The sequence below is a fragment of the Meleagris gallopavo genome, chromosome 2, assembly GCF_905368555.1.
Source record: "Meleagris gallopavo chromosome 2, MGAL_WU_HG_1.1, whole genome shotgun sequence".
Taxonomy (NCBI): domain Eukaryota; kingdom Metazoa; phylum Chordata; class Aves; order Galliformes; family Phasianidae; genus Meleagris; species Meleagris gallopavo.
The window spans coordinates 104787419-105904942 of record NC_139405.1 but is presented as its reverse complement, the minus strand read 5'-3'; the positions used below and the strand labels follow the sequence as shown (position 1 = coordinate 105904942).

Sequence of the window (1117524 nt, the reverse complement as noted above, 5' to 3'; positions counted from 1 at the left end):
AAGCCTTGCATCTGAGACAGAAGGGTTAATACTTTTTGTGATGATCCTCTGACACATATTCAGAATTGCTGGTGATGCCTATTTTCCCATGCCCCCAAGCCACAGACCCTGTCCCTGTGTCAGCCACTTCTAATTTTATCTCCCTGCCCTCTGAGTTGAGCACCAGGGCTTTGAGCTCCAACAGGAAGCACCTCGGCTGACCTTTCTAATTTCAGGGGCTAGATGCTTGCTTATCCATGCAATCCCCAGCAAAACCCATATCTAACAGCATCCTGCCCTGCATTATATCACTTCGCGTTGCATCACTTTGCATTGTGTCACATTTTTTATTCGCTGCAGAGAAGGATGGATGTATTCTGAACTCTGTGGTGTGAAAACGGGCTTGAACTGTGAGGGTTGAAAGGGCAGGCTGTGGCAGGCTTGTGTTGCTTCTTCCTCACTAAAAAAGGCTTATTCCTCCTGAGCCTATTGCAGCGTCCAAGCCAACAAAAGTGACACGTATTAACCTTTCAGTTTTTGCATAAAGGATGGCGATTGGGCTCCTTTTCCAGTTTTAAAAGAGCTGAACAAAGCTCTTTCAGTCCTGTGACAGAGAGGGAGTAGGCGTAGCAGCAAGGTCAGGACAGTGCTTCCTAAGCGGATGGAAATGCTTTGCCTTGATGCCTAATTAGTCTCTTGCAGCACAGAAACCCCCCCTTACCACTCCCTGATCCGGGAGCTCCCCACAGTCCCTGGTGCAGGACTGCCTTACAGAACTGGCTGCTCTGGCTGTTTTTGGCATGTCTGATTCTCTGTATGCAGGTACGAAGACTTATGGCTCTGGCACCAAGACCCAATAAACCCCATCAGTTCATTTCCCATTGCAGTGCTGTCTTGAAGCAGTGCCTCTCTTTCTCATGACAGCAGCCTCAGCCTCTCAGGGTTGATTCCATGTTAAGCTTCACAAATACATAGATAAGTCTCTGGAGCCTGCAAAAATTCTTTAAAACATTTGAAGAGTAATTTTCTGGCTCTATCTGTCAGCTGCAGTCTCTCCCTTGCCATGCTTCCATGTGTCAGACACATGATTCACCAAACATTTATGTCAGGCATAGTTCAGTGTGGGAATCCATGCATGTAGGCTCTATCACTCACTGATTCTATGCCTCAGCAGAGGTGTGGGGATTCCCTTTCTTCTTGGTGGTGGTGTTGACATGCAGAGCTGGTTTGGGCTGTAAAACCCCAAAGGCATTCAGATGACAAAGGAGAGCAAATAGCAGGGACTCTTCATTAAAATCTACACTGATCTGAAGAAAGAGGAGCTTGCTGTTAATTAAACCTTCCCTACTCTTCCAAATAGCCCAGGCTATATATTGTTTAACATTCTTTCAGGCTAGATATTAGGAAAATTTCTCCTCAGAAGGAGCGGTGATGCAGTGGCACAGCTGCCCAGGGAGGTGGTGGGGTCACCATCCCTGGAGGGGTTCAAGAACCACAGAGATGTGGCACTGAGGGTCAGTGGGCATGGTGGGAGTGGGCTGGGGTTGGACTGGATGATTATTGAGGTTTTTTCCAACCTTCATGATTCTATGATTATGGCAGAAGTCACTACCTCATGCCCAATATTTCACCCTGCCCCAAACTTAGATACAAAAACAGACACTCATCATTCCTAGCATGTTGTGTTTTTCTTGGCATCCTAGCAAAATGAGGAGTAAATATTGAAGGACACTGATTAGTTCCCTGGGGACAGAGGCCTAATGCTTGCCCCAGAGGTGAGGAAAGCTTCATTCAAGCTTTGCACCTCATTGCACGTCTGAGAATCACATTCCAGAAGCACATGACCAAAGCAAAGGGCAATTCAGGAGCTTTCATGGTACAACTCAGTTTCCCAAGCCACTGCTGTGGTGATGCATTTAATAAACATGGAGGCTACATGGAAGATTCCAGGCCAGTGAGGACAATAATTCCTGGCAAAATGAATCCCAAACAGCAGTATGTGCCAGGAGGGGAGAGAGAATGCATGCACTCTGCAAGATCTTTATTACCTCCCACAGCTGTTGCCTACACTGAACTGCAAGGATTTGGTTACATCAGATGTCTTTTGGAGTGCCAGCCAGTCATGGTGAAGTACCTCGACTAATCTCATCAGATTTCACCTTCCTGTGACATCCCTTGAGCAACGAAAGAGGATTGTGCATCTCTGGTTGCATCCTGGATTGACTCCGCGTGTGGGAGTGCTGGAGAGGAAGGACAGGAGTTGGGGAAAAACTTCCCCATATCTCTTTCTGTCTGCTGATCCTGGCAGAGACTGCCCTACTCCCAAAACCATGACAGGAACCCAACTCTTGCAGTCAGGGTGGCAGGACTGAGCAGTGCTGGGAAATGGTCTGTGATCCCCAGCAAAAAGAGGAGCAGACCATCCCTATGTAGGGCTCTGGGTATGTGAGCAAGTACAGCTGTTTTAGGGTCTCTTTTCCAAATCAGGAGTGTATCAGATAATTCTACTTCTGGATTTGTTTTTTTTTTGTTGTTGTTGTTGCTGCAATGTCAGAACTTAATAACTTGTGGAAAGTCAAAGCAGCATAGAATGTCCCAGATTGGAAAGGCCCATAAGGATCATATTGTTCAAGTGAAAGGGGGGGATTGGCATTAAGTTCATTAATAAGAGTTAGAAGTCAATCATATTAATAACATTTGCATATGACACTAAGCTGGGGAGGCATTTTACAGAGCTATGATCCTCAGGGTTACTAGAGATAACACTATGACCTGGGTCTTGTAACGGCTTCTTACTGTTTTACATGGGTCTACTGCAGAGAGAGAGGAAGCCCCACCTTCCTCCAACACGGGTTGTACAAACCCAGAGAGGAACTTTTAATTAACCACACTGGCTTCCCAGCCAATTTAAGAATGTTGCTTAAACCACAACTCTTTCCTTAGCACTGATGACTGGCTAACTAACTCTGTAGGCATCTGTCTGCTGCTGCTCATACACAGTCCCCTACATCTTGGTCACACTGAGAAATTCTCAGTCTACCAGCTGGTACTTTTCCAGCTACCATACTTGCTGGCCTTGGTTTGCTCAGTGTTCTGACAACAGGCGATGCCACATACATTCAGCAAAAATGCACACAGAAACAGTTGCTCAAGTCTCACAGTGGCCTTTCACTCTGGGATATCAGTAGGGGGCTGTGATCTGGAGTGATCTGCAGTCAGATCTCTCTTCAGGAAGACGTTTTGTTTTGCAGAGCATATCAAAGGGACAGAGCAAAACATGGTCATTCAGAGTAGTGCGCTTAGAATCACAAAGACTGGAAAAGATCAAGTCCAACCACCAACCCATCCCCACCGTGCCCACTGACCACATCCCTCAGTGCCACATCTCCACATTGAACACCACCATTTCCCTGGGTAGCTGTGCCATCTGAATCTACCCTAGGACAACTTAAGTTCACTATCGTCCTATCACTATTACCTGGGAGCAGAGGCTGACCCCAGTGACCCCTTAGGGCCACTAAGATGATCAGAGGGCTGGAGCACATCTCCTATGAGGAAAGGTTGAGGGAACTGGGCTTGTTTAGCTTGCAGAAGAGGCGGCTTCGGGGAGACCTCAGTGTGGCCTTCCAGTGCTTGAAGGGAGTGTATAAACAGGAGGGGGAACTGCTGTTTGTGAGGGTGGATGGTGATAGGACAAGGGGGAATGGTTTTAAAGTGAGACGGGAGGTTTAGGTTGGATATGTGGAGGAAGTTTTTCAGCCAGAGGGTGGTGAGGCACTGGACCAGGTTGCCCAAGGAGGCTGTGGATGCCCCATCCCTGCAGGCATTCAAGGCCAGGCTGGATGTGGCTCTGGGCAGCCTGGTCTGCAGGTTGGTGACCTGCACATAGCAGGGGGTTGGAACTGGATGAGCATTGTGGTCCTTTTCAACCCAGGCCATTGTGTGATTCCCTATGATTCCCTCACACCACCTCACTACAAGCTCCTAACCCTAACTGTTGGTATACACTATTGGGTAGCTTTAATGGAAGAGAAATTGCAAGAGATATCAAAGTATGCATGCTTTTCCCTATAATGTGGGAAATATTTGCTTAAGATCCATATGGAGTTATATGAATGAAAACCCTCTGAAAATTGTCACAGAGGGTCTAACCAGGAGACAGGCAAGAAGTTACTTCCACTTACAGCTGTGATTTGTGCAAGCAACAAGTTGGCAGTGTCTGAAAACACCCAATCCCCAAAGTTAAGCAGGTAAGGACATGCTCAGCTGATGAATCCCAACAGGGTTTAAACATGAGTAAGCTCCTCACTGCTCATCGCTGTCAAGATTTAGGCTGTTCCAAACATGTCCAGAAACAGATAAATTGATATGTTATGGAGACTGGACCAGTGGGAACTTGGAAATGAAAAGCAACCGGTGCATCCAGAGATAGAAGTCTGCAAATCAAGCATTTGGAAGATCAGACGTGAAATGCACTGGGGGAAAGCTCACAGGCAAAAGGTGGGCTTTTAAATGAGAATACACCAAAACAAATTAAAAGAAGAAAAAAAGAAAAATAAAATAGTTCTTAGGTATCCAACAGAAAAATTTAAATTTTGTTGTAACCAGTGGTTTTCAGTCATTTATGTTGTTATGTTATGTAGAACAGATAGCTGACAAGATATCTGCTCAAAACTTTTTGATTCCTTTCAACTCTTTTTCTGAATACAGGAAAATCATCAGTTAGCCTGGTTATGAAACAGCAACATCCTGACAATATACCTCTACCAGGCAGATTTTCCTCCCTAAAAACCTTGAAGACACAAGAAAAAATTTTTCCATGAGATGACAGGCTATGAGAGTATTATAGAAATTAGTTCAATTTGAAGTTGTTCCAGTGCCAGCAGAAAGGAAGATACAACAATTTCCATCTGAATTATAGCCAATATCATGCTGTAACCAGAAGCGTGTTTACATATAGGAGGACCTTTTGTCAGGATTTCCCAATTCATTCAAGGCATGATAAGTTTTCTTCTGCAGCCTGTGTTACGAATACAGACTACTTATTGTAACCAAAAACAGGATTTTTAGGCAATCACCACACAAAGAAGGAAATGTGCATGCTATGGGATTCCAAGTTATTTGTGAGCATGAGTTGATACAGTATTTATATATGAGGATAGCAAGTCAGATGGACATCCAAACAAAAAGCTAATTTCTCCCTAGTAGCAAGACATTCAGAAAAACAGGGAAACATTTCAGTGCTACTGATCTTGGCACTCCCATACATGATGTCTCAAGCCCATAGACCTTTCTTTCAAAAATTAACTACTCTAAAGGTTTGCAGCAGCATGAAACCCTAAAAATGACAGCGCAAAGAGCTTGCTATGCTTAGAGAATCCAGAACAGTAATTGTTGTTTTTTAGTGTTTTCTTTTTTTGAAGAGTTAGTTTCAAGAGTTTTCTTCATCCTTGGTGCAGAAGCAATTAACTTAGCAGAACCAGACAGGTCACAACTGTTATGGTAGGAATGATACCTTCGTTGCCTGCACCTTTTCCTGGTTACTATGAATAGACATGAAACAGAATATGCTAAGTTGAAGCTACACTTATAAGCCTATGATGTTCTTTGAGGAAAGTACCATGCTGAGCATCAGTGGTGGCTTTCTATGCAAATAAAGGCAGCATGTGAAATAAGAACCCATTCCCATGTCAAGTAGATCTACATCCGTGAGTAGAAATACAAGTAGGAGCCTAAATCCCCCAGAAATCAGTAGAACGTGAGGCCCTACCTACTTTTCTAAATACAGATATCTCATTCAAATTTTTCATGACCTTCTCAGATGACCACAGAAATTACCACAAGTCCATTCAGTGGATCCAACTTTCCTTTGGCAATGAGACTGCAAAGAAGTAGGCATAAGGGACACTGTAAAGGAAACTGAAGTTTGAATGTGACGAGTAAGAGAAGAGTGTTGCAAGAAAGGTTGGTTGGTGCTGAACTCAAACTCAACCATGCCTTTGGAGACCCATAATTCTACCCTGCTGGAATCACCCATCCACACAATGGAGCAAGGGCAGAGCAACAAATTTCTCTTCCTTAACACCTGGAAGGATGTGTCACCTCAGTGCTAAACACATCTCTGCAGTTTAGCTCCTTTGAGAGTTGCAACAATTTTTCATCATTGCCTTTCATGCAAATGCATTTACAGCCCTCCCATTTCACTCTGAGTCTGAGCTCTTGCTCAGCCCAAAAGATGCAATGGCATGTATCAGAGATGAATGAATTTGCCTTAGGTTGGTGCCATGTGTACAAATCCCATTTCTCAGCACGACACAGAGGAGACCCTCTCATGATGCAGGAAGGGTTTGATTTCAGTGCCTCTTGGTCTCTGAGACATCCATTCAGGTCTGACTGGGAGAATGCAGGACCTCTGGCACAGACATACTGAGGGGCAGACAGTCTATGTGGATTAAACAACAACTAAAAAATCACAGAGTGAAGTACTCCTCTGTGACATACAATAATGTATACCAGGAATAAATGAGCCTACCATATGACCATTTATTCTAGCAGTTGGACACCTTGCCTGTGGCAAGGGGGTTGGAACCTGATAATCCTTGAGGTCTCTTCCAACCCAAGCCATTCTACTACTCCATAATTTCTGTATTCTACCTTGGTAATAAGAGTTTCTGCCAGGGTTTATTTGTAGGGGCAGGTTTTAACCTCCTGGGCAAAAGGGTTTAAACAGTTCAGTGTGTGTTTTCATAGGTGATCCATGACTACATTCAGCGGACTGGAGAAACAAAAGCTTATGCATGGAGCAAAGAAATACGGTAGCAGGAAAGAGAGAAATGCAAAGGGAGGAAGAAACATACACAGCAATGTTAAAGGGCAGCTGGGATTTGCTGGGCATCAGCTGTAAGAGGAAAGCTTCAGTTTGATATATGGTGCCAGAGTTATTATTAATGATTTGCTGTTTTTTACCTTTAAAAACTTCGGGGGGATTATTTATTATGTCACCACAGTGCTCATATGATCTATGAAAGCTGCAATAATACGTATCTGTTGCTGGCCTCTCAGACTCACCATTTTTTTTTTAACAACCTTTAATGAGGATTTAATTCTGCACTCCCAACACAGGGAAAGAGTACATGGTACTTGAAACAAAAGACAGAGAAGAAAAATACTCCCCTCTTTATTAAAAATATCCTGTACGCCTTTCCACCATGAATGAATGATTCTGCTGATAGTCTCTACAGCATTTTCATGGGTCAAAGGGTTTATTTTCACTTGAAAATAATGAAGATTCCAGGGAAATCCAATGAGACTAGAAATTCTGCCAGAGCCCTGACTTCTCATCATCCCACAAAGATAGCTGGTGCAGCAGTGATTAGTTGGTTGGTGCTGGGAAGCACTGTGGTAGTGGGATCATCTGCTTTTTGGGGAAATTTCCTGTGCTTGGGACCTTAAAAACCACCATATCCCAACACCTGCTATGGGCAGGATCACCTCCCATCAGACCAGGTCCCTTTCCAGCTTTCCTTTAGGCCCCTTTAGGTACCGAAAGGCCACAATGAGGTCTTTCCAGAGGCTTCTCCTCATTGAACAACCCCAGTTCTCAGCCCCTGTCCATTAGGGAAGAGCTTCAGCACTCTGAGAATCCTTCTGGCCTCCTTTGGACCTGTTGGAGCATGACCTTCTTGTGTCGGGACCCCAAAGCAGAATGCAGCAGTGCAAGTGGGGTGCTCTGGCCAGCACTGGGATCTGGGGTAATTTCTGAAGTTGCGTGATTGAGAAACCCAGAACCCCTGGCTCCCTTACAGGGAGTCTCTGGGCACATTGAGGCATCCCAAAACCACCACACCAAGGCTGAACTTACCATTTTGGCAGGAGGAGGCTCGAAATCTACAGACCAAATGTGGCTGTGTGGCTGAAGAAATGGAGAGTTTAGAAGTTGTGTTATTGTTGTCTGTTCTCATCCATGAGCAGAGCACCTATTCCCGGCTGTTTGGCAAGGGACAATAATAAAACAATCAGAAGAAATATTCTGAATAGTGGGAAAATGCACTTTTAACCTGCACTGTAAGCATACCTCCTGATCTGACTATTTGCCTCTTCAATGCTTTTTCCATGCGCTTATTTTTTTCTTTTCATCAATAGTTTTAATGCACGAGTGCGGATGTAGGCGTGCTCATTCATCACCTAGAGCAATTGCAAGGGGAATGTTTCCACCTAGCAGTACCTAGGCTCCTTAATTCCAATTTCTTTGAATCTGGGTGGGCTGAGAAATAGGTGCTGCTGAGGTTAGGAGCTGAGTTACCTGGGATCGCTTTGTAGTGAGGATGGAACCTTTCTAATGGAAGGAGAAAACCAGAGGTCCCTGGCAGAAATTTCTAGATCTATGGCTGACAGCTGCAGATCTTAAACCCAGACCATCCCAGCACAAGGTTGTGAAGAAAGAGCAAAGAAAAGTGCTCATTACAGCTTGGAAACTCCAATGCCCCTTGAGCAAAGCAACAACTTGCCATTCTCCCCTGGTGAAAAGGTTTTGACATCATCCAAGGCTGATGATAAATACAAAGAGAAATATAAGGCTTGGCCACAGCTTGCTTTAAAACAAACATTTGACATTTAATCACATAACAGTTATTAAAACTCCTCCAATAACCCTAAACCAGGAGCTGCCTGGTTTCACTTCAGGTGCTCTCGTTGGACTATTTACCCAAGTTAAGAGACTTTGAGGCTCATTTTTCAGTTTCAACATGCAATGCCTTGCTTGGGGTGATATAATGCTCTCCGTAACCTCTCTGTCGTGAAAGAAGCTGTGCTCAGTCAATACCCCATCAGGGTGACAGGTCCTAAATCCCACTGCACACTATGATGGATTGTCTCAGGGTTAGATTTCATATATCTCCTGCTATCAGGAGGGGAGCTGACACAAATAATTGGTGTCACTTCTGCTGGGCCAGTGCCAAATGCTGACAAAGTCAGAAGTGCTGGTGATTTGTGCTGGGATTTGCATACTGGACAACAGGAAGGTGTCATCACAACAGTGAGCTTGAGATGTCTCATCTTGTCAGGACATGGTGGATTCTTGGGCAGTGCAGAAGCTCCAGGGCTAGTGGCTGGGCCAGCTCTACAGGGCTTGCAAATAACCAAAGGCTGATCCTGTGCCCTGAAGGGCTCAGAATCCCAGGAGAAAGGTGCCTGAATCCTTATTCTTGTACAAATCCACCCCTAGTACCCTAAGGAAAGACCTACACGTTACTGCCACTTAATAGCATCTCAAGTGATGACAAGTTCCTTGCACACATGGCTGGGGCAGAAATGCTGTAGCCAACAGTTGTTAGCCATTCTATGTACTCTGGTAGCACCTGCAGTTCCTGAGAAGCAGGTACACCTTATTACTGTGAGTGCTACGTCAACATATGCAGTTTCAACCTTAAAATCTTAAAACTTCTACAGATATTCAGAACTGATAACAAGAAAATGGGACCTGACCCCATATTTCCTACATCATAGAATCCTAGAATGGTTGGGTTGGAAGAAACCCCAGAGATCATCAAGTTCCAACCCCCCAGCCACAGTCAGGGCCACCAACCTCCAGATCTGATGCTAGATCAGGCTGCTCAGAGCTCCATACAACCTGGCCTTGAACACCTCCAGGGATGAGGCACATCCTAAGGTCTGCTTTTCCTACAAAACCTACTGTTCTCCAAACTCCCCATCTCTTTATTGCAGTCACCTGCCTTTAACTACAAGACCTTGGGGACAGCAGATTGAGACCCCAACACTAAGTCAGCCCCCACACCACAAAAACATCATAGTTATATCTTGCTATTCCCTGGGGAGATGATGCAAGGCCAGGCTGGATGGGGCTTTGGGCAGCCTAGTCTAGCAGGAGGTGTCTCTGCCCATGGCAGGATTTGGGGCTTTAAAGTTCTCTCCTAACCCAAAATATTGCAGGACCCTATGTCTGACAGCTTCCTGGGATAAATCTAACTTAACTTCACTAATCCAGTGGAGTGGATGTCACCACAGGACTGCCCAGGGCATGCTGAAATCTTTCAAGCTGTACGAAAGATTCACCTAGTAACTACAGGAACATTTCTGTACCTAAGAACTTGGATTTGGTGACACATGAATAGAGGGAGGGTATTTTACATGTCCCCTGGGCTTTCAAAGGCTGCTTAATTGTCCTCCTCCTCTCCCACTTTTCCTTTGCTGTATTGTTAGTGTTATCAACAATTCCCATGCACTATACCACCACACAGGAAAATAATTCAGCACCTGGCACTGGACTTGTATCCTGTCTGCAGGGGCCGTTGGGTGAACAATTCGGTCTGCCTCTAATGTATGGAACCACACACGGCCAAGCAGGGAAGGAAACTTGGGACAAGTGCACAATTGGCGGGGAAGCATCAGCCATACTCAGAGGAATAGTTGGCCATTTATTAACGGATTTGCTGTTCCAACTCCGTGCTGAGGTTATGAGACGCGTGCATTTGACGCCCTCTGCTGACTATATGATAAATATGAGTATGTCCTATTTCATTTAAAAGCTAAAATTCAAAGCCAGACCCGGTGTCACTACTTCTTAGCTCAGCCCCTAAATGATCACAAGAAAAAAAAAAAAAAAAGAAAGAAAGAAAAAAAAAAAAAAAAGGATTGGAAGAGATTTCTTGACCGTGCCCTACTGCAGAACAAAGTTCAACATTGCTCAAATTCTGATTACCACAACCAAATGGTTAAGCACCATGGCTAGCCTCCTTCCAGCATCTGCGTCCCAGCCCTACAGATGCCGCTCCTCAAGAGCTAAAGTATCAAAGAATTACAGAATGGCCAGGGTTGGAAGAGACCCCAAGAATCATCAAGTCCAACCCCCTGCCACATGCAGGGCCACCAACCTCCACATTTCATAGCAGCCCAGGCTGCCCAGGACCCCATCCAACCTGGCCTTGAACACCTCCAGGGATGGACGGGGCATCCACAGCCTCTCTGGGCAGCTGTTCCAGCACCACTCTCTCTGTGAAGAACTTCCCCCTGACATCCAACCTAAATCTTCCCTTCTTCAACTTAAAACCATTTCCCCTCGTTCTGCTATTATCTACCTTTTTGAAGAGTTGAAAGTAGAAGCCCTGAGGTCTCTGCTTCCATCAGTCCGATGTCTAACAGGATTTGTGGAGCTTTAAAGAGTCTGTCCCATCTTTGGCTCCAAGGATCATTAGTTTTCCCATCCCTGGGCAGCACAGCTAGAAGTGAGGAATCACAACTGACCTCTTAGGATGAATCTTGTTTGTTCCAAAATTCTCAAAATCCAAACAAACCAATTCTTTCAAAGTTGCAGATCAGGTAATTTCTTCCTTCAAGAACTGCCACTTTTTGCTCTAAGTTAACAAGTATCTTCCCCCGCCCCCCCTCACATCCCCTTGCCCCCCAATGAACAGCATGAGAAGAAAACCAACACCTTGTGCAGGTGCCACGTTGGAAAGCGACAGCTGGTTGCCCATTAGAGGTTCAAAGTTGTGGTCACTTGCACCTTTCCATCTCATCTGCCAACATCGCCTGCATAGGGCTGGCATCCTCATGTGATACTGCCTGGTCACAGGAGAGGGGAAGATGCTCTTAAAAAGACACACTGTGCTTAGTGGAAAGGCTTAGCATCACTGACTGTAACTCCAGTCACTCTCCAGGTAAGAAGAGTGGGGTTTTGTGGAGGCTGAAACACAGACATGGTGACCACAAGGATTATGTATAAATACAGAAAACACCTTGTATAATATTAGCACCAATATCCTGCAATATTGGGGGATTTTTAAGGAATCCCACTGCTAATTCATTATCACTTGCTTTCTGTCTGTGCCATTATCCCACAGCCCAGGCAGCAGTCTGTTGTCATGTGCCCATGAGAGGCATCCTCATGGGATCTCAGGGAAGGCATACATCTTGCGGACCAAATTACGGGGACCCAAAGCTGTGCCCTGATCAGTTTTGAAAACATGCTGACCCTGTTTCATCATGCTAGTATGTGATGTCTGAAAAGAAACTCTTTGGGAATGTTCTCCCCTTGTCCAAAGTTTTGGTCAGCTCTCTATCTCCCTCTGAGCTATTTCACTCTCCCAGAAAAAGAACTTTGTTCCTGCCTCTGTCCATCAATAAAAGCAGACAGAAGGATGAGGGAAGACTCAGGTTCAGACTCTTCATTCTAGGGTAATTCAAAACAACTTCTCTTCATTGCACGAAGGTACAGCGTATCTTGGAGTGATCAGAGGCCGTGCTCACGGATGCTGTACTTCACACACAGTGTTTGCATGTCTTTTGGACCATCAGAGTGACTGCCACTTGGCTGGTATGCGTGCAGGAGCTTCATTAGTGCATTTCTCTAATGCACTAAATTCAGGACCCTGAACAGAAAACTTTCGACGTCCTCTCACCCGAATTTCAACACTTGGTGCCCAAATTTACCCACTGCTACACGTCCCATCTTGCAAAGAGCATCTCTTGCATTTGGTATTCAGGTAACTTATTTTGCAGCGTAAACAGACCTTGGCTCCCCGATGAGGAGAGGCAGCCACAGTTTTCTGATAGGAAATGGGAATTAGCCATCCGCTCTCGGGAGTGCCAGGGGGAAGCGGATGCTTAACTTCAGCTCACAAGGATGAAGGCACTTCAGAGCTGGGTCCAGCAGTGCTCTGCATTGCAATGAGAAACCAACGCCAGCGTTGCTCTCTCCCACGTCCCACCTGCACCCAAATATGGCAGCTCTCCAGGCTCCCAAGTACTGAAAAAAGAGTGGAGATTAAGTTTTAGCGTTGGGAAATATTTCATCTTGGCTAAACAACAGCCATATTTCCTGTATCTTTAGACAAAAGAAATAACAGGCATATGTGTATCAAGTGCATTTGTCCATACAGGATTTTGCCTTCCAAGGAACAATAGAAACTTGAAGCCGTGCCGTCACCCAACCACAGCGGAGTGTTTAGATTATTATTTTTTCTTCTTGTTTTGGAAAATATTGTGCATGAGGGAGTTCCTTAACACAGCAAGACAGCAGGCAACTTCCTGTTATGAAAACAGTCAACAACCTGACATTCAGCAATCTGACATTCCCCGCACCCACCGTGATAAACAGGGCCGATAAAGATCTGCCACAATAGGTACAATAGCACCCTCCCCCCCTATAAAGGACATGGAAGGAGTCTCAATACACAAATATCCCAATCCATCTCTCCCAGTTGCTTTTATACTGCAGATAATCTCATCCTGCTTTCCAGATTTTCCCAACATTGATTCATTTCCCCTCTCCAGGGGTCAGAGCAGGAGCTGGGTGTTTGACACCACTTTCTCGCAGGTCTTTGTAGTTCAGAGGCAACGCTCAGCTGAGTCCTGAACGCTGTTTACTGGGTTTCCCTTCCTCCTGCCATTTACGGTCCCTGCCTCTCAATGCCACAGCTGCTGAATTCATCTTGCTTGTCCCCAAATTCACCTCCTTGATCTGAATTCAATTCCAGAAGCAAAACAGAAAATAGTGGGAACCTCTTCCCCCTTCCTTGACCTTGGTCATGGTCATTTTCCTCCATGATGACCTACTGTACTCACCAGGTTGTTCTATGAGCTTCTCAGGCGAGACAGCACAAGGAACACCAGATACTATTAAAGTCTCACTAAACAAGCACAGAATACAGACTTGTCCCTCACAAGAAAAGCAACAACAGATTAAAAGAGAGGAGTCTCCTTTACTGTTACACAGCTCCTCTACTTCATAAGGGCTTCAGCCATTTTCCAGCCCCTCCACAAACCCCAATAAGCTACACCTGGAGCTGCTCCACCAGGTTGCAGTTCCCAGAATAAAGTAGGGAAGAATCAGCTGTTGCATTCTAACAGCATTTTAGATAGCCACCAGTCAGTGAAGATAGAAGGGATACACCCTAATTCACTTCTTAGCTTTCAAAGCAACGATAAGCTCTCCCTAAAAGGCTGAAATCCTTGTAGAGAGGAGAATGTGCTCTATAGCATGGAAAGCTGTGAAGCACCACTTGGGGTTATGGCTCAGTCCCTTTAGCTTTCTGTCTCCGCTGCTTGCTCACAAAGGATCTTCCCTGGAAATTATTATGCCCATCCCAGTAGAGCAGCTCAAACACTGCTCTGAGAGGGGATATGAATGAGGATGGACATTGTCCCAAGAAAGCTGGGCAGAGGAGGTGGCCTCCAACACTCAGTACGTGACCAGAGGTAACACTAATATATTATGTATTGCTTTTGAAGGCATCCGAGTTCTTTCTGCCATGTTTTGGCAAAGCAACATGTCTAAAGGTGCTCTTTGTTCAGCCAGCAGCCTGGAGAAAGCCCATTGCCAACACCAAGGCATGAATTGCTCCTGTTGCCTGCAGACATGGTGGAGATGCACAGCCCACGATTCCCATGAGTTGCAGTGCCTGGGAGCCAGAACCATTGTTTTCTTTGAAAGCACAGCCAGAGGAGGCACACCCTGCCCTCCACACAATAGCTCCACATCCGGACACTTGCCCTGTGGGTGACTTGTGTGCCATGAAGACACTGAAGCTCCTTTGGCACAGCACCACAGGGCCAGGCAGCATGAAGAGCTGGGCTCTGCTCACATTCTGCTGCTTTGCTTGGACAGACAACAAATCTCTATTGCAGGAGGACTTCTGGGCATGTGGTCAGATGGAGGCACGTGGGTTTCAGTTTCCCTCTGGCAGAGAGGTGTACAGAGCTCTGTGTTTGTCAAGCCAGCTGTTCTGTTCTGATTTTCCTATTCTAGAAATAATGCTATGCTAAGCCTATCTGGTATAAAACAAAAATCTCCTGTCCTTTATTCTCCCTCCATGCAAACTCTGTCATTGACCTATAAGAGTTAAGAGTGGTCTGGAAAAAGAGGAGCCATACAGGAAGGTTGCAAAGCAGCTCCATACCACCACATTTTCACCACTTGTGAAGGTGGGCAGAGGGATGGAGAAAAGTGGTATCTGTGGGTGGAATTCAGCTCCGTATTAGGGGACAAACTCAATTACCTTAACACAATTGGTTAGTGTCACTGGGTTGTACGGTGCTGTTCCATGAGCACGTACCTCCCCTCTGAGTTCTGTATCATATCTATCTTGTATACAGCCCTGGAATGTCTATGACTGCTCTCAGGGCCAGAAGTCGTGTCAGTTCAGGTGTCTGCAAGCAGGTATCTACATGTGACTTCATCTAAACTCTCATTATAACAAGAGGAGATGAAAGGTGGTCTTCAATTAGCTACTCGTAAGTGCTAAATGCCATATGAAATTATTTCCCAGTTCATTTCAGGGGAGTTGACTAGATAACTTTTAAAAAGATCCTTTCAAACTTAAGTGATTCAATGATTCTGTGACATCCCCTATGGTGTCCCATCCCATCTCCATCTCCATAGGACTAGCAAGCATTCTAAATGCCAGCAGGCACCTACATGGGGGGAACTAGATTGAATATGAGATAATCCTGAGATAAGGAGCTAAAGGAGTAAATCACAAGATGACTGATAAATATTTTCCTGTTCACAGAATCATAGAATCATAGAACAGTTGAGTTGGAAGGGACCTCAAGGATCATCGAGTTCTAACCCCCAACCAACCTCCACATTTAATACTAGACCAGGCTGCCCAGGGCCTCTCTGGGTAGCTGTTCCAGCACCTCACCACTCTCTCTGTTAAGAATTTCCCCCTGTCATCCAACCTAAATCTTCCCTCCTTCAACTTAAAATCATTTCCCCTCATCCTGCCATTATCTGCCCTATCAAAGAGTTATCCTCTTCATCCTTATCCTGTTCATCCTTCTTCCTAACCAAGAGCTCAAACCAGTTGCAGGAGGACATGATTGGACTAGATTATCTTACAGGTCATTTCCAACCTTGCTATTCTATGATTCTATGATTGAGTGTGTGAATGGGAGGAGCCACACTTTGCAAAGAATTTTTCTGACCAGGATATTTTGTAAGGAGACCAAAATTCCAGGCCTGACATTGGGAACTGTCTGCAAATGGAGATACGATTACATGGCAACAGGTCAGAAGCAACAAGATTTGAAGCTATTCTTCAGCTTGGATTCACGAGATACAAATTTGTCAGTGGCTTTAGCTCTCACATTTCATGTTACTTTCATTGTAGTTGTCTTATGGTAGGAGTAGTACAGCTCATCAATAAAGAAAATGAGCTCTATATTCAGCTATGTTCGGTATTTATATTAAAAGGAATTAAGTGACATCTGGAAGTGTTCTTGCCATCTAACAAGGCAAACAAGGACACTGAGAAAACCAAAAGGAAAAAGAAAAATCCTCCTATACGTGTAGAAGTGCTCTGCTACTGTCGTATAGTGAGGGCTTTATGGACTTCATATGCTATACCATGCTTTGCCAGGCAGGAGCCATGTTGTGCCTTAGCTTAGCGTGACCTGGTGTCTGGCATCACTTGGAAATCACAAAGACCAGCAGCAGCATGACAGGGGAAGTTCTTTCCTATGAGAGTGGTGAGGTGCTGGAATAGCTGCCCAGAGAAGCTGTGGATGCCCTGTCCCTGGAGGTTTTCAAGGTCAGGTTGGATGGGGCCCTGGGCAGCCTGGTCTGGTATTAAATGTGGAGGTGTTCTGCCTGTGGTGAGGGTGTTGGAGCTTCATGATCCTTGGAGTCTCTTTCAACTCAAGCCATTCTATGATTCTATGATTCTATGGTTCTATGGTTCTATGATTCTATGACCTTGGTTCAACATCTTCAGGCAAACTGTGAGTGAAGAAAGGCTGCCCAGGGAGGTGGTGCAGTCATGATCCCTGAAGTGTTCAAAACAAGGGAGATGTCACACTGAGTGACATGGTCCAGAGCAGTCCCAGGAATTGACTGATGGTTGGACTGGATGATCTTAGTGGTCTTTCCAGCCCTAATGATTCCATGATTCCATGATTCTTTAAGATGTGGAGACCATCAAGTTCCCAGCCTGGGAACTGGTGCCTATTCTCCCCATAATGAACATGCTCACACTGACAGCAGCCTCATACTCATTAATAGTGGGCTTTATCTCCCCTGAGCAGCACCAGACCTTGCTCCTTGGCCATGTCTCCACAGTGGTTGTCCTCTAACCATTCAGGCAAGGGGACAACACACAGTGCTCAGCCACTTGCTGACCAGTGCTAACACCCAAAACTCTACTGGGGTCAGCACAGCTGCAGCCTGGGCCAGAACCATGTCAAGAAACACTTAGACAAACTAGCAGTGCAGATGAAGGAATTCCTGTCTGGGGTAATTTATTGCAATGATTCAGCCCTCAGGTCCTTGGTGACCTTGTCTGGTCACAGATTCTGATTTATACTGCCATTAATTGCTCTAATTTACTATTTCCACTGCAGAAGCAACAAGGAGCTGTGAAATGAGAAGAAATCCTTGTGCTGAATAGTGCTCACAGGCAGAGCAGGTTTTTCCCAAATGCAAATTGTGAGATAGGACAAGGGGAAATGGTTTTAAACTGAGACAGAGGAGGTTTAGGTTGGATATTAGGAAGAAGTTTTTCAGCGAGAGTGTGGTGAGGCACTGGAACAGGTTGCCCAAGGAGGCTGTGGATGCCCCATCCCTGGAGGCATTCAAGGCCAGGCTGGATGTGGCTCTGGGCAGCCTGGTCTGCTGGTTGGCGACCTGCACATAGCAGGGGGTTGGAACTAGCCCTGGATCATTGCGGTCCTTTCCAACCCAGGCCATTCTATGATTCTATGAGAACCAGCACTCAGAGGGGCAGCAGCAGCAGTACCAAGACGTTTGCAGGGCACACCTGATGGCATGGAGGCAGGAGGTGGAACAGGGCATTTAAAACCAGTATAAGGAGAGATTAGAAAGAAAATGAGAAAAGGATTTGTGGGTGTGCAGGAAACTCCTTACACTCACAGGGGACAGTGTATTTCCTATGGAGAGGGCCCAATGCTCTCCTCCGTGCTGCCTTTGCTGGTGCAAAGCCTTCTCAGTCTGCTCGGGGACTGGGTCACATCCATCTTGCACAGGTGCAAAGCGACCCACTAAAGCAAACATTTTGGTGCACAAGTGGCTTATGCGTTACATTGGGTTTGTTTGCAAGCCCTTCAGCTTTATGTACTTTGTGCCTGGAAGATGTCAAGCTGAGCAGCTGTGTTTGACAAGCAAACTCCTTGGTGCTTCCCAGGTACCTCAGCACGAGCTCCAGTGGTCTCAGAACCAAAACCAAAAGGAACTCTTTGCACCTCCTTCAGCAGCAATGGGAGTTTTCTCTCTCCTGCTGTGCAGTTTTTTGCATATTTGAAACAGAAAATGTGCCACATACTGTGGCATAGGAGGCCTTTCCAGCTAGAGCCCCACTTACCTCCTTTGCTCCTCATTCCTTGAGAGGCACTTTTTGTTAACACAGCACAAGCAGGATTTGCGCTTGTGCCCCATCCAAGAAAAAGAGAGAAAAATAACCCCAAACAATTGCAAAGCTTTCATTTGAGAAATTAATTCGCAGGGGAGTAAGGTTAAAAATAAAGTTCTTTGGGCAGGGCCTTTATAATCTCCAGCTATATTCTCTGGAATATAATTCATAAGTACAATATGTTTTTTGTTGTGAATGAGTGTGAAGTACCAGAAAAGGAAAGAGGAAACCCCTAATGTAGTCCTGAATAGACCTGTGAAAAAGGATAATAAAACTTGTCCTGGATTTCCTTTAGCAGCAGGTGCTTCCTTTGGAGTTTCTATTCATTCAGACTTTGGACAGACCTAGCTTGCCAAATTTTGGGTTTTTAGTTTTTGTTTTGTTTTGTTTTTAATAAACCTGAAGTTCAGCTGATCTGAGTGAAGGTGAATTTGTTCTCTCAACCACTGTCAAGATCATGGTGAGCCCACAATGTGAACAGTAACCCTTCTGGTCGTGGTAAATCCCTTTCTAGATACAACAGGTAGAAAGGGGTGACCGCAACACTCAGGTCAAAAGGCTTCCCCAAACATCTGAGGCCTGAAAGCCTTACATTTTCTTTGTGATCAGATCACTCATTCTTTCTGCTGCACTCCTGCTGAGACATCTGCTCTTATGCATCCACAGATGTCCAGCAAGACACTCCTGCACCGAGGGAATCCAGCCATTCAACCTCACGAGGCACGGCTCATCTTCCTGATGACATTAAGCACCGATTCATAGAATCATAGAATGACAGAATAACTTGGGTTGGAAGAGACCTCCAAACCCATCCAATTCTAATGCCCCCACTGTGGGTGGGGTTGCCACCCACTAAATCAGGCACCAGGTTTCCCAGGACCCCATCCAACATGGCTTGGAAAATCATTAGCCAGATGATTAAATTACTACACGGCCCTTACTCCTAACATGAAAAAGCCCATGCTGGCCAAAAGGTCACTGAGCTCTCAGCAGCTCTCCAGATGCCCGTTCCTGGGAGACAACACCAGGAGAAGCCAACTTCTCCATGTTCAATACAGCTGGCCTTGACTTTCAAGCCAATCCCCACCCAATGGCAGCACTGGCAACCGTCCCCATTCCTCCATCTTCTTCCACAGCTCACCTCTAATGTGTTACCTTTCCTCTGCCCAACCAACCTACCACCTACATGGACTCCTGGATCCCTTCATTCTTCCATCCTTAGCCATGCACTATCTGCATCTTCCATTCTTTTTGCTCAGGTTCGGTGTCTTAGAAGTACGGTCTGTCATCCATTTCTCAAATCCATATTTATCATCCTTGCCTTCAGAGCCCCACATGACTGCTCCTTTCCTGCTCATTCTTCCTTCTTCCTTCCTTACATACAAGCGGTAAATGCCCTCTCTGAGCACAGAGCTGCTGACAACATCGTTTCTGAGGGAAAGAGGGGACAAGTCTAGGAAACAACTACCAGCCTCTCCAGGCCTCTCATGTACAATTTGGACCGTGGTGTTGGCTTGAGTTAGAGCTTAGTAAGAAATATGTTTATTTGTCCCATTGTTCACAGGAATTATTAAACACACAGCATGGAACGAAGCGAATCCCTGGGCAAATGCAGTCATGGACAGGTGTTCAGTGCCATTGTTACCAGTGCTGGTATAAATCTGTGCCAGATTTGTGGAGTTAAATATAGGCAATGGGATAAGCTGCTAATGTTTGCTTGAGTGGGACTGAGCAGAGTAGAAATCATAGAATCATAGAATCACAGAATGGCCTGGGTTGAAAAAGACCTCAAAGATCATCTAGTTTCAACCCCCTGCCATGGGCAGGGTTCCCAACCATGAGACCAGGCTGAAGGATGAAGCAACTACTGAAAAAATTAGGTATTTGTTAATTCCATCTAATAAAGAGTAGTTTATGTGGGTTTTCCATTTTTCCTTCCACCTGTTGAGATGGATAGAAGGGTTGGCAGGGTATCTGATGCCCTCTTCAGGTATGTGCAAACCATTTCGGCAGTGTCATGCAAGGCACGTGGGGATGTTCATCTCCTTGAAGCAGATTGCCTTTTTACTGTCTGTGTTCGTTGTCCTTGACACAACAATCTTGATGGGGGTGACAGGGAAATTACAGTAGAAGTAAATAGCACAGAGCAAGATGAATCGTGGAAAGTATGTCTAGAGTTAACCCCTGCTCAGCCCTATGTAAGACGTGTAACCTGGATCCCAATTGAGTTCATGGCTACGTTTTCCTCACACAACTGTGTAGTGACCCAGATCTTCACACCATCGCACTGTTCACTGCCCCAAATTGCCTTCTTCTACTCTGTACCATCCACCAGCCATCCCCAGAGAGGACCCCAAGCCCATGTGCTGTATTCACCTTCCCTTGTATCTCCTGTCCCCACGGCCTCACCACTGCCATCACCGTGCCAGGTCTCCACTCGTGGCTCCACTAAGCCTCAGCCAACACCATGAGAATATCCCACATGCAACTTTAATCACAATAACCATCCTTTGGACTGGCTCATATATCTCTAAATATCAGGAAACCCATTCCACAGCTGTCCTTGAGCACCTTGTGCAGCACAGTTAGTGGCAGATGATGTGGTACAAAAGCCCAGCCCTGCTGGATCCTCAAAGCCAAGACCCTTCATTTAACATGGGCTGCTAAAGGCCATTCCTGCCTGAAAATAAAGGGGGAAAAAAGTCTTTTTAGGTCATTTAATCTATTCCCAATGTTCAGCAGATATTTGTTTCCTACAGCCCAACCTTCTTACAGATATGATTCACACAATGATATTTCAATCACTTCCTCTGGGATACTCTTTCCAACAATGTGAATTTCTTGGCTCAAGAAGAATTCCCAGAGACTGAGCTTAAATTTTCCTTCATCCTTGAAATGTATCCTTTCAAACAGCTTCAGACTGGGAACTTCCCAGTGTCCCACTGAGGGACAAACATAGATGCTGAGCCTCTGGAAAATACTGGACACAAATTTTGAAAAATCAGACCTGGAGTGACCTTACTGCAATTAAAAGAATCCCAAAGGGGAAAATATGGATGTTTTGTCCTTTTTGCTATTTCCTAGCTCAAAACTACTTTTTTTTTTTTCTTTTTTTTTTTTTTTCTATTTATATATTCAGACTGAATCCAGAAAAATCCCGCTGATATGCAGACAGGACCTTGTTCCACTGCCTGGTTATTCTGAGTATGCTGCTTTGCTAAGTCTATAGAAGACTTCCATTTATCTATCTTGTGTCATTTGATGGGATGAAATTTTGCCGTGTTGACTGAGTTCTACGTGTTCTGTTGCATAGCATGAGCTCTGGGTTAGATGTTAGGAATCAATTCTTTATTCGGAGAGTGGTGAGGCCCTGGCATAGGCTGCCCAGAGAAGCTGTGCATGGACCTGGAGGTGTTCAAGATCAGGTTGTGTAGGGCCCTGGGCATCCTGACCTGGAGCAGAGCGAACAACCGATGGCAACCCATGGGGTTGGGCCTAATGATTGCTCAGCTCCCTTCTGTGATTCCATGACTTCGTGACGTGTTTGAGGAGGGGACTGATCAGTGAGGACTGCAATGCACCTGCCAACATTTCAGCAGATGAAATGCAAATTATTATTATGTGTGTGAGGCAATGTGTGGGAGAGAGAGGAAAATGCATTTTCATTGCCTAAAAGTTATATTTACGTTGTGCTGCTGATAACTGAAGCAAAAGATTTAGTTGCCATTGGCTAGATTTTCCTGCAGTACATTTGCCCGGTGGTTTGTCTGAAAGTTTTCCTCACTCTCACAGCTCAGGTTCTCGAGGGCTGTATTTTGGATACTTCTCCCTCCCAGGAAATACAGGGAAAAAAATTGCACTCTTTGTCTTCTCCTGGCAAAAAACTGTGAAAGAATCCAGCAGACAGACAAAAAGTGCAAATGCAGCCAGATTTGCAGTGCTGAGAACATTGAATTGAAAAACAAGTAACAATAAAAAGTCTTTGTGTTAGAACTACTTGCTATAACCCATAGCTTGAAAATAACCTCCCTCCCCTGAGAAAGAACAACTCATTCCTTTCCATTATTTTTATTATTATTGCAAAACTCAAGACACCATTGTGTCGTGATATTAGGTATATTGCATAAGATGAGTTGTTTTCCATTGCATCAGATGATGCAGAAGCATCATGAGGGAACCTCTGACATTGCACATTTACACTTGAAAAAAGAAGTCGAATGCCAAGATAAAAGAACTCACAAAGACTCACAAAGACTGAACGTGCATTGCCCCGGTGACTTCGAGAAGGAAACTAAAGATTGTCCCAAGGATCTTTGCTGTTCAAGATCACATACAGAATGTTTGTGGTCATCTCAAGACAGCAAAAGCTGAGCCAGCTGTGCCAGTGATTAAATCCAGAGCTGAGATATGGAAAGCAAAACTAAGTGTGTTAGGAAAGTCACTGTTAATTTCTATCTGTCTTCACTATAGCATGAGCTTCAGTCCTGCAGGGGGCCACTCTGATCTCCTTTCCTGTACCCTACGATCACCTGAAGAGCTCAGGGAATGGAGGGTAAAAGGACCATCTGGGGAACACCTATCATACAAGGTAACCTCATATTAGGGCAGAAGCACACAGGTAGGACCCATAAGTGACATCTCAGCTTGTTTAGGTAGCACGGGAGATATACAGTTTGGGCAGGCTGGGAAGGAATACATTCCTTGGTGTGTGGGTGGTTAACTCAGCACCCACTCAGGGCTTTGCAACAGTCATTTTTAGCAAGGCATAAGGTGGAAAAGGCCACCAAGCTTCCCAAGCCTACCCTGTGGCACGAACCCAACCAGAAGTGACATCAGCCAGGAGAAAGCATAGAATCATAGAATCATGAAGGTTGGAAAAGACCTCTAAGATCAAGTCCAACCATCAACCCATCACTACCATGCCCACTTACCATGTCCCCAAGCCATCTGCCTTCTGAGGGCTGTGACAGGCCCAGAGTCACTGCAAAGCTCCTTATCCTACATATCCACCACCACCATCCCATCACCACACTACAACCCTCCCATAAACAACATAGGGCCATCAAATCCCACATCCAGCCCCCAGGAATGAACGCACTGCAACACATCAAGAAACAACCTATAGCCCTCATTGCTCATTATTTCAGCCCTATTCCTCATCTCATGCTTGATCCCAACACATGGCTCTTGGCACACAGAATCATAGAGTCATTAAGGAAAGACCGCTAAGATCATCCAGTCTCACTGTCAACACATGCCTGTGACCATGTCCTCAGTGCCATATCCCCATGGTTCTTGAACACCTCCTGGTCAGTGACTCTACCACCTCACTGGGCAGCCTGTGGGCAACCACTCTTTCGGAGAAGGCATCTTTCCTGCCTTGCACAACCCATGGCTTTCCCCACCTGCATGCACACACACACTCTCACACACGCAGCTATTCCTCCAGCAGCCACACAGATAGCAGCAAAGCCTGTGAAAATAGGAAGCTGATCACAAGCTTTTGGGACCTGCTCCCTAAGGACCAGGGAGGGGATGCAGATCCCTTTATTGTTGGGTTTATTTTTATTTATCTCCGTATTTTTTCCTCTCCTTTTCTCTCTCTCTCCCTGCAGAAGCAACCCGCCATAGGGCAGCGTGTTGCCGGCATGAGAAAACGGGGCTGTGTGTGCAGATGTTGCCCAGGGAAGCCGAGGTTCCCACAGCAAGTAGGAAGCGGGGCCTCACGGAGCCGGGATGGAGAGTGAGGAAGTGGCAGCAGGGCTGGACGCCCGCGGCCGCCGATCCAGGGCTGCTGGGGCAGGAGAGGTGGAGGAAGGGGGGAGCCCCGCATAGAGGGTGTCTATTCTTAGAGAAAAAGGGGGGCCGTGGTGGGGATTTTATTGTGAGACCTTGTTTACACCCCGGGCCGAATGAATCAAATGACCTTGTTTATTGTCGGCCGCCTGAATGGACGACAGAGGGAGAGGGAGGAGGGATGGGGGGGGCCTTATATTATTGTTAATTCTGCCATTCACAACTTCTTCTTTTTTTTTTTTTCTTTTTTTTTTTTTTTTCTCACCATGCATTGTTGTCAAGATAAAAGAATAAAAGGTGAAACTCTATTCCTTCCTTTCTCCATCTCCGCAGTATTCTCCAAATCCCCAGACAGGCTGCTGGGATGAAAGTGCCAAGCCACGGAGATGTGCGTGAGATGCAGGCCCTGCTCACCACACACCTCACAGCTCACTTTCCATGGGGGGCTGAAGATATTGAGACCCCACTCCGGGCCAACACAGCCCTTCACAATGCCATAAACCAGCCTCTCAGCACCACTGCCATTAATGGTGCCCCACTTTGCCCCCATATCAAGGATTGCACCATGTAGCAGAGCCACTGAAGTCGCACACAGGGTGTTTTTTTTCTTGGAAAACAGCATCCAGGTGAAGATTGCTTTAGTGCCTGTAGTTTTTAGGAGTCCAGCTGAACACCTCCTAGGAGAATCAGGCTTTTCAGCTAAGCACCTGTTCCTCATGAAACCAGCTGCTTGGAGGTATCTCACTGCAAGTCCTAGATTGTGGCTTGTTTTGTCTTTTAATGGCCCCTGGTGACCTTTATCACTGCTTGATAACATGTCAGCCAAGAATCGAGCAGTTTTCAGAGTACTTTATGTTGCAGAGCTATCAAGGACCCTGCTTGAGGTACTATTTGGTTGCCAAGACCATGAAAAGCTCCCTTTGGTTTAAACGTTACCAAGCTGTGATGCTCCTCAGAGATGAAGATAGAGAATTACATCAGTTTTGCAGTAAAAACTTTCCCCCATCCCAATGTGCTACAGGATGGAGAATACGAATGCAATGCTTTCCAGCTCTGCAACCCCTCCAAGTACATCCTTCTTCCGTCAGCATGCCCCTGGCTCCATGCAGACCTCTTGCTCTGGGACTTGCTGAATTCACTGATGATGCCTTGCATTCTTTCCTTTGCATTCTTCTTTTCCTTTGGCTTCAGGATTATATTTCCATTTTTAATGGGTTTTCCATTCCATCAGCACATCAGAGACTTACATGTGACCAGGTGAATCCTAATCTCATCCAGGCTCCTTCTTCTCTCTGCCATACAACTTGCATATCAGAGGAGTTTTCTTCACCCACAGACATCTCTACAAGTGTTCACATCCTGCTGTCCAAGTAACTGTGATTCACCAGCCATCCGTAGATGTGACTTGGTTTTGCCCAAATCCCTCTTTCTCATGGTAGAAATGATTGCAGAAGTACCAATCCTGGATGACCGCCTTGCTGAACTGCAGGAGAAAGCATGCATGGCAGCTGTATCATCCATCACCCAAAACCTCCTTGCTCCACTGAATAGTTAAGTGAGAGGTGGAAAACATCAGCAGCATAGGCTGAGTATTTTCCAGTTTGCTCCCCTTTTTGTGGCTCTGGTGTTTGTACACATTACAATGTGGAATTAAACCTGCATCTCCCATGCACGTGTCCTAGAAAGTTTGCTCAGTCAACCTGTTGGGGGTTCACTATTGGAAATTCTCAGCTCAGGCTTCTAGTTCTGAACATCTTGTTCTACGTGAGATGCCCATGGTTGTGCAATCTAGCCTCCAGGTCCAGGCCCCAAAGGCAGAGATATCCCATGTCACACCTGCCAGGTGATGGAAATGTCTCAGATGCATCATGGATATTTGAGATGGACATCTCAAATGGCATTATTATGCACCTGCATGTGAGCAGCTGAGTCAAGAACCTCCTATGGCACAGACATCTACATCTAAGGTGGGTGTTTAGCCTCCTGTTAACGTCAGTAGAATCCCAGTCAGCACAGTCAACTAAGTGAGTCATTGGACCAAGTGTAGGTTTCTGATTTAGGGTGAGATGAATCACTGACTAGAATCATTTACTAGGTCTTTACAGGTAATAGCAGGAGCCTAAGACCTGATGAGCCATTAAATCTGGCCTTTTCCAGTCTCCTCTGTTGAGCCAAGGCTATCTTTCTTGCAGCCCACAGCCATCCACCACACAACAGGTGCTGGGGCCATAGGAAGACATGAGGGCCCAATGCATTCACAACCTGAGGGCCACTGGTTCCATAATGCCCCATGATACCAACACAGCATCCACCTTGGAAAATGCCCCTTTTCCAGGCCAGGTCCCAGGGAGATCCTGATTCAGTGCTAGAACTGGGCTTACCCATAATGAAGTCTCATCATCAGAAGTAGAGAGCTTTGCATGAATTTTAAGAGCCAGGCCTACAGAGGAGCTTGGAGAACATGGTTATGATAGTCCCTTCTGGTAAACTGAACAATGACTTTACTCTTATTATGAGGTTCAGGAAGAACAGATAGGCAAACCCAGCTCTGACTATACTTGACCGCTAGCAGAGCATCCACTGGAGGGATCAACTCCAGTTGAGTTGGAAGAGACCTTTAGAGATGATATAGTCCAACTCCCCTGCAATGAACAGGGACACCACAGCTATATCAGATTGCCCAGGGCCTGATCCAGCCTGGCCTTGAAAGTCTCCAGAAATGGGGCATCAACCACATCGCCGGGCAACCTGTGCCAGCGCCTTACCACCCTCACTGTAGAAGATTTTTTCCTTATATCCAACCTAAATCTACCCTCTTTGAGCTTGAAAATATTTCCCCTTGTTCTATCACAACAGACCCTGCTAAAGAATCTGTCCCCTTCTTTCCTGTAGCTCCCCTTTAGACACTGACAGGCCACTCTCAGGTCCTCTCGCAGCCTTCTCTTCTCCATGCTGCACAGCCCCAGCTCTCTCAGCCTGTCCTTGCAGAGGAGGTGTTCCATCCCTGGGATCATTTTTGTGGCCCTCCTCTGGATGCACTCCAACAGGTCCATGTCTCTCCTGTACTGAGGACTCCACATCTGGATGCAGTATTCCAACTGAGGTCTCACAGCACAGAGCAGAGGGGCAAGATCACCTCCCTTGCCCTGCTGGTCACAATGCTTTTGATACAGCCCAGGGTACAGTTGGCTTTCTGGCCTGTGAGGTCATGCTGCTGGCTCATGTCCAGTTTCCCATCCAGCAGTACCTCCAGGTCTTTTTCAGCAGGGCTGCGCTTGATCCTTTCTTTCCCCAGCTTATATTGGTAGTGGATGTTGCCTCAACTGAGGTGCAAGATCTCACACTTGGATTTGTTGAACCTCACGGTGTTCTCCAGGGCCCACTGCTCAGCCTGTCTAGGTCCCATCTGGATGGCAGAATGAAATTGTTGCCTCATATCACACCCCATAAACCAGCCTTTTTCCTGATAAATATACCAGATAGACTATGCAAACAGTTCTGCCATGCCCATATCACCTCTAACCTATAGACATTCGGCTCATCCTGATTTCACACCAAGTTAGGCTAAATGACCACCAAAATGCATTCACTTGTCTGCTTAGGAGAAGAAATATTTGTATTATGGCATAAACTTTGCAGTATGCATAAGCGAACTCACTGTGGCTTAACAGACGAATGATCCCACACCACAGAATCATAGAATCACAGAATGGCCTGGGTTGAAAAGGCCCACAATGCTCATCCAGTTCCAACCCCCTGCTGTGTGCAGGTCACCAACCAGCAGACCAGGCTGCCCAGAGCCACATCCAGCCTGGCCTTGAATGCCTGCAGGGATGGGGCATCCACAACCTCCTTGGGCAACCTGTTCCAGTGCCTCACCACCCTCTGTGTGAAAAACTTCCTCCTAATATCCAACCTAAACCTCCCCTAACTCAGTTTAAAACCATTCCCCCTTGTCCTATCACTATCTTCACTATCTCCAGGAAAGGATAAGGCTAAATATTTATAAACCTATCTATTGTACTCAACTCTCTCTCTTGCAATAAACATAAAGCTGATTCTGCGGCATCCTGCTCAGGGATTTAAAAAGCAATTTTAAAAAGCCAAAAGAAGGAGTTTCTGCCATCTAGGGGTCATTTTTTTCAATTACAACCAAGAATGAAAAAGGTAAATTGTAATCTGACCTTAATAATATATGCATATCTATATCTATATATATTCATATATGCAGATACACTTTTTCAAAAACTAAGGTACATTGATGGCCAGATTATGTGATAACAAGAGTTTCTTCTGGCCCTGAAATTTAGACCTTTCAAATCTTTCTTTTGAATCATGGAAATGTGGAATCACAGAATTGCTCAGGTTGGAAAAGACCTTAAATATAATTGAGTCCAATCACAACCTAACCGTACTACCCTAACTAACAGCCCTCCACTAAATTACGTCCCTGAGCAATCTGTGGGTGAAATTCTTTGATATTTCAAAATCAAATTAAGTTGAACTTTCAAAATCAAATTCAGAATCCCTAAAATCACTGTTTTCTGGATAGCAGGTGGGTCCCCTATGAAACTCCATCCATTGTTCATATTCACAGCATTGAGGAATGCAAAATGGGTTTTTGAATGTGGTATTACAGAGGAAAACTCAAGGAGCTCTGAGCACGATATAGACACAGCTTCCCTACTTCCAGCTCACATTGCTGAAAGCTTACCACCATACCTGGCTGATAAAGGTCTAGCAACTTGGGAGGCACATGAAAAACGTATTTTATTTTCCTTACATTTCATTTCTACATCTAAGTGACCACTGTGAGACGAAGAACGTTGGGTGGATCTGTTTAGCCCATGTTTATAACCCTGAAAGTGGTGAGAGATGCTTGGCACAATTATAAGAGAATGAGAAAAGGAAAACACCCTCCTTTTACTGGTAACTAAACTGAGGTCAAGCCTCACTTCGTGCAGTCTTCAGATTTAGCTTTGCAGGACACCACACTATCCAACAGACTGCACAGGAGATAAGTTGAACATCTAAAGAGCTTGGGTGTGTTACCAAGGTTGGTGCTCCTTTCTGCAGGCTCCTAGCACATATCACTGCAAAGCCACTGAGCCTGTATCAGCCTGCCCACTTTCTTTCTTGAAGGGGAGTCTTTAACACTTTATTTGCTGAAATGTTAAGGCTCTCAAGTGATGAGAGTTGTGTCCACTGGGAAATTGTTCCCCAAGTAAGAGTTGAGCTCATTTGGAAGCTTTTTCTTTCCCAAATCTGCTTCTCAAATGAATATTTTCTTATGGGATGAAATAACTCTTAAAAAATTAATAGCAATTTCTAGTTATTCCATCCAAGTATTCTACTGGTCTGAAAGTGTAAAAGATTTAGCACCAGACTTTTCAAGTGCTCCATGCCCATAATAGCTGCATAAAAACTCAGTTGCTTCAAGAGCAGGCAGCAAATTATGAGGGCTGTCATGACATTCCTGTTTAGCCACGGCTGTCCTCTAGAAAAAAAAAACAAAAAACTCCATGTGCCAGAATGTGTATGTTAATAAAGATTGTACAGTATACCTTTGGGTTTAAAATGCCTGAGAGAATTCAGTCTCTGACTACCTGAGAGACCATGACAGGGTTGCTGTGTGATTCCCTGGTCAGTCCTAGAGGAGGTTCTGCCCCATCAGCCAGAAAAAAAAAATAAAAATCAATAATTTATCCCTATCTCATGGCAAATGCATTCCAAACCAGATAGGAGTAGTCCAGTTGGGATCCAGGTTTTTGCCATCCCTTCTGCCATCCCTTTTCCCCTAAGAAAGGGAGTAGCCATTGCTGTCCTCTAGAAAGAGGGAAGATTAAGCCCTCTATGACCCCTCATGTGCTCTCTGAGCCCCAGGCAACCATCAGGAGAGTTTATGTTCATAAACCCAAATACAAGAGGATGCCTGCCACAGATTTTATAGATAATGAAAATGGCAGCACAGGGCCATCAGAGTCTTGTGGTAAGAAATACCAGCCAGATATTGACTATGGGCCAGTGTGTGTTGGGAGTGCTACATGGCCTGTCTGCTTTGCTAGATTTAGACAACATCTATTTTCCCAAAATTGCCAGAGCCAGGAGAAGAAAACAGCTTTCAACTACAGTTGTGAAAGTCAGGCAAAGTGGAGAAGTTCTGGATTCAACATTTTAAACCTTCAGATATGCATCCTCACATCCTCATGATGTATGACTTAGCAGTGCTTTCAGTTTCACTCTGGTGTTATGTGATGTACCATAACCAGTGTTGGCAGAGCCATTCTGCATTCACCCCTGTGTATGTGAGGTATGTTGAGATGTCCAACGAGGTTTCATATTTATTATAATCCAAGTCTTCCTCCACACCCAGGCCCAGTATAGCTCTTCTTGCTCATGGAATCCCAAAGCAGCAACGAGTGAAAATCTGTGGTTCTTACAACCACATCTTGTTGGTTTTTTTTTATTTTGTTTTCAGGCTGAATAAACCTTTGCTCCTCCTTCACTTCTGCAGCTATGTGGGGAATTTCCAGATTTCTTTCAAAATTAGAAATGTGTCAATCTCTTCCCCCCTTAGCCTCAGGAATAGTTATTTATATGAGACACAGCAGCTCCCACAGAGACTCCCACCACCGAACAGCTCATGCACTGATGCTCTTTATCATTGCTGGAGTGGATTATTTCCAAGGAGGGGGACTCCACAAGCTCTTCTGGTGAGAAGTTCTTCCCACCAGGCTATAGGTCAAAACAGATGGAAGAAAGCTTGAATGCTGTTCTGCAGCTTTGTGCTTGGCTAGCTCAAGGTGCTTTTTCCTATGTAAAACCTTACTTTAAGCACAAAACACAACAGGAAAAAATTCTCAAGCTTTCCGACACGCTCCCAAGGTGGGACATCCCTTTTCCACCCATTTCTAATTGGGATTTCTCCCGTCAAAATCATCAGAAGTTGATTATGCAGCAAAGCAGAAAACAATTTACCTTCATTAAAGAACAGTTCAGTGGTTCTCTGCAAGATCACAGTGGGATGGTACCATTCCCTTTCCTCATTGTATAGTTAGCCTGTAATCGTGCACTGATTGCTCTGAAATCCTGGCAGCTGAGTGGGAGGGTAGGTAGCATTGAGAAGTTTTGTGGTGCAACCCCTTGCTGTAACTGGAGGCAGCAGTTCAGTCAGAACCCTTTTCAGCAGTGACTCGGTGTGCCCCTAAACACAGAGGGAGAAACGGAACACCAAATGGTATTTTTTGAGCCCATTTGAGAGTTTGAATAACGGCTTTATGTCTGGGTTGAACTTGCCAGGCTGGTAGGGGGATGCTGGAGATGGGAAGCAAGCAGAAGTTATTGCATGAGCACTAGAAATGAAGCTGGATTTGAAGGAGGGAAGGATGCACAACCTATAGCTCTGTGCTGATAAATCAGCATTGAGTGTGTACAGGCACTCACCCACACAGCTCACTGCCAGCTCTGGTCCTGCTTTAGGCCAAACTAAAAATCTTCAATTGTTGCCAGGAGGCAGCCTGGATCAGCTCAGAGGCTTGACATGTGGATTCAGTGAGCTGGATGCCACAGTGTTTGTGTGCTCGTTGCAGGGGAGATAATAATAAGCGAGGTGAGGTGCTGGTGCAGGTCGTCCAGAGGGATGGTGGGTGCTCCATCCCTGGAGATACTTAAGATCAGGCTGGGTGGGGCTCTGAGCACTGATGGAGCTGTAGGTGTCCCTGTTCATTGAAGAGCCATTGGACTAGATGTCCTCCAAAGGTCCCTTCCAACTCAAATGAAGACTCTATGAGTCTATGAGATGCAGTAAAGTTTCCCGAAGCCTAAGCAAGAGCCTGCAAGAGCAGACTTAAATGCTTCATTAATGGTCCATGAGGTTTGGATGCCTTAACAAACGCAAGTGAAAGACCTGGTGTAATGTCAAATTTGGTGGCCATTTACAGAGCACCAGCACCTTGGCAGTGTGCTGGGGGCTAACCCAGGTAGACAGCCCCAGGTTGAATGGGGGAAATAACCAGAAAGGAAAAAGAAGACCCATAGGTTGGGACAAAGACAGTTGAACAAGTGAAGCAAAGTGGTGCATGTGAGGAAAGCAAAGTAAGGAATTCATTCATCACTTCTCGTCAGCAGGTGTAATTGTAATCATTTTCAGGAAAGCAGGGTTCCATCATGTGTAATAGTTACGAAGACAAATGCCAGAATCCTGGATGTGGCCCTTTTCTCTTTCTTCCACTGTCTTTTAATGCTGGGTATAACATCATATGGCGTGAAATATCTCTTTGTTCTGTTAGGGTCTGCTGTCCTGGCTTGTCCCCTCCCAGCTCCTTGTGCACCCCCCCGCCTGCTCACTGAGAAGCATGAGAAGCAGAGGAAGCCATGATGCTGTGCAAGCAGAGTTTAGCAACAGTTAAAACATCAGTGTGTTATTAACACAGTTTTGATCACAAATCTAAGACAGAACACCATACAAGCTGCTATGAAGAAAACTAGCTAGAAAACTCCATCCCATGTCAGACCCAGTATGAAGGTCCTTGTGGCACTTAGAAAAACAGCCAACAAAGGACACTGAAAGATCATGCATCTGTATGCAGGGGATTCTGGAGTGAATTATGTTCCCTTCTGTCAGGTTCCTCAGGGAAGCAGGTTCAAACATCGGGCATTGGAAGCGGGTGAATTTGCAAGTGGCAGCATACCCTGAACCCACATCCCAGGCGCCTGGGATGTGATAACATGCATTTGCTGGGAGGCTCCATTCTGCACGAATAGCTTCATTCTACCGTTACCAGTCGTGCAAACAGAGCAACAGATGCTTGCTCATCCGCAAAACAACTCTCTTGTTGCAACTGTGCCCGCCTCGAATAAACACTTAGTGATTCTTCATGCTCCCCTACACAACCACCTTCAGCTTCACACTCCACCTCCTTGGAGTTGCTGTGAGCGTGTCTGGGGCAGTGACACTCCAATGGCTGGGGGGGTTTCTCATCACTTCCCCAGTGCTACATCCCTCTTGGGGTCCCCTCCTGTCCTAACAAAGATTTCTGCTCTGCATAGTGTCACTTTTAGCTTGAGACTCTGGCCAGGAAGTTGTAAATCAAGGCAAATTATTAGGGTGCCTTGAAATAAAGGAATGTGCAGACCACCAGCCCATCATGCTGTTTCAGGGGCTGTTTGTAAACTCATGCTCATAGTCTACAGTTCAGCTCTTATTTTTCCCATGGACCTTTTGATGATTCTATTCAGAACAAGGCTGTTCTCCAAATTTTTGCTTTAGACAACCCTTTTCAGTGAAAGCTCTCAGTTTTCTTTTTCCTAAATGCCTCAAAAACGGCTTGAAGCAACGCTTTTCACAACGGTGGTTAGAAAATGCATCCCCATCTGTAGGCAGAATGCACTCAAAGCACAAGTCCAAATTCTCTTCTATCATGACACCAAAGCTCTCTTCTCCAAATGATAGTTCTTCAAAGGAATTTCAGATGGCTCACAATGGATTGACTCAAGTTTCAAGACTTTGACCTCTTCACGTGCAACCCTCTGGATATCCTCTAGGATTGAACAGGGTTGCTGCAGAGATGAATTCATGCCCCTGTGCCTGCATTCAGTGCATAACCCATCACACCATCCTTTCTTCCTCATTCCCTAATTTGGAGGCAGGCGAGTTAGGCCTGGAGTTGGTTACTTCATGACTAATGTCTTCAAATTCTGTTTTAATACATATCATGAATTCATAAGCCTTGAGGAAGAGGAGCTTTTACTTTCCCGTGGTGCCTTGAAGCTCACCTTCCCCAGAAGAAGAGTCAAAAGCAGAGCTCTCCACTGTAGTCACACACTAAATCATTTAGTGGTCTGGGCTGCGGGAACGAAGTGTATTGCATATTAAAAAGCCCTTGAAGGAATGAGTCATGATGAGACACTCAGAAAGCAACTGGTTGTGAATATAAAAAGCGTTAGCACACACAGGACACCTCTCAGAGAAGAATATGGAAGGCAGATACTTTCAACACAGATAGTAGGAAATACTCAGAGGTTTTTGCATGATAGTATAGAACGCAGTGAAACCAGCTGCTGGCTGGTTCATTTTGTAAGGCATGGGTTGATGCTTGGACCAGATGATCTGAGTGGTCTTTCCAATGTTGGTTCTGTGATTCTGTGATAAACATGAGGAATTGTGCACACCAATGGCAGAACAGCAAAGGAGTGTGAACTCCCCAGATTTGGCCAAGGTGGTGCTCTTTGAGGTGCATGGGCAGCTCAAACATGGCATAGCCAAGCCACCAATGGTCAGCAGTGTGACTGCACTGTCATGGGAAGCTAAAACCAGAGGGATTTACCTGGCAATGAATTGCTCAAAGAGTAAAAATGGCAACTGAGCAAAACCTTCCAGGCAGGCAGAAGACATGTTTCATCAAGGTGAGCAAGCACAGCCATCATGCAAAGGATGGACGTAACATGCTTGAATGCTTGAACATTCACACATGGCAGGGAAAGGCAAGGTTATGTTTTTGGGGTGTATTTAGGAATGTCAGTGGCTTAATTTAGTAAGTCAAGGACTATCAGCTTCCATCTGTATTCAGCCTTAAGTCAAGCTGTCTCCAGACCTCAATACACATATTTAAAGTAAGTTTGTAGTCTAACACCATTTTTTGCTTCTGCAGTTGTTGAACATATCAAGCAGTTCAGTTCTGCTCACTGGTATTTTCTGTCCCATATCCTCAGTTTAGTTAATAAAAGAGATTAATCAATACCACAAATGGTGCATCTCAAGAGACATTCTTGGCTTTTTAAATCATTCCCATGTTTACAGACAGGTAAACTGAGCTTTTGGTTTGAAAAAAGCCTTGTCCAGAGGCTGCTTAGCAAGTTATGGTCAGTGTGTGAACTGATGCTGGTCCTCTGTGTTCTGAAGTTTGCAGAACTACTATACTGTATTATCAGTAGAAGTCACAGATGGAAGAGCTGACCAATGACTTTTGTCATATCCACGGATGCTTTTTCACTCAACACCCCCTAACACACATGAATATATAGAGGCCTTCAATCCTACAGAACTAAGCCAATTTTTTTGTTGTTATATTGGCTTTTAAATTGTTGCCACTGACGTTCGTGGGAGGTGCCTTTGCTCTTATCTCCTTCACAGAAAAGAGGTCTCTCTTCACCAGGTACATTTCTTTTGCTCTGCCTGTAGATCTGTGTTCTCCACTAGCCCATCTAGATGTGAGGAAGAGGGTAATAGGAAACAAGCTGCAAATTAAGATAAGAAATGAACATCCCAAACAATAGCCTGAAATATAAAAGCTGAGATAGTTGTGTTTAGAAATTTTCCACTGAGATTGTCTAAACCCGTAATGGCAGAATTCTATAGAATATGAAACAGCACAGAAGTACTATGAGGCTTAAAAATGATTGGGTCACACTACAGTGTTAATGACAAAGACAAACAGCATTCTGATTTCGTGTGACTTTACCACACTCCCATCAAAACCGTGATGAAAGCGGTGTGCTCTCTCAAAATACAAACACCTTGCTGAGAAATAGGCATTTCTACAAGTTTTCATCAGACCTACTAATGGCATAGAAATATTAGTCAAATATTTTGTTGCTCGCCCTAATAATTGAGCAGCAGTGTAGGGGCCAAGATTAATTTAGTTGAATGAATTCTCTGATGATTTAAATAGGGAGGAAAAGCTTCTGCTGTTTGTGACTTTGCAGCTCTGTAGCTGGTCTTTGCTCATAGAATGTGCTTTTCTGAAGTGAAGCCAAGTGAATCGATGTCATTAACTCAATTCACAGACAGGGAAACTGAGGCACGTGGCATATACTGACTTTCCCTAAGGCTACCCAGTAAGTGAGCAGCTGTAATCACTCAGGAGCCTTGCCCTCATTTACACAGACCGCTATCACTTTGCAAATGCTGCTGGGGGAAAAGACTGACTGAGTCTTTCTGCAGATCCCTGTAAGAGCAGGCTTTCCTCATGCCTTGTGCTGCAGACAAGAGTGCTTCATACAACCCCTACACTAACACAATTCAAGCAGTAGGACATCTCTCATTTCCTCTGGGGGAAACAGTTCTGTAGTCAAATAGATTGCAGCATTAGAAAACGTTTCCTGATGTCCAGCCTCTGCCATAGCTTCTAGAATCTGTTGATATATTATTAATAGAAAGGAAAATAAATATAGGTATTAATGCCAGCAGACAGCGTCTACTACTAATAGCTGCTACAGTAATATATTCTCCTTGTTTTTAGCTTTTATTAGTCTTTTTGCAAAGGGTTACAAGACCCTTATGCATCCATTAGCCAGTCAGCCATGTGAAATTAATGTGCAACAATTTTCATAAGCATTACTCAGAACTAATAATAATTAAGCATTATTTTCTGCTCAGATAACACAGAAAATGAAGTCTGACTTTTATGCCAAGATGGGTTTGCATTAGCTTAAGGTAGATGAATAAATTCTCATTTACAAGCCTTCTCTATCAGCTAGCCAGAAAATATCAAGGTAATTAAAACCAATTTGTGAGGTTCTGTCCCATTGCACAGTCACTGAGTTTTATCATCGCTGCAAATTACAGGTGCTTTTATGCTGTTGCAAAGGTGGGACATGAAGGAGACCTTGCTGCTTGCCTTCTTCCCCACCACTCTTAAGAAGAGCAACCTCCTTGTGAAAAGCAGGAAGCGTTTTACACCACACCTGGTTCCTGAAGAGTGTAGGGCAGCATTCTGTGAAGAACCAGCTCAGTCCCAGTTCAAACTGGGAAGCAGACGTCTCAGAAATGCATGTAACAGGCCTTCAGCAGAGAAAAAAAGAAGGCAATTTCCTTTTGATTTAACTTATTTATTTATTGTAAGGGATGAGTTTTGGCTTATTACTAAAACAAGGGACTTCTGAAGACAGCATTTTTTTGGACACTCAGGAGCAGTTCCTTCCAGCCAGCCAGAGTCTTTCCCTAGTTTCTTTAGAAACACAAGGTACCGCTTGCAACCCAGATCAATAAGACCAACCAGTTAGATGAATCTACAGCTTCCAACACTGTCCAATGGCTTTCTTGTCCTTTCTCTAACTTAAGGAGATATAGATGAGTTCGACACGTAGTCACTTTCCAGCAGCTCAACACACCACCCTGATCCGGAAATCTTAGTTTGGTCCAACTTGAAGACTGAAGACATATTAGCCCTCTCAGCCATATAGTTTGATTTTTGGGTGGTGCTGGGTGGAGCCAGGAGTTAGACTCAATGAGCTTTATGGGTCCCTTCCAACTCAAGATATTCTATGATTCTATGAACTGATAGTTAGCTGTAGGATACGTTAACTCAGAGTTATCTCATAGCTAAACTAATTTGCAACCGAGTGAGCTAAGATCTCTCTTAAGGTTTCAGCTCTCCTTGAGGTGCTGCATCTTGACATTTCTTCTGAGTTAGCAAATGATTGAGCCGAATGTAACCCTCTTGGTCTGGAAAATCTGGGTCCTGGCTCTCTCCTTTCAAGTCTCCAGCCCAATATCACCCTCTAGTCTGAATGCAGCATCTCGCTTGGCTGTCTGTATCCACCTCAGTGAGATGGAGCATGCTGACCTGAGATACAACTTCATGGTTCTGAAGCAAAAGAAGAAGACAGTTGTTCTGACTTTTATTATGTTTTGAAAAAATTGCTCTAGAGTAATCCAATTGCCACTAGAGAAGCAAATAAAAGGACAGCAGACTCAAGAAACACCAGCTGAGCCTTAGACTCAGGATGAACATCTGTGGTACTCACAACATGTTTAGCCATGCCTTCGATTAAGAAAGGTTTCCCCATCATGGCTGTCTCAGTCTTGATCCACTCATAGTAGTTGTAGACAGAAGTGTAGAACTGATAATATGGCCTTGCTGCACAACTGTCTCCCCAGCTGATGACGCCGACCTGAAACCACTTCATGGTGTTCGAGTAGCTGCAAACCAAGGGTCCCCCACTGTCCACCTACAGCATAAGAAAGGCATTAGAGCAGAAGCAAACCTCAGGTCTCTCATAACATCTGCATCTCAGACGCTGATTGGGAAAATCAAACTCCATTCCAAACTCATGAGGACTTGGAGGAACAGGGACTCAAAATATCACAGCTTAGATCTGAGATTCCTTGTAGCATTTACAAGATCTCAAATGCCCTTTGCAGCCACCCTATGAAGAGGAATGTCCTTGCTTGAAAGCCAAGAGGACATTCTGTTGCCTATATGGCCTCTGAATACAACCTTTTAGGGAAAAGAAACCAGCACAAAATGTACCCAGCCACATACAACACTCCTCTTGACAATTACATAGTGTACAGCCCATGCTCTACATAAGGTAGTTTCATTCTACAGTGGGTTCCAATATTTTTTCTATCCTGTCTCCGGTACCTCGTGTGGCCAATAAGAAATTCAATGCAAACATGTTTCCCAAGACAGCCAACTTTCCTGGGGAAAATTTGTTCACTGGTTTGAGAATTATCTCTAACACCCACGTATGGACTCCCTTGCCACAGCAGCTACAGTAAGCTAATTTTTATCAATTAATAGAGAATTGGCTGTATTGCCCAGTGCAATAGGGCAATACTGAGTTGGATATTAGGAAAAAATTATTCTCAGAAAGAGTGAGATCAAATATCGGCACAAGCTGCCCAGGGAGGTAGAGGAGTCACTGTCCCTCGAGCTGGTCAAGAACCATGGAGATCAGAATCACAGAACAGTGGGAGTTGGAAGGGGCCTCAAGAAAAAAAAGTCCAACCCCCTGCTAAAGCAGGTTCCCTACAGTAGATGTGGCACTGAGGGACATGGTTAGTGGGCATCATGGTGATGGGTTGATGATTGAACTAGGTGACCCTAGAAGTCTTTTCCAGGCTTCTTGATTCTACGACTCCGTGATTCTATGCAACTCATCAGCACTAACTAAAGTTTGTGGCAGAATTCCTGCTCATTTTATCAAATGGATGATCAAGGCTCATCACGCATTTATCTTCCTTTTTTTTTTTTTTTTATTCAACACGTAAACAGGAGAGGAAAAAAGCAAAGATAAAGGCAGAGCACATGTTTCTTCAGCATCCAACACTGTTTGCTTTGAAGTGCTGTTCTTACAGCTATGTGTCTGTACCTCAAACAGTGGCGTTGGGCCCTTTGCAAAGTCAGAATCAAAAGGCATTTCTCAACTCTGTTTTGGCCAAGAACTGGTGTGATTCACAGTGACCCTACAGTGACCTTGGACCCAAGCATTATCAGTGCTCTGGGTGACGCCATCCTGTTTGAATGAATGAGCATCTTCTAAGCTGTGTGAGCAATTAAATTAATGGGAATGTTACTGCTAATTCCCTCAGGGTAGGTACAGGCCAAACTTATTATCCTGGTAGCAAAAGGAAGGCACTTTGAGCCTCCTACAGGAAGATAAATGAAGACGGAAGAGTGAGAGTGACACAGTCGTGGCTGCAGAGCTCTCATCAGTGACACGTTGGGGTGCACCGTGTTGGTATCTCTCAGTATGAGAGACGTGAGTACTGGCAGAGCCCCTGCACACAGAATCCAAGAATGACGGAATCACCAAATGCAGAGGGGCTGGATGCACCTCTGGGTCCCTCTGGTCCCTCCCTGCCCCAGCTGGGCCACCCAGATCAGGGTGCTCAGCACCACAGCCAGGGGCTTTGGAAGATCCCCAAGGAGGAGACCCCACAGCTCTCTGCTCCTTGTGCCAGAGCTCTGTCCTCTGCACAGCAGTGCTTCCACCATCTGCAGAGTGGATCTATCTCACACTGTCAGTTTTGGAGGGTATCCACACTTGCAATGGATCTTTCTCCCAGGGCACTTACACAATTTGACGCTAGTTAATTCCTGACTCCTTGTGACTATCCCTGGGGGAAAAGTCTTATCACATTTTGTAGAGGCAGAGAAGGGATGGGATTTGCACAAGGCAATGGCAGAACCAGGAGCCAGAGCCAGGAATCCCTATTCAAAGCTATTGATCGTGCAGTTTTCCTTTCAAATGAGATGATTTCCTGTTTTCCTCCTTAGCTGTGTTTGCTTTGTTCTCCAACCAGTTGGTCAGGAAAGGGAGAGCTGTCAGCTGTGAAGAGTGATTTAAAAGCTTCCCAGAGAGAGAGTTAGGCAATGTAAATCCATTTCTCTAATCCACACACCCCTGGGACCCAAATCCTAATTCAGGCACCTTTCCACGTGGACTGAGATGGTCTGTGCCATGAGTGCAAGAGGAGGTGCTACTTCTCTCAACTTCAGCTATTTAACTTACATGTCCATCAAAAAGAGGGATAAATCATCCTTTCTACTTAATTATAGCAGTACCTCATTTGAATCAGGAGCCTGATTTTTACAGGGCTAAAGACAGAGAAAATAAGTGCCCAGCTCTTGGGCACTTCTGAATAGCCCTCTATCCACCTTAAGCTCTCAACAAATTTTGGCCTAGCATTTTCTATCCTTGTGTAGGAGATAATGGTACAAAGGAATGTTGAGTGCTGGTACAATTATCTCACCTCCTTGATGTCTCCAGTAGCACTAATTTAATGAATTACCCTGAAGACTGAAGAATGTATTGAAACCCGGTGGTGAAATGCTTCTGGTCAGCAACACTCCAGATAGCTACTCCTGCTCTTCAGCCCCACAGGCAAGTTTCTGGACAGCAAAATCACTGGAAATAGCATCTTCACTTCTGTTGCATGTTTCTTATCAACTGATGAACGAGTGAAAGGTAACACTGTCAAATCAGATGCTGCTGAACACATGCCTTCCACAGCAATGTGTTAATCCTCCCATTAGGAGAGGTGAGAGCAAAGATATAGCAGCTGGTAAATAATTCTGGGTTGTGTAACAATTGTCACAGACTAACAAGGCACTTTGTTCGCTGAGGCTGATAAAAAGTTTTATCCTTTCAACCACAGCCAAAGTCTTCCTGTAAACATCAAGAGCCTTTCTGCTGACTTTAGTGGGCTTTGGAGCAAGAGCGTATTCTTCCCTTCGTATTTGTGTCTGCAAAATGGTAATTGATCAGAACAAACATATTCAGCCACATAAATTGTCTGAGCTGGGAGAAGCTCTGGGGGAGGGAGATCAACCCATCTGATACTCATTAGATGGATGCACAACCCTTGCAAGTCATTGCTGGTTTCATTTTCATACTGTAAGCTCTGCGTAAATTGGAGAGAATCAGCACGTGAATAAGAAGATTTGCCATTAGAGCTGCCCTGGCTGCAGGAAGTAAAGGCTTTTGCAAAGAGAGAATTTCTTCAGCTGCTTCACTGTGAACAGACTATCTTTAAGGGAATGTAGAAGAAAGGATGCCATGGCCATTTTTTATCGTGCAGGTGTCAAAGATAAATCAGGTAACACAGGGCACCTGGACTTCTCTCATGGGATCCCTTCGAGATCCCAGATGAGAGCCTCCATCTGCTCTGTCCCTCCATTTCCTCTTTGGAAAATGGGGAAAAAAGAAGGCCTTACTCTCCACAGGGATGTTCATTAGTAGCCATGGTGGCAGTGAGTAAAGGTGGCCATAATGCATCTGACCAAAGACCCATGGGAATCAGACTCCTGTCTCTGACTGATGTCTGTAGCAAGTGCTTGGGAAGGAGAATGAGAAGCAGGGCAAGTGCTTACAGAGTTGTATTTACATCACAGTGGTTAATAGCCTTTGGAGAGATCTTTGTCCAGGAAGTTATCTAATTGCTTTTTGAATTCATTTATCCCTTAGGATAAATACCCGCAACATCCTGGTCAGTGAGCTCCATAGTTTAATTATCTGCTGGATGAAAAAGCACTTTCCTCTCCCTGCTTTGAGTCTGCTGCCTGACACAGTCACTGGATTCCCCATCCTTCACATGTTTTGAATGACAGTGACAAGAGAACAGCCAGTGCTGTTCATGACTTTAGAAATCTGTGTCATACTCTCATCTGACATCTGACAAGCCTCCGAGTCGTGCTTTGCTATCTCCCTTCCTGCAAGAAGCTGTTCCATGTCCCTGCTCTTCCCACTGTACTCTCCTTTCTAACACTACCTTCCTTCTCAGATGAAGTGGATGGGAACTGCAATCAGCACATGATGTAGGCCTCCAAGATTACTGCCCTAGTATAATATGTGTTTGTTTTACTACCTGTTCCTTTCCTAATAACTCATTATGCTCTTGTTGCCTCTTTGACCTCTACAGAACCTCGTGCTGATGCTTTTGAAGGACTATCCACAGTCACTCTGAGATCTTCCTACATGGTAATAGCTAATTTAGAGCCCATTATTGCATGTGTACAGCTGGAGTTGCTTTTCCCTGTATTCATTACTTTGCCCTTATCAACAGTGAACTGCATCTGCTGTTTTAACCTCCAGACACTGAGAATAATGAGCTCCTCCTGCACCTCTGCACAGTCCATTTTAATCTTGACCATTTTGGATAGTGTTGTGGCATCATCCAGCTTTGTCTTCTCAGCATCAGTCCTCCCTGTGCAACACAATTCCTTGCATGGATCCCAGTGGGACTCCCCTCAAGAGCCCTTTCTCCCAACAAACCTTTCCTCCATGCTGCTTCCCTTTCAAACCAAAGCCCGTCCACTTAGTGACATCTCACTTTCTGCATGAGCCACGCATGAGAAGTCTCATTAAAAGAATTTTGGGTATCTCGGTTCGTTATATCAGCTAGATCACCCTCTGCCACATGCTTGTCAACTCCTTCAAAGAATTGGAATCTATCTGTGAGTCATGACTTCCCCTGAAAGCTGCTTGACTCACACTGTATAATTGAATGAGAAGAGGCTGCTCTGAATCACTGCAGCTGTCACCCCACTCCAAGGACAAGTGCTCACTGGGTTTTCTGTTCAGTTGGATCCAGAGATGTTCTGCTGCACCACCCCCCCAGATCTCCATCCAAATAATGCCGGATCCCATTCATGCAAACCAAGCAGCTTCAGTTTGAGGGACCAAAGACCAAAACTCTAGTAGAGGTGTGGGGCACCACGAGCATCTCTTGCCAGAGGAAGGAACGGCTTTCATAGATGGAAGAAATAAGCCACTACAGCTTGCATGTGTTCCCTTGCCTGCCCATATGATAAAATGATCAGTTGATGAAAGCTCTACCAAGCCATGGGACACAAGAAAATATTCTAATTCTTATAAGCTGCACATCAAAGCACTCTTTAGAAGCAAATGTAACAGATTGTAAAAGCAAAAATGTCTTTCAACTGTTTTGTTCCGTTTTTTTTTTTCATAACACCATCCTATTTAAACTCATCATACTCTGTGGAAAAAAGAAAAAACTACCCTACACCTTGACATGATAGCAATTGTCCTGTGGTGGAGAATCTATCATGAGACATATGAGTGGGTAACTCTCTTCAATTTTAAGGTGCAACAGTAAAGCAATATTGTCTTGTTAGTAACAACTTAGAGTTGAAATATGGCTAGCTTCCAGTGCCAGTCCCCAGGAGACTTCCTATTGATAGACAAAAGAGCCTATGACCTCAGATCTCACGCATATACTCTCCACAACTACAGACCACAATCACACCATCATCCATCCACCTCCGTGTGTATATTTTTAATAGCTGCAGGATTTGAACAGGTTTTCTTGGTTTGTGGCCTTTGCCTCGTTTCTGTGACCATTTACCTGCATGAAGCCAAGTTTCATTTGCAGACCTTTTCTTTAAAAAATCATTTCACAAGTTTTCCTTCACAGTTCTTGAGCCTCGTTAGCACAAGCAAAAGGAGGAAAGAGCTTGTAAAATGATGCAAGATATTCTGGTTACTACTATATGGGTTTAGCTCTCACTCTTAGGCGCAGTGGGAGGGCAGCTGCAAACAAATATCACAACTGCAAGGGGGTTCCAGAGCAAATGCCAAGCTCCCTGCCCAATCATGTTTTCACCAGTGGGATATGATTCAAAACGGGGACAGCTGGATGCCATGAGGATATCACAGGATCACAGAATGAATCATACAATGACTTGGTTTGAAAGGAATCTCAAAGATCATCAAGTTCCAACCCTGCTGCTTTGGGCAGGGTTGCCAACCACTAAATCAGGCAGCAGGTCAGGCTGCCCATGGCCCCATCCAAACTGGCCTTGAGCACCTCCATGCTCTGGGTAACAACATGGGGCAGCCTGTGCCAGGGTCTTACTGTCCTCTCTGTGAAAAACTTCCCCATGGATCCTGGAATATCTAAGACTACGCTGGAGACTTCCTTGTAGGGAACTGTCCTGCCTTGGAGCCGTGTCTCCGCCTGTGAGCTTGAGTGATCAGTGCTCCTACAGGGATTTACCTCATTTTAAAACAGATGTTTGAAACGATTCAAATGAATCACACATTCAAAATCACTTTTTTTTTATCCCCATTAATAGAAATATGACTGGCTAGTTGCAAATAGCTGTAGAAGAGACATTTCATGTTATCAGATAAATCTCACCAAAGAACTACTGCTATGGCTATAGCTACATGGTGTGAGAGGCCTTAGCATCCCAAAAGCTACAGAGCCATTCAGAGAATCCCGGAATGGTTAGGGTCAGGAGCATCCCTGCATCCCTCTGTTCTCTGCTGCCCCAGCAGGACCACCCAGAGCAGGGTGCCCAGCACCACAGCCAGCTGCTTTGGGAGATCCCCAAGGAGGAGACTCCACAGCTCTCTGCTCCCTGTGCCAGGGCTCTGGCACCTGCCCAACACAGCATGGGAGGAGGGAACAGTGAAGATGAATTGGAATAATCCTACAGCCTGTTTCTGGACCCACAGTGGTTCACTCTTCTGCAAGTCTATCCTGGATCTGAAATGTACATTAAATGCAACATCCAGCAAGTGCCATCCTAATCACCACATCTCGAGCTACCTCCACAGAACCTCACTTGCAGAACCTCTCTGAAACATAATTGGGTCATTTAATGAATTTTGTCTGGTAGGCAAGAGATTGAAGAGGCATTTGCTTTGCAAGTCCCTTATACTCTAATTATTGTTCAAGTTACTATTGCATCAGGGCCTAACAAAAGGTGCTTGAGAAAGCAAGGAATTAGACATCAATTAAGGTTCATGAGGTCAGAGAAGAAACATAGCACACAAAAAAATAACACATGGGCCAACTCTAGTGTCTGTTCTTTAGCACTTGTACTCCATGAACATCTGTTAATGCTAATTTTTATGACTAAATAGAACTATAAGTCAACTATAGATCTTGTTAGTGTTAATTCATGGTCAATCTATATATTTGTCTGAAGAACCGCTTAGAAATTGGCATACAATAGATTTTTCTTTTTTAAGTGAATAGATTTTTTTAAAAATATAAATACTCGGGAGCTTTTCTATTTTATCTCCTTGGATTACTATTGGAATACAGTCAGTGATCCACAAATTAGTTATGCTCTAGTAATACAATGATGGCAGCTAGTGAAACAGTCTTAGCCTTTCGATTCATGACCTGTGCCACATATCAAGGAGTATACCAAGTTTTATCAGTAGAATAAAACTTTTACATGACACTTTGGTGAAGATATCTATGTGGCTCTGGTTGCTCGTACAAAACAAGCTTGCTGCAATGGGGAAAATCCATCACACAAGTGGTACACAGAGTAAAGGTCAAGCATGGTAATCCTTTGGATCCAGATCAGATCATGAGGACTAACAGCCTGTGGTTTAGATGCAACTTTCCCATCGTAGCCTAACTCTGGGTGTGAACCAAGGCACCCTTCTCCCTTCTATATCTTTTTCCAGGTACATGGGCAGGACCTACACTTAGAAGCATGGACAGGAGGCTAAAATATAAAAGGAGTTCTTCTTCTATCACCCCATCACCCAGAGTTTACCCAATCCCATCCAATAACCTCAAACCCCAAGCCACAAGCAATGCTACTAATCCCATCTGGGTCCCCCAAAATACAGATGTATGTTGGTGTGATAAAGTAAGGCTTCCTGCAGAGCTGTCCAGAGAAGTTCCTCTCACTTTGTAAAGGACTTAGGCATTTTGAGATTTGGACTCTTTTTCATTTGAAACAAAATCCTGTCTGGAAAAGAATAGCTCGATAAATTGGACTTGGTGCAGTATATCTTCCTGCAGAGCCAATATCATTCTGGGACCTACTTTACCACTTCCTTATCCAGCAGTCTACTATGAGCAAAACACTAGACTTCTGTACCAGCCTAGCAAGGCCAAAGTCACAGAATCATAGAGTCACAGAACCATAGCATAGTTTGGATTGGAAAGATCATTCAGTTCCAACTCCTCTGCCATCTGGTTCCAACCTTCCCCACCCAAACCCTATCAAACCATCCACCAGTAAAATACTTCCCCTCCAGAAAATTAGAAAGCCCCAATGAGAAGTCATGTCACTGTTTCACCCCTGAACAGCCCTACTTCTAGCTTAGCATATATTCTAGTCTTGTTTTCATTATTTCAGCTTGCAAGTCATTTCTATCTGGCCAAACTTTTGCTAAAGTGGGCACTTGCTGGGTTATGAGCATTATTATACATCCAATCACTCTGTTCTTTGACTGCTTGGAAAGCTCACATTTCTAGTTCATTTCTCAGACTACTCTAACATTACTGTAGATCAAAATAGCACCCTTGTCAGTTTTCTGAATGCAGCAGATTAGTTTTGCTGGGTACAAGTGCTCTTGCAGTTGCACCAGCATAATTCAAATGCAGAACTTAAGGCTGGGCTGGGAAGTGCATTCTTTAATCATGTTAATGTTATCCTGTGGCAGTTTTCTTCTTACAGTTTTGATTGAATTTAATGGAGGTGAAAGTCACTAGATGAATGGCTTCACAGGCAAACACTCTCTGGCTAATCAACAAAAATTATTTTCCAAAGTTAAAAAAAAAAAAAAATCAAAGCAAAAATATAGATTTTGCAAAGCAAAGCTTCCCCTTCTCTATCCAGCTATGATCAATCCACACCCCTGTCCCTGCTGCCTGTACCTTAAAGTCAAGGATCTCTTTGAGTCCTGGGTGTTATTTCCCTCAATGAAGGATTCCTACAGAAAGAAGTTGTACAAGTTCAAGTGTCTGTCTGTCCCTTTCCAAACACAGGCACATTTCTAAGAAAACCCACAAGATCATCTAATCCAACCATCAACCCATACCTGTGACCACTCTAGACCATGTGTCTTGGTGTGACATCCATACTTGAACACTTCCAGAGATGTTAACTCCACCACCGCGCTGGGCAGCCTGTGCCAATACCTCACAAGAGAAAAACTAAACACTCCTGGACTCATTTTCTCACCCACTCTTTTTGCTTTGGCCCTCCTGGATAGACCTGCCTGTCTTCTTTCCGTATTTAACCTGGTAACAGAACAGTGCTGCCTGTACCAAGGCTGAGGAGAAAGCAGACCACGCTTTGCTGAGCTCCCACCTCCGTACAACCACCACTGACCTCCAGGAGTACCAAGGTGTTAGGGTCTATGTGCACTTGCTGTACACCAGATAGGCAGGTCCTTGGCCTTTGAGCTTCTTGCCCTGGCCTAATGCAAAGAAACCTTGGGAAGCGTGGATGTCCCTGTGCCCTCACTGGCAGTGTAGCCATCCTGGGGGATGGTTTACCTGGCAGGATCCTTGCTCCAGCTCAATGCATAACATATCCTCTGGTAGCTTTGGTATCTGGTCCAAGCACTCCTCCCGGCTGATGAGCTTCATCCTCGCTTTCTGCAGCATGGTGGATGCTGACACTGCAGATGTTAAGCAAGTGAGAAGAGAAGGCTCATCAGACTTTACAGAACTTTAAGGAAGATGAGACTCAAAGGTAATTTCTTCAAATACAGAAATTCTGCATGCTCTTTTTCCAGCTAACATGGAACTCCTTCATAAAAGCGACCACAAATTAAAATGGTTTAATACAGGAATCTCCAGGGAGGTGGCTGTATGTCTAGCTGAGGTCTAATTGACAGCAATCAAAAGGGAGTCAGGCAGGTGACACTCAAGATGACATTTCAGTGATGTCTACCTACAAAAGTCAAGAAAACAACCATGCTTTCATCCATGCTAGAACAATAGGTTATATTTTTTGGTATGACCCATGCCACACCAATGCACATCCTGCTCGCCAAACTCAGCTTCTCCAGTTTTTCCTCTGAAATGTCTCCCAGGCAGAAAAGCTGGATGCCAGGGCTGGGTGCACTAACTTCCCAGAAGGTGCAGTTCGGATGGCAGAGGCAAATTCATCCTGACCACATAGCAAAATGAGTCACACCATGCACTTGGCAAAGAGACTTCACTGCAGGTGGAATCCTGCCAGAACAATTCCACAGAATTGCCCCTGCTTTTCTGTTTCTTAAGAGCATGTTACCTTAGTGAAATCTAAGACCCTCACAATTAAAACATAGCTTTGTGTTCTGATTTACAGTTATATGAAGTGAATGAAGCATAAGAAAGAAAATACAGAGGTTCAGAGAGGAGATAGCAACCCTACAGAGCAGAATAGCAAGGATGAAATAGGACATGAGCTTCCTGAATCAGGGAAGGACTGTTAAAGCCCCAAGGCACCACTCTACCCACTCTGTCCTGATTACTTCTTTCCAATAATGAAATAGCTCATTAGCTATTTGGTGGTATTTGCTCAGGATAGGCATTTTGGGTCACAATCAATGCTGGAGCTACTTTCATTAGGGCTTGAATGGAACAATTAGTAATGGTAATCTACTTTTCCAAATATAGTACAAGAAGGGGGTGGTCAGAACCACTGAATCAACATGTTTAATAAAAGCATCTTGCCAAAGGCAACCCTGAATCTTCATTTCTCTTATTCAACACCACTTTAGACCCAACATAAATTTCCCAGCATGGTTGGAAATTGCCTTACTTTGGGTGCTCAGAAAGTCAAGGAAGAAGGTTGAGTTCTTGCAAAGCAAAGGTGGGTTCTAAGATTTCAACTGGAGCATACATGCTCATTGTGGGTAACTTCTCCCAGAGGGAGAACATCTGCTTTAAGTGAATGAAAACCTCCATTAGCAAATACATCTCCCTGCAAAATCTCACCTGCATCTATCATTCCCCATCCAGCAACCCAGCAGTGTTGCCATGAACTGATGTCATCCATGTAGGGAAAACAGATGGGGATTTTCTCATTGCTGAATTCAATGGGATAGTTGAGCATGATCAGAGCAATATCATGCTTCAAGGTTATCCTGTCAAAGTCTTCATGGAGGATCAATTTTCTTGGCTCATGTACTTCCAGTGGGAGGTCAAGGTCAACTTCTCCCATTACAATCTTAATATCTGGTGGCCTTATAAACAGACAAAAAAAAAAAAAAAAAAGTATATGCATGAGCATAAAAATATGCATAAAAATAGTATATGCATGAGCAAATGGAAAGGCGTTGTGTTATAAAGGTTGGGGCCTCCTTTCCCTGAGCAGGGTAGGGTGGTTTTCTGCAAATACCAGGGGTGGGTTAGCTACAAATATCACAAAAATCATCCCTCACTTCCAGGCAAAGCTAACTTTCAGGTGAAGCAGAAGAAGAGGTAGAAAGTGAATGCAAGCAAGTTCTAAATAGCCCGGCTAATGAACAGATGGGGAGAGCTAAGTGTTCAGGATAGCTGTGCCCAGGGCTGGCTGCTCCATGACCACGCTGTCCCTTGTCAGTTGCTCCAGGCTGTGTTGCCACAGGTCATTTGTCACTGAACAGTCCTGGCTCTTGGACCTGCCTTATTTTGGAGGGCTGGATTCTGCTCCATTGGGCATTGCATGGGTTGATTTGTCCAGAAACTGCTGGATTAATGTCAGACTACCCGTAAGGCAAAGGTGTTTGCTATATGATACCAGTGTAATTTGGGGCTTAGGATAAATTGGAGTGGAATATATCTCTTTTTACAAGGTACACCAACATGTGCTGATGTACAGTTTGGGGAGGGGGGGCAGCAGAGCAACTTCATGACCATTTACAGAAGGATGCTCACACCATCCTTCAGTATACTCGCCTTCTAGATCTTCCGGTTATGAAGATTTTTGCAAATTCCTGTTGTAATGCCACCTGTGATCAACAACTGGTCTTCTTTTCTTTCTCCAAAGAAAGAAAAACTACTCTCAGAGTTCTTTTCCTGGCTCCATCACATATATTTTGCACTTGATCCCGAGGACATACATCCTGAAGAGCAGCGTTATCGTTCCATCATGCCTGGGCAGTTCTTTTTTACCCCAAGTAGAGCACAGAGAACAGAATAGAGTAGAAAGAATAGGATAGGATAGGATAGGATAGGATAGGATAGGATAGGATAGGATAGGATAAAGCAGTACAATGCAGTACAATATAATATTTGAGTTGGAATTGACCTACAATCATCTAGTTCAACTATCTGATTTCTTCAGGACTAACAAAAAGTTGAAGCACATTTTGGACCAGCATCTCCCTCCCCAGTTCCCCTCCTTAGGAAGTTGAAGAGATCAGCAAGGTCTCCTCGCAGCCTTCTCTACTCCACATCAGAAAACCCATATGTCCTAATCCTCTCCCCTAAGCCTCTACCCTCCAGCCTTTTGCTAACCTTGCAGCCCTCCTCTAGGCAAAGAAGTACTCACACTTCATCTGCAAAGCAATGGGCCGCAGTCAGGATCCACAACGCACTGATTATGCTGCCTCCACAGATGTGTTTCCCATTGCTCTGGATGCTCACTTGCCATGGGAACTCTCCAGCCTTGGCATATCTCCCACCTGTGATCCTCTTGCCAGTCCACAGAAAGGACTCAAAAGATGGTCGGAGGCCACACTCTGGGTACAAAATGAGACGAACTGCTCACATATGCCTGCAGCATTGCCTACGCTACTAAATTAGAAGGGAAAGATGTAGGTGAAAGCACTGATCCTTGATCATCCTTACTACTTGTTCAAGGAAGGAGACAGGAAAGCTGCATTTACCGTTGTGTGAGTATGCAGACTGGATACCAGCCATTTTGATTGGCTGGTGACTTCTGAAGAACACATAAGCTCTGGAAAGATCTTCTGCATGGGTGCTGCTGATTAGAGAAGTTAACACCCAGGAAATAAAGAGAAGCATTTTCATCCCACTCTTGGACCAATGCTCTTCACAATATTCAGGACAGTGATGCTTCCACAGCCACATCCCTCTGCCAGGGGCAGCCAGGCTGTGATATCACACTATTCATTTGTCCTGCTGACATCACAGTTGGATGCTACACTTCTGTGACGATCACAGAATCATAGAATCACAAGGTTGGAAAGGACCTACAAGATCTAGTCCAACTGTCAATGAGGGAAAGCTCACACATTTGCTTTAGTTATGACAGAGACTGGTCAGTACACCATGCTGGACTGAATTTCATGGAGTATCACGGCAGTGGACTTCTTGGGCTGTAGCCCTTCATTCTTAAACCACCTTTTTCTCTCCAAAGACTTTATTTGTTGGTCCTGCATCGGTTTTCATCTTTGAGAAGTGCTGGAGCCTATCAAAATTTGAATGGATTTTCTCCTCTCTATGTTCAGACCACCTCTACATTATCAGAAGTAAGCAGCAGCTCTGTGGTAGGGCCAGGTTCAAAAAGCGTGAATTCATAGAATCATAGAATCATAGAATGGCCTGGGCTGAAAAGGATCACAATGATCATTGAGTTTCAACCCCCCTGCTATGTGCAGAGTCTCCAACCACCAGACCAGGCTGCCCAGAGCCACATCCAGCCTGGCCTTGAATGCCTCCAGGGAATTAGAGCCAAAGATACTGAGGCAACCACTCCCATCCTTCCAGAAAATTGTGTACTAGGGTGGCTTACAAAACCAAACCCAGCTTAGAAAACCAATCCATAAATCTGACTCATTTCTCCTTTACTATTTTTACCTTCCATACTGTTTGTACCTCCAACAGCAACTGCAAGAGTTCAAGGCCAAAATTCCTCTGTAGAGTATCTCCACTAAATAAGGGGAGAAGACTCAAAAGAAGTCAGACAAGTTCAGACCTGAGCTCAGTATTAAGGACAGAATGGTGTTTCTCCAAACACTTTAATGATACAATAACTGCACTAGTGAGTGCGGGGCAAGGGAGAGGAAAGGACACAGGAAACTAGGTAACATCTTATGAGCATCAAAATGATTCAAAATATGAAACGTTTTGCCCAGTGCATTGGAACAAACTAAGAGTTATCCTGCTGAAGTCTGAAATGCACCAAGGTTAAAAATGCGTAGGAAGAAAGTCAGACTTTATTTTCCTATCTTTTTTTTTTTTTGCTTTTACATCACCCCATGCCTAGGAAATTGGACGAAAGTGCTGGTTTCCTTGACAGTGAACAACAGAACGATTCAGAGGTAAACACTAACAACAAATAGGTGACCAGTTCCTATGGCAACTGGAAATTCCAAATGTGATGTGGACACTTTTTGGTGTGTTTCCAGAAGAAGCCTAATATGGCAATCCTGCCAGTAGTAGCTCCTTGCAAGCTTGCCCCAGGGCAGCCCATTCCAGCACCTGACCACTATTTTGGATAAAAATTTTTTTGTAACATTCAACCCGAATCTCCCCTGATGCAAGGAGCTTATTCCCTCTTGTCCTATCACTACTTACATGGGAGAAGAGGCCAAACCTCACCTCACCACAGCTTCCTTTCAAGTAGCTGTGGAGAGCTATAAGGTCACTCCTGAGCCTCCTCTTCTCCAGACAATCCTCAGCCATTTCCTGTAACACTTGTGCTCCAGACCCCTCACAGCTTTGTTGCCCTTCTTTGGACACATTCCATGGCCTCAATGTCTTTCTTGCAGTGAGGGGTGCTGCTGAATACAGAGGGATGATCACTTCCGTGCTCCTGGCAGCACTATTTCTGATACAAGCCAGGATACCAATGGCCTTCTTGGCCACCTGGGCACACTGCTGGCTCATGTTCAGCCAAGCACTGACAAACCCCATCAGGTCCTTTTCCTCCACACAGTCTTCCAGCCAGCTACTCTACTCCAAGCCTGTAGCGTTGCCTGGGGTTGTGGCCAAAGTGCCAGACCCAACACTTGGTCTTGTTGAACTTCATCCCGTTGGCTTCTGCCCAACTATCCAGCCTGTTCAGATCCCTCTGTAGGGCCTTCCTAATTTTCAGGCAGATCTATCCTTCCTCACAAGTTGGTGTCATTTGCAAACTTATTGAGGATGCACTCAATGCCCTCATCCAAATCATCAGTAAAGATATTAAACAGGACAGGCCCAAATACCAATCCCTGGGGAACACTACTTGGACCAGCCACCAGCTGGATTTGACTCCACTCTTTGGGCCTGGCCCTCCAGCCAGTTCCTTACCCAGAAAAGAGTGCACTGTCCAAGCCATGAGTCTCCAGGAGAAGCTGTATGAAGAAGCTCTAGGAGAACTGTGGGAGACAGTGTCAAAGGCTTTGCTGAAGTCTAGGTAGATCACACCAGCAGCCCTTCTCTCATCCTCCAGAAGGTCACTCCATCATAGAAGAAGATCAAGTTGGCCAGGCAGGACCTGCCTTTCACAAATCCATGCTGGCTGGGCCTGATCACCCAGTTGTCCCTCACACGCCATGTAATCTCACTCAAAATTATCTTCTCCATAATTTTTCCTGGCACTGAGGTCAGGCTGAGTGGCCTGCAGCTCCCCTTAGTAACCTTCTTGTAGATGGGAGTCACAGTGGCAAGTCTCCAACCCTTTGGGACCTCTCCAATTGACCAGAAAATCTTGGTGGTGACATCAAAAGCTACTGAAGTACAAATAGCTAATCATGGGAATAATTATGTTACAGTACACCTAGCATATTCCTCTGTAGTGTCATGCATAATGATACTGATTTTAAAAAGCCCTGGTATTTAATTAGTAAGCTGCAGACTTTTCTAATATTTGATACCTTTTCCAGATCTACTCAGACATACATTTAAAGCCATGGAACACACTGGAGATAGCATTTTTCTTTCCTGTCTTCGTAATTTATTGTAGCGCAGGAAACCAAATTGATTTCTTTTTGTGTTTGTACATTTTTTGGAACTGTCAAAAGGAAGTATCATATTACAATTTTTACTTTTTCTTACTAAAATTGCTTCAGAAAATAGGCACTATAGGTGATATTACACGTTGCAGTGGAAGTGGAATTGTGAGAGAATTACTGATCTTCTAAATTCATCATTCTCAAAGACATCAAATTACAGGGTTGTGATAGCTAAGATGAGCTCAGCCATGTCTCCAGAAGTCAAAGCTAAAGCATGAACAAATTCATCAGTCCAAGAACAAATTCATCAGTCCAAGAAAATAAGTACGCCTATAGATATTAGCTATGCTAAGTGCTTAATGGGTACAGCCACCCCATAATCCATCCCTTTAACAGCACTTCAAGCCAAACTTTAAGAAGTTTCTTTCCTCTCTAGATTTCAAGCTTACAAGGAAACCAGGGAACTGCACAGAGCAAGAAGCTGCCAGCAAGCAAAATTTCCAAATCTCCTTGGCTTTTAATGTCAACGGATGGGAAGCTGCTCAGATTACAGCAAGCCATCCCACTGGGAATCCCAAATCTTGATGTGCTGATGCTGTGGGTACCGAAACACCTCTCGTTGTTGGCCTTTTCAGAACAACCCACTAGAACAAAGCATTGGGGGTGCCATGAGCACAAGCTATTTCCTGATCCCGATGGGGCAGGAAATCCCTGTTCCCCCGAGGCCACAGTATCCATTGGGGTTCTTGCTGAGGTACTGCTGATGGTAATCTTCAGCGTAATAAAACTCCGGAGCCTCCCGGATTTCTGTTGTGATGGCACCAAAACCGCTTTCTGTCAATACCTGTCAAGAGACAACATGGAGATCCATTAGTGGCTTGTTGGCTTTCCTGCTGATGAATGACATACAGTTTCCTCTCAGAAGGAACCACAGGCATCTCTCAGTGCCTGGACCACACTGACAACACATCTCTGAGAGCCCTTTATCCTTGTAATTTCTCTAGAAGAGGTTGTGGGCACCAAAATATGTGTCGGAGAGAAGGGGCAGTGCACCCTTCATTTCTAATGGTTCATTTGTTTAATTTGCTATCGCCACACATTTGTTCTCTTTATCAGCCACACCAGGCAGGGATGTGGTGCCATCAATACAAGTGGAAAAGAGATGCGCAAGGCTGGCAGCTTTGCAGGTGTCCAAGGATTTCACTTGGCCAATGTCTCAGTTCTGAAATACACAGTTCAGCCAATTGTGCCAAGAAGAATTTTGGGATGAAATTTGAGCCCCACTGACAACAGAGGGAAATAAGAACATTCAGGCTCTTTTCACTGTCTCTGCAAACCCTTTCTTCAAAATGAGTGACTCCATCATGAACAGAAAAGTATTTTTTAGGCAAATTGTGTCTCACTTCTGAAAGAAGATCTGCCAGTGAGTGGACCAGTAGCAGCAATCATTTTGCAGGGACAGGAGAAGGAACGTGGGTGGGAATTTCAAATTAGACTTAAATTTCTTTCTGATATCCCTAGCTGAATTCAAAACTCATGGAGGTTTTCTGATAGAGGAAGGTTTGTTTTCGTATGAATTGCCATGCCATTTTACCTACTGAATTTTTCATTTCTAAGGAAATTGCTAAGCACCAACCTTTTGGAGCCAGTTCTCATCTCATCTCAGTGGGAACTGCTCACTGCAGTCCATGATAATCTTATAAGCACTTTAATTGGTGTCAGACTAGTGTTTACTGTTGTAAAGTATATTTCTAAAGCCCTGGACATTGGTAGATCTGTGTTGCTGTCAGCCAGAATTGACAGCAAGATGGGCTTTAAGAAGAAAGCATTAGCAGATAAGCTGATCACCTGGCAAATGTGTGCCATCTCGTCATACTGGCAATAAAACCAATAAAAGGAAGCTACCACACAACGTCATATAACCAGACCTGGAAGGACCTGTAGGAAGTCATCCAATCCAACTTCCTTCATCGCAATACAACTCACAACAGCCAGCAGACCTTTGTTTAACTACTTCTCAGAGATCTTTAGAGATGGACATCCTTCGAGTCCCTCAGTGATTGCATTCCAGTATTTTCCATCCGGCCTAGCCAGGATTAAACCCACAACTTTCATTTAAACGCACTATTTTGGTCAGACTCATCATGAACATGGAAAGGAAATCATTCCCTTTCTCTTTCCAGTGGTCTCCTACATCCCTGGTCACTGCTCAGAGAAAAGAATGACAAGTCAAGAAAGTATGTAAATAAACTATTAGCAAGTACTTAAACATTAATTAATTAATTAATTAATTTATTTTATTTTTTGGGGGCCAAAGAGCCTTAAAATATCTTACAACAGGGTTTCTTAGCTCCTGCCTCTGTGTAGCAGAGTACTGATACCATTCAGGAGTTAGCTGCCAGACAAGGCTGACACCAGTCCAATGCATTCTGGTAATTTCACTTCCTGGAGACACATTTGGCTGTATTCAGCTTTCTATCAGGAGCTAAGCAATAAGATTACAAAATCCGTGATGGACTTGTTTGGGGAGCCCTTTATTCAAAACCTGACATCTAAATTCTTAGTGCAGATAAGGAAGTTGTGGACTAGCTAAGCAATGTTGTGATCCCACATTTGAGCACAGAGATAACAAGCCCTATTTCACAGGACTCCAATCTTGTTTTCCCACGTAAAATCACTGAACAATATTTTTCATCTTTGGGACAGGTTTTGTCCCAAGGGAACTAAGCTATTTACGTGCCAGATGTATTAGTAAAGAAGATAAAAACATGAAGTCCTGTATCACAACAGGTTGGCAACAACTGACACAAAGAGATGTCAACACAACTGCTTTAAGAAAGCAATGTTTCACTGGCTTCCTAACATTTCTAGCAAAAAAAAGCACTTTCTGCATTATCTTCACCGCAGAAAGATGGCACAGGCTCTGTCATCATGGGCATTAGTCATTTACTTGCTGCTGAAAATGCTGCAAAATTGGCTTCCTCCTTGTCTGAGTCATGAGGACGCTGCTGGAGGGATGGATATTTTTCTACTGTGCAAAACAGTATTTGTTACAGATTTTTACCTGGGACTTTTCCATCATTGGCCTCATTTTTTTTTTTTTTTTATTTTTTCTGTTAGAAAATCCATTCTGTTCAGTAACATACCACGAGGGGGCATAAACATCATTTATCCCTTTCAGAATTACTAACAGCCTATTAAAACAGTGCACGCTGAATAGAGCAGAAGCCCAAGACAACTCATTATATTGCTCTTTGGTCATTAGCAAAAGATACCAGCACTGTTGTCAGAATCAGCGGGAACCCCAGGCTCCAGAGCTTTGCCAAACACTACCTTGAATGTTTTGATTTTAAATGGGAAAATATTTTCCTCTCACTGACTGTGTCAGTGTAAAGATAAAAACATCACCGGGAAAGATGATGAAGTTCATGATGTGTTGGCTCTGGCAGGTGTAAATCAGCACACTCTTGATTGATTTTCTGCCGCCAAGGCAGATGTAATTTGACAATAATCCTGTTCTAGCAGACTTTTTGGTCCTTGCTTTTTAGTCCACACAATTCCCAAGCTATCCAGTGTGAGCTCCCAGCACCATGTGTCAGCCAAAAGGGCAGCTGCAGCTTTTGCATGCAGAAATGGGAAGAATCGAGTGAAAGAGAATGTAATTCTTTTATAATATCTCCAGGGAGCTGGTAGATGCCCCCTCCTTGGAGGCATTTAAGGCCAGGTTGTATGGGGCTGTGAGCAACCTGGTCTGGTGGGAGGTGTTCCTGCTTACAGTAGGGGGGTTGGAAGTAGATGACCTTAAAGGTCCATTCCAACCCAAACCATTCTATGATTCCATGATAAGATTCTATAATCCACCATTGGGACCTTTTACAGAGTGCAGGAAATTTCTGAAGTACTCTTGGATCGTTCTTCCCCCAGATATCCCACTACAGTTAAGATAGAATTAACTCATCAATATATTCAAGGGACTTCTGTGGCTTTCACAACTCAAGAGATCACAGTGGAAGAGCACAACCATCCCCTATCTGATTACAACCCAGCCCCAAAAAATCTTGCAGGTTTTAGAACAGAAGCCAAACCAAACCAGAACCCAAGTCCTGCCCAACCAAAATGGATGAAGAGAACACAGTCAATTTGATGTTTGAGGTCAGTGGTGGAGCACAAAAGCCGTGTAGCCTGCATTGGGAACCTCAGCACTACCACTTTTTTAAAGCTTGTACTTCTGGATTGTGAAAGGTTTTGTTTGATGAGTTTTCTAATTTATTATAGCTTGCAAAAGTGTTTTTTTCCTGTTGTTTGCTTAAAACTTATTGCCTGGCCATGTCATTACACAGAACAGCTTCTGCCACAAAAAATAATTCTTACTTGCTCTTTGCATAGTGATCTTGATTCTCTGCCTTCATCCCATTCATTCATTTCTTCTGCAGGCTTCAGTGGCTGAGGCTGTTTAGACTCCCCACTCATAACACAGGTCAGCCTTCTTGCCCTCTTCTGCATCCTCTCTGGTTCTATTTTACCGCCTCATTGAGATGGGGTGACTGGAATTGCACTCTATACAAAATCACCACGGATTTACTCAGTGCTGTACTTACATTTTCTCTTTCATTCCCCATCTCTTTCCCAGAAATTCTTTGCATTCCACTTGCCTTTCTGACCTCTGCTCAGTACTGAGCAGACGTTTTCAAAGAACCATCTGCAATGGCACCAGGACTTATTTCGTGGGTTAATTTAAACCCTATCATTGTGTTTGCACTTGACTTTTATCAACATGGAATTTCAGCAGCTATTTTATTGCACAGACATTTGATATCGTCAGATTCTTCTGCGGCTTTTTGTCGCAATGTCTACTTTTGCTTACTTGGAATAACTCTATGCCATCAGCAGATTTCAGTCCATCACTGATGACCGTCTCCTTTTTTCACTTCTTTTATGAGGATATTGAACTGCATCAGTTCCCAGGACAGATACCTGGTAATCTCCTTTCATTGTGAAAACTGCCCTGTTATTTGTATCTTTTATTTCCTATCTATAACCAGTTATTCAAAAGAAAAACTTTCCTCTTAATCCTCAGCAGCTGTCTGCCTTTTTCTCAGCTCATCTCTTCAAAAAAGCGTATCTGCAAGACACAAGTTGCCTCTTCTAAAGTCACATGGACTCTTCTCTGAAATGCTGCATTCTGTGCATGCCCATCAACTTCTGATACCCAGCCTGCAGTGAAAAATGTCTTTAATTCTGCTGGATCATCTCAGAGATGCCCACCTTTGGTAGCAGGTCTAATTTAGATCACTGTTTACCCACAATGCTGGTGTGGAAGCCCTTTCTAATTTATGTTCTTTTCCTACCTGTAGCCAACCACCATCTGTGTGCACTGATCTGCCACTGTTGAGCAGTTCTACCATGAGTCTCTTTTGTAGCTTGAACTTGAGACAGTTCCTCCAAATTGTAACCATGACACAGTGTGGGAAGCCCCACATTCCCCAGTTGTGAATATGGACGTGAGTAATTTTGCAGCTTTCTGCTACGGTGTTATCTGTGTCATGTCTTCTATAGACAGGTCAAGCATCCACAACCATCAGTCAGTCTCCAGAACTGATATGTAAAATACTCAGCTTTCATAAGGAAAACACGAGTGAACTAGTAGTGGTTTTGGATGCATATGCTCAAAACCACAATGGACTGCAGCAATCAAACCCTATTATTTTCCCATTTGCACTATGCCAGTTGGTTCTCCAAACCATCTGTCACCCAATCCAGTACCCACAGTCCCATCTCAGCTGCAGTGTGAGGTCCCCACGATGTGCAAATACAGTTAGACAGATTTTAAGGGACCTCCTACTCTTTGGCATAGAAAGTGTCATTTTCCACATGTTCTTCCTGCCTCACTCAAGGTCTAGCACTGGTCACTGGGATGCACTGCAGACTGCATGTCAGTGAAATCATTTTGTTTCAGTTCTGCTCAGTTATGCCTTGTGATGGGAAACGCTGTCCTTCAGCCAGGGAGATTGTATGGTAGACTGCCAAGGAATAAACCAAACCAGTACAACCAGAAGTTGTTCTTCACTTATTCCCAAGCAACAGTATTTAGCACATGATACTTCTCCGTTTGGATTTGCTGCTGCCCTCCGAATCGACATTAATTGCTGCTTCATCTTTTGGTAGCCAGCTGACTACGGTGAGCCAAAGTATGTCAAAATATTTAATCATTTGACGTACCAGCATGGCAACAACACATTCAAGGTGTGTGGCTCCTTGTTTATATTCAGATGGGAGCAGCTAATACTCACAGAGTGCTTTAAGAATTTGGGATGAACTGTGCCATAAAGGCCAGATACTCCTGCACCTTCAAATACTTGAAGGAATAGATTTAGTCACTGATGCTTTGGTATGTTGTGCTGAAACTGCATGGCTCATGGAAGTTTAGAGGAGGGGTTGAACCCACTTGTAATTTTGACAGAAAAAGCTTTAAAATTGGTTTTGTTAAGTGAAACCATTTAATTTTCCCAGCAGAAGCATTAGAGAAGCAGTGGAGTATATTAATTGGTTTCTAGCATTCTGTGGCTTTTAATAAAAATAGCATCATCCTGTGTGTGATTCACCATGCTCTTTAGAAGCAAGCGTACAGCCTGCACTCAGCTTCAACACGCAGGTTGTCTGCTGCCTCAACAAGTTACATGATGCCTCTGTATTTCCAGGGGGCCCTCTAAAATCTCTGGGCTGAGGTTGAGGTTGGCGATGTCAGAGGTCTTCTCCAACCTTCACGATTCCGTCATCCTGTGAGTATTGAAATTCACTTTTCTTGCAAGGCAGACTTGCAGTGAGGATCAGCTTGAGGAATTAACACAACGAGTAGTGCAAAGCTTCAGCACTGTGCCATTGAAAGAGGATGTTTCATCTTTTCTTTCACTTGCCAAGTATCGTGTAGCTATAGCTCTTGTCTTCCCTGAGACAGCCTCTCTGCAGAGATATATCTGATATATCATTTTAAATTGTTTCCTTTGCGCTGCCTTCATTTGGCTGGAGCATCGCACCGGTAAACATTCGCCTGCTATTCTAGCTAACATTATAATTCATTTTGTTGTGCCTGGCCCAGTCTTCTCTATGTCACTTACTGAGGTTGGTTTTTCCAATCTAATCAATGTCAACGACCTCTGCAGAGCCCTGCAATTGGCTGAAATCATGCCTAGTTGGTAAAATCTGCATTTCCATCTGTGGAGGTGACCTCTTTTTGAAAATCAAGTTTTTACCCACAGCAAGCCAGCTGGGCAGAACAATGCTGCCAAGGATCCTTTCCTCTGGTTCCATTTACCTCTCTGTATAGGGAACTGAAGGGCACTGATGCATCCGATAGGTGCTGCAAGAATTGATTCACTCATGTTTTGCACAGGGTTTTGGAGTGCTGCACAATTAGCTAATGCTTGCACAGGGCTTTGGAGTGCTATGTAATTTCTAAGTATTATTAATACCTTTGCAGGGAAGCTGTCTAGCCTCAGAACTTACTTTGCAATTGCAAATTGGACAAGATTGACGCTGGGAAAGATTTAGCTGGGCTAGCACAAATTCTGCATCCTTCATAGTGTGGGCATATGGATCAAAGAGCAGAAATGGTGAAACTCACTGGCCTCACATCTTTGGACTTTGCTGTGAGAGAAAACTAGCTGCTATGTGACTACAGGATAAATCTGGAGGCATAATCATCCTACAGGGATCACACATAACCTGGTCAAAGAGGAAAAATGCTGTTACATGGCTCTGTTGGAATTGTTTATATGACTGCATTCTAGGGCAGCATAGGGAAAATGCAGATAAGAAAGAAATACAACAGATACTTAAAAAGATGATGATGCAAAGTGCTAAGCTGTAGAATCTTGATTCTAATCTATAAAACTGCAAAACTGACTCTGTAGGAGCTGTAAGCCTATTGGAAAAAAAAAAAACAAAACAACAACACACACAACAGAGCACATCTGAACCTAGATGGAGACATAGCCTCACAAGCCTTAGGGGAAAACAGTACGTATATAAATATATATATGTAGTCTGTTTTCTTGGTTTGAAGATCTGCTCTCTCTGATAAACACGTAGCTTGAAGGAGGCTGTTGGTCAGTCATCCCTGCCAGAGGGGAAGGAATTGCTGGGCCTGGATATATGTCAGACCTGCCAAGGTAAATCACTGCTGGCCGATAGCCTGGATATTAACATAGCCCAGGTGCCAAGTGGATATGCTCTGAAGCTGCAGGAAGGATCAGAGGTGCAGTTACTCTGATATTTCCTCCTCTTTTACATTTGAATGTGCTTCCTCGTTGCCCACAAGAATCAGCTACGCCAGCTGAAATGGCACGTTTGTACAGGCAGACCTCTTTGCATCTTCAACGCTGAAAAAAGATAAATGGTGAAATTGTCCTACATCGTATGAAATGAAGCTGACAGGGACATAAAATCTGCAGTTCTATTATTTTCCTTTTGGAAATGAAAAGGAAGTTGTATCCTGCTTTCTCTCTATCGTATCAGTCTAATTCTGGATTAAAAGTTTTTGCTCCTGATACTGACTGGTATAACAGGATCAGCTTGACCTGCAGTCTTTACAAGCTTGACCTGCAGCACAGAGCTTCCTGAACACCCACCCTGCCTTCTCTTGAGGGATGAAAAATGAAAGTGAAAAATGGCAGCAGAGGGCATTTAGGAGGCATAGGAAGACAACATCAGCAAAGATAAAAGACATCTTGCTCAACTAGCATCTGGGAACTAATTAGGTGTTGAAGGAGACATTGAGAGAGTTGGAAGTTCTGTTTGTCTAGACAGTTTTAACGTAGCCAAACAGCCTTTTACTGCACATCCCGCATGGATAATTGATGATGGCTAAGAAAAGATATGCCCTGTTCTGACTTGCAGGGATCTAAAGGTAAAATCTATTCCATAGTTTGAGATGGCAGACTGCTCTTCACTGAATGCTCATCCATTACCTCATATTCCTGAAGTGAAAAATGGCCAGGTCAAAACCGAGATGTGGACACTGGTCACAACCCACATATGGAGCACTGAAGCTCAGTGCAGAATCTTCTAACCAGTGCAAACATGAGATGGTATCTCCATGTAGAACGATCTTGAGTGATGCTGAGAAGCTAACTTGGTTCCAACAGCAGCATAAGGCTAAGAAGAGGCAAATTCACGTTCTCCGTGAGCAAAGGAAAACACTCCACATCAACATGCTCTGTTGACAAGACTTTACCACCTCCATTAGGTCAGTTATCTCTGGACCATGCTACACTGCAAAGTGCAGACCAACCTGCATGACACATATACTTTTTGCAATAAATGGAAGTCTGGAAAAATAACTGCAATTATTTTTCATTCCAGGGAGTTGCAATGTGGAAGTAAAAATGTTCATGAGAGACATGGCTTAGTGAAAACTGTTGGTGATTGGTGGACAGTTGGACTGGATCATCTTGTAGATCGTTTCCAACCTTGGTGATTCTATGATTCTATGACTCTATGATTTAATATACTTAAGGCTGAGGGCTCAATTTAGCTCTACTCTTACACTGCAATCATTCTATTTTTCTAACAGGAGTCAACACTGGATTTATATCAAGTTTTTCTTCCACAGTGCATTGGCATGACAGCTTCTCAGGAAAGATAAATTTTTAAGATGAATAAACAATTTATCTCTTCCTAAACTTATACTGAGAGATACAGAGAAAACTTCTGCTGTAACTGCGGGGGAAAACCTTCAGACATCAAGCACAAAAACTTATTTCTGAAGTCACAAAAATTGGTACATCAGAGTATCTGAAAGACACTTACAGTGGAAATTGATGCAACCTGCATCTCTACCGCTTACTGTGCCTCTAATAACAAACTCTGTTTTTCTATTCAGCCTCTCACAGCCATTAGCATGCAATGCCAAACCATATAATCCTTGGAAACTGGGAGATTATTTGGGTGGTATTGTTCACCCTCTATAGAAGTTAAAGTTGTTTGTGGTGGAAGCCCAGAGCCTGTTTTCTAGAGAAGCAGGACTATTACCCACCTCACCTCTGACCATCCCTGGTTAAGGGTTTCAACCAATACCATCTTCTGTCCCAAACAAACACATCTAAATTGACTTTCTGATTCAACCTGCCTAAACTGTTCCGGGCTGTATGTTAAACATTCTATTTAAATGAGCTCATCAGAAATCTCTTCTATGCTCAAATGCATCGTAAAGGGTCAGGATCATGAGAGAGTATCATTTGGAAAAGAAAAAGTCAGCATGGCTATACTCCAGTTTTCTTGAAATGATTTCATCTATACTACGTGTATAGGTCAGGATTGTATGCAGCAAAGCATTGTGCTGATTTTTCCAATGTGTAGCATGGAATGGGAGGAGAAGCAGGCTGCCCAGCCCCAGGCAGCAGCAATCAGAGAGGAGATGGATCCAGCACAAGATACGTACAGCAAAATTCAGAGCCTGGCCCACTGCATATCCAGTGCAACATAAAACTGAGGTCCTACCCCATGGTAAAAAAATGTCCAGGTCTGGGGCCACCAAGACAGGAAAGATGTGGAGCTGTTGGAGAGGGTCCAGAGGAGGGCCACAAAGATGATCAGAGGGCTGGAGCACCTCTCCTATGAAGACAGGCTGAGGGAGCTGAGCTTGTTCAGCCTGGAGAAGAAAAGGCTGCAGGATGACCTCATTGCAGCCTTCCAGTACTTAAAAGAGGATTATAAACAGTGGTGGTATCAATTTTTTACAAGGGTAGACAGTGACGGGACAAGGGGGAATGGTTTTAAGCTCAAGGAGGGAAGGATTTGATTGGGTGTCAGGAAAGTTCTTTACAGAGAGAATGGTGAGGTGCTGGAACAGCTGCCCAGAGAGGCTGTGGATGCCCCGTCCATCCCCGGAGGTGTTCAAGGCCAGGTTGGATGGGGCCCTGGGCAGCCTGGGCTAGTACCAGATCTGGAGATTGCTGGCCCTGCCTGTTGTAACTTGATTCTTGGGGTCCCTTCCAACCCAAGCCATTCTGTGATTCTAAAGGCTGGAGAGAATTCTGCTTCATTTCTGTGAAATTTCCAGCTGAACCCTGGTTCAAAATGGAAACCATCCCATCCTATTCTGTGTGCTGCCACATTTCCAGTCCAGGTCATCCGCCCTTTCTGACTGAGCAGCTGAGTTCAGTGGGTCTTTATACAGATTTTCATCTCTATACCAGATCACAGACAGGTTGACCACTGTAAAGCAATCTGAATCCTTCATGATGACAAATTGCTTCAGTTATTGAATATGTGCATAATTGCTACTAAAATTATATTCAAAGTAGTTACGAGGAATACAATTTTAATCCCATAGCAAGGACTGAAAAGTCAAGAGAAAGATTTTAAGCAGAAAATAAGCAGTTTTCCAGCTACTATAAATAGGAAAGGATAGAAGAACGCATCCAACAAGCAGAAGAAAGTGTGAGAAGGGTAAAATTGCACAGTGTTTTGGCTTTGGACTCTGCAAGGTAGTGAGTATGAGATAGTGTGAAATACAAAGAAGCCTTTGTTGTTTACATCTGAAGTTTAAAAGTGGCACAGTGTGAATAAACAAAGGATGTTCCATGAAACACTGCAGCAGTGACGTGCGCACTCCGTCTGAGTTCCAGAAACAGCATCGCCTTCTCCTTTCAGAAAAGAAGGAGGTAAACTTTAAAGCTTGCCTTCCAGAAAATCTCATTTTCCCAGATCTTTAGGCTTTTGATAGACTTCTAAGTGGCAGGAAACACACAGGCTTAATAAGACTAAGATCTGGATGGTTTAGCGTTTGCTTTCAGGTTGGTTAAGCTGCTTACTAACAATAATTGCAAATGCACTTTCGGAAACCTGAATTAGCTTTTTGTCTCTCAAGTACTTGAATTATATCAAACTGACTATTTTTTGTTTGTCCCGACATAAATATGCCATGCTGCCACAATAGCTCTGCAGCTTAACTGATTATTATACAGGAAGACATGTTTCGATGGCACAATGATATGATAAGGACAACATCTAAAACTATATACGATATAGATTCACAATGATACTTCACTTTGAGCAGTTACATAGCATCAGATGCAATTCAAGCTTGGTACCAGCCTCTACACATGCCTCACAATGCAGAGATCTCCCCAGTCTGACAAATCGTTGATCAAATTTGATTTAAATTTAAAATATCCTAATCTATTACTCCAGCATGGATAGAGGGGCACTTCTGACAACGTTACAAAAGTTGTTATGGGTTGCATTTACTCTTTACGAGATCTAAATGGAGCCAGCAGATGAAATCACCATTCAATCAGCATGCTCAATCCCCAATTTCCATACAGATCGGTTTTGCTGTTGTGGCACTGAAATCAACAACTGATCTTGGAACAGAAGGCAGAATAATGCTGTTACGTATACACCTTGTTTTTCCTGCAGTGAGCTCTGTGTACCACAGCCACGTTCAGGAGGTCGGCAGATCTGATGAGAAATGATGATGACCTCCTAAACATGGTGCTACTCACGGCATCACCTTGCTAGGGCCACATCCAAACATGCACCCCTCTGAAACCAGCTCCATACAAGCTAGCTAGGAAGACAAAACTGCTGGTGAGTTGCAGTTGACAAAGTAAGACACAGTTAATTCAGTTTCTCTAATCTTTACTCAGCTATGGACTCTGGTGAAGATTCTGGCGTGGGCTGTGGGAATTAGACTTAGTTTCTATAGCAAGCTGGTCCACCCAAGACATCCTAAAAGATCTGAGTCACTTTTCAAGTATTAATATCCACTTCTTGTGAGTACCCTCAAAAGCAGATGGCTTCTGCTTAAAGCCCACAGACCGAAAGCACAGTGCTCCTGGAGCCTGCAAAATACGTGGCAAAGAAGTTCAACTTCAGAGGCTAACTGGAAAAGTAGAAATAAAACTTGCATCCTTTGCAAAGCAAACTCATCCCAAAAGCCCAAGCTTTGCTTGGGCATATTTATCTAATACAATTACTTCCCTTCTTCAGTTTTGCAAAGTGGTTACTGTGCCTGCAGCAGAAGTAATTTACCAGAAGAGGTGGAGAAACACACTTGGCCACAATACCAGCTGCAAAAACTGGGGCAGTTATTTCTTTCACACCCTCTGGCAGCTGCCAAGAAGTGCTGAGAGTACAGCAGCACACAGGGATGGGTGAAAATGAGAACTCTACATAAGGAAGCAGGGTAAATCATGCAGCTCAGCTCCTTCACACATCATCCCAGAATGAGCTTCCCCAGAGTCGCTGGGATCAAACTGTTTCTGAGAGCAATAAAAACCAATGTATTATGGGGAGCCCCGCAAGCTCTCTTCCAATTCCATGCACCTTTGATTAGTGACAGACTTCTTTCACATGCTACAGTGATTTTTTTCACAAGCCATAGTGATTTCCTACTGAAGAGACATAGAATCATGTGATTCTCCGTGCACTGTAATGAGGGTGGAAAGGATCACTAAGATCCCTAAGTCATAGAATCATAGAATCCTTAGATTTGAAAAGAATCCTCAAAGGCCATCCAGTCCACCTCTCCTGCAATGAACAGACACATTCAACAGGGATTTTTTATAAGGGCAGGTAGTGACAGGATGAGGGGGCATGGCTTTAAACTGGAAGAGGGCAGATTTAGACTAGATATCAGGAAGAAATTCTTTACAGCGAGGGTGGTGAGACACTGAACAGGTTGCCCAGAGAGGCTGTGGATGTTCCCACCCTGGAAGCATTCCAGGCCAGGCTGGATGGGGCTGTGAGCAAGCTGGGCTACAGGGAGGTGTTCCTGCCTACAGCAGGGGGATGGAATTAAGAGATCTTAAAGGTCCATTCCAACCCAAACCATTCCGCAATTCTATGACTCTATGATTCAAAGCTAGATCAGGTTGCTCAGGGCCTGATCCAGCCCACCATACCCACTGACCATGTCCCTCAGTGTCACACCTCCATGGGTCTTGAACACCTCCAGGGACACTGAGTCCATCCTCTCCCTTGGCAGCCTGTGCTAGTGCATGGCTGCCTGTTTGGAGAATCATTTTTCCTAATATAAAGAGATGCAGCTTAAGAAAAAGAGTAGTGAAAGAGACCTCCAGAGCTACTCCAGCTTATCCACCTGCCTGAGGAGTTTAGACACAAGCTGCTCTCCTATCTGCACAAATGTACCCTACAGGAAAGGATTGGATGTTTGAATGAAGGCAGTTGAGATTTTAAGTCAACAAGTTAATTTGTCAGCAAGCTACAGAAATGTGAGAGCATCTCTGACTTCAGGGTCAAATTCCACTTGTTGTCTAAGCCCCCTACCACTGATGAAGTGGATTTATGCCCCTGGAAAGGAGATTTGGATTTGGCCATTAGTAAAACAAAATATCGAACCGTTTGTGGCTGGAGAGGAAGCAAAGAAAATGCAGGGAATGCACTTTGTGTTTCAGCGAGAAGCTGGCATTTGCAGCACAGCATCTCCCTGCCAGCTACAGAACAGCAGTGACTTGGCAGAGGTTTGATAGCCAGATGTCACCCTCATCTGGTTGCCTTGGCTCGGACTGTCTGTTTGAAATGAGCAGCAAAACAGAGCGAGCATGGGGTCTTCCTGGTGCTGCTTACACGAGCTTGGAAAGAGCTTTGGACCGACACCGCAGCCCTCCGAATCTGGCACAGCTCTGCACCATTTTGTTGAGCTTACAGCCCTCACCAGGCAGAATCAGAGCTATCGGGTCGAGGAGGAGCTGGGATGTGAGGATCTGTCTGACAGCTGTCTCTCTTCGGGTGAGGAACGTGGAACAAATGCTCTCCCCCTACACTTCCCCGAGGCAGCGTGGAGCGCATTGAGCACTCCAAACCCCGGTGCGTCTCCTGGCGATAAGACACTGCTGTTGTCTTTCTTTGTTCGAGCTCATCGCTGCATCTCCACTGTCAGTTTTCAGTCGGTTGCTTTATTTAAGGAGAGAGAGAATTCGCTTTCTGTATTTCTGCTATGTTACCCTTAACAATGGCACAGAGAAAACCATCAGGGCTGTCTCTGTCTCAAACCTGCTGGCTTTCTAGCTCCCCGTTATTTAAGCCAGCACGAGACTGATAAATACAGAGGTATGTAGTCAAACACTGCACGTCCCTCCCACCACATAGTCTTTCAGATACAGCAGAAGACTCGATCGAATGGGCAAATTTTTGCCAGGTTGTGCTGTGGCAGCTCAGCCACAAATGCCTTCAGATCCATGCAGCAAAAGCCAAGAGCACGCGCCGTCCCTTCTAAGCCCCCACATGACTGCCCTTAAATCAGAAGGGGAATTACTTTTTAACTGAAAGCCTGATAGTGCGTGTGTATGTTTGTATACACATCAATATGTGCGATAAGAAGGCTGCTTTGTGGTGAAACCTGCCAACAAACCCATTTTTCTGTCGCCATCTGCTAGGAAGAGAGCGAGCACCTGTTAGGAGCAGCTGCTTGAATGCAGAATGTAGGTAAGAGAAAAATCAGTTTCATTTTGGAGTTGGCTTGCTGCAGGTAGCACTTGGCTCTCACCCAGGATGTCAAGTGGTCCTTTATGAGCTTGCCCTCATCAGGAAGTGGCTAGCGGTGTAAAATCCCCAATCTCGCTGTCACCGAGGCTAAAGGCACTGGCAGATGCCACCCAGGCTGCCATTTCCCCAGGGGAAGCCATGGGGATCCCCCATCTGGGCAGCTCCAAGTGGACAGGGGAGACACCAGGAAGGATTTCCCATGCTCTTCCAAGCGATACGTCCAGGTCCACAGGTCAGCATGGCCTCTCCCATCACGCCTGGCACCACAGATGGTCTCAAAGTGACTGCCCATAGTCTTTGCTTGTGCTAACTGTGCTTCTGCTGAAGCAATAAGATCTTTGTATCACAGAATCATAGAATCGCAAGGTTGGAAAGGACCTACAAGATCATCTAGTCCAACTGTCCTCCTATCACCATTACTACCACAAGCTCTAAACCATATCTCGTAGCACATCACCCAGATGCCTGTTGAACACTGCCAGGGATGGCGACTCCACCACTTCCCTGGGCAGCCATTCCAGTGCCTGACCACTCTCCGAGAGAAAGATCCCCTTTACCACACAGACCTACAAGTAATAACTGGGAGAGATACAATGGCACTATAAGGACTTGCTGTCCGCATCTATGTAATGGGAGCAGCAGGAGGTCAATGGATGAGTTTTCTCTGCACAAGGAAAACTTGCAACAGACACTGATACTTAGGGGTTCCTCCAGGTCAAAATGTCTTCCCTGTCCCTCTTTTCCTCTTTGCCCTGTTTCTTTACTTTCTCCTCTAGCCTCCTTCTTCCCTTCCCAAGATTTCTTTCCTTGTTTCAGACCTCCTGATTTGCCTTATATCACCACCCTGTGCTAGAAGAGTAACAAGTATTGGCTCACTTAACACTTTTATAAATAGTTTGCCTAGGTTGAAAAGGATCACAATGATCATCCAGTTCCAACCCCCTGCTATGTGCAAGTCACCAACCAGCAGACCAGGCTGCCCAGAGCCACATCCAGCCTGGCCTTGAATGCCTGCAGGGATGGGGCATCCACAGCCTCCTTGGGCAACCTGTTCCAGTGCCTCACCACCCTCTGGCTGAAAAACTTCCTCCTAATATCCAACCTAAACCTCCCCTGTCTCAGTTTAAAACCATTCCCTCTTGTCCTATCACAGGAAAACAGGATATTCCCAAAGTGTTTTTGAAGCCCCAGCCTTAATTGCCCATTACCTCTGCAGTCTGCATTACAGTTCAGCTGCATCAAATGCTGATTAAAAAACCCTGATTCCTGGGTAGGTAACCAGCACGGCTCAGGGAAAGCAGAGCAAGTGCGTGAGGCTGACAGAGGAATAACATTTCCTGTGCTTGTAAAGGAGCAAATTTGATCCTGACGCAGTGAAACAAACATAAAATCACATGCAGCCATCCCACAGAGTCACTCGGTGGTATAAATCTGCACTCTAAATTGTGTTTTACAACAAATACCTTCGGTCAAGCAGGTTTTGTTCTTCTCTTAATGCAGACTTAAATCTGTAAGCACATCTGTAAGCATATAGATTCGTGCCTCCTGGGATATGCCTAATGGGCTCTGAATTCACTCTGGCTCATTTCTTTGTAAAGCACTAGCTGTACAGTGGGAAAACTGAACAGGGGCTTTCACTGATGGATGATTTTTCATTCTGAATTTAAATGTACAAACCGAGATCGTGGGTTATTATTGCCATGAGAAAGAAAAACAGAAAAGGCAAGAGTCATAGATTAGGGAGTCAGTGACACAGAAACAGTCAAGGACAGGATGAGCTAATTAATGTTACCCTCTGCCCTCTAAATTACCCATATATTTACTTAAGTGCTTCTGCTCAGCATCAGCTGAAGGGAGCTTGGAGGCAGCAAAGCCTGTCTGCCAGCCAGGTACACCTCCTCCTGCTTCATATGATGTGCTGTACCGTGAAGATGACAGAGAGAAAGCATCAGAAAGAAGGGTGCTGAGCTCAGCAACAGGACTGATGGGAGCAGAAATCAAAGGTGTCAATGACCTATGTTGAGAGCACCCCACTAGGAAATCTTTCCCATTTTTTCCTTTAAATCCACCCTTGAGAGCAGCCTGGAAATACACAGAGTTCCACCACAGCATAAACTCTCTTGGGACACTCTTCAATATTAAAACATTCATGTGTTCCACTTTTTTGTCACTGATACACACCCTCAGACGAAAAAGGAATTGCTCCATCTTTGAAACAAGACAGCAGAAAGTCCTAACTGCATTTGAATAAAATGCCAGCCAGTGGGAAAATATATATTAAAAAAAATAATAATACTAATAAAAAGAAAAAAAAAAAAAAGGCTTTGTTCATGCTGTTACAGTTTAGGAACTGCTGGCATCCCTGACTCCAAAAGGAAGGGAGCAGAGAGCAGAGTGCTCAGCAGCTGAGGACGTGTGTTCTGGAAGCAGCACGCTGGAGCAGATGGTGAAATGATTACTGCCAGTAAATGTTAGAGTCCTCTTTTTTTCTTTTTTTTCTTTTTCTTTTTTTTTTAAACTTGAATTCTGAACAACAGGAGAAAAATAATTACGAGGACTACATGAAAGCAGCTTGATTTCCTTTCTTTTTCTGCTCGGAAGGCATGCGTGTCTTGTTCCTTTCCAATACCTAACGCTCAGAATGTGGATGCTTGCTGGGTTTGCTGGATTCCAGTCCAGCAACAAGCACTTTGTTGTGCTGAGCTTAACATGGCTCTTATTTTTAAAGCTTCGTTCATGTGGGAAATTAGGAGGTGCAGGACCCCATTAAATCTCTCCAAGTAAACGGGCCTCCTCCATCCCATTTCCCCTCCTCGGAGTTTACAGCCCTCTCTATGGATGCAGACATTACTTCCAAGTTTATGGGGTCTGGAGGGCAAAGGGTCTGAGGAGCGGCCGAGGCTCCTGGGTCTGGGCAGGGCAAGGAGAAATGGTTTACAAGCTAAAAGAGGGGAGATTTAAACTGGATATAAGGAAAAAGTTTTTTAGTATAAGGGTAGTGAAGCACTGGCACAGGCTGCCCAGTGATATGGTGGATGTCCTGCCCCTGCAGACAGCCAAGGTCAGGCTGGATGGGCTCTGAGCACTGATGGAGCTGTGAGTGTCCCTGTTCAGTGCAGGCAGTGGGACAGATGGCCTTGAAGGGTCCCTTCCAATTCAATTCTATGATCTCTGTTGATGAGGGGTGGAAAGGTTCTTGTAAACATTTGTAAATTAAGAAAGGCAAGGAAAGTTTCCACAGGGAGATCAAAAAACAGAACATGCACAGAAGACATCTTCTCACTGAGTTTCAGATCCCTGATCCACTGCAGGGAGACACCGGAGTTGCTCAGAGATAGGTCAGGAGAAATATTTTAGTGCTGAAAACAACGTGTTTTTTCTCCAGCTTCCTCCTCTGAGCAATTTTGGCTGGATCCTTAAAAATATCACTTTGAGGAGGCAGAAAAGTGGCATGAAATAATTCACCCCTCCCTCCCCCCTCCTCAAAATTGATGCCTGCTGAAATATCAATCAGGAGAGGAAAAGACTTCTGAGAGGAACTGTCAGACATCCCTAAAATGGGGAACATCTAGCTTCACCTTCAAGGCTGAGGTTGGAAGGAACTTCTCTTTCACCCATTCACTAGTTTAGCAGTCAACTTCTGCTTATGTGAAGATATTTTTTTTATGCCTATCTGAGCTGTCAGTACAGGGTGACTGGTGGGGGACGGCTCCACCTAAAATCTCTGAGAGAACCATATCAGCAGCTCCATGCTGAGAACCTCCCACAGAAGTGCAATTTACCAGCATGGTTCCTCTCCAGTTCAAATCAAGAGAAATTCATCCCAAGAAAGGAGCTTGGTATGGTGGAGGTGTTCAAAGCCAGGTTGGATGGGCCCTGGGCAGCCTGGTCTAGTCTTATAGTCTTAGATGAGGAGGTTGATGGCCCTGCCTGCACTAGGGAGGTTGGAGCTTCATGATCCTTGAGGTTTCTTCCAACCCAACCATTCTATGATTCTATGATTCCTAAAATTTGCCTGGCAATCCAGAAGTGCCCGCACTTCTCCAATGACTGTAGAAGAACCCACTATTTCCACACTCTTGCATCAGTACCAAAATTTCTGACGATGATTACAGCCAAAGCAAATGAAATCTGCAGCTAAAAGACTCAGAATTCTTTTTTTTTTTTTTTTTTTCCTTCTGTGGCCATATAGGAAAATGAGTGGTCCAATTCTTGCATATAAGGCAAAAGTCTTTTACAGTGAGGGTGGTGAAGCACTGGCACAGGCTGCCTGGAGAGCCAGTGGTGCCCCATCCCCAGAGACTTTCAAGACTGGGCTGGATGGGGCTCAGAGCACTGATGGAGCTGTGGATGTCCCTGTACATTGCAGGGGAATTGGACTGGATGACTTTTAAAAGGTCCCTTTCAACTCTGAGGACTCTATAATTCTATATCTGCCAAAATTCTCAAAGATTATTCATAGTCATTGACACATCATTCTTTGGAAGTCGGGCATGAATTTTCAAGGTGAAGCCCAGTGGTAGTAAAATAATATGATTTTAATTTCAATTGTAATCGTTCTGAGGCTTTGGAGTGATATTTTCAATTACAATCACAGCTCTTATCCCTTGACAATGTCTAAGAAAGAAAAGAGATGAGTAATTGAAATGTTGCATCTTCATTCAAAGACTCCACCACTTACCAAACAAAACTGGAATGAACGGTGACAAGAAAGTCAGCAGAGGATGACTGCATGAATACTCCTTGAGATACAGCACTTATATCAAGGACGTATACCATCAATAATGACAATAGCAGCATTTGTTTTGCAATTTAACTGCATTCAGAGCTTGCTACTTAAATGCTTACTTAAATAATAATAACATAAATAGAGCTGTGCAGACACTGGTCCTTGTAGTTAGGTGATACTAGCTTTGGAGTTCAAAGGCTGCATGATGGTGGATAGTATTACCAAGTACTGCATTGAAAAGCAAATACTCCTATACACGAAAACACGCTGTTCCCACAAAGCATGAACCTGGCTTCCTATTTCTTATGTACTGTATCACTGTGATATGAAGAAAAACACTTGTAGGATAGCACTTCACGCTAAGTTACTAGGGAACAGGACAGGTTTGGGTTGTTTTGATATTTATTTCTTTTTTCAGATAACTGAAGATGTTTAGATTTAAGACTGGCAGCACAAAACCAGATGACGTGGGAATACCTGAAGTATCCAAGCATTTCTTGGCAGATCAATAACATTAAAATCAATAGCAACTGAGGAATTGTGCAGGGAATTTCATTCCGTGTGAGAACAACATAATTTAAAGGTGATTTCCACATTCGCCAAGAGTGGCATAGAAGTTGTCAGGCCCAGCAACAGCTCTGAACATCCATTTTGTTCTCTTATCTTAAAGTACCTTTACAGAAACCCACTTCTGCCTGCCCACTGAAAGTATTTACCTCCAGCTACCAAAGCTTTCTTATTATCTTCTCTGATCTGAAAAGCAAACTCCCCTTAGTTCCTTCTTTATAGAGTTTATAGGGCACTAATATGTTCATCAAGAACAAAGCCACACTGTACTCCAAGATCTATGCACAGCCCCAGTGGTGCCACAGCATTGCCTGACCTACCGAGGAGTCTCAGGAGATGAAAGTGAGAAGACCACGCACCTTTTGGCTTGAAAAAGTGGCATTTCTCATCACAGCCTTTCCTTCCCTCTAGGTAGAATCCATCCCATCCCTCATCATGACAGGAAACCCAGAAAGGCTGAAGCTGAGTTAGCTGAACACTACGTAGGAGATAATCCTGTTACCTCTGCAGTGAGGTCTCCAAAGCAGCAGCTCCTGGGAACTTACAGACATTTCAACTTTCATCACAGCTTTGCTCTTCACTTTTATCTAGTTAGTGCCTCTAAAGTGCTTCGAGAACCTGGGGCAAAAAATACAATATGAGGCTTAGACTAATTCCACGTTGGCCTATTGTGTCTGGCCTCTTAACGAGCGTAATTGATAGAATTCCGCTACCATAAATGCATCCCAACCACCTCTGCCCCCCAAAAAGGAATCAATTGAGGGAAAATGGTTCATGACAGGAAAGAACAAGAGATAGATTAAATATTTAAAGTGTTACTGTAAATGAACAAGGCTCACAAGCCAGGCCAGTAATGAGCCTCCCTCTAAGCCGCTGGGAACCTACATTAATGCTGCACTTGACTCCTTCAGGTCTCTCCCAAATGCCAACAATACTCTCACAAGTTGCCAAGCAGACACATAGTGTAAAGTGGTGGTTGCTCTTGTGCACGTGTCTGCGTGTGCAAGATGGGAAGGAAGAGATTTAACCACTTCTGTACTCCCAGTGCAGTGAAATAGGAAAGGACATGAAACAGAAAGAAGCTTCCTTTAGATTTTGGACTGACTTCTAGCAACAAGATAATCAAATTCCCATAGGAGATTCCAATTTGTTAAAGAAATTTCACAAAGTATAGAATGAATGGATTATATAGGTCTGCCTCTTTAGCACTCAGAAAGAAGAATGTTGGAATTAACATTCTACTTGATCATTTTTTTCCGAAGAAATTTTTCATGTTACGTGTGTTAGCTATGTCCTGCATTCATTATAGCCCATCTAAAGAGGAAAAGCCACAGCAAATACAAAATCCCTACTATGTTACAAGTGACTACCATAACTGCCATGGCTACTGTAACACTTAAGTTCAATTTGCACTAACAAACACAGTTGAGCCCCTGTGTATTCAGCATACGTAACAGAAGCAGACATAACACCTACATCTGACAGACTGGCACAAAATACCACTTTAGGCAACATTAGCACCCATGGGAGTTTCCCTAGAAGGGACAGAACCTTCTGAATTTTCTGGAAAACCTAAACTGAACATCTCTGTGATGACTTTTAATACTAAAAATACATATGTGTTTGATTTTGTGTCGGATGGGAAAACATGTATGATGAAAGTAAAGATGCTAATTAGCACAAGGACTCTGGATAAAGGAAAGATGGCAGAAAAACATCCTAAATTGAAGTGAAATTGTAGAGGGGGAGGATTAGAACTCAAGTTCTTCAAGGAACATCCTTAGGACTAACCCAGCTTCATATGCTCACTCATTACTTTGACGCAGAACAGTTGAAATGAGTTGATAAAACACATTCATGTCAACAAAGACGAGAGCTACCATAGTATCAAATTGTTAACATGGGCTTTTCAGGTCATCCTACTGTCCCATAACAGCAACAGACACATTTCCACTTTTTCTGATGCACATTTGACCAATCTCTTCCAGCCTCTGATCATCCTTATTGCTCTCCCCCACATCACATGCCAGCTGATCTATATTTTTTGTTGATGGGCATCACCCAGAACCATGTATGGCAAGCCAGCTATGGCTTTGTGAGAGCTGAATAAAGCAGGATTATGGAACACAGCCTGCAGGCTAATCTCGTAAATATACATCCCAGGATGTATTTGCACAGTTTTCTCCACAAAGGGCATTGGTGGCTCCCATTTATCATACTCATCCTAGATCTGTCCCTACAAAATATCACCTTAGCCTTCTGTTTTCAACTCCAGATTCGCATAGCTAACAATGCTTGCCTAAACCAGCACTCTGTATAATTCCATTCAATGCACCTTTCTACTCTGACATGGAATAAATGTCAAAACTATTGTTCTCTGACTTCAGCTTTCAAGCAAATTTCATACAGATTTTATTGTCATTTCATATAGATCTTGTTGCCTTGACTTGCTTACAAGAATGTCATGAAGGACAGTGTCAAAAGCTTTCTTGCACAAAGGCATATGACACTGACTGCTCCTCTTCTGTCCACAAGGCTTTTTGTTCTCTCACAGAAGGAAATCAGATCAGTATGATGTCATTTGTTCTTGACAAGTCCATCTTCACTGTTATTCAGCTCCTTGTTATCACTGGCATTCTTGTAAAGGCTCTGATGATTTGATCCAGTGTATTTCTAGGAACTAACCTGGACTGTCTGATCTATGTTTTATCTATGATAAAATGTCATTCCATTTTATCCACAAAGCTAATAAAGCATAACGTGGCTACAGCCATTCTAGTAAAGTAAACTATGCCAAGGCATGGGCAGAGGAGCTCAACCATGAGAACCAGTAAGCCTATATTGCAGCCCATAGCATGCTTCTAGCCCATGCCAACTAACACACTTGCCCTTGCTTTCTAAACACAGTTTGAGAGCCTGGGCCAGGGACCATTCCCAAAAGACAATGTGCAAGTGTCTACCTTGCTTCAGAAGGGCTACTAATATGGATGAGGTCACACTCTGCTATTCCAGATTTGCACCTCTGACACAATGCAACTGTTAATGTCAAACACAACCCAGGGATGCAACCATTCAGTACAGCTCTAGGAGAGATGGATGTAGGTTAATCACTGCCCCCATGACAAGGTATACCATAACAGCCTGCTTGCCTGCCTGCCTGCCTGCCTAGAGTATCTCCTATGTGGTTTATTCACATTACAGAACTTTCATACAGTGTAATTACAGACTATTTTTTGACATCTCTTATGTTGTTCCACAATACCAGCATTCTGTTTTACTTTGTTTGTTTTTTTCCCACTTGCACATCACCAAGTGGCCTAAACCTTTACTCCACTAACTTATATGTGCTGATGACAAGAGCCTGAGTCAGCAATCTTAAGTCATTTTTCATTTTGATGACACTTTGGTACCTACATCCATTGTCTGCCATTAAACGATATTAGAAGTTAAAGCCTTGAGAATTCTATTTTCTACCTCCATTATATTTTTCTGCTTCTCTATGTCTTAAGAGCTGGTCTTCTGTGTTACTGTGTGCTAACAAACCACAAAACTCACCAGACCACCTCAAAGCGCCCGCTGGCAGGCTGCTGACTCACCAGGAGCCCAGAATAACACTGGCCATCAAAGGCAGCCTTGTTGGCAAGCCAGCTGGACTTCACTAAACACCTTGCATTCACTGTCTTCCCACATATACCCTCTTTCTATCTCTGCTCTTTTAGAGCAGAAAGCTCTGCTTCACTCTAGGCCTATTTGTCCCATCTTCTCAGAAAGAGTGATAAGGCTTGGAACAGGCTGCCCAGGGAAGTACTGGATTCATCATCCCTATAGGTATTCAAGGAAAAGGCAGATGGATGTAGTACTGAGGGACTTGGGTTAGTGGGCAATACTGGTGGCAGATGGATGGTTGGACCAGATGATCTTAGAGGTCTTTTCCAATCTTTATAATTCTATGATTCCATGATTCCTTTCCATGAGGTCATGTTAATCAAAGTATCAACACAGACAAAAAGCTCACTCATGCTCCCAGTGTAACTACCCTCCTCGATTTCAATTTCCCAAATCTTTTACAATCATCCTAGTTGTGTCATGATTTTGTAGCAGTTGGCATAAATTCCAATAAGCAGAGACTGACAGCTTTTTTCTGAAAAAAAAAAAATTTAAAAAAAAATTGCACTATCTAACAACAAAGTATTGCCATCCCACGTTATCCTTGCCCTCTAAAGCACTTTTGTGTACTCTCTGAGGCCATCGAGAAACCAGCAGATGTGGACAGAGTTGGCGAATTTGAATCACAGATGTGGCTAAACTTGCCATGAAGAAACACAGGATGTAGGTATAAGAATATATAAATTCTTTAACCCTCAGATAAATGAGGAAACAGCCTCCCAGTAGGACCAGCGGAGAGAGAAAATCTCACAATGTTAAATGGGACTTGATTCATTTACTCATTTCATCCATACAATGAAATGGATGTCCAGAATAGCAAGGGATAGGATTCAATGACCTAGGGAACACTTTCCAGATTCAGATTTCTGTTCTTTTTAAACCACGTGCATGAAAAACGCTGTGCTCATTTCTGAAAGTAAAACGAGTTTTTCTGTAGCTTTGACATGCATACAGGACTCTTTTTTTTTACCCATCCGCAGCAGTACAGAGAGCTATTTAATGCGTTAATGCTGCTAAACTATGTCACCTATGGTATTTTTCTGCTTCTGTTCGAAAAGAAAACTGCAATATGTGCTGCATGAAATGCCTGCTGGGGGTGAAAGAAGAGAACACAGTGATGGCAGGTACTTGATTTAGCTCTGCATCAATAAAACATCCAGATTTATAAGAGCGAATGTGATGGAAAATGTCTTAATGGAACTACATTTCTAAGAGTGCATTGGTCCATTCACCTGTAATTACTTCAGGGTTGCTCCGCTGTATTCCTTGCAGTACCAGCCAGTTTTATGTGGCAGTCTCAGACATTTTTGTTTAGCCACTAGTGAAAGGGACAGCAAGCTCATACGCAGACAGGTCATACACCAGCTCTTCAACATACCAACAATTTCTTGAAGATACACCTTGTGATGCATCACAGTCTCAATGCATGAGCTCTGTGAATGTAGATGTTTCTGAATTTTCATCTTAAAAAAAAAAAAAAAAGGTATTTTTCATTTACAAGGAAGGACTGATGTTTATAGTGCTGGATAGGATATATTCTTACAAACAAAGAATTAAGGGCCAAGTCTTGAATTCGGACTTAGATCTCACTCATCCAAAGCTGTCATTGAAATCAGTGTGCCAAACAATGAATTTAATGGCTTTTAGGCAAACTTCCATTGGCTTCAAATCAGAAATTCTGGATAAGATTCATGTTTGGCACAGAGACCATTTTACACAGCAAAAGCCTGTCAAGATCTAAGCAAGGACTCCGGTATCTGGCCCTATTAACTGGGTCGATTTTTCAAAATATACTCATGCTTCTGGTTTCATCTCATTCATGCTCTTGTACTGAAGTTTATGTGATTGCTTCTTTCCAGACTCAAAACACAGATAGAAGTGGGACACATTCAGCTGTTTTTTGATTATTTGTTTGTGTGGTTTTAATCAATAGCAAATATCACTGGGTCATTTGAGTAGACTTAGTGTAGTAATGTGGATCAAATGACATAAAAAATTCTTCCCTTTTGAACTATTCCATTGCGTGGTCACAAAGATTGTTTCTGCTCACTATGGTATCTCAGCAGAGAAAAGTACTACTTACAGAAACTCAAGATCCATGAAAAGTAGTGAAGCATCAATTGAAACAAAATTGCTCAAAAAATACAAGTGTCTAAAACAAGCTGCGGTGCTTAGCATCAGCTAAACATCAGCTGAACAAACGAGGACATGCTGCTGCAATGGACAATCTATCACTCCTGACCATGCACTCCTGCCCTTTTCCTTGGGCTGATGCTTCTGCTTCTCTCACCTCGCAGTCAATATGGCAGGGGAATTCCATTGGGGGAAAACTAACCCACAACACAGTACGACAGTTTTCTGCCAATTTAGGTCTTTCAAGTGGCTCAACACAAACACACATGAGTGCTGGTGAAAAAGATGGGGAGGAAATGCACCACAGAAAGGGGCAGAAGTCGGGATCACCTCTTCCTATAGCAGGCGGCTCCGTGATTTACTGCAACGTGCAACTGCACCTGAATCACAGAATCACACAATCACCAAGGTTGGAAAAGACCTACAAGATCATCCAGTCCAATCATCCACCTACCAATAGTTCTCACTAAATCATGTCCCTCGACACAACGCTTCTGTCCCTCCTCCTCCTCCTTTCTGCGCTGCAACACAGACGTAAAGACTTTGATGTCAGCTGAGTTATTTTGGTGCAAACGAGGCATGAAGGGAAAACAAGCCGTGGTGTCCTACATAGCAGTCTGCTGGCAGAGTTAGAGATAGTACTGATGAGTCCTGACTCAGAGCCTTGACGTCTCACATTCACAGAAAATTCTTCTCCAAAGTTTACATCACACGACAGCTTTTTGGCCTTATTATTTTGATACCTGGCAATCAGAATTCACAGCTGCTGCAGTTCTTGTCTTTATCAGGAGTATAAATATAGCTGAAGACAATATCCAAGATACTACCTATGCACAGAAATTAACTATTGCTTTATCAGATAAATTATTAGTTTGTTCTTATTGTACTTTAATGGAAGGAAGTTGCTAACAGTGGGGTATTTTATTTGTACTCACTGCAAGGTATTTTAAGTTGATAATAGATTAGACTCTCAACTGACCATTAAAGGTTTGTGGTAGCAAAGTAGACCTAAAGCCTGCCTTTTTCTGGCCTCAGCCAAATCACAGCAGGATTTGGAGCAAATATTCCTTCCCCAGCCTGCCCAAGTTTCCATATGGCACCTGAATCCTTCCCCATCCCAAGCCACTAGCCACAGTGAGGCCTTGGAAACTGCTGAGGTGGGACATCAGGCTCTGAGTCCTCAGATTATGGAGGTTCCCGATCTTCACCAGAAGCCCTGATGTCCCAGAACAGGCAGAAAGATAACAAGCCAAATTTCTCAGCGGCTGGAATTTGTTGGTGGGACCTTGAGCACAGGGTTTCCAGGAACCTGGTCTGAGTGAGAGTTCTCCAACATGTTCTGGTCAATCAAGTGTGTCTCCAGATCCTGTCCCAGTGTGTCTGAGAAGTGCTGGGGTCAATGACTTCACCACTCCTTGACTCTGTTCCAAATCTCAAACAGCCTAAATTCTCTCTCTATGTTTCCCAAGGCTGCTTTTCTTTTCTAAGGTCTGCCAGGAGTACAGTTTGTGACTCACCTCCTGAAGGAATGGGATACATGATTCACTGAAGAAAGAACAAAGATAATCCAAACAGCACAACCTTGCAGAACCTGCAGCTCATCCCTTCCCTCCTAACACCTATGGGAAAGGAAGGATTGGCAGCTGAGGCATCCTATCTCCCTTTCTAACCTGAAGATCTCATCTGCTCCAGTCACCTTGTCACCTTATCCCTGGAAATGTTTAAGGAAAGGATAGATGAAGTACTCATGGATGTGGCTTAGTGGACAATATTGGTGGTGGGTGAACAGCTGGACTAGATGATCTTAGAGGTCTTTTCCAACTTGAATGACTCTATGATTCTATTATCTCCACGCTTGTCTACTGCCTGGCTCTCTTTGACCAGAGCAAAAGATCTCATTTTGATCTGATTCCTGCTTGGTTTTGATCTCCATCTATAAAGAGCCTTATTTCAGACATAGGTGTGAAAAGCTTGGGACCAAGAAAATGCATTAAATATCTAGTAAAACCCATCTGTGATCATTCTCCACACCTACCCAGACATTTCATTGATCTGATAAGAAAACTTATTACATGGAGCAGTCTTGGGAGAAAGACGTAGATACATTTTTTCTGGGCACGTGATTTTGTGCAAATTCCAATGCAAAATAATGCAGTAGCCTCACATCTGGTAAAGGTCCCCAGAAACCATCTCTCAAACATATTTTGCCATGAGAAAAGGTGCTTCAATCTCTTGGTCAGCACTGTTTGGTAATAAAGGGTCAGTACTCGGATTGCTTCATATGTACTCGGTATACAAAGGCCATGGGGCAAGGAAAATAACCTGGTTCTCTCATGGTAAGCATGAAGATGTGAACATGTTTTCCCTATTCAAAAAGGAAAAGAGCTCCCACCATTGTCCATGGTCTCCACCAGCCCTCCCAAGTGAAGCAGAGAGGTGCCCGTACAGCACTGAGATGGCTCACACCCCCAAACACAGCCTTACAACACAGGGTAAGGGACACCCAGAGCAGCACTCGTGTCGTTATTTACAGCAACACCTCGGTGCTCCACCTGAGCCAAGTGCCGTGCATTGATTTGGGGCTGTATTATTCAACGTGGCTCTCCCATCTGCTCAGCTGTGCAGACTTGTGACTTTTACACCGGAGGTGCCAGAGCTGGGAGCCAGCAGCACAGCCAGCACAGAAGGTGAAAGAGCAAACGGGTGACACTCCACCTAGGATGCTTGCTGTGAATTCACTCTTTTTTTTTCTTTTTCTTTTTCTTTTTTTTTCTTCTCAGGAGTTCAGGAACATTTGCAGTGCGCCTCAGTGACATTTCTGGGAATGATCCCCACTGAGCCCTGTCCCCACCACTGCTCAGAAAGTCGCTACCTTGCCTTATGTTTGGAAATCTGTGGCTAAGCAGCTTTACTTCACATAAGACTTGTATTAAGTGAGCTCCAACATCCCCAGAAGCAAATTTATTAATACATTCTAGGTCGCTTCCCCAGACCATGTTTTCCTCCACAGCCCCAACCAGTTGCTCTATGTAACAACGTGTTGCAGAGCAGCAAAACAGCCTTGGCCTCTTTTTGTTTCCAATCAGAATGACTCTCTCACTTTCCTACTTAGCTCATGTCTGCCAAAAATGCAGCATGTACTCCAATGCTGGATAGAATAATACATGACCCAATTTACTAATACGATAGTACAAATTAGAATTATAAATGTGGATCATAGCTGATGTCACTTCAATTCATGTTGTTCAGATATCATCAAAACAATGCATCTTCCGTGAAATAATTCAATATCCTCAAGTAGCATGAAAGGGACTATTTGCTTACAGCATGCACCTCTCCTTTATTTTAATATGACATTAAATATGCACAGTTAAGCACTCAAAAGTCAGGAAATGAGAAATGCAAGGCTCATAAAGCTTTAACTCTGCCTCCTCGAGGATATTAATTATGTTGTCATCTTTTATCAGATCATTGCATACTGTTTCTTAAATATTGTTTTTCTGCAACCTTTTGTATGTTTATGCATTCCAGAACAGCCCGAGATCGTGCTGTGAAAGACCACAACAATTCAGAATGATAAGAGGACAGATTGAGGGATTGGTGTTTAAATTCTGCTTTTGACTTCCTTGGCTTCCCAGAGTTAAAACGTACAACTCAAAATGCTAAAACACAGCTTCATTTCGCTGTTGTTCATCTTGAGGTAGAAGCAGCCATCTGTCATTGCCTGATCTAAAAAAATTCAGGTGCTGCTAGAGCTCAAGGAGCATTTGGACAGTGCTCTCAGACATAGGGTTTGAGTTTCCATGTGTGGGACTGGGGTTGGACTCCATCCTTGTGGGCTCCTTCCCATCAGGAACAGTCTATGACCCTATGAAGAGTCGTTTCCAGGTTTCCCTCAAAACAGCATTCAGTTATCTCAGAACCAGCTACAATCTCACCTTCTCTTTCACTGTTACAGCGGAAGGACAAGACAGTAAAGAGAGTTCTCATAAGTTATTGGACTCTTAACTCTCTTGCTGGCAATATCTTAGTGACTGCTCTGCAGCTTCTTTTTTGCGCTGTGCTGTTTGGCTCCCAGCTTGAGGCAAAATAACTTCTTACTTCATCTAGGTTGATCTTTTTCTTTTAGGAAAACTAATGGAACTGAAGATAGGCCTCCAACCATACTCACACTGCATCTAAATGGTCCCACAGAAACACGTAGCTCAGTGGATAGTAACACTGATAGGAGGGCGGTTGGACTAGATCTTGTGGTCCTTTGCAACTTGTGATTTCTATGAAACATACTCCAACCACGCAAACTAAGACAATTTTGTTTTCCTTTAAGAATGCAGAAACAATTTCCTCATTTTTTACTCTGGGGACAAGGGGTCTCAAACATAAAAGCATTCCTCAGAGAATTCGCCTGAACCAAACTGTTGTCTGGAGCCCACCTGAAGAATCACTGAATCATAGAATGGTTGGGTTGGAAGGGACCTCAAGGATCATGAAGCTCCAACCCTCCACCACAAGCAGGGCCACAAACCTCCACATTTAATACCAGACCAGGCTGCCCAGGCCTATCCAACCTGGCCTTGAACACCTCCAGGGATGGACGGGGCATCCACAGCCTCTCTGGGCAGCTGTTCCAGCACCTCACCACTCTCATAGTTAAGAACTTTTCCCTGATATCCAACCTAAATCTTCCTTCCTTCAACTTAAAACCATTATCACTTGTCCTGCCATTATCTACCCTTGTAATGAGTTGAGGCTGAAGCATCCAGGCTATCCTAGAATAGCAAATTGGGCTGATTAAGGAATGTCCTAAAAAACCCTCAGTCATTCCTGGCTGCTCATGAATGAGACCACAGATTATGGATCTGGCAGCTTGCACAGTGTGGACACTTGTAACTTTGAAAGCTTCCTCCAGAAAAGATGAAAGTGCACAGTCTTCATATGGCCTTCTCTTGTAGGGGGCAGGACTCTGATCTGGGGGGCTGACTTATCAGCTAAGAGACCACCAACCAACCCAGTTAGATTCATCACCTAAGAGCAAGGGGGTCCATTCCAGGCTGGATTTGGCGTCTCCCCATTATAGAGATATTCTCTGATAAACAGACTGTCCCACAAACTACTATCTTGATCTTTGCCTTCTTCTCCCCAGCTCTGTGGAGGCACTATAAATCTCAACATGCAAACTCACTGAAAGAGCCTTCCCATTCCCTAATTATTACTAGCAAAATAGATCAATATGAATAACTAGTCCACTGGAGACCACCCTACTTGTCATCCTACATATGACATTCTTCAAATGACACCCAAATACAATGTTACTGGTGACATGTGCCCAGCAGAATCACTTGCAGCAATAAGCTAGGCTGGAAGTACCCAAGGCATTGCATCTCAGCAAGATAACAGTATTATTTTCTCCTATGGCAAGGCTGCCTGCTTTTGACCTTATTTGAAGTTCCTGCTGCCTTTTTTTTTTTTTTTTTTTTTTGGTTTCTCACTCCTTGCATGCAACTTGGATAAACTGCCAAGGCAGTAAGACCAGAGTGCACATGGAGGAATCCCAGCAGATGACCCTACTTCTCTAGGACAACACCTGAGTTTGAGGGTCGTGTTTAGTACAGAAACATATGGAAATAGGGTAAGAAGGGGCTGCTGAGTTCCCCCAGAAGAGGGGGGAGTACTTTTTCATGCTTGTGTACATGTGTGTAGGATGGGCCAGGCAAGGATCCAGCCTTTGGCTCTCTGCTGTAAAAGCAGAGGTGCCTCTGGCTAACACCATCCCATAGGCAGTTCCTAGGAGTTCTTGAAAAAAGCAGCAGAGATCTCCTAAAGCCACCACTGACTGCTGCTCAAGCTAATAAGGGCCAGCCCTATTAGTAGGAACAGATTTTCACTTTCTAGAACAAAGATGATGATGAATCTGAATCCACAGACAAGGCAACCTTTAGAGAACAGCAATTACAAGTAAGCACTTTCCTGTTTCCTAAGAGCACATACTCATAATGAACCTCACTCTATGAGATTAATAAGCCAGAGGCATGTGTCTGTCAGACTCAATACTAAGTAACAGCAAAAGCACTTAGCTCGTCAAGAAATAAAGGTACTGCATGAAAGCTTTTCAGTTTAGAAATATTGTGCATATATATAGTAACAAGTGTTAGCAAGCAACAAGCACAAAGGAAGACGAAGGGAGAAGAAGACATGCTGGTGAACAAAAAATAAGAAATGCAAAGCACAATCAAAACAACGGAGAAAGAATAGAGTAGAACAGATCTGAGTCTTTATATAACACTTTCTCCATAGCTAATCCCTCAAGAGCAAAGAGAGCTAGGTACATCAGGAGGAAACTCTCTTTCAAATTAGAAAAAGGAAGAGAAGTGAACAAGAAGTTCTTTCGGATGTTTTTTTCATTCATTTAATCCCTTCCATGTCCTCAGAAGAAAAGCAGAACTCGCCAGCCCAGAGCTCAGCACCGTGTCCTTATGGTGGCCAACAGCTGACCCTCTGACACACACAGAAGAAACAACAGGATCCATCATCTGTACGCCCACTTGAGCTCCCTTGGACACTTTTTGTCCTCCTTCCCAAACCACTAGTGTCATTGTCAGAGTTACAGGGCTATTTCTGAATCTAAGGATTCCCTTACCACAAATTGGCCTGATGCTGCATGCTTGCTTTTTTTTTTTTTTTTTTCTTTCCTTCTCTTTCCTCTTTTTTTGAAGGAAGATGATTAAGAGAAGCACCGCTAACTCTCTTGTGTTATTAAAAGAGGGATAAAATCTGCTTCTTTAATTCTTCATGCATCAGTGCTGCTTCAGGTCACCAGAGAAAGAAGCTAAGCCCCATCTGACGTGGGCACTACACCATGCCCAGCCATAAGACTGGAATCGTGACACCAGAAGGAGCCATAAACAAAAATCACCCAAAGATACACAGATCCCAATGTACTGTGTGCCACCCACTGAAATGGATCCTTCTCATTGCCAAAACACACCAAGATAAATCATGAAACGTTTCATAATGATGTGTTTGGTGGTAAGGAGCACTGGCTGTAGGTTAAAGCAACCACTGGTAGATCAGCACAGCAAGAAAAGCTCCATTTCACACCAAGAAAAGGTGTGAGATGGATGGAGTGCTTCTTGGTCTTTAGCCAGGAGATGGAAGGGTGATCCACCTTCAGGCTGGGTAAGAGAAGAGCAATATGGGCTCAGCAGCCCCATGGGAAGGCAGTAAATAGGAGGGGCAGAGCATTATAGGTAATTGTTCACAGTGCTGCTAAATGCCTCCAAACATGAGCACAGTACAACTTCCATCTGAAGCAAGTGCTCCAGATTAACTATTATTCACTATCACCCAATTACCATTTGAGAAGCTAATTGGTGCCTCACACATGGTTTAAATGAAATGACTGAGACAGAGATCCCTCCATTAACAGAGCAGTAAAACAAACCAGATAAAGAATTGTAAGCCTGACTTCTTCACACTGTTTGGGGAGTCAGTAGATGCAATGGCTGCATAAAAAGAACGAGACTACAGTACAGGTAGGATGAAGTCATAATTTCATTCTGTGATGGTACAAGATTTCACTGTGCAGCAGTGAGAATATCTCATCTTTATCCTCAGTCTGAGTTTCTGTACAGATTGGGAAAGAACTGTATGCTTTACTCTTGATGGGTACAGAAAGGGCTCTCTTCAGGAAGGCCATGTAACTTACAGTCTTTGAAAATTAAATACTAACACTTAACTTTTATCTCTCTTCTCTAGTGACTACTCAAGGCATGATCCCATTCCCACTGACATCCATGGGAGCTGAGCTGCTCCCTATAGAGCACCTCTACAGGGTTGGCAAAATTAATCCATTTTTTCCCTATTCCTTTGGCTTTCTCCTCATCGAATATTTAAGGAATAAACCACATGGAGAAAGCAGCAGCTCCCCACCCTCGTGCTGAACTTTGAGGTGCCATTAAGAATGATGCCCAAACGCCTCTGCAGCGTGAGCCCTGAACCCCGACAAAGAGCTGCGACTTATGGTTGGTAAATTATAAATGAGGGAAACTGCTCGCATGGTTGTAGGAATGGCTGTCGGCATCTGGCAGCCAGGTGAAGTCAAAAGCAGTTAGGTGCTCCAAATAAGACTTCCCTACAAGGCAGCTGCGTGGCCGATGCAAATGTTTGGCTCCTGAAGGGGTGGGCTGGGTGCCATCGCACATAAGGTGACCTGTCCTATGGTTGACTTTAAGTAAGCGTAGATATGTGCATAAGATTAACTGCATTACAGCAAGCTTTCGGGGAGTTTAACATCACCATGACAACCCTGTTTTTATATGCAAGATGATGATATATATAGCAGCAAGGGTACGCGCGGCTCTCGTCAGGATAATGAGGAGTGATGGGTCTCTGCCCCGAGGAGCTTACAAACAGAACTGGGCACAACAGGGCAGATCATGAGCACCAAGGGCAGCTACGAGGGCACGCACAAGGATGCAAATCAGACCACAACCATTTTCTGCAACGATCAGAAAACTCAGCCAGACCAAACTGCAGTATGCAGATGTGATTTCTTATCTCTCACCAGGACAAAAAAAAAAAAAAAAGAAGAAGAAAAAATCCCCTCTCTCTTCCTCCAAATAATGCTGATCAATGACATTCGTCTCCCCCAGGCCCTGTGCAAGCAGCTGAGTCTTGCAGCACGTCCTGAAGCCTTCCCATTCCCAACAGCAAGGTCTGGATGGAGGTTCTTGAAGCAAAGGGAGTGCGTTGCCTGCAGCTCTCTTCCAAGGGATGTACAGACACGGAGCTGCCCTCTGCCCAGCTACACAGCACAGTTCCAGGAGGTTATCTCCCAGGCAGGGAAAACCCTGGGCTATTCCAGTAATTTATACCCGAGCTCAGCTGAACGAAGTGGATCCGAAATTGTCACCGTCTGTTGAACAAACTGTGTTGAACTGTTGAACAAAGGGATATTTTCGCATCTGGCAATACACAACAGAGGCCCCGTACGAGCATCTGTGCAAAGCTGGGATTTGTAATTGGGTTTCATAGCAAGCATTTCTCCTGCTATTTCACGGCTCCAAGTACATCTATTACCCAGTCGAACTTCAGCCAGAACACTACGCTTGCTAATACTACATGGAAAGGTAATTTAATAATATATCTTTTCTTTTGGCTGCAAAGGATTGTTACAAGAAACCCCCTTCTGTGGGGAAATCACACTCTTTGCGCTCCCTCCCTCCTACATTTCACAAAATGCACCTGAGAGCACTCAGTGGCTCAGAGGACAGATGATATGACACAGCTCACATCTATCCTATTAACCTCTCTAAGGCCCTAATGACAGTTTTCCACGTATGCGTTACATGCTGGGAATGGTTCTTGGCCTGGGGGTTGGCTTGTACAGCCAACAAGTGCCCAGCATGGACAAAGAAGCTCCTGTGCCCACAAGCAGTACACGTGAGAAGAGATCCTGGCTGTATTTATGCACTAATTTACACTGGGCTTACTTCACACTCCTCACACACCAACAGTTTCTGGATCCTGGAAATAATACTATCTTAACTCCTCCAGATGATATCTTTTCTGGTGTTATTTATTCCACTTGTGTTAAAGCATTGAACTATCACCCCACTGGGGGGAAAAAAATGGGAGCAAAGCTATGTGAAAATGCAGCTATTGCTTTCACCTGTGCTCAAGGATGTGTTCTGCTTTCCATTTCCACGTACATACCTCTGTATCCAGGCAGCTTTCCTCCCCATCTGCTGTCAGGAGCTGTGCTTCAGAGAATAACTGCAGTTTAAGATGGCTGCACTCAGTGAAAGGAAAACACACACTGTGTCCTAACCTTCTCATTGGACTTTGTGTCCTTTTTCTCTCACCTGAAAGCAAAGTCCTTCGTTCTCAAAGGATGCAGTTGCCATGGACTTGTGAGCAGACACGGAGCTATGAAAGCAGTGTGCTCCAGCTCCACCAGAACTCCTTTATTTTGGATGAAGAAACTACGAAGGAGACTCTGAGCCCTATGTCACTTACAGAGCAACTGATCTCGGGGATGTTTGTGCCCCTGCTTACCTTCTATAAGAGAAAAGGAGAAAGCTTTTATTCCCCTCTGAGGTTCCCAACAACAAGCAAGAGACATCTGCCAAACCTCCCACATCTCTACTCATGATTCCTGTAAAACCTTGGGCTGCAAAGAGCTCTATAAGGTTCACAGCCAGGTCTGCCCAGCCCTTCAACGATCGTACGCACTGCACTAAACTTAATATGTTTTACTGCCCTGCAGGTGCAGGTTGAAGAGGCAGTGATTCAAAACGCACATCTGATTCTGCAACATGGAAACAGCTCCTGAGAGAGGGAGAAAGTCTTCAGAACAGCTTCTTGATTCATTAGGAACAACACCAAGGTTGACACAACCCCCACATTTCATCCCACCCGTAGATTCATTACCAGCAGATAAGAGATGTGGGCTCTGAGGAGCTGGGTTCCTGCCCCCACCTCCCTTCCTTCCCCACAAAGCCTCTTGCTGGATTGTATCTGTAAGTTCAGCAACAGCTTGAATTACCGTGTGACTTGACAAGGTGATTTATCATTGCTTGTTGCATTTCTTCTCCGAACATCCCAAGTAGATGATATTATGATAAAAAGGGGAAAGAATAAGATGCAGTCATCGTACATGACAAAAGCTCATTACTGGGGCATTGCAAAAAAAAAAGGAAAAGATGATTTGGGGCAGATAATGACATCTAGTCCTAAAGATGTAAAAAAAAAAAAAAAAAAAAGAAAGAAAGAGAGAGAGAAATGAGAAATCCAGGCAACTGGGTAAACAGAGTCCTTATTACACAAATAAACCTGGGAAGGACCTCTAAGTCATGCTTCCATCCATGGGCAGGCTCAGCTTTACCTATGTCAGTTCCAACAGATGTTTGTAAACGATCGTCCGCAGTAACAACAGAGCACTGCGCTAAGGAACCGTTTGCAGAAACATCCCCAGAATTATGAAAAGCCACACACTGTGCCCTAACTGCTGATTAAACTAAATTTAAGGAGGAAGGAACAGCTTGCCATATTGCGAAGGAATAAAAACCCCTTGGTGAAAAAGAAAGAGCTGACTACATGCATTCGGGGGCTTGGGAAGGGGGACGAGGAGAGAACGTATTCGCTTTCTCTCCAGAACTGTTTCTGCATTGGAGTATTATTCTCCTCCGAGCTTGCTTTGAGACAGCATATGCTCATTACATCAGCTTGCAGCAGTACTTAAGAGATAATAATACTGAATAACTGAGTCCTATATACAATACGAAAATATTTCTCTGTCTTACACATCCCTTTAGAACTTCAAAATACCAGGTATAAATACAAGAATTCTGGAAACGTATTTCATTAGAATCATAGGAGTTGTAAGGAAAGGTGGACTTGATCTTAGATCCCCATGGTTTGACTTATTTATAGAATCAAAGAATCCTTTGAGTTGGAAGAGATCTTTAAAGGCCATCTAGTCCAACTCCCCTGCAAAAATGAACAGGGGCACCACAGTTAGATCAGATTGCCCAGGGCCTGATCCAGCCTCACCTTGAAAGACTGCAGGGATGGGGCATCAACCACATCTCTGGGCAATCTGTGCCAGTGCCTCACCACCCTCGCTTCTTCCTTATATCTACCTTAAAGGAAAACACACACACACATACATATATATATTTTATCTATCTATCTATCTATCTATCTATCTATCTATCTATCTATCTATCTATATCTATTTAACATATTTATTTTAGGCATCGGTGTGAAAGCAAGTTCCAGCTTTATCCATTAGATCAGATACAAACACAATGGCCTTCCTATTATGACCCCGACAGATAACTTGTGTCTATCTATTTAGAGTTCCATGTGAGGAAGCTCTTTAAAACCTGTACAGAAGAAGAGTGGGTATATATTCTTCTTTTAGTGCTTAGCACATAGACCAGTAGGAAGAGAAAAATAGCACTTTTCTGAGCCAGTGGTGAGCTGGAACAAAAGAAAACTAGCCCACAGCCCCACAAGCTAACCACGAGGTGTGATGCACATGAATCACAGAATTACAGAATTATTAGGGTTGGAAAAGACCACTGTCAACCCATCACCACCATTCCCATGAGCAACAGCACCTCCTGAAGGCAAAGGTTGGCTTATCCTGATGTACCAGAGTGCAGGTGACAAATCTGAGGGAGGACAAATTTGACCGAGCTTCTTCACTTAAAGCATATAGACTGTATTCTTCAGAATGAGCAGGACGTGACCAGACATCAATCAGAACAGAAGTAGGAGCATTGACTTTTGCCCTGAGTCCCTGAAATCCCACCCATTTGAGGTTGTGTAGTTTGTTTTCTGGCTTTCTGCATCAACACATTCTTGTAGCATTTGACCAGACCTATATTCCCATACATGATCAGTGATAACCCTTCCTCCACCTTCCTTCCCCACAATCACTAATCACAGTTGGAGATAATTCAAAGTTTTCCTCTTTGGCTGGCCTATTTCTGTACCTGTAGGCAGCTATTCGACAACACTGATGTCTGTTTTCCTTCCTTTGCTGCAGGAACTGAGCCACCAACATTTCCTGCAGTCAGTTGTCAGCAGGTCTTTAGGCAGTTCTGCTGCAGAGAAAACAATTTTCTGCGATTTGAGTCAGCAAAGAGCTGCAGTACAGTGAATGCTGTGTCCTAGTCATTACAAAAATACATGTTGAGGCTTTGCAATAGGTACTCAAAGCACAGAAATTTCAGTAGTCATTTATGGACCTACATCTAGAAAATACTTCTAGTGCAGTATTGGGTTAATACAGAATATATATGTGTATGTAAACTTCCTCCTGCATTTTATTCATCCATCTGGCTCTAAGTGATCTTATTTTGGAGCATTTCAATAAGGGGCAAAGGACTGGTCTGTGCATTAGAGATAAAACTGTCCCATATATGTCTAAACAACCATATGCCCCAAGAGGAAAGGATTTCAGGGGGAAGTTCTTTCCAGAGAGAGTGGTGAGGTGCTGGAACAGCTGCCCAGAGAGGCTGTGGATGCCCCGTCCATCCCTGGAGGTGTTCAAGGCCAGGTTGGATGGGGCCTTGGGCAGCCTGGGCTGGTATGAAATGTGGAGGTTGGTGGCCCTGCCTGCGGCAGGAAGGTTGAGGCTTGTTGATCCTTGAGGTCCCTTCCAACTCAAGCCATTCTATGATTCTATGAGAAGCCATATCCAAACGTCAGCTTGGTCTCTGGCTCTCAGACCACATCTGGGACAGCAGTGAGAATGCCAATTAAACTGGCCAGAACTGTGTCAAAGACTCTGCTAAAAACCTCAGGCCAACATCTGAGCCCACGTTCTGGCTGTATTTAACGTACTAATAGAGATGTCAGTTATCAGGCTCCAGCTAAAGCCGACCAAAATGCTGTGAATTTGTGAACATCAGCTCTGCTGGGATGTGCTGCTGGGGCTGGTTCACACATGGGCTCAGCTCATTGCAGTTGGAAGTCGCTGATCCTTCCCACCAGCTAGCTCTGCTCATTCAGGTCTTCATGTCCATTTCATTGAAAGTCGATTGCCAGCATGTTCCGCATATGCTAATCATAATTAAAGGCACTTTTTTTTTGCCAATTAAACCCTTTGTCTTTGTCTAATATGCCAGAATCTGGTCAAACCTCAGCATACTGCAGAGAGATACATCTGCAATTGGTTGGTACAGTTCCTGTGTGAGTGTAGCTCTCACGAGTTTGATTTCTTTTCCTTGCATTACATTCAAGGGAGGGTCAGGCTGGATATTAGGAAACATTTATTCACAAAAGAGCGGTGATGCAGTGGCACAGCTGCCCAGGGAGGTGATGGGGTCACCGTCCATGGAGGGATTCAAGAACCACAGAGATGTGGCACTAAGGGATGTGGGCAGTGGGCATGGTGGGGTGGGTTGGGGTTGGAGCTGGGGATCTTAGAGGTTACGTCCTCCGGCTTTTCTCCACTGTTTAACTGCAGGTGACTTGAGTTCTTATCCCTGTTAATAGAAATGGAATCAAAATGTCTTAATTACATAATGTGCCTAAATTAAAATACCAAAGTCATGAACAAAACCAGTTTCGGAAAAGCCAGAGGGAACCGTGTCCTTTAATCAGCTGTTTTATTAATAATGCAATAAATTCTCTCTAAGTCCTCTCAGTGCTCATGACTCTTTGATAGAAGATTTTGCTGGAGGGGTGTGAAAGGATCTTGTGCTCAGTAATCCAAACTAGGCTTTGGGCACTAAATGGACTCTAACAGGAAAACAGTAAAACTAGGCTTTGTGTCACCTTCAGGATGGAGATTGTTAAGCCAAACATAAATAAATAATCACAAAAAAACCATGTGAAATAAAATCATAACATAAACACATCATGGGAGCTAGATTTTGTTTTGCTTTCTGACCAGCATATTTCCATGGGCACTCACAGAGCACTTCTGATTTGCCCTAATTAGAGAGAGATTAGGATGCGGCCATCTCTAAGTCTGTTTGGTCAGGATCATGTAGGAATGGAAATAGAAAAAAATATGAAGAAAGCACTCATCTAAAAGCTTATTATACATACATCTGCTTATCAATAGGTTTACTACAGCAACCATTAGAGCAACAGCATCACTGCACATAACTGTGAGAATTCCTGGTGTTTTCCTTGGAAAATGAATTTTGTCAGAAAATTGGAACTTCAATGTGAAACTTGCGTTTTATTAAACTATTCTAGCTTTCCTAAGAAATCACTGATTTTAACTATATTTTAGGATTCTTCTGGCCTCCCGTATGCATGAGAATAAAGTGCACCTTTGCTTATTTTTTTTTCCGCACTATTTTTTTCTCCATTACAATCAAAAATAACGGCAAAGAAATAAAGTTAACAGTGAAACACTGATAAAATCATCAAAGAACAACATTATGATAAATTACGGGGCAAAATGGGGAAAAAAAGAAGTTAAAGGCATGATGAAATATAGAAAATGACTCTGCAACATTTTAATGGAAAAAAAAGCAATAAGATTTCACTGCTGTAAAAACATAAATTTAGAATTCTAACCTTCTCAGAATTTCTCCCTCCTTTGTTTTCCCCAAATAGCTTAACTGAGAACTTATGGATCAAAAGACTTATATTTAAGAATCATAGAATGGTTTGGTTTGGAAGGGACCTCTAAGATCATCAAGTTCCAACCCCCTGCTACAGGCACGGACATCTCCCTCTAAACCAGGCTGCTCACAGCCCCATCCAGCCTGGTCCTGAATGCCTCCAGGGAGGGGGCATCCACAGCCTCGCTGGGCAAATGTGCCATAGTTCTGTTTAAACCTAACAAAGCAGGTTTTCCAGAAGAATTCTCTGGTCTTCTGTTGAAAATTTCTAACAAATCCAACATTTCTCCTCAGAAATCGCCTTGAGGGCCACCACCATCATTAGGGGCTTGGGATGCACAAGAAGGGGCAGAGAACTGGGATCATTCAACCTCAGGAATGGCTGATGGGAGATCTTACCATTTTCTTCGACTATCTAAGAAGGCTATACAAGAGATGAAACAACTCCTTCACAGGTACAAAGTGGAAGGATAAGAGGCAACGGGCAAAAGCTGGAAGATGGGAAATTCCATTTAGGCATAAAGAAAGGAGCATTTTCACCGTGAAAGTGAAACAGGGCACCAGAGAGGCTGTAGAACATCCAAACTTGGAGACCTTCCAAATTCAACTGAACACAGCCATGAGTGACATGATCTAAGGTGCACCTGCTCTGAGCACGAGGTCGGATCAGAGATCTCTTTCTAGTCTGAATTATTCCGGGTTTCTACAATCTTAATGTTCAGCTGTCTTTGCTATCAGGAAATACCTCATTAGATATTGCCCAGTGAGGACTTCCTACCATTGTCTCTTCCCACATCTTTCTCGAAAGGCTGAAATGTCCCATGTGTGAGATCTAATCCTTGGTTAAGCATTTGAGAATAATGATAAAATTACCTATTTTCTCAGCTCTCCTTTTTGGTAAGTTGGAACAATGAGCTTCAAAACCTCTGGCTTATAATCACTATTCTTTGTTTCTCTCTACCAAAACACTGCCATTATTTTCACATCCACCTGGGATATCAGTAACTGCTTTAAAATCACAGGAAAAGATGAGAACTTTTACCTTTTTCTGCTCAAAAACCTCTCACACTCCATCCATTACCCTTGTATCAGACATAAGTTTGCTGCACTAAAGCACATTTTTTTAGCTCCTGGCCATTTTTTCCAGGAGATTGTCTCCATAACCTGCCTTCCTCCTCAAACAAACTTTATATGACATCTGCTCTACTCGTTCAGAGAAGGTCAAGCTCTGTCAGGTATGAACAGCACAGAACCTCTTGGGACCAAGGTGGAATTTAGTCCGCAGCCCTTGTTTGCAGCACGAGTTGAACATTTTCTGAATTCCATCCTTCCCACAGATGGCATGTTGAACAGTATGCAGTCTCTCAGACTATGCACTTCTCAGAGGGATATGAACTAATGGCTCTTTTCAGTCTTCAGAACACTTTCTTCTACAGATAGCAGAAATGCCGCCTAAGGTGAGGAAGGTAAGCCAGTTTGCATCAGGCATGAAAATATATGCTGGGAAAGTTCTCAACTGGCTTCTCACTGGGAAATGGTGAGAAGTCAAAAAGTCACACTGAACTCTTCAGAAAGCAATTTCTCTCATCCCCCCTGATTTCTACAGCCACCCTTCTGCCCAGTTTTCAGATGCAAACACACACAGTGGCAACGGGAGTCATGGTGCAGGTCATCACACTTGTGCCTGGTGCAGGTTGTTGTTTGGCTTTTTGTCCTTCAGTGATCCTTTCCCATCATTTTCTATCACATTTCTACTGACTGCTTCTCAGCACTATCGCTGCTCCCATGCCTAAATCTGATCTCCACAGCTTCACTGTTCCTTGCTCAAGTATTTTCTATTTTAGGCATATAAATGGGCAATATAAGGACCTCAAATTAATTCTGACGGCTTTTTCTTTTTTTTTTTTCCCCACAAAGTGGAAGAGTCCATTTATATCAAGATAGAAATATCTTTCTAATAATTACACCCTTTGATGCTCTTCCTTCAAAAATGATATAATACTGATGACAACACATTCTGAACATCTTCTGTGAACTAATTTGGGCACAACACCAAGCACAGAATGTTTGCTCACTCTGCGTTTTCTTCAGGATATTTCATTTCATCCACCTACCATTCCTATGTTTCCTTGGTTTCCTATAAATAAACAGCACAGAGATTACGGCCACTAATATTTATATCTCAAATATTTTTGTTTATAAACTTCTTGGGGCTTTAAACGCTTGAAGATATTTAAAGAACTGAAAAATTGATGTCTAATCTTCTGTGAATATTTCAGTCCCTCAAGGCAAAAAATGCTATGAAAATACACTCACTTGCACAATTTTTTTTGCCATGTAAATGATTCCTTAAAGGAGAGAAATCAAAGACATTAAAAGTCAAAAGAAATTGTCCAAAAACTTGGAGGTAGTTGGCATTTTACGGCTTACCCTAAAAAGTCCAGAACGAGTGAATCACTGACCCCCTCAAAATAACTTAATTTTTGCTAGGTGCCATTGGAGCACCTCTTTCTGCAGGGCTGCATGATGCCTGACAATTCCCATGGCTTCCTGGAGGCTTTCAAGAAAAGGACAGATGTGGCACATAAGGACATGGCTTAGTGAGCGTGGTGGTGATGAGCTGACGGTTGGACTAGATGACCTTAGCAGTCTTTTCCAACCTTAATGATTCCGTGATTCTATGATTTCTGGGAACAGCATTTTGTAGTGGCTAAACATCAACTTAGAAGAAACCACAAGATTTGCCAATAAACACAGTTTACCTATAAATGCAAATCACAGAACATGTACTTGTAGGAAGGCAACTTAGATAGCTTTAAACTAGCTGGTTTTCCTATTAGAAGCAGGCTGGATGTAGGTATGAAGCTCAAGTCAGCAATTTTTCCTGTTCAGAGTCATTCTGAAAGTCATTTGGGTATCAACATGCTCCATAGTCTTTCTGGAGCTCCAGTAAAGACCTATCTACCAGCTTGAACCTCACCACGCTCAAGTCCTGACTAAGGTTATTTTCTTGAATTTTATTAGCAGTTTTATCATAAACTATATTTGGTGTGACCTTTAGGAGAAGAAGCAATGAAGAAAATTCACTGAATACCTCTACTAATGGATCTCTTTGTTATCCTGTGTTCCCACCATCTGTTTCTTGAAAATACTTCTCTCTCATCTTATTCATGAATCATAAGTGGCTTTGGAGACAGGACAATCTTGCTGTTACACGTCAGCACAACATTTTCCTTAAGTGGCTTTGGGGCCTATAGTGGCTACTAAAGTACAAGTAAATAAATAATGCAGAAAGCTCCCAAAACAGAGTCTGGGTCCTTGCCCAGTTCTGAGCAAACCACGGCATGTGTGAGATTTAGGCTGCTTCAAGCTCCAGCCTCGACTGTACAACACCTAAAGTGCAGGTGCCTGGCACCAATTCACTGTATTGCAATTAAGCACTCTACAGATAATGCAGAGACCCATGCTACCATCAATACCAGCACACAAAATATGCCAGGTACTGTTTTCTGGCCCTGAAGCCTCATTGATGCCACTTTCATACTTCCCAGACATACTGGTGGCAACCCAGCTGCCAACTTGCCTGCCCAAGCTATGGAACCATGTTCAACCACTGTTAGTAGAGTTTCAGTTGGACTAAAATAGGCCAACTGCACCAGGAACCCTTACAACATCTTGATGGTGTGAAGCTGAACCTTCCAGTGCAAGCACCCATGTCATAGCCTTACTTGCCTCTTCAACAAAATAGTACCAATCTATCCTTTGGTGCTTCTACAGAGTTATTTATAGTTACCATATTGGAATCTCCATACGTAAAGTTGGGTCTATCCACCTGACTTAAAGCTTAAGCATTTGAATGAGATCTTCACATTACCAATGTCCAATCTGAGGACAAATGTCTTTACTGAAGGTTGGGCCCTGGCAGAAGAAAGACCTACTTTGCAGTTTCTGCTCCATGTTAGAGGCTTAAGCATTTCACACGGGAAACCAGATGGAGAAAAAATAAACAACAAACAGGAACCTAAAATAGCAGGTGAAATATATTCCAGTAGGATTCATCTAAAATGCAGACATGTAGTTTTAGCTAGCTCTTGAGGTTCAGGAGGGAGAAAAATAGGAAAATTTGTCATTGAGGTATTCTGAGTACAGATCTCTCCTAAGATGGGTTGAGTTGTCCTTGGAGGTCCGGACTCTCTCCATTGATAATACAGAACCTGCATGCCGAGTATAGGTTAAGGCTGTTAATTTTGCTAAAGCAAAATAAGGGTAATCTCCCTCTGAGTGCTTAAGTAATCAAGCTGACATGCTTCTGGCCCCAAACATATGTTCCATCTGAGTTTACAGATCCTGGAGGAGATGCTGCTGGAAAGAATTCCTTCTCGGTATTTAGCATGTATTAGGCACTGCAGATAAGCAGTCTGACTCTCACTGGGCGCCTTGGGTCTGCATGCAGACATGTCAGTTTTGTGATGATTCCATTTGAAGGAATTAATTTACTATTAAAGGGTGGATATTGCTCCAAGTACTCCTTTCTTAGAGACACATCGCTCAATGAAGATGAGAAGACTGAGACTGCCATTACACTCCATGCTTGAAGATGCACCCATTGTCCCCTTAATTAGGAACTAAGTACACTAAAAATTCATCCCGTGGTCTGGAATTTCAATGCATTTATGTGGAATCTATGTTCCTTTACAATGAATTTATATGGAATCTATGTTCCTTTACTTTCCACTGCTAAAGGGAACCCGTGTGTTACTGTAAATGCATCTGCACTACTCATGACTTCTTCAGCCATTTGTACAATATTGACTAAAAGAAATCTTTATACCTTTTTTTAGGGCTTGAGAGATCTTAGAACCATGTGAAAAGTTTGTAGGAGAAGTGAGAAACAAGTTAAGATCTGTTGGTGACATCCAAACCTTTCATAACAGGATGTAGGCTGGGTATGCTTCTGGGCTTCTGTAAGCAGAAATACACCAGCCAAGAACAGAATCAAATGGATTCCTCTTTTATTGAGTAGATTCTACAAGCAAGCACCACCTATGGAGACTTCCATTACATGTACAGCAGGAGGATTGCTTACGTTGTACAGAACTGCCATGTATATCCCAATTCCTCCTAAGTGCTTAATATCAAATCACAGAACCATGGAATCATAGAATCATATTCATAGAACTGTAGAATCATAGAATGGCTTGGGTTGGAAGGGACCTTAAAGATCATCTAGTTCCAATGTCCTTGGCGTGGGCAGGCCTGCTAACCACTAAATCAGTAGAACGTGTTCTGCAATTTTAGTAAATCTATTGGTTTTCCTCTTAATGAATGGGATTAAGGAGTCAGGCAAATTAGCTCTCCACTAATTTAGCACTCTGACTACAGCTGACCCACTCGTTTGCAGCTAGTCATAAAAACCAAACACACAAAAGGCAGACCCAAGGCCAAAATACTCCATGAACTTGGGAATACTTAGAAGTGTTTGAAGACAGATCAGCCGAGGCCCAGGCAGCATTTGACTTGAGCAGAAGTCTCTGAGCACCACATGATGCAAAGAAGCCTGTCCCAATCCCCCTGCTCCACTTTACCAGCCACCGTGAAATTGCTGCCATGTTAGGAAGATTGCATTTGCACGGCTAAAATTATCGGTGTTATGGTCTCTATCCAGATCAGGTAAAGAGTAAATGAAAAACTCTACCTCTCCCTCCTATCGCAGGCACATTTGGTATTTGTTTTTAATCCTGGCCGATTTTCAGTTCTCAAAAACCTGATGCGGAGAGTTACTTGATATTCCGAAGGCGTTATTTTAAGATGAAACAATGTAAATTCTGCTTCGGATGGCAGATGGCTGGCAGTTCACTGTTTGGCAAACCAACTGGTATGGTATGTTAGAAAGTCGGAGCAGCAGGTAGTACAGCTCAATTTGAAACGACCACAGATGCTCGGAGAGGCGCGGGGGAAGGGCGCAAGCTGGTCAGGAAATTAAGAACAGTAGTCAGAGCTCGGAGGGGAAAAAATAAAAAAAAAAATTAAAAAATGTTGGTAATTAGCTGAAAGTTTTCTTCTTCCAATCAGCACTTTCTGGATGCGAGCTGTCAGAGACTGCAGTTCACACAAATACACTGCTCAGTACACAGAGTGAGCTGGGTTTTGAGCTGTACCCAGACAACCTGGAAGCTTTAGCACTGCTCACAGCCCACGTGAAGGGTGTGAGCGTATCAAAGCCTTGCACTGCTCTTTGCGGGGGGGATGAACTTTGTCCACATCGTCCCTGTGAGCAACTATGGGATGGGTGCTTGCAGCCTTGTTGTGCGTTGATGGAGCGCCCATCTCCTGCTAGCTTCCATAGACCTTAACACTCCCTCCATAACAGGGTAGCAGAATCCAAGCTGTCATTTGGGAATTGTCTCTAGCGTGTGGCAACTCCCAAACTGTGCTTGGGAAGTGTCTGAGAAGTTCATCAAGGCTAAAACAGTGCCAGGCAGGCAGGAGTGAGAACAGTAGCACTGCAGTGCCCATTTCTGTGCCCTGACATTGCTTATCAGCACAGACACCAGCATGGGCTGCATCCCAATAAGCTGCTCCAGACAGCCTCAAATGCATCTTCATCTCAACCTCCACCTTCATTTCCACCTCCATCTCCATCTCCATCTCTACCTCCACCTCCATCTCCACCTCCACCTCCATCTCCACCTCCACCTCCATCTCCACCTTCATCTCCAAGCCTGAGAGATGAGTGCCTACAAACTCCCACTGAAGCCCTCCAGGCAAGATGCTGGCTCAGCTCGTTGCAGGACTGGATGTGGCTCTGGGCAGCCTGGTCTGCTGGTTGGTGACCCTGCACATAGTAGGGGGTTGAAACTGGATGAGCATTGTGGTCCTTTTCAACCCAGGCCATTCTGTGATTCTATGATTCTATGAAGACCAGCTGGAAAGATGGAGGCTACGCACACAGCACAGGGCTCATCATTAGGCTGCAACACAAAAAAATGCCTGCAGGGTCCCTCCACCAGCCTCAGCCTAACTCAACCTTTCCACTTGCAAAACACTATAAAGTGGGGAATAAACTGCTTTTGGATGTGCCCAGAGATTCTCCCAGTCTTCAAATACAGAAGAAGCATTAAGGAAGAAGAGTGCCCATGGCTGTGTTTTGCAGTGTGCTACAATGCAATGGATTACCCAATGTGCCAAAACTCCACATCCAGGTTCAGGTTTTCATGCAGAATCATTTCCAGCCTTGAGGCTTCATCGAGGTACTTTTTTAACCAGGACAGTGCTGGCTGCTGTGTACTTGTGGGTGCTCATGAGCTCTGAGTGGTTTCCATTTAAGAAGTTCCACTCTGAACCAAGCGTATTGAGAGTGTTACAATTAAGCAATTATCAATAAACATCAGGTATTGCCACAACTGGAGCTGTACCTGTACACCCCCTCAGATGGTGCACATGTAAAGATGTCCCAGATTCAATTCTGGCCCAATTCCTGAAGTCAACAGAGTTATTAATAGGAGAGGAGAATTTGTTTTCTGGTGTGGTTCTGCTGTTACCTGCTATCTCAGCTATCACCGACTGCCTTATAATCCCATTTTGTTTATATATACAAAACATGGCTAGTGTCCCCTCACTATATGCTTACTCTGTTTAAAATGATCTTAATCAGCTTTAAATGATCTTTCTTCTCTCCAAGGTATGTAATTTAATATTTTAGTGAGCAGCGTTGTACTGCACAGAGCTCCACAGCCCCTTGATGCAGACAATTCATGGAAATGAAGCAGTTAAATACAAAAGCAATATACCTGTGAACGCATGCAAATTGCAGACTGGCAGATGAAGCAATTAAATACACAGTTAATTCATATGAAAAAAGAAATGCAGGAGAACTGTTTATTTCCTCAGATGTACGTTGTTATTCCATAGCACTGCACATGTAGAAAATTGCATAGGAATGCTGTCTTGTTTTGCTTATAGCATGCTATACAGTGCATTGCATTACTGGGAAGGCAGTGTGCAAGCAAGAGATTCAGGATAGCCGTGTGACAGACATGGGCAGGGGAAGCATCAGCACTGCTCGTGAAACGTTAGCACAGCCACCGTCCTAACGCCTAAAATGGCTTCTGAACATTACCCTGCTAATGCAGGTTCCTAGCGTTATTTATCGAGGGAATTTCATAGGTGCTCGGCACCTCAAATTAGGGAGCCATAAAAAAGCGTGATGATCGTTGAGCAGCTGGGGGAAAGGAGTAATTCACATCCCCCAGCTCCAGGCACGGAAGCTGACATCCTTCAGCAGCCCACAGAGACCTGAGGCACTTGTGTGTCCCTGCATCCAATTCGGAGCTGAGGAGCCCTCCCCTCCTCAATAACTGCGGCAGGAATTGGTGGAGCCCAGCTGGCTGTGTTAGCTACCAAATCTGCCTCATTTTTACCCTCAAAATGTGTTGTGGTTGTTTTTTTTTTCTTTTTGCAGCAGGGTTTTATTGCACCATGTTGGCCATTAATACCACTACTCACCATGCTCTGAATGAGAGAATTACGCCAAAACGTACGCTGTTTCACACTGCTTACAGATTGAACCACTTCATAAGCACTGGATCACCTTCTAAAGGCCTCTAACACCATTATTATTATTATTTTTTTTTTAATGGGACATGGAAAATAAACATGAAATCATTGCTGCTAACGTTTGTAAATGACACAAAGTTTGACATCATGATAAGTATTAAGGAAAGGGAGGCAGACATAAAATCAGCCTGGATTCCTTAGTACATTAGGCTCAATCAGCAAACCCATATTTTAACACAGACATATGACTCTGTGTTCAGCAAAGGAAGAAGGAAAGCAGGAACAGTGAGAACAAAGGATTACATAATGGAAAATTGCATCTGAAAGTAATTTAGGGGTCACAGTAGACAAACAGCTTAGCACGAGCTGCTATTAGGATGCTGTGATGAAAAGCACTAATGCAATCCAAGGATGTGTGTTCAGCAGACTAGGAGCAGGAGTAGAGAGTGACTTGATTTTCATTTACTGCAGCATCGAGGCTAATGCTGGAATATTAAACCTACTTCTGGCAACCTCATTTTAAAAGGATGTTGAGAAATTGGGGATTCTGTAAGAAGGATCTACTATACTAATTTCAGGATAGCAGAACATGCCTCTAGTTTCCAGGTGACAGGTTCAAATTCTGCAAATCCAAGAAATGTGAACTTTTCTTACATGACAATTGCAGTGTAGTTGTCCAAAAGTCAACCCTTGAACATCAAGAGCCTCTTAAGACATGCATACTGCAGCGTACATAAACTTCAGATTACTTAAGAATCATCAAAGAATCATCATAAAGTCATTCAGGTTGAAAAAGATCTCCAAGAACCCCAAGTCCAACCCCACCTCACCATGCCCACTGCCCACGTCCTTCAGTGCCACCTCCCCATGGTTATGGAACACCTCCAGGGATGTGACCCCACCACCACTCTGGGCAGCTGTACCACTGCATCACCAGGCATAAAACGAGGTATGTTAGTTGGGAAGATAATGACATGAGCTTCCATCAGATCTGTAGTTTGAACAGCCATCAGTGGCTGAACCAGTGGCCAAATCACACCAAAAACCTTCAACATCAAGACAGTCACCTTATGAGGCAAAGCAGCAGCTCTGCAATGACCTCTGCACTGGTGGCCTCCTTGTCTGCCTCCACAACAAAGAATCTGGGTTTGGTTTTGGTATTGCACTGAACCAGTTGATGCAAACAGGAACAAACTTGAGATAAAGTGTTCAGTAGGCACAACCTATTCTGGGGAACCTGCTTTAGCAGGGGCTTGGTCTCAATATCTCCAGCGGTCCCCTCCAACCCCTATGATTCTGTAACCCACAAAGCAGATTTTAGAACACAGTGGTCTCCTACATTATAACTCTAATCACAGAGGGCACTACTGAATGAAAGAGCTACAGAATCATAGGATTGCTCAGGTTGGAAAAGATCATCAAGTCCAACCGCAATCTAACCATACTGCCCTAACTCTAACAACCCTCTGCTAAGTTGTACTTTATCTCATTACTTCCCTTTCACTTTGCACTGGATATTAAAACTTAAACCTTTGCTTTATACAGCCCTAGTGAAACCACCCAAGGAGTAGAGAACTGATTGGTCCTTGCTTTTTTAATAATAAAAAATATATTGCCTGTATAGAGAGCATGCCCATAACTGAGCTTTTATAAGCCCATTTAACACTATCACATGTCCTCTGAGATAAGATCTACGTCCTCTCTGACTTGTTCTTTTAGAATACAGGAGCTGAAACACCAACATCCATGAGCACAAGTCTCTTTGTAAAAGGTGCAGGTAGCATCTCCATGGACCACAGTCTGCTACTGTTGACAGATACTAAATAATACTTTGTTCCTTGATGCCTCAAATGGAAAGCACTTCCTTCATCAGGCAGAGAGTTTTCCCAGTGTACAATTCAGTCACACGAAAACAATCATTTAATGCTACTGCAGATGGGGATGCATTGGCACAGGCTGCCCAGGGAAGTGGTGGGGTCACTGTCCCTGAAGGAGTTCCAGAACCGTGGGGATGTGGCACTGAGGGACGTGGTCAGTGGGCATGGTGGGATGGGTTGGGTTGGAGTTGGGGATCTCAGTCATCTTCCCAAATTTAACAACTCTGTGATTCTGTGTCATGCAGCATCTGAGAAACCCACACAGGACCAAGATGCAACACAGGATCTAAAATAGACTCCTTCTTGTTCTGGAGCTGAGATATGGGGTGATGTGAGACATTTATTTTCAGATGTTACACATTTTTCTCTGGCTAAAAGAAAAGTGACTGATCAGTGCATACAGAGAAATGGATGAAAAATGATGGGGAAAAAAAAAACAACCGAGTTTGGTTAATGAGGATGTGGTCTGTCTCTGAGCTTGGTACTTCATCAGTATTTGACCATTTAAATTTTAAAGTAACAGTTAATGAGGCAAATGAAAAACTTACTGTTACGTGTATAAAAATGATTAGGATCAAATTATGTTCATGAAAAGAAACTGCCTCTGAAATGAATTCCTTAAATGTCCCGAGGAAATCAAGGAGTGTCAGGCACATTGTCATGTACTGCACTGACATATGCTTCACATTCATAGGCTAAATCCCCTTACACTCTCTGAGCAGAACAGCTCAGAGAATCTCTTTCTAGAAAACTAGGAGTGACATCCACCATCAGGCTCAGACATCTCCATTCATGTACCTACACAGATTGAATTCAGCTACCACATACGGACATCCAATGATGTTTGCCATGCCCTAAGAGCATCTGAACTATCTACATAGGGCTTGTGGATATATGATGCACAGCCTACAGGAGACCTGCACCTATCTGGACAGGCTGCTACAGGCCAAGAGGAATGAGTCAGGGTATTTCCAATGACACATTTATGCTTCATTTAATCTAAGGCAGATGATTTAGCCCTAAGGGAAGAATTCAGTGCGAGAGTACGACAACTACATTTAGGTGTATATGTTTAAGGGCCTACATGTGCATTAGGTGTCTGAGCTCCTTGTACTGTTAATGGGCACCTAATCAATGTGACTCAGGAGGAATTTGCTCTCCATAAGCACATGTAGAATCAGAGAATACTTTGAGTTTTAAAGGACCCTTCAAGGCCATCTGTCCCACTCCCTGCAGTGAGCAGGGACACCCACAGCTCCATCAGTGCTCAGAGCCCATCCAGCCTGACTTTGGCTGTCTGCAGGGATGGGGCACCATTGTTTCTCTGGGTAACCTGTGCCAGTGCTTCACAACCCTAATTGTAACAAAATAAAATTCCTTATATCCAGTCTAAACCTTCCCTCTTTTACTTTGAAACCATTTCCCTTTGACCTTTTGTCTTATGTGAAGAGCCTGTCCCTGGTCTCTTCAGAGCCTTCTCTTCTCCATGCTGCACAGCCCCAGCTCTCTCAACCTGTCCTCATAGGACAGGTGTTCCATCCCTTGGATCATTTCTGTGGCCCTCCTCTGGACACATTTCAACAGGTCTATGTCTCTCCTGTACTGAGGACTCCACATCTGGATGCAGTACTCCAGGTGAGGTCTCACAGCACAGAGCAGAGGGGCAGGATCCCTACCCTTGCCCTGCTGGCCACACTGCCTTGGATGCAGCCCAAGGTACGGTTGGCTTTCTGGGCTGCAAGGGCACAGTGCTGGCTCACAATCCACTTGCCATCCACCCGTCCTTTTCAGAAGGGCTATGCTGTATCCTCACATCTCCCAGCTTGTACTAATAGCAGAGGTTGCGTTGACCCATATGCAGACCTTGCTCTTGGATTTGCTGAACCTCGGAAGGTTCACCTGGGCCCACTGCTCAGTCTAGGTTGCTCTGGATGGCATCCCACCCCTCAGTCATGTCAGCCACAACACATAGCTTGATGTCACCCACAAACTGCTGAGGGTGCACTTGACCCCACTGTCGGTGTCACTGATGAAGATGTTAAAGAGCACCAGTCCCAGTATTGATCCCTGAGGGACACCATTCATCACTGATTTCCATCCAGATGTTGAGTCACTGACCACCACTCTCTGAGTAGGATCTTGCAACCAGTTCCTCAACCATCAAATGATCCATTTATCAAATCCATATATTTCCAATATGGAGAGAAGGATGTTGTGGGGTACCATGTCAAAGGCCTTACTGAAGTCCAGACAGATGACAGCAGTGCCTCTTCCCTTGTCCACTGACACAGCTACGCCATCACAAAAAGCAACAAGGTTGGTTAGGCAGAACCTGCCCTCAGTGAAGCCATGCTGGTTATCCTATATCATCTCCTTCTCTTCCATATCCCTTAGCATGGCTTCCAGGAGGATGTGCTCCATCATCTTCCCTGGAAATTAGGTGAGGCTGACAGGTTGGTTGTTCCCTGGATCATCCTTCCTAAAAAAACGAGTGCTATATTGCCTTTTATCCAGTCACTAGCAACTTCACCTGACCACCATGACTTTTCAAACATCTGATCACCTGCACAGTTCTCTTGGCTCCGCTGAGTCTATTGATCAGTGCAATTTAATGCACATGTCTAATGAAGACTTTGCTCTGATGTTCCTACCCACCATGTCTGTTAGGAAAGTAAACTCTCTCAGATTTTTGAGTGGTCCTGTGTGGAGCCACGAGTTGGATTCGATGATCTTTTGGGGTCCCTTCCACCTTGGGATATGGTATGATTCTATGATTCTAGGACACTGCACCAAAAGGAAGCACAGGGTAGGCTGAGTAAGTGCAAGTACCAAAGCAGGTTTGAGATGATAAGCATCACCCAAGTCAGGGCTTTTGAAGGACTGGGAAGATGAAGATGTGAAAGAAATGTATACCAAGAACTGGTGCATGTTTCACCCTATGGCATCAGATCAAGACCTCTCTAGCAACTCCTTCATACTCACATCTTCCTGTAGCAGATGGAGAAATCTGATCATATCCACTTGCTTTGATAAACAGTGTCATTCTGTGAATTCTGATGCAGAAACACTTTGATCTGCCTTGCAGCTTTTGGATGAGCAGTGTTGCCTCTGAGCAGATAAGCCTGCTGAATCCATACTGCAAATTCCATATGAACTCTCTCCTAAAGTCTCTCCCTAAAGTTTGCTGAAAGCCTGTGACAATAAGTGGGCTCCTGTATGGGTCATCACTGCTGCAAAAGATCTAGACCCCCTCTGAGTTGCTCCAAAAAGGACAAGTTTGGGCTTTGTTCTGAAAGACCACATAGCAACATTATTTGTTCACTTGTGGTGACTTCACTCTAGCAACCAGAAGCTCTGAGGGATGGAAGAGTAAATTTTCCTACATCACATATTTCTATGATCAGCTATTTCGGAAGCAACAATACATTTTCCTCTTAGAAAACCTAAGATTCTAGAGCTGCCCATGAAAGAGGCTCTCATGTGGAAGAGTTACTGGGGAGAGAATGTATTCTTAGGCAAAGTCAGATCATCTATAGGAAAAGGACTACGTGATCCGACATGGCCTGCTGTAGCGTGGACTTAGGTAACACATGATATCTCTTTAATTCTGCATTCACTGGACTTTTTATTGAACCATTGATATAATAATTTATAATAACCATTTTTTCCAATTAGGAAAATAAACAATGAAACCACAGCTTCTGGGCTTTAAACAGTACTGGATGGCTGGATGACACCCTGGAACATCTGCAGTTGGCAAAATTGTTTACTAAGGGGCAAAGAAGCAGGAAAAGGGGTCAAGGAGGACGGAAGAGCAAAGGGTTACATTAAGAAGATTAAGACAACTATTCTCTATGGGAAAGCCCACGAATTTTCTGGTGAGACATGATGAACACTGTTGTGCCATAACCTCTCTGTTCATTATTGCTTTGAGACACGCATAAAAGTAAGGACTGATCATCACCAAAACACTGCTATTTCTATTATCACTGCTGATATTTTGGGTTAAGACATCTCTCCACCAGTAGGCTTCAATCCTATTTTACTGCAGAACAACCTCTGCCTTTACCAACCTCCCTAAAAAATTGAACCCTGAAGCTCATTACTCCTTTGCATGAACTACCTTCACAGTACTGCAAGAACTGAAAATAAATAGGATTTCAGAGGGTTTCCATAAAATACAAGGATTATCCAGCTGAGTAAGAGGCAGCACACCCCTTTGCACCCAGTGCAATTCTCCATGTCCTGTGTGTTTTAAGTCCTCTTTCTGTGCCCAAAATGCAGACTGCAGCTCTGCAGCAGCCCCAGCCAGGGCAAATTTTAGTTCAAGCAGGCAAAGCTCAAAGCACAGCAGTGAAAAAGGTGAGAGCTCTTTAAGTAACATATGGGCAGCTGATACAGAAGTGATGTTACTAGGACATAGGGCTAAGCTTCAATTTCAATTTCCAGGCTCCATGCAAACCCCAGGGAGTATATAAATTACTTATCCTGCTGCTAGCCACACTAAGCACTTGCCAGAGACTTTTTCCTCTGTTAGAGATACACAGAGTTTAAAAGTCCAGAGTCAGCAGCTGGTCTTTTGCAATTGGGCAGAATATAAGACACAGGCAATGGCCAGAAGCTAATACCTACAGTTAAAAGTAGAGCTAGCAGGAGATTTCTTTCCTTCCATGCACAGAAAAAAAATAAAAAATAAAAAATAAAATAAAATAAAAATATAAATATATAAAATAAAAATAAAGTATTGCACTTCCATCTGTTCTTACCCCTCTGGCTTCATTTAGCTTTCATGAAAAAGCTAAATTTCAGATAGCGTATTTACAGAGCAGCTACACACCTGTGTATGTCAACATACATACACAGTCAACTGCATATACTTCATTTTTTTCAGAAGCTTCAATATCCAAAAATACAGAATTCATACTCAGAAGAAAATTTCCACATTTTTAGTGAAGAAATACTTCTGTGCAAAATTGAAGTCTAATTTAGGTCTCTCATTTGCCAGTGGTTTGAATCCTTTCCAATCTCTTTTTCCTGGAAATGGAGGCTCCATATGTAAAAGAGATAATAAGCCTTTTCTTTTCAAGAATATCAACCTTTTCAGCCTGGAGCTGAAAAATCTAAATTTAAATCTCAGTAGCTGAAACACTCCTCTGTCCTAGAGATGCTTGCGGTGCTACTTGGAGCAACACGCAGTTTGCATTCATCAGAGCCAGATTCAGTGTTGACACGAGTTCAGCATTTCCTGCTTCTGGCAGAGGTATAGAAGGAGCGTACAGAAGGATCACAGAATCACAGAATTGCAGGGGTTGGAAGGGACCTCAAGAGATCATGGAGCCCAACTCCCTGCTAAAGCAGTTTCCTACAATAGGTCACACAGATCGGTGTCCAGATGGGTCTTGAATGACTCCATAGAAGGAGACTCCACCACCTCTCTGGGCAGCCTGTGCCAGTGCTCCATCACCCTTACTGTAAAGAAGTTCTTCTGCACGTTTGTACAGAACTTCCTATGTACAAGTTTCAGGCCACTGCTCCTTGTCCTATCACTACACACCACCGAGAAGAGCTTGGCCTCATCCATTTGTCCCCCACCTCCCTTTAGTAATTTACAAATACTGATCAGATCCCCCCTCGGTCTTCTTTTCCCCAGGCTGAACAGACCCAGGTTACTCAGCTTTTCCTCATATGGAGATGCTCCAGGCCCTTCATCATCTTTGTGGCTCTGAACTGGATCTCCAGAAGATCCCTGTCTTTTTCGTACCAGGGAGCCCAGAACTGGATGCAGTACTCTAGATGTGGCCTCACCAGTGCAGAGCAGAAGGGGAGGATCACCTCCCTCACCTCACCAGCTGGCCACACTCTTTTTAATGCACCCCAGGATACCACTGGCCTTCTTGGCCACAAAGGCACACTGCTAAATGCATTTTTAGAGGCTTTGGGGCTTGATGTCACAAAATCAGCATAAGGATTATTTCAGCAACACAGCCCATAGCCTTCTTACTATAGTAGCAGGGGGCTATCCCTTGTTAAAGCACTTACACAGAGATGAGTACTTACTTAGACACCACTGCAAATGAAGACAATGCATTTACTTCATTACTATGGTTACTACATAAAGTACGAAGTATGGAAATACAGTTCACAAGGAGAAAGGAATGAAGAAAAATAAACGATACTCTGCTTTAGAAATGCAGGCGAAAGATCGAACAAATAGGCTGGGCAGTTAGGAATCAATTAATTATCAGAACTTTTACAATACATTCAATACAGTGTCGTAAGCTGATTGCAGACATTGCTGTAACAACGCTGTCTTCCTCTCTTTCCCTCATCTTGATTACACAGGAGGAAAGCTTGTGCCTTTTATCTACAATGCTGGGGGAAATGATGCCACAGGCTCTGCTGGGCTTGGACAGACTGTGTCTACATCCACCTCAGAGTGCTAAAAAGTCACTTGCACTCAGCATAATACAGTGTTTTCTAGGGTGAATTCCACCATGCACAAGCTCAGAGGGCCACAGGGTTGGAGCTTGTTCTGGGTGATGTACCATCACAGCACACAGACATATATTTTTTTTTCACAAAGAATACGTGTGGCTGAGAACTCAGCAGCTTTGTTTGTGCTGTTCCTCAACTGAGAGCAGATCTGGGCCAGGGAGGAGGTCCCAGAGTAGCAAGGAACAGCCAACAGAAATGGTCAACGTCACATTGAAAGGCTTGGAAATGCTGTGAAGCTGCGTGCTAAGCACGGTCCCAAAAGGCTGTGTGAACCAAAACCAGGAAAAAAAATTAGAATGGTCGTTCTCAGTCCCTGATTAGTACTTGTCCAGCAAGGGATCTGAAACAACAGCAGGAAAGGGAGGCCACAGCTCTATGTACAAACCATTCAAGATTTAGGGCCAAGGTCCCAAACAAAGTGGGTGGGAAGCAAAGGAATGGCACAGTGAGAAGGAGGTACAGAAGCACAGCTACTGTACCTGATGTTCTGCTGCCATTTCCCCAACTCAGATCAGAACAGATTCCATACAACAGTCTCAGACAGTCTGTACAGCATTTAAGCAAAGGCAGCCATTCAGCCTCTTTGTGCACTTGGCACACTTGAAAATCTCCTTGCCATAGAGAATTAGAAACAGATCTGATTAATTAGGACTTCTTCCTTCTTCTTTTCTGACCAACACATAGCAATGGTTTATTTACCCGAATTAAACAGAACTCCTCAGATATCCTTCCTCATAAAGAGAGCTCTTCTGGAGTCACAGAACAGAGCCAAGAAGATCCAGATGGATTTAAAACATTTAAATTAATACTGTTCCCACATACCCCAGTGTGAGTGCACAGCTGCACTGCACTCGTATTTACAAAGGAGACAGGCTGGCTCTTCCCTGTCAGCTAATACGTGCCATAGCTTCATGATACAGTATGCTGGCACAGCTCTAGATGCAGCACGTTGGCATAGTATGTGACAGTCATTGCCCCCACTGGCTTTCAAAGTAGCATATTTGAATTCCCCAAAGTGAATGAGGAGCCTGAACTTTGCTGGCTTTACTGGGACTGAGCCTGTTGAATTAAAAAACGTTGCCTCCTACATGGAGAAATATGCGCAGAGCTAAACAAGAGAGCCCAGAAAAGAAAAGAGGAGAGGACAGAACAAGTGTAATAATGATATTTCAGATCTGAATAAAACTCCTTATTTTTATTGTCTGACACAAGACGCAATTTCTGAGAGGAGAGAGGATCAGAGAGAAGATAAGTGCAGCTCTATGAAAATAGCCTTATCTTATCCCCATGGCCCCCAGAGACCACTGTTCCTTGAGATTAATACCTAAAAAATCTCTCTTGGAAAACACAAGTGAGCCTTTCAGTTAGCCCAAGCAGAAATAAAACAGAAAGCCACTTTATCGAGGTACCGTTACCTGACTAAGAACTGCACCTGATCCCATGGTTGCCACAATACTCCAAAGCACTGCCTTGCAGATGGCAATAATGGCAAGCACGGAGAGCAGAGCACAAGAACTGCTGGTTATGATCAATGAACCGCGCCGTGTTTGGGCACTGGGGCCAGCTTCAGCATGCTGTCACACACTTGGAAGGATGGGGAAGCTTCAGGCTTCTCAGGGCAATGCAAAGTCAAGTGGAGTCCTCAGTATGGGATAGACATGGACCTGGTGGAGCACATCTCAAGGAAGGCCACAAAACTGAGCCAAGGGATGGAACACCTCTCCTACAAGGACGAGCTGAGAGAGCCAGGGGTGGGCAGCATGGAGAAGAGAAGGCTGTGAGAGGACCTCAAAGCAGCCTGTCAGTATCTAAAGGGGAACTACAGGAAAGAAGAGGACAGACTCTTTAGCAGGGTCTGTTGTGATAGAACAAAGGGAAATAGTTTCAAGCTCAAAGAGAGAAGATTTAGGTTGGACATAAGGAAAAAGTCTTCTACAGTGAGAGTGGTGAGGTGCTGGCACAGGTTGCCCGGCGATGTGGTTGATGCCCCATTCCTGAAGACTTTCAAGGCCAGGCTGGATCAGTCCTAGGCAACCTGATCTAGCTGTGGTGTCCTTGTTCACTGCAGGGGTGTTGGACTAGATGGTATTTAAAGGTGCCTTCCAACTCTAAGGATTCTAAAACTTCTATGATTCTAAATGCTCTAATGAATGTCCAACCTGCTTTGAACAAAAGCCATGCACCTTATTTTCATCTCCGTGGAGGTTTGCTGTGAATGTCCTGCGCACACCGCACAAATAAGCCATAAAGTGAGCATAAAGGGTGCTTAAGTAATTGGTAGGCAAGACAAAGAGAACAGGCATCTGGAATTAGGAACCAAAACCCATAGTCTCTCTCTGACACACCACAAGCGCAAAGGGGGAAATCAGTTCCACGGAGAAGAAAATCAATGCAACTTTGAAACATCCTTCAATAGAGGATGACAAAGAGTCACCTTGTCCGATGGAAAGCGTTAGTCAAAAGAGGAGCTATTGGAGCCTGAAAGTCACTCGCTATCTTCCCTAAATGAGCACGAACATGTATTTCTCTTCCTAGAGGAGGCACAAAGGCAGAGCCAACGAGCTTACTGAGAATTTTGCAAAGACTCCTGTACAAAGCACTGAAAAAAGACTTCCTTGGAAGGTAAACTTGATTTCCCAAAGGGGATGAGTAAGCAGTCATTTCCCTCACAGGCAAATGAAAGCAATGATGAGCTTTCAAAGATGTCATTCACAAAATACCCTTAATGGGAGAGCAGAGTGACTGAATCCAGGCAGGAAATTAAGAGACAGAGCAGGGACGGTCATTTAGATGAGAAAACTCAAAGAGAACAGAGAGAAGAAACAAGGGGGCTGTGCAGAACTGCTGTCTGCTTTGACTGCGTCCCATTAACACAACGACTCATTTGAGGGAGTGATGAAAAGAGTGAGAATCTTTAAAAAGCAACTTTTTCAAAGGTGTAATTCTGTTTGAGTTTCAGAACTTTTCTTTCCAAATATGCCAAAATACATCCCAGCAGGACGAACACGCTTAAGCTATATGGATTATCTGACGATTGGGGTATTGTCATGGAAACTTTATCTTTGTTCAGAAGTGATTACTTACTCTTGCTCTCATTCCCTCCATTTATTAATAAAAGAGTTTCTGAGGGGTTATTAAGCCACTGACAGGCAGTGGACCTGAATCTCCTGTATGGGTTCCATTCTGGTTTACAGCTGTGTCATTTCTGGGTTCTGTGTCCATTTCAATAGGGAGACACTGCCTTCTGCAAGGAGGTATTAAGGCCCGTATTAAATGTGGAGGTTGGTGGCCCTGCCTGTGGCAGGCGGGTTGGAGATTCATGATCCTTGAGGTCACTTTCAACCCAGGCCATTCTGTGATTCTGTGAGGTTACAGCTTCTGGATTACAAGACAGTGAGCCACCAAAGAGCATCATAGATATGAGAATACACTCTGTACAATGGTACTTCCGCTAAAATAGATGAAATGGGATTCTCTTCCAGAAATCTTGACTTAGGCATTTAGAATTATGTTTCTAGGCTCCCTTTGAAGACAAGAAAGTTCTGCTGCACACTATAGTTGTCTAACAGACATCCCTAATCATCATAGCCAGACCCTGACTTTCCTTCTCACAGCTCATATCTCCTGTGGGTACTGAGTCATGTCTTCAAGTATTATGTGGACATCTCAGGTATCCCAGATCACCTTAAGATGATTTGCCATATATGTGTGGGCAACTTAATTGAGCCCAGTGGAATCCAGAGAGCAATCCAGCTCCTAAAGTCAACACATATCTTTGGTCAGCTGAGTCATCCTCTTCAAGACTTTGGGTCAGATGTGCCAACACAGACATTGAGCATCCAGAACAAACTCAGGGGAATGCCTGCTTTCCTGGGCAAAACCCCACAAGGGATCCCTGGAAGAAACAGTTCAACAGACAATGGCCACAGCACTCCCTATTTTATGGCTCTCTATGTATGGCTCTTTCAGCAAGCTTATAATAATTTCAGCTCCCTGTTGGAGATTTTACCCCTCCTGACGTTCAGAATAGAAAAATCTCATAAGCAGATGTTACAGTGACACAGATGGCCTATTCAGAACAAGATATCTTGTATAACAATAATGTAATATGTTATTATAGGGATTGAAACTGGAAAGAAAAAGCAAAGTTTAAATGCATATCCATTTTGACTGTGCAGAGGAGTTCCCCAGCCCCATAGGCTATGCTTATATGAGCAAAGTGAGCAAGTATAGGGCAGCCTCAGACACTGACACAGCTGGGGGGTCTGTGGCACTCCTACCGCCTGCCCCAGCACTGCCTGAGCCAGGGGAAACAGTGGGACAGGGACTCTGACGGTGCTGTGGCCATGGCCACATATGGGAACACCTATAGGAACAAGGCTCCACGTGGCCATGGCCTCAGGACTGGAGAATATTCAATAGCAGTTAATTCTGTGCTGCTGCTGCTTCACACTTCAGCTTCATATGCTCTGGGCCTGAAGAGATTCCATGGACTGAAGGTAGAGCCTAAAAAACGTATGCATGGGAGAAGCAGGAAGAAAGTCTAAAGGCATTTGGGTGAGAGGTGTGGGAAGCCTGACAGGCTGGGAACCAGAGCAGGCTTCAGACAGAGGCAAGGCCTCTAATTACAACTCCCTTTTGGAAAGTCCTCTGTGAAATGCAACAAAATCTGAACCAGTTATGCTGTGCAAATGAAAACACCTCTGACTTGCATCAGGACAATTGAGAAATGCTGCTTGGGTTTATTTCCTGTGTGCACTTCTGTAGCTGCACTGCCAACATGCATCATTTAAAATCTCAGAGAAACACAGTGATTTCACACAGAGAACAATCAGGACAACAGGTACAACCACTTCAACAGCAGGCAAGCAGCCCAAAGGCTGCTGCAATAGTCACCGATGGGCCCAGAGCTCAGCTTTAAAATCCTGTCACATTAAACCTGTTGTGGAGAAGAGGCAATTCTTAAAAAGAGAGGAACGTAGAGCAGGCTGCCCTCGTCCTCCTCCCTCCACCCCCAGGCCTCAGCCATCGGGTCTGGCGTGGCTCTGATCCCTGGAGTTTGATGCATGTTTGATTCACAGACTGCAGCATGTCTGCACCAGATGGCCTCGAGTTAATGAACACAAACTCATCACTTTTGCTCACGAGGGAAATGTGCAGCTCAATCTGATTTGTACTCGGCAACTAAAAATATTTTAGTATTTTTAGTGAGCATTTTACTGTTACAAAATGGCATTTGAGGAAAGCATTAAAAGAACACAGCCTACCCAACAAATGTACTGCCACAGATGAAGAGCAATGCTGCAGAGCTGTTTCCCCTTCCATAAGAGTTAAGTTAACATATTCCCAAACCTTAAAACTGCAAGCAGCACATAAAGAACACTATAAGACCTGGGGCCTTCACAGTCACTGTTAAGCTATTTGCAAAAAGCCTCTTGGGTTTGCTGAAAGCAGGATGGGGCTCTGACTTCGTTAGCACAGCAGGTTTGAAAGGATGCAGGTCATATTCTCAGCTTGCATAAAACAAAGGGAATGCGTGGAAACCACCAGAGCTGTGATTATTTCTGCTAGCTAATGATTGGTCTGCAAGGGGTCACCGTGATTTTCACACATGGTGAAGATGTAATGGCATGAGAGCATAAAACACATATAATAAATACTGTGGTGCCATATAAAAGAGATTTTTTCCCTAAGAAGACAAAAGGTAGAGAAAAACAGGATCTACAATCTACAACCCCCAAATGGATAAATGCTTCCCTTTAAATTAAGGGGTACAAAGTCAGAATATTGCAAGCATATGCCAGGAACCACATTCCCAGAATTTAAAGGAATCTTGATTTTACCATCCCTCCAAAAGCCATTGGGCATAACAAAAATGTAATGGAATTTTGGCGTGGAACATGACTTCATAGAACCAGAGAAACATTGAGGTTAAAAAAGATCTCCAAAATTATCAAGTCCAACCCCAGCCCACCCCCACCATGCCCAGTGCCACATCCCCGCAGTTCTGGAACACCTCCATGGATGGTGACACCACCACCTCCCTGAGCAGCTGTTGACACTGCATCACTGCTCTTTCTGAGAAGAAATTCTTCCTAATATCTAACTTGTAACTTCCTTACAATTCTTGCTGATTTTATATGCTCAAGTGTGATAGACAGCACAAGATCGTAAGACACAATTCTAGAAATTGTATAGTCACCTGGGAACTTGCTGGAGGCACTGCATGTTCAGTAGTTGGGTGTTGCACATGGTACATAGTTTTTGCTGTTCTTCCACTATCACAATGGATACTTTACCCACAGTTCCAAGTCTACAGTGGATGAATAAATCTGATTTAAAGAAAACAACAGAGCAGAAAGCAGTGTACTGATGAGAACTTCACAACACATTCTTCAAGAAGAGAGCTGGCAAAGCCGGATCAGAGAAGAGCTAACTTCCAGATACCACTGAGTCAGAGCTGGGCATTTGGGTCCTCCAGCGGCCAAAGTCCTGCCAGTAGCAGGTACGTGCTAAACCAATTTACTGAAGGCTGAGAACATTTCCATCGCCTCCAAAAGGCAGAGGCAGTGCCAGGAGGGAGCACTGCTCTCCAGTGACTTATTTCTTCAAGAAGTAAGATGCAAGCATGCATCATGAATGGAGTGCGTTGATAGCTCTGTGGTTGTGTTCCCACAGAGCATGGGGACTGTATTCTTGAGGATCTGTTGACCTCTTAAACCACTGTATTACAAATTTTCTCTACTATGTCCACCTCCATTATGCAGTTGTGATGGAGTTATCAGTTATTAAGCAGCAAAGCATCAATACAACACCACCACGTAGAAAAATCACCGTCAAACAGGATTTTCTCAATGGCAAAGCCAATAAAAAGACAGACGGAGGAAAACCAGGCCATTGTGGCCTCCTAAACTACGGAAGGGAAAAATTAATGGTCTAATAAACCACAGAAGGGAAGAATTATCTGAGAGAAACCCAAATTCCAACCAACATCACATTCATCACTGGATGCTGGGAAGAAATCCCTGTCCAAGCTTTGCTTCCTGCTCCTTGATTCTTTCCTACTGCTCTCCACCAAAGCATCTATGCTCATTTGGTCAGAACTGAAATACTTGCCGTGAAAACTTCTCAAGGTACAAATCTCCTCTAGGATAGTGCAGTGCCAAAGCAATGCAGCAGTGGATCCCACCTCACCCAGCTCATCAAGCTGCGTGGTGTGTCTCTCCTGCAGGATATCTCTGTTCTTTCATGTTGAAAACAAAGCAAAACTTTAACTGATTTAATGTGAAAGCAAATCAAGCACATAAACCTTGGTAATCTTGATGTTTTCCAATAAATTTGCTTTCTAATCTTCCTCATGTTGTCTACAAAATATGAGATGTGTTGAACTGAGGGAGTCAAAACTCAATTTAGAATGAAAAGTTAATTGCAACTGTACCTCTGTTAACATTCCTGCTGATATGTACCACATATACGATGGTATCACCTGAACATATCCTGCATTTGGAAATCTTTCAGAGTCTTTTCCAAGGATCCAACTGGCTGGAGCAAGTAGGGCTTCATCCCAGCAATCCACCCTCGAACACAAATTTTCTGATGGGCAAGCTCTCCCTGTCCTATAAAACTGAATGCAAACAACAAAAGTTCGGGTAGTTAATAAATTAGCCTTTTAATTAGCCTGAATTTAGGAAGCCGACTGCTAACACTGCCATTGCCCTGCAGCTGTAATGCCATTTGTCTAGCAATGGTGACAAAGAAACCGAGAAGCTACTGACATTTCGTGTGGATTGGCGATAGCTCTTCCCAGGGCAGCACTGCTCTGTGTTGTTGGATCCTGCAATCAGAAAATCTCAGCATATCTTTTCCAACAGATTCCCTTGCTCACCTCATTCCTTCCTTGCTCATACCCCTCTGGAAGGTAAGCCAAGTAAACACATACTATTTCAGATGATGCCCATGCACCATTAAAAATAGGCAGGCACCATTTTCCATGCATAATTCATTCTTCCCGTAATTCCAGTCAAGATGTCTTCACTTTGCAAGTGTAAAGTGACAATTCTTGCAGATTTGGGAAATAATCTTTTACATCTGTTACAAGTTAGCAGACACCATTTGGCAAGTGCTAAAAAATACCATATAGGACAAGGAATACGGCATTCTGTTTGGTTAAAAGCACTCTTAAACTAAAAGTCTATAAGAAAGAAAAATGACTTGAATGTTCTTTCCTTTGAATGGGAATATTCTAACTTTCCAGCCCTCCCTCTCTCTTTCCTCTGTGCATTTTGTCCTCCTTATTCCTTTTACATGCATCATTTCACTGGATCATCTCATTTTGCAAATATTTGGGTCTTGTTGTTTTTTTTATTGTTAATGGTAGTGAAGAACCTTCACTGCCCTTCCTGCATTCCCATGTCCCACACTCAGGTCCGCTCCCTGTGCTCATCCTATTGCCTTTCCCTCCACCCCACTCTTCCCTATCGGCCCATTCAGACCCTACCCCTGTCTTCATTTCCCAGCTACCTAATTTAGCTCTCCACTTATCAGTTTTATTAGTCTTGCACCAGAAGCGCGAGGAGTAATGCTGTCATAACAAAGAGAGGCAGAGCTTGTAGGGCCACTTTACAAAGTGATTTAGCAGGGTGAGGAGCACCTTGCTGCATACTAATGCTGTTTTAATAATGCTGCCCAAACACCCCGGTGGCTGTGCTAACAGTATGCAGAGCAAGGAGTGCGATTTGTGTGCACATGAGGAGTTAAGATAATGGGTGAATGCACGTTTCAACCAAGTTTGCCATAAGCAGCAATATCATCGAGACGCGATTCTTTGAGTCTCATTTATATGTTTTCTCTGACTCTAATACCATCCTTTGCTCTCTACACTTAAACGCACTGCATTTGCATTCCAGCCCTTCATTTAAAGAAATAATACAACCAGTGTTATCCGCAGAGCTAGCTAAAGCGATGCAGAGTTAATTAAAATGATGCTGACAAGGCAGCTAGGTTCACAATTTGCTGCTGCTTTTGCAAAGGCCATCAGCAAAATCCTCCGAAACGCTCCTGGGGCCCCATCCTGCTGCCTCTGCCATCTCTTCCAGCACCTCTGGCGGATCCTCTGAGGCTCACCCTGGAGAAGAACACTACTTGGAAGGAGTGCCTTGGGCACGGCTGCCTATGGGAGGGTTTGCTTCGACCACTGTTGCACTGGCATTAAGGCGCACACCCACAGCGATAAAAACACCATTTCTGCAACGTCACCTTCAGTGCCCCAGAGGAGAGGAAAACACTCTTCTGTGCTGGCATCACACTTGAGAGGTGTGACCTCTCCAGATATCATATTTTTACAATTGTTAACAAAACAATGGGGGGAAGAAGCATTGCAAATGCATTCCTTTCAAGCAGTGCTCGAGCAACGTGAGAAACGCGAGATGTACCGTATTGATTTTTCTATCTGCAGCTTTGATGGAAATTTAATTGAAAAAGTCGGTAACTCGCATCCCAGAGCAAAACTGTGGCTAAAACAACAAAGGAGCTTTTTTTCTGGTCAGCCATAAGAGGCGGTAACAGAGATCTGCTACAGATTTCACGTTCTCATCTCCTGGAGTTTGAAATCACACGTGCTTTATTCATTGCCTATAGACTGCATTTTGTCAGCAGTGCTCACCACGAAAGCTCGGCTGCTGGCAATTAATTCTCCTTTTCTTTTCCTCTTTTTCTGTGGGATTAGAAATGGTCATAAGGATTTCCATCAGAGTCATTTCAATAAACTGAAAGAGGAGGTAACACCCAGGCCCTCTCTTTTCTGACTGACTTTAGCTTAATGCGAAACATTTAAAATAATCGGGTAATTCTAAAGCGATTCCCTGCACACACTTTGGGTTCAAATACCCTTTATTGTTCCCAGATCAAAGAATGCAAAGGAAGAGCCTGAAGAAGCAAGCAGTAAAATGACAGGGCAGAATGGCACGCGAAGACATGGAGGTATCTTTTCAACAGCTAATGGGTAAAACTGACACGTCCTACAGCTTTCCTCTACTTGCTTTTTTTTTTTTTTTTTGCAGGAAAAATACATGCAAGAGCCTTTGGTGTTGTCGCTATGTTCGCTTGTCAGAGTGTAAAATGATCATTTAATTTAGCCGTGGCCCAGAATGTGAGTTTTTTCCGAACTTTACATGGCACAAAACTTGAAAATTTTCCTGCTCGTTGCAATCCTCATCACAACAAGGCCCACTACAGCAATGTGTTTTCCCGGAAGCTGAAGCTTCGTTAAGCAAGTGGGTAACACCCTGCCTGTTTATTTAGTGGTATTTTCACAGATTGGTTTTTCTCACCTGGAAGTGTTTTCAGCTCAAGGTGGTGGCTAGATATTTGCTTTTACCTGCAAAGCTGCAAACAAATCTGGATGGTTTCATACCTTTTTCCTTATAATACAGCAACAGCACCAGAAGATACACACAGAGGGTGGTAAGGCACTGGAACAGGTTGCCCAAGGAGGCTGTGGATGCCCCATCCCTGCAGGCATTCAAGGCCAGGCTGGATGTGGCTCTGGGCAGCCTGGGCTGCTGGTTGGCAACCCTGCAAATAGCAGGGGGTTGGAACTGGATGATTGTTGTGGTGATTCTATGATCATAGAATCAGAGAATTGCTCAGGTTGGAAAAGACCTTAAAGATCATCAAGACTAACCACAACCTGACCATACTACCCTAACTCTAACAACCCTCTGCTAAATCATCAGATCACAGAATCACAGAACTGTAGGGGACAGGATAGAACTCTGGAGATCACTGAGCTCAACCTTGTGCTAAACCATTCCTTGCAACAGGTAAGAGCCCACATGGGTCTTGGATATCTCCAGAGATGGAAACTCCACACCCTGCCTGGGCAGTCTGAGCAGTGCTGTCACCCTCAAAGTAAAGAAGCTCTTCCTCATGATTGTACGGAGCTTTCTGTGTTCCCATTTGTGCCCACTGCTCCTTGTCCTGATGCTGCACACCACTGGAAAAGAGCCTGGCCCCATTCCCTTGGTTGCTGTATCTTAGCTATTTGTCAACAGCGCTGAGATCCACTCCCAGTCTTCTCTTCTCCAGATTGCACAGCCCCAGGGCTCTCAGCCCTTCCTCATACAGGAGATGCTCCAGGCCCCTCATCATCTTTGTGGCTCTCCACTTGACTCTCTCCAGGAGTTCCCTGTCTGTCTTGAGCTGAGGAGTCCAGAACTGGACACAGTGCTCCAGATGTGGCCTCCCCAGGGCAGAGGGGAGGGAGAGGATCACCTCTCTTTCCCTGTTGGCCACACTCTGTGCAATGCACCCAAGGGAACCATGAGCCTCCTTGGCCACCAGGGCAGACTGCTGGCTCATGGCCAACCTGTTGGCCCCCAAGATCCTACAGCTTCCCAATGGAAGGGAGGAGATCAATTTGTGAAAAGGATCCATGACAAAATGAAGATATTTCAGTCCAAAGGAAACATCCTATTTCCCTTCACCCTTCAAGAAAGCTCCTGGCTAACTGCTAGACCCTCATTATAAGGAAATAACATTAATTAAACAGAGGAGATGTGTCAGTCAGATGCACTGTTTCTCTGCAGCTGTGCCACAACCTAAGTAGTGCACAATGTAATATCGTATAGCACACAGCACTATGGAGTGTCACATGAAAATGTAATTGCATTACGGTATAATATGATGATATGAGTAAAGTCATCACATGACAAAGATGTCCCACGATGATAGTATCTGTCCCACATTATATTATTTGGGGAATAATAAACATTATATGTAGGAAAATGCTAAGCCAAAATAAGTTTGGTCATCCCACAACGCCTGTGACAGATGGCAATTCTAGCTCCATAATCAAAGCAATAATTAACCTAGCAGTTTTTTACAAAAATCAAACCACATTGCAATCCAGTTCTCCACATGAAGAACACTCTCCAGTACTGATCCTCTGAATTAAACATAATTCTCACAGGGAATCCCTGTCCCTGCACAAGGCCCCACAGATCAGCCATATCTAGTACTTACCTCAAGCGTTGACATCTTTGGCAAAATGGAGCCTTCGATGGAAAAGAGTTTCTGTTCAAAAGGCCTAAAATCCCTATTACACACATTCACAAAGAGCTTGAGCAGTTTATTCAATGAGTGAACTAAAAGTACTCCATTTATTAGTGAAACGGGTGAACTTCAGTATTTTACTTGTTCATGATCAAGTGCAATAAAAGTACAAATAAATTCTAATTGTGTTAGTTGTTAGTGAACAGGTTGGCTAAGCAGGACAAAATGTTCTTTGCACTTGAACAACCAGAACCCCTAAATTTTAAAGACAGGACTCTATGTTTGTGTTAGCAAGCTTAATTTACAAGACCGTTTTCACACTCATTTGTATTAACTTCTTGCTTTTTGCCCAAGCTCACATATCATTTACCCAAAATCTAAATGAACGTACATGCATGAGATGTCCCTCTTAACTTCAGGGGTCTCTACCTCGTCTTTCATCAGATCCACTTTCATGAACTGACACGGCAAGGGTAAAAATAGAAGAAATAAAGACATATGCACAGGTATATATAACAGCAATAGATTTGTCCGCTGCATTTAACAAAGAGCAAAAGCCATCTTATAGAGTGATTATTGCACAGAATAAGATGTGTTTGGATAGATAAGCTCTCTCTGTATATTCCTGTCATTAAGATGATGGGAGTTCAGTGGTCAGGGTAAGAGTTCTTCATGGGTAACTTCAGACAATGCTGAAGTACATTATGAAGACGGTAACAACCAGTCATGCAGTTTGGCCATCAGTGCATGATCCTGGCAAACTTCACTTTCTACTGACTTCAGAGTACTCTCTGGCCTTAGGACTTGCTTATTCTTTGCTGTAAATCAAGTATTTTCAGAACATCAGGTTTTGCAACTTGGACATTACAGAAACTGCTGTGAAGAGTGGGACACACATAACAAGTGAACCATAGGGTTCAGGAAATTGGATATTGATGAAGAAGGTAATGACTCTCCCAGTCAATCTATAAACTCATAAAGACAAGGCACTGGGTGCAGTATAATGCCTTAATGTAGTCTCAGCTCTTTTAGAATAAGGAAAAACTGAGGTTACATTAGCTTAGAAAATAATAGCACTCTGCACTTGTATGGCTACAGGTCTGACAGACCTCCTCCTGTGCTATCAACTCAAGTTTCCTGCCACTGGGAGCTCACACACATCCTTTCATGAAGTTTGCCAGCACTGTTGCATACACAGTCAGGATTCTTTCCCCCTCTATTCTGTTTGGGCAGCTGTTTCAGAACTCATTTGCTCTAATGTTTAGAAAAAACTTCCAACCTAATTTCCAACCTAAATGTTAGGATGGCCAATTTGTACCCACTCAGATTTGTTCTCTACCTTAAATGACTCTTTTCCTCTCCCTGGAATTTACTCCAGAGATGTATTTCTCAAGCAAATATAATCTTGTCTTTGCTTATCTTGTTTACTAGTTAAGAAATCATGCTTATACAGCTCTCTCCCATACAATGCTTCCATCTTCCTTGAGCATCCTGCTAAGACTTTTCTACACCTGTACCAAGTAATGTATAGTGAAGATGAGTGAGCAGAGATGTACAAAGTGCTACAAAGGGGTCTGAATGAGTGCTTTGTGCATTTGCATTACAGCTCCTATTCCCAATTCCACAGAAAATAGCTTAGTTGCTAAATCCCAGGTCCATCACCTCACATTCTCCAGTAGTGGCTCCAGGTCTAGTCAGTGCTTGCAGCATCTGAAAATGTCCAACCACCAGAGAAGGTCATGGCACTGGTTTAGTTAAATATTTCTATCAATTTTATCAATGATAAAATGACACCCAAGTAGGTACAGAGTATTATTTAAACCAGCTGCAAAACTATTCCTTGAATTCACTCTGATCAAAGGCAACTGTAGGAGCTTTTCTCATTCACAGAAGTGATGTGGAATGGCTTCATTCATAGTGGAAATTAAAGTGTGCTGAATCATTCATTATTCATTACACAGTCCCCAGGCCAAGAAGCGCAGCTGGGCTCACATCCAAGCAGCCAGACTCCCCTCTTCCACTGCCTCCTGAGGACAGCTCTTTGGGTTGCCCTTGGATCTGCCACGGGCATGGTTTTGCAGGCAGGACAAGCCTACAAGCATTCCAGGGACACACTAAGGCATGCCATGTTTGTTTCTGCAGAACAGTGTGTGGACCAAGGTCACGGCCCTGGTCAGCATGTTAACATCAGTGCAGTGTTGATGTGTGCCTATAATACAGCTTTAAAATAGCCCTATGAGCAAGCACAAGCAAGCTGGTTGGGTGTAGCTTACTCCATGACCCTGCTCTGGGCAATCCAGCAACAGAGGTTTCTACTAGTGGACCAGAGACTGGATCCAGGTGCCCGACACAGACCACAGAATCATGGAATCACAGAATCACGGAATGGTTGGGCTGGAAGGGTCCTTACTGATCATCTTGTTCCAACTGCTGCCATGGTCCAGTTGCCACCCACAAGCCCAGGCTGCACAGGGCCCCATCCATGGCCTTGAGTGCCTTCAGGGATGGGGCATCCACAGCTTCTCTGGGCAACCTCTTCCACTTCTGCTATCAGGCCTTGTGTTCAGGCTTTAGGAACAGGCCTTGTGTTCAGGCTTTAGGAACTGGCCTAGGTCATCTGGGGTGACATCTGGTCTAGGGAAACTCAGGAGCCCCAAGCTAAGGCACTTGCAGTGCTTATGTACATAAAAAAGGCTTTGGTGTTATTTTGAGGCAGAACAAAGTCAGATCACAGAGTGAAGATTGCAGGAGAAATACACAACAGTCACGCAGTCTGCAAGGTTAGTGTTGTAGTGTGAACAGTAAAGGCAGTTTCATCAGAGGGACATAACTGGACTTTCTCCACCTTATGCATGGTGTTCCAGAACCACAATGGACACAAGACCTATTTACCAGCATGAATACAGCTTGTGCTTTTCTGCTCAGATATGGAATAATTTCATTTTTGTCCTTTCAATCATTGTCAAATTCCAAAAAAATAAACCAAAAAGTTGAAACGGAAAAAAAGATGGTGCAATTTCATTGCAGTTTGTGTTCTTACACTGCACCATCAGCCTCAGTAAACATTTCAGAGCATTCTGAGAGTAAGATCTCCCAGCTTGTCAGTGCTCTACCTCATTACCTTCTCATTGGGTTTTGTTTGCTTCCTCCTGTCAGCATAAACATGATGTATTGTCACACATACAGCAGGTCGAGTGATGACATTTTTTAATGTTCACAGAAGAACCTGACCTCTTGCTCACATTCACCGAAAGGAAAACAAGGGAACCCCCTGCACCGAGCTTTAAATGCTAAGTAGGTTCTATATTTGATTTGATTTTCCTCCCCAGCAATACTAATTTCTAATTGAACTGCTGACTCAATTAGCAAAATGTTGAAGTATTTGAGACCTTGTATCATATTACGTCCCACTGACAAAAAGGGAGCCAGTAGTGTTCTTGTGTTGTAAATCTACCACCAGCATTTTAATGGTTATTTTAATTAAACAAATTAAATTAATGCAGGCTTCACAAAATAATGAATTGCACTATTTAATATATCATTGTTCCATGTTAATCTCACTTATAATATTACCTTTAAACACTGATCAGCACACAGAAACTTAAGTCAGAAACCAAGAGATCTCAAGACAAAAAACAACCAACTGGTATAAAAGAATGTACAAAAATGTAAATACAACTCCATTTCACCTACAACCAAGATGTCAAGGATTTGTAGCAATGACAAAAAAGAACCTCTCAATATGACTTTTTTTCTAGCAGCAGTAGCATGAACCATACAGATTGAAGTGGCAGCCAAAATAGCAACTGGAAGTTGAGAACACGAGCTAGGTGCTGTGCACGTAAAATGCAAGTCAAACTGGACTGGAGGAATTTAAGACAGTACGTAACTTATAACCCAAACAAATCAGGTGTCTGCACCACTGCAATTAGCCCTCAGCCCTGGGATTTGTGTCTTTGGTCTCATATTTTCACTGAATACAGCCAATTTCCTCACAGAGCCATTCTAGGACAGATTGTCATCTTCTCCACGTAGCTGCTGAGGCCATACCCCATACTGATATGGCTTTTCCTGCTAGCAGAATTCCTATTCCCCCTCTCCAAAAGGGATCACATCCTATCACCGATGTCTGCTCTTAGAAACAAAGAAAAACAAGTTGTTTATAAGGAGGACTATTGATAATAAATAGAAATGGAATGGTCTCAAAGATGGAAGACTAGGATGGGATTTCCATCCAGCTAGAAGGGACTCTGTACACAGTGGATGGAAGCAAAAGAAGGAGTAAGTCAGGTGTCTGAGCAGCCTTTTAAAATGGAGCAGATAACCAGAGATCCCAAGGATCCATGGCTCCTCTTCTCTTGGCAGCATTTTCTGTCCGCTCACAGACTGAAGGAAAAGTTGCAAGGTACCAACATAGCTGGATAACACAGCCATATGATGTGCAGCAGGCATGTTTGAAGATGTAAAATGCTGTTCACATAAGGCAAAGCTTCCTGAATTCCAACAATTGAGGAAAATGGAAGGAAACAAAAATATTTTTTTGAAGAAAACGAATAAAAGAAGCAGGGACATGAAAAGAACTTGTACATCTGCTACAAAAAGTACTCCCCACAATTCCCTAAAGCGCATCCAACACCAGCCTCACCCCACCAAGCTGTAGCTGTCGTGCTGGAGGCATGTCAAAGCCCAGTACCCTCCCACACTGAGCCCAACTCGCAGCACACTGCAGCTTGATGGATGCCCTTTATTATACCAGATACGGGAAACGGGAGTGATATTAATCTCTGACAACCTTTCCTCTCATGTTTTCCAAGTTCATATTAATTTTACTAAGCAATCCTGGCTCCTGCAGGCTTAGTCTCCTATGTATGAACTGTTCTAAAATAAATATGTCTTTGTAATGGTATAACAGGATAACACCACTCCTGAATATCGGATGTTTCGTAGCAGCAATGCCCCATGGTAAGTGATGGCACATGAGCCGAGCTGTTGCAGCCCGAATGACAATCCCTATGGGTTTTTTGACCGAGAAACATGGAGCATATTCTGATCCCATTACCTACAGTATTAAAAAAGGAAGAAGAAGGAGTGGGCTCCTTTCTATGACTGAAAGGAGCCAGTCTACAGCCCTGGTGTTGGTACCTGGGGGATGGAGAAGCAAAAGAGCCACAGACGATATGGCACAATGCTAACTCAAGCTTTGTAATGAATCCAGAGATAAAGCAGATCAGAGAACTGTCCTAAAAATAAATAAGAATAAAGGGTTACAGGTGTAGACTGAGAACTGTCATTATTCTCTCTTGTTCATAAAATGACATGGTAATTCTAATGACAAACTATGTTATAAATAGATTCTTAATTACAATATCTTAGGGTCTGGCATCTGCATTCTCACCATCTGAAAGGCAGAATCTGAGGGCTGTTTGCTGCCAAATTGGAGACCTCAACAAAACAAAAGGAAACAAGGAGTGAAGCTCCACCAAACCCACCAGAGGAGAAAGCAAATGCTCCTGGCTCTGGATCACTGTCGGCCATGGAAGTGAGCAACCCCTGGGGCATCTCCAATAGATCCTGGCTCAATGACTGAGAACAAGTAGCCAGGAACCCAAACCTGGCCACCCCGGGCTTTTTCTTCCTCTGCTGGGTCCACGAGTCCTTGGCTACAGCAGCTCCCATAGAAACGAGAGCACATGGAGCAGATGTCACAGCGAGCGAGATGAATGCTTCGAGAGGGGGGGGAGGTGGCTGCAAGAAGAGGAGGAGGGAAAGCAGCATCAGAATTCAGAATTAAATGTTCCCACCAGAGGGAGTGAGTCATTTTGGAAGTAAGTGCAAAGCTGCAAGATATTGGGTTTTTGTGTGCTCTCAGCGCGCATCCGTAGGCAGGGACGTACAAAGAAGCGTGCTCTCAGCTCTCTGGCACAGGTGCTCCATTCTCCAATGAAAGCCGCGATGCTGAATTAATGCCTGACCCAACAGCACAGAGATATGACGTTGCATGCAATCAATACACACTGCCCAGGCATTTTACAGCTGAAAGTCACCGCATTTTTAAGGCTAGCAAGCTGCAGTTCAAAAGTACGTTGCGTTTTAACTCAGGGTAGAAAGCACCAGCAACCGCTTTGGAGCAGTGGTTGATTTCCTCTCATCTTACTGCCCCAAAAAGGCCTCCAGCCAGCCAAGGTTAACCCACCACATTCACAAAAGGCAATTCTTAATATATTCATCCATTCCCAATCCAAGCATTATTCCCTTTTCCTCCTGCCCTCCATATGTCTTGTAAATATCTAATTCTCTAATGCATCCTACTAATATGTTTGTTCAAACATTATCTTGCAGTGAAATTAAGGGGGGGAAAAAACCCTCACATTCTTTTTGTTTGCAAAATGTAAATTAGACCCCATTGATTTCTGTCATCTCTGCCCAATGTCAACCTCCAAACGTGACAACTGTGAAGCTGTGCACAGGGCTGAGCGCTCTGCATTCCTACAGTTATGAGTACACTTGTGATCCGCTCAGGCACAAGATGAGCCCTATGGATCCCAAGGAAGATCTCTGCTCTGAGATGAAAGATAATTTTCAGGTAAGTGGAACGAAGCATTAATGTGATGAATTCGTGATTACGCATAGCAACAGTAGCAGAAAATGGTACCTAAAATACAATTTTATGACAAAACATGATGCCTGTTCTTACAGATTGCATGTAACCATGGACAAGTGTCCCTCTCAAAATTCACTTGATAAATAATGTTCATACAATTAAAACTGAATCTTCCTCTTCTGCAGCAAAACCTGCAGCATCGCCTGCTGTCCTCCCTTCCAACCATCAGCGGGATAATTCAGCTTTATCCCACCTACGTAACAGTGCTCCTGTTGGCTACAGGAGATGTGAAATAACTTTATATGCAACAAATACACCAAATAGCAGATAGAACAAATCACTTTGACAGACTCAAGTGATAAGAAACCTGGTGTTTTATGTAGCACACACAAAGAGGAGGAAAGCGAGTTCCTGCCTCCGTGCCGCTGCAGCCGTGCAGCCAGGCCACCAGAGGGCAATGGAAGAAATCTGGTTTTCCTCCAGCCCCATTAAATCCCAGCTCGCACCAAAGGCTTTTCCTCTAATAATCTATCAGGGGATAATGGGGAAATTTATTTCCTGTGATTGTTGGCACATAAAACAGCAACCGCGTATATGGAACGGCAAGAAGTGCTGGATGAAAAATAATCATCCGCGATATAATTAGCCGATAGAGATAAAAATAAAAAATATTACAGAAAGCAAAATGATGGTATCGTGAGCACGGACTTGTGTGTGACGAGGAGGAGAAGGATGCTACAAGCCCTCACCGTGCTTTTGGATGTTTAGTGCTGGATATGCTAAGAGAGGGAACGAGTCTGGTTTCCCGCAGCACTTCAAAAGGGATGCGTAAGGCAACGCACACAACATGTGCCTATTAGTACTTGATTAAAAACAGAAACAACAAGAAATGAAGCAGAAATCAAACGATAAGGAATGTAATTAGTGCCAATCAACATGTTTTTGTAGAAAATAGGTCAAACAAAGCCAACATCTTTCTTTGATGAGTTTACGAGTTCATCAGCTGAAGGAGAATTTGTAGGTACAATGCAGGCAGTTTCCCATTTTAGATTTAGCACCATTTAACCTTTTTAATTAAAAAAAAAAAAAAATACTACACGGTATCAATGCAGGAAACAATAAATGGAGTAAGATGGACTTCAACATAAATTGTTATGAAGTACAGCGTGATTGACATTTACCTGTGTCTTAGAAACAACCATAAAATTAGTGCTGGCAAATTGGAAGTCAATTACAGCAAATGCTGACAGTCCTGGGGCACTCAAATAGAGCGGTTGAGATCATTTTAATGCAATTAAATCCCAAATTCTACACCTAAGAAAATCAAATCCAGAATTTTACTTCTAGGAACAAAGAATGAAGCCCACATCTGCAGAAACACCCATGTATTAACAACAGCGTGCTCAGGGACATAATGTGACATTTACATCATTGATTATGTTACTTCTGGGATATTGTTCCTAGTTCTGGTATCTATTTTCAATTTTTTTTTTTTTTAAGAAAGCCAACTTCAAAAAAAGTTTAAGAAAGTTTAAAACTAAATTAGAAAAAAAAACAACTTTTTGGTGAAAGTCACTGTAAAGCACATTCACATGTAAAGCTACAATTCTGATTACTCACATCTCATGATAAAAAAATAATAGAAGAATCCTGACAATTCTCATGAAGAGAAGGTGGATCCATGGGTTTCACTCTCAATCATCTGTTATTACAAATATATATTCTCACATAGTTTAGGTTTCTGGCTGTAGGCCTTCAATGTGCTTTTGCCTCTAGATTACATAGCACTTCTCAAAAATGGAAGTTTGCTTTTATGAACACTTAAAATAGAGTTCCTTTAAAATTCCAAAAAAGACATGCTTTAACTGATTCACTGAAAAGGTGCAGCCAGAATGGAAATACCTTAACTTCAATGAGCCATAGGAAGCTGGTTGCTTGGGGAAGGGTCAGGAACAAAGCGACGACCAAATGCTTTGTCAGTCCTTGAAGTCACTTTCTGCAGAGCACTCAGCAGCATGGTCAGGCAGCAGGAGGTATCTTGGGATGCTTTATGCAGCACAAAGAAGGAACACATTTTGTCCACCTTGTTATGTAGGGCGGTAAGATTCACTTTTAGACCCTGTGACCAACTGCTAGAAAATATGCATGAGCCTTTGTATGCAAGGATGAAGACAAGGGACAATTTTTCAACCACATAAGCCTGAGGGAGAAAGGAGAAAATCTGAAGATTGGGCAAAATGTGGAAGTAGGAAGTAGGAAGGGAGGGATATGGAGCAAGAAGATACAGGAAAGAAAAAGGGTGAGTAAACAGTGTAGGGAGGAAACAAATCACACTTAAAAATAAAGAGCTCCTGTAACATGGGCTTCGCTTGATCTTGTGACGTGAATGTAGACATCCATCGGGCCGGTTCCTCACCCATCGCTCTTGCTGTGATGACAGAAGTACTGCACTGAGAAAACAGTTGTGGTATGACCTGTCCCGACCTCATTCTTTCCTGGGAATGACAGCCATGTGTGAACATAAAAAGAGATCTCCTGGTTTTTCCTAGCCAGGTTGGTTTGAGTGCCGACAATCCCATACAGCTCCAGCAAAAGATGAACACGGTAGCAGACGGACAACCTGTTCCTTTTCTGCACCTTTTACTGGAACTGGTAGATGTGTGACATCTAAAAGAATAAGAGATTAGTATACAAGCAATACGTGCAAGTTATTAAAGAAGAAAAAGATCTTGATGCAAGAAGATCACAAGATCAAAACTGACATGACAATGTTGTTTGCTAAAGCATGCTCTGATTTTTCTTTCCAGGAAGTATTGACTTGTTTTCCCCAAAGCTGAGAGCTGTATTTGACTGAGCGGCATACTTCAAACAGCAAATAATACACAGAATCCTCCAACAACTCATTGGGGAAATTGCTGAAATGAAAGAAAGTCTTGGGCCAGATTTTTATCTCGACTGCATTACTGGAAATCCAAAATAATTCTGTTGATGCTAACAGTGTTGCTGTGGATTTGCAACTGTGCAGTTGATTTGCATTTGGTTCAGCGAGAAAATCTTGAGAGATACTAAAGAAAATGTTAACACCAGACAGAAAGCAACCTCATCAGGTGACAACTGTTGATACACGCTGTAGCACACCCAGCTATCAGACTGAACCTGAGTATGTGTTCATACTCAGATATCCAAGTGTATTTTATAAATAGTGAGTATCTGTGATTTCCATGTGTGACTTGTAAAGCTGAGACCATTCCAAAGTGCCATTATGTTCTTTCTTCTGATTTGAAAAAACCTCTTTCAGACAAATTTTTGGCTTTTTATTTTAGAGTTGGATAAAGAATGAAAGAATCTTCCATGAGTACCTACTTGAATTCTTAACTGAATTAATCGTGGCTTGGGCACATTATTGTCGCTGTGAAAATCAGAGGGTTGAATAGCCAAAGTACTCCTCGAATCACACAGCTTCGCAGTAAGGATAAGCAAGCTGTTTGGACAGCAAAAGTAGTGCTCTCAGTCTCACTGTATTCATTAAAAATGCCATTAAAAAAAAGAGAGAACTTTTTGTTTCATTTTTGAAATTTATACAGAAACTGCAAACCAGGCCAACTCAGTACAAGAAGTCCCAACATAAGCCTGGACATTTTTCACCTGGACAAAGAAGGATTCACAAGTCAGAGCAGACGTACAACAGAACATTCTCAACACTTCTCAAGAGTATTTCTCAGGTTTTGTTTCCTGGAAATGTTGCTCAAGTCAGCTTTAGGGGCTTAAACTCAAAGACAAAAAGTTACAACACAGAACAGCAATAGCTAATCCTAAAAATGGTTTTTAATCCTTTCTTTCCTTTGCTTCTCCTATACTATTTTATCATTTCCTCCTCATAACTAAGCTCTAAGTGAAATTAAGATCCTTAAGAGCTTCCTTAAGAGAATGAACCCTATCTTCTTCCCTGTAAAGCACTGTGTACACTCAACCCATCATTATTAATACCATTATTAAAATTATGCTGCTGACATTTGATATGCTTGTGAAACTTTTAGAGTGCTGTAACAGATGCATAATCAAGATCAAGGAATTCAAAAGCCTGAACCAGAAGCCCTTCAGAACGACTCTTGATGCCACCAAACTGTGTAGGAATATATCTGCAGGCTGATGTAAAGGTATTTAGCTTGAGTGTGCTGATATTGCTATAGGCTCCACTGTGTTGCTCCACTGCTGTGACTCAAGACCTAAGAGAGACCTATGCCCACATGGGGTGGCAGCTGGAGACCTTGTCAGATGGGGCAGGACATCTCAATGGGCACTAAGCTCCTGTGGACAAGTCAGCTGAACCCTTTAAATCTTCATCTTTTGCAATAGCATGCAGACCTGCCCTGCGGATTGACAATTCATCTACCTAAATATATGAAAGCCAGATGACTAGGCAAATTTAGGATGTTTTTACATTATCACAGAATCATAGCATGTCTTGTGGGGGAAGGGACCTTAAGGATGATGGGGCTCCAAACCCCGCTGTGGGCTGGTGGCTCCCCACCAGCTCAGGCTTCCCCATCCAGCCTGGCCTTGAGTGCCTCCAGGGATGGAACACCATATCACTGACATGTTGAACAGAGCAGGCAGCACAAAGCAGGAAATGTTTCATTTACAAAGCACTCTTAGATTCAAATCTATTTGATATTTACATTGGTTTACAGTAAGGCAATTTCAAATATTAGTTTCAATGTCCAATATAAGTGTTAGCTTGAAGCCCCAGGTTCATGTTCACAATACAATAAAGAAAATGGTTTCTTTGCTGAACCCCATGACCTCCAAGCTGAAAAAAAATGTGATTATAAAATAGAAAGTATGGTTTCATAATGCTGCTCATAGGTCTAACTTCAAATCCATGATTAAGTGTATTCACAGCAGTCAAAGGGCTAAGTGAAAAGCCCGGCCTTTCATCAAATGAACAGCATATATGCAGAAGGGAAAGCTAAAACAATCTTGACTTGTGCAGCATCAATAAAAGCAAGGAGTATGGGCTGTAGCTGCATTCAGGGGAACAGAAACAATGTTCAATGGATAACATGCTGCACTCAGCACAGCTTGGAGGCACTTTGCCTACGTGGGTTTTGGGAGCTGTCCTTAGTCCTGTGCTCAGGGATGCTCACTGGTGTTTTCATATCAAAGAATCATCAAATTAAGTTGGAGGGAACCTTTAAAGGCCATCTGGTCCAACTCCCCTGCACTGAACAGGGACACCCACAGCTCCATCAGTGCTCAGAGCCCATCCAGCCTGACCTTGGCTGTCTGCAGGGATGGGGCACCACCGCCTCTCTGGGCAACCTGTGCCAGCACCCCACCACCATGTTCTATCTGTTTCATTCTTTCAAAATAAAGTCATCTCAGCGGTGATGAAGAAATGCAGCCAAAAGCATGTATTAGTCCTGAATGATCTTCCTGCTGCACAGTGACCGAATTTTCTTGGCATGACAAGGAAGGCACATTTTCTGCAGTTTTAGGTAAACATGAAAAGAGTTAGCAACTGTTCACACAAAACCTCCTCAACCGCAGCTGAATGCAGCTTTCTCAGAGAGGGATGAACATAAAAAGGGTATCTCTGTAGCACAGATGAGTGATTACAAAATAAATAATGGCTTAGCTTATCAGATCAGGCTTGCTTATTTTCATAAGAACTACCACCATCAATCAGGAATCAAGTAGCTACTATTCACTTCAGAGTGAAGCAAACATAATTCGATACGTAAAGCTCTGAAATATACATAATTTGAAGAGGAGTAAGCAGGTGTTATTTTTTTTATTGACTCTATTAGGCTGTTTTATTAACAACAATCCACTTTTTTTAAAGACCTATTTAACTCCTCTCTGCCAAAAAAAAAAAAAAAGTGAAAAACTGCCTCCCAGTGAAAGTGTGCTCTATATTCACGCAGAATGCTACAGAAAGCTCTGGCTGAATGTTGCACATTCACTCCACAAGGCATTCCTTCATTCAACCAAAACTTTAGCTCAGAACGTCTGGATCCTGCAGATCTGTAAACAGCATTTCTTTGCTTCAATAGATACAAGCCCGACCAATTTGTTTGCTTGCTCACTGTGCTGGCCAGAGAACTCCAGCTTTTAAATCTCTGCTCCTTTCTAGCATGTCAAATATATGCCACTTGGTTTTGCAGTCAAAGACTTGTGTGGTTTGCTCCCACATCATTCCACAGAGTGTTTATGAAAGCTTCACGATATCTGCAGACTTCTGAGCTGCGGAAGTTTCTGCCACTTTTGTTGGGCAGTGCTAATCCAGTGCTTCTCTTATCCTATGTATCCATCCCTCACAATCTTTTTACACCTAGCAGAGTCCACATCTGAGAGAGGTATGTGAGCTGCCATTGCAGTCATGGTATAACAGCTTCCATTATAGTCATAATACATCAGCTTCTATTGTAGCCATGGTATACCAGCTTCCATTTTAGCCATGAGAGACCAGTGTGCGCCTAAAATCAGCTAGCTAAATGTAATCAGATCAGATATTAGGAAAAATTTCTTCTCAGAAAGGGTGGTCAGGCATTGGAACAGGCTGCCCAGGGAGGTGGTTGGGTCACCATCGTGGAGGTGTTCAAGAACTGCGGAGATGTCTGTGGAGATGTGGCACTCAGGGACATGGTCAGTGGGCATGGTGGGGTTGGGCCGGGGTTGGACTTGGGGATCTTAGATGTTTTCTTTTCCAATCTTAATAATTCTATTCTATTCCGCTCCATTCCATTAGCGTTCAGCACTATTTGATTTGCCCCCAGAGTACCTCAGATACCTACACAGAACAGATACAATACCCTAACGAGTACGTGTGTGTCATGGGCTGGCAGCTGAAGGTTGGCCAAAACAACAACAAAAAGAATGAAAAAACACAGAAGCACAAATATTTATATAAAAAAAGATGTTTCAAGTTCAGACGCTCCAATGTGTACACTTGTGAAACCAATAGAATCTGAAGCTATTGGTTGAGGAATTCCTTTCTCAGCTGCATGTGAGTAAATCACAGAATCCCAGCACTGCAGGAGTTGGAAGGGGCCTCAAGAGATCATGGAGTCCAACTCCCTGCTAAAGCAGTTCCCTACAATAGGTGACACAGGTTGGTGTCCAGACAGGTCTTGAATGTCTCCATAGAAGGAGACTCCACCACCTCTCTGGGCAGCCTGTGCCAGTGCTCCGTCACCCTTATTGTGAAGAAGTTCTTCTGCATGTTTGTACAGAACTTCCTATGTACAAGTTTCAGGCTCCTTGTTCTATTGCTACACACCACCAAGAAGAGCCTGGCCTCATCCATTTGCCTCCCACCTCCCTTTAGATATTTATAAACACTGATCAGATCCACGGTACAACTGTATTAGGTCTTGTAGAGAGATGCCAATAGGGAATTTTGTACCACGTATTAATTCTTTCATTGCTTGATTCAAATATAAATTGTAGGTGTTTGGTCAAATTCATGCTCGTCACGCCAACTCATTTGCTAGATTAACTGAAAATAACATTTTGATGAAAAGCCAAGAAAAATGACTGTCACAGAGTTTCATTTATTTAATTAAGCATCTTCTTCAGTTCTTCATCAAAACATAGCTGCTAAGGTGAAGAAAAAGCTGCAGTATGGCTCAGCCTCTCCTCTCCACATCAGACCTCATTCCCTCCTATCTGCAGCTTTGAGTCCCAACATTTCCACACAGAGGATGTTCTCCAGACTGACAGATTGAGCAATTAGTTAATTCCACTTGTCTGGATCTTATCTATTTACACTAAATTATAATTTTTTTAAATTCAATCTCTTCATGTCTAGGTACAATGCTTTTTAAATTCCTTAAAGATACCTGCAGGCCCCAAAGCAAACCATTAGCATTGGTATTTTTTGTTGTTTTTTTTTTGTTTTGTTTTGTTTTGTTTTGTTTTCTTTTTTTCTGTTTAACTCCACTTTTGGTATAGTTATTGCTTTATTTTGCTTTCTCAATCTTTTGACTAGCTGATTTAGATTGCAGAGAGGATTCCTATTAGTGTCACAATCTTTTCCAGCAGAGAAACTTTCCAAAATTATAGCCTTACAGCTCAAATCCTGAAAAGAATGCATTGCATCACTTCTAGCAGGGTTCCATCAATTTCCAAGCAAAAAAAAAAAAAAAAATAAACTAAACTAAACAGTTGCCTCTTTATTCACCTGTAATTCCTGTATGTTCCATAAAAAATGAAAACAGTTCTCTTGGGCTTCTGTAAAGGCCACATTTCTAGCATTTTCATGAAATCTCAACATTCTTATTCTTCTGCCTGTTTGAGCCCATATTAGTTTCTCAAGGTTACCACTATAGGAGCACATAACATCACGACCTTATCACTGCTCACATCACATAACGCCTCTGCCAAGAGCTCATAATTCAGTTCATAATCATTCACGGAGAGGCCCTTTAATTGCTGTGTGGGCAGCTCTTCTCCTACCAAATATCTGCTTTTGCAGCAAAGTAATAGACTTGCATTTTGTTCTCTGTGCACGTTGTTTATTCCCTGCGCTCTCCTATGTGAGGATGCAGAGACGTTCATTTTGGGGGGTACTACTTTAATATAAGTCAACTGTGGTGATGGGACTCGATATATTCTTGGGGCCTGAAATCCCTGCATTAGCAGCTTGACAAAACAAATGATTCAGAAAAAAAAGTAAATACAAAGTTTCTTCCCACTCGTAATTTTGCTATTTGGATTACTGCCCAAATAATTCATTTGAAAACCAAATCCAACCTAGCAACTGTCTTGAAAATTGAGTAACCTCAGGTTCAACTGTATTAAAAAACTTCAGCTTCAGGCAAAACTGATGGAACAGCTCATTCACAGCATTTTCACCAAGCCCTGGCCCTCATTTTATGTTTTTCTTATTACACATACATTGTGTTACAATTTACCGGCCGCAGAACTGAATTGCCATTAGCTGACTCTGCCCACATGCATTCAGCTTCATCGACAGCTAAGGACACATGGCTCAATGCATATTCATTGCTGGATTGCCATTTCTCAGCTGCTAAAACAGCTGCATGAACAGCAACAAGTTTCACAACTTAAAATAGATGTAGCCCTTACAGGATACTTGGGCTCAGGGATGATCACAGATCACACCAGCAGGCTGGTAGAAGCTGGGGAGATGGTGCACTTATTGTGGCATTTCTGCACTCGAGCACGGCACTACCGTAAGTGTGTAAGCTACATCAGCATTCAGTCTGTAGCACAAGTGTGCTTTTCTAACGTCTCCTGATCATTGCCACTTACGTTCACGTCACAGAATGGTCTTGAGATGGATGAATCCAATTCCTTTGGATGGAGAGAGACCAGAAATGCTCCACTAGTCCAGCTAATGGTACACGGGACCAAGCAATAGGTAGTGAAAAGCAAACCCTGAAATGCACATTGTGCATTTTAGGTCTTCGCCACTGAGTATTTTGTTCAGCTCATCTCCTCTTCCCAGTCCAAACTGCACTCTAAAAGTACAAAGAGCTGAACACATCTATCTGGCGTTGGGCTAGCCTGCAAATCAGGCAGAAATTCATGACATAAATCTTGAAGTTGGCTAGTTTCCATCCTCAGTGAACAAAACCAACTCCTTCACAATAACAATCATTCCTCGCTTTAAAACAAAACAAAACAAAACAAAAAAAAACCCTCAAGCAAACACATAGTATTCTATTTGGAAGGCCATTCTTCATTCTCTTCTGGGTCATCAGCTGAAAAAAGGCATTCAAGACCACATACATACTCAATTATACAGTTGACAAACAAAAAAAATACTACGCCAGTTTTTGTTTGCAGTGCCAGAAAACCAAACGGTCATTCATACCGAGTAAACTCACTTATTGAGGTTACCACAGTTCTAATATTTTCAAGGGACATGGCTAGTGGGTATGATGGGAATGGATTAGGATTAGATTCGATGATCTTAGAGGTATTTTCCAACCCTAATGATTCTAATATTCTCAGATTCTAGTCCTTCCCCTATTTGGAACATTCAACACTGACCATCACGGAAAAATCAAGTTTTATTCCATTCCCACTTTTTTTAATCTGCCATTATCTGGTGTAAAGAAATGCACCCCTGCCAGAAAAATCTGGCATTTGCTTTAAATTAGTGCAATAATAAGGAAACTGCATTTCCTTAAAATAATGTAATGCAAAGCATTTAATATGTAAAGGGATTCCTGAACATATTGTGTGCTCAGTGTGTTTCCAATTCAACCATTTTACTGCTGCTGCAATTCCTCAGTAGATAATACTGTAGATACTGTTGTTGATAATATGAGAAAATACTATGTAGAAACTGTATTTCCTCTAGGAATTTCAGTACATATTTGCTCTGGTTCCTTAGCTGGCAATACAGTCCCTTCCTTCCTCCTCCATTAGTGCAAAAACGAGCTCTACATGTGACCACTTACAGAGTTGTGCCTAATTACATAAATGCACTAATTATACAGACTTTTGAAATGGTGAGAGACTTCAAAGTAGGTAAATTTTATATTGTGCTATTAAGAAAATCTATTTGATGATGGAAAATTCTGTAATATCATATTGCAATCTCCTGCATTGTAATTTTGCTTTCAAGTCAGTATTAATTTAATGACAAATAACTGCAGAGCATAATAGATTTGGGAAAGCAAACTGAAAGCTGGGAGATTTAGAGTGAGATAGTGGTCAGCAGATGTTAATAAATGGGAACAAAAAACAATTTGGAAAAGTGATGGATCTCAGGTAACCAATGAGTAGAAAGAAGTTCAGCATGATAAATACGAATACCAAGCCGTCAGAAACTGCTCTGCTAATAGATATACACCTAAAAGACTGATTGTCCCCATGCACTCAGCTATTCACAAGAAAACATATATGCCATTGAATATTTGATTTATATGCAGTGTTATCCCATTGCTAGGAACAAATTGCAGATTAGTTATCTGTAGTTCATCCCTTTGCACACAAAATAATGCCAACAGTCCTGCAAACACAGATCAAGCTCACTGATCAACCAACGTCATATATGTGCTTATAAAAACCACATGTACCTCCTTCCGTGCCTTGGTGCCTGCCTCTGATTGATACAGCCTAACTCTTCAAAACAGATCTCTCTGTTTTAACATTAGATATTCACCAAATCCCCGAATCTTTAATAATGCTTACGTGGAATCATAGTACAAGTGAATGTATGAAAGCTCACAGTACCATCTAATTGTTTACCTGCCGCACTGATGCCCTAGGTGAACAATTTATTTCCTGTAAGTTACATGAAGTCTTATCTTTTTGCAGCAGAAACTGGATGTTGCCTTGCAAGACCACTAGACAGATCAGACAGAAATTATAATGCAGCAACACTAAAGGACACAGTGGTCTCTCTGCCTTTAGTTAAACCCAGGCCTGTAAAAGCTTACATGGCAGGGGATAGACTGAATTCATCTTTGCTGAAAAACAAGACTGTGTATAGGAAAGGTAAATCAAATAATCATCCTTCTCTCACACATCAGAACAAACGGCCTTCTGAAGTCATTGAATGCCACATTTAAACAGAGGAATTTGGGGAATAAAAGCATCTCAGAACCAGCAGGTAGGAAATCCTAAGATCCCAAGTTGACATGTTGAGGAGGACTTTTCCCCAAAGTTCAAGAACTCTTGGGTGTGAGACACTGGCTTCACCCACCAGAGTACGGGGCCCAGATGCACTTCAGTAGCTTTAAGGACACCAAGTTTTGCTCTGAGGAGCCCACATGAAAGAAGTCTCTGAAAGAAATTAAATGGTCTCTGTACGAGTAACTAAATACTTTCTTTTTCCATCAAGTTGTCACACACACAAACGAGCTTCTTCATAACAACTGGAATTTAGAACAAATAAGATTCAACTTCAGTATTAGAGTGAAGACCCCCAACATCAACACAGAGAAAGCATACAGCACGCGAAGCGATGTTGTGCTATGAGAAATTTCCTTGACCTCTGATGAATATGGGAAGCAATGCCACACTCTGCCCAACATTACCTTTTGATATTCTTCCTTAGATTTCAAGGCAGCTTCCATCTGTTCTTGGGAAAAGGTGTAGATGGCTGAACGATACTGAGTGCCAAAGTCATTACCTTGCCGCATTCCTGGAGAAAGAAAATCACCCCATGAGGATCCTGCTCATAAATGAATGAGTTGCAACATGTAAGCCAAGCAGACTCAAATTTAGGACTTTCCATTCTCCTGGGTTAGCACTGTTTCTCATGTGCATACTCCATAGGTGTTTTTAGAAAGACCAAGTTTAGTTGAATAGTCCAGAGGAGATTCAATTCTAATGTCTCCTTTGAAATGATGTGCAAATGAAATGTGAGTATTTTACATTTTGGTAAATCACACAGTAGTCAAATACAGATGTAAAACCTCAAATAATCAAGCTGCAGTTACTGTAATCAAGGTACTTCTAAAATATTTGCTTTGAACCATGCAAATGCTATAAATAAAACTTTGATTTTACCAAATGCTTAAACATTTTCTTGTGCTGAAGGATTACATATTAATGAGAGAAATATCCATGGAGATAACTACCCATTCTCTTCTATTCAAAATCATCACTCCTGATAAAAACTAGTATGCAAACACTTCTGAATTAAGTTTGGAGCAAAGTTATTAATTCACACCATCACCACCATTACTTATGAAGAGAAGAAATGATTCTTGTGAAGTCTGAACTCCAAAAAGGACTTTGATAGAGAAATGTGCTAAGAAGGCTGGGAGAAGGTATGGATTTTAGAGTGAGCAATGCTTAGGAGCAGCAACCCTTAAAGCTTTGTGGTGTCTGGCAGAAGTAGAAAATAACAGTATATACGAGCTCTCTACTAAATTCTATTTGCAACCCACACGTGATAATATGGATGGCAGAAGTATATAACACTTTTTATATTTAATATTATGAATAAAAACCTATTTTGACATACTCACTAAGTCCCAGAAACTACACCATAAATACATAACTTTGGTACAAGGATTAGCCCATTTATTGCTGATGTATGTGCTCTCTTTTCAAAAACCTAGTTGCATGAAGTTGCTCATGCACATATTTCCAAATTCAGAGCTAGATTCTGCCTACAAAACTATAAAATAAAGTGTCCTATCTCCTTAAGTGGCTCCCCAGACATGGCTTGGCATGGTGCAGTCATAGGGAGCCTCGATGGACAAAGGCATTGCTGCCTCTCATCACTGTCCACTCCTCAGACAGCAATTCTGGAAGCCAGTTTTGCTATGGATCATTCCATAAATGCTTTGGCATTAAGCATTAAGGCTGATCTAGAACTGCAGTTTTGCAGTTTCAGTCTTTCATAACCTTGTTCCTATCGTGCATTTGGAGAAAAAGAAAAAAAAAAAACAAGCAAAGAAAGAAACAAAAAAGCTTTTGCTTTTGCTGTAACAAAACTTATTTCTTGAACTTGAGTGAGTAAAAACACATCTCTGAAGCAGACTCAAAGAAGCTGATTATTCCCAAATGTCCAAATGTTTACAGCTCAAGACAAAGTGGAAATCATTAGGACTCATCTCTGGACTGTACTACACTGCAGAAGTCCCTCTGAAGATCAGCATCAACTTTTCAGAAGAAACAGAAAAAATGAGACGGAAATATCCTAAAAGATTCATTTGAACTAAAATTCCATTCAGTAACCAACAACACTTACGAGTGAAATTGATTCTGAAAAATCCCATGGAGTTTTCACATTGTCTGGGCTACGCTTTAAGCACTAAAATGTTATATTCCTACACATAATAACAACAACAGTGTTCTTCATCATTACTTAATAGCAAGCTCTGCAAGGCACATAATATTTTCCTTGTTTATTTACAAGTTATTTTAGGATGGTAGAGAGTGACTACGAAACCAGTGCTAAGGAATAGTTTGTAAAAAGTAAAATGAATACAGGGCAGCTAAGCATTAGTTTTGCCAGGATATGTTAATGGTGATTTATGTTTGTGCTTAAGCATTCGCATTCTACAGATCTATTTATTGCTTAGCAAACTACTTGAGAGCTGACTGGGGAGTAGATAGCAAAAATCTCTGTAAATGGATGATCACTACCTGGTATGACAGTTTCTAGCATGTATTTCAAGAGTGCATTATAGTATGAGTTCCTGTTCATGCTACTCTGAGTGAGAAGGTAAACAAGATCATTTAATATATGAACATGCAACCATTACATAGAGATAAGAAAGTGATCAGTACAATTAATTTATTGAAGAGGAGAATTGACTCTGATTTATAAAAATGCAAACAGGGAAGTAACCTCAAAGACAAGGCTCTTTAGTCTTGCCAAAATTGCATAATAAGATGGAGCAATTGAAAGCAAAAGGATTCAAAATCCAGATGGGAAATAAGACAACATCAAAATAGTGAAGAGCATTCATCATGTGAACATTGCACCAATACCCTTTCTTGATGGTTTCACAACAACTTGTACCTAAATCTATCATGATAAGTAGCTAACACATAATCTGCCAAAGCCACAGAGGCTACAAGATACTGAAATAAAACAAATTCCATGTGCACAGAATAATAAGTACCACTGTTACTATTGCTATTTGTAATGTACTTCACATGTGCAAACTTACTTCTCAAAGGCCCATCACGGATTTTTTAAAGCCCTTTGGCAACTCTTACTTGTTGAGATTCACTAACTCAATGAGTAGCAAACTAGGCAGGAAATTCAATTTAGTAAACAACTGTGGTAGGATGATTGAGTTTAACTATCTTGTCTTTGTCTGAAAGAATTGCTACTAAATCAGAAACGATCTCTGCTTGGCGATCTAAAAATCCCACCGTGTCATCTGTAGTTAACTTTCCTTCCTTTGCTGGAATATCATTCTTAGTTTGTCTGTCATGCCATGCTGTCTCACTGTGTTAAAATAATACCACAGTTATGCACATTAGGCTTCAGATAGGAATGAGAAAATATGAATAATTAATTTAATAAAGATGCTAAAGTTATTGGAAGATATTGTGTACTGCTCAATCAGAAGCCGTTCATATCAGATTGTCAGCTTTGCTGCCATTTATTCCAGCTGCAGTGGATGCATGTTGGACTCCCCTTTTTAAGGGATGCAAATGATTTTTCTATTAACTCCAAATTGAAAAAGTGAATCAGGTTTGTGTAAATCCCCACACTGGAATAAGAAATAATTCCTAGAGAACATGCGCTGAGCATCTTCAGTACAGTATGATCTTCTGCACGGGGGAAGGCTGATTGCCTCTAACTGTCCTTCTGCAAGATGCCTTACAGTCATTCTGTGTGCAAAACCTGCCAACACAGGGACAGAATTTATGGTTGTTGCAAACTTTTTTCTTCAAGGATATAACACATGGGGAGATCTGTCAGTAGGGCCTGAACTTTCTCAGTTTTCAATACAGCATGACAGAATGGTAGAGGTGGGAAGGGAGCTCTGGAGATCATCTACTCCAACCCCCTGCTAAAGCAGGTTCCCAGATGCCGGGTCTTTTATTCTGTAACATGTAAGAAACATAGGGATGGTGGTGGTTTGGAGAAATCAAAGTTATTTACCTTAGATGTCAATTATATTGCAGTTTTCCGAAATTAAATTGAAGGTTTACTAAAGTGAACATTAAATCTACTCACAAAACATTTGAAGCACGGTCTTTTGACACTCTCATTATTAACACTGCTAATCACAAAAGGGACGGGAATGAAAAAGATCCTGAGCAAACTATTTTGCCAGATCAGACCTACGTATGCAACTGTATGCAACAACAGCATTTAGAAGAATCTGCTGCAGGGTAGAAGAATTAACTGCAGGCTATACACATCCTGCAATCCACTGAAACTTGATCAAAAGAAGACCACCTTTTAATCCGTGCATTTTTATGAGATATCCATATTTGGCTATGGCCTTTCCTGACTCTCCTATTCCTTCTAAGACCGTCGTGAACCTCTTCATATTGTTTTTTTGGGAGAGAACAATTGATTCTGCAACTGTAGAATTTCAGAAGTTTCCAATTTTTTTGCAAACTTTTAGACACAACCGTAAAACATAAGTGAAATAACTCTGTAATGACATATATTTAAAAGTAAATCTAGATAGCCAACTACTGAACTACATTCATCAACCAAACGATGCTCCAAAGACACTATTTATGGAACGTTTATGCTGACACCTCAAGATATCTGTTCCTTCCATTTTTAAATCTTATGCCAGACCTACATGGATATTTTCATCCATCTGCCTCTTACAAGTACAGACATCTAATTAATACGCTACAATGTTGGTGGCACCAACAGATCCAGACAGCAATTTTCACAGATTTCTTACGCACTCTTACCAACGTTAAGGTTTGTCACCTGCAGATTTTTGGTTATCTATTGTTGTTTTCTTTGGAGCAATTAAAAGGAGCGCTGGATTTGGGCTCTTTATAAACCTGTTGTAAGTATTAATACAGAAGTTAGAACAGCTGAGGTTGGAAGGGCTCTCTGGAGGCCATCTGTGGTCCAGCCCCTGATCAAGCAGGGACGGACACCCACAGCAAGTTGCCCAGGACCATGTCCAGGCAGCTTTTGGACATCTCCAAGGATGGAGACTCCATAACCTCTCTAGGTAACCTGTGTCAGTGCTCTGTCACTGTCAGGAGGACTTGTTCCCCGTGAAGATCAGAAACTCTGTGTTTAAAGACAACCGGGCTGAGTTTCAGGGGCTACCCAATGTCCCTGCCGTGAAGCAGATGAAGCTGCAACCTGGGTGATTTACCTGCTTTTTATCTGGTGCAAGAGGATGAAGAGTAGAGACAAGTCCTTGAGCTCTATGTTGGGTCCCACAGGACCCAGAACTCCTTTGGTCAGCCCAAAGTTTGCAAGATCACCCTGTTTCACCTGGCTGTAAGACAATGACCGGCTAAAATGCAAATATCTGTCTCCCTGAGCAGGAGATGAGGAACACATCCATCAGTAACAGGAACAAATACATCCTGGAGTCAAAAGGCTGGCACTTGCTGTTGATACCTGAGGCAAAGAAAATCAGCTTTCAAGCTGAAGACAACACTAAAATTCTCCCATCAAAGGGATGCTTAGGTACAATGGCTGATTTTAGAACTGATAGACAAGCACAGAGTTTGCATTCCTCTGGCAAGACAGAAAATTACATGGTTTTGGATCAAGCTGCATGGTGCCAAAGAGCACAAGCCCAAAGCCCAGTGCCTGGCATTAGCCAGTCTTTGTAAGCTCTTGTCTCTGGAGAACCAGGATGGATGAAGGCATTTAGAGCTCTAAATGCATTTAAATCTTGGGCATGGATCATATTTAGGAATTTCACTTTGGCTGACCAAGCATCTCAGTGGTTCACAGTCTGGACCACTCTGGAGACCATAAAATTTCTCCACCGTGCCAGCAGAGATTAGAACACCAATTAATCAAAAAATGCCCCAAAGAGCTGACAGCTCTCAATGAGCTTGCTCTGACCACCTCTGATAAGTAGGAGAAACAGAAATTTGTGAGCACAGGAATGGCAGTTGTCGTGCTATCCCAGTTTCTGCAAAAGATTGAGAGTACCATGCAATGAAAGTACACATATAGATTGCCACTAGAGAAATCATCATTTCCCAAAATGTAGAAAACAGTCAAAGAAATGACTCTAAAAAGTTCTCTTACCAACAACTTGATATCACTTGAAGCACCCGTGTAGGAATGACTTAGTTTGGATCTCCCATCTTTCCTTTGGTATCAAAGTAGCAAATAGCATCTCTTCTTTGATTTGGATGATCAGAACGCAAGAAAGCATCCCTGCTTCTTTGCAGCTGGTCAGTGCTTTCGCTTCCACATCCTCTATACCTTCTGAAAGTTGTTATGTATTCTTGGCCAAAAAGCTGCTCCTCTAAAGCAGCTGTCCTGCTATCACGCCAAGCTTGAACTTATACTGAGATGCTTCTTATGTGGGTGCTTGTCCTTCTTCTCTAACTTCAGGGCACATTACAGGCAGTAAGAAATAGGTAAACCCAAAGCATTAATAACAACATGTATTTCCCAATATTTTTTTTCTTTTCCTTTAGAAATGGAAAACTCCCTGCAAGCATACAGAATCTTTCCAAACAGTGATTTTTGAGTATATCCCTATGGAGGAATGATGCAAAATATACTTTATTTCTGTCTAAATCAGGAATTTCTTCTGAAGACTCAACCCTCTAATGACTTAAAAGTAATACTTGTGCAACACTTCTTCTCTTCTCTCCATTTAAAAATAATAAAAAAATGTAATGGCATCATTAGTCAACCGTGCTCTTCAAGAGTATCCCAAGCAAAATGGAGATAAATGGCTGAGGTCTGTTACTGTCTTCTGTGTCACCTAGTGAAATTTTAAAGGGCAGTTCATAGCTCTTATTTTTATCTTTTTTTTTTCTTTTTTTTTTTCCCTGAGATTTATAGGCTTTCCTGCAGCCGCCGCTTATTTTCTTAAACCCACAGAAACCTGATATACTGATTAGTCATTTTCTTTCCCCCAATCAATGCTTGCTGAGTTAACACTAATATAACTCCTTCCTCCAGCTCATCATATAATTATTTAGTAAAAATCAATTGCACCATGTCACCCTGGCTTGATGTCATCACTCACTGTAATGATTACATCCATACAGTTTAAAAGTTGCCAAGGGAAAGTAGAACTCTTTATGGCATATGATTAAAGGAGAAAAATGTTAATAGAAAAGAAGGTAGTGACTGCGCTGTGGATTGAGAGTTCTTGATGAATTTCAAGGTGCTGGAGCACAGGAAGGATAAATGAGATATGAAAGAGCTTCTTCAGAAGGTTACAATACAATAATGAGTTTGTACACATTAAAGGAAACGTACTATCAGTAGGAAACAAGCTTTCCAGAGCTTTCAGTACTGGAGGTTTTCAGTGTCAAGAAAGATACTACAGTTCTGGTCTTTCCCATTTGCTTTGGGACCAAAGCTTTCCCTGAATTCTGACTTGTATGTATACTTAGATCATCAGGTCTGCAATGTTTTTTAAATGAAAACATAAATATAGCTTCAGCTGCAAAAATGTCTGGTGACAATTTTTTTTTCTTTAATCTTTACCAAGTCACAAGACTGCCAGGTTTTCTCGTGAATCTTTAAAGCTAAAATAGAATTGGGGATATGCTGGTGTAGGAAGGGGACTTGTGGACATCTCTAGTCCAACCCCACTGCTCAAAGTAGTGTCAGTTCAAGTGGGTTTCCATGACCTCATCCCATTCCATTCTGAATATCTCCAAGATGAAGGCATCACAGAATACTTCCTTAGGATTGCCAGCGCTGGTGTAAATGAGCTTTGTCAAAAACAGTCTCTAAACACTCACTGGATGACATAACAGAAGCTGTAGACTTGAAGAGAATTTTTTCTGACAACAGATCCATCATTAATGCCGCAGCATACTCCAATGTATGGACACACAGGAGAACACACCCCATCATTTTAGTGATAACATTCTATGGGAATGGGATAAATTGCTGCCACGATTCATAATTTGATGCAACAAGAAACCTTATCTACTCCCATCACCGATGGCCAACACACTGCTACAACCAAAGCAAAGTAACAGTAGTATACGCACTGGGGATCTCTCTCTAACCTATTCTCTTTCCTTATTTTTTTTAGCATTATTATTCTATAGCTATAGAGATTGCTTCTCATGATAGTTCAAACATTTTACACAATTAGAAAGTCCAAATGAAGACTCTGAAAGAGAATCACAGAATCACAGAATCACAGAATCATACAATGCGTTGGATTGGAAGGGACCTCAAGGATCATGAAGCTCCAATCCCCCCACCACACGCAGGGCCACCAACCTCCACATTTCATAGCAGACCAGGCTGCCCAGGGCCCCATCCAACCTGGCCTTGAACACCTCCAGGGATGGATGGGGCATCCACAGCCTCTCTGGGCAGCTGTTCCAGCACCCCACCACTCTCACAGGAAAGAACTTCCCCCTGACATCCAACCTAGATCTTCCCTCCTTCAACTTAAAACCATTTCCCTTTGTCAAGATTTCCCTATATGCTTAATTATTATTTAAATCAGACATAACATTGTTTGAATGCATTTTTGAATGCTCTTTGACCTATGAATGAAATGCATGATCTAACCGAGCCCACGTAAAACCACTGTTTAATTATTAATGAGTGTCACAACGTATTGAATGCTACTGGAGGACAGGAACTTTAATCCATTCCTAATTATTAATTGATAACACACCTTTACCACTAGTGCACAGAACAGGCAAGTGGAATGGAGAGTATATATGCGAGTATGATTAGTTTTTGAAAAGGTTTTAGGCTTCTGTCATAAACAGACATTAGGCCCTATCAGAGATGCCTTCTCTTAAAAATCTTTCTCAGGGCTGGATGGAGTTGGGGCAGGAGAGAAAGCCATAACTTTTAGCCAATACTTGATGTAACTGATGCAGCTGGAATTAAGCTTCCAGGCTTAGACAACCAAAAAGTGACTGCACACACATGGTTGAGGTGAGTCAACCATGTTGACTAGACTTCCATTATCAGCCATGGAAGCTCCATGGAAATATCTACATCTAGGTGGCTCTAATTCAAGGTTTATTCCACCTGACATGTCTGTGCTGGCCAGGGAAATCCAACCTATGTTGGTAGTATTCAACACCAAATAAATGCATGGAGCAGAGATATCTGCAAAAGCCTGGAGGACATGATGTGAGGCATATGGGAGCCCCACACTTTCTAAAGCACTGCTGACAGGCAGAATGCACACAGGCTCTGGTGTGGCAAAAGATGTCTCTGTTTAGACATCCGAGCTGGGCCATCATTGCCTCATTCTTCATGGACTCACACTGCTGTCATGCTTACAAAAAGCTGAACAACTACTGATAAAGTGAGCAAATATAACTAAGAAATGCAGAAATTCTGATCAGGAATTAGCTCAGCAGAGCTCAGCAGTGGGATCTCACAGATTCGTTACTGTTCTCTTTATGTGCCTTCTCCTTTCTCTTCTAAATCTCTTCTAATCTAAACCTGCTATGATCCACTAGGTGTTACTGCAATAGTAATAAAAATAATTAGAGATAATAAAAATAACAGTGTTGTCATTTGCTTTTATCAGCAGATAAACTCATGGGACACTGCTCTCTCAAAATACAGACAAGTATGCTCTTATAAATATGCAAGAGAAAATTGCAAGCAGAGAAAAACAGTCATTCACTGAAAATACTGTTGTTTAGAATAGAGTCGGCTTTGACCTCTTGTACCTAATTATACATGAAAACAAAGATTAAAAGCCTACTAATAATCACCGTAAACTATGATTAATGATACCACGCTTCAGTGCCGCGGATTTCTAGACCCAACTACAGTAAATTCACTACTGGGTTACTTGAAGAAGAAAAGAAATGTTTGGTTTCATTTTGTTCTAATTTTGTTTAATTGCACAAACATTGGAACCGTTCATCACAAAATTCTGCAGGAAAAAGGCCATACTTTACCCTTTTCTAATAGTGTAAATGCACATGCAGAAGTAGCTGCCATTATTCACACCGCATGCACTTTGATTCCTTTGAAATCTGAATGCTAATGATGACACTCGAACATTGAGAAGTCCAGATGTTCCTTAAGAACTCACTGAACAAATGAACAAACTTGAATTAAAACAAATATTCCCTTACTCTTCCTTTCCTCCTCCTCCTCCTCCCCTCTGTTACAATCACATCTACGCTGTGATTGTGAACTGAAGCAGAAGGGATCTCAAGGAATTATAGAATGGCTTGGGTCGGAAGAGACCTCAAGGATCATCAAGCCCCAACTCCCAAGGAAGCTTGTAATAGAACAGATGCATTTTCCAAAATTGTTCTTTGCAGTTATAGAAATCATAAACAAAAGGAATTCCTTCAGTTGAGTGGTAGATACATGTTTTCCGTGGCATAATAGTCACATTGCCCTCAATGGAATATAAGATTAATACCGTAGCCTTTCTTATCTTCAAGGTACCATTTTACTTTGCAATACTGAAAGGGAAAGTTTGCTTTTAGTAGTTCTGGAAAACTGGATAACACATTGTTGTCATAAATGAAAGAAACAAACCACTAGTAGTTTAAAGTGAAGAAGAAATCAGAACCCAGATGGAATTTTGCCCTTGAGCTAGAACTGCTTCACTTCATAATGCAAATTCTTCAGCAATCTCAGCAAGCACAACACTGGCTAATGCTTCCCTTCATTAAAAAAGATGCAAAGTCAAATCTCAGCTTCTCACTGTGCCACAGAAAACAACAGCTACTAAACTGGAAATTTAGGTCAGAAAAAGTCTATTCTAATTTATATGGATAAAAAGAGTCTAATATGCAAATAAGGTCATGTCAGCTGAAGTTCCTGGGGACGCAAAACAGCCTTATAATAAGTATTTTTAATGCGTATTTTGTTCTAGAGGAAGGACAAAAAATGGGAACAGCACATCATTAGGCATTTCAGTTCTTGAAAGAAAAGAAGTTGCATTCTCAAAGTCCAACAGTAGTGAAGCATTACTGACAGAGTGTTTTTGCTACTTGCTTTGCAAAAAGTATAGACCACAGATATGTATGAAGTGATCATGGACAGGAAACCACTAAATTGGTTGCTGGCGGGATAGCTAGACATCAGTCAAATATGTCCCAACAATGAGATTACATAGAATCATAAAATGGCTGGTGGATCATAAAGGACCTCAAGGATCACAGAATCACAGAATGTCCTGGGTTAGAAGGGACCTCAAGGATCATGAAACTCCAACCCCCTGCCATATGCAGGGCCACCAACCTCCACATTTAATACCAGCCCAGGCTGCCCAGGGCCCCATCCAACCTGGCCTTCAACACCTCCAGGGATGGACGGGGCATCCACAGCCTCTCTGGGCAGCTGTTCCAGCACCTCACCACTCTCACAGGAAAGAACTTCCCCCTGACACCCAGCCCCTCAGCCTGTCTTTGTAGAGGAGGTGCTCCAGTACCCTGATCATCTTTGTGGCCTCCTTTGGACCCTCTCCAACAGCTCCCTGTCTTTCTTGTACTGGGAGCTCCAGACCTGGACGCAGTACTGCAGATGGGGCCTCACAAGAGCAGAGTAGAGGGGGACAATCACATCCCTGTCCCTGCTGGCCACCCCTCTTCTGATGGAGCCCAGGATACCATTTGATTTCCAAGCAGCAAGAGCACACTGCTGGCTCATGTTATGCTTTTCATCCATCAGTACCCCCAGGTCCTTCTATGTAGGGCTGCTCTCAAGGACCGCTCCTTCAGTCTGTATGGATACCTGGGATTTCTCCTGCCCAAGTGCAAAACTCTGCACTATGCTATGCTGAACCTCATCAAGTTCACCCGGAACCACCTTTCAAGCCTGTTGAGGTCCCTCTGAATGGCATCCCTTCCTTCCACCGTGTAAATCGCACCACTCAGCTTGGTGTCGTCAGCAAACTTGCTGAGGGTGCACTCGATTCCACCGTCGATGTCATTGATAAAGATGTTAAAGAGCACCAGTCCCAAGACAGACCCCTGGGGGTCGCCGCTCGTTACCAGCCTCCACCTGGACACAAAGCCATTGATGACCACGCTCTGTCTGAGGCCTTTCAACCAGTTTCTTATCCATCAAGTGGTCCACACATCAAATCCACATCCCTCTAATTTGGAGATAAGGATGTGGCTGAGGACCATGTCAAAGGCCTTGCTCAAGTCCAGGTAAATGACATCAGTCACCTTTCCCTTGTCCACCAATGCCATCACTCCACCATAGGAGGCCACCAGATTGGTTAAGCATGACCTTCCCCTGGTGAAGCCCTGCTGGCTGTCTCGGATCACACGCTCATTCCTCATGTGATCAAGCATGGCGTCCGGGAGGATCTGTTCCATGATCTTCCCAGGCACAGAGGTGAAACTCACCAGCCTGCAGTTCCCAGGGTCCTCCTTGCTCCCTTTCTTGTAAATGGGAGGGATGTGACCTTTCCTCCAGTCATCCGGGACCTCACCTGACAGCCATGAGTTTTCAAATACGATTGTGAGCAGCTTGGCAACCACCTCAGCCAGCTCCTTCAGCGCCCTGGGATGGACGCCATCTGGCCCCATAAACTTGTATACATCCAGTCTCATGAGGCGGTCTCGGACTTGTTCTGCCCTTACAGTGTGGGGGGATTTACTGCCATGGTCCCCACCCGGAAGTTTAGGGATGCAGGGCTCAGGGACGTGAGAAGTACTGGAATCCTGGCCACCAGTGAAGACCGAGACAAAGAAGTCATTCAGTACCTCAGCCTTTTCTTCATCCATTGAAGCCAGTTCTCCCTTCACATTCACCAAAGGAGGCACACTCGCTTTGGCCTGTGTCTTCTGGCCAGTGTACCTGTAGAATGTCTTCCCATTATTTTTCACGTCCCTCGCCAAGTTCAGTTGCCTTTCCTGATCCCACGTCTGCAGATCTGGATGGCATCCCTGTATTCTTCCCAGGTGACACGGCCTTGTTTCCAGAGCTTGTACGCACCTTTCTTGCCCTCAGTGCCCAGCAGGACCTTGCTGAGCCATGCTGGTTTCCTACCTCCTCTGCCCGCTTTCTTATTCAGAGGGACGGAGAGCTCTTGTGCTCTCAGAAAGGCATCCTTGAAGAGTAGCCAGCTCTCCTCAACATCTTTGTTTTTAAAGACGGCATCCCAGGGGATCTTGGCCAACAGTCCATTGAGCACCTTAAAGTTCGCTCTTCCAAATTCAGGGTCCTGACGCCACTCTTTGCCAGGCCCACATCCCTTGAGATCACAAACTCGACTAGGACATGCTCACTGCAGCCAGGCTGCCTCCAACCTTAACGCCTTTAATGATCATAAATCTCCAACCCCCCTGCCACACGCAGGGCCCCCAACCTCCACATTTCATACCAGACCAGGTTGCCCAGGGCCCTGTCCAATCCGGCCCTGAACACCTCCAGGGATGGACGGGGCATCCACAGCCACTCTGGGCAGCTGTTCCAGCACCTCACCACTCTCTCAGTAAAGAACTTCCCCCTGACACCCAATCTAAACCTTCCCTCTTTGAGGTAAGAGCAGGAATTAGAATATATTCCATATTCCCATTGTTGAGTATCCAGTCCTGCATGAACCAATATACATTTATCATCACTGAGTATCAGTACATCAATTTCCACGGCTTTTTTGATTTATCAACCCAGAGCTGGTTTTTATTCCTTTCCTCCAAGAGCCTACTGGCATCGTCTTTACCACAGATTTAATTAGTATCCTCTCCACTATATCTTCCAAGTCATTAATGAAAATATTGAAGAGTATGGGACCAGGAATGGCTCCCGAGGGGGTCTGTAATTATATTTTGAATATATTTAATGTGCCTGGTGACAATAGGTTTGTGTTTCTGCTGCTTGTGATAATGCTGAAACTATCAGGGCTTTTAATAACATCTGAAGTAGACGGCAAAGGTGTTTGTGCATCAATCTGAGACTTGAAGATTTCATTCAAATTATAAAGGGAAGAGATTCACAGAAATCTAAAACAAGTAAAAAATGAATATATTTTACATGGAGAGATTTTTTTTTCCCTTCAATCTCCAAATGAAGTTACAGGCCTGTAGCAGAATACATAATGTTGGTTTAGGGTCGCTGCAGCATTTTTTATGTGTACAGCTGTTCTTCCACTGGTGTAAGTAGACACATCTGCTCATTAGCAATACAATGTCATTTCCAGTGTCTAATTTTAATTATTTGCAGATGATAGATTCCTTATGTGATGTCTAAAAAAAGTACAGTCCTTCAAAACTGGTGAGAAATAAATATACCCTCTGCAACTAAAACGGGTCAGCACAATGAAAACCAGATATTAATCTGGAGAATTCATGTATCAGCACTAAGGCTAAATGCCAAACTGTTTGGAAGGTCACAGGGAGGAGAAACAGCTCATACATCTCTTCTTTATCGTGGATACACAAGACTTATGGACTAAGAGATGTTCTGAATGAATCTGGCAGGTGATGAGTTTGTTGTAGTACAGATGGTCCTTAACTGCTGGAAAAATATCAGTTCTGCTTACATTTCCTGGACAAACACAGGCAAGATAAGGACTTCTTCATGACAGAAAGGACAAATGAGATTACTTTCCACTAACTTTGGTTTTCTGTATACTGAAGGAATGAGTAAAAGTAATTTTCTAGAAGCCCTTAGGCAACGATGGCCATGGGTATCTTTGCCCTACACCCTTGTGTCAGAGGGCTGCTAAGGCCATTGGGCTCTGCATTCCCCTCAGCTCCTCAGCTACGAGAAATACAAACAAAAGCCAGAAGCAGCAATGAAAAACAATCGGATTTGTGTACAGAGAGAGGATTGAGAACTGTAGTAGCTGGGAAGGACTGGATACTCTTGATAAATACAAGGAGCAGAACTACCAAAACAAGCATAAAGTTTTCAAGAGAGGAAGGTGCTAAAGGAGATGAGTGGATTTTTCATTTGCTCCAGGTATGTTTTCAAAAGGAGGAAACAGTATTTGGGTTGGTTTTTTTTTTCTGCTAAAAAGAAATGTATGACTATTGATGTAGAGATGTGGCTCTGAGGGACATGGGGTAGTAGGCATGAGAGCAATGGGTTGCTGGACCTGATGATCCTAGTGGTCTTTTCCAACCTGAATGATTCTATGATTCTATGATTCCATGATTTTATAACAAGGAATCATCCTTTAAATCTGCCTCAGATTGAGCTGAAATCTCTAACGCATGTAAGACTTCAATCTTCCAAAGGATCAACGTAATTATGAATAGCACCATGCTTAACAGCAATTCTGCTTGCACCATGACAAACTGATTCCTCCAGTATCATAAAGATGCTTCCAGAGACTTGGAGAAATTGTTTCTGACTCCCCTCAGAGTGGTCAAACTTTCTGATTAGATAAAATATGACATTTTCTTCCCTGAACATTAGTAAAGTTGGGTTTCCCAACTGGCTCACATATTGGCAGGCAGTGCTGGTGCCAGAAGGGCAGTCTCACTAGCAGTTGTGCTTCTGGCAATGAAAGTCCAGGCTTAAAGCTACATTTCAGTTCATGCAGGGTTACTTTTCAGCTTGATCAGAGAATTTTGTGGTTGTCAGTGTCAGCATGAAGAAAGACGTGGCATCCTCCAGACAGGTCAAGGACTAGCTTCCAGAAAGCATGAAAACAGGCTGAGGCACAAGACAAACTGACAGGCTGAAAGTGGACACACAGCATGGAGGTGCCAGCAAATCCATTGTAAGGATGCAATTTGGAGGAGATGGCCAGGCTTATATTGAAAAAAAAAAATTAGAAGGCTCTAAGAAAGGCACCTTTGGTGCAAAAACAGGGCAATATGGAATCTACTCCGTGCCTCTGTAACTCTACAAAGTGATGCTCAAAGCAGACAGCTGTAGGACTCATCAACAGTATTTTTATCATAGGACATTCACCCTCTTTTGCTGTATCAGCCACAAAGAAGCAACCACCTCAAGCACTTCTAGAGTTGTATAGAGCATTCCCGTTATGGATAAGATTATTCCTAGGAGAGAAGGAATGCTGATCTGTGCAGTAGAGACTGAACAGAGATGACAACCATATGTCACTTGGCAGAATTCGAGGGTTTGTTTGTTGCTGTTTCAGTATCCCGAATGTAATGAATTATAAAATACAGCCTAAATTAATAGTCAAGGAGGACTTTATCAGGGCTCCACACTTAGGAGATGCTCATCTGGGAGAATCTCTTTCAACTCACAGGCTGTTTGACTGATCAAAGGTTCTTGCTTTTCAGTAGTCTTCTGTATAATACTCAGACTCAAGAGCTTCATGAAACAAGAGCCAGGCTGCCTCCCAGAGAAACCTTGAATCCCAGTGAGATGTCTGCCTCATCTTGAAGGCAGGAGGTCCAACTGCTTGGAAAGCAGGAACTTCTGAATATTAATATGCTTTTTCAACAGTGAATGATAGGACTGCCTGTCTGTATCCTTTAGCAAGTTGGTGCCAACTAGATCGATATTTGAAAGGTCCTTAATTGCAAGTGAATCTGAAACAATACAAGTGAGTATTTCCATATTTGATGTTTAATGACACTGGGACAACTAGACAAGTCCATTGTTTCTGTGGGGGATATGAGGGCTTAAATGGCATTAACCCGACTTCTGGGGGAAAGATAAGGCAGTGCCACAGACAAAGCTTTTGTATTTCTGAGTGAGCACTATACTCAGAAAGTCCAGCACTTGCTGGCTGTATGAGACATTGGATTCATCTAAGGAGTGTGCTGAATTTCATGAATAAGAAATCTTTCTAATTTAACTTCTTAGTAAAAGCCTTGCCTTTGACAGACTGAGCTGCATTCCCGTAAGGCTGGCTAAATAAGACTTTGCACACAGCTGAATTTCAGGAAAGAAGAAAAATATCGCAGGTCAGAGAGATAATTCTCACTCTCTGTATCTTTACAGAAAACCACGTTTCTCATAGCAAGATAAAAGCAGGGAGCGGGTGCAAAAAAGATGAAGAAATAATTCCACCTTACCAAGCTTCTAGTGATAACTGCCATAACTTGAAAAAGATGTACAGCATACCATCCCTATCCCACAAGACAAAGAAACTCGAAATTGGGCACTGCTGGTTTAGTTTTTCTCAAATCAAGAAAGGACACAGAGATGTAGTGAGCTTTGCAGAGACACTGAACGGAGTTTAGCATTAAGCAATCATAAAAATGCATAGGTAAAGCAATCTGCCCACATCAGCCAAGGCTGAAGCACATGAAGGCTTCAGTGACTGCCATCATCTCTGCAGGTAAAGTGATGCTCTTGCTTTTTGCAAATTATTACAACAGAACCACTTGGAATTTCTACTGATTCAAGCTAGGATGAATCACAGAATCACAAAATCACAGAATGGCCTGGGTTGAAAAGGCCCACAATGCTCATCCAGTTCCAACCCCCTGCTGTGTGCAGGGTCGCCAAACAGCAGAACAGGCTGCCCAGAGCCACATCCAGCCTGGCCTTGAATGCCTCCTTGGGCAACCTGTTCCAGTGCCTCACCACCCTCTGGGTGAAAAACTTCCTCCTAATGAAGGCTTAGCTCTGTTTATACCAGGCACCACAGAGCCACACAGATTCCTGAGGTAGCTGTGAATGACTTGGGTATGCACACTGCAGCATCATGCAGAGATATTAGCTTACATCCCAGAAGGAATACGGTCACATTAGTGTGGCTCTGTGCCCGGGCTAATTAGGTGATGTTTCCCCAGTTGCCAGAAATCAAGAAGTGAATCATACATCTGCCAGCATCCAACCTTCTTCTGAAAGCACTGACTGGAACTATTCTGAACCTCAGTTATGTGAGGATGTAAAGTGAATACAAAGATATTATTATTGTTATTTTGTTTTAAAGCCAGAAGGAATCTTAAGTTCATTTACCACAACTACTACACTATGCCCAGTACTCACACTTCAGCCAACCTAATGCGCTGACGCTTTTTAGAGACCAAGCTATTGCATCCTTGCCACATGCAGTGACCAACCAAACACAGTCAAAGACAAGACTACAGCAGTGGCAGAGAATTGGTTAGGTGGTAATTTCCCTGAGTATACCAACAGAGATCCATTCCTCATGCTGCTCAGGAAGACAAAAAGAGCACACAGCTCGGGTCGTTAGTTCCTAGCTCTGGCAATTGGGATGAATCCCATTCTATGAGTAAAACACTTACAAAGAGGCCAGGTTATGGCCAATCACTGACAATCCAAATTAAAAAGAACAAAATTAGAACTAACCAGTGGTAGGATGGGGTAAAATTCCTTACTGAAACCTACAAGCAAACCACAAAAGCCCCGAAGCATGATGTGAAGACAGGTATAGTCTCAGAGCTAGAGTTTCAAGGATGGTGCAAGCACATCATTCTGAACACAAATAGAAAGGAAGGGGTTGATCAAGGAGGCACATAAATCAGCACATCCCAGTACATGCCATTGCCACCACACGTAGGCAGAGCTTCTCAGGAACTGAATCGAGCTCCTCTTTCAAATGACAAATGATCTCATTTTAAAGTCTTGAAATGACAATGATGGAAAAAGAATCCAATGCTTAATTACACTGCAAGCTGCAAAAATATTTCATTCTGAGGTGGAACTTCTCAAACTTGAATGTCCAGCTCTTGGATTTTGTCATGGTCCACCAGTGGTTGGATTGTCAATCTCACAATGAATGTGTTCTTTTCCTGTTCTATAATCCTTGGCAGGTCAACACAGAAACCACATGAAATGTTTCAAAGAAAGGCAACAAAGCAGTGAAGAGTCTGGAGCACAGACCCTAAGTGTTATGAGGAGTGGATGAGCGCACTGGGATGGGTCAGTCCGGAGCAGTGGAGCTCAGGGGAGACCTCACTGCTTTCTCCAGCTCCTGAAAGGAGGTTGTGGTGAGGTGGGGGATGGCCTCTGCTCCTGGGTAACAGCACTGGGACGAGAGGTAATGGCCTCAAGCTGGATGAGGAGAGGTTCAGGTTGGATATTAGGAAACACTTCTTCTTAGAGAGTGGTAATACATTGGAACGGGCTGCCCAGGGAGGTGGTGGGGTCACCATCCCTTGAGGTGTTCAAGAAAAGGGTAGATAGAGCACTTAGGAACACTGGTTTAGAGGGCATAGTGATCCTGGGCTGACACTTGGACTTGATGATCTTAGTGGTCTTTTCCAGCCTTAAACAAATCCATGAGATTTTACTGGCTGCCTCCATAAAGCGTCCTCGCCCTGACTCAGGCTTCCCTTTTCACATAGGCAGGAGCTGCAATAGCAGTGTTTTGTCTTTCTGCTGCACTCTGGGCTCAGTGGAAGACACTTATTCCACAAAAGCCCCTGGATCCTTTTCAGAATTACTGACTCTCAGGGTGGTGTCCCATTCTGTAGGTATCATCTGCGCTTTTTGTTACCAGATGTGGTAACAAGTGGCATAATTATGATAGCTGTTAAAATATTGAAATGAGTTACTGCACGTAATATTTCTGGAAAATGGTAGAAAGCATGATGCTTATTGAGACTATATAAACATGTACAATGTTTTCCCAGCGCAGTTTCCCATTTATGTTTGCACAGATGTGTATAAAGTCACCACGAAATCTCTTCCAAGAGAGATAAATCGAAAGGTTTGAAGAAGGCAAATAGCCAGAATGCTCTACTCAGCATATCAATTCTGACATCTTTTGTTCATTTTTTTGCTAATCGTAAAAAAAAAAAATTCACTGCCATTGGAAAATATAGCAAAAAAATATATATATATTTTATGAAGTATAAATTTTCTCAGCAAAAATAGAGTGTCCACATTTGAAGCTGCAAAGAGCTATGCTTTAAATTAAGGGACAAAAGATAGCATTACAGAAGAAATTGTCATAATCAAAGCTGAGAAAAAAAAATTCTATTGTCTGCTGTGTCTCTCTGTGGGAATTTTCCCAGCACAGACAGCTGTAAAGGAGGAGGGGTATTGTGAGTTTCTGTACTCTCATTCTCTCTCTTCCTCTCTTTCTCTGTCAATAAATGTCTGCAATCATATTCTCAAGCTCCAGTGTGATTTCAAGGTTCATCTCTTCCATGCAGCTCAAACACTAATTATCCCAGCTGTAATTAGTAAGATAATTAAATACTGGCTCACTCATCACTCTACCTTGTGTCGGGTCATGATTCTCCCAGAAGACCTTGAGCAGTTTCTCAAAGCTGATGTTTTCTGGCTGATATACCACTCGTACAGCCTCTGTGTGGCCAGTTCTACCTTAAAAGACAAAAATCAGATCCTATTAGTGAGAATTAGCTGCTGCATACCCATTTTTTTAAATACTGAGATCAAAAGCACAATCCTTTGTTTCCCTTTTTATTTTTTTAATGTATTTTTAAAGGCATGAGCTTCTTATATATAATGCTTAATGTACATACTAGCTCTATGATATCTACAAGTTTGGACAAGGCCATCGTGAAATAAACCAGCCAGAGTGAAAATAAGGTAAGGCAGTGATATTTTTACAGATGTTATCAAGTTCCAGCAATAAATAAACAAATAAATAAATCTCTTAAATATTTGTACCTGACAATTAGTAAAATATTATCAAGTATTCTAACTAGAATATTAAAATATGAAAGCATACAAAAAAACATGAAAAATACAACACCTACACTGTGCTGACAGTAGGAAGCTGGGCTTCACCAGCTATGAGCTAAGATACGGATGAAATAACTGATAATGAAGACTAAGTTCAAAGGCGTGTTTACACAAGATCATACAACAAATTCCAAACTACTCTATATCCGCCAGCACACTGCTCCCATTGGGCCTCAGAAAGAGTCAACGAGCTCCTAATTGAACTTCGTGGCCGTAGATAAAGTTCAAGGAAGGCAATCAGGGATTACTTCACATTAAAAGACATTACTCCTGTTTTTCAGTTATTTTATGGCCCCAGATTCTTTCATTCTTTTTTATATTATTGAAAGATTAAGCTTCATAAAACGAGAAGTGTCTGGCCACATGATTTTCCTCAGCAATAACTAACAGATTGCTGAACACCCAGGCATTGCAAGGTGAGAGTCCATGGTACTGAGTGTTGTACAAGCACATACCAAAAATTTATAAATGTAGGCATTTTTGTTGCCATAATATCTCCATTTGAAAGAAAAAAAAAAAAAAAAACACCCTATTCTCCAGTTAAATCATAACAAGGAAATAATCAACCAAAGTGAGCTGGATGGTCAGAATGACTTTTAGGTGGGCATAGAATAGGCTACTTATTCAAACTACAGGTTTTCATGTCATTCTCACCAGCATAAATTTCAGCTTTCCTCAGCTGACTTCAACAGAATCATCTGGAATTTCATGCAGTGCAACAACCAGGTGAATCTGGCCCATTGGGGGGTTCTGAATTAGCTGCCACCAAACAAGAAAAATCAGTAAGTGGGGGATGCTCAGTGAAAATACCAATTTGGTACTAAGGGAAATTTGAAGAAAAAAAAAAAAGTAGTGGAAGGAAATGAAAAAGATGCTAGGACATATGAAAGAGGTGTAAGAGGGAAAAGTAAGACAGCATTATATCAGTTAATTGGGGCACATGAAAAGAAGAAAACTTAAATGAGGCACACAGACAGGTTGGCTAGCTATTAAAGGGGATTTAAAAGAGCAGGATTAAATTTAGTCAAGAACACAGAGAAGTAAAAGGGGACATATCTGGGATACCTGTAATGAAAATTTTGATAAAATCAATTTGGTTCCTGTCCAGTGTGTTAGACAATACAGCAAAGATAAGCTCCCTGTGATTAAAAGGCAAAAAAGTACAAGTTATATGTAACCTTGTAGCTAAAGCCATGTCATCCTGACCACCAGGATACTGCCCAGGCAAACGATGGCTCCATTCCTCTTTCAAATGCACTGTGCCTATTGAAGTCAACAACTGAAGCAATCCAATATCTGAAGGCAAATTTTGAGGGCAGGTAACTGAAAGGGATCGTACATTTAGTAGGATAAAAATAAAAGTCACAGGTAGTTGGCTTGATAGTAAAGTGAAATGGTCTTCCTATAGAATGGTGTGAACTGACAGCCAGCTTAGGTCAGGGAAGGAATTTATTCTAAATTCCATGTTTTAACATGGATTATCAGAGAAAATAATAGTTTGGTTTTTTTTGTTTTTTTTTGTTTTTTTTTTTTGCCTTAGCTGAAGACCAGCTTGGGCATTTTATTGTTGCTTGAGATAAAGGAGAGCAAATGGACAACGATGCATCCAGATTTTACAAGCTCACTTCACGTAACTAAAAAGATTCAGGAGTGGCTTCTGACTTCATTATTTTTTTAAGCCAATGTGAACCAAAGTTCTTGTCACTCAGGAGCAAACTGCTTGTCTGAGACAAGTAGCTTCAGATCACATGAGAGTTTCTTCAAGAACTTCAAAACGACAGAGACATTACCTTTCCTCTCAGTTGAAGCAGCAATTGTATCTTGTCAACACTGTCTGCTCTGACTAATCCAGAAGTTCAGAGAATCAGTTTTCTTCTTTTCCTCTGAATAGGGAAATAACAGCATTACCCTAAGAATGCTATAGCCTGACCTCATGGAAAAAAATCCCTTAGATGTGTGGCTAACAGACTGTTAGAACCCAGAGCATATTTAAAATCAATATTCATCCTCGCAGAGAAAGCAAGGAGATAATGACCGCCGGTCTTATCAGGTTCACCTTTAATTATCCTCAAAGCCTCTCCACAGCTTATTGGGTTTTCTTTCTGAATATGGCATGGCTATGCCATAATCTCAGTCATTCGTGGGGAGCACTCCCAGCTCCCACCAATTTCCATGGAAACTCTTCCAGTCAACTGGGTGCGCAAGAGCAAACAGAGGTAAAAGACTTCATGTGGCACTGATTGATCACAAGCTTTCCCAGGAGAAGCGCAAAGAGAAAATAGTACCGGACAGAAAGAAGGTGCAATCACTCTGCAGGTACTGTGTGCTTCATAAGGATTCAACAGAGGCCCAAAGTTAACCTGAGCAGCACGCAGAAGCTCAGCTCATCGTGCTGGATGTGACTCAGCTGCAGCCAAAGTGACAAAAGGAAACCAAAACTCTGTTTGCCTTCTTAGTTTTTGGCACTAAGCTTAAATTTCCCTGTTCTCTGCAGGGGAGTTGGATTAGATGATTTGTAAGGTCAACAGTTGTATGATTCTATGAATTTTGACTGCAAAAACAGAATAACTGCATTTATCTTGGATTTATATGCTAAGTACATAACAGGGAAAGAACAGAGCAGGCATCACAACAGCCAACCACTCCTTTGCACTGAAAAAAAACCCACCCATATTGAAACATTTCTAACCAAATCTTTATTTGGTAAGATTTCTTAAGATGGAGAGGCAGTAGCCAAAGAAAAAAAGCTGCACGTCCTCTAAGGAGAGGTTTAAACCAGCTAACGTGGAACAGCTGAAACAATTTAATCTGCTCAGTGATGGATGGTGTTCTTTCAGTGATATTCAGCTCTTCAACTTCGTACCTCTTTCAGAATTTATCACAAAACGTCCATTTATATTAAGTCAGAGAGTCATAGTGTCCTCAGATCACCTATTGGTTTTAATTATCTGGTTTTTAATATTCCACAGCGAAATCGAGCTTCATTTCAAGTTCCAAAAGTTCCAGGAGCCTCCTCCCAAGAGAGCCACAACTTTGAAGCACATGATTTATTGAATCACTAAATATAATTCAATTTACTGTTAAATGTGCAAATGGAAATCCTTTATTTGTAGGTGCCAGTATTGGATTTCTGGCCATGGTGCTCAGTTCTCCTTCAGCTTTGGAAGGAGCTTAGCCATAGAAGAACCTCGCTGCAGCCGATAAGACTTTATTACACCGTGGCAGGTAGGGCTGTGTGCCAGCAGCAGACTGTCTGTTTATCCTGTATCTATTTCCCACTTAGAAAACATAGCCACTCTCAGAGGATTAGCTACAGTGAGCTCTTTCAGTGGGGATTCAAACTCTGGCAAAAACCTCCCTGTAAAGAGCAATGGAAAAAAAAAAAAAAAAAGAAGACATCTGAGTGACACGTCAGTGCTTCTTTTTATTTTTTTTTCTCCCTAATAGTGTTTAGATTTTCACCTTCTTAATCATCTCCCAGGTGAGTGCCCAAGCCAACGGATTAGAGAACTGAGCTCATTCTTTTTAAACTTGCTGCGTGCTGTAAGCAGTTCATTATTTCCTGCAAAGTGGAGCAACTTCAAAGGACTCCTCACCTGCCAGCACCCACGTGGCACGTGGGCTTCCTCTCCCGATGCTTCAGCCCTTGGTGAATTGGGTTATGAAATCCACGCAGTGCCAAAGCTATTCCCTCCTGCCTCATTTCTGACTTGCTTCTCTTTGCCCACCTAAACAAAGGGATGTGCCACTGGTTACCCATGCCACTCCATCTCCTACATCCATTATGCCCCATTGCTGGAGTGCTCAGAGCCAGGTCGGATGGGGCTGTGGGCAGCCTGATCTAGTGTCTGACTTAGGGGCTAGCAACCTTGCCCACATCAGGGGGGTTGGAACTGGATGATCTTTGAGGTCCTTCCAACTCAAGCCATGCCATGATTTTATAATTCTATACAGTAAGGCACCATGTGTGTAGCTCAAGCATCAAAGTTAAGAGAGGATCTCACAACTTCTCCTTATAGTTTCCCCTTCTTTGTGCAATAAACTTTTCATAAATCTCATATATTTTCTGACGCAAATGTCTGAATGTAACTGAAAGGAACAGGCAGCAGATTTTCAGCCAATGCACATTTCGGAGCTTATTGATTTTGGAGCTAAAACAATTTGTGCTAGCTAAAGCCAAGGCCCTAGTGAATATGTAAAGTATTATATGAAAAAGTAATAGGTCTTTTGAGCATCTGCTTCTTCAAACCAGCCTGGGAATTTTTATTATGTTGTAGATATCATTCATTACATTTCCAGCTTCTCTTTAAGATAGAGATGTGTTAAGCAAGCAAACAAAGGTTAGTCAAGAATACACTGAGAAACCACTCTAGGGATCCTTTTAACTTTTTTTTTTTTTAAACCTTCCAAATAACGAGCGTGAAAAGAATGGAAATAATAACATTTTGATAGACTTTCAGAGGGCGAAAGAGTCCATAATGGCAATATTATTTGACTTCCTGCCTAACATAGATTAGAGAATTTCTGTAGTCACCTCCTGCAACTCCTGCTTTCCTGGCCACTTTTCAGGTTTTTGGGGGCAGTTTCATATTGTTTGGAAGATCGCTGTAAAATATTAAATGGCACTAACATTTGGCTAACTATTTTTTTGTTTTTACCTTCTTTATGTTTCCCGATTCTCTGCAGACTTTGTCAGCTCTGAAACAGGAGATTATGTTTGGCTCATTATCCTCTGTGAGTTTCTGATTTACAAAATATTATGCTTTACCTTCTCAGTGTGATCCACATTGTTTTATACAGCTGTACTAAAATATATGTCAATCTTACAGAGAAAGAAACCAGTTTATCACCGTGGGCCAATTCTGCAGTTGTTAATCTAAATAAAATTTTGCTTAAATATTAGAAACTTCTGCCTGAAAAAGCATCGTGGGAAATAACACTTCTTCTAGTGCCCAGAGAAGGCAGCCATGTACTGCAGCTACAATGTGGTGCACATATCAAAGGAGAATTTTCTGAAAGTCTACTTGTTGGTTTTAGTAGAGGACAGATGAATGTCGCAGTAAACGAAAATTTAAAAAGAAAATATTAGGGAAAATTTCTTCTCTAAAAGAGTGGTGATGCCCAGGGAGTCACCATCTCTGGAGGTGTTCAAAAACAGTGGAGATGTGGGTGAGGTGAGTGTGGGCTGGGGTTGGGCTGGGTGACAGTAGGGGTCTTTTCCAATCTTAATGACTCAGTGATTCTGTATGTGTGCCTCTCCAGTATCTCTTCAGAGAATCAGGGAGTGGTTGAAGCTGGAAGCACCCCGGGGTCCCTCTGGTCTCCCCTGCCCCAGCAGGGCCATGTAGAGCTGGATGTCCAGCACCACAGCCAGGGGCTGTGGAAGATCCACAAGGAGGAGACCCTACACTCTCTGCTCCCTGTGCCAGGGCTCCTTGGGGGCCCTTCCTCCTTCAACTGTACTTTCAACTGAAGAATCCGTAAAAGGAAAATACAGGTATATGTACACACAAAAAAATGCACACACATATATATATCACCTATAGGATAAAAGGAGACAACAAAACTTTACCATCTTGTTCACTGTACACATAGGATATGTCTCTGTTAGGCTGAAGGCTACCAGCACTTCAGGAGGGATTAGCAGAATAGACTCACTCTGGTCTGGGCAAGTGGGCTGAATGCTATTCACAGCTGGAATGCATTAAATGTGCTCCAGGAGAGAATATTCTGATTTAATTTCATTCAAAAGGAATCTCAGCATCAAAAAATATTCAAGCACTTTCTTGTAGATGTCAGCGATAAGCTTCTTTACTATTTGTAGTGGGAAAAATATCTGGGTTGTAGGGCAATGTATTGGTTGTGATGTGTGATATGGGATCTCTCTGGTTTGAGTGGTGTTTCACAGCAGAGATCAGTGAACTGGATGAGTTGCCTTGTCTTAGGGATACTGTACAACACAACAGAGCATCTCACAAGATATTCAGCTGAAGAAAAATTGTTGAAGATAGGCATATAATTAATGCCATTCAATATGGTTGTATGGAATGTAGGTCTTGTCAGCCAAACTTGATTTCATTCTCTGATGAAATTACAAGTCTAGTTGTAATAAATGTAGAATGTAATAGCACGGATGTAATAGACTTAGACTTTATTAATGCATTTGACTTATTACTTCATGACAGTCTGATTAAAAAATTAGCACTATACAATATCAATAGTGCACGTGTTAAATGGATTAAGAATTGTCTAAATGACAGTTCTAAAAAAATTGTCTGAACGGAACGTGCATTGAATGGCAGCATTTTTATCAGCACATTACAGGGACTGGTACAAAGCTTGTTGCGCGTTGCTATCGGTAAAGAAATAAAAAGTCTCAACTTACAAAATTTCTGGGTACCTCAGATGAGAAGGCTGACAGGAGGATCTTAGAAAGCGATCACTTTCTAAGGGTGCATTCAATCAAAAATCAAAACCAGTCATATGTAAAATCTTACTAAAGGGAACAAGTGGCACAATCTGAAAATAAGGAACAATCTTTGAGGAAAGAGCAAGAGTGGAAGTAGACAAACAAGTAAATAAGAAATCCTTTTGCCATTTAAAAAAATAAATAAATAAATGGGTTGACTAAAAAAAAATGAGGTTGGTATGAACAGGACTGGCGAGATGAATCCTGACATTAAGTAGCTCCTCAAAAATAGTTTCAGAGACAATCCCAGAAGACATGTTATGTTTAGCATTCAAAAAGAAAATCCAAAGGTTTTCAATTAGAGGGTGTAGAGAAGGATTCAGGGTCTTTGAACAAGCAATGAAAAAGCATACCAAGAGCCAGTGGTAGGAACTGAAACCGGGCAAACTCAAATGGAAAGGCAGGCACATTTTTCATACTGGAGAAGGTTATCTTCTACAAAACACTACAGTGTTCAATTACACCATTTGACCATTCAATGCTCCTATAAACCTATGTCCTATAAACTAAGGAAACTGGTTGATTCCCCATCTCCTGGTACTCTCAAATTCAATCAGCTCTCCTTTTGGAAGAGACACTTCTGACAAATACCTGTTAAAGGAAAAAGATATAAGGTATAATAAAATAGTAACTGGATGAAATGTAATGACCTGTGATATAAAAGATATCAAATTAAATAATGCAGTAAGCCCTTACTAGCCTTAAATGCTGTGAATATATGAGTGAATTGCCTCTCTTTTTCCTTTGTTCACTTAACTTTAATAAAGCCTTTCTATTCCAAACACTGCTATCTGCACAGAGTTGGGACTTCTGTATTTTCTTTTCATCATCGTCAATGAGTAAGACTATAACCTAACTACAATTTCTATATGATCTTTACATAGGTAAGTTAATAACTTTAGCTGAAGTACTGGATGCAGAAAAGCACCATCCTGCTACTTTTACAAAGTTCTTCTTTTAAAGCCCAAATTTAACCCTAAATTTAAACACATTAGACAGACAGAGCCTTTACATCTCAATAAATTATGTTTACTGACAAACCAGTTATACTTGGCACCATGGAAAATGCAATGCCAGACCTCTCCCATCTAACCTGTGTGAATCTAAACACTCCAGTGGGTGGATATAAAACAAAACAAATTGTTGTGCCTGTCTTAGAGTGAGAAACAATGACTTTAGGGTAGGACACGTTAATTAGAATTTTACTTGATAAAATGAAAGATTAAATATGAAGAAGTAATGGGAATTACAGAAATCTAACCACATAACTAACAGCAATCTCATGTTATTGACAACATCTCGCATTGCTGTGGAGCCAAGTGTTAAGGCATAACTGGTCTATATTTACATTTCTGTAGAAATGGCATGCCAGAATAACCACTGGTGTTACAAAAACTTCAAACTTTGCTCAGGACATGGAAATAAAAAGGTATTTCAGAGATGCTCAAATACCGGAAAACTGCAGTATATATATATATATAAAGAGTCAATTTGGACAGTGATAAGAAATAAATTAAGGTCAAAAATCTGGTCGGATGAACACGGGATGGTACAATGAACATACTGCTCAGAAGACAGGTGGTTTTGAAAAATGATACTGAACTTCTTCAAAGTGTAGGTGGGAAACACGTCACATGGCTGAGTCTGAAATGCTCAATAACATAAAAAAGCAGAAATCATTCAATTTTCTTTCCTGGACTATATTACGAGCTGTGGGAGACTGCAACAAAAAAAAAAGAGCCCATCATTTTTCATTCCAAATACATTTATTTCTATCTCCTCAAAGAATGCACAAGAAAATCTGCTACATGTTCCTAGAACTTCCTAACAGCAAAGTAGCAGCACAACATACAGTTTTGATTTAACTGTATGTGAACATCTTTTGTGTAGACGATACTTATAAAATGGATTTATTATGTTTTTCCCATTCGTTCTATGTGGAAGATGATGTCAAGATTTTCTTTGAGAAATGTCAAAGTAGAGGATGATAAAATCAAAGTCACTGCATTACAGGTGTGTTTTTCTCTGTACTGCATAAAACAGTAATACAGAGCAGAACCCAAAAAAAAAAGGGAAGAAAGATTTTTACTTTTCAATAAAGAATCTCTTTAGGAGAATGTATGTCCAAGGCTTGTGCCAAACCTGCTACTGTAGAGTAATATCACTAGAAAGTTTTATTTATTTCCGATAAAAAATTATAACCCTGTTACTGGAAGCTCATCACAAGCATAAAGGTACTCCTTCGAAAAAAATTAATCATATTGTAGGAAAGATTTAATGACCACAGTGCTAGATTCTGTGTTTGGGGAGAATCCAATCTCAAACTGCTCAGCTTAGTTCTCTATTGGATAATTTGGATAACGTGAATTTAGGTTCATCACTGCATTGATACACATTGATTGATACATACAGTATTATGTATAGAGATCATTCTTGAACAACAGAAAAAATTGTATGGGAATGCATGGAAACAGAAGAGAACAGGAGACAGAACACAGCAGTCTAAGACTTTGGGGCATCCAGCCTATACCCACTGCCCTTTGCTATGTGGATTTGACCTGAACAGAACTGCAACTCAAGCGTTGGCCACTGATTAAAGTGTGTGATTCATTATCCCACTGCATTACACTCCACACAGCTTTAGCCTACATCTGGTATCATTGATTTTTTCTCTCACAGTTATGAATTCAGTAGCCCAGAAAACTGCTCCATTGCAAAGCTCCTTTGAAGGATTCAATTAATGAAATGATGTTAGTTTTTTTATCATAAAAGATAAACTCAATGAATAAAGACCTGCCCAGGAAATATATCCTATTATCCATGGGCATGAAAAACTTTGAGGATAAAAGATTAACACAGTGTTACAGTTGCACTATGCTCTTGTCCTAAGGACTTCAAAGTGCTTTCTAAATCTGGATTCCATTATCCTCATTTTGCAAAGCGTAAACCACTATCACATTGTGTTCTTCCTAATTAATTCTCCAAATATAATTTGGACAACATAATTTATTCAAATACAACGAGCTCTGCCATGAGCTTTTGTATTCATCAAAAACCCAAACACACAGACTTGCCTTGTATAAATATGTCATGCGGGACATAGGGAAACAATATCACCATGCTCAGATAACAACAACAACAAAATCAGTTCTGTCAAGATGCGTGGAATATAAATCATGATATAATTTTGACTACAGGTAAGAAATTCACACGGTAACAGTTTCACTATAATATCTTCCATTTCTAGAATACAGCTTTTCTAACAAGCCCAATAAAAAGGATGGTATCTTTGACTGCATGAAATGACAACTATCTCCACTAATGCAGCAGTGCCACAAACGCATCTAGTTTATTGGAGCTGACTTAGAACCAATCACTCGCACTTGTCACCACCCCTGGATGTGTTTAAAAATCGTTTGGATGTGGTGCTCATGGACATGATGTAGCAGAGGGTCGTTAGATTTAGGGTAGTATGGTTAAGCAGTGGTTGGAATGATGATCTTTAGGGTCTTTTCCAACTTGAGCAATTCTATGATTTTATGACTTCAGCTGCTGCTCCAGAAGGCAGCAGTCCCCTACAGGTTCTGTAACAATTTGAGAAATGGAGTTATAGGTAATGATTGAATCCTGTCTGATTATAAAAACACTTCCTCAGTAATTTCCTTGCAAAGTCAGTCTCCTCAGGACTTGTGTTATGCCCTTCTCTCACCAAAGACAATGTAGAACCAAAGACCTGTAGAACTAGAAAGTGACTGCAAAACGAGGCAAGACTGTTGAAACATTGAAATTTTCCTTAGGGAGTAATGATTTATTCACTACTCCAAAATTAATACAAATCCCTAAAAGATTCAATGGACTACCAATAGATAGGTCCATTTGTTTCACAAAGAAAACAAGCAGAAGCAGTTCCAGGCTCTGCTGTAGGCCAAAAAGAGATGGACAAGAGAAAAAGATAAGTCTAAATGAAATGCCCGGGCTCTGTACTGGGACCTAGTTTCAATCTATAATGGGAAAACTTTTTCTCGTGTCAATTTAGCAGAAAATAAGATTGATATATATATATTTTTTTTTCCAAAAGAAAGAAAAAAAGAATTAGAGCTTGTAGCTGTGAAGGCTCTGTGCTAGAGTTATGCAACATTCAGAATTTCCTTAAATAAATGGGCAGAATGGAAGGAAAAGAATAACTGAGAACAAATACCAAAAGGAATCAATGGAGGTAAATAGAATGCCTAGGGACAATACTTATAGCAATTTTGGTGTAAGGATTTGGAAAATGCTGAACAATCTGAAAGATTAAAAAAGAAGAAACAAGTAGGATATGACAACATCTCTTCTTTTCCACTAGGATCATCAAAATGGTAGTTTTATCCTTTTCTCTCTTGAGTGATTTCAGTGAGAATTTCATACTCTGAGGATTCTCTGCATACAAGATTTCTGAAATATGCCAATTCTCACTCTTTGTGAATTGGAACAACAACACAGCTCTTGGAAGAAAACTGTTCATATCTACAAATGCTTAGTAACTGGGGGGGGGGGAGAGGGAGAGGAATAAAAAAAAGAAAAAAGAAAAGAAAAAAAAATGAAGAAATGTTGCTGTTATCTGTACTCTGAAACCTTCTCTTTCATATCTAATTATTATTAAGCTAACCTGACAGCTATATGCTGTACACAAATATGGTTAGGGTCATTATTTCCCAAAAGAAACATGGAAAAAGCAGAAGATGGTTTCACCAGAGACTTCGCATAGACAGCAAACCGCAAAGAAACAGCAACAGAGCAGAGGAGGTGATGATGGCAGAGAGACACCCACGAGGTTCCAAAGAAAAGAGTAACAGGATGAACATTGAGATTATTTTATAGCAATCAAAGATTCCAATTAAATACTTTTAGGCCCATGAAAACTAACAATAGAGTTCTAGAATATTCAAAAAGTGGCCAAGCAACTTGTTTGCTGCAGAACTCTTTGTCAGAATCAAGCTGTGTAATGGAGCTGAAGGATAAAGCACTGACAAGTCACTTATGTGAAATACAGCTATGAGAATGCTGGGAAGAACTGAGCAAGCAGACATTAGGTGCAGGTGATGTTCATTACTGAGAGGTTGATAATTACAAAAATCCACATTATTATATTGGACCTGATACAGAGAACTGTTAAAAGGCTGATGTCTGGGAACAGAGGTAAACAAGGCATCTTCAAAACCAAAGCAGACAGGACAGAGGAACTGAAAAAAAAGGGATCAAGAACAAAAAATCTTCATCTGAAAGCAGAAGAAATGTATTTTGTTATTTCCTTTCCAGAGCTTTGGTGAAGCCAAACACTCCTCGCTAAGGGCTTTTGAAATCCCATTACTTTGCTTTCAAACATAAACTGCAGCGTTGTCCATATTGAAGTGATACTCATGAAGGATCATTGAGGGAGGAAGCTAAAAATTTGCCTAGTATAAGTATCAAAAATTGCAGAGGGGTCAGAATTAGGTCAATAAGATGTGTACAGATGTGGGTGATAGATGTGAGATAGGGGAAGCAGGGTGGAAAAGTTGGCTGGCTGGCTGATTAAAAAGTTATTTAAAGGACTTAAGAGAATGATAATCAAATGAGTTTGAAAGTATAAGACTGAATTGTCAGAGAACGGGTAAAGAAGAGCAATGAAGCAAAGAGAAGGGAAAGGATTAGGTGGGAAACTCACAAAAAACAGGATAGCTACTCCAACTTCAGGTCAAACAAGAAAATGTGGTTGCGATATTTCATTATTGTAATGCCTGGACATTACAGTACTTGAATACCCCATCCCTAGGGGTTGGATGGCCAGGTTGGATGGGGCTCTGAGCAGTCTTTTCTGATGGGAGGCACCCAGCCCACAGCAGGGGACTGAAACAGATGACCTTTGAGGTCCCTTCCAGCCCAAGCTATTCTATGATTCTATCATACACTGCCAACTGTAGCTGCCATCTCACTATGCAAGCTGCTGTACAAACAGAGAATAAAAGCCGAGTCACCCACTAGAAGTGATGGAAAGAATCAACTGTTCCTTGGCTACATGTTTATTGTCACCAGCCTTCCTGATGAGCAGCCCTGCAACGAGGAGAGGCCGACATCATCTAAAGCTACATGTTTTAGAGTCTCTCATTTCTGACTATGGAAATTCTTCATTCCTAGGATCTCACCCTGAGCATAAAACCCCAGAGAGTGATGACAAGCATCTTCTTAAGGACACCGTGAAAAATATGCTACATGGTGTCAGAGGTTTCACAAAGACCATTAACCGCTGCAAACAGATCAAACGCCAGCTCATATATTTCTACAGCTGTGTGACCCATATCTGAGATCAGGTTTGAAAAATAAAGGCAAGTAGATCAATTGTTAGCCTTTAATAAATCTTTACAGATATTTCACTTTTTTTTTTTTTTTTTTTTTTTGGTGGCAAACCTTGTAGACATTATTAATTCTCACTCCAACTTTAATGAATGGCTGTGCCAATGCTTAACCTCACAAAGCCATGTAAAATGAATTATTACTGATGATTAATTATGCCCTAATAGACCAATAAGAGCCGCCTTTATTTCAGTTACTGAGTAAATTAATAAAAATTTACTCCAGTGCACAGTTTACTGTTAATAGTTACTTACCTGTTACAAAAAATATTTTTGTCACTTTTGCATAAATGTAAAAGTTGTACTTCATGTTAAACCAGTGAAAGCATTTAGCTCCTGTTTAAACCTAATAGACATTCATTGTATTTGACTATCCATTATCTCCATGTGACCACTCACAAATCAAGAGTTTTAAATTACAGGTCACTTCTATCCTTTCTGAAATTCCCACTTAAATGGGAATATTTAAGAAAGGCCAAAAATGATTTTAATTCACATGAAACCAGTATTCCTTGATATTAATTCATCCAAAAAGAAAGGACCATTGTGGATGCCCAAAAGTATTTAGAAAACAATGGAGAAGGAAAAGTAGTTACTAATACCTATTTAAAAACAAAACTCAAGAAACTGATACCTTCAAATAATATGAATCACTGTCCTCACATTTGTGCTTCTTGCACAGTACACACAACAGTGAGATCTATTTGAATTTAATAAAATCTGGCACAGTGAGGGACACACATTCTTTTCTCGTGGATATTATAGAATCATAGGATGGCCTGGGTTGAAAAGGAGCACAATGCTCATCCAGTTCCAACCCCCTGCTATGTGCAGGTCACCAACCAGCAGACCAGGCTGCCCAGAGCCACATCCAGCCTGGCCTTGAATGCCTGCAGGGATGGGGCATTCATAACCTCCTTGGGCAACCTGTTCCACTGCCTCACTCCTTGGAGAGGCTTTTCTCTATATTGTGAGAAGCCTTCCAGCTTTGCTAAGGGAGAGAAGCATAGGTTACATAATTGCAATCCGTAACACAATGCAGTTTCTTAACAGACAAAGTTCTTCTAAGCTCAATGCCTAGAAGTGCCGACATCTTGACTGGGGCCACATATCTTCCTCTGAGAATCTCACTGACTGCCTTCTGCCCAAACTGCAGTTTTGACTCACCTTATCTAACTTCCAACATCTAATAATTAGGTATGTAGTAAAAGCTAATCACCCAGACTCCTACGTGTCTACTGAATTACAAGTTTCTCAAACACTGTTCCATGAAGCCTTATCAGTAGTATTTTGGACTGTTCTCCAACTTCAATCTACCTGCTCCGATACATTCCACGACGTTTGTTAACAAACATTGTGACAATCTAATTAGCGGTTCACCCTCCTGCGAGACAGTCTCCTTCTATTACTTTCTGAAAAAGTACCCATTCCTTTAAGGTTGGATTATAAACTTGCCAAAACCGATTACTTAAACAAAAACTGCAATTCATTCCTAAAAGCAACTCACTGATTTTCATTCTTTCATGCCTCTTAAAAGCTCCAACTGTAAATCTCTCTCTGCTCTTCTTATACATAAAATCATAGAATATCCCAAGCTGGAAGGGACCCACTAAAAAGTCCAGCTCCAGGTTCCAGACACTAATGTGTGTGCTTGTATATATAATTAGCACACAAAAACAGGAAGAGGGCAGATTTAGACTAGGTATCAGGAAGAAATTCTTTACTGTGAGGGTGGTGAAACACTGAACAGGTTGCCCAGCAAGGCTGTGGATGCCCCTCCATGGAAGCACTCAAGGCCAGGTTGGATGGGGCTGTGAGCAACCTGGGCTGGAGGGAGGTGTCCATGCCTACAGCAGGGGGTTGGAACTGGATGATCTGAAGGGTTCCTTCTAACCCAAACCATTCTGTGATTCTGTGATAACCATTACTGAATTGGGAAATAAATGAGGACTACCCAAACCTTCCCCAAGAATGGAGTGTAAGTGTGTGAACCACAGACTTGTTTTATTGTGGGTATACAAGCTTCCAGTATGCATAACGACTGTAGGATCAGAAGCGTGCGTCACTGGAGGATGCATGGATATGTATACCCACACAAAACGAACCTCTGTTCCACTTTATCTTTCCCTAAGATTGACAAAAGTCTAGTCTCCACTATGCCCCGGCCCAGCTGTTACCACTCACATCAGAGACTCTCCTTTATAACTACAATGATCTTGTATATCAAATGCTGACTTAAAGAAGGGATAGAAAAAAAAGACTTTCCTTTATATTAAAAATTAAAGGATGTTAATAAATACTGTGCCTATAAGCTGGTCTGACTCTATCTAAAATGCCCCACAGTGAAGTCTTACATCAGTTATTATTGAAACATTAAATGCTTTTCTTACAGGCTTACAGCAATCAATTTAACTTTCAGTCATCTTGAACCCATATGTGCTGCTCCTGTTGATGAAATGGCTATTAATAAAGGAATAGATGGCTATGAATTAAAGCAAGCTCTACTTAATCACATTAATCCAGAGTACGTTAAAGGCTTCAATTTTCTAAATAATTTTGGGCTTAATGCCTCTGAGATGGGCAGACTGTTCTATTGATGCAGCATCTGGTCCAATTTAAGCTGCATTGTGAAGGAGGAATTGTTAGGCCCTTGCAAAAATAAGGAAGACTGACAGTTCTAGGGATGCAACCAAAACTGCTACAGCTGAGACAAAAGATACTGCAAGATATTGAAAAAGACCTGCAACAATTAAAAGGCAGCCCACTGCTCTGCAAATGCAACTCTACTGTTCAGTGAATTGTATATGATTAACTTACTCTTACTGATGGGATGAGTACTCCATACACTTAACCATCACTGTATTTTCCAGTCATTGAACATCCAACAGCTGCTGCTGTGAAATATGTTCACTTACCCATTACATTGGGTTACCAATTAGAGAGGAATTATTTAAAAGGGAATGGCACAACCACTAACGCTACTCTTGCATAAGCAGTAATTTCTGGCTTCAGGGTTGTTGGCTCTTTTTCCCTGAGGGCTTTTTTTATTATTATTATTTTGGTTATGTCAAGGTAGTAGTTTTACAATGATATAAGATTTACTTGGCCTGTAGTGCTGGAATACTGCTGCATTCAACTAAGGAGATACAAAAAAAGTGTTTTCAATACTTCTAGGGGAATAAAAACCTTCAGAGAAGAATTAGATGCTGTAGAACAAACCTGCCAGAGAAGGATTTTTTTAACATTCAATCTTCATAACAGGTCTTCAGTGAAGGAGACAGTAAATATGACATAGACCTTCCGATAGGAGAAAAATACTGTATTTCCTTTGCTATTACATTAATTTCCTATATTCAGTATGTCAAAACAATACAGGTTTTGGGGTGGGGGGGTGAAGGGGAAGGTTTCTGTCCTCAGTAACTCTGTCATAAATGAAAATAGTACCTCTGATGAAGTCAGTGCATTTGCACAGCATGTTCAAGCACAGAACAAAGCTGTCATGTTGCATTCTGCAGACATATAAAAACCTCTGAAAGTGTAGTTCACATTAAAATTCCTGCTCTCGTGACATATCCAGAGAGGACTTGTGGGGCTGTAATTGTATCGTGACATTCTGTAAACCTTGAACAATTAGAAATTACCCAAGAAAGACTGCACATAGCACACACAGATATTTTCTTCCTCCATTCTACAAGACCAGAAAGACTTCAGAATTTAAAAATGGACACTGGAAATTACGTTTAATGGAAAATGTTCTGACACAAAGTTTCTTTTCCGCCAAATAAAGCTATGTAGAAATATAAGTATGTAAATACATCAGTTGAAATACTCTATGACTAAAGGTGATAAAAGAAAAATTTTTATTTCTTTGTGTTACTATGCTCTCCTCCCACACATCACTACCAGAAAAAACCCATGCCACTGTAGATTTCAAAGCGCTTCATGAGATAAAGTATTCCCTTTTTTTATAAATGAGGACAATAGGCAGAAAGAGCTGAAGGTCACCCAAGTCAGCCTTGGAGCCAAGAATAGAACAGAATCAGCTGAGTCTCAAGGCAAAGCCCAGCTGAGGCACTGCTCCTGCCTCCTGCAATATGTTCTGCTCCAAAGAGCTGCCAGGCGAGGCCCAGCATTAAATCCACTGCTGAGCCACACGAAAGACAAGAGCCCAACGGAGAAGAAAGCATGTGCTGACCAAGCCCCTGGTGCTGAATGAGCAAAGCTGCTGCTCCTGGTTTTCAGAGTGAGTGTAATTAAATGGGAAGATCTTCCCCCTCCTGCGATCAGGGAGAAGTTTGGCTTGTGGGAGGGTTTCCCAAAGAGGAGAGGATGGTTGTGTTGCTGGTGTAAGTGACAACTGCAGTGGGAGTTTGGGGAATCTTGGAAGAGGGAAGAAAAGAGAGAGTTATCTTCTTGTAACTTATCATTTAATAAGTTATCTGAAGAAGTTTTGTGTAATCTTTATCAAGCACAATAGGAGTGATAGCTCTGCTAGACAAGATGTTCCTTAACGCTCTGTGTCATCCTTCTAATTAAGAGCTATTAAATATGCTTAAGGACAAATAAATAACCACTTATCGCGCCAGTGATATAAAAAGAATTCCTATCCAGGTATAACACTATGGCAACTGCTTTTGTAAGATACTCTTTGACATTCTGGCAGAGCAGCTCCTGTTCAACAATGCTAATGCAAGAAAATGAGAATAAAGGAGGCAAAAAGCAACTGAGTGATATCACCACTCATAGTTCAATTGTTTTGATGAATTCTGCCCTTACGCGTTGTATGAACTTATCAGGTGTAGACAAATTCTATTTCATGGTAACAATGAGTCTGCACAGGGAAAAGTCTATTATCATATTGAAAATAAAGGAACGAGCGAGGAATTCAAGGCAGTAAATAGATGAATATGCAGTAAGACATTTGGCCCTATAGGAAATAGGGCTGCAGAATATGCCTTCCGTATCTGTTGTGACACTATTTATTCCTGTGCTTTTAGTATGAGATCAAAACGGCCTACTATAAGAGTAGCAGCAAAAAATGCAGCGTGGCTGCAAATGTTTCTCATTTTTAATTAATTATTTCCTTTTCCATCAGGAGGTAATTCATAGTTATCCTTCCAGCAGGCTTCAGAAATGATTCTCTTTATTATGCAAAGTTCCTTGAATGCACACTGCTACCAAAAAGATACTACTAATCAGTACAGGCTCTGGTGTGGTTCAGCGTGTGTGAATTTCTGGGAAAGGCCACAAAAGAGGATTTTGCCCCTCCTGGATAATTCAGCTGAAAGCAGCAGGAGCTGGTACCAACACATCACACACTTTTGGTGCAACTGTCCTCGTATCAAACACCCGCTCAGAAAGTTAGAATCCTAGAATCATAAATATTGCAAAAGACCTCTAAGATCCCCCAACCCCATCTCACCCCACCATGCCCACTGCCCACATCCCTCAGCCCACATCTCTGTGGCTCATGAACCCCTCCAGAGACGGTGACCCCACCACCTCCCTGGGCAGCTGTGCCACTGCATCACCACTCTCTGTGGGAATGTTCTCTAATAACCAGTCTGAACCTCCCCTGGCACAGCCTGAGGCCGTTACCTCTCATTCTACCACTGTTACCTGGGAGAAGAGGCCAACCCCAGCTCCCCATAACCCTCCAGGAAGTTACAGAGAGCAATGAGGTCTCCCCTGAGCTTCTCTGCTCCAGACTGACCCATCCCAGTGCCCTCAGCCAGTCCCCATAACACGTGTGCTCCAGATCCATCACAGTTTCATTGCCCTTCTCTGTACACACTCCAGCATCTCAATGTTTCTCTTGTAGTGAGGGGCCCAAATCAGAACACATAAATTGAGGTGCAGTCTCATCAGAGCAGAGTACAGAGGGACCATCACCTCCCTGCTCCTGCTGGCTGCACTATTTCTGATACAAGTTTGCTACCTGGATCCCAAATGACTCACAAAACAAGGGGCTTACATCTCTAGGGAGCATCCTCACTGCTAGCTAGAGGAGGTGCTCCAGAAGCACGTCCCACTGTGTAGCCATAAATTCAAGATGCACAGAGACAGATGGGAAGCTTTCAGTTGCTTTCGTCTAATAGTTAGGACAATTGTGGCTAACAATTTTATTTTATTATTTGTACTGTGTGGAGCCAAATCTAGAACTTCAGTTCTGCCTTTTCCTAACTGAGAACCCCATCTCTTTTGGTTCTATACCCACATTTCCATTCTGGATCACATGTTGCTGCAGGTTCAGAAGCATAAGATATCCCTTCTCCATCCAAAATCTGATCTACTTAATTCATGTAAATTAGATCCTACCAAGTACACCAAATATCCCAATCTATATTTTCCTATTTAATTTTAGCTTCCCTTAAAGACTTCTGAATGGATCACATAGACAGGCTGGAAGACTGAGCAGAGAACTCATTGCACATTACTCCTGCCTTTGAACACCTTTGAAGATCTGCAGAAGGGCTAAACTGTCCCTGAACAAAGAGGAATGAGGAAAGAAATAAAATGAAGTCATTTGTTAAATCAAAATAAATGAAGCAGTGAAAAATAATGTTCCCATCTGCACCTACCACTGGTTCAGGGTCAGCTCTGCTGAAGTGAAATGCTGCCAAAATCTCAAAAGAAAAATGGAATGGAATCCTGAACGTATTCCTCACTATACAGAGTCCATTGAAAATAAAGAAAAATAGATAATAGTAACAATAAATAATAATTATTTTACACTCTTGCAACGCTGTGCATCTTCAAAACTTTCCACAAATAGAACTTAATCAGTGAGAGTGGAACTTACTTTTCCAAGATATTTGCTACTCAGTTTCCACTCTCCTTTCCCCTTATCGTCCTATTAACAGACCAAGACAGAGTTCTTCCTGATGTAACATCATTGACATCAGCAGAATTATGCCTAGGATCAATCTGGCCCAGCTTATTACTTTTTTAATAGGTGATAAGAGTATTATAATGGGTGTTCCACTTGAGTTGGAACAAAGAATTTTCACAGAATCCAGCACAGATAATGACATGATTAAATCCTGTATCCTTTCCAGGAAATCTAAAACACTATAATTATAAAAGAGAAAAATAAAAGAAGCAAACAACATGCAATGGTGGTATAGTTGATACTGCAAACTTTATGTTTTGTACATAGTACCTGTCACCTTTCCAGGATGAATTAAGAAATGTTATAGCCATTATGATCTCCTGAGTAACACACACAAGAGAATTTAAACCACTACTTCCATTTGGGGAGGAAAATATTCCCTCACAGCAGCAAACCTAATAGCTGATGGCTAAGATGAACATATTTCAGAAAGATAAACAAGTCCTAATTTAAAGCTTCCCAGTGATGGCAAATTTCTACCTCTTCTTGGAATTTCTTCTAACCTTTATAATTAAGGAGATGCATCTTAGTCAAGGCTGCCAGCTGTAATGCATGTTCTAGTGATTCATGCATTGTGCTGCGGGAGTAACTCCATGCAGCTGGAAGCATCCCTGTTTCCCATGCCTGTAAAAAGACTGAACCCAAAGGGAAGCACAGCAAGGGTGGCAGAAGTGGCAGAAGTCAAGAAGAGCTCAGTGATGCCCATGGTAATGCAGTCCTTCTGCCCAAGCAACTCTTCAGCAAGCACCACGGGACTCCTACCATGCTAACTACTCCCAGGAGCCTTCCAGTGGGCTGAAAACCTTCTGCCATCCCCTTCCCAACAAGAAGGAATGTCACAGGCTGCGTTACGCTGCATAACGGCCCAAAGTTGTGCCATGGAAGGCTCAGGTTGGATATTAGGAAAACCTTCTCCTCCAAAACAGCATTCATGCTCTGGCACAGGCTGCCCAGGGAGGTGGTGGGGTCAGCATCCCTGGAGGTGTTCCAGAACCATGGAGATGTGACACTGAGGGACGTGGGCAGTGGGCATGGTGGGGTGGGCTGGGGTTGGACTTGGGGATTTCAGTGGTCTTTTCCAACCTGAATGATTCATTGCTCCAGGTTAAACTGGAGCCCAAGGATACAAAAGTTGAAACTACCTTCCATTTGCTTACCTTGCTCAAAACCAGGCAGTAGCAAATCAGGGGCATGTTTGTTCTGCTGTGCTAAAATTATCTTATTATTTCCTTTGATTTCTCCAACCTACAGCAGTCCGTTGTCTTTTCTCTTAGCCTTACATGGTAAGCTTTGGGGAAAAACGACTTTTTTCTCTGTGCTTTCCCCAGTAAGGTCATAGTCTGTGCCAAGTCTAGTATTCAAAACATTAGTGACAGATTTTTAATATTTTTCCTCCACTGAAGCACTATAATAGTGGAAAGCAAACGGTACAGAATTTATGGAACTGTGACATTCGAACATGATCACTAAAAGGCATTTCAGCCACAATTAACATTTTTCACTGCTAGCCAAGAAAATAAAAATAGTTTCTAATCAAATCACTTCACTGGGTAAACTGGATAAAACCAAACAGGGAACTAGTCGACAAAAAATAAGGTTAGTCACTTCATTTTTCACTGGATGGATTTGATCTGTATACTACCATTGTGGGCACACATGCAAGCACTGTCACTGCATATTTTGATCTCAGTCATAGGTACTGAAGTGTCTCCAGGCATGCACCACTTGCACAGGTGAAGGAATAAAGCTGATCATTCCTTCTTGCTTCTTTGCAGCCACAAAACTCTTAGGAAACCTGAAGTGAAAGTGCACTGGATGTAAAGAGCAGCCGCTAGAGGCAACACACTTCCAAACAAAGTAGGGCAGTCCAGAGTCCACTCATTTTCTCAGTGTAAAATATTCATTAGTCAATACAAAAAGCCTAGGATTACTCTCTGGCCTTCAAGCCAACTCCACGACGACTCATCTCACAACTAAAGAGAGGCAATGAAGCTGTGAAGGGTCAGCTGAGGGAACTAGGATGGTTCAGCCTGGAGAAGAGGAGCTCAGGAGAGATCGTACTGCCCCTACAACTCCCTGAATGGAGGTTGTGGCAAGGAGGAGGTTGACATTTTCTCCCAGGTAGTGGTGACAGGACAAGAGGTGATGGCCTCTGCTTGTGCCAGGGGAGGTTCAGGTTGGATATTAGGAAATATTTCTTCTCATGAAGTGCAGTGATGCAGTGGCACAGCTGCCCAGGGAGGTGGTGGGGTCACCGTCCCTGGAGGTGTTCCAGAACCATGGGGATGTGGCACTGAGGGACACAGTGGGCATGGTGGGGTGAGCTGGGGTTGGACTTGGGATCTTAGAGGTCTTTTCCAACCTGAATGATTCTATAATCCTAAACATTTTTATGCTTCAAAATAGGGTTTGTGCACCCCCACTGCTTACTGGATTTGGACACCTGTACCACATTAACCATCAGCAGTGCCCAGGAACTGTCTGGGAGAGGCTCCTGGCCTGGCTCAGAGCACAGCAGGCACTGCCAAAGCAATGTCAGACTGATGCCCAGATCTGTGCCCTGTTCTGTTTGCTGACATAAATAGAGCCTCTGTGTAGCTATGACAACTCTTCTAGGGATGTCACTAGTGCTGATAACAAAGAAGCTGTCTCTAGAAGCTAAAGAGGAGATGTCCTTCCAGGAGCTCACCCTGATGATGGTTTTAAGAGCATCTGCAGCACCAAACGGTCTCTCTATCTGCAGCAGGCAGCTGCTGCCTCTTTTGAAGTACAGCTTTAAGGGCAGTTACCTCAGATGGGCCACTCTGTCCATATCAACAGGCTGAAGAGATTTCACTGATGTGGGAATGAGGTGTGTTCTCCGTCCCGCTGGTGGTCACAGTTCACCTACAATTTGAATCCAGTGCAGATGAATGAAGGTGACTGCTGTAAGTGCTGGGTAGGAAAGAACACCTCCTGTCAGCAGGGAAGCTGATGCCATGTGATGTGCAGCCACGAAGAAAATTCTCCTTCCTTGGTGTCAAAGTGAAAACCTCCAAAGATGTATTACAGAAGTCTTTCAGAGCAAGAACTGCTCAGAAAAAAAAGTTGATGTTTTCAGATCCCCTATGAAGGATCTGCTGTTTGTTTTTCCCATGCTCTCCCCCATTTCCCAACTTCCCTATTTCTTTGTGCTCTGCTGATAGGACAGAAATACAGCATGTTTTTATGGAATAATCATTACTGTGGCAGAGGGTTAATAAAGCAACTAATGCTCTTTTACACACATATACTCCTCACTGGACATACTGATCCTGTCAAGAACCAACTTTTAGCAAAATGTTGGCTAATTACAGCAAGTTCATATTGAAATTTCCTGAACTGGTTCAGCTCTAGAGTCAATGAAACCACAAGCTTCCCCTCTATTTGTGAATGCCAAAAGCAGAATCACACTAAGTGAACAGATAAATTAATACAGCAATTATTAAATTCAAGTCATCTTCATATAGCTGGAATCTGGGAGGTATATGAAGAAAGAAATAATGCCAACTTGTGCAGAAGGAGATTGTTAGATTGAACGGATCCTTGGTGTGAAGCAATACAGGAAATATATTTCAACTTTCCAGCTGCTTCTGTCAGAAGTATCTTGAGTGGCTCATGGACTGTCCATTGAGCTCTGGCGGTGAAAATCTCTGCTGCAGTTCTAAATAGATCTGAGTCATGCTACTGATGATTACAGCTTTTGCACCCTATTACTGCGAGGAAGTTTCCTACTAGTGGAAATGGCAGATTTCCCATCACTTTGGGTCTTCAAATAAAAAGTTGGATAATGGCCATTTCAGAAGCCTGATCTTTGTAGGTCACTACTGCAAATACAGCAGTACTTCGGGCTCCCAAGCAGACAACAGACAAATGTAAAGCTGCTACCTAGCAATAGGCTTTAATGCCTCATGTAGGAGTTTGCAGGTGGCACCATATCCCTTCTCTTACACCAGACATCTGATTCCATCATAATTCACAGCTTTTCCTATCTTTACCATCTCTAGTACATCAAAGAATTCCTAACATATTTGGCTTTTCTAAAAGGAATGCACACAAAATGGATGAACTCAACTCCCGGCTTACTGCAAATTATCAACAATAAAAATGAAAAGAGCATTTCCTGAAGGAGAATTCATTTGTTGGCTTTACCAAGACAGGACTCCATCAGCAGACTTCTTGATCTCTTTCAGAAAACATTTCCTGCTGTGCAAAGTTATAATCCCTTGCTATTTTATGAGGTTTTTCCTCCCAGAATGCACCCAGAAGCTTGACCAAGTAAATTAACAACTTTTTAGATCATTCTATTTATGGATTAATGGAATAGTGTAGAGATCTGAAAGGCACAGTGTCATCTTTTTCTAGATGAAATCTTCCAATGACCAAAGTGCCATTGGAAAACATCGTCTCCTTTTTTTAATTCATTCTTAAAATTTAGGAGCAGTTAAAAAAAAAAAAAACCAAAAAAAAACAGTATTCTACTTGGTACCAATTTCTTAATTTCTTTTACTTCTCTGTTGAGCAAAAGTAATCAGGAAAGAAAAAGCTATAATTGAGCCAAGTGTTATTTTCACTTAATTTTTTTGTGTGTGCTTAGCTAACATTAAAAAGTTACTTCTTTAGTGTCTGTCTTCTCTTTATAAATCTCTCTAAATAAGTAATACACTGCCTACTACTGTGTGTCATATTCCCAAAGGGATCTGAATGTTTTTTCTTATTTTTTGTGTGAGTAATGCTGTGAACTTGCTTGCAGTCTGGCTTTCTCCTTGAAATCACAGAATCTAGACTGGAAAAGACATTAGAGATCACCCAGTCTAACATTCACTGAGCATCCTTTACCCGGATATTACAGCCCCAAAGGCCCTGCCTCTACTATCACCAGACCAAATTCTTGTCTCAACCTGAGAAATTCATGTGAGAGAGCACACAACCAGAATTCTGCTTATTATAAACTTAGATACAATAATCCTCTTGGGCACAGCTGAGCATGAAGAAGAATGCTAAAGTCTTGTGATGAGATTTCTTCTGTCATCATTCAACCCAGACACAAGAACTATGCAGGTCACGTGCATTCAAAATTTAACACAATGAGATAGTTTTGAATCTGTGCGCCAGCGTAGGAAGATGTTCTGTTATTGGAGTAAGTCAAAGCGTGTTGTGGTTACACACAGCCATTTCAGTCACACACAGTCCCAAATTCAGGAAAAACATACTCTCCAAAACATCCATGTTATCTCAACAGCATTTCAGCCATGTACCACTCAGTGAAGACTTCAGCTTGAGGAAGGCACAGGAGTGGTGAAATACAATAAATGGACCACGACAGACAAGAAATACAGGGAGAATGCAAACACTTTCTACCACCAGCTTTACTCATAGGTCAGTGCTCTCCCAGCAGCTGTAGGTTCTCCCAGGTTTCTTCAATCTCCAGTCTCTGCCCACACAACATTCTCTTGCCTGTGGCTTTTTCCTCTTTCTTTTCACCTGCAGTTTCACTTTATGCACAATACTTAAGTCTTACATCCCACAAATGGTTTTCATGCATCGGAATACACCCAGGTAACCTCAGCAGAGTTACAGTCACCTGTACTTCTGGGAGGACAGTTTGGCAGTTGGTCTTCATATTTCCAACTGTCTCCTCATAGAATCACAGAATCACAGAATGGCCTGGGTTGGAAGGGACCTCAAGGATCACGAAGCTCCAACCCCCTGCCACAGGCAGGGCCACCAACCTCCACATTTCACAGCAGCCCAGGCTGCCCAGGGCCCCATCCAACCTGGCCTTCAACACCTCCAAGGATGGACGGGGCATCCACAGCCACTCTGGGCAGCTGTTCCAGCACCTCACCACTCTCACAGTAAAGAACTTCCCCCTGACATCCAACCTAAATCTTCCCTCCCTCAACCTAAATCCATTTCCCCTTGTTCTGTTGTCATCTACCCTTTCAAAGAGTTGATTCCCCTCCTGTTAGTAGGCTCCCTTTAGGTACTGAAGGCTGCAATGAGGTCACCCCACAGCCTTCTTTTCTCCAGGCTGAACAAGCCCAGCTCCCTCAGCCTGTCTTCACAGGGGAGGTTATTTTTCCTCAGGAAAAAAATAACATGAAGAAAAAAACACTAACCACAATAGCAAAGGCGAGACCTTTTGTAATGTTGTCCTTTTCACAAGTATTGGTACCAAAACTACCATCATGTTTCCATGCCTAAAATGAGGAGCACCTTCTGTTTCATGCACAGTGATAAGGTGAATGCCATGGTCTAAACCAGCGTGGGGTTATTTCTGGAAATGAAGCTCCTTTGAGAGCTTGGTGTAGGCTGCAGGTCAGATTTTGCCTTTGACTCCTTTGGTATTGGGTCTTTCAACCTCTGGGGCTATCACATTTTCATCTTATATATGTATCTTTAATAAAACCAGGAGATGAGAAAGACAGAAACAACACATCTCAATGGAATACAATTCAAATAAAGTTGTTAATAATAAATAATGTATTTAGCTTTATATTGCTGCTACTACCTAAGCCTGTGATTATGGGCAATGCTGAGATAAATAGATAAAACAACAGAGAATAGCAGTGAGGCTATTAGGATTTGAAATTTGCCACGAGGCACAAGCAGGTATCTAAATAATAAATATCAGTTTAATTTCTTCAAGCCTCAATCTGCCATGATATTAGCCCTCTGAAGTCAGATTCTGAAGCAGGAATGTTAACTTAACCTTGATTAAAGATGGAGCAGAAATCCCTGAGCACAGCGGCCAGCATCCCTTGTGGACAGGCAGCTTCTTGTTTTTCAGACAATGGTGGGTAAAAATATTTGTCCTTCCTTTTATTTTTAAATGATGAATCCACAGAATGTATTTCTGTATCCTGGTAGACAAAGGCATAATGAGTTAATAAGAAACTCTTCTATTGAAAAAGAACATGTCAGTCATGTCAACAGCATCAATTTTCTAGGTAGAACTTCAATACAGCAGGTAACTGAAATTCAATGCATCTGTTATATTTCTTGTTGCCAAGGCTTTAACATTGCAGCAGCATCTGCTATCACCTTTCCAAGTGAAGTGAAATTGGTGCATTCGTTTTATTTCATGACGTAGCAACTGCACTGAGGACGAATTACAGATTATAGGGTTATATAAAGGTTTTCTCTGCACATATAGAAGGATTCAAGGACTATTGTCTCATGATTATAGACACAACTTATTCTAACTGTGATCTAGTTATTAAAAATTAAATATTTTCTACTATATCCTGTTCTTCAGTTGCTGTAAAAATATTACAGAACACTTATATCCACAGTACGTGGCTCTAACTTTGATCAGTTTGGTATTTTGCACTTTGATTGGTTTGCACTGGAACAGGTTGCCCAAGGAGGCTGTGGATGCCCCATCCCTGGAGGCATTCAAGGCCAGGCTGGATGTGGCTCTGGGCAGCCTGGGCTGCTGGTTGGTGACCCTGCACATAGCAGGGGGTTGGAACTGGATGAGCACTGTGCTCCTTTACAACACAGGCCATTCTGTAATTCTATGAATCTATGATTCTATGATGCTATGATATGATGACCTTTCTTTCCTTCCTGATGGGTGAATTAGGCAAAAAGAAAACAAAAAAAAACCCAACAGGTGAGAGGTAGAGCAACAGGCCAACCATATTAAGGCACGTCGTACAGATCGAGGCCATGATAAGCACCGGTATTCTTCACAGAATCTATGTAAAATTCCTATGCTTTTACACACATTAAAAAAAGAACAGATAATGGCACAACAGGAATCTATTTTCTTGACAGAGAATTAATACTAAAAGAAAACGTCCTGAGTCATTCTCATTACTGCTTGGAAGCTTTAATCTTGTGGACTTAGTTCATGAAAACCTTCAGATCCCTTTACAAGCTAAAGAAAGCGAATACTGGTAGCTTATACATTTAAGCACTTTCAAAAGTCAGACTCATTTCAGAATGGGGTTGTGAAGTCTAAATTAAGGGCTTTTCAAGTAAGGTGGTGTCTCAGTATACTGATCATTGTTCATCTGTGTCATAGAGAGAATGAGAAATCTGAGACAGAAAGAGGCATCTCCCCATACTGCATTGTCTTCATATTGCTATAGTAACTTGTGCAAATGCTAGAAAGACTTTCTGCTGTTGGTTTCTCTCTTTAGCGATGATATTAACGCACAGTATGTCAAATAAGGTCTATGTCATGGAGTCAAGCCCTCTGCATGCATTTTCTTTCTTAAAGCAAAGACATGCCAACTATCAACTATCATGAATCCTAGTGCTGGTCTTGCCCTCTCTCATGTAGAGCTCAGACGAAGGAGAGAGAGAAGTAATTCTGTAAATCAACAGCTGACCAAGGGGGTGGGAGGTAACAGAGCAAGAAATTAGCTCTGCCTTTCTCCACTCTTTTCCATTAACTATTCAAAAGTCTTCCAGGTGACCTCTGGAAGCCCAAATGTCTTAAAGAGAATGGAAACTCCTACATACCAGGGTCAGTCAAAAGACTAATTGGTATGCAAAAGGCAATATTATCCATCAGAAAAAAAAAAAAAAAATGTGGGCTTGCTGCATACAAAATGTAAAACAACTTCACATCAAGTGTTTTATGTAACTCAAAAGAGGAACTAATTCCACATGGCTCACTTTAATATTACATTGTTAATTATTAAGACTTGTGATCCGTATACAAGAGAATATGCTTCAGAAAGTTATTGAGAATTGACAAGATTATAAATGGGTTTAACTAAACAAATATACTGTTATGTTCACTAAGCCCTGTAACAAATAAAGGATAATAAACAGGCACATTCATCTATTTTTCTTCTATTATAGTCACTGAAGACAAACACAGGGGAAAAAAAACAAAACAAACCAAAATGACCTGCTTACATGTTAACACCCTGGACCATAACACTGTAAACTGTTCTGTTTTTAAGAAAATCATCATTAGCTTCTGATTTTATATGGTAATTGTACATCACCAGTTTATGAATAACAACAGTAGAGTTTTTCCCTTCTGATTTCAGAGCCACTTGAGCTATGCAGATTTCAAAAAGCTTATGAATATACAGATAAACACAGAACTGCTCTGAACATCTGTAAGCAAAGTACAAAAATACTTTTCATAGTGAATGAACATCCTGTGCTGCCTAACGCTGGCCAAAATCGGCGTATTTATCTATTAGCCTAGTGTACCAAATATAGCTCAAAATCCTTCACCCAGTCCAGAATTCCCTTTCAGATTTTCATCTGCATGGTTGTCACCATACAACGTAAAAATAACTTTTCAGCACTGTGTTTATAAGCTACAAAATAACTCAATTATCTCTTAGATGTCAATTTAACATGGCAATGCCACACCGTCTGATTGGAGAATCTTCACGTAATCTACCTGGCACCTGAACAGAATGACACTGACTGAGTGAGCTGAACAGAATGAATTTTGTCTGGATGAGGAGCTACGAGATGTGGTTTAGTAGCTTGTGGTAGCAATGGTAATGGGAGGATGGTTGGACCAGATGATCTTCCAGGTCGTTTCCAACCTTGTGATTCTATGATTCTATGATTTTGTGACACTGAGCTGAACTAAGACATTCCTACCTCCCCAGCAGAGTTAGATTTGGCTGCTCTTCAATGTCTATGAAGACAGGGGCTTGCTCTTACAGACTTGAAAGAAGATGAAAAGTTACTTACTTATGACTAACAGACCTAGTGTGAGCGTGAAGCAGCGTATCAAATCACAATCAATACACTCAAGGATCTCCATCTCAGTAATTCCTAAACCCACAGGCATTTAAATCCAAGTATTAGTGCTATGTTACTATCTATTTTCAGATCAATTACATTTAAGTAGTGTTCTCCACACTGGACTTCAAGCAAGATGTTTGTTAGGATTATTAAGGAACATCCTAAATTCACAAGAAATCAAAAACCTTCCAAAGGCTCTATGAGCCAAAGGATGTAGAAAATATTTCTACACCTCTTGGTAAGACAGAAAGCAGAAACTTTTTCCTGTGGATTCCAAATACATATATAAAATGCTTGGATCAGATACATGATCAAAGACTGGAATTTCATGCATCCAAGAACAAGAGATTGGGAAATCTCAGCAAGCACACAGTCCCCTGCCTCCATACGTACATACACTGACAATGTATGGCAATACTCTTATCTCCAGACAGAAGGATGAATAGTAAACGTACATGCACACATCATAGAAACTAGATGATCATTATGGTCCTTTTCAACTCAGGCCATTCTCTGATTCTATGATTCTACATCAATTAGCTGCTCACACAACAGGCATCCAATTGCTTTGAAGAAGTCCAAGGGCAATCACAAAAAGCTGTCAGATGTGACCACAGCGTGGCAGGTGCAATAATCTCACACATCTCAAATGGCACTAAAACCTACATTTAGGGAATCGAATCAAAAAAGCACCATTGGTTGATACGTTTGAAGAGCCCTTAGCTTGGACATAACAGTAAATCCACACCATTTTGCCTCGGGTCTCGCTGATGATCTGCTTTTGGAACAAGGGCTACATGCTCAATCCAAAGAATTATTGCCTATATTCCTTCAGAGCAGAGTGCCAGGAAGGTGTTGGATTAAAATAACTTTCCTGCACAGATTCTCCAGCCTGCATGGGTTGAATGCAAAGCTCAAATACTTGCCAAGCAGAAAACTTTTAGTGGCATTAATGTGCTTCCTGGAGCTGGATTTAGAGGCCACAACTGTTAAGTGTTTGCCATGGATATGACCTTGTCAGAACAGATGAAGAGGAAAGTGGCAATCACTGTGTGCAACTGAAGTCTACTGCTTCATAAGTTGCTCTCCCCAACGAAAACTATGGCAACTAGAAGCAGCCAGATGGCAATATCTCAGGGGGGCTGGTGAGAGCTCTCTACAGAGACTTCCAAAAGGTATGTTCAAAGATAAAACAAAATCTGCCAGGAAAAAAAAAAAAAATCAGAATAAAATCAGAATAAAATGGAGCTAGAAGAAGCTAAGTAGGAAGAAAAAATTAGCATGCAGGAATCAGTACATTCTCCAGTTCAGCTCTGCTGCACCACTAAGAACAGAAATACGCAGCACATACGCATCCCATTTATGTTCACAGAGGCAAGGCTGTGAAGAATGTGCTTATCCTTATGGATATCTCTGAGGAAAAACACCAGTGTCCAGTACCTGGAGGCATACAAACATCCACCATGTGAACGTGCATAAAAACAAGCACAGGAAAAATAACCTCAGCTGTGGTTTTGCAATACCAATCTAGCAACAAAACTGTCAGAAAACAGACTTTGCAGATATTTTTTTCCGTTTCTTTATTCCTGGATTCTTATTGTTAAATTACCATTTTTGTTCACTGCTGATGAAATAACACAAATAAAGTAGCATCAGAAAGCTTTTAAAGTATCCAAATCAAATGCAAAGCACCCAATACTGTGGACCCATCCCAAAATATAAAACCAGCATATATTGTATAGGACTAAAAGACATGGTATCTTTTTTCTGCTCCCCTGACTACACCTTGTCTTGTGCTCACATCCCCCCTTGGCCAACAGCCAGCACTCAGGGTTTTGGAGAAAGACTCAACAGAGCAACAGGACTAACCTCAGTGTATTGGAACAATGAGTGCATTGGGAAAGAGAAACTATTCTGCACATCCCTACTCTGTATATCCCCATTCTATGCAAACAATCTAACTAATGTCCAGGACATTAAATAGAGTGGCCAAAAAAAGGCCTACAGAATTGTAGGGGCTGGAAGGGACTCGTAGAGGTCATCGAGTCCAGCCCTCCTGCCAAGCAGGCTCCCTGCAGCGGGATATATACGCTTATACATTCACAGATGATGCAAACAAATGATCAAAGTAGATAGCACGGGAACATTACGAAATGAAAGCATTAGGAAGCAACAGATAGTACAGGCATCACTGATCCCTCCACAGGTGGTATTTCCCTTTGCTGTTTTGCAGGAATTCTGGGTCTCTCTGCATTAGTTAATACAAAAGCACAAGCCTCCTTCTTTTTGTTCTAGACATTTTTACATTTCTACATACTGCTCTGAGTTACCAGCAGAAATTCTCCCTAATCTGTACATTTTCTTTCACACTTACAAGGCAATTTCTCTGTATTGTCTATAAAATACCACTTTAAAACCTCTTTTTTCACACATTTTTTACTTTTTCTATAAAGTTTTTCCTGTACTGAGTGCCTTGCTGCACTTCTCCATGGTTGCTAGAGTTCCATTATTTGTTCATATCACTGAATTCTTTACACTCCATCAACCCTACACAATAGATTGTTAGTATATAAGTATATCAAATTCAGCATTTGGCATAAAAAGGGCTATCAAGAAAATAAAGCAAAAGCAAACCTCCAAGTTGTTCTCCATCATAGACTACAGGAAAGCAAGAATTTACTTTAACAGCAACATGAGTCAGTTGGGTGCCAGTGGTTCTATGTTTTGGATCACAGAAACTGCAGTAGGTTATCAGTGTTGTAGAAGGATTAGTATGGAGTGCAATGAAAAATAAAGGCAAGGATTTGATTTGGAAATGATAAGATGCTGTGCAATGAACTACATACAAATTTAACAAATTTTTAATAGTAACACAAATGAGAAACCTAGACTTTCCCAGGAGGTTATATGGAAAGAAAAGGAAAAAACGCTCACTTTCTCGTTTCTGTCTATACTCAAATATGGATAAAATTTAAATCAAAATTCATACTTTTTTAAAAAGACACATTTGCATAAGTTGCAGAACAATCCACTTCCTGAGAAAATACATTAAAACACAATAAGCAATGAAGAAAATCTAAAACTTGTACTTTTTTTCCTTTTTTCTCAAAGTATTTCTACCTTACTGAATGGTAGGAACTGACGATGGGATGGGCATACCGTAGATGTCCCTGCAGTTCAGGACACAGGGTAGGTAGCAGTGTTCTGTAAATAGCTCTTCAGTTGCTGCAGTCTGTCCTTCACTCTTTATTGTCACAGAATCATACAATCATAGAATCACCAAGGTTGGAAAAGACCTACAGGATCATCCAGTCCAACCATCCACTGATCACCAATAGATCTCACTAAACCATGTCCCTCAACACAACGTCCAAACATTTCTTGAACACCTCCAGGGTCGGTGACTCCACCACCTTCCTGGGCAGCCCATTCCAGCACCTGACCATCTCACAATCCTTAAAAATCAAAGAGACAAGCTTACCTGAACAGACTTCTTTGTAGGTAGGATTTGGAGTATAACCTCCTGCATAACCCACGTGAGTGGAATAGACTCCTTTCTGTCTCCAAAACTTCCTCTCAGCTCCCCAGAAGCAGCCCATACCTGAATATTGGATGAAGTACATAACAGTATGTCAAAATCTGCTCAGTGCTGAATCATTCATTTGCACATTCATTGATATAGCTCATATAGCCAGTATGTGATGGCCAAGCACTTTCCAAGACTACATGTGGAGTAATTACACTGATAAATCCATTCTGCATCAGTGCACAACGCAAACATAGGTTTATTTTATAATGCTTCTGAATGAATGTTAACACATTACAGAGTACAAATCCTGTAAGGGTTCAAAGGCTCAAACAAGGAGAATTTTCATGCAAACAAAAATTACTTAAAATGCAATCGCACTGTTTGTACAGCACCATTTTTACTCCAGTTGATTAGCAAGCTGTCAAAACACAATAATTTGTATTAATGGCAAACAGTTATTTAATTTTCTGTTTTCAGGCATATGCAGTCTTTAAAGATGGCAAAAATAATGGATTAAATTATACGCTATACAGGAGGAAAAATGCTTTGATTTAACAAGTTATGCATACACATATTTCATGTTCTGACAAAATTTCAAAATTCATTCACCCACACGGCCAGTTATCAAAAGGCCATTGTCAACAGGTGTAAATTAGCAAAAGTCTCCAGGTAACAGGAATCAAGCATATGGTGTGAAAGCCAAGGGGAAGGAACAAACAAGCCTAACATTCACAATTCTCTGATGGCTTAAATAGTTCAGAGATGTTAGCTACGATTTGAAGGACTTTATGAAGCTGAAACATGTCGTGTACACTCTAGTAACTCAGGTTGGATATTAGGAAGAATTTCCTCACAGAAAGAGCAGTGATGCAGTGGCACAGCTGCCCAAGGAGCTGGTGGAGGATGTTTCAGGGTGGATGGGAGGTGTTCCAGAACCTTGGGAATGCAGCACTGAGGGATTTAGTGGGCATGGTGGGGTGGACTGGGGCTGAGTTTGGGGTTCTCAGAGGTCTTCTCCAATCTTATTGATTGTATGATTCTAGGATTATTTAACTCATCCCTGATTATGGGTAATGTGCTTTCTCTTTCAATGATAACATATGTTCTAAAACATAAAAGCTAGTAAAAAATCAGCTAACCACTGATTACACTTAAAAATCAATGACCCATTATGAGTTTCCTATTGATAACAATACAGATACGACAGGTTGAGAAATTACAGAAATATTCCTTTAAAGTTCAACTAGAACAATTATGATCACTCACAAAGGCAAATTCTTTCTTTGAAACCCAGAGATTAGCTTCAGACGTACTTTGACCAACTCCTATGGTAACAAACAAAAATACAGAAGTGATGACTCAGAATGTTTCAGTTGCTCAAGTGAGTCACACCAATTGGGAGCCTAGCCTGCTCCTGGAGACCTGGGACAGAGACAGGCATCTCCTGAGTACCATTCAGTTCAAAGAGATAGAAAGTTACCCATCTAATTGCATTTTCCATGGACTACAGAGACAGCTATAGCTATTAAATTTGGGTTCTTCAGCTAGGGTTGTTAGAGTTAGGGTGGTATGGTTAGGTCATGGTTGGACTCGATGATCTTTAAGGTCTTTTTCAACCTGAGTAATTCGATGATTAAACTAGGCTGGTGAGAAAGTATTGAAGGATCAATCTTGAATCTGTCTCCAGATTTTGCAGAAAGAACATTTGAGAATTCTTACTGCCTGCAGTTCTTTATTCCCCACATCCAATGCTAGAGTTGTACATAGCTCTTGACTCTTTCTTCATATTGCTTTATCCACGAGGGCATTTTAGAAGTGCTCAGAAGTAGACTGATGCTACAGTCTACACAGATGGACATTCCTATGTTCACTACACGTGCTTCCTAAGAGGAGGATGAGGTTGCCTGGACCCTAGGCAGGTGGAGTGCCAAATATCTCCTCAGTTTTCAGTGGACACGAGATGCCCCTGGTGGAATTGATGGGATCACACTGGAGGTTTACAGGTCACTAGTCAATGGATAAAGAGTACAAAACATCAGTGAGAAAAAGCCTAACACAGAATTAGAGGACTGAATTCTGCCCAAGTTTCTCTGACTGACAGTTCTGCCTGAGAGCTATATAAAGCAAGTAAATGGCTGATAAGGTCCACTGTCCTGAGGAAAAAAAAAAAAATCATTATTAAAGAAGAAAAGGATTCACTGTATCTTATGACTTTTCTCTGTGTCATAAAAACCCAGAGCCACTCTTCTTTCCCATGACCAGTAGACCAAACCCCATCAGTTTCAGTGACCTAATGCAGACCTAGCCCATAAAAACCTTGAAATCATAGAAATATCTGGATTGGAAAAGACCTTCAATATCACAGAATCATAGAATGGCCTCGATTAAAAAGGACAATAATGATCATCTAGTTTCAAACCCCCCTGCTACAGGCAGGACTTCCAATCACGAGCCTGGCTTTGAATGCTTCCAGGGATAGGGCATCCACAAGATCATCAAGTCCAGCCTGAACATGCATAACTGTTGCTGAAATCTCTAAAATGTAGTACTACATGACACCATTCTCACAAGAGACTTGTACACACATTATCTTATTGAGACAGCCTGGACGTGTCATCTTTGCTTTGTGGAGAAGAAAACGTTTTGGGGCATTCATGAAATCAGAAATTCTGTACTTTTCTTTTTTGGCATCCGAGACATATTTTTGATTTTATAGGGATGATTCCTTGATTATTTTTTTGAGTAATTCATTCCACTGCAGACATAGTATCTATTATGGACATGTTCCTCAGAAGACTGGAGAGACTGCCTCACCATGACAACCTAATTATGGATCTGTACTCTAAGTACCTGGGACAGCATCCAATATTCAGGTTTGAATTCAAACATGGGCCCAACTTCAAATACAAAGTAGAAATGTTCATTACTTTCCTATTTCAAGATGTCTGGAACTAATGATAATTAACCATAATGTTTGGTGACTCTCCTTGATCAATAGTTATTGTTTAGGGTTCTCTCACCAATTGTCCTCACCCACTTGAACTAATTACCTATATCTTCATAATGGTTTCTTTCACTATTATTTGTTCTCTGCAACCAGTTTATATATGAAATCATCGTGTTCCCCATCCTCTCAGAAACAGACATTCTATTCTTTTGGTGAATGATTCTCATGACTTCTCAAGTACACTGACACCTTGTGCAAACAATAAATCCTCACATCCACGAGAACAGATAAAATTGAAGTCATTGTCACAAGAAAAAACCTGCTAGTAAAAGGACATAATTTACAACAATATAACACTCAATTGCTTTCCGTGGAATAAATACATCCAGCAGCTGATGTTTGTTATTCTGCTTAAGTAGGGCCATGTTCTACAGAGAAATTGTCACAAGGAGAGGGATATTAAGAATAAAACCCCCTTCAGTGCTCTTCTTCAGAACACTGATGGTCTGAAGCCACATTCAGACTACTAAAATTGGGAAATAATCTCAGTTAAAGACGTCATGTATTCCTGTAGTACAAATAACAGAATCACAGAATTGCAGAATGGTTGGGTTGGAAAGGACCTTCCAACAGTTGGACTAGATGATCTTACAGGTCGTTTCCAACCTTGTGATTCTATGATTCTATAACCTCAAGGATCATCAAGCTCCAATCCCCCCGCCACAGGCAGGGCCACCAACCTCCACATTTCATACCAGACCAGGCTGCCCAGGGCCCCATCCAACCTGGCCTTGAACACCTCCAGGGATGGACGGGGCATCCACAGCCTCTCTGGGCAGCTGTTCCAGCACCTCACCACTCTCTCTGAAAAGAACTTCCCCCTGACATCCAACCTAAATCTTCCCTCTTTCAACTTAAAACCATTACAAAGAAGTTTACTTCCTCTAATTTCTGCTATTCCAGTAAAAAATTGAAGATGTTCCAAAAAATTAGATAAAACTCAGAGGGAAAAAACAGTAAAAAGCAGCAGAGAAAAGAACATAAAAGAGAAATAAGCCACTCATACTATAACGTGAAACCAGCAAAGATAAATTTGATTTTAAACTATTCATTAAATATTTTGCATAATCCTCAGTACTGGTTAAGTGAGCGCAGCTTTAGTGTTAGATAGCAAGCGGCACTGCTAAGGGGAAAAAAAAGAAGGGAAATACTGGGGAACATGCTCTTATGCCCAAAAAAACCGCATAATTTGAATATAATGGGGATGGCAGGAGAGTATTTAAGCATTGAAGATATTTGTCACTTTTTAATTGCTAATTTGTAAAACAAAAAGTATTCTTTAAGTGATGGGTTTTGACTGACTCTTAATTGGAATTTCAAAAGGCATTTTAAGATTTTATGCTTTTGAACTTCAAAAACAAACAGATTCAAATGGCAGTCTTTAAAGGTTCATTCATCCCTCTAAATAATATTAATCACACAATTCGGGAATAAATGCTAATACTGCTATTCCTTTCTAGCATTCACATCCTTCTTCTCAGAGCATTCCCTTTATATACATATATAAATACACAATATATATATATCTCTCCTCTGAAGAACTCTTTTTGTATACAGCTCAGTGAAGGAACACGTGTTTCCATAGGCAACCCAGCCATTAGCACATTTGTTAGAAAAAGTTTGTATAAGCTGAAGTATCCTTATAAAATAATGAAAGCAAAATATTGCTCTGATAAGAGAGATAAGCTTCCCATTATTAAAGATAATCTGTAACAATTTTGAAATATTCACAGAGCTAAACTGAGCAAAATGGAACTGCAGGTGTTTACTTTCTGGTGAGATTAATCGCTATACAGATGACGTTAATGTATTGACAAATGTCTCCATTGACTGTAACAGGAGTTCATACATTCAGAGATTAATTCATTTGACTAAAGAGAGACATCCAGGGTCACAGGTAGTGACCCATCCCTACAGACAGCCAAGGACAGGCTGGATCTTGAGCACCTGGGGGGCTCTGAGCACCTGACAAAGCTGTAGGTGCCCCTGCTCATTGCAGAAAGTGGGACCAGATGGCCTTTAAAGGTCCCTTCCAACTCAAGCAGTTCTATAATTCCGTGATTGTTTGATTTGAGATGCCTTAGGATATGCATGACATCTATCTGCTCAAGGCTGACAAACATGGCACGGGACTTGAGCGAGATACACGCCCTTCATGGAAGGCCAGGTAGAAGGCCATACCAGATACAACTATTTGTATATTTAAGGAGAGAGAAATAAGCCTGTATCTTGAATGTAGACATTATAAAAACATGAACATTTTTAATCTAGTTGAATCAAACCATACAAAATAAGTTGTGGTTGGAAGCTGTCCGTTTCTTTTTGGTGGCTAAAAAAAGTACCTACCACGAGCAGCTCGGTTGCAGAAGTCTGTGTGTGGGTCTGTAATTAAGCCACATAAAACCTAAGCAAAATGACTAATTACAGCTATTCCAGATCTATTCTGGTAATCATGTACTTAGCTTTCAGTACTATTAGATTCTTTATTTCCTGTATTGCATGCAACAGCCATTGCACAGAAAATAAATAAATAAATAAATAAAATAAAAACAGATTGGAAAACTTGTTTAAAATCATGCAACGTTCAAGATGTGCTCCCCTTTCACACGAGAAATTGGAAGATCCTACACAGGGAACCTTTTTTCACCCTCATTCTGCTCCCCTTCCCCGGTGTTTCTCCCTATCACATCTTTGAATAGCACTCCATTTCCATGCACGTTCCCTGATACAAATTCCTATTCATGATTCCATGATGTAAAGTGGGCACAGGCGGTACATTTGCATCAGAAGGGCATTCCTGATCCAAATTAAAACCTAATAAGACTCACCCATGCTGTACTAATTAAAGTCTATTAAGTTGTGAGCCCTGTAGATGTTAACAGAGACTGAAGCTTCAGGGACTCTCAGGTTTCCATTTAGAGGAACTCACAATGGTTGTATTGTTTATCAAGTCTGGCTGATTTTCCTATTTTCTCTACAACACATATGCATCCATGGCATTTTTATTCCATCCTTTCTTTATTCCTGTGTCCTTTACCTTTGTGTCCCTCTTCTCTGGGCACTCAGTGCTTGCACAGCCTGACTTCAGCTGACAGCCCATGACCTTTGGTTGCTGCCAGCTTTACCTACTGGCATTATCTCTTCCTACCCTCCCAGCAGCCCAATCGGACATCCAAAGAAGACACTTTTTGTCTAATTCTGAGAAACAAATGCATTATTTCCATGACATGCCAAGGTTTTTTTGGCCCACAGCCTGCAAGCTCTCCACCCACACTCTGAGCAGCAGATTAAGAAGCTGTTTCAACGTCAGGCTGACAGCAGTGCTTCACTGCAGAAGGTGAATGGAAAGAATAGGGATCCTGCTCCTCCTTCTGTTTGAAGGATTTTAGAAAGTATGCTTCTGCTAATAGGGATAAATTTCATATTTTTACGTACCCTCAGAAAAATAAAACGTGCTGCTGTGATGAGGGAACAAAGAGCAGCGTGCCCTGGAAACTTCTCCCCTAAGCCCAGCTCACCATAGGGAGGAGGACAGAGAGACCTGAGAGCAGCATTTCAGTACCTGAAGTGGGGCTGTAGGAAAGATGGGGACTGACACTTCAATGGGATCTGTTGGGTTAGGACAAGAGAAAATGGCTTTAAACTAAAATAGGGGAGATTTAGACTGGATGTAAGGAAAAAGTTTTTTACAATAAGGGCAGTGAGGCACTGGCACAGGTTGCACAGAGATGAGGTGGGTGCCCCGTCCCTGCAGACAGCCAAGGTCAGGCTGGATGGGCATTGAGCACTGATGGAGCTGTGGGTGTCCCTGTTGAGTGCAGGCAGTGGGACCAGATGACCTATAACAGTCCCTTCCAACTCAAACTCTGTGATTCTATCTACCCAAAGCTCAGGAGCACACCGAGCAGGAGTGCAGCCTGTGCCAGCATACGCTCTGAAGCCCTAGAAGCAGCGATGCTGCCAGCTGCTCAAACCCAGCCAAGAGGAGCTGGGGCACAGGCTGCTCCTCTCCACGGAGGCAGCAGAGGACAGCCAGCCGCACATCCTGCCACTCGTCCCACTGCTCGCCGGGAGCTGATGGCACAGCTGCCAAAGCCCTTGGCCAGTCTAGAATTTGGCCCGAAGTCTGAACACGATTTATTTAGTTACCTCTATAAAATCTGGAGAAGCCTAGCAAATGCTCAGCTGCTTTGAACTGATTTTTTTTTTTTTTTCCCACCCGGTTGGAAGGAATAAATTGAACCTCAGCAAGCCTGAGAGTGTCAGGACAAGGTGGAATGGTTTCAAACTAAAAGAGGTGATTTACATTAAATATTAGGAAGAAATCCTTTACTCAGAGGGTAGTGATGCCCTGGCACTGCTGCCCAGAGCTGCGGGTTCCGCATCCCTGGAGGTGTCCAAGGCCATGGATGGGTGCTGGGCAGCCTGAGCTGGTCCCTTACAACCCAACCATTGTATGATTCTATCAGTCAAGTCATATATCTATATAATAATGTGTATTACATAGATTTCTGCCAAGTTCAAACAGTGTTTGATCAGCCTTTTCTCTTAAAAAATTGTGCAGTATGGTTGGTACGGCTTTGTGGTTGAAGTCCATTAAAGTGCTGATATTTTTAAGCCTTGTGCCAGACAGATATTTGATTATGCTGTGTGCACCTCAGCTGTGGGGACCACTCATTCTTTGTACTTCTCAGATTGCAGTAGGTACTTTGGCTTCACGTTGAAGGGCCAGAAGAACACTTGTACCCAATCCAGAGCCTACACACAGTTCTTGTACCCATGGTTAAAACACTTTGGCTTGGATTTATACAACTCTTGGATTTATACAACTCTGTAAGCTAAGTTTTAGTCATGGAATTATAAAGGTTGGAAAAGACCCGTACGATGACCAAGTCTAACCACTGACACATCCCCACCATGCCCACTGACCGTATCCTCATTGCCACATCTCCACATTGATAACCTCCAGTGACACTGTCCCTACCGCCTCCCTGGGCAGCCTGTTTTTCTGTTTGTTCTACACAGGGAAATATTCCAGTTTCTTTGGCTTCACTGTGGTTGAAGATACAGACCCAACAGGAGCACGGGATCTCACAATCACATGTAAAAGGAGTGAATACATCTTTATCAAACACATTTACGTTGCTTGTGTACTTACACAACAGCTTATAAGGGCCAGAAAAGGTAAAGTGATCAAAGTTGCATCCCCATAAGCACCAAGATCAAAAGGCAGCATGAATTACCTGAAAGTCTTTGCTGTGAAATTTTTCAAATTCCTGTTGAGAATCTGGAAAGAATTTCAGATTCAGACTGAAATGTAATGTCATCTTTTACATAACGCTGTAATATGTAGGGCGCTTTGGTGAGCCATCTGGATGCATATAGGATTAATGTTATCAGTCAGGACTTGAAATAAAATTGTATCATTGATGTCTTTAGGAGTTTAACGTGCATGCAGCAACCACGGAATATTTGAGCAATCAAAAATATCTCAGACCACTGGAAAACAATCAACTAAGAAATGGTTGTGAGGAATATTAAAAAAAAAAAAAAAAAAAAAAGCCTGAAATGGAGAACAAGCTCAGCTGAAAGAAATAAAATTCCTGATGACAGATGGCATTAAGCGGATGATCTTCCTAGATAAGCGTTGGCTCTAATGCTACAACAGGGTTGATAAATATGTTGAACAACTTGCCTGGGGCAAGTCAAACAAAGCCCTCGGCAAGAAATTTAAAATGCAGTTTGCCTAACAGAGCAACTAAAGAGGAATTTCTTGGCTCACCATTTTGCCAAGATGTGTTCTGTTCACACTGCATGAATTCCCAGAGAAACTGTTGGGTTTGCTTCATTTTCCATAGGAAAAGCAGAAGCCTCATGTTCATTCAAATTACCAAATGGCCGGGCAATTCAGTGCTGCCAGTATGGTGGCTGCTGACATTCAAAGAGCGTGTGGGCGTGTGTGTGTATGTATGTGTGTTTGTATAAAACCTGCACAACACATTATTGTAAGAGGAAAAGGAGAACATCATAATAGAAAGGGAGTATTTTACTGTCAACAGAAAAACTGCCATGTTCTCAGTAAGAAAAATATGCGTAACGTGTGGTACGACTTTAGAAAGGCCCTATAAGGCAACAGCACTCCAACTGGGAAAAGGGCGAGATAGAGAGACAGAAAACGGTTCTCAAAATGTATTTATGCAACCCATCATAAAAGCACATTACAAGTAAGAAATAATATAAAATCAACAAGATTTTAAGAAATTTGAAGCCAATATCAAGGATAGTAATAGGACATAAACCATGGCTACCATGAACTTCACAATTACAGCAGGAGAGGTTTCAGATATTCCTATTCAAATGCAGTTTTGATCTTAACCAGCAGAGAGCAGGGAAATACACATCTCAGTGCTCTAAAATACTCTCAAAGATGGCCTTATTCACTGCCTTAGTATTCTTTCCCCATGCGATAAACTGGAATAGTTAAACCAAGTTGCTCTCTGGTGAGTCCAGATAGTAAGAAAATTCCATCATCACAATCCTCTGCTGGAAAACTTTTTCTAATTTCCAGAAACTGGAAGATACGGACCACTCATAAACATTTATATACTCATCCAAAAGGTTGGCATCACAAGCTGGGAAGGGAATATGTGAAAGCAGCACTGGCCAAACTTCCTGACCTTTGAGAGAACCTTTCAGGAAGCTCATCTCAGGTCTAAATAATCAGAACTAGCAGTGTAAATTGCTTCTAAAGGTGAATAGGATGAGAAGTAGATCTTGAGAGAGTGAAGAAATAGAAGCACTTCAGTGGCTCTGCCCTTTTCTGCATTGCTGGACTACCAGCCGTGTTCCTTGTGGCTGTTTTGCAACTGTTTGTTGTGCATCAATCACGCTCAGCATTCCCTTAGTTCTTAATTAGGAGAGAAAGGTTAAAAGGAGTTGGAAGATGTGCAGGATTCATCTGCACAAAAATACACATACAATTCATAGGCTTTACCTCCCAGCTCCCAAAAGGGCACAGTGTGGGAATGTGCCATAGGAGGAAGCCTGGCAGCAGCCATTTGGATCTGGGGAACCATACTTCCTCTCTCCTCTAGAAAGCAAATACTTAAATACTAATTCTCATGCATTTAGCTCCTTTCATCAAAAGACATCAAAGCATTTTGCACACAATAATTAAGCCTCGCATGAACCATAATTTATGAATTATTACTTTAAGTACTCTCCAACTGAGGTATGAGGGGTCCCAAAGCAAAGCAAAGAATCCCTTTTGGAAAAATACCAAAGGATCCCAACTAACAGGTCTTTGTTTCAAATAATTCTTTTTCATGTTATGACTGCTGGTTGATAGAAACACTACTTGATAAACGGATGTTTTTTCTACCTTTTTCTTGTCTTATTTCTGTTGATTTATATTCCTCTGAAAAGCTTGTTGTAGATAAAATATAGCAACTTTCATCTAATCCGTCGTTCAGTGGTAGAATATACCTGAAACATAACAACATGGAAAATAAGACAAAATGAAGAGCTGCCTCCAAAAGTACAGAAAATGTCTCTGAGCATTATGATAGCTTTAACAAATCGAGCCAAGTGGTGATCTTGGTATTTGCTAGGCTGAGGTTGCCAAGATTAGGCATGGGGCAAAAGAATAATAATTAAATAATAGAAGATGCATCAAAAAAAACAGTTCAGTGTCTCACTCTTGAAGACTTCCATCGTATGAAAAGCTATCTTGTTCCTTGATTGATTTTCATTCATGAAATGGAACCATTTCTGTTTTCTTGGTTCTGTATTGGACATTGATTCCATTCTATTTAGATGTGCAGATCTGGCAAAAATGGGATGAGAAGAAAGTTTCACGAATGCAAGCTCAAGTTCAGACCACAAAAGACCTTCTCTCCAAGGCTCATTTCTACCATTCGTGCCATTGCTTCTTTCAACACAAATGCAGAACAAGCCAGCAACCTCTCCAAAAGCTTTCTGACAGAGCCATTCCATAAACATGAAGGAGCACTGTCACAAATCGTAGAGCTCAGGCACTGGAAACTAAACCAGTAAATATGTGTTTCTTCAATGCTCTTTAATGGGGATTTGGGAATACAAATGAGTGACGGCTCATGGATGGGAACAACTGGGCATCACTTTCACTCAAAACGAATCACACATAAAGCAATATTGCACAAAAATGTGTAAGATCTGCAGAAAAGACGTGCTATTCACAGAGTAACAGCAGGCAGTCCTAAATGCAAAGTATCTAAATTAGCATTGCAATTCTTCCAGATCTAACTGATTAAAGGGAAGTCCTACAAAGTATTGTAGGGACCCATTGTTTCTTGGCCACAAAGGTGATACCTGAAGGAATTTGTGATAGGTAAAAAGAATAACAGGGTTTATGGCCAAAATTCTGACTGTATTGACTATTCACTCTTTTAAATGTCTCTCACAAAATAAATCAGTCTCAATACAAGCATATTAATACAAGCATCTAGTATTAAATGTAGAGGTTGGTGGCCCTGCCTGTGGCAGGGGGTTGGAGATTCATGATACCTGAGGTCCCTTCCAACCAAAGCCATTCAGTCATTCTGTGAAATGTAATGTATATGCATCATAAGCTATTTGCATATCTCTGATGTGCCCAAAAATGGAACAAAATCTTCATCTGAATTAAAGAAAAGAATATCCAAGGATAGAGTTAATAAGTGATGCCAGCTTGTGCACAGATGAATTCAGTCTAACTACTTTTCTATCTACTTTGAAGAAGGGAGTAGTTTATTAATATATTACCTTTCAAAAGTCTGTTAGGGACTAAAGGAACCCCCGGCACAATAATATGTGAAAGAGATTGAGGTAGAGCTACATGGTCCTATCATCAACTTGATTATTTGCTTCATTGCAAAGCATCACATCTTTAGTTCAGCCATTGATTTGAGGCTTTCAAATCATTTTGTGATCTTCCTTTGCTCTATGCATTCCAGCACTTCGCACTGGAGATTCATTTTAGATCATCCTCGGTCATTTGACACACTTTAGTGCTCTGCTACTCAAGTAGAACTCAGTGTACACATAAAATAAGAGATGTCATCAGGGCTGCATAATCCATTTGATTCTCTTGAAACTGTATCTTTCATATAAACTCATCTCTGCAATAATAGAGAAGTCTTAGCCTTGTCTTGTGAAAATCTCTGTAATCTCCCAGCAACCTTAGGGAGTTTGAAATACAGAGGCAAAACAAAATATATTCTGCTATAATAAAAGCAAAGCACAACAAACACCTTGTTACGGGCTAAATAAGAATCACTTTCAGAGCTATAATGCAGAAAATAATAACTTGTTTACAAAGTCTGTTCACTGCAAGGAATAGAAATCTTGATGTTTCTTTCCCTCTTTGATAACTATTGCTAAGTTAAATTAACTGCCACAGACACATTCAAAAAAAGCCATGTCATATTACTTATTTTATCTATATCCCTAGACTTTAAATAACAACAGAAAGCTGTAGGCACCCTGACAATTATTTAAACTTACAATCTGTAATTGCTCAGGAGTAAAAAAATAATTACATCCAAATAACAAGCCAGTTCAACAAACAGCCCTTTATTCCTCCTTTCTCCAACTTCATAGAAACATGCCCTTAACCCTTTTCCAGTGGAAGCCCAAACTAATAAATGTCATCTGAGTGTACCTAAAAGATCATCAAAATTAATCTATTTTGGACCACAGCTGTCCTTAATGGTAATACAGAATTTCCAGGAGGTATTTTCTCGTCTCTTAGAGGCCAATAAAATTTTGGTGTGTTCTCACTTGCAAAAGAGAATACTTCTTTCCTATACATCCCACAACAATTACTCAAAAAAATACCAGAGAAGATTGTTATAGCAAAACTAATTTATATCCAGAGGAACAGACAGAGGCCAAATAGATATGTGGTTAGTCATTTATCATTTACGCACTATTTGACATGCACTCATTGCCAAAAAACATGGTGTGCTATTGTTGAAAATAAAGTAACTATCAAAGATACTGAGGCAGTGTCTACACTGCACTGATGGCTTGGGAAAGGAATTGTCATCAGGAAGAATGAACCTTTGACCTCTTCTTGGCCTAACTCAAAAGAGAGAGGATTAAGGTTGGATATAAGAAAGTTTTTTTACAATAACAGGGGTGAGGCACTGACACAGGTTGCACAGAGAGGCATTGGTGCCCTGTCCCTGCAGACAGCCAAGGTCAGGCTGGATGGGCTCTGAGCACTGATGGAGCTGTGGGTGTCCCTGTTCAGTGCAGGGAGTGGGGCCAGATGATCCATAATGGTCCCTTCCAACTCAAACCATTCTATGATACACTGTTTGTTAAAGAGGCACCAAGATAGCTGCCAGCAGCCAACCAAGGTGGAGGTATCCATCTTTATCATGAAGTGGGACACGGCCATTTTAGAGCAACTCTATGAATAAGCGAAGACAGGTTTACTTTTGTGTGCAGTAGAATTTTGCTATTTCTTCACAGGTTTCAAATCAAGTATTAAAAAAAAAAAAAGCCAGTTTGCAATGAAATGTGCATCACCTATGACTTAAGTGGTACATGATGGACAAGCCTGAGATGCAACAGCACAAACACTGAAGCAGAAGTCGATGAGCTCATACAAATCAGAGATCTCTGCACAAACTCATGCTGGATAAGTGCAGCTACCCAGCCAGGCTTGGATAACTTGGTACCAGAGCACAGGCACGGACAGCATCCAGGTCCATGCCAAGCCAGACATGCACCCAGAAGGAGCTACTGCCTATTTCACAGCACCCATTGTGCAATCAGTCATTTTGCCTCCTCTGGGGAAAACCAGGAAAAACTATATTTTCTGGGTTTTTCTTGTTTCTCTTGGTATACAACTTCAGAGTACTGAGGTTGTGAGGTTACTAGAATGAATCTCATTTAAGAAAAGTTCAAAACATTACTAGCAGAAAAGAACCATGTGCATCCATTTGTTCTCATCACAAATATTTCTCAACAGGGAGCTAATGACAGCTGTGGACTGCATCTGCATGGTTTTCAACACTGTTTTCAACGATGACTCCTGTACTTTCCAAATAGCAAACAGGTTCTCACCATGAGACTCCTTACAGACTTAATTAATTAATAATGGAAAGATAGATGATGTGATATGATAGGTAATATTGTACACATGATGTACGTGACCTGTGGCATACAGTGCATGATATACCAGAGATTCATCTCACCCCAGTCTGTTTCCAGCAGTGGACAACTACAAGAACTCAGGGAGGATAAGGAAAGGATGAATGCACACAACAGTCACCATTACCAGCACTGCTGTCCTGGTCTCTGACATTTGCAGGATTTCCTGTGCTTCCTGTGGTTCCAATGCCTCTTGTTGGATTCATCTTCCAAACTATTTCCCCTGGGTTCACTTCAACGTGAGAAACCTTTTGTACACAGAAAATCCTTTGGCACAGAGATTCACTCTTCTATCTTACTCCATCTTCTCTGATTCATTTCAAAGCTGTTCCTACTTCCATCTTTAACAGCCCCTGCTTATAAGGGAAGACATTCTGCAAAATCAACTCTCTTTTGCATTCCACATAATTATAATCATTTTGCAGGTCTCCCTCATATGTCACATCTATCTCTTCTTGACACAGAGACAGTCCTTGACAGTTCTTGACAGTCCTAGTGTACCCAGTTGGTTCCTTGTATAGAAGATGCTCCAGACTTTCAACCACTCTTTTTCTGTTTCATTCCCTTTTCCTTTCCTCCTTCATTTTCCAACAATATGCACTGACAAGGAAAAGAATTATGTACATACTAAGCATCAGCATTATCATCCTCCATGAAGTGGCATTCATGTAGGGAATCTGGGGACAAAAACCTGACTGATGGAGTCCCCAGCATCAGTCCCAGACTCACAGCAGGCTGCAGCCAGAGAGAATACAACTGGTTGAGATCTGAAAGACTCTCCTAGTTTCAGATCTCACTTCTGAAAGCTTCAGCACACGCTCCAAAACATTTTGGATTCATACCGTCAGTACCATGAATTAGAGGAAAATTATTTGTATACAATCAATAAGTCTGTTGAAGCAACTGTATTGCCCAAGGCTACAAATATCTTTGCTTTCCTCTTGGGTTTGGTCTACAGCATTGTAAAACATAAATAACTGTAGTCTGTAACAAACAACTGGAGGGGACTAAGATGAGTTTTTAAATGAGGCAACTGTCAATATTTAAACTCAAGATTAAAAAATTATCCTATAAAGACACCTTACAAAAATATAAATTTTGGTTCTGTCACATGCACAGAGGGATTGGTGACCTTTTCACAAGTCTGTAAGTGAAAGTTAAAAAAAGGATGTAGAAGACATTAGCCAGGACAAGGAAACTCATAGGAAAAGTTTCCTTTATGTGAAAAGGTTCCGTTCTTCACAGATGCCAGATTCTCATACTACAGACAGCTCCAGCTGGATATGTCTAAAGCTCAGAGACGGAAAACATAGTGAAAAACCCTGCTCTAGAACCACACAAATTTCACTTGTGACACTAAGGCACAACTTGGGTTATGTCTACATGTGCTTATTTTCTCAATTTGGGAGCTTGTTTCAAACTTCAGGACAGGAGAGTAGTGTTTCTTTAGTGTAAGATCAAAGGGCATTACGTAGGAGCACATAGGGACAGTTGATGACACAAGATCTGGTAGGGCAGCACTGGGTGGGCAGTGCAGAGCAGAGGAAACAAAACTTCATTCTGCTTCTCAGTGTGATGTGTGGTACTCAGGGTGACCTATTCCAAGAAGCACGTGTATCTAGTGGCAAACTACAAAGAGGAAAAGGATCTGGGGGTGTTTGTCAATAGCTGGCTGAACATGAGCCAGCCATCCACAAGAAGGCCAATGGCATCCTGGCTTGTATCAGTGCAGCCACAGGAGCAGGAGGTGATTATCCCCCTGTACTCAGCACTGCTGAGGCCACACCTCGAGTACTGTGTTCAGGTTTGGGCCCCTCACTGCAAGAAAGACATCGAGGCACTGGAACGTGTGCAGAGAAGGGCAATTAAAGCGTGAGTGGTCTGGAGCACAAGTGTTATGGAGAGTGGCTGAAGGAACTGGGATGGGTCAGTCTGGAGCAGAGGAGCACATTGTAGGGAGCCTCATCACTCCCTACAATGCCCTGAAATGAGGTTGTGGTGAGGTGGGAATCAGCTTCTGCTCCCAGTAATATAACAAGAGGTGATAGCCTCAAGTTGCACCAGAAGAGGTTCAGGTTGGATATTCGGAACAATTTATTTGCCTTAAGAGTAGTGATGCAGTGGCACAGCTGCCCAGGGAGGTGGTGGGGTCATCGTCCATGGAGGTGTTCCAGAACCGTGGGGATGTGGCACTGAGGGATGTGGGCAGTGGGCATGGTGGGGTGGGCTGGGGTTGGAGTTGAGGATCTTAGAGGTGTTTTCTAACCTTAATGGCTCTATGATTCTAAGAGAGCCTGGGGGCAAAGCAGTACAGGCTGCCCAGGGCCCCATCCAACCTGGCCTCGAACACCTCCAGGGATGGACGGGGCATCCACAGCCTCTCTGGGCAGCTGTTCCAGCACCTCACCACTCTCTCTGTAAAGAACTTCCCCTGACATCCAACCTAAATCTTCCCTCCTTCAACTTAAAGCAATTGAAATTCTCTTTTTCTGTCACAGAGGATTCTGAGTACAGCCATTCTAATGCTTAAAACCCTAAACTTGTCCTCTCTTGGCTTATCAGATGCATTTCAATGAATTGCACTGAGTGACTCCTACCCTGCTGTGCAGATGGACTGTTTATAGGTACTGTCAAGGGCTTGTCTGGAGCCTTGGGTCACACTGAGCTAACAAAAATAAGGCACCAGAGACGGTGTCAATAGCACGGGAGAGATAAAGGTGGCTTCACATCCTAGAAAAAGAGTCAGTAAAAGCTGCATGACCATTAGCCTCAGTCAACAGCAAGGCTCCATGTTATATCTTTGGGTACACAGAAAGACACCTTGCCCCTTTCTGCAACTCTGCATCTTTAGATAGTGTACCTAATTACAAATCCATTTCAACATTTCACTCGAGTTACATCCTTTTGACTTGAATGCGTGACTGCTTCTACATAATTCATAATGCGATTCTCAATAATTTTCAGTCAAGGTTCAAGCAGAAATGTGTCACACTAGGATTATATTATTTATAAGCACAGTGTTGGATTTAAGCCAATGACACACCAATAAATTTTATCTCAAAGCCTGACATATTGCATGCTGTTTTTCCTGGCTCACAAACAAATAACTACGGCTGTTTCAAAATTACGTACAGTTCAACTCAAATCAGATTTTTTTTGTGATTAGTGCATCTTATCTTATTTGAAAAACTCCTCGTATTAATTCTTTTAGATGTCTGTGTGTTTTGGAGAGGGGTTGTTTTCATACTTTGTTTTGTGTTCGTTTTATTTTTTTTATGGCATGTATCCTGCACAGAGAGCAAAGCCAGTTGGTATTGTAATAGGAAAATACGAAACCAGACTCTGTTTGACCCTTTAAGCAGTGGATTTTTCTCTTCTGAAGACAGCAGACTTTTGCATGTTGTCCAGAATAATCAGACAGCCAATACTAGCCAGCACAGTCTGTCATTGAAAGTAATCTTAGTAATGTGGTCATTATCCTAAATACAATGATAAATTCATCTCTAAAGGAGGGCTATAAGGAAGATGGGGACCCTCTTTAGCAGGCTCTGTTGGGAAAGGACAAGGGGAATGGGTTCACACTCAAAAAGAAGACATTTAGATTGGCTATAAGGGCAGTGAAGCTGTCCAGGGAGGCAGTGGTGCCCCGTCCCTGCAGACAGCCAAGGTCAGGCTGGATGGGCTCTGAGCAGTGATGGAGCTGTGGGTGTTCCTGCTCAGTGCAGGCAGTGGGACAGATGGCCTTGAACGCTCTCTTCCTACTCAAACCATTCTGTGGTTCTATGATAATGTGGCAGACAAATACTGAGATAAGGGAAACTGGGGGAAATACTCAAGAAGCAATTCTTCTCCACTAACTTCCAGCACTGTAAATAAAGGTTTCTATGCTTCAGTATGCAGACTTAAACTACATTTAGGTCTGTGCAAATAGGTGTTCACATATTAGAAAAGGTGTCCCCAATCCCCCAGTTGTGGTTAGTAGGGACCCAGAAAAACAAAAGGAACACAGAAATGAAGGCAACTGGTGGGCACACGAAATGCCTTATGAAGAGGTTCTTTACAAGACGAGTGTAAGAACAGCACTTGCAAAAGAGGTTGGCCTGTGTCCTTGGAAGCTGGAGATCCAGAAAGTATACAGAATATATATATATACATGTAAAGTGTCACTGTAAACAAGGGCAACAGTTTCTGCCCTGCAGATGAGCTTTCCAAGGGCTGTAACAGAAGATCAGGCACCTATCCCACCTATAGACACTGACATCTTACATTTACATACAGGTATATTTATCTGCTATAGAATCCCTAAACCTAGGTATCTACTATCATTTTGGACGTCCATGATATCAGGTTGGATTTTATGGAAAATTTCTTCTCATAAAGAGCAGTGCTGCAGTGGCACAGCTGCCCAGGGAGGTGGTGGGGTCACCATCCTTGGAGGTGTTCCAGAACCGTGGGGATGTGGCACTGAGGGACACAGTGGGCATGGTGGGGTGGGCTGGGGTTGGACTTGAGGATCTTAGTGCTCTTCTTCAACCTTCATGGTTCTACGATTCTATGATAATTCCTTCTATCTGGCTTTCAGCTACTAGTTTAGAAGAGCATGGATCTCCTGAGACTTGTCGCAACGCCTTGTGGACTTCTCAAATGCCCTAAGACACTTCACGTGGCATAAAATATCTGCAACACGTTTATGGAAATGAATGAATTCTCCCTGGTCGAAGCTAGACAGCTTTTGATAGAATACAAAGGGTGATTCATTCCTTCCTAAGGCAGGAACTGTTGTGAACTGACCTCCAAATGCATCTTCTCTGACCAGGGAGGAATTCTTGAAGACAACTTCAGATTAGATGCCTAAAGTTTATTGAGATTAATTCCAGGCTGATGACCTGTAAAGATTCCAGTTGATTCCCCTGAGCTTCAGAGTGTTGCTAAGCAAGAATTCCAAAAAATATGTGAAGGTTTTTCTATCTCAGATTTTAAGCGAGATATTTTTTTAGATCACCAATAACCTGATTATGGTTTCATAAAGGGAAAAAAGCTCCTGAAAATCAGAAAAATGACACTAAATTTTTCCATGCCAAGTAACCCTATGCGCAATGCTTGCTTTCTGGCTTTCTTTCTTCCTTACAGAATCCTAATTGCCCTGTCTCATTATCCCCAGTTCTAAAACTGTCGGTCTGTGACGTACTGTTGGGGGGATAAATCCGCTACGATCGGTAAGTTGAGCTGAAAATACTTTGTGAATGTCAGAGGATGTCTAAAATTATCAAAACAGCACAGTGTTATACCTCCAAAAACCTCCTCAGATGTTTTTTTTTTCTCTGCTGTTGTAACTACAGACAATTAGCATCACATTTTTCATGGCTGAATAGAGCAAAGCATTGTGATTCTATACGTTTTATGTCATGTCACTATGCTCTATGCTTTATTAACAGGAATCTAAGGATAAATTTGTATTGTAAATGTGGATGTATGTGTATATCCCAGCACATACACACACACACACATACATATATCTCCCACAAAGCAGCATAAATCTGATGAGGGCAGCCTCTAGTCATTAACAGGATAATTTACTTCTATTTCAAACTTAAACCAACTCAGAATGATGCCAAGCATATGTTCATCCTAGTCACTGATATATCCCTATTTATCATAGGCAAGTAATTATCTCTCTGCAATGCTTTTACATAGCTAAAGCAATCTAGGTGCTCTGTGCTGGTTTTTTGCAGAGAAAATAAAACAGGCATTAGAGTCAATTCCTGCCACTGGAGATCACTGAGCCCTATCTCCGAAATCATGAAAACTAAAAAAACTTTCTCACTAAGCGAGAAAGTCCCCAAAAAACATAATTAAATGGCTGTTTTAAGGTGAATAATATGGACTGGAAAGCTGTGAACTGATTTACTTTTAAGAGACTCTGGATCTGCACTAATGTGCAGTACATACTCTAAGTGGAAATCCACACAAAGCTAAATTCTTCATTACCTCAAGAAAGCTAAATTAACATAAACAAGTCCCTGATGGAGAAGGACAGATATTGTGTTTGAAGGCCACATTACTTTTGTTTTCAGCAGCAAAGAGACGTGGATCCTTTGAAATACAAGAATGTTATGAAGGGCTGTGCTGATCAAGGACAGCTTTCACTTTGCATTAGGCATACTTTATTGTTCTTTATTAGTGCCTACATATATCTGGCAATGTCCTTGGCAAAGACCAAGCAGACTTGTACTATTTTATATCTATCCGAGTCTGTCTCACATAGTGCTCTGCACTTGTGATGCACAGTGCTATCAAATCAGATCACCAGCATTTAATGCATAACGTAAATGATGTACCATAGGACAACTGAAATTAAATAATAAGATTTTTATTTTCAAAGGGCCTTGGAATGATCTTCATTTATGGGTTCATCACTGTAGGTCTACCTGGTTGAGCTCCAAGCTGGATGTGGCTCTGAGCAGCCTGGTCTGCTGGTTGGAGGCCCTGCACATAGCAGGGGGTTGAAACCTAGATGATCATTGTGGTCCTTTTCAACCCAGGCCATTCTGTGATTCTATGAATTCTAAATAAAGAATGCTCCCTGGCAATTGCTTCCTGCTGACCCAACTCCTGAAGGTTTGACCAGGAAACAGAGCACTGACCTTTTGGCAAGGCTATGAGCAGGATGGTTAAGCACCAGTGGAAACAATCATGAGCCCAGACCAGATGATGGAGGCAGGGAAGCGGGCTGTGTTTCAGTTCTCTGGAAGAGGCACTAAAAAGAGGCTATGAGTCATTATATGGAGGATGAAACAAAAGGAAAATGGGAAATAGTGATATATTTCTTTAATATACATACTATGAAGAACTGTACAAATCCTGCCACTTAGTGCACTTCACTTTTCCAAGATGTTGAAAGAGAATTAGCATGAGAAACATGAATCCTTCTGGAAGATGTTCCTTCTGGCTCTCAGTTCTTCCACAACCTGATCCCAGTAACATCTGGTAATACTGCTGTACACGTTTCTCCTACAATTTGGGTCACAGCACACACATCTGTTTCCACATCATGAAGTCTTATATTCTCTTCAGACAGAGATGTAATATCTTCTGACGTGTAGCATGGTTTAAAGTTTTTTTTTTCTTTTCTGAGCAACAGAGAAAATCTGTTTGATCTTTTCTAGCTATCTAAAACAAAGGTATTTCTCTGGGGGTCCAAACTTTTTCCTCTGATTTTCTTTTTGTGGTGAAAGGAACAGAGCTCATTATAAAACCAGAGTAATTCAAAACTGAGTCAGAGTAAAGGACTTCTTAACACACTTTCTTATCTTAAAGGCCTCCAGTGGGGGTTCAAGAACTAGGAAAGGAAACTTACACACAGTCATCATGGATAAATACATCTTAAATACACCATGCCACTTCCCTGTGGTCAACTGCTATACGTCGTTATATTTACCTGCTGGTAATCATCTCATTGGAAAGATGTATTTCACAATCAGCTTTTAAAACAGAACCCCCCAAAAAAATTCCCTAATTGGCCAAGATTTCCCAAATGTCCATCAGATCTAGAGAGTACGAAAACTTGACCACAGTCTATTCTTTCAGCTGGGGTCACAAAGTCTAGCATAGAATCATAGAATCATTACGGTAGGAGAATACCTCTATTCATCCAGTCCAACCCCAACCCGTCCCTACCATGCCCACTGACCATGTCTCTCAGTGCTGCAAAGTAAAAGGGCTGGTGCACGTTAATTTGGCATTGAAAAGTTAATCATAGGTTCTAACTAGTTCCCTTAAGTGTGAAGACCCAATACATTGGGAATTCTACTCAGATTCTTTAGAAACGTTGCAACTATGGGACCATGTAATGACTTACGCCAGAGAATTCTCTGCAATGGCTGCCAAACACATCTTCAGGATTTTAATTAAAAGTCCTGTGACTTTCAGCTGAAAGGAGTAGCCAAAACATTCTGTGCTGTCAGAAGAGAGTTTCGCCTCAACGCATCCAGTTGGAAATGATTTTCCCTTAGTTGAAAAGTTGCCCTGATGAAGCCTTCATTAGGAAGGGCTGAACCAGCCAGGAGCAGGTCCTACTCAAGGAGCTCAGCATGAGCCATGTGGGGGTTGGACAATGCCATACTTGGAGGCTGTGTACGAAGGCTGAGAAACTAGATGGTAAATTGCAGAACCTTGGTGTAATCCTCTTTTTGCTTTTTAATAACCTTTGGAAGCATGGGAATTGTGGCAATGCAGAGGGTACATCTGAATCTCAACAGGACATAAAAAGTCAGGCAAAATATCACACTAATATGGCTACACAGAATTACTGGAACATGCTGCTGTCTATTAAGTGCAGAGCAGAAGGTGAACAAGCTTGGATGTGTCTGCCAATTCAGAAATGTCTGTAATTAGATCTTATCAGTTACTTAACATCCTACTTCTGTCTATATTTTGTTTACATTAAGAAACCAATTACCTCATTACTAGCCAGTACATGTCAAGCAAATACAACATAATATGGTCCTGTATTTAAAAAGTGTAATAACTACAAATAACTACAATTAATTCTTGCCAGGCTTTAGAAAAGGTAAATAAGAGTCTTTCTATGACACATAACACTTCATTTCAGTGAAACAAGCTATCATATTAAGCATTAATATTCAGAAACTCTGACCAGAAGTGTTTCTGAGCATAATGCAGCAATGCATTTAAATGTGAGTTTAAAACATACAAAGAATTTCAATGGCACTGATGGAACTATCCATTTACTGAAAGCATATGCTCTGCAGCTTCTATCCAAAACTCCATCTCAGACCTTAGATTACTCCTTTTCCAAATGTTAGCAAGCCCCTAATGTATGTTTATTTTCTCTTTTCATTTGTTTTTTGGTCAAAAACAGTCACTAGAGGTAAAAAATAATTAAATGGAAAATAACTATGGCCATTAAAATTAAACTAAAGGAAAAACTTCCAGAACTTTTTCGTTGCATCTCTTCCATTTGAGCACGATACAACCCAAATAGCCAATACTCAGCATTGCATCTGCTTCAGCAGCTGAAGGTTTGTATACAACCCCTCTTCACTTCAAGGGACAAAGTGATTTTGATACAGAATTCTGCAGTGTTTCCAGTGAGACCTTGTGCAATGTCTGCACACCTCCCGTGCTCTTAGTGCTTTATTATTGGCTGGAAACTGGATTAAGAGGTCACTGGATGGTTAGCCTTCGAACATTTCCATTAAAGGCTCACCCTCATCCTTGAAATCTACCATTTCATCCTTGTTTCTACTGTTGTAGAACCATTGTAGAAACAAGGACACGTTTCTTTATTCTAACCAACAATAAGTGTGTCCTAGGCAGCTGAGTGATGCCAAACAATCTGAGAAGCTCAAGATCATTTAAATAGTCTGCTGAAATCTGTCAGGTGCTGTTATAAAAGGAAAAGCAGCGGGAACAACACACTATGTACATTCACCCTAGATCAAAACGTGAAGTTGTATCACAAAATAAATAGCACAGCATTAGTAGGAGCATCTCTAAGAAGGTTTTGCAGAAGAAGGAGCTATGGAAAGCAATCTGACCGCATTTTACTAGCAGGTAAAAAGATTAGCACGTACAACCCAGTATTGCATTTTACATTTAATTTTTACTGGTGAATCTGTATGAATCTGGTGAATCTGGTGAATTACCACAAGTAGTGGTAATATTCAGTGCAAGTAGTGAGGTTAACCATAGGTTACTTACCAGGCTGCCCAGAGAGGCTGTGGATGCCCCATCCGCAGATAGGTAGAGGTGTTCAAGGCCAGGTTGGATGGGGCCCTGGGCAGCCTGGGCTGGTATTAAATGTGGAGGTTGGTGGCCCTTCCTGTGGCAGTGGGGTTGGATATTCATGACTCTTCAGGTCCCTTCCAACTCAAGCCTTTTTATGATTCTATGATTCTTTTCTAGGTATTTTTAAAGAAAAGGGATCATTCTCAGTGAGAAATGCTTGAGTCTTGTCCCTGTGCAACCACAATTAAAGGATTAAAGGATGTTTCTGCAGAAGAGATTTCAGAGGCACTCTCTTGCTAAGGTGGAATCAGAAGCACTATTCCTAAAAATATGACTGTATTATATCTGTATTTCCCCCAGCCTACAGAGTCCTAAAATACAAAGAACTTGCTGTTAAGAGGAACACACACAGATAGGATTAACAGCAATCTCAGGAGAAGATTTACTTACACAATATTTTTCTTTGAGTACTTCCTTTCGTTCCCATTCACGTGGGGACAGAAAACACAGTCCCTTTGGAGGTAGCAAAAATGAATTGCAGCATCCTTTTTCTATACCACTTATCAGAACGTGATGCCAATGCCAACAAATGACAACAATTATCATCAGAGTCATGTTTGTATACCGTTATATTTCAGGTCTAATAGTAAAACTAAGAACACGTAGGTTTTCCATTTATTCACAGCACAGATGGCAGCAGCATGAGTTTTCACCACCTATCCCAGCATTTGCAATCACACGTTTGTGGAAAATCTAGAGCAATTTAAAAATGATGGAAGCTATCAAGCTTGATAGCAATAATGAAGACTCCTTCAAGAAGGATTAAAATTAGGATACTTAATAAGATTTGGAGCTTTTCCAAGGAAATTCCATAGGTAGAATTCTACTTCCTATGAAATGTTACAAATGACATACAATCATACAGACAGTAACAACACTCATGCCCACACCCCCATAAACACTGAAAAACTGATCTAAGCATCAAAAAGAAAATAAAGGAAGAGCTTTATAATGTAACTAGTGACAACTACGTCAATATCAGATCGTACCAGAACTCTCTGACTTCATGGGAGTATCTCTTCATCTCTCTTAACCTGAGAACTCAAAACAAAACAGAAAATAATTTTCCACTACTTCCAAGCAATCTCTCATTCCACCACTCCAAGAATGTTTAGATGTCCCCCAAGTCCCCACACAAGGGAACACTGGCAGGAAGATGCTATTGAGTCAAGGGAAAACTAAAGAGTACTTGTAGAAGTCGTTATGATAATTGAATGGTGAAACCCACAAACCATTTCTCTTGTCAAACCATGGTAACCACAGCAACATTAGTACCACAGACAGGGTAACATTTATTATGATATTTTGAAATAATCGATTGAAAATATAATTTCAGGGTGACAAAGTAGTGCCTATGGCTAACTTAGACCTTTGAATAACCACAAGATTGCTAAAAATTTCAAATACAAACATACCTCAGTTGTTTGAAAACAGATTAAGATCATCAATTCATTCCAGATAGATTAATAAATTTTTATTATATAAGAACTGTCGAGCAGTGCTCAAGTTTCTAAAATATCCGTGCTATGTCTCTTCTAAGTTCTTTTTCTTTGGTAGTTCATTTCAGTGTTGAAGCTTTTTGCTGCTGTTAATAAATTTTGTCTAATTACTCAACAGAATGTGAAATTCATTTCATCATCTGTTTTGGAATCACTGCACGCAGGTGTAAAATTGCCTGCTAATGCATGGTTACATTTAGGCTGCATTTTTTCTTTTTGCTGCATCACACTGGACATTTATATAGCACTGCTTCCCTCCTTTCATGGGTTCATCCTCCAGTTTCACAAATATCCTCCAGATGTCGTTACACATGTTGTCTGACAATATTTATATGTATTCTATTAGAATGGGCTCAGGTCAAAACCAGTGAGGACTGCTTTATATACCCGACCTGTACTAACTGTAATTCATGGCTCCATCAGGCTAGATGATGTAGGAGGTGTATAAAGGAATATCAAGATTTACTCCAACATCACAGATGGATAAATATTTACTGGAGTGCAATAAATTTCCTAAGGTGACTTTGTACCATCCTGTAGAAGCTAGTAAAGAATTATATCCTTTCTAAACAACCCAATCTTATGGTTCAAAACAGATTTAGGAAACTTTTTCATTCTCTACAGCAGCAACCTTTAAGAATAAATGCCATAGGAATCCACCTTTTTCTTCCCAAGTAAATTCCATAAATTCATTCTTAGGGACTAGGATTAGCACATTCTGACTATTCCCAGATTAAGTTGAAGTCCATATCTTGCTTAACAAAAAAACTAGCTCTGTTGTCTCTCAATAGGAAGTCTACAGGATGACTCACAAAGTACAAAACAGGTTTGGTTTGGGGTCACGCAAACGGACAAAGATCTGCAAGTATAGTAGATAAAGCTTTCTACCCAACTGAGATCTATGCACAACCAAAGTTCTGGAAAGTCAAAGATCATCTTCAGAGTTTTGTTTAAACTAATGAAAAATCCGACAGGACTTGACTTACATAAAAACCTACTATTTGTGAATTTGTATGAAACAAAACAGGACATTAAATATTCTGTTTGAATAACCCAGCAAAATGCTTTTAGTATGCTCCTCCTGGGGCACGAACATCTCCCAAAACTATCAGTGGCTCGAGCTGATCGTAGTGATAAGAAAATGGCTGTGGCAGCCCAGATTCTGAGCGTGCCTGAAAATAAGAGATTTAACACAATACATCTGAAAGCTTTAATTCTAAAGCTGATGCCTTACCAAATATAGCCATCTGCGTTCCCTCTGGGAAAGGTTCTACCATTCTGTTTCCATTGACATGATGTTTATCTAGAAGGGAGAAAAAAAAAAGTAAAAATGTATTAAAATATACACTTTCCATGAAAACATGACTATTGACACCTGACTTCTGATTTAACAAAGCTCTCCTGCACGACTCCCCAGTAACTGGGACTCTGTATCCTCTGAGCCTATTTCTCAAAAGCACAGCTCTCTACAGACCCCAGGACATAAAGTGGAGCTGAATTCCAATGTTAAGTCAAGTCAGCTGAAACCAAAGTAACGCATGCATGTAGAGAACCACGCATCAACACTGACTGTTACAGGTATAGCACTGATCAGGCAAGCAGATAAAGCAGGGATAAGCTAATTCTCTGTCGCTGCTAGGACACAGTGCTCCTCCACAACAAGTTTTTCAGTGTGATCATGCATGAATCCCAGATGCCTACCTTGAGCTGCAGTGTAACTCACACTGGAGGAGGGCATCAGACAGAAATACTACACAAATAATTTGCATAGAAGCTAAATAAGGACTGATATTCAGTCTTAAGGAATACAGTGCATGCAGAAAAGTGCACATGGACAGCACTGATGGTGCACACAGGCAAGTTTCTATGCAAGACAATGGTTGAAGCTCGCTTTGCTCCCTTTGGGACAAGATGGCTAAGAACTGCTCTGTTTCCAAACTTCTAGATAAAATATTCCTTACATCCCAACATACTTCTCTTTCATCTCATCTCTTCAGCATAAAGAAAATTCGAGCCCTTGTGATATCATAGGTTTATAATTATTACACAATCAAGACTGTATGTAGAACCAGGAACAGAGCACTTAAAGCCCTAGTTAGAATACAAAGATCCACAATGGAATATTCTCAGTCTTTTTCATTGCCATTCATTTCCTAATCACACTCTTCTAAGAGTCATTGCCAAGACTGGTGGAAAGGATTAAAATCATCTGAACTGACAATACAGGTTTCTGTCCACAAAACACTTTCTAGGGAGAAAGCCTAGAGATTTTCTCAGTATTATATTTCTCCCTGTAGTACAGAATCTGGTGTGGAATAAAACAGGTCAAAAAGAGAGCACAGGACTGCCTTGCAAACTCCCCAAAAGCAATATTTTTGATTAGCAGAGAGGCATAACACAGTTCTAATCCCAGCTGGCATCAAACATTTATCAACAGGCAGTGATAGGGGGAAAGCAGGGTTATCTGCAGTTGGTGCAAGAGGTCCCATGAAGACAATTGCTTACATTTAAGGAGATTGAATGTCCTGTGCCATGCAAGTCAAGAGAGGGGCTGCTGAAAGGAAATTGTTAGGAGGCTCCAGAGGGGTACTAATATGGCCAGTGGAACATGAGGTTAGCCATAGCTTGCATTACAAACATGATCTATAGCCATCTGAGATGGGCAAACAGTCAGGAAAATTATGAAACACCATGCAAGATCAAATAAACTAACCCTGCCCTGGTCCTGATAGCTGCCTTCATTTAAAGAGTGAATGACATACATGATGTATGATGTAGTTCTCATTTCAAATGGTAAAGCTTTCAATATATTAAAACTAGTATTAAACTTTTAGAGGTGAATAGGGCTTGAAAGAAAACAATGTTTTCAGACTTCTCAAGACATTCTCCAACGTTGTTTCAAAGATCATAGCTAAATAGAATAATTAATTTCCTTAACATTTATTTTACATTTTTTACAGTGTTCCCTGCCCTCTGCCTAGGTGCATTAAATAGCAGGAAAAAAAAAAGAAAAATAAACAAAATTTACAGGGGTTTCCACAAAGCATAAATTCTACCTTAGGAAGAAAGAAAATACATATTGGTATAAAGATTTTCTCAACAAATATACTATTCAAACAATACTGCAGTTTGGAGTTTTTACTGCTTTAATTCTCCTTTACAAGTTGGATCGAGGAGCTCCAGAAAATCAGCAAAACCTTGGCCCCGTGGAATTAGAAAAAAAATCTGACAGGCTTCCCATAACTTGCCAACAGAAACAATATATTGCATTTCCAAGTCATTGTCATTCCAGAGACGCAGGCTTACAGCATATAAAATAGAAACTACAGAGACTAGCAGTGAACATACGGCTGGCTATGAAAGTCAACTTCAGCTTCCTACTGGTGAAAAGTAGGTCTTACCTTAATACAGTTGGTATTTTAAGTGGTAATGCTTCAATGGACTACACTTCCAGTACCTTCAGGCACTTGGAAAAGAAGAGTTGGGAGGACATGGATGTCTTATAACATCATCGTGATCCTCTTGACCCTTATGATTTCAACAGAAAGCCGATTGGTAAGGGAAAACTTTTTCTTAAAATTGATATTCAGGCTGATAGCATTTTTGTCTACATAATTTCTCAATGAAGCAACGTGGAACGTCCTCTCAAAACTACCACATGCTGCTCTAGCCTCAATAGCAGGGATTCTCTACCATTTTTCAAACTAAGTCTGAGAGATATCTGCAACATGCAGTGCTCCCTGCTGAACAGAAATAGTATGCACTGAAAGCAACACATATCCTGGAGGTCTTGACATTCAACTTTAGCTTCAGGCAAAATCTGCTGTAGAGATACACAGTGCTGGGCCCTTTCTCCTGAGATGCTCCGGATTTTTATGGAAATAATCTTTAGACTCCTTTCTTTCTGTCTGTGAAACAGCATAATATATGGAAAAATAATCAAAAGTAGCTCAGTAGAATAATCAGAAGTTGCTCAGGTCTGCAGTACTTCTTTAGCATCATTCAGTCTTTGAAGCCTAACACTGAACACTTTCTAACATAGTCCTACAACTGTCCTTTGCTAAAGATTGACTGAACTCAAGTAAAGTTAAATGCATGGATTAGAAAGAATGGCTCGGGTTGGAAGGGACCTCAAGGATCATCAAGTTCTAACCGCCCTGCTGCAGGCAGAACTGCCACTCACTAGATCAAGTACTAGATAAAGCTGCCTAGGGCCCCATCCAACCCTTGGACACCTCCAGGGACGGGGCATCCACAACCTCTTTGGGTAGTCTGTTCCAGCACCTCATCACTCTTCCAGTGAAAAACTTTCCTAACATCTAACCCAAATCTCCCTTCCTTTAGTTGAAAACCATTCCCCCTTGCCCAATGACTATTTACCCGTGTAAAACATTGACTTCCCTCCTGTTTATAATCTCCATTTAAATACTGTAAGGCCATAATAAAGTCCATCCACAGTCTTCTCTTCTCCAGACTGAACAAGCCCAGCTCTTTCATCCTGTCTTCATAGGACAGGTGCTCCAGCCCTCTGATTATCTTCGTGGCCCCCCTCTGGACCCTCTCCAAAAGCCCAACATCTATCCAATATTGAAGGCCCCAGTCTGGGTGCAATACTCCAGATGAGGCCTCACAAGGGCAGATACAGAGGGTCAATCACCTCCTCTGCCATCACTATTCTGAAGCAGCCCAGCATACCATTGGTCATCTGGGCTTCAAGGGCACACTGCTGGCTAATGAGAAGTTTTTCACCTACCTGGACTCCTAAGTCTTTCTCAGCAGGGCTACTCCCAGTTCTTCTCCTAGTCTGTATCTGGGATTAAGTTGACCTAAGTGCAAAACCTTGCACTCCTCTGTGTTGAACCTCATTAGGTTTACAAGTGCCCACCTTCTGAGTTTATCAAGGTCCCTCTGTATGACATCCCTTCTTTCTCCCATATCAGCTGCACCGCTCAACTTGATGTTATCAGCAAACATGCTGAAGGTGCATTCAATCCCATCATCTATGTTAAATAAAGATGTTAAATAAAGATGTTAAAGAGTACTGGTCACAATACAGAACCTTGGGGGACACTGCTCATCACCAGCCTCCACCTGGACACAGAGTGACTGACCACAAACCTCTGGCTGCAATTTCACAACCAGTTCCTTATCCACCAAATAGTTCACCCTTCAAATCCATATCTCTCCAATTTAGGGATAAGGATGTGGTGGGGGACCATGTCAAAGACCTTGCAGAAGTCCAGGTAAATGACATTAGTTGCCTTTCCTTTGTCCACCATTACAGAATGCCACTAGACTGGTCAGGCACAATCATCCCTTGGTGCTGTGCTGGCTGCCTCAGATCACCTTCTCATCTCTTACATGCCTTAAAATGTCTTCCAGGTGGATCTGTTTCATGATCTTCCCAGTACAAAGCTGAGGCTCATCAGTCTGTAGTTCCCCAGGTCTTTCTTCCTCCCCTTCTAATAAATGAGAAGTGGACTTTCTCCAGTCACTGGGAACTTTGCCTGAGAACCACAACTTTTCAAGAGTGGCTCAGCAACCACATCAGCCTGGGATGCATGTTGTCCAGCCCAATAGATTTGTACAGATAGCTTCATGAGGTAGTGTTGGACGTGTTTTGTCCTTACAGTGAGGGGTACTTTGCTCTCCCAGTTCCCACCTGGAGGTTCAGAAGTGTGAGGTTCAGGGACGTGAAAAATATGAGAATCCTGGCAGCCAATGAAGTCTGAAGCAAAGAACTCATCGAGTACCTCAGCCTTATCTGTTGTAGACAGCTCTCCTTTCTCATCTATCAGGGAAGTTACACTCTCTTTAGCCTGTCTATTCTGATCAATGCACCTACAGAATCTCTCTCGTTTTTAATATCCCTCCCCAAGTTCAGTTCCATCTGTGCCCTGGCTTTCCTAATTCTATCTCTGTATGTCTGGACAGTACCCTGTATTCTTCCTAGGTTGCACATCCTTGTTTCCATTGCCTGTACTTGCCCTTCTTTTCCCTCAGTTTGACCAGCAGGTACTTGCCAAGCCATGTCAGTTTCCTGCCCCCTCTGCCTGCAGTAGGCAATATCTGTACTAGTAAGCCATTAAAATAAACAAGTCCTATCTAGAAACTATTTGACAGTGTGTTAATTAGCCTAACCAAAATGACATTATACCCTATCTTAGCAATCTACCAGTATGGACAACTAAGTTCCTGTGCCTAGACCTGTTCTTGGGAATATTTTAATTTATTAGCATACACTTCAATTATCTTCACAGTTCCACGTACGTCAATGGTATCACACCAGTAATAGAAATTTAACAACAGCAGATGTTCTAATGAGAAATGTATAAAAATACATTTCCTTTCAGACCAGCCTGACTTTGGCTTTAAGCAGATTTACTCTTTTGCTTGTAGGTATAAGTCTAGAGGAAAATCAAAGCCCTGTTACATAAAGACTTGCTGCTGTTAAGTTAGATTCCTAATACACTCATTGCCAAGGCATTTATAGCACATATCAGGCCTTTAACAGAATACAGCTTGCAATTAATAGAGACTTAAGCTTGTACTTCTGTCTTAAACAAACAACATTACTGCACTTGTGTACTATTGAGCAGTCAGATACACATAGGCAAAATCATCTCTCACAGCAATACAGATGAAAGTTGCACCAAGAATGAAATTAGCAATACAGAAAGTCTATACAGGGCATTCTGCATAACTGCAGATATCTGAGAGGAACCCTAGGATAAGATAACAGATGTCATTAATGAAGATGAGCTCCCTACTTGTGGACTCAAATGAAGCAACCTTAAAAAGATTTGGCTTTCACAGAATGCTGATCCAGCACTGAGTGAAAATGAGAAATTTTCTGCTCTCAAAATATTCAACCTCAAGCAATCATAGCAGAGATTTAAAAACATTATTTTTTATTCGCCCATAAGAGATTCATTTGTTCTTCATATTTATCTTTTGTTTTTTAAACCATTAGGGAATATTTAGACTGCATATCCAAACTTGTTTTGTCAGAGCGGCCAGAAAGTTATTATTTTTAAATGAAAACTGAGATTCTCTCATAATCAAATTAATCTAGGAGTAAGGGTCATATTTACACACAAGGACTGTTAATTTGCCATGGTAAGCACAGCCAGGAATTGAATTGAAAATAGCTGATTAACCAATTACCACGAGCCTCCTCCTTCCCTAGCAGCTTTGCAGGGCTAGGACTTGGAACACAGCTCTGCCACCCGTTCAGCACAAGCACAGTGACTGCATGGGGAGAGGAGGAAAAGGGATAAGCCATGATGGGGTGACGGAGGCTGATTTGGTACCTAAAGCCAATCAGCTGCTTGAACAACCCCTCTTCCCCCATCTGTTTTGTCTCAGACGCTTTTCCTCCGCTTTCTTTCACAGCAATATTACAGAGGTTTGTTCTCCATTGGTACACCAAACACCCACTTGGCCGTCCGCGTGGCAACAAGATCACTGAGGAGCTGGAAATATCTGATGAATGACCCTATGTCATTCTATGACAGGCTAGAAGATATAAGAAGTTTGTAGAACAGTTATGAAAATAGCTAAGTGGCAAGTACTTGCAAAAGTGTCATATAAGTAATAAGATATTATCCTAAGAGTTGAAAGGTGGGCACCAAAGAAACAGGCTGGATATTTCAGGTTGGATATTAGGAAAAATTCCTTAGAAAGTGCAGTGAAGCAGTGGCACAGCTGCCCAGGGAGGTGGTGGGGTCACCGTCCACGGAGGTGATTCAGAGCCATGGGGATGTGGCACTGAGGGACGTGAGGAGTGGGCATGTTGGGGTGGGCTGGGTTTGGACCTGGGGATCTTAGAAGTCTTTTGCAATCAGCATGATTCTGAGTCTTTGGTTCTACGATTCCATAAAAGCAGTGCTCACTTTTACAAAGTCTTAGGTGAACATGATGTATAAAGCTAATATTTAGCACGGTTGCCAGATTCGTTTTAACTAAAAGTTCCGATGCAATAAAAGGGCATACAACTTCAAGCCAGGCCTGTATGAAAAAGACTGCTTCCTCCTGAATAAACAGTGGTGAGGAAAAGTGTTCCTCGCTGAATAGGCAAGCTATCTAAATGCCTCCTTCTGCATTTTGGATGTGAGAGGAGTGTGTCATCCATAACCACAACTCCACCTCCTTAAAACACGGTGATGAAAAGTGGGATGACAGACACCATTTGAAAGCTCTGCTTATAATCTGCAGACAGGCTGATGGCATTTCACTGTGACCTATAGCCAGAATGTTCTTTTATTTGAAAACACATTGAAAGCCCAAGTTTAACTCTGGTGTCTGAGATTGTGCTCTCCAGAAGGACCACAATAAAATGAACGCTGCGATGAGAAGGTGTCAGATTCATTGCTTCTGTGATGGCTGAGAAAGCTTTACTGCTTGAGAAGACAGGATTATCAGCAGTTTGAAACCTGACACGACAACAAATCTAGCAGCAGCACGACTGAACCACTTTGCAAGGAGTAAGACATTCAGTAAAAGCTCCTCGTGGCATGATTGGTAACCCACTGCGAGATACGCGGGCTATCAGGCCTGTTCATCCCCTACTGCTTTTTCATATAACACATTTCACTGCTGTGCACCATCAATATACAGGACATAATTGAAGGCCAGTGGGTTTCCTTTCAGGCTTGTAAACAAGAAATTATCTAATTTGTATTTCCAGTGAAAGACCACAACATCTAGAAAAAATAGTGGAAATTTGGTAGTGCCACGCTACCATCTAATATCTAATGAGCAAAATGGTAAATGCTAGCAAAGAGAAGAAACACTAAGTGAGACACACAAGAGGGAGAGGGCTGCTCAACTTCAGGCCTCTGCAGAGCTAATGGTGATAGTAGGTGTGTGACTCATGGCAAAGTTTTGTCCATATATTCTTCTGAGCTGGTAACAAAATTGAAGCTCTTTCTTATATTCAGGTCCAGTTCAATGAGCAGAACTGTTAGTTGTACAAGCTCCCATGTAAGAAGAAAATCTAATGTCATAGCAGATGAAGTCCCAAGAGCTGAGTTTTAAATCACTTTGTTCCCCCAAGGGATATTTTCAGCTTGGAACACTGCTGCCAGAATCCAACCATTCATGTTTCCAAATCTGACAAGTCATTTTGGTGCTCGGCACTGGCAGAGAGATGGCGTACATGATCTACTGGGTATCTTTCACCTCTCGTTTCTGTACTTCCATCAACCTCCGTCAGTAGAGATCAGCTGTCAACTCACTACCAATTAAAAATAGAGGTCACCTCCGTAATGGTAACTCACTGCCTGCAACTAATTATAGTAGTGTGTCATTGTTCTCACACGGTGGTTCCCAACTGTTATTAAACAAGCATGATATTGTTAAATGGAAAATATTAGATTATGAATTTTGTTGAAAAATAAGTAACTGCTCACTTATTAAAATAGGTCACAAAAGGAAGAACAGTAGCTGAAAATAGATTCTGGAGATGATGTCTCAGATTCTGACACACAGTGTTCTGCTGCATCCATTCTATCAAACAGATTATTACACACAAACTGATTGATGCTACAAAATGTGATGCGCCCTAGCACAGCGTGTCAGTTCAGAACCCAGAACACATGGACTTCTCAAAAAACATAGGTTATTTTTAATGAACAAAGGCAAGATTATCGCACTCAGATTTTGTTCTTCTGTATTTCTTACTGGGAAAGGCACCAACAAGAACGACAGGAAAATAAGTTTTTGAAAACGAAAATGAATTCATCTCTTAGGAGAGGGCAGTGGGGAGACAGAAGGGGAGAAAAAGCGATTCTGAAATTTCCAATCTACTGGGGTTTGCAGATTAGTGGCTGAACAGCTGTGCCTGTAGCTGTGTGACTGTGCTAATAGGAAGCAGTATGTCATGTGGCGATGGACCACAAGGGAAGCCAGCATGGCAGTGTGAAAGGGTGGATGGGCTGCAAGGCCATCGGAGACTGTATCTGTGATTGGAAAGATAGGAACATGCGTATGACAATGAGAAAAGCCAGCTGTAGGGTCGTGCACAAGACCAGAGAGAGAGCAGATGTAAATCCTGGGTGCCCCCTATAGCAGCTAGGAAAAGGATGGCGGGGTGTTTAAGTAAAATGTAAGGATCAGAGATGTATTAGGGGGAAACTGCCAGAGGAAACTGCCCTAGAAATGACAATAAATGACACAAAACCACATACCATTATGTGACATTCATGCACACAGTACATGAGACCTCATAAACTGACTGTACCTGCACATGCTGCTGAATATATCTTCTGATTGTGTAGATCAAGTGTTTACATTTTGAGGTTTGGGGTAGATACATCAATGCTAAACTAAATACACTCAAACTGGAATTCATACCTCTTAGTTTTAGACATCTACAATGGATATCTGCAACTAAGAATTCGGCCTTGGATTCTTCTGTACTCTGGAAAGAAACAAACACTGCTGCAGTGATTCATGCGACATATTTGGGATGTTTTCTTCAGGATAAAATGAACCATATTCAAAAGTGACAATTTCTCAGTGTCAATTATAAGGAAACTACTGATCAGCTCAGATGAATTCCACCTCCATCACCTTCAATATTATCACTGAGATTTATGACCTAGTCAGTGGGAGGATTATATGTACCTGCGTCCACATGCATATTCATCAAAGTAAGGCCTTGGCACCAGTAGAGATTCTGAGTTATAAACCAGAATAAATAAAACAGACAAATGTATATAAACCAGACAAATGTTAACAGTAAAACGTTTGATCAAAATAGCAGAGGAAACAACAGCAGAAAAAAAATGATCTTATCTACAGGGGTTGCTGAAAGGTATGCAATCTCATATCCAGTTTTGTTCTGTACTGCAGTCACAGAGCTCTAATTAACACAGTGTTCACCCAGGTTAGACAGTTCGCTTTTGTTGAAGTGGACAAGAAAATTTCAACAATTATTAGCCTGCTTCTGCATAGCATACGGTCAAACTGATGGTACACTTACCTATAGAGATTTCAGCTGCCAGCCTGGTATCATGACGTGGTAACCCAAACTAAAATAATAAAATTAATATTGAATTTTGTGTGTGCAACTTAATGCTTGGCTGGTAAATGATTGGGGTTGATAATTATCCTCTTCTACAAATGAACAGGCCAGCATGCCATCATATGAGAGAATAAAGCAGCACTCTGTAACGATCAGCAGTGCACCGAGTGCCTAGAAAAAGCCCTAACCCAGAACAGAGTGTGATATTGAGATATCATGGTAAGGCAGACAATTATGCCATTTCTACCATTCCTGCTTTTCAGGCACTGCCAGCAGCATCTGGTTGTCAGTGCAGGAATTGAACAGAGCTGATAAAATACAACTGGACTTTATTGCTGAGCTCCAGACAATGCCTTTCCAAGCCCTACTTGAAACCCTTATCTAAAGCAGCTTGGATAAGAATACTATCAGACAGAAAGATCCAAACAAAGGCTGATAAGCACAGAGTTGGGAGGAGATGTCCAGTGGGGTGTGGCAAGGAGGATTGTTAAGCCTGGGTTTATTTAGCAGCTTTATTAATGATCTCAAAGACGGGGTGAAAAGCACATGAATTAAACATGCACTGGATACTCAACTGGGACATCATGTGTGCACCATGAAAAATGAAAACCAGCACAAAGCTCTAGGCAGAAATTCTGCAGTGAAGCACAGAGAGATGCAAAGTAGCTCCAGGAATACTTCGGTTTGCTTATTGTAGAGAAAGGGCTTGTGCCCCAGTCTTTCTAGAGGAAAAAAACATCTGAAAGAGCAGGAACCAGACCCTGAGGGAAGGACAGAAGATTCACAGGATAAATAAAGTCTTATAATGGCCAGACCTTGGAAACCCATGTGTCCTCAGCTTCTCTTAAAGAGACTGCTGCTGCTGGGGACGCAGTCCCAGTCTGTATGCTTCCTGGCACTTCTTGGCTCAGCATCTCCTTACTTGTGAATCATCAACGTAGATGCCAGATCCTTGCCTAGCTAGCGATAAAGAAAACCAGCTTCACAAAACAGTGCAGACCTAATGGTAAAGTCCCCAGATTGCTTAAATGCATTGCTTTCTTTCTTATTTCCTTTTACAAATTCATGTTTACATAAACGATCTTCTAAATGTGACTTTTGATTTTAGAGGATGCCCCTTTTCGAGGGTTCAGCCTGGGAGTAGTTAGGTCTTATGCCAGTTAATACTGGCTTTCTTAACACCAACAAGCTGTTACTGACTCTTTTTGTTCAGAGCTTCTCAAAATGAGACTACAGATATTTATGCTGGACATTCACATAACACATTCAAAGTGGAAGAATCCCTTTGAAATTCCTGGCTGGCCATGAATTTGTAGATAAATAGCAGTGCAGTGGTGTTTCAAGTTTTTAATTACATGCATAGAGGCATAACTCAAACATTTTTTTCCTGAAGAGGGAATCTCAGAGAAACATTGCTTCTGCAGTACACACTTATTTGAGTAATATTGCCGTATTATAATACTGAAGCAAAATATGTCACTGGGGCTAACAAGATCACACTAACTCCCTTGTTTCTCCTAAAATAGAGCATGGAAGAGCTTGATCCAGGAAAGGTTCCTCTTATCTACAGCACCTGGGCTAACAATGAGAAATATGCAGCACAGGGCAACCCATTGCTTTTAGGCATTCACAAACAGAAGAAATGAATCTTGTCTACAGATGACCACTTTTTCCCCACTGATTGATAGGGCCAATGGTGGTTAGCTCAGATGAAGACTTTTATGTCTGACCAAAGCAATTCCAACCAGAAAGACTATTTTCACTTCACTGAGAGGCAGTCCCTCCCAGAAAGTCACTCTCTTGCTTTTCTCTGTCTGTTCACTGATACTCTGTACCTTCAGGAGCCACAAATGCACTTCTCCATAATCAGTTTTGCATTTGTTCTCCTTGAAAATGGAAAAGGTAATTTTCAAGACCCAAGAATGTCGACAAAACATGTTTATCTGATTTTTCTATCTAAAAGTAATCTAATAAACATGTACTATGTTTCCCAGAAATCTGTTATGTTCATTATCCCACTAACAGAATGATGGGTCAAATACTTCACAAAGTTCACAATATCACTGATAAAACATGCCTTGATTCCTTATGCCAAAGATCTCAGCTAACTCCCTCTCCAGATAACCTGAAGTGCACTGATTGGCCTAATGAAACCCAATGGAGGGGGTTCAACAGTTCCTTTCTATTCGTGAGTTAACATCACTCAGTCACCTACAATTCAATTTTTCTAAGGCCCTGAGATTTTAATTTGAGTAATACTTCTATTAATTACAATGTCTAATAACAATGTCTAATTCAGACATCTGCTAAAAGTATGTAATGTTAATTTATTGGAAAATCTCCAGCAGTGCTCAATTAAAATGTTCCCCAGTTAAGCTAATGCATACGATTTGTAATGAATAGCAAAATTAGATGCCGTTAATAAAAATAATAGCAAATAAAAAAACAATAAAACCTTGAGTGTAAGACTGACAAAATTAAGGATGCAGAATTCTTCCTTAGGTGGCAGAACAGGAATTTTTGAAAATGGAATATTCTCACATGGGCTTGGAGCCTATCTGTAGAGCACTGCTCTAAATTAGCATCCACAGGAACTATTTGCTGCACAAAACTCTGCAGGAAATAGCATTAATCCTTACTAGGTTTTTCTTGTTTTAATTGCAGTTTTCCATCACAAGACATTTTTCACGCTCCTTAAGTATGTAGGCTTACGCAGAGGCCTATATTTGGAGAGGAGGCTTTGCTATTTTTAAATAATTACAGTGCTTTGCAGCATGTCTGCAGTGCCGTGAATTAGAAGGATAGGTGAAACAAACAGCGCATCTGCTCATAGGGAACACTGCCCTCCCGTTATCATTCCGTGCCTGACTGCGTGGCCCCACAAAGCCATTAATCTGTTGGGTTGGCTTTTTTTTAAACAGATCTACAAGAAATGATGGAAATGAGGAACCGTGCGGCCTCAGCAAAGCATTACAATACACCGCGGCCCCTTAAAGCACAGCTGACATTTCTTTCTTTCCTTGTGAAGATGTCAGCAGCTCTGAGCACGGAGCAGCGTGCAGACTGTGATATAGTATCTCCCTCATCCACGTTCCCCCTTGATGGCAGATTATCTGCCCGGAGGTGGCATTAGGCCTCCGTCAGCTGTCAGTCAGCAGATGAGCACGAACGGTCCAGTGCTTCATTCCCTTTGCTCTTGACAGTGATGGATGACCGGGCCCGGTGCTCAGCAGAGCCTGACGGGCCCAGGCCTCCCCTTGCAATCTGTTCCAAGCAAACTCAGCCTCCTTGTTGCATCTCCCCAATGCAAAGGTGCAGCCTACGGGCTTTCCTGACTCAAAAAGGGGAATTGCGGCTTTGCTCCTTGAAGAAGCTCGTAATAGTAAAAAATAAAGATGAGTACAGTGTCAGAAAAGAGTGCAGGCGCCACTTAGCTGCCCCCACATAAATATCTGACTCAAATCTGCAGAAATACACCTCAGCCTTAAATATGGTTTAACCAAAGCACTGCTGTCCTTGTGAAACAATATGGCATTGCTTCTCTTGTTGCATCCAGAGGGGATGGAACTTCATCTTGAGCAGAGACTGCATTTCAAGGCTAATACTCCTCTTTCTTAGCAACTAGAAATACATTGGAAAGTATTTTGTACTTAACAGAATTACTGTTTTCACTTCTATCTAAAGTCAAATATATTAGCCCAGCATTTTAGGTTCAAATTATGTTTCTTTACTGAAGCTAGTGAACACTGATCACAAAGCTAAGCACTGGCTGCTGCAAAACAGCATCTACATTTCAGGGATCCATGATGCTCCACAACTGACTTCTTCTCCAAAGTGCATAAGTGATTCAGGATGAGACTGTAGAGGACTCACAGATGGGTGGCCCAGCACTGTTACCTGGGGGAAAAAGCCCCAGGACAACAATAGAAGAGTGGAACACACAGATGTTCTCTGAATGGTGAGATCTTCCTCAACTGAATAGGTATTTAATTCACTGTAGGTAAGACTTCAGTGACTTCATGAACCTAGCAGACCAGTGGGAGTTGTATTTATTTACCTATAAAACGCTAAGCTAGGCATTCTGGTGGTGACTCGTAATGCTTCAAATCAAGAATATCTACGTTTATAGTACTGAACTGCTTCACTGAGATGATCAGGCTTCCTTTCAGGTAATGGAAAAGAACAGGTACGTCTTGTGCGATCTTCAGCCATCGTTCCTGGTCCAAAGCAAATCCATGAAAAGCATTGCACTGACTGACTAAATCAAGAACCTACAGTAGATGTAGATGGTAAATTAAATATGACACTTCGGTGTTTACAAAAATCTTATAAGCAGATCATACACAGCACATTACTAAAATACCACTTCAGAGTGAATACAGCTGCTGTGATGAGTAAAACATGTTTGTCTGGCTTTTAAGAGCATTAAAGGACTAGCAAATCCAGAAGAGTTAGATATAATTGGTACTGAAAGATTAGAGGACATCCAGAGACAGAATAGCAAAGGTTATGTCACGGGTCGGGTGCTCCAGCAGAAGTGCAAAGGATACACAAGGAAGGAGCACAAATACTCCCAGCCTCACTGCCAGACACAGCAAGCTCAACCTTGTCTTTGACACAGAATCACAGAATCACCAAGGCTGGAAAAGACCTCCAAGATCATCCAGTGCAACAGTCCACATACCATCAATACTTCCTCACTAAAGCATATCTTTCAGTACATATCATCACCTCCAGGGATGGTGACTTCACCACCTGCTTGGGCTGCAGAGCCTGACCACTCTTCTGGAGAAGAAATTTTTCCTAACATACAACCTGAATTTCCCCTGCCAGAACTTGCTTCCCAAGTTCTAGAATTCTCCTTTTGAAAAGAAGGAAACTAACCCAGGAATTTATTTTGACAGCTCTAAGTGGTAATATTCCCCAAGGTTAAACACTGTGAATTCTTCTGCATCACCAACAGGGGGATATGGCATTAAAAAGAACAATTCAGACAACTTAAAGTTAGACATAAGCTCTGGATTCCATTCTGGAGGTGTTTGCCTCCCACTCTCTTTCTCTCCATTGGAAGGAGAAACACAGGAGATTTTAGTTCCTTAACACTGAAGTTACCTTCTTTACCCTAAAGTTAGCTACACTACACTGCAGTTAGTTTCTGTGAATAACCTTACAAATTGCAACGAATTTCATCTTAAAGCTAGAATTTGTTTTGAAAACTATCAAAATGGACCTTTCAACTTATTATAGCATGAGATGTAGGCAAACAAAGCATGTATAGGCTGGTAATTCTAACACGATTCTTTGCGTTCTACTGCAGTCATTTTGAAATACCCTACCTTGATAATGCTTATATCCCCTTTGACTGTTACGGACTCAGCAGCTCAGCAACTCAAGACTGAGCACATCTGGAATTTGGCCAAATGAATCTAACAGTTTTTTACTATTTGCAGAGCAGCGATTTGTCATTGCTGCTGCTGGAATCTAATTTTAATATAATTTTCCAATGGACCTTGTATTTCTAAAGAATGTCATTCCCATGAGGAATAAAATAAACACAGAATAGTAAAGGGGCTGTGTTCTTACAGCAGCATTAGCTGCATCACAATATCTATGCTATTACCATTATTAACAGTAAAATCCACCTTCTTTACACAACAGGAACTGAAGTCTTCCTCCAATAAGGAAAGATAAATTATATTCTCCAAATACATAACACATTCCTTTAATACAAAATACACTTACTCTAACTAATAAACTGCATCCTTTCAGAAATTTTGCATTCTCTATGGTATTCTTAAGCTCTACAAGATCTTTAAAAAAGAATGTGAATCAACTCTATTATGTATTGAAATTAATTGAAATATTGAGCTTACAATGTAATTGAAAAAACTGGGGCGTAATGGATTTATCCATTGTGGTTTTACATGTTGTAGGTAAACTACCTAGAGCTCTCATCCATGGCTCAGGCTAGGCTTGTTGAGCACGGCTATGGTGTGACATACAACTCAGCAAAGCACCATCATTCTTTAACAGCTCACTTGCGTGTAACAATTTTATGGTTTGTAATGAATGAGGGATATGGGAATACTGCTGTATTTCAATCCCTTCAGCCCTGGATGAGTTCACTAAGTTCTCACTGCTTCTGTAACATCTCACGTCTGTGTATCTTCTACTACAGAGGCTGGCCACAGTATTCATTCCTCGGTTAAACCAGGAAATAGAAGAGAACTGCTGGGAAATCCTGCCTTGTACAATTTTATGAGCAGTACCAGCTAATGTTAGAGATTTCATGGTAGACAAAGCATATTTTTGGCAGATAAAATGGATGTGGGTTTTTTAACATTTTTCCCTTCATAAAATGACAAAACATAATCACGGTCTTAGTACTTTAATGTGTCTTTATCTACAAGAAGTAAATATAACATCAAGCATCCTGAGTTTATAATGCATAGTTTGCAGAAAACTGCAACAGTTCTACAGTATTTTTATCTTTATAATGCTGAAATAGCATTGCAAATGTCTCCAATTTGGTATTTTTTTTTTCTTGTCGCGTGTAATATGACCAGCTGCATCTTAAGGTACTACATAATGAAGGGCAGACTTTCAAAAGGATTCAGCAGCTCCCATTGAAATGACGGCTGATTTTCCTAAGAGCTCAGCACTTTATAATGTAAGATCTTTCAAAACTCTGACTCCTGTGTACTATTCCAATGAGCAATAAAAACAATAATTAGGTTTATCAAGAGTTGGCACGTATTCAAGCAGATTTCCTCCGGCTACTCTGACAGTATGGCCACACCAGGTTTGGGTAGATAGTGATAGGACAAGGGGGAATGGTTTTAAACTGAGACAGGGGAGGTTTAGGTTAGATATTAAGAGGAAGTTTTTCACCCAGAGGGTGGTGAGGCACTGGAACAGGTTGCCCAAGGAGGCTGTGGATGCCCCATCCCTGCAGGCATTCAAGGCCAGGCTGGATGTGGCTCTGGGCAGCCTGGGCTGCTGGTTGGTGACCCTGCACACAGCAGGGGGTTGAAACTAAATGATCATTATGGTCATTTTCAACCCAGGCCATTCTATGACTCTATGATTCCATACCTGTGAGTGCCAACCTAAAGATCAAACAATTGTCTTGCTTGAGGTCAGAAGCCATACAAGAAAGTTCCTAACATTGTGAAATTTTAAATGAAAGACACTTTAAATGAAAGAAAGAGAAGTCATCTCTGTCTTTACACAACGTAGATGGAATAGCGTTTAGATGCTGCCAAAAATGAGGAAGTAGCAAGCTTCTGCTACTGACTATAGAATATTCATTGGCAACACCCACAGGCTTTGTATGACATTATCACAGCTCCAAAATATCAAGTTGTTCAGTAAAAAAAAGTTATAATTAGATTCTCTGGCATTCTCACATGAAAACATATTGAACATATCCAATAATAATAATTAATTATGTTTTTCTCCACACTTTATAATATCTCTCAACATAAGATAATGTTTATTGCTCCAGACCCATAAAACACTCTAGACCCAGTTTAACAAGCAGTGAGGGAATAATGAAAATGTAATTGCTGCCTTTGTTAAGAAGGTTGCTGATGAACTTTATTTGGTATTTGAAAATTGGAAATCTGTGTTATGTGTTGAATACTAAAAGAAAACAACATATACGATTATTTATCATATAGGCTAATGTAAGTTAATAAAATTATCAGTGACCTCGGTGGGATTAGGATCTCTGAAACAGTTCATCCAGAAAGAGAATGGGTTAAAAACTCTTCAATTTTGATAACATTTAATCTGTGTATGCCACTCTGTTTTCAGATTTCATTGCCTTCCCCAAAGTGAAACAAAAACTTAATCATGATACTTCCAGCAGAGAGTTGGATGAATGCTTACTGGCAAGAATGTAAAAGCATTTCCTAATGAAAGTCACTCACATTTTGAAATTAATTTGCTTTGACCATGCTCACTTTGCTTTTGTATTTACTCTCTACGAATACTCAATTGATTGAATTTGCCTGCTATAACTGTTCAAGGAAAACCAATTTCAAAAATCACATAAGTGGGCATTCAAGAAGCAGAATTTAAAATTCACCCTTCTACTTTGTCTCAGTTACTGTGAAAGCCTCAATGGTATCTCATACTTAATAACTTTATTGAATTTATTCTCACAGCCCTCAGAAGGACAGAATTAGGAGCTACTTGGCATAGCTCTGGTAATAGAAGCCAGAAGCAGAGAGGAAAACTGAAAATGTACATCCTAAGGTCTATATTAGCAGTCCTAACAATATCATCATCTTCAGCTTAGTTAACAGTAAGGAAACAAGAAACATGAAACAATCGTGGCCAAGTACTACAATTTTTACTGCAAATGATCATAAGCAGTATGTAAACAATGGGAGGGGGTCAACGGCCAATATCTAACAAGGACAAAAGTATTTAGTAATTCAAGTACAAACAACACCATGTTGCAAATTCAAATGAGCTACCCTACATAAATTCATATATTTACATTCATGTGTGACTGTATAATTAAACTTCAGTAATTAATCTCAGTTTCAAATTCCTGACAGAAATACAATTAACTCCATAATTTTGAAAATATGGCATTGATTTACAACATACTGTTTAGCCCATATTATTTAGGCTATCTCTACAAATCTTATCTACCCATAGGCAGCTCAGATTTCTTGGTATGAGAGGAAGCCATGGCAGCAGTTGATGTAAATTGGAATGCTCTGCAGAGCCAAAAAATAAAGGCAATATGTATAAATACAGTGAGCAATAACCACCCACCAAAGCAGAGAGTGAACTTCAGATATCAGATGTGCCCTGATAGATGGATAGATGGATAGGTAGATAGATAGATAGATAGACAGACAGACAGACAGATCGAACTGTAAGAGTGGAAAGGACTTTCTGAATCCCAACTACATTAGGGAAGCCTAGCTATGAATTTACCAGGATGCTCCAGCACCAAGGCAAATTTGAACTAGGGTAAAGATTGAACCTTAAAGGATCACATAACAGCAGAATCACTCTGCTCTTGGCTTACTTGAAGTCAAGGTTCCTCTTACAAGTGAAAAAGTACTCAAGGGTCATTCAGGTGATCTATGGGAATGACTCCATTATAAAATAAGACATTTCGTGAAAACATGAGATTATAAGAAGCATTTATGAACTGTTAGAATTGCTCAACAGCATCATAAATATGGGAGCACTGAGAAAATGAAGGCTTGGTTGGAATTTTAAGTCCTTTGTTTCAGAAAGAATTAGTTGGAGCTTTCTGTGACACAGGTGCTCAAAAAGTTACTTCTTATTTCAGGCAAAGATAAAAGAAATGGAGTCTCCAAACCATTCTCTATAGTAAAGTACACAGCAGCAATAACCTGCTTCCTTAGGGCTTTCCATTTGGCTGAATATTTACAAAATGTTTTATTCATTTAAAGTAACATCATGCAAGAATTTTAAACAAGATTAATGAGTCTAAAGAGAAAATGGAGTTCCTGCTTTTAGATATTTAGATTTGAGATATTTAAGATCACATCAGTCTGGATGTGGCTCTGGGCAGCCTGGTCTGGTGGCTGGCAACCCTGCCCATGGCAGGGGGGTTGAAAGTAGATGATCTTTGAGGTTCTTTTCAGCCCAAGCCATTCTGTGATCATCTTTGGATGATTTTAAATGATCTTTTTTGTTTGTTTTACTAGTGAAAAGTATAGTATGAAGTATACTTTTTCTTGGTGAACATGTAAGATATACCTGCTTTATTCTTGGATCACATACTGTCTTTGCTCTGATGTCTTGTTTATGACTTTTCACTAGATACATCTGGTTCACTAAATAAAGAAATATCGTAGCAATCCTTGTTAAAATTTCAGGGCAAATGTTAGGCTTCAGATAATCTTCATATAATCTTCAGAGTATATTTATTATTGCTATTATTCTCATTCTTATATTTTGATTCTTCCTCCTTATTTTTTCCTACACACAGTTGTATCTGCTCTTAAAGCTTCCTGAGCAAAGGAATCTTCTTTGCATGTTCTCCATTATCCTGTACAGTGGAGCACCATTTTCCTTCTTCTCCTGTGTAACCAGAGATAGGATGAAAGGGAATGGCCTCAAGTTGTACCAAGAGAGGTTCAAGTTGGATAGTAGGAAAAATTTCTTCTCTGAAAAAGAGCCATCAGTGCTGGAATGGACTGCCCAGGGGCATGGTGGGGTTACCATCCCTGGAGGTGTTCAAAAAACATTTAGATGTTGTACCAAGGGTCAGGGGAAATGCTAACGTTAGGTGGACGGTTGGACTAGATGATCTCGGAGGTTTTTTCCAACCGTGGTGATTCTATGATTCTATAATTTTCACTAAACTGTTTTGTTAGGAAAGGCCACGTGCCATGCACTTTTTTGATGTTTACCATTTGGAATGTCTTCTTTTGACAATATGATTCATATCATTAATTTTAAACCTTTGCAAAACAGTATCTTCACTTCCTGCACAGAAAGAAAAGATGATAAATTCAGACACTTCTCTTTTAGGCTCTAAAATTTCTGCATTAAACACAGATTTCCATTATTACTGATCTAATAAGTCCTATTCTCATCTGGGCTATCAGTAACTCAATAAGTAATTACCATTCACCTTAGGCTGTTCCAGTCCATTAGACCAATACTGATGACTCAAGGGAGGCAATAAACGAAGAGCACACAGCTGATAAAAGAACAGACAGCGATGTGAGAAAATGCTGCTGCTGTAACTCATGCTCCATTGCTATGTTTACTGAGAAATGCTCAAATATTGCTCAATTTCATCTAAATTGATACGATCAAACATAGAGTAAGTTTATAGTTTTAATGCTTTATTTCCTTACACAGCTAAAAAGAAAAGCTGTTCAAACTGATGTTCCAGAGGAACGCAAGACCTATATTTATTTCCTGTCCAAGCATCATGGAGGCTACTGGAAGCTCTGCACACAGAGACTATCTGTGCTCTGCACTATCACTAGAGACTAAGAGTTGCCCTAGGGAGCTGAAAATCCATAGCTGAATTCACTCTGATTCTGATCTCACCCAGTCCATTGTATAGATGATGTCTGTCCAGTTATGCTGCTGAGAACCAGGTCAGAATAATGTTGGGTGGTGCAGTGTGAAACCACGAGTTGGACTCAATCCTTATGGATCCTTTAGAACTTGGGGTATTCTGTGATTCTATGATTCTATCACTACCCAATGGCTGTTGGAAGGAAGGAAAGAAAAGTGAATCACTGTAACACATCTTTGCTCAGACTGCAGCCAGCGCCATCCCAATGTTCTGCCCTGCTCAGAAAAGGACAGCATCTCAGAGAAGGCCAGTGAGAAACTGAAGCTCTTTGTTGAGGGGAGACATCAGGAGAAACAACAGCCACAAACTTAAGGAAGGGAGGTTCCAGCTGGATATCTAGGGGTAAGCTTTTCTCTAAGGATGGCAAAGCACTGAACAGGTTGTGTAGAGATGCTGCGGGATGTTTTACTTGCAGGTTTTCAAGACACAATCAAACAGAACCCTAAGCAGTGTGAATTCAGTGTGAATTCTGGGCAGGAGGTTTGACTTGAAACCTCCTGAGCCTTTTTCCATCCCAAATAAACCTCTATTTCAGAGATATGATAATTATTATGAGAAGAGAAACTTTAACAGATGATTGAGATGTCATCTCTGTCAGCACGCAGTATGAGTGCATCCACAACACCAAGTGGCAAAATGCAATAATTTGGTGATGAACTCCTGACAGCATTTTCAAGCTCAGCTCTTCTATCAAAAACTGCACATCACATCCAGGGTGTGCAGCCACTGCTCTGTGCTCTCATCAATGCTGACAGAAATGAATTAAAATTCCCTAACTGTCAACAAAACATTTTTAAAAGGATTTAGACTGTTTTGTTGAGTATGCTAACAGCATAAGAAATACTGGATCAGTGTCCACATTTTTCAACTCTTTGAAAAGGTAGATAATAGCAGGACAAGGGGAAATGGTTTTAAGTTGAAGGAGGGAAGATTTAGGTTGGATATCAGGGGGAAGTTCTTTCCTATGAGAGTGGTGAGGTGCTGGAACAGCTGCCCAAAGAGGCTGTGGATGCCCCGTCCATCCCTGGAGGTGTTCAAGGCCAGGTTGGATGGGGCCCTGGGCAGCCTGGGCTGCTGTGAAATGTGGAGGTTGGTGAACCTGAATCCTTGAGGTCCCTTCCAACCCTGGCCATTCTGTGCGATTGTGTGTGTGATTTAAAAGGTTCAAGATGTGGGAAGGTTCCTATTCATTATATAAATAATTGTACATTTGATTTCTCTATGCAAACTGGCTCATTAGTTTTGAGCAAAAATAATGTTTAACATTTATTTTATTAACATTTCTTTCTTCAAATCAAAATAGAGGTTCTACTAATAACGTCTGCCCTATAACTACATTTTTCTGAAATAAGTGAGGTCAATCACAGATTCGGAATAATGATCAGAGATGGGGCATTCCTAATATCAATATTTAGTGCTGATCAAGGAACAAAAAGTATTTTTATGTAGATTCTTATTATAAAAAAACAATTGTTGGTAGTTTAGCTACTTGACATCTAAAAGTCTTCCAAGAACTTCTCCATAAACTTCCAGAAAAGAATCTTAAGATTCCTTACAAAGGTGTATTTTTTTTAATCATCTATAAGAAACTCTCTTCTAATTAAGGAGTTTTAAATTATTTTTGTGATCATTCTTTAAAATGCATTTATTTCTTTTCTTCTATAGGTAAGTCATAAATTTACCTAATTTGCCACCGAGCTCACAGATTTAAGAAGCACGTGCTTAGACTAATTCACATCTAATGAATGTTGTGAATCCTACTAAGGATTTATGTTCACCAGTCTTACGTTGATCAGGCTATGAAAGAACTTCTAAGAAAGTCAACCCTTTATACTCGTTTTACAGATGGAGGCCTATGAAAGTTCACAGGATCAGCCCAAACAACTTTACAGCCTTGCTGATGACACGCACAAGAAAATTTTTAATGGGCTGATCTGTAAGGAAAAGCGTCTCTATTAAGATGTGTGGTTCCTCTCTCAGTGGTTAAATGATTGTTTCCAGAAGCAATAATCAGCTGCTGATATGAAAGCACCCAGTTAATTAGCTAAAGATTGTACTATTCGAAGAAGCTACATTATTCAGTCAACCATGGGAAATAGTTTTATTTTACAATATTATTAAATGCCACATTTGAAATTGTTTAGCTGGTAATGCCTTTCACTGGAAAAATATCTTTGTTCATTAATAACTGCAAAAGAAAATACGCAAAATCTAGCAGCTACGTTGTGCAACAAGATAGCTCCTTTCTACCACTTCACAACTTTTAATTACTGTAGTAGAGACTAGAATAATACCTAATAAACATTCATATTAAATTATTGGACAGTGAATTGAAAATCAAAATGCAATTAAAGAATTTTCCTTGTTACATTTCATGTAGAAAGTGGAGTACAAAGTGTTTTTTAACAGACCCTTTTGAAACTACAGTGAATCACCAAAACATTATTTCTGTGCCAAAGAGTAGGACTAAAATCTGGTTTAATTACAGAGAAAGTTCACAACCACTGAGAAATCCAGATTTCTGTGCCAGAAGGATGGAGAGCTGCTCTGGTCCTTTACCAATAATGTCTAGATCATCAACTAATGGAATAGCAGGGTAACAGCATCTATAAATATGAAGTGTGAGATTTATTTAAGCTAATACGCTTTCCTAAAATCTACATGATGGACACATACTGCTCCTTCTGTGGGCAGCAGAAAGCAAGCAGCACCCAAACAAATGAACTCCCCTTCTACCTAAAACCCATTTAGCAACAAAAACAAGAAATGTCTTTTGGCAACCAACTCTAGCGTTGGACCATGAGTTTAGCATAGACACCTTTTATCTTAATACGAGGGTGGAACAACTAACTGGAAACTCGTCTGCATATCTTCTACTTCAAAAGTAAAGATGGATGTAGACCAGTGTATACTTGGAAGTCATTTTTGTGATTTAAAATACTGGCAGAAGACTCACTATACCGCCTAAACATTGCAAGTTCTGATATGTTTGGGGTTTTTCTTGCAAAACTGTAAACCGTAATTATGTAGCCTACGCATTAATCTCTAAGGCAAATATACACATGTAGAAGAATAGACATATGCATATACCTATAATCCTATATACATATACGTAGGCATACAAGACAATCAGAATGTTGCCTGGTTGAGCAAATCAAAAAGTAGATACAGTAGGCAGTGGGAAAGCAGGAAAAATTGCTTCCTGCTCTTTGATTCCATTTGCTGCTTTGAATTTCTTCCACAAAGTTGCAAGCATGCAATGGTCAGAAAAAAGCATGAACCATGAAAAATGAAATTGAGAGGGAGGCTTCCTCTAGAAGACCTATCCTGCAAACAAAACTCATACAAACCTTTCCCTGTCAATGGTAACTTCTGAGAAAAAAGAGGGAACTGCTTGAGAAGACAAACATCCTTTTCTGATTGATCTACCCAAAAATTTCATCGCATTCAAAGTCAACATTCATGTCCAGGTTGGAAAAAATGAGCAAAAGCAGAAAGAAACAGAAAGTGTGAATAAGGGAGTTTGGCTCTCTCATAGTGGAGCGTTAGTCAGTACTTTTATATGGAATCAGACCTAAGCCAGCACAACTCTTTCTGGCTGTCCCGCCACTAAGCACAGCAAAAGTCTCATCTCTTGCTGAGATGCTCACAAATTTCCTAAGGAGAAATGAGCAATAATGGGCATTTGCAGTCTGCAGCTCACCAGAGGTATGCCCATCCAGTAAGTCAGCTCTGTAAGGAGAGATCTGAGGGTAGAAAGGTAAGTCTCCAATATGACAAACAGATCATTTGTTCCATCAAAGTAGCAGCATGATGGTAAAGAGGAAAGAGCACTAAAAACAGACAGAAGGGGAAAAGGTGCTGTAATGTCCTGCCGTGCACTAAGGAAGAGGGGGCTGAAAGTTTTAATGAGCAGAATTCTGAGTAGCTCAGCAAGTTCTGAGCTTTAAAAAAGGAACAAAAAAAGGAAAAATGAGCACGAACCCCCCTCTTTCAGACCAGACGTTCATAGAATCACAGAATCACAGAATGGCCTGGGTTGAAAAGGACCCCAATGCTCATCCAGTTCCAACCCCCTGCTATGTGCAGGTCGCCAACCAGCAGACCAGGCTGCCCAGAGCCACATTCAGCCTGGCCTTGAATGCCTGCAGGGATGGGGCATCCACAACCTCCTTGGGCAACCTGTTCCAGTGTCACTACCCTGTGTGAAAAACTTCCTCCTAATATCCCACCTAAACCTCACCTGTCTCAGTTTAAAACTGCTCCCCCATGTACATGAAAAGATAAGGGAAGTGTAAGAGAAGATACTTGTGGAGAAGTGAGGACAAGGAAACTTTCATGTACTGACTGCCGACTTTGTGCAAGGAAGCAGCCCTTTAAAACACAGCACTTCCAAGCTCTAATAAGAAAGGATCAATAATGACAAAATGACATTTTGATTGCAGTCAGCTGAGAGGAAAAAGGATCTTGACACACTTCATGGAGGCAGGAAAAAGTAAGCACTGGAACAACACCAAGCCATTTAATTTAGAGCTAGATTCCTTCCTTTATGCTATTCCACAAACAGTACAGCTAAGATAAGAGGCAAAGAACTACTTCAGCTGAGAAGGGTGACTTATTTTAAAATGCTGGGAGGATTCCAAGTCTGAAATAGGCTGTCAGCTTGCTGATAAATTATAGAACATGACGGGCAATATTTGGTTGGGGAACTGTTCTCAGAAATACCTCTTCTCCCTCCCTCCTTTCGCCCAATCCTGTATCATCATTAGCACAGGAGTATAAAGACTGTAAGAAGCGTCCTTTAGGGCCATCACTACAGCTATCAGCCAAAAAAGAGTCACTCAAAAGCTACTGAAGGCGTTTTCGCAAACCTCCAAGTGTTTTGGACTCCCTTCTGTTCAGTTTTCCAAAAAATAAAGTCAATTGATTGCATGCTTATCACCTCTAGCACATTCATATGAATGTTGAATAAGCTCTACTCTTGCAAAAGAAAATAGAGATCAACTGGCAAACTCTTGTTCATCCCATTCAGACACAGCAACCCCATGAGCACAACTGGGCGCGAGCACATCACGAACACAAAAATGTGAAGAAGTCCCTGAATTCCTGTGACACATCTGGAAATGTTCAGGTATCAAAATACAGCTATTTTAAATATCAAACATAACAGAAGGTCCTGCATTAAAGTGTCTTTAGAGTGATGCTGCGGTTACTGTGGTTACTGTTCATGGGTAAATTTTGTTTTCTCAGCATCAAAATGCAATGAGAAAGAGGGCAGGCTTACTGAAAAAAAACCTGGAGTAAAGACATACTACCAAGATCACCAATTTAATAATATCCACACTCAAGGAGAAAGACTATGAATGAATGAAGTTCATTCGTGGTTCATAACCATCACGAAGTTGATGGATAAAAAGGACTGCAAGATCATCTTGTCTGATTAATTAGTAGACCATCTGATTATATTCATTTATTCACTCAATATATTCAGTTAATATTAATCTATTAAATACAGTAGTGTAATTTTTCCTGCCACTGCAATCCTATGCCTCCACCTTTCCAAGACGTCTAAAGGTAGAGAGGATGAATGAGTGAGGGGGGAAAGCAGAGACAGACCACAAGGTAAATGAATGTTCTAGAAACAGATGGGACTTACAGTTCAGTATATAACCCACGTTGCCATTGAAGAAACAATTTGGGGAGAAAGGTGGGAGATTTCCCAACTTCTCCTCACACTTTCCCAGCCATAGATCGTGCCCTGAGAGTCCCACAGATCTGTATGCTTCCACCCCGGTCAAAGGAACAGCACCAAAGAGAGCCATTAATATTTGTGCTTGATTAGAGGTTTTGATGTTCAAATCAGGAGTAAATGTTAATGACTTAATCAGCAGCGGAAAGAGAGATAATTTGAATTAGTGCTAGTTCTTGACAAGGAAAAAAATTTAATACAGGGAAATTAAATGATTTAAGAAGTCATAGTATTACAATCACGGATCTAAACAGTGTGCAACTGTAAATATGCTGAAGTCAGCTGCACAGGATTTGGATTCAGCCCTTACATTTGTCATAAGGCTTCTGAACTGGGGAAGGTTAATTATGTATAATTTAATGCTTTAAGTTGGGGATAATATCTCAGCAGCGTGGGAGATAAAAGTTCCGAAAGATTTTGAGGACCAAAAACAGTAACCAGAAAGCTATGCACCTAGGCTGGCACGTGTAAACTGAACTAAGCCACTTCCCAATCTAACTGTACTTCACTGTAAAGCAGATATTCAGGTTGGATATTAGGAACAATTTCTTTTCCAGAAGAGCAGTGATGCAGTGGCACAGCTTCCCAGGGAGGTGGTGGGGTCACCCGGAGGTGTTCCAGAACCATGGGGATGTGGCACTGAGGGACGTGGGCAGTGGGCATGGTGGGGTGGGTCAAAGGTTGGATTAGGTGATCTTAGAGCATTTTTCTAGCTTTAATGATTCTATGACATACGTGACGTATAAAACATACTACAGCCCAATTCATTTCTACCATTATATATCTCAAGATAACAATTAGAGATGGAGAAGCATGATCACAGCAGGTACCACTTCTGTGTTCTACTGCATGGAAGTGCATTGCAGTTGGGTGAGGGACACAGAGCAGACACTGGGGTCAGCATGACTCCCATCAGTGCTGCTGTCTCAGGACACCCTGCATTACACAGAGCTGATTCTCACAACGTATTCCTGCAAAACAACTAGGTTGAGATTTTGGAAAGATGAGAACACCCCAACTTGCTGCGTTTAGGCTTAAGCAGTGCTTGTTCAGCAGAAATGGGCTCATGAACTGAGATTGCACACTACTGCAAATTAATCACACAAGAAGATCTTATTCAACTGTATAATCTACCAGGAAAAGGTACACCACATGAGTAATATTTTGCAAAATTAATGTCTGTATTTGCTGACCACACTTCAAACTAGGATCAAGTAGCAAAATATTAGAAATCGCTCTGAGAAATCTGAATCATTCATTACCAGGAAAATATGAAAACAATGACCATGATTCTTTCATTAGAAACCCAGCATGTTAGCCTCACTGTTAATACACTTATAATTAAGCTTGCCTGTTGCTCACAGATTTGTTTCGCATGGCCTACGACACTGCCAGACTTCTGCTAGAAAATTGTCCCAGACCTCAGTGGCTATCTATTCAACTTTTATAAATTGCAGATAACTTTAATTCAGACATTCAAAATAATCATCATTTTTTACAATAAGGGTGGTGAGGCAGTGGCACAGGTTGCACAGAGTGCTGCCCCATCCCTGCAGACAGCCAAGATCAGGGTGGATGAGCTCTGAGCACTGATGGAGCTGTGGGTGTCCCTGCTCAGTGCAGGGAGTGGGATGGATGACCTTTAAGGATCCATTTCAACTCAAACCATTCTATGATTTCATTCTGCTTTCTCAAGCACATGCAGCTCTGAAGCTGTTCTACCTCACTTTTGTCAGCATAAAGCTTGTGCACGTCAACAATGCCTCTGCAAGTAAAACAACACAAAACAATGTGTTTTACCTATGTAATATAGAAGTAGGGCGCCAATAAAACAGAAGGAAGATAAACACGTTCCTGCATTAAGTTCATGAATACTTTTGCCTTGGTAAGAGCTATTTAACTAATTTAACAAATACTTTTAGAATTATTTCTATGCTGGCAGTCCTAACAGTGTGCTATGATATCACTGCAGTTCCTCTGTGATGGTTCAAAAGGAAGTGAACAAATGGCAGCACTTCTCGGAGCTCCAGTGAAGGTTATGGTTTGTTTCATTTGGGTTTTAATTTGTAAAAAGGTTCAATTCTTTGTACACCGTAAATCAAATTAAGGCCTGCCTGGGGACTCATCATCCCAAGCATCTAATGAAGAAAATACATCAGAGCCGATGCAAATTTATTGGATGATTTCTGCACAAAGGAAACAACAAAATAGCCAAGAAGAGCCACATATTAATGAGGAAACAGATGATATTTAATTAAATAAATACTCTCAGCAACACTGCAAGGAATGAAATTGCACGTGTGTTGGACTGCCAAATTTTGAAGCAGGTGACTGAGGTTTAAACTGCACCCCTCATTGTTTTCCTCTTTGCTGATGCAGAGAAAAGTATCTGAGAGACAAACAGACACTTCTTAGAAATGAGGCACCTTTTCAGACAGTAATAGCACACGTTCTCCTCTGATATTAAGAGTTTCCTGGGGGAAAAAAAATGTATTTTTGTTAACTCTCTATTTATGATTGGTAGTATTTTCATTCCTTCCATAAAAATAGTTTATCAAGTTCATCATTAGAACACCAATGTAATTTTAAATACTGTAACAGAAATAATAGGTTAGAGAATTTTAAAAATAACTTTTTTGGAACTCAAATGATTCTTCTTTTTCAATTTAAAGGAGATTTTCTTAAGCATTAGAGGAACAGTTGTTGGCAGCTCTGATCATGGCAGGGGATGGAGCTGGATGATCTTTAAGGTCCCATGCAAACTAAGCCACTCCATGGTTCTACCAGAAGCACAGTAATATAATAATGCACTGGTAATGAAGATGGGTTGTGATGTAGACAAGACAGAAAGGTGATTTTCTCATTTGTCATTGAGAAGTTTATGTTTATAGGAGCAAGCAATTTAGTGCCATGGGAAGAAATCAGCTGATAAGGTCCCTATCTGCACGTTACATGCATGGTGAGGTGCTGCCTGGGCTGCCCTTATGCTGATCATCTGATAGAAGACATACGTGAGGCTGCCGGGAGGCTCAGGGGCTCCTTCCCATTAGGATGAGTCTTTCACTTCCTCCAGGACACCCAAAACCATTACACAAAAAGGGGAATAACTGCAGGGTTCCGTTTAAAATGACACTGCACATTCTGCAAAAGACAAAACAAGCAGTAGCCATTTTCTTCTCCCTCCATCCCATATCCACTTAACCAAAATAAACCAAACCCTTTTTATGCAGATGAGCAATTTTTTTTTTTTATCACAAATTCAACCCCAAATATGTATTCAATAGCAAATAGAAACAAAAATATTAAGGATTCAATAGTCAGCACGCAGCCTGTGGTTCCATTCCACAAGGTCATTCATTACCCAAAGCCAAATGGACATCCTTAGGGAGTCCCAGCAGAAAGCAAAAAAAAACATAGAGCACACTTGCAGGCACATGCTAGAAGGGTTTCTTTCACTCCATTCAATTCTGCTACGGCCTCTTCACCATCACTTCAACCATTCTTTTTTTCCCCTAGGCCAGTTAGCAAGCTTTGAAGAGCTACGACAGGTTTGTCAGCAAATCAGCAATGTTTTGAACCTTCCCAAAATCTCTGTGATAACCCTGATTGCACTTGGGACTAAAATGTCACATTACCCCTCTATTTCCAAGATTTACACTCATTAGCCCTCTCAATAACAAGACACCAAACTGCATTCCATTGTGCCTTTAACAAGTTCTTTACAATGATATCTTACTGCAGAAGCAGACTGTGCGTATATGGAAGATAAGAGGAGTATTCATCTTGGAATGTTTATCAATAAACTATCTAAGAAAATGCAAATTCCAGTTTTCATTATTATTAATCACTGATATTGGGCACGCTCTTGCTGGGAGCTGAGCAATCTGGCTTTAAGCCAGTAAAGCACTTAAGCATCTTCTTATCTTTATGCACTGAAGGCAATATTACTATTCACGCGCTAAAAGTTAAGCGTGTGTAAGAGAGCAGAATGTTTAGCTTTGCTCTAGACCGAAGCCACCAGAAAAAATACAGTTAATGGAATATGGAAATATAAAAACAAAATCCGAAGCAGGAACCTTCTACGGATTGAAATACCGTTCATTTTTAAACAGCTCAATTCCTCAAAGATTTGCTCCGTTCCATCAGGCTGACAGCACGACAGCGCGTGTGCGTCCAACAGAGGAGAAAGATTTGAGGATTACAATTCAAATATTATCTTATAATATTTATCCCTACATCTTAGAAAATGATTAAAAGCTATGGACTGGGTTCGTGCCTGATGCAGCTCCAGCTGGAGCCTGGAGTTGCAGCGCAGATGAAATTAGCCCCACGTGTGCATGAGTGTGTGCTTTTTCAGTAATGTTGCTAGACTTCAGGATGTTGGGCTTTTGTAAACCTCCATTAAAAAGCTTTTATGAACTACTGTTGCAGTTTCCATAGAAACAGCGGATCATAATTTCTGTGAGAATATGGAACCTTTTTCAACACATTTGATAGTAATTTTCTCGAAATGACCTCCAGGTAATTAATGTGATAGTTTGACCCGTGCTTTAACATTATTTTCTAAGAAACAAGCTGTATTGCTCCTTTAAAAATTGGAATGCATTGTTCGTACAAAGGAAAAAAAAAAAGAAAAAAGACCTTGAAAGTTTGGGATCTGCTCGAGCAGGTATTGTATACATGGCCAGTTCACATTTCTGCTTCTTTTTACAGTTTTCTCTGATCTTGTGGAAGATTACATACATCTGTACGATCTCTGCATCTTTGCAAGATTAGCAGTCAGAAACCTGCAAAGTGAAACCAAACAAAAGTGGAGGTGTGCACCTGTCTAGACGTGGATGTGGCTCTGGGCAGCCTGGTCTGGTGGTTGGAGACCCTGGGGGTTGAAACTAGATGATCTTTGAGGTCCTTTCAAACCCAGGCCATTCGCCGATCCTACATTAGAGGATCCACTGAGAACCTCTGTTCTCAAAGCTTATAAACACACTGTGGGATGTGCACGCAATGCAAATCACTTCAGAAGAAACTGTAGAGATGGTGCTCCCATCAACACAGCCTTCGTGGAACCTCCTCATTGCAGCACCAAGAGGAGAACACGCCTTGCAGAACTTCAAGTTATTTTCCCAAGATGAAAAAAGGTTAAAATCAAGCAAGATTTTACTTTAACCCCACGTAATTAACTGAGATGACTAATTTCTATTTACTTCAAGAACTGATTAGAATCTGATAATGGTGGGTGATATCAGACATTCATCATTTTAGAAGAAAAATGCTCTTAAGCTTTGTAATTTAACTTCTGAAATCTATTGTTAAAAACCTCCTGTGGACATGCTTAGGCTAAATCTTTCTTTATCTTGAGCTACTTGCTCTACCTGCAGGAGTGATGTGATCTTCCTTCTCTTTCATAGATCATTAATATTGGAAAAGATCTCTCACTCTCAGATCCCCAAGCCCAACCCTAGCCCACCCCTACCATACCCACTGACCACATCCCTCAGTGCACATCTCTACATTCCTTGAACACCCCCAGGGATGATGAACCCACCACTTCCCTGGGCAGCTGTGTCACTGCATCACCTTTGGAGTAGAAACATTTCCTAATACCCAACCTGAACCTCCCTTGATGCAAGTTGAGGCCATCACCTCTTGTCCTATCACTGCCTGGGGTGCAGAGGCCGATTCCCAAATCACCACAACCTCCTTTGAGGTGTAGGGAGCAATGAGGTCTCCCTTGAGCCTCCTCTGCTCCAGACTAAACAATCTCAGTGCCCTCAGCTGCTCCCCGTAACACTTGTGCTCCAGACCCTTCACAGCTTCGCTGCCCTTCCCTTGACATGCTCCAGTACCTCCGTGTCTTTGTTTTTAACATTACAAGTTTTTGTCCCTGGCCATCTGAATTCTTATCATCTCATGGTGCGCTTCCTGCCTGCTCATCCTTTTGTTCTCCTTATGCTTTTCTTTGTTTCTTTCCATAAGTAAATCCCATGGATCATCAGTTGGATTGGTTGGTTTCTGAGATCCATTTCCTAGAGATGCATGATGCACTTCTACCATTTTCATAGTTTTATACAGAATGTCACTTGTGTCCCAAATGGAAAAATGTCAAAAATTAAATGAAAGGATGCTGCTTCCTTTATGAAAGAAAACTTGGAAGTCATCACTGAATGAGGTTATTTGTATGTGCTGCTAAAATCACCAAGCTGATAAAGAATATCACAGTAAAATGTATTAACCAGAGTGTCTTGTATTAACCACGACTATCTTGTGTACTTATTTAGACACACATGCTGAAGTACAAAGCAGGCATCGGCAGGTTTGAGGCCATTAAAATGTGCAAAGCAGTGATCTATCTCCAAGTCCAATCCTCAAAGTGATCAGTTCACACAGAAGCTTATTTTCTGTTGGGTTCTGTTACTATTGGAAACGTGGCTGATCTTGTGGATGGCATTTAAAATACACTCATCCCTTTCTGACATGGATTGCTTCCTAGTACAAGAGGAATTATCTTTGTACGCTTAGTAGGAATAGAAACTGTTGTTGCTCATTGCTTGTTGTAAGAGATGGCATTTTCTCGCACAAATTTTCTTGACCCTCTCTTTGCATAATTTGTCTTTGCTGAGAAGATTTTTTCTTTTTAAATGACTGCATTTAAAATGAGTAAAAATACGTTATGATGCGGTAGCTACTTGCGTTCACTCTTTCGGAGATGAGGAAGAATGGTTCATGTTCTCAAATACACCAGTGTTTTCCCATGGTTCTCAGGGTCTGGTCAAAGTTTTTAAATATTCTGCTGTGTTCTTCAGTCTATCATTTGTAAACCAAAGGTATTACCTCAAAGTACCAATATAACCCTAAGGAAACCAGTCAACAAAAGTGAAAACTCCAGACCTGTCTCTCTCACACAGGAGGATATAGAGATGGATTTCTATAGACAAGAGACAGACTGCCTTTTCTTCCTACACAATGTTTGATCTTATAACACACTGTTAACCTCACTTGGCTTGGCAGGACTAAGATTTTCACTTCTTCAAATAAAAAATTACCACTGTCTTCAATATCTTCTCAAATTAACGGAATATCCACTTTTTGAATTAATTCCTTTTTGCTGTTGACTATTTTCCAATAGATTGAATGGAAATTACATACCAGGAACTTTACATACCAGAAATATCATCATCTCATGTTTGATAGTCCAATATTTATCAGTAAGGATATGGTGTAGGCAGGTTGTCCTTCCATCCATGCAAGGACTGCTGCCCAAGCATTGCCTCCTTCCTGTAACAGTTCTAGCTACAAAATGGGTTCTAACTCAACTTTTTTTCTTTTTCAGGAAGGTTTCTCTGTCGATGCCTTCCTGTAGAAGAAGCAAAATGAGCTCGATTCTCAGTGTCCTCTGTGTCCTCTCAGTGTCACAAAACGAGCATCTGAGCATGCACTGTCTGCAGAAACAAGGGCAGAGGGGAGGTATTCACGCAAAGAACATTCAGCTGCTGGACCAGATATCCCTCTCAAGTCTTTTTAACCTTGCCCAGTTGCCCATGTTCTACAGAGAGCTAAACCATCTCCTCTTACCAATCTTTAATGTACAAGGCAAAACTGCATTCATCCTACACTTTCTTCACTAACAGCAGTTGTTCCAGCCCTAGGCGTGTCTTGCTCAGTGATGGGCTCTTGTGAAAGAAACAGAACTCAATCGTACTGAAATTTCTTAACAGATTTTATTCTGCAAAATTCTATGTATCTGTAGATTACACAAAGAGTCAACCTAGTTAATTTGTGCTATTTTTAAAATAATGTCCAAAATAGAATAAAGTACTCCAGCCAGGCAAGTAGGGCAGAACAATGACCTTATTTTATGTGTTTTATATTTCTAACAGGATCCCATTGCTTACTCTCTTACTCTGTATCATTTTGCAACAGAACTTCCAACACTTCATAAATTTTCTACATACTTCTCACAGCTCACATCTACTTCATATCTACTTTATATATAAATATATATATATACACACACTCTCTAGTGACTAAGGCAATCTCTTAGAAAAGGGATGACAAATTAAAATCCAGTTAGCCAAAGGAGGGAGCTGAAAGCTGGATTTCTCATGAATGGCGAGAACATTCAGGTTCCCAAACTCCTGGGTTAACTTCAGCTCCTTCTTGCCTTGTATCTTGCTAGAGGTGCCCCAAATGGAAACACTTCTTTTGAAATCAAAGGATCTCCTTTTCTTAATCTACTTTCTTTTCAACAGGAAAATATTAAGTTATGCCATCAAAAACTTTTTCAAATCAGATATGTAGACGAGCCAGAAAAATTAATGAGCTGCACCATCCTATTCCCATGTCTTTGTGTCCCAGCCACAGCCAGCACAAGCTGGGAAGACCACCACCTGCCCCAGGATGCACATCCTTCAGCAGATGTGCACACTACTGGCCCTCCTTGGACCACACATGGACCAGATCACCAGTGACTGTAATGAGTGTGGAGAAACCTAATGCAACTAAAGACATCTGAATTTGTGTACTGACATCAAACTTGATCCAATCCCTGATGTACCTATTTATCTGTCAGCTGCTCGTCACATTTTTGGCAATTTTTACCCAAGCTATTTCCTGTCTATTTCTATACCTATCAAATTGATAGAGTCATTACAATTCATATTTACACTAATCACAGCAGAGAGAGATTTTTTTTAAGTTATGTGTCCCATTTCCATTTAATTTTGAGCACTACATACCTTTCCTCCTTTTGTCTATTTGTACACATTCTGCTTGCTTTACAAATAAAAAGAATACAACGACAGACATATTGATACAAATTCTAATTAGCAGCAAATCATTTTCTAAAGAGAAAACACTGATTTTTTTAGTGCTCTCCAAGTAATAATTCAACACGCAAACCTTACTCTGTGAGAGAAAGGATCCTCCAAACAACCATATTTATCCTTGTGTCAATCATTTACAACCCATCACCTCATCCTCTCCAGTGCTAATCTCTTGTAAGACATTACAATATTCAACCACAGGTTGCAAAAGGAGATGATAAAGAGAGATTGATTTGGCAATATCAGCATGAGATCTCCCTGGAAATGGGACAAACTAAGCCAGGCATTCTACGCATACATGAAGAAATGAATTCTCTTTGTGTAGCAAGAATATGTTGAGAAATAGCAGAAAAATTGCTATTACTTCTTGATAGTACATTTCAGAGATCATTTGAAATGATCGAGATGAATATGATTACTTCATGTGTTTTTTTTTTCACTCTTGAATATGATGTAATGTATCAACACATTAATTGAAATTTTGGTCACAATTAGCATGTATTAAGTTCCTGATTAGTTGTATGCATTTAAAGCACTTTAATTGGTTTGTTTCCATCGATATAATGTAATGTGTTTTAAACTATGTAATTTAGAGGTGTGTATTTAGTTATCATTGATTAGTTAATCAATAGTATTGTCACAAGTGTATGAATGCTGGGTTAATTACGTCTGAAATTCACATTTCTTGGGAAATAAGTGACATAACAATTTTCCCCCTGGCTGTGCTAGCACATTATCTGCTTCTTTCATTAAGTCATGCAGATACTAGCATGACTTTGCACTCTCTCACTTTTTTTTTGTAAAGCACTTGAAATGTCTATAAGATTCATTCCCATCACCAGCTGCTCCTACACTTCAACTCTTTTGACTTCATAAAAAGTACTCACACCAGATAGTCACATCATGGTGCAACTAAAGTTAAAAATACAGACACCGGAAACGGGGAATCAAGAAATTTAAGATTATTTTTAGTATTACGTTGTAAACTTTATTCAAACTGGGCAGTATTCAATTCCTACCAACATCAAAACCACAACTCCATCAGCTTCAGCACAGCTGACGTGGCTACACAATTATATCTTGTTGCATGTAGTTAGTTGAACTAACCTATGAAATTATAGTTCAGCAAGAAATATGATTTAGGCCTAAAAAGTATTTTAATTGATTTTTAGAATTTAGGAATGTTGTCAAGTTTTTGAGATTCATCATTCATTTGATTAGGATTTTTTATGCATCAAAAGCATATTTAAAATATTATTTATACCTACTCTATATTTTTATCTCAGTTAAAAAACAGAGTTCGTCTTGCCATTTAGAATACAGAATTATTTTGCTCTGTGAATTTGTCCTTTGCCATTTAGAATTCTTGCCTTTTTTTTTTTTGGTCTGAGTTCAATGGAACAGATATTTTGTTTGTTTAACAGTGACTTCACTTATTTCACCTCTGTGCGGTGAAATATGTTCTTAAGCACACTTTCAAAAGTGCCATTCAATTAACTGCAAGAGAGAGATTTCTTATTAAACCAATACAGAGACAACACAATGTGTTTTTTGAAGTTGTACCAAAATATTGCCAATGGGCACAAGGAAAGATACTGTCTTTTACTCAGAGAGCTCTTTGTTTAAACATCTTGCACCTCTACTCTTCCCTTATTCTTCACGTCTGCCTCTACTCCTGAAGCAACCAAAATCACTTAACACATGGAAATCAGTCACATCTATTTTGGCAAGAGCTGTCATTCAAGTTGTCTTTCCAGCTGTATACGGAACTGTTCAAAAAAAAGTCCAACCTACTGAGCAAGTCCAAGGCTTAAATTAACCTCAACCATCTGGAGCAGAGCGAAGACAAACGCTAGGTAAATACTAGCTAAAATGGTCAATATCCAGTCTCTTTCCAAAGAAGAACGTTTTGACTTGGGCTATTAAGAGGTCTTCAAAGCATCAGGCCTCATAACCGCCTTTTCAATGAATAAAGAAATTATTTTGTTTCATTTTAGAGATATTTGAATTAGTTGTAGTTACACTGCAGCTGACACAGTTATATTAAGTTATAACAAAGTACCCAGAATTTCAAATTAGAAAGGTAAAAATGGTTTTGTTTCAGTACCAATTTTCTGTGGGGTGCACATCATCCCATAAATTCATGGTGCTGTGACACAAAGCTTTTCTCACTACTTGATGCAGATGCCTTATACCTCTTCTTACTACCTTGTTGTTCAGAACCAACATGGCCAACTCACTTCTCATGCCTCATCATGGACCATCCAACATACCCTTCTTGCTGCTTTCAGCTGTCCCAGTCAACCCTTCCTAGACTCTAGGTAGATTGTCTCAAGAATCAGGCAAAATGATTTGCATTTGCTTCCACCCCTGTGAAACAGAGGTAGTTATAACAACGTGGCTGTGGCTAGTAAAGCTTCTTACGTTGGAGCCATAGATGATGAAACACTGAAAGGTTGAGACATTCACAGAATACAAAACACAAGGTATCCAAACTTAGCAAGCAGTGTGTGCACATCATCAGAAACTGTAAACAACAGAGTCACAACAAGGGCACTTGCCCTAGACATTTTGGGATAATTAAGCATACATCATTAGAGGAGCCCAAACTGGCAACACGTTATGAATTATGCAAAAACTAATACAAAACTAGTATATCTTCCACTATAAAATAAAAGCCACATTGAGAGAACTGGATGCTGCATAAAGACAGATTAAATATACACCAATTTTCGTTTGAGATGTCTTTAATAAGTTCACAAAGAATGACACCTAACCTGAACGTTTTGTTCGGCAACACAGCAGCCCTGCCTCACCGCCCCTCTAATAACAAATCTCAGCAGAACATACTTATTTCATAGTTTGTTTTTAACCACTGATGACTGAAAGAGGCTACAGAAGGGCTGTGCAGAATTACATCACTGCTCCTTGTGGGTGAGATCCCTTCCCCCTCTGTGTCACTTGATTCTTGACTGAGCTAAACCACAGAAAAATTAGACTTCATTTCAGTATGCTAATGGCAATCTATCCAAAACAATGTAATCAAGGCCTCATGTGCTCCTATAATTTCATTCTTGACATAAGTCTGACAGCTATTTATTGTTAGAAGGAATGGTGGGGAGGGGAAGAGAAAAATTTCTGTAATTTCCCCTCCCCCAGCAAACACAACAGCTTTGCAGTTTAAAGCAGTATCTTTGTGAAACGCACAAAATGGTAATAATCATGGGGTTTACATATGTCTTGTCTTAAGCAATCAAGGCAGAGAGTTAACGGAGAGGCACATTCAGATGTGCCAATTCCCAAACTGGCCACCTCTGATGAGCCAGCTGTGAGCTTCAATTGTCACATTATAATTTAGACGAGGAAGGGGGGGTGGAGAGAAAGGCATCCAGCTCCACACTGGATGAACATAATTATTCACAGCAGGATGCTGCAGAATTAATTTAGCCAATCAGAATTATAGTGGGGGCTGGGTATCGGCAGCAGCAAATGTGGAAAAGAATAAGAGAGGAGAAAAAAAAAAAATCAGGAAAGGGATCAGGAAAACGTGGCCAGCACCCTGCTAATATTTTGATTCTGCATCCCTCAGCATACTTGGAACATGACGAAGTGGAAACAAAGCTGTGACATAGGTGTTCCTGCTTTAGCCTGGCTGACTCAACATTAGAAAAGCTGTGAATTTGGTGCATTAGGAAAGATGTTAACAACCTGAGGTTGTAGGGGAAATATCCTACAACGTGCTACCTGATTGCATCATACTGAGTAATCCTCCCCAGTGAACATAAATCTGGGAATGGCGCTAGCAATGCTGCACTCTTCTGGTTTAGCACTTCAGAAATTCTGCCAAAACTCCACTCATTTCATAGAGGAATCACAAAAAGACTTCCAGCCCAGCCTGAACTCATCAGGACTAATCCACATAATTTCATCATGCGATTGATCGCAAATTTTGTGTTGACAACTTTTCATCGCGCAATTAAAGGAGTCAAACGGGGCACAGAAGAACTGGAGCTCAGCCAATAGAGGTCAGCAGTTTGGGGCTCAGAGATGAGCGTTTTGTTTAATGACTGCATTACGATGATCACTGGAAACAACTGAAAATATTGGCACCTATTGGGCCACAGGAACATTTTGGCATAAAACACTCATTGAATGGGACAGTTCACTACTCTGTTTTTTTCATGTCTCCTGTGAATTTTGGGTGACAGCATCAGTTTCCAAATTACCAATGGCTTCTTTTTAGAACTTAAACATTTTTTTTGATAGCAAAGAAATGAGCAATATATATTAAAATAGCATGCAATAACTTTTATCATAGAGTGGCCTGGGTTGAAAAGGGCCACAGTGATCATCTAGTTTCAACACCCTGCTATGTGCAGGATTGCCAACCAGCAGACCAAACTGCCCAAAGCCATATCCAGCCTGGCCTTGAATGCCTCCAGGGATAGGGCATCCACAATATCTTGGTTACCTTAAGCTGTTAACTGTTAACATCCAGAAAAATACCCAAACCAAGTTCACTGGGTCACCAAGAGAGCAAATTTGGAGAGAAGGAATTCCTCGTCCATTTTCTATTCACCTCACCAAGAGCAGACCAGTATCAGCACCACAGATGCCATGCTCTTTGACTTTAGTTTCCTCCATCAGCAGGAGCAACGGCCAATAGGACCTCTGCAGCATTAGCCTTTTTGACCTTATTCCAGTCAACATCCTCTCTGCATGGACAGCTGTAAAAGTAAATGGAGGCTGAAAAGGCGCAGAATATTTACACCGTCAGGTATTTGAACTCTGAGTATTGAATTCTACATAAAACCCAATCCCTCTCTTTTTATAGAGAGATGAGTTCTTAAGTAACACTGACCATGAGCTTTAATTCTACCTTAGAGCTCAAAGAAAGAATATGTGGAAAGTACATCTGCAGATCACTCGGTTCATTTCCAATTAAATGAAAAATGAAATGATTACACTGTAAGGCAGAAGCTTTTTCCTCTCTTCCTGGAACTGCACAAACATGACAAATGGAACTGAGGCAGAATCCTTGAGTTCCTGTAAAAGTTAACTTGGGCTTCTGCTCCCCGATTCTGGTAATGCTGAGAAGAACGACAGGAAGGTTGGTCACATTTTATTTCAGGCAATAATGTTTGATGAACACCACTGTCAATGAGAACCATGATTTAATCTCCAAGGATATAAGACCTTGTGGTAAAAATGGTATAACTACAGATCCTGATTAACAATCACCGCAACAGTAAAATGGGTTCCCATAGCAACGAGGCTGAAATTATACAACAAATGGCAATGCCATATCAGATAAATCACCCCATGAAATGTCCCTGTTCGGAAACCATTTGGCTGTTACCTTCATGTTTAAAGACTTGCAAATGTTACTTGCAATCTCCCAAATCTCACTTCTCATCCTCTGAATTCCATCATCTTTTTTTTCTTCCTCCTAACCCTGGTCAAAGAAGAATAAAAAAATAAGAATACAATACAGTATTTAACATCTGAAAGCCCATTTCATGTTCTGATAGTTTAGAAATACATACAGATATAGTTCATAAATTTTCTTTTCATTTACGCTACATTCATTTTATATTATTTCCATAACCTCAGTTTCCAAAAGCAAATATTAATTTTAATTTTTTTGCATTATAAAATGTAAGTATGACTGCCACTGCCTTCTTTGTGTGCATTGCTTATGGAGACAAACACTGACCAGGAAAGATGAGCACTATACAACTAGACCACAGCATCTAGAGATGGAATTAGAACTTACAAATTAATCTTATACAAAATTTATGAAAATCACTTTCGAACTGCATTTAAAATGGCACTTGGACTCTTAAAATGTATATTAGCAACTACAGAACCCACATAAACTCAGTTTGACTTTGTGAAGTTGCATGATCATAGTCAGAGAGTGGAGATCAATTGATCCAGATGGAGATCAGTGACACGAGGTAGCCCTCGGGGGTCACTACTGAGACCAGTGCTCTTTAACATCTTCATCAATGACACTGACAGTGGGGTCAGGTGCAATCTCAGTGAGTTTGTGGATAACACCAAGCTGTGGGGTGCAGTTGACACACCTGAGGGATGGGATGCCATCCAGAGGGACACAGACCTCCTGAGCGGTGGGCCCAGGAGAACGCCTTGAGGCTCAACAACACCAAGTGTATGCTCGGCTGAACATGAGCCGACAGTGTGCCCAGGTGGCCAAGAAGGCCAATGGCATCCTGGCTTGCATCAGAAATCGTGTTGCCAGCAGGAGCAGAGAGGTGATTGTCCCCCTGTACTCAGCTCTGGTGAGGCAGCACCTCGAGTACTGTGTCCAGTTTTGGGCCCCTTACGGCAAGAAAGACATTGAGGCCCTGGAACGTGTTCAAAGGAGGGCAACAAAGCTGGTAAGGGGTCTGGAACACAGGCTATATGAAGAGAGGCTGAAGGAGCTGGGAATGTTCAGCCTGGAGAAGAGGAGGCTCAGGGGAGACCTCATTGTTCTCTATAACTTCCTGAAGGGAGGTTGTAGTGAGCGGGGGGGTCGGCCTCTTCTCTCGTGTCATTAGTGATAGGACCAGAGGGAATGGTTTCAAGCTACAGCAGGGGAGATTCAAGCTGGACATTAGGAAGTATTACATTTCAGAAAGGGTGGTCAGGCACTGGAATGGACTGCCCAGGGAGGTGGTGGAGTCGCCGACCCTGGGGGTGTTCAAGGAAAGACTGGATGTTGTGTTGAGGGACATGGTTTAGTGGGAGCTATTGGTAATAGGTGAACGGTTGGACTGGATGATCTTTTAGGTCTTTTCCAACCTTGGTGATTCTATGATTCTATGATTCTAAGTGTTGGTCTGCCTCTGAACCACAAATCTGACACGAAGGAAGTTCTTGGGAAGTTTATATTATTGCACTCCAAACAACCAAAGAGTTAAATTATTGTCTCAGCTTCTCAAAGGGAGAGCCCAAGGAGTGAACCCGCGAACCCTAGAACATGCATCAGCTATGAGAAGCAGCTCCTGGGCTCTGATGAAATCCAGGAACCTTTCAGAGGTACAAAGAGATCCTGAGTTGACCCATGAGGGTATGACAAGAATCAGGCAGTCTTTTCAGAAGACAAGTATGCTGAGAAGGCAGGAAAAATAGCAGTCTTACAATTCTAACTATAGGTTAGCATAAGTCAGTAACCCTAAATGGCAACCAAACTTTCATCTCCTTCAGACAGAAGAACTTAAAAGTATATTTTGTCCAGGTAGTACAATTATAGCTGAACAGGTACGAATAAAACACAAGAGCTCTGGAAGGAGATATTTATTATAACCTGTTCTCAAAAGCAGCATCTGATGATCTGAGCTTGTAATGATCTGAATGTTCCTGTGCAGGATTGCTATTAATATATAACACGTGCCACCAAGAACCTGGGATATTCAGGTAATCTGTTCAGCTTATTATAGGAACTGGAATGTTTTGCCAAGAACTTGATCAACAGACGTCAGCTCACAAACATAGCAGAAAAAAGTCTTTTTTCCTGCCTCATCATTGTAGTGAACAGTGCAAACCCAGGGAGTAATTCAGATAAACGAGTAAAGAAGTTACCAAAGAAATTTGCATAGGTTAAAGAAGTAACCTGTGAAAAATATAAAATACAAAAAGTACTGGATGTTGATGGTCGTGTGAAAGTTTCCTGAGACCTGAATTTAAGTTCTGCCTCTTTTTTCCCAGCTTTATTCTGGGATTTACAGCGGGGCCACCTGCCACCAGCACTGCACGCTAAGCCATGTTCCTTAGTACCACATCTCCATGGTTCTTGAACACCTCCCCGGGCAGCTGTGCCAGCACCTGACCACTCTTTTGGAGAAATTTTTCCTGGTATCCCACCTGAACCTCCCTTTGTTCTGCTCCAAATGGCAGTATATCTCCTTCAGTTTGGAGTCATACAGTTGTTTGTTGCACAGCGATACAGAGAGGCAAATGAGAGATTGCTCCTTTTTAATTTCTGCCATGAAAAAGAAAACCCTGCAAATAGCATTTTAATGTTTTACTCCAACATAAATCTAATTAAGGTTAGTCAGAAGATGATATTAAAACGTTGAAAATTGAAAATAAAAAGATGCAGAAAGCAAGGAAGCGAAGCAATCTCTATCACAAACATTTTCCCTACATCATTACCATGAATATATTTCCAAGTTATTCATTCATTTCTATAAAAATAATATCACTGCATATTCATTGCTCCTCCTGTCTGGGACAGAACTTAAAATATGTGTGCTCAGAGGCCCCATTACGACTTTACAGGCACTCTTTTTGTGAAATTTATAAAAGTAGTAAATCATTTGTTCATCCATTTACCTATAGCAATTAACTCAATTTCAGTTCTCGAACTCATTTTTTTCAAACCTCTCAACTCATTTAAAATGTCAATCACCATGCTAAAAGGAATCTAAAATATATTAGTCCAATCCTGCTCACATTAGAATTAAAGTGAAAATTTGACTTGACTTGCTTGAAGTGAGATTTAATTTCGAAACAACTTCCAGAAAAATAAACATTTATCATAGAATCATTAAGACCTCTGTGATCACCCAGTCCAACCACCCATCTACCACCAATACTGCCCATTAAACCACGATCCTTAGCACTGCATCTATGTGGACCTTGAACACCTCCAAGTTTTTTTAAGGTATTTAAAATGTAATTACTTTCTCACGCTATTTACAGTAAGTAAACAGAACATGCCAATGAAACAGAAGATTAAGACACCTCACATTTCTCCACGAGATACAGTATTTGTCCATAAATACACTAGGTCACATTAACGGATGATGCATTCAGTATCCCAGAGACACATTATAGAAGCATTTGCAATAGGAAAGAATATTTATTTAAGAAACGAAACTGCAAATATCAGTATCTTTAGCAGAAGGAATAAGATGATCTTCATTCTACTGATATTAAATCTTGAAACATGCCACTGTATCTTGTCAGCTTACTTAACCTCAGTGATAAGGTTGAAAGCTGTCAAAAATTCACAGCTGATAGAGTCAAATCAGTTCATTTGTCCCGGAATTTACACTGAGAAAATGTTCTTACTCCATAACTCACACTGAAGACAGGATTGTGTATTATGTTCTAGCAAAGGGACATAGACCTTTACAAGCTAAAATCAATGATGTCATCTGGGCTTGCTATCTTCTAAACCTTACCAGAAATTTTCCTTTTTTATTACAGGAGGTACCCATGTTCATACACTTTCGCTCTCGCATCTCAACATCTGCAATATACCCATAGTGGTGTGCTCCCATAGCTTTTAAGTGGGAAGAAACATAGTGCTTTTCCCTATTGATAACATTGGGCTTTTCCCCTCTTCATTGGGAAAGAAATCTTATTTACGGAATTTTTTAATTGCACTGCCACGCCAATATTTTTTTGCCATCTTAGACACTAGCTGCATTGCTGAGTCAATGTTTGCTTCTTCCTACTCTAGCAACCTGGAGCTCACACGGTTGCCATGTAGTTCCAGCTTTAAGGAGCCTATGTGAACATTAGAAAAGGCTCACCTGCAACCCAGCAGGAGCCTAACGGCAGAAATTCATAGAATCATTTGAGTTAGAAGGGACCATTAAAGATCATCTGGCATAATCACTCTGCAGTGAATATGGGCATCAACAGCTCCATCAGGTGCTCAGAGCTCCTTCCAATCTGACCTTGGGTGTCCTCAGGAATGGGGCATCCACCACCTCTCTGGGTAACCTGTGCCACTCCCCAGCTTGTAAAGATAGTGGGGGTTGACACAACCCACAGTCCTGCAAATTTGGCTATGTTGAACCTCGTGAGGTTGACCTGGGCCCAATGCTCAGCCTGTCCAGGTCTCTCTGGATGGCAACTACTTACAAAAATTCTAAACACAAAAATGAAAATATTTTTTATACAGCTACAGATATTTAACTCTAATTACCTATCAGTCCCTAGGACTAGTGTACCTGACCTACCAAATATCAGTTTATTTGCATAGGCAGCATGACTTTTACACACTACATGTAGCAGTGCTATTATGGGGTTGATACTTGGTACACCAGGAGCAATGAGAAAAAAAGCTCAGGCAGAGTTTCTGCACATCCACAATAAATTCTCATCTTGCTGTAGAGAGTCTTTGGAGTGCTCTTTTGTTACCACAAAAAGAATCTGACAGTGTTGATAATGACACAACCCTGTATCTTGCAGTGCCTTTGAAAGCTCAATAAGAACCTGTCAGTTCAAAAAGTAACAGAGAAAAATCTTCAGACTTTAAATCATTGAAAGAAATCGGCGCATCCACAAAAATAGAGGAAAGCATCTTGAAAAGCCTTTGAAGGAACAAAGAAGTAGCAATAACAACAACAAAAAGAAGAAATTCTTGCTGCTTTTTAGATGACGTACACAGAATCCAGCAGTGCAAAAGTTAAAATGTTATAATTTGTGCTAGTGCCACGGAGAACCCTGAGGGAGCTTACATTAGCACAACAAAAGTTTGCATATATAAGCTTTGATGAAACCAGTACACACTGTTCTGTGCGGAATATGAAGTTACAAAAGGTGTCAAATATGGTGTGAAGACTGTTCTGATGATGCCTTTAACAGAAGAGAGAAAAGAAACTATTTGCTAACATTACTTTTTTTTTTTTTTTTTTTTTTTTTTAAATCCATTTCTTGTTCAACATAACTGTGTGCTCCTAAGAGCAGTAGCAGGTCTTCCTTGGTGGTAGTAAAGATCTTTTCCAGGTCTTTGAACCAAGTGCAGGTCACTGGTGAGGAAGTCCCAGAATCATTAAGCAGATGGGAAAAAACACACTAATGAAGAATCCTTGGGAATTATGTAGATAGAGCACTGCTGTGTCCAATGATCTCACAGTTATAACCTTCATCAAGCAGCCCTCTGCCTTCTTCCATGCCAAATGTCCAGGTGCTGCTCAGGATGTTAACAGTATTATTAAAGCACAGCTAGAACATTTCTACAGCTACCAGCAGAAAAGGAACTCAAATTCAGAATAGCAGGGAAAAGAATTCCATCTGAATGCAGAGCTCTGCTGACCTCTTCACTTAATGGAAAGCTTTTGAAGGGTTTCAAGGTAAGCAAAAACCATATAGCAGTATTTTAATAAGGGAAGACAAGGCCCAATTATTTTCCAGCGCTCATACTAAGAACACTGAACACACCAGACATGCTTGCCATTTAAATCTAGAGAAGATATGAATAAAAACCCCTATTGGCTGCTCCAAGTCATTAACTGCATTTCAACAAGCCTTTTTTACAGCATTATTGTACTCAAATACTCCCCTCAAATCACAGAATGGCCTGGGTTGAAAAGGACCACAATGCTCATCCAGTTCCAAACCCCTGCCTATGTGCAGGTCACCAACCAGCAGACCAGGCTGCCCAGAGCCACATCCAGCCTGGCCTTGAATGCCTGCAGGGATGGGGCATCCACAGCTTCCTTGGGCAACCTGTTCCAGTGCCTCACCACCCTCTGGGTGAGAAACTTCCTCCTAATATCTAACCTAAACCTCCCGTCTCAATTTAAAACCATTCCCCCTTGTCCTATCACTACCCACCCTCTTAAGCAGTCCTACAATCACAAAATCAAGTGCTACAAAGTTTGGAAATGCCAGATTTATGGTTGTCCATATCCATTACAGTTATCCTGCTTCTGCGCATGCACCAGAATACACACTTAATTAGGCCATTCATTTTTATTCTAGCAGGACTTAAACTCTGTTTCTATAGAATATTTTATACAGTATTTCATTCCATCCTGGTTCCTGACTCTAACAGGCTGCATACCCTCCTTACAACATCAGCTGGTAGTAACCAACCAACCAATCTGCCAAAGTCACAGGTGCCTACCTCACCTCCTCTCTTTCCTGCTCTCACAGCTCCCTATTCCTCCTTCATCCAGTCCAAATTAAACCTTGCAACTCTTAATGGTCACCAATGCAGAAAAGTACCCTAGTAGCTTTATTAGATTTACTATGTTAATTATAAATATGATTTATTGTATTTATTTTTCAAGGGCTTTTTTGCTAAAATGTTTGGTCCCACAGTCTGCTAAGACGATCAAAGTAGCTTACCAGAAGCTTCTTGAGCTGAGGACAAGGCTGGGGTCCGTGAATTAGAAACTGGATGGTGTAGGAAACACCCAACATTTGAATTCCACACATCACTGCATTTCAACTTAACCAACATCCACCAGTCCAATAACTGGTGCAAACAACTAGAAATGCAGGGCTCTGCAAAATGCAGGTCTAGGAGAGAAGCCTAGGGCACATACTCTACAAAGACCCCTATTCCATCTGCAGGAGAAGAAACAGATTTTCAGTAGCAATAAGAGAAAAGACCACAATTAGGCTCAATACTGCTGGACAACCTACTTTGGAAAGGTGTAAGTTAGCATTTGTATGACAGCATTTAGGCAGCTTCCAATCCTACATTCAGGAAACTAACATTTTGAGATACATGCCTTATGTTTCTCCAACCACCTCCTAGCCTGCATAAGGCTGTGCACAAGGCTGGAAGCAATTAATGAAAATTGTCATTGTGTCCTCAGAAAATTACAGATTTTACTACTCAAAATACTTTAAGATGCAAACAAATTCATAAAAGGCAACATCACAACGTTGAGACTAATTTTAAATGTGCAATCACATTTTTAAACCACCCACTTTAAAACAAATGCATAAATACACGAAGTAATCAATTTTATCAGGTAGGTGGCAACGTACAAGTTCATATCTTAGGGCTGGTTTCCAAATTAACTTGTCATTTTTTTAAATTACAAACACTAGTTTATGCCATAATTTAGGATACCATGGATAGTGTATCTAAATAAATGTTCACTTCCTGTCTAAATAAGAAAATAATGTTTTTCCTATCACATAAAACTAATTATTGTAGTTTGGCGTGGCAATTATTTTTTTTTTTTTTTTTTCCAAAACTGCACGATAAATTATTCATGACACTGAGTTTAATGCACTCACTTTAATGACATCTCGTGGAAAAAGTTTTTAAAAGAAGAATTGAACACATCGTTAAACAAAAGAAACAAAGGCCACCAAGTGACAAATGCTCTTTCAGTAATTTTAGAGAGATTTGAGTTGCAAGCAAACGCAAGCTCAGCCTCTTGGAAATCAGGCAGTTGTTTGGATTCAGGGTGACACCTCCAGATAAAATAAAATCAATAAGTAAAAGCCATGCAAAGCTAGAGGAAATGCAGACAGGATTTCAGCAGAAGGTATTTACTTGGAAGTACAACGTCGAGCTGGCAAAGCATCAACCAGTTTTACTTGCACCTTCATGGATCTTTGTGCAATTTTTTGCTGAATGTATGAGAATTGGGGGGGAAATGTGCATTTTGGAGATCAGCGCAAAGAAAGAACACCTCCACATGCCAGTAATGTCACACTTGTACACAGTGAAGTCTTAACATATAAAGCATGTTTTGATTCCACACCAGTAGACTCTTGCTCCTGAAGAAACCCTACTACAACTGAATCTCGTGTTGACTGACGGCTGAATCAAGATACTTTGTGCAGAAATGAGCCAGTAAGAGCCTCTCTTCCTATAGATTTGCAAAATTTGCTCCTTCCACATACCCACTTCTTGAAGCTCCTCTCCACATGCAATCTAACATTTTCATTTAAACAGCTAAAAGGAGCCACGCTCGCGGTGACTGGGAAGACACGAGGTTGTACTGGTCAGCTTGAGCCAACTTCCATAAGGAAGGGACTGTCCCACTGAGCTCTCTGGCCTCACCACTGGGTGTAGTTGGGCATCACAACGTAACGACGTATAACTACCAAAGCATCCAAAGAAGGGCTACAAATACAGCGAGGCATTAAGAGGCAAGATGCGTGAGGAATGGTGGGCCCAGAGCAGAGGAGCTGAGGGGAAATCTCACGGCAGCTGCAGCTCCAGACAGGGAGCTGAAAGGCAGCACTGAGACCTGCTCTGTCACCGGGAAAGGGTTGGGTGGTGGGCATGGCACAGCTCCCCAGGGCAGAGGGCACAGCCCTGAGCTGCCAGAGCTCAGGAGCGTACAGATACTGTTCTCAGCCATAGGGTTTGGGTGATGCTGAGCGCACTCAGGAGCTGGACTCAGTGATCCTTGTAAGTCTCTTCCAACTGGGCACATTCTACGATTCTACAGTACACATAAAGCAGAACAATGGAGTGCTGCTCCATCAGCAAAATCCCTTGCTGATCTCTCTGGTGTGAGTGATACTGCTCTTCCTTCAAATTTGCTTGAAGCTGGCCACTGGTCCACAAATAACAGACTGATGGAGGACAGACATGCAGCACAATCACAGCAGCTTCCTGCAGCTATGAAACAAAGCTGGAATTCTTTTCTTCTCCTTGGAAGAAGGAGGTGAAGAAGAAATGAGGGAAATCATGTGTTCACAATGCTCCGGATATTTAATATCTTCTCCCACGTCTTCTCAGTCTGCACCCAGCAAAAGGAACTGAAGGATAAAGTAACAGCTTTGAGGAAACCTTAGCAAAGCGATTCATTCCATTAGGCTTCAGTGCTCTGTGAGAAACAGCCACCATTACCCACCAAGAAGGTTTGATTGTTACACATACTTTTTGCTCCCATGCAGCAGTAATTCAAGCACATTTGTTGTAAGCAAACTGCATAGCAGCTTTTTTTTTCTTTTAATAAAAAGCTTTTTCCTCTATTTTTCCTGCGGTTGAATGTATATAAAAGATCAAGATACAGAGATAGTGGATTGCATGTTATCTTCCATGTCATTGTATCAGATCTGTCTATCAAGGTTCTTCTTTACCTCTTTCTTGTCATGGCTCATTATAGGGGCCTGTTCTTTTATGACTAAATGATAGAGTAATATTAATCCTCACCAGAAGTAAAAAAAAAAAAGAGATGATCCTGTGAATGACATAAAAATGCCTTTATTCACCAAGGCATTTTTCTGAGAATATGAAGATGGAACAGCACATCCCAGACTTCGCGTGAATGGAAGCATATTTTCCTGAATGAGTTAAATTTTTACCTTTATCCCATGGTTGTACGATTCATGAAGGCTAGGTAGTCAAATCATCTTAAAGAAGAGTCAGTTAAGTATAAACATAGTTCACTATGGAAAATATTCATTTTAATGTACGGGTTAATTGTTACTTTACTAGGATCACAACACCAGAAGGGACAATCTGGGTCGCTGACTCCAATCCCGTGCTCTCAGCAATATCCTGACCAGCTTTTATAAAACAAGTGTTTTACCTTACTATTGCCAGAGGAAGGCTGGTCCAGAAATTGATGTCTCTAATTAATAGAAATCCTTTTCTAATTTTCAGATTACCTTATTCTTGGCCACAGTATACTATGAACTGTTCCAATATTCTTGGATCCATATTGCTCTTCAGTGCAGGCAATTTCTCTCCATCTCTTTATCAAGAGCTGATCCAAGATTTAATCAGGAAGGCTTTGGAAAAAGGGAGAGAGTCAAATTTCTTATGAGTGCCAGAGACCTTCTATTACTCAAAAAATACCTGATAAATCATGGAAGAGAACAGAGTATCGTTTACCCCACGTGACAGTGTTCTTGGAAGGTTTGTCTAAAAATGCAACTATAAACAGATCTCTGGTTTGCTGACTAGATTCGTTCTTCTACCTGTCAAAACTTCATCCTTCTTGGCTTATTCCTGGACTCCCTCTCAGAGAAAACAACTGGTTCCCTCAGAAGTAGGAAGCATTGGTGACAGTTCAATCCAAAATTTCATCCCTAGATGCAAGCTCTTTAGGTCAGAGAAGGAGTACATCTTTTTTAGCCATGCTTTGTGATAATCTCTATTTTGTTGCTGTTTTGTGAGCAGAATAGTCTTAGGGACCATGAAATGGACTTTTGGATAAAACAATTATCAGAAAAAGCCATTAAACACCCTATACCTGGAGACACCCAAGGTCAGGCTGGACAGACACTGAGCACCTGATGGAGCTGTAGGTATCCATGTTCATTGCAGGGATTGGGACCAGATGACTACTAAAAGTCACTTCCAACTCAAATGATTCTACGATATGCCTGCAGTATAGACAACAGATTCTCTGCACCGCTTAAATCTAAAAGTGTCTCTATTGGTTTGCACTAATCCCTTCTACAGACACAGCCACACAGACAATGCAGTTCTTTTCAGCCCTATAACAACTGAGCACTATTCCAGAAGGCCCTATGCCCTCAAACATCCTCATTCTGCATAAGTTCCCAGCAGCACACGCCTGTGGCTTTGCAAACATTGCTCTGCCATTTGGACACCCCCCATCTTGAGTTGTAGTCTCCTTTTAGAAAAAACACTACACAAAAAATTGCACACCGTGTACTGAAGAAAAGGGAGTCCTCATGAGCATGGATGACCAGCAACAGCCCTTAAAATAATAAATGTTTTAAGGTAGTACTGTAGATGTTGTTAACAAACTGAGGGTAACACAGACAATCCTCTGTGCTCAAAACCTACAATGCAAAGGGCCACAAAATAAAACCGTGGGGTTCGAAAACATCTTCTGTACACACAGGTCAAATAAATTCTAGAACTGGCCTTAGGCTTTTGAGAAATAAAGTCATTTTGAAGACCCCAGATATAATAAAAATAACTGTCCTTCGGAAAGCTGTTCCAGACTTTTTGCAGCTAGCAAATGAGCTCTGGTTTTGGAAGTGAATTTACTGACTTTTGACGTCAGTCATTCTATTTTATGCTTTTCTCTACCAAACAGAAGCATGAGCCGTTAGTAGCAATGCTCTCCATATCTAAGCACCTACAAACCTGGAGAGTTACCAATCTCTACAAAGAACTAGCATCTGAGTTTTCTAAGACCTCCATCACACGGCTCCTCAGCTTCAGTGGCTGGCAGCTATTTTTGTTTGCTAATTCCACACCCTTCTCATCGTGGTGACACCATTAAGAGATGTACTTGATGTAGTCTTCCTAAGGACATAAAGCGGTTTCAGTAATTATTTCTAATGATGGAGTAACACTTCGTTTTTTTCCACTCCATTGAAAATTATTACTGAAACTAAAATTTTTGACAATTTTAAATTCATATATACTAATTTTATATATTTTATATGTTATAATAATACAAACACAAAACATTGAAGTATTTGTATGTATTAGTTCCATAAAAATCGAAACGGAAGATGAATCACAGAATGGCCTGGGTTGGTAGGGACCTCAACATCCAACCTGGCCTTGAACACCTCCAGGGATGGACGGGGCATCCACAGCCTCTCTGGGCAGCTGTTCCAGCACCTCACCACTCTCTCTGTAAAGAACTTCCCCCTGACATCCAACCTAAATCTTCCCTCCTTCAACTTGAAACCATTTCCCCTTGTCCTGCCATTACCTACCCTTTCAAAGAGTTCTCAATTCCTCCTTCTCATCCTTTTTCAACACTGGAGTAACTGGTTTTTCTTCAGTAAAGCACCTTTATAAAATAACCCAGGAGCCAGACTGCACTGAACTGATATCCCCAGCTGAAACTTCACACATGCAGGAGTCGCACAGACAGAAGGAAAGGAAAGTAACCAAGGCCTGTGAATTGATAGCACAGGGGCCAGAAGTCTTTTCCCTTTTTCTGGTAATTCCTAGAGAAAATTTGCAGAGAAGATGAAAAGAAAAAAAAAAAAACCACAAAACAAAACAAAAAACAATGAGAATTGTTCATTAGTCTCCATCAGGCCATAGCTCTCCATTAAGGCCTGTTTTCAAGGCATTGTAACCAGGGAATCAAGACACCCCATGACACCCCATGCAGACCCATTAAAAAGCAGAACTGCAGATGTTGAAGTCATAGATACCTCAGATGCCTTATAATTTTTTCCTCACAAATCCTTTGTTTCTCCTCTTGGATAATTAATGAGTAATTAACATGGACTTATAACTGCATTATCCCAGGGCCTTGCATATGCCCAACAGAGCAAAGCTGCAGCTTAGCATGTTTTGTTTCACACCATATAAAATTACTCCAGTCAATCACTTCATGTTATTCATGCCACACAGGAAGCAGCATAAATGATGACGGCACATGTTTTGCAGGTTAAATTTCCCCATGTCCTTTTAACAGCACTAAATCTGATGTAGAGTAACTTTGTAGAAAGAACCTCCTGGAGTTGAGAATTCATTAGCATGCCAAAGGAACTTGTTCCAGCAAAGATGATTACGCAAATACCCCTGTGAGAGGGGGAAAGTTCTTTGAAATGTCTCTCATGGTTCAAGAAAGCATCTTATGAAGTGCAGAAAGATTTCTGAACTTAACAGATACGCAGACAGAACAGATTCTCCTATATCTTGTCCCAGTTTTAACAGTGTAACTTCAGTGCCCCCACCAAAAATATCTTTAGAAACCAGAATTTATATCGGTACAGAAAAGAAAAAGAAAGAAAAAAATCAGCATGTGAAGTGTAAATAAGGACAAAGTCACACTCCACAAATTATAAATGTATCCAAACTTCTTGATGCAGAGAGCAACGTGTCCTATTTTTAAAAAATATGCAAAACAAGACCAAAAGGCCAAGCATGACATGACGTGAAGCTGAGAGATGAAAGCAGAGTTGTTAGCATCCAAGTTTACAGACAGTGACTTTTTGACTGTCCTTACGTATCAAAAGCTGGCAGTAAACATCAAAAATAAAGGTTCTCTCTTTTTACACGTTTCCTCTGCTTTGCTTTAAATAGTATTTGCTTTAAATGCAGGTTTAACTTAGTTATAATATTAATGTTTACAAGCATCTGTAACGCAAGGATCATGTAAGAGACTTGAGTGAAAACAAATGATGCTGATTAGCTCAAACCTAAAATCCTTATTAAAGAAATGGAATAGCAGGAATGAACCAGATGAACAAGGCCCAACGGTGACGTTATAAGTCATGGGGATAAAAAGACATTGAGAAGCTGTCTTTAAAACAGGTTGAAAGCAAGGCTGGAAAAGGTGATAGTTAATCACACAGTGGTTGAGGAAAAAGAATCCTGAGGCTCTGCACAGGTTTAATTTCTTAAATAAATTTAGCATTTTAAATACTATTTGTCTCATCAAGAGCTGTGGCATTACAATAGTGTGAATAATGCATTGGTAGCTACAAATCATAAATCCACAGTTTTCAGGAGAAGGCCTTGAATCTTTACAGACCCATGGGCATCAGTACAACAAAGTAACGTGTCACAGGCAACCTTGTCCTTTCTTCTATGTCCAAGTGGAACACAGCAGCACAATTTCAGAACACTACTGAGAGCAATATCAACATCCCAAAAGCAGCCTATATACTAACTGCTGGTTGGGTGGACTGAGTGCTGGATGGGGGCAAGGGCAATGTCTTTGATAGCCTTGGGAATAGTCTTGGACAGTGCTCTCAAAGACAGGGTTTGGGTTTTGAGCAGCGCCTTGTGGAGCCAGGAGTTGGACTCTGTGATCCTTGTAAGTCCCTTCCAATTCAGGATATTCTATGATTCCATTGCCTCTCTGGATACTGTACTCAAATGCTGTCTAAAACTGAAACAACCACAAAAGAGAACCCATCCTAAACCTGAGTGAGGGATGAGCTGACATACAGCCACCACCAACCACCAAAAAGGGATACTCCCCAGCATAGAGTAGCAGTCATTCTTGCAGTCTGTTTCACCTTTTATCTATCATGATTCAAAGTCTGAAATCAAGAAGGAAGCATGAAGAAATAAGTTTCTCTATTTTTAACTTGGTCCTTTGTTGGTGGGTTGTGTTTTTTTTTTTTTTTTTCCCCAAACTGTCGTCTTTACTGTTGCTAGGAGACTGGCAATAACAAAGTGTCAGTAATAATGATGGACATAATAAATATCTGTATTTTAAGAAGCAAAGATAAAGACAACTTGTACCTCCAAAACACTGCAAAGTAAAAAATCTTTTAAGTCAGAAAAATTCTAACACAGTAACTCAACTTCTTCAAGGCCTGGAAACTACTTAAATGATGCCCAACCCTCAGCTCAGTAGTACATCAAAATGGGTGCAGCATATTACCAAGCAATAAAGCAAGAGAGAATAAAAACTAGGCAAAAGGGTTCATAGAATCATACCATAGAATCACATCACAGAATGGCCTGGGTTGAAAAGGACCACAATGCTCATCCAGTTCCAACCCCCTGCTATGTGCAGGTCACCAACCAGCAGACCAGGCTGCCCAGAGCCACATCCAGCCTGGCCTTGAATGCCTGCAGGGATGGGGCATCCACAGCCTCCTTGGGCAACCTGTTCCACTGCATCACCACCCTCTGGCTGAAAAACTTCTTCCTAATATCCAACCTAAACCTCCCTTGTCTCAGTTTAAAGCCATTCCCCCTTGTCCTATCACTATCAACCCATGTAAACAGCTGCTCCCCCTCCTGTTTATATGGTCCCTTCAAGAACTGGAAAGGTTTATACCACCCTTGATCAAATAAAGTATCTGCTTCTGCTCATTAGAGGAGAATGGAGTCAGATGATCCATGTGCTCAACTGTGTTGCAGAATTAGACACTGATCTACAAGACTACAGGATCAGGAAAACGAGTTGCAAGGCTTTCAAATAGGTGATGGTGAACAATGTCAATCTGCATCTACAAGAACACAACAGACCAAGTTGCTGAATAATTGCAACAAGGAGGATCCAATACAAGCTCTGAGAAAAAAAGAATGGAGCATTATAGATCTTAAGGAGAAACAAAATGCTCCTCTTATTACGATACCACACTGAGTTGTTGGTTTCGCTGGCAAAAACTTTGCAAGATTCCTTGTTTGTTGACTTTTAAAACACTAATGTTTTAAGGCTTTATTTTTAATAACAAGACTGGACTTCTGCTTCTTCAGTATAAACACAAAAACTGCAAGCTATGTATTTGTACATATTTATCTTTAAGTTATGTACAAAGCTTCAGTATTAAAGCTAAAATATGTGATGTTCTGACAAAGCCACCATTTCTGAAAGTGTTTCTGCAGCTCAACATCAAAAAGAAATAACAGATTTTAAAAAAAGAGAGAAATAAACGTAAGTGGGAACAGAGAAAGGATTACAGGTATTGGGAAAATAGAAGAAAGTAAAAATAAGAGACTCGATGTTTCTTTGGGGCTCGGTGATAAGACTGTCAAGTTTTTTTTTTTTTTAATTCAGAATAGAAGTTTCTCTCTTTTTGCAGGCAGTCTTTGATCTGACTGAAAGCAATTAAGACTACAAGCAGGGATACAGCATTGTTAAAGCTTCTTCCTGCTTTCTTCCAGCAAGAACTAGCATGGATGAGTGGCAGAATCATCCCTAGGAGAGTCCTAGCTATACAAGTGAAGTTCAAGAAACACCCCAACAGGAGCTCCATGCGCTTGCCATTCAGAGCAGAAATCAAAGCAACACAAAGCGGTAACACAAGCCCAAAACTATTTCAGTAATTTTAAGTTATTTCTAACCCCCTAGAGGAAGCTAATAGGCTTAGTTAGCACTCTTCCTCCAGAAATAGCTGCTGTCGGTAAGGACAGATGCTTCTGTTGCCTGCATCACCCTCCAAGCCCTTCAAGGCCTCTTATACTATCATGACACGTCCTTGTAGAGAGTCTCTCTCCCACAGAATCACAGAATGGTTGGGTTGGAAGGAACCTCAAGGATCATGAAGCTCCAACCTTCCTGCCACATGCAGGGCCACCAACCTCCACATTTAATACCCGCCCAGGCTGCCCAGGGTCTCATCCAACCTGGCCTTGAACACCTCCAGGGATGGACGGGGCATCCACAGCCTCTCTGTTCCAGCACCTCATAGTAAAGAGCTTCATTCTCTCCCACCCTTCTGATACTGGACCTCTTTGCATACTGGTTTTCAGTGCAGAGTTCTTGGTGCACGGAGGGTAGGTACCCTTAGCATGCTCAAACATCACCAGCTTACTGGTCCCATTTTACAGAATGCTTTATCTTTGCTTGAAGGGGGCAACATGTGAGCAATCCAGCAGAACTCCCTCTTAGCTACATGTTCCAGATGCTCCTTGTCCTTGATGAAGCTATCTGAAAGCTATTTAAACTCTCACATCTTCAGTATCATATATGTAATTCAGGCACCACATGCATTTCACAACTTAAGGAATAAGGCAGCCTAGCCTCCTAATAAGTACAAATCGAGAAGTACGTACAGTTAATGAAGGAACAGATCTCTTCCTGCCAGAAGCTTCAGTAAAACAGCCATAGGGATATCATTTGTGCTTGCCTTTGTGTTCTGTACCTGAGCGTTCTTGGGTTGACTAATGAAGCTCCTTGGAGTACTGGGGCTGTTTTATGGCTCATAGGACTAGTTCCTTTGTATTCCAATGCATAATTTCATGCATGTAGTAAAAGTGCAAGATTCTTTTCACCTTTATTGAGATCTGTTGATATCAAAAATGCACACAGATCACATGCTCTGATTTGGTGAAGCTATGTAAAAAAAAAAACCCTTGTTGCTCATGATGACTATACAAATCATTAATGCGTTAGCTCTCTTTCTTGCACACTGGGGCTGATTTAGTATACCATCTGGAGATACCACACATACTCCACAGAGGGCTGACTGCCCCCACCCCTGGGAACAGTTTTGCTTGGGTTATAAGTGGTCATGAAGAGGCACTTTTGTTGTTTTTGTTTTGTTTCTTTTGGGGGCTTTCCCCCAAGGCTCACAACCTTAAAATTTCTTGTCTACGGATTTACACATCTCTGTCCTTCTTTTCACAGTTACATCCATTACTTGAAAGCGACATTTTCCAATTTCTTCTTTTAGTTCTCCCGAGCAAGGCATTCCTCATCCTTCCCTTCTCTCAATTAGGCATGCAGAGTACCTGCAACTTCTTTTTTAAGAGAGCTAGAAAACGAAGCAATAATCCATTATCATCTCAAAATCTATATGTTGTCATTGACACATTGGCTTCCTGATTGCCAACTGCCCCTTTGATAGATAAAATATCGTTGCCCTTGCTTTTGAAAGAATAATTGTCAAATCTTGTAAATTAGTAGTCTTACTCCGCATAGCCACACGTACGTGCACATTTTAGCACAGTGAACGATGTTACTCCTTTAGAATTTTCATTTTCTCAGTGAATTTCTAGCCATTAAGAGCTCAAAAAAAGAAGCATAAGCTCCTTTATTTTTCAACCAATGAAGCTGTTCAGAAGGCTGAGCCGTCTACATTAGGACAAGTGAACAACCCCACTAGTCTAAGCTGGCCCTGCTCAGATTGGGAAGTTTGACCATAAACTTCCAGAGATTCTTCCAAAATTATGATTCTACAGTAAGATCAAATCTCCACTTTGTATTTTTCATTTTAAAATTTTCTGCTGTCTGAAAATACTGTTGAATATACGTCAGCAAAGATCTTCAGTGCTCAACTGAACGTCTTCACTTTGAAGCTGGCCATACTCAATACAACAAACTGGACTAAATACACTCCAGAAGTCCCATCTAACCAAACATTTTCTTTAGCAGTATGAAATATTTCACTTCACAAACGTGTTTGCAAACTTAACTATGAAATAAGAGTTTTAAATGGGCAAAACTCACCTTAACCTTTACAATACTTTTTTTTTTTTTCCCCTCACTTGATTGCAGATATTTTTGAGACATAAAAACAGATGATGCAAAACAACTGTCCCAGGTTGAACTAATGGCCAGTTAGCTGCTTTTTCTCTAACAACCACTAGGAAGAGACGCCAAGGGAAGAGCAGAAGACCCCATAAGCACATGCTGGCCATTTCCTAGACTACGCTTCAGAGATTCAGGGACTCCCGGCCCTAAAGATAGTAAGAGTGTTCTCTACCCTTCAGTCAGCTTTTCTTCCATCACATTGCCTAGTCACTTCACGGAACACATACACTTCTAGCCAATAACTGTATTCATGACTTAAGCTCTCTGTCCTTCACAACTTCAAGAAATAAAAATTAAAAAAAAAAAAAAAAAGAAGAGTATACTGGGTTGATTTTTAAATATAATAAATAACTAAATATAAACTGAAAGTTCTAAAAGAAAATAATTCTTCTTTATATCAAGTCATGTACTGAATTAATACTAAAGAGGTATAAGACCATTTTCCCTCCAGCTGCTATGTCATTTACACTCTTCAAAAATCCCCTTCTAAAAATCTGCTGTTGGACTTTCTCTCATTAATCGAGCTAAATAAGTCCCTGAAAGCCTTTGGTAAAGCAGACGCTAGATTACATTAATTAATCATTCAAATTTCCTTCCGATTTTTCCTTCGCTGCCACAGGCAACCCTGGCTCTTCAAAGATAAGTACAATACAAGAACAATAACTACAGTTCATAAGGGCAGCAAGAGGGTACATCATGTGAAAATTTGAGCCAATTTATTTGGATCGTGTCTCCTACCAATTAGGTCGCTCTAAGCAAAGTTGAAAAACTCCTCCATTCTGACTTCATTTGCACAAAACAATAAGAAATCAGGGAACTGGGGGAGGGAGCGCAGAAATATATTCTCTAAGGAACGCCTCTCTTGAATACATGTGGAGAGAAGATATACTTATTGACCTGCACGTACCAAATAAAGGTGATAGCATATGAGGACTCCTCTTTTACAAAAATAAATTGGCTTTTCATTGTACACTTTGACAAAGATTGGCTGCAGCTACAAACAGCAGCTCAGCAATCTCAATATGCAGTGACATCCCAGTGCTTCCCATAACTCATCCTTCTGCATCTGTGCTTTTTCCTCCAAATTCTATTTGGACTTCTACGTAATCTGATAGGTAAATATCCTTCCCTGCTATATTCCAAAATGAAACATAGTAAAAACAAAGAATACACATTAACATTTTTTAAATAATTGTTCATCAATATAGAATTTTAATCTAATGCTGTTCATCAGTACACATTGTCCATAAAAACCCTGTTGATAATATTAGCATTTAACTATTTTAGAGTTACTGTTATGTACTTCAGTTCATAGTACTCAAGAACTGAAGACCTCAGTACAAGTAGCCAACAGCACTGATCCCTTTCATGTGTCCAAACAGCTACTTTCACATTTTTGTTGCTCTTTCACATTTTAGTATTAAAAGATAAAAGTATGATTTGTTAATTATATACACTAAGAATAGTTTATATGCAGCCCAAGACAGTTCCACTTCACTCATCGTGACCTGTGCAAGCCAAAGGATTGGACACCCATGCACGGAAGAGCTGCAAAATTCAAATTTCTTGAGGCACTGCATACGTCACCACTTCAGACAAAGAGATGCAAACATTGCTAAACTTTATGCATTCAAAGCTTTGAAAACTACAAAAAGTAAATACCATAGTTTAACTGAAAGGCTGAGGAGCAGAACACAGAATTCACTGTCACCAAAAGGTGGATACATGTCATCTCAAAAGTCAGTAGTGGATTTGTCTCATTTCAGTCCCTATCACATACACTTACACGGATTTATAAAAATGACAGAAGACAACATATAGAAGAGCTTCACTGTGAAACCCGCATTCTGCCTCGCTGGGTGAGAAAGAGAAGCCATCCCTCTGGAAGTTCATAACCTCCTCCTAATTCAGGCAAAGGCAAGAGCGATTCTTGCACATGACGCGTCAAAAACACAGCATATCTTAGCATGTAAGGTCACTTAGCTGACAGGAACAGAAGCAGAAACTGCCTCCTAGGCAAACGACAAATGAGAAATCATGAAGAGTGAGAAAAGAAATGGAGGAAAACTCTAATTGAAGAGAATTTAAACAGAGCATGCTGTACGCACTACATCCTAGACCACAGAATGGCCATGGTTGGAAGGGACCTCAAGGATCATGAAGCTCCAACCCCCCGCCACAGGCAGGGCCACCAACCTCCACATTTCATACCAGCCCAGGCTGCCCAGGGCCCCATCCAACCTGGCTTTCAACACCTCCAGGGATGGACGGAGCATCCACAGCCCCTCTGGGCAGCTGTTCCAGCACCTCACCACTCTCTTTGTAAAGAACTTCCCCCTAACATCCAACCTAAATCTTCCCTCCTTCAACTTAAAACCATTTCTCCTTGTCCTGCTCTCAGACTGTCTGGCATGCTTATCTACTCAATTACTGCCAGTAGGGACCAAGAACATTGTCCAGAGGTATTTTGAAACACCCCCCCCAGCACATCCAGAAGTAACATGAAGCTTCTCCATCTTGGTGAATAGTTTATGAGCTCATAATACAGGAATATGGGGAGAGACTTTGGTTCCTGCAAGCCAAGGAAAGCCAGGTAAGCTATCAGAATCCAAAAGTAGTACAGTTGAATCCACATTTTCATGTGTGTTTCATAGTAATAACAGTCAGCACCTCTTAGCTTCAATCCCAGAAGGATGCAGCCTGGAAGGACTACTGCAGATCTGAAGTGTAAATGTCTGTATATAATAAATCCTCTGTATCCAACACTACTTAGTAACCTTGTGGTCATGCATAACATCAGTTTCAAGTTACAAATTGATTTAAACTCTACATAACTTTCCATCCAACTTGATACCAAGATAAGCAAGGAATGACAGAATGGCTTAGGTCGGAACAGACCTTTAAGCCTACCGAATTCCAACCCCCTGCCATGGAGGCTAGGTACCACTCACCAGCTCAGACTGCCCAGGGCTCCATCCAGCCTGGCACCTTCAGGGATGGGGCACCCACAGCTCTCTGGGCAGCAGTATTAGGGCCTCACCACCCTCTGAGTAGTGGCAATGGCCATTTAGCCAAGCACAAATCATATACAGTAAGTCAGAAAATGCACATCCACTAATTTGTACACTAGGAAATATTTCAGCACACACATAGGTCGTTCTTCTACAACTTATAACACTATTAAGACTTTTCCTCAGCACGCAAACTGTAAGTGATGTTACACATCCTACTGTCTTCTAATCTGGACTTTTCTATCAATTTGCAATTCTTCTCAGCAATGCTACTAGACTGACTGTCCAGCCAGATCATCTGCATTTCAGAACATGATTATAGCTGCTTCTCCCTTCTTGCTATTTCAGGTTTCTGGGCCATTCCTCACCATTCCCAAAAAGTCTCAGGGGAGAAAAAAAAAAGAAAAAAAAAAAGACTTAAAAGAAATTATCAAGAAGAACGCAAAAGGACAGTTAACACACGGGGAAAAAATTCAGTATACAGCCAGAAGTTAAGTCAGTCAGAATCAATCACAGAGTCACTAAGGTTGGAAAGACCTCTAAGATCCCCAAGCCAAAGCCCAGCCCACCCCCACCATGCCCACTGACCACATCAGTGCCACATCTCTGTGCTTCTTGAACACCTCCAGGGATGGTGACCCCACCGCCTCCCTGGGCATCCTGTTCCCTCTCTACTTGCTAGAACATCCCAGTACTGCAGAAAACAAGCAGATATGTGATTTTTACAGTCTAAAGGTGAGCAGACTTCCATAGGTGAGGCAGGAGATGCCAAGAGCCACAAGTCACTGACCCCACCATCTCAGACTGAATAATTTCCAGTGAAACCGAGGCAGGCTGAATCTCACTCTGAAATTGTTCATATGGAGGGTGCAATTATTCATCTTAATACAAGAAAGCAAGCGTGGGGAAAAAAAAAAAAAAATTAACAGTGCCAGAAAATACTCAGAAGTCAATCTTTTTCATGAACACAGAACAAAGTCATGAAGGAAAGGAACAAGAATGCTCTAAGATACTCCAGGAGTAGCGATAGGCAAAGATTTATAATTAATCAGCAACAGGAATGCAGCACTGTTTTACAAGGCAATAAGCCAGCTCCATTCCCTAAGGTAAAGCCGAGGAGAATAAAGGCTAAGCAGTTTATTCAAACAAGGCAACTGGATTATTGCCCCATAAAACAGCATGGTACTGTGATTATTACCTCTGTGTTACATGCCTTTTTAAAAGCTTTTTTCCCTGTAAATGTTTAAAACGTAACAAGCAAAAAGATCAGGAGCAGGGAAAAGATACATTGGACACATTTAATAATAACAATAAACACATTTAATGTTTTAACTTCCTGAAAACGTATTAAGTGAAGAATGTAAGAGAGACAGTTTTGATTGGGGTTATTACAAACAGCAGCAGTAAATCCTGTTAATAAAGAGCATACAAGCATTGTATGCCTCTCTTCTGATTCATACACGTTGTTCCTTCTCCCTTTTCACAATCTCCTGAATGCACAGGCTGTATTTCTCTATCTAGACTTCTTGCCAGCACATTCATATTTCACATAAGACTCCAAACACCATACTTCGCAGAACCTAAAGCAGGGCAAAGCCTCAAATATCTCAGAACTTTATTAGGAATGGTTCATGAAGCTTTAAACCACATCCACACTATTAACCCTCTTCATCTCCTAAAGTAGGTAGAGCCCTAGGGTGTTTGGGGCTGGGGGCACCCTCTTGGTCCCTCCGTTGCCCCCTGCCCCAATAGGGCCACCCAGAGCAGCGTGTGCAGCACCACGGCCAGCGGCTGTAGGAGATCCCCACCTGGGAGCCCTCTCTGCTCCCTTTGCCAAGCATGGACTGACTTCATCTTCATTCACCATCCTAACTTCAGTCATAATAGCACTGAGTAATTATGATTCACTAAATAACACGATCAAAAGAAAATTCAACGGATTCCCAAATTACGTTTCCAATACCGTATTTAGATACTCCACAGCTATCTTGTAAGTCTCACATCTATTCAAGCTATTCAGTTAAAAAGAAAATAACAAGTGAAACTTGAACAAATATTTCATCTCCAAATACTTTCCTTTTTTCCTTTTCAGAAATTCTGCAGTTCTTCTAATAAAAAAAATATCTTTATAAAGAGAAAGAACCAAAACAAATATGATTTCAACTGATGTTGTTTTGAAAACATTAAATGGAATCCCACTGGGAAATTAAATGGAAATGTCATCGCTAATAATGGGAGAGAATGATTCATAGACAGAATCTAACGTTTTTAAATAAGTTACCTCCATAATTAGAGGAGCCTGATTTTTGAAAGGACCAGTTTCGTACACCTTCCAACAAAATCAATACTTAAGTACAGATTCAGAAATCCAGTTTCAAGCTTGAAAAATCGGGCTACACTGCTACAGCTCAAAACTTGTCGGGTTCCCACTGCTTCATGCTCCACTTTTCAGAATAAATTGCTGTCACCAGCAGAAAAATTACAGCTTGATTTCAAAATATTTGAACTACATCAAATATCTGCAATCATCCTTACATCAGCTTAAATATAAGCTGTCCATTTGAGAATGCCGTGACTTACAAATCAGCAATCAGTTGACAAAAAAAAAAAAAAAAAAAAAACTAGATACAGAACTACAGAGGCTGTGTTATTTTATATAAAGCTGACTGTATATAAAATTGCTATGCAGTGCTCTTAGCTTGCTAGGAAGAATAATTACAGGATACTGTAGGCAGCCTCCTCACAGCATTGCAGCAGTTGGAAGGGATCTCAAGTGATCATCAAGTCTAACTCCCTGCTAAAGCAGTTCCCTACAATAGAGGTTGGCATCCAGATGGGTCTTGAATATCTCCACAGGAGGAGACTCCACCACCTCTCTGGGCAGCCTGTGCCAGTGCTCTGTCACCCTTACTGTAACGATGTAATCTGCATGTTAGTACTGAATGTTCAAGTTTTAGCCCACTGCTCCTTGTCCTATTGCTACACACCAGCAGAAAGATCCTGGTCTCATCCATTTGCCTCCTACCTTCCTTCAGATACTTATTGATCAGATCCCCCCCTCAGTCTTCTTTTCCACAGGCAAAACAGACCCACGTTATTCAGCCTTTCCTCAGATGGGAGATGCTCTTTATCATCTTTGTGGTCCTCTTTTGAGTTTCTTCTAGAAGATCCCTTTCTTTTTTGAACTGGAGAGCCCAGAAGTGGACACAGCAGTCTAAATGTCCATGGCCACATCAACATTAAAGACATCATGCTGTTACCATAGAGTTATTGGAGCTTTCTTGGATGCAGATATCATTCAGTGTTCCCAAATTGCAGTGCCCAATCCAGCAGTTGCAGGCTGTCATAAGAACTCTGCAGGAGAGCCATAAAACGCTATTTTTCTCAGTTGTATCACCAACTTTGCACCTTTAATGAAGGCATTTGTGGTCACTGTCTGACTGCTCACTAGAATCACAAAGGGAAGAAAAAAAAAAAAAGGCAAAAAGCTCTTTTTATGTCATTTGAGCACTTAATGAGGAACAAAGAATTAGGATGTTGAAAATGTACTAGGGGCTGCAGAAAGTAGTGATACCTTCTACAGACATGTTAAACTTCTGCACTTTCTCTTCAGTGAGTTGAGAACTACTGCAGGTTCTCTTTGGGGTGCAGAAAACTGACTTCACCAATAGGAGTGGGTACTTGAATGCTGAGCATTATTCAGTGTCCTCTTCCCTGGGACATTCAGCAGGAATAAGAGCCCAGGGTCTATCTGCAGTGTAACAATAGAAGATAAATTCTCAATCAAATGGAAAGGAAGAAGAAAAATTGACTTGGCACTATTGAACAAAGGTATACTGACTTTTATTTTGTATTAAAAAAGGACAAGAGAGAACAGGAGAAATACGTTTTGCTTTCTCATTTAAAAAAGCAAATGAGAGTGAGAAAACAGGCATTAAAGAGAATAGACCAAGCGTCTCTGCCAGTTCCTGCAGGGATCCATATTTTATGCATGTATTCCATTAATGGTATTCCCACTAATGGATCCTCTCACCAGTCAAAGATCCATTAGTAGGAATATACGTGTAAAACATATTCCCAGAGAAGGGAGATGGATGAATCCAATGTCAATGCATGGGTGCTGAGCGTTTTTTCTCTGCTGACCCACACGTCCACCCATGTGTACGTGCCCACTGTGTTAAGGGTTTCCATGTGAGCCAACTGGGAACACAATCGTTGCATTCCTGCAGAGTGCCCTCCATCAGGATGCAGCATTCACCAACGCTGAGCAGTCACCACCTCTTCGGGTCATTTTCTCTCTCATCTTTCATGTGTTTTACAGACTAGCAGATTTGAAGGTTCTCGAGAAAAAGGAAAAAAAAAAAAAAAAAAAAAAAAAAAAAAAAGGAGGTCCATCAGCTCTTCTTTACCTGTTGTCACCTCTCAGTGAGGTTTGTCCAACCTCACTTTAAACACTGGTCAAGATGCATGTTCCAAAGCCCCTGAAATCATCCATGATCTCAAAGATCCCTTCCAACCCAAGCTCTTCCATGACTCCATGATTTTGTCTTTAGAATACTTCCTCTAGTATCTAACCTGAGTCTCTTTTGCCACAGTTTAAGTATGTTATGCCTTATTTTAGTCAACCTGTACGTGCAAAATAGATTATTACCTTCTGATTTAAGCAGTGCTTCACAGAACAAAACAGCATTACCACATTCTCCTTCAGTCGTCTATTCCTTAGGCTATGCAACTCAAGTTTGCTTTCTGATTACACTTCCTAGATCTCTAATCACAACCATTGCCGTCCTCTAGACTATTTCCAGTTAAACTTGGAATGCCAAAAAAGTGCACTACTCCAAATCATGCCCTACCACCAGCAGGGCACAGGAAAGGCAGAGTCAGTGGCCGAGAAAATCTGCTCATCTACTCCTATAGAGTCTCTCCTGCTGTGTCTCCCATGTGATATGGCAACCTGAAGGCATCACCCAAGGGCATGCACACAAAGGGTTAGATGTAATTATGTGCCTACAAAGCATTATGCATCGCTAACATTTATCTGGTCCAAGTTAGGAAAGCTGAAGAAAAGCCTTGATTTACAAACTCATTGCTTATGAGCACCTCAGACATCATTCAGCACTTCTGCAGGCAACTTAATGAGGAGATGCCACGTTTTGCCAGCAACTATTCCACCTGAGGCTGCAACAGCATCGTATCATATAATGAATGAATTTGCTTAGAAGTGCCTACCTCTGCCTGCTGACTACGAAGGAAAATGAGAGTAATGAGTCCTACATACCTACGCTGTAGATATTGATCCCGGCCCAATTCTCTCATGAGAGTCTAAAGAGACTATTTCAAGTTAAAGTCTCTCTGAACAGCAGCCAAGACCACAAGAGAAAACAAATTCTGGAAGTTGTTAACTATGTGCCCATAAAAATATTCTCCCTTTTCATCAAAATGCATTGTGCAGACCAATTGCATCACTCTCACAATTGTTGTCTAAGTTATAAAAGGTTGAGGAGAACTGGCAAGATAGTTGTGCATTTACATTAACATAAGCGCATCAAATATTCATTACAGCAGAGCACTCATTATGTCAGCATCTGAATTAAATAACAAGAATAATGTTTTCCAGCTACAAAAGTAAGTAGCACAATAGCTTCCCACAACACAACAATTTTAAAGAAGAGGCAATGTGACAGTATTGCAGGGAATCAGATTGCTTTCTCTCCCAGAACTTGTTCATTCACTGCAAATACAGCAGCTTTTAACATTGCCCTTTCAGACGAATTTATACAGAGAAAGTGTTATTACAGCATATAAGAAGTTATATTGTACAGCGTGAATCTATGTGAAAGAAAAAGCTTTACAGTGGGAAAATATCTTTTTACAATAGAAAAATGTATATCTTGAATTCAAAATTAAACTAATGCTACAGTTTACATTTTAGTTTAGTTTAAAAAAGTAGACATTGCATAATTATAAAAGTTACTACTTAGGGTGCACAAAAATAGAAAACAATAATATAATAGCATAAGAACAAAACATTTCAAATTCCTCAACTGTATCACACAACTGTGCAAAACTGATTTTAACAGAAAAGCATATATAATTTCTTGTCATCTAGGGACCATGAACTTTCTATCTTCAGGTTGAAGTGGCTCACTCCCTGCTCTCTACTAAGTGCCCATGTTTCAATTCCTTGGCTGGTGCCACAGATGGATGCGCCACGAGGAAACATGGGATAACCCTCACAACATTTTTGCTCAGTGGAAGAATTCTAGAATGGCTTGGTTGAAAGGGACCTCAAAGGCCACCTAATTGCAACCCCTGCCAAAGGCTGGGTGTTCTCTACCATCTCAGGCTGCCCAGGGCCCATCCAGCCTGGCATTGAGCACCTCCAAGGATGGGGCACCCACAGTTTCTGTGGGCAGCCTGTACCAAAGCCTCACCACTCTCTCAGCAAAAGATTTCTACTTAACATCTAAAAGTATTCCTAATATCTAAGGTAAATTCCTCCTCGTCCTATCCTTATCAGATTGTATGCAATGCTAGACAGACCTCTCCCCTCTCCCTCTTCCCCCCCAACTGTAGGCTCCCTTCAGGTACAGGAAGGCCACAATGAGATGCCCCCAGAACCTTCCCTTCTCCAGGCTGAACCAGCCCAACTCCCTCAACCTTTCTTCTCCGGAGAGGTGCTCATCCTTTGAGTACTCTCCCGGCCCACCTCTGGCCCCCACTCCAACATCCTTCCTGCACTGAGGCCCCAAGCCTTGACACAATACACCAGAAAAGGCCCCATGAAGGCAGACTAGAGGGGGACAACCTGCCACCCCTCTACTGATACAGCCCAGAATGCTGTTGGCCATTTGGGCTTGCAGCCCACACTGCTGGCTCACATCCAGCTTTTCACCAATCAGGACCCCTAGTACTTCTCCCCAGGGCTGCTCTCCATGAGTTCTTCTCCCAGCCTGCACACGTGGGACTGCCCTGACCCAAGAGTAACACCATGCACTTGGTCTTGATGAACAAAGTGATAGAAGTGCTGTCCATTTTTAACTGCAGAAATAAGCCACATTAACTGTCATTGCAAAGAACCAAGCACTTGCTCTGATGTTCATAACCAAGGGTCTGGCAGCTGTTTTGATCTCACTTAGAACCACGTACAGCCAACAAAGTGTTCTGAAGAGACTTGGTGCAAGGTGGTATCAATCTTTGCATAAAACAGAAAGAAATAACCAAGAGCACCTGCTACCTCTTCTCCGCCTCCCACGCTGCAGATAGATGGCTTTATCCACAGCTCTGGGGAAAGAGAAAGGTTGTTCATGTAAAGATGAAGCATAAATACTATTTTAAGGCTTGCTAAGTAAATGAGAAATTTTTCTTCTCTGAAATCCATTGTTTTCACACCAGTGGAGTTTAGAATGCAGTGCTCTCAAGGAAAATAACTCAAGAATTCACAAGCAAGGAGGCAGCAACGCAATGCTTTCTAGCTAGGAACAGCATACAACACAAACTCACGGGAAAGCAAGCTGCGAGCTCTATGCTGCCCCAGTACAAATGGGGAAACTTCCTAAAAACAAGTCTTCGGTGCTGCAATAAACCTAATGGAAAAGAAATTTGTACTGCCTGGTTCAGTACAAAACTGTCCATCCTATAATGTTCAATTCCAAGTATTTCTGTCAATGCGGTAGAAGCAAATCACAAAGATTTTCCCAAATATGCATCTCTTGAACATACATATCTTCTGTTGGTGTCCTCTCCTCCATCTTTGCAAATATTTTACTCTGGGCTGGAATCCAAGTCACCAAAATCACTGTCTGTGGGAAATAAGGAGTACAGTGATACGTCTCAGACTTCTATGTAGAAGGACCCTGGAGAATTCTTTGTTTGTAGTTGGTATATTTTACATGAACAAGCAAATTAGATCTCATTCCTATTCCTGTTTGTGGGATGGGAAAAACCACAGCTGTGAGGCATCCAAAAGAAAACCCACATAGAAGGCTTTCATCTAGTATAAACTCACTCCCACTGTACATTTGGTGCTGTACAATCAATACAAATGGAAATCTGCCCACATGGAACGCTAAAGCTTGCATTTCACAGATGGAAAAGCTGGAATTAAACCCTTGTTACATGCCAGGAAAGCAGCAAGTGTGTTGTCTACGGCACAGTCAAGGAAATGCTCCATTTTTTAATGCAATCTCGTAGATTGGTGTTTTCTGTACGCCTCTTCTCTCATTATTCCAATACTAATTTATATGAAAGGTCAAATAAATCTCATATTAACATCCTACCATAGGATAGCCTGAATTGGAAGGAACCTATAACGACTGTTGAGTCCAATTCCTTACTTGCTAATATGGAACCTGATCTTCCACACCTGGTCAGAGAAGCATCATATATACTGCTCCAGGTCTCAGCATAAATACAGAATTCTGTACCCTAATGGAGATACTCCACAGTGTAGCACAGAGAATAACTACTGATTAATACAAATCCCATCCACCGTTCTATACCACATGCCACTCATACTACACTTCTTGAAGAAGTGCATCCTGAAACACTTCAAAAAAAAAAAAAAGCCAGGGAACCAATTTCCTCTCTGAACTGCTTGTGAGGGACCTGCTCCGTCTTATCTTTACGTAAGGAAAAACTCAGATACTTCTGCATATTAAATCAAGAGTTTATGAAAGCTTCCTTAAAGATCTGTGTGACAGCTACACTAAACTGTGATGAGAAGATATGAAATCAAAACCAAACACTATTCAGAACTTCCAGTTTCCTTTCAAACTCAGTAAGCATATTCTCTACGTATTAAAGGAGTCCCTCTGTTGGCAATCTGACTTCCTCCTAAATTGTGGAGCTCCTCGGAAGCATCTTCCTAAAATGTCTGTGAGAAGAGTGAAGTTCCCACAGGCGTTCCATCCAATCTTCTAAACAAAGAAAAATCGTGTTCCAGAGTCATGATATTCTCCATTTCTCTCCCATCAATACGGTCCATTAGCAAGTTGTTAGAGAACCCAGGCGAAAAACAGTCAGTGTCTCATACATGCTTTACACTTTCTGATTTTGAAAACTAGTATTTGATACTCCAGAGTTTTCCATTTCAGACAAAGCAAAGCTTTTACACAGGCTGAAAAGGTCAGCAGGAATAAGAGTTTAGGAGAAACAGTGAGTCTTCTGTGCCAATCAGATAATTTCCTTAGGCAAATCATCAGTTATATTGATTAGAAATGGTCACAGAATAAGGACAGATCGTTCTTCTGAACACTCTGTTGCCATCTGATCTAGTTCATAAATTGCACTAAGTGCATTTCCTGTGGTACCCATACAAGTACCCTTAGTCCTGGCTTAATCAAAAATATTTTGGGAAAAATCAGAGTACAGCACTTTTCTGCAGGTGTTGTGTTTTTCAAAGATAGTTCTGCAGGTTCCTGTGCTACTGGCCAGAAAGATACTAATTCACACACACGTTAAGATGTACATTTCAAGACCTACTTCATTTCTGTGCTCTCATGTACTACACCCATATTACCCTGCAACCACAAACACCTCTGGATGGTGCAAAGAACAACTTCAGAATAAAGCAGTCCTAACATAAGCACAGTGAATTCAAATAGCAGTCATTGAACTCTTGGGATTTTTGAAGTCCAAGATCAGCTCTTCACGGGGAGATAGATAAAGGATGCCTCCGACCCCATGAATCTTCTCTGAGACCCTCACTGAGAAAGGGATTCTTTCTTTAAACAGATGCATTCAGGTGCTGATTGTTGAAAAGCAAAGAGGGAAGAATGGAGACAGAGGGGAATTAGCTGAACCAATTGCCATAAAATAAATCAGTTATCTTGAAACTGAAAATAGCAGAGGTTATAAGAAAAAAAAAAAAAAAAAAGATGTGTTGAATAGAGAAAGAAAAATGAACCAAAAGATATGCAAATGAATGCACTGCTTTGAACAAAAGTGCTGAGGCTGATGTTAGGATGCCAGAATGTATGACTAAGAGGACACACCACAAGGGATCCTGATCCTATACTCATGAATTATCTTGTCATTACTCATGAGGCAGATTAGGTTATTTGTAGGGCCATGTTCCTTTGTATTGTATAAACTGACTCTGAGAATCAAATACTTTGTAATAAAAAAGAATCTCTAAAAAACATCTCTAGTTTTTAGTCATAGAATGAAGGAGAAAGCAATTCCAAACGCTCAATATCATTTCACGTGCTCTGAAGCATCTCAGCTGGCTTAAGCCATAGCTCCAAAGTGCTCCAGTATGCCCTGGACCATAGCTGTCAGCTCCACGAAGACCTCCCAAAGAGCCTAGGATGTCTAAAAGCACTAGGTACTGCTGTTAGGTTCCTGAACTTTCAGATGTTCATGGAGTTTATAAACTATTTCCCTTGAAAGCTCTTTTCACACCCATTATTACAGAGATAAGAACAAGGACAGCATTAATATAAACTTCTGGCAAGCTGCTATCTTACCTTGTGAAGAGGAAATCCACAGACTCTCCCTGAAAAAGAGTTTTATCATTTCTCTTTGCGGTGTCACCTTTATACCTGTAACACCAAATGCTACCAACATACTGGGAAATAAGGTTGTATACATATTACAGAAAGAGGTAATGACCTGAATAGCTCCTCCAGCCTCTAGAAGAGCTTTAAACACACCCCTACTTTACATACATAACCACACTTGGACTTACCCACAGGACTACATTAACTAAGCAGGACCCACAGACTTTAGAAGGCAGCCTGAAATGCCAAGGGAGGAAGCTCACCAAATGCTTCTCAAAAGAAGCTATTTTGTGCCTGAATTTAACACTACTAAGACAATCAAATACTAATGCAAAAAAAAAATAAATAAATAAAAATAAAAATTTTTAAAAAAGGACCTGGGATACAGGAGAAATGGCCATGAATGTGAAGTATCCCATTCACGTATACTTGGGAAGAGAAAAAAATACAACAACAAATTAATCCATTTCAAGATATTTAGGAAAATATAAGAAGCATTAATAAACATCTTCAAACATATTTTTCACACTTACTGAAAAAAAATGCTAAAAAGAAGGGAATGGCTTCTTTTACTTTCCTTTCAAGGGAAAGTAAACCTCAACCTCAGCAGACATCAGAGCTTGCAGTGTAAAGGCAGCAGTACTGTCACATGATGAGATGTCTACACTGCGAAAGTTTGACATATCAATCTACAGCTAAAGGAAGCCAATTGATCTCCAAATATCACTCACATTCTCCCTTTAACAGATCAGGTTTTGCCATGGCATAGCAGGAAGTTCCTCTCCTGCATCAAACGCTCACCAAGATTTAAGCCTCTTTATGTCTTCACAAGGTTTAAAATCAAAGCAGAACCAGAAAGGAAAAGTTAACCTTACTTATACTAAGAGAAAAATAACCTAATTAAAAGAAATCATAGCCTTGCAGCTATGATGAACAGAGTATGAACTATGATACAGGGTTCTGCTTGGTCTTGGCCAACTTACAAAAAGGACTGGGTGACTTGCAAAGCTGAACAAGTGAACTTCTTTCAAGATCTCTAATTCCCCTGTGATGGAAAGAACATCCACACTGGATCTACATTTAAAACCCAATATCTCCATTACTTTCAAGAGAAAATGCACAGTGGACAATCCTCTTTCATTATATTTTCCCAGCAGCAACAAATGGGATCTCCATGAACATAAGAGGACACAGAATACCCTAGAAAAAGCAAAGACCACCACAGCTTTCAGCTACACTTGGTGAAGAGTCCCTGTTTGCATCTCCTTTGATGCAGACATTCTACAGTTCCACAGCATCAGCTGAATATGGAAAAAGTGCTATAACAACTTCTAAAAATGGGCACAGACCAAGGATGATTTAGCCATAGGAAAACAACCGGCAAAACACCGATGTCTACAACTGGCAAGGAGAAAAGCTTCCATCATCTCCACAGTTTGGAGATGATTTCCACAAGATTATCAGAATCAATCAGGCCTTAAACAGTTGTGGATTATGAGGCACCTATACAACCAATGTGAGAACAGACAAAAAAATTATGATGATAGGAATTAGTACTTTAGCCTCCTCATTTATTGTCCTTGTTTCTTCTATTCTTAACCTTGAAATTGGGTGTGCAAAATAACGTACTGTGGGGAAGCACACGGCTGTGTAATTGCTGACGTGTAAAAGGAAGGCTTGAAATAAAGTAAGCTGTCTTACTAAGTGTTTGACTTCACTGAAAGTTAAACATCTATACTCCAGATACCTTAATAAGAACCAGTTGCCTCTAATGTTGCTCTCCTGGTCAGTAGAGTGAGTCACATTACCTATTTGACAGCTTTCTGTATCACCTAAAGCTGATTTCTTCCCATTGGGTATAACATGGACTTAATTCACAAGTTTATTTAACAGCTACATGGGACAAAAGATTTATTTCACTCAAGATATCTGTTGTAGAGATAAAGCCTGTGGCCTATACCTTCAGCTGAATAAAGGAGTGGGATTCTACCAATGTTGATAATGCTACACCAACTTGGGTTTTAAGAATATACCCAGCTCATGCATGTGCAGTGCTGGAAAATTTTAATTAAAATGAAGAAGCTATTTATTTTCATTAACTAGAAATTTATACTTAGTTATAGTCAGGTATAGATGATAAGAAAGAAGAGAAAACCACAGCCTTCTTGTGTTTCTCAGACAGTCTTCCATCTTGGACGCTCTTGGACTTCCAGATAAAATACGAGGAATGCACTCCTGGTTTTATCCACATAGCTGTGGATTAAGTGAGATCTGAAGGAAGACATGCTATGGACACGCGTGGTAATTAAAACGATGACTCCCGGCCATAAAGAGAGAAAACATCTTGTTATGTACTGTAGTACTAAATATGCAGTTATTCAGGAGTAACAGTAAATGAAAAGAATTCTAAAATACACACAGCTCTGTTCAAGAATATTGGGTGTAGAATGTAAGAGCACCGCACCAATAGTAGAATTTGGAGTCCTACCAAACATTGAGGCAATCCTCACCATTCTCCACGGACCTAGGCATTGCTGCATGCAATGTATGTGTACTTTAACACTTGCATTGCTCCCCTACAGCCATATTTAGGGAAGATCTGGTGTCACATTGGGCAACTGCCCCCCTTCCCTGTCCTATAAACACACGGGTTCACAGCAAGCGCTCAATTAAAGTCCCTTACAAATGAGTCCAACATGTCAAAAATAGTTGACAAATATACACAAAAACTACAGTCCCATAGATGGGAATTTTGTTTGAAACCAGTAAAAACAAGAGTAAACTTTGATTGGTGTATATCAATAATGCGTAAGGCAGATTAGACACAGGCCCTTACTAGATGCAGGCCCCTTACAGCATCAAGCACAAATCTGCCGTGTGAAATAATACTATGCCTTCATAATTTAAGAGGAATCAAATTAAACCCTACACCCTAATCCTCACCTTCACACTTAAACATGTCACCTTAAGGCATTTTAATTTCTTACTTCTGTACTTCTAGTTGTACAACTCATAACTAAATATTTATTAACGAATCATTAAGAATTTGTCAAGTTACTAAGCTTAACCAATAATTAAGGATCATAAATGAACAGTGATAACGAGCAAGCTAATTAAATATTCAGAAAACTCCAAGTTATGGTCGTTCTTAAATAAGACACACAAATATGACAAATCACATCAAATTACACTCGCAAAGTAAATTTTCATGCAATCAACACTCTAAAACCAATAATATGACTGTGTAATTCAGATTAAATCTGTCAAATTGTAATATTTCACCAAAATAATATTTATATGTACTTCTTTTTAAAAGGAAAGGGTTTAGCAGATAGAAAAAAATACTTCCCTTGTTACGTAGGCCAAAAGAAATAAACAGTGTAGGAAAGCAGGATGTACTCACTACACGTTTCAAAGATAAATACCTTCAAAACTGTAGTATCTGCTTTCAGAATAACTTCAGTGTCAGTGTACATTCAAGTACTCACACAAATATAGTTTTAAACACACTGCGAGGACCCACGTGTTCATCAGGCTAAAAACCGGAGAAATTACTTAAGAAATGTACAGAAGTACACAGGAGACTAATATGGTTCTTCTAACATTCAGACTTTGTTTTCACTTAGCAGCACCGTAATGTTTTCTATTGTTTCCTGACTTTTAATAAGGACGTCTACTACAATTTTTTTTCCTCAAATGTAGTTGCTCTGAACACTGTACGTAGTCTTGAAGCATATGCTATTTCTAAAAAAATATATACATATAGAAAATTTATTTCAGAGTAGGTACACAGACCAACTTACTGTATTATGCTGAGTGCAGACTTGCACCCATCACAGCTCTCTTTCCCCCATCACATCACACATTCATGTTGTACAGGAATGGACAACGTGCAATCTAGCTCCACAGAAAGCAAACCTGAACTCTCACCAACTGCAGAATTAATTTGTGTCTACACTGGGATACCCAGCTTAGCAATTATCTGTGGAATACAACTTTTTTTTAAACCATTTAGAACGACACTATTGATATCGTTGTAAGCCAAACAGGTCATTTAATGGAGACACTTTCTTCAAAACCTCACTAACAAACCATTCTGAAGGGCTTCAGTATATCGCATGGTAATCACAACAGCAGCTTATCCACTATTTATAACTAGAGTATCTTTCACAAGGCTCACTGATGTAGGAAAAAATCTGACACATCCTGTTATAAAACCAATTCAATATTAAGGAAGCCAAGATCCTTCCCATAATCAAAAAGGCCAGTTATTTCTAGTAGTCTAGTAATCAGAACCCCACGATGTGCAGTTAAAAGGAAAATACATCTGTTAACGTGCTTTTCAGTCATGTTGTTTCTTACTTCCCCTGAGCACAGAAGAAGAATCAAGGAAATACGTGATTTCTGACATGCTGCAGAAGTACATCTTACAGGCTGAACAATCTAATTCTTTAAGGATAGTGTGTTACTTACTATAAGTGAAGACGATCCATAACAAGCTATGCCTTACAGTTACTCTGAAATAACAGTGCTGACTGTCAGAGCAGGAGGAGTATAATCCAACCACATCCAGGCCTAATAGGCAGGATACCAGCATTTGTTCCTAGGAAATCAGAAATAAGGTACCTGTCCCACTGAAAATCCAGGCACCCTTGGAGAAAACCAACAACGGATTTTCAGGTCCTTAATTTTATTGAAATCAAAAGACATCCACGCTTCAGTCGTCACAGATCTTTTTAATCCACGTATGGAAAAAAAAAAAAAGGCAGATTTTTCCACAATTTACAGCAAACAAGTACTGTTACTACAAACTGGAGTTCCTCTATCCAGCATCATCAGTTGAAACCCAGCTCCGTCATCTCCGAACATCCCTCCCTTGGCAAAAGTCAATATTTCCCCACCTCTGATTTCCTCCAGCAGAAGAAAATTCGGCAGTTTCACACACTGTCTTCTAAGATGCACTGGAAGAGATATCAAAGCAGTAACAAAACAGCCGGGCTCTCATTTCTTTTACAGCCCTTCAGGCACAGTCTGGGTGTCTTCTTGCCCTGCTGGTCTTCAGTGCTGGCATTGATAGCTGCGAGATGGAGCTGGGGCAGCACAGAGCAGCAAAACAAACAGCATTGCTTTAAGCACATACTCACTTTTGCATTAAGACGTCCCAACTTTCCCTCTACTTTTACTCCAGCGCTGAGTCAGATGGAAGCTTTAAGGACGTTCCGTTAAAAGTTAGCATCTGCAGCACGTATGAGAGAAACGCTGAAATTCCCATTCTGAACACATTCCGGCAGAGGTCAGATTTGGTTTTAAAGCACATTTGTGTCGACGAAAACTTTTTTGTCGCCGCAAAAAGGAAAAAAAAACAGAAATTCTCCCTCTTGATTTCGGCATTGCCTCTGTATTCTTCCAAGTTATTTGGCTCCCTTGCAGTTTACTCAGACACGCACACACACACACACACACACACACACAAAAAAAAAAAGAAAAAAAATCAAATATCGTATTTCACACATGTAATCTGCCATTGCAGAGGCTTCATTAAAGAAGTCTTATTTCTCTCACCACCGCCAACCGAGCATCATTTTATGTGCCACCACTTTCGGACAACCCAAGAGACTTAAAAAGCCAGCTAAGTTCGAAAACCAAAAAAAAAAAAAAAAAAAAGTTGTGAGTTTCTCTGTACCCCAGGACGGTTTTCTTTCCTGAAGCTCAAGCCGAGGAAGCAGACAAAAGAAGCTGATTTGACTGCGCCGTGCCAAGTCTTGCCTTTTTTTCTTCCCTCGGCTCGCTCGCTCCCGCGCTCGCTCGCTCCCCGCATGGCAAGCTTCCCAAGCAGTCTTGGCGGAGCTCCAGCCTGTGCCAGGCTGTCGGAGTCCTTGTTTCCAAAAGATGCTCTTTGCAAATCAATTAATAGATTTAAAAACAGGAAACTGCGGGTCAGGAACCAAATCTTGGCACCAACAGCCGCTGCCTCTGCCAAATCGGCTTATAGATCGCATGGTTTCCTACCTTTTATGAGGGATGTAAGGTTTTTGCTCCCTGATCGTGGAGCTCTGGAAGCCATTCAGTGCTCACAGCGATAAGAAATCTGTTCTCTAAAAATGTCCGCGTGCGACGCAGGAACAACCTGCAGTAAATCAAAATTCTTGGGAAGGCGGCTGTACGGGTAATTCTAATAAGTACCAAATACTCCTTAAAATGGTATGTTTTCTTTCTCTCCTCCGGAGAACCACGGGAAGGTGCCAGGAGTGGGAGACGTATAGATTTGAATTAAGATCACATTCCAAAGTCATGCACGTGTTTAACTTTCTAAACTCCAGCCTGAAAACCAACTGTTCTTGTAAATTCCAAATTTGTTAACAATCAGCTGAAAACTGACACCAAAGCTCACCCTATCCAGAAAACATAGCAAGTGCTTAGCAAACTGCCCGCAGAATCACAGAATGGCCAGGGTTGGAAGGGACCTCAAGGATCATGAAGCTCCAACCTCCCTGCCACAGACAGGGCCACCAACCTCCACATTTCATACCAGCCCAGGCTGCCCAGGGCCCCATCCAACCTGGCCTTGAACACCTCCAGGGATGGACGGGGCATCCACAGCCTCTCTGGGCAGCTGTTCCAGCACCTCACCACTCTCTCTGGAAAGAACTTCGGCATCTGCAGATGCCAATGATGTCACTATTTAATTCAAAAAGCACAAGTTCTGCTAGCATTCAAAAGAGGAATCGTTCAGTCATAACAGCCAACTTGGGTAAAAATGTTCAGTACATTCCAGAACTTTGGAACTTCATTCAGTATATTTGAAATGGCTAAAATGTAGACATAGAGAATTATAGGGAAAAACTTTCGTTATCTGTAAGCTGTTTGCCAAAGCAAAATGCCAAATTTTAAATATATGCATTTACATTGATGAGCACAACAAATTACGCAGAAAATACACTATTTTCCTAACCATGCATAAGTTTATGGATACTAGTGTTCTGTTTGTTAAGGGTTCAGGGTAGAGGCCCTGTTGTTCTGAAGCTCTGTGTCATTCATGACCCAGTGATCCCCAGGGGTTAACTCAGGGCAAAAGCTTACTTAGCTCAGAAAGGAGAAAAGCATTCTGCCTCCAAACAATTTAAACCAAAACAAATATCTACTTAAAGCCTGGAAAAAAAAAAAAGAAAAATAAATGAAAAAAACACACCACCTTTCTAAGCAGAACAACATACAAGAGATTGTATGAAAAAACTGAACATGAGCCAGCAGTGTGCTCTTGCAGCTCAGAAAGCAAATGGTATCCTGGGCTCCATCAGCAGAGGGGTGGCCAGCAGGGACAGGGAGGTGATTGTCCCCCTCTACTCTGCTCTTGTGAGGCCTCATCTGCAGTGCTGTGTCCAGGTCTGGGGACCCCAGTACAAGAAAGACAGGGAGCTGCTGGAGAGGGTCCAGAGGAGCCACAAAGATGATCAGGGGACTGGAGCACAAATGTGTTCCCCAGTAGCCAAATGCTTCACAGAAAAGGACAGCCTCACTAATATGATGAAGAGCCTCATTTTATCTCTCAGTACACACTGCTTCAAACACAATGGATCTCATTTACAGCAATGACTACCCTCTTTCTGTCTTACAGCATGTTTTCAAATGTGTAGTTTACTGTAACTCTCCTAATTCTCTCTTATCTCTTAAATACTCTGCAATTACATTTCTGCTCCACGCCACCAGCACTGCTTGCAGCTTGAAAGGTGTTACTGAGCGTGGTGCATCTTCCTCCCCTCAGCTGTCAAAATCTTTTGACATAATCCTTCTTCCTTTCCATAAATAAGCTTCCAAGCCAAATCAATCTAGTGTTCCAGCTAATCTAATAGATAAGAAGCTACAAAAGTTTCCCAAATACACGTCGTGGTGAAAGATTTTCAACTTCTCTGTAACTCGAATTTAAAGAAGTCATTCTCCTACCCCCAGTTATCCTCACGTTTCTTTGATGCCATTCTCTTGCAACACACAAAATACAGAGAAAGCTGAATTCATAGTATCACTGAATCATAGAAAGGCTTGGATTGGAAGGGACCTCAAAGATTATTCAGTTCCAGTTCCACTGCTGTGATTTATTGGCTGGCTGTCCTGACGAAACACTTGATCAAGCCACCCAGGGCTCCATCTAACTTTCCTAATCTTTCTTTAGAAATATTCAATGCTCCATCTCTAGTGCAAACCTGGCCATCATCATGTTGTCAGGCCTATGACAGCAGAACAGCACGTAGCTTGGATTTTTCTTTGAGCATGGTGATGTAGGTGGTAGGTCCATGCCTTTATTCTCTCACAGTATCTTACCTATCCAATGAATAATTTATTCCATGAACTAGGGAAAAAAAATATATATATATATATAATATATATATATATAATAATATATATATTATATTTAAATATATATATATATTATTTTATATATATTTATCTGGGTCTTGATCATCATTCAATTCAAATTATTTACTCAGTTCTCACTTTCTCTCATAGTGATTAGTTCATTTAAAATTCTACTTCCAGAAGCCTCCCAATGTTTCCTTAGTCTACACTTTTTCAAAATTCTTTCATCCATGCACTCTTCCACTCAAGTGCACCCATTTCTCACAAAAACAAGACACCCAGCTACCTATACTAGTATATACATACAGGCATGGAAGAAGAAACTCATTTCTTAAGCTGTTACACACGGAAGTGAATGAATTCATTACAAGTGAAGCAAGCATACCAGGCTAACTACCAAGTTTTAGGAGAAGAATTAATGTGAAGGAATTATTTATAAAAGCCAAGCACACTGGCCTACATTTTCACATGAAACACAGTAAATGCATGCCTAAATACAGATAATATAAACTATAAATGCTAACAAGTATGTGTACACATTAAGATACATCTATCCACTGAAAACTTTGAAGAGCTATTTAACACTTCAATGTTGGGTATATTTATAATTTCCCTTTTTGCCTCCTTGGCAGAACATCTCTGTGCTACGGATCAATGAAAGACAAGTAACACATTGTTCTGAACACCTGGTACGAAACCACTGCCCATGAGCAGCATGTGTGTAACATTACCCAAAACACGTTGCTCTTAGGAATAAATACATTCTTAAATTGGTCGTGTCAGGGCTACCTCTGTTGAAGCTTCTGCTATCATGTCCCTGTTATCATTAATAGGAATGCCCGCAACTGATGAGTAAAACCAATTCCTTTGAGAACAAGCCACAAGTTCTTCAGGTGTTTGATCTTGGAGCCAGATACTTTCCTGATTTATTATCAAATGGTGAAAGTGTATTCCATGACAGGAAAAAGCCTGTTTCTACCTGGGCCATTCTTATGGGGAGATGATAACAGTGAACTGTCTAATGACTCTGTTTGCTCTTGGTTTTCATTCATTGTTAATTAGCTCAACACTGGTGGAGCTCTAAGAATCCACAAGTAAGTGAATATAGCTATAACAGCAAGCAATATAAAAAGAGGAGCAGCAACAGATGCATGCTTGAAAAATAAATGAAAACAACTATAGGAAGTGATCAACAACATCCTAAATATTTCAGCATGGGAATATACTTCAACAAACTCACCTGTTGGCATGACATCCCAATCAGAAAGTACAAAACACAAAGGTCAACCTTCATTAGACATGCTCCTCTCCAGCCTTGTAGCCAGCTTTCTTCATGAGAAAAATCAAACAGAATTTTGCTTTCCCATTTCCTTTGTCCAGTGCCACTCAGAACCTTTTAGATGCACGCATCATATCTATAAAGTTCTACAGGGAACTTCAAACATCACTCGTACCCTTAACTGCTTAAAATTCCTATCAGAAATGTGTTTCCTCGGGAGAAAAAACAGATACTTACAAAAATCAAAATGTTAGGAACTCAGCTTCACAGGCATTTCTGACTGTCATTTAGAAAAGCGATTATAGCACACAACATGAAAAATATATGCATAGCACTGCAGGTAGAAACAGTTATTCATAATGGTATCCACTTATAGGTAACTTGGATATACTGAAAACAGACTTGCAATGAAGTGGATAGAAAGTCTCAGTCGCTACAGTGATTATGGAAAAGGATGCTCTGAAACAAAAGCAAATTAATAAGGAAATTTTCCTAAAACATGGTCAAGTTAGCCTCTTATAATCAGTCTATGCTTAGAGAATAAGATCATATTCTTTGTTACACACTGAGGAAGAGCTTTGTTATAACATTCAAGTACAAAGGGCGTTGTACTCAACATTCTTCTCAACAATTACATTTTCCACAAACTACATGTTTTAAACAGCTCTACAGAGATTAGCATCATGACCTGCATCCAATAATCAGCCCTGAGAGAGTCATTTTTACTCATTTTCCACTTCTACATTTGCACTGTACAAAAGCAGTATGCAGGAACGTCTGTACACGTACATCCACACGTGAAAAATATATATTTGATGTTCCCCTCCCCTCACATTCAAAAAGCTTGCTTATAATTATTGTAAATTAAATTAAGAACTGAGTAGGTTTTAATCGGCACGTAAAATGCTCCACACAAAGATGATTCTTTAGTGATGACTAAAGCAGAAACTTCATTATTTCATTGCAAAAAGACTGCATAGTCTGCACTTCACAAGGAATGGGGACACCTGTATCCCACTGTCGGGCATTTCGTGACTACAGGTGATGTCTTCCAAATCTCTCCCAACAGCCCAGGCATTCTGGAACACTACAAAAAAGGAAGGCATAGGTACCTACAGTCCAGATATTGCTTAATTTCTTGGAATAGGAATAGCCTGCAATGACTGTGCTTTGTACTCAGAGTTTGAATCTGACTTATGAGAGTGGGATGGAATCCTACCTGCTGAGAGAGAACATCCTTCAAGTACTTTGAAAAGCAATTTAATGACAAAGTACAGCACAGGGGACCAAATTAAATCACATAGCAGGAAACGTAGGCAATCTGATAAGAAAACACATTTACTAACCCACTCAGTAGTGAGAAACAAGGTATAAAGTACCACCCCAAATCCTTACACTGCTCAACACTTTCAAACAGACACCACATGCAGTTGCTGACAATATCAAAAGGCCATCTTCACCAGCAGAATGCTCCATTTCAAAGTGGATATGAACACAGAGATGAAGTCATTCTTAAACCCAGACCAGATCAACATTTCTAACTCAGAGGTTAACTGTACACCCACAAATAAAGTTTGAACAACCTATTAGTCACTTACCAAGGATGCATACTGGCAAGAAGCATCTTGACATCAAGATGTGAGAGATCTCTGCAATACAGCTAACTCCAAGAGATATCCCTACTCAAAGAGAAATCCTATCATACAGCCAATTGCTATGTCAAAGTGCTGCAGGGGCCTTCAGGCCACTCACAACTTAAGGGATAAGAGGGCTGACTCAGTCACAGCTGTGCTGCACTCTCAATTGCCCTTCAGCTGTTGACCCAGGTGTCTGCTATCAAACTTTTTCAACCCCCAGTTTCAAACAGATTAGTGGTGGTTATAAGTCTTAGTGAGAGCTTGATTGTTGTCAGGTCTTGGGTATAATGTCTAAAGTGGAAGCTGGGGGAAGAGAAGAAGCACACAGTCACAAGGTCTCTTCTCTAAGCTTCTGTAACCAAAGAACCTCAGCATTCTTCATACATCTTGACTCTACATCCTCCCCCAACTCTGCAGTCCTCATCTGGATTCTTTCCTATAGTTTTATGTCCTTCTGCACCCCGTGCTCGATGTGAGGCCGCACAGTGGTGCAAGCCAAAATACTGATCATCATTTTGGGGACCTGCTCCTCTTTGGGAGTGGACTGAATAGCCTGAAGTAGCTACAGATGTGTAAACAGGTTCTAGGCGGAATTTTTTAGGAGTTGAATGTTTGAGGAACCATAAAGTACATTTCTGAGCCTGGAAGGAGGAAAAGATGAAGGAGGAATGTCAAGCAGATGCTCTGAAGCATTAACAACGTAATCCAGATTTTGCCATGATGTTCAGTAAAAATAGACAGGCCAGCAGCATTAACAAAACAACAAACCATGCTTCCCTTGGAGAGCAAGCTGCGCAATACAGAAGCATTTCTCCTACCCAAGGACCAGAGCTGACTACAGGTTGCAGGAAATACCTGGCATCCTTGAATGGAAACGTTTTCTGATTACAACTGCAGGTTGTGGCATGCTTTTGCTGCTAATCTTCAGTTTGCCACGACCATTTCCAGTGTCTAATCAGAATGACCATCCTTTGCAGTATACTTCTGCTTTCTCACTGGTTTTCCAGCAGGGGTTAACAGCCAGTGTCTGAGGCACCAAATCTCTAGTTTAATATAATCCAGTTGGCCACATGCCTCAACAGTAAGCAAGATTCTATCTCTGAAACTAATACTCAATAATCTGCTCACCCAAGTGGATGAAATTCCTAAGTACAATTCTGCCTATCTGCAGCAAGAAGGAGCTGTGAGCAATAAATAAGAAACTGCAATAAGCATAATTATACATTGCATGGGTTTTTATCTTATTTGAACTAAAGAGTTATTTATGTGTATTATTCTAATTGAGCTACAAATTTAAATGCAGGTTTCGTATGTATCATAAAAATGTGCAAATATCAAAATGAGAGCAATATACAAATATATCCACACCGCTGAAAGTCTACACATAATAAATAGAGTATTACATGCAAGACAAAACAGAACCTATCAGACAATTATAAGCCAAACATGCAATGACTGTATCACCATATAATGATATGCTGAGGAAACTAAAGCTGCACTTCTGCTGTTATGGATGTGAACAACTGAACTGTTGCTGAGTTTTCTGACTTTGGAAATTCTTTTGTTACTGGAAATGTGGTATATGAACCTCAGCCAAGAAAACTAAAGAAAAATAGGAATAAAATCTTGACTCTTTGAACTGGCACATTATGAAGTGAGTAGAAAGAAAAGACAGTTCTGACTCAGGGCAAGAAAAAAATTAAGGCTTTATATCGAGTACCAACTACAGGTAGGTCATTAAATGACATTATGCCCTCAATTAAGTTTGCTTCTGGTGTTCTCTGAAAAAAAAAGAAAAAGAAAAAAGAAAAATGATGCACACAAACAAAATTCTCATTACCACATTTCTTTGTGGTAACTGCACTTCTTTACCCTGGAGTAAATGTAACACAGCCTACCTTTTAATGAAACCAGACAGATGACTTAGCATTCAGTGCACAACAAAGGCATTCGTAGACAGTTACTTGGAGTAGTTTTTATGCTATAAAACCACACCAGGCTTACACTGAGCTAATCTGTTCATGTAACCATAACGTAAATCATGAGCAGATCTGGTTTGAATGAGTGTCCACATGAGTTACCCTTTAAGAATGCCATATATAACACAGCTCAACTGTGTTCAAAAGTATGATTGTATCTTCTGAAAAGCAACCTATTTTATAGGCAGATATTAAAATAGCTTTACTCTTTGACAGAATACAGGATGAGGAGGCATTGTGACCAGTGTCTCTTTTCTCTCCTCAAAGAAATAACAGAAAACCGAGAGATGCTCAATGGCTAGAAAACGCAACTAAAGAGATAAAAAGAACAATTAAGAATTGTTTCAAACTTAAAACATTTTAAACAGTCAACACAGTCAATTGCTGGAAAAGTCTTTCAAATGGAAGACTGGGACAGAAGTGTCTGTGATTTCTGTGCTGTCCCTGGAGGTGCCCAATACAAGGCTGGATGGAGCCCTGCTAACCTGATGTAGTGAGTGGTATCCCTGTCTATGGCACAGGGGCTGGAACTGGATGGACTTTAAGGTTCCTTCCACCCCAAGTCATTCTTTGATTATTTTATTTAAAAAATAACAGAATTACGTAACTGAAAAACAAGTCAGAGGGCCCATTCAATGCCACACACCACTTGGTTGTCCAGGACAGCAGAGGCAGGGCTCACACCATCACTGATGTAACTAACACACACATCCATCACTGGATGCTCCCCTTGCAGCCCATGGATGAAAGGGGCATTTCAAGTTTAAATGCCTTTTGACATTCATCATGTGATGAATTAAGCACATAGACTGCACCAGAGTCAATGAAGCCAACAGTCCCTCCCAGTGCTCCACCCCACCTCTGTACTCAGTACAAGGTAAAGCCCAAACAAAGGCTTTTCCACCATTCACTCCTCTCTGATGTGGTAAGTGAAGCCCCAGTGGGCAGCCTAATCCCATGTACCTTCCTGTGATATGCACTGAGCAATGCTTATCACATCTGTGCACATCCTGTGCAACCCAGGTCACAACCCGAATTACTAGCCATTATTTCCGCAATGCCTACTTGTAGGTGAACAGCAGCAACAACCCATCATTTAAAACCTATATATGCTCACATTCCCATATCTGCTTAGCACCTAAGCTCATGAGGTTTGAAATAGTGGCACAAAGGCATGTTAGAAAAGCAAGAAAATTCTCACAACCCCCCTTTTTTCTGGGTTGAAATTACAACATAACTTAAATGTCAGGTCAATGGCATTCATGCAGAAACCATACTGCAGATAGAACGACCACAATTAGCCAAAGGAGTTCAATGTATCCCAGATTTCACACAAAATAATACGAAATATTCTCTAGTGAAAAAAATAACCCATGTAAATACAAGCCTTGAGCTTCCCACCGCTTTATTTAGCAATGCAAATTTGGCAAGTTTATACATTATGTCCCTTTTCAAAACCGCAGCAACAAGAAGCTACTGAACCCAGCGTACCTCTTCCTGCAAATAATTATCCTCTTTATTATGCAACTTTGAATGAATTTTCAGAGCAGCATCCATGCCTAATCCTTTGGATAAAGTACCCCTGGATTCATTTTCCATACCGGAGAGGGAAATTACGGTATCAGCAAGAGGAGTCTCCTTCAAGCCCTATTTCCATTCAAGAGGCTGCCAGTTGGGTGAAGTTTCTGCCATTTAGGTAATTCCGTTTCCCAGCAACCTGTGCTGTTGCCAGAGAAACCCCGGGGATCCTTCCCACGTGCCAGCCCTATCACAGTCCTGGGGGTGCAGCTTGGTGCATCGTGCCGCCGCGCATCCCACTGTGAGAGGCATGCTAAGCAGTCAGGAAGGTGCTCCAGGGACTCAGCCAGGCATTTTTTCATTATTATTTCTTTTTTTTTTTTTCTTTTTGAGAGGGCTTAGTGATGAGTGACGTGGCCCTTTATGCCGCAGTGTAGTTAGAGGTGATAAGGGAGCACTGGGTTTTTTCTTCGGAACCATTTTACCTTGGGAGCAGCGTTTGACAGCTGGATGTGCAGCTCTACAAACGTACTTCTTGTATGCTTCTAATCTATCAAGCTTCGTGTGTGCATACTGACTTCTCTTTGTTGTTGTTTTCCAGCTGTCAAGAGCAAAAGGCACATGCAAACAACAACAAAAAGATCCCTTCAGACTGCCTTAACCTTTGCTTCTCCTTGCAACACCTTCCAAAATGCAAATGTAATCGGTGGCTAAAAAGTAATTCCTGTTTTTCAAACGACAGTACAATATTTATAGATGTACACTTGACCTGCAAACAAGCTGTTTAGTGTTTAGATATAAATACTCAACAAAGAGGAAAAAAAACAAAAAAAAAACCAGAGAGCAAGACTAAAAGCCAAAGCATGTTATTACAGACAGGATTTCCGAGCAAATTCATCTCACACCAACCTGTAAAGATGTGGAAATCCAAATTTCTGTCTTTCAGACAGAGTCACAGTGGTTTGGGTTGGAAGGGAGCTTTAAGATCACCTTGTTCCAACCCCTGCTATAGGCAGGGACACCTCCCTCTAGACCAGGTTGCTCACAACCCATCCAACCTGGCCTTGAAATACTAAGTAGGCACTGAGATATTAAACAGACACTGGAAATGAGGTGCTTCCCTAAAGAAACATACTCTGTTTTACGTCTTTTCTGATTTAAATCTCCGCATACCCCGTGAAATTGTAATGAAATTTAATAATTTATGGAAATGGATGGCTTGAGCATATCTGAGGCAAAGATCGTTTCATAGAATGAAGGAATAAGTAATTAACCCTTCTGAATTAGAAAGGTAAATTGAAATTTGAGGAATGCTAGAGCACATATGATATTACTATTCAACATGCTCTTGTACTGTACTTAATTGAAGTCATACCTCATTTTTTCAACCCACATTCCATACAAACTTAAATAAAAATGGCTAACCCGTTGATTCTTTATCTAAAACACTCTATCAGGTAAAGTGCTCAAAACTTAACAAAACTACTCCCAAACCTCCAGAGAAACTGCATTTCCCTCGTAAGCCCTGTTCTGAGGCACAGTCTCACTCAACAATCTCTATTTTAGACCTTCTGTACAACGATATTAAATTCATGCCTACAAGGTTTCAGATTTGCCCATGCTTAATTAACTTTTTTAATTCATGAAAGGAAATAATATCTAATGTTTTTCGCTTTCTTCCTTATCTTTATTGAAAAGCAGCCTGGAAAACACTACACTTACATTTTAGTTCACAATTCCATTGCAGAACCTTGTATGTCAGACACAACTCAGTGAACTGCCAGAACATCAGGGAAAATCTATTTAAAACTTCTCAAAGTAACACTGCATACGTATTTAGGTACAGAATAAACATAAGGTGGCAGATTTTTCCCTAACACTGGGCAGCACAAACAGGGCACAAAAACAAGGAGTCTGCCATGATTGACAAATAGCAAGGAACAGTGTCCTTGTTTCAGTAGGGATGGTGAGGCACTGGAACAGGTTGCCCAAGGAGGTTGTGGATGCCCCATCCCTGCAGGCATTCAAGGCCAGGCTGGATGTGGCTCTGGGCAGCCTGGGCTGCTGGTTGGTGACCTGCATGCACATAGCAGGGGGTTGGAACTGGGTGAGCATTGTGCTCCTTTTCAACCCAGGCCATTCTGTGATTCTGTGATTCTATGACTCTATGACCCTATGATAGATGTATGCTGCTATAAAGCACCAAATGCAGTTAGAAATCAACTAAAGAGGTCCTAATGGGACGTATCATCTCATTTAAATAACTCTTGTGAAATAAACTCCCTGTAAAAATGAAAGATATATTATTCTTCATGCCCATAGGTTCCATTGAAGTGGAATCCAATCTGCCTGAATCCTGTGAAAAATATGTGCTACTTCCAGAGCCAGGGGACAGCTGGGAAGAGCGAAGCAGTTCCCATCAAATGTGTGACCATGTTGTGCATAAATTAATGCAAAGAGACGTGTCTCTGAAGGAAGAGAAAGGGACCTCTGTTGTCAAACTTCAGTACATCCTCCAGGAAGTTTAGAAAAAAATGACCTATCTCTATTCAGCCTGGGGAAAATTCAAACATCAAAGTTTTCTTCCTCTGTTTATATGGAACTCTGTGCATTTCAGCTTGTGCCTGTTGCCTCTTGTCCCTCCACGGGGAACCAGTGAATGTCTTGCTGTTCCTTCTCTACGCCCTCCCATCAGTTCTGTACACACACTGAGACCCTCCTGAGCACCATGTTCTAACCCAACTCAGCCTAGGCACAGCCACCCTTTCACTCAGAGATCACACATCTAACAATAGCAAAGCAAATAAAACTGCAATCTTACTGATAAATCTGAAAACAAAGCTAATACAAAACAAAGAGGATGAGAGTAGAATCCTACCCTATAAAGACAGGCTGAGGGAGCTGGGGTTGTTCTGCCTGGAGAAGGCTGCAGGGTGACCTCATTGCAGCCTTCCAGTACCTAAAAGAGAGCCTACAAATAGGAAGGGAATCAACTCTTGGAAAGGGAAGATAATGATAGGAAAAGGCAAAATGGATTTAAGTTGAGGGAGGGAAGATTTAGGTTGGATGTCAGGGGGAGTTCTTTACAGAGAGAGTGGTGAGGTGCTGGAACAGCTGCCCAGAGAGGCTGTGGATGCCCCGTCCATCCCTGGAGGTGTTCAAGGCCAGGTTGGATGGGGCCCTGGGCAGCCTGGGCTGCTATGAAATGTGGAGGTTGGTGGCCCTGCATGTGGCAGGGGATTGGAGCTTCGTGATCCTTGAGCTCCCTTCCAACCCAAACCGTTCTATGATTCCATGATATACAAACAGGAAAATACTGAGTAGGAACAGGACTGCAGGTGACACTAAAACTATCACTAATAAATTCCTATGTCACTACTGATAGCAACACGTCAAGGAAGATGATAACTAAGTGATGACAGTTTAAGAAAAAGAAGCAAGAACAAATGAAGGACTGAAAAACATGCTTTCTGTTGACAGAATAAAACAGTTCACTTCATTTGCTTTACGTCTGATTAAGTCTTTGCTTCTTTAAAAAGAGGTTAATGCGCAATTACCATCTAAATATATTTCATGGAAAGCTGAAAACACATACTGTCCCACTTTCACCTTGAAGAAAAGAAAAACCTGTAACAAGCGGCAATGGCTGGAAGTTCAAACACAGCTGAGATAAAAAAAAAAGGCAGTATTTTAATGGAGGAAGTTATGAAACATTGGAAAAAATTGTGAAATTTTGCAGAGGGCTCCCTGTCAAAGGGCATTTTTAATCAGTGTTTTCTCTAAAGAGAACAAGCTGATTCAAGCAAGAATTAATTCATGGAAATATTGTGCTCTTTTTTTATACAGAAGGTCAGATAGAAATTCGCAATGATCTCCTCCAGTTTGCAATGATTACTCTATTAATCTACAAATATATATATATACACACATATATATGAGCTTTAATAGCTCTAAATAATTGTAAGACTGTCTACTCATGAGTTTTACCTTTATTGCTTCAGAAAAGTTAACTCAGTACAGATGAACACACTGTGAGCTACGCTATTTCCTGGCACTGCTCATTGGAATCAGTGGGACAAACTTCTAAGTAATAATATTCTGCTATCTCAACTGAGGAAAAACAACTAAAAGTATGTATGTATATATATATATATATATATAAAAAATATATATACAAAATTATATAATGCTTCACACAGCTAGTTCCCTCTACATCACTGGGGTCCCTGAATAGTGCTCCTACCACTATCATAAATAAACAGCCAATTAAATAGTGTAAGCAATATATATTCACACACTCACAGAAACAGCAAGATTTCAGCAATATTGCAACTAAAATTAATTCTGACAACTAGAATACTACTGGAAAGGTAAAAAGCAACAGATAGCATGTGATTTTACTACAGAACATGATATTGCATTACATGATTATATAGAGATCATATGAAAGAATTTTCAAATATGAATGCAGCAGTTCTACTGCAAGGAAATTAACACAATTAACTCCCAGATTCTGGAAGTTGTTGAAAATCAGACAGATTTAACTAAATTACAGAAAGAGTTAGTGAAGCTTACCACTGTCTGCAATGTATTCAACTCACAGCAGGGTATTTCACCCAACTTTCCCTGACTTCTGCAGCCCTTTGAATCACAACCAACCACACACAGTCACATATTCCTATGGTCAGCATGTTATAAAGAAAAAGAAATGCAATGTAGCTCTCAAGGCTAGATTAAATGTGACTTCCCAGATGTGCAGCTGGGTGCAATACAATTAACACAGTGCAGGAGGCTGGCTGCCCATGGAGGAATCATAGAATCATAGAATGGTTTGGGTTGGAAGGGACCTTTAAGATCATCCACTTCCGACCTCCTGCTATAGGCAGGGACACCTCCTGCTAGACCAGCATCCCTCTGAAAGAAAAACCTCATCTGGTGAAAAGTCAACCCAGGACAAATCATGTTTGATCAGACAGGTTGCCTTTTACAATTAAAGGACTGGCTATGCAGATTAGGGTAAAGCAGCAGATGACATGTTGACTTTAGCAGAGCTTCTGATGCCATCTTTTACAGTATAAGCATTTGGAAGCTATGAAAGCACAGGCTGAAAGAAAAGTCCACTTGACACTAAATGCATCAAAAACTGGCAGGATCACCAAAATCAAAAGGCAGTGATCAATAGCTTGATGTCTTTTGTGTAGCAGGTTACCCCAGGGGCTCATGCTGGGGCCAATATCATTCAATATCTTAAACAAGAACATGAGTGATGTGACAGAAAACATGCTCAGCAAGTCTGAGAATGATGCTAAATTGAAGATGAGAGTGGACATGTCAAACAGCAGATCTTCAGTACAAGGAGACCTTGAAAGATTTCACGCCTGTGCCAACAGAAACTTCATGAAGGTCAACAAGGAGAAGCACAGATTCTGCACTGCTGCAAGATAAACTGCCCTGCTGGAAAGGAACTGGGATTGTACTGAGTGTCATGTTAAAAAGAAAATAGTAATATACACTCATTGCAAATAAAGCAAACTGTCCAGCGGGCTGAGTTATGAAGTGCAATGGTCTGCAATGACAATGGCCAAGATGGTCAGCAGCTTACAGCACACATTTCTGAAGGTGGAGGAAGAATTAAGAGCCAGTCCTACAGTAGCTGAATAGGGTGTGAGAATGACAGCTAAACAAACTCCTCTCAGCAGCACCAGACAGTATTGGAAAGGGAAGCGGCCACTAACAGTGCCTTAAGAGGCTCACCCTGGGTATTTCTATCCTAACCTCCCGTCTCAGTTTAAAATCATTTCCCCTTGTGCTATCACTATCCACCCTTGTAAACAGCCATTCCCCCTCCTGTTTATACACTCACTTCAAATATTGGATTATCCCTCAGTGCCACATCCCCACGGCTCTGCAGCACCTCCAGGGACTGTGATCCCACCAGGACAGACCATCCCAGGGCATCAGCACTTCTTCTGAGAAGAAATGTTTCCTGATATCCAACCTGAACATGAACAACATGAGGACACTGTCTCTCATTCTAAACACACATTGGGGCATTTTGGTTCTGCTGTAATTGCTATTGAAAAGCGATGGCGTTCATTTTGCAATGCTTTCCATGCTATGCTGCCTGACAGAAGGTAGGATTAGTTGCTTAATTCAAGGTTGCTACCTTATATACTTAAAAGCTCACGTTTACTCAAACTGAAGGGAGAAATAGTCACTGAAAGAACTACTTTTTCTAAGAACTTCCCATACACTCGGGCTAGATCCTTCACGCTACGCTTAGGTGATATTATTACGCCTTTTACAGAGCCCTCAGGATTCAAACAGCGTCGAGGCTGCCGCCATCTTCCCCCTCCCGCCCACCGCGCTGCGCCCCACCCCGCCTGCGCCGCCACCCTCGTGCGCACGCGCGGCGGCGGAGGTGGGCAGAGCGGGGCCGCCGCGGGGCCTGGGGTTCGTTTCTCCTCAGGGGCGGGGAGGGGGAGGGGGGCGACCGGTCCGGTCCCTACCTGCCACAGGGACGCGCTGGCCCCTGCCGGGGAGCGCCTCTTCCTTCCGCGGCAGCCTGGAGGCCGATTCCCCCATCCTGAAGGTGGAGCTGCAGAGCCGGAGGAGGCGCCGCGGCGCCGTTAGCATCGCCCTCTGAGGGCGGGGAAGGGAGGCGAAGGGTGAGCGGCGCGCGGCGGCCGTTGGGACCGGCGGGCGGCGGGCTGGGGGGCGGGAGGGCGTGAGGCGGCGAGGTGCGAGGCCCGCCCCCTGGCGAGCGGCCCTGCGTGCCCTGCGCTGCGCCGTGACCGCCCTTCGCTGTGGGTGTATCTGCGGTGTTTCCACCTGCAACCAGGCCTCTCTTCAGCTGAGCCTGCGGAATTTTGTCTCTCGGAGCTCTGAGCGGCCGTGTGCTGTGCTTCTTGCTCCCTCATACGCAGTTGTTTTCTTTTCATCGTAGAACCGTAGGATGGTTTGAGATGGAAGGGACCCTTCAAGGCCGTCCGTCCCATTCCCTGCACTGAACAGGGACACCCACAGCTCCATCAGTGCTCACAGCCCATCCAGCCTGACCTTTGCAGGGATGGGGCACCACTCTGCAACCGGTGCCACTGCCTCACCACCCTTATAGTGAAGTTTCTTCCTTAAATCCAGTTTAAATCCCCCTTCTTTCAATGTGGAACCATTTCCCTTTGTCCTGTCACACCAGACCCTACTTCAAGTCTGTCCCTCTCTTTATAAAATCATAGAATGGCCTGAATTGAAAAGGACACAATGATCATCTAGTTTCAATCCCCTGCTATGTGCAGGGTATCCAACCACCAGACCAGGCTGAGCCGCCCTTGCCCTACTGGCCGCACTGCTTCCAATGCAGCCCGGGATACAATTGGCTTTCTGGGCTTCATGTCCAGCTTGCCATCCACCAGTACAGCTCAGAGGGATTTTTATCTGCATGACCCTCTCAGGGTATATACACGACACGTTAGCCCCCTGGCGTTCTGTCTGAACCCCAAGTTGGGTATGAAAAGGTTGAGAGGGGCATAGACGTTTATCAAGATGTGCTACACATGTTCTCTGTACAGTAATGTTTTATAATGCTTTTTTTTTTCCCCCTAGACTCCACTGATCTTTGCAGCAGTCCACTATGTCATGTTTAGCCAACGCAACAGGACGAGGGGAAATGGCTTTAAACTGAAAGAGGGTAGATTTAGAGAAGATATTAGGAAAAAATTATTTTCTTCACCTTCTGTGAGGGTGGTGAGACGCTGGAACAGGTTGCCCAGTGAGGCTGTGGATGCCGCCTCCCTGGAAGGACTCAAGGCTAGGCTGGATGGGGCTTTGAGCAACCTGGGCTAGAGGGAGGTGTCCCTGTCTATAGCAGAGGGTTGAAATTGGATCTTAGAGGTCCCTTCGAACCCAAACCATTCTGTGATTCTATGATGATTGGACAATTTATTTTTATGGTTTTTTCCAATCTGTATGATTCTAATGATGCCAATTTTGCATGATTTTATGTTGGTTTTTTTATGTGTATATAGAATGTGTGCTAAGTAACAAATCTTCCAGTGTCTATGTGTATGTTTGCAATAAAAACACAGGAACAAGAAGTGAATGGATTATAAAAACTTCCAGAAAATACCCATCATCTTTTAGGGAGTAATACACATAATGCAGCAACAAGCAGTACATTTCCTAAGGTGCAAGACACAGAAGCTGGAACACTGGTGTTTTGTTTTTCAGAGAATTGTTTGTAAAGTCACGGTCAGGAGAAGGGAAGTTTGTACAAAAACTGCTGACTGCATAGAAAGTTTGTGAACTAGACAGATGCCTTGCACTGTGAATGTCAGAATAAGGAAAAAGATAATGCACAAATGTGAATCAAAGACATTATAGGAAGGAAATGAGAGTGATTCAATGCAAAATTCATATGGAGGGTTGTAAAGAAGTTGGATTGTTGCCCGAATAGAAAAGAATATGATAAAATGACAGTGTAGACTAAGAGTGGGGGGCAGATAATTCCCTCAAAAATGTACAGTGTCAAAAGAATGAAGTGCCATTCACCTCCCAGTCAAACAAGAATGTGATGCTCTTGAGACACAGAATTTATTCAGTTTTATACAGATGTTAGATGTGGATATTTACAGCAATGCTGAGAATTCCTAGATGCTCCCGAAAGAATCTGGAGAAGCAGGAAATCCATGTTGCAGAAGCCAGGCTTCCTATAAAATTCATATCTCAGATGGGGACCTGAGAAGTGAGCTGTCCCATCTCTGTCTTCGGATTCACTGTTCTTCACAGAATAACAGAATTGTAGGGGTTGGAAGGGAGTTCTGGAAATCGTCTAATCCAACTTAAGGCAGGTTTCCTATAGTTTCTGTACACAAAACAACATCCTCTTTGAGCACAAGTAGTCCCGTGTTTGCAGTCCATTTGGAGTTTTCTATATATTTCTAATTAGTTAGAATCATTGAGAAATAGGACCTCAGGCGGTATCTTAAAAATCTGCAATAGCTTAAAGGAAATCCATTAAAGAAGTAAACGTAGAGATGCATATGATGGATAACTGCGATATCTCAATGATATACATTTCAAAGAATTGGAAATGTTTGGTGAAAAAACTGAATTCCATTTAAAACATATTCTCTTATTTATAGCATCACCTATACCGATGATTCCCAACTCTTAGAAGCCACTAAAAATGATGACATCCACTGGACTGGTAGCAAATAGTTCTCTTCCTCCGTTTTTTTCCATTTCTCTATATATTTCTATCCTCACTTCACTCTGCCAAGGACGTGCATCTAAAAAAAATTCAGTGGTTAATGTTACGATGGACAGCAGTGCAGTTTTTACTGTAAGAGTTAATGTGTCTGTCAATGAAACTGTGAATGCCCAACCTGAATCTTTTACTGTGAGCACTCCTGCTGCCTCGTTGTGAGTGGTTCCATTTTCATTGCCATCTTCCTTGCATGAATCGAGGTCAATCAGAGGTGAAGGACAGAAAAACAGACTTCTGTTTGGGCAATTCAGTCTGCAGATGAAGTGGCTGAGACCTTTCAGGGCCCTTATGCTCTCTGAAAAGCCAGCATCCCCTCTGCTCAGTGTTCCCAGTGGTCTTCCATGCTGTATATGCTGCCTGCATGTATTTAAATTATGTCTCTTAAATCAGAGGTGTTCTTTGTTACAGGAAAAACTGCTTTGTCACCCATTGCATTCAGCTGCTTCATTTGTGAAGCTGACAGCAGCAGAGCAGGGCGCTAAAGGATTGACACTGAGACTCCAAAACAGTGGTTAGAGCAGTGACAGATAGCAGGGCTGCTGAAGCATTTCGATTACAGCTATTAAGGGCAGGAAACAGTCTTTCATTCTGTGTTTGTATGGCACTTCACACACTGTATTCCTGCTTTGGAGCTGGATCCTAAGTATTAAATAGTAATAAACCATGATGCCACTTAACAAATAAAAACTGCTGGTTTACAGAAGTGCTTAGTGCTTCTTCACTCCATGGAAACAGAATACTTTTTTAATTTGTTAAATCTCCTTTATATTTCAGGAAAGTGTGAACTATCCCCTTTTCTCATTCTAGAGGCTCAGATGGAAGAGTCTAAAAATTACACCGTAGATTTTTAAAGTTTTCATACCAAGAATTTGCCTGTTCAAGCAAGCAGCTGAACCCAATGATCTTTGTATTGATAATATACTGCGCTTCACATGTTGAAATGTGAACTTCTTATCTGCCAACACATGAATCAAATTAAGAAGTACATCAGAAAAAAAATCACATTGAAATGCCTGCCTGTTGCTTGGATTCCCACTTAATAATCCCGGTATTCCTAGTGCATCCATTTGACAGTGTGTGCTGAAGACCTTCAGGAAATCAGTGGGAAGAAGAAATGTGGAAAGGAGAAAACAGGAGGAAAGGGAATATGAACTTACTGTGTCCTTCCAGGCAGAGCTATACACAGATTCCCAATCATTCCATTTTTTAGGGACGGGTCAAAATACAGTTGACATTTACTGTATATAGTCCTTGCCTTTAGAGCAGGATTTGCTCATCTTTTTGAATAATTGTTTTTCCAGTGTAGCAAAATTTGCTGTGTTTTGCAACCAGTAAAGCCCCTGTGACTATCCTCCCCCTACCCCTCCACCCCCCTACTGACTATCTCATGGTAATAACACTGCAGCCAGGTTTCTGTTGCAGTGTGTATCTTCTGGAAGAGCGCTGTTTCGGTTTTTGTTTTTTGATTTTAAAACATGTAGCAATAGAGGATCCTCTGCGGGCTTTGGTGGTTTATTCAGTGCTTAATTGCTGTTAGAAACACGCACTTTATTTTTAGTTCAGCTTCCTTTGAATCATAGCTTATTTTTCTTTGCATGAAGAGAATTCTTGTTTTCTAATTCTGCAGGTATTGTCATTGCCCTTCTTTGAACCTTCTCCAGGTTCTTAGTTGACATATTTCCTTATTTAATTATTTATTTCATTGCCCAATCTGATGAAGATATGAATAATTAGTGCAGCATTCTGGTACTGGTCACAACAAAGCAAGTACAGATCTAATATGATTTCCTGATTCCTGCTTGGTTTCGTGTTCGTATGTCCAAGGGCAGTCAGTATTAGCCTTGCAGCCCTGGAGGTATGCTACTGGCCAAGGTCTCTTTAGGAATTGATTACCAATGTATAGAAATACATGGATTATGGCAAATATATAGGAAACTATGTTCTATGTCTTTCCTTGGCCTCCTTTAAATTAATAGGATGGTCTTGTACCAATTTCTAATAGTCTGTTACTACCACTTCTGCAGTTTTTGGGTCAGCTGCTAGCAGTTGGAAATTACTGTCTATATTCCTCTCTATAATTGTTAGAAATGTCAAATAATGGAGCTCAGAACTGATGCCTGCGTGACCCTGCTGTAAACATGCCAACCCTGTGAAGATTGCCTCACTGCAGTCACATTTTGTGACTAGTTAGGTAACGAGATCTCTGAAAGTGAACATATTTTCATCAGGACAAACCTGCTGCTTCCCCACTTTTAGCAAAGAGACATGAACTGCTTCTCAGGAGATTTTCCAATCAAGGGAGCTAGAGATTTTAAGTACCACGATTCTTTTTGGAAGCAACAAACATGAATTCCTGTATCTGTTACCCAGAAGGACAGTGAAGATGATAATTCAGTAAAGCAATCTGCATGAAACACTTTCTAGAGAGAGGAGGGAAGATTAATCAGTCATTCACGTGCCTTCCATTTGTGATCTAGATGAGAGTGTGGATACAGATTAAGCTACATAAATTACACTAAAAATGGAACTGACATGGAAGAGCCATCAGCATTGTACCTCAGAGTAGTGCGGTGATTTGGGATTTACAGAAGAGCATAAAAAACAAGGGACGATTTAATAGAGTACTGCGCGTGCCAGGGAGAAGGCAAAAATGCAGGATACCAGCAGTATGCTTACACAGGTTGTTCTTTGTTTTTTCCATTTCACCGTAGCATTTATGTAAAAAAGCTAATGAAGCAAGTATGCTATCTGCAAGTTTTCCTTCCTATCAGTGCGCATAAGCCTCGATTCTCTCTCTGAACGCTGAAGGTTCAGGATGCATCTTTACAGCTGATCCCAATGTGTTCAAACAAGCCAGGGTGATGCAGACGAGCATTCTGGGGTCTGTCCTTCAATGCTTCTACATGAATCAGCCTTAGAGCTCTCCCAATAACCAGGAGTTAGCAGCTGGCCAGTTTACAGATGTCTTCTTGGGTGGTGTGACTTCTCTCAGCTCTATAAATGCGCTGGGCTTAAAAGCAGTTACCAGCAGCTGAGGCTCAGCCCTGGGGTTTTTTTTAATCATGATTTCCAGCTGTGGTACAAAGTACTCTGTAGGTCAATTCCAGTTTCTAGTCTGAGAGGACAAATTACTCAGTACGTTCAGTGGTCTGTGCTGCACACATCAGTTTAGATTTCAATATGGATTTCACCAGAAATCATCATGATAATGGCCCTTCCCTTGGTGAAATTATGTTGTTGATGCATTTTTCAGTGAATATCCTCTGCATCTTTCATTTTGGAATTTCTGTGTTTCTGTCCCCATGAATGCTAGTTGTGCAGAATGGTCTTCATGGATAGAAATAAAGTGGGGCAGATGAGAACAGAAAAAAAAAAGCTTTGGGTGTGTCTGATATCACCCAACCTTAGATCTGGCATCTCATCCAAACTGAGCTGCTAAGCATCATCCATACCAAAGGAAAATCAATCTCCAAAACATAATTCATCCCTTCTTAAAATAGCATAGGAAAGCAGATAGGCGGGACTCAAAGTTTATTTCTTCTAGTTCACAGCAGAAGGTGCCCTGCTGAATAGCTTGGAACAGATATCTTCTGATAACCAGAATTAGATATGGGTTTTTTTCCTTTATTTACCTAGAAAAAACTGCAGAATTTTACAGTAAATTTTTTTCTTTTTATGCATTACCTTGCCATTCCAAAAAAAAAATAACTCCTTTAGCACAGTATGCTTCATATCCCCCATCACAATGACTATCTTTCATTCCACACTGCCAATTTTCCTTATTGATCTCATAGCTCTCCCGAACTTTCTTCCCTCCTAAGGCATTTTTGTCCTGAACCACAAATTCATATTTGCTGATCTATTTGTCTTTTTTAAGTTCTTCCAAGTCACAAAAGAGTCTTAAGTCCGCTCACATAAATCCGTGCAAGTGGCTCAAGTGTATTGAGATCTTCTGTTTGTTTAAAGTAGTCATAGTGAAGAAGCCACAGAGTGCTAACTTGCAGCCTGTCCCTCTACTTCAGAGTAACCTTGCACTAGGGCAGCTGCTCTGTTACAGCTACTGTGTGATCTGCCTTGCAAATGTGGACAAATGGTGTATAACTGGATTTCCTACATAATCTTCCATAACAAGGAAGACCCACTTAAATTCTGCAGATAACATCAAATATCTCTGAAATCTGTAAAAACATCACTTCTCTAACCAATAAAGCAAGGGCGTTTTTTCCTATCAGGATGCCTTGTAATAGATTAGATAGCAGAAAATGTATTACTGGCGTGTTTTTGGCAGCCTGCTTTGCTTACATGCATGGAAAAACACTTAATCTAAATATCGTGGCTCTCTTTGTGGTTGTTTTCATCTGAAGTTAAAGCCATGCAATTAAAAATAATAATAAAGCTAATGGAATCGATTAAGTTTTTTAGGTGGAAAATTCTGCCAGTGGAAGGTTGGAGCTGATGCATCAACATCACATTCAGAAGATGCCATCCCTCGGAAATGCTCAGAGGCCTCTGCAACGTCAACACGGGCTGATGATGTTCTCTAAATGCTTTGCACAGTGTCTCATGGATTCCTTGGCTCTGTCAGCTGGTGCTGGATAGTATGCAGTGGCACTGATGACTTTATAAAAACAAATGACAGAGTTGTTTACACGGCCTTGCAAAAGGAAATAATCATGTTTAATAGAGCTGGTTTCCCATACAGGGCTTCAAAAAGGGGCTCTCTTGCTATATGCTGTAATAAGCTTTTTATAAATGCGTTCATGTGGTGCTCAGTACAGCCTGCTGTGCTGATACTATAAAACCAAAGGGGAGCTTCATAAACTTTAAGTGCAATCATATATTACTGTGCAGCAGCATTCCCTCTTATTAATAAAGTTTGTAAGAAATACCCAGGCAAAGATTAAAAATACATGTATGACACTATCCACGGTAATAAAAGCTGATGTTGTCTGGACTGCTTGTTTATTTGCTAATGCCTTATGAGATGTTTTAAGGAGCACGGTGAATATGAACAGATGAGCTCTTCCCTCGGGCCCTGCCTCGCCTGCCCAGCACCTTCCCAGGGATGCTGATGCTTCCCAGGGCTGGTGGCTGCTTCCTGAGCCCTCTGCTGGGCTCCTGCCTCCACTGCAGCAGGTCAGGAACGTGAGCTGCTTTCTCATCGACTTGCATAGGCAAAGCATGTGAAAGTAACATTAAAGGTGATGAGAAGTTTTCACTGTTTTGGCTATAGATATCTTATTTTGCTTCACCATCCAGGAATAACAGTGATTATTGAATTGCAGCACGGAAGGCTCTTCTGGGAATAGATGCACAGCAGAGCCTATCATTGCTTGGCAAACTGCGCTCAGGTTCTGAGAAGGGGAGAGGTCCTATGTTTCAGATTGGAGAAATCATAATAAAATGGTTTAAGACACACGTCAAATGCAACCAAAATATCAAGACATTTTCTGAGAGCAGCTGGTCTCTTGAAAGAGAAATTAAGTACTAGGTAATAGTATATTTGGAGGGAAAGAAGTTAACAGCATATATAAAATAGATCAGACCATATACTAAACTATTATACACCAAGTACTGACTTTTAGATTCCATTTGTTACTGGAATTGCTATGCATCATATTGCTTTGCAGCACATGCAGGAAGGCACAGGTCCAGATCTTCAAACATACTGAGGCATTGAAATTCTGTAGGTTCTCTACATGTTTCAGTCCTAGGGCAATCAGTGGGACTTGGTCACCTCTCCTGCCCCCAGGGGCTTATATTCCAAATGAGACAGAGTATCTCAAATCCATAATGAGCCCTGTGCAGAGCTGATTTTCGGATGGAATTTTACATGGTGATGGGATAGAATTAGTAGACTAATTTAGAAATAGTGGTGTGAAGAGGATTAAAGTACAGTTCATTCACAGAAGAGTATGTTTCGACAATTGTGTGGCATAAGGCATCAGAATGAGTGCAAAGCATTGCAAGTGAGACAGAAGAGTTGTCTATTATGAGCCTAGATTACTCAGAGGAGCAAAACAAGGTGAAAAATGGAACTTAGATACCTGCAAAACTGAATATAACTCTGTAGGTGTCAATAGCAATATTTCTTATGGAGAAACTGGACAGTGCATAAAATAGGACCAATGTACATGGATGAAACTGAGGTTATGACTCTCAGCCGCAATGTTCTCAAACGATGAAGGGTCCTACAGCTGGAGTCATTAAAAATTCAGCATTTGTCATATCTCTATAATTGCAGTCCCTTGGTATCTTCTATTCCGAGTGTGAGAGGTTATAAATATTGTTGATGGCTCAACATTTGCTTTAGACTTCTTTACAAGGCATCTTTGCGCCATTTATTCATGTTATTTTTGTCAGTGCAACCCATCAGCTACATGGAGGAGATTGACAATGAAATCTGCAATTTGCTTTTGTTTCAGTTCCTGCAAGTTTGGATCCTTCTTTTTTAAAGTGGGTTTTAAAAATCGCTTTCCCTTTCCACTGAAAGATGCAAAACAAGAAGACGATGGTACAGTTTTAACCTGTCTTTGGGAGGGTGTGTTCCTTCAAGTATTTTCCAGGATAGCTGGAGGCATGCAAAAACCCTCATTTGGGGATGAGCAGTTCTGGCACAAATACCAAGAGACGACATTTCCATCCTTAAAATAAGCCCCCCGACATAAGTGATAATTTAATATACATCATGCCATCTGCTTTCAGAAATGTGCAAGCTGCTCCTAGAGTAGTTAACGGGAAATGCATTTTTCCTATTATTTTCAACATCCCAAGATCTAACTTGATGTCACAAAAGCATGCATCTAGTCATCTTTCCCCAATGTAAGGTATAGCTTGCCACTGGATAGAATGATAACTGGTGCAAAACCCACTGCTTCTCCCCCCTCTGCCCTTCACAACCTGCCAGAATTAAATACAGACGTTGCAGAGTGCTCTGCTGGTTAGAAAGGCAGATGGGGAAGAGAGGAGCTTTCAGAACCGTGAGGCTCAGAGGCCCTGGCAGCAGCTTTTCTCTTTCTCTGCCAACAGCTTCCACCTTGAGCACTTTTACTTCACCTATAGAAACATGTCACCAGACAAGAGACGTGCCAACACATGGAAGCAGCATTCAAGGCCACAGGAAGGACTGAGCTCACTGTTTCCCCTATATAGCATCCTAAAGAAAATGCTAGGCTAGGCCAAGCTTTGCATAGATGTAGCCTTAGTAGGGGGACCCAATCTGCTGAGTAATCTTTTCTGAATGAGCCCACAAGAAAATGGTGGTAGAATTTTCCTTTTTTTTTCTATAAGCATTATGTTCTACAAGATGTGAGGGCACATAGTATGGTTTGGGCTGGAAGGGGCTTATAGATCATCTAGTTCCAATCCCCTGCCATGAGTTGCCACCTGCATGGCCATGACTTACATGCAATGCAACACTGGAGTGATGAGTAGATGGAAGGGTCTTTGGAGGTCTCTGCTCAAATCCTATGCTCAAAGGAGGGCCAGATTAGCCCAGATTGCTCACAGCCTTTGTTCATCTGGGCTTTGAGTATCCCCATGGATGGCAATTCCTTTGCCCATTCAGTGTTTGATTACTTTATAGTAAGGATTCTTTTTCCATCTGTCTAACCAGAACCACCCTTGCTGCTGTCTGTGTGCACTTGAACCTTGTCCTTCTCTCTGCATCTACAAAAAGACTTTGGCTCAATCTTCTGAACATTTCCATTAAGGCAGTTGAAGGTGGCAACAAAATCCACTCAGCCTTGTCTTCTTAAGATTAATCTCAATTCCTTTAATCTTTCCTCATATTTTGTGTACTCCATTTCTTTAGGGATGTTGAGGGCTCCAGTGGACTCACTCCAGTTTGTCAACATGATTTTTGTGATGGGGAAACCAAAAACTGGATGCATTTCGCCAGATATGGTCTTACAAATGTGAAACAATGGGTTTCCTTTTATTATTTTTTCACTTCCTAGCAGCTCCTAACATTCAGTTTATTATTTGGAAGGGAAAAGAAATCTTTTTATTTCTGTCTGAGCAATGGTTTTCTGATATTTTCATAGCCCTGTCTGCCTCTGCTCTAAGATCACATCTCCACTGACAGCGCCTCACTCAGCACCAGCACTTGTCAGAGTTTCAGAGCTGCTTTTCTCTGTGTGCTTTAATTTGCCATGACAGCGCAGAACCTCAGCTGCCATTTTATCACCCACCTTCTTGGAGCTATGAGGTTTCTGCAAATGGTTTTCATTTGTACATCCTCAAATCGTCAGCAAATAGTCAAGTAACTTCAGATTTGTCCAATAGCCCATGTCCCAGCACTAGGATCCTGTTAGCCATCCCTATCTTGTGAAAACACTTTGTTGTTCATCCCCTTAATCAGTGAAAGACTTTTTACCTCCTATAATAATCATGCCCATGGCCTCTTGCACTCAGCAGCTTTTGGAAGTGACTTTTGAAAAGCTGCAAGGACAACACCAACCAGACTGGCACGATAGTTGGTGCTGCAGAGAGCTGAGAGTTCTGTTAAACAAGACTCCAGCCTGCAAAAGCCACGTGGACTCTTCCCCTGTTTCACAAGGTCCTAGGCACCCTGCTCAGGGTGCTCCTTCTCAGGGGGTGATTGGACCAGATGGACCCAGAAGTGCCTCCAATCTCAGCCATGCCGTGATTCTCTGAGATGTGAGAAGTCCAGCACCATGTTTGCCAATCTAGTAGTTTCATATTCAAGTTACTTTAGCATTATTTCATGCATCCACTGCATCCTACAGACCTGAACTTATTCACCATAAACCTCAGTCCTCCACTCTTCACACGGCCTGACAGGCTTTCTAACCCAGCCATATTTGGAAAAGGATTAATAATCTTTTCATGATGCTAGAAAGATATTCTTTGAATCTTCTTACTCTATCTTTTCAGGAGAATGCATGCTCTCTATTTTTTGCCTTGTTTGAACATGAAGACTTCTTGCTTGTAATAGTCTCCTGTGCTCTGATCCTTAACTACAGTAGCTCTTTTCTGGTCTTTCAAAAAATCTTTTCTGATACATACCATGTATTTTCTCTGAGCCTTTATTATGGTGTCTTTAAGCAACATCCATGCTGTTTGCAAACATTTCACCCATTTCTGGCTTCTATTAATTTCCTTTTAAAAAATTGCCATTTTTCATAGGTCTCTTTGCTAAATCCAAGCCTGCACTGGTGATATTTTTGGCTATCTTCTTCCTACAACAATACCAAATCTCACTACATTACAGCTTCTCATAAAAGCAGCTCTTTAATAACACCACAGCAAATGCAGGCTGCACAAAGAGTTCCTTTGCCCCTGACTACATCTCCAAGAAGTAGTTGCTCATAAGTGTCTAAATATTTAGCCTCAGCATCATATTTTGCCATTGTGTTTACCCAGTGTACATGACTTTTTCCCTTCTTACTGCATCTTGTAGTCCCACAGTGTTCTTCTTTGGGACATCTTGGACATTGTCCTTGCTGTGGTCAAGCAATCCATCAATAACCCTGTTGCATTCTCCTCTTGGGTGTGGAACTGCAGTCTGTTGACATCACTGTTATTTATCGATACAGTTAACTTATTGATCTGCTGTGACTTTCAAGTTTTATTTACTGTGATAATGCTCCTCCAGGAGCATATATTAAAACCTGTATAACTTCTAGTTTTCTCAATGGTGTCCTGATTATCTTCTCCCCAATAATTAGCTATGATGCTGTAGTGGAAATGCTAACACCTAGAGGGAAGGCCAACCCAGTTGCAAGCAATGCACCTGAGTGACCTGAAGAGGTGGAGCCAGGATTCAGCCCTTCTCAGATCTCATTTAAGCCCATCGAACTCCAACCCTTTCCATGGGCAGGGATGTCTCCCATCAGATCAGATTGTCCAAAGCCCTGTCTAGCCTGGCCTTGGGTTCTGCCAGGGATGGGTAATACTGGTCAATTCTTGGCCAAGATTCTATTTCTAGACAACCAGCCCCCTTTACATTCATACTGAGCTACTGTAGTACCAGGAAGGACAAACAGAGCAACTTTACAGCTGGCAGCTCTTCCTGACTCCTCTTTATATCTACTCCTGCACACATCTTCTCTGTCATGCCCCATAGACTTGGTCTGCCCATCATCCAGAAGTTTCTCATGGGAATGGTGTCTTAAGCCATGTTCCTCCCCTCCAGATCAGAGAAATCCAGTGCAGTGCTGTCAGACTTTTCCCTACTCTTGTGATTTGTGGACTAAAAGCTCCCTCACATGAAGATGCAATGTTTCATCTAAACTGGGACATCCTTTGAAGGCATAAGAAGAAAAGGGAAGATTGTTGCTTTTCTTTAACTGATGGAGTAGAGAAGTCAACCAGTTTATGGTAGTCTCATGTTTGCCCCACTGAGGTCTTGAGATTGCAAAACAGACCTGGATTAAAATAAACCCAGCACAAATATTGTCATAATTATTGGTTTTAACCCAAACCAGGATCCTATCCTGGTTCACTAGATTGCAATACTTTGATTCTTCCAGAAACTGCCATACAGATGGCTACACTACACAACTGAAGTACCTTGGTTGGATAAGCAGCATTTTTAAGGTCTATAATTTCCTAATTGTCACCTTTCTCATGTTTTGGAGGGTTAAATATTTCCTCAGTCCCAGTCCTAGCAGGCTTTGGAGGTGACAGCTACCAGAACCTTATCAATGTGGATGTTCTTGACCATTATCTCTGGTGGGATCTAAGCATCCTTCTGCCTCCTGTGAGAGTGGACCTGCTGATTTGGGAATGGAATTGGAAAACACTGGGATGCTGTGAGTTTTGCATGCTACTGCACAGCTCTTACAGGTGTGCTAATGAGAGACAGCACTCTGCTCATCACCAGCCTGAGACCTTGGCGAATATAAGTAAAAAATGCCAATTTGCATGTCTTGGGGTTAATTGAGGAAATCTCTGACGGAAAATCTTGCTGTCACTTCTGACGCCTGTTCTGAATATAAATTGTATGTCTCCGTGGGATACTGTGAAAGCTTTTCAACTTCCACACAAACCTATAGAAATAAGGAAGGTTGTTAGTTCCCAGAGCTCACGAAGAAGGACTTTTTTCAGCAAAATTTAATAGTTTCACTATTTACCTGTGTTGATGTTAAAGTGGAACTTAGAGGCCAAGCGCATGGAACATGGGATTCTTAAACAAAAAATACAACAAAGGGGCATATTTTCTATCACCAAGGCCACACATTTCCAAAGAAAAAAGTCATTTCTGCATGCACAGAAAAGCACTTATTTTCAAGTGAAGTATCCTTTACTCTATACCATGTTCCTTGTGGATAAAAATACTTAGTGGATTTATTCTGTCTTCTAAGAAGCCAGGAAGTTGTTTAACCACATGCACTTGTCTCAATGAGAAAATCAGGAAAGTGCAAAAGAAAGGAAATGGTTAATTCACTGAATACTGAGGATGAATCAATGCAGATTTCTATTATTCCAGAATCACAGCATGTTTTTTCATCACCTGATCTTTTAGGGGCAGGCTTCGTTGCTTTCACAACTGTTTAATTATAACCACTATAGGATTACCGCCAATGGTGCAACGCACAATCAGAAATCCAGATTATTTCTGTGTTTAATTGCAAATGCTGTGTGATTCTCTGATCTTCCCATCAGAAGATTTTATAAATGTCTTTCTGCGCATTATGTCTATATAATTAACTGTTCTCGTAGGAACACCTATTTTTTTGAGTTTATGGAGAACACCGGGGAGAGGCATAAGTTTGATGCTGATTCTAAATGAATCATTGCTTGGTTTTCAAAGTTATCCTTTAGTGATTTTGACATTCAATCTTTTTTTTTAATATCCATATCCATAATGGTAAAGAAATTAATTGGATAAAGCAGAAAAAGAGAGCAAAAAGACCAAATTTTGCTCTTGACAAGAGATCTATGAAACCAACTCAATTCCTGGTTACTCCAACAGGACAGGAAATTTTTACCAAATTCCTTTCACTTCCACTTTTTCACTTTTCTCATTTGAGCATTTAGATGTGGCTGTGCAACGCTGCTGATTTCAGTGTGTTGCAAAGGATATAATTAAAAGCAGAATCCTACTTTGATTATTGCTCCACTATGTGCACTTATGAGCAGCTGCAAGGTGATGAGCTGCTAAAACCATACAACCATGTGAAGCGTTATGGGCAGAGCAGCATGCCCACATTTTGGGTGCCTCTCTAGATAGCTCCACGGCACTGCCAGCAGTAAGAGAGCGTCTTGGGGTGATGCCACCAGAAAAGCACCAGAGCTGTGTATGAACTCCTCGGCATCGTAGTGCTTTTCCCATGCGTTCTTGGTGAGTTCCAATTTCCTGTGCCTAAACATCACATGGATGAAATGGGAATAAGCATCCTTCCTTCCTTCCCATGCAAGGACAATTAATAAAATTAATCCACCAGTCCCTAAGATAGTAACAGTACAGAGTATGATGGTTAACTGCACAACAGCACAGGTTTCAAGATCTGTCACAGGCTCCTGAAGGAGAAATCTTTTTTATTTCTTGCTGTCATCAACATGGGAAATACAACATGGGCAGTCACTTTTGAAGAAAAATCAAGAATAAAAGAGAACACATGCAGAAAAATGTTACAATAGTCAAAGCCAAAATATCCTACTCATCTCCTGTAGGAGGAAAGTCATCAAGAATTGGAAAAGGGAAAGCCTACATGATTAAAAGGAGAACAAGATTGGCTTCTCTCTGGCTGACAGTCTGTGCATCAGTGTTATTCTGTTTCAAGGCAGTCCTGTTTGCCAGACAGTACAATCAAGGCAGATATAGAGCTGCAGAAAGGCATAACGATGGGCATAGAAAACATCAAAGATTCTCTTTTCAATGTAAGAAAGAGACAGAAAATTAAACTTCAAGTAGGAAATAAGGTTCTGACCTTTGCTGAGACTGACCAGAGAGACAAGCCCTAAATACGATATAGAAAGTAGCCAGTCCGAGATTGGAAAAAACAGGGCATTGGTGTATTTTACGTGAAACTTGCACATGTCTGGTAAAGTGTTGAGTTCCATTTCTTTACCTTAGACACAAGGTGAGTGTGAGCTTGGTGAAGCCATGTCAAAGCTGTTGCATCCTAAAGTTTTAGCCTGTAATACAAAACTGAAGAAAAAGGGGATCCCCGTTATATCTTTTTTATAAAACAACTTCAAATCTTCAATGATTTTTGCTGTTTAAATAAATCCAGAGGAGGGCCACAAAGATAATTGGAGGGTTGGAGCACATCTCCTATGAATAAGGATTGAGGAAATTGGGCCTGTTCAGCTTGGAGAAGAGAAGGCTCCAGGAAGACCTCATTGCAGCCTTCCAGTACTCGAAGGGAGCTTACAGGCAGGAGGGGAACCGACTTTTTGTATGGTCTGATAGTGTTAGGATAAGGGGTAATGGCTTTGAACTAAAAGAGGGGAGACTTAAACTAGAGGATAGGAAAAAATTCTTTACTCAGAGGGCAGTGAGGCCCTGGCTCTGCTGCCTGGAGCTGTGGGTGCCCCATCTCTGGGGGTGCCCAAGGCCATGAATGGGGCCCCGGGCAGCCTGAGCTGGTGGTAACCAACCATGGGTTGGTTTACAGGGGCTGGAACTAAATGATCTTTAAGGTCCCATCCAACCCTATCATTCTGTGATTCCATGTTGTGGAGAACTGTGTCAAAAACCTTTTTAGATGATATCAGTAGCTCTTCTCCACTGATGCAGTTATGCTATCATAGAAGGCCATCATATTGTTTCTTGCTCATAACAAGTTTGGATTAGGGTGCAATAAAAACTGTCTGTCCTTTCCTCACTTTGATTTACCATTCTGCAGTAAACCTAAGGGATACCTGCCCAGTTCATCAGCCGTGCTCCTATATTTATTTCTCAATGACTTACAAGTATGTGGAATGGTGTTGGACTTCGTTTTGATCTGCATGAATCTTATATTAACATCCCTCCTTTTGACAGCAATCTCCTCTGCAGAGTGCTTTGTGAGATCTTCCTGTCCTGAATCCATTAAAAGCAGGTCTCTTTGACATTGTAGTGTTACACAGTACAGTGTAAATGCTTTACAGAAGTCCAAGGACAATGTATTTACTTAAAAAGCAATGTTCGTTTTTTGCCTTGACTACCTGCTGACAAACATTATGAAATTGTTGTCTGTCTGATATGATTTACCTGCACAGTGTCACATAGGAGGAGATAATCCTACCTACAGCAGGTTGTTATGACCTCACATTGGGTGTGATAAAGCTGAACAAGCACTTCTGTATCTGCCTTGACATGCAGGCCTTGATGGTCCACCCTGTTGTTGGAAAGCAGAATTTGGAAGTAAGAATCTCCCAGCTGGCATCAGGCATCCCAAATCCATTTGCTGTGCCCCGGCCCTCTGTTTGGTACAGTGCTCAGACTAAAGACCTGGTTTTGTTTGGCCTCAAAGCAATTTTACACAGTTGTCCAGCAATATATTGCTTTCCCCACTTCTTTGAGGAGGGCCAATGTCTCTCATCTATGCTCAAATACAAACCATTATGCTGTGATGGTGGTGGGACAAAAGCTACCTTCAAGGTCTAGTTTTGCACAGCACTCAGAATGCAGGCTAACAAGAAGATCTCTCTGCTGATAAGTAAAGCCATTAGTGATTTCTTCATTCTACACATGGCAGCAGAAAACTGAGCAAACAGGGCCTATGTTCTACTTGAAAGCCAGAAGATACAAGGCTTATACTGACTTTGAGTACAAGTGAAATATTTAACATGGATGTTATATCAATTACATATAATTTTAAGCAGTGTTAACTTTCGGCGTTGAAAAGTCCTGAGATTAGTGCCAAGAATGATAATTGTACAAGTTTTGATCTGAATGACTGGGAGTTGGAACTAGATGATCTTTGAGGTCCCTTCCAACCCGGGCCATTCTTTGATTCTACAAATAGTAAACACATTTTTTTATTCACCTCCTGTGTTTAGAGCTGTCACTCTGTAGATGCAACTCCAGGAGATAAAAACTTGTGTGAAATGTGAAAGTTGGTGTTTTCAAGCAAGGAGACACTGCTAGATCCTGGGGAGGTTCTTAGGATTATCTTAGGATTATCTGTGGTTTACAATAAAGTTGTGAGTGGTAGTGACCTCACATTTCTTTCTGGTAGGATAGTGTGTGCATTTTATATCCTAGGGTATAACAGTAAAATATTTCTAAAAAAAAAATAAATGTATTCATAATTGCTAATGTGATTGAGAATGTACATTTAAGAAATGTAATGGCATAAACCTGAAGAAATCTAATTTTGAAAGGAAGCTGTCTAAATTTAGAGTGATGTAGTGCTAATTAATCCATTTAGCATTCCATTCTGGTTTCAGCTCTAGGAATGAATAAACAGAGGACTGCCCCTGGCTTAGGAGGGGCAAGGAAAATGAAAAAGGTTGGATTTTTTTTTTTTTTTTTTTTTTTTTTTTTTTTTTTTTTTTTTGCTATCCAGTCAAAACTTTTCATCTCTGATCATCTCAGTGACAGAGGTATTGTTTCTGGGCTGATTTGCAGCAGCTGGGTTTTCAAATGCATTCTAGCAAATTGAGAGTTAAACTTTTTAGTTTTCATGCAGGTAAAAGCTGTGTCTATTACTTCATTTAGTATTACTTCATTACTTCATTGAGTCACCCACAAAGATGTCAAATAACACTGGTCCTGGCATCAGTCCCTGAGGAAGGCCACTCATCACCAGTCTCCACTTGAACACTGAGCTGTTGACTGCAACCCTTTGAGTGCAACCATCCAACCAGTTCCTCATCCAGCAAACAGTCCATCCATCAAATCCATTTTTCTCCAATGTCACGCAGGACAGTGTCAAGCACTTTGCATAGGTCCAGGTAGATGTCCGTGTTCATTGCAGGGAAGTTGAACTAGATGACTTGTGAAGGCATCTCTTCTAATTCTAAGGATTCTATGGTTCTGTAATTCTAAGATTTAAGACAAGATTTTTTTTCCTCTGAAAATGGAGTCACTGCTCTGCTCTCCAGGTCCAGAAGGGAGTCTGAGTTTCGGCTTCACGGAGGAGAGATGGTAAATCCACATAACGGTGGTATGGGAAAGATGGGATTTGGCCAAGTGTCTGCAGTGAAGTGTCCAAAGGAAGGTTCCAAGTCCATGCTGTCCTCTTCCAAGATGAATGTGAGAATCAGAGTGTGTAGAGGGTCTGCTCTCCTCCCTGATTGCCATGGAAAAAAAATGCATATTAAGCAAGAAGGGAAAAGTCACTGGGACTATGGGACAGAAACAGAACCAAAATATCTGGAAAATCCTGATCTTTGAACCATGACAGCTTCCACATAAACAATACAGTGGGAAGGCTCCTGATGCAAAATTAACAGACATCAATTGTTTTTTTGTACACTGAATGATGTCAGGTCCCAGCGTTTTTTCTTTCTGGAGGACTGTGGAAAACATCGGCCTGGAGTTTAACTGTTTTTATTCTTATTACTCATTTTTAACCCATTTCTCCCTTTGAAAAACCCCATAATCATCTTCAAAACCTACCCAAAATCTGAACCAACAAGTTAACGCATTGGTGTAATCTCATACAGCTCTCAGGCATACACATACAGCTGCTTTCTCTATGAAAGATGTAATAAAAAGTCACAGTATTCAGCAGTTGTGGACAACATTGCTATTCATGGTTGTTTTTTATATGGTACAATATTCAGGATCAGACCTAAAAGACGTTCCTGACTTCATTGTTATTATTGTTGCTGTTCTAAAGGAAGAAATTAAAGTACGGAGTTGAAGACTAATGTGTCTTTTGAGTGCCTTGGCATAGACAGAAGGGACTGAGAAACTGCAGAGGCAAAACTGTCACCTGAATTAAAAACATTGGTGTCAAGGGATGGTACACTGAGATATTGGGGACAAAGAGATTTTTCTTCCTGTGTCGATCAGACAAGTAGCACTGTGGGGCCTTGGTCCAGGCATGCGGAAAAAGGTGGTGAATGCCAATTGGCTTCACTTGAGCCATCACTGCGACTGTCTGTAGTGATAGGGTGAGAGGTAATGGCCTTAAGTGGTGATACAGTGGCATAGGCTGCCCAGGGAGGTGGTGGGGTCACTGTCCCTGGAGATGTTCAAGGAACGTGGAGATGTGGCACTGAGGGACAATGTCTGTGGGCATGGTGGGGATGGGATGGGGTTGGGTCTCGTGGTCTTAGTGTTCTTTTCCAGCCTTAGTGATCCTATGGTTCTACAGGAGATGTCTCACCACGAAATGCACATTTTGAGTCAAGGCAAACCCCTCCCATCCAAATCCCAGGAGTAGGTAGGTCCACACTGGGTAGTGTGACAGGAAGTTCCCCTGAGAGACTGTGCTGATGCTTCTTCTGATTGTATTTCTTCTATGCACATCCATATCACTGTTCCCACGTGTAGAAATATGACATTTGTTCATGATAGCTGTTACTGAACGCCTTCAGGTGAACCAATGCAATGACCAAGCCTTGCATTTTTGCAAAGGAATTCACCACTGCATCTACTTCTCGTGGCCATGAAGTCCCAGGAGAGAGGGAGCAGCACCCTTTGCCTGCATGATTTCATTGGAATTACGTAATTACTTTCTTCAAGCTAAAAGTATTTCAAGTGTTTAATTGCCAGCGCTACATAACAATCTGCAGTAATTATATAATTAACAAGAAATTGCAGCTCCCATTAGGTACTTAGAACAAGTCAAATTTAGGGTTGATTTTTTAAAAAGGTGGGAAGTTGTGCACATGTGGTTTTTTGCATAACGATATGACCTCAAAGTAGTGAGTCGATTTTTTTTCTTTCCATAAATGAACATTTCAGTATTCATTTAGAAAGCTGTTGGAGTAAGACTTGGTTGCAAAAATCAAGAAATCTATTGGAGTTGTTGTTTAAAAAGTTCATTGACGTTCTTTCCTTACCTGAAAGCTCGCTGGAAGAGGTAATGCTGGATTTTGATATCATTTTGAATAGAAAAAGAATTGGACCAACCCCAGGGACAAAGCCTTGCTGCAATGGAGATGGGAGAAGAAACCTGATCCTGTGCTCAGGTTGGTGTTTTAGCCATTGGGTCACCATTTATCCCCACTAATGGGAGCTGCCCTCTGACACAACAGTGCTATCTGGTACTTTATAGCCAGGACTGGAAAAAGGGCTATCACATCCTTGCCATATTGCTGATCCTGTTTTTCAAGTGACCAACATTGCATTCATTAAAGCTGTTGGAGCTTTGCCACACAGACCAGCCAAAAGCTTCCTCTTTGAGCAAGCCCCCAACTCTCCAAACAACAAACAATTTCATCAAAGGAATGACACCAGCCCTCCTTAACTGCAGGCAGGAAAGAAAAAATTCCTCTGCATTTTCCACCCAGATGTGTAAAATGAAGATCCTGCCTAACTAACCTCTTTTAAAGTCTCAGGCATGGCCCGGGAGATATAATTGATCTGGAGTTTTTAAAAGCCGTTGCCAATTTCATCAGAAAGATGTCTTGTGCAACTAAAACCCACTGGGAGCCTGAGTGAAATAATGGAATGGTTAAGTAACTTAGTACAGGCAGCAAGGAGAATTTGTAGCAGGAACTGTAGGCACGTTGATCTGGTGCCAGGTCGGGGAAATCAGTTGTAGAACTGATTTCATTTGGTGGTGATGCAAAAACAAAGGTGCCAGACAAAGGAGGCAGGGCAAACGCACTATTCCTGCTCCTCTGGGTGAGGAAAGAGTGGTAAAAAAATGGGAGGGGGGAAATATGCTCAGAGCACTGCATAAGAGGTTGAAACCATACCTCAAACTTTGGAAGCTTCTTTGTCACATGTGGAAATAATGTAATAGCCCAGCAGGCAGAGGGCTGCATCTCAGCACAAAGTGGGTCTGAGCAAACCTCACTGATTTCCATAGGAGCTCCTCTGTGGAAGCAGTGGTGATCCTGCACCGGGGCTCGTTCTGCTGCAAACAGCAGAGGGGAAAGCATCCCGTGCTGCTTTATTATCAGCAGCCAGACAAGGGATCTGATGGCGGAGATGGCAAAGCGGGGAATGGGGTTTGGAGATAACCGGTGTCGCGCCATGGCGGATGTAAATCCCTTGGTGGGGTCTGGCTGCTCACCCCGCAAGGATCCAGCCCTTTGTTCCCTGCAGACTCCGGGATTAGTGGCAATGAAAAGAATAAAGAACAGACCTCATGAAGCTGCGATTCACCCGCACATTAATGTATGCGCATAAAAGGAGCGGCCACCCGGGCCAGGCTGGGAGAGAAAGGATGCGAAGGTCATTCAGGAGCAGATGTCACCTTAGTAGAAAACAAAGCAGTAAAATGAACAAGCCTCAATGGACCCAACGCCTTTTCAGGCAGGCTCCAGAATTCGTGTTCCAGTAACAGAAATAAATGTACAAGGAAAATGTGTGTGTTTGTTTCCTTGTTTCACAGCAATAGAATCACGTCCCCGCGTCTGTGCAGGAGCTCCTTGAAATAAAGCTAGAACAACACTTATCTCTTATCAGCACTTGGGATTTGCAATAATGAAAAGATTTGCATAACAAATACTCCTTCTCCTTGTTCTGGTTGGGATGGAAGTATTAATTTCCCTTAGTTTTCTACAATATATTTTTTAAAATATGTTTACCTTACTGTGAAAAATTCAGTCCCTCTTATTTTTAACAACTATCTAAGCCCTTCTGTATGACCTTAGCCTGCTCCACTTTGGGAAATGAAATGTATATATATTGCCCTTGTTTATATCTCTACAGGTTCTTGCATACTTTCAGAAAAAAATAAAGAAAAAAGGTGTCCTCTACCCCTTGCATGGCTCTGCTTTACTCCCATGTCAGTCTGTGGGCCTCTGCAGCCAGACATAGAGCAAACCAGGCAAGAGAAGGTTCTACACTATGTAGTCAATTAATTATGAAGTCAATCAGGAGGTAAATATATGCATTAGCATTGTCGAGGGCTAGAGGGTATCTCTTCTGCAGTAGCAGAGGCTCTTTATGCATGTCAGCCTGCTCTGCCCTTTGATCATTTATGCTCCAGCCATGGCCCCTCTGCAGGCTCATGTTGTTTCTCCCAAGCTTTGTGCCTGGCCTGTCTGGAGCTGGAGGAATGATCTTCCACAGGTTCTCCTGGCTGCAGCTCAGCCTCTCCTTACACTGGGGCAGGATCATATAGACATAGAATCATAGAATCATAATGGTTAGAAAAGACCATTAAGATCACCAAGTTCAACTCCAACCTTGTCTAGCTTGGAGAAGAGAAGGCTCTGGGAAGACCTTATTGTAGCCTTCCAATACTTGAAGGGAGTGTATAAACAGGAGGGGAAATGGCTGTTTACCTGGATTGATAGTAATAGGACAAGGGGGAATGGTCTTAAACTGAGACAGGGGAGGTTTAGCTTGGATATTAGGAGGAAGTTTTTCACCCAGAGGGTGGTGAGGCACTGGAACAGGTTGCCCAAGGAGGTTGTGGATGCCCCATCCCTGGAGGCATTCAAGGCCAGGCTGGATGTGGCTCTGGGCAGCCTGGTCTGCTGGTTGGTGACCTGCACATAGCAGGGGGTTGGAATTGGATGAGCATTGTGGTCCTTTTCAACCCCCACCACATCCCTCAGTGCCACATCCGCACGGTTCTGGAACACCTCCAGGGATGGTGACCTCACTACCTCCCTGGGCAGCTGTGTCACTGCCTCACCGCTCTTTCTGGGGAATTTTTCCTAATATCCAACCTGAAAGTAGTAGATGAAGTAGATCATGTTGCTCCCAACATGTGTTTGGCTCACTCTTTAACCCAGCTGTGGTTCTTGGAGACCTTCCACACCACACACCAGAACTAAACCACAGGTAAGTGACCACTTGTGACCAGGACCTGCTGGAAACATAGTATGAGACCTGTTAGACTTACGAGATTCATCCTTCAAGTTAAAAAGCTTCTCCTTGGAAAAAAAATCATACTGATGTATTTCTTTTTCAAGACTTTCAGACCTCTTGAAAAAGGTCTCCTTCCACACTTACGGTGAACCAGCTTTTAATATCTAAGGTCAATCTTCCTTCTTCCAAATAAAGCCTCTTTCTTTCAGCCCTCTTTCTGGGAGATGACCTCCGTTTTCTCCAGAACACCTTTTCTCCTAGTTGTACCCTTCTAATGTCCTGGCATAATATTTTCTGTAGCAAACAAAGACAAAACAAAACAGAATAAAACCGTTTTTATCTCCGTGCCTTTACTTCTGAAGAAGCAAAAAGTACAAGATACATACAATTCTCAACTCAAGCTCCTACACCTACAGTTTGTCCTACCTGTTTGGAGTGCCACATCTTTGTCACATCCATGCCTCTGCACGGAAGCAGTGCAGGAACACAGTACTCAGCCTGGATGTGGGGCTGAGCAGCTCTTCCTTTGGGACCCTGCCGCAAATCGCCATCTTGGCTTGCACGAAAGTGATGCTTTTGCCATCCCACTTTTTCTCCTCCACTAAAGCATGGCAGGGCAGCAAAAAAGCTTTCTTCTGCCTTAATAATTCCTTGGATAAATCTTCATTTTTTTTTTAATATAACAAAGAAAGATAAAAAATAGTATTTCCAGTGGGGGCTTGAAGATCACAATGTGTTACTTGCAGTGTGACTTTCTGCATGTGGACTAAACTCCAGGCATGACTATTTTGCTTCTCTGTTTTGAAAAGACAAAGTGCAGAGATAACAGACCGTCTCCTTTTAGTCAGATAACTAAAAGGAAAGAGGATTATTGATCTTCTTGTTACTTTTTTTGTGTCTTTGGAAAGATCATTAACAAAATAATTTAGGCAGGAAAATGGAAGGCTAAGAGCTGCACCAAGAGGATGGTTAAGTTCCCTTGCAAACCCCTGAAACCACTTTACTTCACACCTTTTGCCGTTGCCTCATTGTGGAGTTTATAGCCAATGAAAGGCAGCTGAATAACTGATTTCTACCTCATTGGTATCACTTGCAGTCACAGAATCAGAGAATTGCAGAGTTGCAGATGTTGGAAGGGACCTCAAGAGATCGTTGAATCCAACCCCCTGCTGAAGTAGATCCCTACAATAGGTGGCAGACGTCAGCATCCAGACAAGTCTTGAATATCTCCACAGAAGGAGACTCCAACACCTCTCCGGGCAGCCTGTGCCAGTGCTCATCACCCTGACTGTAAAAATGTTCTTCTGCATGTTTGTACAAAACTTCAATTTCTAGGCCATTTCTCCTTGACCTATCACTACACTCTACCAAGAAGAGCCTGGCCTCATCCCCTCCGTTCAGATATTTATCAAAATTAATCAGATGCCTTATCAATCTTCCGCAGGCTGAACAGACCCATGTCTCTCAGCCTTTCCTCATACGGGAGATGATCTTCATCATCTTTGTGGCCCTGCACTGGACTCCTTCCGGAAGACCCCTGTCTTTTTCAAACTGAGCCCAGAACTGGACACAGTAGTCCCCAGGGCAGAGTAGAGGGAGAGGATTGCCTTCCTCAACGTGCTGGCCACTTTTTAATGCACTTCAGGATACCACTGGCATTCTTGGCCACCAGAGCACACTGCTGGGCAAGTGTGGGCAGAAGAACACAGTCTTCTGTGAATTACTCTTGGGAAAAAAACACAAAAACAAGGAGAAAGTTGGGTTTGTGGTCCAGCTTATGAGTGCTGAACAACACCTTTAGTTAGTTGCAAAATCATAGAACCACAGAATGGTTTGAGTTGGAAAGGACCCTTCAAGGCCATCTGTCCCACTGAGCAGGGACACCCACAGCTCCATCAGTGCTCAGAGCCCATCCAGCCTAACCTTGGCTGTCTGCAGGGATGGGGCACCCACCATATCTCTGAGCAACCTATACCAGTGTCTCACCACCCTTACTTATTCATATTCTTGCTACAAAATAGAGTCAACTGTCCATTTGCTAAAGTATCTGACAGTTTTCTGCAAAGAGAGTGGCCTGTGGGAATTCTTGTGGGAATTTTGTGCTGCTTTTCCTTAGGATCACTTGAGAAGAGATACCATGAGTTGTCTCTGGAAGACTCGTTAGAATTTGCAATATTAAAATTGTTTCCTGAGGTAGTTCAGACTCTATTCTGACATGAACAAAATCCAAAAGTCCCACTTCATGTCATCCAGAAATCAGTGTATTACACATGTGGACATTAATACGGTAGAGCAACATTTTCTGCCGAGGAGAGGAAATTAAAAATATTAGCATTCTTTCCAGTTCATTGTGCTGGAACAGTCCATACTAATGATATCCATTGGTCAAAAAGGAAGAGGAGGATGCTTCCTCATTCATGGACATTATGTAGAAAATTTAACAAGCCATTTCTTTATTTCTCTTTATTTAGGACATTCATGCATGCCATCTCTTATTTCAGGGCATTGTGCTTTTTAATTAGGACATAGCCTTTGTAATAAGCACATTTAAGAAGAATTGCCAAAGAAATAAAACCTTAGGACATTAAACTAAAGCGACAAGGAATTAAAAAGGCATATGATTTTCCAGATTTTATCCCCTAGGAAATATTTTGAGTTTGTTGGGTCATCAACAGCAGTTTTAAACTCAAAACTTTATACTTTCCTTATTAAGGCAGGAGAGGGGGTGAATCTCTGCAACTTAATAAGCAATTCTCAGCTCTCATAACTCTACAGTTATGGAAAGTATAATTTAACTCCATATTCAGCCACCATTGTGCCATGACAAAGTCCATGTTCCTCTCTACTAGGGGAAAAGATATTCTATTTTCATTCTGTCTGCTTGGTCATACAGGAAATGATGCCTGTCTTCCTCAATTTGTCCTCTTGACAATGAAGTGCCAAACAAAAAGCAAGAATAAAAAGATAAGAAGGGAAAGTTAACACCATAGAATTTGTCTTTTGCTTCTCACTTGCAGAGGAGTAATTAAAATGACAGGTGAATAGATGTGATTTTTTTTCTGCCAAGGAATAGGTGACAGGGAGGACAGTTGAAGGATCTTCTTATGGAGGCCTTCTTATGGAGACCTGCCTGTCTGTCTTGAGCAAGCAACAACTATGCATTTATTTGGGGACAGGAACAAAACAGTGGTTGAACTCAATGATTCTTATGGTCTCTTCCAACTCAGGATATTCTATGACTCCATGATAGGCATAGATTGAGCGCTTTTACAGAGTACATCTGATCTTACTTCTAACTCTTGGAGCAGGAGGTTGGACCAGAGACCTTCTGGAGCTGCTTCCAGCTCAAATCCTCTTGTGGTCCTGCAAGCGAATGACACCTTGTCAATCTTCCTTTTCTTCAGTCCCTTCACACTGCAATCTGTTCTCACCTTCAAACAGCAGTGTCTTTGGTGTCTTTGGTCCCAGGTTGCTGACCTGGGACATCCCACTTCAATCCCAACTTCAGCAGTGTTCCCAACACAGCTCTCCATGCCTCCGATCTCTGCAGAGTAGAAGCACTGCTCTGCTTGCTAGAGGCAGCTATGAGTTTAAATTCATTAGAGATCTCAGAATCTTAAATTCAGTGGTAACAAGGGCTGCAAAACAGGCAAAATACCGGGTGGGAAAAATCTGACGAGATACTGATATCTGGTCTAGTTGCCTGGATACTCTCTCCTGGCACAGAGAACACGTGCTCCAGTGCCACCATCACAAGATGCGAGCTCAGAAGTTTGATTCAGTTCAAGTAAGGATGAATAAACAGAAAATAAAATATCCTCCACAGCAATTTCAGGGTCAGAACAATAGGAGTCAGGAATTACCTTTCAGACCTAAGAGTACCTTGGCTGAGATAGAGGAAGAAGTTTGTCATTTTGCCATGAGCCTCGGGTTTGGAGCAGCTTATGGTTGCGCTGTGTCAGGAACATCATTTGGGAAACTGGAGAGCGACAGACAGTCAAGATCAGCAGCCTACTTCCATATGGCCAAATTAATTTCACAGCTTCGCCATGGAGAGAAAGATGATGCGCCTCCCACCTTCCTTGTGGAGGGAGAAGCAACAATCCTGCCAAGCAGCTTGAGCAGGACAACAAATACAAGTGCTGTGTCCCCTTTCAACAGCACGGGAGCTTCAAATGAGGCTGCTGAGCCTTCCCATTGCTAGGCAAAAATCACAGTGCCGGGGCAACCCCTTGTAAGTTTTGCAAGAACTCCATGTGTCTTCTCTTCATGGGCCACAGTGGAACGAGGAAAACAAACAGAAGAGGAGCTCAGGGGAGACCTCATTGTTCTCTACAAGTCCTTGAAAGGATGCTTGGTGAGGTGGGGGTCGGTCTCTTCTCCCAGGTAACAGCGGTAGGATGAGAGGTAATAGCCTCACGTTTCATGAGGGGAGGTCAGGTTGGATATTAGGAACATTTTCTTCTCAGAAAGAGCGGCGCTGCAGTGGCACAGGGAGCTGCACAGGGAGGTGGTGGGGTCAGCAAACCTGGAGGTGTTCCAGAACCATGGAGATGTGGCACTGAGGGATGAGGGCAGTGGGCATGGTGGGGGTGGGCTGGTGTTGGACTGGGTGATCTTAGAGGTCTTTTCCAACCTGAATGATTCTATGGTTCTAAGAGAAATTGTCTCCTTTTTCTGGGGAAGGGTTTGAATGAGTCTTCAACCTGTACTCCTTTAAAAGTCAGGGAAGTGTTTTATATCTGCATTGCTGAGAACATATCATCAGCATAGCACTCTTCCTCTGGTAGTCTGATGCTGTTGGCGCTTGTCTGTGAAGAAAAACTTTCTTCACTAGCTCTTCTCTCCTATTTTGTTCAGTTGTGGCTTTTCAATGCCGATTTTCATTCTTATCAACCTGACTCTGAATTTGAAGTTCTGGCGTGGAGGTTTCTGGATCTATGGAAATGTCATGAGTCACTCCCTCCCTCTTTTGATAACCATACAAGAAATATAAAAATAGGAATTTATAATGTAATTAGTTTATTAATTACAAAGTCCTTTCAGAATACTTTGTGAAGATGGCAAGATTGCATATGGCTTGGATCAAAGTCTATGTTTCCACAAAAGTATGCCAATTAATCTCAGCAGAGCAACTGATAGACATGATTTCCCATAACTATGACGCTGTAGGAAAGATTTGAAAACTTTAGAGGCTGAGCAGTTTAAGAAACTTTAAGAGCTGTACCTAAAATACCAGTTGCCAATCTGCAGGCGCTGCAGCCAGCGGTGGATGCTAACATGTTTGTGCTTGACTGCTCAGCATTACAATTGCAAATGGCCTATGCTACTGTTTCACAACATTAGCCTAGCAACAAATGAGCAGGAAAAAAACATTTACTCTGTAGCACATTTGAAATGGCATTCCGTATGCATTGAACAAACTGCCCAGTATGAAACCTACGTGCTAGATCTACACACTGCGCAGGATCTCCTCTGAAACTACACAGCATCATTGCTAACAAAAAAATGGCAGAGGTTGAACTGAGGGCTCCTGTAGTCCATTAGAGGAAAGTTTGGCTTTGTGAATGGGCAGAAGGATGGACAGGCAGACAGATGAATGGATGGATGAATGGACAGACAGACGGGTGAGTGGATGGACGGATAGACAGACATTGGGGAAAGGAAGGAAAGCTCGCATCAAAAGCTCAGTTTTCAGCCTCTGAAGTTAAACTCTCCTTTACAGCTATCTACCTTAGTGCAAATTTAATCTTGTTTCCTGAAACATGGCTTTTTAAACTGCGCTACCACTTCGGTGCCAGACTCAGTATCTCTCAAAATACAAACATAAATCCCAAGGCTACCCCTCTTCCAGTAAGTTTATTATCAAAATCAGGGAAGAGATACTCATCTTTAAGAGTCTGAGTTACCACTAACAGTGACAGCTGTTAATTTTCTGGAGGACTGCATGACAGTAAAGTGTTAGGAGCCCAAGTGAGTTCTGGTTCTTGGTCGTACAGGACAATGTGCTGGTGTTATTAAAAGGACAATTGCCATAATTTTGCTTTTCAGATGACAACATAGCGCAGCAGGAGCAAACAAATTGGGAGAGAGAAAAGAGCAACTGGGAGAACATAACAGTAGAACAAATATATTCCAGTACCACTAACACTAGTTAAAGTCCCCACCTAAGTAATCATTCAGCTGTATGAGAAGCTCTGATCAAGAGGTTCACAAAATCTTTTCTGACAGCCAAGAAATTTCATCCTCATCTACTGGTGGACTCCTTGCATCTTTTATCTGAAGTATTTAGCAGGCAGCATTTTGGTGAGCATTTTGACTTCAATCAGATAAAATAGCTCAGATATTCCTAAATTAAAATTCAAAATAAAATGGAACAAGTCCTCTTGACCTCCACCCGGCAGATAAAACGAGGACAATAAAATCAATGACATTCACTTCAGCTCTCAATACATTTATCTCCCCAAAGCTCTGCAAGCAATGGGGGATGACAGAGAGCCTAAAAATCCTGCCCAGCTTCTACAGAAGGAAAGTCAGCCTCTTTTCTGTGGCAGACCTTGCAGGAGGGTTGGCAGAACCTTGGATATGCAAGACCAGGAGGCACAAGCAGTGTGATGTATCCTCAACCACTGAGTTCTTCCGGAACATTGTGAGCTTACACTCTAACTATCTGTGCATAGTATATATATATACTATACACTATATATACTATATATATCACTATAGCCCTCTTCGGAGCCTGTGGCTGAGCAGGGTGCTGATCTTGGTGTGCCATTCCCAGTGGCTTACTGGGAGCTGGGACTGTGCTATCCTGCCTGGAGCAAGCAACAAGATGGTAGTGCAGTGTTTGCTCTTCAGAGAGACTAATGCCACGAAGCAGAGGTGTCTTTGCTACAGACCTCTTTATTAATGAAGTCCAAACCCATGTGTTCTTGGGTTTGACCAAATCTTTGTGAAAGACTTGTTTTGGTCCCTCTAGAAAGATTCTTAACAGTGGTTTCAAAGGGAACCGTCTCAAACTTCAGTAATGAAAGGATCCTTTCCATTTTCAGTAGTTTGCTAATTCTTATGGTTCATTTTTACTCACATAGTCAGTAAGCAGTGCCATTACTGAGGTAGCACTATGAATATCAAAAATGTTTTCCCATTTAAGGATTCTTTTTGGTCAGAGTGTGACAACTAAATTCCTTAGCTTCTGTAGGTATGTATGGAGATAGTTGTCCAGAGCCATATCCATTCAGGACAACTTGCCTTCTAAGAAGCATGAGGAAATTCTGACATACCATCAGGCTGCACTTGTTGGACGTGCTGGCACCAAACATTGAGCAGTCCTGGGTAGATCTGTGCTGCTGATGGCAGCATCATATAGAGCAGATATTGAGCTCAGCTTCTAATCATTTGTGACCAGCTATGGTGCCAGAACACATGTTCTGATTATCAGAATTGACTCCAACACCCTGGCTGGGCTCTAACTTGAATAATTGCGGTTTGTCCTGGAATTTGCCTATAGCATTTCAGTTCCATTTAGTTCTCTATGCACAGGGCTCTCCTTCTTCTGGAGCATTTGGGATCCCATCTCATGATGTCCACAGCTAACTCTCCACCGTTAATAACAACAGAATTTCTTTTAAATAAAAAAAAAGAAAAAAACTCTTTCAAAGCAAAAAGCTATGTTGAGTATGCAGGCAAAGAGCTATATTTTAGCCCCAAGGTAGCAATGAGTCTTTATGTCTGTGTCCATGCTGTCTGACACATCACTTTTCAAGTCAATAAATGAAACACCAGCTCTCTGAGGACTTGCTTGAGGTCCAGGAGCAATGAGAGCATAGGGGAGAGGACAACCTGAGGCCAAGCAAGTTGTCTCCCCAGGAACATCACCGGAGTCACTCCAGGGACTGCCTCAGGAATGTACTGTCCTGTAGAAACAAAGAGCTGTGGCCTGTGAGTGCTCTGCATAGCACTGGAGATGCAGCTCTGATTTCCTTAACCTCATCCACTGGGTACTTCAATGCACTTTATTTGACTAATATTTGTGAAGGGCTTTGAATAAAGGCTCGGAAAGGGTATGAGGCACAGCACTATGGACGGTTGTTCTCTCAGTTTTCTGTTGTTTGTACCTTGAGCTTTCAATGCATTTCTATGCTACAAAATCTGCAGGTGTCTCATTGGTCAGTCAACCAAGTGCAGCAGCAATGAGTGGAACCTTTTTTTTTAAACTCCTTTCCAATTAAAGGAAAAAAAAGATGAACATGATCTCCATCTCTGCTGTTCAGACTTGAGCCATGACAAGCCCTGCATCACCACAAGACAGCAAAGACAGCACAAGATACATTTTTCCCCTTCCCCAGCACCATGCTTTTAGGCTGGGAGTTGAGGACCTTGAAACATCCCTGTGTCCCACCTGAGCTCCCTCATAGGTGCAGATTATCCCCATGGTTTCTGTTGGGGTCTGACTCATCATCATGTTGACGTCAGTGCTGCATCACTATCCTGCCAGTACAGTACTTTGCACCCACTTTGCCATCACTTTGAGCAAGTGAGGGCACCAGGTGGGAGACAGGCCAGGCTGGCAATGAGCAGAGACTCTTCTCTTTAACTGTCTGATATTTCCCAGTCTTCTCATAAGCAGGCAGCTCTTGTTTCCTTCCCAAAGAAGATACACCCTACAAGAGGCTGTTATATAGCGCAGTGAATAACTTTTGATTGTCAGGTTTTCCACCTTAATTGACTGGCAGACAAAAATAAAACATCAGCAACAGTAATAGCTTCATGCTGTCTTTCACTTGAACTTTCCCAAGCACTTTGCAAGCCAGAATAAAATATGCTTCACAGCCTCTTCCGAGGCAGGTGGGGATGATACAATAGAAGGTAGAAGGGAAATAATTTTTTGACAATTTACCTAAGAAACTGAGATATAGTTTCATATCTCTTGACTCACCATTCCATCCTCTAGGTGACAAGATAGGAACCAGCATGAAAATCAAGTGTGTGTTTGCTCGGCACTAGGGTGGACCGAGGAACGTCATCTGCTTGCTAAGGGCTACCTTGGCAGTGAAGGTTTATTCTGTTTTTCCCCTAATACTAAACCTATCTTTATTGCAAGTCAGGTCTTCGCTTCCTTTACATAATTTCCTGGCCATTGGAAAGAGGACATGGATCTAGAATCATAGAATCGCATAATCATAGAATATGAGGAGTGGACCCCCATTGAGTCTTTGACTCCAACTCCTGGCTCCACACACCACCACCCAAAATCCAAACCCAATGTCTGAGAGCAGCGTCCAAACATTCCTTGAGCTCCATCACTTCGGGCTGAACAAAGCAAGGGACCTCAGCCACCCCTCACACACCTTGCCTTTTAGATCCTTCCCCATCTCCATAGCCCTCCTTTGAATGCTCTCTAATAATAACTATCCTAAAAAGCACATTTTTCCCCTAAAGCTACTGTAGTGTGGAGACAGTGTTTCCAGGATGACTCGGGGCTTTGGAGCGCCCAGATGGGTACTGCCTTCATGCTGGGGCCTAGCTGAAGGCGTAGGGGTCCCAGGACGGCCAAAGTCCCCAGAACAGAGCAAGGCAGCAGCAGCCAGCAGCTCACGGCATGCCAGGGCACAGCGTGCCGAAAGTGGAGCATGAGCTGCTGCCGCCCTCTGGGAGAGCCGACAAAACATCTGTGACATTTGGGATTGTTCCAGGACGAGGGAATCAGAAATGGATCCTGGAAATCTGCCTGTTACCCTAATGAGGATGTTTCCGTATGGTGGCAGACCGCTTGTGCTTGAGCCGAGGAGGATGGCACGTGGGGCGGGTGGACCAAGTGACCTCCTGATGTCCCAAAGGGTTGCCCCACACAACGGCTTTTCTGTCTTCTGTGTGAGGGATCGGTTACTGGCTTGCATGACGTGCTACTGCCTGTGTAACTTCAGCTCCCAGGAGGATTTTCCCATTAAGAGAAGGGAAAAAAAAAAAAAAAAAGCTTTGCATGGGCTTTTAAGCAAACAAAATGTGGAACATGTGTGCACACAAGATTTCACACCCACGCACAATTTCCCTTCTAACGTTGCAAATGGCTCGTGCGTGAGGACCTGGGGTAGTGCAAAGGATCAGCATTGCAGCAGAAAGAGGTGGGAAAAACAGCGAAGCCAAAGAGAAAAAAAGATGGGCAAATTTCAGTTACCACTTCATCTCGGAGAAATCAAATAGGTTTTTAACTCCACAAAAGGACCTGCTTTATCTGATGTTTGATCCAGTTGAAAACACATTGGCATTCCCTTCCTGTGCACTGCCACAAGGATACTGTAAAGCAGACAAGAACTTGAAATTGTGGTAACAGATCCGGGGTGGCAAGTGGGGATTGGAACCTGATGATCCTTGAGGTCCCCCCCAATCCAAGCCATTCTGTGATTCTATAATTCTATGATTCTAAGTAATTTTATATAGCATTTATTGCCACCAGTCCATCTGGGCTTTGGACTCCCAAATGAGTGGGGAGGACTTGGGGCTGCAATCACAGTGTGGCTTCAAAGGCAAAGCTGTGGAAGAGCTTCAGGCTTCTGCTTAAAATCTACCAAAGTCTTTATCAACAGCAGCAGGAAAACATCCTACTAGGCCCAAGATTCTGTGAGAGAAGAAAGTACACACATGAAAACTAGACTTTCCCTCTGCATATTGGATGGCAAGATTTTCTGCATGCTTAAAATATCAGTACATATCCCTCAGTGGAGAACTGTGTGAAATAAACCACAGCCAGGACTTGGAAATCATGCAAGAAGGTCAAGAGCACGCAGTGGTGGATCTTGCTATGAGTGTCTACATGGTGCTACACCAAATCAAGACGAGCTGTCTATAGACAGATCCTCTATGTTGGCCATATGGGCATGAGGAAGGCACTGTTCACTCCTCCTCAATGCTAAATTTCACAGCACTAGCTTGGGTCACCATCAAAATCAACTCAAGGCCATGGCATCACTCCTTATTTCCCAGAGCCTGTTTCTCTGGTGTTCACTGAGTGTCCAAGAGCCTCCTCCCCACCGCATCGGAAACACAAATGTGAAACACGTGGCTCAGCTTCATTAAAAATTATGCTAATTAGTTACATCATTTAAATTGCTAATAGGGTCGGCTGTTTCTAGTAAGACATGACAAACAGTCTGGAAAGATTTTTTGCATTTTTAAAGATCTCCTTTATTCCCAAAGGGAAGCAAGTTGTTTCAGAGGGGAAAATATATATATGTATTTACATATACACAGGCACTCACACACAAACATGCATACACACATGCAAATACCTTATTTTTTTCTACCTAAAATGCAAGTGCTACAAAGCAGTTTTTCTGCTAGATGTGGGCTTGGGTGCACCAAGCTGCATCTGCTTTTGCCATAGCGGTTTCAAGCTTGGGAAAAGTCCTCTTGGGGGTTGAAGGAGCCCATGCAGGAGATGCCAGGAGAGTGTCATTTCATCGCCTCGAACACATCCCCACCCTCCACAAGGCACCAACCACTCCCAGAAGACTAACAGCTGCAAGGAATGCTGATGAGCAGCAGGCAGGGGATATAAAAGCCACAGGGATGGATAAAGATGAAGCCAGAAATGGAACCAGGAGATTTGCTCTTCTGCTCCCTCCTGGGAGAGAATAGTTCTGGAATAGGTAATTTTAATAACACACTGGTGTGGAATCTTCAGCAAAGGGAAGTTAAATGGTTATGACTTGTATTAAATGGGCAGGACACTTGGCTGTCCCATGGCTGGGCATGGTTTGCAGGTCTTGCATGCCACCAAGACAAATGTTTTCTCTACCCAACAGCTGTAATGGGAAAAACTGTCCCCTGGGAGCATTTGGGAAACCCATCCCAAAGTGGTGATGCTTCTGGATTGTGCCAGCGTTGGGGGAACAGATGGCAGCTCAGCCTACAGGGACAACGCCAGTAATGTCGCCAGGCTACCAGAGGGAGTGGGCTTCCATTGGGAAGACAAAGAGGAGAGAGAAGCATCCAGAGACAAAGCCCAGCAGAAGGCATCTGTCAGAACCACTGTGAGGAGTACACAGATGCTAGAGGACCACAGCTGAACTTTTCCAAGGGATCTGGATGCCTTACACTGACTTCTCCAGTCCTTCAGCCAGGAACATCTCTATGTGATGTTACAGTGCTGACCACAGCAAGCAGAGAAAACATGTTCTTTGCACTCACAGAAGGTGTCGTGGGTTTTGTCAAAATATGAATCCAAGCTTCTCCCAAGCCTAGGTCGGGCTCCCCAGTAGCATCTTAGTGAGTAATCACTGCTTAAACGATGTGTGTTGTTGCTTCATAATTTCAGTACTCATTAATAAATTTCAGTTGTATAGGGAGAGCCATGTATTCACTTTTAATTTTAGATGGCTTTTTTTAAAGACATTTGCACTGAACATGCCAGTTCTGCAGCAGTTCCTTTCAAACCTTCTGTTTTATCCATGTTTACCATAGAATACATAGCAAAAACAGGAACAGCTTATATTTGAGGCTGTCCTTCTGCTGTTAGTTTGGAAAACGCACTTTAGCCCAGGTAACTTCACTATATGGCTTTGTGGGGTTTCTATGGATGTTTGGATAGAAGTGGGTGCAAATACTACACCCGCCGTGGCTCCGAGCTGATGTGAACCAGGCAGGAGCCCAGCTTTGCCCTGGTGTGAGCAGGGGAGTTGATCATGTTCCTCTTTGAGCAGGGCTGCCATGTCCCCAGTGAGGCTGTGGATGCCCCCTCCCTGGAAGCATTCCAGGCCAGACTGAATGGGGCTGTGAGCAACCTGGTCTGGAGGGAGGTGTTCCTGCCTATAGCAGGGGTTGGAACAAGGTGATCTTAAAGGTCCCTTCCAACCCAAACTGTTCTATGATTCTATGATGTGTCATGGGAAAAAGAAAAAAAAAAAAAAACAAGGGAACCAGCAGGCAACAAACTCCCTCTACACTTTAGTAGTACAGGACGTACTGGCTTATTCTGCCTCTGATGGAATATGATTACATCTGGCATACAATGGGCAAAAAAACTACCCGACAACCATGCAACCATTAAATTAAATTTCAAGAGTCCAATTACAACTTTCTCACAACACAGCTTTAGAAAACACAGCCAAAGCCCATCACAAAATAAATGCACAATAGCACTGGAAGATGGCTACTCTAATAACAGGCTAGAGATGCCAGCACATGTAACGGTAGTGCTAGGACTGCATTTATCCTGCTAAAATAAAGATTGCTAGGGACTGCCCCAGCCCCAGCCCAGCTGGAGAAGTGCAGCACATCCGAGCCCCCCTATTCACCCAGGAGGGTGATTACGAGCTCTTTACAAGGGTGGATAGTGATAGGACAAGGGGGAATGGTCTTAAGCTGAGACAGGGGAGGTTTAGGTTAGATCTTAGGAGAAAGAAGTTTTTCACCCAGAGGGTGGTGAGGCACTGGAGCAGGTTGCCCAAAGAGGTTGTGGATGCCCCATCCCTGCAGGCATTCAAGGCCAGGCTGGATGTGGCTCTGGGCAGCCTGGTCTGCTGGTTGGTGACCCTGCACATAGCAGGGGGTTGGAACTACGTGCTCACTGTGGTCTTTTTCAACCCAGGCCATTCTATGATTCTATGAATACACCCAGACAAACTATTAAGAGTAATCTCTAACCAAAGCTAATATTGAGCCAGGAGTTGGATTCAATGATCCATATGGATCCTTTCTAATTTGGGATATTCTATGACTCCGTGTTGCTCTGTGATTCTATGATTATCTTGGACTGGGGACTGTTTAGGTCAGTGCTACTTGCCCCATGATAAAACCATGTCAGGGATGTGCTAGCAATGACCACTGGGTTCCAGCACCTGTTAAATTCACCAGTTTGGACAGACCCTCCTGTGATACAAATGTTTGTCCCCAGGGATGTGACATTTGGGTCTTGGATCCAATCTGTGAGTCACTAAGGTGAAAGGCGATGAAGATGGAGGCCCCACATCCACACAAACCCTCAGGCGAGGGGAGAGCAGAGTCAAGTGGCACTGAACTCAAATAGGCTGCTTTGTGGAGAAACACAAGCATTAACATTTAGGATGATAAGGCCTTTCCACTTGAAAATGTGCGAAGGCTCATTTGACTGTTACAGAAGGTGTTGAGAAAACCCTTGATATATGTTGAGAGGTTTTTAGTATATGTAAGTTATATCCTAATGTTGATATGGATAATATGATACGCACTTCACTAAACAGGTGAAAGTACTTTACTTGCCATGTTTCAAGGGAATTTTGCAAGAAAAATGTATTTATTTACAAGAAGAGGCTGTTGAGAGAGCTTGTAGCCTGTGTTTCTCATAAAGGGTTATGAAAAAGTGTCAGAGCCACCTTCAGAGTTCACAGCAGGAGCAGGATGAAGATGGGTACACAGTGTTCAGCCATATATAAAAGGTCAGTAGGATCCTCCATCGCACTCAGAATTAGAATAAAGAAACACAGTCATTCCAAGTGGAGTTGGAATCATGTACTCTATAAAATCGAGCTTGAAAGGATTACCTCACCTTTAGATTTATTTCAGATGTTAGATCACATCAGCATAGGTTTGTACCAAGTGTAGGTCCCAAATGGATGTCTCTATACTATACAAAAAAATCAACTGCAATCCTCTAAAAAGGTTTTTACATTCATTGAGAGATGTGTACCTTCACGGCTCTTTCTTTCTCTACCTTTTGCTATACCGACTTTTGGAGACACGCAGCCATACAGAGAGGCTGAAGCAACGTGGAACGTGCATCGCAGAAATCTTCAATGGTCAACTTAGATTGCACAGCAGTGTAGATCTGGGATGCTTCAGGGTTACTGAGGACTGAGAGTAGAGCTCTACACAAAGCTCTGATCTCAGAGGAGGTTCCCAGGCACATCATCTGTGTTGCACATCTTCAGGAGAGGTGGAAAAGGTCTTGTGCTGGGTGAATAAATCTGTTGGAAAACAGCTACCAGGCTGCTAAGATGTGGATGGGAACCCTGCACCACTCCCTGCATGGAGCAGGACGACTTGCTTCTGTGAGGCTTTAAGCAAGAGAGAAACTGTGGAAAACACCAATGTGCAATGGGGGTAATTTGTAGCAGAACTCAGCGAGGCCAACGAGGTAAAGTCTCAGTGATCAGAACAAGTCCTCAGCATTTTCCCATGGCTCAGCTTCCCAAAATAACTCACAGCTCACAGAGCTCAGCAGCTGCAGCCACGTTCAGCCAATTTGTAGACAAGGCTCCTGGAGCAGCGTAGGGTTGCGTGACATCTCATGCCCCTTGGCCCAAGTTGCCAAGGAGCTTATGTTAGAGCCGGCTTTAGGAGGATGGGTAAGCATCTCACTGAAACCACGTGCAATGGCCCACACATCACCACCAGCCGTGGGATGCTCTCAGTATGGCAGGACTCCACCAGAGTCGTCAGCCCCACCAGTCCTACACGGCCACTTGTTAACTCTCTGTCTAAAACCCAGACTTGGGCAAAAATAAGCTGCTCACTTATGGGACGTGCAGTACTGAGTAAATTAAATTTAAGTAAGCATCAGTAGAAATGTGTCTGCCCTTCAGCCTGCATTAAGGTCTCATTATTTGTTACAGTTTTTCCCTATCTAATAGTCTGCAAGGAAAATTAAGCCATGGACAAGAAGCACTCGGAGAAATCAACCTCTGAAACTCAGCACAGTCATAAGCAATAAGAGCTGCAGACCATCAGTGGTCCCCAGCCCATTCTAGAACCTGGAGACCCACTTGGAGCAGATACCCTATTTCCTTGCCATAAACACGGCCGGGATATGGTCTGTGGTTGTGCTGTCATTTAGGTCAGGGAGAAAACCCCCACTCCCCACTCTGGATGTGTCTAGGACATTCAGGGGTGGGACTCAAACAAACGGGATCTTCCAAAAGCTAATTCTGTCCTCTTGAGATGGCCTCCTCTTCCTTTCTCTTGAATTGATATTTTTGAACACATCCTTTGGAAGAAAATCAATGTTGACCTATAGAACTCTGTCCCTTGTAAGGGCCTTTTATCCCCAAAAGTGACAGAGCAGAAGAGGCCTTGAGGAGCAACCAGCCAGACCCAGCACCCATCTTTTCAGTGCACCTCCTGTGGGTACCATTCCACTTCATCATCACCTCCCACAGCTCATCAGCATTACGTGTCTACCTGAGATTTGACTACATCGTCTTGTGACTCCTGACTGGATTCAGAGGGAGGAGTGGGTTGGCAGAAAACAGTTTGAGTAAGTTACTTTCCACGAGATGTTAAAAATGTGTTAGGAGGAATATGAGTTGTTGTGACTGTAATGGGAGGACAATCTCTGCTTCTTGCAGTTATATTCAGCTCCTATTCAGAACCAGATTGAAACTCACAAATTATATTAATGGGTCACCACAGGAATCTCATTCTATTAACTGGAAAAAAAAAAAAAAAGAAAAAGAAAAAGAAAAAATTGGATCTAGGCTGAGGAATCCTGTCATATCCCATACTTCTATAGATGACCTACTTTAACTTTGGTTGGATATGTGAAATTTCAGAGCTTAGCAGAGATGCTCAAAGGCATATTTCCAAAGATATTTTAATTGGAAGCAAATAATAGTTGAAAAAAAAAACCACGTAATTTTAAACCACTCATTTCATTGGATATTCAAGGCTTTATTTATAGTAACAAAAACAAAAACATGGATTTATTTCATTTCTTCATAGACAGTTTCTCTTTCCTTTTTCACCCAGTCTCCTGTTTGATGAATAGGATTGTTATTTTTTAACAAAATAAATATTTTCCATGGATATTTGCCTTAGGTCATTAATCTCATGTATTCATACTCAAAGTGCAATCTTAGTGATAGCACTTTGGCTGACTCAGTCTTGCTTAGTTGCACGTCAAGGTGAGGTTTTATATTCGAATCTACTCTTAAGCAATAGTAATTGGTCCTTGCAGTAGTTAACAAAGAGTTGCAAGCACTTCTCCATCACTCAGTGCCCTGATGAAGATTACTCCAGATGCTCAGCCACAACCTCAGCAGATCCATAAAGCTGCCCTTGGTGCAATAGGCAGGCTGACTGCCACAGGAATAGCATGAGAGATCATGGATTTAGTAAAAGAAGCTAAAGGTGTAGCTCCCTTCTTGATTGGAGCCCATCAGCTCAAGCACATCTTGGCCAATGAATAGTCTGCAGGATCCCTTGGGTGTACTTTCAGTGCCGTGGCATACTGCACAGCACACAAAGGGTTTTTCTACGTTTGCTAAGTGGCCTCATGGATTCCAAAAAAAGGGTAACTATTCCATGTAAATTACCACTGTATCTTCATCCACACCAAGGTCCCTTGCAAATGTAGCCATTCCATTTTCCACTGGAAGGGCTATAAAGGGAAAATATCAAAGGGCAGTCACAGCAGGGACCAAGAGATACAACAGATCTATAAAAACATTTGCACATATGAATGCATGTCTCAGCATAGGATCCCTCTTTGGAGAATAAGGTCCCAGACCCTATGTTACAGAGCATTCATCCATCAGTCTTTAGAATTTTCTCATGTAAAGCACTTTGATGCTGGTACTATTAACAAAGAGAGGTAAATTGCAATGCATGCACTCATCATTTTGCATGTCAAGAGTTGGCCATCACTGTGCCAGTCTTGTCACTGGTAAAATCCCAGTGTATGGAGTATGGATTTAGATCAGTAAAGGGAAATGTTACAAGCACGTATTTGAGAGGGTCAGGTGCACAGTGAGTGTAGAAGGGTGCAGTCAGGGGATGCCGGAGAGGCATCTTCAGAGACATGGAGAGGAGCCCCCCATCATGGGAAGCCAGCCAATCTGGTTTCTAAGCTTGAAAGAATCCCTTGATTTCTGACATGCCTTTTCTAGCAGCACAAACTCTCATCTTCTGAAGGAAAAAAACAGTGCTTGATAAGGCCTGAAGCCACATTGCATGGCGTCATGTTTGTGTGGCAAAAGGACTGAAGGTAGAGAGGTTAAACCTAAGCATGTGGCACTGCTTGCTCTTAGCTCTGAATGCTCTCTCCTGGCTTCCATTTTTGTTGTATCTCCCACTAATCCTTCCTCTCTCATGCCTGATGTAATCTCTTCAAGCCTTCTCCCGTATTGGTGGGTGCTCTTTAATCCAATTACAAGCACTGCTATTTTAAAACTCAAGTTGACCAATGATCCAAGCTCTGCCCAGTCTTTCACCTGTCCCTGAGGTTTGCTGCCTTGCTGACGGTTCCAGCACGGGTTCATTTGGGGTGATGCACTCAAACATTATTCCTAAGACAAAGCCTAAATCCCCAGGCTCTGCTTTAGTCTCTGCTCAACACATTCCCACAGGAGCTTGCTCCTGGATAGGTTGGGATTTGTGTGAAAGGGACTGAGTCCATGTCCCACTCAAATTCGCTTCCAAAAAGCCACTTGTGTTCTGCCTGCAACTGAAGAAGTGAAACACAAACTGCTTGAATTTCCTTGTCTGTTTTTCAACTAAAAACTGATTTCCAGTGAGGGAAATAAAGCCCAGAATACCCATCAAACTTTCCTCCCACATTGACCAATTTTCTGCTGACATTGCTTATGTTTTCAGATTAGCAGCACTGAAAATAGTAGAACTTCTAATCACATAATCCAAACAAGATTGGTTTCATCTCCTCTTGTTATAGATTTTCCTCCTGGCCTCTCTTTAGAACCCGGAGTTTAACCAGTTTGTCTCTGCTGGAAAATAATTCCCAGCTGTAAAACCTCGATTTGATATTTATTTGGCCATACCATCAATACCCCAGCCCGGCCCTGGTTCCTCTCCCAGCTGCTGGAAAACCAAAGCAAGGCTGGAAACCTTCTCCAGGTGCAGACACCAAAAGCAAAGCCCTTCTGTAGGGCTCAGAGATGTGAAAGTCCCTCCGTGCAGAGCCGTATAGCTTAAAAATAGGCTGAATATATTACTGGTCAAAACATGCTATAAATATTAAAATCTCGTGCTGCCTGCTGGTAGATTAAACTCAGCTGAACCAATGCAGCATAGAGGGGAGCCTTCATGCACAGGTCCACGCTCCGTGGTGCCATCATTCATCTGTGGGATGCAGGGTAGGCAGGTAATGCCATGCTACTAACAGCTCTCTGAGATCCAGTTCCTGATTTCTTCTCCAATCAGTGGCATTCATCAGGATCTAGAAGAGAGAGAGCAAGAACACTGTCTGCTAATGAGCTCCTTCCCTCTATAATCTTCTTGCTGCTTTCTGCTCTCCTGTCCCACCAGAGAACTCAGAAAAGCCAAACCTATGGGCACGTGAGCTGCCAAAAAAAAAAAGGTTGCCACGTGCCATTAAACATCTCTTCATTAGCAGAAGTGCTGCACACAGAGGATGAGGATCTGGATAAACAAGGTCCAAAAGCAGCTCCCCATCCTGCTGGGATAGCAGCGCTCTTCCTTTCTGTGTCAGTGCAGATCATTTACAGAATCACAAAAGAGCACTAATTTCAGATGAATGAGGTTGTGTAAGCTCATTAGCATCAACAGTGGCAAGTGCCATCCTTCTTCTTTCTTCACATCACACATGATCGACTTTGGCATTCCCTCTTCCACAAGCACAGAGTTGCTCGTGAGCATGATTCTTCCTCGGTTGGAGGCAACCCCTGCGCATGTTTTGAACCAGCACATGAACACCATGCACCAGAACAACTGGCTTCAGTTAGTGATATATCATGTATGTCCCAGACTGTATATGTGTACTGTGAATGTCTCCCAGACTCATAGAATCATTACAGTTTGGAAAAACCTCTAAAACCATCTAGTCCAACCATCCAGTACTACCCACATGCTACCAATTACCATCCATGACTTCTTCAAAAACCCAGGCCACTCTGGCCACCAAACGATGTGAAGTTGAACCTAAGTGACACTACAGTTCTGCTTGGAGTAATGAAAACATGAATAAATGATTCTAACTCAGCTTGTAGCACAAACATCCATATATATAGGTACAAAGTGGGGAGTAAGTTATTCTCTTCTGCTTGGATATCATCACCCACAATTGGATTCTGAGAGTCAAACCACAGAGGATGGAAGACGCAGAAAGAGATTTTGATTTTCAGATGACCTGAAGTTTAAAGATTTGTAGCTCTAAGGAGGCTGCATGAAATCAGCTCACTACACGGGAAAATCACCTGGAAACCCCAAGTTGTCTTTTTAGCATCATTTTAAATAGTGACACGATCAACCTTCCCCAGTGCAGTGAGTGCACCCAACTGATGGAGCAGGGAGAAATGCTCATCCACCTGCTCTTTACCTGTTGTGAGTCCAAGGCAAATCCAAAGAAAACTCAAAGCATATCAGCCACAAATGTGTCCACCCCTGCACAGGGCACGCACAGCTTTATTGCCATTCTACCAGCTGGAAGATGAAGCCAACTGCCACCTCACCACAACCATCTTTTAGGAGTTACAGAGAGTGATGAGGTCTGCCCTGAGCTCCTCTGCTCCAAACTGAGCATACCAGCTCCCTCAGCTGCTCCACATAACACTTGTGCTCCAGACCCTTCACAGCTTCACTGCCCTTTTCAGCAAGGAAGCTGAGATACCAAATAAAGTTTTAACTGTGTAAGTAGGATGGATCTGGGGGCTTTTTTACTGAATTCAACCACTTTACATCATTATTGAACCCAGAGCAAAGTCCCAAGCACTGACTGGGGGACTGTTTTGCATTCAGACCCTCAAACCTGAACTTGCAGGACCCTAGTGATAAATCCCCCCATTGCATCCATGCAGCTCCTCTGTAATGCCTTTGTGAGGACAGATCAGAACAAAATTCGCTTTGGCTGCAACTACTAACAGGGAGGATATGATTGTGTTTTCTCTCATCACGCACAGAAGAAGCCTGGAGCTAAGGAACATTTGCTTTGCCACAGTGCTCTGCACACGATGCTCCACTCCGACCAGCTGCTCCCACATCACCGCCCTGCTCAGAGAGAAAGCTGCTAGGACAAGAAGCTGTGGCTTCAAAAGTATATGAAAGTCTTGCAAGAAAGCTTGCGGAGCCCGCAGCTGTGTCATGCACTTCTGTGAGCGGGGAGATGAAGCAGCACTGCTCTGCCCCCCAGCACTCAAAGTGAGGTACAAGTGCTTCTTTTTAAAACCCAAATGTTCCAAGATCAGCTTGTGCTCGGAGACTCACCAGCACCACCAAGTAGCATCCAGAGCCACAAACCAGAGAGGCTTAATCCAGAGCCCATCCAGCCTGACCTTGGCTGTCTGCAGGGATGGGGCACCACTGCCTCTCTCTCAGCCTTTGCCAGTTCCTCACCAGCCTTATTGTAAAACGCTTCTTCCTTATCTCCAATCTAAATCTCTCCTCTTTGGGTCTGAAACCATTTCCCATTGTCCTATCAGAAGAGGCCTTGCTAAAGGGTCTGTCCTCTTCTTTCTCACAGCCCCCCTTTAGGTACTGAAGAGCCAAAAGGTACTGCAAAGCTGCCATAAGGTCTCCCCAGAGCTTTCTCTTCTCCAGGTTAAAATGGCTATGTAAAGTCTGGCTTTAAATCAGTGAAATCAGCTGAGTTTGTCTGCAAGGAGTGTGAAAAGAACAACAAAGAACAACAAAGAAATGGCAGAGGGATAATGCCATTAGAACGTACAGATATCCCTCACACCAAGGCTGGACATTTCAGTGCTCTGCCTTGTGCCTCAGAAATAGACTACAGGAAAGGAAATCATTTCCAAACATGTAAATCTGAGATTAGAGTGCTCAATCCAGCTGAGTTATGTCTGTATAACTTCCAATAAATATATATATACCTTAGGGATAGATTCTAATGTTAGTTTCAGGATGCTTTAAGGAATCTGCATCGCAACACCTTCTGATTAGCCTCAACTACACAAACTTTGTCTGATAAATTGGAGATCTATATAAGTGGAAGTAAAGGGGAACTAGAAGAAATAAGAGGATAGGCTCTTTAGCAGACAGGAAACAGTTTCAAACTGGAACAGGGAAGATTCAGATTAGAGATAAGGAAAAAGCTTGTTATGATGAGGGTGGTGAGGCAAATGATTGCCTAGAGATGGATGCACCATCCCTGCAGACAGCCTAGGTCAGACTGGATGGGCTCTGAGCACTGATGGAGCTGTGGGTGTCCCTGTTCAGTGCAGGGAGTGGGACAGATGGCCTTTGTTCCTGCTGCACACCATGGCATCCCACCCCACCAGAATACAGCACTCAGTCCATGGAGCAAGAGGCTGAGGGGTGGGCACAGAGTGATTTGGAGCTTTCTAGGTTATATCAGTGTGTGGGGCTGTCAAGAATGGGAAAATATTCATGCACGGTCTGGTTTTTCTCCTCCAGTTAGCTGAGCCAAGATGACATTCAAGTGGGAAGTGGAATAAATATATGCAAGAAGTCTTTTCGCAAAGTTATTTAATTCACCAGAAGGGACATTTAAACATACAGCAGCACCTTATTTACATTGAATTTCTCTTTTTGCACCCTGTAAACATCAGAAGCAATTTCTAATAAATTACAGTCCAGGGAGCAGCAAATCAACAGTATCACCTGAGTTGCTTAAATGAATTCATTACAAAGCACATTGCCTTTTTTCCTGTGACTTTCTTCAGGTCACATTTGAAAATATTATTCTTCTAAGTTTTCTTTTTGGGATACAGGTGTGTAAAAATATCTTCAAGGAAGAAAAGATCATATTTTAAACATTATTGCCCTTGACCTCACATTCCTTTGAATGTATTGTGGCCGGGCCTTTCTGGCAGCACCATGGCCAGTGGCACCTAGCAACAAACAGCCCAGCAGCAGGTATGGGATGGCTCAATTTGAGATCACAGGTTCAGCCGTGGAAGAGTTTGAAAAAGAAATCCTTAAAATTTCTATGACCTCTGGGCTTCTCTCTACCAGTAAGGATGTTCTCCATGAAGTAATAGGAAAATGTAATATTGTTTGCCAGTATAATTGGATGTGCTCCTGCACTGTTATCAAAGCACTGCCTCTTGCTGACCATGAATAAAGCACAGGGTGAGAGTTGGTGCTGGTTGTTCGAAAGGAAAAAAATTACAGCAGCAATTTCAGACGATATGAGGGCAACTGGGACTTTTCCTTGACCTCCATTACAGGTGCAGGGAGGGACTCTGAGAGAGGTTCTTTGGGTTGGATGTCAGTCTGTCATGTCCAAGTCTCCACCGTACTGAAAGTGGGATTGGAGGAAACCCCAATAACACAGTTACCAATGTTTGAGGTTAGCACTGATGATCCTCACAACCCTGCCGCACTCTGCTGCTGCAGGCATCAGAAGAAACCACTGAAGAGAGGGATGAGGATTTGGGGGTATGATGAAGAGCAGCACTGAGGGCTGCTCTTGCTGTCCTGCACAGCCAGGAGATTACAAAACCAGGAGATGAAAGAGAAGAAAAGGGAATCTGGGGAGAAATGCTAAAGAAGCAGGTTCATCCACAGAAGCAAAGTCTTGTCCTAGCAGTCCTGAAAAGCACTTGTAGGCCACAAATGGCTGGGTGGAGAGGTTCAAGTAGCTGCTGTCTGCTCTGCTTTCTCTTCATTTATAGAAAGCCATGAGAAATATTTCATCTTCTTTGTTGAGACATTTTCCCTGCACTCAGGCAGGCAGAACAAGTGCATTTATGCTCTCACTCCAGTACTTGCTGATGGCCCTGAGAGGCAACCGAGGACTGGGACTGGACTTGTAACAGCTTCAGAAATTCAGTGGTGAAGTGCTTTTGCATTGGGTGAGAATGAGGAGAGATCTCTAATCAAACAGCAGTGTGCTGGATGAACTCAGCTGCCCTCCAGAGCAGCCACGGCTACAAATGAAGGCTTTTTGCCAAGGTAAAGTGGTCTCCTCTTACTTCCCAAGGTCAGTCATCCCTTTGGAGGTGTGTAGCTGCCATTAGGCAAAGTCCAGGGAGACCGTGGACATGCCCCCACCTTAGTGGTACCTTGAGGATGCAAGACCCTAGCTGTGTTGACCACCTTGGTAAAGCCCTTCATACAGAGGATAGGGAGCTGTTATAGAATAAAGAATCAAGCCAAGCTGCTAGAGCAACACAAGCTGATGAACCAGAAATCCATCCCCAACTCAAAACGTTGGATCACTCTGTTTCCCATCTCTCATTCACCCTGGCTGGGCCCAGAGCAGATGTGGAGGGCTTTGGTGATTAATCATGAATTTACTAATAAATAAGCCTGTTCCAGAGCCTTTTTCCTCATCCATGAGACCATGTTTTTGGGGTGAGGTGGCTGTGACCATGGCATGTGTGTGCAGTAAGCACATTTCTTTGGTGACTCCAGAGAGCTGCCATCATCAAAGCCCTCCTGGGGCAGATCTCAGCTCTGGACAATCAGTAGCTCAAGTCTGGAGAGACAAATCCCACTCAGCTGTGAGCAGACTTGGCAAGTTTTTAAGCTTGTTTTTCCTACCTATCAAAGGGCTGAAGCATCTTTTTTTTTTTTTTTTTTAATGAACAGAGTCAGACTGGATGGCCTTGATAGGGGTTTCTCTTCTCGCAGCAGTGGATATGGCCCATACTCCATGTCCAGTAGGGTCCTCCCAGGTTTCTGCACCCAAAAAGTGCCCTAGACTCAATAGGGAAAACCTACCAGGCCTTGAGACAAGAAGGAAGACTTTTCCTTGGATATAATTGTTTCCATTGTCAGACCTCCCATGGCAGACCGGTGGTCTGCTCATCTCTCCACTTCTACATCAATCGCAGAGGTTAGCGTATCTCAATTCTGGAAAAGGTGCCATTTGTTCTTCCAGTCTATAATATTTACTATGAACATTTGCAATGAATATTTGCTATGTGTTTTCCTAATGAACTAGATAGGATCACTGGCAAATTGCTTAAGGAGAACAGATGGAGATGGTCAAAGAGGAGGGCCCATACCTTGAAGATGTAGCTCAGTTATGGCAGGACTCTCTCATAAAGATCCCTCTCCTCCCTACATCTCAATTTTGCATATGCAAAATAGGGTTAATTCTCCGTCCTTTACTCAGTGTGTGAGTCTTCATTGACATTTTTGAAGAAGATCAGGGAAGACCTAGGCCAGGGAACGTTTTGCCATCCCTGAGCAGGCATCCTTCCAGGCACTTCCCAGAATCATATAATTACTGAGGTTGGAAAAGACCTCTATGATCATGTAATCCAACAGTCAACCCATCTCCACCATGCCCATTAAACCACATCTCCAAAACTGCGTCCGAGCTTTGTTAACATGTCCATGGATAGCCCCAAGACATCAATTCCAGCATTATCTTTTGCCTGTCGTGATAGGGCAACTGTAAATGTCTTCAGACTAAAAGAGGGGAGATTTAGATTGGATGTAAGGAAGAAATATTTTGCAGAAAGAGTGATGAGGTGCTGGCACAGATTGCCCAGAGAGGCGATGGTGCCCCATCCCTGCAGACAGCCAAGGTCAGGCTTGATGGGCTCTGAGCACTGATGGAGCTGTGGGGTCCCTGTTCACTGCGTGGAGTGGGACAGATGGCCTGTAAGACTCCCTTCCAACTCAAACGATTCTGTGATTCCATGATTCCAACTCCTCTGCACTGAACAGGGACATCTTAGGAACTGGACTTTTGGAGGAAAAAGCAAACTGTATGGGAGGCTGATGTACCTAAGGGCCACGTATTTAAGGGCCAGGGAGCAAATACTACCCAATTAATAATCAATAACCGCTAGCAGGGTGAGATGATTCAGGCCAGATTTTTCCCTCATTGCTATTATTGCTATTCTGGTTTAAAACCAGCTCCCCTTCGACGCTGCCAGAAGTGACCTGAAGCGACGCATCTTTAATCTGGGTCGCAGGCACGTTGCAATCCATCACCCCGCCTCACACCGGCCCCAGCCATGAGTCGAAATGCTTTTGTGCTTTCGGTGACTGCACGCTAAGTCTATGTTGATTGCTCCGAGCATCATCTCGGGAAGTTAACTAGCGTTAAAGTGTTGATAATGCCCCACTTTGGCAATCATATTTGCATAGCGCACAACAGAGTTTCGCAGCAAAAATTATCTTAAGTGGTGTTTTTCATCAGCCCTGTCAGTCTCGCACTGTTTGCTCCGTCGCGACGCGTGGGGCATTTGGTGACGAACGGCGACAACGGTTTTCCTCTCGGCATTACATTCTCCTGTAGTCACCTCTGCCTGTAGGAAGAGGAGGGGATGGAGTCGGGGCAGAGGAGAAGGAATTGGGATTTTATTTCTGTTTTTGGTTCTATTGTTACCCCCTCTTTGGCAAATTATCCCTACTATTCCTAATGCTCCCCTCCCCTTCCCATTGCTGAAGGATTCCCATGGGCACTGAGCATCCCATGCATCAATGGCCACAACGGGTGACCTCTCTTTGTCTGGGGCTGCCACGACCAAAGGCCTTCTCCTCCACATGACCTGCACAAGGTGCCCCATACATCACCGGAGCGTGGCTTTTCTATTTCTTCTGAGCTCTATTTTCTTTCAAATGCAGCAGTATTTTCCAAAGATCACTGAAATATTTCCTCAGCTTGGGAATAAAATCCTTTGGAGTTCAGGGATAAGAGATCTCCATAGCAATGTATTTCGGGGCTTTTTTTGGCATGTTTTTGCCCTCGGTCACTCTTCATCTCAGTGTTGTAGCAGAATTTAGGGCATCGATTTGCTCCTAACCTGCATCGCTCGGAACTTCAAGCCATCATTCTGCAGCTTCTACGGTGGCAAGTTCCCATTTCAGGCTCTGCTTCTGTCATGCAGAATAACGCACAGGGCAAGCTTTGCTCTTATACTGCTAAACACAGCGGTAATAAAGTTCAGTTTTCACAGAGCGGGTGTTCAGCCCGCACACCCCCTCCATACATCGAGCAATTCACCCCTATTGCCATTAGGGATTCAGGCACTGCGTTGCAGTGGGGGCAGGGAAAGATGCGTGGTGCTACGCTGCAGATTTCATGCCACGCAGGTCGCTGCTTTGCTGGCACAATCCTCCCGCAGCAAGGTCGAGAAGGGGGAAAAAGTAGGGATTGCAAAATGGTTCCACTTCTCCTACCACCCCACAGAGCTGGGCGTGATCCCCTGGGCATTAATAGCAGCCCCATCACAGCACAACGTATTCCTGCTCGCACGCGTCCAGCAATGCAGCTCGTGCTCCCAGCACAGAAGCAAGGGAAGGAAAGCAGTGATTCCATCCTCGCAAAAACAAATTCTGTGACACAAATGCAAGCCGACATATGGTAAAAATTGCCTGCAGCCCTGCTGATTTACAGAGCTGCTTTCACTGGCGGAGAATTCATTAAAAATCATTTCATAATGGCTGTATATACATAAAAAATATTGACTTGTGTAAATACCAACCAGGAAGGTATTGCAGGTCTAGATTTGGTTTTATTTTCCATTTCCTTTTCTTCATCTTTTTTTTTTTTTTCCTTTTTGTTTTGACAGCGCCGAAGAGAGAAAAACCCTACAAAGCCATGGGATGGGTGTAGGGGAGAGCAGAGGTATGCTTGGCACCATTGCTGCTTCATCCACTACCTGGGCCATCTGCTCCATGGGCCAACGGTGTGCAGGGACAAAAGAAAATAGGGAAATGCTTCTACCTACATCAGGGCTCCCTCCTGCCCTACAGAACAATAATGGAATAATGGATGCACACGGGGATGTCACCGGGAAGCAGAGCGGTTTCAGGGCCAAGAGCTGCTCAGAAAGAAAGAGCAAATTCCAGCAAGGCAAGGCGAGTTCTGGACATAATCTGCTTTGCAAATGGCCAAAACGTGGATGTGGGGAAGACAGAGCAGGGACTCAAATATCCCTGCTATATGGGAGAGCACCAAAATCACACAACCATGCCAAAAATTGTATTCCCTAAAATACATGTTGTACTCAAAATGCTCAGCAGTGCTCCAAAGGATATCGGTCTTTCTATTCCCTTCTTTTACTCCAAAATCACTCGCTTAAATACAATGCGTTATATTAAATTCTCGGCACGGAGACCTTCGGGTGATTATTTTTCCCCCTCAAGGAGAATCCAGAAATACATCACTGAGTATGAGAGATGTGGGGTGGGAGGGCTTTGAGGGCTTTTGGGTTTGGGGGTTTTGGGGTTTGGCGTTGCTTTTTTATTTGCCTCTCAGCCTCTATCCAGCAGATGAAATATTACTCATAGCGTGGAAGTGGTCTACGGTCCGCCAGCTCCTATCCACAACGACACAAAGCAGTGATGGCTGCGGGCTTGCGGAGGGATGCTCTGGGGGAGTTCATTAAGATGGAGAGGGCCACAAGCGGGTTTTCACCCGATGACTCCAAGGGGACAAGGTTTGGGCACATTTCCTATGGCAGTCCCCATGAACACTGCCCAAACTGCCCCACGGAGGGAGAATTTCCACATTAAGCTGAACCAGGAAAGGGGGAAAAGCTGCTTCTGCGCAAGACAAGATCTATTTATATGCTGCAGAAATCGACCTCCAGCCTGTTACCATAGATAACAGCATTATTTCTCTGCTGTTATCCCCAGCAGCTTCTTTTCCCCCATCATTTTGCCCTGTTCCTGCCTGTGGCCTCGGGACCTACTCTCTGGCTTTAGAACAAATTACACTAGGGAAACTGGGACGAGGGAGCTGCTCCCAACAAAGCCCAAATGGAGTTTGGGTTCCCCACAAGCAGTTCTGCAGGCAGACAGCCATAGGTGGCTGCAGCAACGGTGAGATGAATTTGACCTTCTGCAACCCGCAGCAGTTAAGCCAGTATTTCCCATGGAAATTATTTAGATGTTCTCCCAGTGAGGTGCTGAGATTTTTGTTTGGAATCTGCTCCTAACGTATCCAGTCCTTATTTTGGGGAGCTGTAAATGTGGGGTTTCCCCTCCTCGGAATGGGGAGGTAATGGGATTTGGTGCTCTTGGATGGGAACAAGGGGGGTTAATCCTTTCCTTTGTGGTATGTTCCTGATAAGCAAGTTAAAGCTGAAGTTTTTGGGGTGGGTTCTGTCCATTTGTACTGCAGTGCTGCGTACAGGGATGGACACAACACCCCGAAAAGGAGCATCCTCCTTCCCCAAAGCTTTGGGAACCATGCGGTCATTGCATGGAGAGCTCCCATAGCATGAAGAACTTGGGGTAGGAAAAAGATATTTGCCCCTCTGTTGCAACAGGGATTCTAAGGATGGGGCTTTGGGTTCCTCCCACCATGGAGGTGGAGTAGAGGAGGGTGCAAATGGGGAAAAAGAAAAGACATCTCCAAGCTGAGCCGAATTCTCCTCGCATCCCTTCCCCATCCCAGGCTGCCGAGCGGGGCCGCACACATATGCCGTGCCATATGGAGCTCCGTGCTCCTGGTCAATCGGATCTTTAGGAGTTTTATCATTTAATTTCTTAATGTGCTAATAGTGCAAAGGGAGGGGATGGATGGCTGGGTAAGCCTGAGGATTTGTGGTTTTTAAAGGAGCGTAATGGATTTTCAAGCAGGTTGGGGTGGGCTTATAACCATGTCGGCAAACTTAATGGGGAGAATCCGGGAGAACGAGACAGAAAAGACCCAGAAAGAGCCTTGGGGGCATTCATGCACTCCTCATGGCTGAAATGCCAGTTGAAAATTCACAAACCCAAATACATGGGATTTCACCCCCTGGCTGGGGGGAAAAATGCCCTGATATGTTCAGAAGAGGCTCCGTCTCCACACTTTGGCTCGGCACACAAAAGGTCCCTGAACCCCTGATCCTCAGTTTCCCCATTGGTGGAAAGGAGGGATTGAATTTACCTCCCTCAGGGTCTGCGCTCCTGCAGAGTCCTGAAATGGAATCATGGCAGGGAAGATGTTAAAGAAGGATACATAAAACGAAAAAAAAAAAAGCAGAAAATGATTTCAGTAGGCAACAACATCACAACTTTTCCCCTCCAAGTGCTACACAAATTTATTTGCTTTCCATAAACCTCTAAGGCAACAGAAAACCAAGAAGATCCATCAGGCAGAGCACAGCCCCGGCCCAGCGCAGCCTCGGCCCCACAGCTCCAAAGGGATGCTCTGCTGCCGGCTGCTGCCAGCCAGACCTTGAACATCCCTGTTCCTATTGGAATTGCAAAGAGCTTGAAGCAGGTATATATATGGGAAATACGGGTAAATATGGGTTATGTTGGTGGGTTTGTTTTTTTTTTTAGCCTTGAGTAATATTGTGCCGTATTTCTCATTGCAAAGGGCAGGCTGATGGGTTTGGGGGCTGCTAACGCTCCCCTGCGATTTTCATAGAATCATAGAATGGCTTGGGTAGGAAGGGACCTCGCCATCTGATTTTGAGTATTTCCTTGAAAACTCCTTCAGTTCTGTGCCCTGGGACGAAATGCCATTAACGTAATGGACACAGAGCGATGCGGCGCAAAGGAGAAAGGGCCGCGGCTCGCGGCACCGACATTCCCAGCACATCACGGGAAGGGGGAGGAGAGGGGGGGGATGCTGCCATGCGGATTTTTCCCAGCAGCTCCTAGGCCTTAGGGATAAAAAAAAAAAAAAAAAGAAAGAAAGAAAGAAAAAAAATCAGCAAAGCATTTCTCTTGATGCAGTCGGGAGGAATACGCGCGCGGCGCAGCGCTGTGCGTCGCCCAAATGATCTCAGTCTGCGCTGCTATCCCACAGAGGGCACATGCCCTTGGTAAGAAAGCACCGGGCAGGGAGAAAGGATTTCCTGTCTCTGCCTCAGGGGCTGAGCCTGGGTTATGCTGTGAGGTGCCCTGAGATGGGGGTGGGGTGTGATGGGTGAGAGCGGTGATGCTGGGGGAGCAGTGAGTGCGTAGAAGAGGTGGATACGCAGTCTTGTGCTTCATCCCTCTGTATGAGTGCAGAGATACCCACATCGTGCATTTCATCCCTCTGCATAAACACGGAGACCCAACCCGTGATTTTCGTCCCTCTGTATAAATATATAGATGCACAAAGCATGCGTTCCATCTCTATATAAATGCATAAAGACCCAATCCATGTGCTTTGTCCCTTTCTATAAATGTAGAGATGCCCATTTCACACGTTTTGTTCCTCTGTATCAATATATAGACCCAAACCATGTGTTCCATCCCTCTATACAAATGTATAGATACCCAATCTGCCTTCCATCCCTCTATATCAATGCACAGATACACAAACCATATGTTCCATCCCTTCACAGAAGTACATAGATGCCCAAACCACGCATTTCACCCCTCTCTATGAATGGATAGACACCCACTCCCTCTCTATAGGGCTATGGATACCCATACCATGCATTTCTAACCACTGGACCTCCCCATAAACAAAACCCACACATTCTTCTCCTTGAAATTCACCTTGAACACAGAGAGACGGGATGGGCTTCATCATCATCATCATCACCATCATTATTATTATTATAATTATTAATTTCCCCAACCGCCATCAGCAAAGCGGCTGGAAAAAAAAAAAAAACAACCAAGAATAATATAAAAAAAAAATCAAAATAAGAAAGAAATAAGAAGGAGGCAGCAGCTGGGGAGGCACTGCAACCCGCTGCAGCCCTGGGAGCTCAGCCCCACGCCACTGCAGTGATGTCAGCCGCACAACACAGCCGCTTCCACCCCCAGCCCCTCGCACACGCACGAGTCGCAAGAAGAAGAATTCATAATTACAGTAGCGTAGCCATGAAACCATCAGGAGGGGAGGGGGGTGTTGGGGGGAGCGGGGGATGGAAGGTAGAGGGGGAGTCTTTTTTTTTTTTAAAAAAAAGGACCTATTTTCCTATTATTATTATTTTTTTTTTTAGGGCTGCACCCAGCTCTGCAGCAGCATCCTCTCTCCGCAGAGGGGCCGGGTGGAGGCCAAGGGGGCTCCACAGCGAGCAGGGGGCTTCCCCACATCACCCCCTCCCCATCCATCCATCCATCCATCCATCCATCCATCCATCCATCCATCCATCCATCCCCGGGCAGAGGGTGCAGGGCATTGGGGGGGGGGGGTGTTGGGAGGAGGTGTGGGGGATGCTGGGCAGGGCTGCGGGCTCTCTCCCGGCGGGGTCGCTCCTTGTTTTAAAAGGCGGCATTGCTGCGGACAACACCCGGAGCATCTCAGCGGGAGCGGGGCCGGGGGGTGCAGCCGCCCCTTGTTTTCGGCGCACGGAGTCAGCAGCTGGGATTCTTTTTTTTTTTTTTTTGGCTGAATAATCCTTTCGGGGAGGGGGTGCGCGGGGAGGGGGGGGGAGGAGGAGGTTGGGGGGTTTTGGGGGAGGAGGGAGGGAAAGTGGATCAACATCACCGAAGGAGGACAGCGAGCAAGATTAGGGCTGGCTAATGATAAATGAGAAGGCGCCGCTGACAGCTCCTCTCTCCGCGGCTCCCGCCCGGCAGCTCCGCGCTGCGCGCTCCGTGCGCACCTCCGCCCGCACCCGCGGCCGCCGCTTCGCTCCCCTCCGCCCATCTCTTCTCAGTTTTAATCTCTTTTTTATTATTATTATTATTATTATCATATATATTTTATATATATATATATATATTTTTTTTTTTTTTGTAATTTTCACCTCCGCGTAGCGCGCAGAGCGCGGGGGGGGGGGGGGCCTCCATTTTAACCCCCCCCACAAACACACACGCCTTCGCCCCAAAACCGCTTTCCTCGGGATTACGCCGCATCGAGGGACCGGAGCAGGGGGTATTTTCCTTCTTTTTATCGGGATTTGGGGTGGGGGGGGTTGGGGGCTCAATGCGGGGTCGGGATGCGCTGCGGGCACAGCTTCCCCTCACCCCCCCGGAGGGATGGCGATGAGGATGGGGGGGATGCGGGGCTGTTTGCCGCCCCCCCGCCCCCCACCCGGGTGACCTTTCCCATCAAAGCCCGCTCGTCCCCAGCAAGGTGCATTGGGGCAGCGGGCGGTGGGGGGGTGCGGGGGGGCGGAGGGGTGAGGGCGCCGCAGCCGGGCTCTCCCCCTCCCTCTGCTTTCCCCCTCCCTCCTCCCCCCCCTCGCTGCTCCCTCCTCTCTCTGCTGCATTTTGCATGAGCTATCTAGGTCATTAGCATTTTAGCGTATGCAAGACTTGACAAAGCTGATGAGAAGCCAGATGGGCCCCTCTCCTCTCTTTTTTTTTTTTTCCTGCCTTTTTTTTTTCTTTTTCTTCTCCTTTTTTTTTTTCCCTTTTTTTTTTCCTTCCCCCCCCCCCCCTTTTTTTTTTCCTTTTTTTTTTATTTTTTTTTGCACCACTTGGGATCCGAGCGAAAAGGATTTGACTGCAGCAGCAGCAGCAGCACAGCAGCACAGCAGCACAGGCGGACGGGGGAAGGCTCCTCGCGCTCCTCCAGACCCCTTTTAGAGCAGCAGCAGCAGCGCAGCGCAGCGGGGCTCGGGCTGCAGGTAACGCACAGCCCCCCCAACCCCCCCACCCGCTGCCTCCGTGCGGATCGTCCCCGGGATGCGGCGGTGGGGAGGGCAGGATGAGAAGGCGGAGGGGGGGGGGAATAGAGGGGGAGCTGGGGGTTTATTTGGATTTCCCCCTCCCTGCCCATGGGCAGAACAAAGGCTGTGCTGCGCGGGGGCGGCGGGCAGCGCGGCCCCTCTCTCTGCTTTTTTACCATCCCTCCCCCGTTTTGTTTTTTGGCTTTTTTTTTTTATTATTATTCTTATTTTTCTTTTCTGCTTTGATTTTTTTTTTTCCTCCACCGCTTCCCTCTCTCTCTCTAAAAGACATATTTGGTTTTCTTCTTATTATTCTTTTCATTTTCATTTCATCTTTTCCTTGAGGAAAGGCCCCTCTCTCCGTGTTCACAGCGGACCTTGATTTAAATGTCCATACAATTAAGGCACGCGGTGAATGCCAAGAACGAGGCTGACCAGCATCGAGCCGAGGCCCGGAGGCCGTTCCGCGGCTTTTCCGCACCCCCCTGCGCGGCCCCGAACCCCGGCGGCGGGGCGCGCAACTTTGCGCTGCGCATCCGCGCAGGTGGCACCCGCAGCGCTGCGGGGAGGGGGGTGAGGGCGGTTTGGGGGAGGGTGGGGGGTGGGAGAGCTGTGGGATAGCGAAGAGAGGAGGGGGGGTGAAGGGGGTCCCCGGGGGGGCCCTTCCCGCGGAGCTGTCACTCGGGGTGACCCATGGGGGAGCCCCGGGGCTGGGCTGGAGCCGCCGCTTTGTGCTTTGCGCTTTTATTTTATTACCGCTTTGCCTTTTTCTCTTTTTTTTTTTTTTGCCCTTTTCTCTCTTTTTTCCCCCCTTTCCTCTTTTTTTTTTTTTTAAATTTTCTTTGCCCTTTTTTCTCCTTTTTTCCCCACCCTTTTCTCCCCTTTTTTTTCTGCCTATTCATCCCTTTTCTTCTACCTGTTTCTTTTTTTTTCCTTTTCTCCTTTCATCCCCATTTCCCGCATTTTTCATACATTTTCCCCCCCTTCTTTTAATAATGTCTCGTTATTTCCCCCCCCTCCTAAAACCAAAGGGTCAGCGCTCTCCCTCCAGATGGGAGGAGGTTGGGGCAAAGCCACTTTTTTATTACCATTTCCCCACTTTAACCCTTCCTTCTGATTACCGCTATTTTTCCGGTGGCTGTTTATGCGCCTCTTCCCCCTCTCCTCCCCCCCCCACCCCCCCATGCCCCCTCCCCTTCCTTTAATCCTTATAATTTAAATCAAAAGTGTCGGGGATGCAGATGGGGGGAGCGCTGTGTCTGCAGGGCGAGGCCGGGCGTAAATCTCTCGGAGGGATAAACATGTCATTTGTTCCCTTTGTATGGTAATGCGTCCCCCCCACTCCCGCAGATGCCCCCCTTTCCCCCCCCCTTCACCCCCCAGCAGCTGCCCCGGCCATACATCCTCCCTACAAAAGATCCCAATTACCCATCGGCTGCCTCATTATACCCCTAACACAGAGGCGTGTGCGAGCGGTGGAGGGGAGGGCTGGGGGAGAGGAGGGGGTGGCAGCACCTGAATTATTCAGAAAATACAAAAAAAATAAAATAAAATGAAATTCAAGAAACTGCAGAGGGGAGGGAAGTGGAGGGGACCGCGACCCCGCGGCCTAAGGCTGAGCGATGCCCCTCAGAGCCCTGCAGCCCCGCGCTGCACCCCCACCACCCCACATTCTTATATTCTTCCTCCTTTTATATCCTTTTTTTTCCCCCCTCCACCTTTTTTTTTTTTTTTTCCTCTCTTATAGGCAGAGGTGCCTGACAGCCCATCGCCCACCCTGCGTCCCACTGGGGCCCTTCTCCCATCCCTTCTCCTATCCTCTTTCCCATCCTTTTCTCCCAACCTCTCTCTCCTACCCATTTTCCCATCCCCTTTCCCATCCCTTCTCCATTCTCTTTTCCCATCCATTCTCCTGAACCTCTTTCCCATCTCTTTCTCCTATTCTCTTTTCCTATCTATTCTCCTGAACCTTTTTCCCATCTCTTTCTCCTATTCTCTTTTCCCATCCTTTTCCCTTCGTTTTCCCCATCCCTTTTCTTATCATTCTCCCATTCCTTCTCCCATCCCTTCTCCTCATCTCTTTCCCCCATTCCTTTAACCCATTCCTTCTCCCATCCCTTTCCCATCCCCTGTCCAATTCCTTTTCCCATCTCTTCCCCATTCCTTTTTCCCATTCCTTTTCCATTCCCCTTTCATTCCCTTCTTCCATTTCCTCTCCCATCCTTCTTCTTCCCATCCTCTCTCCCACCCCATCTCTCTGCAGCTGAAGCCCACCCACTGCCCTCAGCCCTCCATCCCACAGCTGGCCCAGTGTTCCCAGCAGGAGCCCAGCACTGGCCAAAGCCAACCCTTACTGGAGGTTCCTCATGGCCTGGGGCCCCCAAATCTCTTTGCAGCTCCGTGAGCAGACTCTCACCTCCAGGATGGGAGCGGAGATGATGGCTCAGAGTCCCTGGGACAGCTCCTTGCACCCCCCCAGGGGTGCTGCAGGTATTTGGGGACAGCCCTACGGGGCGCGCTGCGGATGCCGCAAGGATCCTGTCGGGTTGCGCCGTGCCAATAAAGCTCTTTTCGCTGCGGGTTCCCGCATCCTCTCCTTTGTTCACAGAGGTTTCTCGCTCTTCTCTTTCCAGCCTTGGTTTCCCCACCAAGGTCCAGATGGGGGGCAAATAAATACCAAAAGCCCCCCAAAATAAAAATCCAAACAAGAATCGGGCAGCCCACAGTCGCCTGTTCAACCCTACGAGAGCTCATCCTCACCCTCGACCTCCAAGAGAACCCAAGCTCCTTTTTAAGGAATAACAGGAAGAATAGAAGAGATTTGGGATCTCTTCCATTTGGGGGTCCCTTTCACATGGAGCCTCTTCTATTTCAAGGCCCTCGCATTTGGAGTCCCTTCATTTGCAATCCTTTCCATTTGAGGTTCCTTCTTTTCGGGATCCCTCCCATTTGGGATCCCTTCTATTTGGAGTCTCTTCTATCTGGAGACCTTTCCATTTGGGGTCCCTTCATTTGGGATCCCTTCTATGTGGAATCCTTTCCATTTGGAGTCTTTTCCCTTCATTCTTTGCATACTGAGCATTTCTGCAGACAGCCTCACCCTTCGGTGAGCCTGCCGAGCCGCTTTTCTATTACTGAGTATGGGAAATGCTATCAAAATAACCTCCCCTCCCTGCAAAAAAATAACCCATTTATCCCTTGTAAAAGGGCTGGGATGAAGAGACACCATGAGCTCCAGCCCAAAGTCCTGGGACCACGCTGGGGTCCCACCAGGAGCTGCCGAGGAAGGGGAGCTCTTATTAATATTAATCCCCATAATTATTACAGTGCCCAGAATAAATCAGGCCCGGGGTTCCTCCGAGGCCTTTGCCCCTGGGATGAGCTGCAAGGTGGCCCCTCCTCTCCAGGGTGGACACTTTGGGTATGGGAATGGCGTGGGGTGGGGGAGGCAGATGCGTTCAGGGTTTTTTTTTTGCTGCGAGGCGGAGGAGGAGGTGGCACGGGTTTATTCTGAGCACGTCAGCTCTCCATGTCCCCTCCTTCCTCCCTCTGCCCGCAGTCCGATGTAAACACAGCAACTCAAGCCTGCAGCCCCAAACCCTCCTGGAATACAGGGGGGTGAAGCAGAGCCATCACTGCAGCGATGCCCCCGGATAACCCACGGACATCCATCCCCAAGGTCGGGCACCAGAAGGGGACAGGGATGGGACAGCGGTGGAACAGGGATCCAAGGTGCGCAGCCGCATCCACCTGCAGTGCTGTGCCATTTTTAGCCCCCACTACCCATGGCCAACCCCTTCCCCATCTGCTTGCGTTGGTTTGACGTGATGTTGGAAATTCCTCACTTTCCTTCATTTCCCCGGTCTCCATCGAGTCTCAGTGTGGCTAATGGCCCCAGGCAGTACATCCATCCACCCGTGCCCACGCAAGACAGTGGGTTTTCACACAGCAAAGTCTTCTTCTCCACGTTCCTGTAGCATTCAGCTTCTTTCCTGGGTTTATTTTTATGCCGGATGCCTCCTCGACCAGCGACCCAACGCATCTCCTAGCAGCAGCAGACCAAGTGGGCGTTTCATTGGGAAAATCTAATCAGGATTCGAGGGGAAAATCCTTTCTAAATGTCTCGGCTAAGCAGTGAGCTCGATTCAATTGCCTAGGCTATAAAAAGGACCAACAGTCCCGTATTTTTTCCAGGATCATTTTTCTGAGATCTGCAGCTCATTCCCAGCCACACACCTCCCAGGAGCAGGGCCACAAATCACCTCCATTGCCCTAAATTTAGCCTGATGATGAGCTCATAAGCATTGATCTTGGTGGCATTGTCACATTATGGGGTCGGGCAGTGAAGCTGCATGCAATACCCCGAGGAGAAGGGACAGCCAAGCCTGGCACAGTGGTGATGCTTCCACATACTACCCCATCCCTGCTATTAAAACATCTCCAAACAAAGCATCCCCTAAAAATGTATGTTTCCCTACATCCAAAATGCCCAGAATGAGGCCAATAATGAGACTAATCCCAACCAGAACTGTTGAGACCCAAGAGACTAGGTTTGCTCCAAGCTTACATGGGTGATGAGAGACCAAAGGAAGAAAACCTACAGCCTTTGCCCATTGTGGGTCTGGGAGGAGAGGAGCTGGAAGGCAGTCCTCTGCTGAGGATGCAGGATGTTCTGTTTCCATGGCACTTGCAGAGTTGTGCATGCGTGTGCACAGTCCCAAGCTGTGCAGCGATGGTGGGGTGGTGATGCTGCTATGGCATCCCAGTGCCTATAGGGCTTTTCACATGCTTTGCTCCACTGCCAGGGGACAGGGCTGAAAATCAATGCTCAGAGGGGAAAGGGAAGCAGGAGTCATCACTGCTGTGGTCTCGGGCTGGGAATGAGGCTGCTCTGCAAGAGGGGACGAGTCTGCTGAGGGATGAGTAAGGAAGAAAGATCCCCATGGCTCCCTGTTACAGTCACAGACACATCCTGATCTCCTCAATGGGATCAGTTGGGTTAGAGGGCAAGAGCTGCGTAAGAACAGTTCAAGAGATTTTTGCCCTCATCCAGAGTTTTAATGGGGGCATGATGCGAGATGTACAAATCTTTAATTGCTATCAGTACTTGGAAGGATATGAATGGAATCAGCACTCCTCATGTGAATCTGTACATCGTGGCACATAAATACATTTATATCTGTCCCAGAAACCCCGATCCCTAAAATATCCATCTTCTCATTCCATGTAAACTTCATGATTTTAGGGCACGACACCATCCCAGCCCTAAAGGTCATATTAGGAGGATCCTGAGCCCTTCTCTACCCACAGCAAGAAAGTAGCATTTCCAAGTCAGTCTGGGTCACTCTCATGGTCTTTTGGGATCATTTCATCCAAAGTGTGGGTTTTAGGTTAGACATTAGGAAGAAGTGGTGAAGAGGTGGCACTGCTGCCCAGAGAGCTGAGGGTGCCCCGTTCCTGGCAGTGCCCAAGGCTATGGATGGGGCTGTGGGGAGCCTGGGCTGTGGGAGATGTCCCTGCCCACAGCACAGATTGCAGTTAGGGGTGAGCTGGGTGGCCAGCAGGGACAGGGAGGTGATTGTCCCCCTCTACTCTGCTCTTGTGAGGCCCCTTCTGCAGTTCTGTGTGCAGGTCTGGGGACCCCAGTATAAGAAAGACAGGGAGCTGTTGGAGAGGGTCCAGAGGAGAGCCACGAAGATGATCAGGGGACTGGAGCACCTCCCCTATGAAGACAGGCTGAAGGAGCTGGGCTTGTTCAGCCTGGAGAAAAGAAGGCTGCGGGGTGACCTCATTGCAGCCTTTCAGTACCTAAAGGGAGCCTACAAATAGGAGGGGAGTCAGCTCTTTACAAGGGTAGATAACAGCAGGACAAGGGGAAATGGATTTAAGTTGAAGGAGGGAAGATTTAGGTTGGATGTCAGGGGGAAGTTCTTTACAGAGAGAGTGGTGAAGTGCTGGAACAGCTGCCCAGAGAGGCTGTGGATGCCCTGTCCATCCCTGGAGGTGTTGAAGGCCAGGTTGGATGGGGCCCTGGGCAACCTGGTCTGGTATGAAATGTGGAGGATGGTGGCCCTGCATGTGGAGGTGGCTTGGAGCTTTGTGATCCTTGAGATTCCTTCCAACTCTGGTCAGATCCTGTGATTCTGTCTTTATGGATCCTCCCAACCCAGCCCATGTTAATGCACCCACATCTTTTGGTGACCCACTGCTTCCTTCTCAAATGTGTTAAGGATTTCAGCAGCACACAGAGGCTGGAAAACACTTCTGTTGTCCTGTCAGTGCTTCATGCTTGTTTTGCCCCACTAATGACAAATCAAAAATAAACCAAGAGCCCATCTCCCCTTCAGCATCCCCTCCTCCCCCAGGCACAAAGCATAGCACGGAGCATATCCAGAAGGGAGGAGGCTGGGGATGTAGAGACAGCAGCCATCGGTGCACAAACCTGATGCAAATCCCTTGGCCACAGAGACCATATGAGGATTTCTCCTTTTTTTTTTTTTAATTCCTTTTTATGAACGTTTGCTTATTTGTATGGAGATGATTTTATTTTAAACCAAGATGTGCTGAAGTGTTTCCATGTGGCAACAGCTGTAGAGATGAGCTAATACAAAACTCAGCAATTTCCCCGTGAACATGGGTCTTCCTCTGCAGTCATCAAACTGATACAGAAAAGACAAAAGTAATGCGTACGTGTGTGTAATTTTCAATGTCAATGTGTTCAACTATGTGTTGGAATCATAAAAGTTATTTCATTTATTACAATCGTGCATAAAGCTTCTTAGAGCTGCAGACTTGGAAGAGGCAATTATGCCCATAGGTTAATAACATACAGCCATTTGACTGACAACTGGAATTAGATTTAAACACGGCAGAGTGGTATACTAAAGGCACTTTATTAAAACAGTGGCTGGGGATTTGTTCAAAATACCAGTCTCATACCTTTCCTGATAAACTACTTATAAGCAGCACTATATTGTGGCCTGTTATATTGCATTTATTTTCCTTTCCCCTTCTACTTCGGGTTGTGCCATATAGCGAGGGATTTGGCTGGTCGGGTTTTGCTGGAGAGAAGGCAGCCTCTCCAGTCAATGAATTCAGCTGATATTGTGCTTTTCTTATCCTGTAATCAGGAAAGTTTGCTTTCCTGAGTTACTGCAGCATGGGGATGCATTGCCTGAAGCATGGTTGGGATCTCTGCTCATGGAGGGTTTTATACCAGCTTAGAAAGACTGGAGAGCAAATTTCATCCTGGCTTGGGACAAGGGTTAGATCCACTATTTCCCAACATTCTTTGGAAAAAACAAAAACATTATGTGGTTTTAGAGATCATCAAAGTTTAAGGGTCATCAAAACTTCTAGGGCTGGACCAAGTGGCATCTAAAGGTCCCACTGCAACCTGCATTGTTCCACAAGTGTATCTAAAGTGGAAACTAGCATTAAAAACCCAAAGGCTTTTTGCTCAATTGCCAGAAGACCAGACCCACTACATCTGAAATGCCCATAAAATTAACTCCTAATTCCCCTCTCTTGTCTGCTTGCCTTGTGTGCATGGGGTTGTAGACATCCGCCTACCAAGAGCTGGCTTGTGGCACAGCTCAGACCAGGAGATATCCTTGGGTCATTGGTTAAAAACCACTGGTCTGAATGCACTGGATGTGATTCATTCATGTGATAGAATCATAGAACGGCCTGGGTTGAAAAGGACCACAATGCTCATCCAGTTTCAACCCCCTGCTATGTGCAGGGTCACCAACCAGCAGACCAGGCTGCCCAGAGCCACATCCAGCCTGGACTTGATTCTAGGGTTTCTATTTAAAATTACAAAAAATGGAAACATCCAGAGAGGAAAGGGCAACGTGTTTCCCACGTCTGAAGTGCTGATCCTGTTTTGAATGCATTGAAGTCAGTCAGTGCAAGTAGAGTTCTAAGCTGGTGGTCAGTCCTGCAAGGTAGAGGGGAGATCACTCATGTTCATCACAGGAAAAACTTCTTGCCCATCAGAGTTTATCTCCAGACTCCCATTCTTCTAGAACAAAACATAATGGTGTAAAACTGGAATTTAATCAATAAACTTTTATTTGTATGAAGAAAGGGGAAGCTGAAGGAGCTGCTATGGCTGAGCAGATGTCCCTGCTGTGAGCAATAGGTTCTTCACCAAATCCTGCCCCCACGTGTTGGCCTTACCGATGTCTGCCACCAATCTGGAGACCAGACTGCTGATTTATAGCTCTTACAACCCTACAATTAAACAAAAATTATGAACCCCAAGAACACCCTCTTCAGCCTGACCTGGTAGGGGTCAACCAGCCCACAGCAGGAGTTGGAACTGGGTGGACTTTAAAAGGTCCTTACTAACCCAAACCATTCTATGATTCTATGATTCATTCCCTATAAAAGACTCACCCCTGTGCTTCCCGTGCACTGAACTTGGCAGCTCAGAGCCCTGTGATGTCCAGCAGTGGTCCCAGTGCTGCCACTTGTCCCCCAGGCTCCCCATGGGCTGGCAGTGCCTGTGATGAAGGTGGCCCTGTCCCCACATCCCCAGCCTTGCCAGCAGCTCTCTCCATTGCATCTACAGTCTTGACAACAGCTTAGAAGGACAAAGTGCCAAGGGATGAATTCACCAAGGGATGAATTAAGCAGTGGCACACGGAGCTGCGTGGTGGTCACCAATTTGAGCCCAGGGCATCTCTCTCTGTTAAAACATCCATGAGAAAACAAACTTCTTCTGTAAGCTCTGGAAGATTGATAATTTTTGAGTCATTCCTCACCCCTATCACTGATAAAACTCATCTTGGCACGACTTCAGCGCTGGATCAGCCTTGAAGGCTCGGCAGAGATCTCTGTGATCTAAAGCCCTTGGCCCAAGCCCAGTCTGCATTCAGCAATGGATCTGGATGTCTCGGGGCAAGGGAAAAGGATGCACGTGTAAAAGCCATGGGCTGGAACACAGAGGGCAGTGTGGCTGAGCCAAAGTCTGCCCTCACATCTCAGTCCTAGGAAGGCACGGAACAGCTTGGGGTATGGGTGACTTGTCGCACTTTCAAAGAGATGCCAACTCATGTTTTTATGCAACTCATTTAATGTAGGTATAAATCCATGTAGGAATACATATGCATTACATATATGTCATTTTTTCTTAAATCCTCAGACCTTGTAGGCAACTGTTTTTCTCAAAACCTCAATTTTCCAGAGGTTCCAGGGATGAGCTGGGTTTACTGTAGCCTTTAAAAAAAAAAAAAAATCAAGGCAAATTTGAAGCACGTTAAAAAGAGCACTAAAAATATGATTGAGAACTTCAAGGCAATTTTGGGAGATGGGGACTTCTGGCTGTGATTTCTGGCTGTTTGGGGTTGGAGATAATGGAGCTGGGAGCAGAGGGCAGCATGTTTTCATTTCAGGATCAATACCAGGGTGGAGCAAATGGTGTATTTATCAGCAAGCAGATGCAGTGCTTAAAAGGTCTAATTGTGCCCTGCTTTAGTCTAATGCAGCTCTGTGGTACCACAGGTGCATGCCAAGGAATCCAAAACAAGCTTGATTTCTAGCCTTCCCCTTGGTTTTGTCTTGCACTGCCTCCATCCTGGTCTCACCCCACTGTGCATGGCTTGTTGGTGAGGTTATCACAATGATACCCAAAACTGCCCTCTGTCTCTCATGTCTTCAAGATTCCATAAAGCACTGGCACCACCTTGGAGGAGTTTCTGCTAGAAAATTAGTACTCTGGATTGATCTTAGCTGGGACAAAACCTCAAGGATGTACCTGGAGAACGCCACAGGGAGCTGAGATTCCTGGGAGACCCAGCCCAGCACCAAGGACACAAAATCACTGTTGTCATTTGTGATGAACACCAGAGAGAGGAGCATACAGGAAACAGCAATTAAATCATTAAACCTTGGGCAGCTTCCCAGTGACCAGCAGTCCTTATCTGTATCAATATCTCACATGACATAAAAGCAGCTTTTCTCTACCCATTAAATGCCCCTTTTGACCTTCCAGAGGGACAACAGGGCAGAGATTTACACCAGATGCACCAAAATGGCATCTTCTCCTCCCAACATGGAGCAGCACATCTAGGAGGGGCTTTGGCTCCATTTTTGTGGCATTTCCATTCCTATCTTGCCAATGCCAAGTGGCACCAGTGGTCTCAGTGGTGGGGCAGTGTGAAGAAAGGCAGTGGGCTGGCTCCATGAGCACAATAGGCTGTTTATTAATACATGTAAGTGTTAGGATAGAGCTTATTTTTTATTTAATTTGAACTTTTTATGTTTGTGGTTTGTATCACGCCCAAAATACCATGAGCCTGGACTCACCCCAGCCTGCAGCAGATATTGTAGCACCTGTTATAATTTCATATAATAATGTAGTACACACAAGGGCACATCAACAGAGCCAGAGAGCAATTGTGGCTCCCACCTCTCCATTACCCTCTGCACTAGGCAGGGACCATGGTGTTCTCCTGCAGTCTCAGTGGAGATGTCTCTGCAATGACAGGGTGCATAATGTCAAAGCCCCAGCTCTGGGATCTAGGGATGATCTCTGCTTCTTTCTTTTCCTTAAGTTTCCATCCACCACCACAGCAGGGAAGGGCTGGAAGATGCAATAAATGCTCCACAAACAAGCAGTAGAAGGGAAATCAAAGGAAACTCCTTTTCATATGGAAAAGTCCCCATGCAGGGACAGGGACAGTATGGCAATGGGATGGCTCCCAATAGACAATTGGGATGCAGGGGCCCCACTAGAAGGGGAAAGCATTCAATAACCTTACCCTGACACTGATGAGTCTATTGGTTCATTGCTCACTAGTACAGATATGACTTTAGGGGACATTCCCAGCACATGGGGCTTCACCTGCTTGGTGCAAGGCACCAGCCATGCATAGCTTTAGCTCATTTTGAACCAAATTGTTTCCTCGATGCTAAAGAGAGAAATCTCTAGTAAGAAACAGCAGGGAGGTAATTTTTTTAAGAATGGATGTGTTCCCTGCAGCAAGAGACACGAGCACAGCTTTGTGCCAGTGCCTGAGAATCAGCCATAACTGGAAACCCTCTGGTTTGTTTTAATAGTCAAGCTGAGCAAAATGTAAAATAACTTGATTACTGCTGAAGAAATGTGGTCAGTAGTTACAAACAGTTGTCCTTTAATTAGGCAGGGGAACACTCCTCGGACTAAAATTGGAACAGGACTCATCCGAGGCAGATCCGAGATCATGCAAGACAAGTAGGACGAAAGTTTTCAGCACTCAGAAATCATTCTTGGCACTTACCAGCACGGCCACATGTTCTGCTTGTCGGGAGAGCGGCGATGTGGCTGGAAACCAAGACTGATTGCTCCATTCAATCTGGAGGGGTTTTGTGAAAGCGATCGACAGAAGGTTTAGCGGTGTTCACATTGAAATTGCAGGGTTTTGGATGCTGGGACTGCTTTGAGAGGTCTGAATGCACAACCTGCAGGGATGAGTGATCCAACACTGCCAGCTCCATCTGGGCTTCAGCAGACCCAGATATTCTGTCTGGTTGAACCCAAGGAGGAGGTGCTGCCTTGCACCCCTGAATCAGCCCCATCCTCCCAACATCTCCCAGCTGGCCAGAAAACAGGCCAGTACACTGCCTTGTTCTGCACATAGAGTTATGTTTGCTGAGCTGTGTGCTGATGGAGAAGAGGTGGATGTGCTAGTGGGGATCCTACACAACAGCAGCATTCCTCCCTTCCCAAAAGCCATGGAGTTGTGCTGCAATTCCTCCCGCAGTGAGGAGTGATGCTGCAGTGTGAGCATGCCTGCAGGATGATGAAACACAGAGGAGCTGTAATGAGATTAAAACTAAAGCCAGCATTCACCCTGGCATGCCTGCTCTGGATGAACCCAAAATGTTAGCAGTACAAAAACCGTGAGCAGATGCATGGTGCATCTCTAAAATAGGGAGCCTGGTGCATCTCTTTCCACATCCACATGCACACATCCACATACATATCTGAGCTCTGCCAGCTAAGGAGGATAAATCCCACATTGCAAACATCCCATCTAACTGAATGAACACCGGGAGCTGCATTGTGGGCATAAGGCAAATAGAAACTGTGCTATGGGCCCAACACCTCATCTTTAGGAAGTATGGATCCTTAGCAAATGATCTGATTTCGGCACCGCTTCCCAGAGATCAGCTGAAATTTGCTGCTCGTATCTCAGCATCTCAGGACAGCAGCCACTAGAGGGAGGGCCGAGCACTGCACAGGCACACTGTGCAGCATTGGGACTCAGGAAATCCCTGCAGTTTTTGGGAAGAAGCAACTCAAAACCTGCATGAAGGAGGCTTGCAAGGAAGCAAAGCATGCTTTGGGACACCAAAGGCAAGGTAAAGCAAAACGCCCATATGGCTCAGCCTCATGCTGTCTCCAAGCAATATATCCAGTTGTTAAACACCCATGCGTACCTTTGCAGCAAGCAATACCCCTCTAACACTGAAAAGATTCCTTTTCAGGAAGAAAAACCACCACAACAACACTCAAAAGTAGTTTTTCAAAGCAGAGAAACACAGCGAGAATTTGCTGCTTTTGAAACAAAGCTGCCATAAATGGCCGTGACTACTCTCTGCAGTTCAGCTTTGTGCTTTTTGTGAAAGAAGAGAAGCCCCAGCAATGGAAAGCGGCCGTGTCAGCCACGTGTTTAGGATGCTAAAGCTGTAAACCTGCAGTTGGGCATCGCCAACATTTCACTCCCGGGGTCCTGCCCACTCTGGGGGTGAATTATTCCAATGAATGCCATTCTTTGGTAGTTGTGGTAGTAGTAGCGTGTTGGTTTGTATTAAAATGACCACGTAAATGCAGTTGTCTCCAACACAATTTAAGCAGTTCAATAGCATATCGTTGAAGCATCACAACAACACTGCCATCTCACGCCTTTGTTTAGGGGTGGGGTTTGGGTGGGAACGACTTTGAGCTGTGGTATAACATCCCTGTGCATTGAATCTGTTCTACTACATCAATTCTTATGGGAAAATCTGTTTTTCTTCCAGTCAAACCACTGCATGTGTATTTTTTGGGAGCACATTCTCAGTGTTCAGTGCAGTACCGCACTGTTACACAGCAAAGTTTTGTATCCTCGTTTTACACTTGTGTCACTGGTCCATTGGAAATGCTGGCTTTCCATCACTACTTCTGTACTCCCAAGCAATTCCTCCTCTTATTTACATGTTTTTGCTTTCTCTCCCTTCGAATTCCCATTCCCCTGCACACAGACTTTATCAATTTGACAATTTGACAGATTTTCAGCCTTCAAACAGACCCCATTTCTTGAAATAATTATGGCTTATCTTTCTGAGTTTATCTTTACATCAAGCACAGAGCTACCAGCTCTAGGAAGGTTTTCTCCTCTGCAAACCCTGAAACCCACTCAACAGGACGAGGTTTTTCTTGTCAAAGCTTTCATTGCAGTTTCAAATGGAAGTTAATTTATCTCCTACATCCAACTTGCACGGAGTGCGAATTCCATTTGTATTCACAGCAGTACTGCAGCCATCAGACATCAAGCCTACAACGCCTGCAAAAAACTCTCCTCCCATATGCCGTGTATGTATGTTTCTTGGGCTTTTCAGCAAAACAGCTTTTGCAGAATGGTTTTTCTTGTTGCTGCTGCTCTAAGCAGTATGAAGGACAGCATTTAGGCTGAATCCTTCTGCAAATTTCTTCTTAAATGACCTCCTGCTGCTCTGTAACGCAGATTTTCAGCTCCAGCTCCCACTACAACCTCAGATTACTTTATCCATCCAAACGTTTCTTCTCAGAAGGAGTGGTGATGCAGTGGCACAGCTGCCCACGGAGGCAGTGAGATCACTGTCCCTGGAGGTGTTCCAGAACCGTGGGGATGTGGCACCGAGGGATGTGGGCAGTGGGCATGGTGGGGTGGGTTAGGATGATCTTAGAGGTCTTTTCTAGCCTGAGTGATTCTATATGTCTTTGGCAAGGACAGAAGAGGCCTGAGTGCAGTTCTGGCTAACACATCACATCTGAGCTGGCAAAACCACACAGTATGTACCAAATCCAACACAGCTTCAATTAACTGGGTGGAAAAAAGAGATATGTCATACATATGTTATGGGTTAAGCCTAACCTTGGCTCACATAACTTCATATGTTCACCATTTGTGGGTCAAAATCTTTACCTGTGTCATTCTCAGAAGTATTAATGGTAGCCAGCAGGTGGATAATGCGGTTAAGAGGTGTCATGAATGCCAGGAGTCAGAGGCATACATAACCCATTCCTAAAAAAGCAACAGGAAACCTACACCAGGTGATGCACTGCAGATGTGCTCAGAGATGAAATTGACATCCAGGATCCTTGGATGCTCATACATGGAGCAAAACATTGGCTGTGTGGAGCAGAAGGAGCTGAGACTGGAGAAAAGGAGCTGCCTGGCACACAGCTGACAGCAGCCCTCAACTTCGGTGCTGAGAAAGGGTTTGAAGGGGAATTTGAGTACAGATAAAAAAAAGATGACATCACAAATCTGCACTGTACCTTTTATTTGTTTTCTCATCCTGATGGGAGAACCCAGCAAAGCCCAAACTTGTTTAACAGTTTGGCATTCACATGGATCTTTGGGAAGCATCTGACACGCTTCTTCAATATGAATAACCGTAAGAGTAACATATAAATTACTTATTTGGTTTCCCACTGGATAAGTAAATCAGCAAAAATAAACATCACATGGTGATGACTTATCCCTGTTTTCACTCCGTGTTTTTGTTTGTTTAATGAGTTCTTGATTAAATTCTTTCTAGCATTTGAACTAACATGATGACACACGATATAGTTGCTTAGAATTCAAATCTTTCTTGATTTCTCTTTGTTGCATAGGAAGAGATAACAGCAATCTGGGCTCTGTGAGCCTGTTTTCCCTGAGTTGGATGTGTCTGTAACATCAGCGAAGCAGAAGATCTCATGTAAAGCCTTACTGCTTTGATGGCTTTATCTCACTAGGTAGGACGGCGCACAAAACATAATGTATGGGCTCCCCCTTCTGCCTCAGAACATCAGTGCATGAAAAAGCGGGGCCGGGATGAATGCCAAGGACTGACAGTTGCTGTGAAATACAAAGGGAAGAGTGCTGAGCGCCTCTGAGAAGCAGAGCAATGCGCTCCCAGAGTCACAGAGGTTGTTAATCCTATTAGTGCTGCTGGGGCAGGGGAGAAGCAGCTCCACCGAGCTCTGCAAACAGGCAGCAGTAGAGGATGTGTCAGATCTGCAGCCATAAAAATGGAAAAGGACCAAGGCCTTAAGGGCTCGAGGTGTTTCCCTTGCCTCGAGTTAAAAGTTAGGTCTTCACCGGGCAGCTCAACTCTCTATATTCCTCTTACCTCCTGAAACAGGCAAAATGGTGATTCATCCCATCTCTTTTTGATACCTGATGTAGGAAAGGAAAATTGCTCTCCCGGCGCTTCTCTCTGCAAAGACAGGCTGGATAACCACTGCTAATTGGGTGATAAAGCTTTAAGAGCTGAATAAGGTACATAAAGGTAAAATAAGGGTGATGAGGCACTGGCACGGGTTGTTCAGAGATGAGTTGGAAGCTCTGTCCCTGAAGACACCCAGGGTCAGGCTGGATGGGGCTCTGATAACTGACGGAGCTGTGGGTGTCCCTGTTCAGTGCAGGGAGTGGGACAGATGGCCTTTAAAGATCAATCCAACTCAAATGTTTCTCTGATTCTATGAATGAGTGAGAAATGAAAGTCCCACCTGTTCCCTGTCCAAATTTTCAGTAGGTTTTTGAGAACCCCTGTAAGTTGAGATGAGAAGCAAACAATGTCATCATCAGCACTATTTCACAGACAGCTTAGATCTCAAGGGCAGAACAATCTGAAGACTGTCAGAAAAAACTAAACCAGTTCAAACTGCAGATAAAGCTCCAGCAGCTCTACTTGCAGAAGGAATTGAAGGTTTGGGGAATTAATCAGTGTGCAAATACCTGGTTTATGTAATGCAGCAGGGTCAGAGAGCTCTGTCCTGGCTGAAGGATTTATCTTCAGAGGCAAATTATGTTATGGGACATATCAAGGTGTGCTGCAAGTCTAGAAGCAATCACTCCAGCATTTCTAGTTCTGCTACAAATTCATGAGAGTGTGCTTCCTGCGTGGAGTGATTTGTTATTCTAAGCCATGTGAATATTCAACGTGCAGGTGTCTATTAGAATCCAAGTCCTGCCTCAGGTATGTGTGTGAACTCAGATGACTTCTAGAGAGGAAAGCAAGGGATGGCCACTTTCCACACAGCAGAATAGCTGAAAGTGGTGGAGAAAAGGATGTGCAAAGCTGAAAGTAGTGGAGCTCCCGTAGGAGGCAGAGAAAATGTCCCCACTGACCTCTCAGTTAGCAAGAGAGCTTTCCCTTCCCTTTTTAATACTGACAGTTTGTTACTTTACAAAACCTAGTAGTGACTCTACAATTAAACAATTAACACTAAATGAGATATGGCTGGACCAGATTAGACGGGGCTCTGAGCACTGATGGAACTGTAGATGTCCTTTGTCCAGTGCAGGAGAATAGGACCAGATGGCCTCTTAGGGTCCCTTCCAACTCAAACGATTCTGTGATTCTATATCTCACAAGTAGTTCAGGGCCATGAAGGCTGGCAAAGCCCCACACACATCATTTCCATGGGAGTGCCCAAACGCAGCTGTCACAAAACGTCTACATCAGCCCCAGGACTTGTTAACTGGATGATTCTTCCTGACGCTTTACATTCTAATGCCTTTATTTGGCTTTTTATCATCGTAACTTTGCAAGGGAGAGAAACAAACTGGAAAGTCAAAGAACTGCAATTGTGTACTGAGCGTGAGCAGGGATTTCTGTATGACCTCAGGGCTGTGTACACCTGAGATAAAGACTTTGAAAACTCATCTTTTGCTACATCTCCACCAATGACACTTAATGAAGAGAAAAGGGAGATGGAGGCAGAGAAATGAGTGATTAGAAAAGCCACAGGGCAGCCTGCCACACTGCAAATTTGGGGGATGATTTTGTTTTGGAGTCACATTTTCCAGATGCAAATTCTTATCCAATATTGCTCAAATATTAGCAATGACATTACGTTATGTTACTGTCACAGGTTGCCCAGAGAGGTGATGGTGCCCCATCCCTGCAGACAGCCAAGATCAGACTGGATGGGGCTCTGAGCACTGATGGAGCTGTAGGTGTCCCTGCTCATTGCAGGGGTGTTGGACCAGATGGCCTTTAAGATTCCCTTCAAATTCAGATGTTTCTGTTTGACTGTAGAAGAGCTTCTTATGAAACAAGTGCTAGGGCAAGTGCTGTATAACTGTACCAGAGGGGTGCAGAGACAAATCTTGGAGCTGGCTGATTTTGTCCTTCTGGCAGCTGCACGTTGTTCCTTGCTTCTCTGCTCACAGTGCTGAGCCCCAAATCCAGACACCATCAGTGCCAGAGAGGTGGAGGACTAGAAGCAGAGGCAGCAGCAAGATTCAAGTGGCAGAGCTGGGCTCCAGTTTCCCAGTAAGATGAAACAAAATGCTTAGACTCAAACTTCAAGCTGGGTTCCATCTAGAACACACTGAGATGTCAATAGGTACCTTAAGGAACATGTACTAACATTGCCACCAGGCAATGGATGCTGTCAGGGGAACAAAGCACCCTTCTCAAATATAGTTAACAGGGATAGGAAAAGGAAATATTACAATTAGACCTGATTTATATTGCTCTTTAGCCACCGGGTGTCACTCTTGTCTATAGAGTCAGAAGGCATTTTTTTTTTGGTCTGTTAAAATTCTATCTCGTGAAAAAATTCTGCTGCTACCAGTGGTGACAGCAGCATTCCCATTTATCACACTTTCCCAGGTTACAATATCAAATCACTGCCTTATTAAATTTGGGGGTATCTGGAGTTGGCATTCTAGCCTGCAGTGTTATTTGCCAAACACAGGCAAAACACATTAAAATGTTTTTTTCTCTTATTATGAGTGTAAATGCAGCTGGAAAATTCAGATCTGGGTTTGGATTAGGAACTTCAATTGTGCTGGGGGTGTCTGGCTCTCCATTACTTGTCTGAAGGCTGTGCAGCCTCTGCAGGGAGGGGTGCTGAAGAAAGGAGAAAGGGTGGAGGAAAAGATAGTGGATCTGGGGGCCTCTTCTCTGCAGTAGCAGAGCAGGAGCACCATGATTCAGCAGATGAAGCTATCAAATACTCCAGCCCTTGAAGCCATGGCAGCTCAGCTCTCACAGCTCACGTGTCTCAGAGGTTCCAAGAGGTGAGTGCTGCAAACATTACACAACTCTGTGAATATGCATTTTGTGGTGTACCAGAGATTGTCATTGCGCTGGCTTTTTCTTTTTTTTTTTTAATTTATTTTCCTAGGACTACATGCTTGTCTTGCAACTGCTACATTCTTCTGCTAATTTGGTATTTTTTGAGTTCTCTGGAGATTCTCCTCTTTCTCTAAAAATAGAAAATCCATTTTCTTTTCAAACAAATGAAATGAAGTGTCAAATCTTTATCTAGGGAAAGCTCAAATAAAATGCCATAGGGCTGGTAAAACCAGTTGCTTTGAATCACTCGGTATCAGCAAACCCAAGAGCTGATAAGAGCAATAAAGGTTTTTAGTCGATAGCATAGAGAAAATTCTCACTGGGGCCTCATCCAACAAGCCCATAAATTGCTGATATTACATGGCTTTGCTTTGCTATTGGAGGTATATGTGCAGAAATCTCACCTTGTGTGTGTGTCCAAGCATGGATATAGGAAATCTCACTTCCGGGGTTTATGGAGACGTCAGGGCTTGGCTATTGACTCAGGATCCCCACTGGTAATACAGGAAGGAATGCTGTGTCCTTTGATGCCATAGAATTTATGACCAGGACTTTGAACTTTGGAATAACAAAAAAAAAAAAAAAAAAAGGAGGTAGGTGATCTACAAAAAGTTTGTTTCATGTTTTACCCTGCATTACAACCTATTACAGCATGAAGACTTCAAGAGTCCATTTATTTGCATGTGGATACTCTCACACTAAGCCCAGGATCAGTTGCTTTAAAAGGGAGGGAAGGAAGGAAGGAAGGAAGGAAGGAAGGAAGGAAGGAAGGAAGGAAGGAAGGAAGGAAGGAAGGAAGGAAGGAAGGAAGGAAGGAAGGAAGGAAGGAAGGAAGGAAGGAGGGAGGGAGGGAGGGAGGGAGGGAAGGAGGGAGGGAGGGAGGGAGGGAGGGGAGGGAGGGAGGGGAGGGAGGGAGGGAGGGAGGGAGGAAGGAAGGAAGGAAGGAAGGAAGGAAGGAAGGAGGGAGGGAGGGAGGGAGGGAGGGAGGGAGGGAAGGAAGGAAGGAAGGAAGGAAGGAAGGAAGGAAGGAAGGAAGGAAGGAAGGAAGGAAGAGGAGGGAGGGAGGGAGGGAGGGAGGGAGGGAGGGAGGGAGGGAAGGAAGGAAGGAAGGAAGGAAGGAAGGAAGGAAGGAAGGAAGGAAGGAAGGAAGGAAGGAGGGAGGGAGGGAGGGAGGGAGGGAGGGAGGGAGGGAAGGAAGGAAGGGAGAAAGGGAGGGAGGAAGGGAAGGAGAATATGGGGGAAGGGAGGGAAGAGGAAGAAGGGGAGGGAGAGTAGGGTTGGATGACAGGAAGGAAAGGAAGGAAGGAAGGATGCAAGGAATGAAGGATGAAGGAAGGAAGGAAGGAAAAGAAGGAGGTAGGGAAGGAAGGAAGGAAGGATGAAAAGAAGGAAGGAAGAAAGGAGTAAGGAGGGAATCAAAGAGGAAGGTAAAGGGGAAGGAGAAGGAAGGAAGGAGGAAGGAAGGGAGGAAGGAGAGGAAGGAAGGAAGGAAGGAGGAAGGAAGGAAGGAAGGAAGGAAGGAGGAAGGGAGGGAGGGAGGGAGGGAGGGAGGGAGGGAGGGAGGGAGGGAGGGAGGGAGGAAGGAAGGAAGGAAGGAAGGAGGAAGGAAGAGGAGAGGAGGAAGAGGGAGGGAGGGAGGAGGGAGGGAGGGAGGGAGGGAGGGAGGAGGAGGAAATATTGAGAACAAGCAGAAATCTGATACAACTGATTTGGAAAAAAGCATTTTCTGTTTTACCCAGAGTTTTTTACCTGTTACTATTTTCCCAGTTTCCAGCAAAGTTGTGCATAATTACCAGTGTTATCTCAGGGACTGGATTAAAAATAATAATAATAATCTATGAAGCATGTGCAACATTAAGTCCTGTTGTGTGGCTGTGTCACTGCACAATTCCTTGCTGAGGATGTGTTCATGGCAGCTGCAAGGCTGCTGGGTGCCCCAAATGCCTCCCAGTCCCTGGTGGGACCACCCTAACAGCATTCAGCTTCCTGCAAAAGTGAATGGCAGTGACATTTCAGAGCTTCCATGCAAATAACCAAACACTGATTAAATCTTCTGGTTTAGTTTCCCAAAGCCTGAATCATTTATGGGTAGAAACTAGGTCTCCAGCAAATTCATAATTGATGTGTCTCTTCTGATACAGCATCTTGCAGATGAAAAAAAATTGATTTAAAATATGCTTGATTTGTTGCTTGTTATGGTTTAGAAGAAGAGACATCCAAAAGTCTGCCACAATTTCTGGCTTGCCCTGAGATATAATTAATCTCAGTGATCTGAGATTTGTTCACACCTTCATCTAGATAAAATGAAAACCAATCTCTTCCATTGCAGCCCAGTTGTATGCACACTCCAGGCATCACAGTCAAGTGAAGGACTTTGTTGCCTCTAAACATTCTTAGCTGCTTATAAAGTACTAAGGTGAAGGATCCTTCTCTCCTCTCCTCTCCTCTCCTCTCCTCTCCTCTCCTCTCCTCTCCTCTCCTCTCCTCTCCTCTCCTCTCCTCTCCTCTCCTCTCCTCTCCTCTCCTCTCCTCTCCTCTCCTCTCCTCTCCTCTCCTCTCCTCTCCCATTTCCCTTCCCCTTCCCTTTTCTCTTTCTCTTCTCCATATTACTGCTTTAATCCCTGCCATGGCCAGGTGATATAGCAATAACTCCGGCTCCTCGATCTGATGAAAATAGTGTTGCACTCAGAAACTCAATAAATGAATGGGAGGGACTAGCAATGCCTCCCCCCCAAGGATGTTTTGTTAATTAAATTAGCATTTAAATAGCCAGAGCAAATCTGGGAAGTCAGCCCCTCATTACAGTAAGTAAGAAGGGGGAAAGGAGTTCCAGACAATTCCCTACAAGACAGGGTTAAGTTGGCGTTTCACAAACTATTTGCCAGGCCTGTCCCTCCCAAGTGAATGCTGCCATCCCCCCTCCTTCTTTCTCCCAGTATAATTAGCATGTTCCAGTGCTGTGAATGGAAACAATATCCTCCCTCCAAGCTGTGCCCCTCCAGGGAGATGCTTCCCACAGATTGTGAAACCCTGAGCCAGGGAAAGGGCTAGTGGAGGAATTCACTGTGGGGTAATTACGCTGAGGTAGTCCATGCCAGTGCAAGATAAGTTGCATTACTGTAATTCATTGCAGGAGACAGGAGCAGTGTGAAAGAAATGTCCACAGGCATAACTGTAGAGAGAAGTTATTGCTCCGGAGCCCCAGTAGGACTTGATGCAAAAGGGCATCCAAGCACTGAATGGGCTCTAAGGATGTCTCATGGACTTTGAAGGAGTTTGAAGAAAGTAACCTAAAAGATGTATGAATCTGAAGTTTCTCTTTGGCAATCAAAACTGAGATGCTGCTAATGGGGATTTTTTTTTTTTTCACAATTTATGATACATTCTTCATTCCATGCAGAAAAAAAGCACAAAGCTTGCAAAAATGTTATGTTTGCATTTGTTTTTGTCCATGTACACAGAACTAAAATCATGCTGGCACCTTTCCCTAAGAAATGAGAAGACATACACAATCTTTTCCCCAAAAGGACTTACTGTTTGATTTTATGCATTGCAGGGATCAATGGTGAGGAGCTAATACCAGAGGAGAAGATGCATGGCCAAGGCACAGACTGGATTTGGGTCACACCTGCTACACATAGCAGTCTGCACATCTGGCTGGTTTCGTCTCATTTATTCAAATCAGACTCCAGGTGACTCAACCCTATGCAAAAACTCTCCAATCTCTGCTCACCATCCCAGCTGTAAAGCCAGGATTATATTTATCTCCATCACAAAACACTCAGTTTCAGAAGACATCGGTGCGGTTTGCTGAGGCCCCAGCTGGAAAATACCACAAGAAGTTCAAAGCCTGGTTTCATCCTGTAATCGGATCCTCAAGTTCACAAGTGCAAGAACCAACTGTGCAGGCTGAAAGTGGAAATCCCAGCTCCCAGCAAGAAACTGCACGCAGCACTGGGCTGAGCATGGCATGCCAAGGAGTTAGAATCAGAGAATCATGGAATGAACTGGATTGGAAGGGACCTTAAACACCACAGAATCATAGAATGAATTGTGTTGGAAGGGAGACTTTAAAGATAACAGAATCATAAAATGAATTGTGTTGGAAGGGACTTTAGAGACCACAGAATCATTGAATGAAGTAGGTTGGAAGAAACCAGTTCTAATGCATGGTTGTGGACAGGATCATTGATGAGTTGGTGTGTTCTGCTCCCACCTATAAAATCTCAATTTGTGTTTCAAAACTTTGGCCACTTGGTCTGACCTGCTGCTGCTGGTGGGATTATTATTATGATAATTATTATTGTTGATATTATTGTTATTATTTGCCCTCAAGATAGCTTGCTAACCTTTGCGTGCACTTAGGATAGTCTGGCACTCCTGCTAGAAATATGGGCATTAATCCCTGTGCCAGTTAAATGCCAGCTTAGTACTGGTATTTTCCTTACCTTGACAAGATATTCTTCAGGTCAGTCAGGCATGAGACGGTATATATTGAGTGCAATTCTTCTGGGCATAAAGTGCTACCTCCTGAAATCTTATGTCAAAACCTCTTGGGGCTGTATTATTTATTTCTGTCACTGTCACAAAGCCTTGTCTCCATCCTCAATGTTGATGGGCCTGAGGATTACAATTCTGAATAATTTTTATCTGTCCATGCTGAAATCTGGCCTTTCAAAATAACACAGAGAGAGCCCTTGTTTTGAACTAAAATAACAGTGACAAGTTTTTTCAAGCATGACCATTTAAATGAGATTTTGCATCTTTGCATTAGGGTTTCACTGTTGGTCTTTCTAAGAAGTGGCTGTGGTTGAGCAGTTGAGCCATAAAAGGAGGAGAAACTATAATATTGTTCAAACCACTTTTGATTATTAAGTTATTCTCCTCAACTGCCTTTTCTAATAAAGCTGTAGTTAATGACCTGAAAGAAGGTTGTGGTGAGGTGGGGGTTGGCCTCTGTTCCCAAGTAACGATGATAGAATGAGAGGTGATGATCTCAAGCTGTGCCAAGGGAGGTTTGGTTTGGATATTAGGAAACATTTCTTCTCAGAAAGAGCGGTGATGCAGTGACACAGCTGCCCAGGGACGTGGTGGGGTCACTGTCTCTGGAGGTGTTAAGGAAAATGGAGATGTGGCACTGAGGGATGTGGGCAGTGGGCACGGTGGGGTGGGTAGGTGTTGGACTGGGTGATCTCAGAGGTCTTTTCCAACCTCAATGATTCTATGGTTCTATGATCTTTACGTGACTTCTGTTATCCAGGAATCCGCAGAGCAGCAAAGCAAGGCTGTGGTGCTTCTTTACCTGTAAAGTCAACCTTGCAGAGAGGTGAGGTTACATCTCAACGCAGTCTCCTCACAGTGCATACACTCCAAAGCATTAGATAACTCCAGACGGTCAGTTTTCAAGCTTGGGTGTTGCATCTTCACCACTGTGAATTCTCCCAGTGAACACAAAGTTATCATAGAATCACTAAGGTTGGAAAAGATCACTAAGATCATCTAGTTTTCAAATGCATGATTGATTATCGCATCAAACACTATCACATACACTCAAATAGGCCCATCCTCATACATAGCACTCCCAGAATTCAAATATGAAAGAAAATACTACTTTTGTGAGGGTTTTAAAAATATATTTTAAAACTTTTTTTTCAGTATGGCTTAGTTCCATGACCAAAGGTGCAGTTCTGCTACTTGTGAACTTATGCAATGGATGAAGAGTTCGGAAAACAAGCAGGAGAAATACATTTAACAGCAAAAGCAGCACACAAAGCTGCCTGCTCAAGGTGGAAAATCTCCCTATGCTCCTCAGAAGGCCCTGAGGCACAGCTGTGACAAAGATCATCCACAGCCACCCAGGACCAGGCACCTACGGAGTTTCACTGTGTCTCTGGAGGACTACATATCCCAGCATGCAACGCTCACGCTCCAGCCCCGGCCCGCGGGCGGGACTACAGCTCCCAGCGTGCAGCGCGCCACACCGCCCCCCCCGCTCCCTGCGGCCAGCTGCGCTGCACGCTGGGAACTGTAGTCCCGCCGGACGTTGGTCCGGCGCGGCACCTCCCTCACGCTGCCGCCCGGCCTCGGCTCCCCGCCCCGCTCCGCGCTCCTCCCCGCGCCGCCGGCGGTTGTCCCTCCGTAGACGGAAGCCGAGGAGGGAACGAGGGAGCCGGGGAGGTCGGAGCGGCGCGATGGGGGATTCCAAAGTGAAGGTGGCGGTGCGCGTCCGCCCCATGAACCGGCGAGGTGAGAGCCTCCTCCTTCAGCGCCCCGCAGCCCGGCCGGCCCGCGGCGGGAGCGGCCCTGAGGGCGGCGGGTCCCGTCGGCGTCCGTCCGCGTCCGTCCGGTCTGTGTGTGGAAGCGTAACTGTTACCGGGCGTGTGCGGGAGCAGGGATGGATGTGCTTGTGTCCGTCGGGTGGGTGAAGCCGGGCTGCCCCCACGAGCGGCTGTCTCCACTCCTGACACGTCTCTGCTTCAAAACTGACCTCTTTTTTTCCTCATCTCACCCCGTTTTGTGCTTGGTTTTTTTTGTTTGTGTGTGTGGACACCCCGGCCCACACCTCCTGCACCTGTTTTACAGCCAGGCCCTACCCTGTGTCGGAGATTTCTTCCTTCTTCCTGCTCCTTGGGGTTTTGGTGGAAAGTAACACCGTTTCTGTCTTTCTCCTGCACCTCCGTTGAGTAACTTCTCCTCTTTGCCCTCGTTGAGTGAGGGGTAATGCATTAACTGGGTGAAATGTGGGGGAAACACATGAAAACAAACATGAAAACATGGAAGAGGAAGTGTGAATCGAGGAGAGGTTTTGGTGGTGTTTTGGGTTGGTTTTTCTTTTTTTTTTTTTTCTTTCCCTTATTTTTTTTTTTTTTTTTTTTCCCCTCAATGAAACTTGCCTGAGGGTTTTGTTAATCACACCGCGGTCTGGGCATCTGTTTAAATGTTTATGACTTGTCTTAATTAGAAAAACTTGCTCTAGATGATAAGGAAGCAAGTATGAAAAGGGAACTGCAGCCAGGGAGTGGGGAGGTGAAGAAGGAGGCAGGGATCCAAGAAACGTGTAAGGTTTTGTTTTCCCACATTCTCACAGAAGTATGCCAATAATTCCTTGGGGGTGATGGAGTGAAGGCAGTTTAATAGCTACAGCTAGTGATCTGAAACTAAATAACGCTTTTAGTTTGTTTTGGTAAGTAGAAAGAATAAATGTTAATGTTGCTGCATCAAGTATTTCCATGCCTTTTGAAACGGAGGTGTCCAGATGTGGAGTCCTCAGTACCAGACTGACATGGATCTGTTGGAGTGCATCCAGAGGAGAGCCACAAAAATGATCCCAGGGATGGAACAGCTCTCCTGTGAGAACAGGTTGAGAGAGCTGGGGCTGTGCAGCATGGAGAAGAGAAGGCTGTGAGGTGACCTGAGAGTGGCCTGTCAGTATCTAAAGGGGAGCTACAGGAAAGAAGGGGACAGACTCTTTAGCAGGGTCTGTTGTGATAGAACAAGGGGAAATGGATTTAAACAAAAAGTGGAGAGATTTATACTGGGTGCAAGGAAAAAGTTGCTTACAGTAAAAGTGGTGATGCACTGGCTTCCAAAAGAGGTTGCCCAAAGAGGTGGTGGTGCCCCATCCCTGCAGACAGCCAAGGTCAGGCTGGATGGGTTCTGAGCACTGATGGAGCTGTGGGTGTCCCTGTTCAGTGCAGGCAGTGGGACAGATGGACTTTAGGAGTCTCTTCCGACTCATTTCTATGATGCTACGAAATGTCAGACTAAGTTCATCAGAGTTTTTAATTCTCACAAGTGAAGTAAAGGAGATGGAATTAAGAAGATGGGTTAGGTCAGTTGAAGGTATTTTGACCAAAAATCTGTTGTTTTTTTTTTTTTTTTTTTTAAACTTCAGCAGTGTGCAAAATTGAGGGAAAGTACATCCTTGTAGAGAGTTGGTGGGAGAAGATTCAGGGACAGTGAGGTAGGAACTGGTGTGGAGTGGATCTGGAAGGTGGTGCCTTGTTTCAGGCATGGAATCATAGATTTGTTTGAGTTGGAAGGGACCTTTAAAGGTCATTTGATCCAAGTCCACAGCAGTGAACAGGGATACCTACAGCTCCATCAGCTGCTCACAACCAGCCTGACACTCAGTATCTCCAGGGACAAGGCACCCATCAGCTCTGGGCAACCTGTGCCAGTGCTTCACCACTCCTGTTGTAAAAAAAAAAAAAAGCTTTTTTACATATATTCATGGTTATATCCAGGGCTCTGTTCCTTCTAGCCTTGGTCTTTCTTCTTGTCCATGTCGCTTTCCTTTCATAGGTCATTTTGGCTGCGACCTAGATATTTTCTGTCTTGTTTTTTTTTTTACTGCCTGGATTGTGAGATTGTACAATAATTCAGGTTGGAAGGGACCACTGGAGGTCTCTAGTCCAATCAAATTGGATCAAATTGCAGATGAAATTGGGTTAAATTGCACAGGTTCAGTCAAGTTTTGAATCTTCGAGGATGAATAATACACCTTCCCCTTCTGCTGTATGTATTTTTCATACAGCCCTAGTTTGTGCACGTGTGGTGGTCTTCAATGGTCTTCAAGCTATTTTTAGCTACGGACTGCATTCTGCACGGATGTAATAGAGGATGAAGTGGAGGATATCGGGGGGGAAATGTGGCAGAAGATTATAGCTTTAGAGGTGTATATATTTGGGGGTGCATCTTGTTATCAGAGCTATTTCATTCCATGGAAAGTAAAAGAGGTAACACACCAAAAAGACTTGCTGTGGCTTTGCTGTTAGCAGGGTCATCCAGGAGTGATGGATGTCTGAGGATCCAATACTCCCTGTTCAGGGGGAAGAAAGAGCACTTGTCCTACACGTAGCTTGGCAGTTGAGGTGCACCTCCTCTCTGTAAGAACTGCTTTGCAGCTATTAAGTGCCCTGTTATTTTGCAAGCAGTACGTGAATTCACAGAATCACAGTGTGGCTTGGGTTGGAAGGGACCTTAGTTTCGTGTAGGTCCAGCCTAAAAGATGGAATTCCTTTCCCTACCCCAAACAAGCTTTCCTGGAATTGTTTGTTGTTGTTGTTACTTGTTTTGTTTTATTTCTGGGTGAGTTATTTGCCATAATCCAGATGTTATGGTCAAGTGATGTTTCTGATGTTCCTAGAATTTGCAGAAATAGTGATAAGCCTAATATTTTCTTACCTCCTTGGTGCTAAATTTAAGCATTTATGTAGCTGCTTTTCTTAAGAGTCATCTAGTTGTTAAAGTTCTGTGGCTTTGCTTTTTTCAATAAGCTTTGAGGCTTTCTTGGAAACCCTTTAGTATGTGCTTTGTTCTAAATAACATTTGTCCGAAGTTCTGGGACTTTGGACGTGAAGCAAGTATTTGTTTTCTTCAGGGTCACGAGTAATGTTTTTTCCTTCCCTCTGCACCAAAGGGCTTAAAACTGCAAACCTGTCAGATGGCTGTAACTGTAGGAATTGAAGCTTTGAAATGTTTACTTGTGGCAGTGGTGGTTGTCTTTAGTGTTTGAATTATGAATTTCTTAAGGCGAGGGTTTATTAGGTTAATAAAAGTGGTATGTTTAACCATTACTAATTTATACAGCTCATAAAAGTATAATAAGGTCTGTGTGTATGTTGAAGGGATTTCTGCATCAAATAGTTGCTTATGGCACTGCATTTCGAGGTGATTGCATTGAGGGTCCTGCTCCAGTCTTGTGTGAAGTGGCAATCTATAAAGTAAGCTTGCAGTACTAATTTGTAGCAGTGAGAGGAAGTGTTCCTAATTATACTTGAATGGCTTACCTTTTCAGATCTATGTTATTTTTTGCATTATGCTTCAAATTAGGTCTAAATCCTACAGACTGTCTATGGAAGCCATGCTTTTATAAAGCAACTTAGCTGTTATTTCACCTGCAGCATCACATCTGAAGCTGCAAGCTCTTTGGGGTAGCGGTTATGACTTCTCTATTGCACTTCATAGAATCATGTGAGTTGGAAGGGACCCCTTCAAGGCCATCTGTCCCACTCCCTGCACTGAGCAGGGACACCCACAGCTCCATCAGTGCTCAGAGCCCATCCAGCCTGACCTTGGCTGTCTGCAGGGATGGGGCACTCACCATTGCTCAGAGCAGCCTATGCCAATGCCTCAGTACCCTTACTGTAAAAATCTCTTTTTCCTTACATCCAATCTAAATCTTCTCCACTTTTAGTTTGAAACCACAAACCATCCTTTTGAAATCATACTTTGCATAAAGATCTCTGTTAACATGCTTTTATGAAATTGAGAGCTTTGCACTGTTTCTTTTAAAGACTTCCTTTTTCTTGGTTTTCTTGCAATATGTCATTCACTAAAATATTTCCTAGTGTACCACTTGTTCTATTTTTTTGTAATAACCAGGGACTTCCTTTGCTGTTGTTGGATTTTCCTTTATGAATATTGTCTCTGGCTTCATGTATCACAGAATCACAGAATGGCCTGGGTTGAAAAGGAGCACAATGCTCATCCAGTCCCAACCCCTGCTGTGTGCAGGGTCACCAACCAGCAGACCAGGCTGCCCAGAGCCACATCCAGCCTGGCCTTGAATGCCTGCAGGGATGGGGCATCCACAGCCTTCTTGGGCAACCTGTTCCAGTGCCTCACCGCCCTCTGGGTGAAAAACTTCCTCCTAAGATCCAACCTAAACCTCCCCTGTCTCAGTTTATAACCATTCCCCCTTGTCCTATCACTATCCACTCTCACAAACAGCCGTTCCCCCTCCTGTTTATGTGCAGAGCTCAAGTAATACCACGAAGCAGAGCAAAAGACAGCTTGAGGCTTTTCAGTACAGATTTGCTTTATTCAACATTTTAGTCTCGGGTGATGTTAGTGTGCAAACATCCCATAGGCGTGTTCAAACCCTTGTGTTTCTCTGTGCCTTTAGTCAGTTGAATGTGGTGTTAATTAAAATGTAAAATCTTTATCAATACACTGGCAAAATACAAAGGCTGCAAGGTGAACCTGATAGCGGCATTTTGGTATTTAAAGGGGAGCCACAGGAAAGAGGGGGACAGACTCTTTAGCAGGGACTGTGGTGATAGAACAATGGGAAATGGTTACAAGCTCGGGGAGGGCAGGTTTAGATTAGATATAAGGAAAAAGTCTTCTACAGTGAGGGTGGTAAGGCGCTGGCACAGGTTGCCCAGAGGTGTGGTTGTTGCCCCACTCGTGGAGACTTTCAAGGCCAGGCTGGATCAGGCCCTAGGCAATCTGATCTAACTGTGATGTCCCTGTGCATGACAGGGGAGTTGGACTAGATGGCCTTCAGAGGTCCCTTCCAACTCTAAGGATTCTATGATTCTGTGAGTTACACTGAAGGATGTGGTCAGTGATATCTTATGCCAGCATAAACAACTGCTATCATAGAATCATTAAGGTTGGAGAGGACCTTTTAATCCATTAAGGTTGGGTCAACCACCAAGCCATTGCCACCATGCCTGCTTAATGTTGCTGCACCTCTATTGAGTTAATACTTTTCTGTTCAAACGAGTCAGCTAACTGCAAAAACAAGTCACAGAATCGTAGAATTATGAAGGTAGGGATCCTACAGGAAAGCTGGGGAGGGACTTTTTATAAAGGCATGCAGTGACAGGGTGAGGGGAAATGGCTTTAAACTGGAAGAGGGTAGGTTTGGACTAGATATTAGGAAGGAATTCTTTACTGTGAGGGTGGTGAGACAAAAGAGGTTGCCCAGAGAGGCTGTGGATGTTCCCACCCTGGAAGCATTCCAGGCCAGGCTGGATGGGGCTGTGAGCAAGCTGGGCTACAGGGAGGTGTCCCTGCCTACAGCAGGGGGTTGGAACTGGGTGATCTTAAAGCTCCCTTCGAACCCAAACCATTCTGTGATTCTAAGATCATCTGTTTCAACCACCCACCTGTCACCACCATGCCCACAAACCCGCATCACTCGGTGTGACATCTGCCCTTTGTGTTGTAGTGCTTGGAAGAGCATCCTGGAGGAGCAGCAGCAACACAGTGCAGGCAGCAGGCTGCAGGAAGCTCAGGTTGGGTGCCCATGCCCACCTGGGTCTGTGCTGTGTGCTCCCAGCCCTGCTTCTGGCAGTGCTATCTGAGAACGCTGCTTTTGGACGTTTGTTGCCTATGGCTTCCAGTGTAGACAGCTAGATGGCTTGTAAATGGACACTCAGGTATCTATTATGGTAATGTGTATATTCATCCGGACTAGTTTCTGTGTGCAGACAGGGATCCTTTGTATTTTGATGATAAAGCATCTGTCTCCAGTGCTTGTCAGGAGGGAATTTGCTTCTCTATCTGTGTAAGCCTCTGACTGCAGTGTTAGGTGCTAATTTTCTGTCCTACTCTTTGGAGGTTGCACTCTCAGGCACTTGACGCATGTGTTTGTTTTGGGGGAAGGAAGCAGAGGTCGTTCTGTGTTTGTTTTCCCAGAGAAGATTACGACAGAAACATTCTATCTATAAATTGGAGTTTGTGCAAGCAGTCTTAAAAGATTAATTATGGCATTAGAGTACATGAAATGGCACCTGTTATATCCTGATGGCAATATATGAGCACCAGGCTTTTCTTCCCCATTGTCCTTGTGATAAACGGGCACCTGGGCTTTTTAGTATTTCCTGCTCGCTGTTGATAACCTATGAAATAATGTTTGTGGTAGGAGCAGCCTGGAGACAGGGTGACAAATGGGAAAAGCAGGCAGAGTTCGTGTTTCACCCTGCATTCCTCAGGCAGGCAATTGATTTTTAAGGACTCCTCAGGTGTTATGAGTTTATTCCCCACTGCTGAAGAACCGGTGGGACTACCACGCAGGCAAATGGGGATGCCACAAAGGCAAGCAATTCTTGTGCTAATTACATCTTTAGAGCTAGCCTTAAGTGCAGTATGAGATTACATTTCTGCTCTGGTTTCACCTCTGCTTCATCTTCAGGAAGCCGACAAAGGATCGTGCTTGCTGTGAATAATTCTACCTTGGCTTTTAGTGGCAGAGTAAACGTTGCATTTCATTCACTTTGAAGCCTGAAACAAAGCAGCCCGGAGTTACATGCCGAACTTCTCCGAGCTCTTTGCTGCATCACAGAGTCACCCAAGTGCTGTATGTCCAGCTGAGCAGCGTGTGCAGCAGCAGCACTGCCTGTGGGTAAGGTGAATGTCCACATACACGTCGTGCCTTCACCACAGCCATTGGGCAAGCTCTCCTTTTGCAGAAAGTGAAACAACTGAAGGTAAAATAAACTCATTTGAGCAATGTAGTGTTAACAAGTGAGATGAGCTTGCTTGCCTTCACTGTGCTCATGTACTGACTTAAGTCATGAGCTGACTTAAACCTCATCATCAAGGTAGTATTGTGTGCCCTTCCAGATGTACTCATGCATATTTGATGACTTTTAATTGCCACAAACTGAAAATTTCATGAATGATATTTGTGCAGTGAATATATAGCAGAGCAGCTTGAAAGACACCTCCTTTGACTTGGTGTTGGTAAGCATTAGAGACGAATCAAATTACTGCATTTTTGTCCCAAACTCCTAAGTCAGTACAGCTTATACTGACTGCTCTAGGAGTGTTTTTAGGCTAACATTGTCTTTTAAGCTCTTAGCAGGATCATTTAGATCTGAGTTATTTTCGCTCTCTGTTGTGTGGTCAGTTAGTTTTGCCTTTATTTATGTTGACCTCTGCATAGCAAAGGGCAAAGAGAAAAGTCACTTTAAGGCAACAAACACTGGCAGGGAGATGTGAGGACCTGTTGTGCTTGAGCCAGCTTTCAGCTTGCTGAGAAAACAACAACAAAAACAAAGGCCTCTGTTTTTGTTAGTTGGCTTTCACTGAGTGTGTGATAAATGACCTTCTAAATATTTTTAAATTAGTATTTAAACATTTTGGAGTGATCTTGCTATTTGCTTTTTCAGACTGGAAAAGGCAAAAGGAACTGACTGCAATTTCTTTTTCAATGCAGCTTGAAGACTCATATTGCAGTCCTCCGCTCTAGCCTTCAAGGGAATGTTAAGCTCCTGAAAATCTACTGGCAGTTTAAAAAGTAAAATTTCTGTTATCTCTACAGGAGATTATATTGAGCTGTTGCATTTGGGGCCAGTTTTGACTTATGAGCTTACTACGTGCACTTCAAGCCTTTCACATTTTCCTTTTTGTACCTCAGTGCTGTCTGTGGGATAACCGAGGTGTCACTGCAGGTGCAGCTGCCCCACACATCTGGTAGTGGGACCAGGACAGTTCTGCTTCAAGTTTATTCAACCTGCCTTATAGTACCAGGCTTGCATCTTTGTTTCTGGGATCAAAAAAGGGCTGAAAAATCTATCAGTCCTCAGAAACAGGAACTTCTTAAATTGAAATCTGATGGAGAAGGCGGTATGGAAATAAAGGCACTTGATGACTTGGGAAAGGGCAATCAGCTGGGATCATTTTGTTTGGTGACCATGGCTGTGAGATGTGTTCTTGGGACACTGGCAGAAAAACTTCCAGTACGACTGCAGGGCAGTGCAGAGGGTTTCATTGTGCACTGGGTTTGATTCCAAACCCCTACCAGAGGAAATGAGTTGGAAACCTCAATTTCCATCCAGTGTCGTTGTTATTTGCTGCCCATTTATGAAGAGAGTTCCCTAATTGATCTGAAAATGAAAGTGGAGATTTCCTAGAGTTGAAAATGTCCAGCATTTTCCAAAGTATTTTTCCTCTCCCCATCCTCCAGGATTCACGTACATTCTTTCTCTCTGCCCCAGGCCTATTCAGTACACTTTAAAGTTCTACCTCTATTCATGTTTCTTGACACTGCTGTGGAAAATGTGCTGTGCTGAGTTTATGATTACCAGAGGTGTAACTGCTATTAGAGAAGGAATGGAAACTCCTACTCTGGGAGTGCACCATCACATTGCTGGCCTGCTGAATCCACCATTAGTTATGGTGGTATGTTGCTCCAGGGTGCTTTTCCTGCTCTCTCCTTTTCTCATTTTTGTTCCTTATCTGAAACACGTTGAGTTTCTTAAGCTAGTGAAAAACTGCAGAGGGCATGGATGGTGTGGTGGAGCTTTTGTTGGTGGTGGGTTTTTTTGCAATGCTTATGAGGCTTGTCAAAGGCACTTAGGGTTATTGTAGTCATTGAAGATATGCATGCATGTAGGGTTTCACTTAAAGATCTGCATTGCTTGAATTTTTATTGCCACTTTTGTGGGGAGTTGAAAAATCAAGAGAAATGGTAGAGAAAAGCTGGAGTTTAAAGGAGGCCTTCCTTCAGACAAGTAAAATACAAAGTCATTGGGGAGATCTGCGAGTAGTTTGGATGCCCGTGGCTTAACAATTAGCTTTGCACTTAGCCCAGCTTTGCTTAACACTTTCATGACTCTGAAATGAAAGAATCACAGAATGGCCAGGGTTGGAAGGGACCTCAAGGATGATGAATCTCCAAACTCCCCACCACACGCAGGGCCACCAACCTCCACATTTCATAGCAGCCCAGGCTGCCCAGGGCCCCATCCAACCTGGCATCCAACCTCCAGGGATCCACGGGGCATCCACAGCCCCTCTGGGCAGCTGTTCCAGCACCTCACCACTCTCCTAGTAAAGAACTTCCCCCTGATATCCAACCTAAACCTTCCCTCCTTCAACTTAAAACCATTTCCCCCTGTCCTGCCATGATGAAGAGTGATAAAGGTAATACCTTTTTATTATGGATGTCACAGTTCTCTTATGCTGAAGCTTTGAAAGACTTTTCCTGCAGTACACATTTCTTGAGATGAGTTCTAGTTTCAGTTTTTCCAAAAGCAATTAGCTGATTGGTTTCCTGATTGGATGAAGCAGATGAAGCAGATGAGTAGTTGATTGTGTTTGCCTGGTGATGACTGAAGGTATAGGAAGGTTAGCAATAATAATGGGTGAGATTTTAGGTCTTGTTGGTATAACAGTGAAAACACAGAGCTACAGGATCTGTGATAAATGTCTGAAGTTTGACTGTGAGAGCCATCTGTGTCATCTTTTCACTTCTAAATTCCAGGCTGCCTTATCTGTGTCTGCAGTGGAAAGAAACAATACTGCTCAACCCTGACAAACGAGTCCTTGCTGCAAGATGAACTCATCAGTGGGTTTTGGATGTGTGTGCTTATCTTCTTACCTTGGCACATCCTCCTTCTCCTTGTTGTTCAGGGGCAGAAAGTGCTCTGCTTACCTAGGAGATACTGAAACTAGTAAAAGTAAGGGTGGGGTACCTGTGTGATCATAGGATAAGAGGAAGATAATCTCTCTATGACTCTAACCTGCTTTAGTAACAATGAAGATTTAATGAGGTTGAAATTATGATAGAATTTGCAATAGTGGCTGATGTCAGATTCATCTCTAAACCTGGAGTCATTAAAGAAGTCAGAAATCAGTCAAAGAATATGCTTTGTAACAGAGAAAGAATTGGTTGAAAGTGTATGATGTGCTATTAAAGCAGATTTTAAACTATTTTTAGCTAAAAGCAGTGCTGTTCTGTGAAACTTTTGCCAGGGTAGGTGGAATACATGGTCTTAAGGGTATCTGATAAATAACCCAGCTTTAGAGGTTGATTGCAGCTGTTTCTTGAGGTTTATTTCATGGGACACCCTGGGCTGATGTACCACCTCAGCCTTGGCCAGGAGATCTCCTTATTGTGCCTCCTCACTCCCCACTGGGAAGATCCACACTGCCTCAGATGCTCTTCAGACCTTTGACTGGGCTGCTCTAACTTTCTGCAGTGGCTGAACACATCCATTTTGCCCACTGTAAGGAACTCTCTTATCCTGTCTGTGTGTGCTCTTGGAAGTATTTCACAGAGATCAAATGAATGCTTGCAATACTTCTGAGTTTAGCAGTAGTCTTGGGCACAAAACCTAATATCAGCATTCTCTCTCAAGAGATTGATTTAAAAAACATGAGAGCAGCCATAGGACTTGTATACAGAATGAGCATGCCTTGTGCTTTCCGTAAGGGAAGTAGCATGTAAAAACCTTCTTGAGTGGCTGAGGAAAAGCAGGTCACTGCAGTACAGAGTGTTAATCACTAACCAGCCGAACCGAGATAGTGGCCTGTCGGATCTGGGATGCGTGAAGAATATACTTTGAATTAAGGAAGTATGTATTGCATACTAATGATAGGTAAATCGACTTTCAGGGTGTGGAGATACATTAAAATAAACATCAGCTTCTGAAACTTGTCTGTCTTTTCCTTCCACAAAAGCAGAGTTTAATAACAGAGCAGTTCAGAAAGAACTGGAGTTTCGTGTGACTGGTAGACTTGAGCTTTGGTTTTCTTTGTTATCGTTCAAATAGTGAAAGACCTCTAACATCTCTTACAACAAAAAGAGAAACTTCCTTTTCCTATGCTATTTAACAGTAGTGAGAAGCCAGCGAGGTGTCATACAATAAATTAAGATCTGCAGTCTGAGTTTATAAGGTGCTGTGAGGTGAGTGAGCACGTAGAGGTGACACAGAAGGAAAGAGCAGAGGTGAAGGAGGACGAGGATTATAATTAATGTGATTAGATGTGCATATTTGGGTGATTGAGGTGGGGTGTGGAACTCCATATGGAGGTTACTGTGTGTAGCCTCTCTTCATCACAGCACGTGAGAACATTGGGCATTCACTGGGTGTGATTCGTGGGTCGTGGTTGTAGGCATCAGCATTTGGCTGCACTTTCCAAATTCTGCATTGGAACGTAAGAAGATAGGAGTGGATTGCTTGTGCTCAGACCTATGTCTATAGGCAGTGATTTTGGTTGCAAGTGGCTGTTTGTTCTTTTGTATCTAACTCCATTTGTCATTGGGTGGATGCCTTGGGCGCTTGTCAGTGTTATCTGAAGCTTTTATTTCGTTTCCCCTGCCTCTGCAGCTAAGAATTCTCATCCATTCCAGCTATTCTTCTTACTCATAGGATATATCCCATTGCTTAGCATCATTTGGGAGAGCTGGGCTTTCCAGCTGGCTTGGAGCCTGTTGGGAAGGATAAGCCCTTTCCTCCACGCTCATACCTAAATTATTTTTGATGGGACTTGAATTTCAGTGAGCAGGTGCCCCGGGACTGACAGCTGGCATGGTGTGCTGCAAGCAGCACAAGAGTGGCCAGGGAAACGTGCTGCAGATGGCAGGGGCAGCCTTCCCTCCGAGCAGGAGGCATTGAGACAGCAATGAGAAGAGCTGTCAGAGTGGTACCATGCCTAATGGATCTTTCCCCAGAAGAAATTTCATACTGTCTTGTATGTGCTGATTGTCCTTCAGAAAAACCCAAGTGCTCTTTCTTGTTTTGAAAAGAGTGCATGCTTTAAAGCTGGACAAAATCCATCCCGGCAGAATATCTCTAGAAGTGGAATTTGGCAATAGTCCTGTTTCTATTCTCTAGCTGATGGGTGGCTGTCAGGCTGCATGAATAAATTTGGTGTCTGGAGGAAGTAATGGTGTGTATAATCCTAGTGCTTTAAGAGCAGCACTTGACACTTTCTCATTTCTTTATAGAGCTTGATCTGCATACAAAATGTGTGGTGGATGTGGATGCAAACAAGGTTATTCTTCATCCTGTAAACACCAACCTTTCAAAAGGAGATGCCAGGTAAGATTTTTGAATGAGGAAGGTCAGGTTTTGTAAATTAAATGAGGCAAACAACTGAAGCTTTGATAGAGGGCTTTCAGTTTAAATAAATGACATATATATATTCCTTCTGCTGTGTACTTACCATCATCTGTAAAGTAAGGCTGACTTTACTATAGTGGCAAGATGCTTTGATAACCAAGAACTTGCTGCATTTTAAAGACAAACGTTTGCCTCCTGCTATAAACAATGTGATAGCAATTAATTGGTCTGTGAACTGTTTCATTTGTTTTCAAATGTTACTATGGGACTAAAGATATTTAAATCTGCAAAATAATTTGAGCAGGGCACAGTTTTGTCAGTTTGGAATGAAATAAACCTGGATGGTTATTTTCTCATAGTGGGCTTGTATTCAGTGTGTGGGAAGGGGATTAGAAATGTGATGGAGAGGTGTAGTTCTAAGATGGTCTTGCCAGTGAGACACTGTATGCATCACAATACTTGGAGAGGTGGCTAAGGGCAGGAACTAGTTTGTGTAGGAACTGGCATCAATTTGTTAAACTACTGTGAGAAGTCCTGTAATGTTTGTTAGGGTTAAGGTTGGGACCGATTAATTTATTGCTCGTTTGCAAGGGGAGGAAATGTGAAGAATGTATGTGTGAAACAAAGTAACAGGGGTCCAGGAAAAGGCAGAACCCATTACTGGGCTTGTACAATCAATCGTGGTCTGTTTTCTGGGAGGGAAAATAGGGGGGATGTGGTGTTAAGGGCGACAGAAGTGAGAGAAATTCAGTTAAACACACAAAAGAGCTTTGTTTAAATGCAACATATCATAGTAAAGCTATAAAGCCAGTGATCAGTGAAAGCATTCTTTCCTGGTTCCTGCTAATTTAAACTTTATAAACCTCAAGTTGTAATACATGGAAAAGCAAACTATCAAGTGCAACAGATGCTTTACTGACAGCAGCCAAAAGACTTACTATAGGCAGTGGGATTGGAGCTTTAAGAAGATACTTAAAAATGGCTGTGTGGGTGGAGTGTTTTTGTTTGTATTAATATCCGCCTCCTCCGGAGACACGTGCTTTGTTCAGCTGACAAATACCTGAGTTGATGTGAGCCTTTCAAACTGCACAAAGTGACAGGTAAATGAGATTCTCAAAAGCCAACTTAGTGGTATGAAGAATGCTATTCAGAGCTTCTCTTAAAGCACGATGACCGAACAAATGCTGCATAGTTCATTGTTACAGATATGTTATAAAATGTTCATAGTGTAGTCAGGAGAGAATACGTCATGCAAATCATGCCTCCTGGCAAGGGAGGAATCGTTTGGCAATGGCGTTGGCTTCCCAGACAAGATGGTGAGTCCTGTGTGAGAAACTGGCGTGCCAGGCTGAAGAATGGCTCATTTGCATTTTCACAAATACCCATTGCTAATCTAAGCAGCAAGCACAGTAAATTTATATGGGGTGATTAATAAAAGAGAGAAAAGTGGAGGCCCATTAAGTGCGTGGAAGATTTGCCTACAAACATTGTGACAGCAAATCTCAGAAGCATAACTGGAGTAGTGAGGATGTAGAACAGTCTTACCCAGAATGTGATACCCTTAAGATGGGCACCCACTAAACCGTCTTTGTGCAGCTCCACCAGAGAAATCTTAAATATCAGATCAAGGAAAATGTTTGTTTTTATTTGTTTTTGGCTTAAGAAAAGTAGTTTTGTAAATAAACTCTGTAGAGATGTGCAAAGCAAGCAGGATACATTTGAAAACCTTAGCAGCTTAGCTTAATTTCTCATTAAGATGCCAAGGTCACTTCAGGAACTGTGGATAAAATTTTAGAGGTAGAAATCTGTGCTGTCCCATCCTTGCTTACGTATGACTCAGCTGTGCTCTGGCTGGGAGCTAAGTTTGTAAAAACAGCCTGTGACTTTTGGAAACATGCATGTTTTCCCATTTCCATCCTTTCTGGTAGAAACCAAGTTTGAGAGATGGGTAGGTGTGTAAATAGTGAGCTTAGGAAGCAAAATAGGGCCACAGTTGTGTCTGTCTCCCCAGAGTGCTTCTTGCAGGCTAAAGAATTCTTTATAATGTGTCTGTCCATCTGCAAAAGATGTCAGAGAAGTCTTTTCCCTATCTGTTGTGTATTTTGACGATACCTAACTTGAGATGTGTGAGATCTGACTTTTGGACACAGCAAATGGTGTTGATGCAATTGCCACTGGAACCATTTCAGGTCTTGAGAAAAAGAATCTGGCTTCTTCGAATTTTCCATTAAAAATTAAGGAATTATTTGAAAATCCAGGTGACAGCTGGTCAGCCTCACTTTCTTCTGTGTCTACAAACCGAATATAATATTTGCACATTTCTCTGGGGACTTGAAGCAAATGCATGTAAAACACTTGGTCACAGAAAAGGAAGTCTGTTTTTGTACAACTTCATAAATCTCGTGTCCTGTTGGTTTTCTTTAACCAAGAAATGACCTTTCTTGAGACAGAGAAGTGAATCCATTTCTTTTATAGAGTGATCCTTATTAGTGCTGCACTGGTTTCAGTAATCTGATCTTGTACAAAGGATCAGTTTTGGAATTGGATGACCTCCAGGCTTTGTTCCTAGCCTTGGAATATTGAGTTTGTGTTGGTTGAGTGGTGGTTTCTTGTATTGAAATGATCAACCTTTTTTGAGTTGCTTTTCTAACTTAATTTGCTGCATAGCCTGGAGTTTTGTCACAAGTTTCCCCAAATGACCTCTTTAAATCAAAATCTCCTCTTCCAAGGATATATGAACCTCCAGGGAGTCGTAGAAATGAGCAGCACCATCAGCATGACTTGACCACTTCTTTTTTTTGCCTTGTGCAGTTGTCCGTTCTCTCTGTTGCAAATGTCAGGGTTAAAGTTCATCAACACAGGATTTACTGTGCACTGCAAAGATTGCTCAGAATATTATTACTTAGTGGCTAGAGCTTGAAAGAGAGTGTGAACTCAATCAGATTGAAAAGAAAAGGTAAGTCTTACAACAACAATTGAAATGCCTGTAAGAATCCTTTTGAAAAACATTTCTTTAGGTTCTTCAATTTAACTTTCTTTTAATTATTTACTATCCATTTGCTTGTGCTGTGATCATTACCTTTCCCAAAAAAGACCTATTAAAAAGACTTTAAAAAAAAAAAAAATTATTTTGTGGAATGAGAAAAAGGACTTTATTATATACTGCAAGTGTAGCTGTAATTGGTGTATAATTGATAAATGGTCTGAAATTGATTGTCTGCCATGTGCCTGTGCATGAGCTGTGCTATCTGTAAAACAAAGCATTAATCTTCCCAACAAACCATCTTTGAGCCTTTTTATTAAGTGAATATGCTATAAAAAAAGATTAAAGTAGTGCTGACTTCTGTGTACTCTTGTCTTAATTTGTGGTTTGCAGATACTTTACTTTTTATTGTAGATGCTTTACTTCTACACAACAGAACAATTCCAGAATTGAGGCAGCATTTGGATTGAAATAAACAGTTCAGCATGTTAAATCTTTCAGTAGGTCAGCTTTGGAAGAGTTTTTTTTCCCTTTTAAAGCTGAAGAGCCCTTTAAGCCTTTTGAAGAAGTGAAGATTAGGACAAAGTGAAACAATTCTGTCGAAGACTTAGGAGCTGAAAAATGGGAACTGGAATACAAGAATCAGGGAATCTCAAAGACCAAGTGCCATCAGTTCACTCATTTTGAAGCATCAAATATGCACTTGGATGAATGGCTGTAAATGTATGCAACCTCTACATTAAAAAAAATAAATAATAGAAAGATTGCAAGGGCTTACCAGTTGTCAAACACTACTGCTGTGGTCCTGCTGTGGAAATTAAAATACATCTGTTGAGCCAAGCTTTGCATTGTAATCTAACTGGAAAGTTTATAAAATCCCTACATGCAATGCTAAGTAATGACTACAATGCGTAGAGCTTTTGCCAAGCTCAGAAAGTCTATTTAGAACAAGATCTTATCAAAGTGTGCTTTCACCTATTCTTTGCTCAGCTGCTGGAAGGCAGAAGATGGCATTTGCAAGTCCCTGTGCTGCAGTCAGCCTGGTGTGATCACCCTGCCTTACTGCTGGGCAGCAATGAGTGTTCCAGGAGGCAGGACGAGCTCCTGCCAGCCTTGCCTGAGCACTTACACAACTCCTGGGCCATGGGCCCAGCTTTCATCCGGCAGTGATGTGCTGTGTGGCTGCATCTTACCAGATTTGATGTGTGGAGAGTTTCTGATCGTGTGCTCTCTCGGTAACTATGGGAAATGCTAATCTTAATGTAGCTAGTTATGTGGGAAATGCCTGGATAGTGGCGTGGTGAAGTTTGCACATGGAATCCTTAAGGTTGAAAAAGAGCTCTTAAGTTCATCAAGTCCAACCATCAACCCTGCCCCTGTGCCCACTAATCCATGATCCTCGGTGCCACATCTTTGTGTTTCTGGAACACCTCCAGGGACGGTGACCCCACCACCTCCCTGGGCAGCTGTGCCACTGTAGCACCACTCTTTCTGAGAAGCTCTTCCTAATACCCAGCCTGAACCACCTCTGGCATATACATAGTTCTTATCCAAACATTTAAAAATGAGCAGCGTGTTGGCTGGAGAAACCAGTAGCCAGTAAAAAATACTTGCATTATTCGTTTAGATTTTCTTTGTGAAGAAGCGTATGTGTCACTTGCACAGCTCACTCAAGTGTTTGATATATGTGGAATGGAAGGCAAGAACTGCAATTAAAAGAAGGTTTAGCAAAAGTTGAAAATACAGTGATCCTTTTTGTCTAGGCTGTAGAATTTCATTGTTTGGTGCAATAATTATTTCTCTTTGTAACCTCTGGAACAGCAGGGAGATATTCAAGGTGCCCAGGGAGGAAATGTTGGCATGATTATATGTGTGTTCATGTATTTATTTATAAATACAGCCTGGAAATGCTGAGTGCTAGAAGGAATGGGAACACTTTGGCTTTTAAAAATAATCTGTGGTAACAGGAGTGCATAGGGATGCACGCTTCGGTTGTTCTGCCTTTGGAAAGGATGTGCATAATCAGTAAATGAGGAAGACGTATGAGTGCAGTGCTATACACAGAGTGAATCTGCAAAACTCCTTACCCATACAAAAGCAGTGAGAGGCAATTATTGGTATGCATCAGTGGAAAAATGCACACATTTCTGAAAACACACCAGAACTGTGCCTGATGGTAGGTTGGAACCACTTGAAGAGCTGCCTCATCTTAGGCAGTGTTTTATGTGAGGGTCCCCAGCTGTTCACACACTGTACTTAGAAGGATCAGCTGTTGGATGTAACCAGAAATTGAATATTGAGCTTGGTGGAGCATTTGCACGATGCCGTGTGATTGCTGTTTGACAGCAAGGCAATTTAAATGAAGAAACATGATTGCATTTGAAGATGGGTGACGGCTAATTGCGCTGCGTGCTCCTTGGCCTCTCTGCATCATTCCTGGCATTGTGTTAATTCCTGCTGTGTTAAACTGCTTGGGATTGGAATAAATCAGCTTGGGATGTGAGTGCATGGAGGCTACATTAGTGGCAGTGTTACCCCTTTAAGCTAAGGAAGAGTTGCTCTCCATGCAGCTACAGGCTTGTGTTAATATCTAAATATTCTTCTTCATCACGGGGGGTTGGACTAGGTGACCTTTAAAGATCCTTTTATGATTCTATGATAATAGAGACTGAAATTTTGGGGTTAGATGTTAGTTCAGCTTTGTCTCACAGAGAACAGATCTCTGCGATGTTTCATAACACAGAAATGTTCCAGGAAGTCGTGGGGGAGGGAGGGAGCGTGTTTGTATTCCCCAGACTGATAGCTGACATCCAGAAGAAAGGGAAGCCTGCCTTTCCCAACACCCATAGTGTGGTTTGTGAGTGCATGACAGCTTGGAGGAAATGCATGTTTGCAAAAGCAGTGCTGATATTTTCCTATGTTGCTGACTCTGTGCATCTGTGGATGCAACTTTTGCTTCATGCATGGCGTTATTCTTTAAAATGATGATTTTTTTGTGGTAATCCACCTCAAGTCAGTGTTGCTGCAGGTTATTGAAAAGAATTGGTGAGTGGGGCCTTAAATTGTTGAAAGAATTCAGGTAAAACCATTACTTTTTCAGCGCATTATCAGTTTATTGTGCAGGATGTCATATAAAACTAGATTACAGAGCACATTCCTCTTCATGTAGTTTAAAGCTGAACTACATTCAGCTGCCATCTATACTGAACTGCAAAATGCAAGGTAGAAACCATCCACAAATTCTCAATGTGAACAGAAATGTTAAGCTCTATTAACTATTCTTCTAGCATGTGTGTGTCTCAGTGTGCTTAAAAAAGAACTTGATCCTGGTTTATATTGTTTAAGGAAATTAAACAGTGAGACTTTGTTTACAACAGTGAGTTGTTTTAAAGGCAGTTCCTTGCCCTCCAGTTGGATCATGCTTACTTATTTCTACTTTATGGCCAATATAGCCATAGCAAATTGGTATTATCTATTGTTTATAAACTCTGTGCTCATGCTGTAAGTGAAAGCTGCTTTTAACCTGAGCTGCGTCCTCTTGAGGGAAGAATTAGGCAACCACAGCACTGCTAGCAATTATCCATTAGATTGATCTTAGATTGCTTATATGAGAGAAGCTTTATCCAGTTGTTGCAGATCTAACAATTTTGTTGCAGAGCTAGCAAAATTGTTAACAACCAACTACACTGAAGACTTAAGATAACAGCTGAAGAATTAATTTGAATCCCGTGCCGTGTGACACTGAAGTGTAGCCTTCACCTTCTGTTTCTTGGCTTCCCAATTTCTGGCTCTTTTTCTTAGAACTTAATAGATCTGTAAAGTACCTGTAGCCCTAATTCTCCGCTAAACTGAAAGACCATGTAGTCAAACAGCAAGTTCTGGAGTTGCCTTAGCAGTGTTGACGTGCCTGCAGACAGTGTTTGGAAGTGGATGCTGATAGTTGCTAAGCAGCTTGTCCTTCACACAAACTTCTCTGGAGTTGGCAAAGGCTTCTGACTGTGAGTTATCCAAGGAGCAGACTTCTGCTGCAAATAGAAACCAATTAGCAGGTCCTTCCCATTGCAACTTTCTACCAGCAGTAAGGGCCAGTTCCTTGAGTTAAAAATAAATAAACAAATAAACTTGGCATATTGTGGCATATAGAAACTACTAGAATTATTGTGTTAGATATTTTGATGGAATGGAGATTTAAAAAGAAAAAAGCAATTTTGAGAGAACTGCATATAGGTTTACTTTTAAAGCCAGACTATATCTGAAGCTTAGACTATCACGCCATCAGAACTTCAAGGAGACTGTGAGGTGTTGTTTTCTTGACTTGTTCAATCCATAAGTTAAAGCAGACACATCTTTTATCTTTGAGAAGTGCTATTGGAGTCGGTCTCCTTCAGAACTTCAGTTTCAGTGCAACTAGAAATTGAATCATGGAGCTATTCAGGTTGGAAAGGACCTCTTAAGATCACCCAGTCCAACCCCAGCCCACCCCACCATGCCCACTGCCCACATCCCTCAGTGCCACATCCCCACGGTTCTGGAACACCTCCAGGTGACCCCACCACCTCCCTGGGCAGCTGTGCCACTGCATTGCCACTCCTGAGTACAGCTTTTTTCTTAACAGCCTGTCTGAAATTTGACACAGTGCTTTCCAGTTTATCCCAATAATTGTTCTGGGTTGTTTTTTGTTTTGTTTTGTTTTCTTTTTGGTTTGCTGCAGTGCAAGTTTTTCTCTCTGATGAAATTTAATTTAGAAGTACGTAACATTTGATTTAGCTGTAATAATTTAGAATGGTAGAAATGGAGTGAAAACTGCCTGAATGTATGAAAATGAAAAAGTGACACTAACAAACTGTGTTCTGATAGCACAAGCAGAACAAAACAGAGAATAGGTAATGAAAGCTGAGCTCTAAGTTTGAAATACTTATTTCTTATGTTGATCTGATAACTGAACACAAGACTTAAAGGTGCTAAAATATATTTCCTGTTTAAAACAAATAGATTCAAGAAAGATAGGAGCATGGCCCAGTGGCTGTAAACTGCGCTGTGAACAAGGGTAGGAGAGCAAACCCAAGGCCTGCCCTCAGAGCTGTGAATGAGTGTTGTGCCTGTGAGCACTTCTGTGGAATGATTCCATCTTAATTCTCAGCTCTTCATGAGGTAAGACTATAAAATGGGCTTAGTGGTCAGAATCATGCCCCTGCAGGCTGTGGGACTGTTTCAGTGGCTAGAGCTGCTGGGTTCTGTGGAAGCTTGCGGTTCAGCAAGGCTTTGACAACTGCACAGGTAGGCAGTATCATATATACTTTCTGCCCAGAGAGGCTGTGGGTGCCCCGTCCATCCCTGGAGGTGTTCAAGGCCAGGTTGGATGGGGCCCTGGGCAGCCTGGGCTGCTATGAAATGTGGAGGTTGGTGGCCCTGCGTGTGGTGAGGAGGTTGGAGCTTCATGATCCTTCCAACCCTGGCCATTCTGTGATTTCCCCAACTCCTTAAGTTTTTGAAAATAGAATATAAAAACCACCGGGCTTTGTTTTTTAAACTATTTATTGTCTTGTTACGGGAAGCAAACAAAAGGAGAGACCTTGTACCTTTTACTGTGTTATTGCTATGAACCTAAAGGACTTTGATCAAGTATTTGGAGTCGTTTGCATCAGTTTGAGGTTACTTCTTATTATTCCCTTTGTTGTCAGGGTGGCAATTTTAGAATTGGAAATTCAAAAGATGACACAGTTGACAGTCAGTTACCTTTAAAGCACTTAGCCTGGCTCTGTCAACATCTTACAACACTGTAAAACTGGAATTAATGCTATTGAATTCAGAGAGGATAATTCCTCTTTATCTTCATTTTTAAGTTTTTACAGTAAGAGAAGGGAAAGCTGCAGTTACCTTAGCACCTCGAGATTTGCTTTACTTTTTAATACTCTTTTACCTATTTAAATTTCAGAAGGTAAAGACAGTTTTCTCACCTCCTCCTGTGAGGAGAAATCAACAATCAACATCTCGTAGGTATTGTTTTTGTTTTCTATGAGCTAGGCCTGCAGGAATGCAGCACCTGCTGCTGGTGCATGGGCAGCACCCTTCCCTCTGGGTTGGAACTGCTGTTCTTCTTGGAAACGCTACAGCGGTATGGCTTTTGTGGCTTCCTCCTAGAGGCACTCCAAATGTTTGTTGTTGTTGCATTTTTATTTATTTAAGAGATACTCAACTATCCTCCTCTGGTTCTAATTTACCTTAAAATAACTTGTCCATTCTTTTGGTCATTTGGGGCAGGAGAAAGCTGGCTTGTCTTGTGCTGTTATGGTATGAGTTCAGCATTCAGTGCAGCCGTCACTCAGCATTGACCAGACATCAGTGTGCTATTAACCCCACCTGGGCTGAAGACAGGACATGAGGAGGTACAGGGTTAACTCAAGTTATGGCAAGTAATTGTATGCATTTTGATACATTGGCCAAACACACTCTGTGAAGAGATAAAAATATGCAGCCTTGTGTTCTGTTCTGGTAAAGGAATTTGAGAACAGGTTTCATGATTGCCAAATAATTATCATTTTTTTTGTATGTTTGAGACTCCATTTTCAGACAGCATAAATACATGACCTTCAAACTGTCAAATGGAACGTATAGAATTGCAATCAGGTATTCAACTCAAAAATCTGATCGTGTCTCTCTACTGGACTTTTATAAGCCGTGTCATAGCAGTGAGAAATATCCCTCTCTCCATAGTCTGGACTTATTCATGTCACCACTTTTTGACAGTACATACATTTGTGAACAACTTTTCTCAAGAATGAGTAGAATTTCATCAAAAATCTCTGGTGAACACTGTGAGAACTCGATAGGAATTGCAACCACTGCAGTTGAACCATATATACTATATTACATATATTATATATTTTTTGAGGACTGCTCTGAAGGTAATTATGTCCTATTTTGTGATGTTGGCCCATGACATCAGAGGCTGATGTTGGTAGTATGGCTGTAGAGGTTGAGCCATCCCACCAGTAGCTCATCATGTTTTGTTGCTGTGTGACAGATGGCAGCAGAGGAGCATTCAGACAGAATGGCATCTGACATGGAAGTGCAAAGACGTGTCACTGGATTCCTCCATGCAGAAAAAAATGGCCCCCACTGACATTCGTCGATGCCTTCTGAGCTTTGATGGAGACCAAACTATGGGTGTGAGCACAGTGGGGCAGTGGGTGGTGTATTTCAGTGGTGGTGACAGTGATAGTGGGTCAATTCCACTGGTTCAGGTTTTTATGAGCACAGCATGCGTCTTGTTCATTGCTGAAGAAAATGCAGAGCTAATGGTGATGATTATGTTAAAAAATTGTGTTTTGTAGCTGAGAATTTGCTCTGTCAAACAATGTTATCAGTTGTATCAGTTGTAGGAAGGAGTGACCTACGTGTATGTGGCCAACACAATTCCTCCTCACTCTGTGGCCAAGGCAAAGCAAAAGGTTGAACACCCATGGAATATGTGATATCAAATAATATAATTTCAGTCAGTGCATTTAACTCTGACAGCTTTGATAAGCATATGCCATGTTACAAAAATGCACAGCATAATTGTCCAATGAGCATTCTGTTGAGGAGAGAAGCAATCAGGTTAAGTAGTGATGTCTTTAGCTAAATGAATGCAGAGGAAAAGGGCTGACACTTTTGTATGTCTGGGGAGAAAAGAAATGGGCTTTTGGTAAGGGCAGTGGCTGCTGGGGGGATTTGGGGTTTGTCTCAGCTCTGCTATACACTTCTCACCATAGAGTTGTTTCTGTTTCGTTGTTGGTTTTTTTTTTTTCTTTTTCCATTTGCAGCCCCTTGAATCCAGTATTTTATTTTATTTTTTTTTTTACTGATATCTAATGTAAGAAGTTTCAAATTAGGTCACATAGCACAGTTGGGCCAGAACTTGGGGCCTCTGTATTGTTGGAGTGACAAAAGGAAACCCTACAGTAGGGAAGTTCCACTTACTTTCATTTTTAGCCTTTTGCAAAGCATAATACATTTTATTTCTTTCTCCCCAGGGTTCATAAACTTGTGCCAGCATTTTGTTCTGTTCTTCAGTAGAAGTAGCTCTACTGTGCTGATCAGATTAGTGAAATGAAGAAACAGGATATCCACCCAGCTTTTATCTGAATAGCCCTTCAGGAATGAGCAGTTTCACCTTTGATCTTTGTTTTTTAAGAGTTAGTTAAATGTATTTATAATATGAATTTTATTTATACTTGCTAAAAATGTACTTTAAAAATCAACAACTTTAATGTGAATAACTGATTAAAAAGTGATGTATCGGCTGTCTTATTCTCCTGCCCGGTCCTTTCCTGATATGAAGGCTTTCTGCTCTTCTGCATTCTTTGGCATTTCTCCAGCAAGGCTCCATCTGATAGCTCACACAGTTCTGGTTTCTTTGTCAAGATTCAGTGAGAGATGACTTTGCAGGCTTTGCAACCGTGCTACCACAGGAAGGAAGATTATATATAGTGTGCAGAGCAGAAAGATGAAACACTTTGTAGGTGTGGAGGAAAAAAAAAAAAAAAAAGTAAGCATAAGCAAATTTTGTGGCAGAGAGAAATAGGGATGGTTCTGGGAGGAAGCAGTTATCTGGTTGATTTGCTAATCTACTGAAACCACTTTGATGCCAGCTGAGACTTAAAAGCATCCCTACCGCCTCCAAACTATACAGCCCACAAGAGCGAGTAAGTCATGCACTAATTTCATGCTACAGCCTTACATCCTTGCTTTGCCCCTGCAAAGTTATTGCATACAGTACTAAAATACCTTCTTTGCTGCTGCTAAGAGTTTAATCTAATGGCAGAAACAGCACTTTGCAGCGTGCCCAATGCTGGGGTAGCAATCATAGCTACAGTAGCATGAGCGATCCAAGGTAAGTGCGTTTCTGCATGCTGAATCATTGTGCAGCACTGTGTCATTGTTTTGGGAGTAGACCCAGTCTCTGGTGATGACAAACAGCCTTGTGCTTGTGTAGTGAGGCATACCTGTGAAGACAGGATCAGTAAGGTAAAAAGTGCAAGAACTTCATGGGTTAGATAATAAGGAAAGCAGAAGAAGAAACTCATTCACTGCTTCCCGTTGGCATGCAGATGTTCTGCCACTGCCAGGAAAGCAGGGTTCATCCTGTCATAGTTCTTTGGGAAGACAAATGCCATCACTCCCAACATCCCCTCCCCTCATTCCAGATTTCATTGTTAAGTACAATATTATATGGTACAAAATAGCCCTTTGATCAGCTGTCCTGGCAGTATCCCCTCCCAGCTCCTTGTACACCTCCAGGTTCCTTGCTGGTCAGCCAGCATGAGTAGAAGTCCTTTGCTCTGCGTGATCCCTGCTGAGGAACAACTAAAACATTGTTGTGTTATCAACATTCTTCTCATCAGAAATCTAAATGCATCATCTCACGAGCCCCTAGGAAGAAATTTTAACTCTATTATAGCCAAAACCATGTAATCATAGGACATCTCAAGTTGGAAGAAACCCATAAGGATCTTCACATCCATCTCCTGACTCTATGCAGGACTGCATAAAAATCAGACTATATCTCTGAAACTGTTGTCCAGGCACTTCTTGAACTCTGGCAAGCTTGGTGCCGTGACCTTTCCCTGAGGAACCTATTTCTGCCATTAGGTTAAACATGACAGCTCTTGAAATAAAATATATTGTATGCTTTGTGATCAGTCATTTCCTCATACCTTTACTTTCCTTCTCTGTTCTTCTAGTTCCTGTTGAGATTTCTAGGGTGGTGCTCTCCCAGGTAAGGTCATGCCACCAACTCCCTTCCAGAAGATGAAGGTTACTGCTTGCAATTGGTTGAGAGTGGCAGAGACCGTTGAAGTCTCCTGTTCCAACTGCCTTACTGAGACAGGGTCTCCTAGAGCTGGCTGCCAGGGCCATGTCCAATTGGCTTTTGAAGCTCTCGAGGGTAATTTGTATTGCTCTGTATGTAAAAAACAATAAAAAAACCCACCAGCATAATTTGTTTGTGTACTTTTGAGTGAGCTTATTCAGAGTGGTAGACTTTGGAAAATGCCTGTCTTACTGAGATGCGGTAACTGAACCGACAGTGCTCTATTTAAATACATGCTGTCACTGTATAATTGTATCTGCAGTTATGTGGAAACTGAGACAGGTTCATTTTCATGGCTGTAGTGATGTCAGCAGGTAATTGTAACATAATTTGCAAGAGGTTATTATAAAGATGGAGGTCTTAACCTTTTGATAAACTATATTTAGTAGAACATCCATCCAAAGTAAGTCATAATTTTGAAATGTTGACATTGTTGTGTTTTGTTTTTAATTTAAAACTTAGTTGATGCATTCAACTGGAATGGGACCTGAAGAAACTCCAAGCTGAATGCTTTTCCCTTATGTTTGTTTCTTGTATCATAGCTGTGACTGCATTGACTCCCACACAGACAAGCTTTGAAGGAAGGCAAAGGTTTCAGCCTCCCTCAGCAATGGAGATAGGACATCCTTTGGTATTTCAGTTGTGTACCTTATGACCAATTTCTTGTGTGGGAAAGATCCAGCATTTCAGTGTTCTGCTAACTCAGCTGAGGAAGCATCATGAAACATTCTGGTTTTTAAGTACAGAATTGTAGAACTTCAGCCTCTAGCAAAATTTACCACATGCTCCTGATTATAATGGAATCTTTTTTTGCAGTAATTTGGATCTCCATGTTCTGCGTAGTCAGGTAGGTCAGTCCAGAATTCCAAACCTGTCCATCTCCAAAACAGTGGTAAATGGAAGGGAGACTTGAAAATACAAGCCCAATTTAATCATGGATATTTAAATACTTCATATTTTCTCCTTGAGTTTTGAACATTAGCTGCTGCCTGCATCTTTGAACATCGGCAGTATGGCAGGTGTTAGTAAAGCTTCTTTTAGGTCCTAGGTAAGTAACAAATGCATCACCCACTCTGTTAAAGGCTGGAACAGGTTCCTATATGAACAGAGGTGTTAGGATTTTACACTTCTTACTGTACCACAGTGTTTATTGCAAGTGCTGCATCTTAAAACTAAAAGAGCAGCCTGCCCCATAGCAGGTGCTGCTCACAATATCCAGAGACAAAGATGCTGAGTTATTGTACTCAAGCCTGGAAAAGAGAAGCTAGAGTTTGAGTGTGTTGTCAGACACAGCAGGTTAGATCTGGGCCTTATGAATTTCAGCAGATTTTGAAGGCTTCATTGGCACTACTAAGTTTCAAAATTGTTGCCAAGTTGCACAGAAGTCATTAATCCTTGTTGGGTTTTTTTTTTTGGTCAGGATTATGCTTAGAAGGAGATTTGTTCTTTGGGGAGATGTATTGAGGAAACCCATCCTTGCAGAAAAATGAAGTTAATTTTTACCACAAAAGAAACTAACTTGACAACTTAGTTTGTCCTGATACCTCCAGGCTAACAGGAAACTAATTACAGCATAACAGCCTCTTGCTGTCCTCCCTGTATGTATACAGTAGTTTAGAAATAAATCCATTGAAATTAATAAAGTGGCTGTAACTTAAACTTCTTTGCTGTTTTACAAATGGTTTTGATTTAGATTATGACTGAAGGTTTTGAGCACGTTTTTAATCAGTGCATTTGCAGAGGAATATAATGAAATATAATGAATTTGTATTTGGACTCAAAATAATCTATTTATACAAACTGGGAAAGGACCAGAAATGATACACTGAAGCAGCTGCCAAATATACTTTAATTGTGATTTAAAGCATACCATTCAAAGACCTAAAATTTGTTTTGAAATTCAGATTCCTTTGAATGCTGCTTTAAAAGGAGACCTCTGTTTAATTCTTTGAATTCCCAACTGCTGTAGCCTGTTCTTATGTGATTCTCTTGCCACTGATGCTTGCAGGGAATCATTTCATTGCTAAATCAAGTGAATATATTCAAATTATAGCTTCTCCTTTGCTTCACAGCTTTTTTCTCATTCTGTATGCTAAACATAGCAAGAATCATAGCAGTGCTGCACACAAATGCTGGAGAAGGAGGATTTTCTCCCTGTTTGAGGTGTTTGATGGGAAGAGACCCCAAAATATCCTCAGAACCTCACCTTAAATTGACTGTGTTCTTTTGCCATGGTGTTGTCATTGTCTGAGATGCTCTCAACGTAAAGCAAACCTGCCAGAATTACTTGTTACTGTGTGTTCTGTACAGACAGAGGGCTTGTAGTCATCACTGAGGATGAAACAGTACCCATTTTTAAATGCATTCTGCATGTGCAATGCAGAGCCTGATTCAGACGTGCCTCTTCCTTTTCCTCTGCCCAGTCATCGAGTTTCCTTTCACCTGGGTGCCTTGTTGTACAAACATGAGAAAGCAAACTGTTGGCTTCATCAGTGGAAGAGGTATTTCTTTTTGCTGTTGGTACATAAATCCAAGTTATTCATCCTTCTGAAGGCATGGGAACTGGTGGAAGGGCCACTAGGCATTGCTCGTTGTTTTAATACCACTTCTGTTTTGTACCACTGATGTCATATGTGCAGAACGTATTTTCAGTAGGCTTAAGGCAGTGGTGGAGCAGGTACATGTGGGATGAACCTCCACCAAACCTGGAGGTGTTCCAAAACCATGGGGATGTGGCACTGAGGGGCACAATGGGCATGGTGGGGTGGGCTGGGGTTGAATTTGGGGATCTTGGAGGTCTTTTCCAACCTTGATTGACTCTATGATTCTATTCTGTGCAGAATGGTTGTTTCCCGAATGATTTATAACCTTCTAGTTTTGTTTTATTTTGTTTTAAAAGTACTTAGTCCAGTAGTGTGTACTGCATAACAAAAATAAATGCTTGGATTGTTTTTCCCTACCAGGCAAAAGGAAGGAATGGCTGGAAAAGGAGCAAATTCTTTTAAATCGTTTTCTTATGATTGCTCTTACCAAAGGAAAGGTAAAGCTTATGGAAGGTAAAAGCGAAAGAGGAGCACTGACTTCACGTTATTGCCCATTTTTTTGGACACTTTTGTTCCTTCAGGAACAAATCTCAGCAGAATAAATCACTCAAGGATAATATGTCATTTCTTGATCTGTGAAAAAGCAGAAAAATAACTGCTTTTAATTTCCTCCCTTAAAAAGAAGATAAAGTACTGTGTATTGGTCTAGATTCAAATATCCCAGATATTTTGCAGGATATGTTCTGCACTGCTGCATCACTATGTCTGCAGTTATCTTTCCCTGTAAGTGCTGTGGGGAGCACAGTTCTCATTTCTGCTGAAGCAGTATTCTTGTCTGGAAGATGAGTTTTCTGTGAGAGAAGCTAAGTTTGCTGTATTTATGGCTTACAGTCTGTTGCTGAATGCTGTATGGTAGTTGTAATACTCTGATGTATGAGGCTGGTTAGGAGGATTGTACATATTGTCCAAATTTTTAGATATTAAATGGTCTCCTAAGCTCTTCAGAATGGTACTGGGGAGAATGCCTGCTGTGGGAAGGAAGGACTGGGAAGAATGCCTTAAGTGAGGTTTTGTCTCTCCCAGCATCTCAGCAATGACTATTCCTGTGATTCCTGTGAATGACTGTTCATGAGAGTGAATAGTGATAGGATAAGGGGGAATGGTTTTAAACTGAGACAGGGAGGATATGAGACAGGTTGGATATGAGGAGGAAGTTTTTCACCCAGAGGGTGGTGAGGCACTGGACCAGGTTGCCCAAGGAGGCTGTGGATGCCCCATCCCTGGAGGCATTCAAGGCCAGGCTGGATGTGGCTCTGGGCAGCCTGGTCTGCTGGTTGGTGACCTGCACATAGCAGGGGGTTGGAACTGGATGAGCATTGTGGGCCTTTTCAACCCAGGCCATGCTATGATTCCTGAGATGTGCTGCATCCTTCCTATTGGTAAGGTCCATTGCTGTGGAGGATGTGTGTGTACGTGTGCTATATCATAGAATCATTTGGGGGCCTTTAAAGTCCATCTGTCCCACTCCCTGCACTGAACAGGAACACCCACAGCTCCATCAGTGCTCAGAGCCCATCCAGCCTGACCTTGGCTGTCTGCAGGGACAGAACATCCACTTCATCTCCGGGCATCCTTTGCCAGTGTATCACATTGTGTGTCCAGCAGATGTGATGAGTATAAGCTTCTGCTACCTGTGCTTGTACCTCTCAAGCACATGTCCCTACTCTTCTGAGCCAACTCATTCACTTTTTATCAGTTACTGAGTCTGTATAGCACCTTTCCACCACTGAACTTCCAAACAGGTGCTACCTATTTAAGTAACAGAAGGCCAACCTCGACCTTTAGCACTACCCAGGAATTATACAACAGCATCTTCTGTCATCTTGGGTGGCTCTCCCTTTTTGGGGGACAGTTTCTCTGCCTGATGCATATGCCTAGCGTGGCTAAGGATGCTACTGTTTCTGTAGTTGGAGTTTCTTCACCAGTAACTCAGAATATTTCGTGGAATCAGCAGAGGGAAGCGAGTACGTGACATCCCTGCCTGCTGGCTGCCTTTTCTCTCTGGAGCTACTACATAGCTGTAAGTCTTGGCATTGTATTTTACCCCCCTGGAAAGTTTGTTTTACCATTTAACAGTTGGAACAATGCAGGCACGGAGAACTTCAAAGGGACTTTGCTTCAACAGCAGTGAGATCCAGGCAGAGCAGGTTCCTTCCTGTAAACACTTGCTTTTCGTGGCTCAGATTCCTTCTTTTTCAAAGTGCCTTTATTTGGAAGCACCTCTTAATGCCATGTTCAGGAGTTTGAAGGTATGTATGATTCTCCTGGGCTGTGCTTCGCTTGTGGAGAAACCAAATTCATCTTTTCATATGCTGAGAAAGTGTGATAGGCTGAATTGTTTTTCTGTTTGTTTGCTTTATAACTTCTTATTACTAGTTATTAAATATAGGCCTTGCACACAGAACCAACACAAGTTATATGCTTATCTCATGAATCACTGCTTTATCTACTTTGCTTTATCGGGATTTGAATCAGTAGTGAGTGAGGAGCTCATCCAGGTACAAACTTCATTGTTGCTCATCTCAGGCTGCTTACTGCAGTGGAAGGAGGTGGTGGGTGCTGTGAGCACCTGATGGAGCCATAGGTGTCTGTGTTCATTGCAGGGGAGTTGGGCTACACGACCTTTAAGGGTCCTTTTCACGTCAAACAATTCCGATTCTATGACTCTGTGATTCTAAGATCGACTGCTGATAACTGCCGTGGTCCAGCAGCAAAGTGATGCTGCCATGACACAGCTCCCTTGGACTGTGAATCTCACAGAGTAAATAGGGGCATTTGAGCTCTTCGAAACAACAAGGATATGTTCTAGCAGGTTAAGAGATACCATTTCATTATTTTTTCTCTGTCCTGCCTTATTTGCTGATCTGCCAATCTGCTACTCAGGATTGTTGATACCATAGAGGTTTGGCTGAGAATGCTTCCTGCTCTCATTTGGGGTTTCTTTTTTAATTGGAGCAATGTTGGTGCTGTTTTCTTGCTACAGAGGATTTAAGTTAGGTGTTAGGAGGAAATTCTTGACTCTGAGAGCAATGATGCCCTGGCACTGCTGCCTGGAGCTGTGGGTGCCCCAATTCTGGAGGTGCCCAAGGCAGTGGATGGGTGCTGGGCAGCCTGAGCTGGTGGGGGCACCCAGCCCATGGCAGGGGGTGGGAATGGATGGGCTTTAAGGTCCCTTCCAACCCAAGTCACTCTGTGCTTCTATGAAATACTAAATAGGAGTGATGCATACCTTTTCTAATAGTGGGTACAAACTATTGGAGCCTTTTCACAGGGAGCTCTGATGGCCAAGCACAGGCTGGGGGAGTGATGATGCAGCTGGTGTTAAATGGTCAGCTTAATCTGCCTTGCTTTAGTGTCTGTCTAACATTAACATCTCTGAATATGGCAAGGATATGATGGATAACAATTTTACAGTGCTGTGCATGGTTGTGGTACAGATACAGAAGGTAAATGTTGCATTGAACTGACTCAGTTTTAGTGCTCCTTAATGTCAGTTTGGCTGGAAGGAGGGCTTGCTCTGGTGTAAGTCAGTGCAGAGTTACAGGTCCTAAGAAATAAAGCCTCCCTACTCTTGCCTTCCTTCTAAAGCTCTTAATGCAAAACAAAATGACTTGTGTTGTGAAAGCCTCTGCCTGAGATTGGCATGACAGGCAATAAACCATGCAGCAGGGAGGGAAATAAAGGAGGCCTCTGAGCTCTGTCTGCTGCCAACAAATGCAGCCTTGGATGAGTTACCATTCCCCTTTATCAAATCCGGACAGTGGTGAACAATGCTGGAGCCTTCAAGAGACTCAATGCTTTTCTGTTATTTCAAAATGAAAAAAAGAGAAGCATCCCATTCAAATCATACCATTGTGAGTCAGCTGTGTGGTTTTTGATAAAACAGGTACCTGAGCTGATGCTGCTGAACCAGGTGACAGATGCACCCACAAACCCAAGCGCTGCCTGATCTGAGCTTTGTAAAACCCTGATATAGAGCTTAGCACTTAAGCTTACAGACCATTCCCATTGGAAAAAAATAACTTGGTGAGGATGGGAAGAGATCTGATTTTTTGCTGTTGGGTTTGCTCAGTGATTTTGGGCAAAGTGAATTGTCTGATTTCTGAAGGGAGCACTGGACTTGCCACAAGCTTGGCGTTGCAGAAGAGCTTCAGAGTTTTAAAAAGTTACGGTATCAGAATCCTACTTGAAAGGATGTATTTGTGCTTGTATGGTGGCTAAAAATCATAGTAGGTATTCCTCAAGTTTGTAGAGTGTGTGTCTTACAAAGAAGCTGTGGGGAATTGCAGCGTTGGCAGCCTTTCAAGCAATCTCTCACAATACAGCTTTATGCCTGTAACATATTTTCTCTTCCTTTCTTTTTGCAAGTCATGTTTTAACCAGATTTCTTTCCCTTTTAACTCTGGAAGGCAAATGTGATGTTTAAAACACAGTGTTGTACTTGGAGAGGCTGTATTTTCCTCTCATTCTGTGGAACAATAAATGGAAACTTACATGTTTGGTATTGCACAGTCCAACTCTTCCTCTGGGAGCCTTCAGTCGTCCAATTGCCGATGGGAAAATCAAAGTTCAAGGCAAAAAATAAAGGTATAAAGAGGGAGAGAGAGGCAAGGGAAAGTTTCTTCAGGTTCTTGCTTTTACCAACCAGCCAAATATCAGCAGTGGGGTTGGAAGCTCTCCTGTGTGAGCCAAGTATCTGTCTGAATTCTTTCTGTGCAGACTTCTGAATGCTTCAAAGCCTTTCTGCTTTTAGTATCGTGCTTACACCTGGCACTGTGTGGCACTGGACGCTGATATCAACCAAGAAAGTGAACCTGCATATCTTCATGCTGCTCCAGCCTTGCATAAATGTTCATTTATGGCTTGAATGCTGTGGACCTTTTGATTTATATTTGTAACATTTAGGTAAGGCTCTTTACACTTCTTTTAACCAGCACGATAGCAGCAGTGCATTTCTGTCTTCCATTCTCTCCCACACTGCGATAACCTGAGTGGGTGCAGGTTGGTGGCAAAGACACAAACCCTCTTCTTGTCCTATACGTGATCTGGCAGCGACAGCTCATGTTGGTAACCCAAATCCTGTGTACAAGGAAACAGGACAGCAAACTCCACTTTGCAGTGCTGTTAAGTGAAGCGTGAGAAGCTGCTGCTATCAATGGTTAATTGCACAAAAGAAATGGGGTGTGATGACTTGACGGTGATGCTCTTCTTTAAATTTCCCTTCACTGTCGTTGTGCTTAAACCAAACCCCTTAAATGGCTGCATGAGTAAATCCTTGTGGGAGCTGGTTATGAAACTGGCACAGGTTGCCCAGAAAGTGGAGGTTCCCCATCCCTGCAGACAGACAAGGTCAGGCTGGATGGGCTCTGAGCACTGATGGAGCTGTGGGTGTCCCTGCTCAGTGCAGGGAGTGGGACAGATGGCCTTTAAAGGCTCCTTCCAACTCAAACTATTGTAAGAAACCATGGATTACAGACTCTGAGAGCAGGGACACTTCTAATGTGGTGATAAGGGTTACCTGTGGAAGGGAATATTACTGTAGCGTCCTGTTTTTGTAGCAGCAAATGACAAAATTCAACATCTTTTCTGTGTTTGTGGTTATGCTTGGGCAAACTCATTCAATCAGCTGCATGAGTGAACATTTAAGGATTTTGTAAGCCAGAGTCACCAAATTATGGTAATTAGACGTCTTGTCTGTTTTGCTATGCTGGCTGCAGAGCAGTAATGAGGTTAAAGGAATACTGTCAAGTTGATTATGGAACAAAAGTGACTCACCTAAAAGCTGCCATCGTTCTCCTCTGTATATTTAAATATGTGGATTTTAGTATGTCCTTTCTGCATATGTTTAGTTTCATGTCTCTTAGAGGCAGACAGGATGGCCAGAATGGCAGAAATGTGTGGCCTGGTATGGAAGCCATATGAAGAAGTCATGTAGAAGAAACATAGAATATCCCAAATTGGAAAGGACCCAACAAGGATCACTGAGTCCGACTCCTTGCTCCACACAGGACCACCCAAAAATCAAATCCTGTGTCTGACAGCATTTTCCAAGAGCTTCTTGAGTTCATTCCTTTCTTAAATGCTGTCAAATAACTTGGCAGTTTGCTTGCTATTCAGTCTATGTTTTAAAGTGACCTTGATCCTATTCTGTTCTATTCCTTTATAACAGTGTTTGATCTAGAAAATAAAGTGTTTCTGAGGTTTGCTTCTCACTGATTTTGCCACGCAGGTCATTGCCTTTTCTTTGTGCTTTGCTGACTGCATGCAGGAGAGAAGCACAGCTCTCCCAAGGCTGTATTTTTCTGTAAAGAAAAAGAATCGTGTTTACATAGCTGAGAATTCGATGCCTTAACGCCTCATAGTTGAAGGTGCTTCTGAGAAAAGAAATGCTGGTTAAGTAACCCCCAAATTGGGAGTGATAGGTTATCTGTTAAAATCAAGCAGTAGCTAAGGACAGCAAGGCAATATGCTGCAGTCTGATTTTACTGGGACTTACTCAGCTGGAACGTGTGATCTTGATATGAATTTCCCTTTGCTCCTCTTTCCTCTTATATACTTTGTCATCTGTTATATTTAGTTCCTGTGATGTCCACTGGCTTTTATCTGAACGTCTGATACTAATTTCACATGTGCTGAGTGGTTTTCATCAAAGCAAGCTACTAGGTGCTTTCCCTTTGCAAAAAAAATGCTGGAATGAGAGTCTTCTCTTAACCACTGCTTTCAGGGCCATGTTTTGGGGGAAACAACTGCTAAGAAATCATTTCTTTTGCAATACAGGCTTTATCTTAGGGCAGCAGACCTTGGGTAATCTCCCCACGCTTCCTTTCCTGCAGGCAGGAGGAGGGAGAGAGAAGCGCATCCAAACGAGTTGTTTTCAACCTGTGTTGTTAGGACTGATGGTGAGAAGTGGGCATAAGTATCATGCACAGGTAATGAAGGGTGTGCAGAAGAAGGAAAGTCAATTGGAAACCATTTGTAGGTGATGTAGTGGGAGTGGTGGTGATGGATTGAAGGTTGGATTGGATGATGTTAGTGGTCTTTTACAACCTTAATGATGCTATGATTCTGTATAATGGCTAAGTAATGTTTCTTGTTTCTCACTGTAGCTCCAGCCATTGCCACCACAGTTTGCAGTATGCTCTTGCCAGCAAGAGTGAGGAAGCAGATGAGATAAACAACGTGGTATATCCCAAAAATAATTTTGGCAGGCCTTATGACTGTTGGGTTTGGATTTTTATATTTTTATTTTTTTCCTCTCTTCCCTCTCTACGTTCAGTTTGGAAGTAATAACTACATGCCTTCTAATTATTATTATTTTGTAAGGAAGCATCATGCAACTGGCCAGCTATATCTGCATTGCTTGGGGGGAACGCTCTAAGTGGAAATGAAGTCTGCAAATGAAGACTGTTGCATTTAGCTGATGTACATGGTCTAACTGTAAAGATCTGCAGCTGCTGGCTTGTTGTTTTTCTCTGCTTGCACTATGTGGCATGCAATCTTGAAGGTTATTTCCTTCCTTCACTGGGAGGGATGTAATATTTTTGGTTACAAACTGTTTGTTTCTTACTGCAAAACATTTTATCCAGTAATGATACAAATTGAAAGGGGGACAGCTGACTCTCAAATTCCATGCTATGCTCCCAGCCAGTTTGATGGGGTTTTCCAGTGTAAGTGGGAAGCTGCTTTGTGAGTTCACGTGGGTGATCCAGTAGCCATGGAGTCCAGCAGTGACATTTTCAGAAGCATGTACGTGATTAATGCTTCTTGTTTTGTCATTTCATATGAAGTGTTGTGGGTTAAGCATTAGCTGAATTGTGCAGTTTCAAGCTAAGAGAAAACTTGATGTATGGCTTCTAGCTACTCAAACTGGTCTGGTGCCTCCTTGATTTAGAGAAACAAAGTGTGTGTGTCTAAGGGAGTTCTTTCAAAATGAACAGAAGTAGATCCTCTTTATCCATTGAAATTCCAATGTCTGCCTATTCCTCAACGTAGATCATAGAGTCACAGAATGGCTTAGATTGAAATGGACCTTAAAGCCCATCTAGTTCCAGGTCCTCCCATGGGCTGGTTGCCACCACTGCATCAGACTGCCTGACCTTGAATGCTTCCAGGGATTGGACTCCTGCCAACCTGTGCCACTGCTCTATGTAATTCAAAATGAACTGCAGGTATCATTTAGAATGTTTATAATCTCTAAATTCGGTTTAGCTTTAGCAAAACTAATGCTTTCCTTGGTGATATGTATGTTTAATTAAAGTGGTACTTGAGATATGGGGAGGAACATCTGCTGTTTGTGGGGACACTGCTGTGTACAGTGCTAAATCATGACTGTACAATATAAAGTGCTTTTGCATATGCTGTCCCATATGAATCACAGTCAAACAGGCAACAAATTGCATCAAAAAGCAAAAGTTTGTCGAGACAACCAGCAGGGAATCTCAAAGTTCAAAGTAAGAACTCAGAAGAAGCCATAATTTGGCTCCTCAGTACATATTAAAGCCTTACATCTCGTTACCCTTTATGAATACCAGCAACTGGCTGTAGCCCTACACTTGCAGGCTTAAAATAGCTTCTTCACAACACAGACTTGGCATCAGGAACTGACAAGTTTGTTATCACCTTCAGGTGAGTTTCAGGAAAAGAAATGTTTCAGCCATGTAGGTGAGGCTAATGGATTATCGTACTGTTTTGGAAATAATCACTGAGACCACAAAATATTAAACACTTTTCCACGTGGCACACACGACACTGTATCCTAAACAGAGAGCTGGAAAAAGAAAAGAGAAGCTTAAATGAAACCAGCTGATTGCTGCTGGCAAGGATCTAGTGGTGGAGGCTGCTATGGAAGAGAAAAGCAGGGCATGGAGGTAAGCATGAGTTCATGTTTGAGGTTAGAGTTGCAGTTTTTCTTTATTGTGTTTTAGGGTTTTTGACCTCCAGAATTTCAACTTTTTGCAGTGTATTGTGCCCAAAATATAACAGAAGCCAGTGCAAACACGCTGCATATGCATTTACTTCATAAAGAAATCACACAGCATTTGCTTACAACCCCAGGCTTTTAGTAACCTTAAAAGTGTTTTCTATAAGGGAGCAGATTCTTCAGCAGGTTCTTTTGTGATAGGACACGTTCAAACTAAAAGATTTAGACTGGTTATGAGAGAAAGTATTTTACAAGAAAGGTGGTGAGGCACTGGCACAGGTTGCCTGGAGGTGTGGTGGATAGCCTGTCTCTGGAGATGCTCAAAGTCAGGCTAGATGGGGTTCTGAGCACTGATGGAGCTCTGGGGTCCATCTGGGGGTCCCTGTTCAGTGCAGGAGTGGGACAGATGGCCTTTAAGTTCTATGTTAAGTTCTATGATACTTGGAGGGAGAATTAAAAATACTGAGCAACAAATTGTACAAGGGTTCAACAAGGAAATTTGATTGATTCTCTTCTTTCTAAACTTTAATTACAGAATTAAGGCAGAACTGGTAGATGATACTTTACAAAAGCTTTTTTGCTATAGGTTTTTTTGAAGAATGTGGAAACCACTCCTGTACTCAGAGGTCAGAAGCTATTCCAAGAGTAAATTCCTCCCTCTTCCACAGCAAAGGCAATTTTAACAAATTAATATTGTACAAGGCCACAGCACAGTGTCAGCAGTGAGATGTGAGCTATTACTGTGTTTTCTGTAGTGCCTGCATTTGTGTTTTGTATTACTCATTCCTGGCAGTGGGAACCAGCACAGTTTCTAGGTGATGGATTACTGTCTTCATGTAAAGCTATTGTATTGCAACCAAGTTTTCTGAAAAGCCAAACAATTGCAATTAGATGATCTTTAAGGTCCCATCCAACCTAAGCCATTCTATGATTTTATGAACAGTTTTCTCTTGAGAAATGGTTGTGAAAGAGCTGAAGGCTTCTTTTCCAGTTGATGATTCGTTTTGCAGGGAGAGGTGTTGAAAGGGGTTTCAAAAGCCAAGGCACGCTGGGTTGATAAACGGCTCTGCTTAAGAGCAGTGCAGGAAGCAAATAGATGGTGTTGCTTGTGGGAAGCTCTTAGAAGTAATTAGTGATAAGAGTGAGGAAGGAGGAAATCTGACTGGCAGCTGCTGTGCATTCGGCTCAGCCTGACCTTGGCCTAGAGGTGCCTTCAGGCTGCTGGGGAGGAGAGGTTTGCTGCAGGCTTTGCTGAAAAGCTGCAGGGAAGGTCCATGCAACTGCTCATCCAAAAGCCCCATATCCCATAGAATCATTAAGGTTGGAAGAGACCACTAAGGTCATTTATTTCAGCTGTCACTCTGTCACCACCATGCCCACTAAACCATATGCGGATTATTTTTTCAATACAGGTGTTACAAGTTGATGAGAGATTCGAGGATTGCTGTTGGCACTTTCAGATGCCTATTGAGAGCAATGGAAATGATGTTGCCCTAGTGTGTGAACTGCACTGTCCTTGCAAGCAGCTCCTTGCCCTGCAGCAGTACAACACAAGAGCTGCTGAGAGCCAAGGGGCTGCTGGACACAGTCCAGAGCCCAGGAGATCGGTTGGCAAGAAACTACACAGTGGGATTTAGTCTGACACAATTTGTTTGGGTAAAAGAAATAACTGGTGGTGTATAGTGCGTGTTTTACCTTCCTGCGTAGCTGAACTCTTTTGCCAAGGCTGTGAAATGATAACTTAATCCTTGATTGCTTCTTTCAGTCCTGCAGGCCATAGCCTCTGGAAGAATGTTTTGTCAGCCAAAATGTACGTAAAGCTTTACCAACCTCACTTACAATGGCTGTTCCAGCTAAATTAACTTGTAGCCAGATGCTTTATATTATCTGCAATTGTCTAGTCTAAAAACTAGTCACACATCTTTTCCAATGCTTGTTCCTGATTTTTTTTTTTATTTTTTTTTCCATCATGAATAAGTTACTGACAGTAAAGTACAAGCCCTTAAGCGGCTGCCCAACATGTTTTTGAAGGTGCTGGGTGCTGGTACAAGTGTTTAGTGAAAGATCTCTCCTATGCAAGAAGAAATAAAGATCACTGGAACAAGAAGTACAGAATGAAAGAGTATTCCAAATGACCTTCCCCATGAAATACTTCAGGATTATCTGATTCCCCAAATGAGAGCGCTCAGCTGGAACACAATGGGCGTGAGAGAAGTGCAGTGCTTTGAAATAGTTCTGTGGTGTGGTGAGTCAAGAATAGTTCACAAATATTTCCTACACTTAGAAATGACCACAGCGATTTGCTAAGGTGGGAGGAAGAAGAATAGACAAAGCAGATGCGTAAGTTCTTCTTGCAGACAAAAACTGAATGGAGGAAATTGAAGGGCACAGGGAAATGCTATGGTGAATTGGTAGCACTTACTTAGAAATAGTTTGGGCTTCTCCCCACAAGTACTGAAGAAATAGCTGTTTTGCAAATAGAAGGAAATACAAATACGGATTACACTTGCACTGTTCTAGTCCTGCTAAGGACTGCAGCAGCTTCAGGCAGTGCCAACGTTGCAGCCATACATTCATCTGCTCCTTGTGTGCTCTGTGTGCATCATCAGCCTGCAAGGCTTTAACTTGTAGCCTTTGCATGGGTTTGTCTCTCTTTTTCATTCCAAAGGTGGTTTTTGTTTGTGAAACAAATTCATTATGCAGATCTGTATGTTTTTGTGTAATTCTAGGTTTAAACAGAATGGAGTGTTTGCCTAGAGCACTGTGACTTTTGTCAGCAGTCCCCAGCTATTAGCAAGGCGGATACAGGAACAGGAGCAGAGCTGTCATGGTGAAGGCTTGCCTGTAATTTTCATAATATGCTGTATTTTCCCTTTGCTTTTCAGCAAACGGGTCAATTATAGCTTATTCCCTCCAAAGGCTTCCCACCCATGTGCTGGGAAAGGAACAGCTGATTCGAATGACACACTGAGGATGAGGATTTCTTTTCTAGGTCAGGCAGCAGAGCAGCTTGGTGCATTTTACCCTGCAAAGCAGACAAGATTTTATTTATTTTCTCATGCCATGTAGTCTAATAACCTGATTTCAGTTCTGAGAGCATACCGTATTGGAACAACATCAACAGCAAATAACTCCTATTCTTGATAGTAGTGGGGATATGGGAAGGTGAGGAAAGCAATCTCTTCTTTTTTAATGTCTTCTGTGGTGGCAGAACTATGATTTTGAAATAAATAAGGTGCTGGGTAAAAAGGTTTGAAATCTTCATGAAGAAAGAGTAACATATCAGTGTATGCCAAGTACTTCACATTGCTGACATTTAGCTGACATTGAATGTCAAGGTAGGTATTGATTGCTTCCAGCTGTATTGTCTTCATATTATTATCTGCTTGCTAAAATGGTTTGGAGAAATATAGACACTACTGAAGGAGTTGAGCAGAGAGGAGGTTAGATGTGTAGTCCATGCTGTTGGGAAGAGTAAAAGACAGTATAACACTTTTCCTTACTGTGAAAGTTATCAAACACTGTGATTTTACTTTATAGCCAAATGCTTGAGACTTTCAAATGCATGAAGATTTTTTTTTAAGTGCTGTTTTTAAGATGGCAGCGTATTGACAAGGTGCTGTTGGCTGACTGCATTTTACTTGAGTGGTTCAGACGTGTTGTGCTCTACTTGTACCTTCCAGGCTCCTTGCATGTCACTGGGAGGTTAAAGTTGATAATACACAGATGCTGTGCAACAGCCTCTCACTTATCACTGAGATCGTGGAATGTGTTTGGCCAGAAATAGGGAAATTCAGGTGGCTACTGAACCATGGAAGCAAGACTAATATCTTCTATGCTAATGACCAAACCTTTCTGCCTACAGCTCTTATGTTCATCCCCTGCACAGCTAGATCAATGTCATTTGTGCTTTCCCATGTGTGTTTTAAATACTACTTGAGTCTCTAGCGTAGTGCTGGATTCAAAATATGCTGCATATAGATTTGCCATTTGAAAATAACCCTTTGTATCTCAGCTGCCTAGTTCAAGAGGCACCCAAAATGACTCCAAGTTATGAACTTGTATGCTGTGCCTGTGCCCAGAGCAGCCCACTTGAACAGCTGGACACCCAGCGATGCTGAAACTGCGCCCTGATTCAGAAAGTAGACAGTGTATCCAATGGAATTCCCAATGTCATAAAGACATTGTGCATGCACCAAGATTGAGTTCCTACTAAAGGTGTCCGTAATTATGAACTCTTTTGAACTGCACCCATTTCACATGTTACCTGCTTGCTTAGTGGCTAGTGGATGTGCTGAAGGAGGTGGAGAACTGAGTCCAGTTGTCTCCTTAGATTGGCATTCCCTTCAAGAGGATGTTACTTTTGGCTTAAAGACAAGAAGGCACATTTGTGGAACCAGAAAGCAAGCTGAAGGAGGCTTGTTGGTTAAGCCACCAAGCTGGCAGGTGTTTCCTCAGTTGCAGTTTTTGTGGCTGAAATAAATAAATTGCATGGGTATTCACTGAATAAATGTAAGTTCTTTTGGAATTTGGACTTGACAGCAGACAATGTTTATTATTTCTTTTTATTTTTCCTTCTGTATTTTCTTTCTACTTCAAGCTACCAGCAGACTCCCCTTAGAAATTTCTGTGAATGTCAGCAAGTATCTCCTCCTGAAGGATGAAGGTGCTGACACTTCTCATACCATGCACAAGGGCAGGGGGGGAGTCACTTCGTGCACATTTCATCTGTTGGTGGAGGAGATGCAGGCATTGCTTTGGCTTGCTCCCTACTTCCAACCTTCTGCTGTATCCATAAAAAAAACCATATTGCTTCAAGGAGTCATATTAAACACTGAGATAAATTTGAAGGGAGAAGAGCAAGGCCAATCTTTCCAAACTTAGCTCCAGGCTGCTATAGATAGCTGAAAAACAGACACTGTCATCTGTTTGAGCTCTTGTAAATCCCACCTGCTGCCCACAGTTTTAAAGAAGGCATCTTAAATTATTGTAGAAGGGGTTAGGGATGTCCAAGCACAGCTCTTGATTCACATCTTGTCTTTGTGTAAGGTTGCAGTGTTTGCTGGTGACTTGTTGACTTGCTCACAACAATCTAAACCAAAAAGCTTCAGGATGGTGGATTGGGGCTTCATGATGCGGTTTCTGCATCCATTGCGATTCATTCTGAATAATGGCAGGAACTAGGACTAAAGGCATGAACAAAACTTTGAACTGGAAGTCTTGGATCCTTGGAAATGAGAGCTTGTGATCTGGGGAGAGTGAAAAGGATAGGCTGAAAATCTACAAGGAAAATACTTATTGCTACCATTATGGAACATAATTTTTTGTATTTTTCAATATTTTGTATTGAAAAAAAAAAAAAAGGGAAATAAAATGATTTTTAAAAGGAACAAAAAGCACCTTGATAGTTGAATGAGAAATTCTGCATACGTATGCCTTCAGGAAATAGTCTAACTGGGTGCTGCAGCATTTCAGACAGTTCTTATGAAACTCCTGAAGGATTCCAGTAGCAGTCAGACGGTCACAGGGTTGGGTTTTGTTTGTTTTTTCCTCCTGTTTGCAGTAGGATGAGGTAATTCTAATGGCAGTGTTACCCTCCTACAACTGCTGTTTGTGCAGGCTCTCTTGTGCCACTGAAGAAGCCTTGTGAAAATTCAGACTGGCCTTCCCCCTTCCTGTAAAATACTGTTATTGAAGTGTCTTTACAACGTGTAATTATGTCCACATCAGGAAAGCTTTTCTACAAAAACATCCCACTAGTGAGTCTATTGGATGTAGAGTTTTTCCTCTAATTTGTTAGCCTGTGGTACTGCTCTGTTTTTCAGTGTATCCAACTGAGATGTATCCTTTATGGCTGAGGCTTGCATGGACATTTTAATGATGTTTTTTAGTCTAACCTGCTTACTTTGCATAGCATACCATATCTTATTTTAGGATTAACCACGTAGATCACTGACTTAGCTTTTTAGCCCTTTGGCTTCAGCTTAAGGTTGCTGCTGACACTGATGCTGTGATGCACAAGATTGCCATGTGAGCGGTGTTTCTATGCACCTATACATGTATGCATGCACACCCTGAGCTTTCTGCCTCTCCAGGAGCTCATCACACCACTCCTGGGTGGTGGGCTGATTGCTTGGGATTAAAGCCACTTGTGAGGCTGTCCCAGAGGCAGAAGGTTTTTACTGCCATGTCCCAGGGTGGGAGGTTGGTGTTGTCCATCTGGAGATCTCTCTGTGGAGTTGAAAGGCTGCCAAACTGTAAGATGTTTTTCCTGCTACCTTCTCCATTGGTTAGACAACGTTACACAGAATCACAGAATGGCCTGGGCTGGAAGGGACCTCAGGGATCATGAATCTCCAGCCCCTCTGCCACAGGCAGGGCCAACAGCCTCCACATTTAATATCAGACCAGGCATCAGGCTTTATTAAAGAGTATTCCAGTGCACAATAGTAATTGAAAGTCTGGGTACTGGATGCTCACCAAACATTCTCTTAGAGCACAATAGCATCCCAACATCTAAGTGTATACAAACAAAAGGATGAAGTTGTAATCCCCTTGTCATACTATGACTTTATGGGATACGTGCACCGACTGAATGCGAGGAGACGAACAATACGGGAAATACAGCTTTGGCAAGAAAATACCCCAAACCCACAGAGCTCCTGTGCTGCCCAAATTCTTGTTTTTCAAGCCTTTTTTTTTTTTGAGTGAGCTGGCAAAAATGAGTTTTGTCAGTAGAAACTAAGTAACCGCCAACTATGCTTGGAATGCCTGCAGCACCAGAGGAATTTTCTAAGTAACAGTGATCACTTTTGTTCCTTTTAGCTACACAAATCTGAGCTCTGAATCCTCTATGCTCTTTTACATTTTCTTTGACGTATTTGGGGACTTTGTTTTAAAGGGAGTACATCTGCTTGCAGGTTCTTTTTTCTCAATAGGACAGTGTGGGTTTTTTGCCAGAGGTCGGTATTGGTGGGGAAGGAAAACTGTAAGAGCTTTATTAATTGGTTAACATCTGGAAATTGGAGCAATCTTGTGGGGCACAGCATTTTAAGAGTACTTAGTCTGTTAAGAAAGTTTATTTCTAGACATTGTGGGATAAAGGAGCCTGAAGTGATCAAAACCTGATTTAGTAGACATTTCCTCTGTTTGTATGTGAAAAAAAAAAGCTTTGCAGTTGTATTCGTGTGATATACGGAAGAAAAGGAAACAGCTTCTCAGCGAATTCTCCATTTTCTTATCTGTTGCCATACTGCTGTATTTCAGTTATGTCTCTGTTTGACAACCCATTGCATTACTAAATGTAATTTTGCCATTAACTGGCTTTAGGAAAGAGATTCTGGAGCTGAAATTTAGAGAGCAAAAGTCATAACATTTCAATGTCAGAAAACCTCATTCTGAATCAGTTAGAAATATGCTTCCAGTTAGGAATCTGCTTGAGAAAGATAGGCAAGCTCCCAAGCTTTGAACGTGAAGTTGTCTGCCTTGTGGCTTACTGATGCCAGAGCTCTTCAATAACGCCTTCACTTTATCGGCTTCTTCATGCTAGGAGGCTCTTGCAGTACAGCAGAGGATTTATTTGCTTCTTCATGGAGATGGTAAACTTGAAAATCATAAGCTTGGCTATTCCAGAATACAAGACTGCAAAAACTGATGTTAAATCCTGCATCTCTGTCCAGACAGAGGTTTAATGCTGAGACAACATGAGCGATGCAGAGGTCCTTTTGGTGTTCAGCTTCATCTGCATCCAGTATTTACCCTCAGAGGTATGGCTCACAAGACTCAGAAGTCTTGTTTGAAGGATGAAATTTTTGAAAAACCCTTCAGCCCATAAAGCCATTAACCTTTAACCCATTGCTCTTCAAACAGAGCCCACATTGGCTTATTGTGGCCATATGGTGAGATTCTGTGGATGTGAGATTTGAATTTATTAGATGTTCTAGCATCTTTCCCCTGCTGTGTTTTTGTTGTTCTTGTTGTTGTTTTTCCAGAAGTGGTGGTATGAGTTGGAGTGGGGAAGGTCTGTTCAGAACCATGGAGACAAATAATTCTGCCCAGCATAGCATTAGTCACTTGTTCTGGGGACCAGCTGAGATGTGATGCAGATGAGTCGGGACTCAACGTAGTTACTGTACTGCTTTAATTTACAGATTACTCATACAATCCCAGAAGGGCTGAGGTTGGAAGGGACTTCTACAGGTCACCTGGCATTTGTCCTGTAGGTACTGCGCTCAAGTTTCTTCACCTTGAGCTGATCCTAGGACCAGCACTGGGGCTGCCTGTCCTGCTGTGTTGAGATGCCCACATGTGCTGAGCAGGAGTGAAGGCAGAGTTACAACAACATTTCTCTTTCAGATTTGTCTGGGAGCATGGAGTCCATGTCATCGAGGTATAACGGGGTCTGTAATTCAGGGACATGAACAAATTAGCTGATGGTAAGCTTAAGAAGTCTAAAGAATGGAATGGTTTGGATTATATCTAAACAAACTTTAAAAAGAATAAAATATATTCTAAATGGAGTTGTTCTTGCATCCAAAGGATAAATTACTGTGACACATGATGCTAGCTTTACTTATAATAAAGCATGGATGAATACAAATTGATCTAAGGCAAACAAGCTTGGCTGCCTTGGCAGCTCCTCGGGAGCAAAGCTGAAGGTGTGGTGTTGCTGGGAGATGCCAAGAGCTTTCTGCTGTGAAGTCCATGTAGATTTTCCTCATCAGTTTGTTTTTCTGCTTGGGTCTTCAACTCCTTTCTGGAGTTTCTGTCGAGCAGCTCCTGCTGAAAGGCACAGTACAGCTCCAATTGGACTGCAATCTGATGTGCTTACTGCTGCAGTGCTTATGGAAGATTGAAAGTAGAAAGCAGTAAACATTTCTGGGGGATTTTCTAGGACTTCCCCAATTCATAGTTATTGTTGAAGTTGTTTCCTCTCCCTTTTTTTCTTTTTTTTACTTTAAATTGAAACTTTTTACTATGCATTCTTTTACCAGAATCTTCTGAAAATATTCAAATATTTTATATTCATTCCATGAGAACAGCCATGGCCTTGTGCTAGGGACAGTATCATAGAATGATAGAATGGCCTGGATTGAGAAGGACCACAATGCTCATCCAGTTCCAACCCCCTGCTATGTGCAGGGTCGCCAACCAGCAGACCAGGCTGCCCAGAGCCACATCCAGCCTGGCCTTGAATGCCTGCAGGGATGGGGCATCCACAGCCTCCTTGGGCAACCTGTTCCACTGCATCACCAGCCTCAAAAAATCACCCTTATCCAAGTTTATAGTTTGAATGTTGCTATTGCTATTGCTATTGGAAATGTCCTTTTTCAGAAAAAAATAAATAAATAAAATACTCCTGGCTCATTAGATGACATCATACAGCCTCCATACCTCTTCCCCCTGCTTTCTGACTTGCTGTCCCCCAGTTTTGTTCTCTTGCTTACCCAGTTCTGATCGCAGCAAGAAGCAGGATGTGCTATGACTGATGCAGAGCATGTGCTGTCTTGTCAGCTGGCTGCTATCTTTAAACTACACAGAAGGATAAGGTCTGAGTTGTCCTTGCCTTTCCCCAGTCATCTTTCATCTCTCCTCATTTCTTGTGTTGTTTTCCTCACTAAATTTGTGGGGGGGAATTATACCTGTGTCTTGTCAGTGTGCCTTGGTCCTGCAGCTAGTGCAACATAAGAGCTGTTGGGATGCTCTGGGGTTTTGTTGCTTGCCTCAGCCTTAATAATAGGCAGTGTTGGTTGCATACCTCATGGCTGGCGGTGCTTTGTGTAGGATGCTCTGTCTGCCATTGGACACAGTGCACTGTAGTGGGGCAGGGAGCCTCCCGGGAACACCCAGCAGTCTGGGTGCTGCTTCCTCCCATCTGTTTTATTTCCCATGGGGTTTCCAGTTGGGCTGCAAATCTTTTCATAGCTTGCTGGGCCCAGCTGTGGGATGATGGGTCAGGCTGTGCATAGCATGCTTCTGTGTGGTACAGTGTGCACCCTCCATCCTTTGGGAAACATTTGTCAGATTTGCTCTTTTTTAGTCCAAGAGTGTAGGACAGCTATCTGTATCCTAAATACTGATGTCTTTTGATGTAAGGTTTCCTTTTGTGTGTGCTTGCATTAAGTGTGGCAGAGAAACGTGGTTTCATGTGTATGTGCACATCTTTAGTAAATGAGATACTCATTTTAAGACCTTCAGTCTAAACTAAGCCTGATGTATAGCCTAGTGTAATCCATCCTCTTAAAGTATGATAGGACTTTTCAGATTATATCCTTATTGCTGCTTTATTCCAGATGCTCAGTAATATGTGCTGTACTGAGGGCTGGAAAGGTCAAGTGTGCTGTCATAGGATAATCTGCTGGGAATTGGGCTGGGGCAGAGCAGAGCTGCTGGTCTGAATTAAGGGCAGGGCAGCATCTCTGTGTGCTGAACTCATGCACTGAGCCCAGGCTCCGTGTTTGCCTTGCTCTGTAGGAAGAGTGATCTTCCTGTAGGAATAGGAATAAACCTTCCTCACCAACAGGAGCTACCCTGCTCACTTAAATGACCCTGTGACGTGGCTGCTGCAGGGTAACGTTGGCTGAATTAACTGCTACTGCTAGCCAAAGCGCTGCTCAGTCCTGGTAGGTGAGTTATATTCATATCAAATTCAAGCCTAAGTAAAAAGAAATGATGGACTTGATTTATAAATAATAATTTTTGAGAGACCGTGCTGACATTACGATTCTTCAACTCACTTCTCAACCCACATGAGCAGCATAACGTGATGGCACACAGCTCCTGCTCTGTCAAAAGAAAGAAATCAGTGATGCTGCAAGGCTTTGCTGATGGCAGGAGCTTACCAATGCCATTTGCAAGGCCCGGGGCAAAGAGAGCATCACTTCCTTGCGGCTGTGTTTGCAGGGTTTCTCCAGCCCTCTGCATGAGAAAATGCTGCATAACCTGGTGCCAGTGTCTGAATCATTGGTGCACTGACTGTTGCTGTGCTGTTGTCTTACAGACTGCTCTGGTGCTCACTGTATTCTGTCAGAAAGTTTTCAGCTGTGCACATGACAAAGTACAGGAGTTGCTATTCTCCTCTCATTTGAGGAGAGATGAGAGGAAAAAACCAAACTTTTTAAATACAGCGCTCCAAAATGAAATATTAACAGTAGAGCAATTAAGCTGAAGTCCCTTTAGCTAACAATCTTTTTCTTTTGTCTTTCTTTTTTCTTGCCCCACGTGCTGCACCATATCCTTGCTGCTGCTGCTGCTTCTGGGAGCAGCAGGACCCAGCCGAAGGTAAGGACCCTTATTGCTTTGTGCTTGTGGTGGCTCAGTCGGTCGTGTGTTAGCCAAATATTGAAAGCATTTCAGAAAAACAGCCCTGCAGCTGGTCAGCTGTTGAGTAAGAAACTCAAAGCATTTCCTTACTGCAGAAGAGCACTGTGTAGCCTCTGCCAAAAGATGAATCACGGGACCAAATGAGAACATACATGCTCAGCATTACAGGCTGTAAATGGGAGACTGCTTGTTGTCTGTGGGTTTTTTAAAGCATTTTCTGGTATTTGTGTTGTAGCAAACTCATTTTGTTGGTCCCATGACTTTGTACTTGGCATGCTGTTATCTATCTTTATCCTGGCACACTGGTATTCAGCTTTATTGCTGCGGTCATATATCCAATGATGTCCTGGGATGTTATAGTAGTGTGTGTAATTGTTTAATAAATTCAAAGAACCAAGTAAAACCACGTAATTTCAATTTCAAAACAGCAGTTCGTTTATTTAGAGGCTGCAAAATAAACTATTTTGTTTTACATGATGCTGCAACATCCCTCTGCTTTATAAAAAAAAGGGGAGGGTGTCAAAAAAGAAATGTGTTTTTGAAGATAAGTTGTTTAAATCTGAAGGATTTTGCTGCACTAAGCATTTTCACGGATGTAAGTAGTGCTGGATATGTTGGTAGTCCAGATTTTCAACACTTGTATAATTTTTCTAACTTATTTTAATTATACTTTAATTATACTATAATTATAATTTATGTATATATAAACTCTTGAGAAAGATTCTCTTTCCTGCTTTGTGAATCCCTAAATGATTTCTTCAGATACCATGATATGATTCTTTAGGGAATGGTATAACTGAGATCAGTCATTACAGAATCAATATTTCTCTGGAGGGTTTCTCTATTATTAATGTAGGTATGATGCAACATATTTTGTCCTACAATCTTTACTAAGTGAAAAACGTTAGGGTGCCTTACCTGTGTATACACTGCTGCATGGTTGGTGCCTTTAGCATAGACCACAGACTTCACTGAGCCTGAACAGGGAAATGTTTTAGTAGAGTTTCAGAAATAATCAAACTGGTGTTCAGAAGGTGAATTTGAGATGTTGGCAGAGTGCACTTAAACCAGCTCTGTAGCCATAACGAATGTCTAAAGGGAAAAGAGCAGCCTTAATTAAACTTAGATGAGGAGTAAGCAGGCGAAGTGCAACCCGTGGCACTTTCCTTTCCCCTATATCCTACAGAATGGATTTTGTTTGAAAGTAGACCAGCTCCGACCCTGTTTTTTTAATTTTTTTTTGCTTACAAATGCATAGCCAGAGGCATTGGTTTGCAAACATCTATTTTTGCAGCCTGGGATCCTGGAGCAGGCACTGCCCTATTGTGGGGGTCATCTGTCACAGTGAAAGATGCCTTTAAATGGGTTCACTGCAAAACTGAAACTTTTCCATTTGAAAAGGTGTCAGCACTGTTCTTCTAGTGATACAGTTCATTTGCTCATGGACTTTGGTGATGGCTGCTTCTGTTTGTCAGCAGTATATAAATACACACTGCTCATGTACAGAAGGGTTCCTGCCCTAAGGCGTGTTGTTAATTTATGCAGACAAGAAGAACTGGGAGGTGGTGGGCAGAAGCAGCCAGGGGACATCTGTCGGTTTGCAGAATAGCAAATCTTGTGAGAAATGAATTGCAAGGATGGGATTGAAGAAAGATGAGAAGAGCTCCTTGACATCCACTTGGTTGCCTCGTGGAGAGCTGTTGGAGAACATCGACAAGGATTCACATAGCAGAAAAGAAGAAATAAAAGCAAGAAAAAATACAACCAAGGAACGGGCCTTCATGTAGAAAGATGAAGGGTTTGTTTTCAGTTGCTGAATCCGCAGGAAATAAATAATTCTTCAGGAGTGCACATTGTGTTCAGAGTGGGCTCAAGTAGCACGATGTTAGCCAACATAATACAGCACTATCAAAACAGAGATAACGTGTTTGATTTGGCAGTGGTTTCTCTAAAGTACCCTCCTGGTTGTTTTTCTACAGGTGTTTGCTTACGATCACTGCTTTTGGTCTATGGATGAATCTGTCAAAGAAAAATATGCAGGTAATATTTGCTGTAGCTTTGCGCGTGTTGTCTCCGAGAACAAATGGTCTAATTATAATGCAGTATTTGCTAAAGGGCACAGACCATATGGCATGGAATATCTTTCCCCAGTATGACTGCTTGTTGTCAAAAGAAAAAGGAAAAACTTAAATCATTCCTGTTTTTCTTTTCTAAAGATGATGATTGGGATAGCAATAGGCATTGCTACCCATCTGCAGTGCAGGAAATTGAGAAATCCATCACAATAATGGGTTCCTCATATTTACATTTATATTTTGAATACTGTTCTAAGTGCATCATTTTAAAAGCATTTAATCAGTTTCTTTCCAGGATATGAGGAATATTACTATAATATACCTGTTTGTTTTCCAGTTCTGGTGAGAGCATCTTATTAGGACTTAATAATTGGAGTATTAAAAGAGCCTAATTTAATATAGGAGTATTTAATTAAGAGATTCTGGGGTATTATTGGCATATTTTGGCAAACAGATTTGGTTAGATCTGAAATATGTTAGAACTTAACAGTTGGTGATCTTTTCCTTTTTTCAATCTTGTTATCTTTTAAAAATTGTACTTACTTTAGCTTGTTTCCATGGATTTAAAAACAAATAAATAAAGGATCCCAATATTTGTAATAAGCAGTAGTTCATGAGGAATTGAGTGTGATATACAGTGGGTTTATTTGACACAAACCATTTAGATAGGCACAGCTATTTGGAGTTCTGATGGGAGAGTTTGCATGCATCAAGTCTTGAGTTGGCTTAAGTTATGGACTTAATGAGGGAAAGGAAAAGCAGTGCTCCGTGTGTGAAATTCACAGAATCATAGATCCCTTAGAGATGGAAGGGACCTTTAAAGTCCACCTAGTCTAACTCCCCTGCAATGAACAGGGACATCACAGCTAAATCAGGTTGCCCAGGGCCTGGTCCAGCCTGGCATCAACCACATCTCTGGGCAACCTGTTCCATCAATTCTTCAAGAAGTGGTAACCCGACGTTTTGCTAATGCATACATCTTGGTCTGTATTATCTCTCATGTGGAGGTGATTTCTTCTCTGCAAAATCACATTTGGCGGTAGTTAAAATGTATGGGTTGAGGATATGTTGAGGTGCTGGCATTCACCAGTGGATGAATTCATGCAGCTGGTAGTAGATTTTCTGCTGATAAAACTCCTGAGCATGAAGATTGCTAGCATGCTGTTGTAAGCACATACACATATATGCACAATAATCATAGGTTCTGAGTTTTGTAGTAGTACACATCTGGAGCATATCTACCAGCTGATGTCCGTGCTACTGTTAAGGGAGCAAATACTGAATGCTAAATAATTTATTTAGGCAAGAACAGCCAAAAAAAAATGCTCTTTGCTTTTACATAATTATTGAAGAATTCAAACCAAGAAAAAAACACTCTCCCACCTTGTTACAATGCTAGCTTGTGTGTTTTATTTCTTAGGTCAAGATGTTGTTTTCAAGTGCCTTGGAGAGAATATTCTTCAGAATGCCTTTGAAGGCTATAATGCTTGCATCTTTGCCTATGGGCAAACTGGTAAGTCCCTTCAGAATGTATGCAAAACACTGACACACAAGTCATTAATTTCTGAGTGGAGACTTTCCGTGGCTATAGTGACATTATTTCAGGAGAAATGCCTTACAACACAGGCATTTTTATGTTGTGCAAACATCAGAAAATGTTTCTTCTCCTTTCTAACATTAGATACGAGGTGGACAGGATGAGAAATGCTTGTATCTGTTGCTGGCTACCCTTATTTTTCACAGTTTGGATTGTTATCTTTGATCGTGACCGTCCTTGAATTCAGTGCATCACCCTTATTTTCTGCCTCTGCAGTCAGAATAAGCTTTAATAATCATCATTTTAAATGTAATGTGCAAAAATGAATATGCTTGTCCAACTGATTTTTTTTGTTGTGACATGCATGTGGGTATCAGTGGGTTGTCCTCTACAGCAGAACTATCTGTCTGAAACTCTTCTCTGTTTGAACTAAATTACTCGTTTTTCTTTTCTTTTTAATTGTATAGTTTTTAACTGATGATGTTCTGGTTGTTTTAAAATAGAAAACTGCACAAATGTCTTTCACTAAAATGCCAGGTTTGTAATATTATTTTTTTGTCTTCTCCGCATTTGCCTTCTTCACAGCAAAAACCACTGTATTGCATGTTCACTAATTATAAATTCAATCACACAGGATCTGGAAAATCATACACAATGATGGGTACTGCTGACCAACCTGGATTAATCCCTAGACTTTGCAGCGGTCTCTTTGAAAGAGCACAGAAGGAAGAAAATGAAGAGCAGAGTTTTAAAGTGGAAGTATCCTACATGGAGATATACAATGAGAAAGTCAGAGATCTTCTTGACCCGAAAGGGTAGGTAATGTGTGTGTGAACACTGTAGTATGTTGCCATACGCTTTTTCTTTCAACATACCAACTTCATTGAATCATAGAATCATAGAATGGCCTGGGTTGAAAAGGACCACAGTGCTCATCTAGTTTCAACCCCTGCTATGTGCAGGGTCACCAACCAGCAGACCAGGCTGCCCAGAGCCACATCCAGCCTGCCTTGGATGCATCCAGGAATTGCCTTAACGGATCCCTTCTAAGGCATTTGGGTTGGATGATTTTCTCTTCCTCCTCACGTCAGTGTCTTTTTATTTTAAATAAAAATAAATCAGTAAGGCTAAAAGCTTGGAGTAAATTCAGTCTAATGCCAGCTTCTATGAAGTGACAAAAATGTCTGTGTTAGCATTGTATGTGTAGACATAAGACTTCTAAGTTGCTTTACAGTCCTTGTTCTGTGCTTTATTTTGGTAACTGTAAGACCATCGTGTTTGAGATCTATCACTGAGAAGCTGATTGTCTGTAAAGGTTGTCTTTCATCAAGCATGTGCTTATAAGTAACTTTTTTTTTCCATCCAGAAGCCGGCAGTCATTAAAAGTTAGAGAACACAGTGTTTATGGTCCTTATGTAGATGGGCTATCCAAACTAGCTGTTGCTAGCTACAAGGTAAGGATCAGTTTTATGAAAGGCTTGTGTTGGCATCCTGTACACTAGGGTACTGTCCCTTAAGCAAAATTATTAACCTACTCCTAATTGCCACGGCAGAAATGTGGATTTTAGAGCAAGAGAGCTGTACAACTGTTGTATTGTGATCTCTGGGAAAAACAGAGTCAATAGCAGAAACTTATTTTCATCCTATACTATTCAGTAACTCTCAAGGTCGTTGAACTATGTAATGAAACAGCTTTCCTCCCAAATTTAAGATGAGTCTAGAGTGTATTAATGAGAGGTGTTGAGTGATTGATTACAGAACTGGCAGTTAGCATAGACAGGCTTTCAGTATCGCTCCTTGTCACTTTTTGTCACCTGCAAGTAGCATGCAGGCACACTGGAAATACAAACAAGTGATTGTTTGCATGACAAGTACTCATTTACACTGCTTGAAACTTTCCTATTGGGAAGTACTATAACTAGGGTATAACTGGGTAGCAAGTGTACGTGTATGAATTTGTAAAATGCCCCAGTTTTTAAGAAGTACTGATGTACGATGGGAGAAATCAGAGAATGATAGAATGGCCTGGGTTGAAAAGGACCACAATGCTCATCCAGTTCCAACCCCCTGCTGTGTGCAGGGTCACCAACCAGCAGCCCAGGCTGCCCAGAGCCACATCCAGCCTGGCCTTGAATGCCTGCAGGGATGGGGCATCCACAACCTCCTTGGGCAACCTGTTCCAGTGCCTCACCACCCTCTGGCTGAAAAACTTCCTCCTAACATCCAAACATCCCCTGTCTCAGTTTAAAATCATTCCCCTTTGTCTTATCACTAAAAAATATGGGATGGAATTGTGCCACTTTAGCAAAACATGAGAACAGTGAAGTCCTTGCTTTTGTAGTCTCTCCATGTATTTATCTACCTCTCTTTGGCAGTTTCTGTTTATAAAAGATACGTTGCATGCATTTCTGTTTTATGTTGCCCAGCAGCTTTTCATAATTCAGCGTACCAAGTCAGAGTGTTCTGTGGTGTGCTTTTGTTTAATTGGTTTTTGTTTTCTTTAGCATCATCTAGCTAGGTGGGTAAATAAAAGCTCTGGAGAGGTATTTTACAAGAGCATCCTTAAACACTGAAGCAGGGGAGCTACGTATTTCCCAAGTATCACAGTAGCTGAATTTCACAACATTGTTTAATTTCTAGACTATAAAGGGAAGATAAAAATATTTGTTTCTCACATTGTATGAATAAACAGTGGGAAACGTGGTGGAAGATGCCTGCTAGATTTCACCAAAATGAGATTGCTTTGGTAGATAACTGAAAAGCATGATAATACAGGTGTGCTTATGGCTGTGAAAATTGTGTCTAGGACATCGAGTCCTTGATGTCTGAGGGCAACAAATCTCGCACAGTGGCTGCAACCAACATGAATGAGGAGAGCAGTCGGTCCCACGCAGTCTTCAAGATTATCCTCACCCACACACTCTATGATGTGCAATCAGGAGTAAGTAAAACATGTTATAATGTCCAAATGTTAAGTCTGGACACGTGTCTTGTGCTTCAGTGTATTTCATGGACTATGAGAATGTTGAGTGGAAAAGATCTCTGAGGGTCTTTTGCTGTAGTCTCCCATTCTCAGTGTTAGCACTGGACTAGGTTAGCTGTGACCTTGTCTAGCAGAGTTCTTGTACTGCTCACGTGCTGGCAATCAAATGTAGGGAAATTAGTTTTAATAGATAAGTGAAATGTGGTTTTTGATATGGAAAGCAGAAATACTGGTCCAGAGTTGGAGTAGACATACTGGAGGGTGGAGGAAGCATCTCCTAATCCTAGAATCTAAACAAAAGAAACTTGCTTTTAAGCAACAGTTTGTAGTACAGACTTGGAGGAGAAAGTAAATACATAGTATTTAGATAGAAGACAGGAATACAGGAAGAACAATGGAGAGTAAATGTGGCAGTCTCCTTCAAAGATTTATTTCATGTAAATACATACAAAGGATCAACTTCATAAACAGAAACTCTTGCTAATTTCAAAGTGTGAAAAATACATTTATATGTAAATATTATTTAATCCCTTACTGAAAATGTGATAAACTAAAATTGAAATTGATCTCTGATACCAAAAGTCTTACGCTTGTGCTCAGGCAATTCTTTAATGTCTCCAAAGCCTTGACGAAAAGTTGGCTGTACCTGGAGCAAATGTGAAGAGTGCACGTGTGTAAATATTGAGTACATTGTAAAGCTGAAGAAGCATTTAGACTTTCTTCTCCTCTTCACCTCACAGTCTCCCATAATCCTCTTATGCAGACAATTTTCCTTGTTCCTTGTTTGGAATTTTTTTCTCATTTGCACTTCAGATAATCACTTAAACTATGCTAAACTCCCTGGTTTGCCACAAGTTTCCTTTCTGTTTTTTCTGTGGCAGTACTGCATGCTGAATTTTTTGTGGTCCTGGTCAGCTTGGATGCAAGTTGGTCATTTTGATTGTATTTACTGCGTCTTTCAGTGACCACTATGTAAATTTTTGGAATAGATTTCTCTGGTTTCCTATCTGCTGGTCATTTCAGTCCTGGAAATGACTGTTTCAGAATGGCCTGGCATTTATATTGTATTTTGAAAGGCTTGGAGTAGTGTTTTTGGAAACATATTGATTGTAATTACCTTGTTCATTTAGTGAAATGTAGTACTTTGCAACTGTGATACTGAGGTACTCATGTAATAGATCCTGCAAAGGAGATGATGTAACCAAGTGGTTCTCAATGACCACGTTAGCTCTTCAACTGTAAATTGTTACATGAAGTTTATGGAGTGTTTCAGAATGCCATTTTGGGTCAAGTGAGATAATTGGCAAGAATTACGAGGAATAATGGAGATTTATAACAAAATTCGTCACAGAATTGAAACACATAGCAGATGCTGTGTGTTAACTCAGATGCTGCTAAGGGTATAGGAGGCTTCCGCAATTATAACCATTTTCATATATTATGCTAATTGTCATGTTCATTCCTACTCACTGAAAATCAGGGATGAAACTTGATACAGAATCTGAGATTTTTTGGATGTTGTTTTCACAATCAAACAAAGGCAGAGACTGTAGACCCCATAGATTCTTTTGATGTGGCTCCTTGGCCTGTATCCCCTCTGCACTCTTTCTTGATTTAACATTTGACTGATGTGCCCTGTGTTCTCCTCCTCTGGAGATGTCTGGAAGTCATCTGACTTCATACGCTTCTGTTTTCTGAGCTAGTGAGTTAACACACAGTATTGTTCAAGCTGTAGCAAGGCTGCACCAAGTAATGAAGCTTGATTTTTTCCTTGAAAAACTGTTGTCAAACCATGTCACTTGATTTTAGTGGTGAACGAATGATAGCTGTTCTCTGGTTCCTTTTGCAGACATCAGGTGAGAAGGTGGGCAAGCTGAGTCTGGTGGATTTAGCAGGTAGTGAAAGGGCAACTAAGACTGGTGCTGCAGGAGACAGGCTGAAAGAAGGGAGCAACATTAACAAGTAAGAGTTGGTGATTATTTCTTCTCCTTTCATCTTTGTGACTGCTAAATGTAGTATCTGAAACAGGATAAAATCAGTGTCAGCTTTTATAGCCTTTTTTCTTCTTCCCCTCTCTCTCCTCCTCCATCTTATATTCAGAACTCTTAGATGTTGAATGAGATCTTTGCCTATTTAAAATAGCTGGCATCTGTCTTTCTGTTCTTGTGTTCCTGCAACTACCACTTAATTGCATGATTATTAAGGCTGAAAACATGCATTGAAAATGAGCAGTTGAGCTTCTGTGAGAAAATAAGGGTTGAAACTGTACGAGAAGCTTTCCCATTGGAGCTCATTTTTTGAGAGAAAGGGGCAGTCTAAATATGCATTTGCCCTATGAATATTTACACTTGTTAATGGTTGCTTGTGTTCTCGGTGCAGATCCCTTACAACTCTTGGACTGGTTATTTCTGCCTTGGCGGATCAGGCTGCTGGCAAGAACAAGAACAAATTTGTTCCTTATCGTGATTCTGTGCTCACTTGGTTACTTAAAGTAAGTACTTCCATCTGTTTTTAAAAAGAGAAATAAAAGAGAGGAGAAGAATCCTATTCAGTGAAATAAAACACTATTCTTTTGCCTTTATTTTCAGTTTTTTATTTTAACTATGCTTGTCTTTGGAAAAGTAGCTGGGTAGAAGCCATTGGTACCTTCACAGACTGAATTGCTTGTCTTCTGCTGATGTGTTGTGGCCTAGAGAAGAAGGAATTTATCTTTTCTGGGTCAGTTAATGTGCAACTTCACACAGAACCTTGGGACTGATTTAATTTGGGTTATTGCCACATATAACTGAATTTTATGTACTGGCATGGTTATTACCTTTGAAGATTTTGATTAAAACTATTAGCTTTTTCTTAATTGTCTAATATATTTACTAATACACTTTACTTTTGTCAGAAGAGTGTAATTGCAGAGCGTTATCCCACTTACAGTCTGAGAAACAGGTCAGAAGGATTTTGCCATTATATTCATCCAAAATGGGCATTGATTTCTCTTACTTAGGACTGTTTGATAATCTGGGGGGAAAATATAAGCCTTTATTATGATGGCCCTTGAATTAAGATCTGTGAGGTCTAAATGAAAAACAGAATTGTTAAATATGAGTTTTTTCTATGTCAAATTAAAGGCCAAGCTCTTATTTGTTGTTCTTCCAAATTCCTATGTACAGTGACCTTAAAAGCATGTAGCCTGCTAATTAAAGTTTTGGAGTGCAAATTTGATTTTAGGCATAGAAATGTTCTGAATTTGTCTTGTTCTCTGAATGAGTGGCAAACACAAATGTAGCCACTTCTATGTAGAGAAAAAAACACAAAAATCCAACACAAAACACCTTCTAGTAAAGGTGTTTGTTTTTTTCCTTTTCATATTTTACCTGGTGCACTTGAGTGATCAGAAGAGACTTAGATTTTGAAGGATCATTAGGTGAGGTATGGTATATAGAGGATTTGTTATCAAATTGTATAATCACAAACCTCTTGTTCTCCCATTTTGCTCAGAAGCTCTGCGTATTTCGCTGACAGCTGCTATTAAAAATGTAATTTTGAATCTTTAGATTTTTATGTTTCTTACACAGAAATCTTGATGCTAAAGACAGGGCTAGCTTAACCTTAAAAATAACAGCACATACTTATTACCATTCTCTTTGTAATGACTGCAAGCCCAGCCTTTCCAGGGTGATTTGCAGACATTAATGAGAAACTGGTTTACTATTCATCTACCTTTCTTTCTTAACATTAAGGAAACCAGTGAAATCAGCACAATAGTTTTATACAAAGAACTTTATCAGACAGTCTGCCTTTGGGCTTGAATAGCCACAGTACTAGAGAAACTTTACCCAGCTTATAACGGGTGAATAGGATAGTTGTGAATAGGATATATCACTGTAACAGCTGCCTGTGAAGTGGAGTTGTGATTTAGATGGTGAGTTAATCCTATTTTGGAGCCAATTAGTACAGTTGATAAGGCTTTATTTGGAAGCAGTGTACCTGGCCAACTCCCCAATACCTTCATTTTTTTATGCAGAACAGGGATTGCAGTTGCAGAGTTCCATTTCTAATCTTTGAAAGCTGTTGGAGATGATTCCTGGCTTCTGTAGAGACAGAAATCCCATCGAATGAGTTGTGCTCTTGTTGGGCTCTTTAAACTTTTCAGTAGATGCTTTGGAAAAACATTTCTGTGTTACGGAGTGAATCCCTGCAAGGCACGTAAATTGAAATAAGTTTTAATAAACAGTGGCTGCTCCTCAGATGCAGAAAATGGGGGAAGAAGCCAGAAGGCCATTCTTTCTGCTTGACCTCTCTATAAATATCATTACCTGCAAGTTCTAGCCACGCCAGCATACCTCACTGTGCTGAACATGATGCAAATGGATTTATCCTCTCAAGCTGAAGAGGTGACAGCAGAGTTCTAGCAGTGCAGCAGTGAAGCAGTACCAGCCTGTGTGGCCAGTGCTTATCTGACCACTGAAGCAGCCAGGCTGCTGTCAAATGGTTTTAAGCATCACACAGCAAAAAAAAATGTCTTAATGCCATACTTAAAGGGCTGGTTTAATGATTGCTAGGAAAAGCTGTGCGCTTTGTAATTGAAATGGTTAGACAAGCAAGCTAATGTAGTCACGTTGCTTTAATGGCAGTGCATGACCTAGGTTTCATGGGTTATTAAAGATGAAAGTTAATAGTGTGGTTCTTCTCAGAAAGGATTATTGAGGAGAAAAAGGAAAATATATGAACAACAGACTTGCAAAATTTAAAATTAAATATTTTCTGGACAAGCCAAGACTGTAAAACGTAATTTTGCAGTCAGTACATAAGTGGAATGTGTCTTTCCTTCCCCCACATCCTCACACACTGCCTTGCAGGAATGTGGTTTCACGCCCTTCTTCTGACAACCGAATTCCAAAAGGGCAATTTCTGACATAACTGGGTTCTGATTTGCGAGCTGCCTGAGTAGGGTGGAAGGGCCCATTTTGAAATGGTTACAGAAATAAAATCAACTGTATTGTTTAAGAGATCTTTAAGTAATTTAAATAAAACATGTATTGAATTCTGAATTTATTATGATCCTTCCTGAGCTCCTTGAGTATGACGTTTTGTAAATGTGCTAAGGAAAAAAAGAGAATTGCAAATAAAAATGTTACTTGATTTACTGGGCTGATTTACAGTGAACTGAAGAGCTCAGCTGAGGAGCTCTGAGAAGTACATTGCTTTTACTAGTTGCTCCACTCCACTTCCAGCCATTATTTGCTGGCTAAGTTCACTGACAGGTTGAATAAAACCAAAAACCAAAGAAACATTCTGTTTTAACTTCATAACCATGACCGCTTTCCAGGACAGCCTTGGTGGCAACAGCAAGACTGCCATGGTAGCAACAGTAAGCCCAGCAGCAGACAACTACGATGAGACCCTTTCGACACTCAGGTACGCAGACCGGGCCAAGAACATCGTAAATCACGCTGTGGTGAATGAGGATCCCAATGCTCGCATTATTCGGGAGTTGCGTGAGGAGGTGGAGAAGCTGCGAGAACAGCTCACAAAAGCAGAGGTACAAATGTTTGTCTTGGCTAGTGTCTGAGCCACGTAGACTTCGTTGTCAGAACTTTTTTACTGAGCCTCTGAAAGCAAAAGCCACAGAAAGTTGGTACGTGATACCTACAGGAAATCTCCCTTCGTGCTGCTTCCATTTTGCTTTAGGTCGATGTTGAAATATGGGTGATAACATAACCAGGTTCCCTTCAAACTCTCAGTTGAACTGTTCTGTTTTTATTAGGGGATACAGATCAGAAAATCAGGATGAAGAGGGAGGCGTAGGGATGGAGTCTAAAGATTGTGCCGTTTATAGGTAGAGCTTTGTTTGTCTGTTTTAAGAATTCACTGTAGCTAATTCCTGCAAGATGTGAGTTGACTTGAATAACGTTTGCTTGCTTACTAGTTTTTACCATTCTAAACTGAACCTCTTACAGGCATTAGACAATATTATGGATATCTGCATAGATTCCTCCTTGAAATTGTGAAGGCAACATGGACTAAATGCAAGAGCAGCGTGTGCTTGCAGCCCAGAAGGCCAACTGTGTTCTGGGCTCCATTAAAAAGGGAGTGGCCAGCAGGGAGAGGGAGGTGATTGTCCCCCTCTGCTCGGCTCTTGTGAGGCCCCATCTGCAGTGCTGTGTCCAGGCCTGGGGCCCCCAGTACAGGAAGGACATGGAGCTCTTGGAGCGGGTCCAGAGGAGGGCACTAAGATGATCAGAGAGCTGGAGCAGCTCTCCTGTGAGGAAAGGTTGAGGGAACTGGGCTTGTTCAGCTTGGAGAGGAGAAGGCTCCAGGGAGACCTCATTGTGGCCTTCCTATACTTGAAGGGAGCGTATAAACAAGAGGGGGAATTGCTGTTTGTGAGGGTGGATAGTGATAGGACAAGGGGGAATGGTTTTAAACCGGGACAGGAGAGTTTTAGGTTGGATCTTAGGAGGAAGTTTTTCAGCCAGAGGGTGGTGAGGCACTGGAACAGGTTGCCCAAGGAGGCTGTGGATGCCCCATTCCTGCAGGCATTCAAGGCCAGGCTGGATGTGGCTCTGGGCAGCCTGGTCTGCTGGTTGGCGACCTGCACATAGCAGGGGGTTGGAATTGGATGAGCATTGTGGTCCTTTTCAACCCAGGCCATTCCATGATTCTGTGATTCCATGAAGGCCAATAGCTAGAGTAATTCTGAGTTCCGTTCTCAAAAGTGACAAAGCAATGCTGATATAATCTGACTGTTGTAATTGCAATTTTTCTGCATCATACAGTATTTGACTCTTGAGATTTGCAGGGAATTCTGGTTGTGATATTACAAATGTCTAATGAATTTTGGATTGTTCCATTTGAGCTAATGAATGTGCAAAGCATCCAGTAAATGAGCATTGGTTTTTTCGAGGTATGTCATGTTGAATATTTAAGATTTCCCCTAAAATATGAACAATGGACTCTTGAGAAGAGCAAGTACTCCCTATTTGTTTCATCTGTGAGCACTAATGCCAAAATAATGGCAGCTGTCCAAAACAATGAAGTAGTGTTTCCTAAATATGAAGTAATAAATATTTCCATTGCTAAGTATTCAGATCCCACCCCGCTTGTCATCTGAGCAGCATTGACAAAGAGCATGGAAAAAACTGTTTGGTTTGCTATAAAGAGGCTATGCAGTAAAGGTCAAAAAGCACGTGTTCTTTTTCTCCTTTCAGTTTGTTTCATTTGTTGCCCATCAAATTGTCCTTGCAGAAATGGTGCATAGTGATTCATTTTTAAAATGAACAAAAGCACTGCCTCATTATGATAGTCGAGTTACATTTTCAAAGCTCATTTCTAAATATAGAGGTCAATAAATAGGTTTTTTTTCTTCTTTTTTATGTCACTGTCCTTTCTGTTTCCTAAAGAGCCATGGCAGAACAGAACTTGACAGTTGACTTTTTTTTTCCCCTGAAGAATAAGACGTTATCCTCTTTTCCCCTTTTCTTTTTCAGTGCACTCATTTTGATCTTTTCTTGTTGGAATTAATGAAGAATGATGGGTTGATGGGCACTGCATAAATACCTACTATCCAAACAGTTTCATATTGTTGTGGTGAAATAATGATGTTAGGAAGCCCATAGGTTCAGGATAGTGCAGGAAGAATATACCAGTACTGAGACTGGCAGAAGTGAACGTGTAGTGTAAAAATTTTGCCCTCTTTTATATCAGCTTTGGAAAATGCATATGTAGGAACATCTTACTTTTTTTTCCAATGGAAAGAAAAAAATCATGCATCCCAAGTTAGGTTATATCATAACAAACAATAAAAATATTATGGTGGCATGGCTGTTCCAGGGACTGAGATGGTAGCTACGATTTAGAGGTTGTGCTTATCCACATCAGCAGTATGCAGGAGACAGATTGTTTCAGATAAGAGTCTTTCTGGAAGCTCACATTGGTACAGAAATGAGATTAGCTTGTGTTTCAATATCTTTATGCAAATTTGCCAGTATTGTGTAATTGGTTTGCATTAAAGTACATAAACTTCCCTTTAGCATCTGTATTTGAAGCTAATTAAACTAACTTTTTGATGGATTCTGCATTTGCATGCAATATGTATTTAAAACAACCCTTTACTTACTGATCGAGTATGCATTGTGAGATGAGTAATGATATGTTTCCTTTTTGCCCCATCTGTGTGAGAGTGATGTGAAAAAAAAACAAAGCACAGTAAGCTTTCTTCTTCCCTTTACTTTTATTTCTGCAGGCTATGAAATCACCAGAATTAAAAGAACGATTGGAGGAGTCAGAAAAGTTGATCCAGGAAATGACTGTGACTTGGGAAGAAAAGTTAAGAAAAACTGAAGAGATAGCACAGGTTTGCTGATTTTTCTTTTTCTGTATCTGTTTGTAATGCTTATAAACAATAGGTTTGCTTCCTTTGTGTGAATCTCTCGCCGTTATGGGTAAGTAGGTCAAGCTTACTGCCCTTGTAGAAAAACTTCATTTAAATCCTATGATAGCTGGCTCTCTCCCAGATTACTATTCTAGAATGACAATAATAAATTGTCATTCTATGCAAATTAAGAGGTTGTTTGGAAAAAAAAATATCCATGGATGAGAGGATTATAGGGATTTTGTATTCTTCAGACAGCAAAATTGTTGTTTCTGTTGAAGGATGGATCATTGAGAATGTTAAATGCAAGGTTATATACAGAGTGCCTTCATACCGAAGGCAAAGAGCATTTGGAATATTAAAAAATAGAATGTTTGAATTCCTGTTTGTTTTAATGCCTCTTACACCCCTATTTAATGCCTCAGAACATAATTGAAGATGATAGCTACGCTGAAAAATTGTGCAGGACACCAGGATTATTGCATGACACTTCCAATTCTTACCACACAAATGCTGATGTATATATTTGCAGTAGGGAACACTGAAGGGGGAGAACTATTGAAAGGTGATGAATAGCTTGTAAGAAAATTGAGCCTCCAATACAAAGCCCTTTTTGTAGATGGCATGATCAGAATAGGCTTTGACTTGAGTTTTAAAGATCCATTGTAAGAAATGTTCCTTCAAATAAGAAGGTTTCCTGTCTTTCAGAACAAAATCATACCACGGAGCACCCTCTGTATAAGGGAGAAATTTAATAATAATAATAATAATAATTCTGATCTCATTTTACACAGTAGTTTGTAGGTGTAGAAACCCTGCATATGCAAGGAGGTTGATCAAAATAATGAGATCAATGCTGCAGAATAAATCTGCCTTGATGTTTGCATACAGCTACTTGCTTTGGCGTTCTTTATCTAAATTCTCAACCTTCTCTGAGCCTTGCAGCTGTAGAGGAAGTGAGGTTTGTTCAGAGGAAGGATGAGGACCAGTGTTTGTGCAGTAGAGGGCTGTTTCAGTGCCATGTGAAAGCCAGTGGAAAGAACCTTCTCACATCATCATCAGGCTTACATGAGCCCAAGGCTAAAGGCATTTATATTATGGTTTGTCATGTGGTTTTATTCCTAGCCAGCCTCCACCACCATCTGCCTGACAAATTGCACTGGTAGAATATAGAGATAATTGTAAATCTTAGAGAAGGATCATTCCTCATGAAGAATAAGAACTGCTGAAGAGGCACTTTGTTGAGGTGGAGGGACAGTAGGATTCAAAGCCTTAAAGACAAGGCAATTTTTTCACGTCTTCACAGAGTGTTTGACGTACTTCTGATGTATTTTACATTCTTCAGTTACTCAACAGTAGGTATTGATCAAAAGTTAATGGAAACTGGCTCATTTTCTTTATGTGAACCCTTTGAGTTTTAGACCATGAGCAAGGTCTCTTTTCTTTATCTGTGACTGTAGATGATACGGAATGATGTAAACACCAGAGCCTGGCACTGGTGATAGAAGAGAAAGCTTTGACATCACATTGCAGTTTTCCTCTGTTCTTTGTTTTGCTCTCTCTCACAAACACACATGAATTTTCCTTTCAAGGACGCTGTTGGTTTCATAGTGTGCAGGAAGACAGGGTAGAGAAAATGAGGAGGGAGTTGTGCTTGCCATTCTTTGCAATTTTAATCTTGGTTAGAGCAGATAAAGCTCTGATGTTGAACAGAGAATTATACTGGATACTATGACATGGCAAGTTTTTAATGCAGTGCAAACTCATAAGTAAAGTTTAGAGTCATAATGAACTCCCCTCCATTTTTCCTATATAATCTCTTCCAAATATTTTTTATCAAGTCTCAGTGGCACAGATAAAGCTGTTGCGAGTCTCTCATATTTTTTACTTTTTTGTTTTATTCTTCTTTTTTATTCCATTTAGTAATTCCCTGAGGAGTCTCCCATGTTTTTATTTTTTTATTTTGTTTGCTGCTGTGGATAGGGAGTTTCATTTCACTTTCAGTTTCTTGGATCAATTCTCAGTATTCATCTCTTTTTCTTTTCTGTAGAAGAATCCCTTTCTGTTTTGTTTTCTCTTTAAGACAGAAATGCTTAATGTTCCTATTTCCCTGCTTTAGTCTTTACCCTACCACTTCCCTTTGAAAGATGTACTTTTTTGCACAGTAATGCTTTGTTGTGGAATTCTATGAAGTCCATTGACAAGAACAAAACATCATCCAAAATGGTACTATTCTTGTTCAGCAGGAAGTGTTATTTGCATTGCTTAAATAGAAGGTTGTCAGGTTTTGGTCGTTTTGATTTCTAAGGAATAAAAGATAGACATGGAACTTGATTTGGCAGGGTGTTGACTTAACTTTGAGCCTTTTAGCTCACAGGAGAAAATAAAGGGCTGAAGAGATGGCTTTGTGGTAGTGCTTGCTCTTCAATGAGGTCACAGAGAAGCTCCTATAGTACTGCAGTGTGCTGCCTTCAGCTGTTGTCATTTTGCACTGAGAGGATGCAACTGTGTGAGACCACAGCACGTAGCACTCTGAGTCCAGAGGTAGAAGGACCAGAGAAATTGCAGACATTCCTGCTGTAAAGTTTGATACAACTCAGTATATGATACAACTCAGTACAACTTTTGCGTCTCATCTGTCGCAGAAGAAAGAGCTGCCTTTTTCAGGAGGAGCCGCCCTTCGTTTTGCCTTGTCATTTTTGGCAGGTAGGAATGTGTTTCCTAGGGACTGGACATCAATCAGCCTGGTTTTTTTTATGGCAACTCTCTTACAGGAACGTCAGAAACAGTTGGAAAGCCTTGGCATATCGCTTCAATCTTCTGGGATAAAAGTTGGGGATAATAAGTGCTTCCTGGTTAATTTGAATGCAGACCCAGCTCTCAATGAACTTCTGGTATACTATTTAAAGGTAAAAATAAATATTTATGTATTATTTTTTTTCTAACAGAACTAGGACTCTAATGCCATTGACACAGATGTACAAGTATTGTTGTAATGCATATCTGAAGCAAATCCGTGCTATTCACTGCTTCACTGCTATTTAAAGTAGTATGAATATGACCTTTTTACTTCAAATGTAGTTCTCTGTCACAGAGGAGGGTTTGGGATTTATATATATGTATATATGTATTCGTAGAATCATAGAATATCCCGAGTTGGAAGGGACTCATGTGGATCATTCAGTTCGACTCCTGAAATATTTACATATTTAAAGAAATTTCGAGGTGTTCTCTTTTATAAATTATCTTGCATTTTTCAAATGTCACAAAATTTTACCTGGAGAAATGATTTGTATAAAGATTGACCGTATCAGTAATCAGCTTGCTACCACATGTGTAATCAAAATTCTGAGTACTGATTTCAACTTATCAAATGTATTTTTATTCCTTTTCACGCAGCTCACCAGGAGTGAAAATCAGGTTCTGTTCTGCCTATGCACTTCTGTGCACTGATGTGCAGTGCCCATTACTGATGTGAAACAGGAAATGTATGATGTGGCTTTTGGACTCTGCACTATGACAACTAGGCAGTTTGTTCTACTTTAACTAACCACGTAGATGTGATCTGGAGGCAGGAGGTGGAATGAGAAGCAGCTCTTTTAAAGTCACAATTAGAATACAAATTGTAATAATCTGACAGCACAAAAACTGGCAGTTTAAGCTCCACATTAAATCATTCTCTTTGAAGTGGTGTGTGTAACTCTCAAAGCAGCCACACATTAGCAGTGGGGCTGGAAGATGGTTTTGTTTCAGTCTGTCTGTGATCCTCTTTTCTATCAGTCATCGTTGCTCTGTGGTATCTCAGTGAGAGCAAAGGAGAACTTTTTCGTTGTGTTCTCTGATTAAAAAAAAAAAAAAAAAAGACAAAACAGCTGAGCTGAGATTTTGGGAGAAAAACTGAAGATGCTTTGCCTGTAGGTATCCAGAGTGTGACTCAGGCTGCTAAATCAGCCTCAGCACTGACCACTATTGAAGCAGAGCCAACCTCAGTGGTGTTTGTTTGAAACACATAACAAGAACTCACTGAAGACTTCTTAGGTATCTTGCTCACGTTCTCTTTGATGTGTTCTTTCTTATAAAAGCTCCAAATAAGAGCTTCACTCACTTATCTATTGTGTCTACTCCTCAGCAATTGCCTACGGATGCTTAGAGATGCCTCGAAAAGAAATAGATGAACTGGAGCACATGTGGAGTGCTCCTTCCTCTGCCAAGTTCCTTGTCCCTCGAGTACTTGAGGGATTTACTAAGCCAGAGGATGATCTAAATGGAACCTGTGTAATAGCCCTGGGTCTAACCACTGTGAACCTGCCTTAATTCCTCTTTGAACTCCTTTATTCTTTTGGCTTCCACAACATCCTGAGGCACTGAATTCTACGGCTTAATTACAGAAACTTCTTCATATTTGGATGTAACATTTAGCTGTGAAATTTCCTATGTGCTCCCTACTTGTTGCTGTAAAAAATAATGAGGATTTGTTGATTTGATTCCCCTTTTTTCCTTTGCAGGAAGTTCAGCTTTCAGACTTTGGAAGTTAATTTTGAAGTTATAGCCAGAGGAAAATGGCTGTACACTACATTAGTGTAGCACTAATGAAACTTTGCAACCCATTGCTAACATCTGAATTAATTTTCCTAGGAACACACGTTAATAGGATCAGACAACTCTCAAGATATCCAGCTATGTGGAATGGGAATTCTTCCTGAACACTGCATTATAGACATCACCCCAGAAGGACAGGTTATGTTAACACCTCAAAAAAACACTAGGTAAAGGCACAGATCTAGCAGAGTAAGAATTGTAGTTTTATCTAGTACTTGGTGATCAGTGGGCAAAAAGATAACTGAAAAGCCACAATCTTCCAGTGGGTAGGAAGTAAGAAAGTTCTGTCTCTTGTATTTTGCTTGAGGTTTTATTTGAATTGTTATCTACTCTTCTGTCAGCTCACATATTTCATTCTGAAGAGATTTCTTTCACTGATGGCATTTATAATGTTTTCAAAGAGAGGATGTATGAATTGCTTATGCTTTCAGCAAGTAGATACACACTGATTTGCAGCTGTGTAGATTTAACTCTATCAAAATTTGAATTAATTTTCTAGGAAATCTGTTGATATGCAAAGAGCAGCTGAAGCATTTGTTGCTTTATTTGATTAAGTAGCAGTACTTGAGAAGCAGGTGGTATATTCAAACTGATCACAAAATGACATGCAGTGTCAGCACCTCCAGTAATTTATTGCAAGAGTCACAAAATTCAAGAATTTCACTTCTGTCCTGGTTCATATTTGATCCTGCTGTGAGATTGCACGAGGTGACATCCTGAGATTCCCTTCAAATTTGTTATCCTATTTTGAGAGATCCTATTCTTGGGCTTAATCTGGTTCTGAAATAGAGGTAGTTTCTCTAATTTGCTTATTGTCTTTGAACTGTTTATGTACCAAAGTTCTCCAAAGGCTTATTCAAAGATATGTCTGTATTTCAAAGCAGTGAGAGAAGTATTTATTTCCAGTGACATTTATTTCCTGCTTTCTCATCTTTAAGGCCATGTCTCCAGACATAGATGTAATATCTATCCAAAAGTAGTGAATTCTGCAAAGCTTAAACAATCAAAAGAAGACACAGGGTAGATGAGTGAAGTTTTTTTAGATATAAGAAAGAAATTCTTCACTTTTAGGGTGGTAAGGCCCTGGCACAGGCTGTCTAGAGAATCTGTGGGTGCCCCATCCCTGGCAGTGCCCAAGGCCAGGCTGGACAGGGCTTTAGACAACCTAGGCTGGTTGGGGGTGCCATAGGATTGTAGTAGGTTGTAATCCACAAACCTGTTTTCCTGCTTTAACAAGCTACATTAAAGCAAGCAGTACCAGAATGAGAAAATGCTTCCTATTGTGGTTTTATCATGGTTTTACTTTAGCCTTTCATCTTTTCACAGGACATTTGTGAATGGTTCTGCTGTTACGGGTCCTATCCAGCTACATCATGGAGACAGAATACTATGGGGAAACAACCACTTTTTCAGGTAAGAAAGTAATTAAATAAATTGCAAGTTTGAACCAGCTTACTTTTTCGCTTCATGGTATAAGTAAAAATATGAATGGAGCACGCAGGCTACAGAGGAAGGTATCACACCCAATGTTTGATTTGAATAGTTTGCCCTTTGGATTTTGCATCAGTTTCAGGCCTGTGTTATACAGTGATATCAGTCTTACAAGGTCACTGTATTCTCTGTTCCCTGGAATTCCAGCTCTAGCCATACCTCAGACCTTCCTGTGTCAGACAGGAACACTGGCAGAAGGTTTCTGTGTAGGACTGTATGTATGTGACCCTCTGTGGCTGGTCTGAAGTACCTTAAAAATCAGGGCATTTAAATGACAATCTAAAACATAATTGTTTTCTTTTACACTTTATTTATACATTTTTTCTTATATTTATATTTTTATATATTTTTATTTGTTTTTCGTATTTTATATTTTGTAATACTCAAGAATATGATAAGAGTAATATGTATTTAAGAACATTTATCTCTATTCTTTGTTTCCTGTAAATTATTTTGGTGCAGGAAAAAATAGTAGTTATATAAGCTATGTGATCAGTGGTTTCAGGTGCTCTGCACTGTCAGAGCATAATGTAAATTAGTTTTCCTTGAAGTCCCTTATTTACTCTGAAGAAAATTATGCTTTTAATCAACAGACAAGATCAACAGATTTGGGTAACCTGCTTGATTTAAATGTGTTTTTTAAGCAACCTTTTGTCTCAAAGATGACCATGTATTAGTTTAAGATTTTCTCCCTATTTCTAAAGGCTGAATTTGCCAAAAAAGAAAAAGAAATCGGATCATGAGGAAGAGGAGCGAGACAACTCTATGAAGTGCAGTAATAGTGTTGAGCAGCTGGATGTAGATGGAGACAATTCCAGTGAAGTGTCCAGTGAGATTAACTTCAGCTATGAATATGCCCAGATGGAAGTCACTATGAAGGCACTTGGTAGTAATGGTAAGAAGCAACAGAAGTTATTAGAGATATGCACAGGGATGGATGCCCCATTCCTGGAGGTGTTTCATGTTGGATGGGGCCCTGAGCAACCTCATCTGGTGCCTGATTGAGTGGTTGGCGACTCTGCCTGTTGCAGGGAGGTTGGAATTAGATGATCATTGGGGTCCCTTCCAACTCAAGCCATTCTATGATTCTGTGAATATGAGGTTATATTTTCAGGGAATGTTTAGCACCACCTTTTTCCCTTGTAGCATCCTACTGGAAAATTTTTCTTGTGAATGACTCATTGTAGCCATTTTTGCACTGGAGGGGAAAAACACCACCACAAAATATTTTGTTTGGCAGCTCTTGTTGAGGAAAAAGCTGAAACTGGAATGCTGGTGGAACTGCAGCCCCAAATCAGAATGTTTTTGCTTTGCTGTTTATTTTTCATGTGTTATGTCTCACTTCGGCATTAACTGTAGTGATTTCTGTCTCTGCAATTATGTTCTCTAGTTCTTGTGGTCTTACATAGCTGCCCCAGATTAGCATTATTTTGGGACAGAAGTAGTTTTTTTTTAAGACTGATCTTTTCCAAATTCTCTTAAATCATTCACCCACTGTGTTCTGTGGGTCTTTATTTTATTCCACAGTTCAGCAGCATTTTTTAAATATGCCTTACAAACAAATGCAATCTCTTCCTCCTTTTATGTGATATAGTACTATATTTACTGTCTAGTAAACATTCTTCACAGTTGATCTCACTGGCCACTGCAGCCCCTGGCACGGATATCTGCAAGTCTATATGAAGTATGAAGGCATAGTAACTTGTGCCTTGCCCAAGGCAGTGCAGAACATCTGTACAGAACCTGGGACAGAGCTCGTATTTCCAAGTCCCCACTCTGCCACATATACATTACTTGACTCCCTCAGTTGAACTTCCTGCTTACTAGATATTCGACCCCAGAAGCTCTAGCTTCTTCATTTTTCATCACCTACCTAGATCCTATGCAGTCCATCTTGCAAAGCCTGGAGCAGCAGCACGAGGAGGAGAAGAGATCTGCACTTGAACGGCAGAGACTTATGTATGAGCATGAACTGGAACAGTTACGAAGGCGATTGTCACCAGAGAAGCAGCATTTCCGCAGCATGGACAGGTTCTCCTTTCATTCTCCCAGTGCTCAACAACGTTTACGGCAGTGGGCAGAGGAGAGGTGGGTAATAAAATCTGACCAGCAGGATTGTTCGTTTCAAGTTCCTTGGTGCTAGTGAATTTTCAAAGGTTTAGATTGTGTTGCACACCTCTGTCAGCTTTCTGAGAAGACTTCTGCAGATGATTGGGGGTGACAGAGAGAAAATATTAGTTGAAGCACAATCAGATCACTAATGCTAGAAAGATTTTAAAGTAAGAATGTCTGCTTTGTTGTTAAGGAGAAACTGCACCAGCATTAAATATGAGTCTCTTCTTTTGTGAATTCATGACAGCTGCTGGAAGGTTGTTCTTCCTCCTAACTTGTATCCAACTGTCTGACCTGGGCAGGCTCTGGCAGCCAGAAGGTTGCAGAAAGAAAAGGGAGTAAGAGGGTGATACAAAGAATTTAGATCCAGAGGATTGCAAGAGCTGTGTGACAATCACAGAGGAGCAACAGGCCTCTACCTCTTCATAGACAGTTGCACTGACTGTATTATCTTCTTCCTCTGAATGGTCTTTGCCAGCATTACTGACAAATGGTGCAGCTGCAGGAGGAAGATGAAACTTTCCCTAAAACAATAAGTTTGGTAAAAGATGTAACGAGGAAACACAGATCTAATTTAAGGAGCATCTTTTGAAATGCAAAGCACCTGAGGCAGTCCAACAAGGTGTTAGCTGTCTGTCTAGAATATTTTGTGGTTCTGGATTCCTGCACTACATAGTTGGTGCTCTGATACATTTGCCAGGGAGGCCAGTGAGCAAGTGGGTCATGATGTCTGAACAAATCTCCCTCTGTAAAATGGAACATCCACATCTGTGCTGAGAAAGCTCTGGAATAAGCCATGTAAGTACTGACTATTCAGCAGATACATGGAGAAGTCTCCAAAGCTGGCAGTATGCTGATGTCCACACTACTGAATTCATACAGATGACTTTTTTTTCCCAAGAGGAAATGCCATTTAAATGGCCTAATTTTTGTGTTAAAAAGCTGAGTATTGACTTCTTTCCTGTCGAGTGATCCTGTACTTTGCAGTCAGTTTCAATATCTAAATGCCATTTTCTTCTGTCTTTCCCTGCAACAAATTGCCTTCTAGAGAAGAAATGTTGACCCATAGCCTGAGAAAGCTGCGAGAGCAAATTGTTAAAGCCAATTTGTATGTGAGAGAAGCCAATTTTATTGGAGAAGAATTGGACAAGAGGACAGAGTATAAAGTCACCCTCCAGATCCCAGCTTCAAGCCTTAATGCCAACAGTAAGGTAATGTAGCCATAATGGAACTAAAACATTGTTCATGTAGTTTGCCCCTTGGAATTTGTATCCATCTTATTCTGACTAATGGTCTAGATAGTTTGCATTGATATTGAAGTTCACATTTCCTTCTGTTTCAGAGTGATGAAGTCCATGTAGGTTAGGTGATAAAATCCATCACGGTGATAAAATCTGTGTAGAATCCGTCTACTAAATGTGTTTGCTGTCACCTTATAGGCATTTGCCTTTGCATCATGGTGGTGAGGTGAGAAATTGCTGACATCCCCGTTGTACAGGGAGGAGCTGGAGCTGAGAGGATTTGGATGATTCCTTCCAGATAATCTAAACATTTTGAAAGGAGGGAACCAAACCCAGAGTTCTCTGTTGCAGATTGGCTACCTAAGCTGTCTTATCCTTTCTATTGTTGAGGCCAGCTCAAAATTTTAGTGATAGTAAAGGCATCATCATCAGTACAGTAGATGTATTTTAACCCAAGATCAGAATTGTTCCGAGTTGTTTTAGAAATTTCTCTTGTTTGCTTGTTTTTCTTGCAGTCTTCTGGCATGTCCAGAAACAGGACATTAGTAAAGCCTTCTGATGCATTTCCCCACCATAAGGTGTTTTCAGGAGTTGAAATTTGCCTTAGCTAGAACTTCAAGCTGCTGTAACTTGGGGATATTTGTGAAATGCCTGAATATTCCTATTTTAACACTTATCTAAGGTGAACATCCACAGAAACTACTGCCTGTGGCTGGGATGAGACATGGCAGTTAGACTGAATGTAAATGTACTGTGACAGCCAAATTCAGGCTGTCATGCTTGAACTCAAATCATTAAGCTGTATTAAAAAAAATAGTCGAAACTTTGCAGAGGTGTTCTCAATTTTTTTTTGTCATTTGTAAGCTATTTTTCATTGCTGTGACAAAGGATCTGCATTAATCTCTCTTTAATTGTTTCTCAGAGAGGTGCAATTCTCAGCGAGCCTGCTATTCAGGTGAGAAGGAAAGGGAAAGGCAAACAGATTTGGTCACTGGAAAAGCTGGAGAATCGGTTAGTAGACATGAGGGATCTTTACCAGGAGTGGAAAGACTGTGAGGAAGACAACCCTGTAAGTAAAAATTACTCCAGTACTGTACCACTAGAATTATTTTCCTATTCATTTTTTTGGTTAAGTAGACGTAAGAAAATCTTCTGGTTCTGCAGGAATGGTGTGGAGAGAGGGAGGGAAAAGGCAGGGCTAACACTTTCTCTTAGCCTTTATTTTGCCAGTACTGAAGCAATCTTCAGCATTTCATTAACCCTTATCTCGTCACTTTGATGCTTTTTTGCATGCATAGCTCAACACAGTAAGGAAACATTGTCAGAACTGGGGCTCAGGCTGACTTCTCTGAATCAGACAGAGTTGGAGAACTTGTTGAGGACAGGTCTTAATACTCTGTCCAAAGTTAAAATCATGTTTCCATTCTTCTTGTGTCCTGATCTGGCCTCTTGCTTGCGTCCCTTTTTCCTGTTAGGCTACTTTTGTAACACTTGGAAAACTGTCGTGAAAAGTTTGTTTTTCTTACGTTTTTATGCATTTGGTTAAAGGTGATGAGAGCTTACTTCAGACGAGCTGATCCATTCTATGATGAGCAGGAGAACCACAGCCTTATCGGAGTAGCCAATGTCTTTCTTGAGTGCCTGTTCTATGATGTGAAGCTGCAATACGCTGTGCCAATCATCAATCAGAAGGGAGAGGTTGGTCATTTTTTCTATAATCTATCCTTACTCAACTGCTTATTCACAGTCTGTGGTTGTTAATACCAGCATATGGTAGATATTTTCCAGTTTCTTGTGCACAAGATCTCTGCTAACAATTTGGGATTGTCCCAGACTCGAGTTGTTGAGGCTTCAGATCCAAGCACAGTGACTGTGAAAGACAAAAGCTTTGTGTGTCCTCCAAAGTGAAGCAGCCCAAAATACATATTAGAACCAGTAAGCTATAGGTCTACTGCATTTCACTGACTGCTGTTCATAAAAGGCTGTTAAATATAACACAGTAGAAAATCTTCAAAGACAGCTAGAGCAAACATTCTGTGTGCACTCTGTGCCTTGCATATGCACTTTGCAGACTCTCCAGAGACTGATGGGATGGTGAGTGAGATTGCAGCATACTGTTCCCAAAGTCCCTCTAGTGCCTGATGATTTTTAAAAAAGTAAACTCCTTTACAGCAGCAGTCTTTGCTCCAAGCTTTCTTTATCTGGTGTTACAAACAAGCATTGCAAGACAACAGAAAGGAAGAAAATGTATGCTGGCAGGCTGGAGACATCAGTCATAGTTATCTGAAACGAGATGGATTTGTCACTGCTCTCTGGCATACGTATCATTTGTACTCCTTTTTCATCAGGTATCTGGTCGTCTCCATGTTGAAGTTGTTCGAGTGAGTGGAGAGATAGATGACAGGTTGGTTGGTGGTGAGGATAGTCCTGATTATTCCAATGAAAATGACACTCAGGAGAGAAAACTTGTCTGCAGGGTGAGTTCCAGATATACCCCAACCTCGTGAGTAATCTCTCTTTCCAACCCAACTTAAAAAAGCAAAGTCTCAGGTACACTGGCTTCTGGACATTAGATACCTCTATGAAACCTTATATGTAATGTTCATTTCCAGTATTCAACTACACAGAGAGAGTTCTGACTCCAAACTTGTTGATAAATAATATGAAACGGTATTGATGTTTCAGGATGAAAAAAAAAGTGACAGCCATTTAGCTGTGTGGTACGTACAGGGTTCAGTACTTCGGCTGTATTTGTTTTCATGGTCTTTGTTCCCTTCAGTCTCCATGATTTTTTGAAGTCTGCAAGGTATTCATTAAACTGTATTTATATACAAGTGCATACAATCTTATCCCAGGCAGTTTTATTGTATTCTTAGAAAACATGGAAGATTTGTGTGCAGAGACTGGAGCTGTAATATCTAATTCAAAAGCAGTCAAAGAATCTGATAAGCTTCCTTTGTTCTGTGAATCATTCTCTCTATTCTTCTCTTGCTTAAATATTGAATATTTTGTGAAATATATACAGATGTGTTTTGTTCATTAATAATAAAAAGCAAGTGAGCAAGGAGGGTCTACTGGGAATTCTCTGTGATAGGAAAATACAACTTAGGCCATGCTTCAGATAGAAGGAAATAAGGGAGGCAAAAAGCACTGGAGGGAGTCTGACTTATTTGACCTTAATATGACAAAGAGGTAAATAGAAATTAAATAGAGGTAAATTACATGAAATGTGTTTGATGTGATGGTTTTGTTTAGAACAGATGTATCCAAAAATTGTAGCTTTATTTGTTCATTAAAGAAGGGAACGTGCCTTACTTTTGTGTTGTCAGGGTTGTTTTAATATTATTTCCAACATAAGGACAGAAATATCTTCAATGAAGGGACTGACAGAATAAGGGAGCTCACTTTGGTAGAAGTATACAATTTATCTTATATTCTTAAATTATAACTTTGCTGCATCTCTCCATTAAAAGTAACTTAAATAATTGGTTGTATTTCTAAAATTCACTGTGCTTGTTTTTATTCCCCAAAATACGTGATTGCTGACATCTAGTGGCCTTTTTCAGCTGATGCACTCAAAGTACAGCCTCCAGTGAATATCAGTGCAGGGGCACATCATTAGTAAGCTTTTTTTTATTCCCAATAAACCTTCTTAGTTATCCTTTGCAGTGGAACAGAAGAACATTGTTCTACCAAATGAACTTCCAAATCCGATGAAGAGAATTTAATTCTGATGGATAAGTTCTTTTCCTTTGTTTCTCATCTCTTCTCTAGATTAAAATACTTCAGGCAACAGGTTTGCCACAGCACCTCTCCAACTTTGTGTTCTGCAAATACACATTCTGGGATCAGCTGGAGCCAGTTAATGTTGCACCTGAGGTGGATCCTTCCTTATCCCCCATTAGCAAGGAGCCACGGTGCATGGTTGTCTTCGATCATTGCAACGTAAATACATATTTTTTTTCCATTTTATTACTGGAACCGTTGGCAGGTAAATGAGGCTTATGCTTGCATAACACTGTTGGTTGCACGGTTGCTCTCATTATTACACTTCGTGAGGCTGATACCCTAATGCCATTTTTAGTAAGAACTTTCCTTGTAGTACACAATTCATTTGTACGAAAGTCATTGAAGGTGATGAAGTAGATTAATGAAGGAAGGCAGTCAGTTTGGCAGAGACTTATTGGTTTACCCAGAGTAAAAATACAGCTGAGTATGAGTGGAAGTGTGATACCCTTCTAAGGATATGTCTGCATCTGACCTCATTACTCTCCATTGACACGAGTGAAGAGACATGGGCAGTACTGGGACTTGCTGCCTTTCATCTCTAAGTAGGTGTTGAAGTGAGATAGCGTATCTTAGATCAGGCTGCTTCCTTCTTTTCACTTCAGAGCAACTAGTCAAGTGGAGGCATCTACAGTAGAGATCTCAGAATCATAGAATTGCTCAGGTTGGAAAAGACCTTCAAGATCATCAAGTCCAACTGCAACCTGACCATCCTACCCTACCTCTAGCAACCTTCCACTAAATCTCGTCCCTGAGCACCACACCCAAACGGTTTTTAAACACAGCCAGGGATGGTGACTCAACCACCTCCCTGGGCAGCCTATTGCAGTGCTTAACAACCCTTTCTCAGATGTCAGAAGTCAACTTAGATTAATCCCAGATGATCACCTGATTTCTCTTCTTGTTCTTCCTCTTATTTATTATTACACCGAGCAATTAATTCCATTCATTTGTAAGGTAGATATCATACCCTCTGATGAGTTTGGAGTTTGATTCTAAGTTTTAGAATATAAGATATTTTTTAGAGGTTGGATCAGGACTTGGAACAGGATGCGGTCATCTTACAGCTTGTTCTGCAATTTTATTTTTAAGCATGTCTTGCATTGTTTCCTTGCCTCCTGATTTTACAAATCGAAATGATAGTTCTTCCTTTCCTTCACATTGTGTCTTGGGAGCTAGGGTAACTTTATTACATCCTCACGTTAAAGTCAAGACAGTCAGTCTCTAAACCTAAGTCAGCGTTGCGTGGTCACAGTCATTAACCTCTTTGTCACTTGCAGGAGTTTTCTGTAAATATTTCTGAAGACTTCATGGAACATCTCTATGATGGTGCTCTGGCAATTGAAGTATATGGGCACAAGCAGAGTGGTGACCGCAAAAATCCAACCCTGTGGGATTTGGGAATCATTCAGGCCAAAACACGGAGCCTTCGAGACAGGTAAATACAGAAAGTAGGTTTTTTGTTTTAAAAATCTGGAAAGTCACTGTTTGAAGAGCTTAATTTTGAGGCAGATTTGAGATAAGTAGTCAAATTTTGAACTGAAAAAAGAAAAGTGTTTGAGACTTTATCTCTTAGGCTCTCAGAAATAGACTATTGGGAGAACATCATGTGGTGTGTCCGTAGGTTTTAAAAATTGAAAGAGGAGAAATGCTCATCTCTCTTTAAAATTAACAGTGGCCAAACTCAAAAGAATTGGAAGCCACTTTTATTTTAAAAAAAGCCATGTACATTAGTAGTCTTTTGTAAAGGAGCACAAAATAGTAAGCTGATTAATTTTTGTTATATTGTTATGCTGATCTGAGCTAGAAGGAGCTATCAAGTCTAGAACAGCAAGATGGTTGTTCTGACTGTACAGTGATGTATTTATTCAGGGTCAGACTCCTGTTTGTTCTTGGACATGAAGTGTTATCACTGTAGTGCTTCCATTGAAAGAGCTGTATTACTAATTACTTCAGTTAGGGTAAGTATTGCAATAATACAGTAATTCAAATTGAACGGTTGTGTATTTCTTTATTGGCAACCACTTCTCATCCCCAAACTAAGCTTGGTAGCATTTTCTTAAATGTAAGTTGTTTTGCTCCTCTTACTGAAATACAGCTCTGGAACTTAATTTAGTGGCAAGTATTTCTCTTTTTATTTATTTCCAGCCTAAGAATTTGGTGAACATGTTGAGTATTAGGGGAAATATAGGAAAATTTAAAAGAGAAATCAGGAAAATGTGGCAAAGAGAAGCTGTGTGTTACGAAGTAGTTACATTCAGTAGCTGAGCAGAACCACCTTCCTTCTTAATTTTGAGCTACTAAAAACTGACAGTAAGTATTGAAGCTCTTGGAAGAATTTGACAGAAGGCAGTAGTATGATGTAGTTCAGGAAGATGCCTTCAGTCCTGAAAGCTTGTGAGACAATGTCATTTTTGTTTGGCTGTCTTCTCTATGGACTTGATAGCCATCAACAGCACTGAATCTCTGTAGATCTGGTAGTTGAGACTAGAGCTTAAGTGTTAGAATCTAGTAGAATTGGTTTTCATAGTATAGTGAAGAAAAGGCTTATTTCTGATGGTTGACTAAAAGGGCTGTCAGTGAAATGTATTATTTTTTAAATTTATTAGCACAGCTAATAACCCTGTGTGGTAGCAAACAGCATCAATGGGAGTGTTCTTTCACTTCTTCAGTCTGTGGTCAGGGCCAATAGTTGGGCTTTTTTTTTTCTTTTTTTTCCCTTCTCTCTTTTTCTTTCCTTTTTCTTTTGGCAGAAAAAGAAAGAAAGAAAGAAAGAAAGGGCATTTGATGTATTTTGCAGGTGGAGTGAAGTAACCCGAAAAGTAGAGCTCTGGGTTCAAATTCTAGAGCTGAATGAGAATGGGGAATACTGCCCAGTTGAGGTGACTCCTGCCAAGGATGTTTGCACTGGGGGCATCTTTCAGCTCAGACAGGTAAGGTGGCACGTGCAGGATTTCAGCTGTGAGTAGAGACTGTGGGAAGCTGAGAGGGCTCTGTTTTGTGTGGGCAGAGGGATGGCGTCCAAGTTGCTCTCAAGCCTAGACATTGAGTATGATCTTATTTACGTGGAGTCCTTTTGTGTTTTGTGAAACTTAGAAAGTATAAGTTCTTACATAAAGCTGATCAGAGGCTTATCTGAGATTTTTTGAAGTCCTGACTTCTCCCTTAATTGATGCTTTCAGCCAACTCTTCATTTTCATTTGAGTTGTACGTGCATTACATTGTTAGTGCTCAGCTAAACACTTAACGTTTTTAGGTGACAAGCTATTGCCAAAGTAACATCAGGAATTCGTGAAAGTTAGATAAAAGCTGTACCTCTGAGCTCCCCAACTGATTTGATTTTTCCTATGGATTTTATTGAGGAAAAGTATTGATAGCATCAGCAGGTAGGCAAGAATTTAAAGTCAAGGAGACCAGAGTCAGGAAAAGGTCACTTAAACTTCAATAGCTCACCAAATAAGGCTGTTTTCTAACAGTCTAATGGGTAAGAGATCCAACTTTCTGCCTTCAGAAGTATTAAAAATCCAATAGCTACATGTGCTGAAGGATTTTCCAGACAAGTAAACTGAGTTGCTGAATGCTGATGTTTTTTCCCCATGAATACCTGAATCCTGCAAACATAAATGCTTGCAACAGAAAGGGTATCTCCTGTACAGCAGGTCACTGAGATTACAGCACTCACAAGAGCATAATTTTAATGCTGCTTGCAAATGACTGCCAGTAGAGGTCTCTCTTTGAACATTTTGTACTCTGTTGTTGACAAGCATTTCACATTATTCTCTTGGACAGGGGCAATCTCGAAGAATTCAGGTTGAAGTGAGATCTGTGCAGGAATCTGGGACCTTGCCACTGATGGAGGAGTCAATACTATCTGTTGGAATTGGTTGTGTTCAAATAAAACACGTTAAGTCACAGAAAGTACCAGAAATTTATCAGGTAAAAGTCTGAATATGTCTTATAAGCTACTCATATTTTCAAGGCATGTAAAAAAAAGCTGAAGGTTATGCCCCAAGTTTGTTACAGCTGGAGGCAAGTGCATTGCTTTCAAGTTTTAGTTGATTTGCAGTAGGGGTAGGGAGGCTGTTAACTAACCTACTAGGTATATTTATATGTGTGTAAAGCAACAAGAATTGTCAGAATGCTTTTGATAGGTGATGTGAATTATGCAGGATAGTCTAAGTGCACGTCTTTCAGAAAGTCTTAATCAAAAATCATTTTCTGTGACAAAAATGTTATTTGGAATGCGACCTTCTGGCTCTGTTCTGGATTGTGCTGCTTTTAGGGATAGGAAACACCCTAGTGAATAGCACACTATTCAAGAAAGGAAAGAAAAAGACAAACCTTCTAAAATTCTTTCGGAGTTTGTCCAGTAGATTTTACTTCAGATATTAGGTATGACAGTATGCCATATCAGATAGAACTGGCAAAGCACAAAATAGTTCTTTCAAGAGGAAGGACTTCAGCTCCCCTTGAAGAAGAGCCTGAACTGCCTCTGATGCTGGTAACCCACATAGGAAGGGGCTATTGAAAGCCATGTTATATTAGTTCTGCTGCTTACAATAGCTTTCTGACTTGAACATCTGGATTTTTAGTCCCCTCATTAGCATTTCTGTATCTCAAGTAAATCAGGATCTGTGGAATGTGAAAGATTTTCTAAAGAATTTGAACTAAGAAAATGCCTCTTCTATATGGCTTTTTAATTTTAGCTTAGCTAGATTTTTTGCTTTCATTATTAAGATACAAAAGTAGGCTCCAGTGGCTTGTTACTACTTAAATAGATAAGTAATCACTTAGGATTGGAGACGTTGCTGCTGTTCCGTTCCCTGTGCAGCAGTGGCAGTTGTGCCTGCTCTCAGTGCAAAGAGGTCTGCTTGTGATGCACGTCAAGAACAAAAGGTGGTGTCTCCCATCAGAAAATAATGGCAATCAAAACATCTGAAGTCTACCTTGTGGCTGCTGGTGTGGCAGACAGTTATTCCACCTCCTCAGCAATTGGCTTAAATGCTTACGTTTTTTTCCCTCTATATGCTACAGCAAAGTTGCCTTGAATCCTTTATGTCAGATGTTGTAAAATTCATTAAGTCTTGCAGGTAAAAAAAAACAGGTTTTTCTTTGCTCAATATGCTTCAATAGGTTTCAGGTTGTTCTGCTCTAACACTTACATCTTTCTTAGGGCTACTTAAGTATTCCTGTTTCTTCCATATATGAAGAATTTTTAGCTGTGTTCATGTGAAATGTACATTTATTTTTTTGTGTTTAGACACAAGCTGCTGATAGCAGCAAATCTTTGGGATGTCACTGTTTAATTCTGTGGTCACTGCTAAATTCAGACTTTTACAGATGATTGCTAATATTGCTAAAGTAGTAGTACCCTTTGCATTAAATGTCTTTCCTGCTGTCAAAAAGCATTATTGATGTGGTTTTGCATGTTTTGACTTAGGAAGAAGAAGATGAAATGGACAGTTACCAGGTAAAGTTTCTCTTATTACAAACATGGATATTTTCAGATTAAAACATATTAAAGGAAGATCAGCGTTTTATCTTTTCTGCATCAAAAGCTTTTCCTCTGAAGATAGTAAAAACTGAGACTTGCGTAGGTTGTTATGCTACAAAGCCATATGGTGGATTAGAGAGATAGAAACAAAAGAATAAGATATCTTAATCTGTATTTCAAAAGCATGGTCCAGTTGCTTTTCATTTTCTGTTTTGAGTGAAGGAAGGTGTCTTTATTTTGACAAATTATGGGTAGGTTGAAATGTTCTTAATGTAGACAAAGAGTAAGCACAGTGATGTTGAAAAGGCAATCAAAATACTTCATACTGCTTCATATTACGGATGTATGTGTGAATCCTGGAATAAACTACTGAGTAATCAAGCCCTGGGCATGCAAGAGGGCTTCTGTTCCTAGAACCCTAAGATGGTGGTGAAATAAATACTGAAATTTGCATGGTAATGGTTTGATTTTTTCTTAAATGTATGTAATGTCATTGTAACATGAGCCTTACAGGAGAACTGATGGGGTACAATATCTGTGATGTATGTTTCATCTTCTTCTGAATAACTTAAGCAAAAACACTTCATCACATTGTAGATCTCAACTTAGTGTAATGTGAGCAACAAGATATTTAGGCTTAATGCTCCCTAATAGATTCCTGCATACTTGTAGGGTCTGCAGGTGAGTAATAAAAATGTAGTTTATGATCTTACATCCACTCATTTTTCTTGACAAAGTATTTGTTGTAGCTTGTTTTGGAATGAAAGTGAACTGTTACTGCCTTAAAAAAACCTTTCCTAATGGCATCCCAGAGTAGATAGCTCATCTGTGTGGCACCCAGTATATTGCACGTAGAGTATCATACATCATTTCTGAGATTTCTGTATCAGAGGCAAATGAACTGAGTGTTCTTGCAGATACATAGGTATTTTTTGAAGGACCTGAGCACTCAAAAATATTTTAAAAGGCTTGGGTGCAAATGCCATAACTAGGGATAATGGCATGATATGGGTTAGGAATGGATTCCTAATATAAGGCTGCTAAATACTGAGCCTGAGTAGTGAGCCATGAACATGAGCTGGAGTTTCCAGCTCTGCTACAAAATCATGGCTCCAAGTTTTAGATTAGGTTTGAGCAAAGAAGGTGGATAAAGTGAAGTATGCTCAGCTGAGCACTGGGTAGCACAAAATAACAGCTGGAGAAAAAGCAATGCCTTAAGCTGGCAAGCTAAAATGCTAAGAAAGCTTTTTTACCGTAGTGGTAGTCAAACACTGTAACAGGTTACCCAGAGATGTTCTGGAGTTTCTGTTCTTGGAGATGCTTGGATCCCAATTGGACCCAATTCCTAGCAGGTTGCTGCAAACTGAACCTGCTCTGAGCACAGAGCAGAACTGGCCTAGGCAGCCTCCCTTCCAGCCTCAGCTATTCTGCATTGCTCTTTAAGCTGTCCTCTAAAAAAGAAAAGAGCAGAGAAGAGTGAAGTGATTCAGTGGAGGTTTGCTCTCTCTTTCTTATCTGCTTCTTGTGTACAAGATGAGCAATAGGATTGAGGAAACATTTAAGCCACAAATAGGGAATATTGGCTTTTCTCAGTCAATAATTAGTATGACTTCTTTTCTCTGTACAGGATAGGGATTTGGAGAGGCTCCGTCGGAAGTGGCTGTGTGCCTTAACAAAGCGTCAGGAATACCTTGATCAGCAATTGCAGAAACTTGTTGGGAAGCCTGGTAAGCAAAACACACTTGAGATAACGGCAGTGGGAAGCTGAGACACACACAGGCACTTTTAATGTATTGTAAAATCATAGAATCGTGGAATTGTAGAATGGCTTGGGTTGGAAGGGACCTCAAAGATCATGAAGCTCCAACCCCCTGCCACATGCAGGGCCACCAACCTCCATATTTAATACCAGACCAGGTTGCCCAAGGCCCCTGGCCTTGAACACCTCCAGGGATGCGGCATCCACAGCCTCTCTGGGCCGAGAGGTTCCAACACCTCACCACTCTCTTAGTAAAGAACTTCCCTCTGACATCCAACCTAAATCTTCCCTCCCTCAACTTCAAACCATTTCCCCTTGTCTGTTATCTATCCTTTCAAAGAGTTGATTCCCCTCCTGTTTGTAGGCTCCCTTTAGGTACTGAAAGGCTGCAATGAGGTCACCCCACAACCTTCTTTTCTCCAGGCTGAACAAGCCCAGCTCCCTCAGCCTGTCTTTGTAGAGGAGGTGCTCCAGTCCCCTGATCATTTTTGTGGCTCCTCTGGACTCTCTCCAACAGCTGCCTGTCCTTCTTGTACTGGGGTCCCCAGATCTGGATGCAGTACTCCATATGGCGCCCTACGAGGGCAGAATGGAGAGGGGCAATCACCTCCCTGTCCCTGCTGGCCACCCCAAATCTAGAAAAGAAGATAGTGAAGTGTTGAATCTCTGAATCCACCACTACTTCACTTTCAGTGGAACAAAAGCTAGAGAATCTTATACAGAATTCAGTTGTTTTCGATGCTGTGTGCTTCTTTGTGTGCTGAACTTGTGAACAGAGTGGGTTTGGTTTTGTTAAGATGGTAGGCATCAACACATGGTAATGGCACTGAGTCAGAAATGCTCTCTGTTGTCCTTACTGACATATTGCTTCCCCAGATAAAACAGAGGATGATGCCGATCGGGAGGCACAGCTTCTAGAGATGAGGCTAACGCTCACTGAAGAAAGGAATGCTGTAATGGTGCCTTCTGCAGGCAGTGGGATCCCTGGAGCTCCAGCAGAGTGGTATGAACATGCATTGCCATATGAAAGAATTAATGTAAAAATGATGCATGGCTTATTCCTGACTTGAATCGTTGCCATTTTGTTGCTTTCCTTAATCTGGACTCTACACTGCATGAGGAAAGTTGTTAAAATTAGGACTCTTGCTTATATTATTTTATTAGGCTGTGTATCTGAAATCCAGAAATGCTATTTAGTAAACGAAACCACTATTGATCAGAGAGTAATTATGACCTTCTGAAGAAACGGAATCAATATTTATTACCACTGCACTTACCATTTTAAAAAATTAGCTAATATGTTAATTACCTAGTTCATTCACTTAAAAGGCTGCTCTGTCATAATAAAACTGCATCTACAGGAGCATTTTGTTGCGCTCCTGGTTGAAGTGCAAAGTTTGTTTAGTCAGCAAGTGTTCCATGTAATTTTCTAAACATTAAAAATAGTAAATTACACTACACTGAGCTTGCCATACTGTAGCAGCTGTGAGTAACAACTGCAGATAAGGAAGCAAGGCTGCTTTGCTTCAAACCTCAGCATTGGTTGCTTTCAACTTTCTGCAGTGTTTTTCTGAGCAAAACTCTGATGATATTTATTGATGGAATTGACTGTCACGGGGTTTTAAATGGAGATTTGTTAAAATTAGAATCATAGAATCATAGAATGGCCTGAGTTGAAAAGGACTTCAAAGATCAGCAAGTTTCAACCCCCCTGCTATGTGCAGGGTCGCCAACCACCAGAACAGGCTGCCCAGAGCCAAATTAGTACTTCTGAAACATAAAGATGTCACATGCTTTATTGGAGTACCATTGTCTTTGACATTAAAATATTGGGCTAGGTTTGAAAACAGTGGAGCTGCAGGAAACTTCCTTGGGGAAGAATCTATTTGGAACACATTTTCTCCAAAGGAAGTGTTCAGTGTGGTTCTTAGTGTGACCTTGTACGTCATATAAAAATCCAGCCTGCTCTTATTGACCATAAAATCATTAAGTCCAAGTTTGTCATGAGATGGCTACAGCCTTTCTATAGCTGTGACTGTAGCTAGGCGTCTTTTAAAATGTCTTTGATGCTTCATATTACATTTTAGCACATCATTAATGTTGTAGCTTTAAAGTGTAAGGCCAAAGAATACTCTATTTTTAAAACAAGCAGAGCACAACATGTGTTATCCCTGAATCACAGAATCATAGAATGGCCAGGGTTAGAAGGAACCTCAAGGATCATGAAGCTCCAACCCCCCTGCCACATGCAGAGCCACCAACCTCCACATTTCATAGCAGCCCAGGCTGCCCAGGGCCCCATCCAACCTGGCCTTGAACACCTCCAGGGATGGACGGAGCATCCACAGCCTCTCTGGGCAGCTGTTCCAGCACCTCACCACTCTCACAGCAAACAACTTCCCCCTGACATCCAACCTAAATCTTCTCTCCCTCAACTTAAAACCCTTTCCCCTTGTCCTGCTATCCCTGAATACACACTGTGAAAAGCATGCCTTCTGTGGCTGCTTGGGCTCTGGAACAGATGTGTTTTAGAAGGCAGAGGAACAGTTGTGCACTGTGACAGCATCAATGGAAGCTTGAGAAGTTTGGTGCTGGATTTTCTGACCAACTCTGCTGTCTTCGCTGACATCAATAATGCAGAGGGGTTTGCATTTCATAAATGTGTATGTCAGAGTAAGTAAACTTAATTTTGCTATTAGCATTTTAGAGGGAGAAGACATTTCTGAAAGCTGAGGTCAAAGAATATAATAATAGTAAGAGAGCTGGTATAAAAGAAGTAGCAATTTAGTTGAGACTCTGCAACAGTAAATTAAAATAAAGCTGTTTGGCAAGGTTATCATTGGTCTGACTTGGAATTGCAGTTGTACTGAATGTAATATTCTGTGAGCTTTTATCATAAAGGACGTGTGCTGGGTAAATCTGCTGTAATTTAAATGCCGCCATTGTCACTGTCTTACATTTTAGGACTCCCGTGCCTGGTATGGAAACTCACATTCCTGTTATTTTCCTTGACTTGAATGGTAAGTGACTCTCAGAAGGACAGAGGACTTTGAAACAAACTTTGTGCAACCAGTGATGTGGTAGAATTTAGAGCTGAGAAAACGATGAAATGCCTGGAATATCAGGTAGATAAATTTGAAATGACAAGTTTTCTCTGAAACATATTGCTGAATGTTTCAAAACACACTGGGTTATGTATGGAAGGGACTGTGCATTCTAACAACCCTACTACTCTGCAGATGTTTGGTCAGTAAAAAGGAAATAGTAAAATGAGCATACCCACCAGGATGAACAATAGTAGGTGATGTCATGAAAAAAGTAATCACTGGAATGCTCCTCCCAGGCATTGCAAGGTTATTATACTGGTGCTGTATTATGTCTTTAACAGTTGCTTGGAAGAAAACATGAAGTCACCATTAGTAAGTCTGCATAACAAAAATAAACGCTGTGACAATTCAAATACAAGATCCAGTGTGGTGTACTTGGTTAGATAGTGTTACGAAAGATGGGTAAATCACAGACAAAAAATGGACAACCCCAAATAGACCAGGGAGCCAGCAGTGCTTGATTGGTTGAACAAATCCTTCACGTGGTGTTTAGAAGAGGGTTTGTGCTTGGGTTAAAAGCATCAGGTAAGAGTGGAGAAGTGGCATTCTGCCCGTGGGGATGAGGGTTTTGCTGCAGTGCTGTTTGCATTGAAGCTTATTTACCTCAAAAAGCCCATTGGAATATTGAAGGGCTTCAGAGAGGAGTGAGTTAATAATTAATGGTGGGGGACTTAAGCAGGTTGAGCGTGTTCCTGAAAACCACGCTAAAGATTTAATCATGGTCTAAATGTACCATACTTCTTCAACCAGCAGCTCTTCTTTATTTCAAAAAAGAAAAAAAAATCACCTAGCTAATAACACCAAGCAATGTGCTTGGTATAATTGTGAAGCAGTGCTCAAAATAGAATGGAGGATATTTAAGGAATAAAAAGGAAGTGAAGGGATATTTACAACCAGAGGATTTTCCTGCACAAGAGAGTACTTTATAAGGTTCACTTTGGATTTTTGTGCACAGTTTCTATGTAGAAATGAAATGTAAATTAATAACTTGGGTGTTTTTAAAAAGGAAAATGATTTTATCTTCTCTCCCTTCTGCATTCACCATTGATTCTAGCTGATGACTTCAGCTCCCAAGATAACCTTGATGACCCAGAAGCAGGTGGGTGGGATGCGACTCTTGTTGCTGAAGAAGAGGAGGAATTTTTTGAACTGCAGATTGTAAAACATCATGATAGTGAGGTAAGTAGAGATACAGATTAGCACATTTAGCTCAGAAGCCTTTTAGATGTTTGCTTTATATGTAGAAGGTCACTAGGTTGGTCAGGCAGGACTTGCCCTTGAGAAGTCCATGCTGGTTGTCCCATATCACCTCCATCTCTCCTACATGCCTTAGCATGGTTTCCAGGAGGATCTCCTCCATGATCTTCACCAGCACAGGCATGAAGCTAACAGGTTGGTGGTTAATTGGGTAGTTCTCTCTACCCTTCTTAAAAATGGAAGTGACATTGCCTTTTCACACCCATCTTTTACGATATCACAGAAGTCATATCATATCAGATCATACCATATCATATCATAGAATGGCCTGGGCTGAAAAGGAGCACAATGCTCATTCAATTCCAACCCCCTGCTATGTGCAGGTCACCAACCAGCAGACCAGGCTGCCCAGAGCCACATCCAGCCTGGCCTTGAATGCCTGCAGGGATGGGGCATCCACAGCCTCCTTGGGCAACCTGTTCCAGTGCCTCACCACCCTCTGGGTGAAAAACTTCCTCCTAATATCCAACCTAAACCTCCTCTGTCTCAGTTTGAACCATTCCCCCTTGTCCTATCACTATCCACCCTCACAAACAGCCATTCCCCCTCCTGTTTATATGCTCCCTTCAAATATTGGAAGGCCACAGTGAGATCCCCCTCGGAGCCTTCTCTTCTCCAAGCTAAACAAGCCCAGTTCCCTCAGCTTTTCATCATAGGGAGGTACTTTTTGTAGAGGCAGTTTTTGGTTGCAAGGGATATTTGCTAGGAGCTGAACCACGGTTTGAAAAATAAAATTCAAGAATCTTCCTTCATCTGAATCTCAGCCAATTAAAGTATGAAAGCCTTCAGCCGAAAAAGCAAGCAATCTTAACTAAGGTTATGGTTAACATGTTTAGTTGTGCATTGTTACGTGCATTATGTTCTCATTTTACCACATAGTTCATTGTTTTGTAGTCTTCACAACTCTTGGTGGATAATTTCTGCTACAAGGTTTAGAATAATTGGATATGGTTTTTTAACTTACTCTTCTACGTTCTTTTATGTTTATTATTCCTGTTGATTTTGATTGGCTTTGTTGTCTGTTGTTGTTCTCCTTTGTTTTAAAAGCCTGTAAGGATAAATGCCAAAATATTTTTCTTGTGATTTCAACAAAAAAGCATTTAAAACTTCAGTAATAATAATTATGAAATTATTAAGTAATCATTTAGGGATGTGGTTTAGTGGGCATAATGGTGATGAGTTGGTGGTTGGACTTGTTCTTTGTGGTCTTTTCCAATCTATGATTCTAATGATTTATATTCTAACGTTAAGAAGAGTTTTTTTTTTAAGTTTTTTATTTTAAAGTTAAGAGAAATTCCAGCTTTTGCTGTATTGATAGAAGTGTTTCAACAAAGTATTTGAACTGTGTATTCCGAATATGAGAGATCTCAAATACTGAGTACAGAGGTTGTGTAGTGAGATGGAAGATTTTCACTGCAATCTCAGTTGCTATCTAGTTTATCTTAATAAATTAGGCCAAATGGCCCTGCAGTTTTGCATATTTTAAAATTTATTTGCAGTGATCTTGGGTATTCAAAGATCTTTTTATTGAGAGGAAATGTTCCAGAGTTTGAGCAAGTTGGCATTTTCAATCCCAGCATCTTCATTTGGCAAACTAATCTCGATTTCTTAAATGGCCTCTTCTAAAGTGCAGGGATTTTTCTTCATAGGGACTGAAACGGAGAAGCTGACTCTCAAAATTTATGTATTATGTATTTTTCTTAATTATGCTTAATTAATTACAGTTAATTATACACCTAATTATGCTTATTAGAGGATACATTTTTTTTTTTCCTTTGCAGGTGAAAGTAGAAGCCTCCTGGGACTCCACAGTCCACGACTGCATCCAGCTCAGTAAAGGAACAGCAGCAGATGAAAGAGTTTATCTTATTGTGAGAGCCACTGTGCAGCTCAGCCATCCTGCAGAAATGCAGTTGGTGCTGCGCAAACGCATCTGCGTCAACGTTTATGGCAGACAGGTATATCTTCTGTAATCCTTCATGTGTTCACTCTGCCCTGTGCTTATCACTGCCTCAGGAGGGGAAGGCTGTGGTTTGTGCAACAGGACTCTGCTGTGACTGTTTTCTTTCATTTATACCAGAATGGAAGCATCATATTAGCAGCTTGCGGGAGGATTTAGGCTGCCATGTGGTTTTCATAGCATTTTTTACGTTGTGGATGATAATACAGCTTTTTTTTAAAGGCTTAATGGCAACTTAGTATATGGGAGACTTTGTTAGCTACTGAGTGAGTGCTTTATCCCCATTCATTGAGCAAAGTAGAAAAAGCTAACTTGTCCTGAGCTTGGAGTTCCTATTTTACAAAAAACTGCATCCAAAGAAACTTGTGTATTTCCCTGCTCCTATAGTATATTCACACATTAGTGCTATTTCTGTGTACTCATTCAGATATTTAGAGGTAAGCAAGCAGTAGCTGGAGCAGAGATCCCTTTGTGTAATATCTCAGTTAATCACTCTTGGTCTAACGTGTTTTCCAGTTGTGTTGTATTTCTGATGCTGTGTAGTTGAGAGTAAGATGATTCCTAAGTGGAAAGCAGAAGTTTGTTATTCCATTTGTGGCAACACGTTCTGACAAATATCTTATTCTTAACATGGTGAGGAAGAAGATTTTGTTCAGCATTGCCTCAGAATCCAGCTTCCTTTAGCAATGATGATGACAAAGCAAGGAGCCTGAATTGTTACTCTATTTGCACTTCTGTATTAAAATCTGGAGCAAGAGCAGGAGAGGTGTGGTCACACCCAGCAACCCTGTAGGCCACTGTAAACTGCTTTTACTGTTAAAAATATAAAAACTATAGCTCTCAGGCAACAGCTATTTCTCAGAAAGGGATCAGGGATTTTTAAATAGTACACAGTGGGAGGAGTTTGCTCAGAAGGTTGAGCCTGCCAATACTTATAACTGTGTTAAGTCTTCATCAATTCTGTTTTCTGCAGATTCTGTCAATTATTTTTCCTTACTGTTATCCAATACCGAATCTTTCTTGCTAGCTTTCTGGCTAACTTTCTTGCTAGCTTCCTAAAAAATCCTCATCGATAACCTTTCCCGGGCGTTTGTCTCAGCAGCATCTTTGAATGACTCATCTCTGCATTAATTCAACAGTCCAGTTCTTAACCCTGCGAGGCGCCAAGTCAGCATAAACAATGACCATGCCCCCTTAAATCATCCTTCATAACGATCTCTTTGGTCAAGAATTTAATGCCTGTACTTGTCAATATTCAAGACAAGTCACCTAGGGCTCCACAAAAAAATATCTAGAACTAGCAGATGTATTGCGTGCTGGTTTAACAGTCACCTTGCAGTGAAGGAAGGTAATTCTTTTTCTGTATCTTAAATGCAGATGAGCAAATGATTTGTCTCCAAGTCAAAATCTTTGAATCTTAAGTATTTGTTGGCTAGTCTTTTGGGTTTGGGCTTCTTTCTTTGTCAACTCTACTTACTTCGCTTGAGTACGTTAAAACATTTTTTCCTATAAGCAAGAAATATTTCCTTTCTGTCTCCCCACAGGGCTTTGCACAGAGCTTCCTCCGAAGAATGTCTCACCGAAGTTCCATTCCTGGCTGTGGTGTCACTTTTGAGATAGTCTCAAATATTCCAGAGGTGAATAAGAATGCAAATTATCTGAAATTGGCTGGGATTCTCTAATTTCCTGAATGTCCCTTTATTTTAAGCATGCTTTTTCTTGCTGCTGGAAGCATAAAGTATGATTCTTATAAAAGATTAAGCAAACTTATTTACATATTTTGAGTTAGCAGCAACGTGTGTCTTGTCAGTGTCACTGTGTATTTTGTTGAGTGAGCATCCATTTGCTTAAGTCCTTGAAGAAACATTTTAAAGGAATGGGGAATAAATATAGGTAGCTGAAATACCTGATATAGGGAATATATGTGATAATATGTTAAAAAAGCAAAGAAGCAAACCAAACCAACAATACAAACCAACAAAATTTTAACCACCCCCCACACACCATAAATTCTTCTAAGTAACGTCTTAATGTAACCCTTGATTCCTGAGTATGTTCATAGTTGGATGCTAATCCCTTCCTTCCAGACAGATGCTCTATCAGAGCTCTTGTAAAGCATTAACACATGAAGAGCCAAAGGGCTGATTGCTGCCTGACTCTCTTTTATGTTCTGATGTATTTAACACCGTGTTTCAACGTTTCTCAAGCTATGCCCATTTTTTTTTCCTTCTGCAAGTCACTTGAAATTTTGTTTCCTTCACAGAGTAGATAATGCCTTAAATGTGTTTGAGTACTTTATAATTACAAGATATCTGAATACAGCCCTTTAGCTAATCAATGGCAATGTCTTACTGTGAGACTCTCTCAAGAAAAAAAAAACACAGGAAAAAGGGAATGAAAACCAACAACAACCATGTATAACTTGAGGTGGTGTTGATAATTTCTGAATATGATATGGCATATTTAGAAAAGTCCAACAAGATATTTGAATCTCCCCCTGCATTTAAGGGAAAACAGTGTTGAATCTGTCCTGCATATTTTAAAAATGCATTTTCTTCAGGACTGATGGAGGAGGCTTTCGTTTTTAAAGCATGTCATTTCTTTTCTTCTTTCCAGGATGCTCAAGGAGCTGAGGAGCGGGAAGCACTGGCCAGAATGGCAGCAAATGTTGAAGACGCAGCTTCAGCTGACTCTGAAGCCTATATAGAGAAGTACTTGCGAAGTGTGCTGGCTGTGGAGAACATTCTCACTTTGGATCGTCTGCGGCAGGTCTGATTTTAGGGCTGTAGCACACAGCAGGTTGTGTACTTACTCAGTACAGTATATGACAATGCAGATGTTTTCGTAAGTGCATACAGTGGCTGGCAACCCAAGACCCCCACTTCAGTGCATATCTCAGCTTTACAAAGTGTGCCTGTGGCAGAAGTCCAAAGAAGCAAATGTGGCTCACTTTACGTAGATGTTCTCACTCGACTATCTGCAAGATGGGTGAATGGGACTGGGAGCTTTGTATTACATGCACCATCTCTTATCCTTGGTTGGTTTTTAAGACCGTGCATTGCTGATTATGTATCAGAAAAAGCAGTTAGGGTTGATGTGAGCTTTTGCTTTCTGAAGGTTAGGATTTACTACAGATTTTCCAGGTTGCTAGTAGAGCTCGTGTCGTTTTGAATCACAAAATCATAGAATCATTACAGCTGGAAAAGACCTGTAAGACCATCTAGTCCATATGCTCATATTCTGCCTTGGAGCAACCAAACCTGTTCTCTTGAATCTGTAAGACATTGATTGGGTTAATCTTAAGCACTGCAACTTGATCTGTGTACCAGGGAAAATACGGAAGAGAAAAACATTTATTGAAAATTGTTCTTCTGGATATAAATTATGCAAGAATAAAAGAAAGTTATGCAAAGCAAGGCAGAGTGTGTGCCTGCCCGCTATAAATTAATGGTGAAATGTGACACACTCGGAAGTATTGAAAGCAAGGTCCCTGTCATGTGTAATTAGTTTAAGGGATTAAAATAGGAGCTCAGCTACGAAGAGGAGCCTGTCTTCACATCTGTAGCAGTCATCTCCCAGAATCAGAATTAGCTGTAAAGTCCTATATGTGCCAATCAGCAAAAAACTTAATGTTTTTCCACTCCTGCACTTCTAGCTGTGTTACATGCAATTTTTAGATTACAGTAAACTTCACAGATGAGAGCCAGTGCTATACAGCTGTTTAATAACATTTTTCTTGTATAGACAAAGATGGGATGATTGGAGCTTGGATTCTGGCAAAACACGCATAGTATTTTCTATCCTTTGCTTCTGTGTGATTTGCAGGAAGTTGCAGTAAAAGAGCAGCTAATGGGAAAAGGAAAACTCTACCGGAGGAGCCTGAGCTCTCCCAATGTGAATCGGGTGAGTGTTCCATGCTGGAGTCTGCAGCAGATTGAGGGCAGCAAGTGCATCTTTCAATTACCAATCGAACATAGCAATAAATTTCCTTTTGCTTGACTGTTCTGTTTGTCTGTGCTATTTGTCATCCTGTAAATCATGTGGGTAGACAAAATCTGCATGTTTTCATATTTTCACCATACAGGTTAGTGTGCTTTAGAGTACCCTCATAAATCCACATCGTTGGAAAAAGCAGAACACTAGTTTTTCATCTAACTATCAACTTTTTTCCCTAGAAGTTTTGAAAGCAAGTTACAAGTATTTACTGATTTTAATTTTGTATTGTAGAAGCATTATCTTTTTCTTGATTAGTGCATAAGAAGAAAGAGACGTTTCTGCTTTCCAACATTTTAAATGAAATGCTTTGGTAGAGCTGATAATGAGAACTGGTCAAATTTTGGCCCCTCTTAGGTCACTAATTGGGATTTCACCTTTTATCATCTCTCGACTTTCAGTTCTGCTTTACAGAAGACTTTACTTTCACCCTTCCTTGTGTTTGTCAAGTTTCATATTTATCAGTTGTTCAAGTTTTTGTTAAGAAGTAATTCTGCTTGCCTTGACCATTTCAGCTTTCTGCAAGCCGCCAAGATTTAGCTCCTCCTTATAACCTGAGCAGTAATCGGGTAAGTATCTGAAGCTGTCCTGGGAAATCTTCTATTGAAAAGGAGTAGCTACCATGACTGCATTACACCAGGTGCAGGGGCATAGTTGAGAAATACCCTTGAAAGATGAGGCACACCCACGTGTTCCTTGTATCACTGAGACTGCTCATTGGAAATACTTGCTTTGTGCAGCACCAGACATCCCTGGGAAGGCTCCCGTGTTTTCATCAGCCACGTAGCACTGCTGCCAACAGCTGTGGGATGTGCAGTGGCAGGCCTGTGTCAAACAGACCAGATTAAACATAGCCGTCCATCACTTGGGGGTGTGCTTTTCAAGGGAAGTTTTCTCACTGTCTATCTTCAGAGCTCTTCCAAAGCTTTCAGTTGAATGGATGCAAACTTTTTGAGTAAGGGTCAAATTTGAGCTCGTGTCTAAGCTCAGGTTCATCTTCAGTATAGAATAGAATGCATTGAGTCTATGCCATTCAGGGGAAAACCTTGCAGTGGGTGATTTGATAATTCAGCCCATTACGCTCCTTAAAAATAATGGCACAGATCAAAAGTGTTTCTTTAAAAAGAAAAAAATTAAATTTAACCTTATTTTCCAAAGCTTAGATAAACTAAAGGGCTCTCTCCTGATAGATATTCTGCCCAGTGAGCATGTAGTCATTTTAAAAGGGAGAATCTAGCGGTGACAAGACGTTTTAATGCATAATGCAGTTGCAGGAATAATAGGATTTTGATGTAGTGCTCTAGCATTGGTTGCTAAATCTGCTACATCTGATCCATGCAGAGAATGCTAAAAGATGTACAGGTAATCAAGTGCTTACAGCAACTTCTGTTTGGAGAGAACTGTGGAATGTCTCAATACTGTAGATTTTTAAAGCAGAAATTAAAGTCTAGAGTATTTACATTTTTTGTTTTTCTCCTCTCCTCAACAATTTCCCTCACTTCATGTTTCAGAGTCCAAAGGTCCCAGCAGAGGTAATGCATTAGGTCCACCTAATGAGTGGGATAATAATTTTATCTCACTATAAAGTTTATTTTGCTCACTTAAATGCTTTTACTTCCTGCTTTGAAGATGCTGCTGTTGGTGTCTCATTTGCATAGTAGACAGCAAATGAGATTTTTCTATTGAAAAGCCTGTCATTAACGCTGTGTGAAATTGGTAGAAGGAAGATTCTGCTTCTTGGGGCCATCTTATGGTTTGTTACATTCTGCAGCTATTTAGATGGCATTTCTCAGAGTTCTTTGGACAGGGTGCAGGTGTTTTAGAAATGACCCATCTTTGCTTTAACAACTAAAAAAATGCATATATAAAAGCAAGCAAATATTTGCTGATTGTGTACAGCCTGGAAATGAGATGAACATTGAGTGAGCATTTCTTCCACGTCTTGCTCAGGCTGTCTGGCTTCAGATAGTTCAGTGCTAACAACACTTGATTGCTATGAAAGAATGAATTGAAATTAACTCTAAGACAGTGGAAACCCAAATTTAATCTTCTTATCTCATTAACACTGTCAGAGGGATAACTGTATGTCCCCTTGGCTATACCAAGCTTTGGTTGAGCAGTTGATTGCTAGTGGTTTGCATGGGGTTTTGCAGCTCTTTGCCTCATTTAGGGTGGCTGCTGACAAATGCACTGTACCACTGTGATGTGGGGCTGCAGCTTCTCTCCTTGCTTGCAGAGTACTTATTTTCAAGGCATCCTTTGCTCAGGATGATAATGGGGACTGACGCAGGGGCTCATTCCAAAACTGGTTCAGTTTCCATAGAGAGATGAATGGAAGCTTTTGTAATGACAGTGAAATGTTAATCATATTCTTAAATGTTCCTGTAGCACACGTAAAGCACACTGGTGATAGCATCTTATGTATTTTAGAACTGAGGATCCACAAATGACTTCATTTTTAGCTAAGTTAGGTGGCTTTTGTCACTTGGAGAGCAATTCAGTGGAAAAAAAAGAGTTTTCTCCAGCACTGATGAATCATTATTTTCCCAGGAATTTTTGTTTACAAGTGACTATAAGAAGCTGATCTCTAACAAGTGGTTTATTGTATCACAAGAAATGCCAGTCCCAATATAGTAATTGCATAATAAATTGGATATAGGACTTACCTGCCCAGCCTATTTATGTTAATATTAGTGGACACCTTTACTTGTTTCACAGTCTTCCTCTCTTTAACTTCTATTCCATTACTTCATTTCCCTCTCCAATTTTATGTTATCATTCCTGGCGTTGTTGCTGCCTTTACTGTGGATCTTAAGCTACATAGGAAGGCCTCTCTCATGTCTGCATGTAAAGCACTGTTCATACTGGGAAAGTTGTGAAAGTGGATTCTGCTTCAGTTTTCAGCAATATGAATGGCCAGAACACATTCTGTAATATATATATATATATATATATATATATATATATATATAAAACAGAATATATTTAAAAAGAGTTAGCATAAGATGTAACAGTGGTGTAGGTGCAACTAAGGTAGGTAGACCAGAATTATGACCTGGGCTCATTGTGCAGTCATAGCTGAATCTTTCTTGCTACATGTGGTCATACTCCCATGAAAAGCCAGAAAAGCCTCATTCCAGGCACATTTTGACAAAAACCTAAGAAATATCTCAGTGTATTCACACCACAGAGAGCTCCCAAATATCAGGTCAAAGATTCCCAGCATTTAAATAATATCAGTTGCTTAGACTTAAAGTTTAGGTGTTTCAGTTAGTAAACACACAAAGCAGTAAGAGTGCTATATGGCATGCATATCTGAAATTTGGGAACTGTTTCAATGTAGTTAACAATTCTTTTCTTTTGAGAGATTGAGACAGGTTGTATTTCAAACCAACTAAGTAAAATCTTTCATTCATCAACTGCCTTTTACCTCTCTAGATCTTTAGCACAACACTCGACAACTGAAACAGTTGTTCCCAGTATTTTCTTTTGTAGATACGTTTCTCTTGTGCTGCCATGATTTACCTACTTTATAATGGTAAATCTGTAACAGTCAACTCAGAGTTGAGTGTCATATTGTCTCTAAACGTATGTGACCTTCAATGTAAGATGATAATTATTCTTCTCTAAAGCAGATTATTTTTTATTTGAAAACCCAACATGTTTTAAGTACCTGGCCAGACAAATACTATTTTCAAGTGCACATTCCTGCTTGCAGGGCCAGTGTTTTATTTAGTCTGGTAAAATACTTAACATTATGCAGGAAATGTAGTCATCTATAATGTGAAGACTGAAGTAAAATTTCTTAAAGAGTCTAAGGAAAATAAGTGTTTGTTTGTTTACCTAAGGAAAAAGTCACTACATCTTGCCATTCTTTTTGTACAAGACGAATCCTATGGAAGTGTTTTACTCCGTTTCATATTTACTCTCATTTTTTTGAATCACTCTTCAAACAGGTCTAGAAAGCTGATGTACTTGTCTGAATGATTTCTGTTGGAACAGTCAAAGAAGGGCACTTCTGACTCAATAAATCATGATTCACAAAATGATTCAGTTGCTCCTTACCTACACTGAGTCAGTGTTCTAGTAAGTTTGTAAGCTTTCCCCACACAGTCTATTTTTGATATCTCTGTGGTACATGGCCTGTGGGTAGAAAATTATTAGGACCTACCACCTTTGTCCATTTGTCTTTAGTAAGAGGGTCATCATCATAAAAAAAAAAAAAAAAAGCTTTGCTATGTTGTCCAAAAAGAAGCCTTCAGATGCTTTCCCCTCTTCCTGACACCACCATCTACCAGGCTAATGTCATTACCAATCCTAAAAGTAACAAAACCAAATGGGTTTTTCACAATTCATTTAGTCTTGTGACCATATCCCACAAATATTCTACTTTCTGTAAACTTCTTTAGTGTCACTGAGCTGGTGCATCACAGGAGAATGAATTATGCTGAGATTTACCTCATCTGGGAATTTTGGCTCTCCTGCCAACTTAATCCATCAGTGGAAGCCATCAAAGTAGACTTAAGGAAAAACTCAACATCCCAAGAAGGAAGACTTTGAGCATAGTGTAAAATCAGTGGAAGCTTCCACTCTGGCTTTAAACACCTACTGCAGGACTTCTAAACTACTGGGGGTGCCCACTGTTCAAGGTACTTGCCATGCCATTCCATGCTCTCTGCCACTATCCCCACTATTGGGGCTGGATATACCTGGAGGATATTCATAAATAGTCGTTTAACCTTAAAAAAAAAAAAAAGCCTGAAACACATTCAATCAGCATAGCAATAGGAACGTGCTGGTTTGAGCACTCCCACTTGTCTCTCCTATAGCCTGGTTCCCCTAGGAGACAAAGTAAAGAGAGAAATTATTAATAGTGTCCAAGATATGGTTCCTGAAGTACAAAGATGACTACAGTATCAAATACAAATACCAGGTTGATCTCCTGACCAATGTTACAGCATATAAAAAAATGATAACCTTAATCCAGACCCCAAAAATGGTAAACAGCATAACAGAGAACATACATAACAAGTAAGGTATTTAGTAATATGGGTCCATGAAAAAACTCTGAACAATCTCTGGAAAAAGGGTGGATGTGGACAGTGATAGGACAAGGGGTAATGGTTTAAACTGAGACAGGGGAGGTTTAGGTTGGATATTAGGAGGAAGTTTTTCACCCAGAGGGTGGTGAGGCACTGGAACAGGTTGCCCAAGGAGGCTGTGGATGCCCCATCCCTGCAGGCATTCAAGGCCAGGCTGGATGTGGCTCTGGGCAGCCTGGTGTGCTGGTTGGTGACCTGCACATAGCAGGGGGTTGGAACTGGATGAGCATTGTGGTCCTTTTCAACCCAGGCCATTTATCATTCTATGAAAAGGAAAAAATAACATTATGATATTAAGTTATTCTACCACTTAGAATTTAACACACTCTGGTCAAATCTGTTGTTATCTCAACCCGTTGAGTCCCACATTGGGCACCAAATGGATGCACTCCAGGTGTGCACCCATCACTCAGCAACAACCAGCATATATATCAGTGTGCTGTTATCACTGTCTCAGCTGAAAACAGGACGACACAGTGAGGTCACCTAAAAGAAATCAGCACCAGTTGAAATGCAAGATGGCAAAACCCACAGTAAGTGGCTTTCTGTGGAGTGCAGTAGGAGAGATTGTTTCATAGGAGCTTTTTGTGGAAAGAATTTTCCAGACATAGGCATGAGTTTTTGATTTGTGTAAGATGTAAGAGTTGCAGGTCAACAATGACACTTAAGACGGGAGGTTTAAGGTATGGGTAGAAGAGTTCTGTCATCTACAGTGATAGAGCAGGAAGCTTTCAAGGAGAGCTTAAACTCCAAAGTCCTCAAAAATACAAGACTAAACAAACCCTGGTGTTGCTGCTACTCCCAGCCTGAGTTACATCAGTTCTGACATCCAGGCTGACTGCCTCCAGTCAACTCAGACATCCATTACCCTTTAGGTATCCCAAGTGTTACTTCACAGAGACAGAGCCTGTTGTCTCTACATGTAATAAAATAGCTACTCAAGGTGTGAAGTGCTGCTCTGCAAAAGTGGACGTTACTTGCTATTCAAAGCAGGACAGCTTCTTTGGGACTGGCTTATAGATCCAAATGGAAACGATTTTTGCTCTGAGCTGCTCAGTGTGACCTTCAATCCATTGGAGAAATCTATTCCTTCTATCCTGGCTTATTTATTATTTGTGAAACATTCATGACTTCAAGTTACAGTTGAGATTAGTTTAGCTGCCTGTCATTTTTCTGTTTCAAGGTCAGATTATTTCCTTTTTTTCATCACTGTGAAGCTTCTTGAAATGGTGTATTTCCCTTCTCTTCCATCCAGAAAAATACATAAAATCTGTGGTCATGAGTGCAGCAAGTCTCCACCCATAGTGCATCCTTTCTGTTAAGTTCACTGTGCCATCTCATTGTGCAAGTGTTTACAACCACGATTCAGATACAGACACCCTATAATATAGAGAAGTAGAAACCATAGCATAACTTTTTACCAGCAGAGTGATCAGAATTCAGTTTATATCAGTTTGGTTGCCTTAACACCATCCTGTCTTCGCAGCTTTTCATTTTGAAAAAGTGAAACTTTTTCTTATATTACAATATGATAGAGATAGGAAAATATGACTCTGCCACTTAGAAATTCATGCACTGTTGTGAAGCGATAGCTTGGGGATTCTCTCTATTCACCAAGAAACTGTCACTGAACTGGTCACTGGTTGTCCCTGGTAAGCTTGGGGTGCAAGAAATAGAGTAATAGAATCAGTAAGGTCATAAAATACCTCTAAGATCACCAAATCCAACCCCAGCCCACCCCACCGTGCCCACTGCCCACATCCCTCAGTGCCACATCCCCACGGTTCTGGAACATCTCCAGGGACGGTGACCCCACCACCTCCCTGGGCAGCCTGTTCCAATACTTCATCACTCTTTCTGAGAATAATTTTTTCTTAATATCCAACCTGAAGCTCCCCTGGGCCATAACTGACCCTAGGCACTAAAATCCAGCCTTCAGGTCTAAGGTCATATTTACTTTCTTATTCTGAGCTCTGTCTGTCCTCACCCCTTCTCCCTGACCTTCAGCTGGACTCATGAATGCTTCCTGTGCAGATACACAAAATATTTAGGAATTTGGGGCAACAGAACTGTTGTATTATCACCTGGTTGTACCATACCCAACTCCCATAAAGTGTCTGCATCTCCAACACAGTTCAGTGCACTGTCATAAGTCTAAGGTCTCTAGGTAGATTCTTCCTGTGCCTTGCTGCAGATGGGAGCTGAGGGTGCTTATCTTAGCAGGACTGGGTGTTTCAACTAAAAGTGCCTTGGGGAAGGGTCTTTCCTCAGCTCTGCACGTTCGTAACGTTTCAGAGGCGCTGTGCAAGCTGGTGTGGTGTATAAGTCTTGCTGATGGTGTGCTAACTTCAAAAAATACAACTTTTTTTTTTCTCCCTAGGGTCGATGGGAAAGTCAGCAAGATGTATCCCAAGGTGTCACAAACTCCAGTAGGGGCATTAGTCCAACTCGTACCTCTCTGCCAGGCTCTGGGCAGCAGAACCACTCCCCTGATGCAGGTAAGGGCTTTCCTGAAGCTAAGACAACTCTCATAAAGATGGAATGAAGTCACTCCATCATTGTCGAAGCTAAGCAGCTTTCAGAGATACAGATTTCTCCTCCAAAGCAATGTCCATGCAGCTCCCTCTCTGTGATAGGCATCTTTAAAGTTGTCTTAATGTCTTTGTCATTTCTGAAGATGCAGTCTTGATCTCAGAAGCTCAGTTTCTAAAGCCTGAAGTTATCTGGGCTCAAAACATGTATCTCTTAGGTCATTAAAACAAGACTAGAAGCCTACTAATGTTTTAGGAAATAATTAGCACTGGAGTTGGAGGGCTATTTTGCAGCAAGTGTGCCTGATGTATAACTGAGAGTGGACTGATACAGAGTGAGGGTTTCTTTCTAACTAGGTTTTCTCAAGGGAGAGTATTAAAAGCAGAAGTGCTGTCAAGAAGAGTTGAATGTCCATAAGTTTTTTCTTTTTAGTTTGAAATTCCTCATCTTTCCCTCTCAGTATCTTTTGTAATTGTTAGCAGAATTTTGTGTTGTCAGCATCTTTTTTCAGTTCTGCTGGTTATTTGTTTTTTTTGCTTCTTCAAGTTGTAAGCAGTTCTATGTTTCTAATGGCAAACAGCAAACTTTTTCACATCGTGTGATGAAAAAGACTTCCAAAATTACCCAAATTCATATATCCTGTTCTAGGGAGGAGCAAACACTCACTGCTTTTCTTTGGCTAATGCACTGCCTACTGGAAGATGTAGTTCTAGAATTAAAATGATAACAATTTTTTTCACCAAAAGCATATCTGTTCACACTGTTCCATTTTTCTAACAGGTCTGGGTAGCCTTGCTGCTTCCTACCTGAATCCTGTCAAGTCATTCGTGCCTCAGATGCCAAAGCTGCTGAAGTCTCTCTTTCCTGTTAGAGACGAGAAGAAGGGCAGGCAGACCTCACCTCTTGCACAGCAGGTAAAATTTTAAATGAAATTGGCTGTGCAGTAATATTGATGAGTGCTGTTAGGCTTGCAACAGAGCACTGTTTTATTTGCTGCTGCAGTGTAAACCCAACTCCGAGTCATAGTAAAGCCTTGTGATGCATTTCCCCTCCATCCTGTGCAGAGATAGTGGAGCTGTTAAACTTATTGATACACTCAACCCACATAGCTTTTTAGAAGTGCCAAGTATACTACCAGCATGATTTATGGTAATACCATTTGCAGCAACAATACTCAAATTTATGAAGTGCACTTAGTGTTGTTTGTGTACTGCCAAGTGGAAAATGTAATTCTATTTTTAATTCTTTATTTCATTTACCATCTTCCTTCTCCCCTATCCCAGCTCAGGTCACCCTTTTCTACCTTCTGCTATGTACAGTTGATTTTGTTCATTTGCTCATTTATTCCACATTCCAGAGAAGCTTTGATTTTTTTTGATTCTGTGCTGCAAAACTTCATATGCTCCATTTGTGACTTTTGTGCAGTGAAAGGTAGCTTATGCATGGTCAAGCTGACTGCAAAACTCTACTATCTCCTGAAGAAAGCAGATGAAATAACAGAATCCCACTATAAATGATACTTTCTTCCTAATTTGAGAGATTGTCATTTATTTATAAAGAAAGAGCCTTCTGTGTAAACCTGGAATAATTAAAAACTGTTATGAAAATTAGTCTGGAGGCAGATCTCACTTGCTGAAGTGTATGGAAGCCCATGTGGTCCATGCCTTGTTAAGCATTCAGCTAACTCTTCATAGACAGAAACTTCATCTGTAGTTTTGGAGGCACGTTTTAGGTTAACATAGATCTTTCCCATCTCTTCATGCGTAGACAAATGTTTTAGAGGATGTCTTTCTAGAGGATGTCTTTCTAAAACAAAACAACAAAAAAATAATCCCCAAGCAACTCCTTTTTGTGGTTGGATCCAGGCATTCTGTCCTGTTAGTTGCTACAGCTGAAGAACTAAGCTGAGGGGGTATGCATAGATGGTAGGACCAGATGATCTCAGAGGTCTTTTCCATCCTTCATGATTCTATGATAGCAAGGAATTATTTTGTCATGGCAGAAGTACAGGAAATAGTCAGAAGATAAATAGGCCAAAACCAAAGGCTTAAAAAAGCAATTAAGTTTTAGTGGAACTTACGATAGATATAGTACAAATAAAAATAAAGCAAATTTAGAACATTCTTAGTTTGACCATGATCATTTCTCTACGAAGTAAAATGAGCAAGTTTTACTCCCAAATGTCAACTAACTTTGCATTTCACATTTTCATGTGGCCTTTTGCTTACAACAAGGTCAGTGTAGAATCTGAGATCATGAAACCTAACACATCTGAGAAATGGAGCTGATTAAAATGAAGACAGTGACTTCCTTAAAGGTATTTGGGTATTGGAAGATGCAAATAGGTGCTCTTTACAATTGCACTCAGAGCCTTTCACCACTGCTTGAATTCTCACTGAATCAATGAGAGCTGAGCTGAGAAGCGAGGCCCAATTTCCTTCCTCTAGTCTAACCACCTGTTCCCACTCCTTCCTACTGTTCAAGATCACTCTTGCAGTTCTTTGCCTTCAAGTTTTTATACTACAAAGCTACCTACTTCAGGGAATTTTAATTTATATTATGGATTACTATGGAAACTCAATCAGATCACGATCAAAGCAAGTTTTAACTAGGCAGGAATGCTATTTCTGATTTAAGGAAGTAAAGCTAATGTATAAACAGGAGTGCATGATGTTTCAACGCATGTTACAGGTCAGCCTGAAGTTTTCTCTGACGACTGAATCAGTATAACAGAATGAAATCTCTAAGTTAGTTGTTGCTTGTACTTTTGTAATAGAAGTCAAGTCAAACAAACCTCTCTGATTTCAGATCTGTATAGATATTCTTCAAAGCTCTCTCAGTAAGCACATGGCTTCTTCACTCTTGTTAGAAATCACAATGGGCAAAAGAGCAGAAACTGAAGGAGCTGTTCCAGAATTACCTTCCTCCAAGCAGCGCAAGAAATGAATGTGTGATGTAGTACGACTGGCTTGAGCATCCTAGAGTCATAGAATCAGTAAGGTTGGAGAAAACCTGTAAGGTCATCCAATCAAACCCCAATCCATCCCCACCATGCCCACTGTCCCTCAGTGCCACAGAGTAAAAGGGTTGGTGCACATTAATGTGACACTGAAAAGCTAATCAGCGTTTCTTGTAATCCTTCTTGCTGCTTCCTTATAACTGCTTGAGGATGCAGAAGTGGTTGCAAGCGTTAAAAACTGGCCAGAATTCCAGTGGTGGCAGTGACAAATGGCTGTGTGCTCGGGGGCCTGCAATGGGGTCAGTGCTTGGCAGTCAGCTCTAACACCTTATCACTAACCTGTCCGTGTAAGACAGCATGCTGGTAATTCTTGCATGGCTGTGCCATAGTGCAGAGTGAGGAGGGCACAAAAATGACATTGCTGCATCTCAGAAAATACAGAACAGTACAGCTTAGTTCAGTGGAAGAATAGCACTTTGATACAGAGCGACAGGGGACAGAACTGAGTGTGCAGGAGGAGAGAAGGCAGTGAACTACAAAAGGCTTAACAGGGAGATGAAGCCAAAAGGATATTTCAACTGCAGTTTCAAAGGAATCTGGCCTCTTAACAGGGAATTGTTGGATTTCTGTGACAGTAAACAACAAATTCAGAGAGCTGAAGATGACTAAAGGAACACTTCTCAAGGAAAATGGAAGGATGTAAATCATTGTTACCTGGCTAAATGCAAATGAGCAGATAGGTGGTGACAGATTTTTGAACGTAAATACCAAAAAGTGAAGTGGGTCAGTTGGTTCCTTTCTCCAAGTTCATCAAACAACTCAAAGAATTTCCAGAGTTCTTGTCAAGCTCTCTTTTAAGTGCATATCTGTCGCAGCATTTGAGAGCATTTAACCATCTATTGTCATTAAAACCCACTCCATAAAAGTGCTGCTGACCCATATTGAACTAGATGGCTGCCCTGCTGTGCTATTAAATCCCTGATATGTTGCAGTTCAGCTGTCAGGGTTAGGTCCCTGTGCATGTCTGCTCAGAGATGCATCTTGTAGGCTGAGTCTCACAGCTGATTGAAGTGCTTTAGAGAATCATTTTGAAGTGAGCAGCTCTTAATTATTTCTGCAAGTTTGGAAGTGTAGCTCAGTTCATCGTGACCAAGCAGCTGTCCAAGTGGATATGTTACTAAATCACATCCCATGCAAGTAAACAGAACATGGAGTTGTCATCACTTGTTTTGAAAATACACTTCATTAGAAGTATCTAAGTATTTTAGCAATTTATTTCAATTGCGTGCTGTTGCTTGGGATCAATCTTAAAGTAGAATAAGAGAATCATGATATTATTAAGGTTGGACAAGAGCTCTAAGGTCATCTAGTCAAATCATGAAGCCATCTTCACCATGCCCACTCATCATGTCCCTCAGTGCCACCTCCCCACAGTTCTTCAACACCTCCACCAAGTAAATGAGCGCATGTAAGTTATCGTATCATCTTGTTGAGATGGTCTTTCCCAGTGCTGTTTTTGTTTGTAGTTTCAGAAAGGCAAAGCCATGCCAGGCAAGGTGGTGGCAGCTAACAAAATTGCTGTCTTTGACCTTCTGATGCAAGTTTAGTAACTAATCTGGAGAATAATGAACCGCAATTAATGAAATCTGCTCTCGTATTCAAGTGTGTTTCTCAGACAGCACATAAAATAATTGAAAGAACTTCCTGCTCTCTAATTAGTTAGATTGAATTAATTTGGCATAATAGGATTCTTTATGTAACTAGCAGAACAGCTTCCGATGAAGCTGTTTATGTACCTAAAAGATTGGTTTCTGAAGAAGCTGTTTATATACTTTTAAGTTAGAAAATGCCTATTTTATCAGTTATCTGCTGCCTTTCAATTAATTGCCAGTATTCTGTAAGTAAAAAATAATTAAAAAAAAACACAACAGTTTAAACCTTTTTCGGATTACTGCAATTGCTTTTTATTTTCCTAGTCTATTCTTTAAAAAGCTTAGTAGCACAGTGTGCAAGATTTAAAGCCTTGTCACTCCTTACTGCTGATCAGGAAAAGTTTAAAATACTTGCTTGAAATATGCAGGTGGATGGAGAATCAGTTTCATCTATCTGTGCATAATTACATTATGTGCACGCTCTCAACGCTTGTCTCTTTTATTAAGGTGCTGAGGCTTTCACAGTGTGCACCAAGCAGAATTGCTGTTCTTTACCTTATGACCCTGTTGATCTCCAGGAACTGCCTGTATAATTACATTTTAGGGCATCGTTGGGTTCTGACATTAAAAATGTACATATTATATTTCACTTGCTGCTTTTTGACATTGCTGTGGCTAGAGCAAACTCTAACCAACATGGTTTGATAAGTGGTCACCTTCATACAATCCTTGTTGGATGGTCAAACGTCTTTCATAGCACATGACTTCCAAGAGAGATCTGGAGTCACAGCTGTCTTAAAAGGAATAAATAATCTCTTTGAATTTCCATGCACTAATCTAATTCACTTTTGTTTTGTGGTATAGAAATGCAGACGTGACGCGGGGAGAGGACAGCTCTCAATTTGTTCTTTCACCTTCTGGTAGAGACATAGTAATTAATCTAAAAAAAAAAAATGAAATGCAGTTAATGAAAAGCTTTCTGAATTGACAAAAGACTTTTTCTGGCAGTGGATTAAAAAATAGCAGTAGTTTCATGGGTGTATATGGTGCATCGTATAATTGCTAGAACATACATTCCTTAATCAAATGTAAATAACATGGCCTTGGAGAACCTTCTTTAAAATCTAGAAGGGTTTTTTCACATAAAGAGCCATTGGGATGCAATTATCAGTATAGTTCAACCAGACCTTCTGTGCCTGGCTAGGCTCATATGTGTCTAGATCTTGTGACTGAGCTATTTGTGTTTTGATTTCTTTATAAGTTCAGTTTTCCCTATCATCCTCTTTCATATAGCTTTTAATGAGAATGAGTATGGAAAACTGGCCTTTTAAACTGCTTAGTGAAAACCTCTGGAACTTCCTTGTGAACTAACTTGAAAATGGTAACAAATTGCCCTTTTAATCTTTCTGCCGGAAATAACTGCATAGGAAATGATGCATGTTTAATTCTGCACAAAGTACATTAGAAATGTGGAATACAAAAGTATTGTTACAGGCTAAAATGTTCCATGTTAGGAAGGTGAAATAAAAGGGTTTTAGTTTGGGTTGATATTTAAATATAGTTTCTTCAGGAAAAATAACCAACAAATAAACTGACAAATACAACTTTTGAATTTTGGATCTTCTTGAGGATTGCAGATTTTGTATTGGAATGACTGATGACTTTAAAATGATTTTAAAATAGGGAGTAAGTAGGAATATTGGGCCTGGATGGATCTTTATCACAGAATCATAGAATGGCTTGAGTTGGAAGGGACCCCAAGGATCACGAAGCTCCAACCCCCTGCCACATGCAGGGCCACCAACCTCCACATTTTAGAGCAGCCCAGGCTGCCCAGGGCCCCATCCAACCTGGCCTTGAACACCTCCAGGGATGGATGGGGCATTCACAGCCTCTCTGGGCAGCTGTTCCAGCACCTCACCACTCTCCACTTCACTGACTTTGTTCAGAATTCTTACTGAATTACTATGTGTCTTTTGAAAGTATTTTATCCTGACTGCTCAAAACTGAATTAAATCCACATTTAATGAAACAACTGTCATGCCCTGATGGAGAAATTTCCAATAGCTGTTTGTAAATGGTGATGTGAATGTAATACTGACAGACTGACAGTCCTTGAGCTCAGTCTGCAGATGGTAAGGCAGAGACAACAGCAGTGGACTTTTCTGATAATATCCTTATAGGAGTGCCTCAGTTATAACCTTGGCTGGTCTCGGAGAATGGGAGAGGTGCCTGAAGACTGAAGGATAGCCAAGGTCACACCATTCTTCAAGAAAGGGAAATTACAGGCCAGTCAGCCTCACTTCCATCCCTGGAAAGGTGATGGAACAACTTGTTCTGCATGCTATTTCCAAGCCATGGGGAGGTCATCAGGAGTAGTCAACATGGAAAAATGTCCATTTCACCAAGGGGAAATCATGCTTCACCAACCTGGTGGCCTTCTCTGATGTCATCACCAGCTGGGTAGATGGAGAGAGAGCAGTGGATGTTGTGTATCTTGACTTCAGCAAGGCTTTCCACACTGTCTCCACAACATCCTTGTAAGAAAGTGTGGGACAGACAAGTGGACAGTGAGGTAGATTGAGAACTGGCTGTCTGGCAGAGCTTGGAGGGTTGTGGTAAGCAGCTCAGAGGCCCATAGTTAGATGTTCCCCAGGGGTCAACACTAGGTCTGGTCTTGTTCAACATCTTCATCAATGACCTGAACAATAAGATAGAGTCTACTTTCAGCAAGTTTGTTGATGGTACAAAGCTGGGAGGATTGGCTGACACACCTGAAGGCTGTGCTGCCATTCAACAAGACCTGCACAGACTGGAGAGTTGAGCAGGGAGGAGCCTGATGAGATTTAAAAAGAGCATGTGTAGAGTCTTGTACCTGGAGAGGAATAACCACATGCATCAGTACAGTTTGGAGGATGACCTTCAGAAAGGCACTCTGCAGAGAAGGACTCTGGTATCCTGGTGGACAACAGATTGGCCATGAGCCAGCAGTGTGTGCCCTTGTGGTCAAGAAGGCCAATGGGATAAAAAGAGTATGGCCAGCAGGTTGGGAAGGTGATCCTCCCCTTCTGCTCTGCACTGGTGAGGCCACATTGGACTGCTGTGTCCAGTTCTGGGTTCCCCAGTTCAAAAAAGACAGGGATCTCCTAGGAAGAGTCCAGCAGAGAGTCTCAAAGATGGTGAGGAGCGTGGAGCATCTCCCACATAAGGAAAGTTGAGACCTGGGACTCATCTGTCTGGAGAAGAGAAGGCTGAGAGGGGGTATCATAACTGTTTATGGATATCTATAGGTTGGAGTCAAGTCATTGGGAGCAGGTTCTTTTCAGTGGTGTGCAGCAATAGAACATGGGACAATGGGCAGAAACTGGAACACAGGAAGTTCTGTATTAACACAAATAATTTCTTTTTTTTGAGAGAGACAGAGCGCTGGTATAGGCTACCCAGAGGAGCTGTGGTGTCTCCTTCTCTGCAGATGATTCAAGACCCTTCTGAGTGCCTTCCTATGGAACTTATTGTAGGAATCTGCTTTAGCAGAGGGGTTTGATTCGATGATCTCTAAAGATCCCTTCCAAACCCTACAATTCTGTGATTCTATGATTTCTGGAGCTTGGAGGGTAATTTTTGGATGCACTGGTCCACTGCTTACTGCATATTGCTTATTACCCAATGAACAATTTTCAACTGGTAAAATCAAGGCAAAGGGCTCTGCACTGAATCCATCAGCCACTGTCATCAGAATCATTTTACAAAATGTTTCATGACAGTGAAAGACTAAATGTATTTTTCTGAGTCCTTTGAAGAGGTTGCATTGTATGTATGTACTATATAGGATGAAAAAATCAATGTAGGGTTAATTTTAATGCTTCTGTAAGTGGAATGAGATACAAGTTTGCTTTTCGAGCTCACCAACATACCACATTGGTCTCTAGATTTCATAGAATCGTAGAATCCTTAGTGTTGGAAGGGATCTTTAGAGGTCATCTAGTCCAACTCCCCTGCAATGAGCAGGGACATGCACTGGTAAATCAGATTGCCTTGATCCAGCCTGGCCTTGAAAGATTCCAGGGATGGGACACCAACCACATCTCTGGGCAGCCCGTGCCAGTGCCTCACCATCCTCACTGTAAAAGTTTTCTTCCTTCTGTCTAACCTAAATCTCCTCTCTTTGAGCTTGAAGCTGTTTCATCCCCCAACTTGTATTGGCAGCGAGGGTTGCCAGAACCTAGGTGCAGACCCTGCATTTGGATTTGTTGAACCTCATGAAGTTCACCTGGGCCCACTGCTCAGCCTGTCTGTGTCCCTCTGGATGGCATCCCATCTGTCTGGTGCATCAACCACACCACGTGGCTTGGTGTCATCAGACTTCTCTCATCACTGATAATGATGTGGCTTTTGGTTACCCCAAAGCACATTCACTTTGGCCTCCAATCTGACCAGAAAATATTGTGCAAACACACTGAGAAATCCTTCTAAACTCATAGTACAAAGGAGCAGCTCCCAGGAAAAAGACAAATTTTATTCCATGGAGGTTCAAAGATGCTTTAAAGTCTATTGCTTTCATGTCCTCTCGTACTCCATGTTTTGTCAGCTTGGTGGAAGGAACTGTGCCAAGAATTATCGCAGTAAAGGGTCATGTTTTGCCTTTGCGTAAATGTGTCTGCTTTCACAGTCAGTATCTGCACACGTTTTATGACAAAATTTGGCTCTCAGTTCAGAAATATTTTGCATCCAGTAAATGCCTTCACAGATAGCCAGACACGTTGTTTGGAATATCCCCCCCGAGTAACTTCACTACATTTCCTAGCAAAGATTTGTTTTAGTACCTTTGCTCCCCTCGTGAGGGTGTTTCTGCCCATCTGTTTCTTGTCAACACCAAAGTTGGGCAAGTGCCACTTCTCATAATTGCTTTTTTCTCCATGTTTTTCTAAACATTGCTTGGCAAAGTTAACATAGGAGTTTGGAGATTTGTCATCCTTTCAGGAGGAGAGCATCATCTTAGCAATTGATGAGGAATGATTAAAGTGTAACGGGTGTATTTACTTTTTAGATTGCGTGGATTTACATGTTGCAAGACTTAAGGTGTTTGAGAGATAAAAGAACAAACAAACCCAACCACAAAGAACAACACTTTCCTCTGTTTGTTTGTTTTCAAGGGAGGAAAGGAAATCAAAGGCACTGAGAATTATCATTAAATGCTTCTTCTTATTCCAATTCTGAGTCTCTCATAATGATGCATTTCCTAGAGGTGGCACATACACTGGGACAAAATGGGGCAGAGGAAGGAAATTTTCTTTTGTAGTACCAGCATGAGAGCTCAGAGCTGGCTTTGGTTCTTCGTGCTCATTATAGAATCACAGGATCATAGAATGGTTTGAGTTGGAAGGGACCCTTAAAGGCCATCTGTCCCACTCCCTGCACTGAGCAGGGACACCCACAGCTCCATCAGCGCTCAGAGCCCATCCAGCCTACCTTGGCTGTCTGCAGGGATGGGGCACCACCACCTCTCTGTGCAATCTGTGCCAGTGCCTGACCACCCTGACTGTAAAAAACAACTTGCTTATATCCCATCTAAATCTTCACCTCTTCTGGTCTGAAACCATTTCCCCTTGTCCTCTTGTCCTACCACAACAGACCCCGATAAAGACTCTGTCCCCTTTCTTACAGCTCCCCTTTAGACACTGACAGGCCACTCTCAGGTCACCTTGCAGCCTTCTCTTCTCCATGCTGCACAGCCCCAGCTCTCTCAGCCTGTCCTTGCCTGGAGAGCTGTTCCATCCCTGGGATCATTTTTGTGATGCTCTCCAACAGTTCCATGTCTGTGACTCCAAATTCCCCTTCTATATCATTCCCTTTCTGTGCCAGATGACACACTGTAGTGTAGAAGCAACAAGGACAGTGATTTTTCTTTACACAACCTTTCTGAGGTGCCAGAAAACAGTGTGTGGTGTGTTAGGCTGTGGAGGTATTTAACAGGGATTATCTGAACTCAAGGGCCTTGGCTCATGGCTGAGGTTCACATGTCCCTCTGCAAAAGATTTGAAGTGCTGTGGAAGTGCCTGCCGAGGGATTAGCCCTAATGCCTTGCGCCTAATGATTTCTTTTAATTAGAAGGTGATATTTAACAGCTTGGCTTTGTACTGCTTTCCAAGATGGGCCAACCGTGCTTCAAAGACAGCTAAAGAGGCAAGCATAACTGTTCTGCCAAGTACTCCAGCTGCTTTAACACAGTTATAAGCCTCTGTTACAACTAAAACATGCAGTGTATTCTTAGAAGAAAGTGAATCTCTCTCCTCTCTAGTCTATGTAAAGTGAAACACTTGTCTATTATGACAGTTAAGATATCCTTGCATGTCCACGTTGGTTCTTCTGAGCACGTCAGAGTACTCACGGAACCTCATTGCTCTGAGCTGTTCCTGAGATCAGGTGCAAATCAGTGTCACAGTTTTCAGGTTCATGCTTTTGTCTTAGAAGATTGCCACTTTACTTTGGGCACGATGGCCCTAGGTTGGCAGTTAGCCTAAGTGATTTTAGTGGTCTTTTCCAACCTTTGTGATTCTATGATTTATGCCACAGGAATCTGAAATTCTGACCCCAAACACCACTGGGTGATGAGTCCTAAATTTGTTTATTTTGGGGCTTCATTGCTTTCTTTGATTCTGGTTGCCCTCTGCTTCCAGCTCATGTCACAAAGTGCTCGTTCCTCATGCATCCCAGGTAGAAGCAGTGTGCTCTGAACCCCCTTCAGTGTACACTTCCAATTAGCAAGTTTAAAGATGAGCAGCCCCCTCCTCCTGCTTTCTTTTACTGAGCTGAAGCTTTAATGTCTCTACTGAAAAAAAAAAAAAGTTATTTTGATCCACTGTGAAGCTGTTGGTTTTTTGTCTGTCTTTTGTCTTTTAGTTTTACTTTGAACAACTGTGGTTTTGTTTAATGCCTGGCAATCTCTGCATAGCTGTTCTTGTCCCCTGTGTTTTTTTTTTTCTTTTTGGGGGAGGATTAGTCATATTCCTACTTCACTTTGCTTAGAAAGGATGCAAGAAAAGAATACCTCACTCTTCAGCTGGAAAGTTTCAGTTCTGTAAATTGGATTCTGGAAATATGCCTTGGAGATGGGCACTGCCTGGGTGTTCCTGCAGAAGGAGTTCTCAACCGCCTCAGAGAGAGAAGAACAAGAAAAAAGGAAAGAAGCAGACCGCTCTCTAATTGTATATGTTGCCCTTAAAGAATTCTTTCCCTTAAGTATGAACCTACAATTGCAGCATGTTGCTGAAGAGATGTTTCAGCCTTTTTCTCTCTCTTATCTTCCTGTGTCCCACTCCCAAGGTCTGGGAGGTCCCATTCCCTCCTGTGACAGCAGTGCATGGCAGTGAGAGTCAAGAAACAGAGTTATGGTCGTGTGTCACAGTTGGCTGCTGCAGTCTCAGGAGAAGCCTTCACGTGATTATTTCAAACCTTTCAAAAGCAAAAGCACCAAACACTGAATAGGGAGCAACATTTGTAGTCAAAGCCCTCATGTCAAAGCCCAGTTGTCAAAGAGAGGATTCTGTGGGAACACAGAAGTGGTCCTTCTGGCATGGAACCGATACGTTGTCATTAGCAAATTAGTCAGCATGGCTAAAATCTAAACTAAATTGAGGTACTGGAGAAGGAGAAAGTTGTGGGGAGGGATTGAAGCTGAGGATTTCACCAAGCAGAGTGGAACCTCTTTGCCATCTGGTTGCTCAATGCTGTGCCCTTTACTGCTCCATGAAAGAAATTGTGCTATGAATTTGTGCTCGTAGTTGTTTTTATGCTCAAGTTCAGGGATGCCTCTGTTGCTTTGGTTAATGCATTTATTTGCCCCTTCAGAGTATGTCAGCGGGACACGTTAGGATAGTAATGCTTGGTCCTTTTTAATAATCCCAAAATTTCAGATGTCAGTTCTGGCGTTTACCAGCTGGACAACATGTAACCCTGTATTGAATGATGCTCTGTTTTTCATTCCTGCAGGCTGTCCCACGGATTATGGTTCAGTCTGCCAGTATCGATGCCACTGCTGCAAAGATAAAGCAGGTAAGCACGTCATAGCATGTTCAGAAACAGTTTCTATATTCACATCACTGAAAACCAGAGGCAGCAAAAGCCACTTAAGCCTGTGGCACTTTTGCTGTCACTTCGTGGTCAGACAATTAAATGCAGTATGCGTTGCTGTGTTTTCTTAGGTCTTGCTAAAGTCTCCCCTTCTGGTGCTGGCTATGCTTCTATATTTAAAAGCCTGGCTAATCATATGATTGTATTTGCAGTTAACTAGCTAAAATGTAGCTGTTTTGCTGTTTTAAAAGACAAATTGCTTTGCACTGATGCTTTCTATAAACAGAACGAGTCTGTTATTCTGAGTGCTGAGCTTAATTCTTGATTTTACATTTCAAGCCAATTCGTGATATCGGCATGAAAAAAGGCTCTTGTAAGCAGGATAGAAAATAGACCCTATGATCTCCCACAGTTCAGCAGAACTTCAGTCTTGTGAATAGCAAATCAGCTTTCTCCCACTGTGCTTTTATTGTCTTAGTAAAATGTGTGTTATCTGAACACAGCTTAAAAGGGAAAGCCCAAAGAAAGAATAGAGTTCCAGAGTTCACATCTACAGCACCCGCTCCGCAGAAAAGCTAGAAGTGTTTTCAACCCACTGCAACATTTCAAAAAACTTTTCTGTATTATATCTTACTTAGCAATAGCTTTGGCTCCTGAAGCTCTTGTAATTCAATCAAATCCTTCTTTCATCAAATGCCACTTAAGTTCCCAGTGAGAAAGATATTTCAGAACAAGGTGCAAGTCCTGTTGTTTGGGACACTTTAGTATTAAATGGGAAGAAGACAACATTTTGAACAATAAACAAGTATGTGCACTTGAGAGTTAACAGGTAGGTACAAAGTCTGCCTTCCTCCAACCACTTTTTCTTCTTCATATTAGCAGCCACCTCCTTCCCTCCCAAAGAGATTTAGAGACATCCTAATCTTTTAGAGTACATGAGCTGGCATAAGATATTGATCTATCAGATTTAGTAAACTTTACAGCCAAGAAATACATCACTAAAATGGGCTGTTAATCTCATGAGGTGCAGTTAATTTCATACCCTGGAAGTGTGTGGTGCTGGTGACAGTGAGGTGGGAATGGCATTTGGGAACGGGAACATAAATGACAGTTTAGCTGGAAAGCTGTGATTTATCAGTCCTGAAAGTTAAGCCAAATAACTGAGAGAGGCTTATAGATCATGGCTGTTTCACATTTCATATAAATCCTGCTATTCAAACAGCAAATGACCATTCCTGCTATATAAATAATTTTTCAGTAAATACTGGGGAACGTATTTCTTTTAGTCAATGCTTTTCTTATTAATGGAAGAAATGAGCTGACAATCCTACCAGATTTGTAAAGCTGACTTCAGATCAACTTCATCTTCTGGAGACTGTGGCTACGTGGGGGTGTAGATATGCTGGAGGCCTTAGTGCTTCCCAGTGGCCTTGTATCTACCCTTTAGACCCAGAGAGTTTGGATATCAGAGTTCCATGGTCACTGTCCTCTTCTGTTTCAGCTGAACCAAGAGGCAGCGGGGAAACGACCATTTGAAGCTGCGGTACGGATGTCAGAAGTGGAAAAGACTCCCGAGAAGATGCCCAAAGTGCCTTTGCAGCAGCCCACGGGAGATGCCCAAGCACAGGACTCCCAGGAAGGGCCTCCAAGTCCTCTGAGCGAAGCCTCCAGCGGGTACTTTTCCCACAGTGTATCAACAGCCACCCTCTCTGAAGCCCTCATAGCAGGGAGTGATGCTGTGGTTCAGCCAGGGGGACAGACGCCTGCCCTAAGTGACTTCCCAGCTCCTGTTGTGGCTCAGGGATCTTCAGACATGCCAGGACACTCAAATAGTCCTTTAGAAAGCTGTCTCAACAATAAGGGGGAGAGTCTACCCACCCCCAGCCTTCCAAGTGCTCACACAAGATCAAAAGACAGCACTGAAGTGAATGGGAGTGATGCTTTGAAATCAAAATCTTCTGCATCTCCTGTGACTCATAGTGAGCAGGCAAATGATGCCTCTGTAGCCACTGATGCAAAAACCTTTCTTTCTACCTCTGCTCCAAAGACGGAGTCATCTAAACAATTGACGGAGTCAGCAGGACAGACTGTCAGGAGAAAGGAAACAACTTCTGGGGCTTCCGAACCGGGGGTTCCCAAACCACAGGTTCAGCCCAACCAATTGTCCCAGCCCAGCGTTGCCACCTCCCCCTTCAAAATCCAGAAAGTCAAGACTTCAGAGCTCAAGTCCTTCACCAGCATGTTGGGGACTGATCCCTCGTGTTCACTAAACGCAGAAGAGGAGCAGCAGGAAGGAGAAAAGAGCGCATCTGCAGCACATGGCCTGAGCCATAATGGGTCAGAGATGGCAGAAGAAAAACTGGAAGTAGTTTCTGACTCTGAAGATGCCAATGAAATTCCCGAGTGGCTGAAAGAGGGAGAATATGTCACTGTTGGTGCAAACAAGACAGGCATCGTTAGATACATTGGGCCCACAGATTTCCAAGAGGGAACGTGGGTTGGTGTTGAACTGGATTTACCTTCAGGTAAGACGTGCTCTAGATTGAGTGCAACCTAGGCAGCATTTCAGAGTTTGCAGTGTTTGTTTTAATGTTGACCATCAGGAAAAAGAGGTGGTTAAAGGTTTTGTTCAGTTTCTTTTGTCATTCCTGCCTGACTCTTACTTTTAGGCTTCCTGGATTTTATATAGCAAATAATTTTTAGAAACTAGGGTACCGTTCTTGGAGAAGATTTGCTTCCACGTGTCATTGGAGCGTGATGCAGAAAAGCAATGACTTGAGCAGAAGCACTTTAAAACTATGGAGGTGAGAGGAAAGGAGGTGATAGCTGGCATTTGTTCTCTTCTGGAGCCCCAGGCTTCACAGTTTCTTCCCTTCACAGGTTCACATCAGCTTTCATGGCACTCGTTTTCTCTGTTATCCAAGAGCAGGCAGGATGTGCCAGTAGAAGACTCAGGAGAATCATAGAATCACAGAATCACCAAGGTTGGAAAAGACCTCTAAGATCATCCAGTCCAACTGCCCACCTACCACCAGTATTGCTCACTAAACCGTGGCCCTCAGTACTACATCTAAACATTTCTTGCATGTTCTTGAATCACCTCCAGAGACGGTGACTCCACCACCTCCTGGGCAGCCCTTCCAGCGCTTCACCACTCTTACAGAGAAGAAATGTTTCCTAGGAACTGACCATTAGGTGACATTGCCTTTCATAGTGAAAGAGTTTATAAAGAGCACTCAAAGCTCCTTATTTAAATTCTTTTAACCAACCTATAAAATTCTAAAGCTGCAATGCAGGCTGTGGAGAGTGAATCAGCACGTCTCAAGGAGTTGCCCACACTCTGCTGCATGCTTCTCTGAGATTGGAGCTGCTCCCCAAGATAAGTAGTGTCTCCAGGATCCAGGACTCCCATTTAAATGAGCACTTATCTTTCCCACGCATGGTGTGCTCATAAAAGCTAAACTGGACGGCATGCTTTCAGCTGGGTACAGAAAACTGCCTGGATTTGCCAACCCAGAAAGCAAACTGTAGCTCCAATCCCTCTGAAAGTTGTAGTCACTATTCTCTGAATTCATGCTTTATTTTAAGAGTATATGTATTTATAGACTCACTGTAGTTTTGAAAAGTCACATTCCCTCCCTGTCTGGTCCACTGACTACTCGGTGAGCATCAGCTTAGCCATCCTTGGAAGAGTCTTGTGGCTAAGAGATGTTGGTCTTGTTGAAGACTCAGCTATTGGTGGTTTTGGATATTCTTCTGTTTCCACAAAGATTTAGGTCCCTGATTTCATAGAGACATAGAATGGCTTGGCTTAGAGGGACCTTAAAGCCCACTCAGCCCTAACACCTGCCTTGGGCTGGTTGCCACCCACCAGCTCAAGCTGCACAGGGCCCCATCCAGACTGGCCTTGGGCACCTCCAGGGATGGAGCATGATTTGTTGGAGCACAGTTGTCTTCTAGCAGACCTGTAGTTTCCCTTGGAAAACATGGTTACAAGCTGATGTCTTTGGGGAGGAACCTTAAAGCCCATCCAGTCCCAAGCCTTGCCATGGGCAGGGACGAACCAAGGCCAGTTCTGCTGTGGCTGCTTCCTATGATTTTATCCACTTGGATATAAAACCAGCTGATGGGTTTTTTATCTTATGCATTCCTCAGGGGAGGCTTCTCCCACTCATCTGCTCCTCTGGAGCTTGAAGACTTCTTTCTCTGTCGAGTTCATTGATCACGAGCTCTCGTTTGCTCTCATACAAGCTTTGTACTGATGGTGCTTGCTTTCCTGCTTGTTTACCTATTAAGAGGGAATACAGCATTTTGCTCTTCAAAGTGCTTCCACTGTTCTCCTGTATAATAGTGTCTAAGTCTGTCATCATCATAGTAGCTTTTATTTTCAACAAAAGTCTTCCCTGCAGCATGGCACTATCTTTCAGCACAGGCTGCTGTTGTCTCTCCGTTATCCATCCGTATATTATACACTTCTCTACTTCTGTAATAACCTGCATGGCTCTGCACAGAGTTGTTGCTGAGCAGCTCAGCCAGGAGATTTATGCATTGTTTTTAACCTTAAAAACAAAAGAAAACCCTATCCATTTAGTCTGACAAAAACTATAATTAGTATAGCCCTCTGGCATTTTACTGTTCTCAGTCATCGTGTTAGTTCATTCCTTCAACTTGTCTTTAAGCATTTTGTAACTGTGACTCAACCTTCAGCTGAGGCAGAATCAGCCCAGTTAAATCCATGGAACATCAGCTCAGTTAAACCCCCATCCCTGTCCCTGCTGCTGATAGTCACAGAATCATAGGATCATAGAATGGCCTGGGTTGAAAAGGAGCACAATGCTCATCCAGTTCCAACCCCCTGCTATGTGCAGGTCACCAACCAGCAGCCCAGGCTGCCCAGAGCCACATCCAGCCTGGCCTTGGATGCCTGCAGGGATGGGGCATCCACAGCCTCCTTGGGCAACCTGTTCCAGTGCCTCACCACCCTCTGGGCGTGAAAAACTTCCTTCTAAATGCCCTGGGGCCCTGCGTGAGTTTCCTCGAGTGCTGGGTAGCAGCACACCATATGCACAGAGCAAAAGCCATTTTGTGCAGCAGTGGCACAGCTGCCCAGGGAGGTGGTGGGGTCCTGGAGGTGTTCCAGAGCCGTGGGGATGTGGCACTGATGGACGTGGGTAGTGGGCATGGTGGGGTTGGACTTAGGGATCTTAGAGGTCTTTTCCAATGTTAATGATTCTGTGATCTCTGTTTCTTTTCAAAGGGAAGAATGATGGCTCCATTGGAGGAAAGCAGTACTTCAGGTGCAACCCAGGCTATGGATTGCTCGTGAAACCAGGCAGAGTTAAAAAGGCCGTAGGACCAGCGAGGCGACGGAGCACTGGCGTGAGGTTGCAGGGAGCAGCATCCAGCGAGAACAGGAGGAGTGGCAACTTCTCTGCTTCAGCATCCAGCCTGGCTTCACTCACAGCCCTGGCTTCCAAGTCAGAAGGAGGACCCGCAATTCGCTTGGAGAAGAGCCAGAAAAACGCAGAGAACAGGAAATCCTGGGCGAGCTGAGAGAGTGGCCTGCTGCAAAACGCTCCACGCCGCAGCTGTGGGCCCCCGTCTTTTAGCTTCAGATGGCTAAAAGCAGCCCTGAGAAGTTGTGGTTTGTGGCAAACACTAATGAAGGTTTTTTTCTCTGCTTTGGGTGACTGGCATGTTCATTCCTTGCCTTGCCATGGTGCTGGGTCTACAGCCATAGTTTCCTTTTACATGTTGTGATGCTGAGGTGTAGGGGTGACTGTGAGCTCTGCTCTCCTCCATCTCCCAGGAAGGAAGAGATGAGAATTGTTCAAATTATGGCATGACTTCTAAACCCTGTCTACACCTCAGTGCTTCTCTGGAGCACAGGTCCCCAAAAGAACCAATTCTGTATAATTTTGTGAGAGCTATATCACATAATGCATGGTGAAAGGGCAAGATAATGATCCCAGATGGGCAGAGAAGGGAACATAAAACTTAATCTGGGAATGAGGAACCCTCAAAACTCTTTCGTTTAAAAAAACAACAGCCCTCTGGTTGTGTGGCCCAACATCAGTACCTGGTTTGATTTCTGTTCTGTTCTCCTTCTGTGTAAATCAGCACAAGATTTATTGCTGATGGGAATGAGAGCAGGCCCATGACCTGCTCTGTAATATTTTTGGTCCCTTCTTTTTACGAAGGAGGAGAGTTAAACCAGTTTGCCATCTCGGATTCATTTAGTGTATGCGCTCACCATGCTGTGCTCCTCTCACTGCCCCAAGCACTACAGGACCTTCCCATTTGCTCTGTCTTTTCTGTCAGGAGGATTTTGGCAGAGATGGCACTGAAGTGCTCCCGTGTCCCCAGCGCTTTGTTGGGTCCTGCCTGCTGCTCGATGGAGCATCCTGCCCAACCTTTGGGTCTTTGCCCAGCCTTTGGGTCTTTACCCAACTATGGGTTTTCATCTAGCCTTTGGATTTTCACCCAGCCTTTGGATTTTCACCCAGCCTTTGGGTCTTCACTCAACCTTTTTGTCTTCGCCCAACCTTTGTGTCTTCACCCAACCTTTGGGTCTTCGCCCAACCTTTGGGTCTTCACCCAGCCTTTGGTTTTCACCCAGATTTTCAAAGCAGAGGCTTGCTGCTCTTGTAACAGGATGAATCCAGTGTATTTATTTGTATTTATTGTGTCGAACTGAGCAAAGGTTGCGCTTTACAATCATCCGACGCCCGGTGTTGCGCTGAGGAGCGCAGTGCTAAGAGGAGCCCAACCCAGTGACATGGAAACAAACCCATGAAAGAGTCTTCCCCAAACCAACCCCTCCCAGAGGTGGAGGGTTGGCCTGGCTTTTATAAAACTTGATTTTATTTTTGGTAAACCTTACTAGTTTTTAACACCCTGTGGCACAAATTACATACCTGTATCTACGTGTGCACATATCTACGTACACCCATTTTCTAACAAATCAAGAAAGGCCACAGGCTTTTATATTCTGAGCTGTTTATATCTTGTTTAAGGAATCAGGGGGGGATTGGACATCTTGAGCAATAAAGGTTTTATCTACTTGGGGAATATTTAGGATGCTGAATTAATGATTTAACTTTAATACGTATCTAGTCTCTGTCCGTGCTGCATGTGGGTATCAAAGTGCCTTAGCCATCTGGTTCAGAGGTCCAAGGGAGAGATACATTGTCATCAGAGGAGACAGGGATGCTTAGTGAAGGAGATAATTATGCTGATTTACTGTAATTAATATCATTTATGCAGAAGGAATAAAATTAAAATAGAAACTAATCTGTAGCTGAAATAAGTGGGGATGGGATACAGTGCGGCATGTGTAGTACTGCCATGGATTTGTATCTCCTCTCAGCTTTTCTTAGTTTCAATGTTTCCTGGATTTTTGTAAAGAAATCTTAATATGAAATGTGTAGAGCAGCTTTTAAAGACGTTTTTAGCATACGGTTTTTTCTCCTTTTTCTTTGCATAAAGCTCCTGTCCATGCAAGCCAAGGTGATGGGAGAAATTCAGTAATAAGGAGTTCAGATGCTCAAATTCCTGGTTTTTATAGATGTGACCCATGCAACAAAGTGGCATTTTGCTTTGGGGCGTGATGACTCTCACTGATAGAAGGCCACCCGCTGGTTCATATGACGCCTCTTACACTGCCTTGTCTGTTTTCTGAAATCCACTTTTGACGTTTTTCTGATTGCACTCTGCTCTGATGTGCTACACAGAGGTAGCCCATGGGAAGCAGCCCCCAGCCTACGGGTTTTTGTAGTCTCAGCATTTCATTACAGGAGTTAGTTTGATGTTTGCACGTCCCCTTTGGGGGGATACGAAGGGAAGAAGCTGTCTGAGTCCTCCCACACCCCACTGCTCTGCTGAGGACTGCAGATGTCCAGGGCTGATAGGAAGCAGCAAAGGTGCAGGAGTGACAGGGTGCAGCCCAAGCAGCTGGGCAGTGGCTTGCTATGGGTTTTACCCACTGTAAATTCCTCTGCTTGCACTCGTATTGCAGTTCTTGCTTTGTAGGGATGTATTTTAAGTGTCTGGAACGTGTGCTCAGAGGCTGCAGCCAGGTGGTGGGGGAGGGTTTCCTCTGCCTCTGCCCTTGGTTGTGTTACCACACTGTGCTGTACCGATTCAGAAGGGCACAAACAGCATTGACCTGCTACCTCCCCCAGGGTCAGTTGCCCTGGAAGCAAATGTCTTAAATATGGCTGTGGTTGGGGTGTCTGCAAACATTGGTGTGCAATAAGGGGGGCAGAGCTGCTCTGTTCAGAGCACCACGTTGACCTTTGTGGAAGGAGGATTTTTCTCTTTGCTTTGTGCTTTCTTTTTGAATTTTGAATGAAACCTCCTCAAATTCCACCTGCCCCCAAAGGCTCACTCAGTGGGTGACTTCCACAAAGCCAAGCACATCCACATGGGTCACGAGGCCACTCCATCTCCTTCCTGCTCACCCCAACTTCCCCAGCCGCCCTCTCCTTCTCCTGTTGGTAATCCAAGTTTGGGCACAGTGAACACTCATTCTCTGCTCAGAGCATCAGCTAACCAGAGAACGTCCTTTTAAACCACAATGAGAGTAATTTTATTTTATTTTTTTAATTGATAACTAGCATTAGAATAACTCTACCCTCAGCATAAAGGAGGAGGTGCTCTTAACTGGAACAGCCCAGCAGCTGAGGCTGGTGTGTTAATAGCTATGCATACTTCCCAACGTTTTTCATGCACTTTATATACAGGGAGGAAGAATATTTTAATGCAGGAACTGTGATTTGTTGTGATTCGAGTTTCTCATCTGCTGTGTTTGCTCAGTTCTGTGAGCTCATGTGGTGCCTGAGAGCAGAGCTGTGTGGGTGGGTCTGAGATGTGGTGGGATTTGGGCACATGGTGCATTTGCTGCAAGCAGCCCAGGCAATGCTTTGGGAAGGGTGTTTTGTGGGTTCTCTCCAGCCAAGCCAAGACTTCGTACTGTATGATGCTCCTGAGTCTCCTGGTGTTTTGATCTTGTCCCAAATAATACCTGCTCAGTTGAAAGGCCTTGGCTCTTTGCTTGTCGGCAGCATACTTTATTTGAGGAAGATAGAAATGATTCCTGCATGGGAATATTGCCCATATCCTTAAGAAAGAAGGGTTTGCCCCACATCTCTTCCCTTCATGAGCCTCAGAGGCTCAGCATCACTTTGCTCTGGTACGAGCTGAGAACCCATCTCATTCTGCCTCACCGGTCATCAAAACCCATCCAAAATGAGCCCGGGCATCACACAGCACAGTCCTGCTCATACATAAGGGAGCTGTCCAAGAGTCCTTCCTGTCCTGACACATGTTGTCCTTACTCTGGTACTGGCAGTTCTTTGCACAAGAAATTCAGTGTTTGCAGTGCCTTATCCCTGGGTCAGCAAGTAACACAGCAATGTGATGGGCTCAGCCTGACCTCGAGTCTGCATAGCTTGTAGGAAGTGATGCTACACCAAGGTGCAGATGAGTTATGCTACCCTTGAGCTGGAGTTGCAGTAGGTGTCTTGCTCCTACATCCCCCTTCATCCTCCCTGCTTTGGGTTCTCGCTCTGTGCCATCCTGGCATTTCTCACCCACAGGGCACCAGGGGTTTCCCTTTTCCTCCCCCATTAACACCCGCTGTGTCTTGGGAGCCTCTCCCAGCTCATCTTTCTGTTGATTTTTTTTTTGTAAATGTAGTGGGTCTGTATATAAAGAGTGGCTATTTACACTGTGGTATTATTACGTGTTGATTGGTGTACTTTAAATGAGCTAAAATCCAAAGACACTTTGTAATGAGCTGTAAAGTTTTTAATTATATCTGTACAATACTAAATTGTAATATTGTGTTATATATGCAATGCAGCCTGCAGTACCTAAATAAACTTCTTCTTTAGAATCCATAAGTCTACTTTGTTATCTCGTGAGCATCACCAGAACCTTCAGATGTGTTCAGGGCATCACAGTGGGAGTGCTGATGTTTGAGGGGGCTGAGATCCATCACTATAATCTCACACACCTCTCTTGCCTTGTTCCTTGCTGTGCAGGGATCTCCCCACAGATACACACAGCAGCACAACACTGCTGGCCACTCACCTCCCTCCTCTTCCAAAGGCACCGGGGCCGTTGGTGCCATCCTGCCCTGGGTCACAGCAGTGAGTTTTCATTTCCCTCTGCTCCTCTGTGTGTTGAAGAGTTCCCTTCCTGCTCCAGGTTCCCAATGGCATCTTCACAGCCCCGTATTGGGCTCCCAGTAGTACACCCAGCTCTCTGCAGCACTGGGGGGCCCAGTGCTGGGCCCAGCGCCCCAGGTGTGACCTCAGCAGCATGCGATTCAATCTTTGGTGCTCATCCCTTTTTTTTTTTTTTTTTTTTTTAGTTTCTCTTTGTCAACACTTTTTCTTCCAAAACGCAGCTTTGAGTTGCTAACAAGAAGCGGGCTGTGGGCCCAGCTCTCACCTGTTTGTTTCTACAAGCAACAAAACCCCGCACCGATTCCACAGTTCCTTGCTGAAAGTCATTTAGCAAAGGATATTTTTATCGGTGCCTCGCAATCAGCGCACAGAAATACAGCTGCCTGTTGTGTTGTTTTTTTCTACAGTCGATCTCCTTTCAAGTTGTACCTTCAGAAGAAGCAGGAAGAAACGCCATCCTTCTGCTGGAGCACGGGCGCCTTTTGAAGTGCCGTCACTTTGTTCGAGAACCGCTCTTCCCAAAGGTGGTTCCTGCAGCACCGCCGCGCTGCTCTGTGTTCTGCAGCCAGAGCTGCCTTCAGAAGGCAGCCATCAAAACAAGCGAGGGGAACAAACGCCCCACAAAGAATTCCTCCTCCACTGCCTGCCTCCAATTAGCAGCACTCTCACGGCCCTCACCTGTCCTCGTGCTCTTTGTCACAATGGAGCTGCCAAATTCCAGCTGGAAATGGAGGTTCAGGGCAGGACACAAACAGCCCCACTCCTCTGGGTCCTCATGTGTTCATAGAATCACAGAATGGCCTGGGTTGAAAAGGACCCCAATGCTCATCCAGTTCCAACCCCCTGCTATGTGCAGGTCGCCAACCAGCAGACCAGGCTGCCCAGAGCCACATCCAGCCTGGCCTTGAATGCCTGCAGGGATGGGGCATCCACAGCCTCCTTGGGCAACCTGGTCCAGTGCCTCACCACCCTCTGGGTGTGAAAAACTTCTTTCTCCTAAGCTCTCACCTAAACCTCCCCTGTTTCAGTTTAAAACCATTCCCCCTTGTCCTATACTGTCCAGTGTTCCCTATCTTCTCCAAAAGAACAAAGTGGGGGACCCAGGAATTTGAGGCCATCACACACCCTCCAAAGAGTTCATTTTTCTACATTTTGAAGCTGTAGAGAAGTGTTTTCCTTTGCTCGTGCCTGAGGCTGCTAAGGGCTGTCACCACCCTCAGACAAAAAGGACCATCAGAGAACTTTGTCTTTGTTGAGTTATACATTTTTATTTTCTAAGAGGTACAATACTAAAATAAACACAAATTAAAAAAAAGTTTTATTAAAACAAAACTGTACAAAAAAGCAGTTATACTACATTTTAATTACAGAACAGTCTACTGTCCAAAAGGCACTAATCCAGAATAGGAGATACAATGATACAGGACTCATTTTAACTATTTTAATCAATACAATAGAGCACTTGTTTCTCTGTCCATTCACATACAGAAACAAGGACTTTTGCTACAGTCATTACACACTGTTATAAATATGAGCCCTACATGGAAAGGTGCAGTATCGCTCTCCCTGGACCAGAATTCGGTTCAGACAATGTTAGAAATTAAAACAAAAAGAGCACGAAGGGCAGGAGGGAAGGAGCTGATACTTCTGAAGCACCTACTGCCTAAGGAAGATGGGACAAACGTGAACTGTCACCTTCATTCTGTAGATGGGAGCGCACAGAAAGGACCCGTTTGCCTCCAGCAGCAAGGAAGGGGAAGGGAAATTCGGATCACATAAATTGCAGAGCTTTGTGTTATTCTCCACCACAGACTGTTCTACACAGCTCTGCTTGGACCTTCCCGGGGCAGTTCTCCACTTTATAACTCATAAGGACCAACACCAAGTGACAAAATGACTCCCCTGTCTCCTTGCAGCAAAACACGGAGCAGATCCACTCACAAGATCACAGAATTGCTCAGGTTGGAAGAGACCTTCAAGATCATCAAGTCCAACCACAACCTGACCATACGACCCTAACAACTCTCTGCTAAATCATGTCCCTGAGCACCACATCCAAATGGTTTTAAACACATCCAGGGATGGATCAGCGTCTCGCAGCTAACTGCAGAGACTTAGAGAAGACTTCAGAAAACCTCTTCCTACACATCAGTACCAGAAGGGCGCCGAGCCATGAGAACAGGGACGCCACGGCTGCTCCACCACTCGCTGCAATGCACGCAGGTTGCACCGAAGCCCCACCAGCACTGCTGCCCACCCGCCCTCCTGACAGCAAAACCACTTTGGCAGCTGTGGGGAACGTGGGGTTGCTCAGTAGTGCACTGCAGCTTGCTGGTGGTACCTGAGATTCGCTCCCTGTGACCCACAGTGCCGCCTCCCTGCCTTGGCTGCCTACTCATCCTCCCTCCTGGTCTGCACTGCTACTTGTTTCTTCCTGAAATTTCATGCTGAGGACCATAGCAAAGATACTACAGAGAACAGGCGGGTGAGAGCCCACCAGGTGGCAAACAACAACGCACAGCACATCCACTAAATGCCAGGGATGGACGTAGCCCATGGGCTGAGCAGCCCGGCCACGGCAAAGAGCATCACCCAGCGAGGCAGGAGAGGGGTGGGACGCGGCGGGAGAGGGATACTGCACCTTTGGAACAGTGTCATACACAGAAGACAAAGACAGGCATCTGGATGTTAACAAAAATAAGTAACAAAGAAATATGATTAAACAAAATCTCTTCTCACATCATCCTATACTACATCCTCCTTCTGCTTAGCAGAAAATTGTACGTACACAAAAATACAAATACACAATTTTGTAGAACAGTCTGATTTTAATATATTTATATATATTTATATTTATATGAGTGGCAGGTTAGTTCATTATATAGAGCTTTTTGCACTTTTGGCTCATACGCAACAAGGCTTTATAAATTCAGCTTTAGCTTTCATTCAGGTTTTATAGCTTCTCGAACATTTGTTTTCACATTTAAAGCAGCATCCAATTTGCAAGAGGAGTTGGTGGTGGCTACAGCAAGGATCGGGTCACGAGGTTATTTGGGGTGGGGGAGAATATACATTCCAGTGTGTGTGCGCGCTAGTGCTCGTGTAAAAAAGAACAGAGTGAAGGTGTGACTCCAGGATACCATGTTTACCTCTTGAGGTAGGCACAACACCTACAGCAGATGAGACACAGGTGCGACTCGCGGCGGGGCGCGCGGGGTGGGGAACGAGGACATGAACGGAGGCAGCGGCCAAGGGACGGAGCCGCGGGAGCGCTGGGAGCCGTGGGAGCAGCAGAGCTGGCACAGCTCATCCCCACTTATTGATGGAGACGTGGGGAGGAACTGCAGGGGAGTGCAGCTGCCCCACATGCATGAGACCACGACCGCTCACGTTCAGCACAGTGCTCCGAGGCGCGCGGCCGGCCCGGCACTCCCATCCCAACGCGACGGCGGAACAAAACGAGGGTGCACAAAACCCCAAAATGGAAATCCCAACCCACAGCATGTCACACAGAGCCCGGAGACTCTGCTTTCCTCATTCTCCTTCTGTGCCCCCTGTACTGTTCCGTTGCCTTTTCACATCTGGGTTGGACACGCTTGCTGCTAAGCTCTTTTCAATTACGACCACCATTATCGACAATCACTTTGTTTAGGAAAAAAATCACAGTCAAAAAAAAGGCATCTCTGGAGCAGGGGGACAGCACTACATCCAATGTACTATGGGCTCCGTGAGCACCATGTCCTCATCAGCACCCCAGCCATAGATTCTCCTTTGATCATTGCTTATACCAACACCCATCGACATCCTACAAGCTCACTTTCTATTCTCTGCACAAGAGATGCCCTTACGGCTTCTCTTGCCAGCAAAATTTCCTAGGCTTTCCCAACTCATATGTAATTAAGTTGTCACGGTGAAAACAACACTTTGTTACTCATGAAAAATAAAACATCTACGTATGGGTTGCTTTCATCTTCGGAACCCTCCAGTGGTACCAACACATCTCACCAGCGTTCCCTTATTTTATTTCCTTTTGCTATGGTCAGAAGAAACTCTTTAATGCAATTTTTTAAACTAACGTTGATATCTTTTATTTTACTCACTTAAAATCCTCATTTTTACAAGGTTATAACCACCTGCCAATCATTACATTATTCTGACAAAATGTTTAGCAGGTGCCACTCTAACAAGCCTAGAAATAATTAAGAATAAAGGAAGAAACCGCCTCTGTGATTCCAAGAAGGGATCATTATGGATATCGGCCACTCCTACCCAGAACCTCAGATATAGGGCTATCCAGAGATATGAGATGAACGCACAAAGCCATTTGCATCCGGAATCCCAGAAGCAGTTTCCTGCCAAATTCTGCCCGAGTTTCCCCCTCCTTCCCATCCACCCTAAAACAGAGATTGCCACGTTTGGCTGAGAAACACCGTCTGCTAAGAAGTTCCCCACCAACAAGTTTTAGGTTGGAGAATGAGGGGAGCAGCATGAGGAAAGGGATTTCTTCCCTGCTGGATTCTGCAGGGCTACAGACTCCCACTGCTCCTCCGGAGGAAGCGCAGCGAGGGCTCTGCTCTTAGGAGGGAAATGAGGTCTAATCCTATTTCTCCAGCTCACTCTGGAGTCCTGTTACTCACTTAGGCACTTTTTAAATCGACACTAAGAAAAAAATAATAATAATTAAAAAAGTACTGCACATATTTCACACTTCCTGGGCTTTTATGAGCCTTGGGAAGATCATAGAGACCAAGGGGGAGACAGCCAAGGCCATCTGTCAAAAAACAGTGCTCCCCGTGGACATAACCCACTTGTAATTGTCACCCTTTGACAGAACCGCTGTTGAACTAAACCTGGTTTGAATCTGTCACTCCCACGCCATCCTTAAGGTAGAAGCCTGTCCTTGGTGGCTCTGCCCACGGTGACAGCGCTCTGTCACGCAGGGCGTGATGCCTGACTTCCAGGTGCTCCCCCAGCGAGAGCCCCTGGTGCAGGAGGACGTGCTGCCCTCAGCCCCATGAGCCACCCTGATGGCAGAGGGAGGAGGAGCTGCTGCTGATGGCGTTAGGAACGGCACTGCTAGCGCTACGGCAGGATCCCAGCACAGAAATATTTCTGCTTCTTGGTTTGCATGGCAACGAGGATGAAATGCAACATGTCCCCTCTCCAAAGAACAAGCAGGGCTCTGGCCCCAGAGAACTGAGAAATAAATCGAAAGCTTCAAGTCTCAACACAAATTCATGCACAAGCCAAAAAGAAAGTTCAGTGGATAACACTGAAGGATGGGAACTTCAAAATCCAATCCATTTTCATTATTGTATCTATTCAGAGAAGTCCTTCCATTTCAAGTTTTTTTTTTTTAATCACCTTCAAATGTAGAACAACTTAAAAAAATCAAAAAGCTACTCTGGCTGCCAAAGGTGATGCCAGGCCCCGGGTGAATGACATGACGACACGCAGCAGGACACATGCTCAGGTTGGAAAAGACCTTCAAGACCATCAAGTCCAACCTCAAAACCCGCACACCACCCATCCCAAAAACTCACGTGAAAAAAGCAGGTGGTAACACACTAACCAGGAAAAACAACTGCACTGATTCATACTGCTTCCAATATTAAGTGCAAGCAAAACATTAAAGAAAAATAATGCTACTACCTTGTCCCTCTGCTGCCCGTGGTCCAGCACTTGCAAATACACTATTTCACATGGGAGGCTGCTGATGAAAACCTGCTGTAAAAGGTCTGAATTTATGAGTTCTTTTTGTTTGTTTTAAATGGTCTGAGTGAACTCTGGAGACTCTTTCATATTTATACTTTACTGTGAACAATATATATCTGAACTTCAAGTAGGCAACTGATACAGTGCCATCTAATAGGCAAAAGGAGAGATGAATCTATGTTGACTTGGACTGAAGTATTAAAGGAATTAGAAAACAACTAACTATAAATACACTGCTCGAAGTTGTGAAGGTAATAAAGTGCCTGTAGAGAAAAAAGACAAGAATGAGAAACAAGAGGAATGACATTGAAATGGCAGAAATCACTGAAGATGGAGAAAGGGCACAGAAAGCAATAAGTTAGTCCTACCAGGAGGGTGAGAGGCAACAGACACCAAAGATCACAGAACTAAACAGAACAGGTAAACCTGAGCACCATAATCATGTGCAAGAAACACCAAATTAGTTTGTTAAGAACGGCTGCATCTGTGACATACCTGTATTTTCACAAATCATTTGCTAGAATATCACGGAATAGCTACTGAAGTGCAAGGCCCAACACCAGTCTTCCCAGTTAAAAACAACAACAAAAAATCATACTTAGAAGTTACTGTTTCCCTGATTTGTTAATCTAAGCATCAAAAGTAAAGGGAGGGAAGGGAGGAGCACCCCCATGCTGGGGTCTTTCAGGTAGTGAAGAGCTCAAAGGATTTCAAAAACCTCAACTTCAGTATTACACCAGACTGGTTTGTTATCAGCATGGAAATCACATCCATCACTTCGCTGGAGACCAGACAAACACTGAGTTCAGGTCAGAGCATGTCTGTGTGAGAAAACCATCCGTAAACCAGGTAAAATAGGACTACTGAGGTGTGAAAGAGCTTGGAAGAAAGACAAAAGGAACACAGCTACAGTTTGGGACGAATATGTGTGACAAATTCTGTACCGACAAGGATCAGCTTCAGAGGAAAGTGAAAGGCTCAGAGCTGCTGAAGGAAGTATAGCTCAAATACTTGTCTGGAATTCCTTCAAGGAAACAGAGGCTCAGGGTAGGAAATCATTTCAAGAGGAGAGATGAGTTTAGCAAGAAGACTTGTGGTGGCTGTGATATTTTTGAAGCACGCTGGCAACAGATAAAAGCATTCGTATCAACAGTTCCTTGAGCTACTGCAGCTTACAGGAAATGGTTGTGACTGACCAACACTTTTTCACGGGAAATGATTTTATGTGGAATGTGCCCGGATAACGGTGAAAACACAACGGCTGGGATTCGTGTACCCACATGCTCATAGCTCAAATAGCAAAGAAAAATTTAGGATTAGAAATTCAGATCGACCTGCTCTGGATTTTGGTTGGGTTCTTCTTTGTAGAAGAAACAAAAATAATGGTTGAAGAGAATGATGTTGTTCCAGAGCTACCATAGCTGCTGAACACTGATGGGTATGGCAGTACGTATCGCTGTTTCAGTAGGACAGATGGGCAGAATCTGTGAGACGCTGAAGCAAATCTAAGTAATATGGCAGCATACAATAAACCACCTTCTATCAAAACAGCGTTCGCTTGATTCACATCATGGCAGAAATACAAAGAGTAAAAAGGTTTTTATCATACATAACTTGACGTGGTTTAGAGACATAAGGCACAACATTTCCTCTGATGGAAAGTCATACATTTTGAAGGAGTTCTTACTGTAGAGAACCACTCTACTACTCAAATCTCAACAAATTATTATATACTACGAACAAGTTATAGCTGTAAGAGTAGAAGTCTACCTCTTTGGAATCATAGTTTAACAATTAAGGCCAGAAGGGACCGATCTACTAGCTAAAAGGAGACCCTGCACATTACATGAGTTTCCATGTCTGATGCAAACTCCATTCTGCTTCATCCAGCCATTCAGAACTCACATAGTTCCATCTAAACTCAGACCACCCAAACGATGCAGAAAGGTGAAATGCTCTCATGGCTACTTTTCGCACCAAAATCTTACCAAACCTTTTGAACAAAAGGCAGCTCAAATGTGCCCAAGGGAGAGTCTCTGTCATTTGGTCTTGAAAAGATCTGCTTACTTGCCATGAAGTATAAATTTGCACCCTGGTATGGGAAAAACTGGTCAATGAGTTGATATTCTGAATTCTTGGCTCTGGTTAGCTTCTGAAGGACATTTTCAGCACTGTCACTACAGTACTGTTAGAGACAGATAGCAGCAACGTTACCAGCAGGCAGACTTAAAATATAATAACAATTTAAAAAATGCAAAGTCAAACGTACTTTGAGGAATGCAATATATGCTCAATATTCTTACTGGAATATATTGGGTGAGAAATATTAATTGATAATTTAATCATGTCTTTGTCTTGAGTGATTTGATGAATAAAATTTGTTAGTAAAATGCGTTTTTAAATCTCAAATGATGTGAAATACAACTCAGAAGGCTGATGCCAACCTCTTAATTACAGAGGTGTGTTATTTAAGCTACATATGCCATCTCGCCATAACATGGAAGACTTTAATTAGTTAAGGAGGAGGGATGGAAGAGAAGGATAGGAAGATGAATTGAGGCCAGTGACAGCAGCAAGTTAGTGTCTAAAAATTCCTGTCCTAGGAAAGAAATTCCTACCATTGCAACTGTGAGTAAGTACTACCAGTAACAATGGTTCTGGAAGAGCTAAGTACCCAAGACCCATAGGTCTGTTCTGAACCACAGTGACAACGGGTGAGATTTGCAGAAGTAACTCTATAAAGAAGTTGAAAAGTAACTGAAGGATTTAGGTAAGAGCCTAAATAAGTGAAGTTCCTAATTTCTTTGCAAATCTGTTGAAGTTAGGAACCCGCTATCTTTTCTAAATTTTACTAACTCTATATATGCATCTTTACATAGCAAAAAGCTTCAGAAACTCATCTGGTACAGCAGGACAGTATCACTATGGAATACAGTCAAGAAGTTTACAATCAAATATGGAGCACAAGCTCTGCAGGGCTAAAGGCAGATCCACAGATGTTGTTTTTCACAAAAAACAGAATGGAAAGGCAGACAACACTTTATGACAAATGCTTTTGCAGAATCTAGCAACGTATCATGGAAGATTATGATGTTAGTGTAGGTCACCAGTACACCTTCTCTCCTGCAGTACAGAAGAATACCCAGCTGCAGAAATCTCTTCTGAGATTTCTTAAGAAAAAAGTGAGTTAGCTTGTAATGCTAGACCATATTATATCACAGAATCATGGAATGGCTTGGGTTGGAAGGGACCTTACAGACTATTTAGTTCCAACACTCTGCCGTGGGCAGGGATGCCACCCGTCAGGTCAGGACACTGCAGACAACTTCAGGACAACACAGCTATACCCTTAGCAAGAACCGCTGGCAATGCTTCCAAACTGAGACCATACAGGAGATGTGCTGAAGTGGCACAGAAGAGCCAGAAACACAGAAAAGCCAGCTTCAATTTGGAAACTGAAGGCTAACTGCGATTGGCATTCTCCATCTGTGGGCAGGGTAAAAACAGCACGAGCAGATCAGTGGAGTCCCAGACCACGGCTATACTTCCTTATCATCTCTACAAGTGACAAATCAAGAAGAGCTCAAGCAGAACACAGGGTAATCTGTAATCACACAGTCACGCAATTAAGCGTCAGCTTTATTTCTAAAACCCACAAAGAAGAAATAAATACCCAAAAGCATAAAAGGAAGAGAAGTAGTTTTGCATAGAAAACTAAACTCTGTTTCAGCCCCTGCTGCTAGAAGTTACCATTAGGAACAGGTCATTATTAAAGTTTACGAAGTATAGCTGTTCCAAATGTCACCAGTAATGCTGGTTGTAAAGAAAATTAGGGGGCGGAAGATCTTCTGTTTTCAATCACAGAAAGACAGAAATCCTTTTAATTATGACCATGCCAATCCACATCTTTCTAAAGCAGCTAATTACATGTCAGGAGAACATCCAGCCATTCGAAAGAGCTGCCATTACTTTTCCTGCCATACTCTTACACATTTATCTGCCCATCCCCATTACCCTGCCTGCGTTCTGAAAGGATTCAGCAGAAGCATGCTGGATGTTTTGATCAGCAAAATGCACCCGCTTCCATTTAACAAGAATAGGGGATAAATGGTGCAGACAGCCTTGTGCCAAGCCAGCTGAGAGTGGGATGCACTGTACATACAGAGCATCGAGGGCTGTTACAGCTCGCTCCACTTTCACGAGTTGGGTTTCCTTGTGCTGAAGCCGTTGGCTGGAGCACTCCAAAGCTCACTGCAAAGAACAGGGAAGAGCACAACACTGCAGTAGTCAAACCAATCAGTCAGTTTCCTTGATCAGCTTGGTTAAAGGGAGCTTCTAAAATAAGTTTTGTGAGTTTACCCCACACACACCTAAAACAGCAAATCCTTTTCTATCTCTCTGACATATCACTCAAATACTACACTGATAAGCACTCCGTAAACATCACAGACTGCATCTCAAATTAATAAAAAAAAAATTTGTTTACTTGTTCCAGCAAGTACGAGCTAGGGTATGATCTGAATTTTCATAAGGAGCATGTGACAGAGGGACCTTAACGAAACGAGTACAGTTCGTACTGATTGTCATAACCATGTCAATGCCATCGTCACTACTGCATCACCTCTGCCAAATGGATGGCGACATGAAAATAGGCATGGACAAACAATTCCAAGCTATTTTTAAGAGACAGAACCTAAGGCCAAGGTTAGCAATGAACAACTCTTGAGAGGTTTGAATTTTTCTCCCTATGTTTGTTCCACTGGCGCAACTGAGAATAATTTATTTAACTTTATTTATATTTGCTGGACAAAAACCAACATCAAAACGCCGTCCTCTTACTGACAGCCCTCAAGATGATCGCATCCACTTCTCTAGTTATAACACAATTCTCACAATGGAGAAAAATATCTTTTGTATATTTTAAATTTGAATTTATAGCTGTCGCCTCTAGAATGCCTCTTTTTTTTTTCCTTCAATGTGCAATATCTTTAATTGGACAGTTCTAATCCCATTTATTAGACAAAATGAATAGACACTAAAATGAGAGGTTTGGGGCGATGCTTTTCAGCTTGCCAAATGCCCGTTGGCCAATAACTGCTTCAAGATCCCAGCTGCAAAAAGGGGAAAGCTTTGTTTTGAATATTCTCTGCAACTCTTCTCCTTTGGAACTGGACGGTACCCATGGTCAGCCCATCCACCTTCCCTCCCAAGAAGTCACAGTGAAAAAGTTACTCCTCAAACTTCCAATCAATCGGCCAGGATTGTGATACAACCCCAATTACTCCTATTAAGAGGCATTTAAACACACAAAACCTGCAGCTGTCTAATAAGAACAAGCATACGTTCGATCACTAAAAGTTTTTTCAAGAGCAACCCTGCCAATAAAGATTCCTGCCAAATGAGAAATGCTACATGAAACTCAACATTATTGCCTACAAGCTGAAGATTTCATTCAAAATAATATTACCAAGTCAAAGAACTTCAAAGAGTGCAAGAGCTACTTGGGTGGGAAGCCCTGTCTAACATAAGAACAAAGCTTATTTTGACACTAAAATTTGCTGGTAATTATCAAATGAACTTGAAAGAAGCTGATGGACCCGTGGGAATGAGGGCTACAGAGTGATGTAGCCGGTACAGGCGGAGGAATAGAAAACTTCTGGTAAGAAATCTATTATCTGAAATGAGGAGGATTCCAGGCATAAAGGGGGAAAAAATATTCCCCTACTAAACATCCACAGCTCAGTACTGAATCTTCATAATTAACACTGAAATGCGTGAATCCAGAACTGACCTTACGCACAGAGAAAAAGAACCCCGCATTAAGCGTTTTAGAGGCTGCAATTTCGAGTTGCAACTCTGATATCAGTTTTGGCTTGGTGGTTTTATTTTTGTGAAACATACAGTGAAATCCTGTTACCAGTACCACGTACCCCCGCGTGGCTCAGCGACCTGGTGGATGTCATAGAATCATAGAATCACAGGTTGGAAAGGACTTACAAGATCATCTAGTCCAACTATCCTCCTATTACCCTTGCTACCAGTGATCTACCAGCACAATGCTTGCATTCTACTCTGCAAGCAGCATCTCACTGTTACTCCACAGAGGGGATCTGAGAATCTTGAACTTATCTCTGTGTTCTCTTGCACCTTAAAGGCAGGAGTGACACTTGGGATAGTGACTCCATGCTGTTCCATAGTAGTGAACATCATCATGATTTCTCTTCAAAATAACTTCCAAATCAGACCCCAAATCTGTCTTTGTATGTTTTTCTATTATTATTTTTTGGCAATGGCCAACAGCAAACACTTAAGAAAATAACATGAAGCTCCAAGCAAGTGCAGAAGATCTAGGCTACCAAACTAAATCTTCTGACAATCGACATTTGAAGATTTACTGAAACCAAAAATTTAGCATCCCAGTAGTCAACAGTGGGCTTCAGCTGAGTACAATTTCTCCTCTAATCTGTTCAGCTGTATGAAATTTTTCAAGTCTACACTCACAGCAGCAAGACAATGAAAATTCCTCTCGAAGGCAAAAATGAATCTACAGCACAAACGTTATTAAAACATGGAGAACTTACCAGTTCAGTGTCAGCCAAGGAACGAAACAAGCTAATTCAAATATCCCCGAAGAACTGTGTAAACAGAGCAAATAATTAATGAGATTTATTCCTTATGGCTTGATTAGAACCTGGAGCCAGACTCTACAAATAAAGCTCATCTATATCAGGACAAGATAGAACTTTTTAACAATAGGCAAAATAACAGAATTTCTTTAAACAAGTGAACATGTGCAGATGAGAACTGGGAAACTCCCTGACCTGAGCAGGTTTGTACAGAATCATACAAGGGTTGCTCCAAAAGTAATGCCTCCTATTTTATGATGCTGGCCCATAGCATCAGACGTGGATGTGGGTGGGATGGCAGTAGAGGCTGAAACTTCCCACCAATATTCCATTATGTTCTGTTGCTGTGTGATGGATGGCAACAGAAAGGCAGCCTGATAGAATGGTGTCTGACATGGAAGTGCATGTGAAGCAAAGTCATGGAACTGAATTCTTCTGTGATGAAAATACAGCATCCACTGACATTCGTCAATGCTTGCTGAATGTTAATGGAGACAAAACAGTGGATGTAAGCACAAAGAGGCAGTGGGCAGTGCATTTCAGCAGCAGCGACAGTGATGTGAAACACAAGCCACATTCTGGACAGCCATGCACAGCTGTCACACTACTCAGAAAAGAGCATCTCCATCAGTTCATTTGTGCCAATAGGCAAATTACAATCAGAGAACTGTGTACAGAGCTGAATATCTGCTTCAACGACAGTGGCAATGCTGGAATACTGCAAAGTTTGCAGCAGACAGGTGCCATGAATGCTCACACGGGAATAGAAAGAACACTAGTATGCAGGTCTGTCAGGACCTACTGAACCAACACAGGGCTGAAGGTGAGTTCCCTGGATCGCATCGTTACCAGTGACAAGACGTTGTGCCACCACCACGAGCCAGAGTCAAAATGGCAGCATATGGACTGGAGACAACTGAACTTCCCATTGAAGAAAAACTTACAGGACACAGCCTTCAGATGGTAAAGTGTTGTGCACAGTCTTTTGGGATAGGAAAGGAGGGATCATTCTGGATTTCCTGGAACCTGGATAAACCATCAACCTAGACTGTTAGGTCACACTGACTAAGCTGAAGGCTTGAACTTCCACAGCCAGGCCAGAGAAGGCGACAATCTTTCTCTTGCAGTATGATAACATCAGGTCCCATATTAGTTTGAAGAACACGGAGCACACCGCCATTCTTGGCTGGCCTGTCCAGCGACACTCTGCATAGTCCAGATTTGGCACCTTCTAACTTCCATCTCTTCTGGCTGATGAAATATGGACTGCATGGGCAACAACTTCTAACAACAATACCATCACAGCAGCTGTGAAACAGGGGGTTACCTCCATCGGTACAGATGTAGGCTCTTATTCATCGCTGGCAAAAATACATAGCTAATGGTGGTGGCTATGCTGAAAAACAATGTTTTGTAGCTGAGAATTTTCTCTATCAAATATTGTTATTGTGCTCTTCGCATCTGCTGTAGTTTCAATGGAAATAAATAGGAGGCATTACTTTTGGAGCAACCTACAAAGAATAATTTGGGTCGGAAGAGACCTTTGAAGATCTCTGATCCAACCCCAGATCTTGTCCAGTTGAGTTTTGGATATCCCCAAGGATGGGTTTTTCCACTGCCTTTCTTGGCCCCTCTTTTACCACTTGCAGTACGAAAATATTCCTCTGAAAATTCCATCTGGAACTTTCTTAATGCAATTTGAGCCCACTGCTCCTCATCTTTTTCTATGTACCTCTGAGAAGAGCCTGGCTCTGTATTCGCTATACTGTATTCACTACCAGTTAGAACAATTAAAGAGCAAAATAAGATCTCCCCAGAGCCAATCCAAACAACCTCAGCTCTCTCAAACTCCCACACGTGACATGTGCTCCAACCCCCTCATCTCAGCAGCTGTATGACGGACGTACCACTGTCCAAAACTGACCACAATACTCCAGATAGGCTCCCAGAAGTGAAGAGCAGAAGGGATTTACTTATTGCCTTCCTTGCTCTTCCTAATGAAATTCCTTTATCACTACAAGGATGCACTGCTGACTCACAACCAACCTGCTCATGTCCAACATATGAGTAATGGGATTATGCTATAACAATATCTATGCTTGTAGTGTATTAGATGTCTCTACAACTCTAGGCCATCAATGAATAATGTCTGCTTGCTGCTATGTTATGATTTCCTTTATCAACTCAGAATACTTTTGTAACTATCTGGGATTTCAGACTTCAGGAAAAAGACATAGAGAGTTCAAACCAAAAACAAAAGAACAAGTAGAGGTAGAAATTGTTGTTTTAAGAAGACTGTTAGAGACAAGAACTCAAGTATAAGAACTTTATGAGCCACAAAATAACAGCCAGAATTTACTCTAAAAGTTAAAAGCAATCTGTGCCCATCACAGAAGAGGAACCATCTTGAATGATTTCTTCTCTATTCACAGAACAAAAAGGTAGACCTAGTCTGCCACCAGACCTGTTTCAAGGGACCCCACACAAGAACAGACTGCAGTAGCTCCAGGTTGCCACTGAACTGCGACGTGACCAAAAAACCAAACCCACCACCACCAAGAAGATAATTTTCAAGAATCTCCAGAGACAAAAAGACACAAACAACATCCCACACTGCAGCAGAAAACCTAGAAAAAAAGTCTAAATCACAGGCCGCACTCTCCACCAAGTCTTTCAATTACTCTAGATCAGGGGCAGGTCTTCTGACATCGTCACACCAGCATCTACTCCATGTAAGCTAATTCCTGTCAAAGCAGAAAGCTGTTAATCATCTGCAAACTGTCTGCTATGAACTTTCAGAATAAGGGAAACAGGCTGCTGCACGCACCTGAACTCCCACTCTTTCCTCATTCCTCTTGCAGGTAAGTGCAAACCAAGGTGACAGAAACCTGAAACACACCAAATGTCTCTTTTTTTTTCTTTTTTCAGCATGACCGATTCCTTGGTTAAACAATTTGCTGTTTGCAAATCTGGTGAGACGATGTGAGAGAGCAGCAAACTGGTATTTACCTTAAAAGCTACAGACAAGGAGGATCTGACAATCTCCAGCTGTTCACAAGTGGTTTATCTGATTAACCTTCATACTGGATATCGACGCCTGATGAGACCAGCAGCTACCTGACACTGACAGACAGAATTATGGTCAGATTACTATATTATTATAAAGGACATCAGATGGTCTGGATATACAGTTTTAGGGGTGTTACTCTGATCCTGCATCACATGAACCAAAAATCGGAATATGGATTTTTATTCTTCCCTATTGCTTTAAAAAGGCGATGCTTGAAACAAGGACTTTTTTTTTTTTTCTCGAGATGCTATAGTAAGCAATATTTCTTCTAAAATTGCAGCTGTCCAACAGTTTGAGTCTGTTCTTTTTAAAATGAAACAGCCAGGACAAATGGTGGTGGCAATCCCAACATAAAGAGGCCATCGATTATTAAAATCTCCTTCCTATAAATCGTGGATGTTGCTTGTCAGCTTGGTGTGTGACTGCAGTATGAATAAGGTAAAATTCCACTAAGGCTATAGTTTGCTTGATCATTCTGCTGTGCAAAAATAGGGAAAAAAAAGCTCTCCCTGTTCTTTCACTCCTTAGTACCAAAACATTCACACACACATTCAGAAATAAACTGCAATGGTGCAACGGCAGCTGATCCAATTCTGTGTTTTCCCCGAGTCTGCCCTGATGCTACTTACAAATTTGCCTACTCAAGAAATGCAATAAAACAGAAAAAGACGGCTTCATTCTGCTTCAGTGATCTATACCTAAAGAAAGCACATAAATTTTCCAATGAAATCCATAAATGAAAGACGAGGCCAAGACCTACCTATTTATCTTCAGAGTTACAGAGACAAAGAGGTGCCAGCTCTGCACCCTCTGAAAGCACAAAATCTCCTCCGCACTTACCCAAGCAATTTTGGTGAGATTAACAGATGTGAGGATGATCTAAGCTAGCCTACACCCTGGTGGGTTTAGGCTGCCCAAAAACCTGCTGAGGAGCCGCAATTTGGGAGGTCACGATGCTAACTGATAGCTGTGCATGAGGAAGGGAGGATGAGAACAAACCAAGTAACTGTGACTTCCTTTTGTCCCCTCCACCTTCGGAAGAGGATGAGAGAAGAAGGAAGCCCATCCTTCAGAATTCAGCTATTTTCCCCACTTCAGCTATTCCCACGTAAATGGGGAAGATACAAATGGAATGTTTTGGAAATACTATGGAAATTTTTATATATCTATATACAAAAATTTACATAGTTTTTTTTTAATTTTTGTTATTTTTGTTATTTTTTTTGTTTTTGTTTTTGTTTTTGTTTTTTTTTAATGTAACACAGTCCTGCCTGTCTCTAACACTTCCCGTGCTGTTTCCATTGAGATGTTTCCTCTTACCGGCAGCAACATATCATTTTATCAGGATGCCAGGAGATCGTTTCCACACAATGCCAGCAGATGTAATTTTCTTAGATGCACACACAGTTCATCATTTAGATACTAGATGACAAGGCGATCGCAGGGTGACTCTGTAATGCGAGTTTGCTGTTTGGCATTTTGAATTCTCAAATGATAAAAAAAAGACTTATCAAATATAAATATCTTTAAGAAAAAAGGTAACAAAAGTGCTACATATGATCAAGGAAAACAATTCCATTAGTTTCTGCTACTTAAAGTAGGTTTGCTTTACAAATATTACCACATCCATTATCAGTATGGCTTCCAATTATTAATTAAATTGCTCGTAGCAGTATAGCTTTCTCACATCTTAACAAGGACAGAGTAAAGAGAACACAAAACATTCACACCCCGTTTCTCTGGTAAGAGATCCTCTTGCCTTTAAGCAAAGGCAAAAGCTCTTATGTAGGAGAATATTTATGCTATGATGGTTAACTAGCAAAGGTCAGATGTCAAACTTCTTGAATAACCTTTCGGGCTAGATGTAGGCATTAGTTACACAGACGTGTAAAAAAAATCACTCACCCGTTTCATGACCTTAAAACCTTCTTGGAAAACATTGCTTTTGAAAGTGGCAAAGTGGAGAGGGGAATAGGGTGGGGACAGAAAAGGAAGAATAAAAAGTGAAACTGTTAGTGACAGATCAATAGAGTCTAGACCTCTTCTGAGCAGGCACTACAAGCCATGCCAAATAATGAATAGTGGTTTTGAGAGGTGGACTGTTGTCCATTAGACATTCAGCTCATTTTTCATATGATCCCAGGCTGGGCTTCAATCATGGTCCCAGAGGCAGAAGGCAGTACTTATCCACTAAGCCACGCAGCTTGTGAGTAGAGGATGTCTGTGTTGAATATGTGAACATCAACTGAAATATGTGAATGTGTTTCCAATGGACATTCTTAGCACAGCACCCAAAAGTATATCAAGTCACTGTATGACCAGTGAGGCACAGCTTATTGCAGCTGGAAATCTGAATCAGCTGAAGTGGGGTTTCTAGTGTTCTTTTTACTCTCTGTTGATACTCCCAGTCTGGTGTCCATCGACCCTGTGCCACTACCTCAGCTTGCATCCTTTCAGTCTCAGAGAAGGAAAAGCGTACAGACTATTTTTACACAATCTCTAAAGGTATCCAAGATTTTAAGTGTAGCCTAAGACTTGTAATTGAGGACTGTCTAAAATACCTGGAAGCACTTTGAATGCTAAGATAGAGCAGCAAGATTTTTCTAGCCACTGGGGCTGGGAGAGGGAGGTTGGTTGGTTGATTGATTATTTATTGGGAATTAATACTGAGAGAGTATACGCAAAGGCTGAGGGCACCATGCCATCTTCACAGAACAAGACCCTAACAGCTAACTGACGTACAAGAAACTGCAAAGTTATACTGTAAGAACACATATTAAGGACCGAGGAAAGTCTGCTAAGGTGCTACGTCTAAAACTAAGTTACTTCTTGCTTCGACCCTCCCCCTTCTTTATATCAGTCGTCGTCTAGAGCCTCTGTCTTGATCTCGTTGGCTCCTTGCCGGGCCAATGCCAAGATGGTGTGGTTTACCGCTGCCATTTCCACAGCTAATGAAATGGGGTCTTGATGGTCACTATGGCTAGTGCTGTCATCCTGCACAGGTGGAAAGGAGAAGAGAGAAGTGTGGTTATTACACAAGCAGAAAAGCAGCTAACAAAAATAGCGTATAAAATAACGGCCTAGGGGCAGCAAATTGCACATTTGTTACAGGGGTACAACATGAAAGGAATTTACACAACTGATTTGCCTCAATGCGCAGACAAAGGTAAGAGGGGTAAGGAGTGGTGTACCCAATTTTCTAGAGAAAAATTTAAGCAGAGGGAATATTCTGAGGAAGACAGGAAATCATAAAGATAAAAGCAATATACAACATATGTCAGGAAACCAAACTAAGGTAGGGATCATTATCCACTGCACAAATTCATGCTGTGCTTACATTTTGAATACTGTATCCAGTTTTGCTCATTCCATTTAAAGAGGACATAACAGAAGTAGGAAAAATCGTGAGAGTGGCAATCAGGAGAAAGAGTCAGGGGTTGGCTTTTTTACAAGGACGGACTAAAGAGGCTCAGTTCCTCGGCTTGGAAAAGAAATGGCTGATGGTTGATATGGTAAATGCTTATTACAAATAATCAGTAAATAGAGAACAACTGTTCGCTACTTCTGATGATCTAATAAGCAAGGGTGCTCACTGAAATGATGAGATAATACGTTCCAAAGCAAAAACAGGAAGCAGCTCTTCTCTTATCACTGCTCAGTTGTAGGATTCACTGATTTTTAGATTAGACAAAAGTAAATATGCCTTTAAAAAGAGGGGTTAGACAAGTTCATGGAAAATTAGTCTACTATAACTATTAAAAAGAAAGTGGATACACCGCCTGGCTCAGGAAGTCTCTCAAGACTACTGCCTTCCAGAAGCTGGACGCTAATATAATAAAATCACTCTATAATTACCCTATTCTTTAAAAATACTTTTCCTGAAACAGTGGTACTGACCTCACCCAGACCTTTGGTCTGAGCCGCTGTCCTACGAAGAAACTGAATTCACAAAGGTGTTGGGAAAAAGGTGCTGAAAAGCTTCTAGCCTGCTTAGAAAAACAGTGCAATGATTTCGTGGGACTGGAACTACCGTAATTCAAAGATCTAGGTGAACCTCTGCTGAGTTCTCCAGTCTGCTGAACCAAGTGCTACATATTTCTTCATGCTTATTTTCTGAAGAGCAAGGTCTCTCAGCTGTAGGAGGACACTGTGCTGACTGCTATGATGCTTGGCAAGCAAAACTAATACAGGGAAACTAATGCTGCAGGCTTGCAGTGATACTTACAAAATCAAGGAAAAAAAGGGTTACCTTTTTAGGCACATAATGGCCATACAATGTCAGATCAAATGTTTGACATAATTTTATAGTGAAGTGTGCATGCTTCTTAGTCTACATCAGAAACAGGGCTTGGTTTAAAATAACAGGAATGAGAAACAACAATATCCAAACTAATCTCAACTGTCAAACAAATTGTGCTGAGATGTTGGGCAAAATCACAGTGTTTTCCTCTCTTTAAAATGAGGCACTAATGGTGACCACATGACAATTTTGCCATTAGTTTTACAGAAAAGAAATAATAATTATCAGTCTTCAACAGCCAGTAAGTGATGAACATGCAACATTTTAATGTTAGTATGTATATTTAAGCACTTTTAAGTTAAGATGAGGGTGACAAATGCTGAGGGAGACAGAAAAGGCAAAATTTGGTAAAATCCTAGTTATATGAAGGAATGTGCTCATTTACAACAAATAGCAAATATTGTGATGTCACCTCAGTAATGTTTACTAAGTAAGAAATACAAAGCAGAGTCCTGACTTTTGCTCTCTTAGTCATCTCACTAGTATTTGGATGAACTTTGAAGTTTAAGTGTCATTGTGGAAAGCAGAATTTATGGTTTTAACTGCTAAGGATATCAAGTGGTCATCAGGAGAACTTCCATTTATTCTGCTTCAACACTGATGCCTAATTATACTTCACAGACAAGCCCAGCCAGATTATTGAGAAATGCAGATTTTAAGGACTCTAAACAAGAATCTTTACATTTTCTATCCAGTTTATTCATCTTTTCAAAGCATTTTGGATAACACACCAGCAAAATATAGTTTGAGCGTCTAGATAACTCCTGTATTCAGTTTCTGTATCTGACTGAAAAGGAATTAACTGCACTCAACAGGAGTTTCAAAATATTTTAGAACTGTCACAGAGCTGATCCTCATTATCTAGAGCTTGCAAGGTTGGTTCCACCAAATCTACTGGTGATGACCTATAAAAATGGCCTTAATGTCCATCAGAAGCAGAGTGACTGGGAATCCCTCTGCCAGAGATCTGTCACACTGGGCCACAGCCAAGCCTGCTAGGGACTCACTCCAGCGCTTTCCACTGCTAAAGCAGTCCTTTAGAGAGGGAGACATAACTATTTCTCCCAAATGAGTCAATTAAAAATGATCTGCCAACCCCAGATGTTGGGTGTAGCACAGAACAGAACTAATATCAAAGCCAGAACCAAAACAATGAACTGTTCTACAAGTCCCCTGGTGCCAAGCACACACATCCCTGATGGGTTTTGGCCAACACTGACACCTGAGGGAAAATTGGGAAGCGAATGCAATACCTGTCAGGAAGGTGTGTGAAGGAAGGGTCACCAACTTTAGGGTAGGTGAGGGCTCAGAGTGCGGGAAGGGGTATTCTTTTGCTGGAGAATTTAAAAAAGAAGTTGCTGTCAAGGGTTAAAAATAATCAAGAAAAATAGAGAATAGGCAAGAGTTAAAATGCAAAAAGAAAAAAAGATAATATGTAAACAACCCAAATAGTGGCACACCGTTGCAGAACAATAAGAAGCAGGTACAGGGCCAAATAAATGTCAAGCTTTAGTTAATCACATCCCCCCCCCCACCCCTTCTCCCTTTGTCTGTCAGCATCTTAGGGAGTGATCCTGAGCCACCCTGAAAAGTGCTCCCAGGGAGATGCAGAGGAAGCTCAGCACCTCACAGGAGGGTGCTCAGCATCTTGCTGAGCAGGGCTGACAAAAGGGATTATGATGAAGTGTACTGGGCAGGGGCTTACTGCTGTACTCATCTGGGTGCCAGATAAGCAACTCACAACAGCTGTACCACAGGCTATCACAGAGACATTTCTTGCATAAAGAAACAAAAGGTGAGAGAGGGACACACATGCCTAGTTTTGCAGGGAAATAAGTTGATGCCTGATACATCAGAGCAATTGTTAAAGATCTGTACATCCTTCCTTGAGGGTGGATGACTAGCACGGTGCCAGGGCTAAGGAAAGCTCAAGTTATGCACGGTGCACTGGGTAACACTCTCCTAACATTTTTCATACATTGCGTGTGGCGTGAATGGTGTAACTTGCTTGTTTGGAGCAGATCCTCCTGTCTTCTTCTACCTTCTCTGCTTCTCTGCCTCCCTCTGAACATCTTCCCTCCTCCTCCCCATTGCGTACTTGCCAAGTGTCCTGTTGTATGACAATAAATCCATGTGGGTGAATGCTGGTTGCTCAACATGTTCAAACAGGGGAGCTGTGCTCTTTCACTTTCCCCTTTACAATTACATCAAAGCATAACAAGAACAAGACACATCTGATTTGCGAGGCAGAGGGCCTCTGCACGTGTCACTGAACTCTCTATTTGGGGACACAGGGCTCAGCCATGATGCTCACCTGCTCTGAGTAATCATTGCCATCAACGTCGTCGCTGTTGGAATGACCTCCCGGACTCTGTACATCTATTCCATGGCTCTCCAGGATTGCTGCTTCTTCGAAAAAAGCAAATGGATCCCTAATTTATCTGATGCATTAGAGTAATTAAAAGTTAACTAATTTTTCAAGAAGTTAGAATAACTGGAAGAACAGAGTTAGTTCTTAGCCTCTTCCTCTTCACTCTCCAGTATTTGGGAAGGTAGCACATGAACAGATACTGGTTTGCCTGAAATCCTTCCCTGTAAACTAACAGACTTGTTTGCGAGTAAGAATCCTTGTTTTCCAGCCAGTCCTATTAGAAATTAGCTTAATTTCTAATGCACTGGAGTGGCAAAGGCATTCCCTGTAGATCTTCCCACATAGTTTGGACTGGCAGAACTTGAGGGGGGCGGGGAGTGTCTGAAAATAGATGGAGAAATTTTTAAAAGCACTTAAGGGATTTAAAAACAATACATCTTCATCTTCCAGTAGGATCCATGCATCTAAAGCTCCCTTTAGATCTTTTCAATCTCCTTCCAACCCTCCTCCCCATACAGCACACATAACATACAGTACAGATAAAGCTGTAACACCACCCACCTTGGACTAACTTTGCTTTGTTCCCCCACACTTAGACAGACAGGTTTCATTTTTGAAAAGTAAACGTAGATCAAATTTCAATAACATGCTACATTTTGTAGAAAGATCTTCACAAATACGACAAAAAGCAGCAAGATGGCACTTCCAACGTTTGCAAAAATAACAGTTAACACGCAGGTATGGGCCTTATCTTGTCTACATGTTGCAAACTCAGTTCTGCACAGTACTTAGACTTGTGCATAAAACTTTGCCCAAATGGCAGAAGTTTGTTGGGTCCCAGCTGCTAATGTGAGTTTATTCTCATCAGAACGTCTTGCATTTATCCATATGAGAAGGTCTATTTCTTATAAGTTCAGCATCACTTCTTATTTCCTTATGATGACGCATTCAAGCACAAAAGCAGAGCTAGCTTTTGTTTCATTCTGATCCTCAAGGAAAAATATTACTTTGTTCCAGCCACTCAATGCTGTGCAACCCCATGGAAAGCAGTAGGGAGCACAGGTGTAACATGAATAAGAAGTTGGCTTGTGCAACCTTTGGTCCCTGTGGCTGAATCTCAGAGGTAAAACAACTCATCTGGCCTCTTAGATCCCTGTGGGGTCTGAGGCATGGCAGTAAGAGAGACAACCCTGGGTTTTGGCAGAAAAAACAAGTGCATTTTAGTGGAACACAGACACAAGGAAACTTACAACCATATAAAAGCTCCTCACTACAACCACTTCTCATTTAAATGGTACACTAAGGTTCTGAACTTGCAATAGTCTCAATTTCCCTTATTTTCAATGCAGACGTTTTCAGGTTTTATTTCAGATTTTATCTGGAATGCCCAGGTGAGCCTGAGTATAGGGCACGTGATTCTCTCTCCACAAACTGAATTCTTGTTTGGATTTTAAAAACTGATCTTCCAGTAAAACTTTGTAACTGCCTCATTTTTCCTGCATCGGTGATGGAATTTCATAAACTAAATTCCTACCTGTATTTGAGAAAAAATCTGGAATAGCATTTCTTCTTCTTAAAAAATTGCCCCACATTTCTATTATCAGAACCTCCCGTATTTCCAGTAATGCAATCTTGTGTAATTTTTATCTCTCCTGAGCAAGTCAATGTACTGAACCTTGAAAGCAGGCTCTCTGATACATTACCGATATTGGCTCGTCTCTTGATTTCCTTTCTTCTGTTGGCAAACCAGTTGTACACCTTAAGGGAGGTAACTCGCTCCAGATCTGATAACTTTTTTCCTATGAAAATAATGGAGGGGAAAAAAAAAAAAGATAGGCAGACTGCCCTTGTACAAGTGGTAAACTCCTGAAATATAAACAGCACTGGAAAGTCGTTAGAACTGAGAATGAAGCGAATTTTATGTGAACCAGAGTACTGTGCTGATGCTATGGTAATAAATGCCAAATATCTCTCTAAAAACAAAGTAGCCTTTCTTCTGTTTTTAAAATCTGAAATACACAAATTTCTTCGCAGCTTCAATCAACCAAGTCCTGAGCCATGGGAGAAGAGAGGGCTCCTTTTCTAGTTCAAGTGCTAAACTGAGATTCAAAAAACTCCAATTCACAGTCCTGCCATAAATCCCATACCCTTGGGCTAGCTCTCTTACTACGTGCCGCAAGGGTGCAGTTCAATGACGTGTTTTTTGGTAGCAGCAAAATGAATGAAGGAATTTTATCCCTCCTCAATCTGCTTTCCTTCTTCTCCACCAGCAGCTGCCGTCATGCTCCCACAGCACTCATCTGAGCCTCTCCATTCTGCCAGGACACTTTTCATCTTCTGGGAGATGGAGCAGGAGATGTTGGAAACCAGACCACTGGAATGTTACACAATCAGCAAAATAAATAATCCTAATAACAACCAGCCAGCTACAGCAAAGAACTCCTTTGCCTGATGACTGGCCTAAAAAGGGAAGACGGGGGAATCAGCATTGCAGAGGGATGATGGAAATCTCTTAAGCTAGATATAAGACTATCTGAGATGGCTGATATAGCTGCACATTCAGCCTACACAGGGGTGAGGCCCTTACTGTGTTCTTCTTACTTTCTCAAAGTTTATTTATTCAGCATTGCATACACTTGCATAATTACAGCAATCAGCATCTGCAAACTTAAGTAAGAGAAACTGAATGAGTGAACGAAAGAAAATTCTGGAAATAGATACCTGTGCTGCTTCCTAATGCTCTGTACCAGTATCATTCACAATATTTTACTAATCCTGAGACACAGTGCCTTGTCCAAACTTGCTGAACAATCCAGTGGCACTGCCAGCCCTAAAATCCTAATCTCTTCAGCACTCTACCCCCTAGTATCTTTTGCTTCCACCATGAACAGGCAAGAGGCAACACCAAAGTTGAAACAAGGGAAATTCTGACTAGCTTTTAGGACAATGCAAGAGAGCAATCACCATGGCGAAGAGCCCAGGGAGGTGGGAACACCTCTGGTTTTGGAGCTATTCAAGAATGAAAAAGGCAAAAACCCCTGGACACCTTATTCTAAGATGCTTCTGCTTGATGAAATGGTCACTTTCAAACTTAGTTACTCTACGTTTCTGTGCTATTCTGTTCAGAAGTCATGCACTTGTTTTCTTCTGCATTAATTTTTATTCTGGTTTGATAAAATATAAACACATCCACAGTACAAGTTCTGAAAATGTTTGGCTCATAAAACAAGATAACAGCACGTGTGTCCACTCATCTGGACTTACTAATACTAAACTGAGCATTCATGCTCCTCTACCAAGTATAATTTCTCTGTGAAGAGGGAAAATGCAACTTGTTGATTCAAATACAAATTCTCCCATTAACACTCAGATTCTAATGCAAGACTCCTGTCTAGAAGTTCCAAAAAAGCCTTGGAAGGTGGGAACGCTGTGGTTTCATTTTTTAACTTGATCTCCATCAAGCTTCAGTTTGTAAACCAAAGATTTGCCATCTGTGAAACAGAACCAAGTAAAATCCCCTTTCATGGAGTGTAATGAAATTGCCAGATTGTTCCTAAGTGCTTGCAGAAGTACTTTGAAATAAGTGACCCGACCTTAAAGAATGAAAGCCTTACAGAGAATGTTTATTTTCTTAGCAATGCCATTTACAAAGCTGTATAAATGAAATACACACCTTGTATTTCATACCTCAACTGGTGAAAAATCAAGTTTCAGATACAGGTATTTTGGTTTGAAAACTGCATTGACTTTCATGTTCATCCCATTATTGGTAGCTCTGAAGCACGCAAGGCAAAGAAGGCTTGAGAAGAAACCTACTGCTAGTTGAGAGGGCTGAATTATTAGTAATAGCCATAAAATTACATTTACTGAATTTAGCAGGAGATGCTGAAATCTAATTGTAATTGCCTTTGGAAAGGACATCGCGATCAGCTCCTCACCTGGCTTTTGTATAACTGCATTACAGGCGTTGGCAATTTCTTCCCTCTTTGCCTCGTCAGGATATTGATTCTCATTGAAGTAACTGCAAGAAGGGGAGAATAAGAAAGTTTTTTTCAGAAACGTTTTAACACAGCTTCACTAGAAGGTGTCAGCTGCCTGCTTATGCACCCTCCTACAGAAGTGATACAGACACAGTACATTTTCTGTTAACCTGCATATGCATAAAATAATAACAGCATGCACTCATATACACAGTAACTCTATGAAAAGTTCCCAAAAGCCTCAGATAACTGAGAATATTATCTCAGCATTTGCAGCGTCACCTTGGCATTCAGAATATCACAGGAGGAGATGCAGCAAAACAGGCAACGTTGTGAATATCAGAGTCATTGCTGTCAAGTGAAACACATTCTTATAAGACATCATAGGCCATGACTCTGCTTCTTTAATTACCAGTTACCTTCTTGCTCTGCATGCCCCTGAGGCAATGTCCTACAAGAGGTGTTCAGTATTTATTTTGGTCGCTGGGTTAATATATACACACATACACATATTGCACACAAACACTTTGGGTTTAGACTGGCTGTTCATATTGTGCAGACAAAACCACACAATAAAAGAGTAAGATGTCTAGAGTCAGACTGGTTTTTTTAAATCGCAGTTAAAATAGTTTAAATCTAGCCCAAGACAAGATACTCTGAGTACAGCATATTTTAACAATATTTTCCTAAATAATTATAATTTTATTGTACTTTATACGCAGTAAACATCCTATAAAAGTTAAACTGTTTTTTTCTTTTACTTCGTTTAAGCGCTTTAAAAATTTTAATGAACTGATTTACATTCTAGAGATCTTATCAGATCTGCATTAAAAACAACAAAAGGAGTCCTGTTTACTTCAATGGACTCAGATAAGCAAGCCATAAGCAGGGACCACTACGTTTTTCTGTAGATTGTCCACAATGTAGAATCTTAAGAATTCTTTGATCAGCTTTGATCAGCAGCAGGTTCAGATGTTGGACAGCTGCTCTATATTTGAAAAGAATACATTTTCCTTTAATTGTAGAACATTTACTAGTGGGAGAGCTAGGCCTTAGAAGGCACTTATTATTTTCCATGGTTGTTTTTCTGCTTTGGTGGATTGGCCCCAGCACAGTTGCTCTCAATGGAAACATGCATTCTGTTCCATACAGCAATTTTTCCCCCCAATCTTTTTTTGAACAAGTGGTGCTAACACAGATCTCACTCTTTCACTCCCAGCTTAAATCAATCCACTGCAAATACAAATTTTGGACATTCAGTTTGAATTCCATGTACTATTACTACACCCCATTGTTCTCAGTCCTGTTTGCAGTCAAAAACAGCTACACAAATGCAGTCCTATTTCTACGTTGCTGTTCATTGACAAAAATAAATTACATCAGCGCAGCTAGTTGCACTATTAATGTACTGCCATTTGATTTGGTAGCTTAGAAAGCAAAGAAAGCCACAGAAACAACCCATCCTCACTAAAAGAAGGGCAAACTGTCTGTAACACTGATTTGGACATTGGAGGTAATCATTTATATACGAACATCAGCTTCTTCCCCAGAACTTTCAGAGTTACTTCTATGAAGCAGGTCCTGAAACTGACCTGAACCCCCTCCAAAAACCAGGTGAGATTTTGCCATTAGATCTGAAGAAGAGGACACCTGGTTACCCTTACTTTACTGCAAGCATCGAGCACAGTGCATTTCCAGCTCTGGCACTGCCAGCACCCTGGACCAAAGACTTTGCATGGCATTCTTAATAGTATATTCTTTTATCTTGCAGATATATCATCCCTTTCATCCCTTCTGTCACTGTATGCTTTAAAATGATATATGCCTATATAAATTCTTCTTCAAAGATGTGGTGTGTTGCCCAAAACATTTTTAGAGACGGGAAAGTTGGAAAGCAGTAGAAAGTAGTTTTTCTAGTAGTTAGCCCAACTGACTCAGGACTATGTCTCACCAAACCCACCTACAAAACAAAGATCTCTCTGCTCAGAGCCAAGAACTATTTCCTCTTTCAAGTGCTACCTGATAAAGAAAAGTCAAGACTGTTATTTATGTGATTATATTACGTGCACTGGAGTCCTAGTCAGAAAGCCAAATCATCATTTTGCATACAAAAATTAACTCAGCAAATTTTACCACTCCTAACAGCTATTTCATAGACTCCCTTCGCTGAAAATTATTTCCTTTGTTTCTAGATGCTTGTCAGAACTCAAGAACAAACTCCATGGAAGAAATATCATCAAATTTGAAAAGCTGATGAATCTATATGATGATGTAGTCAAAGCAGGTGAAGTTCTGGTATTATCATCCCCACGGATCTAGCTAAACAAATCAAAGGATCTTATCTTTAAATACCTGGCTTCGTGGCCAGTGCCATCACCAGAACTTTGATTTTTTTTGACAATCAAATGGCCAGGCTTGTGAGCACCAGATGGAGTTCACCTTTCTCAAAGGGGGAGAAGGGTCCTTGTGGAAAAGCTAGCAGGGCTGACTGGGAGGGCTTTAAGGTCTGAAAAGGAATGAGTGGGTTAGTGAGCCTTCCCATGATACAGTGTGTGATGGCATAGCTTGAGGGACAGGGTGCTAGCAAGGGCCTTGAAGGACCTGCTGCCTTGAGAGGTGCTGGTGACACTGCAGCACATACAAAATCCTATGACGATGAGGCAGTGACTGCTGGGGCAATAGGGGACAGCAACAAGGGAAATCAAGAGAAATACTTAAAAGGAACTAAGAAGTTATCCTTTAATAGGTGACAAGACCAGCTGCCCAGCTGCTACATCAATGTATACAGCTTTGGAAACAAACAGGAGGAGCTGAAAGCTACTGTGCTACTAGAAAACCACAATATAGCTGCCACCACTGAAACCTGGTGGGATGATTCCCATGACTTGAGTGTGGCTACTGACAACTACAAGATGTTCAGAAGGGACGGATGAGGAAGAAGGGGAGGGGGTGTTGTTATCTACATCAGGAAAGAAATAGAATGTGAAGAGGTGTCCCTAAAGAACAACTGTGAGCAAGTTCAAAGCCTGTGGGCAACAGCTAGAGACGACAGCAGCAAAGGGAGCCTTTTGATCAGTGCCTACTACAGGCCCCCCAATGAAGCAGAGACTGTTGATGAGGCCTTCTATCTCTAGCTACAGGAGGCATCACGACTGCAAATGCTCATCCTGCCAGGGGACTTCAACCACCCAAACATCTGCTGGAAAAGTAGCGAGCTGTAGTTAACCCAGTATGTCAACCATGCTCCTGACATGCACTGAGGATAACTTGCTGAATCAAGTAATTAAAGGCCCACCAAGTGAGATGCAATACTGTACGTGTTGCTCACCAATGCAAATGAACTGACTGGTGACAGCAGGATAGGAGGATGTCTGGGCTGTAGTGACCGTGCTACGGTTGAGTTCATGCTCCAGAGGGATATGAGACAGGTAGAGTAAAATTAGGATGCTAAATTTTAGGATAGCTAATTTCCAGTTCTTCAGGGAGTTAGTTAACTAAACACCCTGGGAAACTGCCCTCATGGGTAAGGATGCAAAGCACAGCAGGCAGATCTTTAAGAAAGCTGTCACAGAATCATAGAATGGCCAAGGTTGGAAGGGACCTCAAGGATCACGAAGCTCCAACCCCCCACCACACGCAGGGCCACCAACCTCCACATTTCAGAGCAGCCCAGGCTGCCCAGGGCCCCATCCAACCTGGCCTTGAACACCTCCAGAGATGGACAGGGCATCCACAGCCTCTCTGGGCAGCTGTTCCAGCACCTCACCACTCTCTCTGTAAAGAACTTTCCTCTGACATCCAACCTAAATCTTCCCTCCCTCAACCTAAAACCATTTCCCCTTGTTCTGCTGTTATCTGCCCTTTCAAAGAGTTGACTCCCCTCCAGTTTGTAGGCTCCTTTTAGGTACTGAAAGGCTGCAATGATGTCACCTCACAGCCTTCTTTTCTCCAGACTGAACAAGCCCAGCTCCCTCAGCCTGGCTCCAGCCTTTCTGTGCAAAGAGTGCAAAAGTGTGCAAGAGCTCTCCATCCCCAGGTGTAGCAAGTCAGGAAAGGAAGGCAAGAGATCAGTGTGGCTGAACTGGAACCTACTGGTCAAATTGAAGAGCAAGAAAAAAATACACAGGCAGTGGAAACAGGGACAAGTATTGTGGGAAGAGTATAAGAAAGCTGCCAGGCTGTGTAGGGATGGGGTCAGGAAAGCCACAGCCCAGCTTGAACTGAACTTGTAAAGGGATTGCCAAGAACCTGCTTCTACAGGTACCTCAACCAGGAAAGGGAAGTCCAGGAGGGTGTACCCACCCTAGTGAGTGACACAGGCAAGCTGGTCAAAACAGACAAGGAGAAGGCTGAGACAGTTAACTTTTTTGCCTCGGTTTTCTCGGATAACTGTTCATTGCACAGTCCTCAAATGTTTGGTTTGGGAGGAGGGGATTGGGGAAAAAACGTCCCTTCCACTGTAAGTGAAGATCAGGCTTGTGATCACCTGAGAAACTTGAACATCCACAAGTCTACGGGTCCCAATGAGATGAGATCAAAGAGTACTGAGGGAATTGGCTGATGTAGTTGCCAAGCCATTTTCCATGATATTTGAAAAGTCGTTGTAATCAAGTGAAGTTCCTGGTGAGTGGAAAAAAGGTAACATCACAGAGAGTCCAGAAAGTGGTGGTCAATGGCTCCGTGTCTGGATGGAGATCAGTGATGAGTGGTGTCCCCAGGGGTCAGTGCTGGAGCTGATACTCCTTAGTACCTTCATGAATGACAATGACACTGGGGTCGAGTTCATCTTCAGCAAGTTTGCTGATGCCACCATGCTGTGGGGTGCAGTCAACAGACCAATGGATGGAATGCCATCCAGTGGGACCTAGACAGGTTGAACAGTGGACCCAGGTGAACCTCACAAGGATCAACAAATCTAAATGCAAGGTCTTCCCTTGGGTCAAGGCAACCCTCACTACCAATACAAGCTAGGGAATGAAAGGATTGAGTGCAGCCCTGCATTCAAGGGACGGTGAGAGCTGAAAGAGCTGGGACTGTGCAGCCTGGAGAAGAGAAAGCTGAGGGGAGACCTGAAAGTGGCCTTTCAGTACCTAAAGGGGAATGACAGAAAAGAAGGGGACAGACTCTTTCGCAGGGTCTGCATTGATAGAACAAGAGGAAATGGTTTAGGTTGGAAGTAAGCAAGAAGTCTTTTAGAGTGAGGGTGATGAGGAAATGGAACAGGTTGCACAGAGATGTGGTTCATCCTCCGTCCCTGGAGACTTTCAAGGCAAGGCTGAACCAGACCTGGGCACTCTTATCTAGCTGTGGTGTCCCTGTTCATTGCAGGGGAGTTGAACTAGATGGCCTTCAGAGATCCTTTCCAAATCCAAGGATTCTATGGTTTATGGTTTATAGCTCATAAATTTGCTACACAATGCCTAACTTTATTGAAGAAATGAGAAAAGATGTAAAATTTAATAAATGGTGCATATTTGAACTGCCCAGCCTTAATTTGGTACAAGAAACAGACCACTGGTTAATTAAGACAAGTCAATGCAAGAGCCACTGGTGCCCCTTCTCTTGGTAGGGAGATAACTACTGAGCTATTAGCAAATCACTCATTGCCATATGCTTTTGTTGGCACAAATAATAAAAAGGTCACATTTATTAATAACAAAACTTATGTCATGACTACAGTGTGCCGTGGTAATGCGAAATCTTGATGCGTGCAGTAGCTCAGAAATGGATGAATGAAACACTTCTTACAGCAAACAGTTTTCTTTGTGTAATCCACTCATTTTTGTGATTTAGAAGAATTCTCCACTGAAACAGTAATGCATACCTACACACATTTTAAGACTGAATAAACTGAAAGTGTCTTTACCTTATTGAATCAAAACATATTTCTCCACTATTGTGAAAACGCTTTCTTTAAAAATCCAGCAATGTAAATATCTGAAAGCTTCTACAACACAGCTGATCCCCACTTGAAAGTCTGAAATGATATTCATCCTGATAAAATGATTTAAAAAATAAATACAAAAAAATTGAGAAGTTTTTGGGCAGCTCTTCTGGTAATCAAGACACTTCCATGAGGACCAGAAAGCTAAGTGGGAACCAAAAGGGAGCTGAAAAGAACCACCTTTTTTTTCTTCCACCTGCAGGCTTATTCCTCTTCCACTTTTGTGACACACCTCCTCCTTCCTTCATGCATTCAAGCTGCCTATGAACTTGTCCAACTCACACTTCCTAAAATTGCACTTTCTTCTCTGTTTCTCCTGAAAAAAAATTCTCTATGGTTCTGTTTCTTCTCAGTCACGTATATCCAGGTATATCCCTGCTAAGGGGCAGGGAAAGAACTCAGGATGTCTGAATTTCTCTTCCCATTCTAAAAGTCCATGAAAACTATAGATGAAAAATAAGAAGCAGAATGAACTTCAAAGAAAAAAAGAAAAATAACAGGCACAAGTAAATCCTGTGAAGGCACACTGCTTTCTAGACAAAGGGCAGCTGTCAGCTGAATACCTTCAATGAAGAAACCAAATGATCTCTTTTGTAGAAAATGACAGTGGAGGATTAAAATGAAAAGTGGCCAAATAATTTACATGAGATGAGAATCCACATGATGGTAAAGAATGTAGATATCCTTGAAGCAGTTTCATTTCAGTAACACTGAAGCCTAGAAAAATTGCAGATTCAGAGAAACCTTCTTTCTTTCAGGGATAATGTGCTTAGGACAATGACAGAGAGAGAATCTATCTCAGCCCTGGGTTCTGTAATGGAAGTTAATGCAATTCCTCCCCTCTTTACCAAGGTGCCCCTATCCAAATTCCTGCAATAGTTGCCAATCTTTTTTCTCAGCTGTATGGCTCTTGTTATCCAGGCTTAGATATCAGATGCATTAAGCAGTGCCTCAGTAGTGCTCCTGATAATCCGCAGTGGAAGTTCTGCTGCTCTGTATCAGCTCTGCATCTGCCAGGGAACTGTTTGAAACAATCCAAGTCACAGAGCAGCAGGATGGCCGCATTCAGGGCGTTTTCATAGGGCTGGATGTTAGATTTAAGGAGATAAAATCTAGCGCTGTTTAAAGACCCCAAAGCTGGGAAAGGGCTGAGTTTCCAGCATGACATAATGGCTAAAGCGATGCTCAAATATGTTGCAGGGTAACAATTAACTGTGGGTCAACTGCTGGAGAATTAACCATGCTTAAGGTGAGGCAATTCAGGTATGCGCGTATACATGAGAGCAGTCTTACTGAAAGAAGGATCATTTACCTTGCAATTAGCAGGAGGCAAGAACACACAGATGGATATTTATTGAAAAACAGCTGACAGCCTGCAAGTTCTCTCCCTCACTTAACTTTGTGTTTGCATCTCTGGGCTCCCACTTCTATTAATCAGGAAGCAGCTTGAGAGCAAAGCATCCTAGCACTCCTGCTGGGGCTCTGACTCTTCCACCGAAGACCATTTTCCCCAGACTCAAGCTGCAGTCCTACTTAAGTGCAGACTGAAAGGGATGGGTTTTACCTCTCCTTCATTCCCTTTTTGCAGGAAGGCTTTCTGCCTGACCGGTCTGGCTTTCCGCCTATGCAAGAAGCAGTGTTTGCACAGCCAAGGGATGCAGGGAGGAGGTGGCAGAAACATACAGCTGGAAACAATTCCATCAGTGGCAGCTCACACACATCCTCTTGAGCTGATGCTAAAAGCAAAGCCTGAGTGCTAAGGTTGTGGACTCACCAAGGAATGCACAGGAAAAAATAGAACTGACCATTTTCCACAGCTCCCATCTGACCCCTGTTGACGAACAGAAGATCTTCCTGCCACCAGGGACTGAGCTGGCTGCCAAACACTCTGTCGTCTCAAAATACACGAGAGTGCAAGCTGCTCTTCTGCCTCCGATAAGACTGCCTGTAATTTCAGCTCCCTATCTAGTTTCCCTTCAAACAGTACCTCTGCTTCCCACTGACAGGTTACATAAAACACTCGAATATAGTTACCTGCTTTATCTCTCATTAGTGTATTTATCAACACAGTATCACCCACTGGCAAGAGGTCACTGTTTCAGTCTTTGTGGCTTTTAACAGAACTATCATTCAGGCTGTCAAATCAATGGAAATATTCCTGAAGTTAGTCTGTCATCTGTGCCTAAGATCTTATCTCTGCGTGGCATGAAGCAGACTGTCAAAGAAGTGACATTCAAAGCATAATCTCATTGGAAATTGTAATTACTAGTTCATTTCCCAGTAAATACTGGCCAAGAATGTCACTAAAGCCATTTTAGTAGGGTCAACAGACAACACTATCCATTTTATCTACTGCTACTTCTACAGATCATACAATAATGGCATGTGTGTCAACCAAACAGTGAATCTCACAATACAGACAGCAACAAAAAAGCTCAAAGATTTTGTTTCTCAAGATAAATACCCTCTCTGGTGGAAAGGAGAACACACTAAAGTCACTAACTTCTCCTTCCTCAAGAAACACAGAATGTACCCCATAGTTCAGATGCTACAGGAAACATCTGCTGAGCCACTTCTTGTGCTTGAGATCAGCCAAGGACAAGAAGAACTGCTCTTGGGATGCAAGTGAACTTGAGTCTAAGCACTCCTTCATCTCAACCGGGCTTTCTAGCCAAGCAAAAGATAATCCCAAGGCTTCCTTCTAAGAAGAGATGAGTCTAAGTCACCGACTGTAAGAGAGGTTTTATTCTTGTGCTTCTTTTCATAGAAGGTGCAAATCAGGAGGAAAGATCTCAACAGGATTTGGCTACTTGCAGCACCAGACATGTCGATTCTAATTGTTATTTTGCATGCCACTATCTGTTTGTATACCTGCACTGATCTGGTTGTGCAGTTTATGTTAAAAAACGCAAACACATTATGTGGCTCTTTATCTTATTTGTACAAATCAGTGGCTAAAGACAAGGAATCATTTTACTGATGTTTCTTAGCAGGAATCTACTCTGCAGTAGAGATTAAAACATCAAAAATACACCTTGCATTGGAGTGTGTAGGACAGTATGACCTTCAAAGCTACTCTAACATCAAGAAGCTCCTAATTTTTTAGAAGTCATTTTCTTGATATTTTGACAGCAGTTTCAAGCACCAATACAATCCTATCAAGCTATTGAAATTATCCTAGAAATTCTTTAAAAACAGAATTAATTGATAATAGCTCCTAAAGCCTCATACTTGCAGAAGATAATCTATGCCTCCTAATCTATTGCACCCTACTGTTGAGATAATTAACAATTAAAATAAGAATAGTTAAGACATCGGAGGTGCGATTTACTCCTCCTTGTAATTGGATTTGGTGATAAGAATATATTTGAAATTACAAAACAGCTGTCTTATGAGTAGAAAGGTTTCAAATTTTTAGCAGTTTGAAACACGTAGGTAGTTTCTGCTTAAGGCATCTTGAAGACACTGACAGCACACAATGGCTGAAATTGTACAACTATCTTTAAGCTTAACGGTTTCCCAGAACTCCTAAAACTAATGTAGCTGAATTGTTCACAAAATAAAAATGGCAAAACTGGTGGAAATTTGTTTTTAAAGGCAGTCACTAATGCATCGAGACATGACAAAGTGAGGATTATTCTGTAATATTTCACCAGCCAGTTGGTATGAGCATATAGTACCTTCAAAGCTCTTCTAACAAGATATCTAAGCATGAATAATAGTGTGAGCCTTGCTCTGCTTCATTTACTTGCAGCCTTTAAATGGAGACCTACGCAGTATGAGGATATTCATGTGTGTTTAATCCTTTGGGCTTAACCCCATGATAAACGAGATCTTTGTGAAGACATCTGCAAAGCAAACGTCTCATCTACAGTTTTGAACTTTGTACAGGGGAAGAGTTATGAAGTTGCACCCTCTGGATTAGCCAGCTCTGGCAAAGTAAGCTAAGCCAGTTCATGGATGTAACATCACCAAGGAGTGATGAGGCTCTGCAGAAATCATCCCCAGCTCTCCAAAAAGTGCTGCTCAGTAAACCCAACTCTGTAGAGAGATGTACCATAATCAACATTGGGCTTATTAGAGACACTATTTGCAAAACAACAGAGGATTCCAAGGTCTTATTTGGCAACACAAACAAGCAGAAAAGCATATTAATTGAACTGCACATTACTCAACCCCAAACTTTGCTTTATCCTCTTTCATAAAATGCTTAACTCAAAGTTAGAATCTGAGTTTGCTGCTCACCTGAAGTATTTCTACAACTATAGTCCTTCCTTATCTCAAAATTCTGCTTGACTACAAAGTTCAGCACAGGGTCACAAAAATAAATGTATATATGTACATATATATGTACAGAATGCCAAGTGTAAGCAGCAAGGTCCCCCAAGCTTTTACTAATTAAATCCCCCAAAGGTTACGTTTTTCAGAATTTTATAGTCCTTGAGGCTACGAAGCCTTTAAGTCTCCCTTTGTCTTGTAAGAGAGAAAAATGCCAACCATGACACTTGTGATAAAGTTCAAGATGAGCTGACAACTTCCTGCACACTATTAAATCACTATCTTCCCCCTCCTCCAATGATCCACAAGTTTTTATTCACAATTTCCAGTACTGGACCTGACTCAGCTTAGCTTAGGAGGGCACAGACAGCCATCCCTGCTACTGCATTTTCAGGAAATAAGAATTGATTAAATTAATTAAAGGATCCTACAGAATCCAGAAGACTAGGTAAGGTCAATTCTTGCAAGGCATCCAGTGCATTAAGTCAAGAGGCTCAGGATCAAAGCTTCTGATTTTGGATTCATTACGTGTACTTTTTTCTAATGGCTGGTAGCTTTAAGATCTGGACCAGAACTCCTACTGCATTAAGTATTACACAGACACAAGGCAGAAAAAAGAATTTATTTGATTATCAGATATTAATGTAAGAATTTAAGGCTAGGAGGCTTAAGAGATACGGCCAAAACAAACAAACAAATAAACAAACAAAACAGCTACAAAGCAGTGAAATGAAGCCACAGCTTCTGACTCCTATACTTGTGTTCCATATCATGAGCTGTGATTTTTGCCACATGCTTCCTCTTAAATAACATTGCTACCTCAGTTCAGGAAAGCCATGCTCCTTGGGGACAGTCTCATCTTCTTCTCTTAGGAGGTATGCTTAAAACATACTGGTAGTAATGCTCTAAAAGCAATTGAAGAGTTCTTGACTCTCTCTCTGTGCCAAAGAAAATTAATCTTAGCACTTTTGGACTTCAGTGAACCATTCGATATAGTGACAAACAGGAAAATATTAATAATTTTAGAAAGGACACATTAGTACAATTATGAGACAGTTACCCTAAGAACTGGACTGAAGATTAAAAATAATGGCCTGGAAGGAGATCATCAATGGTCTTGGGTACAATCTTTGGAGTATCTTAAGAATGAAAACACTTAATGATCTTAACACAAAGTCTCAACAAAGTGATGAAATCTGCTGATGGGAAAGTCAGAAGCCATGCCAATGCAGGGAACTAGGGTGTCATAAAAAGTAACAGACAAACCTAAGGGTAAGAAATAGAAATGCAGAAGTGCAGTATGCAAGATCATATACTTTGGGAACAGCAGCAGCTTCTTCTATATACAGAAGTATCATCAGCTGGAATAGAAAGATCACTGGCTGTTAAGCCACACTATTAAAATAGCTGAACAAGACCACACCTGAATGATGTACAGCCTTGGTCTTCCTAGAATTTAAAACTGAACAGCTAAGAGAGCACTCAAGGTAACAGAGAAATGGAAAGCTTATCTTGCAAGAGGAACAGATTGCTTTACCTGAACAAATCTCAAAGCTGAGATGAGGTTATGGTTTACCAGCATGATGGTGGTCAACAGTGAAGAAAAGAGATGGAGGACAGGATCTACTCAGTTAAACAATAATACTGCTTGAGGAAGGACAGGTACATGCTGGTCACAAACAATCCCAAGAATACAGATTTCTGCCTGCTAGAGCAGTAAGAGCCTGCTGGATGGAAGTCTCCCAATAGGCTTTTGTGCCCTCAGCTACATCTGCTTGCAGTATAGAGAATTTAATCAGTTTCTTAAGAGGATATAATACAGGTTGACTGAAACAAGAAGCTGGGCATGAAACAGGAAGTCCCAGTCCAATGCTCCTGGGATTTAAAGAATATCAAGGAGCATTCAGAAACTGAAAGAGCGCTGGCTTACTTACATAACAAGCAACAAATTGGATGAGCTTTTCTGTATGTTCTGTGCTTATGTATCCTATTTTCTCATTCTTTTTTGTTTATGAGGAAATTATATCAAAAAAGCTCTTTGGAATAGTTCCACGCTTTCTATTTTGTTGTCCAAGTTCCTCACAAACAGCACAGAATTCAAGACATTAAAACTTATGCAAGCTCCAAAGGAAACTCAAGCAAAAAAGGTCAATTGTGCAATCCTGGTCTACAAAAATGAAAGGATAAAAAAGAACCTAGGATGTGGTAGTGTATTTTGTGGTTAAAGCCCATATGGTTCTCTGATAAAGCATTCTTTTTAGCTTGTTTAAAACACTCCACAGGCTAACCAAGATCCCATAAATACATGATGTAACATATTTTAAGAGTTTTACTTAGGAATTTTGCTCCCTCATTTCTCCTTGTAATTGCTCTGTTTATTACTTGTACAAAGACCTCACATCTGTTACTAGATTGCACAGAATTTCCTCTCACTGAAGTAGGTTTGGACCTTGTTCAGAGACTTGCTGCAGTGAGAGTCATCACAAACACTTTGCATACTTCTTGAAACAATAAACGTGCACATCCAACAGTGTGCTGAGCTGGACAGTGCTCATGCACACCCTGGGCTGCAAGCTGGCTGCATCAAAATAAGAAGTGACAAGGTGCCAACCTGAGTGCTAATTCCTTCCTCATTCTTTCCAGAGCGCTCAAGATGTTAATTCTGTAATTCACTTAAGTGGGTTTACTCCACGGATAACATTACATACAGGTCAGGTAAATCTCACCCAGTGATGGCTATCTCTTTCAGGTGAGCTTGGACCTGGAATGACCCTCCTCAGCAGGTCAGGGTTTGCCTAGTTCATTCTCAGGAATCTAAGCTGAAAAAAAAAGGCCAAAGGCGATGATCACAGCTTTATGATCACTTTTATTTGTTTATGCAATAGCAAACATCTCTCTGGGCACTATCTGCTGAACTCCCCAGAAGTTTGCTGCCAAAGAGCTGAGTATAGTCCCCAGCATTGTCTCATTTGATAGGACAAGGGGGAATGGTTTTAAATTGAGACAGGGGAGGTTTAGGTTGGATATTAGGAAGAAGTTTTTCACCCAGAGGGTGGTGAGGCACTGGAACAGGTTGCCCAAGGAGGCTGTGGATGCTCCATTCCTGGAGGCATTCAAGGCCAGGCTGGATGTGGCTCTGGGCAGCCTGGGCTGCTGGTTGGTGACCTGCACATAGCAGGGGGTTGGAACTGGATGAGCATTGTGCTCATTTTCAACCCAGGCCATTCTATGATCCTATGAAGCTCTTTCAGTACAAGCAGAGACAACGGAGCACAACTGTTACATCCTTGTATCTGAGCACATCCAAAGATATATCACCTTCACATGGGCTACAATAGGATCAGGCTGCTTTGACAGCCTACACTGAGTAGTCATTACAAAATAGCTACATAAAATGTAAGCTGAATATACCATGGTCCAGTTCAGACAGCTTCTGTAACAAGTATGTCATGACTTTCTTTGCCTACTGAAATTAATGAGTAAAATACAATGGTGTAGTTAATTAATATAAGCTTTTTCTTACTATGTGATCCTCTGTACATAAAACAGAATAATCATAGAAAGGAGAACGCCAAGAATTCCAGTAAGTATAACGCTGGTATAGAAGAAAGCCATAGAGAGATTACCCACAGCACTGAACTTCATGGTAAGCAGCACCTGGAGATCTCAACATGACTGCAGACAGCCCACTGTGTAGGTTTCACACATGAACAAAAGGCAAGCTTTGGCTCAAAGAAGTTGTGATCTAAAAAGATTGGCATTAACAGTTACATTAAATAATGTTCTGGAAAGTAAATTATTTATTTTAGATACGAATAATGCAGATCACTGCTGTGAAATTCAGACATACCTAAACACTCCCACACAACTGAAGTTTATTAGATATCTTTGCAAAAATCAGAGTAATGCACACAGAAAGGAATATATTCAAACTACTCATGTGCACCAACTGGTTCTAAATTAGTTGTAATCATTCAGGAAAAACACATATCATTGTGGTCTACTCAAAGAAAACATACTTGCAATCAATATACAAGTCATCAGCAAAACCAGATGTCAGGCTGAGATTAGGGAACAACACAAATCTGATTGTTCTGTCTGTATAAACTTAGGATCACAAAATTTTACAATGGTTTGGGTTGAAAGAAGCCTTAAAGCCCACCCAGTCCAAACCCTGCTATGGGCCCATAGCAGCACAGACTGCCCAAAGCCCCATCCAGCCAGGCTCTGAGCACTGCCAGGAATAAACCACCCACATCTTCTCTGGGCAGCCTGTGCCAGGGCCTCATCACTCTCAAAGTGATTTTATTCCTTATATCTAATCTATCCTTTTAGTTTAAAGCCATTATCTCTTGTCTAGTCAGTGCATGCCCTTGTAAGAAGTACTTCACCATCTTTCCTGTAGGCCTTTTTTAGGTACTGGAAGGCTGCTAGAAGGTCTCCCCAGAACCTTCTCCAAGCTAAACACCAGCTCTCAGCTGCCTCCACAGGAGAGGTATTCCAGCCCTTCGAGCATCCCTGTGGCCTCCTTGGGACCCACTCCAACAGATCCATGTCTTTCCTGTGTTGAGTGCCCCAGGCTGAATGCAGTACTCCATGTTGGAGTTGGATCTCACGAGGCAGAGTAGAGGGAGTCAATCACCACCCTGACCTGCTGGTCATACTGCTTTGGATGCAGCCCAGGATATGGTTAGCTTTTTGAAGCACAAACACATACCATTGACTCTTGCTGAGCTTCTCATTCCACACATCATCCAATTCCTGCTCAGGGCTGCTCTCAATCCCTTCTTCACTCACTCTGTATTTGTGCTTGGGATTGCCCTGACCCAGCTGCAGAACCTTGCATTTGCCTCTGTTTAACTGCACGAGGTTTATGCAGGCACATGCTTCAGCCTGTCAGGTCCTTCTGGATAGCAGATCCCTGCCTTCCAGTGCACCAACTGCACCACTCAGCACTCAATCTCACTATCTATGTCACCAAAGATGTTGAATAGTACTGGTCCCAGTAGTGACCTCTGAGGAAGACCACTCATCATTGGTCTTCACTTGGACATTGCAACGCTGACCACAACTCTCTGAGTGTGACCAGTCAAACCAGTTCCTTGTCCACCAAGTAGTCTACCCATCAAATACGCATCTCCTCAATTAAGAGACAAGGATGTTGTTCAGGACAGCGTCAAATGCTTTGCACAAGCCCAGGTAGATGTTGACAGTTGCTCTTCCTTTATAAACCAAACCCCATTACAGCAGACCACCAAATTTTTCAGGCATGATCTGCCCCTAATGAAGCCATGCTGGCTGTCACCAACCACCTCTCTGTTTATCGTGTCTTAGTGTAGTCTCCAGGAAGATCTGCTCAGCGATGTTGCTAGGCAAAGAGGTGAGACTGTCTGGTCTGTAGTTCCCTGGGTCTTTCTTTTTTTCCCCTTTTTAAAACAGGGGTTGTGTTTCCATTTTCCAATGGTAACATCACTCTGGAAAAATGGTAATCAGTGCTGCTCTAATCCCTTCTCACCTAACCCAGATCACTAAAAATTAAAATGCAGAATCACAGAAGTTCAGAGTTGCTGAGGTTGGAAGGCACCTCTGGAGGTCATCTGATCTAACCTTGCTACTTAAGCAGTGCTACTGAGAGCAGGTTGCCCAGCAAAAAAAAAAAAAAAAAAAGGTCCAGAGAAGAGTGATACACGTTACTAGAGGCAAATAAAAAGACTTCATTTGAGTTAAGAGAAAGAATGTTTAGCTCAGGGAGGAGGTAAGAAGTACATTGACAGTAGTGTATAAGATGAATGATCAGGGGAAGATAAATACCATGTTTTTATGCTTTCACAGATACTTGGGCAAAAGGGATCTCCAACTTTTCAAACACATTTTAGCATATAAAATTAAACTAGGTATAATTAGCTCTCCCAAGGTACCCCCAGAGACCTTTGCAGGACTTAGAAGGAATTACATATTTATGTGAATAATAAGAATGCCCACAGCTGCAACAATAGGATACTCTGAAAATCAGGATAAGGGAGTTTTTGTCTACAGCTATAAGATTTGTAGCCACATGTGAATTAGCCACTGACCACAGAGGAAGGTAAGAGAGAATGACAAACACTGTCATCATCATCACCTGTGTTATTGCTGAGCCTCTAAGCTTCAGTTGAGACAGAATTCCACAGTGTTAGGTGCAGTACAGGGACCTCTTGTGCCAGAGAGAAAAGATAGAGCTGGAAAAGCTGCACAAGGACAAGATGGCTGCTCTTTAATGACTCTGACCTGGGCTGATATTAAGCAGCCCATCATTCAGTGTTCTTCAAACATTCTATCACATACTCATGCTTTCCCAGAAGGAATTCAGGTGGAATTGAGGTTGCCTGTACACCACCCCTCCTTACACAATGCCTTGACACAGTTCTACAAACTGGTCACATGCAATCAAAGCAAGTGCAAAACAAGCAGCTGGGTGCTGCACCTGTTAAGAATCCAGAGGTACAACTCTGAAGTTGCCCCAGAAAGAGCCAACTGATGCTTTCAAAAACATATTTGTTAAGAGAGCTCAGAGATCTTCTGGCTATCAGAGCCAGCAAAAATGACATTAGACCACGTGATACGTATCAATCATACTTTACTCAAAGCATTTGGGTACAAACAGATCTCTGATGCCAGTTGTATGAGAATTGCCATAATTTTATGAAAGACAATGGTATGCCTTAGGATGAAATCCTGCTTTTCACCTGCATGAGCAGCAGACGTAATACTGAAGCATGTACTGGTTCTGAAGAAATGCACAATGTCTGGACTGGAGAAGAATTCCCATTCTTAAAATATGGGCTTGCCACATGAGATAGTACTGTTACGGGTCAGACTGACAAGGCTCCCTTTGCAAATGTTGATTTCAGTTATTCTGACCTTGGCAAAAAATAAATTAAAAAAAATATCTGGAGTCTGTTGCAAGGAATTGCTCCTCCTACAGATTTCTCTTTTTAATAGTAAAAAGACAGAGAGAACAAAGATACAAAAAGCACCTGAGCTCCCTAAAGAAGAAAAGTAACTCATTAGTTGCTGAACCCTTCCAGACAGCAGTGCCTGGTGAGCACTTTGGACAGATATGCTAGTACTACATTTTGCTGTGTGCTATCTGCCACACAACTGGGATTTGCTTACAGCTGATTAACATAGGAAGCTTGCATATTATGCATATCTAAGAGGGAACGTAGCTTGATCTAATGCAAAATAAGAAAGATACTGACTGCGTAGCAAGCAGAAAATGGCTGCTCTTGCATTTTATGAAGACATACAGCAATGACCCTGAGTTGAACCTCTTGAACTTTCAAACAAAATGATTTTGTCTAAGTTGTAAAGTGAAATTCACCAAATGCCTTTGCAGAAGTGCCTGTACTCATGGATCTCAAAGCACTTCACAGGTATGAACAGAAAACGAAGATCCTAAAAAAAAAATAAAATAAAAAAATCCTTCCTTAGATCTCAGAGGACTTAATGCAGTTAAACCTCCCACTGTGACTTGCTGACTAACAAACACCTCAGAACAGAATAGAAAGAAATGGAAAGTAATGTGAAGAAGTCATCCAGCACTTCTCTCTGCACTGAGATCAAATATATAAAAAAAAACCCTGACAGGTTTTAGCTAATTTGTTCCAGAGAAAAATTCCACAGTTTTTATAGGTAACTTCAGTGCTCAACCATCCATAAAGCTAGCAAGTTTTGCCTAAGACCTAACACAAATCCTCCTTGGCCAGCCAAAGGTTATGGGCTTTGATCTCCTTGCTCAGCCCTCCTCCTTTGGTTTGGCTCAGTGTTTTACAGTCGAGATCACTGAGTCACAGAAAAGTTCAATGATATCTGAGGGTCACACATTCAGCAACACATAACTCTCAGCACTCCCCATCTCTCAGCATTGGCTCAGAAAAGCCCAAGGAAGGCAAGCAGAATTTCCAAGCCCACTGATGGACGTTGTTACATTGATGAGAAACTGATGTTCTGTTTCTAACAATATACAAGCCTAATGGAAGAGACCAAAAGACATTACTTCCTGCTCTGTTGTCAGCTTGAAGAGGGAGAAACACAATGAATCCAAAACTTCCATCTCCTCCAAAGCCTCGCACAGGAAACTTAGATCCCCTATGGGGCTGGTATTAAGGTTCTGCTAGAAGACATAACTAAGAGTAATGGGATGAAATTAACTAAGAAAATTTCCTAACTGAATTTCAGGAGCTAATAGAGCTCTCATTTTCCCCAGGGAAGCTGTGGAAGCCCCGGCGCTCAGGAGAGCTGCAGTAATAGTGCTTTCACAATCGGAAGAATTTCTAATAACGCATGTCAGACCTGATATCACTCAGAGCCAGAACCATGCACAGGGCTCTGCTGGCTTGCTGGGACCGCTGCAGAAGTTGCTTCTTCAGGAGGATGGACAGCAAAAATCAAAGGACACTTCTTCAGCAATGCCAGTGCAACTGCCAGCGTGACCGTGCTTTCAGCCGGAGCAGGAGCTCATCTAAGTCAAACCAAAAGACAAAACTGACATGCCAACAAAACGAATCATGGAAAATTTTTAAGGTTTCTTTTGGTAAGCTTTCCCTTCCCTTTGCTCTCAGTTATGCATACCTGTCATTTGCCCTGAACCAGCTCTGGCATGCCCTCATTGCACAGCAAGCTGAATCAATTCACAAAAATGGAGGGGGAAACACAGGTTGGTTTTTTTTTTGAACCAAGCTGAATTGGCAGGTATTTCCATCCGACAAGAAACATATCTGGCACAATGCAGGATAGCAGGAGCAAGGAAACCGAGGAGGAAGAATTGAGAAGGGTGATGAGACAGGATAACACCTAAGGGATGAGATGGTGACAAACTGTTAATTCAGCTCAGCTATATCACGAAGATACCCTCAGTATCTTCAGAAATCTAAACTCATTTCTTTTATGAATAAAGCTGCCTCGGATCACAAAGCCAAGTGAAGCACCTGACTCCATTTTGCCATTTATGCAATGGGGATAATAGGTATCAGTATCATCGACTGCCTTTAATTTTAATACATCTTTACAAAAGGATGCTTCAAGAGCAAAGTAAAGTATTACAATTAAAAGAACACACGCAATCAAACCAAATAACCTTCAACCAGAAAGAAAAGCCCCTCCTTTCTAGATAAACTGAAATACTTCGACTAATGGATTATTCATGTTGTCTAGAGCACAATCTATAGTTATTTTAATTTTTGGATAAAGCATATACTTAAAAAAGCCAACAATACTCAGGCCCTCCCTCCCATCAGGCTTTAGTGGCACTTAACAAGAGTGCCTTAAAATTGGTGTATTGCCATCGATCCTGCTGCTGATCTCAGATCATTCTTCAGTAACAATTTGCCTGAAAGAAAAGATAAACTTCAGCTGCAACATACGATTAGAAAAGCACAAATAACTTAAAGAAAAAAGACAGACAAGATGACACAGCGTCATTAAAAGAAGAAAAAAAACCCTACGGGGATTTTCAATTTCATAGTTCTAATGAGAGAGGTTGAAAAAGAGGTAAAGCAGAGGAAAAGAAAATCTTTAGGACAAGATGTAATGCAGAACAACACGAAGCTGAACCAGAAACAGACTTTCAAGTTTAACCTCAGGTTTGAACAGAAAGGACTGCTGAAGTCTTAGCTCTATTCCCAAAGGAGGGTAAAGCCACACGACAACATCACCACTCACAAAACTCAGCATATTTCACGAGTAGGAGGCTCAAGAAGAGAACAGGTCAAGGTTGATATCACTAGCACAGCAGTGAGAGGGAGCTTGCACTGCAGTTGTCTGAACCACACCTAGTCTGAAGTTAAATATAGAACTTTACTTTCTGGAACTACTGCTCCTCTTAACCTTCAGAACATAAATATTCGGAGCAATATTTGGGAAAAAAAAAAAAAAAAAAAGAAAGAAAGGAGAGAGAGGGAGAACAAGACCTTCTGGATCTTTTGTCCGAAATCTAAGCCCAGTGAGTAATAAACTACCCTGGGAGAATTTCCAAAAGAGCAGTAAAGACTGGAGAATTGAATTACAGAGACCGCAAGCTCTATTCTGGAAATCCAGTGTAAACCAATTAGTTTCTTTAATACACATACCCCACAAAAAGACACTTATGCACATCAGATACTTCAATATATGTGCTGGCCTAGCTGTAATCTTAATTATGATATTGCTGCCAACGCGATATAATTAATTGCATTGGAATTATTGTAGATTTGCGTTTTGAAAAGTCCTCGTCTTTCTTATTCAGTGCATGGGACAAATCCTGACTTGTTCAGTGCATTTTTGATTGGGGAGCACTTGTCATTTTTACAATCAAATTCAGATTCTTTCCTTGAAGTGCTCTCAGCTTTGATACACTGACTTTTAGCAACCGCATTTCATCCCAACCGACTCTAAGTCAATAGCACATACCACAATTAACTCACACAGCTTTGATCCTCACCAAAGCCTGTTTTGCTGCTTCACAGCAACATTTCAAAAGTGTACAAGAAAAAGTAGCTTTGCATCACCTACACAAGAGTTCCCATTAACGTCTAATTCAGCCCTCTTATCATAAGGCATTTAAATAAATCACTGAAGTAGGTCTTGCTGCAGAAGAGACCTCTCTTGTACCTAGGGGGAAAGGTGCACATATTCCTCATGAGCTGCATCAGTATGATGGAACTGCCTTCCGGATCCCTACTTCTCATTGCTAACTAGCCAGAAAGCCCAGGTGAACAAACACTTTACTGAGATACCCAAAAAAGCAGCTCAAAACTAGGTGCCTAAATCCCTGCGTGCACCAACAGCACATTAAGATGCTGTAGGACATACAAATGCAGCACAATGAAACATGCATTTAATTAAGGAATATAGTCCATTAAAGTGAGTAAGATGCCTTTGCTCACAGTCAAAACTTAATCCTTTAGAGGAAAATGCAAATTACAGCTGAATGGCCCCAGCCCACGCTCAATGCCAAACACTGGTTTGTGGGCCAAATGATGATTCCTGACCCTATGGCATCAAGCAAACCTGATCTGCTTGGGCGAGACAGCTGGAGTCTGGTTACCCTCATACTGACTGGTGCTTTGAGTCACATTACTGAAGAGCCTGGAGGACTTTGGTGTCTTGGAAGTGAAGTTAGTCAGCCTCTTCATAGGGCTCCCAAGTGAGTGTTTTTCTCTCATCATTTCAAACTTGTTACATAAAACATCTTTAAGCTCAGCTAAGCCAATGAGCATCTAGCAGTTAAACAACCATATTCCAAACTTGCCTTTCTTTTATTGCCATACAGCTTTTACCACAGTAAGAGTTTACTGTATTCTTGCCTCTAGGTAAAACTCTTGGCCATGCTTTCCAGTACCCATACATAACGTTGTGAAATTCAGTGTTTGCAAATTATTTTTAAAGCCAGGATGAAGAGAACATGGCAGAAGTCTCCATTTAATTAACCAAAAAACAATAAAACCCCTGCAGAAGAGACCTTACAGAGCGCAAAACAAGACACAGTGAACAAAACCAAGAGTGGCTAAAAGAAGAAAGAGAGTAATACAAAATTAGATCAGGTGATTACATATCTGCATACAGTACCTGATGATTTCCAATGTCAGTGCTGACTTGCTTCCTTCAATATACAAAAAGAAATCTTTCTAACAGACGTATACCAAACCGTTACAGCTCATCTGACTTCAACAGTGTCACAGCAGAGACTGGATTTAGGAGAGATATGGAAGAGGAAAGAACTTTCCTAACCATCTACTTCTGCTCTGTGATTCCACGTAAGGGAGCCTAAAGCACTATCATAATGCAAACAGCAAATAATAGTCGGCAGGAAAACACCCATGGCCAAGATAGCTTTAATTCTACCTCAAAGCAACCAAATATTTTACACACAAGTTAACAAGAGGATGGCATGGCCTTAAAGGTACACAGAGCTGTAACATTTCTGTAATCCTTCACATGGCAATCAGGACAGCCATGCAAGCATTTTGAAGTACCAGACGTTGTTCCCACGCTGCAAACGGGACACACCAGGTAAATGCAAACCCCTCTGCTATCAGGACATTACATTAGATGGGTCGAGCAAAGCAGAACAGATTTACATTATTTCAGCCAAAGCTGTGCAGTAAGTGCCAGCACAGAATATGGAAACAAACAGTTACTGGCCTCAGCCCTGCAAAGCTGCTGTGATGGCCTGCAGCCTCACCCACATATGTTCGGCTCAGTATTCTGGTATTAGATAAGGCAGATGTAGACATCCTCCTGATTCTAATCAGTTCCAAAGACCCTCACGCAAATAAGAGGAAGGAGCAGCAGTAAAGGAATGGCAGAAGCACATCCTAAAACTCCAATGGCCAAGGATTCAATGGATTTGCAAACTGGATGAAATGTAGTGTGTAAAGAACATCATCTAGTGCTTTCATCGAAAAGGAGGTTCCTTATGCTCCTGGAGAGAAGAAAAGTCCTCCCAGTCATTTAGCCTTTATCAGAATTTAACATTCATCTTTAAACTATGTTTGAGTTCACCAGCCCTTCATTATTATACGACATTAGCCATAAAAGAGAGATCATTGTAAGGAAAGGGAAGGGAAAAGCACATAGGCAGCAAGGAGACCTGGCTCAGAGAGTGCTTTGTCTCTGCAGGAGTGAAGAGTAGGGAGCTCTAATGATCACCTACCACTCTGCATATGTATTTGAAATATCCACTTTGCTCTGTACTGTTCCCAGTTCATGTAAAAGGGTTGTAAGAGCCTTTTTGGATAGGAAATCTATTGCTTGTCAAGGCAAAGTTCTGCATCCTGTACAATTACAGTGCTGCTGAAATGCCAGTATCGAATGTAAAATAACTTGAAACATTATGAGACTAAACCAGGAAAGTGGGAAGGAGAAATGTAGAGTATAAAGAGTGTGCAGAACTCCACCAAGAGGGGCAGGACTACATTGGATGGAAAGGTTTCTGCAAAAGAAAAGGACAAACTGAATGAACACCAATGCTCTCACAATGAGCAATGGGAAAGACTCCTTAGCAGCTACAAAAATATAATAGTGTCCAGAGGAGTACAGCACTTTTTAAAAACAAAAACAAGAGAAGGGCTGAAATAGCTCCTCCTACTCTATTATGTGGAATTACAGTTAACACTTATTGGCATGTGCCAATAAAGTACACCCATGAAAACGAAGCTAGCAGGAAAAAAGAATATTTGCATTGGCTTTAAGCGCCCCTCTCCAGAGCCCCAAAATGACATACCTTTCCATAACAGCCAGGCATTCCTTTCTCCACGTGAACCGACTGCCTCGCCGTAGTCTGAAGGTCCCAGAGGTAGCTGTGACTGGGGGAGGTGTCTGTCTCCATTCTGGCTCTTCTATTGGGATGGGAGCTGGTCGCATGCTTAACGTAGCCCCTAGGGATAATAAACACTGCGTTTCCTAGTGGACTAAAAATCATGCCCATTTCCTCACTCCTGCTTGTGGAAAAAAAGACAAGACAGATGATGAAACCATTCAAACTAAATAGTAAAGCATCATCAAAAAAAGACACCTTAAGGACATACAAAGCCAACTAGAGTTCCCATTCTCAGCCTCAGAGAAGTACCAGGTACCCACAGAAATCTAAGGATGACATAACTGAGCTTGTTGCCTTTGCTGAAGCCACTTTGGAAATGCTGTCTTGTCTTCATCAAGTGTCATAAAGAAGGGAGGAGCTGTGCCACAACTGATCTTTATTTAGGCTGTGTTGCTACCACTTTGGCCACAAAATGGGAAATAATAATCAATTGAACAGCAGTCTCAGAAAGCACAGTGTAAGTTTATACCCCAAGATATTCTGACTTGGCTGAAGAGCCAAGGAAACACTTGAAATCGTTCCACAGATAGAAGCACACACAGTGACCTGTGCAAACATGGGCCCCTGAGTGCCAGGCTGACTGCAGAAGGCACTGAAAGCAGATTAATATCACATCTTTCCACTTCGGCCCCCCATCTATGGATATATTTCTCCTTTCAAGAAGCCTGAGCTGGAAAGCATCAAGAGAGAGATGGGACCTGGCACAGTGCCTTTAGGAAAAGCCCTTTGAAACTTACCCGAATCCTTGCACAACAGCCTCTCAGTTCATAAATCAAGATAAATCAAAACACAGAGACCAATCTTTCATATAGCCCTGGGTGAGGGGCATTTCTATGTGAAACAGGGGATGCTCTGAGAGACTTGTGCTCAGCAGCTACCCCTGGAGGAAAGGAAGAAAGAGCTGCTCTTACATGGAAAAATACAAATATAAATCATACGAAAAGCTAAATCATCACCCATATCCCATAAGCACCCTAAGCACAACTGGATTTCATGCATTCTAAAAGCCTGGTGTTTTTTTTTCCCCCCAAGAGAAGCAAGTGGCACTGCTCACATGAGGAGTGTGCTACTGTGTGCATGTAAAAGCAGGGCTGGGACAGGAGAGGCCTCTGGGTCTTGCTCAGATTGGTTAGGATTTAATCACAAAACCATACTGTTTTAGTAAAACACCACCACTCATTTATTTTACAACACAGTTAAAGGGGTAAAGGGAACTTAGAGTTTAACCAATAAGCAAATTCCTACAGTAAAAACCAAGGAATTAGCTACTTATGCATTTGGCTGTGCTTCTTTGCAGAAATGCCCTATGAGTATTTTCCTTACTGGCATAGGGAGCAGAGCCCAGAAACACTTACAAACTTTTCCCAGGAGAAGTCTACAGGAAGTGAATCCCACCACCTCTGCCTTGTGTGTACAAGGACAGTGATTCCTGCCAATTCCCAATTACTTCGTTTTATTGACATATGAAATGTTTCCTATGTTGCCAATTCTTTTGGAGGCCATTGCAAGGAGAGTTCCTTATCTACTCTCTAATCTTTGCACGATCTGATGTCTGGGTCAGTATCAGGTTGCTAGGCTTTAAATACTTCTCCACAATTAAAATATAAATATTATTCATTTATTTAAAAGAGTCTGGGGAGAATGGGACAAGGAATTAGCTTTCCCTGCACTGCCTTAGCAATGTATTGTCCCCACCTAAGGATTTCATTTGTGTGTTCTCAAGAAAAAAGGAGAATATGGAAATATCAGTGATGCCTAACATGAAGAGATGCAGAGTAATTACATCAGATTTTGCAGACAAAGGCTGAAAAAACATCAGCATTTAAAGCATAAGTTTACTTCTGCTGCTGCCACGTTCACTTACTAGATTTTTATTTACATTTTTTTTGTTTAGTAGCCTTCCTATCAAATTTACCTATCAATTTACCCATTTCTCTTTTCTACAGGGTAACATCAATATCAGCTGCTGATATGGGAGAAGCATGCTGTGCATTACAAGCAAGTATACAACCCCTGTTTTTGCACATGAAGAGAGACAGAAGCATCTGAATGCATGCAGAGGCACAAGATGTGCTGGGATCTATTTGTGAGAGTGAAAGTGGTGGATTCAAGCACTGTTGCTGCATTTGGTAAGACAACTTGAGCTTTGTTTCATCTCCTGCAATTAAGTGAGCACTTTGGGATCCTATTTATTCCGCTCTTCCAAAGCTTCACTGCAATCTTCTCTCAGACCAGCTTCACTTCTTTACAACTTATTTTCCATTCCAGCTCCCATTTCAGATTCTTTTTACAAGCTCCTCAAACACCTTCTAAGAAGTGAAGCTTCTCTCTTCTGCAGAACAAGCAGAGCAAACGTAAGAAATTCCTGTCTTGGTACATGCATCAAAAAGCAAGAACCTGTAAGTGGTGTAGAGGTGAATCATCTGGGAAGAACTCCTCTCAGGGAGAAAAAGGAAAAGTGCCATCTCGCTACTTGCCAACACTGAGCACTTCTTGCAACAACACAGAGCTACCTCTATACTGAAAGCTTCACATGGCAAAGGCCTTCCTCTCGGCACGTCCCAAACACTACTCTGAAGAAAGAGAGCTGCTCTTAAAAGCATCACATGCAATTGCTGATCCACATCCCATCTCTCACAGAGGCTCTGCAGTACAAGAGTGATGCACAGAATGGCTGGAGCCAGCCTCAGGGCATCTCTCAGCTCCAAGAAATCATTTACCAGCAAGTCTCTGCAACAAATACCTACTGTATATTACACTGATAAGAAGAGATGTCATGTTTCATTTTTAGCCAGACTGACCTGAGAGCACATAATAAACACCTTCTAGTTACTCCTGAGCCAAACTAGAATTGAATCAGCAGCCTGCACACCAAAACGTTCCTTACAGGACTCATTGCTTGGCTGCGAAGGATCAGAGCAGGACTGTTGAAGCTCTGTAAAACAGTAAATCACCAACAGTACCTTTCACAGAATCACAGAATTGTAGGGGTTGGAAGGGACCTCTAGAGATCATCGAGACCAACCCCCTGCCAAAGCAGGTTCCCTACACCAGGTCGCACAGGTAGGCGTCCAGGCGAGACTTGAATATCTCCAGAGAAGGAGACTCCACAACTCCCCTGGGCAGCCTGTTCCAGTGCTCCGTCACCTCACCGTGAAGAAGTTCTTACCCACATTCGTGCGAAACTTCCTGTGCTGCAGCTTATGTCCGTTTCCCCTCGTCCTGTCTCCACGTACCACTGAAAAGAGACTGGCCTCACCGCTATGGCCGCCACACCTCAGATATTTATAAACCTGGATCAGGTCCCCTCTCAGTCTTCTTTTCTCAAGGCTAAACAGACCCAGTTTACTTAGCCTTTCTTCATAGGGGAGATGCTCCAGGCCCTTCCCCATCTTTGTGGCCCTCCGCTGGACTCTTTCCAAGAGATCCCTGTCTTTTTTGTACTGGGGAGCCCAGAACTGGACACAGTACTCCAGATGAGGCCTTACCAGGGCAGAGTAGAGGGGGAGGATCACCTCCCTCGACCTGCTGGACACGCTTTTCTTAATGCACCCCAGAATGCCATTGGCCTTCTTGGCCACGAGGGCACACTGCTGGCTCATGGCCAACCTGTCGTCCACCAGGACGCCCAGGTCCCTCTCTGCAGAGCTCCTCTCCAGCAGCTCATCCCTCAGCCTGTATTGGTGCATGCAATTATTCCTCCCTAGGTGTAAGACCCTACGCTTGCTTGTGTTGAACCTCATCCGGTTTCTTACTGCCCAGCTCTCCAGCCTGTCCAAGTCTCGCTGAATGGCAGCACAGCCTTCAGGCGTGTCAGCCAATCCTCCCAACTTCGTATCATCAGCAAACTTGCTGAGGGTGGCCACTATCCCCTCATCAAGGTCATTGATGAAGATGTTGAACAAGACCGGACCCAGCACAGACCCCTGGGGGACACCACTGGTTACAGGTCTCCAGCCAGACTCTGCACCACCAACGACGACCCTCTGCGCTCTGCCACTCAGCCAGTTCTCAACCCACCTCACTGTCCACTCGTCTATCCCACACTTCCTCAGCTTTGTTATAAGGATGTCGTGGGAGACAGTATCAAACGCCTTTCTAAAATCAAGGTAGATTACATCTACCGCTCTTCCCCCATCCACCCAGCATGTGACAGCATCATAGAAGGCCACCAAGTTGGTCGAGCACGACCTCCCCTTGGTGAACCCATGCTGACTACTCCTGATAACCTCCTTTTCTCCCAGTTGTCTGGAGATGGTATCCAGCACAAGCTGTTCCATCACCTTTCCAGGGACGGAGGTGAGGCTGACAGGCCTATAATTACCCGGATCTTCCTTCTTGCCCTTTTTGAAGACCAGAGTGACATTGGCTATCCTCCAGTCTTCAGGGACCTCCCCTGTTGTCCAAGACCTCTCAAAAATGATGGAGAGCGGTTCGGCAATGACCTCCGCCAGCTCTCTCAGCACACGTGGATTCGAGTATGAATCTCATGGGATATCCAGCCTCTGTTGTTTTGGTTGGGTGTTTGGTTGTTCAGTTTCTTTTCATGTGTTTTTCAGATATAGCTAAAGAGGAGCTACTATGGGAGTAACACAAGAGAGATTACATCCTGGTAATAACTACCCTTCTTCTTCCCTTTTGCTCAAGAAGGAAAAGCACAAGATGACCACAGCTGCCTTCCTATTACAGAGGACAAGCTGAAAGAAAGCATGCAGGCTAACTGGAGGCAGTCTGTAACCATCTGCAACTCCAACTCATCATTTCTAGGAGACAGCTTCAGGTTACAGGGCACAGAGGCAAAAGAAATGCTCAAGTTGCTCCATAACAGGCCTTCCACATTGCTCAAGACCCAGTGCCAGCCAAACTAATCAAGCTAACTATCAGCATAAAAAGAAGTATTTGTTTATTTAAAAGCCAGGGGCTCTAAAAAAATAATCAGAACATTACAGGACTCAATGCACTCATACACTGGCTTCTGAAACATATATTATTTATATCCTGCCAAAATGCTCGTGGCCCTCTACAAAACACAGGAGATGTGGTGCCCGTCCAAAAAACTCCATATCTAAATGGAAAGTATCCCTATTAATTGGTTTAAAGTCCTTTCAAACACTAGTATTTAGCATTGACTTCTTCCCCTCAACAAAAAAACTGCCTTTCACCCTAATTGGCAACTGCTTCCAGAAAAAATTACAGTCACTAATACAATGGAGTTTGCAGCTATGCTATTAAGTTTGACATTACTCATACCAGGAAAACATTGATCAAGAAGTGAAGAAGTTTTTAAGTAAGATTATTGCATACAGCAGAAAGGTTTTTTTGTGATCTTTGAGCATTTGCAGCATTCGTATCTGCTGTTGCCTGAACAATGCTCTTTAATATATTCATCAATGACATCAACAGTGGGTTGAGTGCACTCTCAGCAAGTTTGCAGATGACACCATGCTGTGTGGTATGGTCAACATGCCCAAGGGATGGGATGCCATCCAAAGAGACCTAGACAAGCTGAGCAGTGGGCCCAGGTGAACCTCATGGGGTTCAATAAATCCAAGTGTAAGGTTCTGTACCTGGGTCATGGCAACTCCCATTGCCAGTACAAGCTGGGGGATGTAAGGATAGAGCACAGCCACGTAAAAGGACTGGTAGATGGCAAGCTGGATGTGAGCCAGCAATGTGCACTCGCAGCCCAGAAAACCAACTGTGTCCTGGGCTGCATCCAAACAAGGGTGGCCAGCATGGCCAACGGCTGCTCTGTGCTGGTGAGGCCTCACCTGGAGTACTGCATTCAGTTGTGGAAATCTTCAGTGCAAGAGAGATGTGGAACTTTTGGAGTGCATCCAGAGAAGGGCCACAAAAACAATGGGACGGAACAGCTCTCCTACCAGGACAGGTTGAGAGCTGGGGCTGTGCAGTCTGGAGAAGAGAAGCTACAAGGAGACCTGAGAGTGGCCTTGTATCTAAAGGTGGTTTATAAGAATGAAGGGGCAGACTCTTCAGCATGGTCTGTTGTGATAGGACAAAGGGAAACTGTTTCAAATTAAAAGAGGTGTGATTTAGACTGGATATAAGGAAGAAGCTTTTTACAATCAGGGCTGTGAGGCACTGGCACATGTTGCCCAGAGGGGTGGCCCATCCTTGGAGATATTCAAGGCCAGGATGGACCATCCTCTTAGCATCCTGATCAAGCTATAGGTGTCCCTGTTCACTGAGCAGATTTTGACTTGATTACTTTTAAGGATCCCTTCCAACTCAAAACATCCCATGATTCTATGAACTGCCACCAAAGACAGGAGAAGTACAGTAACTACCCATGCAAACAAGCAATCAGAAGCAAGAAGACAATAGGCAGCATATTCTAGAGGCCAAAACAAACTGCCAAGTGACAAAACTGATGGAATTGCTGAGCCTTTTTGGTACAGGAATAACATCTAGCCATGTCTCAAAATCACCCTGATGCTCCACAATACAAATTTCTCAGATTAGCAGATGCAAGAACTATCTGTGGATGATTTAAAGCATTATGTACTACTGTCACATACTTGAAAAATGAAAATGATGCATTAACAAGTTATTTTCTGTTTCTTGTATTCTTTGAAATTCCTGGCTGGGTGTAGTATATGAGTGAAGTACATGACAGTCCCTTTTGTGAGGGACTTATAGGGAAGGCAAGCGACTCGTGCCTTCGGAAGAATCTCATCATTACCTGGTTAAGTGGGAATTAGGAGCAAAGGCAAAATCACTTGCTAAAAGTTGTACAGAAAACTAGCAGAGCCAAGGGAAGACTGCAAGTCTGCCAAGTGATCTCTAGTCCTTCCCTCAGAAAGCAGCTTTTCTTTCTTTATAGTTCACAATCTGATTGTATTGGGTGCCCTGGGTGCTTCAAAACTGTTTCAATTGTAAGTGAAAATTATCTTCCTGTTACTACACTAATGAATTCAGTCAGAAAACGAACTTAGTTTGGAGACTCCCAGCGTTAGAAACAAGGATTAAAGAACTGATAAACCAAACGTTCCCAAAGACCTCTTTTTGCCCACTGGTAACTCAAACAGAAACGTGCTCCTGTGCAAAGGGACTCAAATCTATCGCTCAGAGAAGAAGGTCCAAGATTTTGTTCTCAGTGGCTGCAATCATAAAAAATGAGATAACAGAAAGCCAATTTTCACTTCTTCATAAGACAACAAATAGAAAAAAAGTTCATGCCACTCATTTAATGACTTCAGTTTTTATCAGAGGAGGGCACTCTTTTGCAAAGAGTGAGTAGGACTGCTGTGACCACTTCTGTACGAATATGGCAATTATTTTCTCCTTTTCAGATTCTAATGAAAGCAGCTGAATGGTCTGGGAATTACAGGATGCTGTATCAGTGTCCAAACTTCAGCTCCAAATTGGTTCTATTAATAGTAATTTAAATCCAGGATGCTTCGGACAAGGTTGGTTATCTTCCCTAATAAACTGTATACACTTGCACATATGCATGGTAATTATCTCTTGCCTGACCAGTCTGACCTGCAATCTAGGAGATGGCAATAATAGAAATAAGTGGATGATCCCAAAATAAACAAATACAATCACATTTTCCTCGGGCAGACTTTTCCAACAGCCACAGGAAAACTAAGCTTCCCCACCCCTTACCTCAACCTCTAAAAATAAAACAAACGTTATCTGGTTCTGAAGGGAATTTAAACGCAGCCAAATAGTCTCCTGGCATAGGCAGAGGAGGCATTCTGCCTTTTACACTTCCTGAAAATGCTGTACAAGATCTCTTATTTGAAAAAAAGGTTAAATGCAAACAACCACTCTTAAATTTTCCCACGTGTGTATAAAGAAAAGTGAAGAAGGACTCAGCAACACTGTGCACTAGTAACACAGAAGTTAACATCAATTCAATTATATTTAAGCTACATTTCTCTAGCCTGAAAGGACAAAAAGATGTAAGCTTGTGGATAAAAAGAGAGAAAGAAGTATAAGTACCAAGTTTGACAACTCTTATCCTGGTACAGAATACCAGAATACTATTTCCTAAACAGCTCCAAATAATACTGGAAAGAAAAGATGCAAGGACAGAAAAATCCATGCAATAGTTTTCACTGCTAAAGAGGCATTTATTTCTTAATGACTTTCTTCTCTTTAAATGCACCTTCCAAAAAAGCTATGGCTTTCTCTGCTGTTTTGAAGGTAATACCTTCCCTAAAAGGGAAATAAATGGCTGAGAGTTGCTTCACATGGCACAACATGAGGCTTCCAAAGAAGCTGGTAGCACAAGGCTGCATTCAATACCTTTGCTGACCCTGGGTATCACAACTTCAAATTCTGTGAAAAATCAAGGCCACTTAGGAATCCCTGCAGCCTGTTAGAACCTCAAACCCTTGGCACATTCATTCCTTAAAACAGCTTTCTAGGTGCTTAACAGAAAGGACAGGCTCGACTCTGGCTTCAAACTCACCCAACTTTAAGCTAAAATATTTTCAGGTCAATTGACAGCCAGAGCCTCCTGATTTACAGCTTACACACAAAGCAGAAGTTTTGAGAATCTGTTTTTGTTGAAATTCTCTTCAATAGAATTTTGGATGTTCAAGTTCATATTCGAGAGGCTACATCTTAAATTTCTTAAACAATTACATAGTTAATTTAATCATGCCAAATTAGATGAATAAAAAAGCAATTAAATGTAAATATTTTGATCTTTACAATAAGACTATTGAAGGGAAAGTAAAAAACTGTAGTCAAACAAAATCTATAGAGAAAAACAATGCAAGGAAATGTATTCAACCGTGATTTTGAAGATTATTTGTTAAAGACAATGAAGAGCTTTATTTCTCATTATATATTAAAGATTTATTTTGAGATTTGAAGAAGGAGGTGGAATTTGAGAAAGACATCTCCATTTAATCACTGTAACTATCCACGCATCTCATCCATGAGCTTCAGCTACAACTCAAAACCTCCGAAGTTATCCCAGCTAAGATGCACATAGCTGCTCTAACTTGATATTACACAGCTATTATTAGTGATTTCTCCTTGTTCACTTTGAAGAGCCTCAGCATCTATTTTATGTCATCTGATTATAACTCCACAGAGTGCACTTCTCATTCCCAGAGCTAGCCAGGGGTGGGAGGACAGGGCAAGTAACCACAACCAAGAAGCTGGACAGACAGCTGTGGGTGAGTCAGTCCTACATCTGTTGCTGCAAACAAAACATAGACCAGATCCTAAGAAACTAGTCAGAGGAAATACCTCATCAGTATACCACCAAGTGAATGACCAGTGATAATCCAAACCAGTGACAAAAGGCTTTTTTCATACATCAAATGGTAGGAGATGTTTAGGCTAGATGTGTTTACCAGGATTTGTCTTCTCAAGTTGGTACCATCTGTAAAATGCCCTTTTCTTTTGTTCACTCAAGTCTGACCCCTGCTGCAAAAGCCAATGTGAGATCCGGCTCTGACTGATACCTGTAGAAAACAAAAAAAGAGAGAAAGAAGAAGAGAAAACTTGTTCTTTTAAAATATTTAAACTGGTTTATATACTAATAAAAGGTGTTGTCTTACAAAGCTTGGAAATTTGCTGCTAATATTTCAACCATAGAAAACAGAGGCAGTTCAAGCTTCTTCCCCTATCCCTAGCTGCTTTACCTTCTTGTTATTTGCAGCCTTACTCAAGATACATCCTGAATCAGCACAGTCAGTCTACAAGCAAAAAGAGCACACACTGGGAAGCCAAATCTACTACTCTCTGAATTGTCCCATTCCGAACCACAGCTTCCTTGGATCTTAAATTTCTTCATCTGTGAAACAGGAACAAGTCCCTTACCCACTGTTATATATAGGAGATGATACTTTGGAGATCATTATCATTCAAGGCTTGAATAAAAAGGGAGATAAACACAGAAACACTTTATGTGATATAGATCAAATCACCCCAGAAATGCAGCAAGCCAGCTATCAGCTGCTATAACAACAGCAAGGAAACAAAACAGAAAGAGCGGCTGCCTGTCAGCAAAGCAAAGCAGGACTCAGGCCCTACATACCCAGGAAGGATTAGGGACTAAAAGGCTTCTAAGAAAATAGTAAAAAAAAAAAAAAAAAACCAAAAAAAAAAAACAAAAAAAAAAAACAAAAACAAAAAAAAAACCAACCCTGGAAATTAATACTGTTATTTCCAAAGCATGACACACTTGAAGGATGAACGCAGAAAGGGAAAAGCAGTCATTAGGAGGAGAGGAATCAAATGATCAAATACAGGAAGAGGTTTAACGGTGCAGTAGGGGAACTAAAAATAACAAAACTTGGTGAAGGACTGAGGCAGTAACTCTGCTGGTAGGATTCCTTGTGCTCTCAAGCTATCAGGAAGGGTTAACAACACAGAGACTCTCCCAAGAATTCAGCTTTCAGGAGATGCTCCAAGTAACAACACACTGCTGCACACCACCTGTGCCAACACCTGCTTGGTGATAATGCTCAGGCAGGTAGAAAGCTGGCTTTTCACACAGAAATCCAACCACCTCTCCCCTCGTGAGATGCATCCAGGTTTCAGAAGATCTCATAATCATATTTAACTCATGAGAACAACCCCCTGCAGTTTTATCACTTCTAATAAGGGGTTTTTATTATGCTTCCTTTGTACTGAACGTGGAATTGAGCTAACTTAAGAATGATTTAACTCAAATCGTAGGTGTCGTATTCGAGCACATTTAGTCCAATCAGTTTTTCAAAATCTTAGGGCTTACTCTCTTAACCACTCTTTGTTAGACAGAAGCCCTGAGCCTGTGGAGTTTAAACTGCCCTGTGGAAAAGGGATAGGTTTGTTTTGAGTACAGAAGCTTACTGCTATTCAGCAGAACTCTGCCCACAAACACATCCTGGTTTGGTTTGGTTTCCTGTACATCTACTGATGATCTTAACACCCGTGTCCATGCCCCATGTCTGAAAGAGCTCTGAAACAACTGGTGTGGTCAAAAGCTGATTATCCCCAGAGCACCTGCTAGGTATATAATTGGGTTTATACTAGCAGAGAAGTGGAATTGCTCAACCTAACACAAACTGATGTTCTACCAATTAGCTCTGGAAACACATATGCCAATACAAAAAATAAATAAGTAACAGTTGGTAAAGCTCTCTGGCCCAAAATGAAATCTAGATGCCTGATTGTCGTGCAAGGGACCAAGTTTTGAAAATCTGCAGCTTCCCATCTTCTGTTATGATTTATAAAAGCCATTTCCTTAACACAGTGCTGTAGGACACAAATGGTTATGTCTCACTGCTTCTGGATGCATGGCTCCTATTAATCAATGGGTTGAAGCGCCATTAATTTACTTGTTTACCACAGTCCACTTACACTTATTGCAATGAATTAGTGTCTGCTGGATGTTTGCAAAACAACATAAGGCATAAGATAAAAATTATAAATTGAGATTAAGTATCTTCTAAGAGTGGTGGAAAAATCCAAATTCTGCCCCAGAGGTTCCCTGACACTGCCATGAGGTGGTACAGATATGAGCCACTTCAGGCAAAGCAAAGGAGCAGGAGCCAAATGATTCAAGCCGTGCAATGCTATGCACACATTTGACTCCTTGTGAGTCCTCTCACAAAGTCATTTCTGTAAAATGGGGCTTTGTACAGGACATTGAGATGTACGAATTCAAAGACTGCACTATAAATTCTCAATACATTATTGACTATGGTATCTCACTGATGGCACTGCAGTCCATAGCATTTCTTGCATTAGTGAAAAGCTCATAGCCAATTTTGTTCTTTGGCCAGGAGTCTTCTATAGCGATGCTGCAAACTCAGATCACGTGCACGAGGTGTGGCTTAGGCAGCTGATCTTACTTCTGTTCATAGGAATGCAGACCATTCCAAGTCACTTCACATCCCATTTTCTATCACTCTTTTCTGGTTTTATTTATTTATTCTCTTTCCCTGTTTCAAAAACAGAATGAAAGCTGAGCTCTTAAAGGTTCCCTCTACCTACAGCACTCCTAGAATCATAGAATCACTCAAGTTGGAAAAGTCCTAAAAGATCACTGAGTTTAATTACAACCTAACCATCCTACCCTAACAGCCCTCTGCTAAATCATGCCCCTGAGCACCACATCCAAACAGATTTTAAACACATCCAGGGATGGTGACTCAAACACCTCCCTGGGCAGCCTATTGCAGTGCTTAACAGCCCTTTCTGTAAAGAAGTGTTTCCTGATATCCAACCTAAACTTACCCTGGCACAACTCGAGGCCATTTCCCCTCATCCTGTCACAAGAGAGAAGAGACCAACCCCGCTCTGCTGTAAGCACCTTCCAGATACTGAAAGAGAGCAATGAGGTCTCCCCTCAGCCTCCTTTTCCCCAGACTGAACAGCCTCAGTTCCTTCAGTCTCTCCTCATAGGCCATATTCTCCAAGCCCTTCACAGCCTTGTTGCCCTTCTTTGGACCTGCTCCAGCACCTCCATGTCCTTTCTGTACTGAGGTGCCCAAAACTGAACACAGGACTCCAGGTGAGGCCTCACCAGTGCCGAGTACAGGGGCAGGATGACTTCCCTGGTCCTGCTCACCACACATTTCTGACCCAAGCCACGATGCCATCGGCCTTCTTGGCCACCTGGGCACACTGCTGGCTCATATTCGGCCGACTGTCCACCAGCACACCAAGGTCCCTTTCCATCAGGCAGCTTTCCAGCCACTCCTCCCCAAGCCTGTAGGGTTGCCTGGGGTTGTTGTGACCAAAATGCAGGACCTGACAGTTGGCCCTATTGAAACTCACGCAGTTAACCTTGGCCCATCGATACAGTCTATCCAGGTCTCTCTGTAGCACCCTTCTTCCCTCAGGCAGATCAACACTCCCTCACAACTCGGTGTTGTCTGCAAACTTACCGAGGGTGCACTCAATCACCGCATCAAGATCAATAATAAAGATGTTAAATAGAAGCGGCCCCAGTACCGAGCCCTGGGGACGCCGCTCATGGCCGGCCGCCAATGGATTTAACTCCATTGACCACAACTCTTTGGGCCCAGCCATCCAGCCAGCGTTTCACTCAGCAGCGCATACACACATCCAAACTGTGGGCAGCCACATATATGTATAAAAATGTTATATATAAGACCCCGTCCCTGAAGGTGTTCAAGGCCAGGTTGGATGGGGCCGTGGACACCCTGGTCTAGTACTAGATGTGGAGGTTGCTGGCCCTGTCTGTGGCGTAGAGGTTGGAGATCCATGATCCTTGAGGTCTCCCTTCCAACCCGAGCCATTCTGTGATTCTGTGCTATTTTTTATTTATTCATCAGTTCAGTTTAGAGGCTCCAGAATCATACATGCCAATTCAAGGTCACGTGCAAAGTCAATAACAGAAGAAGTGATCCAGATTGTCTCCTAGATCTTAGCACAGTGTCTTAATCACAAACCCATCCTTCACCCCTTTCAATTAAATAAAGTCACATTAGAATTTCTTGCATCTCAAGTAGATTTTGCACAGTTGACTCATAGGACAGTGACTAGTACCACCACCAGCGCCATCCTGTCACATAGGCTGTAATCATGCTACTTTAGGAAATTGCACTGGCAGGAAAAAAGAAATCATCCTGCTGCCAGAAGCAGATTAATGAAAGAAGATCTCTGGAGTACTGAAAATCCAGCTGTCTGGAGGAAATTCACTCTCAAAGTGAACCATGAACCTCAACGAAGACTGACATCCTCTGGGCTCAGGATCAGCAGGGACAAGAACACTCTGTAATGAGCACAACTAGCTCACTCACTGCAAAGAGTGAAGGAAGACGTGGTAATCACAAAGGATTACAGCAAATCAAATGATGATCTCTTGCGTCACACATTACTCCTTCCCACAGCAGGTTACAATTCATAATTATAAACTAAACAGAGATGACAGTACAAGCTTGCTCCTCTGGGCATGCTCGTTATCTCCTAAACAAATCATGCATGAAAGAATTTTTCTTTACGTGTACTTAAAAGAAATGGCAAAATGTGTCATTCAGAGAAGGCAATTGATACCTGCAGTACAAAACCACCAGTAACCCTCTCAACTGCTATTCATTAAGTCTTTAAGTAACTGTTTTTCACCTTCACATACAGATTTGTTCAGTGACTCTACTTTGCATTTCTTTAATGTTTCTTACAGGAGAGATTTTTAGAAGCACCTGGAATACATCAGATTTGGAGAGGCAATAACTGGCAGTGTCTTAATTCTCCTGTTTGAAAGCAAAATCCTACATCCATATAGCACATGCTTGCAAAGGACATCTATCAATTGAAGAGATTAGCCAATGCTTCTTTACAGAGAATCTGCAAAGATCAAAACCATAAAAAAAAAATCTTTCCATGAGTTTTCAGGAGTATTAAAACAATAATGAGAAAAGCTAGTTTCACCTCAGATGATCAGTAATTTTCTGAGGTTTCTTCACAACTGAACTAATTCAATTACATTTGGTCTGTATTTATTATTTGCTTGGCACCCCTGAGCGTAGGTTCCAAACCTTAGGAGATGTTAGAGGCTGCTCTCCACTGCATTAGGTGCTCTGTGGATTTAGCACAACACAAAGTAAAGTCCTGGAGATCTCATATCAATTAAGACAGAGACAGAAGGACAAGGCTGAATTATACACACAGAAAAATCAGGAAGGTCAGCAGAACCACACGCTGGAAAGCTCTATTTGTGGTACATTTTTCAAACAAACAAACAACAACAACAAAAAAAAACCACCTGACCTCTGCATTTATTATTATTTATTATTATCTTTCACACGTGATAGCTTGGTTTTTATGGCACTACTCTAAGAACTGAGAACTGTGAATTCAAATTCCTGCTCTACCACTGACTGCTTCCACTGTGACCTCAGGAAAGTACAGATTTCTGTTCCTTCATTCCTCTCTATGTATAAAAAATGGAAAAGTCAACGCTTCCAACCCTTGCAGAGGCATCATCCATCAAAGCATTTGGGTTGGCTGCAAAGGGCCCATCTATGAATATTCCTCCCTCTGTCCTTTGCTGCGGTACGCAACAGAAAGGTGTCAGTTTCTGAAGACATTTCCCCCATTCTCCACCTACATTTGGAGAACACATCAAGAGACAGCATCTCCAAACAAGCACTTGACTTCCTACTTTGTGCCCAGAAACAGTTCCGGTGATAACTAAAACAAATTACACTACGTGACTTCAAATTATTGTTTATAAAAATTTGGCACCTCACCTGCCACATTTAGGGCTAAATCCCTACCCCAAGTGAGCTGCAGCTATGTTAGAAGGAGCTTCAAAAAACAAGATAGGAAATTCAGCAGGAACTATTATTAGCTCCTGTTTATACTGTCATTTTTCTTATCAGTAGGAGATTATTTATACAGAGCCCAACCCAAGTGCTTCTTGTTTATCTTATTACAGACACCATTAAAAAAGTTTCTATAAAAAGCAGCTCCTGTATTTAGGACCAGCACTAATAAGTGTTATGCTAAGTTTTTGCTTCTTATCAATCATTTCTTTATTTCCAAGTCACCATTTAATATTCTGATGTTACTATTTTCCAATCTGCTCTCTTCTCTCAGTACACAAAAGCAGCCCTGTAGAATGTCTTCCAGGTTTAATTTTCCTTGTCAGATTCATTATCTAAATGACTTGAAAAGTTTCTGGTAATTTCATAAAGACTAAGAGAGCCTAAAAAATTGTTCTACTGCAACAGCTGACTTTGACCTTCAGCTCTGCGTCTCCCTCTTACATATCCTTGGCCTCCTTCACTTCCCGCCCCCTCTCAGTGCAGCACAAGAAGAACAAAAGGAGAAGCAGTTTACCATTGCAGTGGCTGCAATTGAAAGCCTGCTCAGTAGTAGCCCTCAGCAGTAAGACTGGTTGATATAGGAAGGCATATCCTGTAAGTGCACTGCAATATTTGAATTGAGATGAGAAAAAGAAAGATTTTTTTGAATGAGATCTTAAGAACCTTGAAGAATTTACAGAATCAGTCAAAAGTGAAGTTTGAAATTGCAGAAGTTGCATTGGAGGTTCCTGTTCCAAGGACAGAAAGATGACAAAATAGAATGGGGACAAATAGGACTGTAAGCACAGGGTAAGCAATTCAGCAGCTCATGAGCTATTTCATGACCTGCAATACAAAGATATACAAGTACACTGTTTTAACAAATGCTTATCACTTATACGTCCAATTAAGACAATATCATACCCAGTAATAATTAAGAAAAAGTAAGGTTTCAGTTTCCTAGTTTGAGGTCTAATACCACTAATCAGTTACTCCTTTCTTTCCTTCAAGCCATTCTCCCCTCCCATTACACAAATGAGCAGAATTTTTAAAATAGCATAGGAATAGGTAGAGACTGAAAGGAGTGAGACCGCAGCACAGGCAGCTGGGTCAAACAGCTCCTCCTGGACAGAGCCAGACATGGAATTTTCATTTCATTTGTTTCTTGCCTTTCTTCCCAAGGCAGAAGTGATGAATGATAAAAGCTGAGGCCATAGTATTCTGCATTTATTTCAAGTGCCAAACAAATGATTTCCAGCTGATGGAGGGTGGTAGCAGCTGGGAAAGTCAAATACACCCAACATCTGAATTGCAGCTATGTTTGTATTTAAATGAATAGTGATGAATGATGCCTGGGGCTGGAAAGTAGTGCAATCATCCAGACTGAGCAGCATTCTGAAGAGGTATCACTTCCTATAGTCCTTCCCTATGTCATCTGTTAGTGACCACTCTTTGAATTTTATCTATTTTTCTCTTATTTACTGAATGATCAGCAAAACAGCTTTACCAGTAAGACTAAGTCTGTAAACACTGACATGGGACCATATATATGGATATGGTCCAAAAATTGGGACCATACATTCTGCAAGGCATCATGGTAGCCTGCCCAAATTCCTTTTCTGAAGAACCAAAAGCGGTTTCCGAACCTTCCTTGGGAGATTGCATCACAGCTGAATGGGAAAGGATGATGGATACATCTGAAGAACACAAAAGTCAACTAGCATTCACCAGGTCTAAGACCACTCTGGAAGTGAGAGCCCTGGGACACATGCTTTCCATTCTGGGTCTCTGTCCTGAGATATTTTGAGCCACTCTTCACTGTTCCATGCCTTTGAAAGGAAGCTGATGTTTCCCCCATTAGTGCTGAGTACACACTTGAATCCAGTCCCTTCAATCTCCTTGAGACTATTTCTTTCAGATAAGCCATAACTAAGTACTTAATAGCGTCACGTAAGTGCTACACATCTGCATACACAAGGCTAAGGGTTACTTTTAAAATGAACCAGCTCCTAATGACCTTCCCAGTGAGACCAGGAAGAAAACACTGCTCAGCTGCAAAGGGCAGCAGGAGGAAAATCTGCACGTCGTAGCACAGCACAGGCAGTACAGCTATCTTTGCTTAAGAAAGTGCATCAAGTTCAAAATATCACTTTATTTTCTTACTTAAAAGGTCCATTGGTCAGCTGCAAAAAAATATAGCCATTCAGCCTTTAGAGCTACCTGGGGTGCCATTGATTTCATGTGAAAACAACACAAGATGATAGTGCCATTAGGTCAATCTCTGTTCTGTCCCACTGGCAGGATAAGACATCTAGCGATAGCGAAGAGTGCAGGATGAGGATGGAAGGATCAGCATGACCAGGAGAGAAGAGATCCATCTTGACTTTGCTACAGCCAGCCTGGGCACTGAGATATGCACCGAGATGTAGGCAAACAGATCAGTTCCTTTTAGTGATACAGACTACCTTAGATTTGGCATGGAAATTCTTATTTAACTGCATGCAATAGTCCCACTGACAATATATATATATATATATATATATATATATATATATATATGCTGGCTTGTTTTGGAAATATTATCCTGCTACTTTTTTTTTTCCCCTCTTTAAAACACCTCTATTGAAGAAGGAGGGTAAGTTTGACTTACTCAGGTTCAGAGGCTCTGTCCTGGAGACAGGAATTTTTCTGCTGCTTGCCCTCATAATAAACTATACAGGAGGTTAATATAGAAATAAGCCATTCCAAGACCATATTCAGGGAAGAACTTCACAGAGGTATGGGACTGACCCACAAACTGCCCACAGTTCAGGTCCAATTCAACTAAGAAGACTTAGCATTAAAATTTCTGAAGTACTAATGCTAACATCTGGTAAGGTTAGTAACATTCCTTAGAGTGATAAAAAATGTTAATTTTGTACAAGTAATTTGCCCAAGATCACAGATGTGGAAGGAATTCCTGGCTCCATGGCTCCAGTACCCATTTCTGCCTGCCTACCTCAACTGCTAGCACACACAGTGTCTGCAAACCCATATCTCCCAGGCAGATGGGTCCTCATGACATTTCAAATGCTGGAAATATCATAAAAGAACAACTTCCATCCTGTTGGTTTGGCATTCCTAGTCAGCAAGGAACCTTAAAAAGGATCCATTCCAAGATCTTTAATTCAGGTTGGTTTTAAAAATGAATAGATGTGATAGATATAATATGGGATTGATCTATTTATTTACAAAGTAGAACTGATAACACACAAATAGAATAAGTGGTATCAATGCTTACTTGTCCTGAACGCAAAAGAGAGAATTGTAAAAGGCAAGGGGTTAAAACAGACCAAAAAAGCCCAAAACACCCTACTACTCCTTCTAGTAAAATCTAAGCTAAAATAGTCATCCCTCAATCTCACAATTCATTTTCACTGTTTGTGACTCAAAGACAAGCAATTGAAAAACTTCAAAACTATCACAAAATGACTGCTGGATGTAGTGATATCAGTTATAGCTGTGTCTCCAGATTTCTCATATGCATTTTATAATACAAATATGTATTATTCATATCTCTATACACAGAGATGCAGATATGTATCTATTTACTACATTCAACAAACAATTTAAGAATTAAGGAAAATGGTTTCATTTTAAAGATAAAAACTTTGGGCTTATTATAATGCTGTAAAATAAAATCTGCTAGCACAAGCCACATGAAAAAAAGAAAAAAAGAACAAGTGATTCACTGGGGAAGTTCCATGATGTGCGGGACAATGGGTCTTAAATCAAAGGCATACATTATCATGACTAAGCTGACAGATCTGCACTGCAATGCAGAAAGCCAAGCAATATTCCAACATCTGCACCATACACACACAGGCAGTTAGACAGTTTCCCAAAATGAAGAAAGGACTCCCCCAGCTCTTACCTGTTACCTGTGCAACAACTGCTTGGGAAATCCTCCGATTGGCTAGGAAGGCTTTGATTTCCTCCTTTATCACACTGCTGTCCCTCCTACCAAAACAAAAAACAAGAGCACAAAAAAAGAAAAAAACCCAGACAGACAGACCAAAGTGTACTTTGAAGATGCAAAATGGCTTCATTTTCTTTATTTAGGGGACAAGGAGTGGGGAAGGCAGGCATTAAAACAGTCAGCGTGCCTCACCAGTGGACACTTCTTTTAACCAGTGTCACGTTTGATCAAAGTACCCTAGCAGGAGAATGGATGGCTCATGTCCTATATAATTCATATTAGGTGCAGGGCTGCCATATGGAATGTGCAAAGTTTCATTGCACAGGGATGAATAAATCTCTCATACCAGCATAAAATCCTCCGTCATAAAAATAAGGCACAAAAATAAAAAATAAAGGATGGCAGGGTCTGCGTGGTTCGCTGCACAATTGAATACATACACACAAACGTTCTGCAGCTATTCAAGGAAAAGATCCAAAGGAAAAAAGATTTTGCAACCTCTGTCCCTCCGCTGCTACTTCCCTAGCCCATAGTTAGCACTGAATGAAAAGCATCATTGCTTTGTATGATTTTTAAAAGGACATATGATGGAATCACTTAGGTTGGAAGGGACCTTAAAGATTATCAGGCTCCAACCCCCCCTGCTGTGGGTACTAAGATATACTAAGGTAATTCAGTAGGCACTGTGCTTAAAAGGTAAATAATTTTGTGGTTACATGAGGATTGGGATACACAGCAAATTTCAATTGCTGAAAATATACTTTTTCTTCTTTTTCCTCCCCTCTTCCCTGAAAGGTGCAGAGAAGTAAAACCAATCTTTATTAGGCCTTATTATTTAGTAATCTCTCTTCCCCTTCTCCTGTCCTGCCTCAGCAGCTCTCAAGGCAGACAATCCTTCAAAATGGAAAATAAATGCCATGTTGTTCATTTTTACTTCCATATTCAATTACCTTCCATATGCCGGAAAATAAACGTAGCTTCAGTTTACTTGAGACTTATAGGAACCAAAAACTCAAAGGACCGATTAAAACTTCAGCCATAGGAAGTCCTGCATACTGCTATATTCACCACCTTCCTGCATTATTCCGTTACCCTGCAGCTGACAGTAAACAAGGCTGATTGGCTTTTCCTACTGCTCATCTCTAATATTCTTCCAGCCACACTTTTACCCTAAATCTCCAAACTTATTTCCATTCTGGAGATTATGGATCCTAGTTCTCCCTCCCATAGGTACTTCTGATTTGTTGCAGCTTCAAGGAAAAAAACATTCCAACATCATAACTAAAATAGTTTCGAGATTTTTTGCCCTTTCTCTGAATTTTTTTTTTGCTGTCGAGCCCACTGACTCAGTCTTTCATCTTCAGTGGAATAATCCCCTCTTTTAATCTTTGCCATAATGCTGAAAAGGAAGCAGCTAAAAGTAAAGGAAGGTCAATCTAGAAAACAAAGAAACAACAAAATAAAATAAAAACAAGAACAAAAAAACAACTAGCCCTCATTAAAGACTTCTGTTTCTTTTTTTTTGTTGTTGTTTTGTTTTCCTGCACCAATCTGCAGACTGTGCAAATCCAAGAGGGAGTCAGCCCCTGCCACAAACTATAAACAGATAACATACATGCACTGCAGATCACAGCGGAAAGCATTAACCAAGCAGCTTCCCTAACCAAGCCTATATATGGAAGGAAACTCAACTGGCACACATTAGTGGAGGAAGACTCACGTGAATTGAGACTCAGTCAGAAATCTTCTGAATAAGAGTAGGGTGGAAATTCAGTGAATAAGCATGAATTTCAGTCTTTGGTACAGCATGGAAAAAATGTTTCAACAGTAAAACAGCCTCTGCTATATCTGCACATGGGTAGGGATTGTCTGCACGTGACTGAGAGGCAGGCGAGAGGTACTGAGATACTGACCACCAAGAAACTAGCAGGGAAATAGCTGTCAAAGCAATTCCTGCTTTCTTGGTAACACCTGTCACTACTAAGGTAGTCCCACAGGAGGAATCTGCATGCTGGAGGACTTTTCACCCTGACTTTCCAAACTACAAAGACTTCTACTGACCTCATCAGTTCCTCCACTTTGTCATCAATGTCCAAGTCTTCTTCGGAAGCTTCAAAACTGTAGGACCTTTGAGCCAAGCTGTTTGCTAGCGGGTAGCGGGTGGGTGACATCTTCCCATTGAATGCAGTCAACCTCTCGTTACTCTCCCTCCCGTTCTGATTAGTAGTGCAAGGCTGTGGGGAGGTGTCATAACTGTTGCTTGGGGATGGGGACATCCCAGAATGCTGGGTCTGTGTTGAAGCCGTGGCTGTCGAGGAAGATGCTGGGACGTTGTTGGTACTGTTGCTGTAGGAACCACCTCCGTAGCTAGATCTTCTTCCAAATTTGTCACTATGCTCTTGATCAAGACGATCCAAGGTTTCCAGCGCATGGAGGATTTCATGTCTGGTCATTCCCGTACGTCTCAGGCGCTGAAGCAGGTCTATCTGCTCTATGGTAAATCTTGGTTCGTCTGTGTAGTGAGACATGGTTTCCAGCAGGCTGAAAACAAGGTGAGATGGAAAAGCAAATACTTCAGTTCAACACTTCTCTGTGATACATGGAAAATATCTTAGAGGAGAAAAGACCAATTGTAGTCTGACACTTTCAGCCACACTTATGACAGAGATGGCAACCCAACAGTCCACCTCCAATTAAGTTCAGCATTTAGCCTCTCATGAACAGCACTGTTGCTACTTGGCAGAAAGGCTCATCTTCTGCAAACTTTTCAAAAAGCATTTCTCTCTCCTCCTTTTACTGCTTCTACATTGAACCAGCAGTTACTACTTTTTTGTTTTTGATAAACCTCTGTTACAGAGGGAGGATGGCTGTTCAGTAAATCATACCAAATTTTCCTCACTGCCAACTATCCGCCAAACAGAAACCCCAGATTCCCACACTAACCAGCTCATTCAAGGCCAGAGGTAGAGTTTTTGTGGAGAACTTTTAACCAGTTATGACATGAGATTTATATATCACAGCTCTTTCGAATCTGCAGTACAAAGGGTTCAAGTTGCCCTAACTTTTTATTGCTGTCTTGAAAAAAGAAGATAAAAACATACCTAGCGGAAATTCTAGTGGCCTGTGGAACCAAAGCTGATTTGACTGAAGTCTGATTTCTGAAGTTACCAACTTTTGAACCTGGAATGTTGTCACAGATTGCCTGCCCTAAGAAGGAAAGTGCAGCACATCCAATTACTACAAGCTTTCATTTAAAGAAATGTCTGCTGCTTTCTTCCCTCCAAAGACAGGCTTCTGGTGTAATTCCATCAACATGGTGGCCCATCAAAAGCTTTTTTTAACTACTAAACTTCCAAAGGTATCAGAACAATGACTGTCCTATGAATTTGCTGCAAAGACAAGAAGTGGAACTGGTAAAAGCACAGTGAGCTTCCCTTAATTGCTTTTCCTTCCTAAGTCTCCTTACAGCAGAGCCAAACGGCATACAAACGACAAGATCACTCTTTCATAACTCAGGATCTTAAGAAGGGACAGCAGATGGAGGGCAGAGAGAACTTGGGAAAGAGATCAGGGTATTTTCGAACCTTTTTGTGAATCTTCTCAAAGAATCAAGGGTTTTTACAATTCCTGCAGGACAACACAGTAAAAAAAAAATATCACTCAAACTCCACAACTTGTGGCAGAGCTAATTGCAGAATCCCTACAAACAAGAGCAGATGAAAAGTCAGGCAAGAATTACAAAAACCCTATGAAAACCCGAGGAGGAATAACAGCTTTTGGGATTACAGTAGGCTTTGCAGGGACTTCCTTCAGGTACACACATCATAGAAACCTAAACAAAGCCAGTAGATTTTGGGGGTATGGTGATAAAATCTATTCAAACTTGAAATATCTCACAACACAGATCTGACTAGGTAAGGAAATAGATAAGGTGTATCCTCAAGTCAAAGCATATAGCTATATCAATACTTGTAAAAATAAACAGTGCCAAGGAAGAAGCACTACAATACCCACACAGTTATCTACAAGATTATTATATTGCTCTGTTTTTGCAATTTTGGTCCAACATAGCTATTGCAGCCCTGATCAACTCACAGGTATTACACAGGATTTTTGCACAGATCAGAAACCACAAGCAAGGAGTTTGGATACAGCTGCCCACTTTTCAGGGCTAGTCCTGTAGCATGGATGTGGCCCAGTGGCCTTAGGGCTGAAGAGCAGCGCTGAGAATTGCTTTGCTTAGTTGAGCTGTAGTTAGAGTGTAGCTATAGACAAGGTGTACAAAGCCAACATGCATACACCCATGAAAATAGCACATGCAGACTGGAAAGAAGCTCCTATCTTTGTCTTCTTATAGCAAATACTGAACCCCTTTTAACATTAGAAACGTGTATGCAGGAAAAGAAAGCAGGAGGACAGTGCAAGGGGATGACGCCCATCCAAGAAAATGACCGTGTGAAAAGACAGACTACATTCAAATGAGTGCTTCAGTCTAACAGGAATGCTCTGTCCTTTGGGACAGTTAATTACTGAAACTGTAAATGCCATTTTCAATTTTAAAAGACAAGCACCTAGACTATTCTACTAAGAGGAGGGCACAGCAGCCAGTGTAGCAGTAGTCTGGAGTCTGACTGCAGCAATAGTCTAGTCTGACTGGATTGTAGCAACTAAAATCTGGAAATTGCACTGCACTTTGAGCTGTTCTGGGCTTGACAAGGAGCATCTGGAAACAGACACTGTGTTCTAGATCTGCCCTCTCTATTTAGGGAAGCAGAGATGCTCAGCCCTTTTGTCCAAACTTTGTAGTGAATGCCACATTGCCTTACTGACTCATGTCACCAACTCCTGCGCAGTAAGAAAGCTCCCCATGTCAGCTCTAAGTAGCATGTTTTTCAAATAGGAAAATCCCTTATTAAACATCTGGCCTTGAGATTGCTTTTATTAGATGTGCCAGCTCACCTCTCACTAGAGATAAACCCACCTCTGTCATTTCTTACCAGTACTTCTAACATTACGTTCCCTGAATTATTTACCTATCAACACCATGTCCTCAGGTACTTTACTGAACCGGAGGATTTAGTGAACCCGAGACTCCACCTCCACTCAAAATTCCTCCTCCACTGACTCTTCAAGATTTAATACTAAAACACACTTCAGTTTATCTAGCTTCGTCTTCAGTTTGTCATGGACCCAGAAGCGCGAAACTTTTGCTCTTCTAGCCCCATGAACCAAAAAACAAATCTGACAAGAGCACAAGATGGCTTCAAAAATGTCAAGTAATATCAAGAATCTAACGTTTCCTGCAGCAGCTTGTGGACAGTCAGTCACTGCCTTTAAAATTTGGGTGTGATCACTCGTTTATCTAAAACGTTGGGGCTCAGCTTCTAGACCTGGGTTATATGCAAGATAAATATTTTGCTTTCAGCAGTACAAAGCTGTATGTAGGAAAGTGATGTGGCTTCCAGTTTGTCCAATGTTGGTGCAGGGAGGATTCACTGTGCATGCATGGTGATGCACACAGGGATGCACGGGCTGCTGAACAAGGCCGTTCTCCACCAGATATTCAATGATATCCAACTGGTGGCCCACAGATACTGCTAATCTCTGGACTGCTCCTGAAACAGCTGCAGAAAGGAACTGAAAAACAGCAAATCTGCTGCCAGACTGAATCCATTATTCTGTAATTAACAGTCACTGCTAAAGATGTCCACGCAAGGTATGCTTCTAGCCCTCCAACCTACACAACTTCTACACTACATAATTTTTCAACACTTAGGAAAAAAAAACAACAAACCAAAGTCATCCACAGCACCTCACTGATCTCACCAATGTCATATACAGAGTGAGAAACTCCTGTGCTTATAGCTCCAAACACAGTACACACTGTGTCTGACACGGATACCGGTTTTGAATTCTCATTCACATTTCCATGTGCTTTTCTATGTAATCATAAGATTTAGAAAAAAATGCTTCTGAGTCAGCTTTGTGTATTGAAAACAACTTCAGGAACTGGGAATTTTCCATTAAAAACACAAAACAAATATTGCAAAACTTCGTATTACTGAACATGTTCCAACATTACGAGCTACCTACCCTCTTTTAATGAATAACTACACTAAGATTATTTAGAAATGTTATTCTAACAAAGCTTCTGTTATTTTCCATTTTCAAAATATTTTTAATAAACTTAATCCTGTTTGAAGATCAATTTACAGTGCAGTTGAGTAAATCAACCATTTTAGAATCATCAAAATTTCATTCACCTCATCAATTAATGGATACCCTCCCTCTACTCTCCTCTCTTCCCACCCATACTGCTTTAAGAGCCTCATATCCTCCTGAACTCCTCTGGCTAGCTATAATTCGGCTTGTTTTCCCCTTTTTTCCCCTTGGGAAATACAATCAACTGCAAAAATAACAAGAAGCAAAGATAGGGACAGGAAGAATGACTGGAGGTGTTCAGAAGAAAATCAAGGCAGCAAATATTGTTCCTAAGAAGAATACTGTGATGGACTGCTTTGCTCTGATCAAACTTTAACAAACTTTCCTGCCAATTTAGCAAAATATCCTCAGCACTAACATAGCTTGGCTTACCAAAACTTTCACCAGTCGTGACAAGGTGTCAAATTTCCCTATGGCGAGGGCTGATAAAAAGGTTTCAACCGAGGAAGAATTGCCATGCGTTCATCTCCCTGAAATTCAAAAGTAAGGCTTTTTATAAAGAACTAATTAAACTCAAAACTAAAATTAACCCATTTTCTAACAACTGAACCCGGTTCTTAAAATGGATTGAGCTTATTTAGATTCTGACAGGGAAAAAAAGATAGCTCAAAATATCTGATTTATTTACATTTCTCACATTGAGTTGGCAGTCATGCCCCATGTAAGATGGCCCAATTCCATTTACTGCCTCTTGATATCTGTAAGGCATTAAAACTTCATGCTTATCTTTTATGGCTCCAAAAGGAACCTGAGGTGCCTAAATATCAGATGAAGGGAGACCTATAAACAAAATGTAAAAAAAAGCCCTTTTTCCACTCCCAAAATCTACAGAAACTAAAATACCCAGCAGGTCCCAGCCAGTCAGATGCAGCATCACCCATTTCCACTTCTAACACAACTTTGAGAAAGTGAAGCCTGCTTGTTTAAGGACATTATTCTCAATACCCTTTTCCCTCTCATACCAAGAATATTCAACCTTATTTTGTGTGAAGTTCTCCCCGTAAATGTGGGGCTTTCTCCCCATTTTGAAAGCACTGATCTTGAGCAGGGGATACGTAGCCAGACACGTTGGCTTTCCTCACCCACAACCACAACCCAAGCCCACATAAGTTCAGGAATCATTTATCCAACATGAGCTTTGCAGGCACTGAATCTAATAGAATAATCCCATAAGAACAACCAAGAACAGAAAGTGGAGAACTCTATGTCCAACTGAACTTGCAGAAGTTCAAAGTAATTCAATTACCCATTTGGGAATAAGGCCAGAACACTGGCCTTAGCACCTTTAGCAATTGAGAAAATAGCTCTGGACTCCTTAAAGATCAGAAGAAATCATGTTTTCCTCTCTCTACTTTGTATATGAATAGGAGGTGCTCCAACAACACTGAATAGATCCTTTTCTGCAGAGATACCTTTCAAAATCTCCATTACAATTCACTGCTTTATCTAATAGGCCCTTGGAAAGCTCAAGACACTTACAAAACCAGTTGTGCTTTTTAATACGAGACTATATTTGATATAATTTGCATAATATGGATATGGGTTAGAGCCAAAGTGTTCAGAACAGGATCCCAGGTCTGGTAATTGGTTTAACACTGATTCTGATAAAGTTGCATCAACTGTGGCAAACAGGATGGGGAGAGATATCAACTTCCACCCTCCTCTGATATATGGCACAAGCTGCTGGCAGGGCTGGGTCCTGAGCAGTGTCAGGGAAGGGTGAGGGGGAGAATTAGACAAAGAGCCTGTCCAAAGGGCAATGGGCACAGCCCTGAGCTGCTGGAGCTCAGGGAGCACTGAGACACTGCTCTCAGCCACGGGGTTTCGATAGCATTGTGTGATCTTCATATCGTGGAGTTGTATAAGTCATGGCTTCCAGCTGAAGTAAATTGCCCATCAGTATACAACCAAAAAACTGACCTCCAACTAGTTAACCAAACACACTTTAATTATTACAGTTTCTCACAGCTAAGAGTTTTGCCAAGCTAAGAGTTTTTCCCTGCACGTACAGTACTGGTGAGAAGTGCTGTGCCCCTCAACTGCTGCAAACACACAGGGCAGCAGTGCTGGCCGAAGGTGCCCAGCCCCCACGAGGATGCAGCGAGGATCCTTGGCCTGCGTGACTGGGCTGCTACATTTCTCTTCTGCGTGAGGTCTGGACAGCAAACAAAAATGGGTATTAAGTACAGCACTGCTATTCCCAAAGGCAATACAACGTATCAACTGGACTGATAGCAACACATCAACTACCACTCCAAACACTTCCTCTCAGAACCAGCAACTACAATGAAATCCCACTTCCAGCTGTTACTTGTTTAACCACGCTTTACATTAGTGTTCGTTTGTTTTTCTCTCCATACATTTTTACAAGATCTAAGCACCCAAGTGCAGTTCCATTCACTGCCTCCTTTCCATGTTTCACCATTACCCGCTCAGGATGCAGCTGCTCCTTACAAGATGCTCGAGAGGCAGTTTCATTCTGAGCTTTGGTCATTCCACAAACACAACAGTTGATGTGCATCACACACAGTAAACACTGCACACCACACCTGCAAGCTCAGAGGCTACAAATGCGAGACCATCAAGTACAGCCTTACAACCCTGTTGGAGGCAAAGCTCTATCTCACTGTCTGAAACTCAAGCACTGGCCTTTTCTTTTCTTGCTTAACAAGTGCATCTCCTTTTATTCACAGTCAATTTAAGCGCTTCAGAAACGCCCAAAGCTTTGTACCATATTAAGCAAAGCTGCCTTCAAAACAGTAGTTGATGCTGTGAATTCTGGAGCGCAAAAGAGGATTAAGGATGTGACTCATCTGAGCCAACACTTATGCTCATCAGTTGCAACTCTAGTATTTTCAGTGGAGTTATACCAGTTTTCAGGAGAGGGAAAAAACATATATATAAAAAATTTAAAAAAAAAATCAGGCTTCGAGTGCTCATCATCTCAACGAATACAGAGCCATCCTCACCCATACGTTAGCATAATTATCTCCTGCAGCTTCATCTCTTGGTTCTGATTTTCAAAGAGGTCTCTACTCCCATTCATCCTGATTCACAAACAAAATGTAATGCTTGTATAATGACTGCTCTCATCCGAGGCAAACGAAAGCCTCACTTTGCAAGCAAGGAGTGAAATCAGACTACAAGCTGATCTATCGAGGTTAAACGTCACCAGTTCTGTTTATGAATGCAAAGCACTGCCTTATGAATGCAGAACACTGCCATATGCTTTCGATCAAAATGGTGACAGTTAATAAGAGCAGCCTGAAACTTCTGAAAATAAATCCAACGTAATCAAATACTCACCGCTACACAAATTACAGAAGGCAAGCTGAGAGCAGAATATCAACATAGCATTTCTTCAGGAAGCTTCAAGATTTTCAGCTAGTTAAAGAACCCCAACCCAGACTCACTTTTTTATCTTAAGCTGTTTTTTCCACTCAAGCCTTCTGTATTCTTCGCTGCTGATACAGTATTTTTTTACTGGGTGCTGACACACCGGCAGCAAGCAAAGCCCAGCAGTTTTGCCACTGATTCCACTTGGGTGAGTAACTTACTGCCCTTTATAGTATCCACTTTACATCTTTGGAAAAGAGAGAGAACTCAAGATCAATCTTACAAGGGGAAAATATAATAAAAATGCCAATTATTGCCATAATCCAAGTCCTACAAAAGAGACTGACCTCTGACTAAGCATAGGGCCGGGAGCCAGATACTTCTGAATTCTACTCCAGGCACAGACTGATTCACACCACACCTTATCTGTCTAACCCTAATGTTCCCTACTTCTACAATCAGGGCTCCCAACTGTTGTTGCAATTCTACAGCAGTAAGGCAGGAATTTGAACTCTGATGCTGGATTCAAGGGCAGAACAATGAGAATGAGAAGAACTGACATAGAAAAACCAGAGTGGTAGTTGAGTGCTGAACTGAGACCCAAAGCTGTGACAAAAGAGCAAAGGAGGAGCTCTTAAATCTGTGAGCCAAAGACAAAATTGCATACACATAAACTCTGTAACAGAATCAGGGCAGAATTCCTGTATTTGAATTCCAGTTACACCAGTTCCTGCAACACACTGACATCTTTTCTTCAGTCCACACAAAGAAACAGCTTTTGTGACAAGAAAAAAGAAAGGAGACATGGGCCTAACAGATATAAACTGGCAAATCATATTTTTCCACATGCCAAAATTACAGGGGTAGAAACAATGTTGTCTTCTGCTTCTTCTAGAACCTTCAGAATTCAACCAGTCACAGAATGGCCAGGGTTGGAAGGGACCTCAAGGATCATGAAGCTCCAACCCCCTGCCACAGGCAGGGCCACCAACCTCCACATTTCATAGCAGCCCAGGCTGCCCAGGGCCCCATCCAACCTGGCCTTGAACACCTCCAGGGATGGACGGGGCATCCACAGCCTCTGGGCAGCTGTTCCAGCACCTCACCACTCTCCTAGTAAAGAACTTCCCCTTGACATTCAACCTAAATCTTCCCTCCTTCAACTTACAACCATTTCCCCTTGTTCTGTTGTTATCTACCCATTCAAAGCATTGATTCCCCTCCTGTTTATGGGATCCCCTGCATATCAAAATCAAGACAGAATCTCAAGTCAACAGTTCTACATCAGCTCACTGGAATATCTAAATGTTGGAAACACATCTTTCTACAGAACAATCCTGTGTGGCAGGAAATAATATTATAGCTAACTTTTGAAACTAAGAGCTCACAGAAAGGGACTAGCCTTCAAACAAGGCAAAATGACTTGTTCAAAACCAGAGGCATTCTGCAAGAAGGCAGACCAACTGCTTGGCCAAAATTTGAACATCTTCTCACGTTCCACAGGGCTCATCTACGGCACCAGGCATGGCGTTGTACAACATGCTTTAATAGGATGTCATCACCAGGATTTCTACCACCTCTTTTCCACACGTAAAGAGAACGGTGTTCTTTAGAACACATTATGGAAACCTACATTCTTCTTCAGGATCTCTCACCAACAGTAACAACTTTCATAAAAGAGCAATTTGTTAGTTCAGAAAACTAAAACCAAAAATCACCAAGTAACAAAATTTTACCTATCCCCATTTTTGTGTTCAACAACAATTTTTTTTTTTTTACCCTTGCTAGAAAACAGTCTGTGGGAGTAGTTTTATTGTAGTTCTGTTGGCACATAGTCTTGGTGAAGACAGATGTTATATCTGGAGAACAACTCCAAAACAGATAACAGCAGCTCCATGAAGAATATAAATCATAATAGCAAAAAAGTGGGCTTTTGGCTACAGCTGCTTCCATATTAGAGTTTTATTTTATTTAAAAGCAAAAAGAAACACACATCTTACTCATGCTCTTAAAGTAACAAACCTCTCAAGATTCCATCTAGGGAGATTTCGTCTTGTGTGACACAGAGAAGACTCAGTTTGCATCCTCAGGTTAAATGCAAATTCTTTCTTTGCTACTCAGAGCAGGAGGAGAACATCTCGAGATGCAAGTCCTGATGTGCAGATCCTTGAGGGAGTGTGAGCTGACCTAAGAGCATCCAACAAGAGTGGAGGATCCCTTCCAACTCAGGGTGTTTTATGGTTCTATCATTCCTGCGGTAGGGGCTGGGTCCTGATCTTCAGCCCTCCTGTAGACATTCTTGGAAATCCCCACAAATCAATTCAGTTCAACACATCAGGAAAATAAATAAACCAACCCATCCTTAGCTACTTTGCTTTGCCCGGGTTAGCAAGCTATGTTAGCTTAGAGAAGGCTGTGATGATTACTGTCACCAACCCTACAGATGGGCCAAGCCAATTTAGCTAAAAACAGAGGAAGGCATAAGAGGCACACAGGGAACAACATTTCTTTTAGTCCCCTTTAGGTTGGGTTAACTACCCGTGAAATCATGGATTAACTCATCTGGTTTACTTTAGAGTAAAACTAAGGGCTCAGACAGTGTTTCAGTTATAGAAGCTTAAAATGTCAGATGAACATTCCTATAGCCACCAGCCATTTACACTATACCTTCTCGTCAGAAGACAAAGACACAAAATTAGCTGAAGCCTCTTTCACCAAGGTTTAATTAAAGTGTTTTGAATCACATTCCAGGGAAGCTAGACAGTTAAGGCAGCTTAGCCATATGGTGACTTTCCAAGCCACCATAATGCAATGGCTATTTTTCAATGTGCTGATTTTGATACCATTCACATACTCATTCCTTTCTTTCCATTGTTTTTCATAAATGATAATAAGACTTCAGTCTTTTTTTTCCCCATCTGCATTACTCACACTGATTTTTTTTCCACTCAGCAGGCTTTTACTTACTCCAGAGGCAGCTCTGTCATTGCTGGCAGTTAGATCCATACACACAGACCTGACAATTCGGGTAAACTTTTAGAGGCAATGTTGAAACTGCCCAGTTCCATAGTTTCAAAATGCTAAATAACCAATGGTCATATCTCACACATTAATTAATCAGTACTGTTGTGATCCTGTGAAGTACACGAAATTGCTTCCATTATATTTATGAAGAAATCAGCAGAGACATATTCACATTGGCTACAGAAGGACTTAGTTTCAGATAAATAACTAATTTTTGTGACACCAAAATCAAGTCTCGTGCTCACATAAGGCAAAAAATTCCTCTCAAGTACTCAATCTCATCCAACCGCAGATAAAAATAAAGTAGATGAAATGCTAATTGCCTCCTTTGCTCTTCAGGCTGCTCCATGGTTGGGATAACCAAACTACTCTTGAACCATGGCAGCTTTAAGAGATTTATTAATGCAAACCAATCTTACTTTTAAGCTTGTTTTAAAACCCTGGCCTGAAAATTGAATACCTCAGATACTGCTTTATAACTTTCTTCACCTGCCCAGTGAAGTACACCCAGGCATACTTTTTATTTTGTAAACAGTTATTACAAACATACACACAAGACGAGTCATGATTTCACAATAAATTACAAGATGTGGGCTGTCAAACTGCTTTATCTTTTTTTTTAATTTTTTTTTTTTTTTTTTTTTTTTTTCTTTCTAACGTCCATTTACCTATTCAAAAAGTTATATATGGTTCAATTCAGAAACTCTGCACCCAACGAGGTCATCTTGGACTGTTTCTCATGATTTAAAGCTCTCTAACCCTGCCTAAATAGTTTCATCCCAGCTTTCACCCAGGCAAAAATCATTCATCTATACTTTTTATTGCATTCTCAATGACTGTATTAACTGTACATACACTGGAATCAATGGAAAAAGTGACTGTTTTTGTGATGAAGGGTGGCAGCTGATTAATACCACACATCAACATGCCACAGTGATCCCAAGAAGCAGCAGAATATGATATCCAACTAAAACTGCACAGAGGCAGGACACGTCTGAAATCTGGCTGAAGCACAGGAAATTAAGACTATATAATTCACTGCTTGGAAATTTATGTTATAAGTCTGATTCAAAGTTAAGGCTGACAGACTGTCCTTGTGCTCTCACAAAGCACAGAAGAACTGTAAGATCAGCCTGCAAACTCTGCAGTACCGGCGTAATAAAGATGCACAGGGCAGTGCGGCCTTACATCCAGATTTCTTCCCTGCTGTGAACTAGGTATTTAAGATTTCAAGTGGTGACTATTTAATACTGATATCCAACATATTTGCAGCTAAAACAAAGAACAGAAAGCGTCTCAGAGTGTCAAAAAGGTAAGAACCACTAGTTTTGAATGGAAGACTAAGACACCAGCAAAGGAAAATAACTACTTAATGGTCGTATCAAGAAGCCTATTTGAAGAATACTGGTAGTTTAATTTCCAACATATAAGTGCTAAGTGCTTCTCTTGTCAGTGCTACTCTTTACTGCTACTCTCTACACAGAAGTCTTTGCTTACATTGCCACTTGAATGATGAGTGTCCCTGAATAATCTTCATCCCAGAAATGATCTATTTTGGATTAATCTGACTGTATTCACAGCATTCCACTTCCAACTTGCAATAGACAAGATTTCTCTTTGTAACTCAGCTAGACAGAAGGTACAGTCAGAAGCCTAGGGGTCAAAGCACCTCAAGAATCTGTTTGCCACTGGACATTTGGTCATGCCTACAAGAGGTACAAGGGACACTAATGCAGGACTGGAATATGAGAGGGATGCAGGACAGCACAAGAAAGGACAATCACTCCTTTCAGCCTGACAAGCTTCAAGCTTTGAAGTCATTTGCTTATTTATTGAGGAAAACAGAATGGATATTAATTACATTCAAGATTCGTAACAGAAGTCATTTAAAAGAGCAAACTAAAAGACTCAAATTCAAACATAAGATTTAGCAGCAGTTGTGACTTGAACCTGCACATTCACTACCAATGTTAGCTATGCTCAGTCTTCTGCCTTTGATATACAATGCTACTCTTCTGGTGTACTCATCTCCTTTCACCAGGTCTGTAGTGGTGCCAAACACTTACAGCTCTGGTATCTTTCTGCTATGATGTCATGGGGATGTATGGAGTACTCCAGCTTTTAACAGCACACTTCCTCTGATCAAGGCTGTTTCTAAGCACTTCACGATTTTCTCTCTTTCAGAGATGCTATCAGCCAGACCAAGAGAAGAACTATAAATTCCTGTTTCCTGGTTTAAATGTCTAGTAAATGCCAAACCAGTGGAACTCCTCAGTTTAGCAAACTGTTATTATCATTGTGATCATTTCTCTGCATCTTTCGGGTAGAACAGAAAAAATACAATGTTCAAGATATCATCTTTTTGTAGTTGTTGTGTCATTGTTCGGGGTTTTTTGCTTGTACTTACACTACTGGAAAAGTTCTGAGCATACTTTACATGGGGATGGGACGTTATAAAGCCTCTTGGGGTTCTTCAGTGTTATTCACCATTCTGTAAGACACAATTAAAAGATACAAAAACTTCAGATATTTCAACGAAAGGCAAATTCATTCTGATTTCTTCTTGTCTGGCTTACAGTTACACAACCAGCTTATAAAGGGCAACATTCTGGTAGTTTTACCAGGCAGTAGCCCCAAAACACGTCATTAAGAAAAACACACAAGCCCCTCCAGGATCCTTCTTGAGCACCCTATCCATCCTCTCTTAAAAGGGAAGGGTATCAATCACCATATATAATCATAGTTAAGAAAAATGCTCCCTCAAACTACTGCAATTTTTTCTATCCACTTTCAATTTTTATGTTTCATTGTGTGGACTGTTAAAGCCTCACCCTCTTTCTTCTCTTTGCCTTAAGTGAGTGATGACATGGTTTGCAAAGGACCCATGGTCTTAAAGTCTAAGAAATAATCCTTTGCATCCAAGCACCCCACAGATGACTTCTGCTATAAATCAATGCTTTAAAGATCTAAACTAGGCCAACTAGCAAATATTCTGAGCTTGTGTATACCAAACAGATTAAAAACTGCACATGCTGATTCACATTACTCCTCATAGTCTATAACTAATTCAGATCCACATAATCTGTACTAACACAGACACACTTCAACGCAGATTCCAGGTAGATTCCTAAGGAGAAAGTTGATGTCTGGTAGTGTAATCAGTTCACAGACAAAAATTTAAATTACAATTGATTTCTTTTTGCCACAAGTAAATTAATCTGAGCAATCATTTAGCCTTATGACAGTTACCTACCCTTTTAACTCACAAGAGCTATTAAAAGGATTATTTGGCTAACGTCCGCCAAGAGCTGAGAAGACAGGTACTATGTTCTGAAAAGGAATGACCTAATAGAAGTTTCTTCAGCTTGCACTGCTGACGTCTTTCTTCATAAACTAACAGACAAAGTGCTTCAAAAGTCAAACTATTAACCATTAGGAAAGAGTTACATCCAGGTAGATGTGGGAAGAACTAGAGAGAACATTTGCACTTCAGACTATGGGTGAGCATGAGCTGGAATAGAAAACATGTGAGTTGAGCAATAAAGGGAAGTGCATTGAATAATTTATTCTGCTCTGTAATTGTCCATAATATCAGCACCCAAGATTTGTGGATGAACACACGTAGGCTGCTCTCACTGTTAAGCATGATCCAGATGCAACAGCATGGCTCTTCCCCGACAGCACCACAGGATTTGCTAATGGCTTTGGAGAAGATGTGCACCTATTGCAGAGTCCACTGTGCAATACAGACTGTACCAGGTTTGCTAGGTTATTTACAGGGCTTTTTTCTTTGCTTGTGAAAAGCTTTGGAACTCTCAGGACTAGGCCACACAGACTTCTCCAGAAGTAGCAGCTGGCAGCTTCTGGACACCAGCTTTCACTGGGGGTTTACAACTCACCCAGGTGTGGCAAAGGAAAGACTGCGTGTTTTGGGGGAAGGGAGCTGCTGAGAGGTGGCTGCTGCCATTTCAACAATTCACAGAATCTCAGAGAGTTGAAGGGACCTTAAAAAAATCATTGAGTCCAGCTCCTTCGCTAAAGAACTTCCCTACAGTAGGTCACGCAGGTTGGCATCCAGATGGGTCTTGACTATCTCCACAGAACCAGACTCCACCACCTCTCTGGGCAGCTGGTGCCAGTGCTCCATCACCTTTACTGTCAAGCAGTTCTTCTGCATGTTAGTATGGAACTTCCTATATTGAAGTTTTAGGCCATTGTTCCTTGTCCTATCACAGTGCACCAACAAGAAGAGCCTGGCCTCATCCATTTGCCTTCCACCTCCCTTTAGATATTTACAAACACTGATCAACCTCCCCCCCCCCCCGCCCCAGTCTTCTTTTCCTCAAGCTGAACAGACCCAGGTTACTCAGCCTTTCCTCATATGGAGGTGCTCCAGGCCCTTCATCATCTTTGTGCCCCTCTGCTGGACTTCTTCTAGGAGATCCCTGTCTTTTTTCAATTGGAGAGCCCAGAACTGGACACAGTACTCCAGATGTGGCCTCACCAGGACAGAGTAGAGAGGGAGGATCACCTCCCTCAGCCTGCTGGCCACGCTCTTCTTAATGCACCCCAGGATCACACTGGCCTTCTTGGCACACACTGCTGGCTCATGGCCAACCTGCTGGCAACAAGAAAACCCAGGTCCTTCTCTGTAGAGCTCCTCCCCAGCAGGTCATCCCCCAACCTGTACTGGTGCATGTGGTTTTTCCTCCACAGGTGCAAGATTCTACATTTGCTCTAGTTAAACCTCATCAGGCCCCTTCCTGCCCATCTCTCCAATCTGTCCAGGCCTTGTTGAATGGCAGTACAGACTTCAGGTGTGTCAGCCAATTCTTCCAGCTTTGTATCATCAGCAAACTTGCTAAGGGTAGACTCTATCCCTTCATCCAGGTTGTAGATGAAGATGTTGAACAAAATCAGACACAGCATCAACCCCTGGAGAACACCACGAGTTATAGCCTCCAACCGGATTCCGCACCGCTGATGACCACCTTCTGAGCTCTGCCAGTCAGCCAGTTCTCAATCCACCTCACCATCCACTCATCTATCTCACATTTTCTAAGTTTCATAACAAAGATATTGTGAAAAATGATGGCAAATGTCTTGGTGAAGTCAAGGTACACAACATCCGCTGCTTTTTCCCCATTTACCCAGCTGGTTATGGTATCATAGAAGGCCACCAGGTTGGTCAAGCATGAGTTCCTCAGAAAGTTGGCTGTCCTGAAGTTCAGGGCAGCAATTCTACTTACTGCTTTGCACACAAGATCTTGAACTCCACCATCTTGTTATCACTACATCCTAAGCTTCCCCCAGTCATCACATTCCTGACCAGCCCTTCCTTGTTAGTAAAAACAAGGTCAAGTAGCACACCCCTTCTCATTGGTTTCTCCACCATCTGCATCAGAACGATATCATCAATGTGCTGCAGGAACGACCTGGATCTTGTGTGCCTGGCTGTGTTGCTTGTCCAACAAATATCAGGATGATTGAAGCCCCCCATGAGAACCAGTGCAGAGGACAGCAAGGCTGTTTCCAGCTGTTTGTAGACCGCCTCATCCACTCCGTCCTCCTGATCAGGTGGCTTGTAGTACCCACCCACAACAGTGTCTCCTATGTTAGCCCGCCCCTTAATTCTTACCTACAAGGTCTCCTCTTGTTCAAATTCACCCCCAAGTGAACCTTAATACATTCTAGTTGCTCTCTCACATAAAGAGCAACTTCACTACCTTGCCTCTCCAGCCTGCCTTTCCTAAAGAGGACATAGCCATCCATGACAGCATTCCAGTTGTGTGAGCTGTCCCACCTTGTCTGTGTGATTGCAATGAGATCATGGCCCTGTGACTGCATGCAGATCTCTAGTTCTTCCTGTTTATTTCCTATGCTGTGTGCATTGGTATAAAGCAGAGAGTGCAGGTATCACTAGAGGACGCAAGGTTTAAGCCAGGTTATCAGCAATGTTTTCCTCTCTGAGAAGTCCTCACAAGATCCAATTAGACAACTGAGAGGCTTTTCTCCACAGATTACTAAAAAGGCAGCATTACCAGGCCCTCCTCTGTCACAAGAAACTCCATCCTCCTTCCCCACTGAATCTAGTTTGAAGTTCCAGTAATCAATCCAGCCTGCTTGCTTCCCAGAACACTTCTGCCCCATCTGCTCAGTCGCATTCCATCTGATGCCCACACACCTGGTCTCTCAACATGCTCAAGATCACAGTACCTAAAACCTTGATCCTCACTCCATCACCCAGTACTGTACCTGATCCATCCACCTCCTCCTTTCCAGGACCCAGACACCAGTTAGAAGGACAACACTACATGCGCTCCTGATCCCTTTAGCATTTTTCCAAAGGATGCAAAGTCCCTTTTAATATTATGTAGTTTCCCATACTTTTTTAATACTATGAATCTCCCATGGCCCTGCTTGAATGACAACAATCAGATAGCAGTCACCTGGCTTTGTCAGATGCGGTAGAGTCTTCTTAACATCTCTGACATGTGCCCTTGGAAGACAGCAAACCTCTCTGAAGATGTTAACTGGGTGGCCAATGAGGCCTCAGTGCCTCCCAGGAAGGAGTCCCCAGTTTTTAAGAGTCTTCGTCCTTTTTTTGGTGGCAACTGCAATTCCTTTGGCCCGCATCTACGTTTTGAGATGCCTTATTTCTCATCCATAAGAAGAGGACGCCAAGAGCAATATCAGACACAATGGACAATTCCAGCAGACCACAGCTCATGCTGTGCGTGTGGCCTAGGAAAGAAACCATGTTACTGGAGAACTGATGGATGGAAAAGACAAACCAGCAGCTCCCTGAAGTCAGCCGCCCCAAACCTTTCAAGATAGTTCTACACCACTAGACACTTCTCCATTAAATCTCTTAGCAGTTTTTAAAGCATTTTCTGTGAAGCAGTCACAGAAAAATATGAGATCATGCAGTTGACTTATTGCCAAATTTTGAGTTTAATAGAGAGAACTGTTTTGTTTTCCAAAGAGGAAGAATTTAAATTTAAATAGATGCAAACTTTCTGAAGGTCGGAGAGGCTAACGGTAGAGAACTGAATTCCTCAGAGAAAGACTCGCTTTGAGGGTGAGAAGTGTGGAAGAACCAAAGGAAAAAAAAACTCACAAAGGAAAAAAAGATCACTTTCCATCACCATGAAACACAGAATTAAAACTGGAACACGACAGAGCCAAAGAAAAGGCTGCAGTAATTCAGGTGTGAGATGACAAAGGCAGGACAATGATTTTAGTGATACTAATGGAAGAGGAAAAAAAAAAAAGTGCAGGTTTCAGATGTTATAAAATAAATGAAGAGCTTTTATGCAGCCCAGATTTGGGATATGAATACAGGAGGGAGAAGGAACTTTTCCAAGATACTCCAGATCTCTAAGTGCAGATAAAGGGTACGATAGAGCAGAAATAAACAAAAGAGAGCTCACAAGTAAATAAGAGAAATTCTCCATTTTTGCTTTGTTTGAGGCAGCAGTGCTACAGTGTGGCTGCAATCACAAATTGTCACAGCAAAGCCAAACTGTAAGGCAGGTCAGTTGAAAAGGTTGCCCAGCTGTGGATGCCCTCACTCTGGAGGCATTCCAGGCCAGGCTGGATGGGGCTGTGAGCAACCTGGGCTATGGGAGGTGTCCCTGCCTATAGCAGGAGGTTGGAACTGGGTGATCTTAAGGGTCCCTTCCAAACCAAACCATTCTATGATTCTATGGTCAGGGAATCCTAAAGTCCGCCTCGGTAGCTGGAGTTGTGAAAGCAAATGAAGTTAAAAAGAAAGGAGAGGAAACCAGTGTTTCCTACGTCTGATGCCAGAAGAGAGTGGCAGCTACTGAGGAGGGTTACAAATAGTCTTTGGTCTAAAGTTCAGTGGCACAGAAGCACCCTCCCTCCCCTGCACCCACATAAAGATTGCTTAAATGGTTTTCTGATTCAGGGTCCATCAGACAAATAACAAGCAACCCATCACCTATAATTTTAGGAAAAATTTCACCCTAGAGCAGGGTAAATGCGACCGACATTCTTAAAATTATCACTCTCCTTCTTTACCTCCTTCAGCACAAACCAAAGAAACAAACAGGTTTGATCACAGCAGCAGAACAGGTGTCACCACAATCTGTAGTTGATATGCAAGTAAGAACTCACCAACCTTTGCCCTTTTCGCATTATTCATTAAATAATTTATCTGCTAACACAGGGAAAACACTACTAGTTCCATTCCTTTCTGGAACAGATAATAAAAAATTCAATATTAATATGGAAATCATGGCCACAGTTGTAGAATCAGATGTAATGAACAATCTTGTCCCCGGCTTAAGTTGCTATAAAGGAAGCTTAAATTTACAATGGATGAGCCTTAGTGGCATTCTGTTTTTCAGATATTAAAAATCTCATTTTCTCAGTGCCAAGGACAAGTGGATGTGTGAAGCAGTGGAGTATCAACTCTGCATTTGTCTCACTTGACATGAAATCATTCTCATTTTAGTTTAGATTTTTAATATATTCTTGGGATCCACTTCAGTTTTCTTCGTTCCTCACTGGATGCAATTAGATATTTTGAAGTACAGTTCACCCTCATCCACAGCACTCTGCAGAAGCAAGGAGGAAGTCACTTGGTAAAGATGAGGCTCATGTAACTTATTTGGAAAAGAAATTGATTTTCCTTTTTAATTTCTGAGTGAGTCACATAGTAAAAAATAACACCACCACTTTGTATTTCACTAATACCTTCCTTGGTAAGTTCTTAAAAAGAGCTTTACAAATAAATTAAAAGCTTTCTGTCCTTGAGAAAGGGGAACATCACCATTTTGTCACAAATAAAACAGGAACAGAGGGGCTAAATTCTTGGCTCCCAATCATACCAGATAGTATCAGAGATGTCTGCCTGAGGACACGGGCCCCATGCTACTGTGCTACCTGCTACTGAAATGCTGGAGAACCAATTTCAGCTTGCTCATACACCTGGTTTGCTGCATGGTGAAAGAAAGGAGCAAATTCAACCTCGCTCCTGAACTCATAATAAAGGCGGGTTCCCAACCCTGTGCATGGTTGCAAACCAACCCTCTCCTATCGTAACAGGGAATTGCTCAAAATTTAAGTGCTTTACTTAGAGGTAACAGATAGCTTAAGGTCAGTAGGAATTGTCAGGCCTACCATGTGTGTGCACACATGCATACACATACACACTGTAAGTGTGAGCCATTACATTCCAGTTACTTCACCTTCTCTATCCTGAAGCCAGTGTAAAGCACAACAAATCTGTTACCAGCTTCACTGTGTCCAGGAGACATCTTGCCTCACAGACCAAGGAGCCATCACTCTCAGCAGTTCATTCTAGAGGTTGATCACTCTCTCCATTAAAAACATACACTTGATTTCTACTTCGAATACATATTGCTTCAGATTCCAGATAATAGCTCCTGTTAAGCCCTTTTTTGCTAGCATTGATCCCTTTATTTCTGGGAGATGTTCAGACAGGCTGTTGTTTATCCAATGCTTTTAAAACTTCACACACTGTATTTGTATCAAAACTGAAAATTCATCTGGGTGCATGCACAAAAGTAGGACTAGCATCCAAAATACTAAAACTAATCTAGGACTCTCTAGCCCATTTTCCAAAAATAGGCCTATTAGGAAAAAAATATACTCTGCCATCTGACTCAAAGATGTGTTACATTTGTGCCCTGGAAAGCAAGGTTAGGAACCTTCTCTGAGACCTGTCACCTCCTGAGCATGCACTGTGGCTTGGCAGCGTGCAGCATTTTGTTTCACACAGTCACTGTACTGCAACATGAAGAGTTGTCGTTTAGGCCTCTAGGCTCTAATTTACTTAAATATTATCACCTTAGTCAGTGCAGTCATTTGTATCCTGAGCAAAGTCTTATTCAGGACTTGAAGAAAGTGCACAATTAGCTGCGGCCAAGCACTATTGCTAAACACAGCAGCCACTGCATCTGCTGCAGCTTCCTTCTGGGTTACCTCAAGCTGCAAGCTTACACGGAGGACACTGGCTTTTGACACAGTAACGTGGCACAAATTGCTATGGCAGAGACATTATCGTCAGGAACAGTCTGTGCCACTCTAACCACAGAATGGTTGAGGTTGGAAGGGACTCATGGAGGTCACCTCCAACCCTGCCCTGCTCCAGCAGCCCTACCTACTGGGTGCCGGGACCGTGCCCAGATGGATTCTCAATTCTCTCTTCAAGGAGAGAAATTCCACCACCTCTCTGGGCAACCAGTGCCCTTAAATCAAAGGATTTGAAGGGAACAACAGAGCATACTTTTCATAAATAAAAATTACTGAAGAATCTGTTCAGAAGTTACCTTCAACAAACTCTGGTTTCAGTCTTATTGTGGCTGAGTTGGTTTAACAAATCCTTTACTCTACACTGTGTAAAAGAAAATACTACTTGTGGATTATGGTGAGGGAAAAGAGCAGCATCTTGCCAAGTTTACAGTAAAGAATTTTGATGCGATCGTCTTCTTCCTCAGACTGCTAACTGAAGGGAAACCACCAAAACAAGCCTTTTCCCCTTTAGAAAACACATGCCTTGATCTTATGATAAAGAAAGCAACAGTTGGTGCCCTTGAAAAAAAAAAAAGTAAACCACTGCTTCCACAAAATGCCCCGCAGTTGATCTCCACAAAACAAAATGCCATTATTTCTCTTTCCTTTTCCGTTCCCAATTCCACACAAGAGAAGAACCTTTAACCAAATGGAGTGAAGTTGCCTAGATGACAAGCTGGAGGCCAGGCTCCATTTCAAAGCAAATTAGTAAATGATCCTCTCCCCCAAAAGACTGGAGTAACAAAACTACAGCTTTCTAAACTCCCCCAAGGCTGTCAGAAACACAGAGAAGTTGATCTGTATTCCACTGGAAAGGACCCCAAACTATTCCAGAATTCCCAAGGATGCATTAGAAGCAATGCAGTTGCAGCAGAAAGGCCTAGTTTAGTGCTGCTTTGTCCTCAGTGGCAGCTGGAAACAGAAATTCTGTCAAGATACACCTCCAGACATGTTCCAGCAGAGAACCCCAGGTTTTATTTTCATTATTGCTTATAAATGAGTTTCAGAACTTCATGTCCCAGGCACCTAAATTGTTGTATCTTCTGATTTTCAGTACTTCACCCCCTCCAAGCATGTCTGGAAACTTGCCTGGAACCAGAGATCAGAAATGAATTGGCCTTGCTGTCACAATTAGGAGTCAATCTGTACAGCAGGAGAATGACACCAGACACACAGTCTCATGTCTAACTGTCATGTCCAACAGCTGCTACAAAGACTTCTGTCTCAGTGGCCAAATAGATCATTGATCCATCTGGAGCAATTCAACTGAGCATTGAAGTGGATGAGGATGAGTGAAATGGTCAGTCAAAAGAGAGAACTTAAGGAGAAGCAACTCTCAGTGGAATGGTTCCCATTCAAGGTCTTTCAGTCTGCAACAGAGCAGAAGTTGTCACAGAATCAGTAATTACATGATAGAAGGCAGCAAGCAAGAGCAGGGAGCTGCAGGAGCAGTCCAAGCCCAGCTAGTTCCTATAAATCTCCAGTGAGCAAGTCATATCCTAAAGTATCAAGATTTAAAGCATCTGGATGCCAACAGTACAGATTATATCTTGAACTCTTTGGATACATACAGTTATATATGTTAATCTGGACAACGCTCTGGATGGGGCATTGCCAAACCTGAGTTCAAGCCTGGGCCAAGCGTACAATAAATAAGGGGCTCATTCAAAAAAGATCTCAATTAACACTAATTACCTTAACAGATTTCTGTTGCGAACACAGTGACGTGGTAGTGATGGATACACCGACAGAAACGAGCTCCTGTACTGCCAAGCATGGCTGAACAGTGCAAGCACTCCTCCACTGCAGGACACTGATTGTCCCATGTGAGCACTTCTGCTTACCAAGGCTCTTCAGCCACACTCACCTGCAGCCCAACCTCTATGGTTACGTCCATAACAATGCCCAAACAAAGCACCCCAGCACGTGGGCCTGCTCAAATGAACTACTGCACGGTATACTGTGGTGGCACTGGACAACCTGAGGTGCCCAAGTCTGCCATCTCTCTCAGCCAGCAGGCACCAAACGTGGGTTTTGGCACAGAGGAACAGCTCAGTCTGTTTGACTGCAACTTCCATGATGCAGACCAGGCATGCTATGTTCCAACAGCGCATGCTACGAACAAAAGAGAATCTATTGTTATTATGGCCCACAGATCTTCCTTTTTAGCATTATTTCAGAATTTGTACTTGCCATCAGTTCACCTGACAGAGTGAGATTAATTGCAGGATAGGGGTACAACAAACCATTGGCAGGCACAGAAAACTGCTACTTCAAGATCCTACATGAATACATAAAATGCTCAAAGCAAGATGCTTGTATATTCAGCTGAACAACCTACACCCCAGCTGCTGACCTAACAAAAGCAACCAGAAGTTGATCTGCTGATCAGACAATTTACTGATCACTTGCACCAAGAATAGGCATGGAAGATTTAAAAAAAAAAAAAAGCACAAAAAAAACAATGTCTCATAATCCCTCAGTTTTGCTTTGCTGTATGGCACAGAAAAGTATTACAATGTGTGTGACAAACACATAAGACTTCAAAGTATGAACTGTCTTTAAAATAGGTTTCAGATCTAAAAAAATCACCTTACTCCAAACAGCAAGAAGACTACATGCTGCACCAACAAGAAATACGTTAGCAACTTTAAAAAATACTCAAGTATGTTCTAAAAGCTTTGTGAGCTCTCAGTGCCTTGTAATAAAATCAGCATGCAAACCTTTCCCATTCCTAAACAAGTTTGAGTAAAGTTGTTTTTCCCTATTCTTCCCCTTTGCTCACCCAGATTTTTCATCAGGCCCATCTGTAAGGGCAGCATCCACAACTTTGCTTTTTCACATGCTTTGACAGAAAGCCTGTGTGGCTCTTCCACCTCCACAGAGGTACATGGCTCAGCAGATGCAAGTGAAAGAGGGCAATGTTTTTGTAACGCTGTAACTGGCAGATTTATTCTCTTGATACTCCATCTTGCTTCTCCTTGCTGATTAGTTTAAAGGATGGGGAGATGACTTGGATCAGGAGACTGACAGCTCTAAGTGCTCTGGTTCCATTGGTGCTATGAAAATTAAAAAGGGAAGTTTAGAAACATGCTTTCATAGTTTCAGAATCTGAAAGGTACTGCTGTTTGTACTAGCATCTCTGTATCTCTGACCATGAAAAGAAAGGTGTTTTTCAGTTTACTTACTACCTGAACAGTATAAGAAGGGAGTTAAAGAGTCCAGGCCTTACTACTAGAAGTTCACCCTGCACAGAAACTTCACACTAATGCTTCTGTCCAAAATGTAAACAAACACCCAAGCACCTTTCAGAAGTAGCAGTAACATCCAAGCAAACATCAGCTCCAGCAGGACACCCTAGCAGCAAACACGTTTCCTTCCCTTATCCATCCCTAGCTGCGAGAGCATCACCAAAATTGGGATCATTTGTTGGTTAAATGTTATTTTTGCAAAGACCTTCTTCTGCTTAACACATTAACAGGGATTTATAAAAACGACTGTCTGGAACGCTGCTTAACAGTGCTAACAGCAGAGTTCCAAGAAATCAGTAGTTTGGCAACAATAAATACAGCAATACATGCTGAAATCTGTGCTCATGCTTGCTAAACCTGTAATCCATGGGTTTTTGTTGTTTTTTTTTTTTTTCCTCCCCATAATAAGTGGTTTAAATTTAGTGCAGATGATTCACTTGGTGCAGGTTTACTTGCTTTGTTTATTTTTTGCACTTTGAATCCATCCTGACTGACATCTTACAAGAAGAATAGAGGAGGGAGACAGAATCTGGCCTTCTAAAGGGAAACCAGCCCATTAAATGCAGCACTTCCAGTAATTTTGTTGTAACTTAAACATCTCTTCAGCTTGGCAACTCCCTCCTGCAATAAGCAGCAGATGTGGGCAGACCCTTGTCCAACTAGTACCCTGGTGCTTCTTGCACTCAAGATTGGGCTCAGGTCAAAAAAGATCCATCCTGGGGACCTTGAGACATACCCCAAGAAGGTTTGCTGCATCACCACAATCCAACAAACGAACTTCCTGTGCTGCTCTCTACCTAACCCAGCTAAAAAGTACCTTTGCCTAGCACTAGCCAGGCTTGGGGGAAAGGAGTATGCAGATATTTGTGTATTTTGCTTTAAAAAAATCCCCTTACCTTGAGGCTCTGAGTATGAATGCCTCCAATTGCATTGATGCAATCTTTTCCTGAAACTCAGGAGCTTTGCTGCAGACACAGAGGAATTAACCCAGGTTCAGGCATTCACCAGAGAGCATCATGCAGTTCAGCCTCTGTTCTCAACCTAGTCCTGAAACTGAAGCATGTCAGTGAAAGAAAGCCTTGACCACAGATGCAGAACTCTGGCAGGTGGCTGGTGACGCACGCAAGGTAACTGGGAAGGAGGTAGGCAGGAGCACAGATGACAGAGGAAGCTTTGGGACAGCTCTGTCGGATTATTACAGCAAAACTTTTCTAAATATATCTGCAGTGCAAAGTAGGTGGGTCAGAACATACCTCCAAGAGAAATCCATATTTGGAACCATAGCCCAAGTGGCAAGCTATACGTTCAAAGTAGGTATAAACACAGCATAAGGGCTTTAAGCAAGAACACTTGAAGGATTTGGAGTCTCCCTTCTGTCTCACTGCCTCCTTCCCCCCCCCCCCCCCCATATATTTTCAGACAAAAGTACAATGCAAGTCTGTAATGTGAAATACTCTTTAGGAAACAGGCCAGAAAACCAAACAGATGCACGGAATGCACGGAGAGGTGAACTGACCTCCACAGTCTTGAATGAAATTATTCAGCAAGCTTGGAACCAAATCAAGATGAGCCACTGCTCTAAAGCCTCTTTACCTGTGACCAGGCTGGGAGTTCGCAATTCATTTCACATGTGAGCTGTGAACTGGGGAGCTGGTTATGTCCAGAGAGCACAGTGTTCACAAAGCTATCCAAAACAGAATGCTAGTCCCAATATCAAGGACCTAACACCAGAACTCTGAAAAGTGAATGAACTTCGCTGGGCTGTGAGAGTTCTGCTGAATTCTCTTTGAGCAGGAAATCCAGCTTCAGCTGTGGGGATATATTGGAAGTGTTGATAAAAGCCAAAATTGCAGAACATTTAGAAATGCATAATTTAGTAGAGGACATCCAGTACAGATTCATAAAAGGAAGGTCATGCCTGACAAATCTGCTGAAATTCTTTTTATTATACGACCAAATCGTTAGGTTAGACAAGAGTGAAACAGTGGACATAAGTTATCAGTATCTCAGGAAAGCATTTGATTTTGTATCATTCAGACTGATTTACAAAGTCATAAAGCATCATCCAGGGAAAAAGAACTGAAATGAATTTAAGAACATTTTAGGGACAGGAACCAAAGTAAGCCAGCGAGCAGGACGAGTCTGAAACATAGAAGTGTAAAGGTCATAAAAACAGGCTCAGTGAATGGCCAAACTTCTCAGCTACTATTTTAGAGGCAAGAAGACCTGAATCTGGTGACAGAGCTACAGAGGAGTATTTCTGCAGGCTGGTAAATGAGCAGGAAAATTGGGTGCAGCGAGATGGATGAGCCAGGCCTGCCATCCAAAAAAAAAAAGACACAAGAGGCGCAGCACCAAACTGTGGGATTCACTGCTCCTGGAGCTGATGTGTGAAAGGATCTGCTGGCTGGGAATCGCCTCCACTTCAAAGAGGATTCGATAACTTTATAGTCATTAATAAAATCTGCAGCTATGCATGTTGTGATGATACGGGTAATTAAATCTGAAGCTTCTGGGAATCAAGCTGATAGCCTGAAAGGGTCAAAAGGAAAACTCCTTTTGTACTTAATTACATGAATAGCTTTGCAAGCTGGACAGGTGCATTAATTGTCAAATACTGACCACTGCTTGACACACAACCCCACATTAAGTGAAGCCTCCAGAAAGATCCAGCTTGACTCTCCAGGAATATGGCAGTGATTTCATGTAGGATACACCAAGAGTATCCTACAGTCCTCTTGGGCCTGCATGAAACCAGTTCCTGCATAGCTTCAGACAAAAGCACTCTCAGTTATTCTGAGACATTCAGCAGGGTGTTGGTAATATCATCTCGTGAAAACCATTTACTCTCATCTCTGGGAGACTCGAACTGAGCTCAGTGCCTTGATGACAAGGCAAGAAGTTTTTATCCTTGTATTATCTTTCCTAAGAGAGAGGCGAATCTTTACAACGTCCTTACGAGCTGGGGTAATATCCTCCAAGAGAAGTGAGCCGCAGCAACATGCTACCTGCCTCAAGGTCACCTGTGATAAAGATGAGAACAGAACGTGGCTCTTCTGATCCCTACACTTGTGCCCTGAATACCAGGGCACAGTGCTGCTGCTGCCACCTGTGGGGATGGCCTTTCAGCCTTCAAGGCTGTCAAAATCCAGCAGCTTTTATAAGCACTAAAATTCACTTTAAATAAACTTCAGCTTGAAAAAAAAAAGTTACGGGAGAACAAGTGGACTCCTGCGACACCAGAATTCTTCAATGCACAAAGCATCTTTCATCTCACTGTTCTACACGGCACCTTTAAATATTCTTCTACATAAAAGCATGATATGCAAGAGCAAAAGAATAACTGAGAAACAGTAATCCCTAACAGATCAACTGTGCTTTATCTACACAGATTCCGCTTCCATAAAAGCACAGAGGAAAGAGGGGGGAAGGAAAGAAGAGTACATTCGTATTGTTTTCTGAAGCTTAAAATAACCACAAAGTGAGAAAAATCAAAGCTGTTCCATAGAACAACTAGAGAAAAAAAAAAAGTCTCACTGAGCATTTGAGAAAGACAGCAAATGGCAGAAGGTGGAATTAGAGATTTTGAGAGTGCTATGGTCACCGTGCTTAGATCCTAAATTTGGTCTGTGCTGAAACCAGTGTGGTTTAAACGGGAAGCATCTGCTAGAATGTATGCGTCCCATATATAATTATAGCTGTCATTGGCAGCAAAGGCTACAGTTATGGCTACCATTACATACTCCATTTTCACTTGCTAACTTCTCTGAAAACTTTCTTTCTTCAAATATCATGCAACAGAATATATGCAGCTTCTGGAGGAAACTTATTAACTGAGAGACACAGTAAGCAAAGGGGTGGGGAGAACGAGACAGAAATCATACTGAAGGCAGGCAGGGTTGCCATCAATTTATTCTTGTAGTTGATCGATCATGGAGTTTTTCCTTTTGCAGAAATAAGCAGAAAACATTTAATCTGCTGTAGTTTGTGAACCAAGCAACAGTTATGCTTAGTCCAAACCCAGGGTCCAGTCTGATGCCAGGGGAAGCAACAGGGAAGTGGTGAAAAATCTATGTAGCAGATTAAACCTTCATTTATTCTTCACATTCCCTCCTCTGCTCCCCAGACATCACATCCAGGGTTTGTGTGAATCCTTCTTTTCAACATACAGCCTCCCTTAACCAAAAAGCTACCTGCCACAGTACTGCTTATTTCCTAAAACCATTTCCACAAGCAGTTTCTTGGAGCTGAACCCAGCTCCCTACCTCTTCACACACACACAGTCTCAAGGTATCCACTTGCTCCCTTCCAAACGGGCCAGGCACCCACCAGCTCACACAGCAACTCAAAAGGCATCAGCTCAGAGCAGAGTTGCCTTGCCTTCAAAGCTGCTACCATGCTGTTGCGTAGTGATAACACGATGAACAGAAACCAGCTGAAGAATTATTCCAGCCCGGACTTTCATTGTTTCTAGACATGTCTTTCTGCTTCTCTCTCTCCATGCTACAACCTATAAAGATCAGGGAAGAGTCTATAACTCGCCATGCAGATTTCCAGAGGTTTCCTTTATTTATATTTAAATATTCTTATGTAAACACACACACCATTTATTTTAAACCTAAGCTATACGGTGTCTATTCTCCTCATTCCATTCAGTCTTGCCATTCAAAACAAGAGATGCCGGAAAAAAAAACAAACCCAGTATCCTCAGAGCTCCACACACGTGAGTAATTCAGGCATGAATTAAAGCTCAGGTGGTTACTGATTAAAAAAAGTCATAACAATTTCTGCTACAATTCTACCCTCTCTATTGCCAGCTGTGGTACACATGATTATAGACTGGATCGATGGGCCAAGGTTAACTGCATGAGTTTCAATAGGGCCAACTGTCAGGTCCTGTATTTTGGTCACAACAACCCCAGGCAACCCTACAGGCTTGGGGAGGAGTGGCTGGAAAGCTGCCTGATGGAAAGGGACCTTGATGTGCTGATGGACAATCGGCTGAATTTGAGCCAGCAGTGTGCCCAGGTGGCCAAGAAGGCCGATGGCATCGTGGCTTGGGTCAGAAATGTGTGGTGAGAAGGACCAGGAAGTCATCCTGCCCCTGTACTCGGCACTGGTGAGGCCTCACCTGGAGTACTGTGTTCAGTTTTGGGCACCTCAGTACAGAAAGGACATGGAGGTGCTGGAGCAGGTCCAAAGAAGGGCAACAAGGCTATGAAGGGCTTGGAGAATATGGCCTATGAGGAGAGACTGAAGGAACTGGGGCTGTTCAGTCTGGGGAAAAGGAGGCTGAGGGGAGACCTCATTGCTCTCTTCCAGTATCTGGAAAGTGCTTACAGCAGAGCGGGGTTGGTCTCTTCTCTCTTGTGACAGGACGAGGGGAAATGGCCTCGAGTTGTGCCAGGGTAAGTTTAGGTTGGATATCAGGAAACACTTCTTTACAGAAAGGGCTGTTAAGCACTGCAATAGGCTGCCCAGGGAGGTGTTTGAGTCACCATCCCTGGATGTGTTTAAAATCTGTTTGGATGTGGTGCTCAGGGGCATGATTTAGCAGAGGGCTGTTAGAGTTAGTGTAGGATGGTTAGGTTGTGGTTGGACTTGATGATTTTTAAGGTCTTTTCCAACCTGAGCAATTCTATGATTCTATGATGAGGCAAAGCCCTCCCAAAGATGCTTCAGGAGGCAGTTGGGTCATCACAGGTAGGAACCACACCGTCCCCCTACTGACCTGCTGCCTTCAGCAAAGAGCTGCTGCAACACAAATTGCTTAGCTGATTTCTAACAATAAAAATTCAAAAAGGCCCGTGAGATGATCAACCGTGTGCTGGTTATATCAACAAATGGCAATGCCAGCAGTAAGTTGCTCTTTTAATTTAACCTTTTCCTGTTTTAAGAACAGGAAAAGAAAAAAGGGTTCTTAACACATTATTTGGAATTTGATTTTGAGCTTTTAGATGGCCTTCCCTAAGTGCACATATGTTGTTCAAATGCAAATTCCATCTGCACAGAGGTATACACACCAAAATCCAGAGGGGAATTAACATAAAGTCATTCATAGAATCATAAAATGGCCTGGGTTGAAAAGGACCACAATGCTCATCCAGTTCCAACCCCCTGCTATGTGCAGGGGTCGCCAACCAGCAGACCAGGCTGCCCAGAGCCACATCCAGCCTGGCCTTGAATGCCTCCAGGGATGGGGCATCCACAACCTCCTTGGGCAACCTGTTCCAGTGCCTCACCACCCTCTGGGTGAAAAACTTCCTAATATCTAACCTAAACCTCCTCTGTCACAGTTTAAAACCATTCCCCGTTGTCCTATCACTATCCACCCTCACAAACAGCCGTTCCCCCCCGTTTATACGCTTCCTTCAAGTACTGGAAGGCCACAATGAGGTCTCCCTCAATCCTTCTCTTCTCCAAGCTAAACAATCTCAGTTCCCTCAACCTTTCCTCACAGGAGAGGTGCTCCAGCCCTCTGACCATCTTAGTGCCCCCCTCTGGACCCATTCCAAAAGTTCTGTGTCTTTCTTGCACTGGGGACCCCAGGCCTGGACGCACTCAGTGCTGCTGAGGCCAGCACTGCAGATGGGGCCTCACAAGAGATGAGGGGCTATTCCTATGAAGGCTTTCAGGCCTCTCAGGCTCATCTTACCCTTCTGCATTGAGCTGCAAAGGTAATATCTTCTCATCTAAGAACTGGAAGTTTGGAAACAAGTTACTCAACACAAGTATTCAAGCTTGGAAAATTGGACCTCCACCAGAGGACTGGAGGATACATAAATCAACACATCCGTCCTAAAATATAAAAGCTACTGTTTAATGCAATATGCCAAAAATAAAATGTGAGTTCCTCTAGACAGTCTGCAACAAGCAATTATCTAAAAAACAATTTTTCACAAAGTTCTGCACATTCTTGCTGACTAACAATTCTATTGCCAAGCGCAGGAGACAGTAGGATGATTTTTTTTTTAATTTTTTTTTTTTTTTTTTTTTTTTTTTTACTTTTTACAGTTAGTTCTAAGAATATTATCCAAAATACTGGCTTATATAAAAGGGTACTTTTAACTTCAGTTTTTTAAAGCAAACCTTTATGATTCTTTACATCCAGTTGATAATGTATTGTAGACTTACCAGTTACATCAAAGTCTGTCTCTGTCTGCACAAGGATGCCATCTCTTAAGCCGGTTTAACTCCACACTTGAGCCTAGCTTACCGCTGTGAAGAGCTAGATTCCCATAACCGAGTTAGTCACATAATTGAAAGAACTCCTGGAAGGAGTTCCAGCAGTAAGATGCTGCAAGATCCTCTAGAGAAGAAAACCAATCAGCAGCCTCTGAGGCTGCTTAGAGACCATGAACTTATCCAACCCTTCTTCACTTTCCACTTTTCTTAATCCTTTTTGGGATATAAGTGAATGCAAATTTTCTGAATGCAGCAGCTATGAACTATCTGCCATCAAAATGGATGGAAGTACGAAGTGCACTTTGTATTAAAAACAACAAAGCAGTGAGCTTGGTGCATACCAAGTCACACTGCACACACTGTGACAGCAGTAGGGCTAAGATGACACTCATTTGGAAACCTCACAAAACTCTTTTAAGATCTTAGCAAGCAAATGGAGTGAAAGAAGTTATAGCCCAATATTACCTAAGCCTCAAACTCGGGACTCCTTGCTCTAGAAAATTACATTATATTATATTAGTATAACCTCCTCCCCTGTTACTTTATGGTAACATAAAGGTGCTTTTATTGCTACTTCTACAGAAATGGGAGAACAAGCACAGTGAAGTAAGAAATCCTTCTCTATGTTAACATTGTCTCTTGTGCAATATTACCGTGTCAGCAGAAGCTGTTCTTCTCCTCCATCAGCACAGCTGACCGTATAAAGCCAGCCCAACAACCTGAGTCCAGAATTTGAAGACTGTCACCTTGTCCCCACTTGGTGGACTGCACTGTATGCAACAAGTTCTATCAAAGCCGTGTGCAGCAAACTGCCTCCAGAAGTTTAAGGAGGCTGTGCTTTTTCCCTTCAGGGTCAATACCTGGATCACTGAAAGAGTTTAAGGCTGGAGAGAGCTGGTTGATTCCCTGCAGCTCACACCACGGACTTGTGACAACTGAACCGTTTAAGGATGTGAAAAAGAAAAATGGAAGTGAGACAACTTTGACAGTTTGGAGTCTTTTAAAGTCTTTCTTTAGAAGCCAAATCAGAAAGTAAAACATCTTAGCAACCTTCTCACTGTCCTCACAGCCACAGTTAGCGTTTGCTTTTCTCTAAGCTCTAGTTCCTAGAGTCAAATAATAGAGAGCAAAAGAAAAGCTGAGAAATGAAAAGTGAATAAATATATCTCATAGCCTTAATACAGAATCAACTCCTTCGCTGCAGTAAATTGTGATTTAATATCTTTTTTCTTTTGTATGTTGAGGGCGTAAACAACAAACACCAGTTAGTTTCAAATGACTACTCATGCCTCGTACATGCTAAACTGGGTCTTAGGAATTTAACTTTCTTGGCCACAAATGAACAAACTGAAAATACCAACCTGGGTAGGTATGGAGTCTGCTAACCTGTGAAGTGGAGTTTGGAGCCACTCTTAGCTAGGACAGACTGATCAGTCAAGAAGCAGCACGTGGCCTTGCTGAGAAGAGCAGACCAGCAGATGGGCTGCAGAAAGCAGGTCAGGCATAGTAGGCTCAGAGAGAAAACTCAGGCCAGAGAGAGATGTGGGCAGGGCAGAAATGGGACATCTGACGGCCTGAACTTTGTCAGTTGTGAGGCATGAAGCTGAAGCCATGAGCAGGTTCTGCCTGCTGTATCAAACTTCCTTCAGCTGCAGGGAATGGGCTGAGTTTCTGCATGCAGCACTGTTACGGTAATCAGAGATCGGATACCAGGCTGGTCTGACCATCAGTCTGACCCAGCAAGGATATTATGTTCTTAAATGGCCTGGGCACAATTTATGTACAGCCATTCCATGAGGCAAAGCGCGTGAATGTATTATAAAACACGTTACAGCAGAACAGCCTCAGCTCTACATCTGCAAGGAGAAAACTGACACCGTAAGTCAACATCCAGTTGGCTGAGGAAGAGAGGGGATGACACATGCATACATATAAATGGATTAGATCACAGCCTTATGGCTGCTCTAAAGCAATCCAGTAAGATTTACTTCTAATATTCTTAAAATGTTTTTATTTTTGAAATATAAGACATGAAAGTGCCCCATTTTTCACCAGCTGAAGTCAAACATGAAATAACGAAACAGTCTAAGTAGTTAACAGACTACAATGCTCACCATGATTTCCAGTCAGGCTTACAGAGGCTCGCAGAGTAACACTGTGTACCCATTAACTCCAAGTCCACAATTTGGCCAGAATTTGTTTTGCTGCATTACAGCCAAATCACTTTTTGTGTCCGTCTTCCTCCTACGTGGGATTGCCTTAGCAGAACAGGATGCCAATGCTGAAAGCACTGACTGTCTCCGACTTTACCATCTTTGATTAAGAAGGCCCTTTTATTGCAGGATCACTTTGACTCACAGATAACTATTGCTGCATTGAGATGAAGCTACTGGCAGGAAAAGCCTACATCAACTCAGGGAAGAGCAACCAGAATATTAAACCTCTGCAAACGAGCTATTTCAAAACTCTAGCACGGCTAGAATTACTTGCTTCCCATTCAGTTGTAACTGAAATTTAGCTCGACCACTTCTTGTAGTCCTTACAGTAAACACAGAAAACAAACTCCTTGCAGCAAACCGTCACACTGGGTTTGAACATCTCTTGACAAGTGGATTATTAAGGGTTTCACTTCAGATCCCTTCACCCTTTGCTTTCATTGTGACAATCCTCCCTCAACTCACGTCACCTCCCCATCCTTTTAGTGCAGTATATTCAGCTTCTACCCTATCTTATCTATCCTCACAGCCTGTCACTTCGAGTTCTTTTCTCACCCCATTCTCATCCCACTTCTGCTTGCCTGTCCACCTAAGCAAGGGAAAGCATGTGCTACAGCTGGCCAAGGACCGTGCCCCCACTGACTGATTAACTGCAGCCAAAGATTGCTAATCTGTTACTCCCATGGCCACATTTTTGAGGGATGAGCTCTATAACACCACCAGCAATCAGGTGTTTCACAGAAACTGGAAAGAAACTCTCCTATCTAAGCTGGCACATATCCTAAAGGATATCCTTTGTGTTTCATTTTACACCTGGTATTCCTTGTGTTATCAATAAGGTAAAGAGCACTAATCAATTCACTTCTCTTTACCATCAATATTTCTGTTCTGCCTCACATCACCTTTTTTTCTAAATGAATGCCCTAATACGCATAGGCAAGCTCAGTACATCCCATTAGCCAGCGACTCACACTCTGTATTCAGACATGTGCCCAGTTTTTGGGGGAAGATAAGAGAATTAAAATCTAATTCAAGACATGGAAGTGAACTACCCAAGGATGTAGCAGCAGATGTTTCCAGTTGATCCTAAGACCAGACATACTACTGCTTCCTCCTACCACTTTTACAGAACCAAACAGCAGTAGCACTTTGGACTCATGTAGTTTTTTCCACCAGAAACAGCAATTATTTTCTAACTTATTAAACAAAGCTTAACGTGTCAGGAATGCCTGGTAAGGGTATCATTCTTTTCACTTCCAGCAGTAGTCACCTGAACGACGGAAGGTATTTATCACAGCATCGCCAACAGCAGCAGATGAATGACCTGACAATGCAGAACTCAGGTGAAACTGAGTGACACAACGTTGGGACCTCACTTTTCTCCTTGATTTACAGTACAGCAAACCAAAAGAATGCAGCTAAATCAACACGGGAAGGCATTTTAAGGCGGTATGAAAGAGAAAACTACATTTTGAGGAATGTATTTTTGCCAAGGAAAAAGCAAGGCCCTGCTCTGCAGCTTCAAACACACAGCTGGTCCTTCAGCAGAGTATGAGTGCTGCTCTGTAAGAAGCATGAGAGCAGGCCTGCCTGTGCTGTAGAGGAAGATGGGAAGGCATTGGGAACTTCAAACTGCTGTCTTTCTTCCTAGCCATGAACTTTATGCAGTGCCTGAGGAAGCAGTGCAATAAGCAAACAGTTAATTACCAAAGGAATTAAGGTGCTCTTTAGAACTGAGACCAAACTGTCATCATACCATCAATTTTAATGAAATAAATATAATAGAATCTCTCGTCTATTCTTATTTCATCTTCTTTATAATTGTTCTCGGGCTTCAATAATAAGTCTTCTGACTTCGGGACAGAACACAGAAGTGTGAAAGCCTTTTGTTTTCAGTCACAGAGAGGACTAAGCTGCGTTTGCTTGCGTCCTTCACCTTGTGAACATCAGCAGTGACCAAAGCACTTGAACTTCTCACAGAATCTCATAGAATCATAGAATCTCATAGAATGGCCTGGGTTGAAAAGGACCTCAAACATCATCCAGTTCCAACCCCCTGCTATGTGCAGGTCACCAACCAGCAGACCAGGCTGCCCAGAGCCACATCCAGCCTGGCCTTGAATGCCTGCAGGTATGGGGCATCCACAACCTCCTTGGGCAACCTGTTCCAGTGCCTCACCACCCTCTGGGTGAAAAACTTCCTCCTAATATCCAACGTAAACCTCCTCTGTCTCAGTTTAAAACCATTCCCCCTTGTCCTATCACTATCCACCCTCACAAACAGCTGTTCCCCCCCCTGTTTAAATGCTCCCTTCAAGTACTGGAAGGCCACAATGAGGTCTCCCTCAATCCTTCTCTTCTCCAAGCTGAACAAGCCCAATTCCTTCAACCTTTCCTCACAGGAGAGGTGCTCCAGCCCTCTGACCATCTTAGTGCCCTCCTCTGGACCCATTCCAAAAGTTCTGTGTCTTTCTTGTGCTGGGGACCCCAGGCCCCTCCAGTGGACACACTCTACATTATAAACAAAACAAACCCAAACCACAACAGCAAAAATAGAACAGATAAATTCCTTCAGAGTGAGAAAAAAAGAAGTTCAGTCTGTATTCGATGCTTAAAGCCAACGTAACACATCTTTCACCTCAATTACCAAACTAGATCACATTCACCAATAAAAAAAGCTCTGAAAATATCTGTATTCGCGTTGGACAGATTTCAGAAGGAAAGAGAAAATGGTTTTTGTTTTACTTTTGACTTCTTTCAAATGTCTCTTAACATTTTGACCAAAAACTCCGATGCATAACCTTAATGCAGCGTTGTTTAAAGTTACATGTAAAATATTTAGCAGATAGCACTAATGTGGAGGAAGGGAAGTAAATGAGACTCCTTAACTGGTGAAAGGTGCAGCACAAACACCTGGGAGCAGAGCCACCACTGCTCAGACACCTTTGCCTGCTTTTGCACGTAAGCAGCATTTTGTTCAGTGCAGTTCATTCATCTAATTCATTTCAATGACTTTTTCACTGAAAAGCTGAAAAAACAACTGGGAGTGGGAAAAAAACAAAACAAAACAAAAAAAAAAACAGCAAGAAAGCTTGTTTTCTCCTCTTTTAATCTGTGAATAAAACCAAGGTAAGAGAATAAAGATCTGCCAACTTTGAAACCTTGAAGGACACAGTATCCAGAAACAGCTCAGTTCATTAACTGCAGATAATGCTTTCTTTGTTTAACGAATCAGTTTTAAAATGTAAAACATTTTTAAGATGTTTTCCTCTGTTTTGTTTTTAACTGGCATTTTAAGATAGCTACATTTAAACACAATTGCAGAGCAGTGAGCTTTGGTTTTTCACTTTCAGTGCCAATCCTTATCTATACAGAGCTTGTTTGCCATTTCTGGAAAATAAAAGCATTAGGAACTTAAATAAGGATTTGTTCAATTACGTTCCTGCCTAAAGACACGTTCCTGCCCTACTTACCCTGCTAGTCAAGCATTTCCCCTCCTGCCCAAAGCAAAAAATTAAGAAATTAACTTAAGAGCTCTGCTTGTTTGCAAATAAACATGCCTCAAATAGTTACCAGCCAATGAAAATCAACCTGTCTTTACAAAAATAATGAAAGTACAATCCAAAACAAGATTAAAATCAATGATTTAAATCAAAGCTCCCTCTTGCAGATGTAAATCAGTGATTTAAATCACCAGTTTTGATCAATTCACTCATTTGCATAACCTTGATCGTTTATCCCTTAAAACACCATCTTGGAGCCAAAGCCAGTTGGATGCTTCTTCAAATCTCAATTCACTCAGCATTAATAAGGGTGGTTTTTTGGTCGTTTTTATTTAAAAAAAAAAAAAATTATAAAATTTGCTGTCAACTAATTCATTTCATTATTGATGTCTAATCACATTGGAAATGTTAACGTGGTCTAAAAGACAAATAAAGGCACATTCTGCAGCCATCCCAAGTAAAACCAGAAATACATTTACAGCTGACAGTGGCTCTGCAGCTATCCTTACTGTCAAACACATAAGCAAACCTGCTGATGGGACAAACAAGTGTTTACAAGTTCCCCTCAGCCCATCAATTATCTTTAATACAGTTGGGTAGCTAGGGGCTATTGATCTACAGTGGTAAATTTTCACAGCATGCTGTTTTCCTGCATTGATCAGTGGAGCAAAGCATGGATTAACATAGCGTAGGCTCCGCTTCATTAAAGAAAAACTGCCTTTTCTAAAGGCAACTGAAACATTAGCCAGCACCTCCCAGCCCCATGCTCATGGAAAAAGGTTTCACCCTCCAGTTCAACCTGACTTAGTTCAGCACTGCCTATACAAAGTACTTCTGATGTCACAGGATCTCCTGAGATAGAAGGACCCTCAAGGACCACTGAGTCCAACTCCTGGCAGCACACAGGACTCCCCAAAAATCAGTCTGTGTCTGAGAGCTTTGTCCAAAATGCTCATAGATCACCGCCAGCTGCAATCATTGGGCCTGGTTTCCCCACTCCTCAGGCTACATGAACTTTCAGGTGATTCTGATACTGCCCAAATTCTCTTGCAAGCTGCCCTTCAGAATACCTCCATTCCATGCTTTTGCCTTCATCCTCTCATTCAGGAAAAGGAAATGTTGGAGAAACTGGAAAGAGATGAGTACATTAAGGGAACTTGGATCTCATGATCCAAGTTCTTTAAAGTGAGAGTGGTGAGGTGCTGGAACAGCTGCCCAGAGAGGCTGTGGATGCCCCGTCCATCCCTGGAGGTGTTGAAGGCCAGGTTGGATGGGGCCCTGGGCAGCCTGGGCTGCTATGAAATGTGGAGGTTGGTGGCCCTGCATGTGGCAGGGGGTTGGAGCTCCATGATCCTTGAAGTCCCTTCCACCTGGGCCAATCTGTGATTCTATGATCATACAAATTCTATTTAAAACTGATCAAGTACCCTGGGACAGCAGAGCAATCTGCAACCAAGAATTCAGAAGGTGTTGTGCACGTGTAACACTTCACACAACACACAGCTCTCAAAAATGAAGAGTAAACATGGAGTACTTTTACCTTTTCAAGTGTATACGGAAAAACAAGATAATCTTTGGAGTATGAAGATGATTATTTTTTTTAAACCACAAACATTTTGAAGCTCAAAGCTAATATCTAGCATGGTCATTTCGATCTGATTTCAGTATATGTCAGCTTAAAACATCACAGTACTTGAAAGATGGAACAGCACTACAACTTCACTGCATTTGAGAACGCAAGGCCCCAGGTGGGCTCTCCCACTCAGCAGTCAGGGTGGATTTAGCAGGATTACCAGCACTCTGAAGTGTTCTGGGGATCACTGCCCAAGTGATATCCCCAATACATATTCACTAAACAGAGTTTTCCCTACATCTGTGTACCCTCAAATCCCTGTAGATAACAGACCACCATTTTTCTCCCCGAGCACTGTAAGAAGTAGACAAAGCTTAATCATTTTAGGAAGGAAAACAGTCCAGACACAGGAGTAGGAAAAGTTAATATTTTAAAAGGAGATAAAATAAAACTCTTATGGCACATAGACATTTCCTGCTTCAAGATTTCAGAACTTCATTCTTCAATACACTCAGAAACTGAGAGCCGCCACAAACAGATACCTGCATTTGTTTCCAACTTTGTTTTTTTCCCCCTACTCCTCCCAATTTATTTTTAACTTCTGCACAGAAGTTGCATCTGTTAAGAATGCTTATTTTGCAAACTGAGCTCCTGCTCCAGCAACTGCAGGGCGACTTTCCTATCTTGCCTGCAGCGGAGCTCAAACCATTTCTTATTCTACGCACTAGTTCCAATTTTAGCACTTCCTTGCTGCAGCTCCACCATCCACTCAAGACCCACTGCTTTGTCAGTAAAAGGATATACTGCTGCCATCTTAAATAGCCCACGAGAGCTAGAAAGAAGGAGTCAGTACGAGGAGATGCTCTATGTTTACCTTGCATTTAAAGCCTTTAGAAGTTAAAGGAGTACTATGAATGATGCCAGGGCAAGCATTATCTGAAAAGATAAACAAGCTGAAAATAGCAGGCAGAGAGCCCTGCTCCACGGCCAGCACTCTGCCCTGAACCTTCCACAGAGGCAGGTTTAACAGTTCCTTCCCTGAGACTCATCCTTATAACGTACAGGGTAGGCACAAGAGAAGAAAACAAACAAAATTCTATCATTTAAACAGCCCGAGGACTTCACACAGACGTTATCTTTGGAGCACACTCCTCAGTGCGTTGCTTGTAGTGAGCTCTTTTCTGCATCAGCTTCCAGGACATAAATGTGAACTTGCGGGTGCAGTGCTATCCCCCAAAGTCCTGACGATGCCACACGACAGAGGATGGAATCCCAGAACACAGAATCACACAGAATGGCCAGGGTTGGAAGGATCACGAAGCTCCAGCTTCCCTGCCACATGCAGGGCCACCAACCTCCCCACTTCATACCAGCCCAGGCTGCCCAGGGCCCCATTCAACCTGGCCTTGAACACCTCCAGGAATGGATGGGGCATCCACAGTCTGAGTCAGAAGGGACTTCAAATCCTGCCCAGTCCCAGCCCCTGCTGTGGGCAGGGACTGCTCCCCCAGCCCAGAGCCCATCCCTGGCCTCGGGCACTGCTGGCAATGGGGCGCCCACAGCTCTCCAGGTAGCTTCAGTCAGTGCCTCACTGCCCTCAAAATTAACAGTTGCTTCTTAATAGCTAGTCTAAACCCACCCTCAAAGCCGTTATCCCTTGTCCCAGTCACCAGACTCCCTGATGAAGATTCTCTCCCATGGATGCACAGCACCATGTGACTAAGGAGACCAATATTAAATATATTAACAAAGCAAGTAAGATACATATTTTTCAAACATTTTTACAAAGGAAAAGGAATATCAAGCCAGTGAACTGGTGGAAGTCACTTGGTAAGCACTAGAACTAGTGTTTGATTGAATGCCAGCCCATCTTTCAAGCAGTATCCTTGCCTGCAAGTACAAAAGAACAAACATTTTCTTTTTAACTTTGCTTATTTAGCTCAGTTCAATGAGTACAGATTTCAAAGTTGAGACACCAGTTGGGAATTCAAAAAGCAGGAAAAACAGTTTCTCGTTTTATTTTTATTCCTCATTTAAAAGCAAGTTGATGAGCTCCGCTAGTTCTATGTTTCTGAAGGGCAAGGTAACAAGAAATTAAGTGAAATTTACCTTTCACAGTCAAAACTCACTGCATTTAATAAGTTTATTTTAAAAGAAAATCTGTACTTTGACACAACTGTACCAGCCATGAAGCTAAGTAAAACTGTGCTGTCAATTGAATCCCAATTTCCATCCAAATGTAACTTGACGTGATTTCGACATAAAAGCCAGCTGGGAAATATGACTAAACTAACTATTTTCTAATTCAGCATGTAATAAGTGCATGGGAAGTAATGCAATTGGTTAGGTTTTTGTAACACCTGTCAGGGAACTGAAAGATATCAACACAACTCTACTTTTCTTTTACAATAAGCAAGAAATACACGTGCAAAACTAAGTTCAGTTATTCAACCCAAAGTTTCTAGCCTGCTATTTAAGCCACTTTGATTTAAATCAATCCCTGTGCCACAGTGCTAACTTTGACAACTGACACGGTGATACAAACAGCATCCTTCAAAGCCATCCTTGGGTTAATACACACTCGTGTGACACACTTATGGGGCAGGAGAATGGCTGGGAGCTACCTAACGGATCAGACAAGCATATTATGAATATTTACACCTACACACAACAGGTCTGCCACAATTAACTCTCCAAGCATTCCCATACAAAGGCATTGCCTGCCTCATCTAGTGGCAATTCAAAGAATCACAGAATGGTTGGGTTGGAAGGGACTTCAAGGATCAGGAAGCTCCAACCCCCTGCCACATGCAGGGCCACCAACCTCCACATTTCAGAGCAGCCCAGGCTGCCCAGGGCCCCATCCAACCTGGCCTTGAACACCTCCAGGGATGGACGGGGCATCCACAGCCTCTCTGGGCAGCTGTTCCAGCACCTCACCACTCTCATAGGAAAGAACTTTCCCCTGACATCCAACCTAAATCTTCCCTCCTTAAAACCATTTTCCCTTGTCCCCTTGTCTCTTTCTATGATACTAAGGGGGTGGGGGGGGAGGGGGAAATTACATTAATTACATGAAATTCAAACAAACAAAAGCACTCACCCTTTATGAAGGAACAAACAACAACAACACAAATACAGACCACATTCTTGTATCACACGGGACATGGAGGAAATGCTCAGACAGTTCTAGTAAGTTGTTTCTAAGAATTAAACCAGGCTTTGATCAGGCAAAGTTGATTACTGCCATTCTAGGAAGCTGCAAATGCAGCATCAATAGTTTGAGGGAAACATTTACTCAGTGACGGGAAGTTTTAGCCTGAATAAGGAATAAGAGAAGGCAATTGATGGTATTTCATATCAGACCTTGAGCCGATTCAAGACACCAAGATAAGCCACCATGAGCCAACCTCAAGCACCAAAGCTATCGAGCACCCACATGGTCACACACAGTAGATGAATAACTTGAACTCTGGCCATTCAAAGAACCACTTCCCTGAGTTTAGTTTAAAACAAATGACCAGTGATGTGCAACGTTTTCATCCAGATCTGCTTCCATATGAACCCACAGTTCCTGTGAGCTTACGTGACCATGGCTGTTCCACCAGCAGTCCAAGAGCACAGCAGCACAGCATGGGCTTCACTATGCAAAGCCACACACGAGCACACTGCTTTCAGGGATGTTCTCCATGGGCCTCGTCTGCACAAATTGGAAGGATTAGATCAAACCTCAGAGAAATGTACATAAATCTGCACAAGCTCAGTGTCACTCCACACGTACCTTACTCTGTTTCATCTTAAGTTGCTTCCCCACCACCTCAAACTTGTCTCTCCCTGTGCAGGAGCTCCCATGCACAGCAAGGTGCCACCCATGACTTGACCTGCAGCCACTACCATGCATATAAATAAGAACGATTTACACCTGTCTGTAATTTTATACGTTGTAACTTACCTATGTAGATCGTAAGTAGATGTAAATGTATTTGTATATGTAAATTGGCATATCTATATGCACAAATCACCAATTGTGCTCCACATCTGAAAGCTTCTCCCAGCCATTCAATAAACCTTGCAGCCAGAACCAGACACACTTTGTTTTTATAAAGTCTGCAACCAAACCTTAAAATAAATAATAAAAAGGTCATAATTCATCATCCTGACATCAAATCAGCAGATTGCTATTTCAGTATATCAGAGTGATGGATACAGACTTCTTTTAAGTACAGTTTAGTCTGCATTATTACCAGAGCATTTATTGTTGCCTTTAAGACAGTTTCTTTAAGATGCCACGCGTGATAAGAGAAACACTAATTGTTCCCCCTGCTGCCTGGAGCTGTGAGCCCCCTGTTCAGCAAAAATACAGAAAAAGAAAAGAATTGTACCCCCAAAAATCATGACTGGGAAAGCGACAAGACAGTAGATGCTGGAAAAGCAGCTTTTTCCTTCTTACTTATCTTCCCTTGCTTACCAGTTGATCTCATAACCACCTTTTATTGACCAGGAATTAAATCCCTCTCAGCAGCCAAACTGTTCTGAACAAAGCCCCACACACCACCAAACAACTCCACCCACTGCTCCTCATCTTGCCATTCACTTCACTACATTTGCTTCTGATTGGGTGAGATAAAAAAAGAAGCTATTTGTTTCCCTAAATGCAAGCTCTGATCTGGTGATCAAACACTATTCAATAAATGAACACACATTCTCAGCTATAAGTCACACATATATTATTCTAAGCAGTAGAGCCCAGGGACAGCTATCAATTCTCATTACAGCCCTAGGTGGTGGCAAAACCCATCCCTTACAGATGGAGCTACCAAGGCAGTGGGCTGCACCCAACGAGGTCTGCCAGCTGCCTATGAAGTGTTACAAAACCTGCCTGCTATCTACAGCCTTTCCTTTTGCCTAATGTGGTTTAAGTTCATATTTCTTAAATCTAAGAAAAAAAACAATCCAGCTTTCTCAGAGCAAACCCATGGGCCCACCTTGTAGCCTGCTACCACTTGCATGAACTTGTGGTAAAGTCATAAAACCATTAACTCTTTCAGTAAAACTTATTCTTAATTCAAAATATTGATTAAGAAGAGCTGTACTTCTTCAGCTTTTAAGACGAGGCTGGGAAACACTGACAGCAGTCAAGAACTAGCTCATATCCAGAGTCCAGAACACTTGATTTTGCTTAAACAAGGTTCCTTGGCTCCTGGGTTCTTTGTCTGTCTTCTGATAGCCTAGTTAGCCTGCACAGGAACAGAGAAAACCCCCAGCAGAGAGTGAAGATGAGGGTGAGCAGCTGGTAGGAAATACCAGTGAAGCCCTTGCCAGGGGATTGACCTGCCTTAGTAAGTGCCCCTTCTTTACCCTATTCCTTGCCCATCTTCTAGGTTACCCACATAATTTCTTTGGTTACTGCAAAAACAGAAGGAGTTGTGCATGCAAGAAGCAGCCCTCAGGCATAGCAGTATACACTCTTTACATTTAAAAAAAAAAAAAAAAAAAAAAAAAAGCCAATGCTAGCCAGTTAGATAACTGCATCAACCCAGGAAGGGACTTTGTCCTTTCTGTGAGAATACTACTGCATGTTCTTCAGAATATTTACAAGTAGGACTGTTCTTATCATCTGCACAGGCCAATGAGTCCCTGTCACTCTTTCACTCGGGATGGAAGCTCATATGCAAGAGTAGGAGTTTGTAACCACACACACAGATGTGTGGAAACAGAGTAATAGATAAACAATTGTACCATATAAGGCCATAATTCCACCCATCAGGAAAGAATGGGAGTAACTCCAGGTAATGGAACTGTTCATACATATTCACACAAATAATCTCAGCTTCCATCCTGACATTAATACAAGAACAGTCTTATGCAGCTTCAAATCTTCCCCTGGAGAAACAACATCGCAAGAGCAGAATGAAAGGAAACAATGTGTAGAAAAGAATGATTGTAGCCCTGCCTGCTATTTAAGCTAGGCTGATTAATCTTTAAGATCTAGCAGCTTTTCAGATTTTTGCCTCTCCTCCCTCCCCCTTCTTTTTATCAGTGGTTTAAAGAAACAGCACACTGGGCTCAACTACACCCAGCACATACACACACAAATCCCACAGTCCAAAGGCAACAGAGCACATAAAAACCAGCCCACCAGGGCATGTTCAGAGTGGAATAAAACTTAAGGGAAAACTGGCACGAATGGATCTCAAAGAGATACCTCAAGACGAGCAAGCACAGCCCTTCAGAAACCATGGGACAGCAAGGAATTTTGCTGTGTTACTGAACCAGAGCAGTCGAGGTTCATGCCTACAGGCTTTTCTCTGCAAAAGAGAGAGCCTGTGTCCTGGCAAGGTGGGAAAGAAAGGAAAGGAAACCAACATATTATCCAATGACAGTTTGCTTTCTTTCATATGCTCTGAAGTATGTGTGGCAAGGTGGGAAAGGAAGGCAAGAGGAAGTTATTCAGTGAAGAAATATGAATGAACAGAAGGCCCTTATCAGGAGGTCACTCCCGTAATACCTAGAGCAGGGCTGCTTTGTTCTCAGCAATGAGCAAACACACAGAGACAGACCATCCCCTTCCTGGAAACAGCCTCCAGCCTGAAGGCCTAACTGCAAGGCTGGTTAAAATAGCCTCGGCCATGTTCTCAGGCCTAGCTTGAAGTGCACAGCAGCCTCCAGCAGACCAGTGGGACCCCATTTATGTGGAACACACAGCAGAACCATGCAAAAAAAAACACCCCAAACTAACCACAAATATGAATCACAGTGCTGAAGATTTCTAGGGAAGACAACAGAGAAGCAGACCACCACCAATGACTGGGATACAACCCCACATCTCAGCTCAAACACAACCTAAAGGCTGTCTGCCTCTGCTAGGAAAACACCACCTATATAAGACAAATTGGTGCAATGCACACGTTCCACAAAACCCCAGCTTACACAGTAAAGAGAATATATATTTGCTTTGATCTCAAGCTGCCCCATGAATTTTTAATACCACAGCTGTAAAGCAAGAATCTTTGGGTAGAAATCAGCAGAAGCAGTGGAACTCGAGCACGCTACTCATTTTGGGTTAAGAAAATCCATTTCCAATGCATTCCTATTAGAACCATTAGCAGTCTCACACAAGGAGGAATGCAAATGTCATTCACAGCAGTGTAGCTGCAGATTATTCTCCTCAGCCTACCGCTCTCCCTTGCTTTCTCCAAAACAGAGCAAGTAAGGAACCATTCAATCTATTTTGTTGTCTTTGCTCCTATTAGCAGAGATGATGCTCAGTTCAGATTCTGCTGTCCTCTCATTTTGCTTTTTGTTGGAAATAAGTCTCAACTTTTCTTCCTCTCCCAGGAAGAACTTTAAACCAAAAGTGCTGAAGAAAATACTTCTCTACTACGTACCACAAATAGGTTACAGCTTCAAGTGCAAAGGGACAAAGAAACCGAAATGTTTTTATATGCATACATCAAAATAAAATCAGAAAAGATAAACGTTGGTGAAAGGAACTAATCCTTGTGCTTCCAATGATGTAACTAATGGAAACAACATTGCAGTGCTGTTTCTGGTTCCTTTTCCCTCAGTTAAAGAATTAGCACTGCTGTACCGTGTTAGAAATGGTGTTTGCACATATTCTGTATAAAAGTAATGCTTTAGGTAAACTGAGAGGCAGTCATGCTCCAAAACTCTGAGGCTGTCAAATACATGTGGGTGGTGGGGGGGGTGGGAAAAGAAAGGTGAGTATCCTTAGTGAAGACTAGAAACTCTCTTAGAGAGATCACTGCAGCCACAAAAGCAAGCTCACATTGTAGCATTTACATAGAAAAAATGGGTTTCAGAAAATACAGTATTGAGACAGAGAGCATGATCCAACAGTATGAGGGGACAGGAAAGAAGACATAACTGCAGTGCTAATACAATGAGCAAGAGAACGGAAAGCCTACTGGGATCTAGAGGTGTATAGCTTATAAGGGAGGGAAATGACAAACAGCACACACCAGACCAAAAAGCTACCAACAGATCAGAAAACAACCTCAGCTTTCTAAAGGACAGCAGACTCAGTTTTTATGTACAAAGAGTACACAGAACAGGAGTTAAACAGTAACAGAGAGTCCTATAGATGTTTGCAGATAACCTAAAATGCAGAGACTTGCTGCTGTCATTCTGTAACACTCATGCTACTTTGGACACAGAGATGCAGTTTCCCAGACTTGCACGTGTCAGTGAAAAGCTGGGCCGTGCACCTCTCCACTGCCACCACCCCTCAGGAGGCCCTGCAGCCCAGGCAGCAGCTTGTGTGAGTGCTGCCCACTCACTGTGGGCAGAAACTGTCTGGGCCACACCAGATGTGAAGCTGTGCACAGGTCTGTATTACCCCAGCCAACTTCGTGTGAGCCAAGTGTGTGACCGAACACGGAGATAAGTGAGGATGGCAACTTCAGGAGGGGGGAAGTGGGGAAGTGGGGAGAGATTGCTTACTGTCCAGTAGAGGTGACTTAAATGACAGTATTTGTTCACCCCTTAAGTGGTGGTATAAGACAGGACTGAATTGTGGTATCAGAAAGAAAAGAAAAAGAACAAAAGTGACTTGAAGGCATTTGCTCACCAGGAACTGAACTATGAAGATCTCACTCCACAAAGGGCACCCAGCCTCCAGGTATGCAACACTGAATAGGTGAACACTGCAATGGTCACAGCTGGGAATGGCAGCTTGTTTAGACAAAGGCTCTATTAAGGATTGAACTTGCATAGGCCCCTCTTTGACTGGAATAGATGGGATACAAAAGCTATACTGAAAGCCTGAACCAGGCTGTGTGGATATCTTCAAGTACATACTGGTATCAGTGTTCACCCCGTCCTTAGAGTCATTCCTCAGCATCCACAGCTGCACTGTGCTTTAAAGAAGGCAAACTTCTGACCTGACCAGCACTGCCTTTCATTTATTATACCTGATTTTAACACAACTTAGACTCCACATCGTGATGTGCACCTCTGAAGTAAATCTTACCATGCTCATCCACCTATATCCAGGGAAGCACTGTTGTTACTGTAGATCAGGGTCTTGCTTAAAGCTGTATTTTCAAGACATACCCTTATTTTTAGGTGCATGCACCAATGCAGCAAAGCAGGAACTTCACTTAATTCACAGAAATCTGCCACATAAAACTCCAGTTAAGCAACTGCCTTCTAACTCTCCCCTGTGCCAGTTACAGACAGCATTAAGTCCAGCAGGACAAATCCATCTCAGAGCTACTATCAAAGACTTTAGAAAGCCCACCTTTCAAAAGTAGGAAAAGGGAAATAGCGGACAGGATGAAAAATGCCAGGGTTTATCTATACAAAACAATTATTGTAGTTTCTCCATTTTACTGAGTTCCCCAACACACCACTGAATTGCTCAGGTTGGACTGCACCTCATTCCCTAACAATGCAATAAATAAATGTGCAAGCACACGATGATCCACATGGACCTTGTTGGTACTGGTGCAACACATGGACTACAAAGACATTTCTTCCCCTAAGAAGATGACCTTTCTAAGGACTATGAGGTAGGCATTTTGATCTAGTGGCTTCAGGAACCTGAGAACATCACTAAATCAATTTTGTACTGTGGCTGACGAAAGCTCAAGTTAAAATGGATTTTAAGCTTTGCCTGTAACTGGAAACTAACTGCAAAAACGCAGGAACAAGTATGAAAAAGATTGTCCATAGGTGTTGGGAGAAGGGATAAGAAAGAATCAAGATGGAATGGGAGAAATATTAATTGCAGTTTAATTGGATTCTGCAAACAACAGGCATGGACAAGTTTCTCATTGCTCTGAATGCACAGAGCTCAGTCCCAGCATATCCAAAGCAATGCGGGGGGGCTCAGGACTGCCCAAATCACATCTCCACACAATTGTACCTCAGAATTCATAGCTCCTCTCTTTAACATTTAAAAACTAAATTACATTTGCAGCCACGATGTGCTGCCCTGAGCCTGCTGTCTTTTTTCAGAAGTAATTCTTAACAGAAGACTGAAGGACTATTCTCTTCATACAGTTGTTTGCAGGAAATTTAACACATGCTGTTAATAAGAAGGTCCACGCTATGGACTTGGATTTCTGGAGTGGGCAAGGAGAAAAAAAAAAAGCATTTCAATTCCTGCACTGTGCAGTTCTCTATACCCAAGAGACAGCAACCATGGGAAGCAGCACCCAAGAGAGCACCAGAAGCAGATTTCCAAGCAGACTTTACTATGAAGGGCAGGGGGGGGGGAAGGCTGAAAAGTAAATTGTTTCATCAAATAATTGCAGGAAGGGCCAATGTCTCCTTTGGAAAGTGGACAGTAAACCTGTCAAAAGCAAAAACAATGCAGAATTAATTATGATTAAGTATGAAAGGTCTTAGAGCTCTGTGATCACTTGTTAATTAAAAAAGGAAATTTCCTTAATAGAGTTCCAGTTTAGTTGTTGCAAAACCCAGAGAGCACTCCCACTACCTCTAACATTTGTTATATCTTGTTTTAAAGGCTCACACACAAAAAAGCACTGAAACTTCATGGAAATTAAAGACACTCTGGCACTAGTTTTATTCCACACTTAGATATCTGAACTCACATAAAACACACGAGAACCTTCATCAACTCATTTTGTTTTACAGGTTTGACAAATCACAGAAAAGTAAATAGCTTACTATCTAACCTTTGTTAGCGTAAAGGAGCTCCTTGAAGAAAGCTTTGGAGTGGCTTGAAGAGGAAGGTTTTACTTTGCTATCCACTGGGTAAGAGGCAAGACACAGTCCTGATGTGCAAGAGGTACAAGAGGCAAGGGTGGTGGCCGTCTCCCTTCATCTCCTGCTTCTCCCCTTTCTGTGAAAATGTCAACACTGGAAACTAAACGCACCTTAAACTCCATTTCTGCTCCCACCTAACTGGTACATTTCGTGAGGGACAGAAGAAAATGAAGGCTTGCCCTGCCTACCTTTTCCACACTGTTCTGCAAAACAGGGGATAGGAAAACCTTTAAGAAAAATCTGGGTTTGTAGCACCCTGTCATGGCTGGAAGATCTATGTCCTTTCAGAAAAAGTTCTTTCTTCACAGCATGTACAAGCCATTGATAAAGGAAACCACAAAAACAGCATCTTGGACAGGGTAAAGTAGAATAAATGAAAGATAAAGGAGAATTAAAGGCTTTAAATCCACCTTTCCACTGAAGTGGGGCACCTTTCTGTGGGGCTGAAAGTAGGCAGCTCCATCATATCACTGTTTTAAGGCTTATAACACCTTTGCTGGAGTGAGGTTCCAGGCAGCAAGTCCTTTAGGAACAGGAGAAGCAGAGAGGACAGCCACGAGTGCTCCACAGTCACTGACCTCCAAATACCTGGGACCAAACAACTCTAAATTACAAAGCAAATCTAAATAATCTGAGGCTTGAATCTGCCTCAAAGACACGCAAAGCTCCTGTGTGCCCTATTCCATTCAAGATGCCATTTGTAGCAAAGTTTCTACTCTTGAAACTCGCATTTTACATTGAATTGAAAAGGCTGGAGAGAACTTCATGTTGCAGCAACTGAAAAGGGAGTAGCTGCACCACTGCTGGTACCCTCAGACATTAGCCACGTTGTTCAGAAAACAGTTTTAATACACAAAGGTGACATTTTAAGAATTTTAATAATTTTGAATGATACCTCATGTGCTAGATGCATAAAAAGGTTAAAGAAACATAGTTTGCATTTTAAAATGCTTTAGTGAAAACACATGAATTATCTTTATTAAATAAATTGAACCTTGTGTCCTCTACTGAAAGATTTTTGTATTAGTCAACCTCATTCCGCATTTTTTTCCACCTTATGTTATGAGAGGGAAACAAGCATTTTTGCATTTATAGCTCCTAAATGGTTTCTCAGTATGGAATTAAATAGCCTGTGATCTCAATTATCTGAATATGAAAATGAAGAAAATATTCTCTACGCACACGCAAGAGTAGCTACTACTGTCAAAAGGTGGCTTACTACTTCATCAGATTCTGGTTCCATGTGCTCAGCCAACAGTGACTCCCATCACTTCAATGCCTTCACTTCATCTCAGATATCCAAAGTAAAACTACATTGCCTAGATGCTGTTCAAATCCACTGCAAGAAACAGAGGCATTGCATTAGATGTCAATAACATATGGGGTTAAGAAAAGGTATATACGTGTGTATCTTTTCTTTTTTAATTAAAAAGACAATTTTGAATCCAGGTTGTGAACAAAAGTCTATAAGAAAGCAAGCAAAATTACAGAGTGGAGATGCTGTTTTTTTTAGCTAACTGCTGTTGTATTAGCTAACAACCAACAACCTATTTTCATTCTTATCAAAGACACCTGTATCCACCTGCTATTAAATGGATCTGCTGTCTGCAAACTAGACAGAGTTTTCAGCCTCCTGATAAGTGGTGAATTCGGCCCTTCAGGATCATGAAGAGTCCATGCCCTGGAATTTTAACACCCTCTTGGAGCAATATTGAAACCGCCCATCAGTGTAAGCAAAGGCAATCTAAACGGAGTGCCTTGATGGGCACTAAGTCTTTACCTCCAGAGCTATCTCCTGTCTGCATACTTGTACAGTGCTTAGCACCTCAGGGCCCAGCTCCAGTAATGCTCTCAAACCGCAATCACGTCACTCTAATCTTCATCTTAAGTATTTTATCAGCAATTTATGAGCAAGCTTAACCCACCTAAGCAACCAAGTATGAAGACCGAAAAAAGAACTGGATCCCAGCTTTCCAGTTATACAAGCCTCAGAGCAGGGAAGATAACACCTAGCAAGTTCCACATTCCAGAAACAAAATCCTGTGGAAGAAGGGGAGGTGGGAAGGAGAAAAAAAGAGGGATGAGCTTCTCATAGCACTGCAATGCCACAGGAAAGCGCCACGTTTAATGTAATCAAGCTCTACGTTGCAGCCATATGGAAACAATTTCAGTCAATAAACAACTCCTGCAAGAAGACAGCAGAGGAACAGAAAAATCAGATACCGAATACCGAGTTAGTGAGGAGGCAGGAAAGCCGCTGTAAGAAATATTTATGAGCACAAAACAGCACACATTTCTGAGTCTCTCTTACTTGTCTTAAACTTCCACTGGGCCGCACCTCAGATTTCAAGCAGTAAAACAGCACGGCTCTTTTAAAGTACCTTTTCCAGCCTCCAAAACGCTGTCTCTCAGTCCTCCTCTCTTTCGTGCCCCCTTCCAAACCTTTTTTCAAAGCCTATCTCTCTGGCGGCTTTCCCACCCGATCGCCAGAGAGGAAGCAGACATCCCAAACTTCAGACACATGCCTGACCCCTCCGCATTTCAGCTGACTGGACTGCAGGTTTCAAAACAGATGCTTTTCAATGGAGCAAGTCCTTTCACATACCTTTAAAGGAAAGAAAAAAAAAAAAAAGAAAAAGGAAAGCCAACAACAACAAAGCTACCTACATCACTTGTTACTGACAATGGTAATGATTTAAATGGCATTTAAATCAGCTTTGGTTTCAGGATCCCCACCATCCTAAAAAGCAACAACATAAATACTGCCTGTCTACCAGAGAGATACATTCATGTGCAGTACTGATTACAGCTGCAACATGGAGGCAGTAAAGGCTAAATCAGTTTGGCATAGGAAGAGGGAATTCAAAGGAACAGCCAAGTGAAGGCAGCTGCGTTTTTAACAAAAAGTAACAAGGCACATTGCTACGAATACAACAGAATTGACTTGAGTGTGACAAGGTGACACCAATATTTAACAGAACACTGCCCACGGAATGAACTGAGGGCTAACTCACAAGTGTCTCCCAAAGTAGGTATCTGTAAGAGTTAGAAGTTCTCCTCTCCCACCCAGCTGTGCAATCTGCCAGAGATGCACCATGGCATTCCCAAGAGCACTCCGCTTTTGTACTTGTGGCCATTCAGGAATAAAACACCATAGGATGCTCCTCTTACCAATCAATTTTTTTTAAAATGAGGGATTTTCTGGAACCCACCATTCAGGATGGCTGCTCATGTTATGCTAACGCTCAAAAAAGGGATGGAGCAAACCCAGAGCACTGTGCAGTTGGCCAGCAGCGTGCCAGCCCAGGCAAGCCAACAGAGCAAAGATTATCCCACTAAAGAATTAGAGAACAGGGACAGCAGTAATGCCAGTCAGCATGTACTCGTGGAAAAAAATGCCTTGATAAAAGGCTAACTTCACTCCTTAAGATTACAAACGTAGTCAAACAGAATGAATTATGTCCACAGAGTGTACTTGGGTTCCAGTGGAGATCCATGTCAGCTGCTCCATACCGACTGGTGCTTTCTGAGAGCCGCCTGTTAGCGTTCTCCATGTACTCTCTGGTACTGCACCATGTCAATTCTTTTTTGTCACTAAATTTCAAGTCTGATGCAGTTCAACGTTTTGCACTGCAGATAGAAATCTGTGACCGTCACCATGCCTATGGGAGCAGTACATCACTGTGAGGAAAGGACAGCCAAAGAAAGAGGTCCGAATATCTGCTTTAACCGTGCCCAGAAAAGCAAAATGAATCTGAAAACAAAGGCAAATTCGTAAACTAAGAAATGCAAACCATAATGTTAAGTGGCAGACTTTATTAGGAAGAACCTCAGGCTCAGAGCAGGATTTCCCTATGCAAAAAGGATCCTACAAACCTTTTAAACAGCTGCATAGTATAAAGGGTCACTGCACTTGATAGTCTGTGTGGATAAGAGGCAGACTGGAACATTCACCATGTTTGGTTTCCACTATGTTAAAAATAAATGGAGACCATGAAGAATCACCGGATGATCTGAGTGCTGGAGAAAATGCCTCAGAGTGAGACTTAAAAGCTCAACTCTGTTTCCTTATCAATTGACTAACGTGATTACAGAGTGTAAGTACCTCCATGGCAAGAAAGCACTGGATACTAAAGGGCTCTAATCTTGTCAGGAAAGTCATAACAAGAACCAGCGGCAGAAGTTAGACAAATTCCAATTAGAATCAGCCACTTACTTGCAGCAGTGAGATGGCACACACTACCAGAAGTGAGGAGTCTGAAATTACTGGAGATGGACATTCAAGGCTGGAAAGCTGTCCAAGCTTTTTTTTTTTTTTTGGCAAACATCGGTTACTGGTCTCAGTTTCAGAGCAAATGATTAAAATTTAAAGACTTGTGATATAAAGCATATAAAACATATCAGACAAGGTGATTTAATTGTCTGTTCTCACCTTAACTTTTATGAATCTCCAATATGTTAACATCATTCTACTTCTACGGGTAAGGAAATTAAGAAGGGAGGGATAAGTTTCAAGTTCAGTAAGTTCCTTCTTTTTCAGATTGCTGTCCTTATCACTACACAGCACTGCTCCATCAAGCAGATGGAGCCCCTGTGAAATGCAGTCAGAGCAAAAACCACCATGAGGTCTGCAAACAATGCATAACACAACTGGGCAGAGCAAACTGGTGATGAACTGCTTACCTCTCCCATCTGTGGCATGAAAAAAATCAGTATTAGCTTAAATAACTACTTCTTATTCTGTGTAAATACACTTATGTCATTCATGTTTATATTACCGAGAGCAGCACGCACCACCACCCAGCCAAGAATCCTCAAATACTTTAGGAACATGCAAACATCTCAACAGCCCTGAAAGGATTGTATTCATGCTACATGCCGGTACACAGGCGAGTCAAGAAGTTTGCCCTGGGTCATAAAGCAAGACTTCCAGCAGAGCCTAGAAACGAGACAGCCCGCTGACATCTCACTGCCAGAAGAACTTTCCTTTTCAACCTCTGAGTACCGCTTAACATGTCAGAGCTGCTGCACACCCAGCAGCTCCAACTCCAAAGCCCCGCCAGTGAAATCACAAAGGGACTTCTAGTGAAAGCTGACATTGTAACCAGAGAATCTGATCATGGCAGAGAAAGTGTCCAAAATAAAGGTCAGAATAAATACCCAAGTAGAAACGGCGCTTGTATTTTATGAACTAACCAAATGCTTTCTGCTTCCATTAGTATTGCAGTACTGCTGGAAGAACAAAAAGCAGATTCAGGGCTTGCTTCAGAGCGCATAAGAAATGGGCAGTTCTAAATGCAGGAAATGACTATATGCTACACTTCCTAATTGATACGACATAGCTTATCAGAAGAATAAAACCAGCTGCTCACAATGCTCACTGAAAGAACAGCCCACAGTATTGTTTCAGTGGGAGTTGTTTTATTGACAAACTTCAGAAAGTGAAAAGAAAAGAAGGTTTCTGAACTGCTAAGTTCAAAAGGGGAGAGGAAACCAAAGCCAGGAATTCAAGGCAAGAGAGACTGAGATGGGGATATTCAGAACCAAACATAATTAATATATTTTGCATGCCTGGCTCGCAAATTACTTCCTTACTCCAATATTAATACCTCATCTACAACCACAGCAGTGAATGGGATTTCTATAAATTTAATCTAACCTCCATAGATTCCTTACACGTACGGAGAACAAAAGAAGGCCCCTCCATCTATGAAGCACATAATAAAATCTGTTTTCCTCCGGCTGCAAAAAATTCTTCCACAGATCTGAAAGCAACACCCAACTCACAAGGCAAACAGCAGCTGGGAGAAAGCATTGCCAACATGCTGCGGACACACACACAAAGCTAGGTCCCTGTCCAGCCAGACCACAGAAGTACTTTATATATAATATATATATATAATATAAAACCTGATTAGCTACACCTGCTGATATGTTTCAGGACAGTGACTGCACTAAAACCACCATGAAATGAAGTAAACGTTCCTATGGAAATTCTGTAGGAAAAAGAGTTAACTGACCTTTCATACACTGGGGCTGCATGGAAAGATGAAGCAGAATTCACTCTGTCAGAAGCACTCCACTACAGCAGTTCCCAGTTTTAAGAGCAGTTTTTAACTTCAAACTCTGCATGCAGCTTTGATTAAAAACTGGGAAAGGGAAATCTGCACACAGACAAGAAGAATAACCAGTCCTAGATTATTTGGTACATAAAGAAGCACATCAAACCTGCAACTGTTCAGTATTTTGGTGTCCAGGTTAACATGGCACTGAATCAAAACTGTAACAATCATGCATGTGCATTCTTACGATAGATTTGAAGTCCAACACTGAAAAACTCCTATGAAACAAAGTAAGAAAAGAAAAGCAACGTAAGAAAAGAGTGCATCCCTTATGGTCTTATAAGAAAACTTATCCCAGTGCTCCTTTTGGTCTGATAGAACGGGAAAAAAAAAAAAAAAACACAAAACACCTAACAGCTTTAAAAGCAATAAAATTAAGAGAATAAATGAGGAAGACAAGTGTCAAACCACAGAAGTCAATGGAAGACGGGAAATTCTCCCATCGCTGTAAAATAAATAAATAAACCTCATTGACTCAGGCATTTGTGCTGAGTGCATTACAAGATTAGCCAAGAAATTCCATGTATTGACAGCAAATTAGTGTATCACAGGTGTAAATGTGCAGCAGCTGGGGAACTGAGGCAGCTGAGTACAACTGACACGGACTCAGTGTGTGGCTCTGAGTCACTCAGCCTTTATGCCTCAGTTTCTCTACCTTTAAAATACTGAGATCTTCATAAAGTACGTAAAGATTCACAGACAAAGGTACAAAGTATTACTTTATCAGGGAGCAGTAAAGGAGGAGGACAGTGGCTCAGCCATAATGAATCAAATCTGAACCATCAGAGTCCTGCTCCAGCAGTGCACCACACAAGTGGTGGCCATAAATCGATCACTTCTGATTAGGTTAGGCTTTACGATGCAGTAATTGTGATAGCAGCAGTTTCATAACTGTGAAACGAGCACTTTGCTCAGCAGCACATTATGCAGGAAGCCCGCATGAACAACGACCTCTTTGGTCAACCTGACTGAACCAGCACAGAACAGAAGCATCCCAAACATAATATACGATTTTTAAAGTTCTCTACCATAGAAGCTCCTCTGGTTGCTTTCACGGCCGCAGGCTAACCCAGTCGAGTGGGAAGAGAGGGGAAGGAAATCAAACAATGCGATTTTTAAGAAAGACCAGAATTCAAGCATTTCTATCTCTCTGTAGCAGGCACAGCACAGAAATAAATGCATTTCTCACAGTGGCAAGATGAAATTTTCACTTGGCCGGCAACTACAGAGCCCATTCTCTGCTCCTCTCTGCGGACCACATGACCGCCTCAATGCATAAGAACATTTTTTGTGCCAGCTCGCAAAGAAGACCACATAGTTAATAGTTTGCAACCTCCTTTCCCCCAGAAGATCTTCAGTGTTGAGTAACAAAATTCCTCACATGATTTCAATGAGAGGGTTCACTTGTCAGAGGCTGCTCCGAGATAGTATCAGATGTCAGGGAGGTGCTGTTTAGATGAAGCTTTCCAACCCTTTCCTTGCAAGGCTCAACTGAAAAAGAAAAAAAACTTCAGGCTATACTTCTTCAAACTGGAAGAAAGGAAAATAATCTCTAGACATTATTTTTAAAATGTGGATGTAAGCCAATTAACGAGAAACACTGCAATTAAAGCCCTGACAAACTGGAGATGGAGGACTGATTACTGCCACAGACTCCACGCAGGACCCTGAGTATCTTAATCCCTCCACACCCTGGTTTGTCACCTGCGAAACCAAAAATAACACTTTCTTTTCATACCTTGTTATTCCTGCTTGCTTTGTTCCCCAATTTATAAGCGCTTGTCCAAACACTCATCTTTAGCACGAACACTGGAAACGGCATTCATACTAACATACAATCAGTCTGCATGACTGAGTGCTCAAATGTGAACTCCTAGTATACTTGGCTGCCCGGCTGCCCTAATCTCTGTACAAGTCAGAAAGGAGTTTTAGTCAACAGAGGAACACTAGAACGCTAAAATACAGTTTATTAATAATCTAATATATAACAACAGCTCTCGGGATGGGAGCTGACCAAAAAAAATTCCATTTCTCATCATTACCTCCTAAAAATCCCACTATAATCATGCCATTGGTCTCACTCCATTGATAATACGCAAGATAATATTATCAGCATAGGTATAATTAAAGGGCAATCCCACAAGGGCTCACATGCAGATCCAACGCCTGCTCCATTAAAATCAGCATCAAGTGAAATCGACTTCAGCGACTTTAGAAGCGACTTTAGAAGTGTCAAAACCGCATAAAGGAAGGGGAGAAAGGACGACACGCTCCTCTGCAGCAGGAATCTCAAGTTGGCAGCATCCCTTCAAGAGCTCCATTTCAAATCCTAAACTTTGCATGAGCTGAGAACTGCTCGCCACAGATCCCAGTGCTGGAATGTGCGTTTCCGTAGCGCCCTTAAAAGCTCAGCACAGAAATCACAGTAAAACACAAGTTGCTTTTTTCAGATTCAATTGCGCAGTTCGTTTGATGGAAATCTGTTCATGTCCTACTGCATGCAACCAAACATCTTCAGAGATGCCTTTATGAAGCGGACGGTTTTTTATTGCTCGTGCTTCTGTTTCATTCATTCTTCCAACTCCTCTCCCAAACACCGTATCCTAAAAGCCCAAATCCCATCTCTGCCTCACTGACGTTCAACAAAGTGCAGTCCCAAAAGTTAACGACAGAAAACATCCGGAAATTCATGCTCAATGGAAATTAATTTTATTACAAATAAAAACCGTGTTAAAAACCAATGTCAGAAGCCCCATTTTCCCAGCTCCAGACACCAAGGAAAACACACATCAAACACTTCCATGAACCACAGATCATCACTATAAAGTAAACGCTTCATAATAAATTCAATTTCCAAACACTGGACGGCTGTGAACTTCTAATATTGCTTTGAAAGAGACCCATAAGGCTCACACAGAATCTGCGTCAGAAGTAGCAGTAAGCTTTCTGCAGCAGACACTGGCTCCTAGTTCTGTGGAATTACCGTATCGCAGTACTGGAGGGATGCATGTTTTCTAGAAAGGTCAACAAAACATAAAAGAATTGCTCAAGATTGCTTAATAAAGTAGCCGTAGAGAGAAACAGGCCTCATCCACACAGTATTTCCTTGAAGATTTCCTTACCATTCTTTAAATACCCTGCAATTTCACCTCTGGTAGCATTCCTGTAACACAGCTGGCAGTCTGCATACCACAATGTCGTCTAGACCTGCTCTGAACAGAGTTGGATGACACAGGAGTAAAAATGCTGATGCCTGTTCGGGTGCCTGCGCTGTGCTGAAGGAACGATAGGAGGAAGAAGAGGCAGAGCTGAACAAGACACAAGTTCCTTGTTCCTCATCTCACGCCCAGGCTCGTCAGACAATCCCGTCAACCATACAGAAAAGTTGTGGCTGTCATGGGGCTAAAGAATAATCTTCACAGAAGGGAAAAAAGCATTCCCAAAGCCCTGTTAGCTGATACAGCATCAAGCACCGCTCTTTCACAGGGGTCTCAGAATGTGCAGCTAACAAACACATCCCTACACTGCTATATCCCGTCCGTTTCTCACTTCTCTCCTACTTCCCTCCCCCACCTGCGTCTCAGAAATGTTTTCTTAGCAATTTGGAAGAGAAATGGCAAAAAGGAAAATGCAAAAACAGAAATAAATTAAGTTTGTTCCCCGCTGTTGAACGATTTGGCCGTAGCATGACAAGAGGAAAAAAAAAATGTTGAGAGTGATAAATCCATATGTACCCACTCCAAACTACACCCGACATCCCAAGGGACCCGATGTAATGGTAAATAAATATAGATGCAGCTCCTACTAATGAGGTAGGGTACAGCAAGGCCAAAGCAAATGCAATCATCTCGGGGAAAAGAACTGCACAGGACTCCTCCTCTCCCATCCATGGAGGAAATCAAATACCAGCCGCACCATCCCAGGAAGAAAGCAGTGTACCTGATGAGCCCTGCAGCAACGAGCTGCACGGGATGCAAGCAGGCACTTCAGGGCTCTGGCAACCAAAGACCATCTGCACAGCACCGACCCTTTCTCTACCAGTTTTCCTTTCTCCAATACAATGTCCTTTACACGCTGCCTTACAGGCAGATTGTAGTTTTCCCCCCAGTTTCCTTCCCCTCCATCCCTATATAGTTGGATTGGGGGGGGGGGGGGGCACGCAGCCGGTGTCCATCAGATCGGCTCCCATGTTGCCAAGCCGTGGTCATCAGGTTAACACTTTCCTCCCTACAAAGTTTAAACCTTCCCAGCTTCAACTCACGTGCATTCTGTACTTAAAGCCACTTATCTGTAGTCCCAATGAGCACAAGAAGAAATTAAGATACACCCGGCTCCACAGTCAGCATGCTTACAGCCTTTATTTTCCTCTTCCTTCTTCCCTTCCCATCCCCAAAAAAGCATTTTGTCCCCTGCACGAGGGGGGAACAACACCACGCATCCACAGCTTTTTTCAGACCCATTGAAAAGAAAGGGGAATAAATAAATAACCATTCCGAAGAAGTACTCTGCAAAACAACCGAAAAACCCACCAGAGGTGGAAGAACTTAGCCCAACCCGCCTCGAATGTGTGATCTGAGCCGAAAAAAACAAGGAGAACAGTACAGAAGTCGGGTTGGCTCAGCCCCGGAGCGGGGCAGGTTGGGTGGGCAGCATCCCCTGTCCTTTCCCCGGCCACGCTGGGCTCAGGGCGCTGCTCAGCCCCGAACGAAGCCGGGCACCCACAGCGCAGCACCGCAGCTGCTCTCCCCGAGAAGTAAGGAATAAACAAGCGGCTGACACCCCGCCCAAACCTTCCGCACGCGTTTTTAAGAACGATTTCTCGCCGGCTCCTTCTTCCCATCCCGCACAAACGAATCCATTCGGGTCGACGCCTTCGCCCTTCCCGAAGCCCTCCCGCAAAGCCCGGGCAGCAGCGTGCCCCTTCCCCCCCCCATATATCCGTAGGAAAGCAGCGGGGTTCCCCCAGAATGGGTGATGGGTCCCTCGGGGGTCGGATCCCGGAAAGGAAAGAGGGGAAAAAGGGCTGAGAGAGAGAAAAGGGGGAGAAGAGAGATGAAGGAGAGGGCCCCCCAGCCCCGCTCGGGGTTCGCAGCCCCTCAGGCGGCCCCAGCCCGAAGTCGGCAGCCAACAACACCAAAACAAGCCGAAAAAAAAAAAAAACCCAAGAAGAATAAAGAAATAAATGAAGGAGCCAGCACCCACCCAGCCTGAGGGGACTCCGCCGCCGCGAGTTCGTCCTCCCCACGCCCGGGAGCGGAGACGAGGGGGGTTGGGGATGGGGGGGGGGGGGGGGGGGGGGGGTCAAACACAAAACAGAATAAAAATACGAAGAAGCAGCAGCGAGCTCCCGGGAAGCCGGGGGCACCTTTCTGCCCGCCCCGCGCCGTCAGGAGCGGCGGAGCCGCGCGGCTGCAACTCGGAGCGCCCAGGGGGCTGCGCCCACCCCCGGCCCACGTCCCCCTCCTCACGCACCCTCGGCTCTCCTCACGCCGCGAATCTCTCTCAAGCGGAGGGTGAGGAGGAGGAAGAGGGGGGGCCCTTCCCCCTCCCACCCTCCCTCCTCGCAGCCCACCCACCCGCCCGCCCTCTCCCCTCGCTCAGCCGCCCCCCCCCCTCCTCGCTTTCCCCCCCGCACCCACACTCACCTCCGGGTGCCGGCGGCTCCTCCGCTTCACCATTGAACGGCCGCCCCCGGCGGGGACCCCCCCCCCGGCGTGAGGGGAGATTAATGGGGGCGCAGCGGGAGGAGAACAATAGTGGGGCGGAAAGCTCTCGGCTGCCGGAGCCCCCCCCGAGGACGGGAACCCCCCTCCCCGTCTCGCTCTCCCTTTCTCTCTGTTGGGTGTTGTTGTTTTTTTTGGGTTTTTTTTTTGGCTCGCTCACACCAGCCTGACTGTCTTTGTCTGTCTGACAAGCGCCATGTTGATATCAACATCCGAGCTCCCACCTGCTGCAGCTGTGAGACCCTGGGACTTGTAGTTCCCCCCTCCCCAGGGTGACGGGGAGCGCCGCCGCTCGCGGACTACAACTCCCAGCATGCCCGGCGGCGCGGCACGCCACGGGAGCGCGGGGCGAAGCGGAGCGCGGACTACGGCTCCCAGCATGCCTCGGGAGGAGCAAGGTGAAACGGGGGGAGGGCGGGCCCGACCATGACGTCATCGCAGGCCGGGGGACTACAAGTCCCGTGATGCTCTAGGGCGGGAAGGGGGAACGGGTAGGCAGGAAGGTTGGGGCAGGATTGTCCCCGTAAATAGAGCCGGGTGAAGCATGAAGCTGGTGAGTGGTGGGGGCTGGCAAGGGGTGAGCCGAGCGGTGCTCTTTGCGCTGGGGTTGCTCTCGGGCTGCGGTACCCGCGGGGTGAGGGAGCTGAGGGGCTCTTCCCGCCCTGTTAACGGCGCGCTGAGGGGGGGGGAGTGGACCCAACCAACAACCGTCCTCCCTCTCCTCCTGGGGTTGGGTGAGGGGCAGGCGGGGGGGTATGGCATCTGGAGCTGTTTCTACAGCAGCTCGCCGTCCAGCGCCCGTGTGGCTTCTGTGGGGCTGCCCCAGAGGCACGTTGCCACGGAAATTGTGCTGCTTTCGTGTTAACGGGATAGCTGAGGAGACCAGCAGCGTTTGCTGTGACATCAAACATCCGATGCGTTTAACCTGATGTCAAACATAACGTTGTGGGTTTGAGGCTAAGGAAGCTTTGTGGAAGTGAACTTGGCTTCTGGGCTTGTTTTGAGACTTAAAGTTCATCACGTTTGTGGTTTAATTGTAAAATTAGTTCAGCAGGTGGTGGAAAAGCTTGATCCCACGTGATGTGAGAGTTGGAAGTCTGTGTATGTGGATGAAGGTCCTGAAGTGTGTTCAGAGAAGGGCGAAAAAGCTGATGGTTCAGTCTGGGGCAGGGGAGGCTCAGGGGGAGACATCATTGCTCTCTGCTGCACCCTGAGAGGAGGTTGTGATGCACTGGGGGCCAGCCTCTGTTCCCAGATCACAGCGATAAGATGAGAGGTTTTGACCTCAAGTTGTGCCAGGAGAGGTTCAGGTTGGATGTTAGGAAACATTTTCTCTCAAAAAGAGCAGCCCTGTGCTGGCACAGCTGCCCAGGGAGGTGGTGTGGTCACTGTCCATGGAGGTGTTCCAGAACCGTGGGGATGTGGCACTGAGGGACACAGTGGGCATGGTGGAGTGGGTTGGACTTGGAGATCTCAGAGGTCTTTTCCAACTATAATGCATTTATTGAACGCTTTTAGTTGGAGAAACTGGGAAAGTGTTTCTGGGCATGGCTTTGGAGGCTGATGCTGTAGTGCACGGGGAAAAGCCAACTGAGAAATCTTTAAATTAAGACTGTAGTGGAAATGTGGGGTTCCTTGTTGTTTGTAGAGTCTTGTACAAGGGTGGATTGAGGGGAAGGGTGTGGTGGGGGATTACAAACTGTCTGCCATCATTTCAGTGTTTTTAGGTCTGTGTCCACATTTGGGGACTGGTGATTGTAAGAGCAGATTCTTCACTTTGTGTTTGGTCTGGAGATAGGACTGAATCAGGGGGTTGCAGGGAAAGGGAATTGAATGCGTTCATCCTCCATTCACATATATTTGGTTTGAATTTGGAAGAACAAAGCAGAGGTAACAGCCTGCAGGCCCGACTCAGAATCCAGTGAAAAACTCAAACTTCAGCAAATTCAGTGTGCTTGGGTCAGGGCAAATCCAGTTGAGAGAACTGGATCCATGGGATAACACCGGAACAAAACGCTGCAGTATTTGTTGGCTTCAGTTCAACTTACAAAACTTGGAATGTTTTGGAGCTGCTAGCTTGAGATGTCATCTCTTTTTTTTTTTCTGTCACTTTGCCATACATGAGCTCACCAGCAACGCTCCGAGCTGGCGAGCCCTCAGCCTGAGCCAGATGTCTGCTGAGAGCCAGGCTGCGTGAGGGCTTCAGCCCCTCGCCTTCATCTCTGTGTCCTGCTCTGCCAAACTGCCATCCAGGTTAGAGAGCAAGTCAAGGGAGCTGTGCGCTGAGATGGGCACACTCGTGGTCCTTTATGTTTTGTGTTTTTTCTTAACTGGTTTCTAATGAAGAGGTAAAGAGCCTGGTGTGTCTGCTGCTTCGACCTTTAGTCAAAAGGGGAAAAGAGATGAAAACAAATGTATCTAAGAGTAAGAAAGGGCTTGTACTTCAGTCCAGTCAGGAATATTATTAACTGGGGATTTCTGGACCTGTTTTAGATGGGATGAAGCGTAAACTGGGTGGAAGAAAACAAATGTAGTACGTATAGAGATGTAATAGTGCAGATATGGATTCCTAATCTAAAATTCTAACGGAGATACAGCCCTGGAAATGTCACGTGCAAATAGCTGTACAGCATAAAAGCATTGTTTTGCTTTGCTTTATGTCCCTTTACATGAATGTGATAGAAAGAGTCCATTGGCTTCCAGGGATCCATTTACCACAGGGTGACAGCCAATTGAATTCCTTGTTTGGACACTCACTTTTTCACCAGCTTGGTTTATCAAGCTTTCTTAAACTTCGGTAACAGCAGACAAAATGTAATGTTGCTCCTTAATAATTAAGACTTTATGAACTTAAAACAGAGGATTGTGATGCTGTTAATTTAATATTTGAACGTTAGTGGGTTTTAATATTTAAATATAATTTAAAACAGCTTTCTGATGAATGTATGTAAACAGTCTCCTTGGGAGTCGTTAATTCAAACAGTTGCAGTCCTGTGTTAACATATTGTGAGTGGAGGCAGAGAAGGAAATGATTAATCTACCTTCTTTTCACTTGTGGAAAGCAAGCATAAGGAATAAATGCCTTAGAAAATGACAGTTTTTAGTGCAGTGCAGTTGATACTTTTCATCTTAATTGACCAAACCTTGAGTTGAAAAGCTGTCTGACCACCTGAGAGTAGTTGTGCTGGGGGATGCCCAGACTTTGAGATGCAACATCTCTTATTCCTGAGGTCTTTGAAGAACCATTGGGCACATAGTGGTTGCTGTCCTGTATTCAGACATCTCCGTTTCTAATCTCACGTTTTAAGGATAGCATTTTTATTCACCTCTCTTCTTATTCAAAGCTTCAGCTGCTCCTGTGCCTTGTTAAATGCTTGTCACTCGGTGTTGGAGATGGCTGCATCTCAATGATGCTGAAGTGCCCAGTAGTAACCTGCTTACTGGCTCATTAACCCTGCAAAGCGCTGGGGATTTCTCAGTACACAAACTGTTCCATTCAGGTATGGTGGTCCATTCCCTAGTGTTTCCTGCTTGACTTTAGCAAGACAAAAAGCAGGTGAGAGCATGCCCCCGAGCTGCTGCACTGCACACTACAGCTTCCTCTGGGTGCCCTGCACCTTGCTTTTTTGTTGAAGTTAATTCCTTAAGGAAATAAGACTTGTGCTCCTACAGCAATTCTCTGTTTCCACCCCAAGTAATTCTCAAATTTGCACACTGATTTCAGCCAAGTTTTGCCAGTAGGACTGAGTTGTAAAGGTTGTCCAGGATCTTTGTGAAAATGGGTGGTTTTGGAAGAAAGATTCTGTATGTGTCGTAAATTAGAGAGAGGTGTACTCTATTCGTTTGTCCTTTGTGAGCAGAAAACCTTGTCAGAAGAAAATCTGCTATCTTAATACCCTGACATAGGGAAATTCCAATGAATATAAAGTTTAGAGACAATAATTCACGTGAAACCAAGAGTTTCATTCTGGCGTGCATGAAACTATGTGTTTAAAAATGAGGAAGGGAAAGTCAGCTTTCAAGGGGCTTCAGTCTATTGGTAAAGGCGATGAGGAACTCATTTCATATTCTACTTCCAGTACTGCCTGTCGGGACATCCAACCTTACCATGCAACGTGCTCAAGTTCAAGTCCACCACCATCATGCTGGATTGTGGACTGGATATGACATCTACCCTCAATTTCCTGCCGTTGCCACTAGTTCAGAGGTATGTTCTGCAGCCTGGGAGCACTTAGTTTGTTTCTTCTTGGGTTGCAGTTTGAGTGCTCTGCATGAAATGGTATATTGGAAGGAGAGAGGGGATGAGTACAAATGAACTGCATCATCTGATATCATAAATAGACTTTGTTCACTTAAAAATTCTCTTTATCAAAATAACGTCCTTTGGCTCAGTAGACGGAAGACATTTTATGGATTTATTGATTGGTTTTTCTAGATAATTTATTCTAAGCTTCAGTAAGGTATTGCTGCATCTGCTCAGCACAAGTGAGGTCACATATCTGTCATCTTTCTGGCTTCTTCATGCAAGATGAGATAAATGGGTAACTGAGATGGAGTGCAGGGAGCCCGGCAAGTACTGCTTAACCACCATCTTCTCAGGCTTTTTGTCAGAGCGTGGGCTAATGCAAAGAAAAATAGCACTTAACCGTCCTCCTTAGTTGACTTCATGGCATAATCGTTCCCTCTTAAAATTTAAATAAATAAAAGTGCAATGCACACTGGAATGAAACAGCAGTGAAGCAAAAGTAGTTCAGGAAGAGAATCCTGAGATCAAAACTCCTCCTTCTGTGTTCTGGCTCACAAGTAGTCTTCTCCTGGATTTGTAAATGGATTTGGATATTCAGAGTGATGTATGTCTTGCATGAAGTGGAACAGATTATAGAAACTCTAGTTTGGGAAGGTGGGAATGAGTAGATCCTGGTGGTGTGAAGCTAGCAGGAGTTTTCACAAAAGGCTTTTTGTAACTTTGATCCATAAGGAAAGGAGTGAGATGCATTCTGGGTTCAAGGGAGGCTGGGTTGAAAGGGACAGAGTATGACTGGGAAGGGAGTTTTGTAAGTGCCCTAATGAGGTTAAAGCAGATGACCAGCACTTTGTACAATATGCTATTTCTTGGAGAAGAGAAGCATAGACAACACAGGCATTATTCTGCAAGGACATGGAGTTCCAAGCTCTGTACAGTGAGCAACAGATGCCTGAAGACACATCTGAGTGATAGTTTATTTCTGCTAACTATAATATTTAGGAGCAGTAGTAGATTTAGGAAGAATTTAAAAAAAAAAAAAAAAAAAAGTGAATCCAGCTACAGAGAATTCAATTCAATGCAATTGCCTTGCATTAGCTTCTCCTCACTCCTGAAAGAGAAAAGAAATTGAAAGGGGAACAAGTAGCAAAATTAGGTGATTGGAGAAAGGCTTAGGAGGTTCTTAGAACTTCAGGCATCAGTGCTCCCCTGGGATATGCCAGCTTGGTCTACTGATAGCACACCCTGGGAATGAACAGCCAAATTGCAGGTCACAACCTGGAATTCCCCAAGTACCTCCAGAATGTCTGCACTAAAATGACTCAAACTCAATAAGAAAGGATGTCAGATTTGACCCCTGATGGCCCAGAGGAATCCGAGCAAACAGTTGGATTTAAATCCAATCAATCATGTCGGTAAGGTGATTGAACACCCCTTACAGCAAGGATTGTCCTGAGTACATGGACTTGGGCAAGTAATTGATCTCTTCAGTATTCTACAAAGCAGATGTCCTGCAGGGAGTTGTGGAAATGAGCTAGAAGCATTATATATCTGGTCTCTGTTACCAGGATGTCTAAATACCTCTGCAACTCAAATGCGTATTATCAGCATCGTGTGGGTAGGTGATAGAGAGCTAACGTTATCGCCATTTTGCAGATGCCAGACTAAAAGAAGGCCTGACTGAGATCTTTCATGATGCTTGTAGCAGAGCAAGAATTTGAAATATGTCTCCGACCTCAGGTTATTACCGGCTGTATTTCCTCTCATCATTAGGAGTGCTTCTTGCAACTAGGCTGAGACAGGCCCACACAAAACCATGACCAGAGGGGAGCTACGCCTCTCTCTGCTGTCTTTAAGCCAGAGTAGGATCCATGGATCTATGGAAGTAGGATCCATGAACCACTTGGGCTCTGCAAGTCTTTGTATGCAATCTGCAACAGTGCCCTAATAGTTACCTCTGGAATTCCGGTAGGTCCTTGCTATGCAGCTAGAGCCTGTGTCCTACCTCACACAGGACCCTCCTTGAGCAAACACTTTGAGAGCCTGTCCTTTAATCTGTGAGCGAGGAAAGTGCTGTAGTGTTTGTCTCTTGAAAAGAACTGGACATTTTTTAGAATTCTTTGGTCTTCAGCCCATCAAAAGATATGTAATTGCACCCTGGAAATGGCAGTCCTTGTTCTCACCAGCACATGGAGCATGCACAAAGTGCAGCGGTTGCCAAACACTCCAAGCCAGTTCCTGTACTTTAAAGGAAGTTTGTCAACTGGAATTTTCTCCCCTGTACCAAAGTCAAATGCAAAACTGCAAGGTGAACATGTGGGAAGCTCTTAACCTTTCCTGTCTAGCCATGACACACTTGCTCATGTTATTTATGTGACAGTTCTAGCTATTTTGGATTAATCAATCACTCTATTACAATGTCAGAACTATGTCGGCAGGAACTGTTTCTTCTTGGCTTCAAGGTAAAAGTCCTTTCTGTCCTGTGCTGCATATTCAACTTTTCTTCCCTCCTCCCTTCCACCCCCCGAACCCATCTACTAATTTTGCCTCTCTTAACAAGATTGTATTCTCTTCAGTGGATGCCAGGTTTAGTACCAGTTGATTGTGCTCACTCATTAATAAGGCAAAACTACATACAAGGCTAAATTAGGAGAGGCATGGCCAGCACATCAAGAGAAGTTTATTCCTCTTGGTCTCATGCTGGAGAAAGCATAAATTGATCCCAGTTTGGACTCCCAGCTGAAGGAGGGTGCTAAGAGACTTGAGAGGGACTTCCAAGGGATCTGAGATGATTGGGGTTCAGAGCCCATGACTATACTGAGAGGTCGAAGGGTTGATCTTACTTGATCCAGCAGATAGGAGGCTGGAGGCTGAAGGAGGAACTAATAGCACTCTGCATCCTCTGCATCTACCTGGAAGAGCTATAGGAAGAATGGTTAAACTCTTCTCAGGTGACGGTGCTGGGGGGGCAAGTAGTCATGGATTGCTACTGGAGAGCTTCAGATTGGACATTAGCATCTCAATGGTGAAGTTTCTCTTAGTCTCACACTTCTAACCATTCCCAGACTCTCTGGAATCTCAAACTTTAGGGATTTGCAAGTTGCAGCAAAACAAAGCTGTGACTGACCCGGGTTGGCTACAGACCTGCTGACCTGCCTTCCAACCAACGTTGTGGCCCTCTCCTCCTCTACCTGCTACATTTGCTGCTTAGCAGGGTGGTTTGTTGTTGCTTTTTCCCAGCTTTTCCCTTTAGATCATTTGCTCTCCCTACAATTTTCCCCACCCATCTCTGAAATCTCTGTGGTTTTGAGCATGTCTATTGGGACTACATTTAGACACCTCCTCTTTTATATCATTAGGCTTCTTCAGAATTGCTCTTTATCCTCAGAAGAGGGTCATGCTTCTCTGTTATAGCTTCTCCTGCTGCTTCTTTATGACACCCTTCTGCTCTCACCTCGTACCTTCTGCCTTGACTCCTTGAATCTTTATTTCCCTTTTTTCCTTGTGCCTTACTGGAGTACCAGTTAGGATCAGTTCTTTTATACTGATCCTAGTTTAAACGCAAGATTCCTCTGAGCCATTGAGTCACTTCCTATTTTCAAGAACTTAAATTCAAAAGCCCTTACAGTGCATAAGCATTCTTCTCTTCAGAGTTCAGTGCTAAACACTTGCATGTTTCACTGCAACCAGGTTGTCAAGTTCTGTATCTGAATCTCAGGTCTTTACAGGCCTTGTTCCAGGCAGGTTTTAGTATCTTATTCTCTCAGCTTTTCTGGATTTTTGTCCAGGTGCTTGAATCTGGGACAACAGTAGTTTCAGAACTAAGTTACAGGCTCACACAAAAATCAGGTGTAACTGTGAAGCAGGGGTGCATGAAATGCTGAGGCAATTCATACTGTAAGCTCAGGATTACACTGTTATCCTTGAAGTTACCTTATTATAGCATTTAAAACAAAAAAATATTAAAACAAACAAAACAAAACAAAAAGGTGGGGAGGTGGCAGGGACTGCTGTTGCTGTCTGGTTCCAGACCTGCCGACATAAAGCATGCAGTTACAGCAAAGTCTCCTTGCTCCTCTCTCCTTCCAACACAGCTGCATGCTGTACAGACATTGGTGTGGGTCTTCAGGGCATGAAACCATGGTTTTCAGGGCTATAAAATCACACCCTCTGTGTCCATCAGTGACTGAGGCCTCAGTGTCAATCTTTGCCTTCCACTGCTAGGGTGACCATTTGTCATTTTCTGTCCTGAAGCAGATTCAGTTTTACAGTGCTTTTGTATTGTTTTAGACATAAAGTTTTCTGCTGCCTTAATCTTTCTTCCATTTATACAGCCGTTTCACCTAAGGCAACTTAAATAGCACTGAGCCTTTTTGGAATTCTCATCATAAAGGACTAAAATCAAACTCCCTGCATGTGTCATCCTCTTTATTTTTTTTAATGTGTAAGTGTCATAATGATGATTTATGAAAGTCATTGCAGTGAACACTTAAAACGCTGTGAAACTGTCTATTTTATTGAGATTGTTAGTTCCCTGAAACTGAGATGGTGTTCTTTTCCTGTCTGACAACAGAAGATCTGTGCTCAGTGAGTGACAATGAAAGTATTCATATTTCAGTATATTTTCTTCTCTCCTTCTGCAGCCCCAGGCTGTCCAAACTTCCTGGATTAGTTTTGAAAGATGGAAGCACATTTCTGGATAAGGTACTGTACCGATGGTTAGAATTTTCTTGCCATGCAAAAAGCCACCAGACAGATCAGGGGCTTGCACTACAGGAACAGTACTGTCATGCTGACTCATCACCAAGGTTTCTGTGTGTACTGTTACCAGCCATGATGTAGAGCAGAACATTCTCAAACAAAATGTTAGCTGCAACTCTGAGGCTTTCAGTCTTCTGAGGTAGCCTGCTTTTTTAAAGTACCCTTTTAAAATGCAGAAATGATCAGTTTGAATGTTTTCCTATTTCACTGAGCTACATAAATAACAGTACTTTAACTTGTAGAGTGCCTTTTATTCAACAGCCTCGCTTTTATGACAGTAAAGCTTCATAGCGAACTTGTAAATGAGGTTGTTATCATCCCCCTTTTTTAGACAGGAAAACTACAAGTGAATGGTTTGCCCATGGGAGGTCTCTTATAGAGGAAGAGCTTTGGCTTCACATGTGTCCTGCCACTGGACATAGAAGGGAGGATTTCATCTCCAGCCTCCTAATTCTAAGACACAGGACTGACTCGACTATGAGAGATGTGTTTTTTTCTTTTCTTTTTTTTTTTTTTTTTTCCCCTTCTTTTCATTGCAGTAGTTTTATAATGAGAATTTTTCTGGGCTTCAACTGAAACTAGGCACTGCTGCATCCAGCCGGATCTGCCATAGGGGAACAATGAACACAAAAATATGTCAGATGCTAGTAAAATAGGCAGGCACTTTTCAAATGTGTGCAGCAATAGATATTGGTAGAGAAAATACTGTTTTAATAAATTGTTCTCCAACTACATGAACATTAAAGGAAAATGGTAATAATAGCCCCTTTTGTAGGGGACTTCTGGGCTGATCTGATTCCTGCAGGTGAGAAAGCTGAAGATCACAGATTTAAGACCTGAGTTTTCTTCTCATTGGAGACAAAAGAAACTATATAGGCAGTACTTCTGTAAGTAAAACAGTGTTAGCTCTATTCAGAGCATATGCTGACTGAGGATCACAGAGTTATAGATGCTCTGTGGCAGGAATGGAGTTACCCAGTTTAAATTTGCTTCTCCTGAACTCCATCTTTAGTCTCGGAGCCTTTGGCTTCTGTTCCATCTGAAGAGCAAATAGGCTGTCAGTATATTTTGTAAGTGAGGTATTTACATTTCTTTGGTGCTCCTGCAGTGTGTGCTCAGGAGAATCAAACTTGCACAGTGTCAATGGAAAACATGTGTTTAAAAATTCAAAGGCAGCATCTCTTACCTTCACCTTGACCGTCGTAACTGCTTGGAATGGTAAATAATTTGACCCATGCTGGAAAAAGGCAAGGGAAGGAGTCAAAGGAGGATGTTTTATCATGTCAGGTGGACGTTCTGTTATAGCACTCTCCGGATGACAGTTATAAAACTTACCTCCTGGAGAGGCATTGAAATTTGCTGCGATCTAGTTTTAATCATTTTGAACTCCCTTGAGATGAGGTTAGGAGACTTCTGCCACTAGATGTAATTGCTCATTCGTTATTAGTTGGCAGGTGCACTGTAATTATTAAGAATTGGATTCAATTTTTAATTCTCTCAGTCTGAAGCTGGCTTAGACCACTAGCTCTGGGACAAGCGAAAGAAGCATCTGTGAGACAAAGAACAGTGTGGAAGGTTGCCTACCCCATGAGGTAGGCTAGGATTAGAGTTGAGAATGTTTCTGTTTACTCTTTTCCATGCATAATGCTGAAGAATGTCACTTTTCATTTGACAAAAGCTTCTCATGTCACCTCTGGGAAAAGAGAAAATAGAGGACTAGAGATCCAATAGAGATAAATAGAACAGAGGTGCCATGTGAAACCTGGATCCCCAGTAAGTGCTTCATCAAGTGCCCTAAGATAAGGGATTCATCCACAAAACCAATTGCAGAAGATTTGCTTACAAAGGATGATGTCTAGAAGGGGAACAAAAACAGGGTTGGAAATTGCCTACGATAAAGAAAAGGTTTTGAAAGTGCAAAACTCACTGTACTGGAGTAACGCTGCGTTGTATTTTTGTGTCTTTTCTGTTGATGTGCTTTTCTCACAGGAGCTGAAGGAGTGCTCTGGCCATGTGTTTGTGGATTCTGTGCCAGAGTTCTGTTTGCCAGAGGTGAGTTAATTCAAAGCCTTACTTAAAAATCAGTCAGTGTGGGAGAAATTGGCTTAATTATTGTTATTAGCAGATTCCTGCTAATTTGTTGTTACTCTGTAAATGATAATACTAAAACCCCTGTGGTCAAGTGAAGGTACCTCTATATCTATGACACTGGAAAAACGATGGAAACGGCCCTTTTCAACAATGGTTTGGAGTGATCTGGAAGGTCTTCTTGAGCAGATCCACATCTCACAAAAGAAGAAGAAGAAAGGTTTAACTGTCCTTTGTCATTTGCCCTTTAAAGACAGTATAACTGAGCCAGACTTGATTATGTCAGAAAACATGTGCTGATCTAGATAAGGGCAGTGAATGAAGGGGAGGAAAGTCTCTGACCAGAGAGGCATGGCCTGCCTTTTGGAGCTCCCCTGAGGAGCCTGTGGTTAAGCTGCTGTTTGAAGCTGCTGGGCTGCAGTCAGTCCTGCTGTTCTGCCTGCAGCAAAAGTTTCACTGCGTTTTGTGCTATTCATCAGTGCCACTTCGAGCAAAGAACTGCACCTTCATATCCACGTAGACACAGCTGTGCAAGCTGCTGCAGCTTTAGTTGGTTTGGCCAAGAATTTGTGTCATTTTACAGGAGAAAAAAGAAAAAAAGGAAAGGAAAGCAAGGCTATTGAAAGCATTTGAATTAACTGGGTTTACCTCTCTGTAGGAGAGCTGAAAAAATAAAAAGGTGAGCAGAGAGTGGTGAGGATGAATGATTGTGAATAGTCTGAGAACAGTATCCTCTTTCCTCAGCTGTGTTCAGGCTGTGATAACATCAGTTCTTTCATTTCATGTTGGGATTGCTTTTGGGCAGGGATTTTTTTTCTCCTTTCTGCCTGGTCTTGTTGACATGAACTGCAAATCTGTCTTGGAAGATTGCTGTCAGCTTGCTAGTTTACTAGCAGTGGTGTTTATGCCTGTTGACACCGTGAAACCCACCTTATAGCTTCTGGCTCTTGTAATCTTGATTCTTGAAAGTAAGGTGGCAGCTCTGATGCTGGTTTTGGGGAACAGTATCAGCAGGTCTCTGTGCAATTGCTGTTTTCCCCCAACAGGAAGAAACACAACTCGCTCACCAAAACAACCCAAAATGATATAAATGGGTGGGGGAAAAAAAAGCCCACTCAATTCTGCGTTCTTGTGTACTTTCTGCTTAATGTCTTGGAGAAGAGCGGGGATCTAGAAAGCATCTGTATGGGCAGAAAGTGCCATTATGTTCCAGATTTTGGGAAGATAGAGTGCAGTTTGAATTCCCTTTGGAATTGAGGCCATACATAGGAATGATTTCCTGCTGGGATTTAAAGTGCTTCAACTCACCTTTCTGATTACTTTATTTGTCTGGAAAATAACCCTATCCGTAGCTCAAAAATGGCTGTTGGGGAGCTGCAGCTCTATTATGCCAGTGCCATCACTGAACATTTTCCAGCAGTCCTTGTAACAAGAAGATGGCAACCAGCTGCATGTGTCAACATTTTAGGGGCTGTACAAATATCCTCTCAAATGCTTCATTTCCTCAGGTTCCCAGCAGATGCCAAGTGCTTGAAGAGAAGACTAGGATAGTGACACACAGCACACTTCTCTAGCTTTACATGCTGCCTTGTCTGCAGGAGCATGGCCTGCAGGCACATCAGTAAAGTAGAAATATTGCTGGTGTTTGGCAGCATGGGATAAGAAGGAGCTTGTGTGAAAAAGGCTTTGTCCTTTTCTCGTTCCACACCACTACTTTTGAAGAAAGTTGTCTGCAAAAGCAGTTAGTTTCAGAATCACACTATCACTTCCAGGAACACCGTTGCCAAAGAAAGCCGAATTTTGAACATAGTCCAGAAGCCACAAGGTGATAAGAGGCTGTCTCAGCAGCAGAGTACACTTCCACATGTCAGAGTGCTGCCCTTTCTGTGCTTGGCAACCTTCTGATCTCTCTCACTTCACATTCAAGAAACATTTATAAATCTCTTCTCCTCACAGGCACTTTTACAGAGATTGCTGTGAATCCCTGGGAAGATTCTACTTTGTTTTGGTTTTGACACCCTTTTCATCCTATTAGTAAATGCTTCTAGGATGCTGAGATATGGGACACTTAAGCTTGGAAAATGGTAGTCTGTATCTTCTATCCCCCCATGGCTTGCTGGGCTGGGATTCAGCTCAGGCCTGGAGTGACTCCCCATTTGGTTCTCTATAGTCTAAACACAGCTGAAAACCAAACCATGAAGGACCAGCTTGGTAGGAGCAGGCAGCAGCAGGCTCTTTGATACCATGCAGTGTATTTTTGCCTGGCAAGCTCTGTAAAATAAAAGGTGTCCTGTCGTGAATTGAAGGACAGTGTTCACTTACTGTGCTTAGATTGGAGATTGTGCTCTAAAATCAGCTGTGATCATGGATTGAAACCTTGAATGCTTAGTTGGGAGTTAAGCAGCTTGTCACCAGATCACCATGTCAACCCTCTGAAAGTGACCTACTTTCCTGCCATTTTTATTCAAATTGCTGGACCGAGCCTTGTAATCAGATAATATGTGCTTGATGAGTGTTGAATTCCATTAGCTGCTCTATAATAACTGAGTTGGAGGTCATATATCTTGTAAATTTCTGGCTTGACACCATTTGTGTTATAGCATTACCAGTAAATATTTCTAATTAAAATTCCTTTAACAATGTGTGAAATCTTCTCCTTTCACTCTCTGAACTACTGTCTTAACTGTCACATCAAAACAAATTAGACCCACCCATCTGTTTTGTAGTATCATATGAGTGAGCTTAATCTCTAGCTGTAGAAAATGTGGGTGATGAAGATGTCAAGCATTTAGTCTGGGAAAATATATATAAATTATTGTAAGCATATGAATAAATACAGTGTACATTCATCTCACTCCTGGGGTACTGTACCACATGCAGCATAAAAAGTATGAGACCCACTGATAAATTGTTAGTGAGGAAGTGACAGTGGTTGGGCAGCCATCGTTCCTCACTAAGGAAGTGCGCCCATCAGTTCTTTGATAAGTGTAATCATAACGCTGCTCCTAGCAGCAGCCATTTTGTTACAGGAAAGACAGGCAAACGCAGGACCTGGTTTCCTTTTTAGGTCTGAAAAGGGAATAATTATAGAGAGACTTTTAGAAAATCCAAGTTTTCCTGTCATTGCTTAAACTGTCTGAAAGAGTTATACGTTGCTTATCTCTTTCCTCTGTTTTCAGACTGAGCTGCTTGACCTCTCCACAGTGGATGTAATCTTGATCTCAAACTATCACTGCATGATGGCATTGCCCTACATCACAGAGTACACAGGATTCACTGGAACAGTGTATGCCACTGAGCCCACTGTTCAAATTGGCAGGTAAAAAGCCCCTTGCTATCCTCTGCTCCTCTTTCATCACTGCTAAGGAAAAGGTGTAAAGGATAATACGGGTAGAGGAGTAGTGTCTAAAGTTCCAAAGAGGCTCTTAGGCAGTAGCTGAATACCAGCCAAGTCCTTAGTGCTGAAAATGTGTTAACTCAGTGTTTCCCAAACTCTGGAACTGCCTGTCATTTACAGCAGATGTTTTGTGTTGAGTCCAGGCAGATGTGGAATAGTAGATCTTGGGTGGACAGAGATACCTTGAGCAGCAGTTACCGTGTAGCCTGCTTCAAACCTTCAAGAACCATGAATCAAAGATCTTTCTTGTCCTCTTTGCTCCCCTTAAACAAAAGAGAAGTCACCAATATTTTAATAAATGCTTTTAAGATTATTGCCTTGTTGTTTTTCAGCATTTGAGATTCATACCAGTCTCCACTCCGTGGAAGGGAATTCAAGCTGGCTTCATTTCAAATGACAGTTGAGATTCTCTCATAAGCTCCTAACTCTAAAGAGAAGCAGAGAGAAAAGCAGCAGAAATATGAGACAAGTAGAAAATGCAAGGTGTTCCAGTGCTGTCAAAAAGTTAGCATTTGATTGTCTAATTTGGTAGTACTTTCTTTCAAAGTTTGTTGATCAAATAGGTCAATCCCAGCAAGCAAAGGCTGCAGCTTTCTTCCTGGATGTGTCTAACACAGTTGTGCTGTGTGCATTTCCCATACAGAGCAACTGCCATGTTCAATAATTAGAAATCAGATTAAGCTGTGGTTTCTGAACTTCTGATGTAAGCACTTCAGGGTAGGAACCTTTGTCTATTAACTTTCCACACCAGAATACAAACTTTCCACGACCAGAATAATTCTCCTTTTGTTTAAAAACAAAAACTAAAGGCTCTTGAAAGAGAAAGGAACTATGTAAATATGAACTAGTAGTAGATCTTTGGGCTCTTGCTGGCCCATAGCTGAAGATAACAAGCATAGGCTTGTTGAAGGGTAGACTCTGGTATGGTTCTCACCATCTCAAGTAAATCAGTGTACTGTTCTTCTACAGTTAAATCTGCCATTTCGTGCCTTCAAAGTAAAGCATGTGTACAACTGCAAATGCTGCTTACTTTTGGGCAGTGAAATCCATATTAACAGTTTGTAATGACTGATGTTTTTCTGTGTCAAATACTGTACTGTGCGTTTGTAGATGAGGAGGGTCCCTCTGACAATGTGCTTGACTCCTGAAAGTGGTGAACAGACAGACATCAGCTGACATGTTTTCTTAATATATTTTATCTCATTCCTTGTGGCAAGCAGGCAGTAATGTAGAAATCGTCTTGTATAGCAGGAGAGATTTGGGAGTTCCTCTTGCCCTTCTGCTTTCCCAATAACCCATAACCCAGTAGGCCAGATCCTTTTACTGTCACAATCAGTCAGATAGAATTGGACTAGCTGAAATTTGATGTACACAGCAGGAAAACAGGTGTAGCACTGATAATTGCTGCAATGCCTCTGGAGGAGGAAGCCTTCTTTGAAACCGTTTGACAGTGTTACAATTCATGTGATATTTTGGAGTGATTTGGGACAAATCAGGTTATGTCTTATCTGAAAGGCTGCAATTCCAATAACTTCGTTGTTGTTTTCAGACTTCTCATGGAAGAACTGGTGAATTCCATTGAACGTGTGCCAAAGGCTCAGTCTGCCTCCATGTGGAAGAACAAGGAGGTACAGAGGTAAGGAACAGCCATCTGTGGAGGGTGACTGTCCTAAAACTCTAAAACTCTAACCAAACTTTAGCATTAAGTGTAAAAATTGGTCAGCTGCCACCACCTGAGGTTTGATTTGCTAATGCCACTAAGCAGCAAGAACAGTTAAGTGGTGTACAGGAACTCCACAAGCTTGGTTCTTGGTAGAAGATTTGGTAAGGCACATGCCTCCTCTGTCTTCCCTCACGTAGCATAGCTCTATGATGGTAGATAAAAATGGAGGATTTTTGTTAGCATCATAAAAAGTTGATGAAATTAGCAAGCTGTTTACAACACAACATTAATAAGTTTAATAGTTTTAATTTAAAATGATATTTGTGCTCGTGTTTACCAAAATGCTGAGAAAGTAGGCAATGAACTGTTGGAAGTGACTGGGAGCAAACCACAGTGCAGTGCCATCTTTCCTCCCAGGTTGCAGCCTCTTTCACACTTGAACAACAAAAAGATTTTGTTTTTTTTTTTTCCCACTGTTTTAAAGTTTAGAAACAAATTGAAGCTTTAAAAAAAAAAAAAAAAAAGTTGATTGGAAATTCAAGCTCTGTTATTTCTGTTACAAAACCAAGATGCTCAAATGAGGTGTTCAAAATTCTACCTCTGGAATTTTGGAAGTGTCTGTAATCCAAAAGTTTTTCTAATAGTTTACTAATAGCAGCTAATGCTTTCCTTGGAAGTGAAGATAACTTTAGGTGCACAATATGTTCCACAGAAGAAATAGTTTTGTTGCTAGCACATTTTAAATACAGACTTGGTTAAAGAAAGTTATTTTTAAATGCTGCTTTGTGCATTTTAAATGATCTCTCATTTTCTATTCTTAATGTGGCGTGATTTAAGAGTTTACTAAAAATGAATTATTTCCCAAGTTGTAAAAGTAGCATTTCAATATCACAAAGCAAGGAAATTAAAAATCCAAATTAACATATGCTTGGCTATATAGTATACTCCCCTGCTGAGCATAGGAGCAGTAACTCACATTTCTGAAGGAGGCAAGCAAAACAACGGTGTAAAACAAAACCAAAGATAAGGTTGATAAGGATTTTGTCCTGGTTGAGGTACACTCTCGTTAAAGTGGTGTCTTTTAATTTTGAAGTCTGCTGGCCTGAGTAGAATGACTCTTGAGGCTCACAGTTGTGTGATGAAAGAGGGCTGGAGCCATTATTCTCGTCACACTACTGCCTGTGTTTTGTATGCATGGCTTAGAGGAGGATCATATATCTTAGAGCTCATTTAATGTCACTTTCCTGGTGGTTGTATTTTAGAAAAAGTGCTGGCTAGCACTTTACACACTGTTGACTATTCCGAAGTGTACTCAGAGATGTGATCTTTGTTCTGATTCAGCTGCCACAGGAAAAGTATTTTTTGTCTCCCTTTGCTCAGGAAGTGCCCTAACATCCACAGTTCCTCCTTTCTGCTGTCAAGTAGCTGTTATAATGAGATACCAGTGGAGGTGGGAGGGAAGTACAAGAGCCCACCCCCTAGGAGGGACTGAACCAACCCTTCTGCGCCACTTACAGGATCTCTGTTGATCCCATAGCACTGCTGCAGCATGATGTCTTGCAGGGAACCTCAATCAGACTTCAGGTCCCCCAACTTATAGAGGTAAAATGTACACTTTATCCAAATACAAGCCAGAGGCAGAGCAAAGAAATGATAGAAGGAAGATAACCAAATGTAACTGGCAGCCCTGCAGCTGTTATACATCTTCCTATTCTAAACTCAGCCTTGAGGCTGGTAGGAACCAGTGGTTTCTGTGAGCTGGAACAGGATAGATCTAAATTCTCTTTCCAATTGAACCTGCCTGTACTATGAGTTTCCCTTCTTCACCTCCCTATGCCTCTGTTAAATGGAACTCCTACCCACCATAATGGCTAACGGGGGCTTAATTAATGTTTGCAAGATGTTTTGAGATTCCTGGTGGCAAGTGTCGTGCAAGCATGAGTAGAACTGATTATTATAGCATGTGAGCAAACATCCACGGGTCACAAATTAATACCTGGCTAATGGCACATGCAGGGTTAGGCTGACATCCATTATTTAAGAAAAAGTGATCCTTGGTGTTTTGTTTTGTTTTGTTTTTTTTGAACTCTTGGCTGTTGCTTGAAGGGAGTATTTATTACTTCTGAGTCTAACTGTAATTTTTCAGGCTGATCAGTCATACTGCTTTACAATTCAGCTAGTTCTACTCTGAATAATTAGTATAAAACACAAAGTATTTTCATCTTCATTAGATTAAGCATTGAAGCATTTTAAATGCAAATGCTGTGTAAAATATAATAAGTTCATTATTGTGGCTTACATTTTGCTATTATCTGATCCAGTCTAAACTAATTGCCCAGCAAGTTCTATTGCCATTGGTTTTTGTTTGAAATGAGCAGCCTCATGGAAGCTCTCTACTTGCTCAGACAGGTTATTTGTGGTGCTGATTAGGATTCAAGGGGCTAAGCTGGAAGTTTGCCTTACGAAAGACATTTTGGTGACTACTTGATGTTCTCTTACATCTTTCCAAAAGTGTCTGAAACAGAGTATTCCTGAAAGAGGGTAGCAGACAACAAGGGCACTCTTCTGACTGTGCAGATGCCCAGTTAAGGATACAAGGCCCTGAACTACTTAGGCATGAATTTTTTTTTTATATTAAGGATCAGATCGTGCTGCTTCAGAATACCTCCCTGTTCATGACTGTAGGTTGTCTGTTCCTGAATCTACCCACGTACATCTGGTTGTTACGAGGTGATCTGAACAGGATGTTACTGTAGTGCATGGTGGAAGGAAGGGATGCCATTCAGAGGGACCTCAACAGGCTTGAAAGGTGGCCTGGGTGAACCTGATGAGGTTCAACACATCAAAGTACAAGGTTTGGCACTTGGGCCGGAGGAATCCCAGGCCCAATCCATACAGACTGGAAGAAGCAGCCCTGCAGAGAAGGACCTGGGGGTCCTGATGGTTGAAAAGCTGAACATGAGCCAGCAGTGTGCTCTTGCAGCTCGGAAAGCAAATGGTATCCTGGGCTCCATCAGAAGAGGGGTGGCCAGCAGGGACAGGGAGGTGATTGTCCCCCTCTACTCTGCTCTTGTGAGGCCCCATCTGCAGTGCTGTGTCCAGGTCTGGAGATTCATGATCCTTGAGATTCCTCCCAACCCTGGCCATTCCGTGATTCCGTAGTGTTAGTAGCTTCACTCACAGCTTTAAAATATCCTCCAGGAATGGGTACAGATTTTAGAGGTGAGGTGACAGGTTGAATGCAAGCAGGGGCACATCTGAGGAACCAGGAAAGAATGAAACAGCTTGGAGACTGGTCACTGGTCTCTGTTAGGAATCAAGGCATATTTACAATGGAGCCACAGAGTCAAGGCTAATAGGAACTTGCTTCTATCAGCAAGGACAATTCCCCACTTTTCTCCATTACCTGGAGATATATTCTCCCCTTCCCAGAAGAGAAGCTCCTGAAAGCATCCAGCACTAAATGCTTCTTATGGTAGGTTAAAGGCTTTTACAGGCAATTTGCTTCAGTGCAGTGGTGGACAACTATCCACATTGTTTGGCCTTTTGTTGCTTATGACTTCCCAAAAAAGACCTTGAACGCTTTGTTTGTTTCCTTAAGCGCAGCATGCTTTCAGCCAGCAAGTGCTGGAATTACACTTATCACACTAGACCTATACAGCAGGCTTGGCAAGAGCTGGTCTTAATCCTTTCTTCACTATCTTAAATTATGGAGGAGTTCAGTGACCTGGTAGATATAACAATAAATTAAATTCTTTTAAACAAATTGATCAAAGAAACTTCACCAATTTCCATAAATCTTTGGAAATTGGTTTGAATTAGCCTTTGATTTAGCATTGGTTTAATATACAAAAAAAAAAAAAATCCCTATTCTTCTTATGCATTTGGCAGCTGTGCTGCTTCCTGCCTCAGTTCATGTTGCTAAGGAAGATTTATTTCCCAGAAGTTAGCCATCTCTCTTACAGCCTGTGACATTTCAGTTCACTTCTTCCCTTGACAACGCTGTCCAGCTAACTTGCAGTGTCTGTGAATAGCAGGATGGATGGGTTTTTCTTTGGTGTAAAACATCTTGAATACTTCCATGTAGGGGATCTCAAAGTGCTCTGCAGTGTCAGCTGATGTACTGTTGCCAGTAGGTTCTGAGGATGAGCAGCATATCTGAGTTGAAGGCAAAGAATCTGGAGTGCAGGGACACATGGTCCTATAGGACAGTGGTGTCAAAACTGAGAGCAGAGCCAGTGTTGGTTCATGTTCTGGTACCGGTATTTGAATCACAAGTTTGGAGCTTACTTCTGATTTTCAAATTCTTAGTTTTAGAACTGGGTTATGCAGAGTAGACACTGATGGAAGTCATCTCTACTAATTCTAGTAGTGCGTTTCATGTTGACATCCTTCATTGGTGGCAAAAATAACACTGGAGTTGTTAGAACACCTTCACCTCAGCTACTCCGAAGAAGGCTGGATAGGATCAATAATAAGAAAGCTAAAGGTGAGGTAAAATGGACAGTGTGATTCTACCTCTCAACATGCAGAAAGCCTTGCTCCTCACTTTGAAGCACCACACATATTTAAAAGAAAAAGAAGGAAAAAGAGAAAATCCAATCTCTAAGGATATGAGGGGGAATGGTGATCCATCAGGAAGTTCTGAAAATGCCCAGATCCTTTTGACCTTTGCAGATTGCTGCCAGCCCCTCTGAAAGATGCAGTGGAGGTGTCAATGTGGAGGAAGTGCTACACCATGCCCGAAGTGAATGCTGCTCTCAGTAAGATCCAGCTGGTGGGGTATTCCCAGAAAATTGTGAGTATCAGCAGAGTTTTCCTCAGGTCAACAGTAACATCTTGTTGCTTTCCAGCTTTCTCCCTACAAAAGCCTGAAAAATGCCCTTCCTTTTCTATTTTTCTTCTAGATCCTGTTAAAGATGTAGTTACTCTGACCTGAGAAAGTAAGGCAAGATTGCAAGATTGTGTATTATTGAAATGCACCCTAGTCTGTCTCCCAGGAAGGGTTGTTGTTTGTTGAAAATCAGGAGTATCCATTTGTCTCTCCTATTCCTCAGGGGAAGCCAATTTTAAGGCGTACCTGTGAATTTAGAATTGATGTCTGGCCCACTGAGAGCTTGGAGGATGTACCAAATGAATGTATCCTTTCTGTCTGTAAGCCACATCCCCTTCTGAGTTACTGTATCTCACTTCTGGGAATCTTTTTGAGTGCTTTAGCCTCCGCTTTCTTTTACAGAACAAATTAGGGATTGTAAACAAAACCTAATGGTTCAACCTGAACTTCAAACACTGCTTTCCCAAGGTTCTCAGCTAAGGTTAGTTGTATCTAATGCTGCTAACTATAATCCAGTGTAGTTTGTAGAATGAACTGACCAACAGTTCAGTAGCCTGCAATACACTCTTATGGGCAGCATGTGTACCGTGGTGCCTGCTATTGTTGCACACCAACATGAGGTAAGAAGGTGGATTATAGTAAATTGTATACCCAGATTTTTTGTTTGCTCCTTTTTCATTACCTAAGGGCCAATGAAGTTCAGAAACTATTGTTTGTATGTAAGGCAGTTTGAAGCAATAACCAGTGCAGCTAGGAACTAAATTGGATGGGTTTGTGTTTGTGTGCTGCTGCATTACAGCTGGTGAGAAAAGACCTTGAGCCATCACTAACATGGGTGCTGATGTAAATATCAGCTGCATTTTTGTCTAGCCAGCAGTCAGGTTGAGTGTACTTGGAATTCCTCAGTATTAATGGGTAATTACTCTTCACTTTCGGCTGTCCTCACAGTGTGGGTGAATCTCACCATGTTTTAGATCTGTACCTCTGAGCCAATTGTTCTTTTATAGTTACTGGGAGAGGGGGCAGAGACATTCCTAGAGCATCTTTTATCTCTTCCCAAAGATGACTTTTAAAACAATGAAAGTCTAATTAGTCAGCTAACCCCAAATGTGGCAACATCAGGAATGGATTGTTGTCCATTACGAACTCAGAGGAATGGAGACCTTGTTTTGAGACGCCAAATATGTACTGGGATACTAGAAAAATCATTAGTATTGCATGAATGCTTGTTCTATTATTCAGTAACCAGAAAGTACAACACATTAGTGAGGTATACATGGAGGCTTATTTTCCTTTCTCCAAACAATTCTAATACATTGCTGTGTACAGAAAGCAATAAACTTTCTAAAAACACCTAGAAATGAGACAGTTGACAGGTTGCTTGTGCTCAGAGCTGAAACTGAAATTTGGATTGAGTTTGAAGGGAGTTGTTCTTAAATCACCAGTAGGTAGCATTAAAAATACAAATATATATATATTTGTAACTAAGTGATTGGTAAAATTGTTAAGTGACTTTGTCTTTAAATATACATTTTATACAGCAAAATCTGTGAGTCAGACAGAATTTTATATCAGTACATAACAACTTGCTATGCTGTCTTTCCTTCTCTCCTGCTGGTCTATATTGATAAAATTTGCCCAAGGGAGTATAAAGTTTTCAAAGATCTAAACTCCTACAAAGTTCCTCAGTACATCAAAACCAGATGGACCACAGTTAGTTCCTCCAGTGAGAATTATGTTGCAGTGTGAACTTGGCTACTGAAGGATTAACATGGAAGAGAGACCTGATGAAGACTACCTCAGGAGAAGTTTTTCTCAGAGCTTGTGTTCTGTTAGACCTGGGGAAATTAAAACAGCGGACATAAGACAAATACCAGCTTCATAAAAGCCTTGAATAGCAGAACTAGTTTAAGTTGTTATCACTGATTATAAAATAACCTGTTCTCATTTCTCTCGGGCTCTCTCAAGTTAATTTCTCTTCCTGTGTGTTTCAGGAGTTGTTTGGTGCTGTGCAGGTCACACCTCTCAGCTCAGGCTACGCTCTTGGAAGTTCCAATTGGATTATCCAGTCACACTATGAAAAGGTTTCCTACGTTTCAGGATCTTCTCTGCTTACAACACATCCTCAGGTACAACCACTTTTGGTACACTTCTCTAAAGACAAGTGTCTTTGCCAAAAAAAAAACAAAAACAAACAAACAAAAAAAAACAATATAGAAAAACCAGCAGAAGGGCTCACTCCTCTGAGATCAGGCATAGTGTGGAATCTGTACAGATGTACCTCTGTTAGTACTTGGCTGGACTTTGAATGGTGGTTAGAAAGACATAGCACCCTGGTAAGGGAGCATGTTAATAGAGAAGGACAACTAAAATTTTTTATTATTGATGATTTGGTGTTAACTTACTTTCTGCTTTGAAGTTCTCCATCACCTTAAGTAGGAAAATTTCAACAGAGTTAAACAATAGACCATTAGTGACTCTCAGTAAAATATGGATTTTTTTTTTTAGGAGTCTTTACAGACAGTTCGCAGACTGCTTCTATATCACTTCTGAAACATCCTTCCTTGGGAGAAATGATAGCTTACTGGCTGCCAACATTTCCACCCTGCTCTGCTGAGGGCAAAGTCTTTATAGTGCTGTAGATGTAATTTCCAGTAAATTAATTCTCTCTAGATCCATAAATTCTTCGTGCAAAGAATAGCTTGAAGTTTGCAGTACTATGTGCTTCAGAAGTTGTCAAAATAGTTGGAAGCAATATTAGCGTGAGGTATTTAAAAATAATTTAGAAAATGTGTCAGGTTCATGAGGAGTAAGTAATTCCCCCAAGGTGAGTATCTTCTAAAGAGGGTTGCTTCTGAGCACCCTTCCTTTAAAAGCTTGATCTCAAGAATTGAACAATAGATAGTGTGTCTGTACTTACCTGCATACAAGGCATCAGAGTCTCTCTCTTTTTTTCATCATCTGCCTCATCCTGGCCTGGGCAATGTTCTTTTGAGACCTTCTGCTGAAGGAACACAAGCAATATTTAACAAGGCATGAATGTTAAACTTCTGTGAGGAGAAACTTTGATCTATGAGGGACAACTGGGGGATCAGGCCCAGCCAGCATGGGTTCATGAAGGGCAAGTCTTGCTTGACCAACCTCATCTCCTTCATGATTGGGTGACCCACCTGGCAGATGAGGGAAAGGCTGTTGATGTTGTCTTCCTAGCAAAACCTTTGACACTGTCTCCCATAGTGCTGGAGAAAGAGCAGCTCATGGCTTGGACAGGTACACTCTTTGCTGGGTAAAGAACTGAAGGGACAGGCCCAGAAAGTGGTGCTGAATGGACTCAAATCCAGTTGGTGTCTGGTGCTCCCCAGGATTTGATATTGAGGCCTGTCTTGTTCAGTGTATTTATTGATGACCTAGATGAGGGCATTGAGTGCACCCTCAGTAAATTTTCAGGTGAGAAGGTTGGGAGGAAATGTCAATCTGCCTGGGGGTAGGAAGACCCTACAGAGGGATCTGGACAGGCTGGATAGCTGCACTGAGGGTTGAAGTTGAACAAGACTAAGTGCTGGGTCCTGCACTTTGGCCACAACAACCCCAGGCAATAGTACAGGCTACAAGAATGTGGTTTAGTGGGAAATATTGGTGATAGGTGGATGGTTGGACTGGGCGATCTTAGAGATCTTTTCCAACCTTGGTGATTCTATGATTCCATAGGAATCTTCTATAGGAAGTGGTTTGGACTGAACTGTTCATTCTACCAACACTAGTTCTTAGACCAAATGGTGGATGAAAGCCTCTTCTTTTTTTTTTTTTTTAGCATACAATCCATTGCACTTTGCATTATTTTTTACTAACACATAATTTGAAGGATAGCTTATGAAGTAATTGAGAATGCATTCAGATTGTCCTTTTCTTGTTATTCACCACATCACAAATGTTCCTAGGTATCAGATCACTTTTGTACCCAGAGAGAGGGTACAGAGTAGTCAATGGCTCGATGTCCAGCTGGAGATCAGTGACAAGTGATGTCCCTCAGGGGTCAATACTGGGACAGGTGCTCTTTAACATCTTCATCAATGTCATTGACAGCGACACCAGGTGCACTCTCAGCAAGTTTGCAGATGACACAAAGCTGAGTGCTGTGGTCGACACGCTCAAGGGATGGGATGTGCCATTCAGACATGCCTAGACTAGCTGAGCAGTGGGCCCAGGTGAATCTCATGAGGCTCAATAAATCCAACTGAAAGGTCTTGCAACTGAGTCTTGGCAACCCATGCTGTCAGTGCAATCTGGAGGTTGCAAGCATAGAGCACAGCTCTACTGAAAAGGACCTGGGCATACAGGTGGATGGCAGCTGAACATGAGCCAGCACTGTGCCCTCGCATCCCAGAAAGCCATCTGTATCCTGGGCTGCATCGAAAGCAGCGTGGCCAGCAGGGTGAGGGAGGGGGATCATGCCCCTTTACCCTGCACTGGTGAAATCTCACCTGGAGTACTGCATCCAACTGTGGAGTCCTCACTACATGGATGTGTTGGAGCACATCCAGAGGAGGGCCACAAAAATGATCCTAGGGATGGAAAGCATCTCCAATTAGAACAGGCTGAAAGAGCAGAGGCTGTGCAGCTTGGAGAACAGAAGGCTGCAGGGAGACAGAGCAGCCTCTCAGTGCCTAAAGGGAGGCTTTAAGAAAAAGGATAACAGACTTTTTAGCAGGACCTATTGTCACAGGACAAGGAGAAAGAGTTTCAAACTAAAAGAAGATTTGTTCCTCTCTTCCTTCCAATTTAATTTCTTTACAGTAAGAGTGGTGGGGCACTGGCACAGATTGCACAGAGAGGTGGTGGGTGCCCTGTCCTTGGAGACACTCATGGTCAGGCTGGATGGGGCTCTGAGCAATCTGATCTAGCAGATTTCCCTATTTATTGCAGGACAGTTGGGCTAGATAACCTTGAAGTGTTCCTTCCAATTCAAACTACTCTATGATCACTTGCATTTCAGGTATCATTGTTATATATGTTCTTCCAGATGGCTGTTGAAGACAGTGGATAGATTTTGACCTAATATTAATCCTCATAAACACCACTATGGGCACCTAAAACATGATAATTCTATAATGGCTAGTAGTTTTTGAGACCTGCCAACCAGCTATTCATCTGTTTGATATGTTTGACAGATAATATATAGTGATAACAATATCTTTGTTGGCACAAAGCCTAAATTTTGTTCAGTAATCCAGCAGTTTTTCATCAAAATGAAAAGTTGTTTTTCTGACCTCTATAGAATCATGGTGAGCAGTCAGTGAAACTCCGGAGTATGAATGCAGTCACTGCATTTTGTTGTCAGTTTTGTTTTTTTTTAAAGATACCCTGTTAATCAGCATGCTTATGTAAAAACATATCCTGACTTTCTGAGTCACGTTGAAGTCTTAGCACGTTTCCAGTCATTTGGAACTCTCTTCATAGTTAGTAAAAAATAGTATAATGTGACCAGGCTTTCATCAGTAGTTTGTTTAGGATGAGAGGACACAGCTTATTTGGGCCTACTAATGGGACAAAGCCTCTTCCTCTTTACACCTTCTCTGTTATAGGCAGTAGTAGCCTTGAAAGCATTTCCTTCTCTCAGTGTGCAGAAGAGGATAATCTCACTTGAAGGAAACACTAGGACCCCACCATCCTTCCCCTGTGTCCTCCCTCCTGCCAGCACTGGGATTTAAGTGCTGTCACATTGGAGTTAGCAGCACAAGCAGGAATTAGAAGCCATGGGGCGGGAACAGGGTTGCTTTTTTGGTATAAATTACAGCTTAGAGTTTTCTTGAAGTTTTAAGTTACATATAGATTATATCTATAATCTACAGAGTTATGTTACGTCTGAGAGTTAGGTCTGACACCGTTAATTGTTCCCTTTACTTCTGTGTTCTGGCAAATGGTCTCTATTGGAAGTGTTGCCTCACTGTCTGCTGAGTTTGGAATTGACACCATTGCCTGCTGGCACCGAAGTGGAGAACTGGAGTTGACAGCACAGGTTCAGACGTGTCACTAAAAGCCTTTTAAGGCATATTCTTTACATTAACCCACAAAAATCGATGCGAGCCCTTTCAGTGCAATAGCAGCTGGAATTATGTGTATCTAATATGGCATAATCATTATGTACATTATCACAAGCAGATTCAATATTATTTTTTATTGCATTATTGGCATTTCATTTTCATGGACACACTATGGAGTGTCAAAGATTGTGATAAATCTAATGTAGTTGGTCTGGTCCAGCAAGGTGGTGCACAGTGTAAACTTCTATTGAAAGTGGTATGGAATTCCCCTGCATGTTCATGAGAGCAAGATCTTAACTAATTCAGAATGGCATTGAGGGACAGTGAGCAAGGCAACTAACTGTGCAGTGACCTTCTGAGTTCAGCAGAGGAGATGTCTTTGGCAGTGTCTTCTGGTAGAAGGGTAGAAATCTTTCCTGGTTGGTGAGACCAGAGAGAGTCCATCAAGAATAAGTAACCATAAAATATCATGCAGGTGGCTGCAGTTGCCTTCCTTTGTTTGAGTGGTAGCTGTGGGAGATGTATCCCAGCCCAGAGTGAGGCTAAAATTTAACTTTTCCCCATAGCCATACTTTGCCTGCAAGTGGATTTTGTCTCTTCAGGATTGAATTATGCTGAATGTTGAGTATCAAGAGTATATATAATTTAGTGTAAGGTCACAGGTCACATAAGAATAATTTCTGAATTTTTAGTGTGTGTCTTCTAATAGACAAAAGTGGACATACATTTTACATCCCTCTTTAATGAAATGCTGGTATAAAATAAGTCATATAATCAGCCTTGGTGAAGAAGTGTGCACCTCTATGCACAGTCAAAGTAGAAGCAATGTTTACATGAACATACTACCTGCCAGTGGCCAAATCAGCACAGTATTTCTTCGGGCTGTTAAATCATTGATACTTCTGCTACATCTGTGGGCCACGGGATAGACACTGCAGAAGGAAACTCCTCTGTCCTCAGGAAAAAGGCATGGCATGGATAGAAGGTGTGCAACGTGATACTTGTGATAACCACCCTCAGTGCTTCAGCCACACAGCATGGGATTGTACCTGTGACCGTAGGCCACCAGTACAACATACACAGCAAGGCCAGTGGTCGTTGCCCTATGAAGATATGAATCTCAGTGTGACTGAGTTTAGCCTCTAGCACAGTCTTCAAAGAGAGATACAGGATAAAGCTGCAGTGCTAGTGCAATTCATGTGTGGAAGGTGATAAGATGAGTCATGTTTTCCACTGACTTAAGAAAATACTTGTATGTTTGGCTTGATTTTATAGCTACAGTAAAAAGTTAGGATATATCAGTAAATGTTTATTAAATAAAATTTATCAGTGTTAAGGAATCTAAACCAATATATTATTTCTACCAGCAGTAGCTATTTCCCATTTCACCAAAGCCATCTTCTGACAAGGCTTGCACAAAGAATCTTAAATGAGCATTTGAAAGTCATGACTGTAATGCTGTGAGTAGAAAAACAGGATTCACAAGTCAGGGGAGGACCCTGTGCTGATCTGAGATTCATGAGCAAAATGGAGAGCTTTGAGCCTAAAGTCCTTTGCATCTCACTTCTTTCAAAGAAAATCCACTGAATTGTTGGGGAAAATTCAGCTGCACACAACAAGACAGTGAGGTACTGGAAATCAAAGCTGACAGTGATTTTCAAAAGGAAGCTGACTGGAAGCTAGTGCAGCCAAGATACGAACACAAGAATGAAACCCTTCCTGATTGCAGTGCCACATCCTCAATGGACGATTGTCTTTTCAGTTGTTCAACTCATAAGGCCATGAAATGATTAGTCTATAGAGAATACCACTTTGAATCCAGTTACAGTTCCATTGCTTGTTTTGTACTGTAAATATGCAGGTAAACAGTTGTTTTTATTAACAGATAAAGGGGTTACTGCTTTAAAGTGTTCAATGTGTTTTCCTTGTTGATCACTGTATCAGTCATACACTGCAGTACTCTTGGTGCAGTGCAGAGAAACCTATGTGATGACTGTCATGTAACTTATTTTATTTCACTGTACTCTGTTCCAGCCCATGGACCAAGCTTCTCTTAAAAACAGTGATGTTCTCATCCTGACGGGTCTTACACAGATCCCTACTGCTAACCCAGATGGCATGGTAGGAGAGTTCTGCAGCAACTTGGGTAGGTCACTGAGTGAAGTCTTGTGTGTATTTTATTATTTTATCTTCTTACTCATTGCTTTGGGTGGGAAGTAATTCTGAGATTCCTGGAATTGAATAACTTGTCCAGCCATATCTTCTGGCATAAAACTAGCTGTTTAGATTTTACGATGTGCTCCTGATGTCATTAATACAGTAAGTGCTTAGAGAGACACAAGTTGTACCTAAAATGTTTTGGAATGGAACAGGTATTACAAGATTTAATCATTTGCTACTCTTGGTTTGCTAAGTATGTCACTTAGCTGCCAACAGACTGCATAGGTACTGAAGATTGTTCCCATCTGAAATATTGCTATTTCCTTCCTCTATATCAGATAGTATAAAATCTTTACATGCTTTTTTATGACATTCAGTTTTGAAAACAAGCACATCTGCTTCTCTTCTTACACCTGATTTTTAAATATATCAAAAGCAAATAGCACAATCTCTGCTTAAAAAAATATATCAAGATATATTTATAGACTCCAGAAATACAAAACCTAATCAGACGCTTTCACAGCTGGAAAAGCTGATAATTGCAAAGCTGTGATATCAGTGTGAATGGCAGCATTTTCTAGCCTGATCAGAATGTCACATCCAGTTCAGTTCTCTCCTTTTCTCCCCTTCCCCCACTTCAGTTCTTCTGTGCTCTCACCCTTCTGTCACCAGGCCACTTTCTAGTGTCTGTCTTGCCATGTGTTGCCTTTCTCAAGAGAACTAAAACACTCACTACAGGAGAACTACTAAAAAGATTATTAAAAGGCATTAGAAGTCTAAATCAGAGGATCTTCGCTGCAGGCAAGCGTTCTGGTCCCCATTGCACAACTGAGAGAAATTTGAGCTATTGCATTTAGATGACTTACCCAAGGTTGCAGGATAAAGATGAGAATGAACTGAAGTGTAAATAGTTCTTAATCTTACTTTTAAAAACTAAATGTACCCTTGGAGAATTTAAAAAAAAAAAAAAAAAAAACCACATCAATTTGCTTTTTCTGTTTTTAAATCCTTGTGCATATTCACAGATGCTGAATATAATAATATTTCAGAGTCTCAGTATGGGACTGCTGCAGTAGTGAAGGGAAATAATAAAAGGGATGTGGTAGATTACTCCATTGCCTGCCTTCTCCAAATCAAAATCAAATACCCCTAATTAGGTTGTGTTTTGGTTCAAACAGAAGCCATAGGTCCTAATGTGAGAAGTAGAAGGTAAAATTGTGTGGGTTTTGTTTATGTGAAAAAGTGAATTATGGAGTCAGGATGGTTACCTGTGATATAAATACCTATTAGTGGGGTGCATCTGGGCATTTTATAAAGATGATGATCTCGTTATACCAAAGATCCTATCTGTCAACATCCTGGCTCCAGCAGGGACTATAAGCAGATATGTAGAGAATAGTAGAAGACTAGGGTGAGATTGTATGAACCCCTCATGATCTCTTAGCCTTGAACTATTTTTGTTTCAGCAATTTCCTCAATCAGACATGGCTTTTGGACAGTTAGTAATGCTCAGTGGATTTCATTTCCAGGAATTTATTCGACCTCCTCCTGGAACTCTGTAAATTCTTAACACCTGTGACTTCCTTTCCTAAGTGATGCCTATGTTTACATGTGCGTGTGTGTGCATTAGAGGCTGTGTTTTCATTGTTTATAAGCTTTGTTAATTTTATTACAAGCTGTGGCAAATAGGCTTTGGTGACCTTGTGCTACATGCAGATGTGCTGCCCTTCTCTTTCTTTCCTGGACCTTTATGGGGGCTACTGTCCTCCCGACAGATGGTAGCATGATCACTTCTATCACCCTGAACCACCAAGGAGAGGCTGAGCAGCAGTGTTACTCTTTCTACAGGAGAGACTGAGGAGTGTTTGCCTTACTGCCATCTCTTCTGCAAGATATCCACCAAATCGTGTTTTATCAAGCGACTTGGTGGTCACTAGTGCCTTAAACTGCAGCAGCTGTTTGCTAAGTAAACAGAAGTGGGGCTGTTGTTAATTAAAATGCTTTTAAAATATTAAAGCTGTAGTTTGGGCCAAAGCAAAATCCAAAAGATGAATGCATATAAATAAGTGTGTTACATATGTAGATACAGGTGGGTGTTTATCTGAGCAAGTTGTTCTGGTTTTCAGAAACATTCTGAACTATTTTGAGGATTTTGCAGTATATCTTTGAGCCAAATTCTATCTTGAAAGAGATAAATACAGAGAAATTAGAAAACAATTGAACATGGAAGGAAGATAGCTTAAATTACACAAGTATCCAGAATTTGTGTAGCAAAAAAAAAATGCATTGACTTGAAGAAGTCAGAGTCATGGAAATCATAGAATGACTTGGGTTGGAATGGAACTTAAGGATTATCAGGTTCCAACCCCCATTGCCACAGGCAGGGTTGCCAATTGCTAGATCAGGTATCAGACCAGGTTACCCAGGGCCCCATTCAACCTGGCCTTAAATGCCTCCAGAGATGGAGCATCCACAGCATCTGTGGGCAAGCTGTTCCAGCACCTCGGCTCTCTCTCAGTAAAAAAACTTCCCTGAACATCTAACCCTAATCTCGTCTCCTTTAGGTTAAATCCATCCCCTCTTGTCCTGTCGCTATTTCCTCTTGTAAGAAGTTGATCATATTTGTAAACTCCATTTAAATATCGGAAGGACACAAAGAAGTCTCCCCACAGCCTTCACTTTTCCAGGCTGAACAAGCCCAGTTCATTAAGCCTGTCTGGACTCTTTCCAAAAGCTCTTTATCTTTCCTGCATTCGAGTCCCTAGACTTGAATGCAGTACTCCAACTAGGGCCTCACAAAGGCAGAGTAGAGGGGAATAATCACCTCCCTGTCCCTGCTGGCCGTCCCTCTTCTGATGGAGCCCAGGCTACCATTGGCCTTCTGGGCTGCAGGCACACACTGCTGGCTCACAAGAAGTTTTTCATTCACCAGGACCCCCAAGTCCTTCTCAGCAGGACTGCTCTCAAGGAGTTCTCCCAGTCTGTTTGCATATTGGGATTACCTCAACTCAAAGAAGTACAAAACTCTGCACTTTGCTGTGTTTTACCTCGTTATGTTCACAAGCGCCCACCTTTGGAGTTTATCAAGGCCTCTTTGGATGGCATCCCTTCCATCTGCTGTATCACCTGCACTGCTCAGCTTGGTCTAATGGACAAACTTGCTAAGGGTGCATTCAATCCCATCATCTGTTATTGATGTTAAAGAGTACCAGTTCCCAGACAGACCCCTTGGGGACGGTGCTCATTACGTAGAGCTGTTGACCACAACCCTGTGACCTTCCAACCAATTCCTTATCCACCGAATAGTGAAATCCATCTCTACCTAATTTAGAGATAAGGATGTGGTGGGGGACTGTGTCAAAGATCTTGCAGAAATCTGTATAGTAACTCTGTGAAGAATGCAGTGACAGAGCTGTCTCTTCCCACTACTACTTAAACATTCACCCCAACATCAAGAGAAGAAAACAGATCCATTTTCTTATAGATGAGTAAAGAATTATTAAGATTGGACAAGACCTCTTAAAACTGTCTAGTCCAACCATCCAAGAAGTCCAAAAACCAATCGGTTACTGTGAAAAGCAGTAATGTAGGCAAGCTGAGCACCATAGATTTCATGTTTTCTCATTCCCAAAATGTTTGTCTAACTTCACAAGAAGCTCAAAATACACTTGGTAAAAAGGTAGTCATCAGAAATTTATCAAAATAGTGTATCAGAAGGTAATGTCAGTTTGTGACTAAGTGTGACAAATTTCACCTTGGTCTCTGTATTCATCCCAGCACGTAGAGTTGTAGATACTGAGTTCCATTGTCACGTGCGTGATCTGCTCTCCATGTTGTGTGTGCTGCACTGAAACATGCTTTGCCTTGTCACTAAGTTTAGCACTAACACCTTTTTTGTGGTACAGCACTGCCATACCAGCACTCTGCAGCTTCAGAAAAGCCGTTGTATTTTTACATTGCTTTCGGCATCATCAGCAAAATTACCAGACTATTGGCAAGGACAGCTTTGGGATATTTTGCGTGCATGTTCGGTCATGCCTTTCTGTGTGCACATGTTTATATAAAGCATAAAAGAGCACAGTTTGCTTTTTAGGTGCCAACTTGACCTTGCAGTGGCAGCTGTTTGAAAAGCAAGTATCTCATTGTAAGCTGTAAATTGAACAACTTGTTATGGAGCTACTGAAGGAGACTAAATTTGAAATGCTAAGATTATTACACAACTTATTTCAAGAGACTGCGTCCATCAGTCACAGAGATAAATTGGGCTTTAAACAGCTTTCAAATATACGTGTCCTCTTACTGACAACTGTAGGAAGTTGTACAGAGAGCCAGATTGGACCTGCTACTTGCATGGAAAGCAGTGTGCTTGTACAGGTGTTCATCTCTGTTTTGGAGAAGCTGGGAGGTAGTCCTTCTCCCTTCACATAACCACAAAGAGCACCCTCAAGAATTTGTGCCCACTGTCTGTGGTGAGTGAAGACAAATAAAGTTGCACCAAGGAACTGACTAGTATATTAAGCCAAAAGATTGACACACAACCTTGCTAGGGGTGGGAGAGTTGTGTTGCTGTCTTCCCCTGTCCAGAAGACCAGGAGCATTCACCAGGCCAGTTTCAAAGGTGCATTGCTATGTGGCCAGGAATATGAGATTCAAGGGGCTATCTAGCATGGGTTGTTGGGCTCATCTGTGGATGGAAGAGTATTCCACTCCTTGGGTTGTGATTTTATTTAGTGTAAAATACTTTGTAATTTTCCTGGGAATTGAAGTTCGAGTTGGCATCTGCTCAAAGGCCTTATCCTCTATTATTTTCTCTTTGGCCCCAGGAATCTTGAATGTCTGGTTTTCAGCAGAAAAAACTTGAGGTTCCCATAGCAAACCAATGGCTTCAGGGAAGGGAGAGCTGAAAATTCAAACTCTGAGGCTTAATAATGAAACCCACATTTTTCATAGCCTACACAAATTCTTTAACCAGTCCATTATTGGATGAAATCTTCCTGCTGCCTCTTGAAATTGAGGAGTTCAATATTTGTCTTAACTGGGTGAATTGGTGTCTGAATGAAAGAAGAAGGTACCTTTTCCAAGGATCATCATAGAATCACTTAGGTCAGAAGGGACCTTAAAGATCGTTGATCTCCAGTCCCCCTGTTGTGAGTTGTTCACCCCATCACAAAATCAGGCTACCTGTGCAGCACCTCCAGTGATGGGGCATCCACAGCTCTTTCGAGCAGCCTGTGCCTGTGCCTCCCCAGGAGACACATCTCTTGCTGTTTAAGGCAGTATCCTCATTCAGGGCAGAAGTGCAAACACACCTTTCCTTAGCATTTTCTACTGATCACTTCTCCACTCTGCATCCCCCTCTCTGTCCGTGCTGCATTCTTACTACTGTGGATACAGGTATTTCTCTTTCCTTTCTGTAGATTTTTGGATGTATAATGAAGCAATGTAAATTCTGCTTTTGGAGCCAGAGGCTTAACTTTTAGCCCCCAGATGGCTTTGAAAACATCGTTCTTAATCTCCTCATTCCTCTCTTCACATCCTGTTTATAGATGGGATCGTTTAGACTTGCCTATGTAAGAGGGATAATATAACACATTGCTGGGATGCTTTGTAACTTCCCAAGTTCTAGGAGAATGTAAAGCATTGCTTTTCAGATTCATAATTATTTTGATGGTAGGGTTTGTATGTGACTCGGAGAAGTCCTGAACAATAAACCCACTCCACTGCAGATAATGTTGTATAATACAGCTTTGATACAGGAGATGTCTTTGGCCACTGTTGTTGAGAGCAACGTGTAATAGGCACTGGCTCCTAAAAGAAGTTAAGCACCTAAATGCATGTAAAAAATCTCACTTTGGAGTCTGTGCATTTCCCTGGACTCCATAAAACCTTTAAACATTCAGCCATAAAAATCTTCTTTGAACATGTAGGTGGTGCAAAAAGACCCTTAATGTGCTAGATCCATACCCCAGCAAAGCTTGTCAATAACTGAAATCAAGGAAGTGATTACGATGAGATTTAATATGTGCATTTTCAGGCTCTTTCACAGCTTTTTGTGTAATGCCTTGACGCATAATGTTCCTGCTGCTGCAATGCAATTAACATCAGTAGATGGTTTTACCCCATGACCACAGATGAAATCTTAGCGAGGCAGCTATTGCTGGACCCATAAGGTACAGCACTTTGTAATTCATTTTGCTAAAGCCCAAAATATTTGCTCTGTATTTATACTCAGATGAGTCTCGATTACAGAGATTTTCTTTTCCTCGTCGTTTTCTCTTATCCAATGCTGTCTACAGCTTATTGGGGTTTTAAATTGCTCTTGTTATGTTGAAAAATATTTAGAACTTTTAGAAAGGTGAAGCACTCCCCTCACCCACTTCTAGCTCTGAGGGCTGTTTGTTTGTAATACCTGTACCTTCAGCCACTCATCTAGCACAAGGAAAACTGAGCACAGAACTGTTTACCATCTTTAGTGCTTTCAGGTGAGCCCTGTGAACTGCTGTCCTTGATGTCTGGTGCACAGGAAATAGATGGAGCAGGGTTTACTTTGATGTTTCATGTCACGCTGACCATTTGTCTTCATGTGCCAGTGCAAGACTGCCCTCTCGTGTCAGGAGTTTTACATCTGCCTAGTTTGGTGTGTGCCCCCAGCTAACGGAGTATTATAATCGTTCACTCTGCTAAGCCTGGAGAAGGCAGTAAAGAAATGTATTTACCAATCAGAAGTGTTCCCCTGGTTCATATGCATAACGTGTTCTGTTAATTTGTTCGGTAGTTTTTGGTTTTTTTCTGTACCTTATGCTAAAGGTACTTTCTCTATACATTGTACTAAAGGAACTCAACGTTTTAATTTGAACCCTGTTAATTGTTTTTTCTCTCACCTTTAGCTATGACTGTCCGAAATGGAGGAAATGTGTTGGTTCCTTGTTACCCCTCTGGAGTAATATACGATCTGCTGGAGTGCCTGTATCAGTATATTGACTCTGCTGGACTCTCCAACGTCCCTTTTTATTTCATCTCACCTGTTGCCAACAGTTCACTTGAGTTCTCCCAGATCTTTGCTGAGTGGTAGGTGTTAAAGGGCTGCTTTATCAGGCTCAGTTCACACACTTGACTATGGGGAATAGATGCATGTAGGTTGTGTCTACTTGATACTTCATTAGAATTGTGAACATGTTTACAAAGGTGTATGTGCTTATGTAAATAGGTCTTCTATAATTAGGGAAGCCTTGTTTCCTGTAGAACGTGCAAATTCAAATAGTATGTGCTTTTTAGTACTTGCACTAGTGATTGAATGATATACATAACTTGAGTGACTTTTAAGTGTGCCTGTTTGCAGGTCTCATCCAGTACTCCCAGCATGGTACCATGGTCTCTATATAAGGAAAATAGATTTTTCCAACTTAATTTTGTTGTGCCAACTTAATTTTTCTGTGCAAAAAAGGCCAATATCCTGGGCTGCATTATAGAGAGTATTGCCAGCAGGTCAGGAGAAGTGATACTTCTATGCTCAGCTCCCATGAGGATACTTATGGAATGCCGTGTTTAGTTCTGAGTTCCTCACTACAAAAAAGATATGATTGTACTGGAGTGAGTCCAGCTCTGGGTAACAAAGGTGTTCTTTCATGTATGTAGAGGCTGAGAGAGCTGGGACTCTTCAGTCTGGAGAAGAGAAGGCTCAAAGGAGTATTTTCAATGAGTAGAAATACCTGATGGGAGGAAGTTAAGATGAAGGAGCCATACTCTTCTCAGTAGTGCCCAATGAGAGAAGAGGTAATGGACACAAATTAAAGCACATGAAATTCCATGTGAACAAAAGAAATACACTTTCTTTTAACTGTGCAGTGGGTGGTTAAACACTGGAACTGGCTGCTTAGAGAGCTCATGCAATCTCCATTTATGGAGATATCAAAATCTTGCTGCATGCGATCCTGGACAAGTAGCTGAACATAGTTGAACAGAAAGTTGGAATAGATGATCTTAAAGTGATCCCTTCCAACCTCAGTTAGTCTGTGAGTCTGAGCCATGAAGAAGAGATCCCAACCACTTGAGATTGCTCCCAGTTTTTTAACAAAAGAGGAGCTTTCCTTTCTTCCTCTGGTGGATTGTAAGGCAGTTCAGAGTGCAGTGCACCATTGAAGCTCTTCTTCTGCATGCTATGTCTGGCTGGGACAATTCAGCCACCCAGCTGTTCAAACCATTTACTTAAATTCTACTTGGCTGTAGAGGCTAATCTTCAAAAGTCAGCATCAAAATTATAGCTGTTTTCCAAATACTTGTGTGTAGGGTAAACTTTTTACTTAGGTGGAAATGACAGATGTTGTAACACCTGTAACATAACCATTTGAGGTCAGAACTGGGGCTGATTTTCAGGGATTCCAGCCTTTCAACTCTATTTAGTCATTTAAAAGAAATTTCCCATTCTTAATATCTCTTAGTCATGATTAAATTTAGTTTATAATAAATTGAAGAATATATGAGAAAAGGGTAGTGTTTCCCAGAGAAAGCCACCAGGACATTGCCACTACAGATAACTTTAACATCACACAGACCTCTGACAAAAATCTTTGTTTATCTTCTGTAATAGGATGAATCAGAGCTCTGGGTAGAGCTGATCAACAACTTTCAGTATTTACTATTTAAAAACAAAAGATCGATGGAAAATAGCAAGGAACAGTGAGCATTATGCTAGGATGAAGGGCAGTTTGCCAACATTATATCTGCAATAATAAAATGCATAGGGGAATTAGATTATAATAAATGAAAGAACTAAATCATTGAGAAGTAGGATGAGGCAAGTGGAATTTCTCTGTTGAAGGATAATTGGGCTTTGGAAAAATTGCTGGATGTTAGTTACAAGTTTGTTTTCAGCAGTAGCAGGGCTCTGTTGCATAATGCTTTCACTCCTGGCACCTTCTCCAAGTGATCTGGCTGTGATTGAGTCATTGTGTCCGGTAGGTATTGGCCATGTAAACAGAAAGACAGAAGCAGCAGAGCAAATTAGTGACTTTGCTCCTGATGGCACAGACAAGAGATAGCTTTCTCCAGGAAAAGTTAAACAGTAGGTGGCAGCAGATACTGCAGGATGTTTGCAGCTCTCTAACCCTACTTGTTTTCCTTTTCTTGTAAAGGTTATGTCATAACAAACAAACAAAGGTGTATCTTCCAGAACCTCCTTTTCCTCACGCTGAGGTAAGTAAACCATAGTCTTGCTGTTTGCTAAGATCTGAGAGTGAGTATGTTTCAGGAATGCAGTTTCCTGTGGCTGTTGTTTTTCTAAGGAGCGCTATTTCTGAGCTTTGTGTCATTATTCATCCAAGTTTTTTTCCCTCTTCTTTCTGTGATTAATTTAGGAGCGTGGGAGCAGAATGAATGATGGTGTTCCCTCAACTCAAAAAATTACCATGATATTTCAGCATATAACTTACGTATGCTTGCCTGTATTTCTTCTCCGCCCGCAGAAGGCTGTTTGGTGTGCACATGGATCGATGTTTGCTCTTATCACACTGCAACCACCAATATTCCCTTCGTCCACGCAGTTTATTTCTGAGTCTGTAAAACTAAGAGCTTGTTATCAGAGACAGCTTAGTCATCCCAGCTCCTACCCCTTTTACTGAAACAGGCACCATGATGTCTGCTGCAGGAGAAACGATACCTTGAAACAGGGAGCTGATAGAAGAAAGTTGAAGCTTGCAGCACCAAGCAGTGCTGTTACTGGCAATTTTTATGTGAAATTACTCGAGCTAGCATCTTAGTGAAGAAAAGAGAAGTGAGGTTCCTGTCTTGAAAGAGGATCTTCCCTGCACTGCACTGTGGGAGCATCATTTCTGCATTAAAGTACATAGTTTGAGGGCCATCCAGACATTTAAATAAACACAGCGTAACTTATGCTTTCAGTTATCTCACCTGTCAAGGAAGGAAATCTCCTGTTTCCTCCACTGGGAACAAGTAGATTTGTGACTGAAGTAAATTAGAGGCAACCGGGAGAGGAAGAGTTGGGACTGAGAAGGGATTTTAGCTAACTCCTACCTGCTCCGGTGAGACAGCGAACCCCTTGGGGTGTGTGATCTCAGGAAACTCTTTTAGTTTGTGAGATCAAAACTTTCTGGTGGGATGTGGAGAAAGTAGCGTTTGCAGGTGTAAGAGAGAAATGCTTTTTTCCCTGTGAGGCAACTTGTGCAGGGGCTTGTTCTGAAAATTGCCTCTACCTGTCATATTTATCATCTGGGGGTGCTTCAGAAGCACTGTTAGAAATAGGATCTGATCAGAAGCCCTTGCTCTTTCCAGATGCTTGAATATATTTCAAGGATGATGCACAATGAATGATGAATACTCTGTTACCAAGAATAATGCAGATTGTAAGGCACCCCTCTCTTGTAATCAAAAATATCATTCACACCAGTAAATCAGTTCCAAAGCTTGATCTCTGAGTAGAAGTTTCTGTAGCTGTGCTGCCGGCTATGTTTTGTAATTTCCCTTGCATTTCTGTTGTTCAGGGTATCCTTGCTGATCCACAGAGTCTGTGGCTCACTGACTTTTACATTTTTCTTAAGACTTTGCTTCAAAATTTTAATTCAATGGAACTGGCAGATTTGAGTGAAAACCCTTCCAAAAATGAGAAGCCCTAAGCCATCATCTTAAATGATGGGTCTTTGTGTTTATAGAGTGATAACTATGTCCTCTAATTTTTAGGACATTTTATGTGCTCCTGAGGCTTTTTGATAATGAGATTTTGCCAAATGATTGTTTAGCTGTTGAATGCTCAGTGCTATGTGTATATTGAGGTAATTATCTAGGAAAGGACTCACAGCAGTGGATAATGGATCAGTTTCCTCCTGACAAAACGAAGTGCACGGAGGGAATGATGTGACTATCACAGGTACAGGCTTTGCTTGACAAGGCCAAATCATGCCATGAGGCTGGGGGCATTTTACCATGTGATATACAAATAGCTTTATTTAACCCATGGATGTAATTGCTAGGAAGCCAGCCTAAGGCTTCCTAAATTTTTGCCTAAATGACACAATACTGTGCATCCCCACCCTTGTGGCTCCCAAACGATTAAATGACTGTTAAATGCCCTTAAATTATTAAACTATTAAATACCCTTTGGCATTTCAGTGCTGAGCTGCTGTCTGAAGTATTGCACATTTCACAGCAAGTCATCTAACACAACTGAGATTATCATTTTGAGTGCTTGCTTACATCTGCTGCATAAACACTTGAAAATGAAGCAACCTGCACTGACCCCCTCCTGCCCTGCGATGATCTAAGTGACCTAACAGTTCTCATTTTTTGTTCCTGATACATATTGCCTGTTTTGCAAAACCAGTTTGTGTGTTGGCGGGCAGTGGCCCTAGGCACACAGCAACACTTTCAAAAGCTTGCCTAGCAGCAAAACCAAAGGAAGCTAGTACTCAGGCAAAAGAGGACTGAGCCTGCTATTTCATTCTAAGGTCATAAATCACTGAAGTTTAGACACGCTTGAGAGCACCAGATCAGATTGCTCCTTTCTGTTTTGTGAAATGCACGGCTTGGTTTTAAGCAGTCAGAACATACTGAGATTTCTGTAGATGGCTGATACCTAACACAGCCCCACTCATCAATGCAGCACCAAGATGGCCATGTCAGGTAAGCAGTGCTCACCTGATGCTTATGATTCCTTGTTGCTGCCCTGCAGGGGACAGCTACCATCAACCTTTTCCTCTGATGACTGTCAAGTGCCTTAGGTTGCATTACAGTGAGATGCACAGCTGGTAGTGGTTAATGTTGTTCTACTGCTTCCAAGGGGAGGAGCTGGGTTTCTCCTGTGAAATACAGAGATAGAGCAAGCGCTGTAAATGAGGGAGGAAGGCCACGCAAAATCTTGTAGCTAATGCTGTATAAGTAGCTTACATAATGTGAAACTTCTGTATAACCTTTTCTCAGCATAATCTTTAACAAATTTATTTTTCCCCTGCTATGTCCATGCACACCAGACTCAGCTGCAGTGCTGTATTTGGTGTAATTTTACCAAGCAGAGTGGTATTCATATAAGGCCTGGCCTCAAACGTGGCTATGGCCATACCATCAGTCTAGGAAGAAGCAAGAGCTTGGACTCATGGCTTCCTGTTACTAGGCTGGAGCCTGAACCAGCAGTCAGCCCTTTTTGTCATAGGTAAATACTGATACAAAATCTGTGACTCTACAACCTCACAGCGATCAGCTTTGGTTTCTAACGCTCAAAGAAATTTTTAATGAGTACCAGAAACAGTGAGTGATCATGTCTCTTGGATAGGTTGTTAGTGGAGAATTGCCTTACATTTTTCAAATTAATGGTGAGCTTGTGCTGTGTAAACTCTGTGGAAATTGTCCATCATGAAAAGATTTGCTTAGCTGCTCACTTGTTGGAAGAAAATAAGGAATTACTCAAACGTGCCTTTCAGTTACTAGCAAGCATTAATAATGTGTCTGGCATGATGCATCAGAGAGGGACAGGCCAGGAAATAGGTTTCTAATTATCCACGGAACAGGTCCAGCCCAGCATGCTGTCTAGTCCTGAAATTTGATGTTCTTATTAGATGTACAAACAAAATTTAAAAGCAAACAAGGAAAAAAATCCTCCGAGCTGCTGATAGTCTTTTGCAGCAACGAGTTCCAGTGGTGCCTCATGCGTAGCATGAAAGAGCATCTTATTCTTTTCTCCGTACTAAGCCTTCTAAAGCTTTTCATTCCCTTTGCATGGAAGATTTCCAGGTTTGTGATTTATGTTACCTGCTCTGAACTCATTCCTTGTTCTGCTGTAGTGAACGAAACCAGACACACTGTTCAACTCTGCAGAGAGCCCAAAACACTTCTATTCCCTCCAGATTACTTGCTCTTTAATGGAGTAGTAGATGTTCAACATATCTCCTCCCACACAATCACAGTGCAGAATTTATGACTCTTTGGGGTGGCAATTTGTTTCCTAGCATTCAGTCTGAGTGTACAGGGAATATGCTTTCCCTCTGCAGTGAGCAAGGAATGTGGGCTTAAGTGCTTCAGAGATGTAGGTGGAATTTGAACATCAATTCTTATTAAGTTAATATGAATGGGGTGTCCGAATTCTCACACAAGCTTTTGAAGTCTCAGCTGCAGCCAGTTTAGCTGGTGCACTGCTAAAAGAACTGCTTTATAAAGGCATTTCTCTGTGATTGCTGGGGTGGGAGCGGCTGTGACGCTGTTGGAGGGAATTTAGGATCTGGAGTCAAACTACATGCCAGCCAGTGATTTCTCAGAAGAAAAACTGGAGAAATATAATGGAGAAACAGACAGGGAAGGGATGGATCTCTGTGGATGGCTCACCTCTATGCTTACAAAATACTGGCAGTATTTTTGCCAGTAATTAATATATAGGCATTATCATATGATGGGGAAGAGGACCTCCAAGCTTAAGGTTCCACTGACTGGAGTGCAGTGGAACATAAATCAGCAATTTATTTTTTTAGGAATGCTATTATGTTATTCCAGTATTCCCAAACCAATTCATGGTGAATCATAGAATCGCAAGGTTGGAAAGGACCTACAAGATCATTTAACCACCCTCCCATCACCATTGCTACCACGAGCACTAACCCATATCTCATAGCTCCTCATCCAGGCACCTCTTGAACTCTGCCAGGGACAGCGACTCCACCCCTTCCTGGGCAGCCATTCCAGTGCCTGACCACTTTCTGAGAGAAAAAGTTTTTCCTCGTGTCTAACCTAAACCTCCTCTGGCACAACTTTTGGCCATTTCCTCAGGTCCTGTTCGTTGCCTGGGAGAAGAGGCCAAACCCCTCCTCACCACAACCTCCCTTCGGGAAGCTGGAGAGAGCAATGAGGTCTCCCCTGTGCCTCCTCTTCTCCAGACTGAACAGTCCCAGCTCCCTCAGCCGTTTCTCATAAGACTCGTGCTCCACACCCCTCACCAGTTTCATTGCCCTTCTCTGGACATGTTCCAGGGCCTCAATGTCTTTTTTGCAGTGAGTGGCCCAAAACTGGACACAGTACTCAAGGTGCAGCCTCACCAGTGCTCAAGGTGCAGCCTCACCAGTGCTGAGTACAAAGGGATGGTTACTTCCCTGCTCCTGCTGGCCACACCATTTCTAATGCAGGCCAGGATGCCATTGGCCCTCTTAGCCACCTGGGCACACTGTCGGCTCATGTTCAACTGAGCATCAACCAGAACCCCCAGGTCCCTTTCCTCTTCACACTCATCCAGCCACTCGTCCCCACGCCCATAGCGCTCCATGGGGTTGTTGTGGCCAAAATGCAGGACCCAGCACTTGGCCTTGTTGAACCTCATCCCATTCACCTCAACCCAGTGATCCAGCTTATCTAGATCCCTCTGTAGAGCCTTGCTACCTTCAGGCAGATCGACACTACCTCCCAACTTGGTGTCATCTGTGGTGCTTCACCACATCCCAGGAGGGCAAGGGAATATCCCATCCTAACACAGCCACAGCTAAGGAATTAGAATCATAGAATCGACGGGGGAGGTTTAGGTTGGATATTGGGAGGAAGTTTTTCAGCCAGAGGGTGGTGAGGCACTGGAACAGGTTGCCCAAGGAGGCTGTGGATGCCCCATCCCTGGAGGCATTCAAGGCCAGGCTGGATGTGGCTCTGGGCAGCCTGGTCTGCTGGTTGGTGACCCTGCACATAGCAGGGGGTTGGAACTGGATGATCATTGTGGTTCTTTTCAACCCAGGCCATTCTATGATTCTGTGATCATTAAGGTTGGAAAAGACCACTAAGATCATCTAGATCATCAACCTGCCACAAGCATGCCCACTGAATTAGCCACATCCCTGACCAATTTAACAGGAACCATAGACCCATGGATTTTACATTCTGCACTATCCCTTTTGTGAAAGCAGAGACTATACAAATGAATAGCAGAATTGTTCTCACAAGGCACAATGAGAAGCTTTCACTCCTTCTCCTTTCTGCTCAATGTTTACATAGCTGATTCCAGGCTATGAGGTAAGTGAATCCTGACTTTACAATACTTCTCTAAATGGCTGCAACAGAAATATTTGCAAGGTGATTTATATTGATCAGAATTTGTTGGTGGAGGAAGAGTTTGAGTTTACTGTCCTCTTACTTAGTGTCTGTTAGCAACATCAAGGAGAAATGGCTATGAAAAGCCTGTTTTTCTGACAGAAAATGGCCAGGAAGGGAGTAATATTGATTCTGTGGTCTTAAATGCTAGCATTTATCTTCTTTGTCTTTGCTTCGCTCTTCCGTATACCAGTTCCTGCATATCACATTCAAAGCAATAAATACCTGGAACTAAGTGATCATATATATTATATTTTGTTTAGCACTGTACAGAATTAGGCCCCTTTTAGCACTGGTCTTATGAAGGGAGTGAGGGAGAGAAAGTCATCCACACATTCCTTATTCATTGATAAGAACCACATCTGTTCAAAATTCTGGATACAGAACACGCTCACAAAAACACATGGAGTAAATAGCAGTGTATTTTGGCTGACTTCAATAAAGGTACATGAAGGCTCTAGAGATTTATCCTGTTTATAGCAGCAGTTGCTGACCCTGTAAATCAAGTGTACTGCTTTAAAGCGAATAATAACCATTTGGGATTTAAAAAAACACAGCAGTCTTTTGTCTCAGTTCAGTGCTTTACCATCCTCTATCTCTTAAGCTTTCAGTCAATAAATGTTCTTTATGTACAAAAAAATGTTCTGAATGTTGTTTACAGAAATCAGTCCCGTTTTGAAAATATGGACTGACTAAATGCCAGATATTGGCCTTGGCCCAGGCTTGGTTGGAGTTCTGAACGGGGCACAATAATGACAGTTGTGCTTATACAACCCTTCTCATCTGTAGGTATAAAAGACCCATGCAGATCATTACAGATTTAGTCCCGTTAATGATTTGTGAAATTTTGTTGGACTTGTTTTGCAAGTTCAGCTCCACAGATTTTTGATGGGGTAATTAGAAAAGATTTTGCTCTAGATAATAAAATCTACCAGCTGCTTTATCACTGGAGTGAGTAGAACGTCTCTAAATTTACTTATGTAGCCTTTCACCCCTGCTGTGTCCAACTGTGAGAAATGGAAATTGTGGGCTACAGTATGGAGCTTCTGGGGGTTTACCACTCAAGATCTTCTACTATTTAAAAAAAAAAAACTGAAAAGTCACCACAGCTCAGGAGATGGTGCTGAGGATCCAACATAGCCGTTTCTCCTCTTGACTTAGCACCCCAGTTAGAAGCAGGGCACCACAACATTATGCTCAATGATTTGTTGCTGAAACTTAAAAAAAAAATCTCAATGCTCACAAAACTCAAAGTCCTGAAAACTGTATTAGTGGTCCTGTGTCTCTCCCTTCAAGTATTAGGAAGGAATTTGAAGCTGCCATAATGCTTCGATAACAGCGCGGCTTTTTGTGTTTATGAACATACAGTGGACACTGGTATGGGGGCAGTGAAGTAGGTGCCACGTGTTAGCAAAATCTGAGTGCTGCTGTGTGCAAATATGTGTAATGTTGAGGAAGCTGAGGATCAGGATGCTGGAGGAACAGTTAGAGACTTTCAGAAGCATTATGTAAAAGGCAGTGTGAAGATGTCTTTCATGTAGCTGCTGACTTTAAGTTTAGACTTGTGGTGTCACATATTCCATTTGGTCTTTGGAATAGAAATTGCATCCTTCTCCACCCAATTGAAAGTGCTTTTGCAACTTCGATTTGGCACTTTTGATTTCCCATTTTGGCAAAAGACAAAATTCATGGGTTCATTTCCTTCCTGTTCTTCTAAATGCCAGTGATTTTTTTGTGGCATCAAAGTTGTTTTGCCCACTGTCTGCCAACCTGCAGTTTTTGTTACTGGAGCTAAGTTTAGATTCTAAATATTGCACTCCAGATGTGTTAATCGGAAATCTTTACCAGCCTTAATTACAAGAGTGTTTGCAAGATTGAGTGCATATTAACTGCAGTTATTGGGTGTATTTTCAATTTTCCCTTTTGAAGACTAAATAGCAATTTGATGTTACTAGTAAGCTGCAGAGTGTAGTGGCCCAGCTTCCTTCTTTGTGACCCAAGGATCCACATGGCAAGAACAGGCTGTGTCCACCTGCACTTTCCAACTTGTGTCAAACCCCAGAAGCAACGATACCAGTCTTCTTCAATTCCAGTCATCCAGGTACTGTGTGGCAGTTTTAAACAGAATGAATGGGAAGCAAAATCACAGCAGAATATTTGCTGCTAGTAATTTAAAGTAGATCAAGCTCAAAAGAGAAAGATACAAATATTTGCACCTGCGTGCAACCAGCTTTCAATTACTGAGAGGTCATTGAGGGTAAGTTTGTACATTATCTGTTCTAGCACCAAAGCGTACTTTTGGGTAGTGCCAGCTAGAAGTTGAGTATAATAGGGTTGATATTCTAAATTCAATTAAGAACCTATTGTGTAGTAACCTTAAATTCTAAAGTGCTTTGTTGTGCAATTATTGCCTAGATGCTTAAAGATATACCAGAATTTTCAGCTTTCTTTTCATACCCATGTACACATGTACGTGCACAATCTGATTTAGATCTACCGTGGCAAAATATAACAAGTAGAGGAGAATCTGAAAAGATGAGATGCAGTTTTGAGAGAGCAGAAAAGTTGCTTGTTTTAATGTTCATTTTTAGTTCCTCTTTTGGAAATCAAATATGCTACAATGAAGAGAAACATCTTGAGTGACAGAGTTTCAACTAGAAAGTGATGATGCACCCATCATGTTATGACACATAATGAAGAGCATGCTGTTTGCTAATTAGTGATACTGTCTGGGGTTTCAGTGCACAACTGTTGCTGAAATGTGTCACTGAACCGTGCATATGTGAATTCTGTAGTTTGGGCAGTGTTGCATGCATGGCAGGAGTCAGCAATGTATGGAGAGATCCTTGAGAAAAAGTTTCTCCTATAAAAACTGGCTGGCCGAGGAAGTCTTGCTCCTGGTGTTTTCTTAGTTGTTCAGCATGTGATTTCATTGCTTTAAATCACATCTTAAAAAAAAAAAAACATGTTTAAGATTATTTTCATGGTGGGGTTGGGAACGTGTGTCTGCCAAGAAAATACTTGCATAATATTACATGGAGGTGCACAACACACTAGTCAACTGTATTGCTTTTATGTTAAAACTTGCTTTACAGATCAGAAAACAGAGACAGGTGATACAAAGCAAAATTCTCCTTCGAATAGTGCCTGGGTAACTAAACTTCCTTATCTTAGTAAAGAAATCTGTTCTGCATGCATAGGGCATGCATGTATGTTACACTCTGCCACCTCCAGTGACAAGTACTTCTTATTGTTCATTGTTATTACTCATTTCAGTGACAGAGAGGAGGAGACAGTCTGTTCTTTCTTGTGCTTTTCCAGAAGATTTGGCTTTGTTTGAACCCGTTACACGGATGAAACTCACAACAACGTACTGCTGAGGGCAAAATTGCCTGGTATTGCTGGGATGCAAGAAAACCAGGTTAAATGTCTGTACCCAGAGCTCGTGGCAAATAGGAAAAAGTAGCTTGTTTTGAGTTTGGCAGCTGAGCACTTTGTTCACTCCAGGAAACTCTAAGCAGGGAGTGTTTGCAGTTTCCTCTCAGTTTCTTTACTGGTACCAAAGAAATGAGAGTAAGAACTTGGAGGCACCTGGCCCCATGCTCCAACTTCCTTTTCATAACATTTAGGACAGTAATGACTAAATGTACTGGAAAATCTAAGGAATATGCAAGAAGGGGCTCTATGATGAAATACGAATAACCTGTAGAATATTTATAATCACATGTAAATAAACACTTGGAATTACAGGGCACAGAAGCATGAGAAGTTTGTAATGTCTGAATTTTTGTTTTTGTTTCAGCTGATTCAGACAAACAAATTAAAACATTATCCCAGCATCCATGGAGACTTCAGCAATGACTTCAAGCAGCCATGTGTCATTTTTACTGGGCATCCCTCTCTAAGATTTGGGGATGTGGTTCATTTCATGGAGTTATGGGGAAAATCTAGCTTGAACACTGTTATATTCACAGGTAAGTAAAATGTGGTTATCATTATGAAATTAGCAATAAGTTGTGCTCTGATGAAGTGTGGCTACATCCTGGGAGCTTTACTTATTTCTTCTGGAGCAGAAGTTTCTGACTCCAGTAAGAGCTCTTTTAAATTAAGACCCCAGAATTGAGTGTAATGACAAATGTAATTATTGTGCCATTTAATTCATTTTAGCCCTGCAGAGCCAACCTTTGCCATGCAGAGTCAATCCTTGCCATTTCTAAGCAAAACCTTTGTTGTGCACAGCAGTAAAATGTCTACAGGAAATTAATTTTTGGATTAGAAGCAGCTGGCTGCAAGTTAAGCTCAGGCAAGACCTGTCTCCATACTCCATTGGAATCAGCAGCCTTTCCTCACACCTTCTCCTGCCCTTTCATCACAACCTCGGACTGCTACTTGACTCCTTTGTAACCTTGTACAACCAGTCTGCTTCTGAAGGTATTTCTGTACTGTCTGCTGGTCAGTAAGTGTTCACCTCATGCAGACTTAGCAGCAGTGGTTTATGCCATTGCTGTCTTTTGGTTGAACTTTGTTTTTCAGACTCCTTTTAGCTGACGGACACATCTGTATCTGAAGCTGAAGGTACAGCTCCAACTAAAAACCTGGGGAGCTATTTCTCAATGACTCAGGCTGCCTGGGACACAACAGCTCCATCTTTGAAGTTCCTTCACTTGTCCCAGAATGTTTCTAATTTTAATGGATTTAATGAATCGAGCGCTATCCACCTCAGAGTGAGCTGTGGTCTCTGATCCTAAGGACAGCTGCATCCCAGGACCATGCCAGTCATTAACAGCAAGACAAAGTATTTGAAACAGAATATGAAGCTTCTGGGAGATTAGCAAAAGGGATGCCTCTTACAGTTTGATCTTCTTTAGAAATGCTTCAGCACCCTCCCTTAAATGACATTCTATCTGAGTGCCTCTCTTTATTCCCTGTGTGTCATCCAGACAGAACCCTACAGTGGGCACTGTTCAGACATGATCATTAAAGCCATTGCTACAGGTTTTATGTGGAAATAATTCTATTATAAATAGGAGAAGTGTTAAGTATAATTCTCAGATAAAAATGTTGTGAATTTTGGACTAGGACAAAAATAATTAGAAATGGGGAGGAGAACACTGAGTAATTGATCAAGCCTATTCCCACAGCAAGTGCGTGATGGAGTCCCACTGTTAAGCTTATTTTCCCCCTCTTTTTAGTGAATAGGACTGCTGGGAAGCATGTAACCTCCTAAAGCAAAGAGATTTGGAAAAGGGTTCATTCTTTCCTTCTTCTTCTCTTAACTAGTGATTGGCAAATCCTTTTGACTGTTTTACAGTATTGGTATGAAAACACATCAGAGTATTGTGACACTGTTATACTGGTTTGGAAAGGAAGGGTTACTGGTAGATTTAAAGCAGCATGTAATTAGTACATACTTCCCTCCTGCAAGAGGAGGGAAGATACAAGAGAGTTCCTGCTGAGCAGATTAGAAACTTCAGTTTCAAGACTGTTTATGCTGGTACACAATGCCACAGCACTCACTTCACAGAATCACGGAATTGTAGGGGTTGGAAGGGATCTCCAGAGATCATCAAGTCCAACCCCTCTGCCAAAGCAGGTTCCCTACACCAGGTTGCACAAGTAGGCGTCCAGGCAGGTCCTGAATATCTCCAGAGAAGGAGACTCTACAACCCCCCTGGGCAGCAACTTCGTAGATGTTATGGTGCCCACCACTCCTGCCCTTTGGGGTAATGTCAGGAAATAGGCCCTAATTAGAGTAAGCAGTAAAAAAGTAGTACAGATATAAATTATTTTGGAAATAGTCATTCTTACTCCATTTGGGACTTCAGTTAAAACCAGAGAATGTACACCCTCTGCTGGGTTGTGTATTTTGTGAACTTTCAGGAAATCAGTGACATTAATCATATCGTGCAAGTGCTACCCACCATCAGTGAGGATCTCAGAAACTGGTCTTTAATGGCAAAACATCTTATTCTGTGCCTTCTTGTAGGAAGAGAGAATTGATCTTTCCATAGCAAGCTAATCCTTCCATGAAATGAGGAAATAGAACAGGCTTCTATTAGAGCTTGGCTCTGTCAAGTTGTTAAAATGTCCCAATGGAGGGCATAACGACTTATGGATACTTTAGGCCATGGTCTTTGAGATTAATTCCCAGTCTATACTTCAAGTAAATCTCCAGTTGACATTTATGTTGGTTGTAGTGACCTTGGAGTGCCCAGTGATTCCAGGCACTTCTTGTGGTTTGTTACTTAAAGTTGTCTGTGTCTTTTTGTCTTTAGAGTCTATCTCTGTCCATAGGCATATATACTCAGCAGGATGTTCCTACCTCTTTATGGCTGTCTCAGCTGGAACAAAGACTTATTTGTCTGCAGAAATTCCTAGCAGATTAAATTCTCCTGGTCTTAGCACCTCCAGTGGAAATCTGGAGCACTTCATTCTAGGATTTTTATTATTAAATTATCTAGCTTCTCCTATTTTGAGATAAAACTGCCTGGAGTAATGGGAGAAATATGGTCCATTGAAGGAGTATGTGACAGCAGATCACGTTCTAACTTCTCCTGTTGAAGGCTCATTGTTTCTAGTAGTTAGGACCTTTAAACTACAAGGCAGTCATACTTAGTCATAACTAAGTCATAACTTAATAATTATGATAGTGCTTCTTTAGTCCACAGGAGCTAGCTAGTCTCTAGCTTTCCAATTTGAAATGTAAGAAACAACTTCAAGAGAATAAAGACTAGCACAGCAGCCAAGGCAGGACACCAGCTGTGAGTGAGGCATAGAGCTGCTCTGCTTGCTTGTGTCATCTGCATATGTTACCACTGAAGCAGCATTGGATAGATTATTGATTAAACATATTGAATTCTACTGAGCCACAAGAAGTTCTAGAGGAAAACACGATAGAAATAGTCCACTTCTTGCTCTCACTCTGATAACAGCAGCGCGTTAAAAACTGACTCCCTAGGAGATCTTTAAACAGCTCATGCATGCCACATTAGTGCTGTACAGTGGAAGATTTTATAACTTTGTCACATAGTTGTAAATCAGATGTCTTAGGGAAAAAGCTAAAGACCTGTAATTCTCTCAGAAAATGTGTTCTTGACGAGTACTGCCTCCCATCATGCAATTGAATTCTGTTTTTTTAGTGTCTTCAAAGTAGCAATTGCACTGTATCACGATTTCATGTTAAGACTAGCTCCAGTTATGTTTTCACATGTTTTAAATGTTGGAAGTCCTGTGTTAGAGTTACAATTTCGACCTTAGAATTTGGGTATTGGAATTCCTCACTTTTCCATGCCTACTTATGTCCTCAGTACTTGCTCAGAGAGACCGTAGGTTTGGTGCCGTTCTGGAAACATAGGGCAAGAAATACATGTGTAGATTATCTGAACCTACTGATTCAAAAATATGTACTTTGAGTAGTTGCAGCCTCATGACATTTTCAGAAACAAACAGTCAAATCTGTGTCATCCACACTGCCAGATGGGATGGAAAAATTCTCTTCTAATAACTTTTTAATTTACCGTGTGCCGTTTCGTTGTACATCTTTAGCAGAGTGGTTGACTGAAGTTTTCTTTCTTTTTCCCCAGCATATTTTAAAATGTCCTCTGGTTTAATCCTATTTGACAATAGTTTTTCAACTGGCTACTTTCTCAGTAGTCTTATTATGCATTGCTATTTATTGCCTCTTTTTGCATTACTGTTTTTGGGCTTTGATTCATTGGCACTAGCACATGTGCTTTTAACTAGCATGGCTGTTTGCCCAGTCTAAGTTCTGTTTCATCTTTGGCAATTCATGGCTTTTGAGGCATCCAATAAGATATTTTCGTACAAGTATCATTTTTTGTTAATATTTCTCACTTAGATGTTCCCAGGCAGCTACACTGACGCTTGCTTTAAACTCAGTTAAATTGCCCCTTTGACAGTTCCAAACATGTGTATCATTGGTTGATATTATTTCCTGTTCTCACAAGGTAAATATAACCACATCATGACCACTGATACTTAGATGTATCAGATTTTTAGGCTAGCAATTATCTTTACCAGTCGAATGAGCTCCAGTATTGAATGTTGGATACCATCATGGATGCTCTACATCCATTATAAAATGCTAAGGTCATTATTTTTTGCTGTCTGCATGACAAAACTGGTTCTCTGATTCCTCCCCTGCCCCAGCCAGGCCACCCAGAGCAGAGTGCCCATGTCCAGGGGCTTTGGAAGATCCCCAAGGAGGAGAGTCCACAGCCTCTCTGGTCCCTGTGCCACAGCTCCACACCCAGCACAGAAGCACTTTCTGATCCATGGATCCTACACCACGTCATGTATCAGACCTTGCATTTTTGATCCACGCACCAAAAAATAGTAAAAACAGTATTATGTGTTGTATTACTCTATGTGAGTAAAAGTACATTCAGTGCATGGCTTTTTCCTGGCACACCACCAGTCTCATTTTTCGAAGTCAGTGCTAAAAGTACAAGGGGAAATTGAGACTTACTAGATCTAGTAAAGATATCAACTGAAAACACAATCACAGCCCATCTCAGCTTCTGGGTAGCCCCTAATGTAAGCAGCCTGCAGTTCATACTGACCTGTCTCTGCTGACATAACTGGAAGGCCCAATTTCCTTCCATTTCAGTAAGAGAGCACCTTACAGATCCTCTTTGGTTGTATTAAAATGTAGACCCTTGTTTTTCCACCTACCACTTAGATAGAAAAAAAAAGATGCTGGAGAGAAAAAGGGTTGCAAGGTAATGTGTTTGCAGGAAGGGACATTTGCACAGGTTTAGCCAAGATACAGTCTTTGTGCTACATTCCTGCCACAGTGAAAAACAAGCTGACATTTGGGTTACCTTATGATACCAAAACTTAGACATCTTGCCTTCTTTTACAGGATCTTAAATGATTAAAAAATAAGAGGTAATGGTTTTGCCTTGATTAAATTTGTTATAAAAATCATGCAGTAATGTGTTCAGATGAAGTAGTATTGCTCTGTAGCTTGATTAAGGTAAGTCTAATTGGGGGATTAATTTTCATCAGATTAACTGAAAATATTGGATGGGGGAAGGAAGGAGGGAAAAGAAATGTATAGCAGAATTAGCTTTGCTATAAAACAGCTTGTCTAGACTGGAATGTGGAATGAGAGATGAACCAGGCCACCTTTGTTCTCAATAGACATTCCATATTTTCAACATTTGTCTTTTCAGAACCAGATTTCTCTTACCTGGATGCTCTGGCTCCTTATCAACCTTTGGCCATGAAATGTGTTTACTGCCCCATTGATACAAGACTGAATTTTATCCAGGTGTCTAAATTGCTCAAAGAAGTCCAGGTAATGAGTTCTTATTGCCTTTTCTTACGTTTCTTCACACATTCATCTGAAATAAACAAGTTGGTTGTGACTGTTACGTTAAATAATGGCAAAATAAGATAACACACAGGTTTGTTCTCTATAAGAGAGCACAGAGAATGAGAACTTTTTCATTGTTCTTTCCCCTGCTTGTTTATATTAGCCTCTCTGTGTCTGATTCAGCCCTAATGTAAGGTGTACCAAGCGCAGATCATCCTCTGTGCCCTCAACTTTAACCATCTCCTCCATGCCTGTAACTTAATCCTGCACTTGATCCTTGCCATGATTCTGGCATTGCTGCTTTGGAGTCTCACTCACATATTACTTCCAAATCGACTGCTTTTCTCATTCCATTTGCACAGTCTGTCCTTCTTTGTCTAGGAAGAAGGGCAGAGCTTTCAGGTAGTCTCTGCTTCTCCCTGCTTCTGCTAAAATTTGGATTCTGACTCGTGACATCATTAAATTAACACCCCCTTTTTTTTTTCTGGCTGAGCTTTTCCCTTGGATTTGTCTTCAGCTCATCATACACAAAAATGCATGTTCTTCCAAACCTCTTGATGTCTCGATCATCCTATCTGCTCATTCTGTGACCTGGCTTGTCACTGCACAACTGGTGGAAATTACATTGCCTGTTTTTCTTCCTCCATGTAACTACTGAAGTATGCTGTTCCCAAAGCAGCTGGCAGAAACTCTGTCATATCCTTTGGCTTCCTTAAATCCTGTGGTGATCCCTGTGGTAATCAGCTTGTTTATGCTTTGTTAACGCATTGCTGACAAGTCGTGAAAACTCGGAGTTGCCTATTTTGCTAACGTTTGTGCAGTCTTGTGCTTTGATGTGTTTGCCTCACTCCATGCCATTTTGTGATGGTCTGCACCACTGCTGTACTTGCTTCCAATTTTGATGACAAGCATTTGGATGAGAATGCTGTTGAACATTTTAATTTTTTTCTCCCCTTATGGCAGCTAACATATCTGCTGATATTGATGTAGTGCTTAAAGATACAAATTTAGGCCTTGTTACTCTGGGCAATGTCTGTATACAAAGTAAATACTGCTTGTTCCTTGGACAGTTTGTTTCAATCCTGATTGGATCTTGTGGTTTTCATCTTTTTGATGTTGTTTTCATAGAGTTAAGTTAGCTTGCTAACATCAATCTGCAGACCTCCTTATGGCAACAATTACAGATGTAGGGCAGAACCGACCAGGCATTTCTGTAAGTCACCACAGTCCTCTTTTCCAGCCTCTCCATGTAGTTTGCCCGGAGCAGTACACTCAACCACCACCCTCCCAGTCTCACCGTACAGATTTGATGATAGACTGTCAGCCTCCACCAATGTCCTACCGCAGAGCAGAGGTCCTGACTCTTCCCTATAAACGACGCTATGAGAAGATCGAAATCATGCCAGAAGTAAGTAACAAAAGGTGGGGAAAAGATGAGGCTTCTGCTCGTACTTTGAGCTGCATTTCAGTAGCCAATTTGACTAGACATAGCCTGCATCTGTGATTTACTCTTGACTCTGAACACACAAAGCATTTTTTGTCAAGTAGAGTGTTAAAGCATTTTTGAAGGGAATTTCATTCTGTAAATTAAGAAGAATTGGAGAAAAATGAAACATCATGGGCAAGTAAAAGGTATCTTCAGGTTAATTGTTCTTTGCAGGGACACATCACGTCTCCAACTGCAGAACAAAAGGCAATCTCTGCTAGCCAGCTGTGAAGAAAACCAGTTATTGCCTGCTTACAGATGGGAAAGCAGAGACACTGCAGTTTGAATTAGTAGTACAGGGCCATGAAAAGGATTGAGAGAGATTGGGAGTTAGTAGCCAGGACTTGTCTTTCTCCTTCCCCAGCTGTGCCTGCTGTGAGAAATACCCTTTCCTTTCAGTAGTAGTATTCAGGTGAATGTTAAAGACACTGCAGTAAAATGGTTCATTTGTGTTAGAACGGTTTCAATAAGTGGTTAATTCCTATGGACTCCCAAAATCCGACAGGTAATGAGCTGTTTGTAGCCATCTATAATGTGGACTGCTTATGGCTGCAACATCTATTAATAATTTATTACACCCATAAATTTTATACAAATGTGCTCATAATACAAAAGGTGATCCATATTCTAGCAGATATGATATTAAATATTTTTTTTAACAATTCAGTCAACACAAAGGTGTCCTTGGATCAAAGATGACAGTGACATTTTACAAGAAGGTGTTACTGCCCTCTGGATATTGAATATACAAGTCTGCTTTTCATCAGAGACCCAGCTTGCAGCCTGCCTGCTGTTTTGATTCCTCTGAAGCCATTGGTTTTTCCTTAAACTCTGAGGTTGCAAGTGAGGCTTTATATGTGAGCCTATCCCTTGTCAGCCTGGTGAAACAGGTGGGTATCAGCTTCTCTTGCAAACAGAATGCAAATCAGCACATATGCTAGAAGTGAATATTTGCCAACCCTTGTGCATTGTGAAGTTCCTAATAGAGGAGAGGGTTCTCTAAATCATAGCTATGCTGGTGCATGGGTTTTGTGCTCTGTCAGAGTCCTCCTGGATGATTTGCACAAGTCCAAATATAAAATGCAACTGAAAGCAGAAAGAGTGAACACAAAGGCACTAAGTACTGCAGAGTTTCCTGGCAGAATTTATTAGTCCAAAGGCACTGCTATGCTCATAGGGCTAAAGCATCAGAAAACGAGTCAGTGGTTCTTTTGCTGGGCTGGCTGTTTGCAGCACGATCCCTTGCACTTGAGGCTCAGCAGGCTTTGTGGATTCAGCACCAGTAAGAACATGACTTCTATTTCTCAACTCCAGATCTCCTTTTTGTGCCATCTCTCTAAAGTGAAAAGATTCTTTCTACAGATTGTAGTAAAAATGGTACATGGAAATAATAGTGCTTCCCAAAACTGCTGGGATGTCAGAGGAAGGGTACATGGTACACAGTGTGGTATTCACCAAGCTGGGACTGGTTATCAAAAAAGCATGCAGAAAAGAAAAACAGGTTTCTACTGCATTCACTTCAACTCAGAGTTATATGAGATGCATATATAAGAACATTGACAGAAACTGCCTGTTTTCTCCTCTGTCAAATATGTCAAATTGCTTTCATGCAGGAGTCCTAGCTTCAAAGCTGTTTGTCTGCTCAGGGCGTGGAAACATCTCTTGTGATTTTTCACATCCAGGTATTTCCCCTAGGTTCCGAAGCTGTTCTTCTCAACTCAATGCAACAAGCTACTTGGTGTATAATGGCTCTCCTAAAAAGGTTAAGATGATACAAAAATAGATCAGAAGGCTGTTGTCCTGCCACACTGGGGCACAGTGGAGGGAGGGAAGTACTTCCTTCCCTTAGGGTGTTCTTTGAGAGTCAGAACGTTTTTGATGAGAGCTAGGCAGTGATTCAAGGGTTTCAATAGGATATCATTCCCCAGCACTGAGGTATGCAAATCATCCTCAAAAAGAGATCTTGATCATTTTTTCCAAGGGAACTTGTTAGAGGAGTAGTCATGCCAAATTTGTAGTGATCACAGACTGTCTCCCTGAACAATCTCTTTTTCAGCAGGTGTTCATGGCATCACTGTTTGAGGCTGATTTTTGCTTCCAGCTTGACCTGCAGTGAGGTGATAAGGCAGAGGGGGGTTGGGATGCTGCCTCCCACCCTTTCTTGCTTTGGTCTCAATCTCAGCAGCATAGCTGAAAACTGCTGAGAAGTGTAACTACGTAATCTCTCCTATTCTGTACAACAGTCAGTCCTAAAGGATTGGTGATTTTCAAGTAAATAAGAGAAGGATGTCTGTTTTCATTCCCTGTATTATCTTTAATGCTTACTACCTAAATAAATAGTGGTACATTCTTACCTCCTGAGTAATTTTTTGTGGTAGGCTTGCCTCATTTTCTCTCCTGTTTGACTGTCCCTTTGTGCAGAGGGATCATTAGGACACTGGTTTATAAAGGCTGGTATGGATAGGCTGTTGCTTTCAGGCAGGTTTACATAGTGGTAGCAAAAAAAGTTAGCTGTAACTCCCCTATCTGCTGGGCTGGTTGTGCAAGACAGAATTGCAGATATGATCAATGAAGTTCCCCCACTGGAGACCATTTACTGCTTTATGTTCTTTTTCTGTAGTTTCATCCAGGAAAACCTCTTTAAGGGTGCCTGAATACATAGATTTTCTGTACTGCAAGGAAAGGGCATTTGTTTCACATGGGCTACCACCAGCTCTGAGGTTGTGAAGGCTTAGGTGGCAGCTGGAAATGACATGTCAGGGCTCCTGGCAAATCTTGTGAAGGCTTGTTATTTGTCAATAACATGTTAGCCAAAAATGAAGTCTTGACCAGGGCCCTTTACTAACATCCACAGTCCTATTTCAGAAATGGAGATGTGTTCAAGCCTATGACTCAGTTTTTAGAGCTTTTGCAAACCAAACAGTTGGCTCAGCATGGTTTCAGTCACTGCAGACTGACAGCACGGTAGTGTGAAATTTCCTTACCAGAACTATTTCAGTGGTTCAGATTCTGGCCTGCCAGACTCCTGTAATGTACTGATGGGGCTGGAGCTTGTCTGCATTTCAATCACTTCACCAAAGTGCAGTCAGGTCAAAGCAGGGCTGTTGTATCATAATGAGATTTACTTTCAGAGCAGCTTTTGTTTAGAGAGAGGTTTTAACAGTCCCAAGGCATCAGGCTGAAATGGCTCTCAGGGGTATTACAGAAGCCTTTACACTTCAACGAATTTGTTCTTCTTAGCATTTGCTTTTCACTTTTAAAAATAATTTTTTTAAAAAGATTGCTTCCTGGAAATTGGTAGGTATTGTCTGTTCACAGGAGAATGATGGGAAAATAGAAAACACCTTCTGGAGCAAACAGATAAATTAAACAGTAGTGTTTGAGCAAATAATGTACCTCCAGTTTAATTAGAGCTGAACAGTGATGCGGATCACTTGATTTCAGCAGCAGACTGACTTCAGTGAGGGCTGTTTTTAAAACATCCTATTTGCAAGTTCTTCAGGACACAGGCCAGTACAGGAGAGTGTGAATGTGCAGTGCACATTCCAACATGAAGTGAAATTACAGGGAACTGCTGCAGAGAAAACAGACACTTGGCAGCTCATTGCGGTTATGTAGCTTTCATTCTGTCCTCCTCCTGTCCTGACTTCTCTTTCCACACACAACTTTACCAATTCTTATTCAAGAGAAAGAGTGGTGAAAAATGCCTTCCATCTTACCTCTCCAACTTCCCATTCCGGGCACTAAAAAGTTTGATTTCTGTCTTTCTGCAAACCCTCAACTTATTTTGGTGACCCCACTTTATCCATTCTCCTGACATTTCTCTTCCTTTCTCCCCAGCTTTTCCTACTTGTATAAGGATGCTGTAGTCTCACTTATAAAGTAGATGTGTTTCTTTCTTTCTTTCTTTTTTTTTTTGCTGCATCTTTTCCCTGGTTAGCCTCATCCAGAGGCTGTTCTATTTAGATCAAATGAAGCTCAAATCTGCTTTTCTACTCCCGACCTGATTTTGCCTGTCCACATTAATATCTAGATTTGTTTCTTCATTTCTGATGTCTGGCTGTAAGGTAACAGTCATTTTTGATGAGGTACTCACCTCTTTTTTTCCAATAAGCTTCAACAGTGTCTCATTCTGACCCACAAACCGGTTACTATATTGTAAATGTTTTGATTGATGCCCTTTTATATCTTTCAGATGATTCATCTTTTGCATCTATAAGCTAGTTGCCTTGGCTTTGAAGGTATTTTGCATCCTTGCTTGCCCTACATGTCATTTTTCATTCAGGTCTGGGGCTAATTACTTCTTCTGATGATTCCAACTTCTTCTGTCCTCTTCCGAGTGCCTCAGACAATTTGTTTCCTGCCTGCTTCCAGGCTATGCAGCATACTGATGAAGAGCTCCATTAAACAACCATAAATCTACTTCATTATACTTTTTAAATGGCTCCTTAAAACTGTCTCTATGCACAGTATAAGCAAAAAGCTAGAGGTTAGCTTTTATGTGCTGACATTTTATACCTACAGTCCCACTCGGGATTGTTTCCTGTTGGTTGTTCTGTGTCCTTCTGTTTTTGTCTCTGTGGTTTGAGATAAAGTTCATCATGTTGATCTGGTCCATTAGTGGGACTTTCCAATAGTGCATAAGTGCAAGCAGCAGAAGTAGAGATGAGAGCTGCCTGCTCTATGTACATGGAAAAGAAGAGGTTTGTTTGATTGCTTAGAAACACAGGAGTACCCCTTCAGCCTCCACTTTATTTCTCCACCAGATTTTGACTCTACAGAAGACTGAATTTAAGCTAGAGACTTGTGCAAACAATATCCACAACTTCATGTATTTATGGCATGATCCTTCATTCACTGAGGTTAATGAGACCTTACAGTGTGCTGCAGGGATCTGTCACAGACCCACAGGGAAGGAAAGGGTTTGGGTTATTTAATAACCCAACCATCTCATTTAAAGCACTTGAATTACATAAAATCTGAGGCAGAAGCCCCAACAAGACATGACGCTGATAACCCACTAATTATTACATAGATGAGCTCTTAGTTCTGGGATGTTTGCTCTTCTCTGTTGGAAATGCCCTTGTTCCATTAAGTCTTGTTAGAAAGATTCCCCAGGTAATGTCTGTTCTGCTGTCCCATGGCTTACAGATGCTTGTCACCTAGTTTAATGTCCTGGTTGGTTCACAGGCATGTTTGAATCTCTAGGCCTTTCCCATTGTGGTGCAAGTGTACAACCACATATCTTTTTGTTTCCTCTGCAGGATCAAATACTTGCAAACTTCCTGCACTCAGACTCTGCCTGGTTTAGCAGATGGTACAAAGCCAAGGCTGAGTCTGTGTGATATGCTGGCCCACAGTGTAATCTCTTGTGCATTTCTCTGTCTGGTTTTGAGTGATTTGACAGTAGAGCTTCTGGCACTTCAGTAGTGAAGGGATAAGAAAAGGCAGAGAGGTAGGAGGTGAGGTAGATTGTCTTCCTCTCCTGACACTGCCTTCCAAATAAAACTGAGTGACAACGTGAAGACAATGTTTTTTCCTTTTTTCTTCTTTTTTTTTTTTTTTTCCCCACAAAGCAGGCTATACAGGTCCTCACTCCCTGTAAACAAAAGGGTATTATACAGATTTTAAGCATGTGGAGTATTTCTGTTTCTACTGAAGATATACTGGGAGAGTGCTTTCTTGTGCGTAATGGATATCAGAAGGTGGGTCTGAGGTGTGAGGTGTGAGGTGTGAGGGAAGGGTGGAGGCTGAGGCAGGTTGTCCGTTGTTCGTGCTTTGCTGAAGACAACTTAATCTAAAAACTTCTGTGAAGCTGTTATCACTCAGCTCAAATGGACTCCCTCTAAAGACAGGAAGGTCTTACAATCTTTGCGTTTCTTTAATCCTTGGGACAGGATATTTTTCTCTCATGTGTGAATTGCATTCTTTTTAGGGACTGTGATCTAGGTGGGAATCTCCTCACACCTGGCAAGTTCCAGGACTGTAAGCAACCACTTCCTCCTAGAAGTACCTCATGGGTTACAAGGCCAGAGCCCATGAGCTGCAGTTCCTAATAGTGTTTAAAATGTGCCTTCTAAAAAGGCACCAGCTTCCAATTGTGAAGACTTGTGCCCCTGCTGTTCCCACTAGAATGCTATTCAGAACTCCACAGTCTCTGCTGGCTAGAAGCATTCTAATTTCTAGCCTACACTATTCATGGCTGATCTGCACACACTTATTCTCAACATCATGTTTTAGCATAAACAGATTTTCTCTTTTGTTGGTGTTGTTCCCTGTAGTGTTTATGTGCAATAATCAAATTCTGCTTTTAGATTTCTTTTGGATTTTCTTTTTACCAGGCTAAACAAGCTGAGATGATTTAGTTTTCTTCTTACAAAGCAGTTTCTCCTGCCTAATTTACCCTTCAGTGTATCCTGCTTAAACATAAATTACCCAAAATTTACAAGTAGTTCAGATGAGATCTTGCTGAGCCCAGTATAATAACAAAAGCTCATCCTTGCTTGAACTACCTGATATTTTCTAGAGATGCATTTTGCTTTTTCATGACTGTGTCACCTTTGTGACTCTGTTCTCATGGGATGGACTAATATCTGTGGACCCTTCACCTCTGGCATTTCCAGCAGCTGACAGCTCAAACCAAAGTTCTGTATTAGCCCTGTCCATGGCCTTGCATTTCATGCTACTGAGTTTCATCTTGGTTTTCCAACTCAAATTCTAGAGGTCATCTAACTCTTCCTCTATGATAGCCTGATCTTTCTTTCCAGTTAAGGGTGCCTCTGCAAAGTACTGAACACTCTCTTTGTTCTGTACTGAGGTCATAAGTAAAAACTGGATGCTAGTAGGCTCCAGGCTGAGCCTTGTGAAGTTGCAGCAGCAGCCCAGTAGTTGACACCTTTCCTTTCACTTTCCCCATCTTAGGGCTGCTGTAGAAATCCCCAGTTCCCATGTAGTGCCTTGCCCAGTGCACTGTGGCCAAGGTGTTGAGTTTATAATGCATCTGTCCTGCCCAGTGGTATCACAGCTCTATTTCATGTCTTTAATTTCTCTGTTTTGATCCAGAGTTGCAACTGTTGGTGCTGCTTCTAATGCAGTGATGACATACATTTATGTACAGTTTGCAGACCTGGTAAATAGCACATTTAATGCTGATGTAAAAAAAATCAACTGTGCCCCTTCCTAAATGTGCATGCTATGATCTATTGTACACATCAGTGTATTTCAAGTCTTAAAACTTCCAGGGATTCTAATTACTGGTAACGGTGTTCCTGCTGATTTCCCTTCACTATAGGCCTGAAGGGTGAAGATCCAGCTCATCTCTCTCAGCAATTCAGCCTCAATTTGTTTTTAACAGTGGGAGTTTCAGATCCTATCATCAGTCATTGTTAGCTCTTCATTGCCACTAGGTGACTTTTTTGCCCGTGACTGAAGACAGTTCCTGAACAGCAGTCCAGGGGGAGTTGTCCTTGAGGAAGGCTTTAGTAGAGACTTCAGAGTGTGACCTGGTCTGCATGCGTTGTCCTTCTGCAGTAACAACCATACTTTGGCCAGCTACAGTCAGTAGGCTGATGTGACACACGTCAGATCTCATTTCCTTGTGGGAAATGTAATCCTACAGGGAAGTTTCAGGTGCAGTTTATGGTAAGAATGTTTTTTTCCTGTTAGGATGTAGGTGGGGAGCTCTGGTCGTAGAGAACTTACTTTGGCTGTCCAAGGCTCACGTGGCTGCACTCGTGACCAACGCTTGCAGTTTCTTACAAGTGAGAGTTAATGACTTTTGCTTTTTGGTTAGTCTCTGTTTTAATCTTTGCTTAACAGGAGATAATTTAAAAATTGAAATACGCAATACACATAACACACAAGTTTATCTGAAGGCAGTCCAAGTGCTCATCCATATGCATGGACTGATTAATGTGCTGTTAGTGCTCAGTGCCGTGCGGCTCTGCTTTCGTGGCTTTCCCAATGCCATTATGTGGCATCACACTAGTGATAATGACTGCAATGAAGAAGCACTTATTCTTGCATAGTGGGGGGCTTTTCAGTCTTAAAGACAAAGACATAGCAAGATCCAGCTACTGAAAGTTGGACAAATTCAACCTTGAAATAAGACGTGGTTTCCTAGCTGCAAGGAAAATTAAAGTTTGGAACAGCTTGCAAGAGGAAATGGTGGAGTTGCCACTGCTTGGAATGCAGACAAAATTTGCTATCTCTCTGAAAAAGGTTTCTTTAATCCAGCATTTTGGAAGAGTTCTGTGACTTGAGATCAGTTGAAAGGAGTACAGCAGCACTGTCTGGTGTTAGTAGGTGAATGGCTAGGTGTGATTAAATGACCTTTTTGGTTTGGGTCAGTGAATTTCTATAACAAAGGGATTGGCCACAACATGGAGAGGGCTGCGAGATGAGGCAGTGGCTTAGAGGAGATAAAATTGGACGTCTGTCTAACTGTCTTTTTGACTGTTGATAATTAAAGTGTTGTTGCTTACTAACTGTCTGGTTCAAATGTGCATAGATGTTAATACCAAAGTATTTCAGAGGCAAAAGAGGACTTTGATTCTAAGCAGCTCTTTGTTTCTTAAGGATCTTTGTCCTTACAGTGTTTATCATTTTGCCATTACTCTTCTTCGTTAGAACCTATTTTCTATCAACCCTCCTCTGGAATGCGGTGGGAATGGAAAGTGCCTTTGAGCAGACCGAGTGCAGCATGTCACCTGCTGCAAGTTTTACTGTTTTTAGTTCCTAGGAGAAATCCAAAGCAGTGATTATCGTTGTATTTTTTTTTTTTTTTTCATTCTCTCAACCTTCAGTAACAGACTGTGAAGGCTATATTCAGATTTCCTGCTTTAAAGGTTTTAAACAGAATCCCAGAGAGAGAGCTGTGTGAGTTGCTCCATAAAACTTTGATTTCAAAGATTCGGTAAGTCCAAATACGTGCAAAATTCAGGAGATTTGAATGCAGCCTTAAAATGTCAGTGTTTTTCCAACACAAACACCTATCCAATTGTTTTATTTCAGGGAGGTGCTCTCAAAATGTAGGCTGCATCTTTCATAGTGTAGGTAAGATGTTCAGACACTGTTAGAAGTTGAATTGTGCTGCTGCTGAAGCTAACAGAAGAGCCTTCTCCATGTTTTGATGGCAGAGGATTAGGCCACTAGGAGTGCTCTTGGACACGATGTTCATTTTTTCCCCTGTCCACTAGGATTAGTGCTTTGTAGTCATGCAGTAATTACCTACGTGATTGGAACTTACATCAGGCACAAGTACTTGCAGTCAGGTACTGCTCCCTGAAGTTTCTTGGAAAGTGGAACGATTCAGTTGTTCTGCTCTGTCAGTTGCCTGTTTTGGATCCTGATGAAAACGTACTGGATGTCCTTTGGTAAAGAATTCAATCTTCCATTGCCTCAAGCACACTTTCTCTGAAATGAGAATATACTACGCTTTTCTAAAACCCATTCAATCTCTATTCCTGCTTCATGTATCTGGCAATCTAAAGAGAGCTGGCAGTGCCTTGCTGCCAGGGCAGTGGTGGTAGCTGGGACTCCAGAGCTCTGCACCACTGATGCATGACAGTAAGAAGATGAAGTTTTCAGAGAGCTCCTTTACCTTAAAGCAGAGCTCTTCGCATCTGGCTCCAACTGGAGATGCCATGTGCTTGAAGGTGAAGGGCACTAGAGTTGAGATGAACATTGTCTTGTAGAGGCACTTTCTACCTGAAATAGAATGATGGACTGGGGGGTTGGGAAAGAATAGCCAACAGTCTTTGCTTGTTAACTGTCTTCACAACTGAAAAGTCCTTCCACCCAAATGATATAAAGTGTGAGCCAGCTTAACCATTTTTGTTTTGTGAGGCACCTGCAGTGTTTCCTCTCAGACATAGAGCACACTTTGATTGTCTTTGTCTTTAGGTCTGCAGATAATAGAAGCATGCTTTACTGGGAGTGATGCTTGGAACCTGCTTGGGCTGCTGGCCCTGCATATTGATAACTGTTCATTTAGATCTCAATCTTGGCTGCAGTCATAGACAGCCCTCCAGGGCACCTGGTATCCAGTAACTTGTCAACTAGAATGCCTTCCAAGTAAAGAACATCATTTTCAAAGTTCATGAACACCCTTTTCTGCAGAGTTCCTTTGGAAGAATGACTGGAAGAGATGCTTCCCAGCTGCCCAACTTCTGCAAGTCTCAGCAGGTGCTGTCCTGCCCACTCCACATGTACTGCCAACCCCCTCAGTGCTGAGGATCTTGGAAGGTTGCCACTGAAATTTAAAATTGCAGCCAAGGCGTAATTTTGTTTTTTTTCAAATGAGAATTATATAGAAGGCAGTGGAAGAGTTCTTATGCTGGGTTGTAGGGAAAAATGTCAAACCAGTCAATAGAGCCAGTGTTTTATAGGACAAACTCTTCTTCCAACTGTTCTGCAGCCTGAATGCTGCAGCTTTAAGGAGCTGGAAGGAAACTATTCTGATTAATGTTGTATATCAAGGTAACAAAAATAACAAATGCTGCTGAGTTAGACTGAGTTTTACTGATCAGAATTATTAATAAAGCAGTTGATGTCCTTTTAAACGAGATTTCTCCCTAATTGCCTTGTTTTGGAAGACTTGCCCTAGTTGCTGAAAACCTTTCATTGCTCTGATAACATTCAGTAACTTAAGATCCAGAAGTAGGAATAACCAGGTAAGAGGAGCACTCTGTCACTGTACCAGTGGGTTTGTGTTTACAGTTCATTAGTCCATGTTTAAAAATATCCTCCTGCCAATTTAAATCACAGCTGGATTCATACAAGTTTTGAGATTATCACTTGCTGAATAAAATCCTTCTTTTGCTTTAGCTTGCAGATTCACTTGTGCCCTTGGAGATTAAGCCTGGCATTTCCTTAGCAACAGTTTCTGCCATGTTGCATACTAAAGACAACAAGCATGTTCTGCAGGTACAGTATAATGGGAGAGGGAGAAAAATATCCTTGCACAGGGTTTCCTGCCATCTGGGACCCCAGCTGTTCTCATGAGGCAACCCTTCTAACAACTCTTTCCCCACCAGAGCAGCATTCCTGTCAGATGCTTTGTCCTGGCATGTGCAAGTGAAGAATTACACTTGGAGGAGAGAGTGTGGTGCATATAAATCTCTCTACCCTATTTTCATTGGCTGTGTGCCCAGCTAAGATAAAAGGGAAAGCGAGATTATACATGAAGAGAAGCTACACATCATGGCTGCTGTCTTCCATAACCTGTACACCAGGATCAGCATCACCCAGCTTCTCACAGACTTCAAGTTGAGGGTCGGATGGGAAGGAAGATGTGAAAGATCAGACACTTGGAGAGTCTGTGTTCTTTAAGTTGCTCTGTTCCCCAGGAATCAGATAGCACGTCCTTTGGAGTGAACTCCAAAGATTAAGTGAGGAGAAAATCCCTCCTTTTCTGCTATCTCCTTTACACTGCCATTGCAATTCCTGGCATTAGTGCTGTACATGGAGATGATGCCTGGTGGAGCTGTTGAGCAGGAGATGCCTGGTCACCTTTCTCTGTTGATGCGTGAAAGTGCAGGGAACTCAGTGAAGCCACACATTTCATGATGCTGCCTGTCCCACTGGGCAGCAGAGCTGGGCTGAGCCTACAGCACTTGAGAAGAGGACCTGATATGTTGTTACTGTATGTGTTGCTAGTGCAGGGACATAAGGAGTGGTTAAAGATTGACATCAGTGCACAGCAAACCAGATACCTAATTTTTTCAGGTCAGTGCCCTAGATAACACTAGGCAGCTAGAAAAATCAAAGTATTCAAATATGACTGGTCTGAGTCTACTTTCTCCTTTATGTTTTGTTCATTTGCCCAGGGAGGTGGTTGAGTCACCATCCCTGAATGTGTTCAAAAACAGTTTGGATGTGGTGCTCAGGGACATGATTTAGCAGAGGGCTGTTAGAGTTAGGGTAGGATGGTTAGGTTGTGGTTGGACTTGATGATTTTTAAGATCTTTTCCAACCTGAGCAATTCTATGATTCTCTACTCTGATTCCTGATGCCAAATTAACTTAGAGGTAGGCATAAACTTCAGGTAAGCAGCATCTGTGCCTGAGAGCCCTAGGAGCTACAGAACCTGTGCAGACAAGCTCCAAAAACCTCAACCAGTCAGCACAGAGCTATGCAGTGATTCATGCCTAAATAGCATCCTGCATGCACCTTGGTTCATCAGACTTCAGGATAAGTGGTTGTTTATGTGAAGTGACACCCTGTCTGTGGAACCAGAGCCTGAGCAGGCGGCGTTTCTTTCCCAGAGATGAAAAACACCCTTCCTTTTCTGTTGAAAGAAACAGATGGATATCGCAGCAGCAGGTTCAGACATGGTGCTGCACACTGGGAGAGATGTGGAGTTGAGAGGAGCCCAGTCTGTCACCTGAAGTGTACAGAGCACAGCACAAGGCATCAGGACTGCCTCAGGCAGATCCACTGTGGTATACAGACACATCTTTGGCAAATAGTCTTGCCAACATTATGGAGAAGTTTTTTCCATCGCCTTTTTCCCAAGGACTGAGTTGTTAGGTCACTGGGAAAGTCAAGTGCTGGTACATCCTCAACATAACTAGCTTGGCACAAGGCACGTGGACATATTTTACAAAATTATTTCCTCACTGCTCTTATTCAGGAATCTATTTCTCATCTCCATGAAATGATGAGTACTCAGTTAAGAAGACTCCATGCCTGAGTGCACAGCATCATGCAGCGCCAGGTTAGCTCCCCCTCCCCCCATCTCCCTGCTAACAGAGGAGTCTCTCAGGGATGAGTTAAAGCAGATAGCTTCCTGAAGAACCTCAAAGTTATACCCAGATCACACTGCAGTGATTTTTCTGGCATTGCAGCATCTCTCATGCGTGTCTGGATTCAGTTTTTTTCCTAATGTCTCATTTTTCTGAGGCCAGTGAGAATTAACCCATTTTCCTTGTTCCCATGTAGCTGCTTCGCTCTGAATTTGCCTGTTTCCCAGCACAGCATTTTTTAGGCTGTGATTACCATAGAATCATAGAAAGGCTTGAGTGATAAGGGACCTCAAAGATCATCTAGTTCCACCCCTCCTGCCACAGACAGGGTTACCAAACACTACATCAGGCACCAGATCAGGGGCCCATCCAACCTGGCCTCGAACACCTTCCTTGATGGGGCATCCACATCTTCTCTGGGTAGTTTCAAGGCAATGACTTCTTCAGGGCTTGTTCATGGAAAATACTTCAGAGTACTCAAATGCAGAAAGCTTCAGCTCTGAAGTGAGTCAGACAAAGCTTTATAGATGCCAGAACTTTGAACTACCACTGCTGATTTATTTCTATAAATGCTGTGCATGCAGAGCAGCAGTGTAGGCCATTGCTAGGGTCTCGTTTCCCCTTCAGCACTGCTGTGTTCCCCTTCGGTCACTGAAAACAATATCAGTATTCCTTTTCTCTCTTATGTGCCTGTTACTCCATCTAAATGATAATAAGCTGATGTGATACACTGCATTACTGTGCACCTTTTTGTCCATTAGCTCCCTCCGAAACCACCACAACCCCCCACCAGCAAGAAGAGAAAACGAGTGAGTGACGACGTGCCAGAGTGTAAGCCTCTGAAGCCATTGCTGAGTGGCTCCATTCCTGTGGACCAGTTTGTGCAGACACTCGAGAAGGTAATAAGCCTTTGGTGGCAAGCAAGGTTCAAGGGGTTCTCTGCAGAGCTGAGAAATCTGCTGTTTTGCTAGGAGAGAGGAAAATAATTTTAATGTGGCTTGAAATAGAGGGAGGCCAGTGAGCTGTCAAAGTATTGCCAGAGTATGTATCTCTGCAATGAGAACAGAGGAAATATTTCCCCATGGAAATGTCTTGGTGTAAGTGCTTGGTGTCATTTATTTCCTCCTGGTTTCCTACGGAAGCTGGGCTTTTAGGGTCACTGCATGGGTGAATTTCCCACGTGTATCAGCTGATTTCCAGCGCATTTGAACAGTGGAGAGTTTTTAAATGTTTAAATTCCTAAAGTTCTTAAGTTCCTAAATTTGAAGTTCTTGATTTTAAGTTTTGTGAAAATGAGGAGACTGACTGAAGAATGATAGAATCATAGAATGGCTTGGGTTGGAAGAACCTCATCCACTCCCACCCACCAGATCAAGCAGCCTAGGGCTGCATCCAGTCTGACCTAAGAATTGTAGACTCATAGAACGACTTGAGTTGGAAGAGACCCCAAGGATTATCAGGTTCAAAGGCCCTTGCCACAGGCAGGACCACCAACCAATGATGGAAAAACTTCCTGCAGAGCTTCAGGACAGGTTCTGGTGGCTGAACTCCCAGGCATTGCATGTTACTGCCCTGTAGAGCCCAGCTTTGCCCTGGAGAGCCCAGCTTTCCCCTGCTTGGCCTCTTAAAGAAAATGGATAGGAAAAAGGTAGGATTGTCCGGGAGGAAGTTTGCAGTGGGATTCAGTGGGTCTATATATCTTCTTGAGGCAGTAATGTCAGCAGATGTTCACTTCTGTACTTAAAGGAGTCTTTTGTCCTCTTTGCCACGCAAGATTTTGAAGTTGGTGATTGCTATGAATTGGTATAGTGGAAAACTTTAGCCTCCCTGTGCTGCAGTAAATCCATCTGTATAATGAGGCTCATATTTCACTTATCCTGTGAGGGTTTCCTCTGCTGTTCCCAGAGATGTAGAATATCTGCAGTGCCACTCTGTATTTTGCAGCCGTTCTTTCCCTCTCCTCCTCCCTGAGCTTACCCTGGTCTCTCCCTGTTACTTATGTTGCTGTAACATCTCTCTCTTTTCCTCCCTCCCTATTGCTGTATCCAGCATGGCTTCAGTGACGTGAAGGTGGAAGACACAGCCAAGGGCCACATCGTGCTCCTCCAGGAGGCAGAGACCCTCATTCAGATTGAGGAGGACTCCACACACATCATCTGTGACAACGATGAACCTCTTAGGGTGAAGCTGCGTGACTTGGTTCTCAAATTCCTGCAGAAATTTTAGCCCATGGACACCATGCTGCTCTGCAGGGAGAGCCCTCAGAGCACCAGAGCAAGGAGCTTTTAGAGAGTGACCCCAAAGAGAGATAATATCTGCATTCAGAGACCAGAAACCACCTTTTCTTCATGCAGAAGCAACTAAGTATTTTTTAATATCTCTATATATTTTTTATTTAATTTTTAGCCAGTTTTGGAATACTTCAGAGGGGATTCCTGTGCTGTAAAATTCCTTTCTGGAATCTTAAAGGAGATACAGATTGCAGAGTAAATAAATAGAGTGTACATTTAGAAAGTCAGGATGAAACCATCTGCAGGTGCAGATATTTCTGTGTGATGCAGTCAATCAACAGTGTGTGCCCCAGCCCTTTATCCAACAAAACTCTGCAAGAATATTGGACCAGTGGCCTCAAATATTAAGAGATGATTGTTTTTTTTCTCCCCACTGTGTCTTCATTGCATCCAGTTTTCTGTCTGTGTGTATGTTTCCCTGGATATGGTACAAAGAGGAGCGTGGCAGAGATCATAAAAACAAAAACAGAAAATGGGGACTATGCTGGGCATGGCCAATGGCTTCAGAGTGCCCAGAGCACCTTCATTCTCCTGGAGCAGGGAGGTTTTGGTAAAGCTTTAGCACTTCAAAGGTGTTCACTGATGTTCACCTCACCTCTTAGGACCAAATTTGTCCACCGAGATGTTGGGTCCCTCCACCACCAGTGGGAGAGATACCAACAGGAGGGATTGCAGTTGCAAGCAGAATGCTTGGTTGTCCTTCTGTGCCCTATTGGTCTGTTGGCTGTTGGTGCTGAGACAGCTCCATTCCCTCTCACTGCTTCCATTGGGTGCATGAGGCTAAGCAACATGAATCTGGGACCCAGAAACCCAGCTGGGAAGGGAGGCATTCTCATGTATGTTAAAGCAGTTAAACTCCCCCTGCTCACGAAAAAACCTGTGAGATTTAAGTGCCTCTCATTTCTACCTTCCCAAAATCTTTCAGTCCCCACATTCCAAAATCCTGGTTGAAATTCTGATAGCCCTTTATACAAAGCCATCTGTACTGCAGACTAGGGGGGCTTTTCCCTCTCAAAGTTGTGTATTTGGAGCCTAAACTTAGTTAATAGTATTGCTTTTAAAAGTAGCTAAGTAGCTGATTGATTTCTTGGATATACTGCTGTTGTCTTTTTTTTCTTTTTTTTTTTAATGGGATTGTTTTGTATTTATTTGGTGTTAAAAATAAAAAGCAATAGTAAGAATGCTGAGGAGAAACCACATTCAGTGGTTTATAGAAGCATCTGCTTGCCTGGTCCACATCCACAGGTGCGTAAATATACATATTTATAAAATGTCTCCAGTTTACAGCCTTAGGGAGATGAAGGCAGTGGGAGAACAGCTCTGTAATAAAAACTGTTTGCTGTTGCAGTTTGCACATCATATTTCCTACACATTAAGGGTTCCTGCTTGATTGGTTGTACAGGCTCTGGCATCTGTACCTTGGCTTTCTGTGTGTGTCAGGGGCATGAGAGCAATGGCATCATTAGGGCGATAAAAACCTGGTTGCAGAAGCATGAATCCCAATGAGAGTTTACAGCATCTGTGGTAGTTCAGCTTCTTTACCATCAGTAGGAAATAGAGTAAAAGAACTGGGCATATCTCACCTTATGATTAAATCTGTATAAAGATTATTCTGAACACATGAAGGCCACTGGACGTAGGAAGGGTGGGAAGGAGAGAGACGTGCATGCCTCATAATATGTGAGTCCTTGAAGTGCCTCTCTCCCTGTTACCCACTGGCCCCAATGCTCCAGAGACTTCGTTTTGTGAATGTGCTAATTTGCATTTATAATTACAGAGGATTTAAATCCACCTGAAGGTCCCAGTGCCACCATCAGATGGAGTGGCAGCTCAGCAGACGGTGCAGGGCTGTGTGTTCACATACGTGAGATGTAACCACACTCTGTGTTTCTCTGACTGCAGGTGCCTGAGGGCAGGAAGGTGAAGTTTTGCTGCAGTGATGCAGTCTGATCAGCTGTGTGTGTGAGGGGAGAAAACCTTCCTCGTGTCCCATCCAGCAGAACCCCGTTAACAGCAGGTCAGGTTAGACAAAGAGGCATTCTAGCTCTCAAGATACTCAAGAAATCTTTAAATAGGAACCATGAGACAGCTTGTGTCAGCTGCAGTGGCTACTCCACTGGTGTATAATTGGGCCAAACCAACCCCAGTGCTCTGAGCCCCATGGAGGTCTCTCAGTGCTGCCTAAATTGACAGAACCAGAGAGCTCCAGCCTAGTTCTGCCCCAATGGGTGATTTTGGAGACGTTTCTGGCTTGCTGCAGTCCGGTCCAAAAACATATTTGCTTGGTTCACCACTTCTATGACTGGGGCTGTCACACCAAATCCTGTAATTCGGGGCACAAAGCCGTGACTCCTATCAGCCATGCTGATACTTGATCACATCACTGGCAGCTGGTGGATTTCCAAAGCCCTTGTCGGTTTGGGCAGAACATCTCACTGCTCCAGTCCAGCACCTGAAAACCAGTTTTGTTTCTTTCTTAGAAACAGACAGGTTGTGCCTGCTGGAAAAATAAACATTCTGGGGGGATCCTTTAGTGAAAAATTTTAATTAATCTCACAAAATAAGCTCTTGTTCATCCTGCACAGAGGAAGAAAAATAAATGGCATTTCTTCTGGCTGGGTCAGTGCTGCAGAGGTAACCATGGCAGCCGGGGAGGGATGCAAGTGGAGGGGGTGGAATTAGATGGATGCCAAATACATTTTAACCAGAGAAATGCTTTAGTGGACAGATAGCAGCAAAGGCACTTGGGTTTGGCACCATCTTCCTTGCAGAAGGAAAACATCCTGGCCACAGTGTGATATTTGTTGTGCCATGGCCTGTGCACATGTGACTTTAATGCAGATAGCATTTGCGGCTGGTAGCAGATACTCCTAGGTGGAAAGAAGTATATTATGTTTTTAGTCTATTAATAAGAGCCTTAAGAAAAAGAACTGGAACAAGTCATTACATTCCAGGCTCGCTGTCTCCCGCACCGTGCCCAGATGCGTGGGCCAGCCCTGTGGTCACGTCAGTGTCCCTTCCTAGGGGACGTGAGCACAATGAACCAAGGGCAGCCTGCATCTGTGTCCTGGAGGCAGCTCACATCTTTGGGAGGAACGGGGCTTTGGTTTCATCCATTTGTATTGGTCTGGGTGGGCTCACCCTGGGGAAGCTAGGCCATGTGGAATGGTCCCTATTTACCTGTCACATGCAGCCCCGCACCTGAGTCCATCTGTGAGCCCATTTCTTGCGCCTCATCAGCTGTGTTTTTACTAATAGGGCTAAGGCTGCAGCTGAAAGCTCTTTGCCTTGATTAACACAAGAAATTATTCCTCACTGTTTTTCTCCCTTATTGCCTCCACTACTCGTTCCTCACCTTGCGCAGAGCCCATAAGGGTGAGGCCTCCATCCCGAGCCCAACCCTACTGAAAAATGCTGCCATTTTGACTGATTTTTGTCATTGTCATCCTGTTGGCAGCCCAACATAAGAGCTTAAAAACTGCATGAGAGCCCAGCCTGTGCCAAGCAGTGCCTGCATGAGGAGCAGCCAAAAGCCTTTAACACCACAGCAGTAGGAACTCATCTCACTTGGAGTTTTATTCTTGGAGGTGAAAAAAGCATTGTTCCAAGCTGTGCTGCACCCCTGGGCAGAGCAGGGCTCCAGGCACGTGTGGGTGGCTTTGCTTTTTCTTTTTTTTTACTAGCCCCTCTACATTATGTTACTTAGCGGCTTAAATGGAACGGTGACAATAATCCTCCCCTTGCAGCATAACAAGGGGCTTTCATCCATTGCCTGCCTCATAACTCACTGCTCTCTTCCCTCAGACTGCTCTCAGTATTTACCACCCTGAGTCCCCACATCACAGTGTGCCACTCACTGCTCCTTCTTCTACGTGGGGGTGAGGCAGAGCCCCAGCAGGGTGTGAGCACCTGTTCTGTGGGCAGTGCATCCCTCACCTGGATTCTAACAGCAGTTGGTTGCTTTCATGGCATTGCCAGGCAGAATGAAAACAAAGGGAACAATTCCACGGTGGGGATTTTGTTTTTTTTTTTTTGTTTTTTATTTTTTTGTTTTTTAATTGAGGAACACGTCCTCTGAAATGGAAAACTGAGGGTCCTTTTGTTGTGGCTGTTGAGGGCCAGGCTGCAGCCAGGTCACTGCTTTTCAGATGACTTCAGGAGTCATTATGCTGCTGTGTCCCTGCCTTGGTCACTACTTTGGAAAGGAATATAGGATGGCTTGGGCTGGAAGGAACCCCAAAGACCATCCAATTCCAGCCCCTGCCACGGGCAGGGCTGCCAACCACTAAGGCACCGGATCAGGCTGCACAGGGCCCCATCCAACACAGCCTGGAGCACATCCAGGTCCTGGGCACAGCATCCATCTCCTCTCTTCTGGAACCAGAAATTGGGTTTTTTTCTGGAAACAATAGCAAGAACAAGTGCTCCCAGTAGGGACGAGCCTTCACCTCAGGGCAGTTTGCTGAAACGGACACAGCTGCCCTGAAGGTGTTCTGCTGGACCAGAGCAGCTCATGGTTCTGCCCCTGCCCAGGGAAAAGGCAGGGCTGGGAGATGTTGGTTTTGGGGTGCCTCAAAATGAAGCTGCTGTGCATCCCATCCCAATCCCAAACCCTTTCTCAGAGCCCCCAGCAAAGCACAGGGCCACACTCAAGTTAAACTCTCCATTTATTGGATCCTTTTACAAAAAAAATCAACATTTGAATATTGTGCTCGTGTTGAAGGAGTGTTCCTTTTTCCTTCCAATTTTCTTTGAACCCGGTGCCCACGGGGCAGTTGGCACAGGGCAGGGCGGCACCACTGGCGATGCTATTTACAGTGAACGGGAGAGAACCTCACTCCACACCCAGCTGCAGCTCCAGTCCTGGGATGAAGCAGCAGAAACATCAAAAAAGGGAAAAGGGAAAAGGCCTTCCTTTGGGAAAGGTGCAGCCACCAAGGGACCCTCACTGGGATGAACCCCACAACCTGACCTGAGCTTCAGCATTACCCTGGGACCATCACAAAACCCACGGCAGAGATGCTGGTCACAAGGATGATGGGGACAGTGGCAAAGGCTGTTCTCAGGAATGCCTCTCTCCTCCCCAACAATGAGAGAAGCCTGCAGGATGCCACCGGAGCAGAAAGTTGGGCATGAATCACAGATCCGTGCTCTGGAAGGATTCTAGTGTCTTTTGGGGCAGAGTGGGGCAATCTTCCTAGCAACAGAAGACTGAGGGTGGAGATGGAGACAGCCCTGCACGGCCCCACGGCCCCCGTCCCTCCTGCCACCAGCACATTGCAGCACCCACCCACCCTCACCCCAAATCCCTTTGGGGTTCAGCAAACAGGAAACCATCCTGCAACTCAATCCCACCCCGCGGGCATCCATCACAACCATGGTGCCAGGCATGTCCGAAAAACCAACAGGCTGGGCAAGGGATGAGAGTGCTGAGAGCCTGGAAAAACAACGCGACTTTCCATCACTGTTTCTACTGGCCTGTGAATGAGAAGCCATGATGGAAAGGAAGAGCCCACCCAGCCTTGGGACTGAGGGCCTACACGGGTTTAGGTTTTGGGGTACAGGAGGTGGGTGTCTGACAGCTGCCACGCACAGAGGCTCAGCAACCAGACCTTGCAATGCAAATGGCAACACAAACACTTCACGGTACATCCGCATCTTCCAAGCTCCATATATTACAATCTCACCAAAATAACATTTCCCCCTAAGACTTCTGAAAATAAGCAGATGGGAAGTGTGTATCTCTATTTATATAAAGTGCAATCCGCAGCTGCCCCCACCCTGGCTGCCGCCCGTGCTCCATTTAATGCTCCTCTGTTTAAAGAGACTGAACCTTCACACGCTCTGTTTCCAGCGCCTGATGTTAAAACAAAAAAGAGAAACAATACACAAAGGGAGAACCAGATGCCTCACTCCTTATTTCCCTGCGCTCTGTGGTGTTGCTGAAAGTACGTGCAGGAGAGCAGCCATGTCCTTCCTCCTCCCATGGGACCACAGCGAAGCAGAGCAGTGCGTCGAGCTGACGGCATCCACTGGGTAGGGGAGGAATCAGCTCCAAACCTGGCTCCACGGCCACGATCCCAGTTATGTTCCCCAGCCCACTTGAATGGAAGGTCGTTGTGGGATTAACCTTCAAATGCAGCCCAGAGCCACACGTGTGTGCAGGCAGGACGAGGGTTTAAGGCAGGTAAATCCACCCCGGGCACGCGTGTGGCTTTGTGATGGGGCTGAGGCAGTGTGGGATCCCAGCAATCGCTGGCGCTTTGCTTTGGCGCTGCTGGGCTGGCACAAAGGAGGATGCCCATCTCTTTTTCTCACCCTTTGAAGCATTACATGATCTCGAAAGGACCGACAGCTCACCTTCCATCCCAGCAACACCAGCAGGCCAGCTAGGAGCACGGGGCAGCCTGGTTTCCCTATGGCTGCAGCACAGGGCACCAGGAATAAGACCGCAGTGACTGCGGCACAGGGCCCGCTGCTGGGAGCAGGGTAAAGACACACTGGGACCAACTTCTTCCTCACTCAGCCCTCTTGGCTGGGCCCTGCGTGGTGAGCCCAGCAGCAAAGTGCTCCCGGATGGATGAAAGCTGGAGCCCTCAGTTGTGGCTGTGAGGCAGACGGTGTGTGAGAGGGGTGGGGAAGGGATGGGGCCGGCACGGTCACCAGAGCTGCCTCGATGCTGGGAGAAACCTCTGCAGCCCAACTCCTCCAAGCTGGCCTCGCTGTGGTGGGTCAAGAGGGGAAAACGGGGTGGGTAGGGAAAAAAAAAGCCTCACGCGGCAAATCTAAAACACTTTCATTTTAAATAACAATAATTATAATTAAAAAGAATGGTTGCCCTTGGCCAGAAAAGGGGCAGATCCACTAGCCAGCGCACCATTCCTCAGTGTACGATCTTAGGGAGCATCTTTACAGAACCGTGAGGTCCCCGACGTCCCTCATGCTCCGTGGGAGGAGACCGGAGTCCACGGCAGGAGGCGTCAAGCATCGGAGCCCAGCTGAAGAGCCCCCCTCTGCCCCACCCACCTCCAGATGGAGTTCAGAAGCCGGGGGTGCCCAGCTCCCTCCTGCTTTTAGATGAATTTGAAGCATTTTGTCTTGTCATGGGGCAGGCGGGTCTTGAAGAGGACCGAGTCCACGCGGAACTGGGTGTAGAGCAGGGGCATGTACCCGTACACCTTGACAAAGAAATTGATGCACTTGTGCCGCTCGTGGAAGTGAGAGTCATCGTGTGAAAGCGCCTGGGGGCAGCCAGGGCAGCGGAAAGTCCAGCGGGAGGTCACCTGTGAAGGGAGGGACGGAGCCTTAGAAGGGGCACAGTGAGCGGCTCCTGCTGACTCTCTCATCACTTAGGGTTTAAGAAGCCGTTTCAGAGAGAAAGATCTTAAAAATGAATTTGTTTCAGTGCTACAGAACCACAGATGTATTTTTAGAATAAGCAATTTGCCTCATGCTTTAGGCACCCAGAGTGAGATGTTTTGAGGGGGCTCCAGCTTTCAGGAGCTGCTCAACAGGTGTCCTTCCTCATTGGTCTGGATGTGGCCATCCCACTGCAGCGCCCTCTGATTTGGGTCAGATTCTCTCAGATTGGTCACTGAGCTCCACAAACTCCCCTTTACAGCACTTCCAGATGGAAGGAACACCACGCAGAAGAGCCCACCTGTCACATTCATGGCCCAGGCCCATCTCCAAGGCAGCTGGCCTGTGACAGCGAGACATATGTGGGGCTGTAAGAGCACTCTGCCAGCAGCCATAAAAAGAGGACTGATCTGAAATTCATGCTCAGAATTGTGACAGTCATTTGTCACGATGGGGCAGAGAGACTTCAGCTGGGCCACAGTATTTGCACCAACAGCCTTCCATACACCCGTGAGCCCAAATGCCTCCACAACACTAAACAAAAACAGAGAGGAAATAATTCCTACTTGTGCTGGACACCACAAAAGTAGGACATTTGGCTTCAGGACTCAGCTGCCCTGCAGGGCCTCTGCTCACCCAGGAACCCTCTGCTCTATGCCGCGGTGTGAGTCGAACCCCTCCTCATCCTGCTTGTCACAGTGGCTGCTTCTAAGAGCTGTGCTGAGCTTTCACACCTTTTTGAACACATTTTTTGACTGCACCTCCTTGGGGATGGAGGGGACGTGTTAGCAGCTCCCAGCAGGACACGCTCACAGCACAGCCATTTGGAGATGCACTGCAGTCAGAGCACGGTGAGGGAGGGCAGCAGATGGATTTCCCCAAGTCAAGCAGCCTCCAAGTTGCACTCCGCACAGCGCTGCACGTTTAAGACATCCATCAAATCACCCAAGCCCTGCCTGGTGCCTTACCTTGATGGGAGGTTTCCTTGTGAGGTGTGAGACCAGGAAGTTCATGGCGATATCCTCGCAGTTGATGTACTCATCCACCATGTCGCGGATGGCCTGCGGCATCACGTAGGAGTACAGGTAGGCGTAGTACTGGTGAGGAAAAAAAGTTCTAACAATGCTCAAGGGGCCACAAGCAGCAAGTGCTGCTCCAGCCCCCTCAGCTCCTGCTGTCTTTATTGCTGCACAGCACTTGCCCAGCAGCGGGTGGATAACCTTCCCAGCTCGCTAAGACAGCTCAGGACAACCCCTGTAGGAAAAGAGCCTGTTGGTTTCTCAAGGCCCACTTGCCACCTATCGGCTCTCCCATAGGAGAACACGTGCCATGGAGCTGCATTCTGCACTGCTCCCTCCCAGCACAAACCACCCGCAAGCTCTGCACACCAGGCAGCTACAAAAAACCATGACTTCCCCTGAAATTGCACATTGCAGTGCTTGGACTCTACAAGATTAAAGGCACTACAGAAAGGTCGTTATCAACTCCCACACAAGAGCTCTGGGAGACTCAAGCTGTAAATATGACACAGGGAATCTGAATCATACCTCCCATTCATAGACACATTAAGGTTGGAAAGATCACTAAGATCATCTAACCCAACCATCAGCCCATCCCTGCGACTGCAAATGAGGGAGCATCTGAGTGTTCCTAGTTTGCAGAATCCGTGTTTTGCCTGTGATGTGCCTCTGGGCACTGGATATGTGTTTGTTAGCGTTTCTGTTTGGAAGGAGCCGAGGAAAAGGAGCAGTGTGCTGCAGAGTTTCTTCTTTAAGAATAAAAGCCCCACAACCGCATGAACTCCAGTTAGTCTGGGAAGGAAGGGAAAGCACCAGGCTGACCGTGGAGGAGCAACTGTGGACTTGATGATCCTTATGGCTTCCTTCCAACTCGGGATATTCTGTGATTCTATGATATCTCACCTTATGGAAGAAGGCAGCACCAGTGAGCACCATCGAGAGCTCACAAGAGTAGTTGGAGTTGTAGAGCCAGGACTGATGGGGGATGTCCCACGCATGGTAGCGCCCCGGGAAGCCGACGATGCGGTCCCTCGCCTCCCTCCAGACCCTGCAAACAGAAACACCGAGGTTTTCCGTCAGACACCAACCTGGGCAGCACCTCTGGAGGTGAGCACAGCTCCAGCTGATCCCAGTCACGCACAGGGCAGGGCTGTGCCCTCAATACCAACAGAGCAGCTCCCAAGGAAGGGCTGCACATGATGGAAATGCGTGCATTTAATCTTGGTGATGGTTGGTTGCTTGGACAAGAAGAACAATCATTGTGAAAATGTGCAATTACTTTGCTTTAAAGTTTTTTTTGTTTTTTTTTTTTTACAAAAGCATGAAAACGTAACATGAAAACGTGCCTGTGTACATAGACTGTGTGGTGCAAGTTCGCCCACTGCCCCAGCACCATCAGAAGGAGCAACCAAGTGACTCACATGGGTCCCTTCCTGATCTCATGGAGTTGTGCCATACTGTACTGCAGGAAGGGGCTAGATGCAGAAATCGTGGCTTTGACAGGGATACAGAATTTGTTGAGCTTATCTTGTTCTAAATGTTGAGTGTGAGGCAGAGCATTCCTTACTCAGCTCTGCCACACACAGCTGCGAGTGCAGAGCAGCACTGCTGGGTTTCTCATGTTGGTTCTCTTCCAGAGGCACCTTCGAGTCGCTTTTTCTAACTAAAAGGTTGTGCTGCAAGTTTAAAAGAAAACTAAGATAGAGGCTGATAGCCCATAATTCATTTCTGAGTTACACAGAGCATGGAAAGCTATGATCTCAGGTGAAAAGGCAGAGAAAGAGACTGGGAAAGCCAGTGTCATGGGAAACTGCTGCTGCCAGCTTCCCACAGCACGTGCAGGCACATCACTGCAAGACACATGCACCAGTGCTGCTTCTATTTCTTCTACACCCCAGAGCAGCCGGGGGTAATCCAGCCTCTTCCCAAACTCCCTGAGATGTGGTATCTCCCAGCAGCTCTGTTTCTTCCTCCATACAGCAAAGACAATCAAAGCTCCCTTTAGGAAAGCTGCAGAGATGGTCAAGATGGGGTCTCCAAGCTGGAAGGCACCAAGCTCCACTACCTGTCCTTATTTACAGACACTGCAGTGGTTACCTGCATCCCAACCTGCACCCAGCAGCCTCCCCAGCATCCTTCACCCCAACACACACTTGCAGTTGTTGCACAGGGAATTAATCCTGGGGTTCACGTGTGAGAGTGTGGGCTCGTTTAACATTCTGCTCTCATCTGAAACTTGCTCTCCTCCAGAGAAATCCCACAGGACAGCTGCAATGCTGTCAGGAGTCATTAAGAAAAACGTCAGTGCTAAATGTCTAACCTGGGAACTAAATACATTTTCCACATTGGGCTCATGGCTTCCTTTGGATGCACCGGTCTAACCTCACTAACGGTCCCAGCTGCACCTCCACACTCAGTGACTACAAGGAAAAAGCCCCAGGTGGGAGCTTAAAAGGATTTTCCCTTTTCCCCAGACACTACATCAGGCAGCAGGTGGCCTTCTCCTATTTTCCTAGCATGCACGGAGCTCCTGGTTCCTCCTCCCTCAGTTCCTTTCCTGCTGAGCTTCACAAGCAATGGCTGTGGGGCAACTGTGGGCTGCTGACAAAACAAAGTTCCTGAGGGCTCTGGGCCTTCATTAGGCTACTTAACACAGCAAACAGCAAAGACTGGTTTGTTGTTACATCCTCAATCAAATTAAGGAAACTCCAATATAATCTGGTAATGAAAACTGAGCAATTAACACTGCCTGCAGCTTCCCTGGCACCATCCTCCCAGCAAGCATTTGTGTGCTGAGGGTTTCTATCAATCAAATACAACTGTTTTGAAAAGCTGCAGCAGCAACCACTCACTCCCTTTCACTTCTCCCACATCCACATGAAAGTGACGTTTCCTTCCCAGCTCAGCAGCAAAACCCAGAGTTCCTCCAGCAGAGCTTTTTGGTTGCACTCCTTGGTAAGGTTTGCTCCCAGCAAACAATCTCCATGCAAGGTGCTCCAGGGCTGATCCCCCCACGCAGCCTCAGCCAGGCACTGCGGATGAGCAAAGGCAAACGGAGACCAAAGAGGGGGAGAAAATGGCCAAGTCCAGATAAAGAGCCCACAATGGGGCAAGGAAGGGAGCCAGGAGTCCCAGTGCCTGCTGTAATCACTTAACAGCTCATTTCTCACCCTTCAGAGAGAGTGCTTTCCAGGCATTTTGTGCCTTTCTGTCTTCCTCTGAAGCAAGAGCCAACCCATCTGGGAGGGAAAGGAGAGCTGCTGCCTGCCTCCACCCCCTGACAGCTGTCAGGAGCTCCTGGATTTGCAGTCAGCCCCACACCAGGCTGACAAGCTGCAGCCAAGTGAAGGTGAGCAGCAGCAGCCTGGGGAAACCTCCTATGGAACCGCTTTCTTCCCTGGGCTCATCAACAGGGAGCTGTGTGCCAGGGCAACGTTGAGGGAAAATGCAGGTGTTGGAGCAGAAGAGTAGGAATGAGAGCAACCAGCACTCTTTGTGCAACATCTCTTTTCTCCATGCTCTGGAGAGAGAGATGCTAAAACAGCTGTCACATCCCAGCGCCACACAGATCTCAGAGGAGGGATGACAACCTGCTGTGAGCACACCAGCAATGAATCCCTGCAGTGAATGTCGTGGCCTCGCTTTTGGCACACAAAGCATGGAGTGTGAAAGCCTTGGGTTCGTTTGCCAGTTTTCTTCCTCAACAAGCAAGGAAAGCGTGTACTGCCAACAACACTAAGGGAACGCTATCAGAATTGCAAAAGCCAAAGAGCTGAGGTTAAGACATGTGAGAATCAGGTTGCCTGGACAACCTGGAATCAGCCCACCTGCCTGCAACTCATTAACACGTAATGAATTAAACAATTCATTAACACATGCTCTTCCTGCACCGTGAAGCTGCGGGAAGGGATGTGCTCATCCTTGGTCAGGCCCTCGTTTTAACCACGACGGCCACACTGCACAGAAAAGCTGCACCCTGTGCCACTCACCGGAACCCAAACATGATCTCGTCGTGGCGAAGGTGAGCGTCGTCGTCGATGGACAGGATGGCTTCTGTCTCGATCTCATCCCACGGCAGGAAGCGGTTGTTCAGGCTGTTCTTCTCTGTGCGGACGACCTACAGACAAACAACAGTGCAGTCACGGTGTCTGTAGAGGTGATATTTAGGGGCAGGGTGCCATGCTCCAGCTGCAGTCCTTCGGCTATCGCATTCTGGCTGTTGCGTTTTGGCATTGCTTCGCAGCCCCTGGGACAGATAAATGGTTTCTAAGCAAAGGCACCGGCTCACTCCAGCCTTCTACCTGCTGCCTGCCTCGCAGACCTGCCAGAGCCACACATCAGGTACCAGCTGCAAGTGCTGCCCTTGTGACATGGCTCTGCATAACCACGCGACAGCCAGAGGGGAAACATGGCAGCTGCCAGCAAAGCAGCCCTCGTAGCACTGCTCCAGCTCACTCCAAACAGAGCTGTTTTACCAAATATCCCTGCTCTGTCCCTCGGATGTGAGCCATTTGCAGTACCTCCCTCTGAGAACATCTCAGCCCAGCTTCCTGCCCCGCTCAGTCCTGTCTCTCTGGCTCACTGCTGAACAATCAACTCTTGCTTTAGAAATAAAGTCCAGCCTGGTGAAAAGAATAAGGTGTCATGGCAATAAAACTCCATTAAATAAGATTACATTTGATCACATAAAAAGCTTGCACTGAAACCATTAACAGCAGAAAATATTTGTGTTGGGGATCTGCATAACAGCTGGTACCATTAAACTCCCATGTAAAGCCAGTGTTAGTGCTTTCATCTGTCAGCTACTGGGGGACAAAAAAATGGAACGTTTGACAAGAATGCATTAAAATATCCCATGGAAGAGCCATCAAAAGCACGGACACTATTGTAGGGAGGTGACAAATTCCACAACTCCAAGCCACAGTGAATCAGGGTGGGAATGGCAATGAGGAGGCACATGGGAAAGCAATTTAGGAGAGGCAGGAATCCAAAATCCAGGAGATCTGGAGCACCTTCCTGCCTGCTGACATGGGCAGGGGCCCCTCCAGCAAACTGCAGCCCACGTGCAGGCCTGGCCATCGCTCTGCAGCACGGTGACAACATGGGTCTCAGTCCTGCCCAGGTGTCACAGCACTGCTGGAAGCTCCTCCTGCTGAAGTCTGTGACCAACAATTCCTGAACGACCACTTTCGTCATCCTTGCCCTCTAGTAGGTTTGGGAATGTATTAAAGCCAGCACTGATGCACCATTTATCCTTCTGTTTAAGAGCACACAACGCGCTGTGTCTCTGCTGTTACAATGAGATTTCCTCAACAAGCCTGATCTCACTGAAACCTGTGGGTGGCTGACTCATTAGGATAGCAGAAGCTGGACCCAGTCCATTGCAAAGTGATTTAATGCTTTCCAGGCAAGGTGTTGCCCACGGATCACACCCAGCCAGCTGAAGATACATGGACAAAGAACTGGGGCTGGGCAGCACAGGAGTTTTGCTGACAGCACCTCCTGGATTCTGTGCCCAGGCCACTTTGCGAGCTCTCTGTGAGCAGCCACAACCACTGCCCAGGGCCAGATCTGCGCTCTGGCTGCCATTCACTCCCAAGGGAGAGGTAAAGATGCAATGCTCAGCTGAGAGTTCCTACGACCTCTGTTTTTCACCCCAGACGTTGCATCTTCTTGGGCTGTAAAAATCTGGACAGGAAATAAAAGTTGTCCCAGCTGCCAGGGGTGCATTTCGGGAAGCTCTGCACATCTGCACAGTCAGTGCTTGCTTTGTGCTCTGCACAGAAAATACATGTGCTCCTGCTAAACAAGGTGCTGCCTTTCAACGGGAAGCATTTAAGATTAAAGCTGCTTGTAAATTGATGGATCCCAGGAAACACCTGGTAAACCTTATTGACTGACTTCTTGTTTTCCTGTAACTCGCTGACCATGATGCAACTACTGCCAATTGAGAGAGAGAAGCGGATCCATCCTGAAATGTCTGAAGTTGGGACCCCAGAGGGGAGAGAAAGATCAGAGCATCAGCATGAAACTCTTCCCTAAAGAGACAAAGCTACAGAGGAGCCAAGTGCCTCCAGGACACAATGAGCACATTCAAATCATCACATTAGCACAAGCAGAAGTTAGAAGCAATGAAAAGCTAGCATCTTTGATGGTTTCTTTTCAAAGCACCTGTCCTGTCTTACAGCACTTTTAGATGCAGCTGAGTGCCATCCAACTTTCATTCTCCTCTCACCCCTGGGCAGCTGCTCCAAGGAAGCAGCCGGGGACCTGCAGGCAGTGGTAACTGAGAGATGATGATGAAGATGAAGAAGATGCCTGAGATTCCAATCCTCCCTGCCATCCCCAGGCGCTCAGGGCAGAGCCTGCTGCTGCTCCCCAGGCAGAACTGGGATGCACACCCTGAACCTGAGCCACAGAAATAGGGGCATCACATCATTAGAAAGGAAATCTAATTCTTGAGAAAGACAGAAGTGAATCTCTCCGTAAGTTCTTTAATGCAAGCAGCTAATCTTGTAGAAACAGGTTAGGGGCAATGGGGAGAGCCTTTGAATCAAGGACTTGAACCATTCGTACCTCTTCTCAAGGTTTTACATTTCAATGGGCCTCAGAAAACAGCAGATATGTCAGGCATGAAATGGAATTTATGGACACAAACACACTCAGTAGCTTATTAGGCTGGGTGAAAAAGGAAGAGTTATTACACCAGCCAAGTGTAAAGGAAGTTCAACTCTCTCCTTCATACAGTATTAAGTAAGATTTAGCAATTTTTCCATGACTTTATCACAAAGTTAAGACACACCGAGTGGCATCCATCTCTACATGCACACAAGAGACAAGGCATGCTCTGATCTCTGGGATTTGCTGGCCACAGGAGGCACCTGCACATCCCATGTGAGCTCTTCTCATGGCTGAGAGAGAGTGGGGCTGCTCTCTTCTCACTGGTGACAGGATGAGGGAAATGGCCTCAAGTTGCACCAGGGTAAGTTTATGCTGGATATCAAGAAACACTTCTTTACAGAAAGGGCTGTTAAGCACTGCAATGGGCTGCCCAGGGAGGTGGTTGAGTCACCATCCCTGATGTGTTTAAAATCTGTTTGGATGTGGTGCTCAGGGATGTGATTTAGAGAAGGGCTGTTAGAGTTAGGGTAGAGGTAGGTTGTGGTTGGATTCAAAGGCCTTTAAGGTCTTTTCTAACCTGAGCAATTCTATGATTCTCTGATTCTATACTTGTCTCTGGGAGATTCTCATCATGAGGCACACCATGAACCTGCTCAGAGAACAAGGCACAGCTATGAGATCATGGCACCAGTTGGTCTGCAAATGCTTTATGAAGAACTAATGGTAGGTGGCTGGTGGGGTTGGTGGCTGTAAGTTAAGCCAAAAGGGCTTTCCAAGTCACCTCCATTAACCTTCTTCTCTGCTGGTTCTTTTTGAAACAGGCTGAGCTCTCCATCTCTCACTCAGGGCTGTTTCTCCATCATTGCCCCTCCATCATGTTAACGGCAGCTTCTGACACAAATCTCATTTCTCAACAGCTGTGAGCTGAGTGAAAACCCAACAGAAGGTTCTCTGTTGGCAAACAGATTGAGCAGTGACCTTACCCAAGGGGATTCTAATAGCCAGGAGGACATCAAATCCACTGGTTGAAAGACACAAAGGCATTTACCAAAGAACCACCTTGCCCTGTAGGCAACACGGGAGCTCTCAACACTGATCAAACACAGCACCAATGCCAGGACCTGCATGCAAACCCCAGCCCCTCCAGACTCAAACCTGTCCCCTTATTTTGGTTATTTTTGGCTTTTCCTTGGGAGTGTTTTATTAAACTCCCTTTGCCACCAGCAAGATTACCACATGCAGCACTGGACAAAAGGATTACCATCACCCTCAGCTCCAAGTCCTGAATCCCCTCGAAGTTTGTAAACTTTTAAAACAAGAAACACTTCTCACTGTGTCGGAAATGTCTTCTCCTTTCAGCAAATCAAGGTGATTTGGTTCCACAAGTTTGCTTTGACTCAAAGACCATAAAGCCCCAGCATTCAGTGCAAAGCTGTTCAGTGCACCCATTTGCTCTTGGTGTTATTCACAGTCATGTTGGCCAAACAGATCTTAGAAACATTAGAATTAAAACAAAGCATAAATCGATGGCCTGCCCAGCAACAATACCCCAACCAACAGCAAGATTTTGCATTGGTTTTATACGTAAATACAAATATGCAGTAAAATCAATATCTTCTAGCAATCTCCCTGCTAGTGAGGCTTTATGCTTAAGCTTTAAATTAAGTGTCACATATAATTTGACAATGAAAACATGAAGAATGTTTATGGTGCTGGAGAAATTCCGACAGCTCGACAACTGGACTGATTTCTGGGCAAAGAGCAAACTCAGCACAGAACTGGGAAGCTCATTGCTCATGGCAGGCCTTCATCAGAAAAAAAAAAAAAAAAAAACACAGAAAAACAACCCACAAAAGAATGGCCTTAGAGGAGATGCAAAAACTGGGGAGACGAAGAAGCTTGCAGGAAAAGGATTCTCTTCCTTATTCCCAAATCTGTGCCAATTCATCTGGGGAAAAATATCACCGTACCCAAAGCCAGGCTGAGGCTCCCATGCACTTCACAGTTGAAAATTATGGTGCTGAAGACACAGGAGCCCAACACATCTCCCTCCTCTGCCCAAAGACTCGACCTCAATCTATACTTGGAAAGAAAACAGAGAGCTCCTGCCAGCACAGCCTCTGGGGACAATGCAGACGTACAGTGCTATCAATCCCTCTTTCTTGGCACCATCTCCTGCACTTCTTGGTAGGACCCAGAGAAGCAAGTCACTGGTTTGCAGGAAGGAGTGCCCCAGCTCAGGCCCTCTGCCTTCCTGCTGCTCCAGGGGCCACAGCAAACCCCCACAAAGTGCACTTTGTCCTGATGGTGCCATGTGGGGACACAGATCCCTGCTAAGGACACAACATTCCACTCTGAACACCTCCAGGGAATCGCAGAATGGCCAAGGTTGAAGAAGACCTCCAAGGTCATCCACAGTGCAACCACCCACCCGTAATTCCCCACTAACCACGTCCCTTAGTACCACATCTAAATGATTCCTCAACACCTCCATTGATGGTGACTCCACCTCTCCCTGGACATGCAGGAGCCATAGGGAGTTGGCAAGGTCAGAACCTCACTGCAAAGAAAAAGGACCAAAGCATCTCTCAAGCTGTGGATAAGCAGTGCTGCTTGGTCCTGCTGGCTAACCAGGTAGGGAAAGCAATTAAAGATCAGTCACATTATGCCTGATAGAGAGCACTCTATTAGTGAACTTTGGGAGATCCAAACTCCAGCAGTGAGGGAACAACAAGCAGTAGCTAGAACCCCTCTGTCCTTAACTGAGATCATTCCGTAATCAGGACACATATTTTCAGTTCATAAGTTGGACAAAATCCAGATATCCCAGTAAAGCAACGTGTCCAGCTCAGTCCTTATGACCTGCTGGCTACTGGATGGACCAAATCACAAATTCTGAGTCAGAAGGTGATTTACAAGGTAGAAAGGGCTTCCTTATCATGGGTGTTGTGTGTGCGCATGGATTTGTAGACACAAAAGCAGGATACATCTGAGCTATTCACCAGGGCTGGCTCCATCCCCTGCCCCTGATGCAGCCAACATGACAGATCAGACTGGCATTTGCTTCTCTGCATTTGCAAAGCTGAGCAATTTTTTGGGAGTGCAGCCATCACAACAGGTTTGCACTAACCAGCCACAGAAACCAAGAGGTCTGGGATGGCAAAGGGAGATACAGCATGCTGCAAATAGCCCTGGCTACAGCACAGAGCTCAGATCCACCTGACTGCCCTTACCAGGGACAGCCATGATGGTGCTTAGTGAAGACCATGCTCTGCCTCCTGAAGGCACAGCACCACACCTCCCTGCCTGCTAGCACTGTCTTCCCCGTGCAGAACCATCTCCTCCTTCAGAGCTCAACTCCCTCCATAAGAATACCCTCCTACTTTGCAGAGAACAGAAATTCATCTCATTTCTACTGGCCAGCATCCTGCTTTCCACAGCCAAAACCACACTGAAAAGCCCTGATGTAAGCCTGGAGCACAGCCAGCAATTCTTCACTTAATGAGAAAGAAATCCATGCTATGCTCTGGAAGTTATACTCACCCCTGCACACAGACAGGCTGCGGGACACAGGCAGAGGATGGAATGCAAGTGTGCCATTGCTGTCACAAGGGAAGGCTTGAGGACATCCCCCAGCACTGTGGGTGTATCTGCCAGCCCCCAGCTGGTTGTAATTCCAGGGGAAATTGCACCTTTGCAATGCATAAATATGGTGTTAAAGCACCTTCCAGCAATGCTGCCAAACACTGTAAGATTTCAGCAGCCTGGCATTTTCACAGAATCATAGAATTGTAGGGGTTGGAAGGGACCTCTAGAGATCATCGAGACCAACCCCCCTGCCAAAGCAGGTTCCCTACACCAGGTCGCACAGGTAGGCGTCCAGGCGAGATTTGAATATCTCCAGAGAAGGAGACTCCACAACCTCCCTGGGCAGCCTGTTCCAGTGCTCCGTCACCTCACCGTGAAGAAGTTCTTACGCACATTCGTGCGAAACTTCCTGTGCTGCAGCTGATGTCCGTTTCCCCTCGTCCTGTCTCCACGTACCACTGAAAAGAGACTGGCCTCACCGCTATGGCCGCCACACCTCAGATATTTGTAAACCTGGATCAGGTCCCCTCTCAGTCTTCTTTTCTCAAGGCTAAACAGACCCAGTTCACTTAGCCTTTCTTCATAGGGGAGATGCTCCAGGCCCTTCACCATCTTTGTGGCCCTCCGCTGGACTCTTTCCAAGAGATCCCTGTCTTTTTTGTACTGGGGAGCCCAGAACTGGACACAGTACTCCAGATGAGGCCTTACCAGGGCAGAGTAGAGGGGGAGGATCACCTCCCTCGACCTGCTGGACACGCTTTTCTTAATGCACCCCAGAATGCCATTGGCCTTTTTGGCCACGAGGGCACACTGCTGGCTCATGGCCAACCTGTCGTCCACCAGGACGCCCAGGTCCCTCTCTGCAGAGCTCCTCTCCAGCAGCTCATCCCCCAGCCTGTATTGGTGCATGCAATTATTCCTCCCTAGGTGTAAGACCCTACACTTGCTTTTGTTGAACCTCATCCGGTTTCTTACTGCCCAGCTCTCCAGCCTGTCCAGGTCTCGCTGAATGGCAGCACAGCCTTCAGGCGTGTCAGCCAATCCTCCCAGCTTTGTATCATCAGCAAACTTGCTGAGGGTGGCCACTATCCCCTCATCAAGGTCATTGATGAAGATGTTGAACAAGACCGGACCCAGCACAGACCCCTGGGGGACACCACTGGTCTCCAGCCAGACTCTGCACCACCAACGACGACCCTCTGCGCTCTGCCAGTCAGCCAGTTCTCAACCCACCTCACTGTCCACTCATCTATCCCACACTTCCTCAGCTTTGTTATAAGGATGTCGTGGGAGACAGTATCAAACGCCTTTCTAAAATCAAGGTAGATTACATCTACCGCTCTTCCCTCATCTACCCAGCATGTGACAGCATCATAGAAGGCCACCAAGTTGGTCGAGCACGACCTCCCCTTGGTGAACCCATGCTGACTACTCCTGATAACCTCCTTTTCTCCCAGTTGTCTGGAGATGGTATCCAGCACAAGCTGTTCCATCACCTTTCCAGGGACGGAGGTGAGGCTGACAGGCCTATAATTACCCGGATCTTCCTTCTTGCCCTTTTTGAAGACCGGAGTGACATTGGCTATCCTCCAGTCTTCAGGGACCTCCCCTGTTGTCCAAGACCTCTCAAAAATGATGGAGAGCGGTTCGGCAATGACCTCCGCCAGCTCCCTCAGCACACGTGGATGCACCCCATCAGGTCCCATGGACTTGTGGACCTTAGTACTGCCTAGGCGCTCACGCACGTCCTCTTTCCTGACTAAAGGGAAGTCTCCCATTCCCCAGACCCTCTCACTAACCTCCAGGGTTTGGGATTCCTGTGGGAGAGCCTTTTCACTGAAGACGGAAGTAAAGAAGGCATTCAGTATCTCTGCCTTCTCAGCATCTCCCGTTACGAGGACCCCCCCCTCACTTAGTAAGGGGCCCACATTCTCTCTAGTTTTCCTTTTGCTGTTAACATACTTGAAGAAGCCTTTTTTATTATCCTTTATCACTTTAGCCAGATTCAATTCCAGGCGGGCTTTAGCCTTCCTCGTTGCATCCCTGCAGGCCCTGACTACATTCCTATATTCTTCCCAAGTGGTCAGACCCTTTTGCCACATTTCATGGGCCTTCTTCTTTCCTTTGAGCTTGCGCATGAGCTTCTTGCTCATCCACACAGGTCTCCTGCCACATTTTCCCGATTTCTTGCTCACAAAGAAATAGATGCTGTTGTGATTGCCTTTAGGATAACTGATGTTTAACAAACTTTGGGATGCAGTCTGCAACTGAGCTGGCTCCCAGCTTCTCTCCAGTGCAGCAAAACAAAGCAGCTGCTCCTCCGCACCGGCTCCCACTGACCTCCTGTGCATTCACCTGCTCTGCTGCTCAATTCAGTGGCATTCACACCAGACACCAGCTCTGCAGAGATGCTCAGCAATGGGATTCTGCTTCAGTAGTCCTCACTTTTTTTTTTTTTTTCCTTCCCTTTAATCTTCTCTTGTAAAGATGGATTTCAAAGTGACCATTATCCTCTTTCTCATGTATTAATTATCTTGCTGCTCCAGCCTCACTGCTTTCTTCTTCACCCCGAAGCAGTCGCACTCCCTCTGTGCCTCACACCCAGCCAGGCTCCAGGCACCAATGCTCTGCTGCCCCTCCTTTGGAGGAGCTTTCAAAACTGGAATGAAAAGGATATAGAGATTATTTACAAACTCATCTCCAAAGGTACAAGAGCCTCACTGGAAGGGTAAGGAGATGTGAAGCTCTCTGTCTCTCACTGTCACTTGTGGTGAAGGCTATCAGCTACCTCATAAGTATTCTCCCCTGGTCTCACCTTGCTTCTTTCTCAGCTTTCTGAAGCTCTGATCTGTATTTCACATTAAGAACTGTGGGGCACAGGACAGCAAAGCTCCACACCTGACTGCCATGGGCACTTGTGGGATTGCAGGTTAACAGATCACTACCCTGAGATGAAGCCATGGGAGCAGGGAAGCACTGCCTCGCTGGGTTTCCAAACTGATAATCCCAAGTTTTTACAATTAAATCAACAATATCTGAAGGCGTGAAGTTCCCACATGCAGGTGAGTGGTTTCTTTATCAGCGCTCTTCTAAGCAAGGCAAACTTCAGCAACTTGCTCTCATTTGGAAAATTCTGTAATGATACAGCGTGAACCAAGCTGTGTTTCAACAAGCCAGCACCGTCTATCTTTTCCTAATCTCACAGGGCAGCTGTGATCAATGGACATTTGCTAACAACTCAAAGAGCTTTGAATGGCAATAAGTTGTTAAGAGGATTTTCAAAGGTCAGTCCAATATAATGGGAATACTGCCCCTTCAAGCTCTGAGCAATGAAAATTCACAAACCTCACCAAATGCCTGGCAGCACAGCACCAATTAAGTGAAGAAACAACAAATGAGGGTACAATAGGCTCCCAGACATTTTGGGGATCACAGGGTCCCTGTGGCACTGAGCTGTGCAGCACAGCGATGCATGAGGCAGGGGTGTTACCAGCAGTCAGAGCTGCTGCACATTGTTTGGGCTCATTTGTTTCTAGAGCAGAAACATAAAATTTAGAGCAGCAGGGGAGAGCCTGCAGCAGCTGCCCTGGTCCTGCACCTGAACCAATCACTGGAACACTGAAATGCAGATGAAGAAATGCCAACCAGCTCACAAAGGAACCAACTGGGAAAGCCTGACCTGACTTTGGTAAAAGTATTCCATGCTCCAGCCCTGCACTCCCAGCTGCATTACATCACAGGTGTGCCAGGAGATGTGCTGGGCCAGGTTAGAGTACAATCTCAGCATGCTTTCTTCTTTGGAAGAGCCATACCAGAGCTAAAGAAAAACACACAACAAGCAAAACTCAAAACTTCATAAGTATTGAAGTCCAGATCTCTCTCAGCTCCTCGCTCTCGAGAAAGCTCTGCTAGCTAGCTCACCTATTCCTGCGCTCATTGGAATGGACACGTTGCTAGTCCCTTGGCCTGCACTGACAAGTTTGGCAGCAAATGGCTTGAGAGCTCAGGGCTGGGTCTGAGAGAGGCTGTCACACTTCATCTGCAAGACAGAGAGCGTGTGAAAAATCAGCATGGTGGGCTGGGAGCACCCTTGAGGGATCCTCTTCCTGCCAAGCCATCAGTAGTCATGCAGCACCAGGTCACCAGCACTGAAGGAAACACAGAAACAGCCATTGTAAGGATACAGAAATACACAACAGAGTCTCCAGTGGAAGAAGAAAGTGCTGGAAACCCAAAGGAGGATTACTGGAAATATCTTTTTTCTCTTAACCAAGTGAGGCAACGCTTATCTTTCCACACTCTGCTCTTCAGCTGATAGCTCAGCTGCTTTAATTAACTTTCTTCAGTGCAAATCCTCAGTGTTGTTGCAGATACTTCTTCAGCAGGTTCCTTCTCTTTCTACGAGCTATCTATCAAGCAGGATTTCCATTACAACAGTATATTTAAAAAAAAAAAAAAAAAAAAAAAAGCCCAGAAGAGCAAGTGCAATTATTTTTTGATTTGGTAAAATCTGTACGTCTTGCCAGCTTGAATACATGATGCTTAATGATGCTTGACAATGCCGTTCAGCATTTAGAAGCGGATGTGTCCCATCCTTGAAGGCTTCTAATACAGACATTCATATCTGGGGCCTCAAAGTGAACACTGTATCTCAATTAACGAAGGAAGGAATGTGGACACACTACTCACAAATTAGAGAGCAGTTATTAAAACGCTGGTATAGAAACTTGGTATATAAGCAAAGCCATGATGCCATCAAGTTGCAGGTAGGTTATTTTTGGTGAGGGGAGGACAGAGGATGCATTAATGCTTATGTTGCTGGGAGCAAGAAGCACGAAGAATGCTCAGTCACGCACCTCCACTTCTGGCTTCCAGGTACACTGAGGATGAGAAGTTTTCTGCGGAGATTATGAAGTTGAAATCTCACTGTGAAAGTTCTGATGGCTGTGGATGAAATAAAGACAGCTTTCTGCCGGCAAGTGTCCTCAAATCCATTCCCCAGAGATGAGAGCTCTTCTGTATAATGCCAGAAGAAAAGAACTAGCAAATCCGTACCACGATTCCTTCATCAGCATTTTTATCTCTCATTTTTCTCTGGAATGAGTACAGCTCATGGACAAAAGGAATTTCCATCAGCTCAAATATCATAGAATCATAGAATGGCCTGGGTTGAAAAGGAGCACAATGCTCATCCAGTTCCAACCCCCTGCTGTGTGCAGGTCACCAACCAGCAGACCAGGCTGCCCAGAGCCACATCCAGCCTGGCCTTGAATGCCTGCAGGGATGGGGCATCCACAGCCTCCTTGGGCAACCTGTTCCAGTGCCTCACCACCCTCTGGGTGAAAAACTTCCTCCTAAGATCTCACCTAAACCTCTCCTGTCTCAGTTTAAAACCATTCCCCCTTGTCCTATCACTATCCACCCTCACAAACAGCCGTTCCCCCTCCTGTTTATACACTCCCTTCAAGTACTGGAAGGCCACAATGAGGTCTCCCTGGATCCTTCTCTCCTGTAAGTTAAACAAGCCCAGTTCCCTCAACCTTTCCTCACAGGAGAGGTGCTCCAGCCCTCTGACCATCTCAGTGCCCTCCTCTGGACCCGCTCCAAGAGCTCCACGTCCTTCCTGTGCTGGGGGCCCCAGGCCTGGACGCAGCACTGCAGATGGGGCCTCACAAGAGCTGAGCAGAGGGGGACAATCACCTCCCTCTGCTTACATTAAAAAAGGGGTTTTTTAATGCAGCCCTGAACACAGTTGGCCTTCCTGGCTGCAAGCACATACTGCTGGCTCATGTCCAGCTTCTTGTCTACCAGGACCCCCAAGTCCTTCTTCACAGGGCTGCTCTCAAGGAGATGTTCTTGCAGTTTATACAAATACCTATAAAATACGAGAGAATAGAGTCAGGATATCACCCTGACAGTGGTCAAACAAAGAGGAAAGGAAGTTTCAGCAGACAGGCCATCTGAGATAAATGCTGTCTCACTGATGTGGCAGGGCCATCTGTAACCAACAGGATTCCAGCCCTGTGTTGGTTTCTGAAGGTTCCCCCCTTGCTCATCTGCAGGGCTGGATGCTCATTCTCCAGGTACGCGCTACTGTGCAGACAAGCAGAGGGCGGCAGCAGCACCATCCCTTCTTTCCTAAACTTCAATTAAAGCATGAAAGAAAATCAGGGGGGAAACAAAGGCTTTCATCAAGAGGCTGTGAATGCATTACTTAGAAATAGATGGTTGGGATAAATGCAGGCAACCATAACCACCAACAACCCACAGTATGGGCTAGGAATTAAGGACCTCTTTGTGTTAGAAATTACAAAGTTCACATTAATTAGGTATAATTAAAAACAATTCCTTTTTAAAATTCCCATAAACTGAACTTAATTATCACCAGTGTTTTGAAACCACTGTACTTTGTCACCCACATTCACAGCAAGAGGAAAATGAGCATTCTTACAGAGTTATCTAGCTCACAGCTGCTACACTTGCAGAAAAATGCTTTTGTTTTGTTCCCTGTAAGGTTTCTTCCACAGTAAAGATGGTAGTGCAGACACTCCAGACTCAAGGCAGTCTGGGAAACCCAAAATTTAGATGTTCCATGTCAAACTTTTTTCACTGGGCTAACACAGATCTGTAGTGAAACAGGTTACAGTGGTCAGGCAAATAAATTGCAGCCTTTGGTTCAGAACTCAGCTCCTCCATCACCTTTCTGCTTACTGAATGGTTTCACAAGATGGGCTTCTTCCTCTAGCATTGCTGGAAGGAGCCGGATGCTTTTTGGGAGGTGAAAAGCTCCATATTCACAGCACAGAAAGGAGAGCCATCATACTTCATCACTAACTACAGAGTTGGCTTGCAAGAAAATTGAAGAAAAAGCAACCATCAGACAGAGAAGGGAGAGCAGCGTCAGATTTCTTGTGGGAAAAGGACTACAGGTGTCCAGAAGATGAATAGTACTGCAGCTGCTGTGCTACTGCCAGCCCACTGGTAAATTTGGGAACAAGGAACCACTTCGTGGGAATAAGGAACCATCTCCTGACTGGAGGATGCAACACCGTGGGCTGGGCTCTGAAGACGTTTACAAGCTTTCCCATGTAAGAAGCATCTGATTACACACACAGTTGTCTTCAGCAATGACTCCTTTCCTTGGTTTTCCTTGGCTCAAAGCAAGGGCCTTTCTTTCTTCTGGTTACCAACCCCATTTGCTGCATCCTAAGCCAAGGGAATCCCAAGGCAGACCGCTGTATCATTTTGTCCATGGAAATGCTCCTGGCACACAGGAGAACTAAGCACTGGGTTGAGGCAATAGCAGTGGTGCACTGCAAGGCTGTCTGAGTTAATATTCAGTGTGCAAATCCCCGAGAGGCCCGAGCTGCTTGTTACATTATCAGCACACGGTCACGCCTCGCTGCTCCCCTGCTTCGGCCCCAGAGTGACAAGCATCTGGGTTTTAGCAGCACAGGTAAACTAAGCAGCCAATTTGTTGCTGGGATATGGTGAAAGTATAGAGAGAGACAGCAAACTCCTGGGGATCTGAAGGCTCACCGGGCTCCTCAGGCAGGCAGCAGGTGGTGCTACACGCCTGGCAGCGGCACGGACACAGCCAGCAAACACACAGCTGCCGTGCAAGTCTGCGCTTTGCAAGAGCCACAGCATGTCCCCAGCAGAAAGGGACCCGCAGGGATCACCAAGGTCAAGCCCTGGCTCTGCACAGCACCACCCAAACCCTATGGCTGAGTGAGGTGTCCCAGCGTTCCCTGAGCTCCAGCGCTGGGGCCAGGCCCACTGCCCTCACTCCTCTCCCTCACTCCTCCTTGTGAGGTGCCATGACGAGCTGCAGGCCGCCATGAGGCCTCCCCTCAGTCTCTTCTGGGCCAAACAAAGCTGCTCCTCATCCGTCTTGCCCTCTAGACACTTCACAATACTTGCAGCCTTCTTGCAAAGCTCTAACAAAGCAAAAGGACATGTGGCATTTCCCCCTGGCTCCTGATTCACTCAAGGGCCAGCACAACCCAACAGGTCTGCAAGGCATCAATGCTTTTGGATTTGAATTCTTCCAAAGATTATTCCTTCTTAAACAAGCTGCTAAATTGAATAAGCTTGCCCAGCCGACCACCAAGCCAGCAGAAAAGGACGTGACACCACTGGGACAGGCTGCAGAGATCAAAGCTTGCTGCTTATTCTGCAACAAAACTCTAAGGAAAGGATTAGTCACTGCCAACAGCCACAGTAGCTGGCCTTGGCAGTGAACCCAGTCAAATTGCTCATAAATGCCTACAAGCAAACACCTCCTAACCCTGAGGAAAAGGAGAAAACGAGCTGCTGCAGGGCTTTTCCAGCCTTGACTCCGTTGCTGAAGGACCACAGAAATGGAAGTCAGAGACTCAGGCTATGAGTTCTTACAACGTGAGCACAGATTATGGATAAACCACTTTGGGATGAATAAGCTTTAGACTATGGATTCATTGGTGTTCCACACACGATGCCAGCACCCCTCTGCAAAGGCTTCCAAAACAAAGTTGATCAAACATTGCCGGGACACAGGGAGAGCTGCTGCAGCACCTCAAAACAAAGTAAAACCATAACACACCTGGGTAACCGTGATCCAAAACCCCCTCCTGGCAACACTCCCAACTTCAGGTCAGTACCAAAACCTTGCCTAGCAGCTAGCAAAGGCTCATCTCACTCCTCTTCTGCCTCCAGCACACCCAATCTCCAGTGAAACCGGACGGTTCGGTAAGTTTGCATGCAGGTCACTGATGGTTCCCAAGCTGTCAGGTGTTGCCACTTCTCCCAGCTATGCATCCAAACCAACGGATATGAGAATGGGAATGTCAGCACTGAGCCAAGAGCAAAAAAGGATAAGATAAACAAAAGGCAATGCAGCCTGGAAATGGCAGTGTGTGGCAGACGCACTACTGTAAGCGATGCATGAAGCACTCATCCTCATGAAATCTTCCATCTTCTGTCTTTTCTGGGGTTGTTCAGAGCCCTTTGGCAAGCAGGGATGTGTGTGGCTGCGCTATGGCACAAAGCCCCCGGAGCCCAAAATCTCTCCCTGGGGCTGGGAAACTTAAAAATTAAGAGACCTTCTCATGAACTGAAGACAGAACATAAGTGCCAAAAACGCATCTTTGCTCAGTTTGAGGGACAGACCTGAAGATGCTGGAGTGGGATGGATGCAAATGCATAGATGGGGCCCAAGTCTTCTTTGTTTGCTTGTTTAAACTTGAGATTAAAACCAAATTTAGGGCCCTTCTGAGCTGAGTCCTCTCTTTCCCAACCTCCTCCAGACACAATGAGAAACGCAAGGAGGAAAAAGCATGCATCGAAGAGGGAAGGGAGGTGGAGTGCTCCGATTGCTTCCCTGCCTCAGGCTGCAGTCCTGGAGGCTTTTAGGCAAGTTTCTGAATGGGAAATGGAGAATTTAATTGCTGCATTGGAGGATCCGTGGCTGTTTTGAGTGCAAGCTGCTGCTGAGTTTAATCACCTCGCTGTTCGGGGCTTTGTGTTTTCTCTGCTGAACACCTGCAGCACTGGTAGCCTTCTGAAATACCTACTAAGTATGTTAAAATAAATTCCCTTCAAGTACCTTTGGCTGTCCAAACTCAACTCTTTGCTTTAGAGTTGTAGGATTAAAATGAGACCAGAAATAAGAATCCTGTCCCCTACCACAACCCATGTCCTGCTCAGAGCCACATGAAGACAGGCAGTGAGCTGCCTCCAAAGGATCTAAGAGCTGCTAAAACCATGCACTGGCTTCATTAAGCATCAGGACTGGGCAAACTGCTACACTACAGTTCTGAAGAGGAAGCACATGCATATTCCCTGCAGCCAGCAAAACCAGCACAACAGCACCAGAGCAGAATGCAGCAAGGTCTGAATCTTCTTGGGTGCACCTTATTGCCATTTATGTGGGCTGGGTGTGTGGTTTACTTGGTGTTTTGCTTCATTTGCTTCCTTTAACGTTTATTCACACGGGTGAAAAAGCTGCCAGGGAAATGCACAGCAACAAGTGAGCTTCTGTTGTCATCGCCTGGATGTCAGTTAGAAACCCTGAATGTGGAAAGGCTGAAAGAGGAGGCTGAAGTCTCCATCCCACGCCTGAACCGTGTCTTCTCCTTCATGACTTGTTCTTTGTCCTGCTGCTGGAAATCCTTCTGAGATTAATGTGTGTACACTATCTCACTCAAACCCCAGTGCAGTCTTTCCACCCGTTCAGAGCAGAAATTTAATGCAAGTCCCTTTTCCCTCTTACCTCACTCCAGGAGCACAGCTCCCAGGCAAGGTGTACAACAGCATCTTCAGCACTGCCATCCCACTTAGCAGGTGACATGGACAGGTTTCCATTCTTTGAAGATATTGTGACTGTCATAGATGTGCAGACATCTCGAGGGACAAGCAAACCACCAAGGTTACACAGCACGAGGTCACTGCGGTGTCACAGCTGCCAGGAGGGGCAAGCGAGGCTGAGATGTGGCTGTGGGCACAGCAGTGGTGATGCTCTGCAGGTTCTTCTGTTTGCCTAAGTTCTCCTAATGAAGTGCTACAGATGCAAACACTTGCAGAAAGGAAGCTTTTAAACCTGCACAAACAGAATACTCACTTGGAACCTTTGTGTTTTTCTGCTGCAGTGCTATTTAATGTGAGATAGGAACAACTTGCATAGCGCAAAGGCACTTCAAATTCGAGGGCAATCTACCTACATCTGTTCCAAGGGCAACCTTGAATGACTACACACACATCTTTACATTAAATTATATTTGCACCCTGTCACTTCAAGCCCAGTACAGAGCCAGAATCTTTTAATCGCAGGCTCCCATGCAGCTAAAGAATCTTACCCAGTAACTGATGTGATCAAAAGAAAACTATACCTAAATAAAAGATAAAACTGAAGAGAACAGATATATTCTGCAGCCCTGATAATCTCGTTTTTCACATAGAGGGTGGTGGGACACTGGACCAGGTTGCCCAAGGAGGCTGTGGATGCCCCATCCCTGCAGGCATTCAAGGCCAGGCTGGATGTGGCTCTGGGCAGCCTGGTCTGCTGGTTGGCAACCCTGCACATAGCAGGGGGTTGGAACTGAATGAGCATTGTGCTCCTTTTCAACCCAGGCTGTTCTATGGTTCCATGATTACCCATCGAAGTGTCAGAGATTGAACAGAGCCCCACTCGTTGCTCTTGCCAGCCCCGCAGGGAAACCATACAGTGGTGATTCTTTACACCCAAGCACAACCAAGCACTTCCAAGCATCAACCAAGCCTGCTGCTAGAGCCAAATGGTGGCAAAGCTTTGAGGGGCTCTTCCATGATCCACACATGGCTTTGTCTCTTTATACTGCAAATAGCCTCAATCATCTTGGCTGCAGGTGCTGTGCTCTGGGATCACAGTCAGGCAGTGCCTGCAGCCACCTCCATCGCAGTGGGGCTCCAAATCTGCCCTCAGCCACGTCTCTCCCCCCCAGCTTCCCTCTAAACTTTGTATTTAATCACAAAGCTCTGCACTGGTGCATTGCTGTTATACAAGGACAAAGCATTGCTTCAAGATCTGAGAGAATTGGATATTCCCCCATCAAAAGACATTTTTTCCCTGCAACAAAACGAAAGTCACAGCCCTGCAGCTGTTTTCAGCATCAGCAGCCTGGTCTATGGGAGATGTCCCTATGGCAGGGGTTGGGGCTGGCTGGGCTCTAAGCCCCCTGTCAACCCAAGCCACCTTGTGATTCTGTGATTCTACAACACCACATAGATGAGTACTTACAGGCTGCTAGCACGATTTAAGCAGACCAGGAGGCGGATATACAGGTTAGTGAGATGGATGTCTGGAAACTGCAAAGGGTTAAGGCTCTTATCAGAGACCCAGAAAACATGGCATTTAGAAAAACAGGAGAAAAAACACACCTGTCATCAGAGCAATATTGCTCGTTCTATAAAGACCTGACCGAAGCTTGCTGTGCTCCAGCCAAGTTCCAGAACTTGGCAACAAACGCACAGTTACCATCCAAAACCCCCAAATAGACATTTCTGGAGACATCTCCTTCTCTTGAGCCAAACGGCGCTGAACCATTCCAGGCTGCATACAAACCAAGCATGCAGCCAGTCCGTGTGTCTAAGTCCCTGAAAATCAAGTGGGACACCAACACCGTATTTGTACAAATGAGAGCAGAGGGGAAAAAAAAAAAAGTATTAATGTCCATCACCAAACATATTTTCCTTTCACTAATAACACCCATTAGCTCCTCCAAAGAGAACAATCCCTGTGCTTCGGCTCTGAAGGAACACAGAGTTTTTAAGCAGGCACAACGGAAAGATTTTACAGAATTCAAGCATTCAACAGGACTAATGTGAAAGATTACTTTGCAATTATCCAAGCAATTTTCTCTCCTCATTGTCCCTGGACCATAAGGGTTTTTTAAATGCGAGCAAAAGGATTTATTCACCACAATAATAATAAAACAAAATATGAAATCAATGAATCTCTTTGCATGAAGCATAAAGCTCACGTTGCTATTAAGTTTAGCAGCATCCTGTCACATAAAGCACACGCAGTTTGCGTACTTAAATACCATCCTCCCCTTTTATTTTTTCCTTCCCTAATTCCTAATGCATTATCCTTCCATTTGTCCTCCAAACACGACTGGATTCAAACAACACAGCGTTGCTTCTTATTAGAAGCGTTATGCTTGTTGTCTAAGAGTGCAGTTGGAGATTTACATTTAATACTGACCAATAACAGTGCTGAGATTACAGAGGAGCCCTAAAATAAAGAAATTAATATTAATTTGGGGAGAAGGAATTTCCTAAAAGTAACAGAGCCAATATGCAAGTGAGTAATTGGGCACCAGAAGGGACATCTGTCTTTGAAGCTCTTGCTTCTTCAGTGTGGCTGGGAAAGAAATCAGCCCACACCCAGCCCAAACCCACTGCAGCCTCTATAGCACAGACATTCACAGTCACACTGGCCTTGGCTTACGTGTTTCCCCATCCCTTGTAATACAAAGTGATAGATGTCTTTTGAGGCCCTTAACACCTGCACAGCACAGCTTCAGTTGGTCCCTCTCTTGTTTTCATGAAAGATTTATCCGGAAAAGCAGAGAAACAGTCCCTATTTAGCTATTTATAAAGTGCCACCTGTCCTCACAGTGTGACACTTCAACTCCTAAGCAAAGATTTTCAATAAAAAGGAACCCTTAGCTTTAAGCCCTGAGATTCCTATCAGGCTCCATACACTTATTGCTTCAAGAGCACCACATACCCAACACCTGCAAAGACCCCAATTTTTTACCATTTAGACTCCTACCTATCAGGTCCTGAATTGCACAAGCAGAAGGCTGCAGACTGATTTCTCATGACAGCAGTTCATCTCACCTGAATTTCAAACCAGCATTTGGAGAAGACAAGCCAAAGCATTCTCATGCAAACACCTAAATGGGCCAGATGAGTCATGCCTTTCATCTCCCTGTTTTTTGCCACAGATAAAGAGGCCAGATCAGGTACAGACATCTCCAAGGCTGCAAGATGAATGCTGTCCCAGATGACTAAGCTGCACTGACGCACTTCAGAGCTGCCACAGCCAGCTTGAACGCACAAACCCCACCAGGAAGCGAGCCCATAACATCAATATCTTTCTTACCATGATTGGAACACCAATGTCTGGCCATAAGAGATCCTCAGAGGGAAGCTTGGGAGAGTTCCACACTACCACAACTTTATTTAAGTATGGGAGACCATTGAGCCTTTCTAGGGAGTTCATCAAAACTTCCTCCCGCTCATAAGTTAGCATCACCACTGTGAACTGCTCCCGGGGGACGTTGCCACCCAAAGCAGCCTGGAACTCCTTCCCAGAGCCGCCTGCTCCTCCACCTATGGGTCGAAATCCAGTCCCAGACCCTAAAAACTTCGCTTCCGATGGCAAAACAGGGTCAAAGGGAGTATAGGGAAAGAGGTGAAAAGGCCCCGGAGCGGAATTCCAATTCCTATAGATGTCCATTGCAGTGAGGGTGAAGTTGCGGAGATATTTGGGAGATGCATAGGGTGGTTCTGTTTCCACAGGCCCTAAGTCCAGGTCGCCGTTGTCTGCCATGTTGGGGTCTGTACCGGCAGCTTTGCCAGATCGGTGAGGAATCTCCACTGCAGTTTCTTCTCGGATAGGAGCAGCCGGGATTTGGATTCGAGTCCTTATGATAGCTAAGACTGTGCTGAACACGTTATCAGAGGTGGAGAAGTAAGTCTCCCACAAGAAGCGGCCCTGCCTCCTCATGGCAAGGAGATCGTTGTCAGAAATGCTTCTCAGAAGAAAGTGCACTTCTGTGATACGTGGCTTTGGTATGACTAAGGCTGCCTCGTTCCACCGGATCACGTCGTTGTAGGGTAGCTGGACTTGCTCTCCAAGAACCACCGGGATGGCTCCGACTTCCAGAGCCTCAAACAGTCTCATGGCACACCCAGCAGAGATCACTAACCGGGTGTCCCCAGGGGTGATTATCAGTGCAAAAGTAGATAGCTTCAGTAGCTCTAGTCTGTCGTCCCTTTCTCCACACAGAGCCCACTCAGTGGGCAGACTCGCCTTAGGCTGGTTCTTACATGTGAACTCCACCAAAACAAAGTCCAGCTTGCTGTCCTGAACAGCCTTCAGGGTGGTGATAATGCGATCATCGTAGTCAGCCGGGGCGTTGCCTTCTATCTCCTCTTCGAAAGAGCGAACTTCTTGCAAGCTAGATCTGAGAGACTCAATCTTCTCCCCCTGGAAACTAAACAGATATTTACGCTTGACTGGCACCTGGGGTGGGATTTCTAGGAAGTTAGGTTCAGACATAGCATGGACCAGAGGTGACACCACAATATCAAACCCCGGTCGATACTGCACATCATAAAACGTAGACTGGGCAAGCATGGCACGCCCCGTGCTGATGTTGTAAAGAAAGTTCTGAGTTTCTGATTTCCTTGACAAATTGATGATGAGATGGTTATGTCCATCAGTCCTCCAGTATGGCAAAGAGTGCAACTGTTGCTCTAGTTCAGTAGGTTTTGGCATTACGGGCTCTTGCATTTCCCCCACTAAAATTATATACACACAAGCAATATTTGCATTCTCAGTAACATAAACATTAGTTCTGACAGTCGCCTCAAAGGCTTGTTTAATTAAAGGGTCTAAGGAACTACCAAAAGGGTAATCGTCACTGTTGTAGACATAGACTGGAAAGCCAGATGTCAGCGGGCACCGCGAGTAGTCAAAACAATTGTGCAGCCTGCAGTTCCGATTGGATTTTGGCAGGGGAAAGGTCGCATCGTCTTTGTCTGGCAGCAGCCGGATTGGCAAGGAGAGCTTTGGCTGGTTCTGAGCCATCAGTTCTTTGTAGAAATGCTCAGTCTGGCTGATGACGTTCTTCAGCTGCAGCAGGTCCTGCTTGGCATTCTCGATGCTCTTTTTGCAAGCCTCAATCTTCAAGTTGAGCTTGGCAATCTCACTGTTGAGCTCTTGCCGCTTGGCCTCCAGCTGCAGCAGCTCCTCGCTGACCGACTCGCGGATGCGGCACAGGTCTTGCACGTGCTTCACCTCGCACAGCTCATTGCCAGTCCGAGGGCCAAAGATGCGCTTGCCGGCATCATCTGCGTCATCGATGGTCGTCAGGTAGTAGTGCCCGATAAGGGGAAAAAAGACAAGGATGACAAAGAGGATGAAACTCAGCCAGGTAAGCCGGATCCGACTGGACCACCTCAACAACCACGGCTGGCCTCCGTTCCCCACTCCCCCATTTCGCAACATCGTATATCCAGTCATGAGTTCAACAGTCACCGCATGCCCAGTCACGTTGGATCAGTAGCCATAACCAAAAGAGTTTGGATAGCAAGTCTCTACAAAGAAACGTTACTGTGCCTGCTTAATGAGAAGCCAATAAAACGGGAATTTCATCTTGTTGTGACAACGGCTCCTCGGTTGGACTTGACGTTGCCCACGCTCTGCCCACCCGTGGTCTGCAGGTAACCTGCTGGAAGTGTCACAGCCTTCTCATGGTGACTCAAAGACTCCACCAGCAGAGGAAAAGCACGATGGGATCAAGGCAAACTCTACCGCTGCTCTCGACATCCTGCATTATCATCATCCAATGAATATGCAGAGGCACCAGCCATTGTGGAGAACGAGCCAGAAGAGACTCGTACCAACGTCGGGCTCATCACTGCTGTGTGGCTGATGCTCTGCTGTTCCTACAAGAGAACAATCACATATTCAGACAACGCAAACAAAACGGCCCCACAGCGACCTGAGACACTGCTAGTTTTTAAAACCAGCTGTCCTCTCTACAAAAGAGCAACCTTTGTGCATGTTTAGCACCTCTGGGGCTAACAGCAGTAAATCTGAGAAAGTGATGGGATTCATTAGGTCCGGACACGTGGCCTTCTCTGAGCACTCTGTTTTTCATTAAGGTTGCACGCTTCAGTGGCCAGATCAGAAAATCACAGCCCCTGGTTTCCTACTTCACCCACTGTCTTGCTGTGAAGCCTTGGAGAAGCTGCCTAACATCTGCAGGTCCCTACCCCCTTCTGTACTAAGTGGGGATATCAATGTACCCCTGCTCTCTCCACCCCCCTCTTAATGGCATGTGATTCTGAGACACAGCAGAGCTGTAAATTCATGCTGCATAACTGAGCATAATCACTCTTGTTCTGCTCTAATGACTAGAGCTGATAAGGAATTTTTAGACAAATTGTTTTCCTTTCCTTTCCTGCAGGAAAATTTTGATTCGTTGCGACAGAAAGTTTAAAGACCACATACTCAGTGTTGGCTATGACATCTCTGCAGGCTCACTGCACATGGGAGAAAACTTCTGGCCAAGACTGGAAAAAGGTGCCTGTCTACAGTGCCTGGCTAAGGCTCTGAACTAGCAGCAAGGGCATAAAACCCACCAAGGCCTTAAAACACAGGGATCTGACACATTCAGCACTCGGCCACATGCACGTGCTGCTATAAGAAATTCTCCCTGCCTTTTAATTAGCATCATTCAAGGTACCCACGTTTCTGGGATATTCTTTCATACATGGGAATTCCCATATCACTGATGAATGCAGTGCTGGGCTGTACAGCACTGTCCTGCACAGCCTCATGAGAAGCTTATTCATTTCCACTTCAATTTTTAATTAGAGGAAAGTCATCTACATTGCTGATGGTCATTTTTCACTAAAACTCTCATTCATACTCCTCTCATTTACTCATTTGAGAATCGGCAGAAAGAAGACAGGGACGCAAATTGCAGGTACGAGAGGGCTAAAGCAAAACAGAAGCTCACCTTAAAGAAGCAGAGAATGAATAAATTTCAGCATAGTACACAAATGTATTGGAAAAACGAAGTGAACATTTGATTTTAAGCAGAAAAAAATGGTAACTAAAGGGAAGCAAGTGGGCTAACAGTGCACAGCTCCTAGGTCTGTTTTGTTACAAGGCGATTTGTTTGTGGTAATGTAATGCTGTAGACTAAATGAGAATCCTCCCCCAAACTGGACCTGCAAGTGGGAGATGCACAGTAGTTAAAAATTAGAGCAGCTTTTAAATTCATCACATTGCCTGGCAAACGACACTGGTGTAAATCTCAGAAAGCCAGGAGGATAAAAGGACTAAAAAGTCAGGAAAAGGCAAAATCAGCTTTCTCAGACCTTGGCAGCGCTGTCAGTGAGGGCAGATGGGGGAGGCTTGGGCTCTCTTGGCAGAACATTTTAATGCTCTTCTCTGTACAGCATCCTCCATTTGCCTGGGCTGAGAGTGGCTGGTGATGAATGTAAATCCCCAGCTCTTCTGCACGAGGCTGTCAGTCAGACACGGGAAGCCCTGGCAGTAGCAGCACGCTTGCATTGTGCCGCTGGGACCGCTGCTATACAACAGAAGGGTTTTAGCATGCACCAGTGTACAAAGCAGCTGACTGAGGGAGGCAAAAAAAAAAAAAAAAGGTTTTAAAGCCTGTATTTTATTTTTAAGCTCTTCTCAGGAAAGGAAGCTCTTGTTGGTACTGTCCCTGCATGCAGTCGGTCAGTCCCTGCAATTTCAACGCTGTCTCAAAGGGGTTGCAAAGATCCTAGAATTGCAAACACTTGTCTGCAAACAGCTGGCCAGGAGATGAGAGTTGCTCTATTAACGCTTCTGAGAGAAAAGCCAAAGCACATGCTCACTGGAACACCTGCAAAGCTAAGAAACAGCTCAACTTCAAGGTATGCACGGGAAAACAAGGTCCGCTGTTTCTTCTTTGGGGATGACACTGGGGTGAACACAGTTAAATCCTGCATGGTGCTGAGACAATACAGGAACAAGGGAACACAAATGTGACCAAAAAATGGCAGAGGAGGTGTGTGCATGTGCTTCTTCTGACTGGCCAGAGAAAAACATGGCCCCACTTTGGCAGCCCCAAAGACCATCAGTTTAGACTGCATCTAAACCTTGTTCCATTTTAGCAGCACTGCCTATTTACAAGCTCCAAACAGCAATGAAGTGGCAAAGTGGACTCCCTAAAATGGCAACTGGTGTCCTTGGAAAGCTAAATCCAGGCCATCGCCCCACACATGATCCTCTGCAGCTGTTCTGCCATCTAATCCTTCCAGTGGCTCCTCTGCTCCCGCTCCTTCAGTAGGCACACAACAAACTTTATCCTCCTGGCCTAAAAACGAGGGCTGTGAATTTAAACAATCTGTGTGCTCAGAAACCTGAAGCTGACAAATGAACTCTGCTGTCAGCTCAGAAAAAACCACACAGGAGAGAGCGGAGGAGGCTGCAGAGGGATATGAAATGCAACATGCATGGCGTGGGATCAGTTAGAAGTATTGACTATCAGTATGAAATACGTGCTGGTGATAAAGAAAGCACTTTAGACACTCTTTCTGACTGTTCTTCATTACAAAGACTTCATTCCTCATCAACTAGAGAGAGCCTGGGGTTGTAACACAGCGCTTTTAATTTATTTTTTTTAAGTCCTAATAACGAAGTAAAAACTCAATCTGCTGTTTTACTAAAGGAGACTTCAGTGTTTTATTTAAAAGGAATAAGCTGCCCTGGTGAAAAAGATTGCTGATTTCCATAGCTCCCAAAAAGATGTTTGGGAGGAAGAGAAAGGTATCAGTTGCTGGGTTCTCCCTTCCAAGCACTATTTAATCCCAACTGAGTCCCACACTGAGAAACTCCTGTTGACATTTTAACACAACGCTGCTGCCTTATAGAGCTAATTACATACACAAAAAAAGAGGCAAAGAAGAGCTCTTGGGAAATCAGAAACTCAATAATTACCACAGCCTCTTCCCAAATGCCAATCTGACCGACTTCTTTGGCATGACATGCTTGCACGCTGCAGTTCCTTCTCCCACAGCACAGGGCTGCAAAACTAAACTGCTGTTCATGCATGCTGCCACATCTTTGTTCAAATCCAGGGATATTTTCGCAGTGGGTGTTTCTCTGTGCCAATGTAGTTACAGGAATATTTGGGGTTCTGCTTTTTGCATTTCTAGCAGAATGAGCCAGGCTGGGTGCTAGTGAAAGTCATTGCCCCCATGGCTCTGCAAGTGCTCAGTAACGAAAGCCCTTCTGCAGACACATGAGCAATCCTGCCCCTCCTATTTGTCCCTCCTTCTGTCCATCTTCCCATATAATATGAAATATTGTCTCCTTGTCAGCGTACCTGAGAAGAGAGTGGAAACTTTAAACTCACATTCCTCCAGAACATACCTAGAGGTAGATCACCATGCAGAGTATGGTGACACAGGTACAAATGACTGCAACAAGAAACCCAGGTGGAAAACCTACAGGGATCCTACGTCAGAGCTCCCAGACTCTGTGTGCACCTCTATTCATCCTCAGTCTCCTCCTGTCCCGCTGATAAGCCTGCAGAGTTATCACTGCAATGCTGTCACCAGAAACATCCCCCTGTGCTGGGGCTCTCTTTGAGGATGAACCTTGGTACCCACCTCTGTCATGCAGGTTCCCTCCTGATGAACTGTGAAAGTCAGGGTGCTGTGTTAGTGGCTTCTTTGCTTCTTTCCTCTGACTCGAACAGACAGTTCCTATTGCCAAATCCCTTTTTCACCAGCACTAAAAATGAAATCAAATAAAAATCACATTTTTTTTACAGCAGTAAAAAGGGTAAACCATTATCTTTCTGCTAAAGCAAGAAGATACAGCACATTGCCACCCTCCTTTCTTGGCAACAAGGAAGAACGTTTCCAGTGAAACGGAAAAGAAATGAACACAAAACAGCCCTCCAGCAACGATAGCTTTCAACTTCCTAATTCTAATAAAGAATAGGATTACACTCCAAATCTCCAATCACTTTTGGAACAGGAGCATTTAGAGGATTTTCCTCCAGCAATTGAACAAGGAAAGTAAATCTATTAGGTGCGTGCTTTAAGGTATGTTTGAGAACAAATCTTTAAAAGCAGCAGATGGAAAATTCACTCTGAAATGCTTTGCGTGCTGCAGCCTAAAGGATCATCACTGGGGATTTGTAGCATCTCAGGAGCTCACAGGTACAGAGAAATACTCCTAGGCAAAGATCAGAGCTGCAACACATAACCAGTAAAAGATCTTGTAATCTCTACATTTAGGGGATAAACTGCACCCTCTGCTTTATAAAGCTTTTATCCCAACCAAGAAAAGTTCCTGCCTCTGTGTGGAGCCAAACCTGCTTCCAGTCATGTTCCCTGCACACAGCAAAGTGGTTCTGGGCAAATACTCCCAGAGAACCCCTCAGTGTCCTCTCCAGGAAGTAATCCATAATAACTTGCTGTATTCCCCTTATATTCACAAAAGGGAAGCCAAACCACAGGCACAGGGTTCCTTGATGCTGGATTTTAGCTCAGCCACTTCACCAGGCTCTTACATGGTGTTTGGAGGCATTGTAGTGTCTGGAGGCAGAAAGACACTGCAGCTGATCTGCATAAAGGAAAGAAATGCAACCTAAACAGAAAACACAGGGATTTAGATAGAGGTATTTGGAGTAGTTCAGAAGTGGCACTCAAGGACAAAAATCCCTGGAGAGTAGCTTTCTAACCCTGTGTGGAACTCCTTGATGTTGGTCGTGGAGCCCCAGGTTCAGGATCAGACTTCCCCAAAAGCAATTTCCAGTTCTAAGTGGAAAGGGCAAGAAAATCTGGAAGAAGAATCAACAGCCAACTAACCCCAACAGGCAAGTCCCCACAAAATAGCCTGGCTTGTACTTCAGCTGATGCTTTTGAGAGCTTATGACTGATGAATGGGGAAAATGAACCCCAGAAGAGAACCAAGATGTGTAAGTAAAACCAAGTGTTGTTGTCTCAAGGTCATCATCACAGGAAGGAAATGAAGAAAAGGAGAGGGAGAGCTGGGATAAGTGTGGCGGACAGCTGGGAAAGGAAAGAAGGACCAAAAGGGTTACGGCTCCTACTAATGATTCCTTGCAATCCCAAATCCCCCCCCAGTCAAATCTTCCAGGGCCCCAGCATCAGCAGAAGGAACAAGTACACAGCCACTACCTGCTTCAACAAAGCTAGTCCCTTTGATAGGGGGCAAAAAGACATTCACAACTCAGGCTCGGAGACTTCCAGCAGGTCCTCTCCAACCAAACCTACTGCATGACAACTTGTCCAAGGTCACTACAGAGCCTGTGCCAGCTCAGGATTCAATACATATCTAACTGTCCAGTCTGAAAAACAGTCCACCTTCCAGCCTGCCTTCTTCCACTGCTTTCCTTCTCCAGGACCTTCCTGCTTTTTGCATAATGCATTGTGCAATCTACTTTACATATAGAGCTTTTAGTTCTTAGATTTATTATTTAGTGTTGTTTTCCGGTAGTAAAGCAGGAGTATTGTTTTATGTATTCTTGCAGGCTGCACACGAGCACTTCTCTCTACAAAGAAGTACACAGCTTACAAGTGAATCCTTTTATGTTCTGCAGCACTGAACGGCAGAACAACCTGAACACAAAGCTCTTCAACTTCCCAGTCTCTGAGCAAGAAATCACAGGGCAGAGCTTTACAAGGAACCTGGTAAATACAGGCAGTCAGAGTGGCTGGTGTTGTACTGCTTTCTCTGCTCCCACTTATAAAGTTATAAAAGATTTTTGGGCACCTGGGAAGCAAACTGAGGAAGCAGCTACCTTGCTCCATCACATGCACAACCTGCATGAGGAGTAGTTGCATGGCTACTATTTTGTTTTTTGTTTCTTTGTTGCTGAAAGGGATAAATTAGGTGTGGGAGGAGGAGAAGGCTATTTCTGCTTTTACCTTGAAGCAATGAATGAACAGGAACTGTCTGGAGGTAAAACCACAGCGAAGAGCCGGGCTCTTCAGAGAGAAGCACACAGAGGTGAGCTGCAGGCAGGAGGAATGGGCAGCTGTTCCCAATGCTGGCTGTGAGACAGCTCCAGCACTCAGGATTCACTGTGGCTTTGAGCCCCAGGTAGCTGCGGCACTTTATTTTCCCCAGGGCTGAAATAAAAGCCTCTCTCACCTCCCTGAACACCACCAGTGCTGCCTCCTTGGCAGCAAACAAGCACACAATGGAATTCAGGCTCCTGATCTCAAATAGAAATGCTTCAAGTTGTAATTAAGCACAATTTTCAACTTCTTCATCCTGGTTAAGTTATAAGAAAAAGGCAATATTGCCTGAAAAGCACAGAAACACAGTATTTAACATCACCTCACTCAGCAGGGAGGGCCACATCCCATCCCAAAGGAAATTTTGTAAAGTTGTCCCATTTTTTGCATGCAGGGTGGAGGCAGCATCTCCACAGAAGGGCTCTGAAGGAGGTCTCCCCACTTCTATCCGTGCTGCCATACACATCTCTCAGCAGCCTCTTCCCTTCTCCCAGAGAGGCCTCTGATGCACGGGGCGGGCAGCCCAGCAGCAAGCTGATGGCCTACTGCACTTTTTGGAGATTGTTTCATCGCCACAGAAGTGGAGACCGCTCTGTTTCAGACAGCCTGATCAATCATGCCAAATAACTAAATTACCCGACGCGCTGTAATCACCCATATTTATACAGCAGGCAGATTCTTATCCGACACAGTTCATTACGAGGCAAACGAGAAATTCAGATGCACAAACACAACTATTGCCAGCACTCTATTAATTTCAGCTCGATTCAAATAGGGTCCCTGTGGGTAACAAACCCGTTTCTCAATACCAGACACTCCAGTCACACATTCCCAATTAGGCAAGGGACATTAAATGCCTTTCTAGTGCATTCACAGGTGGATAACGCAGCAGGAACAGCGGTCCAACGAGTGAAGTATCTTTGCTGCCTGCAGAGGTTTCAGGAGAAAGATGTCACCAAATGACTGTGCCACCACCTCCACCGGGCTTGTTTGAACTCTGCCAGCATCCCAGTCATGCTGCCTTAGAATCATAGAGTGGCTAGGGTTGGAAGGGACCTCAAGGATCATGAAGCTCCAACCCCCTGCCACACGCAGGGCCACCAACCTCCACATTTCAGAGCAGCCCAGGCTGCCAGGGCCCCATCCAACTTGGCCTTCAACACCTCCAGGGATGGACGGGGCATCCACAGCCTCTCTGGGCAGCTGTTCCAGCACCTCACCACTCTCATATAAAGAACTTCCGCCTGATATCCAATTTAAATCTTTCCTCCTTGAGCTACCTTTGTCACACTGGTGGCACTTCTGCATGGGTAGACCTGGAACTACATATACCCACATACATTTGTTCAGATAGGAGAATGGAAATGCACTGTTCAGAGAAACTGAACTGGAGAAGTCACACTGCCAACAAAACCTGCCATCCTGTCCTCATCCCAGGGTAGGATTACTGAGTTTAAATGCAGCAATGGGACAAAAACAGATCTATTCATGGAATATCCTGAGTTGGAAGGGACCAACAAAGATATTCTGCCCTTTCCTTTGCTCAGGGGAGCTGAGAGCTCCCAAAAGCACAGCCCAGCCATGTCACTGGTGCACAGTGCCCAAGTGCTGGCTGAAAGCAATGCATTCCACAGCTTCTGGCTGTAAAGACACTGCCATGCATGAACCCCCCCACCTGAAATAAAGGGATGCCACCAGGACTGACCTCACAGTAAGACCTCTGCCAGTGACAGCAATGGTATGATGGCTTAATAAATAAATAAATAAATAAATGCTACTTAGTGGAACTGTGCTTAGCAAAGAGGAAGTCAGGAGGTTGACTGGAGCTCAGAGAGGCCATCATAGAATCATAGAATGGCCTGGGTTGAAAAGGACCAGAATACTCATCCAGTTCCAACCCCCTGCTGTGTGCAGGTCACCAACCAGCAGACCAGGCTGCCCAGAGCCACATCCAGCCTGGCCTTGAATGCCTGCAGGGATGGGGCATCCACAGCCTCCTTGGGCAAGCTGTTCCAGTGCCTCACCACCCTCTGGCTGAAAAACTTCCTCCTAAGATCTCATCTAAACCTCCCCTGTTTCAGTTTAACACCATTCCCCCTTGTCCTATCACCATCCACCCTCACAAACAGCCGTTCCCCTTCCTGTTTCTGTGCTCCCTTCAAGTACTGGAAGGCCACAATGACGTCTCCCTGGATCCTTCTCTTCTCCAAGCTAAACAAGCCCAGTTCCCTCAACCTTTCCTCACAGGAGAGGTGCTCCAGCCCTCTGACCATCTCAGTGCCCTCCTCTGGACCCGCTCCAAGAGCTCCACGTCCTTCCTGTGCTGGGGGCCCCAGGCCTGGACGCAGCACTGCAGATGGGGCCTCACAAGAGCTGAGCAAAGGGGAACAATCACCTCCCTCTCCCTGCTGGCCACCCCTTTTTTAATGCAGCCCAGAACACAGTTGGCCTTCCTGGCTGCAAGCACACACTGCTGGCTCATGTCCAGCTTCTCGTCACCAGGACCCCCAAGTCCTTCTCTGCAGGGCTGCTCTCCAGGAGATCTTCCTCCAGTTTGTATAAATACCTGGGATTGCACTCTGCACTTGGCCTTATAAATCTCATTAGGTTTTCACGGGCCCACTTCTGCAGCCTGTCCAGCTCCTTCTGGATGGCTTTCCTTCCTTCCAATGTATCGACTGCACCACTCAGCTTCGTGCATCCTTGCAGAGCAGATGTTAGCAGCCCAGCCAATGGAAGCCTGGGCAGTGCGTATCCAGGGTAGGATGTGCAGATGTGGATGTTAAAAATAAGCAAAGAACAAAACACGGTGCCTGAAGCTTGTGGGAGTGCATAACGAGGTTATTAACAACAGAAAAGTGTACGATGGAAGATAAGCACTAGCAGAATGCACGATAATTAAATTTTTACAGAACGGAGTTGTTGCTTGGGTTTGAAACGCTGGCTAATTTAACGCCTGCTTCATGCTGGTTTGTTGGTGGTGCCCATTGCTTTGCTTGCAAGAAACACAAGCAGCAAGCCTAGTCTCAAATCAAGCTGTGTGTTTGGAGAACACTACCACCCAGACCCCAAAAAAGGAAGGATGGAAGACATCCCACTCTGCCACGTATTCAGGGAAAAGCAAGGACTGCTGCATAATGGACAGGGGAAGAAATGGTCAGGAATGGAAAGACAAGGACCACTGGGGGACACGTGCAGTAAGAAAGGGCTGTTGCAGCCCACTTGTGCAGCTGTTCTGCCTAGTGAAGGTCTAAGAAAGATCAGGGGAAGAAGGATGGAAGGAACTTGGCCATCGCTGGAGGTGAAGGAAGGAATTAACTTTACACCTGCACAAGCAAGGCTCCATCACTGCACAAGATTAGATGGGCTTTGGCAAGCCACAGGTCATAAAAGTGGAGCTAAGGGTCAGATGGAGTCTGCCTAGAAAATAAATTGCTAAATCAAATCTAACCAAGTCACCACCTTTTTAATAATGTGGCTCTGTATCAGTGCACCCTGCAGCTCGTGCTGAGGTTCCTAGTGAGGTTCCCCTTTCCCTGCAGCTTCACCACTGCTCTTTAAGCTTTTCTGCATATCTGAAACTGGAAAGTTTTTGGTTTTGGTGAGAAAAAGAAAAAACAACTCCTTAATGGCAAAACTCCCTAGTTTTATCAAATTCCTGCCATACGTAACTCTGATATGTTATTTGGACTCTTGTGGTTTCCAGCTCATGCCCACAGCTCAAGAGGCATCACCAGCCCTCCACACCCCAGGAGCACAGATGTGATTCCCCACTCACACTGAGATGTTCTCCATCCCCACATATTATGCTGCACATTCCTTACCCAACTCCTGCACCTCTGAGCTGGGCCCTTTCTCTGAAACGCTTTGGGATCCTTCAAAGTGAAAGTAATTCTGCACACTTTCAAAGCTGGGAACTTGGGGATATCAGGAGCAGTAAGACAAGACTGCTACATGGCTGCAAACCTAATGAGCAGACGCAGCACTTCTTTTGACCTCAAAAATTACTTTTTAGGATAAAAGCGAGAAGAGGTCTTAAAATAAAAACAGCATGATGAAACGCTTCCACCAATGGCACTGCAGCATGGAGGCTGTTCCTTAGCATCCCAGAGCAGATGTGCTGCACTCAAAATGTCTTTGTCTATTAAAACTGTGTCAGCTTCAGAGACTCCAAAACTCCCTGTGGCATAAACAGAATTTCTAATGAACAGCTGCAGGATACAGGAGTAGCCGCACGAAACGCAGCTGCTGACATCACTTTCTTTGCCTGCCTCTGACCACCTTCACCCTGCTGTTGGCTGGATCCCACCTTCCCCATTTCAGCACCTCTGATGTTCCCTCTCCCAAACCTCTGCCTCCCCACTGTGCCTCCTACACCCCGCACAGCTCAGCACTCTCAGCACATATGTTTGGCTCACCCACATGAACCTGTCCTCCGTGCCCCTACCTCCAGCCTTCTGCTCCCCAGCAGGCTAGCAAACAGCCAGCAGTCTGCAGGAAGGTGTATGGTGCTTGGTTCCTCTATTGCCATTCATCATTTGCAAAGCCTGTGAGCACCATTCACCTCTTCAGAATCACAGAATCATTAAGGCTGGAAGACACCAATAGGATCCCCAAGTCCAACCATCAATCCATCAGTATCATGTCCACTAGCCATGTTCTTAAACAGAATCAGGGAATCATTCAGGTTGGAAAAGACCTCTAAGAACCCCAAGTCCAACTGCAGCCCACCCCACCATGTCCACGTCACTTGATGTCACATCCCCATGGCTCTGGAACACCCCCAGGAACAGTGACCCCACCACCTCCCTGGGCAGCTGTGCCACTGCATCACTGCTCTTTAGGAGAATAATCTTAATATTTAATCTGAGAGAGTGCTTTGCACCAGGGACTGCCCGTGCTTGCTCTAACAGAGCTGTGATTCCCATGCCAGCCCTCAAGCTTTGCTGCTGTTTTGACTGTTCATACTATGGGGAAAAAAAAAAGAAAAAAAAAAAAAAAAAGCAAAAGGGAGAAATAAAGGGGAAAACATTATCACGCCAAAGCCTGTAATTCTGCAGAACATGAGCAATCCTCGGGGAAGGATTTAAGCTGGGTAAGTTGAAACCCACTAATGGAGCTTTTAGCTTCAACACTGCCTTGCAGGCCAACGCACCAAAGCATGACTCCTCATGTGAGATTTTGTTTTTTGTTTTTAAATCCTCTGCCTTTGAAACCAAAAACCTGCCAAGCATACAGCCTGGTCTAAAAGAACTTCCCAACTGGTGAACCTAACTGCGTCCTGGTGGCTTGCTAGGGAAACAGCTGGAATGATGATTAATGTGCTCCGGCACTTTCTAACAGACCCTGGAATGCACAGCACTGCACCGGGAGAAAAATATCATCTGTTGTCTGAGGGCAGCCCCTAACAAGTTCTTCTGGGAACACCAGCACAAATGGAGCCTCAATTCTTACTGGCTTCAGGCTTTCATGGGGCTCTCCAAAACCCTGCAGAGAACTTCATTTTCCTATTTCCACGGCATTTATAGGGAGTTAATGCTTTGGTGAGCTGTATCCCCCTAATCTGAGTGAAAACAGTTGATGGGTTCAAAAGTTATTGGGAGACGTAGAACTAGATGGCAAAGTCCCATTTTATTAGAACGCTGTAACAAGATTAAAGAATGCAATGCTAAACAATAGTGTCTTTTCAAAGAAATCCTTATTAACTGTTATTGAACAAGCAGTCCAGCTGAACATCTTGTGGCTTTGAGACAATTTGTTTGATCTAATCATACAGCGTCCAAATGCTTTAGCTGTTCATTCTCTGCAGAGTGCTGATACTGGAGCAGCTGCCTCAAACTGCCACAATTGTGCAAAGTTAATGACTCTACAGCTTCTTGGAGCTGGCAGCAGGATGTGCAGAGCAGGTCAGAGAGCTGACAGGGTTTCAAAGAGTTAACATCACTAATGCACTTCTGTGGGCCAGGGAAAAACATCCCAGAGAAACCATGTGCCATGGATCTGGTGGATATGCTCTGCATTTATGGAACTGCCCCATTGATCTGAACCAGCACAGTCCCACCTACCAGCTCCCAGCAGAATCACAGAATCATAGGATGGCCTGGGTTGAAAAGGAGCACAATGCTCCTTTTGGTTTCAACCCCCTGCTGTGTACGGGATGGGGCATCCACAACCTCCCTGGGCAACCTGGTCCAGTGCCTCTCCACCCTCTGGCTGAAAAACATCCTCCTAAGATCTAACCTAAGCCTCCCCTGTCTCAGTTTAAAACCATTCCCCCTTGTCCTATCACCATCCACCCTCACAAACAGCCGTTCCCCCTCCTGTTTCTGTGCTCCCTTCAAGTACTGGAAGGCCACAATGAGGTCTCCCTGAATCCTTCTCTTCTCCAAGCTAAACAAGCCCAGTTCCTTCAACCTTTCCTCACAGGAGAGGTGCTCCAGCCCTCTGATCATTTTACTGTCCAAATCAATCCAAATGCTAGCAGAGGAAGTACATTTGGAAAGGTGGAACTCACTTTGGCTGGGAGGCACCAGGCTTAAAAAGACTGCAGGCAGGAATCTCCAATGCACAGCAGCTGTTTTTGCTGGGTGAGTGGGGCCAAGTATCCTCAGAGCAGTTCAGAAATGGGCAGTGGGATACTCTGCCAGCCAAGCACTCATACAGACAAGGAATGGCTTTCAATACTGCCTGCTAGACATCATCCCAAAGACCAGACCGCTTCCAGCTCAGGCCATCCTCAGGAACTACTTGCTGAATAGATGCCAAGAGGTCATGATGAACAAGGATGCCACCAATCTCTCTTCTGGTCACTTCCATCACGATGTACAGGAGAGCAGAGTGAGCAGTCTCAATCTTCCCTCCATGGCTTGAGCCAGAAACAGCAACAGATCTCAAAAATATAGCAAAGGACAGCATAGCTATCTCTTTAGTATAAAACTAAATAGCATTGGCCGACTCCTAAACTGAATATTGTCATCCACTAGACAAAAGCTGCTCGTGCCCAGAGTGAGCATCTGGTGCCCAGCCATGAAAAGCTGTTGTCAGGGCTTGAGAAATCTTCCTGAGAGCCTGGAAGGGCTCAGCAGCAGAGCCACTAACCCTGCTGTGACCATGCTACAGACAGACATGAGGCACGAGCTTGGAACAAAGTAATTAAGATAGCCACAAAATCCACAACTCCATTTGACCACTGTACAAACTCCAGTAAAATAATAAAGAAGCACAAAGATGGCAGCACTACACCCAACCAATAATCCCTTCACTTCAGCCCTTACTCCTAAGTGCCCGTTTCCAGCTGCTTTGGTGCCAAATACTCATACATCATAATCACAGAACAGCTGATTCAGAACAATTTTTCCCTAATTGCCAGAAAATAAGAGCTGTAAGAGACCTTGAAGAAGAGAGCTTCCCACCAAAATGCTTTTCTGGAGCGATCAATCACGTACATTCTTATCAGTACAAAGTCTGAACTGTTTAAAAAATAAGAAAGGTAAAAATGAAAACTACCACAAGCATTTGGGCTTCACAGCTTCTTGCAGCAAGGCATTCCACAGCGAGCTCCAGAAGTTAATTTCTCCCATCAGCTCCAAATACAAGACCTCTACATTCCACATGCGTGTTCCTTCACCGATGCAGTGTTGCACAGCTCTGTAGTGATGGATACAACAGAAGCCAGACCCCACTCAGCACGCAGTAAGAAAGCTGGAGGAATGCAAACAGCACCTTCCAATCCCCTCTCTCTCTGTGATGTCCCACCACGTGCTCCTTTCTGAATTAGGCATTAAAATCTCTTCAATCTTGTGACCATCAGCACTGGCAGAGAAGTACCATCACAAAGACCCTACTGCCAAGAGACAATTTCAGCATCAATTCACACTCCCACTATTGTCTCATCCCTCCTGATGGCTATTCTTGTTCTCCATCACACTCTTTTTGTGGAGTAGCCCTCCCTCTCCTTTATCCAATGTCCTCTATGCTCTGTTTCCATTCCAGTCATTTACCAAATTTGTGGTGTTTTGTTTTTTTTTAATTGCTCTCAATATGTCACTCTGTATTACTCAACAGCAGATTTATTTAAACGTGTCAATGCTGTTGCTTAGCAGATCTGAATGTGCTTTACAATTTAAGCCTGCTTCAGAATCACGTTCATCTTCCCAGTGCTGGATCATCAGGAACTTTGGGGAAATTAAAAATCAGTCCTGCTTTACAGGCACTCCATGGCCATGGCTAGGAAAGTGCCAGTAGAGATCCATACAGGTAAGAAAAGAAAAAAGAAAAAAAAAACATCACAAAAAAAAACACCCCAGGAGAGCAGGAATTCTGCCAAAAAGCCCACTCGATTTTTCATCTCTGTTAGGAAGCAGTATCAGATGCTATTTGCTTCCATTTTCTACCTTGTACCCATGAGCTTGAATAGGAGCCCATCAAGTAAATGATCACTGAGAGCTTTGAAACAAGTCCTAACACAGAGCTAATACCAGCTTTCCCCAAGCAGCAAGCTAATTTTATGTAATGGCCTTCACACGCTGTATGAAAAGCCTGGAAAACTCAGGTGAGACCGTGTTCTGATCTCTGAAATTAGGCTGAGAGAAGGCAGGTAACGTGCTACTAAATCACATCCACAATGTTTTCTGCTTGGGCTTTTCCAGCTCTGTGAGTAGCAAAGGCACAGACCCGGCCATTGCCCCCCAGGCTCCCACCCGTACCTGCACGACATAAACAAGCTCTGGGCACCAAGTCAGCATGAGACAGGAGCTGTCCCAAAACCCTTCTGAAAAAGGCTGAGGAAAACTGAGAAGATGCCACCATCCTTCTGCAATCCACAGAAGCAAGGGGTAGTGCACATTCAACCCTGCAGCACGGCCACTACCAGCACCAAGTCTTCTGTACGTTCCTTCATGAGGGCATCTCCCAACTCCAGGCAGACTCCACACATAGAGCTTCATCCTCTGCCCCAAGATCTTCAGCTTTGTCACCACTTGGTTTACTGGGAATTACTGGGAAAATTTACTGAGAAAAGCAAATGGTATCTTGGACTCCATCAGCAGAGGGGTGGCCAGCAGGGACAGGGAGGTGATTGTCCCCCTCTACTCTGCTCTTGTGAGGCCCCATCTGCAGTGCTGTGTCCAGGTCTGGGGACCCCAGTACAAGAAAGACAGGGAGCTGTTGGAGAGGGTCCACAGGAGCCACAAAGATGATCAGGGGACTGGAGCACCTCCCCTACAAAGACAGGCTGAGGAAGCTGGGCTTGTTCAGCCTGCAGAAAAGAAGGCTGTGGGGTGACCTCATTGCAGCCTTTCAGTACCTAAAGGGAGCCTACAAACAGGAAGGGAATCAACTCTTTACAAGGGTAGATAACAGACAAGGGGAAATGGATTTAGGTTGAAGGAGGGAAGACTTAGGCTAGATGTCAGGGGGAAATTCTTTACCATGAGAGTGGTGAGGTGCTGGAACAGCTGCCCAGAGAGGCTGTGGGTGCCCCGTCCATCCCTGGAGGTGTTCAAGGCCAGGTTGGATGGGGCCCTGGGCAGCCTGGGCTGCTCTGAAATGTGGAGGTTGGTGGCCCTGCATGTGGCAGGGGGTTGGAGATTCGTGATCCTTGAGGTCCCTTCCAACCCTGGCCATTCTGTGATTCTGTGTGAATCTATGATTCTCTAATTAATCCCCCAGATTCAGACTGCAAAATAAGCTCAACAAATAACCCCCATGTCCTTGGAAACTGATCTTACAAAGTGAGACAACCCAACCAAAGACAAAATTTGCATTAGGACCCGCCAAAACTATCGCTGATGGGTTTCCAAAAATAACCCAGCTCTCTTTCAGCATTGCCTGATGTCCATTTACCTAAAAATAGCCCTTCCCACTTGGATCAATGAAGAGAGCTGTCAGAAGTGAAAGACCCCTCATCACTCCACACAACCCACACTGGCCCCAGGAGAGCCAGCTGGATGAGCTTAATGATTCTTCTCTAACAACAGCTGTGATTGGGTTTCCTTCCATTTCATGTGATTAAAAAGAGAGACAGATAAAAGGGAGAACAAAAAGTCCAAGAATTCAAAAGACACTAAAAATAAAATAGTTTGTATTCACTTGGCACCCTACCTTGACAGCATTTTCTACATTATAGCTAAGCAGTCCTCAATAACCCAGAAGGAAGACAAGTAATTTATAGGCAGGGAAACAGAGGCACGGAAAGGTTAAAATACCCAGAATCATCGATAAAATCAAGCAGTAATGTGTTTAAAGGACAGGCACTCCTGATGCACCTCCCTGTATCCGTGCCCTAGGACCCCTCTCTGCTGATTCTTCTGGAGCCCAGATAATTGCTACCACTGCCTGGCACCAGTAAATCAATGCAGGAGAGCTCAGCACTGCTCACCAGGAGTTACAGTCCATTTGGCTGATACAAGTTAACTGGTTTGCAGAGCCTCTTTGCACCTCGCAAGGAAAGCATGACTTCGTCAAAATTTGAACGTAGTGTCTTAGCAGTGGGATGCCTGAAATTAATCTCTTCATTCAACATACTGACAACTTAAGAGTCTCTAAGCAATTGTAAAGGCTGCATTAGCTAAGGCAGTGAAAGCCTTGGAGCAGCCAAGTCAAGATGAAGCCAAAGTTATCTGCAGTAAGTTTCCAAGCATTAACTGTGACAACAAAAGTTTGCTCTGGAGAGTATCTGTGGGAATGAAGAGGTTGGCAATGCAGCTGGAATGGCTGAACTCACCTTGCCCAGCCCCTAAATGGAAGCAAAAGCCTTTAGGCAAGGATGGATGGAATGAATCTTTCTGGAAGCCCTTTCCATGGCCAGAAAGGGGAACTGGGAACAGCACAGACGTACATGGGTAAAGTGTACCTCACCAATTCAGTGGCCCCATACAATAAAGCTATCTGCTTGATAGGTGAGAGGAGATGGTATTGACCACCTTGACTTTTAGCAAGGGTCATGAGTGATAGGACTAGAGGGAATTCAAACTGCTTCAAACTGCTCCAGGGGAAATTTAGGCTCGACGTTAGGAAATACTACTTTTGTGAAAGAGTGGTCAGGCACTGGAATGGGCTGCCCAGGGGGTTGGTGGAGTCACCGACTCTGGAGGTGTTCAAGGAACGCTTGGACGTTGTGCTGGGGGACATGGTTTAGTGAGAACTATTGGTGATCAGTGGATAGTTGGACTTGGTGATCCTGCGGGTCTTTCCCAACCTTGGTGATTCTGTGATTCTGTTTTTGCCATAGCCTCCCAAGAAATGAGTAGACAGGGCAAAACCAAATCAATGGAAAGGAGCCTGAGAGGTGACCAACCCTCCAGCTCCACAAAGGGTAAAACCTCAACTAGACAAAGCCTCAAGCAACCTCTCCTACTTTCATGGTCAGCTTCATTTTGACACTGGATTGGAGACCTCCAGAGATCCCTCCCAGCCTGCTTTGTTCTATGATTTAAAGAAATGTCAAAGAGAAGTCAGAAGTCATTCCTGGAGGTATCTGAAATGGATAAAACTCTAATGCTTAGTTAAAAAAAACAAACTCTTCAGAAACTCTATATTATAATTTGGTGACCTGGAGATGGGAGGAAGTCTCCATTTCCCCAGAGGTTAGCAGAGGAAAGCACATGGTCAATTAAGACACAGACACCATTTTCATATTAAAATTCAAGGTGCTTCAGTGGTGTTGTAAGACTTAATAACTGTAGGAGGTGATATGCATCCATGACAGCAACGCTCTGAGCTTAAATGGGCTGGGTCAACACTGAAGGACATTTTAAGAATTCCTCTGCTCCCATCTCTCCTTTCAACCACTGCATCATCATTTCCCCAAATCCCTTCGCACAGAGATGTACACAAGGTGTGCATCCCAGACTGGATTCCTTCTGGTTGCCTCAGCAGGACGAAAAAACAACGGCTCAGTCTCTGCCTTTGAATTCAAGGTAACAGTAGGATTTTTGTTCTCTTTTTTTTTTTTTTTTTTAAAAAAAAAAAAGCTTTATTCTTCTCAAAACTCACTTTTGGATCCTGAAAGGAAATCAGGGAAATCAGTTCCTATTGGAAAGAACAACTATTGAGTTTGACTGAAGTCTAAAGCTATTTTTTCAGATTAATTTTCCTTTCAGCTTACTCTATCAGACGTCTGACCAACATCCCCAGAGGACAAAGATTTATATAGCAAGAGATATGCTGCTCACTTTGAGGCAAGAACATCCCACAGGTTGCCAGACCTTGATGAGATTGCTTGGTGCCATGTCTTACAGCAATACAAGCTGCTTACAACCTCTGGAAGCTCTTGCTACCTCACTGCAAGCACCTGCTCCTCTCTGCAATCTCTGGCCATGTTTGGTGAAGATTCTGCTTCTCTGGACCCCCTCACACTGAACGAGCCTCCTGCTTCCCCAGCTCAAAGCTCCCTCTTGCCCAGGGTGACTCTGTAGATCCTGGGTGATTGGTCACAGTGACCACTTCTGGATGACCCAGCCCTGCACCTCAAGTGCTCCTGCCTCTCTCCAAAGTCAATCTGAAGACACATACTAAGGAGGGAAAAAAAAAGGGCTCTGATAAAGGAAAGCCATCTTAATTTCAACCAGTGGAGGGCAGTCACACACGTACACAACAGCCAGCATCCTACTGCCTGATACTGATAAAAAATGCACTTTTTTTTTTCCATTCCTGTTCATCAGAAAAGTTTCAGTGTTTCCCATTCTGCCTTATTTAAGTCCGTGCCCTTCTTCAGGACACTTGAGCAGCATCCTGTGGACATGCAGAGTATATTCACTTGAAACTAGGCTACAAAACCTAAATTTCTCCAGGCCCCCTGCTCAGAAGCTCTGCTCTTCTTACCAAATAGCAGGACCAGCCATGCCTTACAAGCAAACCACATATCAGAAAACCAATACTTTCCACCTTGTATTTCAGAATTTAATAAAGTTCCAAATTACTGATGAATCTCCCCAGGTGTTTTTTTTCTTCCCCGGATGCGAGGTTTAAATGTCAGGGTGCTACCCAAACTGTGCAAAAGAATACAGAAGCTGTGATGTAGCACAAGCAGATCAGCACCTAGCATGCCTTCAAACAAACAAACCTTACCCATCTAGGCAATAAGTGCAGGACATGAAGGAAAAAGGCAAGTGAAGGCCATATAGGCCCTGTGCCAAACAAGCTAACTCACAGAAGGCAGCAGTGCAGCCCCCCCAGACAGCAATTTCATCCGTGCTATCTGGAGATGAAAGGCTAAAGCAAACTATTACCTTCAGAGCCTTGACAAAACAGCAAACCAAATCAAATTATGCTTTAGCGAGAGGTAATCCAATAGTTTCAGCTGAGCAACTGTTTGAACAGTCACCGTGTTCTGGTACAAAGGTTGAAAATCAATAATTCCTAAGTCCAGCTCAAGGAGATCTTAAGAAAATGGAAAACAAAGCACTCATTTTCCTTCATCACCCCAGCAAGCTCAGATCCCCTTCTGCAGCCCAACCAAGAGAGCACATCCGTACTCAGCTAAAAACCCAGCACAAGCAGATCTGCAAGCTGTGTCAGCTGAACCCATCACCCTGCACTTGTAGGAACAAGTTGCTCACTGTATGCTGCAAACCTAACGAGAATACATCAGTCACAGTGAGTAACTTGGGCCCTGGAGGCAAGGAGCCTGCTTGTGAGCTGGCTATAAATAGTCAAGGACCAGGGGTATTTTCTGCCTCTGATGCACGCCTGCCTGCCCTGCTGCTGATACAAATCCTTTGAGGCTTGTATCAGTCTGCCTTCATGGAAGGTCTTTCGATTCAAAAAAACAGGAGATGGAGGGAAAGGATTTGTTCAGGAGAGCCCAACCATTCTAACTTCTATACCTTGGAGCAGGATATCCTGAAAGTAACGTCCTTGCTCAGTACTTAGCTGGAAGACCCAGGGAAAGGCAGATGTTCCTGGGAGAGACTCCCTTCTCTCCAGTTTTTAGGGATATTCAACTCTCCATCACAATTTTGTTCGATTGGAAAAGTCTCTTTAAGATCTCTGCTAATCTAGGATGCTGAGCATCATCATTTCCTGGCAAATATCGTTGATAAAAAAGTACTAAAGAAACAACCAAAAAAAAAGAGGGAGCCAGCCCAACAGACATCAGTGCTCTCCCTCTGATCTCCAAAGAATCCCCTGCACCCAAACCTGTTTTGGGCACGGGGTTCTTGTCGGGTACAGTTTGCCTGTGTGTTCTGCACTGTGCCACAACACTGCACCAAACACCAGCAAAACCCTGAGGCCTTTCAGCCTCAAGAATGTTTAGGAGCTCAGCACTCTACAACCAAGCCCCACTTTTCAATATCACTGGAAAAAAAGGGGAAGAGGGGCTATGTGGGTTTGGATGTGCCACCTGGTACTGCACCCACACCACTGCATTTCTTCATAATAAATACATACCCATGAAATACGTGGGAAGATGTATAAAGGAGACGCTCAAGTGTCAAGGAACTTCACTTCCCACCTCTTGAGAGTATAATACAAACCAACAGAGCAGAAAGAAACGCAAAACATCATTTATCAAAGCAGCAACAGAATTCTCTGTCAAAGGCAAGACTTCACAACAAAGATGCTTTTGGCATGGGTGAATTCCTGACAAAACAATGAAGCAACGTGAATGATATACGATTGTTTCTTTGCACAGACTGCCGAAAAGCTTTCAGAAGCTTTATAAAATTGGAGCTACTTATGTCTAACAGCTACAGTGTAAAGGTGGGGAGGGAGCTTCCCGAGTGCAGCTTTCATAACAGCACTCAGCAAGAGGCATGCTGCTCCTCGAGCACTCTCTTCCCTCCCACTGAGCTCAGGGTCAGCAGACTGCAGAGCTGGGTCCCTGCTGCTGTTCCCCTGCCTCCCTCACTTCCCCCATGTTCCCCCCATTCTCCCTTCGATGGAAGGAGTGATGATAATGCCAATGAGGTGATTTGAAGCCTTGCTCCTGGCTGTTCTAAATGCAGCCACATGAAGCAGCAGGATTCTGCTGGTGACATTTGGACCACAAATGAAGTCCCCGAGAGTAATAAACAATCAGGTAAAGAAATCTGGAAAGAAATTACCCAGCACACCTCGTCTTCTTGGCCCCCACGAGATCCATATAAAATGTGTTAATGCATCTGATTATGATCTAAATTACATACAGAGGCTCCTGCCAAGCACTCAGTGAAGTTTCTTTATTGTTAAGTTGGAAGCTGCTTAAGAACGGTCCAGTCATCATGTTTCAAATTAGATTTGGGAAAAAAACATTTTCCTACTTCTGCTGGCTCAGAACATGGGTTTGTGGGAGAAAGTCGATGCGTGGTTTTTCTCTGCTGAAGTGAGAGCAGGAGAAGTGGTGACAGCACTAAAGGAGCGAGTCAGCCTATTGCCTGTCCTTGTATCATGACCCGAGCTGAGCAAATTTACTGTACAATGACATGCCAGAAAGTGACTGCAAATGCAGCTGGCTTTTGAGATGCATTTTTCCTGAAAAGGGAGAAGAACCACCACAGTGCTTGCACACACACTGCTACCTTCCACACACTACAGAACCTGGAAACAGTTTCTGAAAATGTTAAGTTTGATAAGAATGGCTTGAAAAGCATCACACAAGACTTTGTCCATGCCTGCAAGGGCCGGCTTAGCTGTTGCTCTGGCCCAAACCAGCAAATCACTGTTTTTCTGTGTTGTTTGGAGAAAGGCAAGAAAGCTGTTTTTCTCCCCTCGCTTGCACTTAAACCTCAGATCAACCCAAGCTGTGTTATCTTCTGCTGACATCTGACTGAGCCTTCGCTGCACTGCAAAGCACTAGCTCTCCCCTCCACTGCTGGTTGCACATGTTAGAGGCAGAGCCAAGGTCACCTTGCTCAGGAAGTTGGTTTTTTAAAAGCAAGGTCTACATATATTAAAGACCCATCTTCCCTCTATTACCCCTGCCCTTCGAAACATACAGCTGTAGCAACAACCACATAAATACAGACTGGAAGGGCCCGACAGGAAACAGCTAGCACTTAATAGCTCTGACACAGTTCCTATGCACTACCCATACCTATACATACACACCACAGATAGCTGCCTGCACCTCATCTCAAGGCGCACAGCTCGTTGTCAGCACGGCACATCACTTTTCATATTCACAGCCAGTGTCCGGCATAAGAGGCACCTGAAGGTACCTACCTCTCCCAGTCTCTCTGCTGTGTGAAGACATCAGCCGATACAAATAACTGCTGGCTCTGATATTGCTCCTTGGGATGACATTAGAAGCCAAGCATCAGAAAGCACATTTAAGAGAAGCCTGTACTGCCCAGCACGTGTGTGTTAGGGCTTACGTTTGGGCAGCTCAGCTTTCACCTCCAGAGACCTACAACAGAGCAGCAAGATAAACAATGCAGAGACTAGGGGAGATGTTAGACCTGATGCTAGACCTGAGACATCCTCGGCCTTTTAGTGTTTTTTTTCCTACAAGTATTAACAAGGCAATAAGGTTATGACTGTGAGCAGCATTCCTGCTTGCAGTGAAACTCGGTGTAAAGATGAAATTTTGGTAGTCAGCATGTGCAGAACTCTGCCCAAGCCTGGTATCAGCAGTTCTGCAGGAAATTAGGGCTAGAACTTCCATTTCTAGCCAGCACTGTAATCCAGGGGTTTCAACACCAAAGATGTTTTAATGAAGGATCACAGGCTGGATCTCAGCCAGCCAACAGCACTGTGTCAAAAGAAAGTCTTTATCTCCACAAAACACTTACTGAACAACATGCGAGGTGCTTGAAAATAAAGCCTACGCTAACAACCAGATTTTAACCTGAAATTCTGCATGTTGGCATTCTCTTCTGCTGCAGGTATAACTGATTCTCTTACACACCATGCTTATTTTCTCTCCATCTAAAGGAAAAAAAAAAGAATTTTCTCTTTCAGTTTAACTTTGAGGCAAGATGGAAGACCACAGCCTTCCTCAAAGAAGTGAGATCTTCTGAACTCAAAGTCAGCAGGCTCTCACAGGAGCTGAGCTCGGGGGCTGCTCTGGAATAAATCAAAAAGGATTTACTCTTTCACTCAAACAAGGCAGAAAAAAATCCCCTAGATGTACAGTTTCAGCTGGGGATAGGAAGATAGTTAATAGGTCAAAAACAAAATGGAAAAAATGAAAAAAAAAAAAAAGACAACTTACAGGAGTGTCATTATGACTTAATTGCCATGATCCTGTAAGCTAAATGCTACCTGCATGGCTGGATTTCCTGAAGGAAGTCATCAGCACAGTTGCTAAGTCTGCTGGAAGCAGTTCAACCCAAGTACATGTGGAGCAGATGCTCCAAACTCGACACAAGGACACAGCACTCCTGGATAACTCTGTGGACAGCAAGTCAAAACAGGGGCTTGAACTGGTCATGCATCATTAGAGATGCAGCTGTGACTTCTCACAGATTAGCAGAGTTCAAGGGCAGATGGGACCCTAAGAGCACCCAGTCTGCTTCTTGCTGTGACACAGGCCATTACGTTTCATCCAAGTTTTCCTAAGAGCAGGAGTTGGATCTGGCAAACTTAAATATCTGTGTCCCAGTAACAACTCATGTGCTATTTGCACCCTGCTGCTTCAACAGACTTGCCTGGGATACAACAGCCCTTTAGTGCCCTTGAGCCTTTGGCTCCTGGTTCAAGCCCAGATCCATCAGCAGTTTCATCAGTACTTCACAGCTCAGTGAGGAACACCAATTCCCATCCTCTGGCTTCATTACAGGAGTGACAGGTAAGTTGGGGAAGAAGAAATGTGCTGCTGGCAGCAGCTTCCAGTCTCTGCAGTGAGACTGCCCCTGCTCCCCTGTCAGTCACACACCCCCATTTAGCTGTGCATCAGCAGTCCATGGACTAATCCCTACACGGTGAGTCTCCCTTGGCTATGAAGTTTTTTGAGGTAAGAAGAGAAATGTTCAGATCAAGCACATCATTGCAGAGCCCAACCTCCCTGCAGAGCTGTGTGCCAGGATTGGGATCCTCAGCACGCAAGTGAGCTCAGCCCGTTCATGACAATCAGTGCTTCTTTAAAAAAACAGAATTTAAATTGCTGAAATCAAAATCTTGTGAAACATCACTTCTTCGCCTGCAGCTCTGCCAAGTGAAGTTGGCTAGGGCTTTTGGCAAATTGCAAGTGATTAGAAGAAAGAGTGGGTGGCCAAACATATAAAGGGCTTGACTCAGATTCTGTGAGTGACACCGCACCGGTGCTGTCCAGCTTTCCCCATCTGCTACCATTACTGTAATGTGCATGGTGAGAAGGAAAAACGGTGCTGGAAAATCACAGAGATGTTTTGGGAGATGGTTAAAATGCAGCAGGGAAGCAGCAATTTCATGGCAGGTGTAAAGCAGACCGGTACTGCAGAGCTTGGCCGTGCCTTACCTTCTGCACTGCTTCTTGGCTTAGAGCTGTCCTGCATCACACATCAATCCTTCACTACTTTTCTTCCTTCCCTTAGTGTCGATCTCAAGGGTGCTTCTGCTCTTTAATACAAAAAACAAACAGAACCATATGTACTTAAGAAACACATTACCCACTGCCTAGAGGCATTGTGCAAGAGATGCTGCCTATTAGCATGTTGGCTAACAACATGCATTCCAGAAGAGATTCGTGAAGCACCAATGCTCCCATGGAGCTGAACTGGGCTGGAGGACATGAGCCATGGCAAGATTCATACAGCAAAGGACACCTTGGGTGCCACGACGCCCCAAACCAGGAGGAACAGCCGCAGAAGCACAGCGAGAAGCGACCAGCACGTTTCATAAGTACCAGGCTCTTAACAAGAAAGAAGAGATATTTCAAGTTTTTCATAGCTAATGGGAGGAGACGAAGGTCACCAGCTCTGTGCTCCATCAGCACAAACCCAGCTTGCAGCAAACACCTCCAGGGATGGTGACTCCACCACCACCCTGGGCAGCCTGTGCCAGTGCGTTATTACTATTCCAGAAAAGAAATTGTTCCTAACATCCAACGTGTTCTCAGCTCCCTTAGCATGAAACACTTCCACAACACCTAGCAGCCAGCTGCCCTGGAGTACACATGCTGAACCATTTCCCACCAAAAAAAGGCAGCTACTTCACTCCCTCAATGCCAAGGGGAGCACCACAAGTCCCCTGCCCTGTTCCACAACATCCCAGGAACTCTACCACCAAATCCAGATTCAAGTCCAGCAACTCCCAGTAATTCCTCACCCCTTTTTCCTAGCTCAAAACCCACTTCAGACACACTTCTGCTGCAAATAATCATTTACACATACAGAAAACCGAAAGAAAACAAAGTACCTTCTGCTAACTGAAGCGTGAAGATGCCGGACTGCTGCTCAGCAGCCGATGTCTCTGCTGCATGTGGCATTCCCTTTTGTTTCAGAACATAACTGCTGTGGATCACGACCATGCCCATCCTGCCTTCGTACTCCTACACAGCTCTGGCAGCCAGCACAGGCAGCACATCCCAAGTCTCCCTCTTCCCACCCTTACCGTTGCTAACACGTTCCATGCTCACTGCCTAAGCTCTGCTGTCAGGGACAAGAATGGAGCTTTGGTGGCTGCTGCTGGGCTCTGGCATTGAGGTTGGCAGCTGCCTATAAAAGCTCCTCCATTCTCTTCTGTTCAGCTGGCAAAACGCTTCCCAAGCTCTCGCATCTCTGAGTTGAGAAGTAAACACGCTGCAAAGGGAGCTCTTCTCTCTTGCAAGCTGCAAGGGATGGCATGTTTCCATCTGCAAAAGGCTACAAGATGTCTGCAGAAATAGAAACTAATAGCCATGGCCCCTCCAATCCCAGCTCCTCCCAGAACTGCAAACTCCTTCCAGAGTTCCTCAGAAACCACAAGTGATGGTGTTACTCAACAGCCGCAGCTGAGGATTTTATTTCAACAAGTCCTGCAAAATCCACGAGCAACAGGACACAAGGCCAGCACCTGCACACTGTGCTAGCTGGCAAGGCTTTAGTGCAAGCTTTGAATGCACACAGTTCTCAAAATGAAAACCTCTACTGGTTAATTCTTTAAGTCATTGTTTATTCTGGGTCCATGAAACTCAAGACACATTGTTCTTGGGGCAATGCACCTAAGAATGAGGACACGTACAAATGGTAAGCACCTTTTAACCCACTGCTCAATGGGATGCTCAAACTTGCATCATCCAAACTAACCACTGTCCTGAGTCTTTCAAGCACAATTCTAACACAAAGGTGCTCATAGGATGAACAACGCCTCACAATAAAAGCAATGACTCCTCTCTAACAAACTCTATTTACCACATAAAGTAAAAATTACAAGACATATTAATGACAGCGACCAGAGTACAATATTAACAGCAGCAATATTACACTACCACCAGCTCACCCTAAAAGAAAGGCTGTTTCTCTCCCTACTCCCCATCAGAGATGCAGTAGCAAGGAGCTGTTACGGCTACATTTTATTTTTTATTAGTTCTTACAAGCTAACTATGCTAAAAGGTTGCATCAGGAATTTAAACTGCAGTTGTCAGCAGAAGTGAAGGACATTGTGGGATACATTTTACTCTAGCTCTTTTATTGCTGGCTCCTTGGAGTGATTCAAGCAGCTTAAGGACTTGAGGAGGTACTGTCACAACAATACCTGCCCCTTAGCAAGCTGCCATTTAATTAAAAAAAAAAAAAGCAACCAGCAGCCTTTACAGCACTGACTGGACCCACAGAACAAGAGTCAACAACTGCAGATTGCTACCAAAGTGCTTCCCGTGGGGATGTGCCTTCTGAGATGTTACTCGTGCTTGACAGAAGGGAAGGTGGTTCCACAGCACATGGGAAACACTGATTTCTGCAGCCCTGCACACATCTGTGACACGATAACACAGCTGACTTCACCTCCCCTAGGCTAAAAATGAAGCGTGGAATCTGCGAGGGGTGTGATGGGCTCTCCATTGGATGGACTGCAGAGGGATGGAACAGACTGTAATTGGGTTTGCTGTGTCCTGCCCACTACTGCCCTATCACTCAGGTGCAGGTAATGCCACTTCCCTGAGTGCCAGCCTCCAGAGAAGAGGGCAGAGGGCTGGAATGCAGCAAGACTGGCTCAGACCTAGGCCAGGAAAGACTCAACCAGCAGAAATGCACAAGCAGAAATGCTTTAAAGATTCCCGAGACAGCAGGCAGCTGCTTTTTGTCCAGGTACCATGTGGGGGTTCTGCTGGACACTTCACTACTGACAATCAAAAAATAATTTAATTTGCATCAGTTATCCCTTCAACTTGTTGCTATGCACCAACTCAAGTGCTTGGAGCTGGAAGGGATGCTGATCTTCAGCCCTATCCAGCTCTGCTGGGCAGAGTACACCACGCTGCTCCAACATCTCCTGGCTGCCTGCCTGGCACAGCGCTCGCTCCTACATCCCATAATGAGAACTAGCGTGGAAAAGGAAAGAGTGCAGTATCTTGGGGGAGAGTGGAAGCACCACTGAATCCTAACTCAGAAGAAGACAGAAGGCAGCTGAACCCAGGTCACTGCTTGCCTGGGGCATGGGAAGAGGCAGCCTTGCTGTCTGCAGATCTCAATTACACCGCTGAGCTGAAGCAAGAACCCAACCTATGTATCCTAAGGCAAAAGGCAGCTTTATTTGGTGCCTCCAAAGTGTCCCTGTTATGAAGGTGAAGTTTTCTGCAGGAATCGATGCTCTACAGGTAATTTATTTGACCTGCAGAGACAGGAGCTTCAGCACAGTTTTCAACCACAAGAAATTCCCACACCAACAGCCTCAGCAACTCCAAGATGAAACCACCCACCCCCTAACCCTGACCCCAACCACGATGCTGCTGCCTGCTCTATTGGAAAATAGCTTGCTGTCAGCTGCTAGCTTGCTGCAGGTCCCTTCATGTCACCCTCTGCACATGCAGACACTGCACCATGAGTTGCTCCAATTGCCCAGAGCAAGAGCTGAAGATGCCCCTGAGGAGACAGTGGGAACAATACAGAACGTGCCTTGTGAAGCATGGGCTGTTTAAGCAAAGATGCTCTTGCAAGCAGACGTGGGATTTTGTGATTCTTAAGCCTGGGAGCAATTTTTTACTGCATTAAAAGTGCTTCAGGTCACCTCTGATGCAGAGTCACCTACAAGGAAGCAGCTGTCAGATGGTGGCTCAGTAATGCAGTATCTGCTCCTTACCCATGGGCTCAGAGCCTCATGAACCCCCATGCCATCTGTACATTGCATGTTTGTACTCCAAGTCCTCCAGACACTTCTTTGATGTGTTGGCCTTTGGTGAGCTGAAGCTCCTAAAAGTCTTTGAAGATAACAGCAATCTGCATAGAATTATATAGTTAATGGATAAGGATCCTTCCATTCCTTGAAACACAAGTTTTGTTATTAAAAAAATACATGTGAATTAAATTGCACTTCAGTCTTTAATTCTCATTTATTTTGCTAAGCAAACAGGGTAGCATTTGGCACGGATGGAGGAGAATGGCACACACCACACAGACGTGCTCACCATCATTGCTGCTCACACTGCTGTCAGCCTTAACCCTGGTTGCTGCTGTCCATGGGAGGAAGGCAGCTCTCTGCTGCAGAGAAGGAGCACCAGAGAGCTTATGCACAGGTAAGAATCACTCGGAAAATTAGAGTATGGCTACTTAGGGCAAAGCTAAGTCACTGAGTCTGTTGAACCAGGCTGGATATCAGAAAAAAAATTATTTTCTGAAAGAGGAGTGATGCAGTGGCACAGCTGCCCTGGGAGGTGGTGGGGTCAGCATCCCTGGAGGTGTTCCAGAACTGTGGGGATGTGGCACTGAGGGATGTGGGCAGTGGGCATGGTGGGGTGGGTTGGGTTGAACCTGGGGATCTGAGAGGTCTTTTCCAACTTTAAGATTTCATGATTATAACAGGTGTTGGAGGTGGGAAAATTCCAATGTAAACAAATAAGATCCTTCTGGAAATTAAACCCAGCACCTCAGATGCAGACCCAGCTGAGCTCACCTTCCATCCAGCAGCAACTGAGGATGGAGAATTTGCAGTCCCAGGTGGCCGTGAGCAATGTGCTTACCGGGAGCTAGGGAAAGCAAAGCCAGAAACCTAATGGCATTGTGGAATATTTGCATGTATCGGTCCTCTCCTCTGACCTCCTCTCTTCTGCAGCTTGCTAAATGTGACCATTTTTTTCCACTTCTCCTTTCAGTATCCACTGAAAAGCTTTTACTTTCACACTTCAGTACCAAAACCATCACAATCTGCTTTCATCTCATCTTCTCCTGACAATTACATCCACTTGCTTCCCTATTTTCTTTTCTTTCAAGGCTTTCATCCACACTGCTTTTTTATCTCACTCACCTGCCTGTACCATCATTATTTTCCACACTGTCCCACATGCTATTATGTATCTAAAACCTGCTTTCAGCATGGCTATTTAAGCCCATTCTCCTGCTCTCAGGTAGATGAATATTTCTGCTGAACGTACAGCAGACCCTCCAGCTTCTGCTGTACTAAATGAAATTAAGGAGATGCAGAAGTCCAGTGGAAGTCTGGACAACGCAAAACATTAAATAGAGCTCTTTGATACTTAAGAGCTGAAAGTTTTCCATGCTAATGCAGGCAACGTCACATAAAACTGGCAACATAACCATCTGGGTCCATTAGCTACACTTGGTCTACAGCATTTGCTGTCTAAATTGTTTATGCCTCGTTTGAGCACAGACTACCCAGCATATTAATACTCTGCAAAAGAATGTGTAGAATAGAACTGAAATGAGGGACCATTGGGGGTGCCTGTTGTTATGCCAGAGTGATGATGGGGCACAGAGACACAACTCTTGATCACGTGCCTTTAAATGACCAAGTGACTACTGAAACCCCACACTGACAGAGGTCTCCTCTAAGAAATCCCTCAATTCCTTCCACGTGCTCAAGTCAGCCAATTGAGTTGCTATGATGGGAGTTTGGTATAGAGTGGGGCTTGGTATGAGAAAATGGCAAGTGCACAAGGATGCTCAATGCAGAAATAAGGTGGACAAGGAGCAGAACAGTGCCAGGATTTATTTTTGCAGAAGAAAAACATAGCCAAGGAAAAAATCCTTTGTAACACAGGAGAAAAGAACTTTCAGATAGGAGTCATATGCTTGCTGCTTATGCTCAAGAAGACATTTAGGGATAAATATTGGATCTTCAAATGAAGGTCCTCTGTGGTTGGCTTGTGCTGCTTTACCCAAAGTCATCCAACCCCCTGTTGGAGATATCACACATCCTTTTCACATTAGAGCAGTTGGATGGCATGAAGAATTAGCATGCAAGCAGAGGGATGCTCAGCAGGGGTAAATTAGCTGTTTCAAAGAAAAGCAAGAGACACATTAGAGCTTGTTCCAGCACAGAAGTCCTTCCCTGCGCTGCAGACAGATAATGCAGCAAAGCACACAGAAGGAGCAGCACTTCCTTTGAGAACATTTCCTAAGCTTCCCCTCAGCTGTGGAAATTTATTCAAAAGGAACTGGTCCAGGCAAGAACTTCCAGCATTCTCCTGTGCAAAAATCACTCTCGCTACGGCATTTTGCTTTCACAGCAGAAACGATGGTAAGGGATTTTGCCCCCAGAAAAAGGGAACAGAAACTGCCTTTGCAGTGTCTCTGTGCAGAACTGTACAGGCACAAGCTGTTCAGAAGCCACCTCCTGACGTGGTCTGTGTTGTGACACCGGACTGATACATCCCAGGCCTTCCTTTGGGACCGTGCCACGGGCTTTCTGCATGAGCAGAACAGACTCAGCATCTCTGCATCCCCACAGATAAAGTGTGTGGCTGCGCGTCTCCCAGTGAACCCAAATACCTCCTTTCAGACACAGGACCTCCAAAGATGCACAGAGAGACAGAATCCATCCCCTCCAGATCATTTCCTCCAATGCTCAATCACAGCAGTGCCCATCTCCTAACTTCCCACTCTGACCCACTCGAACTTCCCATCACCTCCAGCAGACCTGGCAGTACCCAGCACTCTCTCCCCAAGCAAGGAAGTTTGGTTTTGTTTGTTCCTGACACAGCAAGAGATTTAAGATGTCCAAGTCCAGATCTTTCTCCCCCTTCTCCCCAGCCCTGCTGCTCTTTGCACGTGTTCTTTAGCTTTTCCCACGTCTATTTTAGAAGTATGGACATCAGAGCTATATAAGCTACTTCACCAGTATCCCCATGGAATTAGCTTTGGGAAGTAAAAACATCCTTTTTCCCTATCCCCTAGTTGCACACCCATAGATGGCATTACTCACTGCTGCACCATCACTCTGGGAACTCGAGCAGGCTGGTGGGCTGGGATCAGCCCCAAACTTCTTCCCTGTGCCCACATCTCTCCAGGCAAAGCCTTTGTCCTGGAATGCTTCACATATGATTTGTGGGAAAGGTGGTTCATAAAGTCGTCTGGATTACTCCAAGTCATTTATCATATTCTAATGAAATGATTTATGACTCCATCGGTTTTCTGAAGCCCACAGATTTTCTCAGCACCAATTCTGCATTTGATGAAGACCATCAGAATAGCCAGGATGAAGTTATTACTACGAATCACTATGTTCAAACTTAGTATGAACTACTGTGATCACATCTGCAGTGCTGCAGCTTTATCACAGCCTTTAAGTGACTTTTATTTCTCATATTGGTAAAGAAATGAACAGAGATGACAGCTTAAACCTCCTTCAACAGCTCTGGCATGGCCCAGCCACCCAACACTGAACTTGTTCACAGCTGTGATATACCACAAGTTCATAGAAAGCACACTCCCACTCAAAAGCACAAGATATTCCAGCCCATTTCTTTTCACTATGGAAGAATGAATTAAATGGGAAAAGTCATCCTCAAAAATAAATGATTGTCTACTGACATCAAACAAAATTAACTTAGAGAACTGACCAATCTAAGTATAAGAATTTGAGAAGAGGGTTCCTTCAGCCTTATACTTGAGGCTCTGTAGGGAGAGACTGGGAACAGCAGCTTCTGCTAACCTAGAGATGCTTCAGACCTCAGTGTACCCACATACAGATATACATTTTACTGCCTTCACCAACATACAACCATATATACGTACATATTTTCACACACACACAGAGCACAAGCCACACTAACCTTGCACAACCAGATACAGGGTCTCCAAAAAGCACCCAGTGCTCTGAGCACGAAACTCTCAAAGTGTGCTTCCAGCAGCTTCCCAAATCACATGCACTGTAAGAGCAGCAAGGAGAGGATCCAACTCCAGGGAGGCATTGAGCGATGCTTAAGCAACACAGCTTTTCTCTCTCCTGCTCCAACTCCCTGCCCCTATTCCCCAGCACATTTCCAAATTGGCTCAATTTTGGTGGATTTGCATGGGAACTGCAAAAGAGACATCTGCCAAACATCAAGTCATTGCTCCCAAGAGAGGGGGCAAGGCAGCTTAGAAGGGAAAAAACGGTCACTGTGCTTTCAGTTTTATTTTTTTCAGTGTAAGAACTGTGTATTTTCTCAGCCTCATTCTCCACAACAGCTGAACTGTTTTCACTGGAGCATTCCTAAGAAGCACATCCCTTTGCAGACAACTCGCCGAAACGACATTTGACAAAACGCAAGCGACTGAAAGTAAGGTTTTCAAACACAGAGCACCTGGCAAGCTTTTAATAATGACTGTTTCCATCAGCCCCAACTGCACCGACCAGCAAACTGCTGGCCAAACAGCAGAGAGGCTTTACATCAACAACCATCTATCCCCATAGGGAAACTGTGGCTGGAAGATGCTTAGGAACGTCACCATTTACCTTTCCCAGATGAAATCTGCATCGATCTCCTTTCTCTCATTACCTACCGTAATTTGCAGTTTTGTTTTGTTGCACTGTCTAATTAAGGACACATGTTCCTTTGGATAAAGATCTCAACATCTTGCTCATCCATAAAAGTTATTCAGCACACAGCTGCTGCTTTGCAAGCAAAACCATTGATTTTAGCCACGAAGGTACCAGTTTCACATGAGCATTCTAACAAGTGCATTTAGGCAAAATTCTCTTTAAACATCCTTGTGTTCATGCATGGATCCCTCACAGCAGGATTTCTGAGCGAGCAGAAGATGAATGCTTGTTGTGATACACAGTATTTCCATAATCAGGATTTCATGTTACTCAAAAGCAGATAGTTTTTTTCTTAGAGTCTCCAGCAATCCCTGAAACACGTACAGCTTGGGACAAAGGAGATGGTGAGCAGTGGTATCTCAAGGGCTGATGAAAAACAGCAGGGAGACACTCCCAGACACCTTGCTGTCTCTATCTGCCTCTCCATATCCACAGCCCATGAAATCCCACATTGCACAAACCCAGGGGCAGCTGAGCTAAACGCACTGAGAACATACAACAAAGAGGCAGAGAGCTCTGTGAAGGATGCAGATACAACCTGACACTGCTGGTCCTTTGGGCTCCTTCCTTTTGGCAGCAGGGATCTCCATGAGGTCCCATCAAACAGAAATGACTCAAGCAAGTGATCTTCCTGAGGGTGATGGAGAAGCATGGACTCTGTAAGGCTCGAGAATAAGAACATCAAATCAAAGCCTGGGAAATCTGTGATGCCCTTAGAAAAATGTGTTAAGTCCTGCCTCTCTACCACAAACTCAGTGGTGCTGGGAGGAGCTGAAAATGCAATGAATAACAGCAACACAAAACCAGGGAACAAATGCTGGCATCCAGTAAACTGACCGATGCATTTGGACAGCAGCAAGCTAGTAGCAAGCTGGTGAGCTCCTGGCACTCTGCTCTTAAGCCCTGCAGCTCCCACAGCAAGGCAACAGCAAGAGAGGATGGAAGGTCAGTTTGCAACACTGTTAGCCCAGGGCCAACACTTGTGTGCCAGCTGCCCTTCCACAGGAAGGTGGGAGCATTTGTGCTCGTCTACAGCTCCCCAAGTTAGAAGGAAGCCCTCGGAACACATCTCATTTACAAGCAAAACCAGACAGCAACTTTATGGTCACTAAGCTACCTGCGCATAGCAAGCGCTGCAAAATCTGCAAGGACTTCCAATTCGTTGTTATTAACACATTCTTTGTATTAATCTTCCCCAGGTGATCCATTGTGGAAATTTATGTATGACCCTCTACTGAAAACCACAGTAACTCTCTCCCTGAACATACCACGGAGCTTAAACACATGAAAGCAGAGAGCCTGAAGAGGCTGATGAAAATCATTTGCCAGTACATTGGGAAGGACAATCTGGTTTTATGGGACATTTTATAGTATGTTTTTCCAAATTAAAACTAAAACAGTTCCCAGATGGAAGCTGCACCATTTCAACTTCAACCTTAAAAATACTTTGTTGTTGTTGTTGCTGCTGTTGTTTTTAAAAACATGCAAAGCTTCAGGAAATCTGAGCCCACGGAAAGGCTGGCAGCTCCTTGCATTGCTCAGAGAAGACTCAGACATGATGGCACAAACCTCGACACATTTTTTTGGTCAAAGATTCAAATAATAAGGAAAAGTTAGTTTCAGAACAGCAGCAAAGTTTGCCCTTATTTCTACAATGTGTGCATCAGACTGTGGAAAATTTCCTTACAAAGCTCCAGGCATCTACACAGGCAGCTGGAGTGGGAAATGTATTCCCTTGCTCACAGTGTGCTAATCCAGTGACTCTGAGCTAAATAGCTTGCTTCTGCAAATTGATTATTTTATTTTTTAAGTGTCCCATATAGACGTAACGTGGCTCCAATACACTTTCCAAGTCACAGCTTTTTCCGAGGAAGCAACATCTAAAGCTTGAATGTAGCTTTTAATTTGCATCATCAATGCTTAACGCAGACAATAGTCTGGCTCATCCCTTCGTGCTTATTCTGGTGCTGGAAAGGCAATAAAGAACAGAGTATTTTTGTCAAGCACTTGCAAATGCACAGAATTGGAGAAGATATGGGAGATGAAAGCAGGGTCTTTGCTAACCTCTGAGAGCATGCAAAGGCAGAATCTGGCTCCATCTGCATATCATAGAATCATAGAATGGCCTGGGTTGAAAAGGACAACAATGATTATCTAGTTCCAACCCCCTGCTATGTGCAGGGTCACCAACTACCAGACCAGGCTGCTCAGAGCCACATCCAGCCTGGCCTTGAACGCTACCTTGCAGAGATGACACATATTCCTAATTTGTTAAGGACAAACGCAGAAATAGTTTCACCTACAGGACCACAGGGATTGAAAGCACAGGTCACCTTCCCTTGACCAGGCAGCTCCAGCCACCTGTCCTTGTTCCTTCCCCAGGCACTTCTCATCCCATTCCTAATGCTGCCCTTACTCTGATTTCTGGCTCCTTCCCAAACCCTCTCTCTCCCCTCCTCCCTTCTCTTTGGTGTTGTTGCCAACACCCACTTCCAATCTCCATTACAGTTTCTGCTGGGTGCAGAGATCCTGTTACAGCTGATCACTACAACGCTGCCTGCGCTTTGCATTAAGGGAGGATCGAGTTATGCCACAGCTCATCAAAGCCCACGACACTGTCAGTAACCATTACAAGAGCTTTCACTCCGCCTGATGGAAGAGAAAACCGCCTTGGCCATACTAGAGAGGCCAGAAGGGAAAAGAATAGTTTTGGTTGTAACAGGATCTCATAATGGAGTGAAAATTGTGCTGTCAACACAAGCAGGACCCACCATGCTGGAGAAGTTTTCCTTTTTCCAAAGGATTTCAGGCAGCACAGTCAGAAGCAGAAACATCACCTTATCCCACATCTGTTTGTTCTTGAAATTACTCTCCAAACGTATGCTCCTGGTCCATCTTCCTGGTGGGTCTATCCTGTACTCACAGATCTCTTTATAAAGTGATTACAAATGCTTATTTCAAACAGTATAATATCAATCCCAGGGACAGAAAGCTCTCAGTGGTTGCTATCTCCGTCACATGGTTCCATGGGATCCATGCCATGCCTTCCCCTGAACCCATTCTTTGCTAGAAGGGGCACTGAAGGAGATCCGTAAGCAGCATGCTCCCAACTCAAGTGACCACAACAGAAAGTGCAGGTGTCCAGATTCACTTCTGCATGCTAAAAATCCCAGGACACTTCAAGACCATATTAAGAATACCAATTACAGATATTTAATGTGATAATTCAACAGGCTGAGGGAGCTGGGCTTGTTCAGCCTGCAGAAAAGAAGGCTGTGGGGTGACCTCACTGCAGCCTTTCAGTACCTAAAGGGAGCCTACAAACAGGAGGGGAATCAACTCTTTACAAGAGTAGATAACAGCAGGACAAGGGGAAATGGATTTAAGTTGGGGGAGGGAAGATTTAGGTTGGATGTCAGGGGGAAGTTCTTTATATGAGAGTGGTGAGGTGCTGGAACAGCTGCCCAGAGAGGCTGTGGATGCCCTGTCCATCCCTGGAGGTGTTCAAGGCCAGGTTGGATGGGGCCCTGGGCAACCTGGTCTGATATTAAATGTGGAGGTTGGTGGCCCTGCATGTGGCAGGGGGTTGGAGTTTCGTGATCCTTGAGGTCTCTTCCAACCCTGGCCATTTCAAAGCCAATTATCATAATGAACCTCTGCCCCTTTCAGATAAGTAATTGCAGAACAATCAAGGTAACGGTGATGGGGCTGAAATACAGAATAAGAATGTTGAACTTTGATCCCACAAACAGAGCTGGGGAATACCTCCTCATGATCCTTCCCCAGAAAAACATCCCCATTCCTCCTCCACGCACAGAAAAGGAGGATCTGCAGTATTCACTATCTACATTTGATGGCATACAGAGGGAGCAGTACAGGAAATTTTTATAAGATATAGAGCAAAACCAAGTCCTGCAGCCCTGAAGATGATTTAGTGGCAGAAGGGTGGTGAGGTGGTCTTTCTCAACACGCATTTGTGACACTTCATATAAATAGTTTTGTATAATGGCAAAAAATGTCACACAGGGGAAAAGAGAAGTCATTTAGGAAGTCAGCTGTGGGAAAAGGGATTCTTTATGACTTCTACCAGATATAAATTTCCACTGTCAAATCCAGCAGGAGAACACTAACACTTTGTTGGGTGAATTAAGTACTTGCCATGGACGTGGGACAAGAGATCTCCACAATAGTGAGGCTGCTGGAATGCTCCAACTCTGTCCAGCATAGCCTTGACTTTTCCAGCCACTCTTGCAGCTCCCAGGAGTTACCGTAAGACTGACCAACCTGCTGGAACACGGCAAGGGGAATTCAACTACAGAATCAGTAAGGCTGGAAAAGACCCCTAAGATCCTCTAGTCCAACTGTCCACCTACCACTGGTATTACCAACTAAAACACATCCCTAAGTATCACATCTGCCCTTCCTTAAACACCTCCAGGGTGGTGACTCCACCACTTCCCTGGGCAGCCTGTTCCAATGCATCAGCCCTCTTTCTGAGAAGAAAAAAGGAGGTAAAGCTCAGACTGCCAGCATGAGAATGGGCTGATAAAAGCTGCACTGCAGTTAATGAGGATTTCCTGCTTTTGAAGCTGCAAAAGCAGTTTACGTTGTTGTTGTTTTTTTTTTCTTTTCTTAGGAATTAACTCAAAATGTCAGCATAAGTAGCAGGAAAAGGAAGTAAAAACAAAGAAGAAAGTGCAATGAATTATGGCACACAACCTCCACCTACAGTCTGAACCTGTCTCCTCATCTCTCATTCCTCATTTGGCCTTCTCTTCCTCTGCTTCCAGCTCCATTCCTCACGCAACTCCTCCAGCCTTGGTCCTCTCTCTCCCATCAGAAAAGCCTAACCCATGATTCAGAAGACACCAAACAGCAAAGATACGTTTCAATGGGCACCAAACTGATAAACTTACCTAAATGACACAGTTTAATTTCAAGACAAGATGGTTATACCAGTACCACCTGCTGGCATCCGGGCTGAAACGGGCAAGTCCTCACCTGTGAGCTGCCACAGTAAACATGGCAGACAGGGGTGTTGCTGTTTACTTCACCATAAGACAAGAGAGCTTCATCATCACTACCTTAATGTACAACACAGATTACCTGAACCTCTAGATATCAACAAGCAGTAATTAGGTAAATTAAGGCAAGAAAGAGCTAAATAATTTGCCCATGGCCACTGGACAGTGACAGAGGAACGGGTGGCATTTAGGAGTCTCTTCGTTACAGCTCGGTCCCAAAGTCCTAATGCAACCCCAGAAATCAGTTCAGGAGCTGTCAGACAAAGCATTAGCATCCCAAAACGTGAGCATCTCCAAACTACCAGTGGGGAAAGCTGTGGAGCAGCCAAAGCCAACTTTCTCCCCGCTCCTTTCCTCTCCGCCCACAAAGCCAGAAGGAGTTCTGCTGGCTGAGTGATTTCAGGAGAGATGGAATGAATGGTTGACTGAGAACAGGCAGAAAAGCAAACAGAAGTCTCTCACCCCCTGGTGCTCAGGTCTTAAAAAACTGAAGGCTGCTGAAGGGTCACTTGTTTGGCTGGGCTGCCTGAGACACGCTGTACAGTACAAGCTCCTTTGTGAGTGAGCAAAGCTGCAGACAGAAGGATAAAATAAAGCCTTGCAGGCACTGCGGCAGCAGGAGGCATTGCCAGAGATGTCACAGCCCAGCTCTGGAAACTCTGCTGCTGTGCATGGGATGAGGAAGCTGCCTGGCCCCCAGGCTTCCGGAGAAAGCACCGCAGGGAACAGAGCAAAGCAGGATACACTTACAGGATCAGAGTGCCTATGGCTCAGGTATCCTGGTACTCCGAAAATCCCGGAGACGAGTTAACTAATTAATAGGCAGTCATGGGATGTAAGTGAGCAGTTAGATATTTAGGATTAATTTAATTACTTCAGCCTCAAATGCATCCCAAAATTATACCAGCAAGAGATTCTCTTTCCAGCATCCCCCTCGTACAGCAATACTCATTACCCGCCCTCAGCTCGGGTGCAGCTCCCAACATGGCCAACAGTAGAGCTTTCCTTGGGAGAGGTTTCTGGCAGCCTAGCTGATTTTCAACATTAGGACATAATAAAAAAGGAAATTTGTGAATTGGCTGCAGTAATTTGAGGAAGATTTGTGGCCATAGCAACATTACTATAATCTATGCTGCAGGGAACAAAAGGTACTTTGATCGTGTTGTTCCCTACCCTCTCCAACCCTCCCATAATGAGAGACATCGGCATCCAGACACTCTCCAGTCCCCCAAAAGCCCATGTGTGCTCTCCCACTCACTACTGCTGACTTGAAATCACTGTGCCAGGAGTAGATAACAACATAACTCTTGGCACAATCTCAACCTTATAAAACTACGTTTATTGCTGGCCTATGTCACACAGCTGTTGCCTTCCTTCCTATCACTCACCACACTAGCTTAATCTCATATTCACCCGTAGCATCTGGAATCTCACACTCACTTCATGTCCAGCCCATGTCCTAACAGAGACCTGACTTCCCTTCAGGCCTGCAGGCATTCCTGTAAGAAGAAGAATAAAAAGAAATGCTGAGAAATAAGTCCAGCGTGCTGCCTGCCTGCTCTGTGAGCCTCCTTCATCTGCCCACCAAGCCGAATGCAGGTGGACATTAATGCCCTCCTTGTTCTTAGCTCTGCAAATCAGGGGTAGCTGCCTCGTGCTTCCTGCCCCCAGAAACAACATCTGGGCTCTTCATGGTCATTTGAGCTCTTTTCCCACAACGAGGAGCCTGGAATGCAGAAAGGTGGAGCACTGGAGGGGAAAAGACAGCAAACTTCCAAAATAAGTAGCAAAGAGCACAGGGCTGCAGTAATTCTACAGCTGGGATAGCTCAGCAGCAGCGACTGCAATCTGCCCACTTAATTTGGCCCTGCAGTTTCTATTAGAAGCACACAAGGAGGAAATTCCTGTACAGCAGTTACAGTGAGGGGTGTTGGGTGACTGGGGCTTTATTCCCAGCTGTGTCTCAGACCTTCTGTGCAACCTCAGGGAATTCGCTTCATCTGCTCGGGTTTGCAGCATTCCTCAGGAACTCACAGGGGATCTCAATAGAATGCTACAAACAGCAACTGAGGCTAGGAATGTAATCAGGAGCAACTTTCTGTTCAGCAGGACGTAAAGCATCTTACAAATTTGCCTGTAACAAGACCAAAGGACTCAATTACACAGAATTGATCCATCTGGTCCCCTCAACCATCCTACTTGGATAGGAATTCAAGGAGACACTCGTGCCAAGCCATGCCCATAGCCCCACACTACCATGGAACTTATTTGGGAACTTATTTCTCTTGATGGTCTCAAACGATGACTTAGGAGACACGAAAAAGTAACAATAATAATCCAGTATCTCCTGCTAGTCTGGGCTAAATTATTTCATAGCTTTCAAACTCCAAAATAAAACCCGGGTATGGGAGTGGGACACGCCAGGAGCATGCAAGAACTCTCTGTGAAACCTTCCTGGCCTCTCTTCTTCCATCAGACCAAAACTTCACAGTTCAAGAAGAAGAAAAGAATAAAAGGAAGGAGGAGAGGGGTGCTTATTTCTTGTATTTGGGTAATGCAGCTCTGGCATTTGAAATTCTGTTAGAATAGAATGTATCTTGGCCCTGGGCACCTTTTCCTAGTTCCTCTTTGATGTAATCTGGAAAGAAAAGATGCAGCAGAAGTGGAAAGCCACTGTCAGTATACGCACTCCCATCTCGCTTTATGTATCCAAACCCACCTGCAGCACAGCAATCCAACGAGTTACTCAGCATGTTTGTGTTACAGGATTCACAGCTCAGAGCTTTGCCAGATCCCTGGAAGAAAGGCAGCAGAGCAATGCCTCGCACTCATTTCAACCATCACGCGCCAGTCTGAAGGCAGAACACAACACTGCAGTGGTCAGAGAACAGACAAAGCTGTGCTTTGCTTCCAGGGCATCACGAGTACCACTTGGCAACACTGACCTACTGTGCTGCACAGCATCTGACACCATCTCCTCCTGGGCTCCTGCTGTGCTCAACTCCCACAGCTCTGAAATGGCTCTGAGAAATTCACTGTTAAGAATACAGCATCGCTGGGGCTTTCCAAGACCTCCCCAGCTGCTGCTAAAATAATTGGTACTGTTGCCTCTGGATTTGGTGAGGGCAGAGCTGGAGCAAGGAGGAGTTTAGGAAATCCCCAAAGTCACTACAACACCTGGCTCCCCATCCATGGAAGGTCTGAAGTTAAAGGTGAGCCCTCATCTGTTTGTTTTGGCTTTTTTTTTTTTTTTTTTTTAAACACTTATGGCTTTGAGTCAAATTCAGAAGTTCAGTACAAAGTCAGATTTTGAAAAGGCTAGGTGATACCTCCTTAATAACAGAAAGCTAAGCAGATGCTGATTAATTTACAGAGCAGCCCAGGATGCCCACCATTCCCCTTTCACAATTTATAACATCACCAAACCCTCTAGGAGCAGATCCTGCACAGCATCATTTCTAAGCCCAGGAAGCCCAGCAGGATTATCTTTTCCCATTTGCAAGCCAAGAACCGCTGCCAACTTTTCAAAGCAAAGTTTCCCAAACACCAGCCATGACTTCTGACTCAACACTCCAGTAGCAGATTCCTCCTCTACCCCAGCTGGTGGTGTGATGTCTCCCCACATGCACAACACTTGCTCATCAGAAATGAAGCCCAGTGCTTTATAGCATGAAACAGACTTTGCAAACACGTGAACTAACCATGCAAATGAACCATTTGTTCAGGCTCAATGCACGCTGGCCCATTCCTTGGCAGAACAGTGGTAAAAAGCAGTGCAGGAGGTTTGTGGGGATTGCTGCAGGGTGGAGAGGCACAACTGCAGCCTCTTCCATCAGCAGAGGGGTGGCCAGCAGGGACAGGGAGGTGATTGTCCCCCTCTACTCTGCTCTTGTGAGGCCCCATCTGCAGTGCTGTGTCCAGGTCTGGGGACCCCAGTACAAGAAAGACAGGGAGCTGTTGGAGAGGGTCCACAGGAGCCACAAAGATGATCAGGGGGCTGGAGCACCTCCCCTATGAGGACAGGCTGAGGAAGCTGGGCTTGTTCAGCCTGCAGAAAAGAAGGCTGTGGGGTGACCTCATTGCAGCCTTTCAGTACCTAAAGGGAGCCTACAAACAGGAAGGGAATCAACTCTTTACAAGGGTAGATAACAGCAGGATAAGGAGAAATGGTTTGAAGTTGAGGGAGGGAAGATTTAGGCTGGATGTCAGGGGGAAGTTCTTTACCATGAGAGTGGTGGGGTGCTGGAACAGCTGCCCAGAGAGGCTGTGGATGCCCCGTCCATCCCTGGAGGTGTTCAAGGCCAGGTTGGATGGGGCCCTGGGCAGCCTGGGCTGCTCTGAAATGTGGAGGTTGGTGGCCCTGCATGCGGCAGGGGGTTGGAGCTTCGTGATCCTTGAGGTCCCTTCCAACTCAAGCCATTCTATGATTTTGTGAAAAGCTTCAGCCATGTCCTGGATGCTTCTCAACATTGTCCACCAGTGAGCAGCTCGGATGCATCCCAGCACCAACAGCAAAGCCGTAATTAAGGAACAAGAACTTTGGAGACAATGCACACATGAGAATGAACGCTCACAGATCAAATGAATACTACATTCCCCTTGATCCCAAAATCTTAAGCTTTCATAGAATCATTAAGGTTGGAAAAGACCTCCAAGGTTATCTAATCCAATCCTCAACCCATCATCACCATGCCCACTAAGCTATGTCCCCAAGTGCCACATCCCCATGATTCCTGAACACTTCCAGGGACAGTAACTCATAGAATCACAGAATGGCCTGGGTTGAAAAGGAGCACAATGCTCATCCAGTTCCAACCCCCTGCTATGTGCAGGTCACCAACCACCAGACCAGGCTGCCCAGAGCCACATCCAGCCTGGCCTTGAATGCCTCCAGGGATGGGGCATCCACAACCTCCTTGGGAACCTGGTCCAGTGCCTCACCACCCTCTGGGTGAAAAACTTCCTCCTAAGATCTAACCTAAACCTCCTCTGTCAAACTCCATTAACAGAGAACAGAATTGTATTCCATCAAAGTGCCTGCATTTCGTACTGCACAGAGAAGCTCTGCATCTCCTTCAATTTTGCACTGTGCACATTGTACAACAGACTTTTCCAAAGCCTCTGCAGAACTGCTGCCACATCAAAGAGAAACTCAGGAACCTTTACATGCAGAGACATTTGGAGAGGGGCAATCCCATTAAGGATGACAGGGACTAGATTAACTCAGGTTCAAGCTCAGTCTTCACATTCATTCAAACTGGGGACAACAAACCCAAATCCAGACTTCGGTCAGATGCAGAATCATAGAATCATAGAACCACCAAGCTTAGAAAAGCCCCACGGGATCACCCAGTCCAACCATCCACTGATCACCAACAGTTCTCACTAAACCATGTCCCTCAACACACACTTTGATTCCCAATAAATAACCCTCATGACTTGACTTCCATGTAAAACACTGAGTGTTGGTAGGGTTTAGTTTTTGTCCTTATTTCAAAAGTATCAGCATCTCCACTGACAATCAGTGGGGTCAGCTAATCAGAACAGACAGCAGACCTGTACACAACACTTGCTGAATATTACACACAAGTACTTCTCTCCATGCAAAGCTGCTGCAAGCAGTCACTTCCCCACAGTCCCATAGGCCCTGGTACACAAATGCTGTCTGTAGCAGCTTGCTCCTTCAGCCATGATTTATTATTAACTTATTAATTTATTAATTAATAAGAAATGCACATATATGAAAGGCAACTTGAAGATATCGAAATGACTTAGATAATGGTAATTTCCTGGTAATTTCACATAACTCTAGAACCAGCAGTACCTCAAGCAATCAGCACACACTGGTCACACAGATAACAGCTGGTGGCTTTTAACTTTGCTATCTGAGACATCCTTTCCATTGTGCACATCTCTGATAAGCATCCAGCTGTTGCAAACAAGAACCACGAGGCTGAAGTCTCAGATCTCTTCTGATTTTTTTCAGCTTCCTGTGGGAGAAGCTCTCCGGACTGCACATACTATGAAGAAGCACTGATGTGAGTAAAGCCAACAACAGAGACCTGCTTTCAGTGTGCAGAGCCCCACAGCACTGAAAGAAGAAATCACATCCAAGAAAGGTGCACGTGGAGGTTGGAAATACAGCGTTATCACGTGGATCTGAGCCAACAAGGAGCTAAAATTGTGTTTGCAAATAGAAATTGAAGATCCAGACTTCTGTGGGAAATTCCTATTTGACAGTACAGAGTAATAAAAATACACACTTTTCACACATTTTATCTGTTAGTCTCAACTGCATCTGGTTCTGCTAACACAAGATGTTTGACGTGCCTCAAACATGAATTGCAAACAAGTTTCATTGTCAGGTACTTCAGAAAAATAAAGCAAAAAAAACAAGAAAACACTAAAAAACAACACATTCCCTCAAAAAAAGAAAAACAACCAACAAAACAAACAAAACCAACATTTTTTGTGAAGTCTCCAACTTCCAGCCACAATATATGAAGAAACTGAGGCTGCCTCACAACCAGGACTTGTAATTTAAGCTCTCTGTGAACCAGTTTGTTTGGATTCCCCATGTTTTCATTTCACCTTAAGCACCAATTGCACTGGCAGGGATGGAATTTGCCAGGATTACATCAATGTTTGGAGATACAGACAGGCAGGGAAAGAATCTGTCCTGTGATAGGCAAAGCCAACACAAAAACAGAGTTTTAAGGCTGCAGATGGGGCTACAGAGCAATTTTCTAATGAAGGAAGACAAAGTAATACCTTTGTATTAAATCCAACAACACAAACTATAACAGAGAACCCTGCTGAGACCAAATTATTACCAGGAAGCTGAATGGCAATACTGCTGCACACTGCAACACAAAGGTGGCCCCAAGAACATGGTCCCATCTGGGAAGACAGTGCCTCAGTGGGAAGAGCTCAGACCCTACGCAGACCAATGACAGAAATGAAAACACACAAGCAGTTAAATGACAGGGGCAAGGACCAAAACCAGTGGCTGTTTTACAGCAGCATATTATATCTAAACAGAGCTGGTCCAAACAGCCCCACAATAAGGGTCAGGGAATGGCAGAGCATGGGGACCTGATGGACTTGAATTTTATGACCTTTAAATGGACTTGATGACCATTAAAGGTCCCTTCCAACTCTATGAACAATTCTATGAAATGACCCTTCCCACAAGCAAGTGCCCTTAAACAGCCTTCAGAGCTCATAGAGCTCCCTACTGTTCAGCTAGCCTCACATGAGGGACTTCCAGGTGAACTGCCCAGCAAGAAGTGCTGTGGATGGACGTGGAGGCACTGTAAAATCATTAAGGTTGGAAAAGACCTCCAAGATCCCCAAGTCCAACTGCCAACCCATCACTAAACCATGTCCCTCAGTGCCACATCTCCACAGTTCTTGAACAACTCCAGGGACAGTGACTCCACAAACCTCCCTAGGCAGCCAGGTCCAATGCTTGGCCACTCTTCTGGAGAACAATTTTTTCTTAATTTCCAACCTGAGCCTCCCTTGGTGCAACTTAAGGCCATTACCTCTCATCCTAGGAGAGGACATTCAGGGAAATCCTTTCATCTTCCAAATACACGTTAGCTTTTTGAGCATTTGCTCACATCACACTGACGAGAAATACACAAATTCCCTGTAAGAGTGAGAAAGAAGCTGCTTCACGTTCTCCCTTTGTGGGCAGTAACCGTTCTCTGGGGGATCAGACAGGACTGCACTTATCACTTGCCACACAGCAACCTGCACACTGATACCATCACGACAGAAGAAAGCATTCACTCCCAAGGCCCCTGCCAACAGGCCACCACTGATGACTAAAACACACTTGATAAAAATCAAAGATTTGAGAAAATCTCTTCTTTGAGCAGTTCAGGAGGCACTTCAAGGCTTCTGCACACCGCGTACTCCAGCTTTACTGCTGAGACACCGCAGCTTGAGGGGAACAAGCATTCTTGGTCCTGAGAGCTTTCAGCTTTTAACTGATAATTCCCTGTCCTCCTGCCTGTGAAAACACTTGACCTACAGGGCCATCAAAAAGTCCTGACTTGAAGAACACAAGAGGAAAAAAAAATGAAGTGAATGCTTCTTTTCTTCCCCAAAATGCTCTGAAACCAACCCAGAGCACTAGGAACCACAACACTGTCCATCCTCTTATCCACCGTTTTACGTCTCCCTGTTCTGTCTTAAAATGCTCATGGTGCAGCACTGGGTGCAGAGGGCTAACACCCTCTGGGAAGTCCAGGCAATGCCATGCTGTCCTGCATGGAACAGGCTCTGTAAGCACTGAAAAGCAGCAGATCCAGGTGACGCATCACTGTAATTATTTTTTAGTGCTTACAGATGAGAGAAAGTCAAGAAGGAACACAAGCTCCTGTAGCATGGTTTGCACAGCCTGAGGTGCTTCCTCCAGCACAAAGGGAGCAGGTATACAAACAAATCCAGCTGCATTCCCTTTAATAGCTAAACAAAAAAGATTGAGAGAATTGAAACGTTTAAAATTTAAAAACCAGGTTCAGATCAATCTGAATCATCAGGCTGATTAAACCACATTTAATACACTCATTTAACCTTTACCTAATAAATAATGAACTCATTAGGGAAGGGAGCGGTATAATTTTAATCCTCATGACAAAAGAGCATTATCATGTCTGTGACAGCTGGTAACTGCATACAGTGGCCCTGCAACTCATGAGCTTCACATATCTACTTACTGCCTCAAACCAATGCTGAGACCATAGCTCTTGATGCAAACCAAAGCTGCTCAGACAAGTTAGAGGCATGGAAAGTCTCAGCTTACAAAACAATCCTCCACAATCTAAGGAGATAATCTGTTAAAGTTCTGTAACATCTTTCAGTAGATGAGATTGCTTCACGATAAAATATACAAGGTCTAACATTAAGAGAATGCATATGTGCTTTTTATAGAGAGAAATGTTATTTAATCTGTGATGCTTGAGCGAAATTGTAGGTCTCTCTCTCGCGATCACGCACTTACCTAACAGCCATCTGCTGGAGTTCAGCTGGAGTACAAGTGCTCCCTCCCAGCAGAAATAGGAGAATGAGCAAGATTTTAAAAGTCAGTACATAGAAAAAGAACAGCAGCTTGAGTTGAGGAAAATTGCTCCAATTTCATTTCTTCCGAGTGCCTGCAAAAGCAGCCTCTCTGCCCTTCACTCAAAGATCTCCGCACTTGCTTTTCTCCTTTACTTATTGATTTTCCAAGGAACACCAGGATGGGAGCACTTGCCAGGAAGGATGAATTATGCGCGGAGATTCAAGAGGTTCAAAGCCAACTTGCCCTGAGAACTGAGAACCAAGTTCTAAATAAGATTACTCAGCCTTGAGTACGTTCACAAAATAAAAAGCATTTTCCAGGAGAAAACAGATCCACTCAACCTTTCACTTGGTTTTGAGTATTTTTGGAGCGGTTTCAAAACCTTTACATTCCACAGAAACGTTCACTTTCTCTCCTTGTAGATTTCAGAAGACACACAAACAAAAATTGCAATTTCCTAAAAGCATAAAAGAAGCTTTTCTAATTTATTGCTTTATTACTCTGGGGAAGGAAAGAAAAAAAAAAAAAAAAAAAAAGAAAGCAACATTACTGGGCTTAAAATAATTTTAAAATGAATAAATGAATCCAGCTCTGCTAGACTGGAGGCATCTTGCTGGGTAGAGGCATAGGAAAGGCAGATTTCATTTGATGACGTGATGAGCTGCAGTGCAGAGAATGAATTCAAGACACACAGACAGGTAAGTGATACAAAACAGTGGGTGTGTGGGCAGGACACCTCACACAGCCATGGACCAGGCTGTCCAGGGCTCCATCCAGCCCAGCCTTGAGCACTGCTCTCATTGTAAAGAATTTCCTTATAATACCCAGTGCAAACCAACCGTCGTTTGTTTTAGAGAGGCTACAAACAGGAGGGGAATCAACTCTTTGAAAGGGTAGATAACTGCAGGACAAGGGGAAATGGTTTTAAGTTGAAGGAAGGAAGATTTAGGTTGGATGTCAGGGAGAAGCTCTTTACTAGGAGCAGTGGTGAGGTGCTGGAACAGCTGCCCAGAGAGGCTGTGGATGCCCCGTCCATCCCTGGAGGTGTTCAAGGCCAGGTTGGATGGGCCCTGGGCAGCCTGGGCTGCTATGAAATGTGGAGGTTGGTGGCCCTGCATGTGGCAGGAGGGTTAGAGATCCACGATCCCTGAGGTCCCTTCCAATCTGGGCCATTCTGTGATTCTATTTTAAAGCCATTTACCCCTTGTACTACAGATAAATGTCCCTATGGTATGTCAGCCCTTCTCTTTGGGAGAGGTGTTCCGGACTTTTAAGCATTTTTGGAACCATCCTCTGGAAGGCCTTCTTCCTGACTAGTTCTAGCTGATAATCATCTTTCCATCTCCCAGACAGCTGTATTCCCACAGAGCTGTGAACATATAGTAGTCTAAGGCTTAGAGAGCCTGCAAATGGAAAGCATTATAGGACACTTAAGGCTATTATACTTGTGCTGTAGCCCAGAAGCCAGCCTTTAAGAGAAAAGTTGAGAAACAAAGCTCTTCCAAAAGAGCTCAGTGGGAGGTTTCTGTTCAAAAAATTGGGAGGCTGGGGAATTGGGAAATATTAGAGAATAACAGATTAATCTTCCAAATTCATTTCATTGCATCAACTCTATCGAGCGAAAAAGGCTGCTCAGAGGGCACAAACGGAATTAAGCACACCATTTTAGGGAAAACAACTTCAGAAAAGCAGACCTGCTAGGGAAATCAAAAGGCAACAGAGGTCAAGTAGAAGGAATGGACTTCCTCCCAGCTTTTAAAGCGAGGGGTGGCTGAATACCAGCTGAAGTTCCTGAAATACACAATTCAGCAATTAAATTCAAGCCAAAAGGGAAGACCTCCAACAAGATCAAATCAACAAGATAGAGATGGGAAAAGTCCCCCTCTAAATGCCATAATTAAGACATGCAGAAGGAAACAAATAATGACAAACTCATGTGGTGATCTCTGCTGATCCAGGAACAGAAGAGCCCCAGAGCTAGAAGTAGCTATTAGGCAGCAGAGAGAGAAACACGTGGCGATGGCTCCCTGTATCTGAAAGGAATTATCCAGCAATGATACACAAGGCTGTGCTTGAAACAACAGAACTGCAAATTCAGAAATGTAATTTTGAACCATTTTCAGATAATGAAGCTCTACTGGAACATTAAAAACTCCCGTGAGATCGGGAGAAGGCTATTTTTCAGCATTAAAGCCACAGGATGATGCCGGATAGAGAGGAGTTTAGCTCCTATCCCAGGGATGCAGCCTCCGGCTTACTCATTTCACTCAACACAAACCAAATTTTGCACATGAAATCCCTGAAGCTTGCTTCATTTCCTCCTTCATGCTTGTGCTTGAAGCCAACCACCCTTCATCCCCCCACCCAAGGTGGCTGATACCAGCTGCCCCAAGAGCTGCGTGCCTTGCCAGAAATGGGGCATGCAGCCAACAGGAAAAAAAGGGATAGAAGGAAAGAATCAACCTCTCAGAAACAGACACTGAAGCAAAACTGTTTCCATGTACCAACCAATGTTTTCCTGACATTTTCCAAACAAACATAGCGAGCACTTTACCAGCACTGTGACCATTGCTCTCAACAATCCACTTCCATGGTGGAGAATAGGCAGCCCAAGCACAGCTGGAAACGTGGTGACAAGCTCAAGCCTTAACAGTTGCATAAAGGAGCAAGTAATTATTATGATGCTCAGATGAGCTCATCTCTTGTTCTCATCAAACTTGTTCGTTAAGTTATCGTTCACTCAATAATCTTTCATTCCCTCTTAAGGCATCAAAGCACAGGGAGGCAGTGCTGGGTTGTGCCTCTGCTACTGCTGTCCTCACCCAACAAATATCACAGATTCCAGCAAGGATTGAAGTGCTTGCACCATGCTGAGATTTATTGTTTTAAAAACAATTACCGACACACTTGGCAGAATTCAGCATTCTCTTCCAGGGAGAAGAAAGCTTGCTACATTTTATGTGGGAGTCAGACAACTCTACTCTCATAACGAAGTTCACACAGACAAACACGGACACAAATCTTCATGAAGTCACACAACTCCCACACCCCTTAGTGGGAGCCAGAGATATTCAATTCAATTTGGAGCATCAAATCCCTCAAGCCAGAAGCATCAGCGAACAACAGCATCCTGCCACATACTCTGCAACGTATGGCTTGGGAAAAACAAGTTATCGCACTGTATTTTATTCCTCTGTTTCTTAAGCCTTTACCAATAAGAAAAGAATTTGTCACAAAGAGCTTGCTCAGTGTCCAACAGATGCGTGCAGTGGGACAGGCTCCTGCCCACTCTCCCATCTCTGTCTGAAGAGCAAACAGGAGCAAGGCTTTAAGTTTTGAAGCAACAAGATCCAGCGTCAACACATGGGTTGATGAAGGCAGCCATTACACAGCTACTCTTCAAGTGATTTTTTGTAGCCTTAATTCCCACAGATAATTATGAGCTTAAATGTTCAAAGACTTCAAATGATGCTTTGCACTTTCTTCAAGTTAAAAAAATATATCAAAAAAATCTCTCATGCTTTTAAAGTCAAGATTAATGAATCCTTCCAAGAATAACAGCAATATCCACAGTTTCCTAAACTGTAGACTCATAGAAGTGTTCAAGAGTACCCAATTTTCCTAAAACCAGTTTTTCCATCTCTGCACTTCCCTTGGAGGCAGCCCACAGCCAGCCCACTTGAAAACTCACCCAAGCTTTGCAGTGCGCACCCACTTCTGTGGCAAGGGCATGTCAGGATGGATGGAGAAGCTGTGCAAGGACCCAGTCCAAAGGAAGTATCAACAGCAGTGAACCTACTTGGAAATGGAGGTACTCCATTGGAGGCTCATGGTTTAGTGAGCACAGAAGTGACGGGTTGAGAACTGAACTTGATCTTCCTGGTCTTTTCCACTACGTTCATGATTCTATGATTCTGTTCTTCCCATTTTACATCTGCTTAGGGTCCCGTAGGGAAGCTGCAGTGAAACCCGAGTTGAACTTCTAACTTTTTAATCTAAAACTGGTAGGCTTAATATTATTCTCTTGGAAACTGTAAATAAACTAAATTTGAGTAGCATTGATTTTTATAGGGAGACCTTCATAAAGTATTGTTAGCAATAACCTTAGCATTTGGAAGAGCAAAGCTGTAAGTCTCAACTATCCAGACTCAACTATCCAGACTCAAATCCAGACAGGAACTCGATAATACAAAATACAATAATTAAAAAAAAGACCCTTTCTCTTCTCCTCTCCAAGGGCACAGACCAAAAGAAAAGAGCAAGAAAGACATGAGACACAAATAGTTTGTGGCAGAAAAGGTTTTACTCTCTCCCCCAAATTTGGAGAGCATGCTATATTTTGCATAGAGATCACGGAGAACAAGTTGGGGGAAAGAGAGTATCAAAATCAAAACAAGTGACAAAGCATCAACAATCCCTTGATGACAGGAGAGTAGTTTTTGTTGGCACGGCTCACGACAGCTGGAGGAGTAATTGCAAAGCTGAGTGAGAATGCCTAGAATATATTTTGCCTTTACATTCTCAGATGAAAGATGCTATCCACAAGCATTTTACTAAAGTTAATTAAATCCACACAGCCCGCTTTGGCAGATCAAGAAGTATTTATCCTTATTTTGTAGAGAAAGGAATTAATCTCTCTGGTACTTTTCACATCAGGTATCTACTCTTTTTACTTATGAAACGCCCCATAGATACACACAGCATCAAAAGCACACATTACCCTTCCCAGTCCAGCAGCTGTCCCCAGCATATAGCCAGGGCAGGACTGATGATGATTCTGTTTTCCCCCTGCCTACTGCCCCAGCAGAAATCTTGACTTCACAAGGAAGCAAACCAGCTCTGGCTGTGCAGATCAGCAGCAGAGGTGAACACAAACACTGCAGACAAGCTTTAAAGCAATACCACCCCTTTATGATTTATTTAAAAAAAAAACAAAACAAAAAAACAGCAACTGTTCTTCCTTTGAGTTTCCTTTATCACAGTGATCCAGCCTTGCCCCTACAGGGCTTCAAGCTGTGAAATTTCTCCCTCACTTCTGCTCTATTCCCTGTGCTACCCAACACTGCTTTACAGCCACCCAGGGACACGTCCCGTGCTCTCGGGCCACTCACCTACACTCAGATCACACGTTTCCAGTTTAAAAGCTCCACAGCAGGGAGGGAAAAGCACGTCCTTGTCACCCCCAGCTCTGCTCTGCTGAAAGAGGAGGAATGCTTCCCGCATCTCCCCCACGCGATGCTCCAATTAGGGACTGGAGCCTCAGCTTTGGCTGAGTTCCTCCTCGCTGAGCCCCAGGCAAGCCCTGTGAATCCAGCAGCAAACAAGTTTCATCCGCCCTCCCTCTAATTACATGTTGTATCAGCACACCAAGTATTTGAAAGTAGCTTTATGCCCAGCCATCAACAGCAACTGCTACCAACCCAGAGGAGCTGCCTGTTCTATATGGCAGTATCCATACCCTGCTCTGCAGCATGAGAAAATAAAACGCTGTTAGTGCCAATGTCATCCAGTGTCCTGAGTGAAAGCAGGGAGAAAGAAAGGCTGGTGAAATATTTATCATAAAGATTCGTGAAGAATTTGAGACACCTGCATTCCTGTCTCCTGCAGAATAGAGCTTAAATCTTAAAAAAAAAAAAAAAAAAAAAAAACAACAACAACCAAAACAGTCACTAGCTAAAGTGACATGGAGAATTTTGTATTCGAGAGAAGGGTCAGTGTTTGGGATCTATAAAGAGAAGCTGGGAACATCTGCAGGGACAGGAAGAATATGCATAAACACACAGTGTGAACTAAAATACACAGTGCAGCAATGCTTGCAATCTTACCATGAGAATATGAATATTTGGAGTTCTTCCCCATCTAAAAATGCCCTTCAGACAGCTGATTATGTAGGTATTTCATATGAAAATGCATCTAATGATGTAAATGGAAAGGGAACCTAAGAATAAGTGGAGCACATCCAAAGACTTTAGACAGCAAAAGGCATAAAATCGACTACTTTTAAAACATTCCATTTCAACATACGCATAGCCTAGGAGAAGATTGGAAATGAGCATAGTGTAAAATATATGGCTTCAAATCTTGTTTTCATTTTAATTTCTTCTTTAACACTCGAAAAGGACCCCTTGTGCCTTACACTGCTGCTCATGCAGCAGCTGCTGAGTGATGCCCATTGACCTCAGGCTGGACAAACGCATGTCCTGCACTTGCTACAGAGACAACTGATGCCTGAGTGAAGCCGAGTCCATCTCAAATCCCTTGGATGTATCAGTTCAGCAGCAATTACCAGTTCACCTATGAGGCTTACTATGTGGTGAGCACATCGAGTTAAAGCATTCTTCAAACTAAAATACCTGTCAGGAAATAGGAGCTTAGGGATACAAGCTGTCCTTCAAACCATCCAGTCTCACTGTCTAGAATATTTTACTCGGATCCAGCATCACTCCAGACACGTTTCCCTGCATGCAGCATGGGAGGTGAGGACTTTTTCAAACTATCCATCACAGCTTTACCTGCTCTCTAACCCCACTTCTCCAGCAACATGGGCCTGCCTGCCTAAAGACATGGAGACCCAGCAGAGGAGACACAAAGCTTCCCCTGGACTCATGGGCTGCCTGAACAATGATCTGGAGGAGCTGCAAGGCATGGTTTGCAGAACCAGGCTGCTATGTAGAACAGCATACTGCGGCCATCCCTGAGAAGTCAGCTTACTGGCTACTGTATGGGGCACTGACAACCTTCTCTCTGCCAATCCAAGGCCAAGGCAGTGCCTAAAACCAAGCAAATCTGAAACCTGACCAAAGAAGCAGACAGCCAGTGGTGCAACGCCAACATTACACGTGCTGTTACCATCTGCCACTGTGAGGAGATGTCAGAAAAGTTCTGGGGTGGAGCCAGCAGATGTTTGCAGCTGTATTTCATTAGCCCTTCTGACCTCCTGCCTTTGTGGGGGCCCCTATGTGCTCACTGCACCCAGCCCTGGCTCTTCCCATGCTGCAGGTTGTTTCCTTTGCCATCCAGCTCACTCCTGCTTCTCCAATCTACTCCCTGAGAATGAAGGTAACACAGGAGTTAAAATAATGCACCTTAACTGCATTTTTAGTGATAGAATCAATGGTGGGATTTTTTTGCTCAAAATTTCACCTATGCCTTTGGCTTCTAGATAAATGAGTAAACACTGTGACATTATTAAATGCATCCATTGCATGCCAAACAAGTCCTGCAGAAATCTATTCATTTGCAGTATACCTCATCTTGTTGACACCTTCCAATCAAGGCACTTCCAGACAAGAACTGCTGCTCTGTTTTAACACACTGCAATGTGATGCAGCTGCACTGACTGTACCTGGCTGCTGTTCTGGGGTCCTTCCAACAAATGCTCATGGTTTTGGAGCTCATTTGGCACATCCACCTCCCCATGAGGACCCTGCAATGCAACATACAGCTGTGCTTGGGCTGACAGTCAGGAGGACAGGAGCCAGCAGGAGGTACCCTTCTACTTTCCTGACACCAGAGTTATTTCCTTCTTTATGATAAGAGACAGAGCCCATTTTCGGCCTTCCCACACATATCCATAGCTGCGTGACTGCCAACTCTTTTATCACTTCCTATTGCCCTTGATTTTCTTAAATTTTGCCCAAGGTTATGTTCAGTAAAGGTTTCTGCCTCAAAATGCTGCACTGAAAACATTATCACAGTCACACCTGGAAACTGCACCAAAACCCTTCTTGAAAACGCCTGTTTTCCGAAGGGCAGCCCAGCTGTGCAGAAGAGCAGCAAATTCTTGTCCGCCTCCCTTTGCAGGTGTATCCTTTAAGTTGAAGGACTTTTTGCCCCTATATGTTATAACATATTTACAGACAGAGGTACTAACCTCTCAGCCTGCCCTTCCCAGCTCCTCTGTTATCTTTTTGCAGCTGCTCAGGGGTGGCTGACAGCTCCTATAGCCAGGAAACGTTTCACACTTCAGAGAAGCAGCAGTTTCTTATAGGCAGACTCTTCCAGATCATCCTTCACTGAGCCTAATGACTCTGGAAAGATCCCTGGGGAGGGAACACTGCTGCCAATGAGCTTCATTAAGTATCCAGCGAGAATGAGCAAAACATTTTTTTTTCATTCTTTTTCCAAGTTGGCTCTAGCACAAAAAACATCACAGAGCATATGCTGCCTAAACAACGTGCCCACAATTCCTGCCCTTTTTTTGAAGCAAGGTGGCTGTAAGCGAACACAACTATTTCCAGGGGAGCAACTTGATTTGGGAAAGCACCATAATACAAAGGCACTGCTTTTCTGATTGCCCCACACATCATTTTTCATGGGGAGGGGGGGAGGTGACCATCCTTGGAGGTGTTCCAGAATCACGGAGAGGTGGCACTGAGGGATGCAGGCGGTGGTGGTGATGGGATGGGTTGGGGGTTGGCCTTGGTGATCTTGGAGGCCTCTTCCAACCTTAATGATTCTATGAGAGACAGCTGAACAACTGCAAATACCTTTCAAACACTAACACTTGAGACTTCACTTAGGATGTGGTTCTGCACTGTAGCTCAGCAGATCTAATGGCATCTTGCTGCAGAAAAGAGATCTCTTCCCCTATTTCCAAAGCCTGTGTCCTCGGTGAGCTGATTTGGGGAGTTAGGCTGGGAAGAATCAGGCACACGTCAGCACAAAAAGATCAGTGGGAGCACAATGCTGGGAGCTGAACCTACCCTTGCAGCATTGGCTTGACAATGTATCAGTTCAGCTACAATGCACAAGTGCACTCTAAATTTAGATAGCTTTCTAACTATAAAGCCGTATCTCACATCCATTATTCCTCTCCCAACACAGGGATGAGCTATTCTATTATAAATGCTTTGATATCACCACAGAGCTCTCTACCCCACAGGAGCAGACATCAATTGTCATTAAAGCGGTTTCCGTTTCTGAACGGCGAAAAAAACGGAGACAAAGCTAATGGTGGTGACGGACAGGTTGCCCAAGGAGGGGAATGATCACAGGTTTAGGAGGAAAGGGAAAAAACCTATAGATGACTTCACCTGGACTCAGGCTGCTGCTCATTAATGCTTCTGAGAGTCACTTGACAGGTGATGACCTACACTGCTCCTGGCTTATTCACTTATCATCCATCTCAGACAGCACCAAATCCCTTCCATGTGCACAGTGTAATGGGAATGCTTGCTCTGAATAAAACAAAGAGGAGAAACAAAAAGAAAAGAAACAACAAAACTGCAGGCCTCAATTTGCCTGAGAAAACCACCAGAAGACTCAGTGATGGCATCATGCACTGGGTTTCACCACTCACTTCCCTCAGTTGCTCTGCATTTTCACCTTCCCTGCAAGAGGAAAGCCTCTCTGAGCACAAACTCTGGGTTGTGTGGGCAGAAGACACGGTTGTTTCCTCCTGTTGATATTTCTATCTACCCCCCGTTGGTCTGGGATTTCTCACAGAGCTTTTAAAAAGCTTTTCCCATTCAGGATTTGCTCCACTTTAAGTTTCTGGAGCGTGTGAACTCTGTGTTCAAGGCAGACACAGACATCCTTCTATTTCAGATATTCTGCTTCAGCAGCTAGCAGCCAACTTCTGTCCCAGTTTTTTTTCCTAACTACAGTTTGGAGAAAAAAAAAAAAAAAAAAAAAAAGCAGCCATAAACCCTTCTTTATATATACAAGGATTTCTTACTGTACCGAAATAAAATCCAATCAGACAGTAATACATCAGTGCTATCTACCAGGGCTGGCAAGGGTGAAGTTACTCTGTTCCCACACATCCTAATCTGCTAGTGTCACTTACAAAATAAAACTACTACTAATAATAAATAAAAGCTCCTCTGTCAAAAGGTTAAGGGCTGAATACACAACTTGCTGAGAAAGAACAAAATCCGACTTTGACCAGAATTACTGAACCATCCCATTTCAGGATGAATATTTTGTCAATTTATAGAATCATTCGGGTTGGAAAAGACCTCTAAGATCACTGAGTCCAACCCCAGCCCACCCCACCATGCCCACTGCCCACACCCTCAGTGGCCACATCTCCACGGTTCTGGAACACCTCCAGGGACGGTGACCCCACCACCTCCCTGGGCAGCTGTGCCACTGCATCATCACCCTTTCAGAGCAGAAATGTTTCCTAACATCCAACCTGAACCTGCCCTGGTACAACCTGAGGCAAACATCTTTCATCTTTTCACTGCTACCCAGGAGCAGAGGCCAACCCCCACCTCACCACAACCTCCTTTCAGGGAGATGCAGGGAGTGCTGAGGTCTCCCCTGAGCTCCTCTGCTTCACTGACCCATCCCAGTGCCCTCAGCCATTCCCCGTAACATTTATGCTCCAGACCCATTACGGCTTCATTACCCTTCTCTGGACACACTCCAGGACCTCAATGTCTTTCTTGTAGTGAGGGGCCCAAACTGAGCACAGTACTCAACGCGAGTCCCACAGTGCATAGTACAGATGAGCTATCACCATTCCTACAGGCTACACTGCTTCTGATACAAATTCCCTCCTGCTCCATCATGCAAAAGATCAAGAACTGTGTTTACAGCCCCACAGCCAGCAGCAGACCTGATGAAGCACCTCACTCTGCATCTCAAAGGTAGAAGCATATAGCAACAGAGACACACTTCAATAGCAAACCCAAGAGTATCGGTATAAATTAGTTCCCCGGAGACCTAAGGCAGGCTTCCTTTCCCTCTCAAAGGCATCAGCTCTGCAATGTCTCACAGTGAGGGCTTTAGGCAGAATTAAAAGGACACTAAATCTGTCTACGGGAAAGAGAGCAGCTGGATCAGCACAAGATGAAACAGAGGATTCAGGACGAATGGGAAGAAGTGTGTTTTCCCCTCCTTAGGGGCAGTTTCAATGCAGCAGTGCATTCATCTTCCACTTCTCCCAACTTAAAACTCTATTCTGAAAGTGCTCTTTTAAGACTTGAAGTACACCTGTAAGAGCTGCATCATCCAGAGCAGCAGCCACAGCTGGACATTTGCACAGAGGCTTGAGGCACTGCGCAATGCTGCTGAACCCATTCCAGGTCAGCCACCCACACCCTGACTCTTGTCAGAAGTGGAAATACTAACAGGCAGGGTCATAACCTGGCTCTTCAGTGATGATTATTAAAGATTCATGTTTCCAGGTAATTTTTCCTGCAGGACTGTCTAAAAGAGGTCCAGGCTGAAGCTTGCACATAGAAGCAGAAATGAAACTTCCGCCCAGTAATCTAAAGGAAGGCAACAAGAAGGGCACAGACTCCTTAGCAGAGTCTGGCTACCATTATTCAGGCAGCTGCTACCCAGTTCTTTCCCATAATGGAACACAGAATATCTGAACTTGGAAAGCAGCCATAAGTATAATCAAGTCCAGTGATAGTGCCATGACTTAGGGGAGGTTTAGGTTGGATATTAGGAGGAAGTTTTTCACCCAGAGGGTGGTGAGGCACTGGACCAGGTTGCCCAAGGAGGCTGTGATGCCCCATCCCTGCAGGCATTCAAGGCCAGGCTGGATGTGGCTCTGGGCAGCCTGGTCTGCTGGTTGGTGACCCTGCACATAGCAGGGGGTTGGAACTGGATGAGCATTGTGCTCCTTTTCAACCCAGGCCATTTTACGATTCTATGATTCGCAGGACAAAACCATTTCCAGAAGTGAAAAAATTTAATTACCTTATCTTTTTATAAGATAACAACATTGATTCCCACTCTTCTTCCTTTGATTTACAACAGGAGGAAGAAGGAGCATGAAGAAGGGAGGAACAAGCTGTTTAAACAACAACAGCTGTTACATCAATGCCGGCATAAAGGAGACACAAGCATCCTGTTCTTGTCAGGGCTGTCGCTGTTTAAGTAAGACTCTGCCTTTTGAAGAAGACTTTATAACCTCAAACACACACGTTCAGCTTTATTTTCTTCCTAATCAGAAGTCAATTATCCCGCTGAGTAATGACAGAACAATTCCACAAAGTAAATCCTTTTCATATTGAGGCCTTCTGTGATCAAACTGCACTGGAAGCATCCTCAATCACACAAAAGGAAGAGGATTTCACTCGTGCTTCCCTTATCAATCCTAGGCGCCCCTCTTCAAACTTCCCAGCAAACCTGCAGCGTAGCAATGGCTCCAGCTGACAGCATGAGATGATGTACTTTTATCCAAACTGAAACTTTACTACTCAATCTTTTATCAAGTCTGAGGCTATTCAGAAAGTGTTTACCTCCAGCTGTCTATAGATTTTACTCACAGAAGCAAATTAGCGCTTCTGGCAAACATTATTTAACTTGTTCCCCGCCTCGCAGTCGTTACTATAGTAATGTGAGACTCCTGGAGAGCTCCTTTAATACTTTTTTAACCACTTTGAAATAGCTTTGTTATTAAATAACCACTGGAACATCTTTCTATCACAGGCAAGGTATCATCTGTTTTCAGGTTTTGTACTTTCAAGTATTCTTGTTAACAGTCTGCAACACCACTCCAGTCCCAGGTGCCAAAGTCCAGACATACAGAAATTACTTCCAATCAGCCTTGGAGACATGAGTAATATTGCAATCAGGAGGCACTGAGGAAAGCCAAAGAGCCATACGTCAGTGCTACAGTACCTGGGGTGCTTGATGGAAGACAACAGAGCAAAGCAAAGCAACCATCTGACTACGAGGAGGACCTCTGCTGGGTCAGGTCTTTGGCCTCCATCCAGCATTCAAGATCATCTATTATCCATATGCAACATCCTTCTGGCAACATCTGGAGGCAATCTGGACTGATTCACCTGGTCAGGATGCAGGTTAGAGCCAAGCTATTCTTCAGTTTGCAGGGAAAGCCTCATGTCATCCTACAGTTATCTATGCTTATGCACTCCAGCTCTTCTCTACGAGACACAAGTCCTGAATGATATCTCTGTATATTCTGTATATTTCTCCTTTTTAGGATGGAGGCATAAGAGGAGCAGAAGAAACTGTTCTACAGCTTGTCCCTGTACCAGAGACAGCATGGCAAATATGGCTGGCAAACCTGCTCAGACACTGTCCCAGGAGCAGCTCAGCAATGAGCCCAGGAAAGAGCTTGGAGAAGATCAGCTGAACTTTGTGATTTAGTACTGAAGGAAAAAAAAAACAAAAACAAAAAAAACAACAACACCAAGAGGATAGGAAGGATGGAGAACTGCAAATCTGCATACATTTTAGCCTCACTTGAGCTCTCTCCTCTTACTGACTGTGGAATTCAATGAGAAATGTAAGCAGAAAAGAAATAAACACACAAACAGTGACTTATTCTACCTAAGTACAAACCAATTCCTTCAGGGGAAGGGAGAGGAAGGGACTGATATTACAGGCTTAGCAAGCAGGAGCACTTCAGCACATACAGCTGGCTTTGTCACTGTGTCACAAAGGCTCCCTGTTACCACTCCACCATTACAGCATTGTCCCATGCAGCCTCAAGCCCAAAGTTCAATGGCTGTATTAAATGAAGAAGTAATTGGGCGATGGCGTAAGTTGGCTTCTTGGAGCTCCCCATTCAGAGCAGGGATCCCAGCAAGGGCACCAAACCATTCCTTGCTCCAAGCAAAATGAAGACTAAAACTATGTGCAGTGTCTCCACCACAAGCTGTTTTCCCGTGCAAAGCAGAAGTGCAACACTTAAGTCAGCATTTTACAAGCCCTTTCCATGCTGGCCATATTATTCAGTCAGTGGAATACAAGGACAAATAAACAGAGAGTGTTCCAGCACTGTTCAGGAAGAGCTGATCCCTTGTAGAGATTGACATCTGGCACATTTGCACCCTGTAAGGACAGCCTAGCCAAAAATAACATCAAATCCTACAAGAGAAACACTTATTTGGCTCTTTGGATCTTAACCACATTAAAAATTACTCTCAATTTACTATCTCACTAAACTATACCTGAAATTGTCACTGTAGGCTGCCTGAATGCTGCTAAGCTAAATGCATACAATTTCACACATGCATTTGTTAAAAGAACAGTGAGAAAGAACTGTATTACACAAGAAGAGCCCTGATCATCCCATGGCTTCTGCATGCATCTCTCCTGCTCCTCATGCCATGCACATCCCCTGTCCAAGGGAAATCCACTTCTTGGATGCCCTGGGACATGGAGATTCGCACTGAATACAGGCAAACATTTCTCTAGATAGGTCACACAGCTGTGACTCAGTGCCGAGGAAGAAAACTGTGACTTGAGAACCTGACTTCTCAACCTGACCGCAGGGCAGGACCTCAACCACACTCGCCGGAGCTGTGATTCACCTTAGAGTAGCACAAAAGCCATGTATGTGAGTCAGGGCTGAAATACAAAACCACAGAGCTGGCTCAGCCCCTGGCACGTCAGTATGCAGACCATCACTGCAGACCTGGGGCTGCAACGCTAAGATTTTAATTGTGTTGTATTTCAGTTCTACTTTTGGGAAGCACAGCGCTAATAAAATAAACAGTACTTATGCAAAGCACAGGGGATGGAGGAGCACGTCTCTTCCTGGCAGAATCAGTACCTGTTTGATGACACAGTTCTATGTTTATCCAGATAAGAACTGTTCTCTTTTCTGATACAAATTTCCCCTCTTAACCAATGGAGGGTGGGAGAAGCTTTAACATCTGAAGCACTCTGTGTCCCTGTTTAGAAGAGGCAGTGCAGGCTAACAGCCATTTAGTTTCCTGAAATTGCTGCAGGATACAAAGATATGTCACATATCCGGGCTGACAGCTTCAGCACAAAGGCCCACAATATCTGCCAGGGCTCTTTGTTAAATACTATATTGTCCTAGTGACTCAGTGCACTGGAATGCATCACGTTTATTCATAGCTTTTCTGATAGTCTTTAGATTAGGCACAAATTTCTGCCTTTTAGAAAAAAAAGATATCTATGGCTTATTATTATGTGGAGCACACAGAATTCCTGGCCTCTTTTCCAGGGTGATGAACACAGCACTGAAACAAAAGGCCTGGCCCCCAAACCAAATGGCTCTTTCAAGCTTCTAACAAGTAAGGTTCCAAAAACATTCAAGAGAGGAAAACCCAGATGTGCACCACAACCAGAAGTTCTCGTCAGAAGGAGAGGGCAGAAGAGCAGTGAAGACGGTCAAAGTCACTGAACGTCTGTAATGAAAATAGCTGAATCAGCTTTCAATCAGCTTTCCATCTTTCAGTCTGGAATACTAGTGTGCAATACCAAACCACCCTCACTTTGTGCTCTTAAGTGCTGTTGTGAGCAGACAGAGGGCAAACATAACCACAGTGAGCCCAGTGCTTGCATAGGAAGCATCAACCACATCCATTTACAGCAAGGGCCTGCAATACTGCCTCCCCAACATGTAGCTTTCCTGCCAAGTCACGAAGCCTCAGGTGATGCTTGAAGAAAAGCTTCCTAATATTCCAACCCCAGCCCAGTTATATAGACATTTAGTGCACAGTCTTGAGAAACAATGACTTGTTAAGGACTTCTTTGAAACAGTTCTTTTGCCATTCTGATCGATGGCAATCAAAGACAGAGCCTGTTTCCAACATCTCATCTGTTCCATCCCTCTGCCATTTCCTACTGATCTGAATTCATATACGCAGACTTCTTGCTTCAATCACAATCTTCTGCCCTACAAAGGGACTCCAGGCCTCAAATCCTTGTCTCCTACTTCTTCATCAGGCTTACAAAAGCATACCTGGTTCTGAAGGTCAGTGCTGAGCCTGCCATACACAGCATCGGCTGAAATAAGTGTTCTGCAGGCCAAATTATGCCCTTGGGGAAGCCTAGGCAGCCCTGTGGCCTTCTGCAGATTGCACAGCTGTCAGGCTACAACTTACAGAACTCTCCTTAAGATACGCGAGGAGAAAGAGAATTCAATGATATTGACTTATTTTAGCTCCTGGAGTCAGCGGATCTGACTCTAAACACACTTGGGATTAGATCTGTCGATTATGACCATGGGGCAGCACTGTCCAATAGCAGCATCACTTGTTCTTCCCACGACCTCTCTGCTACTTTCAGTTTTAGCATTCCTCACGGCGTTTGTTGCAGCAGCCACTGTGCCAGCTGAGAAGGGAGTCCCCACTGTGTTTGGCACGTTACAAAAGGTGCCAAAGGTAGAAAGACCGTCCTGAATTCAGAAGCAAACAGCTAAATGAATGGTGCATAAGGTAGGAACAGATCATCCGAACCAAGGACATCAGACATGTCTCACGACACTTGCCAGAGGTGAGAAGATAAGAAGCCACACATAAGAAAGCTTCTTTTTCCCCTTCTTGCACAGAAGCACAAGCATTATCTGCCCTGCCCAGGATGTTTTTAAACCACCAACCTACTAACACATTCCAGTTTCCAGGGGCACAAGGATTTCCCCTTGTCCTTTGTTTATGAACACCTTCAGTTCTAAAATTCACCATCCCATCCTTAGGAGAGCAGCCTGCTAGGGTCATTAGAATGAAATTAATTGTGCAGTGGTCTCAGCCATCACAGCTCCCACTCTCACCTGCTGTGTCTGCGCCTGCATTTTACATCCAAAAGCTGAGAGTCAGCTTGCAGATGCCTACAGTAGGCAGTTAACTATTTCAGCCTGGCTGTGCACCAGACGGGCCAACATGTTCCACTTAACCAGTATGTATTAACTGAAGTCCCTCACAGTAACAAGTTAAACAATACTTGTAGACACCTCATAAAGCATAGGCTTGTTATTACAGCCCATTAGTGCGCATGCAAGATATTTTAATGTGTAAAAAGTCCCCATGAAATAAGAATTTTCTCCTTTACTTTCAGGAAAAAAAAAGCCATCCTTGCCACGTACTAGGCAGTGATTTCCAGTTCTTTCTTCATACCCTTTCCATCCCATAAGTCAAGTCAAGCCTCATTTAACTGACTTCACAGCATGCCTCTAAGAGAACCCCTGCATTTGAGCAGGTTGCTCATCCTCTCTCATCGAGTTCAGCAAGGCTGGAACAGAGCAGGTGAACTCTTGCTCTCCTGACCCCAGGGCCTCTTCTGCTCGGCAGCACAGGAAACCACACATGACACATTATTAAATTATGTGGCAACGCCTTCAGCATAGATTTCCCACAGCCTCCAACAGGTACAAGGCACAACTGTATTGGTTCTTTGTTCTGCACACCACTGGAAGTGGGGTACAGGCAGAATATAGCACTTTGGATAAAAGGAGCTAGAACCATCAGCTTCAATTTCTCTCAAAACAAAAGTTAAGCCAAAGGAGTTTGTATTTCTATGGCAGTGTTGTCCAAATAAGCAGAGTTAATGCTCCTCTCCAGTGAAGTCAACCTGAAGACACGACGCAATGTCACAACAGCAGGCATTACAGAAAGTCCCATCCTAGAAATGTAAGGTACTTACTGGAAAAGGTGATCAAATAGAATCTGTCTCTCCTCTGTAGCCAGCTGTCCACTCATTCACCTGGATCTTATGAGAGAGAAAAAAAGGCTGTAAGTATAGGCAAAGTGACAGATCCAAGAAGCAGGCCAGCTGAGGAAAGCTGGGCAGATCCTCCACAACACTGAGCTTGAGAACTAAGAATGCTGGCAAAGCTCAGAGCACTGCTGCAGTGCCTGAAATCAGCTCTGGACTGCTTGCCTCCAGAGGCTCTCAGCAAGGCCTGACCTGATCCAAGTGTAAAGCAAGATATTTATGTAAGAGAATAGCACCAATAGCTACAAAAATCGGCTGCTACAGAGAACCATGTCTGTTTGTGACACACAGTGACCACCAAAAGCACCATGACACATGTGCTCTGCCTATTACAGGGGAAACAAGAACTCCCTTAGCAAGATGCAGCCCAGAAGGAACCTAAGGGCTGTGATCCAGCAAACACTGAGGAGTGCCTTTAACAGACACACTGGTTCAACAAACTGTACCCCTGTAATAAGGGGCCACTCATCTTCTGCTTAACCCCATTGTGATCAAGCAAAAGATTACCCAACGGAGTGGAGTTATGATGCAAAGAGAAGTAAAACACATCACTAGCCATACATGTTAATGTGCATCACACACAGACCAACTGTGCTTCAGAGAGACATTAAATCCACACTCAATTAACAGAGACCCCTCTTAAGATGGGCATTAAATAATTCCCTACTATGCACGGAGATAACTGGCCACTTCACAGAAATGGAACAGGAACCTCCTCATCTCCCTGCCAATAAAATCTCCATTCAGACTTGCCCTTAAAACAACAAGGGGTCAGTGAGGAGGGATGAGGGGCAGGAGAGTCACTACTGCTGCACTATTGTGTGCTTATATTAAAGACTCCTCATCAGAAAATTACTCGAAATGGATGTTGTTCATGTTTATCAATAACAGAGCTAATGGTTTTTATGTAAATGCCATTACTCTCAGTCAGATCTGCACAGGACTCAGCCCCATCTCGTCTCGTGAGCGACACCGCTTCAGGCAGCCAATCTAAATGCAAATTATAATCAAATGGCAAAACCAGGAGTTCTCTGGATGAGACCAAAAACTTAAAATTAAAGACAAGGCGTACTTATTTTGAGAGAGCATCCCTCCTTGTCGTAAACACAGAACACCTGCTGGGCTCACATTGCTTCTTCAACCCCAACATACAGAAAAATTCAAGCCTAACTTGATTCTCCTTTGCAGCCCTCCTATTTACCTACAGAGCAAAGAGCACCATTTGCAGGGGATGTGACTCTCCTTGGCGCAGAGCTGGAAGAAGAAGGTGGTGCTGTGGGATGGGTTTTCGGAGGCAGAGATTTAGAGCTGCTGCCAGCACGAGAAGCGCCTCTCTCATGGCATAAAAGCTTTTCAGAAGAGCACTTAAATCACAACCCCCACCTGGAGGATATGTCAAACGGAGCGCTTTGTCGGCACTGATTACAATAAAGCACTAATGACAAATTTGGTAATAAATAACATTAAAAATGGCACTGTTTATTAAGCAGAACGCACAGAAGAGAAACTAATGATTAAAACAAAGGCCAGAAATCTAACAACATAACTACTGCACAGGTCTGTGAGACAGCCCAGAGGGGACTGGCTTCCTGGCAGCAGAACACCAAAGCTCCCACTCCCCAGAGGTGGACACGTCCTCAGGGGGACGCAGCCAATTAGCGATGGCTGCTGACGTGCTCGTTACACGGCCTCAGTGTTTTGTATGGTTTGGAAGAGCAGAACACGGGAATATTCATAGAGCAGAACTTGGCTAATTAACGTTAATGACTTAGAGACCTCTTCTGCAAACAGCTGGATTTTGTGGATCAGGCGGCGAGCGGACACACAGTGCTGGGGAGCAGAGAGAGAATGCAGCTCAGCGGGCACCTGGCTGCTGCTTCAGTACTGCAGTTAATGATTTATCCTTGGGCCTCCATGTCCACGAACGAATGAACGCACAGCCTGTAAATAAAGCACCTCAGCCTGTGCACACAGCCCAGCTACATCTGACTGCTGGGGTTTGACTGCCTGTCAAAAGAGGTATTAAACTCAAAACCACAGCCCTGCTTGCCTTCCCCCAGAAGCTTCTCATGAGGACTGGCATCTCTGAAGTCTCAGTCAACTCCTCTTCTTTTTCCACAGCTGCTTTGACATAGCTTGTGGTTAAACAATTACTCACAGACCCATTGTTTTCTGCACTAAAATAAGATACAGACTTTCAGTCCTTCATCACAGCACAGAGCTGTAAAGGCTCCTTCCTCCTCTTCCTTCAAAGCCATGGCGAAGCAGCACAGCTACACAATCTATCTTTGGCAAAAAGAGCCCCAACTTACAGCTTGTTACCACATCAAGGCCCACCTGGAATCAGCACAGAATTGAGTTAGAAAGAACACATAAAAGCCACCTGCTCCCACTCCCTGCAATGAGAAGGAACAGCTCAGAGCCCATCCAGCCTGACCTTGGCTGTCTGAAGAGGACAAGACACCCACCACCTCTCTAGGCAACCTGTGCCAGTGCCTCACTACCCTTATTGTAAAGATCTTCTTCCTTAAGTCCAACCTAAATCTCCTCTATTGTAGTTTGAAACCATTTCCCCTTGCCCTATCACAACACATCCTGGTAAAGAATCTGTCCCTTCCTTTCTTACAGCTCCCTTTTAAGTACTGAAAGGCCACTCTCAGGTATCTCTGCAGCCTTCTCTTCTCCAGGCTGCACAGCCCCAGCTCTCTCAGCCTCTCTTCCTATGAGAGGTGTCCCATTCCATGGATCATTTTTGTGGCCCTTCTCTGGATACGTTCCAACAGGTCTGTGTCTCTCCTGTACTGAGGACTCCACATCTGGATGCAGTGCTCCAGGTGAGGCATCACCAGAACAGTACAGAAGGGCAGGATCCCCCCTTTATCCTGCTGGCCACACTGCTTTGGATGCAGCCCAGGTACAGTTGGCATTCTGGACAGCAAGGCTACAGTGCTGGCTCACGTTCAGCTGCCATCCATCATTACCCCCAGGTCCTTTTCGACAGGGCTGTGCTCTATCCTTACATCCCCAGCTTGTATTGATAGCAGGGGCTGCTGTGACTTCAGGTGCAGACTGCCTCAGGAGGCGGTCGCACGCCTACTGTGAGCTGTGGGGAAAGAGGAAAAAATAGGAAAAAAAATAAAAAGGGAAGGAGCCCTTCTAAAACAAGTGCTTCTCTTCCCCTATTCACACACCTCAGTGCTGCAGATCACAGCCCAACCCTGCAACAGATGTCCTGCTGAAAGCAGCAGCACTGCGAAGCAAACAGGCGTTCAGGCACGGCGACTCAGGGAATGCTGCTCCAGGAACGTGGTGCATCGGGGACGGTGCTGCTCAGCCACCCGAGATTTCACGCACAGTCACCACCATAATCTGATTTCACAGGCGTCTCCTGACTTCAGCTGTCAAACCACAACCGCGGCCCATTTGCTGCAGCAGCAGCGCGCTCGAAAACCAGAGCTGTTCCTGGAGCAGAGCCATTTCCTCCCAGAAATTAAAGGTTCAAAAATCAGAGAATCTTACCCCAACCCACGGACTCGCTGCTTCCCTTTGCGAGAGTTCAGGTTTACGCACACCAAAAGGGTCGGAGCAGCAGAGGCTTTTCTTGCTGCCTTTTGTGCGAGGCTTCACGCTAGGATGAATGGGTGGAAATGCAAAGCAGAAGTTTGCACAAAGAGAAAGCAGTGTGTGAGGTGGTTTCTTCTGAAAAAGAGAAGGAGCAGGAATGACTTACTGCCTCATTTAAGAGCCCCAGCCTGCATTTTTATTAGATATATTTAGATGTCAGTGGTTAAAAAAAACAAAAATAAAAAAAAAAAAAAGAGGGGGGAGCACCCATATTCTTCAGGTATGGGCCTGGATAAGTCACACAGCTACAAACTAAACCACAGCAGACGCACCAAACACAAGTGTGGAATGTTAATGGTGCACACGGGGACTCAGAAAATCACCATCAATCTGCACAAAGGTGAAAAGACTGCTGCTGCAGGACCCTGCCTTTTCCCCGTGTTCTCACACAGCAAATGCCTGTTCGTGCCACAGCCCACAGTTACCCCAGTGTTCCTCTTTGTGTTTTCTTACCTCATTACGGCTTGTAAGCTGCTCAATGCAATGAAAAGGCAAGTCAGTGGAAAATTTACTATCTCGGTGGTAAAACTGAGCCCATGCCCCAGCTGACAGCCTTCCCACCACCACCTCCTATAGCACTGCATGATGCCATGCACCTCCTGCTGTGGCCTCCATCCTGTAAGCAACCTGCAGCTCCAAAGAAAGGCTTAATTCATAAAACATCCCGAGTTGGAAGGGGCCCATAAGGATCACCATATCCAATTCCTAGTTCAAAACACATTCCTATGTACATATCCCATACGTGTATATGTCCATGCATACAGGTATATATATTCTGGCCTGCACAGTGCACAACTTGCTAATAATGTAAATGATATCTCCCCAGCTTAAAGGGGATGATAAGTTATGGCTGTACACTGGCACTGAACAAAGCAAGGCGGCACGCCCAGAGCCAGCATGCCTCACAACCACTAAACACACATTTCTGTGCTCTACGTGGGCAGCAACTGCTGTCCAGAACGTTTTAACAGCAGAAACCACATTGCTTGATGCGGGAGGAAAAAAATAAACCAAACCCAAATACGTTCTTCCTCCTCTTCAAAGCCAGAGCATAAGAAACAAGCAATGTAATTATTCCCACACAAGGGGAAGGAAAATAAACCTAAAGAACACACACCCGAGGAAAGAAACAAGTCTCAAAAAAAAGCATTTTCAAAATAGTTCAAGGGCTTCTGTGCAGGGCCATAGCCTTACAGCAGGAGTCAGGAAGAGCAAAAACTACAGAGAACAGACTTCAGGGCTGCTGCACCCCGCAGAGCCCCCAGCACAGACTCTCCTGCATGCAGCATCATTCCCTGCCTCCTCCCCTGCTCAGCAGAACTCCCAGCCCAGCATCCAGCAGTGAGGAGGCCAGCTGTGAAAGGTGCTGGCTCTGTGTCTGTCCCCTACTGGGACCCACAGTGCCTGCCTTGGGCAGCAGCCAGAGGCCAGCACCGAGTCGGCAGGAGTGGGGGCCCTAAGTGCTGCGCGTCCTTCGGTGCCCACGGGGCACAGGATTTTCCTTCTGGAGCAGCCTCAAAGCCAAAGGCATCAGTTGCAGCTGTCCCATCACCTGCCTGGAGACAGCCAGCCACCAGCGGCGTGCCAAAAGGAGGCTTTCACTGCACCTGTCCCAGCATCAGGGCTCCCCAGCAAATCCTCCAAATCCTCCAAGGCTGCAGCAAACAAACCTTTGGCAGGACAGAAGCAAGCTCTCGCCCCGATGTGTTTCCTCCAGGGAGCAGAAGCAGAAGACTCAGACACAATCACTCTCTGCTGACAAGTAAAAGCACTTCAAGGAAGGCTTCTTTCCCCTCCCTTCACTTTGTTTTAAATGGCTGAAGAATTTCCTCTGAATGCTCCCAATTGCAGCTCACGCGGAGTTATTTTTGAAAGCAGAGAACCAGATTTCTGAGAGTCTGAATGAGGAAATGCAAAGCTTTTATTAAGCAATAATAGCCCAGACAATGGTCACGATTTCCCAAGGGTCTGAACACCACAGCTGACAATAAGCTTGATTCCTATACAAAACCCACCCTTGCAGGCTGGGAGGATTTGCTTTGTATGGTCTCAGCTCAAGTTAGAGAGTTAAAACATTTGCAGTGCGATTTCCTCCAGTAACATCTGACCAGAGATACAAAAATCACTGGGAAAAGCCCTTCATGTTGTCCCCTTCAAGTCCCCCCCTACAAGTCCCTTTCCAAGCTTGCAACAAAGACATTTCCCCATCCAGTTGGATCATTCCTGTCTGGGCAAACTGGTCCATCTTTCCAGGATCAGGAGAGTGGGGGAAAAAACCCTCCAACTTCTTCACTGTATCACTGTACCATGATTCTCCTTGTAATGGGAAGAAATGGGTCACAAAGCCCCACCTGCCACCATACGGCACAACTGGATCCGGCGATCACATCACCTCGTTGTTCTTTCAAAAGGGAGGAAGCTGCAGCTCAGAGGAGCTCACACAGCCTCTCCAGCTTCCCATTCTGGCCTTGTGCATGCCACTTCTCATTCACTGAGATGTGGCTGGCCATGAACAATTACTGCTGCATGTGAACGAGCTTGATCTGGCTCTCTGTAGCTGGCAAAAGAAGCAGGCACTTCTAGGGCACATAAAACTTGATTGGTTCAAGATGTCTACTTAGGACAAGATGAATTGTCCCGCACAAACGGCTGCTTTTCTCCACTGACTATAAAGCAGACCTCAGGGAAAGAAAAGAAACAGCTTAGCTACACACAGCTACATCTGTACAAAAGACGTAAATGCCTCCCATTCAAACGCTGTCCTCATCTTAAACAGTAAAGAAACTAATACCCTAAGTTCATTAGCTCTGCAAACCAAGCCGAGCCTACAGGAGGTTCCTACTCCACCATCATTTCCCTCCCTCCTCTCCCTTGTCGCAATAAAAGTGTGGTGTACCTGCACAGCATATCACGGTTACATTTAAGCTTTTCTGTCAGGCAAGTTGGTTTCAACCCAATCGTTTACCAATCAAACTGACCACACAGCCAGGATAGAGACCTGCCTGCATATACAGGAGCCAACACTTGAAAACGGTTTCAAGTTTTTCCTGCGGCTTTGTGAGGGAGAGAAAGGAAAGGTGTTTACAGGAGGTAATTAAAAAAAAAAAACAACAAAACAGGATGAGAGAGAGCAGTACTGTATGTCTTAATTTTACAGGCAGGGTTGAAAAGGGAGGGGATGAAGTGCTTGTTTTGTATTTCTTACCATTAAATTCAAGGCCTCTTGACCCAGAGAAATCCCTCAAGTTGGCCTGAAACACTGCTAAAAAATTATTCATCATCTGCTTGTCTGTAAATGGCCATCCACATTACAGATGCAAACCAACGAGTGCTCTGTCCAGAAGAGCACGCAGAAACGCAGGATGCGTTCAGAAAAGGGATGCACTCAAATTAAGGATGCTAAACACACCCAGATACTGCCATTCAGAGACTCCACATAAGCACTTTTTGTGCAGCAACATCTGTAAATCAAAGCACATTGTTTCCCACCCTCATAATAAAGAGATTTGCTAGATTATCTAGAGATCTGTCTGATGGTGGCAGACAAAGCTGCTGAACATCATGCAGCTGCCTGAAATGGGCACTGAGGCAGAGAGCTCACTCATGATGCTGAACGATGAATGTGGCCCCTTCAGTGATCACCTCTAATTACCAAAACTCTGCGTGCAGCGAGGAAAGAGCACATCACAGTGAGAGGAGTGGCCATGGGTGACAAATGTGTGCCAGCAGCCACTGCCTGGCAGATGAACGAGTCCCCATCTACTAAAGTGAGGATCGCAGGCTGACAGCAGGCAGCAAGTACTTCATCACATTCCATGAGAAGCCAGGAAGACTTGAATATTGCTAGCACAGACTGCAAGGCTTGAAATGCAGCCTTAATAACAAACAGCTCCAGTTAATCCATATTCACAACGCCTATCTCCAAAATGCTCCTCAGCCATTTAACTGTTGCTTCAAGTCATAGAATCATAGAATGGCCTGGGTTGAAAAGGCCCACAATGCTCATCCAGTTCCAACCCCCTGCTATGTGCAGGTCTCCAACCAGCAGACCAGGCTGCCCAGAGCCACATCCAGCCTGGCCTTGAATGCCTCCAGGGATGGGGCATCCACAGCCTCCTTGGGCAACCTGGTCCAGTGCCTCAGCACCCTCTGGCTAAAAAGCTTCCTCCTAAGATCTCATCTAAACCTCCTTAAGTCATGGCATTATTGCTGGACTTGATGGGCGCTTTCCAAGTTCAGATATTCTGTGTTCCATTATGAAAAAGAACTGGGTAGCAGCTGCCTGAATAACACTAGCCAGACATCAGGACTGTGTATCACTGGGCCAACTAAATGCCCCACACTATGTAGGGTCCCTCCAGCAGGCAACAGCCAAACACCTTTGAAAACATTTGAAAGGTTCCTGGCAGCCCTGCAGCCATTTGCCAACAGATACTTCACCTTCCTGTTTGAGAGAAGGCAGATCCCAGCCCGTCTCATGGCCAAGAAGTATCATCTTTGCTATCTTTTCGAGTTGTGTTATACAGTAAGTAATACACTCCAATACATGCAGGAGCAAAAATGCCCTTCAGCATTAATAGCAAGTCTAGATTACTATAATGTTAATAGAAATAAGATCATAGAGATTTTGTTACATGACTCTGCAAATTACTTAAATCAAGGGGGAAAAAAAAAAAAAACCAACACACCAAGATTAAATTAAGACTTCTTTCCTTCTTTGTCCTTCATGCCTGCCTCAGTACACACAGTAAAATTAAAAACAGCTGTGAACTTTCAGATGCAGTACAGCAGCTCTGCATTGGCCTATGGAGGATCCAAGCCCATATCTCAAGAGCATGAGCCAAGGAGAGCTTATTTTAGGATGAGAGGTAATGGCCTTAAGTTGTTCCAGGGGCAGGATATTAGCAACAATTTCTTCTCCAAAAGAGCAGTGATGCAGTGGCACAGCTGCCCTGGGAGGTGGTGGGGTCACCAAACCTGGAGGTGTTCCAGAGCCGTGGGGATGTGGCACTGAGGGATGTGGGCAGTGGGCATGGTGGGGTGGGCTGGGGTTGGACTGAATGGAGTTGGAGATCTTACCCAACCTTAATGATTCCGTGATTCTATTTCACTCCCTTTAAAAAGTCACAGCTTTCAAATAGAGTGGCGACTGACCATTTTGGAAAGATTCAGGATTGCATTGTACTGAGCCATCTAGGGCCTTTACAGTAATTTGACAAACATTTTAGCATAGAACACATTTGCTGCATTATGTTTGCTCTCTGGACTACAAAGGACCAATTGTAGGCATAAATCTTCCCTAATGCTGGAAGCCACAACTAGACGTTACCACCTGGAACAAAACTGCATTGAAAAGCTGCAGGGTTCAAAGAGAAGAGGGAGAAATAACCAAACATGCAGCAGCTCATCATTTTATACAAGGTTAAGGTCGGAAAAGGCCTGTATGATCATCTAGTTCAACATCCACCTACCACCAATACGTAACCATGTCCCTAAGTACTACATCTCCATGTTTCTTGAACACCACCAGGGATCAGGGACTTCACCACCTTCTTAGCAGCCTGTTCCAATGCCTGACTGCTCTTTTGGAGAAGTTGTTCCTAATACCCAATCTGAACCTCCCCCCGATGCAATTTGAGGCCATTCCTGAGCCTCCTCTTCTCCATATTGAACCATCCCAGTTCCCTCAGGCTCTCCCCATAACATCTGTGCTCCAGACCCTTCACAGCTCTATTGCCCTTCTCTGGACACCGAAGATGCCACACTATCTTTCTTGTAGTGAGGAGCTCAGCACTGAACACAATACTCGAGGTGAGGCCCCTCCAGAGCTGAGTACAGGGGATGATCACCTCCTTCCTCCTGCTGGCTGCACTACTTCTGACACAAGTCAGGATTCCATTGGCCTCCTTGTCTACCTGGGCACACTGGTGGCTCGTGTCCAGCTTAGCATCAACCAACACCCTCAGACCTTGTTTCTCCCTGCAGCTTTCCAGCCACTATGCCCCCAGCCTGTAGCATTACACGTGGTTGTTGTGACCAAAGTGCAGGACCTGGCATTTGGCCTTGTTGAATTTTGTGCCATTGGCCTCAGCCGAACCTTGGGGCTGTGACCAGCCACAGGCTGGATTTCATTCCATTATGACCGCTCTCTGGGCCCTGCCTTCAAGCCAGTTTTCACCCAGCAACGAGTATATCTGTCCAAATCATGGGCTGCCAAGCTCATGATTCAGAGTCCTAAAGCTGCATCTTTTTTGTGCTGAGTCCCAAAACCTCACTTATGCCACCAACAGATCCCTTGGAGATGACTCCAAGAAATCAATCTGCCAGGAGGCTGAAGGCCAGGTTTCACCATAGCTCTGAAACAAGAGGGAACTTGAACAATTTGGCTTCTGTTCTACCAGCAGCTCATTCCAAGGACTCATGCCACTTGATAGCTCTTTGCATCTCCACTTGTTGGCTGCTTGGATGCACTTCATCTTGTTGCTGCAGCATCTCAAACACGTAGAGCTGTCCATGCAACCTCAGCCCAAGGGCAGGAGAGGCCTTGGTGCCCTTCTGGATACTCTTATCTTCACAGAAGGCAAAGCTTTCACAGAAGAAATGAAACCAGCAGATACCTGCACTGTGTCTGCCGATCTACACAGAAATCCCAGCCAGTCTCTTGTTTTTCAGATCTCATCTTCAGCAGATTAAGAAAGATTATCCCAGGGGTATGGCAACCGACCAGAGTGCAGGAGATCATTTCAAGACATCTGTAATAGCATGCAATTAACAGCTTCTCCTCAATTTTGTCTCGTGGCCTCATTCATTAGGAAGATGGGTTTTTTAATAACCCTCACACGACACCTTTACTAGCAATACCTCTACTTCCATTACTGCCACTGCAGGCCTCAGGCTCTTCTTTCCTCCCCTTGAAATAGATTCAAGGCAACATCTTCATCTCCACTCCTGCTCATCCACATTGAAACTGCCTATACGCACATGCAAAACAAGCACAAATTACACCATTAACTTCAGCTTAGTCAGCTCACACCACAGACTAAGTCAATATTTGACAGATATTTAGCAAGGACTAGGATTTATTTAAATTCAGCACATCGTGCCCACAAGAGCAGATTTAGCAGAGGATGAGACACAACAGGACAGGCTGCTGGGGATTTGGAGGACAAAAACTTGCCACTTTGTAACCACAGAATTCTTTCAGCTGGATGCCTCCTGTTGTCACATACAGGAGGTGAGGGAAAAGCAGGATCTGAGCTCAGTCTTCCAAACCTTGTGAGGAACAACCAGCTTTCCTGGAGGCAACGCTGTGTATGAGTGAGGACGTCCCATCTTTCAGAGAAGAGGGGTTGCTAAGGCAATCCAACTAAAGGCCTGCCATCTGTACCAGCCCACAACTTCAACACCAAGCACAGCATCAATGCAGCTCTGAGCTCTGTGCCAGCACAGGCCAGAATAAAGAGTGCTGAAACCACCCAGCATACCAAATGGGTTTAACAACATAGCAAAGAAATAGGTTTACCCCAAATTGTGTCAGCTTTCGCATGAATAAGATCAACATACATCCCTTTTCAATATAAAAATGTAGATAAAACAGAACCAAGAGCAAATTTTCCCCTTCCTCTATGGTTAAAGACCAATACAAGAGCTTCTAGATCTCCCTAACCCTGTTACATGTGTTGGTTCTTCCCGCTGGCTGGCAAAGTTCTTACTTACATGAGCCCTTGGGAGCAGTGCCAAAACTGAAGAGCGAAAGGAACAGGTCAGTGAAAAATCCCAACAAACAGAGCATCACAGGGAGACAGGAATTAAAAATAAACAATGTTCTGACCAAACCTCCCTCTCTGCACTATCAAGGCAGAGCTGCCACCAGCAGAGAAGGCTGCACACTGCAAACAAAGCTATGTGTGTGTGAACTAAACATTCCCTGCCTTGTACTTAACAGTCTGGGAGAGGAGTCCAAACACCAAGTAAATAAACAGGAAACAGGCCCAGGCCCCTGAACAAAGCAGGGAAAGGAAAAAGCAGGGAGAAGGACAGATGTAAGCACAGGAACAAAAGTTAACTGTAACAGGTTCTGTGCTGTTTGTTAGCAGCTTCATTTGGAAAACAACCCACGTGCTTGCAGATCCTCTCCAACAGTGCCTCCACTGCTCTCAACTTAGGAATTCAGTGGCCATTCCAACCTTAGGCAGAGGAGGTTGAAGTTTCCTGTATCTTCTGCACAAACAGAACCATTACACTGCTCACACTATGGCCAGGCAAATACTTAAATTAATACACTTACAAATGGCCATGAAGTTTAACATCTGTCCTGGAGGCATTCAAGGCCAGGCTGGATGTGGCACTGGGCAGCCTGGTCTGCTGGTTGGTGACCTGCACATAGCAGGGGGTTGAAACTGGATGATCTTTGTGGTCCTTTTCAACCCAGGCCATTCTGTGATTCTATGACTCCTATTTGTCTGCCCATCCACACACAGCCCCCCACCCAGCAGTGCTGCAGGGACTTCACTTGGCAAAAAAATGCACCCACAAAAATTCCAAACCAAAAGAAACCCCTTTTTGTAGTGCTGCAGTTCAGGTGGCATTGTGCTTTTAGTCCCAGCCACCGTGCAAAACTTAAAAAGATAGAAAAGGATATAGCAACTAATTAGCAGAACTTTTCTTGCACCTCTAGACGTCCTGCAGCTGGAGAAGCTGAAGGAAATCACACTGACAGCAGTGGACACACACATCCTATCGTGCATTTGAAAGCACAAAGAACAAAGCTCTGCTGAATGTGGGAATTGGAAAGCCTGACAGATTTAACCCAGTTTATCCCGTGGCAAATTAGCTGCTGTTGAAAACAAGGCATTACATCATCTATTTGCAAGGATTTTTTTTTTTTTTCCCCAAGCTAAACTGCTGTGTTCACAGCTTAAAAAACATCATTTCTTCCTAACAGACTCAACAAAATGAAGGGGTGGATCAAGCTCTTTGCAGGGAAGCACACACCTAAACTGCTCTGCAAGTTCAAGCAGCAGCAGATTTTATCTAGAATTTAGCAGGAAATACAGAGTGCCCCTTCAGGCCTATCTATTCAGATTCAAGGATGAAAAGCCCATTTTTTCCAAGTTATGCTGTGCAAAATAATGGAATCACAGAACAGAATCAAACAACATCCTGAGTTGGAAGGGACCCACAGGGATCATTGACTGGGGGCTGAACTCACCCGGCTCTGCCAGACACTGATGTGATGAGATCAGTGGTGGGAGCCCACCTGATCCTTCCTTCCATTTCTGCCATCTACCCAAATAGCTGCAGATTCCAGTCCTAGATGCCACACCGCCTCAATGGGCCACACTGAGAGGCAGAGAAGGATCAGCTGCAAACTGAGCTGCTGGAGACATTGGTGCCTGTTCTCTTGTTCAACTTGTAGACTTGTTTTCCCTCAATCCCCACACATCTGTTGGTGCAACCTCATTTCTCAAAGCTTGGCAGAACCCTAATTTCCCAGCACCTGCTTTTCAACACTTGTTTCTCAGAGCTTTCTTCGCGGAAGCTGAAGGGCCAGCTCTCACGGAATCTGTCGGTGCAGCTTTGAAAACCATGATGTAATGGGCTCTCGCTGGAAAACTGAAGCACCCAGTTGATCCAAGAGGTTTCACACAAGCCGGAGTTGCAGCTCGTCAAACTCAAGAGCTGTCAGATGTCAGAAAGTGGAAGAATGCCAGGCAAAGCATTTCAAAACAGCTGAAGTAGGAACCATTGGTCTCGTCCCCAAGAAGAGAAAGATTTACACATCGATACACAGCTTGTGCGGATCGAGGACCTCTGAGATGTTTGACATTTTCATATGTACCAACCCACGTTGGCCAGAGAGCACAAGGCAGGGCATCCAAGCAAGGAACAAGATTCACAACAACTGAAACTCTGTAAAATAAGGATTCTCTTTCTAAAATTGGCAAAGGTTTGGAATACAGCTCTTTCACCATCACACCTTTAGATATTCAAAAGTACAGTGAGAAATTTTGTTTTAGATTTAAAAAATGTTAAAGGCTTGTTTTGAATAGTGGACAAGCAATGGGGGCTCTAAGAATAAAATACTCTACAAAAAGAAAAGAAAAATCAACAAAGTTTAAGAAAACTCCATCTGTGGAAGTCCTGTTAAAGGGAAATTACCCTTTGAAACAGCCAGAACTGTAATAAACAGAGAAGAATGGGATTTGCTGTCAGGATGTAATTAAAAAAAGAAACAAACAACAAAACCACTCCGCTCTGTTCCATATGGAGATAGCCAGGAGCTGATTTGGGAGAATGTCAAGCAAACAAATTTTCACTTTGAGATTGCAAAAGGTCACTGCAAACAATTACTACAACGCAATACTAAAAGCAACATATGCCTACACTTTTTTTCAATTTAACAAGATATCTTTACAGCTTTAGTTATTACATGGAAGGAGTAACAACATCGAGGATTACACAGCCACGTTCAGCCATTGTGCAAATACCAGGGAACAATTAAAACTGCATTTCAAAGTGAGCAGGCTGCACAAGTGTTTGCTTCCTCTTCTGCCTCTGTTTTTGCCAACTGCAGTTCCCAAAACAGATCTCATCCGCAGTTAAACTGGGGCCAGAACAAAGACATTCCTTGCCATGTATGGGAAATAACGGAGGTTATTAAGTTCACTTCTCAGAAGAGCAGAAGGCACGGTAAGGAGGCCTCGGGATAAAAAGTCAGGCAATAAAAAGAAGTACTCAAATCTCAAAGATGTGCACCAACAGCACAAGTCTTCCCTGCTGTCTCCCTGCCAAGTAAACTTCAGAATGGGGCATTTTCTTCTTTCAGTGCAACTCCAGTCCCCATTAACAGGGACTGCATGCGTCAGCACAAAACTTTTGCCCAGCAGCTTGCAGGAACTGAAAAATGAGCATCCTATTCCAGTGACCTTCACAGGCACACACAACAGTGAGCCATTCTTGTCCATTCAGCATGCTCACATATAACAAGTCCCACAGATTCACTAAATTACCCTTCATGGTCCTGAGCAGGCTCAGGATTTGCAATTAGGATAAAAGAGGCCGGGAGCAAGCCCCTGACACCAGATATGACCTCAATATCTGCTCTCCACCTGTCCATGCTTTACAGTGCTCAGCTACTCCTGTTGCTGCCAGAAGAGACAAAGCATACACATACCCTTCCAAAAGAGCAGGCACCCGTCCCTACTCTCCTATTCAGCAGCAAAGGAGAAGCAAACCCAGCTTCTCTCTGTGCTGCCTCAAGCTTTCTGCCTTTTGAGGAACAGGCCAGCTCCTACCCAGCACCTCCCTAGCTCCAGCACTGGGATGCCATGGGAATGAGAACCTCCACTTCCTGAAAATTAATGAAGCTTGGAACAAAGAGAAGGTGACAAAGGGGTCTGGTATAATCCCCTCTTTCCCCGGAAGGTGCCACACAAGCACACAGCCAATACAAACTCAGTATGATGACTTAGCATTGCACTGCCTCAATACGCTCACACGAGCTTTCAGTAAACCAGGCTAGGAATAGGCACAGGGACAGCAACGCATCCAAATAAACAGCCGTGCACAGCAGCACGGAGCTCACAAGAAATACTTGCAGTGCCACTCCTGCTTCTATCAGTTTTGGGAAGAGGAAATGCACTTTGGTTCTTTTTATAAAACCTGCTCTATTACATTTGTCAAACAGCTGCCACTTTCTCTGCCCAATATAGCCACTTCCAGCAGTAACCAAAGGATCGCTGTGGCTGCGCATGTATTACGTATCAGAGATGCATATTAAAACTGACTTGAGATCTGTCTGGAGATGACATGTCACTCCTCCAAGTCAGTGGCACGATACCAAGATGCAAGTCAGTGCAGAGCCCAGGCTGTACGTGTGTGAACTGCTCCAAAAGATGCTCTGGGCATTGCTGCCTGAGTAACGGCACCTGAAACACGAGCTCAGCAAGGCACACAGACGATGGAGAGAAAAATATCTTTTTCCCTGACACCTCCTTTCACAGGGAAGAAATAATTGCATAGCTTGGCCTTTCTAATCAAGACTGTCGTCCTTGTATTTTTAAAAGTCATTTGCAGAAAAAAAAGCAGAGCTGGTTCCTAAGGAAAAAGAGCTGGCTTCAGTGCAAAAGCCTCGAGATACCTGCCAGCTCCAGCTCAATGGCTGCTCCCAACTAACTGCACCCTTGAGACACTTGCAAGAGACTTGGTGCTATTCTTCACTGCCACGAAGTAAAAACAAAGTCAGCAAACCCTGGAGGCAAACGGGAGAAAGCAGTGGCAAGATTTCTTTCCATCTTTTATTATTTGCATCGAGTCTTAATTCCTGTTAATAAGTCTGAGATTTACATCAATAATAACACACGGCAGTGTGCTTCAATGCAGCCCAGCAGCATTAAATCAAAAAGGTTCCTTGTACTCCACTTTTAGGAAGGGCAGCAAAAAAAACCACCCAGCACACCGTGACCATGACCAGGTCAACCTCTCACCTTTTTCCACACCTTTGTTTTTGTTTCCAAATGCATGACTGAGAACCTGCAAGGGAAGGCTTAACACCAGAGAATTGTCAGACACCACAGTAATTAGTGGCAGCTTCCCAGTGCATCCATCTCCAGCCACGATTCTGATAGCTGGCTCCTCCTCGATGCCCACATTAAAATCAAGGCACACAAGATAGGCGGCAGATTCATTTACCAAGGGCTTCCCAGAAGAGATGCCTAAGGAAAGAAATATCTTACCTAAACAATGCCTGCTTGGTTTGTTGCTTTTTTTAAACCATCTGCTATGGGAATGCTATCTTCATTAATAATCTGAGAAAGATGTTAACGTGCCCAGTGACATATAGTGCATTTCTAGATGATGGGAGCCATGCTGCACATATCCAGCCAGCAACTTACTGCAAGCAGAGGAAGGCAGGATTGTGCTGCCCTGCCTTCTGCCCACCTGCTGCTTTCACATCATGGCTGTGACGTTACTGATCCGCTTACACCAAAGAGTTTTGGTCTATTTTATTTACAGACCTTTGCAAGTTCCCCTGCAGACACAAGAGCTCTATGGATCCTCTAGAAGAAACCCACAGAGCAGCTCACCCCGTGCTCCACAGATCTGGGCTCTGCTCTCAGCTCCCAGCTCACCACTTGTTCAGCAGCTCTTCCTGTTGTTCAGAGCTCCAATGCCTTCATGGCAACCTTTTCCAGTAGTCATCTGCATGCCAGCAGTACTCTGCAGCAGCACCAACACAGTCCAGAACACATCATTTCCCACTAAGTGCCTGCACAGAGCAAACCTGCAGTATAATTACTTCCTCATGTCTATAACAGAAGCACTAAAAGACGAGTACAAATCCTATCCCCGTGTGCTCTGGCATTACATACGATGTGAAGGCATTTAATCGAGGAGGGAGAAGATAATCCTCCCCACATTCGGTGACGTGCTTCATTCCATCACATCCAAGGTGTGGTACAGACACGTATTAGATGAGGAAAAGCAAAGCAGTTAGGACATGTTGATGGCACGATGTAATGGAGGGTGTCGATGGCTTTAATTGTGCTGCCTTTATATAAGCAAAGAGTCCACTTTCCACAATAAGTTGCCAAATGAATTAATCTTCTCTTTGACTGCCCTTAAAAAGTACTCAACCTGTCATAAAGCATCCCCTAAGGGAAACCACACACACATGGAACAACTTGTTTTCTGCTAGATGACATTTTGGCATTCCAACACATAGAATTCATTTCAAACGAATACAGAGATGACCAACATACTGGCGCAGATTTGAGATGACTACACAGCTCCACAATCCCTTCATGTGACACAAAGTAGTACAAAACAGTAAGAAAGCTCATCCTGCAGAGCCAGCCGTCAGGACGTGTGCTTCAGCACAGCAGTGCTCTCACCAAAACACAACGGGAAGGGAACAATCCTCAGGCTACGTGTGCTGCCAGCATCCCCAAGAAGAATGTCAGATAATTAGACACCTCTGAGTACTCTGAATCATGGGGAAGGCATTTTATGAAACAAGACAGGTAAAAGGTTAACCAGCTGGAAACTATGCAGGAAAAAAAAAATAAATAAAGAAGTGTTACTTGTACAGACAGAAATGTTATTAGCATTTTGTATTAGAAGAAACTTGACAGGGTTTCCTGCATTCATGGGATGCTCTCATACTGCCCTCGGTATGCTTGCATCTGTACAAAATGCATCAAAACTCATGGAGGGGAGGGGACAGGCAGAAAAAGACACACAGCCAACTCCATGCAGTGAGATCCCAACCATCTAAGGAACTGATGGTAAGGGTGCAAGAAACTCCTTTACATCAAAACTACCTGTACTCATTGAACAGCCTGGGTTGAAAAGGAGCACAATGCTCATCCAGTTCCAACCCCCTGCTATGTTCAGGGTCACCAACCAGCAGACCAGGCTGCCCAGAGCCACATCCAGCCTGGCCTTGAATGCCTCCAGGGATGAAGCATCCACAACCTCCTTGAGCAACCTGTTCCAGTGCCTCACCACCCTCTGGGTGAAAAACTTCCTCCTAAGATCCAACCTAAACCTCCCCTGTCTCAGTTTAAAACCATTCCCCCTTGTCCTAAGTCATTAGGACAAGGTTATTAGGTCACTGTCATCAGTGGGAGCCTTCGGGTTCCGTTCCCTGGACAACAAGAAAAGATTAAATTTGCTACATTGACAAGTCTCAGTTCTCTGTATTTCACTCCCTGTGACCAACAAGGGACAGTTTGCTCTGTAGTCACTGTGAATGTCACAAAGCCATAAAACCCACTGCCAGTTAGCAGTGGCAGATGCCAGCAGAGGGAGCACAGCACACCTGTGCACTTCTTACATAAAAGCAAAGGTAGACTGAACTGTAAGCAAACACTGAATTAAAAAACACGTATTGAAACTTCCTTTAAAATTGTCACAATCCTGTAAGAAATGTCCAGCGAGCCAAGGAAAAAGCTACAAAATGCCCTTTCAAATACATTTGTAATAGATTAGTCAGTCCTCTAAGTGGCTCCTGCTGGTAGCAGACATCAATTAACTAACAGCAATGATTTCACAAAAATAGGATTGCAATCTGTGCTTCAGAACTGGGCCTGCGATTGCTGTGTAATAACACCTATTTACTGGTTGGCCAGCACTCAGGGCTTCCTACACCCCAGGCCAGATAGGAATCAATTAGGTGTGAGCCATAGAGCTATATATGCACTCCTGTCTTCATCCTTCTTACCAAACCCCAAAACCTCAAACTGGTTTTGCACCTCTTTTCAGGCAATATCCACCTTATTTGCATCTGAGAATCAGACATCTCAGCTGCAGGAGCCAACTCAACCACGACAATCACCAGTAAACAGCACTTTAAAGTCTTCTCCCAGAAGAAAATTGTGGGCTCTGCTTTTGAGGATATGTCTAAATTGCAACCACAGTGCTACAAGCACACTCAGGGCAGCCATAGCCCAGCAAGCACAATGGGAGTTGTATGGACAGCTGTCTGGCCCAGCTGCGTGCCTCAAATCCCATGCAAATACTACCCCAGCAGCTGCATTCCAGCAGAGATACAACTAACCATACCGAAATGTCCCTTGCCTGAATACACACATGGGTATCGCTTGTCTTTTTCACAGACCCCCATGTATTTTGCTTGCTGAGCGGTTAGGTCATAGAGAACTCCATTTGGGTTAGGATTCATTCATTACAGCAATGCAAAAATTCCAGCCAGGTTTAAAACCCCAGTGGTAGGAACTGCTTCAGTCTGTGCATGACCCAAAAAAGGGTATTTAGCACAGATAACAGGTAGGGAAGTGAGACAACAAGCACGGGGAAAACCTCTCTGCTGGTGAGGTGATCGTGATCTAGTGATCGGGTGGTCCTTTCCAGTTCTGTGTTTTGTGAGGTTTCCAAATCAGAAAAACAGCCTCCAGACTAGGAACCAACAGACATCTGACCACTGTGATCTTGGCTTCAAATAGCTGGCACATGTGGTTAGCTGCATCTCCAGTCTGCTGGAACTGGCATGAGAAGGGGAAGGAATGCCCTGGGGAAACAGGGGAAGGTGACAGGAGTCAAACAGGGAGGAAAATCAGGCGCCAGAGATCGTGAGGGGAGAGAACAAATACACAGAGCCAGAAGAAAAAAGAAAGGTAAACTCTAAAAACGTTAAGATGATGATACTATGGGATTTCAAAACTTAATAGTCACAGAATGCAGATTTGAAGTGGCCTCTGGCTCCCCACAAGCAAACAAGCCCTAGTAATACATCTGAACAGTGACATGTTACAAACACCCAGGGGAAGACGATCTTTCCCATCCCACCTTAACAGCACACAAACAGCTTTCCAATTTTGCCTTGCACCACTGAGAAACAGCCTAAACGACAGCATTTCAACAACTGTGGTTTTCTTGTTTTGCACATTCGCTGCTTTTGCTCTGATTTGACAACTGCCAAAAGCCATCCTCGCATGCAAACAAACATGAGAGCTAACAGTCTCCACTTGCAAAACTAGAGAATATCAGAAAACTATTTTGGACTTTCCTTCTGCAAAGAGACATCAAGAAGTTCAAGAACTGTCAGTACCCCAGCTGAGCTGCCAGAAGAATTTGACTGTGCCACGCTCAAATGAAGACAGTCCATTACCCCTGCTCTAGAATCTCGTAACACTGAGCTGAACTGATGCAAACTCTGGTTTCTGGAATGAAAACTGAAAAAAAGAAACATCACAAATCCATTAAGTGAATACGGGTAAAGCCACGTGTAACAACAGGATCCCTCAATTCTTTGAAAGGGTAGATAACTCCAGGACGAGGGGAAATTGTTTTAAGTTGAGGGAGGGAAGATTGAGGTTAGATATCAGGGGGAAGTTCTTTCCTATGAGAGTGGTGAGGTGCTGGAACAGCTGCCCAGAGAGGCTGTCCATCCCTGGAGGTGTTCAAGGCCAGGTTGGATGGGGTCCTGGGCAGCCTGGACTGCTATGAAATGTGGAGGTTGGTGGCCCTGCCTGTGGCTGGGGGGGGGAGGGGGGGAGGGGCAGGGAGAAAGGGGGGTTGGAGCTTCATGATCCTTGAGGTTCAATGGCCAACCCTGGCCATTCTGTGATTCTGTGACCCTCAGATAGTACGTGAAGCCAGGGGAGCTTGTGGGGGGAACACTTCTCCCATCACCCAAATTCAGACGGTGGTTCATTTCTGATGCTACCTTTGCATAGAAAGAAGTTTCGGATTATTTACTACTTACTAAAGCCTGAATAAACACCCGATGTGCCAAGAGCCTTATTATCTCACTTATAACAGAAATATCAGTCAAAACACATTCGCAACACGTGCGTCAGACTTAGACATCTCACACAGATTTCTCCACAAAAGCAGAAATATCCGTCAGAGAGACCTGCCTGTGACACCCGACTCAGGAAACAAAGTTATTTAATCTCCTACTTACAGATACCAGACTTGCCACACGGAAACCCAGAAATGTTGAAGTCAAGCTATCATATCAGGGTATCGAGGCACACTTATCAGATGCATGCATAAGCAACAAGAGACCAGAAACCAACCAGGGAGACGCACTCGCTGCTTGCTTTATAACATACAGCAGCGGAACCGCGCTCCTGCAGCAGATGCTTTGCTCCTCTGTGCATCCTGAACACCCACTGAACGACTTCCAGCTGCAAAATCGTTTGGCTTAGGGCATAACCGGGGGCTGGGCATTAACGTGTTTGTTAGCCCTCGGTTTTTTTGATTAAGATCGAATGTTTTTAAGGTCGAAAGCAGCGGGGAACGCTGAAGGAAATCGGAGGGGGGAAGAAACCCAGCACAAAGCTGAACTTTAGCAAAGAGCTGAAGGCTGAGCAGGGTGTTAGGCCTCGAGCCCCCAGACCCACCTCAGGCCGGGGGCAGCAGCAGCGGAGAGGCGGCGGCCCCGCGAGGCACAGCGGGACGAGGGGCTGCTCTAGGCCCCCTCGCAGCTTCAGCGCACCGCAACCCCCCCATCACCGAGCTGCGGGATGGAGTCCCGGCTCCCCGCGGGACCCCCACCTCCTCCCTCAGCCCCGAGGGACACCGCCCGGCCTTCCCCTTAGTGCCTCCCCGGGCCGTGCCTCCCCTCTCTCACACTCGCTCCCCCTGCGCTCCCCCCGCCGCGTGGTTCGCTCCAGCCTACCTCCAGGCGCCTCGCTTCACCCTCCCGGCGGTACCGCGGTGCCGGCGCCCGCTGCGAACGGCTGGGGGGGGAGCCACAGCCTTCGCTTCGCCTTCCCCCTCTGGCTGCCCTCCCCTGCTCCCCCCCCCCCCCCAGGTCTGGGCGCAGTTGGTTTGTTCCGAAAAGCCGGCCGGTCTTCTACCCTAAACCGCTGGATCTCTCACGTCTTCGGCCATTTCCGACCGAACTGGCGGAAGTTGCCGAAGTGACGACGGAACTTAACGGCCCGTTCCGAAGGGTGAGCGGAGAGAGCCGAACCGCTGACGGAGATAGCCGAAGGGCTCAAGGGGTGGGAGCCAGGACGGCGAAGGAGGAGACTTCTCTCCGGAAACTACCGAGAAGAGCCGAAGTGCCGCAGGAGGCGGAGCACCGCCGCCCTCCCATCCAGAGGGGCTCGCAGGCCACCGCGCATGCGCACCGTGGGGAGGCGCTTTTCCCGCCTAAAGGTGGGCACGTGCTGCCCTCCCCGAGGAGCCGCCATGATGGATCTGTGTCCTGGCAGTGCCTCACGCAGTCCTTGCGTGGGCAAACACACCCCAGGCTTTATCCACAGCACACCGAGTTGGCTCCAGCCATGTTCCAGCACCCTTGCAAGGCTGAGAGTACACACAGAGAGTTCAGCCCTGTGGTGAAACCACCACGGGGACTGCAAAGATTGGCACATTCCTTGCACAGATGTCCAGATGGCTGCTGGCAGAAGGGGTTATACATACCACTGTTTTGGGATGCTGGTACATGCAGGCCCTGCTTATGAGTACTGCCAAACCACTGCAGATGGGATTTCATTATCAAGTTGCCTCAAGATCCAAGATGGACAGTTTGGATTAATACTATAAATTATCACTCGGTCTGGACAAAAATGACATAGAATATCATTTCTGGTTTTAACTTCTTAACAGCATTTACATTGCCAACAGCACCTATTAAGAGCAGCAACACCAAATTTATGCAGACAAATACCAAACATACCATGCAAAAGATGGGGATTGAAACAGAAGAATTAGGAAAAGGAAAAAAAAAAAAAACACAAAAACAAAGCAGTGGGGAAATAAAGGGGAGAACAAAGGCAAGGAATGGTGGCAGCCATCATCCTACAAGAAAACCAACTCCAGCAGCTTCAGTACTTCTTGTTTATTACTTTATGCACTTTCATTTTACATATATATTAATGCCCCATAAAGGACTTCATATCTATGGGTACCAAGTTTAATCCCAAAACACAAAACCTGTTAGCTTGTGAGGGACTGGGGGATCTGAGAGAAGAAACAGGTTTATCTCCACAGGAGCAGGAAGGGTGGCAACTGTGGCATATCTTCAGGAATCTTCGCTTTAGTAAAACATGAGCACTTCAAAACTGCGAGAAACCACTTTTCCACCACTCTGCACTTTTTTAACAGTCATTTACACATGTGTAAAGCATGCAAGGAGAAACTAACTTTTATCCTGAAAAAATGGTGAGGGTGAGAGGGGGAGCAAGTCTACCTGTTGTTAGACACTATGAAATACAATCCTACAAGCAGGGGACAAGGATGGAAGGGTAGGAATAGGTATTCTAAGGCTCTTGGAAACAATATTTCCAGCCCATCCAGCCTGACCTTGAACTCCTCCAGGGTGGGGACACCCACAACTTCTCTAGGCAACTTGTTCCAGTGTCTCATCACCATCACTGTGAAGAATTTTTTCCTGATAGCTAGTCAAAATCTATCCTCTTCTTGTTAATAGCCATTACCCCTTCTCCTGTCAGTACCTGCCCTTATAAAAAGTCTCTGCCTAGCTTGATGACCCTCCTCTGGTCCTGTTCCCCAGCTTGTTATGCTGGGGCCCCCAGAACTGGACGCAGTGCTCCAGGTGGGGTCCCACAAGAGCAGAGGGTCAGAATCATCTCCCTCAACCTGCTGGTCACACTTCTGTTGATCCAACCAAGCCCAGATACGGTTGGCCTTCTGGGCTGCAAGAACACATTGCTAGCTCATCTTGAGCTTCTCATGAACAGACACCCCCAAATCCTCCTCCTCAGGGCTGCTCTCAAGCCATTCTCCATCCCCCCGACCAAGGTGCAGGATCTTGTACTTGGCCTTGTTGAACTTCATGAAGTTGGCATAGGCATTGAGCCTGCCCAGGTCTCTCTGCAGCTGCAATTTAATGCTGTGGATGCTCTCACTCCTCTGTGCCCTCTTCTCTGTTTGAATAGTCTCCACTTAACCATTTTTCTTTATCTGGACCAAATTCTGCTTCTCATCCCCCTTGTAAGCTTTTCTCACTTCCAACACATTAATGTTTCATCTCTGCTGTAGATTACACGGATTCATTTTGAGCAGGTATTAAGGAGTTCCAGAGCCAGCTAGTGCACAGCCCTATGGCATACTTCCATGGCCTGAAATAAACCTCAAAAAAACATCCGTTCCTCTTCAAGTGAATAACAGTCTAAGGGGAGGACTAAACTTACATCTTTTCCCTGCCAGAAGGCTACAGTCCTTCTGGCAAAACTTTTTTAACCTCTTTCTCCTCCCTTCCACAGGAGACAGTACCAAGGTCTGACCACCTGCAGACTCCACACGCCTTGTGGAATGTTTTTTAGACCACACTCCTAACCTCAGACAGTCCTATCAGATTTCATAGGATTCAGTCACTTGTTAGCCCTAGGGTGCTCTTGGTGTTGAACAGGTAAAACACATCTCTAATACACATCTCCCAGCCCCAGTGGGACAACTACACATACTATGAGAAAGCTAAATTTTCAGTTCTGCTGAGGCTCTGACCGCTTTTGTCCCTCAGGTATCTCACAGTACGCTTCACAAGAGACGAATAATTAATCTGGAATGCTGGCCAAATTCCAGTTTAAGTAATAACATTTGGATGGTTTATATTCTCCTTGCAGTTTTGAGTGAATATGGATTGTTTTTTTCTCCTTCCTTTATGCCATAGAAGCAGTGGTCTGGTACTGTTGGAGCAGCTGCCAGGCTCTGCAATGTAAGTAGCCACATTTCAGCAATAGGCAAAGGCATCTCATTTGCTTAAATAAAGTACTATGAAGACCCCATGGGCACAAGAAGTGCTGTTAATAATACACCCTACTGCTGGGCATAAAGTGAAGCAAGGGCTAGAGCACGTCATGAAACTGTAATTGAAAAGTTAACATAAGAATGCACACAGGCATAAAGAACAAGAACTTTTTCCTCCAAAATGCTAATTCAGGCTTGGACCTTGTGCAGCTCCAGCTGGAATCCAAAGAGCAAAGACAATGAACTCTTAGCATCCTGCACAGGGAAACGAGATCATGATGGCAGGAGAAAACAAGTTTATGAAAGCAGTGAAAGTTTTGAGCAAGATGCTGGGATGTCTGAGGATACGGCCTGGTAGTAAAAAGGCACGAGGAACAGAAATGTCTGTTCCCTTGTTCACAGAGGCCTGATTAGTGTTTCTTATTTCAGCTAGATATTTGAAGAACATAGGAAGGAAAGAAACGGGGTAGAAGGTTTTAAGATGTAATATAATGGATCACACTCAGAATATGTCAAGTTGCACTGCCACATATTTTATTAAGAATAAACATTCTAGAAAAAATTATTAAACGATTGCATTATGCTTTGTTTATAAAACTATACATTACCAGACTAGGTTATTATCTTTGGCGAACCACAGTGCCTAAAAGGGTAATTTCAGTATTTCAGCAACAATGTAGTTAAGAGAGATTAGGACAGTGGTTACAAATAAACAGTGAGAGACCAGATGGCTCAGAGGATGGGTAATGAGACATGCAGCTTTCCTCCTCCCCCAGCATGTCCCAGATCATTAGCGACTGAAAGCTGTTACTAGCACTGACTATTCTTCACAAGCAGTTTATTGACCCAAATATGGTTTTGCTCATCCCCAAACTACTGGCAAACTAATTTCAGTACGGCATGTCCCTCCAAGCTTTGGTGGAGCTACATAGCGTGAGAGGGTGAAGGCAGAGGGTGTTGCCTTCCTACCTTGCGTGTCTGTAACCACTTGCAGCAATTCTACTGCATTTTTGTGGACCTTGTCTGCATTTCCTTAGCATTTTTTTACGGTTACCTCAAAAATGAAATGCTCAGAGTCACGCAGAGTCATTCTGTAGGAATCAAGTCTAGCCAGGTGAATTCAAGGCGAGGTTGGATGGGCCCTGGGCAGCTTCATCTTGTGAGTGGCAACAAGCCCATGGCAGGGCATGGGTCTCGATGATCTTTAAGGTCCCTTCCAACCTGAACCATTCTGTGATTCCATTGTTCGATGACTCTATGAATTACCAGCAAGTCCTCTCCCACCTTCACCTTGGTCCTTGTGGGACGTACACTTACTGACAGGAAGGTGAGTAAGCCATAAGATGCTATACATTGCTCTTTTTATTAGACTTAACTCTATCACTCCGATTAAAAAAAAAAAAAAAAAAAGATGAGTCACCCAGCATAAAAAAAAAAAAGGAACTAAAATGCATCTATGTAAAATTTAGATACAGAAATTAAAAACAAGGCACATTAAAAGATGTTCATATCACAACACTCCTGGAAATTTCAGTGACTGAATAAAGATAGGCTCCAAAGCAGGAAGCAGCAATCCATTTCTGTAAAATTCCCTTGAATTCCTGAAGTGCTATAGCTAACCATGCTTCCCCTTCATCTCCAAACAGATGCTTTGAAGTTTTCCATAGACACTCAAGAAAGAAGACACATCCAAATACCTAGACTACCCCCAAACTCCACCCTGGAACAGATGGTGAGGTTTTAAATACAGAAGCATCTGGTAACCACTGGTATGAAAAAGCTGGCAAGCCACAGCTTATTCTGTTCTACTAAATATTCCATAATTTGAACTAAATTTAAACAGGGAATTAAAAAGAAGCAATCATTTCACTTGTATATAACATAATCCCTAAACACCTATACACTGTAACTGCAGTGTAGTTGGGCATTGCACTCTTGCCTACCAGAAGCACTTTTTTTAATTAAGCATTCTGCAGTATTAAAAATGAAATTAAAACTGAATGCAAAACAAGCAGCCCAGCCCCTCCTTGGTGAAGCACGAAGCATTGTGTTTAGTGTGTGCTTTGTTACATCAGACAACCAGGCTCAGGGCTGCCAGCTTCCAGCCCACACTCAAGTCCACACAACTTGAGGGGCTCTGACAACTTGCCAGATCACCAGGAGTGCATGGAAAGACAGAAGACTTGAGGAACTCACTGAGACCTGTGTGCTCAAACCAACTGTCTCACCTGTCCCCGGGCTCAGCTGCCAAGTGAAAATTAGAGAGAATACTTCCTACACAGAGACACTGAATCATAGAATACCTCCAGTTGAAAGGGACCCATAAGGATCACTGAGTCCAACTCCTGCCTCCACCCAAGCCCACCCAAAAATAGAAAATAATACACGACTGCTAGAAAAAACTCTGCTAGAAATTCTTGTCAGAATACACTAAAGGTCAATAAACACATACACACATGGTTAAGAAAGAAAGAGCCCTCAAAACCCCAAACCAAAGCCAGATCTGAGCATGCACATTGCATGCATAGCCCCAAACGTGCGCTCCCCAAACTCTGCTTAAATAACCTTTTGGGACAACACTCTGCAGTTCTTTCTGTGAGCTAAGTGAATCATCTGTGCTTGCTGGAAATCCAAAGCGATAGCATGCATAAAACGATCACTCTGGATTAAAGTCACTTTGGGAAAAGGCTGTAAAAGACTGTCTGCCAAGATTGTACTAGAGGTCCACTGGAGACTATGCCATCAGATCTGGAAGTGTGCTGAGAGCATTTTAAAGTGACTAGAGGGAGAAAGACGTACTCCTAGGAACTGGCTGATAAGGGAATCTTAAATTCCAGATCTAGAAAGAAGAACAGATAGTAACAGCGGGGCCCTAAGTCTTGGCTGTAATAGCTGACAGATTTCTTTACAAAATGATCACTGAACAAACACAAGGTGATCTGCTGCAGACTTCTGGCAAATAGCGAAGATGTTATAATAATAGCTGCTTGTGATCACTCAATTCAAGCCCATTTGCCACAAATCGGTTCAGTTTAAGCAAAACTGCAAGGCTTTCAATTCAAACAGAAAAGTTTGTGAATCTGACCAGGTTGAAAGGCAGAAAGGCTCCAGGAGATCTTAAACCAAAGAACACAGCACCACAGAACCATTAAGGTTGGAAAAGACCACTAAGCCCAAGCCCAACCCACCCCCCCATGCCCATCCCTCAGTGCCACATCCCCACAGTTCTGGAACACCTCCAGGGATGGTGACACCCCCACCTCCCTGGGCAGCTGTGCCACTGCATCACTGCTCTTTCTGTGAAGAAATGCTTCCTAATATCCAACCTGAGAACACAACCCATCTGCCACATGCATCCTAAATGGAAGAGGTGAATAAAAAGCACACAGAGGGAAGTTGTGAGAATATGCAGGAGATTGGACATAGCCACAGTCAGGCCTCTAGGCTTCTCAAATACAGAAGCACCTGGTAATCAGATGGTTGCCTCCCTGTTCAGCAACCCAAGCCATTCCATGACTACAGCAGAGGGTAAAGGTGCGTTAGGAGGAAGCCTGCCTGCACCTCCCCAGCCAGAGACAAGCAAAGAAAAAAGCTCTATGCGACTGAAACATCAAGGAAGCAAGGAATGCTCATAGTTTAAACAAAACCCGAGCTAAAATTCACAATTATTCACAAGCTTAGAAGTGCTGGGATGATATTCACAAGCTAGGAAGTGCTGGGATGAACCTTGCCAGCCTGCATTTGAGAGTGCCAATGTGTGTTTGACACTCTCAAGAAGCAGCAGCATGACACACCATCGACACCAGCCCACCTCCACCAGCAGCTCTCTTATTGCAGAGGACTTTGTACAGTATATCTCTGCTCAAGGAAAAAGGAGGCAGCGCTCAGGGAAGCTGTGGCATCAACTGCACGCAAAACTTGAGGACAGAGTTTGAATTGAAACATAACAGGCGTGGAAATACAGAGTGTAAAATGCACCATCGGATCCAAGTTACGCTGTGCTAAAATAACTCAGCACCTGCCTTTGATAAAATAACTGGTCTCTTCTGACAAAAGGGTATTCAATCTTATTTATTTTAAGCAACAAAAAATCTGGGGAATTATTAGCAAAGGGGGGAAAAAGGAATCGATGAAGAGAACGGTGAGATCAATAATAAACACTACTGTGCATTAAGAGCTGCAGGTTTTTTTAAAAGCATCGTTACAAAGTTAAATAATAATAAGTAATTGTCACCATTTTAAGCACAATCTATTTCAAGGACTAAAGTTACTATAATGCACCAAAATGATTTAAATGGGAATATCTATATCTATATATCTAGGCAGTGCAGGCCTGCTGCCAAAATCGACCACTAAAATAGGGCAGCGGTTGCCAACTGTGCCTTTCTCATCGCAGAAAGGGTACTTTCTTCTCTCCACAGTTCACTCAGCTCCACTGTTAGTGCATTAGAAATGGAGAAACCAACTCAAAGGTGAATCATTATGAAAATATTTCTTTAAATGAAAACTTTCTATATTTTTGAAGTAAACCACGTTGCATAACCCCATTAAAACACCTTATCGTGCTCTGTCTTCATAGCTATCAGGTTGTTAACCCATTACACAATGCCTATTAGAAACCTCATCAAGGACCTCTTGGTTTGAGGCTCATTTCCAGCCTAAACTTATTCAGAGCCATTTGTTCTCATGTCCAAACTCTCATTTAACTTAATTAACTCTTCTCCCTCTCTGGTGTTTACACCAGTGTATTTATAGAGCAGGAATATCATTTTCCTTTGCCTGTTTTTGCCACTGGTTTACCACCCCGGCTCCTTTTTGTTGTGCTCTCTGCTCTGCACATCACTTCCCACCGATTCCCTCCTTGGCATCATTTAGAATCTTGGTCATTCTTCCTCCTGCGAGGCCAGGCAGGAATGCTCAGTACATTTTAAACAGTACTCCTCCACCACCATCAGCACTGCACTAATTTCATTCACACTTCATTGTCGCTCGTGGAAACAATGTGGTTGGCAAACACAATCCTAGCATGCATCCTTGTCACCAAGGAATTATCCTATGCTTGAGAACCATACTCCGGTTCCAGAATAGGGAACCTGACTTTGTATCAGAGCTTACATTATTTTCCCTTGCAGGCAAATAGTCCTGAAGCCATTTAATCTTCTTCCATGATATCTTACTCTACGATTCTCTGAAAGGAGACTGCAGTGAAGTGGGGGTCAGTCTGTTCTCCCAAGTAACGCGACAGGACAAGAGGTGATGGCCTTAATTTGTGCCAGGGGAGGCTCAGGTTGGATGTTAGGAAAAACTGCTCCAAAAGAGCAGTGCTGCAGGGGCACAGCTGCACAGGGAGGAGGGGGGGTCACCGTGCCTGGGGGTGTTCCAGAACTGTGGGGATGTGGCACTGAGGGACACAGTGGTCACTGGTGGGGTGGGCTGGGGTTGGGACTGGAGACCTCAGAGGTCTTTTCCAACTTTAAAGACTCTATGATTCTATTATTCCTGGTTTGAAGAAACCCTACAATGTTAATTTCTGCTATTCCATCTATTAATACAATGTTTAACAGCAGTGCTGGGACCAGTCCTTGAGGAACATTACTGCTAACTTGTCTGCCAATCTTTTTTCGGCCATCCTACCTTTTCCTCTGTGATGACAAGATTTATGGATGCAAAGCAATACTTTGCTCCTAAGTGATTGATTTAACCTGTCTTGCTTTGTATTTTTAATCTTTTTTTTTTTCCCTTAATTAAAGTCTGCCTTTTGCTGCTGGAGAGCAACAAAGGCTCATTTCTCTGTAAATCAGGCCTCTGGATAACAGGAAAGCTGTCCTACTTCTACAGTTTGGCATTTGTATAAATTAATAAACTATGCAAGTTAACGCATTTTATGTTAAAAATGGTAAATGAAGTTTGTTAATGAGCATCCTGACTTTTTAATTGTACGTAGGATTTATGCCACAAACTTAAAAAACAATTAGAATGCAGGAAAGCACGTAAGACTTGCAGTTAAATAAAATTAAGCTAAATGTGCTGAATACATAGTTTAAACTAAAACACTTTTATTGTACAAAGGAATTCTGCAGCCTATAAACAGAAACAATTTCATCCATTCAGCATGTCTTCAGGTTTTCAGAACTTGAAACAAAATGAATTTCTATTCTCACACACAAAGGACAAGCTGGTCCTAAAATAAAATGAACGTAGCAAAAACTCTTTTATTGAACTTTTTTTTTTTTTTTTTTAACCTGGATCACTTCCACCAGTCAGTTACACACTGGGTGTTGTTACCAACAATTCTATTAACAGATAGAAGGAAGAGCAACATCAGCAAGCAAAGGTAGATGGGAAGAGCAGGGCTGCTGATTGCAGTCCTGTCTTAAATGTTGAGCAAAGCACGAGCACTTGATTCTTTTGGGGCAGTTCTGGGGCAGCCCTATGCTCTGGAGCTCATCAGAAACCCTGAGATCATCCAACAGATGGCAGTACTCCTCTTTAATCAATACAAGTGCACAGAGAGCAAGAAAAAAGAATAACTTGCCCTTCCAATTACTGTACTGTTCCCCCAAAACCACTAGGCTGAATTTGGAATTCATTCAAATTTAAAGATCACAGAATCACAGAATATCCTGAGTCAGAAGGGACCCACAAGGTTCAGTGAGTCCAACTCAAGATTAAGGAAAATCCCTTTTTTTTTTTTTTTTTTATAGTGTGACAGAACAACACTGCACTTTCTTTTTTTTAATTAAAAAATTGGTTGAACTTTAGAAGTGTTATTATACTGAAGCAGTAGAAGAAGCTGAATATAGAGCATCGTGAAAAGATGCCACTGGGATCAGTTAAAGCCAACAATGAAAACATTCAGAAGGAATGAAGCCAAAAACACAGAAGCAGATTGAACTTGGCGTACGTCATGGCAGGAGGCCAGGGGAAGGAGAGCTCACTATAGCAGCAGCCAGGATTTCTGAGGGATGCAACTCGGGCATCCAGATATCAGGTGGCATCAATGGCTCAGCCAGGCAGACCAGCGAAGCAATGCCCATTTCAATGGCTGAGGCTCCATCCTGGCAGATCTGAACTTCCTACTCACTATATTAAGCTCTACCATTAATAAACACTGAGCTGTTACACACCATTTCCATCTTCAAAGAGCTCCGAAACCAACAACTAATCCACACAACCACCTCCTGGGGTGCAGGGACTGCTTAAAGATTGGAACAAAGGAAAAATGCTGAAGTCACTGGGCATAGCTCCTAAAAGGGAATTTTTTAAATCAGCTTGGCAGAAGGCAGGAATGCTGGGCTCCCAGTCACAAGGCACGGCTTCCTCTGAGGTTTTTTGGTGCTGGGAAGTGCCCACAACCTCAGGTATTTCCCCCAAAACTCAGATTCTCATTTATGAAATTAAATTCTTACGTGGGTACAAAACTGATGGGCAGAGCAGCTCAGGAAATAAAATGGGCACAGTGACAGCACGTCGGAGATCAGCAGAAAGCTTTGGCCACTTACTTGCTAAGCTTTAACCAAGGGAAAATAAAAAAGGCAGACAGAAGCAGAGCCTCCTCGTTGGCCCATACCCCAGCTTTTCCTCCAGCAAATGGAATTACCTTGAAATTTTCAAGAAAGCCATGAAACAAGTTGAGGCTTACAACAAATTCTTGGAGGGAAGACAATATGGAAATGCAGTACATCTCTGTTACGGAGAACTGAAAAAATGATTTTAAAAAATGCTAGAAACAACAATATGTTCCTAAAGGGAGAATAAACCCAGCACACTTGTGTTTTTAAGCACCTTAATGCTGTTATCAATAAACCCAGCTGCATCCTTTTCACAATGCAGCAATGACAATTGACTCAAATGGATGGCACTTTGATAATGCGCCTATTTACCTCTCAAGCCGAAACAGATAAAAATTCAAAGATTACACATCTTTGGTATTTGTATGCTAATATACACAGCTTTAGGGAAATTGCTGCGACTCAACCCACAATTCATTCTGTGCAGGCAGCCACGTTCAAGTACCTACCGGCAATTTTCAGACCGCTCGCAGTATATCTTAGGGCTGTCATCAGTCTGATGCATTATCTGTTCTGCAAGAATCTGTCAGGAGCATCGGGCAGGCCTCCTGGGTGCAGATAGGCAGGATTACAGCTGACTCATCATCTTTTTTTCCTTCCATCCCAATCTGTATAGTCTCACTTTCGATATGGTTTGCCCGTGGTGGACGAAGAGAAGGCGCCTGGTGCACATGTGTGCAAGGGACAGCACGAGGCAATTTGATTTTAATCATAGAATCACACAACCATTAAGGTTGGAAAAGAGCTCCAAGATCATCAAGCCCAACCACCAACCCACCATGACCGTGCCTATTAAACCACATCCCACATCTATCCTCTTGTTAACAATCTCTTCTGCTTCATCTCCTTGGTTTTGTTGGAGGAAAACAACTGGGCTTGAAGGAAACCCTACTAGAAAAAAGCACTCCCGAGGACTTTAGCAAGTCAAGCAGCTCCACTTCCCATGCAGCGACAGGTTTCTTCTAGGGCCAGTTCTTCCCAAACCACCACCCCACTGAAATGCAGAACAGTTTCTGCTGCCAATGAAGACCACCACCCACAGGCAACAAGGAGCTACACCTGCTTCAGGGGACGATTCCTGCCCAGTGTCTGCTCACGCTGGCTGAGCTGCACCTCTCCCAAGGCTCAGTGAGCACCTGGACTGTCCCTCTGCCTGCTTCTCTTGCGCTTGTGCAAACTTAATTAGCCCTGCAGACCTGTCTCTCTTCATCAGGCTTGGCTGAAATCTTCCAATAGGTTCAGGAGGGACAGGGGTGGTGCAAACATGTGTGGTGAGATTGGATGAGATGGAGTGTAACTTAGTAAGACAACAACAAGGATACTGATCGTAAGGGCAAAACAAGGGAGTGCCACTGCAGAGCCAAGCAGTGAGCTCTCAGTGAGACAACCTAAAGATTCTGGCATAGACTATTTAAAATATATATATATATATAGTACTTGGATGTACTCAGGAATAAGGAAAAGTCCAAAATGAGACATTCATAAAAAACAAACTTCTTACTAGGGCAGACAGTGACAGGACAACAGGGAACGTTTTAAACTAAAACAAATGGGATTTAGGTTAGATGTTAGGAGGAAATTCTTCACAAGAAAGGTGGTGAGGCCCTGGCAAGGCTGTCCAGAGAAGCTGTGGCTGCCCCATCCCTGGCAGTGCTCAGGGCCAGGCTGGACAGCCCTTTGGGCAGCCTGGGCTGGTGGGAGGTGTCCCTGCTTTGCTTTTAAAAGGCTTGGAAGTGTGATGAGAAAAGCACTCCATGCAGGCTTGCCTTGGCATCCGGAGGCAGGAAGCCTGCAGTCACGAGATTGCAGTTTTAGGGGCTGCAAAGATGTCCTGGACAGCAAAAGAGTACAGAAGCCATCTCTTGTGCTTCAAGCTAGCATCAAGAGGCAAGGAGCTGAAAGACTTCTGTCAGTTGACTCCTGAAAGTCAATTCAGTAGCAAACACAGCCTATAGTCACCTAATAAACTACTCTGCACTTCAAAATTATATTCAGTATTACGCAAATTACCTTGTTAACAGTTGCAGGGTGAAAATTGTATGTGTTCATGCAACAGTTGCCTGTGCACAGCTACTGGGCACTGCCCCCACCTCCTGCCTCTCTCCCAGCCCTGCTTCATCAAGTAGCTGGGCAAATTGATGAATTGCAGCAAAATGATCTCGCTGCAATGCCTTCTGCTGATGAATGAGGAATACCCTGCCAGAGCATCCTGATTTCAGGTGATGGATTTGAGCCCGGGCTCCAAGACAATTCCTCGTGGCTGACAAGCTCAGCTATTTTCACTCTTAATCTTTATAATATTTGACTGAATAGATCCAAGGTCATCATTTTCACCGAGGTGGCTGTTCAAAATACCACCAGCCTTCAGATTATTTTTAACTGCATCTGGAAAAGTGCAGAATATTCACCTAAGAGCTGGTAAGAACTTTGTCCCTGCGAGATGCCTACACCCTAAGTACACATTTGCAGCAGTGTGAACAAGCAGCTAAGAAGTGGCATTTGTCATCCCACAGCCCAGAGCTCTCACCATCAGACCGTAGGGACACAGACCCCAGGGAACAGACATTTCTCATCCTCCATCACAGCCCAGAAGTTTACTTCTTTTTTCGTGTTAGGAGTCCGATAGGAGGCAGCTTGGTTTTGAAGAAGTGGGAAGAAATAACCATTAATGTGCATCATTTCCTTATACAAACACTGTATAATAGGGGGCGCCTTAAAGTCCCCAAGCCTGAGCCTTACAGAATACAAAGCCTTTTGGGATGCAATATGGTTTTTCCTTCCCATTTTCTTCTCTTACAAAAGCTCAGGTGGGAGTACAACCTTCTCCAGCCCAGCTGCATAGGACTTTCACATGGACCTCTGCACAGCATCAGCTGTGTGTGAAACATCAGTCACGTGTGAGACATTCTAGCATTTGTTGTGCAATCCCTAATTACTGATGTCTGTTCTCTGCATTTCTGCAGCAAGATCTGTAATGTAGCATAGGACATTTGACCTAGCATTCCCTCCAATCTACAGATGGGGAACACCACAAATATTCTTCATCCCCACAACTTCTGTAAGTCTCCAGTTTAATACCCCAAAGAATGAGCAAAAAGAAGGATTTGGGAGAAATTGTTGTTCTCTGCCCCCACCACTGCCAGAGCAGCACGAGTGCCTTTTACACAATTCCCCTCTGTCACCAGGGACAATACAGCCAGCTTTTGCAAAATGTCACAACTCTATCTGCTTTAAAAGGATATAAACTGCACCATTTTGAGCCCTTCCGAGGCTGGGTGCAGGCATGGGGCTGCAGGAGGACATGGATGATTCAAAATCATCATTGTGCAGGGCACCAGAACAGGAAGAAATGCAGCAGCTGAGTCTGTGCCATCAGAACCAGCAAGTGGCGATGGAAAAGCCTGGCAAGGGAGCAGCAGAAAACCTCTAGGGATCCAGGGCTTCACTCCTACATAGAACATCCAAATCAAACCAAGAGAGGAATTTTAATTCTCAAATTAAGATGAGTTTGGAGGTAAACGAATGGTTGGAAAGTCAAATGAAGCTAATCCCCTTCCTCCCCAAAAAAGCAACAGATGCTGCATTAAACGGCCTGCAGGATGAGCAGTCAGTACCCATGCTGGTGGCACACACGGCCCTTACTGGTCTAACAGAGGTTAACAAGAAGGCTTGTGCTCCAGAAAACAGTCCTATTTATATACTCATGAATGTGTGCATACACATGCTGGATCACTTCTGCAAATTTGGCTACAGCCTGCAGGATTTAAAAAAGAAACCCACACCCACTATTGCAAGAGTTGCAATGAAGTCAGGCCTGCTGGTGCCAATGAGTTATAAGTGCTCACAGCAGCCGGGATTTGGGATCCCTCCATGTTTTGTTTCCTTGGAGGTAACTGCACTGTTATCAGGTGATGCAGGATATCAGGCTCTGACTCTTGGCCCTCCAGTTCATATACTGGAACAAAGCAGACGTTTGATGGCATCTGCATTGCTGACTCAATCGCGTATCTTCGTTCTGATACTGTCCTTGGAAAAGGGACATGGAGGGAAAGAGTTCTTCAAAGCAGCACACAGTGGGCAGCACGGCCTCACTTTGCTGTTTTGCCTCAAGGCATCACCGGTAAAACCAGGCAGGTAACAGAAGTGCAACCCTGCCTCCTTCCCACATCCACCAAGCTGAGGTTTTCAGCTCCACACAAAGTTGTTAAAGCAACTTTAAAAGAACATCCCAACTGCCCGTTTGACAACAGCATTCAAACAAAGGAAACCTTGCCCCATCTTCTCCCTGCACATTACATGTACTCAGCCTCAGAAAAAGGTGGAAGAAAAACAACTTCTTGTTGAGGCTCATCCTACCTTCAAGCAGCTATTCCAAGCTCTATAATTTTTTTCCCCTGAGTTTAAGCTCTGGCACATCTTGTTTTCTTCCTTCTAGAGAACAAACAAGAAGAGCAGCAGCCCTGTAGGTAATGAAACCCTCCTCCAACTTGAAAAGTACTGAGCTGTGAGCAAGGAGGTGACAAACAAGAGAAATTAGTACCTGAGAGGACAGTAATCATGCGTGGGAGTAGTGCTTCCCAGCAGGAAGGCAGATCTCTGCCATGGCAGCCATCAGGAATGTCCACAGCCCCATGTGCCAGACCCACACACATGATTGCTGCCTACATCCTCCTCCTGCCATGCCTGGATCACCCCCAGCTGTGATGGATGAAGCTCCCCCACTTTGGTCACAGGGGCTGTGAGACCACCTGAACTTAATATTGGGCTATTTAGCAAAGAAAAGGTCTACAGCTGTACACATACATCTTTATCTCCACGGTGCAACCTAGGCTGGATTCATAGAATCATTAGGGTTGGAAAAGACCACTACGACCATCTTGTCCAACCAGCAACCCACTGTCCAACTGTTGACCCATCATGTCAATCCATTTGTTGTGTTGACAGGGATGATACTGGAGAGGTTTGGCTCTACCTCACATCCTGGATGATATTTTGCTGGTTACAGGTGCAAACAAGACCTCAGCAACAGCCAGTTCGGAAACTCCCCTCCTCTGCCACCTTGCTTCCTGTAGGGACAGTGCAAGAGCCCTCCCAACGAGATTCCCTGAGACCACGCAGTCAACCTAGACCATGTCCACGTGGGCTCTGGAGGCCTTTGGAATAAGCCAGGTCTACAGCAGCTCCCCACAAACTCCAAGGATCTCCACGAGTGAAGAGGCAGCAACGGCATCACCAAAACCAAGGTCCGAAAATCAAGGCCCAAAGGATCCAGAAGGTTCACAGCAACAAAAACAAGCCCGGGGCTGAAGGCCTCAACATCTGGTGCAAGGCTGAGGCCTCCCTTCCAGGAGATTCGTGTCTCATCACGCATCTGCCTTGATCGAATGCTCTTCCAGGCTTAGACACGCCGAGAGATTCCTTTGGTGAGTAACCACCCGTGAGCTCACTTCAACATTTCTGCCCACTCCCTCCATCCTGCACATAGCCTGATAGCCTGTGGGGTTTCCTTCCCTCCGAGACCTCTGCTCCACCAAACGTGGTCCAAAAACCATCAGAGACAGACAGCAGCAAGAAGTATTGTGGATTTCGGAAGCCACCTCCAACCAGGTCCAGCACTAACGTCACTCACTAGTGACAAGCACTGCATCCACCTGCAGGGCTCAGTACCTGCTGAATTTTACCCATTCCAGTTCAACTCTGCTGTTTTATTCATCACAAACAGCAATTCAAGGCAGGGCAGCTTTTCACAGAACCATAGGATGGTTTGGGTGGCAGTGTACAGCCATTAAATAAAATATAAACACCTCATCTATTCTTAACATTGGGTTTGATCTTCACTGTTTCTACTCCCCTTTTTCAGGGTAATTTGCAATTTATTTGGTTGCTTTTTGAGAAGCGAGAGCGTGGGGCAGGGCTGACTTACTGCCTAATCTCATTTTTGATCTATTATTAAACAGCTGCTTTCTTTTCACTTTTTCACCCTTCTTTAGGAAGCCAGAAGCCCCAGCAGAAATTACAAATCCAGAAAGAAAGATGAACTGCAAAATGAAAGCTGGGGGAAAAAGAATTGCTTGTGGGGTTTTTTTTGTATTGGGATTTTTGTTCTGTTTTCTCTTTCTCAGCTTCAAGAACTCTATAATGCCAGCCAAGTAGGAGAAAATATGCTGAAAGTGATGGAAATGCAAAGTATTGGCCCCAGTGCCACTGCTGACACTGGACAACCCCCAGCCCAGGCCAATGCCTATGAAATTCCCCCATGGAGATGGTTTAAAAACAGGACTGTGCTGATATGTCCTCGTGCTTTTAGCAGCATTGCTGATTCTCTAGCAAATCCCTGGGCTCTGGGAACATGTCACAGAGCCACATGCTTGCATTTCCAAATGATGGCAGAGCTGGGATGCACTGAAAGCTGGAACAGGGTGGCAGAGCCGAGTCCAGAAGTCCTCAAGGAACCCACAAAATCTTTTTTTACCACCTTTATCGGGGTCTTTTGTAGCAAAACACAATCCCTGCCAAGAGCTGACGCACACACAGAACATGCAGCCAGGTATGGGGTGCTGCAAAGGTGCAGCAGCACTCAGTGCCCTCCGCCTTCACTGCAGGGTGTTGTTTAACAGCTTTCTGATTATTTCATTACTTTCTCCTCACCCACTGCAAAATAACAGTGCTTATGCTTGCCCTGCAAACCCATGTGTGACCTCTTGCTCCAGCTCCCAGGGACAGATTCGGTTTCAAGCAAGCACAGCCAGCCCGAGGAGCTGAGCAATTCCCAGGCAGGTCCCTGGCACCTCGCTGCAGGATTCCGCACACATTCACACACGGGGCTGTTTGCACAGATATGGGCTCATTTGCACAGGTACACACCTCACCTGCACACTCCTGGCTTCCACCTCCTGGCCAGACCCACTGCACGGAGCTGGAATCGCTCACTGCCGGCTCCTGCCCAGATCACCCAGGTACAGCCCCAGGGATGGCCGAGCGCTCGTTAGCATCTCCTATTGATTGATTTCATTACTGTAACCCTTTTCCTATTAATTTCCTATGACAGACATTTCATTAACTCACAAGAAGAGAGCCATCCCCCAGCCATCAGAAGCACAGCCCGGTGAGAGTCCCACGTACCGACACTACCCTTTAGAAGGCAGCGCAATGTAGACTTCTTTAGCTTGGAAGTGATCTTAAAGATCATCCAATTCCAACTCCCAGTTTCTTAAGAGCCTTTACTTTAAAGCACAGCTCAAACGGATGAAGATTTTGCAGTAAAACTGGGCAGATTCAGACCCAATCTGTAGGAAAAAGCATTCTCAAGCCACGCTCCATCACCAGCCGGAGTGAGACGTCCCCTTCTGCCCTGCTGACACACCAGCGAAGCAGCCTTCTGGGCAGGAGTGAAGTCAGAAAGCGCCTGCCCCCAGGAATGCATTTCTCCTAACAAGCTTTTCTTACGTGCTTTCTCATAAGGTGGAATACATTGAACAAACTGCACCAAATTTAAGTCTCAGCCATGAATCCTGCTCTGCACAAAGCAGCCACTGGTCCCCCATCAGGGCACAAGAGGTAATTTCAGCTCAGGATTCTATTTTTGCCCCAATAAAACACTACTTCCCAGTGCCCCAGCTCTGTGCCATGCACCGTGCAGAGCAGCTCGTGGGGCTGTAGGGAGCAGCAGCAGTTTTTTTTCACTTGGTTTTGCAGATTGGAAGTGAAGGCTGGAGGTGAAAGGAGGCATTTGGGGCCGTGCTGCCTGCAGCAGGGTGGGAGCAAAGAAACCCAACCCCAAGACAAGTTGATTTGCTTTTGCAGTCAATCTCCTCTCCAGCAGTCACTTCCTCAGTGCTGCTCTGCTGAGGGCAGTATGCAAAACCCTGAATTTAAACAAGCATCCCAATATCTGCACCCTAACATCATCCACATCCTCAACATGCGCACCCCCATATCTGCACCAACATCTCCAACTTCCAACGCCTCCAACCCCAAGTAACATCCGCATTCACCCCATCATAATCTGTACCCCAATATCTGCATCCCCCAGTATCTGCATCCCCACTAACATTTGCATTCACCAACATCTGCACCAAACATCAGCATCCCAACATCATCCATATCTCCCAATAACCTCCACATCCCCAACACCACCTGCATCCCAACACCTACATAACCCAACACCTGAAACCCTATATCCCCTGCATCCCCAGCATCCGCATCCCAACATCTCCATCCCCAGCATCATTGGCACCCCTCAACATTTGCATCCCCAACACCTGCATCCCCCAATAACATCCACACCCCAACACCCACACCCGATGCCATGGCCCAGCACCCCCATCCCAACACAGCCCTCCCACATCCTGGTCCCCATGCCAGGAGGAGGAGACGGAGGAGCCCCTGCACACCCCAAAATTCCACAGCCTCAGATCGCACCGTGCCAGCAGCAGCCTCCTTGCAGCCCTGCATGGAAAGAACTCGGGAGCAACTTTCGCCTTCTCCTATTCCAGGAGCCGCTTTACACAGATGTATGTCGCAGCATCATTGTGCAACCAAAGGTGTTTCCCCTGAAATTTGCATTTTGGGGCTCAAGACTCACTGCCCTCACCCCAATAGGCAGCAGAAAACCCCAAAGGGCTCCAGGAACAAGGCGATATCCCAGGGAGAGCTGCTGCTGGGCTGGGTGTGGGGAGGGGGCAAAGGGAGACGGAGGGGGAGAGTAACGGTGAAGTGAGGGAATGAGGGGGGAGGAACCGAGTGGAGTCAGTGAGGGAAAATGAAGTGAAAGAAACAAATAGATGGAAGTAGGGAAGGAGAAAAAGGGGAAGGAAAAGGGGAAGGAAAAGGGGAAGGAGGAGAAGGAGGAAAAGCGGAAGAAAAAAGAAAGAAAAAGTAAATGAAACAAAAGAAAAAAGAAAGGAAAAAAGAAAGAATAAATAAACTAAGTGAAAAAAATAAAAGAAAAAAAGAGAAAAAATAAATGAAAGGATGGAAGAAATGAAAGAAAAAATAAAGAAGAAAAAAGAAGGAAAAAAGAAGAAAATGGGGAAAAAAGAGAAATAAACGAAAAGAGAAAAATAAAAGAAATAACTAAAAAAAAAAAAAAGAAGAAGAAAAAAAGGACAATTAAAAAAAAATGGGAAAAAAAAAGTGAAGGTAAAAAAAATCAATTAAAAAAAAAGAAATCAAAGAACCAAAGCGAAGAACGAAAGCAATGACGCAGCGGGAAGGCCGGCTCGGCTCCCGGCTCCTGGCTCGGACCCCCCTCGCCCCGTTACCTGCGGAGCGCCTCAGCCCGGACCCGCGCTGCCGCGGCCGCTGCCCGGCGCGGGGCGGGGCGGAGCGGAGCGGAGCGGGGGCCGCGCTCGCTGCATTGTGGGAGCGGCGCTGAGGCGGGAGCGGGGCGCCCCCTTGCGGCGGAACGCGGTTGGGCGGGAAACAGCGGGCGGGAAAGGGAGGGTGTGTGTGTGGAAGGGGGGGTTGTGGGCGTGTGGCTGAGGGGTAATTAGTGCGGCTGGGGGGCAGTAAATGTATGTGGGATGGGTAATTAGTGCAAGTGAGGGATGGTAAGGGTGTCTGGTGTAATGAGTGCAGCTGGTGGGCATGTAGGGTGGGTAATTATTGCGGCTGAGGGGTAATTAGTGCGGCTGAGGGGCAATGAGGACATGTGAGAGGGATAATTAGTGCAGCTGAGGGGTAATTAGTTTGGCTGAGGGGCAGTGAGGACACATGGGAGGGTAATTAGTGCAGTTGAGGGTTAATGAGTGTGGCTGAGGGGTAATTAGCACAGGGTGGGATAGTGAGGGTGTATGGGATAGTGAGTGTGGCTGGGGGGTATGGTGGGTGTGTGGAGTGAGTAATTAATGCAGCTGAGGGGTAATTAGTGCATCAGAGGGGTAATTAGAGCAGCTGAGGGGTAATGAGCGTAGGTGAGGAACAGTAAGGGCTTGTGGGGTGGGTAATTAGTGCAGCTGAGGGGTAATTAGTGCTGGGGGAGATAGTGAGGACATATCGGGTAGTGAGTGTAATTGGGGGGTACGATGGGTGTGTGGGTGGGTAATAATTAGTGCAGCTGAAGGGTAATTAGTGAAGCTGAGGGGCAATAAGGACTTGTGGAGTGGGCAAACGGGCCGTGTGGGGTAATTAGTTTGGCGGGGGGTGATAAGGGTGTGTGGGGTGGGTAATTAATGCAGCTGAGAGGTAGTTAATGAGGGTGAGAAGTAATTAGTGTGTAGCTGGAGTGGGTAATTAGTGCAGCTAGAGGGCAGTAGGGGAATGTGGGGTAGGGAACAAGTGCAGCTAAAGGGTAATTAGTGCAGCTGGAGGGAGTAAGTTGGGGATGTAGGGTAATTAGTGCAGCCGGGGTTGGGTAATATGGGTATGTAGGGCGGGTAATTAATTAGTGCAATCAGGGTGGGGGTGGTAAGTAATGCAACTGGGGCAGTAACTGCAGCTGGGACGGGTAAATAATGCAGCTGGGGTGATTAGTGCATGTGTAGGGGTAATTAGGGCCATAGGGTGATTAGTGTGGATGGGGTTGAATTAGTGACGCTGGGGTTGAAATTAATGCAACCGGGAGGAGTAATTAGTGCAGTGGTGTAATTAATGCATGCGGGGGTAATAACTGTACTGGGGTGGTGGGGGAGTTAATGAGGACAGGTGGGGCAATTAGCGCAGCTTGGTGTACTAATTGCAGCGGGGCAATAACTGCATCCGGGGGGTTACTGGTGCACCTGGCTGTAGTTAAGCAGCCCAAGCCCCGCTCGCCCCGTGCCCCAGTGCCGGGCGCTGCCGCTCACGGGGTGGCACTGTTGTGTTAGGAATGCACGCAGCCCCGCGATCGTGCTCCTGGCCGCCGGTTCCCGCAGCCCTGCCGGTCCCCATGGCTCTCTTGTGGGATTCTCAAAGCTTGTGGAGCCCTCAAGGCACCATGGTGCTGCCCCCGGAGCTGCATCCCTCGTAACAGTGCTGGTTGCAGCTCTCCACTGAATCCAGGAGACGTCCCCGTCCTGAGCATCTCTTTCTGAGCATCCCTCCAACACCTGAGCTTCCATTCGTCCCTGTGGGCATCCCTCCCTCCTTATAAGAATCACAGAATGGCCTGGGTTGAAAAGGACCACAATGCTCATCCAGTTCCAACCCTACTATGTGCAGGTCTCCAACCAGCAGACCAGGCTGCCCAGAGCCACATCCAGCCTGGCCTTGAATGCCTGCAGGGATGGGGCATCCACAGCCTCCTTGGGCAACCTGTTCCAGTGCCTCACCACCCTCTGGCTGAAGGAGATAAGCATCCTTCTTTCCCCCTGAGCATCTCTTCCTCCCTCCAACCACCCCTCCCACCCCAACAAGCAGCCTCCATCCCCCTGTGGCAACATGTCATCTCTTCATCCCCATTCTTCCAAGCTCATTTACGAGTCCACCAACCCCAAGACCCTCAAGGGCGCTTTGTGCTTAAGGACAGAGAGCACAAATGATTTGAGAGAAGCCCTGCTGACAGTGGGAACAGAGGATGAGTTCCCTGCATGCAACATCCCGAGGGCACTGGGAAAGCCCCCAAACCCGCCTGCAAAGGCAAACCAGCCTAGGAGCGGCTGCCTCGCCACAAATGAAAAATAAGAGCAAAGTTAACTTCTGTCTGATCCCATTTTCCTGCAGCCAAGCAGATGGTTTGCTTCTCTTGGCAGAGGCAGCGCCTTATCTGATCGCAGCGCTGGAACGGGGGAGAGCAGAGGGCTTTGAAGGCAGCGCGGGAGCCGGCAGAGGTATGTCGGGGCTGGCTGCTCCTGACAGCTCCAGGTGGGATTTGCAGGGCTGTGTTGCAATGCAGGGCCTGGGGGGATTTCTCAGCAAAGCCGAGCCCTGCACTGTGTGGTGGGGCCAGCAGGCAGGAGCGGGGCAGGAACGAGGGGGATGCAACGCCCTCAGGAGGAGAACAAAGGCTGTTCTGTGCCTTCCAAGGCAAAACATGAAGAAATAAAGTTTGCATTTGAAGTTCTGAGCGCTAGAAACATCTCCTCAGGTGCTGCCCAGAAGCAGCAGAGCTCAGCTCTGTGTCTCTGACACAGAATGGGCAGGGTTGGAAGGGACCTCAAGGATCACGAAGCTGCAGCTCCCCCTGCCACATGCAGGGCCACCAACCTCCACATTTGATACCAGCCCAGGCTGCCCAGGGCCCCATCCAACCTGGCCTTGAACACCTCCAGGGATGGACGGGGCATCCACAGCCTCTCTGGGCAGCTGTTCCAGCACCTCACCACTCTCACAGGAAAGAACTTCCCCCTGACATCCAACCTAAATCTTCCCTCCTTCAACTAAAACCATTTCCCCTCATCCTGCTGTTATCTACCCTTGTAAAGAGTTGATTCCCCTCCTGTTTGTAGGCTCCCTTTAGGTACTGAGAGGCAGGACTCTCCTCCGGGGTGGAATTCAAACACGGCGCACTTTTGGACAACAGCACTGGGATTTTTACACGGTTTTATTAAAAACTCTTAAAGGTCTAAAATGAAAATGTACACCTACTACAGAATAACCAGTTTGTACACTCACAGGTAAAGTGCTAAAAATTAAACGTTACCGAAGCGACACGGGACTACTGGAACTGAGCCCACGGAGAGCTGAGCACAGCAGCAGAAATGAAGGTACAGCCCCAACGTAAGCGTCGGATGAGCAACCACGGCCCTGCAGCCGTGGGCTGCACAAAATGCACACAGAACATCCCGCCGTGTGCCACAATGAACCCCAATCTGTTTATAAAACATTGGCATAGGAGGGGAATTTCACATTCAAGTCTACATTCGGTCGTTAGGGCTGAAGCACGTGGGGATGCTCTGCAGCCCGGGCGCCCGCTTCCCACTGCTGCTGCTTTGGGGTGCTCTGCTGCAAGCACCTCGCTGAGCTGTGGGCTCCTCCAGCAGCCCCCGGGCTGGGAGCACCTGGCAGTGCGTGCCCAGCTTCCAGCTGGATTTAGGACAGGCACCGATGCAGCAGGTGCTGCTCGGCTGTCCTCGGGTGCTGTTTGTACAACCGATAGAGCTGACGCCTGTGCTGCTAAGCTGAGGTCTAGGTGCTAAGAAAACGCAGAGCACTTGAGAGCAGAGTAATTTACAGACAGTTGAGGCTTCTTGCTGCAGTTTGGCTTTTAGGCTCCCCAAAAGATTACCCTTGTGGACTGAATAGGGAGGTGGATCCTTGCTGCCTTTCCTTACAGCGCAAGCACAGCACTGACTCACAATTCCATGATGGGATGCTAACAGGAAAGCACCTAAACATGCCCAGGTCACCCAGAAATCTCCCACACCCTGAGATGCAAAAGTTTGGCAGCCCCAGCCACGAGTGCATCCAGGGTGAGGCCATCTTCCCCCTGAAACAGGCTGCTGGGAAGAAGGTCTTTGAGTCCCAGGGAGGAGGAATGCTGTGCAGGAGTAGCGTGTTGGTTCAGGTTAGGAAGATAAAAGGAAGAGCTTAGGGTTACAGAGGTAAGGGTGACAAAAAGCCCAAGTTTTTCCATCTTAATCCCTTTTCTGGGTGACGAGAGCACTCTCCATCCATGTGTATGCAATAGATGAGCAAGGGACTGCTTAAATACCCCACCTGGAAACAACACGGGGATTAAACCTCACAAATTAGCTAATTTCTGGGAGGATGTACTTCAGACCCCCCCCACTCCCCTCCCTGCCTCTAAGCAAGTCAAAGCACTGCTGCAATTAACAAGAAAGGAGCACAGGAAATTCAGCCAAGGAGATCAATGTTAACACTTGACCTTCGTCAGTTCAGTGTTTACAAGAACTCAGATATTTGGCTTCTTTTACAGATTCAGATTCCAAAAACTACCCTCCCTTTGAAGCAAGAAGTTAGTACGTGTATTTCTAAATCCACCGTGAGTCCCAGAGCAACCTGTGATCTCAAAGAGAGCCCGGCTACGTGCCCTGCTGTTGTGTCATCAGCTGCAATTAGCGTGAGTCATCAGCAGCGCTGCTCAGTTCTGCAGTGTGCGTGGCGCTTGTTGCCCTGTTGCTGCCCTCGAGGCTGTGCCATCTAAACATGTACAGAGGCTTCTCGATGCGCCTCAAGCAGGTGAAGGAGGGAATTATGTAAGGACAATGAAAAAGAGGCATTCGTATCCCAGCAGTGATCTGCAGTCATTACTGAGGTAGGTTTAGGTGCAGCCAGCGCTGCTCGCGCTGAGCGGGTCTGACAGCAGACGCCTCCGAAGATCAACTGTGCCATCAGGAACGCACCCTGACTTCTGCCTGCTGGGCCAGCAGACCTGCTGTACCCTACAAACCATTCACACACCACAAAAGCCCAAACTGAGAATTCTCTGCTGTGAACCTATGGTAGGGAATGAAAACAACCGGAGTAGAGGTTGATCAGGAGAGCACGGATACCTGCCTGCTCCTCCAGCAGCAAGGGGGGTTGGGCTCAGCACCGTGCCCCAGTGCCCGACCTCAGCACAGAGCAAAGCCCCAGGAACACAGCCCAGCCCTGAGGGAGCTCCTCGCAGCCATTTCAGCCCCAGCATTCCTCACCTGCTCCGTGGGTCGGTCAGCAGGGTTTGTTCTGTTGGTGAGAAGGCTGCCCAGCCCGGTGTGGGGGGCAAATTCAGCTCTTTCTGTTTTTAAATAGATTGGGAACGGGCAATCTCAGCTTTTGTACAATAATCTAAAAATAAGTGGCTGAATATTATCTAGATAACTGGTTTTAAAATTCCTCTCTTCCTACATAAATTGTAAACAAGTAGAAAATTTAAATAGTATCTTGTAAAAAAAGCAAGGACAAATGCAAGTTATACAAAAAGCGCCCTTCCTTGCCTCCTTCCTCCCCCTCCCTCCACCCATCCCCACAGCTGAGCCTGAGCAGCCCTGGGAGGAGCTGGTGATCCTCAGCCATCTCCTCTCTCCTCCCAAACGCTGCTCCTCTGTTGCATTTCCAGTGTTATCCGTTACAAACGCAGCCGCTATCTCCCAGACGTCCTTTGTCCAGCACTGAGCACGGGGCCCCTCCCTCTGTGAAACCAAGAATCGCTTTGCTATCGGGTCAGAGATGTGGAGGAATTCCTTCAATATCCAAGAATTTCCTTATGCCCATTAGAAAACATATGGGTGTGACTGTCCGTGGTGGCACCTGCTGATGTGACGACACATCGGAGGGAGGGGAAGGTTTTTCTTCAAGAATAAGGAATTCAGCAACAATGGCTGATGGGTAAATAACAGTTATCAAATAAATAATTACCTACAGAGAGCCCAAACGAGGCAGGCAGCTGGGTGCTCAGCGACTCAAGCTTGCTGAACACTAGCTCTGATGCAGGCATGAGAACCGTGGCTTCAGAACGGAGAAGCCGGCCTCGGCTCCCCGATGCACGAAAGCAGCAGCTGCCCAGAGGCGCCGTAATGCTGAGCAGCGCCGCCAGGCTCAAGCGCTGGTCCCGTCCTCCTCGATGACGCGGTTCATGCTGGTGCCGTGTGTGATGTGTGTCAGGGGGTTGCTGCTCAGGTCCCTGATGCTGCTGTGGCGCGACTGCTCGTTGAGCCGATGGGAGCTGCTGTGCCGGGAGTGGTCGGTGAGCCGGGACATGCTGCCGTGAGGGAGTCTTTCCTCTATGCCTCTGTAGCTGCAGGGGGTGTACCTGGTGTGCAAACAGAGGGGATCATTATTGTCAGCATGCAGTCTGGGAGAGTTCTGCTTTCCCATGTGTTAAGATTGCGGAATTGGATTCACTCGGGTTGGAAAAGACCTCTAAGGTCACCTGGTCCAACCCCAGCTCGCCCCACCGTGCCCACTGCCCACATCCCTCAGTGCCACATCTCCATTTTCCTTAACACCTCCAGGAATGGTGACCCCACCGCCTCCCCATGCCGCTCTCAGAGCTCGTCCCACTTCACGCACGACATGTAAGAGAAGGAAACGCACCGGCCGTCGCGTGAGCGGTGCAGGCTGCCGTGGTAGCTGCTCACTTTGCTGTGCACGCTGCCTGCCTTGCTCCTCTGGTCGTCCAGCATGGCCAGCTGGGTGGAGGAGGCGTGGGTGGAGGTGCCCTGGGTGGAGGTGCCCCTGGACTTGCGGATGATGGGCGTGTTGGGGTCCCGCAGAAGAGACTGAGCGAAATCTGGCTCTTGCAGCACTTGACGGCTCTCGTTGACAACTCTGAATTAGGCATGAGGTTTGAATAGTTAATGTCAATTACTGCAATAAGAGGTGTAAGATGATCACAGTCACAGCACTACAAGTATTTTACAAGCAGGACTTACTCGCATTATAATGGCTTTGTTTGCCTAATTCTAAAGCGTTTAGAATTTGGGTATTTCAGCAAAGTTCATATTCTTGACTCCTTCACACTCTCCGTACCTGATGTACTAAATGTTGTTAGCCATGTGTGTGTCCTACCAGATTCACTTTTGGAGAAATCAACATTTGCTCCAACTCTACAGAAGTCATTTTACTCAGGAGAGGGCCAGTTCTGCTATGGATGGCCAAGCCAACGCCATGGGGCAGCCACTTAAAGACTTGCTATGTTTGCAGACCTATTTTGAAACAGCCACTTATGAGACAATATTTATGATTATGAAACCAGGTATTCATGGCTAATATATAATCAAATACACTGTCTCTAAATTTATGCCATATCTCAGCCTAAATTAATTTTGGCCTTATGAAGCTATAACACAATCTTACCGTAATTTTATCGGAGCGCTTGAGCTTTAAGGTCAGATGCATATGGCAAAATTAAACGTAGAGACAATTGCTTTTAACATGGTGAAAACAGCTTAGGTTTAATTCCCACATGACGATGTGATTCAGTGGACTAGATACTAGATAGGTACCTTTACAAATGACAATCCTCAATTCAATACTACTCTGTGTACAGCAGAGAAGCTGTAGTATTTAACTGAAACCTGATTTTCATTTTGAAAACTGACAGAACCATGTAAATTTGATTCTGGGACCAAAGAAAAATAATGGCTAAAAATGTGACTGTTCTTTAGGGCTTTATTTTTGAAGCTATTGCTTGTGCTGTCCTCCTCTGCTCTGCTACCTGCTCCTGGCCGTGCCTCCACAGAACACTCATCAAAATACTGCCAGGACCACAAGGGAGGAGGACTTCAGTCAGTACTCAGCTGGTTTGTTTGTCTCAGTACTCACTCTTTTTTCCTGCGTCCGTGGAAAAAGCTGGCCCACTCAAAACAGGTCTTTTTGCTTCCAACCCAGAAGACAGAGGGTATCCCAACTACCAAAGCCATGAGATATTTCATCAGAAAGAGGATCAGATCTGGACGACTCATCTGAGTGACCTGCAGAGAGAAAGAGACCAAAAAGAACATCATACAAACCACCATAGCTCGCTTCTCCTCTTATTAACTCATTTAAAATAACTGTCTGTGCCTTGAGCCAAAGTAAACATCAACAGGGTTCCTTTGTTTCATGGCTCCAGAGAGCATGACTGAATGTGACTACGATCCACTGCGGAGTGAAACAAAAGCCCCAACTGCTGTGAGGTCCCAGCCTTTATTTGTACTTCTGGTCTTTTGTCTGTGCCCTGAATAACTGTGAAATACTTTCTAGTCTGCAAATTATAGACTTATTTCTTTGACAGAACTAACCTACATAAAACCAGGTGTTACATTCGCTGTTGGGAAAAATCCCAGTGAAAGGCTTCATGGGATGCTCAACGCTGACCCTTTATTCCCTGCCATTCTCGGTGGGCTTTACCCTTGCTTTCCTTCCCTTGGCATCACCAAGGTACGACGACCTGCTTATTGCCAACTCTGACCTCCCCGCATTTATTCAACGTGACCAGATGAATTCTTGTGAATATTTGTGCATATTTTTGCAAATATTCATCCAAAAATGAGTTGTTAGGAAAAGATGTGGGAGCAAATCCGAAAACGTAATTTCCAGATAGGTCTGTTCGTGCCACTCTGGAACAAATAGGCATCAAGGCCTTTTGTGGAGTCAACAACAAAAAGTGAGCTGTCAAGGACAAATCTTGAAGAACTGACGATGCAGAATTTAACTTAGAAGCATCACAAGCATGATTCTATTTCTCAGAGTTCATCTCTGCATGAAATGGGATCAAGGCTCTTCCCAGGTGAGTTCTCTCCTCAGCACTGCCTGATGCATTTTACATCAGACTGCAGACCTCCCGGCCCTCGCGTGCATGTGACCACACAGCATCAGTCTTCCGGGTGGCTTTGGAGCCATTGTGTGAGGTTTCACCCAAGAAAAGGATATCAATATATTAATGGTGACCCAATAAAAACCTATCCAGCAAAATTAAGCTCTCAGAAATTAACCCTATTATCTCATTTCATAATGCGCAAATGCGGCATGAAGTGGAAAAAGTGGTGAAACTCATCACTTAATGTAGGCAACGCTGAGGTAAATTGTTGTGTTTCCACACCGTGCTGCCCGCTGGCCCAGCTCTCGTGGCGGAGCTGCCTGCCTCAGGTGACTGCAATTCCCATTCTTGTGTTGAAAACAAAATGAGAGTTGGAGCACTGAAGGCCAGCGTGTGATGAGGGGCTCTGAAAGGGCATTTTTATGTCCTGGATTGAGTCAGACCGCTTTATGCTACAGTCAACAGAAACGAGGTGGTGTGTACAGCATGCATCCTTATCCCACTAAGGAGCAGATATTACTTCCATGAAGACACTGCATCAAATCATTTGATAGCAAAGCTTCTGGCTCCACGCATTTCTGCAGGGTGTTGCAAATCATTCCAAGCAGAAGTTGAAATCAATTCACCAAATACCTCTGGGTGAAAAGAGGAGCACCTTGCTCTCAGAGCAAACTATTCAGTGTGCTCACCACTCAACCATGAACTTCTTTGCATGCAATTTGAGCAGGAACACATGGTGGGCTCCCTAATCATTAATACTAAAGTGACTGCACCTGTTTTAAACAACATCTCTGCAGATTAGGAGACACTGATTGCAATTAACAAAGGAAAAATAAGACTTGAAATCACTGTTCCAGGAATATAAAACTGTAACTATCAGGTGCTTAAACCCAAAGCCTCTGAGCTCATTTCCAAAAAGTATGGCACTGATGTAATTCCAAACCCAAATGCTGCCATTTTCTTTCATTAAGACAAAGAAATGATTGCATGGTTTTTAATAGCAGTAAAACCACACAGCAGCTCCCTTATGCTTACCTGTGGAGTCCTGCTATTGAAATCCAGGGCACCTCCACATTTGCTCTATCCATTTGTCTGGATGAGGAGCTACGAGATGTGGTTTTAGTTCTTGTGGTAACAGTGGTGATGGAAGGACGGTTGGACTAGATGATCTTGTAGGTCCTTTCCAACCCTGTGATTCTATGATTCTCTAGGCCTTCAGAGGCACTCAGCTAGCAGGGGAACAGGCTGAGATGGAGCTGCAATAGAGGCGGTGTGCTCTGCTCTGCTCTGTTCTGCTCTGCTCTGCTCTGCTCTGCTCTGTTCTGCTCTGCTCTGCTCAGGCACGTCCCGCCAGCAGCACGGGTACCGATGCTTCGCTGAGCAAAGACCAGCAAACAAGTTCTGTCAGCTACAAAGATTGCATACGTGATAGCAAGGCTTCACAATCCAGCCCTGCTCCCATCTGCCAGGCTGGTGCTGCAGCTGGGCTGGTGCAGGGTGTGAATCGCTTCCCTTGCTGAGCACAGAAAGACATCGGTGCGAACGCACCGCTTCCCTGCCGAACCCACAGTAGCAGGTGTTCAGCAAGGAGGTTAAAAACATCCATTTCAGCATTCCTCTGGGGAAAAACAATGCCTCTTTGTAGGCACACTGTTAATTTAAGATGCTTATATAACTAATTTCTGAATATCTTCCCCTTCTGCCCTTGAACGATCAATCACGGTTGCTTTTTAGTGACAGAGACCAGTGGCCTCTTCCTGCTGCAACGTATGAAATCACAAATTAATGAGCTTGCTGCACATGTGGAGTAAAAGCACAAACCCAACACCTGTCCCCCTCCTTTGGGGCACGGTTCCACAATAAGGCCGATCATTTGATATTTCCCTAAGGATGAAAAGCAATGAAATTCAAATTAACTCATCCTTTTGTTGAAAGCAGAGGAAGCGGGGAAAGACCAAAGGGAATCTGATCCGACAGTCTCACTTTCATTACCATTTCCATCACTGTCACTGCTTTGAAATTCAGATTATACACGTGCTGCTCATTTCCCAGCAAAATGCAGCTGCATTTCTCTCTGTAAAATCAAATTATTTTTTCAGTTCATTAGAATCTCGCCTGTTTTACTCCACAAGCAAATGAGGATCCATGCAACCTCCCTGGCTAAGGGGCAGCACAAGCTGAAGAACTGAGCAACTCCAAGCAACTGTGAACAGCCAAGCTGATGTAGCCCTGATGTAAGAGCTGGTGAAGAAGACAGCCCATCCATCCTTCAGCAGCTTCAGAATGGGTCAGGTCTGTGTGAAAAAGTCACAGCAGGCTCTGGAGACGTCCGAAAGAAACTGAAGGAAGCTGTTCTGGCTCTAAATGCCAGAAGCTGCATGGCAACGCTGTTCTGAGCAGAATAAATACCAACATTCAGGTCCTGCATGGCAGAATGGCTGGGAGCTGTCACACCAGAACACTGATGCCTTTTGTTTCTTGCTCTCAGTTGCACTTTCCTGCTTACTGCAGGGACACAAAAGATCCATCCATTAACTTCGACCGTTGGATCACAGTAAAACATTTGTCAGAACAATTATGAGAAAACATTAGCAAATATTCTCCGGAATTACTTAATAACTACCGAGTTGCTGTATGCCCAGAGTGGAAACTAAAGCAGCGTGTTCAGTCTGTGCAACTTGGGCCAACCTGACCCAAGCTAATAATAAATAAAGCAATGCAATAAAAGCCTTCAGATTACCACCTCGATAGGCTAGAGGCCATTCTGGAGGAAATGTTCCCAGAGATGCCAGGCGTTGGCTCCAGCAACACATATCTGTCTCACAATGCCATCCGCATCCAAAGCACTTTTTTATCCCCAAGAATTCAACCTGTGTGCCTGAGAAACCCATCCTTATGAAACCTGCCTCTACAGTACCTCTGAAATACAAAGCATTATATTTTAGAAGGACTTTGTTTGAGTTTCTCTGCCATGCTGAAATTATTCACTCCATAGGAGGTTGTGGATGCCCCATCCCTGCAGGCATTCAAGGCCAGGCTGGATGTGGCTCTGGGCAGCCTGGGCTGCTGGCTGGTGACCCTGCACATAGCAGGGGGTTGGAACTGGATGAGCACTGTGCTCCTTTTCAACCCAGGCCATTCTGTGATTCACAGAAGATCAGCACTGGTTTTCAGTAGAAGCTTTTATCTGCATCGGAGCCTCATCATCTACTATAAGAACAGCTTTGGGTAACGCAGCAGAGGAGCGGCTGCCACAGGGCTGCAGGCTTCTCATCACCCATCTCCTTGAAAAGGGCTCCCACAGGACAAGCAGAAAGGTCCTGACTCATGGCTGCAGCCTGACACCTCCCCTCCAACGCATCCACCCTTCAGGCCCTGCGGTTACTCACAGTGCAGCCAGGAGCTGCTGTAAGCAGGCGTGCTGCTGGCTGCTCCTGCCTGCACCAGGTCCTGCAGCTATCTTGTGCCAATCCTAGGATTGCTGATCTGCAGCTTCAGGAAACGACCGCTGGGAGAACAGGCCAAGGGAAAGCTGCGTGTCAGAGAAGCTGTTGGGACGTCGTGCAGTTGGTGGCTTTATCTCGAAATGAAAGACAGCGTTCAATCGCAGCAACTGATTTTTTTAAGCGCTAGCAATGGTTTGTAATTAGAGAGACTGCCCAAGTGCCTGTGCTCTGATTTGTACCAGAAGCTCCTGCTGCCATTCAGAGAAATATAGCTTCTCCACTTCAGATATTAGCACTTCACTTGGAATTAAGCAGCGAGTCCAGAGAACAAACAAAAAACCGAATGGACCAGAAAATGAGATTCCTGTGACAACTCCGCCACTGACGCTGCATTTGGATTAAAACCTCTGCAGCATTAACATCCACTTTGGCTTTATATTCTCCTTCTTGAACATATTCAACCCTTGCTGCAGCAGCCAGCAACGGCACGTGAGCCCACTCAGTTCTGCAGCTCCAGCCCTCAGCACCTGTGTAATTTTCTCATTTCCAATTGTGCTTCATGCATGAGCACGATGCCACCCTGCCAGCACTGCCTTAGACTTTAGCAGCTATTTTCAGTGCTCCTTACAGCTTTGGAAAACTAACTGCATCCCTTCTTACCCTTCTTCTGCAAGGCTATGCACACCCATACATCCTGCTTGGGTTTCCTTAGGAAAGCCCTACGCTTTGACCACAAGGCTTGGCTACGTGATGCCCACCGCTTCCAACCTCAGCTTCTCTCAAACAAGAGCATGGAACACAGAGTTATTCATATCACATCTCTACCTAAAAACTGCTCCGAGTTCTCTCTCAAAGCAGCTGCTCCAGGATTAGGGATGAAAGTATTTTTGTGTATTAAAGCTGAGAATCACAGAATGGTAGAATGGCCTGAGTTGAAAAGGACCACAATAATCATGTAGTTCCAACTCCCTGCTGTGTGCAGGGTCACCAACCAGCAGACCAGGCTGAGCACATACAATAAAGCATTTTTAGAAAGACAAGTCCCAAACTTCAATTGTGAATACTGTGTGCTCAAAGCATTACCTCTGATTTGGGAATGCTCTCTATTATCCTCCTATTAAGTACCTTTCTATTTGCAGACTATTCTGAACTTCATTCCATGACACCACTAAGCAATCTCTCAAAGTGCTCACAGTGGAAGCTGGACTTTGTTGCACACGCTGTGCCCTGTGGCACCACAGATACAGTATCTGGAATTACAATTTCCCGGAAAGCCAACGAAACTGCTGTCAGTGGTAAAACCATCAGGGCTGTCTGTTTCAAAGCAATTCACTCTTCTGAGACCGAGGTTTTAAAAGCGCCTTAAAAATAACAATACAAGGAAAACACAAGTGAGAAAAGGAAGAAAGGTAGAAATGCCATTTAGCATCTCTGAGCTGATAAGATCAACCCCACAACAGCCAAGAAACACCAGAGAGCACAAGGACAGCCACCCGACTGGAACTCACTGCGAGGCAGAACGATTAGGCACACAAACACCGGGGTTGAGCATCTGCTGAGATTTTGGCAGAAATGTACATCCATCCCAACCAAAGATGTTCAACCCAAGGAGGCTGTGGATGCCCCATCCCTGCAGGCATTCAAGGCCAGGCTGGATGTGGCTCTGTGCAGCCTGGTCTGCTGGTTGGTGACCCTGCACAGAGCAGGGGGTTGAAACCAGATGGTCATTGTGGTCCTTTTCAACCCAGGCCATCCTATGATTCTGTGATTCTACGATACTTGCCAGCTGGCCCACAGCCATTTTGGCATGGCTGTCCAACACCTCAAAGCAACTTGGAAACCCAGTGAAAAGAGTCAGAATCATCAGTGAATGCCTGGTGCCAACCTGTGCAACCCAACGTCGGGGGTTGGACTCCAGGTCTCTTGAGATTCTATGGTTGTGTGAAGTCAGAGCTCCTAACTCAGTGTTTTTCCTAGCCTTTTAATAGCAGTGAAAACTCAATGGAAGAAAGAGTGCTTCCTTGATAATCAGAACTAAAGGCTGTTCTAGATACGAAAGCCACTTATTAAAAAGAGAACGGAGTGAAATTGAGAACTCAAAAACAGCAAGGTCTGACCTCCTTTGACAAATCACAGAAGGAAAATAGGAAAAAAAGGTGACCTTGAGCAGTCACACATAGGTACACGGACCACTCTGCCTGCCTAAAGATAATGGTTGAGAAATCAGCACTTCCCTTTGTCTCTAGCTCAGTCAATCCAATTAGGAAAAAAAAAAAAAAGAAATGACTCACATGGATGAAATGATTGCTTTCACTCAATATGTTAATGCACTGGAAATTATATGCATGTGAAGGTGAGATAAGAGAATATGGTGCATAGTCTGTCGGATTAATCAGTCCTAGATGTGCACGGAGACAGCACTGATATTAGTAAAGCTGAAGAGAATTCCAGGAAATTAGATAGAATATACAATTTTTCCTGGGCATTCAAGGCAGGAGGAGTTACCCGAAGCACTGCTAGGACACTGAGTAACCCTGGGCTGAACGCTGCTTTTCAGAGTCGGCATTGATTTGTTTTTGAAGAGAAGCGCAGCTCATCATTCCCATTTGCTCGGTCTCTTCTGAGTAAACAGCAATAAGGAAAAGATGTTTTTATCTCACCTTCTTTTTTTTGAGGGCAGAATAATTGAATTGAATTGAATTCAACGAGAAGCAGTTCCTTAGGGCAGATTTAAGCAAATCCATTACCTCTTCTAAGAGGAATTCTAAACAACAACTAATGAAAAAGAGGGAGGAGAAATGAAGATTTATAGACATCTCTAAATCTATTCTCTTTATGCCTGTGCCACACACAAGCGGTCTAAGACATCTCTTAACAAAGCCTCTTTTCTCTACCCAGCTTAGTGCACTCCCCCATATGTTTCTGAAGGCCCACTGTAACACAGATGGTAGAACAGCTGAGATTTGGTATTTAAAATATCATGGCAAAACCCCTGATTAGTAGAGGAAACAACAAAAACCGGAAAACGCACTGTATTGCTGCAAACTCAACTGGGGAAACTACCCAGCTTCATCTGCGGGCCCAAAGAAGCAGAGCCTACGGCACAACAACGACTTCTTGGCACTGTTTTTGCTAAGATGTCTGCAAGCCCCATCTTTTCTTCTCTTCGGTCTGCGTGTGCAATTGTCCTAAAGCACTTGTGCGTGAAAATAAAGCCTGTGTCAACAAGGGTTACCCTTCACCCACAGTGCAGCCATGGGAAAAGACATTCTGCTACGGGAGCGTTTCGGAGCCGCACGCAACTCAGCTTCACCATCGCACAGTTTAAATCCCCAGCACACATTCAAATGCCTAGCAGTAAGTCTGGGGGGGGGGGGAAAGTCTGTGCTGTGTATGGAGAAACCAAACCCAAGCACGGGCTGCAAAACCTGGGCTGAAACGTCTAGCAGTTGAGCAGTGAGGGAATGAAGGCAGATGAGTGCACGCTCCCATCGCCTGGCTCACAGCCTACCAGCTCTTTACCACCAGCGTCGCTTCTCGGTTGGCACCTGCTTGTAAAAGAGCTTCCCTGTGTTGAAAGGGTTCTGCAAGAAGCCAAGCGTGGTCTCTGGTTTCAGTGCTCCTGCAGTGTGTGTTCAGGGCACCAGGCAGAAAGCAAAGCAAGGACCAACCCGTGCCAAGTGGGAATTAAATGCACTTCAAAATGGTCCCCCCGCCCCCGTTATGTGGGCAGCTCTACAGAGGGATGCAAACCAGGCAGATAAAGCACCTTGTAACTGCTGGCCAACCAGGAGTCTGAAATGAAGAGATATTGATCTCAAAAGTTCATTTTGACACATCTAGAGCCACCTTGGAAATTCACAGTAAAAAAAATGGATCGGATCAAAAAGTGTATTTGGGAAAAAGGGAAACAAGAAACCTGACAAATTCCTGATCCTAAAGCTGAGATAACTGCTAATATTGAAATCCAGCTCTCCAAAGCTAATTGTCAATTAATGCATTAACTGCAATCTATAATGCAGTATAATTTAAATGTTAACAGATATATATTAGCAAGCCTGTACTTGGCTTCCCTTGTGCCTGTACCAGATACACAGAACTGCCACCGACAGGGAAGAGGCTCCCTCCACAAAACATTCCTTCTTTTTAAGCTCTTGGTAGCTTAGGTAACCACCATTAATCCTCTCTTTTCTCCCTGACACCAGCAATAAGCAGAAGTGAGTGGGTGAGAATTCCCATCTTCAGAAAAAGCCCATCTGACACTGCTGCAGAGCAAGGCTGGCGCTTGGAATGAGACAGATCAAGCAGAGGGGGAAAAAGAAGTCGGGAGAGACTATTTGTGTTGCTGCTAGAAATGGCAGTTGGCTCTACATCTTCTTAAGGCATCCCTCTTAATAGTCAACTGCTTAAAAATATCGTGGCGGTTCTAATTTTTTAAGGCCAAGATCGTAAGGAAAATAGAAAAGACTTCAGAAGATAGGCAGGGCACAGGAACTGCTTCAAGAACTCGGTCAGAAGGTCAGCAGCAAAAACAGCTGTGTTGTGCTCAGGGTTCGTGCGAAAATCGTCTTCTCCATCAGTAATGGAAGCACATTTGTATTATGCTTAGCAAAGCAAAATGATCTCTGTGGGATTCCCAAACACAGTCCTGTGTCCTTCCAAGCACTGTGGTCTTAGATTCTTATTTATGTCTTCTTTACCAAGAAGAGCAAAAAGCATTTTCTTTCAGGATCTAGAAAGTGTTTAAAGGGTGTTGATGCATATCCTCAATCTGAACAAGAAAAGCTGGAAGAAAAAAACAAGAAAAACCCATCAAAAAAACCCATCCCAAAACCCAACTTCTGTTCTTTCTGTCTCCAAAACATCCCTAGAATTTTCCAGCAAAAAATCCTAATGATATTAGGATACATCTAAATAACAACAAATGTGACCTCTTCAACCAAGCAGTACATCAAGCCAGGGTACAGTTCATCAGAACACAAACCAAGCAGTACAGCAGTGCCCCTATCTCTGCTTCAAAGCAGAAAAGGAAGCTAAGAGAACCACCTCAGCCAGAAACATCTGGAATGGGCTAACTGAATGGTGCTCAGTAACTCTACTTTCCATCTTCACACTGATTTCAATCTAGTATATGCCTAATATTTTACCTCTGAAATTGCACTGGCTTGTATGAAGTCAAGCCCAAAAGCTGCAGAAATGTACGACAAAGAGATGCAGACAGCGTGCAAATGCTTAGTGCTGCTTAGGTTAAATATGCTGCAAACAGTGTGGATATTCAGCACCCAGCACAAAACCGAGATCCTAACAGGAAATACAAAAGAAAGTGAGTTTCCAATACAAAACCAGACTTTGCAGTCTGTTCTGAACTTAGCCTGCCAGCAAGTCTTCCCCATCTACGGTGAATCAAGCGTGCTACCCACATCTCCTTCCATCCTCCTAATTAACAGCTATAAGATAAGCAGGGAGCACTGTGTTTACTCTCAGCAAGTTAAGCACCAAAGTGTTTCAACCCAATGTGTTTTGCCCACGTGGTTGGGCAAGTTGTGAACATCAGATCACAAGCAAAGATAATTCAGAGCGCTCGGTTTCATTTCTCAAAGACTCACTGGGATAGCAAATGCCTTTGAAATAGTTTTTTTCCTCTTGCTTCTCTTTAACATCTAAATTAGATGTCTTTCCCACCAGCACAGCACTCAGCCCAGCCCTGAGGCATTTGAGAAAGCTGTGGGGAGTCTGGGTACGCTCAGATCTAACAGGAATGTATCTTAACTCAAGACCTTTCTGATTTTGCAGAATACCTGATTTTGTGGATCAGTCCAATTAACCTTTTCAGGCCAAAACTACTTCACACAGTTCAACTATCAGAGTAAGAAAAGAGGTAAAAGTTTTTAACGTCACAGTCTGCCATCCCAAGAGAGCAAGCCCAGACTGACCATTGGAATGCTGACTTTTTGTAAGAGGAACGTACATTGCAATCAATCAGAGAATCACAGAATCACAGAGCAGCTTGGGTTGGAAGGGACCTCAAGGATCACGAAGCTCCAACCCCCTGCCACACGCAGGGCCACCAACCTCCACATTTCATAGCAGCCCAGGCTGCCCAGGGCTCCATCCAACCTGGCCTTGAACACCTCCAGGGATGGACGGGGCATCCACAGCCTCTCTGGGCAGCTGTTCCAGCACCTCACCACTCTCATATAAAGAACTTCCCCCTGACATCCAACCTAAATCTTCCCTCCTTCAGCTTAAAGCCATTTTCCCTTGTCTTGCTGTCATCTACCCTTTCAAAGAGTTGAACCAACCTTGGAGACAGATTTTCCTCAGTATCTATTTCCCTTTGTAGCCAAATTTTTTGTCAGTTTTAAGACAAATGTCCATAGATGGGAGTAATCACTGTGTCCCAGGATGATTGCCTTTGTCACTCCCAAGAGGAACAAAAAGAGGAACCACAGGGGTTGGGATGAGATATCTGTAGGGTCCCTTCCTTCTATGGTTCTATGAAAACTCTGCCAATCTCCTTTGTTCTTTGTACATCTACATTCTGTAGATGTGATTATCTTATGATTGCATTCCTTGATTTTTTGCTTCAATACTGCACCTTACCTTGATGCAAAAATGGTGCTACACTCTCATGAAAAAGATCATACATCAGAGATACATCCTCCAGGTCAGAATTTTAATGCACACAGCCCAGCTCAAATGCTACATGTTCATGGTGGGAATAGGAGGCCCTATGGCTGTGCAAACTGATTTTATTTTCCACTACAGGAACTCTCCTTCCAGAAGAATATCCATGTTTTTTGAGGCCAAGCATACATTTTTTTTTATGGCCATGAATGGAAAGTGAGGAATCAACATAAAATTCAGCTTCTCCTTTAATATTGGTGTGTTGAAAGTAAATTACAAAGATGTAATTTGCCCCTCGAGAACAAGAAGAATGTCCCCACAATGTTGAGAATGGAGAGGAACAGGTTAAGGCACTGTTAGGCTGCTGTGAGTAGGTATTTCAGAGGAGTGATCCTGACTGGAAACTGCAATTACTGTAATGGTCCTTCTAGCATAAAATAATTATTTCTGGTAATAAGGTATTCAATTTGTCATCATTCATATTGAAAGAAGGATGATCTAATATAAAAGCTTTAATATTTTAAGCTAAATTAAGAAATTTCTCCAGGCTGATACTAAACTCCCCAAAACCTGTCTAAATGCACACATGAGCCTAATGAGGTTCAACAAGGCCACGTGCAAGGTGCTGCACTTGGGTCAAGGAAATCCCTGACATGATACAGTCTGGGAGAAGAACTTGAGAGCAGCCCTGCAGAGAAGGACTTGGGGGTCCTGGCGAACAAGTGGCTGGGCATGAATCAGCCAACAGTATCCAGGGCTGCATCAGCAGAGGGTGGCAGCAGGGCAGGGAGGTGATTGCCCCCCTCCACTCTGCCCTCGTGAGGCCCCACCTGCAGTACTGCGTCCAGGTCTGGGGCCCCCAGTACAGGATGGATGTGGGGCTGTTGGAGCAGGGCCAGAGGAGAGCTGTGAAGATGAACAAAGGGCTGAAGTGCCTCTGCTATGAAGAAAGGTTGAAGGAGTTGGGCTTGTTCAGCATGGAGAAGAGAAGGCTGCAGGGAGACTTCGTTGCAGCCTTCCAGTACAAGAAGGAGCTTACGAGCAGGAAGGGGACCGGCTTTTTACATGGTCTGATAGCAATATGGCAAGGGGGAATGGCTTCAAACTAAAAGAGGAGAGACTTAGGTAAGATGTTAGGAGGAAATTCTTTACCCAGACAGAAGCGAGGTTCTGGCACTGCTACCCAGAGAGGCTATGGATGCCCCATCCCTGAAGGTACTCAAGGCCAGGTTGGATGGGATACTGGGCAGCTTGACCTAGTGGATGGCAGCCCTGCCCATGGCAGGGGATTGGAACCAGATGGTCTGCAAGATCCTCTCCAACCTAAGCCATTCTATAAAGTTGATACCCACAAAAACAGTGCATCTCTCCTGTCATGGGGAAAGTACAACTGCATTTCTTGTACGTACCATAAATAATTACTTCTCAACACTCGTTTTGTGTTGGGTTTTTTTGTTGCTACAGGATACGAAAGAGAACAATACTCCCTCCACTCAACTTCTGGTGGATTAAGGTCTGTGCCCTCACAACCACAGCACAAGAGGGATGACTGCTGTCTGTTTTTGGCATTTGCTGCCCAGACTAAAGCTGCTACCTGACCTGCAGCAGCCAAAAATTCTAGAGAAACGTGAGCACCAAGATGTGTTCATGAGGAGAGCTGCTGCATGCTTTCAGAAAACCTTCCCATGCTTCTTCATCTCTCCCAGGAACCAGAAGTGCAGACAGAAGGCAAGCTAAGATAACACTAGCTCCAGTTTGCCCTGCATCTTATCCTCAAAGAGAGGGAATATTGGAATATTTTCATATCTTTGTGGCCAAAAAAAAAAAAAGCTTTCATTAATATGCACAAGATTTACACTGCTCAGAGTAACAGAAATAGCAGGAATGGCGTGGATTTAATTTTATCAGGACAGACAGCAAGTAGAAGAGCTAAACATTTTGCAAGGTAAGCAACAAGTGCCTCCTAGACCCCACAAATAACACAGTGATATGTAGCCAGCTTGACCCCAGAAGCACGCAGGTAGCCAGAAAATCAAAGCATAGAAGTCTCTATTTGCTTTCTCTAATTTGGGATCTTTCAGAAACAATTTTGCCCATTTTAAAGCACTCAAAGAAATTTGCCCATTTTTCACTTGAACCCCACTTGCTGAGGCTCACTCTGGCTTGGCAGCAGCCAGGAGCATCTGCAGCACGATTATCTCCTGCACAAGGAGCCACCCAGGAGAGACGTGCTGTATCAGCTGCAGATTCCAACCCCCCATTAGCGGTTCTTCAGAATGATTTACTGTGGCATCATCCTGTGATGACAAAGCTGAAGCAACGGTTGAATGGATCAATGAATTTTTAACCTCAGATTTGCTGCTGTTGGACAAAGCACACCTACACAAGCAGCAAACTCCAGTACAAACCCAACTGAGTTACGCACAGAAAACCCCTATACTTACTGTGGAATCAACTCAGCTTAGGATAAACTTTTCTTCAAGCATGACAGAATTGAAATTCAAACATTTGAAAGTAGAGTTAAATAACATTAAGGCTGAGAAAAATACCATCTTATTGCTAAGTGAGTGACACTCTCTAGAAAGCTTTAAGGTTCCTCTAATTTAATAATTTATTTCACTTGCACAAACTAAGTATAAAATGATTTCTCCCCACTGCTTTGTTCATCTGCTGCAGTTCTACGTCAGGATAGTTTAAATGGAGAAGCATGTTCAGCTGAAGAAAAAAAAATGGAATGGGTTAGAAGAAAAACCTTTCTAACACTCCCTAGGGTCTATGGGTCCTTCAACCCAATTTGACATGAATGAAAGCATTATTGTTCTTTTGACTCCTGCTGAGCCATTATGTGAATGGTTTGCTAGAGACTTGAGCAGCCTTTTACACGTTTTAATCTTCTACAAACCAGGATTCTGGTGCTGAGACATCAGAAGTTTCAACGTTTAAAACAGTTTTTCTTCTATGTTATGAGAAAGCAATATACATTTCAGACAGACATATGGAAGGGCATTTGAAAACAACGAGTGAAAAACACATCTCTCTCTTTCTCTCTTTGTATGCATTAATCAAGTTAACATATTAAAAACTGCAGCAATGAAGAGTCAATCAAGCAAATGAAACTGAACACACCCTCTGACAGATATTTCCTGCCATAAAAATGCTCACACATTGGATGGGAGGGAAGAGTCACACCCTAATAAAATGTAACAGAGAAAACAATAAAAAGGGTTAAAAGGTAATAAAAGGATTATTATCAAGCTACATAAACTAAGCCAAACCTCAAAGTGATATTTTTCTGCATTAAAATGTGAGCCTTGATGATCCAGCTGGTGTTTCAACTGCTTTAGAGACAAAATACTGACTTTAAAAATCTTTACAGCACCACGTAGACGGTCGCTGTACAGCCCTTCTGAATTAAAGTTGCTTTTGAATAAGTTGCAGAAGAAGTATCATCCCAAATCCAATTCACCACTTTGGCTCAAAAAAAAAAGGAAAGTAGGATTTGAGTAATTAACACAATACTTCATCTACAATTCTAATAGCATAATAATGAAGTAAATGGTGGGCAGCTTGATATCTAATGCTCTTAACTGCCTCCTGTCCCTGCGACAGCTCAATTAAACAGCAGGCAGGTACACGTAATTTTCTTTACAGACAGAACTGAAGAGCTGTAAGCTCTGACTTTTCTCAGGAGACATTTCAAATCAGATTTTACGTAGTTGTTTCTGACATGTGCATGGATTGCTCTAAAACAAGACAGAATGTGTAAGCTGATCAAGGCAACAGAACTGGGAAGACCAACAGAATCCAGAAAAAGCAGTAAGGAGGCTGATTACAGCTCAGCTTAAATGCCAAAACTTCTACCACATCTCTAGAGACCAACAATAAACTCACTAAGATCTGTTCACCAAGTTGGTTTAAAACAGCATCTTTATAACCTGTGCAGGTTCTACACAGCCAAAAAACACCAAAGACATTATCTATAACAAAGAAGTACCAAACAGCTGATGCAAAGCTCCAATTTTCCAATCACACTTAATCTTCCAGAAGGTCTAAGTCTTTATCCCAATAACTCGAGCAGGGCAAGAACTTCCCTTATGGGAATAGCACCACTTTCAATAAAGATGACAATAAAGTCTTAACACAGCCCCACAACATCCAGTTTCTGCACTGCTGAACACTTCAACACTTGATATTGATTTCCTCACCTGGTAAGGACACGGGATGTGATATTCCCTGCAGCGTTCTTGAATCCACGTCGTCTCCCACACCCCTCGATAAGCCTGCTCATAGAAATAGCAGCCAATTACAACCAACAGTGGCACGAGGTACAGAACACTGAACACGCCAATCCGGATCATGAACTTCACTAGCTTGTCCTGGTTCTCTTTTTCTAATGGGATTTCAATGCGAACCCGATTGAGAGAGATAATGCCAGCTAGCAGAAGGGAAACTCCAACAACAACATACAGGCAGAGGGGTGCAAGTACAAAGTATCTTAATGCATCCACATCATAGAGGCCAACAAAACATACGCCGCTAATATTGTCACCTTCAATTTTATTCATTGCTAAGAGGACGATGGTTAGAGTTCCTGGAATGCCCCAGGCACTGGCGTGGAAGAGCAACGCTTTCTTCTCGATCGCTTCACTGCCCCATTTTGGCACGGCTGCCAAGAACCACGTGATGGTAAGAATGACCCACCAAACACTGCCAGCCATGGTAAAGAAATAGAGCACCATGAAAAGCATGGTACAGGCTTTGTTGTGAGAGCCCTGCGTCACCGTGGAAGCCTTGTACTGGGCAGGACTAGACGCGTTACACGCTACTCGGTCTTCAAGCAGAAAGCCAATGAAGAAGATTAATGACACCATCATGTAACAGACGGCGTAAAATATTATCGGTCTTTCTGGATAGCGAAATCTTGTGACATCGATCAGAAAAGTTAAAAAAGTAAACAAGGTAGCAGAAAGGCAGACGATGGAGATGACTCCGATGAAGTAGCGAGCAAAGGAGAGCTCTTCACGCCGGAAGTACATATTTGGACAAGGAGGGGAACAGTCCCGTACCCTCAGGAAAGAGTAACCCAGATCGGGGTCTATTTTCAACTCTCGAGGACACCAGAAACCATAATCCCTCTGTACCGCCATGGGGGCCTCTTCTGTGGGCTCCCCGCCCAAACTGAGGTCAACAAGACGAGGATATGGCTCATCACAATCCGGGAATCTAGAAAGCAAGAAAGAATGATTTACAAGAAAGGCACGTGCAATGTGCAAAGGCTACTAGCCTCATTTACTTGTCTGACTTCAGGCACAGTGACTGGAAAGAAAACAGAGACAATCCACATAAGAGGTAATCCACAAATCACTACACCATACATAAACAAGCTTTAGAACTTACTGTCCCAGACTGCAGTAGATGTTGAAACTATAAAATAAGTGTGAAAATACGTGTGAAAATAGAGAAACAAATGGATAAGGGGAATGTTGAGGCCTTAAGCATAAAAGTGAAGATACACAATTCACGTCAGGAAGTCTCTACATTTAGCTTTACTGTGTCCAAGGAAGAATGATTTTATAGAGCACTTAAAACCCTTTCCCTAAACAACCCTACTAGCTGCTATCAGGCAGGATACCACACCAGTTAGACCAAACATCCAACTAGCATTAATACTAGCATTAATACATTGAAATTAGAATGAAGATATTTCTACAATTAGGGCAAGGTGTGCCCTTACTTTCAGTAAGTTTGGCTGTTTGGTTCCTCCCTCTGTTAGACATTACTGCCTCAGCAAGCGCAGCATAAACTAAACATGCTTGGTTCTCTGCCACAGTGCATGTTTTGGTGTATTGACACTAACAAAGCATGAGTAAAACTTTCAGAGTTTTATCTCCCGTTTTGAAATTTCACTACTGACGTTGGTCTTAGGAGGACCTATAGGGCCCAGGCATCTGTTTGCAGCACAGACAGAGCAATCTTTGATTCTATTATCAGGACCTAGAAACATCCTCTGACTTACTCTTTGCTAAAACTAAAGCTTTTCTTTGTTTTCTATTCTTTCCTATTCAACAATAAGGGAGTATTTCTTCTGATTGCACTCCTGAATGCTATTAGCTGTTAAGTCATTATTTAAAAAAAAAAAAAAAAAAAAGCACTAAGAGAATGTTTTCCATTTCAGATACATAATTTCATATAAACTAGAACATCATGGAATACTTTGCTGTAACATTATTTCTGTAATGTAAAGCTGAAAACATCACAGAATCACAGAATCACAGAATCACAGAATTGTAGGGGTTGGAAGGGACCTCTAGAGATCATCGAGACCAACCCCCTGCCAAAGCAGGTTCCCTACACCAGGTCGCACAGGTAGGCGTCCAGGCGAGACTTGAACATCTCCAGAGAAGGAGACTCCACAACCTCCCTCCAACATCTTTCCATACAACATGAGGCAGACCCTCTGAAAACAGAGCTTTGAGATCTTAGATGCTCGTTGAACCCAGCCAGCTCCCCTCAGAAAAACTGACCCTTCATCTCCAGGCATATATAGCTTTGCATGCCTCTCAGAAGAATTTAGCGCCGTGTATTCTACTTTGGTATTCCAGAAAAAGCCAGGTCTGCATACATGATGAGGAAAATAGGTATATTCATTCATTAGGATGAGAACATGTATGCACTTCTTACAGCAACTGCATATCTAAATTTTCAATTAATCTCTTGGGAAGATGACAGAAATATGAATCTAGTTTCCTCATAGAATGGCCAGGGTTGGAAAGGACCTCAAGGATCATGAAGCTCCAACCCCCTGCCACAGGCAGGGCCACCAACCTCCCCATTTCATACCAGCCCAGGCTGCCCAGGGCCCCATCCAACCTGGCCTTGAACACCTCCAGGGATGGACGGGGCATCCACAGCCTCTTGGGCAGCTGTTCCAGCACCTCACCACTCTCATAGGAAAGAACAATATCTGTTTCAAATCATAAAATATCCCAGAAGGTACTAAAATTTCAGTCCGGGATTGTGAAACAACAATTCGCTCACCTGGTACACTCCATATCCTCAGGCCAAGAGACTCCAAACATCTCCATGAGTTTGGAGCATTCGCTGTATGCTCTTTGGCAGAGTCTGCGACATGGCAGAGTGACACGGCCATACTCCATGCACACAGGAGCGTAGAGGGCACAAAGAAATGGTCGAAAATCTCTGGAACATTCCAAATTCACCATCGGATGAAATGGCTACAAAAGAAAAGAGAGAATTCAAGAGCTTTAGCTAGCAGTTTTGTAGAACACGTCAGCAGTAATTTGATTCATGAGGATTTAGGGCTTCCACAACCATAACCATAACCTTCTTTTCCTGAACAATGCCTCTTGGAAGATGTGATCATCATAATGCAGCACTTAGGTTTTTAGGAAGACAGGCAATCAAGAAGCCTGGGGACAACAACAAAGACTCACAAGGGACATTTATGTATGCAATCTGCATCAGAATCAATGGGAATTAGATAGCTAAACACCTTTGAGGATCCCAGCTTAGACTAATATTCTCCAATAAACATCATGTGAACTTCTTTACGTTGCTTGTTTAAATGACAGACGTATTGTGAACTGCTAGCTGCTTATTTAGTAGCATAATATGAAGAACCTGCATTCAATTGATGAGACACAATCTGGGTAATACTGGATAATGCAAGACTCCTTCACAGTACAGAAATAAAACTGATTTTTTAAGATACAGTTTATTTTACTGATTAGATCATCTGAAAATCATCTATTTCTTGAATTATTTTCAGGAAGGCTAGGTTCTTCGTTTTGATTGTTTCTACAAGATGCAAACACAGGACATTTTCCATTACATTCTTTCCTCATCATCTTGTCTCCTGTTGAAATCTCAGCTCTATCAGCAGGGTGTATCTGCAGGCAGAAAGCAATCCCAACATGTGTGCTACCTCAGGCACATATACTCACAGGCTACAAGAATACAGCTGCAAGCACAGTGAAGCTACAACAAGTATGCCTGTCTTTACCTAACCAGAAAGCATCGGGAAATGAAAGCTTGAACAAAACTAATCAGAAAAATAAGTGGTATCTTGTGCTACTTGTTGTCTGATAACAGGTTCAAGTAACAGTGATAATGGTGATAGCTCCTTGGAAGCACTGAGGGAAAATCTATCACAATTAGCCAACATGCAGCTGTAATTAAGCATTTTGAAAGGTGAAATATAAGGAAAGAAACAGAGCAGGGATTTACAGGCTCGTGAAAATTGGTGCACGTTGATAAACCGTGCTACCTTCTTACTATCATGTGGCACTATTTTAGGGCAACCAAAATGATCCCAAGGATGGAACACCTCTCCTATGAGGACAGGCTGAGAGCCTGGAGGAGAGGGGGCAGTGAGAAAGGGCACAGACTCTTCAGCAGGATCTGCTGTGACAGGGCAAGGGAAATGGTTTCTCACTGAAAGAGGGAAGATTTCAATTGGATATAAGGAAGAAGCTGTTTACAATAAGGGCAGTGAGGCACTGGCACAGGTTGCCCAGAGAGGTGGAGGTGCCCCATCCCTGCAGACATCCAAGGTCAGGCTGGATGGGCTCTGAGCGCTGATGGAGCTGTGGGTGTCCCTGCTCAGTGCAGGGCATTGGGCTAAATGACCTTTAAGGGTCCCCTCCAACTACATAGTATCAAAACAAATTAGAATACAACAAAACAGTGTAAGAATTATTGAATTATTCCACTACCTCCAAACTGGAGAAGTAGCAGAGGCATTTTAGTAAGCCACTTCTTTTCCCTAACTTATATTTCAGACAATAACTTGAAGGGGAAAGGTGACAGTTCTTGGCCAATGGCAATACTGAAAGGTACACTAATGTGAACTCTGGACAGATTTTTCTAACCAGTCCATTACATTCATCCCAGCCTGCTCTGCACAGCCTTGCAGGATTAACAACACATTTAATCTCCACTCTGTGCTGCATGGGCAGGACACGATTGAAATGGCTATATATAGAAAAATCTAAATCTTACTGTAACCAAAACTGAAGAGTAAGCTGCTTTGAGAGCTGGAAACACCCTCTGGGTGAAAAACTTCCTCCTAATATCTAACCTAAACTTCCCCTGTCTCAGTTTAAAACCATTCCCCCCTGTCCTACACTGTCAGACTATCTTAAGGTGGGGACATCCACGTGCACCTGGACAATCTGACACAAGATCCATCCTCTGATGGGCACAGCAGACAGCATGCAGGCTCTGTGCAAACTTGCTCCCATCAGGCATGGCAGCTGGAAGTTGGGTAGAAGACACTAGAACATCTGAAATAACACAAATATAATTGAATCTCCACTGGCAAAGTTCCTTGTACCCTAGAGGGTATGTTAGCTGTGCTTAAGGTTCTTTATCACTGCAAAGAGCAAGTCTGGTTTTGAGTATGGTCTTGCCAAACTCCTCAAAAGACAGTACAGATAAACTAAGGCCAAACAACATGAATGAAATCTACTTAAATAGGTATAATTTCATAGGACTGCTATACTACAGCTGGCTGTTTGTTTCTCAGCAGTTCCAGGCCTCTCTCATACTGTCCTGCCTTTTGTGCAAATGGTGATAGCACCAGGAGGCTGTGGATGCCCCATCCCTGCAGGCATTCAAGGCCAGGCTGGATGTGGCTCTGGGCAGCCTGGTCTGCTGGTTGGTGACCTGCACATAGCAGGGGGTTGGAACTGGATGAGCATTGGGGTACTTTTCAACCCAGGCCATTCTGTGATTCTGTGATTCCTTGGAAGACAGGGGAAGAGAAACTTCCTTGCTTTTGATCAGCAACAGCAGCATTTGTGCCTGTAGGCTGCTCAGTCTGTAACTCTGCTCAGCCTAACTCTAAAATTATCTTACTCCTCCTTAGCAGCTCCTAGGATGAAAAGTCAATTCCAGACTACAGATTATGCTTTTCACTGTTAAAAAGAAAGCCAAGAAGATTAAGAGACATTTTTATGATCTTGCCCAGGGAAGCAGTGCAAGTTGTAACATTCAGCCCTACCCCACTTTGGTGCCTGACAAAAGGCTCTCTGTTCAAATGCGTTGAGCTTTTGAAGAATGCAGGTGGAACAGCTCAACACAGAGAGCAAAAAGGGAAAGGACAAGAGGAGATGCAACAGTCAAACAAATTTCTGTAGTTCAGGCCAAGCCAAGGGAAATCCAAAACAGTGAAGAAATTAATGTTTAAGATGAAATGAACGCTTGTGCTGCTCCTGAAGGCACTTAAGCATTTAAAGCATGCCAGATCACATAACTGAGCAGTATAGTTGAAGCTGCACACTCAGTGTTTCTTCTAACTCTGAGACAAACCATGCAAATTCCCTCTAGTCCCATGATAACAACTGCATTCCCAGCTTGGTTCCTTCAGGCTGAGTCAGTACTTGCATCCCTCCTGTGCAATGCCATGCAGGTGTTGTATATCAAATAAAATGCCACATTCACATATCACTGCTCTCCTCAGAGCAGTCCAACTTGCACTACAACCTTATCTATCTCTTCTTTCCCTCCTTCCCAGAATTCTCTTTGCAAAGTCGCTTTAAGAAATATCCCAACTCATTTGGTGTGGCCCCAGCTCCTTCCCTCCCTACAGCTCCCACATGCTGAAAGGACAGAGCCTGCCAATGCTGTAATGGCCATCTCCCACCTTTGTTCTTTTGCTTTTCAGGAGGAGATGAAGGACAAAGGAGAGCCACAAAGATGGGCATCAGTTTTTCCTCCAAAATATATATATTTAGCAAATTCTCACTTGTGCTTACAAAGCAAGAGCAACAGTGGCAGCTATAACTACATCATAGAGCTGTGGTATTTCAGGCTTCTCACAGCACTGAGAGATAAGAATCCATTCTACCTTTCATTTGACACAGCAGTAGCCATTGAGCTGCCCTGTTGGGAAGCAGCAATTGTAAAATGGAAACAAAATTACGTTGGTGACCTCTCATGTTCTTCTTGGCTAGATGCTCCTTTCTCTCAATATAAAAACCAAACAGGAAGCATTCTCATAAACTCACAGAAGGAAGAAGGGAAGTTTTCTCCCCGCAGGCTTGTGGGAAAGGAGCGATGCTCTGACTATCAATTACTGCTGCAATCCTCTGGTGGAAGCAAGTGCCTCAGGGCAGCCACACAGTCTGTTCCTTCTGGCCCACGTTGCCCGTTGTTTGAATTCAGCTTGCTATTTATTGGAAAAAATCTTCAACTGTATCTCAAAGCACCCAGGCAGCATTGCTGTCCAGGCCACGTCCCCAGGAGAATCACAAATGCTGCAGTTGCTGTCTTCAGATAACTGCTAGTTAGAGAGCAAACACATTATTGCCTCCTGCTTTCGGTAACTACACTTCTCATCCTGAGTGGCTGGCACGGCTCTGACAGCACAGCAGCTCCTGTGAATGCTCTCCTGAGACTGTTTCAGGCAGAATTGGTTTTCTTGAGACAGTGGCAATTTGTTCTCTGATGGTTCTGACCCGCACGCTCCTCTGAATCTCTCTAGGTTTCCTGGAGCATTTACCCCCCAGTCATGCTGGTTCACAAATGTAACCTGACATTAGCAGTGAGCTGCTCCAAGTTGATGCTCCGAGCTGAACAACAGCTGCAGTGCTTAAACTGCTGATGCCAGCTTCAACTGAGGCCCAGCTTCAGAGCCCTGACCAAACCTCATGAGTGCTTCCTAAAAATGAGGCGTGCACACAGACAGCACAGAGCAGTGGCATACAAGGAGCAGTGAGTGAGGGCATCTCTTCAGAAAGCACAGGAGATGTGACAAAAACTCCTTGTTCTCCAGTTGTGCCTTGAGTTGGATAGCACCCCACTGCCATCTAAGCGATGGGTGCAGAAAGGCCAGGAAGGCACACTGGGTATGGGAGGGTAAATTAATTTCTTTTGGAAACAATTTGCACTTGCTCACCTTAAACGGATTATGAAGTGCAGCTCCACTGCAGAGGTACTTCAGGTTGTTTTCGGAAGGCAGCAGACTAATTTATTTGTCAAAGTCTGCTTTTAATGCACAGTGCCAAGATAAATTTTGGGCAGAACTCTTAGCATAATCTACATTAAGAGCTTACCTCACTGTTAACTTCCCTGTCTGGAGAAACTTAGGAATTTTATTTTTAGCTTTGCAACGTGATAAAGACATGAACAAGCAAAACAGAGTCACATTTCTGGCCGTCTCTGGTTAGTTTTCCTCCAGAGCAGGGATAAGGGATGTGCCCACACTTTCTGTGTGAACCTTTACAAAGCACACAATCCAATATCCCACATGACAGGGCAGCAATCGTGCCACCCATCCTAAGCTTTCCGGTCTGCACACAGACTGCTGGGGATAATTTCTCAACTACAGGAGAAACAAAGTAGGATAAAAGATAAAAGTAGTTAAAGACAGAAAATGACATCTATCTCTGTCTGTGTGACTAAAAGGCAAAGCCATCTGTTCTTGTTCTTTAAAGAGGTCTCTGCTTCATTTTAAATTCCAAAGTTCCTTTGGAAGACACTGAAAAGATGGCACCCATCTGTCAAACTGCACTTTTCCTCAATGTGATCTTTACATTTTAAGAACTGACGGATGCAGATGGGTGGCCCTGGTAACAAATTCCATTCGCAAGAAGTGTTAGTTTTTATAAGACAGCTGAGACTGCTTGGACTTCCTCCTTCCTCTCCATATGCCTGCTGTGATGGGCTTGGGAGAATTCCAAGGTATTACAGAGAAATAAACATGCAGCCCTTTGGCCAGTATTTTAGACCATTAAGTTAAGACACCATAAAGCACGCTTGCCCAGACAAGCAAGAAACTATACAGCAGGGGCCATAAGTCTTGACAGAACCATAATTTTAATTTAAATAACACATTTCTGTATCCTGTGGTCAAAAAGACAACCTTTCAAGTACGAGCTGAGCGCGATCGATGCTTTGATGACTGCCGAAACAGGCTCCAAGTGCTGCTGTCACTGCGGGAAGGAGAGAGATAGCCATTAAGAGAAGTGGAACATTAGTGATAACAACCTTTCCTCTCCCTCAGCTCCGCCACTGCAGCCTGATCTTCACGTCAGGGACTGGAGGACTATTTCTGCCAACTCGAGGGAGGTCTGTCTTCCTTGAGGAGAACAGGAATGAAGAGTATAAAAATCCACTGCTGGCACAGCGCTCGAAAATTTATCATGCTGAGTGAAGGAGGAAAAACATTTGGTATGAAGATTTGTCAGAAGACTTGACACTATCTTGAGAGAGCACATAATGGAGTCAGCAGCCAGATCAAGATCTTTAGAGTTTAAAAAAGGGAATTTCTAAAAATAAGAAACATGAGAAAAGATACGGTTAAGACACAGCCAAGCTTCAAAACCCCCAGCAGTGCAGCTTTGCCTTTTTGATTTTCCTTCCATCAGCCAGAATGACAGCGTCTGCCACATAATAAACAACATAATGCCACCCTGCAGAATAAAAGCAGACCAGTTGGATTTCTAAAATATTATGTAAGGAATACTGAACACTTCTACTTCAGTTCCACAAAAGCTTGATGGCTACTCCTTGTCCAACAGCAACAGTTTCTTACGCATCTGACACAGCAGAATATCTAAGAGCTCAATACTACAAGGCAGCACAAACCACTCAGATGAGAAAGGAGGAAAACTTATGTTCACTCATTCAAGCCAAAGTGCATCCTGACAGATTAACAAGTGTGTCACCTCCCTTAAAATGTGCACTGCAGAGCTGTCACTGTCAGTCCCCTTTACGACTGTGAATTAAGGACAAATTAAAGTTGTCATTTCAGGCACTTCAGGCTGCAGGCTCACAGTAAGCCTACGTTAATGGGCCTCTGCCCTTTCCCCTGCCACTAGCCTACTCCACTTCAGTCTGGGCTTAAGACTGACTTAAACTATCCACAAAACTCACCTCAAAGCTGTACGCACTGACTTTGAAACAGGAGCAGCGTAAAGAGCCAGGACAAGATCCAGAATAATGTGGCGTTTATGTGTCAGAATCTAAATATTCTTCCTGTAGGCTCAGCACACAATTTTATAAGGTCCATCAAGTCATTTTGTCTAAGGTGAGCTTTTTGCAGGTGCAGCGTCTCAGCAAGCTTCCAGTGAGTTTCAGCAAATACCCCTGCCAGAGTCCATTGCCCCACAGCCAGCCACATGCTGCACATGTTACAAGGACATGTGTAAGTCAAACTCTAGAGCCTTAGAGCAATAGCTCCAAGAGACTGAAGACAAAGACTTCTTGCTATGGCAGAGAATGCACAATGGCACTGTTAGAGGCCAGGAGCACAACCTTCTGCAGACAGAAGACCACAGAGGAAACACACAAATGATTCAGGAAGCCATTTGCTGCTTCCCTGGTAGCCAGGCTGCTGTGAAAACTCTCACAAGCCAAAAACCTGGTTTCATAGATAAGAATGTAATAGCAAATTCATCTCGAATAATGTTAAGGTTTGAGCTGTATTTCACAGCATTCTGTGAAAGCAGGAACAGCCATTCAAAATCCTTCACTCCTCACTTAGTGATGTTACCATCAGCATCTCCTTGGGGATAGGTTACATGACCACATTTTGTTCCTATGAATGTCCACAACAAAGTAAGAAGAGACTCTGCCGGGCACCTCTCCTATGAGAAAAGGTTGAGAGAATGGGCTTGTTCAGTTTGGAGAAGAGCTCTGGGGAGACCTCAGTGTGGCCTTCCAGTACTTGAAGGGAGCGCAGAAACAGGGGGGGGAACGGCTGTTTGTGAGGGTGGATTGTGATAGGACAAGGGGGAATGGTTTTATAGTGAGACAAGGGAGGTTTAGGTTGGATATTAGGAGGAAGTTTTTCACACCCAGAGGGTGGTGAGGCACTGGAACAGGTTGCCCAAGGAGGCTGTGGATGCCCCATCCCTGCAGGCATTCAAGGCCAGGCTGGATGTGGCTCTGGGCAGCCTGGGCTGCTGGTTGGTGACCCTGCACATAGCAGGGGGTTGGAACTCGATGAGCATTTTCCTTCTCAACCCAGGCCATTCTATGATTAATACTATGAGAACTACTCTGAGTGGCAAACAAAATCTATCTATAGAATGCACACTCTTATTTTAACAGTTATCTCAGTAAGACAGAAGTCCTCTGTTGTTTCTATACACCAACAAAAACACACAGACACATGCACAGTTCAATAGGAGGAGAGATTTGCATCTTCTGGCCTCAAAATTAGGGTATTCACAGAGCATTATTTAAAACCCTTTGTCTACAACTTGTCAACTACTTCTTTCCTTCATGATTATTTTCCAGAAAGGTTCCACTATTCCGCTATTAATCTAGTACACTAAGCTTGGTTTTGGTGCAGATAATTGTCAAACTCAGCAGGTTGTTTCACATGCATGAATAATGCAGGATTGATTTTATGGACAAACTCCAGAGCCCTGCCGTCCCCTGCATGCATTTATTAGCACAGGATCCAACTCAGCTGAGGCTGCACCATCCCAGTGCCAGCTGAGCAGCAGCTTCTGCTCCATCTCACCAAGTTCCTCCAGCAGAGCTGTTGGGTTACCCTCTCCCTCATACGCCAACTACACTTCCTGAGTATTTTGACTGAAAGGATTCATAGGGGATTCCATCTGGTTCCGTGATTATTTTAGCCATTTGTTAACCAAAGAAACAGAAAGCTGTAGTACTTAGTAGTGTTGACAAGCATTCACTGGGGAGACATTGGCAGATGATATCATCTAGGCTTTATTGAGGAAACTTGATATATTTACCTGGATACGTGATTAAAAATACACTGCCAACAGAAAGAGAAGCCAACACAGCAGTGCACCTCACCAGGGCTCCGTGCAGAATTATCCTGCACTGGTGGCTGTGCTGTCAGCAACTACAAAGGTGTTACCAAAATCAGAGGTGATCAGGCCAGCTGAATTGCTGGGTCAACTTTGTACACGTTGACACTGTGCAGGAAATTCTTCCTGTGTGCTGTCTTTAATGCTGGACACAAACACTGGGAATGAAGAGGCATTTTTGGAAGCTGTTGGTCTCTGAAAAAAGAGATTTGTCATTTATTATAATTCCCCCCCCGTGACTCTGTATGTTCTGATCAAATCCTGAACCCAGTCATTGGGATTACTTTTTTAAAAGCTTTTCAAAGAGGTTGTGCAGCCCAATATACACCTTTTACATAACTACAGAACAGCAAGAGGGCTGCTAAATGGGCCCTTTGCTTCAGCAAGCTGTAAGATAGAAGAGAAAGACTGAGGAACTCACAATTTACTCCAAGATATTAAATTAAAACTGATTTCTGATCAAAATAGAAGCTTTAAGATAATTAGTTGCTGAATTTAATTTTAATAATTAACTGCTTTTTAAAAAAACATGGCAAAGCACAGCAGCTGCAAATTAAAATTTAAGATTCTTTAGGGGATACAGTCCCTTCTATTCAGCACTGTGTTAATGAGGTCACAAATGAACTCTACAGGGGAGGACAGGGAAGGAGAATTAAAAACACTAATTGCACTGACACAATCTTCCACTGGACAAAAAGCTGTTACAAAAAGCATCTGAACGACCAATTCTGAAAGACTCAACAAAACTCTCAAATTAAGAATCAAACCAAGCTCCTGAAGTTGATTTTTCTTCCCTGCAGTTAATAATTCACAAGATAAATATTTGACAGGAATTCCCACAGTGCCTCGCTTATTTGTTTCGCCGGCATCCTAAAAGCATGCTTGCTTTTTTCTAAATAGATTAAACAGTATTTTGCCCTCAAAGGCTCAGATGTTTCTTCATACCAAGGACAGAAGTTTGTGCCCAGTTCTCTGTACCAGTAACGTACTTTTAGGATACATTGCTCCCATGCTGCACGTCTTTGAAACACTACAGGCAAGTCACAGCACAATAACAGGATTAACAAGAGACAGTGGGAGGAGAGAAGGGACACAACTGGAAGGAAACAAGGGAAGAGAAAAAGATTCTGTGGCTACACATGAGCCCCAACACCGGGGGTTAGACCCCAACTCTTTGTCAGTTAAAGAAATAGAATGAAGAAAGACAAATATCAGCAAGTGTCTGTCAGTGCTACTAGAGTGCACCTTCAAAAGGTGTCTCTCCAGCAGTAAATTACACACACACACACGCTGGGAATGTATTCCATGTGTCAGGTTCCGCATGGAGCACACTGCAGGGATGTTTGCAACTAAGGAACGTGCAGAATGGAGTAAGTGGGATCAAACCATAAAAGAGAAGGTCAGATGAATAGGAAAGACTGCATTAAATTGCTTGGAGATGTGAGCAATTGAGGCTGATGCATGAGACAAGAGGGGGTGTGTTTTCCCACTGATTGTTTGTTTGAATCATTGCCTAACACTACAAAAATCTCTTTTATAAATAAATGTATGCAAAAGGATGGAAAAAAATCACTCGAGTAAGGCCAGGTGTGGGGTTACGAGGCAGGGAAGCCCCATTCAGTTAGACACAGCAGGGCTCACCTGGCAGGACCCAGAGCTGTCAGAAGGTGTTTCTGCCCACAGAACCATGGGGAGTTCATAGGGCAGAGCAGGCTTCACAGATCCTTCTGTCCCTTCCACCTCAAAAGAAGCAGGATAGGAATGGGAGAGCAGAGAGCAGCATATGTACGTGCATCTGTTAGTGCTCTATGATGAGTTCTGCCCAGTAGCCCCGTGCTGGTCTCACTCTTACTTGGCCCCTGCTGCCTCCCATTTCAGGTCTGGCACCATGCAGATCAAAACTGACTCCTCTTTGATGGGCACAACAAGTTACAGCAGAGCAATCAGCCAGCCCTGCAGGAGAACAGCCAGCTGTGCATCTCTTCTAGCCCTGCCTTCCATTCAGTTCCCCTTTCCCAAGTCCCCTCTGTGACCCTGGCTACTAACAGCAACCAGTCCCAAGTGGGAGGGGAACAGAAGCCCAAATTTTAAAAGCCTGGAAGCTTCCTCTCTCAGACAAAAGCAACAGCCTCCCATTGTGTCAGAGAAAGTAACGGATGGATCTAAAGAATTAAGTTGCCTTTCTGTGACGCCACTTAATTAAGGTAAATCAAAGCAACAAGAGTAATTTGCCTGGGATTTCAAAAGGAAGGATAAGGAAAATATCTGTGCATTCTTCAGAGTCTGAAGGCGTTTCAGCATTTTAGCTGCTGCATTCTGTAGAAGTGCAGTTGGAGGAAAAACATCAATTCCGACCACTTACGCGACAAGAGGTTAAAAACTATTTTTCTGTAAGAAGCAGGCAGACTTTGTCATGTAAAAAGCCAGAGTGAAGGTCTGAAGACAAAGGAACTGTACTTTAGCAAATCTATATATATAATACATTTGTTAAGTATGCAGATAAAGTGTCATAAAGGCGTTTAACTATCACGTGATATGTGTTTGTGTTTTTGAATATCTTCATCCTTAACTGACAGCAAGCACTAAAACTCAAATCAAAGGCCCAAGTCTGTAACCACGTTGTTCTCTGCATTCCCATCTCCACAATGATGCACCTGTACAGACTGGAGGACAGGATTAAAGCAGCACAAGAAGAAGGCACAAGAAATGCTCATCAGCATAGAAGTGATGAATGGGTCTACTGATTCTGAGCCACAAGTATTCTGGCACTCCTTCAACAAAAGCAGCAGCTACTCCTAGACACCAGATCACAGAATCACAGAATGGCCTGGATTGAAAAGGACCCCAATACTCATCCAGTTCCAATCGCCTGCTATGTGCAGGTCACCAACCAGCAGACCAGGCTGCCCAGAGCCACATCCAGCCTGGCCTTGAATGCCTGCAGGGATGGGGCATCCACAGCCTCCTTGGGCAACCTGTTCCAGTGCCTCACCACCCTCTGGCTGAAAAACTTCCTCCTAATATCCAACCCAGACCTCCCCTGTCACAGTTTAAAACCATTCCCCCTTGTCCTATCACTATCCAACCTCACAAACAGTCCTTTCCCCTCCTGTTCATACACTTCAAGCACTCCCTTCAAGTACTGTATGGCCAATAAGGTCAGATAACTGACAATACCGTCAATTCTTTAGGTGTTAAGAAAATGTAATAAACTTCAGTCTTCAGGAAAAAAACAAAACAAAACAAAAAAAACATTAAAACATGAACGATGGTTTTGGACCAGTAGGGGAAAACGAAGCAAAATGAAGTGAAATGAATGGATGGCTGATCCACATTCTCTCACCAAATTAAAAAAAAAAAAAAAAAAAGATGCTTCTCGTTGCTCAGTGCCACAAACACGACAACTTTTGTTCGATAAAAATCAAGAAACAGGGAATGTAAACAAGTTTACAAATTGAAAGCAACTTCTAAAAGCTAAATTTCAGGCTTCTCCAGCTCACAAAGATGGACTGGAAGGAGCCTTCCTCCCTCGTTCAGATTCAAATGAGCCAAGCCTTTGTGCTTCCATTCTCCCCACTCCTCTTTTCAAATTTCCTTCCCGTTGCCATGGGAACCCGGCCGGGAGAGCAGGAGAGCGGAGGGGGAGGCGGAGGGCGGCAGATGCCAGCCTTTGTCACGGCGAGGCCGGGGGCACGGCGTGGGGAGCGGGCTGGGGCGGCACACACGGCGGTAGCAGAGCAGGCAGGCACAGCTCCCGTCCTACCTGATGGAAGAGACAACGGGAGGATGCGGATGGAGCGGGTCTCTGCAGATCCAAGCGATGCAGAAAGGACAAACGCGGTCTGATCGGTCTTTGCACCTCCAGGACAAAAAGCCGGACGTGGTTTGCTTGAAAGGAATTACCCAACGACGGTGGATGCTGCACAAAACCCCTCGAGCTGGCGGTGCTGGGACTGCGCTCTGACCCACGGCCGTGCTGGGGGTCCCACACGGACCCACCTCCTTCAACTACACTTTTCCTAGACTGTTTCCTTCAGTAAATACATTCTTTCCAAGCACACGTTACTGACCCGTTACTGTGCTGCAGGTCTGCGAGGTCGGTAGGTTGAAGAATAGCCCCAATTCCCGAGCACTGCTTTCCCCTGTCATTAAAGATGGTTTGCAGCCCTTATCTCCTCCACTTTGTGCCACATCACGGCAGTTTGTTTCCAAAAACCACAAACCCTTCATAGAATCATAGACTGGCCTGGGTTGAAAAGGACACAATGATCATCTGGTTTCAACCCCCTGCTACGTGCAGGGTCATCAACCAACAGAGCAGGCTGCCCAGAGCCACACATTCACACAAACATGATACAAATCCAGGAAAGCCATCCTAAAATTCTGTAAAATTACCACAAGTTTCTCCAACACAAAGCAGGAAAGCGCAGCCATACCAGCAAGACAATGTTGTACAATTTATGGCAACTCTTCTTTGGCATTTAAGTTATTTTATACTTATTCTTTTATTGGTCTGCTTTGGCTTCTTCTTGAATCCAACTATCCTACAGTCAGAATAATCACCATAAAATAGAGAAAATAAGAAAAAAAGCACCAATTCCAGGTGACCAGCAGAATGAGAAGTACACCATCACCAAACCACATAACTTTTCAGAAGTCTGCAATTACACTTATCACTGCCATCTTCTTGCAGGAAAAACACATTCTGGAAGGATGCTAAGTCAAAAGGATGGAAAACTAAGAGCTTTCAATGTAGCTTTCAGCTAAGAAGGTAGACATGAAACAGCTAAATAACCTCAGATGATCAGAGGGCTGGAGCACCTCTCCTATGAAGAAAGGTTGAGGGAACTGGGATTGTTCAGCTTGGAGAAGATTAGGATCCAAGGAGACCTCAGTGTGGCCTTCCAGTACTTGAAGGGAGCACAGAAACAGGAGGGAGAACGGCTGTTTGTGAGGGTGGATAGTGATAGGACAAGGGGGAATGGTTTTAAACTGAGACAGGGGAGGTTTAGGTTGGATCTCAGGAGGAAGTTTTTCAGCCAGAGGGTGGTGAGGCACTGGAACAGGTTGCCCAAGGAGGCTGTGGATGCCCCATCCCTGGAGGCATTCAAGGCCAGGCTGGATGTGGCTCTGGGCAGCCTGGTCTGCTGGTTGGTGACCTGCACATAGCAGGGGGTTGGAACTCGATGAGCATTTTCCTTCTCAACCCAGGCCATTCTGTGATTCTGTGATTAAGCTCTGTGTCAGGAGAATGCAAAAGGGGACTAGAAAGAGCTCTCAGGAACTCAGACAGAAGCAGTGGTTCAATTCTAGATGGGGTACTCTCACATCTGTGCCCCACTGAGGGATGGAGTCCAACACATGCAGAACACAAGGCAGCTAACACAGGGCTAATGCAGGGCTAATACAGCACACCTACCTCCTTGTCTGGGCTGCACATACTACTAGACATAAGGCTAAGTCTTGTCACTAACAAATACTAACCTACACTATGACAGCATCCAATATAAACCTGGGTTTTGTTCCATTAGAGGCAAATGCCATGGGATCAGCTGGTAGATAATGATTAAGATAGAGAAAAAAAAATGAATGACTACATTTGTGGTAGGGAGGTGATGAATGAAAAGACCAACGTTCCCCTTAGATTCTGGCACAGCACTCTTTTGTTCGAGTTTATACTTGTAGATCTAAAGCTACAACTAATGACCAAATACACTGTCATTTAACTATTCAAAATAAATTCATGTGTTCTGCCCTTCCTGATAATTCCTCTTTAAGCCTCCACCAGATGCTACAGAATTAGCCACAACGGAGAGCCATCTGCCTTCATGACCCTGAAAACAAGCCCACTGTGAATAGATGTTGATTAAGATGTAGATCATTCACTTTAAACCGGATCATTACATAAAACTAATGCTTTTTTTACAATATCTTTGTACTAAACTATTAAGGCTAAACTTTGTTTCTATATTTCTGCTTGGATATTGTTCCATATTCGTCTTTCCCTTAAGAAAATATGAAGATGGTGAGTGCTCATCTTCAACACACAGGCAGTACTTGATCAATGGAACAGCACAACAAAAACTCTACTCTTATTTTTCTCACTATTAGTCCACACTTTGAAAATAATCATGCTGCATTTTGTTCTCATTAACAAACATGAAAGACTAGAAAACTTGATTTCTGAAATTATTCTCTGGAGAAAGCCTGTTAGCCAGGCAAAGGAAAGTAAGGGTTGCTAACACCTGCTGCTTAGTTCTGCTGCGTGAGCACCAATCATCTACACTGCAGAAGCTTTAACCCTTGTACTAAAGAAAGTACTCTTTGGTACTCTGTTCTTCCATGCTGCTCTGTAAAACACAGCACTGCAATATCTCCATTACGTTTCTCCAAGTGCAGTGAGGCCCCAGGAGGGAAAAAAAAAAAAAAAAAAAATCAGACTTAGCATTGGGATTGCTCACACTGAACAAGCATCATTTTGTTGTCCTAGAATGGACCACATGCTGAAGTGTGATTCAGGTCTACCAGGAGACCCAGAAGGTTGGATGTCAGGGGGAAGTTCTTTCCTATGAGAGTGGTGAGGTGCTGGAACAGCTGCCCAGAGAGGCTGTGGATGCCCCGTCCATCCCTGGAGGTGTTCAAGGCCAGGGTGGATGGGGCCCTGGGCAGCCTGGGCTGGTATGAAATGGGGAGGTTGGTGGCCCTGCCTGTGGCAGGGGGTTGGAGCTTCATGATCCTTGAGGTCCCCTCCAACCTGGGCCATTCTGTGATTCTGTTCCCAATGCATTCACTTTGCTAATCTGGATCCACATCCCCCCGCACTGACTGTCCTCTTTAAGGCTGTACTTAATAGCTGTCAGAACTGCAGCACGCTCCCAAACATGTAATACTGCACGCAACAACAACCTGAAAGTCATCCCTTGTCTGAATAATGAAATCTGCTCCTGGACATTACTCTGCTGGTGTTCAAGTTCCTAGCCAAAACACAAAAGATTTCTATCCCAAAACATGCCTCTTTCCCATTCTTCCCTCTTTAAGCCTCTGGCAACTTCCATGCACATAAACACGTGCAGCCCCGTCCTTTAACTGAACATAAATTAGCTCCTATTCAGCTTTTCCTCCTGTCTGGAGATTTTGAACACTTTATTTTTACTGAATACTCAACATTCATCTTGATGTTCACTGGATGTGAGTGTGAAAAGGATAGGATCCATGGCCCTAATAAGAGACCTGCAAGAAACACCATCCTCAGAAGCCTCCTGTTGTGAACAAAAGGTCAGAGCAGACTAACATTTGTACAGCCCTCCCTGGCACTGTACAACTCCACTTACCCAAACTGGTTTTGCCCACTCAGGATTTCTTCCACCCCTGCACAACAGTCAAACCCTTTTCAGGTCAGAGCTGAAATAATAAACAGGTGGGTTTCAAACAGACAAGCTTCAGATTTCCCAAAAGCAGGAATCTCTAAGCAGCGCGTTGTTATAAACGCCATAGCTCTGCCTGCACTCTGCAAGGTCATCTTGGAGATTCAAGCTTTCAGATCAACATTCTTGTTTAACAATAAAGTAATCTAAAAATGTTTACATGGTTATTTCTAAGGTAAAAATCTGGAATAGGAAAATCTACAGTTAATGAAAGAGTCGGGTTTAATGAGCTGCTGCACAGCTTGCTTTCTTATGATCATGCACAACTCCATTGTTCTGCAGGCATCATGATCTTATACACTAAAGAGAAGATTAATCCTTACTGCAAATTAAAATGTAAGATTAGGATGCTTACACAACAGTAGCTAATTAAAATTTACTTTTCCGTTAGCTTTGCATTCTTACATTTCTGTATGTTTGGAGTGCAGAGCTGAAGACTACAGAAAGCCAAGGAAAATCGCCAAGGTTTAGAAAGGGATCACAGAATGGCCAGGGTTGGAACTAGATGAGCATTATGGTCCCTTCCAACCCCCTGCTACATGCAGGGCCACCAACCTCCCATTTAATGCTAGACCAGGCTGCCCAGGGCCCCATCCAAGGATTTAGGATCTTCCATCCTAAATTTATAGAATGCCCTGGGTTGAAAAGGACCCCAATGCTCATTCAGTTCCAACCCCCTGCTATGTGCAGGTCACCAACCAGCAGACCAGGCTGCCCAGAGCCACATCCAGCCTGGCCTTGAATGCCTCCAGGGATGGGGCATCCACAGCCTCCTTGGGCAACCTGGTCCAGTGCCTCACCACCCTCTGGCTGAAAAATTTCCTCCTGAGATCCAACCTAAACCTCCCCTGTCTCAGTTTAAAACCATTCCCCCTTGTCCTATCACTATCCACCCTCGCAAACAGCTGTTCCCCCTCCTGTTTCTGTGCTCCCTTCAAGTACTGGAAGACCACACTGAGGTCTCCCTGGAGCCTTCTCTTCTCCAAGCTGAACAATCCCAGTTCCCTCAACCTTTCTTCATAGGAGAGGTGCTCCAGCTCTCTGATCATCTTAGTGGCCCTCCTCTGGACCTGCTCCAAAAGCTCCACATCCTTCCTGTGCTGAGGGCCCCAGTATTTTTCCCATCCCTGCCGCTTAGTGGGAAATAAAATTCACTCTGAAGCATGAAAAGAGGAACAGGGCAGCATGAACTCCCAGTCTCAGAGCAGGCAGCCATCAAGCACATACATAAGGTCAGTGATTTCTGCACGCTTCTCCACGGTTCTTATGAAAATCAAACACAGAGACAATAGTCCTTGTTGAGACCAAAATCCAACTGCCTGAATTCTGTAGTAATGTATGCCTGATAGAAAAACTGTTTGAAAAATACAACTATAATGAATCACTGAAAAATAACACATGACATACTGGAAAAATGCTCCTTTCTATCCCAGGTGCTGAGAGCAGGACAAGAACACAAGAAGAACACTTCTGTTCTTTCTACCTTAAGTATTCTCGGGGCCTACTTTTCATCAATTTTAAGTATTAAAAAAAAAAAAAAAAAAAAGAAAAACCAAAAACATAATTCTTAAGACTCCAAAGGTCATCATGGTGAAGAGACACAAAGAAAAAATCCAAACAAAAAACGATACTGTCACAAAAACCCCTCAGTTATACGAACAGAAATGCAGCCAGCAAAGGCACGCAAATCTTGTGGCAGACTCTCTGTTCAATGTTACTGCTTCTGACTACCTCTCTCACACTGCAGAAAGGTGAATCAGCTGCAGAGTACTACTATTTCTCCATTTCCCCCTTGCATCTCTCACCCACACATCAGTAAGTCTGGCCATAGTGCATCCCTACCTATCCTACTGCTGTTTTTTGATATGCAAAATGGAAATGGAAGTTGTGAGAAAGTGCAAAATAACAGCATGTTATCTCCTCTGCCCAGATGGTGACTGCATCGTTGCACTTCTGGAGCATTCCACCTCCAATATAATCCCAGAAGACAAAGCTTCTGCACACACCCACAGGGGCCCTTTCAGGCCTCATCTCTATCTGCTTCCTGTCCTTTAAAGCCTCTTTGATCCCTAGGAGCATTTGTGAGGTCCCACTGAAATCAGACTAAGGAGCAGGAAGCACTGATGTGAATTTAACTGCAAAGTGGCTGGCAATCGTCACATTAAATTGCTTCTTTTCATTGCTAACAAATGCTCCCAACTTGCAAATTACCAACAGTTACATGCTCTCTATTAAAAAAAAATGACCACCTAAAAAATTGTGTTAAGGCAGCCAAAAAAAATACAGCTTACCATTCTTACATATAAGCAAATTCTTCAAGGCCAAAAGAATATTAAGTGAAAAAGGGACGGAAGATAATCCTTCACACTGTAGCAATAATAATTCAAAGGATGGGTAAGCAAGGTCAGATTCCTCAGGGGAATATTTAACTTCGCCACTGCCTCACTCAGCACACGATCTGCGTAACGCAACAGAAGAGTGGCAGCAGGGCAGTGCAACACCAACTGCTATGCTGTGTGTCATCACGACCCTATAAAGAAGCAAGATTCAGCAGCACAGCAGAGTCACACTGTGCTGGATAGCTACTGCAAGAACCACCTGCTTACAGATAACAGAACACCGTCAGAATACCTTCCAACGCGTCATGTGGCAGCACGGAGCAGGCAGAGGAAGGCCAGCACGGAGCCCTGCTGTGCAGTACTGCGGGCAGGACAGCTCCCGGCTGCACACAGCATCTCCTCTCCATCCCCTCTAACACTGCTGCAATATAACAAGACAACACCAATGACTTACTTACCTTTATTCTAATTAAGGAATCATATTAGCATAAAGGCTTAAAAAGGAAACTTACTGATTTTTGTGTTTTTAAAGAAGTGTCTGTAAGGTTTGAACAGATCCTCCAAAAGGCAACCAATGGAAAGGGTAGAAAAGTATGATGAGTTCAGCTGACGGAAAGACAACAGCTGTAATTCTCTTTACTTCACATGTACTCTTTACTGTAGTAGAAGCCCTTGTCAACTCTGATTATAGAAAGCAAGAAACAAAACAACAAAACCCAGCTCCTAAGTAGTTAAGTAATTCTATATGGCATCCCAGTACACACCTCCTCATTCTCATTAACCAGAGGTAGCCCACAGCCCATCCCCAGGCAGAAGCCACTGGCCTACACTAATTACACTGGCAGAATGCAGTGCTATACACACAGCCACAACACCAAATGCTCCCATGCTAAGTTTAAGAATGGCTGTGGCACTGAGCTGGAATTATCTGAATTGCTGCAACACGGTGCTTCACGCAAGTTGATTTATGCTATGAGGTTGAGCTTTGTGTTACAGACTGCAGAGAAGTAACGTTCACTTCTCATCTGTTTCTTTCTCCTTAGCAAAAAGCTATTTTATGAAGATAAGAGCAATTACAACAGCAATTCTGGCTCAGCCTGTGGGCCCCTATAATCTACTGTTCTGCTTCCAGCAGTGGCTCTAAAGAGACTATTATGGAAAGCAAAAGTGATATTTTGACAGGTCTCTGAAATCATTGGTTTAACGTGAAGCAAAAGCCAGAAGAGTCACCACAATGTTGGTCATTTTTGGGAGCAAAAAGCATTTCATTATTTCTCTACGAATGCTCAGCATGCTCACATCTGGCGTGGTGTGCCATTCTCATCTCTGCACCTCAGCTAGGACTGAGCTACAGAAAGGACCAGAGAAGGATAACTAATGTATTTACAGGGCTGAAGCAGTGGAATTGCAAGAAGCCAGCCCAGACAGCTGGAAGACTTCAAATTGGAGAGGAAAAGCCTGAGTGTCTCCAGAAATCACAAGTGCAGCAGAGGGTTTAACTGCAGAACAACACTGCACAATACTCCAACAAAAGGATGTTGAATGAAACTAGGAGGAAAATCATTTAGAACTGTTCAGAGAAAAAGTGCTCCCCTAAATGGTGGCTAGTTCTCATTAAAGGGTAGAATCAGTACTGTATTCATACAACAGTGTAGAGAAATTTGTTGTCAAACAGCTCCATAAAACTATTCTAGAAGGGGCCAGGCAGAGAGATAGCCTCTAGCATCTGTAATTCAGGAACTGCACACTGGGGAAGCATCAGGGAAACATTATGGGCAATAGGTCAGCCTTGCATCCTTTAGGGACTTCCCTAAGCACTAGGTCACCAGGAGACAAAGCACTCTGCAAAACAGACACACCTCATGTTCCCTAAATGCCCCCTATGCTCTCTGTCTCCATCAATTTTCTTGGCTTTTTCTTTTTTTCCTTTTTTCTTTCTATCTAGTCAACATCCTTGGCATTCTCATTGAGTCTCCTCCAGGTGTTCACAACCACAGTATTCTCTAAGAATTTCACAGCTCTTCTGCAACTATTTGAACAATCTCTGCTTTGCCTTAGCTTCTACCAACTTCATTTGCTAGGGCCTATTTCCTGGGCTGGATGAGACAGTGACACTCCACCCCTACAAACCTTTGCATGCCACTAATGATAGTAGCTGTTAAAAATTAGGCTAAAGTACCCACTGTAGTCCAACCATAGTTCTTCACCTGAGAGAACTTCCATGAAGCTGGGGTCATTGCTCCTGTTCTTCTGCGACCTTCCTCAGCCTCACTGCATTCTTTGGGACAGCCCAGAACTTCACACAACACACCAGCTATCAGTGCATGACAGCATTACAGACCACCACCATAATGGCTGGTCTATTATTTTCTTAATTATTTTAGGTGTCTAATTTTCCTTTTTGCTATCCTACTGTTTTGTCAGGCTTTCAGCTGATATTTCAATACACAAATACAAGAAAACAAGCTGACCACCAGCATTAATGCAACAAATGAGAACGGATAGTGATAGGACAAGGGGGAATGGTGTTAAACTGAGACAGAGGAGGTTTAGGTTAGATCTTAGGAGGAAGTTTTTCACCCAGAGGGTGGTGAGGCACTGGAACAGGTTGCCCAAGAAGGCTGTGGATGCCCCATCCCTGGGAGGCATTCAAGGCCAGGCTGGATGTGGCTCTGGGCAGCCTGGTCTGCTGGTTGGTGACCTGCACACAGCAGGGGGTTGGAACTGGATGAGCATTGTGGGCCTTTTCAACTAAGGCCATTCTATGAATATTATTCTACCCAGTATATAATTATCACTTTCCATTTCCTCCACCATTTTATGTCCCAGTGCAGCTCAAATGTAATCGACTTCTTCACAATTCTTGATTCTGGTTTGGCTTCAGCTTTAAGTCAACCTGTTGATACTGTTCTGTATTTCCATCTTACTGGTAGCCATCTAATTCTACCACCACTCAGCAACAATGCAACCCCACTATCAGCACTTCTCTTCAAGTTAAGTCTCAGAAGCCCTCAACCCTCTTGATTTCTCCAACTCCTTTAATATCCTAGCTTCCAGTTTTCAATTAGGAAATAAACTCTATTAAAGAGTTAACAACTAGTTATGTACTGTACTAAACTTCCTTATTTGCTCCATTTTTTCTTCTTACAGGAAGATTTTCAAAGGCCTTCAGAGCTTACCAGGATCATCTCTAAAACAAACTTTGCTCCTGTTGCTGTGCATTTAGCATAACTGGAAGCCCTAGTCACATCCAAATCAGCAGTTGAAATGCAAGTCCACACAGTTCTTTCAACCACAGCAAATTTAAGGGTAACAATCTCTATTTCCTTCTTGCAGTAAAAAGCTTGTCAAGTCTGGTTCATATCCCTTCCATGGAAGCATTATATAAAGCATTGGCTTGATATTGATTTAATTGCTGTTGTTAGATAATCTTATACTGTTGGGAAGATCATTCAAAAGACAAAAACATATGATTAATCCACCTGGTCCATCTACCAGCAAGGACTCCAGAACACATTAAAAATACAAGAAATCCATTAGCAGAAATCACACAGGGAAATATTTGGATAGGCTGTTTGAAAGCGAGACATGCCTAATGTTCTGTAAGCCCATCAGTTTTATCTTCCATTACACAGAATAGCAAACAAGGAAACTCCTTAAGTACAGGCAGCAGCAGGAAGGGAACAGACTGAAGTGAACTTGTAAGTCTTGTATAAACCACATCATAGAGAATGAGAGAGAAAACGTGGTTAAAGCCTCATCAGGAAACTTCTCCAAAGAAAGGTTAGACAATATCAAGAGAATTTTATGTTGTTTTTATTTTTTTGAGTGAAGGTGATTATGTATAAAACCAAGACAGATTCGGGGGGATAATGGTAGCAGCACTAAGGTACCACTGTAACACAGAAAGTGCAAGTATAAAAGCTTCTCTGCCTGGATATAGAACAGAAACACGTTAATTAAACTGTCTAGAAGACAATAGATTTCCTCGTAGCTAAAGAAAGCAGTGCTAACAAATTAGCAATTTCCATTACTTTCACCGTCTCATTGTTTCACATCTTCTCCACACCAAAGTAAGAAAAGGCCAAGTTCTACAAAGCCACCGAAGTCTTCAGAACTCCAGCCTTTGCTCAGCACACCATTTTCCTGGCATTCAGTTAGCTGACAGACCATTCAAAATATACATTCTTGGACCAAATATTTCAAGAAACATACTAACCCATCCAGTCTATTTCACTCAGTTTATACTAAAAAAGCAAATTTTGTAGTCACAGAATATTTTACTACATATTACAATGTATGTTTTGCAAGTAGTGTTTGTTTCTATATTTAACAATACAGATGTTTTTCATTTTTTACTTCTAATGTAAGTATCTTCTTAGCTCATGTTACAAACCATCTGTCAATTAAAGGCCAAAATCATATATGCTGATAAAAAACAAAAACACACAGCCTTACCTCCATTGCTAATGCTGCTGTCTGCTGGTCATAGTGATTCAGAAGGTTAGGCATGAAGGTGGTGTTGTAAGGCAGATCCTGGCACATCCGCAGGATGATGGGCTCACAAGAAAATAAACTGTGCCCTCTTGTGCAGCCCACCAAAACATCCAAAAGCCAAAAGCAGCAGAACATCCAGCTAACAGCCATCCTTCCACGCCGTGAATGGGGCCAGCTCCTGAGCCCAGCCAGAAAGATCTTTCAACTCTTCTCCTGCCTCCTGATTTTGCTTCAGCGGCAGTTATTTGCAGTCTTGGTTCAGGTTCTTCAAAACTGGGAAACTCTCAGTGCACAGCATTGTTAGCTCAGTCCTGAAGATGATGCATTTGAGACAGACGTATGAGGCATCTTGCTTTACCACCATGCATTAGGTTAAGGTATTCAGATGTTTAACCGCATTCCCACACAATTGACTCCATCCTGATAGAACAGCAGCCAGGTTACATTCTTCCTCTGTCAGGTAGCTTAAGACAAAAAAAAAACAAAAAAAAACACAACAAATAGAATATATTAAAAAAGTTCTCTCATTGATTACAGCTTTAGTTTCAAAAACACCATCAGAAAAATTGCTTAAAAATTCTTGTGTGCAAGACTAAAAATGGTCAGGGGACCCTCTGACCTTCTGGCGGGGAAAAAAAAAAAAGGAGGTATGGTGCAAAACTCCACTTGAAAATGATGGTGAAAAGGCAGAAATCTATTTACTAGGAATAAAATATTTTCAGAGAAACCCTGCACTGTAACTTACAACCACGTGAGACTACAACCACTGACCACACTGAAACCAAGCTTCTCATGACTCAAACTCCACCAGCACGTTCTCAGTGATAGCATCTTTACTTGCACGGCCACATAGCTTCTGCTGAATAACAAAACAAAAACAAAACAGTCACTGCCACCAATACACAAGTCCCAACCTGCACTACTGAAGACTTTTGCTCTGCCCTACGAGCTGCACTCATGGCTTTGCTAGCTGTGCTCACACCTGTAGTTATAGCCCAGCTGTTGCCAACTTTCATCATCTCTAACCCATTTGAGACACACATTTCTTATCTTGCACTCCAGAAACCATCATAACCACCATATATCAGCCACAAGACAGCATTCTTTGCCCATCTCTTTCTCCACATACTGCAAAAGATGGAAATGCACAGGTAGCTAAATAGTGCTGTGTTGCCAGCTCCACTCTGCCTACAGAGCCAAATCAAACAGCAGTCATTCCCAGGGCTGGGTCCACTCCTCAGAGCACTAAGGGGATTCAGCATATTGCATCCATCTGCTGCAGGAAAACTCTGGAACTAGAGGCTAAAGCTTGAGAAAAGCTGACAGAGCCATGAGTCTTTTTTCTTAGAGCAATTTTGTAATTGCTTAGAGCAATGGATTTGTAATATCCAGTCTCTAGCCAAGTGCTTTTAAAAGAATTATGGTTTGTAATGTAAGGTAATAGAAATCTAGAAATATTGCTTGAATCAGGAAACCCAAAGTGCTCCATCAGCGTTCCCAGGTGGAGGCATCACTAATCAGAGCAGGATTATTAATCTCAAGATTGAAAGCTTTTTCTCAGATGTTTGGGACCTAAATTCTACAAGCCCAAAAGGGAAAAAGGTTTTCCTTTCCCTTCAATGCAAACTTAGCGAGAGATATGAAAGAGTTCACTGTCAGCCTTCTGCTAGTATCAGCTGGTCAAAAAAAGTTACAGAGATGTATACATGTTTACATGGGCCCATCTTATGGTCAGAAAAATTAAACACCGTATTCCTCTAAACCCTCACAAACCTTGAGGGTTGGGCTAGATCATCTTGAGAGACTCCTTCCAACCTCAACTATTCCACGCTTCCCTTTAAGATCATGTGAGGCAACGGCTTTGGTTGCAGCTGTTCAAGACATGTTGGAAAAACAAACAGGCAAATAGTAAAAAGACCAAAGTGTTAAACACAACCACGTTACATTCAGTTCATTGACAACTTTCTCCCACAGGCTGCCCACTCTTTCACAACTACTGACAGGAAATCCATGTTTGAAGCCACACTTTAGAACCTAAAGAGAAGTACATAAAGAGTAAAATTGTTCCAAACTACAGAAAAGGAAACATGACCAATAAAAAAAAAGCTGGAAAGTGAACTACCTGAACACTAAGATAAGCAGTAGAATCAGCCAACACAGCTCAGATGAAAGTCTCTTCTTTCATACTGAAGCAAGCAAGCACTGATTAGAAGAGCCAACACACTGAATTTAAAAGATCAAAATTCACCAAAACATTTAAGATGTGCTGTATCTAACCACACCTCATTTCCATCCAACTCCAAGCTCAAATGGCCATGAAAAGCTTTGTCCCCCTAACCTTCAAGAAATGTATTTTTCAAAGACTTCAGGCACCAACTCAAGAAGACTCCATCTAACAACTTCATCAGAGTGAACTCACAGTAAGGATTGGCTATTGCTTTTCTAGTGGGGATCCTATAACTCAGATGCCATTCCAGCAGCAATCAGAAGACAACACCTCCTAAGAGAGGTACCATACAGTACCATAAAGAAAATGTTTACTAGAGCCAGAAAAGAATGTCAGATTACAGAGCCTGGTCAGCTCATGCCCCTTCATGGAAAAGAAATAAGTGAAATTAAGAAAAAAGACAACCATGCTATTGCAACAGGAGGTGAAAATTTCACAGACAAGCATATAAATGACCTATTAATTGGTGCAGACAGATGAATGCCGTAACAAGCAATCTTAAGTGTCAAGATAGTTTCTTACCACAGATCCAGTTCTGTATGTTCTTTGTTAAGCCTCTGCATATGGAATCCTGTGGTTATTTTTACATGTACATAAAAACAAAACAAAATACTTTTGGTGACACCGGGATTAAAGAGGAGGGGGGTAGGTAGGCAGGCAGGCATCCCCTAAGGGGCTGCAAAAGAAACTGTGGGCAAAAGGGGAAGGAAATAGCCCGTTTGTTAGTGTGGTTGCACATTTATACATTATTTATAATCATGCAAACCCATCTAATTCCTGCTGTAAAAGATACATTAAGACATGCAGAGAAGATAATGATAGAGAGTGAAAAGTCACGATGTGAAAGGATTGAATACCACATAAATTTTTTTCTCCCCGAAAATAAATTTCAAAGTTAATAAAGGGGGCAGTAAGGGAAAGTAATGAGGGGAAAAAACAAAAAAAACAAAAAACAAAAAACCAGCAGATCTTAGAAGGGCACTCTATAGGTGAACACTTTAATGGTTAAATCTGCTGGAGATGTGAGACCATACAGCAAACCAGATTTTCCCTGCACAACTGGGAGGACGAGGAGAAAATGTCACCCTAGCCATTCCCCAGCCAGTTCTGACCACGAAAACAGAAAAGCAACCTGCATGTTGCACACAAGCACTGGCAGCTTCCCCAACCCATTCCCACCCACATGAAGGCACAAAAGCAGCATACATTATTCTCGTCACTCCATTTTAATTAGTCAGCGGGAAGGAAACTCCAGTGCTGAACTCCCCTGTTCCATTTGGGTTAGGGATTAAGGGAGAACCACAGCATAACCCCCACATCCTCTACACCAATGAGGAGGCCATAGGGGAAGAAGGGCACACATGTTGACACTCCTCGCCATGGTTTCTCTGCACTGAGGCCAAGTCCCTGCAATCTGCTCCCAGAAGAAATCCTTTCTGCCCTCAACCATGGGGTTTGAACATTCATTAAATCATTCAAGTTGGAAAAGATCTCTAAGGTCACCCAGTTCAAACTCAGCCCATCCCACCATGCCCACATCCCTCAGAGCCACATCTCTGCAATTCTGGAACACCTCCAGGTTTGGTGACCCCACCACCTCCCTGGGCAGCTGTGCCACTGCAGCAACACTCTTTCTGAGGAGAAATTTTTCCTCATATCCACTCTGAACCTCCCCTGGCACAACCTGAGGCCATCACCTCTCATCCTATCACTGATTACCTGGGAACAGAGACCGACCCCCACACACAATTTTGAGTAGACCTGTGGGGAGCCAAGGGCCAGACCTGATGATCCTCAGGGTTCCCTTCTACTTGTGGATATTACACTAATATGGGAAATGGTCTCAAACTAAAAGAGGGGAGATTTAGATGGGATGTAAGGAAGATGTTTTTTACAACAAGGATGTTGAAGCAGTGGAACAAGCTGCACAGAGGCAGTGGTGCCCCATTCTTGGAGATACTCAAGGTCAGGCTGGACGGGCTGCGAGCACTGACGGAGCTGCGGGTGTCCCTGCTCAGTGCAGGGAATGGGACCAGATGGCCTTGAAGAGTCCCTTCCAACTCAATCCATCCTACGGTTCTATCCTTCTGGTGCCTCCCAACCTGGGCTGATCTCTGCTCGGGGTGCTGACGGATCCCGAGGGACAGCTCCGCACCTCCCACCGCGGGAGCTCACGCCGAGCTCAGGGAATCGGATGTGGAGCGAGCAGCCATCCCCAACGCAGCGCTGAGGGAACGAGGAGCCGCCACCCCCCGCCCGCACGGCACGAAGCAAAGGGGAGGCGAGCAGGTGGGAGCAGCACCTCCCGCCCCCCCGGGGGACGCGCAGCGCCAGCGCAGCCCCTCAGCTCGTTCCTCCGCCCGAAGAACGCCTCATGGCCGCCCCCTCTACCGGGCGTCCCCGCTCTTTGCGAGCTCTGTAAGGGCAGAAAGCGCGACATCCTTGAGGGAAAACCCCGACCGCTCCGCCCGGCCCCGAACCCCGCCGTTACCTCAGCGTGGGGTCCCGCCGCGGCCGCTCCGCTCCTTCCCTCAGGTGGCGGCAGGAGGCAACGGCCGCGCCTCCCTCCCGCCCGACCCCGCCGCAGCGCCCGGCCCCGCCCCGCGCCTCCGCCCCGCCCATTCTCCCCCTCAGCCTCACCCCGCCGGAGCTCGTGAACCAATCGGAGCGAGCCGGGCAGGTTGCTAGGTAAAGACACCCCCCCTCCAGCCCGTTGGCGGGATGTGATTGGCTGGAGGCCTCCCGGGCAGCGGTTGCCATAGCGACGGGAAGCGGCCTAGCGGGAGGAGCAGGCGGTGCCGCCCGCGGGAGGGGAGGAGGCGAGTGAGGGGCGGCCCTGGGCCGGGAGGGGACGAGGGGAGGAAGGATCCTACCAGACAGCACGGGGGGGTGCCGGGGGACATGGAGAGCGGGTATGAGGGCAGTAGTGCGTAAATGAAGTGGGGGTATGAGGGGATAAATTGTGTGGGATGTGATGATGCTCGGAGTAGGGAGATAGCAAGGCTTCAAGAACAGAGGTCTGCCCATCTGCCTGCGCTGCCAGGCCTGCTGTGGGGGTTGCGTTGTTTTTGGGTGGAAGAAGTGCTCAAAGTTGTCACGCGCAAAGGGGTGTGGATAAAGAATTGGTTGGATGGTCATATCTAGAGGGTCGTTGTCAATGGCTCCGTGTGCAGGGGTAGGCTGGTCACAAATGATGTTCCCCAGGGTTCCATCGTGGGAGCAGCGCTCTTCAACACTTTTATCAATGACATGGACAGTGGGACCGGGTGTACCCTCTGCAAATTCACAGGTGACGCCTGGCAGAGTGGTACAGTTAACACATTAGAAAGGAAGGATGCCATCCAGAGTGACCTGGGCAAGCTCAAAAGGTGGGCACGTGAGAAACTGATGGGGTTTAACAAGGCTACGAGCAGGATATTGCACTTGGGTGAAGGAAATCCCAGCTGGGAGCACAGCCTTGCCAGGAAGGACTTACTGGTACTGGTGGATGGCAGCTGGACATGAGGCAGCACTGTGCCCTCACAGCCCAGAAAGCCAACTGTATCTTGGGCTGCATCTAGAGCAATGTGGCCAGCAGGGCAAGAGAGGTGATCCTGCCCTCTGCTTTGTGCTTTGAGGCCTCACCTGGAGTGCTGTGTCCAGATGTGCAGTCCTCAGTACAGAAGAGACATGGACCTGTTAGAGTGCATCCAGAGTAGGGCCACAAAAATGATCCCAGGGATGGAACAGCTCTCGTATGAGGACAGGCTGAGAGCTGAAGCTGTGCAGCCTGGAGAAGAGAAGGTGCCGGGGAGACCTGAAAGTGGCCTTTTAATTTCTAGAGGGGGGCTGCAAGAAGGGAACTGGCTCTTTAGCAGGGTCTGTTGTGATAGGACAAGAAGAAATGGTTTCAAACTAACAGAAGAGAGATTTAGCTTGAATGGAAGAATCTTAACATTTTTTTACAATAAGGGTGGTGAAGCACAGGCACAGGTTGCCCAGGCTTATGATGGGTGCCTCATCCCTGGAGACACTCAGGTCAGGCTGGACAGGGCTCTGAGTGTCTGATGGAGCTGTAGGTGTCCCAGTTTATTGCAAAGGATTTGAACTAGATGGCCCTTGAGGGTCCCTTCCAGCTGAAATGATTATGTCATTCTATGACCTCTGTGATGTAGGCAAAGAGAAAAGCAGTCAGGTACAGATGCCAGCAGTGAGGGGAGATCACTGAGCTTATTGGAAGACTGGAGACCAGGAAAGGTACCAGTCCTTTGGTCTGAATGGGGAAAAGGGGAGTAGGTATGGAAGTTAAAGCAATGCAGCAAGCTTGCTGGCAATGGCATGGAGGAGAACAAGGGGGTTGGGGTCTGTGGGTCAGTGGAGGTGCTTCTGGTATGGGATATGGAGGTACTGATGGCTCAGTGGGCATCGTGGACCATGGAGAAATGCAACTACTTAATGCCTGGGAATTGCAGGGTTACTCAAGCCTTGGTTTTTGAATATTTCTGGTACATTCTGGCAGGGGTAATATTGTTAGTCTTAGGCAGCACAGGCTGCACAGAGGTGTTGAGCTGGGGAGGAGCAGAAATGTCAGTGGCAGAAGGTGCTGCAGATGTCTAGGTTTATCAGTACTGTGGCAGTGCCATGCTCTGGATTTATTGATCCCAAATCATTGGCACCACAGTGACCCTGGAGGCTAGGGCTGGTCAAGGAGAACAGTGTTGGCCTCTTCATTGTAAATCATTCGTAAATCATTGCAAATAAGCAGTTAGCCTGCTGCTCTTCTCCTCTTGCCATCCCTCTCTGTGTCCCCCTCATATAAGTACCTGTTTCTCTTTACCTGTTCCCTCCAGACCTATCATCTTGAATTTTTTTCTGTGCTGAAAGCCCTGTGGTTTGGCCTGTATTCCAGCTCGCTTTTCTGTTACTGCCTCTTAGGCTGCTTTGTCCATGGCATTAATCAGCGCATTGTTTATTGGTGATAAAGTAATTTACATTAAAAATGACTTACTTGTCTGAGCTTTAGATTCATGCATAAATCTGTTTATTCAAAGCAAAATACAACTGCACCATTGTCATCACATCAATTAATGTGATTAGATTCTTTCTCTGGAAAAGGCATTCTTAAACCTCTGAGTGCAGCAGGCTGTATTGAACCACAAGGGCTTATTGCTATAGAGATGTGGTCAAAAACATTAATAAAATGGGTCTGCTTCTGAAGGACTTGTTTTGAGTATGGTTTGTACAAACCTCTGGAATGCCATTCTATAGGGTTAATCCAGCTACAGGGAATGATTCCAATGCCATTAGTTAATATGATATGATCATTATGTATGGCTAATCTTTCCTGAATACAATCATGCTTTTTTAAATCGAGGGCTTGACCCAACTTGTAGTGAAATCAGTGAAAGCATTTCTGTTGGCTTCAGCAGGATTTTGATCAGTTGTTAAACTATTTTGCTATATTAGACAATGCCACTTATGTTTTCTTCCCTGTGAAACTCATATATGCCACCTCCAGACATAACAAAAAGCACAAACCTCTTGAATGCTCTCTCAATTTATTCAAACCTTATTGCATTTTAACCATTCGTAGGTACTCTCTGGCTGTAGTAACCCAGGCAGAAGTATCATCAAGTTTTCTTTGCGTGCTTGTGAGGACAGCAAGTGAAGCTATCATAGAATAATAGTATCTTTTGAGTTTGAAGGGACCCTTAAGTGCTGGCTCGTGTCCAGCTGCCCTCCACCAGTACGCATAAGTCCTTTTCAGCAGGACTGCACTCAGTTCTTGTCAAAAGCTTTAAAGAAACTAAGATATATCATTAATTTCAGTGCTCTCAGGGCTTGTTATCCCACTGTAGAAGATCAGATTGATTGACACTGTTTCTTCTTGACAGATAAAGGTTGAATCTTGGACCCTCCTATCACCCAGAGGTGTAGTTAAATTATTTGCTTCAGAAGTTTTTTTCAGGAGCTGGAGACAAAGTGTCCAGTGCACAGTTCTCCTGCTGCTCTTCTTCCTTTTTAACATCTGTGCTCTGCCAGGCTTACCTGCTTTCTGCAAGTTGTGCAACACCATTACTTTGCAAGAGCTGGAGATCCCCAAGCATCGTGGTGTGAAGTCAGTCAGGCACAGCCAACATGCAAACATTGTGTATAGTCACACAACTTTATCCTTTGCCAGGCTTTTGCCCTCAAATCTCATTTGCACTGATACATACACCTGCCACTCCTCACTTGCCTTTTTAGTTTTCTTGTTAGGATATTCTGTATGTTTAGCATCACGTGTCAATAGCTGCCCCTCTCTGGGCAATGAATGTTTTCCATACAAGCTTTAAATAGCTTGATTTCTTCTTAACATCATCTCATGTCTGTTGCTGGTTGGACATCTCCGAATCAGCTGATCATGATTAATTTCATCCCAGGATACGTGAAGAACAAGCTAGAGCAATCTCAGGAATGTTATTTTGGGCAACCTGTTCAAAGATAACAAGTACTGCAGAAGAAACATTGGGCCTGAGCTAAACAGCTTGACAAGCACAGGTCTGCACAGTGCACCAGCTGCTCTGTTGTGCTCAGTGAGCCACTGCTGCAGCCACCTCAGCATCATGTCACAGATTAACTCTGCTCAGAGTTACTCCACACTGTTGGAAAAGCAAGATTTGCTGTGAATCCTGCTAGGGCTGGGGGATTCAGGGTGAAGACAAGAGCTACTGGTTTTCCTCTGGAGGACAGACAGAAGGAGAGAGGGATAGCATGCTAGCACGCTGTGCACTAATAGGTTATCCATTTGGCTATGCTCATCTTTTTGCCTGATGGTACTTGCCTTTGCAGGCCTGTTTACACATTGGGCTCGAATACCAACTGCAATTCAAACAAACAGGTTTTAGGGAATATGCAGCAGGGGATGTGACTTCAGCCAGTTGTGTTGGGAGCCACATTTTTGGCACATAAGCAGCACGAGAGGATCCAGAGGCACTGCTGTTTCTCTGGGCTATGGGGCTGTTCATGTGCCAACTCAGTGAGATGTTTTCTGAATTGCAGCTGTTCCAACACCAAGAAAGCACTGCCTGCACTGGGGAGGCAAACTGGAACATGAATCCTGGCCTGGGAGTGTGCTGCAGTGACAACTGATGGTTTTGTGACTAATGTAGAAGGTTGTCCCTGAAAAACAGGACACGGTTGCCAGAACCTGTTTTTTTGGCAGAGCAGCTGTTTCTCTAGCTCGTAATGTTGTATTTCTGTGTGTTGAAAAGGGCAGGGGCTCTGTAGAAAAACAAAACAACAACACAGAAAGTGATTGTAATGCATATCCATAATGCAACTTGTGAGTTGCACAAGAAGCTTCTAATGTTTGCCAACTACAGAATGTGAGGATTTGAAGCTTCTGTAAGTCTTTTAGCTTTTAACAGCTTCTCTGTGGGAAGTTAAAATTCCTGGGCATATCGTAAGTTATTTCAGCATCTCTACCAAAAGAAAGAACTCAGACTCTTGGGAGGAACTTATTTTCTTACTGTGGACAATATTACATCACCAGAGGCAGATAGATAAAAAGACTTTTCACTTTTTCTTTAGATTTTGATTCCAAAAGAATTTAGGGAAAAAAAAAAAGAAGGGAGGAAAAACTGATCCAAAATGGTGGAGTGCCCAGACAGCTCCTGCAGTGGGTTTTTGAAGATTAATCTCCCATTAATGTAGATGGGAACTTTGTCTGGATAAGGAAAGAAGGACTGAGCTTTCAGGAAGATGTATTTTGTGAGCCTTAGAACTGTATTAGCCATAAAGGTGTTTGTTGTATGGAGTTGGAGGTGCTTGGATACACAGTGGGCTGGAAACACAACGTTGGAGTCACTTAGAGCTGAGTTTCCTTTTCTTTCATTCCTAAAGTCCATCTTGCCACCACGAACCTTTTAAGCAGACTGAAGTGCTTGCAGAATGATTACCTAATAACTGTATGAAAGAAATATATTTTTTTTAAATGTTAGTTAGAAAGAAAGCTGGTTTTTAGGCAGCTCCAATCTGGAAATTGGATCTCTGAGCTGAGCAATGACATTATCCTGCTGAATCCATCCGTGGTATAGAGGACGAAGGAAAAAAAAAAGCTTTTCCTGTCTGGGGGCAAAGGTGTATGAAGAAATGGATTTTCTGACCAAAGTCCAGTTATTGGATTTCACAAAATGGAAGGGAAAATTGTGTTAAATGCCCTTTTTACTTCAGGTAGGATTTTTTTGTTTCAAAGAGCAGCACAGTCAATACAAACCATCAAAACCAATCTGCTTGAAGACAGGATGCTGAGAAATTTCAGTTGATTCTGAATCATTCTGGATTTCATTCTTTCAGTTAAGTGTGATGGAAACAAATTGGCCCTTTGAAGCCTGGCATTATATGCCCATCAGAATCAGCAAAAATCTATCTGATGTCACTTAAGTAGATGCACAGGCAATCTCCAGTTTTCAGTGCCAGCAAATGGGAAGAAATTTCATGTGCTTTCGAGATGGGAAGAAATTTCATGTGCTTTCTAGCTCTCTGCAAATAGTCTCCTGTGATTACTTATGCAGCAAAAATCAAAGGCACGTTCAATAACATTTGTGATGGGAAAGACTTGCTTAATTATTAATTATTGATATCATGTTAGCACACAGAGGTTTCCATCAGGAAATCTGGGCTTTGCTGTCAAGTTACTATGAGTGCCCAAAATAAAAAGAAGCCCTTACCCTAACTGACCTTCAGACAGTTTTACTTGTATCACTGCTGTGCTTCAAAGTCACTGAATTGCAATCTGCAGTGATTTGCTTTTCACTAACATACAGTAATGGAGTAGCACAAGGATAATGCTGGTCTTTGTTCTGTTCAATTGTTGTAGGGGTTGGTGCTTACAAGACATTGGTAGATTCACCATCTCACCTATCGATGGCATTTGCAACTTCTAAAAACATGAATAGCCCCAAGCTACAAATCAAGATGAGCACCTGGACACCACTGAGCAACCCACTCATGAACGAGCAGGTAAGTTCTGTGCAGATGGGTCAAATTCATGGAATCACAGAACTGGTGAGTTTGGAGAGGACTTCTGGTGATAACTGAGTCCAACTCTTCAAGACAAAGTCAGCTAGAGGATTCACTCATGGTCTTGTCCAGTTGGGTTTTGAATATTCACAAGCCTTAAAGCAAATTCTCAGTTTCGTTTCACCAATTCTCAAGTCTCAGAAAAAATTAACTTATCCTTTTGGCTGTGTAAGTCATGAGTAATGGAATCAGAACTTCAATAATTTGTTTAATATTAGGAATAAATGTATATATATGGAATACATAGTCTTTATGATATATTCACATGTATAAAACCTACTATGTTATGTAGAATCTGAAAGTTCTAATGTATATTGTTTAAAGCACGTAAGCATTTAGTTTAAGTAAAAAATTTGAAGAAATTTTGGCAAGTAAACCATTTTTAAACAAAAAATATGTATTTATTTCTTAGTGAAAGCCATTGTTTTTCTGCCTTAGAAGACTTAGCCCCAGAGCAAACCCAGTGTCAGTATTTCTGAGTGGCCAGTGCTCCACCACAATTTGCAGGAGAGACCTTAGTACCCACACCCTGACTCCTTTGCTAAGCCTGGCCATGGTGAGATTGAGTTGATATTTTGTTAACTGAAGTGATGCACTCAATTTATAAATAACAAGATGCATTTCCTGGTCTCCCACTCTGCAGGCTAAATCTGGGATCTGCTAACGCAAGGAAGGTATTTTTTTTTATCTCATGCATCATCAGGAGAACATTCCTCCCTCAGAGTTCAGTTAATATATCTGTTGATGATTCATTGAATTTAATCCAGAGTGGGCCATTACGTTACACAGTGTGACTTCCTGGATTTCTCAGCCCTCCTTTCACACAGCTCCCTGTGTCTTCAGCTCAGTAACTAGAATTTGGCTATAATGTATCTTCCACAAAAGCATATAGACTTCCTTGGGGATTATCAAGAAATGAAAATTTCATCACTTTGCTAACATTTTTTTTTTCTTGGCTAATCCTCTGTACCATTAAAAGATTAAACCTTGTCTCTTGTCTGAATACCTCTAGCATTAGCTTCCATCATCTAAATCTTCCTCTGCTAGCTTATTAAACTCTTTTGTAATGAGGTTTTTTTTTTTTCATTGTGGAAGTACTTTTACTCTGCTTCAAGCCAACACTTGATCTTTTTTTTGATAAACTAAACAGATTGAGTCCTTTGAAGTTCTTTCAGTTTGGCAGATTCTCCAGCCTTTGCATCATTTTAATGTCTGCTTCCTACACTCTTTATAACACATTTTTACAGACACACATCACTAGGTAATAAAGTGTGATCTGACTAGCAGTGAGTGGGTAAAAAAAAAAATCCTTTCTCATCTTTTTACTCCTCCACTCTTTAGGCAATGTGATGTTGCATTGTGCTGCAGCAAAACTTGTAGGAGCTAATATTGGACTGTTTTGTACGCTTGCCCTTAGAATCATAGAATTATAGAATCACCAAGGTTGGGAAAGACCTCAAAGATCATCTAGTCCAACTGTCCACCAGTACTGCCCACTACACCATGCCCCCAGTTACCACATCTATCCTTTCCTTAAACACCTCCAGGGATGGTGACTCCACCCTGGACAGACTGTTTCAATGCATCAGCACTCTTTCGGAGCAGAAATGCTTCCTAATATCCAACCTGAACTATCCCTGGTTCAACCTGAGGCCATCACTTCTTTTCCCTTTGCTAGATACCTGAAGAAGAGGCTGACTGCCATCTCACTACAACCATTTATCCCTGCACAGCTCTCAGTGCTGGCTCTGCAGAGTTAGCAGAAAACAAATAGTTGCAACAAAAACATTGCCAACAGGTGAAATCAGGAGATAATCCGATTGATATATATAAGATGTGAGAAGGTTTTATTTTCATACAATCCTGTCTCTGTTCATTTCTGCACTTTTGAGTGAAGACAAAGTCTGAAAGAGTAAAGAGTTTATAGGAAGAAGGTATGTGAAAAACAATGAGAAGATAAAAACAGAGAAGAGGTGCCTAAGAAAAATACTTCTGAGATGAATTGGCAGTGAGGGGCAGGAATGGTGAGAATTTAGAGCTGGTCAATAGCATTTAAGCTCCATCTGAACAACTGCTAGGAGCAGGTTCAAAACTGTTAGTGTAAATTTGCCACCTGTTCTAATTTGGGTTAATCCAGGAGATGCTTCTTCAGTGGTTCCTGCAGATTTCCCTGGATTTTCAAATATGCTCAGGAGTGCACTTATCTGCATTAATGTCAGGACCCAAGATGTCTCCTGCTCATTGTATATCCTGAGTCTTGTAGCCTCCATTTATATTTTTCTGCCCTCACTACAGCTGTCAGAGCTTGTCCATGGCGTTACCACTGGGTCATGGGCAATCATTTACTTTAAATCCACAAAATCTCCATCAGGAACAAACCAAAGTAAAGAAGCCAGAATTAGGAAACCTTGAATTAAGCAATATTCACATTCAGAAAACCAGAGGAGGAGCTGCATTTAAGGAAGGACTGGAAATTGAGAGATTATTTGCCTTCAGTTAGTGAGAATTATGCAGTGGGATAGAAGAGCCCCAGTGGCATTTGCAACAAAGACTGGAGGGATTTGCCAGACAGCCCTGAACTTAAGCTTATTTATAACTACCTAAGAACAACCTGGGCTTTAAGCTGAATCCTAGGCCAACCAACCTAGGCAGGAGATAGGTGTAACTTGAAGGCCTTGGAGGAGAAGACAGTAAAAATAGATCTGATTAACTCAGTGGATGATTATACCAATCTGGGGCTATTCTGTTGCTAATTAATACTTCCAAGTGCCTGGAGTAGGCAGAACTTTCTAACAGTTGGCTTAGTTGTATCTCCAAAAATGCTGAAAGCAAATATGTGTCTTTCTTTGATCAAAGACCATTAAATTGCATTCAGTTACATAAATAGCTCCCTGCCTCACTTGAATTATCCAACTCAAAACTTAGATCTTTGACTATTCATCATTTGCTTGTGGCAAATCCCTTTCCAAGTTCAGCTTGTTCAGCTTTTGTATTTTTTTCACTTTGCCAAGTGTCCCACATGCAAATAAAGCAAATAATAACTGTCAACATGCAAATAAAAGAAATGTCACTTTTCACTCCTCACAAGAGACACTCCTGCTGAGAGAGACAGAGCTAATGCTGACAACTGCAGTACCAGACATCAGCACTGATAATGTCTTTCTCTGCAGGAACCTTCTTTGCAGGCTGTCAAAGCAATAACATTTTTGGAGTTTATAATGATCAAGCATGTTTTCCTAGTTGTGGTTAATAGCTGTTTTAATGTACAGTTAAAAACTGGGCTTTTTCTTTGATCTGTCTTCTGGAAAAAAAAAAAAAAAGAAAGAAGCAATACATCTATAGCATTTCCTCACTTGTAAGGTCATAGTCCTGAGCATAAAGGCAGTTTTGTAGTAGTGGAAAGCCACAGTGCTAGTGCTTTCATATCTAGCTCCCTAAGGATGAAGGTCAGCATCACAAATCCTCCGCTGTATTTTGATACCATTCATCCATCTTGTTAGTTGTCACTGTAAAGAACCTAGGGACAGCATGAGCCACAACAACTGGCCTTATGAAGCCATTGCCAGAGCTCTGTGATAGCTTCCCACGTTGTATCCATTCCATTACCCAGTTTCTCCAACTCAGGAGAACTGAATTCTATTGAAAATAGTAAATAAAGATCTATGAAGGGCCACACAGTAGGGCACGAGCAACCCAGGAGGTTTCAGGAATACTTTGATGACACAGGTCATCGAGGAGCCAACAAGGGAAGATGCTCTGCTGGTCCTCATTCTTATAAACAAGGAAGGATTGGCTGTGGATGTGTCTGATTCTGGACTCCCCATACAAGAAAGACAAAGACTTATTGGAATAAGCCCAGTGAAATATCACAGAAATGATCAGGAAAGCATCTGACACACAGGGAAGAGTTAAGAGTTATGGGATTGTTCAGCATGGAGAAGAAAGGCTCGGATACAGATCTTATCAGTGGATAAGATCCTGGATTGATACCTGATGGGAGGAAGTAAAGAACACAGAGCCAGAGTTTTCTTGGTAGCTTCCAGGGAAATGCCAAGAGACAATGGTTGCAAACAGAAATGCAGGAAATTCCACTGACCATAAAAAAAACATTTTTACCATGAGAGTGGTCACACACAAGTTACTCAGAGAGACTGCAGAGTTTTCATCCAAGAAGATATTCAAAATCCAGCTGGATGTGGCCTTAAGCAACATACTTTAGCTGACCCTATCAGGGACTTGGGACTTAACCATTCTCCTTAAGTTCCTTCCAACTTCACCCATTTTGTGATGCAGTTTCTATTTTCCAGGTTTTATAGTTGGTTTTTTTTTTTTTTTTTCAAGCTATATTTTTTTCTTAGCAAATACTAAATCCCCTTACAGTATTCATTTTTAATTGCTTGTGTGTGTTTTACAGGTATTTGAAGAAAGAAGAGCCCTGTTCAGAAAATGGGTAAACTTTTCCCTTTATATATATTTAAATACAGTTAGGTTTCTGAACTTATCAAGAGATTACTGTAATGGGAATGTATAACATCCTACTTTGAAAAAGGGGCTAATTTTCCTGATAGATATGTGAAAGTGAACTTCAACTGGTCTACTTTTGATAAAGGCAAAGGTATAAATTTTTCTCGGTGCCTTATTTCTGTAAGTTTTGAACTTGGGAAATTACATTCTTTTCTCAAAATTTTCTGTAATAAGATAAGAAGCCCTCAGAAAAGTCTGTGAAGTCTTCAGAGAGGATACTGGGTGTTCAGGTATTGCCTTTACTTGATAGAAAGTCTTTAAAGCTGGTAATAAATGACACGATATCTACTAAGAGCACACATAGGGCTCCTAATGCTGTTATCGCTGAGCATCTCACAGCATCACGCCATCAATATCTTCATAACTTGTGTATGAGTCAGGAAAGTGCTGTCATCCTATTTTTCATAAAAAAAATGAGGCATACAGAGACTTAAAACAGAATTTTCTGCCGCAGCCAGAGATCACTGTGAGATAGGCATTCAGGATAGGGTTTGTCTGGCCAAGTGTGTATGACTGAAACATAGGGATTTCAGCCTGACTGGTCTGGTCATCATAGGCTCAGTGTACAGTCAACAGAAAGAAAGCAGTGCTTGCAGAGGGTAATTCATCTCACTTAATGTAGGATGAAAGAGCAGCCCTCTAGAGATGCCTGTTTCTGTAGCCTATGAAGGGAGTCATAGCTGGCAGCTGTAAAGGACTGCAACTGTAAGTGACTTACCCTGGAAGCAGATGGCACAGCATGCAATGGCAGAATATCTGCAACACCTGAAATATCACATTGTCCTTACTCTTTTATGAGTAAAAACTATAGTTATGGGAAAGTAGCTGTAATCTGCTCAGTCTCCTATGCAAAGAGGAATACAGACTCAGTGATTTTATTGCAGTAAATGAGTGGCTGTATTAAAGCAGTGACTGTATGGCTGAGCCCTTTGCACATCTTTATAAATGGAACCACAGAACCAGGTACATTGTTACGTATGGTACTCAGGCTAAAATGAAATGTAGAAATAATGCTCTTTGAGAAAGGATATTTGCACAATAACTTTGTGTGAACTGTGATGCTTATTCTTTATGCCTAATAGGGCACTTGTGTGAAAGCTTTTTGCATGTAAACTGTTTCTTACAGACAAGCATTTTGATTTTAAGGTCATACAGATTATTCATCTTTACAGGAAATACACAAATACACTGTCCACACCTTGTTATTTGTGTGTCTTTTGATAACAAGGGTTTTAACAAAAACCAAGAAAACAAAATAATTGGATGATTGTTTACCTTTTAACATGAAAGTCAGTAACTGATAGACTTCAAATCTATTTCTTGAAAATTGATGGGTGTTTTAAAATGCCTCTGGTATATATGTTGGTAAAAAATGTTGTTGGAACCCCTACTGAAAGAGCCAAAATCTGGAAATAACCTTCCTCAAACACAACACAAGTGCTGAATCATCTTCTGAAAGGTTAAATACCTGACCCCCATCTGACACTTGGTCAGTACTTCTCACCATGCTCCTTTGGAGTTAATTCTCCTTGTGCTTCTGTCATCCATCATACCAATGAAAAGGGCATGGAAAACACAAAAGCTGTTCTTAGCTCCCTTCAAAGCCTTTGGCATTATGTTGTATGCAAAGCCTAGGGCAGCTTGAGTTCGGGAGAAACTTTATCAAGAAAAACCACAGTGCTTTGGCAGGACTTTTTACATTGATTCATACAATCCTCTCAGAGTGCACTCAGGAAGTATGGACTAGATGAAACTGCTGGAGGTTGGCTTTCTATGGCTGGGAATCCACATTCAGCGTAGTTACAAATGGCTTATTATGAAACTGAAGGGCTGAAGTCCATCTTGAGTTTAGCATTGTTCATTTTTGGTGATATCTGGGTGAAGGAATGGAAAGTACATACTCATTTACAGATGCTGTCAGGCTGGGAGTGATTTCATGAACTTAGAAATGATGAACTTAGAAATGATTAGAAATGAAAAGTTCTGCAGTTTGATAGGGACAAATGGAAAGCGTTATGAGTAAGAATTATATTTATGAAAACTGCAGATACAAGAAAACCAAAGTATGCTGCAATTCTGTATAAAATATACTGGGAATTACGAATATGACTGTCTTATAATGATAAAATGGGGAAATATCCCAAAGAGCTGTCTGAAAGGCAGAGCCATTGCCAGTGTTGTACCATGCATACTGAGAAAGGTGAGCACCAGCTGGAGGTGCTTCTGAGAATGGCCTCAGGTCCAAGAAATTTGAAAATGATCTGTTTACACTAGGGAAGATGGAGAAAAGTTGCAGTAACATCTTTACAATAACAGATTAAAGCATAAGAAAAAGAAAGGAATGATCTTTGTATTCACATCGGGTAGGATAAGAAATAATGGGCTTGTATCTCAATTATGGAGATACAATTGAGACACTAGCAAAATTTACAGCTAATTCACTGCTGCAATAGCTTGCCCTGGGGGCTAAGGGGTGGAAACCTCCACTGCAAGAGTCTTTTGAGGACAGGTTAGACAAATATTTGTCAGGATTGTCTTAGGCAGAATGGATCCTTCCTTGCACTAGGAGCTGAACTAACTGTTTCTCAACCTTTTTAAGCTGATGTCTCCCAGGCTGTTGTGGTCCATAAGACACAGGCTGAGAAGCAGTGAACTGGGTGACCTGAAGGGATTTCTTCTCTCTGTTTCTGCATGGCTGAGCAGTCCCAAAGGGTGTAGGACTGGCTGTGCTGTCACCTGCCCTATTGAAGAGAAACAGTGGGACCCTCTACAGGATTTTGGCTGTCTCACTTTGCACTGAACTCATCAAGGTATAACTGCTGCACAGAGTGGAAGCAGTGGTAGTGCAGCAGATAGTCTGTCCTACATAGCTCCCAGGGCTGAGTATTTGCAGGCTTTGATCTTGCTGGAGGCATTTGTGGTGAATTTCTATCACACAGCTTTACCCAAACGCTTTCCAGATACATACAAAAGATAAATTGCACTGCTGTCTTTCAGTTGAAACACTTCTGGGAAAGGGTTAACATTTCTCAGTTTCTTTTTGTTTTCTTCTAGCTGCTATTCTGTATTGCACCTGGGGCAGATGCCTTGATGGACTCCCTCTCAGCTTCCCTTTCTGCTCTGTTCTCAATACTGCAAGCCAAAACTTCCTCCCATTAATCTAAAAAACACAAAATCATTTTGCTTTACCTTAACATTCAATGCTATTATGCTGACATGCAGGTTAGTAAGTAGACAATGAGGCTAGGATTGAACTTGTATATTAAGATACCTAAGCTTAAGTGTCAACATGTGATCAGAGCATCTGAGCTTCTGCTCTAGCCAAATGAGATGTGGACAAATTGGGGATTACAGTGATTCAGCTCACCTCATGGGTTACATCTTGTCAGAGTACCAGTTAATTCGTGGCAAAGAACCACTTGAGAGAAGCTCTGGGGAGACCTGAGAGCAGCCTTTCAGTACCTAAAAGGGGCTGGAAGAAAGAAGGGGACGGGTTCTTTAGCAGCAGTGGTGATAGGACCACGGGAAATGGTTTCAAAATAAAAGAGGGGAGATTTAGATTTAATATGAGGAGAAGGTCTGTTACGATAAGGGGTAACGAAGCACTGGCATGGATTGCCAGAGAGGTGGTGGTGCCCCATCCTTGGATATGCCCATGTCAGGCTGGATGGGCTCTGAGTACTGATGGAGCCGTGGGTGTCCCCGTTCAGTGCAGGGAGTGGGACAGGTGGCCTTTAAATGTCCCCTCCAACTCAAACAATTCTATGATTCTACGTATGGACACCAGGTGCTGCCTCCTTCATCCCTTTCTCTTCTATCCCTTGCCTCCAAGTAGATCACTGCACTGGAGCTGGGAGAAGGTGGTTGAGGAGGCAAAAAATTGCTTCTGCTGAGCTGAACCATCCATCTACTTGCAAGTTATTCTGCTTTAATGTGTTCCAGAAGGGCAGTAGTGACTTGGGAGTTCTGTGCTATGTTTGCAGAGCACAGGGCTGCCCGAGTGTGATTGTAACCCTGTGAACTCACATCAATATGCTGGGTTGGAGGCGAGGATTATGTCCCAATTCAGTGGCTGGTTCAAGTCAGTAAAACAACCTGCCTGTTAGAGCAGAGAGGGGCCTCTTTAGGTTAAGCGGCAGAGCTTCTGTTCTTCAGCTCTGAGGTCCTGGGCTCTCCCCTTGGTGTCAGGCTGCATTATTTGTGTGTGTGCACTCATGGATTAATTGTAAACTGATCGCAGGAGTAGAGGCTGGGCACTCTGCATTCCCTGGTGACACGGTCGGTAGCCTTATGTCACGCAGTCCCCGGGGAGACATTGTTCTCCAGGGCTTGGGGAAAGACACAGAAAAGGAAAAATGTTCCTGGCTGTGGATTGAGAAGGTGCAGTCCCTTGAAAAGGGGAATCCGGTCCGACTGGTTGGATTGCTGTAATCACATGCAAGGGGAGGAACTGTGGAGAAAGGCGGCCAAATGTGGGATGGGGACATGCTTGTTAATACTGGAAAAGAGACAAATTGTGCCTGCTTAAATACTTGGTTGCTGCTGAATGCAGTGGAGAAGAAGCTGTGTGTTCCCATGCTCCTGACAAGGTGACACTGATTTAGTGGAGTCTCCTATGCCGTGTAAGCTCAGGCTGAGGATGCTGGAAGGAATTGCTCCATTGCAAAGCAGTGGCAGAATGGGAAGAGTTAAATGGACGCAAATATTCTGCCTCTCTGAAAGAGAATCTATATTTCCTTTGATCAGTTCACTTAATCTCTTGTGTGGAACAGAGGAAGCCAGTTACCCCCTTGTCTCTGGAACTTATCCAGGAGAAATTTACCTTCGTTAATAGATGATTGCAGATCGTTTTAATGAGAAAAGGATGTAGCTGTGAACATGAATGAGGAGTCTGTGCAGCAGAAGCTCTTCCCCCTCCAGCACATGACAGAAAAAAACCTTTCACATCAAACTGAAAGTGAGGAAAGCACAGGAAAACCTCCTCTGTCCCCCTGCGGTGCTCCTTCACCTGAATTTGTATTCTTGAGGACACATTCCTAAGTGCTGAATCCAAAGGTCCTGCTTCAGCTTTTACTTAGCACTTTGCTAAACTCCATTAGAGGTGAAAGTTATATGCAAAATAGGGAGGGGAGGGAAGGGTGTATTCCTTAATTCGCTGTCTGTTTGTGTATGAAAAGGCATGGACACTTGGGAGCTTTCTTCTCTTTGGCTTTTTGTCTGGGTTCTCTGTTCCAGTCCTTCTTGTCCTTGCTGACCCACATGAAGGTCTCGTAAAGGTGTCTGCAAGAAGGAGCAGAGCAATAGCTCTGCTCACAGCTTATTGTCCAGTCCTGGAATTAAATACATCCAGGTAAAAATAAAGAAAGGAACAAAGAGTTCTGTAAGATGATCTGTGAAGAAATTACTTCTCAATTACTTTTCATCTGCTCAGTATATTTTAGCCCATAATAATGCTGGTCCTCCAGTTCACCATCAATTTTTGGTGTGGAAACTGAGAAAGAAAAGATTAAATTTGTAATCCATTTTATTCAGAGAGAGAAAGGAAAGGAAGGGAATTGGTCATTGAATCTACCCAGCTCTTCATATACACGTATATATATGCACATCTATATATGAAGATGCATATATATATATATATGAAAAGTTGCATGGTTTTTTTCTTGCTATTTTTAATTTGTGGAGACCATGTTTAAATAAGTTCTTCAAATGCCCCTGGTGTTAAATGCAGAAATAACTGTGCTGTGATTTGACCCAAATTGTCAGCTGTGGAAAGCTGACTTCAGGAAACAGAAAGAGGAACGTGTGTTAAAGGTACGGCCAATGCATGAGAAAGAAAGAAGCAAGGGAAGGCAGCATTCTCCAGACAGGCCCAGCTCTTTAGGAACTTGCCCTTTGTAAGGAAGGGGAGTTTGGGTCGCAAGGAATCTGCACTCTGCTTCTGGAAGTCCACCTTTCTCTGTACCATTCTGCTGCCAGCGGTTCCCACTTGGGGATTCCTGTTGGCGCTGACTAAATGGTCCTCTGCCACGTCCTCCCTGCTGGCACTCTGTGCTGCCCTCGCAGCCAGGACTGCTCCTGCAGGTTTTGAGACAGATTGCACAGATTGTGGCGATGAGGTCAGTCTCCTCCCAGGAGATTCCTGCTGACAGGGCCCTTTCCATCCCCTGCTGTCAACACAGGCTAAACACCAGGTACGGCTGCCGTTGCTCCCACCCTGTTTACACAGCTCTGCAGCTCTCTGCTCAGTGCAGTGCTGCTGTTGCTGCTGTATCAAGCGATACGTGCTTGTGTGGTTAAGTGCTCATTTCTTCCCACAGTGAGGTCCAACTGTTTTCCTCCTCCTCTTTAGATATCTGTCATAAACACAGAAATGCCATGAAAAATCTCTTACCGTGTCACGTTTTCCTTGGGAGATGCAGGCAAATGATGTAGTTTCTCTTTGCTCCGCTTCTTTGCAAGGCAGTGGGGATTTCTCTTTTCTGCAAGCTGTGGGAATAAATACTTCACAAATTGCGAGACACTCAAATACTGCAGTTTTGGGGGCCATATATGAGTCAGGATAGGTGAAGAAGCAGCAGTCAACTTAGGACCCAATCCTGCAAACACACACTTGAGTCTCCTTCTTTTCATGACTGAAGCCAAGTTTCCAAACTGATCCTAGGTGTTGAGAGTCTTGTGAGGATGACTGTGTCCTGGACAAGGTCATCCTGGATCCTTTGAGGATTATAAATCATACGTTATGTGGCTTCAGAGTTTCTTTTAATGTAGACTCTCCATTTGTTCCCAGTTCCTACGTGCTTTGCTATTGAGTGAGTCACCAAAAGCTGCTGTTTGGGCACTTTCCCTTGCCTTACATGTATGATTTATTTTAATTAGCTGAATCTCTGGTTTCTCACAACCTGGAACTCTTTTTTCAGTTTATCAAGTGGACAGATGGTCAGAGACAGAAGATTCTGGTGGATCAGTTGGAGCTCTGCTCCCTGTCCCTGCAGAAATTCTGTGCCAAGCAGCTACAGGATCGAATTCCCATCGAAGCTCTAGATTTTACCATGAAGCTTCCTAGAGTGCTGTCCTTGTACATCTTCTCCTTCCTGGACCCACGGAGCCTCTGTCGATGTGCACAGGTAAAAAAAAAAAAAACAACACATGCTAAGATTCAGAAAGTCAGGTCAAGAAAGGTAAAAAAAGAGACAGGACTAGGTTACAATAAAGCTGTAGGAATGCAAGAATGCCTTATGACCTGGCACCCCGGTGCTATATGCTTAGTGACACTTGTATGAGATAGAAACAGCACTTCCCCAGATCCTAAATTAAATCAAACTGGCCAATGTTTATGAAAATGAAGACTAATTTTGGGAGCTCTGCTCTAACTATTTAACATGTGGCACTTTACAAGTTTGATTGTTCTCAAGAAAGAGGCCTGGCGCTTTCTGAAAACCATGTTCTTTAAAGTATCTTGCACAATGTGCAGAATCATTAATTGTTTTAAGAAGTATCAGCCCATGGTAGTTGTAAAGAAGTGCATATGTTGCTTTAAGAAAAATAGTAAAAACCAGATCCATTAAAATACTTGAAGGTGAAGTGCTGGATGTGCAGAAGCAGAGAAGTTATCGATGTGCTTTTGAGCACACTGTCTTAAGAATTTGGTCTGCTAATATGTTTTCATGGCTTGAAGTGATCCCCAAGCTAGTTCTGAATGAATAAGCTCAAATATGGGTGACATGATTACTGCACTAACAAACGTAGTGCTCCAGATATTACTACTAATACATCAAAATCTCAGCTTGTTTAAGGCTTTCTCTAGTATTTCTCTCCAACAATTCATTTTTTATGTAGATGAACCACAGGTATTCATGCACAGACAGGAAGAAAACAGATTAGAATATGAGAAAGGAAGGTCCTTACAGTGCTATTTCTGTCATATCATTGAATATTTGCTGTTATAAGCACAACTGTGCAAATAGATGATGCTTGCCCTTAGGCTAGAAGAAGTATTGCATGCAAGGTGACTGTGCAATGGACTATAAAAGCAGAACATGAGTAGGGAGAAAACAGAATGTGTCTGTCAGACCTGGGGGGGTTATTTTTCTGTTTTTGTCAGCAAAATGCAATAAAAGGTTTGTTCCAACTCCTATGCACTTACTGGGTAGAAATGTAGGAAGTTGCCCTAACTAAGCTGAAGTCTTTCCTTTTGGCTAGTGATTTTTAGAGCATTTCATCCTGCACTGGAGATCAGCCAACAAACAATGAGCAGATCATGAGGAAATCTGGGTTTACATGGAGTGTAAACAGCACTGAAGTAGTGTGTTAATTTAAGGAGCTGCATCCAGGGGAGATAAATCTCCAGCTGTAATCTGAGATGTCTGAAACCCCAAGATGTTGATTTACTCTTATATGTGGTTACTGGTCATCCACAGGTGAGCTGGCACTGGAAGAACCTGTCTGAATTGGATCAGCTCTGGATGAAGAAATGCTTGCGTTTTGGTTGGTACATCAACTTCATTCCAACCCCCTTTGAGCAAGGAATCTGGAAGAGACATTACATTGAAATGGTAAAAGAGCTGCATGTTACAAGACCAAAGGTATATGCTTACCACCTCTGGAGGTGTTCCATGCCAGTTATAATACTCTGGGCTAATAGAGTTACTGACTTTTAAACTTATTACCTTCTCCCACTAGTAAGAAGGAACATATATAATTTTCAATTAGAATCTAAACTCATGTGTTGCCATGTGGTCTGCTTTCCCTCATCCATCCCTGGTAAGAATGAGGGGGAATGAAAATCTCAGATGTCTGGAAGGAAGAGTCACCAAGGTCTCCCTCTCCTGTCCTCTCTTCAGATTGTTCTGGAGTAATCCTCTAAATTTCTCTCTCCAGCACTCCAGGCTTCTCCCCTCTCTTCTCCAGGTTGCAGGGAGTGTGATAGCCTACATCAATCTGATAAGCAGGAGTGGGAAGCCCAGCATTGCCCCTGCTGAAGCTTCAGAGTCAGTCTAGCTGGTGGAAAGCTAAAAAAAAACCCACTGTTATAAAAATTATAAAAGTTATAAAAAAACTGTTATAGGCCGGGTGTTGTCTCATCCTGTCTTCTTCAAAGGTGGCAGGGCCATTTTGGGGAAGTGGAGCATTACTCAGCAGCAACTGTTTTCTCTTGAGATTCATTGATCCAGACCCCTTATCTGTGGGACTGTGAAGGCAGGAATCTTCTGCCTTCTATTCAAAACTCAGACCTCTAGCCAACTCCCTCATAGGCTGTCTCTGAGGTCAGTGGATTAAGCCAATGCAACTCAGCCCATCTAAGTGCAGTGGGCATTGGGACATGCCCTGCTGGGGTGCCTATTTCTGTCCAGTGAATTAATACCTAGTTCTTACAAATCTGAGGTTAGGTAAAATTAATCAAATTTTCACTGAAGGATAAAATTAATTTTCTTCTTTTAATGTCTCTCATTAGACTGCTTCAAAGGATGAGTCCGTAGTTACTGAAGTACAAAAGCTGAGAAGCAACACTCCAGAAGCAAAACCTTCTGCACCAGAAAAGAAGACTAGAAAGAAGAAAAAAGAAATTCCACCGTGGCGTTCACCAGACAAGTGCCCCAAAGACACCATGCGATTCAACTGCCTCAACAACTACGATCCCATTGAACAGGCTAGACAGGCGTAAGAGGCTTTGTCACTGCCTTCTGCTTTTTCTGTGCTAAAGTTCCCTCTGCCTGTGCTTCATGCTGCCTGGAAGCCTTGTAGCTCTCCAGCCTGGCTGCAAACCCAAGCTAGCACACTGTTCTGCCCTTTTGCCTTTTCTCATATTGTTCTTGATTCTCTTCTGGTTGCAGCTTCACTGCTTTGCGTCCTTTCAGCACCGTGCATTGGTAGATCTTGTTAGTGTCTGCCTATAAAATAGGCTGTAGCTCCTGGGGAAGTTACACAGTTGTAAGGGGAAGAATTAGATCAAGAGTTTGTTCAAGAATTTTTTTAATAGGCTTGTAGTTTTCTAAGCTACAAAGTTGAGAGGAATATGCAATTTCTGCACAAAAGAAGAATGAATGAATTATGATATACGATTATATCAGTTCAAGGATCTTCTGGCTGAAAAGAGATTTAGATGTTCAAATGAGAGTGCAGGTATTAGAATATGTACGTGTGTATATGTTCCATATGATATGTAAGTAAGAGTAGGATTTGTATCTACGCTATCTGGGATGGAGTGCTTAGATCCATCAGTTCGTAGGCTCCCAGAATTACCTGGTCAACAGCTGACAAAAGAAAGCATTTCTGTAACCCAGAGCAAAGTCTTGCACATTGACTTCTTTCCTTTGGCATATCTGGCATAAGGTATTTTCAGAATCTCAGGTTTGTGGTCAGATTTCAGCAATCACTGGCAGGAGCAATTGCAAGGAGGCTGCGGTAGTTGTGCAAAGGAATTTGTCCATTTCTCATTTAAGGCTCTGCCACCTCTCCTTTTTTTCATGGACATTCTCTCAGCAGTTACCTCCATTCGGCTGATGTGCAGTAACTTGTGAAACTGTGGTAACGTTATCATTAGTCTGAGCCTGGTGTAGACGTAGTGGATTAACTTGACCGTTGCCTCCTTTGAAAAGGACTGCACATTCTCACCCAACCAAAAATGCACAGAGGAGGATATTCATCTTCCCTGCGCCAACAAAAACCTTGGGAACCACCTAATCCACAATGAATGTATCCAGGTTGTACATTAAGTAAATAACTGATATTGCTGAGATGAGCAGTATGCACAGGAAGAATCAAGCCACAAATTACCCCAGCCTAGTGATTATTTGGCTAAGCAGAAGTGCACTTGCATAGGTTCTTTCTCAATGTGATTAACTTTGCTGGACCCACCGCTCCTCTGGGGTGTTCCACAAAGTTCCCAGTGTGTGAGCAAAAGCCTTTTATGAATCATTTTTTAATCCGCGTCCCCTAGTCCTGGGATACTGCACTACTTCAAAGAGCATTCCAGCTTTCACCTCACCCTCTTTCTGTGGTGTGTTTCCAAACTCTAGCATTTTAGGTAGAATTCTCTGATGCTTTTAACAAAATATTTTGACAAAATGCCTCTTGTTGAAATAGTTGTTCCAATATTATTTGTCAGCTGTGAAGCGTTCCTACGTAGCCTGTTCCAAAGACTTCTGTGAGGTTTAGGGTTCCCATGTGCTGGTCATGAATCAGTGTCAAAAATGGGACAGGCCCTGTTCAAAGAGTTTGGAAGTTGCTTGTTCCAGCACTGAGCTGTAGATGCAGCTGACAACCAGATGCAAATGATTCTGAGTTGCTAATCATACAGTAAGCACACTGACTGTTTTCTTCTCCTAAGTAAGATTTGAGCCTCTATCCATTTGTGCAATGGTGGATATTTTAATGCCTAGTGATCTAGCAAATCTGGCTTTTATCCGTAATTACAGAGGATTATAGCAAGGAGAAAAATGAATTCTAAGAGATTTACTTGTTTATCAAGGATCTCCCTTTAATATCACTTAAGCTGAAAGTAATTGCTAGTGTGTAGTCTTGCCTGTAATGACTCTTATTTAGCAATACAGGTGTGTTGTTTCAGGTGCTGACCCAGCTACCCGCTCATGAAATGGTGTTTCTGCAGACAGTGTCCCCTCTGCAGCCCCTTTCCAGAAATCCTCCCACTAAGGCTTTGTATTGTATCCTCCATCCTTTCAGCTGCATGGGGATCTGGTCTCCTGCACCTCACCTGCTCCTGGTCTGCAGCAGGACGGTGGGACACCCCTTTCCAGGCTTGTGTTTTCCTCCCATGGCGGCAGCAATGACAGCAAGTAGGCAGCTTGCTAAGAGATCCAAGTGGCCTCAAAATGGTAAAGTGCTCAGAGCCCTTCTGTAATGCCAAGCTTTGTTTTGTTCTGCTGATGAAGGCTGCACTCAGTGAGTATCTAGTCGCCTGAGCAAGGAAAGGTAATGTGAGTGTTGTGCAAGCTGATCCATCACACTGCAGCCTACAGGCTCAGGCAGACCCTGCCTGTCCAGTGTACAGGGTTGTAAAGTAGAACAGAGAAATGAGATAAAGATCTCTGACCCCCTAGGCTGTGTTAGGTATAGTTATTTTTCAGATTAGATGAATGCTTGGAGCTCAAGAGCGTAACATCCACCCTTTGTGTAGACTATATGTCAGAAGTAATGAAATCTATGTAAAATGAGATTCCTAAAACAATAGGAGTGATTTCCTAAAATACAGGGTTTTGCAGTGGTAGTCTGGGAGAGGTAATGAGTTTTGCTGCAGTCTGAATGTATACAGGGAGGAGCAAATATTTTCTTGGGGCAGGTTATAAGCATGGGTGAAAAGGTGCAGCAGAGCTAGCAGAAACACAGCAGACAGCCAAAGTGATGGCTGAGAACAAATAAACCATTCTTTCCGTCTGTCTGCTGCTGTGTTGAGAAAAGCAGAACTTGTAGAAAATTCTTTGTGAACAAACAAAATTACATCAAAGGAATACCTGACGCCATCATCAAAGAGGTGTGTGAGACTAGTCACTGGCTACTTCTTTGAATCAAAGTCAATCTGCCTAATGTTGGGTTAAATCTTGCAGGATTTAAGAGGTAACAAAAAAATTAAAGATTTTCCTAGCTCCTGGAACTAACTAAAAATCTTCTCTATGTTCGCTTTCTAGTCCAAAAAGAGGAGAGAACTCTCCTGGGCATCATAACAGGGTGTCAACTCTGAAGCCAAAAATATTGTCATTTAAATGGTGGAGTCATCCTCTGTTTCTTTGTTGGTCATTGCAGAGGAACCCTTAGCTACAAACTCTCTTCCTCCATTTTAGCTCCACGCTGCTGTCTACTCATAGCAGAGAATTCCTTGCTTAGCCAAAAACTGAACGTGGAAGTGCAAGAAGCAGCAGCCAATTCTCACTTATGTAGGAGAATGGAGTCAAAGGGGGTCATAAAATCATAGAATCATAGAATAGTTTAGGTTGGAAGGGACCTTTAAGCTCATGTAGTTCCAACCCCCTGCTGTAGGCAGGGACACCTCTTTCCAGCCCAGGTTGCTCACAGCCCCATCCAGCCTGGCCTTGAGTGCTTCCATGGAGGGGCATCCACAGCCTCGCTGGGCAACCTGTTCAGTGTCTCACCACCCTCACAGAAAGAATTTCTTCCCAATATCTAGTCTAAATTGACTCTCTTAGACTAAGAGTCCTAAGAGATGTAAAACAAAACATGTACTTTGGCCTATGAGACCATACTTGGGTATTTACTTTTGAATAAGTAAATAAACACATTTCTGTAGAACAATTTGGTAGGTGTTTTGCCTGGTCAGTCCTGGTGCTTCCTGTCAGTGAGAAGAGGAATTATAACACTGGGCCACTGCCAGATAGTGCTTGAAAGATGGTAAAATGAGGTTAATTTGCAATCTGGATGATAATTGAGTCTTGACAGGTTTGTTTTGTTTTGTTTTTGTCTTTTTTTCTGATGCTTTGATTTTTTTTCGCTGCTTGCTCAGGAAAGCATCAGAAATAGCACCTGAGAACCTCAACAACAAATATCCCTGCAGCTTTAGAGGAGCTGGGACAGCAATCCTGGAGTATGATCAGTACACATTTCTTGGTTCAGATGGGGAAGTGTGGGAAAAACTCAGTCCCTGAGCAGTGAAATCAACAGCAGTGATGAGCAGATGCGTGGTCGAGGGAGTGGCGAGGAGATAGAGGAGAGATACAGACAGGGGTAGAGTTACAAATTGCCTGGAGGCCTCATCAAAATCACTTGCTAGAGTTATAGTGGTGGCTTTCTGTGCTGCTGCACGTCTGTGAGCAATATATCACAAGGGTGATTTCTGCTTGGTCTGTTTTCTGCCTGAATTGTCCAGATATTTTTTTTAATTGTGTGCAAACAGAGACCAGCAAGGATGGATTTGTCTCTTTGGGAACACGAAGCAATACCACAAAGGTGAAATGAAGCATTTTTATCTAAAGCCTGGGACCACACTAGCAAATTTTCCCTGGGATTCTGAGCGGGAGGGGCGTTCCTTTCCGGCTGCGCACATCCAGTTCTGCTGGAAGGCATCTGGTGATGGTGCTGCTCGGTGCCAATAAATCAAAAGATCTGCCTCCCACTTTATCAGGACTAATGAATCCTGATTCTTAGCTGAGCGCTGGACCCCCGCCAAGACTGTGTGCTTGTGCCTCAAGAAAGAGCCCTGCTACTTCTCATGACAACAGCTCAGCCAAAATGAAAGCTCCTTCCCCCAGCCAGCCCTGCCTTCTAGCGCTAATTCAGTTAGATAATTTATGGACATGGGCAGGCTCTAAAAACAGTTGCGTATTGTGCTGAAGTGTTTACCCAATGAGAAAATAATTACTTTCAGTAATTGTTCTGTCAGCAGCTTAGGCCCAGTTTCTGACAAAACGGGGCTGGGTTGTGTGAGAAGGGCATGATGTTTCGCTCGTCCTCTGCATCCCAACGCCTGTGTCTTGCTTTTCATGTTTCTGAATAGCCAGCCCCATACTCCCTGCCTGTTAGGCTTGTGGGAATTTAAAACACTCCTTGGGAGAGAAAAGCAGGGTGAGAAGCACTGAGTTCAGCACTGGAGCAAGAGCTGCCTTGCCCTACTCGGCTGTGATGCCATCTTCCTTTGCAGTGTCTTCCTTTCCATCCCCACCACTCATTGTCCTGACTGTGGGATGAGATCACGGCGATGCCCTGCTGCAGGGGGATGCTGTGACACCAGGAGCATGGACTTTAGAATACAGCAGTAGAATTTAAAATCTTAATTTGAGACCATAAACCAAGATTTGACAGGATATTGGTATTTTCTCCTTGCGTAAGTGGATCAGTGTGTTTGTTTTCTGAGTAGATGGGCTTATTCCAATGCTGCCACTGGACTATAAGGAATGGAGTCAGAGCCACTCCTTATACTCTTAGAACACTCCCAGCTGTAATAATAAGTGGAGAGCCTTCTGTATGCTAAATCTTTTTGGCAGAAGACTGCCTTCTTATCTAAAGAGGACCACATCATTCCCTACAGGCTTGAATTGTCTCTCTCGGATGTTAGTGTTTACAAAGAGATTGCAATTTTCCTCAATTTGCTATTTGAAATAATTTGTCTGATTTGTCTTGATGGTTTTTGATCTGCAGCTGGTCTAGGACTAGTGAATAACAGACTGCTGCTGGCTGCTTGTGAGGATGTGCACGTTATGCAGTGTGGCCCTGCTTCTTTGTTGGATGAGTGTTGCTTTCAAGGTTTGCTTCCACCCAGTGAATTCAGGACTTCATGTTCACTATTTGCTTTTTAGCATGCTTTCCAGGAGCCCAGACATGCTGGTGGTGGAGCTGGGAGGTGAACCCACAGAGCACACAGAGTAGCTGCTTTAAATTTACTAAATCTGTAAATTTAGCTGTGATTTGCAGAATGTGAATGTGGAAGGCGAATGAATACTTTCAGATCAAATGTGTTTGTGAACCTGTCCAAATTCCTAAAAAAACCTTCTTATGGTACTAATTTTAATCCTGATACTGGAGTAATACGACAATTGGCCATATTCACTTAATTTTCGCTCTCTGGAATATGCCTGTTCTGTTTGCTATCATATTAACTTTAATTATAGTTGCAAATAAAATCATTTATATTCATAAGAAAGTCTACTTGGCTATAGTCAAGAAGAATAACTTGTTTAAGGGGAAGTCCTCTAACACTATTTATGTTGCAAGTTACATGGACTAAACTAAAAATTCAAACATTATTTAGCTAAACTTCCCTTTCTGTGAATTCCCTTAAGCTGGTGTAGCACCGGTTATGTGTTTACCCAGTGATTTGTTCATACATCCATAAGTGTCAAGGCAAGAACTTGCATTTGAACGCTATGAAGTTATCATAATTAAAAAAATAGCAAGCTCCTCTGAGCCACAGAACTGATTGTGCACTCTTGGTCTGCCCCAGGTACAAGATCAAATGTATGAGCTCAAACCATGTCTTTTCGGGTTTATCATAAGGAATTTTCTTCTTCTCACCCCAGGGAACTAACTCCATAGCATTTGTTAATACTATTCTGTTCTACTCTGCAGGAGAAAGAAAGGAGGAGGGGAGACCCCAGACCTTAGCCGGCAGGCAGCTGGGAAAAAAAAGAAAGCAGGTTGTGGATCTAAGAAACTCCAGAAATCAACATCACTGGTGAGTATCACTGGCTTGTAATTATGTTAGTCTGTTGTCAGTTACACCCAGGAATATTTTAGCTGAGAACATTTACTTAACTTAGGCAACAGTGAAACTTTGCTCCTAACCACAAGCAGGCTGCCAGGCACACGTGCTGCCTATTTGGCCAGTAGCAATAAGGCCATAAGGAGGACACAAATCATGCCACATCTGCCTGCTCCAGGGGCAGTTTCTCGTTGCAGCCCAGACATTGCCCATCTGCCTGCAATGGGAAAAAGGGACAGCAACTGTCTGTGTGTAGACAGTGATCCTGTTATCTGCTCCTTCCTCATTTTGTGTACTGCCTGGTATCCTGACAGCCAGTTTCCACTGCATCAGTTCTCTCATGACATTTGCATCTTTCCCCAAAGCCGCTCTTCCATTTCCACAACTTTTGATTATTGCAGTTTGAAGTTCTTTTATTACTTTGTTCATTGCACTGAGCCTGGGCAAGCAGCCCTAAGGTCTTAATACTGAGGATTCATTGTGCTTATCGCTGGTAAAATAGGGCATCCTCACATGAAAGGAGGCTTGGGAAGTCAGGCTTCCAGAAAGCATCATGGGTTTAGCTTTTGTAGATAGGGCAGAAAATAACTGCCAGAAGAAAGATGTGCTTGCAAGCGTATCAGGGCTTTTTGCAAACCTGGAAGCATGTTTCCCAAGCAATGAAAGCCAGGGAACAGCATGTGAGTTGAGCCAAAGAAGGTTTACATAAAAAAGAGGCATTGTCTCCGGAGATTGAGAGGCATTCTCCTGACCCATATACAGCCTCTTTGAAAGGAAATACATTCAGTCAGTGTTAAAGAACAGAAATATCATTTAAGTTATTCAATGTGTGTCTTAAAATTTCCATTCTCCAAAGGCTCCCTCTGTAGCCTTTAGATCAGAGAGACCTTACAGTTTCATTCCTCCATGGCTTCTCATTTCAGATTTAAAGCTGTTTTATTGTCAGTACAGAGGTGAAAGAATTTTAGTCAGGGTAGAAAGAGGTGGCTGATTTTTTTTCTTTCCCTAGGGTTTAGGAAGTTGTTCAAAGTTATTTAACCTGCAGCCCACAACTAGAAGGTGCAAACACCTAGTCGGAGTCCCAGTGTGAAGTCCAAACCCTCTTTCATAAATTCAGCATCAGTTTTTGCTATAAATTGCAGCAGTACAAGATCAAGTTGTGTTTATGCCTGTGTTACTTTCTGTTGGCTGCTCATAGGATCATAGAATCACCAAGGTTGGAAGAGACCCACAGGATCACCCAGGCCAACCATCCACTGATCACCAATAGTTCTCACTAAACCATGTCCCTCAACACAACGTCCAAACATTCCTTGAACACCTCCAGGGTCGGTGACTCCACCACCTCCCTGGGCAGCCCATTCCAGTGCCTGACCACTCTTTCAGAAAAGTAGTATTTCCTAACATCCAGCCTAAATCTCCCCTGGAGCAGCTTGAAGCCATTCCCTCTAGTTCTATCACTAGTCACACGAGAGAAGAGGCCAACCTCTAGCTCACTACAACCTCCCTTCAGGTAGTTGTAGAGAGCAATGAGGTCTCCCCTGAGCCTCCTCTTCTCCAGACTGAACATTCCCTCTCTCATATGAGGAGAGTCCTTCAGCCTCTCCTCATATGGCCTGTGCTCCAGACCCCTCACCTGCTTTGTTGCCCTTCTCTGAACCCACTCCAGGGCCTCAATGTCTTTTTTGCAGTGAGGGGCCCAAAACTGGACACAGTACTCGAGGTGCGGCTTCACCAGAGCTGAGTACAAGGGGACAATCACTCCCCTGTTTCTGCTGGCAACACCATTTGTGATGCAAGCCAGGATGCCATTGGCCTTCCTGGCCACCTGGGCACACCGCAGGCTCATGTTCAGCTGAGCATCAATCAATAACCCCAGATCCATTTTCTCTACACAGTCTTCCAGTCACTCCACCCCAAGCCTGTAGCATTGCCTGGGGTTGTTGTGGCCAAAGTGCAGGACCCGGCATTTGGTCTTGTTGAACCTCATCCCATTGGCTTCAGCCCAGCTCTCCAGCCTGTCCAGATCCCTCTGTAGGGCCTCGCTACCCCCAGGCAGATCCACACTTCCAGCCAACTTGGTGTCATCCACAAACTTACTGAGGGTCAATCAATGCCCTCATCCAGGTCATCAATAAAGATATTGAAGAGGACAGGCCCCAGCACTGACCCTTGGGGAACACCACTTGTGACCGGTCACCAGCCGGATTTAGCTCCATTCACCACCACTCTCTGGGCCCGGCCTTCCAGCCAGTTTCTTATCCAGGCAAGAGTGCACCTGTCCAAGCCACGGGCTGCCAGCTTCTGCAGGAGAATAATGTGGGAGACAGTGTCAAAGGCCTTGCTGAAGTCTAGGTAGACCACATCAACAGCCTTTCCCTTGTCTACCAGACGGGTCACTAATCGTAGAAGGAGATCAGGTTGGTCAAGCAGGATCTGCCCTTCGTGAACCCATGCTGGCTAGGTCTGTGCCCCCACTAGCTTTAGAGACATTGTTTTTCCCATAGCAAATAGTCATCAGAAAACATTTAGCTAACACTAAATGGGGGTCTGCCATTCTCTGCCCACAAAAAGCTCTGAGAAGACTCTTAGAGCCAATGCATGCTGTCAAAGCCTGCCAGCTCCACCATCCTCTGTCAATGCTTCATAGGCAGTTAGGACAGCCTATCCCAGGGGTAAGCACCCTACAGCTTTAGTGGTCACAGCTCTGTGACATTAGCTCAGAACAGAACTTTGTGTGTTCATGTTATGCAATCTTGGTAGCACTATCTTCTTTTTGTGTTAAAATCTGGGGCAGTCCATGCTGTGTCCCTCTTTCCTAGACCTTTACATTGAAAATTGACTTCTATTTCTCTAGAGCAGTACAAATTTCAGCAGAAGAGCTGTGTTTCTCATCCTCTTTTGGTATTGCAGTGTATAATCCTGCTGTTTCACTGACCATTAATGACTACAGAGCTACATGACAACAAAAGTTAGGTTACAATAGGCTAATGCATAGAAAAAAGAATATATAGCTCACTAGGAAACATCCAGAATTAATTTCCATTTATTATTAGGGAAATCTTGTTGAAATTAAGACCTGTGAAAACACTCTTACTTAATCAATTCCAAATAAAGAAGCTTAATATTCAAACCTTTTAGTAAATCCTTGGAAGAAGGACAGAATATGATGAAAGAATAAGTGCCCCAAGCATGCAAACATCAAGTCAAATTAAAGTGAAGCTCTTAAATAGATCAATGATTCAAGTGTAGAAAGCAGACGAGAATAAAGTATATTACAGCCAAAATGAAGATGTGAAAAGGTCCATTATACAAAGCTCTGAGCTCAGGAGGCTGAACAGCAACACACAAAACAGAAGAAACATGTAATTAAAGTGATGACCTGAATCCGCCGGCTCCAGCTTTGCATAGGGTGAATCAGGTCTCCTCCTCGTAAACTTGTGGTGTTTTGGAGTTTATTAGTAATCATGGAAATAGTAGCATAGAATGTGACCAGGCTCACACTTAATTTACAATAAATTAAAGTGAATTATCTAAATTACTTTAAATAATGTGTTACAATAAATTAAGTTAATTAGGTCTCTGAACTAAGGGCTGCTTTCCTTCTTACGAGTATGCATGCAACCACTGTATCTCTACAGTGGGATGGGAATGCCTGCTCTATCTTTATTGAGGGAAATGCCTTACACTAAAGACAAGTAGAGTTTCATTGTTAATCATCTCTTTCAGCACTTTGCTGGATCAAGGCTTTGTGGCTTGTCTACACCACCTTGAGCAGCTACTGCCCCAGTATTGTACAAAGCAAAGTGAAGAAAGGCTTACTGACTCAGCTGAGCTTTTGGCAGGCTGGGCACGGAAACCAGATCCCCTTGTTTTGGGCCACTGTTTCATCCCTCCTGTTCTTTCTGATGTGGAGCTGTGCTGCCCTGCTGTAATTCCCCAGCTCTGACCCTACAGGTCCCCTTGCAGGTGACAGTGCTGCCACATCAGTGTCCTGTACACAGTGAGGGGCTCTTCCTTGGAGGACTTCCAATAAAGAGTTTTGTGCAGCTTTCAGCAAAACAGGAAGCATCATGCCAAATCCTCCCTAGATGTCAAAAAGCACAGATACTTTATTAGAAAGGTAAAAATCCATCATATTGATGCTTTTGACAGCTTTGCAAATGACTGCAATGTCAGCAATTAGAGGCTGGTTTTGCCTTTCAGGCTGCCTGCTTGTTTCTGTTTGGGAGACTGCTCCACCCTCCCAGCTGTTCTTGAATTACTGACTTATTTTTAGTGCTTACAAAATAACATCTTTTTGACAGATCAGTCATTCTTGCCTCATTGCCTAAGGTAGTAAGATTGCAGCATCTGAAGTCAGGAATAAATTATCTGATGACAGATACACAGGGAACTGGTGTTTGGAGAATGGATCACATGTATATACTATGTGGGTATATCACACATGAAGATCCAGGGCTCTTGGCACTGTGACACAGTCCTGTCCAGTGTATATTTACGTCACCTATATTCTGCAAATCTCATTTCAAATGTTATTAATTCATCCAAGAAATCCTGTCGAACCACCTGTGACTACTCTTGAGTGTGAAAATATTTTGGAAATTGAAACTGAATTTATATGTGTCATTCTAATTTGAAGGCATGGCCTGGCTTTGATACTCCTTGTCCTTTTAACTCTAAAACAGAACCAACCAGGACACAAGAGCTGAAAACCAAAGTGCAGTCAGATCTGTGCTGCAGCTGCTACTGCTTCTTTGGTATTGTGCTTTTCTCACTAGGACAGAAAAACTGCAGCAATTTCTATCACACCATCTCTGTTACACATCAAGTACTGCTGAGAACCTGGGCCACCTTAGGCACTTGTATAATCACCTGCCTTTCTTCAGGCTGATAGCCAAAAGTTGCTGAATTGCTTATTTATTGTCAGACAGTTAGGTATGAAGCACCATATATTGCTGCTGCTGCCAATCCAAACAATGGAAAGGGGAAACAGGTGGGTAGGAACTGCAAAACTTTTCCATTTTAAAACCATTTTGCTGTGGACACTAATTTCTCATTCTGCATAACTGAAGATATTGCTTTCTAATGCAGTGTAAATGTTTGATTTTGTTGATGTTGGTTCACTATTAGTACTAAATAATTCGTTCTAAAAAGCCAAAGCTGTTGGTCTGCTCAACTGTGTTTTTCAATATTTGGGATCTTTTTCAATGGAAAAATCACTACATTGCTAAGATTCTTTTTTTTGCTTAACTTTTATAGTGTTCAGTGAAACACTCACTGAGCAGCATGTTAAAATAAACTTCATCCTTTCCACTGTGACTTCAAACAGCAAGACTCGGATTAGTTACAACCATAAGCACAAAGGAGAATTTGTGCATTAAGAAAGGAGTCAATCTGGAGAATTAAATATTGTAGGTTTGGCTTTACTAGCATCAATTTCTGATTGGATCCTTTTGTCCTTAAGGTAAACTTAAATAAGCGCACAAGTCACTGCAGTGTTATGCTTGTATCATCATTATGAGTATCATTTATAGTTTAAAGTTTTCAACAGACTCCAACTTTTTTTTCAGCCTCTCTGTTAAGATACTTACTGTCTTCTTTTCTAGCTATCAATTACTGAAGATCTTGGGTCGACTCAAAAACCACCAGCTCGCCCCAGCTGGGCCACTTCCCAGCTCATTGGGAAGCTACCTTACAGAGAAGCAGCAAAGACCCTCGCCCAGAGCTCCCAGTTCAGTGCTGGGATACGACCAGCACCTGTTCGAGCTCCAGTGCCAAAACCACGTGCAAGAGAAAAGAGAGACTTCACAGAGACAACCACCATGTCTCCATGTCAGTATGCTACGTGTGCTCTGTGAAAGCTATTGCAGAGGTTGATAATACTCAGATTTTGTGCACGGAGGGAAGGGGATAGAGCTGTGGAGGTATATCCATACGTGAAGAAGAAGGCAGTCATTCTGAATGGTGGGAATCCAGATGATGGCAATTTGCTGCCTCTCTAGAAAGCATACATCATTATACATCATGCAGTACACATTCAGTCCAGGTCTTGCACATGTGTTGTGGCAATCCCCACTATCAGTACAAGCTGGAGGATGAAGGGATAGAGCACAGCCCTTATTGATACTGGACTTATTGATACTGGTGGATGGCAGCTGAGATGAGCCAGCACTCTGCCCTTGCAAACCAAAAAGCCAATCATATAATGGGCTGCATCCAAGGCAGCATAGCCAGCAGGGTGAGGGAGAGGATTCTGCCCCTGTGTGCTGTGGTGGTGAGACCTCACTGTGTCTACATGTGGAATCCTCATTACAGGAGAGATGTGGACCTCTGGAGTGCATCAAGAGGAGGGCCCCTAAAATGATCCCAGGGATGGAACACCTCTCCTATGAGGACATGTTGAGAGAGCTTGGGCTCTTCAGCCTGGAGAAATGAAGGCTTCAGGAAGACCTGAGAGTGGCCTTTTGATTTCTAAAGAGGGGCTGTATGAAGGGGACAGGCTCTTCAGCAGGGTCTGTTGTGATAGGACAGGGGGAAATGGTTTTAAGCTAATAAAGGGCAGATTTAGACTAGATATAAGGAAAATATTTTTACAGTGAGGGTAGCAAAGCACTGGCGAAGTTCGTCCAAAGAGGCACTGGATGCTCCATCCCTGGAGATGCTCAGGGTCAGGATGGATGGAGCACCTGAGTGAGCCGTTTACTGGTATCCCTGTTTACTGTAGAGGAGTTGGACTAGATGACCCTTAAAGGTCCCTTCCAACTCAAAAGATAGTATGATTCTGTGATTTCTAGCACTTGCTAGACTTACCTGTCTGTCATGACTGTCATCTTAGTGTTGAACACTGTCACGGGCTTCACATTGGTTTAACTCACTGATATTCAGTAACAGAGCAAGAGATCTTACAGCATCAATGGCAGTGAGCTCAGTACAGAGTCCATGAACTCTGCCATGCCCTGGATAGATGCCAGAAAGAACTGGTACTGAGCATTTCGAATATTAGGGGATAAAGCAGTCAACTCCAGGGGCACAACAGCTGAGAATGCAGCTGGTCTATGAAGGCCTTCCAAAAATAAGGAGGCACACTGACACTGTCAAAACCAGTTTCATGCCATTTCAGTCTAGGGCTGCCTTGGGCAGTTATTCACTGAGACTTCATCTTTCAATATACCCAGCATCTCCGTATAGGGAAGAACTCATAAAGCTTAGGCTAGAGGGTTGCAGTCCCTCGTACGAAGCTTCCGCAGCAATACAACATTCATGTTAACTAGGGTCCTCATCCTGAAGTAGTACTGCATGAACAGAGCCTTAGGAAGGCTTCACGCAGGACTGGGGCTTAGTTAAGAAGAGCTAAGCATAGATCTGGGCCTTGGCTGTGTCATTGGCTTCCACCCTGTGGTCCAGGAGGCACTGAGAAGTATCTCTTACATCTGGGAACCAATTTACAATTGCTAAGATGTGGTTTATTGTTGTCAGAAAGGATGTGGGGCATGAAGTATGGGGAACTTCTGCAGGGATGTGGCTACCCAGTTATTCTTAAGGATTCCAGATGAGTGGAGAATGGAGCATGTAGGGATGTGCAGCATCCTGCCTGATCTCTGTGTCTTCTACATGATAAGAAATGTTAAAGCTGTGCATGAGGGAAGGGCTTTGGGTAGCAGGGAGCAGGCAAAAATGCAAGTTCCCTATAAACACCATTGCTGTAGTATAGAAACTATTGAGGTAAATGAGCCTGAGGGATTGCATTTGGATTACAAATAATTTGTTAGGCAATACTTGTTGTGGATAGAAATGGCTACGTTTTACACTTCACTCATAAGGGAGAAGCAGGAATATATTTATTGATATAATATAGATATACAATATAGTGATTTAATAGCAACAAGATTTGAGATGGCTGGATACACTTGATTACTGACTGCACAGTGGGAGGAATTAAACATATATAAATATACAGGTGACCCTTCCCTTGAGTCACAAAGTTCAGAGTGGAACCTCTTGCTTTCTAAACTCCTTGAACCACAGAGGTAAGGAGCCTAGATGTGCCTGATCCACTCCTCGTCCCAGACTTGGTCAATGGTTTATGTGAGGAGGTTCTCCCATTTGCAGGTTGTCAGAAAGGCAGGCAGGAGAAGCAAAGATGTAATGAGATGACAAAGGAAAACAGTCAATTCAATCCAGATTTGTAGAAGTATTTGAGATATTAAATGCTAACAAAATCCCATGGTTTGGATTGTTTACCTAAATATGTTTAAAATCTGAAATGTCTGGCTAAATTAATGACTGATTCTCATGATTTTTCTCCTTCATCTAGCCCCTCCACAATGTGAGGCTCAGCCTGGGCTCATTCCTCCATCAAATAACGATCTGGTACAGGCTAAGGAAGGATCTGAAGCATCTGTCTCAGTGGAACAGAAGTTTACCTGCCTGGATGGGGGAGACAACAGCAGTGTTGCCTGATTTATAGACTTTCATTTACCTCACTATACCACGCAAATAAATAGGCATGCAAGTCCTACATCCATTCTCACTTATCTCTCCAAAAGAAAACTTGACTGCCTTGCTGCCAGTTTTGGTGTTGGAGCAATGGCTTTGTACTTTTTTGGAACTGCAGCAGCTGATGCGATGCCTCCTGCCTGCCTTTAAGTCTCCTGGTCCAAGCTGCAGCAAATCAAACGTTTACCTGATGTGCTTTTCACCCTGGCTTCGTGTTGCTGGTGCTATAATTCTCATTTTCTTTGGGGTATGTTGTTTCTGCAGAATTCACCTAGGCTTTTGATAACCCTTTTGCAGGTGCCTACTAGAGCTGCTGGACATTAAGCTTGCCTATGTCACCGGGACATCGTGGGGCACATCTTATGGCCTGATCTGCTTTGTGTTGCTCTCACAATGAATTGCAGAAGCTGCTTGTCTGTGGGCAGTGAGGGGATTGTGGAGGACAATGAAGACTACTGGCCACTACTGGCCACCTGGGTGATGTAAACTGTATTCCCTCACAGAGTGAGTGGTTTACAACCAGTATTAATGTGTTCCTTTAGTTGTAACCTGCAGCACCTACCAAATCATCTGGACTGAAGAAAGCACCACAGCATCCAAGGAAAAAGCCTTCAATAAGTGAGAGAAAGGAGGCTTGGGGAAAATGAGGAAAAGGCTACTTAGTGCTGTATTGAAGTCAGAAATTGTTTCTCATGCTGTACAAGGCAAATCCATCATTTCAATCATGTCAGTGAGAATGAAATCAAATGCCACCCTCTGGATTACAGCATTGCACAGGGCACTGCGTGGGGAACTGGCACTGGTTTAATTATTTACGTCATTATTTTTCACAATTAAGGAAATGTAGCAAATAGCAGTTTTTAACAATAGGGGGGCCAAATGCATAACAACTGTAACTTACTGCCTTATAACCCAGACAGAGCTGAAATAAAACTGAAACTTTGTACACATTAGGAAGGGCCACAGCATCCCCATGAATTCTCAGCATTTATAGACTAGAAATCACGTCTTGGAGAAAACACCAGCCACTTTGTGATAAGGAGACTTTCACTCTATGAACAGATTATCCTGTACTATGTCACTTGAGGGCTTCAAGTTTTTTTTGGCACAATGGCCATTCTCAAGACCAAGCACAAAGCACCATAGGTTTTAATGGAAGGGACAGAATCTGCCCATCGGGGCACTTGATTGAAAACCTCAGTCACAGATTGGCTAATTTAGCACATCTCTCTCTCCCTGATGTTATTTTGTGTTTCCAGTTGCCCCCTGTGCTTGGAAGAGGGATTTCATCTCAACCAAAACAACAGCCTAAGAACTTGCTCAGTTTAAGCTCTTCACCTCAGAAATGATTAGCTGAAATATGAACATGCAGGTGGCAGTCAGTTCTTATATCATCAATTATGCAAGAGACCAGACTAACTTAGATTAAGACAGCTAACTTTTGGGTATGTGAAATTAGGTGAGGTAAATCCCACGCAAAGCATTCGCCAGCCATTTGCTGGTATTGCAGACAAGTCTTTTTCCCACAGAAAACCAAGTGAAAGCCTGCTTCACAGATGTTTATGGCTTCTTAAGTCTAAATGGTAATGCCAGCTCCCTTTTTGTCTCAGGCTCTGTGAAGTTTCCTGGGGCAGCAGTTCAGTGGTTTGTTACAAACAGCAAATGGCCATGCAAGGAAATGATGTAAACCTCTATCAGTGGTGTTTCTTTTCTCACCAGTGAGCACACTCATTGGAAATGTAATGTTCCCAAGGTCTGATAAGTCTTGGAGCTGAATGCTCAAGCATTGCTGCAGCAAATCGTGCATCTCAAGTGCTCACTGTAAGCTCAGACTTCTCCAATTTATAACACTTTTATATTTATGATATTGTAAAATAACTAAGAGTAACATTCTCCAGGAAACTGCCAAGCCAAGTGGTCCATCCATGGAGTAACAGCAGACCTGTATTAAGCCTGGATGTAACTTCTACCAATTATGGAGTTGGACTCTGTGATCCTTATGGCTCCCTTCCAACTTGAGATATTCTATGGTATTGGAATAAAATGTATGTACTTACAACATACTTTACAAACATTTCTGAGGTGGCAGAATAGGTCAGACTCTGAAATGTACAGAAAAGAGAAAGTGTTCTCCACCTGCCTGTGTGGCTGTGCTGCTGCCTGGCCTCAGGCAGCCCCATCACCTTCCGTGCCCTGGGCTGCAGATCTGCACAGGCAGATGGTATTTACACCCTTTACAATGCGTTTCAAGATACGCTGATAAGGAATTGCTAAACAAGAACAGAGGAAAACTGTTATGCCTGTGTCGTTCCTTGTAGACGCACATTTCCCTGCACTGATAGGTATTTCCAGATCCAGTACCACTCTGATTAGCCACAGTGTTTGATTAAAGAATTGAAAGTACCTTTTAAAGCCCAGAGGCCAATGAATCAGCATTGAATTCCACCAGTACAAGCAAGATCAGAATGTGAGCCCTAGGCCCTGCTCAGATGTGGGGAACAAACCCAAACACGCCAGCCTCCTCTTACCCAAGGTTTACTGTCCATTTCTGCCAAAAACTCCACCTGAATTTACCTCATGCTCCTTGCTGGAAGCAATGGCAGTGTTTGGTGCTGTAGTTTGGCTTTGTAGCCAAAACAAAGCTTTCCTAATTTTTGCTCTTCCGAGCTAAAGAAACAGCTTTGTTTGGGAGAAGAAATATGTGCAGCTGAAGTGATAGGAGCTGCAGGTGGGAGCACAGTCAGATCAAAACGGGACTTTTGGAAATATCCAGTTAGTGTGGTAGCCCCCAAAGTTGAAGATGAGTGAACGTGACCAAACAGTTGAGCCTCAGCTGCAGCTATGGGGCTCTAACAGGCTAGAGATGGCAACAGAAAGCATGGAGACCTCAGGGCAAATGGAAAGCAGCTGATGATAGCAGATAACTGCATGATAAAAAGTTGCTGTATAGGTGGATGAAGCTGATAACAGATGGAGAACGCAGCTCCCTTCACATATCATAGAATCACAGAATGGTAGGGTTGGAATGGAGCTTAAAGCCCACCCAGTCCCAACCATTGCCAGGCGCTGGTTGCCCCCTACCAGCTCCGGCTGCCCAGGACCCCATCCAGCCTGGCCTCACACACCTCCAGGGACAAGTCATCCACAGCTTTTCTGTACCACTGCCTTACCACCTTCTGGGTGAAACATTTCCCCCTAACAACTAACCTAAATCTCTCCTCTTTTAGTTTAAAACCATTACCCTTGTCCTTCCATGCAACAAGGGGATGGGGAGGTGAGTAGTTGGAATTGTGTTGGTGGCTCTGTGAGGTAAAGGAAGGGAGAAGACCATGAAAATCAGCTTGAAATCAATACCCTTCTCTCTGCCAGCATGCTTAAGCTGATCACCTTACTGTTTGTATAGCACAGACATCCTACCTGTTGTGTGTTCATGGCCTCTTGAACAAGAGACATCCTATGCTGTGTCAGATAAATGCTGTAGTGTGTGCACCACCAAGTAATTTTTAGGAAGGAATTACTTTCATGACAAACCTTCATAGAGTTTTCACATCTGAAATGTCCTTTGCTGCACAGAAGCTGCTGCAGTTGTGGGTGCCCCATCCTTGGCACTGCCCAAGGCCAGGCTAGATGGGTCTTCAGGCAGCCTGGGCTGGCGGGAGATGTTGGGCAGGGATCAGGGCTGGGTGGGCTTTAAGGTTCCTTCCAACTCAATCCTCTTTGGGACTCTGATAGATTCTCATGCAAGACAGCTGTGGAACTCCTTGCCTCAATTAGTTGTAGATGTGGAAGCTCATGTGGGTTCGAGGAATTACTGGAGGTTCCTGGAGGGATTTCACATTAAATCACAGTTGTGGGCAGAGGCATAGGGCTGCCCACCTTATTACCCATGCAAAAAGAAAGTGGTGCTTAGAGCTCACTTGGCTTCATCTAGCACCAGCCGTGGGGAGCACTGACAGTGCTGACAATGTAAGGAGGCGTCCTTGAACTCCAGTGGGGGAAACTGGTCCTCAGTGGGACCTCAGATGGACAGAAGCCCATTATGTTCACAAAGCACTGCATCAGAACTATAATAGGAACTCTAAGAAAGAAGGGGACAGATTCTTTAGCAGGATCTGTTGTGACAGGAAAAGGGGAAATGGTTTTGAACTAAAAGAAAGGAGATTTAGATTGGATATAAGGAAGAAGTTCTTTACACTGAGAGTGGTGAGGCACCGGCACAAGTTGCCCAGATGGTGCCCCATCCTTGGAGACACTGAAGATGAGACTGGATGGGCTCTGAGCACCGATGGAGCTGTGGGTGTTCCTGCTCACTGCAGGGAGTTGGACCACATGGCCTTTAAAGGTCTCTTCCAACCCAAACTATTTTTGTGAGTATATAATTTTGAACACATTTCATAGGAGGATGTAGGAGGATTTTGCTGCAAGAGGCCCCAGCAGGGTTCTGGCCCCCAAATCCATCCCAGGCTGAGCAGGGCCCTTCCCACAAAGCCTTCAGCGTGACCCCTGGGAACAGCGCAGAGCTTCTCCCCCCTCTGGGGCAGCTCCTCCTCACGGCTCCTTCCTCTCAGATTTGGAGCTTTCTGTCAGGAGGTTGGAGGATTTTTTGGTTATTATGTAAATACTCTGCTACCATCTAGCGCTGGAGGGAAGAAGGGCTGGGGGGGAGCCAGGGCTCAGCTCCTGGTGTGAGTGGGGTCTGCTGGTCTGGGGCCTCCTGGAGCCATGCAGGTCCTGAATCATACAATGGCCTGGGTTGAAAAGGAGCACAACGCTCATCCAGTTCCAACCCCCTGCTATGTGCAGGTCACCAACCAGCAGACCAGGCTGCCCAGAGCCACATCCAGCCTGGCCTTGAATGCCTGCAGGGATGGGGCATCCACAGCCTCCTTGGGCAACCTGTTCCAGTGCCTCACCACCCTCTGGATGAAAAAAAGAGGTAACAATTCAACAAAACTCAATAAAATATAAACAAAACCCAGTGAAAATGAAAGGTCTACAAAGAATAAAAGCAGCAACAAATGACAAAACTCAATAAATGATCAAGAAATCCCCTAAAATAACAAGAAAACCAATAAAAATGACAACAAAACTCAATAAAACAATAAGAAAATCCAGTAAAATATCAACAGAAATTGTAAAATATTGTGAAAAACAGTAAAATACCCATTAATACAGTTAAAATCAATAAACAAATTAAAACCCTGTAGAAGTCAAATCCCTGTAAAAGATCAATTAAAAATATTATAAAAATGACACAACTCAATAGAAGATCAAGAAAACCCAATAAAATATCAATAAAAATAACAGTAAAACATAAACAAAATCCTGAAAAATATCAGTGCAAACAGAAAAATATTACTGAAAATGGTTATAAATAATAAAACATGAAAACCCAAACATAAACCCAGTAAGAATCAATAAGTCCCAACAAAACATCAAGAGAACTCTGTGATATAGCAATAATGCCCAGCAAAAGTCTACAAAACCCTGTAAAATATCAAGAAAAACGCTTTAAGCCAAAAAAGCCTCAACAAAATATCAAGACAGCCCTGTAAAATATTAACAAAAAATAAAGTAAAAGTCAATCAAATCCAATCAAATGCCACAAAATCCCAGTGAAGAATAAACAAAGCAGCAACGATCAAGGAAGCCCAATTAGAAATCACCGAACGTCCCAACGCCCACTTCTGTGTTCTGCCGCACACCGCTGCCCGTTCTGCCACAGCGCCCCCTGACGGCTGGCGGAGTTTACCGCGTAGATCTCTACGAACGCGTAGCTCACTTCTCCCTCTTCCCCGATGACTATCCGTCGCTTTCCGGCAGCGCGACGCTTTTACGACAGGCGGCGTAGCTTTACGGTAGCGGTCCGTGTGTGAGCCGTGAGGGAGCGGAGGCGGCGGGATGGGGCAGAAGCGGAAAGGTACCGGGCGGAAGGGCCGTGCAAGGCCTGAGCCCTGTGTGCGTGTGGTAGGGCGGCGCCCGAGGCCGGGCTGGATGGGGTTGGGAAGCTTTCAGGAGCTGATGGCGGCGCCTGGTGCCGACCCGAACCCTTCGCGCTGCATGCGTCACCGTGTGGTGCGCACGCCTTGCCGTGTCTGCTGTGTTATCACAGCCAACTGCCGGTGGGCCTTGAGGCACGGAATCATCCGGCTTGGAAAAGGCCGCTGAGATCACACAGAGGGTGGTGAGGCACTGGAACAGGTTGCACAAGGAGGCTGTGGATGCCCCATCCCTGCAGGCATTCAAGGCCAGGCTGGATGTGGCTCTGGGCAGCCTGGTCTGCTGGTTGGTGACCTGCACATAGCAGGGGGTTGGAACTGGATGAGCATTGTGCTCCTTTTCAACCCAGGCCATTCTGCGATCACCACGTCCAATGCCAGCCATCCCATCATGCCCAGTGACCACATCTTTCACTGCCACATCTATTCCTCAGGGACAGCAACTCCACCAGCTCCCTGTGCAGCCTCTGCCACTGCATCATTGCTCTTGCCAAGCTGTTTCTTCCTAATAACCAACATGAATCTCCACTGGTACAACTTGAGGCCATCACCTCTCATCCTATTGCTGTTACCTGTGAGAAGAGATGACCGCAAGGTGGAGTTTGTCCTGCAGCATCAATGGGTATGCACATCGTTGTTTATTTTGTTCTCATTTCAGATCTCAGCCATGCAGAGCTGATGATGATGACAATAGCTGACATCATAAAACAGTTAATTGAGGCTCACGAGCAAGGAAAAGATGTGAATCTGAACAAGTAAGTCACTCTGATGACACTGAAGAGCAGGTTCATAAGTGTTGAATATTTCCTGTGCAGTCATTTATGTTCAGTATTGTTTTTTACAATATTTTATTTTGATAGAATCATTTGAGTTGGAAGGGACACTTAAAGGCCATCTGTCCCACTCCCTGCACTGAGCAGGGACACCCACAGCTCCATCGGTGCTCAGAACCCATCCAGCCTGATCTTTAACGTCTCCAAGGATGGGGCACCACCACCTCTCAGGGCGACCTGTGCCAGTGGTCATCACCCTAACTGTAAAAAACATTTTCCTTATATCCAGTCTAAATCACTCTTCTTTTAATATGAAACCATTTCCCCTTTTCCTGTCACAACAGACCCTGCTAAAGAGTTTGTCCCCTTCCTTTTCACAGCTCCCTTTAGGTAGAGAAATGCTGCTCTCAGGTCTCCCCTTAGCCTTCTCTTCTCCAGGCTGCACAGCCCCAGCTCTCTCAGGCTGTCCTTGTAGCAGAGGTGTTCCATCCCTGAGATCCTTTTTGTGGTCCTCCTCTGGATGTCCTCTAACAGATCCACTTCTTTCTTTTCATAGGATAGTCTCGCTTCTTTTGCCAGTATCTGATGATAAAGGTACTGAGATCTGCTAATTATTATCGTGACTTGAAATCATGTATTGCTTATTCACTGGTAGTGCCCAGCGTGCCACATGAGTTGTATTAAAATAGAATAGCTCAGTTGGATGTTCTGAGATCATCTGGTCCACCTTCCTGATTGCACCATGGCTAGCCAAAAGTTATAGCTTACTAATGAGGGCATTGTCCAGTACTGCACTGTTGAAAAGCACTAAGAAACGTGTCGTTGCGTTTTGGTGTTTCCACCTGTGTTCATCTTACCAATTCCAAAGCCAGTTCTACCAGGGAAGAGAGATAAATTTATAGATAAAGTTTAAATCAAACCTTCTTAGCACTGAAGTTGCTGTTTAAAGAAATCTTTCTTCTTTATGTGTGTAGAATACTAAAATATGTCAAGTAATCAAATGTTGTCCCAGTATTCCTATGTCAACTTTCTTTGGAGTTTATTTTCTGTAACTTAAATACCCAGCGCAACAGTTGCAAGGAATTACACTCAGCTTTAAAAACAAACTGGGTGAGCCCACCTAAGTCTCCAACAAACAGAACGATAATGCTGTGGAATGGAGGTACATAAGTCTGAATGGGGTCATTGATGCGAAGCATTTTTGCTTTCAGGCTGAAAACCAAGACCTCAGCAAAGTATGGACTCTCAGCACAGCCACGGTTGGTTGACATCATTGCTGCTGTGCCACCACAGCACCGCAAGGCTCTGGTGCCAAAGCTGAAGGCCAAGCCCATAAGGACAGCTAGTGGGGTAAGCACAGAGCCATTCTCTTCATCTATCCACCAGCATCCTTCTCTGGTCTCAACGGTGGTAGGTTTAATTGTTTTCAAAGATACGGATATTGGATGCCCAGAAGCTTTAATGAACGTGTGCTGGCTGCAGTGCCAGCTTCCAGCTTGTCTTTTTGGTGTTGTGCCCAAGGGGCTAATGCTTTCAAAGCGTTTGGAAGAAGGGAAAGAAGAGTGGAGATTTTTAGTTCAGAGCAGTGTATCTGGCTTTTTACTTGCTGTAGAAACACTGTGGCTTAGTTGTTAGACCCTCTCAGTGCACAAAGGTGAAATGCTAGGATCAAAGCATTTCTTTAAAAGGTCTTTCAAATTGGAAGCAATAATGGAGGTACAGCTGACATTCAGCTGCATGCTTGTAAGTTTTCTGACTGTAGATATAGCATACCTAAGCTGAAGTTAAGGGAAAAAGAAAAATGAAACCACCAGAAAGCAAAATCCCAGAAGTGTTCCATTTTTATAAATCAAATATCTGAATTTCATTAAGAATTTCTTCCTTGTGGTTTCTTCTTTCTTATTTGTAGTTACAGAATATTTCATTGAGCTCTTACTCCTGAGTTTCTGAAAACTGGAGATGTGGTATCTGAGATGGGTGCTCCAAAAAAGAAGACACTGGAAACCTTAACTGTGTCTCTCTTATTCCCCTTGCTCCTGTAAAAAGGGCAGGTAGCTTCTTTCGTTATGCTTCCATTTGATGTGTGAAATGCTGTGTGAGATCAGCTTGCAAAAAAGGCTCATCTCAGTGAGGTGGAAGGAAGAAGCTGTTTTTATTGTCCCTCTTTTGTCTTTTTCTTTCTTGTCATCTCCCCCCTTTTCATCTTGCAGGTGGTGCTACTGGCACACTCTCACCCTTGCACTGTGTTAGTTGTGTGCCAGCTGGTCCTGCTCAATACCTGCACATACACTGGGATGTCTTTTTTAATCACATTTCATAGGCCACCCGGGTCTTCATAATACACTGCCAGCTTATTCTGAACTCTGAAAGTACTTAATAATAGGTTTCCTATTTCTTGATACATTTGTAATCTTCTTTTTCTCAAGAGGTGATGCGCAGATATTTTAGGTGGCAGACTGAGCAGAGAACATCTTTAAATAGCATCTCACAGATGCACGTGTTTACATAGCCATCAGCATGCACTTCATTTTTGTAACTTCAGAAGCAATTACTGTAATTTCTCTCTGCTCATTACAGATTGCTGTCGTGGCTGTGATGTGCAAACCACACAGGTGTCCACACATTAACTTCACAGGCAACATATGTGTGTAAGTATGAATGACTTGGGTGACCTAAGAGAGGACTGTTTCCCAGTGGTTTTGTATAAGTTGGTATAAATTGCAGCAATAGAGACAGACTTCTTTTCTGCACAAGTGCAGAGTTGCAGATTGCTGATAGTCACTACAAGTTAACCTGTTTACCATTTTTCCTTAAGCAGAAAACCTTTCATTAGCCAAACCCTACTTAGTAAATACACACCTTTGTGGATATAAGAATCAGAAGAACATGTGAATGACCCAATATAAGTTTAATGCTGTGAAGGTCTGTGGGTGTGTTGTGCTCGTGAGTAGGGTAGGTGTGTAGCAAGACAGGAGAAGGCTCAACAAAAAAGAAACTGGGCATAATCTAAAAAGTTTGAGAACTGTTGAACTGAAACCCACCTGAGGAGGTGCAGGTGTTGTCTACCAAGAAGCTTGCTCAGTGCTGGCATTGCTTGGCTCTGGAACAAAATGAGAGCACAGATGGAAGACCTGTATCTGCCAAGAGCTTGTGCTATTAAGGGAATAGTTTCAGAGTTTTATTAGAATTGAGGAACCCAAGCTCAATTTACCTTGAAATATGTTGCCTCTGTTTTTTGACCTACAAGTCTGTGCTCCTGAAGTCTGATCTGTTTTTTGTGGGTTTTTTTCTTCCTGAGCATATCAATTCATCTGTTTAAAAACACTGCTTTTCTCTTCCACTTGTGACTTCAGAGACGTCAGTGCATCTGACTACCAGCTGCCTAACAGAGCGAGCTGGCTTCATTCTTTCTTTTTTCACATGAGCAACCGTTGTGTTTGAGATGTTGCAGGTAATGACGTACATGAAATCTCTTCAGTCAAATTGCCCAAATTTCGCCAGCAAATTAATTTGACCCTGGTAATTTGGTCATTAATTTTATAACGGTGACAGATGATTTGGGTTGAGTTTGCAGGGCAGGCAGTAAGGAAACAAATCCATTATGCTATGAATGACATATTTCTGGTTTGATGGAGGTGGCGTTTTGGCAGCTCCATTACCTGCCTGTTGGCTGTGTTCAGTACGTGCACTGTCAGCCTTCCTGCCTCAGCTTGTGTTTGACTGCACAATGACTGTAGATGGGCCATTAATCCCATAGCTCTCAAAAGAAAGCTGAGGATACTTCAGGATAAATCTATTTTCCTTTTAATTACTGTCTGCCATCTACCAGTCCTCTCATTGCTAGCAGTCGTGCTGTGATTGCTGTGAGTCTTTCTTGCTCTGTCAAAGAGTTTCAGTTCAACCTGTGAAGACAGCAGTTGTCATTTAATACCAATCATAGAATTGTTTGAGTTGAAGGGACCTTTTAAAGGCCATCTGTCCCACCCCCTGCAGTGAGCAGAGGCACCCACAGCTCCATCAGTGCTCAGAGCCCTGTCCAACCTGCTCCTTGGTGTCTGTAGGGACTGGGTACCACCACCTCTCTGGGCAAGTTGTTTCTGATCATAAAACTGCTCTTTTAAAAATTGAATAATCTGTAACTATTTGTCCAAAACTGAAGTGCAGCTCCCTAACATAATTCCATGTTCCAGAACTGTGCTCACTCTACGTACTGCATCTAATAAGTTTTACCAGCTTGTTTTGCGTGGCCGTAGTCATTTGACAGGTCTGGGTTGGTTTTGACCCCTCATTCTCATTCGTGTTCCCCTGCCTTTCTAATGAGAGTTGGGATTGTCAGAGCAGTGCCTGCTTTGCGTACACCCTTCTGTATTATATCTTGTACTTCAGACAGATAACAGCTGTTGTATCTGCATGAGTTTGATGCCTGTTTTTTTCTGTCTTTTCATATTTGCAGATACTGCCCAGGTGGCCCTGATTCTGATTTTGAATATTCAACGCAGTCTTACACTGGATATGAGGTATTACTTCTGTCTGCCACGATGCTGTGCCTACTCTCTCTATAAGCTTGGGGTAGGCTGCTCATTATTTCTACAAATTCACTCGTGTTTCAAGAATAAGAAACAAAAACAGACTTTGTAAATGCAGAGGCCTAAAGCAGCTAAGCTACAAGACTGCAACTTCGTAGTTATTGCAGCAGTTTGTTTTTTTTTTTCCCCCTGGCCTCTGTTCTGTGTGTACTATGCTATAGAACAGCCTGTGAGTCTGAGCAGGGCAAGTGCTGCTGCTGTACTGCAACTGTGTGGGACCTGCTGGTGTGAGAACAGCTGTTAGCTTGAATTTCCAGCTGTGGTAGGTGATGAGTGAGTAAGAGCAGTTGAAGGTGACATTACTGACTCCCCTGGGGCACGGCTGCGTGCAGCTTGTAGAATCACAGCTAATATTCATTTCAGCAAGAGTTATCAGTCTGTGTCAGATTTTTCCTAACTAAACAGTTCAGCAGAAACATACATGTTTGCCTGTGGCTCTGGAAGGGTCTGAGGGAAGGGTACAGAGAAGGCAGAGCCATATCCCTTCTTGGAGCTGCCCACTGGAAGGATGAGAGACATGTCTGGGAAGATGGAACATTGTGACATAACATAAGAATATTTTAACACGAGGGTCATCAAACACTGCAGTAGGGATGCAGGAGGTTTTGGCATCTCAGTCCTTAATGGTACTCAGACATTAGCTGGACAGTGACCTGAGCATCCTGCGTTACTGGACCTGCTTTCAGTCCTGCCAAACCTACAGGACGCCAAGGTCAAGCTCTGGAAGAGAGCCACTTGTTGAGGTAGTGCCTCTGGAATTCCATCTGTGCCCTTAGATTATCCTAATCTGAGAACGTGTCTCTGTGTCTGCAGTGATATCTCACTGGTACATTTAGTGAGCTAAACCAAAATAGCTCTCTCCTTTTGTCTGCTGAAAGTGTATCAGCAGAAGATGTCATTGTGACTAAGTTATTCTGACTACACAAAAGGCTCACAGCCATTACACAGATACGAAGTTGTAAAATGAGATAAAATGCAGTCTGGGTTAATTTGGTAACTGGTGATGCAGCATCCTTTTAATATGATTTTTTTTTTCAGTGGTTGTTCATTTTTCAATGACTTGAAATTCATTTCTTAAACATTAGCACAAAGCAGAACAATCCTGTATATATGTAGCTGCTTCACAATTCAAGTTGTTTTGGATATGTTTCAGTCATTTGTTTAGTACCATCAGCATGTGGGAGTTGTGCAGGATTAAATGAGTCCTTATTCTTTAGAGCTGTTCATGTAACTGGTATGAAATAACAAGCCAATGCATGATGTGCAGGGTTCTTTAGAACCTTATCTTTGAGGATTGCTGATAGGCTTCCATCAGCCAGTCATATAGAAGGGAATTTAGGAGTTCAAATGAAGGACAGTATTTAGCTTGAGGAGTGTTTAACTGAGCTGTAGAGGAGTGTCCTTGGATAACTGTTGGGCGAGTAAAGAGAATTGAAATGAGCTGCACAGCATCCATTCCTATACCAAAAATTGTCTGTTCTTTTCTTTAACAGTCTTTAATTTCATTAACTTCTTTTCTTTTTTTTTTTCTTAAATTATCTTTGTATTTTTGTAGCCTACATCCATGAGGGCCATTCGGGCTCGGTATGACCCTTATCTCCAGACAAGACATAGAGTGGAACAGGTACATTTTTACAGTGAAAGGGGAGCATGTTGTGTTTGGGATGAAAATGATGATAATGCTTTCAATTGCCCCAAAAGGTCCATGGGATGGGTTGTGATGAGCAGCACTTCTTCCAACTGGAAGCCAATTGCTAGCAGTATACCCCAGCTGTCAATAGAGGTTGGGGGAGATTCAGATTAGATACCAGGAGGAAATTTGCCACAGAGAGAGCAGCAAGGCCCCTGCACTACTGCCCAGAGAAGTGTGGGTGCCCCATCCTTGCAGGTGCCCAAGACCAGGCTGGCTGCAGTTCTGGGCTGCTCAGGGCAGGCTATTGGGACTGGACAGGCTTTGAGGAACCTTCTAACCCAAGCCATTCTGAGGTTCTGTGAGCCTGTGATGGTGGGGACCTCTCTGTGAATGAGCTAGATGTTGGGGCAGAGCACACAGTCACCAAGTACGCAGACAACACAGAACTGAGGGCACCCAGCTGGGAAGTAGCTTGGTAGAAAAGGTCCTGGTGGGCACCAAGCTGAAAGTGAGCAGTGCTGTGCCCTTGTGCAAAGAAGGCCAGCAGCCTCCTGGGCTGCATTGGAAGTGCTGCCAGCAGGACAAGGGAGGGATCCAGCCTCTCACCTCAGTGCTGCTGAAGACATGTTTGCAGGGCTGTGTCCAATTCTGGGCTCCCCAGGAGAAGGCCACGAGGCTCCCTCTGAGCAGGTAGTGCTCATGTGTTATGTGGCTGGTGGAGCACTGACACAGGCTTTGCAGTCTCTGTCCTTGGAGATCCTTGATGCCTGTCTGACCACAGTGCTAAACAAATTGCTGCTTTGAGCAGAGAGCGTGACCTTCACAGATCCCTTTCAACCTCAACTTTTCCATTTTCTGTAAGTCTAAGTCAGCCTGATGGAGCTGTAGGTGTCCCTGCTCATTGCAGGGTTGGAGGGTTGGACCAGAGGACCTCTGAAGGTCCTTTCCAACTCAAACAATTCTATGGTTGATCCCCATAGAGGAATTATTTTCAGACCTCTTATTGTCTAACCCTTGTTTGCACTAGATAACTAACAAATTTTGAACCTCTCATAAGGTGTCATCTTTTTTGAACAGCACTTGATTACTGATGGGAGACAATATTACAACAATATTTGAGAGTTTTTATCCCACTTGCTAGTTCTTGATCATTATTTACGTGTAGAATATATTTCTGAAAGTGCCTCCCAAAATGATTTTTTACTTTTGTCTTCACTGGAGGATTAAAAGATCTGATTTTCAGTCCTGTGATTCTCAGTCCTGTTCCATTTTTTTCCCGATTCTCTTTATCTCCAAATCATTGGAAAATTTGCTGTGGATTCAGTGTAGTCTCCTTTTTCCCCCATAAGCTTTCAAGGCCAATTCTACGTGGAGTGAAGCAGAAGTGAGGAAACTTCCTATGGCTATATCTAAGACAGCTTCAGATTGGAACACTTATAACTACAGTGGCAAGCTGCTGTGCTCAAATTACTCTGCTTTGTCAAGAAAGTCTGTTGCATGGCACAGAGTCTGTACTGTGCACGAAGAATTAACCTCTGGGTTTCTTGAAGGATTGTAAGAAGCCTTTACAAAAGTATTAATGGTTTGTCATTGTAGGGGATAGGACAGTTGTTCAGCTGAGTAATTGGTTCATTTTTCGCTGGTTCTCTTCTAGCTGAAGCAGTTGGGTCACAGCGTGGATAAAGTGGAGTTCATTGTGATGGGTGGAACTTTCATGGCCTTGCCTGAAGACTACAGGGATTACTTCATCCGAAACCTTCACGACGCGCTGTCGGGTCACACCTCCAATAACGTAGCAGAGGCTGTCAAGTAAGGACTTTGGTTTTTGTTAACATAATTATTTAAAAGTATTCTTGAGCTGCTGTAAGAACAGAAGATACGGAATATAAATATTTAGGTCTCATTTTTTGACAGGCAAGATGTATCTCAATATATGTTTAGGCACGGAATATTTATAGCTCAGCTTCCAGCGTTGCTGTGCGCCCTGCGTAGCGCTGTGGTTTATCTGTTTTCTCAGGTACGAAGTGCTAAGCTTTTTCTAATTTTCTGGCATTCCATCTGGACTTCAGCCTTTTATGCCTCATCACCTTGATTTGGAGTTGTGACGAATCACATTGCCATGGGATTTATTGCCTTTCACTGGGAAGGGGAACTGATCCCGGCTTGGAGGGAGGCTGGACGTCAGCTCCCGTAAGGGATGACTCAGCCCAGAGAACGTCACTGCTCTGGAGCTCTGCACCCCTCACACTCTCCAACGCAGTCACCCTTGCAGTGACTGAGTGACAGGGAGATGTTCTTCTCATTTTACAGTAGATGAAGTGAAAATCAGAGGCTGTTTCACGGACGCGTGCTTCGGTTCGTCAGATACACAACTTTCACTGTGTTTTGCAGGGTAGAACTGAGAATTGAAATGAGAAGGATATGATGTTTTGGAGCTGTTAAAACTAGGTGGTCGTCGCTGCTGACAGTCTGAGTTTGTTCACTGCCTTGTTGTCATATCTCAGTGCAGTGGTTTTTCCTTTTGATACTGTCAGCTTCTGAAGCAATCGGTTTTAAAACTGGTTAGGACTGGCCTTTGTCTGGCCTCGTGTCTACCTTCATATTTCAAAGCTGTAATTTCATTTGGTTTTCCTCTGGAGGGCAGCAAACACTTCTGCTCTTTTATTTTTTTCATCATCATAGAATGGCCTGGGTTGAAAAGGAGCACAATGCTCATCCAGTTCCAACCCCCTGCTATGTGCAGGTCAGCAACCAGCAGCCCAGGCTGCCCAGGCCACATCCAGCCTGGCCTTGAGTGCCTGCAGGGATGGGGCATCCACAGCCTCCTTGGGCAATCTGTTCCAGTGCCTCACCACCCTCTGGGTGAAAAACTTCCTCTATTTTTTCTTCCATTATTAGTATCATTATTTTCTCATTCGGTGACCAGACGAAAAATGCTGTGCTGCTCTTTGCAAGAGGACCAATCAAGGCCATAAAATCACCAACAGGTTGGGAAACAAACTGTGTTCTTTCTGCTCTGATTGTGAGCAGCTCATTACGGGAGAGGGGAGGAGTTTGCAGGCTGGCTGTTCAGTTTGGTGCCGTGCCTTTGTGTACCATCAGGATGTGGTTATTCAGTGCTTTCTGCTGCAGGTGCCTCGCTAATATTACTGGAGATGAAACTGCTTTTGGAGTAGTCTGTCCTTTGTTTTGCAGATGACTGAGGAAACTAATTACGACACAGGCTGTGTCACCAAGTAATTTTAGGTGCATATGAAAACAAAGCGCCTCTGAAGTCAGTGTGCTGCCTTGCAAGTACACAGAGCGAGCAACCTGCCCTAACAATGTGGGTTTTCTTATTTTCCAGCAGATAAATAAAGCTATGTTATATATATATATTTTAACATAAAATTCATGTTAAATGCTCAGTAAATGGAGGTATGTGGGAGTCACTCAAGTTGCATTTCGTGAGTATTCTAGAGGCACGAAAATCACGTTTGGGATGAATCAGACCTTTTTAAGCTTCTTACATGCAGCTGTTGTACTGTGGCACTGCAGTGCTGTTTTGTGATGGTCAGTGACACTTGGAATAAATAAATGCAACTTTGCATGTTTCTCTTTGTATTTGAGGGTTCAACCCTTCTCCTTGCAGCTTTCATTAGTAGAAGCCATATTGGTGATATTTTTTGTTGGTATATTTGCCTGTAGCCTGGGATCTGGTCTCTCATCCTTTCTTTTTAATGGGAGTATGGCAACCTTGAAATTTTTCCTCTTCTTCAAAAGAGTTATCTTCAAATTTTGTACAGTGATCTCCTGCATGGGAAAAAGACCTTCAGCCAGGTTGGTTCTTCTAGAAGCATTTTTAATCATGACCTTTGAACAAACCATCATCTACCTATAAAAGCTTCAGTGCCCCTAGCTGCAAACATTTTACCCTTCAGTCCACTCATTTCTTGACTTATCCTAAACTCGTGGTCTGGTTCCACATCAAATGCTATCTTTCCAGTGACCGTGGTAAGCTGACCTTTACTCAATTGTGCAGCATCAAAGGACTCATCCTCTTGACGTAATTTTGAGTTTTTCTTCATAGAATACCTTGTCTTCACCACCCTACTGCAGCATGCAGTCCCAGGTAATCAGATAAAAGGGATGTGACCCCATGTGGTTTCAGCACTGTGACTGCAGCCTGCCTGAAGGTATCTTCTGCTCCTCACAAAGCCAGCACTGCGTGTCTGACTGAAGAAATAAGTCCTCAGAGTGTGTTGGCCCTTGGACTCCTGCAAACGATCTCAGCTGGCTCCTGGCTTGCTTGCAGATCTGGAGTCTTACAGTCAATCAGGCCACGTGGTAAGCCTCACAGCTGGAAAGCCAGCAATGCACACAGGGAGTGAGCTGTCACAGGGTAGTGAGGCTGCAGCCAGCTGCTGTGGGATAAATAAACCTCAAACTCTGAGTGCAGAAATCAGAACCTTCATGGAGTGGCTCAGAACAGTAAGCAAGATTGCTGCTTTAAACTGTTTACTGGGGCAACTAACCTGGGAGATGTAAAGAACTCCCTTCACATCCATATTTATAAAGCAGTAGAAAGATCTTTTTTGTTCATAAATTGACCTGAAGTGAGCTTAGGTATTTTTTTCTTTTTTTCTTTTTGTAATGGATGAGCACAGAAGTGATCTTATTTACGTACAAGAACTGGTCGACCAAAAATGTAATTTCTAAAAGATAAACAGAATCTGTGAGGCTTTCAGATAGAGTCTGTTCCAAAAGGAGGAAAGAAACAAATTCCTTAAGAAAGAGTTGCTGATATTTCTGCACTACCTTCCCATTGAAGCAATGAACACTTTCTAGACTGTTCAGACAGAAGTCTTTACTCAAAGTGCTGTGGTATGCTTCAGAAGCAAGCTGGCCACAGGATGAGGAGAGACTATATCTGCCTTTGCTCTTTGGTGAGGACAATGAAAACATGAGCCATCAAGGTGTAAAATCCACATGCAAATGAAAATAACTTCTCCCCAGCATTTTGCTCCTCTCACCTGACCTGTGAGTCACTGGAGGTGCTGGGCATATTTAACTGCAACTGTGACTCACCACTTAACCCTGGGGGCTGAGCACCTCTTCTCTGAGCCAGGATCTGACTTTTAATTAGTGATTGGGGCTGCAGGAGGACTCAGAAAGGTCCATCTGGACTGCGCTCCCATGCAGCTCCTTGCACTGCAGCTTTAAGCCTGGCTTCTCTCAGTGTATTTAAAATGCTCAGGAAGTATTTGTCAAATGCTGGTTTTAACAGCGTCCTGTTTTTTACTGATGTTCCGTCACCTTGTAAGTCATGTTCCTAGAGGCAAGGTAAGAAGGAATGAAAATGCTGGAGCCTCTCTGCAACATGAGCATCTTGTATACCTGGTATTTAAGTAACGGTATTTGGGCATACAACAGGCTTAAGAACTGTTTCCATAGCAGGTCCATTAACCAAGACTCATTTTCCACCTGAATCAGCCACTGACACCCAGAACAGAGCACAGCTGGCTGTGTTGGGTTCTTTGTGGGACGGCTGCAGCTTCTGATGTTGGCCAACACTAAGTGCCTCTCTGCTCGGGTTTGTCATGCGTTGCTTTTGTCTCTTGGAAAAGACCCAGTAGGTCTTACAGCTTCTATGATTTGTGTTTGCACACTCAGCTGGGCTGGGGAGCAAGCAGCAGTGCTTCCCTTTGTCACAAATGTTTTCGTTGTGTCCCTGGAGATGTTTTGTAGGCATCCTAACAGCCACACTGATCTGGCAGGCTGGAAGCAGATGGATCCAGCTACTTGAGGGCCTTCTCTGAAAGAGAGGATGCAGATTTTAAATAACTGCTCTTTGAGGCTGGGTTACATCTCCAGTTTTAAGACCTGTTAGCCTGTCTGAGGGGAAAAAACCTTCAAACACTGGTGGTTGCAGCAGCACTTATTTGCCCAGGGATGTGTTGGAGTCACCGTCCCTGGAGGTGTTCAAGAACCACAGAGATGTGGCACTGATGGATGTGGGCAGTGGGCTGGGTGATCTTAGTGGTGTTTTCCAACTTCAGTGATTCTGTGGTTCTGTGTTTGGTTTGATATGTGGTGCTCCTGATGCATTCTAAAGCCCATCTGGAAGCTTGAGTGCACCAGGTCAGGAAAACCTATGAAAAATAGGTTTAGCAGATGATGTGCTTTCTTAAAAGATCCATATATTAGAATCAAAGAATTGTAGAATGGTTTGGGTTGGAAGGGGCCTTAAAGATCATCCAGTTCATGTATCAGTAATCATAATAGAAGCTGCAATTTCTCTGCAAGAAATGATGATTGTGCAAGCTGACTGCCTCTGAGCAATTCCTAATCTTGCTTTACAATAGCAAAGAATAAACCCATCTTTAAAAGGTCACTGTTGTCAAAGTTGAGGCCTGCTTTAAATTTCCCATTCTTAAGGCTTGAGGAGTTTTGTAAGATGCAGGTTTCTGCAGAATGTTGCTATAGTTTTAGCAAGGTTTAACTCATCTCCTCTTGGTTGCCTCTTAGGGCACAGTAAGGCTGTGTGGGGTAACAGGTGAGTGAGTTGTGCCTATGCTGCTCACCTTGTGTGTATTTCTCTCTTCCTTCTGTAAGAAACTAGTTCACCATGAATCTTAAGGAAGGAGTTTTAAGCACACATTCCTTCCCTTGGGATTAGCAGTGGCTAAGGAGTACCTACAACCTAGATGGCTCAGCAGGCATATAGTGCTTGTTATGCTGATGTATCTAAATTGTGCTTCCTGAGTATTAATTGGGACTCCAGCAATGATAACTGAGGGCTTTGATTCATGAGCCCCAGCGACTGATGCTGGAGTGATTCTGGAGGTCAGTGTTCTCCTTTATCTACCTCGACCCTCTGCTTCCAAAGCAGTTCTCCACCCATCAGCTGGCAGAGCTCACCCTGTGCCGGATGAATGGAGCTGCAGATTGCCCTGCTGCAAATTGCCCAAATTGGATAGTCAGCTCTCACCTCTTCACTCCCTGTAGTGAGTAGGTGCTGTGACAGGTAAGCTCTTGCAGCTCCGGCACAGACTGCTTTAACTGCTGGTTTAAGCCCTGTTGTATCTGGAATTTGGGCAACTGAGGTGTGGGGGTATTTTGCCTGCTCTGCAGATCCCCTTGTGCAGGCAGAGCAGGGAGCAGATAGCAGGAGGCAGCAACAAATAGCTGTGGCTGTATCCATCAGAGCTCGTCTGTCACATCCCTCCCTTTGCTGTGCCAGGCAGGAGATAACTGGCTGCTGGTTTGGTGCCAGATCATTTACAACAGAGATTCTGCCCAAATTTCCTTTCATTCCCAGAGATTTGGAGGCTGGTTCCTAATGTTTTAGAGAGGTAGGCGGATTTTCTTTGTTTCCAGCTTTTGAAACAACCCTACCATGGTGCAAAAGCAGCATTTGCTGTTAAAACTTGCTTTTTATGGAGAGTATCTACCCCTAAATGCCTTCAGGATGGCTTATATCCTACTGGCAGAATTTGAGGGTGCACCCCAAAGTTAATTGACATTAATAGGTTCCCTCTTATTTCGGCGTTGCTTATTTCCTACTGCAAGACCCCCCTTTTAGCTGCAGAGGTGTGATTTGGAAGATGCAGGAGTGAAAGTCCTTCCATCAGATTGCATCCTGATCTTGCTACGAGTGGCTGTTTATCTTTTTCCTCCCGTCGCTATGGAAAGCGATTGCCTCTCCTGTTATCTGTCCTGTTCAGTATTTCCGCAGCATCTTTTTTCCAGTGTTAAATACTCAGGTTTGTGCTTGAACATTGACTGGGGGTTGCAGGTGGAAGGATCCATCCCCACATGTTTATTCCTAATAGACACCAGAGCTACACCAAATTCAGCCCTATTTGTAACCTGTACTTCTTCTGTGTCGGTGGAAAGGGCCGTAGCGGTCATGACATTGTCAAAGCTAAATAATGAATTTCAGTATGCTTTTTTTTTTTTTTTTTTTTTGTCCATTTTCAGCAAATTACTGCTGAACACCTGCCAAAGGGAATACTTTTCTCCTTTTTGCTGCTTCGCTGCTGCGCGTGTGTAATTTGGCAAGCAGAACAAGTTCTCTGTCGACCCACACTAAAATGCTAATGGTAGGATGGGATCTGAGCAGTCAGGTGGGATTGGAAACTGGGAATGGAGCCGATTCATGGCATGGTCACCTGTATGAATGTAATTTGGACTGTTTATTGTACACTTCTGGTTCATATCTTGCTGCTGGTCCAGAGGTAGTGGCACAAAGAGAAGATGCATCGTGTGTTATATCAGCTTTCTGCCTTAATTTTCTCGGGTGTCTCTGGCACAAAAAGCATCACACCTTCCTGGGCATCACAGAATGAGCCACCCCTCTGCAGGAGGTCGTGCTGCCTGGATTGTGGTGTGGAAGCAGTCCCTGATGGGTGTCCCATGTCCTGGGGACCTCTTGTGTGACCTGTGCTGCTTCTTCTCTTTTTAGCAGAGATTGCTTTCCAATCCAAATTAAAATGTGCTGGTAAAACTGAGCTGCTGTTTCTTGTTCCCTCTGCGATGCTGTGCTTGCCTCATTGATGTTGTGAGCTGAGATCCACTGCCTTTCAACAGCACAAAACTAGTTTCAAAGAAAAGACATTTTCTAGTAATATGCTGATGCAGTATGCATGCAAAAAGTGGCAGGTTTGATCTTCAGTTTCATAGAAAGACGTCATGAAGTGGTTTTCCTTTGACTATTTAGCAGCACAGTGCTATGCAGAGCATGGCTTGTTTGCTTTTGAAAACCACCTGGAATGTAATGCAGTTAATCCTAGAACCATTCAGGTTGGAAAAGACCTCTGAGATCCCCAATCCAACCCCAGCCCACCCCACCGTGCCCACTGCCCACATCCCTCAGTGTCACATCCCCACAGTTCTGGAACACCTCCAGGTTTGGTGACCCCACCACCTCCCTGCAGCTGTGCCACTGCATCACTGCTCTTTATGAGAAGAAATGGTTCCTCATATTCCACCTTTTCTTCACCTCCTCCTATCCCAAACAACTTGTCTAACACAAGTGTCCGTTCACTGGCTTCACTTTGCTTGTAGTCCCTTTTTCCTTGTTTTATGTGGTCTCTGCACTGTATTTATCTCGGTGTGATCCAGGTGTGCCCCTTGCAGGGAGGAGGAGCAGTGGTAGAAAGCTAGAAACTGAATTACTTTTCCAAAGCAGGGTGGAAAATTGCTCATTAAAGATCTGTAGCTGTTGGTTAGAGCTGATGACAGATGACAAATGGAGCCCAGGAAATAACTCTTGGAGTCTGCTGCAACAAGTGTTGTCTTGAACACATTGTTGAGAAAAGGAAAGTACGTTTATTTTTTGTAGCACCTTTTGGAGAGAGATCCTATTGCTGCTTTATAGATGAGGGAGTTAGTTTGGCAAGAGAAGATTAGCTAAACCACAGCTTTTTGCTGGCACTTTTGGCAGATGACTGCTTTTTATTAGCTCTGTTTATAATTTTATTGCTCCGATTCCTGTGTTTCCTCAAAGCAGCAATCAAGCTGTTTTCCTTCCTCGAGCTCAGTTTTTATCAGAATGTCAGGCGGGGGCGAGATGAGCGCTGTGTGACGGGCTGGGTGCAGGAGCTACAAAAGGAGGTCTGCGCTGGCCGCTGCCTTTATGCGGCAGGAGCTCTTAGGGCAGTCAGTTGTCAGAACTGCATGCAGCACAGTGGCAGAAGTGCTGATGTTCCTCAATAACAGCAAGGAAGTGGTTGTTACTAAGAATATGCAACTTTCCCTAGGCCACGGTGAGTCAATATCAGGGCTGAGATTGGAACGGGATTTTTTTTAATACGCATAAGTCTCACCCAGTGCAATCTTTCTCATCAACTGTAGCAAGAAAAGCTTCGACTTCAGTTTAGATTTAATAAAAGAGAATGTCACATCACTCCTTTCATAATTTTAGATCTAAGCGTTTTTCTCCCCAGCCCCTTTTTAGCCCGTGTCTATAACTGCATATTGACTATTCTGCGGTAAGCTGTCTATATAATTATGACTTGATCGTTGTTCATATTGATTTGGTAACAGGCATTTAAATTGTTGTTCTTTCAAGTTTCCCTGAACTAAATTGCACAGCAAAGATGTGAGAAATCAAGAGCCAATCGTGGGCATCTCCCAGTGCGGGTTTGCTATCAGTCTTTGGCTGTATGGAGGAGGCTGATGAGCTGCCTGCATGCCGGTGTCACTCGATGACATCGGTTGTTGCTCGTGGGATGTGATGTCTGCTTCTGTGTGCTTGGATGAGAGGAGAAAGAGACCTAGAGTAAAACATGTCCTATGGGAACGGCAGGTATCGATTGCCTGGTAGAGGTGGAATTTAACTAAAGGTCAAATGAAATTGTATTGAAATTCACATAAGGGACAGTTAAAATGGGGCTAAAAAGCCACTTCTATTTGGATTATATGAAAGATATCAGAAAGACAAAAAAACGACCAAGATGAAGTATTAACCAAATGCAGCCAACAGCTACACCTTCTGCTTTTCTTCCTCTGTGTGGATCAAGGTTGCCATGCTGCAAAGGGCTGATGCTTATAGCAAAAAATGAGATTCTGCAACCTGCAGCCTGGCCCTGGAGGTGTTCGAAGACCAGGTTGGATGGGGCCCTGGGCAGCCTGGTCTGATATTAAATGTGGAGGTTGCTGGCCCTGCATGTGGCAGGGGGTTGGAGCTTCATGATCCTTGAGGTCCCTTCCAACCTAAGACATTCTGTGATTCTGTATTTAGGGTTTATCCTGTGTTACTGGACAGAATTTCCCAAATTGTTCATAAGAAATGCATTTGGTTCTTTCTAAAACTTGATAGCTTGAAGCATATCCAATTTTCTTGCATTGTACAGAATGTGTTTTTTTTCCAAGCTTTGCTTCTGCACAAATAGGCAAGTGGTTTTGAAAATAATGCTGTTTGGAGTTGGTGGCTCTCATGTGTGGGCTTTTTTCCCCACTTCTGAAGACATCTACATGGTTTGGGTACCCTGGGAAGGTATGTGGTTACTGTTTTCTTTTTCAAGTGCTGAAATTCAAAGCTATTTTCTTTTTTCAAATAGAAGAGCTCTAGTGTTTGGCACAGGAAGTCTTACCTTGCAGGAAGCCCAGGTCTTCATAGTGCCTTCAAGCTTCTGATCATCTTAATCACTTAGAGAACCATTAAGGTTGGAAAAGACCTCTGAGATCACCAAGTCCTACCCCAACCCATCCCCACCAGTGTCTACATCCCTCAGTGCCACATCCCCACAGTTCTGGAACACTTCCAGGCTGAAGCACTCAGCGTGGCATGTTGGGCTACCTGCATCATCCATACATGTGATGGATGTGGTGTGGGATTTGTACTATTTTAACTAACATTCATATATTAGTCTGAAATGTAAAGTATTTGGCTTATGATGAAGGTTGGATGGAGTTGGCAACCCTATCCGTGGCATGGGGTTGGAATTGCATGGGCTGTTTGAAATGGCCCAAGGTTTCAATGGAATTTCTAGGTTGTAGTGGTTGTCTTTGAAGTGTTTGATAAATATGTGAGAGTTCATGTGGATTTCCCAAATTGAGGTTTTTCACTGAAGCCTCCTGAAGATTGTGGGGTGAGATTAAAGGTCTTGCGTGCATTAATGATTATAAAAAGTTGAGAGGGAATAAGTCATCATTTTTTACAACAGAAGAAAGTCATTAGTTGGTGTCCCAGAAGAATCTGTGCGTGTACCTGCTGGAGACAGGCTTAAATAATTTGAAAAAGGTTGATGCCAGAATTCAGTGTGATGCTGGATTCTTTGCAGCAGTAACAGCAAGCTGCTTGCAGGGAGTTGTAGAAGGACTTCTCCATGCTGACTGGGTGGGTGGGGAGGGGACAGGTGAGAATCTGCAGATGAAGAACAGTGTGTGTAAGGGTTCTTGTTTTACTGCAGGACAACAAGCTTCAAGTTGGCCAGAGCTACCCAGGAGCCATGTAACCATGAGAAGGACAGGCATGTGATTCAGTATTACTTAAAGGAGCAGCTCAGTGTGAGGAATTAGAATGAAGAGAATTGGGAGAGCGGAATGGGAAATACTGTTATGCTTCTGCATTGTTCAGCAATGTCTCCTTGAGCTTCAGCAGGGGTCAGCTTGAACTGTGCTTGGTTCTTCTTTTTAACATTTAGGCAGGGGGAAGGAAAATGATACTGGGGGGGAAATAGCAGAGAGTGATACAATAGAGGGTCTGCAAAGTCTTGCCTGTCGTGGAGGTCAGATGATTATTGATCATCTCCTACAGCTCAAGGACTGGGACCTTCAGATGAAATGGGAATTCAGGATGAAGGTGGCACTTCTGCATTGGAATGCACAGCTGGGCTGTGGGGAGGGATTGAACACATCTGTGGGAAAAAAGACTGTGCAGAGCTGCCAAGTGCTAATGATACCTACTACTACAGACATCCCTAGAGAGAAAATCGGAGGTATTGTAGGAAAGCACCACCGCAGCTTTCCCTGCTTGTGCTGCAAGCAGCCATCGTTGGATGGAGAGCTGGGCATAGCCAAGCTTTGGGCTTGCTCAAGGGACTGTCGGTGTTACTGGGGCTCATTGCTCCCCCTCTGGAGCAGGTCAGTGTGTTAGTGGTGTTCCGGCTGCTGTCTGAAGGCGGCTCCATTGGCTGCAGTGCCAGGAGGCTGGCACTCATCCTACTGCCTGTGTTCTGCGAGAGGCATGAAGAGTTCAGCCTCCAGTGCTGCCACTTGGCTCTGCTCACCGAGACAGGTTTGAGAGGGGCAGAGAGCTAGCAGAAGGGAGGAGGAGATAAGCACTCTCCTTCCCATTTAAGGCTTATTTCTAGGATGTTTTTTTCCCTCAAACCTTTAGCTTTGACAGAGAGGGAAAACAGAGGTTGTAACTTGGCTCTGGGTAGAGCCATGCATATGCAATTTTTCTTGTTCGAAATATTTCACTCTAGCATATCCTTATTCATCCTGGTGCTTTCAGTTACAGCTTGCTAGTAATTTGTAGCTGGCAAAGACATGATCTGTATTGCTGTTGCCTTGAACGTGATGGATGGGAGCTCACAACATCAGGCACTGATGTCAGAGGTCCTGTCAGGGTTCCTGCTCACAGCCTTTTTTATTTTTACCTCCTGAGCTAAGAAAAGTCTTTCAGGCCCTCTCACGTGCCCTTTGGGAACACCTTATGGTGTTGAAAATAATCTTGCATGAGGCCCTTCACTCGTTTCTCCTTCACCCACAGTGAAGGGTCTTTGAAAGTTGTGAGTGATGCAGAAATAAACCCAGAAGGACCACCACCTCCTCCATAGCAGCACTGGTACCTCTTTGTTGCAGATAGGTGTTGAAGCAGGAGGGAGCAAAACTGCCTGTTAGTGGCGGAGTTATGCGTTAGTGGCATTTAGGGGAGAAGAAAAGAGAGAAATATTATTCTAGCAGATATAAATACTGTTACATTATCAAAATTGGGAAGTTATATTTCAGTCAGTAAATTATTTTAGGTAACTAAGTTTTTCAGCCTGTGAGAACTGAACCTTGTGGAACTGATGCTGTTAAGAAACCACAGCAGTATCTCATACTCCTGGTAGTGGTGATAAAGGAAACTCTGAAATGCCGTAATGAAAAGGGAGCTCTATGAGGCCAAATAACTGGAAGTTGAACACTCTGAAATATCTGCTCTGGGCAGTCATCAAAAATGCAACTTCTGAAAGATGCCTGGTGAGTGAGCTGCCACCTCTTTTGTTTACTAGCAGGAAATTGTAGATGCTGAATTAATTACTCTAGCTGTGTTTCAGAGATTGGCATAGTAATAGAATCATAGAATGGCCTGGGTTGAAAAGGAGCACAATGCTCATCCAGTTCCAACCCCCTGCTATGTGCAGGTCGCCAACCAGCAGACCAGGCTGCCCAGAGCCACATCCAGCCTGGCCTTGAATGCCTGCAGGGATGGGGCATCCACAGCCTCCTTGGGCAACCTGTTCCAGTGCCTCACCACCCTCTGGCTGAAAAACTTCCTCCTCATATCTAACCTAAACCTCCCCTGTCTCAGTTTAAAACCATTCCCCCTTGTCCTATCACTATCCATCCTCATAAATCAAGCAGAGCTATTACAGATCAAGAAAAAGGAGGTAGTTAGAGAGCAGGTAAGCACGTGGTGTGTTGGGTACTTGTGTGTTTTATCAGCAGTTTGCTCTTCAGAAGCCATCAGTGTCACTTTTTTTGTCTAAATTCCATCTATATAAATGCCATTGCCTGTCTGGAGCACTTGCAGTTCGGGGTTCCTCTGGGCAATGCTTCTTATAGTCAAAGGCACTGTTGGGACTGGGCTGTGGAATATGGAGCACCATCTTTTGTGGAGGCTGCTGCTGCTGAGTCATTCGCTAGCAGTGATGCTGATCAAGTAGTATGAGCAGCATCATTATTTACTCCATCTTCATCTTCAGCATGGTTTCCTTTGACTTCCGAGGTCACACTGGAGTATCTGGCAGGGGATTGTTGGGCTGGATGAGTTTTTCTACATCCTTCCCTTACTTCCATGCAGACAGGTACACCTAAAAGCTCCTTGCTCTTGGTGATGGGTTCCCTTTGGTGCTGCCCTTTAACTGTTTCTGCAGTTTCTTGTACTTCTGCTTTTGCCTCTCTCTGTACCTCCTTTCATGTACTTTCCTACTTTGAAACTTATAAAGCAAAGAAGTGGTTTAAGGGTGTGTGATTACCACGCTGTGCACGCAGAGTGTTGAGCTGCTTGCTTGATTCTTACAGTTTTTCTTTCCTGGGCTCACTGGGACAAGGCGAATCTCTCTGTACTGAATGGCATCCTGCCACTGGTGCCAGCCAGGGAGTTCAGATGCTGCTGTAGTGTGGATTTGTAAGTAATTGATTCTTTGACGTTTGGGTCTCATAGCTGATGAGGCTTTTGTCTCTAGACCAAAGTTTAATCGAGAGAGAGCAGAGGCTTTGTTAAATGAGTTGTTTTATGCCAGGGCTGTGCCATCTGTTTTTTCTCTAAATGAGAAAGTACCTGCAACCCTATGTCAAACTGCTGCGTCTGGTGGAGAGGTGGGTACTTTCTGATCTAAAATCCCTGCTTTTTAAGAGGCAGATTCTGATTTCAAGCTCTATTTTATGTGCCAGCTTTGTCTGAAAATATGCTCAATTATTCTCTAATGATTAAAATGAATAATCTCTCCTGCATTTCATCTTGATTCAGACAGTTCTCTAATCACACTGAAAACTCACTTAACTCCAGCTATGTCTGTGCTAATCTGAAAGTTTCTCTGGATCTCATTTCCTTCATTTGTAAGGCATCTATTTTATTTGCACAATTCAGCAGTATGGTTGGTCTGTTATTAAAATTACCCCCCTGTAATCTTGTGCTATCTTGATTTCTGATTGTTCTTGCAGTGTGACAGATTTTCAGTTCTTACTTCAGCATTGCACAGGTAACAAATAAGACTATTCCAAGGAAGGAGAAGTACTGTGAGGTGTTTGCTGGTTGTGAAGTTAAAACTCCTTTGCACTCTTAGGTTATGGAAGAAATCCACATCACAAATCATAGAATCACAGAATCACAGAATGGCCTGGGTTGAAAAGGCCCACAATGCTCATCCAGTTCCAACCCCCTGCTATGTGCAGGTCACCAACCAGCAGACCAGGCTGCCCAGAGCCACATCCAGCCTGGCCTTGAATGCCTGCAGGTATGGGGCATCCACAGCCTCCTTGGGCAACCTGTTCCAGTGCCTCACCACCCTCTGGCTGAAAAACTTCCTCCTAATATCCAACCCAAACCTCCCCTGTCTCAGTTTAAAACCATTCCCCCTTGTCCTATCACTATCCACCCTCACAAACAGCCGTTCTCCCTCCTGTTTCTGTGCTCCCTTCAAGTACTGGAAGGCCACAATGAGGTCTCCCTGGATCCTTCTCTCCTGTAAGTTAAACAAGCCCAGTTCCCTCAACCTTTTCTCCCTTTCCTACCACCAGAATGAACCTGCAAACCTTGTGGACTTGTGTATATGAGACCATCCCGAGGGGCTGGAGTTCTCAACTTCCTGAGTTCATCTAAGTTTTTAGGTTTTTCCTTGTATCTCTTCCTTTGGTCGTTGGTTAATGATGGCTTTGCTCACCTTGACCATCATCAAGGTCATCTTAAGCTCTCGTGACTGAGTATCCTGAAGCCACTCTTTTTGGAGCTGTAGATATCAGCTTTTCAGCCTCTCTGCCTAGTTGGATAGCATCTGTTCCCTATTAATATGCTCTTTGGCTAGCATGCCATTCCTGCAGGATATGTGGCTAGATGTCTGTTGTTTTTAAAGATTAAGCAAAAGCAAATCCATCATTTCTATTATCATGATAAGTTACTGTATGCTGTTAGTGAGCTTACAGGGCTTTTTGGAACATTAAAGTGTAATATGCCTAAACTTCTCCAAGAGATTTGGCTCGGTGCAGTGAGATATCTTCACATTAAGAAAAGGAAGACAACAACATGTCACTGATTGCATTGGTTTTCAAAACAGGCATAGCAGAAAATTATTCTCATTGACCTGAATGATTTCTAATAGGATTCTGTTGTTTTTGCCTCTGGGCCTTGTGTTTAATACTTGTGTTAAAATAGTAATTTCTGAGGGTTGGCAGATGCTATCAATATCAGAGATGGGCAAATAAGGGATAAATCTGTATCCTATAGTAAGTTGTCTATGAGCAAGCCGGCTACTTTATTATGGGAAAATGTAAAGCTGTTTTTCTAGGAATGGTGCAGGATTCTATTCCGAGAAGCAGCGAAATATCTAGAAAAGACTTTGGAGTTAAGTCACATTATCATGAGCTTTCTGTATGATTCAGCAGCCAAATTACCCTTGACTGTATAAATAGTGGAAAATTGGATAGGAATAGGCAAATTATATTCCATCTGGATTTAGTACTGGTGTGTCTGCAGAGTTCTCTGGCTGTTTTTGATATCAGAGGCAACAGAAATGCTTAAAAACTGGCGACAGTGCTGAGAAAAGGCATGAAAATGATGCAGAGATTATAGTAGATGCTCTTAATGAATGATATACAGAACTCCTTGAGTCCAACCTGACAACCTGATAACTGCTACAAGGGCAGTGCAGTTGAGCACGATTAATTTAGTGGATTTCTGGAATGCATTACGGTGATGTGTTGAAATAGACCTTGCATGAGCCAACTGGGAGAGCTGCTCTCCTGGATCTGCTGCTCTGGGAGAGCTGAGGGACAACTTTCAGGTTCAGGTTGGATAGTAGGAAACATTTCTTCTCAGAAAGAATGGTGCTGTGCTGGTACAGGTTGGTTTTAAATAGTATTTCCTGCCCCTTTCAGGTCTCTGAGCTCCCTTCTGTAGTTCACCGTTGGCCCTTTCTATAAAAGCCTGGCATTCAATGTATTTAGTATTAAATTTCCAACAGAAGACAGTTGCTCTTTTTGCAAAAGGAAAACATGCTGAGTATCCAAATGAGTGTTTAAAGTTCAAAAGTCACAAAGAGGGAGAACAAAAGTCAAATTTATTTTTCCCTGTTCGAGAAATGATAAAAATGTGTTGCCAGAACTGCCCTCGGGTGCTTGACTGTCACATGTTTTTCTCTCTTTTCTATTTAGCTGAAGGGAATCTGTAGTCTTCATCACATATGGACCACTCGATTCAAGCTTTTATGCTAGTAAAATGAAGTATTAGACTGCACTCTTTCTCCTTACCAGCGTTGTTCTGCAAAGCCTTAGAGGCATTAAACCTAAAGCCAGTGTTTGGCTGGGATCAGCTCTGTCTTTGCAAGCATCTCCTGGTTAATGCTTTGATTCCATGCAAGGAAGCTGCTGGGTCCCCAGGAGGTGCAGGGAGAGCTGGAGCACGTGTGGCTCAGGCTGGGAATGTTTGCTACTGAGAGAGCATACCAATCTGCAGGTGTTCATTACTTTCCTCAATCACAGAATCATTCAGATTGGAAAAGACCTCTAAGATCACCAAGTCCAACCCCAACCCATTCCCTGTGCCCACTGACCACGTCCATCAGTGCCACATCCCCCAGTTCTTGTGTTCCTTTTCTAATCCCAGGTAAGACCCACTTCTTGCAGCATAGACAAGGCAGCTTTTGCAGCCGTGGCACCAGACTTTCATCCTGCTGGTACTCTTAGTAGATGCTATAGTTTGGGGTCTGTTGGTGAACGTTGGATTCAGCATTTTATAACTGTCATCAATTTGCTCCAGGGGGGGAAATATAATTACTTTTGCCTCCCCTCTGTATTTCTAGCCATGATCGCAGGTGCTTAGTACAAACACATTTCATTTGGTGTAATGGGTGAGTTATCTGGTGACCTTTTTTTTCCCTTATCTAAAACTTGTCTTTTTTTTTAAAATTATTTGGAAACAAAATGTCTTTAAAAATAAGCATTTTTTGATCTGCTGTTAATGAATCACACTTTAGCAATGTTTTCCCTGACATGATAAACAGTGTTCTGGTAGTCTGTCAGATTAGTGAGCCACAAACTCTGAAATGTTTTATGCCTTTTTTGAGATGCTGGTGTTGACAGCCATTATAGTCTACCCCCCAAATATCTTAGGCTTTATCAGTCTGAATGGAATTAATATTTTTGCTTTGGGATCTGAATCCACATGTTTTTTTTTTTTCCTTTTCTTTTTGTGATAGTTTTCTGTTATCATATTGGACCTCCGTCATGCTGAAACTTAAACTCTGAAGCTTTCCAGCCATCCAGAGCCAGCAATCAGTTGATGAATCCTTATGAAATACCTAATAACAGCCTGAAGCTAGTCATCCTTGTGATTTTAGTGTGCAGCATTCTTTCAGGTATCAGCATAACATCTCTCTTACTCAAGATGTCCTCTTCTCAGTGACATTTAATGTGAATACTGAGATTTTCATCATTTGGGACCATTAAAGAGGCCAGTATGCTTCTCAGAGAGTCACTGTTAATCCTGCCCACATCAGGTTTGGGACTTATCCAGATTATATCTGCAGTTCCAAATGGCTTCAAAAGAATCATAGAATCACAGAATGGCCAGGGTTCATGAGGGAAGGGACCTCAAGGATCATGAAGCTCCAACCCCCTGCCACACGCAGGGCCACCAACCTCCACATTTCAGAGCAGCCCAGGCTGCCCAGGGCCCCATCCAACCTGGCCTTGAACACCTCCAGGGATGGACGGGGCATCCACAGCCTCTCTGGGCAGCTGTTCCAGCACCTCACCACTCTCCTAGTAAAGAACTTCCCCCTGACATCCAACCTAAATCTTCCCTCCCTCAACCTAAAACCATTTCCCCTGATCCTGCAGTTATCTACCTTTCAAAGAGTTGACTCCCCTCCTGTTTGTAGGCTCCCTTTAGGTACTGAAAGGCTGCAATGAGGTCACCCCGCAGCCTTCTCTTCTCCCTCAGCCTGTCTTCGTAGGGGAGGTGTTCCAGCCCTCTGATCATATTCATGGCCCTCCAAAACAGGAAGTTTTCTTCTTAATGTGTATCTTCCCTGTGCTGCAGTCCTCTGTTACACAATCACTGTATTCTGCTGGAAAGGTGACTACTATGTTAGGGACAAGTGCAGTGCTTCTTACATTGAAATGAATATGACCCCTGCTGATGATGTAGGAGATTGTGTTGATTTATGGTTTCCTGGTGTGAACTTTGTTTCAAGTCTGCTTTGGATTCCTATTTTCTTTTGTTTTATTCTCTCACAGGTCAGTAACTTACCATTTGTCATCAGCAGAGGATTGTTACACTAGCTGGAACAATTAGTCTCAGTTAGACATCCAGTGATAAATGGGGTGGATGGGGAAAAAGGCTACCAATGAGTTTTGTTCCACCGTTAGGCTTCAATGAAGCTGGGAGCATGCACCTCACTCAGAAACAGGGATGATGTATGTAGTTTTCATGGACCACTCGGTATGTTTTCAGAACGGGACTTCCCAGTTTTAATAGAGGATGGTTTTGTTGCAGGTATTCTGAACGAAGCTTGACCAAATGCGTTGGGATAACCATCGAGACCAGACCAGATTACTGCCTGAAGCGCCATTTGAGCGACATGCTGTCCTATGGCTGCACGAGGCTGGAGATCGGAGTGCAGAGTGTGTATGAGGACGTGGCCAGGGACACCAACAGGTGGGAAGGAGCTTTTTCAGCTCATTGCATGCTTTCTGGAAGCAAGTCTTAACCTGTTTATTTGCACACCCGTTTAAGATTGATATCGAAACACTCGTGCTGTTTCCATATATCTGTTAAGAAAAAATAAACTGCAGTGGATTCATGGAATTTGTTGTGGTGTTGTGTAGACCATGGCTTGAGAAAAAAATAGAGGTTTGTGATATTTTATTTTAAACTTATGATCTCTTCCTGTAGTGTATATTTCTCTTTTTTTTTTTTCCTTCTTTTTTATTGCTTCATAAATAAATGCAGTATTGTGAAGTAGAAAATATGCCCGGAGAGAGCTTGTAGTTCTTGTTCTACATAATTCACAACTTTTTAGTCTTGAGTAGATACAATGTGGTATCATCTGCTGTAGGTCCATCACTAGCCAGCAGCCTCTTCTCTGTACCAGATACCTTATTGGAGGGATGACATTGGCAAGTACAGTGGATAGGGCACATCCAAAACCAGCACCTATTGATGAATGAACCACAGTCATTCTAGGTATATGGGACTTTTAGGGATAGCAAAATATGTTCACAGGAAGCTTGTGATTTATTCCTCATAATCTCTGACCTGTAGCCAAAAGCACAGTTGTCCTACGTAGGAGTGAGCACAATACAGTCTTCATCCCATCCCTTACAGGCAAGAAAGCTAATCTTTTTTTTTTTTTTTCCCCCCCACTGCAAGTCTGATAATTCTGTAGATATTTTGAACGAAGTGATTGTTCTCTTGATTGTTTTTTTCACTTGAGACACTCGTACAACTTGCCTTCCTTCTTATTGTGTATTCCAGTCACCTAGCAAAGACCTTTGATAACTGTAATCATGCATAATGACAGATGAAGCGTGGTTCAATAAGCAGAACACATTTTTGATAATACTCACCTTAAAGGCAGTAGTGCAAAACTGAAAATGTTGGACATTTTCTTTTAGAGCCTTAAGGTAAGAATCCGAAATGAGTTTCTTCCTGTGGGTTTAGCTGTAGTTTCACTTGTTTGTGGAAGTGCAGGAAATCACTGCTATGAAACAGTCAGGCTACAGGACTCAGTAGAGAGGAATGGCCATTAATTGAGCAGCCCAAGAGTTAGCAGCTAACACTTATAGGTAGTGCTTTTCTCCTGTAGATGTCAGAGCTTTCCAAAGGAAAAGATCCACGCTAGGGAATTTGGCTAGATCTCGCTCTTAGGCTGGATGTATCTGCTAATGGTTACTACTGACACATCATAAATTTAAGAAATCATTTCTTTTAAGCTTCTTTTTTCACAAGCTTCTTTTAAAGATGTCCTGTCCTGAAGCGGAACTGTGAAGCTCCACTTAGCTCTCACTGCAGTCATCTTCAGCTTTCCTACAGCGTGCTAGATCAGAGCTGATGCCATAAATCATTCAAAGCTTTATGTCACTTCTGGCTTGTGAATTGCCTAATGAACCCTTGCTTTCCTGCTGATGAACCAGAGGAACAATGAAGTTGTATATTACTATTTCACTCTGAAATAATCTTGTATAGAATTACATTTCTAAAGATTTTTGGTGTTTTTCAATCCTGCTTGCAGATTTCCTAAAAGACTTTGCAGGCTCTCCCAGGGCAGACAAAATACAGGCTGTCATTCATGCATCTTGCTCCAGTGTTTTTGAACAATGTATTGGAATATACTTCTAGAGAAGGGTGATGCAAGTTTCTCTTTCTTTTGAAATGACCTCATTTTGCTTCTGTTCTTCTACTTTGTGGGGGATGTGTTTTGCTTTAAACTTTTAATATTTTGCTTGTAGCAAAATGTCAGATTACAACCAATTAGGCTAACTGTTTGGAAATTACTTTCTATTATGTTCCATAAGTCATTAGTGAGGTTTTTGAGTGCCTTGGGTGGCTGTGAGGCAGAAAAAATATTCAAGAACAGATCTAGGCATCAAATAATCAAGTTATTGATGCAGCTCAGATTCCACTTCTAATAAGAAAATAATTTTTATTTATGAAGCAAGTCTCCCATTTACTCCCCTCAGGCTACTCAAGGTCTTGAGTAATTCTGTCCTTGAACAGTCTCAGAAAATACTGTAATACTTCTGAAAAAAAAATCATTAATAAAAGTACAGTCATAAAACTACAGGTAGAGATTTAACAGAGGCAGAATATATAGGTAGAGAGAAAGAGAGGAAGAGCTACTTAAAACCAGGGAAGTAGCTGTTTGATTTTGTAGAATCCTGGAATCGTTAAGGTTGGAAAAGACCACTAAGTTGATCACGTCCAAATGTCAACCCATTCCCACCATGCCCATTGACCATATCCTTAATGATTGGCTAACATTAGGTATCAGCAGAAAGTGTGCTTTTGTAGAGATGCCCCACTGCACTGATTTTTCACCAAAAGACCTTTGAGTAGAGGAAGAGCCACCTGCTGAGCTGTGCTGTTGAGAAGGGGTGAACTGGTTGGAAGGTGTGATGTTAAGGAAATGGCAACTGGAAGAGAAAGAAAGTAGCAGATGCTGACAGATAGACGTCTCCAGAGATGTCAGCCAGTGCTGGAAGAGCCTGGACAAGATCAGGAACAAGGACTTGTTTCCATCGTGGAAAGGCTGGTCACCTGGGGTGGGAACCTCCCTGGAGCTGTGTTCAGTGATTCTCACTGCTCCATGGAGGCTTCCAAGAAAGTGGCACTTTGGGACATGGTTAATGGGCGTGGTGGGGATGAGTTGGTGCTTGGACTTCATGATCTTAGCGGTCCTTTCCAACCTTAATGATTCTGTGGGAAGACAGAAGATGTCTCCTGAACCGTGGAAGATGGAAGGAGAGGAGTTTGCTAGAGGCTGATGAGCTAGGTGTGATTCAGCCTTTGTTCCTGCCGCCGTTCCCATTCTTGCTGGGCTGCAGAGCAAATCTGAGCTCCTGTGATGTCATGTCAGCGACAGGGAACTCAAAATACTTCCAGGCTCCTATGATTTGGAAGTTTAACATCTCTCAGAAGCCACAAAGAGTTTGTTTTTCTTTAAAGGGAGTACTTGAGAGTTTGGCAAGCCTGGTGTAGAACAATTTTCTAACTAGCTGGCTTTATGTGGCTCCCATCCTTCTCCTTTTCCTGTTCTGATACTTTTGTTTCTGGTTACACTTGTTTTGATTATATGTTGTCCTCAGCACAGTATGCTCATGCTGTGGCATCTCCTTGTGTCATTGCTGCACAAAGTGCATTTCAGCAGTTCACGGAAGTTCCTCAAGCTGTAGTTTGGAAAGTTGTAGCCTTAGGGTGGCTTACCTGCTAAAGAAGCTGCAAACATGACTGTTTGCCCTTAGTTTAGTTTATTGTAATAGAAGTTGTGTTCCAAGATTGGAATGGTGCTAGACCGATAATAAAACTCATCCATGCTCACTTCCTAGAGAATAATCTGAATTAAATATGTCAAAATATGTCTTCCTCTTTGTGGTTTCGTGCTGCCTGTCTTGGCTGTTGGGACTGTAAATCTCTCTTTTTCTCTCTTCCCAGAGGTCACACCGTGAAGGCTGTGTGCGAGTCGTTCCACTTGGCCAAGGATGCTGGCTTCAAAGTGGTGGCACACATGATGCCTGATTTACCAAACATGGGGCTTGAAAGGGACATCGACCAATTTGTTGTGAGTATGGCTCAGGATATCCAGGAGTTTCTGGTTTGTTCCATCTAATGCTTTCTCTCTTTCTTAGCTCAGCTGCTAGTTATGATCGAGGCCAGAATTGTTTCTTAAGGACAAACAATTTAAAATTCATTTTTGAAGGTGGAAGGTAAGAAAGATTTGTTGAACTACTTCATCCAGAAAATTATATCCCTGCCTCATGAAAGACTGAGTCACTCAGGTCTCTGTGGAACAGAGCTCTTCCGATATTAAGTAAGGCTCTTACTTTTCTCCTAGTTGGTTTTCTTTCCTTGGCTTTAGAACAGTACCTGTTTCAAAGTTAAAAGCATATTATCTCCAAGGTAATTAATTGCAAAATAGAGTGTATAGGTGTATTATATAGCAACTCTGTTCCTGGCTCGGCACTGTTCAATGTCTGTTTCAATGATGTGGAAGAAAATTTAAAATTATCTATAGAGAGATTGAAATGAGAAATGAAAGAGCAAATGGTAAACATTGTAGGGAATTAACCACTTTATCTGATAATGTAGATTTTTTTTTACGATCTCATTATTGCAAAGTCCAAATTCATCGTCCTAAAATAGTGCAGAAATTGCAGTCACGATGCAGGAATCACAGGTATATTTCTGTGCAAAGTCAGAGTAGGTGCTTTCTGGCACAAAAAAGCTGTCAGTGCAATGGAATATATTGTTTAGAAGTGCAGGCAGGAAACAGTGGGTTTTCATGGAGTGCTGCAGAGAGGTAGGTTTAGAAAGAAGCAATCCAATGTGCAGCAGTTCAGTGCAGGAAGGAAATTCTGAAACCTGTGGTGTGCACTTCTTGTAAGCGATTTTGTGCAGTATTCCTTGAGCATGTCAGTATCACAGTGTCATAGTACTTGGGAAATTCTACGTTCATGTGGTAGTGAGAGAGGCTGGGGCAAAGTGATAAAGTGATGCTCACCAAACTAGGGATGTAACCAGTGACAGAGCTGAAAGCTAACTCAAAATTCCTGCCCCAGGTTCTGTTGCTTCTGGATTATCTTCTTACAGTGCAGAGGGAGATGGAGGGTAACAGTGGGCATCAAATTAGCCATATTGTCATATAATTGTGCTGAAGGGTATGGCAAAGTCTGACTCAATATCTAGTGAGGTTGCAACCACAGTTCTGGGTTCTTTAATGGATCTGTCTTTACTGAGGTTGTATTAGGCTGGGGAGGATTTATGATGGAAGAACAGCAGTACTGACTAAAAGATTTAAAAAGCTAACCTTGGATAAGACTCAGCAAAGAGAACGCAGTAATCCCAAGTATTTGCAAGGTGTAAGACTGGAGAGGAAGCAATTATTTAAAGCAGAATTACAAGCTTCCATAGAAAGTATTATTTTACTTAATGATGATTATTCTTTGCTGCTTATCCACGATAAGTGGCTCAGGCTTTTTCACTGTAGGATCTGGAGTCACTCCTGTAGTGTAGGAGCTTTGGGGAAGTATTTTTCCAGGATTCTGCTTCAAAGGTATGGCTTCGTGCAGTGCTGAGCTGCTCAGTGGAGCTGAAGGGCTGCCCTGCTTGTCAGGGTGGTGCCATGCTGTGTTTCATCCATTTATTAAGGGCAGTTGTTGCAGATATAGAAGATGCAGAAGGCAAAGTCCTCAGGAGGAAAAGACAAGAACATGGTGAAAAGGCAGGAATTTTGTGAGAAGGGATTAAAAAAAAGCTGGGAAGATCCTAGAATCATAGAATCATTAAGGATGGAAAAGACCTCGAAGATCACCAATGCCAACCCACCCCCATCATGCCCACTGACCATGTTGAAGCTCATCTGATTGGCCTGAGCCCATTGATCAGTTTGTCCATATCCCTCTATGGGGCCTTCTTACCCTCAAACAGATAGAGCTTAGCATAGAAAAACGAGAGAAAAAAGCAAAGTGAAGAAGGTCAGCTCATTTAGAATACTTTTGCAAGAGAGATTGCAGCTTTAGGAGCTGGAAATAAATCTGTGCTGATGGTGTGCCGGCTCTGGAACATGGAAGGAAGGAATTCACATGTTGTGACTAGGAGGGACAGCAAGGCCAAGCAAGAAATGAGACATGAAGAGAATGAGAAAAGGAGGTATCAGAGAATCATAGAATTCTCCAAGTTGAAAGGGACTTGTAAGGATCATTGAGTTTAACTCCATACAGGACCACCCAAAAATCAGACCACAGGAAAGGAGTAAGATCAGATCAGAAGTTTGGGATGAGGGGCTGGAATTGGCTGGAGGACAAAGAAAAATGTGAAGCAATGGAAAAAGAAGACCTGGTGATAACTTAGGAGGGACATTCAGGAATGCAGAGGGTGATGGGGTGATCAGCTCAAACGACAGCCGCGTTAATGAGTTCAGAAATTTGAAACAGGACTCACAGATCAAATTAAGATTGGATGCCAGTGAGTGTAGAGGTGAGAAGCTGGAGGATGAGTAATCAGTGTGGAGGATAAAGCCCTCAAGTAGTAATGTGAATGCTGCAGAATGAAGAGGAGAAATAGGACTTGAAGAGGCGGGCTGCTGGAGTAGGGCTGAGAGATCACAGCAACACGAAGAATTATAGCCGTGTTGTTTTAAAGAGAGGAAAATCTGAGGAAGGAGAGAAGAAACCCACGTGTGGGTGAGGGGAGACCTGCATGAAAGAGGCACTGTGAGGTGGCTGCCAGCAAGGTGATACTGTGTGCTTCACAAAATGAAGCTTCAGGGGACGAGAGAGGAGAGGTTGTGGATCAGTGTGACATGTTTCAAGATGGAGTGGTAAAGCAGGCATGTTTTCTGTTTCAAATTCTCGGTGCTTCTCAACCTGTCTTAAATGTTTTATAACTTCTTTTTGAAAGACCTTTTGTCTTAAGAGAAAAGAACCATTTGTTTTCTTTTGTTTGTCCCTGCACTGGCAAACGTAAGAGAAGTGCCCAGCAGACTGTAGTTCCTTCTGTCTGGCTGAATCCCCAGGAAAAAGTGCATTCTCTATTTCCTACCCCAAAATTTGATGTCATAGTTTTGAGTTGTTAAAAACAGCTTATTTTTATGTTGTGCTGTATAAATGTTAGCTCCTGCTGGTAAATATTTGGACACTTCTATTGCATAAAAAATACTGTGATAACAAAGAGGGGAATCAAATGGAGAGCATCTGTTGCGTTCCTGCAAGAGTTGTGAGCTGCTCATCAGTAGAGTAGTGCTGTGTGACAGTTTGGGATTGCTTAATCCTCTGCTTCACAAAAATCTTTATTTTGCTATGAGATACTGTAATTTTGGAGGGACAAAGACAGCTCTGCCTTGTCAAGGATCCCTACAGATTTTTGCTTGTGTGGTATTTCTAACTAGGTCTAGAAATTTATTTGCTGTGATGCTAACTTCTTTTCTAGCCATGTGCTTTTCAGAGCAGGAAAAAGCAGGGCAAAAAGGAACCGAGATGACTTTAGAAGGTCTAAACACTGCCTTCATAACCAGTTGATATATTAAGGATAGAGGTTTCTCTTGGGAAGATAATAACTTGCTGATTGTGCTGACTGCGTACTAAAAATACTGGGTGCTTCTTCAAATTGAACAGGCAGTTATGGTGTCAGGAGTAACATTGCTTCTGTCCCTCATGACCTATTGATCTGGAAGTGTAACCTGCTGCTTGCACCCAGCAGCGAGGTCAGTTACTCTTTTGCAGGCATATCAAAGTTTTGTTTGTGTATAGCAACTGTATTCCTGGAAAGCATATTCATAATTATTTAGAACTGTAATTTATGGATAGGAGTCAATGTATTAGATCTGCCTTTTGGTGTGTGTACGTATTCTCTCTTTGACAGTGAGTAGCAGGTGGGTGGCTTTCTGTCTGCCATCATTATGAAGATTATTATCTTTTTTCTTTTTAACCAGAGTGGATGCTCCAGCTCTCTGTCTCAGCTATGTTGTGCTTCTCCACCCCTCCTTCCCCCTTATTCCTTTTTTTCCCCCATTACCACTGATTCTTTTTATAGCCTCAGAGGATTTCCTTTCCACTTCAGGTCTTCTCACTGCATTCCAAGCACGGGAAGACGCTGCAGGAGGCAGCATGCTCTGCTTCCTCCCACCACCCGTGTCCTTGTGCCAGGAAGGGAGGTAGTGTGCCCACATGCGTGCACACGCAGCCACACGCACACTCCGCTGCTCACTGTTGGCAAATGCAAGCAGAACAGATAAGACTGCTTTGCAGTGCCTCACGTAGCAGGTGGTCGGAGAAAATAATTAGAATAATAGCTAGAATAAATCAAGGGCTCAGCGGGAATAATGGAATTGTTACCAGAGCAGACACCTCATTCTGTGGAACACGATAAACACTCAGCTCTGCTCTTGTAGCACGAGAGAGATGAGGTGACTCTAGGGGTAAATGGTTGGGAGGATTCATGAATCACACTTGCCAACGGGGCTACCAAGCAGAACTTTAGGATTGTAGCAGAAACTTTAGGAGGCTGAAGAATTCCCAGTATACTGTTGCTAATTCCTTGTTCTGTATCTGCAGAGTCACTGAGAGGCAATAGTATAACCAACAAACTGTATCTGTTGTATAATAAATACTGCTAAGGTAGTAACATTTGTTAGTGTAGGATGTGTTGCTATGTTTGCCTTCATTTTGTCAATGACCTTTGCCAAGAAACGGTTTGCTGTGGTTCCTCTTGGTGCTTTGTGAGAGATGGCTGTAAGCCCATCTCAAATGATTTAAGAGCCTGTGTAAAGGAAAAGAACAGGAAAAATTACTAGAAGATTGGGGAATCATAGAATTGTTAAGGTTAGAAAACCTCTAAAATCCCCAAGTCCAACCCCAGCCCACCCCACCATGCCCACTGCCCACGTCTCTCAGTGCCACATCCCCACGGCTCTGGAACACCTCCAGGTTTGGTGACCCCACCACCTCCCTGGGCAGCTGTGCCACTGCATCACTGCTCTTTTGGAGAAGAAATTGTTCTTAATATCCAACCTGAGACGAGAAATTTCAAGAGTGAGAGATGTCACAGCAAGTCACTGGCAGAATGTTCCAGCTCTGAAGACATGCATTGCGTAAGGTTAGGAGATACTGGCCAGAAACGTAATGCTGGTCCCTCCGTGCTGAGAAACTGTTTTTTTTTTCATTGAGGAAATCCTTGAGGAAGCCTTTTGACTTCATTCTTTCCATCCAGCGACTCATCTAAATAAAAATATGAGGGTCAGAGCTCAGGGAGGGCCCATTACTGCTCAGTGCTGGGGACGAACATCAGACTGAAGCGATTTGGTTCCATTCAGTAGAGCCATTCTTGCAGTCTTTAAATAAAACGTAGTCATTGAATTATTTTGGTCCGGTAAAAAAATCATCCTTTTCTTACAGTCATGTGTCAGGCTGCATTTTTTTTTTCCTAAAGGAATTGCTAAATAAGCACTTCTCAGAAATAGACTAATTTTAGTGAAGTGCCCAATGCATCCGAGCTTCAGAAAGCAGAAGGCTGCAGCCTCATTTTGCTGTTCCATTGCAGTAAGGCGATGGCTGTTCCTTCTCATTCTGATCTATTTGGTGTTGTAAAACTTTAAATACTGTTGTATCACCTTTAGTTGTAAATAAGGAGATGGTTTTCCTGAGGGCTTTCGTTTTTATTAAGGAGCCGAAATTCATAATGAAGGTAATATATTACAGCTCTATCAGGAGCTTTTAATAACTGTAATAAAAAAAATAGTTAGGCTGCTGATATCAATTGATTTTTTTTATTTTTTTTTTTACTCATTTGGGAAGACAATTATCTGTGTTTTTAAATATAGCTCTGAAATGTTTAGTGGGATAAATGATTTTCCTTTCAATTCCTACTAAGCATCTCATTGAAGCACCACTACTGGCAGGTAGCCAGCATTACCTCCAAAACTTCTGTTTTTTTTTTTTTTTTTTTTTTTTCATGGGCACATTTGCAGAAACAGATTAGGAGATGTTTAACGATCAGCCCTTCTGAAACAGCTCCTGGAGCTTCTCCTGGAGGTTTGCTAAATGTTAGAACAAGAAAGCTGTTTGCTTCGGAACCAATTCTAGTTCCGTGAGCAATGGCCAACACTGTGGTCATTTTTATGTTAATGGGAATCGTGGTAGTAAGGAACAGGCTATGTTTAGAAGCTGTTGTCGCAGATAATTGCACTGATATTTCTGTGGATAAAATACCCAGAGAAAGGCCCAGTGTGTGCCCGCTTCTGCAGATGGTTAAATTGTGTGCACAAAGCTGCCCTCCTCCTCAGTGTCTTTGTGGAAGCAACTTTCATTTGCTCACTGGGTGTGTTTGCAGCAGCTCTGGGTACGGTGCCTCTGAAACACACCAGGTTTTGCTCTTTGGTTATGTGCAAAACAAGGAAAAAATGAGAGGTAAGGCTGCAGCGTTCTGTGTGATGTTGTGCAGGGACAGAACCAGCTGAGTAGTACGACTGGGCTCTTCTCTTCTGCATCAGCTGGGGACACACATATAACATGTATGTCCCAAACTGCCAAATGCAGAGGCTGAGGATTTCAGGGGCAGCGCAATCTTAACCACATTGCATTGCACTGCACACAAACTGTGTGTGCTGTGATACCTTTGTATGAATATGATAAACTGCAAGTGTGTGGGGAAAAGCCACGCTTATTATGGGTCTCGGGTTGCTTCCTTTGTCTTTCTGAATTAGTATTTTGTCCACACACGCAATTTCCTGCAGCGTGCCGGCCGTAAAAGTTATGATAATAACCACTGCTATCTTTATAATAGCTTCCCATTCAGAAAAAGCTTCCGCTAAATACGAAGGTGCAGATGAGACCCTTTTTCTACCCAAACCAAAAGATCATTTTGGCACTTAACAATCCCCCAACAACTGCGGATTGCGTAGGCTCACGCAGTTGCTCTAGCTGTGCAAGCGGTGGTTTTCAAGCCAGCATGCTGCAGTTGTTTTCTGGGGCTCTTTCGCTAAGGCCCCTTGCTGCTGAAGTCGATAACGAGCATATGTCTGGGAACATAAAGCCAAATGGAAAGGAATGCATAACACGATGTGTCTTGAGTAGGGAGTGCAGATTTTCCAGTCATTTAGGCAAACAGAGCATTGTTCAGTAAAATATGTATTTCAGCACAACTCGGCAGCAGCAAGCATACCACCAGGGTGGGCAAACCATGAAGTCCAAGTTAAATCCTGAAGGATTCAATTTTATCTTTTCTCTAAAGCATACTGGAAAAACAGAATGGTTTTGCTGTGAACATAGTAACAGAGAGAATGTTTTGTAGGGCTGCATGGGGTGGGAGAGAGCACATGGTTGTATTGGTGCTTGTTATGGAGAGTTCTAGTGAAGGAGAATTAGATTGTCAAAAACACTGTAGAGTTGCTGGTCTCAATGATTTTTCGGGTAGGAGACATTCTTTAAAGTGATCTGTGTTGCAGAACTTGTGTACTAATTTAAGACAATGAAAAATGCTTTATTTCCTGTACTTAGCCCTAGGGGAAAGCTGACCCTCCCAGAAACGTGAAGACCAGAGTCCTGTGCTTGGTAAAAGTGAAGGTGAAACTTCACAGCAAATTGATTGAGGTATTCTCATGGGTTTCTCCAAAACTGCGTAATAAATGGAGAGTCACTTGGAGCACCTGCAAGATGGAGCAGATGGGGCTGCTCGGTGCGCTGAGCACAATCTGGAGAGACTTGTCTGGTGTTCACGTAGATACTGTGTTCAGGAGTCAAAACCATGCTCCAAGGTCGTGCTGTTGATGCCCAAGGCATCTTCCAAATGTGAAATGTCTCTTTTATTATTGAGTTGTATTGCAGTGCCTGGGTCTGTCATAGATGAGGATCATGCAGAGAGCGACTATCCAGCAGAGCGTTGGACAGGAGGCAACCTGTAGATGCTAACCAGGGATAAAAGTGACTCTGGGAGGTACAGGATGGCAGTCAGTTCCCTGTGCTTTGTGTAGAATTAGGATATTTATGATACTGAGGTTCACAGTGTTGGTAAATAACTTACTGAAGACAACATCTCATCTGTAGACTAAATAGTCCTGTAAATGAGTTTGTTTCCACTATCACTGCGATGTTGCACTCCAAGCAAGAGTCATTTGTTTCTGTGTTTAATGTGATAATGCTTTTTTACTGATACTGACTGTATGTCTGACTTGTGTTAGACACTGCTGGAAAAGTTCCCTTTGAAATATCCAACCAATATGAGGTAGGATGTTAGGAAACATTTATTCTCAGAAAGAGTGGTGATGCAGTGGCACAGTTGCCCAGGGAGGTGGTGGGGTCACGTGGAGGTGTTCCAGAGCTGTGGGGATGTGGCACTGAGGGACGTGGGCAGTGGGCATGGTGGGCTGGGGTTGGGGTTGGACTTGGGGATTTCAGAGGTCTTTTCCAACCTGAATGACTCTGTGTAGATTGTGTTTTTGAAGCTGTCAGTGGAGGTGAAGGAATAAGAGCTTTCTGCACTTTGAAGAGTGAATTACAACATCTTTTACCGTGTTTTCTCAGGACATTGGCTGGCACACCCATTTTTCTGATTCAGAACTCAAAGTCTACGTATGAGGTGTTACAGAACAACCTCAGGTAGGCATGTAGGTTATTCTTTTTAGTGGCAACTAAAATGTACATTCAACTTGAGCTATTGTAATAGTTCAGAGTGAGATATCGGGGTCCTATGTAATGTGCTGCTGATAAAATTCTTGAATATTGCGAGCCTGTACCTGTAGGAATTCAAAGACTAGCAAAATGAATGTGCAAGAAATTTGCTACTGTACTCCACTGTGCTTTTTTCTTCGTGTGCTAATATATACCATTCTTGAAGAAATTGGCAGACAGGAGGGCTAAGGAAGGTGTTAGTCATAGTCACAGAACTGACCTTTTGTAGCAGATACGTTGGGCATTACGACACTGTTTTCTTGGCTTAGTAGTTCCCCAAAATCATATTTTACTTACGATATGGTGAAATTTGACAGCTTGAATATGTCAGGAACAGAAAAAGATTTTATTACATAGCTGTCAATAGGCAGGAAAATTATAACAATCAACTGGAAAATAGTCTTTGTTCTCTTCATTACAGAATGCTTTACAGCTGCCCTCCGGAGAGCTGAAAGTTGGGATCATCAGCTTTAGAACCTTTTTGCCCCATGGCCACATCTGTAGGTTTTGTCATGGGCGCAGACGTCAAGCACAAGTGACGTGGTTTCATTCAGCTTTAGGCTGCCTCCTTTTGAATCAGTTTGATAGGGATTCATTATTGTATTTATCTGCATTTATGTGTCAATGTACACATTTGAGGTGAGGTTAATTAAAAGTGTTGCCACGTAGTACTGTGTTTGCATCAAGCATCACTGACGCAGCAAGAGGGTTTGCTAATTGCAGCATGGAGTCAAGCCCCTAAAGAACTGTTTGGTGGACACAACATCCATTCTCTCTGGGGATGTACCTGTACCTCACAGGTCTCACATTTCCTTCTCTGGAGATATTCAAAACCTGCCTGGATGCTTTCCTGTGCAACCTGTAAGGAACCTGTTTTCGCAGAGGGTTGGACTGGGGGCATCTCCAGAGATGCCTTCCAACCCCTGCTGTTGTGTGTGGTTCTGTGAATTGGCACGTGTAATTTCTGCATGCCATCTTTATATAAACCCAAGGCAAGTTTGGAAATTCCCGAGGTTATATTAGAAAAATATTTCAATTGTCTTTTAATTATATGTATTTAAGATAAGTGCCTGTTAAAGATACCGTGAAGTGTGGGTGTGCACAGTCAGCAGAACAAGCTCCAACTTGCCATAGGTGAAATACTGGGGCATTTGCTTTTCTCTTTTGTAGCAGACTGATCTGCCTTATTGGCACCATATGTTTTGCATTGTCTTTGTGTCCACGTAGACTTGGCTGGTTTAGCACAGAAGGTATGTGCAGAGTTATGGCATGGTTGGGGCTGGAGGCACTTTTCTGTCCCTCTGGACCCCCCTAGCTTCAGCAGGGCCACCCAGAGCAGAGTGCCCAGCACCACAGCCAGGAGCTGTGGGAGATCCCCCAGGAGAAGCCCCCACAGCTCTCTGATCCCTGTGCCAGGGCTCTGGCATCCACCCAGCACAGCAGTGCTGCTGATGGCTCCAGGTTGTGCCTTAAGCCCAGCTCTGTCCCTTTGCACCTCCTGTAGGGATTTATGGCCTGTGGTGGGATTCCTGCTTCAGACTGAGCAGATCCAGGTCTCTCAGCTTTCCTCTCAGCAGAGCTGCTCCAGAATACCAATAACTTTCTTAGCAGCAATGGTGGATGTTGGTGGTATGGCAGTAGGGACTGAACTTTCCCATCAGTATCCCATTAAATCTTGTTGCTGTGTGACAGGTGGACAGCAGAGAGGCAGTCTGACAGTATGGCATCTGACATGGAAGTGTGTATGGAGCAAAGGCGTGGAATTGAATTCCTCCGTGGCAAAAAAATTGCACCCACTGGCATATATCGACACTTGTGAACATTTATGGAGACCAAACAGTTGATGTGAGCACAGCCAGGCGATGATGGTGTATTTCAACAGTTATGACAGTGATGTGAAGTGATGAAGCCATGTTCTGGACAGTCATGTGCAGATAGCGTCATTTTGACAAACATGGTGAAAATCTGTTAATCGCCGGCAAAAAAAAGCAGAGCTAGTGCTGGTGACTGTATTGAAAAATAGCGTTTTGTAGATGAGAATTTGCTCTATCAAATGATGTTATTGTGCTCTTTGTGTCCGTTGTAGTTTCCACAGAAATAAATAGGAGGCATTACTTTCAGAGCAACCAACGTATATAATAGCCGCCTATTCCAGCACGCACTAAAAAGGCACTGCTTGGTCTCTACTTCTCGGTCAGTAGGCCATTGTAAGTGTCAGTGAATGCAGATCCTATCATTACGTTTTAATTAGACCAGCATTTACAAGAGAGAGGGGAAAATGCAAATCTGAAGTTAAAACGAAGCCACATTTTTGAGCCACGAGCTTCTATTAATGCATATAATTAAACTACTAAGTGATTGTTCGCTCCCTGTAGAGTTGGAAGTGTCACTCAACGCAGTAGCTTTCAAGTGTTACCACTATTCATAGTTATAAATAATACAGCTGGTGGAGATAAGGAATGCTGTAATATGGAGAGTGAAGATAATGTTCATCTTAATGCAGACGGGCGTGAATTTAATCATCTGCTTAATACAGGGACTATGCTAAAGGAACAATTCCAAATGTGTTTGTGGAATTAGTCTGAGAGGCACGTGATTTCTAGTGGGCAGTCATTAAAAAGTAGGTTTTCGTGACCTTTATTTTTAACAATTTTTTCTGACATTTTTTCTAAATGGCTTAACAAAAATTGCTTCACTTATCCTATATCCTATCTCCTACTACAGTTGAATGTCTTGAGAGCAGGAAGATTAAAGGTGGCAACTGAATGTTTTGTAAGAAGGTGAAATGGAATCCCATAAAGAAAAGTCTTTTTGGACCAAGGGGAAGAACTGTGGCTTTTGGGTCGTTTCAAAAAAACGTTTCTAATTTCTCTGTGCTCGGCGCGGTACAATCGGATTAAAACAGAAAGATGCTATCTTTTAATATTGCCTGCTATGTGCTATGACCAAACTTGAAAAGGACCAAACCACTGCGGGGTCTGATTATGGTTCCAAATTGTTTGACCTTTCTGTTGCCGCTGTGAACGGATACATGATGGACTGACAGGTCTGTAATTTTAAAAGCTTGCTGCAAATGCGTTTGGAAGTGAAATATTTGAGCACAGGTCTTCATCTCCTTATCCCGTCTCATATTCTGAGTTATTTTTGGGCTCAGGTTAGCATCACATTGACTTTACTTTTTAATGTCAGCGGTGTTGGACAACAATTACAGTGTCGTGCAATTTTTGATGCTCAAAGCGATTGATGGGAGTTGAACAAAAGAATTCCATCGTGCACTTTGATATGTGTGCCTTGATGGAAAAATCAGTGGCTTCTTGGCATCTAAATGACTAACTTTACACTCATTGGGCCCTGATTACTCATAGTGGCAGGGAGTTTATGAGGTGCTGGATGAATGGATCCTACAGATGCCGTTAGCTTTAATAACAGGGAACTTTCTTCAACAAAGGTGTATGCTAGTAAAATCAATTACCGTTCTCATAAAACATGTTAGCAGCTCACTTGTATAACCTTGTAGGCTGAATGTGTGCTGATGGGTTCTTATTAAGATTCATTGTTTGTAATTCGTCGAGCAGCTGTTCCTACAAGGAAAGTACGTTTAATGGAGCTCAGGTGAAGCACAAAAATGTCTGAATTCTGCTTATATTATTTGTTGTGAAAGAGTGCTTAACTTTCCTCTAACACTGCATAAATAGGGCGATGTTACGAGGGATGTTATTTTAGGGTATGAAAAGATCTACGTTTGTGCACCTCCAGGTTGAAAAGTTTTGGCTGATCTTAATTTTTATATATATACATTTCTTAAAACACAGTGATGATCCCTCCCATCCTGTCTTTGCACACACATTTTAAATTCAACTCTAGCATCCATCCTCATTATAGGAGAAGTGTTAAGTACTCCTTGGCTTAGACATTAGCTAGAGGGGAGAAAACGTGAAGTTCAGAGAAAGTGAGTTGAGTAGCTTTGAAGCTGTTTGTGTTTCCATTTGGAATATTCAAGTGAGAGTGCTATGCCACATCCTCAAAAGACCGGAAATAGACAGGGGTCTTCTTTAACCTCTTGCATCACAGTGCGTTAGCAGATGTGGATTAAAGTCATGATTGTGTGCTTGCTGGTCTGATGGAAGCCCTCCTCTGGACTCTAGAGGTCTTTGGATGGCGATCTCTGGAACAAATTTTGTTCAAGGGATTTAAGTTGTTATGGCTGGAAGATGTTCTGAACACTTTTATCAGTTGAAGGCACTTTTTAAGGTGTGTAATTAAAACAAAGGAAAGGCTACAGTTACTGGTAAAGCTTTGAATGTGTTGGCATTTTATAGTTCCTTTGTTTCATGGGAGCCTTAATCAGGACTGTTTACAAATGGGAAAAGGTGAAGTCTTTAAATGTTGGGATTTACAGAAACCTATTGAAGTTTGCCACTGAAAAAAAGGGGTGTAGGAAGGAAGGAGACACTGCTTTGCTGTGTTTTCGAGATTACTTCAGAAGTTCAACTTGATGAATATATTAAGAAATAGTTTAAGCAATAAATAGGGAATACTGTCACTATTTTAATGTCAATGTTACTGAAATACAAAGTAGCATTATCAGCTCACATAATGTATTGACATAAAATAAGCAATACGTAGGAAGTGGCAAAATTCATGCTGTGATTGGAAACCTTAACTTTGACCTTGCTGGGTGATTTTAACTTCAGCTCTGTGTTGATGCGTTTGCCTTTAATCTGCAATGTAAATCAGCCACTGTTTTAAATATTCTGATGGGTGAATCATAGATGCTTTTGCATTCAGTTCAGTGTTGTTGCAAATAATAATGCACAGCCTCACTGGAAGCTTTTTTCCTTGCTGGAGTGGCGTATTTACCTTCCCGTGGCTCATTGTGGAAGCATCATTGCCTTCTTACTGTAATGTCTTGCTCTTCTTCAGTGCTGCTTGGCCACATTACTCCTCTCATTAGAGCAGTCACTCCTTACAAGATTGTCTCATTCTTTCTGTCACAGTTGCTTTCTTTTATGCTAGAGCACCTCTGACCACCCACAGAAGTCTGTCCTTTTGGATTCATAGAATTATACAATGGCTTGGATTGGAAGGGACCTTGAAGATCATCCAGTTCCAAGCCCCCTCCATGGGCAGGGTTGCGACCCACTAAATTAGGCCCCAGCTCAGACTGCTCAGATGGACATGAATGGCTGCCTTCTCAACCAGCAATATCCACGTGTAACCTTGAGCTGGCCACTTTGGATTAAGCAGACAAGATGTTGTCACCATGAGCACAGATTTTATTTCTGATATCACTTCACCTCCATTGCTCTGTAGGCTGCTCTGTAAGCCCTGGCCATTGCTAAAACAAAAGCCCTGCCCAAAACACGTGCTGGCTCTCTCAGGTCGGGCAGGTGAGTCATCCTGGCTGGGAGCTGCAGGGCAGGGGGCAGCCCAGTGCCCCCAATACATCATCTGTGTCACAGGTGATGACAAATTCACAGGGCAGGCCAGATGATTTGCCTGTCACCACCTGGAAATGGTGTAAGAACATGCTTACAACAAAGAGGAGCATTATACAGAGTGCACAAAGAGTCGTGGCAAAAGGTGCACACCAGCCTTTTAACTTCTTTGATACCCACACATGCTCCGGAGTGAGCGCTGTAGTGCTGGGGTCTGCACTCATCTACTTCTGCCTGCCTTTGGCTCCCGCCTTGGATACTTTTTGAGGAGAAAGGCAGGATTTGAAAGCTCTGCAATTTTGTTACAGCAGTGTGGGCTCAACCCATGTTCCCCGACTTGTTTATCTCTCAGGCTGATGCCTTGGTGGTGCCCATGTCTCTGTCTGGATGTGTACCAATGGTTGAGGCTGCTGATGGCCTTTGCTTCCAGCATCAGAGCTTTACACTCGTCAGCAGCAGGAAACCTTGCAAAGTCTCCAGGTTGGGCTGGGACACGTGAATGTAATGGGGCACTGGAGCTGAGTGACAGTCACACAAAGGCTGGCACAGGGCTGGCATAGCCAGATGTCAGCTCAGCTTAAAGAACTTGCATCTCCTGTTGTTACAGTAAGAACACTGTGCTCTAGAGGGATCAAACTGTAGATTTCAAATGTGCAGTAGTCTAATCCAGTGCTTGTAGCTGCTGTTAGAAAGAGTGCCATGCCATCCCTTAAGGCTGCTTAATGGTTGGTTCAGAGTTCCTTGCCTGTTGTTGGAGGGTGGATAGTAATAGGACAAGGGGGAATGGTTTTAAACTGAGACAGGGGAGGTTTAGGTTGAATATTAGGAGGAAGTTTTTCACCCAGAGGGTGGTGAGGCACTGGAACAGATTGCCCAAGGAGGCTGTGGATGCCCCATCCTTGGAGGCATTCAAGGCCAGGCTGGATGTGGCTCTGGGCAGCCTGGTCTGCTGGTTGGCGACCTGCACATAGCAGGGGGTTGGAACTGGATGAGCATTGTGGTCCTTTTCAACCCAGGCCATCCTATGATTGTTTTTTTTTATTATTATTGTTATTATTGCCATTTTTAAGTGATTTTAATTGTTGTTACTGAGGTTTAATCTGAAAAAAAAACCCACAACACTTGCTGTGGAGTGTAAGCTAGCGTTGTTCAGTTTGCATCTTTATACTGGAATTTGGTCATAGGCATTAGCAGGAGATACAGTTTGTCCTCCTGTTCTCTGGGATTGTTCAGAACATCATTGTAGAATAAATCTGTTTTTCTTCATTGCTATTCAAATGATGTGTCCCAGACACATTGATTAATCTCTAAATGTGGCCTGCTGAGATTGAAGATAAGTACGCTCATTTCTATTGTTCTAATTCTGAGCAGAGTCTGTTACAATAAATGGAGCAGTATCTATTGAATTCATGCTGAAAGGTAGCAGTGAGGCAAAGACTTGATTCATTGCATTATCATGTGGATTTTTTTCTTTAGCAGCTTTTTCTTTAAGTCTATAGTATACTTTTATTTCTAAAAACGTTGGAAACTGGTAAATGCTGGGAATTCAGTGCAAGCCTGTCATCTCACACACACACAATCGTGCTCTACAGAACCTGTCATGAATTAGTTTTGTTGGGTACCGAAGCCTCAGGAAATCTAGTTTGTTTCTCTCTGACTCACACCTTCCTTCCACGTTTGCAGGAGTTCTTTGAGAACCCGGCTTTTCGCCCCGATGGCATGAAGCTCTACCCAACGCTGGTGATCCGCGGCACCGGGCTGTACGAGCTCTGGAAGACTGGCAGATACAAGAGCTACCCCCCTAGCACTCTTGTGGATCTCGTGGCCAGAATCCTGGCTCTGGTCCCACCATGGACTCGTGTGTACCGTGTTCAGAGGTAATTTTCTGTGGTGGGCTTTGTGTATTGATTTATTGCACTTGGAGGGATTCTTACTTTAATTACAGCAAGATCTGACTCAGCCTGTTAGTATTTTTCAGTTGTAATTGTTAATGCACTAAAGATTTTTAAACTGCTTCCTATCTATTCAGAATGGGAAAGGCCATATAGAATGAGAAGCTGTTTAAACTGAACTGCCTCTCTAATGCACCCATAAACTTCAAGATTTCTGGAGGCCCCATTTTCACTGCCAGTCAGATGAGCATAGGATGTGGCACACGTAGTACTCTAATGATAGTGATGGATAATTGCCTCTTGGCTGTGGGTGGTTTCCTGTATTTATTACAGGAGCTACAAGACATTTCATTTTTTTTTGGCTCTAAAGACTTCTTGTCTTCCCCCATGGGTGTTGCAGGGTTTTCATAAGAATATTACAATGGTGCTGTTATTTCCATTCAGAAGCCTCACTTCCCGAGGCAATAGGTGCTACTTGTCCTAGCACTGTGTTTTCAGTGTGGGGTCCTTCTTGGATTATTTTTCTTCTGTTACCTCCTACATGTCTAATATTAGGAAGGGAGGCTATAGCGTACTTACCTGGTTTTGCATGTGCAAACAGTACTTTGTTGGCTTCCAGCTATATGAGCTGGAGGCAGTGCCAGTGCCTGGTTCTTTGAGAATCAAAACCATAGAACAGTTTGAATTGGAAGGGTCCCTTAAAGGTCATCTGGTCTCACTCTTTTGCAATGAACAGGAGCACCCACAGATCCACCAGTTGCTCAGAGCCCCATCCAGCTTGACCTTGGCTGTCTCCAGGGATGGGGCATCCACTGCTATCTGGGCAGCCAGAGGAGGAAGTTTCTAGTGTCTTGGTCTGTAATATAAATAAGCGGCTGTTGAACGCAGCTTGGAAAAGCATTCTTTTAGGATGCCTTTTTAGACACAGAAGTATTAATGCAGACAGACTTTCATAAGACCTTATCTGAAATAATCCCCATCTTCAAGAAAATGAACTGCAGTGGCACGTCAGTTCTTTGTCTGAAGGACAGATGAAAACAGAAAATCTCTGCAAACCTATAAGAGAAGGAAAATAACACTATAAGAAATGGGAAAATTGATTTGAGCACAGAACAAAATAGGAAATAGCCCTGCATAAGGCAAGGCAGGGAGCTGGGAATTTCCTGTCAACCGAAGGAATGAGATTCTGGAGCAGCTTTGCAAAGTTACCAAAGAGGAATAGCAGAAAGTATGAATGTAGCAAAGCTTGATTGGGTTGATAAGCATGGTGGTGAATCCAGCAGTCTATTAACAGAGACACGGATGAAACTAGTGGCTGTAGCCAATCTCTAAAGGATGTGGTACTAATGAAAAAGGCAAAACGTCTTATAGGAAACATCTACTTGTTGCCTCAGGCTTTTCACGTCAGTCACAGAAGCATTATTAAAGACAAACTTCTGTCTTTTTTCTCTCTGCATGTCTGTCTTCCTCTCCCTGGTGGATTGCGGCACAGACAGTATGTCCCATTTGTTCTTGATGCTGTTACCATAGTGTGCGTCTGAAACAAATGGCTTTGTTCTTAGAGGGCTGCAGGAGTTTGCTGCCTAGCAGATCTTCGTCTGAAGAACATAGGCCTGGAAGAGTGTCTGCTTGGCATACTGGCTTCCTTGGGCTTGACAGTGGGTCTCTTCAGTCGCCAGCAGCAGCCTCCATCCAGCTGTCATCCAGCTGTCAGCTGTTATGCTCCAGCAGAATAACTGTTTCCTTGCTGACTGGCTCATGTTATCTGAAACTTGTTTTTGATGATTACAGATTTGTACACCTCCAGTGCAAAGTCCAAAATCTATTACTTTGATCTAAATTGCTTTCAGGCTCATTGTGTGGCTCTGCAGCACAATAACGAACAAAGCCAGATTTCTGAAATGTTTGCGACCTCTCCCCAGCACTGCTTTGCTGAGGGTAGTGATAGGATGAAGGGGAATGGTTTTAAACTAAAAGAGGGGAGATTTAGATGAGTTGTTAAGAGGAAACGTTTCACTCAGAGGGCATTGAGGTCCTGGCAGTGCTGCCAAGAGGGGCTGGGGATGCTTCGTCCCTGGAGATGCTCAAGGCCGGATTGGATGGGGACCTGCGCAGCCTGATCTGGTGATTGGCAGCCCTGCTCAAAGCATGGGGTTGGATCTAGGTCATCTTTGAGGTCCCTTCCAACCCAAACTTTCCCATGACTCTATGAAAACACTGTGGAATTCCTTCTGTTTCAGGAAACCAAATTAAAGGTGTAGCATACTCGGTGCTAATGGCTGGTTGGAGGGGAATATTTCTTCATGGCTGCTTCATAACTGTTGGAGATGCTTAATACTGTATTTGTCCTGAATGTTTGTGAAGCTGATTGGCACCTAAGTCCTTTAGGTGGAGAGGTGTGAAATGACAGCAGCAGTGCCACATCTTGAGATATTTCTTTTAGTGGATCTTGGTGTTTTATCTGAATGTTATTTTCACCGGACCAGTGGGGGCATGTAGGTATGAAAAAATAAAATACTTAACTGAGATCCTACAACAAGTCGTGGCTTAGAATAGTAAAAATATTCCTGTTCATTGCAGGGGAGTTGGACTAGATGACTTTTAAAGATCTCTTTCAACTCAAATGGCTCTATGATTAAAAAGGGACTTTGACTCCCACTGTCTATTCCAATCAGCTGGTTAACAAGTATCCTAAGTGATGCAGAATATTAGAAAAACAGAAGGTGAGATAGGCCTCATTGAGGCTTCTGGCAAATGGAACACTAATGTTAATAAGGTCAGGATGTAATCCCCCATATCCCTCAGTTTGTTTAGCATTTGAACAAGTCCTGAAATTGCTAGGACAACAGTTTGGTGTCTGTTCAAAATAGGCTGCTATGTGTGTGCTAATGATGCAACCAGGGTATTTATTTAAATGTCCTACCGTGATTTGAATTGATGACAGAAAACCTCTTTCTTGCTTACTTTTTCTTAAAAATCTTATTTTTCACATTCATATTTTAATTTGGTTTGTACCCTAGCAGGCAGATGAGAGATGCTCAGGTTACCTTATCTTGTAATCTTTCATTTATTTACGGTAGATTATTTACTATTTTATATGCCACTCTGGATTTAGCTAAAGACTTGGTTCTAGAAGATGTCAGGGCATTTTATCTGTGTCCCTCCGGGGGAAATGCATACAGTCTGACTTCTTGGAGTCATTCCATAATTAGAAGAAAGACGTTTTAGTTAGATTATCATTGTAGATCTAACATGCCCTGATGAAAATGCTGTTCTCCTCTGGTGTGTCCTTTAGTCACAATGTGAAGTGCTCATTTCCTCTAATTGAAGCTCTTTGAAGTATGTTGTGTTGGCTCTATGGTTTCGTATTTACTCAAAGAAACTCACTGAATAAATGAACTGGTTAGCTAATTGTATTTTGCCTCAGCTTTTGGCACACGAGTGTAAGAGGTGAGAAATGTTTCATGTATCTCTTGCTTCATAGAAAGAATATAGTAAGGAAAAAAGGATGGAGAAGTAGAACCCAAGACCCCTGGGCTCCGCCTTATGCTGGAGAAAATTGTACTGAAATCAGAGCGTGATGCTGCCCAGGGGGGTGGTGGGGTCACCGTCCTGGGGGGGGTTCCAGAACTGTGGGGATGTGGCACTGAGGGATGTGGGCAGTGGGCACGGTGGGGTGGGTTGTCATTGGACTTGGAGATCTCAGAGGTCTTTTCCAACCTTCATGGGTGCATGATTCTGTGCTGAAATGAGAGGAGGTCCCTGAAGTCTGAAGCACTTTGTTTGCATTCTTGACTGGAAAATTTTCCTTTTCTTGCCCCCTTGCCAAGTGTCTCACACTTCTGCAAGACTAAAACAGCACAAGGATGAAGCCTTTAGGACCCTTGAAGACCTTTTCATTTTATACAGCTGATGCCAAAACCAGTAATTGTTAATGATTTGAATGCAAGTCCTCAAGGAACTGAATAGATCAATTAATACGTTTTACAGAGGTCATCAGACAGCTGCTAGATGGTGATGAGTTTCAATCACTACTGAACCAAGATGGATTAAGCTAATTACATTACCAATTCCCTGAACCATCCCATTCTCTGTGTGTTTTTGTGATACTCTGTTCTTTTCTTTGTCTGTGAAAACATTCAAAAGAACAAGAGGAGGAATACTGACCAAGAAATGTATATAAGCCGCATTTTAAGACCAACCTGCTGTATAACTTACTGAAAGTGTTTCACATGTGTGCAGTCCTTGTTTCCCTGTGGAGGATCAGAAGGATTTTGAAGTATTTAGTAGTGCAGTTGGGTGGTGTTTCATCAGAAGTGCCATGGTGGAGCTTCAGCAGGAAGGGGGAGAAGAAGGGTTTAGAATTGCTGTGGAATACTGCATTAGACAGAAGGGGAGCATGGTTGGGATGTCCCACTAATTGTCATGCTTCTTTTTCAGCTTTGTTTGGTTGCATAAATCCTCCTCTTCCCAGAGGGACAATCTAACAGTGGAGGCAGTGGAGAAGCCAAATCTGCTCTTCCTTTCCAATTTCATTTTAGAACCTCCCTTGGAGAGCTCGAAGAGAGGGCCTTGCCATTTGCAGACCCACTGATTTATGTTCCCACAGGCAGACTGTAGGCTTTCTGGCTGGACTTTGCTGCCAATCATTGATTCAACAGAACTCTCTTTTAAGCAGCAAGCTTCCCAATATAAACATGCTGTAATTCTGATGAACTTTCCCTTACAGTCACTGAGCTCAGAAAGACACAGTCTGGTTCCCAGTTGCTGATCTCCAGCAGAAGGCACCATGAAGAGTGACTGACCTGGAGACCTATGCTAGGCACGGGGTGGAAGATCCTTTTTTTTTTCCCTTAGTGAAGAGCTAAAGGCAAATAACCTATTTCTCAGGGTTGTAAAAGCCTACTTTTGTCCTCAGTCTTTTTTACTAAGCTTTCTCCCTCCATTTTCCTCCTGCTTTCAGTTGATTTTCCCCTGTGTTATTTCTTGTTCAACCAAAGACTTGAAACAAATGTAATTCAGATAAGTTCTGTGCTCTGCTATTTGGGATCTTGGCCTAGATGACCATAATGGTGCTTTATGGTGCAAGTCTGCTAATGCAGTTGCTTGAGGTTGTTTTGTTTTCCTTTAATAAACAGAGACATCCCAATGCCACTGGTGAGCTCTGGAGTGGAGCATGGGAACCTGAGGGAGCTTGCCTTGGCCAGGATGAAAGATCTTGGGACACAGGTAAAGTGTTTGTCAGTCGGTATTTGGGGAGAGCTGCTTGGTTACATCACACAAAGTAACATCATTTTTGAGAAGAAGTGATCAGAAGACACAATAGGAGCCAGTTTTACTGCTGAATTAAAACAATCTGCCAGCGTTTTTCAAAAAAAAAAAAACAAAACAACCATCTTGATGATATTTCAGTAAAACTGGACTAAAACTTGCCTATCTCTGAAGGCTCTTGGTAATAGTTTGTAATATTCTTTTTTTTTTTTTCTGACAGGAGGAAACCTTTTAAGCTAGAGAGGATTTATTTTTAATTTATGCTATTAGAATTTCTCCTTCATTTCTTTTTCCCACGCATGCACTTACTTGACTGAACAATTGGAAGAAAAGCTCTTAGTCTGAGGCCAGACAAATCTTCCAAGAGACATTTCAGCGCAAACAAATGAGACTTGATATTCCTGATATTTCTAAGGTCAAATAAAAATACGAGCAAGGATGGGGAGAAGGAGGGGAAGAAGGAAGTGCATTTATCTTTGAAGTCAGAGGCAGATAGGTGTACTCAGCCTTGATTTTTCTCAGGAAGTTGCTGTGGCAGTCAGCCTTCACAGTGCCCCACATTGCCTGCTCTGACACTGCTTGCTGGTTGAACCTCTCTCCAAAACCCAGTCATCAGCCACAGTTTGCAGGTCCTGTAACCTCCAGTAAAGTTATGTCCAGCCTCTGCCTTTTCTTGGGACAGCCAACTTGACAGACAGAGCATCTCACAATCCCTGTGCCCCCTCTGACTGTTCCAAAGGGCTTTCAGTGCTTTGGTGTCCTGGTGCAGAGGCAGATCCTCATCGCAACAGTTCCATGCACCTGTGACTGAGTGCTCCCTCCTTCTGTCTCACCTTTCCTTAGAGAGGTTTTTAAGGCATTATTTCATCCAGTGGAATGGGAAAGAGGCAAGAATGGGGCGACCTGTTCTGTAGTGAGAACCTGGCTTTTCCAGGAGGGAACTGAAAGCCAAATCCAGATGTGTGGCCATGTGTGCTTCTGGGGATACTGAATGAGTTAGATTTTGTATAATTCCAATTGGGGCATGGAGGATGGGATGGAGAGGAGTTTGGGGAAAAAAAAACCAACAAAACAAGTAAAGAAGTGGTGTGGGACAGTACAGTAATGACAGTTTTTGCAGATGTAGCCTTTAATCTTTTTTGCTTAAATACCAAGGATAGTGAAGAAGCAGCAACTAAAGTTTCATCTCTTAATAGCTCCACATAAACTTGTGCTGCTGAACCATATGATTGGTTTTTAACTTGAATAGCTCCTTACTGCCTTTCTATCTCACTTGGATCTTGCAGCTGCAGTGCAAAAGATCAGCAGATAAACTGCAGTGTCTTCCTTCCTGCTGGGCTTTCTTTATCTACTTAATCTCTCCTAACCTGGTGCCCTGGACTTCCTCCTTAAATCATTCCTCACAATCTCTCCCCAGTAGCAGGCCAAGATTTGGCAGAGAGCTTTGCTGGCCACAAAAGCTCTCATCCCTCCTACTGGCTTTTCGCTTCTATACCAGGCAGGGGAGACAACCTCCCTGCTGTAGCAAAGCCTTTTCAATTGAACTCTTTAGGGCTACTAGTGAACCCTTCCTGAGTTTGGTGCTAAAACCACATCATTTCATCTGAATTTGATCAAGACCAGCTGGAGAGGCAGGAATATCTGATCTATGGCACTCAGGGCTGAGCCCAGTAACGGAGCTGACCCATTAAGGGCTTGTCAAGCTGGCAGTCTTCACTGTTAGAAGAACCAAATCTGTAAAAAATCGCTGCTGTGCAGATGATTATAGATTTTAATTTAGTGAGGCAGAAACACTGCAGCTGGTAGAGTAAGAGAGCAGTCTGCTGCAATACAGCTTGAAACATAAGGTACTGTGGTTTTCTTGTGTTGGAGGAGAAACCGATAAATATGCTTTGTCTTTTCTTCCCTGAGCTTGGAAAAAGAGAGAAGGCCAAGGAATGGCCCTTCAGGAATTAAATATCTGTAGGCTCCCTAGTGGAGCTGAGCTGGCTGTGGCAGTTCTGGCTTATCCCTTCTTTGGGATATGGCTTAATGAGTTAGTTTAAGGGATGGGAATCAGTTATGCCAACACCACAACTGGTGTCTGTGAATGCTGGAAAGGAGTTACTCATGAGCAGCCTTGCTGGAGGTGCAGGTGCTCAGCCACTGGGTGCAACTGAAGATACACAAATGTTGCATTGAGACACTGAGTTTTAGAGCATCTTCCCAGAATATGTTGTCCTGAGGTTCCTCATGAAGAGTGGGTGTTATTCAGCCTTACTGTGCTGTTTGTGTAGTCACGAGTCATAAAGCAGAGAAGAGTTTGTCTGCTCTAGCATCCTGGTACTCCAGTGAATCCCAGTTTCACCATAGCCCACAATAACAACCACCCTTCTCTTCCTGCTGTTTGGGAGATTGTTGTTTTCTGTTGACAATGGAATTCAAAAGCGTTCAGAGAAGAACGAGGCATGAGATGGGGCTGTGCTTGTGCTGGGTATCCCGAATTTCTGTGGGAACTGTATTTCACACGTTCTGTTCCTGTCTCAAAGTCTGGCTTTTGGAAGTGTGCAGCCAGGTAGGCCTCGTCGCTGATAGAACGGTTACAGCCTGTTGGCCAAGGTTGTCTTAAGTGCTGCAGCACCTGTGGAGTGAGCAAGCATTTGAAGCAGCTGCTTTGAGTAAAAGTACTGCTTGGCTGACAAGGGTTGGATTAACCTTCACTTTGGATGTTAGGATAAACCTGCTAAGATGTGCACGCATTTTGGTCTTTGCAGTAGGACTGCTCATACTGTCACAACTGTTCACTGATGTGAGTGGCTGCCAAATTACTCAGCTTCCACTGGTTTTGCTGAGATGTACAAAAGCTTATGCAAGCTATAACCCATCTCAGAAGCACTGAGCTTGGAGATTTCTCTCCTCTTCTGTCTGACTTCTAAAGAAAGAAAGATTTTGGTTATCTTTCTTTTCTCTTTTATTGGTCCCAAGCATTTGTGATGCACTGTGGAAGCCAGATTAGCATTATACTTGGGTAGGACTTCTACAGCAGTTCTCATGTGATCATTTAAGAGCAATAATAGGCTTGCTGCAAATCGCAAAAGGATTATTTAAAGACTTTAATACCTTAGCATAAATTTGCCAGTGTTACACCTTTCAAATGTAGGGTAAAAATGAATTATGCCAAAACCTTTCTCTGTTCTTTTGTTTATGTTGACTTCCCCTCCATACCCTGCTAATTGTGAATCAAAGGGTGCATTTCCTCATGATCCATAATTGTTGCTTAGTGAAGTTATTTTTTACCAGCATGTCTTTCCTTTTAGCATTATAAGACCTCTTTCCAAGGTGTATTAGGATCGGATTGGTGAGCATTTTCATTTCAAATTCGTCTTTGTAACTACATGCTATTTCAGCTTAGTTTTGAGCCCAATGGGTGGCTGGAAATCTGTGCATTTCAGAGCCTAATGTATTTGTTCTTTGTGTTTCTTTCCCTTTCTTTTCCAAGTGTCGTGATGTAAGGACAAGAGAGGTTGGAATTCAAGAAATTCACCATAAAGTGAGACCATATCAGGTAGGTTTTGTCTCTTTTCTAGGAGCTTGCTTCAGACACAATTTTTTATGTGCATTTATGTGGAGGTGTTGGGACCCATTTGTTGCACATCCATTCCTGTGGTTTGCCTTTGTAGCTGGATCCAATTTTCCATTCATTTTCTCAGCATGTTTGGATGTCTTTTCTTTAAGTGCTGTCACGTGCTGAAATTTATGGACCTCCATGTTCAACAAACTGACTGTAGTCACCAGTTATTTGAGTATTTGCACTACAACTCTTTCTTTTGCTTTTCAACCTTTTCTCCCCCCTCATTTAAAAATAACAACAACAACAGATTTAGAATGTACCAAAACCACTGTACATGCATACTGAACAGGAATGAATATTTAGCAAGATGAATCCACAGCTTTTTGTGGGAAGGCTGTGTTTGTGTAGGCAAACAGTGCATGTATAAATCCACTTCTGCACGTGTACATATATATTTCTGAGTAGATCCATTTAGCATATGACACATATGCTGTGTTTTTCCTTCCTAAAATAGTCCACAAAAAGATTACTGTGCTTGTTTTGTGGAAAGGAAAATATGTGCAGCTGAATTTCAGATATCCAATTCGGGAAACCAATTCTGTGTCTCTAATTACAAGAAGGGATCTATCCTTCTGGAAAGTGGTTAGGATGTTCACAGCCATGTTTTGGACTCAGGGGGATGAGCTTTCTAAGATCACATTGGCTTGGGATCCATAGAGTAGAATCATTCAGGTTGGAAAAAACCTCTGAGATCCCCAACTCCAACCCCAACCCACCCCACTGTGCCCACTGCCCACGTCCCTCAGTGCCACATCTCCATGGTTCTGGAACACCTCCAGGTTTGGTGACCCCACCACTTCCCTGGGCAGCTGTGCCACTGCATCACTGCTTTTTTGGAGAAGAAATTCTTCCTAATATCCAACCTGTACCTCCTGTGGCACAACTTAAGGCCATTACCTAGATGTATGCTGTGGCCAATAAACACAGCATGGAAGTGTATCATGATCCCTGATAAATTATCTTGTTCTTACCAACTTTTGTAAGAGCTGAGGCTGTGCAGACTCATTTGTACATAGGCCATGCAGCCTTTCTGCTCTCTTCCACTTATCTGATCTATGGTCACTTCACAGAATATCTTCCAAAGATGCTCATTTTCATCAGTGATCTAAATTGTACATTTTTTGAGTAGTTAGCAAATAGCTTATCACTGTTTTTAAAGCAATGTTATCTTGAATATTCCCTTTGTTAAGCTCATCTATCCAAGTGGCAGGAGGATGTCATTATGTAGTTGTAGCAAAATTTATCATGACAGCAAGCAAGAGAAATATTCTGAAAATGGGATAATTTTTCATGAGCTATAGACTAATGACAAGGTATGATGTTTTCTTGGCTTTGTAAGTAAACAACACATCTTCTTGATAAGAGAGGCTATCATGTCAAAACAAAAATGAATTAATTGTTTCCTATAATTAGTTGCACTTTATGCAGCTTCTTTCTGCTAAGGATCAGTAGGCTGTATGTATTTTTGTAATGGTGATGGTGTGTCTGCTCTTAAAAGTCTTTGAAAGAAAAAAATTAATCAATTTGGAGTAGATTACTTGCCCATAGCTGCTTATTTACAGAGCTGTCTCTGAGCTCCCTTTTCAATTAGTGGCGTTTCTCCATAGCAGTGGAAGGTACTTGCTTGCTCTCAGAGTGGTCAAAGCTGTGCAGCTCTGTGTAATAGTTGTAAAAGTGCTCTGGTGAATTGTCACTGTAAAGAGATGTTGGACTGGCAGTTTTGGAAGGGCAAGAGGCAGTAACACTTCCTGCTTTAACACTCACGTAGGTTTGTATCTGTAACGGGTAGAAGCTACTGTTTCTGCAAAACAGTTTTTTTTTCTTTATAATGATCTTCATGTAGAGTGAGAGCAAGGCAGATATTTTAGAGCTCTTTTAGGTTGAGAGTAATCTGCATTTGGGTTTTCCCTTTATTTCTCAAGGTAAGTTTGGTAGTCTACCAGTGGATGCCCTATCCCTGGAGGTGTTCAAGGCCAGGTTGAGTGGGGCCATGGGCAGCCTGGTCCACTATTAAATGTGGAAATTGGTGGCTCTGCCTTTGGCAGGGGAGTTGGAGCTTCATGATCCTTTAGGTCCCTTCCAACCCAACCATTCTGTGATTCTGTAAAAAGTCTGTGTATTGAATATGGTAGATGTCCATATCTACCAGCCAACCTGGAGGTGACCCGGGCTGACTTTTGCCACGTTTCAACCAGTATCTACCTCAGAAGAAAAAGGCTTTGACCATCTCATGATCACTCCAACCTCTTTGAGGAGAATTTTTTTTTAATGCTAGAACCCTCTATTATGCCCAGAAAAGTGGGGAGTACAAAAGACTTGATTGAGTAGGGACTTCTCTGAGCAGTTCGTGTTGTCTGGTATGTGCTGTACTGTGCACGTAAAGCAAAGCCTGCTGGTGAAGGTTCCTATAGGCTTAGTTCACTTCTGCCTACCAGAGCCTTTTGGATGGGCCAGGGCATCAGGGCACTACTGAAGAATAAGCAACCGAGCCACATTTTCTGTATTTTTTTTGAGTTTGCTTTCAGGAAAAATAAAAAGTTTTCCAATCTTGCTGTTTTGAACTCTTGATGTGACATTTTGTTTTTGGAAACAAGCATTGAGTTGTGGTGCTTTTCCTCAGCAAGTTCCCCATATGACTTGAACAGCAGAACCTGGTTCTTAAAACCCTCATGCTCTCCCATTTCCCTGTATGTTTCCATTGTCCTCGTGGCATTAGGTGCACACCAGCAGACCTGGATCAGCCTGTTCCAGCTGTCCTCAGTAAGCTGGAGCGTGGTTGTGCTTGCAGAGAATTTGGCATGTTGGCTGACATCTATTTGGGCACTTACCCATGAGCTGTACGTCTGTGTCAAAATGAGCCCTGCTTCTGTAGTCAGTACAGGATTTAATTGGCAGTTGCCTTCACCCGGGCTTTGTCATGGAGCAGAGCAGGCAGGAGACAGGATCCCTTATGGCTTTTCTGTAAACAAATCTTTAATTCATGGGTTTCTATGTATTAAGGGATTTGTAGAAGAAATACAGAGATCCTTTGCTTGAGTTTTTATAGTAGTACTGGGAAGAGCATGGCAAAGTATACACAGGGATCTTGCACCTCATGAGGGTCAGCAAATCCAAATGCAAGCACCTGGGTCGAGGCAACTCCTATTGCTAATACAAGCTGGGGGATGAAAGGATCGAGTGCAGCCCTGCTGAAAGAGACCTGGGGGTACTGGTGGATGGGAAGCTGGATGTGAGCCAGTATTGTGTCCTCACAGCCCAGAAAGCCAACTGTATCTTGGGCTGCATCCAAAGCAGTGTGGCCAGCAGAGTGAGGGAGGTGATCCTGCCCCTCTGCTCTGTGCTGAGGCCTCACCTGGAGTGCTGCCTCCAGATGTCCTCAGTACAGGAGAGACACAGAGCTGTTGGAGTGCATCCAGAGGAGGGCCACCAAAATGATCCCAGGGATGGAACAGCTCTCCTATGAAGACAGGTTGAGAGAGCTGGGGCTGTGCACCATGGAGAAGAGAAGGCTGTGAGGTGACCTGAGAGCGGCCTGTCAGTGTCTAAAGCAGAACTACAGAAATGAAGGGTTCAGACTCTTTAGTCTGTGGTGACAGATACAAGAAATAAGGAAAAAGTATTTTACAGTGAGGGTGGTGAGGCACTGGAACAGGTGGCCCAGTGGTTGATGCCCCATTCCTGGAGACTTTCAGAGTGAAGCTGAATCAGACCCTGAGCAGCCTGATCTAGCTGTGGTATCCCTGTTCATTGCAGGGGAGTTGGACTAGATGGCCTTCAGAGGTCCCTTCCAACTGTGAGGATTCTGTGATCAATTCTATGTACACTACCAGGGAGTAACTGTTGGATACACTAGTGTCACATTTGTGCACGGGACATTCACTGCTATTGGCCATTCACATTTGAATTCCTAAAGTTAAAGGAGTGTCTCAAATTGATGGTGGCATAGTGATGTGATGGTTTTAGTTTTACTCATGGGTTGTTTTTGAAGCAAATGCTCTGATCATTCCTTGCTTAGAAAGCATTGGGAAGCACAAAGCCCTCATGCCTTTCAGATAAATCTAGAAAGCACCTTCCATGAGCACACCTGCTGTACACCATACATTAATGGATGCTTAGTTCTAGGGGTGAGACTAGAACTGGAAAACCCCGAACATGTACTGTAGGGTCATCAGGTCCTCAATCCTGCAGGCTAGATGGGGGCTGCTATTGCTCATCTGATAGGCAATGTGGGAAAGAATGTTGGTCTGCTTAGCAGCTGGGTGTTGCAGGTGGGCAAGGGAGCCCCTGCAGCAAGGATGGGTATGTATTCCAGCTATAGCAGCTCAATTTAGAGCACGAATAGAGTGACTCATCATGTCACCACAGATGTGCCTTTATTATCATCAGCAAGAGGATACATCAAATTAACTGAGTGAGAACTCTACTACAGAGAAATGCAACTACCATTGTGTGAGATTGGATCAGGTCTCATGTTGCTGTAAATCTGAACTTTTGTAGTTTCTTGGGTCCTGGGGCTGCTCCTTAGTGACAGAAGGTCACAACTGTCTGAAAAAGAAGTTTTTTTCCTTCTTTCTGCTCCCTTCTCCATCAGTTATTCTTTATAGCTTCTAGGTGCTCTGGAGAACTAATTTCTTCTACCCAAGCATGATCTACCTAAGCATGATCTGCACAGTCAGTCAGCTCTCACCTTGCTTTTCCCTTCCACTTGTTGTGATCTTCAGAACTGCCTTTATCTAGATAACTATCAAAATTGGTCAGCTCTCGGGGTACCTGTTGGGGTGGGTTTGATGTCTCCAGTACCATCTGAAGGAGTGAAAAAAACACTTCCTACAGATTCTATAGAAAGTACATGTGTAATTTATGATGTGTTGCAAAGAATTCTGGAACTCAGTAGGTGCTCGACACCATTTCAGATCCACTCCTGTTGCAGTTTGCGCTTGTAGTTATATACAGTGTGTTTGCTGGAAGGAACCAGTTGATATTAGTAAAGTTGGCTGTTTCATAGACACTTCAAGTCTTTTCTTTTGCAAAGTAGCAAAGACATGGCCCTAAATGCAGGTTTGGTGAAGGCAAATGCAACACTATTCACTCTACATTAGCTAATTTGTCTTTAGAATGGAAATTCAATTATAGCAATTCCTTGATTACTGGAAAGAGTTGCAGAAGCTCAAGTATCTTAAAAAACCTGGTTTTAGATTGCTGACTTACCAACAGATAGCCATGTGGGTTACCAACCTTTCTGGAAAGCATGCAAATAGGCACTGAAGACTAGTTCAGTCCCCCTGATAAATACATTTCTATTAAAGTAGCCCATGTCTTTAATATGACTACAGGAATATCAGTTCTTACCCAGTGTTGCTAAAATCCATCTAGAATTAAATTGGCCTATAAGAAAGCACTTCATGTTTTCTCTGAATCATAATAGTACACAAAATTGGTTTTTGTCTTTCCAAAGTGTTGCTTAAGTATTTTAACAGGTTTTTATTTTCTTCTTCATATTCTTCATTACTTCTTTTCTTTCACCAGATTGAATTAATTAGAAGAGATTATGTGGCTAATGGTGGCTGGGAGACCTTCCTGTCCTACGAAGACCCAGAGCAGGACATTCTCATTGGCCTCCTACGACTGCGAAAGTGCTCAGAAGAGTCTTTCAGACCTGAGCTAAAGGGGGGTGTTTCCATTGTGAGAGAGCTGCACGTGTATGGGAGCGTGGTCCCAGTGAGCAGTCGGGATCCTTCCAAATTTCAGCACCAGGTATGTCAAACCATCTTTATTTTTCATCTGTACGCCCTGCTCTTCCCCACTACTTCCAGTGTAACTGGAGAAGGACCTTCATTCATTGTTTGGATTATAGTCTGCTTCTCTATCTCCAAGCAGTTGGAAGAGAAGGTTATCAGGAGTAGTTAACATGAATTCACCGTGGGGAAGTTGAGCTTGATCAGCCTAGTAGCTCTCTATGATGTCATCACTGACTGAATAGAATGACTGGATAGAGAGCAATGGATGTTGTGTACCTTCACTTCAGCAAGGTGTTTGACACTCTCATAACATCCTTGTTATGAAACTTAGAAAATGTGGGATACATGAGAGGATGATGAGGTGGATTGAGAACTGGCAGACTGACCGAGCTCAGAGGGTTGTCATCAGCAGTGTGGAGTCTGGTTGGAGGCTGTAACTAGTGGTGTTCCCCAGGGGTCAGTGCTAGTCCTGGTCTTGTTCAGCATCTTCACTGATGACCTGGGTGAATGGATAGAGTCTACCTTCAGCAAGTTTGCTGATAATACAAAGCTGGGAGGATTGACTGACACACCTGAAGGCTGTGCTGCCATTCACAAGACCTGAACAGACTGGAGAGTTGAGCAGGGAGGAGCCTTATGAAGTTTAACAAGAGTCTTGGCACCTGTGGAGGAAAAACCACATGTACCAGTGCAGACTGGAGGATTACCTGCTAGGGAGGAGCTCTACAGAGAAGGACGTGGGGTCCTGGTGGACTACATGTTTGCCATGAGCCAGCAGTGTGCCCTTGTAGCCAAGAAGACCAATGGGATCCTGGGGTTCATTAAAAAAAGAGCGTGGCCAGCAGAGCAAAGAAGGTGAGCCTCCTCCTCTATTCTGCCCTGAGGAGACCACATCTGGACTACTGCATCTAGTTCTGGGCTCCCCAGTTGAAAAAAAGACAGGGATCTCCTAGAAGAAGTCCATCTGAGGGCCACAAAGATGATGAAGGGCCTGGAGCATCTCCATATGAGGAAAGGCTGAGTAACCTGGGTCTGTTCAGCCTGCGGAAAAGAAGACTGAGAAGGAGAATCTGATCAATGTTTGTAAATATCTAAAGGGAGCTGGGAGGCAAATGGATGAGGCCAAGCTCTTGGTGGTGTGTAGCAATAGAACAAGGAGCAATGGCCTGAAACTTGTACATAGGAAGTTCTGTACAAACGTGGAAGAATTTCTTTACAGTAAAGGTGATGCAGCACTGGCACAGGCTGCCCAGAGAGGTAGTGGAGTCTCCTATGGATTTTTTAAAGACTTGTCTGGACACTGATCTGTGTGACCTACTGTGGGGAACTGCTTTAGCAGGGGATTGGTCTCGATGATCTCTTGAGGTCCCTTCCAACCCCTGCAGTGCTGTGATTCTGTAATAAAAATGCAATTGAATTTGAGCTCCTTCTTGCATTTCACGTGTTGAAATCCTGCTGCTTCTGAGGTTTTGCTGCTGTGATAGTGTTTAGACAGTTGCTACTGCTCTGACCAAAAAAAAAAATAAAGCATGGCTGAAAACTATCTGCCTTACTCATGTCTGTACAGTGCGAGAGCCCATCTAAGCTGGTGCTCATTTTGCTTTCAAGTGCTAAGCGTCTCTGGTTCTGAAGTGCGTTTCCTTTGATATCCTGTACTGTACATCAGACTTCACTGCAAAAGTAAAACAAAGGGGACATGTCCACTGTGTGGGTGTATTTCCTTCTAAAATGGATCTTGTTCAGTAGAGAAATTTCACTTCTGAAGCCTGAAGTAGTTGCAGATGGGGAGGTGAGCGGTTTTGAGGCCTACCCAGTTTTCTTTCAAGGAACCATAATACCTATAATACCTATAATCCCTATTACCAGAACAGAAGAAATTCAGCTTTGGTTCTGAGATGTTTCCTGGTGCAGGTGGTTTGGGGAGGCTTTTTAGTAAAGCCTCTTAGTTATGCCCTGTGGTTTATTTTTGCTTCAGAGCCACTTGTGAAGCCATTTCGTCTCTATCTTAAAAGCATGTGAAGAATGGACTGGAAAGCTGTGTTTCTAATTCCTCACAGCGAGTCGTATGAAAATTGCACATTATGCCTCTGTGGAATATAACACGCTGTGGCTTGCAGTGAGCAAAAATGGGAATTACATTTTTGCCCTGGTAGATGTTGAACCTTTCGAGTGAGCTTTTAAAAAAGCAATCAGTTTGTCCTCTGTGCCAGAACTGCTCAAGGCTGATGTTTTAAATTAACTTCCTTGTATTTATTAATCATTCCCTGAGTATATGTGCATTAAGATGCAGTTTGGCTAGACGCTGATGACGTTTAGCCATGAGGCAGAGACTGTTTAAAAACAATAATTAATAAGGGAATAGTGAAGGCATCTACTGTAAAATGGCTAACATTTCAAAATTTTGGAAGGGAAAACTGGCCATCCAAAGTATTAGAGAATAATTTAAAAAGAAGTTGACCACTTTGAACATTAAAATAGGCTGGAAGTTGGAATATCACAGTATATGACGCACTGCTGTTCGTTTGCAATAGTCGGGTGTCGAGACATTAAGCAGAGACTTTTTGCAATTGTGGGGACAATTTCTGATTAGAACAGCACTTCAGAAAATTTCAGTGTATTACTTAAGAATGCCTGTAAGTGCTAAGTGTTTTTCGAATTAAATTGCATCCGCTTCAGTTTCAGCACAGCCCGAGTCTGTACATTTTGTCAGGAAAACAGATGAACAAAGAGCCAAGTGTAATTCCTGCATCCTAATGTTAGAAGTGAATTAATCCAATCAATTATCCCCAGATATATAAGACAACTAAGTTAAGTTAAATAGAGTGGAAAGGCTATTCCCTTGTTTCGAAGCGTTGTTTTGATGGCAGTAGTGTTCATGCTGTGCAAGATTTCCGAATGTAAATAGAGGCGTGGATCTGATCCAGAATATTAGCGTGCTCTTCTGCAATTCCTTTTGCTTTGGCATCTTCCCTTCTATGAGCTGAGCCTCGTGGCTGTGCCCTGAGCACCAGAGAGTGGTGTGGGTCTGCAGAAGGCACGTGGGCACTTGGTGCAGGTTTTGAGGATGGCCCCAGGTGGGTCCTGTAGATGGTAACAGCTCCTGGAGGGCGGTGAAAATAATAGCTGTGAGGCAACAGGGCAGTGGTTGTACCAGAAAGCCAATGGTTGTATCAGAAATGCCCATGGTTGTATCGAAAAGCCACTGGTGGTATCAGAAATGTCAGTGGTTGTATCAAAAAGTCAATGGTTGTATTGGAAAGACCAATGGTTATGTCAGAAGGGTCAATGACTATATTGGAAAGGCCAGGGTTATATTGGAATGGCCAGTGGTTATAATGAAAGGCTTCTGGTTATATCAGAAAAACCAACAGCAGCTCTCTGGCTCTGCCACAAGGTGCCATGGTGTGGCCACATCCATTGCAACTGATGTCAGACTTGCAATTCATGAGTGTATGCAACTGCATCCAATGTCTGTGCTCTGGATTTGTTTAATTCCCAAATATAAGCCCAGGTATAGCAAGACAACTGCCAGGATGGGTGATAGCATGATTGTTGTTTGGTAATTTGAACAGGACAGACCTGCTCAGCGCCAACTTGACTGTCACAAGGTTTAACTTCCTTCTGCTTCTGCCCCTGAGAAGCTGTCAGGCACTGGAGCTGCCTGTGAATAATTTCACAATTATTAAAAAAAACACAAAATCCAATGCAATGGTGAGAAAGCTGCACTGTGAACTTCAGCATTAGCACATCTCTGTAAGTGCTCTTCCTCCACTAAGGTTTTGGTCATTCCTGTGCCTGTACATAAGAAGTCTCCTGGAAGTGTTCTGATGCTTACAGTCTGACCTTGCTTATGTTTTCTGTTTTTGCAGAACTTATATTCTTGTTTTTTCTTCTGCTACAGGGATTTGGCATGCTACTCATGGAGGAGGCAGAAAGAATAGCCAAGGAGGAACACGGGTCATGGAAAATTGCTGTAATTTCAGGTATCTTTGCTTTATTCCCCCCCCCCTTTTTTTTTTCCTCTTAATCTGAAAACAAATCCACTACAGCTAATGCCAACTGCTGTGACCACTGAAATGAGCATCAGCTTAGTAACTGAGTTGAATTCCAGCCTGGCTCCATCCAACACAATGCTGCCATGGTGAGCAGCGTGCCAAAGGATGCTGCAGGGAGCCATCCTCCTCTGGCTGCCAAAGAGCCATGGCCATGGATGCCTTCCTGCTCCTAAGGCTGCAATTTCTGAGCTCACTGCTTTGGCCTCGTCACAGGTTGTTATTGCTGAGGGCTCACTTTCCAGAGCTTGTGAGGATAGAAAATTGCCAGCCTCCATTTTAGAGCCTTTCTGCAAGTGCCATCATTAGGGTGGACAGATGTGCTTTTAGGATACATTAAGCATTATCATGGAGAAGCAAGCTGCAGCTCTTTCTCCTGTTTCATTTGCAAGGCACTGTGACTGAGGAGGGCAACAGCAGCTCATGGTGTGCATGTGTATGAAGTCAAGGTCAGGACTGCCTTTGTGCATTAATTTATTCTTATATTAGTGGTTACTGTGGCTACAGAAAGTTGTTACAGGCATATAGGTAACAGAGGAGGCTGGTGAAGTGGGTGCTAAGGAACTTGGCCAAAAGAACTTGAATACAGATCTTATACAAAAATAATAAACCACCAGTTTGATCCAAGCTGCTGAGTGCTGAATGAAGAGCCTTTGTGTGTGCTTGCTGCTGGGTCCTGTTATGGGCTGTAAGAGAACTGGAGAGGCCATCCCAGCAAGTGTCTGCAATGAGGGCCAGCATCTGAGTGAGGGTGAGGTGCAGGTCATAACCTGATGCTTAGCATGAGATGTGGCCCTGAGGGACATGGTTAGTGGGTAGTATTGATGATGGGACAGCAGGTGGACTTGATGATCTCAGAGCTCTCTTCCAACCTAGATGATTCCATGATTCTACAATTCTGTGAGCGTGCACGGTGATGATGTGTTGGCAGTTGGACTTGATGGTGTTAGAGCTCTCTTCCAACCTTAATGACTGCATTCTCTGGATTCCTTGCTCTTAAGACATAAGGCAATCACGTTTCTCTATTTGCCGCTGCAGACAAGTCAGTTTGAATGTCGTGTGGTTGAGAAATGCCCATACTTGGTATTTCCTCAATAAAACAGAGAAAGTGGAAACGTTTTCTTTTGTACTAACAACATCCTGACTCGGGATGCGTGGGGGAATGCGTGGTGGTAATCCCTCTGCGATAAAGAACATTTCGATGAGCAGAAAATGTACAGCAATTACTAAAAAGAAAAAGAGATCTGTTAAAGCATTCGTGTTACTAATTTTACCTGTAGTTTAACAAACTGATACACAGAATGTTTTCTTTGCGTTGAAATGCAGTGCCAGAAGTCTGCCTTGGTTGCATGTAGTTTGTGTCATTGCAGGAAGATCTCAGTTGTGATTTTTATCTTCATTTTCCCCCAGACTGTAAAATACAATATGGTACAGTTTGTCTTTATAACAGAATACTGCAGCATCTGCAAAGAGCAGTTTTCCAGCTGTTTCCTTGGAGATGTTATCGCTTGCATTTCAACTCTCCTCTAAGTTTTATCTGAAATACAAATGCAGCCAGAAGTTCTTTTTCCATTGGAGATGAACTTGCTTTTGCTACCTCTGCTTTCAAAATTCATTTTTAATCTGGGAACCCATTGCAACGTCTTCAACATATTGCAAATTTTTCACTGCCATTTGGAGAGAAACACATGAGAAAAATCTACTTCGAAGATATCTCTCATAGGGCCCTTTCTCTCATTTTGTACTGCATATTTTATTAATGCTTTGTTGCAGTGGTTTATTTAATGGTGTCCTTTTTCAGCAGTGTTTTCCAGTGTGGCATTTAATGGCTACATCAATACTAGTTAATTAAATAGTGCCAGAACACCCAGTGTGCAGAATGTGGGAAATGGGTATGTCAGGGGGCTCCAGGAGTCACAGAACTACAGAGTGATTTGAGCTGGAAGGGGCCCTTATAGGCCATTTGGTCCCACTCCCTGCACTGAACAGGGACACCCACAGCTCCATCAGTGCTCACAGCCCCATCCAGCCTGACCTTGGCTGTCTGCAGGGATGGGGCACCCACCTCATCTCTGTGCAAACTGTGCCAGTGCCTCACTGCTCTTACTGTAAGCAACATCCTCCTTATATCCAATCTAAACCTCCCTTCTTTGAGTTTGAAAACCATTTCACCTTGGAAATGCACTTAATTCCGACAGATTAAGATAACTTCAAAAGAAAACGTTTTTGTACAACATCCAAAAGAAGTCAAAAACAGGAAAAAACAAAGAAAACAAGGAAAGAAGAAAGCCCTACATCTAATGTGCATTCAGTGAGGTTGCAGCAGAAGCACTGCCATCCTACCCAGGTGGCTTGCAGCCCTTCTGACAGAGGCAGCAGTCACCATTCCTGCCCCCTGCACTGTGTCCATCAGATCCTCACTGCTTCCAGACCTCTCTCCTCCACAGCAGCACATGTGAACTGCTAGAGCTCATTTTCTTTTGTCTGGATGCCCTGGGGGACTCCAGGCTGCTTTCTTCCCACGTGTAAGCCGGTCAATATTCTTAATGAAACATTATGTCACGTCCCCACAAGTGTGGATGTCCCTTTGCTCAGTCAGGTGCCGTGTCTTGCACTTTGCCACATCTTGCTCTGAGGAGGGCTGAGATTCCTCCCCCCGCAGCACATTTTCATCTTCACTATCAGGCATTGCTATCAAATCACTGATACAAACCTGCAGCTGAGAGACAAGCGAGTAATTTAGGATTGCCTCCTGATTAAGATCAGTGGGACTGTGATAATCTGTTTGGGGTGACTGATCCCAGCGTCTTTCTCCTGAGCCAGGCACCCACAATCATAGGGCTGTAAATGGAAATGAAACCAATCCCACCCATTTTCTGCAGTCCCCACAAGAGATGAGGTGGTTCGTGGTTGGTGGTGACTCATCCCCCAGTCTGTTGGTGCTGCTCGAGCATACTGTCTCATGCATTTAAGGAAACTGCTACTCCTGCCTTTGCCTTTTGCAGTTACAGATAATAACAGAGGTTAGGAACTTTCTAAAAGTAAATCTGATGCATCATACCAGTGTTAAATTCACCTGAGAGGTAAAACATGAACCGAGCTGGCGTATAAATCAGAGGGAAAGTTCTAGGGCACATTTGATGGTACTCTAAAGTATCTTAATTTGCTCGTGTAAATAGCCCTCTGGTCTCCCTGGATGTAATAAATCACTCAAGTAATCAGCGTCCCATACTTCATGTTGGATGTTGATTCGTGGGCTGCCTCGGAGCTTGCTGACTGGCAGGGTGTGCTCTGGGGGCCACAGGATGGAGCTCTGAAGCACTGCAGGAGGATGGATGGGGTTCAGCAGGGCTCTGCTGCCATTGTTGGGTTGTTACTGTTAGAAATGCCAATCTCACTGATTGTTAATAAGAGAAGAAGTGGCCTGAAATAAGAGGGAACGTGGTAATGGTAATGAATTGGCTCTGTGATGATTGCGTGCTTTAGATGGATAGCCTTTGGAAAGAAATTAATTAGATGAGTTTGGGAGAAGCCAAGGATAAACCCATGCTGGTGGATTGGTGCTATGGAATAGCTGCCGTGTAGTTCTTAATGAACTTCAGTTTAGAAGGTTTAGTAATGTAACCACTTTGAAAATAAACCTGATATGTCTTAACTGGGATTTCAGTGTAGACACGAACAGGAATATTGTTCATAGAATCATATCATAGAATGGCCTGGGTTGCAAAGGACCACAATGCTCATCCAGTTCCAACCCCCTGCTATGTGCAGGTCACCAACCAGCAGACCAGGCTGCCCAGAGCCACATCCAGCCTGGCCTTGAATGCCTGCAGGGATGGGGCATCCACAGCCTCCTTGGGCAACCTGTTCAGTGTACATTGTTGTTCTTAAGCAAGGGCACGGCTGCAAACCCCAGCATTCTGTGGTTTGGTAGGAAGCTTTTGTGTTTTTATATACACGTACAGACACATGAAATATCAAAAACCTTTGTTTGTAGCCTGTATTAAAGTCAAGTGGCCTAACCTGCATAGTATGGAGCAGAGACTTTCACCTCACCAGCTGTCCCAGCTGAACATATTTTGGAAAATGGGAACCAGTCTTTGTTTATTAAGGCTTTGTGCATATGGATGGTCCACAATCTCTAGGCAATAATGCACAGAGATAAGTTCTAAGTTTTGGAAATCTGATCAGTTAAAGGGTATGGAGCATTCTGCCTGTTCCTTGTATGCCTTTCTAGAATCACAATATCATTCAGGTTGGAAAAGTTCACCCAGTCCAACTCCAACCCATCCCACCACTGCTCACATCCCCACAGTTCTGTTACACCTCCAGGGATGGTGACCCCACCACCTCCCAGTTCCAGTGCCATCCAGTTGAATGGATGGGGACACCTTCTTTATGTGCTCCCTTTCCTGAACACCCCTTTCCCCATTCTCAACCCAAACGATTCCCTAGCCTACAAAGCCTCACTAATAAGAATCACAATGATAATGATGTCAATAGAACACACGTAGTGAGTTTGGGTTAGTCAGGGTGTATTTAGAAATCAAACTCATGAAGAAATGGAGGTGACTTCCACACGAGTGACTTGTAACGCACGGCGGTATAAATAGACCTGAATCAGAACTGTGAGCAAGAGCAGTTGTTAAGGATTTAAAAAGGAATAGTTTTCTTTGATGGGAATCTTCCTCTCTGACCAGCAGTGTTCCTGCACCGCCCACGGGTGCTAATCCTCCTTTTCAAGACTGCAAGAGGTGAAGGGATTAAAGCTTGTTTTCAGTGAAAGCTTTGAGTGTAGATTTCCTCAAGTTGTGGGTTTCATGGTTACAACCCGAATTTGATGTGGGCTCACTGTCCAGCTCTCCAACTGCTGCTTTAGGCGAGCATTACGTGTGCCTTAAGGCAGGCTTACCTGCAGCGTGCAGTGCTCACTGCTGGAGGCTGATGGGGAATGGGGCCATCCTGCCTGGGGTACCAGCAGAGCAGGGTGAGGACTTCTCCCTTTGTCAAGAGCTGAGCGCTCATGAGAGTTAACAGATTTTCTTTCTCAATTACATACAAACAAATGCCATCAGTGCCTGCACTCCTTCGGAGTACATTTGCTCGCGCTCCTAGGAGCAAATTTCAGTGCTTCCCAGCGGACTCCTACCAAAGTATTTTGTTCTCCCTGCTGTTCTTGGAATAAGCAGGTTCAGCTGAACCTGTCTGCTCGTAATGCATCTCTTTGCTCTTAGAGGTGTTTAATCTACAGGCAGAAAGGGAAAAAGACGCAGCAGGGTTTAAGCGGGTTGCCGTCGCTTATTACAGCAGTGCCTAAAAAGCATGCAAGGTTACTTCCAAACAAAGGAAAATCTGAGGTCCCTGGCGTTGGGAACCCAGGAGCCATGGCAGGCAGTGAACCGGGGAATGATGCACGGAGCAAGCTGGGCTCTAAGGCAGCTGCCTCACAGAGCGTCTCGTTAAATATCACTTCATTTGAAGAGGGCCGGTGGGAACAGCACATTTAATTGACTATGGAATCAATGAGTACTTTTGTAAGGGAAGATGAGCGTTTGCAAGGCAGGAAGGGCACTTTGGGTTCTGGTACCACGGAGGGAAATGATGGTACCGATGTGATGGGGAATGAGAGAAGTCATCGCTTTGGGTGCTGGTGGTGCAGTGTGGTGTCTGAGCGTTTGACCAAGCAAACCAGAATCCAATCTTTGCAATAACGGGGCAGAGCCGGCGCTGCTCTCCCTGCTCCTTCGTGCCCCCCACCACCTAAATCAAAGAGCAAAGTAAAAAAAAAAAAAAAAAAAAAAAAAAAGGCCAGTGGCTTGTTTATCATGAAGTCGTTGCTCATTTAAGGTAATTTTCTGCATGAGTGGTGCCTTTCTACTCTTCTGATGTGAGTAGTGTATTAGTATGCAGGCTTGGGTAGCTGAATGGTAGACCCTGGAGGCATCACTCCATTATTCAGAGCTCTGGGGAGGTCTGATCTGAAATGTCTGTTTTTCCATTTTCCAGTATTTGTAATTGCATGTGTGTTTTCTTTGCCTTTTGTTGTTGTGGTTTTTGTTGTTGGTGTTTTTTTTTTGTCAGTGTTAGTTTTTTATTTTCTTTTTCCTTCTAGTTGTATCTGCTTTGAATTTACATCTTTTTCCCCTCTGAAAAAGTCCCCCCCCCAAACTATACTAAAACACGTGTAAACACATTGCTTCTCTGATGTCCACAAGTCCTTTAGGCACTGGAAACATCCAAACATGGTGCTTGAGCCCAGTGGCTGGGCCAGGGAGCTCGCTGTGCTTGTTGTCACTTCTCCCTTTCTGGCAGCAGTCAGTGCTTGAGCTCTGAGTTTGGTGCTTGAGTTCTGCAGTCAGCATTTCCTCTCCTGTTGGAAGGATGCCGCTCTTCCAATCCTTTCTGCTCCTGTTCCACCATCTGAGTGGCAGGTGGGATCTGGGTAAGTTCAGTGTGGAGGCTCTGTCTCCCTTTCTGCACTCTGCAGGTCTCAGCACTTTCCTTTGGGAGTCAGTGAAGAGCAGTTGCATGCAGTGACTCAACCATTGCGGGTTTTTTTTCGATCAGAAACCACAGCATTCAGGGGATGATTTAGAACAAACAAGCAAGCTGAGCCCTTGTTACCTGCGTTCCTCCCAGCCCGCAGGGTAAGCGCAGCACAGCCCTTGTACCTGTTGTTCCTCTGTCCCACTTGCGACACGTGTGCTCCAGATTGTGGCTTTGCAGTGGGCCACATCAGTGTCACTTCTGACACTGAAGTACTGGGTGTCTGGGAAAGGGAAGAAACAGCAGGTAGGGATATGACATCTTCTTGCCCTCCAGCTGTTTGCTGCCCAAGGACTTCTGGAGTTGCAGAGAGTGCCTTTGTATTTGATAGCCCCCAGGGACTTGCTGCCTTGCCAGTCAGTCTGCCTGCAGCAGCTGATAACCTTCTCTCCCCATCCCTTTCCATTCTCCGTCCCTTTCTGTGAGCTTTCTGGTGTTGGTAGGAATGCCCTGTGTTGTATCTTGATCTGATCATCCTTCAGACTAAGTCAAGGTGGACAAAGGACAGCCCTCTTTGTAGGTTTTCCCAGTGTCTCCTTGAGCATTTCCATTAGCATAATTTTGACTTTGCTGCTTGCATCCCATAAGTAGCCCCATGGATCCCTAGTCCTGTAAGCAGTTGTATGGGATGTGCACACCAGTGACCAAGATAAGACATGAGTTAGTGGGCATGGTGGGGATGGGTTGGGGTTGGACTTAGTGATCTCAGAGGTCTTTAACAACTTTAATCATTCTGTGGTTCTATGACAGCGAGACTGGAATTTCTACACTGCAATTCTTTGGTTTCAGGATAATTTCATGTTTAAAGAATTACACCATTTCTTTAACACAGCACCGACCATGAGCTCACGCAGCAGGTGCCTGGCGTAGTGCACCTGGAAGCCATGATGCCATAGGTGAGGCCAAGGGCAAGGGCCAGGAATGCACAGACAAAGCAGTTATGTGTGTAACAAATTCTGAAATACCAGAAGTTCCAAGGGGCAAACATGGAGGCGGGTCAAGGGCAGGTTGGATGGGGCCCTGGGCAGCATGCTGTAGTGCCTACAGCTGGGGTTGGAACTGGGCGATCTTTGAGGTTTCTTCTGACCCAAGCCATGCTATGAGTCCTCCCCCTCCTAAACCATAGAAGTGTACAGCTCTTATCTCAATGTGCTTGAACAAATTCATCCATTACAGGTCCTTCGTTTTCCCTTTAAGCACCAACATGATGACTCTGTTGTCACCCTCTCATTTTGGAGGCTGCCTTTTACAGTAATGATGACCAAAGAGATTGAAGCTGGTGCTTTACAACTACTTGAAACATCTGAACAATAAAATTTCAAGAGTGATACTCTTTACAATACAGTAGTTACGCATCGTGCTGCAAAACAGGCAGCAGAAATGTTTCCCCACTTCCTTTTAAAAGGAAAAGAGACAGCCATGTGTTACAGGCTGCACAGGCAGCCTGACTTTGTGCCACGCTTCTCCAGGCTCCTCCAGGTTCTGGGCTGTTGAGCTTTGCCATCTTTCCAAGCCCTTTATCTTACACTCCACTTTGTGAGAAGGCTCAGGGCAGTGCCAAACCCACATCCTGCCCTGGCACCGTAGCACCTTGCTTTGACTCTGGGTGTAACATTGCTGCATGCTGTGGACTTTTTTTTTAAAAAAAAAAAGATGTGTCCCCTCCAGCCTCAGGGATAACTGCTGATACATGTGTGGTTTTCCAGTGGGATCATCTCGAAACACTAATTGTACCATCCAGCACTGCCTCTCCATGCCCTTCGCATATTCACGCCGTCTGCTCTGTGTGACAGCCACTGAACTTCACAGCAGTGGCACGTGCAGAGCGCTGCAGGCACCAGCTGTGTGTCAGCACAAGCAGCTGCCCCCACCCAACCCTGGACACGGCAGGGGCTGGGTGCCATTCAATTGTGACAGCACTTGGCTTGTTGCTTTTACCTCTGCAATCCAAGTTTCACCTGCCAAGATGAGGCTTGACTGAGGATCCCTTTCATTCCCAGCAGAGGAACCAAAGGTATCCAGCTTCCTAATAGGTGTCTCCGTGCCCATCCACCTATCCTAAAGCAGCTGCTAAAAGGAGACAGACAACATTATGCTCCCATTTCATCCTTATGGGACTGGTGTCTTGCTGGCTGACCCTGGGGGCACGCAGTTTGCAGCAGGTGCCTGGCATGGTGAACCTGGAAGCCACGATGCCATAGGTGAGGCCAAGGACAAGGGCCAGGAATGCACAGACAAAGCAGTTATGTGTTGTGAGGACTGTAAATGACTTTTTCCTACGCTAAAAGCCAGCTCTATAAATACAGTGCTCCTGCACGGAAGAGCTTTTTCAACTGCAGCGGTTGCTGTGACGTCTGTCAGCGTTATCTGTTTATGCTGGCATCAGGAAAGCAAGCTGGCTTGGCTTGTACCAACAGGATTGTCTCCTTATCTCTGCGCAGAAGATGCTTGTTTGGGAGGGGTGAGGGATGAGATTGAATTCCCCCACCGCAGGTGCTTGCCCTGTTAAAACCGAACACGCCGTGCTCCATTAACAACCACCCTTTCCATTCTCCTTTCAGTGCAGGCATTTTGTCACCTGTGCCTACGCCGTCTCCGGTCGCCTTTAAGCAAAACTCATCGATAATTTGCTCCCAGGCTGGGAGAGGCGTCTGAAACCACAGCCAAATCCGCAGCGGCACACCCAGGCTTCCGAAGCAGCTCTTTAATGTCTCCCTGCAGGGAGATTGCTCCGTAGCCCCGCTCGGTCCCGGTGACGTAGCAGCCTTATCACGGCGTGGAGGTCTGGCACCGCCGCCGCTCCCCGCCGTAAGCTAATTACTATGCGGCAAGATGATCAGTTTTCCCCCAGACCAGGTTTCTATTTGTGTGCTGTCAAGTAGAAAATTAACATGGACACAGGCCAGGAATGTTTCACGCCCGAGTGCTCCGGGGCCGGAGGTGGCGAGGAGAAGTCAGGCTGGATTTCTGAATGGCGGCGGTGTGGGATCAGGTGGTGCCGGGTGTCCTTTATGGGAGCAGCAGAGGAGCTGAGGAGATGGGGAAGAACCAGAGCAAAACGCACGCAGCCCTCGTCAGCTGCCCGGCTCTGTCTGCTTTGTTCAGAACAAAGCCGGTCGGTGTTTCGTAGAACCATAGCATCTTCTGAGTTGGAAGGGACCCTTAAAGGCTGTCTGATCCCACTCCTTGCACGAAGAGGGTCACCCACAGCTCCATCAGTGCTCAGAGCCCCATCCAGCCTGACCTTGGCTGTCTGCAGGGACATCACCACCCCTCTGGGCAACCTGCGCCAGTGCCTCACCACCCTTAGCGTAAAAATCTCTCCTTATGTTTCTGCAGAGCAGGTGAGGGCTGAGGGCTGCACAGTTCTGAAGCAGTGTTCATTCATCAGCTGTCCCACAGACACTCCTCACACTGCAGAGGTGGAAGCATGGCTGGTGTCCTCCCACACTGCTCCTGGGGTCTGGGCGAGCACCCCAACTTTAAGGAATGGTATCGGGGAATTTGCAAGAAGTGCCCAAGAAATGAAGTTCAATCATAATGGAGTTTTCCTTCCCCAGTGTTTCTTGCTTCTCGTTCATCAGAAGCGGTGTGTTTTGGAGAGTCTTGATACTTCTTAGGAAGAACATGTCAGGTGGTAACCTCCAGGCAGAGCCACCACAGCTGCTCCCTGTGCCTGTTGCGTAAGCCCATCGCAGGGATCCCTGCTGGCTGTGGGGCTGTCTGCTCTTTTCTCCCACTGCTTTTAGTCACCAGAGGTCATTAGTGTCTGATTGAGCTATTCAGCTGCAGCTCTGCGGCACCTTTTAGTTGTTCCTCAGACATTTGTGTACAACGTCCTCCTCCCGGCTCTGATGAGCAAGAGAGGGAGCTGAGGAGCGAAGGCTGCTTTCAACCACTGCCTTCCTGAGCCGGGGCGGCTGCTGGAGCTGAGTTTCACAGCTGTGTGTGCAGAGAGCTCCGTAGAGGTTCCATGGGGGAGTGGGGGCACAGGTGGGCTGCAGTGCTAATAACTGGGCGCCTCGCTCTCGAGATTGCCAAGCATTCTTCCTCGGCTCTGAAAGCCTCCCAGGCCTTCGGAGAGAAAATTGATCGTGAATTCCTCCGGTGCTTGGTGAGTCATCCCAAATCCCCGGTCTCTCAGTAATACTTTGCCAGATGGGTTGAATATTTCAGTCAACCATCTCTGGAAGGAGCCTCAAGACATTATGCAGCCGGTGCATCTAACATCTCACAGACCTTGAACTTGACAAATTCAGGGTTGAGCGACAGAAACATTTTGCTGTCTGCATCTCTCTCAAGGCCTGGTGGCAGAGCTTTGCTCAAGTATAAGAGAAGGGTTTGCATATAAATATTTAATTGCGTGTGGTTTAAAGTCAGGAGATCCACGAGCTCTGGGCTTCATCTGTCACCATAAAGGCAGTGCTGGCGTGGTGGCTGCGGACAGGGGATGCTGCCAGTGCAGCTGGGCCAGGCCAGGCCTGTGTAGTCATTAATGAAATGTTGCTTCTGCGATAAAGAGATCAATGAGATGGAAGCTCACCATCTGGAAGCTCCGTGATGGTTCTTAACTGATTTTTAAATGGCGAGTCTGCAGCTCTAACCATAACCAGGGCATCTCCCATGTGCTGAGAGGCACTCCAGAGGTTGGATGCTGCAAAACCAGTGTTTTAGTCCTACCTCTTAGTATTGGTGACAGTCTTGGGTTTGCGATTTGCCTTGAGAACAAATAAGAGAGATGCATTTGGTAATATCAGAAAGCTTTTGCTGTAGTTTTCCTTCTAGAGACCTCTAAGACCAAGTCCAACCCCAGCCCATCCCACCATACCCACATCCCTCAGTGCCACATCCCCACGGGTCTGGAACACCTCCAGGTTTGGTGACCCCACCACCTCCCTGGGCAGCTGTGCCACTGCATCACTGCTCTTTTGGAGAAGAAATATTTTCTGATACTCAATCTGATGTCCCCATGCCATCCTCATGGTCTTCCTACAGAGTTGTGGAATGCAGAGCAGATAAGGATCCTGCCTTAACAGAACTCCAGTGTGTGCCCCTCAATCTCAGCCTTCAGAAGAAATGCCTAAGACCTACAGGTTGAGTAGGTGGCTGATCCCAGGGAAACCTTTAAACTAGTTAAATGGTGAGACCAAAAATGCTTCAGAAGAACTGCTCTTCCATGGTTTAAAAGCAAACATTAAAAAGTTTCTTCGATCCCATCAGAAATAAGGATGTTGATGCAAACTTTGCTTTGCTAAAACTTAATAAGCAATTCACTGAGTTACTCTATCAAGATACCAAAATGCCCTTCCAGAGCACCACTGCTGCATTTGCACCTTGCAAGCACATGGGCATGCAGGGCTGTCAGGCTCCTTGCTGCAGCCCCTGTTGTCCCTCCAGGAGTTAAATACAGGGATTTGGAGGATGCAAAAGATGAGAAGCTTTTCAAATTAGCCAGATCCTAACCAGGTGAAGGTATTGTAAAGTTAAATTGGCTTCCATTAAATTAAAGGTGTGGTACATGAGGAGCAGGCTGCAAAGGGGAGAACAGAGGTCTGCCTGTTTGTTACCTGGAGATGTTTCTCCCATCAGTTCTGTTTATTGAGCAGGAGAGCTGACCACGAGCTGGAGCTTTGTCAGAAGGGGGCTGATCTCTTTGCATTTGCGTCAGATCGGCAGCGCTCCTTCTGACGTGGGCTCTCCTGGCAGAGGCTGGATGTGGCTGCAGGGAAGCCAGAGGATGCTGGGGGCTTTGGGTTGTGCCTTCAGGAATAATCCAATCTTTGATCTGAATGCGTTCTGTAGCAGGGAAGTGAGTTGGGGAGGTGATGAAGGGAGACCCTGGGCTTCAAAACGCTTCTTACCGCAGCCGTGATTTGAGATCTCAGACAAATTACCCGTCTGCCTGGGATCTCGGCTCTTCTTGTGGGACGTGGCAATGACAGTACCTCCCTGCTAGGCAGAGGTGTTGTGAAAACAGCAATTTAACAATGCTGGGAAGCAATCTGTGTGAGAAGGAAGCGAGACTCATTTGACAGAAGAAATAGAGGCTTTCATGTGGGGGTTTCTCATCCAGGCCCCCAAAACAGCAGCACATGCACTAAAGACAGGTTGGGGACAATTGCTGCTAGCGAGTTTGGTGCTGCTAATCACTTAGCCCTGACCAGAGAAAGGATTACGAAGTGCTTTGCATAATCATGTAAGTACATAAAGATGTATCTAAATCACAAGTCTAACTGCGCCGCTAATTAGCTCTTTGTGGCTGCTGCGGCAGGAGGAGGTCACGAAGTGCTGAACTCTCCCATCCTGTGCTGGGTCCCTCCAGAGACTGCTGAAACATATGGGAAGGATGGCTCTGCAGGAGAGCGCTTCAGAGCTCTTCCTATTTTCCCTCTGCATTTCTCTGAGCGTGTTTTCCAATGGCTGCCAGAGCATTAGGAGTTCTCTGTAGTTCTCAATAGAATCTACTGTTCTAAAAGAATTGAGCATGGCTGTGCTTCCTCTCTCTGTTAATGTGAAAATGGAGAGTATCACATTTGTGAGATGCCAGGTAACGTTTCCAAACACCCCTACTTGTAATTTCCAGAGGTTTTTATCTCCTAGATAGCTTTTGAGAAATAAGTTGCCAATTGTCTAATCTAAAAAATCATATCTTTGCTGCGGGGATTGATGTAAGGATTGTTCATTGGCCTCTGAAATTAATAACGTTTCTGATTGCTTCGAAGTGCTCAGGTTTCCTCAGCAGTGCTCATGGTGTTGGTTTTTATCCATTTCCTTGATGCTGATAAGGCATTGCGGTTATCTCACATCCTTTGCTTTTTCCCCATTGTTACCATTCACTGCAGTTGGTTGGTAGCCATTCACATGAGGCGGCCTTGTGTTTTCCCCGAGGACAAAAATCCAGCATTGTGAAAACTATAAATGCCAAAGCAAACTAATTAGAGGTCATGGATGGATGTTCTGTGCATTCTTAACTCATGTATCATTTTGGAAATGCGATGTGGTTTTCTTGGTTAGCGTCCAGTACTCAAGAGAGAAGAAAAAGTTCTCTCATCTCTCCCTTCTGCAGGGTATTTGAAACCATGGGTTTGGCCCTTCCTCATTTAAGTAGGTCTTACCGATGTGAGGAAGTCCCTTGCTGGGCTCTGGATGGTCGCTGGGTGGTTGCCAAGTGCCATTAAATGCTGGCTATCAAGTCAAGACTGAACAGCAGCAGATTTCACAATGAGGCATTTTCTTACAGCCAGCCAAGTTTCTTCTTGGGTTTGGTGGAGGTCGAGGCAAGAAGTATAAGGAAAAACCTAAAACTTCTCTCTTAGAAGCAATCTTGAGTCTCCACCAATGGCCACAGGGAAGAAGGGGGTTGTGTTGGCTTGCACATCGCTCACATCACTTTCCAAGTCACCCAACCACGTGTCTTAAGAGTTCCAAAATGTGAGCTTTGTGATCCCTGAATGATGGCCTTTGAATGCCTCTCATGCTCTGGCAGCATCAGTCTGATCACGGGAGATGTGCCTGGAGAACAAAGGAGTTTCTCAGAGACTTGGCTGCCCCAAATCCCAGAGGCTGGCTTGGGATTCGCTGCTAGTCTGGATAAAATTCATGACACTTCAGCAAGTACCATTTCCTGTCCCACTGCCTGCAGGAACCAATAATCCTTTGCTCAGCACCCTTGAAGGACAACCCTACCCAGCAGAGAACCTACAACCACTTCAGGTGCCACGATGTCCCTACCCACGTGAGATCCTACAGCAATTCTGGTGCCACGATGTCCCTACCCAGCAGAGAACCTACAGCCAATTCAAGTGCCACGATGTCCCTACCCAACTGAGATTCTACAGCAATTTGGATGCCATTATGTCCCTACCCACCTGAGATCCTACAGTGATTTGGGTGCCCATGCAGTGAGCTCAAAGCAAAGCATGGAGCAAGGCATGTCAGTTCCATAAAACTTGGCAGAGCTCTCACTGCCAGCAGAACTGCAGTTGGCACATGGGTGGTTGGAGGCAATTTGGAAGGTTCAGCTGATGTGGGTTCATGCTGCCTGGCACGCCAGGCTCTGGTAACTGCTTCTAAGATATGGATTGAGGGGGAAGGAAGCTGTGAGATGCTACATGCCCTGACTGCACTGCTTCAGTGGTTGCCAAAAGATGTGGAGGCCTGTGTAGAGATAATTCTCTCATGTGCCTCGGTAAGTCTCTGCTGTGGAAATTTTATGAACTATTAGTTGCTCTTTAATGAGCCTGAAAACAATCTCATTTTCACTTAGTTCTGTGCCCAGCGAGCCATGCTGAAGGAATCTTTGAGGATACTCGGGCTCTGCTGCTGCACTGCAATATTTTTGTGTGGCAGAGCTGAGTCAGAAGGGTGTATTTATGGGCTTTGCATAGCAAGGTCACGGGCAGGGGGCTGCATGTGGGCAGTGAAAGCTGATTTCCTCCATCCTCCTTCAGGGCCAGAAATGTTTAACCCTGACACCGCGGTCACCTTCCACCATCCTCTGTTTGCTTGTTTGTTTTTAATTTCTTTTTGCAGTTTAAATGTTACGGTAAAAAGATTTGGGGGATTTTATCAGTAGGCCTCCTCACCATTATTCAGCCACCACCAAAAGGAGAGAGCAAAAGGCTATGAAGTGAACAGGCAGGCGGTGCCAGAAGATGTGTCATCAAAGATTTCAGCAAGGGATGCTTCCAAAAAGCCTCAGCTGGCCGTGGGTTCTGCCCAGCAGGTGTGATCCAAGCCCTTGTGCTCCCAGATTGCTCAAACTGAACTCACTGCTAAGTCTGGTGTGGAATGTTTAACATTTAAAGGCCCATTTGAAAAGCAACTGATGATGGCTTTGAAAGTTGAAAAGCTGCTTCTGACAGCTTCTGGCTGTACTCTTCCATTCCTGTGTGTTATTTCTTTTGTGGGACTTGTGGAATGATGTTGCTTTTCACTGGGGCGTGACTTTGAGCTGTAGGTACACGTGCTGTAAGTCAGAGCAGCAAGGTATCCCTGGGGGTGTTCATGGCTGGGGCCCTGCATTGCTGCCTGATTTAGTGGTTGGCAACCCTGCCTGCAGCAGGAGGGTTGGAACTGGATGATCTTTGAGGTCCCTTCCAACTCAAGTTATTATATGATGATGCTGTGATTGGGAAGAGAACTGGTGCCTTCCAGTATTGTTAGACATTATGGATTGTTTCTCTAGCCCTAATTCTGGCATGACTTGTGAACAGATGAAATGGCATGTTAGTTTAATAGCTCTCATTCTCTTACTTCTTGCACATTGATGCTGTCCTGACAGAAGCCAGCAGCTTCGCCCTGCTCCTTTGTCTATTGTTTGGGCTTTGCGTTCATACAAAACTGTGATAATCTCACAATGGAAATGACTCCTTCATGATTTATGGGCAGTCATTCGTGCCCCACGGATCTTTTATTCCATTCAGCAGTGCCTTCTGACTTCTGCTTCTCTCATGGGTGAAGGCAGCGTGGCTGCTGGCTGTCAGCCTGCTTTTAATTCCACGTTTCAACACCCCTTTTCTTTCCCAGTTGTGTCACACTGATTGTAAAACATCCTTCCTTCACCCTGGCTGTGATTTCCTGATATTCTCTGACTACAGAGAAGCGCGTTTGTATTCATAGCATCCCAGTGAATTCTGTAGGCTGGGTCTGTTGCTGTTTGGGTTCTGAGCAGCTGAAGTGAATCCTGAGCTCATCCCCAATTGCTGCGCATCGTTTTGCTTCACAGGGCTCTTGCTGCATTTCAGCACAGTTCCTTTCAAAGAAAACTCAGCTACAGGCTGTGTTCCAGAAGCAGATCCAGCCCAGACACCAAGGTCTGAATGCACGGCGCTTTGCCCAGCTTCAAACCAAGCATGCAGTGGGGAAGAGGAGCCCAGGAAACCAAAAGTCAGCACGGTGCAGATGCATGGGCTGAGCACCAAGGGATCCCATCTGCTGCTCTGCTCCTGCCTCATCAGATTGGACTCTAAGAAGTCTTTGTGCAGCAGCTCGTACCTCCCACCTGCCTGCTTTTCCCCTTCCAAATGCAGATCCCGAGGCTGCAGCACGATGGAGCCTCATGGATGGGCTCTGCCCTGTAAGCAGCACATTGCTGCCTTTCTCTCCCTGCTTGTTTTTGCATCCATGTGTTGAATTTCCAGCTCTGGTAGGATCTGATGGTCCAATGGTCATAATCCCAGATGCTCGGCTTCCACTCTTCTGTACCTGAACCCAATGGCTGCTTCTTGGGATATCTTCATGAGAGCTTTTCCCTTCAAAAAAAAGCTTCTTGCCTTGAAAACGTTCCTGCAGTGCTGGAGCTAGCGGGATGCCTCCACGATCCCATTGAGGCACCTCCTGCCTGCTCATCTTTCTGAAACTGTGGATGCCCCTGGAGGTGCCCAGGGCCAGGTTGGATGGGGTCCTGGGCAGCCTGATCTGATGGGTGGCAGCTTTACCCATGACAGGAGTGGGTGGAATGTGAGGTCCCTTCCAACCCAACCATTCTGTAGTTCATTTGAAGGACAGTGATTCTGTGCAAGAAGTTTTGCTATGAGCATGGCTTGATGACGATAGAGGTGCTTCAAGAGGCAGCACTGCGTGGGACCCCAGGAGCCCGGGGCTGCCAACTGCATCATCAGTCTTGTTAATGGCTCGAACCCATTGCCCTCAAACGAGGAGGAGCTGGCACTTCACTAGGGCCACTTAATAGCTCTGAGATTAATGGAGGCAGCACACAATGCTCCGCTGAAACCTCAGCTTTTAAAATCCACACATTTCCCGAGAGTTTGAGGGGAACAAAAAGGAGGGGCTGTTTAACCAGTTCTAATCGAGGTGGTTTTAAAACCATAATCTGAATTACTATGTTGTCTTTAGCTCTAAGAGGATTCTTCTTCAGCTTTGATTTCACTTTCGCTTGAGTTCTGGGCTGCAGGTGGAGTGGCTCTGCCGTTTTATTGCCATGGTCTGTATGTCACATCCCAGTGCCTCTGCTAATGAGCCCCAGGGATTTGGGGGCAAGGTGTTGATGCAAGTGATGGTTTGCTGCAGGTCAGAGATCCGGCTCTCCTGGACAGGAATCACAGAACTGTTTGAGTTGGAAGGGACCCTTAAAGGCTGTCTGATCCCACTCCCTGCACTGAACAGAGACACCCACAGCTCCATCAGTGCTCAAAGCCCCGTCCAGCCTGACCTTGGCATGATCATCCAGCATCTCTTTGGGCAACCTGTGCCAGTGCCTCACCACTCTTAGCATAAAAATCTTTCTCCTTATAACCAGTGTAAGGATGAGGAGAACGGATTGGCTGGAGCTCTGGTGCTCAAGCATCTTGTAAGTACTGCAGCGTGCATTGGGGAACGCATCACAGCTCTCCAACACGCTCCTGGTGGCCTCAGGTGCACGAGTGGAAGGGGTTATGCCAGGCACTGCATGGTGGGGACATGGCCATTCCTGGAGAGCCATTTCCAAGTGCCACGGTTTCCAGGAACTGGCTGGAGGCTCTGAGATTAATCATAGAAGCATAGAGTGGCATAGGGTTGAAGGGACCTCAAAGATCAGCCGGTCCCACCCCCTGCTGTGGGAAAGGGGAGGAGAGGGCTGCGGAGTCTGTCCTGCTATCCCTGCCCACCAGCTGCGGGGACAGCAGTGCCGTGATGCTGAGTCCTTCCTCTGCTGATGACTAATGTCTGCATATGTGAGTAATTAGATAAGGTGAGGGGGGAGGCTGCTGGCGCAGACCTGTCTTGCTGCAGGATGCAGTGGGGTTCATTAGGAGAGGAAGAAGAGGACCAGAGGCACACAGAGCCTCCATTCAATGAGGAAATTGGATTGCGGCTGCAGAGCCCACTTGTTGAGTTGGAGTGGAGCTGAGCTCATTTCTAGGAGCACCGGGACACGGCCTGCTGGGCTCTAGAGCTCTTCAGTTCCTGGTAGAGGTGCCCGCAGCTGGGCTGCCTGCTCCAGAGAGCCCACCTTTGGTTTTCGTCTGAGCTCCCAGATGTGTTCACCGCCGTTCCCTTCTTCTCTCCCTTGCAGCTTTTCTCAGCACAGAGGACAGGGCAGATAAAACAATGCATTAAAGCTTTATTGTTCTCCTCACAGGCGTTGGCACGAGGAACTACTACAGGAAGATCGGCTACGAGCTGGAAGGGCCGTACATGGTGAAAAGGCTGCAGTGAACCCAGCAGGTCCTCATCCCACCTGCTGCAAGGAGAGGACGTGGCTGATCCAGGAGAAAAGCTCACGGTGCTGGTTGGAAGCTGAAAACCAAAGCCTGCCAGCTGCAAAGGACTTGTTTGTGCCCATGGCAGCAAATGGGGAGCACGGTTCTCCTGAGGTGTGCTTTGCCCCTGGAGGGTTGGTGGACATCACACACACATCCAGGGCTGGTGTTGCTGCGTTGCTATGTGGGACTGAATCACAGGTGAACTGAAGGGCACCCTATAAGGCAGCCTAGTGTGGAAAAGTGTCCATTAATTCTAGGATGCTGCCATTGGGCTTTTAATATGCATTGAAATTGTGTGGGTTATTGTGCAACATAAATGAATTTCTGCTCTGTGCCTACTTACTTATTTACACTGCCACGGCTGCTTTTTGTCCATCCCAAGCAGTGCACTTTGATCCTTCTAGGAGGCTATCAGGGGTTGGAAGCCAGTGCCCACCTTGCTAGTGGTAGGGTTTGAGATTGAAACTTATCCTAAACCTCTGTGGAGTCACAGTCACATTCATGTCTCTGAGGCTCCAGTCCAACCTCCCTTAAAGCAGGTTCAAGCAGGTGAGGTTGCTCAGCATCCTGTTCAGCCAATGCTTATATACCTCTGTGGTGGAAAACCTACAACATTTAGGTCCCTGTTTCAGTATTTGACCCCATGTATGATGAAAAGATTGGGAAAATAGCTTACAGGAGTTTGGCACTTTGAAACTTGTGCCACTGCCCTGTGACCTGTCACTGTGAACCTTCTGGTCCCCCTCTTCTCTTTACACATGGTGTACTCCCACACCATAACTGGCCTTCACTGGCCTCCCTCCAGTTCTGTTCATCTCCACACTCAATGTTCTGTTCCTCCATCCTGTAACTCAGAGCCCTGGGCACAAGAATGCTGTGCAGCAGCAGGGACAGAAGCCTTGTTCAGGGCAAGGTGTCCAGCACCCCTTGTTCTCCCGTATCTGTGCTGCTTCAGGACAGGATTCATTCATCAGGAGATGATGAAAGGTGCCACTGGTAACTGGGGCACATTAACCTTCTGCTACCACAAAGCACAGGAGATGAAAATGGATGCACTGCGATTTCTGTGCTGAATCCTCAATGTTCTCCCCAGAACGGGGCTGTTCTGGTGTTGCCGTGCATTGTGAATCACACTGACATGCTCAGCTCCACCAGCCTTCATTTCCAGGTAAGCAAAGCTCAGCACTTAGTATTGGAAAGCTCAGCCCTCTGGCAAAGCCAGGACACACCTGGGGGAGTGCAGTGGAGCTGTGGGCACCGAGTGGGACTCAGCAGTGCCGAGCTGCCGGCACCAACCTCACTGCAGAGAGTCGTCGTGCTCATGTTTTCAGCCAGGCCATTCCCTCCGAGGCATCAGTGCTGTCTGGTGACAAATTTCACACTTTGAGGTGAAGTGCAGCTGTTTGGGACCCGTAATTTGCACTTTGCTGCCTGCCTGTCATGTGGGCTTCACCGCCGGAGGGCTCAGAGGAGATTGAAGGCTGCTTCGACACACACTGCACCATTTGAAGCCTTTATGTTGGTATTAAAAGAAGCAAGCCTCACAGAAGCCTTTTTCTGCAAAACAATGTCGTAAGATTTTGATTATGAATTGTAAATTTAATAAGCATGCACTGAATATAACAACACATCAGGTCTTTGCTAGCAGACAGCAGCACTGTGCAATAAAACCAGTGCTTAACGATGGCTGTGCTCAGTGCACAGGGACAAGGCATAGAGCAGGAGCAGCACCCGAGGGTGGCAGTGTCCCCATCTCCCCCCAGTGAGGGTTCTTTGAGTTGGCCAAAACATTTCACATTACCCTGAAAGGTTGGGTCATTACATCATTTTGTTTACCCTTCATTCGAGCAGCATCTGCGGCAGAACAGGTAGCTCCTTCCAGTGGGGGAAGAAATCAGCTAATTGCATCCTGCAATTAATTGCAAAAGGGAGCGCTGCTTTCAAAGCCAGGAGCAGTCACACTTTGCTGCAGGTGGCTGTCGTGGGCAGCCCTGCCTTGTCCTGTGGTGTCCCAGCACAGCACCTTCTGCATGGGACTCAGTAAGAGTGCAGGGATGCCTGGAGGAAGCAAAACGCATCGAGGTGAGTGGGGTGGACAGGCTGCAGCCCCCTCTCCCTCTAAAGTTAGAGGCAAAAGCATTAGGTTAAGCAAACAGAAGCTTAAGCAAACCAGTCAGAAGTTGAGCAAAGTCAAGAAAATGGGATTTGCCTGTAAAACCAAAGGACAGACGCTGCTCCCACAGCTGTGGCAAGGCAGCCCAGGGTAGAAAGGCTCCTAGTTGGATTTCTGCATGTTGAAGGGCAAAATCTCATCAACCCATTGCAGCCTGGGTCAGGCAGAAGGGTTTCCAGGCTGATGCTGTCCAAGAGGAAAGCACCAGGAAGGGCTGTACCTCCCTACCTGCACCCATCACAGCCGATGGGAAAAGCAAGCAAGAAGCCATAAGGAGAGCAAGTTGTTAATGGTGCTGCTGGAGCAGCAATCATGGCCTGGGGTGCACGCACTGCTTCCCTGACTGCAGCTCTGTGCTTTCTCATCTGCAAAGCGGCCCTGCCAGCTTCAATATTTCTCTTGCTTCTATTTATATGCCTTTCTTCGTTGCTTGAAAATTACCTCCTGCCCTGCCTCGGTAGCGCTGGAGCGCTTCACAAGTGCCTGCTAAGTGCACCTCTTCGCACAAGGGCTGCACAGTGGGTTCCTTTCCTGCTGCCCCCAGCTTTTGCCCCTGCTGTGAGTGAGCTCTGAATGAGCAGCACAGGGTCAGGCAGGGATGTGCCTGCGTTTCTGCAGCAGCTCCAGGCCCCTCTGCTTTCTCCCTGTGTCACCATCACACTGAGCCACCCTGCTGCTGCTGCTCTGCACTGCTCCAGTGCCCAGCTCCAGCCTGAAGAATCCCACGGGCATCACTGCAGCAAAGAAGTGTGTGCACCTGCACAACCCCTCGTGCTGTATCCCCAGAGCAGTGCTGTGAGCAGCACGTTGTCTTGATGGCTGTCATGGTGCAATACCCCTGCTCTGGAACAGGTTGCCCAAGGAGGCTGTGGATGCCCCATCCCTGGAGGCATTCAAGGCCAGGCTGGATGTGGCTCTGTGCAGCCTGGGCTGCTGGTTGGTGACCCTGCACACAGCAGGGGGTTGGAACTGGATGAGCATTGTGGTCCTTTGCAACCCAGGCCATTCTATGATTTTATGATTCTGTGATTCTCTCTGCCTGCAGCTTTGTTGGCTGAAGTGGTTTCTGCCCCCAGCTGCTCCCTCCAGCTATCTGCCAGGTGAGGCTCGGGGAATGAGGTGAACACAGTGATCCAGCAACCCTTTCATGCAAAGAGAGAGAGCAGTTCCAGAAGGAGGGTGTCTGATTGCACCGAGTAACACAAAATGTAGGAGCAGCTGGGAGATGCCACCCCCCCCCAAAAAAAAACAATTAAAACAATGAGAAGTTCAAGACTCAGGTGGCCAAGATGAAGAACCTCTTACAGAACATCCACAACTTGAATAGCACAGCAGCACCAGAGAGCTGTGGGTGCACCATCCCTGGAGGTACCCACGGCCATGGATAGGTCCCTGGGCAGCCTGGGCTGGTGGGGGGCACACAGCCTGCAGCAGGGGTTAGGGCTGGAGGGGCTTTAAGGTCCCTTCCAACCCAACCATTCAGCTCTATGAGACAAAGCACCATGTCTAAGGAGATGACCATAGGAAGGCAGCTGAGCTGCTCTGCTGTCATTCACATTAAAGGCAATCTATACATGCAGCAGGCCCATCTATATTTGAAAAGGTTGAATTTAGCAGAACAAATGTTGTTCAGCTTGGGGGGAAATGAAGAATATCCATTTTTGGCTTCAAGTTGGCACCTCCTGTGTCCAGCTGGTCACCCAAAGCCACGCTTAGCTGCACTGCTTCCTGGAACCCCAGCAGCTCTATCCATTAAGAAAAAAAGTGAACTGGAAACAAACAAATAGGGAAAAAAAAAGAAAAAAAAAGACAACCCAGAAATACCTAAAGCCACCAGACAGTGGAAAGTCTTCTGCCCTAAAAGCAGCAGGCACTGAGTGCAGTACGAGCAGCGATGCAGGGCAGCACCTGACCTGTGCACAAGGAGAGATGCCCTCCTGCCAGCGTGGGATTTGTTCTTTGCTGGCATCCTTGGTGTGGCAGCAGGAGGGGCTGCCTCCTGCCTTTGGTGCAATAAGCCGTCGCGTCAGGGGCTCAGGGAATGTGCCACGATTCTGTAAGGAAAGAAAATTAAATGAAGAGGAGCAGGAGACAGAAAGGAGCTTGATTTTAAAAAAATACAGCAGTCACAACCAGCTCTGTTTAATGAGAATAGGAAGCAAGCGGTTTGAAAAAAAAGCAACAAAAACAAAGCCAGACCTGAGGTAAGCAGCAGCACAAAGTCCTTGGGCTCCTCGAGTCCTTTCCCAGGCGGAGGAAGTGGTTTGCCATCGATTTATTGACACTGCTGCCTGTCTCCCCTGCCCTGTCTCAGGGGTGTGGGTTTGCTCAGGGTGAGTTCTGGCAAGTGCTGTAGCACCCACTGATGTTTCCTGGGTGCCAAAGTCAGATCCCAGCCCCGTCTGCAGCCCTGTGAGGGCTCAATGCCTCCCACAGCCCTTTCAGATCTCCTCCTGGCTGGGGAAATTCGAGCTCCCACATCCTCCTGCAGGAGCATCTGTAGGAGATTCTTCCTGCTCCCCTTACACTGGGACCTCCAACCCCCCCATCACTGCGTGTAGCAAAGCAGTTGGAGGAATTTCTTTCCCATGGGTTTATTTTCTTGAAGTAAATCCTGATGCTGTCTGGGTTGGCAGCTTCTCTAGGTTTGCTGGGATGAGGGGAGGTTGTAAAGAGGTGGTAAGGGCACGAATCCAGGTCCTGATCCCAGCATGGGGTGTGTGTGTCATCTGTTATAAAGGGCTGGAATCCATATCACAGCTCAGCTTACTTGAAGCATCCACAAACCTAGTAGGAGAACTGCTGTCTCACTGATTTAAAAGATGCAAGAGGGAAAACATTGACAGGTTGTGGGTATTAAACCCATGTCCTATTGCTACCACACCTGTACATGCCCAAATGGAGACTCTCACCTCCCTCTGGCCTGGCCTGCCAGGCAGTTGGGTTGCTAGGAGGTGTGAATAGTGCCACAGACTACACATTGTTTCCATTTAAAACCAATTTAATCTAAATTCTCTGATCCTGCAGCTCCGTGAGAATAAAGGAGAGCTTAAAGGGAGAAAACCACTGCTTCCAACTTCAAAAAGCCTCAGCAAAATCAATTAAGAGTGTATGAAGAATCCTGAAAGAACAACAGGGACTGACAGATCGAAGTATGCAGGCTCATTACCTTTTCACATCCAACTCTTGATGATGTTCCTGCACAACATCAGCCAGGGCACGTAGGTGTCTTTACATTTTGGCTGCAAGTACCTGTATCATGCTTTGAAAATGGAATGCAAATACACTGGTTGTGTTCTGCGTGTTACAGAAGCAGACTCCTTTAAGGAGAAGGCAGCAGCTATTTAGTGGAACAAAGGAGAAATGTATTCAAAGTTGGGGAGGAGAAAGGAGTAACAAAATAGCTCGTCTAAGAATGTGAACCGAGTGCCAAAGGCACAACTTGCCTGATGAGGCTGCCGCAAACACTGGCAGGAGTAGGAAATTGTCTTTATCCTCCAGTGGATGAAGCAGCAAGGGTGGGCTTCGTTCCTGTGGTAGGTTAGGGCATACCCACGGCTAGCAACTAGCTAGCCACTGCAAAGCTATCTTTCCAGGTTCGGTCTGTGTACCACACACCTGGGTCACTGCAACACACTTGAATGCTTCGCTCTTACCTCTCCATCTCAAAGAAATTCAGTTGCTCACCTGAGCCCTCTGCTCAGGCAGCATTTCTGGCCGATGAATCAGGATCACGCAGGGATGGGCACTTTGTGAAACAGATCCCAACAGCAGATGCTGGAGAATTGGCTCCGGCTCATCGCTCCCTCCTGCCCCGACTGCACGCATGGGTTGGTAGATCTGCTCTCCTTATCTCATCTGCAGCCCCTGCTGAGATGAGGCACTTAATCCAACCCACTCCCATGCCCTCTTCAGATGATGCATCTCTCAAGCTGCCCCATCTGCGTGTTGGTTGCCTTAGATAACTGCTTGGTGACAGGCATCCGGAGTGCCTTCATTATTTTCTGTGATAAACAGACCTGGGCATTTATTTCCCCAGAATCTTCCCAGAAACTGTAATAGTAGCAGCTACTATGCTGTATTTAACAAGCACAGAAAAAAGATCTGCTTCTGCTGGCTGCTGAGATGAGCTGGAATTTGTGATTAATGGAGGGTGCTGCTGATGAATAATTTGGATGCGGCACTTAATTTGAGAGAAAAACAGAATAGCATCAAACCAACTTCATCCTGACTGGGACAGTAGCAAGTATTTAATTCTTCCCTTGACAAATTCAGCCCCTAGATACCTTCTGTCTCTGTGAGTGGTGATTTTTGTCCTATTGAAAGTTAACTAGTCTGAAGCATGCTTAACCCAAAGCAATCAAATTTAAGTGCCTGCCTGTGATGGACAAATGGCATTCAGAGGCTATTCTAACCAACTGCTCTGATGCACACCAGGCTCGTCACAGGAGAGAAAAATGAGGAACAACTCACCCATTTCTCCCAGTCACAGCAGAAGAACGAAGCTTCACCCTCACAGCCTGTTCTGAAACACAAAGCTGAATCATAGGTCCACATTCCTCTCTGTTCTTTTTTCTTCAAGAGAGATTGACTGCAGATGATAAATGGTGCATCCTTAGTCACCAGCATCTGTGCTCTGACCTAGGGAAGAAACAACAGCACCAAAGCACACGAGCAGGGTGCCGAGCACCCACTGCAGCCCCATTACCCAGCAATACACTGGGCAGCACTGCTCTCCTGAGTGTGCTTAGTGTCGTTCCAGCAGCTATCACCACCACCGAAGCAGCAGCTTTCACACAGCCGAAGCTACTTGGCCACAAGAGGAGGGATACACAAAAATATTCGGGGTTTGATGTTTTCCTGGGCTCCCCCAAAGAGCCTTGAGCAGGAAGACGAGCTGATTAGGAGCACGGCACCTCAGAGATAGCAGTAGTGTAGGAACTCCCCCGAATGCGAGGGATTCACACAGTCCCATTTTATTCTGTTCCCTCCTGGTTACAGACATTGCACCAACCCTTCAGATCACTACTGAATAGCAAGCTTGTTTCCAAAGAGCTACACCAACAGCTCCAGGATTCTCCCCCACCTTCCCCAAGCAGTCATTTAAATTAGAGGCTGTCATTGCAGATGTTCATTTAGCAATTCACTAGGTGTGAGACCCACTAAATTGTCGTTGCATATGACACTTTCTTCTGAAGAAGAGGCACTAAGTATTACTGTGCACTAATGCATTAGTAAGAAAACCACAACAAAAACAAGCACAAAACACACAGCATTTTATTAATTTATAAAGTACAGAGACTCAAGTGGTGTACATGTTGCTAAAAAAAACATCAGCAGCCGTGAGGATGATATCCTAGCATGGCAAAACAAGGAGGAAAAGGAGTAAACAACCATTCTCACACCCCACATTTTCTCCACATGGAGAAAGGGCACACAAACCTATCCACATTGCAGACAAAGGGCCTGGAATCAAGTCATCCTGTAGGGTCAGAAGCACTCACCTGCTCTGACAACAGGGAGCACGGAACAGGCAATGGGTGCAGCAGTTATGGGATGGGCAAGAGAAAGATGAAAAATTCATACATCAGAACAGCAGCCCTGCAGAGCAGGACAAGTGAAGGCTGCATCTAGGAAAACCCAAAGTACAGTAATGACTTCACAGAGAGCAAAGATGAGTTGCAGATCAAGGCAACAGCTAGAATTAGGGCAGCCCAGGTTGTTGTGTGGGTGCAGAGCCAGGCAGATTTGGCTCCAAAGCAGCTGTCTCATAGCAGTGCTGGGACAGCAGCTCTCTCCTGACGAGGGTCAACCAGCTCTTGGACAAGAGATGCAGATCCCCACCTACAGGTCACTGCCAACCTCCAGCAGATGCCTCAAGAGCCAAACAAGCTTCAGAGCACCCGGTCTTTCCTTGCTGCACACCCCTCACCCAGCAGCACCTCTGCATTAGGAATTGTCCAAATCCAAAAGTCAAGCAGATTTTAACGATTTAACTTAATTCTCATGTTCTCACAACAGCTGTTCTCAGGGAACACCATAGAGCCATCCATCAGTGATCTGTTACAGGGGCAGAGGTCAACAGCTGCTTGTCTGAGCAAGACAACTAAAGGCTGTATTTTGCAGCCTGGGGCAGCAAGTGAGAAAACATTCCAAGTCAGTTCTCACAGAAGGGCAGCACAGCCTCTGGATAAAGACATTGCAGGAGGAAAGATCCTCTCCATGAATTAGGCTTCTGACACTGCCTACAAGCAGCCTTCTCTACTGCAGTCACAATCTTACAGGAGGGAGAAACACACAGCTAGCCAAGGTCTGCTACGTTGCAAAGAGGCTCACCAAGTCACCTCTTCAGACAGTTTGGTCCTTTCCTAGAAGGGGAAGCTGTCCCTGAAGGACACTATTTCAGCTTTGCACAACAGAGGAGTGCAGAAGGAAGCATTCAGGGGCTCCCAGCTTCTTAAGAAAAGAAAAGATCAGCAGAGGTTTACAGACTCATAAAAATACTTTTCAAACAGGGTACAAATTAGAGTCCCCATTTACCTGCCAAAATTCCAGTTCAGTCCTTTTCATTTCTCTTGTAAGAACAGCTGGCACAAGCAGCTAACACAGCAGGAAGCATGATTCCTTAAACTACTTTAAGTGTTAGTGACGCATACGTTCTAATCAAGAGTTGGCATCTTTAACATTCTTTGTATTTATTTTAAGAAAGCATTTTAGTTAATCTAAGCAAGAATATTCAAAAGTGAGGAAAATACATTCTTGTTTCTGTTCAAACTTCTCAGAGCAGACACCGAGCGCTGTGCCAGCTCATCCCACAGCCATCACTCAGTTACGTGGCCCAGCAACATGAGGAATCACACACAAAGCTCCAATTAAACCCTGCAAAGACAACTCCTGTCTTCTGTGCCAAGGACAAGCAACATAGCATTATCAGCACGAAGCCAGGGCTGAGAGCTAGTCAACATGCAGCAGGGCAGAGGTGATAGTTTTGAGACCATTTGTGCCCGTTTCTTTGGGGTCCTCCAACAGGGCAGGCACAGAGTAGCTGCAGAAGGATGGATGAGGGTTTTCTTCAAGGAAACCACTTCAGAAACCCTGTGCCACGTGTAGCCAAACAGGTAAGATCATCCCAGCCAGGGTTTCACCTATGCCACTTGCTGCGTTAAAGAACACGTGTTACAAAAGGAAAGCTTGCATAGAAATAAAAATTTTGTAGTTCTCTTAAAATTACTGTACAAATAAATAAAGTTACTGTCCATTTAAATAAAACCGTCTGGGGCAAACTGGAAGGCAGCAAGGTTTCAGTACCCATCTCTCACCATCATTCCAAAGGAAATCATTTGTTCACCATCTATGAGGCCTCCAGAGCACGGTGGGACACAACACCTACAAATGAAACATGCCAAAGTTGCAAACACCCCCTTGGCAGAAAAAGCAGCCCAGTCCAAAGGTCCCCATACCCACCATCCTGCCTCAGTAGTGATAGCACATGTTCAGGGAGCAGCACAGAGCAGGTACACAACCCCAGTTCTCAGCATTATTTAACACAAAGACTCCTCAGATGATAGGTTATACCCGTCGCCTTGTCTTTAAATTCACAGAACAGATCTCATTTAGGAGTTTTAGGTTATTTACATCACTCTGAGATGCCCTATACCCTCCCATGGCCCTATGGAAAAGACAGGCCTAATTTGATCCATGCTTCCCATGTGAGAGTTTATTCTGAAGCACCTAGATCTTGCAGCATGAAAAACCCCACTGCAACTTCTGTGCTAATCCTGATTTTAGGTTAGGGAAGAAGGGTATGAAACATAAAATAGACCTGTTTTCTGGATCTTACCAGACCCATGGTCTGGACCCATGAGTTGGTGTCTAAGAACATTTAGGACAGCAAATTGGTTTTAACCTCCAGTCCATACTAACACAGCAACCAACAGCATCTCAATAGCTTGAGAATGGTGTTGTGTGGCATACCACTATGCCACTGCTGCATTAACTCAGAATCCATGCCCAAAGCTATGGGAGGTAATCAGGTAACTTCCTGCCTAGTCAGAAAATTCCATCAGCAGAGGGGTGGCCAACAGGGACAGGGAGGTGATTGTCCCCCTCTACTCTGCTCTTGTGAGGACCCATCTGCAGTGCTGTGTCCAGGTCTGGGGATCCCAGTACAAGAAAGACAGGGAGCTGTTGGAGAGGGTCCAGAGGAGAGCCATGAAGATGATCAGAGGGCTGGAGCACCTCCCTATGAGGACAGGCTGAGGGAGCTGGGCTTGTTCAGCGTGGAAAAAAGAAGGCTGTGGGGTGACCTCATTGCAGCCTTTCAGTACTTAAAGGGAGCCTACAAACAGGAGGGGAATCAATTCTTTGAAAGGTAGATAACTGCAGGACAAGGGGAAACGGCTTTAAGTTGAAGGAGGGAAGATTTAGGTTGGATGTCAGGGGGAAGTTCTTTCCTATGAGAGTGGTGAGGTGCTGGAACAGCTGCCCAGAGAGGCTGTGGATGCCCCGTCCATCCCTGGAGGTGTTCAAGGCCAGGTTGGATGGGGCCCTGGGCAGCCTGGGCTGCTCTGAAATGTGGAGGTTGGTGGCCCTGCATGTGGCAGGGGGGTTGGAGCTTCATGATCCTTGAGGTCCCTTCCAACCCTGGCCATTCTATGATTCTATGAAATAAACTAAGAGCTTTCCAGTTGCACCTCCTGCCTGTGCAGCCCATTTTCTTCTGAACCATGACCACAAGCCTATCTCTGAAACTGGAAAGATCAGAGGAGAATGAACAGCAGGAAAGCCGACACTGTGCTGCTAGAACCACTTTGATTTGTTCTTGCATATTCCTCTTTAGCAGCCTAACCACTTCGGGGCTGCCCTGCCAACTAGTGGCTCCACTGCTGTGGCAGTGCCAGGCCTCCTGGTGCAGGTGGGACTCCCCAGAACTGCAGATTAATTAAGTCGTTTTCAGCAACAAAACCTATTTCCTTAGGTACCAAGTAGTGCTGGTCTTGTCCTCAGAGATTTCAGTGAAGCGTTTGCTGTAGCACCACGAGGCAGCATTAGATAAATAGGAGAGGACTACAATTAGTAAAGAGGAAAACGTAAGGCAGTTAACCAGGCCCAAGGGAAAACTGAAATGGATAATTCAGAAATGAAGAGGCTAGAGCAGAGCTTTATCAAGATTGGCACTGGCAACAGACTTGTTAATGAAGTGTTTTCACAAACGTCCTCGGCACAATAGGAAGTGAGCCAATGACACAAAGCTGGAGGTATTCTGACTGTAAGGAAGGACAGAAATATTTGGGGTCATTCACTGTTTCTTCTAACTGAGAGGGGTTGAAAGTGGGTAATTGAAAATACAGGTCATGCAGCCATGAACAAAAATCACTGCTGTAACCCAAACCGTTATTGATTTGAAACAACTCAAGTCAGAAAGGGCTTCAGGATACAAAGTAATTATAAGAAGATGAATACAGATATGAAAGAAGTGATTCTGGAACACATCAGGAGGAAGACTTCCAAATTAGATAGTAAAAGCTGACGTGCTTTACAAGGACCTGAGAGATTCATCTGCAGGTAGTGCAGAAGATAATTGCATGTAACAGAGATGGAGGAGCCAGCCTTGGTGGAACCAACAAACCTTGGATGGGAAGTCTGCCTGCCAAAGAAAATGCTGCTAAGGTTACCACTGTTCCCTATAAGGTCGTTCAGAATGGGTAAACACCTGGGAAGGAAAAAACACTTTGTGCTAGAGGACAAGTCTGGCATGTGGTCAAGAGCACGAAAGTGATCAGAAACATATTTCACTGGAACAGGTTGCCCAAGGAGGCTGTGGATGCCCCATCCCTGCAGGCATTCAAGGCCAGGCTGGATGTGGCTCTGGGCAGCCTGGTCTGCTGGTTGGTGACCCTGCACATAGCAGGGGGTTGGAACTGGATGAGCATTGGGGTCCTTTTCAACCCAGGCCATTCTGTGATTCTACAATATCTTCATTGCAAAGGGCCTCGTCAATTGCAAAACGTCTTTAATCTGACAAGTGCTGTTATACCTGAACATACTTAAGGTGCACAGCTACAAATATGCTGCAACTCTGACCCTTTGCTCACTTTGGGTTTTATTTAGTTACCAAATGTATTGCTAAATGAATCGGCACAGGTAAATGCTGGACTGATAACAAATCATTTATGGAAACTGTTGGGATTTAGGGTAAAAGACAGGCTGGCTCAGACACAGCTCAGTGCAGCCAATTCCCTGAACACACATCACTAAAGAGGCAAAAGTTTCTTTGTTAGAGGTAATTCAACCAAATGTTTTTTTTTTTTCCTCCCAGTTTGACAACATCTATCTAGTGCCAAGTTTTTCCAACTGCTACAGGTCATGTTTGATTTAGAAGGGCTTTGACCAGAAGGTCAACAACGAGTCCCCTGTCTGCTCATACCAGCCAGAGAGGAGCTTGGCAGAGACACTAACCTGAGTGCCCTTTGTCTCTATGAGGGGGAGCGTTGGCACTTCTTGCCGTAGGAGATTTGCCTGATTCGGACTTCCAGCTGGAAGGAGTCCAATCTTTTCTTTGGGTTAAAAGCCAGCATATCGTGCAGGAGCTTGCAGAGATCATCTGGCATGGACTTCTTGTTCTTCAGAGGAATCTGTAGCTTCAGGTTGGGATTCTCCAGCAACGCCTCCCCAAGAGGAATAAGCTCCTTGCCTTGGCAGATGTAAGTTCCTGAATACAGGTGAGGAGGAGTCAGCTTATACAAGAAAAGCCTACACAAAGCACTGCCTTGTACAGTACAGACAGACAGCCTGGGAAACAAAACATCTGAAAGATTACCAAAAAGATCACTTATTAGAAGTGACTGCCAAGGCAAACACAGCGAGAGGCTGTTATTGGAACAAGCTTTAACTGTCCAAAAGTAATCAAGATGTTACTGCGTGCTGTGTGCATAACCATGGGTGGAAACAAACCTCAGCATGCCATGCTTGCCAAGCATTTACCAAAGTGAACCTCCTCTATTTTCTGCTGTTTCACCCCCATAGCAGATCTGGAAGCTGTAGGAGAGGGAAGGAAGCAGGCTGTGCTTGGCTCGGGTGACTTTAAAGAGTTAAACATGCAACTTATTTGCTCAGTAAGTCAAATAATTTTCAATTAAAATGACAGCATATGCCATTTACCGTTAGCCAACTTCTCCTCAGCAAGATTAAGGAAGGGAAATGTAAATTTACTCCCGGTAATCTAAATAATTTCACCGGTTGTTGAAAATGATTAACCGGCTTCCAAAACAGACAGCAAAAACAGCTTTGCTCACTCAAGCTGTTCTGCCCCTGCACCAAGCAAAGAATAAATGTTTCAAAGGCAGTGACCTGTCTGTGTATAGAAAAGGTTGGCCACACAAACTCCTTATCTCAGGTTGGCGGGTTGCTATTTTAATGAAATCTGTTCGTGCTTCGGTCTCAGCTGCAACCATTTGCTTGTTTTTGTAGGCAGGAACTAAAACATTTATCAGTGTTTGGCATTTTGAAAAGAAATAAATAGTACAATTAGAATTGAACCCATTAAAAAAAAAAATGTAAAGGAGCAGAGCAAAAATCTTCTCAAAGTTTCTGCACAGAAATTCCTTTCACGTTAAGAATGTAAGCATTTAAAAGACAGAGAGGTATTCTGTGATGTCAGGGACTGGGTCGATGTCTTGAATTATTATGCTAATGTGCATGACTGGCATCCTCTCCTCTCGAGATGGATTTTCCACTGCAATATACTTCTCTGAAATCATCTGGTACAAAGTATTTCAAGTGTGCATGTATGTGGGGGATTTGGAAGGAGGTGGACAGAGGACGAGTCATCCCTGTTGAGATCCTGCATCTCTAAGCACAAGAAACTCGGGCAGAGCAGCAAAGCTCATCTAAACATCCGTTCCAAGTTTACAACTTGAAGCACTGGAAGGATGTTCCAAGGAGCCAAGTGATCCTGTTGCCTTGAGGAAAGGGAGACTGCTCTGCACTTGGGGGAAATTAATGCAAGATTTGTACAAATCCCTGACAAGAGCCACATGCTAAAGTGTGACTGGTAGAAACCTCCCAGAGGATCCCTACAGAACATCTACAGACAACACGACAGCACCGATCCTCACCAAGCAATTCCTTCTCAGTATCTCCATCACGGAAGGTGATCCTCTCCACCATAGCCCAGAAAATGATCCCGAGGGCAAACACATCAGCCTTGGCTGTGTAGTGACCCTCCCACACTTCTGGAGCCATGTAGAAGTTTGACCCACATGCAGAGGAGAAGCGGTGCTGGTTCACGTTCCCTTTCCCCCGACACACCTTGCTGAGGCCAAAATCTGCCACCTGCAAGATAAGATGAGAAGAAATAGCAGCTACTCGCAAACACCAACTTCACAAAAGCACTTACAAACAGCAGCTCAATAAATTCCACTCTGAAATCCACCATGTCACTAGCAGCCATCAGATGGCAACCTTAGGGTTACAGAGCTGGTATTCCCTGTGAGGTGCCCACTCCCCACTCCTTCCCTGTTGTTTGCTCTTCTCCCTAGGATGAAGACACCCAATGTCTGGTTGTTATCTTTCTGAGAAGCTCATTCTGATGAAATCTAATTGGGCATTAACATATCTCCAACCTGCAGCTATGGGAAAAGTAGCTCTTACTGTTCCCATGTGAGCACACCGAGCCTCTTCCTTTACTGTTATTATCCAGTGATTAAGATGACATTGATTTAAACATCCCCTGATGGCTCTACAGGTCGAGGTATAAATACTACTATTGATCTAAGTGGTTGAGACATAAATTATCTGCAATGCACTGAGCTATTATTTTATGTCCAGCTACAGGAGCTCTTGGGACTGAAAGCTGAGCAGCAAGCTGGCTCCCGCGTTTACAGCTGCTTTTTAGAGAAATGTAACAGTTTTAGTTTGGTGCTACCAGAAATGCAGCTGGCTATCTTTACCTCAGTCAGGGCATCAACCCACACGAACTCCTCACCTCCCTGAACATCAACATGTGCTCGAGGCAGCAATATTGGAAGCATTAGCTGTTGTAACAGAACAGTATGTTCTTAAAGTTTAAGGGAAGAGAAAATATTGCTTCATCTTTGGCTGATTGTGATCTCTCTGATTATCTAGCGTGCAGAAGCAAGACAATCCTGAACTGCAACCCTCAGCAGCACAAGTAGCACAAGAAGTGTGTTACAGACACGCACCATCGTGATCTAAATGTCCTTCCAAGTCTCCTGAAAGCCAGCCCACACTTGATGTCAGATGTTCTGAATACATTTATTACAGGCTACAAAGTAAAGCCTGTAATAACATTTACCAAAGACCATTCCCCAGCGTGTAATGGGTAAGCATGCAGATCACAAACTCGTTACAGCTAAGTTTTATTCCCTTACCTTTACTATGGGATTCCCACGTTTATGAGAGATCAAAATATTGTCCGCTTTCAGGTCTCTGTGCACAATCTGGTTCCTGTGCAGGAAAGCCACAGCGCTGCTGAGCTGCTGCATGAAGCTGTTATTCAGCTGGGCATCCGGGCCGCGGGACAGCAGGTACTCATTCATGTTGCCACCATCACAGAACTCCATCACAAACCACAGAAAGCAGGCCGACCTGGGGTCCATGCACCTCCGCCCTTTCAGACAGGTCTCAATCAGCAGCAAGTGGCTGTTTGACTTCCTGTAATGGTGACTAATGGGCTGAAAGATTTGGCCATTCTGCAGAATGCACTCCTCCAACTGGATCACGTTTTCATGTTGCCTCTGGATGCTTTGCAGGGCCCAGAACTCTTGCAAAGCCAGCTCTGCATTTTCAGGCACGTTACATTGCATCCTTTTCACAGCTACTTTGCTTCTGGTTTTGTTAACAATTGCCTCATAAACCACCCCATAGTTCCCTCGGCCCACTTCCCGAATAATGCTGTACTTGGCTTCTGCAGCCATCTCTCACTTTGGCCCAGTGAACAAGCAAATCAGAGGGAAACGTTTGAAGTCATGACAATCAGTTGCCACCTGCAGCAAAATCCTAGAAAAGAAGAGGATAAAAAGCTTAGAACTCCCAAACCTAGCAGCTCACCGACTATCATGAGCAAATACTTCCAACTGGAGTCAATTTTAGAGGTATGTACATCATTATACGCTGCAGTCACACAAGGTCTGACAGCCAGAGCAGGGTTTTAAGGGAAGCCAATATCCATGGTAACTACGAGGCATTATCAAGTACAGTCCTGACTGCACAGTAGGACACAACAACATGGGAAGTGACATTGATCCATCCACAGTGGAGCAAGTTTTGTGAGAAAGAAAAAGGGCGATGTGGACACGTTCAGCGAGCAGGGCAGGAAAGGGAGGAGGAGACCTCCTTGGTAACAGCTGAACTGACTCGAACAGAATTGATTTTAAAGAAAAAGAAAAAAAGCAAGCCCAAACTCTCCTGTTCGACAGATCTTTCAACCTCACTTCCCCCCATGTAGCCATACTGATCCATCGATGGAAGCAATGCCTCCCTGCACGTCCAGGCCAACATGCCAGCCTCAAGTCCTCCATTTTCAACTTCTTAGCTCTTCCCACATCCCAGAGTTCCCTCCCCACCAGCTCAGCTCCCCACACACCTAAAGACCAGTCTTATCCTGGCGATCACCCCCTAACCCACCACTAGCCCACCCCATCATCCTCCTGCTTTCATTTTCTGTGCTCACCCAAACCACCCCTTCCAACCTCCTCAGCCACTGTCCCACATTCTCCCATCCCCAAGGCCTCATCTCCAGCAAACCCTGCTCTGTGTAAAAGCACCCCTCACTCCTTTGCTCCAGCTCTCACTCTTCCAGCCCTATCCACGACCATTGTGCATGTTTCCCCTTCACTTCAAGCACCCTGTCCTACCTCAACTCCTCTCTCCCAGTCCATATACCCCACATTACTCTTTACTTGGGCCTCTGGGATTCTTTTGGTCCCTTCTCCAAGCTTTCCTCCAGCCTTACTCCCTCATAACCCCACTCCCTTTCCCACCCATCTCATCTCTGTCCCACCTCAACACTGCCTCAAGTTCTGCTCCTTCTCCCTTGACCAAATCTTCCTCTGCTTTCCACCCACACCCCAAATAACCCTCTCCCAATCCCCACAACCCTCCCCCTTTACACCTGCTACCTCAAACCTGCCCAGACCCCAACAAAACCCCTCTCCCCCTCCCAGCTCCCACTTCTCCCCCTCCCCCCCCCTTCAGACCCCTTTCTCAAACTTCACCCAACACTCTCCCACTCCATTCCCGCGCCCTCAGCAGTGCCACCACAATACAAACCTCGGTCTTTCCCCGAGCCCATCCCCACCACAGCGCCCCGAGGGCAGCAGCTCTACTCCTCGACCAGCCCAGGCCCTCCTCAGCCCCGAATGCCCCCACCGCCCCTATCCCCCTCCCGGCCCTCACCATCCCCTCAGACCCCCGGCCCCGTTTCGGGCCCCTTTTCCCCCCTCAGACCGCCATCCCATCCCTCCCGCCCCACCTCTCTCCTCACCGCACCGCCGCCGTCGCAATTCCCGCCGCCGCCTAGCCGCCCCGCCTATTAGCCACCGCTGGCCAATCAGAAGGGAGGAGACGCTGTTTGACCAATCACAAGACAGAAAAGGGATGTCCGGCCTCTCGCCCGGACCAATCGGAGAGCAGTTCGCCTACCCGCAGCCCAGGCAGGGGTGTTCTGCGCCTGTGTAATGATGGGGCTTTGCGGAAGAAACTACAAATCCCAGCGGCCTCTGCGGCGCTACGGGTGCCCGTTAAAGACAAACCTCCGCGAAATGCGCGGCTCGCCCCCTGCGGGGTGAGGCAGAGTCTTAGGAGGAGTCCCCCAGCCCCACAACGCCCCCGAGGGACCCAGAATTCCCCCTCCAGAACCTCTCTCTGGAGAATTTCTGGGGAGAACCGGCCCTCCTGGCTCTGCAGCATGGTCCTGGTGCAGCCCCCAAGAGACGCTGGCCTCAAACAGAGGGGGAATGGGCTGCATCCAAATTTTGGACGATTTCATTGCCTGCATCCCCCAGCAGCTCCAGTCTGAGCCATGCAGGGAAGGCCTGTGCTGATTCCCAGCCCAACTGCAGTGCCTTCAGGTGGTGACAGTGTAAGGTGATGTATGTGATGGTGTAACTGTATCAACAGATAAGGGAAGTGCCACTAATGTTATCTACCTGGACTTCAGTAAGGACTCTGACACTGCCCCCACATCCTTCTTCTCTCCAGATCGGAAAGATGTGGATTTGATGGGTACAGTGGATGAGGAACTGGTTGTGAGATCGTCCCCAAAGAGTGGTGGTCAATGTCCCCATGGCCAGATGGAGACCAATGATCAGAGGTGCCCCTCAGGGACCAGTGCTGTTGGTGCCCCTGTTCATTGCAGGGGAGTTGGGCCAGATGGCCTTTAAAGATCCCTTCCAACTCAAACCGTTCTCTGACTTTCTATTTTAATGGAGCGAGCTAAATAAATAAAGATAACTGAAGTCAAATCCCAGCAGAGGGATTGTTAAGCACTGAACCCACCAGGGCAGTTTGGACTCTATTAAAACACTCTGCACATCCCTCTGGTGACTCAGAGGTTTTATGTGCAACGACGACAGTGATGTAGCAGTTTTTCTTTTAGAAAGCACAACGTGCCAGCATTGGGGTTTGGGGTTTCGTGGCCCTTGGGATAGCACTGGGTGGGATGGGGAGAGCAGCATTGTGTGGGATGAGCAATTTTGTGGATGCTGAGCAGAGAAATCCCTTATGGTTATTTATTGATTGGGGAATGCATTGTCTGTGCCTCGACAGCCTGATCCTGACCCCAAATCCTGACACTGCCCCAAGGACAGGTCATGGTCTTCAGCACCGCAGGATCTGGTTCTTCATTTATGACTGCAAAAATGCTGTGGGGATTTTCAGGCTGATGATTTGTTTCAAGGGAAGGAGCTCGTTGTTGGGGAACAAATGGGAAGGTGGCTCTGACACCCCCTATCCTGGTCTTTTGGGTGCTGGCCCCAGCGTTTGAGAATAAATAGGACAATTTGAGGCTTTTTGTGGGGTTTTTGGAACCTGAGCCTGAGTTTGAGCATAAACAGAGCAGCTCTGGGATGAATTTGAGCGTTTTTTGGACTCTGAACCCATACATGTGTGTGTGTATATGTGGACCCATGCTCACCACAGCACCTCCTGAAGTCCTCCCCTACAAAATTTCTTCCCTGCCCTGAAGCACTGGTAGAGATTTGCATAAATTCGAGAGGTTTGCCCCGAAAACTTCAGCATATAGTGCTTAAGAGCACGTTTCCTCTGCTCGTCCCAGGCTCAGGCATGGTGACCCACTGTTGGCATGGAGGGGACATATAAGGGACGATGTGCCATGTGTTGAAGCACAATTAGTGTCAGATCTACATTTTTTTTCACCCTGAAAATGGGATTGCTTTTGCATCCTCCATCCTCCCCTTGTCTCTTTGTTGTCTCAAACACCAGAGCCAAAAACCAGCTGCAGCCCTCCCAATGGAGATGAATGGAGAGCAGCAATCCACGCCCATCCATCCGTCCATCCCTAAACCCAAATCTCAGCACTGGCATCCCTGTGGGCAGGAGGTGATGGGCTGCAGCTAATAAGAAGCTGCTGCATGCTTTGAGCAACAGCTAAATGAGTGTAATTGCGCTTTCCATAAAATGCAATTTGGAGTGAGATGACACAAATCCTTGTTGGTCCCACTGAGTGTGCGCCGGTGGTGACTGCGGGGTTTGGGGATGGTGGGATTGAGTATGGAGTAACCAGGAGGAAGGGCTGTGATGATGGTGTGCAGAAGTTTTGGGGAAAAAATAACCCTGAAGAGTAAATGGAATGATCTCTGAAAACATCACTTGTCTTTGTTGCATGTATAGGTTTGATGTTTTGAGACCCTAAAACCAACACTGGAGGAGGGATGAAGACTCCAGATCAACCTACAAAGCAGAGGGGACATTGATGGAGGGCTTCTGGTGGGGTGTCACAAATTTCTTCAGCCTCCACACCATCCAAGAGCCACCCCATCCACCTATGGAGATGACCACATCCTGTATCTCCTGGGGCTGAAACAAACCCCAGTTTGTTAGCTTATGTATGTTATGTATGGTCATATATGTTTGTATGTTTAAGAAATGTCCTCCTAGCCCATTTCAGATCCCTGCTGCTTTCTCCCCTGCTTTGCTCAGGGTGCCATGGGGAGGTGGGATGAGATCTCCTGGGGAGCTCTGGTCCAAGACTGCTAAAAACAGGACCAATCCCAATGCATCTAATTGGATGGTGATGTTCTGTTTCTCCCATCCTCATCACAGCCCCTCAGACTCCTTCCTGAGCTCACCCAACTCACAGATGCAATGGAAACCCAATAGTTGAGTCTTCTCATGGTTGGATGAGAGGACAAATGATGCCTGTGAGAGTGCAAGGATCCTTCATCAGGTTCATCCTCACCCTACCAGGTGTCAGACTCCCAAAAGGATGGAAACCGTGAGCCTTAATTCTGCCCCCATTCTACAAAAGGGATGAATCCTCTCCAACTTAAACCTACTTCCTCTCATGGGATTTAGATGCTAGACCTGGAATTGCCACAAAATGGGCATCACACTTAGTGTGATGGCAACCCCTCCCAGCAATCATCTCCCCCTGCCCCCAAGTTAATTAGCAAGACCCTGAGCATCGTCACCTGAGGTCCTTTGCTACCACCTCAGCCCCATCCAAATCACCAGCTTAAAATCCAGCCTTGGAGGAAATTCCCTCTCACCGGCTACGGTGATTCCTTTAGGGAGGGATCCACTGTAAAATTTTCCCCAGAGGGGACAAGGTGCCTGTCCCCTTGTCATTCCCCTCCCTCCACCTTGGTTCGGTGAAAAAGCCCTTCATGAAAAACCACAACAACCTGGATGGTTAAGGGAAGTCTGAGCAATAGGGTTATTTTAAAAAATTAGCTCTCAGCCACGAGTGCAGTGGGGAGTGTTTTTCCCCTGGCTCCCCCAAGGCAGCTCTGCCATTTTTTAGCAGTTCCATAGGTTTCTGGCTTCTGATGCCTGCCCGGGCATGCACAGAGCAGAGGTCTCAGGCAGGACATTGAGCGTGCTGTTTCAGAGCAAAAGCGAAAACAAAAGGAGCTGTTTCGCTCTGCTATGCAGCCCTTCCCAGGGAGTTGTTAGGGGGAATTACCGAGATATGATCTCAGTGGTGCTGCGGATTTGATTATCGAATTGCCAGTGTGGGGTGGTGAAGGATGCTCGGGGCAGTGAAGGATGCTTGGGGTCATGCAGGATGCTCAGAATGGTATAGGATGCTCGAGGTGATGAAGGATTCTTGTGGTCGTGCAGGATGCTTGGGGCAATGATGGATTCTTAGGGCAGCGCAGGATGCTTGGGTGGTATGGGATGCTTGGGGCAGTGAAGGATGCTCAGTATGAAGGGTGGTACAGTATGATTGGGGCAGTGAAGGATGCTCGGGGTGGTACAGGATGATAGGGGCAGTGAAAGATGCTCGGAGTGGTACAGGATGACTGGGGCAGTGAAGGATACTCAGAGTGGTACAGAATGGTTGAGGCAGTGAAGGATGCTCAGAGCGGTACAGAATGATTGAGGCAGTGAAGGATGCTCAGAGTGGTACAGAATGATTGAGGCAGTGAAGGATGCTCAGAGTGGTACAGGATGCTCGAGGTGATGAAGTATGCTTGGGGCAGTATAGGATGCTTGGGGTGATGAAGGCTTCTTGGGGTCATGCAGGATGCTTGGGATGTTGCAAAATGCTCAGTGGCTTCCAGCAGGGTTATCCACAGGGTCAGCTGGATGGGAAAAAGGAGGCGATGCTGCTTGGGAAAGGCTGGATGTGGCTGTGCCCCTGAGGTGGGAGCACTGGGACACCCCTTCTTTGGGATGGACCCAATGGAGCACACATCCATTTTGGGGTAAGGGGAGAGATCCCCTTCATTTCCAAATGAAAAGTTTTAATTTTCCCCCTCTGTCCATTGAGCTGGGAATTGATTCTCCCCATCCTCTGCCCGTGATCAATGCTGGTCATGCCCATTAAGCCACACTGGAGCAACAAACCCGACGAGTCCCTGTGCCCCCCCTCCTCCCCCAGAGCTGTTTTGGGGTAGGGGGAACCAAATTCCCATCCCAGAGCTGCATCAGTGACAAAAAAGCAACATTTTAAACCCGTTATTCCCTAAAAAGAAATGATGGGGTGAATGGTGGTGGTGTGTGCCCCCCAATGCTCAGTGAATGCTCCAGCTTCTCACCCCATGGCTGAGCCCCCCTGCCCATAACCCCCCCACATTCTGCTCCCCGGGGTGCTCGAGGGCACTGCACTGGGGTCTGGCAGAAAGGCATCTGGGGGTGACACAGCCACCCCCATATTCACGCATCGTCCCCAAAACGCGATGCCAGAGGACACCCCGCTGATGGGAACCGGTTCACGACACAGAGGGGCACGGAGGGGGGGGACACACATCCCCTGTCCCCAGCTGTCAGTGCAGCTTCAGCCCCCGGGGGTGGGCTCAGCCCACGTGCTGGGGGCCGGGCGGGAGGTGTGGGGATGGGTATGCACACCGTCTATATATACCACCAAGGCACCGGCGCCGGAGGAGGCACAGAGCAGAGGAGCCGGCAGCTGACAGCACACTGCAGGTAGGAGATGGGCTTCGGTTTGCAACGGATTGGGGGGAAAATTGGCTTTCTTTCTTTTTTTTTTTTCTTTTTTTCTTCTTTTTTTCTTCTTTTTTTTTTTTTGCTGGGTTTTTTAGCCTGAGCATCATCGGCGAGGCTTCAATTCATCCCGTATTCCCATTCCTCAGCAAGGGTTAAAGGGAAATATCTCCCCACAAAGCAAAATGCACGATGCTTGTCTGGGCGAGCACCTGCAAAAAAGTTTCACCTTCCCCCAAATATCCCTTTTTGGACCCAAACTGATCGAGGAACGCAACAGGAACCCGACGCACGGAGGGGCAGCGGGGTGGCAGGTGAGATGCGAAGGGTTTAGGGTTTGATCTGACACAAAGCACCTGGCTCTGTGCCTCCATCCCTGTGCCGATGGCCTGAAGGGAGAAACCACAGGGTTGGCAAACCCCAAATTACCCCTTTTCAGTGTTTTTCTCTTTTTTTGGGGGGGTGATATCCAGGACAAAAGGGGTAGGGAACTTCACAACTTCAACACCGTGGGATGCACAGGGAGGTGCCTGGAGCTGGAGGCATCGGTGGTCCCCCCTCTGACAAAGCACAAAAGGGAGAAAAATGGTTGGGTTTTTGCTTTTTTATTCTTGCCGTCCCTGACAGAAAGCAGGAATGAATGGGGATGGACGCGGGGAGCAGCCCTCTGCCCAAAGCTTTTACCTCTAAATCTCTCCGTTGCTGCCCCATCTGTGTTGATCATCTCTCCGCAGTCTGTAATTTTGGCCAATTATGGCCAATTACCTGATGGAGGGACTCAACAAAAGGAAGCGCTTGTTTTTCTGCCGAGCACCAGGAAAGCAGGGGGGGCTGCTTCCAATTCCCCCCAAGCCACCAGCAACAAAGATTTGGGGCACATTGGCAGCACTGGCTTCCCCTTTGGCTTTTCCTTTTGCTGGTGGCAACTTTGCATTATTTTAATGCTAGAGGAGAGCGGGAGGGGAAGTGTTTTACCAGTGCCAGTGGGGGACACCATTGGATAATAGTGGGGTTTGGGGCTGGAAGCAGGTCCATGCCCTCCGAATTGGGCCTTGCATTCGGCTAGAAGAGTGGAATTTGGGAGGAAACAGAGCAATCATTGGGGCTGGCTGAGCTCTGGGCACGGTGCTTGTTCCCCACGTGGTGGGACAGACCCTAAACCTAATGAGAGCATTCCTGGGGAACACAGGGTTCAGCATCCCTGAGCAGCCCATTTCATCTGATTTCAGCCCAAAGCTCACACTCCGCAGAAAAACCCAATCAACCCAAATCGAATGAATGAAAGCGCATCGCAGCAGCACCTGCTGCCCATCCTCCTCCTCCTCTCCTCCCTGGTTATTGATGTCAGAGCCAGACCCGGCCGCTATCTGAACCACAGGCTGTATTTCCACCCAAATCCCTCCTTTTTATCCCAATGCTGTCGTTAATGAGGATAATTCGACTCGATACTAGCGTACCCCAGGGCTGCGGGGCTCACAGCAACGTTTTGGAGGATGCTGTATGCCTCCATCCCCCCAGTACCAGGCAGGTGCTCCGCTTCAGATGGGCTGATTGCATTTTCAGGAGGCATCGATATGCAGCCCCACCCCTCATCCTGGGGCTCGCATCCTGCCTGCCCCATAGCATCTTCCAGTTGGCCGTCCAGTAATTCTCCCAGGCTCTGCACTCCAGCCCTCCCGGGGACACTGGGACACCTCCTTCAGGGGCATTGTAGGGATATTGGGGTTTTGCAGTGGTTTTTTGGGGGGGTTTGTCCTCTCCTGGGAGCATCCTGCCAATCTTCTGACTCATGCCACCAGCCAGTTTTAATGAGACTCGGCGAAGATTAAGCCTTAATTCTGGCTCCTTATCAGCTTTCCCTCCAGCAAATGACTAGCAGCTCCGCGGGGCTCTGTGTCACTGAGCTCGAAGGTGACCGTGACACCGTGCAGAGTCCCCAGTGCTTCTATCGCAGGATGCCCCCACCTTGGTGGAAAACATGAGCCCTGAGCCCTGCCCACAAAAGCAAATCCACCCTCAAATCCTCCCCTGAATACCCCAACATGCTGGTGAAGCACAGGTCACAAAGCCACCGCTGTCACCACTGAGGTCTTCTTTGTCTGCGACGGGCTAAGCTGGGCATGTGGTTCCTGGATACCCATCAGAATGGTGGCAGAAGATTGGAAATCATGGTTTTAGAAGGAAATGAGGATTTCTGGTCTGCTGGTGGAGCTTGAAGAAGTTTTTAGACATGTTGCCCATCTCCTTGCCCAGGACATGTCTTGCATAAAGGGACCAAGGTACCACCAAGGGCAATCCTATCTTTGCTGTCCCCGTGTCCTCAGCCTCACTGCTGGCACACAGACATCCTGCTTGGGGACAGACTGAGACGTGCCACCTCACCACGTCCACCTGCTAAATTAAGCCCTGCTGGTACTCGTGTCATGAGATAGCCTGGGAAAATGGAGCTGGGGGCGGGAGGGAGGCTCATTCCCATTATGGTGAGTGCTGAGCGTTGCTCCAACCCATTTAGAAGTAGTGCTGGGGCTCACAGGTTTTGTCTCTGGCTGCAGCCCTGCTGTTGTCACCATGAGGGCTGTGCTCTGGGACCTGCTGCTGCTCTGCCTCTTTGCCCAGGCAAGGAGTGACTGTCGAGGGGACTGCCTGCGCTGCGACCGCCACTTCTACCGGGATGGCTTCGACCTCCTCGTAAGTGCCCCTGCACCCAGTGTGGGGTTTGGGGTAATGTGGTGGGAGGGCATGGGGAGCTGTGGAGCGGTGAGGAGCCTCGAGAGTGCTGCTGTCCTTGTCTCTTCTCCTTGGGCGCATCGAGGGGATGGATGCATGCGACCATGGTTGTCACTGTACACAATCAAAGTCTACCAAATTGTCCCCAGATTGGCTTGGGGAGCTGCTGGGAGTGATGGCGACAAGGCTCTGATGGCTATGGGATGGAGCTGACATCACTGGGAAGGGTCCAGGACCTGCAACATGCCCTCCTGGCATCCCCATTGCACACCCCTGCCAGAGGCACCAGCAGCCAAAAGGCCACCCAAAACCTGTGAGCCCTATCAGGACCAACGTCGTGACCCGCTGGGGCTGCAGATGGATGGTGAGATGTAATATTTGGGGCAGGCAGTGATCTGCAGGGCTGCTGAGCCCGTGGGAGACGTGGTGACGGAGAAAATTTCACACTGCAAAGGGATGAATCAGCCCGTTCCTGCCTGTAATGCTTTCCTTTCCCCTCCGCTGAGCCGAGGCCGGACGCTAGCCAGGAGCATTTCTTTCCTTCCCATTCCCCTCCACCCACAGGGAAGCACTGACCGCCTATTCGTTAGCGACGCTGCAGTGATAAATCTGGCTTACTGTGACAGGGGAAGCCCCTGGGACTGGGAAATGTCCTAGAACCAGTGGGGATCAGACATTTGGTGGGGATGTCACAGCTGACCTAGTATCAGTCCTCTGCTATCCCAGTGGGGGCAAGATTTGGGGTGCATCACCCTATGTTTGGCTGTAAAATTTGAAAGTATCAAATGGAAATGTCCACGTAGTTTCCCAAGGGCTGCAGAGCTGTGACTTCAGGGTAGAAAGAGGAGAGCCCCCAAAGTGACTGGCATGCCTGCACCATCCAGGAACCAGGTCTTCAAGATATGGATGATCAGCCTATGTCCTGGGCCCCAGAGCCATTGGGGGGCAGTGCCAACCCAGGGTGACACCACTAATGCCAACTGAAATTTGGAAAGAGCCTCACCAGCTTCTTTTGTCATTGAACGTGGAGGAGCATTGGGCAGCATTTGCCAAGGATGCCCCAAACAAAATGAGTTGGCCACATCAGAAGATGTTTCCTTATGAATTAAGGCAATGGGGCGATGGCTGAAGACCCTGGGATGCTAGTGAGGCTGTGTTGTGAATGGATGATAGGACTGCTGATGGCTTTCAAGACCTGAGTCACCTGGGGACAATTCTTTTTTCTTTTTGTCTGAAGAGCCTGGCTGGCATCAAGCACGGACATCATGAATTGCTGCACAGTGAGATGCTTGAGCTGCAGCTCTCAGATCCCGTGCTGGGATTTGCAGGATCTCTCACCCATGGAAGTCAATGAACCCATGGCAAAGAGTGGCTCTGCCAATGATCTGCTTTGCAGATGGCCTATTCTGGAAACTGTGAGATGTACACCAGCAAGTTTCAGCCATAGGATTCCCCCACGTTGGCATCAAGAGATTCAAAGAACCCACCATGAAGAAAACACTGAGATGGAACCACTGCAGGAAAAGGGAAGAGAAGCCCTCCCTCCTTGGATCTCCATCTTCTTGGGATATTTATTGAGTTTGGCTCTCCAAAGACCTTCTCCTGGATGGTTTTCCCCATTTGGCTCTTGGAAAGGGATGGGATGTGGGTGCTGAGGAAATGACATGGTCAGGTCACTTTTGGTGGCCTTTGAAGGGATGTGGTGACCCTAGGGACGGAGGGAAGGGTAAACTCACTCTTAACATCTGAGAAGTCAGGGGCTGGATGGCCTCACAGCCATTCTGGGGCAGATGGCGGAGAACAACGTCATCCTGGACAGCTTTTCCAAACACACGAAGGACAAGAAGGTCAGTAGGAGCAGCCAGCATGGATTTACGAAGGGGAAATCATGCTTAACCAACCTGATCACTCTCTGCAGTGAGATGACTAGCTTCTCCTGATTTCTATCGAATGACAGCTTGGCACTGGTGAGACCTCTTTTCATCAGTAAAGGGACTGGAATGGACTGGAGTGAGAGTACAGGAAACCAGAACAGGAGAGAACATGGTTTTGCTGTGAGGATGGTCACATGCTGAGTGATTGTGGTCTCCATCCTTGGAGATAACCCAACTCCAACCTGTCTGGGGTGGCCATGCTGGTCTCCAGAGGTCCCTTCCCACATCCACCATCTCATGGCACACTTGGGGATTTTGGGTCTCATGCCTGGCTGAAGAACCCCGCAGCACCCAGCAGAGAGAGGTGGGACAGGAGTCTGGATGGCAGTGGGGAAGGAGTGTGAGGGGCAATGTGGGTTCAGGTGCAATTCCCCAGCATCTCCATCACTTCTGGGAGCCCGAGGATGGTTGAAACCCTGAATTTGGGACGAAATGGTGACTGGTAACAGTTGATGTGCTCCCAGTGCCTTTCTATGGTGTCTTCCAGCATGTTGGTTGGGATAGAGATGGAGAGAAGCTCAGTGATGATAGATTAAATTGTAAGAGTAAAGGTTTAGATGAGGTACAAGGAATAAATTTTTCACGATGAGGGTGGTGAGGCACTGGAACAGGCCGTGGGTGCTCCATCCCTGGCAATGTCTGAGGCCAGGCCGGATGGGGTTTTGGGCACCTGATCTATGGCAGGAGTCCCTACGGCAGAGGTTGGGACTGGGTGGAACCTCAAAGTCCCTTCCCACCCAAACCGCTCTGGGTTTCTATGATCTGAAAACAGTCCCCTCATCTCCCCGCACAGGTCTGCATCCTGGAGTGCGAAGGCGAAGCCGTCCCACGGGCCACCTGGGAGATGTGTGCCACCAGCATCCGATCTGCACCGCGTCCAGGTGCTGCCGGTGCTGGCGTCCTCGGTGCCATGGAGCCGGCCGAGGCGGTGGCGAGCCCGCTGCAGGTAAGCGAGCTGCTGCGGCGCCGGGACGCCGAAGATGGAGGTGCTGGGATGGCGCCGGGCGCTTTCCCATCGCAGGACGAGGACATTTCCCGGCGGCTCGGAGGTGGCTTCCCACGGGGGACACGCGGCTCGTGGCCGGCGGCCCGTGGGGTGCAGAAGAGATACGGGGGCTTCATCGGGGTGCGCAAATCGGCGCGGAAGTGGAACAACCAGAAGAGGTTTAGCGAGTTCCTGAAGCAGTACCTGGGCATGTCGCCCCGCTCCAGTGAGTACGACATGGCCGGCGACCTCAGCGAGCACAACGAGATCTAGCCGGCCCCGCGGCACCGCGCCATGGACACGCGCGCCATGGCCAAAAAGTCAATCCATTGCCCCAACCCCAAAACCTCCGTTAGGAAGGGTTTCTCCAGGAAGCGATGGCTGCTTTTTTGTTTTGTTTTGTTTTGTTGTTGTTTCGTTTTTCATTGTACCCTCAAAATACCATAATTTTACCCCCTCGGCCCCCACCCATCCTTTGCCCCTTTTGCTTTTTCGGTTGGCACATTTTGCCCAAGAAACGCCAATTTTGCTCCGCTGAATGGCGGTGCTGGATCTTGGGATGCTCCAGTTCTGTGTTCCCCATTCCCAATGGGTGCACATCAAAAACGGAAGGGAAAAAAATAACGGCTTGGAAACACCAAGCCCCAAGGCTGGGCTGTGAGTCCTTACCTCAGTGACACCCCAGAAATATCCCTTTGCCATAGGTCACACTGGGATGTTAAGCAAAAGGGTTTTGTCCCCAACACCCTAAAAGTGTGCAGAATGTTTCAGCCTCCTCCTCCCATTAAAAAAGAAAAAAAAAAAAAAAGAAAAAACTTCAAATAAAACCAAACCTGTTGCTTCTGTAAATGAGATGACTCTTCCCCAAAGCATCGTGTTGGCAAAACCCAGCGGTGAGTGGAGAGCATCCCCCTGGCCCCAGGAAATGGTGCCGGGATGCTCCGAGCCCCTACCCCACACCCACCCAGAGCCCATAACATTGAAATTTAGTAGAATTTTTAATTTCTGCCCTCCTTTATTTTTATTTTTTTGCCTTTTTTTGTTTGATTGATTTTTTTGCTGCAAAGCATCTCCTTTAAACCAGGGGATTCCTCCCCAGCCCTGCAGCCCGCAGGGCAGAGCATCCTGGGGCAGAGCATCCCGGGACAAAGCATCCCGGCCCCTCTCTTGCACTGCTCTCAGCTGCAATTATTATTATTATTTTTTTTATTATTATTATTTTTATTTTTTCTGTTTTGTTTTGTTTTTGTTTTTGTTTTTGTAGCGTTCCGGCACCGCTTCCCGGCACCTTCCGCCAGGCACAGGCAAAATTAAACCCTGCTCCTGTCCACCCAAGCAGCCTCCAACCTCTCTCTGACGGACCCCAAAGCGCTTCAGACTCGCACGCGTCCCGAAATCATTTTTCTCCCTTCTCGAGAGCAGCCAACCGGGTGCAATTTAAGCCAGGACGGGAAAGGATGAGGCCATCGCCGGAGCGAGGAGTCGTGGGGTGGGGAGTGGGGCGGAGGACTGCGGGGACTGGGGGGGGAACCACCCCTCGAAAAAAAAAAAAACAAAAAAAAAAACCAAAAAAACAAAAAAAGGGATTTTGGCAGAATTTGCGCCCTGTTTGGCCATTGGGAACACCCAACGTGGGAAAATAGTGATTTTTAAAGTTTTGGTTTAATCCCCCTCCCAAGTGGCTTTTGGGCATCCCCTCCCAGCATCATGTGCCCCCCTGGGGCTCCCCACAGGATTTACCCCCAGATTTGGGGTTTGCATCCCACCATGGCTTGGTTCCCAAAAAAAAAGGACCAGAGCATGACCCAGCACCCAGGGCTGGGCAGAAAGCACCTGGATATGGTGTTTTGTTTTGTTTTTTTTTTTTCTTTTCATTTAAAATAATTTTTATTTTGTGATTACGATTTTTTTGAGTGCTTTCCTTGAGGTTTTCTATGGACTCCGGGGTTGACTTCTTTGCTCAGCATCGCAGCGTGTGTTTTCGTCGCGTTCCCCCCGGCATGTATTGTGTCCCCGCTGCCGTCCCACCACCGGAGCCCTGGTCTCACCCTTTGTACAAAATAATAATGGTAATAATAATAATAATAATAAATACCCCACAAAAAGAAAACAAAGCAAACAAACAAAAAAAAAAACCCACACAACAAAACACAGGAAAAAAAAAAACCACGAAACAACTCAACCTTCTCCCTGTTCTTTTTAATTGTTTCATACAAAGGTTTCTCCATTAAACTTGTACATAGCAAAAGGATTAATAAATTAGTTTACTGTTTCTACTATATCAGTGCGACTGGCGACCGTCACTTGGGACAATGCTTACCCTGCTGCCATCCCTGAGGCTCAGCTGGGAAAAAAAAAAAAAACAAACAGGTTTTTAGGAGAAAAAATGAGATTTTTTTTGGCAAATGTGCATGAATCTCAGCTGAGCTCTCCCCTTGCATGGGCTGCAGCAGCGTGGCAGGAGAGTCACCCCATTGCGTGCGTACCTTGCAGCCCTTCACTCAAAAAGGGATGGACTGGGGGTGTTAACTGGGGGAATAAAGGAGTTTTTCAGAACTTAAGACAGAGAAGGGATGTGCCCAAAGGAGCTGGAAATAATCCAATGGGGACACACTGAAGTCTGGGCTGAGACGGCGGCAGCTCACTGCAGTGATGTCCCCACCCTGCAATACAGGAAGGGTTCTTGGGGCTTTCTTGAATGCCCCCAGGAGCAGATGCCACCCTGCAGGTGCCACACGGTGCCAGATTCCATTTTGGTCACTGCAAGGCTTCAGCTTCACCCCACAGCTTCCCAATGGAAAAACAGGGTTGGGACCAGGGGCGCCCAGGTCCCTTGATGGGACTGGTTCTTGTCAGCTCTTCTCCCATCATTTCCTCCTTTTCCATCACCTTGTGCAAAAACATGGAATTATTCTTAGAATCGCAGAACGGCCTGGGTTGAAAAAGATACTCCTCCTCCACTTAAATTGGGAATTGCTGATTGAATCACAGAATCATAGGATGGCCTGGGTTGAAAAGGACCACAACGCTCATCCAGTTCCAACCCCCTGCTATGTGCAGGTCACCAACCAGCAGACCAGGCTGCCCAGAGCCACATCCAGCCTGGCCTTGAATGCCTCCAGGGATGGGGCATCCACAGCCTCCTTGGGCAACCTGTTCCAGTGCCTCACCACCCTCTGGGTGAAAAACTTCCTCCTAATATCCAACCTAAACCTCCCCTGTCTCAGTTTATAACCATTCCCCCTTGTCCTATCACTATCTACCCTCATAAACAGGGTTCAGGCTTTATGCACTGTGCATTGTGCACGTGTATTTTCAGGCTTTCTGCACCAGCAGGCAGCTTCTGTGCTGGGCAGTCCCATGGTGAGGGCTCTACACAGGACATGGGGTCAGAAACCCACCAGGATCTGCACACACCCACCTCTCCTTGCAGCTTTCAGCTTGAAAACTTGAAGGACTGGGCTAAAACCAACAGAAGGGGAAGGATGCACCATCGGTGGGCAGACACTGCTACCTAGTGGTGCCACAAGCCGTTGTGCCACGGGGATGGAACCGTGCAGGGCACCGGGACGCACGGCGCAAAGACCAGGCAGAGCCGGCGAGCTATCAGGCAACTTTTCTTTTCTTTATTTCTTATAAAATATATTTCATATCGCTGCTGTAAAAATTACATTTCACATTTGCGTTTTTTAAAAATTTTTCTTCTTCTTCTTTTTTTTTCATATTTTTTTGGTTTTTTGTTTTTTTTTTTTTCCTTTGTTTGTTTTTACAATAAAAATAATACTTGGAAGACAGCCGAGAAAAGCTCCAAGACAGAAGATAACATCCTCCCAGCCCAGCCGGGCAGCAGGGTCCTGTAGGAGCACAGGGATGAGCATCCCTGAGCCCTTCCCTGTGCCACCACCCCGTCACCACTCCCAGCATCACCCGATGGCAGCAGGGCACGGTGACAGCGCGGGGTCACCCTGCACTCAGTTTGGGTGCCAGCGGGGCTGGAAAAGGAGAGCAGCCTCCAATTAGTGCCCAATTAAGAGGTTCCTATTTACATACATACACACGGCAGACAGCTGGAGTGGGAGATGTCTCCAAGCTGAGCTTGTAGTTGGGGTTACCCATGGTGGGTGGGATGGAGTTTGGTGAGACCAAGGTTGGAAGTGAGTGAAGAAATAATGAAGAGATGGGAAAGGGGAAAAAAAAAACAACAAAGAAATGGGACACCAGCCAACCCGACAATCCACAGAATCATAGAATGGCCTGAGTGGAAAAGGACCACGACGCTCATCCAGTTCCAACCCCCTGCTATGTGCAGGGTCACCAACCAGCAGACCAGGCTGCCCAGAGCCACATCCAGCCTGGCCTTGAAAAAAACAACACAATGCCTGCTGTCATTGCAGCAGAAATACAAGCTTTTTCCTTTTAAAAGTGTAAAAAAAATCCCAAATACTCTCAAATTGAAATAAGGGAAAGCCAGGAGCTGAAGGACAATTTTATCCCATTAAATCCGTACCGCAAAAGCCCTCAGAAAATAAAGCTGTGTGCAACCCTGGGTGAACACCACCAGCACAGAACAGCCCTGTGCAGGGTGACCCTGGGGCTGTAAGTGCTATTGGCTGCAGAGGGAGGCACTGCACCCCGACATCTCAAGTGTCCCCCCATGCCCTCAACTCAACGGGCATTCAGCCACTCATTCCAGAGCCATTCCTATCTTTTTCTTCCTATTTTTAATATAAAAATCACCTTTAACAGTAAGCAGAAAGTTATTCTCATTTCCATTTGCAGAAATTCAAGTTCCCATCAGTGAAAAAATATGATTGACTACAGGAGGGGGAGGCAGTGCGGATTGTCAGACGCTACACCCTGGTTTAGGGGACAAAGCCCCGGGGGGGTGACACCCCCACATGGCTTGTGTGACATTTCCTGAGCGATGGGGACCCAAACGGGGTCACTCTGTTTGGGGCAGAAAGGACAAGAAAAGCAGGAAGGGAAAACTTCTGGGTCTGAGTCGTGGGAGCAAAGGCACAAGGTCTGAGGGAACCACAACTAATCTTTTTTGTTTAATTATTATCTCCATACTCTGAGCGACCTGCGCCTTCAGCATCACAGAAACCCGTCTGTGCTGTTGCAGGGACCAGCAGCAAGCTTGGGTGCTGCCAGCTCTGCAATCCAAATGGTAGCAAATGCCCCAGGGGCTGCTCTTCTTTTTTTTTTTCCCCTAAATAAAAAATAAAAATCAAGAATAAATTCCTACTTTTGAGCGGTGCAATAATCCCAGCACGCAACCCACTGCTACCAGGATGCAGAGCGTGAACCTGCAGAGCTGTTCCTGCAATAGACAGCTGTGGGGATGGCTGATGGCAGTGGGAGAGGAAAAGGCTTTCCCAGCACGGCAGCCCCAGCAGGGATGTGATCCTGAGCCAGCTGCTCTCCAGGAAAAAACACGGGCTTTGAATCAGACCTGCACAGACACACTTGGGATGCATCCTGGGGGAGTTTTGCTCCTGCTTCCTGATCCTGAATCCGCCCATTTGGTACCAAAGATCAGGTTCTGGAACGAGATACTGTTTAGATATACAAAATTACAAAAAGAGGTTGACAAGCACCAGTATTACACGTATACATCTATGCCAGAGCACCAACAGGGCGTGCGTCCATCCAGCAGCAAAACGATGCTCTCCCAGCCACAGAATTTGCTTTTTGAAGGGAGTTTTTGTCACACCGCACGGTCCTGAACATCAGCCCAGGCTCGAGCCTTGTGCAGGGATCACTCTTGGCTGTGCCTTATGGGCTGACTATCAAAAATGCAGCAAAAAAAGAAGAAAAAACATCCAGGACACAGACTTGCCTGCTGCCAATGGGGTGCAAAAGCAAATTTTAAGTTCATTTGCCAAACTGGGGCCACACCGTGATGCTGAAGGAAAGCTCTTCCCAGTCCTCCCAGCTTGCCAGCTGCCTTTGCTGGTGAAATCAGGAAGATTTCTTTGTTTAAAAACGAACAAACAAGCACTTGCTCTCAGCCTGCTTTTGAAAGACACAGCGAGGGTCACGACAGTTTTTCATGGAACTGTGCAGATGTACAAAGCCCAAAAGGAGAAGGAATACCTGCTTTTGCTTTAAAAGCTCTCAAAGCTTTCCTGATTAAAGAGGCTTTTCCCCCAGATGCCTCCAAAACGGACAAACTGAAGCAGAGACACATGCAGGCTCCAGCTGCAGTGCGAGCAAAGAGCACATCCATGAGGCAACGAGGAGAGCCACCCCAAAAACCAGCCCTGCCTCGTGCTTTTAAAGCTGCAATAGTTTTTGATGCTTCAGGACACGAGCGATTTGCACTTCATAGACAGTGAAAGGACAGGGGAAGCTGCCTCTATGCCTCGCCCTGGCTGCACTGCAGCAGCTCGGGAGATCCTAGCGTTGACCTGGGCAATGCAGGGAGCTCTTTGGTCCCCAGATCACCTGCAACATCCCCCGAGTGCTGAGCCATGGCTTCCTCCTCCCAGCCCCAGTTTTTAAACTGTACGAATGGGAGATGTTCTTCGCGTTTTACAAAAACAGATTTGGGAAAAAAAAAAAAAAGTGTTAAAAAACAAACCAAAACAAAACAAAAAGAGCAAACCCAGCTGATGTACAATATACAGGAGGAGGAATTTACACGCAGCTCTGGAGGGCTTTTCTGGAGTCTCAGGAGGTGCCTCCAAGGTCCCTGGGTGCAGCAGTGAGGGACTCCAGTGCTCCTTTGGGCAGGAGCAGGGAGGGAGGTGGCACTGCAGGGCCATGCTCAGTCCAGGAAGCGTTGGCAGGCTTTTTTCCACCGGCAAGCTGTGCACCACTGGTCCCGGTGCTCGATGCCGTACACCTTACGGCACTTCTTGGCTTCACCACGAACTTTCCTGCAAAGGGGCAAAGAAATAGAAAATGTACCCAATATTGCAAAGTTTCGGAGATTTGTGTCTCTGCTACACCCTGAGCATCATTTGGTTGACGTGCAGGAATGCATCCCTCTTGCTCAGGGTGCACTTTGCACAGTGAGAGCCTCACCTGGTGCCAAGAGGCACGCGGGGCGGCGAGGCGACGATCAGGTGGGACTTGAGCATCGGCGTGGGAGGTTGGGGTTCACTGAAGCTGAGCGACCGGCTCCGCACCTGCGGGGACATTGAAGACCATGTGGAATAAGGCTGAGGATGTTTACAGCCAGTAGGGAGCCTGGGAACTCCCAAAGGCTCAGAGAGAAAGGATGAGGACTCACCGGTGACAGGGATGGGAGAGTCGAGGTGGCAGTGGCCCAGCTGATGCTGGTGAAGATGTGTGGGGACACTGGAATCTGGATGGAGGGCAACGCCTGTGGGGAGAGATGGGGAAGAAGGTGGTCAGCATTAAGCCTGGTGGATTTTGTTCCCGTGTGCCCACGGGCCATCTCCTCTCTGCAAAGACCAGCTTGAGGCAGCCTGAGGTGCCTCCCTTGAGGTGGGGAAGGAATCCCCCATGCAATCCCTCCTCCAAGTGGTGCTGGAGAGCCACTGTGGCAGGGGACAAGGGACAGGGACCGCAGCTAGGGCGTCTCCAGGTTACCCTGGAGGATCTGGCATGGCCACATTCCATCTGCGGCTATCTGCAGCAGAAGGGTGTGTTGCATACCACTGCCACATAAATGCAGGCAAGCCTCAGCCATGCAGCCATCGGGCAACCCCCGAGCCCCTGCCCAGCTGCTAAGGGAGCAGGAGGTGGCACCAGCTCACCTGGTAGGCGTGATCAGCCTGGATGTGCCAAAATGAACTGGGTGCAGACTGACTGAGTGAGCTGCTGGCCAGAGCAGGTTCCAGCATCGGCGGCTCCACCAGCAAAGCCTCTGGCTTGGCCAGGGCTTGCTGAATGATGATCGGGGCAGACACCGATGTGGGGCTGGTGTTGGTGGTTGCCTCTGGTGCGGGCTCCTCCTTCACCTGCACTTCAGTGTAGTAGAAATCCTCTTCCCGCTTCCGCTGGTCACAGTCAGCGCTGTCTCTGCCAGAGAGAAAAAGGGAATAAGACTGAATATGCAGCTCCTGTCCCACGGAAGGGAGGTTTTAAAGTCTCACGTTTTAAAGTGTCACGCTGGCTGTGATCAGCGTGGCCCCTACTTCTGTAACAGCACTTAGTACTTTGAAGGAAGATCAACACATCTTTCAGCACCTCCAGAAAGGCTGGCAGGGTGACCAAGCACTGCTGAAAGTCCCCTGCCTTCTCACTGAGCTCATTTAGCATGGCTGCAGACAAGTCCTGAGGTTCATCGATCAGGAAAAAAGCATAAAGGATCTGAGTGTTTTCCCACTATGATTATCTGGCACTGGATGGCAGTCCAGCGCTGCCCATTGTAGCACAGCCCTTCCAATGTCATCTCTCCTGAAGCATTTGTACAACTACAAAACCATAACAGTTGGAAAAGACCTCTAAGATCATTAAGTCCAACTGTCAAGACAGAAGGAGAAAAATGCATATAAGAAAACAATGTACATGTACAAAGCATGTACAAAAGCACAAGCAAAGCTGCTTCCCACATCCTAAGGGGGTACCTACACAGACCTGAGCTAGGCAGATTAGCCCCAAGCACTCCAAGTTCTTGCCTCTGAAAATTTCCAGTTCTGAAGTTCAAGCACAACCCCCAGATCTCCTGCAAAGCACAGGGCTCCCTTGCTGCAAGGTAGGGACAGGTAACAGCAGTTCAAGTGGCTGAGAACAGCTGAGCTCAATGCATTGGAACCAGGGCATCTCTGATCTTGGGGATATTTGCTGAAGGAAGGGGAACTGCTGGTTGCCAGCACGTTCAGCACAAGGGTGCATGGATTTCATGGTTCAGCAGGAGCTGAAACTTGTGCCTTACCCGAGGTGCTGGGTCTTGACGTGCCGCTTGATGCCAACGATGGAGCGCAGGACTTTGCCACAGTTTGGCCACAGGCACTTGTACATCACCTTCACTGAGTTCTGGAGGAGGAGACAGCCTGTGTCACCAACTGCACGGTGGCAAGGTCCCCTCAGGGCCACAACTACGGTGCTGGGGTCCCCAATACCTTTCTCTTCCGCGGAGCAGGTTCGTCGAGGAGAAAGGGATCGGAGTCGGTCTCGAAGCCATCATCAGCTGGTGGGGAGCTGAGTGCCTCGCTGGAGTGCTTGGGGCTGCCCTCAGGATGTGGGGGAGATGGGGTGGAGATGTCGCTGCCCCCACTCCAGTGCCCGCTGGTGGTGCTGCTGCCGCTGTCTGAGACGTCACCGCTCTCCTTCCAGGGATCGCACGCTGCCCGTGATGCTGAACACAGGGAACACACAGCCACCATCACCATAAGGCACTGAGAGCAGCCCTGAGGCGAGATAAACTATGGCAGCAGTTTGCTTCTAGTTTTAAACGTTTTGAGTGAAGCCTTTGCACCTCTGCTCAGTGCCAGGTCCCAGCTTTATCCCATTTCCCCATAAGCACAACCCTGCAGGGGACAGCCAGCACCGGGGCACGCACATTTCCCACGGCTCCCAGCTGCTATTTTTACCCCTTCAGCTCCATTTGACTCCTTGGGAATGAAAGAGCCTCTAAAAAAAGGAGCAGACAGGCGGTGCTCCCCAGCCCAGGGCTCCCCGGCCCCCCAGCAGGGTGACAGACAGCAGTGTCACCCCATTGGCACGGTCCCAAACAGCACCAATGGGCTCCTCCGCGAACCGGCGCTGCTCCTGTTCACCTCCAGCCCAGCACACCTGCGCCCCAGCTGCTATTTGGCACTGAGCTCAAAACACCAGCAAAAAGGTCCTTTCAGCATCCAAAGGGCACAGCGTATTTCTCCACATCCCCCCCCCTTTTTTTTTTTCTGGATGTTGTTATTTTTATTTTTCAGTGCACACTCACGGGGGATGCCACTCTCGCTGGCAGGAGGGCTCTGCACCACAGGACTGCAGGAGAGGCTTGTCAGCACCATGGCTGCAACCATCTCGTCCATCTCCACAGCTGCATCAGCTTTCCTGTGTTGTAGATGGAGAATGCACAGAGGAAAAAGCAGAGAGACATCCCGTTAAAAGCAGGACAGCCAGTGTGCATAAGGGTGGTGCATCTCACAGAGGCAGCGTGGCTCCCACCACCCTCTTGCAGTCTTTAAGTCTTCAGGAAAGACATTTTTTTTTTCTCCCTAAAGCAGCATTTGCAGAAAATAAATCCCCTTAATCCTGAATGCGGCCATTCCCTGGATAACCCATGCTCTGGTAAGGCAGAGATATCCCCAGTGCCTCACTCCGTAAGCATAAAACCAGGCATGAGCACCGCAGGAGCCCCTTCCCATCCTGTCAAGATACTACCAGCCCCAGGCACGAACCTCTTGGGGACGTCAATGCTGTTGGACACAGATCTCTGCAGTGCCTCAGGCACATCCTGCAGCCTCCAGCACGTATGCAAGCCCTGCTCTGGCTGCAGCACCTTCACTTTGTCGCTGGGTGGGTTGTGCTGCTCCACCAGCCCTGTGCACTCCTGCCCGCTGTAGGTGACAAGAACCTGAAAAACAGCCAAGGGGAGCATTATTGGTGCTGCGTCCTGATGCACAACCCCACTGCTCAGGTCCTTCTTCTGCAGCAGGGAGACACTGAAGGATATTTGGGGGATGAAGGCTGTCACAGAATCACAGAATGGCTTGGGTTGGAAGGGACCTCAAGGATCACGAAGCTGCAGCTCCCCCGTCACATGCAGGGCCACCAACCTCCACATTTCAGAGCAGCCCAGGCTGCCCAGCAACCCATCCAACCTGGCCTTGAACACCTCCAGGGATGGATGGGGCATCCACAGCCTCTCTGGGCAGCTGTTCCAGCACCTCACCACTCTCACAGGAAAGAACTTCCCCCTGACATCCAACTTAAATCTTCCCTCCCTCAACCTAAATCCATTTCCCCTTGTTCTGTTGTTATCTACCCTTCCAAAGAGTTGATTCCCCTCCTGTTTGTAGGCTCCCTTTAAGTACTGAAAGGCTGCAATGAGGTCACCCCGCAGCCTTCTTTTTTCCACGCTGAACAAGCCCAGCTCCCTCAGCCTGTCCTCACAGGGGAGGTGCTCCAGTCCCCTGATCATCTTCATGGCCCTCCTCTGGACCCTCTCCAACAGCTCCCTGTCTTTCTTGTACTGGGGGCTCCAGACCTGGACACAGCACTGCAGATGGGGCCTCACAAGAGCAGAGTAGAGAGGGACAAAAACCTCTGTGTCCCAGCACACCAATGTGGTAACAGTGTTCACCCCAACCCCACTGCTGAGATCTGCCTTTGGAGCATGCTCCCCAATTCTCTGGCAATTCCACATTCTGCTTCTCTGAGCATTATGACTTTGGATGGACTTTTCTCCAATGAATCTGTCTGCTTTTACTTTGCCTGCATGTCGTGTTGCAGCAAGGATGCCCACTACTATCACACCCCCTGGGAAAGCATGTAGATGAGAGGGTGAAAATCCAGAGGAGAAAGAGGTCTCCTGGGCACAGTGATCCTAAAGTCACATCCCAGTTCCTCCCATCACAGCTTTCATGACCAGGAGGAGACATTCAAAGCTCACCTGCTCCTCTCTCACACTGTCTCCCTTGCTCCTGTGAGCTGTTTTCCAGCACAACCACCCATGAGCCTATTTCTGTCAATGGAAATGGATCTGTGTCCAAAGAAGTTACATGTGTCTCCAGCTATTTATAGGCACAGGAGCATCTCTTTATGGAAATGCTGCGGTGTCACACGAAGAAGCTGACATGAGATGGACACAGGCACCCATGCATTGACCAGGGAAAAGCACATGGGACCATTCCAGGTGAGACATCTGGCAGAAAGAAAGGTGGAAAAAGCCACAGCTGCTGGACCAAGGCTAAAAGAGTGAGTGCCAGATCAGTCTGATCTCACTCACAGCTTCCAAAATCCATATCCCTTATCCAATGATCCCAAAAAATAAGAAGCAAGGCTTCTCTCTGAACACCATCTGTCCCTGTGAGTGAGGCACTGCACACGGAGGTGGCATCTCCTTTTGACACCAATCCCAGCTGTGTCACACACACTACTTTTAAGTCATTTCCAGCAGCAAAGCAAGTGAGCAGAATCCTCTGCACTGGAGCACATAGGAGAAAACAGCTCTCACTGTCCTGTAGCTTGTAAACACATGGCAGGAGGAATCTGCCCTTCCCACAGCGCAGTGCTGGGCACAGGAGGAGCCAGAAAAGTGAACAGGGGCCTTATTTACACGGCCTTTCACAAGCTCTGCCCTTAGTAGCTTTTATAGCTCTGCAGGTAGAAGACAAGAACAAGCGCTGCTCCCCACCCCAGGCAGCATGAGGCCAAAGCACAGCCACCCACAGGACGGGACAGGCATTCTGGGGGATCCACGGCATCCCAGTCCTTCCCTAGGAGCTGCTTCACTGGGTAGGTCTGTGCCACCAACCATGCCCAAGTGGGGTCTCCAGACCCCTTACCCACAGACCCTCAACTGGGGTGGAAAAGCTCTGAAGCTCAAGCAGGTGACACGGGGATCAACACCTCCATAGCAAAGCTGGGGGGCTTCTTAGTGTGCTGACATCAACACGGGTTATGGGACAAGGTTTTGGAAGAGAAGTCCACCAAGAGACACTGCTGTACGAAAACCATCTCCTTCAGTCTCAAATGACATTCAGGCTGAATGTGGCTCTGGGCAGCCTGGTCTAGTGGCTGGCAACTGTCCCCGTGGCAGGGAGGTTGAAACTAGATGATCATTATGGTCCTTTTCAACCTAGGCCATTCTATGATTCTATGACTGGGGAACACCGCTGAGAAGTGTCCGGCCTTCTCTGGACAATCACTCTTGGCTGGGATCAGAGGCAAGAGAGAGATCTCTGCTCGAGGCAATGTATTCCAAACCCAACACCAACGCCCATCAGCAGCTCTCCCTAACGACAGCTTCCCCCTGGAGCTACAATTAGGAGGAGCCCCAGGAGTTTTCTCCCCCTGCCAACGCACAGCCCACATCCAAAAGCCTCCTTACGTACTTGTTGCCGGCGGCTGGGGCTGGGAAATCTCGGTGCCAGGCCGCTTTCCTCTGCAGGCTGCGTGCAGGACACGTCGTCTGGCAGCACGGCGTGGATCTGGGGAGCTGCCAGGACCCCGTCAGCCAAAGCACCGGGGGCAGAGACACGGGTGCCGAGCAGGGAGCGCTTCCCCAGGCGCCTGGACAGCACGCTCGCCATCGCGGCCACGCTGCGGGTGACAAAGATACGATGGCATTACCACCAGTGCAGGATTGCAACACTCGACCAGCAGCATCAACCTCACCGGGCACGTGGGGATGGTGGCATCACATCCCCTGTCCCACGGCTTTCATCCTTAAAGTCATCAAAAAAACCTCTTTGGAGAAAGGGGAGTAAAGGGTTGAGTTCCCACCCGAGCCTTCTCTTGATGCCTCCATTATAAAGACACAGCATGGAGAATGGGAACACCCCCCTATAGCATCATACTGTGTTTTGCCCCCTTATCTCTACTCACGGGGGATACAATCACACTCCAACTTCAACTCGAGCCCAAGTTGCTTCCCTTCTTGGCATCCTGCTGCCCCTCTTGGGGCCTTTGGGAGCTTCCTGCAAGCTGGCACCACCCAGAACCTCCAGAGCCAACAGAACAGCTGCTCCCTCCTACTATCAAGAAAGGTTGGGGGAACTGGGTTTGTTTAGTTTGGAGAAGAGAAGGCTCTGGGGAGACCTCATTGTGGCCTTCCAGCACTTGAAGGGAGTGTATAAACAGGAGGGGGAATGGCTGTTTGTGAGGGTGGATGGTGATAGGACAAGGGGGAATGGTTTTAAACTGAGACAGGGGAGGTTTAGGTTAGGTATTAGACGGAAGTTTTTCAGCCAGAGGGTGGTGAGGCACTGGAACAGGTTGCCCAAGGAGGCTGTGGATGCCCCATCCCTGCAGGCATTCAAGGCCAGGCTGGATGTGGCTCTGGGCAGCCTGGTCTGCTGGTTGGCGACCTGCACATAGCAGGGGGTTGGAACTGGATGAGCATTGTGCTCCTTTTCAACCCAGGCCATTCTGTGATTCTATGAATCCCGTGAAAATACTGGGATCACATCTGCTTCCAGCAGACCCTGTGGCCTTTGAAGGCCAGATCCCATTTCGGTGCTCTGAAAAGCACAAAGCAAAGCAAGGAGAGCAGGCTCTGCATTCACCGCCGGCAGAGCTGCCCCGAGTCCTCCCAGCTGTTTGCAATCATGCACTGCAGGGGTCAGCGCCGGCACCGCTCCCAAATTCTGTCTTGCTTCCATGCCGGCTGTGCATTTTGCAGTTTCCAGCTCCGTGCACCTCAGCAAGGCCTGGGGAAAGGAGGCACTTTGCACGCGTCGTTTGGCAAACAAGGAAAGCTTCGTTTAGCCAGAGGGAAAGGTCTGGGGCAACAAAGCCCCGGCTGCTGCTTGCTTTAGGTTTGCAGGAATACTGCAGGAAAGGTTGCTGCTCCATGCATGCATCTGTGTGCATGTGCATAAATGCAGTGTGCATGCACGTGCACTATGCATGTGCATACATGCACGGCAATTCCAGCACAGCCCAGTTTTCCTCCATTTTCATACAAACTAAAAAACAAAAAAAAGCAAAAAAGAAAACCCAAACAAACACCAATAGGTTCCTCCAAACTCAGCTGAGCTCTTGCCACCGACCAGCAAAGCAGACCGTAAAATCCATCCTTTAAGAGCCTGGAAGTGCTGCAATAAGTGATAATAAAACACGACTTTTCCAGCCTGCTTCCAAAAGCCCCCCTCTGTAGGCAGAGCTCTTTGACACGGGCAGGGAAACACACATCTGCACGGAGCGATCTGCAAAGTTTGGGGTTTTGTTTAAAGAAAAAAAGCTCCTGAGAGCGGGAAGGCGACGGCTTGGTGCAGCGCCAGGACGTGCAGCACAAAACCCATCAAGCAACTCCGGCCAGGACAGCAAATTCCTCCTCCCTCTCCAAACGGAGCAACGATATTCTTTTGCAAAAGTAAACTAAGCGCGTGGGGAACGCAGGCGGGCAGCAGTCCTGTGGGGTGATTCCCGAGGAAAACACTTTTGGAAGAGGCCTAAAAATGCACTTTCCGGCATAGGGAGGAGCGCGGAGCGGCTTCCCCCGGGAAAGGGCCCCCGGGTTGGCGCTGCAGGGAGCCCGGCCCTGCGGGAAGGCGGCCAGGAAGGAAAAGGCGGCAGCGGCCGAGTGCAATTTGAAGCTTCGGTGCAGGCAGCGGGACGTGGGTGCAGCGGGAGAGGAGTGCAAGGGTGTGCAAGCAAGCGGGAGTATGGGCATGCATGTGCGTGGTCATGCATGTGCGTGGTCATGCATGCATGTGCAAGTGTGTGCAAGTGTGCAAGGCACGCGTGCAAAATGGCATTGCCGAGGGCAGGCGGTGTGTGCCCAGGCCTGCAACGGAGGGAGGCACCGGGTGGGGCACGTGTGCGTGGGGCGGGGGGGAACACGAGTGGGGTGTGTAGGGAGGGGGACGGGAGGGGGGCACTCACCGGGCAAGCCGGGAGGCGGGACGTGCAGGCAGAGAGCATTGCTGGGGGGCGTGGCATGCAATGGGGTGCCTGCAATTGGGGGGGGGGGGGCGCACATAGTGCAAGGGGGGCGCTTGCAATGCAAAGGGAGGGGGAGTGCATGCAATGCGGGGGGGATGCGGACAGTGCAAGGGGGTGCGCACAGAGCAAGGGGGGGTGTGCGCACATTGCAACAGGGGGTGCACAGTGCAACGGGAGGTGTGCGCACACTGCAACATGGGGTGCACAGTGCAACGGGGGGTGTGCGCACACTGCAATGGGGGGGGAGCGCACAGAGCAACAGGGAGTTGCACAGAGCAACGGGGGGTGCGTACAGTGCAATGGGGTGCGCACGGTGCAACGAGGGTGCATGCAATGCCGGCGGGCGGAGGGGGGGTTGCAGCGCGAGGCGGCGCGGACTCGAAGCGGTTTGGCAGCCGGGGGGAGGGGTTGGAGATTCCCCCGTTCGCGAAGAGCGGGCGGGAAGCGGCAGCCGCCCCCTCCCCTTCTGTGAGCCCCCCCCGTTGCACTGTACCTCGGCGGGGCTCCCCGAACCCCCTCCCCCGGCCGTCCCCGCCGCACGTACGCGGCCACCGGCAGCAGCGGCAGCAGCGGGGCCTGGAGGGAGGGAGGCGCGGCCCGGCCGGGCGGGAACCGCCGCTCCCGCCCCCTCCTGGCATTTTTTTTTTCCATTTTATTTTTATTCTTTTTTTTTTTTTTTCTTCCCCCTCCCCTCTCCTTCCATTTTCCCTCCTCCTCTCTCCCCGCTTCCACGCCGTTTCCCCACCCCGCTCTCTCCTTTCCCCCCGGTGCTGCGGGCACCCCGCTCTGCCCGCTACTCACGCCGTCCCGGGGCCGTTCCTCGCGCCTCGCCGCCGGCCGGGTTAAAGCTCCCGGGGCCGGGCTGGTGTAAACAACCTCCCCACATGCTCGGCCCCTTCCTGCGCATTGGCTCCGCCGCGGCCTTTCCATGCACGCCCCCGCCGGGGCCGCGCTGCCCGGGGGAAGGAAGGAAGGGAGGAGGGAGCGGCTCTCCTTCTTTTTCTCCCTTCTTCCCGTCCCGGCGGTTCCTCCCTGAGCCTCGCGGGGCCGGGAACGGCTCGGGTGTTTCAAAACGCCTTTGGGAGATCTGCCTTTCCAACCTTTGGGCGACCTCGGAGGGGTTTTCCTCCGCTTGAGCGGCTCTAATACGAACCAAAGGAGGAGCGGCCAGGCTGCGCTCGGGGCTCTTACAGCCTTACAGCCGAGGGGGACGGAGGGATCTCTGCCCTAAAACGCTTTGCTGGGCACCGGGCTTCGCTCACACCCCACGGCCGAGCCAACACGGTGATCGTGCGTTAAGCCAAACGAACCCGAATGAAACAGTACCTCCGGGCACCAGCCCGCCCCTCGGCTCTTCTCTTAAAGCCCAAACCCACCGCTGCTCCTACAGCCCCGCACCCCTCCACAGCCGTCTCCTTCCTCCCCCCACCACCTCTCCTCTCCTCCCCTTCCCTTCCCTCCCCTCCCCAGCACGGCCGTCCCTGGCGCGTGCCCCCCGCCCCGCCCCGGCGCTGAGCGGGAACGCCGCGTGCCCCCCCCCCGCCCCCGCCCGCGCTGACTACGTGCTGTTCCCCACGTGGAGGCCGCACGCGCCCCCCGGCCAGGGAACAGCCCGCGCCGCACGTTCGCGCCCCCGTCCGCCAGGCGAAGGAGGAGGAGGCGGAGGGGGTGGGGAGCGCGGCCAATCGGCGGGCGGCGGGGGGGCGGGCGGAGAGCCGCGAGGGACCAATGGGAGGAGACGGCGGGGTGCGGCGACCAATGGAAGCGCGGCTCGAGGGGGAGCCCCGCCCTCCGACTCCTCTAGCGGGGCTGCGGCCGAGCGAGGCGCCAGAGCGGGCCCGCTGTGGCGGGCGGTTGGGCGGTTCTACTCTGTCAGGGGGCGTGTGTGGGGCCTTCGGGGCCTGGCCTAAGGGAGCTCGGTGAGCCCCTTACGGGGAAGGAAGGCCGATATCGCTTTTCGCTTCCTACAGAAGTAGGGCGGCCCGGAGCGGCAGGTGGTGCCAGGCCCGGCCCGGCGAAGAGCGTGCACGGGCGCGTCTGTGTGCAGAGACATGGCTTCAGCACGGCGTTCAACCCGTCCTGCTTTTAACGCGGCGTTTGAAGCGCCATAAAGGAGCGAGTAACGAATGCGCTGATCAGCTGTCAGTCCCAAATCCAGCAGAATTCCTCCATACCGTCAGAACCTCTTGCCTTCGGGTGTTGTTTGCATCTCCCTCCAGCTTGGCTGCTGCTGGCTTCACTAATTCCTCATTTAGCGACGGAGTGTGGGGTGGAGTTAGGTTAAAACTGCTGGAACTAAACTAAATGGGGTGGGCTGGAGCTCAGCCTGAGTGAGAAGTAGCAGGACCCCGACCCTGACAATCCAAGCCCCCATTTAAGGGTTTCCATGGCGTTTAATAGTGAGATGAAGAAAAAAGGAGAGAAGGAAGGAATAAAGAAAATAAGAAGAAAGGAAGGATAATGCAGAAAGAAAGGAAAGGGAGAATGAAAAGAAGAAAAGCGTTGTATTCCATAGGGTTTGGTAATTTGATGAACAGGAATGAGAAGAGCAGCTCTTAGACAAAGAGCAATGAGAAATAGGAAGGAAGGAATAAAGAAAAAGAGGGGATGAAAGAAATGAAGAAGCGTATTCCATAGCTAATAATGAGATGAAGGAAGCAATGAGAAAGAAGAAGGAAGGAAGGAAGGAATAAAGAAGAAAGAGTAAGAAAAGGGAGATTAAAGAAAAAAATGAAGAAAGGTGTGGTATTCCATGGAGTTTAGTAATGAGACGAATGAATGAGAGGGAGGAAGGATGGAAGAAATAAGAAGGGAAGACAGAAAGAAAGGAGAGAATAAAAGAAAGAAATGAAGAAATGTGTGGTATTCCATAGCATTTAGTAGTGAGATGAAGGAAACAATGAGAGAAAGGAAGGAGAAACAGAATAAGAAGGGAAGACAGAAAGAAAGAAAGGAGAGGGTGAAAGAAAAAGAAAGAAAGAAATGAAGAAATGCATGGTATTCCATAGAGTTTAGTGATGAGGTGAAGGAAACAGAAAGAGGAAGAAAGGCAGGAAGGAATAAAGAAAAAAAAAAAGGAAGACAGAAGGAAAGGGGAGGATGAAATAAAGAATGAAAGAAAGAAATGAAGAGAGGTGTAATGCTCCATAGCAGTTAATAATGCGATGAGGGCAGCTTTAGAAATCATGCATTGAAATCATTTTGTGCAGGTTGAAGCTTTTCTGTGGTTAATGGCCCACTTTCAATCTGAAGAGCACCAGCGTATCATGCTTAATAGGGCTAATGTACCCCATGTCCATTAATTAGTCAAATAGTCCCAATTTGAACCCTTTTCATTTGCTTGGTCTCTGCAACATCCCGCCCTGTCTGGTTCACCCACAGCTGATGTGCTACGTGAAAAAGTTGCTTCATCTTGTTTGCTTTGGGATTTCTTTGGTGTCCCCAGCTCTTGTCCTACCTGTATGCTGTATGATTATTCTTTAGCCTCCCTTGGAATATCCATGACTCAGGAGCTCTTTATCATGCCTGCCCCACCGAGCACGTAGTTTGCAAAGTGTCCTTGGCTTTTTTGTCTTCCCTGGTGCAGAAGCTGTCTTCTCTGATTTCCTCAGTGACCCTTCCCTGCAACCTGACTGGTTTTACGTACGCTTTTGGAGACGGAGCGGACGGAACTGCATCAGTCATCAAATCTGGTGCAACATAGATTTATGCAGCAACATCATCATGTTTTGGTTTCCCTTCCTTTCAGAATAGCTGCCAGCATTTGATTTGGCTGCTGCTGAGCGCTAAAATCTTCTCACAGAGATCAACAATAACCCCAGGCCTCTTTTCCTGAGAGGTAATAGCTGATGGTGGCCCTGCATGTGGCAGGGGGTTGGAGCTTCATGATCCTTGAGGTCCCTTCCAACCCTGGCCATTCTGTGATTCTGTAACTTCATACGTGTGATTAGTATAATCTTTCCAAGATGTTCCTCGTTGACATGAAATCCCACCTGCCATTGTATCTTTTCATTGTGCTGTGCTGTGAGATCTTCCCCTGGTTTCAGGCACAGTTATTTGGGGTAATTTTGTCCTTCCTGTGAACATTGTGACGTCACCGCTTACTCTTTGTTCAGAGCTTGTAACAGCGTTAAACAAGTGATTGTCCAGTCCTGATCCTGACCCATCTGCTAACATCTTTCCTTGGGGAGTAGCAGTGAAACTGCTTATCCTGTTCGGGTTTGTTTGCTTGTTTATTTTCTAATGAACCAGTTACCTATGAGGCTTCCTTCCCCATCCCACAAAAACTTGGCATCTTGGACAGGGAATCTTGGTAAATCTCCATGAACCCATAAGTGAAAGATTCCAGTTGAAGGTATTTTGTGATGCTTTAGCCTGTTTCGTATAAGTAGAACTATGCCAGATTCTGTTTTCCTGGCTTTATGGCATTCTGTAGCACAGTGTTCTCATGTTGTGTTGTATGCAGTGTGAGCAACGTACTCAATTTTTTAATTATTGTGCAACATTTTAAAACAGAGTGGGGGGGGGGGGGGGGGGGGGAAACAAAAACACAGTGGAGAGAAAAATCCAATACGTAGAGCTGTGTCCACAGGATGATCATTAGTTACAGCTTTAATTTCAGTTAATATTAGATGTTAGCTTGAGTCTAGCAGTGCTTAGCAGTTGAATAAGCTTGCCTTGGTTTTACCCACCCACTGCTCTGCCTAGCGTTGTGCTTTGGCCGCTGTCCCTCAACCTCAAGAGATTATTCATTTCTGAGTACACAAGCTCAGGATAAACTGCTTAACTGACATTTTGGGTCTATTAATATCGTTCATTTTGTTTTGGTACGAGATGAATCAGAGCCACGCCACCAAGACCAAATTAACCAAATAAACTGGAGGGTTTTTTGCCAAATTTTCCTATGTGTCATTGACATGAAAAAGGAGCAACACGTACCGAGATCTGAGCAATTCCAGAGCGTGAAAATCCAGATCCCAGTCTGAAAGTGACTCTTGTTCTTGCAGTCTTGTTGCAAACGTTTGGAATGTGCTGTTTTTCAACTCCTCAACTCATAGGATCGAGTAATATCGGGAAGGAATATGGGAAGAAGAAAATTATGTGAATTTATAGCTGCCCATGCTGTTGAACAAGAGCATGATATTTTCCTGAAAGGCATCCTCCATGGTCCTTTCTCCAGTCCAGGCTTCCATCTGGACTTCCCAAGGTGTTGCACTGTCTTGTGCAGCACTACTGACCCTCCTTGTGCTCACCCTCGTTCCTATCATGAGCCGAGAACAGCAGAAGAACCAAAGCCCTCGAGACTTGAGGTGCAGGTGTTCCTCTGTGTCATCTCTTGCCAGGGCAGTCTGGCCACGGGATCCATGCTCTGACCCACGGGATCCATGCTCTGGCCCAGCTTTTGGGGTGTATCATCCTAAAGGAACTCTGAGCTCATCGGTGCTGTGATGTTGGCCATTTTAGTGGTGAGGCCGGAGCCTCTGTGCTGGGACGTGGTGTCCATTTTAGATGACCGTCGCCTCAAAATGAATGTGGTGTGGGGTGTGGTGTCCATTTTCGATAGTCATCACCTCAAAATGGTCTCATGCAGCGCCTGCATCTCAAATGATCCCAAGAATCTGGACAGTGCTCTCAGTCACATGGTCTGATTTTCCAGGAGTTGGACTCAATGATCCTTATGGATCCCTTCCAACTCGAGCCATTCTGTGATTCTATGGATGGGATTTAGGAGGATTTTCTTATTTTGCAGTGTATTGGCCACGGAGGCAGCAATAACATTACTGAATTTAACAGCTCTAAGGTCTTGAGCACCACTGATCAAATCTAGCTGCATCCTGGAAGTTGTCCACAGCTGGTGCCAGCCCTGCCCCTGGGAGCCACCAAAGGGAGAGGATTTTGTCTGGTTATCTTCCATTTCCCTCAGCAGAGGCACAGTGCAGCTGGCACAGCTCTCCCAGCCGACGCAGCTCACGTTAAAAAGCTCGATTTTGTCTTCTCATGGGAGGAGGAAAATGTTTGGAAATGCGATGCCAGGGCTCCCCGATAGCCTGAAAAACCAGCAGGGTCAAGCAGAAGCCATCGAGCGTGTCTGTGGTTGCACAAGCTGCTTGGCGCTCAGTGTGCTCACAGTTCTGGCTTTGGCATGCCCTGCTCCTGACTTTTATATGCATGGGGCTGACGTGATGCAGATTTAACTGTTACTGCCCAGGCCACGTAACGGCAAAGCCCCCAGGCCAGCTGCTCTGCTGCTCTGTTCCTCCAATGTTGCAATCCCGTCGTTGAGAATTCAGCTGGAGAGAGGTCACACGTTGTGGCGTGCTTTGTATGCCATTGGCATCGTGGGACAGAGCCAGAGCTGGGCACAGGAGTGGATCTGGGCAGCTCCTCTGTGTGCTGGGCTGGCACACTGCTCTGTAGGTGCAGGTTGCTGTGCCATGCACCCGGCTCCTTCAGGCACACGCAGCTGAGCCTCCCCCTCCCTGCAGCCCAAGCAGGGAGAAGCCAAGAGAGGAAGAGACACTCACGAGGTTTCCTTTTCTGCTCTTTGCCTCCTTATGCTTTTTTTTTTTTTTTTTTTTTTTTTAATAAACTCTGGCCTGTTTGCTTTTCTTTTTTCCCCTCCCTTCCTTCTCCTTGCTCATTTTTAACTCTTTGTTTCCATTCCCATAGAATCATATAACCTGAGTTGAAAAGGACCACAATGATCAAGTTTAACCCCCCTGCTATGTGCAGAGTCACCAAGACCAGGCTGCCCAGAGCCACATCCAGCCTGGCCTTGAATGCCTCCAGGGATGGGGCATCCACAACCTCCTTGGGCAACCTGGTCCAGTGTGAAAGCTCTGCTCTTTCCTTTGCAGCGCTAGCACAGCTTCAGCAAGCTCCAAGTCTTCTCCAGGAACCTTGCTTTTTTGTACCTTGCTTGTTCTTGCATCTCATCTTGGCTTATTTTGGGAGCTGAGAGGATCCAAGCTACTGAAATGTGGAACTCCAAGCTTGCACCCAATGGGCACAAGCTGGAGCTTCTCTTTGGAGCTCTGTGTCTGGGTGGACAGCCCAGCATGGTCTTACTTGGAGAATATGATGGGGATGGTTGGCTGTGTGGAGAAGCTCCTTCACGTGCAAAAGCTCTCTTGGGTGTGGTGCATGAGGAAAATGGTGATCCACGTGGGCTGGGTGGAGAGGAAGATGGCAGAGGTCTATGAAATTGTGGGTGCTTGGTGCTGGTGAGTTTTCTTTCTCTATAAGGGTGAAGAAGCGAGAGTGCTTTGCAGCAGCTGAAATCCCAGCCAAGCCTTTCTTGTCCAAGCCTTGTGGAGCTGGAACTCTTCTGGAGGATGTTAGCAAGTCTCCTTACCCATATCTCCTCCCTTCCCAAACTGGCTGGGAGTTCCATGAAGGGCTGTTCACCACCCAGCCAGCCCTAGTTCTTCCCCACCGCTTCATTCAAGATAGAAAATAAATCATTAACCAACTTGTCCTTTGAGCGGCACGCAAAGAAAACCCGTAACACCTGGGGGTAACACCAGCCAAGGCACAGCCCTGCAGCCTGCTTGCTTTTGCTAGGGAGCCACTCCAGGATCTGACACTGCCCTATCACTGCCTGGGTTGCATCTCTCAGGCAGCAATTTTGGGAATTATTGTGAATATTCCCCAAACAGCCCACCTTTGGACTCCCCTCCAAGCCTAATGTGAGCTTATAGGGGGATAACTGTGTAGGGAGGCAGATGGGTATAGAGAGAGGTGTACATGGAGGCAGATGAACATGCAGTAAGGCAGTGAGCATGTAGAATGCAGGTGTGTTGAGGAAGGTAGACCTTCCTAAATGCATATAGGAGGCAGATGGCTGTCTGAGATGGTGAATGAGCATATAGGAAGGCAGGTGAGCGTATAGGACAGCAGGTGAGCAACGCCATCGTGTGCACTGGAAGTGATTATCTAACAGCTGAAAATGGGGCCGTGCCCGTATGTTATTGGGGAGCACTCAGCACATGGACACTTCTGGACCCTGCAGCACTGGGATTTCCCCCAGCACTGCCCCGCAGTGGCTGAGAGCACCTCCGGGAACATTAAGAAGTGCTGAGCAGAGGGCTGAGTAACATCCCTGATTTCCCCTGGCTCTGAGAGCTCCCCAGATCTTGCACTGAAATGAGTCACCCCATGCAGCATGCCGCCAGCCATCGACACGTGAGAACAGAAACGTCCTCAGCTCCTGCGCCAGGAGTCACGTCAAAGGCGTATTCTTCTTCTAAGTTTTGTTTTTTTTTTCCTTTAAAGCAAAATCCCTTTCTGCTCCATCTGACTCAGCCCCAGCAAAGCCACTGCTTGAGGCAGAGCAAAGCCCAGCCTGGTGACACAGGGAATTATGCTGTGTCCCCATGGGATGCAGCTTGGTATTTTGGGGGGAAAGCTCTGGGATGCCATGATCTGAGAAGACCTTGAGTTGCTCATACTCCATCAGTGCAAGGTGAGCACCAAGCTGGTCCCAGGGCTGCAGGTGTGTGGGGACATCCCAGCAGCACACTCAGAACTCAAAGCCAGTGTCTGAGAGCGGTGTCCCGATGCTCCCCGAGCTCTAGCAGGTCGGGGCCGTGCCCTGGGGAGCTGTTCCATGCCCTCAGCCCTCTGGGCCAGAACCTTTCCCTAGCACCCAGTTTTTTCCCAGTGTCCAATCCTGAGATCCCTCCATCCCATCCTACAGGATGTCGAAGCGCTTCTCTGGCAGTGCTGGAGCTGCCTCTTCCTCGGGCTCGATGCTGTTGGGTACGGTGTGCTGTGGTGCCCGGGACACTTTGCAGATGCGAGCATACACAGGTATGGGGCTGCCCGGGCTGCACGGCTCCTCTTGCACAACAAAGCGCTGCACCGGGTCCCCATCGTCCCCACTGTCCAAATCGTCCCTATAGGGCATCTCCAGCCCAGCACTGAGCTTCTGGGATTTGTAGCGGATGCTTTCATAGATGGGCCCCTGGGCATCCTGCACTGTGTCCACTGCGGGCTCTGCGGTGTCACCGGGCAGCAGTGGGAGCTGCCGGTGACGCAGGAAGTCTGGGGTCCTCGGGGAGGATTTAGGGGATGTGTTGGGGTGTGGTGACCCAGAGATGTCCGTGTTCCCCTCACTGGTGATGTCTGTCCTGCTGCAAGGTGATGCACCTGCAGGGAAGGAGAGGGAGAGGCTGAGGCAGGGGAGATGCTTAGGGGCACCCCCTAATTTCAGTGCAAGGTAGCAATGAGAAAATGTTCTTAAATGAGAGTTTTGGTGCGTTTCCTCCTGCCTGCCAGTTCTATCCCTTCTCTTTGGTTTTTGCAAGAAATTCAACAGAAAGCAAAGGAAAACCCCATGCATCCTGTGCTCCCCGCCTTCCCTTGCTGCTCAAATATTTATTTAAGGAGGAGGTTCTGCCCCATGCGCAGGATCTGTCAACAGCAGGAGATGGCAGAGCGGGTGCCGAGCCGGTTTGTTCACCTCCAAGATGAGGGAGGCTCTGGAATAGGTTTCCTTCTGCATTGTGAGTGTTCCTCTTCCTGTTGTAAAGCTGCAGGGACGTGGTGTTGTGGGACTTGGGGTGCAGGTTGGGTGCAGGACCATGGGCAGGAAGTTGTGGGGTTGGATCCTGGCCAGAGCCATGGTCCCCTTGCTGCCCTCCATCTGTGTCCTGAAACCCCTGCCCCTCCCAGTGTGAGCATCCCAACAGGACCCAGCATCAACACCCCAATGGGATTCCAATGGAGATTCTCCCAAAGTGAACATCTCAGTGTGAGCACACCAACGGGAGCATCCCAGCATGAGCACCCAGTGGACGTGCTCCAGTTGTGAATATCTCAAGGTGAGCACACTAATGGGAGTGTCCCAATGTGGGAATGCCAGTTTAAGCATCCCAAAGTGGGCACCCCAACGTGAGTATTCTAATGCAATCATCCATATGTGATCATCCCAACCTGAGCACCCCAAAGTGAGCAGTCCAGTGTGGGCATCCTAATGTGAACACCCTAAGAGAAACATCTCAAGCTGATCACTCCAACACAAATATCCTAAAATGGGCACCCGAACCTGAGCACCCGAGTGCAAACATCCCCATGTGAGCATCCCAAAGTGGGCATCCCAATGCAAGTATCCCAGTGAGTACCTCAACCTGAGCACTCTAAAGTGAACATCCCGACTTGAGCACCCCGAAGTAGACACCCCAATGTGAGCATCCCAATGCAAGCGTCCTGACCTGAACGCTCCAGTGTGGGAACCCCAAAGTTGGCACCCCAATGTGAGTATCCCAGTGCAAGCATCCCAAAGTGAGCACCACAACACTGAGCATTCCAAAGTGGACATCCCATCATGGGTACTCGAAAGTGGGCACCCCAATGTAAGCATCCCACTACAAGCGTCTCCACATGAGCACCCCAACCTGAGCACCCCAAAACGAGTGCTCCACTGTGGGCATCCCCATGTGAGCACCCTAACACAAACATCTCAAATTGATCACCCTAACACAAAGATCCCAAAGTGAGCATCCCAACCTGAGCATCCAAATATGGGCACCCCAACGTGGGTAGCACAGTGCAAGCATTCCCAAGTAAGCATCCCAAGTGGGCATCCCAACTTGAACATCCCAGTGCAAGCATTCCCATGTGAGCATCCCAAACGGGCGTCCCAATCTGAGCATCCCAATGCAAACATCCCAAGTGTGAGCACCCTAAAACGGACATCCCGAAGTGAGAACCATCACATGCACATCCCAAAGTGGAGACCCCAATGTGAGCATCCCAATGCAATCATCCCCACGTGAGCACGCCAGAACGGGCGCTCCAGGCTGAGCATCCCCATGCGAGCACCTTAACACAAACATCTCAAGCCGATCACCCCAACGCAGAGACCCCAAAGTGAGCATCCCAACCTGAGCACCCCAAGGTGGGCACTCCAAAGTGTGCAGCAGCTCAAAGTCCCGCAGAGCCGCGGCTCCTCCCAGTCCTCTGAGCGAGCAAATCATTAACCGCGCCGGCAGCACCGCGCCACGGACCTTCGGACTGCGCTGGCACAGCGCGCACACACGCGTGCAACGCACACTTGTGTCTGTGCACGCGTATTTGCACGCCCGCGGGCAAGTGTGCAAATGCAATGGCCGCGCGCGCACGGAGGGTCGCACGTAAGCGCGTGCACGTGCACATTGGCACGCGCGTGTTGCACACTTAGGCGTGTGCGACGGTTTACTCGTGAGCAGCACCCGTGCAGGTGGGTGTGCGTGGGGCAGTAGGAACACGAACAGTAGCAGGAGAGGGGGTAGCGGGACGCCACCGCCGCCTGTCCCCATCGCTGTCCCCGTCTCTCTGTCCCCCGCCCCGTCCCTACCTCCCAGCAGCGCTCCTTCCCCATCTCTGCAGTCCGGTCCCGACAGCGTCACCTGCAGCAGAAACGAAGAGACGCTCGTGCACCCGCCCCAAACTCTTGTGCAACACTCGCGCACTCCCACACGGCTCATCCCTGCCCCCCATTGCGTCTCATTGCCCCCCCCTCGCCCTCCAGCCCCGCAGATATCCTCTCCGGCCTTTAGGGGCGCGCTGGGCTCAGTGCCTCTCAACCCCACGCGAGATCCTCCCCACTCCCCCCCCCCAAGGCTGTCCCCGCGTCCCCCTGATGTTTTGGGTTTGTATTTTTTTTGGGGGGGGGGATTCGGGGCCGTTCCCGCTGCCGACGCTGGGGGGCTGTCCAAGCCCGTGCGACAGCGCTGTCCCCAAAGAGCGACGCGGCGACATCCGACAACGTCTCGTTTTGGGTGAAGAAAGGATTCGGTCATAGGGGATGGGGGATGGAGGGGTGCACAGCCCCTTTGTCCCCTTGTCCGGCTGTCCCCCGCAGGGACGGGTTGTTACGGGTACGCAACAGTGGGGACCGACTGTCACTGAGATGGGGACATTAGCAGTGGGCACACGGGGACAAAAAGGGGATGGGGACACAGAGCAGAGCCCCCCCGGCCGCACCGCTCTCACCAGCCCGGAGTTCCCTGCGGTGCTCTGGGTGGAGAAGCGTCCGCTCGCCCTGTAGAAAGGGAATGGTGACAGAGATGTCCCCATGGCCACCTTTTGGCTGAGCCAAAAAGCATGGCACGACCCCCATGGCGTGCTGCGTCCTCACAAATCCCCCACGTGAGGGCACATACCTGGGGCAGAAGGCACAGAGGAACAGCAATAGCAGGAACCCAATGGGTGCAGCAGCAGCCAAACCCCACGGCAGCACCGGGGCCATCGATGGGAGCTGGTGGGGGACGGGCACACGTCAGCTGGGTGCAGGGATGACCTCACTCTGCTTCCAGGAAGCTTTTCCCACACAGATTCCATAGGAATTCCCATCCCTTGTTCCAACCAGAGCTACGCATCACTGTCCCCCCGCAGCTCAGCCCACAGAGGATTTGGTGTGATAGCAGTGTGGGCAGGGCCCTATGCCCAGCGTTGGCACCCATGGGCCGTGGTGCCTGCGGGCTGCAGGAAGCCGTGCCCCATCCCAGGTCTGGATTGCTGGCATAGCTGTGCCGTGACACAGCGCTGTCACACCCCATGGCGCCCAGCTCACCTCACAGCTTTTGCTCTTACTCAAACACCCGTGTTTGGTGGCTGCTCTCCCCGCTATGGCAATGAGGAGGGTAGGTGAAAAAGGGGCTGGGGGCGAGGGGCTGCATCCCACTGTATCCCTAGTTAATCCTTTCTGCATCCCTGCTACATCCCCGCTGTATTCCACTGCATTCCTGCTACATCCCTATTACATCCCTGCTGCATTCCGCTGCATCCCTCTTGCAGCCCTAGTGCATCCCAAGTGCATTCCCACTGCATCCCTGCTGCATCCTCCCTGAAACCTTGCTCCGTCCCCTCTGCATCCCCACTGCATTCCTACTGCACCCCTATTGCATTCCCACTGCATTCTGCTGCATATCTACTGTATCCCACTGCATTTTCACTGCATCCCCACTGCATCCCTGCTTCTCCAGTATCTCACTGCATCTCTCTGCAGCCATCCTGCATCCCTGCTGTGCCCCTGTTGCATCCCTCCTGCATCTCCATTGAAACCTTGCTCCGTCCCACTGCATCCCCACTGCATCCCTCTTGCATCCCTATGGGACACTTCTGAACCCACCCAGGCAGCCCCCCTCCAAGAAACACATTTCCACCCTCCTCCCCCAAACCTCAGCTCTGTCTCCCACCAGACCCCTGCCCAACACTGACTGGGGGCCGGTTGGGCTCCGCACAGGAAAGTTTCAGGGTGGGAACCCTGCAAAGAGAACCAGGAGCTGCCCAACAGGCTGAGCCTGCTCTGCTGGCTCTGTGTCACCCTGCCCGGTGCTGGCACCCTATTGTGCCCCCCCATGTCCAGAGCTCCCTGCCTGCACTGTGGGGCTGTTAGGGGTGAGTTGTCCCCAGTGTGGGTGCCCTCACCCCAGGGAGCTGGGTTCAGTGTGGTAATTGGTCATAGCCTGGAAGGATTTTTGTTCTAAAACCCTAAAACAAGTACAGTCAAGTACTTGTTCCTATTGGATGCTCCAGAAGAGCACAGGGGTATTTTCAGACATTCCCCATCCGTCCAAGCCCACCCTGCCTCAGTTTCCCCATCTGTACACTGACACCATCCTCAATGTACCCATGTTCCCCACAGCTCAGCCTCAAGGCCCAGGACCTCCCATACCCCTCTCTGTACCCCTCCCCAGGCTCAGAGACACTCACCCAGGTGCTGCTGGACCCCTGGGTGCTGCCGGCTGCTGCTCCACTCAACTTTGGCCGGGAGCAGTGGGTGGCACCCGTCACACCCCAGCTTCCTGCTGCTGGCTCACACAGCCCCATGGAGCTCTGCCCTGGGCATGCGGGGAAACCCTGAGCCCCAACAGCACCAAAACCAGCAACCCGGGGGGGGTCCTGAACACCCATGGGGGGTCCTAACAGCCATGGGGGGTCCTGCAGCCCAGGAGAGATCCTGCAGCCCTAGGAGGGGTCTTGTGCCCCCAGACCCAGTGCTATGGGACCCCCTTGGGGAGCTGCTGGGAAGGGCTAAGCCAGGATCAGAGCTTCCAGGAGTAGTGCTGGATCCCACCTTATCCAGGATCCACAGCCATCCAGGATTCCCTCTGTCCTGCACTCTCTCTGTCTACAATCCCCAGCCATCCTCCAACCTAGATCCCCTCCATCCTGGATCCCCTCTACCCAAGATCTCTTCCATCCTGGATCACCCTCCATCCCAAATCCTGTCCATCCTGGATCTCCTTCATCCGTGATACTCCTCCATTCCAGATCCCCTCCATCCTGGATCTTCCTCCATCCCAGATTGCTGCTCTCCCAGATCACCCTCTGTCCTAAATCCACTCCATCCCAGATCCCCATTTGCAGTTCCAGGTGGGAGCAGCTCAGCCCTGAGCCTCCAGAAGAGCTGTCCCTGCTCTGTGCTATTAAGATAAATTCCTCCTGTGACAAGCTCATCTCTGCATTGTCACTCCATTAGGATCCAGACACTGAAGCACATAAAGAGCTGTTCAATGATGTTGGAAGCGAAAAAAAAAAAAAAAAAATCATTTAATTACAAACTTCCCCCAACATGGCTGTGTTTTCTGCTGCACCGCTCAGATCCATGACCCCAAACCAGGGAGCATCAGTGCTATTTGGAAAATTGGAGCAATTTGCTCAGAATGCAATAGATACTGAAGCTGAAATCTGAAAAAGACACCTCCTTCCGTTCCCTTCCCTTCCCTTCCCTTCCCTTCCCTTCCCTTCCCTTCCCTTCCCTTCCCTTCCCTTCCCTTCCCTTCCCTTCCCTTCCCTTCCCTTCCCTTCTCTATCCTCTCCCCTCACCTTTCCCATGCCAATACATGGGCACAGCCATGGCAAAGCTGACTCCCAAGAGGCAATAAATTCACAGCGCTCAGCACTGTTCCCAGTAGCATTCCCCCAGGAATATTTTGTTCATCACGAGCCCACTCGAAAGGTGCCCACATGTTCTGCAGAGGGCAGCACGACATCGGTGTTGGACAATCACATCATTCTCAGTGCCATTTCTGGGTGCAAATCTGTGTTTTTCAGCCAAGTGCTCAATGGGCGATCCCCCTGTCAGTGCAGACTGCCAAATCGCTTTACAAAAGGTCTTCGTGAAATCACAGCTTTTCTGCCTGGTTATGGGGACTGGGACAGGGAGGTGGTGAGGTCACCATTCCTGGAGCTGTTCTAGAATTGTGAGGATGCGGCACCGGGGGATGTGGGCAGTAGGCACAGTGGGTTGGCACTATGGGTGATCTTAGAGGTCTTTTCAAATCTAAATGGTTCTATGATTCTACGATTCCCTTCCCAGGCTGGCAGTGCCTGATGGCAATGCAGCTCTGAGATTTTGGCACAATGAGCCCATGCTGGTATCCTCCAAACCTGGGAGCAGTGGTGGCATTTGACAATTCTGGCCTGCTGCCGTTTGTAATTAAGCCGTATGCCTCCAGCAGTCATTTGTCACCCTATTTTAAGCCTGCTGGAACTGATGTGCCATTCTGACGGTCTTACTTAAAAATTTAATGACTTCTAAAATTTTCCATAAGGCTGAGAAATGTATTCGTCACTCTGCATCACAGCTGCACAGTGCTACCAATGCAATGCCACCTGCAGAGTTGGGTTTGCACCATTTTGGGCTCTTCCTCAGGGATCTCCCACAGCCCCTGGCCGTGGTGCTGGGCACCGTGCTCTGGGGGGCTCTGCTGGGGTAGGAGGGGACCAGAGGGACACAAGGAAGCCTCCAGTCCTAAGCACCCTGGGGCTCTGTGAGCTGGGCACGGTGACGGATGGTCTCACTGGGGCTCCCTTTTCCACCAAAGGTTGGTGATTCCTCAAGGTCGCTTCCCACCTGGACTGCTCTCTGATTCTCTTTACAGCTGTTTCAATGTTGGGAGCAAAACCCACCTAAAAGTCCTAGAAGTGAATGCCCCATCTCTGGAGGTGTTCAAGGCCAGGTTGGATGGAGCCCTGGGCAGCCTGGTCTCGTATTAAATGTGGTGGTTGGTGACCTTGCATGCAGCAGGGGTGGTTGGAGCTTCATGATCCTTGAGGTCCCTTCCAACCATGGTCATACTCAGATTCTATGAATCTATGAATGAAAGCCATTCCCCTCCCATTTGATGAATAGTAAGATCCGACTTTACCATATCTACCAGCAAGAGCACAGCCTTTGAGTAGCATCACGACAGCATCCTCCTCCCATGGATGCCATGCTGCGTGCCAACATCTCCATCCCCCCAACCAGCCCCAGGCTCAGCTCTGTGCTGTTCATGCTGCTCCCACATGTCTCGGTATCTCCAAAGGGGCAGGAACCACGCAGCTGGGTGCCTGCATTGGGACTGCCCTCTGAAATCCTGCCCGGCCATCGGGGCTCCGAGCTGCCTGGCCATCAGCCAGCAAACCACTTAAGTGCGCACTTGGCTTCAAGCATGCAAGCCCTTCCAAACAACCTTAAGTGATTTGCTGGATCCAAAACGAAGTTATTAGCACCTTGCAGCACTAAGCCTCTCCGGTGCATGTCATCAGCTGTCAGTGATGGGTAAACTGGGATTAGGGCGAAACGCTCCCGTTTCTTCTATCATCTCTCCTGAAGGCTTTGCCATGAGCTCCTACGGCACAGGAACAGCAGCCCTTTGCATCTCCTGCTTCTTGGGCTGGCAGGGTGTTTGCGTGCTCATTGAGTTATGTGTACCAATTTTGGATTATGTTTCTTTGGGTTTCTTTTCAAAAAGCATTTATTTAACAGACCCCATTTTATTGGATGCCATATATTGTTAAGGATACTAAGATTTTTGCTCATTTTCTTTGGCCATTTCTGAATGCATTACTGTACAATTCTGTCTCTCTATATAAATATGTATATATATATATATATATATGTATATATATAATATAACATATAGACATTTCTCTGTTTCCTTCTTCGTCCAGGTAACAGCGATAGGACAAGAGGTGATGGCCTCAAGTTGCACCAGGGGAAGTTCAAGTTGGAGATTAGGAAACATTTCTTCTCCAAAAGAGCAGTGATGCAGTGGCACAGCTGCCCAGGGAGGTGGTCTGGTCACCATCCATGGAGATGAGAACAGCAGAGATGTGGCACTGAGAGACGTGGTCAGTGAGCATGGTGGGATGGGTTGGGGTTGGACTGGGTGATCTCAGAGATCTTTTCCAACCTGAATGACTCAGTGATTCTACAATTCTTTACACACACATACGTATGCAAACACGCACATGTGCATAAAGTCTTGGCACATTGGTATGAATATGGCAGTTTAAAGCTCCCTTCTGTGTTTTGGTTCTTCATGAGATGCGCACAAGTTCCCCCTTCTTTTTGGCTGCAAATTCAAAGGAACTGGTGGGTTTGGATCCTTCTGCTTTCAAATGCCAAAATTAAAATAATGCTAATACAGCACATTGCTTTCAGACCCTCACCAAACTGGGCACTAAAATGTAGGATATGAAATTTATGACTGATTTGAAGTTGATTAAACAGCATAATAATTTAATGCTCAAAACAAATGGATTTAGGTTACAAAGCATTAAAATGAAACAAGGGGGCTCTCAGAAAATTTCAGTGCTTCTGAGCATTTCAGATCATCCTCCTCCCTGCAGAAACAGCAGACAAGGGAATGCCAAGCCATCAGAGTATCAGTTTTCTTAAAAAATCATTCTCTTCTCTCAGCAGATGTACAAAGCTTCACAGAACTTGGAATGAATTAGGCCACTGAATACTACCAGTTTTGGATAGATTTTTCAGGCCCTTGGCTAAATTATCATAGAATCATAGGATGGCCTGGGTTGAAAAGGACCCCAATGCTCACCCAGTTCCAACCCCCTGCTATGTGCAGGTCGCCAACCAGCAGCCCAGGCTGCCCAGAGCCACATCCAGCCTGGCCTTGAATGCCTGCAGGGATGGGGCATCCACAGCCTCCTTGGGCAACCTGGTCCAGTGCCTCACCACCCTCTGGCTGAAAAACTTCCTCCTAAGATCTAACCTAAACCTCTCTTGTCTCAATTTAAAACAATTCCCCCTTGTCCTGTCCACCCTTGTAAACAGCTGGCTCTCCTATAAAGCATACTGGAAGGGATTTCTAGGGTAGAAAGCTTACTTTACCCCATTTGGTGACCATGAGTTCCCCTCTTCCCATTTAAGATCTGCAATATGATGCTGAACAGCTTCCAGGGACAGGAGCACATGAGCCAGGATGCCAGGGAAGCACATGGGCTACATGCAAGGCTCACCAACTTGCCCAATGCCCAATGTCACCCCCAAGAGATGCATTAGGGCACTGCAACCAATGCACATCTCCATGGATGTCAACTGATGTCTACCAAGATCAGCTCGTGGAAAAGGAGCATGGCATGAAGACACCGCTGTTCAGCTAAGATGCCATCACAGCCAGGATTCCACTGTCTCTCTCCTCCTTCTTTCTGGTCAAGCTTCGTGTCATCACAGTGCTGCTTAGCTTTGGCCCAGGATCTTTAAATATTCAACTTAATGCAGTATCAGTGGGAGTGTTAAAGCTCTGTCCATGAGATTGAAGCACACTGTACGTATGCTGGGGTTTATTTGGGGGTATGTAGCTGACAGCCCATCTTCAGCTGAGCCCTGGGACAAAGCTTAGCCCTGGAGGTGGCAGCTCCAGTGTCCATCCTCATCATTTCTTCTGGGTTCCACTGTGGTCCCCACCCACACAAGACTTGCTCTTCCCACACCGATCTCTGCAATTTCACACCTTGCCACAGCTCATGGGATTTTGTAGCATTTTGCAGCTTTCCAAAGAAGCCTCACTTCCTACAATGAGGACAAAGGGAAGAGGCAGCCAGCCAAAGGCATGCAGGCTGGGAGAGGGAGAGCAGCTGGAAATCATTATCCCAAGGACTCAAGCAAAGCTGCAGCACTCTGGTGGGGGACGTGTGTCCTGCTGAGTCCCCTGCTGTGTTCAGTTCATGTCTGGTCCCCTGCAGCCAGAACCACGAGGGCCTTTGGAGTGGGACCTGCAGCCCCTATGTGTGGGATCCCATCAGCATCTCCTGGTGCAGATGTGTGGAGGAAAGATGGTGTTGTGAAGCCAAAATGTGTCAAAAGCAGTTTGAAACGGACAAAGTGGCACCATGCAGGGTGCAAGAGCTTTTTCACAAAGTCCCCCCACTTCCCTGGAACATCACAACTTTTCCCCCTTCCAGCTGTGGTCCCTGGGCTCTGCTGTTTGTTTTCATGCTGCTGCATCCATCCCAGTTACATTTTTAAGCAAAGAAGAGCCATTTTCAATTGACCCACTAATCCCAAATTGCAGGCTTGGCTGGCAGAAGTGTAGTTGTGCCCAAAGGAATTCCTCCCCCCTCTGGAAGGAGGGGATGGATGCTGATCAGAAGCAGGAGGATGGAGAGATGGATTTTGGTATGGAAAAATTGAAAGAAAAATCTTCAGAAAAGACAGACACCAAGAATTAAAGGCCTTGCATGACAGCCTGATGGCTTCCTATGAGATGTTTTCCAGTAGAAAGTGGGATTGCCCATTGCGTGGATCCATTAGGTCAGGACAGAAATTTTGAATCTGTTCTATGTCTGGTCTGCATTGAGGCAACTGGAGCAAAATCCAATAGCCACATACTTACCAATATGGGATTGATACCAATATCCTCTGATGTTGTGCATCTTCAGCCAACCGTGAGGACACTCAGCCTTTGCTGTAGTGTCTGAGAAGTGCTAAACAATGGGAAGACAACTCAACCTCAGGTCAACGTATTTCAGATTGAGTATTAGGAAATATTTCTTCTCCAAAAGAGCAGTGATGCAGTGGCAAAGGCTGCCTAGGTGGTGGAATTGCTGTCCCTGGAGGTGTTCAAGAGCTGAGGAGATGTGGCACTGAGGGCCAGTGGGCAATATTGGATGGTTGGACTAGATGATATTAGAGATCTTTTGCAACACGAATGATTCTATGACCTCAATTTGAAGCAGAACTCCAGACCTGATGTATAAAAGAGCTTAGAGAAAATGCCATCAGTCCCCATCATGCTGAATATAATGATGGGGATGTGCTCCGTATCCATGTGTGCATGGCCAGGAGCAGACACCAGTTCTGCCACCATGTGGGTTTGTGACTCACAGTGCCAAAGTGACATCTCCTGAAGGCTCACTGAGTATTTGAGAGCCGTCACAAAACTGGCCAGGAGTTTTGCCCATCAAATGGCGTATTTAGGCATTTATTTCCTTTTGGAAACTGAAGTGCAGAAAGCAAATGTGCAGCATAGTTAAAGCGAGTCGGAGCTGGCAGGAGAGGGACGTAAAGTGAAAAAGAATGGTTTGGAGACGGAAGAGCGTGCGTGCGAGGAGCCAAGCCGACAGATCTGACAAGACAAGAGCAGATGAATGCACGAAACCCGAGACTCCTAGCGAGTGCAACAGCCCCAAACAATGCAGAATTGTTAAAGCAAAAAGCAAAGAGAGGAAGAAAAAAAAAAGCGACAAATAAATTCTGAGTGGTCAGATTGCTTGCCAAGAGCTTTTTCTCACACGGTGGAATGTAATAAAATAAACTGTTGGCAGAACTCTGCCTGGAGATGATGGCACAGAGAAGATGATGGCACGGAGAGGGGGTGTGAGAAGTGACAGGGCAGGGGACATGGCTCTGAGGCCACCACACTGCTCCGTGTCATCCTCCAAATGGAGCCCAGGAAGCCCCCACGCCAGAGGGCCATTCAGTGCAACTGGGGGCTGCGGTATTGATCTCAAGTGGAAAATATGCAGTGATGTATAGCAGCAGCGCCCGGCCCGCCGGCAGGATGAAGGGGATCTTTCTTACAAAAAGGAACAGCGAGAGCAGCAGCGGGGCGCACAGCCTGCACCCGCTCCCCGATGTCGCACGCGAGCTCGGCTCCGCTCCGTCTGCTCCAGGATAGTGGGAGGAGGAGGAGGAGGAGGGAAGCAGAGCCACCACAGCAGGCTGGTTTTGGGGAGGGATGAGGCACATGTGACCTAATTAGGAACATCTGCCGTATGTGTCCCCATCGGCGGCGCTGGAGCTGGCGTCCCACCCAGCTCCACAACCTCCTGGAGAAGAAGGGAATCCCAAGAGTTTTTGACCTTTCACTGTGAAATCCCTATTTCCAGGCCTTTTTGTAAATAAAAAATGAGGATAGGGAGGGAATTTTTTCTTAGCAGCCACAATGGTGCCTGCTGAGACCCTCAAATGCTGTGCAGGGTGAATGCAGAAAAGATTGGAGTTGTTCAATAGGATATTGTTGTTCAATAGGAGATGATGGTCTGAAGTTGTGCCAGGGAAGATAGGCTATTAAGGAGAATTTCTTCATAATGAGGGTGGTCATTGGAAGAGGCTGTCCAGAGAAGAGGTGAGGTCCCCGTCTCTGTTATGCCTGATCCCTGGAGGTGCTCAGGGCCAGGCTGGATGGGGCCCTGGGCAGAATATGTGGCTGGGGGCAATCAGCTCATAGCAGGAGTTGGGGCTGGGGATCTTTAAGGTCCTTTCCATCCCAACCGTTCTCTGATTCTGTAGTTCTATGATTTCATGATTCTATGATCTTTGGAGATATTTAGTAGATGTGTGGATACGGCACAAAGGAACATGGATTAATGATGGGACTTGGAGTTTAGGTCAGGTCAGTGGTTGAACTCGATGATCTTGAAAGTAGTTTCCAACCTAGATAATTTCATAACTCCATGATTCTACTAGCAGCAGAGAGAGCAGCATCTGTATGGGTGAGCACTGCAGGCTGGGACCTTGCAGACACTACTGGTGGCTCCCATCCATCTGTTCCATCTGTCAGGTGCCTACATCTGGGTGAGTGCTGCTGTGACAGCCACACATATCCGGCCCCATCCAGCTGTGTGACAGCTGAGTGACAGCCAGTCAGAGATGTGCAAAACCATTTATCCCAAGGAGCAAGCCAATGGGAAATGTCTCTTCCTTGGTGATCCCCAGAACCCTCTGGCCGTGATGCTGGGAACCCTGCTCTGGATGGTCCTGCTGTGTCAGGGCATGGACCAGAGGGATCCGAGGCACCTCCAGACCTAAGCACCCTGGAGATTCAGGGATCTGGGATTTGTCAGGACAAATTTCTGAGGAGTGTGGATCCATGGTAGAGCTGGGGCAGGAGGGAGGATGGCACAGAGTGAGAGCGGTTCCAGAATCAAGACGAAATACTGCAAAACCTTCGCTAAAAATGATAATTGCTTTTATGAGAGCTGCCAAGGATCTGTTGGCAAGGGACTGAAAATGAGGCAGAATAAAAGAGGAAAGGGAACAACGCAGTGAAGAAATTAATAGTGGGAGTGGTGTCTTTTCACATTTAATTCTCATTTTAAATTTACTGCTAGGAGCGGCTGTATTTTGAGGGGGATTCATTGATAGTGACACATTACAGTTTTTTCCACTATGCGAAGCTTGAAACCATTTGCCCTTTCCAGATCCTTATGAGAAAGGTAAATAAAATTATCCTCATTTCAACACTGGGTCATGAGGGCCAAGCCTCAGGCTGAGCAGATGAGGGTCTGCAGGGCTCGGCACTGCCTTGCATCATCTGAGAAGCTGCCAGGGTCACTGAGCCACTGTCCCCAGGGCTGGCTGATGCTATGGTGAGGAGCCAGGAGATGAGCTATGGAAATCTGAGCTCCTGCTTCTTGCTGTGAACTGAACTCCCACTGATCACAATGGAAATAGGGATCTCCCAAAGCCCCTGGCCATGGTGCTGGGCACTCTGTTCTGAGTGGCCCTACTGGGGTGAAGGAGACCAGAGGGACCCCAAAGTGGCACAAAGATCTGTGTATAGTAACGCACTGTTCCTTTTATCCTAAAACTTCAGGGAGCAGTCTGAAAGTGAGGGATAAGGAGGACGGGTGACATGGCAGTGCTTGGCTCCTTTCTGTTGTCATGCAGACCTCAGCCTATTTTTTACACCCTAAAGAGATAAAGCCCTCCGTTACCATGGAAAATGCCCCATAAGGGTTGGTGCAAGGCTGTGCTGTCTGTATCCCCACAGAGGATGGGAAAATCTTTGTATCAGTCTCCTTCATGCAGTCTAGCAGTGCTACAATGTCTGAAATCAGTGGTACCAGGTAGTTCTGCAGGTAACAGGATATTCACTTCGTGGAAGAGGAAATTAAGGAATTTCAATAAAAGCAGCAAAGCTTTTGTTTGAACTTCTGAACCTGTTTCCAGCACCTGTGAGTTGATGGAACCATAGGATCCTGTCATGGTTTGGGTTGGAGGGGACTGTGAAGACCATCCAGTTGATGATGAAGATCCTGTAGTTTCCAGGGAGAGAACCAGCACTTCTGCATGCAAACACATTGGTTTTATGGTTTGCAAGTACCATGTCACCATGCACACACACTAAATAAAGAACAACAACAATCAGGATCACTAACGGAGGGAAAACAGAAAGCCTCACTCTTCTGACCACCAAGTCGCCACGGTTTTGGCAACACTTCTACATTCAGGTGGCAAAGCCATGGGTGCATCTTGGCTGCGTGTACTCACCGAGGAGCTCTGAGGCAAGCCAGGCATTCTGCTGGCTTGTTTCCACTTTGAATTCAGCAACTGGAGAACTATTATTGGATATTTCATACATAGCAGATGGCTCTGCATTTGCTGAATTCTAAATGAAAATCACTAAGCCAGCAAGAAAATAATATTTCATTTTTCACTGCCCTTGGACTCGCTGCGGTCTCCCTGGGAAGAAAGCGGAGCTCCCCCGGGGAGGCAAGGCTCCCCACTTGAGCAGCACTGCAATGGCAAGAACAAAAGGGAGGAGAGAAATAATAAGTATTTCTGGGACGTGAAATGTTAGATTAATTTATCATCTGCATGGGCAGGGCAAGCACTGCATGGCTGCAGAAGCAGCAGCTCTCTGATGTAGGAGATCAAGTACAAAGACAAGAAACAAAGCTTCCATGGGAATAGGGAGGTTAAGTTAAAAAAAAACCCAACACAAAAAGAATCCAACAAAAGGAAGGTGAGAGGTGTCAGAGAGAAGCCCTGGTACAGAGGAAAGTTTCTTCCCTGGGCTAAGAAACAGTGCTGCAAAGGTGTATGTTTTCTCATTGCTTTCACACTGCTCTGCCAGGATCTCATAGCACTATGCAAATACAAATTGAAATCTGCAATCCTATTGTTCTTTCTTTAAATACTGTATTAAGTACAATTATATTTTAGTGCTCTCTTCATTTCCATTAATGAGGACGCAGACACTGGTGAGTTCAACATCTTCCCAGTTGTGTCAACCTCTATCCGCAGCTCCAAGGGGTCCCATTGCCACCTCCCAGCCCTGCCCTTCCAACACAAAACTTGTCCACCCTTCCCAGCAAAACAATCTCATGAGAATGATCCCTTCCCTTTCTCACTGAGCGAATCATAAAGAAAATCCCAGCAAGTCTCACAGACATGCAAAATCCCAATGGCCCAACCTCTCCAACTTCCATTTGGTGCCATCCTCTGGCATAACTGTGCTCATGAAGATGGTTCTGATGGCTGCACAAGACCTTTTGGCAGAGAACTATTCAATGGAGGGACATTTCCAATGGTGCACTGTTGGCTTTCCAATCCATATGTTATCATCTCTTTTGTGGTCTGTTTAAATTTTACTTTTTAGGCTAAGGAGTGTCAATGTGCTCTTCGCAGTGAGGAGATGCTGTGTCAGTAGAGGGAGTGCACCAACCTTTTCTAACAGTATTTTCTCTGCCTTTTTACCAGGACAAACCCTCCAGAGTGTTGGTGGGTCGTTTGTTTGTTGTTTTTTTGTTGCAGAACAAGAGCATGCTTTCTAAGAAGTCAATGGAAAACCCAACGCCAGCCTTGGTGGCCTCTTGGCCGATTTTCCCATCAGCAGGACTACCCCAGCCAGCTAAAAAGGACGATGTGTGACTTCCAAAAGCCTCTCACCTCCTTGCAGGCGGGTGTTGGTAAAGTGCTGCCTGATTTATTTGTAAGGACAGTGCCAAAACCACTAATGAAGCTGGCATTCAAAAAATTGAATGAAGAAGCTGTAAGTAAAAAGAAAAAATTGCGTTATGGTCCCTTTGGGCTTTTCTTTTTCTCTTCCTATTCTCCACTTTTGTTGTTGTTGCAATTTTTCTCATTTAATGTGCTTTTTTCAGGCTGGGTTTCATCTCTTTGCTTCTTTAAAACACTCTCAGTGTTTGCACGTCTTCCCTGGCTGCCCTTTAAAAACTGTTGTATTTCTCCCCACTCCATTCCCACCTTTGACCTCCATCACCTCTTTACCAGCACTCAAACTTGGTCATTTCTGAATTTCCCCTTACTAAACCCCTATGGAAGAGAAATGCTGCTTTCCCATTTTGCTGGTGGAGGGCTCTGCTTCCTACTTTCTGCATCATCATGCTATGGGCTTTTCCTTTCTTGTGCTCTCCCAGCAGCAGCCGGTCTGTCGGAGCTGGGGAACAGCTGCACCAAAAGGAGCTGGGAGACAAAAAGCACAAAGAAACGCCTGGTTTTAGTCTTGCATCTGCCATCATTGGTTGGCAACTCCATGGGGGGTTGGAACTAAATGATAAACTTGAAGGTCTCTTCCAATCTAGGCCATGTTGTGACCACAGCAACCTGTAATAGGGCAATGTATTGAGTTTTTAATGCACTGAGTAAAATCTGATTGGGAGAGGAGCAGTAAGGCTGGGACTTGCAGGTAGGACTCTTGTTGGCAGTGTCTGGAGAAATTAAGCACAGTTCGGGGGAATCGATGCAAATCAAGTCAGCACACCACAGTGGCAGATGAAGCTGGTGATAATTACAATGGAATATGAAGTGGGAGAAAATCTTCCTTAAGCTCTATCCTTTGGGTAAAGGACAACGGCGGGCGCTGTGGGGTCACCCCAATGGAAAGCTCTGCTCCACCATACCACTCTCACTCTCCCTCCTCAAAGGAAGGGAGGACAACACAAACAGATTTGAAACAGGGCTCAGATTTGAAATAAGCCACCTGCAACACAGCTGCAGCTTCTGGTGATCAGCTCTTAAAACCTTTGCTGATTTTTAAACTTCATAGAAAGACTTCTTGCTTGCTGCCAGCCTTTCCCTCCTCCCTGTACTTGCTGGGACTCGATCATGATTTACTCAAGAGATCCCATGCGAGACGGTTTGGACTGTGTTTTATTATCCCTTTGACGTGTGTTTTACACCTCTGGCTGCACAAGACACCAAGCACACATCTCTCACTGCTATTTGGTGGGACCCCTGCCATGCATCTGGGAACCATGACCAGCCCGTCAGCAGCACAATGTTTCCGCCTCATCAGGAGCACAGGATTTTTCAGGCTGTGTTTCAGCAGGACCTCTTTAATTCCATGTTGCAGTGTATTTCTAGATCTATCAGTTCACATTACCAATCTATTGAGCTGTAATATTGAGTAACCATAGCAACTGGTAAATCTTTTGGGGTAAGGCAAATGCAGTCTGCCCATACATAGACAATTTGGCTGTCGTCTTTTTTGTATGCATAATCTGAGCTCACATGTCTCCTATACCATGGTCCCATTTCATTTCCAAGGTTGGAACTTAAATCAACCTGGACATCAGATTTTAGAGAATAGATGTTGATGGGGATGGGTATTTTTTTGCAGGAAGACCTCATTTCTGGGAGAGCCTCCTGCGCTGTCAGCAATCTCAGCAGCTGCACTTGGGTATGAGCTTTAGCACTGCTGTTCTCCAGTAAATCCTTCTTTTGTAAAAAAATAATACTCATTTTTGTCTCTTTTGTCCATATTGTATGATCGCAATATGACACTGCTCAAGTTTCATTTGTTTCCTAAGTCCCTTGTGTAGGCAGCTGTCTCCTATACCAAAGGAGTTAAAAACTCTTGGCTCATAAAGCAGTATCACTTTGGCCTCTCATAGTGCTGTATACCATTACACCCAGCACAGCCAGCAGCCTCTGCTGTAAATATTTCCTTTACTTCAGAGCCACGTTTTTACTGGACTTTGCCTTTGAAAAAAAAAAAAAAAAAAAGCAAAATGCTTTTATTGTGGTGGAGCAGCAGGACACCCTGCTGCCTTGTTGCCACTGAGGGGAAGCCTTGCATTGCTGAAAGGACAGGTTGCTGCTTGCTCTGGGAGGATCCTTTATACCAAAAGGACAGAGGCACAGTCTGAGCACTTCCCATTCCCAGTTTCAGTTTCCACTCTGCTGTGGGATTTTACATTCATTTTCAATGGGAATGTTATTCTCCTTTCACATCTCTGGTCACTCCGATGACAGTGCTCCTCTGGAATTCTCATTTGCAGTAATTTTCAGCCAGTCAGAGCATGGACAACCTCTCCAAGTCAGGTTATTGCCACTTGTACCGACTGCAGAGAACATGCTTTAGCAGGGGGTTGGACTAGGTGGTCTCCAGAGATCCCTCTCAACCCCTATGACTCATAATTTCATGATTCTGTGATTCACCAACCTCACACAGGACCCTCATGAGCTCAGAGTTTGGGTGCCAGCACCCCAAAGCATTACCAGTCTCAGGGATCCAGCTTGCTACAGGAATAGCACAGACTGATAGCAGGAGACACACAGAGCTGCCTGTGTTTGAGGCTGGAACTGCTGCTGAATTGGACCAATTTTCCCTGCCCTCACTCTGCTCCAGCTCCCTTCTTGCTCCTCTCTGCAACCACAGCAGCTGACCAACAGGCGAAGTTGTTCCATACGCGTAAATGGGGAAGAAAAGCAACCAAAGCAGAGAAAAAAGTTGAATCATAGAATCGTAGACTCATAGAATCATGCAATGGATCCCCATTCCTCTTCTGTGCTACCTATGAAGGACAAAACAGAGAAAATTTCATTTGTGATCTATAAATTTCAGGTTGTGACAAGGGTCTCCATTTCCCCTTTGTACCTTGATTTGATATGATGTAGTTCATCCCATTTAACTGCAAGCACTGCTTCCCACTTATCCTGCAAAGCATCACCTTTACCTCTTTCCTCTCTCTTTGATTGCTTCCCGTGTTTTTTCTTGCATTTCTAATCACTACTGGTGCATCTGCTATCCAGGTTAAAGCATCCGCCTCTGCAGGAGTCTCTGCTACAAGTAAGGACCTAATTAACTGCACAGGATCTCACTGAGGCCTGGAGCTGAGCAGACAGAGGAATCTTTGAGGGATAAGAAGAATATTCAGGACAATTCATAACAAGAATCGATGGTATTCTCTGGGAAAAAAAAAAAAAAAAATTACAGAACCATAGAATCATTCAGGTTGGAAAAGACCGCTATCACTGAATCCAACCCCAGCCCACCCCCACCATGCCCACTGATCACATCCCTCAGTGCCACATCCCCACAGCTCTTGAACGCCTCCAGGGATGGGGACTCCACCATTCCATTGCTTTAAGGCGCAACTAAATGGGATTTAGTGTTAAGTGATCCTTGGCAGGGATAGACAGGACAGAAAGCCAGAGCTTGCTGTGGGGGTGTGAGGTCTCTGGCGGTATCCATCATGCTGTAAGAGCACTGATCAGTGAGGAAGCTGCTGGTACAGCATCAG

At 43.7% G+C, this 1117524-nt stretch overlaps 13 protein-coding genes and 3 long non-coding RNA genes across 65 annotated transcripts; 8 read left to right on the top strand and 8 right to left on the bottom strand.

The window, feature by feature from the left end:
- Positions 1–37007: 37007 nt before the first annotated feature.
- LOC104910033 (serine protease 55) lies at positions 37008–51123 on the bottom strand. The gene is made up of 5 exons (XM_019613391.3): positions 50970–51123; positions 50633–50822; positions 49096–49343; positions 47665–47789; positions 37008–38108 (listed from the first exon to the last, which is right to left on the bottom strand). The coding sequence occupies exons 1-5, from the start codon at positions 51112–51114 to the stop codon at positions 37803–37805; spliced, it is 1014 nt and encodes a 337-aa protein (XP_019468936.2). The 5' UTR covers positions 51115–51123; the 3' UTR covers positions 37008–37802.
- A 2840-nt stretch (positions 51124–53963) lies between these two features.
- Positions 53964–317149, bottom strand: MSRA (methionine sulfoxide reductase A). Of its 5 annotated transcripts, XM_085218307.1 has the most exons (8): positions 317010–317149; positions 263958–264053; positions 232260–232326; positions 223138–223206; positions 196359–196478; positions 162901–163005; positions 143285–143391; positions 53964–54828 (listed from the first exon to the last, which is right to left on the bottom strand). In XM_085218307.1, the coding sequence occupies exons 2-8, from the start codon at positions 264012–264014 to the stop codon at positions 54664–54666; spliced, it is 690 nt and encodes a 229-aa protein (XP_085074433.1). In that variant the 5' UTR covers positions 264015–264053; positions 317010–317149; the 3' UTR covers positions 53964–54663. The 5 variants fall into 5 exon arrangements, with proteins under 5 accessions (XP_085074433.1, XP_085074432.1, XP_085074434.1 ...); XM_085218306.1 differs by lacking the exons at positions 232260–232326; positions 263958–264053 and having other exon boundaries at positions 317010–317144; XM_085218308.1 differs by lacking the exons at positions 232260–232326; positions 263958–264053; positions 317010–317149 and adding an exon at positions 300209–300347.
- Positions 317031–324719, top strand: LOC146545119 (uncharacterized). Its single transcript, XR_014881703.1, has 2 exons — positions 317031–317168; positions 324180–324719. It is a non-coding gene; the product is annotated as an uncharacterized LOC146545119 (long non-coding RNA).
- A 73614-nt stretch (positions 324720–398333) lies between these two features.
- KIF13B (kinesin family member 13B) lies at positions 398334–522504 on the top strand. 4 transcript variants are annotated; one of them, XM_085218274.1, is made up of 41 exons: positions 398334–398500; positions 410727–410820; positions 446468–446480; positions 448502–448562; positions 450018–450110; positions 450769–450949; positions 451501–451588; positions 452941–453075; positions 454967–455079; positions 455497–455608; positions 458441–458653; positions 461357–461467; positions 464260–464394; positions 466121–466251; positions 467411–467497; positions 468280–468470; positions 469453–469663; positions 470736–470898; positions 471851–471997; positions 472477–472626; positions 473277–473405; positions 474703–474873; positions 475995–476152; positions 477515–477647; positions 478504–478650; positions 480155–480184; positions 481836–481935; positions 482844–482970; positions 484932–484987; positions 486129–486253; positions 488113–488289; positions 489836–489928; positions 490908–491060; positions 492117–492194; positions 492800–492853; positions 493796–493816; positions 499767–499884; positions 500699–500832; positions 512519–512581; positions 514101–515124; positions 517857–522504. In XM_085218274.1, the coding sequence occupies exons 1-41, from the start codon at positions 398446–398448 to the stop codon at positions 518150–518152; spliced, it is 5871 nt and encodes a 1956-aa protein (XP_085074400.1). In that variant the 5' UTR covers positions 398334–398445; the 3' UTR covers positions 518153–522504. The 4 variants fall into 4 exon arrangements, with proteins under 4 accessions (XP_085074400.1, XP_085074399.1, XP_085074402.1 ...); XM_085218273.1 differs by having other exon boundaries at positions 446465–446480; XM_085218276.1 differs by lacking the exon at positions 493796–493816.
- A 1530-nt stretch (positions 522505–524034) lies between these two features.
- Positions 524035–654869, bottom strand: HMBOX1 (homeobox containing 1). Of its 21 annotated transcripts, XM_085218294.1 has the most exons (13): positions 654525–654864; positions 650261–650370; positions 606614–606697; positions 598219–598316; positions 593686–594165; positions 591580–591665; positions 581757–581867; positions 572320–572473; positions 548813–548895; positions 546578–546673; positions 544818–544912; positions 544482–544613; positions 524035–541197 (listed from the first exon to the last, which is right to left on the bottom strand). In XM_085218294.1, exons 5-13 carry the CDS (start codon positions 594150–594152, stop codon positions 541060–541062), a joined length of 1362 nt encoding a protein of 453 aa, XP_085074420.1. In that variant the 5' UTR covers positions 594153–594165; positions 598219–598316; positions 606614–606697; positions 650261–650370; positions 654525–654864; the 3' UTR covers positions 524035–541059. The 21 variants fall into 21 exon arrangements, with proteins under 21 accessions (XP_085074420.1, XP_085074411.1, XP_085074419.1 ...); XM_085218285.1 differs by lacking the exon at positions 598219–598316; XM_085218293.1 differs by lacking the exon at positions 650261–650370.
- Positions 654870–655007: 138 nt separating this feature from the next.
- On the top strand, positions 655008–726059 carry INTS9 (integrator complex subunit 9). The gene is made up of 17 exons (XM_010708087.4): positions 655008–655155; positions 658682–658809; positions 663489–663549; positions 665596–665658; positions 668874–669013; positions 670641–670727; positions 675432–675552; positions 677583–677717; positions 683664–683775; positions 690677–690857; positions 692921–692981; positions 702652–702823; positions 708047–708171; positions 709430–709597; positions 720503–720601; positions 723183–723320; positions 724471–726059. The coding sequence occupies exons 1-17, from the start codon at positions 655147–655149 to the stop codon at positions 724645–724647; spliced, it is 1977 nt and encodes a 658-aa protein (XP_010706389.1). The 5' UTR covers positions 655008–655146; the 3' UTR covers positions 724648–726059.
- A 3302-nt stretch (positions 726060–729361) lies between these two features.
- Positions 729362–865606, bottom strand: EXTL3 (exostosin like glycosyltransferase 3). 9 transcript variants are annotated; one of them, XM_085218278.1, is made up of 10 exons: positions 845682–845944; positions 827429–827608; positions 823838–823903; positions 783975–784075; positions 763232–763355; positions 756927–759499; positions 737080–737207; positions 733994–734138; positions 733040–733168; positions 729362–731995 (listed from the first exon to the last, which is right to left on the bottom strand). In XM_085218278.1, the coding sequence occupies exons 6-10, from the start codon at positions 759072–759074 to the stop codon at positions 731786–731788; spliced, it is 2760 nt and encodes a 919-aa protein (XP_085074404.1). In that variant the 5' UTR covers positions 759075–759499; positions 763232–763355; positions 783975–784075; positions 823838–823903; positions 827429–827608; positions 845682–845944; the 3' UTR covers positions 729362–731785. The 9 variants fall into 9 exon arrangements, with proteins under 9 accessions (XP_085074404.1, XP_010706386.1, XP_085074405.1 ...); XM_010708084.2 differs by lacking the exon at positions 827429–827608 and adding an exon at positions 781760–781943; XM_085218279.1 differs by lacking the exon at positions 783975–784075.
- A 3129-nt stretch (positions 865607–868735) lies between these two features.
- FZD3 (frizzled class receptor 3) lies at positions 868736–919373 on the bottom strand. Of its 2 annotated transcripts, none has more exons than XM_085218271.1 (7): positions 919257–919373; positions 914500–915002; positions 891505–891701; positions 888672–889689; positions 873418–873566; positions 872188–872421; positions 868736–871903 (listed from the first exon to the last, which is right to left on the bottom strand). In XM_085218271.1, the coding sequence occupies exons 2-7, from the start codon at positions 914686–914688 to the stop codon at positions 871690–871692; spliced, it is 2001 nt and encodes a 666-aa protein (XP_085074397.1). In that variant the 5' UTR covers positions 914689–915002; positions 919257–919373; the 3' UTR covers positions 868736–871689. The 2 variants fall into 2 exon arrangements, with proteins under 2 accessions (XP_085074397.1, XP_085074398.1); XM_085218272.1 differs by lacking the exon at positions 919257–919373 and adding an exon at positions 897478–897568 and having other exon boundaries at positions 914500–914518.
- Positions 919374–919516: 143 nt separating this feature from the next.
- On the top strand, positions 919517–957053 carry FBXO16 (F-box protein 16). Of its 3 annotated transcripts, none has more exons than XM_003204603.4 (9): positions 919517–919584; positions 925605–925747; positions 930222–930257; positions 937249–937455; positions 938749–938913; positions 939783–939988; positions 946361–946466; positions 952103–952328; positions 954811–957053. In XM_003204603.4, the coding sequence occupies exons 2-9, from the start codon at positions 925652–925654 to the stop codon at positions 954954–954956; spliced, it is 1188 nt and encodes a 395-aa protein (XP_003204651.2). In that variant the 5' UTR covers positions 919517–919584; positions 925605–925651; the 3' UTR covers positions 954957–957053. The 3 variants fall into 3 exon arrangements, with proteins under 3 accessions (XP_003204651.2, XP_085074396.1, XP_019468927.1); XM_085218270.1 differs by lacking the exon at positions 919517–919584 and adding an exon at positions 919629–919677; XM_019613382.3 differs by lacking the exon at positions 919517–919584 and adding an exon at positions 919713–920133.
- Positions 957054–960776: 3723 nt separating this feature from the next.
- ELP3 (elongator acetyltransferase complex subunit 3) lies at positions 960777–1045377 on the top strand. Of its 3 annotated transcripts, none has more exons than XM_010708081.3 (15): positions 960777–960912; positions 961650–961746; positions 962976–963114; positions 964342–964412; positions 966218–966281; positions 967906–967974; positions 969638–969792; positions 987896–988057; positions 991553–991679; positions 1007400–1007593; positions 1012747–1012837; positions 1016358–1016423; positions 1022016–1022243; positions 1026129–1026210; positions 1044908–1045377. In XM_010708081.3, the coding sequence occupies exons 1-15, from the start codon at positions 960894–960896 to the stop codon at positions 1044982–1044984; spliced, it is 1641 nt and encodes a 546-aa protein (XP_010706383.1). In that variant the 5' UTR covers positions 960777–960893; the 3' UTR covers positions 1044985–1045377. The 3 variants fall into 3 exon arrangements, with proteins under 3 accessions (XP_010706383.1, XP_019468924.1, XP_085074394.1); XM_019613379.3 differs by lacking the exon at positions 960777–960912 and adding an exon at positions 960928–960950; XM_085218268.1 differs by lacking the exons at positions 960777–960912; positions 961650–961746 and adding an exon at positions 961481–961613.
- LOC146545118 (uncharacterized) lies at positions 998027–1007391 on the top strand. 2 transcript variants are annotated; one of them, XR_014881701.1, is made up of 3 exons: positions 998027–999544; positions 1000132–1000206; positions 1001971–1007391. It is a non-coding gene; the product is annotated as an uncharacterized LOC146545118 (long non-coding RNA). The 2 variants fall into 2 exon arrangements; XR_014881702.1 differs by lacking the exon at positions 1001971–1007391 and adding an exon at positions 1000700–1000709.
- Positions 1045378–1052458: 7081 nt separating the features above from the next.
- LOC100539085 (serine/threonine-protein kinase PDIK1L-like) lies at positions 1052459–1062949 on the bottom strand. Of its 4 annotated transcripts, XR_002112631.3 has the most exons (6): positions 1062698–1062755; positions 1060596–1061223; positions 1059321–1059537; positions 1057663–1057915; positions 1054524–1054590; positions 1052459–1054361 (listed from the first exon to the last, which is right to left on the bottom strand). XR_002112631.3 is itself a non-coding variant. In XM_010708077.4 (5 exons), the coding sequence occupies exons 2-4, from the start codon at positions 1061139–1061141 to the stop codon at positions 1057680–1057682; spliced, it is 999 nt and encodes a 332-aa protein (XP_010706379.1). In that variant the 5' UTR covers positions 1061142–1061223; positions 1062710–1062949; the 3' UTR covers positions 1052459–1054590; positions 1057663–1057679. The 4 variants fall into 4 exon arrangements, 3 of the variants coding, with proteins under 3 accessions (XP_010706379.1, XP_010706380.1, XP_010706381.1); XM_010708077.4 differs by having other exon boundaries at positions 1052459–1054590; positions 1062710–1062949; XM_010708078.4 differs by having other exon boundaries at positions 1052459–1054590.
- Positions 1062950–1070350: 7401 nt separating this feature from the next.
- On the top strand, positions 1070351–1075019 carry PNOC (prepronociceptin). Its single transcript, XM_010708075.3, has 3 exons — positions 1070351–1070541; positions 1073308–1073725; positions 1074764–1075019. The coding sequence occupies exons 1-3, from the start codon at positions 1070422–1070424 to the stop codon at positions 1074811–1074813; spliced, it is 588 nt and encodes a 195-aa protein (XP_010706377.2). The 5' UTR covers positions 1070351–1070421; the 3' UTR covers positions 1074814–1075019.
- A 2084-nt stretch (positions 1075020–1077103) lies between these two features.
- On the bottom strand, positions 1077104–1090341 carry ZNF395 (zinc finger protein 395). 4 transcript variants are annotated; one of them, XM_085218264.1, is made up of 10 exons: positions 1089828–1090341; positions 1086477–1086684; positions 1083819–1083994; positions 1083359–1083471; positions 1082538–1082773; positions 1082351–1082451; positions 1081230–1081494; positions 1080740–1080832; positions 1080532–1080635; positions 1077104–1080383 (listed from the first exon to the last, which is right to left on the bottom strand). In XM_085218264.1, exons 1-10 carry the CDS (start codon positions 1089935–1089937, stop codon positions 1080272–1080274), a joined length of 1518 nt encoding a protein of 505 aa, XP_085074390.1. In that variant the 5' UTR covers positions 1089938–1090341; the 3' UTR covers positions 1077104–1080271. The 4 variants fall into 4 exon arrangements, with proteins under 4 accessions (XP_085074390.1, XP_085074389.1, XP_085074386.1 ...); XM_085218263.1 differs by having other exon boundaries at positions 1089832–1090338; XM_085218260.1 differs by lacking the exon at positions 1089828–1090341 and adding an exon at positions 1089524–1089737.
- A 3259-nt stretch (positions 1090342–1093600) lies between these two features.
- Positions 1093601–1102837, bottom strand: LOC104910023 (uncharacterized). 2 transcript variants are annotated; one of them, XM_010708074.4, is made up of 5 exons: positions 1102729–1102837; positions 1101177–1101271; positions 1101007–1101055; positions 1100369–1100420; positions 1093601–1098180 (listed from the first exon to the last, which is right to left on the bottom strand). In XM_010708074.4, exons 2-5 carry the CDS (start codon positions 1101260–1101262, stop codon positions 1097723–1097725), a joined length of 645 nt encoding a protein of 214 aa, XP_010706376.3. In that variant the 5' UTR covers positions 1101263–1101271; positions 1102729–1102837; the 3' UTR covers positions 1093601–1097722. The 2 variants fall into 2 exon arrangements, with proteins under 2 accessions (XP_010706376.3, XP_019468922.2); XM_019613377.3 differs by lacking the exon at positions 1102729–1102837 and having other exon boundaries at positions 1100998–1101055; positions 1101177–1101323.
- LOC146545117 (uncharacterized) lies at positions 1101531–1115733 on the top strand. Of its 2 annotated transcripts, XR_014881699.1 has the most exons (3): positions 1101531–1101656; positions 1105957–1106136; positions 1107179–1115733. It is a non-coding gene; the product is annotated as an uncharacterized LOC146545117 (long non-coding RNA). The 2 variants fall into 2 exon arrangements; XR_014881698.1 differs by having other exon boundaries at positions 1105957–1115733.
- The last annotated feature ends 1791 nt before the right edge of the window (positions 1115734–1117524 follow it).

Bases quoted from the DNA above. Each gene is read 5' to 3' on its own strand.
- LOC104910033 (XM_019613391.3), bottom strand. From the start codon at position 51,114: ATGAAAATGCTTCTCTTTATTTCCTGGGTGTTAACTTCTCTAATCAGC. The intron at 47,790-49,095 runs GTGAGATTTTGC...TAACATCTGCAG, and splicing joins ATGGGGAATGATAGATGCAG to TGTCAGCATCCACCATGCTG. The intron at 38,109-47,664 runs GTAAACCATCCC...CTTATGCTGTAG, and splicing joins TGGAGCAAGGATCCTGCCAG to GTGGACAGTGGGGGACCCTT.
- MSRA (XM_085218306.1), bottom strand. From the start codon at position 317,136: ATGCTAACGGCGCCGCGGCGCCTCCTCCGGCTCTGCAGCTCCACCTTC. The intron at 223,207-317,009 runs GTAGGGACCGGA...TCTCCCTTCTAG, and splicing joins CCAGCGCGTCCCTGTGGCAG to ATAAACATCATGTCAATGGA. The intron at 143,392-162,900 runs GTAGAGTGATGA...TTCTTTCTCCAG, and splicing joins GAATCATGACCCGACACAAG to GAATGCGGCAAGGTAATGAC.
- KIF13B (XM_085218273.1), top strand. From the start codon at position 398,446: ATGGGGGATTCCAAAGTGAAGGTGGCGGTGCGCGTCCGCCCCATGAAC. The intron at 451,589-452,940 runs GTAAGGATCAGT...AATTGTGTCTAG, and splicing joins TAGCTGTTGCTAGCTACAAG to GACATCGAGTCCTTGATGTC. The intron at 480,185-481,835 runs GTAAAGTTTCTC...TTCTCTGTACAG, and splicing joins ATGAAATGGACAGTTACCAG to GATAGGGATTTGGAGAGGCT.
- HMBOX1 (XM_085218285.1), bottom strand. From the start codon at position 606,636: ATGCTCAGAACTTTTCCAGTAGT. The intron at 581,868-591,579 runs GTAAGAGCTGGG...TGTTTTCTACAG, and splicing joins AGTTGTTGCACAGGTAACAG to GTATCAGTCAGAGCCGGATC. The intron at 572,474-581,756 runs GTAAACACATCT...TATTATCCCTAG, and splicing joins ACTTGAGAAGACAAATCCTG to GGGCTACGTTAAGCATGCGA.
- INTS9 (XM_010708087.4), top strand. The intron at 677,718-683,663 runs GTACAACCACTT...ACTCTGTTCCAG, and splicing joins TGCTTACAACACATCCTCAG to CCCATGGACCAAGCTTCTCT. The intron at 709,598-720,502 runs GTAAGTAACAAA...CTTTTGCTTTAG, and splicing joins AGATCGAAATCATGCCAGAA to CTTGCAGATTCACTTGTGCC.
- EXTL3 (XM_085218282.1), bottom strand. From the start codon at position 759,074: ATGACTGGATATACGATGTTGCGAAATGGGGGAGTGGGGAACGGAGGC. The intron at 734,139-737,079 runs GTGAGTGGCACA...TTCTGTTTGCAG, and splicing joins GAGATCATGTTTGGGTTCCG to GGTCTGGAGGGAGGCGAGGG. The intron at 733,169-733,993 runs GTGAGATATCAT...TTTCCTCACCAG, and splicing joins GTGCTGCCTTCTTCCATAAG to TACTACGCCTACCTGTACTC.
- FZD3 (XM_085218271.1), bottom strand. From the start codon at position 914,688: ATGGCTGTTAGCTGGATGTTCTGCTGCTTTTGGCTTTTGGATGTTTTG. The intron at 873,567-888,671 runs GTGAGGAAATCA...TTCTCTCTGCAG, and splicing joins ACATCCCGTGTCCTTACCAG to GTCACTCAGATGAGTCGTCC. The intron at 871,904-872,187 runs GTGCGTTTCCTT...TTTGCACACCAG, and splicing joins CACCGCTCACGCGACGGCCG to GTACACCCCCTGCAGCTACA.
- FBXO16 (XM_019613382.3), top strand. From the start codon at position 920,100: ATGCCATCCAGAGTGACCTGGGCAAGCTCAAAAG. The intron at 925,748-930,221 runs GTAAGTTCTGTG...TGTGTTTTACAG, and splicing joins ACCCACTCATGAACGAGCAG to GTATTTGAAGAAAGAAGAGC. The intron at 930,258-937,248 runs GTAAACTTTTCC...CTCTTTTTTCAG, and splicing joins GAGCCCTGTTCAGAAAATGG to TTTATCAAGTGGACAGATGG.
- ELP3 (XM_010708081.3), top strand. The intron at 961,747-962,975 runs GTAAGTCACTCT...TTTTGCTTTCAG, and splicing joins AAAGATGTGAATCTGAACAA to GCTGAAAACCAAGACCTCAG. The intron at 988,058-991,552 runs GTGGGAAGGAGC...CTCTCTTCCCAG, and splicing joins GTGGCCAGGGACACCAACAG to AGGTCACACCGTGAAGGCTG.
- LOC100539085 (XM_010708077.4), bottom strand. From the start codon at position 1,061,141: ATGGCTGCAGAAGCCAAGTACAGCATTATTCGGGAAGTGGGCCGAGGG. The intron at 1,059,538-1,060,595 runs GTAAGGGAATAA...CTTATCTTGCAG, and splicing joins GTGGGAATCCCATAGTAAAG to GTGGCAGATTTTGGCCTCAG. The intron at 1,057,916-1,059,320 runs GTGAGGATCGGT...ACCTGTATTCAG, and splicing joins TACTGAGAAGGAATTGCTTG to GAACTTACATCTGCCAAGGC.
- PNOC (XM_010708075.3), top strand. From the start codon at position 1,070,422: ATGAGGGCTGTGCTCTGGGACCTGCTGCTGCTCTGCCTCTTTGCCCAG. The intron at 1,070,542-1,073,307 runs GTAAGTGCCCCT...CTCCCCGCACAG, and splicing joins GGGATGGCTTCGACCTCCTC to GTCTGCATCCTGGAGTGCGA. The intron at 1,073,726-1,074,763 runs GTGAGTACGACA...TTGTTTTTGTAG, and splicing joins GGGCATGTCGCCCCGCTCCA to CGTTCCGGCACCGCTTCCCG.
- ZNF395 (XM_085218260.1), bottom strand. From the start codon at position 1,089,681: ATGGAAAAAAAAAATGCCAGGAGGGGGCGGGAGCGGCGGTTCCCGCCC. The intron at 1,086,685-1,089,523 runs GTACAGTGCAAC...TGTCACCCGCAG, and splicing joins GTTCGGGGAGCCCCGCCGAG to CGTGGCCGCGATGGCGAGCG. The intron at 1,080,636-1,080,739 runs GTGAGTCCTCAT...ATGTCCCCGCAG, and splicing joins CTCTCCCATCCCTGTCACCG to GTGCGGAGCCGGTCGCTCAG.
- LOC104910023 (XM_019613377.3), bottom strand. From the start codon at position 1,101,262: ATGGCCCCGGTGCTGCCGTGGGGTTTGGCTGCTGCTGCACCCATTGGG. The intron at 1,101,056-1,101,176 runs GTATGTGCCCTC...CCCTTTCTACAG, and splicing joins CTCTGTGCCTTCTGCCCCAG to GGCGAGCGGACGCTTCTCCA. The intron at 1,098,181-1,100,368 runs GTAGGGACGGGG...CCTTCCCTGCAG, and splicing joins GGAAGGAGCGCTGCTGGGAG to GTGCATCACCTTGCAGCAGG.